This window comes from Petromyzon marinus, chromosome 11, assembly GCF_048934315.1.
Source record: "Petromyzon marinus isolate PM22_M1 ecotype Great Lakes invasive population chromosome 11, UKy_Petmar_22M1.pri1.0, whole genome shotgun sequence".
Taxonomy (NCBI): Eukaryota; Metazoa; Chordata; class Hyperoartia; order Petromyzontiformes; family Petromyzontidae; genus Petromyzon; species Petromyzon marinus.
This window is the reverse complement of record NC_133677.1, coordinates 13624215-14767358: the sequence shown is the minus strand read 5'-3', so window position 1 is coordinate 14767358 and position 1143144 is coordinate 13624215. Positions and strand designations below refer to the sequence as shown.

The 1143144-nt window shown below is 44.4% G+C and overlaps 11 protein-coding genes across 18 annotated transcripts; 5 read left to right on the top strand and 6 right to left on the bottom strand.

The window, feature by feature from the left end:
* Window positions 1-22571: 22571 nt before the first annotated feature.
* LOC116941185 (NELL2-interacting cell ontogeny regulator 1) lies at window positions 22572-35368 on the bottom strand. The gene is made up of 3 exons (XM_076066402.1): window positions 34890-35368; window positions 29020-29108; window positions 22572-27036 (listed from the first exon to the last, which is right to left on the bottom strand). Exons 1-3 carry the CDS (start codon window positions 35008-35010, stop codon window positions 26947-26949), a joined length of 300 nt encoding a protein of 99 aa, XP_075922517.1. The 5' UTR covers window positions 35011-35368; the 3' UTR covers window positions 22572-26946.
* A 7117-nt stretch (window positions 35369-42485) lies between these two features.
* On the top strand, window positions 42486-59947 carry RCCD1 (RCC1 domain containing 1). 2 transcript variants are annotated; one of them, XM_032951937.2, is made up of 8 exons: window positions 42486-42970; window positions 44678-44917; window positions 49835-50000; window positions 51627-51748; window positions 52848-52958; window positions 55288-55524; window positions 56884-56913; window positions 58685-59947. In XM_032951937.2, the coding sequence occupies exons 1-8, from the start codon at window positions 42667-42669 to the stop codon at window positions 58837-58839; spliced, it is 1365 nt and encodes a 454-aa protein (XP_032807828.2). In that variant the 5' UTR covers window positions 42486-42666; the 3' UTR covers window positions 58840-59947. The 2 variants fall into 2 exon arrangements, with proteins under 2 accessions (XP_032807828.2, XP_032807829.2); XM_032951938.2 differs by having other exon boundaries at window positions 42488-42970; window positions 49838-50000.
* A 38285-nt stretch (window positions 59948-98232) lies between these two features.
* On the bottom strand, window positions 98233-100381 carry LOC142924307 (lysophosphatidic acid receptor 5-like). Its single transcript, XM_076066446.1, has 3 exons — window positions 100374-100381; window positions 99112-99421; window positions 98233-99054 (listed from the first exon to the last, which is right to left on the bottom strand). Exons 1-3 carry the CDS (start codon window positions 100379-100381, stop codon window positions 98611-98613), a joined length of 762 nt encoding a protein of 253 aa, XP_075922561.1. The 3' UTR covers window positions 98233-98610.
* Window positions 100382-115392: 15011 nt separating this feature from the next.
* Window positions 115393-118402, bottom strand: LOC142924290 (lysophosphatidic acid receptor 6-like). The gene has a single exon (XM_076066401.1). It carries the CDS (start codon window positions 117754-117756, stop codon window positions 116677-116679), a length of 1080 nt encoding a protein of 359 aa, XP_075922516.1. The 5' UTR covers window positions 117757-118402; the 3' UTR covers window positions 115393-116676.
* Window positions 118403-123121: 4719 nt separating this feature from the next.
* LOC142924306 (uncharacterized) lies at window positions 123122-136124 on the top strand. The gene is made up of 2 exons (XM_076066445.1): window positions 123122-127227; window positions 136100-136124. Exons 1-2 carry the CDS (start codon window positions 123776-123778, stop codon window positions 136122-136124), a joined length of 3477 nt encoding a protein of 1158 aa, XP_075922560.1. The 5' UTR covers window positions 123122-123775.
* LOC116941444 (proteinase-activated receptor 1-like) lies at window positions 136070-142667 on the bottom strand. Its single transcript, XM_032952558.2, has one exon. The coding sequence runs from the start codon at window positions 139951-139953 to the stop codon at window positions 139003-139005; it is 951 nt and encodes a 316-aa protein (XP_032808449.2). The 5' UTR covers window positions 139954-142667; the 3' UTR covers window positions 136070-139002.
* A 46676-nt stretch (window positions 142668-189343) lies between these two features.
* KY (kyphoscoliosis peptidase) lies at window positions 189344-191918 on the top strand. Its single transcript, XM_032952567.2, has one exon. It carries the CDS (start codon window positions 189657-189659, stop codon window positions 190782-190784), a length of 1128 nt encoding a protein of 375 aa, XP_032808458.2. The 5' UTR covers window positions 189344-189656; the 3' UTR covers window positions 190785-191918.
* A 21230-nt stretch (window positions 191919-213148) lies between these two features.
* Window positions 213149-909103, top strand: CRTAC1 (cartilage acidic protein 1). Of its 7 annotated transcripts, none has more exons than XM_076066239.1 (15): window positions 213149-213683; window positions 346515-346719; window positions 379364-379560; window positions 424854-424990; window positions 432635-432791; window positions 436106-436240; window positions 461820-461965; window positions 524704-524840; window positions 612738-612820; window positions 693672-693772; window positions 709745-709913; window positions 722614-722759; window positions 778185-778227; window positions 814872-815015; window positions 817649-820796. In XM_076066239.1, exons 2-15 carry the CDS (start codon window positions 346517-346519, stop codon window positions 818113-818115), a joined length of 2265 nt encoding a protein of 754 aa, XP_075922354.1. In that variant the 5' UTR covers window positions 213149-213683; window positions 346515-346516; the 3' UTR covers window positions 818116-820796. The 7 variants fall into 7 exon arrangements, with proteins under 7 accessions (XP_075922354.1, XP_075922358.1, XP_075922359.1 ...); XM_076066243.1 differs by lacking the exon at window positions 817649-820796 and adding an exon at window positions 907556-909103 and having other exon boundaries at window positions 213153-213683; XM_076066244.1 differs by lacking the exon at window positions 817649-820796 and adding an exon at window positions 879013-880277 and having other exon boundaries at window positions 213154-213683.
* Window positions 909104-1068027: 158924 nt separating this feature from the next.
* Window positions 1068028-1073401, top strand: LOC116941457 (P2Y purinoceptor 8-like). The gene has a single exon (XM_076066400.1). It carries the CDS (start codon window positions 1069851-1069853, stop codon window positions 1070790-1070792), a length of 942 nt encoding a protein of 313 aa, XP_075922515.1. The 5' UTR covers window positions 1068028-1069850; the 3' UTR covers window positions 1070793-1073401.
* A 1281-nt stretch (window positions 1073402-1074682) lies between these two features.
* LOC116941445 (free fatty acid receptor 3-like) lies at window positions 1074683-1075537 on the bottom strand. Its single transcript, XM_032952559.2, has one exon. The coding sequence runs from the start codon at window positions 1075535-1075537 to the stop codon at window positions 1074683-1074685; it is 855 nt and encodes a 284-aa protein (XP_032808450.2).
* A 9293-nt stretch (window positions 1075538-1084830) lies between these two features.
* Window positions 1084831-1132591, bottom strand: LOC116941187 (SH3 domain-binding protein 2-like). Its single transcript, XM_032951939.2, has 14 exons — window positions 1129780-1132591; window positions 1115532-1115668; window positions 1114494-1114596; window positions 1110708-1110825; window positions 1108506-1108576; window positions 1107220-1107326; window positions 1102992-1103030; window positions 1102147-1102212; window positions 1100467-1100641; window positions 1098506-1098539; window positions 1097929-1097990; window positions 1095842-1095908; window positions 1093019-1093078; window positions 1084831-1091033 (listed from the first exon to the last, which is right to left on the bottom strand). Exons 1-14 carry the CDS (start codon window positions 1129803-1129805, stop codon window positions 1090836-1090838), a joined length of 1263 nt encoding a protein of 420 aa, XP_032807830.2. The 5' UTR covers window positions 1129806-1132591; the 3' UTR covers window positions 1084831-1090835.
* Between the last annotated feature and the right edge of the window lie 10553 nt (window positions 1132592-1143144).

The following is a 1143144-nucleotide window of genomic DNA, read 5'->3' as shown; positions in this document are numbered from 1 at the left end:
CGCTAAAAACATTTGCCCAACAATCTGTTCAAATTCATAATATTGTACAGTTTTTTGGGTGCGGTGAAGCCAATACCACCTGCACAGCTAATTAGGGTCGCCACGTAAACAAAACGTGCCTTGTTAGTGACTACTTTAACACACCGGTGTGTTGGAAAGCAAATTCGCAACATTTACAATTTCAGTACAACGTTTTGCTGGTGATTTAAAACCAGCATCAGGTGAATTCGAGAGTGGCCTATGTAATACTACTGTTATTACTACTGTTATTACTATACCGGGTTGCACAATTCCTGTCCCACTCACTCTCCAAAATCGAAACAACTGCACCGGTGACCGCGGAAGACAAACGTGCCTCTGACACAGATGATGTGTCCGTCGTTGGGTCCTTGCCACGTAGATGGTTGAGGATTGTCTCCTCCGTGCTCGCGTCGGTATCGATTCTGCAGAGAGAGATGATACTTTCAAACATTTCAGTTATGACCTTTTTCAATAATTAACCTTTGAACATTATAACTACTACTGCTGCTTTTGCTCATTCTCGACCGACGATTGATTTCAGTTATCCATGTCGTAGCAGCAGTTAGTATGCAACTGTTAAAACATAAATGATTGATAACTTTATTCTATGGGCACGTTGGTATGGAGCTTTTAATATAAAAGAAAATCTTCAAAAACACTCGACAATGAAAAGCAACGTCACGAGGTGGAAAAAGATTGATCCTAATCAATAAATGTGTAAAATCTTGACTTAAAGCTTTTGTGACTGCAGGAATTCTTATTCTTTGGGTCTTTCGGTGAAGTAACGTAGATAGATTCAAAGAAAATAACAAAAAATAAAACTATGACGTTTCAATCGCAACACAAGCATTCGTCATCAGGAAGAGGGGTTCGCTTCTAAAGGTAAACTGTTTATAAAGGTTTGAAATGGGCATAGCCCAAATGTCAGCAGCCAATATTAATGTAAGTGGTGGGCAGCGACATCTGTCTCAAATTTTTCTATGATAACATTGGCTAAAACTGGAGATAAGGGAGAACCCATTGGGGTATCTTCAACTTGTTTGTAGAACCTCCCTTATCTCCAGTTGTAGCCAATGTTTTCAAGTAAAAACTTGAGACAGATGCCATCCAGTCATCCACTCTACGTCCATCCTTTTAGAAGAGGTACGTAGATGACATGTTCGTCATCTGGCCACATGGCCGACCAGCTCTGAACCAATTCCTCAACCACATCAACTCCATACACCCAGCCATCAAATTCACCATGGAGGTGGAAAAGAATGGCAAGTTACCATTCTGGGATGTTATAATTGAAAGGAGACCAGATGGCTCAAGGGGACACTGTCTACAGGAAAGCCACCCATATGGATGCCCACTTAAAACCTGACTCCCACCACCATCCTTCCCAGAAGAATTCCCTCATCAAAACTCTACACTATAGAGCTCGATGTATTTCCGACCGTCATCACCTAGCCAGTGAACTGGAACACGTACACCAAGCTCTCAAAATGAATGGATATTCAGACTACACAATCCGTAAAGCTTTCACCCCAACCGTTGGGAAAGAACCATCTGAGGACCCAATAAAAAACAATCACCTTGCCATACATAGCAGGGGTCACCAAAAATATTTCCAAAAGCATGAGCAAACAAGATCCAGGTTCGATTTAACATAGTACGTAAAATTCGTGATCTGATCCCATCTGTGAAGGATGTGATCCCTGACATGCAATACCCCGGCGTCTACAAATTAAGCTGTGTCTGTGGCAGTAGTTACATTGGGGAAACTAAGCGACATGTCTCGGACCGTGTTCATGAACATAAGGCAGATCTGAAACATGGTAGGACCAGTAACTCGGCCGTGGCTGATCATTGTTTTAATGCGGTGGGGTCACACGAAATTTATTTCTCTAAGGCAAACCTACTGGCTATCAAAGATTTGTTCATGAAGCCATCCATATATATAGACACAGACACAATTTCAATCGAGAAGATGGGTATAAACTGAGCAATCATTGAAAGGACGTTATCAACCAGTCATAATTGGCTGTGATGTTCCCATGATACCACCTTCCGATGTTGGTTGTTAATTTCGGCTCTCTGATTTAACATTAACAGGTAAAATTTCTCACCCTTACACAGCCACCTCGCGCACCGAGCTCGAGGTTTTTGCTTTGCGATCTTCCATTAACACGCTAATCTCTCACATTAACATGCTAATCTCTCACATTAACATCGCCACCTCAGGGCGCTGGCCATGGAGGCCGCTCAATGATTTTACATTATCATGCTAATTTTTACTGGGCAGCCCTTTGATTTGTGGGAAAACCCACCACCGTCACGGTCGCTGCCCACCACTAATATTAACATTGGCTGCTGACATTTGGGCTACGCCCATTTCAAACCTTTATAAACAGTTTACCTTTAGAAGCTAACCCCCTCTTCCTGATGACGAACGCTTGTGTTGCGATCGAAACGTCGTAGTTTTTTGTTATTTTGTTATTTTCTTTGAACCTTACTCTTTGAACCTATCTACTTGACGTTAGCTAAAGACTAAAAGAATAACTATAAATGTATGATTTAAAGCTTTCGTGACTGCAGTAATTCATATTCTTAGTTTTTTCGGTAAAGTCACGTTGAAGAGAAACAACAAAATAACAAAATATATATAAAACAATAAAAAATTCTCACGACGTTTCGACCATAACTCAAACGGTCATCATCAGGTGTGTCGGTTTGCATAAATTTATTTTGAAAACGGCATATTTATTTATTTATTTATATAAAAATAACGTTTGCGTCACGCGCAACGATTGGCTGTTTGCCAGGACTAGTCCATCTATTTTTTGAAAAGAGGAGGGGGGAGACGAAATTTGTTTTTTTCGGTAAAGTCACATTGAAGAGAAACAACAAAATAACAAAATATATATAAAACAATAAAAAATTCTCACGACGTTTCGACCATAACTCAAACGGTCATCATCAGGTGTGTCGGTTTGCATAAATTTATTTTGAAAACGGCATATTTATTTATTTATATAACTAGGACTAGTCCTGGCAAACAGCCAATCGTTGCGCGTGACGCAAACGTTATTTTTATATAAATAAATAAATAAATATGCCGTTTTCAAAATAAATTTATGCAAACCGACACACCTGATGATGACCGTTTGAGTTATGGTCGAAACGTCGTGAGAATTTTTTATTGTTTTATATATATTTTGTTATTTTGTTGTTTCTCTTCAACGTGACTTTACCGAAAAAAACAAATTTCGTCTCCCCCCTCCTCTTTTCAAAAAATAGATGGACTAGTCCTGGCAAACAGCCAATCGTTGCGCGTGACGCAAACGTTATGTTTATATAAATAAATAAATAAATATGCCGTTTTCAAAATTAATTTATGCAAACCGACACACCTGATGATGACCGTTTGAGTTATGGTCGAAACGTCGTGAGAATTTTTTATTGTTTTATATATATTTTGTTATTTTGTTGTTTCTCTTCAACGTGACTTTACCGAAAAAAACAAATTTCGTCTCCCCCCTCCTCTTTTCAAAAAATAGATGGACTAGTCCTGGCAAACAGCCAATCGTTGCGCGTGACGCAAACGTTATTTTTATATAAATAAATAAATAAATATGCCGTTTTCAAAATAAATTTATGCAAACCGACACACCTGATGATGACCGTTTGAGTTATGGTCGAAACGTCGTGAGAATTTTTTATTGTTTTATATATATTTTGTTATTTTGTTGTTTCTCTTCAACGTGACTTTACCGAAAAAACTAAGAATATAAATGTATGTTGAAGCCAAAACAGCAAGAGGAGATTGATGTTGCAGTGTGGAGGGTGTTTGGAGCTAATCATTAACATCTTCATTGCCATCAGCTCCTTAGTTTCCTGGTCCATGCATGTCAGCACGACCCCATAGGATCCTGACCCCAGCTTGCTAAGCACCTTGTATCGAAACTGGATGTGCTGATGTGGTAACTGCACATGATAGTGAGAGAGAGTGACACAAAGCAGTGACAGACCTGCAGGTCACTTGCACCTCCAACTGACAGGTAAAGAACTCGTGAACAAGGGGAAAAAGCCAGGATCAATTTGAAATGTCATCGCCAACCAATGGTTATGATTGACTCTCAATAATCAGGGTGTGGATTAATCGTGGTTTCACATTAAACCATGTGAGCAAACAAAGACAATCGAAAACATGGGTTCACTTCGCTGATATGCATTTATTTTGCATGCACTGCTTCTATTCTGATTCTGCTTGTTTCTCCAGCAAAGCCTCTCCGAGTCTCAATATTTTTTTTTCAGGAGAGGCCAGAAGGAAATGTTGGCATGTGGCACCACCAGTGACAGCTGCCCATGTGCATGAGCATACCAGTAAGGGAACAATAACACTATGTAACACAATTTTTGTTCCTGGGTAGTAAGTGTTATTTCGTAATTGCTTATGCCTAAAAATGATAGAAGATGGCTATTATTCTCCACAAACTTTGGTTTTGTGACCAGGACAGTGATATTTTGAAATGTACCTATTTTTGTAAATAATAAAACAGGCGAATTTGTGTATTTTCGTTCAAATAAAGTCAGAAAAAAACAACATATTAATCAAAATGAACATGTATTTATACTAAAGTAACACAAAAATGACTACAAAAGATTTATAAGTGAGTAGTTTATAAAGATTTACGATTTTCCTGTATATCACTTTCAAGAATCAGCCCCCAAATATAGTCTCCCATCATGTTATCGTTATACTGTCCTTGGTTTAAGCGTACAAAGTCCAGTATATCCTAGTGGAAGCGCTCGCCTTGCTCGTCCGAGGACGCTCCCATGTTCTCCTTGAATTGATCAAGATGAGCATCAAGGATATGGACTTTGAGGGACATCCTACAGCCCATTGTACCGTCGTTCTTCACCAGTCTCAACGAGCTCCACATAAATTTTGATTTAAAGCTTTCGTGACTGCAGGGATACATATTCTTGGTTCTTTCGGTGTGAAAACCACATCAGGTGGTTTTCACACCTGATGATGATTGCTTGTGTTGCAGTCGAAACGTCATGAAAGAACCAAGAATATGAGCTCCACATAGTTTTAGACCTTGTGATTGCCCAGGAAGCCACGAACCACTGCGACAAAGCTGTTCCAAGCCGCTTTCTCCTTATTAGTGAGCTTCTTGGGGAATTCATTGTGGTCCGACGAAGACACCTGCTTTGAACTTTGCCTCAGACAGCTTAGGGAAGAAGTCTTGAAGGTACTTAAAGGCTGCCGACTCCTTATCTACAGCTCTGACAAAATGTTTCATAAGGCCCAATTTGATGTGCAGTGGTGGCATCAGCACCTTCCGAGGGTCCACCAGTGGCTCCCACTTGACGTTGTTCCTCCCCACAGAACTCGGTCTGCTCTGGCCACTCCCGCCTGTGGTAGTGCACCTTGCTGTGTCCCTGCTGTCCCAAGGCAAAGATCGCAGGGAAACTTGGTAAAACCGCCTTGGAGACCCATCAGGAATGCCACCATTTTGAAGTTTCTGATGACCTCCCAGCCGTACTCATCATACTTCAAGGCGTCCAGCAAGGTCTTGATGCTGTTGTAATCCTCTTTGAGGTGCACCGAGTGAGCCAGGGGAAGAGAAGGGTACTTGTTACCGTTATGGATCAGCACGTCTTTGAGGCTTCTGGATGAGCTGTCAAAGAAGAGGCGCCACTCATTCTGGTTACAGGCGATTCCGATTGCCTCGAACAGACTGGTCACATTGTGGCAGAAGCAGAGCCCATCTTAATGGGTGAAGAAGCTGCAAAAGGTTGGTGACGCTTCCTCTGATTTGCGACTTGCACACTTTTATTCAACAAGTTCCACTGCTTGAGCCTAGATGTCAAAAGCTCGGCGTTGGACTTGGTGAGACCATGATCTCTGATAAAGTCGTTGAGGTCTTTTTGGTTGGGGTAGTATGGGTTTCTCTCCTCAGCTCCACCTCTGAAATTGTCATCTGGATCTACAAGGTCTTCCTCGCTCTCTGACTTGCTGCTCTCGTCCAAAGGAGTGGGTATGGGGAGCTCATGGCAGTGTGGCACCAGGGCGATGGATGGAAGAAGGTCCGGATATGTAATTGCAGGTGCATTCTTGGCAGTCCGACGTTTGGAAGGGTCCACCATGCAGAAGTAGCAGCTGCTTGAGTGGTCAGTGGGTTCCCGCCAAATTCTTGGGATAGCGAACTTCATGGCTCTCTTTTCCCCTCTGTACCATCCTACAAAAATACATTTATTCCACCCATAACTAATGTGTAAGAGATTCTCACAACATTTTTTATATATGATATCTTTTTAAAATAACATTGAAAATTGTAAAACATTTTAAAATTAACTTTTACCATTAAAAACATTGCAACAACTTTTATAACTTAAAATTCCGAGCAACAATTATCCATCTTACCTTCCAAAGTTTTTTGCATTGCTCGCAGGTGAAATGAGGTGCCCAGGGTTTGTCTTGATCCCTGACAGGCATGCCGAAATATGCCTTGTAGGCCTCACACATCTTAGCAGATGCTTCCACAGAGTTCTTTTCCACTCTTGTCTTGATAAATTGGCTGCAGGCCAAGCAAAATGTGTCTGCCGGATGTTTGCAGCCTCTTGATGCCGTTTCAGGAAAATGCAGATATGTATCCACTTAGGCAGCTGGAACTAAACTGAACTGGTGGGCTTAAGGCCCCTGTATTTATTCTACTATTTATATTACTGGACAATTGTAGAACGTTCTAGAAGTTACTCCAAGTTTACTCCGCACTGAATCTATCTGGAATGTTCTGGAAAATAGGTAAATTTCAAAATATCACTGTCCTGGTCACAAAAGCAAAGCTTGTGAGGAATAATAGCCATTTTCTGTACTTTTGAGACATCAGCAATTAGGAAATAACGCTACCCAGGAACAAAAAAATAATTGTTACACAGTGTCATTGCTTTGCAAGTAATTGGGGAATCTTTCATATTTGTTTTCAATTTTTTTTTTATTATACATTGCAATCATCACCCCCTACCGGCAGTCGACTAATGCCCCAGGTCACTTGCATTTTATGTTACTATACTTTTGGCGGCCGGCTTATTCTAGCTCCTGCGGAGGGCATGTCAATGCTTCGCACCTCGCCCCCACTAATGTCTTCTTCTCCCCCCCCCTCCGTGTGTGCAGATACTACTGACTATTGTATGTAGGGTGCGTGAGCATATATGACTACAAAAGAACAAAACAAGTATTTTTTGGGGTGGGGGGTCGACAATTTTTGGAAACCTGTTGGATCAAGTTTTTACCCTCACATCTGGTGGGGGGAGTCCACTTTCTATAACTTTTTGATTCAGGCCTTCTTATAATTTCGTTGATGGACAAATGGACAGACGGAACGGCGGGCTTTTATAATAGACTAGCGGTAAGTGCCTGGCGTTGCCCAGGCGAAAAAGGCAGACACACATGGACTTACACACAGACATCGACTCGCACACATAGAAACACATCGACTTACACACACACACATATGGACTCACACACACAGACATCGACTTTAGACACACATGTAGTTACAGACACAAATTGACTGACACACACACGTAAACTTACACATATCGACTCACACATACATACATAGACTCAACAACAACAACAACCGCCATTCGCCACTAAGTGGCGGTGACGTCACGACAACGCTTGTGCCAGGCTATGTGCACCTTGAGGCCACGTGAAGTGTGGAATGCCCACTGGCAGGAGGTCACGGGGCAGACCCAGATGCCACAGGTCGACTGACTGAGACGACTGGCTGATGCACCACCTGTGCCCCCTACTGTGGCAACTTGCTGTGCTTTAGCCACCTGGCGCTCCGCTCGTTGTTGTGCGCGTCGCTCCTCCGCCCTCTGTTGTTGTTGGAGGGCGACTGCCTCCAACTGCCCAGTAGCGTCCTTCACGAGACTCCTCCACAGAGGCCGATCTTGACACCACTGGTACCAGTCATCGGCAAGTCCACTCAGCTCCACATCCTCCTGTACCACATCACTCCATCTCTTCTCTAGCCCGTGCCGCGCCCGTTTTGCCCCCTCGATCCGGCCAAACAAAAGCTGTTTGGGCATGCGGGCTACATGATCCAACCAACGCAGCCTTGCCTGCCGGAGGAGCTCACTGATGGGACTTTGTCCACATCTTTCAAGGATTTGTGAGCTCCTCACACAATCCAGCCTGGTTAAACCCAGGATGGATCGTATGCAGGCCATTCTAAATGTTTCTAACCGGCGAAGATGTTCCGTTAGGGGGGTCCACGTTTCGCAAGCGTAGAGAAGGGAGGGAATGACCGTGGCCGAGAAGACCTGAAGCTTAGTGCGGAGCGACGGACCAGGTAGCTTCCACACAGCGTTACACAACCAATGAAAAGATATTGCCGCTCGACTGATTCGGAGTGAGACCTCTGCTGTTAAACTGGAGCCAGTCATAAACACACTGCCCAGGTATGGGAAACTCTCCACTCTCTCAACAACTGGCCCATTACAAATGGGGAGTTGTGGGGCTGGAGGGTGCGATGGTACATAGACTCACACACAGACATATGAACTTACACACACATCGACGCGCACACACACGCATGGACTCTCACACACAGACACACATTGCCATACACACATTGACTGACACACATAGACTCCCACACAAACATACATGGACTCACATACGCACATAGAGCCACACAACATGGACTGACACACACACATGGACGTACGCACACACACACACACACGTGTACGTACAGACACGCACACATGGACCAAAACACACAAAAAGAAATGTACTTACACTGACTCACATGGAGCGACGCACACACAGCGACTAACAGACACGCACACCGTCTGACACAAACACAGACATATCGAGTCACACACACATACACATCGACTCTGACACACAGACTGACACACAGACTCACACACACACACATTGACTGACACACAGACACATCGACTTACACACATAGCCGCAGACACGCACATCGACCCACACGCACACATGGACTTAGACGCAGGCATGATTATTGTGAAAAGAAGTAACTTAATTTAAAAAGAGTAGTTGTCTACACACGCACACCACGCACACACATTGACTAACACACACACATTGACTAACACACACACACATCGACGGTATGCACTATCACTACAGCAGTGCATACGGACTGTGGAGGTACCTGCTTTCACTATAGCAGTGCATACTGTGGTGGTACCTGCTTTCAGAACAGTAGAGCATACTGACTGGTGGTACCTGCTATGATAACAGCAGTGCATATTGTGGTGGTACCTGCTTTCAGAACAGTAGAGCGTACTGACTGGTGGTACCTGCTATGATAACAGCAGTGCATACTGACTGTGGTGGTACCTGGTATGATTACAGCAGTGCATACTGTGGTGGTACCTGCTTTTACTCCAGCAGTGCATACCGATTGTGGTGGCACCTGCTTTGACTACAGCAGTACATACTGTGGTGGTACCTATGATAACTGCAGTGCATACTGACTGTGGTGGTACCTGCTATGATTACAGCAGTGCATACTGACTGTGGTGGTACCTGCTATGATTACAGCAGTGCATACTGTGGTGGTACCTATGATAACTGCAGTGCATACTGACTGTGGTGGTACCTGCTATGATTACAGCAGTGCATACTGTGGTGATACCTATGGTAACAGCAGTGCATACTGACTGTGATGGTGTGATGGTGCCTGCTATGATTACAGCAGTGCATACTGTGGTGGTACCTATGATAACAGCAGTGCATACTGACTGTGATGGTGTGATGGTGCCTGCTATGATTACAGCAGTGCATACTGTGGTGGTGCTTGCTTTCACAACAGCAGTGCATACTGACTGTGGTGGGACCTGCTATGATTACGGCAGTGCACACTGACTGTGGTGGTACCTACTATGATTACAGCAGTGCATACTGACTGGTGGTCCCTGCTATGCTAACAGCAGTGCATACTTTGGTGGTACCTGCTTTCACTACAGCAGTGCATGTACCTATGATAACAGCAGTGCATACTGTGGTGGTACCTGCTATGATTACAGCAATGCATACTGTGGTGGTACCTGCTTTCAGAACAACAGAGTATACTGACTTTGGTGGTACCTGCTATCACTACAGTAGTACATGCTGACTCTATCTTATATATAAAATGGAAATTTGTGAATGTGTGTTTGTTCTAAATGTTTCGCATACTTCCAGACATGCAACAAACTTATATTAAACGGGAATAGGCCAATTCTAAAGAAATCTACAACCTTTGATTCTTTTGCGCGATTTAAAAAATCTAATCTTAGCACGCTTGGGTTTTATTTTCATTTGTATGTTATGTTTTTAAGTTTTTAAGAGTTTTTAAATATATTTTCCCCCGGGAAACGCCGGGCATTTCCCGCTAGTAGCAGTATATCTCGACTCTATAGCACAAAGTACTCACCTGACAGAGTGCCGTGGTGAGGCCTAGTCCTGTGCAGAGCCCCCGGCCTCGCCTAGATTGCCCAGGCGGCCGAGGCTGGAGGCTGGGCCGCTAACCCCCCCCCCCTCGCGCTACAATAATACTGTCTAAGCGCTATAATTTTAGTATCTACCGACCCTATAATAGTAAGTGCACACATTGGGGTGGGGGGGGGGGAGAAGAGGACATGACACTTTGATGAATTTACCTCAGCATTGCGTGTAAATTTTTTTAGCATTTTGAACGTGAATGAGAAATCCCCCCCACCCTCCAGCGATGGCGTGTGTGCATTGCCAGGGGCAACTCCTGTCAGCGTTTCGCGCATGCGCAATAGCGTGCTTTGTCCCGCGCCGGGCGGCAAAAGTAAATAAAGATGTTCGTCCTACCGTGTTTCAAGTCTGCTTTATGTTCACGGATGCGGTCCAGGACAGAGCAGGGCACCATGGCTGCTTCCTCCACTTCCCCCCCCCCTCCTCCGTTCCAAACATAGATGGACTCGTCCGTCTGAACACAAGCTCGTCGTTCTCTTGTGGTGTTAATCCCTCATACTAACATCATGCTAATCCCCCAGTTACATGCTAATTTACTGTTGATATGTAAACTGCTGCTAATCCCTCACACCAACATTATGCTAGCCCCCCAGTTACATGCTAATTAATATGTAAACTCCTCTCCCCCCTCCCCTCGTCCGTCTGAACATAGCTCGTCGCTCTACGTGGTGCTAATCACATGCTAATTTATATGTTAACTCCTTTGTCAAGGCGCTCTGTTTCTCCCACACAGCTTAAAAGACGCTGTCCATGCTTGGCAGTGTTCACTCAAGCGCTGTCTTCCGGACAGTCCTGTTTCTTCACCTGAGGAAGGCTACTTGTGTTGTGGCCGAAACGTCATGATAATTTTATTGTTATTATTTTTATTATTTCATTCCCATTCTACGTGACTTTACCGAAAGAACCCAGAAGATGTAGATTACACTTTTGTCATTTGGCCACATGGCCTGCCAGCATTGAACCAATTTCTCAACCACATTAATTCCATACACCCATCCATCAAATTCATCATGGAAGTGAGAAGAGACCTGATGGCTCGTTGGGACACTCTGTCTACAGGAAAGCCACCCACACAGATTCCTATCTGAAACCTGATTCCCACCACCATCCAGCACAGAAGAATTCCCTCATCAAAACACTACACCATAGGGCCCACTGCATTTCTGACCAACACCACCGAGCCAGTGAACTTAAACACGTGTAGAGGAGTAGTTGCGGACATGACGTCAGGCTCGCCTCCGGGGGCGATAGCGTCACGGGAAGTGACGTCATACGCGCCTGGGGGCGAGATGTCGTCATGTCCCACAGGGATATATAAGGGAGAGCCCGTGACGTAAACGGGGTCATAGTTGGAGTCAAGGGTCATAGTAGGGTGGAACGGGGAGCCAGAGGCACAGCGCCAGGGCTGGAAGTGGCTGTGCTCCTCGGTCGGCTGTGTTGGATGAACCTACGGCCGGCGCAGAGGAGGCAGCACAGGGTAGCCGGCTGTGTCGGGAAGTAGTGGGACCTAGCCCGGGACCCCTGGGAAGTTGTTTCCCCCGTGTGTATTGTGAAACACTATAATAAACTTACGGCGAAAGCCCTTAACCCTTCACGTCGTCTCTGAGTGCGTCCTGGGAACTTCTCTACACATGTACACCAGGCCCTCAAGATGATTGGGTATTCGGCCCGCATTATTCGCAAAGCTGTTTCTCCAACTTTGGAGAAACAACCCCCTGAGATGCCGATCAAAACCATCACGTTACCATACATAGCAGACGTTACCAAAAAGATTTCCAAAATCTTAAACAAACACAAGATCCAGGTCGGATTCAGTACAGTACACAACATCCGTGATCTAATCCCATCTGTGAAGGATGTCATTCCTGACATGCAATATCCTGGAGTCTACAAACTAAGTTGCACCTGTGGTGGGTATTACATTGGGGAAACGAAACGACGTCTCAGACCGTGTTCGCGAACACAAGGTGGATCTGAAACACGGCAGAACTAATACCTCCGCCGTGGCTGACCATTGCTATAACGTTGTGGGCTCTCATGAAATTGTTTTTTCCGAGACCAAGGTACTCTGCAAACCTTCGGGCTACTATCAAAGGTTTGTTCATGAAGCCATCCAGATATATAAACATAGACATAACTTCAACCAAGAAGATGGATACAAATTGAGCAATCATTGGAAGGATTCATCTTCTTGGTTCTTTCGGTAAAGTCACGTGGAATGAGAATAAAACAAAATAAGACAATAAAATTCTCACGACGTTTCGGCCACAACACAAGTAGCCTTAAGGTGAAGGAACAGAACTGTCGGGACGACAGCGCTTCAATGAACGCTGCTAAGATTCGCAGCGTCTTTTAAGCTAGGTGGGAGAAGTAAAGCGCCTTGACAAAGGAGTTTATATATCAAACAGGAGAATTTAGCATTGAAATAGCTGTGATAAAGTGTTGGATCAGCAGGGTGTTAAAGTCATAAATTAGCATGTAACTGGGAGATTACCGAAAGAACCAAGAAGATGAATCCTTGCAGTCACGAAAGCTTTAAATCGAAACATTGGAAGGATGTTATTAACCAGGTAAAACCTTAACTGCTTTATGGTGTTGCCTTCATTTCCACATCTCCTGTTGCGTCAGCTCCCCACTCCCAGCCCCGCCCACTTCCCTCCCCCCCCCCAGCTTTTTGTCTGCTCGTCCTCTAAACGTTTTCGCAGCACTCCCCTCCTCCTCCCCCCCCTCTCTATCTCTCCCCCCCTTGCTCCTCCCCCTTCTCTTACCTATATAGCCTCTTGTTACAGCAGCCCTTTAACCCACAATTGTTTCCGTCATCAGATTTTGTACGTTTGCCCACTGACAAAGAACTGATCAGTCTATAATTTTAATGGTAGGTTTATTTGAACAGTGAGAGACAGAATAACAATGACAAAAATCCAGAAAAACGCATGTCAAAATGTTATAAATTGATTTGCATTTTAATGAGGGAAATAAGTATTTGACCCCTCTGCAAAAAATGAAATAGTACTTGGTGGCAAACCCCTTGTTGGCAATAACAGAGGTCAGACTTTTTTTGTAGTTGCCTACCAGGTGTGCACACATCTCAGGAGGAGATTTTGTCCCACTCCTCTTTGCAGATCTTCTCCAAGTCATTAAGGTTTCGAGGCTGACGTTTGGCAACTCGAACCTTCAGCTCCCTCCACAAATTTTCTATGGGATTAAGGTCTGGAGACTGGCTAGGCCACTCCAGGACCTTAATGTACTTCTTCTTGAGCCACTCCTTTGTTGCCTTGGCCGTGTGTTTTGGGTCATTGTCATGCTGGAATACCCATCCACGACCCATTTTCAATGCCCTGGCTGAGGGAAGGAGATTCTCACCCAAGATTTGACGGTACATGGCCCCGTCCATCGTTCCTTTGATGCGGTGAAGTTGTCCTGTCCCCTTAGCAGAAAAAACACCCCCAAAGCATAATGTTTCCACCTCCATGTTTGATGGTGGGGATGGTGTTCTTGGGGTCATAGGCAACATTCCTCCTCCTCCAAACACGGCAAGTTGAGTTGATGTCAAAGAGCTCCATTTTGGTCTCATCTGACCACAACACTTTCACCCAGTTGTCCTCTGAATCATTCAGATGTTCATTGGCAAACTTCAGACGGGCATGTATATGTGCTTTCTTGAGCAGGGGGACCTTGCGGGCGCTGCAGTATTTCAGTCCTTCACGGTGTAGTGTGTTACCAATTGCTTTATTGGCAACTATGGTCCCAGCTGCCTTGAGATCATTGACAATATCCTCCCGTGTAGTTCTGGGCTGATTCCTCACCATTCTCATGATCATTGCAACTCCACGAGGTGAGACCTTGCATGGAGCCCCAGGCCGAGGGAGATTGATAGTTATTTTGTGTTTCTTCCATTTGCGAATAATCGCACAAACTGTTGTCACCTTCTCACCAAGCTGCTTGGCAATGGTCTTGTAGCCCATTCCAGCCTTGTGTAGGTCTACAATCTTGTCCCTGACATCCTTGGAGAGCTCTTTGGTCTTGGCCATGTTGGAGAGTTTGGAATCTGATTGATTGCTTCTGTGGACAGGTGTCTTTTATACAGGTGTAGTGGTTGAACTTTACACGAACAACTTTTGTCTTTCTTCAACCACTTCTTTATTCTCATCGTTTAACACGTTCTCCACACTCCACCGTATCCTGGACACCGCGGCTCGCTCGCCGTGCTTCGCCCGTCTCGCTCCCCACCTTGGTACCCAGTATCACGTCGCTTTGCTCCGCACACACGTCTTCAACTCTATTCCTACGCTCTCTCCACTGCTCGCTATCCTCCTCAGCTCCTCCGCTATACAGCGTCGTCGCACACAGCAAAACCCAATCTCACTTCTCTGTCTCCTGCTCTGTCTTCTTCAGCTTCGCTATCACTATGCTCACTCCACTGCTAACTGCTTCGTCTTGCTTTGGCTTCGGTATCACTATGCTCACTCCACTGCTAACTGCTTCGTCTTGCTTCAGCTTCGCTATCACTATGCTCCAACTCTCTTCTCAACTCTGTTTCCGAACTCCACGTCTTCACCGCACAGCTCCCAACTCCAATCTCCCTATCTCTCTCTGTCTCCCCCCAATTTATCCCCATTCTCATTATCGCTAATTAATTGGTCCGCGTGCCTCCGCACGCCTCGCGTCTTCAACCACCTCCCTTTTTCCAGACACCTCGATGCCTCCTCGGCCCCAGCAACAGCACCAACCAATCACAGCCCTTCTGGCTTAATTGGCCCGACCGTTACCTCATCACGCCAGCCTCTTCACCTGGCTGACCTAACACGACCCCACTGTTTCCGCCGTCTCCTCAGGCTGACCCCAGATAAACCCCACACTGTCCGTGTGATCAATACACTCGCGCAGTTTCCCCAGCACACCTTCCTACTCCACTACACAGGTAACAAGCTGAGATTAGGAGCACTCCCTTTAAGAGTGTGCTCCTAATCTCAGCTCGTTACCTGTGTCGGGTATCGAGTCAAAACCTGGACTCGGGCTCCTAAACTTTGGATTAGTCAACGAACACTTCATAGTCAACAAGGCAGGTCTGATCCATGATCTGATTAACAATTGTGGACTCCACATATTGGCCGTTACTGAAACCTGGGTATATGACGACTCACTGGATTTAATTAAGTGTGAGACTGGACCTTACAGATACGCTAGTGTAGTTTATTTTATTTGTTTTATTTATTTTGGTATAGCCCTGTGAGCCATTTGGCTCTTGAATCGGGTGCAACCACAACAAACAAAAAAAACAAAAACACGAACAAGAAAAACATCTTAAAGTGACTATGTGACTGTGCAAACAGAAAATCCATGAAAAAAACCAGCAAAATATTCCTGAAAAAAGCACCGTACACCAACGCTGTGTGCAAAAAATTCCAGTGGGATGCAAGTCAAACAACAACCACAAGAAAACCTAGATTAAGGCCATCAATCTAACTCCGTACTACAACAAAACAAACATGTCCAAACCAAAAAACGTTTTCGAAATCACCAAAAAAATAAAGCCGTAATTGCAACGTAACAGTGATCACAAGGACTGTGACCGAATTTTTACAATAAACTACATAAATAACATGTAACACCAAATCCTAGAGCCATAGCTGGCTGCATGAGTTACTCCACAACAACAGAAGCATCAGTCAGAGTATCAACATTTTCAATGCACCTTTAAGATCAGCACGCTAAATCAAAAAACAGATAATACTTTGCAGCGTCATCTGGAGCGAAACATTTTATTTTATTTTACGCCAATGAAAAGCAGTGGCAGCTAGGGGTGTACAACTCCTCTAGAGCAGTTTTGAGAGAAGATCTCATTGGTAGCGATTGAAGTTGCAGTTTATTGGCACATCAACACTGTCGCAGGAAGCTTGGCATCGGCAGTCTGCATGGTGGGCAGATGGCACTAATTCATCGTGAAGATATCTGCGTGAACATTCTGAGTGACTCATCAACAATACGTCATTCAAGCTGCTGCTTGTGAAAATAATGAACAGCATGTGGGGGCTTACGATCACTATCATCTTCATTGCCGTTCGAATTCTCGTCCAAGCTTCTGGTCTGCTAGACTATGGGTCACTTGGCACTTGCTACATCATCTGTGGTGACATGTACTGTTCCGGACCGACCAGCTCTTTGGTAAAAACAACGGTGATCTCGCCGAGATTATCGACAGTCACAGTTTAACCCATCACATTAGCAGCACAAGAGGTCGCTCAGGAAATATACTGCATCACATCTTCACATTCGCCGATGCTGTAATGATGACCGACATTATTATCGAAGACATGTGTATTTCAGATTACAGTCTCGTGACGTCCAAAGTGGCATTTATGATTATTTGCCAACTTGTCAAAAAGATATCATACCGAGACTGGAAACGACTGGACCACAATGCTTTCTGTCGGAAGATCCGGTCATCATCGGTGTGTCTAAATCCTGCATCGACGGTCGATTAATTTACAGCTCAATTAGAAAATTACATTATTACTATTCTTCATAAACTCGTGCCCATCTGAAAAAGCCCAAAGAAAACGGGGAAAGTGTGTGGTAACTGTCCGTCATGAGAGGCGAGCGCATGCTCTGTGGCGCATCATGAAGGGTCTGCTGCACTCCAACCACCCATCACCTGTCAACCAGGTATGTGCACAGTAATTGTGACGTTCCTAACCAATAAAATAGTGAAGGTCAAGATGGTAGTTACTAACTTGAAGTCAACACATTTTTGCGGTTTGCCACCTGAGTTTGATCAACCTGGAACCAACGCAAAATTCGAGACCTTCACACCAACATCGGGGGCAGATGTCAATGTTCATTGCATGTCTGTCAAATAATACATCACCGCTTGACTACATCCACACATCGATTCTCACGTCATGGTTGGATGTGCTTGCGCTGCTGATTGTCCACCTGGCAAATCTTTCATTCAGCAAGGGTTTTTTCCCAGACCAGTTAAAATGGCGCAGCTAACACCGCACCTAAAAGAGTTTGCTTGAGCTATAGTAACCCCACAAACTATAGCCCAATCTCAAACCTGAGTACAATTTCAAAGGTCATAGCGTGTCTTTTTCTGAAGCGGTTATTTCCCCACGTCACTTTGATGGGCAGAGTCAACCCGCTGTAGTAGGCATACCGGAAGTTACACATCACTGAGACAGCTCTACTAAAGATCACTGATGACCCGTACAAGATCATGGATGACTGGTGTGTCACAGCGTTGGTTGGCCTCGATCTCTCAGCCACCTTCGACACCATCGACCATGATATGCTCTTCGGGTGGCTAAGGTTTGGTGTATTGGGTACGACATTGTGGTGAATTGTCATACCTACTCGGTCGATCATAGTTCATCAAGCTGGGTGACGAACGATATGCTGTCCCTTGTTAGCATACCACAGCGGTCCATTCTTGGATCCTTCCTATTTTCAACAAATGTCTCTCTGATCACCTAGGATAGACCTGAAGACTTTAACCAGAAACAATGAGAATATCCAAGAGGCCTAGCTTTATATTCCCCTATATGGGGAAATCCATCTCTCAAAATAGATAAGAAGCCCATAATAAGGTAGGAATGGCAAAATAAAAACATAAGGTTAATTCGAGACATAGTAGACTCACAAGGAAAAATACCACCCTTCCATGACCGATGCACAGAATACTCTTTACCCACTTTCCAATTTTTTAGGTATTCCCAACTCAGAACGACATTGCGGGAACCATCTCTAAATTTTACTGTCTCCCAAACAAAAGAGTGGCTCATGGACCCCAAACAAAAAAAACAAGCTTTCAGTCAGCTACGCTCTGATAACAAAACAAGCCTCCATACCACGACCACAAACCGACAAAACCTGGTATTCTTTTAATGGTGCTCAAGTAGGAAGTGCCAAAAAGTCAAAATTTGGGCATGTATGCTACAAAATCTTCACTCAGCCCTCTTCAGAGAAACCCAATCAAAATTTCTCAATGGCTATTACTTAACTAACCAAAGAAGTGCCAAATTCGACAAAAAAAATCATCTAACTGCCCACAATGCGCCCCAGACACCCCTCAAATATACAAACATGTGTCGGGGAGGCTGCCCCCCGTCTCCCCGCTGATCTGCGACCCACTGCTCTCTGACTCTCCCCCCTCGCTGCGGTCCCTCGAGGCATGATTTTAAAAGGCTGTACGAACCACCTTGCGAATACGCCGCTGTGCTCTTCTCGCACACGCTAACCACGAGCCGCGCAGTGGTGAGCGCACCCACGCGGGTAGAATACACGCTCGTGCGAAAACACAGGAAACCACAGCGAGCAGGCTCACAACACCATGCAACCCTCTCTGTACTCGCAGAGACAACACGACAAGGTTTAATGTCTACTGGCGATTTATTCTCCGATTAATTGAAGTTAATCTACCCGTGTCAGTGTGGGCCAGCAGGGCAGGTCTAATCTGTCTCCCGGCGGTCTAGGACTCAGTTTGCCTGATCTCTCCCTACTCACTCTCCCTAAGGGATACTCGCCTTTTTCTTACCTCTCTCCTCTGTACTTACGATCCGATCTCGAGGTGTAGGAAGCCGCGGAAAGGCGAGGCTGAACGTAGCTTTTGCTGGGAACTCGGCCTGGCTGCTCTGCGACTCGTCTCACGGACGTTCCAGTAGCAGGGGCACGGTGACTCCTCCGCTCCCTCACTCCAGATGAACCCGAACAAAAGAGACTTTGCCCCTGACCTCCCTCCCTTTTTATCCCCCTACATCAAAGCTAATGTGCCGATAATCCGTTGGCCTCTCGTCCAATCCGGAGCCTCGGATTTCCCGCTCTTTGCCATTCGGATTAGTCCCCTCTCCGACGCCCGCCCTCTATTCTTTAACTAAGTGCACGGCCGAGAGGTCCTCCTGTACCGCCCCACTCCCCACCTGCCTGCTGATCCGTGTGTGCCTTGGGTGTTTCTTATCTGCGGTGGCTCAGCAGCCCCCGTCGTGACCTTGCAATTTCAACCCAGGTCACGGCGCCACGGTGCATGTTAGCCTCGGGGGAGGTCGCCCAATTTCCTGGTCGCAGGAAACCGTGAAGTTTCGTCCCGTGGGAGGGCTTCTGGGTGAAAACCTGCCGGCCAGGTGACCTCCCCTCGGGGCTCTATGTGGGGGGGTGTGTGTGTTCAGGTGGGGGGTGGTGAGGGAAGAGCAGCGTCAGCCCCGTCACTCGGAGGTGGTGGCGTTGCGGCCACTGGGTCAGTAAAACGGCTTTGCTGCTGCGGCATCACAGTGGCGGGCCCGGCTCTGGCGGAGCGGCTTCGCTGCTGTGGCACCACACATGCCTTTTGTGAATGTCCAGAAATGAACACGTTTTTTCAAATGATTTCTTGCTACTTTAATCACATTCACAAAACAAGCATCTCACCCTCGCCAGAAATATCCCTGTTGGGGTTGAAACCTCGAAGCCTTTTCAGGGAGGCAAATACATTTTTCAAAAATGTCAATGTTATGGCAAAACGCACCATTATAGCCAACTGGAAAGAGCATGTGCCCCCAATGTTGTAGAATACGCCAATACATTGTAACAAAAATTTTCGCTCCAGAGTATCTAAGTGCCAAATTAAGAGTCAGGGAAGAATCTTACCACCAAACATGTGTAGTAAGTGACTTCCGAAACACGTCGAGTCGAAGGCTTCTTATTTATTAAGAGCACACTGGACGATACATTGTGTAACGCAGCTACACATAGGCGATCCTAACATGTAGCCCCATCTCTGGCTTCGTTATGCTAGATGTCCGACTAGCGCAGCGACGCCAAGGGTCTTGCATAAAATCAGCCACGTGGTCAGAGACAAATAAATGATGACAAGCAGCGACGCAGCCAGGACCCAGGACCCGCAACAGCACCGAACCTCTGGTTTGGTCCCCCTTATATCTGCCCTGGCACAGCCAAGCTCCACCTCTGGCCACGCCCCCTTTCCAGAACCTTCGAGCCAGTTCCCGGAGCTTCTTGACTGACTCCGCCTTTCACCTTTACCCCAGATATGCCCCCCTTATAATAAGGCATTATGTAATGCAGCCATGTCCGTAATTACCACTCCAGGCTGACAGGTGTCACTCTGTTATTACACATGGAACCCCTTCACTACCTCACCTGCAGTGGGCATTGATTCTTAAGAGCAGTCATTAGGGCATTTAGACACTCCCACCCCCTTCCCACCCCCCTCCCTTTTTTCCTACAGGGGTATCAGAGCTTAGAAAGACACCAGGGTTCTATAATTGATTGAAACAGTTTATTAAAACATGTGGTTTAGATAGGTTTCCATTGCACCGTAATTCGTAATGTGTTTGTGCTGGTGCCAAAGCTCTTTCATATGCTCTATGTATACCTGAATCGTTTTTTAATCAAATACATTGGGAGAAAAAATCCATCAGTATGCTGATGATATGCAATTTTACACTGCAGTGAAGTCAAAGTTAGATATGGAGAGCCTCCGTAACCTCGAAGATTGCACGCGAGTGGTGCTTGTGTGGTTTGCATTGAACGAAATGCTGCTTAATTCAGGAAAATCGTAAGTTCTGCTTGTTGGCACTAGGGCTCAGGTGAAAACATTTGTGGGAGGATCAGGTGTGGCGGTCACAGACTCCAGGATGCAGTTTTCTACTCATCTAAAGAACCTCGGCACCATACTCAACCGGAATATGTCATTAGATCACCACCTGCAAAATAGTCAGGTCCTGCAATTTTTATATCAGGGCTCTACGACACATTCGACCACTATTGAGGCGTGGCATAGCCAATGTGGTAGCGTGTAGCATAGTATCGACAAGGCTCAATTATTGCAACTCACTACTATACGGGATGTCTGGCAAAAACATTAACAAGATACAGCGTATACAAAATTATTTGATACGTGTCATGACAGGTACTACATGCCCATCCACTGCTCGCTGAGCTGCATTGGTGTCCAGTTGTCCAACTAATGCATCAGGTCACACTCATTACACACAAAGTTCTTGCGACATATGAACCACAACACCTTTCTGATCTCATCAAGGAGCATACACTATGATGCGAACTCTGGTCATCCTCACAGCAGCGGCTTTTGGCTAGCCATCATACAAAGACGGTCGCTGCATTGCCCGCTGTCAGATATGCTTCTGCGGCCGTTTGTAACGCTCTTTCTTTCGATATTAGGAAGCCACTGGAGCTATGCACTTTTAAATCTAGATTGAAAACTACATTCTTTAGAACTGTTTTTCTGTTTAGTTTTTGTCCTTCCTCCGCACCTTCGACTAGCACGGTTGGCTACATACAGTGCGAAATAAGTTCACCATACATACATAGATGTAATGGATGAACGTGCATAGTAAAACTCGTGTAAACTGTCACTTTTATTCACTAACCTATGTGCAATGGCTCAAACACATAAGTTAACCACACTCTGAGTCGCGTCGTTACGAGAGGTACATTGCAGGTGCATTTACAGCGCCATCAGTGCCGAGTTTATACAGCCCTTGTTAACATGAACACGGAAATTATTACCATCATCATTACAATCAACATTGGTATTATCTCCAGGTGCTTCGGGTTGTTAGCTGCTGCTTACAACCCGTGTGTAGTTCCTCGGCGATTGTGAGATGCAATTTGCATGATTGACATGACAGAAAACTAAATATTATTGCTGTGGACATTTTCCCAATCTTCCCAATCTTCAGCATCACTGTCATCTTGTCCACGCATGCATCCATAATGAAATGTTAGGGCGAGCTTAGAGCAATGATAAGATGCTCTCAATTTTGTGCTGAGATTTGGAAAAATATTGGAGAATGGAGGCATGGAGCAAGGTTATTTTGTTCATGGTGTTGGCATAATTTAATATCCAATATCTGATTAATTAAATGTACATGGGGAAATTAATCACACCCTAGTGTTGAGCAAAAATTAATTTCACGTTGTTTTGACGTGCGCATATTTTATAACTTGGCTCCAGATTCATGGGTTTGCATGTTTTGTCAATAATTCACAGTACACACGGTGCTTATGTGGGTTGAGACTAACATTTTAATATTAAAACAGAGATAATTACACTTGTTATGATGGTATTACAGTAACAATATTTATCACAACATGCAGACATAACCAAATGCTACATTAGGTTTATTAACAACAGCTCACCAATACAAACAGCACAATGTGTGATCACCTTCAGCAATTTTCACTATGTGATGGGGAGAGATGCTCAGGGAAACAAATCGTTGTTGATGTAAATAGATATAATGGACCCATTTAAACATCGTAAAGATGCCACATTTTCTTAAAATGCCATATTCAGTATATGGTAGACTAGCTTTACTAGCCGGCTTCGCCCGAGACTTGGATTCTTGTCTTGGATTAATAGGTCTACGCGAAGGGTGGTGGGGGGGGGATGAGTTACGTTAGCAGGCACACTGTGTAACGCTGCCGCATGCGGGTGACATCACAGATGTGACGTCATCACTCACTTGCCGTGCAATATATTTTTTATACTTTTTGCATTGTGGAGTCAGGAAGCTACCCACATGCCAAATTTCAAGTTTGTTGCATATCGGGAAGTATGCTAAACATTTCAAACTGACACACATTCACAAATTTCCATTTTATATAGATACAATTATTGTTTACAAATTACTACATTTGCATGTGTATGTGGAACTTTAGCACTAGAGCCCCACAATCCGGATTCAAATTCTGAATATATCAAACGCCTGCGGCAATTCAGATGTGAGCCTGCCCTGGGATCCTCTTGGGCACCTCAGTCTAAAACACAGATATGTTTGGCAGCAGCGTATTGGAGGGACGAAGGCGGAAGTGTGTAGTCTTGGCCACACCACCTCTTGTGTTGTGTTGTCCGTAATATGTTCGCTAACAACACCTGCCCTAGTAGTCTATAAAGCAAAAAAAAAGTGACATGTGAAAATGGTAAATCAAGGACAGGAAAACCAACATCTGCAAATCAACTAGAGTATCCATTGCATGCCATAATTTCTATGAGCAAACGTCTCTTCTGCAGGAGCCTCGCATGGGAGTATTTTCTCTCCTGTTGTATATGATAGTGGACAAAATCTGTATTTAATAATTATTTGAAGAGTGGTAAGAATCCATATTATGGCAAATGTGCTATGTATAATACGACATAGCAAACATGTCACTTAAATCCATCTCTGCAGAAATAAGAGTGGGATCTTCAAAAATTGTGTGGGTTTTCTCTGGGAAAGCCAATTTCTTCCCATTCTATATGGGTCTTTTGGTAAAGCCACGCAGATAGAAAAATAATAAAACATCACGTTTCGATCGCAACACAAGCAATCGTCTTCAGGTGAGAGAGAGAAAGCTGCTGAGACAAGGTCTTATATTGGCCTGAAATGTGTGCATCAGGGTAGGTGGGTGGAGCTAGAGATGGTCCAACCACAGAGGCTGGGGCAGCGGTCTTTGTATTGTGAGAGATTAGCCTGTCTTGCAGCACGTGAACTTTTTCGGGTCAAAATACCACAATCATCATTGGATTTCAACTGCTATCCATTTAATGTGACTTGTTGAGGTTTGAAGATAACTGATTTCACTAGAATTCACTAGCATAGTTTCAAGCCTGACTTTGCTGATGAGACCTTGCGTCAAACCAGCTCAGAATTTGCTTGTGTTGCACTCCCAATAAGCCTTGCAGTTGACAGGAAAAAAATACTTTAATTCTTGATGTGCAGGGACAGATATGTATAAGAGATATTCTGTCTATCTTTTAAATAGAACTATGGATCTGCTGGTCTCCAAAGGTAACGGCATTCGGATATGGGGTGATGGAGGAGAGGCACTCTACTGCCGTTCACCTACATAGAAAGTGATTGAAATGGTGTGCTGTCTATGAAATAAACTCAACATATTTCCCAACTCTTTAAAAAGTCTGAAAACAGTATTAGCATTCAATAAACTACACTAAACATGCAACGTATTTTTCATGTTTGGAATGTTTCATCACTTAAATATAACTATATGCACAGTTTCTTATGGTTACATATTTCAATAACATAGCAATTGGAATACATTTACCACAGTCTAATTACACTTTAAATCATATTTTGTTAAGGGGACTGAACATAAGCTAAGTTTTAAGCAAACACCTACGGTACTGAGACTGCCACACTTCATACTTACATTTCTAGACACGTCGTTAAAAGCATAACATGCTCCATTCAAACTTAACGCGGCTGTTATCATAGCCTGTATTGAGATTCGAAAGAGTTTTGGGTTAGGCCACGTAGCTGAGCCTAAATATCAATTATTCTCTATTATTAGTAGATATATATGTATATGACAGAAGTGGTGCTGATGAGTTGACAGGAGTAGTAAGGCTCTAATTTTGGTTCGGTTATTTTAGTAAAATTCAAGACTGACATGTATGAGAAGAAAACTATTCACAGAAAGTTCACAGAATAACATGGGATGGTGCCCCATCTAAAAACGTGTCTTGCATGATAAATGTCAACATATATTTAAGTTAAAATCCTAAAAAGAAGTTTGTAAACATTTTAAAATACATAAAGTTACCAATTTGAGTATTTTTTTACATTTCAAGTCAATTATGAATATAACCGTTTTAAAAATAATGGGGACGTAGTTCTTTTGGGGATAACCATATGGCCCTCTCCCTCCTCATGACGCACCACACACGTCTGTCTGTGCAGCATTTTTGGAAGAAAAAAGTAAGTACCTCATGAAATGTTTCCACAGCTATGTTTAAGATGTCATAAACTTTAAATTTATGATTTCTGTGACCACTCCGTGACTTCCATGCAAAAACTGGAGCCTTCCTGTGTGACGGTTGGAAGATGAGATTCATCAGCCGATGCAAATATTTCCACGGACCACCCAGCCCTCCACCCCTAGTTACAAAACGCAATCACTTCTCTCTCTAAATACTAGGAATACAAAAGGAGTAATTTTACCGGAACATAGAAGAAAATTTAAATGCAGCTATAAGCATTTTTTATGGGGGCACACTTTAAGGAGCACTGCCTTACAACAATTATAAGTCTGTTTGTGGGAAATGCTCCTTCTTTAAAACAGACAGAATTATTACCTGACAAAAATTTTGAAAGTATCACGCTATAGACCATTTGAAATACAGGTATATTTCGTGATAAATTTGGACCTTTGCAAATCCACTGCTGAATGAAGGCAGCCCCATAATGGTACAACTTAACCAGTATGCACCTCCAATTGTTTCGTTATTGCTTGACAAACTTTATTTTGATAAAGTATTTTTTTAGCAATTCCATTATTTTTTTATATAGTTATATCAAATATGGAAAATGAAAAGCAAGTATAATCCTATTTTATGAAGCTCATGTTTTTTTACCAATTCTCAAGATTTTCTTTATAAATTCAGCACCTTAAATATGGAGACATTTTTGTTGATATATATTCCAAAAGCACGTGTGGGCAATTTAGCTCGGATTGGTCCAGCATTGAAATGCAGTGAATTTAGTGGCATGCATGACATAGATGCTTGCTGTGACAACTAAGGGCCCGTCCCAGAATCAATGATATTCTATGAAGATGTCAAGACTTTCTCTGCTCTAAGATGTAAATGGATCTCATGGAAATTGGAGTGCTTGGTTAATCTGCTGGAGTGAAAAGTGTGATAAATAACATGGACCACCTTTGGGTGACATAGCTACATTTTATAAAATGAACCTTATGGCGGGACGCCGGGGTCCCATAAGCCCCCGGCTCTCGCATAAACTGCGTTGTTGAAGGCGAACGATACGGCAATCTATTCCCATCGACGAGCTCTACACGATGCGCTAATCAAAGTTTCGTTTCTTCTGCGCATTCGTCCTCGCTGTGCTTGGAGGACATGACAACAGAATGATCCGCGCCAGGTGGGTCGCGGCGTTTATGTACGCGGTTTTGACTTATGTTTATTAGGAACCCTGGGGTCCCGCCATAAGGTTCAAATATTGCTGATGTCGAGTTTATTTATTCACACGGGGGATGCCCCATGCTATGTCATGTATTATGCACGAGGCACTGGCTGTGGTTTAGATATTTAACCACAGCCACAGCATCACAGTCACAATGAACTCGTCATACCAAGAGGCTCTTAGCTGCCATCCTTCATATAAACGTGTGGAATAAATGGGTAAAACTTAATATCCACTAACCTCTGCTGGTAACAGGAGCTATGGTTGAATGATTACGGATGAGAGTGGTTTTACTGTATCTCAAGATGTCATCTGTAAGAGGTTGCTCAAAGGGAATTGGAGAGTGGAAAGTGAGTGTGATGATTGGATAATTTTGGCCGAGGGAAAGAAGCGGAAGAAGGCGTATGGTAACTACAAATGTATACAGCAGTGGGACAGGGGTCGTCCTGAGTTCTCTCAGGTCTTGGTGTCTTCTCCCAGCACAGGGAGGGATAGATCACAGCGGCAACGCTCTCGTGCTGCTACGCCGGCGAGCAGCGCCTCCGTCTACACACACCATGCAGGGCACCATCGGCAGGATTAGTCTATGAGACCAGACCAGATATTTCATTTGTCTGTACCAACTGAGATGTATTTTTCAAGAGTATTTTATTAACAAGACGATTCAGATGCACACAGAGGATGAAAGGGGATTTACACCAGCACAAACACATTCTGGATTACAGTACAATGGAAACCTGTCTAAACCGCATGTTTCAATAAACTGATTGAATAAACTCTACAACTCTGGTGTCTTTCTAAGCTCTTATACTTCTGTAGGAGAAGTGAAAAAAGGGAAGGGTGGGGGAAGGGGGGCTAAATGCCCGAATGAATGCTCTTAAGAATCAATGCCCACTGGACCACCTGAGGTGTTATAACAGATAATTAACTCTTATTAGCCATAAATAAGTTGGTACCATAAAAGTGTTGTTTTGTTAAATGGTATCCATTTCTGCTCTGGCCCAAGGACTAAACTAAACTGAGCAAGAACCACTGGGCATTTCAACATTATATCGCGTATGTAGAATAAATATCACTATTCTGCTGTACATATAACAGTAATTCAAACGTTAGTAAAACATATTCAAACCTACCTTCACGGATATTAAGCAAGGCTGTTTGTACATTTATAATTATTTCAAGTTAACGCGGAAATCACTAAACTTAGTTTAAAAAATGTTTAATTTAGAAAACTGGGCTTTAGCAGGGCATGGTCACTAGAAGGGATGATGGCTGGTGGTCAAGACTAACGGAGTGGCAGCCAAAGGAAGAAACGTGCCCTAGAGAATGCCCTTCATGAAGATGGAGGGATGAAAACTGCTAAAAAAATGCAGGTGCTAAATGGATATCTACACCACAGGACTGTGACTTGGGAAGGCCCAAATACAGCAGTGAATTATGGCTCATGATGATGAATATATGAAACAAGAATGACATCTCCAGTTTGATTTCATGTGTGATACCATGACAGCTTTGGGAATGCTTCAAATGCATTAAGTTACCCATAATATTCTACTCAATGGGACATTGTATATGAGGATAGTGACAGCCTAAACATTTTAATGAATATTCTTGGTTCTTTCGGTAAAGTCACGTTGAAGGGAAACAATAAATTAATAATATATATATATAAAACAATAAAATTCTCACAGTCATCCCTTCAACGTGACTTTACCGAAAGAACCAAGAATATGAATCACTGCAGTCACGAAAGCTTTAAATCAAAATTTTAATGAATGTCAATGTGGATAATATTAAAGTTTCTGATATATCTTAATTTTGAACTGCAGAGTTAGATTGTTCATGTTAGAATTAAGGAAAAGTGTTGATTTTTCCCATTCACATGAATCAATTACTGTTCAATGGCATCACGAAGAGTTTAAAATGATGGTTTCTCCATATTTTGTGATACACTTTTCCCAGTAATAACAGGTCATGTTGGACCAATGTCCAACGTGGCCTGCTAAATTATAAAGTACGTCATGATTAACAGGCACAGTTGCTAGTCACACAGCATAACAAATGTGCATCACATGTGCAAGAGCTCTCAGCCTTACGCAGACCACCAGCTCAAAAAAACTGCACGTGTGGCCATGATGTCATTATAGATCACCACCCCCATGCTGGTGCAAAAATGTTTAAAAAGCACTCATGAATTGTGCAAAAAAAATATCAGCATTTACTGAAGAAGTGTATTGCGCTCCTCTTGTCTTCGATCACAATCAAACTAAATTTGAGCAAATGTGACTAACAGCAGCCTGCACTGTTACTCTGTTATTATGGACATTTCTAATCATTTACAAATTTGATAGAAGCCCGAGAGCTTTTATACATACGTGTGCTATTAAATGCACTGTATTCGTTTTCTGGCATGCACTCATGTTTCTGTTGCCATGGGTTTTTCCTGTCGTTTAAAATTTGAATGGACACAGCCTCACAATAACTCGTTTACCCAGCCATGCGATTGTACAGCAGGAGGTTGGGGCGTACCTGTGTGTTCAGGTTGTTGGCAGCTCGCTGCATCTCACTGAGCGCGCGTTGCATGAACTGGAAAGCGTGACAGTCTACACACGGGTGCACTGTGAAGGATCACGCACACACAAGGCACACACAAGGCACACACAAAGACAAATATCAGACTGAAGCGAGCGACAGAGGCGGCCAGCACCACGACTGGCCCCCTGTCTCCCTAGTGCTGCTGTTTACACACCGCACAAGGTGCTCGTTTAAGGCTGAGTCGACCTACGGAAGGCTCAAGACTGGTTCAAATATTCGCTGCCACTGTTATTGGTCGTGGGCGAGAATAGTACTCGGGTTGCCGTGTTCGTAACACAGCACGCTGACCGCTGCGCCACCGCTCCCCCACATACACAACACACACATACGATGTCATACATACAGCATGTCACACACACACACAACACGTGACACACTCACAGCACACTCACCATCCACACCACTCCAACAGCACACACAGAACATCATGTCACACCAACACAGTACACAAATACAGCACCAGCACAGCAATTAAATGCAGTACATAACCACAGCACACCTTACAATAACGTATATAGTATACACATACAGCACATCGGAACAGCACACCTCACCAGCACAACACCCCCAATAATAACACAATGGCAGCACACCTCAAGAGCACACAGTTCACAAACGCAGCGTTCCTCATCATCACACACTGCACCAAAGACAAAGATCCCCCGTGTAGCCTTAACGGACTGTAAGTCAAAGTGCTGTTAGCGAGCACCTATGAAGGCCGGAACGGCACACGAGGGGGTGGGTGGCCAGCACCACGCCCGGCCGCCTTTGTCTCCCCAGTGGCAATGTTTACTACACACCGCACCAGGTACTCATTTGTGGCTGGGTCGACCTAGAGGAGGCCCATGACCGGTTTTGACAATCGTCACCGGTATTGGCCGTGAGCAGGACTCGAACTCGGGTCGCGGGGTTCGTAGCGCAATGCCCTGACCGCTCCCCACACACACACAGCACCACACACACAGCACCACCACACAGCACCACACACAGAACCACACACAGCACCACACACACAGCACCACACACACAGCACCACACACACAGCACCACACGCAGCAACACCACACACACAGCACCACACACACAGAATCACACACACAGCACCACCACACACAGCAACACCACACACAGCACCACACAACAACAACAACAACAACCGCCATTCGCCACTAAGTGGCGGTGACGTCACCACGACGCTTGTGCCAGGCTATGTGCACCCTGAGGCCACGTGAAGTGTCGAACGCCCGCTGGCAGGAGGTCACGGGGCAGACCCAGGTGCCACGGGTCGACTGACTGAGATGACTGGCTGATGCACCACCTGTGCCCCCTACTGTGCCAACCTGCTGTGCTTTAGCCACCCGGCGCTCCGCTCGCTGTTGTGAGCGTCGCTCCTCCGCCCTCCGTTGTTGTTGGAGGGCGACTGCCTCCAACTGCCCAGTAGCATCCTTCACGAGCCTCCTCCACAGAGGCCGATCTTGACACCGCTGGTACCAGTCATCGGCAAGTCCACTCAGCTCCACGTCCTCCTGTACCACATCACTCCATCTCTTCTCTAGCCCGTGCCGCGCCCGCTTAGCCCCCTCAATCCGGCCAAACAAAAGCTGTTTCGGCATGCGGTGGCTGGGCATGCGGGCTACATGACCCAGCCATCGCAGCCTTGCCTGCCGGAGGAGCTCACCGATGGGACCCTGCCCAGATCTTTCAAGGATTTGTGAGCTCCTCACACAATCCAGTCTGGTAAAACCCAGGATGGATCGTAGGCAGGCCAGCCTAAATGTTTCTAACCGGCGAAGATGTTCCATTAGGGGGGTCCACGTTTCGCAAGCATAGAGAAGGGAGGGAATGACCGTGGCCGAGAAGACCTGAAGCTTAGTGCGGAGCGACAGACCAGGTAGCTTCCACACAGCGTTACGCAACCGATGAAAAGATATTGCCGCTCGACTGATTCGGAGTGAGACCTCTGCTGTTAAACTGGAGCCAGTCATAAGCACACTGCCCAGGTATGGGAAACTCTCCACTCTCTCCACAACTGCCCCATCACCGATTGGGAGTTGTGGTGGTGGAGTGTCCGATGGTACAAAATACCCAGGCAGGTGCTTAGTTTTGGTGGGGCTGATGGTAAGGCCCCACCTCTTAGTGGCATGCTCCAGTCTCAGCAGCAGCGTCTCCAACTCCTCCTCTGACTGAGCAGCTATTACCAAGTCATCAGCATACATAACGTGGTTGAGCAATAGGGAGCCATCCCTTGACCGCACCCGGGCATCGATTAGCCTCCCATTATATCTGTACCATATGGAGATTCCCCCGGTACAGCTATTGAAGGCTTCACGAACTACGTGGTCAAAATAGATGTTAAATAATGTGGGAGCCAAAGGACATCCCTGTCGCACCCCAAGGTGTACAGGGAATGGCTCTGACTCCCGGCCACGTAGTTTTACCCGGGCCCGCTCACCATCATGAAGGTCCTTAATGATCGTGAGCAGAGGGTCAGGTACTCCAAAAGCACGAAGAACGACCCAGAGCCCAGGCCTACTGATGGTATCATAGGCCTTGACCAGGTCAATAAAGCAGAGATGTAGGTCTTGTTGGAATTCCCTACACCTCTGCTGTAGCAGACGGACAGAAAATATGGCATCTGTGCAGGACCGCCCTTTCCTGAAACCGCATTGGGGCTCCGCAAGCCTCTCCTCAGCGTGCCTGGCAAGGCGATGCTGAATAATCCTTGCCAGGACCTTTCCCGGCACACTGAGGAGTGAGATGCCCCTGTAGTTGTTACAGTCTGTGCGGTCCCCCTTCTTAAAAAGGGGGACCACCAGGGCATCCTTCCAATCCTGCGGAACCCGTCCAGTGGTCCAGACTGTTGTTATGATGTCATATAGGGCAGTCTGTGCACAAACGCCACCCTCCCTCAGCATTTCGCTTGGGAGATCATCTCTGCCCGCTGCAGAGATGATCTCACACACACACACAGCACCACACACACAGCACCACACACACAGAGCACCACACACACAGCACCACACACACACACAGCACCACACACACAGCACCACACCCAGAACCACACACACACAGCACCACACACACAGCACCACAACAACAACCGCCATTCGCCACTAAGTGGCGGTGACGTCACCACGACGCTTGTGCCAGGCTATGTGCACCCTGAGGCCACGTGAAGTGTCGAACGCCCGCTGGCAGGAGGTCACGGGGCAGACCCAGGTGCCACGGGTCGACTGACTGAGATGACTGGCTGATGCACCACCTGTGCCCCCTACTGTGCCAACCTGCTGTGCTTTAGCCACCCGGCGCTCCGCTCGTTGTTGTGAGCGTCGCTCCTCCGCCCTCCGTTGTTGTTGGATGGCGACTACCTCCAACTGCCCAGTAGCATCCTTCACGAACCTCCTCCACAGAGGCCGATCTTGACACCGCTGGTACCAGTCATCGGCAAGTCCACTCAGCTCCACGTCCTCCTGTACCACATCACTCCATCTCTTCTCTAGCCCGTGCCGCGCCCGCTTAGCCCCCTCAATCCGGCCGAACAAAAGCTGTTTCGGCATGCGTTGGCTGGGCATGCGGGCTACATGACCCAGCCATCGCAGCCTTGCCCGCCGGAGGAGCTCACCGATGGTCCCTTGCCCAGATCTTTCAAGGATTTGTGAGCTTCTCACACAATCCAGTCTGGTTAAACCCAGGATGGATCGTAGGCAGGCCAGCCTAAATGTTTCTAACCGGCGAAGATGTTCCATTAGGGGGGTCCACGTTTCGCAAGCGTAGAGAAGGGAGGGAATGACCGTGGCCGAGAAGACCTGAAGCTTAGTGCGGAGCGACAGACCAGGTAGCTTCCACACAGCGTTACGCAACCGATGAAAAGATATTGCCGCTCGACTGATTCGGAGTGAGACCTCTGCTGTTAAACTGGAGCCAGTCATAAACACACTGCCCAGGTATGGGAAACTCTCCACTCTCTCCACAACTGCCCCATCACCGATTGGGAGTTGTGGGGGTGGAGTGTCCGATGGTACAAAATACCCAGGCAGGTGCTTAGTTTTGGTGGGGCTGATGGTAAGGCCCCACCTCTTAGTGGCACGCTCCAGTCTCAGCAGCAGCGTCTCCAACTCCTCCTCTGACTGAGCAGCTATTACCAAATCATCAGCATACATAACGTGGTTGACCAATAGGGAGCCATCCCTTGACCGCACCCGGGCATCGATCAGCCTCCCATTATATCTGTACCATATGGAGATTCCCCCGGTACAGCTATTGAAGGCTTCACGAACTACGTGGTCAAAATAGATGTTAAATAATGTGGGAGCCAGAGGACATCCCTGTCGCACCCCAAGGTGTACAGGGAATGGCTCTGACTCCCGGCCACGTAGTTTTACCCGGGCCCGCTCACCATCATGAAGGTCCTTAATGATCGTGAGCAGAGGGTCAGGTACTCCAAAAGCACGAAGAACGACCCAGAGCCCAGGCCTACTGATGGTATCATAGGCCTTGACCAGGTCAATAAAGCAGAGATGTAGGTCTTGTTGGAATTCCCTACACCTCTGCTGTAGCAGACGGACAGAAAATATGGCATCTGTGCAGGACCGCCCTTTCCTGAAACCGCATTGGGGCTCCGCAAGCCTCTCCTCAGCGTGCCTGGCAAGGCGATGCTGAATAATCCTTGCCAGGACCTTTCCCGGCAGACTGAGGAGTGAGATGCCCCTGTAGTTGTTACAGTCTGTGCGGTCCCCCTTCTTAAAGAGGGGGACCACCAGGGCATCCTTCCAATCCTGCGGAACCCGTCCAGTGGCCCAGACCGTTGTTATGATGTCATATAGGGCAGTCTGTGCACAAACGCCACCCTCCCTCAGCATTTCGCTTGGGAGATCATCTCTGCCCGCTGCCTTTCCTGGTCTCAGACTCCGGATCGCCTTCAGTACTTCCTCAACAGATGGCACCTCAGCCAGCCACTCACAGGGGGTGACTTCTTCCAATATTTGAGGCACCGCAGCCTCAGCAGGGTCATCCTCACTTTGTGCCACGATGTTTTCCTGGCTGAGGGATTTTCCCTCCCCCAGGACCTCACAGAAATGCTCAGCAAATCTGCAAACCTGTTCCTGGGGGTCGGAGATTGGATCACCGTTTTTTCCCCTAATGATGGTAATAGGTGTGGCGCTGCAGGTTACTTTTTTGATGGAGTTAAATAGAGATTTGTGATCACGGGCCACTGAGGCAGACTCCATCTCCTCAGCAACCCGTGACCGCCACCCATCCTTGCAGCGCCTCACGGCTCTCCGAACCTCCGAGCGAAGGCTGCGGTAAGCCTCCTCATTCTCTGACGTGGGATTCTGTAGCCGATGACAGTGGGCCTGTCGCTTTTTCTCAACCATCCTGAACACCTCCTCTGTCAGCCAGGGTCTCTGGGGAGGTCTGGACCGCGTACCCAAAGCAGCCATTGCAGCTGCATGAGTCACAGTCATAAACCTCGCCCATTTACCCTCGACATCAGGAGGAGTCGGGGACGATGCCAATCCCAGCCGCAAGCGATGATGAAATTCTCGCTTGCACCACACACACACAGCACCACACACACACAGCACCACACACACACAGCACCACACACACACACAGCATCACACACACACAGCACCACACACACACAGCACCACACACACAACACCACACACACAGCACCACACACACAGCAGCACCACACACACAGCACCACGACAATGCATCGTACAGCCCCTCTGCACAGGAGCACAGCACATCCCCGCAGCAGCGACCCACGTCGCAGACGTACGCCGCTCACGTACTCTCACTGCCATCCTGCGCGGCACCCGAGGCGGCTGTTGCTGCTGCTGCTGTTACAGTCCAGGCGAGAAGCAGCGTCAGCATGACGACAACGACGGACGGGACGACGCGCTGCCGGGACATGTCTCCTCGACGTGCCGGCTGCTCGAGAGGTCTCCGCGCGAGACAACGGGGGGGACGAAGCTCGATCTGGCGTGCCCGAGCACTTGCTGCTGCTGCTGCTACTGCTGGGGGCTCCAGGGCCGTCGTGTGGCGGCTCACAAAGACCCAGCAGCCTCGCTGGGCGGGGCTCCCCCGCGCGGCGCGCTCTCGCCGGCGCTAATTGAGCCGCCACTGAGCTCCACTGCTCACTGACCGTGACATCACACGCGAGTCCGGGCACACCACCACCTACTAACCACCCTCCCACTCCCCAGTGATGATGGCCACCCTTATGCCAGGCACATACCAGGCTGCTACTGGAGGACAAGTGCCTCGCCACGCCATGCGAGTCGGGTTAGGGGTATTTACAGTGAGGGAAAAAAGTATTTGATCCCCTGCTGATATTGTACGTTTGCCCACTAACAAATGTAATGATCAGCATTATAATTTTAATGGTAGGTTTATTTGAACAGTGAGAGACAGAATAACAACAACAAAATCCAGAAAAACCGCATGTCAAAATTTGTATTAATTGATTTGTATTTTAATGAGGGAAATAAGTATTTGACCCCCTCTCAATCAGAAAGATTACTGGCTCCCACGTGTCTTTTATACAGGTAACGAGTTGAGATTAGGAGCACACTCTTAAAGGGAGTGCTCATAATCTTAGCTTTTTACCTGTATAAAAGACACCTGTCCACAGAAGCAATCAATAAATCAGATTCCAAACTCTCCACCATGGCCAAGACCAAAGAGCTCTCCAAGGATGTCAGGGACAAGATTGTAGACCTACACAAGGCTGGAATGGGCTACAAGGCCATTGCCAAGCAGCTTGGTGAGAAGGTGACAACAGTTGGTGCGATTTTTCGCAAATGGAAGAAACACAAAATAACTATCAATCTCCCTCGGCCTGGGGCTCCATGCAAGATCTCACCTCGTGGAGTTGCAATGATCATGAGAACGGTGAGGAATCAGCCCAGAACTACACGGGAGGATCTTGTCAATGATCTCAAGGCAGCTGGGACCATAGTCACCAAGAAAACAATTGGTAGCACACTACGCCGTGAAGGACTGAAATCCTGCAGCGCCTGCAAGGTCCCCCTGCTCAAGAAAGCACATATACATGTCCGTCTGAAGTTTGCCAATGAACATCTGAATAATTCAGAGGACAACTGGGTGAAAGTGTTGTGGTCAGATGAGACCAAAATGGAGCTCTTTGGCATCAACTCAACTCGCCGTGTTTGGAGGAGGAGGAATGCTGCCTATGACCCCAAGAACACCATCCCTACCGTCAAACATGGAGGTGGAAACATTATGCTTTGGGGGTGTTTTTATGCTAAGAGGACAGGACAACTTCACCGCATCAAAGGGACGATGGACGGGGCCATGTACCGTCAAATCTTGGGTGAGAACCTCCTTCCCTCAGCCAGGGCATTGAAAATGGGTCGTGGGTGGGTATCCCAGCATGACAATGACCCAAAACACACGGCCAAGGCAACAAAGGAGTGGCTCAAGAAGAAGCACATTAAAGTCCTGGAGTGACCTAGCCAGTCTCCAGACCTTAATCCCATAGAAAATCTGTGGAGGGAGCTGAAGGTTCGAGTTGCCAAACGTCAGCCTCGAAACCTTAATGACTTGGAGAAGATCTGCAAAGAGGAGTGGGACAAAATCCCTCCTGAGATGTGTGCAAACCTGGTGGCCAACTACAAGAAACGTCTGACCTCTGTGATTGCCAACAAGGGTTTTACAACCAAGTACTAAGTTATGTTTTGCAGGGGGGTCAAATACTTATTTCCCTCATTAAAATGCAAATCAATTTATAACATTTTTGACATGCGTTTTTCTGGATTTGTTGTTGTTATTCTGTCTCTCACTGTTCAAATAAACCTACCATTAAAATTATAGACTGATCATTTGTCAGTGGGCAAACGTACAAAATCAGCAGGGGATAAAATACTTTTTTCCCTCACTGTAAAACCGTACACTTCAGCACTATACTATTCTTGCGCATGATAAGAGCAAGTTGTTCAGGAGATAGATGTTAATGTGGAGGTGTGCTTACCATGACGGAGAGGGCTTCAAAAGAGAGTTCGTGCGGTTTTGCTATTCCTCCATTGAAGGAACGCAGAATTCAGCACTAAACAAATTATTTAGTGAGAGTGCTGTGTCAGCAATGGTGCACAACCACAAATTTATCCCCCCCCCCCAAAATTATTTTTTTAACGCATTCGCCAAAATATTAAATATGTGTTTTCTTTTCAAGGCATTGTTATTGACTACTCTATTGAGGTTTTTGTTATTCACATTTTAGCACCCTGGACAACGCGGGTTCAAGGCGAGGAGCATAGACGCGGGAGAATGATACAGCTAATAGCGGACTGTATAATATACAGCACTTAATCTGCTGTTTTCCCGTTGTATTCCTCTCAGATATGTCAGTGAACTTGTTGAACTTGTTGTACGTGACTTGCATTCCTCATATGTATTTCTTGTGCTGTGAGTCGGATGCAGTCAATGGGGGCGTCGTGGTTAGGACGATGGAGGAGGCTCGTGAAGGACGCTTTTTTTCAGTTTTCAGTTTCATTTATTTGGTATAGCCCTGTGAGCCATTCGGCTCTTTAATCGGGTGCAACCGCAACAAACAAAACACAAAAACATGAACAAGAAAACATCTTAAAGTGACTATGTGACTGTGCAAACAGAAAGTCCAGGAAAAAACAGCAAAATATTCCTGAAAGAGCACCATACACCAACGCTGTGTGCAAAAATCCCAGTGGGATGCAAGTCAAACAACAACAACAATTTAACGCATTTTCCAAGACAGAGGTTCTTTGTAAGCCATCTGGCTACCATGAGAGATTCGTTCATGAGGCTATCCACATATACAAGCATAGAGACAATTTCAACCGAGAAGATGGATTCTGGCTTAGCAATCATTGGAAAGATTTGATTAACCATTTCAGGTCTTAATTGATTGTTCACGCTTACAGTGGCTTTCAGACAGCATACATTAATTTTTCGTCTCCCCCCTCCTCTTTTCAGAACATAGATGGACCAGTCCTTCTAAATAAACTGCCAAATCGCTGCGCGTGGCGCTGACGTTTTTTTATAAATAAATACACCGTTTTTAAAATAAATAAATTAATGCAAACCGACACACCTGGTGACGACCGTTTGTGTTATGGTCGAAACGTCGTGAGAATTTTTATTGTTTTATATATATTTATTATTTTATTGTTTCCCTTCAACGTGACTTTACCGAAAGAGCTAAGAATAACAACAACAACCACAAGACAACTTAGATTAAGGCCATCAGTCTAACTCCGTACTACAACAAACAAACATGGCCAAACCCCAAAAAGTTTTCGAAATCACCAAAATAAAGCCATAAAAGCAATGTAACAGTGATCATAGGAACTGTGACCGAATTTTCACAATAAACGACATAAACAACATGTAACACCAAACCCTGTAGCCATAGCTGACTGCATGAGTCACTCCACAACAGCAGTCGGAGTATCAAAATTTTCAATGCACCTTTAAGATCAGCACACTAAATCAAAATACAGATAATACTTTGCAGCGGTCATCCGGAACGAAACATTTTATTTTATTTTAGGCCACTGAATAGCAGTGGCAACTAGGAGTGTACAACTCCTCTTGAGCAGTTTTGAGTGAAGATCTCATAGGTAGTGATTCAAGTTGCAGTTTATTGGCAATAGCATTCCAGACCCTGGGGGCATCAATAGCAAAGGCCCTTCCTCCAGTTTTTGTACGGCAATAGGGAATGTGAAGCTGGTAAATGAGCCAAGACTTGAGGTCAAATTTGTTCTTTGAAACAGAGAGGAGATCCAGCAGGTAGTCTGCGGATTTTTTTTGTTTCAGGTCAGTTGGAGGCAGTCGCCCTCCAACAACAACGGAGGGCGGAGGAGCGACGCTCACAACAACGAGCGGAGCGCCGGGTGGCTAAAGCACAGCAGGTTGGCACAGTAGGGGCACAGGTGGTGCATCTGCCAGTCATCTCAGTCGGCCAACCCATGGCACCTGCTGGGTCTGTCCCGTGACCTGTCAGCGAGCCTTCGACACTTCACGTGGCCTCAAAGTGCACTCAGCCTGGTACAGGGGCCGTGGTGTGTTTGACGTCACTCAATGGCGAATTAAGGTTATTGGTATTCGTGGTTAACACACTGCATTATGAACCCGGCGACCCATATTCGATTCACAGCCACGGATTCCAGCCATGAGTGATATCTGAGTCAGTCCTAGGCCTCCCCCTTCACAAACCACCAATATAATTACGCACGTGTTTTCCTGCCTCAGCAGCTCTCCCACTATATTTTTTCAGCTGATGACGATTGCTTGTGTTGTGATCGAAACGTCGTTATATTTTAATTGCTTTATTATTTTTCTATCTACGTGGCTTTACCGAAAGACCCAAATAATAATAGAATGACCGTATCGAGTGTCGGAGGCAATGTGATGACACACCATTAGCCTACCCACAGTCGGCAAACAAGCCCTTCACAATTTCGATTTAAAGCTTTTGTGACTGCAAGGATTTATCTTCTTTGGTTCTTTCGGTAAAGTCACGTAGAATGAGAATAAAATAATAAATTGATAAAATAAAATAACACAATAATATTCTCACGACGTTTCGGCCACAACACAAGCGGCCTTCATCAAGTGAAGGGGACGAGACTGTCTGGAGGACAGCGCTGGAGTGAGAAAGCCACGCTGAGATCACGACCTTTAAGCTGTGTGAGAAGAAACAAAACGCCTTGACAAAGGAATTCGCATATAATTTAGCATTGAAATGGCTGAGTGATTAGCTTGTGACTGGTCACAGAAAAGGCTATGTTAAAGTTAAAGCATACACATCCGCAAAGGCACCCCTTGACAAAGGAATCAGCATAGAATTTAGCATTGAAATAGCTAAGCTAAAGTATACACATCCGCAGAGGCACTCCTTGACAAAGGAATTAGCATAGAATTTAGCATTGAAATAGCTGAGTAATTAGCTTGTAACTGGTCACAGAAATAGCTATGTTAAAGTCAGAGCATATACATTCACCGAGGCACCTAGTACAAATCAAACAGGAGAATTTAGCATTGAAATAACTAGGCGAATTTAGCATGCCCCAATGAGCCATCAGGTCTCCTCTCAAACAAAACATCTAAGAATGGTAGCTTGCCATCTTTCTCCACTTCCATGGTGAATTTGGTGGAGACCTGATGGCTCATTGGGGCATTCTGTCTACAGGAAACCAACCCACACAGATTCCTACTTGAAACCTGATTCCCACCACCACCCAGCCCAAAATAATTCTCTCATCAAAACTTTATACCATAGGGCTCATTGCACTTCGGACCAACACCACCTGACCAGTGAATTAAAACATGTACACCTGGCCCTCAAAAGGAATGGATACTCTGACCGTACCATCCGCCAAGCTGTTTCTCCCTCCATACAGAAACAACCACTTGATGCTCCGGTCAAAACCATCACGCTACCAAATATAGCAGGCGTTACTAAAAAGATTTCCAAAATTCTAAACAAACACAAGATCCAGGTCCGGTTCAATACAGTACACAAAATTCGTGATCTGATCCCATCCGTGAAGGATGTCATTCCTGACTTACAGTACCCCGGGGTTTACAAATTGAGTTGTACCTGCGGTGATTGCTATATCGGGGAGACAAAGCGACATGTCTCTGACCGAATTCGCGAGCACAAATCAGATTTGAAACACGGCAGAACGAATTCTTCTGCCGTGGCTGATCACTGTTACAACGCTGTGGGTGATCACGATATAATTTTCTCCGATACCAAGGTTCTTTGCAAACCCACGGGTTTTTATCAGAGATTTGTTCACGAGGCAATTCAGATCTACAAACACAGACACAATTTCAACCGAGAAGATGGTTTCAAATTAAGCAACCATTGGAAAGATGTTCTAAATCGAACCAAACATTAAACTAATTTTCAATGTTACAGTATATTTTTTCAAGTAGTGGTACCCCAAACTTTCGCAGCTCTTAAGGATTCCATTTTCACACCATCAATAGGTAAACTCCCCCTTCCCCCCTCGCCAACCGGCATGTTCACCCGCATGTACACCACCTCTGCACCGTTCGTCATGCTAAGTCGGCCAATCAAATGCTAATTTTATGCTAATTCCTTTATCAAGGCACCTTGTTTCCTCACACACAGATTAAAGGTCGCGGTCTGAGCGTGGCTGTGTTTCACTCCAGCGCTGTCCTCGAGACAGCCTGGTCCCTTCACCTGCTGAAGGCCGCTTGTGTTGTGGCCGAAACGTCGTGATTTTTGTTGTTTTATTTTTTACCTACGTGACTTTACCGAATAAAACCAAAGAGTATGTTACTAAAAGCTCAACATGTCAAAATCACGCCCTCAAAATGGAAAATTTATAATAGGCGACGTTTCTGGCCACGGCCCTTCTTCACAACACAATAAACAATGTTACGAGACACGTACCGTACTGAACATAATTAACGAACGCAGGATCCTCAATACAACCCTGCGGAATCGCTCCTCGATCTGCATCATGTCACGGTCCCCCGAGATGTCGCTCCTATTTGCTTCGACAGAATCTCGTTGCGAGGCAAACAAAAAAACAAAGTAGCTGGATTCAACGACAGTGCCATAGCCGTCAACCCATATAAGGTTTACCCGTATTCTTTTAATGGGAAAATTAGTTTTCAGATTCATACGGCGTACAGGCGTTTCAATACGTACACGGGATTTTGTAGGATGAACGTTGAGATGTATAAGGGCACGGGGTGACCAATAAGGTCTGAATAGGTCTGTAATAGGGCACTGTGATAAGGGGTTGACAGCTATGGAGTACATATATTCTTACTCTTTGGTTCTATTGGGTAAAGTCACGTAGGTGAAAATAAAATAACAAAAAAAATATCAAAAAATCACGACGTTTCGGCCACAACACAAGCGGCCTTCATCAGGTGAAGGGACAAGACTGTCTGGAGGACAGCGCTGGAGTGGAAGAAGCCACGCTCAGATCACGACCTTTAAGCTGTGTGTAGCTAAGTTGTGTATACTTTAACTTAGCTATTTCAATGAGCCATTTCAATGCTAAATTATATGCTAATTCCTTTGTCAAGGCGCTTGGTGTTTTTCTTCTCACACAGTTTAAAGGTCGTGATCTGAGCGTGGCTTCTTCCACTCCAGCGCTGTCCTCCAGACAGTCTCGTCCCTTCACCTGATGAAGGCCGCTTGTGTTGTGGTCGAAACGTCGTGATTTTTTGTTAATTTTTTTGTTATTTTATTTTCACCTACGTGACTTTACCCAATAGAACCAAAGAGTATGGATCCTAGCAGTCACGAAAGCTTTAAATCTATAATATATATTCTTGGTTATTTCGGTAAAGTCACGTAGAAGGGGAAACAATAAAATAATAAAAATACGGAGTGTCGAGAGTTGGCAACTCGATTCCTCCATGGCGAACTCACTCCCGACTCGATTCGTCTGCAACGCATCGTGTGATCTTATCCCGTTCGTCTCACCGGCTCTTTTGCGAGTGTACTAACACCATATACACTGCATGTAGAACATCGTGTTTTGTCGATGCTCGTGAATAATCGGCTATCCGTAGTGGATGATGGAAACGGATGACGATTGTAATCGCCAGGGAGCAGGAGTCGCCGCACAGCCGCGCTGGTTCGCGTTCGGATTCAACGCGTTCGGGCAGCTCGGCCCATCGGGGAGCGACCCGCGGGAACTTTGCGTGACCCGTCCGAGACTCCTCACGCTCGGGGCCCACGAGACGGGGGAGAGAAGAGACGACGAGGAGCGGCAGCGGCAGGAGGAGGAAGGAGAGGAGGAAGGAGGAGAGGATGAGCGAGAGGATGAGCAAGCCGTGGTAGACGTGGCCCCGGCATGGGGCAGCGCGGCGCTGCGCGGTGAGTCCCGCGGAGTCTTGTCCCACCACTGTCGGCCACGGACACCGCACTTACGATGCTTTTTATTGATTGTATTGTAATATTATTTTGCTATTGTTCGGGCCTCACGTTGCCGCTGAACGTCTCGGGTTCTCGAGACCAAGGCACAGTTTGCTGGTTTAAACAGTACCATACTCTTTGGTTCTATTCGGTAAAGTCACGTAGGTAAATAATAAAACAGAACCAAAGAGTATGGATCCTTGCAGTCACGAAAGCTTTAAATCTAGAATTAAACAGTACCAGCAAAACAGATCCAACATTACCGGAGCGCTCCTGGCTGGACGTCAGCCTGGAAAGCCTCTATAGGCCGGCGAAATAAACATTTCATTTTCAGACGGTAAACGTAACTGAAGTCTACTTGTTTATACCGTTGGCTATTTGATCGCCCTTGCCGTGTTTTGTTTTAATAAACAACATAGCACAGTAGTTTTTGTTTATATAAACGATGTTGCGGCCTTGTCGCCGAGGCTTCGTGGCGGCGCTGTTGGGGGCAGTGTGGGGTCGGTGCAAGTTGCCTCTCTGAGTCTATGTAGACACTGCTCTGAGGAGATTTATTTATCATTTAAAATAATCACTGTCATGGGGACAGTTGCAATGGATCAAGGTCGGATTGGCTCCGCTGCTGTGCGTGAAGTAATCGTTTTCTGCGTGGATGAGCGAGGTTAACGCGCTGCGCCACAAACCGGGCGACCCGAGTTCGGTTCCCGCTCAACAACCGTTAACAGTCGCGATCCGAACCTGGGCTTTCCTCTAGTTCCACTCAGCCTTCAATGAGTTCCCGGCACGATGTGTAAACATCGCCAAGAGGGAGACAAAGGCGGTCGGGCGTGGTGATAGCCACCCCAACCCCCGTCCCGGCCCCCCTCCCGCTCACAGCACTTGACCCAACAGTCTGCTGAGCCCACTGTGGGTGGTAGTGGTGGTGGGGGCATCTAAATCTGCCTGGGTCACATCGCCCGCACTTTTGGGGCTTTTCTCTCTTCCGTCATTTGCCTGCCTCGATTCCTCCCATCGCCTTGGGTCACAAAGCGCCCACAGTCCACGTTCATCTCTATTCCTGCAAACAAGGTCTACGCCTCGTATTTATGAGAAATACGCGTTACAAATAATTCAAATAAACTGCCACAAATAATTCAAATATACGGCCAGGTTTAAAAAAGGGACCCTCCGCTAAAAGGTGTGAGATGTGCAAGGAGAGCCAAGTTATTCAAACCGTAAAGCCCAGTAAAGATGTAAAATTACACGTCTCCCTTGGTGACTTGAGGTGGTGGGAATTCCTCTCATTCCTTATTACAGAGGCCACTGTCACTCAGTGTTGACTTCTCACACAGCTATTCGTTTTAATGCCATTGTGATGGGCTGAATCCATCCCCAACTGGGGTTTGAAGTCGATCTTTAAATTGGCACAAGTGCCACCACAGTTCAAGTGCCACACTGTGTACACGTGTCTTGCACAGTTAAAGGTACTGTATTACAAGGATACACGTTTATAGCCCATTTATGTTTGCAAGGATGTCACCATAACAAAATACATTTTTGCAAAATGAAATCATTTTATCCGTTGTATAGTTTAATTGAGGGACAATTTTTTAAAATAATTTATTGAGCCCTAATTAATTGGGTTTTTAGACGTTTAGCTCATCCAAATGTGTTTCTCTTCCTTGGCAGGTTCTCGAGATGTGTGCGTCCAGGGGTTTGCACAGGGAGGGAGAGCGGGCCCCACACGCGTTCCCCTGGCCGACGGAGCGCAGCAGCTGGCATGCAATGATAGTTGTCTCGTGCTCGTGACGCACGCGTGTGCCCAGGTGTGGGAGTGGAGCTTGGCTCTCCTGCCTCCAGAGGACTTGCATGAGAATGCACGTCCCCTTTGGGACATGCCCCTACTCTCGGGAGCAAAGGAGGCACCAGGTACATATGTAATCTGTAAACGTTCCATATTAAGGAATTGCTCTATGTTTATGCTATAAATCTTGACTTAAAAGCTTTCGTGACTGCAGGAATTCATACTCGTTGGGTCTTTTGGTAAAGTCATGTAGATAGAAAAATTATTAAATAATAAAAAATCACGACGTTTCGATCGCAACACAAGCAATCGTCTTCAGGTGAAAAAATACAGCAGGCGGGCTGCTGGGACAGGAAGAAATATAGCGAGAGAGCTACTGCAGCCAAAGGTTATATAGGTTTGAGATTGGTACAACCCAAGGGTAAGTGGGCGGGGCTAGAGATGGAATTTGCAAGTAAATGTAAGATCGCAGAGCTAGGTACACCTCGGCTCTTGTGTTGCTAGAGATTATATCAATCTGTTAATGTAACCCCACGGCTACGGTGCTGAAGAAGCCATTGTATTGCTCGAGATTACAGATTAGCATGTCAATGTCTTAATGTAACCCCACGGCTACAGTGCTGAAGAAGCCATTGTATTGCTCGAGATTACAGATTAGCATGTCAATGTGTTAATGTAACCCCACGGCTACAGTGCTGAAGAAGCCATTGTATTGCTCGAGATTACAGATTAGCATGTCAATGTGTTAATGTGACCCCACGGCTACGGTGCTGAAGAAGCCATTGTATCGCTAGAGATTAGAGATTAGCATGCCAATGTGTTAATGTAACCCCACGGCTACGGTTCTGAAGAAGCCATTGTATTGCTCGAGATTACAGATTAGCATGTCAATGTGAGATGGCTCCCGCAGCAGCGGCTGTGTTAATGAGAGACATTCAGCTATTAAACAACGAGCAACACTGCCACATTGAGGAAAAGGGAGCAGCAGCTATGTTAGTGAGACATTTAGCCTGTTAATGTAAAGACATTTAACAAGGTAATGTTACTCAGAGTCGGAAATAACTGCTAACATAGGCAGGTAGGATGGAAGCATCACAGCCAGTTATGACTTTACCTGGTTAATAATGTCCTTCCAATGATTGCTCAATTCGTACCCATCTTCTCGGTTGAAATTGTGTCTGTGTTTATATATCTGGATGGCTTCATGAACAAATCTTTGTTGATAGCCAGTGGGTTTGCATAGTACCTTCGTCTTGGAGAAATCAAATTCATATGTGCCCACAGCGTTAAAACAATGATCAGCCACAGCAGAGGTGTTGGTCCTACCGTGTTTCAGATCCACCTTGTGTTCGCGAACACGGTCTGAGACATGTCGCTTAGTTTCCCCCATGTAACTACTGCCGCAGGCACAGCTTGCATGTCAGGGAGCACATCCTTCACAGATGAGATCAGATCACGAATTTTACGTACTGTGTTGAATCGGACATGGATCTTGTGTTTGCTCATGATTTTGGAAATATTTTTGGTGACCCCTGCTATGTATGGCAAGGTGATGGTTTTGATTGGGTCCTCAGGTGGTTCTCTCCCAACGGTTGGTGTGACAGCTTTACGGATTGTGCAATTCAAATATCCATTCATCTTGAGGACTTCGTGTACGTGCTCCAGTTCACTGGCTAGGCGGTGATGGTCGGAAATGCAATGGGCCCTATGGTGTAGTGTTTTGATTAAGGAATTCTTCTGGGCTGGATGGTGGTGGGAGTCAGGTTTTAGATAGACATCCGTGTGGATAGCTTTTCTGTAGACAGAGTGTCCCAAAGAGACATCTCGTCCCTTCTCGATCAAAACATCCAAGAATGGTAACTTGCCATCCTTTTCCATCTCCATGGAGAATTTGATGGCTGGGTGTATGGTATTGATGTGGTTGAAGAATCAGTTCAGAACTGGCAGGCCATGTGGCCAGATGATGAACGTGCCATCTACGTATCTCTTCCACAAGGAAGGACGTTGGATGGATGTCTGGATGGCATCCGTCTCAATTTTTTTTATTGTACAGCGACACAACCAATTACGTATCTGCCCTGACCATATATCCACCCCTGCCCAGTTCTGATATACTCTAAAGTACCAATAAAGCATTTCCACTGTATTTAAAGCAGTTTGTGGGGTTTTTTGTCCAGTAACCTAGTCGTGCATGGCATAACTGTGATTTTCTATTGATGTTCACCTAGCGAACCTTTTCTTATGTCGGCCTATACATCAGTTTCCATTGAGTCAGATATGCAATGGTAAATTGTATAGTTTAAAATTGACACACATTTTTGCGAACCACCATTGTTTTTTTCTGCTTTTCATTGCAAATAATACAATCTTTTCCTGGAAAGCATCACTTCTCATACGTGCTTTCATTTTTGCATTACTCTCTCCAGTAAAATGTGTTGTATTATTTCTTTGTTATACTTTGCTTTATATTATGGGTATCTAAAAATAGTAGTAAACATTTACATAAACACACAAATGGTGATAAAATATTGTTTAAAGATGGTGTCAGTTTTCAAAATACAGTACTGTAACTGTTTTAAGCAAAATAATTCTGATTGATGCTGGCAGTCACCCCTGGTAATCTATTGTGTTCGTGCTGCATTATATATTGTCACCTACAGCTATCTTGTGAAATCTGTCATTCGCTGCAGTTCCGTGAGAGTTATGTTTATCGTGTCTCTAGGTTTCAATAAACGTAACTAACTTTTCTGCTTGGACCAAGGTGCATGATCATTGGTAGAGCTTCCCACCTCTTCATTGCATGCTGCAGTGAGAGAAATTAGGCTGGCGCTTTCTAAAATGACAGGTGTCAGACCACAGAGCCAAAGGGACGTCATGATTTGTGATACACCATGGCATCGCTCACCACATCGCCAGTGAGGGAGACAAAGTGAATAAGCCTCTGTATCCTTATTGTTACCTATTACAGGATTACGACTTCGATGATGAGGGGTGACGTAACACGTAGACAACTCATATTTCCATTTTCTAAATAACATGCCTGATTGAGACAATATTTTACAGTTTTGAGTACAATTCAAGATGTGGCAGTACAATTCAAGATGTGGCAGCATAATTAAATTAATACTCCACTCTTGACCAAATCCTACTTTATAGACACCCTTCAAAATACATATATATGTTTGGGTCGGTGTGTTTCATTGCATGCCACAGGATGTGTGTGCTAGCAGGCCACATTAAGTCAAGTCGTGAAGTCATGAAGTCTGTAAACGTGAACATTAATCTCTCTTTTGTTTATCTCACTTTCATCTCACTAATTGTTCTCTTGTGGACATCACTCCTCTCTTATATTGTCTCACTTTTGTATCTTATCTGACTAATCTGTATATACAGTAAAACCTTGGATTGCGAGTAACTTGGTCTGCGAGTGTTTTGCAAGACGAGCAAATTTTTTTAATAAATATTAATTTGATAAACGAGCGAGGTCTTGCAATACGAGTAGTATGTATACGCTTTGTCTGCCGAGCGTCACGTGACCACAACTGATATACGAGTACTTTGGTATACGAGTGCTTTGGATTACAAACACGTTTCCGGAACGAATTATGCTCGCAATCCACGGTTTTACTGTATTTGTCTTGGCTAGCCATATCTCTGAGTAGGCCACTCCAATGGCCTTTGTGAGTCAGATGTGTGCCACAAGTTTAAGGACCATGATGTAGAATATACTAGGTGACGTAACTGCGAATCCCATTAATAAAATCAAAATGATTAACTATTAATTGAAATAAAAATGTTTAACAGGTAAAAAAAAATACATACAGACAACAGCACTTAAGTATGTATGCATAACAGGTATCCCTTGATTTACGAACGTTTGGTTTAAGAAATTTTGCGTGAATGCAATTGACAAATTATGGACATTTTTCGATTACCATAATCGAATTTCCGTATGAACAAAATTTCACATGGCACATGCCACGTGATCAAACAAGAACCACCCAGGAGGCTGCATCATCTATTCGTGACGGTGTCATGGTATCCCTACCGTACAATAGTATTGTCTCCGCATCACCTTTCCAGTCATTCCAACATGCAGATATTTTGGTGAGTTCCCTGAAAAGATTAATTATTTTTGTTTTAAATGTTTTATTCAATCATTTCAATATTTATATTCTTTATTATTATTTTTGTATTGTGAAAAGTATATTTATAGGTTTGGAGTAGTGTTTGAATGACTATCTGAAACATTTGTAAAATCCATTCTGATTTACGAAATTTAGTTTTACGCGTGTTTTTTGAAGAACGCATCCCTTTCATAGATTGAGGGATACCTGTATACCATTTAACCAGTGGCGGAGCCAGGATTTTCAGGTAGGGGGGGCAACCCCTCCAGCAATCAAAAATGATAGGAGATAGTAAGTATGGACTTGTCCCTTGCTTTTTATTCGACACGTGTGTGGCGATGGCGCAGCCATCGATCGAGGGTCGAATTCGAACCATTTGTGATCGGCATCGTGCTCGCTGAAGGTAAATGCCTTCAGGGAAGTCGTGTACTGTGTACGCGACTGCGCACAATTCTGAGTCACTTATAACTGCTTTGCCGTTACTTATTGCCAATTATGGACTCAGACTATTGTCCTATCACCTCATTGGCACGTAATAATATGCTACACAGTGGCAGTAGGGGTCGCAAAATGCCGATTTATTACTAATAAACCCCAATGATCCGATCGAAATGAGGAATTTCGATCGGATCATTTGGTGGCCACGTGTCACCCCACTCCCCCCCCCCCCCCCTGGCTCCGCCAGTGCATTTAACAACAATACATTGGCAATTTAAAATAGGACTTTTTGGGTTTTTGGTCAGTTTTCTAAATAATTCAGGAACATGCAGTGTCATTCCACGTGAATGAGGCATTATACTTAATGTTTGTGAAACTTTTATATTTTGAAAATACCAATAGAATGTGAGTGTACCCTTTTCATGTGAATTGCTACCTTCTCTTAGAATGCTTGTTACTCTGCTTCTCCTGTGAAAGCAGTGCTCCCTCTCGTGCCCGGTGGTTATGTTGACCTGCGACCTCCTTTCTTCCATCCACTGCCTGAGCTGGCGGGAGGGGTGCGGGCTCTTCAACTGGCCCTGGGGCGCGAGCATGTGCTCCTTCTCACAGACGATGGAACCGTTTGGGGTTGGGGCCCCGGCAGGTAAGAACAGAACAGGTCTAGGTGGCCGCAAGTGATTTATATAATTTTTTAGCAGCATCAGTAGACAATAGCATTCGGATATGTAGGGAAAGACACATCATTAACTGGTACTGTGGACATATGAACACGTCTACACTAATTTCAGTTGTAAAGATTTCTGTAAAGTGAAACTCAAATATGTTTGAGACGCTACCTTTCCATTTCACATATTAAACATGTTCGCGCACAATAGATAGTGACACTATGTTACTCATCAATGTTTCATTGGAGTGGGTAGGAACACAAATGAGGCTTATGGGAATGGAAGAGAAAAGTATTTATACGTTTATAAGCTTACAAGACAGAATGGAATGAGTAGCCGATTGGATGGAAATTAAGCTTGAACTGAAAGTATGTCCTCTAAAGAATTCACAGCAGTAACGCACATTTCTTATTTACACGTGTATTATTGGTTCAGTGGGTCATGAGTTAAGCCTGTTATTATTGAACTATGACTGTCCAATCTAGAACTATTTTATCTGCATCCAGGCTGCTCTCTGATGATACATTGGACAGTGATTAATGTTGAGTATTAAATTGAGTATTAAATTAGAAGGATCGATTTTTTAGAGGGTTTACCTCATCACTGCAGCCCCTAGGAGTCGCTACATTCACGCAATTTAAAAGAAAGAATTGATTCTTAAATTGAATTGTGAAGCTGAATCGCTACGATTCATAAAATCATCGCCAGGGGGCGTTTTCGTCGCTCCCCGAGTAGCAATGCAATTATATTTTACTGCTGGTGGTGACGTGCACATTGCCTTGCATGGAGCAATCCTTTTGTTAACAATAATCATTTAAAATAAAGTGATGCCACATTGCCAACGTTAAATAATAATACAATGTGGGTCAACCATAGAGGACATTGGGGAACACAGGAGGAGAGAGGGACACACATTGGCATAGCAAGAGAAACATGGAATTGGACTAAGGTGGCAAACAGAAATGCATACACACGAAAGAGAAAATAATTATATAAGCGAATAAAGGTATCGTAATTAACTAAATAATGTTTATGCGTACCATTTTGGATAGGTTTATTTTTGAGGATTCTCAAATTCTTGTGAGGTGCAGTGCTTCACGTGGCCTACTGTGTTCTGTTGTGGTTTCTATAGACTTTTTTCCGCGTAAACATTCTGTGTTTGGCATTTACGAGGTTTCCCCATTCATATGCCAATAATGTGTTTAAATCACGAATCCTCTCTGTTAAATATAAGGAAACGAATCAATTGGGCACAATGACTCGGCTGATATTGGTTCCTCTTTAAGTTTATCTTTTATAAGTGAAATTGAGCATTCAATCCATTGAAAAATAGAAAAGTTGCAACCCCCCAAAATGCATTTACTACGTTTTGTTACTGCTTGTTAAACTGTGTTAAGTGCCTTGAGCGAATGCGTTTTATAAATATACAGTTGTTAAATTCTACTTTGCGCACCCATAAAGTTTAAATAATATGAGTGGATCTGGACAAGTGATTTCAGAGGTCGGAGCACAGAGCTGGCATAGCTGGGATTCCGGGCTTGATTCTGGGCAATTATCACAAACTAGAAATGAACAGTGAGATGATGGTGTGTTGTCCAACTTAGGCATGGACAGCAAGGACATGGTACAACAGAGGCCGAGGTGGCCCCCCGGCCCGTCGAGGGACTGCAGGGCCTTCCCATGGTGGGCGTAGCGGCAGGGGGGTGGCACTCGGTGGCCCTCAGCAGTGAGTCATCATCCTGCTATATCTGATATATTTAATATTTGCACTGCTTGTCTTGCGTGTACATATTAGCTGTGCGCTGGGGAGGGTTAAAGAGATTCCTGAGTTATTGGTTGAAATTCCACGTTCCCCAGGTCTGTTATTTTATAGGATGACCACTGTTGAGTCCCACTAAGTGGTACGAATGTTATTGACTTTTATTGACTGAAGGGATAACCTGTGCTGTCTTATTCATTTCTCATGACTCCCCATCACTCTCCGCTACCTCATGCTGTTCTTCATTGTCACCTGATGTTCTATTTTCTTATGCGTCCTTTATCCTTTCTCCTCTCCTCCATTTTTTGTTACTGCCTTTCTCCTGAAAATGAAATGATAACTTGGCAATTTGGCAACTGACATTGAAAATGTATCTTAAAAAAAACTATAGCTGAAATTATGATTCTTAATTGAGTTTAGGGTTGGGCCTTCTGACCTAAGGTTATGTGTCCTAACCCAAAAGTAAATTATGAAACAAAATAGATCACATGAGGGGGCATAGGGAGGAGGTGAATAGATATTTGCCCATCCTGTTAAACTTTGTTTCCAGACATGGAAAGGTCCTTATCTCCATCACGTGTTCACAGGATAGATGAGACATAAGCAATGTCTTAATTGTTTGTTGCAGTTTTGATAGATCCACATGAGACCAGTGGCCCTTGGGAACTACAGGAGTCAATATACTGAATCATGGCAGCACCCACTTGAACATCTTTTTATGATTGGTTCACAAATCCTTGGAGAACTCTAACTACTGGGAAGGTTTGCAGAGCCGCAGTCCCACGAAAATTATGGGAATACCTAAGCAGATTACATGAGGCATTTTGTTGGATTAATACATTTGTTCTTCACAATGATTGCTATTAGTGTTAAAACTGTAGTAGAAATGTAATCCTTGGGTTGCTCTTCATTTTAACACCTGACATATGCCCAAGTAACACTGATGTCCCATGTTCATAGAGAAACTTAAATTGTGAAATTATTTTGTCTACAGTCCCATTCTCACGAATATGTGTATTTGTTGAGTGCGTCCGTTGAGACTGTTCTCTTACGGTGCTACGTGCAGGGGGTGGGGATGTTTACACTTGGGGCTGGAATGAAGCTGGACAGCTGGGCCTGCCATCAAAACGTGGTCTCGGTGAGGGGAGTAACTCTCCAAAACGATGCAATCTCCATGGTAAGTGAGAAGCATATAACTCTGTGCAGTGTTTAGCACAGATTTCAGTGTCATCATGCTTTTTGGACCCACTTATTCCTATGTATCATTAGCTTTACTACACGGCTTCGCCCGGGACTTGGATTCTTGTCTTGGATTAATAGGCGGCCTACGCGGAGGGTGGTGGGGGGGATGCGTGACGTCAGCAGGCACACTGCGTAACGCTGCCGCATGCGGGTGACATTACAGATGTGACGTCACCACTTACTTGCCGTGCAAAATATATATTATTGCGCCCCCCCCCCCCACCCCCAAAGTACAAGTCTATTTTTATACTTTTTGCATTGTGTAAAGCCTGGAAGCTACCCACATGCCAAATTTCAAGTTTGCATGTTGGGAAGTATGCTAAACATTTTTAACAAACACACATTCACAAATTTCCATTTTATATATATATAGATTCATTTTATATCGTCTTCCTCTGTTGCAGTAATCCCATTGTCACCCAACCCTGACTTCTCAGCTGGGGAGACAAAACTAACTTTCACAGCCAGCACGATACCTGCGTGAGCTGCACCGATTTTGTTAATGCAGGTGACACCTGGGCGGGCATGGAGAAATTTATCAGAGCTCATGTCATGGTATTATGAATAATGATTGGTAAGACACTTAGCAGTATTTCCTCCAGTCCCGCTATCTGGATGCCATTGGCCAAGTGGAGGATCAGCTTGTTTTGGTAAAGCTATGGTTACCAGGGCCCTACTTCCCTGTTGTAGTAGATTTTCTCCCACTGCAGACTCCGCTGCCTTAAGTAATTGTAATACAGAAGGGGCCTCAACCATACACCAGAGATGCTTTTGACACTGCTTGCATATGGCTTCCACTTACGATGTTGCCCATCTCACATGATTAGGATAGGGAGTTGGAATTAAGAATACATTCATCATAATGGACAGTATGTATGTTGAACTTCTTTCGCACCGTACGTAGCTAACCATGCTAATTGAAGTATTTCTGACCTTGCCGCCCATCCATTTAGAGCAGTTTGTTATGTTGGCAGATGCGCATATAATTTTTCTTCTTCATCAATAACCTTAATAGCCAAATGAGATACCATTGAGACAAGTCTATTTTGGAAAAGAGACTTAGAAAATAGACTTAAAGACCTGTGGAGCTGATACAGCCCACTTAAAGTTGTGGTCAAAAGAGGCACAGTCTAGGAAATTTTGGAGTTCCGGATGGAACATGACATTTATGCTGTTTAATGGTGGATTAGTGATTTATGTGTGGTGAAATACTCTCCAATTAAAATGAATGTATAAGCACTCTTTAAAATGTTCATGACACTGGACAATTGTTTTCGAAACAGTAATAGATTATAGTCATTTGATTATTTGTAACATGGTTGACAACCTGAAAATGATATCACACTGCTCAAATTTCAAGCGATTTCCCTATAGAAAATGAATGGATTATATAACATGTAGGCTTTCACAAACAATATTATTCATAATAATTTTTTTGGGGTTAGATCGCGTAAATATAAATGTGTCTTGAACCCACCCCCACCCGACATAGCTAATTAGTAAGGTTTGTCACGTAAACAAAACGTGCAATGAGTTATTACTTCAGCACCATTCTGATAGCTATAGGCTGTGCTGCTTGGAGCATATTATTAGGTAATACACCATTTTATTACATGCCTATTCACATTATCATATGCTTATTAACTGTGACTAATCCAACCAGGAATATATACTGCATTTTCTCAGATTAACATGACCCATTGTAACTTATATGACCACATTAACCCCCCTCTGGTCTTCACATCTAGATGGGTTCACAGTGGTGACATCACCTTTACTCTATTTAAAACCGAAACAGGAAGACTTCTTCACAGTTCTGGCTAATCGCTTGATGTAGCTGGTTTTGTAATCGCCAATGAGATGTCGTACTCAAATTGTATTTGTTATGGGTTTACTCTCCAATATACCGGTGTACTAAAGTAGTAACTAATCGGCACGTTTTGTTTACGTGACAAACCTTACTAATTGGCAGTCGGGTGGTGGTGGGTTCACGACACATTTTTACGAGATTTACTGCAATTTTTATTTATTATGACTAATGGATTATAATTTGAAGTTTTGTGCTTATGAACAACTGGAAGATTCATATGCTTATTGACAGGTGCCACCTTTTTTAAATTATTGGTGGAGCAATATTGCTCAACTTGGTTGTGATATTAATTTTTTCTTTGTTGCCATTGTTCTAGCAATGTGGAAGAGTAATTTGTGGAGGTACAGGAGGTTTTATGTGGTCTACATTTTATGACTAATTTGTTTTCGACAAGGGCGGGAGAATGATTGTTCACTGGTGCCACCGTCGGATGCAAACAAACAACAACATGGGTGCGGAACGGATGAAGAACGAGAGCCACAGGACGTCTCTCATGGAGAAAAGGGAGAATCACAGAAGACGGGAACACAATACATCTCAATACAAGCCTTCCCTGCACTGCTGGACTTCCCCGGCGATGATGAGATATCGGCCGTCGCCACTGGGTCCAGGCACACAGTCGCCCTCACGAGTAATTTTCATCTCAACTTCATGTGTCAATTAGTTGGAAATTTCCTTTACATAAATTCTGTTTTCAGAACTAAAGCTTGTTTGCAGCTTACCTGTGTATCTAAATATCAAAAATATCAAACTAATCCGTGTAGGATTTTTATGTTTTGTTAATTTTAAATATTTTTGTAAATCTTAATAATTTAAAATATATAGTTCACCTTTTTGGAAGAGCAATGATGCGGTGATTTGTGCACCTCTTAACTGGCGATATGCATATGTTTCCTGATCGGCTGTTGCAAGTAATGCCTGGCATGGTCCTGGCCCCCAATATGTCGCAAACTGACCAACGTGGTGAATTTTATTCAAACAACTCCCATGCGCAAAACATAGTGTGAGAAGACCGTTGCTATACTGAAAGCATATTCTTAGTTCTTTCGGTAAAGTCACGTTGAAGGGAAACAATAAAATAATAAAATATACATAAAACAATAAAAAATTCTCACGACGTTTCGACCATAACACAAACGGTCGTCTTCAGGTGTGAATTACTGCAGTCACGAAAGCTTTAAATCAAAATTTATACTGAAAGCATGTTTATTAGAAGAAGATGAGAGATGCAGAGACAGAGAAATAAAAAGTACGGAATTATTATTCTGGTTCACATGAAATTCATGTAATATTTGGCCATATAGTGAAAGTGTTGTGTGTACAGCTAGGTATTTCAGCATTCTCCCTATTTCCTTTTTTGATATTGAGAAATTTTACAGTACTCTTCTGAAGTCATTCACAAGTTAGGTATGCTGTATTGACACCTTATGGTATTGGACCAAAATTAAAGTTACCATGTGTTATGTGAATATTGAGGGATGCTGCCGTGGTATAATTGTTAGAACATGGACTTGCAATACACAGGTCTCATGATTGATCTCCCAGCACGGTAGTTGAAACAATGGCCAGATTTCTTAACCCCCCCCCCCCCACTGTCCACCCAGCAGCAGTAGCTGTGGGTACACGCCAGCTGTGGATACCTGTCAGCTGTGGTTGCACGCCAGTTGTGGGTACACGCCAACTTTGGGTAGTCGCCAACTTTGGGTAGTCGCCAATTTTGGGTACATCACAAAAGATCTTCAGGGCATGTGTAGCGAGGTAAAGTGTGAGTACTCCCAATCTTTTCTAAGACATCTGGCCAGCATGGAAGCCAAAACATACTAGTGGAGGCCCTAGCAGTGGCATGAACAAGTAATTGCAGGAGTATTACCTGTGTAAATATGGGAATTCAAGAAGAGTGCATAACAGCCATTAATTTCAAGCTAGCTGATTGTAACGTGAATTTCAAATTACTCAGTGTTAACTTCTACTTTGTTTATTTTGGTTGCAGAGTGTGGCAAGCTCTACACATGGGGATGGGGTAAGTGATTGTGTGTACTTGCTTACATGTGCACAGTACTGCTTTTGAAATCCATGTCATCCAGATTATTACTTTTAAGTGTGTATATTTTCAACAGCTTCCTACCTACGTTGCATGTCATGGGACACCATAGGAAAGGTATTCTTTTAGCTGTGCTCTTATTTACAATTATATTTATCATCTGATTGGATGTGTGTAATAAAGCCACTGTGATCTGTTATACGTGTTCGTATTCTCGTACCCTTAAGCCTTAAAATTATTTGTTGGTGATTTCCTGCTGCACAGTGTGTGTACAAACTGATCAGCATAAATTAAATTTCCTGTCTACCTCATACTCAGCTTGCATAGTGCATAAACAAATGAGTGGATAGCCTTGCTGAAAATGAGCTGTCAAAGTTCTCACTGCTCCAAGCAGCCTTCACATTGGAAATGAGTTTTTACAACGACCGTGTTAGAAATAACTACTTTGTCTGTTTTGGATGCCCCACTGTGTAAACCTAAATACATCTCATTGTGGTATATAATGCAATCTAAATTGTCTTGCCCTTGCCTCTGGAATAAAAAATATTGACAACATTCAGACTCATTGGGAAGTGATAGTTGGGCAGATCTGTCTGCGAGGCTGATATATTGTGCCTTCTGAAAAAGAGCGATATGGATATTAAATTATACGGAAAATCCTCGCTAAACGCATTTTTTCACAATGTGTTTTCACTATCATACGGTTCCTCTATTGGGAAACACTTTTTGAACGACATCGCCCGTGCCGTCATAATGCGGTTTATGAGCAGTCGATGACGAACTGTTTTGTTGGTCTGGGCCGCTCAGCAGTGTGGGAATTCTGGGTCTACGCGTGGAGTAATACAGTACGCAGCGTACCCTCATCTCAGTTCTTCATCCCATCATGGGATGGCTGTAGGGTGATTTTAAATGCAAATGTGCATTGGGTTTATTTATACCCTGCAATGTACATATAATTACTCGCTTAACACATTTTTGCTTAACGTGGCACTTTTCAGGTATGCATCTACAGCGTTAAATATATGCATGCCAGACTATGTTCAAGATAGGAATAACTACCTAGTTCACAAATGGGATAAGTAAGACACCTCAGACCAAATCTTGGTCTGTAATAAATCTTTGTTTCACGTAGTTGGGATTTTAGCAATTTGTTTTTGTTTAAAACGTAATAGGAACAGTTATTTTTTTAAATTTCAGGTGTGCGTAACTACACACTGATGCAGCTTCTCGCACTCCCAATTAAGAAAGAGGCCATTAGCTATGTTCACCCTTTCAAGCACTAACCAAGCTCAAGGCTGCTTATTCCGTGATCTGATGAGATCACATACATTCTAGCTGTTATGGACATTCTGGGCAGCATTGGGCAGTGCTATGAAATCCAATCTTGTACTGTACTTCCATGTTCCCCCACCATACCCATCACTCTGATTAGCGTGAGAAGTATGCTAAATAACCCTCATGACATGCATGGAATTGAACGACCTCCATTCCGCAGTGGATTGACACGGTCTTTTGTCAGTACACGTACATATGTTGTAAAATGGTATTCTAAGTTGTCCGCAAAGCACATTGTCTTTTTTAAGTTCTCCGCTAACCATCTATGGAAGTAATTTATGACAAAGCTAATTTGCTTTCAACATATTACAAATGTAGAATGTGTTTAAGTCGTACATCCACAGCGAACACCGAAGGTGTGGCAATGCTTTAGGCATAATAACCGACACGCTTTGGTTGTTGTATCACCTTTCAGGGGAGCATGGCCAGCTGGGCCATGGCTCCCGGAGGAGTTGGGACGAGCCACAGCACGTGGAATTCTTCTGCCAGCACAGCCTTGAGGTGGTGGCAGTGCGCTGCGGTGACTGGAGCACCTTTGCAATGGCACGGCCTATGCCCAGCAATAAATAAAGTAAATGTTTCATATTTTTGGGGCTTGAAAGTGTCTTTGGAATGACCTACTGTAATTACCCAGAAATGTCTGTCGGTTCCATGTGTGACGTCACTCTACATGAGGCCCACCCCCCATGTGACGTCACTCCATATGAGGCCCACCCCCCTTATTAATATTAATGAGTGGGTGGATTTTTACACTAATGCAGAAGGTCGAGCTGAATTAAATAATTTATTACACAAAGTTGCTTCAAATATGACGCTTCTTTACAGAAAGTGATGGTAAAAAATAAATCTACGCAGCACAGTGCTACATCCGTGTGTGATGTCACTGCAAAAGAGCCCCCCCCCCCCTCATTAATATTCATGCCCGCGTGGAAATTTACACAAACGCACAAGAAGGTTGCGCACTCCACATGCCGCACCCCTCCCCTCATTAATGCTCATCAGCGGGCGAAGTCACTCCACAATCCGCACCCCTCCACAATAACCATGAGTGGGTGACGTCACTCCACATGCCGCACCCCTCCAATAACCATTCGTGGGTGACGTAACTCCACATGGGGCTACCTTCCCCCCTCAATAATCATGAGCTGAACATTTTTTCTATTGAATATTTCAGATTTACTGCAATATACACCCGTCCTTGGTTAGGCAAAAAAGCTAGTCTTTTATATTCGACATGGTGCCTGTCAATTCTAGCAATGTTGAAGAAAGCATGGCCCTTTATTTAAGGCCCTTGATTGGTACAATTGGCAAAATGTGTGTTGATGTAATAAAATTTGAAACTTAATATATAGAAATGGGGGCATCAATAATAACTTAGGTTTAAGGCCATAGCTTACACTGCATCAAAATATATTTCGCCATGTGTAAATCAGCTTTGCCCACCAGCTTTACTTATGGCAAAAGTAAATGGGAGCCACACCAAGTCACCAGGTCAGATGTCAAACCTATAGTCAGACGAGCAAAAGTGTGGATTTACACTGCGAAAATACAGTGAAGGCCCCTTTAATCCAGCACTGCGGAGACAGGTTTGTGGATCGTCTATGTGTGAGATTCCCAAACCTGCTTGGCTGTGCATTGAGCAGGACTTGACAGGACAATAAACGGCTTCATAAACCCATTTGTGCCTCGTATGTGTGGGGTTTTTTTGGCTGCTTGATTTTTTATGCCATATGCAAAATACCTATGAAAAAAATCCCAATATTGGACAGTCGAAAACATAGTCAAGGCTTTGTTTTCCCTACTCAACTGCCTTCTTAGGCTAGTGTGTGCATAACTGATTGCAAGCTAGCCCAATAAATACCAGTACTGTAATTTTATATTTATAGAGTGCCTTAGCCCAAGGTATTAGAGCAGCCTATTAAGCTGTCTATTCCAGTCCCCGTGCAGTATGTGTGCCACTGAGGGTTTGCTCTTGAATACACGTAGAGAAACTTGGGGCAAAGCAGCCTTTTTAACCAATGAGGATTTTCAGTGTACAGTACAGAGATCGTACTCATCCCAAGTGTGAAACTCCCAAAGTACCTTGCATTACATCTCAACCTAAATAGGCACACTGAGGCCAAGTGTTTAGAGACTCTAAACAGGGTGGACGGTCATGTACAGCTCAGTCTGCAATGACATTTAATTATATGCATATGTGGACAGATAAACGTGGATTAACATTCTTCTGAAGTCACGTAGAAGGGAAACAAAATAATACTAATATAAAATAAAATCTCACGATGTTTCGACTGATGATGATTGCTTGTGTTGCAGTCGAAACGTGAGAATTTTATTGTTTTATATTGTTATTATTTTATTGTTTCCCTTCTACGTAACTTTACCGAAAGAACCAAGAATATGAATCCCTGCAGTCACGAAAGCTTTAAATCAAAATTCTTCTAAAGCTTCGGTGGTGAGGAACGGTGAGGGCGGGGAATATATTTTGGGGAAAGGGAATATTGGAGATGTGGATTGAGGCTGAGAATCATCAATCCGTGTATGCATGCACACATGCAAATGTTATGAACTGAATGCCACTGGTGGTTTTTGTGGGGTTTGGTTGGGAAAAGCTCAAGTCGTGGGTAGCAGTGAGGTATGGTGATAGGCCATCCCTGGTGATGTAAACCATATAAACGCTCCTCATGGATCCTATGAAGATGTTGGGGTTATCCAACTCACGTTTGAGAGGTACATTTTATTCTATATCCAAGCTGTGTTTGGCCACCGTGGAGTGTTCAGCAGCAGAGTGGAGTGGCACATACCGCATGAAACGGGCCTGGCGCTGCCCCTCGGTCTGACCAAGGTATTCCACACTGCAGACTTTGCACATGAGATTGAAGACCATGTGGCAACACTGAAGCAGATCCATCGATTGAGACAGCCCCCTCAGCTGGAGAGTGAGTAGATGCTGGCTGGTGTTCAATGTAGCAGGTGCTAAATGCACTTGGAGAGACTAGGGAAATATGAAATTATATAGAACCCTTGGTTCCTGGGTTCTGCATATTTTCCTGTGTACAAGTACTTGGTCGGTTTGTGCTTGTGTAGTGAGTCCAACTGAGTCGCAGACCTTATCTTGGGAGCAACACTTTATTCAATAAATCAACACATCTTACACTTGGGTGTTGAATGCTCATCTAGCCACGCTACGGCAGCACTAGACACGGTTCGCTATCCCGGCAAGGACCACAAGATGGGTCCCGGACCGCGTGGCTAGAGGCTCCTTTTATCCAACATGGATCTTCATCACCAGCAACACGAAGAACTCCGAGCCTCTCACGGTGCCCCCGTTATATCGGCCTGGGCTGGGGCTGGCTCCGCCCACCTTCTAGATCTCTCGAGCTCTTTCTCGAAGGCTCTCGATAGTTCTTTTAGACCACGTGACCGCCCAGTGGCCCCCGTCCACCAGTGGCCCCCCTCCAATATCATCCGGTCACGTGTCGGCAGGTCAACCAGCGTATCATGCCCCAACGTAACCCTGGCTGGCTGACACTCCCTCTCGCTCCCTCACCCGGAGCCCGCACCGCACACTGTCCACGGTGCCTTTGCGCTGACCAGCACTCACCCAGTAAGCGGGCTACACGTAATGCCAACACATTATCCGCCGTGGCTTCGTAAGCCCGGCACCACACAGTGACAATCACAGTCACGATACACTTGAATGGGCACAGTCATGCAGGGTTATCATCTCTTCATTCTCTTTAAGAGGGACCTACCAAGTAGTAGGGGCGATTATTGCCATGTATATTCCAAATATACATTCCAAATTAGTAATTTGCGGATATTTTTTTAATTTGGCAATTATGGACTATATGTCAGCACACAATGGCCTACTCTTACGAATGATGTCATGGGATCGCTAACATTCAATGTGAAGCAGATGGCACAAATCCTACCAGTTGATACACCTGCAGTATTAATTAAGGTTACCACTGGATACGTGCTGTGAACCTCTGCAACCAGTTGGTCATTTCACCGGCCTATTGTGCTGAGCACACAGTTATCGTGGAGGGTCTCTGATTGTCTTTCAACATGACATCGTACAAAATATATTAAAACACTGATTTAATTTTTTTCTTTCCCAACAAAAAAAACAAACATTGACATTTCATTTTCTCTGACCTAAATTGAACCGCAAAATTGTTTAGTTAGAGCATACGCTGGAGACATTCGGAAATATTTATATTGAGTGGCTAATACAAGTTATCCAAACATGACTCGAGAGTGCAATTTTTTGCAGGTTTCCAAGTAGACTGTGATAGAACATGAATAGACCATAACATGTTTTAATTTTTATTTTCTAGCAGCATTTCATGTCTTGATATATTGGGGAAAGTATATTTGTTATCAATGCCCATCAGTTTTAAAACTACTAATATGCATTGTTCAAATGTTATTCAAACGGATGTTAATATACACCTTCCATTATGGATTGTTGTCTGCTGGACATTGATGAAGAAATAGCGATGCCATATACAAATAAAAAGCACGATTTGTTTAAATTAAATTTTTTTATTCTGATATACTACCGACTGTTCCAACAAAGCACAATTTGCAGACTGCAAGAATGACACGCAGCATAAGACAATCACATTAACGACATGCTGAGTATTAATTAAACTAGATTACTTACATTTTGCACCGGAAAAGCAGTTATTAATAGAATATGCTTATACATTGAACTTGAATGGCCCATTGTGAGATTATCCTTTCATCTGCGTTCGCATCTTGTCAACCAAGTGCCTCTGTGCCCATGCACGTTACAAATGTATAAATATACTATCAACCCTTATTCAATAAATATTCATTTTATGTGCCAATATCTCCTTCAATAAAATAGGCATCGGTGCAAATTACAACAGAACGGGAACTGTACAGGGGGCATGGAGCAACAGGAATGAAAAAAAGAAACCCGTCAAGACCACAGCAATATAAAGTGCAACCAAGCACAACAAATAGTATAAGAAAGGTAAGTAGTAAGCACCTATTAAGGCCAGAAAGTAAAGACACCTTATATTATGGAAAGTCAAGTCTAAATAGATGTGACTTGCACAGACCACGGAATTGAGAGACACTCAGCGTATTTCAGACGTCCGGTCGCAGGGTGTTCCAGATTTTTTTTGGGGCTGCGCTCTAGAAGGCTCGTGCCCCTAGCGCCGGGTGAAAAAGCCTGGGCTTATCTTGCTGTTCCCGTGGAACGGAGTGTGTATGTGCCTGAGGATTGGAGGAAGATGCAGTTTTGTAGGTCGGGGCGAAGCCATGCAATGCTTTGTTGGTTAGGATTGCAACCTTCAATTGGATGTTGAAGCGGACCAGTAGCCAGTGCAAGCTGTGGAGGGTAGGCGTCACGTATTCAAAACGGCTAATTCGCCGGATCACCTGAGCATCTGCATTCTGCACTAACTGGGGCCTCTGCACAAAATCCAGTGGTAGCTCTGTATGTAGAGGGCGTTTCCATGATCCAGACATGTTAAGACAAAGGCATGAACTAATGAATCCAGGTCTGGGGCAGAGATGAGCGGGTGCAATCCTCGAAGTGTTCGGTGGTGGTAGAAACCTGCTCTGATGGAACAGCACACCGAGGTGATGTACTTCGGACACAGGGATAGTGCGAGCTCCGTTAATCTCTGGAGGATTGACCTGGCCCTGCCACTCTCTCAAACGCCACTCTGAGCCGAAAATCATGTACTCTGTCTTGCCCGAGTTTAGTTCCAGTCAGTTTTGCTCTATCCAAGCAGCGACTTCAAATAAACATTCTGATAGGGTAGAGATCACAGCGTCTGGATCTGACATGTCACAACGAAAGACCCAACAGCAGTCAATATGGCACGGTTTTCAGTTCTGTATTTCGGAATTGATGTTCAGTAAGGCACATCCCATAAAGCCTCCATTCTGCCTTCCACATTCCCAGTAAGACGCTACTTTGGTTAAGCCCTTGCAATGGAAACGCTCTTAATTGCTGTTTTTTCTGGGTAGAGTACCATCTTGGTCACTTTACGAAGGATCTTGGCTCTCGCCTCCCTTAACCTGACAGTTTTCACCTGATCAAACAAAATAAACTTGACTTTCAGCTCGAGATTGCTGCCACCGCTTTTTATCCACGCTCTTTTGTAAATCATCACTCTTGAGATAAGTTTAACAGTTCTTGAGATCACTCGCCTGAGATAACTCAGTGAGGCTTGACTCACAACTGTGAGGCCTTCTTCATCCAAAAGTGGATAGGCAACAGCTGATGATATGTTGAGTGTGTGTAATGTGAGTACATGTGTTACATATGCATGTGTGTTTACAGCATACATTTATTTAACCTGTTGTTATATAAAAACACACGTATACACCTAGCCAGTGAGTTGGAGCACGTACACCAGGCCCTCAGGATGCACGGATATTCTAACCGCACAATCCGAAAAGATGTCTCCCCAACCATGGGGAGACAACCATCTGAGGATCCAACCAATACCATCACTTTGCCATACATAGGGGTTACCAAAAATTCCAAAATCTTAAACAAACACAAGATCCAGGTTCGTTTCAACACAGTACACAAAATTCGTGATTTGATCCCATCTGTAAAGGATGTGATTCCTGATATGCAATACCTGGGTGTCTACAAACTGAGTTGTGGCTGCGGCAGCAGTTACATTGGGGAAACAAAACGACATGTCTCGGACCGTGTTCACGAACACAAGGCAGATCTGAAACACGGCAGGACCAATACCTCTGCCGTTGCTGATCATTGTTTTAACGCAGTGGGCTCACAAGAAATTTACTTTTCCAAGACGAAGGTACTCTGCAAACCCACCGGCTATTATCAGAGATTTGTTCATGAAGCCATCCAGATATATAAACATAGACACAACTTCAATCGAGAAAATGGGTACAAACTGAGCAATCATTGGAAGGACGTTATTAACCAGGTAAAGTCTTGACTGTGATGTTTCCATCCTACCTGCCTATGTCAGCTGTTATTTCCGACTCTCTGTCTTTCTCTTTCTCTCTGTGCATCCAGCTCCGATCTCTACCAGTGACCCGGGTGCTGCTGCGGGGTCCACTTTCTGCCCGGCTTCCTTCCTCCAACCCTTCTCTCCCCCCCCCCCCCCCCCTACTGCCGAGGCCTATATAAGCTCGTGCCACGGCAGATCTCTCGCCTACTTCAACAGTTTTTTTATTGCTGTGGTTGTTCCACCTGATGACGATTGCTTGTGTTGCAATTAATATGAATTGTTGAAGGCACGGTGCCCATACACTATTCACACGTGGGATTGTACGTGTTGCTTGATCAAACAAAAGCTGAAAAGTGAAAAACAAGCACAGATCACGCTTGGAATTCACTGATAGGTGTGAAGAGGTACACGTGGATTAGAGAACACAAGCATGTTAGGGACATCATTCTGTTAACAAATGCGAGAGGGCTTGGCTTGGACACGCCATTACACTGAGTGGTTAATACTAGCGTTGGAGTGCCAACCTAAGGAGGGCAAGATACGCCTGGGATGAGGTCCACTGCAAAGATGAAGTGATTAAATTAGCTCATGTCCAGGAGTTATATGGATTGTTGCATGGCAAGACCATGAGAAATGGCAAGAGCTTGGGCAGGCCTTCATCCAGCAGTAGATTTATTATGGCTGATATATGAAACATGAAAATAACATGCTAACACAACATGTAAACATACAACAGTAACATACATACTCTTTGGTTCTTTCGGTAAAGTCACGTAGGTAGCATGGTTTATCAATTGCTTTTTTAAGTCTACAGGCATTTAATGGTATAACTAATGTCTTTATTGCAGGCAAACCACGAGAGCTGAGCTGCAGATGAAAATTTGTTTTTGCATATTTGCAGACAACAACAACATGCATGTACATAACTAAGTAATCGGTAATCGAAAAAATACAATACTTGTTAAAACATATGAAAACTAAAAAAATTAAGACAAAATATCTGTTTATCAGATGTATATATATCTACATTGCAATTTCATGAAATGAAATATTGTAAAAATATATTGTATTCGTTGATATAATATTTAGTAACCTAACCTATACTCTAACCTAACCTAGCCTTAAATATTGTCAGCAGCGGTAAAGACAGACTGGTGGAGTGTCAGACATAATACTACCTCTCCATTACTTTCCATTCTGAATATAATAGGTGCTCGCTAACAGCACCTGGTTATTTTTTAAAAATATTTTACCAGGTTAAGCCCACTGAGCTGTATAGGTCTTTTTCAGAATGGACATGGCCACAAATGATAGCTCAATTAAGTGGCGTATTATGTGGAAACTTATAGCATCCAAATGCTTTAAATGTGTTTCTGAATGGTGGGAAAAGCTGTATACCAGGCGAGGTAGTTAACATCTAGCCATTGTGGCGAGGAATCATGGTGTGTCTTTATATGCAGTCAATGTTTCCTAACATAGTAACAGACCACTGCAGTTCACAATAGATATGCGGCACAATACATGGCCATGGTAGATGTAGGCATGGTGGGAATTTGCACGAGCAGAGGCGTTTCTGGAAATATAAATCTTGGTTTTCAAGTCCAGCAGAATTGACAAGGATTTTTGCGTTCTGAAGGCACCAGCCAGTTAGGAGCAAGGCGAGAGAGATTCCACAGTGGCACGACATCAATTCCCACCCACGAGTAGAGCCCATAAAACAGGCTGTCTTCCATCCGAACCACATAGGTGTATCATGTGTACGAAAAATTGTCCTATAATAATATATCTGTTCCTCAACGGACAGAGTAAGTTTGCAAAGTGTAGAGATATTCCAGAGTGTGACAGTGATTCTGCCATGTAAACACGGACACGCGTGTGGCTGTTTTTACCTCTCAAGTTCAAAGACAATACGATATCACGGCCAATGCCACTGATGCCACCGCACCTCGCAATCACTTCTGTCTGCCAGGTCCCTTACCTCTTGCACAGTTAGTAGCTGACCAACTGTGTGGCCACAACACAGCAAATGTCATGGTGGGGTCATGAACATTAGCTTAATTGGGTTTGAGACAAAAATGACCAGGCATGTGTGATGTAGGGCATCCATTCTGCAATAACACATGTTCCTTCCTGGCTTTAATAGGTGCTCAGGAATGGTAATTGGGGATCTGTGTGGTTTGTGCATGAGTGTGTATGTATTGAATATACTGTGTATATATCATGTCGGCCATCTGTGTGTGAATGACCTCTATCAATAGAGAAAACTCTTTCAAATGCAGAATTGAGTTGTTCAGATACTAAATTAAATCTCTCACCTTTATGCATTATGCAAACCCACCAGTTCCTGAAGAACTGCATTTTGCTTGTCTTAAGTTACCATCAAACCAGCAATTCTTATTCTTTCGTATGACATTTTTGGGGATTGCAAAAGATTACAAATTGATGTTGAGATTTGATATCGATTCGACTGCTTCAGGAGTAGCCGCGTTGATTTGTTTCAGATCGCCGTTGAATGACCTGATTGGGTAGTCGATCTTGCTCGGAAAAGCCAGATCCTGGTTGTTTTCCCAGGCTTCCCTCCATCGTGCTTCAATGGTCTTCTCATAATGGAGGTTCTTTGCATATTGCCAGAAAGGTTTTCTGGATATGACCCTGTGCAGTGGTGGAATGGAGATGTACTTGTTCATTGGGCGGTTTGTATTTATGATGGCCTTGCAGTACTTCCTCACACACGCGGCACCGTGGCGGAGCTGCGGAGAAGCGATGTTTGCGAGGACTGGAAGCCACGGTAGTGGTGTGCTCTTTTGCGTCCTTGAGATGATCCTCATGGCTGCATTTAGCTGTGTATCCACCAGGTTCGTGTGCACGCTTTTTTTTACCGGTTGGGGCGTAATACTCTGCTGCAGAGAACACTAGTGCTATGGTGGTCAAACGGAGCGACGTTGCGGTTGCTCCCCATGTTGTTCCGGCCAGTTTATGCACGAGATTAACTCGTGATTTTGTTTTTACAACAATATTCTGCAGGTGTTCAGAGAAGCTGCGGCTCCTGTCGAGAGTTACACCGAGGTATGTCGGGTACTTCTTGTGCAGGACCTCTTCGCCACAGAAAAAAACGGCCAGTTTCTGGTTGGGCGTTTGCATTGTTCAGGTGGAATGATATTACGGCAGTTTTCCTTGGGTTTGGGCAGAGCCTACAGTACTTGAAGTATTATACTTCTACTTTATTGAGGTCTTCGCACAAGTCGTTTTGGACTTCAGTTTGGGTCCTTCTTTGGACGGCAAGTGCCAGGTCACCGGCGTAGACAAATTTCTGGCTGATGGTGACAGGGAAATCACATATATATGTTGAAAAGTGATGGAGCAAGTGCTGATCCTTGTGGGAGCCCGTTATTGAGTTAAGCAGGCTCTGTTGATAGTGTTCCCTAGGTGGGCACGGTATCGCCAGTTGAACAGTAGCGATGATAGGAGTCGGAGGGTCTGCTGGCATCTGATGACCTTCGACACCTTTAGCATGAGACCCTCCTGCCATACTCTGTCAAAGGTCGATGGAAGCAGCTCCTCTGATGTCCTTGCGCTGGTAGCCAGCTTCATTGTGTGGTGAGAGCCAGCATTTGGTCGCATGTGCTGCAGCTGAAACCAGGCTGTTCAGTTGGTATAGTCTCTAAAATCGGTGACATGGGTCCATAGCATCCTCTTTAGGAGTTTGTACACCGTACGAAGTAGGGATATGGGGCGGAAGTTATTTGGTTTGTGGTTAATTTTCCAGGCTTCGGAATGTGTTGCACACTCGAAATGAAGGACGTGGGCAGGTGCTCCAAATTAAGGGCAAACACATTTATTGTGGTAAATCTGTAAAATGCATTAGAAATTACTTTCGTTTGTCACCATTTTTTGGGAATTTTGCCTGAGGCCATTATTTCTGAAAACAATCTGGCCAGCCAGCGGCATCCTTTTTGGGCAAAGTGTTTCAGGAACTCGGGAAAAATCCGGTTTAATTCTGTGGTCTTTCCTGATCTGGTGGATGTTATGGCATCAATGACATCTTAATAAAGTATTAAAGCTTTTGTGACTGCATAAAATTACTCATTGGCTTTAATACTTTATTATCACACTTCTACGGGGAAGTTACCATTGTAATTATGTGTAAGATGTGCCCTTTTTGAGCTGCCGTTTTGTATTTACAAGAGGTGGTCATTTTTTGAGCTGCCGTTTTGTATTTACAAGAGGTGGTCCTTTTTTGAGCTGCCGTTTTGTATGTGTAAGATGTGCGTGTTTGAGCTGCCGCTCTCGCTCTGGCCCCTCCCCCCCTCCAACCGTATATCCTATTTAAGCTTCTGTTCATCCCTCCGGCCCCCCCCCCTCTCTCTCTGCCTCCCTGTCCGTCTTTCCTCCCTCCTTACCTCTTGGTGGACTTGTTTATGTATTTCTACTGACCGTGTACCTCGTATTTTTCATTCTATCTATGCTGGTATGTGCAATCCAAAGGTTGAACACGAAATTTAACACTCTTCTGAAATTCGTGGTCCGCCAGGAAGTGTCTAACTGTGTTGTTGGCCTGACTGGATGTGCTTCACATAATGTTTTTTTCAGGTTTGTTGAATTCTCGTCTCTCATCTTTTTGTTGTATTTACCTCCGTGATTTGTTCTTGACACCTGATGAAGATCGCTTGCATTGTGATCGAAACGTCGTGATTGTTTTTTGTTTTAATATAATTTTATTGTATTTCTACATACGTGACTTTACCGAAAAAACCAATGAGCAATGACATCTTCTTCAGTGAAGGGGGATGACAAGGCTATTGTCAGTGCATTGGTAGATTTGTTCCTTCGCTCGCTGTCTTGGTGTGCCAGTCTGTAGGGCTCTTTTCATTCAGCTACATTTGTGCGGTGATGGCATTGATCGGCGTGTTGGCGGTTTTGTTTGTTGGTTGTGGTGCCGCTCCTTGGTGTCTCATGAGGCACCAGGCTTTACGGCTTGAGTGCTTTAAATCTAATAACTCTATCGCTTCCGTTCATCTTTGTCTTCTGGATTAATTTAGCGAGTCGAGGAGAGCTTTTCCACATTCTGGGTTTCCTGACTTCGTGTATTCCTGGAGTAGTGACTCGCTTTGTCCACTCCAGCATGGAGTATATTCTACCTTGTAACCCGTGGGATGTGTGAGTGCGCCGCTTTGAACACAAGCTTGGTGAAATGTTCGAAGTTTTCTGGCTTTGGTAGAATCCGGGAGATGGTGTGCTCAATGTCTTCAGTAAAAGGTTCCTAGTTGGCCTTTCTTAAGTGGTATCGTAGCACAGGGGTGGGTGTGATCATTGGGATTTCGACCCAAAATGCACCAAGGCCCGTCTGTGCTGACTGTTCAGGAAATTTTCCAGAACCATTCTGGAAGTGCACAGTGGTTCATTCGAATTGGCACACGACACAAAGCACTTGTCAGGGTTTTAATCGTTCCTCCAGCGTGTGGAATGGAAAGTGCCTCAATATTTAGCGTCGAATAGGAGGAACAGGTTACCAGTTGTTGCCCAGTCCGATGACCTATTCTTCATAGTATTCTTTGGTTCTTTCGGTAAAGTCACGTAGATATAAAAAATAAAATAAAGTGAATAAATGGGACACTTTTTTTTTCTATCTACGTGACTTTACCGAAAGAACCAAAGAATACGAATTTCTGCAGTCACAAAAGTTTTAAGTCAAAATTTATTCTCCACAGGTTTCATCGGTTGCATAGCCCCAGGAATCAAGCAATTAAAAAAAATCATCTTAGAGTATAACCGGCTGCTATAAATTTCCACATGATAAACCACTTCATTGGGCTATCACTTATAGCCAGGTCGCTTCTGCAAAAGCGCTATATATTTAAGTGGGACTTACCTGGAAAAAAATAGATTATAGTTTAGTTTATAAGATGACCATACCGCTCTTCAGCAGAGAGATTTTTGAACACACACCTTTCGTTTTTGTTTCTGTTGGGATTGATTTTCTCATAATTTCTTGATTGGAATCATTGTGTGCATTAGTTTCTAGGAGGATCAGGGAAGCATGTTTTGAGGTGGAGTTTCCATTCCATTGTGGACATGAATCTCGCAGGTAGAATGATGGCTGATGAATTGTGGGGGAAACTCTGCAATTCAGGAACCCCACTTTGGTGAATTCTGCTGTGTATATGATGGCAGTGTATGGGGTGCATTCTGCTCATAGAGGGAGGTGTGGACATGCCAGTGCATGGGTTGAATGTCCACAAGCCTGGCCATCATGTTAAACAGGGTGGAATTGTGGCCAGAATTATTTGTACATTGAGCTTCCATTATTAAACAATGCCCATATATAAACACAACGAATCACAACATGAGCGTACAAGGTTGCCAAAGTCGCTCTCAAACAAGACAGATTTTCTTCAAAAAGTAATATCCCACCGAGTTCTGTTGCTCAAGTTTCTAGCAGACATGTCTGAACTTGCACTATTCGGTCATGGCTGCCACCCTTGAGACAGGGTCCCTGCATTTTAAAATCTTTTTTATAGAATTACGAAATGAAGAAGAGGCAACATAGATGATAAGTGGATCAAAGAGGCTGTTTGACACGCTCAGGCAAAGTGCTACATCTCGGAATGTTAGAAGACTATTCGGAGAAAAAGCATTGATTTTAGTTTGTATGAAGCCTGTTATGTGTGTTGAGTTGTAAGGAATGAAGCACACAATATAGGTGATTAAGCTCACCGCTGTTATTTTAGCAGCATGAATCTTCTTTTTCCTACTTAACAGTTCTGTTTGCCCTCTTTGCATGACCAGTACTCTCACGACATTTCCATAGCAAAACAACGCTGCGACCAGGGATGTGAGGTAGATAGCAAAGAACACATAAAGCCTGTAAGCTATCACGAATGCTAAATCTTCTGCACTTAATTTTTCATAGCACTGGACAATCAATAAACTGCCATTGTTCTCAGTGACATTGTCGTAGCTAAGAAAATCATTTACGTGGGTCACAGGCAGAATATTAATCATACTGATGACCCAGCACAGCAGGCAGAGGAGCCACGCTACCTTTGGTTGACGCAGGCGCGAGATCCGCAGTGGATGCACAATTGCCACATACCTGTCCACGCTTATGACGGCCAACAGTATGAGGTTGGCATAGATATTAATGAAAAATAACATGATATGAAAAATGCATGTAAGTCGTGACCAAATCCATATTTTTTTTCGGAAGTGATAGTCAATTTTTATCGGTAGAAAGAGCAGGAAGAGCAAGTCCCCCGCGGCCAGATTGAGCATGTAGATGGACATGGATGACTTTTTCTCACGGCTGAGCACCCACAGAGCGAGTGCATTCAGTGGGACGCCGAGAACCACCGTGATGGCGTAAAAGGAGGGAATGATCCAAAACTGAAAGAGCTCGATCACGTCCATTCTTCCGGAAAGACCATACGGTGCTGTAAACAAGAAGAAAATGGCGTGTTTGTGCATTACAAAGTACCACAGAAAATAAATAGCATCGGAGTCATTCCATACCAAATCACACAGCAACGATGGTGATGATGAAGATGATGGTCGTGAAGGATTGTGATATTGATAATGGAAGATAATGCTGTATGATCTCTTGTGGTGTTTTTGTCATGCAAATATTTGTTTAGCTGCACTTTAACTGCATGCGGTGTCTGCTCACAACATACAGTATACTAATCGGATTTGTTGATTTGCGTTTTGTTTCTTGTTGCTTGCAACATTTGTATGTTGTAAGTTACCGCTTTATCTTTTACAGTTCCAGCATCATCTGGCGACTGCTGTTATATCCTTCTGGAAGTAGTAAAAGTCACTCCTGTTGTCGTATACCGGAATGCAACTATTATACTCTAACTTTAACCTACTCTAGGGTTACCTCTTTCTCTAGCTCTTCAGTATTTGCTGATTTTTTAAATACAGAATCCCCTTTGGCCAATATCAGATTACTCATGATCTCATCGTCCATGATGATGACAAGAAGGTGCATGCAATAGCATGATAGAGATATTGTGTATCTTAAAATAGCCTTTTAATCTGTGACGCTGTGCTTTTTTGGGTGATGTGCTCCATGTTGTCACTCACAGAGCTCGAAGCTGTTTCTGCCTGCAACGCGGTGGTCTGGGATGAGTTGTATTCACCCCTCCAGTCTCTCCTGTACAAATAAGAAAGAAACAAGATAAGTGAGCTCATTTACCAGGGCAACATCGTTTGACCTTAAGTGACAGCATCCATATTTGTGTTTCATAATTTCCAGAGGAAACCTTCTGCCACGTCACAGGTGTTGAACCCCGTCACCTGGACATACCCCAGTAATAGCGATAGGGGCCTCTTTACACCTGCATCATCGCATATGGAATGATTAATGCTGGGATGCAGAAAAGGGCCGGTTTCCTTCTGACCCAGACTCACACGACCACAGGGCCCAATGCACTCCGCTGAGTCGACACTTCACACCAAGCAATCAGTGCTCAACCAAATCGCTCTAGAAATCATGCAACTTAATCATGAAGCCTTCTTAATTTCACATGACCCAAGGAGATGCATGTTTATCGATGATGTTGTGCATGCTTAAGGTAAATTGCACTGTAATAACTAAAACTAAACTAAAGACTCTTTTCAGCATTCATTCAACATCATGAGTAAAAAATATGAAAGTTTTTTTTACCCAACGTGTATGCCCATGTGGGTGTGTGTGTGGATTGCAGATTTGGAAGTCATGCAATTAATTACCACTCCTTGTTGGACTAGGTGGCAGTATGCACATCCACCACATTACATGACCTCCAGGGAGCACACACATTGCATAGCGCATTGTTGCGGACACGATTTTCTGCAATTTTTTTGTTCTTCCTAAATTTGAAAGATTTTCGTTGGCTCTCGTCAGCTTAAGAAAAGATGGAAAACGTTGCTACAGTTGATCAAGACCTATTCAATCTTAAATATATTCGGGTGCCGTGGTGGCGAGATGTTAACTACCTCACCTAGTATACAGGAGGCCGTGGGTTCAATTCTGTCCCTGACGCCTGTATATTTGGAGTTTGCATGTTCTTCCTGTGGTTGCGTGGATTTTTGTCCAGGTCCTGTTTTTCCCTCCACATTTAGAAACATGCATTTATAGGAGCGGCTTAATCCACCACATGTGGCTCTATCGAAGGGGCATAACATAGAACATACTATCGCAATACCAAAGAATAATACATGTCTCCCGTGCTGTGCCATATTAGCAACAATATGTATGGGGTGTGACTTACAATTACCCTTTTTGTACAATGATTATATTGTTTCCCTATTTTGACGGATTATACAATATACAACACGTAAAATATAGCCTTTTAATTCAGTGCTAAATCGACTCAAATGGCACAGAAAGCTCTTATATTGCTCTTGAAAACAGAAGTTCCTGTGTTTCATCTATATTTAAGCTATTTACATTGCGAAAGAAATTGTACAAAACATTCAGCAATCCCAATCACAATGCACTGCTGTGGTTTTATATGATAGCCATGTGACCTGGGAAGCTGATGTTGTATTCCCATAAAAATTTACATGTCATCTTTACCACTGTCAATCCAGTCAGCTTCTGGACTTCCATGAGCTCGTGATGTAAGAGACCCCGAGAGTTTTTCATACCGGATTTGTGCTACTTGCATCTTACACGGACAATTTCACTCAGTTGTGTCATTGTAACAGACCTACAAGACCCAAAAGAATTGAAATAAAGTGTAAGCAGTTATATCTAGATGAGCACCACAAGCTGGATTAGAATTTACTTGATAAAATGCTTTATGTTTCTAAAACAAATTATGCACATACGGTATATAGCTTCAAATCAAGATTGACGGTATATATCATACCCTTCAGAGGCTACTAATTTTAAACAGTCGTGTTATGTTGTCATTGGGAAAAAGCAACAATGAGTACTATTAATAATGTTTAACTCTTGAACAACATATCCAATAAGGTTCACAATGGAGATGCCATTGCAAAACAAATACTAGTCTGAAGGTTATCCGGAAGTGCAGCAGAGGTAACTTGTATGATCCATTCAGCAAGGCTTTAAACTATGGTACGTACAAACAAGAGTATTATAGAATATGTAATCTACTCACCAGGTTTTAAAGAGGTCTCCTTCACTAAAGCCGTTTTCTATGTGGACCAGCTATTTATGTCAAGATTTCTGCAATTTGCATCAATTTATAACCAAATTTGGTGGGACTGGAACATGCAATGTAAACAAATACTAAAGCCATACAAAGGTTAAAATAACTCATGATTGTGGGAGTTGTTTCATCCACTTGTGCAGGTGATGTCGACCAGTAGTCCAGTCATCAGCAATTTAAGGAAGAGGCATTCAGGGACACATTACTAAAGGCAGAGGTTTAAACAGCACTCTGGCATCGGGTAATTAAGTGATACGGCCTGTTTGCAAGGCCTCACAGCAGGTGCAGGCATTATACAATGAACAGATATGTCTTCCTCCAAATTATTTGCTTCCGATACATGAAACGAAATAGAATTTGGCAAAAATAATTATTTTGTTCCACTTTATATTTTTTTGTTTTGTTTAATACAGATACATGATTTGAATCCATAATTATGGAATGCTTTGATGTTGTTTTTGCCGATTGAGTCGCCGTTGAAAAAGAGCATCTTAGCTCAATGGGCTTGACTTGGGAAATAAACTTCTGAACTTCTGAAACTTTGAACTCCAGTTGGGTAACTTATAACTCGTTCTTTATTTATTTTCAATGCGTACAACCTCCAACTCACATCAACTTCAGCACGAGACTAAAATAACACCAAAGGAATATTAAATACTCCCAAATACAACTGTTGGCAGTGGCAAAGCACGCGTGCCAACAAGGATAGTCAATTGATTTTTATATTGAAGTTCTACTGGCCAAGACTAATTAGAGAATCTATCGAAATTGAAAGAAATACAAATAATTGTAACCGTTAGAATAGCTACCGACTTACTGCTGCGTGGAAGCGAATAATTAAATAATACTCATAATAGAGGTTTTTGGCTTAGATTGCGTTATTTATAAATGTGTCATAACCCTCCACCACCCGACACGGCCAATCAGCAAAAAAGTGTCACGTTGACAAAAGACAAATAGTTTACTACTTTAGCCCACCGGTGTGTTGAAGAGTAAATCCACAACATTTACAGTTTGAGAACGACGTTTCGTTGGTAATTACATCCAGCATCATCAGGCAATTCGCCAGAATGGTAAAGCCCTCACTTGCTCCCGGTCTTAAATAGAACAGCAGGGTGACGTAATCATTTAACTCATTCAGGTGCAGTGATTTGAGGCGGAGGGGGGGGGGGGGTATTGTAATTATATAATCGATTGGTAATCAGTCAATGGTTATGATTAGTAATGAGTTGTAGATTAGTAATTCGTTGTAATGTGTGTTATTGTGACTATATGCTACGTTAGTAATCCGTTAATTAGTATGTGTTTCCCCTATAAGGAATTGTAATGTATTATTTAATAATACGCTTCCAAGCCCCACTAAGCCTGTAGCTGTCAGAGCGATTAAAGTTATTTCTATTTCTCTCAATTCAATGGATTCTCTTATTAGTCTTGGCCAGTAATAATTAGTTTTACACAACACTTCAACGTTATCAAAATAAATTGAGTGTCCTTGTTGACAAGCATGTTCTGCCACTGCCGACAGTTGTGTTTGAGATAATTTAATATTTCTTTGGTGTTCTTTTAGTCTTATGCTGATGTTACGTCCCGTCTGTCCAATATAGTATGTGGTACATAAACAATTAATCCGATATACACCTTCTGTTGATAACTTAGGTAATTCATCTTTAGTGCAAGAAAATAGTTTTTGAATTTTGTGTACTGTACCAAATCTTACTGTATTGTTTTGCTTTTGCAAAACACGGGCTAATTTGTAAGTTACTCCTGAGATATATGGAATTTTTATTGTTTTAACAATCTTATCACTTTCAGCAGTGTTGCTTTGCGATCGTAATTTGGCATTCAGTGCTCTGTTAATTTGAGTATTATTGTAGCCATTCTGTCGTAATGCTCTTTTAACGTGTTTGATCTCTAACTAGACTTTCACCATCTGACACTGTTTTAGCCCAATGTATGAGCGTCTTGATAAGAGAGGATTTCTGAGCTGGATGATGATGCGAATCTGCATTCAGATAGGCATCAGTGTGCGTTTGCTTTCTGTAAACGCTGTGTGTTACAGTGAGGGAAAAAAGTTATTGATCCCCTGCTGATTTTGTACGTTTGCCCACTAACAAAGAAATGATCAGTCTATTATTTTAATGGTAGGTTTATTTGAACAGTGAGAGACAGAATAACAACAAAATCCAGAAAAATGCATGTCAAAAATGTATATAAATTGATTTGCATTTTAATGAGGGAAATAAGCATTTGACCCCCTCTCAATCAGAAAGATTTCTGGCTCCCAGGTGTCTTTTATACGGGTAACGAGCTGAGATTAGGAGCACACTCTTAAAGGGAGTGCTCCTAATGCCAGCATGACAATGACCCAAAACACACGGCCAAGGCAACAAAGGAGTGGCTCAAGAAGAAGCACATTAAGGTCCTGGAGTGGCCTAGTCAGTCTCCAGACCTTAATCCCATAGAAAATCTATGGAGGGAGCTAAAGGTTCGAGTTGCCAAACGTCAGCCTCGAAACCTTAATGACTTGGAGAAGATCTGAAAAGAGGAGTGGGACAAAATCCCTCTTGAGATGTGTGCAAACCTGGTGGCCAACTACAAGAAACGTCTGACCTCTGTGATTGCCAACAAGGGTTTTGCCACCAAGTACTAAGTCATGTTTTGCAGAGGGGTCAAATACTTATTTCCCTCATTAAAATGCAAATAAATTCATAACATTTTTGACATGCGTTTTTTCTGGATTTTGTTGTTGTTATTCTGTCTCTCACTGTTTAAATAAACCTACCATTAAAATTATAGACTGATCATTTCTTTGTCAGTGGGCAAGCATACAAAATCAGCAGGGGATCAAATACTTTTTTCCCTCACTGTATTTTACCGTTTAGGTTATGTCCAAGGAAAATATCTAGGAACGGGAGTGTGTTATTCACCTCCATTTCCATGGTGAACTGGATGGCAGGGTTTTGTGCATTGAGATGATTTAGAAAATCATTAAGTGTATCTTTACCATGTGGCCAGACAACCAAAGTGTCATGCACATATCTAAACCAAAAAGATGGTTTTAATGTGCTCGAGGCAAGTGCTTATTTCATTACGACAAAATGGCTACAATAATACTCAAATTAACAGAGCACTGAATGCCAAATCACGATCGCAAAGCAACACTGCTGAAGCGATCAGATTGTTAAAACAATAAAAATTCCATATATCTCAGGAATAACTGACAAATTAGCCCGTGTCTTGCAAAAGCAAAACATTATAGTAAGATTTGCTACAGTACACAAAATTCAAAAACTAGTATCTTGCGCTAAAGACGAATGACCTAAATTGTCAACAGAAGGTATATATTGGATTAATTGTTTATCTGGCAGATGCTATATTGGACAGACGGGACGTAACATCAGCATAAGACTTAAAGAACACCAATAACTTTAATCGCTCTGACAGCTACAGGCTTACTGCGGCTTGGAAGCATATTATTAAATAATACATCACAATTCCTTATAGGGGAAATACATACTAATTAACGGATTACTAACGTAGCATATAATCACAATAACACACATTACAACTAATTACTAATCTACAACTCATTACTAATGTAGTGGAATAAATATGCGCATGGGGGTAAATGGTGAGATCGCGCGGGGGCAGGACAGTATGGGTCATATTGGGACAGCCAGGTGCGATGGTTGGGACGATGAGGTAATGATTAGGCCAATTAAGCTAGGGAGCCAGAGACGGCTGTGATTGGCTGGTGTTGTTGTCAGGGCTGAAGTGGCGTCTTAATGTCTGGGCAAGGAACAGGTGCACGAGGACGCGGAGCGTTAGTGGGACGCGGGCTAATTAATTGGGGAATAATGAGAGCGGGGATAAATTGGGGAGACGCGAGGAGAGAGGGGAGTTGGATTCGGGGACTGGACGAGGGAAGATGTGGAGCGGAGCTGAAGTGAAGGCAGCCAGCAGTGGAGAGAGGAAAGCGGAGCTGAAGTGGCGACAGCCAGCAGTGGAGAGAGCACAGTGATAGCAGAGAGCGGAGAGCAGAGACAAAGCAGCCAGCAGTGGAGAGAGCACAGTGATAGTGGAGAGCGGAGAGCAGAGACGAAGCAGCCAGCAGTGGAGAGAGCACAGTGATAGTGAAGAGCGGAGAGAAGAGACGAAGCAGCCAGCAGTGGAGAGAGCACAGTGACAGTGGAGCTGACGGAGAAGCAGAGATTGGAAAGGCAAGGGCGGCGAGTGAGTCGAGTAAGGCGCGGCGAGCGAGCCGTGGCAAGCAGGAGAACTGTGAAGCATTGAGGACATGTGGAGAACTGTAAATAAAGTGGTGTTGGAAGAAAAACAAAAGTTGTCCGAGTGAAATCAACCACTACATTTGGTGTCAGAGATGAATACAAAACTACGCCGACATGTCGAAGAAATCGGTCAAGAGGAAGAACGTGCCGACGGACTCGTCCGACGACAGCAAACACGTGGACGTGATTCCCGTGTCCGGCCAAGTGGCTGTTACTCCTCCGGAGGACCTGGTCGAGCAAGTGTCTGCAGAACGGGACGTCGGCTCAAGCGGGGCCGAGACCCCGGGACCGACGGGTGATTGGAGAGTCCTCATGGCCCAGTGCGAGGCCAGGCTGGCGACATTGACGGAGGCGTTTGACCGCTTTATGACGTCGGAGCGAGTGCTATCGACGGTGTCAAGTCGTACTGCAGCTGTTCCCGCGGCATCGGACTGTGCCGACGACGGACCCGCACCCTCCGGGGAACGGCCAGCAGAATCGGATGACGATGGAGCACCGCCATCGAGAGCGGGACGGCGACTTCACGTCCAGCGCTTCGAGGCCAAAGTTGACGATTGGACGGCATTTACGAGACGGTTCCGAGCGGCATATCAATCACTCGAATGGACTGAGAGCGACGCGCTGCGGGCACTGCCGACTGCCCTCGACGACGACTCACTGGCGATGTTTAATGGGATTCCGGCCGCCGTCTGATCGACGCTGGACGGGGCGTTCGCGGCGATGCGGAAGGTGTGCGAGCCGTGGTCGGTCGCCAAACGCAGATTCCAGCAAAGGAAGCAGGGGGGCATGGAATCCCCCCTCGCGTTCCGCAGTGTGCTGTTGGCCCTCGCACAGGCAGCATACCTGGCGATGGACCAGGAGGCCCTGGACTCCTTGCTACAGGAGAAGCTCTTACAGTTGGCGAAGGAGCTACGTGTCGTCCTTTCGCTACTCGACAGCAACAACGACGACGACATGTCGTCTCGACAGATCACCAGGAACATCCAAGTCAACCTGGATCTCCACGACGAGCCAGCGGTGGCGGGTGCACAGCCTCTGATGGTGAGCGCCACTGCGTCCGGGAGCATGGTGGAGGTGTACGGAGGTGGCACGCAGTGGACGTGCTACGAGTGCGGATGGAGAGGACACCTCGCCCGCGATTGCTGGCGGCGCAGGAGTGGCCTTCTAAGGGCGCCGACCAGCTACAACCGAGGATTTTCCCCGAACCGAGGTGTCCGGGTAAGTCGCGATGCATGGTACATCGTGTTTTGGGCGCTGCGCCGGGCTCGTCGGACGTGATGGTGCTTATTCAAGGGGTGATGGTCAGGGTCATTGTCGATACCGGGGCTTCTGCGATCCTTATCTCTTTACAAACTTTTCGCTCGTTGCAAACTTCGCCCCAGGCCCTAGAACCGGTTGACGGGCCGTGCATAGCAGCAAATGGGGGTATCCTCGGGATTTTGGGCCGTATGGTCGCGACAATTCAGATTGGAGAGGTGTGCGTAACGGGAAATGTTTTGGTTTCCACGGCCTTGGCGGTGCCGTGTTTGCTGGGAACAGATTTTTTACAGAGGATGCCGCTTAAGATCTCCATAGAAAAGGGGTGTTTGGAATTGCCATCTGGAAAATGTCTTAATTTCTTGGGTACTCCGTCTAAATTCGCTGTGATGAACGCCGTGGTGCAGGCCGTGGTTAGCCGCACTGTTCGCGTTCCACCTGCCACGTAGATGCTCGTGCCGTTGTGCTTTAAAAAACGCTTGCCTTTAGACGATCAAAGAGGGGGCATATTGCTGATGCCCTCCAACGCGGTATCGCGCATGCCCGCTTTGGTCGGGGCTTTAACTATGGTACCGGCAAATTGCGACCCCTTCATACAAATTGTAAATGTGGGGCACGAGCCCGTCGTCATTCAGGAGGGTACCACGCTAGCGCATGCAACGGCAGCGCTGGGTCCGGAGGGGGAGGCGTGTTTGGCAACGGGACAAGATGATACATTGCTGTCGGGTGGAGATGATCCGGACTGGTTGCGAGATCTATATATGCAAAACCCCGAACTGACGCCTGTGCAGCGGTCGCGTCTCCATGGGCTGCTCGTGGAGTTTAAGGATGTTTTTAGTTCCGGCAAATATGATGTTGGTCGTACGTCCTTGTTGCGGCATCAGATTGATACTGGGGATGCACCCCCGATTCGCTTAAATACCCATCGCGTGAGTCCGCTGGAGAAGGATTGTATTCGGCAAGCCGTTGAGGAGATGTTAGAACAGGAGATCATTTCTCCTTCCTCCAGCCCGTGGGGGGCTCCCATTGTACTCGTGAAGAAGCAAGATGGGGCCATGCGATTTTGTGTTGACTATCAGAAACTCTAAAGTTTCCGTTGCGGAGGCGTACCCGCTCCCACGCATCGATGATTCACTAGACACCCTGTCTGGCGCAAACATTTTTTCAACCCTCGATCTGTTGTCGGGCTTTTGGCAATTGCCCCTGGATGGGGAGTCTAAGCCAAAGACCGCTTTTCGAACACCACAAGGTTTGTTCCAATTCAACGTGCTCCCGATGGGGCTCCACTCCGCGCCGGCCACCTTCCAACGATTAATGGAACTCATGTTGTCCGAACTGCAGTGGGAATCATGCTTAATATATCTTGATGACATTATTGTTTTCAGTAAGGATTTTGACGAACATTTGCAGCGGTTGCGGGCCATCTTTGGCCGAGTGTGGCGCGCTAACTTAAAATTTAAGCCCCAAAAGTGCCATTTGCTGAGGACGTCTGTTAAATATTTGGGTCACGTTGTTAGCGCGTCAGGGGTTGCCACCGATCCGGAAAAGACGAGCTGCGTGCGAACATGGCCAGTACCAAAAACAGTAGCTGAAGTGTATAGCTTCGTGGGCTTCGCGTCGTATTATTGATGGTTCGTTAAAGATTTTGCCACGATTGCGTGGCCGCTGCACATGCTAACCGGTAAGGGCATGAAGTTTCGGTGGGGGGACGAAGAACAATGTTCGTTCGAGGCACTGCGGGCCGCTTTTGCGGATGCGCCGCCGCTTGGATATCCTGATTTCACAAAAATGTTTATTCTTGACACGGATGCCAGTGACACGGGCATAGGCGCAGTCTTGTCGCAAAATGTTGACGGTATTGAGAAAGTTGTGGCGTACGGCAGCCGCGTGTTGTCTCCGGCTGAGCAAACATATTGTGTGACGCGCAGGGAGCTGCTGGCCATCGTGCACTTTGTTCGATTGTACCGACCGTACTTGTATGGCAGAGAATTTCTGATCCGCACTGATCACGCGGCACTACAATACTCGTTGCGGGTTGACCAGCCGTCGGGCCAGATGGCCCATTGGCTCGAAATCCTGCAGGAGTATTCCTCACGATTCAGCATAGGAAGGGGACACGTCATGTCAACGCCGACGCTTTGTCGCGATTGCCTCAACCGACAGGCTCGTGTCAGTGTGCGGAGGGCTCGCTGCGTTGCGGTCCGCCGCTGCAGGACGTTCCAGCTATGGTCGCTGCAGCGGATTCAATTCGAGCGGAAGCGATTCCCACTGTGGGATCGGGTTGATTGGGGTTGACTCTGGCCCAGTGGAAACGCTTACAGGCGGAGGATTCCTCCCTGGCCAGAATGAGGCTTCGGGCCTCTCGTTCAAGAGGATCAAAAAATCGCCCCTTTCTGCGACTCGTTGACGGTCTCCTCGTTCGCTGGGATGTTGAAGCCCAAAGATTCTGTATTGTTGTTCCGTTGGCATTGCGCGGGAAGCTCATTCACGATACCCATGACAAACTCATGCATTTAGGGGAGAAAAAGACCGCGCTGACCTTGGGGAAAGAGTTTTACTGGCCGGGAATGCATAACGATGTACAACGAGATGTTAAGGCATGCCACGAATGCGCACGGCGGAAGACGCTGGCGCAACCCTATTGCGTACCGCTGCAATCGATACGGGTTTCACGCGTCAACGAAATTGTCGCCCTGGATATATTGGGTCCATTTCCCGTCACCCCCCGGGGGCACAAGTATCTACTCGTGGGTGTAGAGTACCCTACTCACTGGTCTATGGCATGGCCGCTAGTGGACCAATCTGCGGGGTCGATCGCAGAAGCTTTCCTACAAGGATACGTTCTCGATAAGGGCGCCCCAGAGCACTTGCTCACTGATCAAGGCAGGAATTTCTCGTCCCGATTACTTGAAGTGTGTGATTCGTTGTGGACTAAAAAGATTTGAACGTCCCCGTACCACCCGCAAACCGACGGGATGGTCGAACGCCTGCATAGGACGCTGACGTCTATGCTATGCCACCAGGTTAACTCCTTGCAGGATGAATAGGACCTACACGTTCCAGTGACCCTGGCCGCTTATAGACTGGCCCCGCATGCCTCGCTGGGGTACTCACCTTTCTATTTGATGTATGGTCGGAACCAGAGGTGCCGGCCTTGGTCAAATTGGGTATGTGAACACAAGGGAAGTCGTCGACGGTACCTGCTCTCATGCAGGTGGCATTGGACCATCTGAAGGAGGCTCGGGAGGCCTCGTTGGGTAACACAGCACGGCGGCAAGCCTCCTCGAGAGCCTTGGCGTGTGGGGGACAGGGCTTGGTTGCACTGCCCAATGGTACTGGTGGGAACGTCTCCGAAGTTCCATCGGCCCTAGCAGGGTCCCGTCGAGATTGTAGAGGCTCTCTGGGACCAGAGTGTATGGATTCGGTTTGGTCGTCGCACATGGTATGTTCATCTGTCGCGCCTTAAGAAATGTATATCGCCCTACGACGCGTCATCTCCCATCTCAGAGCGGCCTATATTGGATGTGTCCGACGAACCTGTGGTACGGTCGCATGTGTACGCGCCTCAGCAGTCTGCCTCCCGTGTGCCTGCAGGACCACCCCTATTGACTCGGAGAGAGGGTTCTGGCAGATTTACTGGCCGGAAGCCGGCTGACCGGCCGCAACCTCGGGATACTCTCCAGAACGCACAGGGGCGGGGGGCGGTCCCGCCGGCGGGTGGTCGCCGTGACAGGGACGGGCATGCGTCAAGGACCGGACGCAGCCCTGAATTAACATGGGAGCATTCTCCGCCCTTGCCCCACAGTGTCCCATTCAGGGGAAATGGGCCGGCAGCTGGAACTCACTCCCAAGGAAGAACCTTCCGTGAACTCTACGTCTCGTAAAGCTGTTGTACAATGTTTTTCTGTGATGCGTTGTTGTTATGTCATTGTTGTACTCCACTACCCGGAAGTCGCATTATTGTCGTAGCCGGGACGGCTAGATTTTTCATCACGGGGGGGGGGGGGGGGGGTGATGTAGTGGAATAAATATGCGCATGGGGGTAAATGGTGAGATCGCGCGGGGGCAGGACAGTATGGGTCATATTGGGACAGCCAGGTGCGATGGTTGGGACGATGAGGTAATGATTAGGCCAATTAAGCTAGGGAGCCAGAGACGGCTGTGATTGGCTGGTGTTGTTGTCAGGGCTGAAGTGGCGTCTTAATGTCTGGGCAAGGAACAGGTGCACGAGGACGCGGAGCGCTGGTGGGACGTGGGCTAATTAATTGGGGAATAATGAGAGCGGGGATAAATTGGGGAGACGCGAGGAGAGAGGGGAGTTGGATTCGGGGACAGGACGAAGCAAGACATGAAGCGGAGCTGAAGTGAAGGCAGCCAGCAGTGGAGAGAGGAAAGCGGAGCTGAAGTGGAGACAGCCAGCAGTGGAGAGAGCACAGTGATAGCGGAGAGCGGAGAGCAGAGACGAAGCAGCCAGCAGTGGAGAGAGCACAGTGATAGTGGAGAGCGGAGAGCAGAGACGAAGCAGCCAGCATTGGAAAGAGCACAGTGATAGCGGAGAGCAGAGACGAAGCAGCCAGCAGTGGAGAGAGCACAGTGATAGTGGAGAGCGGAGAGCAGAGACGAAGCAGCCAGCAGTGGAAAGAGCACAGTGATAGCAGAGAGCAGAGACGAAGCAGCCAGCAGTGGAGAGAGCAGTGATAGCGGAGAGCGGAGAGCATAGATGAAGCAGCAAGCAGTGGAGAAAGCAGAGTGATTGTGGAGATAACGGGAAAGCAGTGACAGCGGAGCTGACGGAGAAGCAGAGATTGGAGAGGCAAAGGCGGCGAGTGAGTCGAGTAAGGCGCGGCGAGCGAGCCGTGGCAAGCAAGGGAACTGCGAAGCATTGAAGGCATGTGGAGAACTGCAAATAAAGTGGTGTTCGAAGAAAGGCAAACGGTGTCCGAGTGAAATCAACCACTACATTAATCATAACCATTGACTGATTACCAATCGATTATATAATTACAATACCGCCCCCCCCCCCCCTGCCTCAAATCACTGCACCTGAATGAGTTAAATCATGACGTCACCCTGCTGCTCTATTTAAGACCGGGAGCAAGTGAGGGCTTTACCATTCTGGCGAATTGCCCGATGATGCTGGAGGTAATCACCAGCAAAACCCATTCCTGTTCTGCCTGAGGTGCCACTGCGACACACGTCGGCATCCTGTGGACTCTCCGGCCACCCCGGGGTTTGCGAGGGCCCCAGGCCGGGTGGTCTGGGGTGGCCTTGCTGCCGGAGGGTGGGGGTGCCACATGCGCTGTGGGGGAGGTGATCTCACCGCAACGAGCGCATGGAGACGGCAGGGAAGGAGACGGAGCCGCGGCGTACGCCACGGACCATGGAGGGTGCCCGCGGGGCCAAGAGTGACCGGAGGGACGGCACGGGCCGGTCTGGAGCGGGGGAGGTGATGGGGGAGGTGCGACGAGGGAACGGTGTGGAGATGGTAGATGGGCCGGAGGGGATGGGGAGGGAGGAGCGAAGTGGACGAGGGGAAGCACCGGGAGACTGGGGAAGGAGTGCCCCCGGGCAGAGCACAGGGGAAGTGGCAGGAGGGGTGCCAGCAAGCCAGGGGCCGCGGAAGGGGCAGTGGAGGGAGAGGACAGCGAACGCTGGCCCGGTGGGAGCGGGGAGACCCTGCAAAGTAGCGGGGAGGTGGCGCAGTGGAGCCGGGGCGGGCTTGACGCCAACGCATGCCAGGAGGCACAACTGCGTCAGGGTGGAATTCAAGGACGACGTGGAGGAGGAGGTGACACTGGATAGAATGACCTTTGTGAGGTCGGTAATGCTTGGGATGCTGCGGGTGGAGGTGGCGGATCTTTACTGCCTGATTGCTCTGCCGGGGGGGAGAGCTTTTGACGTGAGCTTTAATTCAAATCTCCTGCTGCAGAATTTCCTCACCCGCTTCGAGGAGAGGGCAGGGGAGAAGCCCCTGACATCTATGAGGACGTGGCTGCTGTCAGACCTGGAAGCAAAGGTTGGTGACCGTCTTCCTGTACAACGAGGCACTACATGACCAGGATGTGGAGGTGTGGTTGAGGCAGCACTGCGTGCTGTTATCTGGCTGCAAGAGGGTGCAGGACTCGGCGGGGATATGGACGGGGGCCAGGCAGTGGAGGGTGCGCCTGAAGATGGAGGGGGGGGGCTCTGAAGCACATCCCGAGCGCCTTGAACATCGGGGGGAACAGGGGGTATGTGGTATACGCGGGCCAGCCCAAATTGTGGAGGAGGTGTGGGGGAAGGGGGCACCTGGCGGCGACATGCGAGGCATGGATCTGTTACAGGTGCAAGGCGCCGGATCACACGGTGGAGGAGTGCGGCGAGCCGGTCTGATGCAACCTCTGCGGTAGCGGAGGACACCTGTATAGATCCTGCCCGGAATCATATGCCAACAGGATGCGGGCGTATCAGAGTGGACAGGTAGGGGAGGTGGTGGAGGAGGCGGCCGGATGGGAATTGGGCCGGGAGCTTGGTGGGGAGGAGGAAGGAGAGGCGGTGGAACCACGACCCCCCGGGGGAAGTGAGGGAGGGGGACCTGTGGGGAAGGAAGCAACACGACCACTGGACTGGGAGCGGAGGGAGGAGGGGAGGGAAGACAGGGGGAGAAGACCCAGGAACCCCAGTGGGGGACTGGGCGGAGGCAATGGGCGAAGAGGAGGGCGAGGGGGAGCAACGGGTGGAGGAAGGAGCTGACGGGGCATGGGAGGAAACGGTTGGGAGGAAGAGGAAATTGGACAGAGCCATAAAAGGGGATGGCCCCCAGCATGACACGGGCCCTTCAGGCACCTCGCCGGACATGGAGGAGTCCGGGTGGAGGAGGGCAGAAGGGGGGGGGGGGACGGTTGAACCGGGGAAAGCCCCGGAGGTTAAAGGGGAGGAAGAAAGTGAGAAAGAAGGCGGACAAGGGCGGATAGGGGGAGCGTGCAGCGGAATCGGAAACGGAATAAAGTACACTTCGGCATGGACCTTTCCGTGGCATCTATAAATGTGAGAGGGATGAAGCGGAAGGGAAGGAGAGGGCCAATCATGCTCCTGTTAGAGACTTTCCTTCAAGAGTGCCACCTGCTATACACCCTGGGTTCGGAAGTCCTGCTGGAAGATTGGAACGGCCACTACATATGGTCGGGTAGCAATGAGAACCGGTGTACAGGGGTGGTTACCTTCCTAGGCAGGAGGGAAATGAGGGTGGAAGGGACCCAGGAGGTGATACCAGGCCGGCTCCTTTGTGTGTATGTATCCTACCAAGGCATGGAGTTGCGGCTGGTGAACGTGTACGCCCCGGTACGATGCATGGAAAGGGTGGAGGTGTGGGAGAGCTTGGCGACTCTATTGGCCACCAGGGGACAAGTCATCGTAGGGGGTGATTTCAACTGCCCGCTATATTTGGCGGACCTGGTGTCGGCAAAGGGGAGGAGGAAATTGGATTCCTCCTCCAGAAAGCTGAAAGAGTTGATGGAGGACCTTGGCATGGTAGACGCATACAGGAGGGTGCACGGCCCGGGTATACGTGGTCGAATAAGAACGGGGGAACGCAGTCGCGGATAGACTTTATTTTTGCCTCTGCCAAAGTAGAAGTGGGAAGTGCGGGGGTGGAGCCATTTCCCCTCTCGGACCACAAAATGGTCGTAGCAGAGCTCGCGGTACCAGTTGGGGAAAGGAGTATGGAAAATGAATGTGGGTCTGTTGGAGGACCAGAAAGTGGTGGGGGACTTCGTACAAAAATACAAAAGTTGGAGGACCTTGCAGGACTGGTTCCCCACGAGGGTGGAATGGTGGGGCCAGATAAAGGACGGGGTGAAAACACTCTTCCAGCACCATAGTAGGAGGAGGGGACTGGGTAGGGAATTGAGGCAGTGGAATGCCAGGCTGGAGAAAATGTACAGGCTGCTAGAGCTAGGGTTCCCGATGGGGGAAAGGATAGAGGAGTTGAAAGGGAGGGTAGCTTCAGTATTGGAAAGAAGGGCTTAGTGTATAGGGCGAGGGTCAGGGCAACGGAGGAAGGGGAGAGGTGCACGAGGTTTTTCCTCAAAAGAGGGAGATAACGCAATGAGGGAATTGGTAAGTCCTACCAGGGGTAGGCAGACGACGGTAGGGATGATGAGCGCAGCGGAGGATTTCTATAAGGAGTTGTATGGGAGGAAGGGGATAGATGGGGGGAAGCGGGAGGAGCTGCTGGGGGCATTGGGGAAGAGGATTGAGAACCTGGAGACGCTGGAGGAAAAGATTCGGCAGGGAGAAGTGGAAGAGGCGGTAAAGGGGTTGAACAGGAACAGAACCCCAGGCCCGGATGGGATCCCAGAGGATTTCTATGTCAAATTCTGGGAACTTCTGAAGGAGGATATGCTGCAAATTTGTAGGGAAACTTTAGAGGAGGGCCGGGTGCCGGATGATATGCAGGAGGGTCTGGTTATGTTGATTTATAAAGGGAAGGGGGACCGTAAGGACTTAGGAAGCTGGCGGCCAATAACTTTCCTAAACGAGGATTACAAGATCTTGGCAAGGGTAGTCGCAGCGTGATTAGGGAAGGTGGTGGGGGAGGTGGTAGGCCCGGATCAGACGTGCGCGGTCCCGGGGAGGAGGATCGCGGACTCCTTGGTGGTACTGAGGGAGGTGATAGAAGGGGAGAGAGAGAGGGGGTACCCGCTGGGGCTTCTGAGCTTGGATTTGGACAAGGCTTTCGACTGCCTTTCACACAAATACATGCTGGCGGTGATGGCGAAGATGGGAATGAGTGGGCCCCTAGTGGAGTGGGTGGCACGACTCTTTGGTGAGCTCAGAGCTAGACTTTTGATAAACGGGGAATGTTCGGGGGTCATTCAAGTAGGGTCCGAGGTACGGCAGGGATGCCCGATGTCCCCGGTCTTATTCATTATGAGTATGGAGCCTCTAGCGCAGGTAATGAGAGACGACCAAAGGATTAGGGGGGTGACAATACCGGGGAACAGGGAGGAAGGGAAGGTAACCTTGTATATGGACGATGTGGCCGTGCTATGCAGGGACGTTGCGTCGGTGTGGAGAGCAATGGAGGGGACAGGGAGGTTCTGCGTGACCTCCGGTTTGAAGGTCAATGCGAGAAAGAGCGAGTTAATGGCCTTTGGGGATTCGAGGCTGTTCGAGGGTCGGCCGCCGGAGCTGAGCTTGCAGACAGAAGAGATAACGGTGCTAGGGGTGACCTTTTGTAGGGATAGGTTGGGGGAACATAATTGGGAGAAGAGGGTAAGGAAGACAAAGGGTCGCCTGGGTAAGTGGGCAGGGAGGCGGCTCACGATGGCTGGCAGGATTATGGTAGTGAAGACGGAGACACTGCCAACTTTAAGCTACTTGGCGCAGGTATTCCCACCTGGTAAGAGGGAGGTCAAGGTTTTGACCTCGGCGCTTTTCGGGTTTATCTGGGGGGTGGGATGGAGAGGGTGAGGAGGGCCGTGCTGTGTATGCAGGTTGGGAACAGGGAGAGGGGTGCCCCAAATGTGGAGTACACCCTGAACTTGACCTTTGTATGTAACGCGCTGAGACTGTTCTTCTCCGCAGAGCCACGGGGCAAGGCGGCGTGTTACATGCGGTATCGCCTGACGTGGTGCCTGCGGGGCCTCGGGATGACCCAGGCAGAGAGGAGCATACCCTTGGACTGCCCGGGGGGCTGGATCAGCGACGTGGTCGGGGACTACATTGGGCAGCATGGCCTGAACCGGTGGGGGGGCCGGTGGACCCCCAGAGAGGTGCGGGCCGAGGCAGAGAAAGAGGAGGCCTGTGATGAGGTGCCAGGTGCGAGGAGGGAGGTGCACTGGCAAATTTGGAGGAACATGTTGTCGGCGGCACTCACGAAGGAACAGAGGGATTTGTCATGGCTGGCGGTCCGGGACAAACTGGAGACGAGGGGTTTTATGTACGGCCGCCAAATGGCACACACCCCCAAGTGCCCGAGGGGCTGCAACGGGGACGAAAGTGCAGTGCACGTGATGGTGACATGCCCCTTTGCCCAGGAGGTGTGGAGGCGGAGCAAGCCGTTGTTGGCCCGGTTCGCACTGTTGAGGATGACAACATGGGACATTATGTGGGGGGAACTGCTGGGTGTGGGAAGGGAGGACAGGGACCAGCCGTGGGCTATAATAGGAGCAACGAAGGAGGCCTTGTGGGAAGCACGCAAGAAGGAGCTGGAGGGGTCCCAGATGTCCCCATTGGAGGCATGCTATGTGGCAAGGAGGTTGTTGGAGAGGGTGGTGGAGGTGGACCGGGTGAGACTGGGAAACCAAGTCGCAAGGGAAATATGGAAGTGGCCGCTACCCAGGGTGGGTTAGGGTGGCCGGGCGGGGGGGGGGGGGGCTTTTACTGGTGCCCGGGGGAGAGGGCGTGCGTGGCTGGAGGGGAGGCAGCCCCTCCAGGCACAGATGTGACGAGTGCAGTGTCAGGGGCGACTCCGGTCCTGTGGATGGGTCGGTGGCCGAGCGGGGCCTTCGCGGTGCGAGGGAGGGGGCGGCCCCTCGGTTTTTGCTTTTTTTTGTTTCTCCGCTGAGACACTGAATAAAATTTTAAAAATCGTAATTACCATCGAAACGTCGTACTCAAACTGTAAATGCTGTGGCTTCACTCTTCAACACACCGGTGGGCTAAAGTAGTGAACTATTTGTCTTTTGTCAACGTGACACTTTTTTGCTGAGTGGCCGTGTCGGGTGGTGGAGGGTTGCGACACATTTATAAATAACGCGATCTAACCCAAAGACCTTTATTATGATAATATTGGTCGCGAAAGCCTACGTGTTAAACTAATCAAATAATACATTGTTTAAATGCATGCTTCTACAGGCCACCATACTTCAATAGGGATTTCCGTTGGTACGGCTATTTTAATACACACAATGGACAGGAAGGACAAAATCAATGGGTTCGCATAATGCGCAACATAACGTACATTGACTCAAAGAGTGCAGAAGTTTGGTCACCACATCTACGCCTCTATATAAGGAACGAAACAGGTGGACTTCTCCACAAATCGTGCTGTCACCTGATGAAGCTAGTTGTAATTACTGGCAAAACGTCGTACTCAGATTGTAAATGTTGTGGCTTGGCTCTCCAACACACCGGCGTGCTGTACTAGTATACTACACTATACACTACTATACACTACATTATACACTAGTGCTGTGCTAGTGACGAAATGGCATGTTCTGTTTACGTGACAACCCTTACTAGTTGGCTGTGTCGGGTGGTGGCAGGTTTAACGACACATTTATATATTTGCGCGATCTAATTCCAAAAAACCTGTTACGGATGATATTGGTCGTGAAAGCCTACGTGTTAAACTAAATAATACATTGTTTAATTGCATGCCTATACAGAATACCATACGTCAATGGGTTTACCTGTACGCAGACAATAACAGGTACTTCCATTTTAGTGCACACAAACGACAGGAGGTACAAGAACAATGTTCACGCTGAATGTACATTGATTACCAAACGGGAATGGATACCCATTGTAATTTAAATGCATTCATTAACACCCCTAGCCCCCCCCCCCCCTTGCATGTGAAGGGCTCACAAGTGACGTAATCACATTTATCCCTCTATATAAGGAACGAAACAGGAGAATTTTTTCCACAAATCTGGCTGTCTGCCTGATGATACTAGTTGTAATTACTGGCGAAACGTCGTACTCAGATTGTAAATGTTGTGGATTTGCTAACACACCGATGTGCTGTACTAGTAACGAATTGGCATGGTTTGTTTACGTGACAAACCTTACTAATTGGCTGTTGGGTGGTGGCGGGTTTAACGACACATTAATATTTACTCGATCCGACCCAAATAAACCTATATTATGGATATTGGTCGTGAAAGCCTATGTGTTAACCTGATGAGTAGGTACTCCGCAATGTGTTCTGTCCTCCAGAGCGGTGGGTGACTCCACAAGAGTTGAGCACCAGAGATTTTTATGTAACGGCTAAACTTGATTTAATAGTGTTTTTCTGAAGGGCAGTTGCGTATCTGCAATAATGGTCAGAAACACCCTCCACGTCACAACACCACAGCTCAATCTCAGCACGAAGTCCGCACAAATCTCAATTATGATATCTAAGAACATTCAACATAGATATTATTAAACAAACGATTAACAAGAATGATTTTAATATCTCACATGAAAGATGTGACAATAACATCTGTAGCACCTCCTAAATTTCCTACAGTCCCTGATACTGCGTAAAAGAAATACGTACTTATATAATAAATAATCAAGCTATATTTAATATCAAATTATATTAATATATAAATTAGGAAAGTAATATTTTATTGACAATAAACATATACAACTATATTTTCTTATATAATGTAACCTCTGCAAAAACACATTCTACTCACCCCATGAGCTCAATCTTAAAATTAAGCTCTAAGTCAGCCATTTTGTGCCTTCCCAATAAACAGCACAACCAACACAATTAACACCAAATGTTATCAACGATTACAAAACTTAGATTTTCATCACCAAAACACTAACTCCGTTATATCTTTTGATTCGAGTTGGATTGACCAAAATAATAAATTTCCACTCATAATAACAATTCACCACAAGGCCAAAGGCATATTATGATTATATTTCCCGTACAAAAAAAGGAAAATACAACTAGTTTTCTTTAAACAAGTGTTGTGTGGTGCACGACGACTCGGAGGCAGATTTCCAGGTAAGGGCTTATGCCGTTTATTTAACACAAAGGGGTAACACTATACACCAAAGGTAGGTGTCCCTACACTCGGTCCTTCACTCAGACTTCCGGCTCTGTCTGTCCCTAGCCTCGCCTATGTCTTGGGCTCTCTCACTCGAATCGGGACGGGGGTTCAGTCAACACCGCCCGACCGAGGAGAGCAGCACCCCACGTAACTTAGCCGGCTCTTGCAGACTTCCTTGAGCCCTACCCCTGGCTATATCTTCGGCTCTCCTAATCGTAGAACCTGGACAGGGGATCAGCCAACACAGTCCGGTCACGAGCAGGAGAGACCTTCTTCAGACACTCACCATCTCGGGCTCCCACAATGACCCCGTTTTCGTCAGGAGTCCTCCTTAAGTATCCCCTCCGACGTGACGTCATTCCGCCTTCAGCGCACATGACGTCACGTCGTCATACTACTCCTCTACATTACCCCCCCAGTGAAAAAAAAATCAGCCGTCCCGGCTGTCAACTATATGAAAGCGGAGCCCCGTTCAACCCAGAGAGCAAGACATCACGCAATAATATCAATAATAACAATGCAAAGCGAGTGTGAAGGCGTAGCCATCTGCGGGGGAATCAAAGGCGAATGTTAAGGCAGATTGGCAGTTACGAAAGCCATCATCACTTGGAGCAATGTGCCGATTACGATGGCGACTGCCGGAACCCAATGGAAACGGTCCCAGGGGGTTGGTCAGCAGAATTGAATGTCCCAAGAGCGCGTGTGAGCTGCTGGTCCGCTCCCACGTGTGGCGTCGGTCGTCGGGGCAGGCAGTATATCAGCTGGCGACAGGCCCGTCGCCGGGGCACCAACAGGAAGAGGCGTCGCCTCAGGAGATACTCGTGGAGGTTCTCTAGGCGCACACACAGAGCGTTCATCTTGCGGATGCATCAATTTCTGGCCGCTCCGGAAGTGGGGATGAATCGACAGGGCTGTGTGGCACATATCTCTTCAGCCTAGATGGGTGTACGATCCAGTGCCAGTAACCAAGCGAATGCGGACACATTGTGGGCATCGGATCTCCACGACCTCAACAGGGCCCTGCCAAGGGCGATGCAATTTTGGGGAAGTGCCAACAGGTACTTGGGGACAATGAAGCCACGTTTTCTGCCCCTTTTCCCACAGAAGTCCGGAGGCATGGTGCTTCAGCAAGCACTGGTTAGCCGCTTGCCAGCTGGCCGAATTATCAACGGCTGCTTGCCGTGCCTCACGCAGCTTTTCGAGCACGGCCTTCATTGGAGCGGGCACTGCGGATCCCTTCTTCGAGGATCCCAGGTCCATTTGTACCTGAATCGGGGGTTTCGAATCTCGGCCCTAGATTTGTAGTGACTTGCGAAGCCACGGCGGATAATGTGTTGTCATTATGGGCAGCCCGGGTTACGGGGTGTAGTACCAGCCCTGGTGGGGCTTGGGTGAGCGCTGGTTAGCGTGGAGGCACCGCGAGCAGTGTGCGGTGCGGGCTCCCGGTGAGGGAGCAAGAGGGAGCTTCAGCCAGCAAGGGTTACGTTGGGGCATGATACTCTGGTTGACCTGCTAACATGTGACCGGATGATATTGTAGGGGGGCCACCGGTGGATGGGGGGCCACGGGGCGGTCATGTGGTCCAAAGAGCTCGAGAGACCAGGAAGGTGAGCGGGACGAAGGGCGGAGCCAGCCCCAGCCTGTGGCCATGTAACGAGGGCCCCTTGAGGAGCTCGAGTTTCTTCGTGTGCTGGTGTTACGAAGATCCACGTCAGGGAGAAGAAGCCTCTAGCCACGCGGTCCGGGACCCAGCTTGTGGTCCGGACCGGGATAGCGAACCGTGTCTAGTTCTGTCGTAGCGTGGTTAGATGGGCATTCGAGACCCGAGGGTAGATCGTGCTATGTTGCGTGCTGTTTTATAATAGTGTTGCTCCCAAGATAACGTCTGCGACTCAGTTGGACTCAATACATACATATAATGTTGGGGTGTCTGTGTGTGACTTACCTCTATCAAGAGAGAAACGTCTTCAAAAATGTAGAATTGAGTTATTCAGACACTGGATCAAAAATATCTGTCAGCTGTATGCATGATGCAAACCCACCAGTTCCTGAAGAACTGCATTTTGCTTGTCATTTTTCTCCAGGTCCGCCGGTGTTTCCCTCCACATTTAGAATCAACATGCGTTTAGAGTATTTGGCTGCTATTAATATCCATGTGATAAGCCGCCTCATTGGGCTATCACTTGTGAGCAGGTTGCTTCTGAAAAGAGCTATTTAGCTCAGTGGGCCTTACCTCGTAAAATAAAAAAAAAATTGTTCAAAGTTGAGTTTATAAGATGACAACAATGCAGTTCTGTTAGAATTGTTTTTTTTAATCAATTTCCAGATTGGAATCGCTGTGCATTAATTTCTGGGAGGATCAGGGAAGCATGTTTTGAGGTGGAGTTTCTACTACATTGTGGCAGAGTGGACATGGAGCAATGCTTTATGAATCGCATAGATTAGCGTGCTCACTCACTATCCAGGTGTGGATTGCCATGAATCTTACAGGTAGAACAGTGGCTGACAAATTGTGGGGAAACGGCAATTCAGGAACCCCACCGTAGCTTCTCCCACTTTGGTAAATACTGCTGGGTGTACTGTATGGGGTGCAGTCTGCTCATGGAGGAAGGTGTGGACATGTCAATGCTTGGGTTAAATGTCCACAAGCCTGACCATCAAAATGTCAAACAGGGTGGACTTGTGGCTAGAAATCATTTGTAAATTGAGTTTCCATTATTAAATGATATAAACACAGCTTATGTGGTGCCGCCGCAGCGGAGCCGCTCTGTCGGGGCCGTACCCACCGCCGTGACGCCGCCACCCGTGCCTCGGATTTCCCGCCACTCTCCCGAGGCCGGTGCTCTCTCAGACATCCGCTTGTGGTGCCGCCGTCACTCCCCGGTGATGCCGCCACCGGGGAGTGACGACGCCGACGCTGCGCGCCCTCACCTCCCCCCCCCCCCCCCTACATGAATGCATGCACACCCCACACATGCATGCCCCACATAGGGCCCGCGGGGTGGGTCACCTGGCCGACGGGTTTTCGTCTAGAAGCCCCTAATGGGATCAAGCTTCATGGTTTCCTGCGGACGGGGAATTGGGCGACCTACCCCCGAGGCTGACCAGCACCACGGCGCCGTGACCTGATATTATAATGGCATGGTTACGGCAGGGGCGGTAAAGCCACCGCGGATGAGATCACACACACACACAGCACGGGTCAGTGGACTGGTAGCGGGAAACCAGAGAGCGGACGTCCAAGAAACGACTGCGGTGACGTCACCAGAGCGGTGATCCGAGGGTGGGAAAACCCAGACATCTGATTGGACAGGGGAGCACGGGGTGTGGGAACAGCGGGACGCCTTTGTAATAGGTAGGATTAGGGATCCAAATGATAAAGGGACAGGAATATCCCAGCCTCTGATTGGACAGGGGGGCACGGGTGCAGGAACAACTGAACTTTTGTTATAGGTAGGATTAGGGATCCGAATGTCAAAGGGACAGGAATATCTCGGTCTCTGATTGGACCGGGGGGCACGAGCGCAGGAGTAAATGAATGCCTTTAGTTATAGGTAGGATTATAGATCCGAAGATCAAAGGGCACGGGTGCACGGGTGCGTGCACCGCGGAATGCCTTTGTGATAGGGAGGATAAAATGAAGAGGATTGAGGCAGTAAAGGGAGAGTTCTTCCAGTCATCGAAGTCCACGGAGCATTGAAGCCGGCCATTCGGATCGTCCTTGTGACGAGTTTCAGCACAGCCAGGCACGATCTTCTACGGAGACGACCCACAGCATCGCCATTCTACAACTTCCAGCGCATCAGAGTGGAAGTAAGCGTAAGAGAGAGAGGTAAGTTTGGGCAATTTAATCGAGGGTAGAAAGCGGAGCGATAGGCAGGATAAGTTGAATCTAGGATCCTCGAAGGATAGGCTAGCGTCTACTGACCCACGCAAACCCACGTAGTTTAGCGGGTTACTCGCGGTGAATAAAATAGCTAGTAGGGGGATAAACTGTGTCGTGTGGTCTTTGTGAGTGTGAAGAGGGTGGAGTGTCTTGCGTTCGCGTGCACGCGCGGTTGTTTACAACGAGGCGGAGCGCTTAGCGTGCGCGTGTCTACGTGGCTGTTTACGGGAGTGCTTAGCGCTCGCGTACCTGTGCGACTGTTTTGCGGTCGCGTGCATGCGCAGTTGTCTATAGCGAGGTAGAGAGCTAAGCGCCTGGTGTGCGCGTATACGCGCGGCTGTTTAAACGGCCCTTTAAATCAGAGCGGAGTGACTCCCTCCAATCAGCCGCATTCGCACGGCAGACGCCCCTGCCCTCTAACCCCCGACCCCAACTCCCTCGCGTGTGATTGGTGTACAGGGCTGCGCAGGTAGCGGCGTCGGGTTTGTTATTGCCTGGGAGCGTAGAGCGTCTGTGTGAGGGAGTCACGCGTCGGCATACCGTACCCGTTTGTTCACGTGCGAGCACTGCAGCACGCCGCCACTGAACCCGCATAGCGCATCGTAAACGCAAAGCCGTCGGCCTCACCAATTGAAACATGCCTACACGGGCAGCCGCAAAGTCGGGGGCGCAAGGGGGCGAAGAATTGGGGGTCAGTAGCCCGGACCCCACAGAACAGCCGGGGGATAGTGGGACGAATGTAACGGGGGAGTCGGGGGACAACGGCCCCGACAATTCGGTGATGGCGGGGGACGGTAGCCCCCACACTTAACACGACACGAATATATAAGGTTGCCAACTCCCTCTCAAACCAAACAGATTTCCTTCAAAAAGAAGAATACCCCAGTCAGAAATTCATACCGGAGTTCCATAACTCAAGTTCCTTGTACAGACATATTTGAACTCGTACTAATCGGTTGTAGCTGCCACCCTTGAGACAGGCTCCATGCATTTTAATATTTCTTTTTTTTAAATAGAATTACGAGATGAAGAAGGGGCAACATAAATGATAAGTGAATGAAAGAGGCTGTTTGACACGCTCAGGCAAAGTGCTACATCTCGGATTGTTAGAAGACTATTCGGAGAAAAAGCATTGATTTTAGTTTGTATGAAGCCTGTTATGTGTGTTGAGTTGTAAGGAATGAAGCACACAATATAGGTTATTAAGATCACCGCTTTTATTTTAGCAGCATGAATCTTCTTTTTCCTGCGTAACAGTTCTGTCTGCCTTCTTTGCATGATCAGTACTCTCACGACATTTCCATAGCAAAACAACGCTGTGACCAGGGATGTGAGGTAGATAGCAAAAAACACATAAAGCCTGTAAGATATCACGAATGCTGCATCTTCTGCAGTTAATTTTTCGTAGCACTGGACAATCAATAAACTGCAATTGTTAGCGGTGACGTTGTCCTAGCTAAGAAAATGTTTGACTTGGGTCACAGGCAGAATATAAATCATGCTGAAGACCCAGCACAGCAGGCAGAGGAGCCACGCTACCTTAGGTTGACGCAGGCGCGAGATCCGCAGTGGAAACACAATTGCCACATACCTGTCCACGCTTATGACGGCCAACAGTATGAGGTTGGCATATAAATTAATGAAGGATAAGTACATTTTTATTGGTAGAAAGAGCAGGAAGAGGAAGTCCACCGCCGCCAAATTGAGCATGTAGATGGATATGGATGACTTCTTCTTTCGGATGAGCACCCACAAAGCGAGCGCATTCAGTGGGATGCCCAGAACCACCGTGATGGCATACAAGGAGAGTGATCCAACACTGAAAGAGCTCGATCACGTCCATTCTTCCAGACAGACCACACGGTTCTGTAAACAAGAAGAAGCAAATTTTGTCTTTGTGCATTACAAAGTACCACGGAAAAGATTTAGCAGCAGAGTCATGCCATGCCAAATCACACAGCAAAGATGGTGATGATGAAGATGATGATGGTCGTGAAGTATTATGATATTGATAATGAAGGTGATGCTGAATGATCCTTTGTCTATTGTGTTTTGTCATGCTAATATTTGTTTTGCTGCATCTTAACGCGTGTTGTGTCTGATCACAACATGTGCTAATTGTGCTATTCACATCTAGTGTTTTCACTTTGTGGATTTTCGTTTTTACTTATTGTTTGTTACTCTTCCAACTGTTTGTTTATCCTTTTCAGCAATATATAATGTTTTGCACTCCTTTGACAAAGCATCCCTGCACCATGCAGCTTTATCTTTTGCAGTTCCAATGTTATCTGGCGACTACTGTTACATCCTCCTGGAAGTTAGTACAAGCCACTCTTGCTGTCTTATACTGGACTACAGGTATTCTACTGCCACTTCAACCTACTCTAGGGTTACCTCTTTCTCTTGCTCTTCAGTATTTGCAAAAAAAATAATCTATACAGAATCCCCTTTGGCGAACATCACGATACTGATGATCCCATCATCCGTGATGAGAAACAAGGAGGTGCATGCAATATCATGCTAGAGATAATGTGAAGCGATGTGCTCCATGTTGTCACAGAATAAAAAAATGTTTCTGCGTGCAATGCGGTGGTCTGGGACGAGTTGTATTCACCCCTCCACACTCTCCTGTAGATACAAGAAAGGAAAAAGTAAAGTGAACGCATTTGCTAGGGCAACATCGTTTGACCTTAAGTGATAGCATCCATATTTGGGTTTCATAATTCCCAGAGGAAACCCTCTGTCACATCACAGGGGTTGAACCCCATTACCTGGACATACCCCAGTATAGGGAGACGATAAGACTTGGAGGCACTCTGTATTAACAAGCACCATCGGGGTTAACACTCTTAATAATTAGTCCGTCTATTGTCGGCGATGCTACTCAGTCAGAACAGTTGGTAGGCTGCCTATCTAGCAGCGCCCCGAGACGGTGAAGATGGAGACGACGACGAGAAGAATGGTGAAGACGACGAGAAGAATGGTGACAAAGGACTTCAGCAGTACGACGGGGATCCCACTCCAACAAGAGCCCCGAGGTCCCCTACAGGTGCCCCTCTTATACTGTCAGTGTGACCTCACTCCGTCCCCGGCCACACCCTCTTTCTGGAACCTACTAGCGGGTTCCTGGTGTGCCCATTCTATGACCTTTCCCTTAGATCCCCCTCTCGTGTATCTCCTGGACTGCAGACGTCAGGACTGCTGAATGCCGCAGATCCCCTTTCTTGCCGGCAGCCAGCGCTATGTCACTACACTATGCCACTACATCACCCCCCCCCCCCCCGTGAAAAAACAGCCGCCCCGGCTGACACCAATCACATATGGAGAGGGGGAACTCACAAGAATGTGCTAACACAATTAAGCTAACATGGAGGCATAATTAATTTCAGACAATAACTTTTAACTCCGAATCTGAACTGCAAGGAAGTGAATAATTTCCAATGACCATCGGCGTTCCACAGCCCGCGAGCGTCGGGAAGGAACCCAGATAAATTGGTAGTCACAGCCCAGCTCGCATCTGCGGCCACCCGCCAGACGCCATCGGAACTCAATTGGACAACGGAAAAGGGAGTGGATCATCGAAACGAAGCACTCCAGACCCCCAGCTGGGACAGGAATTGGCGTGCTGGGACACTACACAAATGGCCTAATGGGTGCCCCCTTCCGGGAAGAAAAAGATGGCATCCAGTCCCAATGGAATCCTTCTGAGGCATAACCTCCGGGCTTGCCCACCCCGGCTCATCGGACACGTCAGACACCCGGCACTCAGGAGGTGGAGATGAACTGTCAACATAGGGTGGAATATAGGGTTTCAACCGTGACGGGTGCACAAACCAGCAACAGCGACCGACCTGTATATGCACGCACTCCGGCCTCTTGACCTCAACCACCTCAATAGGGCCCTGCCACGGCCGGTGCAATTTAGGGGATGTACCCAGGGGCACCTGAGGACAATACATGGTTGTGTTGTCCCCCGTACATGGGGTCCCAGACTCCCATTTCCCTACGAGTTTTTCATTCATGGCCTGTCGTTTAGCCGAATTCCCTCGAGACGCCTCCCATGCCTCCGTCAGCCACCTAATCATGGCCTGCATGGGGATGGTAGAGCGATGTCCGAATTTTTTTAGTTCCAAGGGAATCGCACACCTCCCTTAACAATTTTGATGAATATTTCGCCAATGGTCCGTAATAATTTGTTCTGGAGCCCCTTTGTCCCAAATGTACCCGTGTAGAAATGCATCCACAATGGATGCGGCTGACTGATCTGGCAGAGGCCACACCACTGGCCACCGGGCAGGTATTCCACCCCCACAAGGAGGAATTTATATTCTTAGTTTTTTCGGTAAAGTCACGTTGAAGAGAAACAACAAAATAACAAAATATATATAAAACAATAAAAAATTCTCACGACGTTTCGACCATAACTCAAACGGTCATCATCAGGTGTGTCGGTTTGCATAAATTTATTTTGAAAACGGCATATTTATTTATTTATATATATAAAAATAACGTTTGCGTCACGCGCAACGATTGGCTGTTTGCCAGGACTAGTCCATCTATTTTTTGAAAAGAGGAGGGGGGAGACGAAATTTGTTTTTATGTATGCTGTCTGAAAGCCACTGTAAGCGTGAACAATCAATCAATAACTGAAATGATTTATCAAATCTTTCCAATGATTGCTAAGATAGAATCCATCTTCTCGGTTGAAATTGTCTCTGTGTTTGTATATGTGGATAGCCTCATGAACGAATCTCTCATGGAAGCCAGATGGCTTACAAAGAACCTCCGTCTTGGAAAAGTCAATGGCATGTGAGCCTACTGAATTAGAACAATGATCTGCTACGGCCGAGGTGTTGGTCCTACCGTGTTTAAGGTCTGCTTTATGTTCACGAATGCAGTCCGAGATATGGCGTTTGGTTTCTCCAATGTAACTACTACCACAGAGGCAACTTAGTTTGTAGACACCAGGGTATTGTATGTCCGGAATCACATCTTTTACAGACGGAACCAGATCACGGATTTTATGTAATGTGTTGAAACGGACCTGGATCTTGTGTTTATTCAAGATTTTGGAGATCTTTTTTGTGATCCCAGCAATGTAGGGTAAAGTGATGGTTTTGAAAGGCTCCTCAAGAGGGTTCTTCTTCATGGTTTGAGTGATAGCTTTGCGGATTGTATAGTCGGAGTAACCATTAGCCCTAAGAGCTTGGTGTACGTGCTTGAGTTCACTGCTTATGTGTTCCTGGTCGGATATGCATTGGGCTCTATGATACAGAGTCTTGATGAGAGAATTCTTCTGTGATGGATGGTGGTGGGAATCCGGTTTCAGATAAGCATCCGTATGGGTAGCTTTCCTGTAGACAGAGTGGCTCATTGAACCATCAGGTCTCTTTTTAATTAGGACATCCAAAAAAGGTATCTTGCCATCTATTTCGACTTCCATGGTAAATCTGATGGCTGGGTGTATGGAATTGATGTGGTCGAAGAATTGGTCTAGAGCAGTTTTGATGTAGTTTCCTTATTCACCAAGGTTCCTGTACCTGACACCATTGCAATCATTGAAGACTTGGTTCATCAAGGACTAAACACTGAGGTACCCCCCCTGGTGAGACACTGTTTAACCAATACATACTTCACTTGGAATGGAACTTTCTACAAACAAACTGAGGGCACCCCAATGGGCTCCCCCCTTTCTCCAGTTATAGCTAACATTTTCATGGAGAAATTTGAGACTGACGCCATCCAGACTGCCACTCTGCGCCCAACCTTATGGAAGAGGTACGTGGATGACACTTTTGTCATCTGGCCACATGGCCGGCCTGCTCTAGACCAATTCTTCGACCACATCAATTCCATACACCCAGCCATCAGATTTACCATGGAAGTCGAAATAGATGGCAAGATACCTTTTTTTGGATGTCCTAATTAAAAAGAGACCTGATGGTTCAATGAGCCACTCTGTCTACAGGAAAGCTACCCATACGGATGTTTATCTGAAACCGGATTCCCACCACCATCCATCACAGAAGAATTCTCTCATCAAGACTCTGTATCATAGAGCCCAATGCATATCCGACCAGGAACACATAAGCAGTGAACTCAAGCACGTACACCAAGCTCTTAGGGCTAATGGTTACTCCGACTATACAATCCGCAAAGCTATCACTCAAACCATGAAGAAGAACCCTCTTGAGGAGCCTTTCAAAACCATCACTTTACCCTACATTGCTGGGATCACAAAAAAGATCTCCAAAATCTTGAATAAACACAAGATCCAGGTCCGTTTCAACACATTACATAAAATCCGTGATCTGGTTCCGTCTGTAAAAGATGTGATTCCGGACATACAATACCCTGGTGTCTACAAACTAAGTTGCCTCTGTGGTAGTAGTTACATTGGAGAAACCAAACGCCATATCTCGGACCGCATTCGTGAACATAAAGCAGACCTTAAACACGGTAGGACCAACACCTCGGCCGTAGCAAATCATTGTTCTAATTCAGTAGGCTCACATCCCATTGACTTTTCCAAGACGGAGGTTCTTTGTAAGCCATCTGGCTTCCATGAGAGATTCGTTCATGAGGCTATCCACATATACAAACACAGAGACAATTTCAACCGAGAAGATGGATTCTATCTTAGCAATCATTGGAAAGATTTGATAAATCATTTCAGTTCTTGATTGATTGTTCACGCTTACAGTGGCTTTCAGACAGCATACATAAAAACAAATTTCGTCTCCCCCCTCCTCTTTTCAAAAAATAGATGGACTAGTCCTGGCAAACAGCCAATCGTTGCGCGTGACGCAAACGTTATTTTTATATATAAATAAATAAATAAATATGCCGTTTTCAAAATAAATTTATGCAAACCGACACACCTGATGATGACCGTTTGAGTTATGGTCGAAACGTCGTGAGAATTTTTTATTGTTTTATATATATTTTGTTATTTTGTTGTTTCTCTTCAACGTGACTTTACCGAAAAAACTAAGAATATGAATTACTGCAGTCACGAAAGCTTTAAATCAAAATTTAAGGAGGAATTTGTTTCCCCTCTGAGTGGCAGGAAATGGCCCGAGAATGTTCAGAGCAACTAGCTCGTTAATACGAGACACCATGATGGATTGTAACGGTGGCTGGACCTGCCTCGGTGGCGGCTTGCAGCGTGTGCAGTCAGTACGCCCTCTGACCACGTGGTAAACGTCGTCCGTCATCCCGCGCCAAAAGCAGTCACGCTTCAGTGTCAGCAAGATTTTACGCACTCAAAGGTGCATTAATTTCACGTGGACAGTCCGTGTGAGTTTACCCCGCAGAGCAGTTGGCACCACAATGAAGTAACATTGCAGCTCCTCATCCCACCTCATCAAAAGTCTTTCATGGAGGCCTTTAAGGGACATTTCCGATGGAGGCCTCCTTACACCTGCCACATCGTATATGTGATGATTAAGGCTGGGATGCAGAAAATGCCTGGTTTCCTTATGACCCAGGCTCACATGACCACAGGGCCCGGTGCACCCCGCTGAGTCGGCACTCCACACTGAGCGATCAGTGTACAACCAAATCGCTCTCGAAATCATGCAACTTAATTACTTCATGCAACTGCTTTGACTATATCTGAGCGAGTAGTTGCACAACAAGAAACTAATCGGCACATTCAGGATTGTAACAGCCGATCATTGTTCGCTAACGTGCAGCACGCAATAAAATGTCGCTACAAATCGCCGGGTAAATTGCTGTATCGAGTGTGAGCAACTGGAAGCTTAACTGCTCCTCACAACCGGTTGCAGAGACGTTCATGTGGCTTAAGACCGGTGCTGTTGTTACCCAGGCTAACAATACGTGTCATGCCTGTGACATGACAGATGCCTCCAATAAGGATGCACAGCAATACCACAAGTAAATATGAACTCTTGTTAATTTCACATGACCCGAGAAGATTCATGTTTATCAATGATTTTGTCCATCCTCATGGGAAATTACACATTTGAAAGATTATTCAGCAAACGTGTAGGCCCATGTTAGTGTGTGTTTGGATTGTAGGTTTGAAAGTCATGCGACGTAGAGCCCGCCAAATCTGAATGCCCGCCAAGTCCGCCTGTTGAAATTCCATCTCTCAGGCGCTGTCTACCATTTGTGAAGGAGTTCACGGCTGTGGGAGGCGACTGAGTGGCCTTCAAGCGTCGCTTCACGTTGAATTGTGACTGTGCGGGATGGACGGAGGTGCTGAGAGCGCTTCCCACCACCCTTGACAACGACGCCTTAGCAGTGTTCTGTGCCATTCCATCGGCAGAGAGGGCCACGCTAGCACAGGCCTTTTCCCAGATGGCAGCAATTTACGACCCGCCTTCAAATGTTTGCCACAAGTTCGCTGCACGGAGGAGGGGGGAGGCCGAGACGCCCTTCGCCTTCTGCAGTGCACTGTTGGCGCTAGCAAAGGCAGCCTTTTCGAAGATGGACCACGCTGGAGTCGACTCGCTGGTCCTTGAGAGGTTGCTGACACTGGCGAAGGATCTAAACATCGTCCTGCCAGGCATGGAGGACGATTTATCATCCCTCAAAGTTGCAAGGTGCATCCAGGCGCACATCCTTTTGAAATAGCATACGTGGTTGGTGGCGTGTACTGCGCCTCTTAAGATGCGTGGTACACCCGAAGATGCGGAGCCCGTCCAAGCCTGCCCTTCGGTCCATGGCGGAGGCTGGCGGGGAGGCGGCATGGTGCGACAGAAAGGACATGACCAACGGTGGGGGACTTTTCCCTGTCCAGGGAGCGGCTCCATCGTGTGCTTCAACTGCGGCCTGCCGGGACACGTTTAGTCGGGTTGCCGTGCCGCACTCAAGACGCCTCCCCGGACCGCCGCCATCATCCTCCCGACCGTCCTCAACTCCGCTAGGTCCCAAGGTGAGTCGCGACACACCACGCGCTTGGCCTTTGCATCCACCTCACTCATCGTGTTCGGACACTTTTCATTCCCGCCGTGTCATGGGGTGTGAGGGTTCGGGTTTTGCAGGGGATTGCTGACCACTCTGACCGGGTCAGTGGTCAGAGTTGCCTCATTGGGTAGTTGCCACGGCAGCGAGATTGTCTGCTGTTATCGGTATGATACAGGGGATAGAAATTAGGATGCTCGTCGATACCGGTGCGTTCGCGACCATCATTTCCGAATTTATTTATGATATTTTGCCCCGAAAGTGTCATACCCTGTGTCCGGTCGGGAATCCGTGCTTTGCCGTGAATGGTGGTTCATTGGGCATTATTGGACAGATAACGCCAGAAGTGTGCATTGGAGATATCAAATTGAAGGGACCCGTTCTTGTTTCGACGTCCCTTGCCGTTCCCTGCTTTCTTGGGACTGATTTCTTGGGGAAATTGCCCCTGAATCTCTATTTGCTGAGCCCCAAAGAGAAAGACCACGTTAGGTTAGCGGTCGATGAGATGTTGGCCGGCGATATTATCTCGCCATCCACTAGTCCATGGGGAGCCCCCATCGTTCTTGTTAAAAAGCATGACGGTAGTTTGCGCTTTTGCGTCGACTTCTGCAAGCTTATTAAAATTTCAGTGGCTGACGCGAACACCCTCCCACGAATGGATGATTCCCTGGATGCTCTGGCAGGGGCACATTCTTTTTTTACTCTTTACCTCCTATCCGGATTTTGGCAATTGCTTCTGGATGAGTCTTCTCAGCCCAAGACCGCCTTTCGCACACCGCAAGGCTTATTTGAATTCAATCGACTTCCGATGGGTCTTCACTCCGCTCCAGCTACGTTCCAGTGGCTGGAGCGGAGTGGAACTGGTTCTAGCTGGCCTCCAGTGGGATTTGTGTCTGATATATCTTGACGATGTTATTGTTTTCAGCCATATGTTTAAGGAACATCTAGAACGGTTACGCACTGTCTTTCTTTTTAAACTGCAGAAGTGTTATTTGTAAAAAATTCAGTTCAGTACCTTGGCCACAGAGTAAGTCAGAGATAGCGATGGACCTGGATAAAACCGCGCGTGTGTGTTCTTGGCCAACCCAAGTCGGTGGGTGATGTGTGGAGTTTATCGGAATTGCGTCTTACTACCGCCGTTTTGTGTCCGGGTTCACCACTATTGCCAAACCTCTCCATGCCCTGACGGCCAAGGGTCAGAAGTTTCATTGGGGGGAGGAGGAGGCCACATTTGTTGCACTCCGGGATGGCCTGGTGAACACCCCTCCCCTCCGATGCCCCAATTTTTCCTTGCCATTCGTCCTAGATACGGACGCTAGTAATACTTGAATTGGCGCTGTTCTATCTCAAGTTGTAGATGGGGTGGAGAGCATTGTGGCATACGGCAGCAGAGTGCTGTCTCCGGCCGAGCAGCGATACTGCATTACACGCAGATAACTTTTGTCTATAGTTTTTTTTGTACAGCAGTATTGCCCCTACCTTTATGGCAGGTGCTTTGAGGTGTGCTCTGACCATGCAGCCCTAGAGTATGTGCTGCACATTGAACAGCCATCTGGTCAGCTTTCACGTTGGTTGGAAGTCCTCCAGGACTATTCATTTACTGTTTCCTACCACAAGGGTACTCGACACACGAACGCAGACGCCCTGTCGTGGTTATCAACGAGTGACGGGTGCGCGTGTTTCTCGGGCTCGGGGTGCTGTAAGACGGCTGCCAAGGCCTTGCCTCTTTCTATTGTGGTGTCGGTGGAGGTTGAATCCCCCGACAATCCCTAAGGTCTTGATGTACGTGACGCCGCTATTGGTCTGGACCATGCGGAGTGGGGACGCCTCCAGGCGGAGGACGCTTCCCTATTGAAAGTGCGACGCCGTGTCAGGGGTGCGAAGGGTGGAGAAGATCGACGGGGCGCAGCCTCTGTTATCCTCAAAGGTGGTTTGCTGATGCGTTGGGATGGGGGGTTATGCTGTTACAACATTGTTGTGCCCACTGCCCTGAGGGGTAAAAGCATTTGGGCAGTGCATGAGTGACTGATGCACCTGGGTGTACATAAAACACTTGCTACCCTGAGACTCGACTTCTTCTGGCCCGGCATGGCGTAGGATGTCGCTAACGTGTTAAAGGGGTGTGTACAGTGCGCTAGGCAGAAACCACCATCTAGAACTTGTTGTCCACCTTTGCAATGTATTCGGGTCTCTCGTATAAATGAGCTAGAAGCGCTTGATGTCCTCGGTTCATTTCCGACCACGCCCCGCGGGAATTAGTATTTACTAGTGGGCGTTGAATATTTTTCACGATGACCGATGGCCTGGCCCACTTTTCAACTAGTCGGTGGTGGCTATCACAGAGGCATTCCTCGATGGTTATGTGCTGAACAAGGGGGCCCCGTAGCATCTCTGACTGACCAGGGTAAAAACTTTTTTTCTAAATTATTACGGGAGGTGTGTGATTTGTTGGGAACAAAAAAAGTACGAACGTAGCCCTATCACTCCCAGACGGACTGGATGGTGGAGAGATTGTATAGGACTCTGACCTCCATGTTAAGCCATCAGGTCAGCGAGTCCCAGGGCGACTAAGACTTGCATGTTCCGGAGTCCTTGCTGTCTATAGAATGCCCCCTCAGGCGTCTTGCCATTTTTTATGTACAGGAGGGAGCATGACCCCCTGATTGATGTCCAACTGCAAACCGAGCAGAACAAGTCGAAGACTAAAAATTCGGAGCCCATGCGCCTTACCCTTCAGAGACTTTTGGAAGTGCGTGAGGTTTCCAGGGAAAATTATAATTGACTCCAATTGGCAAATGAGCGGCTGAGGGGCCTCCGCCTTTCAGGACAGAAATGGGCTCCGGGTGACAGGGCTTGGCTGCACTGTCCTCAAGTACCGGTGGGAACGTCGGCCAAATTGTTTAAACCTTGGAGGGGGCCAGTTGACGTGATTCGGGCCGATAGGCCTCAGTGTGTTAAAATTCGCTTCGGTCGACAAAGTTGGTTCGTTTACTCCTCATGCCTCAAACCTTTAAGTGCGCCTTGTGAATTCACTTCATCTCCAGTACACAGGGGCCGAGTTTCGGGCAAGCTGGGGCGTGCATCCACTGAGGTGGGTCCTCAGGGGAGTTCTGTGATCCTGCCCACAGGTTCCGAGTGTTTAACACCCCCCAAGCCGCAGCCTGCTCCAGGCGCTCAGGGGGCAGAGCGCCCGTATTCCCTGCCAACTGCGCCGACGCTGAGTTCTCCTCGTGAGGAGCCGCTCTCATTAGGACATTTTCAAATTCCCCCCCGGAATCCCCAAGGAGCTTATGCCCACTTCACCTGGGCGCCCAGCTACAAGGACTTGTTTCAAGACTGTCCGGTTGTCGTAACCCCCACACACACACACATTCCCACACCGTCAGTTGATTGTCACACTCGTCAGTCGTATTGGCCATTGGCTGAACCTGGCCTTTATTGTGCTCACAGGTGTTGTTACACATTGAGGGTGGGTGATGCTGGTGCTGGGGGGTTCCCTAGATTGCGTGTTGCCGGATATTTTTATTTCTATCTCTTTTATTGTTGTTATTGCCCTTATTGTTGTGTTCTGTCCCTCTGTTCCCTTCCCCCGTTCATCACTGTATATAGTGTGCTAGCGGGAAGTACCCGGCGTTGCCCGGACGAAAAAGACACACAAACATCGACTTACACACACACATATGGACTCACGCACACAGACATCCACTTTAGATACACACACATGGAGTTACACACACAAATCGACGTACACACATACAGCGATTTACACACACACATACATAGACTCTCACATACACATCGACCGAAGCACACATATGCACTTACACACACACATATCGACTAACACACAGACACATGAACTTACACACACACATGGAGCCACGCACACACATGCACTTACACACACATCGACTCAGACACACACACATCGACTCAGACACACATTGGCCTACACACACATACACATATGGATTCACACACACAGACATGGACTTTAGATGCACACATGGAGTTACACACACATATCGACTCACACACACATCGACTTCCAAACACATATGGCCTTACACACACACATACACATCGATGTACACATACATCGACTGACACATAGATACACACAGAGTGACTTACACACTCACATGGAGCCATGCACACACATCGACTACAACACACACACATCGACCAACACACACACAGCGACTGACACACACACACACATATGGACTGACACACACACTTGGACTTACACACACACATCTGGCGTTGCCCGGGCAAAAAAGACACAGACACACATTGACTTACACACATGGACCTAAACGCACACACATATGGACTCAAACACACACACACATCGACTCACACACACATCGACTTACACAGCAATCCCCGATGATGCCACAGCTAGAGCAATTCTCTCTCTGGCGAGCCTTAGTGAAGAGCAGTAATGGCGGGTGCATCAAGGAAACAATTACTCGATTTGTAGTGTCAATGACTTCCAAGATTTTCGCGTAGGCTTCTATTTGTGCATCCATCAGCTTTGGTTAATTTTCCTAAAGAAATTTAAGAAGCTCTAAAGCATAATAGCATATTTCACGTTGGATCTCTTTAGCAAAGTCATGCAGGTTGTCCCTGTAGGGTGTTGGTAGTTCCATAGACGTGAGGTATTTTCCACCAATGGAGTGCAGTTTGTCCTGAAGGAGGATGAGGGCCTGTTTGAAAATGACATCAGAAAAGTTGACGTCGAGGTTTGTATTTTCTCATTTAGCTCCGTGAAGGATGTCCTCACTCATGCCCTCTTTGTATTTTTGCCAGAATCCCATGGGGCTAGATGGGCTGCAAACTTGAAGATTTATGCACAAGATCAATGTCAGTTGGAAAGGGGACTGACCGACAGAAGCTTCTGTCATAGCTTTATGAAGATGGTGATCATGCGCAAGAATTGCACGAAGATTGCAAGCTTCCCTGTATGTTCGACAGACAACTCCTTCCACTGTTTAGAGGTCTTGGAAATATTTGTGCCCTTTGGCAACATGGAGAAGCATTAGGAGAAAGTAGCATTGCTGATTGTTGGGATGAACTGTGTAGACTCGTCCTAAGGCATCAGATTCACTGTCAGCAGCACGTAGCTTACATTTTTTTTAGCAGTCCATGTATAGTAGGAGGGAACTTAATGGTAGAGCAGGGAGGCAGCAGATGGGTCACTTGGGCACCAAACAAAGAATGCCACAAGGGTGGTATCTTGTGGAGCCAGGGCCTGTTGTTGGGCATTTCCTTTGGTGACATACATGCGTTGACCATTTTGGAGGTAAAGTGCCAAATGGACGACTGTGGGAGAACGGTCACGGATGGGGAAGCCAAGAATTTGGCAAATGGCCTCATTTTTGCTGATATATCTTCCTTGGAAAAAAAAAGTTTTAGCTCATGCACACTTTGCCCCTCTGTTTTGTAAGGCAAAGACAGCCATGTCTTAGCCTTTGTTAATGTATTGGCAAACATATTTGATGTATTTTTTTAGAATAGCAGAATTTCACATTAAAGTGGGCCTGGAAGATCTTGCACAGATGAGGGCAGTAGGGAACCTTAATTTCTGAGTTAGTGGCAGGTCTGAGAATTGTTTGAAAGCCACAGTGCTCGGTATTTCTGTGACGATATAGAGGATAGCCATCATTGGCCGACTGAGTGTCTTTCAAGTAGTTCGGTGGATACCTCTTGGTACACCTGTCGTCTTGCATACATGGCGCATTTGGATAGAACTGGCCACATGGGCCATGGACCATTTGGTTGCAGACCACATAGACAAAGGGCAGGATCTTGATGGGGGTGAGGTAGCTCAGCACTGATAAATGTGTCAATGTGACTTACATGAATTGTTTCCCTCATCCATAGCGAAATGTGAGCATGAGGAAGACGACGTTTTTGCCACCCAATGGTGTGCAGGTTACTGCTTGTCTTTCCAAAGACGCCGCCTATATTGGTCGTAATAAGCATCATGAGGTCATAAACTGAGAGTTTAAAGAGCCTCGCTAAGATGTCATGTCTGTCTGGTGGCTTTTGGTTTGGATAAAGGTAAACCTGGATCTCCTTTCATTTGGGATTGCAAGTGAAGGTGATGAAGAGATGGGGCGTGCCATATTGGCTGATGTACGTCATGGCATCCTGAGTCTTCTCATGCATGTATCTTGGTGGAGCTGTGAAGGATGAAGGAAAAATAATTGATCAGCCCACATTGTGAGCGTTTGCATCTCCTTCGGCATTGATGGCGTCCCAGAGATGAGCATACTGTTCACATGCAGGCGGTTTTGTTTCAGTTGAATGTAAAGAAGGCGCTCACTCTCAATGTTGGCATACTCATCGACAACATACTGGTGAAAGAGGTTGGCGTACCATAATGTGGTTTTCTCCTCGGTCCATGATCACGAAGGAATATAAGTTATTTTTTAAAGGAGACAGTTTTGTGAGGATGTCTTTGTCCTGCAGCTTTGTAATTGGAGGAATGTTGACGTGGTACCCATCTTGGCCTTGCGACAGGAAAATATGTTATTGTAGGGAATCGTATGCTCTGTTAGTATCAGGAAATCGTGCGATGGTGTTTTCTTGGTATGGAAGAACAATGTCTCTCTCACAATGTTCCTCACCCACCGTAAAAAAGCAAAGTCAACAATATTTGGGGCAATGAACCTCCCTGCATGCTCCCCGCTTTGGTGGAAAGTAAAGGTGCGGTACGGCAAAATTTAAATGGGTGATGTTCCCACGAATGTAACAAAACGATAGACGAAAGGGGTGAAGTTACCCCGTTGTGTTGGAATTAATAATAAATGTGCTGCCTCCGATTCTAAGTGGGCGACTCAGTTGAAACCACTACACTAGTATTATATTCTTGGGTCTTTCGGTAAAGTCACGTAGATAGGTTCAAAGAAAATACATCGAGCTCTATGGTGTAGAGTTTTGATGAGGGAATTCTTCTGGGATGGATGGTGGTGGGAGTCAGGTTTTAGGTTGGCATCCGTATGGGAGGTTTTCCTGTAGACAGAGTGTCCCATTGAGCCATCTGATCTCTTTTCAAGTAAAACATCCAAGAATGCTAACCTGCCATCCTTTTCCACCTCCATAGTGAATTTGATGGCTGGGTGTATGGAATTTATGTGGTTGAGGAATCGGTTCAGAGCTGGTCGGCCATGTGGCCAGATCACGAACGTGTCATCTACGTTCCTCTTCCACAAGGACGGACGTAGTATTCACCACTCACCGTAATCTCTTATATCGACGTGTCCAAGCCAAACCCTCTCGCATTTGTTAACATAATTATGTCCCCACCATTCTTGTGATTGGTAATCCACGTGTACCTCTTCACACCTCTCAGTGGTTGTTTTGCAATTTTCGATTTTTGTTTGGTCAAAACTACATATGTGAACAATGTATGGGCACCGTGCCTACAATAATTAATATTAATAGTACGATTGAACAATTGATGATTAAAGTCTGCAGGCATTGAAAGTAATCGTTTTTTATTGCAAGGAAAATCTGAGAGCTGGGCCGCAGATGCAAAAACCCATCACCAATGTTGCATATTGGCAGAAAACAACAATAAGCATGCATGTACATAACTAAGTCATCGGCAATTTTAAAACAATGAAACCTTTAAATGAAAAGATAAAACATCTATGAATTAAATACATATGCAATGCAATTTCAAAGAATTGAATATAATAGATTGTGTTCATGGGAGTAATATTTAGTAGCCTAACCTAGGCTTGAATATGATTTGTCAGCAGTGGCAAAGAAACAATGGAGGAGTGCAGGACATACCTCTCCATTACTTTCCATTCTGGATGTAATAGGTGGTCACGAATAGCACCTGGCCATATTTTATTTCTACAGTATATATTACCAGGTTAAGCCCACTGACCTGCCATCCTTTTCCACCTCTATAGTGAATTTGATGGCTGGGTGTATGGAATTGATGTGGTTGAGGAATTGGCTCAGAGCTGGTCGGCCATGTGGCGACCTGGCAGCAAATGATAGCTCAAATTAATGGCGTGTTATTTGTAAATCTATACCGGTAAAATACTCTAAACGCATGTTTCTAAATGGGGAGGGAAAAACCGGAGGACCTGGAGAAAAATCAATGTGACCACGGGGAGGACATGCAAACTCCATATATACAGGTGTCAGAGTTGGGATCGAACCCATGCCCTCCTGCATTCGAGGCAAGGTAGTTAACATCTCGCCACTATGGCGAGGAATCATAGTGTGTGTCTTTGTAAACAGGCAATGTTTTCCCTTCCGTAGTCAACACAAGTCTAAAGTACACTAGGCCAGATCATTGCAGTTCACAATAGATATGCGGCACAATAAGATGGCCGTGGTGGTTGTAGGGATAATGGGAAGTTGTACTCGCAGAGATATTTCTAGAAAGGTCAATCTTGGTTTTGAAGTCCAGCAGAATGGACAAGGCTTTTTTGCTTTCTGAAAGCACCAGCCAATTCTAAGTTAAGAGCAAGACGAGGGAGATTCTACAGTGACACGACATAAATTCCTACCCACGAGTAGAGCCCATAAAACAGGCTGTCTTCCATCCGAATCACATAATTGTCCTGTAATAATAGAACTGTTCCTCAGAGTGATTTTGCAAAGTGCAGAGATATTCCAGAGTGTGGCAGTGAGTCTGCCATGTAAACAAGCTCAGAGACAATACGAGTTCAAAGACAATACGATATCACGGCCAATGCCACTGATGTCACCGCACCTCGCAATCACTTCTGTCTGCCAGATCTCTTAACTCTTGCAAAGTTAGTAGCTAACCAACTGTGTGACCCAACACAGCGATTGTGAACCCAGTGTTGTGGTGATGGGGTCATGGACATTAGCTTCAATGGGTTTGAGACAAAAATGACCATGCACGTGTTGTGTAGGGCATCCATACTGCATTAACACATGTTTTTTGCTGGCCTTAATAGGTACTCACAAATGGTAATTGGGGATCTGTGTGGTGTGTGCATGAGTGTGTATGTATTAAGTATACTTGTATGTATCATGTCGGGGTGTCTGTGTGTGACTTTCCTATGTCGAGAGAAGCCTCTTCAACATGTTTAATTTATTTATTCAGACACTGGATCCAAATATCTGTCGGATTTATGGATGATGCAAACCCACCAATTCCTGAAGAACTGCATTTTGCATATCTTAAATCACCATCAAACAATTGAGCCATTTATTTATTATAATAAGTAATTTTTCTCCAGGTCCTCCGGTGTTTCCCTCCACATTTAGAATCAGCATGCGTTTCGAGTATATGGCTGCTATAAATATCCACGTGATAAGCCGCCTCATTGGGCTATCACTTGTGGGCAGGTTGCTTCTGAAAAAGAGCTATTTAGCTCAATGGGCCTTACTTCGTAAAATAAAAGAATAGTTAAAAGTTTAGTTTATAAGATGACAACAATGCAGTTCTTCAGCAAAGAACTTTTGATACACATACTACACTGGTTTCTGTTAGAATTAAAAAACAAAAATCAATTTCCAGATTGGAATCGCTGTGCATTAATTTATGGGAGGATCAGGGAAGCATATTTTGAGGTGGAGTTTCTACAACATTGTGGCAGAGTGGACATGGAGCAATGCTTTATGAATAGCATAGATTAGCGTGCTCACTCACTACCCAGGTGTGGATTGCCATGAATCTTAGAGGTAGAACAGTGGCTGACAAAATTATGGGGAAACGGCAATTCAGGAACCCCACCGTAGCTTCTCCCACTTTGGTAAATACTGCTGGGTGTACTGTATGGGGTGCAGTCTGCTCATGGAGGGAGGTGTGGACATGTCAATGCTTGGGTTAAATGTTCACAAGCCTGGCCATCAATATGTCAAACAGGGTGGACTTTTGGCTTGAAATCCTTTGTAAATTGAGCTTTCATTATTAAATGATGCACAAATAGAAACACAGCTTAACACGACACGAGTATATAAGGTTAACAAACTCCCTCTCAAACCAAACAGATTCCCTTCCAAAAGGAAAATACCCTAGTCAGAAACTCCTACCGGAGTTCCATAACTCAAGTTCCTCTTACAGACATATTTGAACTCGTACTAATCGGTCGTTGCTGCCACCCTTGAGACATGCTCCCTGCATTTTAACATTTTTTAAATAGAATTACGAAATGAAGAAGAGGCAACATAGATGATAAGTGGATCAAAGAGGCTGTTTGACACGCTCAGGCAAAGTGCTACATCTCGGAATGTTAGAAGACTATTCGGAGAAAAAGCATTGATTTTACTTTGTATGAAGCCTGTTATGTGTGTTGAGTTGTAAGGAATGAAGCACACAATATAGGTGATTAAGCTCACCGCTGTTATTTTAGCGGCATGAATCTTCTTTTTCCTGCATAACAGTTCTGTTTGCCCTCTTTGCATGACCAGTACTCTCACGACATTTCCATAGCAAAACAACGCTGTGACCAGGGATGTGAGGTAGATAGCAAAGAACAAATAAAGCCTGTACGCCATCACGAATGCTGCATCTTCGGCAGTGAATTTTTCGTAGCACTGGACAATTAATGAACTGCCATTGTTAGCAGTGACGTTGTCGTAGCTAAGAAAATGTTTGACTTGGGTCACAGGCAGAATATTAATCATACTGAAGACCCAGCACAGCAAGCAGAGGAGCCACGCTACCTTGGGTTGACGCAGGCGCGAGATCCGCAGGGGATGCACAATTGCCACATACCTGTCCACGCTTATGACGGCCAACAGTATGAGGTTGGCATAGAAATTAATGAAGAATAACATGATATGAAAAATGCATATATGTCCTGACAATATCCATATTTTTTTTCTAAAGTGATAGTCAATTTTTATTGGTAGAAAGAGCAGGAAGAGCAAGTCCCCCGCCGCCAGATTGAGCATGTAGATGGACATGGACGACTTCTTCTTTCGGATGAGCACCCACAGAGCGAGGGCATTCAGTGGGATGCCCAGAACCACCGTGATGGCATAAAAGGAGGGAATGATCCAAAACTGAAAGAGCTCGATCACGTCCATTTTTCCAGAAAGACCACGAGCTGCTGTAAAAAAGAAGACGCAAATGTTGTCTTTGTGCATTACAAAGTACCACAGAAAAGAGTTAGCAGCAGAGTCATGCCATGTCAAATCACACAGCAACGATGGTGATGATGAACATGATGATGGTCTCGATTTAAAGCTTTCGTGACAGCAAGGATTCATCTTCTTTGGTTCTTTCGGTAAAGTCACGTAGAATGAGAATAAAATAATAAATTGATCAAATAAAATAACACAATAATATTCTCACGACGTTTCGGCCACAACACAAGCGGCCTTCATCAGGTGAAGGGACGAGACTGTCTGTCAACCAAAGAAGATGATGATGGTCGTGAAGTATGATACTGATAATGAAGGTGATGCTGAATGATTCCTTGTCTATTGTGTTTTGTCATGCTAATATTTGTTTTGCTGCACGTTAACGCGTGCTGTGTCTGATCACATGTCCTAATTGTGCTAATCACATCTGGTGATTTCACTTTGTGGATTTTCGTTTTGTTTCTTATTGCTTGTTACTTCTCCAACTGTTTGTTTATCCGTATCAGCAATATATAATGTTTTCCACTCCGTTGAAAAAACATCTCTGCACCATGCAGCTTTATCTTTTGCAGTTCCAATGTCATCTGGCGACTGCTGTTATATCCTCCTGGAAGTAGTACAAGCCACTCCTGCTGTCTTATACTGGACTTCAGGTGTTCTGCCACTTCAACCTACTCCAGGGTTACATTTTTCTCTAGCTCTTCAGTATTTGCAAGCAAAAAATATCTATACAGAATCCCCTTTGACTAACATCAGATTACTCATGATCCCGTTATCCGCGATGAGAAACAAGGAGGTGCATGCAATATCATGATAGAGATAATGTGAAGCTTAGAATCGCCCTTTAATCCATGACACTGTGATTTCTCGAGTGATGTGCTCCATGTTGTCACTCACAGAACTCAAACTTGTTTCTGTGTGCAATGCGGTGGTCTGACATTAGTTGTATTCACCCCTATAGGCTCTCCTGTTGAAATAGGAAAAAAAAAAGACAAGTGAGCTCATTTTCCAGGGCAACATCGTTTGACCGAAAGTGACAGCATCCATATTTGTGTTTCATAATTCTCAGAGGAAACCCTCTGTCACTTCACAGGGGTTGAACCCCGTCACTGGACATACCCCAGTAATAGCGATGGGGGCCTTCTTACACCTGCCCCATCGCATATGGGATGATTAATACTGGGATGCAGAAAATTCCCGGTTTCCTCCTGGCCAAGGCTCACACGACCACAGGGCCCGGCGCCTGCTGAGTCGGCACTCCACAGTGAGCGATCAGTACACAAGCAAGTCGCTCTCAAAATCATGAAACTTAATCACTTCCTGGAACTGCTTTGTCCACATCTGGGTAGTTGCACAACAAGATAATTAATCGGCACATCCAGGATTTTTGCAGGCGATCATTGTTCGCGAATGTGCAGCACGCGATAAAATATGTGGCTACAAATCGTTGGGTAAATGAATGTATCGTTTGCATAGCGTTTTGTTGTGGACATGATTTCCCACTCTTGTTTTGTTCTTACCAAATTGAAATATTTTCATTGGTTTCGTAGGCTTGATTGAATGTGGAAAAGTTACTGCATTTGATCAAGACATGTTCAGTCTTTTATATATATGCAGGTGACGTTGTGGCGAGATGTTAACTCCCTCACCTGGTATACAGGAGGTTGTAGATTCAATCCCGATCCTGGCGCCTGTACATATGGAATTTGCATGTTTTCCCCGTGTTCGCATGGATCTTTCTCCGGGTCCTCCGGTTTTTTCCTCCACATTTAGAATCAACATGCGTTTGAATAATTGGCTGCTATATATTTCCACGTGATAAGCCACTTCATTGAGCTATAATTTGTGGCCAGGTCGCTTCTGAAAATGAGCTATTTAGCTCAGTGGGCCTTACCTGGTAAAATGAAAAAAATAGTTCAAAGTCTAGTTTAATAGATGACAACAATGCAGTTCTTCAGCAGAGTAGTTTCAATATTACAATCCTGCACGATGCAACACGCCACTTCAAAAAGTAGTTTAAACAGGAATCAGCATCAGCATGTGTGGGATGTGACTTACAATAACCCTTTCTGTACCACAATGATTACATTATTTCGCTAATTGACCGTATCATACAATACACAATTACACGTAAAATATATACTTTTAATCCCCGAATAAATCGACTCAAATGGAACAAAAAGCTCTTACCGTTGCTCTTCAAACCATGCAGAGGTCCCTGTGTTAATCTTATATTTAAGCTGTTTGCATTGCCAAAGAAAATGTACAAAACCTTCAGCAATCCCAATCACGCAGCACTGCTGTGGTTTTATATGATAGCCATGTGCCCTGGGAAGCTGCTGTTGCATTCCCATAAAAATGACATTTAACCTTTCACCACTGTCACTCCAGGCAGCCTCTGGACTTCCATGAGCTCGTGATGTAAGGGACCCCGATAGTTTTTCATACCGGATTCGTGCTACTTGCATCTTACACGGACAATTTCGCTCAGTTGTGACTTGTTATTTTTGTGCCAGTGAAGGTCACAGTCCTACAAGGCTCAAAAGAAATATACAGAAAATTTAAACAACAATTATATCCATATGATCGCCAGAAGCTTGATTATAGTTTACTTAATAAAGTGCTTTATGTTTCTATAACACATTATGCACATACGGTATATAACAGTGTATACACTTGAGATGCTCCTGATTAAAAACAGCCATTTTATGTTATCATTGGGAAAGAGCAACAATAAGATAATATGAATCATGTTTAACTCCCGAATAACATATCCAATAAGGTTCACAATGAAGATGCTATTGCAAAACAAATACCAGTCTGATGGCCATCTGGAAGTGTAACTTGTACGTTCAACTCAGCAAGTCTTTAAGCAATGGTATATACAAACAAGAGTATTATAGAGTATGGGATCTACTCACCAGGTTTTAAAGAGGTCTCCTTCACTATAGCCCCTTTCTATGTGGCCCAGCTATTTATGGCAAGAGTTCTACAATTTGCATCAATATCTCACCAAATATGGTGGGACTGGAACATGTAATATCAACAAATGCTAAAGCCGTACAAAGGTTAAAATAACTCAGAATTGTGGGAGTTGTTGATAACACTTGGTGCAGGTGATGTCGATCAGTAGTCTAGTCAGCATTTTAAGGAAGAGGCATTCAGGGACACATTACGAAAGGCAGAGATTTAAACAGCACTCTGACATCTGGTAATGAAGCAATACGGTCTGTTTGCAAGGCCCCACAGCAGATGCAGCCAGTATACAAGGATCAGATAATCTCTTCCTCGAAATTCTTGGCTACTAATATATGCGACAAAAGAGAATAATTGGGCTAGAATATTATTGTATTCCACTGTATTTTTTATCCGCAATCGTGGAGTGCTTTGGTGTTGTGTTTCCAGTCAAGTCAGCCTTGAAAACATATTAGCTCAATGGGCTTTACTTGGGAATTCCAGTTCTTTATTTATCTTCAACACGTACAACCTGCAACACATGCCAACTTACTGAAATTATTCTATTCAGGCACCCCAAACTGACCTTACCAGCTCCTTTTATCCGCTGTGCCACCATTCTCGAACTTTCTCTGTCTTTTAACCAGATTTTCTGAATTCCCCCCCAAACGATCCTCCAACCCCTCAGTTACATTTATCTTTTCCCGGGATTTTCTAAATGAATCTCTCTGCCAATCTGATTTGAGTGTCACCACCCTCAAAGCAGATTGTGCGCTCAATGTCAGCTGCCCATGTGAGAGACTGCCATTGGGAATTGTAAGGACATCATTTCAAATCACAAGTCGTTACAATCGATTAGCTTTATTGATTTATTACAATAGATGATAAGGATATAATGGTTCACCTACTCCTCCATTTCCTAAATTGCCATAATTTGTCCTTTGTGCGTATGAAGCTGAAATGGTTTAAATCCATAGATCCTCAGTGGTGTAAATATAGATAATTGGATTGGTGTCAATCTGTAGAATCTGTATTGTATTTGAATGAAGTTTTAAAAACTCTGTAGTTTTATGAATCTGTAGAATCTGTAGAGCTGTGAATCTAGACGACACTGGTATAACATCTAAAACCATGTGTAAATGAAAATAGTTCCATAATGCAACATTTGATCTATTTTGTACGAATAGTCGTTATTTACAAAATAATCACAATGTACTGTAATGTTTACTATTCACAACCAATGGAAAATAAAGGTTGAGATAGTTTATGATTTTGGAAGAGTGTTAAGAGAATAAACGTGTCAATAGGGCATTATTGCTCTATTATTGGGTCGTGCATAACATATAAAGGGGCAGACCACATTGCGTGTTTGTCATACACTTTAAAATAGAAACCTTTAGATATTGGCCCCGTTTTGCAACATGGACGATGCCCTTAGCCCCAGGCTATGAATGCTTGTAGTACAAACATGACTTCTATCTCAGTTAAATGTCACCTTGCACATTGAGTCTATGGCGAAATTCAATGGAAAGGTTTATCTCTATCCCACAGACAACGTATTGAGGTACGGGTACACTACTGATTCATACTTTACCCAAATAGGATTGGGGACGGTGGTACATTGGTTAGTCAACTGTAATATGAGTTCAATTTCAAATCACAGCTAGCAACAGTGGTGATATCTGACTTGGTTTAGGGTCCCCCTCTGTGAGCAGTGTGATGAAGTATGTTCAAACCACCCCCCTGACCGACTCTTTGTTGGAAGGACTCATCCAGCATTGAATTTACAAAACGTCTGTGAATTCTAATAATTATTATTAATGCAATTGGACTCCACAACAAAACGGTCAATCACTGTCGTCTCAAGAGAAAGATGTATTTCTTCTTGAAGCAACCAAAACTCTGGTCTTTTCATTGAGGGTGGGGGACATGTGACCAGCGATCTCCTGATTATGAGCGTGCGGAATTTTAAATTCACGCCTCTGATTGGCTACGTACGATGCAAAAGAAGTTCAACATACAATACATATCTTTCACCACTAAATGACGGTGACATCACCACGGCGCCTGTTCCAAGCTAGGTGCCCTTTGAGGCCACGTGAAGTGTCGAAGGCTCGCCGACAGGTCACGGGACAGACCTTGGTTCCATGGGTTGACTGGTTGAGATGACTGCCAGATGCACTAGCTGTGCCCTCTACTGTGCCAATTTGCTGCATTGTCGCCACCCGGAGCTCTGCTCATTGTTGTGAGTTTCACTTGTCTACTCTTTGTTGTTGTTGGAGGGCGACTGTCTCCAACTGACAAGTAGCGTCCTTCATGAGCCTCCTCCATGGCTGATTTTGACACACTGATACCAGTCTTCGGCAAGTCCACTCAGCTCCACATCCTCTCATACTGCATCAGTCCATCTCCTCTCCAGCCTGTGTCATGCCTATTTAGCCCCCTCTATCCGGCCACACAGAAGCTGCTTGAGCATGCATTGGCTGGGCATACAGGCTACATGACTCAGCCAATGCAGCTTTGCCTGCCGGAAGAACTCAATGATGGGAATGTGTGCAAATATTTCAAGGTTTTGAGAGCTCATGCAGCCTGGTTAAACTCAGGATGGATCATAGGCAGGCCAGCCTGAATGTTTCTAACTGGTACATATGTAGGGGTGCTATGGGGAATAAACACATGGCACGGGAAGGTGTGGTTCACCCACACCTTGGTGGCTACAACAACGTCCGCTAAGGCTCCAGTGGGTATAAAGTGCGGGGAGCCAGGGAGCTCGGGGCAGAGTATGGGGTCCGAGGCTGAAGCAACCAGTGAAGAAAGAAGGCCAGCTAGGTGAGACCCTGGAACTCCTGTGACCGCTGCCTTTTTCAGGGCCGGCACAGCAAGCCAGTGGTGCGGCCCCAGAGCCCCAGAGTCAGAGTCCTTCTAAGGGCCGGTCTGGTCGGCGGGGTGCCGAGATCTGTGCCTAACCAGGGCCGGATCTGATAGCCTCTCTTAGAGCCCTACCAGGAGGAACTGGGAGCCTAGAGCTTAGGCTAGAGAGCCTGGGGTGTGTTCCTGAGTTATACGGGTGGAGGGGCCGCTACCCCTTCTAGTGTAACCCTTGTTAAGGTTTAAATAAATAGTGCTGCTTCTATTCTGCCGTCTCCGTGTCCTGGAACCCACTACAACTGGTGTCAGAAGTGGTCTTAAAATGGACACAAGGAGTACAAACCGATCACAGGAACCCCAGGAGGAGGACGGCTCGCCTGGGATTGCGCCAGAGGCCGCGGCTGACGATCCAGGGATGCCCCAGACGCCCCAACAGCAGCCGCCGCTGGAGGAGTGGCCGCCGATGGAGGACGGGTTGCAGGCGGCTCACTCTCGACTGGCTGAGCTGCTGTATGCCGCGGCTTCCACGCTGGAGGAAATCAACCGCGCGGGGCTGCGGGCACAAAGGCGGCAGAGAGACGAACGCCGTTCAACGGCCATTCCCGCCGAAACACAGTCACCAGATTTCGGATTTTCCGCCATGACAGTGTTCGCCACGGCGATTGGAGGGTCGCAGCCCCACGTGGACGCTGTGGGCCAATCAGCGGTGGTGACGTCATCACCAACGGACGGCCGCTGTCAGGACCAATCGGCGGGCGCATCGTCATCACCTGCGCGACCGCCGAAGGGTGTCCCCAGCCCCTCTATCACTGGCGGAAAGGCCGGAGATGGCGCGCGGCACCTCTCAGAGACGAAACCATCGTTTCAACAACGCCTGCCGGTGTTGAAGGAGTTCGTTTCAGACGGCGGCGACTGGGGGGCCTTTCAATGCCGCTTTCTCGCTCATCAAGAGATGGCTGGCTGGACGGACAACGAGGCGTTGAGTGCGCTACCGGCCACGCTGGACGATGACGCCTTTGCTACGCTCATCACAGCTCCCAGATCAACGCGATCTACGCTACAGTCGGCGCTCCAGGTCCTCACCATAGTCTACGGGCCATCGTCGGACTGCCGCAAACTCTTCCACGAGCGGTGCAGTGGCCAGAAGGAGCCACCGCTGGCGTATCGCACGGCTCTCCTGGCCCTCGCAAAAGCGGCTTTCCCGCGGATGGACGGCGAAGGGGTGGACGCGATGGTGAAGGAGAAGCTCCTGGCGTTGGCCCAGGAGCTACAGATCGTCATCGTCGCAGAGGACGACGCGGACATGTGCTCCTTGCGGGCAGCAAGACACATCCACGCACACCTGATAGCGCAGCGTCGATCACCTCTCGTCCCCAAGGGCGCAGCTGCGGTGTGCGCTGGGACGCCGACCATCCCCCCCTCCGAGGAGGTCTTCGCGGCGGGTCGCCCAGTGGAGTGGAGATCCGGACGGAGGCCGGCTCGGACAACACTGGATCGCCAGGAGCACCCCAAGGTGCTCATCACGTGCTACAACTGTGGCCGCAAGGGCCACGTGGCTGCGGAATGCCGGGTGCCTCGTCAACGACAGCCGGGACGGTCGGACGGCGCTCCAGCCTACAGGCCTCCACATCGCAACCGGGCAAGTCGCGGCACCCCACATGCTCGGCCTGTGCACACACCTGTCCCCACCTCGCGCGTTTCGGTGTACGGGCCTCGGGGTACGCCCATTGGTTTGTTGGGTGGCGGCGGGGTCGAGAGGGTGCTCGGGCCGGGGCAGTGGACGGAATTGGCCCACCGCATTGTTGCTGCGTCGGCAGGCTCGTCCGTGGTCGCGGGTCGCATTGACGGGGTCGAGGTGCGTATCCTCGTCGATACGGGAGCTTCGGCAACCATTGTGTCAGACTTGATTTATAATATTCTTCCCGTTCAAAGCCGCCCCTTGCTCCCAGTCACCGTTCCGTGTTACGCAGCGAACGGGGGTTTGCTGGGTATCATAGGCCAAATTCGAGCACAAATTTGCATTGGCGATATCAAACTCTCCGGGCCGATATTAGTCTCGTCCTCGCTGGCGGTTCCGTGCTTGTTGGGGACGGACTTTTTGGGCAAAATGCCGATTAAAATTCTAATTGATCAGGGTTGCATCGAGCTTCCCTCGGGCCGACGGGTAACATTCCTGCCTTCCCCTGTCACCTCAAGGGCAGCGTGCGCGTCGATACAAGCGTTCGTCACTCGGACGGTGCGTGTACCTCCCGGGGCGCAAATGCTCGTGCCCCTTCGCTTGCGTCGGCCTTTCGTGCCCGGTGTTCTGGACCAGGAAATTCTGTTAGGGCCCTCGAGGGCTGGGGAAAACGGGCTGGATCTGGTGGCCGCTCAAACGCTCGTTAAGGGGAGCGATGACCCGTTTATCCTCGTCCTTAACGTTGGCGTACAGACGGCCGTCGTTCCTCAGGGAACTGTGCTCGCGCACGCGACGCCGGTCCCCGTGGTAGACACGGTTATGGGTAATGTGGGAACCGATCCTCTGGCTCAACCGCATTCTGAGGGGGACGATAGTTGGATGGACGCACTATGTTCGGGCACGAGTGATCTGTCCGACTCCCAGCGTGCCGGCCTACGCACCCTTCTGACGGAATTTTCCGATGTCTTTAGTAAACACAAATATGACATTGGGTGCACGAAATTGTTGTGTCACCACATTGACACGGGTGACAATGCCCCGGTACGCCAGAATCCTTTTCGGTTAAGTCCGGCCGAAAAAGATCATGTCAAATCGGCAGTGGATGACATGCTGGCTGCAGACATTATAGCCCCTTCCACCAGTCCATGGGGAGCACCCATAGTGCTTGTCAAAAAGCACGATGGGTCCTTGCGATTCTGTGTGGATTTTCGCCGCCTTAATAAGATCTCCGTGGCCGACGCGTATCCACTTCCCCGGATGGACGAATCTCTGGATGCTCTGGCTGGCGCACGTTTTTTTTCTACGTTGGACTTGTTATCCGGATTCTGGCAACTCCCATTGGATGATGAGTCCAAGCCAAAGACTGCGTTTCGCACACCACACGGCCTATTCCAATTTAACCGGTTACCTATGGGATTACACTCCGCTCCGGCGACATTTCAGTGCCTTATGGAACTGGTTTTGGCTGGCTTACAGTGGAACGTCTGTTTGATCTATCTGGATGACGTCATCGAGTTCAGTAAGACATTTGACGAACACCGTTTGCGCTTGCACGCCGTGTTCCTCAAAATGCGTGCTGCGAATTTGAAATTTAAGCCGCAAAAGTGCCACCTGCTACGGGAATCCGTACGCTATTTGGGGCACATCTTCAGCCGCTCGGGCATATCCACCGATCCCGCAAAGACACAGTGTGTCAGCTCCTGGCCAGCCCCCACCTCGGTGGCTGAGGTCAGGAGTTTCATTGGATTTGCGTCTTATTACCGGAGGTTCGTTGCGGATTTCGCGACCATTGCTAAGCCCTTACACGCTCTGACGGCGAAGGGAGTGAAATTTCACTGGGGCCAGGAGGAGGAGGTCGCTTTTTGTTCCCTTCGCGACGCTCTCGTGCGGGCCCCTCCATTGAGCTACCCCGATTTTTCGGAACCCTTCCTGCTCGATACAGACGCCAGCAATACGGGCATTGGGGGTGTGCTCTCACAGGTGATCTGTGGTGTGGAACGCGTCGTGGCTTATGGCAGTAGGGTTTTGTCTCCGGCGGAACAGAGATACTGCGTCACGCGTCGGGAACTCTTGGCTATTGTATTTTTTATGCAACAGTATCGCCCATACCTGTATGGTCGGCATTTCACTGTCCGTACGGACCATGCGGCATTACAATATGCCTTGCGGGTGACGCAGCCTTCGGGGCAATTGTCCCGATGGCTCGAAATCCTTCAGGATTATGATTTCACGACCACATATCGGAAGGGTGCTCGGCACACTAATGCGGATGCGCTGTCTCGCCTGCCGCCCGCCTCAGATTGCGCTTGTCTCAGGGGATCGGGGCGTTGTAAGCCGCCAGAGGATAGCCCCCCCTTAGATATCCCGGTTCTCGCTGCTGCCACTTAGGACCCCTTGCCTGAGGGTCCTGTCGGGGAGGGAGGTGCGGACTCCTTGCTGGGGTTGTCCGTTGCGGAATGGGGGCGCCTCCAGATGGAGGACGCATCCCTCCTCGCGTTGCGTCGTCGCGCAGGGGGTTCCGTGCGGGGAGTCGCGGGGATTGATTCGTATGGGCTGCTCCAGGGGCTCCTAATGCATTGGGATGGGAGGGCCCGCCGTCACAGGCTTGTGGTGCCATCCGCTTTGCGGGGTAAGGCCGTTTGGGCCACACACGAGCGGCTTTTGCACCTGGGGACCCACAAGACCCTTGCTGTGCTCCATCTGGATTTCTTCTGGCCGGGTATGGCAAGGGATGTGGATGACCTCCTGGGTGCATGCACTCAGTGCGCCCAACGAAAACCACCAGCGAAAGGCGCCTGCCCACCGCTACAATCTATCACGGTCTCTCGGGTTAACGAACTCGTTGCACTCGATATATTGGGGCCCTTCCCTGCGACCCCTAGGGGTAACAAGTACCTGCTGGTTGGCGTGGAATATTTCACCCGATGGCCTATGGCATGGCCTCTCGCTAACCAGTCAGCAGCAGCCATTGCCGAGGCCTTTGTCCAGGGCTATGTCCTCGACAAGGGTGCTCCCGAACAGCTGCTGACTGACCAAGGGAAGAACTTCTCTGGCGTCCTTCTGCACGATGTGTGTGCGCTTCTTGGTACGAAAAAGATTCGCACTTCCCCCTATCACCCACAAACCGATGGCATGGTGGAGCGGCTGCATAGGACGCTCACATCTACGTTGTGTCACCAGGTGTGCGACTCCCAGACCGATTGGGACCTTCACATTCCGGGGGTTTTGGCCGCCTATAGAATGGCTCCTCACGCGGCAACCGGCTTCTCACCATTCTTTTTGATGTACGGTCGCGACGTTGACCCACCAATTGCGACTCAGCTCCGCGTCTCGGAAACCAACAGAAAATCGAAATTGGCCGACCACGTTAAATTTAATATCCTGAGGTTGACCGAGGCACGGGAGGCAGCGGCCCAAAACTCTTCCTCTCGGCAGAAGGCCAACGAGAGGTTGCGATCGCGCCAATCACGCACACATGCGTGGAAGCCAGGCGATCAAGCCTGGCTGCACTGCCCTCAGGTGCCGTTGGCGACCTCGGCGAAATTGTTGCGGCCTTGGAGGGGCCCTGTGGTTATTGTGAAGGTTATGCGGCCGCAGTGCGTTCGTATCCAGTGGGGGAAACGCCGCTGGTACGTACACCCCTCGCGTCTGAAGCCGTTTGTGGCGCCGCGCGTCCCTCCACCACATTACACGGGCCGAGCATGTGATGTGTCCGCTGACTCCCGGACGGCGTCTTCGTCACCTGCCCTTGATGCTTCACTAACTGTTCCACCTTCAGGCGCCTCAAGAATGACGGCTTCCAGCGCGCCTGCGCCACCCGGTGGGGGCGGAGTTTGCCCTTCCGGGGTGACGGAAGACGGTGCACCTGCACAGCCGGTGCCCACTGCCGGGCCGACCGGACCCTCCCCCTACGATGGACCCGCAAAACGGACTCACGCCAAAACGCGCCGCTTGTTGTAATAATGGTTCTTGTTACTCTTGTTGTTCACTGTTAAGTTTTCTTGCTGCGTTGATGGGGGGGGGGGGGGGGGGGTACAATGTATATGTGTATATAGTGTAATTTTGTATAGGTGGGTTGGGTTATTTATTGGGGTGTTCGTTCTTATGAGGCACGCACGGGTGGGGGTTTGTTGTGTTTATTGTTCGAGTATTGTTGCAGCCGGGACGGCTGCAGGTTACACGGGAGGGGGTGATGTAGGGGTGCTATGGGGAATACACACATGGCACGGGAAGGTGTGGTTCACCCACACCTTGGTGGCTACAACAACGTCCGCTAAGGCTCCAGTGGGTATAAATTGCGAGGAGCCAGGGAGCTCGGGGCAGAGTGTGGGGTCCGAGGCTGAAGCAACCAGTGAAGAAAGAAGGCCAGCTAGGTGAGACCCTGGAACTCCTGTGACCGCTGCCCTTTTCAGGGCCGGCACAGCAAGCCAGTGGTGCGGCCCCAGAGCCCCAGAGTCAGAGTCCTTCTAAGGGCCGGTCTGGTCGGCGGGGTGCCGAGATCTGTGCCTAACCAGGGCCGGATCTGATAGCCTCTCTTAGAGCCCTACCAGGAGGAACTGGGAGCCTAGAGCTTAGGCTAGAGAGCCTGGGGTGTGTTCCTGAGTTATACGGGTGGAGGGGCCGCTACCCCTTCTAGTGTAACCCTTGTTAAGGTTTAAATAAATAGTGCTGCTTCTATTCTGCCATCTCCGTGTCCTGGAACCCACTACACATATGTTCCATTTGAGGGGTCCATGTTTCACGAGCATAGAGAAGGGACGGCATGACTGTGGCCGAGAAGACCAGACGTTGTGTGTGGAGCGACATACCAAGGAGCTTCCACACAGCATTCTGCAGCCGATTAAAAGATGCTGCCCGACTGATTCGAAGTGAGACCTCTGGTGTCAGACCGGTGCTGATCATAAGCACACTGCCTAGGCATGGAAAACTCTCCACAAATACTCCATCACAATCGGGAGTTGAAGGGGTGGAGTGTTATAAATCACAAAATACCCAGGCAAGTGCTTAGTTTTGGTGGGACTGATGGTCAGACCCTACCTTAGTAGCACACTCCAGGTTCAGCAGTAGTGCCTCCAACTCCTCTGAGTGAGCAGCAATCATCATCATACATCTGTTTCGTTCCTTATATAGAGGCGTAGATGTGGTGACCACACTTCTGCGCTCTTGTGCAAAGTGGGGGTGAGGGGGATTAATGAGCCAACGTACATTATGCATGCGCATTATGCAAGCCCTTTGATATTGTCCTTCCTGTCTATTGTGTATTAAAATAAATCCTGACTTAAAACTTTCGTGACTGCAGGGATTCGTATTCTTTGGGTCTTTCGGTAAAGCCACGTAGATAGAAAAGTAATAAAAATAATATCACGACGTTTTCTTGTCAACCTCCACCATCAGCAGTGTGGGTATGTGGAGCGAGGTGCAAATAATTGACTTGCAGCCCTTTTGATTGGTGTAGACCCACTGCGTTGGCGTTGCTTTCTCCTACATTAACATTAGCTGCCCCGCCCATGCAGCTGACACACTTGGGTTACGCCCATCTCTAAACCTTTATAAACAGTTTGCCTTTGGAGGCTAACCTCCCTTTTCCTGATGACCGCTTGTGTTGCGATTGAAACGTCGTGGTTTTTGCTTTTATTTTTGTATATTTAAATTACTGAAATAACCAGGAATAAGTCTACATTATAGACTGCCAGTACACTCACCCAGCTTAATAACCATTACTACAGTCTAAATTATAGACTGCCAGTACACTCACCAAACTTAATAAACAGGCTACAATCTACATTATAGTCTGCCAGTACAATAACTCCAATTAATAACTAGGCTACTGTCTACATTCGTTTTTTGTTTGTTATTTTTAGTTTATTTTTTATTTACTTACATTTTTATAATTATTTTTCTATCTATGTGAATTTACCGAAAGAACCAAATAATATGAACTGCTTTTTATGTTTAGTGTGTTGTCCTTCCCCATCACGGTTGGTTATGTACGGTGTGAAAGAAGCTCAACATATATACGTGAGCGTTTTCACGTGACAGGCTTGCTATCAGTGTTGACAGGTGACAGAACTTAAAATCTGGACAGAAAAGAGGGAATTCAGCGAAGGAAAGATACAAGTTAATGTTGAATACCTATGTTTATCTCACGCTATTTGTAATTTTGAACATTTTGAATGTTATTGTTAACCTCATGTAACGTCATATTTCATACGATATTGGAAACATCTTCTTTGGTTCTTTCGGTAAAGTCACGTAGAATGATAATAAAATAATAAAGAACCAAAGAAGATGAATCATTGCAGTCACGAAAGCTTTAAATCGAGATATTGGAAACAATTCTGCTCGCTGGCTGATTGGTTGCACGGACAAAGGGTGCTGGCTGATTGGTTGCACGGACAAAGGGTGTTGGCTGATTGGTTGCACGGACAAAGGGTGGACGTGCGGGCTCATCGTTATTTATCTAAAAATTGTTTTGTCCATCTGGGCCTGAGCTGCAGTTGTGTCTGAGTCGTACATCGTTGGTCTTCGAGTGTAGTGCTCATAACACTACACTTGCTGTAATGTTGCAACATTTCAGTACATTTTTACATTTTCAAGATTGCACAAAAAATGTTTGACAAACAGTATTTTAGCTTTTTTGGTTATAGAGTGTGAATTTGCATGCTGAACCGTTTGGTAATGTCCAAGCACACCAGACACGTATGTGCATGAACTCCCCGAGCGTTTACATTGCATGCTGTTGCTGTGGAACACATCAACACAAACGCCTGCTGCCTTCTGTTTTCCTATGGGTCATAGAAGCTGAATAGTGTCTTCGGACTGCTTACCTGTGATATCAGATTACCTGTCGTATTTTTTCATTGATAGTATGATGAAACGTCCTCTTACCCAAACATTTTACTCTCCACTGCCAAGCGCCCTTTTGGCCCTTGTGAAATTTCAGGTAAGAAGGGTCCGAGTAAAAAATATATTACATATGACAATATGTTCAGACAGTAAATGACAATGGCACGAGAGGGCTTCAGGGGAGAGTTTGTGCAAATTTTGCTATTTTTCCGTTGAGGGAGCGCACACTACATTGGTTTAATGTGGTCTATTGTTTGTGTTTCAATGACACAATAGCACTTTGGCTTGCATTTAATATTTTCAATTATAAAAGGAGATGTGCACATCAGCCTGTTGATGTTCTGATGTATTTGATGGTTATAGCAGTGTCTTAGTGGAATGTCAAATTGTTTATCCTGGATGTCCGTGTTGTTCAACTGTTCACCAACTTTCTTCCGGATGTGGGTGGGATTCTCGGGCGGCGACAGCGCGATCCCAGAAGGGATGTAAACGAGATTTGAGTCTTATTTTTATTTAGCTCAAGGTGCTTTACATATTCTTGGTTCTTTCGGTAAAGTCACGTAGAAAGGAAACAATAAAGTAATACACAAGCAGTCATCACACCTGATGATGACTGCTTGTGTTGCAGTCGAAACGTGAGGAATTTTGTTTGATATTTTTATTATTTTATTGTTTCCCTTCTACGTGACTTTACCGAAAGAACCAAGCATATGAATCCCTGCAGTCACGAACGCTTTAAATCAAAAGTGCTTTACATAGTTTACAAGTGGTAATACATAGTTATTTAGATGGCAGGGGTGTGCAAGGGCCGAGGAATGAGTGAATCGGCAGCGAGATACATTGTTGAGGTCTTGATTTATGGGTAGGTTTCCGTTGGCAAGAAAACATTGAAACTGTTTTGCAGTGTGCATGTCTCTGCAGATATTTTTTTGGCAGGATGTTCGCCAGAACAGGGAGCCAAAGCACTGATGTCAGATTCAGTGTTCCGGTTATGATGCACATTGCTTGATTTAATTGTGCATCCAGCAGTTTTGTGTATGAACTCCCAAATCATGGCAGAGCACAATAATCTGCCACTGAGTCGATCAGTGAGAGGGTGGCAGCTCACAGCACCCCAGGTCGTTCTTGATTTGGTCTTTTCACAGATTTTTTTTATGTCAGCCTTGAAGATCAGGCTTCTATTCTTGATAACCCCAAGATATCTTGGAGCTGGTTCATAATGTACTGGGCTACTACCGAACACATCAAGGGTGGCATATGCTGCATGATTGTCAGGGGCGGAGCCACAGGGGGAGCTGGGGGGGGGGGTTTAGTCCCCCCTGAAATTTTGGGAAATTTGGTAATCGGGATAAACGGATATCCAGCTGTTGCGAAATGCAGGCTGCCACCTTGTGCTGCCCTGCAGGCTGCTTGAGCGGCAGCCTTTCGAACTTAATAGCCACATCAGCGGCTCCGACCTATTAATAAACTCCGCACGTCCGCCATGGCCTTATACATTTGTGGCGCCCATTGGAAAACATTAACACTGGATATCTCAGAATATTGAAGTCAGCCCCCCCAAAGACAAAATCCTGGCTCCGCCCCTGATGATTGTTAATTTGGAAAGCTATTTTTGTGGTTTAGAAAGGATTTTGTAGGAGTCTGCAGCGATGGAATTATGCCTTCATTTATATCAGCTGTTATTTGTAATGTTTTTTTAGGTTTGTGCCCTATGCAGCAAAGGCAATGTCATGTGCATATAAATTTTCGATATGATGTACAGTACATGGGAGGTCACTTGTGTTAAAATGTTAAATAGTGACAGTGCTCGTACCGAGCCTTAAGGGAAACCATTGTTCATAATTATCTTGCGGATGTGTTTACCACCGAGGAGTACCCTGAAAATATGGTTGCTGAGCTTCGCATCGATTAGGTGTATATTATAGTGGCATCTTCAGCAGCAGGGTATGACACCAAACAGTTTCATAGGCAGCAGAGAGCTTAATCATTTCTGTGCCAATTTTATGTTGATGCTAGGAATCGGCTTCTATAAGGATGGTGAAGGCAACAATCTGTTCGTAGCAGCCATGGCCAGTTCAAAATCCGGAAATACGTTTGTGCGGCGAATTGAAGACTTGTCGGCTAACTTTAAAACAGCAAGTGTCAGATAAAGCTTGTGCTTTCGATTTTTACTCGATTGCATGTGATGAGAGCACAGATACCACGGACACTGCACAGCTGTTATTTTTTTTTGCGGGGAGTTGACGATAATTTTTGCATTACGGAGGAACTGCTCGATCTTCGGAGTCTAAAGGGGACACCAACTGGGAAGGACATGTTTGAAGCTGTGTCAGATGCAATTGACCAGGCTGGACTTAAATGGGACAAGCTGTGTGGAATTGCAACGGATGGGGCTCCAGCAATGACAGGCGAGCGCAAAGGAATGGCCTCTATGGTGAGTGCCAAGGTGCGGGAGAGCGGAGGCGAGGCTGTCAAAATGCACTGTATCATCCACCAAGAAGCCCTCTGTGCCAAGATAATCCAGCTTGGCGATGTGATGAACACGGTTGTGAAAACTGTCAACATAATTCGGGCACGAGGGCTTTACCACAGAGAATTTCAATGTTCCTGTCTGATGTCGATGCTGAATACGGGGACCTACTCTACCATTCTGTAGTGCGCTGGCTCAGTCGCGGCTCCGTGCTGCAGCGGTTTTATTCCCCGAGATCAAATATCGACAAGTTGTTGAAAGAAAAGGGCAGACCTCTCCATGAGATCAGTGACCCTTTGTGGTTGGCAGTCCTGGCTTTTTCTAGTTGATCTCACTGATCATCTCAACACCCTGAACAATAGACTACAAGGCAAAGAGCAGCTGGTACCACAGCTGTATGTGCACATGAAAGCATTCCGTGCGAAGCTCCGTCTCTTCGAGTCACAACTGCGCAACTTAAATGTAGCGCACTTCCCCACACTGACCGAAATCAAATGCGCATTTCCAAATGCCAAGCTCTCGGCAAAATTGAGAATGTCTGTGATCACATCTCTCATGACAGAATTCAGTCAGCGCTTCCAAGATTTTTCTGTCATTGAGAAGGAAATCACACTGTTTGCGGCTCCGTTTTCAATGGATGCAAAAGAAGTGGAGGAGAGTCTGCAATTGGAACTGATCGAAATTCAGTGTGATGATTATCTGAAGAATCAGCATCAGCTTCTCTCCCTACCTGACTTCTACCGGAGCTTGGAAAAGACCAAGTTTCCTCTGATGAGACGCCACGCAAAACGAATGATGAGTCTGTTCGGCTCAACATACATCTGTGAGCAGACATTCTCTCTGTTAACGCTGAACCACAGCAGACTGAGAACCAGAACGACCGACGTCCTTCGCATCTCAACCACCAAACTTACTCCTGACCTGCCAGCTATCCTTCAGATCATTGCTACCACAGAGCACAACATTCTTCCCATTATAGGCGAGTTAAAAATATACACACAGTTTTCATTTGTTAATAAGCCCAATTACTTAATAAATTCAGTCAATTAAAGTTGATGACAATTTTTTTAACAAAGGTTAGTTGATGTATTAACAAGCCCAATAATTTGTGTAATAAGCTTGAAATATCCACATCCCTTATTTCTCTTCTTGTCTCTCCCTTCATACAGGACAATGAAGGGGGATCAGCACCCTAAGAACCAATCTGAGGCTGTCACTGAGAGAATGACCTGCCAACCTTTTTGTAAAAAAATAAAATGAAAATCTACTAATGGAGAGCTATGATGGAGGCTTTTTTTCTTCAAACATGTTCAATTATCAAACGTAATTTACCTGCATTTGATTGATGTTGCCAATATTAGTGCATGAGAAGTGAGGCAGTACACCTCACGTCTAGTGAGTGGCCCAGTCCTTCGTTTATTTTTCTGTATGTGGCCCTCGGGGAAAAAAGTTTGGACACCCCTGCTCTACAGGTTTCATAATGTCGATGACTATGGCTTTCTTCCACACCTTCAGAATTTTTCCTGCCCTGTGTATGATGGTAAAGAGGCGTTCAAGCCGTTGTTGTCCATTTAGTCCCAGATTCTGTAGGAACTCAGGACACAGGCCATCATATCCCAGAACCTTGTTGGACTTTGTGGCCTTGTCGGCAGCTTCAACTTCAGCGACAGGGTATGATGGTCTTGTTATATCTGTCGCTTGTGGTAGTTGACGCAAGGTGATTGTGGGTTGTTACCAGACAGCTTGTTTGGTGAGATTTTCGATACGTGCTTTTGACGACAGCAGCATGTGGGAAGCCCCGCAAATCCGATTAGCACAGTTGGCTATGTACGGTGCAAAAGAAGCTCAACGTACAAAATTCACTGTGCTTTTTGGAGGACTGTGCTCTGATGGTTTTGAGGCACCCTGGTTGCAAAGTAGCCGTCAGGCTTCGTGGGTGTAATAAATGATATAAATGAAACTGAAAACTGAGTGAAATACAAATTTGCAGTGACGTCTTCCCAATGCTTTCTGCGTGTAGAGTTCAGGGAACTCCAGTCGTGTGGTGCCCTTAATTTGGTCTCCAGTCCTGATGACCTCTGTGAAGAGTTCTGTTGCCATGACGTCATTTATATGTTCCGATACTCCCTAGCAATGGCGGGTTTTTTTGCGTGAGATGTCAGAATTTTTAAAATATTTGTTTCAGTTTTCAGGCTTTGACTCCAGGTTCTTAAATTTGATTTCGGTTTCTATATCGCCACGTTATTGTATGCATGTTGTGTTACTCAAGTGCACGCAGTCCCATGATATACGATGCTAATTGGACAATTTGAATACATTGGGAAAATAAAAAAAAGATAAATGAGTTTTACTGTACATACATGCAGGGCATACAGTACACTGCACACCGCAACACGTGTCAAATTACAGTTTTCAATTTTCAAACGAGACTTGTTTTCCACCTTCTCTCATAACATTGAATATTTTTTTAGAGAAATATTATAGCATTGAGAATAATGCCTTGTCGCTATTGTCCATATATTGTGCTAAATATATTTGAACACGAGTGTCTAAAATACTGTTACAAAGTATAATTCACAAGCAGGCAGATTGAATAGTAAGAAACCATTACTGCATTGCACGTTATTTATGTGCAACTACAGTGTTGCCTCTGAAACAAATACTTCCTTGTTTCTTTCAGACTCGTAATTTTTTTCAACTTTATTTGACATAATTGCTAACAAGCATGAGAAGGCATCATTATTCCAAGTGGACTGACAATTGACATACGATTGATGTGTGTACGTAGATATGATGGCAGCATTCACACGGCCCACTTTAAGTGAGAAATCACGACTATTGCCATCGACACGACGACCGAATTTCGATATTCTGATCTCAAGAGGAACAACTGTACCATTCAAACAACACTTTTCACACCTGGCTTATATGTACACAACTTAAAATGTTCTTTCAAATGTATGGCATGATGTGTTTCATGCCATACTAATTTTGCCGATTTTTAAACATGTGTTGTGTAGTGTAGAACGACGCGAAGACAACTAATTCTATGGGCTCACGCCGGTTTATTAACAGGGATACAAACTCACACCAGAGATAGGTGTCCACTATACTCGGTCCTTCCCGTGGACCCCAGACCCTATTCTTGCCTAACCTCGGCTATTACCTTGGGTTCTCTCACTCGAGACGGGACGGGAGTTCAGCCAACACCGCCCGACCGAGGAGAGGAGAACCACACTTATTCTCAGCCGACTCTCTCAGATTTTTCCAGGCCCGGCCCTCGGCTTTCCCTTCGGCTCTGCCACTCGTCAAACCCGGGGCGACCTCGCCTTCGTCACGAGGTCCCCCTTAAGTACCCCCCTTTGGTGGCTCCTCCCCCTTTCTCGGACCCACCCCCGTTCTTCTCGATATCTGCCTACGGAGCTCATGACATGACGTCATGATGCACGTCATCACACTACTCCTCTACACATGTATAAAAAAAATCAAACAGCAACAAATATTAAATTTTGATTTAAAGCTTTCGTGACTGCAAGGATTCATCTTCTTTGGTTCTTTCGGTAAAGTCATGTAGAATGAGAATAAAATAATACATTGATAAAATAAAATAACACAATAAAATTCTCACGACGTTTCGGCCACAACACAAGCGGCCTTTATCAGGTGAAGGGACGAGACTGTCTGGAGGACAGCGCTGGAGCGAAAAAGCCACGCTCAGATCGCGACCTTTAAGCTGTGTGAGAAGAAACAAAGCGCCTTGACAAAGGAATTAACATAGAATTTAGCATTGAAATAGCTGAGTGATTAGCTTGTGACTGGTCACAGAAATAGCTATGTTAAAGTCAGAGCATACACATTCACAGAGGCACCTAGTACAAATCAAACAGGATAATCTATTTATTTATTTTTGTCAATTTATTATTTTCTTCTCATTCTACGTGACTTTACCGAAAGAACCAAAGAAGAAAAACAAATATTATTCCATACAAATGCCCATCATTAATTTGACATCCCGTGCACTTGCAGAGTACAACTCCTCTGCATCAACTATTTCCGTGTAAGAAGGGGATTGGTTTCGTGGAATCCTGAAATGGATATCAAGTTAATACATTTCATCGTTTAATTATTGAGTTCAATTCATATTTGTACAATTTTGTCAAATGTTAGCATTTACATTATCACAACACTGATACTTCTTTACATACAGCCTATGTATCAGAATGTTCTGGTTACGGTTTATGTCCACTTTAAAGAGAGGTAATTTCCTGAAATCTCATGAAGGCAGTGCGAGGTTTATGCAATCAGCTCTCTGAGCTTGACATGCAAAAATGTGTCGATCTATTCCAGGAAAGTATCCAACTATTTATATGCTGAATAGATTGAGTGGGCCAACAACCTATTGCCAGTGCCAAGTGGTCACGTATTATTTACTGCACTTAATTAAACCTCGCGTTCCTTGCCTGCAGCGTCAAGATAGATAGACGGGCACTCATTTAAACTGCCAAGAAAGACATCCACCCGTGCATGGAGACGTCATCATGCCGGCAAAGAAAAACTATTCGCCCATGGAAAACACTTGCCTGTTGGTGCGTCCACATTTTAAAACTCTTTTGAGCGAGTTGCGAAATGTGGATGATCCGATGTAGATGATCAGTGGATCTAGGAGGCTGTTGATCACACTTAGACACATGGTGACGTCTCTCAGTATTGCGATGCTGTGCCAAGAAAAGGCGCTTGTTCTTGTCTGTATGAAACCTATAACGTGCGTTGAGTTATACGGGATGAAGCACACGACGTAAATCAATAAGCTCACTGCGGTAGTCTTGGCAGCACGTATCTTTTTTGCTTGACTTATCAGTTCTGTCTGCCCTGTCGTCACAATGAGGGTTTTCACGACATTTCCATAACAAAACATCGCTATAGTCAGGGACATGAGATAGAGAGCAAAGAATACGTATAGCCTGTACGCTGCCAAGAATGTCAGATCTTCTGGAGTGAATTTTTCATAGCATCTCACAAACACGAATGTGGTACTATTAATTGTAATGTTCTCTTCGCTGAGAAAGCTGCTAATGTGGTTAGCGGGCAAGGTGTGGGTAATGCTAAGGACCCAGCACAAGAGACAAATGAGCCACGCCGTTTGGGGTTTGCGCCAGCGAGACACTCTTAGCGGGTACACGACAGCAACATAGCGGTCCATGCTTATTGCGCAAAGCAACAATAGGTTCGCATAAAAGTTGGAAAAGAATAACATTATGTGTAAAATGCACATGAAACTTGAAAGGATCCATCTGTTTCCATTGAAGTGATAGTCAATTTTCAGTGGTAGAAAGAGCAGGAAGAGCAAGTCCCCCGCGGCCAGATTGAGCATGTAGACGGACATGGACGACTTCTTCTTTCGGCTGAGCACCCACAGAGCGAGGGCATTCAGTGGGACGCCCAGAACCACCGTGATGGCATAAACGGAGGGAACGATCCAAACCTGGAACAGCTCGATCATGTCCATTCTTCACCAGAGACAGAGGCACAGCTAGAGCAGACATGGCACAGCTTAAACACAGCTACGATTTAAAAACAAAAACAGTAATGCATTCTTACATGTTACACTGGCTTTTGGTTTTAAATGTATCCTTAAGTAAAAGTGAACAAGAGTTTATTCTGCTTCTAGAGTAGCTGTAGTCTTTTCCTTACCGTTTTACAGAGCTCACCAGGTAGTACGCTGGTCTAACTCTTCACTCTGTTCCTTTAAAAGCAACTCTTCAATATGCTAAGCCTTCGACAAAGACCATCTGGTTATAAACAAAAACAACGCCAAATGCAAAGTCAACAAACATTATTTAAAGGTCGAAATATCATGAAGTCAATTACACCTGAGCTGAACAGGTGAAGCACACAGATCAGCAAAGTTAAAAGGCAAGCGTGGTTATAGAGTTGCATGCAAAGCACACAAGTTCTGAAAAGGCAACCGATGCATCGAAAAGGGCCAACTCAGCTGCACGTTGCGCGCCCGTGAGACACCAGCGCTGCATAGATCTCGCTAGTCTTCACTTGTATTTATTGGCTGTGGTGCTGTGGAGCAGTTATTTTTCTCATATTAATTTTACATGTTTATTTTTAAACAACTTGACGAGCTTTCAATTTTCCTTTGTAAGCCCATGATAAATATTTATACTGCTGATTGTTGGCTGGCTCCATGCATCGAAAGTGTGCAGGAGTAATATTATTGAGTGCGGGCCATGTTAGGACATGTTTTCCATTTAATTACAAACCTTTTCTACATTAAATGCGGAAGTATTATCTACAATAACTTGGTATTTGTGTAGCGGACGACTCTCTGCTCCAGATGTGCAGATTTCATACGAAACGTTACCATAATTTAGTTTGAAACGCTGTAAGATTAATCAATATCCCAAGATCGTGGAAGTGCCTTTCGTGAAACAATTATAATTTTTTCCGAACAAAATCATAATTTTCTTCATAATACTCGCTTTATTTTGTTTATTACTATATAGTTTGAATTTTAATAATGTATAAATAACGATTTTAAATTTCGATTTAAAGCTTTCGTGACTGCAATGATTCATCTTCTTTGGTTCTTTCGGTAAAGTCACGTAGAATGATAATAAAATAATAAATTGATAAAATAAAATAACACAATAATATTCTCACGACGTTTCGGCCACAACACAAGCGGCCTTCATCAGGTGAAGGGGGCGAGACTGTCTGGTAGGACAGCGCTGGAGTGAAAGAGCCACGTTCAGATACGGCCTTTAAGCTGTGTGAGAGGAACAAAGCGCCTTGACAAAGGAATTAGCATAGAATTTAGCATTGAAATGGCTGAATGATTAGCTTGTGACTGGTCACAGAAATAGCTATGTTAAAAGTTAAAGCATACACACCCGCAGAGGCACCCATTGTTAAAGGCATTAGCATAGAATTTAGCATTGAAATAGCTAAGTTAAGACATACACATCCGCAGAGGCACCCCTTGACAATGGAATTAGCATAGAATGTAGCATTGAGATAGCTGAGTGGTTAGCTTGTACCTGCTGCAGAAATAGAGCTTGTACCTGCTGCAGAAATAGCTACGTTAAAGTCAGAGCATACACATTCACCGAGGCCCTTAGTACAAATCAAACAGGAGAATTTAGCATTGAAATAACTAGGCGAATCCAGCATTGAAACAACTGAGTGATTAGCTAGTGACTGGTCACAGAAATGACTACACATCTGAGCTATTCACAGTACTATATAGTGAACCAATAAAAACTAAAATATAAATTACCTTCATGTTATCAATAAACTCTATATTCTCCAATCAGCTAAGCTAACAACAATAAGTCGTTATATATCACAATGCTATATGGCGAAAAAATGGGTGGATTCTTACCCTCAAATTTAGCACCACGGATAGCTACGGGCCCCATTCAGACGGACGAGTTCGTCCATGGTCGGAACAGAGGAGGGGGAGAGAGACAGCTGTGAGGCCCTAGTATGCTCCATGTTATAAAACTATACCATTAACCGTGGTGTGAGAGGTATTAAGAGGCAATGCTGGCGAAAGAGCTGTGGTCTGAAGGTCATCGTAAAAATACAATTAATTAAGAACAGAAATGATTTAAAACATCTTTCCAGTGGTTACTAAGCCTGAATCCATCTTCTCAGTTGAAATTGTCTCTGTGTTTGTATATGTGAATGGCCTCATGAACGAATCTCTCATGGTAGCCGGTTGGTTTGCAAAGAACCTCCGTCTTGGAGAAGTCAATGTCATGTGAGCCCACTGAATTATAACAGTGATCTGCCACGGTAGAGGAGTTCGTCCTACCGTGTTTCAAGTCTGCTTTGTGTTCGCGGATGCGGTCCGAGATATGTCTTTTGGTTTCTCCAATGTAGCTACTACCACAGCGGCACTTTAGTTTGTAAACGCCCGGGTACTGTATGTCTGGAACAGCATCTTTTACAGATGGAACTAAATCACGGATTTTATGTACTGTGTTGAATCGTACCTGGATCTTGTGTTTGTTCAGGATTTTGGAGATCTTTTTAGTGACCCCTGCAATGTAGGGTAAGGTGATGGTTTTGAGTGGCTCCACAAGAGGATCCTTCTTCATGACTGGAGTGATGGCTTTGCGGATTGTGTAGTCGGAGTAGCCATTAGCCCTGAGAGCCTGGTGTACGTGCTTGAGTTCACTGGTAATGTGTTCCTGGTCGGAAATGCATTGGGCTCTATGGTATAGAGTCTTGATGAGGGAGTTCTTCTGGGATGGATGGTGGTGGGAATCCGGTTTCAAGTAAGCATCTGTATGGGTAGCTTTCCTGTAGACAGAGTGGCTCATTGAACCATCATGTCTTCTTTTAATTAAGACATCCAAAAAGGGTAGTTTGCCATCTTTTTCGACCTCCATGGTAAATCTGATGGCTGGGTGTATGGAATTGATGTGGTCGCGGAATTGGTCTAGAGCAGGCTGGCCATGTGGCCAGATGACAAAGGTGTCATCAACGTACCACTTCCATAAGGTCGGGCGTAGAGTGGCAGTCTGGATGGCGTCAGTTTCAAATTTTTCCATGAATACGTTGGCTACAACCGGAGATAGGGGGGAGCCCATTGGGGTGCCCTCAGTTTGTTTGTAGAAAGTTCCATTCCAGGTGAAGTAAGTGTTGGTTAAGCAATGTCTCACCAGGGGGGGTACATCAGTATGCAGTCCTTGATGAACCAGGTCTTCAATGATAGCGATGGTGTCAGGTACCGGGACTTTGGTGAACAAGGACACCACATCAAAACTGACAAGCAGGTCGTTTGGGGACAGGGAAATGCCTTTGATTGTCGAAACCAGGTGAGAAGAATTTAGTACCGCAGAGGTGGTTTTTCCAGTGAAAGGTCGCAGTATATCAGCAAGAAAACGTGCCAGTTTGTAGGTGGGGGAGCTGATAGTAGAGACGATGGGACGAAGGGGTGTATCTTCTTTGTGTATCTTTGGAAGGCCATATAATCTTGGTGGTCTGGCAGCAGAGGGCTTCAACGAGAACTGTTTGATCTCATCAATTAATGCTGTTGAATCAGAGATGATTTTGTTCGTTTTGGTGACCAGGCTGTTGGTGGGATCTCTTTTTATTTTTGTGTAGCTGCCATCGTTGAGTAGTTCTTGAATTTTGTTGTTATATTCTGTTTTGTCCATGATGACAGTGGCATTGCCTTTGTCGGCTGAGAGGACGACAATATCATCCCTATTTTTTAATTGACATAATTCAAAACGTTCGTCTTTGCTGATGTTGCTGGGTGGCAACTTAGCGTTTTTGAGGGTTGCAGCGATTTCAGATCTTGCTACGTCTGCAGAGATGTGACTCAAGCCCTTGAGTGCAACGTCGACATGGGCAATGATATCATTAACCGGTAAGTGTCTCGGTGTGACAGCAAAGTTTAGACCTTTAGCTAAAACGGATTTCAGACCATCAGAAATGGAACTGTTACTGCGATTAATTACGACTTTGTTGACGTCTATCTTTTCGGTGTGTGGATCCGATTTTTTGCTGGAGAGGTGATTGAATTTGGAAATCAAATTGTCCCTACATTTGTTCGACATAGTGGCAGCCGAAGAGGTAGTCATATTGTCTACATGTTCCCAATCCGATGTAGACATTGTTGCTGTCAATTTTAAGTGTGATTTGTAGAGTGTCTTGTCTAACTGATCGAGTTCGGTGCGTGTAAGTCTGATTTTTTCCGAGATAAGAGTGAAGCTAGTTCTAGCTAGAATTCGTTTTGCATTGAGAGAAGTTGCAACAGCAGAGGTTAGTGTAAATGCGGTTGGTATTACCTTAGAGTCGCGGCATCTCTTCAGAAAGGTGAGAGACTCGATTAGTTGAGCCTTCTTATCTCGAAGTCTGTTGAATGATCTTAAGGATGTGTGGAATCCCTCCCCGTAGAGGCGGTTAAATTTCGATTTAAAGCTTTCGTGACTGCAATGATTCATCTTCTTTGGTTCTTTCGGTAAAGTCACGTAGAATGATAATAAAATAATAAATTGATAAAATAAAATAACACAATAATATTCTCACGACGTTTCGGCCACAACACAAGCGGCCTTCATCAGGTGAAGGGGGCGAGACTGTCTGGTAGGACAGCGCTGGAGTGAAAGAGCCACGTTCAGATACGGCCTTTAAGCTGTGTGAGAGGAACAAAGCGCCTTGACAAAGGAATTAGCATAGAATTTAGCATTGAAATGGCTGAATGATTAGCTTGTGACTGGTCACAGAAATAGCTATGTTAAAAGTTAAAGCATACACACCCGCAGAGGCACCCATTGTTAAAGGCATTAGCATAGAATTTAGCATTGAAATAGCTAAGTTAAGACATACACATCCGCAGAGGCACCCCTTGACAATGGAATTAGCATAGAATTTAGCATTGAGATAGCTGAGTGGTTAGCTTGTACCTGCTGCAGAAATAGAGCTTGTACCTGCTGCAGAAATAGCTACGTTAAAGTCAGAGCATACACATTCACCGAGGCCCTTAGTACAAATCAAACAGGAGAATTTAGCATTGAAATAACTAGGCGAATCCAGCATTGAAACAACTGAGTGATTAGCTAGTGACTGGTCACAGAAATGACTACACATCTGAGCTATTCACAGTACTATATAGTGAACCAATAAAAACTAAAATATAAATTACCTTCATGTTATCAATAAACTTTATATTCTCCAATCAGCTAAGCTACCAACAATAAGTCGTTATATATCACAATGCTATATGGCGAAAAAATGGGTGGATTCTTACCCTCAAATTTAGCACCACGGATAGCTACGGGCCCCATTCAGACGGACGAGTTCGTCCATGGTCGGAACAGAGGAGGGGGAGAGAGACAGCTGTGAGGCCCTAGTATGCTCCATGTTATAAAACTATACCATTAACCGTGGTGTGAGAGGTATTAAGAGGCAATGCTGGCGAAAGAGCTGTGGTCTGAAGGTCATCGTAAAAATACAATTAATTAAGAACAGAAATGATTTAAAACATCTTTCCAGTGGTTACTAAGCCTGAATCCATCTTCTCAGTTGAAATTGTCTCTGTGTTTGTATATGTGAATGGCCTCATGAACGAATCTCTCATGGTAGCCGGTTGGTTTGCAAAGAACCTCCGTCTTGGAGAAGTCAATGTCATGTGAGCCCACTGAATTATAACAGTGATCTGCCACGGTAGAGGAGTTCGTCCTACCGTGTTTCAAGTCTGCTTTGTGTTCGCGGATGCGGTCCGAGATATGTCTTTTGGTTTCTCCAATGTAGCTACTACCACAGCGGCACTTTAGTTTGTAAACGCCCGGGTACTGTATGTCTGGAACAGCATCTTTTACAGATGGAACTAAATCACGGATTTTATGTACTGTGTTGAATCGTACCTGGATCTTGTGTTTGTTCAGGATTTTGGAGATCTTTTTAGTGACCCCTGCAATGTAGGGTAAGGTGATGGTTTTGAGTGGCTCCACAAGAGGATCCTTCTTCATGACTGGAGTGATGGCTTTGCGGATTGTGTAGTCGGAGTAGCCATTAGCCCTGAGAGCCTGGTGTACGTGCTTGAGTTCACTGGTAATGTGTTCCTGGTCGGAAATGCATTGGGCTCTATGGTATAGAGTCTTGATGAGGGAGTTCTTCTGGGATGGATGGTGGTGGGAATCCGGTTTCAAGTAAGCATCTGTATGGGTAGCTTTCCTGTAGACAGAGTGGCTCATTGAACCATCATGTCTTCTTTTAATTAAGACATCCAAAAAGGGTAGTTTGCCATCTTTTTCGACCTCCATGGTAAATCTGATGGCTGGGTGTATGGAATTGATGTGGTCGCGGAATTGGTCTAGAGCAGGCTGGCCATGTGGCCAGATGACAAAGGTGTCATCAACGTACCACTTCCATAAGGTCGGGCGTAGAGTGGCAGTCTGGATGGCGTCAGTTTCAAATTTTTCCATGAATACGTTGGCTACAACCGGAGATAGGGGGGAGCCCATTGGGGTGCCCTCAGTTTGTTTGTAGAAAGTTCCATTCCAGGTGAAGTAAGTGTTGGTTAAGCAATGTCTCACCAGGGGGGGTACATCAGTATGCAGTCCTTGATGAACCAGGTCTTCAATGATAGCGATGGTGTCAGGTACCGGGACTTTGGTGAACAAGGACACCACATCAAAACTGACAAGCAGGTCGTTTGGGGACAGGGAAATGCCTTTGATTGTCGAAACCAGGTGAGAAGAATTTAGTACCGCAGAGGTGGTTTTTCCAGTGAAAGGTCGCAGTATATCAGCAAGAAAACGTGCCAGTTTGTAGGTGGGGGAGCTGATAGTAGAGACGATGGGACGAAGGGGTGTATCTTCTTTGTGTATCTTTGGAAGGCCATATAATCTTGGTGGTCTGGCAGCAGAGGGCTTCAACGAGAACTGTTTGATCTCATCAATTAATGCTGTTGAATCAGAGATGATTTTGTTCGTTTTGGTGACCAGGCTGTTGGTGGGATCTCTTTTTATTTTTGTGTAGCTGCCATCGTTGAGTAGTTCTTGAATTTTGTTGTTATATTCTGTTTTGTCCATGATGACAGTGGCATTGCCTTTGTCGGCTGAGAGGACGACAATATCATCCCTATTTTTTAATTGACATAATTCAAAACGTTCGTCTTTGCTGATGTTGCTGGGTGGCAACTTAGCGTTTTTGAGGGTTGCAGCGATTTCAGATCTTGCTACGTCTGCAGAGATGTGACTCAAGCCCTTGAGTGCAACGTCGACATGGGCAATGATATCATTAACCGGTAAGTGTCTCGGTGTGACAGCAAAGTTTAGACCTTTAGCTAAAACGGATTTCAGACCATCAGAAATGGAACTGTTACTGCGATTAATTACGACTTTGTTGACGTCTATCTTTTCGGTGTGTGGATCCGATTTTTTGCTGGAGAGGTGATTGAATTTGGAAATCAAATTGTCCCTACATTTGTTCGACATAGTGGCAGCCGAAGAGGTAGTCATATTGTCTACATGTTCCCAATCCGATGTAGACATTGTTGCTGTCAATTTTAAGTGTGATTTGTAGAGTGTCTTGTCTAACTGATCGAGTTCGGTGCGTGTAAGTCTGATTTTTTCCGAGATAAGAGCGAAGCTAGTTCTAGCTAGAATTCGTTTTGCATTGAGAGAAGTTGCAACAGCAGAGGTTAGTGTAAATGCGGTTGGTATTACCTTAGAGTCACGGCATCTCTTCAGAAAGGTGAGAGACTCGATTAGTTGAGCCTTCTTATCCCGAAGTCTGTTGAATGATCTTAAGGATGTGTGGAATCCCTCCCCGTAGAGGCGGTTAAATTTCGATTTAAAGCTTTCGTGACTGCAATGATTCATCTTCTTTGGTTCTTTCGGTAAAGTCACGTAGAATGATAATAAAATAATAAATTGATAAAATAAAATAACACAATAATATTCTCACGACGTTTCGGCCACAACACAAGGGGCCTTCATCAGGTGAAGGGGGCGAGACTGTCTGGTAGGACAGCGCTGGAGTGAAAGAGCCACGTTCAGATACGGCCTTTAAGCTGTGTGAGAGGAACAAAGCGCCTTGACAAAGGAATTAGCATAGAATTTAGCATTGAAATGGCTGAATGATTAGCTTGTGACTGGTCATCATTTCTGTTCTTAATTAATTGTATTTTTACGATGACCTTCAGACCGCAGCTCTTTCGCCAGCATTGTCTCTTAATACCTCTCACACCACGGTTAATGGTATAGTTTTATAACATGGAGCATACTAGGGCCTCGCAGCTGTCTCTCTCCCCCTCCTCTGTTCCGACCATGGACGAACTCGTCCGTCTGAACGGGGCCCGTAGCTATCCGTGGTGCTAAATTTGAGGGTAAGAATCCACCCATTTTTTCGCCATATAGCATTGTGATATATAACGACTTATTGTTGGTAGCTTAGCTGATTGGAGAATATAGAGTGTATTGATAACATGAAGGTAATTTATATTTTAGTTTTTATTGGTTCACTATATAGTACTGTGAATAGCTCAGATGTGTAGTCATTTCTGTGACCAGTCACTAGCTAATCACTCAGTTGTTTCAATGCTGGATTCGCCTAGTTATTTCAATGCTAAATTCTCCTGTTTGATTTGTACTAAGGGCCTCGGTGAATGTGTATGCTCTGACTTTAACGAAGCTATTTCTGCAGCAGGTACAAGCTCTATTTCTGCAGCAGGTACAAGCTAACCACTCAGCTATCTCAATGCTAAATTCTATGCTAATTCCATTGTCAAGGGGTGCCTCTGCGGATGTGTATGTCTTAACTTAGCTATTTCAATGCTAAATTCTATGCTAATACCTTTAACAATGGGTGCCTCTGCGGGTGTGTATGCTTTAACTTTTAACATAGCTATTTCTGTGACCAGTCACAAGCTAATCATTCAGCCATTTCAATGCTAAATTCTATGCTAATTCCTTTGTCAAGGCGCTTTGTTCCTCTCACACAGCTTAAAGGCCGTATCTGAACGTGGCTCTTTCACTCCAGCGCTGTCCTACCAGACAGTCTCGCCCCCTTCACCTGATGAAGGCCCCTTGTGTTGTGGCCGAAACGTCGTGAGAATATTATTGTGTTATTTTATTTTATCAATTTATTATTTTATTATCATTCTACGTGACTTTACCGAAAGAACCAAAGAAGATGAATCATTGCAGTCACGAAAGCTTTAAATCGAAATTTAACCGCCTCTACGGGGAGGGATTCCACACATCCTTAAGATCATTCAACAGACTTCGGGATAAGAAGGCTCAACTAATCGAGTCTCTCACCTTTCTGAAGAGATGCCGCGACTCTAAGGTAATACCAACCGCATTTACACTAACCTCTGCTGTTGCAACTTCTCTCAATGCAAAACGAATTCTAGCTAGAACTAGCTTCGCTCTTATCTCAGAAAAAATCAGACTTACACGCACCGAACTCGATCAGTTAGACAAGACACTCTACAAATCACACTTAAAATTGACAGCAACAATGTCTACATCTGATTGGGAACATGTAGACAATATGACTACCTCTTCGGCTGCCATTATGTCGAAAAAATGTAGGGACAATTTGATTTCCAAATTCAATCACCTCTCCAGCAAAAAATCGGATCCACACACCGAAAAGATAGACGTAATTAATCGCAGTAACAGTTCCATTTCTGATGGTCTGAAATCCATTTTAGCTAAAGGTCTAAACTTTGCTGTCACACCGAGACACTTACCGGTTAATGATATCATTGCCCATGTCGACGTTGCACTCAAGGGCTTGAGTCACATCTCTGCAGACGTAGCAAGATCTGAAATCGCTGCAACCCTCAAAAACGCTAAGTTGCCACCCAGCAACATCAGCAAAGACGAACGTTTTGAATTATGTCAATTAAAAAATAGGGATGATATTGTCGTCCTCTCAGCCGACAAAGGCAATGCCACTGTCATCATGGACAAAACAGAATATAACAACAAAATTCAAGAACTACTCAACGATGGCAGCTACACAAAAATAAAAAGAGATCCCACCAACAGCCTGGTCACCAAAACGAACAAAATCATCTCTGATTCAACAGCATTAATTGATGAGATCAAACAGTTCTCGTTGAAGCCCTCTGCTGCCAGACCACCAAGATTATATGGCCTTCCAAAGATACACAAAGAAGATACACCCCTTCGTCCCATCGTCTCTACTATCAGCTCCCCCACCTACAAACTGGCACGTTTTCTTGCTGATATACTGCGACCTTTCACTGGAAAAACCACCTCTGCGGTACTAAATTCTTCTCACCTGGTTTCGACAATCAAAGGCATTTCCCTGTCCCCAAACGACCTGCTTGTCAGTTTTGATGTGGTGTCCTTGTTCACCAAAGTCCCGGTACCTGACACCATCGCTATCATTGAAGACCTGGTTCATCAAGGACTGCATACTGATGTACCCCCCCTGGTGAGACATTGCTTAACCAACACTTACTTCACCTGGAATGGAACTTTCTACAAACAAACTGAGGGCACCCCAATGGGCTCCCCCCTATCTCCGGTTGTAGCCAACGTATTCATGGAAAAATTTGAAACTGACGCCATCCAGACTGCCACTCTACGCCCGACCTTATGGAAGTGGTACGTTGATGACACCTTTGTCATCTGGCCACATGGCCAACCTGCTCTAGACCAATTCCGCGACCACATCAATTCCATACACCCAGCCATCAGATTTACCATGGAGATCGAAAAAGATGGCAAACTACCCTTTTTGGATGTCTTAATTAAAAGAAGACATGATGGTTCAATGAGCCACTCTGTCTACAGGAAAGCTACCCATACAGATGCTTACTTGAAACCGGATTCCCACCACCATCCATCCCAGAAGAACTCCCTCATCAAGACTCTATACATAGAGCCCAATGCATTTCCGACCAGGAACACATTACCAGTGAACTCAAGCACGTACACCAGGCTCTCAGGGCTAATGGCTACTCCGACTACACAATCCGCAAAGCCATCACTCCAGTCATGAAGAAGGATCCTCTTGTGGAGCCACTCAAAACCATCACCTTACCCTACATTGCAGGGGTCACTAAAAAGATCTCTAAAATCCTGAACAAACACAAGATCCAGGTCCGATTCAACACAGTACATAAAATCCGTGATTTAGTTCCATCTGTAAAAGATGCTGTTCCAGACATACAGTACCCGGGCGTTTACAAACTAAAGTGCCTCTGTGGTAGTAGCTACATTGGAGAAACCAAAAGACATATCTCGGACCGCATCCGCGAACACAAAGCAGACTTGAAACACGGTAGGACGAACTCCTCTGCCGTGGCAGATCACTGTTATAATTCAGTGGGCTCACATGACATTGACTTGTCCAAGACGGAGGTTCTTTGCAAACCAACCGGCTACCATGAGAGATTCGTTCATGAGGCCATTCACATATACAAGCACAGAGACAATTTCAACCGAGAAGATGGATTCAGGCTTAGTAACCACTGGAAAGATGTTTTAAATCATTTCTGTTCTTAATTAATTGTATTTTTACGATGACCTTCAGACCACAGCTCTTTCGCCAGCATTGCCTCTTAATACCTCTCACACCACGGTTAATGGTATAGTTTTATAACATGGAGCATACTAGGGCCTCACAGCTGTCTCTCTCCCCCTCCTCTGTTCCGACCATGGACGAACTCGTCCGTCTGAATGGGGCCCGTAGCTATCCGTGGTGCTAAATTTGAGGGTAAGAATCCACCCATTTTTTCGCCATATAGCATTGTGATATATAACGACTTATTGTTGGTAGCTTAGCTGATTGGAGAATATAGAGTTTATTGATAACATTAAGGTAATTTATATTTTAGTTTTTATTGGTTCACTATATAGTACTGTGAATAGCTCAGATGTGTAGTCATTTCTGTGACCAGTCACTAGCTAATCACTCAGTTGTTTCAATGCTGGATTCGCCTAGTTATTTCAATGCTAAATTCTCCTGTTTGATTTGTACTAAAGGCCTCGGTGAATGTGTATGCTCTGACTTTAACGTAGCTATTTCTGCAGCAGGTACAAGCTCTATTTCTGCAGCAGGTACAAGCTAACCACTCAGCTATCTCAATGCTAAATTCTATGCTAATGCCTTTAACAATGGGTGCCTCTGCGGGTGTGTATGCTTTAACTTTTAACATAGCTATTTCTGTGACCAGTCACAAGCTAATCATTCAGCCATTTCAATGCTAAATTCTATGCTAATTCCTTTGTCAAGGCGCTTTGTTCCTCTCACACAGCTTAAAGGCCGTATCTGAACGTGGCTCTTTCACTCCAGCGCTGTCCTACCAGACAGTCTCGCCCCCTTCACCTGATGAAGGCCGCTTGTGGTGTGGCCGAAACGTCGTGAGAATATTATTGTGTTATTTTATTTTATCAATTTATTATTTTATTATCATTATAAATAACGAGTTTGAAAGTATATTTTCGTGGCATTCTGCATTCACGTTTCCTTTTCAAATCAGATTAACAGTTTGTAGTGAGCATCATGCATATTTTATCCTGGACCTGCAAATGAGAGGTAAATTAAGCTATCCTTTACGAACGCAGACATCAACACAATTCTCAAAATGCCCCACTCCACTATAATTACTGATGTATAATTATCCAGACACATGGAGACATTCAAACGCATGGTTAAATATTTTAACGAAGGTTGGTGTGACACAATGAGATGATGTCATACCTATCAGGTTCACAGAAAAAATATCTCATTGTAGTTGTAAATATCAACATGTGCAATATGAAATCTTTATGTCAAACTACAGAAAAGGATTGATTTATGATGTATTTTTGGCCAGATAGCAACTATTTTTGCTGAGTTATCACCAAAAATTAGGACAGAACAAGACAGAGCTAGATGCCATGGGTTGACTGACTAAGAGGACTGGAAGATGCGTCACCTGTGCTCCCTACTGCGTTACTTACTTCATTTTAGCTGATCAGTGCTCTGCTTCATTCTTGTGAGCGTCTCTCCTCTCATCTCCATTGTTGTTGGTGGGTGACTACATCCAACTTGCCCATTAGCTTTCATCACGTGTCTTCTCCAAAGAGGCCGATCTTGATACCGCTGGTACCAGTATTTGGCAAGTCCACTCAGCTCCACATTAGCCCATCTCTTCTGTAGCCCGTGCCATGCCCATCTGGACCAATGACCGGGACGGTCATTGGTCCAGATCTGTGGCCGTTCAATCGGCGTCCGGTCAGTAACCCTACCCAAAAAGGGCGATCCTGCAGGCACACGGGAGGCAGATCTCTGGGACACGCGCACTTGTGACCTCCCCACGGGTTCGTCGGACACATCCAATACAGGCCGCTCTCGGATGGGGGATGACGCATCATATGGTAACACAAATTTCTTCAGGCGCGACGGGTGAACAAACCATGTCCGACGACCGAATTTTATTCGCACACTCTGATCCCGTAAAACCTCCACAATATCAACGGGCCCCTGCCAGGGGCAGTGAAACTTCAGGGACGTTCCCACCGGCACCATGGGACAGTGCAACCAGGCTTTATCTCCAACACTCCACGGCTCTCGTGGCCGCTGCCTGCCGTACAATCTTTCGTTAGCGGCTTGTCGTCGTGCCGTATTTTTCAATGCAGCCTCCCGGGCTTCCCTTAGATGGTCTAAAGCCACCTGCATCGGAGCAGGCACAGTCGTAGATTTTCTCCCATTTTCGAATCCCCAATTTAACAATAGCCGGCGCTTCTGGTTCCCGTCCATACATCAGAAAAAATGGCGAGTACCCCGTTGAGGCATGCGGGGCCAATCTATACGCGGCCAGCGTCGCTGCAACATGCAGGTCCCAATCATCTTGAGCAGTGTTTACTTGGTGACAAAGCATGGACGTCAGCGTCCTATGCAGCCGCTCGACCATCCCGTCAGTCTGCGGGTGGTACGGGGACGTCCGGATCTTTTTGGTCCCCAGCGAGTCACACACGTCTTTAATCAATTTCGATGAAAAATTTCTGCCTTGGTCAGTAAGCAATGTTCCGGGGCCCCCTTATCTAATACGTATCCTTGCAAGACAGCCTCAGCGATCGACGTCGCTGACTGGTCTACTAGCGGCCATGCCATCGGCCAACGAGTTAAGTATTCCACCCCGACGAGCAAATATCTGTGCCCTCGGGGGGTGACGGGGAACGGACCCAAAATATCTAGTGCCACAATTTCGTTCACTCTCGAAACTTGAATCGATTGCAAAGGGACACGATATGGCCATGCCGGTGCTTTCCTCCGTGCACATTCCTGGCACGCTTTTACATGCTGTTTCACATCGTTAAACACTCCCCACTGTCAACGCGGTCTTCTTCTCCCCCAGATGCATCAATTTCTCATGTATCTCGTTAATCAGTTTCCCCCGCAACACCCTCGGGACAACAATACAAATTTTTTGTGCTTCCACATCCCAGCGAACAAGCAATCCCTCCGTCAACATCAAAAATGGGCGATCCTCCGATCCCCTTGAACGATAGGCACACAGCCTCATCCTGGTCAGCGAGGAATCTTCCACCTACAGTTGCTTCCACTGCTTCAATGACAACCCCAACAATCCAATTTCTGCTCCAGGGATTATCCCTGGCACCCCCGAACCCGCTGCAGCGACCGTTTGCGGAATCTCCTGCAGCGGCAGGCCGCAACGCAACGAGCCCTCTGTGCACTGACACGTCTCAGCCAGTCGCGGCAACCTCGACAAAGCATCCGCGTTTACATGGTGTGTTCCTTTCCTATGCTGGATCATGAAAGAGTACTCCTGGAGGGTCTCAAGCGAGCGAGCCATTTGTCCCGACGGCTGATCCACGCGCAGCGAGTACTGTAGTGCCGCGTGATCAGTGCGGATCAAAAATTCCCTGCCGTATAGATACGGTCGGTACTGGCGCACAAAATGGACAATCGAAAATAATTCCCTACGCGTCACACAGTATTTTTGCTCCGCCGGTGATAACACCCGGCTGCCATATGCCACCACTCTCTCGACGCCATCAACCATTTGAGACAAAACCGCGCCTATGCCCGTATCACAGGCATCCGTGTTAAGTATAAATCGCTTCGTAAAATCCGGGTATCCCAACGGCGGTGCGTCCGCCAGTGTGGCCCACAATGCTTCAAACGATTTTTGTTCAGCAATCCCCCATTGAAACTTCACACCTTTCCCGGTCAGCGTATGCAATGGTCGAGCAATCGTGGCAAAATCCTTAACGAACCGCCGATAATACGACGCAAAGCCCACAAAGCTACCCACTTCCCCTGCTATTTTCGGCACTGGCCATGTTCGCACACAACTCGTCTTTTCCGGATCAGTGGCCACTCCTGACGCGCTAACGACGTGCTCCAAATACTTCACCGATGTTCTTAACAATTGGCACTTCTGTGGTTTAAATTTCAATCCGGCGCGCCGCACTCTGCCAAAAACGGCGCGCAGCCGTTGCAAATGTTCATCGAAATTCCTACTGAAAACAATCACATCATCTAAATATATCAAGCATGACTCCCACTGCAGGCCCGACAATACGAGTTCCATTAATCGCTGGAAGGTTGCCGGCGCTGAGTGGAGTCCCATCGGAAGCACGTTAAATTGATACAATCCTTGTGGTGTCTGAAATGCCGTTTTCGGTGTTGACTCCTTATCCAGGGGCAATTGCCAAAAGCCCGACAACAAATCGAGGGTCGAAAAGATTCTGGCGCCGGACAGGGTGTCCAGTGAATCATCAATTCGTGGAAGCGGGTATGCTTCCGCCACCAAAACTTTATTCAATTTCCGATAGTCAACACAAAATCGCATGGTTCCATCACGTTTTTTTTAACGAGGACAATAGGGGCTCCCCACGGGCTGGACGATGGGGCGATAATATCTTGCTCTAGCATTTCATCAACAGATCGCCGAATACATTCTTTCTCAAGAGGACCTACACGATGCGAATTTAACCTGATCGGGGGTGCGTTCCCCGTGTCAATACGATGCTGCAACAACGTCGTTCGACCCACGTCGTATTTCCCTGAACTGAACACATCCTTAAATTCCACTAGCAACGCATGCAAACTCGACCGTTGCACAGGCGATAACTCTGGGTTTTGTTTGTAAAGATCCCTTAACCATTCCAGATCGTCCTCCTCCCTTGACAACATTTCATCCTGTCCCGTAGCAAAACATGTTTTTGTTTCTGGACCCGGCGCACCCGTTGCGTGCGCCAACGTAGTGCCCCCTTGAATTAACAACCTCTTCGTGCCCCACGTTTACAATTTGAATGAAGGGATCACAATATGTTGGTATTATGGTCAAAGCTCCTACCACGGTGGGCATTCTCGATACAGCATTTGAGGGTGTCAACAGCACTCCCTCCTGTAGCTCATCCCAAGGCAATTCCTTCTTTAACTGTAGCGGTACCAATATTTGCGATGCAGGCGGAATGCGCACGGTGCGGCTCACCACGGCCTGCACCACAGCATTCGCCACCACAAATTTCGAAGGCGTCCCTAAAAATTTCATACATCTCCCCGACGGTAATTCCAAACAACCTTTTCCCACTGAAATCTTAATTGGCATCTTTTGCAAGAAATCCGTGCCCAACAAACACGGTACCGCCAAGGCCGTTGAAACCAAAACACTTCCTGTCACAATAACCTCCCCAATTTGAATTGTCGCAACCACGCAGCCCATAATGCCCAAACTACGCCCGTTTGCCGCTACACATGGCCCTTCCACTGGCGCTATCGATCCAGGTGACGTCGGCAGCGACCGAAAAGTTTGCAACGAAATGAGAGTTGCCGATGCCCCGGTATCTGTAATAACCCGTACCATAACACCTTGAATACATGCCATCACATCCGACAATCCCGGCGCGGCCCCCAACACATGATGTACCAACGCGTCCCACGTATCCCGGCCATGCGTACTATCCGAATCCGATGAATACGGGTGAGATGACGCGGATGAGTGATGTGGATAGGGCGGCCGTGTATTGAATGCATCTCGACTCACCCGGGATCCTTTGTCTTGGGGGAACCACTCGCTGTAGTTGTTCGGCGCCCACGGAGGACCACCTCTCCATCTCCAACAGTCGCGGGCGAGATGACCCCTCCGCCCGCACTCGTAGCATGTCCGATGCACGCCGTCTCCATATACCCCGGACGACGCCGTCGTTCTCCGGTCGACACCCCGGCCGCCGCTGCCATCGGCGGCGTCTCGTCCACCACCACCGCCACCGTGCTCGCAGCACCGGCAGGGGTCATCAGCGACGGCTGCGCCACCACCGCCACTGGTTCGTCTCGTATGTAAAGGTTGACTTGTATGTTCCTGGCGATCAGCAACGATGACACGTCGTCATCATCCTTGTCCGGGAGCGACAAAACGACTTTCAGTTCCTTTGCCAGCTTTAACATCTTCTCTTGCAGCAGGGAGTCCCAGCCCTCCTCGTCCATCGCCGGGTACGCAACCTGGGTGAGGGCCAGCAAGGTGCTGTGGAATGCCAGGGGGGACTCCATGGCTTCCCGTTTCCTCTGTTGAAATCGACGTTTGGCGACCGACCACGGCTCGTAGACCTTCCTCATTGCCGCAATAGCACCGTCCAATGTTTTTCTGACAGCGGCAGGGAGTCTGTTAAAAGTCGCCAAGGAGTCATCATCCAATGCCGTCGGCAGTGCTCGTAACGCGACACTCTCCGTCCAATTCAGGAACTCGTAAGCCGCACGGAATCTTCGTATGAACGCCGTCCAATCTCCCACTTTGGCCTCAAATCGTTGTACGTGTAGCCGTCGTGGCGGTCCCGCCGACTGGTCGTCTTCGTCGTCAGAATCTTCCAACCGCTCCGGCTGAGCGGCAACCTCCAGCGGTGGACCCGGTACGGGTAGTTGAATGCGGTTCTCCGTCAAGAAGTTCTGGAATTCCTCCGACAACTTCTCCATCCTGGCCTCCCACTGGGTCATGAGGACTCGCCAATCCTCTGGCGATCCTGGGCCTTCAGCACCACCCGAACCGCTGTCACCGTCCGGAGTACTGCCGGCCATCTGGCCGGGCTGCAAATTGTCGTTGTCGCCGCCCGAGTCCACTGGCACATTTCTTTTCTTTGCCGCTTTCCTTGACATCGTGGCGTGTTCCGTACTTTTTCTGACACCAAATGTAGTGCCGTGAATTCACTCGGACGACAACCGTCTTCTTCCACCGTCACTTTTATTCCATCGTTCCGTACACACAGTAATTCTCCTCTTCGCGCTCCGCCAACTCGGACACTTCGATTCACCTCAGCATCGTCCGTGCATCCTCTTCGACACACAGTGGTTCTTCCTCTATCTCCACACACACAGTGTCGCCGCTATTTCTTCACACGCAGTGACTTCCTCTATCTCCGCACACACAGTGACCTGTCTGTCTATTCACACACAGTGACTCTATCTATCTATTCACACACAGTGATCTATCTATCTCCGCACACACAGTGACTCTATCTCTCTCCGAACACACAGTGACTTGCCTGTCTATTCACACACAGTGACTCTATCTATCTCCGCTCACGCTAACTCTCCATATTGCTATTTACTGTCTTTTGGGTTCGGCTCTCTATCTATTCTTCCCCAACATTGCCAGCTGTCCTCTTCGTATGTCTCCACCTCTCGCCAACAACTGCCCAGCAACAACTCCCTCTCCGTTCAAATCACCTAGCGTTTTATCCCCTTTCCAATTAGCCTTAATTAATTGCCACGTGGCTCGCTGGCATTTTCCCGCCAGCTCGCACCTGTCCCCTCGGTCAGACTTCGAGACGCCGCCACTTAACGCTAACAGCCTCTCGACCAATCACAGCCCTCGTGCCACGACTCCCTTAATTACTTCGGGTTGTTTATGCCACCCGTGACTCGACCACCTGTTCGACCTCATGTGACCCACTCTCCTTGTATGTCTGTATGTACTGTATGTGGCCAATTTCTATGCGTATCGTTTACTCCACTACATAACTAAGGTTATAATACATTCTCACGACATTTCGACCATAACTCAAACGGTTGTCTTCAGGTGTGTTGGTTTGCATAAATTTATTTTTAAACGGCGCATTTATTTATTTATAAAAACGTTAGCGCCACGCGCAACGATTTGGCAGTTTATTTAGGACTAGTCCATCTATATTCTGAAAAGAGGAGTGGGGAGACGAATTTTTTTATAATGTATGCTGTCTAAAAGCCACTGTAAGCGTGAACAATCAATTAAGACCTGAAATGGTTTATCAAATCTTTCCAATGACTGCTAAGATAGAATCCATCTTCTCGGTTGAAATTGTCTCTGTGCTTGTATATGTGGATAGCCTCATGAACGAATCTCTCATGGAAGCCAGATGGCTTACAAAGAACCTCTGTCTTGGAAAAGTCAATGGCATGTGAGCCTACTGAATTAGAACAATGATCTGCCACGGCTGAGGTGTTGGTCCTACTGTGTTTAAGGTCTGCTTTGTGTTCACGAATGCAGTCCGAGACATGGCGTTTGGTTTCTCCAATGTAACTACTACCACAGAGGCAACTTAGTTTGTAGACACCAGGGTATTGTATGTCCGGAATCACATCTTTTACAGACGGAACCAGATCATTAACTGGTATGTGTTTAGGTGTGACTGCAAAGTTTAGACCTTTAGCTAAAACGGATTTCAGACCATCGGAAATAGAACTGTTACTGCGATTAATTACGACTTTGTTAACGTCTAACTTTTTGGTGTGTGGGTCCGGTCTTTTGTTGAAGAGGAGGTTAAATTTGGAAATCAGGTTTTCCTTACATTTGGTCGACATAGTAGCAGCTGAAGAGGCAGTCATATTGTCTACATGTTCCCAATCCGATGTGGACATTGTTGCCGTCAATGATAAGTGTGATTTGTAGAGTGTCTTGTCTAACTGATCTAGTTCGGTGCAGTCACACCTAAACACATACCAGTTAATGATATAATTGCCCAAGTAGACGTTGCTCTCAGGGGCCTGGGTCACACTGCAGACGTAGCAAGATCTGAAATCGCTGCAACCCTCAAAAACGCTAAGATGCCAGCTAGCAACCTCAGCAAAGATGCGCGTTTTGAATTATATAAATTAAAAAAGAGGAATGATATTGTAGTCCTCTCAGCTGACAAAGGCAATGCTACTGTCATCATGGATAAAATAGAATACAACAACAAAATTAAAGAATTACTCGACGATGGTAGTTATACAAAAATAAAAAGAGATCCCACCAACAGCCTCGTCACACAAACCAACAAAATAATTTCTGATTCAACCGCATTAATTGATCAATCTAAACAGTTTTCGTTGAAACCTTCTGCTGCCAGGCCACCAAGATTATACGGCTTACCAAAAATACATAAAGTAGATACACCCCTTCGTCCCATAGTCTCTACTATCGGCTCCCCCACCTACAAACTAGCTCGTTTTTTGTCTGAAATCCTGCGTCCTTTCACTGGAAAGACCACCTCTGCGGTACAAAATTCTACTCACCTGGTATTGACAATCAAGGGTATTTCCCTGTCCCCAGACGACTTGCTTGTCAGTTTTGATGTAGTTTCCTTATTCACCAAGGTTCCTGTACCTGACACCATTGCAATCATTGAAGACTTGGTTCATCAAGGACTAAACACTGAGGTACCCCCCCTGGTGAGACACTGTTTAACCAATACATACTTCACTTGGAATGGAACTTTCTACAAACAAACTGAGGGCACCCCAATGGGCTCCCCCCTTTCGCCAGTTATAGCTAACATTTTCATGGAGAAATTTGAGACTGACGCCATCCAGACTGCCACTCTGCGCCCAACCTTATGGAAGAGGTACGTGGATGACACTTTTGTCATCTGGCCACATGGCCGGCCTGCTCTAGATCAATTCTTCGACCACATCAATTCCATACACCCAGCCATCAGATTTACCATGGAAGTCGAAATAGATGGCAAGATACCTTTTTTGGATGTCCTAATTAAAAAGAGACCTGATGGTTCAATGAGCCACTCTGTCTACAGGAAAGCTACCCATACGGATGCTTATCTGAAACCGGATTCCCACCACCATCCATCACAGAAGAATTCTCTCATCAAGACTCTGTATCATAGAGCCCAATGCATATCCGACCAGGAACACATAAGCAGTGAACTCAAGCACGTACACCAAGCTCTTAGGGCTAATGGTTACTCCGACTATACAATCCGCAAAGCTATCACTCAAACCATGAAGAAGAACCCTCTTGAGGAGCCTTTCAAAACCATCACTTTACCCTACATTGCGGGGATCACAAAAAAGATCTCCAAAATCTTGAATAAACACAAGATCCAGGTCCGTTTCAACACATTACATAAAATCCGTGATCTGGTTCCGTCTGTAAAAGATGTGATTCCGGACATACAATACCCTGGTGTCTACAAACTAAGTTGCCTCTGTGGTAGTAGTTACATTGGAGAAACCAAACGCCATGTCTCGGACCGAATTCGTGAACACAAAGCAGACCTTAAACACGGTAGGACCAACACCTCGGCCGTGGCAGATCATTGTTCTAATTCAGTAGGCTCACATGCCATTGACTTTTCCAAGACAGAGGTTCTTTGTAAGCCATCTGGCTTCCATGAGAGATTCGTTCATGAGGCTATCCACATATACAAGCACAGAGATAATTTCAACTGAGAAGATGGATTCTATCTTAGCAATCATTGGAAAGATTTGATAAACCATTTCAGGTCTTAATTGATTGTTCACGCTTACAGTGGCTTTTAGACAGCATACATTATAAAAAATTTCGTCTCCCCCCTCCTCTTTTCAGAATATAGATGGACTAGTCCTAAATAAACTGCCAAATCGTTGCGCGTGGCGCTAACGTTTTTATAAATAAATAAATGCGCCGTTTAAAAAAAAATGTATGCAAACCAACACACCTGAAGACGACCGTTTGAGTTATGGTCGAAACGTCGTGAGAATTTTTTATTGTTTTATATATATTTTATTATTTTGTTGTTTCCCTTCAACGTGACTTTACCGAAAAAACTAAGAATATGAATTACTGCAGTCACGAAAGCTTTAAATCAAAATTTAATCGCCTCTACGGGGAGGGTTTTCACATAACTTTAAGATCCTTCAACAAACTCCGGGATAAGAAAGCTCAGCTGAACGAGTCTCTCACCTTCCTGAAGAGATGCCGCGACTCTGGGGTAATACCAATCGCATTTACACTGACCTCTGCTGCTGTAACTTCTTCTAATGCGAAACGAATTATTTTCAAAACTAGCTTAGCTCTTATCTCAGAAAAAATCAGACTTATACGCACCGAACTAGATCAGTTAGACAAGACACTCTACAAATCACACTTATCATTGACGGCAACAATGTCCACATCGGATTGGGAACATGTAGACAATATGACTGCCTCTTCAGCTGCTACTATGTCGACCAAATGTAAGGAAAACCTGATTTCCAAATTTAACCTCCTCTTCAACAAAAGACCGGACCCACACACCAAAAAGTTAGACGTTAACAAAGTCGTAATTAATCGCAGTAACAGTTCTGTTTCCGATGGTCTGAAATCCGTTTTAGCTAAAGGTCTAAACTTTGCAGTCACACCTAAACACATACCAGTTAATGATATAATTGCCCAAGTAGACGTTGCTCTCAGGGGCCTGGGTCACATCGCTGCAGACGTAGCAAGATCTGAAATCGCTGCAACCCTCAAAAACGCTAAGATGCCAGCTAGCAACCTCAGCAAAGATGAGCGTTTTGAATTATATAAATTAAAAAAGAGGAATGATATTGTAGTCCTCTCTACTGACAAAGGCAATGCTACTGTCATTATGGATAAAATAGAATACAACAACAAAATTAAAGAATTACTCGACGATGGTAGTTATACAAAAATAAAAAGAGATCCCACCAACAGCCTCGTCACACAAACCAACAAAATAATTTCTGATTCAACCGCATTAATTGATCAATCTAAACAGTTTTCGTTGAAACCTTCTGCTGCCAGGCCACCAAGATTGTACGGCTTACCAAAAATACATAAAGTAGATACACCCCTTCGTCCCATAGTCTCTACTATCGGCTCCCCCACCTACAAACTAGCTCGTTTTTTGTCTGAAATCCTGCGTCCTTTCACTGTAAAGACCACCTCTGCGGTACAAAATTCTACTCACCTGGTATCGACAATCAAGGGTATTTCCCTGTCCCCAGACGACCTGCTTGTCAGTTTTGATGTAGTTTCCTTATTCACCAAGGTTCCTGTACCTGACACCATTGCAATCATTGAAGACTTGGTTCGTCAAGGACTAAACACTGAGGTACCCCCCCTGGTGAGACACTGTTTAACCAATACATACTTCACTTGGAATGGAACTTTCTACAAACAAACTGAGGGCACCCCAATGGGCTCCCCCCTTTCTCCAGTTATAGCTAACATTTTCATGGAGAAAATTGAGACTGACGCCATCCAGACTGCCACTCTGCGCCCAACCTTATGGAAGAGGTACGTGGATGACACTTTTGTCATCTGGCCACATGGCCGGCCTGCTCTAGACCAATTCTTCGACCACATCAATTCCATACACCCAGCCATCAGATTTACCATGGAAGTCGAAATAGATGACAAGATACCTTTTTTGGATGTCCTAATTAAAAAGAGACCTGATGGTTCAATGAGCCACTCTGTCTACAGGAAAGCTACCCATACGGATGCTTATCTGAAACCGGATTCCCACCACCATCCATCACAGAAGAATTCTCTCATCAAGACTCTGTATCATAGAGCCCAATGCATATCCGACCAGGAACACATAAGCAGTGAACTCAAGCACGTACACCAAGCTCTTAGGGCTAATGGTTACTCCGACTATACAATCCGCAAAGCTATCACTCAAACCATGAAGAAGAACCCTCTTGAGGAGCCTTTCAAAACCATCACTTTACCCTACATTGCGAGGATCACAAAAAAGATCTCCAAAATCTTGAATAAACACAAGATCCAGGTCCGTTTCAACACATTACATAAAATCCGTGATCTGGTTCCGTCTGTAAAAGATGTGATTCCGGACATACAATACCCTGGTGTCTACAAACTAAGTTGCCTCTGTGGTAGTAGTTACATTGGCGAAACCAAACGCCATGTCTCGGACCGCATTCGTGAACACAAAGCAGACCTTAAACACGGTAGGACCAACACCTCGGCCGTGGCAGATCATTGTTCTAATTCAGTAGGCTCACATGCCATTGACTTTTCCAAGACAGAGGTTCTTTGTAAGCCATCTGGCTTCCATGAGAGATTCGTTCATGAGGCTATCCACATATAAAAGCACAGAGACAATTTCAACCGAGAAGATGGATTCTATCTTAGCAATCATTGGAAAGATTTGATAAACCATTTCAGGTCTTAATTGATTGTTCACGCTTACAGTGGCTTTTAGACAGCATACATTATAAAAAATTTCGTCTCCCCCCTCCTCTTTTCAGAATATAGATGGACTAGTCCTAAATAAACTGCCAAATCGTTGCGCGTGGCGCTAACGTTTTTATAAATAAATAAATGCGCCGTTTAAAAATAAATTTATGCAAACCAACACACCTGAAGACGACCGTTTGAGTTATGGTCGAAACGTCGTGAGAATTTTTTATTGTTTTATATATATTTTATTATTTTGTTGTTTCCCTTCAACGTGACTTTACCGAAAAAACTAAGAATATGAATTACTGCAGTCACGAAAGCTTTAAATCAAAATATAACTAAGGTTATTTGAATTGTGTGTGTTGTAAATTGAATGAAATTATTGTTTATGCAACACAAGCATAGCACAATGTGATTCCTTCAACCTGTACTCACCAGCATGCCAATTGTGGTCTAACAACGCTCCCTCAACACATTCGTGAATAACACTGCCTTAAAATGAAGAATATTTAACAGGCAACGTTTCCAGCAATGCTCCTTCATAGCACATTCCAGGTGTGTCGCTGAGAGGCGAGACACCTGAAATGTGAGGTGAAACAACTGGTAGGTGTGCCCCTATGAAGTATATCTCCTTGGGTCTACAAGAACCCTCACACGTCTTTGGCAAATCGAAGTAGTGCTGCTTTGAAGTATCAGTTGGAACTCCTAGTTTCATATTTGCACAATGAAATTATTAATATTTGAAAAGTCAAATTTAAATCACTGCACAGGAGAATAAAGCCATTCATATCTGATTTTTCCCACATATTTTATGAAAGTTAAAGTCGTTATTTAATGTTTTTTTCTATGTATAACTTCATGCAGGTACATTGAAGTTTACTTTGTATGTATGTTGAACTTCTTTCGCACCATACGTAGCCAACTATGCTAATCGCAGGTGCAAATACATTTGTAGAATTGCACTGGCCTAAACATTAAAACTGGCACCTAATGGAGCACCAAGTCAGACACGAAGAGTTTGAGTACTGGGTTCTGAAGAGACCCATTTATTTTCAGTTAGGACTCAAGCTGGAAATGTCAGACCATTTCTTTATCAATACAAGTCAGCGATTAGCACTATTAGCAGTTAAACCTTGATTCACTATGAATGGCCTTTTTAGTATAATTATATTTATATGTACCCTAATGAGTGTTTACATTGGCCACAAACTAAATGAACTCCTGATTATTAAATATAACCATGGTATAATTAATTTAATGTGAAAGAATAATTCCTTAGGAAATGGAAATAGTACGGGTGAATATGAATGCAAGATTTCACTGGCTTTCCATACTTTTTCACAGCACTTATGCATAACCAAAGCTCAGTTATCGATGTTATATGTCAATCCATATGCTACATTACTTTACATGAATCGGTCAGATGAAGTGTATCTGGTAGAACCATTACAGAACCACAAAATTCCAGCAACAGGATTGTATCTGACACTCAACAGCCAAATGTACACATGAATACCTGTGCACATAAACGTCAAAAACAATCTAATAATGCTCATAAAATTATCACCAATTGTAAAGTAAAATTGAGCAGAGGTTAATTTTATTTAATGTTTTTCAACTAACGATGTATTATCTCACTCAGTCCGTTCGTCTGCCTGCCTCCAGTGGGGTGGGGGGGGGGATGGAGGGAGTGCACAATAACTCTCCTAAAGATCCAGTATGAACAACATTTGATATAAACTGATCGATCAAAGGATGGCCCACACCCTTCCCAGAGCAGAGCTGCTATCTGAGCTCCTGATAGCAGCTGTGGATTTGCTGCTTTCTGTGCGCTTGGTACGAGCGCTACTGTTATTATCGAGAGTACTTGCAAGCACAGCACATATTGGGAAGCGTTACAGAATCCACGTCCTTGTTTATATGTTATTGTTTGTGAGAATACGTGCTAATGGCACTTGCTAAACAAACAAAAACCGCAAGCATTAATAAATATTTTACAAAATAAAACACGTTCCATAAATGTGATGGGACAATATAAATTTCATGGAGGCATATTTCTCGTAGCTATATGCACTTGTGCACATGAGATGTCTCACACTTCTCACAATTTCACTGGTGTGCACTGTGGTATGGTGTATAACACCAATCTGAACGTGCTTACATATTTCTAGATGTGTCAGTTGATGTAATCCCAATGAACATGCATGCATAATCCAAGCATACATTTTGCATTGCTACCAAAATCACCATTATATTTACATATTTAAAAAAAATATATACACATCTCATTTATATGACAATTACACATACATAAAGTAATACCTATACTTTATAATTAATTATACTTCAGTGGAAAATACAAAAAAACACAATAAACTGTTTCACACTATTATTAATGTATTGTAATATTGTGTTGACTATTACAATTCGGTTTTGGTTCCATAGTTGTAATAAAGCTCTTGACGAAAATGTAGTATACCTTTTGAATGAATTGTATTTAAATTGGTACATTTTCTTTTACACTGTAGTGAATGGAGTGGCTGAGGTGATGCTTGTAAACAGCAAGGGTCCACTGGAATACTCCGACACGATAGTTAAAGTAGAAGCAAAAAGTGAAAGCACTAAACTCAATAAATCACATGGTCTTATGAGCATTCATATAGTATGAAGCTGCACATTTTCCCACCTCAGCCAGGTGAGTACAACTTGAGCATATTTGCAGCAGAGGCTGACAAAAGTAATGAATCCAGTTTGGACTGGATGTGTTCCTTTAAGATTCACTGTGAAAGGCCTGGGATTAACTCTGTACAAATGGTGCAACTGAGTGATCATTGTGGGCCTGGTTTAAAGACTGAGGCATTGGGCCTACATTTCCCCAGTCAGCCTGGTCCAATTATTTACACACCTGAGGGAATATTTCAAGTTGCCTTTTAAAAGCCTGGTAATCAGTGTGAATTTCATGGGAAGCCTAATTGATAAATCAGGAAATATGTGCGCTAATCATGTCATTATCAGAAACACTCCGAATGAGATCTTGTTAGTTATTCGTCTCCCTGAGACTGGTAACTACAAATTGCAGATTTTTGAAAAAATGCATCACCCGAAACCCAAAGCTCTAGTTTTCTCTGTGATTATGTGATTGTGTGCTCTGCACAAATGAAGGCATTTTCCTGGCCAACATTTCCTCAAACTTACGGCAATTGGAGTGATCTGGGATGTGTGCTCATTGAGTCCCTGGCTGGCGTGCTGCCACCAGACCGCAAGGTACAGTTTGCTGTGATTCACTGGAGCCTTGAATGGAGTGGCTGAGGTGATGCTTGTAAACAAGGCTCCAGTGAATAAAGTGAAATGTGGCACGGAGAAATCACTACTCGAGGTGCAAAATGAACAGTGAAAGTGATGTTGAACTCTCAGGTGTATCAGTAGATAATGTTACGATTTGAAATAAGTTCTTTAAACATTACAAGTAAATATAACAATTGAAAATAATATGACATATGCTAGGGCTAGTATATTTACTGTGACATGCCCTGGAGTAAAAGGTACTATATAAAAAAGAAATAATTATAAGGAGTAAAGTAGTTATAATGAATAATGCATTTAATGTGTATCATTGGCCACTATAAATAAGCATAACATTTGCATACATTTTTATGGGTTAATATAATTAAAACTACGAACGAGACAGAAAAGTGAAACGACACAAACGAGATGGGAACAATGAGACAAAGTTAAAAGCGAATATCGGTAGGAGCGGTGCTCTGGGGCATTGCACTGGGACTGGAGTGACATTTTACACTGATTTGTCCGTTAAGACACCTGCTAAGCCATAAAATACAGTGAGGGAAAAAAAGTATTTGATCCCCTGCTGATTTTGTACGTTTGCCCACTGACAAAGAAATGACCAGTCTATAATTTTAATGGTAGGTTTATTTGAACAGTGAGAGACAGAATAACAACAAAATCCGGAAAAACGCATATCAAAAATATTATAAATTTATTTACATTTTAATTAGGGAAATAAGTATTTGACCCCTCTGCAAAAGATGACTTAGTACTTGGTGGCAAAAACCTTGTTGGCAATCACAGGGGTCAGACGTTTCTTGTTGTTGGCCACCAGGTTTGCACACATCTCAGGAGGGATTTTGTCCCACTCCTCTTTGCAGATCTTCTCCAAGTGATTAAGGTTTCGAGGCTGACGTTTGGAAACTCGAACCTTCAGCTCCCTCCACAGATTTTCTATGGGATTAAGGTCTGGAGACTGGCTAGGCCACTCCAGGACTTTAATGTGCTTCTTCTTGAGCCACTCCTTTGTTGTGTGTTTTGGGTCATTGTCATGCTGGAATACCCATCCACGACCCATTTTCAATGCCCTGGCTGAGGGAAGGAGGTTCTCACCCAAGATTTGACGGTACATGGCCCCGTCCATCGTTCCTTTGATGCGGTGAAGTTGTCCAGTCCCCTTAGCAGAAAAACACCCCCAAAGCATAATGTTTCCACCTCCATGTTTGACGGTCGGGATGGTGTTCTTGGGGTCATAGGCAGCATTCCTCCTCCTCCAAACACGGCGAGTTGAGTTAATGCCAAAGAGCTCCATTTTGGTCTCATCTGACCACAACACTTTCACCCAGTTGTCCTCTGAATCATTCAGATGTTCATTGGCAAACTTTAGACGGGCATGTATATATGCTTTCTTGAGCAGGGGGACCTTGCGGGCGCTGCACAATTTCACTCCTTCACGGCGTAGTGTGTTACAAATTGTTTTCTTGGTGACTATGGTCCCAGCTGCCTCGAGATCATTGACAAGATCTGGGCTGATTCCTCACCGTTCTCATGATCATTGCAACTCCACGAGGTGAGATCTTGCATGGAGCTTCAGGCCGAGGGAGATTTACAGTTCTTTTGTGTTTCTTCCATTTGCGAATAATCGCACCAAACTGTTGTCACCTTCTCACCAAACTGCTTGGCAATGGTCTTGTACTCATTGTTTTTTTTCGGTAAAGTCACGTATGTAGAAATACCATAAAATTAGATTAAAATAAATCAATCACGACGTTTCGACCGCAACACAAGCGATCTTCATCAGGTGTAAAAAACAAATAGCGAGGGAGCATATAGGGCCACACCAACGCAACACATAGAGAGCGTCAAACTGCACGGAGGTAAATACAAAAAGAAGATGAGAGACGAGAATTCAACAAACCTAAGAAAAAATTACGTGATGCAAAACCAGTCAGGCCAACAACAAAGTTAGACACTTGCCTGGCGGACCACGAATTTCAGAAGAGTGCTAAATTTCGTGTTCATCCTCTGGATTGAACATACCAGCATAGACAGAGTGAACAAATACGAGGTAAAAGTCAGCAGAAATACATATACAGGGACACCAAGAGGCAAGGAGAGGAAAGACGAACAGAGAAGCAAGGAAAAAGAAAAAGGGTCGGAGGGATGAACAGACAGAGGCCTTAAATAAGAAGTAGAGGTGGGAGGGAGGGGGAGGGGCCGAAGAGAGCAAGGGGGCACAGCAGCAGAGGCGGGGGGAGCGGTAGGAGAAAGCAAGGGGTGCAATACGTTTAGGACAGAATTGTAATTCTTTATTAATGGTCATGTAGCCCATTCCAGCCTTGTGTAGGTCTACAATCTTGTCCTGACATCCTTGGAGAGCTCTTTGGTCTTGGCCATGGTGGAGAGTTTGGAATCTGATTGATTGATTGCTTCTGTGGACAGGTGTCTTTTATACAGGTAACAAGCTGAGATTAGGAGCACTCCCTTGAAGAGTGTGCTCCTAATCTCAGCTCATTACCTGTATAAAAGACACCTGGGAGCCAGAAATCTTTCTAATTGAGAGGGGGTCAAATACTTATTTCCCTCATTAAAATGCAAATCAATTTATAACATTTTTGACATGCGTTTTTCTGGATTTTTTGTTGTTATTCTGTCTCTCACTGTTCAAATAAATCTACCATTAAAATTATAGACTGATCATTTCTTTGTCAGTGGGCAAACGTACAAAATCAGCAGGGGATCAAATACGTTTTTCCCTCACTGTATATATACCTTTGAAAACCCCTATTGAGCAATAAACCTTGACTTCACTTTCATGAACAAAGTCCACGTTATATATTACAAAGGGGATTTATGGCATAGGCGGGTCGCTCAAGTTGTCCTCCATATATTCATGTAAATGAACTTTAGTTTGTGATAAATAAGTAACACGTCTTATTATGTTTCCGTGCAGGGCGTTATTCATTTAAAAATGTTCATTTAAAAGCACGAATTTAGTGCAAAGTGACTGTTACGTATTTTCATATCGATCAGAATATTTTATAATGAATTCTAGTAATGTAACTTTGTATCGGAGAAGATAAACGCGTGTACAGCAATTAGAATTAAAACTGTCAAAATCAGGGGGGCTTAGGCAGGACACGTCATGAGGAGGGGTGGTGGACCCCAAGTCGTCTCATTCACGAGGCTCCTCGAGAGGCTGATCCTGACATTGCTTGTCCCAACTAGTGTCGAGTCATCTTCGCTACAAATACCAAATGTCCCCTTCTGTAAGCCTCATTCCCCCCCCCCCCCATATAAGTATATCTGTTACACATCATGGGACCTCCTTTGCCAGCACCAAAATATGATAATTGTTTTTTCCCCTTTTTTCTGGCAACAAAACAGGTGTTAAAATGTTAAAACACCAAACTGAAACCTTTTACAAGGAATCATGTCTGCATTAACCACAATACTTGTGGTCAGAATGCAAAAAAACACTCTGATAATATATACATTGTCCTTGAAACTGATTGGTCCACACCAGAGCTTTGGCAAACGAGAACATTTTACGTTCTCTAATATTTTACAAGACAGGATATCTATACATATAAAAGGGAAATTTGTGAATATGTGTGTCTGTTTAAAATGTTTTCTTTTGAGCCTCGTCTCAAAACGGCGTTAGACCAGAGGATGCCAAAAGGCGAACAGCACAAAGACAATGCCACTATCAGAGTCATGAGAGCTCAGGGTGAGCATCTACATCATGGGACCTCCTTTGCCAGTACCAAAATATTATTAGAGTATGTTTTTTGTTTGCATTCTGACCACAAGCATTGTGGTTAATGCAGACATGATTCCTTGTAAAAGGTTTCAGTTTGGTGTTTTAACATCTTAAGACCTGTTATGTTGCCAGAATAAAGGGAGAAAACCTATTATCTTATTATATGTCAGCTTCTGATGTAAGCACAGGACTCCCGGTCTGGATCATAGGCAGGCACGCCTGGAGGCTTCCACACAGATATTCTGGAAGCGTCGAGGAGACGAGGCATAAACGTGGCTAAAATGAAGCGTTGTGAACAGTGAAAGGCCAAACAACTTACCCAAAATGTTGCAAAGCCTATGAAACAATAAGCTCTGCAACCAAACCACAAGTTGGATATGAGCGACAATAAGAGTTTAGATTTACATCTAAGTGTAACTCCGTCTTAAGCCACTGTATCAAAACCATTTTTAAAATGCTTTATATATCTTTCAATGTGGAAAGAAGAGAAAAGCCAGGACCAGGCCAGCAACAGGCAGCATAAAATTATAAATAATACTGGTAGGAACCTCTGGTTACACCAGCCCACAGGGGATTATTGTGTCCGTCCGTCGTGCGTCCAAAAATGGGAGGGGTGGGGCTGGGTGGAGAGGGGAGGGTGGGGAGGGGCTGGGTGGGGAGGAAGGGGCTGGGTGAGGAGAGGAGGGACTGGGTGGGGAGGGGCTGGGTGGGGAGGGGAGGGACTGGGTGGGGAGGGGCTGGGTGGGGAGGGTGGGGAGGGGCTGGGTGGGGAGGGTGGGGAGGAGCTGGGTGAGGAGGGTGGGGCTGGTCACCCCGTAGTGTCCTTATAAAACTCAACGTTTAACCTACTCACGCCGGCTTGTGCCCGCCCTCACAGTCGGGCATATTTGCGGAATGCACCACGTGGTGCCGCCGTTGACCCTGGCCATTGACCGAGCAACCCAACGTTCCTACCAGCTCCCTCCGCAGGAATGTGTTTACACCTGAAAATAAATATAGTTTTCCATCCTGCCCTGACCTGACTGCTCTCTCTTGGGTAGCTCAGGATCTACAACCCATTCTAATGACATGTGGTACATATACTGCGAGCTCCCAGCAGCTGTCTGTGCCCCAGGAAAAGCCGTGGTATATGGCTCTGTAAGAGGAGCTCACAGGGACCCGGGGTCTCTCTGCGCGGTGGTCTGCGTTCATGCTGTGAGTGTGCAGTTGTTGTGGGCAGTGGTGGTGCTTCCTCCCGCAGCATCACCTTGGTCCCTTATCCCCACTTTTGAGTCCGTTTCTCCATCGTTGGTCCTGACATGGCCAATGGTCGATAAGCACAGGGCTGCAATGCAAGTGTCTCTCATGAGAGGTGGTAGCAGGATGATCCGGGACAGCGGCTTTCGAATCAAGTCTTGGTAACAACTGGGCATTGATCCCCTCCCCCCCCACCCACCAGCCCCTGTATCTTTAATAATACGAATACATGTACAGCAATTTGTGAATCCACTTCTAAATGAAGGCCTCCACACTCTTCCGTCATGGGAGTTATTTGACCGTACTTCACCACGCTGGTCAGTGTAATTTGGTGAAAGGAGACCCAAAACCCGTTCAGATGTCAGCTTAACATGTAAGGTTCCACAGCTGCTTGTCATCCAAAGTGCAGTTTCCTGCTTTAGACTGCGTGAGAAGAACTGCTTAACAGACAACCAAATCCAGAAAACCTGATTTGGTTATCTATCGCAACTATTTACTCCAAGCTTAACAACTTTAATGACAATAATATTACTTTCCGCCATCTGCTTCACAGTGGATGTCAAAGATCCCCTGATGTCATTCACAAGAGTAGGCCAACGTGTGCCAAATTTGAAAATTACTCAATTGGGATTATACACGATGATTATCACCCCATATTGCCACTCTTGCAATGAGACTATAACCTGATCTCCTGAGGTCTCAGCCAGATAAGCAAATTACAGTAAACTTTAAATATAAACTTTTTGAAGGTGAGTGATAGTTTCCTTTGCTACAGTCAAGATTAGTTGTATGTAGGTATGTTGGACTTTTTTACACTGTATGTAGCCAACGGTGCTAATCTAAGCCCATTTAGACAAACACAAGCATGCATGAATGGCTTAGTATTTCACTAGCTTTACTACCCAGCTTCGCCCGGGACTTGGATTCACCACGCCCGGCCGCCTTTGTCCCCCCAGTGGCGATGTTCACACACCACACCAGTTACTCGTTTGAGGCTGAGTCGACCTAGGGGAGGCCCAGGACCGGTTCAAATAATCGTCACCGGTGTTGGCCGTGAGCGGGACTCAAAATCGGGTCGGCGGGTTCGTAGCGCAGCGCGCTAACCATTACACTACCGCTCCCCCCCACACACAAACGTGCGCGTCCATAGATACACATACAGGCGCTTGCTGCAGACACACACACAACTTTCAGGGGGCGTACGGTAGTAAACGACTGAAATAATAAAGCAATGGTGCGCGAAGAACGCCTTAGACCTGCAACACATTTGTAAGGCACTTTACTCGCGGAGGGTTGGGGGGGTGCGTGACATGAGCATGCACACTCCGTTATGCTTCCACATGTGCGGGTGACATGACAGATGTGACGTCACAGCTCACTTGCCGTGCAAAATATATGCATTATTGCGCCCACCCCCCCCCCGAAAATACAAAAGTCTATTTTTATAATTTTTGCATGGTGTACAGTCTGGAAAGTACCCACATGGCAAATTTCAAGTTTGTTGAATGTCGGGAAGTATGCTAAACATTTTAAACAGACACACATATTCACAAATTTCCCTTTTATACGTATAGATATCCTGTCTTGTAAAATATTAGAGAACGTAACATTTTCTCGTTTGCAAATGTAATGTCATGGTATGTACAGCAATACACTATTCGACACAAGAACAAACCAGAAAAGCTTCGCGAGCCATTCTGGCTAGATTACACCACTGATACAATCACAGCCAAATACGGATGTGTGTGCACTTACAGGAATGTCGCAATGTCACCTTAAAGATACCATGCACATTGTACACATTACCTGCTACCTACGTGGCTCTTTATTGTACCCACCCTACTTGTGTGTGTCTGTGGGAGTTTGTTTGTCAGATTGCTTCCTTTTGACAGCGGAGACAAGGGGGTGTTGGTTAAGCCATATATTTGCATGGGAACTGATACAAAAGCAGTTGCCCAGGAAGTGTGACGCCAGTTTTGCTGTTGAAAGCACAGCCATGGGATGCTGCTGGAGCAGGTATTGCTGCTGCTGCCCCTGTCTCAAGAGAAACTCGATCGAGTCCAAGCTCCCTACCAGCAACCGAAAAGATGGCGTGGTCAACACTGCATTTGAAGTTCAACAATCTGAAGAAAACGTATCAAAGTCTAGTGAAGTTGACATTCAGAGCAGGGGGAAGAGTACAAGACGGCAGTCAGGTTTCCAGGGAGGCAAAAGTAATAAGAGAGTTGATGAAAGGTCCGTGGAGATTCCCTCTGTGAGCATAACAAATAAACTGACGCGTCAAGAGGTTGCGCAGACTGAGCTGGAACTTCATGCTTGCGACATCAATAACGTAAACCAAGGTCGCCAAATTGACAAGGCACAGAGTGTAAAGGGTTATTCTGAAGCAGGTCTGAAACACAAATATGTTAAAGATGTTCCTAGCAAAGAAGCCACAGAGTTTCAACAGTGGAAGAGTCCTGTTCCAAACCTTGACATTTTTAAAAATCTTGACCAGCGTGTTATCAAAGTAAGTACTTGTGCACTCAGTTGTATGTGTGTATTTAACATCAAAACTAATATTTCAGTTAAAAACAAATGCATAAAATAGCTTTTGAAAAATGTCTTGTATCATTATTTAAGGATCCCTTAAGGTTAACCTACACTGTTTATTCTATCCAACTGCAAAACAATTACAGCTTGCTGCTGAAAGTGTGATTCAGTTGTGGCAACTCCTGTGCCAAGGGATGTGATATCTGCACATAGCAGTCTGAATATTTATGTGATGGTGGTAAACAGTGTCATGTGCTGTGGGACAGCCATAATAATACATTCGTTTTATAAAGTGCCGTTAAAAAATGGTGCTTGAGGATTTAATAGGTCACGATTGTAGGTCTGTGCAAGCCCTCTTAACGCTTTAGCGATTAATATTATAATCTACATATACATTCGGTGCCTTACCGGAAGCTAGTGCAAGGAGGTCAGGACTGAGGATACTCTTTGGTTCTATTGGGTAAAGTCACGTAGGTGAAAATAAACTACGTGACTTTACACAATAGAACCAAAGAGTATGGATCCTAGCAGTCACGAAAGCTTTACATCTAGAAAGGACTGAGGATATTTGTTCGGAAGGAGAACTTCTCGACCTGCTGCATTCTGAACACATTGTGATCCGTTAAGGACCCTTTCCGCCAGGCCGAACAGGGGAGCATTACAATAGTTAACCCGAGAGTGGATTAATGCATGGATCAAATTCTCTGCATCACAGATGGAGAGGTAGAATACTACCCGAACAATGTTAGGCAAAAAAGTATAACATTCTTGACATGCACTTTGAAAGACAGAACAGAGTTCAAGATGACACAGAGGTTTTTTTTTTTTTTTAACCAGGGATGAAACAAAAATGTTATGATTACCAAGCGGCAGGTTAAATGGGTTTGACGGGCCAACTCTGTGCAGTCGACGTGGGGAACCGAGAAGCTTCACCCCAATTTTGTTGCCGTTGAGTTGCGGGAAATTACACTGCAACCAGGAGTTAACTTCGGCCAACCAAGTGGTGATGAGAGAATGACAAGGGTCGGAATTGGTGTGTAAATACATTTGTATATTATCAGCATAGATATAAGTCAATACCGAATCGACATAAGATTTGACCAAGTGGAATAATGTAGATGCAGGATAGCAGGGGCCCCAGGACGGACCCTTGAGGGACACCAGATGAGACAGCACCAAAGTCAATTACAATTTCCCAGAGTAACAAATGGTTGCCGGTTATAGCGGTACGACCTGAACCATTGGAGCACCAGTATGCCAAAGTTGCTTTACAGGCAATTTAAAAGGATCAAGCGATCAACCATGTCAAATGCTGCACTAAGGTCAAGGAGGATGAGGATACTGATAGAACTGGGGTCTTCAGCCATGAATAGATCATTAGTCACCTTGACCAGGGATGTTTCTGTAATGTGCATTAGCCTGAAACCAGATTGTAGAGGTTCCATGACGTCACTTCGAGCGAGGGGATTTTGTAGTTGCGACACTACCGCCCGCTTAAGAATTTTAGATATAAATGTAAGATTGGAGATTGTCCTCTAGTGAACAGAACTGTCCTGGTCCAGAATTGTTTATTTTTAAGCACGGGGGTAATGGCTGCGATTTTGAAGGCAGGTGATAACAGGTCGGACTTAAGCAAAAGATGTTTGTAACAAATAGGCAGATAATTGGCAAAATAGAGCTCTTGGGTAAAAAGAGAATCCTGAGGTTGTTTCTACCAGCCTCAATAAGCGAGAAATAAAAGGTAATTTTGGCAGTTTGCAGTGACTCTCAAATAACCCGTCGGTGATGCTTGAAGGCCTGCACATGTACTGAAAGATTTGCCATCCAGAGGCACTCAGACGTAATTGACTGAAGATTTCATTGTCTATAATTCACCATTGAACAACGGGAAGGGGCAACAGAGGAGACATTGTGGAGTGCCAATTATTTCAATACAGCATATAGGATGGAATTGTAAAGTTCTACCACGTTTTACAAAAGGCAATTGTGAAATAACTTCATGGATTGTTAGGGGATACATAGCCTTAAGGTTTTTGTAGTATGAGTTGGCACAGGAAGTAGCAAGTCGAGTCCGATTGTCAAATGGTCTGAAATGGCCAGTTCAGAAGCTTGTAGGTCAGCTATAGGTGCATTATGCATTATGAGATCAAGAATATGACCACACCAGTGTGTCGGAGAATTCACGTGTTTGGGACATATTAGTACTTCGGCTTTTGCGAACAATATTAGGATTCTTAAATTTATATTTTTGGGTCAAATCCTCCACCCGACACAGCCAATTAATAAAGTTGTCACGTGAACAAACATGGCAATTTATTACTGCTTCGGCACACCAATGTGTTGGAGAGCAACATTTAAATGGGTAAGACGTTATCATTCTGGCTATTGCCTAATTATACTACTTGTAACTATCAGCGAAATGTCATACCTAAAATTAGGCCGGTAGCCTACAAGGATAGTGGCAATTTAAGTAATCACAATGCCCAAATAATGAAGAATTGTGAAGCTACTGCCATGATCGATGCACTCCTAAGTATATGTATACCCTGAACAAGTTGCTTGGTTTATCTCAAATTATCATTCAGGTAGGTAAAGAGGATCATGCCATCTTTGCAGAGAAAGGTGACCGTGTTCACTAGGATGTGAGTCCCAAGGGAACAACTTTGAACTGAAAGTGTTCACCCTCCAAAGTGAAGCATAGGAAGCGCGAATGCATAGATTATCATCAAACAACTACACACTGTGAACCTGCTGCTCGTTCAATGAACAGCCATGTTCAGAAGATGCTTGCAGGCTGCCGGCAAAAAAAAACATCTTAGGTGTGCCGTGTGGTGGTGCCTTTTATAGGCAGGACGTGATGGCATCATGGGTGATTGAAGTAAGATTCGTGCTGGAGGTGTGGGAAGATCTTTGGGGAAATTACATTTTACAGCGTAAAATGGCACGTGTCCTGGAAGCACGCACTTTGCAAAATATAACTTTATAAGCTGGCCAGCTGACACCATAAAACAGAAGGAACACCTTGTTACTCCAGATAGTTTTCTGAGATTGCGAGCAATTCCTTCTGTTTTGTCATTGTTCCAAAGAATAACATGCTTTATGCTCAGATTTAGAGACAATGAATCGCTTCCAGGCCATATGTATTCACTTCTTCCCAGGATTTCTACGTTATAAATGATCATATTTTAAACAAACCTGAGTGTTGTTGTCTGGAACGTAACTATTATGTTCCATAAACCCATGCGAAGACTGTTTCTAGCCTTCACTAGGGAGTTTCTCAATACCATAAGCACCCCAAAGGGATTGGCTAGTGTTCATCATAATATCGAATGAGGCATTGGTCCCTGAATTGGTTGGTTATGGACAGAAATCTTATGTTTCTGCACAACCGTTGGTCCACGGCTCATTCTTCTCTATTCAGAGCAGTTCACAAGTGGACGTTCCTCCATCCATCACCTGGGGTTTGTGCGGAAGCTTCAGGTGCTCCACAATTGTTATTGATACTTATCCACAATTCACAATGATCAAATGTTGAACTGTGCTAATTGGAGGTACGGCTAGTATATTTTAACTTACATCTTGTAGCCAATCAAATCAGTATCACGTGGGAAAATGTGCCTAATGATTTGGTTTAGAAATGAAACCAGAATGTTGAAATCCAAGCTACATTTTTACACTTTTGTACGACGTTTCACTGGAGATATCAAGCATTGTGTGAAAGAGCTTCTTGGTCCAGGTCCTTAAGTAGGTGCCTTGACATCATCAGGACAGCCATGAAGGTGAACCAGTTGAATGATTAAAGTTGATTGCTGGTTGATTGGTTGTGATTGGAATGTTAGATTCGTGTAATGCGGTGAATCTATTTTATATATGATTTTATTAACTATATTCAGGTGTATTTTGTTAGAAATGAAGCAGTTAATTGTTAATTAGTCAATATGGTTAGTTAGTATTCCGATCCAAGATTATGACTATCAATTTATTTTCTGTTTACTCCAATTTTATTCCCTCGTGAAGAAACACACACTTCTCTGCGATATAAGAAACCTTGTCCCCTTATAACCTGCAGATGGACTTTCCCCGATCATATTCCACAACAAAAATTGTTGAGATGATTACACAAGACACTCAGACTGAGTTGGAGAAGCTCCGATCAATTTGGATATGGGTGTGCCACAACATCGGTGAGCATACACACCGCATTTACACATTTTTTAATATACAAATTATATGAAGCTATTCTCATGCTATGTGTGCAGGACTGAGATAGAGATATAACACTCTAACTTGCAACAGTTGTATTTACTTGCTATGTCAGTACAAATTAATGTCATTACCACAATGCTATAATCTCCATATATATAAAAGGCAAAGTTGTGATTATGTGCGTCTGTTCAAAATGTTTAGCGTACTTCCCGACATGCAACAAACTTGAAATTTGCCATGTGGGTAATTTCCAGACTGTACACCATGCAAAAATTATAAAAAATAAACTTTTGTATATATTTTTTTTGCACGGCAAGTGGGCTGTGACGTCACATCTGTCATGTGACCCGCACATGTGGAAGCGTAACGCGGTGTGCCTGCTCATGTCACGCCACCCCCCAACTCTCCGCAACGCGAGTAAAGTGCCATACAAATGTGTTGCAGGTCTAAGGCGTTCTTCGCGCACCATTGCTTTATTATTTCAGTCGTTTACTGCCGTACGCACCCTGAAAGTTGTGTGTGTCTGCAGTAAGCGCGTGTATGTGTACCTATGGACGCGCGCACGTGTGTGTGGGGGGAGCGGTGGTGTAGTGGTTAGCGCTACGCTGTGCTACGAACCCGGCGACCCGAGTTCGATCCCCGCTCACGGCCAACACCGGTGACGATTATTTGAACCAGTCATGGGCCTCCCCTAGGTCGACTCAGCCTCGAACAAGTAACCGGTGTGGTATACGAACATCGCCACTGGGGAGACAAAGGCGGCCGGGCGTGGTGAATCCAAGTCCCGGGCGAAGCCGGGTAGTAATGCTTGTCATGTATAAATGTCTCCATAGAATACGATGTGAAATATTGGTTTGGAAAAGACAAGTCTAACTACAAAAAGGAAGACGTCCTCAGCTCACGGACTGCTATCTGTGCTGGATATGCTGGGCTCGTCAATGAGATGTGCAGGTTTGATATAAAACTAAATGCAACTTATTTTGTGAACAATAGTTATTTTAGAGCAACTTTACATATTTTTCATAATTGCATTTATTGTAATCTGCATTTCACATTGCATAATCATTCATGTAATTTATGAATGAGGTTTTTCGTTCACATTACATAACTATCATGTTTATTTGTTTTTTAAAATGTGTTTTAAAACTCGAGGGAAATTACTATGCAATGGCATTGGTTAAAATTATATGCAGTTATACAATCGCAAAATAAGTGTATGACCATGTGATGTCAAATGAACAGTTTGTAGCGAGCATCATGCTTATGTAATCCAAGTCCTGCACACAAGGGTATGAGAGGTAAGTGAAGCTATCATCTTCGAACACAGATACAAACAATTCTAAACATTAAATTTTGATTTAAAGCTTTCGTGACTGCAGTGATTCATATTCTTGGTTCTTTCGGTAAAATAGATATTTTATTATTTTATTGTTTCCCTTCAACGTGACTTTACCGAAAGAACCAAGAATATAATTCTAAACATGTGCCACTCCACTATAATTACTGATGTGTAATTTCACAGACACATGGAGACATCCAAACGCATGGTTAGAGATTTTAACAAAGCCCCCTTCCTCCTCCCCGTACGGTAGTTACCTTTCCCCTCCCCCCTTCTCCCTCCCCATATAAATCGTCACACCCCCCACCCCGCTCCCCTACGCGTGGCTTGGTTGGGGCAGCGAGTCCAACTCCCCCCCCCCACCTCGTGGGTCCCGTCCCGTTGCGCCGACTTGTAATCAATGCAGAGTTTCTAGTCCCATCAAATGTCGATCATCGTATTCTACCGGGCTCGCGTTTTGTCCCAATAAAAAAAAGTAGATAAAGATTTTAACAAAGGTTGGTATGACACAATGAGATGCTGTCATCCCTATCAGGTTCACAGAAAAATATTTAATTGTAGTTGTAAATACTGTATGAACATGTGAAATATGAACTGTTCTTGGAATACGAAAGAAGGGGCCTGATTATGTATTGTTTTTGGCCAAATGACAACTATTTTTGAGCCAATTTCACAAAGACATTTTACAAAAGAATTGGCTCAATTTCTATCAAATAAATTGGACGCCCAGATAAAAAGTGTCTTTCAAACAACGGGAAAACTAAATCCACTCCGGCTGAGTGGCTCTCCGTTCCAGCCAATATTATGGCAGCAAACCTCGGGCGGGATGAGGAGACATCAAACCACCTGGGAAAACTCCGAGGAAGCGTAAATCTCCCATTACACCAAGACCAGCTCGATCCTCCACGAACTCGTCTATGATGCCAGAGACCAATCTGAGATCGCGTGAGACAATTGGATGAAGCGATGATCAACTGAAGACATTCTGGCGAACACTGGAGTTCTGCCGAGGTTCCTAACACAATTATTAATAAGGACCCCAACCCCTGTTCCGCACGGCTTTGATCTTCCAATGAAACTGTGGTGCTCCGTCAAACAACTAGAGAACAGCAGCTGGTCGCTGCACACGCCTCTTTTCCAAGTGGGACATTAAACATGACCCACTGAGACTTTGGCCACCCGAAGCAAACAATGGACCATATCGTAAAACAACTACATTCTACGCCCACTCTCCGGCGACTAAACGGTTTTAGTCGCTTCACTCCCACACACTTAAACGTGGACGTATAATTTAGATATACTTGCCATTTGCAAGAAGAAGATTACGAGCCAAGATCAATTCACAGCTTCATGAAGGCCTTCAAAAGCTGCCAACATCCATTGACGGTCCGGCTATGTAACAACAATCGACCTAGCACCTGGGACAGAAAGAGGAACACATGAATTAGAGAACATGCGTAACTAATCGTTGAGCGTGTGCGGGAGGGAGGGGAGCTTGAAGGGGGGAGGGTGCGTTTGGGGGGGTGGGGGAGTTCAATAATAATTAAAATAATTAGAGTTAGCTAGTGTGCTGGCTGTTGTTCATCATATGTAAACAAAGACGCCACAAAAGCTATTGATCATGGCTGATGACGGTGATGGCTATACTACAGTTATAATTACATCACTTAATTACACAACTGCATTCATAATTAATTCAACTGCACAACAATTATGACAAAATTCAAACTGTACTACATGTAAAACAACATTATTGCTGTACTTAACAAACACAGATAAGGGGCCGTCCATAAATGACGTCATGCGATTTTGGACGATTTTTGACCCCCCCCCTCGTCACACGGCGTCACAAAAAGTCAGACCCCCCCCTAAAATATTACGTCACAAAGCTCTGCCCCCCCTCCCCCCAAAACCATATTTCCATTTTGAAAATAAAACATGCTTCAAATCGGTTTAAACTATTGTCATTGTAGTGCGCATTTAATGTGGCGCTGCACTCTGATGTTGTAGGAGAAAACACGTATTAAAAAGGCGTTGGAAAGCTTAAATTTAGCATAAAATTCACTTGCAAATATTCAACGTCTAACTAAAACTGCAGATGTTCAGAATATATTGAAATTATCTGATAATTATAAAATATTAAAAGCAATTATAACTACAAAAAAACACTTAAAACTTTGTAGTAGAACGAAGCAAAATGGAGAGTACAATTATAACAATCACATTCATTCCACAGAATGAAAAGCCCTGGTAGAATCATTAGAATCAAAATGTTTAATAACAATCATTAAAAAAATGTTCAAAATCTATGCTTCTCCATTCTCTCATGGAGAAGCAAAATTCTCCTTCATGGAATAAATAAAAGGTGACCTTAGTAAATTTAAATAATAAAATAGTTAATAATGAAAATTAATCAAAATGTGTTGTTATAACAATTCTATATTTATTGAAAATTGCGCATTTTTACGTAACGTAACATTTCTAAACCCCCCCCCCTCGTCCCACATCGTCACAAATGTCTGAACCCCCCCCCCCCCAGGTGCGTGACGTCATTTATGGACAATGCACGATGCTCGACAGGCCCCACTTAGGGCGACCCCACGTATAACGCTGATTCGTAGTAGCGCTGAGAACAAGCAGCAGCGTTGGCTGAGAAAACATACCCACCCCTACATTATGAGACCTCCTTTGCCAGTAACAAGATATAGGAATAGGTTTTACCCTTTTAACTGGCACAAAAACTGACACCTTTATTCAAGGCATCATGTTTGCTATAACCACAACACAAGCAGTCAAAATGCAAACAAAAAAGACAACTCTGATAATAATATGCACTGTCCTTGAATTTGATTGGTCCACACCCGAGACGGCTTTTCTTAGAGCCTAGTCTCCATTGGTGTTGGACCAGAAGACGCCAAAAGGCGTACAACTCAAAAACAGCACACTATCAGAGTATTGAGGGCTCGGGTTGAGCATTTACATTATGAGACCTCCTTTGCCAGTAACAAGATATAGGAATAGGTTTTACCCTTTTAACTGGCACAAAAACTGACACCTTTATTCAAAGCATCATGTTTGCAATAACCACAACACAAGCAGTCAAAATGCAAACAAAAAAGACAACTCTGATAATAATATGCACTGTCCTTGAATTTGATTGGTCCACACCCGAGACGGCTTTTCTTAGAGCCTAGTCTCCATTGGTGTTGGACCAGAAGACGCCAAAAGGCGTACAACTCAAAAACAGCACACTATCAGAGTATTGAGGGCTCGGGGTGAGCATTTACATTATGATACCTCCTTTGCCAGTAACAAGATATAGGAATAGGTTTTACCCTTTTAACTGGCACAAAAACTGACACCTTTATTCAAAGCATCATGTTTGCAATAACCACAACACAAGCAGTCAAAATGCAAACAAAAAAGACAACTCTGATAATAATATGCACTGTCCTTGAATTTGATTGGTCCACACCCGAGATGGCTTTTCTTAGAAAAATTTTTCAAATCAAACCATGAAGAAGGACCCTCTTGAGGAGCCTTTCAAAACCATCACTTTACCCTACATTGCGGGGATCACAAAAAAGATCTCCAAAATCTTGAATAAACACAAGTTTCAACACATTACATAAAATCCGTGATCTGGTTCCGTCTGTAAAAGATGTGATTCTGGACATACAATACCCTGGTGTCTACAAACTAAGTTGCCTCTGTGGTAGTAGTTACATTGGAGAAACCAAACGCCATGTCTCGGACCGCATTCGTGAACACAAAGCAGACCTTAAACACGGTAGGACCAACACCTCGGCCGTGGCAGATCATTGTTATAATTCAGTAGGCTCACATGACATTGACTTTTCTAAGACAGAGGTTCTTTGTAAGCCATCTGGCTACCATGAGAGATTCGTTCATGAGGCTATCCACATATACAAGCACAGAGACAATTTCAACCGAGAAGATGGATTCTGGCTTAGCAATCATTGGAAAGATTTGATAAACCATTTCAGGTCTTAATTGATTGTTCACGCTTACAGTGGCTTTCAGACAGCATACATTAAATTTTTCGTCTCCCCCCTCCTCTTTTCAGAACATAGATGGACTAGTCCTTCTAAATAAACTGCCAAATCGCTGCGCGTGGCGCCAACGTTTTTAAAATAAATAAATACGCCGTTTAAAAATAAATTTATGCAAACCGACACACCTGATGACCGTTTGTGTTATGGTTTCCCTTCAACGTGACTTTACCGAAAGAACTAAGAATATTAAAAAGAGTAGTTGTCTACACACGCACACACATTGACTAACATACACACGTGGACTTACGCACACACACATCGACGGTATGCACTATCACTACAGCAGTGCATACCGACTGTGGTGGTACCTGCTTTAACTACAGCAGTGCACATGGACTGTGGTGATACCTGCTTGAACTACAGCAGTGCAAACCGACTGTGGTGGTTTGTGGTATCACTACAGCAGTGCCTAGTGACTGTGGTGTAACCTGCTATCACAAAGGCAGTGCATACTGACTGTGGTGGTACGTGCTTTCACTACAGCAGTGCATACTAAATGTGATGGTACCTGCTATTAATACAGCAGTGCATACTGTGGTGGTACCTGACTGTGGTGGTAGCTGCTATAACAGCAGTGCATATTGACTGTGGTGGTAGCTGATTACAGCAGTGCATACAGTGGTGGTACCTGCTTTCACTACAGCAGTGTATACTGACTTTGGTGGTACCTGTTATGATTACAGCAGATCATACTGTGGTGGTACCTGCTTTCACTACAGCAGTGTATACTGACTCTGGTTGTACCTGCTATGATTACAGCAGAGCATACTGTGGTCGTAGCTGCTTTCCCTACAGCAGTGCATACTGTGTGTAAGCTGCTATGATTACAGCAGGGCAAGTGACAGTGGTGGTACCTGCTATGATGACAGCAGTGCATAGTGACTGTGGTGGTACCTGCTAGCACTACAGTAGTACATGCTGTCTGTATAGCCATATATATGGAATCTATAGCACAAAGTGGTAAGCAGTGTAGTGGTGAGGCTTAGTCCCGTGCAGAGCCTCCGGGCTCGCCTAGATTTCCTAGGCCGCCGAGGTGGCACCTTGGCAGGCTGGGCTGGTCCCCCCGGCCACGCGACAATAATGGGATGTAAGTGCTATAAAAATGATATGTAGGGGCTCTATAGTAGCTTCAGGACACATTGGGGTATCATTGGGGCGGGGTGGGGAGAAGAGGACATCGCACTGTGAAGAATGTACGTGTTTTGTTTGTTTTTGCTGCATGTGTAAGGCGAATAAAAATGTGTGGCGATCGTGTGTGCGTTGCTAGGGGCATCCCATGTGAGCAGTGCAAAGTGTAAGGAGATAAATGCTTATAAGACTCATTTGTGGGACTTACGTCTTATGGAAATGCATATAATGCAAAAGTGTGCGACTTCCCTTGGGCGATGGCGCGTGTGGACTGCTGGGGCTAACCTCGTGGGCGCTGTGCGCAAGTGCGGCTGGCTGCGTTATGACCCAGCGCGCGGCGAAGGGAAATAAATAAATAATGCATAAACAAATGTAATAATTTAATTTAAAAAATCCCCCAAAAAACGCTAATTTAACTAATTAAAAGGTGACGGACGTGAAAAGGGAATAGCTTATTCCCACCGCGGGGCTTAGGGCGTGCTGGCTGTCAAAATTTTCTCGACATAAACCCCACCGTTCGGGAGCCAAATACCTCGCTAGCGCGCGCGGAGACTTTTATATTTAAGAAGATTGAATGTGTGTTTTTAGTTAAATAAGACCCTACTTTTTTACCAGGATCAAAAATAGTTTTCAAGTCGGTTCTTGATAAGTGCATGTTCTCTCTGTGTCGACATATGCGCATGTTTATACACAGGCATGTAGGAGTGGAGTGTGAAGAGGTTGTTGGATATGGCAAGACCCTCGGTCACGTACCGTTCCAAATTGAGGACCCTAATCATGCCTGGAACGCTGTACGCATTGGCGGTCGCTGGTATTTACTGGACGCCTGCTGGGGAGCTGGTGCAGTCAGTAATGAAACGCAAAGCTTTAATCGCAGGTGCCGTATTACACCACAAGCAACACTCCTGGTTTTCTTGATTCAAAATCTCATTGGAGTACATTGGCAATTAATAAACATGATCTGTATATACACAATGATTAAAGTAATTTTCTATCACAACATTCCATGCAAACTGCATCTCACAACGCTGCACAATCCACAATCACGGAGGTACATATAATGAAGGTGTTTTCAGCTAATTAATGTGTTTATATGTAGGGAGAAACCTGGCCCACCCAATGAAACCCCACATGGACGAGGGGGCAACACTGTCCCATAGCGATGGACAGATGGAGATTAGTCCACACTTGAGTACTAATCTTGATTTGAAGCTTTCGTGACTGCAGGAATCCATACTCTACGTGACTTTACCGAAAGCCAGGGTATGGCACCTGCCGAAAGCCAGGGTATGGCACCTGCTCGATGCCCACGAGATGAGTTTTGCGACCTTTCTGTGATCCACCAACTGTCGCCTCCAGTGCTGGATTACAGGCATAGATAGTTAAGGGAGCTGAAGTAGCGTTCCCTGGATTGTGTATGAAATAAACATTTCAGTTCGCTATGATTATTGCACTGCCAACGCAGGCCGTGGTGAAATCCCTCCATCGGCTCAAGAACAGCAAGCCATACCCTTAAACGAAACGTTTATTTATCATGCTTCTATTTGTTTTTAACAAGGAAATCACCGATTGTCTTGGTCTGCGGCCACGTGCTCTTTACACGAACAATTGACTCCCTTTTTTAAGAATTTGTTGAAAATGTATGGCTCCGCTAATTCAGTTTTTCCTGATCCATGACCCAATTTGTCTCTGGAATCTTGGGATTGGTGGATAATAAGACTATTACACGTCCTTTGTTCATAGGAAGATGTATAATGGTAATTTCAATGCACCGTGTTTATAAACTGTTGTACAATACCTTTTATATTGCTTCCTGATGTCTGTGGAGTATAAGAGCTCAGATATCATTCACATATATAATATTGATTGAACATTTGCATACAATTTACATAATAGATAATGCATTGTGTCTATGAAGAAAGAATCCATACCACAACAACGATATAATTACACTTTTGGAGTGAAATTCACCTTGTTTGTTATCCTAATTCACATCTTTTTAAAAAGTTGTCTTTACGTAACCCAGGTCACCATTGGAAAATGAGGAAAGTTTTATGAGTCTCACCGGGTGTATTTAATTTTCTAAACAAAGGAAAATAATTTATAACGCACCACAATTTTCACTTGCCCGAAGGCAGCGACCCTGAGGCACGGATACTGACTGAGCGGCTGCATATCCCACCCCGTATCACAAATTCATCTTAACTTGTATTGATTCCTTGGCTTTATATTGTGCTATTTCGATTCATGGCATTAGTGAATACTCAAACATCACGTAATCATGTTCCCTTGCCTAATTTAATCGGCTTCACTGCTGTTTCAACCTCCTCTCGGGTTGCCTCTTTATCCATTTCCCCAAACATATATTTACATTGAAAATCATTTTGCAACCTGATATAAACGTAATAATTATTTTACCTACTCGATTGTTTTCTCCTTGATGGATTGTATGCTTATAACTGTATGCAGGTACAATGAATTTTACTTTCTTGCGGACCCAAAGAAATTTGTAGAATCGCACTGGCCTAAAATTTCGAAATGGCAACTAATGGAGCACCTTGTCACTCGAGAAGACTTTGAGTATCGGGTGCTGAAGGACTTCAGATTTTTTAATTTGGAACTCAAGCTGGCGATGACAGACCATTGGATTGTCAATACAGGTCAGTGATTTGCACAACTGGATATTGAGCCATATCCATCGTGAATGGTCTTTAAATTAGATAGTGTTTTAAAATGTACACTGGTGTGTAATTACATTGGACACAAACTAATGGCACAATTTCATTGGTATCTTTCAATATCTAATCTAAAAGTTGATGTGTGAAAAAATAGTTCTAGAAGTGGCAGTGGATTAGGATAATGCATATATTGTCCATTGCTACCATGAGTACTTTGTATGTATATATGTTGAACTACTTTTGCACCATGCGTGGACAACCGTGCTAACCAGAGGTGCGGGGGGAAAAAAAACTAAACACAATAATCCATTATGAGACCTCCTTTGCCAGTAACAAGATATAGGAATAGGTTTTACCCTTTTAACTGGCACAAAAACTGACACCTTTATTCAAGGCATCATGTTTGCAATAACCACAACACAAGCAGTCAAAATGCAAACAAAAAAGACAACTCTGATAATTCTAGATTTAAAGCTTTCGTGACTGCAAGGATCCATACTCTTTGGTTCTATTGGGTGAAGTCACGTAGGTAAAAAATAAAATAACAAAAATCACGACGTTTCGGCCACAACACAAGCAGCCTTCACTCCAGCGCTGTCCTCCAGACAGTCTCGTCCCTTCACCTGATGAAGGCTGCTTGTGTTGTGGCCGAAACGTCGTGATTTTGTTATGTTATTTTTTACCTACGTGACTTTACCCAATAGAACCAAACTCTGATAATAATAATATGCACTGTCCTTTAATTTGATTGGTCCACACCCGAGACGGCTTTTCTTAGAGCCTAGTCTCCATTGGTGTTGGACCAGAAGACGCCAAAAGGCGTACAACTCAAAAACAGCACACTATCAGAGTATTGAGGGCTCGGGGTGAGCATTTTGACTGCTTGTGTTGTGGTTATTGCAAACATGATGCCTTGAATAAAGGTGTAGTTTTTGTGCCAGTTAAAAGTGTAAAACCTATTCCTACAATAATCCATTCTAAAGAAATTCGTTTTTCATCTAGATTTAAAGTGCATAGCTCCAGTGGCTTCCTAATAATTCAATGCATAGATTCAAACCTCTATGTTACAGTGTTTATCCTTAAATGTACTGCAATATTTTGTTGCTGTTGCAAATATGTTCGTCCTATATTGTAGTTGTAATATATGTCTTGATGAATTTGACAAAAATATATTATACCTTGAGTATAAATGTATTTACATTGCTTTTTTGGGTTTTTCCTTTGCAGTGAATGGAGTGGCTGAGGTGATGCTTGAAAACAGCAAGGCTCCACTGGAATACTCCTACACGCTAACTAAAGTAGAAACAAAAAGTGAAAGCACTAAACTTAGTAAATCACATGGTCTTATGAGCATTCAGAGAGATAGCATGAAGCTGCACATTTTCCCACCTCAGCCAGGTGATTACAACTTGAGTATATTTGCAGCAGAGGCCAACAAAAATGGTGAATCCAGTTTGGACTGGGTGTGTTCCTTTAAGATTCACTGTGACAAGCCTGGCATTAACCCTGTAGAAATGCTGCAATTGAGTCATCATTGTGGGCCTGGGTTAAAGACTGAGGCATTGGGCCTGCATTCCCCCAGTCAGCCGTCTCCAATTATTTACACACCTGATGGAAGATGTGAAGTTGCTTTTCAAAAGTCTGCCAATCAGTGTGTAAATTTCACGGCCAGCCTAATCGATAAATCAGCAAAGAAGTGCGATAATCATGTAATTATCAGAAACACTCCAAATGAGATATCGCTAGTCGTTCGCCTCCCTGAGCCTGGCAACTACCAATTGCAGATTTTTGAAAATTCATCACCCGAAGCCCAAAGCTTTAAATTTCTCTGTGATTATGTGATTGTGTGCTCCGCACAAATGAAGGCATTTTCTTGGCCACCATTTCCTCAAACTTACAGTAATTGGAGTGATCTGGGATGTGTGCTGATTGAGCCCCTGGCTGGTGTGCTGCCACCAGACCGCAAGGTGCAGTTTGCTGTGAGTGTCCCGACTGCTGTCGAGGTGGTGGTTGAGACATCAGGAGGCGGTAGCTCTCGGGTAGTCCTTGAACAAGGCTCCAGTGAACAAAGTGAAATGTGGCACGGAGAAATCACTACCGGAGGTGCTAAATCAACAGTCAAAGTAATGGCGATGTTGAACTCAAGATCTATGACGTATCAGTACATATTGTCATATGACGTGGAATGACGTCAAAAACATAATTCTTCTTAATGGAGAATAGTTTAAATTCTGAAATTATATTATGTATATAGAGCTAATAAAATTAATCTACAGTGAAGCTCGATTAACTGTGGGTACATTCAGCTCAGCGGAATTTCCATTCCGTTATCTGTAGTAAAATTCTCGTTGTACATGATTCATTTTCCACACATTTGTGAATAATCGGTTGAATTTGCCACTCAGCGTTTCTTATCCATTGAAATCGGCAGTCGAATACATCACAAATAATTAATAAAATGCTAGTGCATGCAACACATCCGCATAATAGTTGCAAACCATTAAATATTGCGCAATGAAATGCCGATTAGGCTCCTTATCAAGTTAACTCTTACACAAACATAACATTTACAAGATCAGTGTGTGTGTACTTGTGGCAGTGCACACACCTTACTCACAGTGAGTCTCGATACTAACCTCTATGCTTTTATTTGTGGGAAACTCAGACAAATTGGATGCAATTTCGACTCAGCTTCTCGTATTTTTAAAAACATGAACAGTAAATAAGAGGATTAAAATGTAACTGGCTCAACCCCGCGTAAAAAAATCAAGGAAATGAAAGTTGTGGATGAGAGTAGTGCAGCTGTAATTTATTGTTGTTCATTCTTGTTTTAATATTTAAAGTATGTATGAATGCTCGACGACATCAGCTTCTGAACAAGCTTAGACGACCGAGATAATGTGTTTATTATGCAGTCATGGTGGTATGAAGACATTCATTTATATTTGGTACATTATTCTGAGAAATTTCACGTAATTCATATGGCCTGCCAGTAAACGCAGCGGGTGAGTGAGGGCTGCGTTTGCCGAATTGTCTGTGATCATTGGCAAGCCACATCTCACACGACTCACTCTTGCGTCCCACATACGGTTGCCACCTTTCTCGGAGCTCCCAGTACCTGTATCTGTCCTGGGAAATCTGTCGGTCTTCCCGCAACATTAAAAGTCCCTGTTTTTGTCAGTTACTTAATAATAACCCATCGGCCAGAACAATGCATTTATCATGCAATTCTTTTCTAGATTTGAAGCTTTCGTGACTGCAAGGATCCATACTCTTTGGTTCTATTCGGTGAAGTCACGTAGGTAAAAAATAAAACAAAAATCACGACGTTTCGGCCACAACACAAGCGGCCTTCATCAGGTGAAGGGACTCCAGCGTTGTCCTCGAGACAGTCTGGTCCCTTCACCTGATGAAGGCCGCTTGTGTTGTGGCCGAAACGTCGTGATTTTTATTATTTTTATTTTTTACCTACGTGACTTTACCGAATAGAACCAAAGAGCATGCAATTCTTATCTGCTGCTCTTGTTAGATATTCTTCTTCCCAAGATCTATCCCCGTTTTTTGTACCTTAGAGGTGGCAACCCTCACCGCACGTGTTTATAACCAACTCTGTATGTGGCGATTGTACTGTGCTCTGCATGTTGTGAGTGGGTTCCACAACAAGACAAAGAACCCCCTGCAGACTTCAACAGACTATTGGGGCAAGTGCTGTTCGCGATACACATGTATATACTATACTCGTACAGTAGTATACTAGATAATAATTGAATGTAACTTTAAACGCACGTTACTTATATTAAACGGATACATCTAAATGTCGAAATTTAATTTTCACGCTGTATTTCTGTTCTTGTATATCCTATCGGGTTGTTAAACGCTTATTTTTGTTCATTACCGGTATTAATATGAAATGAAGTAACGTGACCGCTTTTACGCAAGGATAGAAATGTCTATCAATGAAACGGAACAAACTACATTTTAAATGAGACAGTGGAGTTGACGGCTCACGCGGCTTTCAGGACGTGCGATTCCATTTGAACTCAAAGCAGGTCGCGTATGGTGGGGTAAAGTGTGGGTACGTCCAACCTCTTACGAACACATCCGGCTAGCGTTGAAGAGTAGGCCAAATTGCCCCTACTGCCAACAGTGGCGTGAGCGAGCAAGCGCAGGGCTGCGCCTTTGTCTCTTTATAAACTGAGAAACGAGGGCAAACGTGGCACGCGGTGGCTTTGGCCGTAGTGCCATTTGGCACGTTCGCACGTTCAAATCGGTGCATTCATGACTTAGAATTCCAGTGGGATCGGTTACCTGTTCCTGGCATTCTAAACAAATACCGGTAATCAATTGCGGTTATCGTTGAACAACCCGAGTACAGTATATACGTGATGTAGTCGTATGCAGTTTACAAGTAGCCATCCTGTCTTAGAGGCAGTAGTTTTGATGAGATGGTGAGGGACAGTACAGTATTGCACTGGGCTGGCTGCATATGCTGATCTATATTTAATAATCAAAGGCATAAGACAAATAATTGTTTACATATCAGTTCAACAGTCACCTTATCCGTAGTATACTTCTGTAACTTAATTTGCAATTTTACTACGATCCGTCGAAATATAATCTGCCAAGCCGATTTACACTCGATCGAATATAATTTAACACCGATTTGTTTGTGCAATATCTTTGATTTCTCACGTGACATGTTTTTGCGCTGATTTCTATTTGTTTCGTTGCTGTGATTCATTAGTTTTGCTTTTGTTGTTTTGCTAACCATATGTATTCTGAACTTGTATGCCTGTGCATTATCTCGTACGGATAAACTTAAAAAATAAATTTCATGTGGAGTGCAATGAATGTGTTATTTTGAGTACTTTCTGTTACTAGAAATGCAACCGCGTGACTTAACTAGCACTACAATACTAGATAATTGATGTTGAGAACATTAGAAAGTTGCAGTATATATTCATATATCACGAACATTTCCTTCACCCATGAAATTGTCGCCACTCTGGCCTTCGGTGTCCCGGCCCCTATTCTCGGCCATCCAGATACTCCACGAGCTCACGTGGTCTTCCAGCAAGTGTGGCAATTCAGTAGCTCCCATGGAACTTCACTGCCTAGCTCCCCCGTATGTTTGCAATTAACGCTAAATGTTAAGACATTACAGTATTGCACAACATATGTCATGTAAAATAGAGAAATGTTCATTATCTCCAAATATGTTTTTTTTAGTTTATGAGCCTCAGCTAGCATGTAAACTTTGGGGAGGGATAATGACAAACTGGGGAAGTTCAAGGATTTATTTTGTTTTCATGTATTCATTAAGCACGCGACTAAACTGGCTCAGGGGGCTGGGATGTAGCTGGGGGGGGGGATACCCCCCAAACAGTGGGGGTACAGATAAGTCCACGTGGGGAAGCACAAAGCACAAACGCAACACATTTTTAATAACACTCCCTTGACATGAATTCTGTTATATTGAACAGGCGACGTTTTCGGAAATGGTCCTTCACTCATTAAAAATAACTTAATCACTCCTGCAGTCAGTCGGTCACATTTACTAAAACATATTTTGATGGTGATCCAAGGCAAAATGACCACAGTGCACGTCTCCAGGAACTGCTGATGGTTTTTGCATGGCAGACAGCCGCTGAATGTGTTTCATACGATTCTGCGTGTAGTATACAATTAATAACGTTTGCACTATTGCAGACGATTTTGGGAAATAACAAAGACGCCCATCTCTCCACATAAAAATCACATACAGTATCTATTTCTCCGTCCACCTGAATTTAAACTCTTGTTTTTCAGCAGCATTATTAAAAATATACAAAAGTGCTGCAAAAATAAATCGAGACAGTGTTATGTAGAGACAGGGCTATGGATTCTGTAGAGGGATATTGAGAGACGGCTATGGAGTCGGAAGAGACAGGGCTATGCGAGACAGGGCTATGGATTATGGAGAGACAGGGCTATGGAGAGACAGGGCTATGGAGAGACAGGCCTGTGAAGTCAGGAGAGTAGGCTATGGAGAGACAGGGATGTTAAGAGTCTGGAGAGGCAAGGCTATGTTGACAGCAATGGAATATGGAGAGACTGCCACCTGATGTTCATGTGCGAGCACAGCGTGCTACGTACAGTTCATGCACATTGTAAGAGAGCGTACCGTAGTAACAGGCCATTGTGTGCCGGTTACTTTATCTACAATCACTCAATTGCGATTTCTTGCAGCAACATCGCCTTCTCCCGTGAAACTATCGCAGACTGTAAAATTTCGATTTAAAGTTGTCGTGACTGCAGGGATCCATATTCTTGGTTCTTTCGGTAAAGTCACGTAGAAGGGAAATACGAAAATAAGAAAAATAAAACAATAAAATAAATTCATATTCTTAGTTTTTTCGGTAAAGTCACGTTGAAGAGAAACAACAAAATAACAAAATATATATAAAACAATATTTTTTTAATAACAAAATATATATAAAACAATATTTTTTTATTGTTTTATATATATTTTGTTATTTTGTTGTTTCTCTTCAACGTGACTTTACCGAAAAAACTAAGAATATGAATTACTGCAGTCACGAAAGCTTTAAATCAAAATAAAATAAATTGTTTAATTTTTATAATAAAATAAATTATGTTCTATTTTTATTATTTTATTGTTTCCCTTCTACGTGACTTTACCGAAAGAAACAAGAAGATATCGCAGACTGTGTCTGCAAAACACGGCAGCGCCTTCGCGATCGAATGACGCGAATAGGAAACGTCTCTTGGCATCTCCCATTTTGTCATTTAAACAGTTTATAATCACTAAAGTTTCACTGTGAATGTAATTTTACGACACTGTAATTGCTGTTATTAAGTTATTTTTTTAAATCGATAGTTGTAGAACGCGTTTATGTTGTCTGCCGGCCGAGTCACCCTTGAAAAAGAGGTTCTTAGCTCAATGGCTTTTATTCAGGAAATAAACTTCCGATTCAGATTCTGACATTTTCCAAATTGAAAACTCGTCTCTTTAGAACTGCGTTTTGTGTTTAGTTGTCTTTACCCCGCACCTCCGATGAGCACGGTTGGCTACGTACACTGCGAAAAAAGTTCAACACACATATACATAGTTTAACATGTAGGCTTTCTCGACCAATATTATCCATGACGTTTTTGGGTTAGATCGCGTAAACATAAATGTTGATTTCTTCACAACTCTGGCTGTCGCCTGATGAGGCTGGTTGTAATTACCGGCGAGACGTCGTACTCGAATGATAAATCTTGTGGGTTTACTCTCCAACACACCGGTGTGCTGTAATTGTAACCAATTGGCATGTTTTGTTTACGTGACAAACATTACTAATTGACTGTGTCGGGTGGTGGCGAGTTTAACGACATATTTCTAAATCTTGCCTTAAAGCTTTTGTGACCGCTGGAATTCATACTCTTTGGATCTTTCGGTAAAGTCACGTCGATAGAAAAGTAATAAAAAATCACGACGTATCGATCGCAACACAAGCAATCGTCCTCAGGTGAAACATAGTAGGAGAACTGCTGAGGCAGGATAAATATAGCGGGAGAGCTGCTGCAGCAAGAGGTTTTTCAACGGTTTTACTTCACTTGACTCCTATGTTTGTCGTGATCGAATCTTGTAATCAAAATTTCGTCTACTTCCTGTGCCTAAAGAATTCAAAATTTTGCACACGTACTCAGATCCGGTGACAATGCGTGCCTGTATCAAAATCGGCATCAATCAATCAATTAATTGCCTATTTTAAAGCAATAAACATTTAGTATGGACAGCTTATTCATTAAATATGTATTGGATAGGTCGAAAACGCCGCGGTCCCCAAACTCTGGAATCGCCTGGCCCAAGAAGCAGGCGCCACGTGTCTCAGGCAGATTCATTACTAAAGTAATTAAATAAGTTCAACACACTAAAGTACTAAAGTAATTAAATCAGGCAAGCGTTGATGTGGGAGAAGGCGCAGCATCGTTGACGTGCTTCTCGACGGCGAGTTAAAAGAAGTTGTGACAAAAAAGTTATTAAACTTAATTTCTCTGTATGTCGTGGTCAAATCTTGTAATCAAGATGATGTCCACTTCCCGTTGTCCGTTCGAGTTATTTACTTTTTTAGTGTACTTCAAAATAAAACCGTTGTTTAAAAAAAAATGTTTTAAGGAGTTTATTAGGTTTGAGATGGGTGCAACCCAAGGGTAAGTGGGCGGGGGTAGAGATTTAATTTGCATGTAAATGTAAGATTGGAGAGCCTGATATACATCACGACTACGGTGCTGAAGAGGCGGCTATTGTATTGTTAGAGATTACAGATTAGCATGTCAATGTGAGACGGCTCCCGCAGTAGCGGCTGTGTTAATGAGAAGATTGGCAAAGTCAGTGTCAGAGAACCGGGCACACCGCCACCTCGTGGGCAACAAAAGTTGCGGCGTTGGCCGCTGCACTGTAAGAGACCAGCACGTCAATGTACTGTGACAGACCAGCATGTCAATGTACTGTGACAGACCAGCATGTCAATGTACTGTGAGAGACCAGCATGTCAATGCACTGTGACAGACCAGCACGTCAATGTACTGTGACAGACCAGCATGTCAATGTACTGTGACAGACCAGCATGTCAATGTACTGTGACAGACCAGCACGTCAATGTACTGTGACAGACCAGCACGTCAATGTACTGTGACAGACCAGCATGTCAATGTACTGTGACAGACCAGCATGTCAATGTACTGTGACAGACCAGCACGTCAATGTACTGTAAGAGACCAGCACGTCAATGTACTGTGACAGACCAGCATGTCAATGTACTGTGACAGACCAGCATTTCAATGTACTGTGAGAGACCAGCATGTCAATGTACTGTGAGAGACCAGCATGTCAATGTACTGTGACAGACCAGCATGTCAATGTACTGTGACAGACCAGCACGTCAACGTACTGTGACAGACCAGCATGTCAATGTACTGTGACAGACCAGCACGTCAATGTACTGTGAGAGACCAGCATGTCAATGTACTGTGACAGACCAGCATGTCAATGTACTGTGACAGACCAGCATGTCAATGTACTGTGACAGACCAGCACGTCAATGTACTGTAAGAGACCAGCACGTCAATGTACTGTGACAGACCAGCATGTCCATGTACTGTGAGAGACCAGCATGTCAATGTACTGTGAGACACCAGCATGTCAATGTACTGTGACAGACCAGCATGTCAATGTACTGTGAGAGACCAGCATGTCAACGTACTGTGACAGACCAGCATGTCAATGTACTGTGAGAGACCAGCATGTCAATGTACTGTAAGAGACCAGCATGTCAACGTACTGTGACAGACCAGCATGTCAATGTACTGTGAGAGACCAGCATGTCAATGTACTGTAAGAGACCAGCATGTCAATGTACTGTAAGAGACCAGCACGTCAATGTACTGTGACAGACCAGCACGTCAATGTACTGTGATAGACCAGCATGTCAATGTACTGTGACAGACCAGCACGTCAATGTACTGTAAGAGACCAGCACGTTAATGTACTGTAAGAGACCAGCACGTCAATGTACTGTGACAGACCAGCATGTCAATGTACTGTGACAGACCAGCATGTCAACGTACTGTGACAGACCAGCATGTCAATGTACTGTGACAGACCAGCATGTCAATGTACTGTGACAGACCAGCACGTCAATGTACTGTAAGAGACCAGCACGTCAATGTACTGTGACAGACCAGCATGTCAATGTACTGTGAGAGACCAGCATGTCAACGTACTGTGACAGACCAGCATGTCAATGTACTGTGAGAGACCAGCATGTCAATGTACTGTGACAGACCAGCATGTCAACGCAAGAGAACCACCGCAACGGTGGCCGTGCCAGGGAGACATTCAGCCTATTAAACAACGAGAGCCACCGCCACATCGAGGAAAAGGAAGCAGCGGTTATGTTAGTGAGCCATTTAGCCTGTTAATGTAAAGACATTTAACTCAGTAATGTAACTCAGAGACTCGGAAATAGCTGCTAATATCGGCAGGTAGGATGGAAGCATCATAGCCAGTTATGACTTTATCTATTTAATAACGTCCTTCCAATGATTGCTCAGTTTGTACCCATCTTCTCGGTTGAAATTGTGTCTGTGTTTATATATCTGGATGGCTTCATGAACAAATCTTTTGTTGATAGCCAGTGGGTACAACGTTTCGCCAGTAATTACAACTAGCTTCATCAGGCGACAGACAGATTTGTGGAGAAGTCTAACTGTTTACCGAAAGAAAACGCCTATCTGAATGCAGTCACACCATCACCCCGCACAGAAATCTGCAATCCCAAGGTCGCGGAAACCCGGCGCGTTACCAAACAGAGCGAGAATCGCTGTTGTAATGCAGCGACACCCGCGTGGCAGCAGGTGGCGGCAGAGCAGCAGCGTGCGACGTGCCGCCTGAATTCCGCCACGGCTTCGCGTCGTTCGCCACAGCAAGCTCACCATTGTCACGCCACTCTGCCTCTTGGTTATTTCGTTTGGTGCCTTCCTACCCACCTCGCGGGACAATATTCCTCGAAGGTTGCGAAAGGCTGAATTTTTGTACTTACATTCTTCCATTTAACCCCACATTGGCTGCACAAATGATGATATGATTGATGATTACAACCCTCATCAGATATGCTGTACATTGAAAATTAAATTCAAAGGGCTGCCATGCGATGCTTAAAATCTACAGTTTTAAAATTAAAAATGCACATCGCTACATTCACAAGCCCATGTGGTTTACCTGTCCATGCGTTTCTTATTTAACTAATTCGCTTAAAACTAGTCAACGCATTGTTGTCAACAACGAGCGTGTAAAATTTTTATTTAAAGCTTTCGTGACTGCAGTAATTCATATTCTTAGCTCTTTCGGTAAAGTCACGTTGAAGGGAAACAATAAAATAATAAAATATATGTGTTGTTTTATTATTTTATTGTTTCCCTTCAACGTGACTTTACCGAAAGAGCTAAGAAAACGAGCGTGTAGATTTAGTTTTGTTAACTCTGCTTTTGCACCACTGTCGACATCAGCAGCAGATGGTTTGCTTAACGAGTGGGAAAGCTGTAACTTCCTTACGTTTCAGGATGAGACGCGCGCACGCACACGCACGCAATGAATTACTCTTTCAGTACATAAATGACGGTGTCACAGTCGGAGCTCCAATTTATCTTCATGATGTGAATCGTGCTACAAGGCGACGCGTTCATTGATGAGCGTAAGCCCAGAGGCGCGCATTGCGCATGTACCTATGTTGAACTTATTTCGCACCGTACGTAGCCAATCGTGTCACCTAGAGCTGCGGGATATGAATATGTGCAGATGGTGCCTATGGTGTGAGCAAGACAAACTATCGCCCCGGTGGGTGCGTGATAGGTCTCGTTCATTTTGTTGAATGTGCCTCGCAACAAGACTCCCGGAATGCGCGCGATGTCGCCACATCTCCGAGGCGAAGGCGAACCCGAGCCTGGACACTGCGTGGATGTGTGACCGCCAAGTTCAAAACAGGTTTGTGCAATCCCACGGTGTCAGCAGATGGCAGTGCCGCAAAGTCCTATCGTCGTCGTTCTGCACTACGCTTCCACGCCTACACCAGCCTGCATTGACCGGCGCGGTGAAGTATGGTCAAATAAGCTCCGACGAGCCCGCACGGCGTGAGGGAAGGAGTTCTCAAGCGGCCGGTAGATTGGAGAGAGAAAAAGATGCCCGTTCGTGTAGCCCCTTGAGTATTTTCGCGGCACGTGGAGTTTAAAGCTCCGTTTAAACATACGCAGAGTATCTCAGACTCGAACAAACGTTGAATGTGTGCTCGTGAAACAAGTTTAAACATTCGCAGAGTATCTCAGCCTCGAACAAAACGTTGAATGTGTGCTGGTGAAACAAGTTTAAACATACGCAGAGTATCTCAGACTCGAACACACGTTGAATGTGTGCTGGTGAAACAAGTTTAAACATACGCAGAGTATCTCAGCCTCGAACAAACGTTGAATGTGTGCTCGTGAAACAAGTTTAAACATTCGCAGAGTATCTCAGCCTCGAACAAACGTTGAATGCGTGCTCGTGAAACAAGTTTAAACATTCGCAGAGTATCTCAGCCTCGAACAAACGTTGAATGTGTGCTCGTGAAACAAGTTTAAACATTCGCAGAGTATCTCAGCCTCGAACAAACGTTGAATGTGTGCTCGTGAAACAAGTCTGCCAATCGGTGAGAAAGAACGTCGGCAGTTTAAAGTTCGTCTTTAAAGAGAAAGTCTACTCCCGTGCGTAAGGGCAGCGCCTTCTCTCCCACAGCTGGCTAATCCGTCTACAATGACACCCACTGCTGGCTTGCTTCCAAGCGGGCAAGCCAACTGGAGTGGCTCTGCTGCTCACTACCCCCACTCCAGGGGGTGGTGGTGCTCTCGAACTTGACTCGGATTGATACAACCTGAGGATCGATCCCCATCATCTATCGCTGTATCGTGATTAAACTAGGTGCGCACCGCGGCAGTAGCGGGCAGTTTAAACGACTGCTGTACATTGATGCAGTGCGCACATTCGTGGGGGTATCGTCGCATTTAGAATTGAACGAGCATTGCTAGCAATCGCGGGTACATTCTGCATGCTGTGTGCATGGCATTTCTCTTATCATTGTTAACTTACGTTTTAAACATAGTATTAAAAATGCAGGCTTCACGAGTACTACATCAAGTGTAATACTTCTGTTTTAAACACATGGAGAAAGTTATGTCGCGTCTTCAAAAAGCCTTGCGACGTGAACAGTTTGAAGCACTGAGTTATCGCTGTAATTCAATGCAACGTGCGGTTTAATAATACATGCGGTGGCGAAAGATGTTTAAAGAGCTCTAAGTGCGGCTTTTTAAACTTCGCTCTGTATCCTGTTAGGGTTCATACCGCGAAGCACTCAATTGTTGAGCGAGTGTTGCAGATTTGAACCGCATAGGGGCGACCTCTGAAATAATGTTTTTTTTCCACCTCTGCATAATTTAACCTGATAGCAGCATCGGGCTTCTATACACGCCCGTGTTAAGCTGCCATGAAATTACCTATTTCCCATGATATGTGCCCCAAATAGCGTCTCGCGTCTTTCCGTGAAGCATGCGTGCAACAGAACCTTGCTCGCGTCTGCACGTGTTTATTTGACGTCTGCCCCACTTGTTTTTCAGTGAACCCGCACACACATATGTGCCGCATAAGCATTTGGACAATTTGACCATATGGCCCGTGTAAACAATACGTCCCAGTTACCAATACTACGTTGGCTTGCATTGCGGATTCTATGGAGTGGTTGAGCATTGTTTACCTTTAGGCTTTGTCTGCACGTGATCTCGGCCAACAATAGTGACGAGTATCTGAACTGGTCCTTGAGCCGTACCCTAGGTAGACTCAGCCATAAATGCGTACTTGGTGCGGTGTGTAAACATCGCCACTGGGGAGACAACGGCGGCCCGACGTGATCCTGGTCACCCACCACCGCGTGTGCTGTTCCAGCCTTCATAGGTGCTCGCTAACAGCACTTGCTCCTACAGTCTGTTAAGGCTATACAGGGAATCTTTGTCTTATACTGTACAGCTATACCACACACACGACACTGCGCTCCTCGAGCCTCGGTGCATGTATGTAGAACTTCTTTCGCACCGTACTTAGCCAACCGTGCTAATCGGAGGGTATCGGTGTCACACCACGCTCATTAGGAATGACCTTAACCATGAATAATATAGACAGGTAAATCACGAGTTAGATTAATTTAACAATGGGAACGGTATTCAACAACAAAGCAAACTGTATATTAATGAGAAACACGTTAAATTGATCGCTGTATGAATTCGACTGGAAATAAATCATATCCAAGGTGAACTATGGAAATTAGACAGCAGTCTGGTGCAGTGCGTCTGAACGGTGCTGTGATATTCATGAATGTGTTGGTTGTCATCAATTACCTTTTGAATAAACAGTCACATAGAGACGCGTTGTAGCCGGGATGGCTTAGCCATTACAATGCAAGGTCAATCGGCCGGTGTGCGTGGGGTTGATTCTCGTAGCTTCCTTGGGCATGTCAAAATCGATTAACTAAAGTGCACTCGCTGCTGTGAAGTTGACAGCAACGACTGGCATTGTGTATTTTCACAAGTGCTCGGGTCTAAAGCGATCGAGGCCTTTTACTCTGACCTCACGCTCGTTGTGACCACCACGTGGTGGCGTGTATACGGATAGTCCCCGAGTTACGATGCTCCGACTTACGATATTTCGATCTTACGATGGCGATACGACAAAATTGTAAAATATTTTAAATTTCGCGCGGCAGGCAAACGCAACAGCGTACGTTAATGTAGCCATCAACAACCTAACATTATTCAAGTATGCAGACGACGGACATAATCTTGGTGAGTCCAGTACTATATGATACGTTATGATACGTTCAATGCATGTATGATACGTAGCTTTAGCGATTTCATTTTAGGGTTACCACGATACGATACGTTCAATGCATGTTAAAAGTTTTTATAGCAGATAGGATTGTTTCCTGAAAAAAACTTTCTATTAAATTGCAGTTCATGTAGGTAGGCTAAGAATTTACCTTGTTTTTTACTTTACATTTTACTGTGCAATACAGTATTGTAATTAATACATACAGTATGTAGTTCATACAGTACGGTACTGTAAATTGCTCTGTTTTGCTAAATTATCACCATTCTTTAAGACTCCTGGGTAGGCTAGGTCATCTTCGACTTACGATATTTTTGACTTACGATGGGGTCGTCGTAACACATCGTAAGTAGAGGACTACCTGTATTGCCTTCCCAATGCCACCGTGGCACTAGAATGTTCTGGGGGTAAAAATACCTCTATACTTCCGCTGTGTGTGTGCAGTGTATAGCCCCCTTGTCAAACTCTGGTGACCTGACCGGGCATGGGTCTTCATCTTCAGTGAGAAGGATGTGATGAAGAGCAGGGAGACGCTATCGACGCAGCATGCACGATGGCATCACCACGCCTCGTAACCTGCGCTATGGTCGCAAGCGGTTGTCAGTAGCCACGCGTTTCGCTAAGGCTCATCACAGCATGAGGCTCCCGGTGGCATACCATAGCGGTCATTGATGCTATCAGGGGACTGTAGTGCCAGCCTGTTAAGCGTAGACGCGCGTCCTCATCGACAGGCTATTGATAGGGCAGACTTCCAACGTCGTGATTCATGTCGAGTCAAAAGGACCTCGTTTCTTATGCAAAACAATTCGGATCCGTATGAAAGTAAGTGCGCGTGGCTGGACACGTTGCTAGAAGGGTGCGACGGAGAATGATCAAGGATATCGTTGGAGTGGCAACCAAAGCAGAGGACGTGCCCAAGAGGACTTCCACTGTGGACATGGGGCAATGAAATCAGCTCGTGAAAAATGGATCGCTACATCGCAGGACCGCCAGAGATGGCAACGGAAGGCCTTTATCCAGCAGTGGATTGATCATGGCTGATGATAGCGCCTAAATGCAATTGCACCTCAAAACACTGTTACATTCCGCGTGAGACTGAATCTGAGTAATTATTCGAGCTTTATTCTGAAATAGCAAACTCTCTGGCGTACATTATACCTATTTTATTTTAAGATGTTTCCAGTCAAATAATGCTGAGTATTTCTACAAGTGGGAGGAACGCAGAGCACTGGGTGAAATCCCACGCGTGCCTGTGAGCAGCACTCTACCCCCGTACAGGTAGAAACAGACGGCGATGAGTCCACTTGCTGTACTGCCTTCTCCTGGCGAGTCAGTTTACGGCTCCTCCCGCGAAAATTGAGTTTCACAACATCTGTGCGGTGATCCACCAACCTTCGCCTCCTCCACCACAACAGTGTTGGATTACAGGCTACCACGTGCATAGCCACTACTGCCCGGCTGGTAAATCCACTCTGCAACACCTTATACACGTTCCCGTTTCCAATGTCCACGGGTGGAAAGGAGCGCAATGCTGTAAGAGCACCACTGCTCCATGTCTCCATCGTTTCTCTACTCTATTGACTGGCCAAACTCACGTCCCCGCTGGACAGCCTCATGCACTCACCGTCCCCCATCTGGAGAGCCCTGGCGCGCACGTGACACGTGCGACTGGACCCCTGCTGCTCACAATCGCAGAGCATGAATGTTTTTTAATGAACCAATCGCGGTGACGGCATCGTGTCTTGGTGCACATGAACCACTTGCACCACGATCACCACTCTATCCATCACTGTGATATAAATAACGAGACTGGCTGCCTCCTGATGTCAAGATATATGTGCAAGTGTATAGATTTGTCGACTAGGCGTTTAATAAGACTTTACCAGCACATTCATCTTAATGTCTCGCAATTTTTGAATGTCTCAAAATCTCCATGCCATGTCCCAAGACTACATACTTAATTTGGCAATGTTTCTTCACTTCACGAATCTGCTAGTACAGATTGCACCTCTCTGACATAATACATACCCCGAGAGCGTTACTTTTTCGATCAGTCTGTAATGGACAGTTATATTAATTGTTAGATTATCAGAATGCAAGTGCTTTGGAACCATACTTCATACCGGATTGGCTTAACTATACTATGACTTCACAGCTTAGATGGGTGACATAGGATGAATGTATATCGAGTGGTTGGCGTAAGCAACCCTCATGGCGGTGTAGGTCAGTTACTCAGAAAAGGAGCACAGCTTCCTATTTCAACGAGGGAGGGGGGGAGGTTAAGCATGTCAGCCTCCTTGCTCCCGAAATCACTTTCACTGAAATAGCGACGGATGTTTTTAACCCGTATACAATCATATGTAGGCTATAACTATATATAATTTTCATCATACATTTTTAAAATCAATTTTCTGAAAACGTTGTACTCGTTTATCTGTTGATTCGGAGACCCCCTTGTGGCCGACCGGGCCCCTATGCGTCGCTTATGCTGCATTATCCCCCAAAAGTTGCGCCCTTAACTCAGATGCTCTTTCCACAGTGCCCGATAAGAGGATAACCGAGTAACCTGCTCTGAGCTGGGGTTATCGTTACCCCCAGGGGGAGCAATGGCTCCGGGGTTCGCCGGGCTCGAAAGACCAGCAAATGGGAGCCGACGAACCTACTCAACGGTGAATTCGACTCAACGTATTAAATAACACCCAACTGCACTCATAATTACAGCAAACAAGTCGAACCGGATTAAATACATTAATATATTTTATATAACAATGTGACACCAACAATATAATTATCAATCTGTCTCACGAATACCTCATCGTGTAATCACCATAATGCGAATTTAATTCACCATATTAACCAATTTACGCTTAACTGCACTCACAATAGCATTAAAAACCTAGCTTTATTACCAACAATACATTATAGTATAATTAAGGATAGCCTATTTTTCACCAACCTAGCCTATTTTCACTTTATTACACAAACATATACTGACGAATCATATAGGTCGTGAAAAGCTACTTATGAATCGTTAACCATTATACTTAATTATTCGTATACCCTGCCTGTGCGATGATGTTTAGTCGGTGCCTTATCACTTGTGTCATCAACATCATATCATCCCCGATCCGGGGGGCGCACAGTTTTGCACAGATCTCCATTTCTCCCTGTCCGATTGTTTCTCGTTACCTGTCGCCCGTCATCCGTCCTGGTGCACCGAACCACTCAATCTCTCATCCAGATACTCACCACCTTTTCTCGCTCCAATTCTCTGATCATATGCCTACAACACTTACATGAACCTTTTAGTCTCGACGAGCACTCCTCACCTGCGTTCAATAAAGTATTGCTGCTGCTGACGATTATTACAATTTTCATATTTCGCTGCTGCGTCTTACAGGTTTAGTGGGTTCAATTGAGGAGCACACTCAACTTGGAGGCAAACACTGTTTTTTAATGCATAACAACCAACGTGAACATTATATATAGGGTGGTGACCACCGTTCCTAATCTCACTAACACTCGGGGAGTACTACACAGCGTGACCAGGGCAGGTGACGGGTTGCCTGGTCACGAACGACGATCAGAGACTCGAGGACCGCTGATGGCGTCTTCATCCCAGGGTTAAACAGCCCAGCTCTCTGTTCACACCCCGCTTATAACTCCCGTGGCGTGGCCGGCTCCGCCCCAGGCCACGCCCCCCTTATCGATCCTTCGGGAAGGTACGGGCCCCCAACCACGTGACCCCCAAGCTCCCCCCTGGGGACCCAAGCCCCCCTTTATCCGGTCACGTGTCCTGTTGGGTTCACGCAAAGTGTCACGGCCAGACACGACCCCCGTGACACTCGCCTACAGCACCCATATCGATCCAACACAGTAGTCGTCATATGTCCCTATGCTTGTACAGTCCCGACACAGTAGTGACGTCGTATGTCACTACATCATCCCCCCCCCCCCCGTGTAACACACAAGCGCCCTGGCTGTAATGCAACTGTGGAAAAATTGAAAGGTGTGCCTCCCAACAAGCAACATCAATAAATAACCGGCGACCGATAATAAATACAGCATATAAAATATATACACATTCCGAGAGGGGGGAAAGGAGGGGTGAACCGTGTGAGAATCGCGCACGCACAGACGTGTGAGTGTGACTGTTTGAACAATGGTGTAGGCAATAAACAAGGTGTGTGAGAGTCACGTAAAGCGGCCAGTCTTTGAACGAGCTTGCGTGGCCGGGCCCCCAGGGGAGGTGAGCACGCTCTCCCTGGAGGTCCTGGGGAGAACTTGAAAAAGGCCTCTCCCCAGGAGTCGAACAACAGGAGGAGCAGTGGCTGATGGGCGCTCCACTCCCCTACCCCCCCCCCCCAGTCCACATCCGGTCGGCACAACCGGCAACTCCAAGGGTGCCAGGTGCTGGGATCCTGTGACGAGAAAAAACCCAAAACCTCCTGAGGCACAACTCCGCGAACACGCGCCTAAGCTTGTCGGACACGACAGCCACCTGACCCCTGGGTAGTGGAGATCAGGGGATTCCACCCGGCGGGAGAGAAAAAAAATAAACGGATTCCGACGCGTTGGATGCACAACCAACACTGGCAATCGAACTGAATCCGCACACATCCATCGACATAACATGGATGGCAGGGTCCCACGCCCCCCTGCTACCGTCCCATCTAGCAGGTGGTGATAGGGTGAAGACTGAATTGTAGGGTGAAGACTGAATTGTAGGGTGAAGACTGAATTGTAGGGTGAAGACTGAATTGTCTAGCGCCCACCTACTCACACACCCCAATGTATATTTTGGACGTCTTCCGACATCATGCTTCAGAGTCGACCCATGCACTGGGGCAAAGAAGTCGCGCTTCAAGGTCACCCCAGCGTCTGTATTTTAGGTGAAGCAAAGAGTTTGGCGTGAAATTCAGCCTGCTCTTGCACAGAAATTGCGGCCGCACGCGCGAACCGCGTCTCCGTGGTTTCCCGCGCTCGCAACCTCAGCAGGCCTCCCTCGAGGACCACTACGGACATCTTATGTCATAGCACCCCCCCACCTTGCCGATGCGGCGTCTCAATCATAAAATCGCATGCATCGGCCGTATCGGGTGGGGGTGGGGGTACGTTCAATAATCGATGCCACCCTTGTGTGAGCTGCACACTTCCCCACCGGCACCTCGGCAACAAGCGTTACCACTCGATTTAAAGCTTTCGTGACTGCAAGGGTTCATCTTCTTTGGTTCTTTCGGTAAAGTCACGTAGAATGAGAATAAAATAATAAATTGATAAAATAAAATAACACAATGATATTCTCACGACGTTTCGGCCACAACACAAGCGGCCTTCATCAGGTGAAGGGGACGAGACTGTCTGATGAAGGCCGCTTGTGTTGTGGCCGAAACGTCGTGAGAATATTATTGTGTTATTTTATTTTATCAATTTATTATTTTATTCTCATTCTACGTGATTTCACCGAAAGAACCAAAGAAGAAGCGTTACCACCCCAACGCCTTTCCCATGCGGCGTCACAACCAGTTGCACGCGGCGGCCGTATCGGGGGGGGGGGGAATTTTAAACTCTCTCTCTCTCTTCTCAGGCTCGCAGTGCAGCATGCGGCTGTACCAACCGAGCTGAGAGGACACATTGACTACTCTTCTCCAAGACTCACATTGCAGCATTCAGCTGTACCAATCGACGCTATTTGGCGGCAATTATCAGCCCAACGCACCCTCGATCTATTTAGATCATAAGGGGCATTCCCGCATAATTTTTTTTTGCTGTGCAACAACGGACAGGATACAACCAGTGAGTTTTAAACACACCGAACCTGTCATTCCAAAATCCCCCTCAACATCAACCACGCGATTTCCACGGGGTTCAGAGCACCCGAACTCAAGAGCAAAGCACCATACACAATGCCCCCAATAATCGACAATATCGAGCAATACAGTATATGCAGTCCGCACATCGTCAACACTTTCAAGCAATGCCCCATACAGTCTGTACATCGTCAACCATCTCGAGCAATGCCCCATACAGTCTGTACATCATCAACAATCTCAAACAATGCCCCATACAGTCTGTACATCATCAACAATCTCAAACAATGCCCCATACAGTCTGTACATCGTCAACACTCACGAGCAATGCCCCATACAGTCCGTACATCGTCAACCATCTCGAGCAATGCCCCATACAGTCCGTACATCGTCAACACTCACGAGCAATGCCCCATACAGTCTGTACATCGTCAACACTCACGAGCAATGCCCCATACAGTCTGTACATCGTCAACACTAACGAGCAATGCCCCATACAGTCTGTACATCGTCAATACTCACGAGCAATGCCCCATACAGTCTGTACATCGTCAACCATCTCGAGCAATGCCCCATACAGTATGTACATCGTCAACCATCTCAAGCAATGCCCCATACAGTCTGTACATCGTCAACAATCACGAGCAATGCTCCATACAGTATGTACATCGTCAACCATCTCGAGCAATGCCCCATACAGTCTGTACATCGTCAACAATCTCAAGCAATGCCCCATACAGTCTGTACATCGTCAACACTCACGAGCAATGCCCCATACAGTCTGTACATCGTCAACAATCTCGAGCAAAACATCCCCAAAGCATAATGTTTCCACCTCCACAACACTTTCTCCCAGTTGTCCTCTGAATCATTCAGATGTTCATTGGCAAACTTCAGACGGGCATGTATATGTGCTTTCTTGAGCAGGGGGCCCTTGCGGGCGCTGCAGGATTTTAGTCCTTCACGGCATAGTGTGTTACCAATTGTTTTCTTGGTGACAATGGTCCCAGCTGCCTTGAGATCATTGACAAGATCCTCCCGTGAAGTTCTGGGCTGATTCCTCACCATTCTCATGATCATTGCAACTCCAAGAGGTGAGATCTTGCATGGAGCCCCAGGCCGAGGGAGATTGACAGTTCTTTTGTGTTTCTTCCATTTGCGAATAATCGCACCAACTGTTGTCACCTTCTCATCAAGCTGCTTGGCATTGGTCTTGTAGCCTATTCCAGCCTTGTGTAGGTCTACAATCTTGTCCCTGACATCTTTGGAGAGCTCTTTGGTCTTGGCCATGGTGGAGAGTTTGGAATCTGATTGATTGATTGCTTCTGTGGACAGGTGTCTTTTATACAGGTAACAATCTGAGATTAGAAGCGCTCCCTTTAAGAGTGTGCTCCTAATCTCAGCTCGTTACCTGTATAAAAGACACCTGGGAGCCAGAAATCTTTTTGATTGAGAGGGGGTCAAATACTCATTTCCCTCATTAAAATGCAAATCCATTTATAACATTTTTGACATGCGTTTTTCTGGATTTTGTTGTTGATATTCTGTCTCTCACTGTTCAAATAAACCTACCATTAAAATTATAGACTGATCATTTCTTTGTCAGTGGGCAAACGTACAAAATCAGCAGGGGATCAAATACTTTTTTCCCTCACTGTATGTCCCTATGCTCGTACAGTTCCGACACGGTAGTGACGTCGTATGTCAATACACAGACATAACAAACATGCAACTACTGCACTGCCATTGCTAAATTGGATACATAATTTACGCAATAAATAACCATGACCACCACCATAGCAGTTTGACATTGAAAGCAAGGGACGTTATTCCTAGTTAATTTTTCCAATGGTTAACCGGTTATGTGCATGCAGTACATACCTCTCATCACGAGATTCCTATGTTTTTAATCGTCCTCACTCGGTAGTGTAGCTACATAATCACTAAAGTAACTTTCGGTTAAAAAGTAAAAATAATGCATCAACTTTAACTGCGTAAAATATGGATGAATGGTGACCCGTATGTATAACGCAGCAAGTAGAGAGCTTCGAGACCAGCAGTATATTCTTCAAGGAGGCCTTGGGTTTTATATAAATGTAGTGGGTTCCAGTGACACAGAGACGGTAGAGTAAAGGCAGCACTTATTTATTCATAACAAGGGGTCACACTGAAGGGGTAGCGGCCCCTTCACCCGAATACACTTAGGGATCTCCCCCTAGGCTATCTAGCCTACGCCTATGTTCCCCGTATCCTCCAGCTAAGGGCTCTAGGGGAGGCTATCTGATCTGGCCCTGGTTAAGCGCAGATCACAGCACCCCACCAACCAGACCGGCCCTTAGAAGGACGTCGGCTCTGTGGCTTCTGGGGCTGTACCACAGGCTTGCCCTGCCGATCCTGAGAAGGACAGCGGTCAGGGAGTCCCAGGGTTCTACTTAGCGGGTCTTCCTTCTTCGCTGGTACTTCATTCTTGGCCCCAACACACTCTCTCACTCCCTGCCCTTTATACCCACAAACCACTGGGCGGGGCTGTAGAAGCGGACGTGGTTGTAGCCACCTAGGATCACACCAAGGATCGGCTGTACCTCTGCATCTCACAACACCCCTACATAAATACACCTCTTATATATTTATTTTAAAATAGTGCTATTAACGAATGTGTGGAGTGTGTTGATCTCAAGTTTCAGTGGACACCTCTGCCTAACCAACTCTCTATATGATGACAAGATGCTGGTGGATGCCCAATTGCATTTGGGACATTAAGGTTATTTTCAAGGTCACATAGGTCTTGGTCATTTTTGTTTCCAAGAGTTTTATGATCTGTTGAACTATATCTCTGCATTTAGAAAACAAACGATGTCGTTTATATATGATGAAAAAAGAAAACATCCAATTTTCCACAACCGCATTGGACCATGAATCGGAAATACAGTGTGCACTTCGTTCTGGGAATTAAACATGCAAATTATTATTGTTAATTGCGTTATTTCACATTTCTCAGTATAACCTTTCATATATTATCTTGTAAAACAATAATAAGTGTAATAGTCAGAGCCATGACATTGCCAAAATCACTGGTTGCGGTTATAAACGAATTTTGGGGTGTATGTCTGCACGCTTATTTGAACAATTCATAATTTTCAGACAATTTATTTGTGGATGTTCCACGTTTCTGATCCATGTTGCCGGTTGGTGGTGGCGCGCGTGGTCTGTAATTCAGTTAGCACTGTGGAGGCAGCGAGGCTTGGTGGCTCAAACACAAATTTCGTGAAACTGCCTTCCCGTGGACGTTGAATAGAAGCCATGCCCTGACTTCCCAGGAGAAGGCCGTACAGGAAATATGGACTCGACCTGTTCTATCTGTATGGGATATGGGATAGAGTGTTGCCCCCCTCCCCTCTCCACACGTGTGGGTTTTTCTGTGTTCACATGTATAAATACTCACTGGCCGAAAATATCTTAATATATAGAGAACTGTAGAGCTTGGGCTATTACTGGCACGCACACACCGCCAGCTTGTCTGTGCTTCCTCACCGGATGTGAGATGCAATTTGCATGAAGTCTTCTATAAAAATATGAAACATGAGCAGGTAATATTTCAACATACTTCAGATCACAAAAGGCATGTTAAGAAAGCTATGCAGAAACCGTGCATGTGCACGATTTCCTTACATGTGAATCGTGTTTTTGAATGATCATTTTTTAATTTTAAAGAAATCATTTGGTGATGCTGTAGTGACAGTGGTACACAAGCACAGTTATCAAAACGAACACATCCGTCACTATCACTGCCTTGAAATGAAAACAATATATACAACAGGTGGCTTTATTATACATTCATGAAGAAGGGCTATTGACCGAAACATCGCCTATTACCACCTGGCCATGTTCCCAATTATCTGTGGTTCCTGCTCACACCTCTGAGTCGTTATCGTGAGATAAATCGTGACGCATATCAAGTTGAAATTATTATTAAATAATTATTTCAAGGTTCTATATTGTTATTGAAGAATTTGTTAATCATTTTTCAAATACTTATTAGGCTCCGGATGTGAGCTGTTTTTGGTGTTCAACACCCCTACAATTATTTCTGTGAATCTGGCGGCTCTTGAGCCACTTGGAGGGGGCCCTACAACCGCGCTTATTTCCCGTGAGAGGGAATGGGCGCGCGGCGTTTGAATCGCGCGCAGCTGCACGCGAGTGGCCGAGGGAGCGGCGCCGCCCAGCGCGGGCGCTGCCGCGTGCGATTGGCCCGCGCCCGCGAGCGAGAGAGACGGCCCGCGGGACGCACTCGCCCAGACAGACGCGGCTCCTCGCAGAGAGCCTCCTCCTCCCCGTCCTCATCCCTCCCCCCCCTCGCCCAGACGGCGCAGCCAAGCGGGCAGCTGTGCGGAGCGCATCGCCTCACTCAGCAGCAGCGGCAGCAGCCGCGGCGTCATTAGCGGAGGCAGAGGCCGGCAGCCTGAGCGAACGGTAGCCCGCTCCCGATATCTCTCCCCATCCCGCTCGCGTTATCATCATCATCATACCACCCCCCCCTCTCTCCGCAAGTGAACACCCACACGCCAGACACCACCGTACAGTGTACGTAGGGGAGCATCGTGTGGCTGCTGTCGGAGAAGGAAGAGGGCACACGCACTCACTCATTGTGACTGCGCCTGGATCACCACAGTTGCACGCGCTCTCTCCACTCACCCCCACGCACGCACGCCCGGCACCCCGGAGCGAACTCTCCGCGGCGTGGCTCTCGGCTCCCTCCCTGGTGGCGGCGGCGGCGGCGCAAGCTGCTGGCACCTGCTTTCGTTTGTGCCGAGCACACGGACGCTCCTCGGGTAAGTTGTGCGCTGCGTGAGCTGGCGATGTTGCCGCTGCGAACGTCCAGCGGTGCGCTCGGGCTCGCGTCGGATGCCAGCCCCGCGCAGTCAGCAGTGTTAACTGCGCGGCTGCACATTGTGCTGAACGCGCCGTTCAACGCGACGGTGTTTCACGTGCTGCTGGCAACGCGTGGGAATTGTGTCCGGTGTCTCGATGGAACACGCACAGGTATGCCCTGGGTAATCGTATATAAGTGTGCGTGATGGCATTATAGGTTGTATTTGAGCAACAACAACAAAAAAGACGTACAAAATACCCGCATTAAAATATATTTATTCGAGAAAGAATGTCCGAAGATGACGTCTCTGAAGTTGCTTTTCGGAATATCTGTTGTGTAATTAATTAATTATCATTGCAATTGTGATGTCTCCAACATTAATTGTACATTAGTCCCCTGATCGTTTGTGTTATAAAAGAGCCCTCTTCTCGGCATTGCTGTGTCATTAAAATACTTAACGCGAGCCGTTTGGGACCAAAATTGACTCCAATCCCAAGGCGTCTGTCGACTGCCTGAATACCGCGTTGGACACTAGCCTTGTCAAGCAAGGCATTCATGACTATGTTTAATGCACGATTCATTTGCCAAGCGTAAACCTTCATTTACTTGCCACGTCCGGCAGCATTTACTGAAACGCAAACGCTGCCGTGTGCGGCGTGTTGACCGTGAGAGCCGCGGAACGCCACACGCAGTAAGTTGAAAGTTGCCCGGCTCTTTTTATCAGCAACGAGGAACCCGCGTGGCGCAACGCGAACATCTCCCCGGGTCGCCGACAGTTGCCACTAGGCGGCACCCGCTCGCATTGATTGTACAATCGTCAACTTTACAATTGCGTAAACTTGCAAAATATTCTATACGGAAACCACAGGTCTCGAGCGCCCAGAGGCTGTTTGGGTGGCTTGCGAATGTCATTAAGAGCGAGGGTTACGCAAGCGTAACGAAAACCATATGAAAAGTTGTTGTACTTAACAATGCTGCACGCGGATGCCAAAGCGACGTATTTCCTTCAAACATCTATAACTCCAGATAACAAATGAACGTATTTTTTCGTGCACATTGCAGCGTTGATTCAGTAAGAGAAACGACTACTTTTATTAAAATACTCAACACAAAATCACCGTCATCATCATCACCACCTATCCCTGCTGTGTACGCCTGTTTCTCCGGTATCCGTAGTCGAGTACTGGAGTGATTGTGCTGTGATGAGCACCTCAGTAAAAGGAAAGGCAGGTGTCTATAGCCTGTCGCGTGGCCTTATCACTGCCTTCAGCAAGCAGCAGCGTCTTGCCACCCACCTTGGGGTGCGCTCTTAAGGCGCGCGTGCACCCCGAGCACTCTGCGGGGAGTCACGATCAGTCCACTGCTGGATGACAGCCAGAAGTCCCTCCCCGAGCCGTTTTCCCATCGCCCACGAGAGAGCGCGGCTCAAGGTGTCCCACACGAGCCGGTGTGTGTCGGAGAGGAATCGGTCTCGCTACTGTGGTCGCCTCGCGTCACGTTGGGCGGCAGCGTCTGCACGCTGATCCTTTTTGTGTTCTGTATTCAATCGCCGCTTCGTAGCAGCAACTGCAGCAGCCGATGATAATGATGGGCGATAGAAGGGGCAATGCGTTTGCCATGCGGGACAGCCACCACACATACCACTCGCTATTTACCGCTTGTAACAATTGCTGTTTTGCGCTATTCGTTTCGTTCGTATAATGGCAGAAATACATTCAGGAACAAAATGCCAACAATGTCGAGCACTGCTGCTGGCCCACGACGAGAGAGGGCTTCAGGAGAGAGTTTGTTCGGTTCTGTTGTTCTTCCTCCGTTAAAAGAGCACAAACCACAGTGAGTTGACCATTTGGCCCATAGTTTGGGTTGCGTGGCCACAATCGCACGACTGCCTTGGGCTTGTCTTTGATGTTCCATTTATTAAGGCTATCGGTGCTGTTGCAACGCCACAGCGCATCAGCCGCCACTGCTCATCGTGCAGTGAGCCCACTTGTTTGCGCCGCTTGTGGGTGATCGAGGGCTCGACTCGGTGGAGGCGCTGGTGGTGGCTTCCGCCGTCTCGGTTATGCAACGCGAAGCCTCTTGTGGTGCGCGCGGCGTGAGCACGGCTCCATGCACGGAGCCGTGTTCACTCGCGGAGCCGTGCTCCTCCACGGAGCCGTGTTCACTCGCGGAGCCGTGCTCACCCACGGAGCCGCGCTCACTACTCGCGGAGCCGTGCCGCGAAGCGACCGTCTCGTGCCGCGGTCGCTGCCCCCGAGGTGCTCTGGAGAATTGCGAGCATATGATCGCCGTGTTCACCCTGCGTGGTGAGGTTACATCACAGGGTGAGTCAGCTCCACGTGTGATGAATTTACATCACTTTTGGTGAGTTTGAGTTTACACCACGTGCCGTGCGTGAGTTCACACCACGGCGTGAGTTTACACAACAGGGTGAGTTTACGCCACATGTTGTGCGTTTAGCCGCCGGAGTGCGTTTACACCACGTCCAGTGAGTTTACACTGCGGGGTGAGTTTACACCAGGGGGTGAGTTCACACCAACTCACCGAATTTCATGTGTTGCAAAATTGCACGAAGTGAAATGACATCTCTACCTGCGATCGGGCTCATCACGTGTCTCAAGGACAGGCATTCAGTTTATAGAAATCTATTCAAGTGACAGCCGTTGGCTGATGTCTGCCTAAGCGATCTCCGTAGGATTCTATCGCAATAGCGTTTTATAACGTGACCTCCAGAGCATTCTGGTGCTCGCCGAGAACACAAAAGCAACTAACCTATATGCGGGTGAATGTTATTGCAGTGCAATCAAATGCAAAGAGGCTACTGGAATTTGGTCCTGTGAACGTTGATCTGTTAATGGGAGGCTGCCCTAACACATCTGTAAACAACATACATGCGTGAGGCTCAAATCAACGCGAAATGTGCCTGATTGCACGTGTCCACGTTCCGGGCACCGCTCGTTGTGCGGTCACACGTGCCGTGCTCCCCCGTCCGTGTTCCACCACTTGTCCGTTTTTACTTCGGTGGCCCCGGCGTGCATACTCGGGTTTGTTCTCGTGTAACTGATCGGGGACTTGTGAGTTTCCCAATGCCACTCGCAGCATCAGCGACCTGCGTCCTCGGGCGGAGCACACTTAGAACATGCGCCGGCAGGGAAAGGTCACAGTCACGGTGTACACGAACGAGCCTATTTAAGTGATACAAATGGAAAAGGATAACAGACAATACGTTTACTTTATTAAATCTGCCGTTGCATATAAAATATGCAAGTATTTCTTACACAAAAGCGGTCGACTGCACAGCCTTCCAGAAGTGCATAATTCCAGCAGCGTTGATTCAGCAGGAGAAAACTGGACCGTTTTCGAAATGCAGTGCCTCATAGCAGTCAGGCTTCGTTGAATCATTGCTGGTGAACTAAGTATTGATTCAAGTAAACCTGACTGCTGATGAGACGGTGTATATCAAAACCAGTCTAGAATTTGCTTGGATGTGTGGTCTCTGCCTATTTCTCTGGCGTGGGACAACACTCCACGTGGCTTATGAATGGCAGAATTGTCCCACGGTGGAAAGTTTACAACTAGTGGAACTGTCCACCGTGGTGAAATCTGCCCCATGCATGACTTGCGCCTCTAGTGTGCAAAGTCAACCGCCGTGTTCTAGAGAGCTTGTAAATCTCCACCCGACATCCTAATCAAGGATGTCGAGCGGAGCGCCGGTGGGTTTCTTCCTCGCTGCACTGAAGAGTAAAGGTGCTATATGGGCAGTAAAACTGAAGCGGCTGTGTGTCTGGGATGTGAATAGATATACAGTCGTCCTCCAACAACAACAGAGGGCAGAGGACCGACGCTCACAACAATGAGCAGGGCACCGGGTCGCTAAAACGCAGCAAGGCAATCAGTCAGCCCATGGCACCTGCTTATGTCCCGTGACATCCTGCCAACAGGGTGCCTTCCACGCTCTATGTCGCCTCGAAGTGCACCTAGCCTGGTCAAATTGCTGTGGTGACGTTAGTTGTGAATGGTGGCTGTTATTGTTATACTCCACTGACAAAGAATACAACTACAACAGTTTTATATTATTGTCAGCAAAAAAATAATGTTTTTCATGATACATTTTTGAGAATCAAAATTACAAATCTGTATGATTGGGCTAAGGGTCGAAACATGGCTTGCATTACTGGTACCAACGTGAGCATCAAACAATTATGTACAATTTACTTTGCCAAATTATTATGTATCTTTAAGTATTATAATATTTTCGTTTCTATAAAATAGACTAGAGTTAGTCCGATTTCAATTATGTTACCAATTATTGGTTTGATTACTCGACTAATCGGATAACACAAACATAGTTGTCAAAAAAATGTCACCTCTGTTCCTACGTGTGCCACTGGACGGGAGGTGATATGTGAGAGGGTTTCCTACCTTTGGGAGAACGCATGTCAAACTTATTGAATACTTTTTATTTTACCAGGTAAGGCCCACTGAGCTATATAGCTCTTTTTCAGAAGCGACGTGGCTGTCATAAATGATAGCTCAACGAAGTGACTTATCATGTGGAAATTTATAGCAGCCAAATACTCTAAACGCATGTTTCTAAATGTGGAGGGCAAAACCGGACGCCCTGGAGAAAAATCCAAGCGATCACGGCCAAGCGATCATGGCCATAGCATGGCGAGATACAGTAGTTAATATCTTACCACCACGGCACCCTGCGAGATTGGTCGCCATTTATAAAGGGCCCCGTGTATTGGACCACAACAAAAAGTAGTCAATCGTTAGTCAACTTGTCGACTCTCACCAATTCGTCCAAGTGCAAAGTTAGTTATTTACAACTATAAGTATTTGTATTTTATACATTTCTTTCATTGTAACAGTTAATTTGATTATGGCTACAGCACATGTCTGTTGCATTATAGATGTATCTGGTATGAGTCAAAATTTACAATTGTTATTGAATATGATGTGCTGTACAATTTGTCACAATAATTCATATCAAGATTAACTGGCAAATAATGACTGAAATCGTGAATTTAGGGTGTGTTTTGCTGAGTGAATTACCTTTGGTATGTGTGATGTCATTAAATTACTCGTATTACAGACTCATGTGACACCATAACAACATACTAAAACATGTATTCCATGATATATCAATAATTAATTCAGTGACAAATATATATATACAATATATATCATGATGAAATGCATATAATGTAAGCATTCAACATCATATGAATATATCTACTTAAATGCAGTTATTGTTTTGATAGGAGTGATATCACAATTGAAGTATGGTTCAATTATCATGATTGGATGTAAGTGCCTGACATCCATGCAGGGAAATGTCGACATGTGGCTCATTATTACCTGGTATACAGTGCAGTACAAAAAATTAATATGGGCCCTTTTAATATCACTGACCATGTATTGCTGTCAAGAATGCAACTTGGTTATTTTACAGCTGTGAATGGGAAAAGAAACGTTGAGTTATGGAAATAACGAATATTTTTTTCCAATTACTAAAGCCATTTAAGATAAATAATTCAACTCAGCTGATAATCTACGATTAAGAATTATTGTTAATTTACTGATATCAATAATTCAACAAGGATAAATACGTATGAATTAATGTATAAAACGTATTAACATGTTAATCCAGTTAAAATACCGAATCACGAATTATTGTACATGCAGCACATTTGCTGATTAGAATTATACTGCATATGGTTACTTATTTTAAGTATTTTCTCACGCATATGTCAGTAGAGACTTGACAGGAGAACAGCAATTAATATCAAATAATAAATTACAGGTCCTTTGCCAATCCGCAGCTCCGATTAGCATGGTTGGCTATCTGTGGTGCAAAAGAAGATCAACATCCATTCGTACAATCCATAGCTGGAAGAAGGCATCCCGAAGGAGTCATTGTGGGGTTTGTGGGACCGTTCTTCACCACTTTGATCTGCCAGTTGGTGAACACACCGAGGACAGGTTCGTGTACCACTCACCACTGATGTTGTTCATGACTGGGACTCAAACTCTGGTTTGCTGAGTTCATCGTGCAGTGTCACAAACAATGCACCACCACTCCACCCCATCAGCAGCTCAGCGTGATTAGTGTTGATTGGTTTATAACTAATCTATTATTTATAACGTTTGGTACAGTATTTCAATTATAATCTTTGTTAAACAATATGAGCGGCATGTCAACTAGAAGATAATATGAACGGTCTTTTACGTGCAAATATCGTCACAGTATTTAAACGGAGTTTACTTTTAATAATAATGTTTACAACTGACTATATATCAACGATCACATGTTCAAATGCAGTACTATGGCATTGCTTATATCTCCATTAGCAGCCCCTTAGCAAGTGGTGGAAATTCCTTGTTCCTGCGACGGGGTCAGTCTGTCCATACGATGACCACTGCTGGCTGCCCACGAAGTGGTGCACGTTTACCGGGATTGAAGCTCCAAACTTTCTGCCCACGGCACCGCTGCGCTGGATGTGTTTTTGTCAATTGCAGTCGAGAGCCAAGATGTTAATTTATCATTCATTATTCTAACAGTCTAAGTTTTATTTCGATTTAAAGCTTTCGTGACTGCAGGGATTCATCTTCTTGGTTCTTTCGGTAAAGTCACGTAGAATGGAAATAAAATAATGAAAATAAAACATAATAATCTATTAAAGTCACGTAGAATTTCCATTCTACGTGACTTTACCGAAAGAACCAAGAAGAACTTTAAGTTTTAGTTGTAATGTGCATGAAACACATGGCAGGTTTGAAACCATATCATATGCTCTCGTATTAGCTGTTACAAAGCTACGTGCAAGTATATAATAAACCAAACAGATGCTACTAAATCATGACACTCATCTTGGAAGGAGCTTTCATTTTGTTGAGTTAGGAAAGCCTGGCTCAAGATTCTTCTTGAGGTGTTTTCTTGCCTTGGGATGTATGGCCGATTCCCGTTGCCACTGCGTTTCCATTTACGTGCGGGATAGAAACTGAGGCGACTGGGGAATGCCCCTTCATGTGATGGGACAACAGGTATAATGTACACAGGCAGCCATTTACCTACTTGCAGCACTGTCTCTACCAGGTACCTTATTTTCCTGCAAGTTGGAGTCTCGTGTCAGCTCCATCTCTATGATCCACAAACCAAAGACACAGCGATATATTTGTCCATCACCACACCTGCTCATTAATCGTTGCTGTGAGTAATAAACACAGGAGCAGTTGTATGGCATTTGTACTGCACAAAGTATTTTCAGATGTTGCAAGATTGTGTACGAGTTCCACATGGTAATATTTCCATTTTTTGATTGTGTAATATGCTAACACCACATTATGCCACTAAGGCTAAAATAGGAACATTCCTTAATCACAAAAATATAGCCTTCGTTGGGAACCATTGCTGAGCCATCATGCCCAAGGTTATTTGATTATGAAGGACGCACAGAATATTTATTCCATAAAGTATGACCAGTCGCTTGCTCTGCCAGGTGCGAAATGTGATGTAAAACTTCCAACGTTCTGTCACCTTCTTTATGCTGCCGTCTTTGTCAAGTTAATATTTTAGGGAGCATAGGCCAGTACTTGTGTAAATCTATTTTCTGACAGAGCGATAATTTAACAATGAACTTTAACCCAGTGAGAGCACCTTTTATAGTAAATATTGTTTGAAGGAAACCCTTAATAATCATCATCATTATTCCAGGAATTTTGCTATTTAGCATGGTCCAGGTGTGCAACATTTTCAAGTCAAAATGTTTTTCGTTCATAGAGCAATACAGCTGCACTGTATTCCACTCTCCAATTGTAATTGTGTTGCTCATGTTCTTTATGCTGCTGCGGAGAGAAGTGCTGCAGCGCCACGACAGTGTCTATTTCTGTCATATGTAATTAGTTTGAGTGGGCATATTTTACTTTGCTAGAGTACAGACATTTTTTTATGAACCCCCCCACCATTACTTCATGTATTGCTGGCTGGTTGGGGTCGCTGCTACAGTGGGAGACCGTCTGGAAACGGTTTGGTGTGGCCGTGCGTGAAGTTCGCTTCTTGGCAGGACACAACTAACCTCAGAGCAACGGCACGGACAATTAATGGGCGCATACCGTGAACTGCGTTTTCTTAATTAGTGTGCACAAATATATGCACATTGCTAGTTCTTAATTACTTGCGATATTTTCTGTTAAGCACCAAAATAGTTTATTCAGGAAAGTGTTTGGAAATGTTATTAGTTGAAATTATGTTTTGTTTGCAGACTGAGTTATAAAAATATTTTAGTGTTTAGGAAAACACAGCAAGTCATTAGCAGCAGTGTGCGTGAGAAACATCTCTTCATACATTTGTCTTGTAAAGAGCTCACGCACAAATACGACTTACAAAACACACAGCAGTTTGTCTCCTTTGCACCTTTTGTGATTGTCTTACAACCAATCACTATAAATCTTCACTTCTTCAAGTGAAATTGTTTGCAATCAAAATTACCAGAAGATATTTTGTTTCATATTTGAAATATATGCCATTAGATATGAGGGATGCCCAATTGGTTTGGAATCAGATCTGATCATTTCTGAAATAAAAATCAGATGGGATCATACCCATAGTGCCAAGTTGCCCGATCAGCTTATTTATTGGACCTTGCCCAAGCAGTCAATAGGATGCACCTTCCCTCAGTCTTAACCGTAAAACGTTTACTGAAGTTAATGCCTTTGTATTTACGAAAAAATCATTTGTACGATAGTAAAACATTGAAATACATTGGCTGAGTGGGTCATTACAGAAACATGTTTTTTTCGGAGTTACAGCCAAATGTTATTAACATTGTTCTTGATTGTCTCTCCAATTCGCATCCCTTTTAATCCGAGTGTGTTTATCTTACTACGCATATAAAGTGAATGAACTCATCATGATCATTTCACTTGATTTATGCAATTACTTTTGTTTTATCTCATTAACAGTTGTTTTAACATTAACACTTGTTTTATTACTATTTCCGATTCAAACTCCACTACCCATGACACACTGATTTTGTGCATGAATTGCGCCTGAACATTTAACATATGTTCTAGCTTTATATTTACATATGTGGCAAGCAATGTATATGTGGAGGTGTAATAAAGTCACCGTTTACTCTTACATACGTTGTACAATTGTCTATTGGACGTGATCTTCAGCATCGTCTAGACATGCAGCAAGTCCAGCAAGAGTTGTGAGCCGTGGTTGTTTTTTACTAACGAGGACACTCGTTGTTTCTTATAGTTAAAGGCAGCCGAGTGCTTCACAGTACTCGCATTCTTTACTTGTCAGTTGAACCGTTCAAAAGAATCAAACCGCAGCAGCGCCGGTGCAGTTGGCTTCTCTGATATTTGCACCGCCTTCCCCACAGACATGGACGGTTTCACAGCTAATGGCCAACTTGTGCAGCGTGCTGCCTCACAAAAGCTACTGATGAATGATTTACGAATCAATACGCATTCTGTAGGGGGTTGGCATCCCTAATCTGTAAATGCATATCATGAACGACTTGAAAGTCTTGATTTAAAGCTTTCGTGACTGCAGTAATTCATATTCTTAGTTTTTTCGGTAAAGTCACGTTGAAGAGAAACGTCGTGAGAATTTTTTATTGTTTTATATATATTTTGTTATTTTGTTGTTTCTCTTCAACGTGACTTTACCGAAAAAACTAAGAATATGACTTGAAAGTCATTTGAATTTTGGAAACAGCTTCCAGACATTGTGTGGCTATTTAGACAATTTAAACGAGAGGGATGCATTGTTAACGTCCACCGAGTGCATTGGCAAGCGTAAACTTTTGGTTAAACACAAGCTTCCTGCAACCGATATTATTCATAATTAATGTATGCATTAGGCCACGCAATGTATGTGATCGTGAGTGACCTGAAACAATGATAGAACATTGTTAAACGCTTGTACACCTCCTGACAATTTATTAGTTTTGCTGTGTCGGGTGTTGGAGGGTATTAACGACACAACATTTGTCAGATCATAACTTTGCTCAACCTAAAATGATTCATGAATTGTGGACTGTATTGTGCCTTTTTTTCTTTTTACAAAAGTACCAGCTAGTGCTGAAACTGAAGCTACCTGTTTATGTAGCTGCAGAGTCTCACGTCGCGATACTGGGTCTCACCATGGCACAAGTTACCGTATTTACTTTATAACAGGTACAATATATATGGACAATGTATGGCTAAAATACTGGAGTTAATAGCCACCGAATTTAAATAAAATTTCAAGGTTCGTAAAAAAATAATAACACGTATCTGTTCTTCCATGAAGTAAAATGTAATATGAAGCAACGACTCAATATATTTTTTTTATTTCACTCTGGCAATTATCATTAGCAACGTTATCTCCCAGTATAACCACATACTTTACATGTAGTACGAATGATCTTGTACAATTAATGCCATTTCTCATTGTGTGCTTGTTACAGTATTGATGTGCTGTTAGTATTAGGATCGTTGCTGTACTTTGAAATGGAATACAGTTTTTGAAATTGACAAATTGAACGTCGACAATGTTGCAAAGGATAAGTGGCCCATTTTTTTTTCTTTTGCTAGTCACGAAATAAGCTGCTGCCATAAATGATGGCGTGTGACCTTTAAGTGATGCTTTATCTGAGGCCTGCATGGCCCAGCACCTGACGGAGCGAATGTTGTCGTCAAATTGAACAAAGCCACACATTTCCGCGGCATTGCAGTTACAGCTATGAGACAGACGCTGGTTACGGTAGTTTGTTTCACGTGTTTTTACCCTTTATTTCACCAGGAGATGAGATTAATCCATTTTGGCACGTGAATCTTCGTCGCCTCTTATGCAAGGGCGAACTCGGTAACATCAAGAGCAATTGAGCAGCGCTGCATGTGCGTCACGTGAGCAGCAACACCTTGCCGTGTGCACGCAGCCGACACCGTGTGCACGAATGCATGCAATTTAAATTCAGTAAACGTTTGCATCATTAAAAACAATCACGTACGGCAAGTTCACTGAACAATTGAAGGTATTTGTAGGAGGGACACGGCTGGGAAAACATGAGGGGGTCCTATGCCTCGGACAGTTATTGAAGATGGATCAGTACCAACATGATGAAATAAATTTCGATTTAAAGCTTTCGTGACTGCAAGGATTCATCTTCTTTGGTTCTTTCGGTAAAGTCACGTAGAATGAATGTCCTACCAGACAGTCTCGTCCCTTCACCTGATGAAGGCCGCTTGTGTTGTGGCCGAAACGTCGTGAGAATATTATTGTGTTATTTTATTATTTTATTCTCATTCTACGTGACTTTACCGAAAGAACCAAAGAAGATGATGAAATAAGTAGGTGAACGGGAGCAGGTGTTGGAGTGCTTTAAAAAATGAAATCTAATCACGAGAGGCAGAGTAGCGTTACGCCTAAAGAAAACGTTTTTTATTGAGTGTCATATGTGTCAATAAACGTGGACAGCAGTGAACAAAAAGCTAAAAGTGTGCAAAGAAGCAGTGAGAGGTGCATGCTCGGAATTATGTCGAGGGACATGAGTCGTCGTTTAAGAACATAGAACGAATGGTGGCCAAGGGAGAAAACGTGCCCAAGAGAATGTCCACTGTGGAGATAAGTGGCGAAATGGTCTCATGGACAGGTACTCTCTGTATCACTGGATCGTCAAAGACGAGATTGATTGCGACTAGAAGACGCGCGGGTAGGTACACACCGTGAACACGCTTGTAGTAATAACTAGATTCCACAATGTGGTTCATAGAAACATAGTTCATATTAAAAGTACAGATTATCGCCAAATATATATTTTAAATACATTACCCATGCAGTAGATTCTGAAATGAAATGCTCTCACACCATCTTCATTAGCATACACATTCACCGTAAACTCAAGTGCAACTGAAACAACCTTAATGGGAAGTGCCTTTGCTTAATTTAACGACACAATAAATGGGGAAAGAAAGGAAGCGACGTATGATAATAAGCATCGACGTCATGACGTCGTGGCTGCTGTGCTGTTAATTCCGGGGCCCTGTGAACCCTGGTGTGTCCACAGTGCAACAAGCCTTTGCGGCGGTTGTGTTTTTTTCACGAGCGAATGTTAGCCTCGCTCCTAAAGGAGAAATGGAAAATTCTGTATTGCAAATTTTTTTTGATGGAAAGTGCATGGTCATTAGGTGATTAGGGGACGGGGAGGGGAGGTTGATGAGGAAGATTCATCCCACCTGTAGGATGGGCTGCCCTCTTGTAAGTGGGTAAGGAACCTAATTTGTCCATTAGTCAGTTCGTGGAAGATGGCAGCAGCCTTCACGCGGCCCTCTCTGTCGAGTGAAAAATCACGACGAATGCAATCAACGCGGCGACCGAACATCGATCAACGATCTCCCCGTCTCCAGAGCATGAGCTACAACAACTTGAGTTATTTTTGTGGAAGGCTCATTCTAACTCCAATGAACCAGTGACCAATGGGATTGATGACAAACTATATATATAACATGTGACCTTTGACCTCGGCTAAACAACCGACCGAAAATAATTACTATATAAGACCACCACTACAATATGGCATAAGGCTTTCCCGCTTGATATCATGTGACTCATGCAGCGTAGTTTTATTATGGTTTGTGGTAATAAAGTGATGACCCAATACGCAGAATTGGTAATGGCCTGTGTGTGAACATACGGAACATATATCTCCCGCGACCAAATAGGGTAAGTCCTTGCTTAACGCGTGTTCACACAACACGTTTTTGCTATAACGTGGTTCTTCTATTTGGGAACACTTTTTTACACAATGCGGAACATGCGTTTTAATACAGAACATGCCCGTTATAACACGTAACACACCCGTTATAACGTGCTTTCTAAACAATCGACAACTACTTTCTTGAGCTGCGCGGTTGAGCGGTGTGATATAGCACGCGGAATGAAACGGTAACGCGGCGGCGTACCCTCAGTTCCATGTCCCGCCATCTTACTATGTGTGCGGACATCACATCTCGCCAAAATTTGTTGTTACATTACTTACGGGGAAATAGTTTTTGCTTAACTCGTTTATCACTTCACATGACACTTTTCAGGAACGCATTTAACGTGTTAAGGACTTAATGTACAGTGGTGTCTTCTGTGGGAGACTTCTAAAATGCCATAGGGCACATAGTGAAGAGGTCAATTAAGACTTGGGTAAATTGACATCACAGAAAGAGCTGCGTGAATCTAGAGAGGAGCATTTCAATTGGGAAACACAATGGAAAGAGGTGTGGAGGGAGGATGGTCATCAACAAGATGGCAAGATCGGATGACAGAAGATGTAAGAATGATATTCTTGTTTTTTTCGGTAAAGTCACGGAGATAGACAATTTTGTTTAAATTATTTTCGTGACTTTACCGAAATAACCAAGAATATGAATTCCTGCAGTCACGAAAGTTTTAAGTAAAATGTAAGAATGAATGCAATAGAAGCAGGAATAATGTAATAGAAGCAGGATCAAAGGGTTTGTAAGCTGCTCATAGACAATGCTGTGAGGTCTCAATAGGCATTGGCTAAATGGACAAGGTGTTAAATATTGCTGATTCTTTGGTTAGCAATTATTCTGAAACACAGTACCGTCTTCACTGAAAAATGATAGAAGCACGATAAATGGCCTGGAGGGTTATATATTTAACATCCCAACACGCCCACCCCCCAGTTTGAAAGGCACATCCAAAACTGAAATGTATTATCACGTTTCAGTAGATGGCAGGTATTTAGATCAGCATTGTTTGTCGCCAAATGCCAAGGGCTGTTCTGGATGTCTGCTGACCCTGTGATATTAGTGGTTTTGCAAGAAACAAATAATTATTGTACTCTAATCAATTAATTTAAAACAAATCTGAAACCATATAATGCAAACATGGAATGTGTAAACATGTACGGGATTGCATACATTGTATGTCAATAACTTTAATGACACAATTTAAATCTATTTCACATTTAATAAAAAGTCAACTATATTTTGTAATGTAATGCCGTCCGAGAGTGTCAGATTAGTCCGTTTAAAGCCTGTGGGCATGTGGGTAATAATCCAACACCTTGCGCATTACAAATGTTTGCAGTTGTAACATGTTTGCGCTATTGTCACCCACACTGGTATCACCCGAAGCCACGTTGCATATCTGTGGTCTAGGTGATGTTTCGCTTGTTAATGTATTTTGTATTTATGGCAGAACGCTGACTAGTATGACCGACACTTTTACTACAGTGACGCACAAAGTTTGCAGTGAACTGTGATTTTTAACAAAGCAAAGAGTGCCGTAACTTATGCCTCTTCTATAATATTACACTGAAAATATCAGCGGATACATTATGTTCAACGTTTGCTAAAATGTAGTTCATAATTTGTATTTATAGTAGGAAGTATAAAACAAAACACTTAATACTTAATATCCAGGTTCATTTTACATTGGAGGAGTAAGCAAAGCATGTTATTTCATTCTTTAAGTTATCCTGAAAGAAAATATATCAAAACCCAAAAAGCAAAAACAGAGAGAACACTGTTTTTGTGACCACATATCAATGGCTGTGGTGAAGCCTCTGTCTTCTGCCTATTGTTGATGTCGATGTAGAGCAACAGCTGTAATTTTAGATGAGGTGGTTGAGCCGGATGATTGTGTCAAGAGTAGTGGAGTGTATCGCTGCTGTGATGATGCCTCCTTTGTGTTTGTGAATTAGGCATTGAGGTTGTTATATGTTCCATCGTCTGTTCTGGGTTCCATGGTCTGTTCTGTGCTGCAGTATGGCTTGCTGTTTTACTGCTGTAGAGGCCATAGCAAGCTGCACCCAGGCACGGTCCCCAAACGTTCTAAGCATGTCCCATGTTAAATAATCAAATAAGATGAGCCTTAAATTTTGATTTAAAGCTTTCGTGACTGCAGTAATTAATATTCTTAGTTTTTTCGGTAAAGTCACGTTGAAGAGAAACAACAAAATAACAAAATATATATAAAACAATAAAAAAAATTCTCACGACGTTTCGACCATAACTCAAACGGTCATCATCAGGTGTGTCGGTTTGCATAAATTTATTTTGAAAACGGCATATTTATTTATTTATATAAAAAATAACGTTTGCGTCACGCGCAACGATTGGCTGTTTGCCAGGACTAGTCCATCTATTTTTTGAAAAGAGGAGGGGGGAGACGAAATTTGTTTTTATGTATGCTGTCTGAAAGCCACTGTAAGCGTGAACAATCAATCAAGAACTGAAATGATTTATCAAATCTTTCCAATGATTGCTAAGATAGAATCCATCTTCTCGGTTGAAATTGTCTCTGTGTTTGTATATGTGGATAGCCTCATGAACGAATCTCTCATGGAAGCCAGATGGCTTACAAAGAACCTCCGTCTTGGAAAAGTCAATGGCATGTGAGCCTACTGTTCTAATTCAGTAGGCTCACATGCCATTGACTTTTCCAAGACGGAGGTTCTTTGTAAGCCATCTGGCTTCCATGAGAGATTCGTTCATGAGGCTATCCACATATACAAACACAGAGACAATTTCAACCGAGAAGATGGATTCTATCTTAGCAATCATTGGAAAGATTTGATAAATCATTTCAGTTCTTGATTGATTGTTCACGCTTACAGTGGCTTTCAGACAGCATACATAAAAACAAATTTCGTCTCCCCCCTCCTCTTTTCAAAAAATAGATGGACTAGTCCTGGCAAACAGCCAATCGTTGCGCGTGACGCAAACGTTATTTTTATATATATAAATAAATATGCCGTTTTCAAAATAAATTTATGCAAACCGACACACCTGATGATGACCGTTTGAGTTATGGTCGAAACGTCGTGAGAATTTTTTTTTATTGTTTTATATATATTTTGTTATTTTGTTGTTTCTCTTCAACGTGACTTTACCGAAAAAACTAAGAATAAGATGAGCCTTGTCGTTAAGGTGCAGGGACTAGGTGGGTTTCTTTGTAGATTGTTGACCTATGGGAAGGGCTTCACGGGCACTCTCATCAGCTCAGATATGAACTCTTGAAGATAATATATCACACAAATGCAAAATCACATTGAAAATCCTCACATGGATTGGCAGAAAAAAAATGTTTGTTCAAGAAATATGCAAAGGGTAAATAGTTTAATATTCTTTTATGCATATTTCTCACTGGGATTTTTTTTTGCAATGCATTGTGAGGCATGTGCTTTTTACATTTTACATTCAGCATGGTAATTGCAAAACTATAATGCTTTTGATCCTCTGGTGAAATGGATAAAAGTAAAACTTCATAAGATAGCAATTGCCAGCAAGGTATAATTTTTCTGCAGTATAAACAAGCTGACAAAGTGTGTGCTTAATTCATCCGCAACTCGATAAGTGTATCAACTTATCAATAAGTAAATCAGCGAGTCAGACACATGGGCACTGCGAATTGACATTTTCAATTAAGGACCACATGTGTTATGGTTTCGTAATCCTTTAACCTTATAGATTCGTTGTTTCCACCATCAACAAACGTGTCTACATTTTTTCCTCAGAGATATTTCAGTTTTATCATCGCATATTTTTTTTACGCAAATATACTTCTTTCAACCAATGCACACAGATTCCTCCAAATGTCCACGTGTAGAAATTATCGGTGATTGTAAAGATTTTGTTTGGCTTTGACGACGCCTGCCCTGACAGCAGAAGGCACTCTGACCAATAGCTCATTACAAGGTCAATGCCTTTCTTTGCTCAGGCGAGCGTGAGGCAGAGCTCATGGGGTAGGGCCTGAGTAGCGTGGGGTCAGTTGATCCATAGGAAAGTCACCGGTGACTTTGATCAAAGCTGTAGTCTGTTTATTGACCCCAGGGAGGAAAGTGCTGACTTAGCTCCCCTACTGGAGCTTGAACTTCTCATCTTGAATGAACTCGAATTAAGGGGACAAATGTGGGCCTGGACATTCGGTTAACTCTCCCGTGTCTGTGCACACTCGTCAAGGGTCAGAGACTCTCTGCCCACCTGACCACAACCGCTTTGGCAACTAAACTGATCACTTTGAGAAGGAATAAACACGGAAGACACATTCTTAATTTCACCCCTTTCTACGTAGGTGAGCAATAAATACGTTTTGTAGCCTCATTGGGTTATGTTTTGCATTTCCCCTTGTTTTGTTTTTCATCCGGGCCACCCCTCGGCTCACACCATTACCTCGGCTAATCGAGAGTTGACTGCATCACTAGAAGGGATGATGATTGACGGATAAGACTGGTGACAGAGCGGGAGCCAAAAGAGAGAATGTGCCTAAGAGAAAAAATGGATCAGCTCATGTGTAAGAGTCAAATGATTTGTGGCATCACAGAATGGTGAAGAGATGGCAACGCCGTGGGGAGGATTTTATCCAGCAGTGGATAGACCATGGTTGATGACGATGATCGTATAATGTCTGAACATATTAAGCAATGATGATTAATGTTATCATCTAAAAATGTATTACCTACTTTGTTAAAGATATATGATTTAAACTATTATATTAAATACATATGCGTTTGTGTTTATATGTGCATTTCTGCTAACCCTATTAACATGAAAATCTGTGTCGTGGTGTTTAATGGGTGAACGATGTATGTACAGTATATAATGTGATGGTGGTTAGTGCACTGCGCTATGAACCTGGTGACCTGTATTTCATTGTCAGTCATGGCTAACGATATTTGACCCAGTCCTGAGCGTTCCATGTCACCAACCCGCAGTTACCAGCATGGTGAAGTGCCGTCAAACAACACCTGTGACTGACACGGCGCGCGAAGGCGTTCATCCAGCAGTGGATTGACAAAGGCTGTAAGTGAATACTATGTGGAAAATGGAAATATGCACAATAGTATATTCTTTTCAGTTCTTGCTTATGGCAATGTGCCGATGTCGAAATCTACTGGCTTCAGGGCTTCTGCAAAGAATTTGTGTAGTTTTGTTATTCCTCATTTGTTGAAGGAGTGCAAACTCAAGCGGGTTTACTATACAGTCCATACCTTTGGGCTGTTTGCCACAATGTTTCACTCCTGTCACGCAAATGGTGTACGACCGTGTCATGTACAAGATATCCTCTTATCCACAGTTCTTCGTATCTGCATGGGACATGGAATGGAGTATGTACCGCAGATCAAAAAGTCATCATCATCATCATCCGAGTTGTCACATGAGAGAGATGTGCATGCTGGTGCACTGCTGCAAATTAGGCATGTAACGATTCCCCCAGTCCCCTCCCCTCCCCACCTCCCATCACGATTTGGGGGTCACGATTTGGAGGTCACAATTCGATTTCAGAATCAATTTATTTTCACCGTGCATTGCTGACCGCATGGCACACGTTACATAGGACTCAGAAGAATCAAAGGTATCAGAGATTTGTACACGCGTGTCTGTATATGATGCATGTATTAGTAAAGGGTGAATCAATATCAAATGATTCATTGTTGATGCGTAGTTTCGCCCCTGCAGCCCAGGCACTGCGATGAGCTTCAGTTTTGTGACGAGGATAGTTGGCTTCGCCACAGACGGCGTGTCCTGCCTTGATGCCACCTTGGCAATGAGCGACGGCCGATCGGGCGACGCCGTGGACACCACGGGAGAGTATCTCTCGCCCGGTCGCCACCGTCGGTTGGGGACGAGTTGAGCGAGTCCACGCATCCGCGGTCGTTATTACCGCTCGACATTCGTGATGGGCATAAATAACGGTTCATAGAATTTGACTCGCACCTACATAGTGATATGAGGGCGATTCAATGGGACACAACAAAAGAACATAATTTGATTCAGACGTCGTGAAAAGTGGACTTTCATACAGCACCATATTAGGCCCACTGTACTCATCTGCAACCCTACACCCTCGTGCCACTGAGAATGAAAGGAGATCCAATGTGCAGACATATTTATGAAGTGTAATTAATTTCAGCATAGCTTTATTTTAATGCAAACACATTTGTGAGAAATTAAGTCCATTATTTTAATGTTTCCAGTATACTCGAAAGTAATGTATGCAAAACTACACCAAGTATAACTTCATGCTCTCGATGTGTAGTTTGGGAATACAGAGTCAAATGACTGCTTTTGAAATTGTTTCTCATCTTTAAGGTCTAATTTAGGGTAGCACAATGATGAAATGCAACATTTCAGCATAGCAGTAATAAACACAGAGGCTAACGTCATTCACTAATGTAATACTTAGTGTATTTCTAGCGAGCATGACCAAATACAAAATTGGAAAGTAGGACTTGATGGCATGCGTATTGTATTTTTCCCATTACGGTTCTAATTCTGTTGATTAAAGGTGATAATCTGTCGAGTAGTTAAGCTGATTCATGGAATATTAATTTACATAATTGTCTAATTATAGTCATTTTGAAATATAGGTGACTGGATGGTAGTTGGGGGTCCAGCAGTTATCGCATGAGAGGTTTTTTTTCGTTAGGTTTGGAGCGCCCATCTTGACTCCGGGTAATGTGTGGCAAGCCACTACCATAATTAAGCGTGCCGTCCTTGGGGACATTGTTAAATCTGCCACCTTGTCTGCTTCCAGGCAAACAAAACACACCCAGCAGTTCTTATACAATCGACCAATTCTTACGGGGCTGGACACTTTGACTATCGTATGTGAATACAATTTATTGTAAATAATGACTGCAGGTTGTCGCTTGTGTTGTATTTTCTCTTAACCCTCTCGCTTTTATTAGCCATCACTGTTCCACTAACTTGAATTGTGCTGCTTATCCAGCAGTGGGCATCGGTGGGATGTAGTGTATTCTTTAAAACTTGATATTCAAGCATTGCACACAGCTCACAGTTCTTACAAACTAGATGATCGTTGATGTATGATAATCTAATGATAAATAGGAATGCAGGAGCAGATTACAATGTATTATAGCACAATGTATTACATTTCCATTTGCAATTACAGAGAATCACCACGCAATCACAGTCATGCGTGGCGACTGCCATGTCTTTGTGTGTGTTGTGTTGGAGACTGCACACAGTCCTGTGCCCATCGCCTTGCCCACGCTGCCTCACTTACTCATCGCGTGGCCATTTTTAATGGGGGCTGCCAACGGAGTCGAGCAAGTGACACGAGCGCTAAAATTCTCTCCAAAGCACGCCCGCGGTTTTCACACGGAAGAGCTGAGAGCGGACGCACTGAACCATTTGGTTCTTGCTGTCGTTGTACAAACTCACCAGAGGCCTTCTCTATTCATCGTTGGCCGTGGTGGTTGTTTTACACTTGTACAATATGATCGTGCGCGTCGCTGAATGAAGCTTAGATTGGGAAGAGCCGTTTATAAACTGTGACCGCACTTTTAATTATTTGTTGTGATAACCGTCTGCCCTTTAGGACGAGGCTGTCGAAGTTGTTTGATCTGCGGACTCATTTTCATGCACGGCCCAAGTGGGATTTGATCCCAGGGACCATCGCATGGCTCACATGAGCAGACCACTGTGCCAGATGGGGTCTGGGAGTAGGAGTGGGTCCTGGGCTGCCACACTGGATGTGGATATTTGACTGTGGTTCAAGCCCCCCCCCCCCATCTCATGTGCACGTGCATGGGGCCTCCATCTAAGAAATTAATGAACACCCCTGATTTGAATGACACCGAGGGGTTTATTACATATAAAATGTCTTCTCATAATTGGTGCCGGGCCGCCGTGGCTATGCAAGCCTGAGGTCCAGGACTGGAGGCCAGGGTTTGTGGATCACGCAAATGTTGTGAAACGCCCTTCCCGTGGGTGTGGAGGAGAGGCCATTCTCTTGATCGTCAGGAGAAGGCAGTACAGCAACAATGTGGACTCCACCAGTTATATCTGTGTGGGACAGAGTGTTGGCCCCTCGTACGCGTTGGTTTTATCTGGATGCTACGGTTCGTCCCACATGGAAACACTCATTAATTGGCTGGTGACGTATTTAGAAATAGGGGACTGCAGAGCTTTGGTAATCGTTTGTGTCGGCCTACCACCTGGCTGTTCCCACCTGTTTTGTGGTTCCTCGCGCTTCTGAGTCGTTCTCTCTCTACGAGAGTGAATTAATACCTTGCAGTGGTGCATTATAAGTTGAAATTATTATTATCTGTGCAGAAGTAAGAGGACGGTGTCTTCATATTACCCAATGGGATAGCAAAACCTCCTCTTGTCTGTGAATTATATTCGCAATAATGGGGATAAATATACCACATGGTTCAGAGCCGTGACTGCTATCTGCCATAATGGTGAATAATGGCATTGATTTCACAGAGGTACAGTGTAGTGTACTGTCATGAGTATAGTGTACAGCTGGGATATCTGATTATTTAAGTAATCGATTACTCTACCGAGTATCAGTTCCATTACTTGACTAATCTGATAACACACAAATATTCTTGGTTCTTTCGGTAAAGTCACGTAGAAGGGAAACAATAAAATAAAAAAATATAAAACAATAAAATTCTCACGACGTTTCGACTGCAACACAAGCAATCATCATCAGGTGTGAAAGCCACAGCAAGAACATTTGAAAAAAGTGTTTTATATTTTTATTATTTTATTGTTTCCCTTCTACGTGACTTTACCGAAAGAACCAAGAATATGAATCCCTGCAGTCACAAAAGCTTTAAATAAAAAAACACACATATAGTTGGGAAAAAATATCTCCTCTGTTTTCACGCTTGGCTGATGGACGGGAGGTGATGGAGGGGCCTTTTTGACATCATTGGCATCATCATCAGCTGTGTCACGCTTTATGTGACTTTGTCGGGGGTTTCCCATCTTCGGGAGGCAGGATGTCTTCGTGACAGCATGGTCCCTTCACCTGATGAAGGATGATGAAGGCCACTTGTGTTGTGGCCGAAACGTCGTGATTTTTGTTGTTCTTTTACCTACGTGACTTTACCGAATAGAACCAAAGAGGATGTGGAGGTGGCCAAGCATTTTTCGTCGATAGAATCGTACCAGTCGCTGCATAGCGTAACGTGACGAAGTGTGGTTTTGCTTGTTCTTAGGGTGGCATCAGTGGCATCTGTAGTTGGTGGCTCTGGATACGATGATATCTTCACAATTATCATTGAAGTTGCCCGGCAAGTTGCTCATTACAGCTTGATAATTACTCACAATTTTTTTTTATAACGAAACGTATTTTTTTTGTTTTTTTACGTGTGTTACAAAATCAATACCTATGCAAGTATTTGAATGAAAATTAGACGGCTTTAAAAATTACAATAAAAAGGCCACAATGTAAATGCCAAAGACGCATAGGGGTTATAACATAGCTCGCTATTCTGGTTATAACAGCTGCGATAGAGTGCTGACAAGGGTTAATAATCATTCACATCCCCATGGAAAACTCTAGCCTCCACCATCTCTATATATCGGCATTGGCTTAAGATTAGTAGATATCCTTTACCCAGCTTATTACAGACAACATTTCATACACATCACATCAACCAAACACCCATTTTGAAGTCAACACTGTCTAAAATATTAATTTCAGACGTATAATATTCCTTCTCTTCAACGTAGCCAGTGGAATATATTTAATCATGATTAATTGGTGGCATCAGCACGTGGGCAGCACACGTGGGTATTCTCACCAGTCACATATTTGAGGACCAGTAGAACGAGCAGGCGCAACATAAGCAGACACTTTGACAGTTTTTGACATCGGCAGGGCCATCTACACGAGCCTCAATCTCTCGGTGGCGAAGATGCGTGTGAAATAAATCACAACCGTGGGAAGAGGTCGCGAGCTTGGTGAATTTGTGGCTCGGTGGAAAGTTTCAGTTGCAGACATTTCCACCGCACATTTATCGCCCACTCCAGTCGGATTTACGCATCGATTGAAACTCGGGTTACACGTGTCATGACCAGTGCCATTCCGGAGACTGTGAGCTAACTTTTCATTATTCTTTACAACCTGCAGGGAAAACAGTGCATGCTACATAATGTAAATGCTAAATACCAATCCGTTTCCATACAATTTACACCCATGCCCAGAGCATGTTAAGTAGACGTGCACAGCATCTATTGCTTAGCAACACGGGCTCGGAGGAGTGCGTGCCAATTCCATTAGCTGAGCAAGCTCAGCTGGGCATTTGCTCTTTTTGAAATGTATAGAGTGTACCCTGCTGTAAGAAGCAACACATCACAGCATTTCATCCAAATGTGCACGTTAAAACTAACAACAGACAGTACTTTAATAATTATAGAAAAAAATTGCACTGAAATAATAATTATACGAAGAATAAGTTAGTCAAAATGCAACAATGGGCATTGTTGCCATTGATCCTGCAACTGCTGCATAGGATCCGATTTCATTTTCGAGTTTTTGTGATCCTGCAACTGCTGCATAGGATCCGATTTCATTTTCGAGTTTTTGTGAAGAACTTAGAGAGTTTCTTGTATATTCTTTGGGTCTCTGTGTGTGTCTCTATCTGCTGGTGTGTATGTCTATGTGTCTCCGTGTCTGTGTTTTGTCCCTCAAATTTAGCAATCTTTGGAAGAACGTAATCAACCAGGTAGAGTGTTGACTGTTAGCCGAATCTCTGTGTTGTATTGCATTATATTTCTAAGTTTACTAGGTTTGTTTTCTCATTAATGCTTACCTGATGATGGTTGCTTGTGTTGCAATCGAAACGTCGTATTCTATTATTTAATTTATTGTCTTTCTACGTTACTTTACCAAAATAACTAAAGAGTAATTCCTGCAGTCACGAAAGCTCCAAATCTCTCATTAACATGCTAATTTCTCCACCCCCCCCCCTCTCTGCCCCCCTCTCTCTCTATTTAAGGCCTCGACACAGAGGCGTTGTTTCTCTGTGTGCCTATGTGTGTGTCTCTCTCTGTGTGTCTCTGTGTTGTCTGTCTGTGTCTCCGTATCTGTGTTTTGTCTCTCTCTCAAATTTAGCAATCTTTGGAAGAAGGTAATCAACCAGGTAGGGTGTTGACTGTTAGGTTAGCCGACTCTCTGTGTTGTATTGCACACCATAGAGCTCGATGTATTTCTGACCATCATCACCTAGCCAGTGAACTGAAACTCGTACACCAAGCTCTCAAGATGAATGGATATTCAGACTACACAATCCGTAAAGCTATCACCCCAACCGTTGAGAAGGAACCATCTGAGGACCCAATCAAAACCATCACCTTGCCATACATAGCAGGGATATCCAAAAAGATATCCAACATCATGAGCAAACACAAGGTCCAGGTTCTATTTAACACAGTACGTAAAATTCGTGACCTGATCCCATCTGTGAAGGATGTGATCCCTGAGATGCAATACCCCAGCATCTACAAACTAAGTAGTACATTAGGGAAACTAAGCAACATGTCTCGGACCGTGTTCGTGAACATAAGGCAGAGCTGAAACACGGTAGGACCAATACCTCGGCCGTGGCTGATCATGGTTTTAATGCGGTGGGCTCACGCGAAATGTATTTATCGAAGATGAAGGCACTTTGCAAACCCACTGGCTATCAACAAAGATTCGTTCATGAAGCTATCCATATACACAGACACAATTTCAATCGAGAAGATGGGTATAAACTGAGCAATCATTGGAAGCACGTGATCAACCAGTTTAAGTCATAACTGTCTATGATGTTCCTATCATCTTCTGATGTTAGTTGTTATTTTCGGCTCTCTGATTTTACGTTAACAGGTTACATTTCTCACCCAAACACAGCCACCTTGCTCACCGAGCTCGAGGTTTTTGCTCTGCGATCTCCCATTACCATGCTAATCTCTCACATTAACATAGCCACCTCAGGGCGCTGCCCATGGAGGTCACTCAACGATTTTACATTAACATGCACATTTTTACTTGGCAGCCCTTTGATTGGTGGAAAACCCACCACCATCGCGGTCGCTGCCCACCACTTACATTAACATTGGCTGCTGACATTTGGGCTACACCCATTTCAAACCTTTATAAATAATTTCCCTTTAGAAGCTAACACCCTCTCCTGATGATGAACGCTTGTTGCGATCGAAACGTCGTAGTTTTTTGTTGTTTTCTTTGAACCTATCTATGTGACTTTACCCAAAGACCCAAAGAACATGAATTCCTGCAGTCACGAAAGCTTTAAGTCAAGAGTTTATTTTCTTCACAGAACGCCTCTTCAACTTTCTTAAAATGTGTTGCGCTCATATAAAGTGTGATAAATAATTAACTGACATTGTTCGCAACAGTGGAACATGTCTAATTACATTTTGATTTAAAGCTTTCGTGACTGCAGTAATTCATATTCTTAGTTTTTTCGGTAAAGTCACGTTGAAGAGAAACAACAAAATAATAAAATATATATAAAACAATAAAAATTCTCACGACGTTTCGACCATAACTCAAACGGTCATCTTCAGGTGTGTTGGTTTGCATAAATTTATTTTTAAATGGCGCATTTATTTAATTATAAAAAACGTTGGCGTCACGCGCAGCGATTTGGCAGTTTGCCCAGGACTAGTCCATCTATTTTTTTTGAAAAGAGGAGGGGGGAGACGAAATTTTTTATAATGTATGCTGTCTGAAAGCCACTGTAAGCGTGAACAACCAATTAAGAACTGAAATGGTTTATCAAATCTTTCCAATGATTGCTAAGATAGAAGATGGATTCTATCTTAGCTTTCAGACAGCATACATTATAAAAAATTTCGTCTCCCCCCTCCTCTTTTCAAAAAAAAATAGATGGACTAGTCCTGGGCAAACTGCCAAATCGCTGCGCGTGACGCCAACGTTTTTTATAATTAAATAAATGCGCCATTTAAAAATAAATTTATGCAAGCCAACACACCTGAAGATGACCGTTTGAGTTATGGTCGAAACGTCGTGAGAATTTTTATTGTTTTATATATATTTTATTATTTTGTTGTTTCTCTTCAACGTGACTTTACCGAAAAAACTAAGAATATGTCTAATTACGTTAATAATAATTACGGCTGGAATAATTTCAATCTATACTCTTAAAGCACCTTTGCACCCGAAGGTCACAGGGCACTGAACATATCTAAACACTGAAATAGGATTTTCTAAAATAAATAAAAACACTCAAAACCTAACAAAAGCACACAGGCTGGTGATAAAAAAACACCCAAACTAAATAAATACCAAATAAAAAACACACACCGCTGAAAAATATTAAACCTTTAAGGACAGACGGTGTCTCGAGGTGGCAGGATGTGAATCGGTCGAGGGACTCGGCGTGGCCCACCTATTTTGTGGAAGCGAATTCCACAGCCTGGGAGCGGCGCGGTAAGAGGCCCCCGTCACCCATCGAGCGGTGGAGGGTCGACCTGGGCACGCACATGGGCAGGCCCTCATTACAACGCTCTAAGGTTTGTGTGCGTGATGTCACTGATTGTGTGCATTGTTTTTTCTGCGTGAATGTTAGCGCCCATGTGCAATGTGTCATGCTGTGATTCGGTCTCTCGGCTTCTTGTTGTAATAATTATAATTGATCCGTTGTGCCAGTTGGTCTCACCTGGCTTAAAAAAAAGCATGTGATACAAAACAATGTCATTAAGATGCAAGTTCCGTAGCATTAAGGTAAGACCCGAGATTTGCGCTTGTGCATATCAATAATAACGCTACAATGAAGATTGTGTGTTTGTCAGATTGCTGTGTATTATCAGCGCATTATTTAAAGTTAATGTAGGGTTTCTTCAATTAGAGATAATGTTTTCTCATAGTGCAGACCTGTTAGCTTTCTATCCTATTTTGGTAGACCTAATTTGCAACGTTTGGTTGATTCCTGTTTTCTACATTTTGTATTTCATTAGAAAATTAGTTTAGCTGTTTCTAGAACTGCAAGGAAAGCTGCCAGATGATGTGGCACATTTTTTTGAACGCTAGATATTTATCAATCACCATTGTCTCCCTTATGCAAGATGCATTGCCTACCAAAGCCATATCTGATTTTTGTTATGAGATGTCTGAGGACAGCAAGATAAGCTAAGTTTTTTGGCCATGGCAATCTGTGGCAAAATGCACATTCCAAGTTTCCGGATGAAAGCCACAGTAGGTCCCAGCACGGTTTGGGTGGTAAACAACTTCCACATCCTCTCGAGCAGCTTATCGCCTGTCTAGTGTGGTAGAAACCCCCCGATATTTTAGTTTTGCTTTTCGTATTACAAAGTGGCGCATTAACATATAATAAATAACAAAAAAATGTTTTACTTATGTTGCGCTCTTCATTCATAGATCACAGAGCGCTGAACACAATATGCATGAAAAAAAAATCAATAACAGGCAGCATAAAGAAGTATCAATCAAAATGTCTAACAAAACAATAGTATTACTTAAAATGAGGGCAAGAGCCCCATTCCTCTGAGCTGCAGTCCTCCCACCATGGCTTCTCCTGCTCCCTCTCTCTCTCGCACGTCGTCTCGTGGGTAGTGAGAGAATGGTTGATCTGTGGACAGCAAGAGGACGTTGCAGAAAGCAGGATATGTGCGTGGCACTCCGTAGCGGGGCAACGGATTGGGCGGGTGTGACTGCGCAAAGTAACAAAATCACATTCCTAAGTACTACTTCTATTAGATGTTTTACGTCTACGAGCACAGCGTTGTGACAGTCTTGTTCCACAGATAAAAAATAAGAACAAAGCGGTTTGCGATGTTGATGATCATTTTCAATAAGAAAGCAGCACAGCGTTCACATTAGGAGTCTGTGCTACGGCGTACTGCACTGTAAAAATGATACTCGAGAATTAAAAACATCCTCAGCAGTATTCCGCTGGATTCGTGCTGAACAAATACATTTGAATATAACGCAAATGAGTTGCACCTTTTACTGAAAAGCACAAGAGGGAATGCTCCGAGGAAATCTCCTACGAGAGTGCACAGTTGTTTTCCTTGGCCGGTAATCTCATGGCAATGCACTTGGAATGGTTGCTTCAGGCTCCCGAATCAACACGCGAGTGCACACAGCCAATTTTTTTTATATCTTAAAGCGTTTAAAAAAAAAACCTTGGAAACCAAGAACAAACTCGACCAACTCTGCTAAGCCTCTTGGAAACGCGAACTTGGCGTCGTTGAGCCACGGCTCAGCGGGGGCAGCTCCGCTGCCTCGATGGGAGCTATGCCTACGATCTCGAAACGTTGGCCTTCAGGCGTGAAAAGGTAAAGGTGCAGCGCTGTAATTGCTCGATTGCAGCGCTGCTCGTGGAAGAGCCTCGACTAGAGGGAGCTCTAGAGGGTACCTTGGTCTTTTCTTCCACGTTGTCCAGACTCTGCTTGATGCACAGGCACACGGTAGGGAGAAGCCCCTCTCGAGGGTTTTTGGCTAAACTGGCTGGACATTTTTCGATTTGAAGCTTTCGTGACTGCAGGGATTCATCTTCTTGGTTCTTTCGGTAAAGTCACCACGTAGAAGGGAAATGGACATGTTGGAAGAGGTGAGAGTACCCACACTTTATCCCACCACACCTGACCTGCTGATCGTCTGACTGTAGCGAACCCATTTATTATACCCGCTGCCTGGACGGAGGCGGTGTCATGTAATTAACTTGACCATTGTTTCAACTGCCACAATGGGAGTTCTTACTCGTGACCTCTTCATTGCAAGTCTAGTGTCTTAACCAACACACCACAACAGCCTTCAAAGCTGTTAACATTGAATTACTTTTCAATGTTATATTTGTTAAGCTTTATATTCAAAGATGTACCTGTATCATGTGATGTATTCCATAATTTCACCTGTGTGTGGGTTGTTAAGAGTGCTAATTGAATGTGGATGTTTCCAAAAGTTTGAAAACATTTAGTCTGACAATTTCCTATTGCTATTGTCACTGGTTAAACATACAATGTGTATTTATTTGGTTTTTATTGGTAAGTAATATTTAAAAAAACACTTTTTTAAAAACACGCTTTAATGAAATGTACCGTACTAGTAATGGAAGAACTCCACGACTCCAGGAAGCGGTCCCGAAGCTTGCCACAACATAAGAGACCGTGGTCAATTACAGCCAACGTCAGTTTACCGTGGACAATTAGAGGCAAGCCGAAACATAACATATAAAAAATAATGTTTTAAAATATATGTTTTGTATTTTTTATGATAGAATATAGTATTGTCATCAGTATGACACACGTATACCAAGTTTGCAGTCGATACCACATTGGGAAGGGGGTAAAAATAGAGTTACAAGATTTGAGGATACAACAAGGACAACAGACAGAGTGAGTTAAATAAAAGCGTGTAAAAATGTCTGCCTCTGCTTGAACAATTAGGCATGGGTCATCCCCATTGATAGTCCTGATCCAGTGGTGAAATTCCATCTTCCAAAGGTAGCAACCAGTCTATCTATGGAATGGTCACTGTTGAATTTTCACAAATGTATTATTATGATATTGACTGCAAAGGGACAGTGGGCTGAGGCAATCCCCTACCAGGATTTGAACTCGTAACCGTCTGACTGTGGATCAACTTCTCTAACCACGGTGCCACTCACACTTATGATTGGCAGCCTGGAGACAACCAACTGCATGGTGAATACTATTTTGTGTGAATCTGTTACAGTTTGTTGTGTTGGTGGGGATGCATAAGGAATTCGGAGTGTGTGTGGGAATGTTAGACCAGATGTATCATTACACACGTTTAATTTGGCAGCCTGGAGGTTGTGTTGGTATATAACGCTGGGCTCTCAGTCTTGAATTGTTCATTCAAAGAAGAGCCATGATGTGCGAAATGGCCATCTGTTGCACAACGAGGTAGCTGTAGAAGGCACTAGAGCAAGTAACACGTTAGAGTGGTTCCTTCGTATATGTATTGTTTTATCCAGGCATTCCCATTTACTTGCACAGACACACACACGCGAATTTCAAGATCCGGAGATCACTCACGGCCGTTGATGGAAATGCCACCACACACACACCTATGCCTTCCCTCGGCCAGGCCTCGCATCTTGAACAGTTGGCGCTCAGTCTCCAGTGTATGTTGCATAGTCAACAACCGACCGCCCCAGGTCTTCTCTACGGTATCCCACCATCTGGCTCGGTCTTATATTTGTCGCTGACCAAAGCACGCCCACTCCAGTGTCTCTATACCTTCCTTTTTCTATCTTGCACATTCGCCCCACAGATCACAACCTCCCTTGACTGACGTCTACAGAAATTTCTTGTAATTTTTTTTCCATCCAGACGTTCCCCGATGTTTGTATATACCTATGTTGGACTTCTTTCGCACTGTACGTAGCCAGCCATGCTAATTGGAGGCATTTTCCCTCTCTGTCATTAAATCCTAAGCATCTTCGAGATGTGCCTGTGCTCAAAGGCCATTTATAGTTGTCGTCTCTCGAGCACAGAAACACAGCCATTACTTTAATTTCTTCTTTGACGGGGAAATGTGTTCCTCAAAAGTGCTGCGTAAAGCTAAAACATGATAAGCGAGGAATTACTACATGTAAATTTTGGGGCATAAGTAATTAAAAACAATGCATCGTAGAATCACATTTGCGCTATAAAACCAGTCAGCAGTCATCCCATGGCAGGACAAATAATTGACTTGAGGGTACACTGCCAAATTCAGTATATTGTATCGTTCTGTGCATATACCCAGAACCCCCACACCGCTCATCCACGCAGCGCAAGAAAGTAGCTCCGCATCGACCGCTCATAAATCGCATTATAATGATATGCGTGTTCTGCGTTGTGCGAAACGTTTTCCCGAATGGACGAACCGCGTTATAGCGAAAACACTTGATAGTGTGAACACGCATTAAGCGAGCACTTACCTTTTGTGGGGCGAGCCCATCAGAGGTTCTATGTTGAATTTATTTGGGAGCCCCTTATTTCAATTTCTAAAACCCCAGTACGATGACAGTAGAGAGATACAGATGTGAGATGAGATGCATGTAGACAAATAGAGATGTAGGAGAGATGAGAGAAGAGAGATGCAGGCAAGATAGATATTAATTAAATTCCTCTATAATTTAGCTTATTATGGTTATTAGGATTTAAAATTGAGCCGATATTTGATAAAGCCCAATATTTTTTCATAAACCCAAGTCCCCGTCAGTTACTTGGTGCCAAAAGCGTTGCTTGCTTTGCGAATGCCTCATGCCGCCACTGCTCCTGTCTTAAGCACTTGTTTTGCAACACGAAAAAATAAAGCTCCTTATTCTTAAATAGTTATTTTCCTAGTCTTTATTGTGTGTATTCTTGGGTCTTTCGGTAAAGTTACATAGATAGGTTCAAAGAAAATAACAAAAAACTACGACGTTTCGATCGCAACACAAGCGGTCGTCTTCCCCCCCCCTACCCCCTTTTTCCTGAAGACGACCGCTTGTGTTGCGATCTAAATGTCGTAGTTTTTCGTAATTTTTTTTGTTATTTTCTTTGAACCTATCTACGTGACTTTACCAAAAGACCCAAGAATTTTAATTCCTGCAGTCACGAAAGCTTTAAAAGTCAAGATTTTCTTGTGTGTGTTTAGTTTGTTGTCCTTCCCCCGCACCTCCGATTAGCAAGGTCGGCTACGTACCGCGCGAAATAAGTTCAACATACATACAAACTCCCTGCATGATGGACAGATTTGAAATCTCTCCTTAACACCGCAATGTCTAGCTTCAGTACAAATAGTCAGAATGGGAGCGATTTCAACACATAGTGGATGTAGTATGTCCTGGGAGACCTCTTTGCTCTGGGTGGATCATGCAGACAACATTCAGTGATGGAGTTTCTGACACGTGTATGCAATGTGCACACATGCGCCAGAATGCCACATCTATGGCTGGCAGGGAGTAGGTCGCCATGCCCTCCTCACAATGTATTTATGCACGGTTGTGGTTCCATTATTACTAATGCTTTTTTTACTATTGCTAAATACTACGGTTGTCACTTTATAAACAAACTAGTGGGAAGTACCCGGCGTTGCCCGAGTCAAATAAATATGTCAAAACTACTCTTAAAAATCTAACAGCAGTGGTGGTACCTGCTATGACTACAGCAGTGCATACTGTGGTGGTACCTAATATGATTAGTGCAATGCATACCGGCTGGTGGTACCTGCTATCACTACAGTAGTACATGCTGACTATATAGCAGTATTTATCGACTGTATAACACAAAGTACTCACCTGACAGAGTTGCGTGGTGAGGCCTAGTCCCGTGCAGAGCCTCCGGCCTTGCTTAGATTGTCCAGCCGGCCGAGGTGGCACCTTGGCAGGCTGGGGTTGAGCTGCTACCCCCCCCCCCCCAGCCACGATCTCCCTGGCCGCTCTGCAGTAATATCTATGGCCTATAGTGGTAGCATCTAGCGACTGTATAGTAGTAATAACTACACGCATCGGGGTGGGGGGGACATCATACAGTGAAGAATTAATGTCAGCTTTAGTGTATTTTATAGCATTTTTAACGTGAAAGAAAATGTCCCCCTCACTCCCACCGAAGGTGTGCGACTTGGCATGGGCCTACCCCCCGACCAAAGGCGCGTGAGTTGGTATGGTCTTGCACGCGTCATGAATAAATAAGACAAGGGAAGCGCACAAAAATCGCACTAAATCGCTAATTAACTAATTTAAAGTTGACGGATGTGAAAAAGGAATAGCGCTTGCTCATCGCGGGGCTTACGGCGTGGTACCTGGATATTTTTTTACGTAAACCCCACCGTTGGAGAGGCAAATCATTCACAAGCACGTGAACACACACAAACAGACAATTTTTGACTTTTATATTAAACAAATAAGCTTTGCGAGCACCAAGATATTCCGTCCAAAGAATTGCAGAGCCAGTGACAGATGCGAATTTCAAGATATTATGAATTACGTAGATAACACAGCTCTTCGCCTACTTTAAAGTATGTATGTCATAGCTATGCCAGACTGCTTTGTTGTTGTTATCTAGTCTGTACTGATTATTTTGGTGTTAAAATTAAATATGTTTTGAGGCATGCTGTGCTTGTAATGGTAACTGGGCTGAGGCCATTACATCTCCTGGAGAATAGATTTCTTCTCAACCAATTAAGCAATTTTATTATCTTTTTTCATGTGAAGATTTCATTGGTCTTTCCCCACCCCCTCCCCCCCTCAATTTATTCCAGTTGTGCTCAGTGACGACACGTCTCGAGATGAAAAACACCTTTGGAAATCCAGCAGAGAATTATGTCCCAAATGTCGGAAAATATTTGCGCTAGAGATTGTCCACAGGGCTTCTCCCGCAAAAAAAGGCTGCAAGTATCATGTGTTCACGTTTTACACAGTTGGGCGTGAACTCTCATACACTATGCTATGAGATTGTTTGCAGTATTTTAACCAAATTAAGTAGAAATACCACATTTTATGGGATGGATTTTTTGTGTATATAAAGTTGTTCGTAAGTGGGTTAAGACAATCACCTTGCCATTCTTGTGGATACAGTTTAATCATAGGTAGCTGGAACCTAGATTTGAAACCAAAGTCTTATAGGTGCTGGCTCAGCTCTCTGACTTATAAAATGTTTATTTTTACCATTCCCTCCTGACAAATATCAAGCTAAACTTTAAGAATAAAAAACAGTATTTGTGGTAGAGTACACGTTTTCAATATAATCTCTAGTTTTTTGTGTGTGTAGCATTATTCATTATCTCACACAATGTGTGCCACACAGCCGAGCTACCGTGAAACGATGAACTAACCTCTGTGGTCTGATCTCATAAAGAGACTTTGAGCATTTTCATAAGCTGAAAGCAGATGGTAACAATGGACTCAATATCACACCTGAAGGGCAAAACACTCTGAAATGCTGCGATTGTTCTGAGCAGACCATACGTTCATGAACATTCCAACATAAAATGTAGGTGATAGACGGGAGAGTTTAATCCTGCAGTCTTAATTATTGTGTTGTGGACATGCATTGTGTGGGCAGCGGCTTTATTTATTCATTTACTGTGTTATCAGGTCTGCCAAGCATTGTCTTTGCTTGCAGGTGGAACAATTACCCTTTCCGGTGGCCTGTGTGCGCTTATAGGCTCAGCAGACACACTGGGGACCACCGCACAAATGACTTGTATTTTATCCGAACCTTCCAACCACCCCTTTCACTTTGTAAAATAAATTGCATTTTTTCCCCTTCCCATTTTAAAACAAGCTGTGGGAGCATTGCAAAGGAATCCCTGAGAGGTTCAGGGTTAATTAAGCAATATTTTACACTTCAGCAGTTTGCAAAAATGCCGTTAATCATATAATGTAAGTGGGACTACGTGGGGGCGGTTGCATCACTTTGTTTTGGTGTTTGAGCTTAGCCAGGTGTGCCTCGCTGCCCTTGGCAGGCGATGGGTGGACACACTCGTTGCGTCGGGCTGCTTCTTCACTAAGTTTCCATTACGATTCCTCGCACGGTGGTGTGGTATGAATCGCAATGTTTGATTGCCGCCTTTCCACCCCCCCCCCCCACCCCCCCGCGCGGTGCAATCGGATTTTTCATACGTCTTCACTGCGGCACAGAGCTGTGGAGCCGTCGACGACAACGAGGGTTTGGTCATTGTGTGACGTTCGGCCGTAATGACAGTGTTGTCGCACGGCGGCTCTGCAGCACCGCACTTGCAGTCCTACATGCCGAGTGCACCAGTGCAATGCCGTACACGAGCTCGGAAGAATCGCACACGCGCGTATTATCGTACTTGGCTTGGAGTGGCGGTGCGGTGATTGGCGCACCCTACTGCAAACCGCTGATCTCAATTTGATTCTTGGCCGTGGCAAGGATGTGTCTTAGGTTCCGCCTTCACCAACCTGCACGAAGGAACGCACTGAAGTATGGCCAAACAGCCCCCATGACGTGTTGTGGTGAGGCTTTCATCCAGCAGTAGATTAACAAAGAGCTGTTTATTATATATACTGTATATGGATATAATTGCATAAACAATTATTTATGTGTATGAAAGTGTGTGAATTTTCCGTGCGTTTGTGCAGGCATTTATAGATAAGGTATACATAAAGAAAGTTGTAAGTTTGAACAAATGGTTGAAAAATCCACATTCCCATGGCATTGACTAATCTTTCCCTAAGATGACCGTTGTACACGCCCTTACAGTGGCACTCATCAACTCCAGAGGCAACAATAGCTCAGTCAATCCCTGGCAGAGATTTGAACTCGTAACCTTTCGTTTCCGAGTCGAGCAATTGCTTGCAGAATACGTATGAATCTTACCGTGAGCAGTGCATGGGTTACATTTGCGATGTCTTTTAGCCACGCGGAGTGAGATTATGGGATTCCGTGAAAGCAGTGCGGTGCCAGCAGAGCCTGGAGTACTGTATCCCTGCTTAGAATCCAGCACTTGATCGACTTCAATCCTCCACAATTGCCAGCCGGATATTATACCAGAGCTGGAGAATCCGGATATGCCTTCAAATGAATCTGTGATGCTCATTAGGGGCATTCGCACCCACATGGGTGTGTTTTTTTTATGTTAAAGCAATCTTGAAAGTTACTCCTCAAGGTTGCATGAAGGATTGGTGATTTCCAGCTCATATTTCTTGACTGAAGATTTACTGCTGCGTTTGTGCTACCAATGATTTATTTTTTGTAGCCAAAGAGGAGTCTTAATTCTTGACTTAAAGCTTTCGTGACTGCAGGAATTAATATTCTTTGGGTCTTTCGGTAAGGCCACGTAGATAGAAAAAAATTTTCACGACGTTTCGATCGCAACACAAGCAATTGTCATTAGGTGAAAAAATTGCGGGAGAGCTGCTGAGGCAGGGTGTTATAAAGGTTTGAGATGGGTGTAGCCCAAGGGTCATAAGCGAAGTGGGCGGGGCGAGCGATGAAATTTGCATGTAAATGTAAGATTGGGTAAATCGGAGAGCTACCTCCACGACGACGAAGCTGTGGAGGTGGCCATTGTATTGTGAGAGATTAGCATGTCGATGTAAGATCGTAGAGCCAGCGCCACATCGAGGAAAACGAGCAATGGTGGCTATGTTAGTGAGAAATTTAACCTGTTAATGTAAAGACATTTAACCTGTTAATGTAACACCAGAGAGTCGAAAATAACTACTAACATTGGCAGGTAGGATGGAAACATCACAGCCAGTTATGACTTAAACTGGTTAATAACGTCCTTCCAATGATTCCTCAGTTTGTACCCATCTTCCCGGTTGAAATTGTCTGTGTTTATATATCTGGATGGCTTCATGAACGAATCTTTGCTGATAGTGGATTTGCAGACTACCTACATCTTGGAAAAATCAATTTCGTGCATGCCCACAGCATTCAAACAATGATCAGCCATGGCTGAGGTATTGGTCCTACCGTGTTGCAGATCTGCCTTGTGTTCACGAACACGGTCCGAGACATGTCGCTTAGTTTCCCCAATGTAACTACTGCCGCAGACACAGCTTAGTTTGTAGGCGCCGGGGTATTGCATGTCAGGGATCACATCCTTCACAGATGGGATCAGATCACAAATTGTATGTACTATAAATTTTGATTTAAAGCTTTCGTGACTGCAGTAATTCATATTCTTAGTTTTTTCGGTAAAGTCACGTTGAAGAGAAACAACAAAATAACATTGTTTTATATATATTTTGTTATTTTGTTGTTTCTCTTCAACGTGACTTTACCGAAAAAACTAAGAATATGTATGTACTATGTTGAATCGAACCTGGATCTTGTGTTGCTCATGATTTTGGAAATCTTTGTTGTGACCCCTGCTGTGATGTTTCCATCCTACCTGCCAATGTGAGTAGTTATTTTCGACTCTCTGGTGTTACATTAACTGGTTAAATGTCTCACTAATACAGCCACAGTTGCTTGTTTTACTCGATGTGGCAGTGGCTCTACGATCTTACATTGACATGCTAATCTCTCACAATACAATGGCCACCTCCGCAGCTTCGTCGTCGTGGAGGTAGCTCTCTGATTTACCCGATCTTACATTTACATGCATATTTCATCACTAGCCCCGCCCACTTCGCTTATGACCCTTGGGCTACACCCATCTCAAACCTTTATAACACCCTGCCTCAGCAGCTCTCCCACTTTTTTCACCTGATGATGATTGCTTGTGTTGCGATGGAACCATGGTGTTATTTGTATTATTTTTTCTATCTACGTGGCTTTACCGAAAGACCCAAAGAATATGAATAGGAGTCTTAATCTCAGAAATAGGCGTTTCCGTTAATCGCATAGCCGCAGAATTATTCCATAAGTATGGACACACATCACTAGTGATGGTGATATAATTATCCGAATTAGACCCGGTTTCATGTTGTTTGATTGAGTCAAGCAATGTCACCCTTTTTAAGAGAAGAAGGATTCGTATTCCAGAATGACGTGTTTTGTCTTTTTGTAGAGGCACTCCTCCTGGGAAATATTGTTTTTTGGAGTGATTGGATCATTGCTCTGCATTGTAATGCTGCGTTTTGGTCGGGGGAATGAAGCTCTGCAGTAATGAAATAGAGTTCTTGTTTTTCGTCTGCAGAAATCCATCCAATGAAAGCCTTATATATGAATGCCAATACAAGGGAAGTAATTGAGATGTTAGCGCAGCAGTTTGCTTTCAGATGTATTGTAGTGGCATTGCCTACGCTGCAGTAACCATTAGTGTAGGGGGTAACCGTTTTTTTTCTCCACCATGCATCCTTCGCATCTATTATTATACAATCGCTTTAGTCAAATACCGCTTCTGTGAGATGGAGGTTTTTTTTTCGTGTAATAGCAGTATCCGAAGCTGGGCATTTCACAAGGCTGAACACATTTAACTTTTCTATCATGGATTATGTGATGGCAAAATAAGTCACACAATGCATTTGCATTGGAAAGCTAGCTCGTATCAGCAGACAGCCTGCTGCACATGCATTTTTAAACGCGAAACTAATCAATATAATTTTGTAACTTTCATGTGAGGCAGTCAGCAACATTCGTGATTTAACATCAACAAAGAACAGTTCTCTACACACACAACCATCGCAAGTGATACAGAAAGAAAATTAGCATTGCGCGCACTCCTAAAAATAGCAGCTTGCTACATTTGGGAAACCTTGAACTATTTATTTAACGGAGCATCCGGTGTCTTCTCTGCAATATGTCTAGACTATATCGCACGTTATTTGGGCATCACGGTGGCGAGATATTAACTCCCTTACCTGGGATGCAGGAGGCCGTGGGTTCAATCCCGACCCTTAACGCCTGTTGTATATTTGGAGTTTGTGTGTCTCTTTCCCCGTGGCCGCGTGAATTTTTCCCTGGGTCCTCCGGTTTTTCCCTTCAATATTTAGAATTAAATCACGCATTTAGAGTATTTGGCTGCTATACATTTCCACATGATATGTCGAGCTATCATTTGTGGCCAGGTCGCTTCTGAAAAATATATATATCGCTCAGTGGGCCTTACCTGCTAAAATATAAATATTCTATGGTTCTTTCGGTAAAGTCACGTAGAAAGAAACAATAAAATCATAAAAATAAAGTGAATAAAAATAATAAAATATGACGACGTTTCAATCGCAACACAAGCGGTCGTCATCAGGAACTGGGAGGTTAACCTCTGAGGGCAAGCTGTTTATAAAGGTTTAGAGGTGGGCAGGGCAGCTAATATTAATGTGCGAGAGGGCCCCAACACCGGCAGTAGGTCTACACCAATCAAAGCATTGCACCTCGCTCCACACATCCACACTGCTGATGGTAGAGGTGGACAAGAAAACACAAATCAAGTCATGACCCATAGTGGTGGATGACATCTTTCCAATGATTGCTGAGTTTAAAACCGTCGTCTCGGTTGTAATTGTGTCTGTGTCTGTATATATGGATGGCTTCGTGAACGAATCTTTGTTGATAGCCAGTCGGTTTGCAAAGTACCATCGTCTTCGAAAAATAAATTTCATGTGAGCCAGCCGCATTAAAGTTATGATCAGCTACAGCAGAGGTATTGGTCCTGCCGTGTTTCAGATCTGCCTTATGTTCAGGGGCAGAGCCACAGGGAGGCCGGGGGGGGGGGGGCTGAGTCCCCCCTGAAATTTTGGTCAAGTCGGTAATCGGGATAACCGGATATCCGGCTGCTACAAAATGCAGGCTGCCACCTCGTGCTGCCCTGCAAGCTGCTTGAGCGGCAGCCTTTCGAACTTATCGAACTTATTAGCCACATCAGCGGCTCCGACCAATAAAATTTGTTTTATACATTTGTGGCCCCCATTGGAAAACATACACTGGATATCTCAGAATTGAAGTTAGCCCCCCCAAAGTCAAAATCCTGGCTCTGCCCGTGCTTATGTTCACGAACACGGTCCGAGACATATCATTTGGTTTCCCCAATGTAACTGCTGCCACAGATACAGCTTAGTTTGTAGACGCCGGGGTATTGCATGTCAGGGATCACATCCTTCACAGATGGGATCAGGTCACGAATTTTATGCACTGTGTTAAATCGGACCTGGATCTTGTGTTTGTTCAAAATATAAATAATTTCGTTTTTAGTTTAGCTTTTCTTCGAACAGTTCAGGAAACAAAACTGTATGTGAGTTTTCGATTTCAAGCTTTCGTGACTGCAGGGATTCATCTTCTTGGTTCTTTCGGTAAAGTCACGTAGAATGGAAACAAAGTAATACAAATAAAACATACTATATGTGACTTATTCATAGAGGCAATTACAGTACAGGCAAAGCTACCAAATGTTTTCAAGTTTCATATTGGGTTGACTTCCAATTTCTGAATAAAATCATTTAAATGGTTTATTTTTTTCACATTATATAAGAAACTGCTTTGATAAATTAAAAAGACCTGACTGTTACATGCTATGGATGAAGTGTTTACAAGTAAATTTTTCATAATTTAGTCATTACCTTTGAAGTTGTTTCATAAAGACCAGCAACATGACAACAGATGAGGCATGTTGGCTTCAGTACAATTTCTTCTGCATTCAATTGCAGTCTAGCAATTGTAGAAACAAATTACAGCTATTCTATGTTCTCCTTCAGAATCACGCCACTATTTTTAGTCTTCCATGTTATACTTTGTACAGTTCTCCAAGACGTGTATTCTAAACAAAATAAAAGCGTAAAAATAACTTTAACATATTAAATACTGTATTGTTGCACGTATTTATACAGGAAAGCCTCACTGAGCCTCAAGACTCTTTTTCAGCAGGGTTTTGCTGAGTTTTCGCGATTGGTGCCGATGTTACAACGTGTAATCTCAATTGAGTAATTTGCAGATAATTTCTTTAAAATTGGACGCTTGGCCAAAATGAACATTTTATTTATTCTTTAGATTTTTAAAATTTTAGCTATGGGGAGGAACCATATAACCTGGAGAAAACCCATGCAGAACAAAGAGAGAGAACATACAAACTCTGCACAGAAAGGTGCCCGAATTGGGAATCTAACCTCTTCTTGCTGTGTGAGGCACAAGTGATACCACTGCACCATCGTGTACCCATCAAGGCTGTAAGTTTCTATGACAAGGGGGGACCTATGTGAAAACAAGTACAACGATGGTAAATTGCAATTTATATCGGAGGATGCAAACATTATCCCAAAACAACATGGGAGGTAGAGGGACGACTGGGAAAAGAGGTGACGTGAGGAGGGGTGGGAAAGGAGCCCAGCCTCAGGGAAATTTGAGGAGAGAACTCACGAGAGAGAGAGGTAGAGAGATGGAAACATGACGCTGTGGTGAAATCCAAGGCCAAATGATACAAAGAGTCCAGGGGCACTGGGAAACCTCATTTCAATAGGTTCCAGGGGCACTGGGAGGGTTGGGACAGTTGAGGCCCAGGACAGGATTACTCAGGGCAGCATATAAACTTTAAAAACTAAACTATTTTTTATCTTACCAGGTAAGGCCCACCGAGCTCTATAGCTCTTTTGCAGAAGTGACCTAGCCACAAACGACAGATCAATGAAGTGGCGTATCTTTTGGAAACTTATAGCAGCCAAATACTCTTAACGCATGTTTCTAAATGTGGAGGGAAAAACTGGAGGACCCAGAGAAAAATCCACGGGACCATGAGGAGAACATGCAAACTCCAAATATACTAGCGTCAGGGTCGTGATCGATCCCACAACCTCCTGTATACCAGTCGAGGTAGTTAACATCTCACCACCGTGGCACTCTGGTTCTCATGTACAGCCGCCTTCTTTTGTAAAGTTTGCAAACATGCAAGCGTTGCAAGTGCTTTACTTTTCTTAATGTAAGGTTGTCTTGTTTAGACGTATTCTAAAGCATATGTTAATCTAGAAGGAAGTATGAATACTGTATTTTTTAATAGCTCCTACTGACTTTCTATAATGGCCGATGTATTATAATACACTAATATCTCAGTGTTACAATAATCAGATCAAGATCAGGAAATGATTCTGCATTTATTGAACACTTCTCGTGGGTACTCTGATCTAAAAGTCTCCCGTCAGTGCTGACGGATTAGAGTGCCACGTGCTGCTCATGGCCACTTATTACCTGGCTGGCACAAGTGGGCACGTGGCCAACACCGCATTTAATCCTCTTCCTGAGCAGTCCTTGCAGTGTCAGTTGGAAATGACTCGGGGAGATCCTCATTGGTCCACAGGATTGAATTTTACTTTGGTTACCGCTGTTGGAATGTAATGCGTTATATTTCAGCACCACACTGTGATGCTCAGTTTTCTTCAGCGTATTTGGCAACATTATTGTGATTAAAAATAAGGTCTAGACAGTGTTTTACATATGGTTATAATTTAGGACATATGTTATATAACCTCTTTAGGTATACTGAAGCACAGTCTTTCCAATAAACAACATTATTGATGTTGCTTATGACCAAATCGGCCACAATGTGCCTGATCTCGTCAAATCTCAGAAGCTAAGCAGGGCTGATCCAGGATAGTGCTTAGATGGGTAAAAAAACATATTTGCCTGATTTTCATCGGCATCTCCGGGGGCTGTTAGGTTGTAGGCAGCAAACAGGGCAGTGCAGCAAAGTTAAATTGTTGTACTATGTTCTCACGTCTATGCTCTCTACCTTAACTGACCAGCGTGGTGAAGTATGATTAATGAATCCCCAACGACCTGCATGGAGTGGGGAGGCCGTTAATCAGCATTGGATTGACACGAAGCCTACTGTACACGTAGATTATGTTCTTCCAATGCTGGAGAACCACATGCAAATGGGTGATGCAGTTGGAGTTGATGTATGTAGTGGATCAAAATCAAACAAAAGACAGAACATGCGACTTGCAACCGAGCAGACCGCAGTGAAATACTCGACACGTCTTAACGTTGCACGCCGCATGTATAATCGTCCGTGACAGCTGGAGAAACACAGATGTGGCTATCTCTATGTATGACGGCGCACAGCAGAGTGGGGTGGGGCATCCCCGGTGCAAGGCCCCGGTGACACAACACGTTCCACCCTTCCACATTCACCAATCTGCTCCGTTCATATACGGATACAGTTGTTGCACGATGCACATGCCCGATAGACATGTCCCAAAACATGTCCCATAAAACTTCAAGAGCGCTGATTCAATGTGATGTTGGTATGCACACCGTGCAATGGCTTAATTTGCATTTGAACTGAGATTGGTCAACCCAGGTCACGAGGATTTGAGAGTCAGGGATGCTGGGACTCTGGGTCTTGAGGCAGGGAGAACAAAACTCAGGGTCTTGAGAGTCAGGAAGACTGGATCTTCGGACTTGAGATTCAGGAGGAATGGGACTTAGGGTCTGGAAACACAGTGAGACCTGGTCTCAGTATAGAGACAATATATATCAATCTAAATGAATGAAATATAAACATTTACATACCAATTTAAAATAGCATTGTTTAATAGCAGGTAACAAACGACAAGACATTGTAATTGTCATATTGAACAGTTAATGAGACTTGTTTTCGAGTAGAATGCACGGGAATCTTAACAATAGTGTATATTAATACTGATGCTGGCAGGGCAGGGTCCCACCGAGAACACAAGCTGAGTGCTGGGACATTAAGGTCTTCGTTATTATGGCAATTACATCCAAGACTCCGATAATCTATAGAGTTAATTAGCACTTCATAACATTTACAATTTTAATTTTATATGTATGACACTGCTACATTTTAAATAGAATTGTGGTTGGGGCAGCTTGGTGACTCAATTTCAGGTTGGGTGGCGGGTCGCTCCAAGGTAATGCAGACACTTATATCACAGTAATGAGTCGGCCTCACTGAGATCCTGGGTTTGATTTCCCAGGATCCACTCAAAGTGAATTAATGTTTTTATGTGCAATGCGTTTGGGGGTGTCAATCTGTTACACCGGTCACTGCTCAGTATCATTAGCCATTGTCTATCCACTGCTGGATGAAGCCTCCCCTAAGCCAACGCCATTCATCATTGTCCCACAATGCTGCATTCCATCTCACTGCTGCACATGAACTGATGGCATTTCTCCACATCAGCAGTGGCCATCCTGCTGTGGGTGAGTTCTATCCTTTTCCTGAGATGCCTTCCCCAATCTCATCTCGTATTGCCTTCATCCCTTGCAGTGATGTATACCGTTAAAGCCTACTTATTTATCAACACGTTCTAAGATGTCTGATGTGCATTTGTTCCCTGATCAATATTTTTCTCGTCCTTTGAGCATGCATCTCACCATACTTTTTGCATACTTTTTAGCCGTCGTTTTATTCCCTGGGTGGAGTCCACGGGATTGGTCTATGTGTCATCGGTGGCAAAGTGTGCTCTTTGAAAATGTATTCGTGCATATTGTTACGTTGCTTGCCATGATCATGTTGAGCTTTCGAGAAGTGCCACATTCTGCTCGTGTTCATCTCTGTACGCCGTCAATTGTGTTGCAATCCACGTTCAATAATCGCTGTAGATACAGCATCTGTTGTAAAGTTGTATGTTGGTCACGATTATAATACTGTTGCGAAAACATGGTGTCCATGACTTTGGTTTTTCAGGTTTACCTTGAATTGAACTTCTAATCATGCCTTCTGATATTCTTGAATCATTGTTAGAATGCAAATCCATGGTGATTAATACTATCTCATTCATGTTAATGCATTCATTTCTCCAGTACAATTTTCATAAAATGCTGTATAATGTTGCCTTGATGAGAGCTTACCTACTTGCCTGACTTCTCTTATGATTTGTATTTTCTGCTCTCCTTTATGCAGTCTCAATGCAGCTTTTTCTTATTTGCAATACATTTTAAAATAACTAATATAAATTGACTTAAAGCTTTCGTGACTGCAGGAATTCATATTCTTTGGGTTTTTCGGTAAAGCCACGTAGATATAACAAATAATAAAATAATAATATCAGGACATTTCTATCGCAACATAAGCAATCGTCATCAGGTGAAAAATATAGCGGGAGAACTGTTGTATATATTCTCATCTGCTCCCGCTATATTTTTCACCTGATGACGATTGCTTGTGTTGCGATCGAAACGTCGGGATATTGTTATTATTTTTTATTATATTATTATTTGTTATATCTACGTAGCTTTACAGAAAAACCCAAAGAATATAAAATTTAAACAAATTTTTTGAATTAGGCCTTGGTTTTGCAAGAGCTTGGATGACTTCCTTTTTTAAATGGTGTTATTTTATACTATTTATAATGGTATTTAAAAAAATATATCCAAGGAAACATCTGAAATGGTTGCATATATTTGGTTAATGGGAAAAAAAAACTTTTCTAACTCCAGTTTGCTCATGGTGTAGTCCAATATTTATATAGTTCAGTTCCTAAGATCTTCATGAACAATTAATGTGCGTGATAATGAAAGTGTGGTGCAGTGGCTCAGAGGTTCAGACCACTGAGTTGGTACTACTGAAATCCTGGGTTCGACTCCAGGTTTCGGCCTCCTGTAATTAAACGGGGTTCGTTACATTTAACATTATCTCAAATGTACAGGTTTGCGAGTCTCAGCCCACTCATCTGCAACCACTGAGACCCCGAGTCTGGTATTGTAGCAAAGGTCAAATTCAGAAGCTGTCCTGTTCTTAGGATCCCCTACGCTATCACCATCCCAGCCAGTGCCATTGCTAATGGATCTAGAAATGCTGGGGACTGGCGGTGGATTAGTTATGGAGGTTGTTTGACAACACTTCCTCACAATTGTCAGTTGAGGTTGGTGAAGGAGACACATTTGGCCTATCTGGAATAGTGACTAAGGTCTTGACCTGTATTGTTATGTTTGTTACATTTAACATTATATTGTTTAAATAGGGTCATGGCCTTTCAATTTGTGCATTTATGCAAACCTCTAGTTGCAATGTAATTTGTTCTCTAGGCCTTTGAAATGTCCAGATTATTATTTAATTACAATGATATAACAAATACAAAAACAGACCTTGAGTGACAACATAACAATGTGTTTTTTTATCGGTTAGAGCAAGGTTAATAAAATACTATAGTATATTTGCAGTATATACTTGAACATCACGGTGTTAGTTGAATACCACCGTAGTCACTGAATGTCAAAATGCAACGCTTTTGCATGTGTTTATTATAAATCACAGCACACACTCTTTTGGCTGGACAAATCAAAGACAGCCTTTGTAATTGAGTGCCTCTTGTCATGTCGTGAGACGAAGAATCGTTCTTCCAGAATGTTGTCTCAGCAAGAGCTTCGCATCTTGTCAGATACTGGCTCCAGAACGGGGATTTGAGAATCGGGGTGGTGTGTGGTCTCGTTTCAGGGCACGAGGCAAAAGCCTGACAGCAGCATTTTGCATCATTAAAGGACCCCGCGGGTCACATTGAGCAATGTCCAATTTGCTTTGCATTTTAAAAGAGCCGTTATAAAAAGTTATAAAATGAAATATGTGCATTTCTTAAAATAGTTGGCACAGAAATGTAAAAGAAAAAGAACAGTGTTATATTTGTGAGACTGGTCCGACAGGTCTTAGCCTTTGTTTTATTATGACTTGCAGGCTGAGTAACAACAGACGCATACGACTAAGACTGTGGGTGATCTCTTTAAGTTTCAATACTTGTGATTCCAACCGTAACTCGACTTGTCTACATTTTTACCAAAAAGTTCTGCTCAGACGCGGTGCTTCCTGTACATGTATAATGGGTTACCATGACTTGCGAGTGTCAATTCGCCGGCTTACTTGTGCAGTGTTCTTCACGGAGATACACACTAGAAGTTGGAGTCAACACGTTTATACTGGTAGGAACGAAGTTGTAAACTGAGTGTACCAGCCTGCAATAGATTAATGTGTCCGTCCGTCCGTCCCCTTTCAATACTTGAACGAAGTGAAATCTCGTGCTGTTGGGTGTAAAATCAGCAATAGACAGCGCAGAGACTTGATATGTCTTATTGCACCCAACATTTGGAAGTCACATTATCTCATTTGCGAACTTCTACCAGCCCACCCTGCAGGGACCTGTTTACAATACCCCAACAGGGTTCCTATATAAACGTAGACTAGTTAATTGGACCCCAACAGGGTAACTACATAACGGGTCAGGTCAGCAAGACGCTGCCTGATCCACGATGCCGAGCGTACCGACCGAAGACAGAAGACCGAAGAGACGTAGCAACGAGAGTTCCATTCCAACAGATAGACCGCGATTACTCTCGGGACTTCCCTTTGATGCTGCCGAGCATGGCCTTGCTCCGCCTTCGACCACAGCCCCTTCTGGCTCTTACCAGAAGGTTCTCGAGTAAAGTATTGTATTAATCTCGGTGACGGAGATGTACTGGGAGCTGCATGCTGACAAAGTCACGTTGGTACTGCACACCTGCGTACTGGGCTCTCGCCCTGTCTCTCCTCCACACTTAGACCACCTGATTCTCATTCCACTGAAACAAAAACCATTCTCCAGAACGTTGTGTTTAAACACACATTGTTCCGACTATTCACACAAGAATGTCAAACACGCATGACAGGGTGAATGAAGAGAGTGTTCCCATGACATTCGTCATTTGAATTCTAAACTGTATTTTGAACGATGGTTGTACATAAATTAGTTTTACATGAAATGCAGACTTTCCACTTCCACACGTTGTGTTGCTGTACTTGAAATATTGACTTAAAAGTAATGATATGTATTTAACTTGGATCTATTCTGCCTCGAAGTTTCTTCTACTTTACATTTTAGAGGGTACATGCTGGCACATGCAGCCCTATGCATGCCTAATTATTCGCTAATCCCCGTCTGCTTTAACGGACGCGCATTGACTGGCGTGGCAACTGGCTTACTTGGCATGATAACTTGAAACCTCAAACACTTGACAGTGTGTTAATAGAAAAGCCATTGATACATTTCTGCAAACAGTGACAGGATTGGGAGTGAGGGTGATTTCCAGCATGCACGGTGAGTGCATCTTCCTTGACAGCCGTGCACTCTTCTCCGGCTGGAGCATGGATGATCGTGGGCATGTGACACCGAGTCACCGTACGCGTGAGGAGGTGGCAAAAAAACCGGGAGAGCAGTTGCAGCTGCGGTTATTTATAGGCACTGTGATAATTTGATAGGATTCATTGGTACCTACGCCAGTCATTGTGCACACCCACGCGGATACTCTCACAATCCAATAGATAGCATTGCCATAAAAGCACTCGATAAAATGTACGTGTATGAAGGTTGCAGTGCAGCAAACGCGTTCCATGGCCTTAAGGTCGAATTGTGTGACCCGGTGGAGTGGTGACGCATTGGTAAGCATGTTGCACTATGCACCCAGTGATCTGAGTTGGTTTCCATTCACAGCTAACATCAGTGGTGAGCAATATCTTAACCCATTTTGAGCCTCCCCGTCTCAACCCACACTGACCAGCTTGATGAAGTATGGCCAAACAACCTGTATGACCAACACAACATGGGGTGGCTTTCATTCAGTGGTAGATTGGCAAAGCGCTATTATAATGATTGTGACTATTAGTTTGAATGATGTCTCAATAGCAGCCCAAGGAACAACCAGGCCTCGTTCAATACAAATGAACCCACGGTAACACTCGCGCTGAACGTGCTGGCACTTGCAAAGTACAAATAACAAATTCCTACATGTGTGCACACGACAGCAAACACATTTACTTGCTAAGTGGTGGTGATATTACCATCGCTGGGCTACGTGGCCATGTAGAGGGTGAAAGAGCCACATCAGCAGGTCAGGGGAATAATAAAAAAACTGGTGTCTGTACACCCAAATCATCTTCTCACCAAACTGAACTCATACTCTTTGGTTCTTACAGTCACACAAACCTCAAATCTAGAATAAACTGATCTCAATATACTCCTTATCCACTTCCAACGTGAACGATTACAATCCGAGGTAAATGCAATACAATTTGGATTAAAAGAGCGCCCATATGCCACCGCATCTCAAGACACCGTACAACATCGTAGGGGGATCGGTATCTTCGGGAATGGAGGATTATTCGGGCATAGCGGGAGAGGTGTGTCTTGAGCCTGGACTTGAACAGGAGCAGGGAGATGGCAGCGCAGATGGCTGGAGTAAGGGGTTCTCGACTGTGAAAACCGCAGAGGAGAGGGAGCGATTTCCCACGGCGTGCAGTTTGGCTCGGGGCTTTGGCAGGAAAGCATTGGCTGCTGGAATGGAGAGCACACATGGGGGAGAGGTGTGATAAGATTTTTACCCTCTCCATGACTTGTCCAGGAAAGGGAGGTTTCAGATGAGATGGGCATTTGTTGCGTACAGTAGTTTAAACGTCCAATTTTTTTTTCCAGGTGTTCCTCCCGTTCCCCTGTTGTGGGTCTGTGCGTGTGGATCGCGTACAACGAGGTCAGGATGTGCGTGCCTGAATCTTGAATGATTTTTCACAGAGCGCAATAGCAAGCCTCTTCCAGTACGTCCGGCCAACGTGGTTCGAGTAGACAAAATACCATGTAGAGCTCGCGCTGGGGAAGGCCCTTCTGCTAGCAGTGGTGTGAGAAACAATTACAAGGCCGCACCTTCACCTTTCATTAGCAGCAACTGGTATTCAAGTGATCTGCAGATGCAAGTAGCACATTCTATGTCTGCGCAGGTACTACCCACTGATACCAGTTTGCCCGCGATGGAAGTGATGCAGAGCAGTCTCTTAACAGGATTCGACCGAAACACGCTTTCATTAACGATCAAGGATGGAAGCTGTTGGAGTCATTAAATGAAAAGCAACGGATGTTGGAATAGTTTAAAGTTTGAAACTGAAAATGCTGCGATGAACGCCGGTCGAAGGCTTGAGAGCGCCGTGGCTGCTGTGCACGCGGCGCAACCACAGGAAGAGGCCGCAGAGCTTGCCATGCCGGGGGGCCCGGGGATGACTTGGCCGCCGTTAGTCCTCTCCCTCGAAGACACCCGTCGTGTGATTCATAAACCCGTCGTCCGGCAGAGAGTGACGGCTTAGTCGCTCGCAGCGGAGCATTTAAACGGGGAGCAGAACAGGGTGGTTAGGTCGACTCTAACTTTGCTCGTTCTCTTGCAGTACGCGCCGTACCGTGTGATGGACTGTCATTCTCTCTAAAAGTATATTAAATATTCGTGTCACATACTATGGATTGCATTTTTAACTCAGCCAATTGGGCTTCAGAATCAACAGCGGCACTCTTATTGATATGACCAGTGTATAACATTTTATTTTAGTGCCTTAGATATTTAACTCGAGGAAGAGGCTGCTTTTCATTGACCAGTGTTTGATCAAAATCATCTATGACCTATGCAGTCTGTTCTGTTTGTTTTTCAGCCTGTGGACTCGACAAGCAAAGCTGTTACTTGTGTTTGTAGATTACCGGGCAAATTTAAGTCAACTCACCAAGGCATGCTATTGATAGTTCGCAGCCAGTTTTGGACCGAGGACCCCTTCGTCGCCATTCGGAACGCCGTCACCTTCAGCAGTGCGGTGTAGCAGGGGGTGAAGGCACAGCTGTGCAGTAAGCTTGCTCTTGCCTCTGCTGGTGGAAGGGCCTCCGGTCGAGAGAGCTCGAGATGAACCCCTCCAGAGAGTACTTGGCTTGCTCTTGCACGCTCACCAGACATTTCTCTGTAGAGGTGGGGGTGCCCCACACTTTACCCAATCATACGTGACCCCGCCGATGGACAAACTCTGGTGAATCCATTTACACTGCCGGGTGGACAGAGACGGTGTGGGGGCGGGGCGGGGGGTCCAAGAAACGTGCCCCCATTGTTTTCAACTTCAGCTGCTGCTGTCACGGGAGATTGAACCGGCGACCTCTGCATCGCAAGTCCGGTAGTGGTGAACAGTGTGTTGGTGTTGCTTCTGAGGCAGTGCTACTGATGAATTCCGTTGAGTTTCTTTGTTATTTGTGCAGCGGTGCTCACCATTACAACGCGACAGGATCCCCGCGTGATGCAGCGACATGGAATGTAATCGCGTGGCTACGGCAGCGCACCATTGGTCAGGCTGAAACGCGGCCAGTGGAGAGGTAGAATGCAGCGCAAGACCCCGACACTCTGCGGGACCCCCTGCGGACCCCTTCGCCTGTCACGGACCCCATAATGATACCTGCAGCTCCCCGGGGGTCTGAGGACACCCGTTAGAGAGCCCTTGAACGATGACCTTAGATCCTACTCTTATTATTTCGGTCCTTCACTCTTACATCTGGGTATGAAGTCGGTTTAAATGTCATTTAGTCTAACCTGCGTATGTTCACAGATAGCTTTGCCTAAAATATATATTAATTATTAAATATATTATTTGCTGCGATCACTTGGCAAGTGGGCGCAACTCGTGATGTGTTTTATCCGCGTTATCAGTGGCCTGGATCTGAAGAGTTACCACAGTTACAGCCCCCTGCCGCTCCACTGCTGAATGAAGGCGTCCGCACACCCTGGCGATCGCGGAGGCTGTTTTGACCATACTTCACCACTGTGATCAGTGCGAGTTGGTGAAGTGGCGTTACTTACCCAGGACTCGTGCAAATATTGCTCGCTGGTGACGCAACCTGCGGCTGGGATTCGCACTAGGGTTGTCGGGTCCATAGTGCACTGCGTTAACATCACCACCTTCTAATTCTGCTCTCCGATACTGTAAGCACAAAACGTTTCCGTTTGACGAATCTGAGGCGTTTGGCCAGGGGAAAAACCGTGAAAATTAGAAATCCCGACTCGCCTAACAGTGATGTTTTTTGACCACATTTCCTATTAGTCGTGGTTAATAAGGAAATATAACGTACGAGTTGTGTGCCTAAAATATAAAACATTCTGAGTAACGGGCAGACACCTGTCAGTTTTGACATAATTATAAATGTGATTGGCTGTGACACGGATCGTATTTCAACACACAGTGCTTAGGCAGTGCATGAGTTGTGGCGAGAGCAACGGTGGAAAGCATTTCCCCGGGAATCTGCGCATTGACGCTCAGTATCCTGGCGGCTTTCTGTCCTCGCCACCTCTCATGGAAACATAGCTCTCCGCCGTCGCTGTCTGCCGTGCCGACAAACAACTCGTGCACAGAAGGGAGGAATAATTCGAAATACATCTCCACCGCTGGCTGCACTGCACCTGCGTAAAGTATGGACAACAATTTAAAACGCTCAGATTCGGCTAATCCATTAGCCATCACGCTAGCTGTATCTTTATTCACAATGTATATTGTAACATGCATTTCGCTTCCACAGAGTTCGTTCACCTTCGTGTAGCCTCTCTTACGCTGTGCTATTTTCCCAATCTAGGCTGGCCTTGAGTGTTTTTTTCTTTTCATTTCGCCGCTGAGGTTGGGCGGTTCCACCACTGACGGTTCGTCTGTGAGCCCAGAACAGATTACTCACTCGTCGGTGCCACCTGGGGTGGCATAATAACTTCAGTGGTTCCAATTTCTTCACGTGGCCAATAACGGTGAATTGTGTGAGAGGCATTTCAAATAAGTGGGGTTATCAAATAACTCACTCTTATTCGCCATATAAATAAATTGGCACTCCCAAAGTTTTTTGGCTCCAGGAGTGTATTGTTATGGGCGATTGCCGCGTTAAAAATGCCCATTCACTCGAGTGTAATCTCAAGAGGATGACTTTGCCACCTAGCGGTGATCATTGGAATCACCACTTGGATGTCATTTTGAATGGGGGATTTCAGGAATCGACATTGAAAAGGAAATTCCGTGGATGTCAAATAATACCCACTACTTTAAATGGTAATTCCTGGATTGAATTCAAATTAGTAGAATTATTTGATAGACAAACGTTTATCTAGCAGAATCCCGTTAATTAGAATGGTGAAATGAATTAAGGATTAAACGGATATTTTCTAGGCTAAAAATATTTTTTAAAACTACGACGTTTCGATCGCAACACAAGCGATGACAATCCTATATCTACGTAACTTTACCGAAAAAACAAAGAATATGAATTCCTCCATTCACAAAAGCTTTAAGTCAAGATTTAAGTCGAGATTTCCTCGGCTGCAAAAAATGTCTCCCATTTAATTGAATGGCAATTCATGTATCTTATTTCCATTCAGTGGGATTTTACAATGCAGGTATTGGCAATAGGTAGGTGATGATGAATTGGTGTGATAAAAAAACGATTCTCACAATCAAAAATTAAATGAGAGGTAAAGAAAGAAACAATACAAGTGAAACAGTGAATAGGGGGGACAATAAATTTGAATGTTGAACTAAATTGCAGCCCTGAATGTTGAACATTAATTGAGTCATGCAAGATTTAAAATAATTGATTCTTGCATTTAAATGTGATCCTGTATCATGGGGGTGGGGGGGTTACTTGCCTTTCGACACACATGTACACAATAACGTAGTTTACACAATCTACATGGTCATGTGAGCCGTTTAATGTTGGATTGTGGGATTGAAAAAAAGAAAATAGAACTCGGATCGGTCGGGTGCAACAGAGTATGACCACGTTTGTGCCCAATTGCATGGTGGGTATCCCGCATTCTAGTCTCTTTCAATCCTGTCCCATTAACTGACAAGATGATGAAATCTGGGCTCCGCTTGGAGTGGAGCGTTTCGGGTGGTTAATAAACAACGTTAAGGCTGTTTCTGCCACTTGTTTACTCTGTACATTTTGAGGTAAGATCTATTCTGTATGACAATTGCTTTGGCGCACTGCTAACTGAACTGCTTTCAATTCATCAGCCTTCCCAAGGTTTGTGGTCAGCAAATCGATTTTTGTTTTCAGCACACTGTGTGGACAAATGTGGGGAAAGTTGGTTTGTTTATGCCACCACAGTATGTATTTTTTTAAACTACAGGCTGGTGAAAGTTTATGTAAATTGATATAATATGTTGGACTGAATGCCGGATTTATATTATTATTGGTATTGAGTACTGGTTTTAAAGACTGTCAGCAAGTCTTGATGTGTAGACAGGGTGTCAGCGAGGCTGGATGCAAAGACAAGGCGCCAGCAAGTCTGGAGAATCTTGGGAAATTCCCCAGAAGTCTTTGGTTGGGAAATTCCCCAGTGTCCAAAAAAGACAGCTCGGAAAATTCCCCCGAGAATCCATGAGGATAAAAGCAGGGCAAGAAGGGGTGTTCGGGGCTGTTGAGAGGGACTCGGGCCATCGTCGCTGTCTTCACGTCGTCACTGTCTGCTCAGTCATACGATCTCCACGTCGGCATTATCTCATGGCGTTGCCCTAAGCTACATTACGTGCGATAAAATAAACCGCTAAAGCTCGAGTCCGTAGTCGTTACACTTATTTGAAGTTGGTCTACTTAAAGGAGATGCATTGAGCTCTAGTACATTTTCATAAAGTGCCATCGTAAAGCTTTCTCATGTTATCGTAATTTTTTATCAGCCACTGCTGGATGAAGGCTTCCTCAATTTGTCACAAATCCCTCAGTCATGTGAAGCAACAATCCATCTCGCTCGTGCACATGAGCTGATCTCGTTGTTCCATCTCCACAGCGGTTGTATAATTACGATGTCATACACTCATCTGAGATGTTTTTAATCATCCCCTTAAGTTTACGCCTTCATTCCCGAATCCAATTTTCATAAATCGTCTTCCAAATGTGACGCTGAATAACTTTATTGACGGTATATCTCCTTGCCTGACTCCCCTTTCTGTGTTGTCACGCATTTAGTTCATGCAATATCAGGATAGGTGTCTCATCATTAATTTTTTTTTATAATTTATAAAACCAAATAAATAAGGCCTTCATTTACGACAGCTTGGATGAATGCATTAACTTTCACTGAATCAAATGCTTTTTCGTCATCTGGAAAGGCTTCATGGTATTTTATATTCATTCGTCTTTGCTGTAGTAGTCTGAGTTATTGTACGATGTGGTTGATGGTTGAGAAATCTTTCTTCTTCACGTTTAATTTTGTTAGGTTTTCCCCTTTTATCTGGCAACAAACAGGTGCTAAGATTCTAGATTTAAAGCTTCCGTGACTGCAAGGATCCATACTCTGGTTCTATTCGGTAAAGTCACGTAGGTAAAAAATAAAACAACAAATGTATTTTTGATGCTATTTGCGAGCTTGCACAGCTTTACATTTTATGCTAATTCCTTTGTCAAGGCGTCTTTTCTGTTTACCCACTCACAGCTTAAAGGAGGCGACCTGCGCTTGACTTTTTTCACTCCAACGCTGTCCTCTGGACAGGTTGGTTCCTTCACCTGATGAAGGCCACTTGTGTTGTGGTCGAAACGTCGTGATTTTTGTTGTTTTATTTTTTACCTACGTGACTTTACCGAATAGAACCAAAGAATATAGGTGTTAAGATGTTACAACACCAAACTGAAACCTTTTATAAGTAATCGTGTCTACATTAACCATAATACTTGTGGTCAGAATGCAAACAAAAAAAATACTCTGATAGCATATGCATCGTCTTTGAAACTGATTGGTCCACTCCAGAGACAGCTTTCTTTTGAGCCTATTCTTTGTGCTGTACGCCTTTTGGCGTCCTCTGGTCTAACACCGTTTTGAGACGAGGCTCAAAAGATAGCTGTCTCTGGTGTGGACAAATCAGTTTCAAAGACAATGCCATATATTATCAGAGTATGTTTTTAGTTTGCATTCTGACCACAAGTATTATGGCTAATGTAGACACGATTACTTGTAAAAGGTTTCAGTTTGGTGTTGTAACATTTTAACACCTGTTTGTTGCCAGATGAAAGGGGAAAACATATTCTCATATTTTGGTACTGGCAAAGAACAAAATTGATGTTCAATTTTGTTGTTCCAAATGATCTTTGTGAACAAATTCCTATACATGCAATGAGAGGTCCATTATCCTGTGTGACTATAAACATGATAGAAACATCGTTCTGTGATTGAGGTACAATTGTAGTAAATAGGTCAGGTAAATTTATTCCAATAATTGTCCCATTTCTTTGTGGATGTTTAGTAATACCATCTGGTCCATTAGCTTTCCCTTCATTCATAATATGAAGGGCAGCGTTTATTTAAGAGTCTGATTGATATTTTTTGTTATCAAAATTTGTAAATTGTATCTCGCATGAGTTCATTATCTGAAACGACAAAAGACATGTTGACGAAGAGGAGAAAAATTAAGAGAGATGGAAATGCCGGCAAAGAGATTGGAAATACAGAACTAATATAAAATGATTCAATACATTATTATGCTTAATAAAAATATTATTTTATTGTTTCCCTTCTACGTGACTTTACCGAAAGCACCAAGAATATGAATCCCTGCGGTCACGAAAGCTTTAAATCAAAATTAATATGCTTGCTTACCCAGGAAAATATTGGGATGTTTGGCCAATACCAGAAACATTGTACGTGTTCTTTATGCTACTGGAGGAAACTGGAGAACGTGGAGAAAACCCCATACTGAAAAAATGGAGAACATACCAACTCCACACAGAAAGACACTCAAATTGCCAACGGAACTGAGGCCCTTCTTGGTGCGAGGCACGAGTGTAAGCACTGCCTCCCTTCAGCAAGAAGTGGGAGCGCGAGAGATTCAGCAAAGAGGAGTTGATTGGTAGCCGGTGAGATCCGGCGCCCCTTGCGGTGCGGCGTTCGTTTGTAAGGTCGAGAATTCCTCCCGGTTGGGCGTCTCTCGACACGGCCTCAAATGGCCATCTATCCAACTCTTGTTGATACCAGGTTCAAATGAAACAAGTTCCTTTTTTTCTGTGCGTTAATAGCAATTTACCCACCAGCCACTGCATACAACATGACAATGGTGTATGCCGTGTTAAGTTGTCCCTGTGTTCGGCCCAGCGTTTATGCATTACATATGTAAATCCTGTACAAATGTATATAATACATTCCTCCTTAGATGATTGTTGTTTCATTAATCAGTTTTTTATGTAAACGGTATCGCCTGTTTTTCTCATGTGCTGTGCCATACGGGTATCATGTTTTGATGGCTATAATGAGAGGTTGTTTTTTGTGGCTTTAAACTTGTCGTGATGTTGCAAACGGATACTGCTGCTGTGGTTTAACGATAACCAGAGGTCGCCGGTTAAATTTGAGCTCCTGGCTCAGAAGTTGAAAGAATGACGCAGGTTTATTAAGGCCCCGCGCATCTGCCCATCCAGCGGCATAGTTGGGTGCACCAGTCAGTTCGTCAGCCGGTCACGTGTGGTGGGATACATTGCGAGTTGTGCCACCTCTACAAAGAAGTCGGGCGAGCGTGGAAGAGTTGGCCACATTCCCCGTGGAGGGGCTCTCTGGTAGTGGGGTGAGCACGTGATCACAGGGCTGCACCTTTACCTTTTACTGTTGCAAAACGTCATGCATGAAATTCCAGTTGTTTGCATTTGTGATGCAGCGAAGGCTGCCAGCAAGTAGCGTACACAGTTGGTGCTAAAGCCTGATACATATAAGCGCTTTGTGGTATTGCAATTGGTGTGCTTAGTTTGTGTTTTTATTGCTTCATTCTTATTTATTCCAGCGCATGAGTAGATTTGCATTGACCTTTGTAAGGAAAATGGTGCGGTTGAAATGCGATTCCACTTTTTTGTGGGGTTGTGTAATGTACACAACACAGATTCTCAAACGCTTATGAACAGTGCGTAATCGAAATATGATTGCTGTACCGACGAACATATCGCTCATAATATGGCACTACCACTGCTGGCACGGTGACTCAGCCGTAGGAATTCTTAACTCACGGTCTAAAAAGTTGAGTGTTCAAATCCCAGCCAGAAATTTACTCGGGCCGTCATCTTTATGGGGCCACTAAAATGAACAATCACTTTGTTGGCTGGAGATCAGCAATCATTGTCGTATGGATAAACTGCCCTCAGCCCTAAGAATGTGGACATTCCACTCCATGCATGAATGGAAATTATCATCCCTTCAATGACGTCACATGCAGTGGTATGCAAATATATAATATTTTAAGATTATATTTTATTTTAGTCTGGTTTTAGATTTGATTTTGTAGTTTGTAATTATAAAAATGAGACTGGCTTCCTCTATGCAATATTTTTTTGCAGAAAATTACATTTTATAACAATTTACTATTTTATTATTTCTGGTTCAAAACATCGTCCACGTTGGAGACTATTACATCCCATTTAATAAAGGTCCTGGCCACTGATCTATAGCTAATCCATCGCAACATGAACGTGTGTGAAATGAGGATTGACGAAGGGGGAAGTCATCTAAAGGCGCAGGTGCAGTGGCACCGGCACCCCATGGTGCTGCGGAGAGGTGACGTGTCGGGTGATCCAATGCCCAAACGCCCTGAACAGACGCACGGCTGCTCAACAGCCGATCGCCGTTTAATTTGTACGGCAATTATTTCATCAGCGTCGGTAAAATGTTAAGCGTTAATCATTACATGTGCTCAGAGAAGGCAACGTTATTATAGATTTACCAATATGAAACATAGTTGGTCAAGATAACATATGGTATACATATAATACGTAATTATATATACCTGCAAAAACTGAATTTGCTACATTTAAATGCTGTATTTAAATATATTTCACCCTTTTGATGTTCACACGAAGAAAGGATTAATTATATTTTTCTGCCTTGTCCACTGACTTTCCACTATCACATTACTGGCAGATCAACTTCGACATTTTATAATTTGAATTCTACTGCAATATCTCGTGTTCACACGAGGAAAGGGGAATTCAAATCGGTCTGTGAGATTGATTTGCCCATTTAAAACCCTTTTTTTCCCTCCCAACATACCCACATTTTAAATCACATGACCAAGGTTATGTAGGGGTCATGTCCACTCATGCAGACCTGACTTCCCTTTAAAAGTCAAGCATCACATCTATTTGTATTTATCGGAATTTTTGTTGTATTCGATGCCCTTAAATCATCCAGGTGATGATGACATACGATTAGTTGCATGTAATATTACAAGGGAGACTAATGTTAACGACTGTATTACATAACATTTTTTTGCAAGGTATATGTGAGACATTTAAAAGGGGGGGGGGGGATCGTAGGATTATGGATATGAGCCCGGGACGCAGTGGCCTATGCATGGATCTTCTAATGCCCTTTTTACAGAACATGACATTGAGTAATTCACTGAAGGAATGACCGTGCATTGATCAGCCCGGCCGCTTCTTGTGCATCGTACATGCACGAAACCGTCTACTCGGTCCAGTCATCCGAGGAGCAATGCAGTCGCTACAAAAATGTAAAGGGATAACCACATTTTTCAAGGTAATTAAATTAGTTAAATGTCATCCCGGTAGCTGCTTAACGTCGCATAAAACGTTAAGAGACTGGCATTAGCAGTGGTGCACAAGCACGGCCCAATAACACCTCGCCCACTGTGCTTATTAACGCCGCCTTCCAACGGAAAACGATATATTACAGTCGTCTGATGTGTCAGGCGTTGGACTCTTCAGGGCGTACGGCGAGGGTGGCTAAAAGGTTTTGACCGAGACGGCGCAGGATGGTAGCAGCGGCGTCTTACAGTGGAGTTGCCTGAAACACACCGGAACGTTTTCACACAGTCGTCGTGTGGACATTTTTGGGTAACAAACAATAACGCGAATTTACACATTGACAAATGCAGTGATCATATACATTAACCAAGTAAGTAAGTATATTATGTTGCAGTCAAAATAGTCTATCCACCATGAATGTCTGCTCCGAAGCAGGGCCATTGCCTGAAATGTGGAGCGGTGGTGCTGTGATGAGTGTGCACCACACAATTGATGAAGTGACATCTGCGATGAAAGATGTTGGAACCAGTCCTGGGTCCCCCACCCCCCCAATTCAACATCTCTCACTGACCAGCGTGGTGAAGTATGGTCAAATATCCTTCATGACAGACACGACTTTGGGGAGGCTTTCATCCAGAAGTATATTGACGAAGTGCGTAAAATGACGATATAACAGTGATTATTTGTACTGCATAATGCAAAATGTAAACTTGATATGTGATAATATTTCCAGTTGCCTTGCAATTCCAATGCTGCGGTATCCTGCGTCGATCGGGAACTAGTCTACCAGTATTGCACTGCAATGATTTGTGCCAGGCGGGCAGTTCAGCTGATAGGACGGGGATGAAAACATGTCGATATTGCACAAATGTCGACACGGGGCGTTAGAAACCTCGGCTGATCGAACTTGCCCGTCACGTGAGCGTCAATAGCCAATGAGAGGAGTTGACTGTTGTGAGTCACACGGCGACTCACAGTCCTACGTCTGCTGTCCAGCACCAGACTCCCACGGCCACGCGCACCCCCACCACGTTCGCAGCCATTCACAGCCGTCTATGGTAAATTTAATCAATAACCACGATGTCTATATGGTTTTCCAATCATAATACAATCGTATGATGGACAACTATATTACAGTACATTGATTTATATCACACGGTATATTTATTTTGAAAACCTTCATGATGTTTACGTCAAATATATAAACAGAAACATTTTAATGAGTACAAAAGCAGTTGTAATTGCAGCTTATCCCAACCTCTACCATGACTGGTTATTTTAACGTAAAAAAGAACATAAATATGCGAGCACTTAAAGCCTTTATAGAAATGTCATCATGTATGTGTGTATGTTGTACTCATTTCACACTGTACATAGCCAACCGTGCTAATCGGAGGTGCGGAGGAAGGACAACAAATTAAACACAAAAAATATTCCTCAATAAATGAGTTTAAATCTAGATTTAAAAGTGCATAGCTCCAGCGCCTTCCTAATATCCGAAGAAAGATCGTTCCAGACGGCCGCAGAAGCCAATCTAAAAGCGTGCGATGCAGTGACCATCTTTGTTTGATGGTGAGTAGCCAAAAGCTGCTGCGAGGATGACCGGAGTTTGCATCATGGTTTATACTCCTTGGTGAGATCAGCAAGGCATAGCGGTTCATTTGTGGCAAGTACTTTGTGTGTAATGAGTGCGACCTTATTGAGCCATCTCAATTCCTTCAGCAACCGGGAGCCAATGCAACTTGGCGACCACTGGACGGACATGGTCGGATCTTGCAGTACCCATCACGACACATGCCAAAACATTTTGTACAATATTTTTGCCAGACATCCCATAGTGAGTTGCAGTCATCGAGCCTTCCTTGTCGATACTATGCTACAAGCCATTGTGTTGGCTACGTCACGACTCAATAGTAGTCAAATGTGTCGTAGAGCCCTTATATGAAAATTGCAGGACCTGACTATATTTTGCACGTGGTGATCAAACGACTTCATCTGGTCGAGTAGGGAGCTGAGGCTCTTTAGATGAGTAGAAAACTGATTCCTGTGGTCCGTGACCGCCACACCTGATCCTCCCACAAATGTTTTCGCCTGAGCCTGAGTGCCAACCAGCAGAACCTCCGATTTTTTTACCCCTGTGGTATGCCAAATAAGCACTGCATAAGCGATGACTGTCACCTAGCTTGACGAATTGTGATCGACCATGTCGGTATGACTCAATCCACCCCATTGCCGTACCCTATACTGCAAACCTTGACCTTCGTCGCCCATTGAGTATCTCATGGTCGCTGTCAAAGGTCGCTGAAAAATCGAGACCAACCAACATTGCGACACACCGGTCATCCATGATCCTTAGCAGAGCCATCTCAATACTGTAGAACTTCCAGTACGCCGACTGCAATGGCTTGACTATTTCCGTCGCAGGGTTGTGGGGAAGTCAGTGCTTCAGACAAAAGTGCTCTATGACCTTTGAAAAGTCAATTTGCAGTAACCTTCATATTGACGTTCATTGAATCATCACTTGACCTGGCGATGTCAGGATGTAGATTTGAGCGTAGATTTGAGCTTAGCTGTTGTGTTGGATCACTTTAACACTGTAATATAAGTCATTAGAATCCCAGCTATAGGACATGATGCTGATGCTACAGTATTGCATCTGGCGGGGTGGTGGTACGGCAGAATTTTCAATCTGTTACCAAAAGGAACCAAGTTCAAATCCTGGTTGTGGATTGACTTAGCCCAGGGGTTGGCAACAAAAATTAACAGATGATCCATTTTTTTTCTAATTCGGTAAAAAAAAACTCTATCTCAAGAGCTGCAATGGACTCCAATCATGGTTTTGTATTGTTCCTTTTTGTAACGTTCTTACCCACCCCGACTGGGCATCTGTCAAACAGATCTTTCTAGCTCATCGGATTCCTCCAGTATAAATACATATTCCTATTCTGACATGAATGACGTCACAAAGCAGTCCTTAAAGAGCCGCAGGTTGCCGACCCCGACTTGGCCCATAATCTCTTTTGTGATAAATATCACTTTGTGGGACATCAACACTGGTTATCCTATGGAGAGAAGGATCTTTGGCATAGGAATGTGAAATGTACAACCCTTGTTTAGGACTTCCGACAAGAATGACCACTGACCAGTGAATGCGCCTGTTGATATTTTGACTTGGTATTCATATGCTGTTGATACTTGCAAAATAATTTATTATGATGAGATATGCACATAAAATAAAATATACGTGTTGATTATTACATTTTAATATTCAGTGATAATAATTATGAATCATAAAGTTACAGGCCTCTGTCAATCCACTGTTGGATGACGGTATCCCATGCCATGTCAATCATGAGGGGTTAATGACCATGCTTAGCCTAGCCGGCATGAGTCGGTTAAGGAAGGGTCATCGCCAGGTCATATATTGCTTGACCACTGATGTTAGCAGTGGCCAAGCATCAAACTCAGGGCGCCAGACTCTTCACGGTACGCGCTAACCACTGTGCCACTGCCCCCCCCCCTCCACCATTCACTGATAAGCGTTGCACAATATTTATTACTCTTTAGTTCAATATATTACATTCTTCAGATGGCGATTCTTGTTCACTTGAAAGTCCAAAACGTGTCTGTTACAATGTTTGAAAGTGTGTGTGTGTTTCCTATTCAGCTTGATAGTGACCGAGTGTTTCAGCTCCAAACAAATCGAGTCTCGGCATATCCTCGTGCAGTGGATCATTGGTTGATGGTCATCTCTATTGGCAGCCCCGAGGCAGTGGTAGAAATTCCATATTCCTACAGTAGGGGCAATTGTTTCCATGAGGTAACAACCACTGCTGACTTAGCATAGATAATGAGCTGAATAGTACATCGACCAGAATCTGAACACGACCCCATGACCTCCCTTGTGAGATGGAACGTTTTGATGCTGTTGCTGGACAGATACTTTGATGTTGTTTAATCTTGAATATTGCAGCACTTGCTTCATGTGGCCTACTAATGGTAATATACCAATCAACTGAATACTATCGTCTCTGTGCAGCTTTCTCTAAAAAGGGTAATGGGGATATTCACATTAAGCTACCTTTTGAATTATAATAAGCTATTTTCTATAATATTAGCTATTCTAATATATGTCGCACGATATTTAAAAACAGTTATAGTAATAGTGGTGTTTTTGATTAATGTATTTGAAGTGTGTGTTTTAATATTCAGGTGTTTGAATACAAAGTAGTTTGGCAATGCTCAATACAGGCATTTGTTAGCAAAGTGCGATAATCAAAGTGTTCCCCACTCTAATGAGCATGGGCTAATGCTCAACTCCTCTCTCGGCTCTGAGCCAGTGATTGAAATAAAAAATTCATATCGCAGGGGCCCTACACACCATGCAGCAGCTACGACTGACTTCATATTCAGTTGTACTCATCGTATTCATCCTAGAAAGGTGAAACGCCGAGTTGATCTCCCACCCCACTCCAACTAGGATTTTGGCTCAAAGGTACCACCTGACTGGATACAATATTTTGATTTAAAGCTTTCGTGACTGCAGTGATTCATATTCTTGGTTCTTTCGGTAAAGTCACGTTGAAGGGAAACAATAAAATAATAATATATATTTTATTGTTTCCCTTCAACGTGACTTTACCGAAAGAACCAAGAATATGGATACAATATCTCAAAAAATAGATCAAGGTAAACAGTTATAATGGGCGGAGAGTGGAGGTGCAGGGGCTTGCGCACTGCACTATGTGAACCCAGCTATCTGAGTTCAATTCTCGGCCACGGCTGACATCAGTGGTGAGTGATTTCTGAGCCGGTGCTGGCTCCACCCGATCGCTGACGCAGGAGGAGAAGTAGGAGGCCTTCATCTGTCAATGGCTTGACGATCTCCTAAATTATTATTATTACTGTTCAACAGTAAACATTCACACATCGTACACTGAATTGTAATTACACGTGGAATACCATTTATTCAATCCGTGTTGGAATCCGCCCTTTTTAACTTGTCAGTAAATAAAATGTTGAGTTGCCAAATTTTTTTTAAGTAAGTGTTATTGATAACAATAATAATGAACAAATCATTGCAGCATTTGGGTGTTTGAGCGTTGTGAGTGTCCGCTCGCAGGTGGACGGTAGTAGCGCCCCCCCCCCCCCCGGCGGAAGGGATTGGGGGGTGTGAGGCGCGCGGCTCCACCCGCACCTTGCGGTGGTGCTCAAATCTGACGTCTCGAATCTGGCGTCACGGCTCTTTAACATCCCGCCCCTCCAAGGTGGATTTTGCACTAAGTCAAGTGAAATGTGCGTTCGCATGGGGAAAATATTGCGGCAAGTCGAGTGTGATGTGCTTAAATCGACTTATCATTACACCATGTGAAAACGTATATTGATTGTGGAGTGATGGGGGTGTACCGTCTTTCCTTGGGGTGGACACCTTCTTGGATCCGCCACTGATAAATGTTGTTGGTGTGAAGGGAATAAATAAGGTGACCTTGCCTGGTGAGTAGCACATGGTGCTTTTGCTTACCAGCCTCTTATAAATCTCACACTTTAGTCTATTCCTTCCCACTTACCAGTGCACGCATTAATCAGAGCATTTTTGCAGCTTTGGATTAACCTAGGAGGGAACTATCAACTCCTCAATATTATATTTGCATTAATTTAGAAGACAAACTCAGAATATATTCAACCACTGGATTATTAAAGCCTCAAACAGTGCGGTGGACTGGGGGGAAAAATAAATGTATTTCCAATGATGCAGTGCATAGCATTCGTTGGCTAATATTCCCCGTTCATGGCCTAAAATGTAGGTTTATTTTATTTAATAACAATGGTCTGCTGCACTCGTGTTATGAAATATAATGTTTTCAAGTACGAATGTAAACATTTGTGCACTTAAATAAATGGCATAAAATATACGGTAAAACAACAAGGAGTGTGTATCCAGAGTATGTTGAATACAAAATGTGTGTACTAATGGTTGGGTTGTGTCTGCAATCCAAAGTCTTAAAAATAAATTGACTCCAACACACACACAAAAATACTGAATATTTTTTTAATGACTATATATGAAGGAGAATTGAAGTTCTGTAATGCATACTGGTTGAAGATTTTGATACATTTGTGTTTAGCTTTGCTGGAGTTAAGGTTGCCTGCCACCTTTGCTGTAAGACCCGTGTTTGGCAGACTTTGCTGATTAGTGAAGGAACACATTAAAAATTCAGCACACACACCTGCTTATATCAGCAAGCATACCTGATTATATCCTCTTCTCCATTCAAGCTGTGCATGGGCACCAGACAGATGAAAACTCTAACATGTGGTTTATTGAATGGTTATCGATTCAGATAATAAATGTGATGACCTCTTAGAACTGGATATTTTGTGCAACTGGATATCTTCAGGGCCTGTGTTGGCACTTGTTTTTATATGAACACTTTAGCCGTGGGGTTGGTGGATCACGCGGGTATCGTCGTGTACATAAGACCAGATGAGCCACGATGAGGCCAGTGGCAAGTGGATTTAGCTGTCTTGTGTGAACGTTTGAGTATTATCATCAATCAATACATTTTTGTTTTACGTGCCGATATCTCCCTCAGTACAGGAGGCATCAATGCGCATTACAGCAAACTGGAACGGTACAGGGAGCACGGCGCAACAGGATTGAAAAAATAAACCTGTCACGACCTCAGTGGCTAAAACCGACTGAGAAAAATAAAATGACGTGCTCTTACGTATATGGGCTTCATCCAGATACTCATTAAAATGTAATTTTACGTACTTGGCCAGGCATTCCAATATGGAATCATGCTGAAAAAACCTTCAGACCTGTTGATATCCTTAATTGATGTTTTTTTACATTAATATCTGCACTAATATTGCATTTGTCTGAATGGATAAAAACAATCAAAAGGCATGTGTGCATGATCAACTACCTACAGCTCGCATATTATTATTATTTTAAAACAATAAATAAATAAAATGTATTGGTGCAAGCTCATAATAATCATGTCGAAATTAAAGGAGAGATGTGTGGGTGAATCATGTGCCATGAAACACATAAAATAAACAGTAATAAAGTAATTTTCGCTGTAATATAGGAGCACTATGATAAAGTGTTGATATATTGTATTAATTGATTCAGTATAATAGAGTTAGCTGTTATTACCAGGTGACTGGATGGATACAATACACATTTTAAAGGGAGACTTGGTGGGGGGAATAAGAAGTGTAAGGTTTAACAAATGATGCAATTCGCCAATACAAATGAGTTGCTTGAAAAAAAATACTTTGTGCAAATGAACAGCAGTAATTCAGTCTCACAATTACAAAGCTAAATATCCAAGACGTTATGTTTATAACCAATGCACATTCAAGAAATTAGATTGGTCAGCAGAGGCATATGTGTGTCGGTTGTAATGCAATATACAGTTATAAACATTTAACACATTTAATAAAAACAATAACATTGCACATACACCACTGACCATTGAGCCACTGGATCATTGTATCCCAATCCCTTCATCGAGTGTCACCATCAGGACAATGACGAGAAAAACCAACGCTACAGATTGGCCTGGTGTAATGACGTGAGCATCCATGAACAATGATGGTTGAAAAACAGGGTGGAAGCGATTCGTAGCAAAAAGGAGTCTGTCTTGGTGACCCGTGGTGAATAACAGCGAGCAGTTGCACTGGCTTTCATATGATCCACACTTTGATTCACAGGTGGCCATGAGGTGGAAGGCCTTGCTACACAGTAAGGCGGGGCCACGTTAGGGTCCCACTCGGAAGGGGACTCAGTCCACCGTCCCTCCACAGTCCGTGCACTGAGTTCTACTTAGTAGGAAGTCCTCAGTGGTCATCTTGCGACTAGACTGGGCACTGCAAGAGGAATGTGATATCTACATCACCGGATCAGATCCACCAAAGGAGGTGGACACCACCAAACATACATGTTTCAATGTTAGCTCAGATGAGTACCGTATTTTTTTCAAGTCCCTGAGTTTAATGTAAGACTTGTGTAACAATCATCCACTAGATGGAGCTGTGATGTATCAGGTTGTTATTAATGCAATGCACATAATAGCATTTCCCTTATGAATGCAGTGTGGCGGCGGACATGTTGAGTAGAAAGCTGTCCAGGTGTGTAATCGAGTAACCACTGCGCGTATCAAATTTAGCTTCAACTTGGAAGAAAAAAAACGACCTCAGAAATGCATGACATGCTGAAAAAAGCTTCCAGAAACATTGTTCTTTCCTCTTCACAAATGTTTCAACTACTTCAACTGCTCTCATACTGATCGAGATTGTGAAAGGCAACCCCGTTCGGGAAAGCCCTCAGCTTGCACAGAATGAAGGTCTGTTGAAAGTTTCTGATGAATGTGTTCCTAATGCGCAAAATATAGTTCGCGTGTCCTGCGTTCGTCTTGTAGGATGTCTCTGAACGTGTTGGGCAGTGGTGGGTGGAGACCGTTGCATTTACATTGGAGAAGTGTCCCCGTGATGAGTGCAGTTCAGGAGTATGGCATTTCCCTTGCGTTGCATCACTTCACATTTTCCCTGTTCGTAAATAGTACAAAAGTGTTACAATAAAGTTCAGGTGAATACAATGTTGCGTCCTGTTTTCAAGTCCTTATATTTATAGCACAACATGCGACTTAATGTCTGATTGATCACCAAGGAATACATGCGGATTCTTCTTTGCACTGCGCATTGACAATTGTAAAGTAAAGAGTTCTGGCGAAGCGTAGTATCCACCACCAGTTTACCCTTTCGGTTGTGGGACATTATCTCACGCATAATGTCTGGTTTTGTCCATAAAACGTACGTTTATGCAATAAGTTCCAATATATAGATTAAACGTGCCTAATACTTTAAATATATGTACAGCAAAGTCACGTCTAGAAATTTAATGATTTCATCATTAAACCAAAATAAGTTCTGGGCGACCTTGGAATGGTTACAAAGTGTCTGCCACGGGTTTCTCTTTCAGCAGCCGCAATGTTATCTGAGGTTTGTGAGAAAAAACAACCTCCATTTATTATAATGTCGGTTTGCACCGGTTGTACAATATCTTATACCACAAGCAATTTGGCTTTATTGCATCTCCTCTGTCACTGAATGAAAACGTAGCAATCAGATTGTATTTATGTATTCTTATTGGACATTTTCTTTAGCATTAGCCGAGCAGGGGGAACCAACATCCAGACTGAAGATTAATTTTGCCGCATACCTGCTGCGTTGCAACAAAACACGTAGCTAGAGCAAGGTGGGATAGATGAATAGATGGAATTTGGCTTGCGTTTGATCGATTCAGGGTTGTTTTTTTACTTTTTGAGTTTCAATCTCTCTTTCCACCTCCAGCAAAAAGCCTCTACCTGGAACAAAGCCGAAGGTCAATCTGCACTGCTTATGTATTGCTCAGTACAAGTGGAGTTGTGAGCGTCAACTCTGTTTCACTTTGGCTCTAACCCAATCCATATTTCCTGTCACTTTGCATAAATTACTGTCTATATTCTGGGTGTTGTGTTCAAAATGCATGCATGTTCACATGCTTGGCGCCCCTTCCTCCATCCAGTCTCCCCACTCAGATAAGGATAGTGCATTTACTGGGCCCTAAAATGCCATGGCATCTCTAAGCCTGCCATCTAGTAGAGCATGATGTTTATAATCATTGGACACGTTTTATCCACTGGTAGATGAAAGCCCCCGCGATCCCTCGAGTCACACGATGCCACAGCTCCACCTTGCACCTGCACCTGAGCTGATCTCATTGCCCCATCGTCAGTGCTCCTCTCAGTCGTGTTCCCCTCCCTCCTTTGCCTGCCATTCCATTACTATCGTTGACTCTATCGATCATTGTCCCATCAGCCCTTAACAGTCAATATGATGCTTATCATTTGTTCCCCGATCAATGTGTTCCTATTTCTACAATTTACAGGTTTAGTGTTGGATCAAATAATTCCTAAAAAAAAATCAAGCGGCACCACATCTGAAAATAATAATTTTACGTAACCTTTTTGTACTATATGTAATGAAAACTAAATTCAAACCATGGCCCATGTTTCATCGGTTAAAACGAAATATCTTAGGTCGGTGGACCTTCCCGACAGATGTTTTTCAGCACCAGTTTTTTTTTCAGTAGCGGTTCGTCCACTAGGGGCGTTGGGGCGCCGCCTCACCAAGCAGCTGGAGATGAGAAAAACAAATTTCTATCAATTATTTTTTGTTAAACATTTTTTTAAATGTAATGATCCTTTCAACGTGAATTGCCTAATGAAGGTAACAATTGAAGTTGTTGATATTAGAAACCGCTGCAACACCACAGTCTGATTTGTACCTCGGGGAGGTCTCGGGGCGGCTTTGAAGGCGTCGTACGAGTTAGAGATGTCCCTTCAGTCATTGCAATTCGCAGAGCTTCGCATGTTAGCCACGCCGTTTGAGACTCATTCCAGGGCGGTGAAAAAGGCGCCCGTGGATGTAATGAGAGACGATGTCACAACGCCGGGTTGCACTGTGCAAATATAGCAGCTCACTTCTTTTGGCAGTGTCAAAAGGGTTGTGTAGTGTGGACTTGAATGTCATGGGGACAACATTTGAGTGCTTTGTTGTTTTGTATTGTTTATAAATGCCTACCGTTGGGAGATAAGATAGTTATATCACTTTCACGGGAAGGCCAATAACATGATGAGGTTATTCTTAATGAAAACCATCTTTTCAGAGGCCACTCACAACAGCCCCACCTATTGTAAATGTCACGAGCCGCCACTGTTGCCAGGAGTCTTTACCGGCAGGGCGTGTGGCCTGTTAAAGCGGTCCTGCTGCCTCATTACAGGCACACGAAGTCATCACAGGCCTCACAGCTGACGTGCTCACTGTCTGCACACTCTTTTACTGTTTCCCAGTGTGGCTCAAGCCACACTGTTTGCACTTTTCCGGTCACTCTTTTTAAAGTCGTGAAGGTTTAAAACAAACAAAAAAACAGTTTTTAAAGCCATATCGTAACAAACGTTTCACATTCAATCAAGTTTCCCCTCGGAGAGATGGGGAAATTACTCATCAGTAGGCGACGTCTTGGTCATGAATGAAAGTATTCTCAAGCAATGATCGTGTCACGATATGTCGAGGCTCACAGTCGGGCATTCGTGTTTTATTGACCCTGCTCAGTGTGCGCAACATGCACATTTTTATCCCCAAATTATAAGCTGAACCCCCGAAGTCTCAATTTAAACGTGTGCATCCCCCCCCCCTCGTCGTGTCTGTTCAAAGTAGAGTGGGTAAGACAAATGGTGCAGGTCATTCAATGGCCACGTCACAAATGTGCCCATTGTGTTGCACAACACGAGCGGCAAGCCTATCACCATTATGAGCGGAAGGCCTCAACCGATGGTGATGCTGAGAGTGCAGCTTCTGCCAGTGTGTGTGCCTATTGCATCAACAGCTGATTAATTATTTCCCTCAAGTGTATATGCGTGTGTTACCTTGGAGATGTTCTTTTAATCTGTGTTGCCGAACTCCTGATACAGTTTCCCTATACAATATTGCTGTCCAGTGTTTGGAGAGACTTCATTGTCTGGTGGGCCTCTGCTATATCAAAATACACGTATTTGGCCAGGAAATATTTCTAGGAATGTATAGGCCAATGTGATTAAATTGATTGAACATGAAATTCGTTTAGAATATATGTTTGCAGTTAACAGTGTTCAGGCTTTATTTGTGCTCTTTATTGTGAACACCACATTAAGAGTAATTTCATAATTTAAACATGACTGTCACTTACTAAACTGCTGCCGTTTCTGCTTGCACTTTTTTATCCTTTGGCGAATCAGAAATAATTTATCTGTCAAAGCACCCTGCAGAAAATCATTGACGCCTTATGTCATTGAACATCTTATGGACATTTCCCAACATCTCGTGTTTCAATTCAGACAACAGTCCTGCACAGTATGGAAGCCAATTTTCCATCCGTCCACAATGCTCCTAACACGTCGGTCATCCAAAAAAAACCACGTTCTCCACTCGGTCCGCATCTGAGCCTGTTATGGCCTTCAGCTCCGAGGCTTATCAGTAATGTTTCATGGCCCTTTAGCCACGGCCACCCACTTCCCGATGTTACTATCACACCTGCACGGTGGTCTTCATAGCACAGCTTGCAATCTGCCATGATTCTCAGCAGAGTTATATATCGCCTAGTTTCATGAGGAAGGTTTTCACAACCTTCTCGAGTGACACATCATCAAAGATTTGTCCATCAAGCCATCCAGATATATAAACACAGACAAAACTTCAACCGAGAAGATGGGTACAAATTGATCAATCATTGGAAGGATGTGATTAACCAGGTAAAGTCTTAACCTGCTGTGATGTCTCCATCCTTCCTGCCGATGTTAGCTGACTCTCTGAGTTGCATCACTAGGTTGGATGTCTTTTTATTGAAAGGCTGGATGCCCTACTCGATCTGCCACCGATGCATCATTGACATGCTAATCTCTCACAACACAATGGCCGCTTCCACAGCCTCAGGGAGACCATCTCTAGCCCTGCCCTCTTACCCTGAGGGGACTCCAATCTCAGGCCTATATAAGACCTTGTCTCAATAGCTTTCTCTCTCTCGCCTGAAGACGATTGCCTGCGTTGTGATCAAAACGTCATGATCTGTTTTTTTTCTATCTACGTGACTTTACCTAAAGACCCAAAGAGTATGAATTCCTGCAGTCACGAAAGCTTTAAATCAAAATTATCATACTATTTGTGGATGGTGAGACACACATGAGCATCCTGTATATGTTTTGTATGCGAGAGATGAATTTAGTTGTATGCATCGCTTTCAGAGTATCTTATCTAAACTATGCATGTGTATTACTCTGATACTGTAGCTATTATTTCGTACCATACATATCTTTGTTCAGGCACATGACACCAACTACCTCGTCTGGTATACAGGAGGTTGTGGTTTGATCCTGATACTGGCGCCTGTATATTTGGAGTTTGCATGTCTCTCTGTGGTCGTGTGGATTTTTCTCCGGCTCCTCTGGGTTTCCCCACAACATTTAGAATCAACATCATGTGTTTAGAGTATTTGTCTGCGATACATTTCCACGTGATAAGCCACTTCATTGAACTATAATTTGTGGCCAGGTCGCATCTGAAAAAGGTCTATATAGCTCAGTGGGCCTTACCTGGTAGTATAAAAATATAATTTATTGTTCATTTGCTCGAGCGCTCAACCAACCAAACTCTTCCACCCCCCTGAGTCGCACAGTCTTCACCTACAATCTGTCCCTGCCTACCCTTTCAACCCCAACACAAGAGAAAGTGACCTAATATGTACTGCATTTAAAATAACTGCTCAACAGAAATATCACATGATGCTCCCAGGTGTCACAAGAACATCACAATGTACGAGGAGAAAGTGAGTTGAAGGGCACGTAATGGAAGTGGAATTCACACGTGTCAGCTATATTTAATCGCCGATAAATTGTACACTTCATTTTGGATCAAAACATGGCTTGGTGTCATGTGCCTTTCATTTTGATTATTGCAATTGGTTATTGTTTTGCTTACCTCCTTTAAATATCAGGATGTCACACCTCCAAAAACTTCACACTTATTTAGTTATAGAAGAAAATAATTTACGTGAATATCTACTTTTTTAATAGTTTTTTTCTTTTTTCTCCATTGTTTAACTGCATCACCATAGGTTTTAAAAACGTGTATGACCAAGTACATGGATTGGTAAAAGTGGGTATAAAAATATATATAATTGCTACTTGCATTCCGATAGAATTCATTCAATTCAAGGTTGTAATTTGGACATTCTTAGATCCATGGCTAAATGATACATTGTAATGGAATTTCCTAAGGGGTAACACAAGAATTTAACAATCTCTCTGGAAATGTGAGCATTCCTTAATGTTGCTTCGTGCGTACCATTTAAAATTAGTTAATTTAATGGGCTCCAATTGGTTGAAAGTGAAAATGTGGTGGAAGCAGAAGACGTTGAATACTTATGAAGGAAAGTGCAAAACGCAGCGGGATGACGGGCACAGCCATTGCCGTGGCTTTTGCCAAGTCGTGGGATGTTTTTTGTGCTGGGTGTCGAGGTTATTAATGAGGAGGTGAAGCCACTGGGGTTACAGGCACCGGTTTTCAATGACTCTTTGGATGATGCTGGACCGTGTGTGTGTGTGGTGGGAATGCAGGCATTGTGGATATTCACTTAACTTGGCAGTGTTTTCCAGAGCAATGAAGGTTCAGGCTGGGACATATCTAGGTGACTGGAACTGACCTGCGGTGTAATGGAATCGCTCAACCAGACGGCATGGAGCCACTGCTACCTAAGCAGCAAGACAGAGATACATGTTGTAAGGGACTTGCGCTTCCCATCCTACTATTTGGAGTGGAGACTTCCGAGGCCCTTGTTCAAGACGCAAGATACATTTTATTGTTGCCAAGTGTTTCATATGACCTTGGGGTACTGATGGGATGAATTGACTTCTAACCAGATTGTACTCCAGGATAGTAAATCAAGACTTGCTGTCTCGTATGACACTGGACTTCCAACGGTGGCATTATGGCAATTGGCATGTTTCTGTTTTGTTGACCCTGCCTGCGCCAGGCTGTCTTTACGGGTAGAAAAGGTCAAGGGCATGGCCACAGGCCTCCTGGCTGCAGCATGTTGACAGTTGCTGTTGAGAGTGAGGATTGGCAAGGGAAGATGGCTTGAGAGGATTGTGCAAGGGGAGGACCCCTTGGGTGCGCAATGGAAGGGGAACGCTGTTGTACATTGTGCAGGCGTGGGGTTCCGCACTTGAGAGAAATGGCCCAGTGCCACATGGTGTGAGCAAGTCAGCTTTATAATGAAAAAAAACTCAACACATTCATCATTAACACTACCTTCAGAGAAAAAACATGTATGTAACAGACGACGTTTCGGGCAATATCCATTCTTAATAACACATACATGGCCCTTCCTAGCACGTAAATTGTGGCTCTTTTTCATCGTCCGTAAAACAATGTATGTTAGCAATCATTTCCCAAAACGTCACCTATAATATAATTTAAATTTCAGGAAATTTTATTGATGTATGCGTTGATTTCAAATGTGAATTGTGCTTGTGCACCACTGGCAATGCAGTATCACCAAATATTTTGTTTAGGATTTTTTTTATCGACCACTTCAACCCAATTTTAAATAGGTAAGATACACTTTCATGTTAAGGCATGGGGTGTATGCGTTTGAACATAGGTGTATCCAGTGGATGCTAGTAATTGTATCACATCGCTGTGCTGTCTATAATATTTGTGATCAATTTATTTTCCTTTGAAAATGTGACCAAGTTCACCTAATTTACCACCATCTCTGCTTTGTGTCCGTGGTGTGACTGTGCAGTGTCTATAAAAATGCAACCGTAGCATCCGTGAGGCTCTCGCCATGTTCGAGTTAATTTGGCACCCGACGGAGGATGAGTGCAATAGTGGGGCAACCCCAGGCGAGCCGTTGGGCCCCCATGGGGCAACCCCAGGCGAGCCGTTGGGCCCCCATGGGGCAACCTCAGGAGAGCCGATGGGTCCCTATGGGTACCCCGGAGGCCCCTATGGGGGCCCCAGTGCATGCACCTCACGTTGCTGTGTTTGCAGCAGTGTGAATAAAAAATCTCAACAAACGGCCCCGTCTGTCTGCATGAATTAATCCCTTTGGTGTAAGTCATTCAAACAAATAATTTACAAAAAGAGGCAACAAGATGAATCACGGCATCGATTCTTTGCCCGTGTTAAGAGTTATGACACGGGACTGCTGAAATACTGGGTTGCAGTACACTGAAAGCAGAAACGAATGCACACATTACTGAGTTGTTGGTCACAGCGCATCCACTCACGTTTTTACAAAGGTGCAGTGATGAGATGTGTGTGTGTCCTATCCACTCAAATACCCATTGCTTAATTGAACTGTAAGCTGGACCTAGAATGAACGCAACGAGTGCAGTTTATTTTAACTAAGAAAATAGCGACAGAGTAAAAACTAAAATAAGGGATGCAGATAAATAAGACTGGGAGCAATGGAAGAAAAATAAAAAAAGAGACAAAACTTTCGTGACTGCAGGAATTAATATTCTTTGGTTCTTTTGGTAAAGTCACGTAGATAGAAAAATGATAAAAATAATAAAGTGAATAAAAATAATAAAAATAACAACATCAAAAAACCACGACGTTTCGATCACAACACAAGCGGTCGTCATCAGGAAAAGGGGGTTAGCCTCTAAAGGCAAACTGTTTCTAAAGGTTTAAAATGGGTGTAGCCCAAGTGTCAGCAGCATGTGCGGGGCAGCTAATGCAAGTGACGGTACTCGTAGAGGGCGACGACGGCTCTGGTGGTGGGTTTCTACCAAGTAAAGGGCTCCCAAGTAATATTTGCACCTCGCTTTGCACACTCACACTGTTGACGGTGGAGGTTGCTGTGAGAGGTGATGGTACTCATATAGGGTCACAACGGCACTGGTGGTGAGCTTCCACTAATAAAGGGCAACTGCGAGTGGTGATGGTCGTAGTGGGCAGTGATGGTCCCGGTGGTGGGGCTCCACCAATTAAACGACTGTCAGGTCTAAAATTGCAAAATTACAGCCAGTTATGACTTAAACTGGTTGATAATGTCCTTCCAGTGATTGATGGGTTTGAACCCATCATCTCGGTTAAAATTGTGTCTGTCTGTATATATGGATGGCTTCATGAACCAATCTTTGTTGATAGCCAGTGGGTTTGAAAATACCTTCGTCTTAGAGAAATGAATTTCGTGTGAGCTCACCGCATTCAAACAATGATCGGCCACGGCAGAAGTATTGGTCCTACCATGTTTCAAATCTGCCTCATGCTCACGAACACGGTCCGAGACATGTTGCTTAGTTTCTCCAATGTAACTGCTGCCGCAGACACAGCTTAGTTTATAGACGCCGGGATATTGCATGTCAGGGATCTTGTCCTTCAAAGATGGGATCAGATCACGAATTTTATGTGCTGTTTTAATTCGGACCTGGATCTTGTGTTTGTTCATGATTTTGGAAATCTTTTTCGTTACCCCTGCTATGGCAAGGTAATGGTTTTGATTGGATCCTCAGATGGCTCCTTCCTCATGGTTGGGGTGATGGCTTTGCAGATTGTGTAGTTAGAATATCCATTCACCTTGAGAGCTTGGTGTTTGTGTTTGAGTTCACTGGTTCGGTGTTCATGGTCGGAGATACATTGAGCTCGATGGTGTAGCGTTTTGATGAGGGAATTCTTCTGGGATGGATGGTGGTGGGAATCAGGTTTTAGGTAGGAGTCAGTATGGGTTACTTTCCTGTAGACAGAATAGCTCATTGAGGACATCCAAGAGCCGGTCGGCCATGTGGCCAGATGACAAACGTGTCATCAACGTACTTCTTCCACAAAGACGGGCATAGAGTGGATGCCTGGATGGCGTCCATCTCAAATTTTTCCATGAAAATATTGGCGACAACCGGAGATAAGGGAGAACCAATTGGGGTGCCTTCAGTGCCTTCAGTGGATGAGATTATTGCCCAGGTCGATGTAGCTCTTGAATTTTGTTGTTGTACACGGTTTTGTCGATGATGACCATGGCATTGCCCTTGTCGGCTGAGAGGATGACGATATCATCCCTCATTTTCAATTGAGATAACGCAAAACGCTCATCCTTACTGATGTTGCTGACTGATATCTTAGCGCTTTTGAGGGTTGCAGCGATTTCAGATCTTGTCACATCTGCAGCGATGTGTCCCAAACCCTTAAGAGCTACATCGACCTGGGCAATGATGTCATCCACTGAAGGCACTGAAGGCACACCAATGGGTTCTCCCTTATCTCCGGTTGTCGCCAATATTTTCATGGAAAATTTCGAGATGGACGCCATCCAGGCATCCACTCTATGCCCGTCCTTGTGGAGGAGGTATGTGGATGACACGTTTGTCATCTGGCCACATGGCCGACCGGCTCTGAACCAATTCCTCAACCACATCACTTCCATACACTGAGCCATCAAATTCACCATAGAGGTGGAAAAGGATGGCATGCTACCTTTCTTGGATGTCCTCATCACAAAGAGACGAGATGGCTCGATGAGCCATTCTGTCTATAGGAAAGTAACCCATACTTACTCCTACCTAAAACCTGATTCCCACCACCAAACATCCCAGAAGAATTCCCTCATCAAAACGCTACGCCATCGAGCCATCACTTGCATTAACATTAGCTGCCCTGCCCATGCTTGCTGACACTTGGGCTAGGCCCATTTCAAACCTTTATAAACAGTTTGCCTTTAGAGGCTAACCCCCTTTTCCTGATGACGACCGCTTGTGTTGCAATTTAAACGTAGTGTTTTTTTATTCATTCACTTTATTATTTTTTACTATTATTTTTTATATCTACGTGACTACCGAAAGAACCAAATAATATAAAAAAGAGATTTAGAAAGAAAAGTAGCAGCGACTAGCAAGGAAGAAATGAGCACCCGCTTTTGTACAGACACTGGGCTGGCACCACTGAGAGAATGTGGGTTACCATCCACGATTCAACCATGTTGCTATAGTGTTGCTCGTTGATTGTTTCAGCTCATTCACCTACGACTACATCCTGGTCCTTGTCCAACATGGTTGATTAAATAAATGCAACACGGGTCGGCTTTGATGCATAAGCTGTATAAATACCTTGGACGATTTACGAGAGGCTTAAAGCAAAGCAGTGCTGTTTTGGGAACTGAACCGATTTAAGACACCTGCCAAATTTGTTCAATATTTACATCTTTCGTTGGTCTCTTTTCACCCAGCTAATTCCTATTGTGCTATCAGCACCTTGGCATGGGACAAACGATCTGTTTGTGAGTCTCGCAGAGCCGTGCACCCCATGGTTTAGGGAACCGCTGTGGAAGAGATTTTTCACGGGATTTCTCCCCCCAAAAATTCAAGTAGAATTTTATACTTTACCCAGCAAAGGTCAAACTTTTTAATATTTTAAAATCTCAGCGCTGGGAATTGAGCCAAAATAAGTGAAACATAATTTTTGAAATAATTGGGGTTTTTTTGCTGTCATTGGTGACCGAGTTGAAACCATCATGCATGTAATTATGTACGTTGAACTTCTTTCGCTCCGTACGTAGCCAACTGGGTTAATCGTATGTGCTCTTAGCAACGGTTGGCTATGGTTGACACTTGAGTACCAGGTTTAATTACCAGCTGCTGCTCCGATTAGAAACCAAGATCTCAGCAGTGCCAGCCCAGTGCTCTGACCTCTGAGCCATTTTGGCCACCTTAGTGGTGTCATCTTTCTAAAGTGGTTAACTGATATATGAGAGTTCCAAAAGGATCTTTTTTTCCAATTCAGGATGTGGCTCTCGTAACAGAGTTGGGCTATTAATGGAAATAAAACAACTCATGAATAATAAACTAACAAAACGTTCAGACGAAGAGGATCAAAACAGATGGGGAGGTATAAACATCAACAAAAATAGAAAAAGATGAGAGAAATACAATTAATATTTGATAAAAAACCTAGGAAAGTTTTTTTTGCAAAATAGATAATCAGAGTGCAAGAGTTAGGATAGGGCTCCCAGAATACTTCACTTGAAGGACTGTGAAGATTCTCCCCTCGCTTGTCCTCCCCTCCACCACCACTCATCTCGCTCATCCTCCCCTCCACCACCACTCCTCTCGCTCGTCCTCCCCTCCACCACCACTCCCCTCGCTCGTCCTCCCCTCCACTACCCCCTCCCCTCGCTTGTCCTCCCCTCCACCCTGTGCATGCAGTGGTCTGCGTAGGACAGACAGCGGCGTATGTCTCGTGTAAGAAAGCACTTAGGAGGACAATTTAAACAAGTGGCTTATTGCTCATGCTGCTCATTCAGCTGTTCAGCATTGCGTTATTTAAATGTTTACAATGACCAGCAAAGTGTAGCCTGAGAAAAGTTTGCTGCCCAAAACCCCACCGGTTTTTTTTATTCAGCACTTGTATTCTGCTTAATTCAGCCCTGATACCTAAAGTTGTTTTTTTTTTGTGTACGTTACATTGTATACTCCCTCATCTATGCTGTCGACCTTCAACCCGCATGGTGCACTAACCAGCATGGTGAAGTATTGTCAATTAACCCCCAAATTACCCGAATGGCCTGGGGAGCCCTTCATCCAGCAGTGGATTGACAGGGCCTGTACAGGGGATACTGTCTTCTGCTCTGTTGTAGGCTGCAGGATTGTTGCACAGTGCCAATGATTGTCAGAGCTGGGGAAGTGGTTGCTAGGAAAATGAGTGATGTCTGCAGTCCAAGATTCAGTGTTTTTTCCTGATTAACAACGTTCATTGAGAAGGGAGCATCACGCTGTGCCTCCGTCGACTGCGATTGTCCATTTGGGAAATAATTAATGTATTTTGGAAAGGACACATATTTTTTAAAAAAGGTCAATGGAAGGATATTTATTATGCACTTTATTTAATTACCGCATATTTATTTACGGCAGAACCGTTAACTGGAGACAGCTTGCGTGATTATCGTGAAGCTTTCCCTGACGCTCGGTAAATTAAACAGTGGTCCACAACGGTGTCTGACATTTCCAACGTTTCTCATCGGGTTCATCAATGCTGATTAGGTTGCCTTGGTTTTTCAACTTTACAAGTAGCATTTTTTTATAATTGTGGCAGTTTACATGTCACTTTTTTAAGTGGCTTGTATAATTGTAACATTTTTTATTGAGTTATCAATCATCATTATTATTTCTGTTGGTTTAGGAGGAAGAACGGCAGGCATGACCTCTCTGACGACAGCTGGCTTATTGATGTTGTTGAGTGTCAAGGCGGCAGCCAGAATTTTTTAACTTGGGCTCCAACATGTGCATTTATCTCCACTTGTTCACCCTATCGAGTACCTTTGTAATTCACCACATGAGTTTATTATTTCAGCGTCTACGGTGACAAGATCACATGTTGACAGTGAGCACATCCGTGTAAACTATTCTGTATTAGTTTTTTTATTTTTTAATGGAAAGTGAGTTCAGCCATTTTATCAGCAGTGCAAAGCCCAAGGGACAGGTAAACAGAACTTTCAATTATCTGGCTAATCTCACCGTAGAATCTTTACGCTCCAGGGAAAAACCAGGATGCTCCTAAATTATCAAGAATAGTTTTTCTCTCCTGTGTTATACATAAGATACGGGGCCTTGATGGTCAAGATGGACAAATAATGTTTATGCCTGAATCTCAGTGGAAAGTGTTAATGTCCAGACAACATTATATAAAGGACATAATCAACAGTTTGGTGACCTTATCTGGCTGTAGGTGCTCATTTCACCAAGTCACGTGGGAGGGGGATGGGCAGGGGGGGGGGCGCTTCATTGCCTGTTTTGCTTGAACACAATTCGTGGAGGTGGACTCGGTTGAAGCATGTCATTGTCCACATAGTCGGAACAACATTAACTGTTTGACAAGCCAGAGGGGGCTCCTAACGCATCTGTTGGGCAGCAGATGGGCATTGTGCTGCTGGAAACTTAAAGGGCCGCATACGAATCTGAGCGTGGTTGTTATTTTTTAATTGTTGGTGAAACTTGATGTTACAGCGTTATCTTCTTTTGTAGCGTTGTCTTTTGTGCAAACCCTACAGTCCACAGCGGCAGGGGATTTGGGAATCTTCTCATTACCCACAGATCCCCAAGGATTTGCAGTTTAAACTGGATGACTGACGAGGAGGAAAAAAAACACTTTACTAGTGAACACTATCACAGCTTGAGCTGTTCACAGCTCACTGGCATTGCAACTCACATTCGCTCTCTCTCCTCTGGCACTTGCCGCTTCATGTGAAATTGCGAGTCAGCTGACGATGACTTTATGGAGCAACTAAAATTACATCAATGTGATGCAGTTTAGTTCTATTGCATTGCATAACTGTAACGTCAGTTTAGTTGAACAATAAACTACGATATTGTAATTTTGGAAGGAGTGGTGGTTGCAGTGGTTAGCAGGGTGTGACTTTGAACTTGGCTCCTGAGGTCGATTCCTGTCCAGAGAAATATCTGACCTGGGTCCTGCTGCCCTCTTGGTGAGGTGGTGGAGGACCAACTCACAAACTCATACTCGCCAGCTTGCTGAAGAGAGGTCAAACAAAACCTCCACGACTGACAAAGGCCTTGATCCAGTCGGAGATTGACAAAGAGCTGTGCGTTATCATTTATATATTTTGCATTCTGCCAAATAATTACTTTACATCTGAGGTGGAAGGTTCAGAGTAAAACGTTGAATTGTATATCAGTCACTTGTAAAATGTTATCAATTTGACTTTTCTACCAATTTGCATCTATAATTTCTTTATTATTTACATATAAATGGTAAATGTATGGTGCGAAAGGTATTCAACATACATACAGTGAGGGAAAAAAGTATTTGATCCCCTGCTGATTTTGTACGTTTGCCCACTGACAAAGAATTGATCAGTCTATAATTTTAATGGTAGGTTTATTTGAACAGTGAGAGACAGAATAACAACAACAAAATCCAGAAAAACGCATGTTAAAAATGTTATAAATTGATTTGCATTTTAATGAGGAAAATACGTATTTGACCCCCTCTTTTATACAGGTAACGAGCTGAGATTAGGAGTACACTCTTAAAGGGAGTGCTCCTAATCTCAGATTGTTACCTATATAAAAGAAACCTGTCCACAGAAGCAATCAATCAATCAGATTCCAAACTCTCCACCATGGCCAAGACCAAAGAGCTCTCCAAGGATGTCAGGGACAAGATTGTAGACCTACACAAGGCTGGAATGGGCTATAAGACCATTGCCAAGCAGCTTGGTGAGAAGGTGACAACAGTTGGTGCAATTATTCGCAAATGGAAGAACCACGAAATAACTGTCAATCTCCCTTGGCCTGGCGCTCCATCCAAGATCTCACCTCGTGGAGTTACAATGATCATGAGAACGGTGAGGAATCAGCCCAGAACTACACGGGAGGATCTTGTCAATGATCTCAAGGCAGCTGGGACCATAGTCACCAAGAAAACAATTGGTAACACACTACGCCGTGACGGAACTGAAATCCTGCAGTGCCTGCAAGGTCCCCCTGCTCAAGAAAGCACATATACATGCCCATCTGAAGTTTGCCAATAAACATCTGAATTATTCAGAGGACAACTGGGTGAAGGTGTTGTGGTCAGATGAGACCAAAATGGAGCTCTTTAGCATCAACTCAACTCGCCGTGTTTGGAGGAGGAGGAATGCTGCCTATGACCCCAAGAACACCATCCCCACCGTCAAACATGGAGGTGGAAACATTATGCTTTGGGGGTGTTTTTCTGCTAAGGTGACAGGACAACTTCACCGCATCAAAGGGACGATGGATGGGGCCATGTACCGTAAAATCTTGAGTGAGGTCCTCCTTGCCTCAGCCAGGGCATTGAAAATGGGTCGTGGATGGGTATTCCAGCATGACAATGACCCAAAACACACGGCCAAGGCAACAAAGGAGTGGCTCAAGAAGAAGCACATTAAGGTCCTGGAGTGGCCTAGCCAGTCTCCAGACCTTAATCCCATAGAAAATATGTGGAGGGAGCTGAAGGTTCGAGTTGCCAAACGTCAGCCTCGAAACCTTAATGACTTGGAGAAGGTCTGCAAGAGGAGTTGGACAAAATCCCTCCTGAGATGTGTGCAAACCTGGTGGCCAACTACAAGAAACGTCTGACCTCTGTGATTGCCAACAAGGGTTTTGCCACCAAGTACTAAGTCATGTTTTGCAGAGGGGTCAAATACTTATTTCCCTCATTAAAATGCAAATCAATTTATACCATTTTTGACATGTGTTTTTCTGGATTTTCTTGTTGTTATTCTGTCTCTCACTCTTCAAATAAACCTACCATAAAAATTATAGACTGATCATTTCTTTGTCAGTGGGCAAACGTACAAAATCAGCAGGGGATCAAATACTTTTTTCCCTCACTGTACATGCATGCGTAAAGTTGTCATTCCAAAAGTCACAAATGCTGAATTATTCTTGGAGCATCCGCATTGTGAAATCTGGGCCCTTCTCCTTGACTGGCTGCCAGCTGTCTGTAGCAGGGCTTTCCCGATCAGCAAGTTAGAATATTTGTCAAATATAAAGGAGATCATCTCAAAATGTCTAATATGATCGCTGTGAAAATAGCGTTTTCATAACGCTATTTTTTTATTTTCTGAGAATCAAGTTCATGGAGTTCAATGACACTATGGGCTGTGATTTAAATTTTGGCAGCAAGGGGTCTTTCGTAAAAATGTGCTCCACCCTTTGGCAATAAATACCGACGTTCATAGAGCAGAAAGTTTGCCGCTCGAGTCACATCTCGCCTTTATCGCGCAGTCGAAAATTCGTCATCGTTTCTGCTACCGATTGTGCAGAGCACGGTTTGCCAAACGAGAGTGTGCCTGACGACAACAGTGGCGTCGGCTAATCACCCTGAGCCCGGTCGTGAAACTCGGCAACTTCCCCTCCGTCCTGAGCCTTCGTGGGACGAATTTTTTTTTCAGGGACAACTCTTACTCCAGTTTAATACGTAGGCTTTCGCGACCAATATTATCTATAATAGAGGTTATTTTGGGTTGGATCGCGGTAATAGAAAAGTGTCTTTAAACCCGCCACCACCCGACAGACAATTAGCAAGGTTGGTCACTTAAACAAAACGTGCCAATTAGTCACTAGTTCAGCACACCGGTGCGTTGGATAGTAAACACACAACATTTGAGTACGACTTTTCGCCGGTAATTACAACCAGCCTCTTACAAACCCTAGTAATCGGCTGTGTCGGGTGGTGGCGGGTTTAACGACACATTTATATTTATGCGATCTAACGCAAAAACCTAATTTATTGTTAACTCTTACCCCCTCCCCTGCCTCAACACCTACGCTGCATTAGCGAGATGTGGCAAGATAACGACTGGTCACCTGTTCAACGTGGCCTGCAAAAAGCCCAACGCATGTAACACCACACGATGCATGCTTTTTAGGCTACTGCACAAGTGTGCATGGAACAAATGGGAAGAGATTGCCTCCAGCTTCCAGCCTCTCTCTCAATAGACATTATGAATCGGGAGCCAAGGATGCACTCCCGATGTGAAAAAAACACGTGCATCAGGTGCTTCGACGCAGATCAACCCTGCAACCGTTTTTTGTTCCCCGTTAATGAAAATGTAGAACCAAAATCAATTGCGAATATGTTTATGAATTACTCGCGACACGGTTAACTGGCACTGTAATTTGTATCTACATTGCATCAGTTTGTAAATTGAATGTATGTTGCCCATCGTTTGCTACCAGCTGCCAACGGCCACACTATATGGGTTCCTGAAAGATTGTCCCTTGCTCACACATCACCTGGAGTAATACGGTCGGTGCAGTCCACGTCGGTACCATGGTGGCTGTAGAACCTGGGTTTGCTCACTCTGTCTTCCTAGCTGTTGCGTAACATTACCATTATTGAAATCAGGTTAAATGAAGAGAGATAAAAAAAACACTTCTTACATTCACGGCAAGGTCAGAGCAAAAATGCAACAATGGAATGTGCTAACCTTTTACCAAGCAGTCTAGGCAAGTGTTCTCATTCGTAAGTTTCAATATTTTGACGTCCATATTTGGGGGTCATTGCATTAAGACGGGCAAGTGCATGTAGTTTGGAGACGGACAAAGACATCTCGCTGATCACAGATAGCTTGACGGTGGTGGCTATGCTGTACGTAGCCTCTAATCCAGCACTGTAGAGGCAGTGAGGGTGGCTGGATCGCACACGTTTTGCGAAACTCCATTCCCATGGACGTCGAGGACGTGCCATTCTCTGGCTTGCTGGAAGAAAGCAGTACAGCAAAGTGCGGACTAAATATTGTAGGTCCCTTCTGTATGTATGTATGTATGTTGAACTCATTTCGACACCACACGTACTCAACCGTGCTAATCGGAGGTATCAACACTCATTAATTGGCTGAAAACAACTTAATATGTAGAGGACTGCAGAGCTTGGCTAATTGTTGGTGTTGGCTCACAGCCTGCTTGCGTGAGGTCCCTCAGCGATGACGATATACAATTTGCAATGAACGATGACGCAATATAAAACTAAACATTAGTATTATCATCAATACAGCGAGGGAAAAAAAGTATTTGATCCCCTGCTGATTTTGTACGTTTGCCCACTGACTGACAAATGATCAGTCTATAATTTTAATGGTAGGTTTATTTGAACAGTGAGAGACAGAATAACAACAACAAAACTGAAAAACGCATGTCAAAAATGTTATAAATTGATTTGCATTTTAATGAGGGAAATAAGTATTTGACCCCTCTGCAAAACATGACTTAGTACTTGGTGGCAAAACCCTTGTCGGCAATCACAGAGGTCAGACGTTTCTTGTAGTTGGCCACCAGGTTTGCACACATCTCAGGAGGGATTTTGTCCCACTCCTCATTGCAGATCTTCTCCAAGTCATTAAGGTTTCGAGGCTGACGTTTGGCAACTCGAACCTTCAGCTCCTTCCACATATTTTATATGGGATTAAGGTCTGGAGACTGGCTAGGCCACTCCAGGACCTTAATGTGCTTCTTCTTGAGCCACTCCTTTGTTGCCTTGGCCGTGTGTTTTGGGTCATTGTCATGCTGGAATACCCATCCACGACCCATTTTCAATGCCCTGGCTGAGGGAAGGAGGTTCTCACTCAAGATTTGACGGTACATGGCCCCGTCCATCGTCCCTTTGATGCGGTGAAGTTGTCCTGTCCCCTTAGCAGAAAAACACCCCCAAAGCATAATGTTTCCACCTCCATGTTTGACGGTGGGGATGGTATTCTTGGGGTCATAGGCAGCATTCCTCCTCCTCTAAACACGGTGAGTTGAGTTGATGCTAAAGAGCTCCATTTTGGTCTCATTTGACCACAACACTTTCACCCAGTTGTCGTCTGAATCATTCAGATGTTCATTGGCAAACTTCAGACGGGTATGTATATGTGCTTTCTTGAGCAGGGGGACCTTGTGGGCGCTGCAGGATTTCAGTCCTTCACGGCGTAGTGTGTTACCAATTGTTTTCTTGGTGACTATGGTCCCTGCTGCCTTGAGATTATTGCCAAGATCCTCCCGTGTAGTTCTGGGCTGATTCCTCACCGTTCTCATGATCATTGCAACTCCACGAGGTGAGATCTTGCATGGAGCCCCAGGCCGAGGGAGATTGACAGTTCTTTTTTGTTTCTTCCATTTGCGAATAATCACACCAACTGTTGTCACCTTCTCACCAAGCTGCTTGGCAATGGTCTTGTAGCCCATTCCAGCCTTGTGTAGGTCTACAATCTTGTCCCTGACATCCTTGGAGAGCTCTTTGGTCTTGGCCATGGTGGAGAGTTTGGAATCTGATTGATTGATTGCTTCTGTGGACAGGTGTCTTTTATACAGGTAACAAGCTGAGATTAGGAGCACTCCCTTTTAGGAGTGTGCTCCTAATTTCAGCTCGTTACCTGTATAAAAGACACCTGGGAGCCAGAAATCTTTCTGATTGAGAGGGCGTCAAATACATATTTCCATCATTAAAATGCAAATACATTTATAACATTTTTGACATGCGTTTTTCTGGATTTTGTTGTTGTTATTCTGTCTCTCACTGTTCAAATAAACCTATCATTAAAATTATAGACTGATCATTTCTTTGTCAGTGGGCAAACGTACAAAATCAACAGGGGATCAAATACTTTTTCCCCTCACTGTAGGTGATGTTTTAGTGCGTCAAACGGTGGGTAGCATCACATGCTCAGAGGTTCTGATTTGTAATCATATACAGTATATTGAACACTTAACTTCTAATTTAGCAATATTTGGAAGAACGTAGTCAACCAGGCTATGCGTTAACTGTGTGCTAACCGACTCTCTGTGTTGCATTACACTTCCTAATTTTACTAAATTTGCTTTCTACTGTGCTTGTTTATAAGTCCATTCTCTCATCCGGCCGCTATGGGCAGTAATTCCACACAACGCTCCGTGCTTGTTTGTTTAGAAGTCCAGTGTCCAGCTCGTCCGTCCCCCATGGGCAGGAATTCCACACAACCCCCCCTCTGCCCCCCCCCTCTCTCTCTATTTAAGGCATCGACACAGAGACGTTGTCTTTCTGTGTACATATGTGTGTCTCTCTCTGTTTGTCTCTGTGTTAGTCTATCTCTACTTGTGTGTCTGTCTATGTGTCTCTGTGTCTATGTTTTGTCTCTCAAATTTAGCAATCTTTGGAAGAACGTAATGACCCAGGTGGGGTGTTGACTGTTTTGTTGGCCGACTCTCTGTGTTGTATTGCATTTTTTTCCAAGTTTACTATGTTTTTTTTCTCACTAATTTGTGCCTGATGATGGTTGCTTGTGTTACAATCGAAACGTTGTATTCTATTATTATTTAATTTAATTTCTTTCTACGTGACTTTACCGAAAGAACCAAAGAGTAATTCCTGCAGTCACGAAAGCTTTGAATCTATATTGAAATGCGAGTTGCTAAGTTTCTACCAGGAGATGAATGCGCTGTTTTAGTGTGGCGATGCAATGCGGGTTAAAGCTTGTGCACCAATTGGAGGCTTTGGAAGATAAGCCTATGAAGCTGTTTCATGATAACATGCCACGTCACTTTGATGCAATACAGAAGCAGCAGCTCGCCTGCGTTTAAGAGACTCGGTACAATGGTGAGCACAATGCCTGATGAGTGGGGACATGTGCTCACCCAGAATAATGAAGCATTTGTGCTGGAGTTTTTTTTGTTCATGGCAGGAGGCTCGCTATCTGTAATACCCAATTCTGACATAAAACGTGAAACTGTGTAAAGTAGCGTGGATATCACCAAATGCTAAAACTGAGATACTAACAGTTAGCATGTGCGGAACAACAGAAATAGGTTCAGAATGCAATTTTTTTTTTTGCAGAATAATTAATCTGCGAGGAAAACCAAGCTAGAGGAACAGGTGGGAACAGCGGAGATGGAACATTTCATAAATATGCCAGCAATTTGAGATAAGCGGCGGAGGTGGGTTTGCGGAGATTGCAAACCCTCACGTAAGAAGGCTAATAGCAGGCAGTACAAACATGTTGGCAAGGGTATGTGACATCGGGGGGGGGGGGGGGGGTGGGGGTACACCGGTTAGCTGAGAAGCTGAGTATCTGAGTTTGATTATGGACCATGGCTGACATTGGTGATTGATATTGGAACCAATCATGGACACCTTCCCCTTCACTGACCCACACTGACCAGCATGGTGAAATATGGTTAAACAACCTCCACGACTGACACAGCGTGGGGAGGTCTCCATTGTCCAGTGATACATTTACATAGGGCTGTACATTTTACTATCATGTATGTATGTATGTTGAATTTATTTCTGTACATCGGCAGAGGTGCTAGGTTCAAGAGTGAAAATTATATATATATTTAAAAAAGGGAGCGTGTTTAAAACAGAAAAGGCCCCGACGCAAGCTTAAATAACCTCTACAACCCTCGGGCTGCTTGCGGAGGAAGAGGAGAGGATAACGGTGAACTTGAAAGAGCAAAAGGGAGAGCGAGGAAGGGAGAGGCTAACTCAGCAGGACGGGTTTACTGTCAGAAGTAACTGAGGGGAGAGAAGATGCTGCCAAAGAATGGACAGCAATTTTTTTACTGACGTATGTAATGACAAAAGGAGCTCGAGCAGTACATGTTTATAATCTTTAGATGCAGTGAAGGATAGGAGTTACTCGTACCGATTTTAAGCGGAGTGAGTCGGTTTCACAAACTCCTGGACGACAGGCAAACCACACAGCTCAGCAGAATCGGGAAGAACAACCAGTGCAGCGCTGTGAATCAAATTACCCGAGGTAGATTCACGGTCAAGGCAATCACCATCGGCACCCACTTTGAGACTCCCCTAGGGGGACTCAGCCCTAAATTGGTGCTTGGTGCAGAGGCAAGTGTTGGCGGGTTGCCACAAGATAGGGGGTTGAGGGTTGGTTGATCATCATCGGCTGCAGCATCTGTATCATGATTAATTTAATAATCATCATCATCATCATCTTCGTCATTGTCATTATCGGCATCATCATTTACCAAAAGATGATATTCAATATCATTAACATCATCGTCATTGTTATTATCTTCATCATCACCTTCAGCATCGTATGTATCATTATTACGGTCATCATCATCACTGTATTTAAGTTGCTCTAAAATACAATTTTGCACCTGGAAGAAGGACACATCACTTTTATCCCTCTATTTAAGAGCGAACACAACTCTGGCTGTCCGATTGATGATACTAGTTGTAATTACTGGCGAAATGTCATACTCGAATTACATTTTTTTGGTTTACTCTCAAACATGCCGGTGTGCTGAACTAGTGACTAATAACCATGTTTTGTTTACGTGACAAACCTTACTAATTGGCTGTGTCGGATGGTGGCAGGCTTAACGACACATGATCTAACTTAAACAAAACTCCGTTATGGAGAAACGCTTACGTAAAAATGGGCATGTGTGGGTTGTTTATGTGCGAGAGATGGAGCCCGATTTGCGGTCTCGCTGCGTGTGATTGTACAGCTCGGTGCATCAGTTTGGCCAGTGTGCTGGTGTCAGCACGCACAGCCCACATTTTCCATGGTCCGTCCCCAGTTGCTGATTAGCTGAGGTTTTTTTGTCCAATGGTTCTCCACAAATCCTGCTTGGTGAATCATGCTAAAAACTGTGACATGAATTTGGCAAGTCGCTTTTGTGTAATTTCCAGCAAAATCAGAAATTCCACAAAGCGTCAAATCAAATTCTTCATTAATCGGGGCCTTTCGACTTTTGACTTCGATGTATTATTTTAACACAAGCTTTCAGGCTTACGCTCGGAAATCAACACAGAATGGAGCACTTGGTTTATTAGAATGCACTTCTCCAACGTGTTCTACTTTGTGGCACAACTGGATGTTGTACCACGATGGCAAAATGTTAACACCCTCGTCTGTTATACAGGAAGTTGTGGGTTTGATCTCGGCCCTGACGCCGGCATATTTGGAGTTTGCATATTCTCCCCGTGATCACGTAGATCTTTTTCCGGGTCCTCCAGTTTTCCCTTCAACATTTAGAAACACGTGTTTAAAGTATTTGGCTGCCGCTATAAATTTCTACACGATGAGCCCCTTCGTTGGGCTATCATTAGTGGCCAGATCGCTTCTGAAAAAGAGCTATATAGCTCAGCGGGCCTTACCTGGCAAAATAAAAAAAATAGCATAGCATAGCGTAGGATGTCATGCGAACAGCTCGTCTGTGCGGCTTATGATCTCACAGTTTAGAAATTTACATTGCGAGAGAGTGCCGTCGGCAGAGAAGCTAATTTCCATGTGGCTCTCTAATGGATATGTGACACCGGGGGTTCCATTGTTAACCGCTAATAGGATGGCAGACAGAGTGCACTCCAGTCCGGTGTCCTTGTGCAGGTGGAATGGAGAGTAGGTCACCGGCCGGTATTTGCTTTTTTATGGTCAGCATGCTATGTGGCTGAGGAGCATTTAACCAAGAATCTGTCTAGCTGTCTTCTGCAATCTTTCATAGATGATATCCACCACTTTTCACGTGGAAAAAAAAGAACTTTAAAGCAGCGCAATAGTTGGCGCTTAAGTTCAGCTCGTTGCTCTAATTGTCTACGTTTCCTCACGAACAAACAACCAAATATGCACCCGTGTATTAACTCGCGAACCTGGAAATGTTACGATCATAACATTAGTTTATGCTCAAAACATTAGTTTCTCTGTTGTGTTTACACGACGGTGTTTGGAGAGGCGGTGGCGGTGAGCCACCCCGGAGAGTACGCATGCAAAATGTTGTGAGCAGCAGGGAAGCACCATCTCGGAGGCCGTGGTGATTTAATGAGGCCTACAAATCTCACAATTTCCAGGACTGGGATTTTTTTTTGAGTCAAACCGTTTTTTTTATTAATGACAACCCTGGGATAATAAAACACAAAGCTACTCTCTAAAAAGACATGATTGTGCCCTACGTGTGCAGCGTGCAATATCTGTCTTCAGTGTCTTCATAATGATAATGTATTTGTTTTACTTTTTCCTCTTCAAGGTCTTTGCATGAAGGAAAAACACCATGCATTACGGCATGGATTGTTTCAAACTATTATCCACACATACCATACATACCAGGGCATAAAGATATAAACATTTGCAACATTACATTCCTCACATGTTGGCAACAAATTCAGCGTGTACGTGCACAGTATATTAGGACGAAGAATACATGTGCAACGCTAACACACGCCTACATGCACATATAACGTGGGCGCATAGACATTGCAAGCGTGTGCATTAAAGCACATACGCAAACATACCTACTTATACAGCATAAATGGCATGCATAACACGTGCATTATATATACACATAGTGTCTCGCAGCGGTGAATGACCAGGAGGAAACCAAGACGTGGCGATGGGCTACCCGTGAGCGCACGGTTGGCAAGTCGGCCCTTGTTGGCTGTGGAGCAGGAGGAGGTGATAGCGAGGTGTGAAGGCATACATGACCTCTTGACCTCGAAATGTTACCTTTTGGCTGTTGAAACTTTCAGTGGCCCCACAGCTTAGCCATGCTTTCCTCGTAACACGCCAGTGCTGTGGAGCGTCATAATAGTCTATGCCCGGGTATAGTCGCTAATGAGCAAAATGCATCCCTGCCTCCTATGCTGCAGGGCCATAATGCCTTTTTAAAGGCATGCCGGCCAAAAGATTATGCAGAAATCTTCAGCAAATGAGCCTTAAATTTTTATTATTTTGTTTATATTCTTCGCCGAGGCAACATTAACTTAAATTGCACCATCGTATACGCGTGCACAAATAGTATTTGCTATACGCGTAAACATACCATTTGCGCAGGTATGTATGTACACACATAAAACACGCATAAAACTAGCACATACCATACATGTGTAGTGTCAACGATTCAGAGACAGAGTTTCTAGGAGGCACTTTCTTTATTAACAACTTTCACGGTCTTGTCCACACACTCTCCACAGTAGCTCAGCCTCGTCTGTACACAACACTAGCCATCTAACACTGATGGCGCTGACTGAGATAGCCAACGACTATCCTTCGTAGCGCAATATCTAGCGAAGACGTTTAGCGACGACGGTGACGAAATGACAGCAACGAACGAGACGAGTCCATTCCCAGAACCGGCAGCCTCGAGTTCCCGCTCTGGGCTCCTTTTATGCTCCCAGCGGGGCCTGGCTCAGCCCTGACCGCGCCTCCCTTCTCGAACCTGCTAGCAGGTTCCAGGGGCCTCCAGACGAGGTCCTCCGTGACCCTTGCCCAAGTTCCTCTCCACTGCTAACCCAACGTGTACACCCTCACCGGCATGTATATGTCTACCACAGTTGCCGCTGCTGTCCACCAGCCGGCGCTATTAGACTACACATGTACAGCCCTTTTGTCAATCCACTGGTGGATGAGAGCCTCGCCATGTCGTGCAGGCCGTGGGGCAAATTTGACCATACTTCACCAAACTGGTCAGTGCGGGTTGGTGAAGGCACAGACGTCAGAGAGTGGTACAATGCAATGGACTCAACTGAAAATATAACCCCGCAGCAGCTTTATAGCACCTGTTTTATGCAGGGTGCTTGGCCATCCAAGCACTATCCAGGATCAAGCCTGCTCAGCTTATGACATCTGTTGAAACGTGATGGGGCATGAGGCATGAGCTTGTCGGCTTAATCTTTACAGAGGAAATAATGTATTTTTTAAAAATACATATATTATACTGTTAAACAATATCTAAAGTACCGTACTGTGAAATCTGTAAAGTAAACATGATACCAAAAAAGAGCATTGCTCGGTGAAGAGACACTTTAGCCGAGGGGGTGAGTGACCCGAGGCACATATCGGAGCGCGCATCATTATCGCGTCAAAATACACAGCCTCGCGGTCTATCTTCTCGGCTACAGCGCCTCAAGAGGCTCAGGAGAGAAGCATAGTCTCATTTTGTAAGAGTGACCCGAGTCCAGCACAATATGTGTGCTGTATGATACAACAACAGTCATACGTGGACACAAGCATACACGGAGACACTGGCACACACACGCTGCGTCCCCACCTGTGGTGCGCAGGAGCTCCACTTGTGAATGTTTGGGTTGCGATGCAGGGCCCTCAACACCTTGGCTGCTTCTGCCCACAGCCGCAACGTCGTAATGAGAACACCTTTGCTTAATAAGCTCAGTGTGTGTGTGTAGGATTTTGTTTTAAAGGGTGGATAACAACTACACGAGTTAGAGCTGTTTGGAACAACTCGTGAGTACAATTATTCACTTTCTTTCATTGTTGTACATTGCTTGTCGGATAGAAGCGACACATTTCCGCATTGATTTTATTGTGAAGTCATCGGTGTCAGTTATCAGCGAGATGGTGCTGCGGTGTTTGTCGTAGTAGCATGTGGGATGAGGTAATGAATTGGAATCATTACACTGCAAAATGACGTGCCTACACGTGAACGGGAGGGTTGTTCAGATTTTATTCTGACCTTTGTGTCTAAGCAGTTGTTTTATTCTAATACAGTTTTACATTTGAAAGGACATTCGAAAAGTGCATCCCCCTGTGGTTTAACGTACAATAGTTTGGGAGAATCGCTGTGAAAATGCACTTTATTGAGCAATTCTGTCTTTTCTGAGATGTCCGAATGGAATGTTAATCTCCTCACATGCTGCTGATAGCAACATTGGAATAAACCGGCGGGGGGGGGGGGTAAAAAAATAACTGGAGACATTCGGATGTCCTCAGTCCAAACGTTGAAGTGAAAACTTTTTCAGTGGTCGATAATTTATAGAGACACCCATATTATGACGACATCACAAGAGACTGGTGCCAGATAAATGTGGCCATAACCTGAGCATATTGGCAGAAAACAGAGGAACGTGGAAACAAATGACGAAATGTGCAGTTGACACCTATGGGCTATCTGCCCATGGATCGTGATGACGATGCTTATGAATGATAACTAATGTTCCCGGATGAATTGTCTTTGGCATGTTGCTGATCAACCATTAGCCCACTAGGCCCAAGTACTCCTCGAGTCAGTTGCATTAATGTGCAACAACAGTAAATCAGTTGTTGCACAACGATGCTTTTAAATATTTGTGGGGCACGATGCACTGGCTTCACCCAGCAAAATTGGGCGTCCAAAACATGGGTCATCATGATAATTCAAAGTTGTGCACTCTGTCATCTGTACACCGGTGTTTCGGCCAAGCTTAGCATTAACGCTGTCGACCACCAACCTCACGAGGCCTCAATCGAAGCCATATAGATGATGGAATAATTAATTATTATTCGAATGAAAACAACAGATTCTGCGAGAGTTCCTTGACAGAGTGCCGTCAAAGATACCTTTAAAGGTACTGAAATGCTCGGAAGTAAAGTGCAACCATTTTGTCAAGAGCACTTTGAGGAGAATAACGCTCATTAGCTGGTAAGTGTTGCCCACTTTATGTAATAGAATCAGACTGGGGGTATTTTAGTAATGCTCCATGCATATGCATTACACTGAAGATGCACTCACACGAGCACATTAGGTCCTCGGTGTATGTCGGCACGAGTGATGATTCATGCAGCAAAAGTGCATCCGTCAATTTCATGCAAACGCGGTTGGTGTGACTGCTGCTCGTGGTCTGCTGTGGTGTGACAGTGGGAAAAAAAGAACGAATTCAATGTTAAAAGTTAAACATTTAATTTGGGCCCACATGTAATGTCTGCCAATGCCAAATCAGTCCTCAACAATCCCACATTATACCTTTCCAGAAAGAAAAGCACATGTTTTATTTTAACTCGCGTGATGCTCAATATTTTGAACTGAATTAATATTTCAGTTGAGACCAGAACGCCAAATTTCGCGCTTCAGGCAACAAGAACGTGCACGCAGATTAAGAGTGGCATGAGTCACCAGGCGCCATCATTGCTCCTCACACAAGCCATGCCACCCAAAGCGTATTGGACGCAATTCCGCGCTCTGGTGGAAAGTTTACGTATACTTTGCAGGAAATTTACACCACCATCCTCGGCTCTGCCTTAAACGAGTGTAGAGGAGTAGTGTGATGACGTCATGTCATAAGCGCTGTACGGAGACACCTTCGAGAACAGGGGCGGGTCCGAGTGAAGGGGGAGGAGCCGCCCAAGGGGTACTTAAGGGCGACCCCGTGACGAAGGCGTGGTCGTTGTGGGAGCCCCGGAGTGTGGAGTGGCTGAAGGAGGTCTCTCCTCCCGCTTGTGACCGGGCGGTGTTGGATGAACCCCCCGTTCTGACCCCTGAGTGAGAGAGCCCAAGGGAAAGCCGAGGTTAGGACGAATAGAGCTTGGGGGTCCACGGGAAGGACCGAGTACAGAGAACACCTACCCCTGGTGTGAGCCGAGTGTTTAAACAGTGTTAATACACGGCGAAAACCCTTACAAGAAGTTCCGTCTCCGCGTGGATCTACGACGCAGCACTAGTAACAGCTCCATAATGTATTGTATTGCATGTGGATAACTTTGTGCTCTATTTAGTCATGGGTCTGACCAAGACAGTAAGTTTTGATTTGGTATACAAATTATAGTAAGAGTAATCTGAAGACTGTGTAGCAGTGGTGGTGAGAGCACTTGACTTACAAGGAATGTTGAATTGAAACGATGGATATGGGTTGACCAATCAGCCAAATCAGCCTCTCAACACTCGCTTTGTGGGAAGTAAATCATGGTTGTCCACAATCCCACCATAGGTATGTGGAATGTACACCATTGGCTTATGTACTGCTGGATGAACCATGTACCATTTTTTAAGGGAGACACTTTTTTGTGATTAATTAGACCGAACCTGTCTATCCAGCTGCAGATACGATTGGCAGCTATGTCAGATGGGATGCCAAGAGCAATGGAATTTAGAGTGGCATACTCAACAATGAGAGAGATGTGTGGCTTATTACATAAATCAAACAATGGCGTAGTATGTTCACGATTCTTCACCCACGTGCCATGACATTTTCGCAAAAGTAATGTTCAATTTAAAAACGAATGCCTGCCACCCATGTTACATGTAGAAATATGCTCTGAATGCTGTTAAAAGTGTGTAACGCACATGCTCGGGTGACGTGTGTTCGTTACAAGCGAGCTGCTGATAGTTGTGGGGTGTAACTGCTGACTGTTTACAAGAGGGATGCTTTATAATTAATCAAGTACAGGGTGATTAATTTATAGATACCTCAATCTTGATTTGAAGCTTTCGTGACTGCAGGAATCCATACTTGATTCTTTCGGTAAAGTCACGCAGCTGATGACGGACGCTTGTGTTGCGCCCGAAACGTCGTGATTTATTCTATTTTATGCCTACGTGACTTTACCGAAAGAACCAAATAGTAATATTCAATCACCTGTGGAGAACAATCTAAGCGGGTCGTATATATGTATAACTTATGTCGCACCATTCTTAGCCGACCGTGCTAATCGGAGGGTCGTTATAAATCAGTAGGGTGTCTGTAAACGGATCAACCTGTGTTTAAACCTCGAGTAGACATTTCCAAAAATAGATGAAACCAAACAAATTATTTTTGCATCTTGAGTGTCTTCCGCTAAGGATGCTTGCTAATTGACGGAGGCATGGGGAGAGGTCCTGCGGTCTGGCGGAGAGAGCGGCACACACGCCAGAGGGGATGCTCTGCTGTCAGCGGAGTTCCTAATGATGGAAAGCCTCCGCTCATTCGTCAACTGCCCCCAGTCGTACGCTGCTGGAAATTGCAACAATATATGCTGTTAATTATATAAATATGAATCACAGGAGGGAATAATTGACATTTTGAAAAAGACAAAGCATCTAAAGGGTTTAGCATACAACAGTACCCACGGACAGTTATTATGTTAATTTAATTGAGTTGACTTTCACAAGTATTGGGATAATGGTAAAAGCCACTGAAGCCTGTCCCACTCCTACTAATTTGTAAAATTGTCTCTGACAGTCTCAGATGACCTGTTGTGTCCGATTGGCATGCACACACGTAAACAGACATTCAAACAGACAGACACTTAAACACCAGTGTATGGTCGTATACATAAGCACAGACGCACGAATGCACACACATTAACACATGGACATTGGCATACAGGAAAACACAGATACATACAGACACACACAAACCAAGACATAAACACACATTATGCCCCTGACTGTCTTTAGCAATGTTTGGCAGCTCATAATTTTAAACATAAAAAGTGCGTTTTTTTCATTGAGTTATTATTTAGCAGAGTTATTCCAGAGTGTCATCGCCTTTATCTAGTCCATTCCATCTGTTTGTGTCCTTTTCAGTTCCCAGTAGTGTGTGCGTGAACAAAGGGAACGTTCGTCACATCACCTCCAACATGAAATGTCCACAACTTTCATTCCTAATCCTCTGTCTAAGATGATTATCCCTCAATGCTTACCCACCCAAGTCCCCAGCATTAATTTCTTAATGTCAAATGTCAATGTTTATATCTTTTCTGCCACTCTTCCTCCAGTTCTCAAAACAGATTCTGTCACTACCTTCAGAATTCACCATCATGTCTATTGTGATGAGACCCAATTGTATGTTGTCATTGACTCTGTTGGGTCTGGATTTCTTCAATCCTTCAACTCATTTTTGGTGAATCAAACGTCCTTTTTAAAGACAATAAGGTATCCCCTTGATCAAGGTCTGCCTTCCGGTATATGCTTGGTAAACTGATATTATGGTCACTAAGAATGCCTGTAAGCTTGGTATTTTTTTTATCCAAAGTTTGTATTTTAATCATATGCCCCATCACGTGCCCTGTCGGCATAATCTAATCAAGAATCTCCCAATCTTTGCAGTATGTGTATGCATGTTGAACTTTCGCATATTACGTAGCCAACCGTGCAAATTGGAGGTGCAAAATTATCTCGTAATTATCAACATCTCTGGTATCTGCAATTTCTTATGTATTTTGCTGTGGAAACTCTTATGCTTTCACATCGTTTCTTATATTGACTATTATAGTACTTTCTCCGAAGTGCTCCGTGATTTCCTGACTGCAAGATTCCTCACGGTCGTCTCACCGTGCTAAAGAGTCCAAGTGGTCCTGGAGGGGGGCCTACCTCTCTCTCTTCCCATCTCACTCTCCTCCCGTGCCCCGTTTGTTCACTTCGCTCTCGCAGCCTCTGACTCTTCGTTGAACCCAAAATCAACCTCGAAGCTGTGGGAGGCCGCTCATTCTCTGCCGATTCCTCCTCCCGCTTTAATTTTTGACTGAAGACCTCCCGTCTTCCAAATAACGCTCTTTCTAATTTTTACTGTTTGCCCTTCCGCCTCCATCGAAATCATCACCCCCTCTCGTTCTTCCCCGGGTTGCATAAATTAGAGGTGTTGTTGCCTCAATCATCGCACATTTCAGTACAATTCACCATCTGCGTGGCGTTACGGTGGCTCAGACAGCTTGTGTGCAGTGTGCTGAGCCGCTGCTTAATCTGCCCAACTGGTGTTTTTGTTTTAACGTTTTATTATTTATTTTCTCTGAATGTGCTGTTTATGTTTATATGCAGATTAACCTGCCTGCATTTTTGCCTGAAAACATGCAAGAACAAAGCTGGCATCACTCATTATACAAACCGCACCCCTTCCCACTGCAGAAGTCACAGCAGTCTGCCATTATCCACGTGCCAATAACATAAACGTTTGCATCCATATCAGAAGATCCTGTACAAAGCAATTTAGTTTCATATATGCTTGGGTAATGATAACGGTTTGTTTTCGAAAAAGCGCCCTTTTCGCCAGGGCGTCTCAGAGCGCGTTACTTCACATCTCATCTCAAACTATGATGCTGGCACACAATGACCTACTCATTTATAATGATGCCAGGGGATCTTTTATTTCCAATGTGAAGCAGATGGGGCGTAGTATTTTTATGTAAATTACACCACGGCGTTAACCAGGGCAGTTGCTAGGCTCGAACTGTGAAATCGCTAACTCTGGGCCATGATACAATTGCATTCCGAGATTTTTAGAAAGCATAATTGGGGACATTTTTTTGTAATCACTTTTCCCAAGCAAACTGATCATTTACCCAAAGCATCCAGCAACAAATAATCCAAGATTAAGAACAGTATGAGTGACTCGTGTCTTCCATTGAGTAGGATTATGTGAGGTTCGGCACAGGTTCAAACATGGAATTCCAAAGGTGCTCTGTGTAAGGAATGCATTACAGTTTCAACATGAAGCAATGCTATTTGAAAGAATATACTTTCGTGTGTAAACCGTCATGGTACGTAATGGGAAGGTTAGATGCAGTACAGATAAGAAAAGTCAACAATTGTTTAATCTCATATCCCAGACAATGACCTTGCGAGTAGCGGTATATGGGAGACCAGGAGGCAAACGAAAATGAGAATGAGAGAGCGGCTGCAGTCGCCGGTGGGTTCTAAATCATCAATGCCGTTCTTGAGCGAGTCATCTGGAACGGTATATACGCTAAGGTTTTCCTAACACCATTAGCTTACGATATAATGTACCGTTTTACATCTAACAATGTCTGTAATTTCATACCAACTGGGTTCATGAAAACCTTTTTTTATTTATATATAATATCTGTGTTGGGGGAAGTGACCTTAGCAATAGTCGCTTTTATAAGATTTCAATCACTGATTTTTTGCGTGAAAGGTAAATTAATGTTCGTTAGATTTTCACCTCGTGATTTAAAATGATACGATTACAGATGGATGGATGGATTGCTGAGGACCCTGGCGACACAGTGATGCATCGCTTTCGCCAACATCTTCATAATCAGTAACAGCATCCATCATCTTTCTCATCTTTAGCAGAACCAACACTAATGGTGTGATCACATCATCATCGTCACCATTACCTCTTCATCTGATTAATGTCCGTGACCGCCACTTCTTATATGACTCCTTTTATCCGCGTAAACACTCGGAAAATTTGAATAATCATCGCACGAATAACAGGAACTTCAACAGATCAATTGGTGACGTGGATAATTGGGATAGCGCATGATAGACGGGCCGTATGTTGAACTTCTTTCGCACCGTACGTAGCCAACCGTGCTAATCGGATGTAAGGGGGGAAGGACAACAAACTAAACACAAATTATTTCTAAATAAATTCGTGTTCAATCTAGATGATGTAAAAGTGCATAGCTCCAGTGGCTTCCTAACACCGGAAGGAAGAGCCCTCCAGACGGCCACAGAAGCGCAGTACGTACCGTACTGAACTAAAGGCTATGCAGTCTACGCATGTCTATCCATACCGGAAAGGGTCTCTTCAAATAAAAAATACACCAAAGGGGTTGTTAGGTCCATGGCATCTGATGTGATAGTGAAGTCACACTGGTGTCTTCTTTCGAAAAAAAAATCACTGTTCATGTCCAAGGGTTCATGGTGTCTCAGCTTCCTGATGATCTCATTCACTTATATATTTTTAAAAGTGCTCTCCTCCTCACATTTATCTAATCTGCAATTAACAGCGACCAAATAAAAAACCTGATGAGGCATGAAATAAAATATGCTAAGTGGGCTCAAAATAGAAATCAAACTGTTGTACGCTATCATTGGCTCTGCCAGGATTCTCATCGCTCACATCAAACCCAACATGCGCGGTGCTGCATCTCGGCTGTTTAGAATCCAAGCAGCAGGGCATTTAGTGAAGCATGCAATTCAATAGAGTATCCTTCCCCTCAAGTCCATTTTTAAGTCCATTTTTTTGAAAAGCTATTAATGCCAGCAACTGCTTTGAAATCATGACCTCTGAGGTTTGTTGGAATTTGCTGGGACAATTTTAGGCTTCAGAGGAAATAGACATTTAGTTTAAAAGTTGACAGTCATATTATACGGTATTAACATACTATCCACAAATCCTGTAACCATCATGATAATAAATAGCCGTGGTTTAGACGCCTCCCCATGCAGCCGTTTACATTTTGTATTAGACGCTCAGTATACAGCCGTTGGATTGTATAGATTGTGAGGCTAGAGTTTCCAACTATTTTGTTTTTACCAAAACCCAGATGAAGTCCTGGAATATAAAAAATTGAGGGGCTGTGGAGTGTTGGTCCTTAGCAGTGGTGGTGCATTACTCAGACAGAAGAAGCCTTGGGAATGCCAGTGAAATTGGAACATTGTATATTTTAGGTTATTCCATCTTGTGTCCTGGACTCTGGTGACACTCAAGGCGATGATTAACTTGCATTAGGCAATTGGGGCATTTTATTTGATGTTGTTGAAAACATTGTATTTCTTAGAATATTTCCCCAATTGTTTAAGATGAACCTTTGTGGGTCAGCAGCTCACTTTGAGAGACAAATCATCTTCCACGTCCTCATGTATGTTGCAATTTCATCACGCACGTTTGCCCACAAATAGATCATTACAGAGGCTTCCTGAAAACATTTCTTCAGAACTGATTTTTTTGTTTATGTTGTTGTCCTTCCCCCGCACCCCTCCAATTAGCACGGAGGGCTACGTACAGTGAAATAAGTTCAACATACATGTGCACAATGGATTGTTTGAATCCACACCATTAGAATACACATTACTGGTATTGTTGCAGCTTACAAGTATGTTGCATTGTGAAATGACCACTTACGTTACAATCAGTACCTAATAAATTAATGCTCGTCGTAATTTGTTGAAGGTAACAAGGTGAATGTCCATCATTTTGTGTACCAGAGTCGCGGTGACAATTCAGCATGACTGCTCTGAGCCACCACCAGTGGCCACATACATCCTCTCATCTTCTGTATCCTGTCATGTACTGCAGTTAATTATAGGTTAATCCAACTTAAATACAGATAAGATGCATTCTATATAAACTGGGACTATTTTATCTATTTACCGGATTCATATTAAGTGTGGTCATATCCTGGAGCGACCGATGAAAGAAGGGAAATTCCAAAGTAAGTCGTCCAAGGAACGCAAGAGGACAGCAAGTCCTCCCCTGCAGTGAGACAGTGAGACAGTAATACAGTGAGACACTAATACAGTGAGACGGTAATACAGTGAGCCAGTAAGACAGACAGTAATACAATGAGACAGTAATACAGTGAGAGTAATACGGTGAGACGGTAAGACAGTGAGACGGTAATACAGTAAGACAGACAGTAATGCAGTGAGACAGTAATACAGTGAAACGGTAATACAGTGAGACAGTAAGACAGACGGTAATACAGTGAGACGGTAATACAGTGAGACAGTAAGACAGTGAGACTGATAGTGAGACAGTGAGACGGTAATACAGTGAGACAGTAATACAGTGATACAGTAATACAGTAAGACGGTAATACAGTGAGACAGTAATACAGTGAGACAGTAATACAGTGAGACAGTAATACAGTGAGACTAATACAGTGAGACTGTAATACAGTAAGACTGTAATACAGTAAGACAGACAATGCAGTGAGACAGTAATACAGTGAGACGGTAATACAGTGAGACGGTAAGACAGTAATACAGTGAGACAGTAAGACAGACATTAATACAGTGAGACGGTAATACAGTGAGACAGTAATACAGTGAGACAGTAATACAGTTAGTAATACAGTGAGACAGTAATACAGTGAGACTAATACAGTGAGACAGTATTACAGTAAGACGAATACAGTGAGACAGTAATACAGTGAGACAGTAATACAGTGATACAGTAATACAGTGAGACAGTAATACACTACAACAGAGGAGCAGAGCTAGCCAGACATGTCCTAGACAGCAGAGCAATTTAATCAAAGCGTGCAGATCCTAATAGCAGTGAACGAAAGACAATGAGGCAATGGATCAACAGTTAAAAGAGTGGCAGTAACAAATTATTGAGTACGGAATCATCAATCAGGTGGGCAGTTTTACACTGGCTTATAACAGAGCCACATATAAACCAGGGCTCCTTCCAAAACTCTTACATGGATCAGCGTCTCACCAGCGGAGGGGGTAAACAAACTAGCGGATACACGCCTTGTTGAGCAGCGTGAGGAAGGTGCACCAGCAGATTTCAGAAATGTGAGGCAAGATATAAAGCTTAGATCCAATGATCACGTCAAGTTTATGCACAACCTTAATAAGTTGGATGCCTGGAGTATTTTGTCCAGATATTGGGGTATGGGTCGTGGCTGAGGGCTGAATTATTGCCAAGAATGAAGGGCTTCGGTTTCAGGAATATTCTCTTGGAGAATGTTCCAGCTGATTTAAGTTGGGAAGGAATTGAGGCAATTAGAGAGAGTAAACAAGATAGGTGAAGACAAGCAGACTCAATTGGAGGATTTAGATAGATATCCACGTAATTTCTTTTAATTTTAAATTATTTTGGAAAGTGGTGAGGGATAAATAGAGGAGTGGACCGAAAGATGGAGCTTTGTTGTACAACATAGCAAGGTGGTTTCAGAAAGAAGGAACCATCATACAGGCCCTCTATAAGCGGAAAGATGAGAGGCATGTCCATGTCATAGGTTTACTCTCCAACACACCGGTGTGCTGAACTAGTAACGAATTGGCATGTTTGTTTATGTGACAACCCTTACTAATTGGTTGTGTTGGGTGGTGGTGGGTTTAACGACACATTTATATTTACTCGAAAACAAACACAAAAACCTATATTATGGATAATATTGGTCGCGAAAACATACGTGTTAAACAGGCATGTGCTCAAGCCTACAATTTAATCGTGAATTCGTTCAAGCAGGATGGAGTAGTCCATTGTGTCAGAGGTAGCTGTGAGGTTTATAACAACCAGGAGAGAGAACAAACTATGGAAGAGAAGAGAGGAGGACAAGGCCTAAGTGCAGTCTCAGTCGAATGGGCTTGGTAGAAACCAGCTTGGACGGTGTTATTAAACCCATGAATGGCAAGGTGATTGGAGAGGTAGTAGATAAGCCTTTTAAATAACTTCTCGATGTCCACTCAGCTGTCTAATCCCCACCTTGTGAACTGCAGTGTTGCTAAATGTAAGGACATCTGGCCTCCCCTTGGCCATGTCCCATGTCCACAACAACTGGCTCTCCCAATACAGGTACTCCTCTGCTTACGAGCGAGTTAGGTTCCAGAGGTCTGTTCATCAGTCGATTTGTTCTTATGTCCAACTTTACACCTGTCGATTCCAAACGTGTTGTACGGCATGTACACTAAACACGGGGAATCGCTTTAAAAGTTGTATAATCTCCTGTAGATGCCACCACCGCCATCTATTGTGCGGTGGTTGAACTTACAACTCTCGGTCCGAACAGGCAACTGGACATACGGACAGGTTTGTTTGTGTCTGTGAAAGTTCGTAAGTAAAATGTTCTTAAGTAGTGGAGTCCCTGTATGGGTGATTCCACTGTAAAATACAGCATAATGTAATGCATTCCACCATAGACATAATGCATCCAGATCGATGTTTCCAAAAGAGTGCAACAAATGCATCCATTATTCTGCCAGAAGGTGGTGGAATTGTGCCCATAGCGTTAACTAACCATTTGAGGCATTCAATATCCATCCTTTCAGGGGGAAAAAAGTATCAGTGTTTTTTACCCAATAAAACCTCAGTAACTCAGAAATAAACACTATCAAGTCTTAGTAATTAACTCAGATGTGTAATCAAAACAAGTCTGGCAATGCGGCTCGCCGAGCCTTGGCGATTGATTTGTGTAAAACACAAACAATTCTAAATGTTCCTTAATTAGGTATTAACACAGAAACCTAGAAATTTAAAGAAAAGTAATTTTGTGATCTTGCATTGGCAGGGGTGCATAAGCACGTATAGCAAATACTCTTCACATTGTTCAGATGTATACCATATGTATATAATAATAGTAATAGGCGATGATTCTGAGGGTGCCATCCGATGGGCTCGTGGGTTTAGTCAAATCTGTCGTGACACCGGCCTAGCCTTGCAGGAGGCCTCCTTCTGCAACACGGTGGAATATGGACACCGAGATTTGTTGTGATGGTGGCCTTCGTCGAATCCGCGTTTCTGATCTTTTGGGCAATGGACTTTTCTTCATCGGAGAAAATTTTCTTGCTGTGGTTTTCACACCTGATAATGATTACTTGTGTTGCAGTTGAAACGTCGTGATACTTTTATTGTTTTATATTTTTATTATTTTATTGTTTCCATTCTACGTGACTTTACCGAAAGAAACAAGAATATGACTTAATAAGATGTTAAGGGTGGCCACATGAGGCCCTGGTGTTGATTCACATTCCTAGGAATCGTAATGGTACCTTAATCGAGCTAGGTTACACTGTGGACTTAACCTTGGTCTTCATAAATCAAGCGTGCCTTGTTTGAGCTCTATGAAACATAGATATGAAGCCCAAATCCTTACGAGAGCCAGGAATTTTTAAAATCATATTTGTGTTTGTTCTCCAATCCATGTTTTCCCCTTTCTGTCTCTCTGTAATTTCAAGGTTGCACCTCTCCCTGCTTCTTGCTCACTCTTTCACTTTTAATTTTGATTTGTAGCTTTCGTGACTACAGGAATCCATACTCTTTGGTTCTTTCGTGGGGACGACCGCTTGTGTGACGATCGAAACGTCGTGATCTATTATTATTTTTCTACGTGACTTTACCGAAACAACCAAAGAGTATATTTCGCTTTTTTCCATTATTGTTGTCCATGTCCATGTTTCCTTCGAGTAGTTAAAATCGAATTTTTTTCTCCAAACCAGTAACCTTATGAAAACATTTGGAAAATAAAATGGTTACTGGTTTGCCGTACATCTAAAAATGTCCGGAGAAATGAATATTACATGTTTACCTTCGTAACTAAGGGTGTTGCCGTGGTGTCATGGTTAGCAAATTGGACTTAAAATATACAGGTCAGCCAGTTAGATTCAATCTCCCAGCGTGGCAGTTGCAGCAATTGGAAATGTTTTTGAATTCCCCCCCTCCCTCCATTATGCCTTCATCTCTTCTTCTTTCAGCCAGCCCAGGCACCTTTTTGAAATCGTTTTTTTATTCGACAAAGGAGGGGGGCACAGATAATTTGCGGGAAAAAGCCCGAACACAGAGCTCATGGGTTGGGGGAAAGATATAGGTGCTTGTAATCGAGCGATGAAATCAGACACCCGATGAAATCACACTGATCGGAGATTTGCCCATGTATGGAAGAAAGTAGGCATGGTGTTGGCCGAAGGGGCATGTCTTTGCCCCATATATGGGGCCATCCATTTAGTACGTGCGCAAAAATCTGTCAAGGCTTGACCCCTCCCTGTACGCACGCGCACTTTTTACACCCCCCCCCCCACCTGCATACGTACGCCTGACGCACCCCCCCCCCCCCGAATCCTATAGAACGGCCGATATTGAATCCACGCAAATTAAATATCGGCCTTGCTTTACACACAGCTTTGTACAAACAGTTATACTTGACCGTGTTATCCATCCTGACTGGTTAGTAAAAACACGTCTATTATGATCTAAATCACAATTAAAACTCGGTGAACCAGTCTCTATATAAAGTGCGTCGACTGAACATCTGCTGTAACAGTAGACCGATGTACAGACCAGTATTAGTACTAAAGTCCGGGCAGCAGCAGCAGCAGCACGAACAGAGCACTGCGGCAGTCTGCAGTGAGGCCAGATTGGAGAATGTGGTAATCCATGGGGCAGGCTGTAGGATTTTGTCAGAGTCACTGCTGAGCAGTCACCTCTCCCACAGTCCTACGTCTCCCGGTAGTACTTGTTGTCTGACAGCTGAAGAAACTGAACTGTGGCTCATTTGAAGGCAAATGAAGACAATTTATTATCGAGGCTTCACCCCCCCGCCCCCCCCGTTTCCTATGCGTACGTACATTGTCAGTAGACACCCCCCCATACGCAAGCGTACGCATTTGGGTTAACGCCCCCCTCCATGCGTACGTACTAAATGGATGGCCTCTATATGGTCTTTGTGGATAGTTAATAGAAGTTGTAATTTCGATTCAGCTCAGTCTATCCTGGAAGTCGTTCAAAGTTGAGCGGGCAACCATCTAGATTCTCGAAAATGTAGATTTATTGCGATTCATTGGCAATCCATTTCTTGGCAATCTATTCATTGTGCCAGCAATACTTGGGATCGAGTAGTAATGTGCCAACACCCCCTTCATTTGATGGGCTAATATCAGCAAGATCGGTAATTCCGTCGCAGTCCGCTTTCAAGTGTAACCACAGTAGCTGTCTTTTTAAGCCTCGCCTCTTCTTCTTTCGGGACCTGCCTCATATGTTGAGGCTTCGCCCCCTTCCTCAGGACACAAGGCTTGGCTTGTTTGTGTACTGTGTAATGGTGGGGCTTGTGGAAGGTGACATGCGAGGGGGGGGGGGTGTGAGAGGAGTGTGCGCGCACCAGTTGGTAGTGGTGGGTGGGATTAGTAATGGGTGGGGGCGGTATTCAAGTTCCCACTACCCCTTCCCCAGCAGTGTAAATGGGTTGACCACACAGATGATCGGCAGGTCGAATGTGGCGGGTTAAAGTGTGGCTATGCTCGCCTCCTTCAACAAGTCTGGCCAGCGTGGAAAAATATGCCAAATACAGTGAGGGAAAAAAGTATTTGACCCTCTGCTGATATTGTACGTTTGCCCACTGACAAAGAAATGATCAGTCTATAATTTTAATGGTAGGTTTATTTGAACGGTGAGAGACAGAATAACAACAATATCCAGAAAAACGCATGTCAAAAATGTTATAAATTAATTTGCATTTTAATGAGGGAAATAAGTATTTGACCCCCTCTCAATCAGAAAGATTTCTGGCTCCCAGGTGTCTTTTATACAGCTAACGAGCTGAGATTAGCAGCACACTCTTAAAGGGAGTGCTCCTAATCTCAGCTTGTTACCTGTATAAAAGACACCTGTCCACAGAAGCAATCAATCAATCAATAAGATTCCAAACTCTCCACCATGGCCAAGACCAAAGAGCTCTCCAAGGATGTCAGGGACATAATTGTAGACCTACACAAGGCTGGAATGGGCTACAAGACCATTGCCAAGCAGCTTGGTGAGAAGGTGACAACAGTTGGTGCAATTATTCGCAAATGGAAGAAACACAAAATAGCTGTCATTCTCCCTCGGCCTGGGGCTCCATGCAAGATCTCACCTCGTGAAGTTGCAATGATCATGAGAACGGTGAGGAATCAGCCCAGAACTACATGGGAGGATCTTGTCAATGATCTCAAGGTAGCTGGGATCATTGTCACCAAGAAAACAATTGGTAGCACACTACGCCGTGAAGGACTGAAATCCTGCAGCGCCCGCAAGGTCCCCCTGCTCAAGAAAGCACATATACATGCCCATCTGAAGTTTGCCAATGAACATCTGAATGATTCAGAGGACAACTGGGTGAAAGTGTTGTGGTCAGATGAGACCAAAATGGAGCTCTTTGGCATCAACTCAACTTGCTGTGTTTGGAGGAGGAGGAATGCTGCCTATGACCCCAAGAACACCATACCCACCGTCAAACATGGAGGTGGAAACATGCTTTGGGGGTGTTTTTCTCCTAAGGGGACAGGACAACTTCACCGCATCAAAGGGACGATGGACGGGGCCATGTACCGTCAAATCTTGGGTAAGAATCTCCTTCCCTCAGTCAGGGCATTGAAAATGGGTCGTGGATGGGTATTCCAGCATGACAATGACCCAAAACACACGGTCAAGGCAATAAAGGAGTGGCTCAAGAAGAAGCACGTTAAGGTCCTGGTGTGGCCTAGCCAGTCTCCAGACCTTAATCCCATAGAAAATCGCTCCTGAGATGTGTGCAAACCTGGTGGCAAACTACAAGAAACATCTGCCCTCTGTGATTGCCAACAAGGGTTTTGCCACCAAGTACTAAGTCATATTTTGCAGAGGGGTCAAATAATTATTTCCCTCATTAAAATGCAAATCAATTTATAACATTTTTGACATGAGTTTTTCTGGATTTTGTTGTTATTCTGTCTGTCACTGTTCAAATAAACCTACCATTAAATTTATAGACTTGATTCTTTCTTTGTCAGTGGGCAAACGTACAAAATCAGTAGGGGATCAAATACTTTTTTTCCCTTACTGTAGCATGTAGAGCTCCCTCTCTATCGAAGACACAAGGAAAATGACTGGCTGCACCTTTCGCTTGCAAAAAAAGGAGACCAAATTTGCCACGTGGCTACTTCGGCCGCTGTGCGGTTTGTACGGTCACGTGCTTGCCCGCGTGCCAATCGGTGCATTCGTTACGAAAAATCTACCAGAATCGGTTACCGGTTCCTAACATTCAAAACTGGTAACCGATTCTGCAATGGTTACCGGCTTACCAGTTGGCATTTACCCTATTTCCCAATCCTTACGTCATGGCAGGCAATATGCACGGATTAAAATAATGTATTTTCAAACACAGTGGTTATGTTGCTTGGGTTAAGGTGTTAAGGTATGTTAGGACGGTTCTATTGCACTGGATTATAATTTAAATTCGTGTACAACTCCACTGATAGACTTTTTGGAATGTCTGAAATGTGAAACTCAGATAATGTTGGTCCTATCGGTCATCTGTGCACGCTTAAGGAGGAATCACGTTTATAAAACATACATAAATGGCGTGAAACGATTCTTGTGAAAGCCACGTAAAAAAATATTGTGAAATGTGTTGAAGGAATGAAAGTTGGGTATATGAAATATGAATTTTCTTGTACAGGTGGGAGATACCTCATATTTTCAATTGTTTCTCGGGCATATTGGAATGTAGAATGAGAGAGCTAATTTAGCTTTGTTAATTACAGACCGCTTATAGGCATGGCAGAAGTGTGAGCTTGCCTGCAGGTTGTGCGTATAGAGAGTGACGTTTTCACAAAGCCATATTTGAGTCCGCGTAGTGTTAAGGATAAACACGTACGATGTGTACGCGAATATAAATAAACACACCTGTCTACTGCGGTGCTAAGGTTTGCCTCCGATGGCGATGATAAAGTGTTTCTACTGCTGTTGGAGCTCATCGAATCGCTCGCTAATTACCACGTCGGCTTAAAAGGATGAGAGCAAAAAGGCACTCCAACTTAGGGCTGAACGATTTGGGGAAATATCTAATTGCGATTTTTCTGACAGACATTGCGATTTGATTTGCGATTATATTTTTTAAAGTCAAGCTTCACTTCAATATTCACTGTGTAATTGATTAAAAACATGTGATGGAGCATTACCACGTGATACTATCAAAATATGAACTGCTCTATATATTCTAATGCAAGAATGAGAACTTAAAATATATGAATTTCTTCCAACATGTGTTTATTAAAATGTTTTAATTGAAACAGAACAATCAAACATAGAACAATTGTTAAGTTAAATAAAGTTATTATAATAAATAATAAGAAATTTCAATAAGAAAGTAATAGGAAATCGCCTTTGCGATTTGCTAATCGCATTGTTTCAAATTGCGATTTAGATTTGAAATCGATTAATCGTTCAGCCCTACTCCAGCGTCTTGGCAATCCACTGCCTGGTGAAGGTTTCCTGTACGCCGCGTCAGTCAAGGGGATGTTTGACCATTCATCACCCCACGTTTGTCAGTACGGATTGGTGGGGGGGGGGCAGCACTGGTCCATATGTCATTTGCCCGTGATGTTAGCCATGGCCAGGATTCAAACCTTAGGTTACTGGGTTTATACTGCACCCCTCCACCCCTGCTGCAGAGGATGAATTTGAGTTCCATACACTTTACACGCGTGAACAAAAATAACTCCTGTTAAAGTAAATGTTCAGGCATGTTGTCTTCTACATTGTAAGGTGAAGCAAAGAGCAAAGCGCTCCTCTTTCTCTGGTATCTGAACGCAATGGAGGGTGGCCTTTTTAGCATTTGGGCTTCTCTTACTGCATTGCAGTATATGTGGCAGGCCATTGAAAATTATGAAATCTGTAGGGACATCACGAAACCTGGCTGTATTGCATGTTTTGAGATTAAGCTGATTGTGTGTTATTGAGTTTCTGCTGAAGTTTTCTGTGAGTGATCAACAGCATTTGCTGGCTATATTGAATCAACTTGCTCTATCGAAGCTTTATCTGTGATGTTTATCCACAGTGTATAAGTACACGTAAACTATTGTGCTACATTTGTCGGGATGCATGTTTATACTACGGAAGAAGTGCACCGCTATGCTTAGAAGAATGTGTTTGGAACAGAGATTATGTTTTGTGAAAAAAATATTTGAGCGTTGAATTGCGAATAATGTTTTGCTGCTTCAAAGACAACAGAAGCCCAGCTCCCTGTCAGGTTGGTAAAAACTACCCCCACCAGACTACATTTTAGCAGTGGTAGACAAATGCACATCTTCTCTTTGAAATCCAGTTCATAGGAGGGATGAAGCTATGGCGTTTGCATTTGTTACATCTTTCCCAAATAAATGTATCTAAGAATTTAATCAGAAACGCAAAAATGCTTTTGTTGTGATATTTGTAGGCTGAGATAAGCAAATACTGTGTAAAATCGTCTATTTGCTTCAGTTGCTTGAATTAAAATTACATTTCCAGACCGTGATATAAAAAAAATATATGCTTCAGAAATATTTTAATGGATTTTTGTAGATATTTACTCATAAGAACATCATATCAGAGGCTAAGCTGTCAATATTTAGGATGGATCTTTTGCAGACCCATCCTGTCAAATCTATGGGTCGTACTTGTAAATATTTCCATTCAATCATTATGGCCTTTACAGCTGCAATTTTTTTTACTATTCTGGTTTGTCCAGGAAAGTCACCGAGTCTCATGACTTAATTTCAAGAGCGTCCTTCCATGTTTTCACAGTCAGGGGCGATGTATTTTGGGTGTAAGCAACACCAATATAAGCAAACTAAAAGGGGGTGTCGTTCAGAGTATCTGTCCAAAAATTGCCCTGACGCAAGTAGAGCAGTGAGCCCAACCACCGTTCCTTTCCCCTGCCCCGTGGACACCTGGCCTCGGGCTTGACGTCCGCGGAAAATCTGTGCTGACCCGCCCATACTGGACATCTGTGAAAAAAGAGCTTCTCAGCTCATCGGATTCCTCCTGCAGTCTAAATCAAGATTCTGATTCTGTACCCCCTCCTCTCGTACAGGGCTCGTGTTTAATAATAATAATAAAAAGAGCATCTGATAATTACGATAACCTTCGTGATGTATTAGTTGTACTATGCTCTCCTGCAGCACTTTTTACAACCCTTGGTTAATCCACTGTTGGATGAGGGCCTCCTCATGCCATGTCAGTTGAGGGGTTTGCTTGACTATACTTCACCACAGTGGTCAGTGCAGGTTGGTGAAAGGGAAGCCCAGGACTTGTTTAGATATTGCTCTCCACTGAAGTTAGGTTAGCCATGGCTGGGAATTTAACTCAGGACTCCAGGTGCAGAGCACATTGTGCCAACACAATGTATTACCACTCCCTACTCCATAATTTGACATGTCCAATTTATTTTAGAAGGTAGCAATGTAATGCTGTTAATGCCACATGATTGCTTCAAGAATGAGTAGTATATGGTGACACAATGGGTGGCATTCATGTGACCTCTATTTGTTTCCTGCACTCTCACATCCTGTTCCGACTACAGCGCAACTTGGGTAAAGGCCTAATCAAATCAAAATGTAAATCTTCACCAATGAAAATATATATATAACTTATGCAAAGTACATTCAAGAGTGGGGATATGGGTTATGCGGTAATTTCTTTACGTTTGTTTTTCCCCACTCACGTTTTGTATGGGCACCTGATGCACGCAATGGCACTGCAAACATGAAGAATTCCGGAAGTGCCATAATCACTTGCTGAATCTGGAATCATTAGCATTTATATTATGGTTGGGATATTCACGATGGATAAATGAACCTTGTATGCATGTTCATATTATAGATACATTTAGATACCACAATGTCATCATCAGATACCTGCACCTGAAGTATTAGAGTTCATTATATGGCTATAATCTTACGACCTAAATCCGTATTCAGCTGGTTATTTAAAATACATATTTCTAAGCCAAAGTTAGAGATACCTTATATTACAAAATACTGTGTCGTATATTTAACTTGCATTAAAAAAAATCCATCCCAACTTTACTCATATAGGCCAGTGTGGGACAAGCATCTAACATCATGCATTTGTAACGAGGAAACTTGTTTTAAGCATTTGAAGTATTTAGCATTCGTTGCTTTAACTTGCTAAAAGTAATTTTTTTGTTGGAACATTTCTAACACAATTATGCGGTACACACAAAGGATTTCGTCTTGCAAATTGTGCCCTGGTATGCTATATGTGCAAGGAAACAGATGGGTCCACACGGCTAACATTTCCCTTGAGAGAGGCACGCTTGCTGATAATGTACCTGTGACGCATTATCATAGGGGCTCTGAGATAGAGGCTCGAGGCACAGAAGCTGAGCTTGAGTGGCAAGCAGCTCCTGGAGTTAGAGACACCAAGCTGCTCTCATGCATTGATTGTGGAATGTTCCTATTTTAGCAAGTGCCGGACTCTCCAACAGGATCACTTTAACTACCTCCCAATTTGAACACACACTCTTTTATAATTCAAAGAAAAACTGGCCTCTGGATCATTAATTTAGCTGAGGACATTTGCCAGAAAACATTCCCCTTGATATTTTGCTGTCATTAATATTTCTTGTTCAGAAAACATTCCCCTTATCATCTTCCTGTCATATTCATGGGTCTTTTGGTAAAGTCGCGTAGATAAGTTCAAATAAAATAACAAAAAATAAAAAAACTACGATGTTTCGATCGCAACACAAGCAATCATCAGGAGAAAAAATAGTGGGAAAGCTGCTGAGGCAGGATGTTTTAAAGGTTTGAAATGGGTGTAGCCCAAGGGTGTTCGTATGCATTTCTGACCTCATACTTTTAAGACATTATTTTTTATTTCAGCCAAAGTTACTTGCCTCACAAACCATATTAAAATGTAATGCACGTAAAAAAAAGAACTCAGAATCTTACTTTGCATTTTGTGATAGTTTTTTTTCCTCCAAGAAGTCCCAGTGTGGAGTGAAACTGATTTCAGTAATTTTTGCTTGAAGCATCACTTATAAAATATCTGTCATATCACACTGGGTCCCATTATTGCAAACTGCTCTGGCACATAATGGCACGTAATGTCATTTGAAGCAAATTTGCAGTGTCCATCATGAAAACGGATTCGGTGCTGCATTACACCTGATATTTTTATATATTGGTAAGATTCAAAATCTCTTTTTGTAGGCTTGCTGCATGATTATTTTCACGTTGGCACACATCAGCATTCTAGCACTGTATACACCCAGGGAGAAAATAAATACCAATAATGGGACTGTATGCACCTGAGAGGAGCCAAGATTTATTCAGCTACTATTGGAGAAGCAAAATGCTATGACCATGTGGAATATTTTGACTTTCTCACCTATGGATATTAAAGTGCCCCAAAGAGATTCTGCGTAAGGCCAGCAGCATAATTAATGTTTATTCCTTATGAGTGGCTGTAGAAAAGGCAACACCATTCCTGACCTAAGTCAGTCTACCATCTGATCATTGCTTGCTCTGCAGAGAAACCTCAGTGGATGCAAAATTGTGTACATTGGAATTTACATTCCGCAAGTAACAGTACTGCCAAAAATAATCTGTAAACCAAATTGTGCAGATGATTAGTATGGCAAATCGGAATGGTGTATTCACCTAGGTGAACATGGTTTGAAAAGGCCTGTCTGTTTTCCATCTCAGAATATATTCAGTGACCTTTTATCCACGTAGAACCCTACAGTTGTCCTCTGTTGGGTTTTGTAGAACAAAGTGCACTTACACATTTAAGATGAATCAATTTAATGTTAAGTCATCTGTAACCAGATTTAGATCAAAGACACTGTAAATACAAGATCACTTTACTTGGGCATGAGATTTACAGACTTATGAGCTACAGAAGGCTATATCTGATTCATAATGTTAATCTTTAAACACATTTTGCCAGTTAACATAATTCTGGAATGCCAATATGCTGATAGACTATCAAGTATTTTGTTGGTTTTGTGGAGCTATGGGATGGAAGATTAAGTATTGCTCAGAATACTCCACGACAGCACTCGGTGAGGTTATGCACCGAGAAAAGTATCCTTAGCTCATGCTATTGTCATGGCTCTAGGTACTCCCTAGCTTGATCGATGCACTTTTGTTATCATAACACCAATTTAAAAGTATTATCTGGCTTGGCATGTTGCTCTCTGACATTATCTGCTTTGACCGTTAAATTTGTTGAAATATCTGATTTATAATTATGCAATGAGGATTTGTCTCCCATCATGATAACAGGTAGAAAAAACACAATTTGTACGCCCTGTTGAAGCAACTGCATATACATCTGCGAATTATCAGCTTGCAGACATCTGTTGAGGTCGTGGGCACCCATTGCGCACACACGTTATGGGATTTTAATTCAGACTTTCCCTACGCAGCATATGGAGGCCAATCTGCAATGCAGCCTCAGCATAACAATTCCTCCACTCTGCGTGAATGTGTTGTTTGAGTCGCTCCCATTCTTGGACTGCTCCCCTGAACATATCGGTGACGTCTCCGTCACTGTCCTTGAAGCATTAGAACGACGTCCAGACACGGTGTGCACACAGTCAGGTGTCTTGCAGGACAGCGCAGTCTACTGTGAATGACAGTTGCCTCAAAACACTCTTTCACGAACACTTTGATCACAGCTCTCTGCTTAAAGGACACATCCGCATTGGCCATCTTGTTTGTGACGATTGCAGTGCTTCATATGGAGAGAATATTGGGCCGTCCATAAATGACGTCACGCGATTTTGGTCGCTTTTTGATCCCCCCCTACCCCCCTCGTCACACGGCGTCACAAAAAGTCAGACCCCCCTCAAATATGACGTCACAAAGCTCTGCCCCTCCCCCCAAAACCATATTTACATTTTGAAAATAAAACATGCTTCAAATCACTTAACTAAAACTATTGTCATTGTCGTACGTATTTAATGTGGCGCTGCACTCTGATGTTGTAGGAGAAAACATGTATTAAAAAGGAGGCGTTGGAAAGCTGAACTTTAGCATACAATTCACTTGAAAATATTCAACGTCTAACTAAAACTGCATATGTTCAGAATGTTATAGTTAAATTCTCTTATTCTAAAATATTAAAAGTAATTATAACTATTAAAAATACTTGAAACTTTGTAGTAGAACGAAGCAAAATGGAGAGTACAATTATAACAATCACATTCATTTCACAAAATGAAAAGCCCTGGTAGAATCATTAGAATCAAAATGTTTAATAACAATCATTCAAAAAATTTACAAAATGTATGCTTCTCCATTCTCCCATGGAGAAGCAAAATGCTTCTTAATGGAATAAATAAAAGGTGACCTTAGTAAATTTTAATAATCAAATAGTTAATAATGAAAATTTTATAAAAATTAGTGTTGTTATAACAATTCTATTTAATTAATATTTATTTAAAGTTGCACATTTTTATGTGACGTCCCATTTCTCAAAAACCCCTCCTCCCCTCGTCACACATTGTCACAAATGTCTGACCTCCCCCCCTCGGTGCGTGACGTCATTTATGGACGGCCCCTATGGCTGTAATTTGCGCATGTTTACCGGCGTGATGGAGTTTGGAGATTCACACGTAAGATAAATTGTGAATAAACATATTTAACAAAAATAAGGCAAACACTTTAATTTATTGTTGTCAAAATAAGGATTGACACCCAAAAACATATTTTCCTGAAAACGCTGCATAACTTGGAAGTTTAATTCCATATATGGCCATGCATACATTCTAGTTGTCAGTTACACTATCATACGAGACTTCAGTTAATGGTATAGAAGGGACAATTGAAGGCTCATATGTTCAATGCTTAGCCTTGGCACCATGCTCCTGTGATTTTATTGGAACCAATTTGAGGTGGTACCACTTTAAGTGAAAGCCATCCCTCTTTGTTTACTCGCTGACCAAGGTGCTAGTCAATACGTTGTAGTGACCTTATTGACGTTGGAGACTGTTCTTTTGAGGCAACACGTATTTATTACAGACACTTCAATTACAGTGGCGAATATGATACTTGAAGAGGTAATGGCCTCTTCACCCGTACTCTATAGAGGGAACTTTTCCCGACCATTAGCCCACGCTAGCTCCCTGGTTCCCTCTATCCTGGTCCTCTCTCAGGAGGCTATCTGACCTGGCCCAGCTTCGGCGCAGGTCCCGATCACCAGCCACACGAGTCCGGCCCTTAGAAGGACATTGGGCCTCGCGGCTCTGGTGTCGCACCCTGGCTTGCTTTGCCCGGCCCTCAAAAGGACAGCGAGCCAAAGGCGTTCCAGGGTCTAGCTAGTCGATCTTCTTTCTTCACTGGCTCTTCATCTTGCTTGAGTCGAACTGCCTCTCAGCTCCCCGGGTCCCACCTTTTATACTGTCTCTCTCTGAGGGGTGGGGCTGGGAGGGATCACAGCATCCCCCACAGCCCCCCAGGGTGGTGGCCGTAGCAGACGTGTTTGTAGCCACCGCCCTACAACCGCATGTTCCCCTCCCGTAACACCTCTACATCAACCCCCCCCCCCCTGTACAGACCTCAGCTGTCCCGCCTGCAACAACACACAACAATAAAATAAACTAAATGCTTAACAAGAACCCGAATTTCGTGTGCCTCAATAACAAGAACAGAACAACAACAACAACAAATTACCCAAACCCACCTGTACAAATAGACACTATGCACAATATATACAAAAAATATATATATACCCCCCCCCTCCCCCCGGCACCGGAGCCCGTGACGCAACACGACCGACCCGACGCGTAGTTCGTGAGGAGAAGAACGCCCAGACAGTGAGCAACCATCCCTCACGAAAACCGGCGTGATTTAGCACGAGTCCGACTGGCTGGCCCATCGTACGGGGCAGGGAATGGTGGTCTGGGGGTTGAGGCAGGCAGCCCCTGAGGGCACGGTGTGGGATGCCTGGTTCCATGTTCATTGTCCGGCTCTGGTGGCCGATGCGCTTTGTCAGCCGTCAATTCCGGTGTGCCTGGAAGTGGAACAGGCAGTGGCATGTGAGGATCAGGCGACGGTACCACATTCCCCGAGTCGACGGACACATCACATGCTCGGCCCCTAGGACATCCATGGTAGGTATGCGGTGAAATGAACGGTTTCAGTCGTGAGGGGTGAACATACCATAGCCATTTCCCCCACTTAATCCGAACACATTGTGGTCGTGCGACCTGCACAACCTCAACCGGCCCTCTCCATGGCTTCAGCAGTTTAGGGGATGTTGCCAGCGGTACCTGCGGACAGTGTAGCCAGGCCTTATCGTCAGGCTTCCACTCGTGAGTGTGTGTGCGGTGTGCACGCAACCGCTCGTTTTCCACTTGGCGAGAGCTTGAATGCTGTGCCGCAGCCTCCCGTGCCTGGGCCAATTTAAAAAGGTTGAATTTGACATGATCAGCCAACTTGCATTTAGGGTGGGGCACCGAAATTCCCAACTGGGCATCCACCGGCGGATCAGCATCCCTGCCGTACATCAGGAAGAAGGGGGAATACCCAGTTGCCACGTGGGGAGCCATCCTAGAGGCGGCAAGAACACCTGGGATTATGAGGTCCTAATCCACCTGAGACACGCACACCTGATGGCACAGCATGGACGTGAGCGTCCTGTGGAGCTGCTCCACCATCCCGTCCATCTGCGGGTGGTACGGGGAGGTACGCACTTTCTTTGTACCCAACAGGTTGCACACCTCACGCAGTAGGGAGCTTGAGAAATGTTTTCCCTGATCGGTCAGCAGCCGTTCCGGTGTGCCTTTGTCCAGGACATAGCCCTGGACAAAGGCCTCGGCGACGGCCGCTGCCGACTGGTTAGCGAGTGGCCAGGCCATGGGCCATCGAGTGAAATATTCGACGCCAACCAGCAGGTACTTATTACCCCTAGGCGTTGCCGGGAATGGCCCCATAATGTCGAGCGCGACGAGCTCATTTACGCGGGAGACTCGAATGGATTGTAATGGCGGACAGGCCGCTTTGGCTGGCGGTTTTCGCTGGGCGCACTGCACACAGCATTTGAGAACAATCGACACATCATTATCCATGGCCGGCCAGAAGAAGTCAAGGCGGAGCTCGTGAGCGGCCAGAATGACCCTACCCCATAAGGCGGACGGCACGACGATTCTGTAACGGAGGGCTTTTCCGTCCCAATTCATAAGGAGACCCATATCCAAGAATCGACCCCTCTCCGACCGTCCGTGGAGCTGCCAGCCTTACGACGTAGTGTGAGCAGGGACGCGTCCCCCATTTGGAGCCGACCCCAGTCAGCGAGGGTGAAATTAAGCAATGAATCCCCACCCGTTTGAGAGAGAGAGCTACCCAGAGCCGGCGCGTCAGTGGCGGCGGCCAAAACAGTGGATGGGACAACACATTTCGGTTTGCAACGTCCTGATCCAAGGAAACATGCACAATCCTCGCCGACGGGCAGTCGCGACAGGGCATCAGCGTTTGTATGGCGAACACCCTTCTGGTAAGTGGTCGTGAATTGGTAGTCCTGCAGGACTTCCAACCATCGAGGCAGTTGTCCCGATGGCTGGTCAACACGGAGTGCGTATTGTAATGCCGCGTGGGCCGTACGGACAGTGAAGTGCCACCCGTAGAGATACGGCCAATACTGTTGGATAAAAAAACGATTGCCAATAGTTCGCGACGAGTAACGCAATATCGCTGTTCTGCCGGCGATAAAACCCTGCTACCGTAGGCGACGACGCGCTCGACTCCTCCAACGACCTGCGAGAGCACTCCGCCAATGCCGGTGTTACTGGCATCCGTGTCGAGCAGAAAGGGTGCAGTGAAATCAGACTAACACAGGGGCGGAGCACTCATGAGGGCGTCCCTGAGGGAGCGGAAAGCGGCCTCAGGACCCCAGCAAAATTTTACGCCCTTTGCCGTCAGAGCGTGGAGGGGCTTGGCTATGGTGGCAAAGTGTGCGACGAACCACCGATAGTATGAGGCAAACCCTATGAGGCTACGGACCTCACTGACCGAAGTGGGCGTGGGCCAGGAGCTGACGTACTGAGTTTTAGCGGGATCAGTGGAGATGCCTGAACGACTCACTATGTGCCCCAAATACCGCACAGATTCCCGGAGGAAGTGCCATTTCTGTGGCTTAAACTTTAATTTAGCGGACCACATTTTCAGGAATACTGCCCGTAGATATTGGAGGTGTTCCTTGAACGTCCGGCTGAACACAATGACATCGTCCAGGTAAATTAAGCAGGTATCCCATTGGAGACTGGCCAAAACCAATTCCATCAAGCGCTGGAATGCCGCGGGAGCTGAGTGGAGTCCCATGGGCAACCGATTAAACTGGAATAGGCCCACGGGTGTTTCTAAAAGCGGTCTTGGGTTTTGACTCCTCGTCCAGGGGAAGTTGCCAAAATCCCGATAGCAGGTCTAACGTGGAGAAATATTGTGCCCCCGCCAAGGCGTCCAATGATTCGTCCATTCTGGGGAGTGGATATGCGTTGGCCACAGAGATCTTATTCAGGCGACGAAAATCAATGCAAAACCTCAGAGACCCATCGTGCTTTTTGATGAGCACGATGGGGGCCCCCCATGGACTGGTGGAAGGGGAAATGATGTCTGCCGACCGCATGTCATTAACTGCGGATTTGACATGCTCCTTCTCGGCGAGGCTTAGCTGGAAAGGATTTTGCCGGATGTGGGGCGGCGTCACCCGTGTCAATATGGTGACGTAGCAAGTCGGTGCAACCGATGTCATATTTGTGGTTGCTAAAAACGTCGGAAAATTCAAGTAACAGGGCGCGTAGTGCAGCAAGTTGCAAACCGGACAGGTCACTGGATCCAGAACAAAGTGAATCCAACCACCCCTGATCCCGGCTTAGTTCTGGATGTGGAGCGGGACCGGTATGCACATGCCCAATCACCGGCTCTCCCATTGGTGCCGACGTTGAGTGAGCGAGCACGGTCCCCAGTGGGACCACAGCCGTCCGAGAACCAGCATTTAGAACCATGACGAAGGGATCCCCATCTGCTCGCACTATTGTCTGAGCCACCAACAACTCCAGCCCCTTCACTGCTCCGACGGACCCAAGAGGACCCCATGCGGTGCTACCCCTATGCCGAGAAGTTTTCGCAGCCGCAGCGGAACCAACATTTGCGACCCAGGCGGTACGTCTACTGTCTGGGTGGCCATTGCTTGTACAGTCGCAGCGGTTGTACGTATTCTGCTGGGGGAAACCAAAAACGCAATGCGGCGGCCCGAAGGAAGTTCAATACAGCCCTGATCAATGAGGGTCTTAATCGGCATTTTAGCCAAAAAATCCGTTCCCAACAAACATGGGACTGTGAGAGAGGATGAAACCAAAACTGGCCCAGATAGTTTAATATCGCCAATACAAATTCTCGCCCAGATTTGACCGATGATGTCCAAGGATCCTCCGTTTGCCGCATAGCACGGAACGTCAACAGGCAGTAATGGTCGACATTGAACAGGGAGTATTTATAGATCAGGTCGGAAATAATTGTTGCCGACGCCCCAGTGTCAACCAGTACTCAAACCTCGACCCCCTCAATAGAACCCACAACCACAGACGATCCGGCAGACGCAGCAACCACCCTATGAGCCAACTCGGACCACTAAACTGGTCCAAGCGCTCGTCCAAATGCACCACCCCTCACTGAACTGGCGCCCATGGTGCGTGAAGTGTCAAGTGCGGCGCAGTGAGTCGCGTGTAGTGTGTGGGGGGGCCGAGCATGTGTGGTGTTACGACTTGCCGGAGATTGCTGGGATGACCTGGGAGCCTGGGCGTCGTCCGGCCGAGGTCCTGGTGCGCGCTGCCGTGGAGCCCGGCACCCCAATGCAACATGGCCTCGGAGGCCACAGTTGTAGCAGGTGACGAGGGCTGACGATGGTCTTGGTTGCTCCAGCTTGCGCGCCGGATGCTGAGGCGGTCGGCCATCTGACCTCCAATCCCCCGAACGAGTCGCAGCGAAGACCTCCTCCGATGGCTAAGCGTCTTGGGGCTCGCTGCGCTCCGAGGTGGAGGCGGCGGCGATGAGAGGCCGGTTCCGCTTCAGGACCTCGTGGGCATGAATGTTTGTGGCGACTCGCAACGAGCATATATCCGCCTCATCTGCCACCAGGACGACGATGCCCAGTTCCTTGGCCAACGCTAGGAGCTTCTCCGTCACCATGGCATTGATGCCTTCGCAGGCCATCCGCGGAAAAGCTGCCTTAGCGAGGGCCAGAAGAGCTATGCGGTAGGCGATAGGCATTTCCTTCGCGCCCTTCCGCCGGTCGTGGAAATGGTGGCGACTCACGGATGGCGGCCCGTAGACAGTGGCCATCAACTGAAGCGCTGCCTGCAGTGTAGAGCAACGCGATCTGGGGGCTGACACGAGGGTGACCAGAGCTTCATCGTCCATAGTCGCCGGGAGGACGCGCACCGCCTCATCGTCGGACCAGCCCGACATCTCTTGGTGGGCGAGGATGCGTCGTTGGAAAGCTCCCCCGTCGCCTCCATCAGCTGTGAACGCGGTTAAAACGGGCAGTCGCTGCTGGAACGTCTGCTCTGTCGCTTGCCGATGATGGTCCCGTACAGCACTGTCGTACAGTGCAATGGCGGCCCCCTCCATAGGTCGCAGCGCTTCTGGCGCGAGATTTCTGGTTGGCTACGGCTGTGCCCGTCGCTTGGGGATGACGTGGCGAGCGGTGGTTGAGTGCCGCCTCCCACGTGGTGCGCCCGGCTCCCGCCACCCCCGGAGTCCACCCCGGAAATGGCTGCAATTTCAATTTGCGGCACCGTGTTAATGGTGGAAACGGTCATTTGCCGCCAATTCTCCCCCCTTTCTCCCGCCCCCGCTCCTCCCGTTTGGGTAATTTCTTCAATTATGGAGGCGGCGGCGAGCAGTAATTCGGCGAGGCGGGAGTGAGCATCCCGAAGCCCACCCCCCAACTGTGGCGGCGTGCCTGGCGGCTGCGATGGCTGTTGAAGCGCCGGCATCGCCCCAGGCTCCGTCTCTGACTCATGCAGACCCGCCTCTGCAGGGTCGTCAACTTGGCCTTGTTCGCGCGCGCGAACTGTGTTCCTCGTGTCCATCTCGTGCAGGTAAAAACCACTTCTGACCCCAGTTGTGGTGGCCTTATTGACATTGGAGGCTGTTCTTTTGAGGCAACACGTATTTATTACAGACACTTCAATTACAGTGGTGAATCTGATACTTGAAGAGGTAACGGCCTCTTCACACATACTCTATAGAGGGAATGTTTCCCGAGCTTTAGCCCACGCTTGCTCCCTGGTTCCCTCTATCCTGGTCCTCTCTCAGGAGGCTATCTGACCTGGCCCAGCTTCGGCGCAGGTCCTGATCACCAGCCCCACGAGTCCGGCCCTCAGAAGGACATCGGGCCTCGCGGCTCTGGTGTCGCACCCTGGCTTGCTTTGCCCGGCCCTCAAAAGGACAGTGGGCCAACGGAGTTCCAGGGTCTAGCTAGTTGATCTTCTTTCTTCACTGGCTTTTCATCTTGCTTGAGTCGAACTGCCCCTCAGCTCTCCGGGTCCCACCTTTTATACAGTCCCTCTCTGAGGGGTGGGGCTGGGAGGGATCACAGCATCCCCCACAGCACCCCAGGGCGGTGGCCGTAGCGGACGTGTTTGTGGCCACCGCCCTACAACCGCGTGTCCCCTCCCATAACACCTCTACACGTGCACCAGATAAATGTCATTTGTCTGCCGGCAGGCATGAAACTTTTGATCGTGTGTGCATCACTATAATTTAAGTGGCTGCTTTTTGTTCCAAATGTATTTCCGTTCTCATCTAGTTTTATAAATAGCCATGTTAAAGATATATCTTGTTCTTCCATGGGTTACTTCCCATGGCTGGGGTTGTCACTTGTAACACACGTCATCTGTAGTGACGAGGTCGTGACCCATGTGGGGTTCGACTTATTTCTGCTGCAGTCTGCTGTGTATTATTAATACGTTTATTAAATATTTAAACTTGAATATAATGATCTTCAAAACACAGAAAAAACAAACTCGTTGCTGCTTTTTTCTGTAAATTTGATTGAAGTTAAGTTTTTGACAGGCTGTTGCGTTCAAACGTGATTGAATGCATGCCAATTTGCACGAGCTTTAATTCTTATGCTTCATGCATATTTCCAAAATCAGAGTGATTGATTATTGAGGTTTGCGGCATTTAGTATTTTTTAGAACTGGAATAATCTTGTTGTATTTACTTTCAATACACAATCATCTAAAAGTACGAGATTTATATATGTGCATGATTGATGTTGTTCAAATTTCTTGTGCCATATTTTAACTCATTAGATGGACCTACATTTAGCTACAAATTACCCTGTACACACGGTTGCGTCTTACCCAATGTGTCAGCAATAGTAATGTATCTTCTGATTTTTAGATGAAAGGTCCCATTTTCTCGAATATACATTAATGGCAGTCGAGTTCTCTTGCTTTTCATCTAAGTGGGTGCCATCAGGCGGTAATCGGGATGCGCGTTGGCTGCTTCCCCGTGTGACAAGTGGGTGGCTCGGTGGGGCATGATGGTGCTGGGCAATTCCGGCGAGGAGGTGGGGAGTGATGCTGCTTGGAAGTTTTGCCTGCAGCGACATGCACGCTGTAGTGCACAAGGCCAACACACGATTTCCATTTCCTCATTATTTGTGGAGCCAGGCAAAAATTTGCACTCGAAATTCTGCGTAAATTTTTTTGGTGCCTCAGAACCAGAATCTGCTCATTCAGGCATAAAGACCCCTTTTTACAGGTGGCAAATGCAGCTTTCGTTTTTTGCCTCAGACAGAAGGTGTTTCGTGGACTCTAATGGATGTTTACTGCATTATGCAATTTTAAGGAATATATCATTTCATATAAACGTTATTTCATAACAATAATCTAATTCTAGATTTGAAGCTTTCGTGACTGCAAGGATTCATACTTAGGTAAAATGAAATAGAACAATTAAATCACGACGTTTCGGAGGCACCACAAGCTTCCGTCTTCAGGTGGAACAGTCACAGCAGAATATCTGTGTCAAGTGCACAGTTCCGAGACGACTTGGATTATATATAGGTCGGGGGGGGGGGGGGGGGGAGGAGCCATAAAGGGATGTGGGTGGGTGGGAGGGCTGAGTTAAGCCGCCTTTTGTTAAACTGCACAAAAGCGGGTAAACAACCCATTTGGTTTTCTGGCGGCGGGGTTTTTCCAGGGGGAGGCGATGCAAGACATTAAGTACAGACCAATTTTTTGAAACCTAAAATGGAAACTACGAAAATGGCTGTAAAATTATAAGGTAGCTAAAGTTTGACATACAACGACTGAGAAGTGGAAATGGCTGTACAATTAAAAGTAAGCTAACGTTTGACTTGATTTATAACACCTTTCCAGTGGTTGCTCAATTTGAAACCATCTCGGTTGAAGTTGTGTCTATGTTTGTATATCTGGATGGCCTCATGGACAAATCTTTGGTGATAACCGGGAGGTTTGCAGAGAACTTTGGTATCAGAGAACACAATGTCATGAGAACTCGCTGTGTTGAAGCAATGATCTGCCACGGCCAAAGAATTCGTTCTGCCGTGTTTCAAATCTGATTTGTGCTCGCGGATTCGGTCAGAAATATGTCATTTCGTCTCCCCGATATAGCCGTCACCGCAGGTACAACTCAATTTGTAAACACCGGGGTACTGTAAGTCAGGGATGACATCCTTCACGGATGGGATCAGATCACGGATTTTGTGTACTGTATTGAACCGGACCTGGATCTTGTGTTTGTTAAGTATTTTAGAAATCTTTTTAGTAACGCCTGCTATGTATGGTAACGCGATGATTTTGATCGGGGTCTCAAGTGGTTGTTTCTGTATGGTGGGAGAAACAGCTTGGCGGATGGTACGGTCAGAGTATCCGTTCTTCTTGAGGGCCAGATGTACATGTTTTATTTCCCTGGCCAGGTGGTATTGGTCCGAAATGCAATGGGCCCTATGGTATAACGTTTTGATGAGAGAGTTCTTTTGAGTCGAGTGGTGGTGGGACTCAGGCTTCAAGTAGGAGTCTGTGTGGGTGGACTTCCTGTAAACAGAATGTCCCAAGGATCCATCAGTCCTCCTCTCAAACAGAACAAGATCCAGGTCCGGTTCAATACAGTACACAAAATCCGGGATCTGATCCCATCCGTGAATGATGTCATCCCTGACTTACAGTACCCCGGTGTTTACAAATTGAGTTGTACCTGCGGTGACGGCTATATCGGGGAGACGAAATGACATTTCTGACCGAATCTTCGAGCACAAATCAGATTTGAAACATGGCAGAACGAATTCTTCGGCCGTGGCTGATCATTGCTTCAACACAGCGGGTTCTCATGACATTGTGTTCTCTGATACCAAAGTTCTCTGCAAACCTCTCCCGGTTATCACCAAAGATTTGTCCATGAGGCCATCCAGATATACAAACATAGACACAACTTCAACCGAGAGGATGGTTTCAAATTGAGCAACCACTGGAAAGATGTTATAAATCAAGTCAAACGTTAGCTGCCTTTTAATTGTACAGCCATTTCCACTTCTCAGTGGTTGTATGTCAAACTTTAGCTACCTTATAATTTTGCAGCTATTTTCGTAGTTTCCATTTTAGGTTTAAAAAATTGGTCTGTACTTGATGTCTTGCATCGCCTCCCCCCAGAAAAACCCCACCGCCAGAAAACCAAAAGGGTTGTTTACCCGCTTTTATGCAGTTTAACAAAAGGCGGCTTAACTCAGCCCTCCCACCCGCCCACGTCCCTTTCTGGCTCCTCCCCCCCCCCTGACCTATATATCATCCAAGTCGTCTCGGAGCTGTGCACTTGACACAGATATTCTGCTGTGACTGTTCCACCTGAAGACGGAAGCTTGTGTTGCCTCTGAAATGTCGTGATTTAATTGTTCTATTTTATTTTACCTACGTGACTTTACCGAAAAAACGAAAATGAATAATCTAATTCATGCACTGCTGGATGAAGGACTGCCCATGTCATGTTTGTCATGGGGATTGACCATACTTCAACACGCTGTTCAGCATGGGTTGGTGGAGGAATTAAGGTGGGGGGGGGGGGGGGAGGTCCAGGACTGGTTTAGAAATCACTCCCCACTGATGGTAGCAACGTCTCAGAATCGAACTCAGGTCCCAGGCTCAAAGTGCAGTGTTCTAACCACTGCCCCACCACTCCACACACATTAACTATTATAGTACATCCAATTAGATATAGAGAACAGAAATACTTCACTGATAAAGTATATATATGTATCCATGACTAACGAGACTTTTAATCAGGTTCCTGATTGGATGTGGAATGATATTCTCACTTGGGGGGGGGGGGGGGGGTGGGGGTTAAATGTAGTCCTTTTTAAATTATCCAATCGTATTGCTTGTATCAACTGATGCGGTGCTCTAACGAATCGGGTAATGTGTCGCAGGCAATTAATTTAAATACGTTTTTTTACCTGGAGGCACAATTTTCTGCAATGTTACGAGGACACGTGGTGGTGTTCTGGCAGGCCGCCATTTGATTTCTGGTTTGGCTGAGATTGGAGCTGCCTTTGTCCTGTCGCTACTCAACTCAGTTAAATTGTTGTGATCTTGGAAATGGAAAAGGAATTTCTGAGGGACATTTTGCCCAAAGAAAACTTTTCGTACTCGAATATTATTTTTACATTTAGATATACCAAACATTACCCGTGCTTTAAAAGAAAAATCATTAAAAATGTAAATGGATATATTTTGTACTCTTTGGGTCTTTCGGTAAAGTCACGTAGATAGAAAAATAATAAAATAAAAATAATAATTTATTTTATGTTTCTATCTACGTGATTTTACCGAAAAATAATATTAATAAAATAAATTATTCTTATGTTATTATTTTTCTATCTACGTGACTTTACTGAAAGACCCAAAGAGTATGAATTCTTGCAGTCACGAAAGCTTTAAGTCAATATTGGATATATTTTGATTTGTATTTAATTTTTTTATACACACGTGTTCTAAATAAACAAAAAAGTACACTTTTTGTACTGATTTCCTATCGTACTTTATATGCAAACAATGAATTTCATATCAGGTAATACCGTACAGGGCTTCAGTGGTTCATATATATGTATGTATGTTACAAAATTTTTGCACCGTACATAGCCAATCATGCTAATCTCAGATTTACTGTGCTCCAAACTCGGCAAACCAAATTCAATTCCGGGCCACAGATAATATAATCAGGGGCAACCTCTGTCTCACCTGGCCCTGGGATTCTCTTCACTTATCTACACTGAGCATAGTGAAGTATGGTCAAACAACAATCAGTGGATTGACAATTTGTCTGCAAAATATACTGTGCATCCATACATGAGTTTTGTCTAGAAGTTCCGGTTTTGACCTCTGCACGGTCAGTACCACAGCAGGAGCAAGTTGAGGAAACCTGCTTCTAACCTGTAGAATCCCACACTTGACGAAGAACTGCAGTTACCTGGACAGGTGCAGTACAAATGTCCTTAGAGGGTGAACTTATTCATTATGTCTGTGACGCGAAACTCTTGATATGGCACCCTAATTGGCAGTTTTTATGTCAATAAGAGGATCGCTTCGTTGGTCAGTTCAAAGAGAGCCTACGGTTGATTACGCGATGTGTGTTGTTGGCGTGTGTCGACATTTTAGTTATATGTAAATGAGAGACTGGTTTATAAATAATAATGTATTCCAAATCTTCATCTGAAAACATGTAATCTGCCAGTGCCTGTGAATGTCAGGGATAAATTGGGTAATACATTATGCGAGCTCGTAGCCTTTGCAGCTTTATTTGGATGATTGTTAAGCTGATCAGTTAAGCATCATTAAATAGCATACAGTGAGGGAAAAAAGTATTTGATCCCCTGCTGATTTTGTATGTTTGCCCACTGACAAAGAAATGATCAGTCTATAATTTTAATGGTATGTTTATTTGAACAGTGAGAAACAGAATAACAACAAAAAAATGCAGAAAAACGCATGTCAAAAATGTTATAAATTGATTTGCATTTTAATGAGGGAAATAAGTATTTGACCCCTCTGCAAAACATGACTTAGTACTTGGTGGCAAAACCCTTGTTGGCAATCACAGAGGTGAGACGTTTCTTGTAGTTGGCCACCAGGTTTGCACACATCTCAGGAGGGATTTTGTCCCACTCCTCTTTGCAGATCTTCTCCAAGTCATTAAGGTTTCGAAGCTGACGTTTGGCAACTCGAACCTTCAGCTCCCCCCACAGATTTTCTATGGGATTAAGGTCTGGAGACTGGCTAGGCCACTCCAGGACCTTAATGTGCTTCTTCCTGAGCCACTCCTTTGTCATTGGCAAACTTCAGACGGGCATGTATATGTGCTTTCTTTAGCAGGGGGACCTTGCGGGCGCTGCAGGATTTCAGTCCTTCACGGCGTAGTGTGTTACCAATTGCTTTCTTGGTGACTATGGTCCTAGCTTTCTTGAGATCATTGACAAGATCCTCCCGTGTAGTTCTGGGCTGATTCCTCACCGTTCTCATGATCATTGCAACTCCACGAGGTGAGATCTTGCATGGAGCCCCAGGCCGAGCGAGATTGACAGTTCTTTTGTGTTTCTTCCTTTTGCGAATACTGTTGCCACCTTCTCACCAAGCTGCTTGGCAATGGTCTTGTAGCCCATTCCAGCCTTGTGTAGGTCTACAATCTTGTCCCTGACATCCTTGGAGAGCTCTTTGGTCTTGGCCATGGTGGAGAGTTTGGAATCTGATTGATTGATTGCTTCTGTGGACAGGTGTCTTTTATACAGGTAACAAGCTGAGATTAGGAGCACTCCCTTTAAGAGTGTGCTCCTAATCTCAGCTCGTTACCTGTATAGAATACACCTGGGAGCCAGAAATCTTTCTGATTGAGAGGGGGTCAAATACTTATCTCCCTCATTAAAATGCAAATCAATTCATAACATTTTTGACATGCATTTTTCTGGATTTTGTTGTTGTTATTCTGTCTCTCACTGTTCAAAATAAACCTACCATTAAAATTATAGACTGATCATTTCTTCGTCAGTAGGCAAACGTACAAAATTAGCAGGGGATCAAATACTTTTTTCCCTCACTGTATGCGTGATAAAGGAACTTGGGGGTAGATTGCCCACAACTACGTCTTAGCTGCACAAGGGTAGACAACCACAATCCAGATCACATTTCAGCCTCCACCCTTAGTGGGTATAAAGGCCCAAAGATGTAGTTTCGATTTCCTCTCAGTTTTATTCATTTTCCCTCCGAGCATTTGGTTGATGAAAGGTGGATAAAAAAAATCTGCACTTGTGATTTTGTAATTTTTTTAAAAGTTGTAATTCATGTACAGTGAGGGAAAAAAGTATTTGATCCTCTGCTGATTTTGTACGTTTGCCTACTGACAAAGAAATGATTAATCTTTGATTTTAATGGTAGGTTTATTTGAACAGTGAGAGACAGAATAACAACAAAAAAATCCAGAAAAACGCATGTCAAAAATGTTATAAATTGAATGCATTTTAATTAGGGAAATAAGTATTTGACCCCCTCTCAATCAGAAAGATTTATGACTCCCAGGTGTCTTTTATACAGGTAACGAGCTGAGATTAGGAGCACACTCTTAAAGGGAGTGCTCCTAATCTCAGCTTGTTACCTGTATAAAAGACACCTGTCCACAGAAGCAATCAATCAGATTCCAAACTCTCGATCATGGCCAAGACCAAAGAGCTCTCCAAGGATGTCAGGGACAAGATTGTAGACCTACACAAGGCTGGAATGGGCTACAAGACCATTGCCAAGCAGCTTGGTGAGAAGGTGACAACAGTTGGTGCAATTATTCGTAAATGGAAGAAACACAAAAGAACTGTCAATCTCCCTCGGCCTGGGGCTCCATGCAAGATCTCACCTCATGGAGTTGCAATGATCATGAGAACGGTGAGGAATCAGCCCAGAACTACACGGGAGGATCTTGTCAATGATCTCAAGGCAGCTGGGACCATAGTCACCAAGAAAACAATTGGTAACACACTACGCCGTGAAGGACTGAAATCCTGCAGCGCCCGCAAGGTCCCCCTGCTCAAGAAAGCACATATACATGCCCGTCTGAAGTTTGCCAATTAACATTTGAATGATTCAGAGGACAACTGGGTGAAAGTGTTATGGTCAGATGAGACCAAATTGGAGCTCTTTGGCATCAACTCAACTCGCCGTGTTTGGAGGAGGAGGAATGCTGCCTATGACCCCAAGAACACCATCCCCACCGTCAAACATGGAGGTGGAAACTTTATTCTTTGGGGATGTTTTTTTCTGCAAAGGGGACAGGACAACTTCACCGCCTCAAAGGGACGATGGACGGGGCCATATACCGTCAAATCTTGGGTGAGAACCTCCTTCCCTCAGCCAGGGCATTGAAAATGGGTCGTGGATGGGTATTCCAGCATGACAATGACCCAAAACACACGGCCAAGTCAACAAAGCAGTGGCTCAAGAAGAAGCACATTAAGGTCCTGGAGTAGCCTAGCCAGTCTCCAGACCTTAATCCCATAGAAAATCTGTGGAGGGAGCTGAAGGTTCGAGTTGCCAAACGTCAGCCTTGAAACGTTAATGACTTGGAGAAGATCTGCAATGAGGAGTGGGACAAAATCCCTCCTGAGATGTGTGCAAACCTGGTGGCCAACTACAAGAAACGTCTGACCTCTGTGATTGCCAACAAGGGTTTTGCCACCAAGTACTAAGTCATGTTTTGCAGAGGGGTCAAATACTTATTTCCCTCATTAAAATGCAAATCAATTTATAACATTTTCGACATGCGTTTTTCTGGATTTTGTTGTTGTTATTCTGTCTCTCACTGTTCAAATAAACCTACCATTAAAATTATAGACTGATCATTTCTTTGTCAGTGGGCAAACGTACAACATCAGCAGGGGATCAAATACTTTTTTCCCTCACTGTATAACCATGTGGCCACATAAAAACCACATTTGATTTTGTGCACCTATTTCTTGTGGGAATCAAGAATTATAAGTGAGTGCCTTTGTGTACATACGGTGTATACGTGATATACGCGTCCAGCCGTAATCGATTAAGTTTGTGCACGCTGCTGCAAGAGCGGCTAACATGATGACAGCTCGAGTTTTCAGAGCGCCATCTTACGTGAGTTAGGGATGCACGTCTTATTTTGAATGATTTTTTTTTTTCCATGGCATCAGTTTACAATGGCGCCCAGTGAACCGTGCCGCGCTCAGGCAAGTGAAGGTGCCCTTATGGTCCAGTGCACTACCAACAGAGCCTTGCAGTAGCGCAGGAGCAGCCCACTGCTAGGCACGCTACATTCAAACCTGTGTGCCGCCTGTAGCTATTTGATATCAATGCCGAATACAGGCTTTACATATGTTTTCCAACCATGGGTTATGACCAATTACAGGGACAGTACTACTTGTGCTGTATAGTTAATCATCCCATCTCAAACATGTTCAGGAAGTATAAACAATTTTAATTACACTCGGATGCAGCATATCTCGTTTACTTATTTCTTAAGTCCCAAGAAATTGAAATTGTAAATTTTTCGGCAGTGTGCACGCATGCAATCGTGTCAGTGCATGTAATATAGGGATTGTGACCTCGAATCTATTTTTAAGTTTTTAAACATTGTTGGATGGCATGAATACTTTTTTTCAGAGGCTCTAAGATGCATGATGAGATGGTTGGCATTATATGAGCAAGTATGTATAGAATTGCAAACGTGCACAGATATTAATAAATTAGAAATTCCGGTGAAGACACATGCATTAAATGTTACGATAACTTTAAAGCCCTTGCAGGAATTCTGCTACAAACCTGTTCAAAATCAAGACTGAGAAGAAAATTTTCAAATAAGAATGATATTTCATATGAGATTTTATTGATGTGATTGTTAATGTTATATTTGTTTATAATGGTGGCTGCTGTTTAAAAGAGGTTGTCCATCAAATTTAGCAATTTCATGATTATACAAAATCTGCCTGATTATACCACCTATATTAAAATTCCAAAAATTGTCTGTAAAAATGAGACCTCCTCCTGTATGATAATTTCATAATTTATTTTCTGAAAGCTTAAAGGAGCTATGCCCCGTCCTTTTCAGCACACTCTTTTTTTATACGCTCGTGAAAATGACAACACTTAACGGATGTATCCTAACCGAGATTTACACTTCCTGTAATGATCTACTGCACGCACGGGGTGGCCAGTGCAGCTGAGTAAGAGTGCCTACTGGGATTTTTTTCCCTTCACGTTTTTTCTTCCCCCTCAGCCCCACCCTACTTCACTGTATTCCAGCGGGATGTGGTGTCATCCTCGTCTCGAGGAGGTTGTGGCTAATGGTGCTTGTGTTGTTGTGTGTGTGTGTGTTTAGGAATGGCAGGTGCGGCGTGGCTCTACGGCCTGCTGGCCTCACTCTGGGCACTGACCAGGGCTCAGCCTGGCCCTTCCCCGCTCTTCACTTCAGTGGGAGAACGCTTCCTGCCCCAGGATTACACACACAACCCTGTTCAGCTGAACTACGGCGTGGCAGTGACCGATGTGGATGGAGACGGAGACCTTGAAATCCTCGTAGCAGGGTACGTTGACTTTGTACCCGTCCCAATAGAAACGCCGTTCACGACGCCATAAACTCAGTGTAGCATTTTAGAATGATCGTTCCTTTCATGGAGAAAGTTTACTCCATTTGCATGTATCTATCTTGGGTTTATTTTGCAGTGTGTACATAGCCAACCGTGCTAATCGGAGGCGCGGGAATGTCATTGCGTTTGAAAGTTAGCTTGCGTTTCTTTTTCATGTTTACTTTCATTGCTCAAGGAGTTCGCATTACGTGGAATTGCTTCCAAAAGTTCAATCAGTGATTAACGCACCGATTAAGATTTTACGAACTAAAACTCTAATAAGGGTTTATGATTATTATCTCAGTTCCATAAAATAAAATTCAAATCACTTTGAGTTTATGCTGGTCAATTGAAGTGGAAATAATGTAATTTACGTGACCAAGCATGCACATGGTGGGGTCATAAACCTGAAATGAATTGTTTCTGTTGCAGAGTTGTACATTGCAACTTCCATTTCAGAACAAACTTGTGAGGTTGCAAGTAAAAATGTAAAAAATGCAATAAAATTATACATTATAGATATATTTTAAAGGCATTAAAATCAAGTGGTGGTTAGTGGATCTATAGTACTTCAAATTAGCTACAAAAACACACCGTCTTGCTCCATAAAAACTGTCTGCCACCAATCAGCAGACCTTGGTGGTGTCATTGTGGTCAGAGTACACGTGCCTTGCAATGAAAAGGGTACAAGTTTCAATCCATTTTACAGCTTGGCTCAGCCCGACACCCGGCTGGGCTTGATAAAAATTGGTACCGCGTTGAGGGAAGTCATCAGTGGTGGTCCTACGGAGCGACTTATCAACCCCATAGGAGTGTGCAATTTTCAACTTGGATCACGGACGCAAGCTGAAATAAGCACCACCATCTGCCCCGTGCTCGTTTGAGCAGGAAAACGCTTTTGCCATTTGATTCGCTGCAATATGCAGCGCAGCGGGGGCGCGGAGCAGCGTCACAGTGGGTCACGCTCCGCACGGTGAGTCCGGTCACCTCAGTTGGATTACCACCCCCAGCTCACGTGAGTGGCGAGGGATATTCGAACCAGTCCTCTAGCCCCCACCGACCCAGTTTCACCATTTCACGCTGACCAACAATGCTGATTTCTTCTTGCCAGATGACCCTCACAACCAAGGTTGCATGGGGGGAGGCCTTCATCCAGCAGTGTGCTGCCTAAGGGCTGTACTGTACATAATTTAGATTTAATATACAGTATATGACACCTTCATACTGTGCAAGATTCGGATAAGCTGATGATTTGCACATTCTGCATTTGTTAACTATCTCACAGAAGATTAATTTAATAATTAAATTATCTAAATTAATTGAAGATACATTTTCACATTTGGGATTTGGATTATATTCTCAACCCACAGTGACCTTCCATTATAAATGGCAGTATACACAGCATATGTCCCACATGAGCTGTCATTAATGAAATACATGAAGATGGACAATCTCATAGAAACGATCTGATGACTCCATGCAAGCTATCCCTATTGGCAGACTCACGATACAGCCACAATTGCTCATCTTTGCAATTTGTTATCATTCATTGTCATTGCCTGGTCTAAAGGGCTTCACTCTCAGTCACAGAACGAAGTTTTGGGAATCAAATTGGTCATAGATTTGGAGGAAGATGGGTTGATTATCACAGTGGCCGACGCATGACTTGGGATAGATGGGGGCAGAGGGGTGAGTGGTGGGATTCTTGGAGTGCGTATTAGGGTGACTGAACATCCAATTAGACCAGGCAGGAACCCACGCTCATTTGGCCCAGGAGAATTGTGGTCAGCTTAGGTCATATGCAAATGGACCTGGGTCCACTGAGGTAAGACAAGGAAATTATAATTTGGCCTACACTGGTTCCATTTAGCTGAAATAGTAGTGGCTCCTGGAGGTCTTGCACTGTTTAAGTACACGATCTGTAAGGTATCCGGCCTAATGCGATAATCTTAAACATTTGGACAATTTTACAAGTGAACCACACAATTCTCAAAAAATCAGGAAAATTGTCGATGATTTGCAGAATGTGAGAAATGGCAGTGTATTAGAATGCTGATTTGAGTATAGAAGTTTCTGAATGAATCTATAGTGATGGGTGTGTGGGTCTGTTTACTCACAAACCATTGTTCATGACCAAATATGAGATTATATTGATGAGACTCAGGCCTCTTGTTACAGAGTTTTATTCCACTGGGTGCATACAAACACAAACTTGACCCCATTAATTTGTGGAAGCACTTTCCATAAATGTTCAAATGAGCTAAAATGGATCCAAATTAAGGTTAATTGTGCAACTAAAGATGCAAATGTGATACCACTTTCAGACCTAGGAATGGCTACACCCTTGAAAGGCCCCTGTACGTATCAAGACAATAACATGCAATTTTTTTAAAATATATATGGTGTAATCATGTAACATCTCAAAATGCTTTTCATCATTAACATCAGTAATTGTAAATCTGCTGCTGGATGAAGGCCTCCCCAGGCCGTTGCCATGTCTCACAGTCCAACGATGATGTGTCTGTCATTCCACATAGCACCTGCTCGTGAACTGTTATTGTCGCTGAATATCATCGTTTGAGAAACAGTTTAAATATTTCCATCACTACAGTAATTTTAAGATTATATCTCTTTCACATGTTATGGTTCTGTCTTTGTCCCTCAGGGTGAACATTTGTGAATTGCCAATCATCCTCTTCTCTGCTGCTTTCATGCAACCCAGTGCTTGCGATTATGTCTTCAATCACATTTATGTCGGGTTCTCTGATTTCTTTTTGTAACCTTTTCAAAGGACTTCTGATAATATAATCTTCAGTCTCGCATCTCCATCTCTTTTTGTACGTCTCATTTTCCCCGAGCTTGTTGTGGTTTCAGGCAACTTGCACCTTGTTTGTTTCATAACCATTCCGTTAGTTTCCAATGCACCGTCTATAATTGCATTATTTGAAATAGTGACAGTCATTGAATAATTTTAATCCTGTAGGTATTTAAATCTGTGTTGATGGAACCTTGAGGAATATCAAACTACTGTATTTTGGTCTCGGAGATGATGGGTGACACAGAAAGAGCGATATTATGGGTAAGAGCAGAACCAGCAGATGAGGTGCTGTGTGGTGTACAAGGGCCAAACATGGTTTTGACCTCCGCACACCACATCCTGTCCCTGGCAATTTAATCCGACACCACTTTGTGGTTTCGCCTCATGCTGCACAATAGAGAACTGGAGCTTTCCTGCATGTTCTTTTGATCCCTTCTCTCTTCCCCCGCCACCACCATCCTCGCATAAACACACTCGCCTCTAATAATCAACTCACAACCTGCTTGTAGGGGTTTTTGTTGTAAACAATTACAATTAATATAACAAAAAACTCCCCTCACGTGGTACCCCCAATAATAGCACACCTGTATTTAGATTGTAAATAAGGCATTGTGGGGAATGTTAGAGCATGCAAAGCACAAATGGGCACAACTACCTATTTCAACGGGGGGAGGGGGGAGCTACGCAAGATACGACTGTGGGCCACCCCCTCCTTTCTCCCGACTCGTACTGAAATAGCTACGGATGTTTTTAACCCGTATACAACAATATGTCAGGCTATAACTATATATTATTTTAGTTGCACCATGTATTGGGTTTAGAGGAAGACCGTGTCACAGTGGCAGTATTACGAAAACAGATTTAAAGGTACAATACTCACAATTATGCTGTCGTTCGTCTTGCTTTCATGTGCATGTCATTTAACAAAAAAAGTCTGATGGTGTTCAGTAACAAACACCAGTAGCGTGTTACTATATTTTCCGCATGGAATTTTTTTCAGAAATATTTTCTTTTTTTAGTTTGTAACAATGTTTTTGGCATTCATGGTTAATTGTTGGAATTAAAATAAATGGTGTTTATTCAGGGGCCCCCTTGTGCGCGACTGAGCGCCTATGCATTGCACAACGCTGCCACGTACCCCACCCCCCATACCATAGTTCCGCCCCTGAAAGTACTGATAGTCTCTAACTCTGGGGGGTACTGTATCTGAGCTCAGAGTCTGTACTTTTTCGCGATTGCCAAGACCCCAACTTGGGCTGGACAGCTGTGAGGAAGAGAGCTCGTAGCTCACTGGGCTTTTTCCAGCTTCAGATAATAATCTTTGTTGAGACTGCAGGAGGAATCAGATGATCTATGAAACTCTTTTTCACAGATATCCAGTTGGGGTGGGTCAGCAAGTTACAACAACAAACAAAAAACTATTTGAGTGCAAAATAGAGAAAATCTAAGCATGTCACAAAAATAAATAAAAAATAAAAGTATATAAGTATATCTGCTTGGTTCTTTCGGTAAAGTCACGTAGAATGAGAATAAAACAATAAAACAAAATAAGACAATAAAATTCTCATGACGTTTCGGCCACAACATAAGTAGCCTTCTTCAGGTGAAGGAACAGAACTGTCGGGACAACAGTGCTTCAATCAACGCTGCTAAGATTCGCAGCGTCTTTTAGGCTAGGTGGGAGAGGTAAAGCGCCTTGACAAAGGAGTTTACATATCAAAAAGGAGAATTTAACATTTAAATAGCTGTGTTAAAGTGTTGGATCAGCAGGGTGTTGAAGTCAGAAATTAGCATGTAACTGGGAGATTAGCATGATGTTAATGTGAGGTATTAGCATGTGACTGGTCACGGAAATAGCTATATTAAAGTCAAAGTTTACATATCAACAGAGGCATTTAGTATATGGATGCTAAAGGACTGCAACTACCCAACTATCATACAGTAAACCGATGTGAAAAAACTAAGTATAAACTACATCAATATAATAAATGTACTCAATATATTCTTCAATAAGTTGAGCTATTAACATAAAGTAACTGGGTATACACTACACTATATATTGAATACCATATAGTAAACTAATAAAAAACTAAAATATAAACTACATCAGTGTTATCAATAAACTCTATATACTCTCCAATCAGCTGAGCTACTAACAATAAGTCGTTATACATTACAACGCCATATGGCGAAAAAATGGGTGGCGGTTTTTTTCTTTTCAAAGTTAGCACCACGGACAGCGATGAGCTTTGTTCAGACGGACGAGTCCATCTGTGCTTGGAACGGAGGAGAGGGGAGAAACAGCCACGATGCGTTGTTATACTCCATGTTATGAACCATACCATTAACCGTGGTGTGAGAGGTATTAAGAGGCAATGCCAGCGAAAGGGGCTGCGGTCTGAAGGTCACCGTAAAATACAATTAATTAAGAACCGAAATGGTTTAAAACATCTTTCCAATGGTTACTAAGCCAGAATCCATCTTCTCGGTTGAAATTGTCTCTGTCCTTGTATATGTGGATGGCCTCATGAACGAATCTCTCATGGTAGCCGGTTGGCTTGCAAAGAACCTCCGTCTTGGAGAAGTCAATGTCATGTGAGCCCACTGAATTATAACAGTGATCTGCCACTGCAGAGGAGTTCGTCCTACCATGTTTCAAGTCTGCTTTATGTTTGCGGATGCGGTCCGAGATATGTCGTTTGATTTCTCCAATGTAGCTGCTACCACATAGGCACTTTAGTTTGTAAACGCCCGGGTACTGTATGTCTGGAACAGCATCTTTTACAGATGGAACCAGATCACGGATTTTATGTACTGTGTTGAATCAGACCTGGATCTTGTGTTTGTTCAGGATTTTGGAGATCTTTTTTGTGACACCCGCAATGTAGGGCAAGGTGATGGTTTTGGATGGTTCCTCAAGGGGATCCTTCTTCATGACTGGAGTGATGGCTTTGCGGATTGTGTAGTCGGAGTAACCATTAGCCTTGAGAGCTTGGTGTATTATGTTTGAGTTTACTGGCAATGTGATCCTGGTCGGAAATGCATTGGGCTCTATGGTATAGAGTCTTGATGAGGGAGTTCTTCTGGGATGGATGGTGGTGGGAATCCGGTTTTAAGTAAGCATCCATATGGGTCGTTTTCCTGTAGACCGAGTGGCTCATTGAACCATCAGGTCTCCTTTTAATTAAGACATCCAAAAAGGGTAGCTTGCCTCCTTTTTCGACCTCCATGATAAATCTGATGGCTGGGCGTATGAAGTTGATGTGGTCGAGGAATTGGTCTAGAGCAGGTAAGCCATGTGCCCAGATGACAAAGGTGTCATCCACGTACCTCTTCCATAAGGTCGGGCGTAGAGTGGAAGTCTGGATGGCGTCGGTTTCAATTTATTTTTTTCATGAACACGTTGGCTACAACTGGAGATACGGGGGAGCCCATTGGGGTGCCATCAGTCTGTTTGTAGAAAGTTCCATTCCAGGTGAAGTATGTGTTGGTTAAGCAATGTCTCACAAGGGGGGGTACCTCCATATGTAGTCCTTGATGAACCAAGTCTTCAATGATTGCCATTGTGTCAGGTACCGGAACTTTGGTGAATAAGGACACCACATCAAAACTGACAAGCAGGTCGTCTGGGGACAGGGAAATGCCCTTGATTGTCGATACCAGGTGAGTAGAATTTAGTACCGCAGAGGTGGTTTTTCCAGTGAAAGGTCGCGGTATATCAGCCAGAAAACGCGCCAATTTGTAGGTGGGGGAGTTGATAGTGGAGACGATGGGACGAAGGGGTGTATCTTCTTTGTGTATCTTTGGAAGGCCATATAATCTTGGTGGTCTGGCAGCAGAGGGTTTCAACGAGAACTGTTTGCTCTGATCAATTAATGCTGTTGAATCAAAGATGATTTTGTTCGTTTTGGTAACCAGGCTGTTGGTGGGATCTCTTCTTATTTTTGTATAGCTGACATCGTTGAGTAGTTCTTGAATTTTGTTATATTCTATTTTGTCCATGATGACAGTGGCATTGCCCTTGTCGGCTGAGAGGACGACAATGTCCTCTCTCTTTTTTAATTGAGATAATTCAAAGCGCTCATCTTTGCTGATGTTGCTAGGTGGCATCTTAGCGTTTTTGAGGGTTGCAGCGATTTCAGATCTTGCTACGTCTGCAGCGGTGTGACATAGGACCTTGAGTGCAACGTCGACATGGGCAATGATATTATTAACTGGTATATGTCTCGGTGTGACAGCAAAGTTTAGACCTTTAGCTAAAACGGATTTCAGGCCATCAGAAATGGAACTGTTACTGTGATTAATTACGACTTTGTTAACGTCTATCTTTTCGGTGTGTGGATCCGATTTTTTGTTGGAAATGCGATTGAATTTGGAAATCAAATTGTCCTTACATTTGGTCGACATAGTGGCAGCCGAAGAGGTAGTCATATTGTCTATTGAGTACATTTATTATATTGATGTAGTTTATACTTAGTTTTTTCACATCGGTTTATTGTATGATAGTTGGGTAGTTGCAGTCCTTTAGCGTCCATATACTAAATGCCTCTGTTAATATGTAAACTTTGACTTTAACATAGCTATTTCCATGACCAGTCACATGCTAATCCCTCACATTAACATCATGCTAATCTCCCAGTTACATGCTAATTTATGACTTTAACACCCTGCTGATCCAACACTTTAACACAGCTATTTCAATGCTAAATTCTCCTGTTTGATATGTAAACTCCTTTGTCTAGGTGCTTTACTTCTCCCACCTAGCTTAAACGATGCTGCGAATCTTAGCAGCGTTCATTGAAGCGCTGTCGTCCTGACAGTTCTGTTCCTTCATCTGAAGAAGGCTACTTGTGTTGTGGCCGAAACGTCGTGAGAATTTTATTGTCTTATTTTGTTTTATTGTTTTATTCTCATTCTACGTGACTTTACCGAAAGAACCAAGAAGATGAATCCTTGTAGTCACGAAAGCTTTAAATCGAAACATATATAAGTATACATTGCACAAGTATATCAATTCCTGCCGATTTTTTTACCACAATGTGAGCTAGGACAAGGCAGCACAACCACAAAATATCTGTCTACAAATGCAGATTCTCACTTCCCTCGCCAATTGTCACACAAACACACTCATATATTGCAAAGGTTGGGGAGTGTGCATTTCCAACACTCGTCTTCCTGTCTTTTCACATATTAACCAGTAAAAGCAAAGACTGGAAAGTTCCCTATGCTGACTAACCTTTCGGATGGTCATCCAAATGCCTTTGTGTACTGCTGTGATAGAACTATGAGCGTTACACACTACTTAATACACCGTTTACATGCACTGTTATGATTGTTTGTCACAGTACTGGTCAATTAGTAGCTACTAGTTGAGCTTGCTGTAGTGGTTAGTGATGCATGCGTTAGTTAAGCTCACCTTTTAAGTCACGGTGGTTGTTTGGCCATCCTTCACCATGCTGTACAGTGCAAGTTGGCAAAGTTGAGGGCCCAGGAATAGTTCAAACATCACTCACCGTTTTAGGGGATTCATACTCAGGTCGCTGGGTACATTCGCAGAGTGCTTTAACTATTTTGCCGCAACCCCCTCCATATATGTGAACGATCTAGAGGATTATCCACAATGTAACGGTAATGAACACCTATGTAATTTCGTAGCACATCAGATACGTTTAGGCCTTTTGTGACGCACATGCTACCAGTTTCCACGTAATTAGCTGTGTAACAAGTGGAATAAAATTCGTACAGAAAAAAAACCTCCATGCATGAGCCAGAATACAGGGCGTAAATAGATGTTCATTATACCCATGTATCTAAATTAGCTTCAGTGATATTCTTAGTTCTTTCGGTAAAGTCACGTTGAAGGGAAACAACAAAATAATATATATAAAAGTTTTATATATATTTTATTATTTTGTTGTTTCCCTTCAACGTGACTTTACCGAAAGAACTAAGAATATGAATTACTGCAGTCACGAAAGCTTTAAATCAAAATTTAGCTTCAGTGATGTTTGACTGTGTAATGTGATACTGACAATGCGACATTTCACATTGGAGGAATCATCACTTTGGAACTGTAACTTGTCTGTTCTCCTATGATCCGAATTGTATATAACGGGATGAATGTATGAGAGAGTATGTGAGGGGACACATATTTTATAACGTGGATGCAAATTGGATTTAACGCGATTGAGTGAACAGAACTACGTCATGCAAGTAGGAATAAGCAGTGTAGCACCGCACAAGCCGGGATGCTGCTGGATGCTTCTAGACACTACCCACGCGCCTGATTATTTGTTCAGCTTGTATACACATCTAACGTGTTATCGCAGACTGTCCGTACCCTATATTATATTTATTATAACGCGATTTTTCCCATAACGCGGTGTTCTTCAGGAACACACCTACTACCTCGCGATAGAACATACTGCAATTGCATGGTGGAAGTTGCATTAAATGCAAACGACAACGGAAAATGTCTGAGAGTGAAATGGCCTGAGTGGACATCGCACACTATTGTATAGTAATGGAAAATGACCTCATAGACATGGTCAAAGCTGGACAGCATTGCACGTAATACCTTCATTGACAACATATTAAGTGCCGTAAGTCTGCAATGGCGTTTTGACATCCACGGCGCTGATTTTTTGCCAAGAAAAATATGGTGCTCCACCAACCACTGCAGAGCAGCAACTGGTCGCTGCTGCGCTACAACCTCCTCCACAAGTGGAGAATTAAAGACAACCCACACAGTGTGACTGCGGCCACCCGAACCAGACAATGGAACACGTTATCGCGAATAACTGCATCCTGCACCCCGCTCTCCGGCGTACTGAGCAGTATTAGTCGGGCAACTCCCGAAGCTATCGCATGGCTCACAGACTTAAACTTGGACATGTGATTTGCACACATACTTGCCATACACTCGAGAGAGGGCATTGCAAGAAAAACCGTCCTTGCTAATGTACAACCTGGAAACTGTACAACCTGGAAACGTATCAGACTGCTGTACAACTCAACCGCTAAAAAAACTACATTGGCAATAAATGCTGCTTTTGAATTAAAATTTCTAAAAATATATAAAAACGGGTGTGTGCATGAGCAAATACCACACTGTCTTGTTGTTGGATTTTACATTGTGGGGTGAATTTAAGATAAATTTGACAGTTGCAGCATTCGCTGCTGCTCACATGAAGCCAATGTTGACAAAAGGAAATCCTTATGATCTTCGTCCCCACCTTGACCTGATCACACCGTTATCCAACAACCAGATGTTAATCCCAGTGTAACGCAAGTGCAGTTCAGCCGTCATACCTCAGCACAATTACAGTAGGGTCTACAATATATTGGACGTCATCTTTAAAGCATGTGTTTTTAACGAGAGGTTACATTTGTAAAAAAAAGAGTGCATAATGAGTGTACAGGAAATGTGGTTAGGAGACAGATACATATAATTGAACCAGGCAAGTACCCAATGAGGTTTGCATCATGTCCACATCAACACGCACAGGGGAGTAAACATGAAAGCAAAACCGTGCCAAAAACAGTTAAAGTGCCAAACATAAAATAGCTTAATACATAAGCCAATAACAATTTATGAAGAAAAAACGACAATAAACATTTAACACCAATGCCAAAATTCCATTTACACAAAACATACTAAATCAGCCTGACTGAAAATAAGCTCTGAAAAAGAATCACCGTTATATCTGCCAATTAAAAAGTAAATTCCTTTTCACAGGGAGATGAATAAAGCACACACGTACTTGACCATTCCATTCACTAGAAGCATGACGCTGTTCTTAATATATATCTACATATGCACTGACACGTTTAGAGTTCGCCTGTGGGATAATGCGTAACAAAAGGTGCATGGCCTTCACGTACCTGGTCCCATAGCCACGTTCTCACTGCACCCAGACTACAGGGCACATTCGGTAGCGCGTTTGACGTTTGTTGCAGAGGTTCACTTGCTTGAGTTCAGTGGTCAGCCTGCTTGATACTGCGGATGTAATTAACTGTACAAAAAATGCACTCTCTGCTTCACAGCGGACGTTAAAGATCCCCGTGACGTAATTCCCAAGAGTAGGCTATCGTGCGCCCGCATAGCAGTCCAATTTTTGCACCTTTGAAGATTACCCTAAAATGCTTACATTTCTCGATTAAAATCTACACAGCAATTATCGCTCAACCCCTTCAAAAACTTGGCAGGACCCTCGTGAGAAAAGGGTCATGAGGTTCAGTGCAACTTTCCTCGGTAAACAAGCAAAATAAATATTAAAATAAAGAATAATAGTTTCACCGGGTGACCAGATGAAATAAGATTGACTCAAGCAAACCGTAGCGGAAGGTGTACCCGTGTACACTAGTGATCCGGGTGTCTGTGCTCATAGCCCACTGGAATATATATACAAGTTTGCTCAATCATTCCAGCTGTGAAATAATTGTATTAATATCTGTTCTCCTTGTGCAGGTAAAATTTAGGACCTGCCATCTAAAATGATTCTGACAGGATGGAGTTTCCCTTCTCCCTGGCATTATGTGCACGGCTCCACATGCTGCACAGTTTGGGTAGGTGTACATCACAGGTACCCTGAATGGCCAGAGGTGCATGCTTTGGCAATTATAATCTCGAAAACTATAAACTATATTTATTTTACCAGGTAAGGCCCACTGAGCTATAAAGCTATTTTTTAGAAGCGACGCTGGCCACAAATGATAGCTGAACGAACTGGAGGACCTGAATACAAATCCACAGGATCACCGGGAGAACATGCAAACTCTAATTATATAGCAGGAATCAGGGTCAGGATCGAACCCACGACGTTCTGTACACCAGGCGAGGTAGTTAACATCTCGCCACCGTGGCGCCCCTTAAACCAGTGTCGGCTGGTCCTTGGAGGTGTAATGCACAACCAATTAGAAGGGAGATGTGAATCAGACAAGGGCATAATTAGCCTACGCCCAACTCGGCATGACCTATATATGTAGCTCAGTGCTCTTTGACAGAACCGACCTTGTCTTCAGCAAGGCAAGCTGTCACTGTAAATATGTTTAAACTGTAAAAGTTTTGTCACAATGGGTATGGTCTTTGCAGGGTGTAGTGGCTGTATGGCACCTGCACAGATCTCAAGTCTCATGCATTCGGTGAGATTCACGCACATTTCCAAAGTTTCCCATGTAACATGAGGAAAAATTCATCCCACATGCAGTATTTATGAGCCTTGGAAATGGTAAATAGTATGTGAAATGTTTTCTTCCTCCCGGGCTATAAAACAATGAAATACAGCCTTCAGGCTTGGCTCTGGCTCTGGCTCTAAGCCACACTTAACCCTTTCCCATTCCGACGACGTACGTACACGTACGTATGTGCACATATGTGTACGTCATAGTTTTTTCTTCCAAAAAACGGATCGGAAGTAAAAGGCCGTGCAGGAGGGCGTGTGGCACAGTTTGGCGCCAGCTATCACAGAGCGCGGTCGTGTCGCTACAGTTCTCTGAGTTGAGTACAGTGTCTTTAAAAACAGCGGCACTATGCCGCTCTAAAGAAATTAACGCGAACCGCTGTGACGTTGCGAGGTTCAGCGGTGAATGGAACACCCACAATTATACTCCCAAAGGAACGTGCAATTGAACATCTGCCATCTAAGCTGAGGCCAGTGATATGTGTACACAATGACATAGTCAACACATTTGTAGAGGAGTATTGTGAGTAACCCAATGAGGGGGCGAACAGAAGGAGGTGCGAGTGGGTTGACAGTCAAGGATGACGTAACGTCACAGGTTACGTAAGGGGCTTCGGAGAGCACCTTCGGAAACAAGGGCGGGACCGAGCTGGGGGGAGGAGCCACCCAAGGGGTTCTTAAGCGGGACCCCACAACGAAGGTGGAGTCATCATGGGGAGCCAGGGTAAAGACCGGCTGGAACGAGTGTCTCTCCCCATCACGGAGCGGTGTTGGTTGAACCCTCGCTCCGGGTAGACGAGTGAGAGAGCCTAAGGGATAGCCGGAGTACAAGAGTAGGGTAGAGGACCAGGGTCTCTCTCCTCATCGCGGGGCGTTGTTGGCTGATCCCCCGTCCCGGGCAGACGAGTGAGAGAGCCAAGGGACAGCCGAGGGTAGGGTCCAAACAGTATAAGTATCCGGGGAAAGACCGAGATAGAGTGCACCTACACTGGTGTGAGTATAGGATGTCGAGTGTGAGAGTGGCTTAATAAACGGCAACAGCCCATATAGTTTTGATTTAAAGCTTTCGTGACTGCAGTAATTCATATTCTTAGCTCTTTCGGTAAAGTCACGTTGAAGGGAAACAATAAAATAACAAAATATATATAAAACAATAAAAATTATCACGACGTTTCGACCATAACACAAACGGTCATCATCAGGTGTGAAAGCCAACGGCCGTTGTTTTATATATATATTATTTTATTGTTTCCCTTCAACGTGACTTTACCGAAAGAGCTAAGAATATGTAACCCTTATAGTGTTCCGCGTCTCCGCGTAGTTCTACTGCACAACACATTCATCAATAGCGCTGCCTTAAAAGGAAACAAAATATGTAACAGGCAATGTATCGGGCAATGGCTCTCTTCATAGGTATGGGAGGATACATGAAATGATAGCAAAGTGGATTTCGAGACCGGTCTGGGGACCTGGACGATCTGATGTGGAGATATGAACTTGGACAACCTCTTGTAAGTGAAATGAGTTGGTGAGGAAGATGGCCATTGTAATGCTGGATGAAATGGTAAATGAAAAAAAAGAATCCCTTTTATTTAATCCTAGGATGTGAGATCCAACTCTTTGTTCTGTGACTAAGAAATGATCTGGTGGGAGTGGTATTTATGTCTCTAAGAAACGTGTTTTTATTAAAATATGCCAAAAAACCACTGGCATTTATATCTTGAACTGAACAGCATGACCCAGGGATGTCAAAGTTAGCTGGAGAGAATAAACAAAAATATTTCGATTCTGAGAAAACCTGATCATTTAGACACTTCTACTTTTATAATGTAATTATAAATGGTCATATGGCTTATGTCCAACTTTCATTATCACGGAATGTGTATATTTAACGACCCAAGTGGTGGCTTTATTAACAGAGGTGGGGATTGCTTCAGTGGTGCAGGCTGAGGGGGTGTGGCCTAGTGGCAGTGAAGGGACAGGGGAGTGGAGACAATGAGGGGATCCCAGGATGAAGAGGGGTTAGGCAGGATTCGGGGCCTGAATGGGTAGATCAGGGAGGCAAGAAGGTCATGTCTATCTTCCCACCAAGGTCATCACATGACCTTGGTGGGAAGATAGACACGATCCCTTATTTTTAATTTATTGCATTTGTGGCTTGCAATGTTCAGATGCCGAAACCCCACTAAACTCAAATGGACTGGCAGGGAAATGTATAGTTCTTTCAACATAGATATCCTGACCTGGGGATGTGAGATCACCAGTTACTTTGGGTAAAAAGTAGAAAAAGAGCTTGGAAAAGACAGACGTGTGAAAAACAGCAAATCATGTACAGTATATTGGTGGATTCAAAAGATCACAGTGTCTCATCTTCACTGTCGGTGATCTGCGAGTTTTCTGTAAGAATTTGGTATCCACCCCTGCCCACCCCCCAACCCCCACTCGGTGCCAGGCAGTGAAGAAACGGGATGAGGCCAAATGCCCATTATGTCTTTCTATAATATTCATGGGGTTTTGGCTGTTGAGAATTAATGGATTAATTAATTATAACCAAGAGGCCTTTGTCATTCTCGTGTATGTAATTTAAAGTACAAAAATTGCCTGCTGTATAACACAAAGGCATTGTCCTAAAAGAATGATATATTACAGTGCTTAATGTAGCAAGACTCTAATAGAGCTGCAAAACAAGTGAATTATCCCCTGTAGTTTGCAGCTCTTGTCTCATACAGTGCAGTTATAGGTCATTTGAACATTTGGCCATATTCCTGGTGTTGAAATAAATTCAGTGGTCATTATAAGAAATATATCTTACGATAGTCTATTGCTGTTCATCATTTCTCTGAGAAAATATGCTTGGGTAGCCATAATAATAGGAGGGATTTTTTTTCTTTCTCAATAAATTAAAAACATGCATTTGGTCACTGGCACATAGAGTCGTAAGTCAACTAAATAATGCAGCAGGCAATTTAATATCCACTTTCCTGTAAGAAGTTGACAGTGCTTAATGGTGAATGTTCTGGCCATTATGTTAAGCAAACGAATCCAGGTGTCTCCCTACTCCTTTCTCTTCGCAGCCGTGACCCGGTGATGAAAACTCCACATTCGCAGTGTGGAGACCAGTATATCCACAGGATGAACACTGCTGACGTACCATGTGGTGCTCCATTAGGGAACAACACAGGCTAAGTTGACAGCTGGCCAGGATTTGTACGCAAACTTCAATTTACGAGTAAAGTGATCTAACAACAGCCCCAGCACACAGAATATGCTACATAGCCACCTAATAATGCGTAAAACAAACCCGCAATATAATTACATGGAAAAATAAATTTAACAATACATTTTAGGGGCTTTAAGGTGCACGAACATAGCTTGAGGAATTGACTCTACCAATAATGCTTGATCTTCAGGTTCATTTAAATTGGAGTTGACCAGATAATTTTTTTAATACAATCTCATTTTTTTCTCCACATTATTAGGACTTTTTTATACATGTTACTTGAAATCAGATTAATGTTTTAATGGTAAAAGTAAGTGAGGTGTAGACATGAAATTTGTTTGAATTATATTGGACTGATGCACAAATAGTTTGGGAAATGTTCCAGAGGCTATATTTTGCCAAATATGGTCTTTCACGAACCTGCTCATTTTGGATCCTTTTAACGTGTGGTTTTTAAACTGTCATTGTAGATAAAACGTAAACATGTAATGTTGCTTTTCTTTATCGATTTCGTTTCAAGTCATGGACATTTCTCTGATTGATTCGTAATGTGCTTGCCACTAAGTTGTTTTTTGGGTTGAAAATGCACTGCTTATTATTACTAAAGCAGCTATTCGCCTTTGACATGGACGTTGAGAAGCTTGTGACCTCATACATGAGCCTAGACCTCTTGTGTGCTTGTGCCAAAGGCCATTTTAACAAGAGGCCTATACATTTAAAAATCACAATGCTTCACCGCAAAAATAATTATCCACATTTCCCGACAAAATATTTAATGTCGTTGAGGTTTCACCTGGTTGCAAAAATAATTTGATAGTCTCGTTGCAAATGTTGTTGCCGAGTAAATTATCTATGCCTGTTTCATACCAATTGTCAAGACAGCCATGAATGAATGGCAGAAGCAGGGATTATTTTGTGAAGCCATGTGCTGGTCACAATGGTTTCCCAGTGAATGAAGTAACGCAAAACATTTCATGCTCTACAGCTCAACTGAAAGTTTCCACCAGGTGGAAAATGAGTTCCAGCTTGGTGGAAAGAGTTTCACAGACCATAGTGGTAGGAGCGTGTGCTTGTGCTTTCTCTCTCAAAAAAGACAAAGATCCCCCTTAAAAGGTTGTTTGGGCAAGTGCTGTTAGCAAGATCCTATGAAGGCCAACACGCCACACGAGGGGGTGGGTATCCAGCACCATGCCGAGCCACCTTTATCTCCCTTGTGGCAATGTTTACACACTGCAGCAGTTACCAATTTTAGGCTGAGTCGACCTAGGGGAGGTCCAGTACCGTTTCAGAAAATCTTCACTGGTGTTGGTGGCCGTGAGCAGGAATCGAACTCAGGTGGTTGGTTTTGTGGCGCAGCACAGCACGCTAACTCTACGCTACAGCTCTCTCTCGCACACATCATCTGAGAGTGTGACATTATACACAGCATGTATCCTACTGTCTTTCTTGATTCGTTGCCAATTCCTATTTTTTCATTGAGCTCAGAATCTTGGCATTTAAAGCAGGGTTTATTTCATGGTTTGTACCCTGATGCGTTCCATAATCTAATGATATCCATGTATATAGTGTACGTCCACTATGTCTCTGAGTAAAATATTGAACTGATGATGATCGTTATCAGTCATTGCCACCACTGCCATCTTTATATCTGGTACTAGTATTGATGAATGATGGCGTTAATGAAGATGAACACTATGTTGCTGATGAGTGACATCCATTGTGATCATTAACCCTTGTTATAGTGCGTGGAAGTTAAAGAGTCCATAGTGCTATACAAACGGCAAGAGTGAGGGTTACGGATTTTAGGATTCATCATTACTCCCTGGAGTGTGCGCAAAAATTTGTACATTTTAGGGAGGTCATGCCCAACTTTGCAATGCCCCAGCTTCACACACATACTTGTAAGTCCTGGTGTAACTGTTGATGTTTAAGGCCAACCTATTGCTAAGTTGTTGAGTGCGCAGAGTAAAAATCAATGTTTAGCAATTCGCGTAAACCCATTCAAGATACCCATTGCATTGTGTTATGCTTCTGATAACTGAGAATGCAAAGGAATAACTAGAAGTCTGTTCATATTCTTAGTTTTTTCGGTAAAGTCACGTTGAAGAGAAACAACAAAATAACAAAATATATATTTTGTTATTTTTGAAAAAACTAAGAATATGAATTACTGCAGTCACGAAAGCTTTAAATCAAAATTTAGAAGTCTGTTGTTTTATATATATATAAAATCATGTATATGAGGGGCAGTGGCAAATCAATGCTCTTAGCAATAATGGGTTTCAAATGAGAGGATTATCATTACGGACAATGTAATGCATATTCCACTTTTGTATTTGCAATTTTGCATACATGAGATTGGCTGTGCCCACATCGTTGTGGATAAGAGGCTCCTCAATGTATCCTTCCTCCTGCTTGGTTGAATGTGGTGCTGGACTTTGTGTTCGCTGAAATAATGGATAGGGTAGAGATAGCAGAATGTCCAGGAATTAAAATGGGTCATTTATACCTGAGGCTGGACAGCGGATCTGAAATGTTCTTTCCAAAAATAAAGTTGATAACAGTGGTAGCAGTTAGGGGGAATGTTCACCTTTGTCAATGGTTTCAGCAGCTAGTGCGAATGTGGAGGGAGCAGAGGGCCGTATTTACCTAGAACTGTGCATTATGCATGGGATTGTACGATGGAGGCCAGGAGACACATTGCATTAGCATGGTAGGTTTTTAATGAACTACATAAACCACTTTTCAAGATTAGAGAGGTCAACCTTTGCATTGAGATAGGTTTTTGAGACACGAGTGATGTCTGTCACTGTGTGGGTCATAAAGCCCAGGCTTTAACAATGCAAATGGCAAAAGGCTTTTTGAATTTTATTATATAGTACACGACCTTCAAGCTGATAAATGCTGGGTATTCCATGGAAACGTCAAGTAAAGCAATTTGTAAGTTTGGAATAGAACGAGGCAGAAAAGTATTGTGAATGTAGTCAGGAACAGGAGGTTGTGATGGGTGGGACACGTGCACAGGGTGGAAGAGAGCGGGTTACATAAACAATCGTTGGAGTGGTGGCACCCAGAGGTTGGTGACTAAGGGGAAGATCTTGCGCCAGACAGCGGGGGAGGCTGAGAGGATACTTTGAAGGTCAGGTGTCAACTTTTTGCAACAACTGCAGGAATCAGCAGGAGGAGGAAGGGCTGGTGATGTGTGGAGGCATCAACGGCCTTTGCCGTGCTAACCTCTTGAGCGTGACTTAGCAGGAATGGGTTACCTTAGAGGTCTGTGTCCAAACTGTGCTTGGCGCTTGGGGAGCCCAGCCTCAATTCCACGGAAACCTATTTTAACTTGTTTTCTTTTTTAAATATATAATGATGCAATACCGGCTGCAGCGGCTTTTATTAAATGTTGTTGTACATTTGCTTTGGCCGCCATCAGTTTGCCGATAGGTTTCCCTGGTTGGAATGCAACCGGCACTTGTGTGATATGTCCATTGGATATCTTTCTCGTTGCCAGTGGGGTTCACAAAAAAGCAGACGGGTTGCAGAGACTAACGAGGCCGAGTCAGCGGGAATGGCGTGTAAGATGGCATGGTGCCACATGATGGGAGTGGACCTTCTCACATCTGCTCCTCAGCTTCTACCGGCTAAGTGGCTGTCTCTGATGCTTAATTTACATAGGGCTTTAGCACCCATTTTATTTTTCCATTTGCACCCTTGATGCAAACGCTGCCTTTTAACTATGTAAGAGAATTGTTAAAAAAGCACTCTTATTCCATGTCAATCAAGCAAATTAAATAATTTTATTGGAGGAAAGGCTAATGGAAGTAAAAAGCAAGTAATGATAGTAAAGTAGTGGAAAGAGCAAGAGCCATTACAGCATAATAATGTTCCCAGAAATTTGATTTTAAAACTGACAGCAGTGAAAAGCTGCCAAAATGGTAATTGCGTATTGGCACACTGTTTTCCATCCGCGGACCTGTGCTAATGTGCAGTGTGATCTCCTTTGACAGTATTGCACATGGATCCTGGTGGCCACATTAATCGCAGACTCCTAGCAGGGCCAGAAAACTTCCAGGCCGTTGCTGTGGATAACGGAAATGACATTCATATTAAATTTGCTAAATACTTGATCTGACATGAAAGTTAAATTATATTAAATACTAGCGGGAAGTACCTGGCGTTGCCCGGGCGAAAAAGACAGACACACACACACATCTACTTACACACAGACATCAACCCACACACATAGAAACACATCGACTTACACACACACACCCATGGACTAACACACAGACATCGACTTTAGACACAAGCACACATGGAGGTACACACACACACATCGACTCACACACACGCATAGACTTACACACATACACACACAGATACATTGATTCACACACACATCGACCTACACACACACATATGGACTTATAAACACACACATATCGACTAAGACACACACACATGGACTTACACACACACATGGACCCACGCACACCTCGACTTACACACACACACATCGACTTATACACACACATATCGACTCACACACAGATATTGACTTACACACACACACATGGACTTACATACAAACAAATGGAATTACACACACATGGACCGCTGCACACAAATCGACTTACACACACACATCTACTCACACACATATCGACTAACACACATACATGAACCTACACACACACATCGACTCACAAACACACATACATCGACTTACACACACATCGACTTACACACAGACATATCGACTTATACACACACAGAGCGACTCACACACATACACATACATCGACTCACACACACATATATCGACTCACACACACATTGACTTACACACAGACATATCGACTTCCACACACACAGCGACTCACACACACGTCCACTTACACACACACATCGACGTACACACACAAGCACAGCGACATACACACACATACACACGTGGACTTACAAACACACATCGACTCACACACACACATGCACTTACACACACAGAGACATCGACCCACACACACAAACACATCGACCCCCCACACACACACATGGACTCACACACATACACATAGGCTCACACACACATGAACCTACACACACACATATGCACTTACACACACACATATTGACTAACACACACGCACTTGGACTTACACACACACATGGACCCACGCACACACATCGAATTACACACACACATCGACTCACACACACACATAGAGCTACACACACATCGACTTACACGCAGACATATCGACTTACACACACAGCGACTCACACACACACACATAGACTGAGACACACACATGGACTGACACATACACATGGACTTACACATCGACGTAGACACACACACATGGACTTACACACACACACACATGGACCCACACACACACACATCGACTTGCACACACATGCAGCGACTCACACACACACATCGACTTACACACACACATGGACCCACACACATCGACTTACACAGATACATCGACCCACACAGACACACACATCGACTTGCACACACAGACACACATTGACGCACATACACACACTAATGGACTGACACACACACACTAATGGACTGACACACACACACACATGGACTTACACACACATGTCGACCCACACACACATCAACTCACACACATGTGGACTTACACACACACATCGACTAACACAGACATATTGACTCGCACACACACATCGACTCTCACACACACACATAGACTCACACACACAAACACACATGTGGACCTACACACACACGTCCACTAACACACATATTGACTCACACACACACATCGACTCGCACACACACACATCGACCCACACACACACACATCGACTCACACACACAGACACATCGACTTACACACACACATCGACTCGCACAGACACGTCGACTTACACACATACATGGATGCAGACACACACACACATAGACTCACACGCACACCTGGACTTAGGCACATTATTTTGAAATTAACAAATAATATTTTTAAAAATAGTTGTCTACACATACACACCATGCACACACATTGACTAACACACATACATCGACTGACACACACATATCGACTCACACACACACACATTTTTTAAATGAAGAAAGTTGTTTTACCACCGTGAGGAACACAAGCCGAGCAGGGCCTCTGTAACGCGATCGTATGGTGGCCCAGAGGAGCGGCTCTCCTCGAGCACAAAGAAGCCACACGCACAGGGGCATAGCACTGACATCGCTACATTCCTGTTTAATGTAATATAACAGGTGCAAAGTTATTGGGTCCGAATTTTTACTGATGTATTTTAAATACTTTTTTGAATGGTTATGAATTATTCTTTAAACAACTTAATCTACGCATTAATTGTAATAGTAGTATATACTTGCCTAAGTTATGTATTATAATTGTTATTTTTTCTTTAGAATATACATTACTTTTAAATTATGGGTCAAGTATTGGTATGTCCTTCCCACTTGCCTCAAACCCTGAACCTCTTGCACAAAACTCAGTGCTCGATGCAATTATTATCACCTGAGCTGGCTGAGATCGGAGAACAGAATAACGCAGACGCTCAACTAGGTTGCTTGCAACCGCTGTATGTGGCAATGGCTTAACAATGTACGAGCTACCAATTGTGGTTCAGCTTAGACATGGCAACATTTTACAGGAATGTCGCTTGCTACGAGTGATGGTTCCTCTTGTAATGGACTTGTGGAACCCTCACTTGCAGACCATACAAATGAGTGGGCTTCATCGATGTGAATTTGGCTGCAGGACTTATCCACCTAGTTGAGACTAGTGGTCTATAAAATCAATTGTCTACAAAATCTGCACTTTTCCAGTCAATTAGTCAAGAATGCAGCACTACTCCCAGCACCCCTGATGGGAAGTGAATTGGCAAGTGTGAAAACAGAAGCATGCAATTATGAGTAGCGTGCTGTGACAGTTAAAACTATGACGTATATATTTATCAGTGGTATACCTTATGTAGGTGTGTATAACGTTTTTTTTTCAGGAACGATTTTCTTGGAATGCTAGGTCACACATCTCAACAATCCAACTTGCATTTTGGAAAGGGTATTTTTTCCCTCCAGATATTTTACCCGATCGTCGCACTACATTTGGCTCTTGAGTTATAAGCAAAGAACATACGGTACATTCTGATTCATAATTGGTTTATTTTGAGTTCGATAGTGTCGGTATGATTTGAAGGTTTAACAATAACCCTCCGCTATCGCAGTTATATCTACTATGACCTGTAATGTCAACACAGATGTCATAGGCTTGGCGTTTTAGCTACATTACAAGTGCAAAAGTTCCTTTCTCTCTCCTTAATTATATACTTTAGAAGTTGCATGAACGGCCTCTGGCTAATTAGTACAGGTGAGACTTTATAATTTAATGAAGTTGCACATTTTGTTAATTATTAAAAAAGTGGTAAAATACTAAAGTTCCGTGAATGTTTTTTTCTAGTTTCCGCGACAGTGTCTACATCGTCTGCTCATTGTATTCAATACATCCAATTATTACGAAAACCGTTCCGTCCAAATGCATCAGTTAAAACTTCTAAAAATCTTTAGCCAAGGTCAGGTCTCACGACGTTTGGACAAGGAGTTAGGTCATTAAGTTATGGGATGTGAAGGGAGAAAAGACAGGGCAGAGACATGAGCATACACGCAGAATGGGAAAGACACTTTGACATGGAAATAAGCAAAGGAACGCAAAGATAAAGTGATATGTGGGGATGTATGTACAGCGTTATTCATAAACATTGAAAAAGATGCATTGTGGATACGGAGAAATGCATTGAGACAGTGATATGAACAGAGACAGATATTTATTATGAAACAGAAATATACAATGGGCCACAGAGAGACAACATATACACTAAAGGCAGAAAATTGCGTGGGCAATTGACAGTGACAGACAGGGACAAAACAAGATAAGTAATACAGAGTTTTAAATAACACAAAAATGTACAAACAGCACTCGGCATTATGTACTATTTAAAAACCATCAGCAGTTCCCAACCAACTGCATTGTGGTCCTCTTGTCTTGGGTCCCTATTAAATAAAATTTGAACAAATGGGACTGACAGCAGTAGTAGCAGTCTGCCTCTGGGAGCCAGATACACACCGAGACATACAAAGACAATCTGACAAACATGCTGAACACGAGGAGACAACATGCAAACCGATACAGACACTGAGAGAGACATAGGGGGGACATATATGGAGATAACTGAAGAAGATATACAGACCACGACACACTTTGCACGTGAGGGAGTGTTAGGTTGGTTTGAGCACGTCACAGCCGACTCACCGGCAAATTCGTGTTGTAATCCATTCAGTTCGACGTACAAATTAACCTCGTGGAAGGCGATTTTCTCGGCTGTGACAGCCACCGTTGATGTCCAGGGCCCGTGCGAATGAGCTTTGAGGCACGAGGTTCACACTGGCGCATCACACCACACAAGCCCGAGTGCAACGTGTGTCCCGCGCTGTGAGCGGCAGGTCCCAGTGCTCTACTTACCCTGACACACCGAAAATCCTCGTACTCGCGATGATATGTGCGCTGCCACGGGCAAAATTCTGTTTTCCGCGTTTTGTTCGTGCATTTTTTACACGGCTGATGGTATTAATTTATAATCAATTGCAGGCAAGTCCGTGCTTACCCGCAGTATAGCGAATACTAAGATATGTTACGAAAAATGCCCATGATAATCGTATCTTCCAATTTGCTAAATTAACGTAATAATGTGTTTGAACAGTCAGTGTATATTATCGGTAATGCCATTTGCATCAGGAACATGGATAATGACAACAAAGTAAAATAAAAGCTAAATCGAGTGCATCAATAAGTACAAATGTGTAATTCACAAGTGTAATTCAGACATTCACTGTTGAGGAAAATTAGTGGCTCTAGGCAGGATCCATTGCTGTAAGATTGTATTAATGATGGACAACTGGTGGTGGAATAGCAGCCAAAGGAGAGGATATGCCCGAGAGGACGACCATCGCAGAGATGGAGCGATGAGATCAGTTTGTGTTCGCGTATACGACAGAAGGTGTCATCGCAGGACTGTGATGGTATGAGTGATGGCATGGAGAGAGCTTCATTCAGCAGTGGGTAGATAATGGCGGGTGGTGTAAGATAGATCATTTGTCTTGTAGTCAGTGAGTCTGTCGCAGAACTTATGAGGAAAAAGTGAGAACTCATTCTGTCTGCAAGAAACCAGAGGCCTGCAGCATTGAGGCCAAACTCTGACCGACCTATGCATTTCAACCGGATGGAAACAAAATGAATACACTTTTTTCACAATGCTAATCTCGGTGTATTTTGGAACATTTTCAAATCTCTACCTATTCCACCAATGTTTTTGGGAGCAGACATTTGGCATCGTTTTTTTCTAAAACAAAAAAAATATTTAATGTGCTAGGTGGCAGATGGGTTGTTGCATCACAGCAGCATGAGGGGAGATGGGTGGCTGCCTGTGAGTGCCTTCTTCCCACATTGGAGATCCGTCGAATGATGATGCCACTGTGGAGGTCGCGTTCAGGTCACGTGACAGGAAGGATGCCATTTGAAATTAATAAACATGGAAAAACGCCAATTCCTTTATGCGAATACCTCAAAAGCGCACATATTTCTCTCAAATCCAAATTGGACAGAAAAAACATAGGCCTTACATTTTCCCTGATGTGAAAGCATTTCCTGGGGGCACGGAGCGTGATGCTCGGGGCAAAATCAGTGAACCCCAGACACAGCGAGAGATATCGAAGCAGATCATGAGGAAAGCATTTTTTGAAAGACGAGACAAACGTAATGAAACACACACACACGTTGAGATACAGGTTAATTAATGAGCAGTTTACTGTAGTTTTACTTGATAACAATAGCAGGCAGTTATTTAAGATAAACTTGAGATGTTTTTGATGAAGCTGCTGGTCCCTTTACGTATGCGTTTCCTGACGGAGCTCCTGGATCAACACGTGATATACAAACACCGACACACGTAGAAGCAACATCGCAGATGATCGGATATCGAGAGGCAGACTTTGAGAGAGACATTCCTGTACGTGCACCCTCACTTATAACCCTCACTTATAATGCGGCATGGTCCATTGACGCGGGGGTTGAACAAGAATGTAATAATTGTGTTAAATTCGCTACAAAGTAAAAAAAAATACCTTTCTAATTCACATTTCTGTCCTGCACACGTAAGGGGCCGTCCATAAATGACGTCACGTGATTTTGGACGATTTTTGACCCCCCCCCACCGTCACACGGCGTCACAAAAAGTCAGACCCCCCCTCATATATGACGTCACAAAGCTCTGCCTCCCCCCCCCCAACCATATTCATTTTGAAAATAAAACATGCTTCAGATCGCTTTAAACTATTGTCATTGTAGTGCGTATTTAATGTGGCACTGCACTCTGATATTGTAAGAGTGTTGTTATAACAATTATTGTTATAACAATTCTATATGTATTTAAAGTTGCGCATTTTGATGTGACGTCACATTTCTCAAACCCCCCCCCTCGTCACTTATCATCACAAATGTCTGACCCCCCCCCCCCCCCCCAGGTGCGTGACGTCACTTATGGACGGCCCCGAAGACTATAAATAGACCTGTCCGGTAAATCATTATTTAAGGGTAGGACATGAAATAGCATTTCAAATAAAATTGGTGTGGTACATTAATGAACATTTCTATTCATTTCCACAACGCAGCTTTTGCTACCAGGTGGAAATTGCTCAGATGCCAACCTGCGAATCACAATGTATAACTCAAAATGTAACTGTAACCTTAACATTTAATGTAATGCGAACTCCTGCTGGCTCTCTCCGTATACGTATTATCACGGTTGGCTACGTACGATGCGAAAGAAGTTGAAGATACAGGTACAAATATCTTCTTTGGTTCTTTCGGTAAAGTCACGTAGAATGAGAATAAAATAATAAATTGATAAAATAAAATAACACAATAAAATTCTCACGACGTTTCGTCGTGAGAATTTTAAATCGAAATCAGGTACAAATACTTAACCAATGCATAATGAGCAGAATTGTCAACTCGTGGATTCAATGCGTAGATTTCATCAAAGTATTTTTAAACGTACGAAGAGCGTGATATTGTTGTCGGTATGTAGAGACACGTGGTGTGAGAGCGTGTGTTAAGAGTGTGTTGAGTGTGGGGCACCTTTTTTTTCCACTGGCTTAGTGGCGTGGGTGATTTCTTAGAGACAGCTGCTTGTCTATACAGAGAGAGAGAGGACATGCTTAGTGGTTCTGTACTTGCTGCGTTCACATATCCTGGTGAGTTTGTTATTTCGTCGGCGGAATCTCGTCACTTTACAAAAAAAGAAAGTTGCGCAGCAGATGCTTCATGCATGTGTAGTGATATGAAATGTTGTCACTATGGTTAGCGCCAGCCACTATTTCACATGTGCTGCTGAGCGCCGGGTAATGGAGGGACACGTGGACTGGGAGCCGGGGGCTCCTCACTTGATCCAGCAGGGGGCGTGACCGAGGGCGTGGCCGAGGGCGGGGCGAGCCCGCGCCCAGGGAAATAAAGCGGGAGGCCCCGACAGGGATCGGGGTCCGTTGTGGGGATCAGCCTGGAGTCCCGTGCCCTCTTCGTCTTCGCTCGTCGTTCGTGGGTCAGACAGCGTGTGTGCTGACTGGCCCGTTCGCTACACTAACGCGCACGCACATAGCGAACAGATAGCCACACCGAGTTGTTAGGGTTGTATCTATGTTGATTTGAATCTTTTGTTAGGGTTGTGTTTATTAAAAGGATTGCCTCCAACTACAGTGTGTGAGACTCAGTGTATAACACACTACACATGATTCACTGATTTATCTTGATATAATGTTTTTTACGCTCTAAACGAAAACGTAGCATTTTTTTTGCAGTGTAAAATAATTGCAGTGACTTATTGGATTGCAGAATGTCTGATGGGTAATTAGCATGTAAGTGACATTTTGCAAAGTGAATGCGGCATGACCAGGTATTTGTGTGAAATATTACTATCTTTCCATATTTTTCTATTTACATGACAGATGTTTCACATTGTCAAAGAGGTGATGTCCTTGCAGAACTGCACTTTAGAAGAGCAGCAGCCAGCCATTCCTTATTCCATCTTGAGAGTGTAAAGATAGGTACATTTTATCTAAAAATTAAGACGCAACATGGTCCCAACTGAATCATGGAAATCATAAATTTCACCTATCTTTACTCCTTCGGAGGAAAAAAAATAGTAAGAGCTTGCTGATTTTTTCCAATGCTATAGTTTAAGGGCCACCGGTGCTGTCAGTGTCTCGCGGTCTTGGACAACTTGACAAGATATTTTCACCAACCTTGTAACAAAAATATTAAAGTGAAATGTTTATCTTTACTCAATGGAAGGTGCACTTTCCCACACATTCTTATATCGCATGACATTCAAATAATATTTTCATTCTCTGAGCTAAAATATACCAACATTGAGTAAAACATTGTTTTTATAGGATTGGGACTGAGGGACAATTGAAAACCTATTTTCATTACCAGTGGCTGCCCGGCTTTCAACCCAAGATCTCAGGTGCTGGCTCTGCCATCATTACTACCTCTGAGCCACCCAGCCACCTCTGTGCTGCGATCTTTAATCATGTAATACATCTGCCATCTCGTGGAAAAAATCTAGGGAGGAAAGAGCCCATTGCACATAGATTATGTTACATCCCATCCACTGCAGTGACTACACCGTGTACAGTATACTCAAGTTGCACTAACTTAAGAGTACAGAATTATGTAAACTCTCATTGAGACACCCTAATAGTACATTGTTAAGCAATTGCATAACAGCTTTTTAAAAATACAGCTGTAAGCAAATTTTTTGAAATTATCTGGCTTAGGGTGGCTAAAATACAATTCTACAGACTTGCTTGTGCATGTCGTTTATGCAAAAATGGTATCGAGCAAAGCGTGGGCAGAATATTGGGTCAAGCAGAATTGCGCAGGGTTTTCGGGCGTTGACTTGCGTCAGCAGAAGCACTCCCGGTAGATATGACGGAAAGTAATTTCTGCCTCAGAAAAAAAATACATTTACATGATTAATTTGTTAATCAAGAAAACAGTCAATATAGATTGTTGCAATAAATTACAAAATAATCAATGTGCCAGCCATGTGAAGAAAATGGCGTGATTTCGGTTATGGGCCTAGCTACTGGTCATCTATTCATACAAGATATATTGCTTAAGAATAAAATCTGTATGTTGCTTTCTGCCACAATTCACTAAGAGCGCCAAATGTGTCAGTCACACTTGATCAGTGAAATTTTAATCCTGCAAAGCAAGCAAGCCTAAAATGCCAATTAAAATGTAGTACTCTTGCTATTATTTGTAACTTGAGAACTTAATGACATGTTTTTGATATCAGTTACTCAATCTGCTTTTGTATATTGAATGATTTTAAAACAAAAAAAATATATTAAGGTTATGCGACTTAATAACTTTACAGTTAATTTTAATTACATTACAGTATATACACACTGGGGGAGGGGGAGCAGTGGTTAGCACACTGCTGTACAGAACCTGGTGACACGTTTGATTTTTAGCTATGGCTTACCGTCATTGGCGAATGTTAGCTAAACCAATCCTGGGCCTCCGTTAAAACAGCCCACGTGATTGAAAGGTGTTGAGGCAGTCATCCTGCAGCAGATTGACGAAAGCCTTGAATTCATTATTTCTACCCATGTATGGAGCGCAGAAAGCCAATAGGTCTGCGTTGAATTAGCCACCGTATCGCAGATCCTGTAATCAATCTGTGGCGCACCGCCGAGGTTAGACCAAATAAACCACACCTCATACTCTTTGGTTCTATTCGGTAAAGTCACGTAGGTAAAAAATAAAACAACAAAAATCACGACGTTTCGGCCACAACACAAGCGGCCCTCATTACCTTCAGTCACAATCTGGTCCCTTCACCTGATGAAGGCCGCTTGTGTTGTGGCCGAAACGTCGTGATTTTTTGTTGTTTTATTTTTTACCTACGTGACTTTACCGAATAGACCCAAAGAAAGCTTCAAATCTAGAAACCACACCTCCGAATGGCATGGTTGGTTACGTACGGTAGGAAAGAAGTTCAACATACATAGGAAGTGGGAGGAAAGAGACATGCACCAAAAATTATCTGCACTTCAACTTTCTGTCCATTTGTCCACCTTTAGTGTTTACACCCTTACGATTTCTTTGCTCTTTTGTCTTCTCCGTCATTGCCTCTGCCACCCATTGATCCTTTTGCCCTTTCACCAATTGGGTTCGGCGTGCGAGTTATCGCCCGTGTCAGTCGCACCAGCGTGCTGCAGCATCCTGCCTCACTGATGGAGTTCTCCGCCGCTCTTCTCTTAATCTCCACTCTAAACTTTTGCTCCACGTTCACATTTTATAAATTCCAAAATATCACCCTTTCATTCGCTTGTCTCGCCACATTACCTTCAGTCAGAATTTTATTTTCATTGTCACATGATTGTTATTCGAGTCCCTTCCACACCAAAAAAAACTGCGAGAGACTTCCCCACTGTTTATATATTTCTGTCCTCCCATGATGTGATCAAGCCAGGAATATTCCACATCTGTTGGTGCCACTGTGCATTTGTTAACCTAACTGAACCTCTGCAACAAGCTCCCATTCGGTCATGGCACTTCCCATGTAATAGCACTGTAAGACAGATATCAACAGATAATTGTAATGTTCTTCAAGTACTACAAGCTTATGTTTACAGGAATAAATACATAAACATAGTTCTATTCTCAATACATAATCTGTCAACCTATACACTTTCTGGGCTGATGCCATGCAGCAGCATTTAAGTGTATATAAGATGGACTATCGCGGACATCCCTAGCTTCTAGTGCATATACTCGGGCTGTAACAGTTCTTAAACTGAATTCTTATCATGGCGCATGAATAATATCCTGCGTTTGAGACTCGCTTTTCTTCGGTGTGTGTATACATCTAGTACGTGCTGTGGGCGTGGTAGTGTAGCAGTTAGCATGCTGCACTACAAAGCCACCGATCTAAATTCAATTCCAGCTTACGGCCAACACCAGTGACAATTATCTGAAGCAGTCCTGGGCCTTCCCTAGGTCGAATTCATCCTCAAATGAAGACCTGGTGCAATGTGTAAACATCGCTACTCGGGAGACAAGCGGCCAAGCGTGGTGCTGGTCACCCACACCCTTGTGTGCCATGCGGGCCTTCATAGGTGCTCGGTAACTGTACTTCAACAGTTTGTTGAGACTGTACAAGGGTTCATTGCCTTTTATACTATGTGCTGCATTGAAACACTGCTGCCACCAAAGGTTAAAATGCACTGTAATGGTAAAAAACGACTAAATAAATTCATTAATCAAATCGTGACCCCTACAGCCACTAAAGATTGTACATGCCCGACATGGTAAAACACAAGGAATTGATTTGTGAATAGAAACATGACCAATGCAGCCCCGAGAGATTCCGCACGATCCGCGTGGTAAAAAAAGATCCAATCAAGATGTGATTTGATGTTGATTGGGTCACATTCTGCCCCGTGCTCAGTCATCCTGATTATCTGCTCAGATTTTTTCTTGTAAAAATACGATTGAATTCAATTTCAACTGAACCGATGACACACACTCTGACTTCTAAACATTTGAGGAATAAGTAAGTTTATAAATGATCAGTGCATTCTAACACTTAGATCATAAGACCCATATATATTTTTGAAATTTGTATATCAAACATGTCTGTCTCTTTTCTAAGATGCTGTTAGAATTTGGCATCATGTACAGGGTTTGACCTACACTTGAAGTGGAAACCTCATACATAGTGGATTTGCTTGCCAACATTTGCTGGCCAAATCCCAGAATAACAAAGACAAGCAGAGATTTGTCACTGAACTTCTTCCACTTTACAGCCGACGACGTGATAAATAACATGGAGTGGCTCGCCTTTGCCTTCCCCATGCCCACTCTGCTGTACACTGCCTTTTCTTTCGTAAACAACGCCGGCATCTCCACCTTGCCCCCCCCCCCCCCCATTCACTGTGGATCCCTTCCGTCGTTCACATGGTGGAATCCATGCAACACGTGAAGCACCCCGGGAAGTTATCTACAGTGGATGGGAATGTTGAATTGGCAGGCTCTAGGTGGTTTGTTACATCGCAAGACTGTGAGAAATGGTGACCGACTGAGGAGGCTATTATCCAGCAGTGGATTGATCGCAGCAGCTGATTATGTTGACGATAGCTTTCCCTGATATCCCCGCATTGCATTTATTAACGTCATATAGAGCCCTGAATCACTTTACCGTGTATCAAGGCATCCCATCGGTGAAATCCGCGACAAAACCTGCATTTGCCAGGGTGCTGATTTATCTGTCCGTGTTAGGGAAATACAGAGTAATATTTATCATGCTTACACCAAGTTCCGAGTATCTAATTGGATACGAGGTGAAGCAGAAGAGCGTAGACCACATCGGAAGAGAGATGGAGAGCTGTGAACTCGAGGTCAAGAGGCTTGATGCTGGAGTCAGGAGGCCAAACCATGGGGATGTGTGGCTTTATGGCAGTTATAGATATCTCATGCAGGAGGTCAAAATTCCCAACAGCAGGGTCAGGAGGTCTGACGGAGGGGTTGGCGGGGTCAATTTTAAGGAACGGAAAACCCAGTAGAGGGTTCGGGGCGATATGATGAGCTAACAGCCAGGGAGAGGGAGAGTCACGGAGACGTGCGGAAATGGGGAAAGGAGGTTGTGGAGACACCCGAGAGCTAACGAGGCAACTCTTACAACTGAGGTTATCACGAGAGATGAGTGGCTTGGCAGACACCAGCACTGGAAGCGTGCAGCCAGGCTCGATGGAGCACCATTCAATGTAACACAGTGCAGTGTTCATGTAATTTTTGCAAAAGCCCACGTGTGCTGTTAATTTTCACACATTACGTAACAACTAAAACTAGAAATATAAGTGAAAACGTTATTTAATCCTAATTTAAATCATTGCACTCACTGTCTGGCCAGAAACAAATATAACATGGAAAATCTTACCTTCTCGTGAAAATGTATTACCACAATATTCGTATCTCACAAATTTCCTCACTCTAAATTGCCACTTAATTAATGTGCTGCGTTGGTGCCTCTTTAACTTGTACGTAGAGGTTAGGGTTGATTTCAGTGATGTTTGCTTCCCTTTCCACAGCACTAATTAAAGCATCATGAACTGTAATTGCTGTGTAATCTGAAACGCACGATATTCTATTTTCAAACAAGTGCTAATGTAAACATGTGGGTTTTTGTGGACTATGGCGGTTCATTGGAAGACGTAATAGAGCAGGGCCGTCTCATTCACAGGTACAATGGGCCCAATCTGGTGCTGAAGTACAACCGCGCAAGTGGGCGTTTGGAGAATGTGGCGCTGGACGACAAGAGCTCCCCGTTTTACGCCCTGCGAGATCGGCAGGGCAACGCCATTGGTGTCGCCGCTTGTGACATTGATGGGGACGGCCGAGAGGAAATCTACTTTCTCAACACCAACAATGCCTATTCAGGTGAGCCGGGGGTTAAATCACCGGGGGTAGAAGCCTCTTGTTGGACCTTAGCGTCCACAGGGGTTCAGCGTCGGGCCAATATAAAAGCAGTGAACCTGACCTTTACGTGGCACTTATGTGGTTTAGTGCAACCGAATTCAAAGGTACTGCTGGAGTGTTGGAATTCAGTGGAAGGGCTCCAAAGTCATTAAAAGAAGTATGCCAGCAATAGAAAATGTCAAGGTCACGTCTGTGCTGCGATATTTTATTAATAACTACACCATGTATGGTAATACTCTTTGGTTCTATACAGAACCAAAGAGTATGGATCCTTGCAGTCACGAAAGCTTCAAATCTAGACATGTATGGTCAGTACAAATTATATTAAAACGGACATGTACCCACATATTCCCATTTGCTATTGCCTACACTTGTTTTTATTCTTTTTGCAGCAAAGAACACCACTGTAAATCTGGTTGTGACGAATGACACTGAAAATTATTAATTTTAAACTGGTCAATGTCAAGTTGAGATTATCACTGTTTTCTTCATACAAATTGGTGCAAGAGCCTATTTAATGCATGCTGTGCACAAGATAACATTGGGGGAATTGTCTTGCTATGGTTTCCTGTGGACAACTTTTGAACATTCGTATAAATAGTAACGGAAGAAATCTCCAGCTACTTTTTAACCAGAGGTCAGCACAAATGAACGTGATGTATTTTTAATTAATACCAGAGGGTTTCAAAAGCTTAGGTCTCTTCAACTGTTTTATGACCACTTTAAATGCAGCTGAGTGCTACATGAACATTTGAATGTAGATAAATTGGTATTGTAATTAATTAACAGATGAGTAATTCACTATGCCCGCTTGCAGTATGGAAGTCCGAGTGGAAGAGCCTTGCAGCGTTGTTGCATTGCGGAAACAATGTGACGCACAGACCGGTTGTTCTGTGGTCTCAGCGTAGTGGTCTCAGCCAAGCGACACATTTACTCTTTGATTTTGGGAACAGAATGGGATCAATAAGGGGCTGGCAGCGCCACAAATGCTGATCTTTTATTGCCAGTTTACGATTACCGTTGTGAATGTATTTCATGGAGAAAAACAGCACGAGTCCATAGGCTTGTTGACTTGCCTTACTTCTCTACGACATGTGGCCATTTCCATTGTGACTGTAATCCACCTGACTCGCAAAATAAACACTGAAGCTAATTTCAACTCATCCACGTATTCTACTCCAAAGCTTAGTTTTTGAATTTATTGTTCATATAACATCACACAATTCCTATTTTGGAAACCCCCACCCCCCTCCCCCAAGTAGTATTTCATATTTTGTCCTAAGTTGAAGTCATGTATATTCAGAAGACTTGAAGAGCAGGACATTGCCTCGTATTAAATAATAGCTCATGAAAGGTCTTACCATAGAAACGCTTCTGAAATATGTGACCTCTTATCCACTCTTGGAGCACTACCCTTTCCCACGTGCCCTGCTCGAGAGGTGTTCGTCACATGACAGTAAAATCGATATTTTTAATTCTCAGACCTAGAATTATTACCAAATGATGTGTAAAACAAATTAAACATGTAAACACAGTTGAATAGTGAGCTGCTGCCTAGATTCAAATAAAATCTCACAAATGCTGGCTCAATGCTCTGACCGTTAACCACCGGGCCTTCTTCGCTGTGGAACAGAAATTCTAATTGTTGTTATAAATCGAAATGGAGTATGTATGTCGAACTTCTTTCGCACTGTACTTAGCCAACCGTGCTAATCGGTTGGCTATACACACACCTTGTTGATTTTGACACCACAATCATAGTTGACTTCATAGCGATGCTGTAATAGTGGCCTAACTCTTGGTTTGGTGGCACATAAGTTTCCACAAATACGTTAGGTAAAATTGGTCAATTTTCCATTATTTTCTAAAGTTGGCTCTTTTACTATGAAATTTGATGCAAGCTGGCTTTCAGTTAACATCTGAATTACATTAATACGGGATTGACCAGTCTAATTAGGTATAGAGCACTGATTTCCTCAGCAATGCAGCTGCCAGTAAAACACCTCAAAGTCAGAATGATACATGATTACTAACGTTTAATTACATTTACACAAAATAAACACCTCTAATTATGTAATGAACACTTAATACATTTCACCAAATATTTACAATTAAAAATGTACTAACACTTAAAATATAAAATTTAAGGTACAGTTTAATGCCAGTCACCATCACCATTAAGCAGAAGTGGAATGATTATGTTCACAAGATGTGGAATGATGAACAGCTTCCGTGATCAGCTTGAAGAGTTTATTTTGTGAAATAAATGTGATGTTAAAACTGAGAAAGCACGAATAGAGCACGTAGCATCTAAGGGAGCAGGGATACTGATTTCGATTAATCAGATAAGTTTATACAGGTAGATTTATAATTTCTCATTCACAGGGGTCGACAACCTGCGGCCGCGGAGACGCATGTGGCTGCTCTTTAAGGGACCGCTTCGTGACGTTGTTTATTAAGGACCCACCGTCTCGTATTCACCACGTGCATTGCGGCTCTTGAAATATTTAGGTTTTTTTTATCGAATTCTAACAAAAAAATGGCTCTTCTTGTTGTATTGGTTGTCGACCCCTGCTCATGCACAACCACATGTTGTTACAATGGTTGAGGATAGTGCATTGCGTATGCTAGTGTTGATAAACACATCTCAGAATATTCTACGCAAGATTGGCATAGAGTTTGACGTTGGCTCTTACCACGGCTTAATGATCACGTGAAAAATGTTCTGGTAGAACTTTATTTGGTTCATTATGTATTTATTTTAGTCGTCTTTTCAGTTTACCTAGAATTCCGGCTTACTCAAAGGCTTTTCTCTATTACCTTTTTCGATGTTGCTTATCCACTTTCATAGGCAGCAAACATGAACTCTGTAAGTTGAGGCCACGCATCTCTAGTTATCCCAGTAACTTGCAGTTGTAGTACTGGTACAACTGACCACGAAACTAAAAACAACGTGCTCACCGATTTCGAATTGCAAATCTGGCTCTGTAAGTCACAAAAACAGTACAGTATATATTAATTTACCGAATAAAAAAAAAATAATCATTTATGTAAAAAATGAGAATTCTTGAAAATCACGGAGGCAGCCAGGAAGTTTAGAGGTCAGAGCACCGAGATAGCACTGCTGATGCCTGGGTTGGAATCTGGCACTCACTTGCATGCAATACCGGTTTACCAATTACTAAAAAATGAAGACTACAACGTTAAATTTAGATTTGCACTTCATTTGATGAAATTATAGCTCTGGAGAATAAAATACTGGTTTCATTATGATGATAATAAACATTACTCTCATGTGCAGGGGCAGGTGGGAAAGTGCTTCCCAACATTGCAAATCGCAGAAAAAATATGTCAACTTGTGCAAGTCCATCGGTTCTCGTCGCCATTCAACCATAACAGTCATTTCCCATCCCCCAGCCAGACACACTGGAATATCTGCCATGGCATCTCATAATTTTTCTATTCAGAGTTATTGCAGGGAAGATGCCTATCTTCTGGATCTGTTACAACAAGATAATTTTGGGTATATTTTCACACTTTGTTAAGTTTGAGTTTGCCATAAGGGAATACTGGAATTTAGATAGAATGTTATGTATCTGCAATGATGTTGAGATCTGGGATCATCGATCAATCAATATGTGGATAACACAAGTGCTTCTCGAATCCTTTACGATGTCAATATTATTGGTATTGCAACCCCTCAGGCTTCCTACTCTGTTATCTTGTCTGAATCAGACACGCGGTGTGATGAAGTGCTGGCTGTGCTGAAGTGAATGAAAAGCCGGACGGTTTCTCAATTCGTACGATGTCTTGGGTACTGAGACCTCCTCGTCTCATCTCCTTGCGAGAGACAAGGCCCAGAGAGAACCCTGACCTTCTGAGTCACATCGGTGCCGCACTTTATGAGACACCGTGAAGTATGGACACTCCTTGTGATCTGCATAGATAACACGAATGTAGGTCTCTCTTCATCTTCCCCATAGAGATATGTGGGCTTGATGAGATCGGAGACCCATGGGTCATTAATTCAAAATATGTATCGGGGGCATGATTCTCAGGTGAATTGTATCGTATAATCTTCATTTATAATGGGTTACGTAGAATAGCTACAGTATCACATGAGGAAATACGTGGACCATGATGGTATGATCCAGATTTTTTTGCATTAAAATTTTCTCCAATGGAGATGCACAACTGGTATATGGTGAGTGAGCTCACAAAGTCTTCGTAGATTTTGGTACTTCTTTACTCGTTAAAATTGAACACCCACACTCAATTCCACGTGATATTACACAGAAACATATCGATGATAGTCAAAGTAGCATTTGTCTCTCATCCAGACCACAGACCATTTGAAGTTATTCTCGAGTTATGTCATGGGCATAAAATCTCACACAAAACCCATAAAAATATAATGATCTTTCATTCTCACACTTCGCCTGTGCTCCTTCAACTCTACTGGCTTCCCGCTTACTACCGCTGTCTTTTCAAAAACCTGACGCTAGTCTTTAAATCTCTTCGTGGCCTTGCTCCACCTCATCTTGCCTATCTCATCTCCCTCTGTCCCCTCTCACCCTCTCTGTTCCCCATCTTGTCTCTGTCTCTCTCTGTCCCTCCTCCCTGTTCCCCATCCCGTTTTCGGTCCCTCTCCTTCCTTGCACCGCTCGACTGGAATAAACTTCCTCTGTACATTAAGCAGTCCCCCCCTCCTTCACCTCCTTCTGATACTGTCTTAAAGCCTCACCTCTGCTCCATTGCCCAGTCTCTTCCTCTTCCCTCCCCTCGCCCCCCCCCACTCCTTCCCATCCCCTACCCTACCATTTCGTGATACCTAAGTACCCTCTATCGCGCTCGCTTATTCCTCAATCCTTATACGCCCCTGCCATCAACATTCTATTCTGTCACCGTCTTTTTCTACTATGTCAAGTGTATTGAGTGAAAATACTCTATAAATATAACATTGGATTAGATTATGCATATGAGCAAATTGTTCAACATCTCACCCATTTTACTTTCATTGTACCCCAGCAGGCCTGATGGTGACCGTTGTAGCAGTTGTCCTAATCATGCACGTGTATGCAGTCAAAGTAGCTGTCGCATAACTATACGAGAACATAAGATACTTGGTCTCATATATATATCTACGTTGACGAGTGGTCCCTACAAATGTTGATGAGTGATTCACATTTAGACTTTTTCCACCATGATCACCACGGTGGCAAGATGTTAACTACCTAGCCTGGTATACAGGAGGTCGTGGGTTCGATCCTGATCCTGACACCTGTATATTTGGAGTTTGCATCTTCTCCCCATGGACGTGTGGATTTTTCTCCGGGTTCTCTGGTTTTTTCCTCAACATTTATAAACATGCGCTGAAAGTATTTGGCTGCTATAAATTTCCATATGATAAGCCAATTAGGTGGGCTATCATTTGTGGCCAGGTCACTTCTGAAAACAGCTATATAGCTCAGTGGGCCTTATCTGGTAAAGTAAAAAAATGGTTTCGTTGAAGTAGCTTATTCTGAAAGATGGACAGGTATTCTACGGCGTTTTGCTGATTGGAGGGTCATGTCAGAGCATCATGGTTCAGGGGAGATGGTTGTAATTGGACAATAAAGTTCCCAAAAATTAGCCAGAGGTAAGAGTTGTTTAACTAGTCCTATAATATACATTGTCGTTTCCCCTGTGCTTTTGGTATTTGTCATGCAAATGGCCTCATCACTGTTTTACACAATAAATCAACAGGGATGCCACACTCCATATTACCTACTAGGAAGCAATGTTGGCTGATATCACGACCCTCTCGTCGTCCAGTGTGTGTTGCTCTCCTTTGTAGATGACATCAGGTCAAGTTAGATAGTTTAACATTGTGAGAACATCAAGAGACCAGGATGAGTCTCATTTTGCTTGAGGCAGCTTGGGTCACCACGATGACAAACAATAATACAAATAAAATAAAGGACGGCAATTATGTAAATATAAATGAGTGCAAAAAACTACCATGTCACATGAGGCATCGAAAAATTGCGCAAATATAAATCGTTGTGAAATGATAAATTACCTGTAAGTCGGCTCGGGCAGAGAATTATATTTTACTGTAATCATAATACGATAACAAATTTATGTTACAGAAACATTGAACAAATTACTTGTTTTAAGTCTCACCACTCTTTTGACTAGAAACGAGATATTTGGCTCTTTGTGTTTGAAACCAATTCGTATAGATGACTGCATTCAGGAAATAATGAAGATATACACATGCATTTGAATGTCTCTGCATTGGAGGAGCCAAAAATTGATGGAGATGATGATCGGAGCTCCAGTTCACGCAAAGAAATACAATAGCCACACTCTTTGGACAAGTTTCAGTTTCGAGTTGACACAAATATTCGAAGAGGACGAGTCTCTGGAAGGAATGCATACCACACGAACTTAGAGGCCTTTGATTTGTATCGCATTGCATTACAGAACTTGTGACCGCTGCACGGAAGCCACTTTGAGACAATACATGGACAAATGAGTGTGAAAGTGGAAAAGGTAATCACAATTAAGTGGTGAACAGTTTTAAAATGAGATTATTATTTTAAGTTTAAGAATATGAATCCCTGTAAGTCACGAAAGCTTTAAATCAAAAGTATGTTTAGTTGATGAAATAAGCCATGAAGTGGGATAAACAAAATCGTGAAAATAATGAGTGCTGCAATATATTTGTATAGGAAGCCCACATTTTATTTCAATCTTTTGATGAAGGCTTGAATGTGTATGCTGAAGTTGAGATAAGAATTGAGCCAACATGTTAAATAGAAGAGAGACTTCACGTGCCTATGCTGAACTGTACGAAGTAATATTGGGATGAGGGAGTTAAGGATTCAAGAAAGTTGTGCATTTAGTCTTGCATGCATGCATGCAGTTACAACTCTGGAGATATGAATGCATATTGGATTGTATTTTTGTCAAATTATATTTCTGTCTGAACTCCTATGAACAGTATTTCTGCACAAAATTTAAAATCACATCTGCATGAAAGTTTATTTTGGAATTTAAAAAAGTTCGAACCGATGCTGTTTATTAAGTTTGAACCAATGTTGTTTGAAGAAATGGTGGTTATATTCTGCATGGGTTAATTATAACTAGCCTTTTGCCCATCCAAGGATGGGTGTATTGCAGTAAATCTGAAACTTGCAAGCGAAAAGCAGACCGCGACGTGATATTCATTGCATCAATGCGTGTGCAATTTGTAAGGGCGCGGTGACACAGACCTATTTCATTTTAAGGTTATAATCCCTTGTTCATGATGACGTCCTTTTTATTTTGATGTCTCAATAGCGTTACGGAGATCACGTGACGTGAGGGTTCTGCCTTTGTGGTGAGGAGGGTTGTCAGTTGACGCCGAGGAGGGGGGAGGAGGCGCCTCGGCCCCCCATGTGGAGTGACGTCAGCCGGTAATTATTATTAATGGGGGGGTGTCCATTTGGAGGACGCCACCTTATGATTATAATGAGGGGGCTGTAAGATGTGGAGTGACGTCACCTGTTCATGCTTATTAATGAGCGGGGAGGGTGCTCCATGTGGAGGACGTCACCTGTTCATGATTGTTAATGAGGGGGGCTGGTCGACGTGGAGTGACGTCACGAGCGTTGCACACAGACATTCTTGGCTCATTACAGTCGGTAATAATAATGGGGGGGGAGGGGTGTCCATTTGGAGAACGTCGCCTGCTCATGAATATTAATGAGGGGGGCTGGTCAATGTGGAGTGACGTCACGAGCGTTAAGGACAGACATTCCTGGGTGATTATAGTAGGTATTCTTGACATCAAATGTCATCCTATGCTCTCGGCGCACAAATGTAGTGAGGCACACTGAGGGGACAGGTCTCGTTGCACTTGTATTTCGAATAAAACCTTTCCAATTATTTATTGAATTTGAGTTGTGATAACTTACTTTAAAAAAAGGTTGAGCCCAGGAGTAATTTGTGATGTGTTTTTCATCTCAACAATGTATCTCCACTTCTGTCAACATTGCAACACTATTGCTGCCTTTTTTGCACCTTGCGGTCTAGCAACTGACGTGATCTAGCAACTGAAGCTTTGGCGCATAAGGATATAGACAAAAAGCAGGTGTGCGATTGATTGTATAGTTGATCAAATGTTGCAGAGAAATTGCATAACGTTGTTGGGTATGGTTCTTTTTGGTCATTCTTTCTGCATGTTGTTCAACAATTACAAGAGTGTAATCGCTGAGTGAGACAGTTTTCAACATTGCTGGCCTGCAGGTTATTATCTCTGATGGCAGCAACTGCTCCAATATTATATTTTGTAGCGGTTAATCAACAAAGCATTGGAAATTGATGAGGGTCATTTATTCATATTGATCATGTTAACCCTGGGTCCTTTATTTTTTTCATTATATCTGTTCTCGTGCTGGACAACTTAATCAAAACGCATTCGGTACATAGAATTTCACTTTTAAATAACTCAAAAGTTTACTCTTTAATGGGAAAAAAATAACTCTTGCCTCTGTCCCAAACATGGAGGCTTGCAGATTTGATGTCCATGACTGGGTTTTCTTGGATTTCAGTCATCAGAAACTGATGTCATCTTGTATCCCAATTATACCATGAAAGCCTCAAAGATTGGGTTTGCGCATGCCAGATATTCTGAAGCTTATCTAAAGCCTTATATTTCACAGCTTGGTTGCAAAATTAGATTTTTAAAAACATGTCCTATAAATCAAAAACCATATCCATGACTTCTTATGTAGATAACAACCACGAAGATGCTCGTACATGTGTAATGACATCATGGATGTCACTGTGTGGTGCCGGCCCTAGAGGGGCACGGCGTGCGATGCATTGTCATCGCGGACACCCCGTAGGTGGGTGTAGTACCAGCCCTAGAGACGGCTCGGTGAGCGCTGGGATAGCACAGGGGCACCACGCATCGCGTGCAGTGCTGACTCCTACTGGAGGGAGTGTGAGAGTGTCAGCCATGGGGTGAGGTTACCCTAGGCCAGGGGTCGGGAACCTTTTTGACTAAGAGAGCCATGAAAGCAAAAAATTTGGAAATTTATTTCAGTGAGAGCCATATAATATAATATAAGTGAATTCAACTAAATGTCAGTATAATAAGCCTCTGAATTTATTCTTTTAAATAATGTTGTTATAACACTCACCATTAATGCGACTTCTGGTGCTGCATGGATTTGCTGATGTCTTTGTAGTCGGGTTGGTACTTTGTAGTCGGGTTGGTACTTGGTGAGGTTAAGCTTCATGCAAGCGTTGAGGCTTTCATCCGTTAAACGTGATCGTAGGTTGGACTTGATGTTTTTAAGATGTGAGAATGACTGCTCACATGCATACGTAGATCCAAACATGGTCAATACAGCAATACTCACACGCTGCAGTGTGTGGTATGTGACAGGAAGCGCGTTCCAAGTTTTGAGAATCAGCTGGTCTTCGGGTTGGAGTTTTTTCATTTCTGTCCACATGTGCTTGCTCGCCAACTCCGCTTTCTGTCATGTGATTCTTTCCAAATCTTCATTCAGTGACTTGAACTTATTCACCCACATGTCTGAGGCCTTCAGGTCAGCCACTTCTGCTTCAAAATCTCTGACGGAGACACCAGGGATGTAATTCAGGTCGGCTGTGTTCAGTGAACACTCGTTTGGATGGGTGATGAACTTAAAAAGACGAGTGTGCTCACGAAATTCTCCAAAGCGTGCTTTGAAGGACTGTAGGAGACTGGATGTGCAGCCAGCTAGCTGGTGGAGATCAAGGTTTTGAATGGGCTCACTTGCTGTGCATGCATCTTTAAATTGGCTCAGTTTTTCAAAATGTAGTAAACGACCTGTTTCAAGATCCGTGATGAAAAGCTCCAGCTTGTTTTCAAAAGCAAATACAGCTTGTTGAAGGGATAACACTGTATTTCCAATGCCTTGCATTTTCACGTTGAGCTGGTTCAGATGTTCAGTCAGATCTACGAGATAGTAAAACTTGAGGAGCCACTCGGTGTCGGCTAGCTCAGGATGCCCGACGCCTTTCATTTCAAGGAAAGTCCGGATTTCGTTCAGGCAAGCCGCAAAACGGCTAAGCACCTTCCCTCTTGACAACCAACGCACATTGCTGTGCAAAAGCAGACCAGGATAGTTATTTACAACTTCATCCAGCAGTGTTTTAAACTGGCGATCATTTAAGGCTCGGGCAACAATAAAGTTGATCACACGAATGACCAGCGACATCACTTCGCCAAACTGCCTGTCACACATCTGAGCACAAAGTGCCTCCTGGTGTATAATGCAATGGAAACTTAGGATGGGTCTATTTTCATGTTCACGGAGAAGCGCCACAAATCCTTTGTTTTTCCCCACCATACACGGAGCACCATCAGTACACACTGAGAGAAGTTTATCCATAGGTAGACTTTTTTCTTGAGCAAACTCCATGAAAGACTTGAATAAATCCTCACCTCTTGTGGACCCTTTTAATGGCAGAACAGCAAGACTTTCTTCGCGCAGTGTGTCACCAACAGCATATCTTGCAATCACGCTGAACTGCGACAAATGGCTCACGTCTGTTGACTCATCCAAAGCCAGAGAAAAGAACGGCGCTGCATTTATGTCCTTCACTTGCGTTTCCTCCACTTTGTTTGCCATCACGATGGTACGATCATGAACAGTTCTTGCCGACAGAGGCATGTCTTGTATCCGTTTGATTATCTTGTCTTTGTTCGGAAGATCATCAAAAAGTTCATTGGCTACATCCAGCATGAACGTTTTAGCATACTCGCCATCTGTGAATGGTTTTCCGTTCCTCACTATTGCTAAAGAACCAGCAAAGCTAGCCGAATTATAGTCACCTTGCCGGGTCCATACGCGGAGTTGCTGCTGGCTAGCTTGCACCCTGCTCAGAAGCTCTTGGCACGCTTTCTTTCTGCTGTCTCCCGCAGGGTATTTTGATGCAAAGGTAGCGTGGCGCGTGTCGAAGTGCCGCTTTACATTCGACCGTTTCAACGATGTAATTTTGTCATTGCAAATTAGACACACCGCAGAACCCGCTCTCTCCACAAAGGCGAATTCTTCGGTCCATTCGTCCTGAAATGTACGATACTCGTCGTCTTTTTTTCTTTTCGCCATCTTCTTCGTCGAAGGGTTAGCTTTGAGCTAATGACCGAGCAGACGCAGTCTCAGACTGATTCAAAAGGGGGCGTTTACCTGTTTTATCCAGCAACGGCAAACGTAGGCCAGTATCATCCAATTAAAATAATGGACAATTGCTCCTGCAGCCCTGAACAGGACATGCGCAGTGAAAAATCGATGGATGGATTAAAACAAGTGAGAATATTTTGTTTTATCTGCGAGCCATATGCAATCATCAAAAGAGCCACATCTGGCTCGCGAGCCATAGGTTCCCGACCCCTGCCCTAGGCCATGACGCTCTGGTTGACCCTGGAAGTCACGTGACATGTAATATCTACACAGGGGACCCAAGTGGGGGCTAGGGGGTGGTCACGTGTCAGGGTAAGATCCGACGGGAAAGGTCGAGAGAGAGCCAGAGCTCTCTCGAAGGTGGGCATGGCCAAGGGCGGGGCCGGCCATGACCCGGGAGCATATAAGCGAGGTCCCCACAGGCACCGGGGTTCAGCGTTGCTACCGTCATATCAAGATCTACTTTCTACGTCCGAGAAGAGTCGCCAACACATGGACCTGGACACAAGCCAGGGTCCGGTCCGTCGAAGCTAACTCCCAGTGTGTTAGCGTAGTTAGCCTGGTGGTCCACCACAATAGGTTATCTGGTGAAGGGGCAGTAGCCCCTTTGTGTAAATGTGCTGGTGTAAATAAATGTGTTGCCTCCAAAGAGTACGTCTGCGACTCAGTTGAATCCACTACACAGGCATTTGTTGCGTCCCATTGAGTTTTGCAAAGCCGTTTACTGTGGCTTTCCAAACTTGACCATGCACAGGAGGTTGCAGCTGATTCAAAAGGCAACTGCTTGATTGGATTGCAGAGTTGAAGAATACAATGTCTCCTGTGATAAATCGAAAATGCATCAGGCTCCAGTGGAAGCGTGCCTCATTTTAAAATGATAACATTTAAAGCAGTCCTTGACTTTGCACCTGCATGTCGTACCAAACTTATCACATAAACTCCGGTTATCCTCACAGAGGCTTTTGGCTCGCCATCGAACAAAGACAGTCACTGCATTGCGGGCTTTTAGATATGCTTCTGCGGCCGTCTGGAACGCTCTTCTTTCCGATATTAGGACGCCATTGGAGCTATGCACTTTTAAATCTCGATTAAAATCAAATTTCTTTAGAACTGCTTTGTGTTTCGTTTGTTGTCCTTCCCCGACACCTCCGATTTGCACGGTAAGCTACATACGGTGCGAAAGACGTTCAACATGCATACTTACATCATATTAATCCACCCAAGTACCTGTGATCAAGAGAAACCTTTATCCTAGCAATCCAGCCAATCCTGTAAACCCTGGCTTGCACTGGTGACAGCATTTCCATGAAATTGGCTCCACTCTGATGGATTCATATTCTGTATAACTTAAGTCGTGCACTTGAATGTTTTAGTTTGAAGTCGTAAGGAATTTTCTATCTCATTACATATTACGAGAAGCTTGTTGAACGCAGAGCAGGGGCAAATTTGCATAGCTGGCAGTTGGAATGTGATGGATAAGGCTGATGAAGAATGTGCATACTGTTAGGTACGTTGGAGTGGGTTTCAACAAAAGACCCGGCATAAATTATTGGGTGTAGAGCCAAGAATCGAAGATAACTTTCTATTAGCATCCTGAAGTGTGACTATACAAGGGTATTCTTGGTTCTTTCGGTAAAGTCACGTTTTTCTTGCTGTGGTTTTCACACCTGATGATGATGATTGCTTGTGTTGCAGTCGAAACGTCGTGAGAATTTTATTGTTTTATATATATATTTTATATTATTGTTTCCCTTCTACGTGACTTTACCGAAAGAACCAAGAATATAAATTCCTGAAGGTGCAGGTAGGGTGAGGAGAAGAGGGGAATGAGGAGGCAATTAATTAGAGGGTAGATTACAAAAGGAAATATTATTTTAGATGTATGTGTGTTGAACTTCTTTCACACCGTACATAACCAACCGTGCTAATCAGAGGCGCGGAAAGAAATTAGTTTTCAATCTAGATTTACAAGTGCATAGCTCCCAGTGGCTTCCTCACACCGGAAGGAAGAGCGTTCCAGGAACGCATCTGAAAGAGCGCGATGCAGCGACCGTCTTTTTTCGATGGTGAGCCAAAAGCCTCTGTGAGGATGACCGGAGTTTGCATGATGGTTTATGTGGGATAGAGTGGCATGAGTAAAAGCAGTAATCAATGCAGAAAGGTGAGTTTTAGCAGTGAATATAGATGTTGTGAAGGTAGTGATTGGGGTTTTGAAGGTATTTTGAGGTACTCCAAACAAACTATCAAATGAAATTGATTGGATAAAGGAGGACGAATTATATCAAAGTATGATAGGGTTCTCTGGGCAATAATTATTAGTGCTCTATAGTTGTCTGCATTGGGTACATGAAACATTACTCAATGTCATATACGTTTATGCTGGGTCAAATAAATATGGACCATGCGCCATCCAAATAAGGGAGATGAAATAAAAAGAACGCTGATAGGGTGGTTCACTCATTTGAATAAACAATCACCCAGTTCAACTTGTAGCCTCAGGGCTGTCAGCTGACAGCAGTTGGAGGGGAGGGGGGGACAGAAGGGGAGGGGTGATAAGTAAATACAAAATCTAATCCAAAAGTATTTGGAATAACACGGCTCATTTACATGAAATATATTGTGCCCGCTGCATTTACCATCTCTGTCACATAGCTCGCAGATTGTGTTATCTGATGCCAGTTCTCCCAGTGTCTCCCAAGCCGTTTCTATATGACACACTCCTGCTGCTGTCTTGCCACGTTTCAGCTGCTTCACTCTCCTCCTTCATTATTCTCCATCTCTGCAGGCTTCTCTGTATTATGCACATTACTGCTTCCTTGGAGTAGGTGCAGTAGAGAGAAGCTGCCACAGGACTCGACAAAACGGTCATATAATGAGGTTATAGCCAATGTGGTAACTCTAAAGAGAAGCGTGTATTAAGCATTCAAGTTTCATTTATTACGTAGAGCCCTGTGAGCCATGCGGCTCTTGAGTCGGGTGCAACCGCAACAAACAAAATATGAACAGAGAAACATCTTAATGCGACGACGCGCAAACAGAAACATCCTGGATAAACCGGCATATCTTCCAGAAAAAAAAACCACCGTATTAAAATTCATTGAAAGATGCTAAGCAAACATTTTGTTATATTATTACACTTTCCAACATTACAGAACAAGAATACACAGACAACAACAAATTGGTGGACATATGAACGAACATGCTCCACTACGTTCCCGCTCTCACAATTTAGGGCAGGGGATAGAGAGGGAGGGGGCTTAGATGGAAAGATAGGAGATGATAGGGAAGGAGAATAGATAGGAACAAGGTGTGCGGCAGAGATTCAGATAATGAGTAAACAGCTCCAACGAGAACAAATCGTCAAGGGGTGCCATGCTAAAACTAAAACGAAACAAATATTTTTTAAAATATTTTACCAGGTAAGGCCCAATGAACCATATAGCTCTTTTTCAGAAGCGACCTGGCCACAAATGATCGCCCAATTAAGTGGCTATGAGGTGAAATTTTATAGCAGCCAAATACTCTAAACGCATGTCAATTCTAAATGTGCAGGAGATCATCCGGAGGACCCAGATAAAAATCCACGCGACCACGGGGGAGAACATGCAAACTCCATATAATCAGGCGTCAGGGTCAGGATGGAACCCACAACCTCCTGTATACCAGGCGAGGTAGTTAATGTCTCACCACAGTGGCGCCTTCATCTAGACTGCCAGAGATCCCTGCGAGAGAACTGCCAGGTGTTCCAATGCAGATATTACTTGCACGAGGTTTATCCAGTGATGGAGTGTGGGAAGTTTGTTTTGGTTTCCAATTGCTCTCAGCACAGTTGATTTTTTATTGGATAAATTGGAGAAAAAAATGTGTGTGAAGAACAACGAGGGGGCTGTAAGATTTATAATTTACCGTCACGCAGATAATATAGAATATCTGGAAATGAGGACGATGTTTGGATTTATTTTATACTTTAGGCGAGCATAATTCTCTTTGGAAAGCAGGGCTTTGCATTGGGAGGGAACCTCTTTGTTATTATGACAGCTGCTGACGAAACAGGATGATGTGACTCACGCTTTTGTGCAGTTAGGAGAGATACCTGAATGATTTGAGGTGTAAGACCAGTGTTTGGTAGGCGGTGTGTTTGTCGCCTACCTTGTACAATGCCATCCTCGACTATTTGTTCACTGAAACCACGGGTTTGTGTCGAAAAATAACGAAGATAATTCTGCTTGGGCTGTTTGTGCATGAGAGACTGCGGATGATAAAGCCTTGTTATCTAGCGCCTTGGCTGGGCATTGCAGCTTTTTGGCAGTTTTAGGTATTGATGATGGACACTGGAGTATTAAATTGAGTTCCAAGGTCAGAACATGTTCCAAGTTCATTATTCACACGACTTGTGAATAATGAGGTGGCAGCATGGCACAGGGGAGCACAGAGCTAGCACTTGAGGTCTTGTGAATTTGGGAAGTCCATCTGTAGTTAAACCAGGTTCTCCATTGTAGTGAGTTGGTGATGGTCTTAGCCGAGTGGCCAATTATTGCACAATAAACCCATCATGTTAGACTTGGTTTTGCACTTAATTTGCCTAATTTTCAGATCTCGTTATTAAAAAAACTAAATATTGCCTCGTCTGTTATACGATGCACTTGTCTCTCTGTAAAAGGGCAGGTGAGAAAGTGGTTTTGCCCTCACTTGGAAAAGAGGTCGCTTTGAGATATGTCAGAAGTAGTTGTGACATCTGCTTCTGAGGGTTGTGTTTTAACCTAAGATGGATGATGCACTGCTTTACAAAAGTTCCAAAAATATATATATATTTAAAAACGTAATGCACAATTTACAATTTTCAGTTTGTGAAGAATAATGTAAGCATTGTGAAAGGAAGTAACAAGGATAGATCGTACTCTTTGGTTCTTTCGGTAAAGTCATGTAGAAAGAAAAATAAAATAAATATTAGAATACGACGTTTCGATTGCAACACAAGCAACCATCAGGTATGAATGAATGAGAAAACAAACCTTGTAAACTTAGAAATGTAATGCAGTACAACACAGAGAGTCGGCTAATACAACAATTCACACTTTACCTAGTTGATTGCGTTCTTCCAAAGATTGCTAAATTTGAGAGAGAGAGGAAAAACACGGACACGGAAACACGTAGAGAGACACACAAGCAGAGAGAGACACACAGAGAGACACAGAGAGACACACAGAGACACAGAGAGACAACGACTCTGTGACGGGGCATTATATAGAAAGGGGGGGGGGAGGGGCAGAGAAATTAGCATGTCAATAAGTGTTTTTGTGGATTTTTTTTACCTATTAAACCATGTTAAATATGACTGATAAAAGGAAAAACACAGCAGCAAGTGATGTTTCTTCTGTCTCTGTTGTCTATGGGAAAATAGGGTCCAATTTACAACTATCTGATTTGCGACGGGGTTTCCAGGAACGCATTGTTGTCAAAGCGGGGATCGTCTGCGATGTTAACCACCTCGCATGGTATACAAGACATCCCAAACCTGTTTTTCTCCACATTTAGAAATACGCTTTTAAAGTATTTGATTGCAATACATTTCCACGTGATAAGCCACTTTGTTGAACTATCATTTGTGGCCAGGTCGTTTATGAAAAATAGCTATATAGCTGCAAGGCAGCCCTAGCTTAGCGCTACCCTGTGGGATGCTCATTTGTATTAGCGCCTTTTTTCCTGGAGACATTTTCTTACGAAAATGAAGAAAACCAAAAATATTAAAAGCGCCCACGAGTGAGAATACGCACCGCGGAGGAAATGCACCTGCAGCGATGTTTGTTTACATTTGCTCAGGCAATGAGCGACGGACACTCTGAGCCAAGCAGTTTATAACACATAAACACCTGTACCCCGACCGGTTTTACTCCGCGTTGGTCTCTCTTTCTGCCTTATTTTCGTGTGTTTCTGTAAAAATGTTAGACCCATAATATGTGGAAAAGGGCTGCAAGTGTTAGTGCTTGAAATGTGACCAAAATGTCAAGGAAAAGTAGCACTTTGGATGTTAAAATGCAAGCGATAAGACAGGTCGGGGCAGGTGAGCATCAGGTGGGTGTGGGTAGTGAGCCTCAAGTGGATGCAATGGTAAGCACAGTACATAATTCTTACTGATGGTATAATAATTTTCATGAATTTATTTATACAATTATGTTTACCATCTGTGTTATTATTAGCGCTATTATCGATACCCAAATGAAGTCCTTGTATATTGCTCATACATGAGAAATAATGCTGTTAGGAACGTATCCCCATCTATACAATGGTATAATGACCCCTTTTAGCACTGATTCCATCAGCACTCACTTCTCCAGGAATGCATCTTGAGCACTAGGTGAGGTCTCAGTGTACCCTTATTTATTTTTGCATTTGTATTATTTTACTTTCCAATTTAGTATTTCTCTTGTTTTCTGTATTTAACTTTCACATCCTTCTTACAAGAGTCTGAATCATCTCTTTGCTGGTAAGATAGAGGCGAATTCTACAAGTGCTGTTTTTGCCAGTTAAAATATGAGGCATGACAAATGCACAAATAATTGGGCTTCAAGGTGGCGCAGTGGTTTTCTTTCGTATGGCTGATGCAAATGCAGAGCAACAACTACAATTTCACATTCAGGTGGTCAAGACAGATACCCACGTCAGAAGCAGCGGAGTCTATTGCTGTGATGTCTCCTTCATATTTGTGGATTGGGAATTGTGTTGTTATATGTTGTATGGTCTGTTCTGGATGACCACAGTCACATTATTGAATAGTTTTTAATTTTCTATTTGTGCATCAGGTATCTGCATCTGCCATGGTTTGTGCAGTGGATGTGATTTAGGGTGGACCATGAGCTTAATGGAAGATCAAACCCAGGGATCTTCTGTATTGTGTCTTTCACAAGATGTTTGTGAGTTCTGTTGAACTCCATTCAACTCTCCAGGCTTCATCTGGGTTGAATTCGCATTGTTTAAGGTTAACCACATGGGTCCAAACGGGCTTGCATGACTTCAGGCGATGACGAGGGATATTATTGAAGTTCTGATGTATGTATGTTGAACCTCTTTCGCACTGGCGACGTTTTTTTCTTGATTCGCAGGAATTCCCGGAGGGTTGCAGCATAGCGGCTGATGGGTGGGACAAATGTTGACAGCATGGGCAGCCATGGTGTTGGGGTCGATTTGAGGGTTTTAGTGATATACACGGCCTTGCAGTGTTCAGTTGGACATCAGCAAGTTGAGTGTGGCTACTTCTGGTCCATACTGGTGCACAGTATTCAGCTACAGAGTATACGAGGGCCATCGTTGATGTCTGTAGCACAGAGAGTTCTGATGGCTCCCCAGCTTTTGCTTGCCAGTTTCTGGACCAGCTTGACCCTTGTTTTGGTCGTGGCAGCTACCTGTTTCAGGTGGTCATGGATGGTTAGCATATGGTCCAGCTTCACTCCGAGATAGGTTGGAGTGAGGTTGTGTTGCACAGTGTTTCCACCGATGGTCACTGTCAGAGTGTGCTTAGCGCTCCTATTATCAAGATGAAGTGAAGTGACTTTTGTTTTGTGGGAATTTGGCTTGAGACTTCATTTCTGGAAATATTCCCCCATGGTGTTTAGGCAAAGTGGCAATACAGCAAGAAGGACCTGGTTTCAATTCCCAAATTGGGTGCATTGTGCCGAGTTTGTATGTTCTTTCCTTGTTCCACATGGGTTTCCTCCAGGTTTGCCAGTTCCTTACTATCGCTAAAAAACTATTTAATTGGTATATCGCAATCCTGAAAAATAATTTGAAAATTAATTTGGATTACACACAGTAGGAACATTACCACCTCCTAGGAAAACTCCTGAAAATGTGTCTTGAGACTCGAGTGAGGCATTCCTGGGTAAAACGTGCGTAAAACGAGCATTACATTTTGAAAAGTCAAAATAATTCATTTCCATATTCATATGCTGCTGCGTAAATGATTTCCACCAACACAGAATTGCATTTCTCTGGAAGAGTCCTGTAATTGTGCTTGGCACGGTGGGGACTGCGAAGAGGAGGAGGCGGCGTTGTTGAAAGGGCTCCGAACCACCGAGGTGCTTTTATTCTGTACTTAAATTCAACTCGTGAACAGGAATCGTGAAACTCACTGGCGGATGTCAAGAGCACGCCTGTTCCTGAATCTAATTTTTTTCATCTAATAAAGTGTGGGATTGCTTTCATTAGGAATAATATTAACATCCCCCCCCTAATATAAATGCAACAAACTGTACTATACTCTTTGGTTCTATTCGGTAAAGTCACGTAGGCAAAAAAATAAAACAACAAAAATCACGACGTTTCGACCACAACACAAGCGGCCTTCATCAGGTGAAGGGACCAGACTGTCTCGAGGACAGCGCTGGAGTGAACACAGCTAAGCTCAGACCGCGACCTTTAAGCTGTGTGAGAGGAATCAAGGTGCCTTGACAAAGGAATTAGCATAAAAATTAGCATTTAATTGGCGGACTTAGCATGATGAAAGGTGAACATGTGCAGGTCGGCGAGGGGTGGAGGTGTGAAAAGGGAAGAGAAGGGATGCTGCGAAAGTTTGGGGTACCACTACTTGAAAAAATATACTGTACCATTTAAAATTTGTTTTGGTTCGATTTAGAACATCTTTCCAATAGTTGCTTAATTTGAAACCATCTTCTCGGTTGAAATGTGTCTGTGTTTGTAGATCTGAATTGCCTCGTGAACAAATCTCTGATAATAACCCGTGGGTTTGCAAAGAACCTTGGTATCGGAGAAAATTATATCGTGATCACCCACAGCGTTGTAACAGTGATCCGCTACAGCAGAAGAATTCGTTCTGCCGTGTTTCAAATCTGATTTGTGCTCGCGATTTCGGTCAGAGACATGTCGCTTCGTCTCCCCGATATAGCAATCACCGCAGGTACAACTCAATTTGTAAACCCCCGGGGTATTGTAAGTCAGGAATGACATCCTTCACGGATGGGATCAGATCACGAATTTTGTGTACTGTATTGAACCGGACTTGGATCTTGTGTTTGTTTAGAATTTTGGAGATCTTTTTAGTGACGCCTGCTATATGTGGTAGTGTGATGGTTTTGACCGGAGTATCAAGTGGTTGTTTCTGTATGGAGGGAGAGACAGCTTCGCGGATGGTACGGTCAGAGTATCCATTTTTTTTTAGGGCCAGGTGTACATGTTTTAATTCACTGCACATGTTCACCTTTCATCATGCTAAGTCCGCCAATTAAATGCTATTTTTTATGCTAATTCCTTTGTCAAGGCACCTTGATTCCTCTCACACAGCTTAAAGGTCGCATTCTGAGCTTAGCTGTGTTCACTCCAGCGCTGTCCTCGAGACAGTCTGGTCCCTTCACCTGATGAAGGCCGCTTGTGTTGTGGCCGAAGCGTCGTGATTTTTGTTGTTTTATTTTTTTACCTACGTGACTTCACCGAATAGAACCAAAGAGTATGGATCCTTGCAGTCACGAAAGCTTCAAATCTAAAACTGTACTATTTGTGTCATTCATTAAAACAAATCCATGAATAACAAAAACTGACTTTAACGTTGTAAATTGGGATTTATAAACAGCATAATAAGGGATGGAAACGTATGTTTTTTTTAAAATTTGCGTGTACCAAGCAGTATTTTATAGTAAGTTAATTTCCCTCAAAGCATGTTAAATTGAAAAAAAAATGATGAACATTGCAGTCAGTGGCGGAGCCAGGATTTTCAGGTAGGGGGGCAACCCCTCCAGCAATGAAAAATTACAGGAGTTGTTAGTAAGTAAGGAGTTGTTAGTGAGTAAGGAGTTGTTAGTAAGCAAGGAGTTGTTAGTAATTAAGGACTTGCTCCTTGCTTTTTATTCAACACGTGTGATCGGCATCGCGCTCGCTGTAGGTGAATGCCTTCAGGGAAGCCGTGTACTGTTTATGCAACTGCGCACAATTCTGTGAGTCACTTACAACTGCTTTGCTGTTACTTATTGCCAATTATGGAATCAGACTATTGTCCTATCATCTCATAGAGTCCCTGGCACGTAATAATATGCTACACAGTGGCAGTGGGGGTCGCAAAATGCCTATTTATTACTAATAAACCCCAATGATCCGCCACTGATTGCAGTGATTTTTTTCCCTATTTACTGCAGTCTCAAAGTACAAAGTATTCCAAAATGTTCTGCTGAATCATGATAACAATATACAACATGGGTGAAGCGTGGGGCACACAAAACACTAACAGGGTTGAATAATTGTGCACAGAGCTTTAGATAATGACGTACTGAATATTAACACCAAGTGTTTCGTGAATGTTATATTCTCTACATTACATGAATTTACATACCATTAAATAATTCGTCAACACACACATCAATTTATTCCGTAAGAATTAATTGCCCTCATTTCAGGTTATGGTTAAAAGTGAGCACAACCGGTGTTGCTAATGCCACCAAATGCTCCACCACATTCCTTCTGCTCGATCGTGGTTAACCCCTTGACCTCCACTGGCTGCTTCTACAGGATGCCACCACCCGGCCTTTTAGTTCTTGCTTTTCATCTCTAATCTCAGGATATATGAGTGTGTATACGGTATTAAGTATGGATTTATGATGTTATCTTTATTGTTTGTGTGTTGTTCACTTGCCTGCAAAAAGTCCAATGTATTTGTTTGTGAGTAACTGTATTTGCGTGTGTATTTACCATCTTTGAATATGGTGAGTATTTGAGTATTATGTACATGGAAACACTACCAATGGACAATAATGGGGGGGGGGGGGGTGTATTGGCGATCCTGTGGTTATCATCATAAAAACTACTGACACATTTTTTTACAAGGTATAGAGCCCTTTTTTCTGAAACAACCTGGCCACAAATGATAGCTCAACGAAGTGGCTTATCGCGTGGAAATTTATAGCAGCCAAATGCTCTAAATGCACGTTAATTCTAAATGTGGAGGGAAAAACTGGAGGACCCGGAGAAAAAGCCACACGACCACGGGGAGAATATGCAAACTCCAAATATACATGCATCAGGGGCGGAATTAACCTCTTGCATACCAGGCGAGGTCGTTGATATCCCGCCACCTTAGCATCCTCAGCCACGATTAAGCCACTCAAGGCCTCTCCAAGCCGACCCTAACCTCTCTCATGATGAACAATCTACGCAGCACCTCCACACAAGCTGAGTTTATTGCTCCATCTCCTCGATGACCGACCTCTGAGGATGCGTTCCCTCCCATGGCTGCCACTGGATCATAATGCTTGACCATCAGCTATCATGTGTTCTAATAAGAGACTTGTCCTGTACCAGTCCACTTCACAGTTTGAACAATGTCATTAACCTGCTCATGTTCTCAATGCAATTATAAGCATGCATCTCTCCACACTTCTGTGGTCACTTTTCAGTTTTCGTTTAATTCGATGATGGCCATGATTATGACCCATATGCCAGGTAGTGTGCACTGATTAAAAACGTTGTTCGTTAGGCACATCAGTATCTTACTTTTCCTTATCACCTTTTAGCTCTCGAAAATCAATCCATCATATTGTTGTGCAACCTCGACTTAATGGTTCCAAGCAATCTTCAAGAGCATTTCCAGCTACAGGCATTCTGCTGTTTTCTAGACATTTCCCTGTGACAGATTTATCTAGTTGTTTTGTAGACTTGTTGCACATGATCTCTGTTTTGCTCATATTTATCCTGAGCCCAACTTCGCCTATTTATTAACGTTCTTATCACATGTACGGCGGTGCATTCCCAATGGACGTTATCATGACTGTGGCGTCAGAACATTTGAGATGCTTAAAGTTTTTTGCTGTTAATATTCATGGATTTGTTAGTACAATCCAAATTTCAGACAATATCCTTCCAATGTTGCTGAGAATAACTTTGGCGAAAATTGTGCCACCTTGGCAGACTCCATCTACCCCATGTTGTAGTAAGGGTAGTTGCTTTCATAATAGATACCAGTAACTTTAAATATTTGTACTCTGCAAGTTCCATGAGTGTCAATAATATTTACATTTCACAAAGCTAATGTGCATAGCAGTAAAACTAAGTTGGAATCTAAATATCTATGGATGATGACACCTACTTGTGTGGTACCATGAATCACCACCTCCTGTTTCTGAATGCTTCTCAGCAGCCTCTAGTTAATTCAGGTATATAATTAGCTAAATTGTATGTTATATATAGCATAATCTGTAAAGATACCATGGCATTTAAACTCCGCTGATAATGTATTGTTAGTTCTGTTCATTACCTCAAATAGATTTCTTTTTCCGTTTTTGTCTGGTGTATGCAATTTTAGAGATACAGCGCCGTGCGCAGCTCATGCCTTTATCTTCGTAACGCACCATCACCTGCCTGCAACTGGAAGCGTTGATTTCAGTTGCTTTTCATGATTGTAATATAACAACTTGAAAACGGTACAGTATTCATCAAACTACAGTTCATCATTTGGCTCATTTTTCTGCGTTATCGGTTCCCCTTTTACTTTGTAAATTAAGACATGGTCATCATCGTCATCATTAGGACTGCGCTGCTTTTTAGATGAAAAACGGTACAGTAGTTGATATAAGGTCACGAATGTGAAAATTCCATACCAGTAGGGATGACAAAACGAGTTACACCCCTGAAAATGGATTTGACCTGGCAACATTCTGATTGTGTGTCAAGGGCTCTAATCACAGTATCACCTACCAGTTCCTGTATACATCAGAATTTCCTTCCTCGGGTTGATGAAATAAGTACCACTTTGTGGGAAGACGACAGTGGTCGATCATCATATCGATTGAATGTCCCCTGTCATAGTAACGCGGAATTTCCACCACTGACTCAAAACGTCCACTCGATAGGAATACCGCCCCATCGACGATTGAGCATGGAACCACTTTAATTGGAATGCATCTACGCGAATTAAAAACAAATGGCGAGGAGATGGCACGAGCAGCAGTGCTGCCCAATTTGATGCTAGTTAGGTTGAACTGTGACTATTACCCCTCCTGGGATCATGCAAAGAGCATATGAAACATTGTGATACTGCATTGGCAGAGGTGCCAAATAACAAAACCTCAATACATTTGTCAACAACACTCCCATGAATAGGAAAAGTACGTATAATAATATATTTCCGTTGTAATGACGACTTGACACTTCTCTTGAGATGACACTTTATTGAATACACATTCACTTGACATCAGGCGGAGACCCCACTGCAACAGCCCCGAGTCTCGCCCGCATCTCTCTTATATATCAATCGAGGCCACGCCCCTTTCTCGATCATTCATCATTCTCGCGGACTCTGGACGCTCGCTCCACCGGCAGACTCTACCGTCCTCTTCCGTCTCCTGACCACGCTCCCTTCTCGAACATTCCCGTAGCCACCAGTCGCTTCACACACACAACTGATACCTCTGTCATTACCTCCTGTGGCCACCAGTCCCTTCCCACTCACAAATGATACCCCTGTCATTACCTCCCGTGGCCACTAGTCCACTCACAGGGCATGTAGGCTCGACTGTCATTACAATATGAAGACCAGCCACTGCCAGAAACGTTACTAGTTGTTTTAGTTTTTAGGGAGTGTTAATGAGGAATGTTTTGAGTTTTTGGGAATTTTATGAGTACCCTGCTTCCTACCGTGGGAATGTGTCATGGACCAGGAGGGTACTGTGATCACTTGTGTGACCATTTGTGACCCCAAAATACCCTCGGGTACAAACCTTGTGATTCCCACCAGTTATGGTTCGATGTAGTGTCAGTCCCTCACGTGTAACTGCATACATAAGGATATGTGTGTGTGTACAAGTGCTGTCGTCTCCTCGTGTCAGCGAGTCCTTGTCACTCGATACTTCACTTGTCTGGTTTAATAACTGTGGTGGCATCATGGGTGCTACGGTGGCGAGATGTTAAATACTTCGCCTGGTATACAGGAGGGCGTGGGTTCAATCCCGATCCTGACACCTCTTGTATATTTGGAGTTTACATGTCCAGTCTGTGGTCGCGTGAATTTTTATCCGGGTTTTCCCTCCACATTTAAAAAAATGATTCGCTGCCATCAATTTCCACATGATAATCCACTTCATTGGGATATTATTTGTGGCTAGGTTGCTTCTCAAAAATAACTTTGTAGCTCGGTGGGAATTACCTGGTAAAATTCGAATTGTTTAGTTTTATCTTCTTTGGTTCTTTCGGTAAAGTCACGTAGAATGAGAATAAAATAATAAATTGATAAAATAAAATAACACAATAATATTCTCACGACGTTTCGGCCACAACACAAGCGGCCTTCATCAGGTGAAGGGAGCGAGACTGTCTGGTAGGACAGCGCTGGAGTGACTAAAACTAAACATCGATTTAAAGCTTTCGTGACTGCAATGATTCACTCCAGCGCTGTCCTACCAGACAGTCTCGCTCCCTTCACCTGATGAAGGCCGCTTGTGTTGTGGCCGAAACGTCGTGAGAATATTATTGTGTTATTTTATTTTATCAATTTATTATTTTATTCTCATTCTACGTGACTTTACCGAAAGAACCAAAGAAGATGAATCATTGCAGTCACGAAAGCTTTAAATCGATGTTTAGTTTTAGTTTATTATGGCTATGTAGTTGCAAGTTTATACTGCTAAATGGTGTCTGCCACTATCAACAATGGGGAAAAAAGGCCCCGTTGTTGATAGTGGGCTCACATTAGCTACACCTTCATATGTACCGCTCACCTTCTGCACACCTTCACAACTTCATCACAACTTCATCACAACTTCATGACAGCTTCACCACTCCTATATCACACCTTCACCACAAATTGATCACCCCTTTGCATTGTCCCCATGACCTTTATCACACCATTTACAACACCTTCACCACACCCACTTAAGCCTTTCCCATTCCGGTGACGTACGTGTACGTCAGGCGGGAGGGCGTGTGGCACAGTTTGGCGCCAGCTATTATAGAGTGCGGTCGTGTCGTTACAGTTCTCTGCAGTGAGTACAATGTCTTCGAAAATAACGACGCTATGCCTCTCTAAATAAAATTAACACTAACCGCTTGCACGTTCCGAGACCCATCGGTGAACGGAACCCATCCTGCAACTTGCAGACGTCTCAGGACAAGAAAGGGTTAACTGAACATTCCTCCACATGTGAAAAGCCGTTTTCCTGCCTGGCCTAAATGCACTTCCTGAATTGTGGGAAGTTCTCCTCCCCCTCCTCTGTAGCTGATACCTTGCCAACTTTCCAGTGACACAAAACACTCAAAGTGAAAGCCGCTTATCACATAGCTGAAAGCAAAGTAATTACCAAGCAGGGAAACTTTTGATCAGTTTCTGCCACGCTTTCCCCCATGATTCGACCATTCTAGTGATGGCAATCTTTACAATGATTGGAGTCGTACACTTAAACTGTATAATTGTGTTTTTCACTGAATTCATATTTTTTGACACTTAGGTTTTCACAACCGCTTGTCGTGCTTATGCTAAGCTAGTCACCGTGGGGGTTTGGCTGTGTGTTGAGAATTTCTCCTGTAAAGTTTTCGCCACGTGCTACTGCTGGTATCTTCAGCAGTTGAATCAGAGATGGCGAAAGCTGTAGAGAAAAAAGGCTCAACACGTGTCCCAGCTTGGAAAACCGCGCTTGTTTACGTGTAATAAGTGGAGCACATTACTTACTTTTCCAGGAGAAAAAAAGAGAACCTAATTCTGTTTGTGAGCATTGTGCGGGCGGTTTTAAGCACATGAAAGTAGGTAATGTGTTTTTGACATACTTTCCACTTTGGTGTTCGATAATCCGTTGGATTAGGTTACTCTTGACTTGCCCATGAAAGTAGAATGACCTATTGCAAATGAATAGTGTTAGGTAGTGCAATGAGCAAAACAGACAGGTTTAAACATGCGTAAATGTATTTAATCTTTAACACGTAGGCTTTTGCGACCAATATTATTCATAATAAAGGTTTTTCGGTTAGATCGCGTTATTTATAATGCTCCCGGACCGGGAGCAAGTGAGGGCTTTACTATTCTGGCGAATTTCCCGATGATGCTGGATGTAATTACCAGCGAAGCGTCGTACTCAAACTGTAAATGTTGTGGATTCACTCTTCAACACAGCGGTGGGCTGAAGTAGTAAACTATTTGTCTTTTGTCAACGTGACACTTTTTTTTGCTGATTGGCCATGTCGGGTGTAGGAGGGTTACGACACATTTATAAATAACGCGATCTAACCCAAAAACCTTTATTATGAGTATTTAATCTTGTCAACACGGATTCCATTGCAGTGTTGGATCATCCATTGGCTTGGATTAACATTGGCTTCGCGTTGTAAATTGAAAGCCGCCACCAAATATTCAACTCTAAGGCAGTTCACTCTGGTTAAATCTGGCAACCTGTGCATTATTTGAACATGTTCCATTGTCTTCAATAAAAAAAGGCTGTTAAATTTAATCAAAAGAGCATGAGATTTTCTGTCTGAATAACGTCACGTAACACCAAGAAGAATATTTTAAAAAAAGTTCAGCTATCATCACCACGTTTCCTGATTGCTTATATCAAAGCACGTGCTTTTTTTCCTGATATAATCTTCACACTTCCATAAGTATATTTAACCATTGTACACCAACCCACACTATGTGGATTATTAAGGATATCACCATGAATGTCCATACACATGATAACGCCATTGTATATATGCAGTGAAACCACTCCAAGCCAGGCTTATTGGATGAGAGAGCTTTGTGAATATGTAGGACGTCTGACATACTGCAAATAATGAACACATAATTACGAATATTTAATTTCATTTATACCAAATACCCAACACGTTTAATGAATACTTAATGACAAATATCTACATATTTACAATTTAATATAAAAAATTTAATAAAACTCAACATTATAACTGTACAGTTTAATCTGAGTCACTTGCCATCACCATCAAGTGGAGGAGGAAGGCCGATTCTCAATCCAAGAAACAGGCTGGAGATTGAAACTCAAGAAGCAGGCTGAATCTCAACCCCAAAGAAAGAGATGCTGTTTCTCACGGTCCTTCAAGACTAGTATTTGTATTTAGCATAAACTGACGGCGACAGTGAGAGCGATGAGCGCTACGTCCAAGCGCACGGAATCACAGAATTCCATAAAACAGATAGGCAGCTTTGGAATTGTTAAAGGCAAAGATCTCCCGTATAGCCTTATAGCAGACTATTGGGGCTAGTGCTGTTATCGAGCGCCTATGAGGGCCGGCACGGCACACGAGGGGGTGGGTGGCCAGCAGCACGCCCTGGCCGCCTTTATCTCCCGAGTGGCGATGTTTACACACGGCACCAGCTACTCATTTGAGGATGAGAATTGCTCGTGCACATGCGCACCTGCATCCCGAGTGCACATGTGCACAGCTCGATTAGCACGCGAACAGTGTTCCGCTGATATATTTCCTGGCATCATTTGTTAAACGTCGCGATATTTTTTCAGCCTAATCCTGTCCACCCCGATGAGTTTGTACCACACCGCAGTTACACCTACAAAAAAGTATTTCCAGTGAGATCTTATCATTCGCAGCAATTACAGAATTCACATACAGGCACAAGCAAACACACTGCACATCCCTGTGCAATGTCATAGACAGATATATTTTGTGTGCTGCGCTCACCCTATACCACATGGCCTGACATCAATTTGAACCACCATATACACAGGTAATAAAGGATTATCACGGCCAAAACATATTTTATGATTATTATTATGATGATGATGAGTTCACCAGAGATATCAGCATTTCTGAAAACCAATAATTTGCAAATACAGACTGTACATGGGTGAACATTGATTTACACGCATCTTAATTATCCACATGAAAAAAACTATGACCAATGTGATGTTATTTAAAACTCACTTCAATGACAATACCGACTTCAAAGGAGCCATTTGAAATGGTAAAGCGCATTTTAATGTAAATTGTGGTATTTTAATTACATGAAATTGACACCTATAGCAATGCAAGTACATTATATCTAGATTAATATGTATTTCACGGTACAGTGATGTACGTTTGTTTTTAAACCATTTTTAATGCGTGACATTTATATATTACAAAAAGATGGATAAACAGTCAGTGTCTAAGGGAATCCATCTATAATGACACATTTGGAATAAAACATAATAATCTCGAAACAAAAATCATAATAGTGAGAATAAAAAAGCTCCTTTTTATGATCTACATTTTAAAACCCAGTAATAATCTTTCATTCATGTTTATACAGTATTAAACAAAGTGTGTTCATTGCTTGCTGTTCATATCGTCCTTCATAAATAATAACCCACTCACCGCGGCAGGATGCTGCCGCATTGTCACAGCCAGCACACGGAGCTTACAATCCAAACGTTGCCGGTTCGATCCAATCTCCCTTGCAGCAGTTGATACAATGGGGAACGTTTCTTAAATACCCCCTCGCCCATCTCTGCCCACCTATCAGTACGAATGGGTTCATCAGAGACGATCGGCAGGTTGTGTGTGGTGGGGTAAAGTGTGGGTATTGACACCTCTTCCTGGCCAGATGTCTGGCCAGATGTCTGGCCAGCATGGAAGTATAGGCCACATGTTTTACTATACTATTTTTACTTTACCAGTTAAGGCCCACTGAGCTATATAGCGCTTTTTAAAGAAGCGACCTGGCCACAAATGATAGCGCAACAAAGTGGCTTATCACGTCGAAATTTATAGCATCCAAATACTCTAAAAGCATGCTTATAAATCTAGAGGGAAAAACCGGAGGACCCGAAGAAAATTCCATGCGACCACGGGGACAACATGCAAACTGCAAATATACATGCATTAGGGGCGGAATTGAGCTCACGACCTCTTGCATACCAAGCAAGGTAATTAAAGTCTCGTGGAAATTCATATCAGGCCGTTTTGCCAGTAGGGCTGCACCTTTACCTCTTTTAGTATTTACCGCAACTGAGTCCCAAGGCTCTTTTTTTCAGTAGTCCTGCTTGGGACCACAAACCACGATGCTACTTGAACTACAGTGGTCACAGGTCGCTCCGTATCGTAACTAGCATGATGATACGGTGTGTGTTGGGGGGGGGGGGTAATACTGTATTTGCCTTTTACAAAGACTCAGTGTATCTACCGCTATTTAGGCAATGTCACTTATAGCTCGAGTTGTCCACTGTGGGTGTTATCAAGCACTGCATGACCTACAGGATGACACATGTGGAGCAAATTGAATCAAATGACTTCACCGAGTAGGTGCCAGGCAGTGGATCTACACCGGGTGTGGACGGCATAATATTTACAGCGTTTTTGCTCCGCGCGTTGAAAGTCGCACATATGCAAGAGAAAGGGAAATGTGTGCGGGCAGGAGGGCTGGAGACAAAGATAGGAAGAGCATTCTAGAACATTTCTGCAGTTGTCGGGAAGCTAGTTAACGTGTTAAGGCAGTTGACGTCTCCATTGATGTAAAAGGAAAAGGTGCAGCCCTGCAAATTGCATGCCACTGCTGGCAATAGAGGGCCTCCACGAGAGAGAGAGAGCGCTCCAGAGAGCCCCTCTAAGGGGTGTCCGATTCTTCCATTTCAAGAGGTGCATTATACACTCCAGTGTATTAACATAGCATAGGTTTGGAAGGCTAATATTTTTCGAGCATGACGTTTCAATGCAGATATAACATGATACAAAACTCGTGGAGCGCCTGCATTTCATACATAAGCCAATACTGTGAAAAACATGCCATAGTTTGGGTTATGCATATCTTTACTACTTAAAATCCTAACTCTGTTTTTTTTAATCAGAGGCCATGTATTAAGGGAGGTGGTTCTGGCATTTCATGTTGAACCCGGCAACCTAAATTGATTCCTGTGCACAGCTAACGTTAGTGGTGAGTGATATCTGAACCTTGCCTTGAGTCCTGGGCACCCCCCCCCCCCCCCACCCCTCGCTTCAACAAGCTTGCACTGGGTAATGTGAAGTATGGTCAAATAACCCCCATGAACAGCAGTTGGCAACCTGCGGCTCCAGAGCCGCAGGCGGCTCTTTACGGACCGCTTCATGACATCATGTGTGTGTGTACGTGTGTGCATGAGTGTGTGTATGTATGTGGGAAGTGGTAGTGCAGCGGTTAGCGCGCTGCGCTACGAACCTGGTGAGTTCAATTGCTGCTCACAGCCAAGACCAGTGATGATTATATTATCTGAACCAGTCATGGGCCTCCCCTAGGTCGACTCAACCTTAAACGAGTACCTGGTGCGATGTGTAAACATTGCCACTGGGGAGACAAAGGCGGTCGCGCGTGGTGCTGGCCACCCACCCTCTCGTGTGCCATTCCAGCCTTAACAGGTGCTAGCTAACAGCACTTACCTCAACTGCCTGTTAAAGGATATATGGGGAATCTTTATGTATGTGGTGCTGGATGGGCAATGCTGTCATGGACAGTGCTGTGGGGGGGAGGGCCTTTCCTTTCATGGCGTTTGTAACCACGACAGCAGCCAAATGGGGGCTCTGTATAGGTGCAAGGGGCTGGTAATCCCTCCACCTTCAATTACCACTAAACCACGAATGAAAAATTAATAAGCTTGTGCCGGAGGCCCCGGGGGGACAGGCGTCTATGACGTCTCCTGGCCAAACCCCATTTGGTGGAGCCAGGAGATTGAATCTTTACCCTCAGGGCTCTTCCAGAAACAACAAAAAGCCACTACGGATGGCCACGTGGAATGTTCGAAGGCTCACTGCGGAGGAGAGGCTGCCACTCCTCTGTCAGGAGCTGGACCGGTACCGCCTGGATCTCTGTGGCATTCAGGAGGTCCGGTGGACCGGCTCTGGCTCCTGCCACCATGAGGGGTGGACAGTCCTCTACTCAGGGCAGGAGACTACCAAACAACAGGGAGTGGCTCTTATGAACAAACGAATGAAGGGGGTGTGGGAGCATGGTGGTGAGGTGTGGGAAGCTGTAAGCCCCAGGCTACTTTGGGTCACCTTCCCATCAGATGGAGGCGTGGAGTGGTGGTCGTGGTTACTTATGTCCCCACCAAAGATGAACATTCATGGAGCGATGCAGGCAAGGCCGATGAGTCAGATGCCTTCTATGACCTCCTGTCACAGGTGCTAGCTAAAGTGGCCCCTCGGGATAGAGTCATTTTGTTGGGTGACTTCAATGCTCGAGTTGGTCATGCTGCTGGCACCTGATCTGGAGTGATTGGAAGACATGGGCCAGATCAGCTCAATAACAACGGTAGGAGGCTGCTAGATTTTTTTGCAGCCCATGGGCTTGTAATTACCAACACGCTGTTCCGGCATCGGCGCATCCACACAACATCATGGATGCATGCCGGGTCCAAGCAAGAACATCTGCTGGACTACATAGTGACAGAACAGCGGATGCGGGCCCATGTCCTTGACACCAGGACCTACCGTGGAGCTGATCTTCCCTCTGACCATCGACTTGTCATCTGTAAGATGCGCCTGCCATTCTTCCACTCCGGTGGTGGGTGTACACCCAGGACCCCATTCTAACCTAAGGTGGCCTGGTCTAAGCTAGCTGACGGAAGTTGCAAGCGAGAATTTCATCATCGCTTGTGGCTGGGGTTGGCATCATCCCCCAATCCTCCAGATGTCGAGGGTAAATGGGTGAGGTTTAGGATTGTGACTCAGGCAGCTGCAATGGCTGCTTTGGGTACATGGTCCAGACCTCCCCAGAGGCCCTGGCTAACAGAAGAGGTGTTCAAGCTGGCTGAGAAAAAGTGACAGGCCCACTCTAATCGTCTACAGGATCCCATGTCAGAGAATGAGGAGGCTTACCGCAGCCTTCACTTGGAGGTTCGGAGAGCCGTGAGGCGCTGCAAGGATGGGTGGTGGTCGCAGGTTGCTGAGGAGATGGAGCCTGCCTCAATGGCCCACGATCACAATTCCCTATTTAACTACATCAAAAAAGTAACCTGCAGCGCAACACCTATTACCATCATTAGGGGGAAAAAAAGAGTAATCCAATCTCTGACCCCCAGGAACAGGTTTGCAGATTTGCTGAGCATTTCTGCGAAGTCCTGGGGGAGGGAAAATCCCTCGACATGGAAAACATTGTGGGACAAAGTGGGGATGACCCTGCTGAGGCTGTGGTGCCTCAAATATTGGAAGAAGTCACCCCCTGTGAGTGGCTGGCTGAGGTGCCATCTGTTGAGGAAGTACTAAAGGTGATCCAGAGTCTGAGACCAGGAAAGGCACCGGGTAGAGATGATCTCCCAAGCGAAATGCTGAGGGAGGGTGGTGTCTGTGCACAGACTGCCCTACATGACAGCATAACAACAGTCTGGACCACTGGACGGGTTCTGCAGGATTGGAAGGATGCCCTTGTGGTCCCACTCTTTAAGAAGGGGGATCGCACAGACTGTAACAACTACAGGGGCATCTCACTCCTCAGTGTGCCGGGAAAGGTCTTGGCAAGGATTATTCAACATCGTTTTGCCAGGCACGCTGAGGAGAGGCTTGCGGAGCCCCAATGTGGTTTCAGGAAAGGGCAGTCCTGCACAGATGCCATATTCTCTGTCCGTTTGCTACAGCAGAGGTGTAGGGAAATTCAACAAGACCTACATCTCTGGTTTATTGACCTGGTCAAGGCCTATTATACCATCAGTAGGCCTGTGCTCTTGGTTTTACTTCGTGTTTTCGGAGTCCCTGACCCTCTGCTCACGATCATTAAGGACCTTCATGATAGTGAGCGGGCCCGGGTAAAACTACGTGGCCGAGAGTCGGAACCATTCCCTGTTCACCTTGGGGTGCGACAGGGATGTCCTCTGGCTCCAACATTATTTAACATATTTCTCGACTACGTAGTTCGTGAAGCCTTTGATGGCTGCAACTGAAGAATTTCCATCTGGTACAGATACAATGGGAGGCTGATCGATGCCCGGGTGCGGTCAAGGGATGGCTCCCTATTGGTCAACTACGTTATGTATGCCGATGATCTGGTAATTCCCGCTCACTCAGAGGAAGAGTTGGAGGCGCTGCTGCTGAACCTGGAATGTACCACTAAGAGGTGGGGCCTTACCATCGGCCCCACTAAAACTAAGCACCTGCCTGGGTATTTTGTACCATCGGGCACCCCACCCCCACAACTCCCAATCGGTGATGGGGCAGTTGTGGAGAGAATGGAGATTTTCCCATACCTGGGCAGTGTGCTCATGACCGGCTCTGGTTTGACAGCAGAGGTCTCACTCAGAATCAGTCGAGCGGCATTATCTTTTCATCGGTTGCGTAACGCTGTGTGGAAGCTACCTGGTCTGTCGCTCTGCACGGAGCTTCAAGTCTTCTCGGCCACGGTCATTCCCTCCCTTCTCTACGCTTGCGAAACGTGGACCCCCCTAATGGAGCATCTTCGCCGATTGGAAACATTTAGGCTGGCCTGCCTACGATCCATCCTGGGTTTAACCAGGCTGTATTGTTTGAGGAGCTCATAAATCTTTGAAAGATCTGGGCAAAGTCCCATCGGTGAGCTCCTCCAGCAGGCAAGGCTGCGTTGGCTGGGTCATGCAGCCTGCATGCCCAGTCATCGCATGCCTAAACAGCTTTTGTTTGGCCGGATAGAGGGGGATAAATGGGCGCGGTACGTGCTAGAGAAGAGATGGAGTGATGTGGTACAGGAGGATGTGGAGCTGAGTGGACTTGCCGATGACTGGTACTAGGAGTGTCCAGATCGGCCTCTGTAGAGGAGACTCGTGAAAGACGCTGCTGGGCAGTTGGAGGCAGTCGCCCTCCAACAACAACGGAGGGCGGAGGAGCGGTGCTCACAACAACGAGTGGAGCGCCAGGTGACTAAAGCACAGCAAGTTGGCCAGTCATCTCAGTAGGCCTTGGCAAGGTAAGGTAATTTACCCTTTTTACTGGGTAAAAGCGTAAAGGTAAAGTGTAAAGGTGTTGACATGCCAAGGGGTAAGGTAAAGGGTAGGGTAAAGGTAGCGCTGAAGAATTACCCGGTAGGGTAAAGGTAGCGCGAAGTATTACCTGGTAAATACCTTGTTTACTGCTCGCTAAAAGCTCCGTGGCGCAGTCCGTGGCCTCCATTTAAAATTGGAATCATGGAGAGTATTCTATATGAATAAAGCGCTCTACCTAGCATTTACCTATTATAAACCTTTTTCTTGTGTAGTACCCCCAGTAATTACCCTGTAATCGGGTAATTTGTATGAGGTAAGGGTAAAAGGTAGGGTAAAGGTAGGCTCGTTGTTTTTACATTTTACCTTACCTTGCTGAGGCCTACATCTCAGCCATTTGACCCGTGGCACCTGGATCTGCCCCGTGACCTCCTGCCAGCGGGCGTTTTACACTTCACGTGGCCTCAAGGTGCACATAGCCTGGCCCAAGCGTCGTGGTGACGTCACCACCACTTAGTGGCGAATGGCTGTTTTGTAGTTGTTGTGTGGGGAGCAGTCGTGTCGTAGTTATTGTGCTGCATTACGAAACTTGCGACCCGGGTTTGATTCCCGCTCACGAGCAACACCAGTGACGATTATCTGAACCGGTCCTGGGAACTCCCATAGGTCGACTCAGCCTCAAAATGAGTACCTGGTGCAATGTGTAAACATCGCCACGAGGGAGACAAAGGCGGCCGGGCATGGTGTTGGCCACCTTCGTGTATCTTGCTGGCCTTCGTAGGTGCTCGCGAACAGCACTTGCCCCAACAGTCTGTTACAGGCTATATAGGGGATCTTTGTCTTCGTATGTGTGTATGTATTCACATGCATTGCTGCTCTTTAAATATTGAGTTTTGTACTGAATTCGTTTTGTACTACATGGACATGACTTTGCCATTCATGGATTGACAAATAGCTGTAAATTATTGGCAAGTGGTCTTGCGGTTAGAATGCTTTACTCACAATTGACAGGTTGAGTTAAATCAGGGTTGTCGTCCACTTCAGCGCATCAACCCTCCAGGGTAAAACACAATCCGTGACAATTAGTGGGAAGTGAATAGTTCCCTTCAAAACACGTGCCTCAGTCAACACCCGGACACGATTCAGGGCCCTCCCTCAACTTGCTCGCTGTCCCCCGCCCCCCGAACCAAGACTGTCCTGGCAGGAGCACCATTGCTCTGTGGCTGCCCTACTCATTTGGAATTGCATACCGCTACACATAACCAGCAACAGCATCAAATCCACCACCACTTTTCAGAGACAGTTGGAGGCTACTCATCCTGTTTCGTGGGTCTTTGAGGAGTTTGGCTCCAAGTCGCGAATGGAAATTTGACTTGTCATGGAAATGTGTGTTTATAAATTATTTATTATTATTATTTTGGAAAGACCAGCTCCTGCCATATAAATATGGAATTCGACCAGGGTAACGCTTGTTATTTTTGTTTGAAGATCCAAAATCCACAATGACTGGAGTTATTATTTTAATACCATTTTTTACTTTATTGTTTTTTTATAAAACTAAGATGCCATGTTAGTTTGCTGGATGAATTGAATGTTTTTTTTTTCCTAAATAGAATCACCATCACATACATGCATGCAGCAATCTATTCAATAAATTGTTCAGGACAATTTTAGAAATTTGAAATTTGAGCTTAAGGTAAATTACATAAATATTCTGATGGGAGCTTAACGCGTGATAGCTCTGCTAACTGTTTAGACAATGTGGCCAATTCAACGAATACCTGTCTGGTTAAAACAAAACTCTGAAAGTTTAATGAGGTGCAGACTATGGACTTCTGAGTTAAAAGTTTCACATTGATTTACAAGCATGGCAATGGTAAAACCACATCAAAAGGATTTTGAACGTAAGCAATAATTTAATGTAGTCTAGCGGTTACGGCCTTAAGTGATCTAAATCATCATTGTTACGTACATGTAAAGTTGTACAAATTGGAATCTACATGCACAAAAAGTAAATTGTACTGACATTTTTATTTCCAAAAGTGCCATATTCGTGAATATGAATTTGATGGTAACGTGGCCCAGTGGTAGCGCGTTCGCTGCTTGTTGCAGAGCTTCGCGGTTCAATCCAACAGCTTCCCTGATTATTACTGCGGGTGTCCTCACCGCAAAAGTACGCGCCACCTGCCTCAGTGGATGGTGAAGATCCTGTGATGTAATTTGCAAGAATAGGCCATCGTATGCTGGTGTCATGGTCCAAATTTGAAATATTACCCACAAGTTACTCATTTGGGGTTATACAGTAATTCCTCGTTTAAAGCGGTAGATGTGTTCATGAGAAGTGCCGCGTTAAGTGAAAATGCGTTAAGCGAAGAATGACTGTATACACATGGGGCAGATTAACACATAGGCTTTCGCAACCAATATTATCCATAATAGAGATTTTTGGGTTAGAACGCGTAAATATAATTTGTCATTAAACACGCCATCACCCAATACAGCCGATTTGTAAGGTTTGTCACGTAAACAAAACATGCCAATTCGTTACTAGTTCAGCAACGAGTATAAATAAATACAGACAATGCAAATTTGTATTGCATTTGCACTATAAAATCAACCTGCAGTCATCCCATGACATGAAAAAAAACTCAGATTATGGTATGATGTTGCATACTGTATCATTCCACACGTATACCCAGAACCCGCGTATTGTTCAACCACACAGATCAAGAAGTAGTTTGTCGAACGCTCATAAAGCGTGTTAAATGGTGCTGATTCCATGTTGTGCGAAAAGTTCCTCCCTAATAGAAGAAATACGTTATAGTGAAAGCGCGATGTGCGAACACGCGTTAAGCCAGAACTTACCATACATAGCAATCATTGCTATGAACAGTCATGAGACTCAGTGAGCCTTTCCAGGGTATGCAAGTGTAGTGACATAGAATTGGTCACTAAGTAGCATAGCGCTGGCTGCTGGCAGGGAAGGGGATCTGCAGCTTGTAGCAGCCCTGACTGACAGCAGGCCACGGGATAGACCCGAGAGGGATGTAGGGGAAAGGTGACAGAAGGGGCACGTAAGGGAAGCCCGGGAACCCGCTAGTAGGTTCTAGAAAGGGGATGTGGCCAGGGTGGAGCAAGGCCATGCTGGTAGGATAAAAGGGGACCCCGTGCGGGAGCTCGGGGCTGTCGTTTGGAATGGGATCCCCATCGTCGTCGTTGCTGCTGAAGATTGTCACCATCATCGCTGTCGTCTCGTGCCTTTGTCGCTGTCGTCTCATCTGATATATTGTGCTGCTAGACGTAGTTGGCTGTCTTAGTTCAGTGCCGTCAGTGTCAGACGGCTAGTGTTGCGTGTAGGCTCGCAGCCAGTGTAGAGTTGCATATAAGCGAGAGACAGTGCGTAACAGTGTAGGGTGTGTATTGTACAAAGTGTGCTCGGTGTTTAATTAAAGAATTGCCTACAAGAAGTTACGTCTCCAAGTCAGTCACGACACAAGTATAATAAATAAACAATGTACAACTGTGACTGCAGGGATTCATATTTTTGGTTCTTTCGGTAAAGTCACGTAGAAGGGAAACAAAATAATAAAAATATAAAATAATACAAATATAAAACAATAAAATTCTCACGATGTTTCGACTGCAACACAAGCAATTATCATCAGGTGTGAAAACCACAGCAAGAAAATTTGAATAAAGTGGCAGGTTTTTTGTACGTTAGCACCACGGAGAGCGATTTGGCAGTTATTCAGATAGACGAGTCCATCTATGTTCGGAAAAGAGGAGGGGGGAGACGAAAATAATGGATGCGGTCTGAAAGCCACCGTAAGCGTGAACAATCAATTAAGACCCGAAATGGTTTATCAAATCCTTCCAATGATTGCTAAGCCAGAATCCATCTTCTCGGTTGAAATTGTCTCTGTGTTTGTATATGTGGATACCCTCATGAACGAATCTCTCATGGTAGCCAGATGGCTTGCAGATAACCTCTGTCTTGGAGAAGTCAATGTCATGTGAGCCTACTGAATTATAACAGTGATCTGCCACGGCCGAGGTGTTGGTCCTACCGTGTTTTAGGTCTGCTTTGTGTTTACGAATGCGGTCCGATACATGTCGTTTGGTTTCTCCAATGTAACTACTACCACAGAGGCAACTTAGTTTGTAGACGCCAGGGAACTGTATGTCCGGAATCACATCTTTTACAGACGATACCAGATCACGGATTTTATGTAATGTGTTGAATCGGACCTGGATTTTGTGTTTACGCAAGATTTTGGAGATCTTTTTTATGATCCCCGCAATGTAGGGTAAAGTGATGGTTTTGAAAGGTTCCTCAAGAGGGGTCTTCTTCATGGTTGGAGTGATAGCTTTGCGGATTGTGTAGTCGGAGTAACCATTTGCCTTAAGAGCTTGGTGTACGTGCTTGAGTTCACTGGCTATGTGTTCCTGGTCGGATATGCATTGGGCTCTATGGTGCAGAGTCTTGATGAGGGAATTCTTCTGGGATGGATGGTGGTGGGAATCCGATTTCAGGAAAGCATCCGTATGGGTAGCTTTCCTGTAGTGGCTCATTGAACCATCAGGTCTCTTTTTTATTAGGACATCCAAAAAAGGTAGCTTGCCATCTTTTTCGACTTCCATGGTAAATCTGATGGCTGAGTGTATGGAATTGATGTGGTCGAAGATTTGGTCTAGAGCAGGCCGGCCATGTGGCCAGGTGACAAAAGTGTCATCCACGTACAATTTCTAGCTTTATGTAACGGAGAGGCAGCTATTTACAATTGGATACTCTATTTATTTTGAATTAATTTGAGCACAGAATAACGTTTATACAGGAGAAAAATGGCATCAATGACAGGACTCTTTGTTCTAATCAGTGATGTCCACTGTCAATTTTGTGCATGTCATGCTCTCTGTTGGACACAAATCTCAAAGTTAAAGTTGGCTGTGTCTATCAGTGACAGATTGTGGCAGTTAGGGGTCGAAATAATGAGCAATATCCCAGGGAATACGAGTCAAACGTATTACACGCTTCAAAATGGCATTCATCTCTCAGAAATGGTAGTTAGGGGAGTGCAGAATGGGGGACCCAAGCTGTGCTTCGGAGAAAATTAATGTGCTGCTGATATTTGGCACAACCTCCTTCTAAGCATGAGCACTCTTAACAAACAATATACAGACATGGCAAGTAATAATAACGGTTACAAAATACAGAGGATGTGGTCTTCTTGGTGTGGGTGTATGGCCGTACAGGTGTACATCTCGCAGGACAAGCACAATCGGTTTGGATTGTGGACGCGTTCCCGCTATTACCTTCGCTGCAGGGGTGCTATCAAGACGGTTGTTTGATAGGGAGATTTGTACAGCGGGTCGCACAGCTGCCCCAGTGCGCCCCTGTGAAATCACCCGTACGGTGTATATGCTGCTAGGCGGACTGTGCTCAGCCAAGTGAATGAGCGGATAGAGAGCTCCCTGCCTGAGCTAGACAGCGGTCGCAACACGTGAAACCAATGTTGGCCGCCAGATGACACAAATCTTGCTGGCGATCGTCTGACGGTGGGCAGGAGATTTTCTAAAGCTAGTGAATATGTAAAAAAGTCTCACTGGATGGATAGAACGAAACATAATAGGAGGAGATGAAATCAGCGATGGAGCTATATATCTTATTGCACCGTCGCAATTTCAGAATCAACTTCCCCGGAATAATCGTGAAAATATCGGCTTACTATGTTTCAGTAATATGCCTTTGAAACTAAATTCACACCAAAAAAACTCCCAAGCTATGGTTCTTAAAGGTGCTTATGAAGCCACATTGTAAGCAGGGTTTACCCTCATCTTTCATGTGTGCAAAGAAGCGTGATGCTGAAGAGAGTAATACAAGTGTGAACGTGTAAACATCACAATTATGGACTTAAGTCAAATAAACGTAGACATGAAAGCAAGCAGCCCTACCGGTTATGCTTACTGCAAGACCACAATTGTTTCGATGTGAAATAAATCACCGACGGAATGTGCACTCCGCACACTTAAATGGCAGCAATGTTGACAGACGCCCATGAGCAATGCTTTGCTCCTCACCTTTGTGGCATGGTGTATGTTGCGTGACAGCCAGCGTTTGTGTTTAATTCACAGGCAGATCTGTTGGTATCTACATTTTTCTACAATGCTCACAATGGGTGCCTTGGCTTGCACCTGATGCGCATGCTTACGTAATCTGCAATGACCATGAAATTAATCGGCTGCATAGGCATATATAGCCTATTTGATATAAAAACACTATTACCTTTTTAACACCTATTTTATGAATATGCATTATGATATGTATTTGTCTCTGAAGGAATGTAAACAATTCTGGCTTGAGTACTCAAAGTTGAAGGTGCTGCCCTGCATTGCTCGCTCACGCCACGGCTGGCAAAGGGGTCTTAACGAGAGGGATTTCTAGAGAGCCCCCCTCTGCAGGGCATTCGTCCTACCCTTCCATGCAGGCCAGACGTCTTCTACCACACGTGACCTGCCGATTGACTGTGGTGAACCCACTTATACCGCTGGGTGGACAGAGTTGGTGGGGCAGGTGGTGGAGGGGGAATTTAAGAAACTTACATTGCAGTTACATTATTCCTCCCCTCACCCCTTCCTCCATCTTCTTCCCTTCCCACTTAAATACACTGCTCCCGATCGTTACCCCTACCGTGGTAGGGCAGCGAGCCCGGGGGCCTCCGATCGACCACTCAATTTTGAGGGTGCATTGCTCCGAGTTTGGTACACGTGACCTGATGCGTTTTTTGAAAAATCTGCTTTCCATTCTGGGTTCTAGAATGAGAAAATAAAATATATATTTATTTAAAAAAATAAACTTATGTTGTTTCAACTGTCGAGCCAGGAGATCGAATCAGCGATCTCTGGATTACAACTCCAGTGCACTGCTAACCAAGTACACCACAGTGTTAGCGTCCCTTGGCCTTGAGTATTAGGTACCGTAATCAGGTAAGAAAATCTAAACAAAATGCATCATTATCAAAAATCGAGGTTTTTATCGTTTAGATCTCGTAAATATAATGTGTCGTTAAACCCACTCTCCAACACAGTCGTGTGCTGAACTAGATACGAATTGGCACATTTTGTTTACGTGACAAACCTTACTAATCGGCTGTGTCGGGTGGTGGCGGGTTTAACGGCACATTTATTTATTTATTTACGTTATCTAACCCAAACAAAACCCTCTATCATAAAATGTAATACTGCATACGTATTGAAACCAAGTGGACGCTGATTTGTAAGTTGACCTCATCAAATCCTATCGATGAATGCCGCAGCCTCTAATTGTAGGACTGACCGATCACAATGTGCCAATTATAATTTAGAGTTTTTAAAAGGTAGAAACGTTTTGCGTCGGTTTGTTTGAAGAGAATGAAATGGAAATACAATATAGCCTTTCGTTGTTGAATTGAATTGGATTACATAAAATAAGCAATACAATAAACATTACCTTTTTAGATGATTAACTTTTTCAATGTTTTGTCATTAAATAAGAACAAAAATCTACATGTATGGTCCGTTAAAACAGCAACATGTGCCGAGAGAGATCAGTTTATTTGCTCTCTCAAATTATCTAAAAACAATTTGATTTTCAGTATGTATAATATATATTTTCGCGCAAAGAGTGCTGTTTTACGATAAACGATTGCATAAACGTATTGATGTTTTGTGGTATAGCCTACACATGGGGAACGTGCATTGGTTTATTTTCTTGGCACATCACTGGCACATGAAGCAACAACAGCTTCTATGCGAAATCTCGTGTGCCTTGACGCTGCCTGTGATGGAGGCTGATGTGGAGACCTTGCAAGTGTTAAGTTCAATTTAGGTTCCTTTCCAGAGAGAGGGTGAACCACTTTCCCTCGAGGATGGGCACAGGCGGGCCACGTCCGTCATGTATCTATCTGCTCGGCAACTGCTCTTTTTCGGCATTATGTCGTGCAGCTCTATTAGATGACCGTAGCGTTTCTCAGAACCACGCGTTTGTAGAAACGACCCTGACTGGCCGGAACATGGCTGGAACGTGGCTGAACTAGATTTCGTAGTGACTTCCTCGATGTGTGGGAATGCTTACCAATGATGTAATTAGAAAGAATCTCCACGAGGTATTCTTGTTAAAACGTTTGTTTTCAACCGTATATTACGGAAACCTGCCATGGATGCTTGATCGGTTCGATTACTTGCAATATAGTCACCAACATTTTAGCCAACTGTGTTGATTCCATTTACCCCTGTAGCTTAATGAGCCTACCTGCACAAGTGGGTAATTCATCGCTAATCTAGCTTGTCTAATACATTCATCATCATGCTTGCAGTTTAGATCTCGCTCCTTGAACACAGTGGGTATTTAGCCCCAACAAAGGAATTCATGCAAGGGACTTGAAATTTATTCATAAACATGACAGTCGCCTTTTTTTGCTGACAATGCATTATAAAAAATATATATACACGAAACACTCCCCGCCATAGGAACGTGGAATCCCGCCACAGTCTCCTGACCGTGAATGTTTAGAGGAGCACTCCACCACGCTCGTTCGAGTGACAAACTGCTGTTATATACCATATACATTTTAATAGAGGTAATTGCTTGAAATGTGCATTGTGATTTATAGTATACTGCATATGCATTTATAATATGCTTTTTTCCAGTTCCATATGTGCCAGGGTAGCTAAAGCATGGGACATTAAATCAGCATTCCTCACACTGCAGGATGCAAATCCTGGGGGATCGCGGTGTCATTAGAGCTCGGTTGCGACTCAGGCTGATGAGAAATAAACAACAAGGAAAAAGCATCTGTTTTATTAAAAACAGAAGGTCACATTTTATGATTTTTCTTTTTTTTTTAGAAAATCAAATAAATACGAAGATAAATATATTGTCTGAAATGAAAGAAAAAACATCTCGGATGTATTTTCTACGGACGTTTGTGCGACACCAAAAGAACTTGGACCAGATGTGTGTGCCCCTAGCAATCGTGAGAAAGCCAAAATCAATACAATGACCGAAATGTATATAAATTTAGCTGTGGGTAATTGACAACACAAAAATCTTGGAATTGCATCTATTGCACTGTGCTCGCGTACCAACGTATTACAGCATCCCGTACATACGCGTTTCATAAAAGTAATAATTTACGTGATATTCATGTTTTGTGAAATCATATCCACGTTCTGCATACGTTGCTAACTGCTGCATGCCAAGTTTCCCTATTCTGGCTTTCTCAAGTCCCCCTCTGTAAAGCCTTTATCTCTCTCCCTACACGTGCCCTGGTTATTCGCGATGCTCGGTTTCCCTTGTGGTTGACCTTTTAAGTTGTGTTTGCTCTTGAGTGATATCATTGCATGATCGTATTCAAGTCACCTGGTCTAAAACCAATATTAATTAAAACGGCTCCCAAGGCCTCATTTGAAAACAAAAGTGGACAACCATGGAGCCTCTGGGAAACAACGTACAGTCGTTCAATTTTCATTGACGGCCAGCGTCCTTCATTTGTATGCAAATTACGTCATACTGTACATTGCAAATGTCTTAGTTTGAAATAAAGTAAATGTGAGCTGTTAGCTTGGTACAATTAATTTTAAATATGCAATCAAACAAACCGATCTATTTTAATAGATTTATCTTATTATCTAATGTGAAGCTAAAAACACTGTCGTCTTTGTGGTGGACTTTATATTTTTTTATGCTTGCGTTTGGCTGCCTTAGACCCAATGCCGTTTTAAACGCACGAACAGCTCTTGATCGGGTGTCTTCTTCTCCCGTGATCTCCAAAGTTTCATTATTCTCTGCATTAATTTTAATCCCTTCACACTGCTCTGATGTTCACCAATTTTTTGATGTCCACATTCTGAATCTGTCTGCCTCTGGCTTTGCTCCACATAGCCTTCCTTCCGTTCTGAACCCATTGGTCGGCACTCCTCTTGCAAATGACCCCATTTGTTACCACACAGCAACATCGTCACCCTACTGGCGGGCTATGACCGTCCGTGCAAGAGAGCTCCTTCCTGATAAGCTTGTGGTTGTAAAGAATGGCGCAAATACCAAATGTAATTATTATTATTCGCCTGTAAGGGCCATACGCGTATCTCGCCCACAGTGCTGTTTTTGTGTGGAACAATGTACGCATCACCGATGTTACATATATATTATCCCCTGATCTGTGCCCGGCAGGAATGGCTACTTACTCGGATAAGCTGTTCAAGTTCCGTAATGGGCGCTGGGAGGACATCCTTAGCGACCCGGTGAATGTGCAGCGTGGCGTCGCCTCCCGCTTTGCTGGCCGCTCAGTTGCCTGCATCGACAGGAAGGTATTGCACGCGTTTCCAAGCATCGATGAATACACTGTAACAACATAACAAGTGTATATATAGTGTATATATATACAGTCGATCCTCATATAACGGGTCTTGGTTTCGTGACTTGAATTGGATACAATGCGAATGAGTCAACAGAACTACGTCGCACAGGTAGGAATAAGCAGTTGTACGACTGCCTCAGCGAAAAAGTGAGGGAAAAAAGTATTTGATCCCCTGCTGATTTTGTACGTTTGCCCACTGACAAAGAAATGATCAGTCTATAATTTTAATGGTAGGTTTATTTGAACAGTGAGAGACAGAATAACAACAAAAAAATCCAGAAAAACGCATGTCAAAAATGTAATAAATTGTTTGCATTTTAATGAGTGAAATAAGTATTTGACCCCCTCTCAATCAGAAAGATTTCTGGCTCCCAGGTGTCTTTTATACAGGTAACGAGCTGAGATTAGTAGCACACTCTTAAAGGGAGTGCTCCTAATCTCAGCGTGTTACCTGTATAAAAGACACCTGTCCACAGAAGCAATCAATCAATCAGATTCCAAACTCTCCACCATGGCCAAGACCAAAGAGCTCTCCAAGGATGTCAGGGACAAGATTGTAGACCTACACAAGGCTGGAATGGGCTACAAGACCATTGCCAAGCAGCTTGGTGAGAAGGTGACAACAGTTGGTGCGATTATTCACAAATGGAACAAACACAAAATAACTATCAATCTCCCTCGGCCTGGGGCTCCATGCAAGATCTCACCTCGTGGAGTTGCAATGATCATGAAAACGGTTAGGAATCAGCCCAGAACTAGACGGGAGGATCTTTTCAATGATCTCAAGGCAGCTGGGACCATAGTCACCAAGAAAACAATTGGTAACACACTACGCCGTGAAGGACTGAAATCCTGCAGCGCCCGCAAGGTCCCCCTACTCAAGAAAGCACATATACATGCCTGTCTGAAGTTTGCCAATGAACATCTGAATGATTCAGAGGACAACTGGGTGAAAGTGTTGTGGTCAGATGAGACCAAAATGGAGCTCTTTGGCATCAACTCAACTCGCCGTCTTTGGAGGAGGAGGAATGCTGCCTATGACCCCAAGAACACCATCCCCACCGTCAAACATGGAGGTGGAAACATTATGCTTTAGGGGTGTTTTTCTACTAAGGGGACAGGACAACTTCACCGCATCAAAGGGATGATGGACGGGGCCATGTACCATCAAATCTTGGGTGAGAACCTCCTTCCGTCAGCTAGGGCATTGAAAATGGGTCGTGGATGGGTATTCCAGCATGACAATGACCCAAAACACACGGTCAAGGCAACAAAGGAGTGGCTCAAGAAGAAGCACATTAAGGTCCTGGAGTGGCCTAGCCAGTCTTCAGACCTTAATCCCATAGAAATCTGTGGAAGGAGCTGAAGGTTCGAGTTGCCAAACGCCAGCCTCGAAACCTTAATGACTTGGAGAAGATCTGTAAAGAGGAGTGGGACAAAATCTCTCCTGAGATGTGTGCAAACCTGGTGGCTAACTACAAGAAACGTCTGACCTCTGTGATTGCCAACAAGGGTATTGCCACCGAGTACTAAGTCATGTTTTGCAGAGGGGTCAAATACTTATTTCTCTCATTAAAATGCAATTCAATTTATAACATTTTTGACATGCGTTTTTCCGGATTTTCTTGTTGTTATTATGTCTCTCACTGTTCAAATAAACCTACCATTAAAATTATAGACTGATCATTTCTTTGTCAGTGGGCAAACGTACAAAATCAGCAAGGGATCAAATACTTTTTTCCTCACTGTAGCATCACACAAGGTTGGATGCTTCTAGTTGCTACCCCTCAGTCTTTGTTCGGCCTGCATACGCATCTCACGTGTTATTGCGGACTGTGCTTTACCCTATATTACATTATTTACTATAACGCGATTTTTCCATAATCCGGTGTTCTTCAGGAACGCAACTACCTACGTTATAGGAGAACATACTGTATATATCTTTAATAATACACATTATGTCTGCGTGCATATTTTTTTGCAATCGTTTTTGTTACAAGATGTTTCTGTTGTTTGAACAAAAAACAATGTGGCATTGCATAAAATTTGACCGCCCGTTTGCGTGTTTGTTTAAGTGTTGTTCTTAAGTGTTCTTAATTTAGAGCCAACAGCCCCGTGCTCCCAGTACCTTATCTGACATGTTCACTAATGGTTTCGAGTGAGCCAGAGCTATGCAGTACTCAGAGCCAAGCAAGGCTGCTTTGTGTCCCTACCAACATGCTACTCGCAGCCCTTGGTCTGCACACTTTTCAATGGCGGCAGGGAGCTAGGCTATGTATGTTAAGCTTCTTTCACATCATATGTAGCCAACCGTGCTAATCGGAGGTGCCTGGGAAGGACAACAAACTAAACACAATAAGCAGTTCTAAATAAATTATTTTTCAATCTGGATTTAGAAGTGCATAGTTCCAGTGGGTTCCTGATATCAAAAGGAAGAGCGTTCCAGACGACCGCAGAAGTGCTTCTGAAAGCGCACAATGCAGTGATCTTCTTTGTTCGATGGTTAGCCAAAAACCGCGGCTGCTAGGATGACCGGAGTGCACATGATGGTTTATGCTCCTTGACGATATCAGCAAGGTATTGTGGTTCATTTGTGGCAAACACTTTGTGTGTAATGAGCACGACCTTATGAATGGCTAAGTAGTGATGATACTTTGGGCACCACAGTTGCAAGTGGGTGCCGCGGTGGCGAGATGTTAACTACCTCGCCTGATATACAGGAGGTTGTGGATTCGATCCCGATTCTGACGCCTGTATATTTTGAGTTTACATGTTCTCTCCATGGTCGTGTGGATTTTTCTCCGGGTGGGTCCTCCGGTTTTTACCTCCACATTTATAATTAACACGCATTTAGGGTATTTGGCTGCTATCAATTTCCACACGATAGGCCACTTCATTGCTCTATCATTTGTGGTCAGGTCGCTTTTGAAAAAGAGCTATATAGCTCAGTGGGCCTTACCTGGTAAAATAAAAAAAATGTTTCATTTAAATATTTCTTTGGTAAGGGAACTTTGTTGTTCCATCTCACGGGATACCACTCGTGGGAGATTACCCTACAGTCCCTCCTCAAAAAGTCCCGCATTTGTCACAACCCCTTTTATATAGCCTCAAACTTTCTGGAACCTCCCGGAAGGTTACTTAAAGCTCTTCACTATCCTCTATCTCACAAATTCTGTCCCTTGTTCTCTTCTCACAGCCCTGATCTATGTTGCTGGAAAATACCCCTTGTCGCTCATCCACAGCCTGATTCCCTCCCTTCACTCCCCCTATTTATTTCCTTAGTCAAACCAAATCACAGAGTTTACTTTAACCTGTACAGAACATTTTTCTGGCGTCTCTTGCTCCCACATGTTTACACTGTCTTTTTCGACTTGCATGTGTTTTATGTCACTGTTTAAATTAAAATACTGAATAGAGCTTACTTTTACCTGTACCTAACTTTTTCCGGCACCTCTTGCTCTCATATTATATCTGCACTGTTTTGATTTGCATGTGTTTTGTTTACGACTGTTCAAATACCTCGTTTGTTAGTTGTGCAATGTTCCATAAGGACCCTGCTGTACTCTTTCTCTGCAACATTGATGTTTTTGTCTTTGTTGTTTTTGTTGCTGCTGCTGTGCTCATGCAGCACCACGGACCTCCCGCGTAAAATAGCCGGGTAAACTGGCTAAATGGGACCATCTGTGTCACAAAGCAAAACACCCTAAACTAAACGTCGCCTGCCTCCAACTCTCTTCTCTCCCTCCTTTCCCTCTCCTGCCAATTCCCTCTTTTCGGAATCCTCTGCCAATCCCCAACGCATTCCCCGTGCCGTGCGCGTGCTCTCGATCATGAATGATTTTACCCGAGGTGTCCTTACGTGGCCCTTGCATTACCCCAAGGTGTCCCCACATGACCCTTACATAACCATAAGCTACGTTAGCCTATGTTTAGTTTAAATTTGAAGTTTTTCATCCTGTATTTGTTAAGCTACGACAGCCAGCTGGTTTTTGGCAGTTGAAAATATTGTATTACCACAGTGGTCCTGTGCAGTGTTGCCAACTTGGCGATTCTGTCGCTATATCTCGCAACTTTCTCGGTTTTCCTGGGGACAAAATGTTGTTTGGGGACGAATACAAGATGTAGACATTGGGGCAATTCCAGGGTATCTATTAAGGATCCTGTGTCAGTTTACTTTGTTTAATACTCGAAAATTGTCTCGTGACGATATTCACGTCTTTAAAAGGTCTACCTTGTGACATCTGGTTGGGGGGGTTTGACGTTTGTTTGGCGACGTTCCTCCAACGGGAATTGGCAGCACTGATGACGTGATGTCAATAACGTGTTCCGGGATATATAGTAAACACAGGCCAGTGGTACAGTTTAAAGGGTTTGGTATGATATCCCCAGGAAGTTCAAGCTAATATTTGTATCACATCGATGTGGGATTTAGTTTATTTGCTCACTGTTTTAGTTATTCCATGAACGTGAGGTTTGATCAAGAGTGACACCAAGGTAACATGGTTTTTGTCTTTTCTAACTGAGAGCAGAAGGTTATACTGAGTTTGACTTTTGCTTTTGAATTGTCTGGGTGCAAAGTAGACAGCTGAGTTTCAGTATTCTTGGGTAATGTTATGATTCTTTTGATACCTTTTTTCCAGTTTTTGGGAAAGTTTTCTGTTTTCTTTGGGTCTTTTGGTAAAGTCACGTAGATAGGTTCAAAGAAAATAACAAAACATATGATTTTGATTGAAAGCTTTCCTGACTGCAGGGATTCATATTCTTGGTTCTTTTGGTAAAGTCACGTAGAAGGGAAACAATAAAATATAAAACAATGAAATTCTCACGACGTTTCGACTGCAACACAAGCAGTTATCATCAGGTGTAAAAACCACAGCAAGAAAATTGGAAAAAAGTGGCGGTTTCATTGAAAACTTGGTTCATCAAGGACTAAATACTGAGGTACCCCCCTTGGTGAGACACTGCTTAACCAATACATACTTCACTTGGAATGGAACTTTTTACAAACAAACTGAGGGCACCCCAATGGGCTCCCCCCTATCTCCGGTTGTGGCCAACATTTTCATGGAGAAATTTGAGACTGACGCCATCCAGACTGCCACTCTGCGCCCAACCTTATGGAAGAGGTACGTGGATGACACTTTTGTCATCTGGCCACATGGCCGACCTGCTCTAGACCAATTCCTCGACTACATCAATTCCATACACCCAGCCATCAGATTTACCATGGAAGTCGAAAAAGATGGCAAGCTACCTTTTTTGGATGTCCTAATAAAAAAGAGACCTGATGGTTCAATGAGCCACTCTGTCTACAGGAAGCTACCCATACGGATGCTTACCTGAAACCGGATTCCCACCACCATCCATCCCAGAAGAATTCCCTCATCAAGACTCTGCACCATAGAGCCCAATGCAAATCCGACCAGGAACACATAGCCAGTGAACTCAAACACGTACACTAAGCCCTTAAGGCTAATGGTTACTCCGACTACACAATCCGGAAAGCTATCATCCAACCATGAAGAAGGACCCTATTGAGGATCCTTTCAAAACCATCACTTTACCCTACATTGCGGGGATCACAAAAAGATCTCCAAAATCTTGAATAAACACAAGATCCAGGTCCGATGCAACACATTACATAAAATCCGTGATCTGGTTCTGTCTGTAAAAGATGTGATTCTGGATATACAGTATCCTGGCGTCTACAAACTAAGTTGTCTCTGTGGTAGTAGTTACATTGGAGAAACCAACCGACATGTCTCGGACCACATTCGTGAACACAAAGCAGATCTAAAACACGGTAGCACCAACAACTCGGCCGTGGCAGATCACTGTTATAATTCAGTAGGCTCACATGACATTGACTTCTCCAAGGCAGAGGTTCTTTGCAAGCCATTTGGCTACCATGAGAGATTCGTTCATGAGGCTAAGCACATATACAAACACAGAGACAATTTTAACCAAGAAGATGGATTCTGGCTTAGCAATCATTGGAAGGATTTGATAAACCATTTCGGGTCTTAATTGATTGTTCACACTTACGGTGGCTTTCAGACCGCATCCATTATTTTCGTCTCCCCCCTCCTCTTTTCCGAACATAGATGGACTCGTCCATTTGAATAACTGCCAAATCGCTCTCCGTGGTGCTAACGTTAAAAAAAACGCCGCTTTTTTCAAATTTTCTTGCTGTGGTTTTCACACCTGATGATGATTGCTTGTGTTACAGTCGAAACGTCGTGAGCATTTTATTGTTTTATATATTTTGTATTTAATTGTTTCCCTTTTACTTGACTTCATCGAAAGAACCAATTATGTAAAAAAAATATGTTTCAATCGCAAAAACAAGCGGTCATTCCTGATGTGTTGCGATCAAAATGTCGTAGTTTTTTGTTATTTTCTTTGAACCTATCTACGTGACTTTACCGAAAGACCCAAAGAATATGAATTCCTGCAGTCACGAAAGCTTTTAAGTCAAGATTTAGCTGTCTGTTTGTTAGTGTTGTCAATGCTAAGCCGAGCTCCACTCCTCCTTAATCGGATAAATAACATGGGTGCAGCGGTGGCGAAATATTAACTCCCTAGCCTGGTATGTAGGAGGTAGTGGGTTCGATCCCGACCCCGACGCCTGTATGTTTGGAGTGGTTGTGTCGATTTTTTTATCCAGGTCCTCCGTTTTTTTTCTGCACATTTAGAAATGTGCATTTAGAGGATTTGGCTGCTATACATTTCCACATAATGATAAGCGACTTAATTGAGCTATAATTTGTGATGGCCAGGTCGCCTCTGAAAAGAGCTATATAACTCAGTGGTAATAGTCGTATTTTTTCTTTTGCCCCTCATACATCTCTCGTTGCTCTTCGTGATGCGAGTCCCAGTGTTTTTACAACATCTTGAGGTGTGGTCGCATTTAGATGCTTTATAAGTCCAATTGGCATAAATCTAAAATTGGCCTTAATCTAAGTTGTCTTGTGGTTGTTGTTGTTGTTTGACTTGCATCCCACTGGGATTTTTGCAAACAGCGTTGGTGCACGGTGCTTTTTCATGAATATTTTGATGTTTTTGCCTGGATTTTCTGTTTGCACAGTCACATACTCACTTTAAGATGTTTTCTTGTTCTTGTTTTTTGTTTGTTGCGGTTGCACCAGATTCAAGAGCTGAATGGCTCACTGGGTTATACCAAATAAATGGAAATGGAACTGAATTGATGTTTTCATTCGAGTAGCATATTAACGATATCTTGTTAAAAAACAATACTCACCAGGAGAGAGGGCCATACGAGGGATTCCATCTTTCATCTCCAACCTTTGCCAAATTTGGAAAATTACCCCTCAAACGCCTTAATTGGGAAACATAGCAATCATTGACCCCTACTGCAAAAGCTTATTAGGACCCTCCCTCTTGAAACTCAGGGATACTTTCCTGGGTAAACAAGTGGAATAATATTATTAATGAAAAAGTAACAATGAAAAAAAACATGTGTATACTGTATTGGGAGAGTGAAAATTTCGATTAGCTCGGTTGGCTGCGTACTGTACGAAAGAAGTTCAACATACGTACGTACTCACCGAACCGCGTCGCGTGCCTCTGCCAGGGAACAGGCCGCTACTCGGTTTACGTGGCAAACTACGCGAAGGACGGCGTGGGCCCCCACGCTGTCATCGAGATGGACGAGGCGGCCAGCGACGTCGCTCGAGGGATTGTCATCCTTTCTGAAGTGGCCAAGGAGGCCGGAGTCAACAAGTTCACAGGTACACCAACTCATCTCCGTTTGGTCACATTTGTCGCAGCTATCCAGCGTTACCTACTTAGAGCCGCCTGTCTCTTTGTGTAGCATGTTTTACTCGTGAGTGTGTGTACCTGAGGATTCTGAACAGAGACTGGGGACATCACACTGTCCCCAACTCATTAACATCAACACACTGTTACTGGACCTCACAACTGACTGCAAAATTAGACATCCATGCAGAGTCAACACGAACTCACCGTCTTGACAATAACCCAAAGTCTTATAATAACCCAAAGCCTAACAATAACTCACAGCCTTGACTATAACTCACAGTCTTTACCATAACTCACAGGCTTACAATAACTCACAGCCTTCACAATAACACACATCCTGACAATAACTCACAGCCTTGACAATAACTCACAGCCTTTACAATAACTCACAGCCTTTACAATAACTCACAGCCTTGACAATAACTCACAGCCTTGACAATAACACACAGCTTTTACCATAACTCACAGCCTTCACAATAACACACGGCCTTGACAATGACTCACAGCCTCGACAATAACCCACAGCCTTGACACTAACCCATGGCCTTGACAGCTACTCACAACCTCAACAATAACCCACATCCTCACCAGAATCCCTCCCTCATCACAATGTAAAAGGCTGTCACAATACGTGCGGGAATTGGATGTGTTGAGCAAATGGAGCTCTTGCACGCCGGGGCAACGTGAACACTGTGGTGGGTGTGCTTGTTGATTTGTATGGAGATGGTGACGTGGTGTTTCCGAGATATGTTTTCATTCACAGGACTAGATATTGACTGCCGATTTTTCCGTAGCTCGGTGGCGGTTTTGTTTTCAAATTTAATGAAAACTCAATTGTGTTTTGGGTTGCACGATGATGGATATTATTACTTTCTTTTGTTAAATGAGTGAGAGACCAAACGTGAGGAATGAAAGAATCGCCCATTGTATTATATGTTTACCTACTACAATGTAAAGTTTGCAAACAGACAAAAACGGCAAGTGTTTTTATATAGTGTGACATCGTAACACTGGACCATTTATGAAGATGCAGTGCGTTTGAGTTCGTGTGTCTGACACGCGGCAGATGAAATATGCGCTTATGGTAGCTGGTTCTTGAATTATAATGTAGGGTTCAAGTTTTACAATGCAAACCGTGCAAGTAACATCACACAAATGATTACACACTTTATTTTTTTAAACTACTAAAATTATTAAGTCATTCATCTAGACCAGTGACTCCTGGCCTATTTATTGCCTGTCGTGTACCCTCTACCAGACGTATCAACTGTCCACGTACAGCTACCAGCATATAGATTTTATTAATTTAATTCTTTGTAAAATTACTACAGTGCTTCTTAATCACATATACACTTAATTAACACCTAAGACAGCTGCTTAACACTTAGTTTTTGTTGCTCATTAGTCAAGCAAAAGTAAAATCGGTGTGATAAACAAGATGTGAACATACTATAATGGAGCATGTGGATGAGTCCCAAGGGCACAAGTTCACCAAATGTCATCCACAGATAGGTGTGCAGCTTTTAGAATGTTCTTCTAGTGCGCACACGCAGGGCAGCATTGCTGAGTGACTCCCGTGACCACCGTTGGTACAAAAAAAAATGTGTCTCGCCTGCCCTCAAGAGATGGCACACAATCCCCCTCGGGGGTATGTAGACCACAGGCTGGAAAGCCCTGGTCGAGACTCGCATCAGGTATTTACATCTATTGATTAAGTATATACAGTTATATATTGCAGTACTGTATATTCTTCACTGGAGTTCAACAGTCGCGAAAAACAAACAACGCAACTGGTATTGGCCAAAAACACCCAAATAATGAAATATTCCCAGCAAATTATCCAATTTAGATGGCACATAACATAATCACTCCATACCGTGAAAACTTAGCAGTACTGTCCTGAAACAGAATCTTGACACTAATGGGGGTCTTTGTGGGTAAACATGCAATAATCATAATAATATTATAACCGAGTCCGAATAACAATTTCCTTCATCCATTCGATGTGCGTACCTTCAATTTAGAAATCCATTTAAATTGATTAATTTATACATCACTACATGCCTGGTGGTCCACACTAGGCATGCAGTTCATTCGTATTCATTGTTGGATATTTGTGGATAATCAGCCCGGAATCAAGCTAAACCATTTAAACTATAAACATGTTTTTTTAATCAGGTGAGGCCCACTGAGTTTTATATATATAGCTTTTTTTCAGAAGGGACTTGGCCACGAATGATAGTTCTCGAAGTGACTTATCATGTGGAAATTTACAGCGGTCAAATAGTCTAAACGCTTGTCTCTAAATGTGAAGGGAAAAACTGGAGGACCCAGAGAAAAATCCACGCGACCATGGGGAAAACATGCAAACTCCAAATATACAGGCATGAGAATTGTGATCGAACCCACCACCTCCTTGTATACCAGGCGAAGTAGTTCATATCTCACCACTGTGGCACCCTAGACTCAATGCTCTCCTGTGTCACGGCTCTGGGTGGACAGTACCGACATTTGTAAATGAAAGCATTCGTTCCACTTTTTTAGGCGTCAACTTATAGGTTTCATTTTAAGAATGGCAGTACAAGTATTCTTTGTTTCTTTCGATAAAGTCATTTAAATAGGTTCAAAGAAAATAACAAAAAAAATATTTTGATAGGTTCAAAGAAAATTAAAAATATATGTTTTCTGTTATTTTCATTGAATTATTATTTTTTGTATATTTTTTTAACCTATCTACGTGACTTTACCGAAAGACCCAAAGAATATGAATTCCTGCAGTCACGAAAGCTTTAAGTCAAGACAGTAGAAGTTTTACGCATTTATCACAGGGGTGAGGTGGACATTCCTCTTGGGAGTAAGTGTGACCCTCGTGGCTCAAAATAGAAACGTGAAACATTAAAAAACGGCACTCGCCATTGAAGGTCTCATGTCCTGATGCATTCTTTTCCTGAAGGCACCGGCGGTGTGGGTGACAGGGAACCCTGCTGTGCACTCGTAATCCAATGTACCCTGCACGTGTAATATGCAGCAGGCTCAGCTTATTGTGTAGTAGTAGTAAAATAAATCTCTGTCTGAAATATTCAACAGTCCTGAGTTGAATTAAACTGAATTAATGTTATTGAGATTTGATTGCATTTTGCCAGGGTATGAACAGTATTATTGGATTGCACCGATGCAACAATGGAAGCAAAAGCACCAACAACCTTGGGGGCCTTCATTCAGCAGTGGATAGAGAATATTTCGTGAAACATTATTTTTAAACAAAATTCTATTTTGCTGACAGGTGGCCGTGGCGTGACTGTTGGTCCAATCATAAACACCAACATCTCGGACATCTTCTGTGACAACGAGCACGGTCCCAACTTCCTGTTCAAGAACAATGGAGACGGAACGTTCACCGATGTGGCCACTGCAACAGGTACGAGTGATGGTCGAGCTAATCGCAACAAAGCCACTGTCACTAAATAGTGAATCATGACATTGAAAATAATTGTTATCTCTGATATTAAATGGATTTTGTCATGTTTTCCACGATTTATAAATTGTATTTGGAGTGTGTCCACAGCTTTGGCCCAACAATGAGCCACTGCTTCCTGAAATACATGTGCGTTTTTAAACATTAAGGTTTCCACGTCTCCCACTTGAGCATTCTAGTTGTTTTCAGCAGAGTATGCCAATAAGTTATAATTGGGTCTTTTCTTATAGGCACTGTGAGACCATGGTGAATTTGAAATAGCTATGCACTGTCGTTGTATCCATTGTATAACATGAGATATTTTAGAGTATTATGAACTAACAGTTTCATTTTAATTGCATTTAATTTAAATTCCGCAAATTATAGTTTCCAATTACTGTAATAACATTTTTCGAGAACAGCAATTATAAAATGCACAACATGGAAGTGTCCCCCCCCCCTCACTTTCTCACAGCGTTGTGTACTAAATGCATCGTGGGAACTTGCCATGTCTTGAGGCACAAGGTTTGACTACATGGCAGTGTCTTATAATTGGTCGTTAGCAAATAGATGACGGGATTCATAATTAACATAATTATCATGTAGTGTGCTTCTATTCCAGTCGTTCTTTTCAGAACCACTTTTCAGGTGCCCCCTCCACTAAGCCAAGGTGGCGAGATGTTAATGACCTCGCCTGGTATACAGGAGCTCATGGGTTCGATCCCTACCTTGACTCCTGTATATTTTGAGTTTGCATATCTCTCTCCCCATCGTCATGTGGATTTTTCTCTGGGTCCTACGGTCCCCCCCCCCCCCCCCCCACATTTAGAAACATGCATTTAGAGTTTTCGGCTGCAATGATTTTCCATGTGATAAGCCACTTCGTTGAGCTATTACTTGTGGCCAGGTCGCTTCTGAAAAAGAGCTATTTAGCTCAGTGGACCCTACCTAGTAAAATAAAAAAATGGTTTAGTTTACTTTAAGCCACATTACTGTATTGACAACGCCATGATGAATGCTTGTTATTTTACCACGTCATGAGATGCCGTTGCATTCATATAATTTGCAAATCCAAAATTGTATTGTCTATGTATGATAGGTGTGTTGAGAGAATGTCGTGTATTTATCGCAGTGTTAGGTACAGACAAGCAGAGCTATATTACAAGTAAAGTACTGTACAGTGTTGTTATGTTCTATGTGGTTTTTGTTGTAATCTATAACCGTGAGGTATGTAGTACAAAACTGGTTAGCAGGTTCAAAATACGAACATGGTAGCCCCTCGTATAAAGCTCACTGGGTCAAACATAAATGTCGCCGGAGGTGCTGTGTTGTAAGTAGGCCGAGCACGAAACACACTGAAGCTTGCACCGATTGAACTTTTCATCACCCAGATAAATATATTGCACAATTGTACAAAAACTTCTCAATTAAAAATTCTACATCAATATCGCTAATAGGGTTTGCACACGCACACCGTATATTTAAGAAGATGTTTTTTTAGGTTTTTTTTTATTTAATGAAGGAAACTATTGCCAAAAATGTACATTTAAAAGCAGCATTATGGATATGTATTTGTAGTTGTCTTTAATGTTTGCCTTTGTTAATTATACACTGTAAACACTCTGAGAAGCGAAGTGGTTTTCTGGCAAGGCATACATTGTGCTCACGAAAGTCCCTGTGATGATGTGCTATTGGCTGACATGTAAGAATGCTCACTTTTCATCTGCATGCAGGGGGATAAAGCTATCTCTTGGTGTTTCATTATTGGACTAAGTTAATAATACAACCATCAAAGTCCAAATGTCAGCAAGATCAAAAAGCAGGTGCTGGTGCTCATCTGCTTTGGCTGCCCTGAGCCAGTGACAGCGTAAATGCTGGGCATGGTTTCTGCAAATTACAACCTCTGTTGATTACCCTCTCAGCGGTATTCGTTTTTAGTTCACCCTATAGGGATGATGTGGCTGAGGCGACCCCTCAACACGACCTGGAGGACCAATATTTTGATCGTGAATCGTGTACACACCACTTGGCGTAGAGAAACCCAGGGGAAGGTGTGGAATTAAATTGCGTTAGTCAAGGGAGTCGCTCAGTCCGGAGAGGAACCTTTCTCCTTGAATTTTGGTCAAAATATAAATAGGTTTAATGATATTGCTTAATTGAGGGATGTATGTATGTTGAACTTCTTTCACACCGTATGTCGCCAACCACCCAAATCTAAAAGTGCATCGCTTCAGTGGCTTCCTAATAGGAAGAGCATTACAGACGGCCACAGAAGGTTACATAATTTTTAATCACCAGACTACTTTCTGTACTTCCATCTCCTGGCAACCCAGCAACCCATTTACAGCGCTGGATTACAGGCACGTGTCACCATGCCTAGCCTCATTACAGCGGTTACGTCGGGTAGGTGTGGAATTATGTTAACCAATATCATTAAGACTTTCATTTGAGACATCAGTTGTATACACATGGGAAATACGCAGAAGAGGAGGAAGTAAATAAGTATGCAAACATTCTGAAGACATTTGGGAGTACTGTGTGTAGAAATTAAGCATGGGCACATCGTGTCGTGTGTCTGCACTTGAACAAGAAGCTGTGTGGACAGCTTTTGGTCCAGAGAGCAGGGCAGGCCGCGGCCCTCGGGGACTGGGGGGGGGGGGTGCTGGGAGGGCACACAACCCCACACCCTTCGCCATTGCTGTAGAAAGCGGAGCTCGCCTGTCGAACGAAGCTTGCCAAACGGCCACTTTTGGATGATTGACAAAAGTAATAATAAAATAATAGCGGGCGGGGATAGGCAGTGCGTAGGGATACCCGTGGTGTTAATACTCCATATATTTCTCCATTAATCTTTCCATCACTCTCAGTGTCTCTTCATCGATTTGTCTCTCTCCATTCCTTCCTGTTTCTCTCATTCTCTCTGTGTGAATCCTTATCTCTTTCTTCCCATTTCTTCGTGCTACTTCGTGTTTCTATTTCCCTATCTCTCCATGTCCCTCTATGCTGCCATGTACCCAACTGCTATCATCACACCATATTTATTTTCTATTGTAAGCCATCTTAGCCATCAAGATTATAATTATCAAATGTCATCTCCATGACCCACATAATCTTCACCCATTCCACCATCGCCACTTCCATCACTTCCACCGTTATCCATCATGTCTATAACTAACACATCATCATTATCTTCATAATCAGTTAACCATCCTATTAATAAAAAAAACATCATCTTACCCATCATCACCATTATGATATCCTTCATTATCCATCATCTCCATCACCAACATCATCACCATTATAATCTTCATCACTGTTACAACATACATTTTACATATGTTTTAGATATGTATAATGCAGCTGTTTTGACTCTCCTGGTTTGTAATGAACCTTTTTGTTTCGTTGGATCTCTACGATGGACAGTTTTATATTCTAAAAGCAATGCAAGTGTCTGAGGTGTGTACTGGGAACACTAATAATGGGTGACGGTGATTCCAACAATGAAGATTTGGAGGTCCTCCTGCATGAGAAACGTGACTCTAGTGCAGCAGCCAATCAGTACATTGCAAGCTTGTGGACTGTATACTTAAAACATAATTGTATTTTTTTATTGTTTTTACACCCAACAGACACAGAGGTTGATGAAAATTGGACCAATTTTTGTTTCCATGACGATTCAATTGATCTGTTGGTACAATTGTCCATTCAACTTAAAAGCATTAGGCCTTTGGAGAAGACTGGCCAAGTGGGTCAACATATTGGTTGGAAGATTTCTGTAATTTCCTCTCTTGAGAACATGCTCCAGGGCTCGTAGGAGATAATTTATTTACAAAATTCCTCGTATAGAAATTTGAGGGGCCTGATTCCCAATTTTTCCCAAAAATATTAAAATATCTCCGTTACCTCTTGACTTAAAGCTTTTATAACTGCAGGAATTCATATTCTTGGGTCTTTCGGTAAAGTCACGTGGATTGGTTCAAAGAAAGTAACAAAAAATAACAAAAAAACTACTACGTTTCGATTGCAACATAAGCGTTCATTATCAGGAAGAAAAAAGAGGGGGACAGCTGCTGAGGCAGACTGTTTTAACGGTTTAAAATGGGTGTAGCCCATGCTAATCTCTCACATTAACATAGCCACTTCCGTGCCCTCGTTGTGGAGGTCGCCCTCCAATTTTACATGCTAATTTCTCACATTAACATTACTAGCTCCACCCACTTAGTTTATGACCCTTGGGCTACATCCATTTTAAACCTTTAAAAAATTTGCCTCAGCAGCTGTCCCCCTCTTTTTTCTTCCTGATGACGAACGCTTGTGTTGTGATTGAAACGTCGTAGTTTTTTTGTATTTTTTTGTTGTTTTCTTTTAACCTATCTACGTGACTTTACCGAAAGACCCAAGAATATGAATCTCCGTGCATGGCGGAGCCCGCAAGCACTCAGCCGGGAGCTGCAGAGGCTACGCAATGGGCGCGATTTGTTAGATTCGTGATTTCAAGAAGCAGTTTGGATACGTGTGGACAGGCAGCGGTGAGGACAACCTCGTCCTCTGGCAGATCCGCACTCCTGACGAGCGAGATGGTTGTTGAGGACACCTTCAACTAAAATGTGTCAGTTGAATCGCCATAGATGAGGGGAGCAACTCTTTGTGTTAAACAGTCAACTTACTCCTGCTATGGCTTCCCATCTGCCTGGCTTCCCATCTGTCGTCTAGCTAACACCTTTTATGAGTGCACTCACTTTTCTGGAAGAGGTGGTGGTCTAATCATCATTTGCATGATCACCATAATGCTCTTGAATAATTTTCATTTGAACTTCTCTCTCTTTCTCCTTTTAACACCTTGCTCTGAGCTCGCTGTGGTTGTAGTGCCCACAAAGGTCTAACCCGTCCCTCACAGCTCCCCTCATTAGTGAAATCATCGCACCTTAATGCTGCCATTACGTATCTCTGTGACATTAAACATCTACTAACGTGTGTAGCCCTCTAGCGTCTGTGATTTACATTTTTACGAGTATCTAAAAACATTTTAAAGTGGAATATATCAAAGGTAGGCATTTTTTCACTTGTATGCATGCCATGCTAGAAAGCTAAACTGGTATAAAATAACAAAAAATAAAAACATCTCAGGAGCTCTGAATGTCAATGAGCAATATGCTTTGCAGACTCATTGCACTCATATGTTTACATTAAGGTGCATTTCATCGAGTTGTTGGAGAGCCACAACATGCCTCAATTGCAGCTGTGTCCACAAATTGATATACTTATAAATGAATAATGCATACGTGATAAATTATACGTGTTTACGTCAAAACAATCACGCATTTGCAGTCATAGGATAACACCGTAGCGTTTACGTCAGGGGTCCACAACCCCCGGGCCGCAGACCGGTAGCGGTCCGTGGCCTGTTAGCAACCGGGCCGCACAGCAGGAGGAGGTGAGCGGTGAGTCCGTGTGTGGCCCACCCATCGTTTTATTTACCACTTCCGTCCGCGCCTCTTTTCCGCACTGCGCACTTGTCTCAGTCACAGTTTTGGTAAGCCCACAAGCTAACCCCTAGTAGCTAAAATGAGTAAAAAACAAACGTCACTGGAGAGTTTTGATTTAAAGCTTTCGTGACTGCAGGGATTCATATTCTTGGTTCTTTCGGTAAATCTTCTTTGGTTCTTTCGCTGTCCTACCAGACAGTCTCGTCCATTCACCTGATGAAGGCTGCTTGTGTTGTGGCCGAAACGTCGTGAGAATATTATTGTGTTATTTTATTTAATCAATTTATTATTTTATTCTCATTCTACGTGACTTTACCGAAAGAACCAAAGAAGATGAATCCTTGCAGTCACGAAAGCTTTAAATCGAAATTCTTTCGGTAAAGTCACGTAGAAGGGAAACAATAAAATAATAAAAATATAAAACAATAAAATTCTCACGACGTTTCGACTGCAACACAAAGCAATCATCATCAGGTGTGAAAACCATAGTAAGAAAATTTGAAAAAAGTGGCGTTTTTTTAACGTTAGCACCACAGAGAGCGATTTGGCAGTTATTCAGATGGACGAGTCCATCTATGTTCAGAAAAGAGGAGGGGGGAGACGAAAATAATGGATGCGGTCTGAAAGCCACCGTAAGCGGAACAATCAATTAAGACCCGAAATGGTTTATCAAATCCTTCCAATGATTGCTAAGCCAGAATACATCTTCCCGGTTGAAATTGTCTCTGTGTTTGTATATGTGGATAGCCTCATGAACGAATCTTTCATGGTAGCCAGATGGCTTGCAAAGAACCTCTGTCTTGGAGAAGTCAATGTCATGTGAGCCTACTGGATTCTGGCTTAGCAATCATTGGAAGGATTTGATAAACCATTTCGGGTTTTAATTGATTGTAAATCCATTACATTGAGATACTGATTGGGCCTTGGAATGCACGGTTAGGTGGAGGATGCCTTGTTCTCACGAGAACATATTTTTCCCACAATGCAATATTCCAGCAACATTTTAGATTTATACTTTAATATGAATGTGATTATTCATATTATTTCTTTATTGAATGGTTTGTCTGTTACACAATAACTTCTCTAAGGTAATTCCATATGCCTATTTAAATACTGGTAATCAGAAAGCTTGTTGAACAGTTTCATTATCATCAAGCCCCATGGTGTTAAGTGCAATATGCAGTTCTTATAATCCACTATATCTCTGGCATCTCTATTTACGTGCTACGAGGAAAGGCCATTATTGCCCAAAATGTCGCCATTTATATGAAACATTCCTCTTATGACATGATTCTTTTTTCTTCATCATTCCATAGTTAATTCGTGACTACATTAATTAAATAATCAAAATATAGTGACTCCTCTCCTTACGAACATTCGACTTACTAACTTTCAGAGATACGAACACACCTGTCCGTATGTCAAGTAGATGCCACATGAAGAACCAGTGGCATCTACATCTGCAGAACATGAAGAACCAGTGGCATCTACAACTGCAGAACGTGAAGAACCCGTGGCATCTACATCTACAGGAGATTATACAACTTTTAAAGCCATTCCCTGTGTTTAGTGTACATGCCATACAACACGTTTGGAATCGACAGGAGTAAAGTTGGACTTAGGTACAAATCGCCTTATGAACAACCTCTGGAGCCTAACGCATTCGTAAGTAGAGGAGTCCCTGTATTTACAAAATGGCATGGAGTAAAATATCCGCGGCACTGCGTTTGTGTCCATGTCATCATTCAATCTGTGCAACGACCTCCAGTTATTGAGTTGCCTTTTCGCCAGGTGGTACTGATTGGAACGTGGAAGATTGCAAATTATTCATCCTGGTGAGATACCTACACAAGCTTTTGTAGTGTATACATTGAGCACCACTCTTTTGGAAGTTAACAGTGATTGTCCTATGCATAGACTGCCATTCGCGTTTTTAAGTCGATGTAAAAAAAATTCTTAAAAAATACATCTCATGGAAGCTGGTTAATAAGTGCAGATATTTGTAAGTTAGGTGTTCGTAAGTCGAGTACTGCCTCTATTTAAAAACACGTTTTACTGGCTGGTTGGAGAAGCATGGACAGTCACGTCCAAAGGACAGGAGCATTTCCAGTTTAAATTAAAAAAATCCTCCCATTAGTTATAAAAGCATTCAAAGTTAATATGGTGCAATTAGTGTAAACACACTATAAATTAATATATACTGCATATACAAAAATAGTGAAGACCTGTCAACACTTATGTTGGCTTAAATACAGAAGCAAAAATAGTTATTGCACAAGGGATTGGCCGTTTACCTTGCTAAATATATCCGTGTTCATCTTAGTTTCGAAGGCAGCTGAGGAGTCGGCTTGTCTCACCTTTGAGGGAGGAGCGTTGCACAAGTGTGATGCTACAAAAGAGAAGTGGCGTTTTTTTTCTAAGAGGCCCTCTCTAGAGCTCCCTCTAGTGGCGGTCCTTCCACCAGCAGTGGCAAGAGCAACACATTTCAGGCCCACACCTTTAGCTTTGTTTCCTGTACCCTATTGCCCCTTCCGAATCGTTTTGTTGTACCCGAAAAAAATGGCTTTTCTGAATTGAAAAATAACGTCTTGGGTAAAAATGATCAAAAAGGTAATTCTTGACGTACAAAGGAGGATGACTGTGACGATGGAGCATCGTAGATATAAAACTATATGAAAAGCAATATGTTAATTAAGTGTGTACCGCTGTTTCAGCGGGCTCATGGCTGTCAGACAGCATTATGGCAACTCGGCACTGTGCACCGAATTGGCGGCGTTCATGAAATTTGTCAAAAGTCTTGAGGGATGTTGTTTTTTGTCAACTTGCTCAAATTACCCAGAACATTTTGTCTATCAGTGTAAAAATGTACAACTTTATTAGTGTCAGGTGCACCTTAGGGTGTGTGGTTGACATTATTATGATAGGGGGGCATTGCGATTAAGGGCAATTCTGCTCTTGACAACAAACCAGAAGAGCCCTGCACAAACAGCAAGTGAGCTGCCAAAGTGACTCAGACATGGAACGAAACAAGGGAAAGATTGAAGTGCCCCCATGTGTATAAGTTAATTTGCCAGACACACCAATGTTCAATCAACTGAAATGCAAATGAATTGAATTAAGTTTCACATGCTTGTCTAATCTTTAAATGCATTAGGTATAGTAGCATGCCGAAGCAGTGCAAGCTCGTTACGATTATGTATGTAGATGTACAGCATTTTGTCAATACACTGCTGGATGAAGACCTCACCATGCTGTGTTGGGCACGTATATTGTTTTGACCATACTTCACTCCACTGGTCAGTGCTATTTCGTGGAGGTGTGGGGGGCTTGTATTGTGGTTCAGGTAACTCTCAATGCCTGTGGTGGAGAATAAAAAAAAACCTGTTTGCTGGGCTCATAGCACAGTGCACTAACCTCTGCGCCAGTGCTTGTGTTTGACTTGCTTAATAATCTACCTGACTCCTGTTAACCCATGTTGCTGGACACCCTACTTTCTTTGACACACCTTTCGGCACCTATTTATCTTCATCATTAGAGTTGTTGGGTTGCGGAATAATTTGAAACGGATTAAAGTAAAACTCAGATTGTTGGATCAATAGTCGGATTTAAAGTCATCCATATTGTCAATTCGCAATAAATTGTTTGACAAGCAAAAAGATTAACATACAAAAATGGCATAAAAGTTTAGCATTGTACACAGTGCTTGTGCATTACTGTGTATCCAGCAGCTGCGTTTAGAAACAAATAAGCACAGCGGAATTCCTAATTTGCAGTTTATATGGGTGGTAGCTATAGGCTCATAGCATAATTTGCACATTGGAAGAATTTTCACTGCAAAAAAAAAGATGTCCCCTTAATTGCATTTCATGCGAGCTCCTTTTATCTTCTGTCAAGTGTAACTGGTCGAATGTTATCACCTTTCTTCTCCAGCCATTAAAAGCATTGCACGAACACATTCTCGTTTGCACTGCTCACGCCGTCTTGTCTGCATTTAGCTAAAAAGTCAATAGTGGTGCTCGTGAAATGCATGAGCAACAATGCAAGTACAGTACAGTGCTTGCTGCTGCTCGCTTTTTCAAAACATTTGTGAAAAAAAAACGTGGAAATTTCACGAAGCTAACAGAGAGCCCATATGTAACGCCAGTGATACATCTTCTCGGCAAAAACAACTTTTGAAAAACACTGCACATCTTCGTATTGGCGGCATTGCACACACAGTGCGTATAAGCTCCCCACATTGTGCATACTTGCGTGCAAATCATAGGGAATCATTTTTTTTCCCTGTCTGAAACCCTCGCATAACCCTGAATCCTCTCACCCCCAGAAAATCGCTCACAAAAGGGTACATTTATCAGATAGCTTTTCTTATGGATTGTCTGTATTTCTTGTACCTCATAGTCTGTACTCAGCTGCCATGCGTCATAAATCATATTGCAATGAGAGAAGAAATCTTGGCAAGCAGACGGCCAGTGAGAACAGCTGCTCTCTTCTACATTCTTGCGTATTGCAAAAATTCCAAACTAAATTGATAAATCCTGTGTCGAGGACAAAGGAAAAATGTGGAGCAGGTGTATTTTTTTTATGAAAGCGCTAATATGCTCATCTAGCGCCAAATTCTAATCCATCTTTTATCCATGTCAAATTGCGCACAAAGGGTGCTTTTATTTTACATGGTTCCTCTCAGATGTAAAGTAAAAGATAACAGGGAGTTGTCAAATTTACGTTTTACATGCCCCCATGTCCCTCGGTCAGTTCACGGAAGTTGTCAAAACCAATTGCAGTAAACCGGTTGGTATTTCAAACTCCTTGGCACGCTGTATGGATGTGAGTAAGACGGCACTCCTTGGGGTATGTTAAGATGCCTTCACTAGGGGTGAGTCGGCTTGGCTCTAATGTTTGAAGCAGCTGGCCCCTTTGACGTCTGGTGTGCTGCGGGGGCCTCGGCAAAATGCGGGGAAGAGAAGAGCCTCCAACAGTTGCCGTGCTGAAAAACACCAGGCTTTTGGTATATGTATGTTGAACTTCTTTCGCACCGTACATTACCAACCGTCCTAATCGGAGGTGCATAAAATGCTTTGGACTCTGCATAGCCGTCCCTGATTTCATGTAAAGATGGCTGCACGCCTGAGAGTGAGACAACCGAGACACTGGCGACTCCTGCAACCTCTATGTTTATGAAACTCTTGGTCTTTATCATCTTTGGCAGTTATTTTTCTGTACACAGGAACACCCTTAAACATAAGAATATTTCAAATGTATAGGCATGTATGTATCTTACCTGCCAGTAGCCGAAAGGGGTGAAAACCCACACATATCACATGCAGAATGCTGTAAATATATACTTGACATTCATAACACAAAGGAATAATAGTTTTAACAACAATAAAGTTAATTTTCACTTCATTATACTCAAATCCCAACAAGACATTATTACCATGTATGCAAAATACCACGATGATAAACAAACGGTGATAAAATGCTTGGCTGGTAAAGCTTGGACCACAACAAAGTCTAGAATGTAGGCACTATTCACCAATGTGCCATGCCGCTCTTTAAGCGAAAAATCCTAGCCATTAAAAAGCTATAGAAATACAAATTATAATCAGCTTTGCCTAATGACATCTATGAAATGACTATGTAGGAAATTACCATTAGAGATAGCAACTAAAATGGGAATACAAGACATTGGTGTTTCCTGGTGCCGAAAGGTTTATAAATCAAACACTGCAGCTACCGATGCACATTGAAGCAATCAATAGCCACTGACCTCTCGTTAGGATGAACCAATTTGACATTTCAGTGAAACGCATCCATGGCAATAAGGAAGGTGCTGTTTTGTAGACCATATTATCTACACACAAACTTCCTCTTTCCATATAGTACGACTGCATGTAATATATGTCATGACGTCCTTTACGGAGGAGATCACCTGCTGAAAAATCTTCCTGTACCACATTACCCCATCTGTTCTCTTGTCTATGTTAGGATGCCTTGGTGACAAGATGTTTACTATTCAACCTGGTATACAGGAGGGTTGTGGGTTCGATCCCGATCCTAATTCCTTTTTATTTGGAGTTTGCATGTTCATTTCGTGGTCTCGTGGATTTTTCTCTGGGTCTTCCGGCTTTTCCCTCGCATTTAGAAATGTGCGTTTAGAGTATTTGGCTGTTATAAATGTCCACATGACAAGCCACTTCGTTGAACTATCAATTGTGGTCAGGTCGCTTCTGAAAAAAAGCTATATAGCTCCGTGGGCCTTGCCTGGCAAAATAAAATAGTTTAGTTTCTATGTAACTTAACAGTACCGTTTCAGCCCCTCTATCTGAGCAAACAGTAGCTGATTTTGAGCATTCACGCTATATGACCCAGCCAACACATCTTCACCTGCCAGAGAATCCTACTGCTGTAACAGTTTCTATATATTTCAGGCATCTGTGAGCTTCTCAAATAATCCAACTTGGTTGAACACAAGATAGACTGTTGTTGTAAGAGAGTTCATGTTTTTCAAGTATCGACAAGAGATACTGCGATTTTTTGACTGAGAGGACCTGCAACTTTGTGTGGATTGACAATCCAGGATGTATTCTATACCATACTAGCTTTACTACCTGGCTTCTCTCGAGACTTGGATTCTTGTCTTGGATTAATACACGGCCTACGTGGAGGTTGGGGGAGGGATGCGTGACGTCAGCAGGCACACTGCTTAACGCTTCTGCATGCGGGTGACATCACAGATGTGACGTCACCACTCACTTGCCGTGCAAAATATATGCATTATTGCGCCCCCTCCCCCCCCCCCCCCCAAATACAAAAGTCTATCTTTATAGTATTTGCATTATCTACAGTCTGGAAGCTTGTCATTTTTATTTACATACACGTAAGTGGTAACCAGTTAACACTCACAGAAAACTTTCACTTCAGGGGAATGGCTTCTGTTAACGGTTTCTGGGTTCGAGTCAATACGTGGGATCTTAAATGTAACCAATATATGCTATGCATTGTACAAAACTGTTATATTAGTTGAGCCGATGAGCTAGAAATGTAGGATTCTGTGTTAGCAATGCTGATCGGTACTTAGTTTGCTTACCACAGAGACTGCTAGAGATGTCAAAGAGGAGCTACAGTGAGGGAAAGAAGTATTTGATCCCCTGCTGATTTTGTACGTTTGCCCACTGACAAACAAATGATCAGTCTATAATTTTAATGGTAGGTGTATTTGAACTGTGAGAGACAGAATAACAAAAAAATCCGGAAAAACGCATGTCAAAAATGTTATAAATTGATTTGCATTTTAATGAGGGAAATAAGTATTTGACCCCTCTGCAAAACATGACTTAGTACTTGGTGGCAATACCCTTGTTGGCAATCACAGAGGTCAGACGATTCTTGTAGTTGGCCACCAGGTTTGCACACATCTCAGGAGGGATTTTGTCCCACTCCTCTTTGCAGATCTTCTCCAAGTCATTAAGGTTTCGAGGCTGACGTTTGGCAACTCACACCTTCAGCTCCCTCCACAGATTTTCTATGGGATTAAGGTCTGGAGACTGGCTAGGCCACTCCAGGACCTTAATGTGCTTCTTCTTGAGCCACTCTTTTGTTGCCTTGGCCGTGTGTATTGAGTCAATATCATGCTGGAATACCCATCCACGACCCATTTTCAATGCCCTGGCTGAGGGAAGGAGGTTCTCACCCAAGATTTGACGGTACATGGTCCCCTCCCTCGTCCCTTTGATGCGGTGAAGTTGTCCTGTCCCCTTAGCAGAAAAACATCCCCAAAGCATAATGTTTCCACCTCCATGTTTGACGGTGGGGATGGTGTTCCTGGGGTCATAGGCAGCATTCTTCCTCCTCCAAAAACGGCGAGTTGAGTTGATGCCAAGAGCTCCATTTTGGTCTCTTCTGACCACAACACTTCACCCAGTTGTCCTCTGAATCATTCAGATGTTCATTGGCAAACTTCAGACAGGCATGTATATGAGCTTTCTTGAGCAGTGGGACCCTGCGGGCGCTGCAGGATTTCAGTCCTTCACGGTGTAGTGTGTTACCAATTGTTTCCCTGGTGACTATGGTCCCAGCTGCCTTGAGATCATTGACAAGATCCTCCCGTGTAGCTCTGGGCTGATTCCTCACCGTTCTCATGATCATTGCAACTCCATGAGGTGAGATCTTGCATGGAGCACCAGGCCGAGGGAGATTGACAGTTCTTTTGTGTTTCTTCCATTTGCGAATAATCTGTTGTCACCTTCTCACCAAGCTGCTTGGCAATGGTCTTGTAGCCCATTCCAGCCTTGTGTAGGTCTGCAATCTTGTCCCTGACATCCTTGGAGAGCTCTGTGGTATTGGCCATGGTGGAGAGTTTGGAATCTGATTGATTGATTGCTTCTGTGGACAGGTGTCTTTTATACAGGTAACAAGCTGAGATTAGGAGCACTCCCTTTAAGAGTGTGCTCCTAATCTCAGCTCGTTACCTGTATAAAAGACACCTGGGAGCCAGAAATCTTTCTGATTGAGAGGGGGTCAAATACTTATTTCCCTCATTAAAATTCAAATCAATTTTTAAAATTTTTGACATGCGTTTTTCTGGATTTTCTTGTTGTTATTCTGTCTCTCACTATTCAAATAAACCTACCATTAAAATTATAGACTGATTATTTCTTTGTCAGTGGGCAAACGTACAAAATCAGCAGTGGATCAAATACTTTTTTCCCTCACTGTATGGGTTGGCGTTTTCTATATCAGGTAGTGTAACAATAGAAATGAGATTAACGTTGGGCTTAATGCTGTTTTTGTACAAACTATCAAGCTGAGCTGCGTTAAGCCTGGGTCTGAATATGATTAATGAACTTTTACTAAAGGTGGAATGCTTTAGAGTACAGGGTTTTGTATTAACATTGGAAATATATTAAAAGGAGGGTGGGTACTGTGGCTATGCTTCAATGATGTGAGTTGTCACCTATTGTTAAATTCTGCTAATACCAGCACCAACATGACCACTCTTCCATGAAACAGGATTTGTAGACAACCTCGCAGGATTAACTAGATTTAGCTATAAAACCACAGGACCATGTGCCACCTATCAAACACGCCCATAAAAAGGCCGCCAAAAGTGACGGGCCATTTAAAAAAAAGTCTCTGGAAATCCCATGAGCACATCAAGAGTGCTTTGCGACAAAGTGGCTGTAAAGAGGTCGCAGCCAATTTCATACACGAATCATGGGATTTTATTATACCAAACAACATATCTGGCAACCTTTTACACCACGTCAACAATATATTTGCTGAACTCTTGAATTTTTATACATTTTATGGCATGAGGACTTTAACATGCAGGTCAATAGACCTTTACCCTAACACAATTACAACTAAGTACCATTTAATTCTCATATAGATTTACCATCCTCATTGATATCAGGTCTCACAAATCTGCCATGGAATATGAATTTGGCCATTTTAGAAATGCCTTCAGAAATAAGTGCTTGGAGGAGGCCGGGTGGCACAGAGGTCAGAGTGCCTGGACCCAGATCCTGGGTTTGAATAAAGGTAGCTGTTTATTAATAAATAATGTTTCGCAGTGTAACAAATGTATCGTTTGTGGCTACTCACCAATGACTGCACGAACAAAATCCCATCACATTCAACTTGGATTCTTAATTTTTTCTACATTCTAGGTCAGAGAATTGAAAACATTGGTGTTACTGTCATGCAAATCACATTGCTCTCAGTGGCAAAGTGGGTGCTAAAGTGCTTCCCTGTACTGTGTGGACCAAAGTTCACTTGAGGGCATTTCAGAGGTAGCCCTGTATTATCCATGTGTGTTTGTATATATGTGTGGGAAGTGGCAACATAGTGGTTAGCACACTTTCTACGAATTAGCTGACCCGTCCCTAATGGACATGTGAAAAAGAGCTTCATAGCTCATCGGATTTCTCCAGGATATATAAAGATTCTGATAGATTCCCGATTACGGCTAATCTTGGCGGCGAATATTTGAACCGACCCTGTGCCTCCTTTAGGTCGACTCAGCCTTAAAATATTGACTGAATACCTGGTGCAATACATAACTATGGAGAGACAAAAGGTGTTAATTTTCCAACCCCTTGTGAACCATGGCAGTATCAATCGGTACTCGCTAATAGCACGTGTCCCAACAGGCTATAATGCTGTTTGAAGGATCTTTGTAATGTATGTGCGGGTCTATGTGTATAGGGTTAGCACGCTACGTTACGAACCGGGTGGCCCGAGTTTAAATCCCGCTCATGGCCAACATCAGTGAAGATTATTTGAACCGGTCTTGGGCCTCCGCTAGGTTGACTCAGCCTCAAATGAGTACCTGGTGCAGTGTCTAAACATTGCCACGTGGGAGACAAAGGCTGCTGGGCATGATGCTGGCCACCCACCCGGTGTGTGTATGTTCTGGCCTTCATAGGTGCTCGCTAACAGCACTTGCCCCAACAGTCTGTTCAGGCTATAGGAAGGGATCTTTGTGGTATTTGCGTATCTCTGTGTGTGACGTCTGAGAGCGCTCCCCACACACTTGTCTTTTTGGGCGTTGTGGTGGGGGGGGGCGCAGGGGGCATCAGCTGTCAAATTTCATGGGGTATTTTCTAGTTTACGGTTGGGTATTTAAAGAGAGTCTCATCTCAGCCTGAAACATCCTTGCCCACCCCCGTGAAATATTCACCACGTGGGTTTCACCCCACGTCGGCCTCCCACCAAACAGGGAATTGGAATCCAAGATCGAAGCAGAAGTGTGGCCAGCGCGCACGTGGGTTTTGCCGCGCCATTACCGTATTGGCAGCCAGGTTAAACGGTGGAGCTGCGTGTAGCTCTGGGACTAATGCGCTTAGTTGTAGACTTCGGTTTGAAAAAAAAGAAAGAAACTTGTTTTCTTCTGGATGTCATTCTGAATTTATTAATGTGAGATCCTCCCCGTGCATGTTTCTTCATTTATTTATGTACTCGTGAGCGTATATATGTGGTTTGTACAATTATTTGCATCGTTAGCACTGCACACTTGATCGATGCTTAGTCAGTGATGCAAACAGGGTGAGCGTCTGTCTTATCCGGCCCGCGCTCCTGGAAAAGCAATAACGGGCATCTAATACTAAATCAATGGACACTTTGTTTAATATTGCTTTGTAAAGTAAAAAAAAAATCAGTTTCTCCCCGTGATTGGTTGTGGTTTATTAAGTTCCATTTCAGCTTATTACTGCTGTAAGTAAAATAATTTTTATGCATTTTGAAAGCTATTTCATTGGATACACTGAGGTTACATGGCAGCCTACAATGGAAACAAATGGCAATGTGTCCGCGTTTTATTTATTTATTTCACATGCTGTCAGTCAGCAAGCATGCATTGTTAAAATCCTCAACAGACCCGAGCCATCTTGCATTAATTATATATCTACACGTTAAATCTGGGTATGCACTCAGAACTTGGTGATTAGTTCTAGCATGTAAAAAAATATATATTTTACTATTCACATGGGCATTCTTTTTTTTTACCTTCACCAAGGCCTCAATTGACACTTGTTGTTGGTCCACTTTAAATCCACACAAAACAATGCCAGACAAACCCACATCACTTTTTTTCTCCTGAGAGAAAAAGTCGACATGGCCCACATTCATGGATAACCTTGAATGAAAGCATTGCATTCGTTTAGACAACCAATAATAGAGTACGGCTGACTCTTCAGGGATTATATCACCTGCAAAAACAAGTTATTTAAAAATAATAACCATGATTTATATTACTTTCACTGAGAGGAAGGGATGATCCAAGTGTTTTGGCAAAATATGGTCTTTTTCATATTTATATTTTTCCCCTGTGATGCTGTATTGGTAGTGGTGCATACTTAACAAAAAAAAACTCAACACGTTTTTAAGTAACGCTGCCCTAAAAGGAAAAACATACGTATGTAATCGGCAAGTGTTTTGGCAATATCCCTGCTTCATAGCAAAGAAATCGAGAGACAGCAAGGATTTAGTGAATAATAGTTGGTGATGGCACTATACATCAGATACTTGATAGATATTTAATTGAAGAATATTTCTCGATGAAGTCTTTAACTGGAATATGAACAAATGCCCATGAGTAGATATTTAACATCATTAAGAATCCTTCCCAAAGTCAAGCGTGTATTGAGTATAATTATCAAAAGCTGCTGCCACATTGCATCCTGGGCCAATGGTGCAATTTGGCATCTTAATGAATGAACTAAATTTACATTTCAAGTGGTGAGGCATTCATTCATACATTCTTGCTGGCTGAACAATATCCATTTGAATTAGGTGGCTTCCTGTCCTCTTTCTGGTCTCGTTCCCACCAGAAATCAAAGCCTGTCACTAGGGGTATAAGTCCCACGGTTAGCGTGACGAACTGCATTGGATATGTCTTCATGGTTAGCTGATAGAAGATGTTCGGCAAGTCTGTCGACTGGTTAGCGCCTGGACGACAGATTATCTTCACATGTTCTATCAGCTTGCCATGCAGAAATGAGTTCAGTGCAGTCTCCAAATAATTTTCACTCAGTTTCTTTGGCCCCTATGAAGAAGAGCCTTTAGCTGAAACGTAGTATTATTGACGAATGTTTTGGTTTTATTCAGAATATATTTTGAGTATACAGCCCTAAATATTCTGGAAAAAAATGTGAGAAATGGGATTGATGCTCATATTATAGTACCAATGAACAGAGGGCAGTACATTTTGTCATTTGTTGGAAAATATCAGTCTTACTGAAGTGCAATGAGTCTTGAGAGTTTGAATAAATTTGAAATTCATTCTAGAGATTAATAAAATGTCTCACCAAGGTGTTCGGAGGTATCAGTGTGAGGAATTGTAACGGTATTGAGTTGGTAAAAAAATGGGATAATAATGACAGTTTAATTAATCCTGTTGTAGTGAGTAGTATTATAAATGTGAATAGGTCTATGGAAATCAGACCCCATTAGGCCTGCACAATGCATATTTCCAGCATGCGTATGTGTGTGGGTGAGACAACACGGCAAGCCAAGAATCATTTTCTCTGGGCTGTGCCGTGTACGTGATTTTTCTCTCCCCTTTTTCACCCAGTGACATTCCACTTTCGTTTTTGGAATTCTCGCAGCTAGCATTGGTCCACCTCATGTTAAAGAATGACCCCGGCAGATAACATCACAGAATTACTTCTGAAAATTGTTTCAATAGTTTTTTTTCGTTTATCCAAACTAGGGACACTTTATATATATATATACACCCTACAAAGAGTGTCCATATGTCACTGAAGGAAAATTTGTTCTCATATTTGGAGGAAGCCACTTTTTTGGCAAACACCACATTTTAATATGATGTTTTTTTTAACACAGCCTTTGATGACTGGGCTCAAACCTTCAACATCCTGCACTTGAGAACCGGTTTAATCAAAAGGGGCTGCCTGGTTTCTCACCCAGGATTTTAGTGGTGACAGCTCGCTGTATCTGACCACTGAGCCACTCAGTCACCTCATAAAAATATATTTTCCCATATGTGGTGGCACGGAAGCCATTAACCCATACTCCACTGAGTTATGCACGGTATCTCACAAAAAATTACTCTAACGATCAAAACAAACCATGGCTGTGAGGTATAGTTCTTCTAAACCTCACCACTACTATTTATCTATTGTGATACCCTTGCAAAATTATCTTCAGAAAAAAAAACAATGACCACCAAAATCATGGCCATAACTTCCACACTTATGTGTAATGTAGCTCTCAGAGACACCGTCTTGTTCAGTTATATGTATATTTATTGTGAATAAAGTCTGCCGACTGATAATTTAATGAGTAACCGCGAGTTGACTATATCCAGTTGGGTAACTTCTGTGGCTCTACGCGACGCTCCCTATGTAGTTGGCTGGCTTACACAGGAGCGGACGCGTAGTAGTCACGGAGACAATATTTACTCTAGCCTTCCAAGACTACAAGGTGCTCGATCCAAGATGATGAAGACGACCTGCTCCAAGACGATGACGGCGGCGGCGAGGACAGTTCCTTGGTTCCCCCACAGCAGCTGCCCAGAGCCCTGCTCCACGCCACGCCGGCTTTTATCCGCTCGACTCGGCCACGCCTCGTTTCCCGAACACTCTCTCACCTCATCTGGGCCTGTCTGTCCCTGTCTCAATTATTATTTACGACCACTTAGGTCATTTGCTTATCCTTACGCGACCCTGTCAGTGCCCGTCGCGCCAATTAGCAACCACGGCCACGAGGAGCCGTACTGTCCTTACATCTGCACACCCAAGTTCACTGTTCATCCTCATTTGTCGTGATCTCACCTTGATTAGTCAAGCTTGTTTCAGCTAAACATTGGCACAATTTTGACGTTCTCTCCATCGGCAAAAAGGATTCGAAATTAATTTTGAGCACGCCAGGTAACACCCCTCAATAAATGGGACCGACGCTCCATGAAAGCCTGTTATGTCCGCAAGAGGAGTGCCTATATGATTGAGAATACCAGGGAAATATCTTCACTCTACCTTGCTATCACCCACACCCTGAGGATAAAAAAAGAGTCCGGTCTGCCTAAACCCAGACAACCATAATGGCATCTGGACAATAACACAGACTCTGTATTCAGATAGGCGTCAGTGTGCATTTTCTTTCGGTAAACGCTGTGCGTTAATTTACCATTTCGGCCACGCCCGAGCAGAATATCTCAGAAATGTCAGTTTCCACTTCCATGGTGAACTGGATGGATGAATTTTGCAAGTTGAGATGATTTAGAAATTCGTTAAGTATATCTTTGCCGTGTGGCCAGACCACCATAGTGTCATCCACATATCTAAACCAAGCAGATGGTCTTATTTCGAGTTAAAGCTTCGTGACTGCAAGGATTCATCTTCTTAGGTTCTTTCGGTAAAGTCACGTAGAATGAGTATAAAATAAAATAAGACAATAAAATTCTCATGACGTTACGGCCACAACACAAGTAACCTTCTTCAGGTGAAGGAACAGAACTGTCGGGACGACAGCGCTTCAATGAACGCTGCTAAGATTCGCAGCGTCTTTTAAGCTAGGTGGGAGAAGTAAAGCGCCTTGACAAAGGAGTTTACATATCAAACAGGATAATTTAGCATTGAAATACCTGAGGGATTGGCTTGTGACTGGTCACAGAAATAGCTATGTTAAAGTCAAAGTTTACATATCAACAGAGGCATTTAGTATATGGACGCTGCAGGACCGCAACTACCCAACTATCATACAGTAAACCGATGTGAAAAAAACTAAGTGGAAACTACATCAATATAAATTTTGATTTGAAGCTTTCGTGACTGCAGTAATTCATCAGGTGTGTCGGCACACCTGATGACGACCGTTTGTGTTATGGTCGAAACGTCGTGAGAATTGTTATTGTTTTATATATATTTTATTATTTTATTGTTTCCCTTCAACGTGACTTTACCGAAAGAACTAAGAATATACATGAATATAATAAATGTACTCAATATATTCTTCAATAAGCTGAGCTATTAATACAAAGCAACTGGGTATACACTACGCTATATAATGAATACCATATAGTAAACCAATAAAAAACTAAAATATAAACTACATGAATGTTGAAGGGAAACAACAAAAACAACAGAGGCACTTTAGTTTTTTAAAAATAAATTTATGCAAACCAACACACCTGAAGATGACCGTTTGAGTTATGGTCGAAACGTCGTGAGAATTTTTTATTGTTTTATATATATTTTATTATTTTGTTGTTTCCCTTCAACGTGACTTTACCGAAAAAACTAAGAATATGAATTACTGCAGTCACGAAAGCTTTAAATCAAAATTTACATGAATGTTATCAATAAACTCTATATACTTTCCAAGCAGCTGAGCCACCAACAATAAGTCGTTATACATTACAATGCCATATGGCGAAAAAATGGGTGGCGGTTTCTTCCCCTCAACGCCAGCACCACGGGCAGCGACGAGCCCCGTTCAGATGGACGAGTCCATCCATGCTCGGAGCGGAGGAGGGGGGAGAGAAACAGCCACGATGCGCTGTTATACTCCATGTTATAAACTATACCATTAACCATGGTGTGAGAGGCTTTAAGAGGCAACGCCAGCGAAAGAGCTGCGGTCTGAAGGTCACCGTAAAATACAATTAATTAAGAACCGGAATGGTTTAAAACATCTTTCCAATGGTTACTAAGCCAGAATCCATCTTCTCGGTTGAAATTGTCTCTGTGCTTGTATATGTGGATGGCCTCATGAACGAATCTCTCATGGTAGCCGGTTGGCTTGCAAATAACCTCCGTCTTGGAGAAGTCAATGTCATGTGAGCCCACTGAATTATAACAGTGATCTGCCACGGCAGAGGAGTTCGTTCTACCGTGTTTAAAGGCTGCTTTATGTTCGCGGATGCGGTCCGAGATATGTCGTTTGGTTTCTCCAATGTAGCTGCTACCACAGAGGCACTTTAGTTTGTAAACACCCGGGTACTGTATGTCTGGAACAGCATCTTTTACAGATGGAACCAGATCACGGATTTTATGTACTGTGTTGAATGGTTTTAGTGCACTTTAATCTATTGCTTTTGCTTAAAAATCTTCAATGTACAAATACGCAATCACAGGAGACAAAGGAGAGCCCATTTCTGCTCCTTCCTTTTGTTTATAGAAATCACCTTTCCAAAAGAAGTAGGTGTTCTTTAGACAGTGTCCAGCTAGCCGTTGAATATCTTTGGCTAAACCTGTGTTCGTTATCACAGTATCAAGTAATTTAATAGACTCGTTGACCGGAACCCTTGTGAACAGAGAAGTCACATCAAAACTTCCGAGAATATCATTAGGGTTAAGCTTAATATCTTTAATTGTATTTACGAGATGTTCTGAGTTTTTAATAAACGAAGAGGTCCTATCCTTGTAGGGCTGTATTTGTTTCGTTACGTATTGTGCTAATTTGTATGTGGCAGAGCCAATTTTACTAACTATGGGTCTTAATGGGACATCAGGTTTGTGAATCTTTCGTAGCCCATAAAGTCTTGGTGGTTTTGATGCCCTTGATTTGATCAGGTATTGCTCTTCCTTTGGAATTGATAACCTGGCAATGATTGCCATTGTCTTACGTTCCAAGGTGTTGGTTGGGTCTCGTTTAATTTTATCAGGTAACGACACATTTATAATTACACTAGGGAGGCCCAGGGCTGGTTCAGATGATCGGCACTGGTGTTGGCCGTAAACCGGAATCAAACTCGGGTCGCCGGGTTCGTAGCGCAGCGCGCTAACCGCTACACTACTCCTCCCCACGTACAGACATATATACACATACAGCACGCGCACATGCACACAGACACTCTAATCCCCAATCCACATCCACATATCAACGCCTCTCTCCGCTCAAAAATAATGTATCTCTTTCTTCCCCCTATCATCACCCCCGTTTTAAAAATGCTATTTCATTTGTCTTGTCTGTAGACAGGCCTATAGATGGCAGATTGTGAGGTGAGCTGTGACTGTCCACTCCCCTGGCCCATGGAAGCCTAGCACCGTCATGGATGTATTGCGCACTGATGATGACTATGATCTCCTTGCTGGAGTTGAAATGTCTCATTTAAATAAAGGGCTGCTGTTCTCTTGAGTATTCAACCTGTATGTATTAATTGATACAGTAAGTCTCATGGGTTACAGAAGACCCGACTTACGGAAATCCAACCTTACGGAAATGTTCCATGAATCATGTAAAAAAAGTCAATATGCGGAAATTTTGTTTTAGTTACGTAAGCGCAAATAATGCCGCTCTGTGAGGTTGTGGATTAATACTGCAGAGCGAGTAAGGCGACATGCCTCGCTCCACCAAAACGCCACCTTCACCGAGCCCGAGCTTCACTAGGATTAAGGTAAATGGAATTTTTTTTGTAGCGTTACGTAATTCTTAGAACTATATATTTTTCCAATGTTTCTGTTGCTAGTTTTTTTATTTTAAGTTTATTTCATGAGTTATTTACTGTATTTACTTATTTTTTACACAATTGGTCTCAGCCAACAGCGATCAGAGCAGTCTAGACCTAGCCGAATGCACGGTAACATTTGGAAGTGACTGCTTTTTGTTAACAATTGATATTAATTATGGGTAGTGTTAGGGTTGATATTCGATTAAAGAATCATAGGAAGCACAGAGCATATGTACAGCGATACGATACAGGTAGCGATAGAAAAGGGACGGCACGATGCAGTACTGAGAGAAAACAGTAGGGGAGGCACAACGATTTCCAGCTATGGGATTTTATCGTTGACTTTGGAGGGAAAATTGTTGTTTCCGACATACGGAAAATTTGGGTTACGGATCGTTCTCAGGAATCTAACCCTTGCGTAACCCGGGGACTGTCTGTACCTGTATCACGTTGTACATGCACTCATTACATACAAAGTACTTGGCACAAATTAACCACAATACCTTGTTGATCTCTTCAAGGAGCATAAATCATCATGCAAACTCCGGTCATCCTCGCAACAGCTTTTGGCTAACCATCGAACAAAGACGGTCACTGCATCGCCCGCTTTAAGATCCGCTTCTGCGGCCATCTGGATTGCTCTGCCTTCCGATACTAGGAAGCCAATGGAGCTATGCACTTTAAAATCTAGATTGAAAACGCATTTCTTTAGAACTGCTTTTCGTGTTTAGTTTGTTAGCTACGTACCGTGTGAAAAAACTTCTTCATACATCCCTTTTGTAAATCCGCTGCTGGATGACGACCCCCCGTGCTGTGCAGGTCTCGAGTGCTACTTGACTATACTTCACCACACTGGTCATCATGGGTTGGAGAAAATAGGGGAAGTGCAAAACAATGGAGTTTGCTGTGATGCCTATGCTGCTCATACAAAGATTACCGCACCCGGCGTTATAGGTGTTGGTCACCCATCCTGGTTCTATCCAGGCTCAAATCTGCTTAGCTTTTTAGAACTGATGGGATAAGGCACATTCCATGTGTTTTGGTCAAAGGCACACCCAATGGCCGATATGTAAAAATGTAGAAGTTGAAGGATGAAACTTATTTCTCCTGCAGCCTGTGTTCACTGCTGCTTCTCCTTTGCGGAAACATCGCTGGTAGCCATAGGAGGCGTTCGGAGAAGTGCCGCGATGGCAGACCATCGTATGCTGGCCCATTGCTCATGGCCACCAACGCATGCATCACGTTAAGATGTTTAACAAGAGTGAGGGCATTCCAACGTTGCACGGCTCGGTGTTAATGCAAATTGTACGTCCAGTCTTGAATTGTAAAGCTTTGTTCGATTACATCTAGCTCATATGTTTGTTAAGAAAATATGACATGTACATTTAACACTGCGAGCTGATCCGAGTATAGGTTGGCAATAATGAGACATTCTGCTCTTTCAACCTTCGCATTATTCAGAGACACTGCCGCAGCCCCTAGGAATGCATTTGCAAATGAACACACTCTGAAAGAATTGACTTAACATGACAATAGACTTGTCATAGCCACACTTACACAATCGTTTTCACCATGATTCATTTTTATTACTTAAGTCAATTTGTGTATGTGTGCGTGTATGTTTGACCATTTAAATGTCTGTTAGCAATCAAGTATTTGTTATTTGAAACCATTCATCTATAAACTATTAAAAAAAATTCAGCTATCCAATATTTCTTAGTTTTTCAAGGCAACACAAGTCAAATGTGTTCTCTCACTATGTCAGCCAAAATATTTTATTTGCCTTTTAATATCGGCTCTGCAGACACACCACAGCCTGGAATGTTAGCTATCTATAAATTTCTATTTCTATTACAAAGAAATGTTAACAATGATGGCTGTAGATATTTTCAGTCTGTGTACACCACTGCCAATGTAGCACCATAATTGTTGTTACATTTGCTTAAAATGAGTGACTGACACTTTTATTTAACATCAGACAGAAGGTGAGAAAAACCTGCATGGTGCTACCCACGATAGAGCCCCCTTCACATGCGCTACCGGCTTTGCTCGCATTTCTAAGTAACTTTGCTTTCACGAGCAAGTCTAACCTGGCTCTGTGTGCGCGTCCGTGCTCGTACGCGCGTGTGTGTGTGTCACTACGCAGGAGTGGCCGACGCCGATTGCCATGGTCGTGGAGTGGCTCTTGCTGACTTCAACAAAGATGGCCGTGTGGACATTGTGTACGGCAACTGGAATGGGCCCCACCGTCTGTTTCTGCAATCAGAAACAAATGGGATCATCCAATTCCGGGTGAGACGGTGGTATAAATTGCCAATTGCACCATGGGTGTGCTATTAGTTTTGGTCCTGCTTCAATAATCAGCATTAATACGGAGCTTGTATTTTTTTGTCTTTTGACCTACATTACCATCTAGTTAATTTTATAGAGAGGGGCTGTAGAAAGGGGTGGTTGACTGGTAAGAGTGGAGGGAAGATTTGATGGGGATTTTTTTTACATGGGGTAATTTGGTGCTGTAACTTGTGCTTGCGGTGCATCCTAAACAGAATATCCTGGCTAATGCATGCAAATCCAATTCTGCTTGTGGGTATTTCAGTCTGTGGTGAGAAAATAACAAGCACATACCTCCTAATATATTGAACCTGGAACACGCAAACTTAACCGACTCTGCCAATATATTAAACACGTATTTGTTTATCCACGACTGAAGCAGTTGCATATGCAACTCATTGTGTTGTGTGGACACAAGTTCTATCCTGAGTGGCAGCATTCTTCATGCACATCTACGGTCAAGTGACTGTTTTTAGTAATCTTGATATTCGCTGCTCCTTCTCAGATCCATGTCCTGTAGTTTTCCCCAATGTTCCTTCCATATACCATTCACTCTGTGTTCCCACGCTCCCCCGGGGTCGTTTCTGCTTGATTCGTGATCTTTTCAGTGACTTGCCACACGGTATGCTCATAATGGGTGATGAATGCGCTCATATCAGACTTGAGGAGGGGCACAGATACTGTTACCTCCCACTGTATATTCTACATTAATGCTTCCAGGAAACAAAGGTTCAGTTCCCTGGCTCTTTATACATGCTAGTGCAGACGAGTGCCGCATGAGAACCATCCTGTGTTGGTTATTAATGGCCTGTGGGTTGTGCAGGTGCTTATTTGGCCAGGGAGTTATAATGGACTTTGACAGTGATGAGGTTGTGGTTAAAAAATCGCCGTTTGAGTGTTATGGCCCACACAGGTAATCGATCAGGAAGTCAAATCCTTTATAACCAGTTGGGATCCCATTGCAACAACACATATTTTCAAGCAAAACCAGGGGCATGTGATGAAGTGTTCAGTGAAGAACAATATACACCATAAAAACAGGGTACATGCAGGATACACCAAAGTTTGTGCAAATTAACCCTGACAATGTCTAAAGCACTTTATTGATGTTGACGGTATGTTGCTTTATGAAGTGTGTATGTACATTAATGCAATTTATTTGTTTTGTGAAAACAGGCTCATTGTTCACAATATTTATATAGCACTCATTACTAAACAATATAAAAAACACAGATATTCAACATACAGATGGCCACATTATGCACACCAGGCCATGATATGTAGGCCTTGCTTTCATTGTATTAATTCACGAAAACATTTATGTTGTTGAGATGATAGCATAATTTAAGTGGACCCCAAAATCTTGAACGTGCTCTTTTGGTGTCAATTATGGCGGCATTTTACTTGTTTTCTCGCTCATGCAAACACCACAGTTGGTTGACTCCGCTTTCCCAATCTAAGAAGAACAACAAAACAACTCACCACCTTTGTCTTTAGCACTGCCTTCACTAAAAATAATATGCTGTCAAGGTATTGTTTTGGACAATGACTCTTTTTCAGAGCAGGAAGGGAAGCCAGATTGGTAGAACATACTTACTCCAATATAATACGTTGTCTGTTGACAGCCCATAATACAATACTGCAGTTGAACATTGACATGTTATTAATTGAAATATTGGTACACATATATATTTACTCTTGGGCTGTTAGCTTCGTATGCAATATTGCCCACACAACATTTCTAAACTACGAAACAATAGTAATGAGTAAAACTTTGTGGGATGTCAGCAATAATGCTCGACCTGTGGAAAACACTGGTCTTGCAATAGGAATGTGGAATTGGCACTACTGACGCAGGAAAATTAATGGAGATGACCTCTACAGTCATGCTTCTTTGACGTTTTCAATATAGGGCACCCCTAATAGATGCAGCAACATGGAATGTGTATTACACATATGTTACTGATACCACAACGGTATGTTAACCAGAAAGCTGTCTAGCCTGGCTATGGTCTCTGTACAGGTAAACAAAATGTAACTCATTGAAAAGGTGCTGTGAAAATGTGACCTCATTATATAATAGGATTCTAACAGAAATATAAGCTGATACTAAGTTTTCCGTGTTCTGTTTTCTAAATGCACAAACGTAAGCTATATTAATCTTCCCCCAGAGACCCAATTTGTATTGGCCCCAGGGATGATATGATAATCATATCCAAGCTTTAGGCCTTCTGATATTCCTCCACTGCAGAAGCAGCTCTTATCCGGCCACACAGAGATCGCAGGGATGTAGATCTGTCTAGATTTAGATTTTTAAAGAGGTTGTATTGAAGAAATAACTCAAAGGACCGAGAGTTGCCTGACAGCAAGGACTTGTTAAATGTCCCCATAAAAGAGAGACTATTCCATCCACCAGCGCTACCAAGCGTGGCGTCTGCGCCTTTAACGTTTGCTTTACCTTGTTGAAGTGCAACACTATATTGTGCAATTTTGGGCTTCTGCAGAGCGTGATATTTTGACAATGTTTTCTCTCTATGTGGCTTCATAGAATACGAGCCAAAAATAATTTGTGTGCTGCATTTAATATTGTCACCTGCTGCTCTGTGTGGAATTTGAGCCTTGTTGAGTCACAGCGTAGGCCTGCTGTTTCAATTTATTCTGGTTCATTCTCAAGAGAGTGTTTGAAGGTGTTTTTAAAAGTCCCTGTCAACAGTGGTTGTGTGCATCGTCATGGAGCCCTTTATATTGCCAGCACTCCGTGTGCCGACCTTTGACCTGCTGGTGACATTTATAATGCTCTCTTTTACAAAAGTATACGATACGGAAAAAATAACATTGAAAAGTAGTCTCACAGGCTGTTTAAAATATTGTGGTGGTTTAGTTGCTTTGTCATACTTACAAAGAACATAATTATTGTGTAATTGCTCTATGCCTTGGGTATGGAACAGTGGTGTCGTTTCTAGCACCCTGTGGTATGAACCCAGCGACCTGACTTTGAGTCACGACCATGACTCACATTAGTGGCGAGTGATATGTGACCCGGTTCTGGCCATCCTCTTGACCAACCCATGCCGACCAACGTGGCGAAGTATTTCCCTTTATATCCTTGAGACTCGTGGAAAAATCAATAAATATTGTTAAAAAAAAATCCTTTGTGAAACCCACTGCTATAGATGAAGCCCTCCACATGATTGACACAGCATGGGAGGGGGGGGGGGCAGGTCTTCATAGAAAAGACCAATTTAATTGCGAGGCCTGGAGTAAGAGCTTCAGTGTGAATGGCAGTGTCCGTGTTGTTTAGGGGCAGATAGAGACAAAGCAAAGGTTATGCTCTGGTGCTACAATGAAACAGGAAATGAACGGCATTTTCACTAATGCTGACACGACACCAATCATTTCTATCTAGATGTATTTTAAACAGGTGCCAATCCCGACACAATTTGCATCCCGTTCACTTTATAATATGCATCGATATATGCAGACATATAACAATCATCCTCCACTATTTGTACACGTTTATGTTCTCATATTGGCTGGGTAGACTCCTGGTATTTTTCAACCTTTGACCCAGACACCTGCTATTGTCACGACCCACCTGCCCCCCACTCACCACCCACTGGCAGCCCTTGCAGTTAGAGTATTGTCATCTCAAATTGTGCTTAGCATGGATGCCTTAGTTTTGTTTGTTCGCGTGAGGTACTGAATTACCTACTATTTGTTTTCCACTCTTTCCATTGTCTTCAAGGCTCCTGACCTGTTTTTGGTTGTTACATGCATGAGTTTTTTTACACACTTACACGATTGCATGGCATTACATGCAGTAGTCCCCACTCTGAATTATTATACAGGAGAGGATGTTGACCATATAGTACTTTGCTTAAGGGCATAGCAGGTGGTCTTCCAAACAAGGGTCTGTTCAGGGAACATGAGGTCAACACTTTACTATTTTCGTGGACTAACTTGGAAAATTGCGTGTACAATTTTAAATGTTGTCATGAATAACAGCTGGTAAATTGGCAGGCTTGTGTTTCGCTGCACTTTATTTAGTGGAGTGCATCAGCAACTGCATGTGCTTATTGTTCATCGTAGTGTTGAGAGTGGGCATGGGGGTATGTACAAGAACATGCCTGACTCCTAGATCGTCTCTTTTATTTGTGTCCTTTCCCAGTAACATCTCTTGACCCTTTTAAGAGACGATTAGAAGGAACACGGTTGTTTTCTTGCATTGATTTAGATTCTACTCATTGTTGTGTCTCCATTTTATTTGGTTTTGTCCTTTTGGTGACCCAGGCCACTCTTGCAAATGAGATTCAACCTGGTCCCTTAAGGCCTCATCTGGTCCCTTAAGGCCTCATCTGGTTACACAAAATAAACTTGACTTGATCCCACCAAATTTCCTATCCTCCAGAGTGACTATGCTTTCGTTGTGTTCCAGAAAATCGAAACTAAAACTGTTTTTGTTTTCTTGGTTCTTTCAGTAAAGTCACGTAGAAGGGAAACAATAAAATAATAATATAATTCTAGATTTAAAGCTTTCGTGACTGCTAGGATCCATACTCTTTGGTTCTATTGGGTAAAGTCACGTAGGTGAAAATAAAATAACAAAAAATCACGACGTTTCGGCCACAACACAAGCGGCCTTCATCAGGTGAAGGGACGAGACTGTCCCACTCCAGCGCTGTCCTCCAGACAGTCTCGTCCATTCACCTGATGATTTTTTGTTAATAATAATATAAAACAATAAAATTCTCACGACGTTTCGACTGCAACACAAGCAATCATCATCAGGTGTGAAAACCACAACAAGAAAATTTGAAAAAGAATTTGAATCCCTGCAGTCACGAAAGCTTTAAATCAAAATTTATTTTTGTTTTACTAGATAAGAACCACTGAAAACTATAGCTATTTTTCAAAACCGACCTGGCTATCACAAATGATAGCTCAACGAAGTGGCTCATGTTGAAATTAATAGCAGTCAACTGCTCTAAACGCATGTTTCTAAATATGGAAGAAACAACCGGAGGACGTGGAGCAAAATCCACCTGACCACGTGGAGAACATGCAAATTCCAAATATACAGGCATCAGGGTCGGGATGGAATCCACGACCTCCTGATTACCAGGCAAAGTAGTTAACATCTCTCCTTGGTGGTCCCCATCTCTAATCCATACATCCTGAAATCCAGGGTTCTTCTCAGTTGTCTAGTTCCCCCTGGGATTTATAGATATGTTTGTGAGGATAAGAAGACATTTGTGATCATCCCTTTACAGTCATGAGGTGAATAAAAAAAAATATCCCTTTCCAAACCAAGGGATTACGAGGCCGTGTGGAGGCCTGCTGTTTGCCTGTGATGCTGTGCTCCTTAAGGATCCAGGGCGTTGATTCTGCTGGCCTCCTGGAGAAAAAATATGTGGGGACGATGATGACATGGCGATTTCCGAGCCAAACGAATCCGGTTCGATTTATTTCAGACGAAACGGGCCAGAGTGAAATTAACTCGTTAAAGGTGGAGTCGAATTATTTCATAACAGCAGATAAAGGGTAAAACAATGAGTCTGTTATTGAAGTGTGGTAAATATAATTTGAGTGTACCGAGGTACTTGACTCACTAGGAAACATGCCAGTGTCACCAGTGTCACGATGGCGGGGAGGAGGCCGCGATGGCATGGAGGAGGCCGCGATGGCGGGGAGGAGGCCGCGATGGCATGGAGGAGGCCGCGATGGCGGGGAGGAGGCCGCGATGGCATGGAGGAGGCCGCGATGGCGGGGAGGAGGCCGTGATGGCGGGGAGGATGCCGTGATACACTCACTCATACTCTTTGGTTCTATTGGGTAAAGTTATTTTCACCTACGTGACTTTACCCAATAGAACCAAAGAGTATGGATCCTAGCAGTCACGAGAGCTTTAAATCTAGAACACTCACTCATCTTACACTGACTCACGTACACATCATACACTGACTTACTCATCATACGCTGACTCACACATGATACACTCACCCACACTACCACTGACTCACACATCATACACTGACTCACTTATCATACGCTGACTCACACATCATACACTCACTACCATTGACTCACTCACACATCATACACGGGGAGTGTCATGCTGACAGATATGGCTGCAAGTTTGTTCGTACATGTTATGTATATCGTTTATTGTTAAATTTGAATCAAAGTTCCCATGATTACTGTTGTTACATTGTATTTTATAGCTTTATTTTGGTGATTTCTAAAACATATGGTTCAGCCATGTTTCTTGCGGAAGTGCGGAGTTGGCCTGATAACTTGAATCTAAATTGTCTTATGGTTGTTATTGTTTTTCTTGCATCACACTGGGATTTTTGCACATAGCGTTGTAATACGGTGGTTTTTTTTCTGGAAGATTTGCTGGTTTATCCTGGATGTTTCTGTTGCGCGTCGTCGCTTTAAGATGTTTCTCTGTTCATATTTTGTTTGTTGCGGTTGCACCCGACTCACAAGCCGTATGGCTCACAGGGCTATACCTAATAAATGAAACTTGAAAATTTTAAACTTGAATATTTTTCGCTGCCCAATATTGGTCCCGGGTACAATTGTTAGCTTTGGTGTATAACTAAATGTGAATATATGTTAAGCATTTAATGTTTTTTTTCCTCCTCTAACTCATCATCAGTCATCATCATCTATTATTAGTATTTATCTATTGCTGGAATACGGCCTCCCACATCATCATCATCCCACATGGTCCTGTAATACAATTTCACTTCCAGTACATAATATATCCCTCTGTTGTTTGGTATAACTTTCAGCTTTTGGTTCGATTTTCCTTGCCATTTTCCATTTTTTTTTTATCCATACATCATAGCTGGAAATATGCACTGATTGAAAACGCAAATAGGTATGCTGATAAAATTTTGATTTAAAGCTTTCGTGACTGCAGTAATTCATATTCTTAGCTCTTTCGGTAAAGTCACGTTGAAGGGAAACAACAAAACAACAAAATTTGTGTAAAACAATAAAAATTCTCACGACATTTCGACCATGGTCGACCATGGTCGAAACGTCGTGAGAATTTCGTGATCCAGGTAAGTTTTACAGAATCACTACATCCTGCTCTTGTTTTTCCTCTATGTCTTCACTTTGATTCAGATTTTCCTTTGATAATTGCCATAAGTATTCATATTCAGCTATGGTTTCAGTTGTCTTCTACCAATTATTTTATTTTCAAGCTAATTGTGAAGTAAAATATAACATTTTCTGTAAATACATTTCCTTGGAAAATCAACTTCGTGTTGTTGTCAGCAAATCCGACATGCCTATTTACTTCCTACATTAATTTATGTCTTTATTTATTAATCCAATGCAATGTTTGGATCACATTATTTTAACTAATATATTTCGATTACATGAATAAAAATATAATTATCATGTTATTAAACCAACATAATTATTTTGAAAGTCTTAAGCTGCGATATGAACCCTGGTAAATGAGCATCCTGCCTCGGAAACTCCTACTGTGTTTACATTACTTATACAGTACACAGTACCCTAATCCTTCAGTGTAGTACATTTCTGACTGGAAAAGGAAAATAATATTTACTTTCAAAAAGCATATATCTAAAAAATAAATGTCTGACCAGCTAATCAAGCTTCATTTCGCCGATGTTAAATGGGTTACATTGCCTTACATGGTTTACGCTGATCACTTGGTCCTATCTGATTTTCTAAAAAAAAACAACACCATCGTGTATCCACATGTACTCATTAATAATGATTAATGACAATAGTTATTTTTTTATATATCATCGTTCATCCAAGAATGCATCTCAGCGCTCTACAAGATCATGAATTATGTAAGTAAGACAAAATGTGAACGTAAAACCCTAGTCTTTAAAAGCTTGTGTTGGAGATAGTTCCTCCCTTGTGTGCATGCCGTCGGTGGCGTGTGATGTAGTGCTGGCGAGCTGCGATGTGGCGTGGACACCCAGTAAAATTGATGGTGGAACCTGCTTCCCATGCATAAGTGATGTTTGCCCTGTCCTGTGGCGCTTTGCTCTTCACACCTCCTCTGCATTGCTCAGCAAGAGAGACGAAGTGACTTCGGACATCTCCCTGCGATTCGAAGCATCACAGGCCTGATGGCTCCCTCACTCTTACTGGTTTTTACGCACTCCAAATTGCGTATCGTATTGTGCGAACATCACTTCCATGAGAACTGGATAGTCCCTCAGTCGGCATTGTCGCACTCTGAGCCCGTTTCTATTTGACTGTGGGAATATGCTGTTTGTTGCGTCATGCATATTAGACATTACGGACTTGCTCTTGAGCAGAGATGCTATGCCACAGGTAATTCCAGCCTGCACATTGTTTTAGAAAATCCAAGGGAACTCCTCGTGTAGGGAAATTATCATCGTGATGCTGTGTTCTGTGAATTATTAATAAAATGTAAGTTTTTCATCATTTGTGTACCCCTTGATATAACATTTCCCTCCAAAATACAAAATTAAAACCTTAAAGTTCCTCTCCATTGCCGTCATGGTGTCAGCCAGAATACTGAAGGCAAAAGACGAATGATAAATACAGTACATGCTTCTCGATGATTATGATATTGTCAACTGGAGGTGGTCCCCACACATGCTTGTGATGTAACATTCTGCACGTGCGATGGACATTGCACCATGCAAACTAGACTGTGTGCTACACTCGATGTGTCCTGGCACATGCAAGCCAATGCAGTTTGATGGGGTGTTTTCTGAAACATCATAAACCACAGTTCATTCGCCAATGGTAAGAACACGAATCTAAATTGAATCATCATTTCACTTTTCAATCATTAGCTATTTCATTGTTGGCAATAGATGGAGTAGTTGAGAATACTAGATATTGTGGGTGGAAATGGGAATCCAAAAGAAGGATTTAAGGTGATCGGATGGCTCAGAGGATTATATAAATCAGGGCACTGAGCTGAAACTGCCAAGAGCCTGGGTTCCAATCCGGGCAGCTACCATCCATTACACGGGCTTCTCAGTTGAAGGTTTATCATGAATAACTGCACAAAAAGAAAATGTTCAACACTTTTTTTTATTTAATTTGACTTACTCAATCCAGGCCTGGTAATGAAACATTCCAGCGATATTGAGATGCTTATGAACGCTATTTGCGGTACATATTAAAGGTTGAGATGAGGCTTATTGAGTTGACTTCCTAAGAAGCTCTGTGATTTCATCTTCCAGGGCTTCTCACTGACACAAGGTGGTGGTTCGCTGTTAGGTCCTAAAGGAAATGAATTTGCTTTAGTGCATGATGCAAATAGCAGATTTAGAATACAACTGAAAATATATAAAGATTACAAAAATATCAATAACTTCAAAATACAAAAACTCATTTTGAGTGTTAACCTTTAAAAGCAATTTTCAGTAACATTTCATCATTGCAGATCCAGTGGCAAATTTAAGCCACTGTTTTTCAATTCTGCAGCAAGCTCAGAATTAGGGGTTATTGTCACATTTGTGAAGAGGTATCATTGCTAGGTTTGTTTTTTGACATATACAGGAAAGACACAAATGTCTCTAAAAATGTCACTTGTATTGAAACATAATTGACGATATAAGAAAATTGTTAGGAAAGTTCCCGATAATTTATGAATAATTTTGTGTTTCTATAAAGACCTTTGCCAGTGGATTTAGGGTTATTTTGAATTCCACGCTTCCTGTACTTATCGTAAAATGTAAGACAGGGATGAAAAAATATGCGCATTAACGGGAACGTTATTAAAACCGAGAACAGATGCCAGCAAAATGACAAGCTGGCTAACACACCCATTAAGCAACATTCCAGTTTGCATTTAGATGCTATATAAAGCCAAAGTGTGTCGCAAGGCATCGTCTCAGGGCTGATAGAGGTACCCCTCACCCCGTGGCTGCAGGGCCATCTGACATTAAAGGGTGCCTCGAGAGAAAACTGCAAATCAAACAAGGTCTTCCTCTACATCAGCCATCACAAACGCCCCTCATTCTTTGTGCGCCACATCGGGGGGGGGGGGTGGGAGGGGTCCCATTTCTCCTGTGATCGAGTCACCTCCTGTCTGCCTGCCGTCCAGGCTGCACGCATTTCTCAATCCCTTGAGCACATTCCTCCCTCCCTCCGTAAATTAATTAAAATGTTGCTTGCACTGCTCATGTTTAGTTGATACCGCATTAACTGTGAGCTTGGCTAATGTCACGGTATGTCGACGTGTGTTGCACACACACTTGTCCAGTGTCTCAATACTGGCAGTACCTTTAAGCCAGTCGATATGACAGGAATTAATCACTTTAGATTGGTAATGTGGGAATGCTTTAGCAGCTTACCCAGCATTATTAAAGAAGACTGTTTGCTCTTTGTGTCATGAAAATAAAGTTTATGCATGTGCATTCGAATGGCGGGAACTATAAATGCTGTTTGTGATTGCTTTATAGGTACATAATGTTCAGTGGTGTATAGCTTCTTGATCTCTGGTGTGTAGTAATTTTTTTTCAGTATATAAAAGGGAATTCTATGTTCTCAGCAGGCTTTGTTTGTAATAAGAATGATGTATTTAACCTCTCCAAGGTATTGATAATTACATGGTAATGACATTAAATATTGTGCTTTCATGCAGCCTAAGTAAGTATATTTGTAAAATAAGAGCATATTAAAATGTGTTTGCAAGATGTAAAGTAATTTTAAGGATTTAGGTGCGTGTTTACACCACGGAGCTGCTGTGGCAATGGACTTGTAATCCAGAGGTGGCAAACGATCCGTGCGGCAGTTGAAATACTGGGTGAGGTTTCTTTAAATCCCGCACCACCTCTGTCCACTCAGCTGTATAAATTGATTCACTGCGGTTAGTCGATCGGTAGGCCGCGTGTGGTGGAGTAAAGCGTGGGTATGGGTATCTCTTACAAAATGTCGAGCCAATGTGGAAGAGTGGACCACATAGCCTCTAGTGTTCCCTCTAGTGGAGGCCCTTCCACTTGCAGTGAATTGAGCGTGGCCATTGCAGGGCTGCACCTTTACCCTTTGGTAAAGCTTTAAATATGACAGCACAGACGCATGGCAAATTGTAATTTAGGGGCGGAGTCAGCAGTGCGGATGGCCAAAGCGAGGAACTTCTGTATGCCAAGGACAGCAGTTGAAAGGTGTGCTAACAGGAGGCCCTTGTTGTCATGGAGGAGAACAGTGAGATTAGTGGGATGAAGTAGACAAGGGTGAGACCATGAAGTATCTTGAGATGCTGAGGGCCTGACCCATTTCACTGTAACGACACTGGCTGAGGACCAGTGTTTTGCTCACTTACATGCACTGAGATACAAAATAAAGATTTATCTGTAGAGTTTTGTTTTTGATTTAAAGCTTTCGTGACTGCAGGGATTCATATTCTTGGTTCTTTCGGTAAGTCACGTAGAAGGGAAACAATAAAATAATAAAAATATAAAGCAATAAAATTCTCACGCCGTTTCGACTGCAACACAAGCAATCATCATCAGGTGTGAAAACCACAACACCTGATGATGATTGCTTGTGTTGCAGTGAAAACCACAACACCTGATGATGATTGCTTGTGTTGCAGTCGAAACGTCGTGAGAATTTTATTGTTTTATATTTGTATTATTTTATTGTTTCCCTTCTACGTGACTTTACCGAAAGAACCAAGAATATAAAGTTTTGTTTCTCATGAATGTAAGCTTGAAAAGCTTAAATAACAGAATAGCAATTAAACACAAGGCTTTGCATTTGATTTATGTTTCTCTTATTTCGTTATGCGGCATTGCATAACAGGTTATTTGTTTACAGTATTTTTTATCAGCTCAGATCTGATTGCACCAGAACTGAAATCAGGTCTGACTGGATTTATGTGATGGGGCCTGGCTAGATTGAAACCATGTGTGCCCAACAGAGACCAATTTGTTTGGATATTTTTTGTTGTCCCAAAACGTGTAAATTATTTTCAGAGCCAATGTCTGAAATCCCACCCCACAGTCCTCCGGTCTGCTTTGATTGGGCCTTTTGAACGATGTCACAGGTCAGCGAGCCTAAGACTTTCTCATGACAACACGAGTCATCTACTGCAATCTGGATAAACCCTTTGACGTTGCACTGCAACTGGGTATTAAGGCGAACAACTGAAATGCAGTGATAAGGCACTGGAGCTGTTGAGTTAATTGTTAAATGTTTTGGTACTTCTCAATCCCCTTCGATGTATTTTGTGATGCCCCTTTGGGTTCTAACTGACAGTTTGAGAAATGCCAATGTTTGCGAAAGTGGTAAAGTCAGGAGCTACCCATTTGTCTTTCCGAGTTTTTATTGAGTACCTCATTTCCCAAAGTAAGTTTAATTCAATTTTCATATACAATTGGTTTATTAAATTGTATAGAGTTTGATCATTATTTATTTAAACATGTTTCCCAATTTAATTTGAACAATAACATTTCAGCAAATGACTTGGGCTAGCCAGGGGTAAAGGAGGAATGCTGTTGGTAATTTCATTAATTCGCAGAAGACCTATCGCTTAAAGGAAGGCACTGATATTAAATATACCTGCTCTGTGTCCAATACGGGTAACAGAGGGGACTGACACCTGTCTTTCTTGAATATGAAACAGAAAAAGGCTTCATCATGAGAGTAAATTATGCACAACGTTTTTTAAATATTACATTAATACAACAAAGCGCTCTAGACTCCTTTTATTTTAAGATGCACGTTGAATGCTACCCCTTGCTATACCATGAGTGAGATGGGAGAGCAGGGGCCAGAGAGTCATAGTCATGGTCCTAACGTAGCAGATCGAATCTGAGAGAGGGGGTCTTGGGAAAGGGAGGCATGACATTTTTGATCCGACGAAATTTCTGATTCCCACATATTTCGGGCTCATGCCATAGCTGATGAGGGGTGGCAGGAGGGTGAGGTCGGGGTGGGGAGGTGGGGACAGTGGAGAGTGTTGTGGATGCTGATTTCAGATGGGCGAGGTGGCAACCGTGGTCGAGTAAGAGGTCGGAATCTGTAAAATATCGCAAGCAGGGCCAAGTACAATGCAATTTGGGTTTGTGATGTATTAAAGTACAAGTGTGTCCTGAGATGCTTGAAAGAATGTGGGGAAATCAAATATGGGGTCTAATTCATGGAGCTATTTTGGCCCTCATTCCACGACAATAGCTAATTCTGTACAATTATGCACCCATTCCGCCGCTACTCATTCTGTGCAGCCAGAATGGTCCTTAATGGGTTGGGTTAGCACAGGGTTAGGGCGATTGGCTTTCGCCCAATTTCCACCATCGTGTAAAATCGCACACAATTCATGCCTGGTGACAGCCTGATGAGCTTTTTACATAATTCACGGGTTGGGTCAGGTGGTCTGCAGCAATGCACTACAAACCCAGCCTCCTGAGTTTAATTCCTGGCCACCAAACACGTAATTGGCATCTGTATTGAGCCACCCAAGTAGACTCAGCCTTAAATTTGTACCTGGAGCCATGAGTGGACATCTGTCATACGGCTCATGGATCACCATGCGCCAGTGGTTGGTGTGGGTTGGTGGAATGGGAGGTTAGATCATCAGCTGAGCATCAACGTTATCATCACTATAATCTTTTTCTTCCTTGTCATCTTCCTCATCAACATGAACATTGTTTTCATCATGATAATCATCTTCTTTACTTTCACTATCATTATTATTGTTTTAATTTGTGCGAAGTAATCTGGCTGAGTGCAACAATTCCATGGTCAGGTGAAGGGCGACAGCACACGCACTCACTCGCGTGTATGAGACAGACAGAGCCTGATTGGTTGGCCTCGGTCTGTTGGTGGGGTGAGCACGCTGACATATCAGCTACTGACTGACTACACAATTTTACGAAGAGCAAGGTTTCCACCAATTCCTCCTGGCGAATCGAGCCTAAATGTGCACACGAATTTAGCACAGCCGCTGACACAGAATTCCACCCATTGGCGGAATTCCACAAAAAAACTTAAAACCAATATCTACACGAAACAGACCTGGTTTTATCTAATGGTGAGTTTTCCTTTATTCAGGAGATGTTGGAGTGTGTGTGTTTATGGGGCTAAGATGATTTTGGGGGATCTGGGAGGGGGCAAAGGGTAATAATACTGATGGTTGGGTTCTTGAGGGGGCACTGCACCCTGACATTTGTCTAGCAATGTTTAGTTATTTTTTTTAAAAAAAGTTGTTTATGGACATGAACAACTGTAGTTCACGTTTCTCACGACAGTGCTGCACATAGTAAATAACACGGAGCTGTATGCATGGGAAGGGGGGTGATAAACGGTGAGTGTGTGGGGCATTTAAGAGTAAAGTGGAACACAGGCAGAGTGGTTCGAGGGTGGGTGGAGTGTGAATACGGTTTTGTGTTTTAAAGGCTAATTTTAACTAATTATAGTGAATTGGGACATCTCTAAATGAACTTGATTTTCAGAATAATGTCGCAATTTCCATTCACACTTGAGAAAATAATGAGTTAATACTGTTGTTCTGATCTCAATGCATGTAAACTGAGTAGATATATTCATTTTTGATTTAAAGCTTTCGTGACTGAAGTGATTCATATTATTGGTTCTTTCGGTAAAGTCACGTAGAAGGGAAACAATAAAATAATACAAAATATATATAAAACAATAAAATTCGCACGACGCTTCGACTGCAACACAAGCAATCATCATCAGGTTTGAAAACCACAACAAGAAAATTTTTAAAAAGTGGCTGTTTTTTAACGTTAGCACCACGGATAGCGATTTGACAGTTTGTTCAGATGAGGGAATTCTTCTGGGATGGATGGTGGTGGGAATCCAGTTTCAGGTAAGCATCCATATGGGTAGCTTTCCTGTAGACAGAGTGGCTAATTGAACCATCAGGTCTCTTTTTTATTAGGACATCCAAAAAAGGTAGCTTGCCATGTTTTTCGACTTCCATGGTAAATCTGATGGCTGGGTGTATGGAATTGATGTGGTCAATTCCATACACCCAGCCCAGAAGAATTCCCTCATCAAGACTGTGCACCATAGAGCCCAATGCATATCCGACCAGGAACACATAGCCAGTGAACTCAAGCACATACACCAAGCTGTTGAGGCTAATGGTTATTCCGACTACACAATCTGCAAAGCTATCACTCCAACCATGAAGAAGGACCCTCTTGAGGAGCCTTTCAAAACCATTACTTTACCCTACATTGCGAGGATCACAAAAAGATCTCCAAAATCTTGAATAAACACAAGATCCAGGTCCGATTCAACACATTACAATAAATCCGGTATCTGGTTCTGTCTGTAAAAGATGTGATTCCGGACATACAGTACCCTGGCGTCTACAAACTAAGTTGCCTCTGTGGTAGTAGTTACATTGGAGAAACCAAACGACATGTCTCGGACCGCATTCGTGAACACAAAGCAGACCTGAAACACGGTAGGACCAACACCTCGGCCGTGGCAGATCACTGTTATAATTCAGTAGGTTCACATGACATTGACTTATCCAAGACAGAGGTTCTTTCCAAGCCATCTGGCTACCATGAGTGATTCGTTCATGAGGCTATCCACATATACAAACACAGAGACAATTTCAACCGAGAAGATGGATTCTGGCTTAGCAATCATTGGAAGGATTTGATGAACCATTTCGGGTCTTAATTTATTGATCACGCTTAAGGTGGCTTTCAGACCGCATCCATTATTTTTTGCCTCCCCCCTCCTCTTTTCCGAACATAGATGGACTCGTCCATCTGAACGAACTGTCAAATCGCTATCCGTAGTGCTAACGTTAAAAAAACGCCACTTTTTTCAATTTTTCTTGTTGTGATTTTCACACTTGATGATGATTGCTTGTGTTGCAGTCGAAAGGCCGTGAGAATATTATTGTTTTATATATATATTTTATATTATTGTTTCCCTTCTACGTAGATATATTCATACTGTGAACCCTGGCTCATAAACAAAGTGGAAACTCAAGCCGATCTTCTGAAATTGATACGTTTAATGACTGTGACTTTAACCATAGCTGAGTGATGACAGATCCATAATGGGATAAAAATGTAACACATACAAAAACAGACGATCTTAGTCTTTAATAAAATAAGCTTACCTGAGTAGACCTCATATCAGAGCACATGTGGAATGCTGTGCAGCTCTCTTTCAAAAACGTGTTACATAGAATCAATACCTGCACGTAATCTACATCAGTATTAACATAAATTACCAACGAGTGTTGTTTTTCCAGGATGGCAACTTGGCTGAGTTAACGCTTAGCTACGTGCAGGCTGCATTTGCAAACATCTGGCCTGCCTCTTCATGGTCGTGTGACCAAGGGGCCGCTCAATCTGGATATCAACTTCAAACCTGTTTGTCTGCGTTAGATATTGTAAATGCTCAAGGGTCGTGTGGCCAGGTTTCCTTAACCAGGCCATAAATTCCACATTTGTGTTTGCTGCCATTTAGTGGGTGAATGGGCGCACATATCAAAAAAGGGATAGAAGAGCTGTACTGTAGCAAAAACCCATGTTTTTATGAATATATATAGGTCACTGTATTGCTCTATTCGGTGTATTCCTGCAGAATTAAAGGTTCATAGTATAGTTTTTTTGGTTAGATCGTGTAAATATAAATGCGTCGTTAAACCCACCACCACCCGACACAGCCAAGTAGTAAGGTTTGTCACGTAAACAGAAAATACCAATTACTTTACTACGTGGCTGTGTCGGGTGGTGGCGGGTTTAATGACACATTCATATTTACGCGATCTAACCGAAATAAACCTACATTATGGATGATAGTGGTCGTGAAAGCCTACGTGTTCAATATAATTCAAGGTTGTTTGCAAAGTTTGGCCAATGTTGGCAAACATTTATGGTACAAAATTGGCAAGTATTTTTGAATTGGCAAATTGCCATTTTCGAATTGGCAAACATGGCACAAATTTTAAATTATCTTAGTTTTGACAAATTCTCACGGGTTATCTTTTTTTAAACAACTAAACATTCATTGGTTTTTGTGAAAGTGGTTTTGTTGAATATACATTTTACCATGCATATAATCTTAAAAATCGAAATTATAGAGCATACCAAGCTTGCGAAATAATCCCAATATAAAGTTAGGAACAAGGACCATGTGTAGGTTTTGCCAGAATTATGCTGCAGAAATAATGCAATGCTTTATGGAAGAAAACAAAGAAGATCACCTCCAGTACACGTTATGAATGATTTCAAACTTTTCACAGGCACAGATCAGTGGATTCACGAAATGAGACAGTGTTTATGTGAATGGGTTTGATTTGTGGCATGACACCTATCGTGAAATTGGAAAGTAAAGGTGGCTTTATAAATTAAATATCGCCATTTTAAACATGAGCTATTTATATTTCTTATCTCAGGGAACATTGACACTTAAATTCAGACGCATGTTTATGTGTTGAAGAAAGGCGCACAGGCATTTTAATTTTATTCCGCGGCGGTCTTTTTTTTGTTGCAATGCGGGCGGCGCTTTGCCGTTGATGTGTGATGACAGCCGTAGCAAGCGGCGGTGTTCGGCAGGGCCCCACGTGCGATAAGGATTGAGTTTTACAACTGCTGCAGCCTAAACCCCGGGGCCTTGCACCCCCTCGCCCGCCTCCACTGCCAAATGCCGCACAAAAGATCGAGCGGGTTTCTTTTGTGTGTTTAAAATTATTCCGTTGTCCTGGTTGATATGTACGTACCACCAAAGTGAATGTTTTCACATAGAATAAATGTAACTTCACCCATACCAGACGAGATCATTCAGTCATTCAAACTCAAATTCCTGAGTAATTTCAAGCATTATTTCTCTATTTATTTACATGAAAACTACCAATTTCAGCTGCTAGCCAATGTTCATAATATACATTTTTGATCGCAGGGTGACCCTTCCGAATCTATTCCAGTAAACTGTTTGGTGCTGCACGTTCTGCTGTGGTGTAAAACATTAGGCTAAATCTTGCGATGCCGAAAATGGACATAGACTGTACACAGCTGTAATTGACTTTAGAAAGCTGATGACATACTTTGCAATTAAATGGTAAATTAAGGCACATATAATTAAAACAAATTAAATATAATTTACTGAGCTACATTTCCACACGATTCTTCTATTCAAACAAATTATTGTGTCACATTCAGTGTAACATGTAGAGCCATATTGGTTCACATTAGAGTGCACACCATTTGGAAATAATGGTAAATAATTAAATGTATCCTAAGCTGTTAATAATAACACTTGCATTGCATTTTGAACACCAGCCTTTACAGCAGTGTTTCAAATAATAACACTTTCATCATGTTTGTAAATTCGGTTTAAATCGCAGCTTTTATAAATTAATGTCTGGAGACAACAGTGGAGCTGTAAATGCAGGTTTGGAAACCTAATGTTACCTTCCATAATGATTTGTTTTGGATAGAGCCGAGGCACCTCGGTCAAGTCTGTCGGCACGTGTATTTTAGTTACATTTCTCTTCCAAGCGTTTGGACGTTTGCGTTTTAAGCGGACGCATGCATCCCTTTTAACTTTCCTTTGTCATCCCTACAAACCTGAGACTGTATATATATTTAAAATTATTGTTAAAACGTAAGAAGCTCAATGTAACACACAACAATATGAACCAATCAGTGGAAGAGGAATTCAATATTCCGTGTTTTGTGTGAGACGTGAGGGAAAGGGTAGGGGAGGGGGTGCTCACAGCTCGGAGCTGTAGGTCATGGTTGTGCAAAGACTGGTGATGGAGGAGCTGAGAGATGTCTGCCATGTATCGGTTGTGGGCATAACTGGTGTCTTAGGAAGGCACGTGGGTGATACGTAGTTCTAGATTTAAAGCTTTCGTGACTGCTAGGATCCATACTCTTTGGTTCTATTGGGTAAAGTCACGTAGGTGAAAATAAAATAACAGTAAATCACGACGTTTCGGCCACAACACAAGCGGCCTTCATCAGGTGAAGGGACGAGACTGTCTGGAGGACAGCGCTGTCTTTGGTTCTATTGGGTAAAATCACGTAGGTGAAAATAAAATAACAAAAAGTCACGACGTTTCGGCCACAACACAAGCGGCCTTCATCAGGTGAAGGGACGAGACTGTCTGGAGGACAGCGCTGTCCACCAGACAGTCTCGTCCCTTCACCTGATGAAGGCCGCTTGTGTTGTGGCCGAAACGTCGTGATTTTTTGTTATTTTATTTTCACCTACGTGACTTTATCCAATAGAACCAAAGAGTATGATACGTAGTTGGTTGTGGGGGTGGGGGCGAGTGGGAAAGAAACGAAGGGGGGACAGATTTCATTGTATGCATGTGGCATCTATTGTGTGAGGAAGGCCTGGTCGTTGCAAGGAGTTTAAGTTAGAACATTATGCTGGGCCTGGTGCCCATAGTTAACTGTCTTGGGTTTTTTAAAGCATAAATATATCAGCACTGTCTTCATCACTAACATGGAGACATGATCATTCTTGCCAAGGTGATCCAATATAAACAAAACTTTAGTGCCAAGTCGGGTTGCTTTGAGGGATCAAGTTCCCTAATAGCAACATGAGAAAGACTGTTAGAATGGCACCTGGTAGTGTCGGTCTTGCTCCTTGGTATAGTGAGGAGGAGGTATTTAGACGTGCTGCTGTGGCTAGTTTTATGAGCTACTAGCAGGAAGTACCCGGCGTTGTCCGGGTCTTAAAAATATTTCAAAACTACTCTTAAAAATCTAATAGTAGTGCGTACTGACTGTGGTGGTACCTGCTTTCACTGCAGCAGTGCATACTGTGGTGGTACCTGCTATGATTACAGCATTGCATACTGACTGTGGTGGTACCTGCTATGATTAGAGCAGTGCATACCGACTGTGGTGGTACCTGCTATCACTACAGTAGTACATGCTGACTCTATAGCAGTATTTATCTACTCTGTCACCTGACAGAGTGGCGTGGTCAGGCCTAATCCCGTGTAGAGCCTCCGGTCTTGCCTAGATTGTTCAGCCGGCCGAGGTGGCACCTTTGCAGGCTGGGGCTGGGCTGCTACCCCCCCCAGCCACGATCTCCCCGGCCACTCTGCAGTAATATCTACGGCCTATAGTGGTAGCATCTAGGGACTGTATATAGTAGTAACTGCACGCATCTGGGTGGGGGGGACATCACACAGTGAAGATTTAAGCTCAGTGTTTAGTGTACAGGTAGTCCTCTACTTACGATGGAGATGCGTTAAGACGACCCCATCGTAAGTCAAAAATATCGTAAGACGAAGATGGCCTCGCCTACCCAGGAGTCTTAAAGAATGATGATAATTTAGCAAAACAGAGCAATTTACAGTACCGTACTGTATAAACTATATACTGTAGGTATTTATTAATTACAATACTGTTTTGCACAGTGAAATGTAAAGTAAAAAAAAACAAGGTAAATTCTTAGCCTACCTATATGAACTGCAATTTAATAGAAAGGCGGGAGATGCGTACATCCCGGAAGCATCCCAACGTACAGTATCATACCTCGTACGCTGCTGTGTTTGCCTGCCGCGCGAAATTTAAAATATTTTACAATTTTGTCGTATCGCTATCGCCATTGTAAGATCAAAATATCGTAAGTCGGACCATCATAACTCGGGGACTATCTGTATTTTTACATCATTTTTAACGCGAAAGAAAATGTCCCCCTCACTCCCACCGAAGGCGTGCGACTTGGCATGGGCTGTCCCCCCCACCAAAGGCGCGTGAGTTGGTATGGGCGTGCATGCGTAATAAATAAATTAAAGTAAAGCGCACAAAAATCGCACTAAATCGCTAATTAAACTAATTTTAAGTTGACGGATGTGAAAAAGGAATCGCGCTTGCTCACCGCGGGGCTTATGGCGTGGTACCTGGCTATTTTTTTCACATAAACCCCACCGTTCGGGAGGCAAATCGTTCGCAAGCGCGCGAACACACACAAACCCACAAACAAACCCACAAACAGACAATTTTGACTTTTATATATATAGATAGTGGAGGGTGACCGAAGTGCAAAGATACGAGATGACCGAAAGTAGAGACGTGGTGGCACAGGCAGGCGATCTCGCGGTTGTTCCTGCTGGCAATGAAGAAGCCAGTGAATGGAGCAGAGGGAGGTGAAGGAATCTAACCGAGAATAACAGGCGCTGAGGACGTTGCAGGCGATATGGTTTTGGCAACTGTTGAAGTTTCTGGAAGTTACTTAGTAAAGATTGAACAGGGATGGAGTTGCCATGAATCGAGGTGTGGCCCGACTATGCTACGTGCAAGGGTATTGGCCATTTTGGTGGCGGTGAGTGTGGACGCAAATAATTGAGGGCCCTGAGGCAGGAGTCGCAAGATCTGATGAGGTGGTTGGTGTGGTTGTCGAAGTATAAGGTGGAGTCGAGAGTGATCCCGAGGTCGGAGAAATTGGATGAGTTATAGCTTGATAACTACACAGTTGTACTTGCACACGATTGAATGGAGGTAGAAAATCAGCGGAATGAATACGTATCTGGGGGTAATTGTGGGAGCAATATTACAAACAGCACTTTAAGGAGAATAAACGTTCTTTTGGTAGAGCTGGGAGGGAGAGGTTGTTTGATATCTGCATGTTTTGGGATTTCATGTTTAAAGGTTTTTAGGAGCGCAAGGTCACACCTGGGTAAGGTTTTTGCAAGTTTTATAGCAGGGGGAAAATTATGAACTGCATGGGTCTGTATTCTTGGTTCTTTCGGTAAAGTCACGTAGAAGGGTAATCTGAGGCCTTTATTTGTTGATGAGAGTAGCCTGCAAATTTAGCATTGAATGAAGGCTGACAAGGATGCCATCTGTCTATAGGTTTATCTTTTGATTAAAGACATTAAGTGTAATAGCAATCACAATGGTGTTGTTAAATGGATATCTTCCTTTCGTGTAACATATTTGACCTAATATTGTGAGGATTGTTGCGAACATTGTATTGTGCCGCGTTGAAGAGTGATACGTGGCAGTAGTTTGCGCACTTGCCTGCCGGGGTGCTTGTTTTGTGTATCAGAGAGATTTTGGCTTTTTGTATCGAAGAGGGGGGGGGGGGGTGCCAGATGTAAGGGTTTCTGTTAGAATTCTCCGGAGGGGTGGGCAAGTGAATGGTATATTATGAGTGGAAGTCTGCCAAGTCCAAGAGTTCTCCCAACACGGAAGCTGCAGCTGTTGCTTGTTTTTTTGGTGATAGTCCTGGGGGGGAGGAGACAAATTATCTTTTCACATCTGATATCTGCGCTTTGTATTGCAGCGGAGTAGGATGCAATGGATTTTTGGAGTTGTTTTTTTTAATATAGGAACTGGGAGCTTACAGTGAGGGAAAAAAGTATTTGATCCCCTGCTGATTTTGTACGTTTGCCCACTGACGAAGAAATAATCAGTCTATAATTTTAATGGTAGGTTTATTTGAATAGTGAGAGACAGAATAACAAAAAAAATCCAGAAAAACGCATGTCAAAAATGTTATAAATGGATTGGCATTTTAATGAGGGAAATAAGTATTTGATCCCTCTGCAAAACATGACTTAGTACTTGGTGGCAAAACCCTTGTTGGCAATCACAGAGGTCAGACGCTTCTTGTAGTTGGCCACCAGGTTTGCACACATCTCAGGAGGGATTTTGTCCCACTCCTCTTTGCAGATCTTCTCCAAGTCATTAAGGTTTCGAGGCTGACGTTTGGCAACTTGAACCTTCAGCTCCCTCTACAGATTTTCTATGGGATTAAGGTCTGGAGACTGGCTAGGCCACTCCAGGACCTTAATGTGCTTCTTCTTGAGCCACTCCTTTGTTGCCTTGGCCGTGTGTTTTGGGTCATTGTCATGCTGGAATACCCATCTACGACCCATTTTCAATGCCCTGGCTGAGGGAAGGAGGTTCTCACTCAAGATTTGACGGTACATGGCCCCGTCCATCGTCCCTTTGATGCGGTGAAGTTGTCCTGTCCCCTTAGCAGAAAAACTCCCCCAAAGCATAATGTTTTCACCTCCATGTTTGACGGTGGGGATGGTGTTCTTGGGGTCATAGGCAGAATTCCTCCTCCTCCGAACACGGCGAGTTGAGTTGATGCCAAAGAGCTTTGGTCTCATCTGACCACAACACTTTCACCCAGTTGTCCTCTGAATCATTCAGATGTTCATTGGCAAACTTCAGACGGGCATGTATATGCGCTTTCTTGAGCAGGGGGACCTTGCGGGCGCTGCAGGATTTCAGTCCTTAACGGCGTAGTGTGTTACCAATTGTTTACTTGGTGTCTATGGTTCCTGCTGCCTTGAGATTATTGACAAGATCCTCCCGTGTAGTTCTGGGCTGATTCCTCACCGTTCTCATGATCATTGCAACTCCACGAGGTGAGATCTTGCATGGAGCCCCAGGCCGAGGGAGAATGACAGTTCTTTTGTGTTTCTTCCATTTGCGAATAATCACACCAACTGTTGTCACCTTCTCACCAAGCTGCTTGGCAATGGTCTTGTAGCCCATTCCAGCCTTGTGTACGTCTACAATCTTGTCCCTGACATCCTTGGAGAGCTCTTTGGTCTTGGCCATGGTGGAGAGTTTGAAATCTGATTGATTGATTGCTTCTGTGGACAGGTGTCTTTTATACAGGTAACAAGCTGAGATTAGGAGCACTCCCTTTAAGAGTGTGCTTCTAATCTCAGCTCGTTACCTGTATAAAAGACACCTGGGAGCCAGAAATCTTTCTGATTGAGATGGGGTCAAATACTTATTTCCCTCATTAAAATGCAAATCAATTTATAATATTTTTGATATGCGTTTTTCTGGATTTTCTTGTTGTTATTCTATCTCTCACTGTTCAAATAAACCTACCATTAAAATTATAGACTGATCATTTTTTCTTCAGTGGGCAAACGTACAAAATCAGCAGGGGATCAAATACTTTTTTCCCTCACTGTATATTGGCATCTTTAACGTAGGTATGCAATTCATGATATATTTTGCTTTGATATGATATATTTATACCGATGTGATTTGGCAATTAAAGTGTGATATGCGTTTTTGTAAAACAAAACAAAAAAACCTTTCGTACAACTGCAGTGTAGTTCACTGGATTGCAGTCAAGATCCAACTAATCAGGAACCGACCAAGCTTGTTAGGTTTTATTCTTCTGTTAGAATGGGGGAGAGTCTTGAGTTTTGGCATAACTGTGGTCGTTTGTATTCGCTGCTAATGATGTCCTGGTCTTGGAGCTTCTATTTGTATGCCCTGATTGTGATTAATATTCCACCTTGCTTCTGTGTGAGAGTGCGTCTGGGCAGGGAAGGGATTTGATAGTTTTGGGGTCTATGGTTGTCAGCTTATATGTTAGATATTTGGGTCCCGAGGATATCACTTAGGCGGCTGTTTGGGATGAGGAAAAAAATCGATTCTGGAGATGATTTACTCTTAAGTAATGGGTGCAATCTTTTTCCATCGGGTGCATCACTCGCTAGGGATCAGTTAAATGGCTTTGGTGGATAAAAGTGGTTAGTTGGTCTCAGAGGGAGCAAAAAGGCGTTCTCTTCAGTGCGGGTGCTTTTTATAGTGGAGGGGTTTGGGGGGTGAGTAGGGCTTTGTTCATATCTCTCAGAGGGGGTGTGAGAAGGGGTGATCTCTTTGGAGAGCAATGTGTTGAGGGGAAGAGGGGTGATATAGGTTGATGTAAGTGCATATTAAGTCTAGGAGAGATCCTGATAGGAATATTAATCAATCTACCATGGGAGGTACTGTGCTCAAACATTGCGGCAAAGTGCCTTCACTCGTTGATGAATATGGCGATGCTATAGAGCAGAGGGAAAAGTAGAATAGCTTCCCATTGCACATTTGGCGAGTGTGCAGTGTTGCTCGATGGGGGTGCTTGAGTCTATTGACAGTGCACGAGGATTGAGCAGGGTGCATGTTCACGTTGGGTGTCGAGTCGTGGTGCGTCATAATAAGCTGCGCTTGCTGGCACAGTGGTGGGTTCGGAGCACATCAAAATCTTTGTGGCCGAGGGCGCAGTGGCAGTGTAGAGATATTCTGGCCGGTGCATTGTTGTAGTGTAGCACAGGTCAGGCATAGGTCATGGGTCTGCCATTTTGCGAGCACCGACCGCTGCTGCGACCGCAGGTCCACATCTCTGACTTGGGGCACTGGAGGGAGAGGCAGTTTGAGAGTGATCTCAGATGAGAAAGCTCTGTGAGGTAAGGTGGTTGCGTGTTGCTGTTGGAAGAGGAAGCGTGTAGGGACTGTGTTGCGAATTCCATAATGGGCTGGGTGGGGTGAGGGAGGGAGAGTCGATCAAGGTACCTAGCCAAGGTGATGCCACAGAGGTTTGAACCAAAGACTTAAATATTTCCAGTGAATGTAGCTTTTGCAAACCTATTTGTGGGGTTTGTGTGATATGGGAGGTTTGAAGTGCACCCAGAAATGGGAGTGCTTGTGGTTTGAAGGCAAGGATTTGTATCTATCGTCCCTTCCCCCATCATGATTTGTACGTATTAGGTACTTAAAAGCTGTGGCATCTCAAAGTACCTTACACAAAGCAAAAACGTGAAATATCACCAAGGCAACACGGATGAATGGGAGGAACAACCCGAGTTGCCACCAACGATGAACCTGCACCGCTGCATTGTAGTCGCTGAGTCCCAGAGAGAAAGGGGAGGTCCCCCCAGGACAAACCCAGGAGACGGCTGACTAAACAGGCCCAAATGTAGGGTAAATAGCTTGAAATAAACATAGCAATAAGATGAAATAATACGCACATGTAGGGCTTTACCATTCTGGCGAATTGCCCGATGATGCTGGATGTAATTACCAGCGAAACGTCGTATTCAAACTGTAAATGTTGTGGATTCACTCTTCAACACACCGGTGGGCTAAAGTAGTGAACTAATTGTCTTTTGTCAACGTGACACTTTATTTTGCTGATTGGCCGCGTCGGGTGGTGGAGGGTTACGACACATTTATAAATAACGCGATCTAACCCAAACACTTTTATTATGAACACACATGTATAAAATAGGAATGGGAATTGAGTAAATTGTATTAGGTGGCAGAGCAATTTACATTGCGGTAATGGCCTAAGCTCCACACGGGGGAGCGGCAAGCAGGGCCTGTGAGAGACCATCAGGAGGAACGTTATTACGAATATTTGTTGGCGTTATGAATACGTCTTTTTTTGATTGTTTTTTTGTTGATTTAAATTGTTCAGTTTCATCCATTTAAAATGTAACCTTTTTTTTGAGCAGCAAAAAATGTGCTTGGGGTTTTCATGGTGACCAGTCATTCAGGAGTGGCCCCTAATGGGGGATAAGAAGAAGGGGTGGGGGGTCATGGTTTGTTGCAAGGAACCAGGATTCTGCACATCGGGTTGTACAATAAACTCCGGCTTACTGGCATTTGTGTGGCGTGTTGATTTGTTTGTCTTCATTTTATTGCTATTCTTACTTAAACGTCAATTTGTAACTTCGTGTTTTTTTTCTATTTCGTCCTTACAAAATATACTTATTGTGTTTTATATATATTGTGCATTGTTATTTCGTGGTGCATGGTGGGAGGATTGGTGGGATCGACAGTAATGATGACAGTGAAAATTATTGTGTGGGTTTGCAGACAGTGCGGCGAGTGTCGTCGGGCGTGGATGGTCAATGACAATGAAACACACGACCCAGCAGTGCAGCAAACACAATAAGATTGTGTGCGGTCCTGTGCGCATTGAATAGTCAACAATAAGGCATAGTAGAGCACTGCAACAAGCTATACGAGCTACAACTATGCTGTTTCAGTGGAATGTGGCTTTCGGGGGGAGTGCCAGCGTTGGAGGCTATTGACTGGTGAAGAGTTTCTGGGAGGATTGGGGTAGGATTGGGTCGCTGGCAATCACAAGAGTCAAGGTTGAGTGGTTGGCAGGGGAGTTGAAAAGGCTTTGGTGGAAGGCAGTGGTGATGGAGATGTAGGAAAATTTAAGTTTGTTGGGGAGACTGTTGGGGCGTGGGGGAGGGGCGTCGAGGTCGTGTGAGTCGTTGCTGGATTGGTGGCTCGGAGAGTCTTGGTATGGGGAGGCTCCTGTTTTGGGGTGGTGGGCTCAAGGTTAAGTATATTATGGACCGATTTGCCAGGTGGTGGTTCTGAGGGTATCAATCTGCGGAGGCTCAGATATGTGCATGGGCATTGGGCAAGTCGAGCACAGTGGCTTTGAAGCGGAGCAGGGGAGCAGCATGGATCCAGCATGGGTACGTTAGTGGTCCGTGGGAGGGGACGAGCTGTACAATTGAGTCCGGTTTGTGGTTGTATGGGAGCCTGGGGATGGGGTAATCACGGAAGCTGGGTGGGAGCCGTGCGGGCGATCCCACGGGGGCTCCCAGTGCCAGAATCGAGCCGCGCGTGTTGCGTTCGCACTGCATGCCCCCCGCAGGGGTTTCACACTCAGCAGGAGGCCCGCGGGCAGCAGCCAAGTGTTGGGAACACGCGTCTGCCTGGGAGGAGGGAGGTGCGTTCCCAGGGGAGAGAGGTGGCTTGCAGAGCTGCAGGCGTTGCGTCATAGCACGTTGGTATTTTGGGATAGACAATCTTGATGGGGAGCAAGTATAGTGGCGCAGTGGGTGGTGCGCCATTGCTATGAAACTGGCGACCGATTTCTGAACTGGTCCTTGGCCTGCACGTCACCTGCAGCGACCAGCGTGGTGATGCATGGTCAAACAATCCGCACAACCAACACTGCATGGAGGAGACCTTAATCCAGCAGTGGATTGACGTAATTCTGCATATTATTGTAATTAATTTTAATGTGAAAGCCCCGGTTTGTGGTTGAGGCGAGAGAGGATGTTAATGCTGAGGCATTGCTATAGGTGTGGGGTGTATAGGGTGAGTGCTGCGTTTTGCCAGGGTCTTCATGACCATATTTCTAAGATGGCAATAATTAAAAATAATATCAATGCAATTTATAACGCACGCAAATTTGCGGACGTAACGGCCGCAACTCAGAGGCGTGAAGCCAAGCTCAGAGTCACTCGAAAGCGTGGTTGTAGAAGTGAGTTTTTTAAGTGCCTCATGACCATATTTCCATGGGATGCGGAGGCCAGAGAGAAGCAGCGATGGTTGTTGACTTCGAGTGAAAGGAAGGTTAAATAAATAGTTAAAGCAACTACAAATGAGCCACTAAGTTGTTGAGAGGGCTTAGGAGTTGGAACTGCTGCGATGAAGTCTGGGATGGAAAAGCCATGGGTGGGACACTAGGAGAGGGTGAGGCTCATGATAGGTTGTCATCACCGGGAGTTCCCTTAAGACCCTATTTTCATGTTGACGGAAACATCCGACCAATTGAGACATGTTTCATTCAAAAATGTTCACATATTCACACCATGACCTATTTTAATTCCTGTTACCCGTGAAATCTGACTTGCTAATTCAGGAGATGCCTAAATATTTGAAGATCAAACGGGCTCGCATGGTGTTATGGTAACAGGCAGCCAGTAAAAAAAAAACAGTTTTTGACCAAACGGAGGGGTGTTACGTGAGTCCTGACCTGCACCAGGGACCAAGCGCTCAGCTGCGTCATTTTTAATTGGACAATATATCTGATCAGCAGGAGATTGCCAAGTGCGTCCATCTCTGTCAATAATATGCTGCTGATAACCGAGTCTCGAGGATGTGGTAAACAGGTGCTAGAAGGAGGTGGAAGCATTGACAATGAACGTCAGCCTTGTTAAAACGGAGTTGCTGAATTAGGATTACACAGAGCAACATCGTGCCCGACGATAAACACTTGGTAGGACCATCCTGAGATAGTTTCCCGAGACTCAATAAACCAGTGTCATAGATGAGAAGATAATGGAAGAATCACAGGTGAACAAGATAATAGAAGCATGATTGAGATGATGCAGATATGGTGAGATTGGGCACAGACCATCATGTCTGATCAAAGAGAAGAGAGGGAGAGAGCCAGGGAGACAGAACACATAGCTGGACTGTGTCAGGGAGGACCTGAAGAACTAGGGGTGAGATCGTGACAAAGAGAGAGGATTGACAAAAACAGCAAGGCATGAAGGAAGCTGATGAGGAAACCTGATCCCGGCGACTGAGAATCGGGGGAGGAAGAAGAGGCATAGCGATTATGGGTAGGTGAGCTCATGTGTAAGGGGCCTTTCGACATTCCCCATGACTACAGAAATAAACTGCAACACAGGTTCTATTCGCAGTGCAACAGCCACTATCAACCGCATTGGAATGCTGCTAAACCTAATTCTGCCGATGGTCTCATCTGAGGTGGAATTAACTCGTATGCTTTCGGCCTTCATATTTTGTAGTCCATCCCTTCCATTTTGAAGTAACAGCTAAGTGACGGTCGCACAGCCATCGGAATTATTTTGTCTTTGAATGATGATAGTATTCATGACTTTGCCACATCTAAAGCTCGGAAAAATATATTTGAAGAAAATGAGTGTAGTGAGTGATGTATGCTTGATGAATTTTCCTTGAGTAGAATGAATTTGTTAATTTTACATGGGTAAATAAATATGAAGTATTTGTTTGGCTTCATGTTTTTTTGCAATTTTTAATAGTCTCCCTTTTATGTCCTTTCACAAATACGTTTGCACGTTATTAACACCACTATCGGATTTGCATCGCCTCAACCCACACTTACATCGCTTTCTTGTATCTGTCATCTCTCAGCCGTCACCTCCACCTACCCTGGACACAAACTGGTTTGGGTCGTGAATAAAGAAATCTACTATACTGTAGAGCACAATATATTTTTTACGTACAATATTTTGGTGATTTTTTGTATAGCATATTGTATAAAAAACATTTAAGTTTACTGCTGTACACCAGTGTTGAGTAAAGTTATTTTTCGTATTTTTTTATAATGTAATGTAACGTTGTGGGTATGTTCAGAATGAAGATGTGCACTTGAACGTACAGCTTCTCTGTACCCTCCGTTGTCTTTGTTTGCCTCTCGTGGAAAAATTGCCTTGATTTACGTCGTTCCGATCTGCGTCGTCGCACCTTTCAGGAATGTTATCCCCGATGTAAACCGGGGTATTGCTGTTCATACTTAGGCCCTTCCCTGATATTAGTCTTCGGCCCCCTCATAACCTAGCTGCCACTGCTATTCACTGGCGTAAAATAAAATAAAATGTTTCGCTCCGGATGACGCTGCAAAGTATTATCCGTATTTTGATTTAGCGTGCTGATCTTAAAGGTGTATTGAAAAATTTGATACTCCCACCGATGCTTCTGTTGTTGTGGAGTAACTCATGCAGCCAGCTATGGCTCTAGGGTTTGGTGTTACATGTTATTTACGTAGTTTATTGTAAAAATTCGGTCACAGTCCTTGTGATCACTGTTACGTTGCAATTATGGCTTTATTTTTTGGTGATTTGGAAAACGTTTTTTGGTTTGTACATGTTTGTTTTGTTGTAGTATGGAGTTAGACTGATGGCCTTAATCTAAGTTTTTGTGGTTGTTGTTGTTTGACTTGCATCCCACTGGCATTTTTTGCACACAGCGTTGGTGTACGGTGCTTTTTTCAGGAATATTTTTGCTGTTTTTTCCATGGATTTTCTGTTTGCACAGTCACATAGTCACTTTAAGATGTTTTTCTTGTTCGTGTTTTTTTGTTTGTTGCGGTTGCACCCGATTCAAGAGCCGGATGGCTCACAGGGCTATACCAAAATAAAACTGAACTGAACTGAAACTGAACCTAAATCTGGAGCTGGTCTCACACAGAGGCACACCACCTCACTGCTGTGACGTGAGAGCAGAGTGGACACAGCGATCACTCCCCTTGCTCTGGCTTTCTCGTGGAAAAGGAGAACTCATGGTTATCGTGACTTTCTTTTGAACATCAATCTCTTTGATCTGAATAACATGCTATGCATTTAGTGGTGCTCAACTGGAATCATTACAAATGGAAGGCATTTACTAATAAGTAATGATTTCTCACAGTGTGGCCACATGCACCTTTGGAATCGCATTCTGCTTGAGGACAAAAACCGCATGCTCAAGGAATAACATTACAGAGTGCAAACCATGAGCAATACCAGCTGCCACGTTTAAGGTCATTGTGTCACGGGGTAAAATATGGAATCTCATCACAGTATACATAATAGGGGTGTAACGACGCATTGATCCAGCACTTAAAATAGATTATTGCGCTTAAGATACATGCATCAAAACGTGCATGCGAGAACTGGATTATTTTAATGCGCATACATTTTCCGTGTTCTTTTTTTTTGTTGCAAATATTCTCCAGAGCGTCGATCTCTGATTATTTTGCGTCATGTATTATGGGGTTGCGTCAATCTAGAACTCATTTCTAACGGAGATGCAAGGTTTCTTGCCTATAACCAGTTCACCAGCATTGGTTCGAGCATCCTGACTCTGGTGCTGAGAAAATGGATGTCGAAACCAGAGTTCAGTTGAGGTTGGACCAATGCTGCTGAAATGATGCACCCATGGAGTGCCGCGTGGCTGATGGGATGTGCAAAAACAAACGTTCGTTTCTCGATGGTGATGGTTGTGGCTGCATGTATATCGGAAAGAGGCATTACGTCTGCGTATTTAAGCAATCATGCATTTAACTTGATACTCTGCTGCCACTAGACGAGCTAAATTATACCACGATGTAAAAAAAAAATGCCAACAGATTATTCTTTTACAAAATCATGATGCCACACCCCTGACAGTGGATTTGATTCATGAAGAGGGTAAATCGCTCTAAGCCTAATACACACACTGATTGATAATTGAGGGGACTTTTAAAGCAGGCGCGTGATGCATGCTACTTGTTATCAGAGTCCTAGTCGAAGCGTAAATCCCAGAAGGTGTGTGTTTGTAAGCACTGAGCTCTCTCTCTCTCGTGAGCAGTCTAGAAGGGCAGCAACAAGACAAGGGTCCAGCAATACGTCTGGGAAAATGTCATCCAAAAAATATGACAGAATTCAGTTTAATTAGATAAATGGACCATTTGATATGAGCTGGAATGATGCTGAAGCATTTAATTAGAATTGGAATTTAATTGGAATGAATTTAAATGAAGCATTCCCTTGTGAGCAGTAATGGCTCGACTTTGAATGAGTAATATCAACCAAAGTGCACTCTCCATCATTTTATTTGGTCCACACCACGCTTTCCATAATGCCTGTCTCTTGAACTTGGGGAGGAATTTGTACAGCGACCAATCCATCTCCATGTACCCTAAATGTACTGAAAATTCATTAAACAATGTCAAGAGATCTGCACGTGTATATAATAGTGCCAGAAAAAGTAATAGGAATGAACATTTTACATCAGTTTTTCAGAACATTGAGTCATTAAAATGCACTGTATTATTAAAGCATATCAGCCAAGATAGCATCATGCTCTAGGGCATTTCTTTAAAAGCTGTTCCAAGTCCCTGTGATTGATCATCGTATTATGTGCAAAAATTGTAAAGCGATACTTCACAAATACTTTTTAGATTTCTAAGCATGGCAGATTATGGGAAGGCAGCTTTTATCTTTTTTTTACGTATGTGGGTTTGTACGGGTGTTTGTTAACAGCACTTGTATGTATAGTATGTATGTTGTACTTCTTTTTCATTGTACGTAGCCAACCGTGCTAATCGGAGGTGTGAAGTGCCTGCGGATGTGTGTGCATGATATTGTCCATATGGTGACAGTCCTAAAAGTGGTGTAATATCGGTGAGCTCATTGCTCTGTGTGACGTGAAGCAATTAAAGATATCTGTTTCAGGGACACAACTGGAAAACACAATAGTTTGTGTGTTCATTGTCAAGCTATACTTTACAAGCAACCAGCCTATGAAGTGGTTAGAACACTGCGATACTTATCCGGCGTCCTGAGTTCGATTCCCCAACACCAGTGACGATTATCAGAACCGGTCATGGGCCTCCTCTAGGTCGACTCTGCCTCAAATTAGTACCCGGTTTGGTGTATTAACGTCATCACTGGGGAGCCAAAGGCATGGTGTTGGCTACTCATCCCCTCGTGTGCCGTGTTGGCCTTCATAGGTGCTCGCTAACAGCACTTACCCCAGCAGTCAGTTACAGGCTATAAGGGGGATCTTTGTACTTACCTAAAGTTGAAGGCGGACCGATATTAAAGTGAGGAAATAAAGAGGTGTATGTGAGCAAGTTGGAGCATTTTTGCAAAGTAACAGTTTGCCTTACGAAGGGAATTTTCAAGAAATGTGTATTACCTGCTGTGACTTATGGATCAGAAACGTGGGCACTGACAATGCAAAAAAGTTTCAGATTTGCAAAGAAGCTTTGAGAAGATGCATGCTTGCAATTTCTCTGTGAGACAGACATTGGAACATATGGATCAGGGGACAAACACAAGTCGTATATATCCTATTGAATGTTCAGAAAAGTATGTGGTCTTGGGCAGGACACATCTCTCAAATGGATGATGGCCGATGGATGAGACTTGAAATAGAATGGCAGCCAAAGGAGGGAGCACATCCATGAGGACACCTTATGATAGGCCCGGTGTTAATTTGTGCTTATGCATATTAGCCTTGGTTGTGCCATAGGTTGACCAATCTTAAAACTAACCCCTGGTGCAATGTGCCCATGATGGTATGTAACGTACAACCCTTTGTCAATCCACTGCTGGATAAAGCCCTCCCAATGATGTGTCGGTCATGGGGGTGCTTTAATTTTTGAATACGCAACCGGATGCAATTCAGATATCACTCATCACTAACATAAGAATTGAACTTGGGTGTTCGGGGTCATAAATCATTTCATGAAGTGCCCCACCACCACTATCCCCTCCCCTCGTCTCAGTGCACCAATATTATCACTTAAACGATGTTCCAATTAGGGGTTGTACTGACCAGTGCACTTTTTCACGATCCATGCCAACTTTTAATAAGTGCTTTAACATCCCCTCGCTGAGCCGCATAGCTAAGCTAAAAAACAAGAATGTTTGTGGTCACGTCATGGGAAGAGGTGGCACAAGGGGGTAAACACAATGCATCACGATCCCGGCGACCCTGGGTCAACGCGTGGCCACGCACCCCAGTGACAGTCGCTATTTAGATCTCTCCCCAGTACCTGGTGTGGTGTCAGCACTGGCGAGACAAATGTAGCAGGCATGTGTGGCCCTTGCCCCACCATCCCCTCCTGTGCTGTTCAGGCTTTAATGGGTGCACGCTAATCTTGCTTGTCCTAACAGCCTTTTGTGAATGTGCTTGACCCTGAATTTAATTGCACTCTTGCAAAAATCAACATGCTGACGTGCTTAGGCTGATTTATGCAGACTGTATGTCCATGCAACGTTATGCCCTCTGCAGTGTGTGTGTGTATGTGAGCAATCGCGTGTTTGCAGCTGCGTGTAAGGGCATGTTTTACACGTGTAAACCTAAAGGTGCAGCCCTGCAATGTAATACTCACGCCACCGCTGGAGGGAGCTCTGAAGAGCCCTTCTCTAGGGAATTATGGCCTACTCTTCCATGCCGGCCCAGCGTCTTGGCAGAGGTGGGAATACCCACACATTTCCTCACCATGTGACCTGTCAATTGACTAATCGTGGTGGTACCCGTATCTAGTGCTGCATGGGCAGAGGCGTTGAGAGGGATTTAAGAAACCTCTGCACTGTTATAGTTTGTTTAACTCCCGTGCCTATAGATTCAGCCATGAATCTCTGCATTGCAAGTGCAGGGTGCCAATCGTAATGCGTGTATGTATGTGTAGTGTCAACGATTCGGAGACAAGGGTTTCCAGGAGGCACCTTTTTTATTAACACCTTCACACTTCACAGATTAGCCCTCGCACTCTCCCCAGTCGTCTAGCTTAGCCTAAACACAACCCTGACTGTGTAGCACTGATAGCGCTGATCAAGACAGCTAACAACTATCCGGCCGCGCAATATCTGGTGAAGACCACAGCGACACGAGTCCACTCCCAGAACTGGCAGTTCCCACTCTCAGCTCTTTTATGCTACCTGGCTCCGCCCTGGCTGCGCCTCCCTTCTCAAACCCACTAGCGGGTTCCAGGGGCTTCCAGATGGGGTCTTCCATGACCCTTGTCCCAGATCCTCCGCCCTGACGACACACCCGTGTATATGCTCACCAACGTGTGTACTGTTTGTCCACCACAGTTGCCACTGCTGGGCACCAGCCGGCGCTATTAAACTACATCTATTGAACCTTCACACCTTTACGTAGCCAACCGTGCTATTAAGGCAGCGTAGGTACATTGCCACACATTCAGTTCTGGTGAGCTGGTGGTTTGAATAAGGCCGAGAGCTTTTGTACATGCAATGCTGCACACCTTAGTGTGTTGTTAATTATATTTATCTCCAGTCTATATTAACTTTTTTATTGCGATGGGGTTTCTCATAATTTACAGAGTTGAATTATACTGGAAAGTAGTTTGTTTTAAGTGTTATTAAATTGTAAATATTCAATTTCCTTCGTGTTTTAAAGTGTTAATTTAAAGTGTTTTGGTGTTCACTCCATGTGAATGTAAATTAGCTGGCATGATTATGCGTGAATACATTACTTTCATTTTGAGAGACATCCTCAATAAATGGAAACGTTCTACTACCCTTGTTTAGTCCTGCTTCGAGAGTTTTTATGGTACGTTCAAATCCATTTGTTGAATAACTTTTATTTTTGCAACTTCTCCAAACATCACTAAGCTGGCAAAATTCTGGTTGTGGATAAATTGATAACGTCCATTATCGTAGATATCTGTATATTATTATTCCCTGGATATGTTGCATAATCATGGGTGATTGTGAACTGTGGAGTATTCTAATCTATAAAACTAACTATTTATTTTACCAGGTAAAGCCCACTGAGCTATGTAGCTATTTTTCAGAAGCGACCTGGCTATCAGCAATTATTGCTCAACGAAGTGGCTTTTCACGTGGAAATGTATAGCAGCCAAATACTCTAAACGCAGGCTTCTAAATGTGGAGGGAAGAACTGGAGGACCCAGAGAAAAATCCACATGACCACAGGGAGATTGACATGCAAACTTCAAATATACAAGTCTCAGAGTCGGGATGGAACCCACGACCTCCTGCATACCAAGCGAGGTAGTTAACATCTTGCCATCGTGGCACCTATTCACTTTGTAAGCATACTTTTCACAAATAATTTTCATACATGCAGTGTCTACATTGTTGCAATTTTTAAATGTTATTTGCTTGTACATTGCGTTGTTGTGATGCATTACTTTATTTAATCAGAACTTTAATGTCTAATGAGACTCAGACACGTGAAAGATTCAACACGGAGTGAAATTACTGTCATGTTATACACGGCACATTGTGGGTAAATCTCTACTCAGACGCTGCTCCTGGGCCTAATCTCACCTGCCTGTGTCAAACCTGATTATATAAGTATTGCCATCTACGATTCCCTGCCTCTTATTGCTCAAGGTGTCTCTAAAAGGTATTTTAAACATTTTTTTTCTCAGAAAATTTTCTAAGAATATTATGGGTATCATGTCATGAGACAAAGTATCTATTCATAGCTCTCGCAGTGCCATCTGGTGTTATATTATGGCCTGCAGAAATAGTTCTAGAACTACTTCTGAAATCGCTTAAATTGACCACTTTATCCACACACTATGGAGCACACCTTCCCACACATCTTGTGAGCAGATAAAAGCCCATCACATGACACACATACCAATACGTTTTAATTATAAGAGCTTAACTTATTTAAGTTAAATGAAACACCAAAGGTAATATGTTCGCGGGGGGGGGGGGGGGGTAGTGTCTGTGCAGTCATTGGCGACTGGCTTGAAGCTCTCATCTCACTGTACTTGAGAACCCAGTTAGATCATGGGCACCAGTGCCACCTCAGTGCTCTGACTCCAAAGTCGCCTTCTAAAATATATTTGAAATTGTGGGTTGGGGGAAACATGTATTCTTGATGAGTGTAACTCGTATATTTAACCTTTACTGTTTTACGTTTAAACTGCATTGTAGATTAATTTCTAACATGTTGAAACATCTTTTAATACAATTTGAAAGGCAAAATTTAGTGGTAAAAAATGAATCTGATGTATGTGTAGTGAGTTCAACTGAGTCGCAGACGTACACTTGGAGGAAACACATTTATTTAACACCAACACATGGGATAACTGCCCATTAACAGAATAGCAACCTATCGTGGTGACCACCAGGCTAACTACACTAGTTACCACGTGACTGGTGTAGTTAGCCAGGTGGTGACCACCAGGTTAACTACACTAGTTACTACGTGACTGGTGTAGTTAGCCAGGTGGTGACCACCAGGCTAGCTACACTAGTTACACCGTAAGTAGCTACTACGGACCAGGACCACAGCTCGGGTCCAGGTCCACGTGTTGGAGACTGTAGAACGTAGAACGTCGACGAAGATTTCTTCACGATGAACAACAATGTAGGTCCGTCTGGGGGACTCGGCTTATAGTCTCTGTGGCTTGGCTGGCTCCACCTTTGGCCACGACCACCTTCCAGAATCCTTGAGCAGCATCTGGACCCCGACCACGTGACCACCCCTTGCCCCCACTTGGGGCCCCTTTGTAGACTTAACTGGTCACGTGTCCTCTTGGGTCAACCAGAGTGCCATGGCCTTTAGTAACCTCATTCCTACGGCCGGCACTCCCTCACCCTATCATATAGGGCTGGCACTGCACACCAAGCGTGGTGCCATCCAGCGCTATCAATCCGCGCTCACCAAGCCCTTCTAGGGCCGGTACTACACCCACACCATCGTGGTATCCACGATGTCGTTACACCGCACGCCGTGCCTCTCTAGGGCCGGCACTACACAGTGACATACGGCGATGTCACGACATATGTAACAGGTTTCATTCAGGAATTAATAGAATCCAATGCTTGTTGATGATCTAATCCATCATTAAAAGCTTTGGAATTGGACCCATTTTTTCCAGCATGGCAGGGATTCTGCTGCTTTTAAGAGTATAAAATAAGACCACCCCTCCCGTTTAAGTTAGTCTGTTAATTTTTTAACCTCCAAGCCAGTTTTTAAAGAGGTATTTGTCCACATACCAGGCTTCATCCACCTTATTGAACATTGCTTAAGTACTGGCCGCAACACAGTATAAGAAACTTTTCCACTGCACGCACTCCACAAACCACAAATAACTTCCCTATATATTTTTCAAATTATTCATAGCCAATACAATAATCCATGTTTTAATTTGGGTTAGGCTACATAGGGTTTTAGTGAAAATAGGAATTCTATTTCGATTCACTCCAACCAGGTTCATAGTAAATCATGACAGTTAAATACATCTTAACCGCAGCTATATAATCTGTAATTCCTAATATCTGAATGGTCTATTACTCCGGAAGACATTTTACTCAGCATCAATGTAATGGGTAAAATATATTTTTAGAACTTGTATTACTATTGTAAACTTAAATGATTGGTTTTTTTCCTAAATATTTTGTGAGGAAATGAAATATTGAAGAAAGTTTAAACTAGCAAAAATATTCACAATGTGACGAAATTTTTAAAACAGACGATATGATTATCATGCACATTATATCAACGTATCATGATAACTCTGGCATCGTAGTTACAGTGTTTGATTCGCGAGTTAAATATTTAAGTTAAGATCCTAGTTGGGGTCAACTTCGTGTAATATATTTTTGGTGATGATAAAATCAGCACCCGCTCTGTGGGTCGTTAACAGGAGACATCCTTTGGAGAGATGGCCCCCGATAATTGGGATGGGGAACGAGTTGAGTGCTGGCATATTTCTCAGTTGAAGCGGTGTACAGGGAAACGTTTCATGTTTTAGTCCTGTGCGAAAACAACATTAGCCCTGTGCGTTATTTGGCATTGTAAATGTTACAAGAGACTATGGTTTCAAAGGTGTTGGCGACACGCACGCGAAACGATTGCTGTTCTTGGCGACCGCACAGATTTTAAGATGTCTAGCGGGCTGATGCTCTGTCTGTTGCCCTTTTTCTGATTGAAGATTTAAAAAAAAAATGCATTTCAGTGTTGCATACATAATATGATTGCGATTGAACATTCTTGAACACACGATTGCAAGAAAGCCTTGAAAATGTTGAACAATCCATCTTACTCCTACATGCACCATGAGTTCATTGTTCCATTTCCTCTTTTGTCATCCCATGCATTCTCCCGCTACTTTTGTCTCGCAGTTGCCATCTATTTTATTAACGTGGCTGACTCAGGTTTACATTGCCACCACTGTAGCTGCATTCACACATTGTTTGCTATAAGTTCTGCAAGTGCATTGATTTGCTAAATGAAGAAGATATAATGTAAGGATATGCGTATCGATGTTGTTTTTTGAGTGAACTGCTGTTGTGAACAAGTGCGAGATTAAAATGGACATGTCCGGTTATTGTAATCAAGAAGAAGTGACAGATGTAGCTTTGGCATAATTACCATACGGACTCTGCCCACACATATATCAGTGGCACTTATGATGTGCTTCCATTTTGCCTTAGTTTGACCTGGCAGACTAGCTTGCAATTTGTCTTAAAATTATATGCAGAAAAGGAGCCTTTAGATCAACTGTTCAAGCCAAAGGGCACGGCGAAGTAGAGCTGGGTGAACCAAGTATTTCAGTCATCGATTACTCTACCAATTTTTGGTTGAGTTGCTTGACTGATCCGTGAACACAACATTTTTTGTGAAAAGGTCTGACCGAAGTTCCCACGTGTGCCGCTGGATGGAAGGCGGTAAGGGTGTCTTGTTATCAACACACGTATATACAACAAAGACAAATATCCCCCTTATAGTCTTGACAGACTGTTGGGACAAGTGCTGTTAGTGAGCACCTATGAAGGCCAGAACATACGAAGGGGTGGGTGGACAGCACGACGCCCGGCCGCCTTTGTCTCCCCAGTGGCGATGTTTACACACCACACCAGGTACTCATTTGAGGCTGAGTTGACCTAGGGGAGGTCCAGGACTGGTTCAAATAATTGTCTGGTGTAGGCCGTGAACAGGATTTAAACTTGGGTTGTCGGGTTTGTAGCACAGCACGCTAACTGCTACACTACTACTGCCCTGCATATACATACACTCAAATATACATACACTCAGAAACACATAACACACACATGCATGCTGAACAAACAAACACAAGTGCATGCACACGTCCATGCACTACAATAGGTTTTTGTCAACGTTGCTGCTCTCATCCCACGCTTCTCCCGCCCATGAAGCCACTGTGCAACTCCACTGCTTGCATCCCCACTTCTCCACCACTCTCATTATGCAAGTTATTTCTTTCTCAATGACTCAGAAGTCGGTCGCCTGCTAAATATGAACTGAATATTTGCTCAAAATGTTAATAGTGCGATGAAGATTTCTGTCTACAGAATATTTGGCGCATCTCTATTCGAAATGAATGCACTCATTGAAACGTAGCAATATAAATTATCCTGTAGATTGATTCAAGTATTGAAGGCTGCTGGGGAAGATTGATTCATGTGTTTTGAGGCATTTTTGATAATTTTCATGAACTCATCTCAGTTGGGCGAAATTACAGAACGTCAACACACCTATGAGGCCATGTGGTTCTCTTTATGTTTACGATTTGTTTAAAGAGTTCCACCTTGCAGTCTTTTATTATGACTTTGTACCATGTTTCCATTGCAAATATAATTATTAAAATACCATACATAGAGTTTTCATTTTTTTTAAGCACACCATCCAGCTCTCATTTTCCTTAGATTATTGAGGAGCTGTTTTTCATACAAAACATTCCAAAATGTGTTACTGTTCTTGTCTAATTACATTTGAAAAGCTTAATGTTAAAATGCTTACATTTGCAGCACTTAATGAGCATGACCTTTTAGGCCATGTCAGGATTTTTTTGCATATTTTACAGCTATTTCCTTTTTTCGTCAAATATATATCAAGTGTGCTTTTGGTGCATAGATACGATTTGCTAATCACGAGGAATTTAAGCACATGTGGAATGACAATAATATGATATAAATATGACTTAAATTATGACGTAAATATGCTTTCAATATCGATCACAATCACCATTTAATGATGCATTTTGCAATGTTGGAAATATGTTTGAACGTTTCATTCTCCGGCGTCTCTGAAATCTCCCTCAAGCAATTGTTGTCGTTCACGGTGGCTTTTTCAATTACATGGCTGATGAGGGCTTGAGTGATTGCCTCCCACAGAACTGGCATTGTAAATAGAGAAACTTGTGCCAAAAAGGTTCCTTGTGCCAATTGAGTCAATATGACAATGGCCCTTTAAAATGTTAATATGTATTTACGTGTAACTTTGTGATTCGTGCTGGACAATAGTTTAATCCTGTTAATCATGCCCATTGTGTGATAAATGTTTGATTAATTCGAGAAATTAGATAATAGTTTTTGCTGACATTTAAAACTATTGCGGATAAAGTTAATAATGATAAAGTCTAAGCAAAAAATTCATGTACCTGTGCTTGACTAAAGGGTGGAGATGCAGCCATTTTGGACGTCTTCTCTTTTTTACGGTATGATTGCTATTTCTGCATGCAATCGGAATTATCCCACAAAATTCCATTCCTGCATGAATTATTCCATGCAAAAATATAACTATTTTGTCATTTTTACTGGGTGGGGTGTATGGAGCAGCTAAGAATTCCCATATGAGTTAAGTAGAATCGATTTCGTGGAATTTGTACTCATTTTATCTCCGCAAATGTGTGTATACAGACACTGTTAACCAGGCCCACAGTGATTCCTCTCCAGTGACAGAGACCATATGTATGGGATAAGCAGGTAATGAACATGTGTTGCATGAAAAATACATTAAGTGTATGTGACATCTTCAAATTAATTAGTAACGGAGATGTATTGCATTCCCATTCGTTTAAATAATAATGATAATATGCCTGTCTCCCATTACTAGCACTGCTGCCTCATAATAACTCGGGAAAATCTACTTTTCAGCCTGAGTTGAAAAAGTTGTATGAAAAGCAGCATATACAAAACAAAACAGCAATAAGGTTGCAAAATATTTGGTCACACTAAAGATTAAGCCACTTTCCAATTTAAAACTAGCTTAACAAGACTACGTTTCAAGGCTTATAATCCACGAAAGAGGGAACACAAATAAGGTGATCTTTGTTTAAATAAAATCGGGTTGTATTTGTATTTTAGAAATGCCAGCAGAGGCTTTATGTGCACTTTGCATTTAGTGGTGTAATTCTTAACCAACCTAACATGGCATTTATTTCTTGAATATCACTGACTGAACCTTTTGGGGCCTGCAGGTCGAATCAGTGAAATTAAAACTTCTGTTCAAGCCACACAGGTGGCCTGAGACCGTGGTGGTCGCTTAGTCTCTGTTTTTTTTTTAACCATTCATCCTTGATACGGGGTTGCAAGGCTCAAAGGGTTAGATGTGATTAACATTATCAGGATTCACAAGGCATAGGAGAGAGACTTGAGCACACTTTGGGTCATTACACAATATATTGGATAAGCCTCAGCCTCACAGAGTGAAATTTCTAGCAATATAACACAATGTAGTACTGGCAACTAACAAAGTAAACATACGTTACAATTTCACACTGCGTTGTTGATGTTGTTAAACAAAGGCCGTAGGCCTATTATACGGAGTGGCTAACTCCAAGGAAAACTGACGCAGATTAATTCTAGTATGAAAACATAAAAAAATAATTAAGCTTGGGATCATCTTCAAGATATATATTTGTACGTGGTATAAGCACTCATGCACATAATGTAGTTTGTACTGTATAGGGAAGGTATACTTACGTAATGCATTCACATCGCTCATATCCACGTACGTAACAATATAGAAATATGCCACAAGGGTGACTGAGGGAGCTGATGATCGTGCAGTTATTATTGTCAACATTTGTAAGGCTTGAAATTAAGCCATTGTGTGGACGATTGAAAAGCTCTGCCGAGGGCAAGCAACGTTCTCGCACCCAATGCATTTGATGGTTTCAACTGAGGCACATGCAATGGCACAGGCATAAAAAAACCCGAAGCAATAAGACTTATATATTTGCAGTTCATACGGTCATTCTCTGGGGAAATGTGCACATCTTTGTGCATCTAAATGCTATTTATGAGATGCTGTTGATCACCCAGGCCCACTTCACTGCTAATGAGCACACCAATTCAAACGCTATGCACCGCTTTGAGATGAGCAGCAAAACAACTCTCCAGACTTCACTTGGCCCAGCCATATGGGCCACGTGCAGAGCTGTTGCTTTGCCACATGCACTCCGTGTACTTTTGTGAATAGCACACAGATGTGTGTGGATAGGGCCCAGGGAGTTTGTATTATAAATTTGTGTATTCATTTAATGGGATTTGTTTTTTTGACAGGGAGATTATGATGCTATTGTTATGATGTTTGAACGTTTTAGACGAACCAAGCTAAATGATATTCACAGGGACTGTGTAGATGAGTTTAAAGATTTTGAGGCCACTGGGAGTTTGGATTCTAAATATTTCACTACGATCAGAGTGTTCAACACTGATATCTTATTAAACATTAGAGTTTCTAATCCTAAATGTAATATAGGCATGAAATGCTATATACCCTTTGGTTCTTTCGGTAGGTAAAAATAATAATAATAGATCACGACGTTTCGATCGCCACACAAGCAATCGTCTTCAGGCGGGAGCTTCTGTTGATCGACGTAGTGTTCTGTTCATAAATGCATGTGCTCGAATCCTTCCACCTGAAGACGATTGCTTGTGTGGCGATCGAAACGTCGTGATCTATTATTTGTTCTACCCACGTGACTTTACTGAAAGACCCAAAGAGTATGGATTCCAGCAGTCACGAAAGCTTCAAATCAATAATGCTATATACCATTTAAGTTAATGCTGTAATTTTCTTATGCGCGGAATTAAAAAAAACAAGGAATTTCAATCTGAAATGTATAATAGCTTGATATTATGTGGAATAAAATATTGTAATTCAATGAAGACAAATTTCATTATGTATCACATTTGAAAGGCAATTGACGAATGCTACAAATTCTGTTGATCAACGTAGTTATTTGTTCATAAATGCATGTGCTCGAATCCTTTTAACATTCAGAGCATATCAATCAACTTTGATAGTCAAATTATGTAATGATGGCAAAGTGATAAGTGCACTGCATTATAAATCTGGTGGCCTGAGCTCATTTCTGGCTTAAATTAGTGGCGAGTAATATTTGAACCGGTGATGGGCCTTTCCCATCATTAACCCGCAATGACTAGCGTGGTGAAGTATGGTCAAACAACACCATTGACCGAAATGGCATGGAGACGCCTTCATCTCGCAGCGGATTGACAAAGGGTTGTACTTTGTATTATATATAGTGTAATGAAGCAAAATAACATACATGACCATGTCTATGCAAAATTGAATGGCCATTCTGTTGCGATGTAGGGCTTGACAGACTGTCACCATTACAGCAGAGATGTTGGTGGCCGATGGGAGCCTTTGCATCACGTGTTTACATTTGTTTTCGTTTCTCAGCAGGGTTGAAGCTACTGTGCTCACTTGCAGGAGCTTTCTCTACCTCGGGAAGTTCATGCAGTGGATTATCTCAGTGGGACATCTTGGGCGCAGTAGGTGGGGAGGAAATCTTCCATCTGCAAATTTTAAAAAAAATCCCTTCCCCATACCTTGTTATCCGTGAAAAAAAAAACTGGTAATGTTTTTTAAAATAAAATGTGTGGATAATAGGAATCGGTAAACGTGTTGCATTGTTCAAACGTAGGGCAGTGAATGTGGGGGTATTCCAAATCTGGCTGCCTTCTATCCAGACGGGGAGGTACTTGTGTTTGGTCACATTTGTCTTCAGAGCATTTACTGAGGATCTTACAGGAAGTTCAGCTGGTTTCATTGTGGATTTGAAACCCTCACAGCCTGAGACGCAGGACAAACATTCCTTAGTCATATGCCAAGAATCGACATGAGATGTGGAGAATGCTCTGTCATCGTTAATGCGTCATGTCATTCAGTGGGCCAACATGACATTGACTTCTCCAAGACGGAGGTTCTCTGCAAGCCATCCGGCTACCATGAGAGATTCGTTCATGAGGCTATCCACATATACAAACACAGAGACAATTTCAACCGAGAAGATGGATTCTGGCTTAGTAACCATTGGGAAGACGTTATAAACCATTTCGGTTCTTGATTGACTGTATTTTACGGTAACTTTCAGACCGCATTCCATTCACTGGCACTGCCTATTAGTACCTATCACACGACGGTCAATAGTATAGTTTATAGCAGTGGTTCTTAACCTTGTTGGAGGTACCGAACCCCACCAGTTTCATATGCGCATTCACCGAACCCCTCTTTAGTGAAAAATAAAATGTGATTTTTTTCAAATTCAAGACATAGATATGTTTTTTACTGGTACACAAAATGAGCCGTGCATGAACATTACCTTGTTCAAAGAATAAAACCAACACAATGCATAAACTCACAACAAATTACATACCTGGAAATCAATGTGACTTTTGCTGTTGCCTTTGAGAGATCAGTTCAGATATGCGTGGCTTCACCTTGGCAAGTGCCACTCTCATGTCATTTTCACAGCAAAGTCTGTTCCTTTTCTTCGTTTTTATGTCCAGCATCCTCGAAAAGGATTGCTCACAAAGATATGTTGTAACAAATGGTATAAAAAATCCAGGGCTTTCTTAGCAATAACTGGATACTTGTTCATTTGTCGACACCAAAACGTTGAGAGTGTTGTTGTTCTGAAGAGTTGCTGTTGAACCTGGCTCTGCTGAATTTCAATGATTTCGTCGAGGAATTCATCATTGACATCTGCTGTTTCAACAGCAAACGTGAACGGCTGTCTCACCCATGCTGGATATGACTCTCTTGTAGGGAAATATCCGTCGAGAGACTTTGCAAGCTCATCTAAGTGCGTGGCAATTGTTTGCTTCAGTTCCGTGGATACAGAAATATCTCCGATTCCAGACACATCTTCGATCTTACTTGCACAGTCGTCCAGAAGCGGGAAGTTTGCGAAGTTATTGTTCTCTGTTCGTCGTTTCCATAACGGTAGCTTTTTTTGAAAAGCCTTCAGGTGTTCTTCCGCTTCCATGATATTGACTCCACCACCCTGCATCTGCTGATTGAGATGATTGAGAGCTGCGAATATATCAGCCATGTACGCTAAAATGAGAATGAACTCAGGATTTTTGAAGCAATCTGCATGGCAGTGTTGGTGCTCTTGCAAAAACAGGGCTAATTCCACACGCATGGCAAAAACACGATTCAGCACCTGTCCCCGGGATAACCACCGAATATTAGAATGGAGCAGAAGTACCTCAAATTCAGAGCCCATTTCTTTACACAGCTCACTGAAGATGCGGTGCCTCAGAGCACTTTTTCGCACATAGTTCACACATTCCACCACAGTTTTTAATACTTCTACCATTTTTGGAGGTAAGGTTTTTGTTGCCAACGCATGCGTCACAATGATGTGTGGTGCATCGGCCTTTACTAGCGCACCAAAACCAGACTTTCTTCCCAGCATGACTGGAGCTCCGTCCGTACAAACTGCAGAAACCATATCCCATGAAAGATTGTTGTCTCTGAAGAAGTCATCCACAAGCTTCTTCACATCGGCTGCCTTCATTGTTGTTGTAAGAGGCTTACAAAATAAAAACTCTTCTTTTATCATGTCGTCTTTCACATAGCGTACAAAAACAGCAAGCTGGCTTAGATCAGAAACGTCTGTGGTTTCGTCGAGTTGAAGGCTGAATTTTGCCGGGCTTGAAATCAGATCCGCGACTACTTGAGCCAAGATGTCTTTACTCATGTCTTCTATTCTGTCACTGACGGTGTCATTTGAAAGGGGAATTTGGGATAATTTACCTTCGGCCGCTGTTCCGAGTATCAGATTCGCCATCTTTAATGCAGCTGGTTTCACAAGTGTTTCACCAATGGTGTGTGGCTTGCCCTGCTTTGCGATCAGGTAAGCAACTTCGTACGATGCTGTCAGGATCGGTTTGTTAACAGGTACAAATCCAAGAGCAGGCAGAGTGGCCCTTTCATCGAATCTGGCTCTCTTCACCCTAAATTCAGCAAGTGTTGTGTTCTTGTATTCCCCGTCTCCATGCAGCTTCAAGAAGTGTTCCTTTAGTTTTGCTGGTGCAAGACTAGAGTTGCTCAACTTGGCGTTGCAAATCATGCAGATAGGACGCTCACTCCCATCACGTTCCGTGATACATGAGAATCCATGTTGTACATATTCGTCCGACCACTTTCTTCTTTTGCCCGACATAGTTAGTATGGATAAAATATTAAAGAAATCACACGACGTACGACAACAACAGTCACACGTTGACTACTGAGTACGCACTAAATTCCCCGCAGCGCTGATTGGCCAAGCAGTGTAGCATGATCATCTGCAGCCAGTGATGGCCAAGCGGGCCGTGTGTGTCATCACAAATTTACATAATAATTCAAGTGTGTCCGGACCTCCGTGGCGGGGGCTCTGCCGAACCCCTGAGATCGACTCACCGAACCCCTGGGGTTCGATCGAACCCAGGTTAAGAACCACTGGTTTATAGCATTTGTATAATAATAAATAGTATAACAGTGTAATGTTTAACATAATTCATCAGGCAATATATAGTACCGTAATTGTATAGTGAATACACAGCAGTGTGGTATACAGTAGGGTTAATAGAATAATACATAGTGTAATACTAGAAGTCTAATATTTTATAGTCTAAAGTATAGGGTAGTGTATAGTAACGCATTGTATAATTCAAGGGTGGGATTTGTCTATGGATACGATATTATACAATGTAGTTTAGATTGGAAGGTATAATATTGTATTGTATAGTAGTCCAGTTTATAGCATAGTTATAACGCAACACAGGACAGAGCAGCGCACCGTGGCTGTTTCCTCCTCTTCCCACCCCCCCCCTCCTCTGTTCCGAACATAGATGGATGGACTCGTCCGTCTGAACACAAGCTCGTCCCTCATACAAACATCATGCTAATCCCCCAGTTACATGCTAATTTATATGTAAACTCCTCTCCCCCCTCCCCTCGTCCGTCTGAACATAGCTCGTCACTCTCCGTGGTGCAAATCCCTCACACCAACATCATGCTAATCCCCCAGTTACATGCTAATTTATATGTTAACTCCTTTGTCAAGGTGCTCTGTTCCTCCCACACAACTTAAAAGACGCTGTCCATGCTTGGCAGTGTTCACTCAAGCGCTGTCTTCAGGACAGTCATGTTTCTTCACCTGAGGAAGGCTACTTGTGTTGTGGCCGAAACGTCGTGAGAATTTTATTCTGTTATTATTATTATTTTTATTTTATTCCCATTCTACGTGACTTTACCGAAAGAACCCAGAAGATCTTACACCTCATTTTTATGTTGTGCAATTGATTTTTATTTGTGTATTTGCCTCCGTAGCTCGCGTCTCCCCTTGATAAAAAAGACACTTCTAGTCTCAATGGTCTGCTTGTCTGCTTGAAATAAAAGACGCCACCGGGTGTCGCGTGCCATTCACTTGTATCGTGCGAGAAGGGGGGCGATAGGCGTGAAGCGGCATCCACGTGCCAAGTATTCATCATCAGACTCGGCTTAATCGTTCATTTACATTCATGATGCGGCACACGCATGAAGTCTCCCACGCGTGACACCGTGCACTTCATCCTGATTGTTAATTAAATTGAGATATATGGCTAATTACGTGTATTTACTTATTTATTTGGGTTTCAGTATCAGCAACCAAAACTAACGGAAAAGGAAGGCGGAGGGTCCGGCACGTGCCTGCCAGATGCAGCCGCCGTGTTAATAATCAGTCGCTACCGATAAAAATGCGTGTACAACCCTGTTGAAATATATCACCTGTGCGGGAAGATTCCAGATCCAAAACAAAGTCATGACGATAGCATGCACAATTTATATCTTGCACAAGAAGAGTACAGACTCAAACAGTGTATAAGCTGCAGGTGTCTGAAAAATGATCACTAACTTATTACTTTAATGCAATAACAATTTGATTTAAATTCGGTGTGTTTTATTCTGCGAAATGAAGAGGAAATTATTCATTTAAACTGGTGTTAAATCACAACATGTACATTCAAACTAAATGGATATTAGTTTATACACAAAAGCCTTAGCTTAATTTGCAGGTTTTTGCAGACAATATTGTTATTCATAATAGATTTTTGGGTGAGAGCATGTAATGATTTGGCCAAATCATTGTCATGACACCTATTCAAGGAAGAAAGGTCACGTGACACAAGCTTTCTGACTGCTTCGATTGGTACTCTTTCTATCTCTTGTTCTGAAGCTGTAAACATCCTCTCATTTGAACCCTCGTATATATCTAGTTGTTAAAATTTGGTCATGAGGATTGTTCTTCGACTCACCAGTTTGCTGAAATAATAATTGGCATGCTAAATGCTTGCAGGTGTGACAATTTGATTGGCAGTGTTGGGTGGTGGAGGGCTCTTGATGACATAGATTTGGTCAAATCATTACATGGCCTTACCCAAATATCTATTACAAGTCACCTTAGCCTTACTAGGGACTAACAGGAATTTGTTTCCCTCCCAAAATATTTAATGAATGTTTTACATGTGGAGAGAAACAGGCATGTCCGTAGAAAACCCATGCATGCAAGGAGATAACAACAAGATCTGCACAGTTGGGTCATAAACCCATTTGTTTTACGACTGTTCCTGCCCAACTGCTAAGGCCAGACCTTTATATATTAGAAGCTGATGGAAATATTTCATTTATTATAAAAGCCTGGCATTCCGTGTGTCCGTTTGTCAACTAAATTCTGAGAGCCTTTCAGAAGGTCTCAATCAAAAAGTTACACAAAGTGGATCTCCCCCAGATGTTGGGGTAAAAAAGGAGAATTTTATTTTGTAGGCATATATGCCTATACACCCTACACACAATAGAGCCCAGATTTCTTTTGTAGGCAGGAGCCTGAATAAGGTAGCCATAGGCCGCCAAAATCTATCTTCTATTATAAAAGCCCACCGTTCCGTTTGTTCGTTTGTCCGTCAACTAAGTTATAAGAACTTTTCAGAAGGCCTCAATCAAAACGTGATAGAAAGCAGACCCCCCCACCCCCCTCCAGAAGATGTGGGGGTAAAAGGTTGATCCAATAGGTTTCCAAAAAATTGTCGGACCCCCCCAAAACTAAATTTTGTTCACTCCCCCCCCCCCAAAAAAAAAAGAAATGTATTTTGTAGGCATATGCCTACACACCCTACATACAGTAGTCAGTAGTATCTGCACACATTGGGTGGGGGGGGGGAAAGAAGAGTGGGGGTGACGGGCGAGGCGCCAAGATGCCCTCCGTAGGAGTTAGAATAAGGCAGCCGTGGGCCGCCTAAATTCTATCGTTTTAAATTCCCATGAAATACGTCACCTGCCAACGTCTCCCTTTGACCGCCTCAATCCCCACCTCGATGTGGTGGTTTGAGCAAAGCTACCATAGAGGGGGCAGGGTTGTGGTATCTTTGTAGAGAGTTTTAGAGATTTAGCCTCATGTCCATTAAATCTCATGGATTTACAAAGATCCAACCTCCAGATGCCTACCAATCTACCAAGGCCAAAAAAAAATGTCAACTTAACTGGGCAGGACAATAAACAAGACCAGGGAAGTACTGTTGATGGGGAAAGAATAAATAATCAAAATGTAAAAAAGATGAGTGTAAACATGAAAATGTGTGTTTGCTAGGTTTAAGTGGAGGATTTTTTCAACAATAAATCCCCAAAAAGCTTCTGCAACTGAGGCTGTTTTAACGCGTAATTGACCGTAATGAGATCGCTTGGGGTCCTGCCGTGGGTAGAGTTCAACACACATTGAACTTTAAACAATCCTGCTGCCTCAGTGAAGCTTCTCAAATAAATATAATTAATATTAACAATGAAAAAAAAGCTAAATTAACGCAGAAATATCTACATTCACCTGAGATAATGTTCTAGGTATAGCCACAGAAAAGGGTTGCAATTATTGGAAAAGAGCTGACAGATCCTGGGGAGGGTTGGACAGATGGGCTGACAGCTTGCTCACAATGTTACATTTAGAGGTTCTCTGCATCTACATTGCCTCCGTTTTGTTATTCATACGTTGTGGCATGTGCCTGTACTTAGAAGGCAGATGCTTGTAATGTGCTGCGAGGCTTCTAAACTCACCGCTTTGCAGCGAGTGATCTGGGCAGCTGCCCAGGGTGAAAAAGGTATGTCAAAGGTACAGGCGCAGCCCTGCAGTTGCTTTTACACATGTCACTGCTGGTGGAAGAGCCTCTACTAGAGGGAGCTCCAAAGAGCCTTTCTTAAACTAAACCATTTTTTTTAGCAGAAGCAACCTGACCACAAATGATAGCGAAGCGAAGTGGCTTATCATGTGGAAATATATCGCAGCCAAATGATCTAAAAGCATGTTTCTAAATGTGTAGGGAAAAACTGGAGGACCCAGAGGAAAATCCACACAATTACAGGAGAGAGAGACATGCAAACTCTAAATATAAAGGCGTCAGGGTCGGGATCAAACCGACGACCTCCTGCATACCAGGCGAGGGAGTTCACATCTTGCCACTGCAGCACCCTTTACATGCTGGCCAGAGGCCTTGAAAAAGGTGGGAGTACCCACACTTTACCCCACCACACAAGACCTGCAGATTGACTAACTGTGGTGTAGCCATTAATCCTGCTGAGTGGACAGCGGCAGGGAACTTGCCAATTTCAACTGCAGCGCTCGGAGATTGAATTGAACTGATGACCTCTGGAATGCAAGTCCAGCGTGCTCACCATTACACCACTGTGGCAGCATTCCTAATATTGTATCATGGGAAGGTATTTCCAGCTGCATTAGATGATACCTTTGCTTCCCCAAAATTTTAGACAAAATGGCAATAAACACGTGCTTTACTCTTCAAATAATTTGGTGATGCTGCAAGGGAAGAGAGATATACCTACGTGACTTTACCGAAAGAACCAAAGAGTATGGATCCCTGTAGTCACGAAAACTTCAAATCTAGATTGTTTTCGGATGACCCAGTTTTTTAAATGGGCATATGAATAGTAAAAATCATATATATTAAAAGTAAAACATGAAAAGGTTGCAGGTACACTCCATTATGGGAAAAAACAAACAAGGAGGAATTCTCCTGGCATAGCATTCCTGGGACGAATAACCATCTCAAAGAAAGGCATTTAACTGCCCTACATTTTTAGGCCTACAGGTCTGAGAAATCAAATACGGAGTCGCATTATAAAACAAAAATTCTAGATTTAAAGCTTTCGTGACTGCTAAGATCCATACTCTATGGTTCTATTGGGTGAAGTCACGTAGGTAAAAAATAAAATAACAAAAATCACGACGTTTCGGCCACAACACAAGCGGCCTTCATCAGGTGAAGGGACGAGACTGTCTGGAGGACAGCGCTGGAGTGAAAAAAGCCATGCTCAGATCACGACCTTTAAGCTGTGTGAGAAGAAACAAAGTGCCTTGACAAAGGAATTAGCATAGAATTTAGCATTGAAATAGCTGAGTGATTAGCTTGTAACTGGTCACAGAAATAGCTATGTTAAAGTCAGAGCATATACATTCACCGAGGCACCTAGTACAAATCAAACAGGAGAATTTAGCGAAACACAACCACACTCAGACCGGGGACCTTTAAACTGTGTGCAAGCAAACAAGGTGTCCTGACAACGAAATTAGCATAAAAATTAGCGTTTGATTGGCCGATTTTAGAAAAGAGGTGGTGTACGTGCCGGTGGACTTGCCGTTTGGCGCCGGGGGGGGGGGGGGGGGGGTGGGGGAGGGAGTTTACCTATTGATGGTGTGAAAAGGGAATTTATAAGAGCTGCGAAAGTTTGGGGTACCACTACTTGAAAAATATACTGTACCATTGAAATTAGTTTAATCATCTTTCCAATGGTTGCTTAATTTGAAACCATCTTCTCGGTTGAAATTGTGTCTGTGTTTGTAGATCTGAATTGCCTCGTGAACAAATCTCTGATAAAAAAAACCCGTGGGTTTGCAAAGAACCTTGGTATCGGAGAAATTATATCGTGATCACCCACAGCGTTGTAACAGTGATCAGCCACGGCAGAAGAATTCGTTTTGCCGTGTTTCAAATCTGATTTATGCTCGCGAATTCGGTCAGAGACATGTCGCTTTGTCTCCCCGATATAGCAATCACCGCAGGTACAACTCAATTTGTAAACCCCGGGGTACTGTAAGTCAGGAATGACATCCTTCACGGATGGGATCAGATCACGAATTTTGTGTACTGTATTGAACCGGACCTGGATCTTGTGTTTGTTTAGAATTTTGGAAATATTTTTAGTAACGCCTGCTATATATGGAAGTGTGATGGTTTTGACCGGAGTATCAAGTGGTTGTTTCTGTATGGAGGGAGAGACAGCTTGGCGGATGGTACGGTCAGAGTAACCATTCCTTTTGAGGGCCAGGTGTACATGTTTTAAGGGTACCCCCATGGGATCCCCCTTATCACCAGTGATAGGCAATATTTTCATGGAGAAATTTGAATCGGACGCCATCCAGACTTCCACCCTCAGACCTTCCCTGTGGAAGAGATATGTGGATGACACTTTTGTCATTTGGCCACATGGCCTCCCAGCTCTGAACCTTTTCCTACACCACATCAATTCCAGACATCCCGCCATCAAATTCACCATGGAAGTGGAGAAAGATGGCAAGCTACCATTCTTAGATGTTCTGTTTGAGAGGAGACCTGATGGCTCATTGGGGCATTCTGTCTACAGGAAACCCAACCACACAGATTCCTACTTGAAACCTGATTCCCACCACCCAGCCCAAAATAATTCTCTCATCAAAACTTTATACCATAGGGCTCATTGCATTTCGGACCAACACCACCTGGCCAGTGAATTAAAACATGTACACCTGGCCCTCAAAAGGAATGGTTACTCTGACCGTACCATCCGCCAAGCTGTTTCTCCCTCCATACAGAAACAACCACTTGATACTCCGGTCAAAACCATCACACTACCATATATAGCAGGCATTACTAAAAATATTTCCAAAATTCTAAACAAACACAAGATCCAGGTCCGGTTCAATACAGTACACAAAATTCGTGATCTGATCCCATCCGTGAAGGATGTCATTCCTGACTTACAGTACCCCGGGGTTTACAAATTGAGTTGTACCTGCGGTGATTGCTATATCGGGGAGACAAAGCGACATGTCTCTGACCGAATTCGCGAGCACAAATCAGATTTTAAACACGGCAAAACGAATTCTTCTGCCGTGGCTGATCACTGTTACAACGCTGTGGGTGATCACGATATAATTTTCTCCGATACCAAGGTTCTTTGCAAACCCACGGGTTTTTATCAGAGATTTGTTCACGAGGCAATTCAGATCTACAAACACAAACACAATTTCAACCGAGAAGATGGTTTCAAATTAAGCAAGCATTGGAAAGATGTTCTAAATCGAACTAAACAATAAACTAATTTCAATGGTACAGTATATTTTTCAAGTAGTGGTACCCCAAACTTTCGCGTCTCTTATAAATTCCCTTTTCACACCATCAATAGGTAAACTCCCCCCCCCCCGCGCCAAACGGCAAGTCCACCGGCACGTACACCACCTCTTTTCTAAAATCGGCCAATCAAATGCTAATTTTTATGCTAATTTCTTTGTCAGGACACCTTGTTTGCTCGCACATAGTTTAAAGGTCCGCGGTCTGAGCGTGGTTGTGTTTCGCTAAATTCTCCTGTTTGATTTGTACTAGGTGCCTCGGTGAATGTATATGCTCTGACTTTAACATAGCTATTTCTGTGACCAGTCACAAGCTAATCACTCAGCTATTTCAATGCTAAATTCTATGCTAATTCCTTTGTCAAGGGGTGCCTCTGCGGATGTGTATACTTTAACTTAGCTATTTCAATGAGCCATTTCAATGCTAAAGTATATGCTAATTCCTTTGTCAAGGCGCTTTGTTTCTTCTCACACAGCTTAAAGGTCGTGATCTGAGCGTGACTTTTTTCACTCCAGCGCTGTCCTCCAGACAGTCTCGTCCCTTCACCTGATGAAGGCCGCTTATGTTGTGGCCGAAACGTCGTGATTTTTTTTATTTTATTTTTTACCTACGTGACTTTACCCAATAGAACCATAGAGTATAAAACAAAAATTATTCAAATGAAACTAAAAGAGGCAATAAGTATGTCTAGTGCTCGGTTATAAAGTTACGTTTAAGTGAAGGTGAGAGCGCTTGACCACGAGCACATATTACATAATTAAAGCAACCAAGCAGTTCCACACACGCACACCGAAATCGTTGGTGTCTCTTTCCCCCTAGTGAATTTGTCTTCATCCAGTTATGAATTCTGAAGCGTTACATTTAAAGTATAATTTTACACAAATTACAAAATCCCTTAAGAGATTATCCAAATTTAAATTGCTAATGTTGTGTAAAGTTACAGTGACATTTACGATTAAAGGGGAACAGCTAAGTTTTATAAATAACATTATTATTATTCTTCAAGTACAGTAGTTGAGTCATTGCATATGCTCACCAGGTATTTGTGAAAACTTGGATCCATTTTGTTTCCTGGATGTAGTTTTTTCTTTGCCTTGTTGGATAATGTGGCCAATTTAACCATTGGCCATCATATATTTAACTAAATTTAATTGTAAAAAACAATGTACAGGTAGGAATTAATTTTCAAAGGTTTCATGAAAAGCATGCATACGTTTACACAATGGGGAAATCACGTTTCGCGTCACCTGATTTGCACACGGCAGCAACTGAACAGGTGGGCAGGGTTAGGGCAGAGGTCGGCTGTGGTTGGAAAGGGGCCCATCATTCTCCTGATGTACGTGCCATGCTGCCAATTGCCTCCCAAGGCTTGTGCATCGTGGTGGGCCTGGCAGAGATGTAGTGTATTTTGGTCAATGGAGCACACCAAGGGGAGAAAAAAAAACATGTTTTGAAGTCTTTCAACCTGACGAAAGTTAACTGGCACAAAAACTGACACCTTTATTCAAGGCATCATGTTTGCAATAACCACAACACAAGCAGTCAAAATGCAAACAAAAGAGACAACTCTGATAGTGCGCTGTTTTTGAGTTGTACGCCTTTTGGCTTCTTCTGGTCCAACACCAGTGGAGACTAGGCTCTAAGATAAGCCGTCTCGGGTGTGGACCAATCAAATTCAAGGACAGTGCATATTATTATCAGAGTTGTCTCTTTTGTTTGCATTTTGACTGCTTGTGTTGTGGTTATTGCAAACATGATGCCTTGAATAAAGGTGTCAGTTTTTTGTGCCAGTTAAAAGGGTAAAACCTATTTCTATATCTTGTTACTGGCAAAGGAGGTCTCATAATGTAAGCGTTAGTTTGTCGCATATAAAACAAAAAATACAATACATATTGCATCTGAATGCAGCTACATCTCAAGATGTTGATCGAAAAGCAGGTCACGATTATTGTGGGGAACCACTGAAAATCGGGAGACAAACGTATTTTGTTTGCAGAAAAAACAATTCAGTCAGCATATTTTCCCATTTGACGACTTGATTTAATTGGCTCTGTCGGGTGGCGGATGGTCCAGCTGACCATTGCCATTGTACCTACACGGTGGTCAAACCCAAAAGTAACTAATTATGAATCACAATGAAGTATATTTATCTATCTATTTGTAATGATTTAGATGAAAGTCTCTGTCACAGGAAGCTTGGGTAAAATAAGAAAATACTTCGGTGTAAACGGAACAGCACAGACTACTTGCAATACAACTTTAAGAACGAAAGGTAGAAATTAAATGTTTGAAAAATGGAAAAACTTTGGATTATAGCTAACATGAAGCAAACATTTAACACGTAGGATTTCGCGAACAATATTTCCCATTATAGAGGTTGTTGGGTTAGATCGCATAAATAACAACATACCGGTGAACTAGTAACGAATTAGCATGTTTTGTTTACGTAACAAACTTTACTAATTGGCTGTGGCGGGTGATGGCGGGTTTAACGACACATTTATATTTATCCGATCTAACCCAAAAACCACCATTATGGATGAAGCAACAAACCAATGTAAAAATGTAATTTATTAAACGACCTAAAAATATCAACAATACGTTTTAAAATCAGGCAGGAGGTAATGATCAAAAAAGCAAGCTTAATTTGTCTGATAAATTAATCTAATCACCCATCAAGAGCTGAGAGGGAAGGGTTGTGAATGCAATGGAGGAGAGATTGCTCCACGTGTGAGGGGCATCGAGAGCTAGCATTTACTCTTGCCATATAACGTATACGACGTATGAGATGTCTCAAATTGCAAGGGTTACAATTCAACACCAATGAACCAGATACATTTTGTACTGATGTCTTTAGTAACCACTTTAAGCACGTACAACTTGGACTAATACAAGCCTCTCTTATGTATCTGGTGAAAAGTAGTCAGTCTTGGTTGAGAGACAACATTGAATAAAGTGCAAGGTCAAATAGAAAATTGGGTCCACACTTCTCTGAGAGCTGTTATTTGAGCTGTGTAAATCATTTTACCATAATCAATCACAGACACAAAGGAGGAAACAACATTGTAAGTTATGGAGTAATTAAAAATATAACATGTCTTTTTAAAATACTTTGATTTGTATTAACTTGTAATGTTTTGTAAGTTTGGATCAAAATTCAAGCTATATAAATCTTGACTTAAAGCTTTTGTGACTGCAGGAATTCATATTCTTTGGGTTTTTCGGTAAAATCACGTAGATAGGTTCAAAGAAAATCCCCAAACGAATCAAGGCTTAGTGAATCAAATACTGTTGGGAGTCATAAGGAGAATAAGGTACAGGAGAATGATGATGATAACAAGCGGCTTGATTGTTTTAGTTTTGAAAATTCAGACATGAGACGGTCACAGGCATAAAAGAAGAGGTAGGTCATGAGCCTAGGCTTGAACAGGGGTAGGAAAGTTGATTGAGAGGAATGCCTTGGATACTGGAACAGAGAACACTTGAAGGGGGTAGAATAATATTAGATGGGAAACATAGTCAGGACAAGTCCTTGGTAGAGATTGAAGACAGTAAAGGCATTCGGTTGACTTGCAATTTGGTTGAGGCAGTGGAACGTGATTTGAGGATTGCAGTGATGTGATCTCATCTATGGGTGTGGGTGAGGGGTCTTGTGACTAAAACATTCTGGATAATTTGTAGTTTAAAGGTGAGGAATTTGAGAAGGCTGCAGATGAGACAATTTCAGGAGGAAAAAGATGTAGAAGAGACAGGCGAGGGTCTCATCAGCAGATGGGGTAAGCAAATGGCAGACGTGGGTGATGTTGCCAGCAGTGAAGGCAGAAAGTCCAACAAATGTTCAGAGATTTTGGCGGAGAATGAGAGCTTTGGATCAACGGCAGCCCTAACACCATGTACTCTCTTTGGCTAGCATGGTAGTAGAGTTTGCGAGGGTGCACACTTCAACTCATTCTTTCCCAATGAGGAAGACTTCAGTTTTGAGAATGCCCTGCTGGATAATGTTTGAACTAAATCAAGTTTCGAAGCACAGTGTGAAAAGCCTATGATGCAAAGTGGTCAACAACAGAGAGCCCTATTGATAAAATAGCAGATTGAAAACACATTTCTTGAATCATACAAGGTGTGATGAACTTTGGAAGAAAAATGCTTCGTGGTGGAAGAAAGAGAAATCTACAATTTAATGTTTTTTTGCTTATTTAAATCCAGAGCTGTATTGAAAAATACATTCCTTGTCTAAATAGGCTATTATCTGGTGATAATGGTTTACTACTGGTTATAGTAAAGAAAATGTGGCAAACGGTGAAATCAATGCCAATATCTAATTTAAACTTTGTAATGTTGCTGTGAAATTACAATTTTGATGTAATTGCAAAAAATACAAGGGCATGAAAAAGTGCGATGCACAGAAGAAAGGAAAACATTTCCCACACTTTTAGTATGAACATATGTTCTGTTTTAGCTGCCTCTTGGCCGATTACCTATAAGCAAGACAAATATAGATTGGGCACACAATCAGATATAAAGAAACAGATACATACGCGAACATGACCATATACAATATTTACAAAGTATGTCACAGAACTTGTATATTTAAAATCACTGATAATGAGAGTCAGTGCAATGTGGATATCACATTCTGAGGGTTGTAGTTTACGGCACTGCTGGCAATGTAGAATTCATCTCATTGCCGCATGTATGGTTAAGTCACGTGCAGGTGTCCCTGAAGAAAGAATAACAATATAAGCACATTCTTGGCCTGCAGTCCTAAACGACAAGAGTAATAACGTTTACAAAAAATGCTTTAATATAAGCTATTAAACCGTAGACATGAATTGCATCATTAATCCACCATATTTTTAAATGCAATGTGTTTCTGATTTGCTTATTTGACCACTTATGCTGTAGCCTGTGCACGAGAACATTAATCCATGACACAAAATGTCCAAATATGAAACTGTTAATCTTTTAATTATTGAATGTATACCATGTTATATTTATATAATTACATATTTCATTATCATCATTAACCTTTGCTCTTTGTTATATAGTCATGAATATAAGCAGATAAATTGGAACAATGTATAATTATGCATAACTACTATATGTAAATTAACAACTAATTGGCTTATGTGCCAAGAGACAGCCTCCAAAGAGTCAACTCAGTCCTCATTTTCACCAAACTTAAAATTTTTCCAGGACTACTGTGATGTGGTGAAGCAGCCATACTCATTGTGCACTGCGCCCACACACTCTCTCTCCCCAAGATTTCCCTGTTCTCAACTCTCACCTACCTAACCACCCCCAACCCTAACTCCTGACCCACTTCAATGTTTTGGCCTGATGGATCTAAATCAAAGGTTAGGATTTAGCACTTTTTCACTCAGCCTAACGGTCGGATGGGAAAGCTGTAAAGGTCCTATCGGCGGAACCTTTACCTTTCTATTAGATCAGTATGAGATGGAGGGTTTTACTCGTTCCCATGCAGCATCATGCATAATCATGTTCTGGTGGCGGGGGGGGGGGGGGCGAATGGCACAGGAGCTAAAGCCAGGCGACAGGCAATAGTCTAGGTGAAGATCGAGTTCAAATTCATACTGCTCACGTACCAGTATAGAGGGCTTGATTTAAATTTATGGCTTAGGAAAATGTAAATATGACAGTGTGCAATGGTATTCTTCTAGGTCACCGAAAATACATTATGCAAGGCACCAATCTATGGAATGTCCTGATACTATAATTTATTGCAGTCATTTAAAAATTGCTAACTTCTTGTTTATGCGTTGATTTATACGTGTTGGGACGCTGCCGCGGTGCCTCGATGAGCACACTTGACTTGCAATCCAGAGGTCGCCGATTCCCTTCGGTTTCGTGGCGTGGCACTTGGAACAAAGTCTCTGAATCCTCTTCTACTGCCTCTGTCCACCCAACCCTCTATGGACACAATGGCGAGATGTTAACTAACTCACCTGGTTTACAGGAGGCTGTGGGTTCTATCTCGACCCTAATGCCTGCTGTATATTTGGAGTTTGCACGTCTCTGTCCACGTGGTCGTGTGTATTTTTCTCCGGGTCCTCCGGTATTTCCCTCCACATTTAAAAACATTTATTTAGAGTATGCAGCTGTTCTAAGTTTCCACGTGATAAGCAACTTCGTTGGACTATCATTTGTGGCCAGTTTGCTTATGAAAAATAACGATATAGCTCAGTGGGCCTAACCTAGTAAAATAAAAAATTGCTCAGTTTTATATAAATGGGTTCACCAACAGTTAGTGAATCAGCAGGTTGTGTGTGGTGGGGTAAAGTGTGGGTACTCCCTTTACCTTTACTTTTTACATATAAGGCAGATATGGTAAAGCCAGGCACAATCATAAAAAATACCACGTTAGCCTTTAAATACAGATAATATCTTTCACATTCATGTAAATAAGGATGTATTCAAGAGTCATATCAAATACAGAAATACATTTTCATTTCAGAACATCTCATGTTGTAAAATTATGATTTCGAATTATTTATCAATGGGAAGTGCGGATGGATTACGCATCCTAAATGTACCAGGATGATTGGCACTTCTAGAGTTGTTTGTGGAATGTATTAAATAAAAATATATAGAGTTTTGCATTAAAAGCAGATACAATCATTATGCATTTTGAGAATTTTATATTTTTCTGAAAGATGCATCAGAACACAGTTTAATGACATTAAGGTGATATTTAAAGTGTATGGAAAATGTAATTGTTGGAATATCCTCATACCATTCACGCCATTTTAAAATACCCATGTTCGTGGTGCTTGATCACTGGAAGCCCTAGTGATCACACACTCGCTCATCTTACTGAGCAATTGCACAAAAACATCAAGCTGCCTCGTCACTCCTTAAGGGAAACCTTTTTTAATTATAAATTTTGTTTTTGTCTTCTACAAATGTATAAATTAGATTACATTTCATAGCTCTGATTCTCAACAACCCACAGGAGTGTCACTTTTATTCAAAGTTTTCTGACAAAAAGTTCCGAGCACAATCCCTGTTTTTGGAATTTCTGTTGACAATTGATAGCAGATATAAATACTGCCGCAAAAGTGTAATCAGGTGGGAAGACAGGTAGATAACGAGTTCCAGTGGTTAGTAGGATCGGTGCAGCAAATTGGCAAGCAATTGCCGTTTCCGTGGCAATTAATAGAACATTGGCGTGAGTAGATTGACGGATGAGGGAACTATTTTGAGAGATTTCAGAAGAACACCGATCGTAAACGTACCAGCAGAAGATGCGGAGAGGCATCAGAGTAGAAAAGAGGTGAAGCATTAAAGGAGGCAGACAAGTCAAGATTATTTATACGTAGAACTGCTTTTTTATTTGATTCTGTCAAGTGCTGTTGGTATGGACTGTTCCATTGTTCCAAATGTGGAAGCAGTACTCTCTCATGGGGTAGACAGATGATTTGTAAAGTGTTAGTTGTTGCTGCATTCTGATTCCATGAAATTGAGACAATAACTCAGAAACTTAAGATATCTTGCATCCTGAGACTCGGGAAGGGTCTGTTATTCCATTCAACCTTTAGGTCTTTCATTCATAAGAGTCCTTTATTCTGGTTGTATGAGGAAAAGTAACTTGGAATTCTAGTTAATTCATGGTATTGCTCTGTGAGTGTAAGAAATATAGAACACACATGTTTATTTCATTTCATATTATAGTACCGTACCCCACGGCTAACACAGCAGTATTGTTTGAAAAATTACCCTCGTGTTGCATTTTTGAGTAATATTGTCTGCATTGTGCAGTCAATAAATGTAAGTAATGTTTACTGATGGCGCGTTATGGAATATTACTATTTGTCCTATTTCCTTTATTCCAGAGACTTTTTACCAAACATTAAGGGAACTATTTTAGTTCATTTGACACTTGAAGGGAATTAAACAAAATGCAAAGAGAGCTGGGACAAAAAATAACACAACAGAACATTTATTTAAAGAGATAATAGGCAGTAGAACTTACCAAATATTCCCCATCCTTGGCTGTGAATGAGATTGGCCTGTGAATTACACGTCAATTTATTTTGCCCTTTGCAGGCAAAAGGTGTGGGTACCTCACTTTAGAGCTTGCAGTATGTATAAGCCAGTGTAATAGATGTGTTATATGATTAGGCATACTGCTATAGCGAAGCAACACATAATGAGTATATCAACGGTGTGTGTAATGTCCACACTTTTTCCTGTTCCTGCCCTCTTTCAGAACGTGGCCACCAAAGACTTTGCCACCCCCTCTGCGATCCGCACCGTCATCGCTGCCGATTTTGACAATGATCAAGAGCTGGAGGTCTTCTTCAACAACATTGCGTACAACGACAATGCTCCGAACCGCGTCTTCAGGTACCGCAGACTCGTTGTGCAAACGAGGGGCCATGTGTAAATATGAGAGACCAAAACCCTTGTGAACGGAGGGGGGGGGCATTTCTTCTTCGGTTGAAGACTGGTTAGGGGACTGTCATATGGCACTTGATCAAACCGGTTAAAATATTCACAGACACGTTAATTTCCTGCCGCATGTGAAAATGAATACGCTGCCGTAAATTAGTTGGAATGTCATCTCGGCTGGAACAACGAGCAAATTTCTTCTTATGCAACCTATATGGCCAGCCACAGAAAAGTGTAAAATTACCTTCAAGAGGGAAGGTCAGACTCATGTAGCCATGTTGGCCATCATTTGCACATGTTCTAGTGAAATGACGGCTGTTTTTTACGTGATAAAGTACAGCCCAAATCTTGTAATTTCGAAATCATATAGGGACTATTTGGCACTTCAGAGCCAATTCCACCACTGCAGTGCTCATTCCACACTTCCAGAATTGGCCCAAGTTGAGCAGGATTTAGGCTGGGTTACGGTGGTGCTAACGGCAGCAGAATCCCGTTGAGCATGCCGTGAGAGCATGGCTTGTATGGGAAGCTCTTGGGGCTCTCACCGAGAGTGGCGATCCATTCCACCTCCCACGATATGGGAATAAGTCAGTTTTACAGTAAAGAAGCTATCAAAATAACTACCCTGGGTCTTTGTGTTGTGGGCTCTATTGTGTCAGCCACTTATTAAGGGCTTACAAGATTAATGTTTCTCAGTGTCATCTGTTTCACGCAATGCCTTTAGTTAATTCGTTATCTCTTCTATTAAATCTCCCCGCCTCTGTCTACTCAGCAGTATGAATGGGTCGATCGGCCCATTCATACGTGCAGTCGGGTAAATTGTAAGTGTATGAGCCCTTCTGCCAGGAGTGGCATTAGAAATCGATTACAGGGCTGCACTTTTACCTTGTTACCTGTTCTAGGCCTCTTTTAGCAAGATGAAGCCTTCTGAGCAGGCTGCCTGTGGGTAGCAAAGTTAACTTCAAACAAGCATGGGATTGGCTTGTTTTTGTCATTGGTGGGAATTCCACATTCCACTGGAAAGAGTCCGTTCTTGTATATGACAACTGCTCTTCTCTTTCTTCAGATATGTACTCATTTCATCAACCTCTTGAGTAATTAAACGATTGGAAAAGAATGAGCAAAATATCATAGAACAAAGCATGAAAATATAATAAAATAATACTGTGTATGTTCTCTAATCCGCATGTTCCTCTTTCTGTCTCGGTCTAATTCCCGTCGTGCTTCTCTCCAAGCTTCTTTGAACAATTTTTAGTTTTGAACACTTTCATTACGTGCTCACTCTCCACATTATCCCTTTAATGTCCATGTTTATTAGCCCTATGTCATAGCAGGTAATACGATTCATTAAACACAAGAGTACGTTTGAGGATAAACATGTTGCCAACCATTACAGAAACCATGCATATGCATGCCTTCTCTTCCTTGTTTATTGAATGCCAAAATCCACACAAGAAGATATATTCCCTGAATAAATGTTAGCGTGTAAAGGATGCCATTCGGAATTTGACATTTTAATCGTAATAAAATTGTTGTCGTTAGTGTCACACCACTCTAGGAAAGATAATGCTGAGAGCAACAGATGGAATATGCAGTAAATGTGGTACACACGAGTCCTTTAAATTCTGCAATGCTAATTGTCATGGTTTCCAGGTAGCTGAGAGGATTAAATGACCTTAAACTATCTTGTGGACAACCTTTCTCTATTTATGTCTTCCAACCACACTCTGATTGATGGCACGCTTGCCAGCTTTGCTGCACATTTGAAAGGATAATGCACATTTTTATCTGAAGCATTGTAGATGTTGTTGAATTGTATTATTTGATACAGCGTTTTGTTTTGGGCTGTAAACATTTTTCCAGGTGATGAAGATCCTCATTGAATAAAGAAAATATGAGCTTCCATATTTTGTAGGAAATATGATGCATTTTGGAATGGAGGGAATGAGTAATTGATTCTGGAAGCATACGAATTAACATAAGGGATATAATGCTAGTGCAGACATTTATAGATTGTAATTAATGCACAGGTAATTGTTTAATTGTACAAGTTTAACTGAAGAGTCGAGTACAAACTTCTGTGTTCGTGGAAGTGTCGAGATTTGATGCCATTTGAATTTAAAAAGAAAAATGTTTAAATTGCCAACACATGACTAATGAATGTTTTTCTGACAGCTTCAGAGACATAGAGGTCATAGGAATGGTCGGCGCTGGGCACATTACAGCATGATCCCGGCGATCGGTGTTTTTGCAGGGAAAATGCATTCCGACATAGTTTTTTTAAATGTCAATTGGTAAAGTTGAAAACAGAAATAGTTACCACTACATATTTGCATCCTTGTGTGCACATCAATATAAATAAGATGCATGTGCATTGTGTACAATGCATTATTTACAAAAAGTGTTCTGAATGAATGTGGTGAAAAACACTTTCTAAATGTTTCCCTTCGCATTTCCGACTTCAGCATATTTTGCATGACTTCGGGGGAAATGTTAAACATCTTTTGATTTAAAGCTTTCGTGACTTTACCGAAAGAACCAAGAATATGTTAAACATCTCTCAAAATTCCCAGCAAAATATAGAAATGTTTTCACCCAAATGAGAAAAAAAGAAAGTTAGAAAATATAGATGAAACAGTATAATAAAACTTGCACTCTCAATCTTGCGCCTATCCGTTATTGTGTTGTAACGTGCACTTGCTTGCTTTCAAAATTCCAATTTACGTGACCACATTAAACCAAACCCAGTGATCAGGTAATACTGTTTATGTTGCTCTTTGGCTTTTACATTGTACATCAGCATTACGTGTACAACACAGCAATCGAGGACGTACATTTTTGTTTCAATACCAAATAATAAATTAGATTATATATCATTTGTGCAGGATTACAAATAAACCTTGCACTGGCAAGGGTAATCAAGCACAATCAAATAACCCAGAGATGACTAAGCAAACATCTTTCCAACAACTAAGAAATGTACCAACACGGGCGATTACAAGCAAGAGAATATTGAGAGTTTATCTGCATTATGGCTTAAAATGTCTAACCATTAATTGTGGCAAATATGCAAATTGTATTTCGTATATAGATATTTTTAATACACTCCAGTTTTACATTCGTATTGCAAGTGCATTAATATTTCTCTCTTTTTCCCTATAACGTTATTCTAATTGTGCTCTCGACATCGCGCCGCGAGATGAAATGCCCCACTGCAGCTCGCACAGAGTGATGCACATTTGTGTGTCGGTGAAAGCCCCGCAGACATAGCCCCCCCCCCCCCCTCAGAACTGCTTCTGAAATACCTTCAAGTGACATTTGTGTCCACACTCTTGAGGCACGTGTGCTCTACTATCGAGAATAGAGTCCACCAGATTCCACTCAAACATATATTTTAAATTTCGATTTAAAGCTTTCGTGACTGCAAGTACTTGTGGTGAACATGCAAACAAACATGCTCTGATAATATATGCATTGTCTTTGAAACTGATTGAACTACACCAGAGACAGCCTTCTTTATGGCCTAGTCTCGCCATTGTCAGACCAGAGAACGCCAAAAGGTGAACAGTACAAAGACAATGCCACACGTATCAGAGCATTCATAGATTGTGTTTAACAGCTATATCATGGGACCTTTTTTTGCCAGTATCAACGTATGAAAAGTAAAAATGTCATCCTTTCCAGCAATAAAACAAGTTTTAAGATGTTCTAACACCAAATCGATACCTTTTTTCAAGATGTTCAAACACCAACTAGATACCTTTGGGGAAAAGGTATCTTAACACCTATTTTATTGCCAGATAGGGTAAAAACCTATTATTATTTTTCACACGTTGATACTGGCAAAAAAGGTCCCACGATATGGAACATGTATATTTACTGTGACGTAAAATATGTGAACCCTGCAGCTTGCCCATATTTAAAAGAAGGGGGCCATCTCACTCCTATCGTGTTTGTGTATTGTTGTATTGTTTGTGTGTTGTTGTTGTTGTACCTTGGTGACACGCCCCTACTGTACATCTGTGAACATGAGCTTCATACAGCTCATTGGATTCCTCCAGGATAAAAATAAAGATTTTGAAATGCGGGATAGGCTGCGACGTCCATCACTTATTTGCACTAATGACTGTATTTTGTCCTGCCCTATCCAACCAACATTTTTGTTGACATGGCTGTAATGATGTGGAAGGGGGAGATGATCCTTCAGTAGGAGGAGGGGAGGTTTTTCCTCCTCCAGCCCCGCAACGTTATGGGGCAGCTGTATGTAGGTGTGTATGTACTTGCGTAACTGATTTTGGTTGTGTATAAATGTGTGTTTATGTGCACAAATGCATGCCAATGTGAATTGTGTTTTTTTCGTCCAATACACTATTACCAGGGATGTCACATATGTGTTTGTGCTCTTGTTTCACTTGTATGAGGCATGTGCTAGCATTGATCAGGGCTGCCTCTGAACTATCTGTCATATGTTACGTGCTTCAGACCGGATGTTCAATGCCATTGAACATTTCCATAATTGTGGGCAAGTGTGGGTAAAAGTGTCTTCATAATTTGAAGACATTCCCTGCCCATAAAGCTGCCCATAAGAAGTGATAGTGTTGTCTCCTGGCATAAACAATATTTAATGTGCTTTTGTAAACATATGGTTGGAGAGATCGCATAAGGTGGTACCCATGAATTCTCCACAGTTTTCTATATGCACAATTGATACCCAGATGTTGTCAAGGAATTAATGGCTACTTGGTACTTAGCCACCGATTGTGTATCCCATTATGGCATCTTGCATGGAACATTACCCCTTGGACAAGTACTGTATAAGTAAGGTGGAAGAACAAAGACGATTGCAATGAGCAGAGTCTAAATAATTGAGAACGGGGCGAGTTGGTGTCATGCGGGGCACACGTGACAGATGGCACTTTAGTCTCTCAAGCTGGAATACCACAATCTGAAGATAAACGGTGCAATTTGCATGTAATATTGCAACTGAAAATAACGTTGTAGTACACGTTCCCTTCAACTAGTGCTCACACATGGGCCAATTAACGTTTCACTGGGCTCTGGAGCAAGCAATTTTTATTAAGTCACAAATTCAGCTTCATTCCGCTTGCAACGTGCATTTCATTGGCTTGGTGAGGTCACATGGTCGTCCTGGTAATGCTAAATCTAACATTGCTGTATTTTTTCAACACGTCTGATGGTAGAAAGGTGTTTAAGAATAAAACTAGTTTAAATTTATGCCTGAATTGGAACGGTGGCACAGTGATTAGTATATTGCACTGTTAATCCAAAATCCTGAGTTCAATTCCTGGCCACAGCTATGTGGTGTCTGCACTGGCTCTGAGCCTCTTCCTTTCACCGAGTCATACTGACCAACGTGGTGAAGTATGGTAAAATAACACCATGACTGGCAAAGTGTGAGGAGGATTCCACCCAGCAGTATATTGATGAAGGAGTATCAAATATCATTGCAGTACATTGCGTATTTACACAAATATAGTTTTTCCTTACATTTTCTATCTTTTGTACTTAAAGCATCGATGCATCATCTCGCTCACTGCTGCTGTTGCACGATCGCTGACAAGTCAGTGATTGTTGTGGTCAGCTTTTGTATGAAATACTGAATGTCATTTGCACTGACAGCTGAGGATCCCCAGCAGTGCCCCTGGAGAAAAAATTGATGTAGACCTATGGCAGCAACCCGTCTAGTATGAGACGCGTTTCATTTACTACTCGATATGAGATCTGTGCACTTGGGCCAATGCTTGTAGGCTTTAACAAGCGCAATTTTCTCATTCACGCTTGGCTGAGGTGCATTATGTTCATCAGTTTTTTTCTCCCTTTGGGTTGTCATTTAATAACGAGCAGGAACCCGCGGAACATTCCGCCAGGATTCTCCACTAAGTGACGGTGACGTCAACACAGCGCCTGTGCCAGACCAGGTGTTCTTTGAGGCCACGTGAAGTGTCGAAGGCTCGCTGACAGGAGGTCTTGAGACAGACCCAGGTGCCATGGGTTTACTGACTGGGATGACTACTGGTAGATGCACCAGCTATACCCCCAACCGTGCCAACTTGCTTTATTTTGCTGCCCAGCACTCCGCTCGTTGTTGTGAGCTTCGCTCCTCTGCCCTCCGTTGTTGGTGGAGAATGACTGCCTCCAACTGCCCAGTAGCAGCGTCCTTCTCACGAGCCTCCTCCATAGAGGCCGGTCTTGACACCGCTGGTACCAGTCATTGGCAAGTCCACTCAGCTCCAGATCTTCGTGTACCCTATCAGTCCACCTCTTCTCCATCCCATGTCGTGCCCGTTTAACCCCCTCTATGCGGCCAAATAGAAGCTGCTTGGGCATGTGGTAGCTATACATGTGGGCTACATATGACTCATACACACACAACAACAACAACAACAACCGCCATTCGCCACTAAGTGGTAGTGACGTCACCACGACGCTTGTGCCAGTCCATGTGCACCTTGAGGCCACGTGAAATGTCGAACGCCCACTGGCAGGAGGTCACAGGGCAGACCCAGATGCCACAGGTCGACTGACTGAGATGATCGAGATGACTGGCTGATGCACCACCTGTACCCCCTACTGTGCCAACTTGCTGTGCTTTAGCCACCCGGCGCTCCGCTCGTTGTTGTGAGCGTCGCTCCTCCGCCTTCCGTTGTTGTTGAAGGGCGACTGCCTCCAACTGCCTCCAACTGCCCAGTAGCGTCCTTCCCGAGCCTCCTCCATTGAGGCCAATCTTGACATCGCTGGTACCAGTCATTGGCTTGTCCACTCAGCTCCACATCCTCCTGTACCACATCACTCCATCTCTTCTTTAGCCCGTGCCGCGACCGTTTAACCCCCTCTATCCGGCTGAACAAAAGCTGTTTAGGCATGTGGTGGCTGGGCATGCGGGCTACATGACCCAGCCAATGCAGCCTTGCCTGCCGGAGTAGCTCACCGATTGGACTTTGCCCAGATTTTTCAAGGATTTGTGAGCCCCTCACACAACCCAGCCTGGTTAAACCCAGGATGGATCGTAGGCAGGCCAGCCTAAATGTTTCTAACCGGCAAAGATGCTCCATTAAGGGGGTCCACGTTTTGCAAGCATAGAGAAGGGAGGGAATGACCATGGCCGAGAAGACCTGAAGCTTCGTGCGGAGTGACAGACCAGGTAGCTTCCACACAGCATTACGCAACCGATGAAAATATATTGCCGCTCGACTGATTCGAAGTGAGACCTCTGCTGTTAAACCTGAGCCGGTCATGAGCACGCTGCCCAGGTATGGGAAACTCTTCCCTCTCTCCACAACTGCCCCATCACCGATTGGGAGTTGTGGGGGTGGAGTGTCCGATGGTAAAAAATACCTAGGCAGGTGCTTAGTTTTGGTGGGGCTGATGGTAAGGCCCCACCTGTTAGTGGCACGTTCCAGTTTCAGCAGCAGCGTCTCCAACTCCTCTGAATGAGCAGCAATTACCAAATCATCGGCATACATAATGTGGTTGACCAATAGGGAGCCATCTCTTGACCGCACCCGGGCATCGATCAGCCTCCCATTATATCTGTACCAAATGGAAATTCCCCCGGTACAGCTATTGAAGGCTTCACGAACCACGTGGTCAAAATAGATGTTAAATAATGTGGGAGCCAGAGGACATCCCTGTCGCACCCCAAAGGGAATGGTTCTGACTCCCGGCCACGTAGTTTTACTCGGGCCCGCTCACCATCATGAAGGTCCTTAATGATGGTGAGCAGAGGGTCAGGGACTCTGAAAGCACGAAGAACAACCCAGAGCCCAGGCCTACTGATGGTATCATAGGCCTTGACCAGATCAATAAAGCAGAGATGTAGGTCTTGTTGGAATTCCCTACACCTCTACTGTAGCAGACGAACAGAAAATATGGTATCTGTGTAGGACTGCCCTTTCCTGAAACCGCATTGGGGCTCCGCAAGTCTCTCCTCCACCAGCACCCTTTCAGCGCTGGTCGTGTGCAGTGAAGACGGCGAGATGATCCTCCTCGCTTGGCGTGCCGGCCTTCATTGGACCCAGGTCCCCCACACATGCAGCCACATTGGGCCACTGACGAGGAGAGATAAACCTCTCTCTCAGCCGATTCTTACTGATTACTCGGGGCCTTGCTCTTGGAAATCCCTTGGCTCTCCCACTCGTCTGCACGGGACGGGGGTTCATCTAACACCACCCGGCGACGAGGAAGAGACCTCTTCCAGCCAATTCTTGCCCTGGCTCCCCACAACCACCTCGCTTTCGTCACGGGGTCCCCCTTAAATACCTCTTTCGTGACTCCCCCCCCTTGCTCGGACCCGCCTTTGTTCCCGAAGGTACCCCCTTACAGCACCCGTGCCATGACATCATCCTCGGCTGTCAACTCGCTCGCACCTCCCTCTGTTCACTCCCTCATGGTTGCTCACACTACTCCTCTACACTGCTATAGAGTTAGTAGATACTAATATAGTCAGTGGATACTACTATTGAGTCAATAGATACGACTATAAATTCCATAGATACTATAGTCATTAGATACTATTGTAGAGTCAGTATTTCTACTATAGAGTTGGTTGATACTACTATTGAGTCGGCAGATACTACTGTTGCGTCAGAAGATACTACTACAGTCAGTAAATACTTCTACAGTCAGTAGATACTACTGTAGAGTTAGTAGTTACTACTATAGTCAGTGGCTACTATTATAGTCAGTAGTTACTATGATTGTCAGTAGATACTACTACAGGCAGTAGATACTACTATAGAGTCAATAGATACTTCTGTAGAGTTAGTAGTGACTACTATAGTCAGTGGATACTATCGTCAGTAGTTACTACTACAGAGTCGGTAGATGCTACTGTAGAGTCGGTAGATGCTACTATTGAGTCGGTAGATACTACCGTAGGGTCGGTAGATACTACTATAGTCAGTAGATAATACTACAGTCAGTAGATACCACTATAGTGAGTATATACTGCTGCAGAGTCGGTAGACACTTCTATAGAGTCGATAGATACGACTGTAGGGTCAGTAGGTACTACTACGATCAGTATTTACTACTACAGTCAGTATATACTACTATACTGTCAGTAGCTACGACTGGGCTCAGTAGATACTACTGTAGAGTCTGTAGATACTACTATAGAGTCAGTAGATAGTACTGTAGAGCCAGATCCTACTGTAGAGTCAAATACTACGATAGCATCACTAGATACTACTCACTCTATTGTATGTAGGGTGTGTAGGTATATATGCCTACGGGGGGGTAAAAATATTTTTTGAGAGGGGGGGCCGACAATTTTCGGAAATCTTTTAGATCAACTATTTACTGCCCACTTTCTATACATTTTTGGACTTCTGCAAGCATCTTATAATTTTATTGACGGACAAATGGACAGATAAATGGCACGTCGGGCTTTCACAATAGCTTAGTATTGTGTATGCAGATGTTATGTTTTTTAGATAAGTTTTTAAATATATTTTTTTCCGGGAAATGCCAGGTACTTTCTGCTAGTTATTATATAATATAAGATATAAGATTAATTTTGTACATCTGTCGATATTCCTTTTAGTAACCATTCCACCAAAGGACATTTGTTTCTTAACAACATTCCTGTCACGGACTGTTGTTTAATCTCCGACCTACGTGTTTCATCTCATGTCCAATGGAATTCATGTCAACGATGAGTATTTACGTATCCGTCTGATAGCTTCTTAGTCTTTTGTAACATTTATTAAGATTGACTGCGTTTTGATCCATCCAAAATAGCTTGCATATTGTGGATAAAAAGAAACAATTCTCGCACAATATGTGTTGCTGTTTGATAGAAATTACTTCTCTTTATAATCATTATCTACTGCAGGCTTCTTAGATTTATTATTTTCTTCCCCCCTAGCACTGGCCCTCCAATAGCATTTGTGATTGGCTTTGCCATCTTGCTGGACATATTTTTTGTTTGGCTTGTGTTTATCTTTCGAGTCCATCTTTGTAGTTTTGTTGTTTTGTTTTTGTAATGAATTCCATAATAACACTTTGTAACAAATGTTATATATTTTTTTGTTCCTGGGTAGTAAGTGTTATTTCCTAATTGCTTATGCCTGAAAGTACAGAAAATGGCTATTATTCCTCACAAACTTTGCTTTGGTGACCAGGACATTGATATTTTGAAATTTACCTATTTTCCAGAACATTCCAGATAGATTCAGTGCTGAGTAAATTTGGAGTAACTTCTAGAACAATCTAGAACTTTCCAGTAATATTAGTATAAATACAGGGGCCTTAAGCTCACCAGTTCAGTTTAGATCCAGCTGCCTAAGTGGATACATATCTGCATTTTTCTGAGATGGCATCAAGAGGCTGCAAGCATCCGGCAGACACATTTTGCTATGTCTGCGGCCAATTTATCAAGACAAGAGCGAAAAAATACTCTGTGGAAGCATCTGCTTAGATGTGTGAGGCATACAAGGCATATTTCGGCATGCCTGTCGGGGATCATGACAAACCCTGAGCACCTCATTTCACCTGCGAGCAATGCAAAAACACTCTGGAAGGTAAGATGGACAATTGTTGCTCGGAATTTTATGTTATAAAATTTACAAAAAAAATTGAAATTGTAAAAGTTTTCAATTTAAAAATGTTTTACAATTTTCAATGTTATTGAAAAAAATTCATATCTTAAAAATGTTGCGAGAATCTCTTACACATTTGTCATGGGTGAAATAAATGTTATTTTTGTAGGATAGTATAGAGGGGAAAAGAAAGCCATGAAGTTCGCTATCCCTTCCAAACGTCAGACTAGCAAGAATGCACCTGCTATCACGTATCTGAACCTTCCTTCATCCATTGCCCCAGTTCCACACTGCCATGAGCTCCCTGTACCCACTCCTCCGGAGAGACAGCAGCCATCTTTAGAAGAGCAGCAAGTCAGAGAGCGAGGAAGACGTTGTAGATCCAGATAAAAATTTCAGAGGTGGAGCTGAGGAGAGAAACCCATACTACCCCAACCAAAAATACCTCAACGACTTGATCAGAGATCTTGGTCTCACCAAGTCCAATGCCGAGGTTTTGACATCTAACCACAAGCAGTGGAACTTGTTGGATGAAAGTGTGCAAGTCGCAGATCAGAGGAAGCGTCACCAACCTTTTTGCAGCTTCTTCACCTGTCAAGATGGACTCTGCTTCTGCCACAATGTGACCAGTATGTTCGAGGCAATCAGAATCGCCTGTGTCTAGAATGAGTGGCGCCTCTTCATTGACAGCTCATCCAGGAGCCTCAAAGCCGTGCTGCTCCATAATGGTAACAAGTACCCGTCTATATTTTTGGTTCTTTCGGTAAAGTCACGTAGAAGGGAAACAATAAAATAATATAAAGCTGTGGTTTTCACACCTGATGATGATTGCTTGTGTTGCAGTCGAAACGTTGTGAGAATTTTATTGTTTTATTATTTGATTGTTTCCCTTCTACGTGACTTTACTGAAAGAACCAAGAATATGAATCCCTGCAGTCACGAAAGCTTTAAATCAAAAGTACCCATCTCTTCCCCTGGCTCACTCGGTGCACCTCAAAGAGGATTACAACACCATCAAGACCTTGCTGGACGCCTTGAAGTATGATGAGTACGGCTGGGAGTTCATCGGAGACTTCAAAATGATGGCATTCCTGATGGGTCTCCAAAGCGGTTTTACCACGTTTCCCTGCTATCTTTGCCTTTGGGACAGCAGGGACACCAAGGTGCACTACCACAGGTGGGACTCGCCCGAGTTCTCTGTGGGGAGGAACAATGTCAAGTGGGAGCCACTGGTGGACTCCCGGAAGGTGCTGATGCCACCACTGCACATCAAATATGGCCTTATGAAACAATTTGTCAAAGCTGTAGATAAGGAGTTGGCAGCCTTAAAGTACCGTCAAGACTGCTTCCCTAAGCTGTCTGAGGCAAAGGTCAAAGCCGGTGTCTTCGTCGGACTACAGATAAAGAAGATCCTGGAGTGCAATGAATTCCACAAGAAGTTCACTGGTAAAGAGATTGCGGCTTGGAACAGCTTTGTCGCAAATTGTTCGTGGCTTCCTGGGCAATCACAAGGTCGAAAACTATGTAGAGCTGGTTGAGACTGGTGAAGAACTATGGCACAATGGGCTGTAGGATGTCCCTCAAAGTCCATATCCTTGATGCTCATCTTGATAAATTCAAGGAGAACATGGGAGCGTACTCGGAGGAGCAAGGCGAGCCCTTCCACCAGGATATAATGGACTTTGAACGCCGCTACCAAGGACATTATAAAGAGAACATGATGGGAGACTACATTTGGGGGCTGATTCGTGAAAGTGATTTACAGTATAATCGTAAATCTCGAAAAACTACTCACTTCTAAATCCTTTGTAGTAATTTTTGTATTACTTTAGTATAAATACATGTTAATTTTGATTAATGTTTTTTTTTATGAATTCACGTGAATGAAAAGACACAAATTCGCCAGTTTTCTCATTGTCCTGGTCACAAAAGCAAAGTTTGTTGGGAATAGCCATTTTCTATACTTTTGAAGCATAACAAATTCGGAAATAACACTTACTACCCAGTAACAAAAATTGTGTTACGTTACATAGTGTAATAATTTGGTACATTTGGATATTCACACAATTCTTAAGAGTGCAAGGCTATCACGAAGCCCATTTGTTTCACAGCCTTTGGCTGTTTCATAGTAGGTGGGCGATGTTCCTGTGCATCATACCGCTTAAGAAACTTTCAGGTATGTTTTTTGAAAAGTGGTGAATACAGCCGCAGTATTAACCATGGAGGCCACCGGGTATCGAACCGCGAACCTCTGCAGCAAGCTTTGAATGCCCTTCCTACCTACTGGGCCACGTCACGCTGCCCCATGTCACATTCATGTTTGTTTATATTAATTCCATCAAACAAATCTCATATTGGCTAAGTGTTTACAACACATTTGGTTTGCTGTACCTTCAAGTATTTGTTCACCTAGTGGCCACCATCAGACTCCACTGTTATTGAGAGTGGGCCCTGGCATCGTCCACCGACACGGAATTTACTTTGGCAGGATGGTGCATACATTCAACATATAAGAATCTAAAATCTTAAAAATGTTTTAAACAAGTCTTACTATAATAATAAGGGTTAAAAGTCTAACTAACACCAAGGGGCTGAAGTATATAAAATTGAATAAATATCGAATATAAAATAGCTTTAAGATATAATTTAAAAATAAAAAATACAAATAGGTTAACATAGTTAATATCGGCAAGGTGTCATTATGTAGATAAAATGTTAAAATCAGTGTAAGCCCTTGGCCTTGTTTAACAGGCCAGCAGCAGATGGGAAGAAACTGTTTTTATGGCGTGAGGTTTTGGTCCTGATGGACCGAAGCCTTCTGCCGGAGGGGAGTAGCTGAAACAGAGAGTGTCCAGGGTGGGAGGAATCGGCCACAATCTTCCTCGCTCGCCTCATGGTCCTTGTCGTGTGCAGGTCCTCGAGGGTTGGTAGATTGCAGGCAATTACCTTCTCAGCAGTGTGGATGATACGCTGCAGTCCGCTCTTGTCCTTGGCAGTGGCAGCAGCGTACCAGACGGTTATGGAGGAGGTGAGGATGGATTCAATGATCGCTGTATAGAATTGCACCATCATTGTCTTTGGCAGGTTGAATTTCTTCAGCTGCCGTAGAAAGTACATCCTCTGTTGAGCTCTCTTGGTGAGGGAGCTGATGTTCAGTTCCCACTTGAGGTCCCGGGAGAGAATAGTGCCCAGGAAGTGGAAGGACTCTACAATTTTGACTGGGGAGTCTAACAGGGTGATGGGGGTGAGTGGGGCTGTATTCTTTCTGAAGTCCACAACAATCTCAACTGTCTTTAGAGCATTTAGCTCTAAGTTGTTCTGGCTACACCAGGTCACCAGGTTGTCAGCTTCCCACCTATAGTCAGACTCATCCCCACCAGAGATCAGCCCAATGAGGGTGGTGTTGTCCGCAAACTTCAAGAGTTTGACGGACAGATGATTGGAGGTGCAGCTGTTGGTATACAGGGAGAAGAGCAGTGGGGAAATGACGCAGCCCTGAGGAGTTCCGGTGCTGATGGACCTGGAGTCAGAGACTTGTGTTCCCAGCTTAACGCACTGCTTCCTGTCAGACAGGAAGTCTGTGATCCACCTGCAGGTGGAGTAGGGCACGTTCAGCTGGAAGAGCTTGTCCTGAAGCAGGGCAGGGATGATGGTGTTGAAGGCAGAGCTGAAGTCCACAAACAGGATCCTGGCGTAGGATGCTGGGGCGTCCAGATGCTGTAGGGTGAAGTGGAGGGCCATGTTAACTGCGTCGTCCACAGACCTGTTGGCTCTGTAGGCAAACTGAAGGGGGTCCAGGAGAGGGTCTGTGATGGCTTAGAGGTGTGCCAGGACCAGGCGCTCAAAATACTTCATTACCACAGATGTAAGGGCGACCGGTCTGTAATCATTTAGTCCTGTTGGCCTTAGCTTTTTGGGCACAGGGATGATGGTGGAGGACTTGAGACAGGCTGGTACATGGCATGTCTCCAGGGAGGTGTTAAAGATGTTGGTGAACACCGGAGACAGCTGGTCAGCGCAGTGCCTGAGGGTGGCTGGAGAGACAGAGTCCGGCCCGGCTGCTTTGCGTAGATTCTGCCTCTTGAAAAGTCTATTAATTTCTCCCTCCTGAAAGGAGAGAGTCGTCTCTGTAGTATGGGTGGGGGATGGGGCCTCCTGGGTGGGAAGGGGTGGTTCAGGACGGTCCAATTGTCTTTCAAATCTACAGTAGAACTCGTTCAGGTCGTTGGCTAGGCGGGAGTCGTTAGTGGTGTGGGGGGCTCTGGGTTTGTAGTTGGTGATCTGCCTGAGCCCCCTCCAGACAGAAGCAGCGTCGTTAGTAGAGAACTGGTGTTTTAGTCTCTCTGAGTACAGTCGTTTAGCCTCTCTCACCGCTTTGCTAAACCTGTTCTTCGACTCCTTGAATCTGTCTCTATCCCCACTCCTAAACGCTTCCTCCTTCTCCAACCTCAACCTTCTGAGCTTTGGTGAACCAGGGCTTGTTGTTGTTAAGTTCACCCTGGTACGTGTTGGGATACAGCAGTCCTCACAGAAGCTGATGTAGGACGTCACAGCCTCTGTGAGTTCATCCAGACTATTGGTAGCAGTCGTGAACATATCCCAGTCAGTACAGTCTAAGCATGCCCGCAAATCTTCCACAGCCTCACTGGTCCACTGTTTAGATGTCCTCACAGCAGGTTTACAGAGTTGTAGTTTCTGCCTGTATGCAGGAATCAGGTGGACCATGGCATGGTCAGAGTGTCCTAGTGCTGCTCGGGGGATGGCGTGGTAGGCTCTACTGACTGTAGTGTAGCAGTGATCCAGAGTGTTCCCTTCTCTGGTTGGGCATTTAATGAATTGTATGTATTTGGGGAGTTCGTGGCTGAGATTACCTTTGTTAATGTCGCCAAGTACGATAACCAACAAATCTGGATTTGCTCGCTCCACACTCAGAATCTGATCGGCGAGCATGCGTTGGGCCTCTTTAACCTGAGGACAAGGCGGCAAATAAACTCTGACCAAAATGAGCGACGTGAACTCGCGAGGTCAGTAAAACGGTTTACAGGTTATTAAAATGTATTCAAGAAGTGGAGAACAATGTTGCAGAATCACTGTGACATCTACACACCAGCCACTGTTAATGTAAAAACAAATACCACCACCTTTCGTCTTGCCGGAGAGTGCTATGTCATGATCCAATCTTACAAGATGGAATCCTGCTAGTTGTAGCGAAGTGTCCGGAATCAAATCACACAGCCATGTCTCCGTGAAGCACAAAACAGAAGATGAAAGAAAGTCTTTGTTTTTTACCATCAGTAGCTGAAGTTCATCCATTTTGTTGTACAGTGAACGTACGTTGGAGAGGAAAAAGCTCAGAAGCACTGTTCGGATCCCGCGTCTGCGTAGCCGTACTAGAGCCCCCGACCGTTTACCCCTTGGGCGGCGTTTCGCTGCTTGAGCAAAGCCTGACTAGAATTGACTAGAATGCCTACTAATTCTGCCACTGGAAGCAGAAAAGTAGGAATTAAATCCACAGGAGTTGTTTCCCTGATATATAAAAGTTCGTCTCTTGTTAGAGAACTCCGAAAATCTTGGCAAAACACTGATTTGACAGACAAAACAAGACAAAACAGGGCGCACCGACCGGCTGAGGCTACCATCATCGGTGCCATCTTCGCACCAGCACGGGTGTGCTGAACAGCAGGACTCTCTCACCAACACGGGTGTGATGAACAGTAGGCCCCTCTCACCAGCACGGGTGTGATGAACAGTAGGCCTCTCTCACCAGCACGGGTGTGTTGAACAGCAGGCCCCTCTCACCAGCACGGGTGTGATGAACAGCAGGCCCCTCTCACCAGCACGGGTATGATGAACAGCAGGCCTCTCTCACCAGCACGGGTGTGTTGAACAGCAGGCCCCTCTCACCAGCACGGGTGTGTTGAACAGCAGGCCCCTCTCAAGACAAAACTGGACAAAACAGGGCGCACTAACCGGCCGAGGCTGCCATCATCGGCGCCATGACGTATGTACTAAAGCCTCGTTTTTTTCCCCTCAACATATATAAGTTTTGTTTTGTCCACATACTTTCGATATTGAAACCTCTTCCAGACTGGAACCCATTACAGTAGCTTATGTCAGGAGTTGGTGTTGACAATTTTCAACATTTCCTGAATTACCCATTACAGGGGGTTATTACACCACACAAGTCTTCATATTTGGTGATGTTGCGTGTCACCATAGCTTGTGCCGTTAAAGTATTTATTCCGTGCCTCTCGGCGTTAGCAAAACGCTTGCTTCCTATTATGATCGCGAAAACCAATTGCATTTAAGATTACAAAACAAAGTTCGCACATTTGTACATACAGGATATATACACAGTTTAACATTGCCAACGAGCCCACTTGGCTTGAAAAATGGTACTGATCTATGCATACTTCACCAGCAGGACATAATTTCGTTGAGAATTACGTAAAACAGACAAAAATATGTGTTGTATCAGCACAACACTCTTCTCCGAACCTGTAGCCAAACATCATTGCAGCGAACTAAATCACAATAACGCTTGCATAATCGGTTGCACCCTTTTGATGTAGCCATTATATTCCCTTCATTATTGCTTCTATACATGTAGTTTAACACACAGGCTTTCGCGACCAACGAATGGGCATGTTTTGTTTACGTGACAAAACTTACTTATTAGCCGTGGTGGGTTTAACGAGATCTAACCCAAAAAACCTCTTATTATGGATCTATACGTATATTTATGTTATATTTTGCCAACTGCATTAAAAGTGTGTTTGGTTTGATTGAAAATAGTCATAATTTTGAACGTATCTTATTACCATTACAGTTCTATAAAGTGAAAGGAGGGTTCTGTTGTGTCCTAGCATTGTGGCTCTACTCAGGCACTTGAATCAGTAGTGTCATGCTATTTTCAGCCTCATGCCTCCAAGAAATATACCTTGGATGGTTTCCCTTGGATGAACACTCGTCTTTAATTAAAGTCATCACCATGGAAAAAAGTATATTCAAAATTTTTATTATTTCTTCCTGTTAAAAAAAAATCCGACTTTGATATTTACAGGCATGACAGAAAAAGATATCATTAATTCACATTCAAATGTCAGCTGTTCATATCTTGGTACATGCTATATGTAGGCAATTTCGTGAGTAATTATCAATCCATTGGTTGAGGAAATCCAGTGCTCTGAAATCTAATCCCACATAATTATCAGTTTTGCTACCGTTTCCAAAAAATGCACCCTTTCAGTAACATGCCATTCCGGAGTAAATTTCCCATTGTTAATACTTGCGATATTGTGGACTTGCTTTACTGTAATCATTGTGTGCATCTCTTCGTCCATCCTAATTATTCTAAATACTTGTATCTTCCCATGCGTTTGGACATGTTTTCCACTTTCAGTATTTTTTTTAGTTGATTGCGATGCTTTGTGATGATATATTTGGGCCGGAATTTTGTTTCTTTGTATGTTAAACTTATTTTGCACCGTACGTAGCCAACCGTGCAAATCGGAGGTGCGGGGAAAGGACAACAAACTAAATACAAAAGCAGTTTAAACAAGTAGCTTATTTTACCCTGATTGCAATGTAGTTGTATTGAGTGATATATCTCCCACCCCATTCATTAATCAGTGTAATAATAATTCACATTAATTGGCTCACATAAATTATGTTAATTTTCGTTCCTGCAGCTGGATCTCTCCACAAAAGTAACACCATACTTTGGCAACATTTTTCATGACTTATGATTTTTTCGTGACTGCCAAATATCCTGATCTAACACAGCATTCTTTGTTTTGAATAAATGCTCTTTATTATTTTTGGTTCATGCTCTATATTAGAGCAAAAGAGAGTAAAATTGTTTGTGAATGTGAAAAAGAATTCGCGGACGTAAGGTTAGGAATGTCGCTGGGTAAGTCCATTGAGGGGTGCTGCGATCACAAACTGGCTCGTTTTCCCCTCCATCGCATTTCGTGGCAATGTTTATACTGCACAGACTTTGTGGGATAGAATCAGCTGCACGTGTGTCAGCTGCGTTCGAGGGGAAATGTTATTCTATGTTCAAATAATGGGACTCGTAAATAATTAATAATGTCAAGGTCAAGAGGTTGTCAATGACGGTGCTTTTGTCCTTGATGCCATTTTCAAAATGTCTCTTTTAGCTGGTCTTTTCAGTAATGACGACTGTTGGTGAAAAATACATTCTACATGCCTCAAATTGCCACTTTGCTGAAGTGGGAAATGGTTTTCCTAATAGTAGTCTGTATTTCTCTATTCTTAGTTTACCGAGCTATAATCATTCAGGTTCAACACTATTTTGTATTTTCAGTCTTTCGGAAGTATAATTGGCTAAAGCATCCCTAAATCCCTCTAATTCGGTTGACCCTGATGGTTTCCAAACACTATTATTAGATTTAACATGATATTTTTTTTTATCCTAGTATGGCATATTGCTAAATCTGTAAATTGCTCTCCACCTTGAGGCTAATGATTGGAAATTGACGAATTAATGTCACAAATATTGTGCTGTACAAAAATATAATTCACTGCTGGACAATGTTGAATCTTCATGATCTATCAGACTTTTAAAGAAAACAATGGTAAAAGTAGAAACTTGTTTTTGTACCAGCCCCTGGCTGGCCACGCTGCATGAGAGATTGGATCATTGGTGTACAGTGTATGGTTTTGAGTGTTAGTTCATAAGCGTTGTGATTATCGTTAAGATAGTGGTCAAATATACAGTGAGGGAAAAAAGTATTTGATCCCCTGCTGATTTTGTACGTTTGCCCACTGATAAAGAAATGATCAGTCTATAATTCTAATGGTAGGTTTATTTGAACAGTGAGAGACAGAATAACAACAACAAAATCCAGAAAAAATGCATGTCAAAAATGTTATAAATTGATTTGCATTTTAATGAGGGAAATAAGTATTTGACCCCCTCTCAGACACCTGGCTCCCAGGTGTCTTTTATACAGGTAACGAGCTGAGATTAGGAGCACACTCTTAAAGGGAGTGATCCTAATCTCAGCTTGTTACCTGTATAAAAGACACCTGTCCACAGAAGCAATCAATCAGATTACAAACTCTTCACCATGGCCAAGACCAAAGAGCTCTCCAAGGATGTCAGGGACAAGATTGTAGACCTACACAAGGCTGGAATGGGCTACAAGACCATTGCCAAGCAGCTTGGTGAGAAGGTGACAACAGTTGGTGCGATTATTCGCAAATTGAAGAAACAAAAAAGAACTGTCAATCTCCCTCGGCCTGGGGATCCATGCAAGATCTCACCTAGTGGAGTTGCAATGATCATGAGAACGGTGAGGAATCAGGCCAGAACTACATGGGAGGATCTTGTCAATGATCTCAAGGCAGCTGGGACCATAGTCACCAAGAAAACAATTGGTAACACACTACACCGTGAAGGACTGAAATCCTGCAGTGCCCGCAAGGTCCCCCTGCTCAAGAAAGCACATATACATGCCCGTCTGAAGTTTGCCAATGAACGTCTGAATGATTCAGAGGACAACTGGGTGAAAGTATTGTGGTCAGATGAGACCAAAATGGAGCTCTTTGGCATCAACTCAACTCGCCATATTTGGAGGAGGAATGCTGCCTATGACCCCAAGAACACCATCCCCACCGTCAAACATGGAAGTGGAAACATTATGCTTTGGGGGTGTTTTTCTGCTAAGGGGACAGGACAACTTCACCGCATCAAAGGGACGATGGACGGGGCCATGTACCGTCAAATCTTGGGTGAGAACCTCCTTCCCTCAGCCAGGGCATTGAAAATGGGTCGTGGATGGATATTCCAGCATGACAATGACCCAAAACACATGGCCAAGGCAATAAAGGAGTGGCTCAAGAAGAAGCACATTAAGGTCCTGGAGTGGCCTAGCCAGTCTCCAGACCTTAATCCCATAGAAAATCTGTGGCTGAAGCTGAAGGTTCGAGTTGCCAAACGTCAGCCTCGAAACCTTAATGACTTGGAGACGATCTACAAAGAGGAGTGGGACAGAATCCCTCCTGAGATGTGTGCAAACCTGGTGGCCAACTACAAGCAACGTCTGACCTCTGTGATTGCCAACAAGGGTTTTGCCACCAAGTTCTAAGTCATGTTTTGCAGAGGGGTCCAATACTTATTTCCCTCATTAAAATGCAAATCAATTTATAACATTTTTGACATGCGTTTTTCTGGATTTTTTGATGTTATTCTGTCTGTCACTGTTCAAATAAACCTACCATTAAAATTATAGACTGATCATTTCTTTGTCAGTGGGCAAACGTACAAAATCAGTAGGGGATCAAATGCTTTTTTCCCTCACTGTAGCATTCGTTGATATTTTTGCAGGCACACAAATGTAGGAACATGTGTGTATGGCTTCGTACGCTTTAGCCTAATGACTGATGCATGTTTTTACACATACTGCATGATAGTTTTAAAATTTGCATTATGTGCTGTAATATCTTCTGGTTTTCTACACAGCGCCAAATGTAAAAAATAAAATTCACACTTCTATGTGATGCAGTCTGAAAGCTAATTACACTTTGCTGAGTAATTTGCCATATTAAATTGTAGAATACCTATATTTTTGGGTCTTTCGGTAAAGTCACGTAGATAGGTTCAAAGAAAATAACAAAAACTACGACGTTTTGATCGCAACACAAGCAATTGTCATCAGGAGAAAAAAATGCGGGAAAGCTGCTAAGGCAGGATGTTTTAAAGGTTTGAAATGGGTGTAGCCCAAGGGTTATAAGCGAAGTGGGCAGGACTAGTGATGTTAAAGTGAGAAATTTGCATGTCAATGTAAGACCGGAGAGCTACCTCCACGACGACGAAGCTGCGGAGGTGGCCATTGTATTGTGAGAGATTAGCATGTCAATGTAAGATCGCAGAGCCACCGCCACGTCGAGGAAAACGAGCAACGGTGGCTGTGTTAGTGAGACATTTAACCTGTTAATGTAAAGACATTTAACCTGTTAATGTAAAACCAGAGTCGAAAATAACTACTAACATCGGAAGGTAGGATTTAAACATCACAGCCAGTTATGACTTAAACTGGTTAATAACGTCCTTCCAATGATTGCTCAGTTTGTACCCATCTCCTCGGTTGAAGTTGTGTCTGTGTCTATATATATGGATGGCTTCATGAACGAATCTTTATTGATAGCCAGTGGGGTTGCAAAGTACCTTCGTCTTAGAGAAATCAATTTCGTGTGAGCCCACCGCATTAAAACAATGATCATCCACGGCCGAGGTATTGGTCCTACCGTGTTTCAGATCTGCCTTATGTTTACAAACACGGTCCGAGACATGTCGCTTAGTTTCCCCAATGTAACTACTGCTGCAGACACAGCTTAATTTGTAGATGCGGGGTATTGCATTTCAGGGATCGCATCCTCCACAGATGGGATCAGATCACGAATTTTATGTACTGTGTTAAATCGAACCTGGATTTTGTGTTTGCTCATGATTTTGGAAATATTTTTAGTGAACCCTGCTATGTATGGTGAGGTGATGGTTTTTATTGGGTCCTCAGATGGTTATTTTCCAACGGTTGGGGTGATAGCTTTACAGATTGTGTGGTCTGAATATCCATTCATCTTGAGAGCTTGGTGTATGTATTCCAGTTCACTGACTAAGTGATGATGGTCGGAAATACATTGAGCCGTATAGTGTAGAGTTTTGATGAGGGAATTCTTCTGGGATGGATGGTGGTGGGAGTCAGGTTTTAGGTAGGCATCCGTATGGGTGGCTTTCCTGTCCCATTGAGCCATCTGGTCTCTTTTCAATTAAAACATCCAAGAATGGTAACTTGCCATCCCTTTCCACCTCCATGGTGAATGTGATGGCTGGGTGTATGGAATTGATGTGGTTGAGGAATTGGTTCAGAGCTGGTCGGCCATGTGGCCAGATGACGAACGTGTCATCCATCTATTTACCTCTTCCACAAGGACGGACGTAGTAGAGTGGATGCCTGGATGGCATTTATCTCAAATGTTTCCATGAAAACATTGGCTACAACTGGAGATAGGGAGAACCCATTGGGGTCCCTTGAACTTGTTTATAGAATGTTACATTCCAGTTGATGTAAGTATTGGTGAGGCAGTGTCTCACCAGGGCCGGTACATCAGAATTCAGTCCTTGTTGGTCCAAATCTGCAATGATTACAATGGTGTCAATCACAGGAACTTTGGCGAACAAAGAGACCACATCGAAACTAACGAGCAAATCACCTGGAGATAGTGAGATGTTCTTAATTAACGATACCAAGTGAGCTGAGTTGAGTACAGGTGAGGTGGTCTTACCAGTGAATGGTTGTAAGGTCTTAGACAGAAATCGAGCCAGTTTGTAGGTGGGTGAGTCAATGGTGGAGACGATAGGACGAAGGGGTGTCCTTTCTTTATGGATTTTGTAGAATACCTTCGACATTCTTCAACCCATGAGGAATCACTGCGCTTCAGTGAGTGTATAATATCTGCTTGATCGAGCAATACTCTTAACCCTCTGCTGCTGACTGGTACTGTATTAATAGCATCAGCCCTACCCCACCCATCTATTTACATATTTTAAGACTCGAAATCTGAGGGCCAGTCAGCCAAAATGTCAATATCAATTTCCTGTCAGTGACAATTATTCAGCATGTGATATTTTTTAGCTTGTTATTTAGTTCGTTGCCATCAACCTTTCTCTGGTAATTATTCCTATGGTCAGGTTATTTTCATTAATGAAGTAGACATCTGTATGTAGACGCACATCTATGGAGATTATAAGTTGTATGTTGAGTTTATATGATACATATTTTAAAGACCTTTCTGGTACCAAGGAAAATGAAACATTACTGCATCATTCTTTCACCACAATTTGACACACTTGCTGATGTAATACTTGTGGTCATTATGAGAATACAAGAATCAATATATACGTGCCGTGCAATCTGCAATGTCTGGATACACACGTGTGAGTCTGCATGGCCTTATTAGTATGACAGTTTTCAATTGCCCGAGAGAGGAAATGCTAAAGCGTGAGCAGCGGTATTGATGATTTAAACACGATGATGTGCCAGTGTCTTGGCTTAGGTTTGCAGAGAAAAACTAAAACCTCATTTAGTTTTCCTGCTGATAAGAAGTGTCTGTGATGCGCTAGAAATACAGCATCCCTTGCCACACACTTATGAGGAATTAATTGCAAGGAGCTGATTATGCATGATTATGCATACATTATATGTGGTCATTTATTTAGTTGAGTTACGCAGTGTGTTCAGTGGAAGCACCGGAGTATGTACTAGACTTCAATCCGTTTTATCGAGGCCTGAGCTGCCTGTTTACATGATGTAATTGCAAACCATTTCATAATTGCTTTTGCAAGTTCAGGCTTTGCTTGAAAGTTTGCCAGTCGTATCCCCAGGTGATATTCTAGAAAGTGGCAGAGCAGGCAACTGGCTTCTTTGCCTGAAGCGTGTTTGGTCCATGAAGGTTTGTGCACCATGTATGTATTTACATATTGTACGTGTATATAATTGTGAGTGAAGGTCAAGCTTTTTAACAAGCGAATATTACAAGTACACAGATTCAAGACATATTAACTTTATTTGTTAGTGTAACATCAGTGTGCCTGTTTTGTAACATTACGAGCTTCAAAATATGCTTAATATTTGGAATGACAATATCATATTCTTTATCAAATGGGACATCACGGGAATAGGGACATGTTTGTATAGGAACCGTTTATGGGCACATGGTATGCATACAGCAAATGTGTGATATTTCGTTTTGAGTCAGTGGTGTGGACAATATCGTAATTGAAAGTGTATGAATACTAATGTTCCCACATTTTAACTCTTCACAATACCTAGTGTGTGAAATTTTAATGACTCTCCTAAATCACTTGGAGTGCGTTAACTGGATTTGCATGCAGATTGCACATACATGTATGTGAATATAATTATTTGAAGTCTATAGGGGAAAGGTCATGTGATAGTAGAGTAGGATATCAGCAGCCCACGTACTGAATGCTGGCTATGTACATTGTACATTGGTCGTCAAGCCTGAATGATGGAGCGATGACCTGAACAATGGAGCGATGAACACCAGTTTAGCAAAGTGCTGACCCCACCACTCCATCATACCTCTGAATGTAAATTCCTACCAACAGCGCTCACCCCAGTTGTCTACGTGGGTTAAATCGGAGCCTCTGTTCTTTGCCTTCATTGTTGGTCCTCGAAATTGTGTGCTTATACCTTTGTATATCGCGTGTCTGTATAACATTAAACGATGGCAAATTAATTATTGGTAATTGATTAGGGAAGGATACGATGAATTAAATGCATTATCATAAAATAATTATCATTGTACAAAACAAGTTACTCGATTTGTAAATATGCAATCCTCAGCACACTTGAGTCCAACTATGGCCCCAATGTAGCTCTCTCCACTGCGTTTGTGGGTTGTGGCACCGAGCGCGTATTGGTCGGCACGATTGCCCCGACGTTTTGTTCCACGTGCTGGGAGAATCGTTGGGGCATCGTGCTGAACAAACGCGTGTAACAAAGCCCCAAACAATGCAGCGCTTCGCGTGCCTGTCCAAGGGTGAGTGGGCGAAGACGCCAGCCCAAGTACACTTTTGCAGGGCCTGCGCACAATGCACGATTGAATGAATAGAAGCAAGTAATGCGAATTGTGATAAGCAACTTGCGTGCTACACAACTATGTCAGTTAACAGGGTCATAAATGAATGTTAAGATATGAAATAAAATGTACGCCCATTGAAGACCCCGAGAAAATGGCTAAAATAATCACGTGCTGTGTAAAGTACTGCGAATGTTTGCAATGATAATTGAATCAATGCACACTGTGTAATGTTCTGGAAGGTTGCGCAATAAATAGATATGCTCATGTTGTGGAACGTTCTGGAAGGTCATTCTAAATATAATGAGTTGCATGTAGATATTCAAGTGATCTGCATTTCCTTTGCTCCTTAATGATGAATATTTATTTATAATCAGTTATATCCATGTAAATTAATTATAAATAAAAATTGTACAATAAAAATGTTTTTTTACCAGGTAAAGCCCACTGAGATATATAGCTATTTTTCAGAAGCGATCTGGCCACAAATGATAGCCCAATTCAATGGCTTTTCACGTGTAAATTTACAGCAGCCAAATACTCTAAACGCACGTTTATAAACGTGAAGGGAAAAACCGGAGGACCCAGAGAAACTTTCTACGTGACCACGGGGAGACAGAACATGCAAACTCCAAATATACAGAAGGCGTCAGGGTCTGGATCGAACCCAAGACCTGTGTACCATAAGAATAGGTTTTCCTCTTTTTTCTGGCAACAAAACAGGTGTTAAGATGTTAAAACACCAAAATTAAAACTTTTGCAAGGAATCATGTCTGCATTAACCACAGATACTTGTGGTGAAAATACAAGCAAAAAACATGCTTTGATAGTATATGCATTACTCTTTGGTTCTTTTGGTAAAGTCACGTAGAAATAAAATAAAATAAATAATAGAATACGATGTTTCGATTGCAACATAAGCAACCGTCATCAGGTGTGAATGCAAGCTTGGAGAGAGACACAATCACAGAGAGAGAGACAAACACAGATACGGAGAGAGACAAACACAGATACGGAGAGAGACAAACACAGATACGGAGAGAGACACATATAGAGAGAGACACACACACATAGAGGAAAGACATATTATATATAGAGAGGGGGGGGGGCAGACAAATTAGCATGTCAATGATAGCGGCAGGGGGAGAGAAATTGGAAGTTTGTGAAAACAAACCTCGTAAACTTAGAAATGTAATGCAATGCAACACAGACAGTCGGCTAACACAACAGTTAACATTTTACCTGGTTGATTACGTTCTTCCAGAGATTGCTAAATTTGAAGTAAAGTGTGAGTTGTGTGGAGATCCTCCCCGTAGAGGTGGTTCAAACTTGATTTGAAGATTTCGTGACTGCAAGAATTACTCTTTGGTTCTTTCGGTAAAGTCGCGTAGAACGAAAATGAAATAAAGAATATAATACGACGTTTCGATTGCAACACAAGCAAACGTCATCAGGTGTGAATGCAAGCTTGGAGAGAGACACAATCACAGAGAGAGAGACAAACACAGACACGGAGAGAGACATACACAGATAGAGACACAGAGAGAGAGAGAAACACAGAGAGACACAGAGAGACACACATAGAGGAGAAACACATTATATACTAGCGGTAAGTACCCCTGGGCCCCAATGCCTGGGCGAAAAAGGCAGACACACATGGACTTACACACAGACATCGACCCACACACATAGAAACACATCGACTTAGATGCACATACACACATATGGTTAAACCCAGGATGGATCGTTAGCAGGCCAGCCTAATGTTTCTAACCGGTGAAGATGTTCCATTAGGGGGGTGCACGTTTCGCAAGCGTAGAGAAGGGAGGGAATTACCGTGGCCGAGAAGACCTGGAGTTTCATGCGGAGCGAGAGACCAGGTAGCTTCCACACAGCATAATGCAGCCGATGAAAAGATAATGATGCTCGACTGATTTGGAGTGAGACCTCTGCTGTTAAACCGGAGCCAGTCATGAGCACACTGGCCAGGTATGGGAATCTCTCCAATCTCTCCACAACTGCCGCATCACCAATTGTGGGTTGTGGGGGTGGATTGTCCAATGGTACAAAATACCCAGGCAGGTGCTTAGTTTTGGTGGGGCTGATGGTAAGGCCCCACCTCTTAGTGGCACGCTCCAGTTTCAGCAGCAGCATCTCCAACTCCTCTGAATGAGCAGCAATTACCAAATCATCGGCATACATAATGTGGTTGACCAATAGAGAGCCATCTCTTGACATCACCCGGGCATCGATCAGCCTCCCATTGTATCTGTACCATATGGTAATTCCTCCGGTACAGCCATTGAAGGCTTCACGGACTACATGGTCAAAAGATATGTTAAATAATGTGGGAGCCAGAGGACATCCCTGTCACACCCCAAGGTGTCGAGGGAATGGCTCTGACTGACGGCCACGTAGTTTGACACGGGGCCGCTCACCATCATGAAGGTCCTTAAAGATCGTGAGCAAAAGGTGAGGGACTCCGAAAACATAAAGAACAACCGAGAGACCAGGCCTACTGATGGTATCATAGGCCTTGACGAGGTCAATAAAGCACATACATTCAGTCACACGCACACATGGACCTACAGACATGCAAAGAAATGGACTTACATTGACTCACATGGAGCCACGCACACAAAGCGACTAACACACACGCCCATGGACTGACACACACAGACATATCGACTCACACACAAACACAAGGACTTACACACACACACACATGGACTCACACACGCATAGACATCCACTTTAGATACACACACATGGAGTTACACACACATATATCGACATACACACACACATCGACTCACACAGACATACGTGTACTCACACATTGACGTAAACACACATGTATTTACACACACGTACATAGACTGATACACACATTTCCCTACACACACATACACATATGGACTGTGACACACAGACATCTACTTTAGATACACACACATGGATGAACACACATATCGACTCACACACACGCATTGACTTACACACACATCGAGTGACACACACACATGTATGGACTTACACACACATGTATGGACTTACACATGTGGACTAACACACATATGGACTGACACACACATACACATCGACGTGCACACACATCTACTGACACACATAGACACACAAACGCACATTGACTTACACACTCAGATGGAGCATTGCACATCGACGAACACACACAAATCGGGCATTGTCCGTTCGAAAAAGACAGACACACACATGGACTTAAACACACGCATGGACCAACACGCACACACATATGGACTCAAACACACACACATCGACGTGCACAGCAAATGATGGCACAGCTATCAGTATCGCAGTACTACGTATGAGTAAATAGCGTGACGTGAGCAATCAAAACAATAGAAATGCATTGAAAGAGCAGCAGTACGCACAGGTAAGTTGAGAAGCAGGATACAGTCTAAATGATAGACTGCCTGTACGCCGACTCAATGATATAAGCATTGTAACAGTCGACATAAAAAGCTGGCAATATGGGCAGCAGCTGAAAAAGCAGAATACAGTGGACATGAAAGGCTGGCAGTACACTGAGTGAGGTAAAGAAGCAGGCAACAGATTATAGACTGCCATACACATAATGGTCAAAAGGAAAATTAGCAGTGTAGATAATAGAATGCCAGTGCACTGACGTTTAATTAACCAGCAGGCAGCAGGCCACATCACAGACTGGCAGTAGACCGTCGCAGTGTCATAAAAGCACAGCTAAAAAAGGGAATATTTAGCAACATAATTACGAAAAATTAGTTTTGTGCACACAAACATTATTATTGTAATATCTGCCAACGTATTTGTTTAATAATAGTAAGCAATAATACTACAATAATGCTAAGTGCTGTAATAATATGAATATCTACTGACTTTATAGCAGTAACTGCACGCATCGTGTTGGGGGCGGGGGGCGAAGAGGACATCACACTGTGAAGCAAAAGCCGCAGCGTGATGTGTATATTTATTGCATGTTCAACGCGTAAAATGAAATGTCCCCCGTGAGGTCGACTGAACGCGCATCACTTGGCAGGGTCCGCACCCCCCACCCCACGCAATTGGCGTGAGTTGGTACGGCCGATGACGCGCATTAAATAAATAAATATAGCTAAATCCCACCAAATCGCTAATTTAACTAATTTAAAGGTAACGGACGTGAAAAAAGGGATAGCCTATTCCCACCGCGGGGCTTAGGGCGTGCTGGCTGGCAAATTTTTTTCGTCGTAAAACCCACCGTTCGAGAGGCAAATCCCTCGCAAGCGCGCGCGGAGGCTTTTATATGTAAGAAAGAAAGAAGAATAAAAAATAGAGAGGGGGGGGGGAGAAATTAGCATGTCAATGAGAGCAGCAGGTGGATAGAAATTGGAGGTTTGAGCAAACAAACCCAGTAAACTTAGAAATGTAATGCAATGCAATAGAGAGTCGGCTAATACAACAGTTAACACTTTACCTGGTTGATTACGTTTTTCCAAAGATTGCTCAATTTTAAGTTAAGTATGAGTTGTGTGGAAATCCTCCCCGGAGAGGTGGTTCAAACTTTAATTTCTCTCCCCCTCCCGCTCTCATTGACATGCTCATTTTGCTGTCCCCCTCTCTCTCTAGATATAATGTATCTCTCCTCTATGTGTGTCTCTCTCTGTGTGTCTCTCTCTGTGCGTTTGTCTCTCTCTCGCTCTGTCTCTCTATCTGTGTATGTGTCTCTCTCCGTGTCTGTGTTTGTCTCTCTGTATGTCTCTCTCCGAGCTTGCATTCACACCTGATGACGGTTGCTTGTGTTGCAATCGAAACGTCGTATTCTATTATTTACTTTATTTCCTTTCTATGTGACTTTACCGAAGAACCAAAGAGTAATTTCTGCAGTCACGAAAGCTTCAAATCAAGCTTGAACCACCTCTACGGGGATGATTTTCACACAACTCATACTTAACTTCAAATTTTGCAATCTTTGGAAGAATGTAATCAACCAGGTATAGCGTTGACTTGTGTTGTTAGCCGACTGTCTGTGTTGCATTGCATTACATTTCTAAGTTTACGAGGTTTGTTTTCTCAAACTTCCAATTTCTCTCCCCCTGCCGCTCTCATTGACATGCTAATTTCTCTGCCCCCCCCCTCTCTCTCTATATGTAATATGTCTATCCTCTATGTGTGTCTCTCTCTCCATATCTGTGTTTGTCTCTCTCTCTCTCTGTTTTTTGTCTCTCTCCGAGCTTGCATTCACACCTGATGACGGTTGCTTGTGTTGCAATCGAAACGTCGTATTCTATTATTTATTTTATTTTATTTCTACATGATTTTACTGAAAGAACCAAACAGTAATTCCTGCAGTCATGAAAGCTTCAAATCAAGTTGGTATATGCATTGTCTTTGAAACTGATTGGTACACACTAGAGACAGCTTTCTTTAGAGCCTAGTCTCAAACAGTGTTAGACCAGAGGACGCCAAAAGGCGAACAGCACAAAGACAATACAAAATCAGGACAATGAGAGCTCGGGGTGAGCAGCTACATCATGGAACTCCAGGAATTCATATTCTATGGTTCTTTCGGTAAGGTCACGTAGATAGAATAAATAATAATAAAATTTTAAATAAATTGTATAAAAAATAATACAAATATCACGACGTTTCGATCGCAACACAAGCAGTCGTCATCAGGACTGCTTGTGTTGCAATCGAAACATAGTGATATTTTTATTATTTTTTAGTTACTTTATTTTAAATTTTATTATTTTATTGTTATTATTTTTCATATCTACGTGACTTTACTAAAATAACCATAGAATACAGATGACACATGTCATGCGTTTTGATTGAAGAAAACTTGAGTGCTCAGAGTTTGGACAATTGATTTTGTCATGTTGGAGGAAAACAGAGTTTATGTTCAAAATCCACACATACAGTGGAACAACATGATAATTATGCACACACATTTACTGTACTGCCACCTCCTGTCAAACTTACAGCGTGATTATGGTCAGACAAGGTCATACATTTGAAAATTGTAAACACCATTGAAGTACATATTAACGTCCATTACACCAAACTAACGAGACCACAAATGGTGCACGGATCATTATTGAGAGCCAGAGGGCCAAGCCCTGAGCTTGTCAACTGTGAACGAGCAGTCGCCATTAACTTATTTTATTATAAGTTTTAACACTAATGGGACGACTCTGGACTCGAGCTGTAGATGTTTCTTTTATTGCACGTAATGTAGTTTAGGATCATGTCGTCATGAAATAATGCCGACGTGGAGATCGTATTACTGAGCAGACAGTCACGACGTGAAGACAGTGATGGCATGAAGACAGCGACGACGGGAAGACAGTGACGATGGCCCGAGTCCCTCTCGACAGCCCTGAACATCCCTTCTTGCCCTGCTTTTATCCTCGTGGATTCTCTGGGGGAATTTTCCCAGCTGTCTATTTTGGACACTGGGGGAATTTTCCAACCAAGGGCCTCTGAAAATTTCCCAACCAAGATCCTCCAGACTTGCTGGCGCCTTGTGTTTTTATCCAGCCACATTCTGGGGAATTTTCCAACCAAGGACCTCTGGGGAATTTCCCAACCAAGATCCTCCAGACTTTCTGGCGTCTTGTCTTTGTATCCAGCCTCGCTGACACCCTGTCTTCACATCGAGACTTGCTGATACAGACTTTACACTAGTATGGATAAATAGAACCAGGGTCCACAACTTTCAGGTGACAAGACGATCCAGAGCGCGACATGTTTGTCATTCCCAGCTGTAATCTAGAGTGCGAGAGATGGGATGGAGGCAGGAAGCCGTGGTCTCCTGTGTGTTAACAAAGCATCCTCGCGGATGCACAGCACCCGTCACGGGAGTGCGTACCCCCCGCGGGCGCCTCGGGAACTCTTGGCGCGGCAAACGAGGGCATCACGGCCAGTGTGGCCTGCCGGCTCCGTGGACACGCAGGCCGTTAGCACAGCCCACCACAACTGCGTTATGCAACACCAGGTCAAGCTATTGTCTTGGGATAGAGTGTGGCTAGTGGGATAGAGTGATAATTGGAGAGGGATATGGAGCCTGACCTCTAAACGTACAGCTGATGCTGTCTGATAGTAGCACTTTTTTATTATTTCAATGAAACTTTTGGTGACATGGAATAGTGCCCCCCACCACCCCCTATCCCAGAAGGAGACTTTGGGGGGAATTACAGATCTCCAGTTTCCTCACATTGAACTCAAATTGACGTCTGATGTCTACCACCCTCCATATTTCATACACACATAGAGATGGACACAAAAACAACCGTCATTTGACACTAAGTGACAGTGCCATCCCCACATTGAACTCAAATCGACGTATGATGTCTACCGCCCTCCATATTTCATTCACACATAGAGATGGACACAACAACAACCGCCAATTTGCCACTAAGTGACAGTGCCGTCATGATGGCGCTTGCGCCAGGCTATGTTCACTTTGAGGCCACTTGAAGTATTGTAGGCTTGCTGACAGGAGGTCACAGAACAGACCCAGGTGCCGTTTATTGACTAAGATGACTTGTATATGCAGCTACTGTGCTCCCCACTGTGCCAACTTTCTGTGTTTTAGCCGTCCGTTGCTCTACTCGTTTTTTTGAGCATTACTCCTCTGCTCTCTATTGTTGCTGGTGGGTGACTACCTCCAACTCCCCAGCAGCATCCTTGACGAACCTCCTCCACAGTGGCCGATTTGAACACTGCTAATACCAGTCATTGGCAAGTCAAATCAGCTCTATATCCTTCTGTACCACATAAGTCCATCTCTTCTCTCGCCTATGCCGGACCTATTTAGCCCCATATATTCAGTCAAAGAGAAGCTGCTTGGGCATGCAGTTATTGGGCATGCGCACTACATGACCCAGTCAACTCAGCCTCGCTTGCTGGAGGAGCTCACTGATGAGACTGTGGCTAGATCTTTCAAGTATCTGTGTGTTCCTTGCACAATCCAGTCTGGGTGAACCCAGAATGGATCGTAGGCAGGCTAGCCTGAATGTTTCAAACTGGTGCAGATGTTCCTTTAGAGGGCACCATCTCTCACAAGCATAGAGAAGGGAGGGTAAAACTGTGGCCGATTAAAGCCAGAGATTTGTATAGAGAGACAGGCCAGGTAGCTTCCACACAGCGTTACACAGATAATGTAAAGATAATGGCGCTCAACTGATTTGTAAGTACACTGCCCAAGAATGTAAACTTCATCACTCATAGTGAGTTGAGGGAGGGGAGCATTTGATGACATCAAATACCCAGGCAGGTGCTTTGTTGTTATGGAGCTTATGGTAAGGCCCCATCTCTTAGTAGCATGCTCCAGGTTCACCAGGAGTGCCTCCAACTCTTTATCAGAGTCGGCAGCAATTACCATATTATCTGCACACGTAATATAGTTGACCAATAGGGAACCATCCCTTGACCACACCTGGACATCGATCAGCCTCCTATTGTATCAATACCAGATGGAAATTCCACCAGGATATCCATGGAAAGCTTCTTGAGCTACGTGGTCAAAGAAGATGTTACGTAGTTTAAGGGCCAGATGACACCCCTGTTGCACCCCAAGGTGAACAGAAAATGGCTCTGACATGGCCACGCAACTTTACCTGAGCCTGCACACCATCATGGAGGTCCTTAATTATTGTAAGCAAATGGTCTGCGACTCTGAAAGCATGAAGAATAACCCATAGCCCTGGCCTATTGATGGTATCGTAGACCTCTACCTAATCAATAAAGCAGGGATGTAGGTCCTGTTGAAATGTTCCACACCTCTGCTGTAGCATACGGACAGAGAAAATGGCATCCATGCAGGACTGCTCCGGTCTGAAACTACATTGGGGCTCTGCAAGCTTTTCCTCAGCATGTCCTGAAAGGCGATGTTGAATAATTCTTGCCAAGACCTTTTGCGGCAGTTGCGAGTTGTTGCAATCAGTGCAGTTCCCCCTTTTAAAAATGGGACCACCAGGGCATACTTCCAATCCTGCAGAACCCATACTGTGGACCAGGCAGTTGTAATGATGTCATATAGGGCACTCTACACGTAAACTTCACCCTTCCCCAGCAGTTCACTTGAGAGGTCAACTCTCCCTGGTGCTTTACCTGGTTTCAAGCTCCGAATTGCCCTTCGCACTTCCTTAACAGATGGCACATTAGCCAACCACTCACAAGCATCAGCTACTTACTCCAATATTTGAGGCATGGCAGCACCAGCAGGGCCAACCCCATCATGCTCTGTGATGTTGATTGAGCTCAGGGGTTTTCCATCCCTCAAGACCTCACAGAAATGCTCAGAAAACCTGTTTTTGGGGGTTGGAGATTCGGATAGTGATAGGTTTGGTGCTGCTGATGGTGTTTAAATGTATTTGTTATCATGTGCTACCGAGGCAGTTTCCATTTCCTTAGCAACTCACAACCACCACTCATCCTTGCAGCACCGCACAGCTCTCCGAACCTCCGAGCGAAGGCTGTGATAAGCCTCCTTTTTCTTGGATGTGGGGATATTGCAGACAGTGGAAGAGGGCCTGCCTCTTACTTTAAACTAGCCAGAACACTATCAAGGGGTAGGTTCCTCAATAACAAGATCCCATTCCGCGTCAGCAGAGTACACTGCACCGTATACTTGCTCGCGCTGTGTTTGCAGAATGGCTCAGAGTGGACGGGCTTAGGGCAGGACCCTAGTATGGCAGACACTGCAGTCTTATCACGCTGTTTACTTCTGCCATGCAGTTCCTGCAAGCGCAATTAAACTATGAACTTTGAAAAAATAACTCTGTTTTATTTCACCATTTAAGGCCCACTGAGCTACCGTATTTTCCCGCATATAACCCGCGGGGTATACCACTTTTTAATAACAAAACAAGACCCTGCGGGGTATACGGAGGTGCGGGCTATCCCAAAAATATTTTGAACGTGTGACTCATTAAATTTTTTCATGGTAGGACTAAAGCACTGCTGAATAAACTGCTCACACTAAAATTGCACGTGTTATCACGTTTTAAATGATTCGAATTGTTTGTACAATGAGACGACAATGTTTGAAGTGGGCGCACTTTGTTTACCGTAATACTTTCAGTGGCTGTAGGGGGGTGCGAAAGTTTCAGCTGAGGCTATGGATTGCACAATGGGAAGGGCCTTAACAAGCGTCTACCAGACGCGGAATCATACTGGTAATTGCTGAGTCCCTTAGGCCGCTGCTATTGTCGACCATGAGCTTTGTTTCGAACTTCCAATGGCTTTGTTGCCAGGAGGCAATGGCGTTACCGTAGTGCCGCTATTGTACAGGGGTAACTACCGGTCCAGTAGCTGTAATATGATGAGGTCGAATGCTGGTAAGCCTAATAGTATGCTTACTTACTTATCTACCAGTTATGTGTTACTTATTTATTGGGTATTTACTTTTGTTACTTATTTACTGATTTAAGTTCACTCGTTTCCGGTTAGTTTGTTTTCTTTGTGCACGTTATGATTTTAATGTTAACAATTGATAGTGGAATGTATTACAAATGTAAACTTTGTATTAATATGATAGAATTAAGCTGCGGTAACGACATTAAAGATATGAATGCATGCGGGGTATATGTAGGTGCGGGCTATCTGAATCTTTTTTACACAAAATGCTATTTTGCGGGTTAAATGCGTCTGCGGGTTATATGCGTATGCGGGCTATATGCGGGAAAATACGGTACATAGCTCTTTTTCAGAAGCGACCTGGCCATCACAAATGATAGCTCAACGAAGTGGCTTATCGCATGGAAATCTATATCAGCCAAATACTCAAAACACATGTTTTTAAATGTGGAGGGAAAAACTGGACAAAAATCCACATGGCCACGAGGAGAGAGACATGCAAAACTCCAAATATGCAGGTATTAGGGTCGGGATCGAACCCACGACCTCCTGCATACCAGGCAAGGTAGTTAACATCTCGCCACTGTGGTGCCCCTGTATATGCACGATGTATCACGAACAAAGACAAACATCCCTCTTATATCCTTAATAGACTGTTGTAGGCTGTTGCGGCAAGTGCTGTTCGCAAATATCAATGAAGACTGGCACAGCACACCTGCATATGTGGCCAGAACCTTGACCTGCCACTTTTGCTCTGTGGTCAAAGTGGAACTGCTGACGCCGGCACTCCCTCTGCTGCTGATTGGCTGTGAGGTTTTGTGTGGCATGTGGCTCTGCCTGCTGCGAGCAGTCGACTATGCCCAAAACTTGGAAACGAATTTGGAGGCATCATTTTTGTGGAATTCTCCCCAAAGTATTAATCAAATTTCTGCCTTGGCAAGTGCGGTGCAGATTTGTTTTTGGCTGAGATGCGGACATGCGGGCTGCTCATGTGACTCATCAACCAATGATGGACACCTCACGATTTTATGTATGCACTATTGAATAGAAAAGTTTGGATTTGAGATTGTATATCAGCTTTTGCGCCCTTGATTAAAACATTGGAAATATTATAGGTGAGAGAAATTACGATGCCATGACCATGCATTTTAATGGAAAATTTTACCTCTAAAGTTTTAATGAAATGACAACACTTAAATGACCCCCTGAGCCAAGCATTATGTCCAGTGAATAATAATCTTTAAGATTGTAGACAGGTGTCAGGCATATATATTATTGAAAGTATATCCATGAGATGACACACATGGCTACAAAGAGTCCTCACTGCACTTCTGCTAAGATGGAGTAGTAACACTCTTGTCTCACAGCAAAAAGATCCTTGCTTTGATTCCCGACTCGGGCACTTTTCTGCGTGGAGTTTTTATGTCCTCTACCCCTGTTATGCATTTGTTTTCTGTAGGTTCTCATCTTTCCTCTCATAGTTAAAAACAACGTACAAATAACTTGTATTGGTATTGGTCAATTATATCCAATGGTAAAAAAGTACCTGCATATTACTCAATGTGGACACAGGAACATGCTGCCAAAACTTGGCAGGACCCTCCTAAAAACGAGTCTTGAGATTCGGTGAGGCTTTCTTGGGTAACACATACATAACTATAATAACAGTGTAAACTATTTTTTTTGTTCCTGGGTAGTAAGTGTTATTTCCTAATTGCTTATGCCTCAAAAGTACAGAAAATGGCTATTATTCCCCACAAACTTTTCTTTTGTGACCAGGACAGTGATATTTTGAAATTTACCTATTGTCCAGAACATTCCAGATAGATTCAATGCTGAGTAAACTTGTAGTAACTTCTAGAACATTCCCCAACTTTCCAGTAATATAAATAGTATAAATACAGGGGCCTTAAGCCCACCAGTTCAGTTTAGTTCCAGCTGCCTAAGTGGATACATATTTGCATTTTTCTGAGATGGCATCAAGAGGCTGCAAGCATCCAGCAGACGCATTTTGCTATGTCTGCGGCCAATTTATCAAGACAAGAGCGAAAAAATACTCTGTGGAAGCATCTGCAAAGATGTGTGAGGCCTATAAGGCATATTTTGGCTTGCCTGTCGGGGATCAAGACAAACCCTGGGCACCTCATTTCACCTGCGAGCAATGAAAAAAAAACTCTGGCAGGTAAGATGGACAATTTTTGCTCGGAATTTTATGTTATAAAATTTGTAAAAATGTTTTTAATTTTTAAATGTTTCACAATTTTCAATGTTATTGAAAACATATCATATATGAAAAATGTTGCGAGAATCTCTTACAAATTAGTCATAGGTTAAATAAATTTATTTTTGTAGGATGGTATAGAGGGGAAAAGATAGCCATGAAGTTCGCGATCCCAAGAATTTCGCGGGAACCCACTTCCTCTGTGTGCTTATGTGTGTGTCTCTCTCTGTATGTCTCTCTCTCTCTAATAATTCTTGCAGTCACGAAAGCTCCAAATCTATCATTGACATGCTAATTTTTCTACCCCCCCCCCTCTTTCTCTGCCCCCATCTTTCTTTATTTAATGCTTCGACACAGAGGCGTTGTTTCTCTGTGTGCCTATGTGTGCGTCTCTCTCTGCTTATGTGTCTGGCTATGTGTCTCCGTGTCTGTGTTTTGTCTCTCTCTCAAATTTAGCACTCTTTGGAAGAACGTAATCAACCAGATAGAGTGTTGACTGTTATATTAGCCGACTCTCTGTGTTGTATTGCATTATATTTATGTTTACTCGGTTTGTTTTTTCTCATGCATTTGTACCTAATGACGATTTCTTGTGTTGCAATCGAAACGTCGTATTATATTATTTAATTTATTTTCTTTCTACATTACTTTACCGAAAGAAGCAAAAAGTAATTCCCGCAGTCACGAAAGCTCCAAATCAAGTTTAACCCACTGACCACTCAAGCAACTGCTACTTCTGCATGGTGGACCCTTCCAAACGTCGGACTGCCAAGAATGCACCTGCGATCACGTATCTAGACCTTCATCCATCGCCCCAGCGCCACACTGCCATGAGCTCCCTGTACCCACTCCTCCGGAGAGAGAGCAGCCGTCTTTATAAGAGAGCAGCCAGTCAGAGAGCGAGGAAGATGTTGTAGATCCAGATTACAATTTCAGAGGTGAAGCTGAGGAGAGAAACCCATACTACCCCAACCAAAAATGCCTCAACGACTTGATCATATATCTTGGTCTCACCAAGTCCAATGCCGAGCTTTTGACGTCTAGGCTCAAGCAGTGGAACTTGTTGGATGAAAGTGTGCAAGTCGCAGATCAGAGGATGCGTCACCAGCCTTTTTGAAGTTTCTTCACCTTTCATGATGGGCTCTGCTTCTGCCACAATGTGACCAGTCTGTTCAAGGCAATCGGAATTGCCTGTAACCAGAATTATTGGCGCCTCTTCAATGACAGCTCATCCAGGAGCCTCAAAGCAGTGCTGCTCCATAATGGTAACTAGTATCCATCTCTTCCCCTGGCTCACTCGGTACACCTCAAAGAGGATTACAACAGCATCAAGACATTGGTGGACGCCTTGAAGTATGATGAGTACGGCTGGGATGTCATCGGAGACTTCAAAATGGTGGCATTCCTGATGGGTCTCCAAAGCGGTTTTACCAAGTTTCCCTGCTATCTTCACCTTTGGGACAGCAGGGTCACCAATGCGCACTACCACAGGCAGGACTGGCCACAGCAGCCTGAGTTCTCTGTGGGGAGGAAAAACGCCAAGTGGGAGCCACTGGTGGACCCCCGGAGGGTGCTGATGACACAATTTGTCAGAGCTGTAGATAACGAGTCGGCAGCCTTAAAGTACCGTCAAGACTGCTTCCCTAAGCTGTCTGAGGCAAAGGTCAAAGCCGGTGTCTTCGTCGGAGCACAGATGAAGAAGATCCTGGAGTGCAATGAATTCCCCAAGAAGTTCACTGGTAAAGAGAAAGCGGCTTGGGACAGCTTTGTCGCAGTAGCTCATGGCTTCCTAGGCAATCACAAGATCGAAAACTATGTGGAGCTGATTGAGACTCTGGTGAAGAACTATGGCACAATGGGCTGTAGGATGTCCCTCAAAGTCCATTTCCTTGATGCTAATCTTGATAAATTCAAGTAAAACATGGCAGCGTACTTGGAGGAGTAAGGCGAGCGCTTCCACCAGGATATACTGGACTTTGAACGCCGCTACCAAGGACAGTTTAAGGAGAACATGATGGGAGACTACATTTGGGGGCTGATTCGTGAAAGTGATTTACAGTATAATTGTAAATCTCGAAAAACTACTCACTTCTAAATCTTTTCTAGTAATTTTTGTATTACTTTAATATAAATACACGTAAATTTTTATTCATATGTTTTTTTTCCTGACTTCACGTGAACGAAAAGACACAAATTCGCCCATTTTCTCCTTGACAATATGTACATTTCAAAAGATACTGTCCTGTTCACAAAAGCAAAGTTTATTGGGAATAATAGCCATTTTCTATACTTCTTAGGCATAAACAATTAGGAAATAACACTTACTACCCAGGAACAAAAATTGTTTTACATAGTGTAATATTTCACTCTCTTTAAGTGGTACTGATCAACTTCTAAAACATTGCTATCTGTAGGCGCAGTTTTCCTGAACCAAAAAATAAGCTACGCCTTAACTTGTGGGAGCAAAAAGCCTGACGTGTGTTTGAGGTGTCTTAAATCAAACTGTTTCTTTATTTCTTAGTTGCACAAAAACGAGCATTTTCTAAAGTTATATCATTGCCTGTTCACGTACTGTATCACCTCGTCGCACGTACTGTGTCACCCCGTCGCACGTACTGTATCGCCTCGTCGCACGTACTGTCACCCCGTCGCACGGTCAAAAGATTGTATCCACTCGCTCCCCGTCGGCTATTCTCGTAGCCCCCCATTTATACTGTGAAAACCGGAAGTGACGTCATGGGTTCAACCAACGGAGCGTCTAACCACAGGGGGGTTTCTACTACACAGTTGGGATATTCCAAAACAAATATAACCAGTCCGTCAACAAATGTATGACGGATGTACATCAAATGTATATACAGAAATAATGCACTCACTTTCTGTCTTATGGCTCTTACACTATCTTCTATATATATAAAAGTCAAAAATTGTGTGTGGCTTTGTGGGTTTGTGTGTGGGTTTGTCTGTAGTCACGCGCTTGGCTCTTCAACGGTGGGGTTTACGTATAATAAAAATAGCCAGGTACCATGCCGTAAGCACCGTCGTGAGCAAGCGCTATTCCTTTTTCACATCCGCCAACTTTTAATTAGTTTAATTAGCGATTTAGTGAAAAAATGTAGCGCTTGGCATTTATTTATTTATTTATGACTCGTGCATCGCCATACCAACTCACGCGCCTTTGGTTGGGGGGACGGCCCATGCCAAGTTGCACGCCTTCCTTGGGAGTGAAGGGGACATTTTCTTTTGCGTCAAAAATGCTATAAAAAATACACTAAACGCTCAGGTGAATTCTTCACTGCAGTTACTACTATACAGTCGGTAGATGCTACCACTATAGGCCGTAGATATTACTGCAGAGCATCCAGGGAGATCGTGGCTGGGGTGGCGGGGGTTGTCAGTTGTAGCAGTCCAGCCCCAGCCTGCCAAGGTGCCACCTCGGCTGGCTGGACAATTTAGGCGAGGCCAGAGGCTCTGCACGGGCCTAGGCCCCACCATGCCACTCTGTCAGGTGAGTACTTTGTGCTATAGAGTCGATAAATACTGTTATAGAGTCAGCATGTACTACTGTAGTGATAGCAGGTGCCACCACAGTCGGTATGCACTGCTGTAATCATATCAGGTACCACCACAGTCAGTATGCACTGCTGTAATCATAGCAGGTACCACCACAGTCGGTATGCACTGCTGTAATCATAGCAGGTATCACCACAGTATGCACTACTGTAATCATAGCAGGTACCACCACAGTCAGTATGCACTGCTGTTAAATTTTTAAGAGTACAGTGGTACCCCGGAGATCGAACTTAATTCGTTCCAGAAGGCCATTCGAACACCGATTTGTTCGAACACCGAATTAATTTTCCCCATAAGATTCAATGTAAATGACATTAATTGGTTCCAGACACAAGAAATCTCTCATTATAAAGCATTTTTACACGAAGTTTACAGTAATTACATGCATAAAATCATAAAAAAACAAGAAACACAATAAATAAATGGAATAAATAAATATATGGAATAAATGAAATAAATGAACATTGAACTTCACTTTACCTGTAGTAAGGAGAGTTGATGGCGTGAGTGGAAGGTGGTGAGGAGGAGGTGGTGGTGTTATTGTTTGGAAGGGGAGTCCCCTTCCAAATAATAACGTCGGGTAACTGCCCTTCTGGTGTTCTTTCTCTTTTGTGCCACTAACTGTGGGTCACTTGAACTCTTTCTGACTAGAAACTTATCTAAAGAGGTTTGTTTCTGCCTCCGTTTTATGATGTTTCGAAAATGACACATTGCATTATCATTAAAAAGATTGCTCACTCGGTTGGCGACTGCCTTATCTGGGTGATATTTTTAACTGAGCCTCTCATACGGTAAAACCTTTGTCTGGGCAAGCATAATGCACGCTGGCCATACGCGTCTCAGCCGTGTACAGGTTCTTTCAAGTCGCGATTGCCCGTTCGACCTCCGAATTTCGTTCGGTTTCCAGGGAAAGAAATGTTCGTAAATATCGTTCGAACACCGATTTGTTCGAGTTTTGGTGCGTTCGATCTCCGAGGTTCTACTGTAGTTTTGAAAAATAATAAGACCCGGGGAATGCCGGGTACTTCCCGCTTGTATCATTTCAAAATATTGAGAGTACATCGTTTCTTGAACGTTTCATATGGTTACAAACATCCCTCAATAATTGTCCTCTACTCGATCATTCATAAGTATATCTGACGTTGTCTCGAGTGACTTTGGAGTGGCACTTCAAACCCTCACATCGGTCACACCTTCAGTCTTGGTTTAAGTCACAAAATGAATGAATGCTACCCCTAAAATTCGTACTGCAAGTGCGAATTTTTTGTAACTTTACTTTCGGACAAACTGGTTAGTTTAAGTGCGTATTACATGTAATTATGTCGGTGATGTTAATGCAACAAAGTGTAATGCCACAAAGAGCACTGGTCTCAAATACAGCTTTCCTCTTCCCGTGATTGCATTAATGATCCAATTACAAGATGAGAAATTGACTCCTGCAGAATATTTCTGGGGACGTGTGAAAGCATCTCTTTCATTTCCTAGTCACTATTTGCATGCATCTCTCATCTGATCTGTCCTCTTGCTTTAACCATAAGGTGTAATTGTGGCAATTTAAATGAAGCATGTTCCTTTACTATTCCTCAACCCTATATGACTAATGGTTTAAATTGCTCGAGGCTGCGATTCTATCATCCCTCTATACAAAACCATTATGGAATTTTGAGCTTGGCTTCAAAATGATATTAAACTTGCATCCAATATGTTTGAATGTTTAAAAAAAATTCCTAAATAATCCTCTACTTTTTTATACATATTTAAATTGTGCGTTTTCAATTATTCGGGGATAAAGTCACATATAAAGCAGAGATTTGTAATTTGTTACCCTGAAATTGTCCCTTGATGGCAAAATTTTAATGTTTAATGTCACAGTCACAGTGTTATTGCAAGTGTTAGTGCATTAAGTACATGATATGAATTACCATATTTTTTATAATTTACATTTAATTCTGAAGGTTTATTATATACGTATAACATGAAAAAAATGCTGTATAAAGTTACAATCAGCGTATCGTTATCGAATTTAGGTTCAGATTATTTCGTCTTATGGGGCTCTTTAAAAGTTACAGAGTCATATTAGGTGATCAAAGTGGCACTGAGCAGCTTGCATAATGAAACGATGCAGAGAGGACTGCTGGTATTCTCTAGCCTGTGCACAGTAGCAATGGGAGATCTTTACTATTTTTTTACGCGTTGAAAATGTGATTCCAATCTCCGTTTGGTGTTCAAAAGAGGGGGACACACATGTCGGGGGAGCAGCATATGAATAATCCTCTTTTTAGAGGGTGCGGTTGGGGGCATAGTAAATGGGACGGTGCTTAGAAGCGGGCAAAGATGGTGCGGCGAGGTGTGAGTGAAGACACTTTCTCAGAGGTGAATCGGGCAATATTTAATTATTATTATAAATACGCATGTTTAACCAGGAATTTCAAAACGATACAAATGCATCTATTTGTTTAACCAGCCCCCCGCCTCACCCACCCACTTCACTCCTGCCTCCCTCTCCCCATTCCTTTTTGCTCTTCACTGGCCACCCATACAATTCTTCGGTCACTTAAGAATAGTTGAACTGGCACACAGGGTTTCTCCATCGCTCTCCCTCGCCTCCCTCGCCCCTCTCTCATCTCCTGCTTCACTCCCTCCCACCCTGTATTCTCTGGCCATGCCGCCTGTCTTGCCCCCTTCACTCGCACTGCCAACTCCCACCTCGGGCCGGCTTCTCGCTATCCGTGCCCTACCCACGGAACTCCCCTAGCCCTCCCCCCTCTCTCTTTGTGCATTCATATTCCTCCCCAAAACCCGTCTTCCTTTTCCTGAACCTTCCCACATCACCTCGTCGTCTCTCGCGTGACGTCTCTTCTCCTCACTTCGCTTTCCTTTCTCTGCTTAGCATGTGAGCTCTTTAGAGTGGGAACCTCCTGGCAGTATCCTCCTCTGTGTGCTTGTCTATTTTTAATCCTTGAACAATGAGTTTGAAAGCTTTAATGCATTATATTTGTCTGTTCATCCGTCTGTTTAAAAAGAGGGGCACACTATATTTCTCATAAATATGCAACATGAGCAAAATGCTTTGTAAAGCTGTGTTGCCAACAGGGACTTGTACTGTGGACTGATAGAAGTTCGTATTTAAGTGTTGTGAGAATATGTTGTGAGCGTGTTACATCATACACAAGCATAACGTGCCACGTGAAGTATCTCTTTATCCAACACGAACGCTCACCTTATTCGTTCTAATCAGCCATTATCAGTCAACTGCTGGATCAAGGCCTTCCCAACGCCCTCTGCGATGTAACAATCTACCCAGCACCTAGATACGAGCTGATTTTATTGCTTCATCTCCTTATTGATGGCCTCTCAGACACATTCCATTCCTTGGCTGCCACTCCATCTTTTCTTGACTTTTGGTCATTATACCATCCAGTTACGTGTCCTGCCCAGGCCCATTAAATTGTATTAATCTAACAGTCATGTGTATTTATGTTGAATATCTTTCGCACCGTACGTAGTCATCAACCTTTTACAACAAGCTAACGCTTGTTGTAAAATGTATGCGTGACTTTTCATCCATTGTTGTTTTTAGATTTGCAAACTCATTTTAAGTTGTATTGCGAAGTGCTTCCTAAATAACATTGCTCTTAAATTATTAAATAATGACCATGATACAATCCCATGCTTATCGTATTGTACACACAAAAATGTACAATTGTTCACTCGTCAATTTTGGTAACTATAATTAATGTGGACTCGCTTGATCTCTTACTCGTGAGGAGGTGAGATCTGCATGACCAGTCTCCTCGGTCCTGTGGTCTTATGACAGTCCACCGTTTCACAATAGCTGTGTAGCATCACAACAGGAAGGAAGCGATGCACCGCACTAGCCAGATCATGTTGGGTTATTAATTATTTCTGCATATAATTTTACATTGCAGCCTACAGTATTGACAAAACTTTGCTTCAGGGTTCGCTCAGCATGTCATCCCTCCAGCGTTGATTAACACATTACCACTGTGGAGCTTTCCACGACTGCTACAGGGCCTGTAAACAGGGGATGAGCACTGCTTCAATGCTCATTCGAGAAGGAAATCTATTTGACTTTTGGTTTTGACCTCAGAATAATAAAAAAAAACACGAAAAAGTACCTTTTATGAACGTAACAATACTTATAATGCTAGGCAGTGGTGGTTGGGAGGTTACCTTAGTGTCAGCGGTGTGCTCCCATGGTTGCTTTTCTTCACCGACCCGCACTGACCAGTGTGGTGAAGTATGGGCATATATTTTCTACCCAATGAACCAGTGCCCTTGATTACTCAGGGACTCGTCACAGTGTAAGTGTCGTGAATATCTTCTATCCATAACATAATTTAGGGTTTTTTTTGGGTTAGATCGCGTAACTTATATCCAATGGAACATCGAGTGAAGGACTGTCTACCATTACTCATTCCCAATGGAATGTCGAGTGAAGGACTATCCACCTTTATTCATTCCCAATGGAATGTCGAGTGAAGGACTGTCCACCATTACTCATTCCCAATGGAATGTCGAGTGAAGAACTGTCCACCATTACTCATTCCCAATGGAATGTCGAGTGAAGAACTGTCCACCATTACTCATTCCCAATGGAACATCGAGTTAAGGACTATCCACCTTTATTCATTCCCAATGGAATGTCGAATGAAGGACTATCCACCATTACTCATTCCCAATGGAATGTCGAGTGAAGGACTGTCCACCATTATTCATTCCCAATGGAATGTCGAGTGAAGGACTATCCACCTGTATTCATTCCCAATGGAATGTCGAGTGAAGGACTATCCACCATTACTCATTCCCAATGGAATGTCGAGTGAAGGACTATCCACCATTATTCATTCCCAATGGAATGTCGAGTGAAGGACTATCCACCATTACTCATTCCCAATGGAATGTCGAGTGAAGGACTATCCACCATTTCTCATTCCCAATGGAATGTCGAGTGAAGGACTATCCACCATTACTCATTCCCAATGGAATGTCGAGTGAAGGACTATCCACCATTACTCATTCCCAATGGAATGTCAAGTGAAGGACTATCCACCATTACTCATTCCCAATGGAATGTCGAGTGAAGGACTATCCACCATTACTCATTCCCAATGGAATGTCGAGTGAACGACTATCCATCATTACTCATTCCCAATGGAATGTCGAGTGAAGGACTATCCACCATTACTCATTCCCAATGGAATGTCGAGTGAAGGACTATCCACCATTTCTCATTCCCAATGGAATGTCGAGTGAAGGACTATCCACCATTACTCATTCCCAATGGAATGTCGAGTGAAGGACTATCCACCATTACTCATTCCCAATGGAATGTCGAGTGAAGGACTATCCACCGTTATTCATTCCCAATGGAATGTCGAGTGAAGGACTATCCACCATTACTCATTCCCAATGGAATGTCGAGTGAAGGACTATCCACCATTACTCATTCCCAATGGAATGTCGAGTGAAGGACTATCCACCATTACTCATTCCCAATGGAATGTCGATTGAAGGACTATCCACCATTACTCATTCCCAATGGAATGTCTAGTGAAGGACTATCCACCGTTATTAATTCCCAATGGAATGTCGAGTGAAGGACTATCCACCATTACTCATTACCAATGGAATGTCGAGTGAAGGACTATCCACCGTTACTCATTCCCAATCAGTTTCAAGGACAATGCATATATTATCATAGTATGTTTTTGTTTGCATTTTGACTTCAGGTATTGTGGTTAATGCAGACATGAATCCTAGTAAAAAGGTTTCAGTTTTGTTGCCAGAAAAAAGGGGAAAACTCCATGCATGCATGCACAATAAAAAAAATTCAACTACATGGACAGCATTTGCTCTCAAGCCAGGGTTGCTCCAGGCTAAACTTTAAATATCAGCTCTTGCTACCGATTTCGGCAGAACAGCGCCACACGTTAATTTGAGCCAGTGGTCTGGATGAGGCCGAAAGTTGCTTTTGTGCAGTCAAACCTTTGCTCGGCTTGTTAACGGCTGTGACTTTCCATGTGACAATGCAGAGTGAGGTACATCTCTATTCACCCTGTGAACATCCTGGCATTGGCTATTTTGTATTTTTCCCCTGCATGGATATGACGCAGGTATCCATGGCCAGCGGCAGAGTTGATTTTAACTTTGGTGTGCCGCCCAGTGGAGGAAACTGCAGAATGTCTGCATACTAATGGCTTTGCATTACTCTTGCCAACATACCTACTGTGGGATATTTTAATGACTTTTGGCAGATCACTTGACCTGCTTTTAATGGAGTCTAGTGATGGCCATGCATAGAAAGCAAGTACAGTCCTGTTATATATGAAATGTACGTGTGTGTGCATATATATGTGTGTGTGTGTTGGCTGACCCGATTTAACAGGCTCAGAGTGGCAGTGTGACCTCGTTCAAATAGAATGACAGCACGCATGCTACTGTGTAATAGCCAAGCATGGTACTGTTGTATCGTCCGTCACAGACTTCAGGACATTGTTAATATTTGATTGATTACGTATGCAGTGCTATTAATATGAATTGTATTGTTTGAGAAATTGATGTGTACTGAGATTAAATCAAAGCTGTTTCTACGAGTATAATATTGTGTTTCATTTTAGTTGAATTTATGCAATGTAGCTATGTTTTTGTCTTTTAAATCCCAAACTTAATTTTCACCTAATATAGAGATAAAACTATGTTAGACAGTGGCGAATTAATCATATATCGTGTCCTTGCAGTAACTATTATTTTATTTCCATGAAAATGTGAATTTTATTATTTTTAAAGCAGTCATGTTACATGTCATTACATACTGAATGGCTCCCGAAACCATCGCTGTCTGTGAATGTATGTTGTACTTTTTTCATACCGTACGTAGCCAACTGTGATAATCGGAGGTGTGGGGCAATGACCACAACCTAAACACAAAAAGCGGTTATATCATGGTTTTGCAATGTAACAATCCATCTAGTTCCTGAAAATGAGCTGATTTCATTGCTCTATATCCACAGTGGGTGTCCTCTCGGGCCTATTCACTCCTGCACCTGCCACTCGATCATTATTCTCGATCGCTCCAAGCAATGTGGCCTGCCTGATACCTTTGCAAAAATTGAAGATTTGGTCCAACAAGGACTGAATGCTGATGTACCGGCCCTGGTTAGACACTGCCTCACCAACACTTACTTCACCTGGAATGGAACATTCTACAAACAAGTTGAAGGTACCCCAATAGGTTCTCCCTTATCTTCAGTTGTAGCCAATGTTTTATTGGAAGATTTTGAGACAGATGCCATCCAGGCATCCACTCTACGTCCTTCCTTGTGGAAGAGATACGTAGATGACACGTTTGTCATCTGGCCACATGCCCTACCAGCGCTGGGCCAATTCTTCAACCACATTAATTCCATACATCCAGCCATCAACTTCACCATGGAGGTGGAAAAGGATGGCAAGTTACCATTCTTGGATGTTTTAATCGATAAGAAACCAGATGGCTCAATGGGACACTGTCTACAGGAAAGCCACCCATACGGATGCCTACCTAAAACCTGACTCCCACCACCATCCAGCCCAGAAGAATTCCCTCATCAAAACTCTACACCATAGAGCTCAATGTATTTCTGACCATCACAAACCAATATAACATCCTGCTTCAGCAGCTCTCCGATCTTACATTGACATGCAAATTCCATCTCTAGCCCCGCCCACTTACCCTTGGGCTAAACCCATCTCAAACCTATATAACGTCCTGCTTCAGCAGCTCTCCGGTCTTACATTGACATGCAAATTCCATCTCTAGCCCCGCCCACTTACCCTTGGGCTACACCCATCTCAAACCTACGTAACATCCTGCTTCAGCAGCTCTCCCGCTATATTTTTTCCTGCCTCAGCAGCTCTCCCGCTATATTTTTTCACCTGATGATGATTGCTTGTGTTGCGATCGAAACGTGATATTTTAATTTTTTCATTATTTTTCTATCTACGTGGCTTTACCGAAAGACCCAAAGAATATGTATTTAGTACCTGTAAATATTTGTATACTTTGTCATTGCGTATTTTGTGTGTTCAGATGTCCTGGAGACACCAAAATCATTTAATGTTTTTGTGCGAAACTCATATAACCCCAATTATGATTGAGTATCGTTTTATTGTGTATTTCTATTATTTTTAAGCATTTAGTAAATGCATAAACTTTTTAAATTACACCAACCAGTCTCACCCACTTATTTGATGTCCCTGGTTATACCTTCTGGTTCAAGAGCTTTCCCTGTTGGCATTTAGCAAAAGGCAGTGTTTTACTTCTGAGGGCAGAGGCTGTGAGGTCGTGTGGTGATAAAGTTGGTGCCTCACAACACAACCGCCCTGAGTTAGATTCCCGCCTAGGGCTTTTCTTCCTAAAGTTTGTATGTTCTCCACCCTGTTTCCTCCTCGTTTTCCTGTTTCCTCCAAATAGATAACAAAAAAATACAATGTAACTGGTATTGACTGGCCAAACCTTCCAAATGATGAAACATTTCCTGCTCATTACTCAGTTGCACACAGCAGCAACATCGCCACCCTACTGCAGCAACCTGGCAGAATCCTAAAAATTAGTCTTGAGGGTAAACAGGCGTAATAAATAATATATTTAGATTTTTACTTTCATAAGAATGTTTTCGCCTGTAAAAATATTTGATGCATGCACATCAAATGTGTGTCCTTTACACTCGCATTTAATTTACCCACGCAATCCTAGGTCTCCTTTGAAAAAGAGATGTTCTATAAAAATAGGCTATCACCTGTTTTAAATGAAAGTAACCTGCCTACCTGTAGTTGATCTCAGTATCTCTCTTTATGCAGGATGAATTTTCCAGGAGTTGTAAGCTTTATTTTAAACATTTTATTTTACCAGGTAAGGTCCACTGAGCTACGTAGCTCTTTTTCTGAAGCGACCTGGCCACAAATGATAGCTCACATGGAAATTGATAGCAGCCAAATACTCTAAACCGCATTTTTAAAAACCGGATGACCCGGAGAAAAATCCACGCGACCACAGGGAGAACATGCAAACTCCAAATATACAGGCAGCAGGGTTAGGATCGAAGCCACGACCTCATGCATACCAGGTGAGGTAGTTAACATCTTGCCACCGTGGAGCCTTTTTGTGTGACTTGTATTCTTATGTCAATCAATTATAACTCAAGACACTTTTGAGCTTGACTTTATCATTCCATGAGAAGTGCTCGCCGTAATGTTTCCGCAGTACAGTATGCACCTGTGCACGCAATACAGGAGATGTGCATTTGTGGTCCTTTCCTCTATTTGGTTACCATGGGAAAGCACATCTCAAATAATCCAGACGCCATCCTTCCCCCTCAGAAATCGCTGCATAGACTCCATATTATAGAAAAAATGAATTATTTTCCAATATACTCTATATCTATTGTCGGTGCTAAAAGCAATCCTGTGGGCCTTATCACGTGACATCTTAGGTTAGCTGCAAAGTCTGTGTGCAGAGCAGATCCATAGTGGCCGCATGCCTGGCACCGGTAGACGGGGATGTGTTGGCGTGCAAGTTGCATGCGCGCGCCGGAAGCAATTTATATTTGTAGGGCAAGCTGGGAGGGCACCCTATTACCACTAATAATGTGCGTTCGATATTTTCTGTAATCGTCTGCGAGTGAACCACCCACAGTAACTCTCACTTGCTAGCCCCGTTGTCTAATTAGCCATGCAGCCGTAACCGCAGTTGTAGGGGGCAGAGCAGGCATTGGGAGGGGGAGGGGGGCTCTTGCCGGTAGGTTGTCTCTCACAAAACTCAAAGGGGGCTCCGGGAACTCGATTGGAAGCTTTGATGACTGCATGGAAGATTAGAGGAGAGATAACGAGATGGAAAGAGTGGATTCATTCAGTGTGGGGCTCGGAAGACTTGACGGGGCTTGGAGATGTACAGAACCTGGCTAGAAGTGGTATTGGATTCGTTCGGAGGTATGCGGACAGAATGGCGGCTCTAGTCTCCACATGCAGGTTGTGTTTTGGTGCTATATATTGCTGAATTGAATCGAATTGTAATGTGTTCAGGGCCTTTGAGCCTCAGTAATTAACTCAAAATGCTAATAATCCATTCGTTTTGGTCTCTTGAGTCTCATTTATCCATTCTTAACAGTACGTCTGTAACGTTCCTAAAAATCTTCTGTCCCTAAGCACCTTCTCATGATCGTTATTGGATAATTGTGAAAATCTTAATGTGGCATCACCCTGGCTGTCTGAATGTAGGTTGTAAATGTTCAACTCTGGGAATGTCACATCTTCTAAATATTGTTGGTGGTGTATATAGTGGCACTTCCGTTGATGATTCATTACACATAGAGATCTACACATTCACATACAGTGAGGGAAAAAAGTATTTGATCCCCTGCTGATTTTCTACGTTTGCCCACTGACAAAGAAATGATCAGTCTATAATTTTAATGGTAGGTTTATTTGAACAGTGAGAGACAGAATAACAACAACAAAAATCCAGAAAAACGCATGTCAAAAATGTTATAAATTGATTTGCATTTGAATGAAGGAAATAAGTATTTGACCCCCTCTCAATCAGAAAGATTTCTGGCTCCCAGGTGTCTTTTATACAGGTAACGAGCTGAGATTAGGAGCATACTCTTAAAGGGAGTGCTCTTAATATCAGCTTGTTACCTGTATAAAAGACACCTGTCCACAGAAGCAATCAATCAATCTGATTCCAAACTCTCCACTATGGCCAAGACCAAAGAGCTCTCCAAGGATGTCAGGGACAAGATTGTAGACCTACACAAGGCTGGAATGGGCTACAAGACCATTGCCAAGCAGCTTGGTGAGAAGGTGACAACAGTTGGTGCGATTATTCGCAAATGGAAGAAACACAAAAGAACTGTCAATCTCCCTCGGCCTGGGGCTCAATGCAAGATCTCACCTCATGGAGTTGCAATGATCATGAGAACGGTGAGGAATCAGCCCAGAACTACACGGGAGGATCTTGTCAATGATCTCAAGGCAGTTGGGACCATAGTCACCAAGAAAACAATTGGTAACACACTACGCCATGAAGGACTAAAATCCTGCAGCGCCCGCAAGGTCCCCCTGCTCAAGAAAGCACATATACATGCCGTCTGAAGTTTGCTAATGAACATCTGAATGATTTAGAGGACAACTGGGTGAAAGTGTTGTGGTCAGATGAGACCAAAATTGAGCTCTTTGGCATCAACTCAACTCGCCGTGTTTGGAGGAGGAGGAATGCTATGACCCCAAGAACACCATCCCCAACATCAAACATGGAGGTGGAAACATGCTTTTGGGATGTTTTTCTGCTAAGGGGACAGGACAACTTCACCGCATCAAAGGGACGATGGACGGGGCCATGTACCGTCAAATTTTGGGTGAGAACCTCCTTCCCTCAGCCAGAGCATTGAAAATGGGTCGTGGATGGGTATTCCAGCATGACAATGACCCAAAACACACGGCCAAGACAACAAAGGAGTGGCTCAAGTAGAAGCACTTTCAGGTCCTGGAGTGGCCTAGCCAGTCTCCAGACCTTAATCCCATAGAAAATCTGTGGAGGGAGTTGAAGGTTCGAGTTGCCAAACGTCAGCCTCGAAACCTTAATGACTTGGAGAAGATCTGCAAAGAGGAGTGGGACAAAATCCCTCCTGAGATGTGTGCAAACCTGGTGGCCAACTACAAGAAACGTCTGACCTCTGTGATTGCCAACAAAGGTTTTGCCACCAAGTACTAAGTCATGTTTTGCAGAGGGGTCAAATACTTATTTCCCTCATTAAAAAGCAAATCAATTTATAACATTTTTTGACATGCGTTTTTCTGGATTTTAGTTGTTATTCTGTCTCCCACTGTTCAAATAAACATACCATTAAAATTATACACAGATAATTTCTTTGTCAGTGGGCAAACGTACAAAATTAGCAGGGGATCAAATACTTTTTTCACTCACTGTACGTGGTGTAATAATTGTGAGGATTTCCTTAGAGTAATAATGAGGCTTTGCTTATTGATTAAATGTTTTAGAAGTGATATTACATAATTCTACATGTGTTTTTGTTTGAATAAATGCAAATACAGTACAGTAAGTCTTTTACCGTTGCTGCATTTCTTTCAAATTGCATAACTTAATAATTAATAACTAACAGGCATTTGTCAATCCACTACTGGATAAAGGCCATATCAGTCATGGGGGTTGTTTCACCATATTTCACCGTGCTGGTCAGTGCGTGTTGGCGAAGGAAAGGGGTAGAGGCTAGAGTGGTGTGACAAAGGGGCCTCTTTTCACATTCAAAGGAAGGAAAATTAAGAAGCAAGCTCGAGATATCTACTCATCAGCAAAGAGAGCAGTGCAGCGAACTATGTTGTCAAAGTGTATTTCTCTGCTCCAACAACGTCCTTGCTCTCCCCGCCTTCACCAACCTGACCTGAGGAAAGTGCACTCTAAACAACCCCCGATCCCTGCATGGCATGCGGTAACCCTCGTCCAGCATGGGATTTACAAGAGGCCTGCACATCGACTCACATACCACATAGCAGTCTTCAAGTGCGTTGGATATATGCGTGTTTTGCTCCAATTGTTGACCCGTATTTTTAACACGGACAGTGCTCGCCTCGGCCGATGGCCCGCGGGACGTTTTGTCTTCACTTCAGCGGGAGGTGCCTCTCGCAGCCTCCGCGCCTCCAGAAAACGCTGACCCCACAAAATTTCACCGAGGGATTCTGATTGAACAAACCCGAACGTGATCGAACTGATTGACTGTAAATGGAGACGAATTCATCCCCGTTTTGCAGTATAATGTCTATTGCATATACATTTTTCCTCTGAATAGTTATTTTTGCCAGTGTGTCATATCATCCGCCTGCTGCTGTTCTTGCACGAACACGAGGTGCTCGTATGATAATTTCTGTATTAATAGTTTTTTTTATGTATTATATCATTATTATATTCTTGGTTCTTTCGGTAAAGTCACGTAGAAGGGAAACAATAAAATAATAAAAATATAAAACAATAAAATTCTCACGACGTTTTGACTGTAACACAAGCAATCATCATCAGGTGTGAAAACCACAGCAAGAAAATTTGAAAAAAGTGGTGGTTATTTTTAACGTTAGTACCATGGAGAGCGATTTGGCAGTTATTCAGATGGACGAGTCCATCTATGTTCGGAAAAGAGGAGGGGGGAGACGAAAATAATGGATGCAGTCTGAAAGCCACCGTAAGCGTGAACAATCAATTAAGACCCGAAATGGTTTATCAAATCTTTCCAATGATTGCTAAGCCAGAATCCATCTTCTCGGTTGAAATTGTCTGTGTTTGTATATGTGGATAGCCTCATGAACGAATCTCTCATGGTAGCCAGATGGCTTGCAAAGAACCTCTGTCTTGGAGAAGTCAATGTCATGTGAGCCTACTGAATTATAACAGTGATCTGCCACGGCCGAGATGTTGGGCTGCTTTGTGTTCACAAATGCGGTCCGAGACATGTCGTTTGGTTTATCCAATGTCTTAATAGAAAGAGACCTGATGGTTCAATGAGCCACTCTGTCTACAGGAAAGCTACCCATACAGATGCTTACCTGAAACCGGATTTCCACCACCATCCATCCCAGAAGAACTCCCTCATCAAGACTCTGCACCATAGAGCCCAATGCATTTCTGACCAGGAACACGTTACCAGTGAACTCAAGCACGTACACCAGGCTCTCAGGGCTAATGGTTACTCCGACTACACAATCCGCAAAGCTATCACTCCAACCATGACAAAGGACCCTCTTGAGGAGCCTTTCAAAACCACCACTTTACCCTACATTGCGGGGATCACAAAAAAGATCTCCAAAATCTTGAATAAACACAAGATCCAGGTCCGATTCAACACATTACATAAAATCCGTGATCTTGTTCCGTCTGTGAAAGATTTGATTCCGGACATACAGTACCCTGGTGTCTACAAACTAAGTTGCCTCTGTGGTAGCAGTTACATTGGAGAAACCAAACGACATGTTTCGGATCGCATTCGTGAACACAAAGCAGACCTAAAACATGGTAGGACCAACACCTCGGCCGTGGCAGATCACTGTTATAATTCAGTAGGCTCACATGACATTGACTTCTCCAAGACAGAGGTTTTTTGCAAGCCATCTGGCTACCATGAGAGATTCGTTCATGAGGCTATCCACATATACAAACACAGAGACAATTTCAACCGAGAAGATGGATTCTGGCTTAGCAATCATTGGAAGGATTTGTTAAACCATTTCAGGTCTTAATTGATTGTTCACGCTTACGGTGGCTTTCAGACCGCATCCATTATTTTCGTCTCCCCCCTCCTCTTTTCCGAACATAGATGGACTCGTCCATCTGAATAACTGCCAAATCGCTCTCCGTGGTGCTAACGTAAAAAAAAACCGCCACTTTTTTCAAATTTTCTTGCTGTGGTTTTCACACCTGATGATGATTGCTTGTGTTGCAGTCGACACGTGGTGAGAATTTTGTTTTATATTTGTATTATTTAATTGTTTCCCTTCTACGTGACTTTACCGAAAGAACCAAGAATATGAATCCCTGCAGTCACGAAAGCTTTAAATCAAAATTTTATATCATTATTGTTACGAAAATAATCAACCAATAATAGGGCATTTTTTTGGAGAGAGTGGAGGAGTTCTCGGACATTGTGTTTTTAGCTATTTTTGGTTTGCCAGCAGAAGTTCTATGCCAAGTCAGATGAGTGGCGTTATCACTTAATTGGTAGTGTAATGATGTGTTGAAGCTGCCCAGCCTGTCACTCTGCACAAAGTTCCACGTCTTCAGCCACAATCACATCTCAACTGGGAAGCATGGAGGGCCACAGAGGCCCGTGTCAACTTGAAGCATTCAGGATAGCCTACCTGCGATCCATCACGAGTGTGATCAGATTGGATTGTGTGAGGAGATCACAATTACCTCCACACACAGACACGAACAGCTACCATTCAACATTCATCAACAATGTCACCACAGGGGGTGTGCCAAGCTAGGTGCACTTTGATAAGAATCACGAGCAGGAAGCCACTGACCATACCTAGAACAATCCACACACATCATGAATATAATCACGCACATGTCCGAAAACACCCACACATACATACATGCAAATGCACATATAACCTCAACACATTGTTCTCATTCCAATATTGTGGAGGCTCAACAGTCAAAACATAGTCCTCGATCGACGAACACCCAACTTACGAGCAGCATGCACTATTTTTTTACATCGAATTAAAATGCGAACTCACACTTTTAAATTGAACCGAGGCACTAATTTGTCCAGCTGAGCGATCCTCCGCTAGATGTAATGAGTCAGCCTCGTGCTGGGAGTGAGCGTTTGTGTGTGCGGGCATTTAAATACAGTAGATTACTGTATTCCTACTTACGAACCATTCGACTTACGAACCTGTCTCAGGTACGAATTGTGTTCATAAGTCGAGGACTGTCCGTACTGTATTCAGACACATTTCAACTGCAGCGGGATCACCAGTCACTGGTACATTGACACAGAATACATGTCTTACAGCATTTATAAAAGGAATGAGGTGTCATTTAACGAGCTGTTTAAATACCCAATGCCTCAATGTAGCCAAAAGTTCCACACGTGTGTTGAGTGTCGGATAACTCGGAGGCAAGTTTCCAGGTAAGGGCTTACGCCGGTGTTTTATTAAGGGCTTACGCCAACTTAACACTAAGCGTGTAACACTTTCCCAGGGTTTAGGGGTCCTAGGCTGCGTCCTCTGCTCGGACCTTCCCCACGGTCTGTTCCTTGGCTCAGCTAGCTGTCTGGGCTGCCTCCTCCGTAGAAGGGCCAGCTTATGCTGGCCCTTCTACAGACCCTTATCCTCACCCCTGGTCCTAACACCCACCCTTCACGTTCCCAGCTCTCAACGACCCCGCTTACGTCACGCGCTCCCGTTCAGGTACCCCTGCGGGACATGACGTCATCCCGCCAGCAGGTGCGCATTACGCCACCTCCCATGACGTCATGGCCCCTGGAAGCGAGCGTGACATCATGTCCGCAACTAGTCCTCTACACATGTAATGAGCAACTTCCGTGACACGTTGTGTAGAGAGTACTCTTTATTCCACGTACGGGCACAGCACAGGCCAACGGTATCAGCTTCCTCTCCAAGTACACATTTAGCTATTACGTTCTACAGACTACACACATGGTTGATCACACGGCGGGTTCCGCCCGTCCGCTCCTGGTCTCGCCGCTGGCTGACGGCGTCCCGGGGAGGGCGGTGGAACTCAGCAGGAGATCCGCCACGTGACCGAATGACGGAGAGAGATGACGGCGAGCAGCGACGCAGCCCAAACCCAAGACTCCCCACACCGACCCCGAGTCCTCCTCCGCCTCCGCTTTTATGGCCACAGGCGCGGCTAGGCCCCGCCTCCAGCCACGCCCTCTCGTGGAACTTTCTAGCCGGTTCTCGGAGTTTCTCGGCCGGCCCCACCCTTCACCTTTGGCCCAGATACCTCTCCCTTTGGGGATTGAATAATGTTTATAGTGGTGTCTGTACCCGTGCTGCCCTTTTCCAACCAGTAGATGTCACTTTCTCATTACATATGTGTAAACATATGAGGGTTAGGGTTTGTCATGAGAGAGAACACTTGCGTGTGAATGAATATGGAGAGTACAGGAGAAAGGTGCTGGGCGAGCAACACCTTTTGCTGTATGTAACGACGACATATTCACTGGATTCATTCACCACACATGGACTACCATGTTTTATCAGAATCACAATATGTATTTATACTGGAGGAATCAGATGAGCTATGAAGCTCTTTTTCACAGATGTCCAGCAGGGATGGGTCAGAACATCACAACAACAATACAACAACATGATAGGAGTGCAAAGTATGGGATGGGTAAACAAATCACCTACATTTTTTTTATCATAGCAAGTAAACCCCACTGAGTTATTAAATTATTTTCTGAAGTGACCTGGCCACAAGTAATAGCTCAACAAAGTGGCTAATATGTTAACATTTATAGCAGAAAAATAATCTATATAATTTAAATGCATGTTTCTAAATATGGAGGGAAAAACCAGAGGACCCGGAGAAAAAATCCACGCGACCACGTGGAGAATATGCAAACTCCAAATATGGGTCAGGGTCGGCATCGAACCCCTGACCACCTGCATACCAGGCGAGGAAGATATCATCACACCATCGTGGCACCACTGCAATAAATAAAACATAAGTTTAAATTGCATTTGTACATCAATTCCCAAGCTTGGCAAAGTCAATAAAACAACAGCAAAAAGAGTCCAACGTCACACCAAGACAACACGCAGTCCATCAATCAAATTGTACATTAAAATTTTACTATCGTTACATTGTTAAGAATCACATTTGCAAATCACATTTACAATCTGGCTGTATCCAGCACTAATCTTCTGCTTCAGAATATTTGTTGAAGGAAGATTTGTGATGTTCAGGGAGGAAACAAGGTTGTCCCAAAACGTTGGTGCTGCAACGTTAAAGGCTTTGTCACATATTCCAATTTTTATTCTTAGGATAGTTAAAAGGCAATTAGATGGACGTCTTGGGTTTCTTGGATTTGACAATAGGGTTAATGAATTAGCTAAATATAGCGCAGATTTGCCAATATGGATTTTATGGATGAACAGGGCCCAATGTAGATTTTTTCTTGCATCAAGTGATGTGAGATTGTATTTTAAGTAGAGCTCACAATGGTGAGTCCTGTATGGTACATCCAGTGCAAATCGAAGAACAGAATGATAAAGCGGGTTTAGTCTGTTGAGTGATTCATTCGTAGCTGATCTGTAAGTAGCATCATACTGATCTGTAAGCAGTATTAAACAGTGGCAGAATGATAACTTTATTGATTTGCAGGTGAAATCAAATGGGAAAACAATGTTTGTTTCTATGTAACATTTTTCTTTATTTTTTCTTTGAGATGTGATTAATATGGGGTTGGAATTAAAGTTTTGAATCAATTAGTAAACCCAAGTATTTGTTCAATTATGTTGTTTCTGATATCTGTAATAGGTGACGAGGATGAAATTGATTTTTTTAATGTATGGGTAATGTTGGTGATGACAATTGTTGAATTAAATCGAAATGGTGTTGGAGATTCTGTTTGACTTCGTTTCGAGATTTACCTGATACTAGCATGACAGTGTCATCGGCAAAGAGATTTAATTATTGAGTGATTTAAGTTAAGTCCAATATTGTTTAAATATAATGAGAACAGAATTTGATCGAGGGCCTAAAAGCTTGTGGAACATCCTTTGTTATTTAAATATTTGTGGGTGAGATATTATCACTATGTACTTTTTGAGAACGGTCTGAGTGGCAACTCTTTTGAACCATTTTATTGTAGTCTCTGAACATTTTAGTTGACCAAGTCTTGTGAGTAGAATACCATGGTTAACAGTATGAAAGAATTTTGACAAGTCAAGGAACAGTGCACAGCAGTCGTGGCTTTTATCCAGGTTACTGAAGAGACTTTTTATACATCCATCATTGCTGTGGTAGTGCAGTAATCCTTTCTAAAACCAGACTTTTTATTGTGAATGAGATTGACTTTTTAGGACGCAGTTTATTTGTGATTTAAGTATGTTTTAGAATATTTTTAGTAACTGGTGAAGAAGAGAGATTGGCCTATAATTATTAGGGTCTTCTTTGGAGCCATTTGTATATGCTGGATGAATAAGAGCGGATTTCCACTCCAGTGATAATGCACCTTCGGTAAGTGAGAGGTTAAAAATGTGTGTGGAGATTTATAAATGAGATCTGCCACAGCCACAAGTGCAAATGCAGGCAACTCATCTTCTCCCGTGGATGATGATGTTTTAATTGAAGCTAGCGTATGCAATACATCCAGTTCAGATATGGGACTAAACGAGAAGTATGGATAATTATACTCTTTGGTTCTTTCGGTAAAGTCACGTAGGTATCAAATAAAATACAAATAAATCACGACGTTTCGGGCGCAACACAAGCGTCTGTCATGATTACTTTCACTAACATTGTTATGGTTCATGTGTGAAGAGGAAGAAATGAGTGATGTAAATATTGGTGTAAAAGATATTCCCTGCTGATCCAGGATGAGATTTGAATTCATTAACAATGTCTTGTTTTGTGAACAGTTCTTTGCCATACAATAATAGTTGTATTTTCTTAAAGAAAATGTCGCTTTACTTTGTTTTTAACTGAGTTGAACGTCTGCCAGAAAATATTTTTTTTATGAATTTAGAATAGTTTGGCAGTCGTAAGAAAATGTAGTGTTTATTTATTGGCAAGTACATTTTTCTTTATTGTTCTATAGTTCATCCAATTAGGGAGGTTATTTGATATTTTGCATTGTTCCAGGCTATATCGACAGTTTTCATGAATTCAGAAATGTTTGGAGCAAACCAAGGTGGACGATCACCCTTTATTTTGAACTTTTATAAGGGGGCATGTTTGTCAATTCTTTTTAGGAATTGGTTCTTAAAATATGTCCAAGCATTTTCAAAAACTGGAATTGTTCATACCGTATCCCAGTCAGAATGGAGTGTCATGTTTCAAATATTTTAAAGATCGTTTTATAAAGATTTCATGAAGTGTTTTGATTATTTTTGTATAATGAATGCCAAAGATAATGGCATGGTCATTTAGATGGTTACTTAAGACTCCCACTTTTGAAAATGTACTGGGTGAATTTGTGAGTAGGATATCATATTGGGTCTAGTGGTTGAAATAATCAATTGATTTAGATTGTACTGGTTTGTAAAGTCTAATGCATCATGTGGTAAGTTCAGTCAATTCCAATGTAGGTCCCCTATGATCAGTAGTTCACATTTTGGAATGGGTGATATATTTTTATCCTGGTATTCATCTTATATTTGACTATTTGGTGTACAGCAACACATCAGAGTAAAATGTTGGTTACCTGGAGAAGAAATGATGAGTGTGATACATTCAAAAGAGCCTGGGTCAAATACAGTAAGTTGAATGCAAGGTTGGTTATTTTTCACATATACTGCCACACCTCCTCCTCTTGATTGTCTTTCTAATCGGAATATATTATATCCTTCAATTTCAATAAGGCTAGGAGTTATATGTGAGATAAGCCATTTTTCAGACAGACAAAAGATGTCTGGACAAAGATTATTGAATTAAATTTTGAATTGTTGAAATTTAGCTATGAGGCCCCTAATATTGATATGGACAATGCCAAGACTAACAAAATATATATAAAACAATAAAAAATTCTCACGACGTTTCGACCATAACTCAAACGGTCATCATCAGGTGTGTTGGTTTGCATAAATGTATTTTTAAACGGCACATTTATTTATTTAACTGCCAAATCGCTGCGCGTGACGCCAACGTTTTTTTATAAATAAATAAATGTGCCGTTTAAAAATACATTTATGCAAACCAACACACCTGATGATGACCGTTTGAGTTATGGCCGAAACGTCGTGAGAATTTTTTATTGTTTTATATATATTTTGTTATTTTGTTGTTTCTCTTCAACGTGACTTTACCGAAAAAACTAAGAATATGAATTACTGCAGTCACGAAAGCTTTAAATCAAAATTTAATGCCAAGACTGTTTATTTTTTTACATCTATTGAGTTAAACGTTTGTGATGGAGAATGTGGCAATAATAGGACCAGGATTGGTTTCAACACCTGACCTGATCAACAATATAAATATGAATAGTTTTACAATGTATTTTGTAATAGAGTCGTCTTTCAGCTGCGGCTGCCGGTGGAGAACTATGAAACGAACAATAATCATGAAATTGTAGAAAATTGTAGATTAGAGGAAAAGCAGGAACAGGATATGGGGGAGGGGGGGGTACTATTGTATTGTGTTTGATGAATGAGTTGACAGTGAATTTGATGGGTTGAGTGACAATGGGGTAAAAACACGGAACAGAGTTGCCGGGTGGGAGACGAGCACGAGTCGGCTCTACAGGTTCCAGACAACCCGGTCGTAGCACCAACCAGGAGATGACCTCTCTTGAGCAGGAACCCATTTTCAAGGTCATGGCCACTGTACGGGTCTTCACAGAACAAACTCCCAAAGTAGTCGCTGAGGCAGCCGAGCAGCTGGGGGTTGTCGGCCCACCCAAAGATGGTAAAGGAGAGGTAATGGAGACGCACGGTGCAGAACTCGGTTCCGTTCTCCCCTTTACGCGGTGGCACCCCTGGTGGGACTTGGTAAGGAGCGCCACTCTGTTGACGAATACCACACCAAGCGCTCCCCAGTGATACCAAGGGGCACTGCACAATAGATCACACAGTACACTATACAATGCACCACACACCAAATTGCAGACTGAAATATTTATCAAACACTACTGTACACTGTACTATACGACACATTATACTTTACCCAACAGCATACCACTGTACAGTACAGCAGTGTACAATACTCTGAATTAAATGACAGAAAGACAAAGATCCCCCGTGTAGCCTTCACAGACTATTGGGACAAGTGCTGTTAGCGAGCAGCACCTATGAAGGCCGGCACGGCACACGAGGGGGTGGGCGGCCAGCACCACGCCCAGCCGCCTTTGTCTCCCCAGTGGCGATGTTTACACACCGCACCAGGTACTCATTTGAGGCTGAGTCTACCTAGGGGAGGTCCAGGACCAGTTCAAATAATCATCGCTGGTGTTGGCCGTGAGCAGGAAATGAACTCGTGTTGCCAGGTTAGTCGTGCAACGCGCTAATCGTTATGCTACCGCTCCCCTTAAAATAACACACGAATTGCACACAAACACACACGACGTTTCGTTGTGATCGAAACGTCGTGATTTTTTTGTTTTAATATAATTTTATTGTATTTCTACATACGTGACTTTACCGAAAAAACCAATGAGTAAAAAACACAGATTTAGACAACAAAAAACAGATATAGTCACTTTAAGTAATGGTCATACGATGAAGACCTGGCTCAACTTGAACTAATTTATTATAGCAGTACTGAACAGTGCCCTCACACACACATACATGAATTCTGACTGTAAGAAAAATTACGTGAGCCAAGGTGTGATGCCAAGTGCCCCTTCCATTGTTCGAACTTCGTGATGCTCTTATTGTTTTTAGGCGGAGGCAGTTGTTTCTCTTCAAGGATACATGCCTGCCTCTCCCGTCTTTCAGCGGGCCCCCCTTCTTACGTCTTGCCGTGTTAACGGAGGGCCTTCAGAAGTTATCATTGTCGTTGTTATTCACACTCGCAGTCATCCGCGGGGCCTCGCAAAAAATGTCGGGCCACCTCAGCTCCCACCCGTAACCGTGGCTGTGAGATCTTCACGACGTTGTCTCACTCGTGTGGTTCAAATCAGCAGGACGTGAGCTGGCAGCCCCGTCATGAAGTGATAATTGCGTAATATATATTTTTTTACGTGAGCGTACGTCATCATCTTCAGCGCACAAGAGCCTCCTCATGTGAACAATACTATACCACGGATTATGCTTTATCAGGCACGCAAAATTAATCTGCAGTAAATTTGACAACTTTCCCAAATGCTCCCAGTTAGAAAATTCTCCCGATTTTAGTGTTGAATTTGTTTTAAACCAATGGACTCGTAAAAAAGAGGCAAGTTTTTATTTTCTCTTAGGCCACCCAGATACCAGGGTGGATTGATTTGTGAGGCAATGGAGGGAAACAAATATATAGTTTATCCTACCCCACAATAACCCCCAATCCTTCATCTACAAATACCACTGATCCTTTATAGTGCTTATTGCAACCATAATATTGGAAGAGATTTCATCTGCCACTATTCGTGATGTATGTGCTGTATCATGATGCCTTTTCTAGGTTTCATGATATTAAAATCTTGATGACAGAGTGGACAATTTTATTTGTATGCAGGTTTTGGTCATTTTTTTTTACTTTAGGCAAAACCAAGCAATGGGTCCTGCGCTCGTTATTACCGGCCTTTGGCATAACTAAAATTGAAAATGTTCATTTGCATTTGAAGTATGATGACAAATTAATAATACAACGTGGTAATGCGAGCTGCACTACTGTGACAGGTTTAGCCAAGCGGAGGTGGCTATGCACGTGGCCTGTAATCCAATATTGTGGAGGGAGCAGCGAGGGTTGGTGGATCGCACACAGGTGTTGTGAAATCGCCTTTCCGTGGGTATCGAGGAGGTGCCATATCCTGGCTTACCAGGAAAAGGCAGTACACCGAGGGAACTAATCACCTCCTGTTTCCATCTGTAAGACATAGAGTGTTGTTCCGTCACACACGTGCATGTCCTCTGCACACTCCCACATGTAGTATAAACACTAATCATTAAATTGCCTGAAAACATCTTAAAATAAAAACCAATGCAGGACCCTCCTGATAAGAGTTCTACGATTCAGTGTGGCTTTCCTGCATAAATATGTAATCATATTATTCTAGATTTGTGCATGGAAGTGTTGGAGCTGTTTACAGAAGTACATCTGATTTCATGAGCATTTTATACAAATATATTGGACCTTTATGTAGTCTATTTTTATACATGTAATTGAGTCAATGTCTAAATACGGTTTAAAATTATGTTATTTACTAATGGCTGATTCACTTCTTTCAAAATGTATATTTATATCCAGTGTTTGAAACAATTGCGCAAGTTTTTTGGTATTCATCCCCCACCGTTTCTATCCACCCAGCAGTACATATCGGTCCACCACATTTCGCCGATTGGCAGGTTGCGTGCGGTGGGAATAAAGTGTGGGTCCTCCCACCGTTTCCAAAGACGTCAGCCAGGAAGAGTGAACCCAAATGCCCTCTATGGGGGCTGCCTTGAGCTCCGTCTTGTGGAGGCCTCTTTACACAGCCCTGACATGAGCAGGACAATTGCAAGACTCCACAATTATGTCTTTAATAAAAAGAGTCGATATCTCCATCATTGGCAATGGGGCAAATCGCCAAGCCGAGATGTTAATCTGGTTATATTTTACATCGCACTGAAGTTCTGTCTTACCTGTTCTCACATGGAGAGGATTGGCTTGCATCTGCTGTTGTGTATGATACCACATTTTAAAATTCTGGAGACATCCATAGTCTGTACAAAAATACAGCACAATATGTAAATTCACTTTATATTTTGTGCAGGGATGCTCAGGATCAGCATGGCAAATGTATAGTATTATATCTTGTTTGCTATTGTGGATATATTTAAATGATAGTGGTAGTTGGTTTTGTATTTGTGTAATACAGTAATGTTGTAGAATTTGATATGACATTTATCTGTGTACTACAGCATAACCCTTAATTCAGTGCTAAGATGTAGCAGGGAAATCGTGTTACACTTAGCAGTTACTAATTGGATATCAATTACTTTGCATGAGCTGCGCTTGTAAATTATAAAGATAATATTGGCTATAGCCGTGGAACTATTCTGTTTCCATTGCAACGTGTGTCCATCAGGATGAATCTTAACTGCTTGTAACATACATGCCCATGAATATGATTATGGAAATGTCTTTCTTAGATGGGATGATAATAAAACATACCTATATAGGCAAATTCATTGCATTAAAGTAAAAAACATACTTCAGTTTGCAGTTTATTTAAACATTTATCGTATTGGAAATGCCGTAACAGAGCTTAATGGTTTCAATGTTTGTCACACATTGATGAGCCATATTTAGTTTCACAGTTGCCACGGAATATGTCTGGATATTGAATTGGGGCTGCATGGACGCTGTGAATCCACTTAAAACCGCTTTTCAGTGCTGGAGTGCTCAGTGTACTTCGCATAACATTTCAACTTCTTCAAATCAAGTCCATACGTACATGAATCTTGCAATAAATGACAAAGCCAACTGTTTGTATTACACTTTAAACATATACTCTACTACACATTGGCCATTAATGTTTTAATATATTCTTACAAAAATGGTTCCTCTACTTTATCAGCCACCCCATCATAATTTGTCTCCATAGAGCCACTTGTCTTGACTACCGTCCCTCATCCACAATGATATAGTTGTACCCCTCATCATGCTACTATTACAAATAATGTACGCCTTCCTTTTCCTGGCTGGTTGCTGGCTAGACTTCGAGCCACCCTTTGCCACTGAAGCTATCTGGGTAACTGGCTAAACGGAACTGTCCGTGTATCAAATAAACATTGCATTGAACTGAAACGGCGGAAGATGTTGAGCAGACATAATAGATTGCGAAACGGATACAGAAGACTAGCACGGTTCACTTAAAATGTCTCCAACTTTTCAATTCTCTATTATTTTTATTTTACCAGGTAAGGCCCCACTAAGCTATATAGATATTTTTGTCAGAAGCGACCTGGCCACATGATAGCTCAACAAAGTGGCTTATTGTGTGGAAATGTATTACAGTCAAAAACTTTAAACGCATGATTCTAAATGTGGAGGGAAAAACCGGTGAACCCGGAGAAAAATCCACACGACCACGAGGAGAACACGCAAACTCCAAATATACAGGAATCAGAGTTGGGATCGAACCCACTACCTCCTATATACCATTCGAGGGCGTTAACATTTCGCCACCGAGGCACCCGATTTGTGCTTCCGATTAATGCCATTACTTTGTCAGAATTTACTTTACGTACTTTACTAGAGAATAAAAAAAACCCTCACAATACATATTATCTTCATCATGGGACCTCCTTTGCCAGTACCAAAATATGAGAATAGGTTTTCCCCCAGAAAAAAGGGGAAAACCTATTCTCACATTATCTTGCCATTTTATTACGACTATAATAGCCCAGAAATGTGTGTAACGCGCGTGACGTCACTCCACATACCGCACCCCCCATCATTAATAAAATAATCATGAGCGGGTGGATTTTTAAACTCACGCGGAAGGTCGAGTGGAAAGATATTTTTTTTCGCAAAGTCGCTTCAAATATGACGTTAATTTACAGAAAGTGACGGTCAAAAATAAATCTACGCAGCACAGTGCTACATCCGTACGTGACGTCACCGCAAAAGAGCCCCTGTGGGGGCTACCGTCCCCCGCCATCACCAAATTGTCAGGGCCGTTGCCCCCCGACTCCCCCGTTACATTCATACTTCTACCCCCTGGCTGTTCTGTGGGGTTCGGGTTATCGACCCCCGACTCCTCGCCCCCCTGTACCCCTGACTGTGTTGTTTAACGCGTAAGCATGGCTCAATTAGTGGGCTTGGATGCTTTACGCTGGCGGTGCGCTACTCGGGTTCGGTGGCAGCGCGCGGCGGTTAGCGTGCTCGCAAAGTAAAACCCCGTCCCACATGTGAACAAACAGGTACGGCGCGCCGACGCATGATTCCCTCACACACACGCTCTACGCGCTCAGGCAATAACAAACACAACGCTGCTACCTGCCGAGCCCCGTGCACCAATCACACGCGAGGGAGTGGGGAGTCGGGGGTGGGAGGCCAGGGGCGTCTGCCGTGCGCGTGCTGCTGATTGGAGGGGGTCACTTTGCTCCGATTTAAAGGGCCGTTTAAACAGCCGCTTAGCTCGCTACCTCGCTATAGACAATCGTGCAGGCACGCGACCGCAACAGTCACACAGGTACGCGAGCGTTAAGCACTACCGTAAACAACCGCGTAGGCACGCGAGCGCTAAACACCACCGAAAACAGTCGCGTAGGCACGCGAGCGCTAAGCGCCACTGAAAACAGTCGCGCAGGCACGCGAGCGCTAAGCACTACTGTAAACAATCGCACAGGCACACGAGCGCTAAACACCACCAAAAACAGTTGCGCAGGCACGCGAGCGCTTAGCACCACTGTAAACAATCGCACAGGTACGCGAGCGCTAAACACCACCGAATACAGTTGCGTAGGCATGCACGCGCTGAACACTCCACCCCGTGGTAAACAACCGCGCATGCACGCGAACACCAAGCACGCTCTACCCTCCTCTTCACACTCACAAAGACCATACAACACAGTTTATCCCCCTACTAGCTATTTTATTTACCGCAAGTAACCCGTTAAACTACACGTGATCGTGTGGGTCAGTGGATGCCAGCCTATTCCCCCTGGGCTCCTAGGCTAAATTTATCCTGCCTATCGCTCCGCTCTCTACCCTCGATTAAATAGCTCAAACTCACCTCTCTCTCACTTACGCTTACGTCCACTCTGCTACGCTGGAAGCTGTAGAATGGCGATGTTGTGGGTCGTCTCCGCGGAGGATGGTGCCTGGCTGCGCTGAAGCTCGTCACACGGACGATTCGAACGGCCGGCTCCGTGGACCTCGATTACTGGAATAAGAACTCTGGTGCTACCCTAAGCCTCCGCATTTTATCCACCCTATCCGTGGTGCTCTCGTTCGTCCACCCGTGCTCTTTGCCCAATCAGAGGCCGAGTTATTCTCGTCCCTTTCACATTTGGGTCTATAATTTTACCTATAACAAAAAGGTATTCAGATGCTTCCGTACCCGTGCTGCCCTGTCCAATCGGAGGCTGAGTTATTCTCGTCCCCTTCACATTCGGATTCATAATCTCACCTTTAACAAAAGCGTTCCGCTGTTCCCACACCCTGTGCTGCCTTGTCCATTCATTGGTCGGAATGCTCCTGTCCCGTTGTTATTGGGGTCCCTAATTCTACCTATCACAAAGGCGTACCGCTGCTCCCACACCCCGTGCCGTGTGTGTGTGATCTCATCCGCGGTGGCTTTACAGCCCCCTGCCGTGACTATGTAATTATGATATCAGGCCACGGCGCCGCGGTGCTGGTCAGCCTCGGAGGTAGGTCGCCCAATTCCCCGGCCGCAGGAAACCATGAGGCTCGATCCCATTAGGGGCTTCTTGACGAAAACCTGTTGGCCAGGTGACCCACCCCGCGGGCCCTATGTGGGGCATGCGTGTGCGGGGTGTGCGTGTATTCATGCGGGGGGGGGGGGGGGGCGGCGAGGGAGCGCAGCGGCGGCGTCGTTACTCCCCGGTGGCGGCGTCACAGCGGTGGGTACGGCCCCGACGGAGCGGCTCCGCTGCAGCGGCACCACACACCCTCACCCCGTCATTACTATCATGAGCAATATATATTTTTTAACGTTTCTTTATTGAAAGTTATTCAGCTTCCGTCCTAGGACGGACAAAAGGCTAGTTATGTAAGAATGGCAGATTACCTTCAGACCTTCGAGTACAGGATTGCGAGAAAAGCGTGAACATCACAACCGTCTATTATTTTCCGTTCCAAAGCAATGGGTTCTCTACGAGGAATGCTGATTCTCAATTGTTCCTCTTCCATTGCTGCTCATTGTGGTTTATCGTGCCCACTTAGTGGGGAAGTTAACAATGGGGCTTAGTTCAAGTGCTCTTTGTTTCCACCTAAAGCACGAGTCAGGTTTTGGCCTGATAGGCGATGCAGAATGGATGGAGCACCATTCTGCAAAATAACCCTACAAATAAATTACGTAACTTTTTTCAGATTTGACGTTATAGCAGTGGATGGTATAAATGCATAGAAATAAATAAATTGTCTTGAGGCAGAGACTAGAAAAACTGGCGAGGTAAGATTTAGATCAGACTCTACAACCAATCGGACTTTTCAACAGTGTTGCGTGCCTTGAGACTGATGGTTTGTCACTCGATGGAGCTATCAATCACGGATTTTTGTGATCCAAGTGTCCCATTAGCCAATAACAAAACGACCATGGGAGGGTGGGCCCAAAGGTGAGCCCAACCCGGTGGGCCCAACCCACGTGTCCTCATGTATTGAGATGGTTATTTTGGATGATCGTAACAGTGGTAATGAGATTTGTGATTTAGATTATGATAATAACAAAGAATAAACAGATCAAGACCTAATAAGGACGCTGATGGCTATGATGATGGTAAGATGTAAATTATTATTACTGGGTATAGGTGATGATAATTACTCAACAGTGATTTATGGGGATGTCACAATGATGACAATAATGGTAAATATGATTACGAAAATGATTGTCGAGCTGATGTTAACAATGATTATGATGGTGGTGATGGTGGTAATAAGATTAATTCAAAGATTATGATGATCACTTTAATAATTATTACAATTGTTAAATATAACGATAATGATGATTATTAGAATGGCAATGTGATTTACATTGTCGATAATGTTTATTGAATGCATTGCCTACAGATCACAATGTCTATGCTCAGTGTATAATTATTCAGTTTGATGCACATTTGTGTTTATAAATGCTATGTTTCATTATAAGAGGATATAGTAGAATGTTATAAAAGACTCTGAAAATGACTTAATTAGTTAATACATTCCTTCACCTTATGGAAATGCATGCAGCGTTGATTTTTAATCCCAATAGTTTAATGTAGACAGAATGTATGTTATGGTCCCCTGTTCAAAATGTAGGACAACACCGTTTTGAAATATACATGCAGTATCATTTCCAAACGTGCACAGGTCAACTTATAGCCCCTTATTTCCTATAATAATTATTTACACGGAGTGGACAACAGCAGTGATTTATGTCGCTGCTGTATATTAGGTACACGAAGCTGCATTGTGGGTGGTACTAAGACGTAACCTACTTTCAAGGGTCTATTTTAGATCTGGTTAAATTTAACATCACAGTATTTAAGTTTGGTTCCAGGAATTTACACTTTTTTTCTGATACAGCTACATCATGATGCAGGAGAAGATTTCACTGTATTACTGCCAGGATGTCACACTTCATGACCGAGTTGAGAGGCTCGTGAATTCCCCGAGTTTAATCTCGTGTCCACCTTTGCATTGGGATTACATTGCCAGATAAAGGCACCGAATATTTAGATGGTAAGGACATAGTGCGTCATCAATAGTACCATACACTTCTCAAGCTTGGTTTAATACAGGACACACAATAGGACTCCATAGTTGAGCTTGACATTTGAGATTTAATGGATGTTACCTTAATGTGCTGCATTTATTGACCTGGAACAGTCAATGTTTGCATTATGCATGGTGCAAACAAAAGTGGATGATTGAATGCTGGTAGAAGCGATTTGGTCATTAACCAGATGCCAAACAGATGTGAGGATTTGTCATATACAGGGTTTGGGAACTAGAAAATCAGATTTAGCATTCAGTAGATTGATATATACCTAAGAATTAGTGTACACAAGAGATTATAAGTATAGCTGGGCGGATTGAAGACATGATTAAGGAGTCTCAACTCCTTCAGGTTAGATGCTCCATGGATCTACCACCGAATTGATTGCAGATGAAAGCTTGCCACTATCAGTGGCAATATATAGTTTTAATTAAAAGCGTGCAAATACTATGAGAAATCACGACGATGCTATAATGTGATATAACATACAAAGAACGTTATCTTACTACAGAATATACGGTATACATATTTAATGGAATGTCTCTTGAAGTATTATGTGGAAACTGTCGAAACACAGAACTAAAGTTCTTTGTAATGAAACTATTGTACGGTTAATCATCATCAACAATTAAATGCTTTTAAATGTAACAGTAAGGACTCGCATCAATAAATAAATTAAAAGGAGGTTTTTTATCAACCTTTTTGTATTTGTTACTTGAAGAATTTGGCTTTGGTGATATCAGTTTATCACTAATTGGAGCATTGATTCTTGCAGCACATGCATTATGCAATGTGTGCAGCACAGTAATGTGCGAGTGCCTGATTACAGAATAAAACACTTGCATGAAGAAGGTACCAGTCTGCCACAAACTTATCTCATTACAGCAGATGCTAAATACTGAAAAGTATGTTTGGCAACTAGCGTAATATTCATATAGCGTTCAAAAAACGTTCCACTTTGCATTCGGTTTTCAATGTTTTGTTTGAACAGCTGAACGCAGATAACCCGCTGAATATAATTTATAGAGTGGTTGGCTCCCAATCGTGAGGGGAGTGAGTTCACATCCCATGCAGGATCAGATGTGTGCCGTTTGGTTAGAAATTAACATTGGGTTTCCCTATGGATATACTTTTCTCTGCCATAGGAACATGGAGCTGCCGACTCTGCACCCGATTCAAGAGCCGAATGGCTCACAGGTCTTTACCTAATAAATGAACTGAACTGAACCACTCATGGGGGTTTTAGGGGCGCCATGGTGGCGAGATGTTATCTACCTCACCTGGTATACAGCAGGTCGTGGATTTGATCTCGACCCTAATTCCTGTATATTTCGAGTTTGTATGTTTTCCCCGTGGTCCCATGGATTTTTCTCCGGGTTCTTTGGTTTTTCCTCCCACATTTAGAAACATTCCTTTAGAATATTTGGTTGCTATAAATTTGGACATTATAAACCACTTCACTGGGCTATCATTTCTGGCCAGGCCACTTCTGAAAGAGAACTATATAGCTCAGTGGGCGTGAACTGGTAAAATAAAAGTAGTTTAGTTTGAGGCAACATGTAGCCATATTTTAGAGATGTTTAATTGACAAAATAAATTGATAAAATGTTATTGTTTGCATGGTCATTGATCTTAACTCACGTGTTTAGACCATGTGCACTTGCAGTGTCTATGATTTACGTGACGAGCTTGCAATGAGCTATTAGCCAAGCAGCTATGATCCTACATCCCATGTGTGTGATATTAAGCTGTTGGACAGCTGGTAACAAATGAGTCATGGAACAACATTAATAATAGCCACATTTTTTTAAAGGGAATGTTTCATGATTATTTTATAATCTATATATTTACACTCGTATTATTATGACACCGTCAGGTAGTGTGTTGTATCCAAAACTATGCAGATACATCTTCTTTGGTTCTTTCGGTAAAGTCACATAGAATGAGAATAAAATAATAAATTGATAAAATAAAATAACACGATAAAATTCTCACGAGGTTTGGGCCACAACACAAGCGGCCTTCATCAGGTGAAGGGACGAGACTGTCTGGAGGACAGTGCTGGAGCGAACAAAGCCACGCTCAGATTGCGACCTTTAAGCTGTGTGAGAAGAAACAAAGCGCCTTGACAAAGGAATTTGCATAGAATTTAGCATTGAATTAGCTGAGTGATTAGCTTGTGACTGGTCACAGAAATGGCTATGTTAAAGTCAAAGCATACACATCCACAGAGGCACCCCTTGACAAAGGAATTAGCATAGAATTTAGCATTGAAATAGCTGAGTGATTAGCTTGTGACTGATCACAGAAATGGATATGTTAAAGTCAAAGCATACACATTCAGAGAGGCACCTAGTACAAATCAAACAGGAGAATTTAGCATTGAAATAACTAGGAGAATTTAGCATTGAAATAACTGAGTGATTAGCTTGTGACTTGTCACAGAAATGGCTATGTTAAAGTCAAAGCCTACACATCTGAGCTATTCACAGTAACTGGGTATACACTACAATATATAATGAATACTATATAGTGAACCAATAAAAAAACTAAAATATAAATTACCTCAATGTTATATTCTTAGTTTTTTCGGTAAAGTCACGTTGAAGAGAAACAACAAAATAACAAAATATATATAAAACAATAAAAAATTCTCACGACGTTTCGACCATAACTCAAACGGTCATCATCAGGTGTGTCGGTTTGCATAAATTTATTTTTAAACGGCACATTTATTTATTTATAAAAAACGTTGGCGTCACGCGCAGCGATTGGCAGCGTGACGCCAACGTTTTTTATAAATAAATAAATGTGCCGTTTAAAAATACATTTATGCAAACCGACACACCTGATGATGACCGTTTGAGTTATGGTCGAAACGTCGTGAGAATTTTTTATTGTTTTATATATATTTTGTTATTTTGTTGTTTCTCTTCAACGTGACTTTACCGAAAAAACTAAGAATATGAATTACTGCAGTCACGAAAGCTTTAAATCAAAATTTACCTCAATGTTATCAATAAACTCTATATATTCTCCAATCAGCTAAGCTACCAACAATAAGTCGTTATATATCACAATGCTATATGGCGAAAAAATGGGTGGATTCTTACCCTCAACTTTAGCACCACGAATAGCTACGAGCCCTGTTCAGACGGACGAGTTCATTCATGGTCGGAACGGAGGAGGGGGAGAGAGACAGCTGCGAGGCGCTGTTATACTCCATGTTGTAAACACTACCATTAACCGTGGTGTGAGAGGTATTAAGAGTCAATGCCAGCGAAAGAGCTGCGGTCTGAAGGTCATCGTAAAATACAATTAATTAAGAACGGAAATGGTTTAAAACATCTTTCCAATGGTTACTAAGCCAGAATCCATCTTCTCGGTTGAAAGTGTCTCTGTGCTTGTATATGTGAATGGCCTCATGAACGAATCTCTCATGGTAGCCGGTTGGTTTGCAAAGAACCTCCGTCTTGGAGAAGTCAATGTCATGTGAGCCCACTGAATTATAACAGTGATCTGCCAAGACAGAGGAGTTCGTTCTACCTTGTTTCAAGTCTGCTTTACGTTCGCGGATGCGGTCCGAGATATGTCGTTTGGTTTCTCCAATGTAGCTACTACCACAGAGGCACTTTAGTTTGTAAACGCCCGGGTACTATATGTCTGGAACAGCATCTTTTACAGCTGGAACCAGATCACGGATTTTATGTACTGTGTTGAATCGGACCTGAATCTTGTGTTTATTCAGGATTTTGGAGATCTTTTTAGTGACCCCTGCAATGTAGGGTAAGGTGATGGTTTTGAGTGGCTCCACAAGAGGATCCTTCTTCATGACTGGAGTGATGGCTTTGCGGATTGTGTAGTCGGAGTAACCATTAGCCCTGAGAGCCTGGTGTCCGTGCTTGAGTTCACTGGTAATGTGTTCCTGGTCGGAAATGCATTGGGCTAAAGATGATATTGTCGACCTCTCAGCCAACAAGGGCAATGCCACTGTCATCATGGACAAAACAGAATATAACAGCAAAATTCAAGAAACACTCAACGATGGCAGCTATACAAAAATAAAAAGAGATCCCACCAACAGCCTGGTTACCAAAACGAACAAAATCATCTCTGATTCAACAGCATTAAATTGATCAGACCAAACAGTTATCATTGAAACCTTCTGCTGCCAGACCACCAAGATTATATGGCCTTACAAAGATACACAAAGAAGATACACCCCTTCGTCCCATCGTCTCTACTTTCAACTCCCCCATCTATAAACTGGCACGTTTTCTTGCTGATATACTGCGACCTTTCACTGGAAAAACCACCTCTGCGGTACTAAATTCTACTCACCTGGTATCGACAATCAAAGGCATTTCCCTGTCCCCAGATGACTTGCTTGTCAGTTTTGATGTGGTTTCCTTGTTCACCAAAGTCCTGGTACCTGACACCATCATTGAAGACCTGGTTCATCAAGGACTGCATACTGATGTACTCCCCCCCCTGGTGAGACATTGCTTAACCAACACATACTTCACCTGGAATGGAACTTTCTACAAACAAACTGAGGGCACCCCAATGGGCTCCCCCCTATCTCCGGTTGTAGCCAACGTATTCATGGAACAATTTTAAACTGACGCCATCCAGACTGCCACTCTACGCCCGACCTTATGGAAGAGGTACGTGGATGACACCTTTGTCATCTGGCCACATGGCCAGCCTGCTCTAGACCAATTCCGCGACCACATCAATTCCATACACCCAGCCATCAGATTTACCATGGAGGTCGAAAAAGATGGCAAACTACCCTTTTTGGATGTCTTAATTAAAAGGAGACATGATGGTTCAATGAGCCACTCTGTGTACAGAAAAGCTACCCATACAGATGCTTACTTGAAACCGGATTCCCACCACCATCCATCTCAGAAGAACTCCCTCATTAAGACTCTATACCATAGAGCCCAATGAATATCCGACCAGGAACACATTACCAGTGAACTCAAGCACGTACACCAGGCTCTCAGGGCTAATGGTTACTCCGACTACACAATCCGCAAAGCCATCACTCCAGTCATGAAGAAGGATCCTCTTGTGGAGCCACTCAAAACCATCACCTTACCCTACATTGCAGGGGTCACTAAAAAGATCAACACAGTACATAAAATCCGTGATCTGGTTCTATCTGTAAAAGATGCTGTTCCAGACATACAGTACCCGGGCGTTTACAAACTAAAGTGCCTCTGTGGTAGTAGCTACATTGGAGAAACCAAACGACATATCTCGGACCGCATCCGCGAACATAAAGCAGACTTGAAACACGGTAGAACGAACTCCTCTGCCGTGGCAGATCACTGTTATAATTCAGTGGGCTCACATGACATTGACTTCTCCAAGACGGAGGTTCTTTGCAAACCAACCGGCTACCATGAGAGATTCGTTCATGAGGCCATTCACATATACAAGCACAGAGACAATTTCAACCGAGAAGATGGATTCTGGCTTAGTAATCATTGGAAAGATGTTTTAAACCATTTTCGTTCTTAATTGTATTTTACGATGACCTTCAGACCGCAGCTCTTTCGCTGGCATTGACTCTTAATACCTCTCACACCACGGTTGATGGTATGGTTTACAACATGGAGTATAACAGTGCCTCGCAGCTGTCTCTCTCCCCCTCCTCCGTTCCGACCATGGATGAACTCGTCCGTCTGAACGGGGCTCGTAGCTATCCGTGGTGCTAAAGTTGAGGGTAAGAATCCACCCATTTTTTCGCCATATAGCATTGTGATATATAACGACTTATTGTTGGTAGCTTAGCTGATTGGAGAATATATAGAGTTTATTGATAACATTGAGGTAATTTATATTTTACTTTTTTTGTATTGGTTTACTATATAGTATTCATTATATAGTGTAGTGTATACCCAGTTACTGTGAATAGCTCAGATGTGTAGGCTTTGACTTTAACATAGCCATTTCTGTGAAAAGTCACAAGCTAATCACTCAGTTATTTCAATGCTAAATTATCCTAGTTATTTCAATGCTAAATTCTCCTGTTTGATTTGTACTAGGTGCCTCTCTGAATGTGTATGCTTTGACTTTAACATATCCATTTCTGTGATCAGTCACAAGCTAATCACTCAGCTATTTCAATGCTAAATTCTATGCTAATTCCTTTGTCAAGGGGTGCCTCTGTGGATGTGTATGCTTTGACTTTAACATAGCCATTTTTGTGACCAGTCACAAGCTAATCACTCAGCTATTTCAATGCTAAATTCTATACTAATTCCTTTGTCAAGGCGCTTTGTTTCTTCTCACACAGCTTAAAGGTCGCGATCTGAGCGTGGCTTTGTTCGCTCCAGTGCTGTCCTCCAGACAGTCTCGTCCCTTCACCTGATGAAAGCCGCTTGTGGTGTGGCCGAAACATCGTGAGAATTTTATTGTGTTATTTTATTTTATCAATTTATTTTTTTATTCTCATTCTATGTGACTTTACCGAAAGAACCAAAGAAGATGAATCCTTGCAGTCACGAATGCTTTAAATCGACATTTATGCAGATACAGTTACGGCCATTAAAGGATCATCATATGCATGGCCACTTCTCATTATCAATGTTTGCTACTTATTAACCCCTTAATTTAGATAAATATTGCCGTAGCCAGTAACGAAAACATGTTTGCTATTTAAAACAAAACTCATACTCATTTTGTGTTTTGGTCAAGGCACACAAACTAATTGTTCCAATTGATTCGGTAATGCCTGATAATGAGATGCCGTGTTTCAAGTCTTGTTGCTCTGTAGCCCTTTGGCCTCCTCAGAAGGGGCATGGCAGCAAATTGCTATTGGTTTTGTGAATGTTGAAGGGGTAGGGTGGTAGAGAATGAGCCTTCTTATCAGTCGTGAGATTTGCAAAATTCCTCTTGCATAAGTGAGCGATGAATGTCAGAGTGATTTTAATACAGTTCGAATTGAGACTAAATAAGAGACCATGTATATTTGATGAGGGATTCTGGAGACTCTGTCAGGGCACCAGAGATGTGGAGACTCAAGAGCAGTGGGAGATAACTCTGCATCCAACTTCTGGAGATGTTATTGGAGGATGTGGCAACTCGGTCTAGGTTCTGGCTTTTAATGTGGATTATCAGGAGACTTGATGAGGGGAGCTATGGGATTCTAGACACTCAATGAGACTGGGTAAAGGGGTTGGGAAGCTCAGTGATGTGGAGAGTCACAGGGTAGCTGTAGTGAGGACACGAAGACACGGGGGAGACTCTCAACAGCGTTGCCTGGGGCACAGTTCCCATGCAGGTGCATGGCCACGCGTGCAAAGCTCTGAATGTGTGGCCACGTGGTTTACTGTCTACATTCGGATGGGTGTGTGGGAGTGGTGGTATCAGAATCAAAATTTGTATTTACGCTGGAGGAATCCAATAAGCTATGAAGCTCTTTTTCACAGATGTCCAGTAGGGGCAGGTCAGAACGTTGCAACAACAAATAATACAAAAATGCGATAGGAATGTACATTGGGGTATAGGAATGGTAAACAAATCACTTAAAATATGCAAATTAAACGAAATTAGTTTTTATGTTACTAGGTAAATCCCACTGAGGACTTAACTTATCTTTCAGCAGCGACCTGGCCACAAATGACAACTCAACAAAGTGGCTTATCGTTTGTAAATTTACAGCAGGAAATCAATCAAAATTATCTCAATGCATGTTTCTAAATGTGGAGGAAAACCCCACCGGAGTGCCTGGAGAAAAAATCCACACGACCACGGGAGAGAGAGCCATGCAAACTTAAAACTTACAGGTGTCAGGGTCAGGATCAAGCCCCCAACCTCGTGCATGCCAGGCGAGGAAGATAACATCACACTGCTGTGGTACCCCTCAAATAAAAGGAGTATATAAGTTCATATTGCATCATCAATTCCCACAGCCAACATCAGTGGGGAGTGATATCTAAACCAGTACTGGGCCCCCACACTTCCCCTACCAATATTGACGGTCAAGGTGAAATATGGTTAACTCCCCCACCCCGACCTACTCATGACCGACACTATGTGGGGAGGCCTTCATCATCCAGCAGTGGATTGACAAAGGGCTATACATCAATATTACATATGTAGTGAGTGACTTCAGACACACGTCTAGTAGAAGGCTTCTTATTTATTAAGAGCACACAGGGCGATCCACTTCGTAACGTGGCTACAACTAGGCTGTCCAAACACGCAGCCCATCTCTGTCCTGCGCTACGCTGGCTGGTTGATGAGCGTAGCAGCGGTGACAGAGCTGGTCTTGCAGAAGAACAGCCACGTGGTCGAAGACGAAGAGAATACGACAGCAGCGACACAACCAGGACCCAGACCCCACACTAACAGCCCCGAAGCTCTGGTTCGGTGCTTCTTATATCTGCCTGGGGTGGCCAAGCTCCTCCTCTGGCCACACCCCCTTATAAAACCTACTAGACCCTTCGAGATGGTTCCCGGAGCTTCTCGATTGACACCGCCCTTAATCTTTTCCCCAGATACGCCCCTTCATAATAAGGCATTATGTAATGCAGCTATAACCGTATTTACCCTCACAGGCTGGCAGGTGTCACCCTGTCATTGCACATACATTGGTAGGACTACTGACTTACCTGCCCCTCTTACTACCTCATATTTGAGATGCATCTGCACCATCCTCAACCCAGAGCTCTGTTCTATCTTTTGCATGACAGCCCCGTCGAGAATACAGAGGCAGAATAATTTGCTGGTGCTTCGATGCAGTGCTTGGAGTTGGCATTAAGGAACTTGTGCACTCAACCACTAAGATAAATGCAATGTTGGAATGAAAAGTTTTAAACCGAGGTTACTGTATATATGTTTTAATTGTTCGAATGTGGTACACACATCGTCTAGTCCATGCTTATTATTGGAAAGTATCTGCCACAGAGTTAGGGCTAAGAAAATTTTACTTTTTTTTCGATCCAGGCATAAGACAGTGTGCATCTGGAGGTTTTGAAGGTGCTGCTTTCAAATATAAAAAAAATATCACTTCAAAAAATTGAGGCTATGACACCAGAATTGTGGCGAGATGTTTACGAGCTCGCCTATTATATAGGAGGACATGGGTTCGATCCCGACCCTGAGTGTGTTATTTCCATTGCTGACTCAGGGCTGTTCATGGAGACGCGTGCTAGGGGTTCCCAGTACTGCGGGTCAGGTGGTTTGCCGCTTGTTGGTCGTCCCACCATGCTCAGAGCATGCACACATACACAGTTGTAGGTGTGTATGTGGGGAGCGGTAGGGTGGTGGTGAGTGTGCTGTGGTACAAATCCGGCGACCCAGTTTTGAATGTCGCTCACGGCCAACACTGGTAACAATTGTCAGAACCGGTCCTTGGCCTCCCCTAGGTTGACTCAGCCTCAAATGAGTACCTGGTTCAATGTGTTAACATCTCCACTCGGGAGACAAGGGCGGCTGGGCGTGGTGCTTTCTACCCACGCCTTTATGTGGCGTGCTGGCCTTCATCAGTACTCGTAAACAGCCCTTGTCTGTTAAGACTATACAGAGGGGATCTTTGTCTTCGTAAGATGTCGCTGACTGATTGGTGTATTCCAGGTGTGGTTGGAGCTTGTGTTATGACGTATTGATGCGGTTGTGGCTTCCTCGCCATGCCCCACCCCTAAAATATGATTGGCCAGTGACATGACAGTGAGACGACTAGCCCCTTTCATCCTGCAGGCTGGGGGGAACGTTTATGAATATTACAAGTACGCCCTTGTGGGGAATCTTCCAGGTTTATAAATCATGGCACTGTTCTCTGTACAAGCAGCAATGCAAATTGTAATGGGTGGGAATGAGGTACAGGGTAGAGCAGGGCAGGTTACTGAGCTGGAATTTTTGCAATGGCACCCGTGTGGGATGGTGACCGAAGAAGAAGAACTAGAGCCGGATGGTGAGATATTGGAAGGGCATTCCTTGCATGTCATGCGTCAACTAAGTAACAGTTGTGTGATCTGGTAGAAGGAAGATGGAAGACTAGGTGTGGTGGAACCCACAGCACTGGCCATGATAACTTCTTGAACATACACCCATTATTTTTTGGCATGCTTGATTAAAAACTTGGTCATTCATGAGCTCCTAATATTTAGATTGAAAGTAAGCCCTTATGGGTCTTAAACTGTTCTAAAGGTAATTTAGCATACAGCTTAAAACCAACGTATGATTTTCGAGTGATGGCAATGGCCTTCGGCTGTAATGTTATGCTGCAGCATTATGATGACATGGAGGACTATATTTCACATGTTTTGAGATGATTTGACAGACCGGAGGACAAGTGATGGAGACTGAAGAATGAGAATAAGGAATGCTCGATGTCATGTGCTAAAATGAGCTGTTGGTATACAGTAATTCATATTATAGCATCAGCAAAAAAAGCAGAGCGATAGCAGGATTACGTTTGTGAGTGGCTTGAGAAACGTACCACTGGTTGTAAAGGATAAGGCTTTTATGTAAAAAAAAATCTACTGCATAATAGTGGCTTTCCTTGGGAAAGAGTGGACATGTCACAAGCGTAGAGTGAGCTCCCGTCCTGTGCTCCGTTGAGCAGGGAAGCAGTCCAACACTGAACTGCATAACCGCGAGAGCCCCAAGCTTCTGAACCAGCAAGTTGGTTGGTTTTTGAAAATGAGAAAGTGGGAAATTTTCTACTTTGTTAGGCAGGGAGAATTGTATTGCATGTTATTGACCTACTTTCTCTCCTTGTCAAATTGTATTCAGTATTACCACTTACTCCCTCAGTCTGACAAAACTCCATCTTTTCCTCCATGCTGGATCAATGTTTAACAGCAGCATTCATCGGAAGCAGGCCAAATCTGGACCAGTGTCGACCTTCTGGATATGTTTATTTATATCGTACACAGGATATTCCACAACAGCGCATATATAATTAGTTTTTTTTTTTTACAATTTATATATTTTATGCTGAATAGTCTCCATAGAATATGTGGGTTGTTCTTACCATTAACATCTGGCAATACAGCAGCATTTGTTTCATAGGCTGTGCTGATGGTTTTCCAAATGTTAAAGCTAGGAATAATTTTGCCAACTTAAACAAATTCTGCTGTTGACATTTGGTCCGGGAGACTTTATACTATCAACACATAAAAACATTGGTGGCAGCTTGAGTGGATATTCAAGTGATGTAGCCTTAGCGGGAGGACATGAGTTGGACTTCTCCTGAGGTAGTTATCCAATCAAGATCTAAATAAATAAGCAGGCAATACATTTATACTGTATATTTGTATTTCCAAAGAACATATAAAAGGTACTGTATATATTACACAACCAATCAGCCGAACGGCCGTCTGGAGGCATATCATTTCATCAGCATTGATTTTTTACAAGCAAATTCTGGATCGGTTTTGACATAGTGAGCAGAGTTTATCTCGCTTGAATTAATGCTGGTGAACTGCCAGATGTTACAGGCAAGGACCTTTTATGTAAGATACGGGGCCTAGTGGAATCAGAATGTGATCACTTCATTTCTCCTTCATTTTCGAGTGAAACTATGCCCTATTTTTAACTCATCCAAGTCACGTTTTTTTGCCAATATGCGGTATAATGATGGGACAATAGGCAAAACGCTTAATAGGGTGTTCCGTATGAATACACCTTGTTATCTTCTTTGCATATTGAAAGTCGACATGGAAAGTCCAGAAATTAGGAAATGGCAAAATATTAATTTTCAACTGCACATAGTGGAGGGACGTGAAGACTGCGAACACGTGAGATGGCCGCCCCGCGTTTACAAGGTCCTTTACGACCGGTGGGGAAGTGCACTAAAAACATCTAAAATAAAAGTGGACAGCATCACCTACTTCATTTTTAACTGTCGCAAGGGTATGATTGCTCCCCTCTTCTCTACTGCAAGAGGTGTCAGTGAGCAGATCATTCTTCTGTGATGCTGTAGCAGAGCTTATTATGACTGAACACATGTAAATGCTATCTCTAATATGACGACTGTAACTAGAGCGAGAAAATATAAATGCAAAATATTTAACATAATTTAAAATTATTTATCGTGTTTTGTTATAATCGATATATTTATATTATTTGATATACAATGCAGTAACTCTTACAGCAGGTCAAATATACATTTATACTGTTATGAATACGTCAGGCACACGATGATTTACATAACATGATTAATATGCATTACCAGCACCTCGCGTGTGTCCTGTACCAAAACATAATTCCGCTGTCCGTATAAACCTTATACATTCTGCAATGTGGTTATTACCTTCTTGGCAGTAACCTTGAGTGTATTTGTATTGTGAAATTTAGACATGGATTGTGCATTATTTCCTCATTGTGGTTTTTTTTTGCAATATTGTACACTATTCTTGGTTCTTTCGGTAAAGTCACGTAGAAGGGAAATAATAAATAATACAAATATAAAACAATAAAGTTATCATGTCGTTTCGACTGCAACACAAGCAATCATCACCAGGTGTGAAAACCACAGCAAGAAAATTTGAAAAACGTGGCGTGTTTTTTACGTTAGCACCACGGAGAGCAATTTGGTAGTTATTCAAATTGACGAGTCCATCTATGTTCGGAAAAGAGGAGGGGGAGACGAAAATAATGGATGCGGTCTGAAAGCCACCGTAAGCGTGAACAATCAATTAAGACCCGAAATGGTTAATCAAATCCTTCCAATGATTGCTAAGCCAGAATCCACTCGGTTGAAATTGTCTCTGTGTTTGTATATGTGGATAGCCTCATGAACGAATCTCTCATGGTAGCCAGATGGCTTGCAAAGAACCTCTGTTTTGGAGAAGTCAATGTCATGTGAGCCTACTGAATTATAACAGTAATCTGCCACGGCCGAGGTGTTGGTCCTACCATGTTTTAGGTCTGCTTTGTGTTCACAAATGCGGTCCGAGACATGTCGTTTGGTTTCTCCAATGTAACTACTACCACAAAGGCAACTTAGTTTGTAGACACCAGGGTACTGTATGTCCGGAATCACATCTTTTACAGACGGAACCAGATCACGGATTTATGTAATGTGTTGAATCGGACCTGGATCTTGTGTTTATTCAAGATTTTGGAGATCGTTTTTGTGATCCCCGCAATGTAGGGTAAAGTGATGGTTTTGAAAGGCTCCTCAAGAGGGTCTTTCTTCATGGTTGGAGTGATAGCTTTGCGGATTGTGTAGTCGGAGTAACCATTTGTCTTGAGCGCTTGGTGTACGTGCTTGAGTTCACTGGCTATGTGTTCCTAGTCGGATATGCATTGGGCTCTATGGTGCAGAGTCTTGATGAGGGAATTCTTCTAGGATGGATGGTGGTGGTAATCCGGTTTCAGGTAAGCATCCGTATGGGTAGCTTTCCTGTAGACAGAGTGGTTCATTGAACCATCAGGTCTCTTTCTTATTAGGACATTGGATAAACCAAACGACATGTCTCGGACCACATTCGTGAACACAAAGCAGACCAACACCTCGGCCGTGGCAGATCACTGCTATAATTCAGTAGGCTCACATGATATTGACTTCTCCAAGACAGAGGTTTTTTGCAAGCCATCTGGCTACCATGAGAGATTCGTTCATGAGGCTATCCACATATACAAACACAGAGACAATTTCAACCGAGAAGATGGATTCTGGCTTAGCAATCATTGGAAGGATTTGATAAACCATTTCGGGTATTAATTGATTGTTCACGCTTACGGTGGCTTTCAGACCGCATCCATTATTTTCGTCTCCCCCCTCCTCTCTTCCGAACATAGATGGACTCGTCCATCTGAATAACTGCCAAATCACTCTCCGTGGTGCTAACGTTAAAAAAACGCCACCTTTTTTAAATTTCTTGCTGTGGTTTTCACACCTGATGATGATTGCTTGTGTTGCAGTCGAAAGGTCGTGAGAATTGTATTGTTTATATTTTTATTATTTTATTGTTTCCCTTCTACGTGACTTTACCGAAAGAACCAAGAATATGAATCCCTGCAGTCATGAAATCTTTAAATCAAAAATATATCGTACACTGTTAAGGAATGATGTAGGGTGCTTATTTAGTATTTTATTAGTGGGTGATTCCCCCCCCCCCCCCCCCAGGTATTGCACCTCTGCAGAGCTGAAACTAAATGCCTGAGGCTTGCTTAGGCTCACCGGTGTTCTTCATTACCATGTGAAATTATTTTAGCTGTTAGGATGTTGAAATATATCTTACCTTCTTGAACATTAACAGTAGAGGAAGCCATTATTCTACCAGACAGGGGTAGGCAGTTTTGGTGCTGATGGGATCTATTTGCGTTTGATCCAAACAATCACTCACATGAGGAGTTGTATTGCGCCGATTGTACGGTGTTACTTTTTTAATCTAATATAACATACAGACCTTAGTCAATCCACTCCTGGATGAAGGCCTCCCCATGCAGTATTGGTCATTGAGGTTGGCCATAATTCACCACGATGTTCAGCGCATGTTGGTGCAGAGGGAGAAACAGCAGGAACCGGTTCAGAAATCACTTGCGGTTGATACGAGCTGTGACTGGGAATCAAAATCAGGTCACGACATGTATAGCACGTTGGGGCTTCGATTTTAAGAGTTAAAATACTGTTTATTTTGTTGTAAAAACATTTTTGCATATGTCTAATCCGCTTCATAGGACAACATCGGATCAGCCAATCAAAGCAGCCAATTCTACGATCGGATTTGAATCTTATTTTGCCATAAATATCGGATTGATGCTGATTTATGGTACACTTCTAATTTAATACATATTTTTAGTGCAACCCTTTTACAATTAACCTCTAATTTACCACACCTCGCTGTGTTTATTATTGATGTTATCTGTTTAAAGAAATAAATGCCAACACAGACGTGAAAGTGGGTGACAGTAAAACCACACTAGAGTTGGTAAATTTACATTTACAACTTTGATAGTGTTTGTTGCTGCCTTTGGTCTGGTGCTTGGCAAATGTGTTAAACAAAGCCACAAAGTCGGGAAGTAAATGGGTCCTAGTTTGAATCATTTTGCATACATGCTAGAGACCTCTGCTTAGGTAATTTGTTTTCATTCCAACAACTGTGTAGTGACTGACTCAGAGACACTAGGAGTAGGAGGCACTCTATTTATTAACAGCCTTCACACAAAAGGTAACTACAGCTCCCAGTTAGGACAGCTGGCAGACTGCCTGACTGACGACGCCGAGATGGTGAAGACGGCGACGAAGACTCCAGCAGCACGACGGGATTCCACTTCAGGCAACAGCCCCGAGCCTTAGCTCGGGGTCCCCTTTTATCCTCCCAGCGTGGCCTCGCTCTGCCCCGGCCACGCCCCCCTTCTAGAACCTACTCCCTCACGTGCCCCCGCTATCACCGTTGCCCTACATCCCTCTCTTTGGTTTATCACGTGACCTGCTAAGAGACAGGGCTGCTGCAACTGCAATTCCTCTTCTCTGCCAGCAACCAGCGCTATGCTACGTAGTGACCAATTCCATGTCACTACAACTGTAATGTTCACCACCAGGAGGGTCATTTTTTCAACAAATGAAGAACATGCTTTACAATGCCATCTTTGTTTTTTAAGGTATTGAATGTAATTTCGTGATTTAATCATCTTATAAGCAGCTGATATGTCAAGCAACAGCATAACTTACCTGAAATCTGTTTTGCAGTATATCATGAGTAATTTTTAACCAGGGCAGTCTTGGTTGAGTTTGATTGGCAGAATTCTAATGAATATTTATGCACGTATATGTATGTAATACTGCTCATGCCGAACAAGGATATTTTAAATAAATATATGTGCAATTGTACGTGCAATGGAAGGGTGTAAATTGTTCTGTAGTTAAAGGCATGGTTGAGGTCACCTGAAGCATTTTTTTTGTACTAGTATGACACGTGACAACTTTCGACATTGTGCCAAATTTCCACTTTCGAGTCAGGTATTATACAACTTGTTAAAATATAATTTGAGGGAATCGGATCAAAGCCACGCTTTTTGGAATTAATATTTTTAGTATTATTTTTAGATAGAAACCAGTGATGATCAAAGGCCAATAAGCTGACATCGCGGTAATGATAGCGGATTTACCAATGTTCTTGGGACAAACACTGGAAAAGTTTATCCCCCAAGAGTGCTATTTTGCTCTTAAAACAATTCGAACATTCATGAGCTGATAGAGTTGTTTGTTGTCTGTTAAGAGTTTGGTTATTTAAAATGTATTTTTATATTTATATAGGCCCTGCATTTCTCCGATCCTCAAGGAATCTGTTTTTATTGACCTATCTTCTGGTTACTCATTCTGCTTAAGTAATTCTTTATTTTTATTCATCACAAACGAGTAGCCAAATACCATAATTATATCAGTGCTACCCAACGTTGCTTTCTACGTATGCGAATTAATTTAACATCACAGCAAATGTGATGCTGTACTACTGCTCCATCGTCGTATCGGTGTTGTGCATGCCCATCATGGTGTAATAAAACGAGCAATTTCCTAATAACTTGAAGGATTAGGTGGGTATATAATCCCTATACTTGGTACCCAGTGGTCATTATGCATTCTAGTTGCAGTCCAAGGTTTTTGCTTCACCGGGCGATCAAAGAAGAACATTTTTTTGTTGCTGTAACGATACGTAAAGTAATTGCAGGACGTCCTCTCTTGTGTGTGTGTGTACAGGGTATCAGGCCGGGCAGGCAAGGACCCCTTCATCGAAGAACTGGACGTGGGAGAAGCCAAGGAGAGCTGGGGCAGAGGTACAGGTAAGGGACGGTTTACCATATTGGTCAGAACAAAGCTCCAACACACACTCTGTATGGCAAAGGTAATGGTGCAGAGCCCTGCAATTCCTTGCTCACGCCACTGCTGGTGGAAGGGCCTCCACTGGAAGGGGCACTATCGAGCCCCACTTTGAAGATATTTTCGCCTGCCGATTGACTAACATTGGTGAACCCATTAATATGGCCGTTTGTATGTTGAAGACCTTTCGCACCGTACATAGCCAACCGTGCTAATCAGAGGCTGGGTGGACACATGGGAGGATTTAAGAAACTTGTCAATTGTTTCAACTACCATGCTGCAGGATTGAACCAAAGACCTCTGGATTTCAAGTCCAGTGTGTTAACCTTTACACCACGGCAGTATCCTATACTCCATAATAACCAATCCAAAATTCACAAACGGAGCTGGTAAAAGGCACAGGCGAGGCACATTTTTTCCCAGAACCAAGGTCTAAACATATGCCACGTATGATCACCAATCATCCAGCTTTGATATGCTAAGAGACAAATTTGACAAACACGCGAGGCCTAGCTGGATTAGTAAATAAGATTACAAGGTGCGCACCCATGAATTGGATGAGCAAGAGGAGCGGTGCATTAAGCCGCGTAAATTTTACGTTTGCCAGAACGCGGTGGTTCTCTCAGACTCTGTCAGTTGTAAACGTGGAAGGCCAGATTGTGGGGTGGGGTTGTGATGAGTATAATAAAATAAAATAAACCACGAATCCCCCTTGGGCTGTATTCCAGTTAAATCTGTGGATGACTGCAGGGGATGGGGGACATCGCCAATATTCGTGCGTCTCTCCCCCAAGCAGTCAATCTGTTGATGGGATATTAAGTACGTTCGCTTAGTAGTCCATTTTAAAAAAAATGTGTTCCCCACATACCTTTATGCCTCAAAATGGTGCTTTTAAGTATGTGTAGTAATTATGATTGGTTGTAATATGTAGCACTTTTTCGAATAATATTACGTATTTTTTATCATTTGTATTTCTCAGTTCTTGTTAAAATGAAGTAGAGCTCCTCATGGCAGTGGAAATACTTGATTTTACCTGTCGAGACTTAAACACTCTCTCGCAAGAGATAAGTGGGTCAACAAGTAACAGCAGTGCAGTGCAACACAGGCTTAATGAACAACGCAGGCCTAACAAACCTAAAGAATACAACTACACAATGCAGTTCAACTCAACTTTCAAAGCATGTAAACTTATACATTTTAAAACATGTAATCAGATAGTATGTACTTGCAAAATGGAAACAAAATGTATCATGAAACCCAAGTGCATATTAATTTCAAATGAGGTGTTTAACACGATTAGAAATAAATGCTTTCAAACATACCAAAGTAGCCAAGTTGAAACCAAGCTCAGACCAATTTACTTCTCTCCTCCGGGATGATACAAGTTTACCTTTGTCATGCAGGGAGACCTCTCAGAGCCAGAGTAATCAGAGCGTCGCGTGTGATGGGTGATGTCCAGCTCAGTTGGATCATTTAATAATTACATAATTACTTCTTTTAAATTAACCAAACGTGTAATTAACACTTGACACTTAAATTTAATCAACACGAAATAGCTATTAACAAATAATTAGAGCTATTAACAAGTAGCTATTAGCTAAATTTTACAATTTGATAACACCTGAAACATCACTGCAGTTTAATCTGTGTCACTTACCATTACCATGGACGACTAAAGAGATTTCATGATGGGCTCGAATAAGTCTGTAAGCTCTGTCCAGTATTTTTCAAGCAGCAAGAGAAATATCCCAAGCAAGAGAAATATCCAGCACGGCTACCTTATTCTGTCACGATGCCATACAGCGCATTGTCAATCCATTGCTGGATGAAGGCCTGCGCACGGTTATGTTTTGTCGTGAGGGTTGTGTTGACAGTGCTTCTTCATGCTTGTCGGCATGGATTGGTAAGTGGGGGGGGGGGGGGGGGCGGACCGGACTCATGACCGGTTTTGATATCACACGATCACTGATGTTCGCCGTGGCCAGGCATTAAATCCAGGTCGCCGGGCTTATGGGTGCTTGGGAATTAATGATGCACTTTGAACTTACACAGTATACTTTATTTATTTCAGGGGCGCCACGGTCGTGTGATGTTATATTCTTTGCCTGGTAATGCAGGGGGTCCGGGGTTCGATCCCGACCCTGACGCTGGAATATTTGGAGTTTGCATGTTCCCCCCGTGGTCGCATGGATTTTTTTCTCCGGGTCCTTTGATGGTTTTTCCCTCCACATTTAGAAACATGCATTGAGATTATTTAGATTATTTTGCTGCTGAAATTTCCACATGATAAGCCACTTTGTTGAGCTGTCATTTGTGGCCAGGTCGCTTCTGAAAAATAAGTTAATACCTCCGTGGGAAATTGAACGGAGGTCGCCGGGTTCGTAGTGCGATGTGCTAACTACTGAGCCACTGCTCCACCGACGTCATAAGGCAGAGTCAGCACGATAGCGGTGATGATTTTTTTTGTCCGGGGCTATTACACCACTGCCAATATATTATGTTATTTAAATAATGGCAGGACATTATATATTTTTTGCATGCAGAAAACTATACTTCTGATACTCGTGTCGCAGAAATGTCAACGATCAGACCTATTGTGGTATGTTGCTATAGTAACCCCAAGTCATATTTATTTAAATACATCTTGTATTTTAAAATAACTTGAACAATGGGGAGAATATATAATTGTGTTCTCACTTGGATAAATTACTTAATTCATCATTAATTAAATCAGAATTAAACCTAATGACGAACCCCAATGTAAATATATTATAACATGATTAATTAATTTTAAATGTTTTCAGCGATGAAGTAATTGATTAAATGCGTGGCAATTGCCATTTTCCAAGGCAACGTTAGGCTTCACAATTGAAATGAGGATTGTTAAATGACATAATTGCTCCCGTGGATTTCCCCTGCCCCTTGGTATAACCATGCCAGGCACGTTCTCTCTGCGAGACGGTAAAATATCTACCATCTTTGGGGCAGGTCCACATTTTATTGCGGAGTGGACGCGGAGTGTGTAAGTGCATGCATGGAGACAGAGAAGGATGTCTTTTTGCTGGCCAACCAGGTGCAACGTACACACCAAGTGCAGACATAAACTGCCGCTTAGATTTACAGATTGTGACAACGGGCACTGCAAGGTGTTCACACAATAGCCCGGCTTCACAACTGAGCAAACGAGGACTGCAGCAAGCAAGAACTCTTTTTCATGTAAACAATTAATGCCATGCTTCTAAGCTCTGATGAGAAGCGGTACTCGTGAATACTGTTGATAGGATGTGGGGGGAGGGGGGGGGGAACTACACCTATGTCTTCAACACGTAAATAAAATGCAGCGAAATATTCGGGCAGTTTTGCACGAGAAGAAAATGCTGCAATACAAATGACAAACCAGGCTGGAGAGTACAGATAAAGTGGAGGTTTATGGCTAAAATAGAGTTGCCTTTGAAATAACTTAAATAACATTTAAAAAGTGAGAACACAGACGGGGCATATCGTTTCCAAGGTGTTAAGAAGGTTGGCACCTCCATTTGAAAATGTATGCGTTGAAAAGAGACGAGCCGTAAAACACGTTGCCAGTGGCCACGTTGTTTGCCTGCACACGAAAAAAAATCCCGTCTCTCACATGCCGCCACGGCCTCCTCCCAGCCGCGTCTCTCCAAAGACAGCCTCGCGTCTTCCTTTGGGAACTTTGTGTCGATGACCTTCGTGCATTTCTGTCTCCACCCCCCCTCCGTTATTTATTGAAAACACTATAAAACACCTTTCCTCATGGCTCCCTATCTGTGGACCGTTATAAATGTTTTAACCGTCAAACTTTCCTCACTCCGTGTCACCGGTGTTTATAGACATGCAAGTGTGATGTATGCTGATACATAGCTAAATCGAGGTGAGTTATAGGAGGTGCGGCCCCGTGCTATGCATTCATGTCCACGCGTGGTTGTGACTCGACTTTTTTTAGACGCAAGCTGAAAACACCACTCTCGCCATTGCCATTGAGGATTTGTCTCAATTGCACATGGTTTGTGATCTCGCGTTTTGTTCTGCAGCATTTTGATTGGTGCCAAAGGCAACGTATTCTGCATACATATATTATGATTAATTGCAAAAGCACATGGTCCTCAGAAAGCATCTTGGGATTATTTGAAGCTCCAGTTTTGTAGGGCCAAAGTAAGGCACCCCAGTGCAGAAAATATATAATGCACAAGGCTTTGTACACAGAAATGTGAGTATTTATTTAAAGTCAATGTTATGCAAATTTGCTTGCATCTACTGCACATCATGTATGCCTTTAAAATGTTTTTTTAAGCAGTCCTACACAATCGCAGCACCTGCTTTATATACATTTCAGAGCAAATGTATAATTTGATCAAAACATGTATAAAACATCATGGGGCCTCCTTTGCCAGTGTCAAAATATAAGAATTGGTTTTCCCCTTTTTTCTGGCAACAAATCATGTGTTTAGATGTTAAAATGTAGTTGCTCACCCCGAGCTCTCATTGTCCTGAGAGTGCATTGTCTTTGTGCTGTTCGCCTTTTGGCGTTTTCTGGTCTAACACTGTTTGAGACTAGGCTCTAAAGAAAGCTGTCTCTGGTGCGAACCAATCAGTTTCAAAGACAATGCAAAAACTGTCAGAGCATGTTTTTGTTTGTATTTTCACCACAAGTATATATGGTTAATGTAGACATCATTCCTTGCAAGAGGTTTCAGTTTGGCGTTTTAACATCTTAACACCTGTTTTGTTGCCAGAAAAAAAGGGGAAAACTCGTATAGCTCCATACGTGTTCTAGCGTTGTGTAACGTCTCGCTCGTTCTGCTAACGGTGAGCGTGTGTTTATTGTGCTGCGGTTTTCGCCGACCCTTTGCAATGTACCGTTTAATCGCAAAAATTCCCACGATTTGTGCGAGACCGAGCTGGAGAGTGTATCAATGGCATGTGCTCATTTATCATTTACAGTGACTGTTATCACAGATTTTGTTTAGCGTCAGCCCCTAAATAAGTAATACCTTGTAATGAGATACATTAATCTAGACTGGGTCTTCTACCTGCATGTTCACTTGCGTTTCCCCTTCCGTAGCCCGACCCATCCCTGAATCTGGCTGTTACAAGGGAAAGGGGTTGTTCTCGAGATCGGGGCTTCAACTCATAGGCCAATACTGTACATTGATATTGAACGTCTGTACTGTGAATACTGCACGTTACCGTTTCATTCATCGTAAATCTTTACAATATAATGATGAATAAATAAAACTCGGTGGTCGCGTGCCATAATGTTTCGACAGATTTAATTTAGGGAAAATTTAATTGAGCGCGTGTATTTATGAAAATGTAGGCGTCGGTTTTATTTATGCACAGTGCCTGTTATTTACACGTATGTTTCCTGTGGCACGTGAGACGAATACACCTCTCCACTGGATCAATCCAGTACACAATGAGCATAGAGCACACAGTGAGCAAACTCAAACCAATCGTGGCAGCAACTCTGTGGTGAACCCTTCGGCTCCATTTTCATATTGAACCTTGGTACAGAAGTAGCACCAGCCCCTTTTGTCAATCTACCACTTAATCGAAGGCCTCCCGACAGCACCCTGCTGTTATTGATAGTTTTTTGTGACCCTACTTCATCATGCTGGTCATTGTGGGCTGTAGAGGTGGGGTGAGGACCGATGCACTCACCACTACCCCCTTCCCCCAAGAATTGCAATATCGAGTACTAGCGGGAAGTCCCCATCGTTGCCCGGGGGAAAAATATATTTCAAAACTTCTCTTAAAAACATAACATACATACACAAATACGAAGCTATTGTGAAAGCCCGGCGTTCCGTGTGTTCATTTGTTCGTCAACAAAGTTATAGGAGGCTTGTAGAAGTCCAAAAAGTTATAGAAAGTGGGGGGTAAATAGTTGATCTAAAAGTTTTCCGAAAATTGTCGACCCCCCACAAAAAATATTTCTACCTCTGCGTAGGCATATATACCAACACACCCTACATACAATAGAATGAATAGTGTCGAGTAACTCTACAGTAAGTCTCAAAACGGTGTTAGACCAGAGGACACAAAAAAAACTTTGATATTTTGGTACTGGCAAAGGAGGTCCCATGATATAGCTGCTCACCCCGAGCTCTCATGTCTATGATCGTGCATTGTCTTTGTGTTGTACGCCTTTTGGCGTCCTCTGGTCTAACACCGTTTAGAGACGAGGCTCAAAAGAAAGCTGTCTCTGCTGGGGACCAATCAGTTACAAGGACAATGCATATATTATCAGAGTGTTTTTTTTTTGCATTCTGACCACAAGTATTGTGGTTAATGCAGACATGATTCCTTGTAAAAGGTTTCAGTTTGTTGTTTTAACATCTCAACACCTGTTTTGTTGCCAGAAAAAAGGGGACAACCTATGCTCATGTTTTGGTATTGGCAAAGGAGGTCCCATGAGGTATCTACTGACTCTATAGTAGTATCTGCTGACTCTGTAGTTGTAGCTACTGACTGTACAGTAGTATCTACTGAGCCCGGTCGTAGCTACTGACTGTAGTAGTATCTACTGACCCTACAGTAGTATCTACCGACTCAATAGTAGTAACTACTAACTCTGTATTAGTATCTGCTGACTCTATATTAGTATCCACTGTCTATAGTAGTAACTACTAACTCTATAGCAGTATTAACTGACTCTATAGTAGTATCTGATCCCATCCGTGAAGGATGTCGTTCCTGACTTACAGTACCCCGGGGTTTACAAATTGAGTTGTACCTGTGGTGACTGCTATATCGGGGAGAGGAAACGACATGTCTCTGGCCGAATTCGCGAGCACAAATCAGATTTGAAACACGGCAGAACGAATTATTCTGCCGTAGCTGATCACTGTTACAATGCTGTGGGTGATCACAATATAGTTTTCTCCGATACCAAGGTTCTCTGCAAACCCACGGGTTTTTATCAGAGATTTGTCCACGAGGCAATTCAGATTTACAAACACAGACACAATTTCAACCAAGAGGATGGTTTCAAATTAAGCAATCATTGGAAAGATGTTCTATATCAAACCAAACATTAAACTAATTTTCAATGGTACACTATATTTATTCAAGTAGTGGTTTTACAAACTTTCACAGCAGCTTATTTCCCTTCACACCAACATTATGTAAACTCCCCCCCCCCCCCCCCCCCACCGTGCCGGTACAGTACATATTTTATGCTAATTCCTTTGTCAAGGCGTTTTTTTGTTTCCTCACACAGAGCTTAAAGGACGCAACCTGGGCTTGCTGTCTTCACTCCAACACTGTCCTCTGGACAGTCCAGTCCCTTCACCTGATGAAGGCCACTTGTGTTGTGGCAGAAACGTCGTGATTTTTTGTTATTTTATTTTTACCTATGTGACTTTACCGAATAGAACCAAAGAGTATGGATCCTTGCAGTCACGAAAGCTTCAAATCTAGAAGTATCTACCGACTCTACGGTAGTATCTACCAACTACAGTAGTATCTACCGACTCTATAGTAGTAACTACTGATTCTGCAGTAGTATCTAATGAATATCGTAGTCCCTTCTAAATCTTTATTAGTATCTATTGACTCTATAGTAGTATCCACTGACTATAGTAGTAACTACTAACTCTATAGTATCTGCTGACTCTATAGTAGTATCTGCAGAATCTATAGCAGTATCTGCAGACTCTGTAGCAGTGTCTGCAGACTCTCTAGCAGTATCTGCTGACTATAGCAGTATCTACTCACTCTATAGTCGTATCTACCGACTCTGCAGCAGTATATACTGACTGTAGTGGTATCTACTGACTGTAGCATTATCTGCTGACTATAGTATTATCTACCGACTCTACGGTAGCATCTACCGACTCTATAGTAGCATCTACGACTCTAGTCGTGTTGTGCCTTAGAACCACGCGGAGACGAGGAATACTATAAGGGCTGTTGCCGTTTATGTTATGGCAACCAGCAACCAGCCAGAAAGCCACCAACAAGAACAATTGCAACAATAACAGCAATATCAATGGAGGTGAGGAGGAAGAGCCGTCTGCGGGGGAATAACAATGGTGTTAAGGCAGAACGGCAAGTGCAAGGAAGGCCTCCATCTCTCAGTCCAAGGTGCCAGCCTCACTGTCGGCGACGACGGACGTCTGACGATAACGGGCCCCAAAGGAGGTGCTCAGCGGAACAGAACGCCTCTGGACCGTATACGTGACGCCGGTCCGCTGCCACAGGCAGCATCCGACTTGTGAGCGGGCAGTGCGTCCGCTGATGTCGGCTTCTCCCCCGACGGGGAAGCAGGCCGCTCCTCGGGAACTACTTGGAGGGGTTCTGTGGGCGGACAGACAGAGAGATTATGTTGCACTGCATCTCGGCCAGGATGGCCCGGCTTGTTGGACGCATCTGGCACTGACTGCTCCGGATTTGGGGATGAATCATTGGGACAAGGCAACACATATCTCTTCAACCTGGATGGGTGAACAATCCAGTGACGGCAACCGAATCGGATGCGCATGCACTGTGGCCGGCGGACCTCCACGACCTCAATGGGACCCTGCCAAGGGCGATGTAATTTAGGGGATATCCCTATGGGCACCTGGGGGCAATGCAGCCATGCTTTGTCCCCCTTCCTCCACGGAAGCCCGGATCCCTGGTGTTTCTGCAAGCGCTTGATAGCCGCTTGTCGGTCGGCTGAATTATCCACAGCAGCTTCCCGTGCTTCCTGCAACCTGTCAAGCGTGACTGCCATCAAAGCGGGCACGGCGGATCCCCTTTTTAGACGAGCCCAAGCCCATTAGTACGTGCATCGGGGGTTCGGGTTCCCTCCCGTACATCAAATAAAAGGGTGAAAAACCTGTTGAGTCATGAGGGGCCAACCTATACGCGGCGAGGACGCTCGGAATAAACAGATCCCAGTCCGACTGGGTCGCGGACCCTGGTGGGAGCATGGACTTGAGGGTGTGTGTTAAGAGCTCTACCATTCCATCGGTTTGAGGGTGGTAGGGCGAAATTCGAATTTTCTTTGTACCCAGGAGGTTCACAGACCTCCTTGAGCAGTCTGGAAGAAAAATTTCGACCCTGGGCAGTTTGAAGCTGCTCAGGGGCACCCTTATTGAAAACGTAGCCATGCAAAAAGGCACCAGTGATAGACGAGGCTGACTGATCCTGTAAGGGCCACACCATGGACCAGCATGTGAGGTACTCGACCCCGACCAAAAGATACTTGTGGCCCCGCTGAGAAGTTGGAAATGGGCCTAAAATGTTAAGGGCCACAAGTTCGTTTACGCGAGATACCTTTATTGATTACAGCGGGACCGATCGCGCAAAACTGGAGGTTTCCGACGTGCGCAATCCTGGCAGCCTTTGACGAATAGCACCACGTCGCTTTCCATGCCCGGCCAGTAATAGTCCCGTTTGACTGTCAACAAGGTTTTCTGAGTCCCCAGATGCATCAATTTCTCATGAATTACGCGAGTCAGTTTCCCCCGGAGGACTGTGGGTACCACAATACAATATCTATGCAACTCCGTGTCCCATCGCATAAGGAGGCCATCATGCAGGGCAACGGCTGTGACGGTTACCGGAGTGGCGTTATTGTTGCCAGATTTAACACGGCGTCACAATTTTAACAGAGAGTTATCCTCGATCTGTAGGCGAGACCATTTATCGCGAGGGAGACCTAGTCTGCAATCCCTGGGCAGCGGCGCACCTCGAAGAGGAGCCGCGTCGGCCGACGCCACCAACTGAGGCACGGATTCAACTGAAGGCCTGCAATGACTAGAGGCAGTCGTGCATGCACACCCACTGTCCGGTGCCAACCTAGACAAAGCGTCCGCATTTCCGTGCTGTACCCCCTTACTGTGAATAACATCGAACGCGTACTCCTGCAACACCTCAAGCCAGCGGGACAGCTGACCTGAACGTTGATCTATGCGCAAGGAGTATTGTAAGGAGGCATGTTCCGTCTGAACGGTGAACTGCCTACCATACAAGTATGTCCTATACAGCTGAATGAAGTACACAATGGCAAGCAGCTCCCTCGGGTCACACAATAACGTTGCTCCACGGAGGACAACACACGACTGCCGTATGTTACAACCCTTTTGGCGCCATCAACCACCTGGGAAAGTACAGCCCCTATGCCCGTGTCGCTGGCATCACTGTCTAACACAAAGGGCAGGGAGAAGTCGGGGTAACCCAGGGGGGGGTGCATCAGCCAGGGAATCCCGAAGCGCGACGAACAGTTTCTCCTCCTCTTTGCCCCAATGGAATTTTTGGCCCTTAGCGGACAGCGCGTGGAGTGGCTTTGCGATAGTCGCAAAATCCCGCACAAAACGACAGTAATATGAGGTAAAGCCTACAAAACTGCGAACCTCTGCGACAGATTTGGGGGTCGGCCAAGCATGGACACAAGCAGTTTTCTCTGGGTCTGTAGCGACTCCTGACGCGCTGACCACATGCCCCAAATACTTTACGGAAGACTGCAGCAAATGGCACTTTTGTGGTTTGAATTTGAGGTTAGCAACACACACTTTGAGGAAGACCAATTCCAGACGCTGCAAATGCTCGTCAGACGTGTGACTGAAAACAATAACGTTGTCCAAATATATTAGACAGGAGTCCCACTGTAGTCCCGCCAAGAACATCCCCAAGAGGCGTTGAAAAGTGGCCGGGGCCGAGTGGAGGCCCATAGAAAGCCGATTGAATTGAAACAGCCCCTGGGGTGTACGGAACGCAGTTTTTGGTTTGGAGTCCTCATTCAATGGCCACTGCCAGAAGTCTGACAGCAAATCCAGGGTTGAAAATAACCACGCACCCGAGAGGGCGTCAAGTGAATTATCCATGCGGGGAAGCAAGGAGGCATCTGCCACTGAAATGTTTTTAATTTACGAAAATCAATGCAAAATCGGAGACCCCCATCCCATTTCTTAACCAATACTATGGGGGTCCCCCAAGGGCTATTAGAAGGAGAGATGATGTCCACCGCCAACATCTTATCGACAGCCAAGCGGACATGATCCTTCTCTCTAGGGCTAAGGCGATGATAGTTCAACCGAATGGGGGTGATTCCCCGGTGTCTATGTGATGGGATAGTGGGGACATGCGCCCGATATCGAATTTACTTTAGCTAAAAACGTCGTCAAGTCATCATGGGACTTCCTTTGCCAGTAGCAAAATAGGAGAATAGGCTTTCCCATTTTTTCTGGCAAAAAAAAACAAGTGTTGAGATGTTAAAACACCAAACTGAGACCTTTTACAAGGTATCATGTCTGGATTAACCACAATACTTGTGGTCAGAATGCAGAAAAAAACATACTCTGATAAAATATGCATTGTCTTTGAAAATGATTGGTCCACACCATAGACAGCTTTCTTTCGAGCCGAGTCTCAAATGGTGTTAGACCAGAGGATGCCAAAAGGCGTACAGCACAAAGACAAGCACTATCAGATTAATGAGAGCTCGGGGTGAGCAGCTATATCATGGGACCTCCTTTGCCAGTGTCAACTATCAACCGGCGTGGCGTCTTCTGCTGAATGAGTAGGGGTCGCGTGCGCCAAAACGGTACCAGTCTGGATAACTACGTGCGAAGGACCCACGTTCAAAATCTGCAAAAAGGGTTCCTGGTCCTTCAACACGACCATTAGGGCACCCAACAAGCAGGAGGTCTGTGAGAAGTAGTTTGAGGGAGTTAAGAGGTCTCCCGCCTCAGGAATTTGCAATCGCAGGGGTTTGCGCAACCTCAGAGGTACCAGCATTTGGGAACCCGGTGGAACCTTTATGGAATCTCTAACCAAAGCCCATACACTGGCGGCAACAGGAGTCAGCAAAGTAGGAGAGTTAAAAAATTTCAATCGACAGCCCGACAGCATCTCCATACAACCTTGGTTGATCAAGATTTTAAGGGGCATTCTGGCTAAAAAATCTGTGCCCAAGAGGCTTGGCACGGCCAATGTCTTCGAGAACAAGACAGGGCCCTCCAATTCGATCTCACCAATTCTAATGGTGGTGATAATGTGTCCCAAGATACCCATACTACCTCCGTTTGCGGCAACGCAACCGACCAACGCTGTGGAAAAATACCGAAAATCATTTTGGATATAATGGTGGCTGACGCACCCGTATCCACCAAAATACGGACTTCTACCCCTTGAATATATCAAACGACCATGGAGGAACCTGCCGCGGCTGCCACAACCCGATGTGCAAGCGCATCCCATTGGTATACCACCTTTGGCCACCCGGCGACCGACCGCGAACTCACATCGTGAGGTTGAATAACGTTAGCAGTGCCCCTGTGATCATGAACCCGATCCCCGCTAGATGTGTGAGGTGAGGGGAGCGGCTGAGTGGCTGATCCGTTGCGACTTTCCTGTGGCCTTGCTGACGACGCCGATGTGGAGTTGGAGGGCGATGGGGTCCCACCGAAGGCTTCAGGGACGTTGCGGCAGCCTCTGGTGATGTTGCCGGGCTGGGCACAGCGGAAACACGCGGTGAGTGCCAGCCCATGCGAGAGAGAAGCCCTCGCTCGCCACCGCTGCTCCGGCTGACGTCCACCAGCGCCCCTCCTATGGCGAGACGTTCACCGTCGTGTGGCGTGATGACCTCCACTGGACCCAGGTTCCCAGCGCACGCCGCCACACTGCGCCACTGGCGCAGCCCAAGGTGGGCCTGGATCTCTTGAGCCACCTTGAGTGAAGATATGTCTGGTTCCTCCACAATGACTAAGATGACACCGAGTTCCCGTGCCAGTGAGAGCAGCCGCTCCAATGTCAGGGAGTCGAGCGCCACCTCATCTATGTTGCGGTGGGCCACCCATCCAAGCACCAACAAGGCGCTGCAAAAGGCAAGAGGCGTCTCGGCCTCCCCTCGCCTCCCGCAGCAGGAACTTCCGGCGAGCGCTCGAAGGCGGCTCGAAAATTGCGGTCATGCGAGCGCACGCCAGGGGGAGCGTCGCCCAATCGGCAGCCTGAATGGAAATGAAGGCGGCCAAGGAATCATTGTCCAACGCCCTCAGAAGTACCTTGAGTGCTTCGTCCATAGGCCATCCCACCGAGGCGTAAGCCGCTTCAAACTGGCGTTGAAAAGACATCCAATCGCCCCCAGCTGCAGTAAATGGGAGAACGGGGGGCAGACGCCGAAGCTTGAAAGGACCGGAGTTGAAGTCCGGTGCGGGCGTTCTACAAGCTGCACTTGGCGGCATCGCTGCGGCAGAGTCAATGGCGCCCGGTTGCTACGTCGCACCCAGTGAGAAAATGGTGCCCGGTTGCTGCGTCGCACCCAGTGAGATAATGGCGCCCGGTTACTGCATCGCACTATCAGAGAAAATGGCGCCCGGTTGCTGCATCGCACCCGTTGAGAAATTGGCGCCAATTTCAAACATGGTGGCAGAAAAAGTGATGGGAAGCGCCTGCTCCAACTCTGCGATGGGCGCGCGTGGCTGGGCTCCCGCCTCCGAAATGCCAGGTGCGCAGCGGACTCCAGCAGTCGGCCGAGTTGGCTGGTGAGGGACTACCAGCTCTCCGGTGATGGTGGGCGGCCGGGAGCAGGAGCCTCCTCCTCCTGCACCGGCTGCCGAAGTTCGGCGGGGTGCATCTCCGGGGCCCCAGACTTCGGGGACGTTGTGGGGACCTCCTCCGTGCTGTCTTTGTTCTCCGACCGCACAATGGGTGGGTTCTTTTGGTTCACAGCCGACTTGGACATGGCGGCGAAGTTTTCCGTCCACTTTTGACACCAGTTGTCATGCCGTAGAACCACGTGGAGACGAGGAATGCTATAAGGGCTGTTATTAAAACTGTTACACTCAACACTGTATGCCTGGGGTGGGCACATTTTTTCACTCGCGGGCCACAATGGGTTCTAAAATTTGACAGAGGGGCCGGGCCAGGAACAGATAGATGGAGTGTTTGTGTGAACTATTATAAATGACATGTAAAAATCATTACATCAAAGGATTTGGCCTTTAACAGGTAGCAAAGCATTTATTTGCAAGGCAATTTAACAAATTGCACGAACATGAACAATACAAAACATGTCGTAACGTGACTGATCAAACATCATGAAAACATCTGAGGCCTGCGCCCAAACCAATTACCTCACTTGAACTTCTTTATTATCTACATTAACAGGTTAGAGCAGCCACGCAGGCTGTGTGTCAGAGATTTGGCTCCAACCTCGCTGCAGCAACACATCATCACTTTCAGTTTCAGTGGGAACAGTGTTGTTGATCTCTCATTTTTGCCAGTGCATCCAAGTCTGGAGTTATTTTGGTTGTGGCAATTCTCAGGATATATCTGAGGTGCTGATCCGTTAACTTTGATCTGTGACGGCCCACAATGCATTGCGAGATCATGTGCCCTTTCGAACCCTATACACCACACTCCTAGTCAAAGTGCGCCATCTAATGGGGAAATGGAGGCATTACAGGAGAAAGGTAAATTTAATTTAATATTCATATTTGGACAAGTTCGGCGGGCCGGATTAAAGAGCCCAATGGGCCATATACGGCCCGGGGGCCGTACTTTGCCCATGTCTGCTCTATGCTCACACCAGGGGTAGGTTCTCTCTATCTCGGTCCTTTACGCCAGACACTGAATGCTATCTGGGTCCTGCTCTCGGCTAACCTTTGAGGCTCTCTCACTCGCCCGGAGCAGGGGTTCAGCCAACACCGCTTCCGCGACAAAGAGAGAGAAACCTCTCTCCCAGCCGACCCTTACTGAATACTCGGGACCCTACCCTCGGCTATCCCCTTGGCTCTCCCACTCGTCTGCCCGGAGCGGGGGTTCAGCCAACACCGCCCCGCGTCGAGGAGGGAGAGACACCTTGCAGCTGATCCTTGCCCTGGCTCCCCACAACGACCCCACCTTCGTCATTGGGTCCCCCTTAAGAACCCCTTTGGCGGCTCCTTCCCCTAGCTCGAACCCGCCTTTGTTCCCGAAGGTAGCTCTTACACCACCCGTGACATGACGCCATCCTTGACTGTCAACCCGCTCGTACCTCCTTCTGTTCTCCCCCTCATGGTTACTCACAGTACTCCTCTACAGTATTAACTGCTGACGATAGTAGTATCCACTGACTATAGTAGTAACTACTAACTCTACAGTAGTCTCTACTGACTCGATAGTAGTATCTACTGACTGTAGTAGTATTTACTGACCGTAGTAGTATCTACTGAACGTAGTGATATCTACTGACTGTAACAGTATTTATTGACCATAGTGGTACCTCCTGACTGCAGTAGTATCTACTGACTCAATAGTCGTATCTGTTGACTCTATAGTAGTATCAACCAACTGTATAGTAGTATATACTTACTCTACAGTTTCTAATGACTATAGTATTATCTACTGACTCTTTTGTCTTATCTACCGACTCTACAGCAGTATATACTGACTGTAGTAGTATCTACTGACTATATAGTACCTACTGACTCTATAGTAGTATCCACTGACTGTAGTAGTAACTCTATATCAGTATCTGCTGACTCTATTACAATATCTGCAGACTCTATAGCAATATCTGCTGATTATAGCAGCATCTACCGACTATAGTAGTAACTACTGACTCTACAGGAGTATCTACTGAATCTATAGTAGTATCTATTTACTCTATAGTAGTATCTACCGACGATAGTAACTACAGACCTCTACAGTAGTATCTACTGAATCTATAGTCATATCTATTGACTCTATTAGTATCTACTGAATATAATCATAACTATTAACTCTATATCAGTATCTACTGACACTATAGTAGTATCTGCTGACTCTATAGCAGTATATTTTTACTCTGTAGCAGTATCTGACTCTACAGTAGCATCTACCAACTCTATAGTCGTATCTACCGACTCGATGATAGTATCTATCTACTCTATAATAGAGCTAACTTAACATAGTGCCATGGTGAGGCCTAGTCTTGTGCAGAGCTCCCGGCCTCAACTAGATTTCCCAGCCGGCCGAGGTGGCACCTTGGTAGGCTGAGGCTAGACTGCTATGCCCCCCCCCCCACCGCCCGCTCTACAGGAGCAGTAAATACAAACGCTACAGTTGTATCTACCTACTCTACTGCAGTATTTACCTACTCTATAGTCGTATATACCGACTCTATAATGGTATCTATCGACTCTATAATAGTACTAACTTCACAGAGTGTAGTGGTGAGGCCTAGTCCTGTGCAGAGCCCCCTGCCTCGCCTATATTGCCCAGCCGGCCGAGGTGGCACCTCTGCAGGCTGGGGCTGGGCCGCTACCCCCCCACCATCCCCCCGTCTGCTCTAAAGTAGTATCTACGGACTATAGTAGTAGCATCTACCGACTCTATAGTAGTAACTGCAAAATTGCGGTGGGGGGGGGAAGAGGACATCACACTGTGAAGAATTTATCTCAGCGTTGTGTGCATTTTTTTGCATTTTTAACTCGAATGAGAATTCCCCCCTCCCCCCACCGATCGCGTGTGTGCGTTGCTAGGGGCAACCACCGGTCAGCGTTTCGCACATGCGCAGATGCGTGGTCTGGCACGCGCTCAGTGTAGTAATATAATGCACAGATGCATGGTCTGGCACGTGCTCAGCATAGTAATATAATAATGAACAGTACTAAATTGTAAATGTAACTACTTTAACGTTGATGAATGTGAAATATGAATAGTGCTGGCTTACCACTGGGGTTATCACGTGGTAACTGGGCACTTTTTTAAACGTAAACTCCACGTTTTGAGAGTTATATCCATCGTAAGTTGCGTACACAGATGGACAGACAGAAAATACTTATATAGGTAAGAAGATTACACTACCGGCCTAGCAGCCCCACTTCAAGCAAGATGGGGGCCCTTTTTGAAATGTATCTGCTTTTCTTTCCAACGGTGTGATTACGGACATAAATAAACAGGTTCCATGCTTTAAAGCTTTCGTGACTGCAGTAATTCATATTCTTAGTTCTTTCTTTATTTTGTTGTTTCCCTTCAACGTGACTTTACCGAAAGAACTAAGAATATGTTCCATGCTCTTGAGGTTGTTGGTCGTAATCATCAGCCATGTTCTGTCCACTGTTGGATGAAGGTTTCCCCATGTTTCCTTGCCTTATGGTCCCATAATAATAGGATCTGTCTCAATCCTTTGTATGAGCTGATCTCGCTCCTCCATTTGAATGATGGTCATCCTCCTGGGCTAGTTCCTTCCTTTGGCTCCCATTCTGTCACCAGTCTCATCCACTGGTCATCATTCCTTCAAGCGACGTGTCCTACCAAATTAAAGCTTTTGTTAAAAATCTAAATTTCTCTCATTTCGATTTGCCACATAAGTGGCCGCCTGTTCAAATGAACAATGACCGGTGAAATCAGCACTTGTGGAGGCTCTGTATGGATTGTTACAACGCAGGAATGTGGGAAATGGTGACAGCTAGGAGAGGCCTTCATCCAGCAGTGGATTGATAATGGCTGATGATGTGTATGTGTTTTAATGTGTTTGTTTGTGTGTATATGAGTGTGTGTACATGTGTAGTGAGTTCAACTGAGTCGCAGACGCACTCTTGGAGGCAACACATTTATTTAACTCCAACACATGGGGTAACTGCCCCTTAACAGAATACCAACCTATGGTGGTGACCACCAGGCTAACTACACTAATTACAATTTAACTAGCTACTATGGACCGGACCACAGCTCGGGTCCAGGTCCATGTGTTGGAGACTCGGTAGAAAGTAGAACGTAGACGAAGGTTTCTTCAGGATGAACAACAATGCTGGTCCCTCTGGGAGACCCAGCTTATATTCTCTGTGGCATGGCTGGCTCTGCCCTTGGCCATGACCACCTTCCAGAATCCTCCAGCAGGATCTGGACCCTGACCACTTGATGACCTGTAGCCCCCACTTGGGGCCTCTTTGTAGACTTAACTGGTCACGTGTCCTCTTGGGTCAACCAGAGTGCCATGGCCTTTAGTAACCTCATTCCTACGTCCGACAACTCCCACACCCTATCCTCTAGGGCCGGCACTGCACACCAAGGGTGGTGCCAACTAGCGCTATCAATCAGTTCTCACTGAACCCCTCTAGGGCCAATACTACACCCACACCATAGTGGTATCCACGATGTAGTTACACCGCACGCCGTGCCTCTCTAGGGCCGGCACTACACAGTGACATCTCGCGATGTCACTACACATGTTTAGTGACGTAAATACGGTCAGTGTGCTGTTAGTGCCAGCCACTATTCAGAGTGCTGCTGAGCACCGGGAACCTCCCTGGGAGGCTTGAGGGACACGTGACCGGAGGCCGGGAGCCCTTGCTTGATACAGCAGGAGGCGTGGCCGAGGGTGGAGCAAGGCCACAGATAGGGAAATAAAGGGGGAGCGCCGAGGGGATTCGGGACTTGTTTGTGGGGATCAACTTGAGACGGCTTTGCTCTTCGCTCTTTGTTCTTCGCTCATCATTCGTCGTGTAGTCTTAGCTGGGATTCGTGGGTCAGGCAGCATGTGTGCTACTGACCTATTCGTACAGTTTAACTTACACGCACATAGCGACAGATAGCCACACCTAGCTGGAGGACTGGTCACAAAAGCTAAATTTGTGGGGAATAATAGCCATTTTCTGTATTATTGAGGCATAAGCAATTAGGAAATAACACTACCCAGGAACAATTTTTTTTGTTACAGAGTGTTATCTGAACCGGTCCTGGGCCTCCCCTAGGTCGACTCACCTGCAAATAAGTACCTGGTGTGACATGCAAACACTTCTACTTGGGAGACAAAGGCCGTCGGGCGTGGTGCTGGCCACCCACCCCCTCGTGCGCCATGCCGGACTTCATAGGTGCTCCTCGCTAACAGCACTTTCCCCAAAGGTTATACGGGAAACCTTCGTCTTCATCTTTGTTATATGTATTGTGTAGGTATGTACCATGTGTGAATACGCAAGGCTGTATTTTTTTGTGCTTTTTATGAATGTAAATGCAGTATATGTATCATATGCATCGGTGGATGCCACTGCAGGATACATTAAGCCGGCCTGTGTGAGACGAGACCCCTCTAAAAAGCCCGAGAAGGGAGGCGTGGAAAGGTATGGACGGAGCTCTCTTGGCCGGGAATATAAACCGGACCCCCGAACAGGTTCGGGGGGCTGCCGACGAGGAAGCCGGAAGCCGTCATGCTGGGAGAAGACCCCGTGCAGCTCGGGAGGATTAGCCCGGAGGAGATACCTCCCTAGGGTAGACTGACAAAGGGGCAGCTATACCCTTTCGTATGTATTAGGGAAAGTTGTAATAAACGTGTTGCCTCCACGCCGTCTCTGAGTGTCTCTGAGCTGGACACTACAAATGTAAAAATTGCGTAACAAGAACACGGTTTTATTTACTGTCATTGAGAGGAATCAGACAGCCACATGTTTCATCAGCCAAAGGCCTTCACGCTGATACCTTACGTGAACAACTGAGGTGTACAGGAATGGAATCGGTGTATCGGAGATGGCGGGTGAGATTTTGGCGGTTGGTGGGTGGGGTGATGGTGGGGTTTTGTGGTCGGGTGATTTTGGAGTGCAGTCCACTGGAGCGCGCACAGCCAAATTCACGTAGACATTGAATGTGGAATATTTAAGATATGCATCGGTGTATTTTCTTGCATTCATGCATTTGAATGAGGGCTTTGTGAGGCACGACTTGTGATGTCACTGCAATTTTTCACCATGTCACCTTTGACAACTTGTCATGCACAATGTGTGGACGCGTGCATAGGTCCTTAAAAACACCTCGTACTTGAACGACTTAACAACATGCCTGTTTCGTGCACTGATGATATCTGTGCAAAGTTTGCCGGAAACTGCAGTGGTTATGTTTTATTCCGGGTTATGTGACCCTGCAGAGAATTATGTGAGTCAATTGTCTGCATGGGTTAGGCAATGGAGACAAATCCACGTGACCACCAGGAGAACACGCAAACTCGAAACATACAGGCGTTAGGGAGGGGCACCACGGTGGCAAGATGTTTACTGCCTCTCCTGGTATATAGGATGTCGTGGGTTCGGTTCCAACCCTGACTCTTCTATATTTGGAGTTTGCGTGTTCTCGTGGTCACGTGGATTTTTTTCAAGGTCCTTTGGTTTTACCTTCCACATTTAGAATCAACATGCGTTTTGAGTATTTGGATACTATAAATGTCCACGTGATAAGCCACTTCATCGAGCTATAATTTGTGGCCTGGTTGCTTCGGAATAATAGCTATATAGTAGCTCAGTGGGCCTTACCTGGTATAATAAAACATAGTTTGGTTTTGTTACGTGGGGCTTGATTAGAAATGTGTCCTTGGATTGCTGCATTGTCCTGTAACATTGAGACATTGATATTGTTGTGTTTGCAGACAGCATTGAAAACTGGGTATTGTGAGCAGCTGAACAGGAGACTGTTGAATCTTTGCTTTTGAATGTGCACCGTTGTTAGGCTGCAGTTCTCAATCACCTATCCGCTAACCGCCACCATCACCAAGGCCACCACCTAACTCCACAAACTTTTTGAAATATGTGTGTGCATATATATCATTCCCTTCTGGTACTCCTTAGAGACCGTGTTGCAAGACATCCGCAAAGATGCCACAGATTAACATGGAACGATGTGCGACATTTGAAGCATTCAACAAAGTTACATTGCAGAGAAGTTGAGCTTGTTTAACTTTAGCTGTAGAGGCGTTTCTCTCAGATGATGGAAAATAGTTTGTCATGGACCAAGGTCATTCTGCAGCAAATCACACGTATGTTATTACAACCTGAGCCGATTCCAAAAAAACGCTTAACCTAAATAATTTTAATACCATCCACAGTGAAAACTTCTGATAATCCTCTCACCTCCAGTGTTATCCCCACATTATTTTTAGGTCCCAAAACTTCCCCACTCATACAATATTACACTTTCCCTCAAGGTCACTCTTGTAAATGAGACTATCCTAGTCTCTTGAGTTCTTACTAGGTTACACAAATAAACTTGACTCTCCACAAGCATCTTCCAAAAGTTATGTATCTAGCTATGTTGAACTTCTCTCACACCGTACATAGCCAAGTGTGCTAATCGAAGGTGCAATTAGCACCTCCGATTAATTATCATGACCAATGATCAAGCCACTGCTTAATGAAAGCCTCTCCAAGCCGTCGCCTTCTCTCGTGATTCTGGGATGTAATAATCTACCTAGTCACCAAGTTCATAGCGCCCTGCTAAACATTACACTGCCGCTCCCCACAAGCCTTGGATACTCACACGTGATGCATACCTACACAGTGATTCCCTGTATAGCCTCAATAGACTGTTGGGGCAAGTGTTGTTAGAAAGCACATATGAAGGCTTGAACAGCACACGAGGGGGTGGGTGGCCAGCATCACGCCCGGCCGCCTTTGTTTCTCTAGTTTTGATGTTTTTACACATTTTGAGGCTGAGTCGACCCAGGACATATCGATAAATCTCACTAGTGTTGGCTGTGAGAAGGAATCGAAATCAGGTCGCCGGGTTCGTAGCGCAGCGCGCTAACCACTACACTCCTGCGACCTACAGAGCACATATACAACATCAACCGTCATTTGCCATTAAGTGGTGGTGACACCACCACAGCGCTTATGCCAGGCTATGTGCACTTTAAGGCCATGTGAAGTGTCGAACACCTGCTGTCTGGAGGTTATGGGATAGACGCAGGTGCCATGGGTTGACTGACTGAGATGATTTGCCGATGCACCACCTGTGCCCCCTCCTGTGCGAACTTACTGTGCTTTAGCTGACAAGCGCTCTGCTCGTTGTTGCGAGCGTCACTCCTCTGCCCTCTGTTGTTGCTAGAGGGCGACTGCCTCCAATTGCCCTCTAGCATCCTTCATGAGCCTCCTCCACAGAGGCCGATCTTGACACTGCTGGTACCAGTCATCACCATTCCATCTCTTCTCCAGCCTGTGCCCTGCGCGTTTAGCCCCCTTTATCCGGCATGCAGTGGCTCGGCATGCGGGCTACATGACCCAGCCAACGCAGCTTTGCCTGCCGGAAGAGTTCATCAATGGTTCTTTGTCCAGATCTTTTGAGGATTTGTGAGCTTCTCACACAATCCAGCCAGGATGGATTGTAGACAGGCCAGCCTGAATGTTTCTAACCGGTGAAGATGTTCCATTAGGGGCGTTCACGTTTCGCAAGCATAGAGAACAGATGGCATGACCGTGGCCGAGAAGACCCGAAGCTTTGTGTGGAGCGACACACCCAGGTAGCTTCCACACAGCATTACGCAGCCGATGAAAATATATTGTCATGAGACTGATTCAGAGTGATACCTCTGCTGTAAAACTGGAGGTGGTCATAAGCACACTTCCCAATATGGAAAACTCTCCACTCTCTCCACAACTGCCCCATCACCAATGGGGAGATGAGGGGGTGGATTGTTTGATGGCACAAAACACCCAGGCAGGTGCTTAGGTTTGGTAGGGCTGATGGTAAGGCCCCACCTCTTAGTAGCACGCTCCAGGTCTAGCAGCATCGCCTCCAACTCCTCTGAGTGAGCAGCAATCACCAGATTGTTAGCATACATAACATGGTTGATCAATAGGGAGCCATCCCTTGACCACACCCGGGCATCAATCATCCTCCCATTGTATCTGTACCAGATGGATATTCTTCCAATAAGCCATGGAAGACTTCTTGAACTAGGTGGTCGAAAAAGATTTTAAATAAAGTGGGAACCAGATGACATCCTTATCGCACCCCAAGGTGAACAGGGAATGGCTCCGACTCCTGGCCACGTAACTTTACCCGGGCCTGCCCACTATCATGAAGGCCCTTAATGATTGTGACCAGAGAGACAGGGACTCCGAAAGCACAACGAATAACCCAGAGCCCAGGCCCATTGATGGTATCAGGCAGACTGTAGGGGCAACTGCTGTTAGCGAGCACCAGGTACTCGTTTGAGGTTGAGTCGACCTAGGGGAGGCCCAGGACCGGTTCAGATAATTGTCACTGGTGTTGGCCATGAGCGGGAATCGAACTCGGGTCGCCGGGTTCATAATGCAGCACGCTAAACGCTACACTACCGCTCCCCGCATGTTCCTCCACAGATACACACAACAACCGCCATTCACCACTAAGTGGCGGTGATGTCACCACGACGTTTGTACCAGGCTGTGTGCACGTTGAGGCCATGTGAAGTGTCGAACGCCCGCTGGCAGGAGGTCACGGGGCAGACCCAGGTGCCACTGGTCGACTGACTGAGATGACTGACTAATGCACCATCTGTACCCCCTACTGTGCCAACTTGCTGTGCTTTAGCCACCCGGCGCTCCGTTCGTTGTTGTGAGCGTCGCTCCTCTGCCATCCGTTGGTGTTGGAGGGCAACTGCCTCCAACTGCCCAGGAGCATCCTTAACGAGCCTCCTCCACAGAGGCCGATCTTGACACCGCTGGTACCAGTCATCGGCAAGTCCACTCAGCTCCACATCCTCTTGTACCACATCACTCCATCTCTTCTCGAGTCTGTGCCGTGCCCGTTTAGCCCCCTCTATCCGGCCGAACAAAAGCTGTTTAGGCATGCGGTGACTGGGCATGCGGGCTACATGACCCAGCCAACGCAGACTTGCCTGCTGGAGCTCACCGATGGGACTTTGTCCAGATCTTTCAAGGATTTGTGAGCTCCTCACACAATCCATCCTGGTTAAAGCCAGGATGGATCATAGGCAGGCCAGTCTAATTCTAACCAGCGAAGATGTTCCATTAGGGGGGTCCACGTTTCGCAAGCGTAGAGAAGGGAGGGAATGACCGTGGCTGAGAAGACCTGAAGCTTCGTGCGGAGCGACAGACCAGATAGCTTCTACACAGCGTTACGCAACCAATGAAAAGATAATGTCGCTCGAATGATTCGGAGTGAGATCTCTGCTGACAAACCGGAGCCAGTCATGAGCACACTGCCTATGTATGGGAAACTTTCCACTCTCTCCACAACTGCCTCATAACCAATTGGGAGTTGTGGGGGTGGAGTGTCCGATGGTACAAAATACCCAGACAGGTGCTTAGTTTTGGTGGGGCTGATGGTAAGGCCCCATCTCTTAGTGGCACGCTCCAGTCTCAGCAGCAGCGTCTCCAATTCCTCCTCTGAATGAGCAGCTATTACCAAATCATCGGCATACATAACGTGGTTGAGCAATAGGGAGCCATCCCTTGACCGCACCCGGGCATCGATCAGCCTCCCATTATATCTGTACCAGATGTAAATTCCTCCGGTACAGCAATCGAAGGCTTCAAGAACTACTTGGTCGAAAAAGATGTTAAATAATGTGGGAGCCAGAGAACATCCCTGTCGCACCCCAAGGTGAACAGGGAATGGCTCCGACTCTCGGCCACGTAGTTTACCCGGGCTCGCTCACCATCATTAAGGTCCTTAATGATCGTGAGCAGGGGGTCAAGGACTCCGAAAGCACGAAGAACAACCCAAAGCCCAGGCCTACTGATGGTATCATAGGCCTTGACCAGGTCAATAAAGCAGAGATGTAGGTTTTGTTGGAATTCCCTACACCTCTGCTGTAGCAGATGGACAGAAAATATGGCATCTGTGCAGGACCGCCCTTTCCTGAAACCGCATTGGGGCTCCGCAAGCCTCTCCTCAGCGTGCCTGTCAAGGCGATGTTGAATAATCCTTGCCAGGACCTTTCCCGTCACACTGAGGCGTGAGATGCCCCTGTAGTTGTTACAGTCTGTGCGGTCCCCCTTCTTAAAGAGGGGGACCACCAAGGCGTCCTTCCAATCCTGCGGAACCGGTCCAGTGGTCCAGACTGTTGTTATGATGTCATGTAGGGCAGTCTGTGCACAAACGCCACCCTCCCTTAGCATTTTGCTTGGGAGATCATCTCTGCCTGGTGCCTTTCCTGGTCTCAGACTCTGGATCGCCTTTAGTACTTCCTCAACAGATGGCACCTCAGCCAGCCACTTACAGGGGGTGACTTCTTCTTCCAATATTTGAGAGACCGCACCCTCAGCAGGGTCATCCCCACTTTGTCCCACGATGTTTTCCATGCCGAGGGATTTCCCCTCCCCCCAGGACTTCACAGAAATGCTCAGCAAATCTGCAAACCTGTTCCTAGGGGTCGGAGATTGGATCACTGTTTTTTTCCCCTAATGATCGTAATAGGTGTGGCACTGCGGGTTACTTTTTTGATGGCGTTAAATAGCGATTTGTTATCGCGGGCCATTGAGGCAGACTCCATCTCCTCAGCAACCCATGACCACCACCCATACTTGCAGCGCCTCACGGCTCTCTGAACCTCTGAGCGAAGGCTGCGTAAGCCTTCTCATTCTCTGACGTGGGATGCTGTCGACGTTGAGAGTGAGCCTGTCGCTTTTTCTCAGCCAGCCTGAACACCTCCTGTCAGCCAGGGTCTCTGGGGAGGTCTGGACCGCGTACTCAAAGCAGCCATTGCAGCTGCATGAGCCACAGTCCGAAACCTCGCCCATTTCCCCTCGACATCTGGAGGAGTGGGGGACGATACCAACCCCAGCCGTAAGCGATGATTAAAATTTCGCTTGCAACTTTCATCAGCTAGCTGAGACCAGGCCACCATGGGTTGTACACACACACACACAGACACATGGAAACACATCCACATTATCAGCCATGATCAATCAATGATGAAGGTCTCTACCAAGCCGTCGCCATCTCTCGCGATCCTCCGATGTAATAATCTACCTAGCACCTCCACACAAGCCAATGTAATTGCTCCCTCTCATTGGTGACGTACTCTAGGACGTGTACCATCCCTTGGCTGCCATTCCGTTTTTATTCTTCACCATCACTTCTTGCAACAGGCGCTGCCCAAGCCCCACTCACTTTCATGAACACTTCTATAGTTATGCCTTAAAACCTACTTTACGTGAGCTCTCCAAATCGTATGGTCCTTTTTCTGTCTCTCAACGCGTTGAGTGCAAAGCATGTGCGCGCTGCCCATACGGTGTCCGTGCGATGCACGCGATGCACACGCTTGGCATTGCTGATAGGTGGAGTTGTGGTGAAAATTAATTCTGTTGTCCGTGATTAGCCATCATTTTTTTACAGATAGAGTAAGATGTGTACATTTCCTGAATGGGTCAAAATATGAATGTTGGTAAAATAAAAGGAAATAGTACCGCTGAAAGTAAAATGTTATCCCCTTGATAGGTTTTGAGTGCCTTTTTCCCTGATACTATTATGCAGCCCAACAGACTTGAGTTTTGCACTCTCAGAAGTTATCCGCAAAGACGAGCTGGATACTGTATGTAATTAAGAAAGCATGCGTCTGGATGTTGGAGGAAATAGTCGAATAATATTGAGATTACTGTCGTTATATGCTTGCAATTAGCTTGCATTACAGATTTAAATGTTATTTATCTTTGAAAAACGTTGCCTTAGAAGTTTCACAGCGGAATACGGTATTTTCCAATATCCGAAATAATGATCATGCAATTCATGTTAAACTCTCGAGACATTTAACGGTGCTATTTCTGCGCGCCTAATGGTGGTTCGCAATGCCTTACAAATGAGCTGAACCATTTTGCTGATGTGCTTTAAGCAGAATGGCAGGTAAAGCCTGATCAGGGCGCTAATAGGCATTTATAAAAGGCCTCTATTAACAAAGTACAGTAACCCAGATTAAAGTAGAAAAACAGCGGATGCGGTATTTGTCGTATTAATGCACTAGAAGAAGCACTTTGTAATATTAGTGTATACTAATGAAATAAGCAGACAAATAACAGGCAATGCAGTTAAAACGGGATGATCTCTTCCCTCTATGTACTGTTGAGGATGAAGCCTGGAGGCAACATTTGAGGTTAAACTTTCACCCCTTGCATTGCTGTGTTCAAGCACCAGTGCAAAGTTTTTTGTAGTTTCATACACGTATTCCTCCACCTTGTTTTTTCACTCGTTTAGTGAGGAAATGGCCTCCAGTCAGTCTCTGTTCATTGCTAGCTGATGTCCCCGAGTGTGATTTATTTAACTTTTACTCCTTCGTGCATTTCTCTTTTATCTCACCAGACCTGTGTTCTCTCTTGCTCATCAATCTTCCTTTTATGTCTGGAGATTGGGTATGCCTAGGCAATGTCCACTGGAATGTGATCTTTCTGATGCAGGTCTTCACTCTCAGGCATATATTTTTTTCATTCTGACCTCTGAGTGCGGTGTTGCCACTCAATTCACAATTAACTCTCCGCCCCCTTGCCACATTTTAGAACTCAGCTGCAAAACTGTGCATGTGCAGTGGACCGTTGTTATGATGAGACACCGCCAACTGCATATTGCAATTGTGCCCTCTCTGGAATGCTAAAAATCACGCAAAGAAAGCAACAATCTACTTCTGTTTTTCTGTTTGTGTTCACACCGTATAATTCATAATTGGCTTCGATGCAGATACTATGCAATTGCAATTCACACAAATTGTGGAATTCACTTACGAAAAGCCCCGCCATTTTGCTGGCTGTTTGAAATGTGTAATCATCTCTTCAACAGCTGAAAGCTAACACTAATGACAGCCCCAAATTCATCAGAATTACATGGAAGAAAAAAAATGTGTCCGCATGTTTTTGCTGACATTGCACACTGTGCAGATGACCTGCCCAGGTTTTTAAGCACGCATAAGGCATCGTTCCCTGCACGGGGGAAAGACTACCCTGATTCCAACAACGTCCATGTAGCAAAAAGAAAGACAATATGCCTCCTGCATATATCTGCCCCTCAACATATATTTTTTATTGTTTCGCACATCCCATCAGCAGACATGGCCTTCTGGGAGTGCGTAATTTCAGCAGCATTGGTTCACCACAAACAATAACTCCCGACCGGTTTTGGCATGCAGTGTCTCATCAGCAGTCGCACTTGCTTGAACTGCCGAATGGTCCCGCTTCTTGTTATCTGATTTATTACCTTAAAAAGTGTAATATAGTTTTGACCTGCTATCAATGAAAAACAAAAAAAACATAGCCGACACATCATCAAGGATATTAGTTGCTGAGAGGAACCGTAGATCCTTGATAGAAAAATGTTAAAAGGGAACTGCTGGCATTCTTTATAGAGAACCAAATCAGTTGCAATGAGGCACCTCCTAAATCTATGCAGCTGTAAGTTTCACTACACAGGAGTGTGGTTCTTCAACAGTTTAGTTCTGTGCTTTCATTTAATTTCAGTGGAAGATGGAAATAATGCAAAATATATCCTAACAAATTGATGCACAAGTTATTATTTGTTTTCCTTGAAGTGCCTACGATCTACACTGGGATTCACTAGGTTGAAATGTGTGAGGAGCTCAAAGATCCCTGATTAGGTCTGGACATTGTCCCATCAGTGAGCTCCACCAACATGTGAGGATACATTGGCTGAGTTATGTAGCCCACGTGCCCAAGCAGCTTCTGTTTTTATGGATAGAAGGTACTAATTGGGCTACCACAGGCTAGAGAAGAGATGGACAGATATGGAACGGAAGCTGAGTGGAATTGCTGACAGTTGGTACCAGCGGTGTCAAGGTTTGTGGATGGGCTCATGTTAGACACGACTGGGCATTTGAGGCAGTTTCCCTCTGACAATAAGCAGAGGAGCGATTCTCAAAACAATGAGCAGAGCGCCAGGCGGCTAAAACACAGCAAGATGGCACAGGAGGGAACATAGGTGTATCTGCAGGTCATTTCAGTCAGTCAACCCGTAACACCTGAGCCTTTCTCATGACCAGTCTTCCAGCCTTGGATACTTTAAATGGTCTTAAAGTGCACCTAGTCTGGCACAAGCGCCATTATGATAACATCTTCTATGAGTGATGATTGGTAGTTGTATTTATGTGTTTGTTGCGTGTTTGCTTCTGTTTCATTCAGTTCACTCGAGTGATGAGCTGGCAGAAGCTGTGACTAAACTGGAGCAGAAAGCCCATGCTCTGTTGTAAAACTATTTGCAATTTGACTCTTGGTTGTGGGCCAACTTAGCCCTTCATCCTTCATTAATGGTTTTACAAACACACGTCATTGTAATGTGGAATTTTCACCGTTGGCTCGGAGCTGTAAACACGATATGAGCATCTCCCCATGCAAGCTTCAGCAGAAAACCATTTTGATTTTTTTGAAGTCAAGGTGATGAGTCAATTACATTGCATCGTGTGATTTATGATCGCGGACAATAATGCCAGATAATGCAGATGTCAAGTTCTAATGAAACAACACGTCTTACTTCAGGCTCTGAAAGGGTTTCTGATTAAAAAAAAATTCACTTTAATAAGAAACGATGTTCTGAATATCGTGTAGAATGCACATTAATGGCAATGTCCCTTTGGCTACCACTTATGCGTGCTTTACCAGTCGAGCACCTGCCCCTTTTTTTACAATAACCTGGGTTATTTTTTTATTTTTTCAGACGCTTTCATTTTTGTGATAATCACGTAGTCAGGAAGGAGTGTGTCTTTGCATTGCATTGAGGTGCACATTCAAACCTAGGCATTGCTGATTAATACGGGTAATGGATATCTACAAAACCTAACTTTTTTATACGTACAGTAGACTCGATTATTCTCATGCAATGTATCTGATTTGCGGATTAACCACACACCTAAGATTTTGACATGAATTAATACCTCATGGATGTTCCCTTAAGCCCAAATTAATAATCCAACAACCCTTATACAATGTTCTTTTTGGAAATGTTTATTACAAGTCACGTGCTGAAACCAAACAAATTTGTGCTCCGGTTAATCCGAAATCCACGCGATTGGCTCGAAAGGACAGTGAGTGTAGTTGGACTGATGTTGATTGGCGTGGCTCTGCTATCCACTTAGTGAGCGGACTCTTCTGCACGGAAAAAATGTGTTTTTATTATTATTACACGATTAGATTTAACTCACTATGTCTGTTCTTATATCCTCATTTCTTGTAACTCTATTTTAACCCCCTTCCCCAATGTGGTATCGACTGCAAACTTGGTGGACTTATGTCATACTGATGACAATACTATATTCTATAATTGAACATACAAAAAATATTTTTAAACCATTTTTGTTATATGTTATGTTTCGGCTTGTGTCTAATTGTCCACGCTCAACTGACGTTGGCTGTAAATCACCACGATCCCTTACGTACTGGCAAGTACTGTTGGGATATCTCATTCCTTGAGTCGTGGAGTTCTGCCATTACTCGTACGGTACATTTCATTAAAGCGTGTTTTTAAAAAAAGTATTTTAAAATATTACTTATTTGGTATAGAAATCTGCGAAAAATGGATATGTATAGATTTTCCACGATTTTTTATTATTCGCTGGCATCCTCCCCGTCTTTAGCGTGGATAATCAAGAGTACACTGCATAATTTAAACTATTTGAAAGTATCAAACATTGCAAGTTGGAATAAGTATTAAACTTGTGAAATAAATATTGGATTGCAACCTAAGTTAATTGTATGTTAATTAATACATCATCATCGTAATGTCTGCTTGCAGCAAAACGATTCTTGTTGGCAGCGGTGTCACGAATATGATCATGTAGAGATAAGAGGAGTTACCCTTCGGGATTTAGCAGTTGTGTTTGAACTGCACTAAAATAATTCAAGTAGACATGTACAATTTTCTCCTGTGCTTAAATGATATTGCCTAGTCATGTAGGGCGCTGCTTCTTCACGAACGAAAGAAATGCTGAACATTTCCTACGGCTTGCAATATTGCAAAAAGGAAGTCCCGATGCTTCTGGGTTGTGATTGTTGTATTTTTCCTGTGTACCACATTGTAAATAGCCTCGATTGCAGCGTGTACATATGCTCATAAATAGCCAAGTATGCTCATGAGAGTTACATGCCGCAAAGAGTGCGTATGTAGCTCGCAGCAGCACAAGATTTCACAATAGAGATGAATACCATGGCGACGCTGCACATCCCAGGTATTGAGGAATCTGGGAAGCATACATAATTTTGGGTGATAATGGAAAGAGTTTGTCAGCTGGTGTCATGAATTCCACAGAAAATCTTCTTCACACCTTAACCAAACCCACTACGCCATGCCTGCCTCCACAGGTATAAGTCTGTTTCTATCTGTAGAAATTCAGCTTAACCTTGGCCTAAGACTACCCAAAGTTTCCATTTTTGGAAAATGGTCCCAGAAAAAACCTCTTTCCTTCCCAAAACGGCATTTTGGTTGCTTAGGGGAGGACATTTATATCACTGCTTCCTGCTGATCCGACTTTGTTTTGTCAAAGAAGAAAGTGGCTTTTGCAAACATATAACTCAAGTCCCACATGCATTTTTCTTTTACTGGCGCGATATTAAGAGGAGTGAGAGGATAAAAAATACTGTTGGGATATCTCATTCTTTTTCAGAATTTGGACCTCCTTAATTAATGTGTTTGTAGTATAATTATTTTATTTTACATATAAAGTAGGTTCAAAGGAAGCCAGCACTGTTTTGTCACGAAGTGTACAAATAAGATGGTTGAAACTGATGCAAATTTTTTAGAAACCCCTGCGACAAAATTGTACTTTTTTCACATGTGCTGGTGAACAGATATTTTAGGCCAGGTGCATGATAATTCCATCTGCATGTAAAATGTTGAATTCATGTTACTGAGGTGGTCTGTGAGGGACCAGAATTGAGTCACCGTACAGAGTGGTGGAATCTGTCGTTGACACTCTCTCACCTGGAGTTACATAATTATTCCATGTATTCAGAGTCACTGTCGCTATGTAAGCATTGCTTTGGTCGCGCGCGTTCTTCAGGTGACTTGTAAGCACAAGATACATATGGAGTCTCAAGTTTTGGGTATTTTGGAGAGTCCTTGATCATTGCTCTTTATATGTTTAAGTCAGTTGATCGCTTCTGGCATCATGCGGCACTTGTCAGCCAGCTACCATCGAGCTACGACCTCCACCAGGATCAAGGACTCGTTCAACTACGACGAATGTTTGCTGTCATCCATAATGTGTTCAACTACCATAATACAGTGGATGTTTCAGATCCCTTGAGATCGTTCACAAGAGTTGGCCATCGTGTGCCAGCATCCTGGTTCATATCTACTTTCAAATTACTGAATTGGAATTTACTTAGCAAGCGATCATCGCCACCCCCTTTTATTAAAACTTGGGGCTCAGTGAGGCTTTCCTGGGAAAACACGCGAAACCATGATAATGTAGTCCTGCTTCAACAAACTTTATAAACAAAATTAAATCAGCATAAGTTGTACAATGGCGAGATGCACTCACAAACAAATGCGAGCAAGCTTAGTCAAGAGGCCCTTGAAGAAAGTCATTATGCAGCCAGGCAGCCGGGAAAACATTGAACAAAGAGAATGTAACAATAAATCTGAGTACACAGTAAAAACAACGCAGAGAGATCCATGCTGGGAATTACACTGAGAGACATAAAGATGAGCACGTGGTCCAGAAAACAATCACCGTTGTTTCATTTGGCCAAGGAGCTTTCCCTTTTTTGTACATTGTGAAGGCCAGGGTTTAACTATTTTCAAGTGTGACATCTGGCACTGCCTTCTGTTCATCATTTATAATGGGTGATTTATTGATTTATATTTGCTATAGAGATTTGTATACAAATCCTTCCAATAATTTTAATATTTTTAGCTGGGTTGCAATGTGGGCTGAATAATTCCTTGAATGCGATGCTGCCTAATCCGTGACACGTTTTTTGTCTGATTCTCCACGTGGAATCGGTTGAGCCCCCATTGGGCAAACAATCCCTCAGCAAATCAGTAGCCAGCGGAGTGATTGGAATGACATTGCAAGACCATAAGGGATGAACATAACATTGAGGGTCTTTCATACAGCCGTGGATAGATCTAGACTAATGATGATGGCGACACATGTAAATATGTGTTTATATTGATGTTTTAATTCTCCTACTTAAATATTTTCAGCATCTCGTTTTGTCACAATGAATTTCAAAGGAACACGAATGTGTTTCCATGAACAAACATCCATGCATCCCTTCACTGATCATCTAAACAAAGCATGTGTTACTTATTGCTCTATCGCTTATCTTGTGTTTTAGAATTACCATGCAAGCTGGATGCCTGCTGCTTTATGAGCAATTTCAAAAGAAAAATAGCAAACACCTTCTGAAACTATTTATTGCTTAATATTTTATTGAAATATGCAGACATTGTTGTTATGCTCTCACTAAATTATTGCTACAATCTCAAATTAATGAGAGTGAACCTCCTTAAAGCCACTCCTCTTATTCTTCCCTCAAATCTATCTGCAAGACTTGTTCTTATCTGCTCAACGTGTCTTCCTCTTATCCGCAGATTTTCATGGATTAATGAATTGATCAGGAAGTGGAAGGAAATTAATCCTGTTTCTGTTGTTTGTACGTACGTATGTATGTTGAACTTCTTTTGCACCATATGTAACAAATCTTGATAACACTGGTCTACAATTTTTTAGACTTCGTCTGCTGCAGAGATGAATTGTGCTGTTTATTATGGATTTTGATGTTCTGAATTCAAATATGACAATTACAACTGATTGGCTACTGTTCCCAAGATATTTTAGTTTTTACATTTTACGTCTATGTATATTGTGGAAATAGAGTTTTACCCATAAATTGTATACCTAGGTCTTTTCATTAGTTTATGGTTGCTTTACATGATAACATATCACCTGTCCTGTTCATGTAACACTTTAAAAATCAGCAAAAGGGTTGTATAAATAAAATGTATTATGAAACAAAGGTTCCAAAAACGATTATGCATATGTAGTGGGTCCAAGACAAGGGAGACGGTTCGCTAGAGGCAACACGTTTATTACAAACTAGGGAACATAACACAGAGGAGGTAGCCCCTCCGGACTAACGTGCCCTTACTTTGGTTACAGCGCTGGTTATATCTGAACCCGACTCTAGCCAGGGGTCCGGGGTCTACCCACTGGGCTCGTCGCTTCAGGTCTTCAGGGTAGCTCTTTGGGTCTTCAGGTGGATGAGGACTGCCGAACCCATTCAGGGGTCCGGCTTTTATACCCGTTCCAGGGTTTCTCCGCCCCTAGCCACGCCTCCCTTCTGGAACTCTCTAGGGGGCCCTGGAATATCCCCCAGCCCCCCTCTTGGGGTCTGGGGACCCTAGTGGCCCAATGGCCCGGCTCATCCTACCTAGCTTGTCTACCACCACCTGTTGACACATGTCCGCTACTACAGGTAAGGATGAATGGGAATATACACAATGCCTAAACATGCTACTACACATATATAACTACATAGTTTATTCCTTATTCAGTGTCTACTCGGCGCTTCTTGGCTTGGATCTTGTATTCATTAAATGGAGCATCTCTTGTCACTGTCCAGCAATAGTCTGCCAGCGTTGATGGGCTCCATTTGCCCTGATGGTGTTTCTGCATTGTTGCAATGCTCTGGTGAAATCGCTCGCCATGCTCGTCGCTCACTACTCAACAGTTCGGTGGGAAGAAATCTAGATGAGAGTGCAAAAAATGTATCTTTAGTGACATGTTGCAACCAAGGCTTTTATATGCCTTGAGGTTTTCCACCAACTCCCTGTATCGAAGTGGCTAATCTATCTTGATGTAGTGGGAATCTCTCGCACGAATATCCCATTCACAGATAAAACAGCAGTACTTTGTGTATCGAATCTGCAGACCAAGCAAGAGAGTAACAACCTTCAAATCGACACAAAGCTGCCACTGATGTTGGTCATAGTTTATGCACCTCCAAAGTTGTTTCATGTTTTCATAGGTTTCCTTCATATGGACTGCACGACCAACTGGAATTGATGGCAAAACATTGCCATTATACAGCAAAACAGCTTTACGACTTATTTTCGATGAATCAATGAACAGACTACACTCATCTGGATCATGAACGATGTTGAGGGCTGCCATCACACCATGGATATTGTTGCAGGCTACAGGATCACCTTCCATGAATAAGAATGGGACAAGATCCTTTTGATGGTCACGGAACATGGAAACCCAAACATCACCAGTCTGGAGCCCAACACCTCTGCCTTATTCTTGGGTAGTTCCAAATCCCTGACAAGATCTTTCATTTCACCTTGTGTTATGAGGTGTGGTTCAGAGGAAGAGAATGGGAGAAAATCTGGGTCATGTGACCTTGATGGTTCAGGACCAGAAGTTTCATCCTCTTCCTCATCTGACTCAAGTGAAAATTATTCTGGTGCTTCAGGAACCGGCAGTCATTCTCCTTGGAGTACTGGGCGTATAACTGATGGAATGTTTGGGTAATGCACAGTCCACTTTTTCTTCTTGGACACACCTTTCCCAACTGGAGGTGCCATGCAGAAGTAACAATTGCTTATGTGATCTGTTGGCTCTCTCTAAATCATTGGCACTGCAAAAGGCATAGATTTCCTTTTCCTGTTCAACCACTGGCGAAGATTTGTTGCACAAGTGTTGCAGCATGTGTGGGGCCCACATCTTGTCCTGAAATGTGTCCCTTTGCAAAATCAGACATTGGCAAATAGAGCACGACACTCTATGATTTCTAGAGCTGATATAGGGCAATTTGTTCAGCAGATGGATGTAAGCCTAGTTATTATTGCATGATCCATGAATTCTAGGAATAATATGATGCAATTCATATCATGTATGGCACAATACCAGGTTCAGATTGCATCATTCATTGTTTTGCTCAAAAAGCAAGTATTGTCCAAATCCAGTCATATATGTATGCATAGATCCAGTCAAATATGTATTTTAGTAATTTCTGGTTTTAAATTGAGATCCCTTCCCTTTATAACTCACTTATCCTCCGCCATTCCCAAGTCAAGGGTCGTATATAATAACCCAGTAGCATATCTTGAAAACTAGAGCCAATCAACAATTTTAAGCATCATTTCACTCTCAGTGACCCAGAATTAGTAAAGTTGGACGACATTTATTTCGGAAGAATTTTGGCTGGAGAACAGTGTAATCGGAGGTGTGGGGAAAGGACAACAAACCAAACGCAAAAAAACAGTTCTAAAGAAAAGAGTTTTCAATTTGAGAAAATAATGAAAACGAGGGTGAATGAGAGGACCACAATGCTATTGCTACTGATGGTAATTGAGATTATGATAATGGCCGCTGTATTTTGCTGATGTTATTTATCCAAAAAAGCCTTTAAGAGTTTATAACGACTTTTTTATGAGGTTTTTTTTGCATTTGAGAGAAAACAGGAGCACCCCGAGAAAGCACACACGTATGGGATAATAACATGCAAAGGTCCGCACACACGAACTCCCATACCCACTTGCTTTACAACCATCTCAAATCTCACTGCTGAGCAGGTTTGTACGAGTCACCGAAGGACATTGGCAACAACCATTACCTCTAAAGATAACAGAAAGTGTCACATCTCGAGTGGTGATTTTGAAGATGGTGATGAGGGTACTACCGCGTTGTTATTTGCGACTGTGCTGGATAGCTTTTCTTTCAGGACATTCCGTGCAGTCAATTCCACAACTGATTTCAGTACATGAAACAGCTCCTAGCTTGGTACATTGGAGAGATGATGATGATGATGATAATTCCCGTGACGAAAATGATGGACACGTATGTTTGTATCTGCTAAAGATTATCACTACAATGATGATTCTCATTTCTTCCAACATGCACACTAATTACAAGGAGTGAGGCATTTCTAGGCAAATAACATCATAATCGGCAGAAGTGCGAGAAAATAAATCCGACAGCACATTCTAACTAGAGGCGGCTGTAAACAGAGGCATCATCAACCCATCATTATCACTATAGTATTCATCATGATAATCACAGTCACCAGCCATTATTAGTTCTAGAAACAACACAACGTAACTGGAAATGGCCAAACATTCCAAAGCTTAAACATTACCTGCAAATTTTTCAATTGGGATTACACACAGCAGTAGCATCCTCTCCTATGAACACTTGGCAGACAGCTTTCCTGGGATAAACAAGCGTGATAATATTTTAAAACGTATCAGCATTTTAATCCATGGCAGCAGTGAACGGTGATGGCAGAAGTGAATGGCGAGTGGTTGACGTTGCAAAGACAGCCATCATTGCAATCTTATTCAGTGCCATTATCATCATACCCATAACTATTATCGACATCCATAATCAATTTTGTCAATATCATCCGTCATTGGCAGTGGTGATGTAGTGACTGGTGATGGAGGCAGTGGCAAGAGCGACAATCATTTTTGATTGTCTTTAAATTACTTAATGAAGTAGAATTGTGGGATCTACGATAACTCATTGCGAGTATTTTCATTGTTTGAGTCAATCACCAAAGCTTACTTAGTAGTAGTGTGTACATTTTAAAGAAAAAATGTTACCATCGCTGTAGAAAAATATGTAGGTCGAAATGTTTTCGCCCACCCCCCCCCCCCAGATCGACGTTGTTTAGACAGGCGCAGAGCGCAATTCGAACGTCACCTTCATTTAGTTTGTTTCATTCCATTTATAGCTTTCATATAAATTGCATGTCAGAGTGAACGCCTCCTGGACAGACGTTTTGCGTCAACGTTTCTTCCGGCTTGTTGTCAGGAGGGCTGGCAGCTGCTGTGCCCATCACTTGCAAATGTACATCTTTTACAGCCACCTTTGAGGTGAAAATAAAGCAAAACCCCAGTGAGAGGGTCACCTCAAACAATGCATTGCTAAAAAAATAGTAAACACTATCGTTTTTGGTTTTGTACCTGGTTTATTTTTAATTGTGTTTTTTTCCCCTTTGGATAGAAAATTATGCATTTTTCAACGTTTTATTTTACCAGGTAAGGCCCACAGAGTTGTAAAGCTATTTTTCAAAGCGACCTGGGCACAAATGATAGCTTAACGAAGTAGCTTATCATGTGGAAATTTATAGCAGCCAAATACTCTAAGCGCACGTTTCTAAATGTGGAGGGAAAAACCGGAGGACCCGGAGAAAAATCCACGCGACCATGTAAAGAACATGCAAACTCCAAATATACTGCAGGCGTCAGGGTCGGAATCGAACTCACGTCCTCCTGTACACCAGGCGAGGTAGTTAACATCTCGCCACTGCGAGATATATATAATCATGTTGCCCAGCTCGAATTTTTTTTAGATGAGTTTTATTTAGTTAATGTCAATCATCTTCATTTGAACCATTAGTAAACACGTTATGAATGTTGTGACCAAGTGGTATTCTGTAGGAACACACAAGTGGGATTTTATTTCAGGCTTCTAAATGCAACCACAGCTCAAGGGTACAGTACACGTAATGGGTCTGTGCATCAACAAGCATTGGGAATATTTATTCAATTTATGAGTATAATAAGCTTTTATATAGTGTTGTTACATTCAAGAGTAAATAAAAAACATGTTTATTCACCTGTGCCTACTGCACACCACTTGACAGTTGATACCTTTTATCAAATAAAATGGGAGATAGTGAATTTGATCACTTGTGTAACCTAAGACAACTGTGTAATGTTTGCTGTCGACTCGTGCACATTAACAGTGCAATGGTTGTGAATGTTTAAAAGATGTGTTCTATCTCTGCACATTTGACTTCCTCACATCACCCACAAGTCTCTATTTACAATTTTGCTTTGTGATGGACTGCTGTTAGCACTATATAAGTAATTGAAAACGACGATGAAAGTATTTACAGCATCATTTTGCCGTGGAGTGAGGGAGGGTATAATGCTCCAGATCAGAGAGGCAAGGACAAAGTAAATGTTCAAAATAAGACTCCTCATAATAAAAGGAACAATCAAGGAGAAAAGGAACGACTTAAGCTTGGGATTGGAGAAGTTGAAGGTTCTTGGGATTGTAGTATGGAGGAACGAGTTCTTCACAAAGGGAGCAGCAACAGAGGTGGGTAACCTCCCATTTACCAAAGGTTAACAAGGAAAAGCCCTTTGTTGGTGGAGCAGAAGGAACATTAAAGTGATTTTATCTAAAATAGATATTAGGTGTGATGGTGAGTGCACTGAGGTGTTGAACATAATGAGGGACATGGTGTAGTTGTAATATAAGTTGTTTTGGGTTAGATCGCGTAAATATATAAATGTGTCGTTAAAACCTGCCACCACCCGACACAGCTAACTAGTAAGGGTTGCCACGTAAACAGAAGATGCCAATTCGTCACTAGGACAGCACACCGGTGTGTTGGAGAACCAAGCCACAACATTTACAATCTATGTACGACGTTTCGCCAGTAATTACAACTAGCTTCATCAGGCGACATCCACATTTGTGGAGAAGTCTGTTTCGTCCCTTATATAGAGGCGTAGATGTGGTGACCACACTTCTGCGCTCTTGCGCTAAGTGGGGGGGGGGGGATTAATGAGCCAACGTACATTTTGCATGCGCATTATGTGAGCCCTTTGATCGTGTCCTTCCTGTCCATTGTGTGTATTAAAATAGCCGTACCAACGGTAATCCCTATTGAAGTATGGTGCCCTGTTTAGGCATGCATTTAAACAATGTGTTATTTGGTGATTCGCTTCCACGCAGCACTAAGTCGGTAGCTATTCGAACGGTAAAAACATTTTTACTTTCAATTTCGATAGATTATCTAATTAGTCTTGGCCAGCAGTAGCTAGTTTTGCATATAACTTCAAGACTAATTAGCATGAGTATAGGGTATTTTCAGAAATATTGCAAAACTAACAAACGAGGTATTTAACGGTCGTAAACGAAACACGATAAATAAAAAACAGTACAAATATAATATAATCAAAAGAGGCGCCAGAGAAAATAAGTCAGCTCTATATTTCATGTGGGAGCAAAGGGCAAGATAAAAAAAGAGGTAGGAGCATGCGCAAGTTGTGTCTTCAAAAATGACTCACACCTACACGTTGTAACAAGTCAACTGCTGACACTTTATTCACCTGTTCTTGCGCCAGTTATAGGCACTCCTATAACTATCTGTATGGTCACATATACTTAACTTCTCCCCGCTCCTATCTATTCTGCACCTCACTTATCCTGCACTCAGCAGCTCTGCTCTCAGCTACTCTGCACACAGCAGCTTCGCACCCAGTGACGCCGCACACAGCGTCTTCGCACTCAGCAACTCCACAAACAGCGTTTTCGCACTCAGCGTCTCCGCACACAGCATCTTCACACTCAGCGACTCCGCACACAGCGTCTTCACACTCAGCAACTCCACACAGCGTTTTCGCACTCAGCGACTCCACACACAGCGTCTTCGCACTCAGCGTCTCCGCACAGCGTCTTCGCACTCAGCAACTCCGCACACAGTGTATTCGCATTCAGAGACTCTGCACACAGCGTCTTCGCACTCAGCGACTCCGCACTCAGCGACTCTGCACACAGCAACTTCACATCTCCACTGCTGCCCTCACCTATGCTCCCTCAGACCCACTCACCCATCTGTCCAGGGCGAGGGGTTCAGCCAACACCCGCCTGGCGATGGCGTGAGTGTTGAGGTCCCGTTGAAGGCTGGAGCGGCAGCGGTGAGATGTCTTCACTCTTGGTTCCCGGCAACAATTCCCCTCGCTCATATACACTCCCGCTTATATCCCCCTGCTCATCCCGAGTCCTCACGTGCTTCCACTTAAGCTGCCCCCAGGCCGGCGCCAGTTGTCCCATTAATCTCTTATCACCCCCCATCTCCCGTCTCCGAGGCGTCAACCTCCGGTCACAGCGTAGCACCTGTTCGACCTCGGTTGCACCCGCTTCGGTTTGTCGGTGCAAAACTCATGTTGCAATGCTCACACCTGTTTGCCCTCCGTTGCACCTGCTTAACTGTGCGCACCGCGTATTTCCTCTACACAAATAAGCTATGTGTTTTTGGCCTAATAGGGAAATAAAGTGAAGGAAGGGAACCAAGCCACTGATGAGTGGCAAGAGTATTCCGGAAATGTAGAGCAGCGACCCTGAAAGACTTTTACCAAATAACGTTTTTGCAAATGGAATTTTTGTCGGAATAAGGAGGCACTTCTGAGGCTACAGGAGGAACAAAGTGGTCCTTTCGGTAAGATTTGTTTAAGAGAACCGTTAGGGTGAAGACAGCCCAGTGGTCGCCTCTCCGGATGTCCAAGGGGAGGAATGGCTTTAAGTGAATCTACATTTTAAGGTAGATTCAGAAGGTAGGTGGTAGATGGTTTCACAAGAATAACATTTGGGCAGGATGGTGGCTTTAGATATATTCAGATGGAGTCACAGTCCAATTTAGTTTTTTTACCTTGTTAAACCTATTTACCTCATTTTATTTTACCTGGTAAGGTCTACTGAGCTATATAGCGACCGGCCACAAATGATAGCTCATGGAAGTGGCCTATCATCTAGAAATGTATAGCAGCCAAATACTCTAAACACATGTTTCTAAATGTAGAGAGAAAAGCCAGAAGACCTGGAGAAAAATCCATGCGACCACGGGGGGAACATGCAAACTCCAAATATACAGGTGTCAGGGTTGGGATCGAACCCACAACCTGCTGTATACCTGGTGAAGTTATTAACATCTTGCCACCATGGTGCCTTTTATGGCCATGTAATCATTGTGGGTCTTGAAAAATAGTTTTGAGTCCATTCATGCCTAGATATTTAAAACCGTCAGCCTGCTCAATAACATGTGAGTCTAAAGCCACAATATGCGCGTCATTGGTGAGACAGGTTTAGGGTAGCCGGAGAAAAACATAACTTTGGTCTTCTTGCCATTGAGGGTTTGATGGCATTGAGTTTAAGTTGAATATTATCGAAGTCCTGTTATAGCTCCTCCATAAAATATCCGGAGGCGATCGGGGCTTTGTCATCATCAAAAAGGTTAATGTATAGAGTGCAGATTGGAGATCCTCAGATTGTTGATGTACAGAGAAAACAGAATAGGGCCAATCACAGAGCCATAAGGAACTCCTTTAGTCTTGGAGGTCTTGTCAGTTGATGTATTATTGACGGAGACAATTTGAAATTGGTCAGGTAAGTAGTTGCAAATCCAGTTAATTGCACAATCCAAAATGTTTAGAAATTTTAGCCTTTACAACAATACAGCATGATCCACAGCGTCAAAAGCTCTAGACAAATCGATGGATATGATGTCACCATGACAACAAGATTCAAGACTGTTGAAAATGAAGTCAAGAGTATCGAGTACCTCTCAGACTGCCATATTTTTCTCGAAAACTGGATAGTTTAGGACGGAATAGGGCATGTTCTGAGATTAAATTTGCGATTTTAAAATCTAAAAGACCTTGATGAAAGGAGAGATGATTGAGATAGGGAGGCAATTGTTCCAGTCATCTCTTGCGCTACCTTCCGGAAGACAGCGCTGTCTTTCGGACAGTCCTGTTTCTTCACCTGAGGAAGGCTACTTGTGTTGTGGCCGAAACGTCGTGATAATTGTATTCTGTTATTATTTTATTATTTTATCTCCATTCTACGTGACTTTACCGAAAGAACCCAGAAGATTAATCCCTGCAGTCACGAAAGCTTTAAATCGAAAAATATTTGTTGTTGCTATACTATAAATAGTTGTAGTAGTTGTACGAGTTATTGTGGTAGCAGTAGTAGTTATTGAAGTGGTCGTAATAGTTACTTTTAGTAATTGTTGAATTAGTTGTGTTTTTGATTGTAATAGTTTTAATTGTTAAAGTGGTAGTGGAAGTTGAGATGTTACAGTTTTTGTATTAGTAGTATATGTTGTTGTAGTCGTTGTAGAAGTCGACGTAGTGTTTGTTTCCCTAGACGGGACTCCAGGAAAGAATTAAGCCCCACGACCCTGGCAAAAGCCTCGCCTAGCACTCCACCAAACAAGGTGAACCCTGCCAGGCAATGCTTGCAGGTTTCACACATGTGTAAGCCTCACGGGCATTCAGGAAACCTGCAGAAGCAGCAGCCAAATGTGCCAGCGCTCACAGGAAGGGTCCTTCAGCTGTTGGCTTCCGAGCAGGACTTGGCCACCTTGTCAGTAGAAACAGGAGGATTTCTCCACAACTCTGTCACCTGATGGTGCTAGTTGTAATTACACGTGCTTGAATTGTAAATGTTGTGGGTTTACTGTCCAATGCACCAGTGTGCTGAACAAGTAATACATTGGCATGATTTATTTGTGTGACAAACCTTATTAATGGGCTGTGTTGAGTGGTGGTGGGTTTAACGACACATTTATATTTACGTGATTTAACCCAAAAACATCTATTATAGATATTAATCGCGAAAGCCTATTACGTGTTAAATAGATGGCTCGTTGTTCAGGGGTCTCCTTCAGCGTGCTTTCCCCACGGGTCAGGGGGCCCCGGAAGAGGCCGTGACCTTACCTGGACACCATCAGCAGGCCGCACGCGATCGCAACCCTGCCAACGGCCAGTAGAAGGAGGGGTGAGACTAGGCCAGTGTTCTTCATTGCAAAGCCCGGGGGCCACTGGCGACGCATTGTGGCCTTTAGTGCGGCCCCTGTAATGCGACCCTGACGTGAGGCCCCCGACAATACGCAAATATTCTTAGTTTTTTCGGTAAAGTCACGTTGAAGAGAAACAACAAAATAACAAAATATATATAAAACAATAAAAAATTCTCACGACGTTTCGACCATAACTCAAACGGTCATCATCAGGTGTGTCGGTTTGCATAAATTTATTTTGAAAACGGCATATTTATTTATATATATAGAAATAACGTTTGCGTCACGCGCAACGATGGCAGTTTGCCAGGACTAGTCCATCTATTTTTTGAAAAGAGGAGGGGGGAGACGAAATTTGTTTTTATGTATGCTGTCTGAAAGGCACTGTAAGCGTGAACAATGAATCAAGAACTGAAATGATTTATCAAATCTTTCCAATGATTGCTAAGATAGAATCCATCTTCTCGGTTGAAATTGTCTCTGTGTTTGTATATGTGGATAGCCTCATGAACGAATCTCTCATGGAAGCCAGATGGCTTACAAAGAACCTCCGTCTTGGAAAAGTCAATGGCATGTGAGCCTACTGAATTAGAACAATGATCTGCTACGGCCGAGGTGTTGGTCCTACCGTGTTTAAGGTCTGCTTTATGTTCACGAATGCGGTCCGAGATATGGCGTTTGGTTTCTCCAATGTAACTACTACCACAGAGGCAACTTAGTTTGTAGACACCAGGGTATTGTATGTCCGGAATCACATCTTTTACAGACGGAACCAGATCACGGATTTTATGTAATGTGTTGAAACGGACCTGGATCTTGTGTTTATTCAAGATTTTGGAGATCTTTTTTGTGATCCCAGCAATGTAGGGTAAAGTGATGGTTTTGAAAGGCTCCTCAAGAGGGTTCTTCTTCATGGTTTGAGTGATAGCTTTGCGGATTGTATAGTCGGAGTAACCATTAGCCCTAAGAGCTTGGTGTACGTGCTTGAGTTCACTGCTTATGTGTTCCTGGTCGGATATGCATTGGGCTCTATGATACAGAGTCTTGATGAGAGAATTCTTCTGTGATGGATGGTGGTGGGAATCCGGTTTCAGATAAGCATCCGTATGGGTAGCTTTCCTGTAGACAGAGTGGCTCATTGAACCATCAGGTCTCTTTTTTTAATTAGGACATCCAAAAAAGGTATCTTGCCATCTATTTCGACTTCCATGGTAAATCTGATGGCTGGGTGTATGGAATTGATGTGGTCGAAGAATTTGTCTAGAGCAGGCCGGCCATGTGGCCAGATGACAAAAGTGTCATCCACGTACCTCTTCCATAAGGTTGGGCGCAGAGTGGCAGTCTGGATGGCGTCAGTCTCAAATTTCTCCATGAAAATGTTAGCTATAACTGGAGAAAGGGGGGAGCCCATTGGGGTGCCCTCAGTTTGTTTGTAGAAAGTTCCATTCCAAGTGAAGTATGTATTGGTTAAACAGTGTCTCACCAGGGGGGGTACCTCAGTGTTTAGTCCTTGATGAACCAAGTCTTCAATGATTGCAATGGTGTCAGGTACAGGAACCTTGGTGAATAAGGAAACTACATCAAAACTGACAAGCAGGTCGTCTGGGGACAGGGAAATACCCTTGATTGTTGATACCAGGTGAGTAGAATTTTGTACCGCAGAGGTGGTCTTTCCAGTGAAAGGACGCAGGATTTCAGACAAAAAACGAGCTAGTTTGTAGGTGGGGGAGCTGATAGTAGAGACTATGGGACGAAGGGGTGTATCTACTTTATGTATTTTTGGTAAGCCGTATAATCTTGGTGGCCTGGCAGCAGAAGGTTTCAACGAAAACTGTTTAGATTGATCAATTAATGCGGTTGAATCAGAAATTATTTTGTTGGTTTGTGTGACGAAAAAAAGAGATCCCACCAACAGCCTCGTCACACAAACCAACAAAATAATTTCTGATTCAACCGCATTAATTGATCAATCTAAACAGTTTTCGTTGAAACCTTCTGCTGCCAGGCCACCAAGATTATACGGCTTACCAAAAATACATAAAGTAGATACACCCCTTCGTCCCATAGTCTCTACTATCAGCTCCCCCACCTACAAACTAGCTCGTTTTTTGTCTGAAATCCTGCGTCCTTTCACTGGAAAGACCACCTCTGCGGTACAAAATTCTACTCACCTGGTATCAACAATCAAGGGTATTTCCCTGTCCCCAGACGACCTGCTTGTCAGTTTTGATGTAGTTTCCTTATTCACCAAGGTTCCTGTACCTGACACCATTGCAATCATTGAAGACTTGGTTCATCAAGGACTAAACACTGAGGTACCCCCCCTGGTGAGACACTGTTTAACCAATACATACTTCACTTGGAATGGAACTTTCTACAAACAAACTGAGGGCACCCCAATGGGCTCCCCCCTTTCTCCAGTTATAGCTAACATTTTCATGGAGAAATTTGAGACTGACGCCATCCAGACTGCCACTCTGCGCCCAACCTTATGGAAGAGGTACGTGGATGACACTTTTGTCATCTGGCCACATGGCCGGCCTGCTCTAGACAAATTCTTCGACCACATCAATTCCATACACCCAGCCATCAGATTTACCATGGAAGTCGAAATAGATGGCAAGATACCTTTTTTGGATGTCCTAATTAAAAAGAGACCTGATGGTTCAATGAGCCACTCTGTCTACAGGAAAGCTACCCATACGGATGCTTATCTGAAACCGGATTCCCACCACCATCCATCACAGAAGAATTCTCTCATCAAGACTCTGTATCATAGAGCCCAATGCATATCCGACCAGGAACACATAAGCAGTGAACTCAAGCACGTACACCAAGCTCTTAGGGCTAATGGTTACTCCGACTATACAATCCGCAAAGCTATCACTCAAACCATGAAGAAGAACCCTCTTGAGGAGCCTTTCAAAACCATCACTTTACCCTACATTGCTGGGATCACAAAAAAGATCTCCAAAATCTTGAATAAACACAAGATCCAGGTCCGTTTCAACACATTACATAAAATCCGTGATCTGGTTCCGTCTGTAAAAGATGTGATTCCGGACATACAATACCCTGGTGTCTACAAACTAAGTTGCCTCTGTGGTAGTAGTTACATTGGAGAAACCAAACGCCATATCTCGGACCGCATTCGTGAACATAAAGCAGACCTTAAACACGGTAGGACCAACACCTCGGCCGTAGCAGATCATTGTTCTAATTCAGTAGGCTCACATGCCATTGACTTTTCCAAGACGGAGGTTCTTTGTAAGCCATCTGGCTTCCATGAGAGATTCGTTCATGAGGCTATCCACATATACAAACACAGAGACAATTTCAACCGAGAAGATGGATTCTATCTTAGCAATCATTGGAAAGATTTGATAAATCATTTCAGTTCTTGATTCATTGTTCACGCTTACAGTGCCTTTCAGACAGCATACATAAAAACAAATTTCGTCTCCCCCCTCCTCTTTTCAAAAAATAGATGGACTAGTCCTGGCAAACTGCCATCGTTGCGCGTGACGCAAACGTTATTTCTATATATATAAATAAATATGCCGTTTTCAAAATAAATTTATGCAAACCGACACACCTGATGATGACCGTTTGAGTTATGGTCGAAACGTCGTGAGAATTTTTTATTGTTTTATATATATTTTGTTATTTTGTTGTTTCTCTTCAACGTGACTTTACCGAAAAAACTAAGAATATGAATTACTGCAGTCACGAAAGCTTTAAATCAAAATTTAATACGCAAATAGTGAAAAAAACATCATCATGCTGCTGTCAAACCCCAAAGGTTTCAAATGTGTGGTGGTGGTGCTCATACTGATGATGTCTTATCGGCGAAAGTGCCCCCCCTTCGAAAATTTGTGAAAAACACTGCACTAGGCCCCAACAGGACCTCGTTACCACGAACCATGTCATGGTACTGGAGGGGGCACCCGATGAGGTGGGGGGCCTCGACTTAGGCGGAGGGAGGTGGATAGGCGGGTGGGAATGCCTGAGACCCGGCTCCACGGAGAAAAACGGGGGGCGGTGCAGTCAGGCATCCACACTGGCGACCATGTCACATAGAGGGATTTCAGAAGCAGATTGGGAAAATAGGTAATGGATTCAAGGGATGTGATAATACACTGTGGGAAAAAGGGGTGTTTTTTATTTATATGCTGTTGGCACTCCAGCAATGATTAGATGAAAGAGTGAGACGTAATGGTGCGAAACATGTAGGGACAATTTGGGTGGATGTTATTGCGCCATCTGCCATGAAATGGTAATTCAAAATATGAAGAATTGTAAAGGTAATTGGAGAGGTTAAATATAAAAAAAAAATCGCATGGCTGATTGTGACAATTTGGAGCTGTTTTAGTCAATGTAATTCGGCTCATGTCACAGTTTGTGGGTAGGTAGCCGATAGGACACTGAGCAGCAGACACTCCTCTTGCAGTGAATACGTCAAAGGCTCATCTGCCTCTGATAATGCAGTGATTACCCAGAATCCCATTAGGCGCGTGCGCATTGCATAGGGCTGCCGAGGCTCATTCTGCCTTGTACTAGTTGAGCTGTCCCGCAGCCGTCGAACACAGCCCCTTTAGCCAGCAGATTCAGATGACTCCTGCTCTTGCTTTTGTCCTTCTGCCATGATGACAGCAAATGGAATGATTTAAAGAGACTAAGGGGGGCATGTAAATTATTCTCTCCAATTAACAGAAGATTTTAGAACGTGGGCTTAAAACCAGTAAGGAATAGCGTGAATGCAGTACAGAAATAATTTTGAATTTATTTTAAAGGCAATGAGGTATACAGTGAGGGAAAAAAAGTATTTGATCCCCTGCTGATTTTGTACGTTTGCCCACTGACAAAGAAATGATCAGTCTATAATTTTCATGGTAAGTTTATTTGAACAATGAGAGACAGAATAACAACAAAAAAATCCAGAAAAACGCATGTCAAAAATGTTATACATTGATTTGCATTTTAATGTGGGAAATAAGTATTTGACCCCTCTGCAAAACATGACTTAGTACTTGGTGGCAAAACCCTTGTTGGCAATCACAGAGGTCAGACGTTTCTTGTAGTTGGCCACCAGGTTTGCACACATCTCAGGAGGGATTTTGTCCCACTCCTCTTTGCAGATCTTCTCCAAGTCATTAAGGTTTCGAGGCTGACGTTTGGCAACTCGAACCTTCAGCTCCCTCCACAGATTTTCTATGGGATTAAGGTCTGGAGACTGGCTAGGCCACTCCAGGACCTTAATGTGCTTCTTCTTGAGCCACTCCTTTGTTGCCTTGGCCGTGTGTTTTGGGTCATTGTCATGCTGGAATACCCATCCACGACCCATTTTCAATGCCCTGGCTGAGGGAAGGAGGTTCTCGCCCAAGATTTGACGATACATGGCCCCGTCCATCGTCCCTTTGATGCGGTGAAGTTGTCCTGTCCCCTTAGCAGACAAACACCCCCAAAGCATAATGTTTCCACCTCCATGTTTGACGGTGGGGATGGTGTTCTTGGGGTCATAGGCAGCATTCCTCCTCCAAACACGGCGAGTTGAGTTGATGCCAAAGAGCTCCATTTTGGTCTCATCTGACCACAACACTTTCATCCAGTTGTCCTCTGAATCATTCAGATGTTCATTGGAAAACTTCAGACGGGCATGTATATTTGCTTTCTTGAGCAGGGGGACCTTGCGGGCGCTGCAGGATTTCAGTCCTTCACGGCGTAGTGTGTTGCCAATTGTTTTCTTGGTGACTATGGTCCCAGCTGCCTTGAGATCATTGACAAGATCCTCCCGTGTAGTTCTGGGCTGATTCCTCACCGTTCTCATGATCATTGCAACTCCACAAGGTGAGATCTTGCATGGACCCCCAGGCCGAGGGAGATTGACAGTTCTTTTGTGTTTCTTCCATTTGCGAATAATCGCACCAACTGTTGTCACCTTGTCACCAAGCTGCTTGGCAATGGTCTTGTAGCCCATTCCAGCCTTGTGTAGGTCTACAATCTTGTCCCTTCTAGATTTAAAGCTTTCGTGACTGCAAGGATCCATACTCTTTGGTTCTATTCGGTAAAGTCAGGGTGCTCTGCTTCCTCTCACACAGCTTAGAGGTAGCGGTCTGAGCTTGACTGTGTTCACTCCAGCGCTGTCCTCTGGACAGTCTGGTCCCTTCACTCACTCCACTCACTCCACTCACTCACTCCACTCACTCCACTCACTCCACTCACTCACTCCACTCACTCACTCCACTCATTCATAATAAAGGTTTTTGGGTTAGATCGCGTTTATTTATAAATGTGTCGTAACCCTCCACCACCCGACACGGCCAATCAGCAAAAAAAAGTGTCACGTTGACAAAAGACAAATAATTCACTACTTCAGCCCACCGGTGTGTTGAAGAGTTAATCCACATTTACAGTTTGAGTACGACGTTTCGCTGGTAAATACATCCAGCATCATCAAGCAATTCGCCAGAATGGTAAAGCCCTCGCTTGCTCCCGGTTTTTATATAGAGCAGCAGGGTGACGTCATCACTTAACTCATATCAGGTGCATTGATTAGAGGCGGAGGGGGGGTATTGTAATTATATAATCGATTAGTAATCAGTCATTGGTTATGATTAGTAATGAGTTGTAGATTAGTAATTCTTTAAATGTAATGTGTATTATTTAATAATACGCTTCCAGGCTGCACTAAGCCGGTAGCTGTCAGAGCGATTAAAGTTATTCTTGTTCCTCTCAATTTCAATGGATTCTCTAATTAGTCTTTGCCAGTAATAATTCGTTTTACACACCACTGCAACATTGTCAAAATCAATTGAGTGTCCTTGTTGACCAGCATGTTCTGCCACTGCCGACAGTTGTGTTTGAGATAATTTAATATTTCTCTGATGTTCTTTTAGTCTTACGCTGATGTTACGTCCCGTCTGCCCAATGTAGCAGCTGCCACATGAACAATTAATCCGATATACACCTTCTGTTGATAGTTCAGGTAATGCATCTTTAGTGCAAGATACTAGTTTTTGAATTTTGTGTACTGTACCAAATCTTACTGTAATGTTTTGCTTTTGCAGAACACGGGCTAATTTGTCAGTTACTCCTGAGATATATGGAATTTTTATTGTTTTAACAATCTGGTCGCTTTCAGTAGTATTGCTTTGCGATCGTCATTTGGCATTCAGTGCTCTGTTAATTTGAGCATTATTGTAGCCATTCTGTCGTAGTGCGTCTTTAACGTGTTTAATCTCTCTCACTAGACTCTCACCATCTGACACTGTTTTCGCCCGATGTACGAGCGTCTTGATAAGAGAGGATTTTTGAGCTGGATGATGATGTGATTCTGCATTCAGATAGGCATCAGTGTGCGTTTGCTTTCTGTAAACGCTGTGTGTTATTTTACCGTTTAGGCCATGTCCAAGCAAAATATCTAGGAATGGGAGTGTGTTATTCACCTCCATTTCCATGGTGAACTGGATGGCCGGGTTTTGTGCATTGAGATGATTTAGAAAATCATTAAGTGTATCGCGAAAGCCTACGTGTTAAACTCACTCCACTCACTTACTCCACTCACTCACTCACTCCACTCACTCACTCCACTCACTCCACTCACTCACTCCACTCACTCCACTCACTCACTCCACTCACTCCACTCACTCACTCACTCCACTCACTCCACTCACTCACTCCACTCACTCACTCCACTCACTCACTCTACTCACTCCACTCACTCACTCCACTCACTCTACTACCCCCCCCCCACCCCCGCTGCTGGTCCGTCATGGTCCCCACCCGCTCCTGGTCCATCAATTAAGCAACCATTGGAAAGATGTTCTGAATCAAACCAAACATTAAACTAATTTTCAATGGTACAGTATATTTTTAAGTAGTGGTATCCCAAAATTTTGCAGCTGCTTAAATTCCCTTTTCACACCATCAATATGTGGGCTCCCCCCTCTCCCCCTCACCGGTCTGCACATGCTCCCCCCCGGTACATCGTCCTTCATTCTAAGTCCGCCAATGAAATGCTAATGTTTATGCTAATTCCTTTGTCAGGGCGCTCTGCTTCCTCTCACACAGCTTAGAGGTCGCGGTCTGAGCTTGACTGTGTTCACTCCAGCGCTGTCCTCTGGACAGTCTGGTCCCTTCACTCACTCCACTCACTCCACTCACTCACTCCACTCACTTACTCCACTCACTCACTCACTCCACCCACCCACTCACTCCACTCACTCACTCACTCCACTCACTCACTCCACTCACTCCACTCACTCCACTCACTCACCACACTCACTCACTCCACTCACTCACTCCACTCACTCACTCCACTCACTCCACTCACTCACTCTACTCACTCACTCCACTCACTCCACTCACTCACTCTACTCCCCCCCCCCGCTGCTGGTCTGTCATGATCCCCACCCGCTCCTGGTCCATCATGGCCCATACACCTCCTACGTACATCGTGCTCATTTCTATACTAATTCCTATGTCAAGCGTTTTGCTTCCTCCCACACAGCTTAAAGGACGCAAACTAGGCTTGGCTGTTTTCACTCCAACGCTGTCCTCATGACAGCACGGTCCCTTCACCTGATGAAGGCCACTTGTGTTGTGGCCAAAACGTCGTGAATTTTTTTTTTTACGTGACTTTACCGAATAAAACCAAAGAGTATGAATCTTGTCCCTGACATCCTTGGAGAGCTCTTTGGTCTTGGCCATGGTGAAGAGTTTGGAATCTGATTGATTGATTGCTTCTGTGGATAGGTGTCTTTTATACAGGTAACAAGCTTAGATTAGGAGCACTCGCTTTAAGAGTGTGCTCCTAATCTCAGCTCGTTACCTGTATAAAAGACACCTGGGAGCCAGAAATCTTTCTGATTGAGAGGGGGTCAAATACTTATTTCCCTCATTAAAATGCAAATCAATTTATAACATTTTTGACATGCGTTTTTCTGGATTTTTTGTTGTTATTCTGTCTCTCACTGTTCAAATAAACCTACCATTAAAATTATAGACTGATAATTTCTTTGTCAGTGGGCAAACGTACAAAATCAGCAGGGGATCAAATACTTTTTCCCTCACTGTAGCATAGCTGGTTAAGTGAGGTGGGTGCAACCACAAGACTTTTGCTAAATCTGAAAATATTAAGCAGTAGGGGAATAATTAATTGTAGAATTATGAATGGCTAGAGAAATAACTATCCCGAGAAGAGTTTTAAACAGAAACACAAAGAGTAAAATCTGCTAAAACAGCAGGGGTACAATATTGATTAGAGTATGTAAGACTGTTGCTGGTAAATGTTGGAAGAACTGCATAAGATAAAGGCTACACGGAGTTTGGAGCAGTTGGCAGTGGAAAAAAAGCGATTAAAAATGTTTTATTAGAAGGTTGGGATTGTGATGTGCTCCAAAATCCGCTTTTAAAGATTAGAGGAATCAACGTTCAGCAGGGGTGTTTGAGGCAGGAGTGATAACTGTGAGTGTGTGATTCAGAGAGCTGGATTTTAATGAAACAACTAGGGAGTAGCTGCTGGCCTTTGAGCATAGGAGTGCAGATGATGTTCAGAATGTAGTGGCAGAAAATGGTTGGCAGCTTGGCAGTTAAAAATAACATGGAGCAGGAACACATTGGAGAATAATCAGGAAGGGGACATTGCGATGGGTGGGATGCATATGCGGAATAGAGGAGGGCATGTTACTTCGATAGTAGAGCGGGCACTCAGATGCTGACAACCAAGGGGAAGACGTAGAGCCAGATGGAAGGACACTGCAACAGCAGACCTTGGCTATTGCATCGATGTAATACAGTTTCAGTAACTGGCAGTTGGACACAATGTTTTGTGATAACATAATTTGCATTAATTTCATGACATCTTGATCTATACATTCATAATAAAGGTTTTTGGGTTAGATCGCGTTTATTTATAAATGTGTCGTAACCCTCCGCCACCCGATACGGCCAATCAGCAAAAAAAAAGTGTCACGTTGACAAAAAGACAAATAGCTCACTACTTTAGCCCACCGGTGTGTTGAAGAGTGAATCCACATTTACAGTTTGAGTACGACGTTTCGCTGGTAAATACATCCAGCATCATCGGGCAATTCGCCAGAATTCGCCAGAATTGCCCGATGATGCTGGATGTATTTACCAGCGAAACGTCGTACTCAAACTGTAAATGTGGATTCACTCTTCAACACACCGGTGGGCTAAAGTAGTGAACTATTTGTCTTTTTGTCAACGTGACACTTTTTTTCTGATTGGCCGTGTCGGGTGGTGGAGGGTTATGACACATTTATAAATAAACGCGATCTAACCCAAAAACCTTTATTATGAATAATATTGGTCGCAAAAGCCTACGTGTTAAATTGATCTATACACTTGAATTTGTAGTTATTGGCTGTGTCAATGCCATAAAAGATGTGAACACACCACCATCATCATCATGTCATGGTCTATTCACAGCTGGATGAAAGCCTTAGCACATCGTCGCTATCCCTGAAGGTCTTACGATGCCACAATCCATCTCACCACTCCACATGATCTAATCTCTTTGCTCCATCTCTGCCATGGTTGACCTCCCTTGCATGTTCCCTTCTTTGGTTGCCATTCCGTCACTAATCGTGTCCAAATATACTTTGTTTTTTTCTTAGCAATTAATGCGATTTACACGATATTGCAATTGTTCTCTGATCCATGTGTTCCAGGTTTTGTTCTTTTGTGCAATTCCCAAAATATATGACTCCATGCTGGCACCTCCAATGAGCACGGTTGGCTAAGTACGGTGCGAAAGAAGTTCAACATACATACAGACATGCTTTATGTATCATTAGACCTCCTTTGCCAATACCAAAATGTAATAATAGGGTTTTTCCCCTTTTTTCTGGCAACAAAACTGAAACCTTTCTACAAGGATTCATGTCTGCATTAACCACAATACCTGCAGTCAAAATGCAAACAAAAAATATACTATGATAATATATGCATTGTCCTTGAAACTGAGGGACGGCTTTCTTTTGAGCCTCGACCAATTGGGTCGACCAATTGGGTCGAGGCTCAAAAGAAATCCGTCCCTTGGTGTGGACCAATCAGTTTCAAGGACAATGTATATATTATCATAGTATGTTTTGTTTGCATTTTGACTGCAGGTATTGTGGTTAATGCAGACATGAATCCTTGTAGAAAGGTTTAAGTTTTGTTGCCAGAAAAAAAGGGGAAAAACCCTATTATTATGCTTTATGTACTTTTCAGATTTCATTCAACATTTTTTTGTCAGTGAACATGTTTTTAAATCCATCTCATAGCAGGTAATTGGCACTGAATGAAAACAAATTTCGACACTTTGGGATGTTGCTTTCATTATCAAAATTCAGTGTTCCAAAAGCTCTCCTACCTACTCTCCCTTGCCTCGTTATTTTATTACTATAATCCGTGTCCACCTTCAATAAATGCCTCAACATAATAACTTGTTGTGTCCCTCGAACAGTTATTCTCTTTTGGTAAGTAAACTAGTTGAGCATTATGTTTTATTCATCTGTTCTCCAGCATTGCAACATTCATTGATAACATTTTCAATAGTTTCCTGTAGTTCATTTTCCTTTTGGTTGTTATCATGGCTGCGTCATCAGCAGATATGGGTGTTCATATTTTGTCAATGTATGCTGATGGATTTATTTCCCGACTATGACTGTGCATTGCCTTGTATAAGGGTACATCTCCTTGCCAGACCCCTCTTCTGATTTGTATTTTGTTAATGTCTTTATTAAATCTCAGTGTTACTATTCCATATTTTTATATCGGTGCTGGACAATTTTCACAATCCAGAATCATGATTTGATTCATGAAATCAAATATGATTCCTTACAGGATATTATGGTGGTGTTGTAAAATTTTGGAGTTTGCATTTGCTTATCTTCAAATCCTGCAATCTAATGGAAATTATAGAAGTGGCAATAGATGAGTCCTTGTTGGTTATTAGTTTGCCTATGTCTTTTCTATTTTTCCTTTTGTTTCACCTTTTTGGCTCTCTATTGTTGTTGGTTCTGTTGCTTTGTTGCCAATGCTGCGGTTTGTCATGTCACAGAGAAGCTCTCGTTATGATCCAAACATGTCAGAACCACTTCTGCTGTGTTCAGCTGTGTCAGTAGAACACGTATCATGGAGCTCTATTCAATTGCAATTTTCAATTCAAATCAATGGAATAATATGAGAGTGACTTAATTCTGCCAGTGAAATTCATGGAGATTCTTAAACGGCCTAGGGTCCGTCTACAGAATGTAAATTGGTTTCAATGACAATTGCGATGCAAATGGCAACTCCACGATCAACAGATTAATGGAATGTTAACCCTCTTCATGTTCCATTCAAGTCAATGGAGAATGTAACATGGGAACATTCATAGAACAATCGCGATTCTCGCAGGGATCACCCAAGGTGGAATTCAAATGCAGTTTTTTGCAGGAAATTCTCACCATTAATGCCCTGAGTGAATATACAGTACCTCATGTATTAGTTTACATGTCATATGCATAGCAAACATATAAATAGACTTAGAATATATATGTTAAACGCGGTTAATTAAATCCGTGTATTTGGCTGATAATCCCTCTGGGATAAAATAAGTACCACTTTTTGGGAAGTCAAAAGTGTATGTCCTTTGGATGACCCCACCATGGCAATGTGTAATTTATACCAATGGTCCAGGGCCACCCACAGAGATGAGTTTGTTTGCCATTGGTCATTTGAACAGGAGACACCTTGAGTTGATGCGAAACCGCGTATGCATTATTTGTCACATACGTACTGCACACAACCAAACGCAGCATCATTCCAGAATATGTGAAATAACATGTAACATACACACTTGCACGAACTGCACGTATACATTAAGCGCACATTAAGATGTCAGTAAATAAACTGACTGTAGAGGGAGATGGTAAAGGGCCGTTAATGCATGTAGGACACGACCTGTGTATTGATTCTGTGTTTGAAGATGACTCTTATCATTATTTGCTTAAACATTTTTACAACCTTTCCAGGACAAAATTGCTTTGCTCCGATTAGTGGCACCATGGGAATTACAAAAAAAGAATGCCGTATTTTTTTTACAATTTTAATTTGAAGACGAGACACTCGTTTCAAAGGATTGTTGGGGTGAACAACAATTGGCTCTGTCAGGTCATCCATGGCAGAGTCATCCACGGCAGGGTTATCCACAACAGGGTCATCGTCAACAAGGTCATTCACAGCAGGGTCATCCATGGCAGGGTCAACCACGGCACGGTCATCCACGGCAGGGTCATCCATGGCAGTGTCATCCTCAACAGGGTCATCATCAACAGGGTCAACCACGGCAGGGTCATCTTCAACAGGATCATCCACGGCAGGGTCATCCTCAACAGGGTCATCCACGGCAGGGTCATCCTCAACAGGGTCATTCACGGCAGTGTCATCCTCAACAGGGTCATCATCAACAGGGTCATCATCAACAGGGTCAACCACAGCAGGGTCATCTTCAACAGAGTCATCCACAGCAGGGTCATCTTCACCAGGGTCATCCACAGCAGGGTCATCCTCAACAGGGTCATCCACGGCAGGGTCATCCATGGCAGAGTCATTCACGGCAGGGTCATCCTCAACAGGGTCATCCACAGCAGGGTCATCCATGGCATGGTCATCGTCAACAGGGTCATCCACGACAGGGTCATCCTCAGCAGAGTTAGTCACGGCAGGGCCAATAAAACGTGTTTTAAATGAGCATCAGGATTCTGATACAATTGAGATCATTGATTTGCCCAGTGGAAGAGGAGGGAGGACTTTTTAATAAGGTCATGTAATAACTTCATTTAACATTTGTATTGGCTGATGGCTGATGTGTATTTATTGATTCTCCAGTTCTTTGTGTTATGCTGTCAATATTCATGTCGTTGATATAATGATATATCTGCTGTATGTTATAGAGACTTCCTCCGAGACTTGAGTTGCTGTGTTTCATCTGTATTTTCATTAGTTGCCTTCCCGCGACAGTCACAGAAAGCATAAGACAGATGTCACCCTCGGTGCAGCCTTGGTGCTTGTTCCACTAACGTGTTGTTGTTTAAGTTGAGCTTTCCCGCATCTCATAATAAATGGGTTTTTTGTTGAGTTAGATCGCGTAAATATAAATGTGTCATTAACCCACCGCCATCCAACACACCCAATTGTCACGGTTTGTCACGTAAACAAAATTGTGGCAATTCGTTACTATTTCAGCACGCTGGTGTGTTGGAGGGTAAATCCATAACATTTATAATTTCTCACATCTGCCTCTGTTGAACGGTGTAGCGTTCCCCTTGGCCATCCCCTTCTATCTTGGCCTTCTGGTTGCCAATCGAAGCAGAGGCCTGCTTTTGTAGGCTTGTGTTGAGCACCCGGAGCACATGAGCAAGGTATGTGTGTAGCACACTTTTTAAAACAAAACACATCTCTGATGCTGGAATGTGACCAACTGAGAAGGTGGACATCTCGCTTGCAATCAGGTGTGACGATTTAACTTGTGGGATTTGTGTGGCTCATTGGTTGACAAAGTTGTACAGTTCCTGCTCTGTTGACTTATTTAAAAGGCCACGATTCAGTGCTATACTTAGGTACAGACAGCACTTTTTTGAAGGTTTAGATTTGTGTGCTTGTAACGAAGATGTCTGAATTCCATATTGGTGTCTGTTTCTGGAATACTGTACTTGCTACTTCAAATCTTAGTTTAATATCTAACTAGCAACCCGCATGTCCTTTGAACGTAGCCGTTCGTGCGTTCTTCCAAACCAGCCAGCAAAACGTTTATTCCTACTTAGAGCCCTGTCTGCACATTTCTCTTGCCTTCTCTGTAATGCATATCACAATTTATCTCGGTTTCTAGCTGTCTTTTTTCTGAATTCGTCTGTCCCCTATCCTCCCTCCACTTTATCTTATCCGCATCCCTCCTATCTCTCTCCGTTTCTCTCATCTCTCACCCTCGCTCTCTTTATTCCCACCTCTCCCTTTCCCGTCTCAATCCCTCCAGCTTCTCCTGAACTTTCTCTCCCACTGTTTGCCACATCATCTCGCTGTCCTCTTTTCGTTTTGCTCTTTCTTTCATCTCCGTTTAATGCCTGTTCACTCTCTCCCCACCCCTCTTTCTCTTCGTCTCTTCCTCTTTCTCCCACCGTCGCCTTCCACCTCTCTCTTTTTTTTACGATCAGAGGAAACAAGAAGATGCTCGGTGTGGTCGGCACTTTGCTTCGTTCATCATTTCATTTTTTTAATGCTTTGCTTTATATGCCCCCCCCCCCCTTTTTTAAATGAAATATTTCGCAAAAGATTTCACGCTCTGCTCTCCACCTCTCTCTCCATCACCTCACGTATTGTAATATAGTATGGTAGTATTATGTAGTGTATGTTCTTTCGCACCGTACATAGCCAACCGTGCTAACCGTAAAGTGCGGGAAATGATAGTGAGCGTTAGATAATGTGATCACATGATAGAGTATCCCACACATTTGCGATTGATACACATCCTGGGTGGAGGGTGGGTGGGGGGGACAGGCGTACCATCATCGCGATGAACGAACCTGGCTCACCACTGTGGGATGTGGGTGACGTCATCGTACAGATGTGCCCGGTGATGTCACCACAGCACACATGCGCTTGGGAGCTTGGCAGCCAGCCAGACGGGAATCCACCCATGTCATCCAGCCGGAAAACTTTATTTTTTTTCGAATATAGTATTGATGTCACAGAGCATGTTATATAGCATGATAGGGTATCCCGCACATTTGGGCCTGATGGAGATACGACCGACGTACATGAACTGGTCAAGTGTGGCTGCCCATTTTTTACATGATGGCTTTTGTTGTTCAAGTGTTTTGGCGACGACTTAAGGAAGCCTTCATCCAGCAGTGAATCGATTGTAGTGTTTCTGTAAATACCAGGCAACGTAACCTAACACTAACAGTTCTCGACGTACGGACATAATTAGTTCCTAAGATCCGTTAATTTTTGATTTTCATTTAATTTATTAGGTATAGCCCCGTGAGCCATGAGGCTCTTGACTCGGGCGCAACCGCAACAAACAAAACATGAACAAAGAACATCTTAAAGTGACGATGCGCAACAGAAACATCCAAGAAAAAACAGTAAAATATTACAGAAAAAAGCACTGTATATCAACGCTGTGTGCAAAAATCCCAATGGGATGCAAGTCGAACAATAACAACCATTAGACAATTTAGATAAAGTTATCAGGCTAGCTTCGTACTTCAACAAACAAACATGGCTTAACCATACGTTTTCAAATATCACCAAAATAAAGCTATAAAAACAATGTAACAGTGATCATAGGAGCTGTGATTAAAATGTAACAATAAACAATATCCATAACATGTACGACCAAACTTTGCAGTCATAGCTGGCAGCATGAGTCACTTCATAACAGGAGGAGTATCAGCAGGAGTATCAACATTTTCAATGCACCTTTAAAGATCAGCACACTATAATCAAAACTCAAGATCATACTTTGCAGCGGACATCCGGAGCGGTGCATTTGACTTCAGGCCACTCTGCATAGCAGTGGCAGCGGCGGGTGTAGCAGTTTTGAGTGCAGATCTCACAGGTAGCGATACAAGTTGCAGTTTACTGGTGATAGCATTCCATACCATGGGGGAATCAACAGCAAATAACCTTCCTCCAGTATTTGTACGGCAATAAGGAATGTGAAGCTGGTAAATGAGCGAAGACAGGTCACATTTGTTCTTCAAAACAGTGAGGAGATCCAGCAGGTAGTCTGCTGATTTTTTTAGTAAGTACATCGTGAATAAATAATATCTGATGCACAAGCCGTCGATCATTAAGATATGTTAAGTTTGACCCAATGTAGAGATCGCAGTGGTGGGTCTGATATGGGCAGTTCAATGCAAATCTTAAGGCCGAGTGATAAATTGGGTCAAGCTTCTTCAGTACAGTACTGAGGACTGATTTATATTCGATGTCACAGTAATCAAGTAAAGGAAGTATGGTAGCTTTTATCAATTCCAAACGGAACATAGGGGGGAAGCAATGCGTGTGTCGATACAGAAAACCAATTTAGAATTTTGTCTTTTTACCAATATAATCAATGTGATCTTGAAAATTCAGTTTTGAATCAAAGATGACTCCAATATACTTATGGATCTTGACTTGCTCTATTTTATCATTATTTAAGGAATGTATTTGGGGAAAATAACTTCCTGCTTTAGTCCTGGTGAGAAGCATAGCACCTTGGTTTTGGAGGTAGTCAGGACTATTTTAAGAACAACTAGCTGATGTTGTAGTTTGTTGAAATCACCCTGGAGCTTAGCAATCACGTTATCCGGAGAGCAGCGAGCAGTAATCAGTATCGTGTCATCTGCAAACAGATTTACCCTGGAATGATCCAGGTCAGTGCCCAAGTCATTGACATGAAGAGAGAACAAGAGGGGGCCAAGCATGGAACCCCTTTTGTTCTTAACACTGTTTGACCTCCAACCAATTATGAATACAGTTTGGGTGCGAGAAGAGAGGTAATTTTTTAACCATTCCACTGCATGTTTGGCGAAACGGAGGCATCTTAGTTTACTCAGCAGGGTGTTGTGGTCGACTGTATCGAAGGCTTTGGACAAGTCAAGAAAAAGATTGGCGCAGTAGTGCTTATTATAAATGCTACTGTAAATGTGATTTAGAGAGTCTAATGCAGCAGATGTGGTGTTGTATTTTTTTCTTAACCCAGATTGGTTTAGATGTAAGAGATTGTTGTTGGACAGGAAACTGCTAATTTGGTAGTTCAATAATTTTTCAAAATTTTTCATTAACGGGGACAAAATTGAGATAGGTCGGGAGTTATTTGGATCATCTTTAGGGCCCCCTTTGTGAAGTGGACGAACATAGGAATGTTTCCATTCTAGAGGTACCGATGCTTCTTTGATGGACAGGTTTAAAATATGGGCTATAAATTTGTATATTAGGTGACCAACAGTTAGCAGAACAAATACGGGAATAATATCTGCTCCAGTAGTGGAGGACCCTTTGAGGTAGGACAGTTGTTTCAGAACATTACTTTCGTGGATAGGCTGGAAAGTAAATTCGTTTAATGCATGAACAGGGGTGTACTAAATTGCATGAGCAGGGGTGACTCCCAATACATTATCAGAAAGGTCACCAGCTTCATAAAAATGAAGGTTAAAATTGTCGACTAATTTTTTGGGGCTCTGAAAAATAGTCCCCATTTCGGTTAAACACAATGGAAATCTTATCTGTGTTAGATGCCTTTTCGATAGATTTTACTGTTTTCCAGACGACCTTGGCATTGCCATGTGATTCCAGGAGAGTGGAGGAAAAGTAAGCATTTTTTGCATGTCATATGTTTTTTAAACATCTATTCCTTAAATCCTGTACTCTAGCCAGTGACTGACCAAATTACTTTCATGAGCACATGCCCAAGCCTTGTCCCTAGTTTTCATGATATTATTAATCAAAGGATCAAACCATGTTTGTCAAAATTTTGGAGAAACGTGTACCTTAAGGTCTCCCAAGCCGTAGTCAAGTTGGGGATATCGCAGACCTTGTAAATATCAGAGTGAAGCACATCATTAGTAAATGCCTGTATGCCGAAGTGTCTCATGGAGTGCTTATCAACCAATTTAGGGGGGGCTCTTGGGTCTGGCTGACGATCTCACCCCAAATATGAAGGAGTGATCACTAAGGTTATTACCCAGAACACCAGTAAGTGGAAAATTGTGAGGGGCATTAGTCAACAGGATATCAAGCAGAGATGACTGTACTTGATTTGTTTGGTTGGGTCTCGTGGGGACATTTATTAATTGAAATAGGTTAAATTCAATTGAAAAAATTGTGGCCACGGCCGGCGGGTTTAGCCCATGCCAATTATGATCACCCACCTTTAGGGAGGCCCCCAAGAAGCAGCTTCAACATCCTTACCACGAGGCGGTCTATTGCAGCACACTACCAATATCTGTTGATTATTTGGGAGAGTTATTCTGAGAGCCAGACCTTCCAAGCAACATTTTTTTTAACAAGGAGTGAGCTGGTGAACATGCAATAGTACTACGAACATAGATGGCAATTCCACCTTCTTAAGACCCTCGGTCAAGCCGAAAAAGGTTGTAGTTGTCAATTGTAATCTGAAAGTCATTGACGGAAGGAGTTGGAAATGTTTCTGTAAGGCAAAACATGTCCCGGTCCAGATTTGCCACTTCTAGTTTTAGTTGACTTAATTTAATCACAAGCCCGCTGATGTTGACGTGTAGAACACCAACACCTTTTCTGCCAGAAAAATCTACAGGTTGAAGCTCAATACCTCCCAGAAATAAGAAAAGTAGAATTAATAGTTTGCACAGTTATTTTCTGTGAAAGTATGAGGAGCGGCAAACCTTGTTCGAATAGCACCAGCTTGCAAATGGCAACATTTTAAAGAGCAGAATGAAGTTTGGAAGGAGTGCTGGTGAAGTAATGGGACAGAGATAGGGTTTAAAAGGATACAATGATGGAGTGTAGAAGTGGCTATAAGCTGTTTCAATAGCAGGTGTAATGACAAATGGAGCAACAAGTATGGACGAGAAATAACGAGGGTTGCTGGTGGTAGATTTGAGTGTGGCACTAGATGTGGCAAGGAGGGAAAGCAGTAGGATACACAGCAGGAGAACTGCCATCTTTAAAATAACAAGGGTATACACCGTTAAACACACAAGTGAAAAAGTACATGTAGGCCGAGCGTGAGAAACGTTTTGCCGCACTCATCGCACATGCACGGCTTCTCCCCCGTGTGCTTGATTTTTGGAGATGAGCACCGCCCACAATGCGTCATCGGAGCAAGAAATCACTATTGGAGGTGATGCAGAAGAGGGCGGTGTGCTAATTAATGGCCTTGAGCATCTCGCTGCCCTCGGGCGGCAGCTTAAGGGTTTCCGGGCCGTTAAGCGAGCGCTAGAGGGCGGCCCCGTGCTTGCCGATCAGGTCGTTGCATGTGCTCAGATCTTCGAGCTTGGAGGACAGCGAGCGGAGCGTGGTCTGCAGTTTTGTCCTGTCGGCCTATGCGCCTGACTTCTGATCGTCCGAGTCATATCCTTGCAGCGCGCTTGTAGAGGCCAGCCCTCCACCACCGCCACCTTCGCCATGGCATCGTAGTCCTCCTGCCGTGGCTCTCTCGGCCTGCTCTAAGCACTCCGCCAAGGCTCTCTGTGCACCTCACACAAACATGAGCGACGCGTCACTCCTCGTCGCCACGACCACGGCGGTCCGCAGGGCCCTGGGTTGCTGCTCCCTGTGGCTTCGGGAGGTCTCGCCAGCGAGATTGAGGACGACGAGGTTGATAGTACTGCCCAACTCGAGAAGCGAACGCCGCGTAAACCCTCTCTTGCTTGGCCGGTGGCCGAGGCGTCGATCCGTCGCGCCCGAAGGCCGTGACGGGGTCGGGGTTGGGGTTGGCCCTTGGCAAGCGCGCGTGCCGCTAAGAAGTGACCTGAAAATTCAATTTCCCTATACAAGAATATGGGGTAAGCCGTATGGGTTGACAGGTATGGCAACCATTGGCCCAAATGTTTCATGTTGACGCTGGAATAGAGCGATTAAGTCGTACCCACGACTTGTGTGTCAACATCGCTACTCGGGAGACAAAGGCGGCTGGGCTTGGTGTTACCCACACACCTCCTTCTGTGCCATTCTGGCCCTCATTGATTTTGCTCGGGAACAGCACTTGCCCCAAAAGTACGTTAAGGCTGTCTGGGGGTCTTCGTCTGAGTGTGTTTGTGTCTCAGTCGACCTGTGGCACCTAGTCGTGCACATAGCCTGACACAATCGTCGTGGTGATGTCACTTAGTGGCAAATTGCAGTTGTTGTCACTGTTTGTGTGTGTGTGGGTGTTTGTGTGTGTGGGTGTTTGTGTGTGTGTGTGTAATGGAACATCTACGCCAGTTAGAAATATTTAGGCTGGCCTGCCTACGATCCATCCTGGGTTTAACCAGGCTGGATTGTGTGAGGCGCTCACAAATCCTTGAAAGATGTGGACAAAGTCCCATCGGTGAGCTCCTCCGGCAGGCAAGGCTGCGTTGGCTGTGTCATGTAGCCCGCATGCCCAGCCACCGCATTCCTAAACAGCTTTTGTTTGGCCGGATCGAGGGGGCTAAACGGGCAAGGTACGGACTCAAAAGAGATGGAGTGATGTGGTACAGGAGGATGTGGAGCTGAGTGGACTTGCCGATGACTGGTACCAGCGGTGTCAAGATCGGCCTCTGTGGAGGCTCGTGAAGGCCACTACTGGGCAGTTGGAGGTCGTCGCCCTCCAACAACAACGGAGGGCGGAGGAGCGACGCTCACAACAATGAGCGGAGCGCCGGGTGGCTATAGCACAGCAAGTTGGCACAGTAGGGGACGTAGGTGGTGCATCAGCCAGTCATCTTAGTCAGTCGACCTGTGGCATCTGGGTCTGCCTGTGACCTCTTGCCAGCGGGCGTTCGACACTTCACGTGGCCTCAAGGTGCACATAACCTGGCACAAGCGTTGTGGTGACGTCACCGCCACTTAGTGGCGAATGGCGGTTGTTGTTGTTTGTGTGTGTGTTTGTGTGTGTGTATTTGTGGTGGGGAGCGATAGTGTAGCGGTTAGCGCGCTGCGCTATGAACCTGGCGACCCGGGTTCGATTCCCGCTCACGGCCAACACCAGTGACGATTATCTGAACCGGTCCCGGGCCTCCCCTAGGTCGACTCAGCCTCAAATGAGTACCTGGTGCGGTGTGTAAACATTGCCACTAGGGAGACAAAGGCGGTCGGGCGTGGTGCTGGCCACCCATCCCCTAGTGTACCGTTCCGGCCTTCATAGGTGCTCGCTAACAGCACTTGCCCCTACAGTCTGTTAAGGCTATATGGGGGATCTTTTTTTTTGTATTTGTATGTGGGTGTTTGTGAGTGTTGAGTTGAGTATCTTCGCCGGTTTTAAATGTCCAGGGCAGCCTACCTACGACCCGTCCTGGGTGTCACCAGACTGCCTCATGTGAGCAGCTCACAGACCTACGTTGAACTTCTTTCGTACCGTACACAACCGACCGCGATAATCGGAGGTGCGGGTGAAGGACAACAAACTAAACACACACAAAAAACTGTTCTAAAGAAAGTAGTTTTCAATCTGCTCCAGTGACTTCCTCATATTCATTCATGAACCTTAAAGGACAATAAATAAACAAATACGAAAAGCCTGAGGCCCAGGGCTTTAGATGAGGTGCTGACGGACTAGACCTTGGTAATAAACCAAGTAAATAAACCTTACATTTGAATAAATAAACGTGCATTTGTAGTGTAATAAATACAGACACGTACATTTATATTTGCAAGTGCAGAAATTTACGCAAATGAACATAAACAAGAGACAATGCAAACAGCCGAGGGCTTTAGGCATGGCGCAAATAGACAAGGCCTCCGTAGCTTTAAAACTCAATGATCAATCTTGATTTGAAGTCTTCGTGACTGCAGGAATCCATACTCTTAAGTTATTTCGGTAAAGTCACGTAGGTAGAAAAATGAATAATGAATCAAGACGTTTCGATCGCAACACAAGCAATCATCATAAGGTTGAAAGATACAGAAGTAGAACTGCTGAACAAGAATATGGTGCTGCAACAAGTGGTTATATATAGGTTTGAGGTGGGTGTCACCCAAGGATAAGTAGGCGGGGTCAGAGATGGAAAGGAGTCCCGTCGCCGCATGCATGCACAACAGCTGCGTTAAAGGGAGAGATTGGCATGTCAATGTAAACGAGTTTAATGGGAAGATAGCATGTCTGTGTCAGAGGACCGGGTATAGCGCCACCTCGTGGCAAACACAAGCTGCGGCATTGGCTGCTGCACAGTGAGAGGCCAGCGTATCAACGCAAGAGAACCACCGTAACAGTGGCCGTGCCAGTGAGACATACAGCCTATTAAACAGCGAGAGCTACCATTACATCGAGGCAAAAGGGAGCAGCGGTGGCTATGTTAGTGAGACCTTAGTCTGTTAATGTAAAGGCATTTAACAATGTGATGGAATTCAGAGAATCGGAAATAACTGCTAAACAACTGCAGGATGGATGGAAACATCACAGCAAGTTATGACTTTACCTGGTTAATAACATCCTTCCAATGATTGCTCAGTTTGTACCCATCTTTTCGGTTGAAATTGTGTCTGTATTTATATATCTGGATGGCTTCATGGACAAATCTTTGATGGTAGCCCGAAGGTTTGTAGAGTACCTTGGTCTCGGAAAAAAACAATATCGTGTGAACCCACCACGTTAAAACAGTGATCAGCCACGGCAGAGGTATTGGTTCTGCCGTGTTTAAAATCTGCCTTGTGTTCGCGAACGCGGACCGAGACATGTAGTTTCGTTTCCCCGATGTAACTGCTACTGCAGACAGAAGTTAGTCTGTAGACACTGGGCATTGCATGTCAGGAATCACATCCTTCACGGATGGGATCAAATCACGGATTTTGTGTACTGTGTTGAATCGAACCTGGATCTTGTGTTTGTTCAAGATTTTGGAAATATTTTGGTAATACCTGCTATGTATGGCAAGGTGATGGTTTTGATTGGTTCCTCAGATGGTTCTCTCCCCATCGTTGGAGATACAGCTTTGCGGATTGTGTGGTTTGAATATCCATTCATCTTGAGGGTTTGGTGTACGTGCTCCAGCTCACTGGCAACGTGCCTGATGGTGTAGTGTTTTGATGAGGGAGTTATTCTGGGTTGGATGGTGGTGGGAATCAGGCTTTAGATAGGAATCCGTGTGGGTGGCTTTCCTGTAGACAGAATGTCCCAACAAGCCATCAGGTCTCTTCTCAATTAGCAAGTTCAGCAACCTTCACTCGTCTATTCTAGAATCAAATTAATTTTGTTGCCCCTTTTTTCAATACGCACGAATATAGAATCGCTTCACAGTGTTCCATGAACATATTATCTCGAACAAAATTAATTGATCTGAAAAAATTAAGTCTTGAGGGCAGCCAGCCTGAGCTGAGTGTGATGCCACTCCATCACGAATCTTCACCCTCTGCCATTCAATCATATGTCAAAACACGAATAATGTACTGCATTTAAATGCACACACACAATCACTCCCAGCACGAGGCTGAGTCATTATATCTCGCGGAGGATCGCTCACCTGGACAAAATCGTTCCGCGGTTCAGTTTGCAAGTGCGAGTTTTAAGTCAATATAAAAAAATATAATGGAGGCTAGTTGGTAAGTGCGGGTGTTCGTAAGTTGAGGACTGATTTACGATATAGCGATCTGCCAATGTCTGACAGTTGACGCCTAGTGCAGATTATTCGCGGTCCCTGGGCTGCCGTGCGCGCCGTCTCATCTCCGATCACGCAGCGAGGCTTGCATGGGGGTTTGCAGCAAAATTCGTGTTATTTGCACCTTCCTAAACAAAGCCTGCTCACTCGCAGCTTCAAGCTCATCAGGGAAAACAATGTCTGTGCTGCAATATGGTGGTGCGTGTACACGAAGTGCAATGCATGCCACAAAATGTCAATGCTGTCGCCTTCATTGTGTGCTGATTGGAACACGTTCGTGGATTTTGGCAATTTTTGAAGAAAAAAAAGTGTATTTTGTTATGGCCACTGTAACATAGCTGGGTATTTAAGGGTATGGGAATTGAAATCCCCAAAGTGTTAATTGATGCTATTAGCCTGTTTATTGTTGTATGTTCAGCTATAAATAATGGTGTTCTTTATCAAGAAAATAGCAGCAACTATCATTTTAGACTTTTGTGATCCCAAATTCAAATAATGACTGTACCATTGATGAGAAAGGTAGTAGCATTCAATTTTTTACAAATGAATAGCGTTTATGTAACATGCACTTGAATATTAACTGCTATACAAAGTTCATCGCATACAGCAAATATCAATTAAATAATATTTAACGGCTATCTTGTGCATTTAATTACAGGCAGATCATTTAAATGTAATTGCTCATCCTTCATCAACTTTTGGCAACATTTAAGACGCAGCTCCATCAAATATAAACACAAGTCATTTTTTTTGTTATTGTCGTTGTTAATCCCCGTGCCATGTTCGCATGTCTGTGTTATCGCGGCTGTCGAATCTCAAATGCACAACGCCTGCTCTGTTTCCAAGAAATTCATGCTCTCTGCTCTGGCGCTAAGTGTTGCTGCCATCAACTTCAAACAACCCAATGTCGGGGCGTGATTTCAAGCAAATGCAGAAGGGGGGTTTATGAGTGAATTGAGGAAGAAGAAGAGGAACGAGAAGAAAATAATAGGATTGTTTTTTTAAATCTGTATTGATTATTCAATCGTGCATTTTTAAGTCACATAGCACAGTTTCACACGTATTTTGTTTGCATTGTGGTCACCATTAAACGTTTACATTTGCACTGCTGAAAATTTAATGTTTCGGTTACATCTGCTGGGAATATTTTCAGACATTGTAAAATCTAGCAATACGGTGTTTTTGTAATGCTTCTGCCAGACAGGACTACAAATATTCATATTCTTAGCTCTTTCGGTAAAGTCACGTTGAAAGGAAAACAATAAAATAATAAAATATATATAAAACAATAAAAATTCTCACGACGTTTCGACCATAACACAAACGGTCGTCACCTGATGAATATGAATTACTGCAGTCACGAAAGCTTTAAATCAAAATTTAGGACTACAAATGTTACCTTACATATTGAAACACAGTAAGTGTGTTATCAGTACATTAGATTATAACCCAGTGAGATGCGTCATGTATTTTGTAAAGCGGGTGGTACGGCTGCAGTTGCCGATTGTTACCCCCCCCCTTCATTGTAATTTGAAGCAAATTTTCTGATTTGTGCTTTGGCTGTAATGCGAGCAACTCGTGTTACATTTTTATGAGCAGCTATTAGTGGGCGAGAGCCATATTCAAGCCTGCAACAGTGGCTTGAATAAGCCACAACCCCCACCAATGGAGCATCGTTTCCTTAAAGTGCATGGCCCTCGCTCTCCATATGCCCGCCCGTTCTCCCTCTCCATATCGTGATGGCCTAGTGCGTGACTCGGGGGGAGAGAACAGCTTTGCTCGTCAGGGATCTAGCCGGTCCGTATGGTAGTCGGGAAGTGATTGACGCTTTAAACTTTATTTCATACAAAGTTCACGTAAGGTCAGGTCGAATTAAAAAGTCCAAGAGATTTACTGCTGAAATGAGCATTGAGGAGACACTCATTTACCATTTCCAGCCTCGGGCCAGTGGTGTAAATTCCACATTCCTATGGCAAGGGGCGAATATCCATAGGACAAACGACTGCTGACTACCTCAAAAAGCTGTACTTTATTGTATACCGTTATTTCTAAATAAATAAGTAGAAAAACACACGCTATACCTCAATAATGCAACAGGAGATTCCAGCAGTCATTTTGAAGAGGCGCATGCGAAAGAAATGGTGAAGGGGAAACGTCTAGCGTTATGGCCAGAAGAAGCGCTGGTGCTTCTGGCTGTAGCATGTACGTTGTGAATGACAGGCATAATAATAATAATACGCTTCCTCAAGCCTCTCAGAACCTGCAGCTCGCATGCACAGCTTACATGTTGCACAGAAGCGCGACACGCTCATGCAATAACACCCGTGTTTATAAATATGAGGTGGAATGTTATTTGTTAAGCAAATTCCAATATATACTAATTATATTACACTTGGGGAGTGCTTGTGGACTATGTTTACTTTGCTTCTTAGACATATGCGGCATATCCATTTATTTCCCATTTTAATAAACTTGCACAACCTGATTCGCTGCAGAGATATTCTCATTCTCTTCTTCTTTTTTCATCAACATGTACACAGCTAAGCCTGCATTTTGGAACTATTCTCCTCTCAAGTAAAGCACACAATATTAAACAGCAGAGCGTCATGTGGGACATTGAGAGTAGCATGTGAGTCCCAGATCGACATTTGTAACAGCGTAGTTTTTTTTATTCTGTGGCAGGAAAACAATATCTATTTTCAATGGTTCACGCTTAAAAAGAAAAGGAAAAAAAAACCTTTCAGCATTGTCAAGGCTGTATGTGATTGCCCAGCCTCTCTGTGGTGAATGCTAACAGAGGAAATGCATGACAAAATAAGAATACGTTTTTACCCTTTCTGGCAATAAAACATGTGTCAAACACCAAATATATACAGTACCTATTGCATGAAGGAATCAAGTCTGCATTAACCACACATACTTGTGGTGAACATGCAAACACACATGCTTTAACAATATATATCTAGTGAGTCCAACTGAGTCGCAGATGTTATTCTTCAGAGGAAACACATTTATTCGTAACACGTATATACAAAGGGGTAACTGCCCTTTATCAGATACAGCCTGGGGTGTTGACCACCCAGCTAACTACACTATACATAGGATTTACAGCTACGAAGGGTCTGATCCTCAATCGGGTCCCCGGCCACGTGTTGATGCCTCTTCAGACGTAGGACGTTGAACGTAGAGCTTTCAGCTTGTAGAACGAAGCGACCCCGGTCCCTCTCAGGGACCGGGGTCACCCTCGGACCCGCCCACCTTCGCGAGCATTCTAGCTCTCTCTCAATCCCTCTTGAGAGCTCTCTCCGGACACGTGATCACCCCCTAGCCCCCCCACCTGGGGCCTTCTCTGTGGACACTCCAGATAACGTGTCTACGGGGTGAACCAGAGTGCCATGGCCCAGGGCAACCCTGTCCATGGGCTGACACTCTCCCGCTCCTCCTTGTGGGAGCCCGCACTCATAGCGTGGTGCCCGTGCTATCCCAGCGCTCACCAAGCCCCGCTAGGGCTGGTACTACACCCACCTACGGGGTGTACGCGATGACGGTGCATTGTACGCCGTACTGTGCTAGAGCCGGCCTCACACAGCAACCCACACGGTGCTGTCCACGACGTAAGTACATCGCACTCCACGTCCCTCCCGGGCCGGCACCATACAGTGACATCCCCGATATCACTACATCACCCCCCCCCCCCCCTTCATAGCATTCAGTCGTCCCAGCTGTCAACTCCCCCTCCAAACGAACAAATTAGTGAAATGCAAGAGAAAAAAAACCCATCTGTACAAAATTAACACTATCCACAAATGTACAAAACCCGCATGGAGAAGGGTGTAAATCAATGAATCCAAACAAAAGCACACAACAAAGAAAATGCGTAATCCTCGGGATCCTCTCCACCACCACACCTCCCACCTTCACCATGTAATGACGCTTGTGAGCTCAATAGCAGTCAGGATCAGGCAACAACTGCCATGACTCAACGAGCGCGACAAGCAACTGACAGTGTGGGAGCGTGTGTGTAAGGGAATCACGAAAAACGAGTCTTTGAGCGAGTCCGTGATGCCGAGCCCCCAGGGGAGGTGGGCTCGCTCGCCCTGGAGGTCCCGGGGGGAATGTGCAAATGTTCCACTGAACCCGGCTCCTCACGGAGAGCAGTAGGCCGGGTCGACGGGTCCTCCGCGCTCGAAGGCTGCGAAGCCGGCATGCGCGGCCGTTCGGAAGACGTCAGTCATGCAGCACTTGGGGGCGGAACATAATCGCTCTGCCGAGGACCAACCTCAGCAGGCACACACCCCTGCTCGTCGGACACACTTGACACTCGGCCCCTGCGATATGGAGATGAAACGAACTCGCACGGTGCGATAAATGGTTTCAGGCGAGAGGGAAGCACGAACCAACACTGCCGACCCAAGCGGATCTGGACACACTGATCGAACAACCCGAACAACCTCGACCAGCCCCCGCCAGGGCTGGAGTAACTTAAGTGACGTACCCACCGGCACCTGCAGACAGTTGCAACCAGGCCTTGTCCCTAGGTGTCCATTCATACAGAGAAGCACGCACTCCCTTAAGCCATTCGTTGGCCAATTGTCGCGACTCGGAATTAACCCTGGAAGCTTCCCGTGCCTCGGAAAGCTTTTGAAGCGTGAAACGAACGGAGTCAGAAATCTTGGATTTAAACATTTTGGGCGTGGCCTGTAACTGCACATTGATGGGGGGGGGGGGGGGTATTCCCTTCCATACATAAAAAAACGGGGAGTAGCCAGTGGATGTGTGCGGGACCATCCTGTAAGCGGCGAGGGCCGTAGGAATGTGTAAGTTCCAATCGAGTTGTGACTCACTGACCTGGTGGCTCAACATGGAGGTCAGAGTCCTGTGTAGCCATTCGATCATGCCATCCATCTGCGGGTGGTACGGCGACTTGCGCACTTTCGTTCCCAACAAATCGTAGACCTCATGCAACAATTTAGAAGATAAATTCTTGCCCTGATCGGTCAAAAGGCATTCAGGAGTGCCCTTGTCCATAACATAACCATTAAGAAATGCCTCAGTAATAATCACAGCCGATTGATTAGGGAGCGGCCAGGCGACAGGCCATTGTGAAAAATACTCGACCCCCACAAGCAGGTATTTGTTCCCCTGAGCTGGAGTGGGGAACGGACCAAGCATGTCCAGAGCAACAAGTTAATTGATGCGCGACACCTGAATTGACTGCAAGGGGGGGCGGCAGGGTTTCGCCGGCGGCTTCCGCTGAGCACACTGCACACACCCTTTAAACAAATTGTCCACATCCGCAGACATGGCCGGCCAATAGAAATACAGTTTGAGTGTGGCCAGTGTCTTCGGCACACCCAGGTGCAAGAGACACTCATGCACAGCCCAAACAACCTCGCCTCACAGGGGAGTGGGGACGACAATGGTATAACGGCGCAGCCCACAGCCCCAATGCATGAGTAAGCCGCCCCGCAGAACGACCGAGGCGACGCCGCGTCGATCCGCGCCCCTATCGGCTTCCCTCACACGACTCCGCAATTTGAGGAACAAAGCGTCTTCCGCCTGAAGGTGTCCCCATTCCTCGTAATCCAGGCCAATGACCGCATCCCGTGCGACCGGACCGGTGCCTGTCCCGTCTGTCGCCGCATCGGCAGATGCCGCGAGAGGAGGGAGCGAGGTCACATCGGTCGGTTTACAGCGCTCGGAACCCGAAAAACATGCACACCCTCCAGTCCTTGGCAATCGCGACAGGGCATTGGCATTCGTATGGCGAGAGCCCTTGCGGTACGTAACATGGAACGAGAAGTCCTGCAGGATCTCCAACCAGCGTGATAATTGGCCTGACGGCTGGTCCACACGCAGCGCATATCAGAGCGCTGCATGATCGGAGCGCACTTCAAATCGCCTGCCATACAAGTAGGGGTGATATAGCTGCACAAAAACCACAATGGTCAGCAATTCACGGCGCGTAACACAATACCGCTGCTTGGCCAGAGACAGCACCCTACTGCCGTACGTGACAACGCTCTCCACCCCGTTGACAACCTACGACAAGACGGCATCAATTCCCATATTGCTAGCGTCTGTATCAAGGATGAATGGCAATGAAAAATCCGGATAACGCAGGGGAGGGGCATTCACCAATTAATCACGGATGGCACGAAATGCAGCCTCCTCCTCCCCCCAATGAAACTTATGACCCTTAGCCGTTAATGCGTGGAGAGGTTTTGCAATTGATGCGAACCCGGAAATGAAACGGCGATAGTAGGATGCAAAGCTGATGAAACTGTGCACCTCACTCACCGAGATGGGGGTCGGCCAAGTTCGGACACACACAGTTTTCTCCGGGTCGTTCGCAATACCCGATTTGTTAACAATGTGGCCAAGATACCAAACTGATTTCTGGAGGTGACATTTCTGAGGTTTAAATTTATGGTTAGCCGCACGCATTTTGAGGAAGACAGCATGCAGGCGGACTAAATGGTCATCGAAAGTGCGCCTGAAGACGATTACATCGTCGAGATATATCAAACACGAGTCCCACTGGAGACCTGCCAGGACCAGTTCCATCAAACTTTGGAACATGGCTGGTGCGGAATGGAGCCCCATAGGAAGCCAATTAAATTCTAACAATCCCTGAGGCGTACGAAAGGCTGTTTTAGGTTTCGAGGCATTGTCAAGCGGCAACTGCCAGAACCCAAATAGGAGATCGAGGGTAGAAAAGAATCGTGCCCCAGCCAACGCGTCAAGCGAGTCATCCATGCGAGGCAAGGTATACGCATCTGCAACAGAAACCTTATTAAGCTTTTGAAAATCAACGCAAAATCGTAAGCTACCATTGTGCTTCTTCACAAGCACAATCGGAGCTCCCCAGGGACTGGTGGATGGTGAGATGATATCTGCGGCCAACATCTCATCAACCGCAAGCCTGACATGTTTCTTCTCCGCCAGGCTCAGCCGGTAGGGATTCTGCCGGATAGGGGCCGCGTCGCCCGTATCAATGTGGTGACTCAGGAGCAACATGCATCCAATATCAAATTTTCCCTTCCTAAAAATATCCAAAAATTCACGCAAGAGCACCCGCAGCTTCCCTATCTGGTCCACGGACAAAGTGCCACTCTCAGCACAAAATTTGTCTATCCAACCCTCATCCACGTCCCGGGATTGTCGCGTGTAAGACTCAGCGCCCACATTCCCGATGATGCCCCCTTCCGGATGCGCCGGCCATGCATGAGCCAACACAGTACCCTCCTGGATGACCCTGGTGTTCAACCCAGCATTACGAACCTGAATAAAAGGTTCCTGGTTGTTGGAAACTAACGTCTGAGCAGCCACCAATGTCAGTCCGCAACTGACCTTGTTAGAAGGTCTCAAAACAATTCCGTCCTCCATAGCCCCCAAATTGAGCGGCTTCCTCAAGCGGAGGGGTAATAACATTTGTGCGCCGGGAGAGATTATCACTGTTCGGCACGCGAGCGCCTGCACTGTAGTGTTAGCCGTACACAAACGAGTGGGGGAAGGCAAGAATTCCATTAGACGGCCGGATGGCAATTCCAAACATCCACGGTCAATGCAATGGCATCCTTCCAAGGAAATCGGTTCCAAGTAAACATAAAACAGCCATGAACGTGGAGACGAGAATATGTCCCAACAATTTAACATCAGCGATGCGCACTTCGACCGTTATCCGACAAATTATACCTAATTTACCGCCGTTAGCAGCGAAACACGGTGCATCAACAGGGTCTAGAACCCGACACTTAGGGGGCAAAATATTGTAGATTAATGCGGAGATGATAGTTGCCGACGCACCCGTGTCGACTAGCATCCTTCTTTATACACCCTCAATAAACCCAGCACGGAAAATGAACCCGTGGTCGCAGCCACCACTCGATGGGCCAGCTCCGACCACTGATCCAGTTGGAGCGGACGAAACTCACGATCACGCATAGGACCTCCCTGTACCGACGCGCGACCGGGACGCGAACTGAAACACCTAGATGGGCGAGGTGAACCAGGGGTCGAGTGTGGAGTGCGTCGCATCTCGCCTTAGGGTGTAGGGAAGCGTAGGATGGCGGCAATGCTGGGAGGCGCCGTCGTGGTACGCGGCAGCCCGATGACACGTGCCCCGGCAGGCCGCAATTGTAACACGTAACACGGCCGCTTCCGGAATGAGACGACGACCTTGGCCGCCACTGTTCATCCGTTCGTCGCGTGCCACCGTCACGCCGGTCGCCTCCACCCCGAGTCGACGCGCATACCAAAACGGGCTCCACTCCATCAGGTGGCCCCGGCTCTGTGCGGGACGCGGCACACGTCACCTGCGCCCTGTCCCGCTGTAGAAGTTGCTGGGCTTGGATGCACTTAGCGACCTTGAGAGACAAGACGGCATCATCTTCAGCTGGAAGAATGGTGTGGAGGGTTTTTGCCAAGGCCAGTAGTCTCTCGAGGACCAACGCGTCGATACCATCGTGGTCCATTTTCGGGAAGGTGGCTTTCGCTAGCGCCAAAAGCACGCTACGGAAGGTTGAGAGCTGACTCAGTTTCCCCCTTCCGTCGCGTGGCAAACTTGTGGCGCGTATTCGCCAGAGGCTCGTAGATAGATGCCATCTGGTCGAAAGCCTGCGTAAGGGTGGACCTCTCCAGTGACGGGATGGCAAGAAACGCCGCAAGGGCGTCGTCGTCGAGGGCGGCAGGTAATGCCCGCAGCGCCTCTGCCTCCGTCCATCCCGCCAAGTCGGCATTCGTGAGGAACCGCCGCTTGAAGGCCAACCAGTCGCCACTGGTAGCCGCAAACTCTTTAATAAAAGGAAGCCGATGGCGGAGAGCCGGGATGTCCATCGGCGGCGACGGCGCGTCTTCATGTTTGGCGGGCTGAGCGCTCCGGCGACAAAATGACGGCCAAATACGTGGGCTGCTTCGCCAAATTTCTGGCCTGCTGTGAAATGGCGGCAGAGGTGTCGTCCACGAGTGGCATCGCTGCTCCCTCCTTCACCGGCGAGACCGTGGGACTAATTTCCGCGAGGAGCGAAGCCGCAGCATTAAGGAGCTCCATGAGGCGACCGTGCGCCTCCCGGAGGATCACCTCCCCTGACGGCGAAGCATCGCGCGCCCGGATGGCGCTCTGCTCCACTGGCAGCATCTCCCCCGCATCCTCTTGAGCTGTAGGTGGCACAAGGTCCTCTTCCTCGCTGTCCGACGTCCTGGTACGTGGTCTGTGACGCATAGACATAGTCTACCGCTAGCTGTATAGACTGGCGTGTTGGCCACTTCCGACACCAGTTGTAGTGAGTCCAACTGAGTGGCAGACGTTATTCTTCAGAGGCAACACATTTATTCGTAGAACGTATATACAAGGGGTAACTGCCCCTTTACCAGATACAGCCTGGGGTGGTGACCACCCAGCTAACTACACTATGCTACGAAGGGTCGGACCCTCACTCGGGTCCCCGGCTACGTGTTGATGCCTTTTCAGACGTAGGACGTAGAACGTAGAGCTTCCAGCTTGTAGAACAAAGCGACCCCAGTCCGTTATATCCTCCCGGGTCGGGGCCGGCTCCGCCCTCGGCCCCGCCCACCTTCGCAAGCGGTCTAGCTCCCTCTCGATCCTTCTTGGGAGCTCTCCCCGGACACGTGATCACCCCCTAGCCCCCCCACCTGGGGCCTTCTCTGTGGACACTCCAGATAACGTGTCTATGGGGTGAACCAGAGTGTCATGGCCCGGGGCAACCCTGTCCATGGGCTGACACTCTCCTGCTCCTCCTTGTGGGAGCCCGCACTCATAGCGTGGTGCCCGCGTTATCTCAGCGCTCACCAAGCCCCGCTAGGGCTGGTACTGCACCCACCTACGGGGTGTCTGCGATGACGGTGCATCGCACGCCGTGCTATGCTAGAGCCGGCCTCACACAGCAACCCACACGGTGCTGTCTGCGACGTAATTACATCATACGCCACGGCCTTCCCGGGCCGGCACCATACATTGACATCCCTGATGTCACTACATATGCATTGTCTTTGAAACGGCCTACACCAGAGACGGCCTTCTTGATGGCCTAGTCTCACTATCAGTGTCAGACCCGAGAACGCCAAAAGGCGAACAGTACAAAGACAATACACGTATCGGAGCATTTATAGCTGGGGAATGCAGCTCGAGGGAATGCAGCTCACCGTGGCTTGCGCCTGTGGCCTCTCTTTTTGCCGATCCTCTCACAAATTACTCTTACGAGGGAAGTATTTTAGAGATTCTTGACACGTAAAAAAGTTCGCCTAAAATTGTTGGATTTTGCAAAGGGATTGTCATACAGTGCAAATAGTAATGGTAAACAACTGTGTTTGCATTGACATTTTCGGTGTAATTCAGGAAAATCTTTATTATTTCCAAGCCTTAGTGAGTGGTGTACCTTAAATTTAATATGTAAGTAGTTATTCACAAAGGCATTTTTAAAATCAGATTCAGTCTTTTAGCAACACACTAACTAATCTGGCCATCCGATGTAATTGTTGTGATCATTTACCATCCTGAGCTGTTGCCCCAGATACACACACGTCCTCATTTTTCGTACAATTGTGCCACCCAGTAATGAGATATAATATAGGAATTGCAGCAGCAAAAGAACATATACACTGCTTGTCCTTGATCTAAGGAGCGTGTGCTTCATAATGCTTACAGTTGCTTAACAGTACTCTAAAATATAACACCCCCCCCCCCCCTAATGTCTCATATAATGTCTCATATAAATTAATAGGCAAATGGCTCGGCAAGTGTTAGGGAAATGCTGCGCATGCATTAAACAGTGATTAACAGTGGTGCATGCCCCTAGATTTAACAGCGCAATGAGAGGAGCTCATGCTTCATATGTGACTGCTTAATTTTATATATGTATATTATCTTATAAAAATATTTAATTTTAGACCCCCTGATTCATTTTTAAATACGTAGGTTAATTTTTTTAATGGAATGAATGCTGCGTAATTAAATGCAAACCGTGTGTGTCTTGCTAATTTCTAGATGAAGCAAAAAGTAAATAATTTTTGGAGGGACGCAACTAGAAAACACAAATAAGGGGCAATGATTTCAGTTGTCGAAAGCGGTTTGTGATAAGATTGAACATTACATTAGGAAAATAACATTTGATATAGAAAATCAAAGTAACATTGTGCCTCAAGAAGATTTTTTTTTTCAATCAGTGCATTTCTTCTTAGCTGGACAAATGCATCGAATACATGAACTCATGAAAGCATTGAATACAATCTGACATGAAGAGGAACACAGGTTCGAGACCTCTTATTGGCAGTTAGGAAAAGTAAGCTTGGGCAGCCCACATTGTGAGAAGGGATGATGGCCAGAGGATGAAATAATAATGCTTTCAGGGATGGCATAAACAAATTAATTATTACAGCAATTTTAATTGATGGTATGTTCATGTGTGGTATATAATCTAAATTATTGTCACTTGAATATGAGAAATCCTCAGAAATGAGGAAATTTCATTTTGAAAGGGTGCGCATTCAAACTCTTTTGTCCAATAATGATACCATCTTTTTGTGACTTTTATGGCAGAGTAGTTATATAACTGTCTCGCATAATAAAGGCATCCTTGCAATCTAGGACATTGTAAAATGTAATGACACTGACATATAACAATACCTAACTTGGAGGTATAATTTTCTTTCAAATGTAACCAGAATAGTACTTAAACAGGCCCCCATTTTTGATGCGCATGAAATCATAGTTACATGATGGATTTCGCAGAACTCTTGTGTATTTCATCTTCCAATTTCTGCTGAGATTAAATATGGGTACCCTTAATTGGTCGTGTGTCCACAGCATCGTAAACAAGATGCATTCTCCGAACAGGAATGCATCTTATTCTCGACACCTTTAGCAATATTCCTTTTCATGATCCGAAGATGGTAAATGTTTTTTTGTGAATGTCAGTGCCCACATAAATGCTGATTAATGAGGTTACCACTAGTCTATATGGTATGTACAGCCATATCCAGAGAATATCAATTCTAAAACTGACCATCAGAGGAGGACACCAGTTATCTGTCCAGCTGCGTTAGCTGCGGGAGGTTATTTGTTGTCGATTTTTTTCGACATTTTATGGTGGTTGTGGGGAAAGGGTTGTTTTGGTCTTTCAAAAGGCATCCGACCAAATGCCTGTGAAAATATGCAGCTTCAAGGCTGATCAGGGCAAAACTGACAATCGCTCTAAATGCTTCGCCTATCTGGGATCCAGTGCATTACAATCAAGTATGCTTTAGCCGTACCCAAGCTGTCTGGGATTGAGCGCTTAGAGGGAGGATATGGCTCGCTTACTGGAGAATCTGCAAAGATCCCAATATCGCAGTTAACCCCCCTCCTGGTGACAACTGCAGCCACAGAGCTTGGGGACATCAGGGTAGTAAGGTGGAGCTCCGCATGGGGCGCCATGGTGGCGAGATGTTAACTACCTCGCCTGATATACAGGAGGTCGTGGGTTCGATCCTGACCGACGCCTGCATATTGGTCGCATGGATTGTTTATCTGTGTCCTCCGGTTTTCCCTTCACATTTAGAAACGTGCATTTAAACTTTAGAGCATTTGGCTGCGAAAAATGTCCACATGATAAGCCACTTCGTTGAACTATCATTTGTGATAGCCAGGTCACTTCTGCAGTGGGCCTTACCTGGTAAAACAAAACCAAAGTTTAGTTTCAATGCCGGCCATAGCGAGACCGGTCTTTGCAGATGATCACAAGCTTGGTACCGCCAAAGACTCCCACGATGTTCCCTCCCTTGTGAGACTTTGCTAGCCGAGCGCATCCATCCAGCAGACTGTGGTGAGCGCCAGGCAGCTTGCAGGAGTTGAAGTAGATGAAGAGGTGGTGCGTGGTGAAGAGCTTGAGAGAAGAAATGCTTAACACGCAGCGCAACCCATGAAACCGCACTCGTGTTGTTAAATACTTATAATGTGAGAAGAAAACTTCCCCCCCCACCCCCAGTACTTGAACATGCGTGTTTTTGGCAGGTACTGGTACAGCCAAAGATGTTTGCCTCTCTTGTTAAAACATATTTGAGGGGGTCATTAAATGGCAGATGGAATCTACTCTAATTAAATCACGGCACACATTGCAGTGAGATTAACTACAACGCCACGCTGGTAAGCGCTCATATCAACATTAATGGACTTTCATTCATCAGTAAATAAATGCGTTCAAATGGCAATTCATTTTTTTGTAAAATATACCACTGTTGTTGATGATGTTAACAGTGATGATTGCTAAGGTAACAGTTATTTTGCTGTGGGCCAGGTGGAGTGGCGACGGATTTTGATGGAGATGGCACGCTGGAGCTCATCCTGTCTCATGGCGAATCCATGGCCCAGGCCCTGTCCATCTACAAAGTCACTCAGGTGCTTCATTACATTTCCTTTAATACGCTTCTGTTATACCTTAATTCGTGTATGCATGCAGTATGGCAACATATATTTAACAACACGCAAAGGTGCACAGCATTGCTTTTACAGCACCTATTGGGCTTATCCAGACCACCAGCTCAACAAAACTGAATGTGTAACCTATTTTGTCATTGAGACCATCAACTCAGGGAGTTAAGAAAATGTGGTCATCACACATTTTCTGGCCACACATGTTTTTCTCAACTCTTTAAGCCAATGGTCTAAATTACAATTTAGGCCACACTTTCACAAACAGCCACCATACCCGATTACGAATATTAATTCACGGGGTTCAAAGAGCTGTGCTTGAACCATTGCACTGCCAAATCCAGACGTACACACTCGAAAAAATTTAAATGTCCCAGATAGCTTCAACAGACTTTTGGGGCAAGTGCTGTTAGTGAGCATGGATGAATGCCAAGACGGTACACGAGGGGTTGTGTGGTCAGCACCATGGTCGGCCATCTTTGTCTCCCCAGTGCTGATGTTTAAACATCACACTCGGTCCTCATTTAAAGCTGAGTCGATCTAGGGGAGCCTCAGGATTGGTTCAGATAATCGTCACTGGTGTTGGCCATGAGTGGGAATCGAACTCAGGTCACCGGGTTCATAGTACAGCGCACTAACCACTACAATACCGCTCCCCACATTTACACATACACAGACAAAAATACAAAGATCCCCCGTGTAGCCTGTAATAGACTGTTGGAACAAATGCTGTTAGCGAGCACCTCTGAAGGCCGGAGCAGCACACGAAGAGGTGGGTGGCCAGCACCACGCCCGGCCGCCTTTGTTTCCCTAGAGGCAGTGTTTACCCATTGCAACAGGTTCTCATTTGAGGCTGTGTCGACCTCTGGGAGGCCCAGATCTGGGTCAGATAATTATCACGAGGGTTGGCTGTGAGCAGGAATCGAACTCGGGTCGCCAGGTTCGTAGCGCAGCATGCTAACCACTACACGGCTGCTCCCCTAACACACAGACACACATTAACACGTGCATATCTACATTCATACGGGAACGCACACACATTTTTCCTCTGTAAGGAGAGAACATACCTGAAAGTATGGCCACCACGAAGATGGGATTTTGAGATAACTTCAAGTGCTGGGGCAAGATTAATTTGGCATCACAGGGCCGTGTAGGGTGGTGACTTAGTCGGGAGTCTTCATGCAGCTGGAGATAGGCAACGGCTGATGCTCATTAAACCTTGAATAATCTATTACATTTGGGTGATAAGATGTATGTATTTGCTGTTTGGATATGAAACAGCTGACCTTAACTGTCCGCTGAGATGAAAATTGGAGACAATATCTCCTGACGTCCACCAAGTGGAGCAAATTTCCCACAAGTGCTTCGGTGACCTGCACTGTTGCTATAGTCAAGAGAGCCACTGCCTTGGGATACCGTGCGGCATAGTCTGTCACTGTCGTAATATAGCGGCGTTTTTGAATGGTCATTGGTAAAAGGTCTCACAGTGTTTATTGCTACATATCGGAATGATGGGTCATTTATGGGCCCTCCCCCATGGGCCTTTTGCCACTTTCCCCTTTGCAACCATCTCTTGACATGGATCACGTGATTGACAGTATGTCTGGACCTTCCTCATTCACTTCCAGCCAATAAAAATTGGTCAACACTTGATATATGGGTTTCTTTGCTCCCGTAAAACCCTGCCTTAATGCAATCATTTGCTAATGTCATAACCTGACTCTAATTTGTAGAAGAGCCACCAATTGCCTCACTACCCTACTGTCCTTGACTAAAGGTTATTGTCAAATCCAACAGAGCCCAGCATTCCGAGCACCGAGCCTACTGGCGTCCTTCTGACCTGTAGCGAAATATCCATCCATGCGCATTTTCAAAGCGAGCGCATGAAACTGCAGAGCCAACCGAATAAACTCTCCGCAACTTCTCAGAGGAACAATTATTCTTCAGATGTGTTCGCACAAACATCCCAGTGCTCGCATGGGCTTATTCGGCAGCTCCACGAGGTTGCTCCTTTCCGAGCCATATCCCGACGCACGTGTTTGTGTTACGTGTTCTCCAGCGCGACAGAGTCGCAGCGTGGGCAGCGCAACGTGTGCTCCGAACGCCCACACGCACACACACCGCCGCCACCTTGGTGGACAGCAGCGCACTTTGTTGTAAACGGAGTTGCCGCAATCGGGCATGGATTTTGGCCCTGCCTCGACTCCCCCTTTCATGCTGCGCAGGCTTAGCGTTGACGCTTATAACTGTATGCGTATCGCAAGCGCGTTTCACTTATCGTGGAGAATGCATTGATACTCGTCACTTAAATCTTCCTCACGTTCATATTTTATCGAGCACTTAAGCCAATTTCATTACTGCACTCAGTACATAATATGTATAAATTCTTATACATTTCAGATAGGATTGTTAAATCAAAGTGTGTGCAACCCTGCCACGCTACTAAGAGTAATGATTCACATCTCCATTCACATACATTACTGCGGCCTTACATTACTAAATGCACACTTCACTTCAAGTACAAATAAGAAATTATATTCTTATACAATTTAACACGTAGGCTTTCGCAACCAATATCCATAATGGAGGTTTTGGGTTAGATCACGTAAATATAAATATCATTAAACCCGCCACCAATTCTTGAGGTTTTTCACATAAAACATGGCAAAAATTATTATACAGTCCTACTGTATAATGGCTGCAACTTCCAAATGATACCCACTACCGTAACTCTTTTTGTCTTTTGATCGTTATGATTTGCCGCACGTTATAAAAATGAGGCTCGCAACTGGGCGGCTGTGGTGGGTGAGCCGATCAGTGGCTCGCTCCTGCCGCTCAAGCCACAGTTTTCTTTTGCTGTTTGCTAAAACGCCACGCGTCGAGAACTAAACACGACTCCCTATACCTGTCAGCCCGTTTCCTCATTAAAATAATTTCGAACATCACCTGGGGGTGGTCCCCATTGTGCCTCGTTGGCCATGCACTCTATCATCGCATTCATATTTAATATATCATTGCCAGCAAATAATCACTCGGTATAGATCACGAGCTCAAAATCTACACCCCTCGTGATGTTTCGTACGTGCTCTCAAAGTGTTTGCGAATTTTGCACATCGTTTGTGTTCAATGAAGACGGAGGATATTGCAACGCGGCGATGTGCAGTTGTGCCGATTACTGAGATTCTTGCGCGCGGATGGGTTTTTGTTTTATTGATGCCAAACGAATGTGTTGCTGTGAAGGGAACACTTGGACACTCGTATTGTTTATATGCCTGTTTTTGAATTCCACACTCTGGCCTGAAGTAATGTGTGGAGTGTAGAAGGTGATAATCATTTTACATCTCTCATTGTCCATCTTGCAGCGCGTGACTCTTTTTGCTCCGACAGCATCAAAAAGGATACCCTGGCAGACGTAACTGTCATCCAGAAGCCTTAGATGTGCGCCTGGCCTTCATCTTCTCCTCCTCCTCTCCCTCTATCCAGTGTCTTCATTTGCAATTTGCATTATCTTCTTCCCCTCACATCCTCCTGTTTCTGACCTCCTCCTTTACCTCAAAGCAAATTTATATTCTTCCTCATGATGCCATAATGTGCATATGTCTCCCGTCTGTGCACGGTGTCTTGAGATGCACTCGCATTTAAACACTTCACGAATCCAAGCTGCAATGTGGTTTTCTCGCTTTCTCATGGTGTCAATCACCTCACTCCCCAAATAAAGCATTTGTCCTTGTAGCACAAACAAAATATCTCTCCTCTGTTTGTACTCTGTCATACAGGCACGCGGACACTCTGAATCCAAATACCATTGCATCGTTCTCATATGGTATTGTACTGAATAGATCAAAGGTGTTCATGCTTTATTCTATTTGAGTAAATGTAACGCATGTTAAGGCAATGCAACAGGAGTGTTTTTGGTACTGAGCATGGAGCTAACCCGTGCATGTTCTCGTTGGTGGTGTGTATAACGGTACGTTCATTATTCTCGTTTATTACGTTTTCTTTGTATCCTCCTGCTTTACCAGACTGTTGTCGTTATCCCAGCGTTATTCCAGTTGTGCTATCGATCTCACGAGACGCGTTTATAATTATCGAAACTCTCGTGAAGCAGTGCATCACGCGACCTTAGAATGGTCCGCGGAAGGGAATTTCACAGCTCACTTCAAGGGTCCTGTTATCCACACGAGGGGTGCTGCACTACCCCATATGTCCTGCTGGAGACATATTTGCCATTTGGCAATAGAATCAATATTTTTGTCTCGTGCCTGGAAGTTTGCCAAATTGAGTTTTTGTTTTTGATTGCTTTGGGATTTTCTTTTTTTTTACGTGGTCAGGTGAACAGGGTGAGACGATCAACTCGCTGCGCTTGAGACCATAGTTTAATCGGGGGTGGCTGCCTGGATTTGAACTCAGAATGTTAGCAGCGCTGGCCCTGTGCTCTGAACCCGAAATCAATCAGCCACCTCTCCATGTAAAATTTCCTTCAGTTGCTTTCAAGTTATAAGATCAACCCCATCCATAATCACAGCAAAAGCTGCTTGGTGACGTCGCCTGCAAAACTGGCTCTCGCTGCAAGGGCTTACAGCATGTGAGATGTCCAGACACCTCGCAAACACCAACGCTCGGCGCTTTTGCCAATAATCCAGCGCAATGCAGCAGGAGTCGAATGAAGGCGTGTAGCCGCCCATTTACACTTTCCCTTCATTAATTAGCCCATTGCATTGTGGGCTGCCTTCCTTGTGGATAACCAACACGATCATCTCACAGCCAAAACACTCCCTAAAAGGGGGGAGGGGTGCAATTAATTGCGGTGGATGTTAGCAGAAGCAGCTGGTATTGGTGTTTGTGAGGAGTGTGAACGCCTCACATGTTGGACGTCCTTGCAGGGAAAGGCTGTTTTGCAGCTGATCTCTCAGCAAGAATTAAAGATACCATCGTTGGCGATATCCCATTTTACACTGGTGAGGTTTTTTTTTCACGATATCTGTGTGGATGTGCTTTGTTGTAAGCTTGGCACATTCACATCAGTTTGGCCACTTGAGAAAATCAAACCTGCATGGCCTGCAGACAGCTATTACGTGCAATCGGTTGTCTGCTGCAACTAGATGCAAAACATAAAATGTCTTTTCCCATGCCCTTGAGAAGGATTAAGCACTTGCATGACTGCGTACGAGCTCAAACACACAATCAAAATAAAGGACTGCCAATGCTTTAAAAAAATCTCAATATGGGCTTGGATTTGAAAGGGTGAGCAGATGCACAGTTGCCCAAAACACCTGCGTCCCTCCGATTGAACAAACGTATATACAATGAATAAAACAGTGGTGACATTTTGATCTGAATGCACAGAGCTTGGGTGTTGGTGCCCCCTGTAAGGGTACATGTGTGCTTGTGTCTGTGAGAGAGAGAGCCGGGCAGATGGGAAGCTCAGTGGGAAAGAAAATGTAAGCACAATGTAATAGTGGTGTGCTTGGCACCTGTGTAGGTGGGTCTGTTTCAATTCCACACTCTAGCAAGGAACAATTAAAATGTATTCCTCTCCGGTGGCTACAGATGGTTCCCGTGTGAAATACACTTGATGGCTTCTGCTTTACTGCCTATGGACATTAGTTTACTGCACAAGACTACCCTGCGATTGTGATGTTGACAATTTGCAAATAAATTTTAATAGCTGACGAGGTGACTCCATAGAGGAAACGTTATGAAAGCTATAGGAAGGCACACTGGCTGAGAAATGGGAGATGTCAAACAATTCCACCATTCTGTTAAACATACTGAGCCACGCTTTGCAATAGCAATTGCATCATAAATCACGGAACGGTGGAGAGGCGATTGAGACCAGGTGTCTCTTTTGAAACAGACCCGAGTGGAATTACAATGTATAGCCTTGCTACATGGGATGCAGCATGTAACTGTGCAAAGTAACATTAAAAAAACAAATGTGGATAAAATAACAGATGAAACATTGGAATATTTACCACAAATACTCTGGAACATTTAATAAACCTGTTAAAATATTTAAATGCATTCAATTATGACATAATTTGAGTCCTTTAAGTAATCGTTTTACATTTCCGCTGAAGCATCATAACATTTTGAAAAGTTGCTGATGTTCACAGTGCTTGATTAAGGGGTGACAGGGTCCTTGACACTTGACCTTCACCGGGCTCTAAACACTTAACAGCTAATGTTAAGAAGGCTCTAATTGTTCCCATCTCCATATAAAACCTACGCTCCTGCTCAAAGTCCCTACGTGAGTGGGGTAGTGAGCCCAATCTTCTCTCCTTCCCAGAATCGAGGAGGACTGAGTTCAAATTTTGTTCCATCGGCGCAGTGGTGGCGAGATGTTAACTCCCTCGCCTCGTATGCAGGAGGTCGTGGGTTCGATCCCGACCCTCACGCCTGTATATTTGCAGTTTGTATGTTCTCCCCGTGGTTGCATGGATTTTTCTCCGGGTCCTCCGGTTTTTCCCTCCACATTTAGAAATTATAATTTAGAGTATTTAGCTGCTATACATGTCCATATGATAAGCCACTTCGTTGAGCTTTTATTTATGGCCAGGTTTCTTCGGAAAAAGCTATATAGTTCAGTGGACTTTACCTGGAAAAATAAAAAATAGTTTATAAGAGAATAGGTTTTCCCATTTTTTCTGGCAACAAAACAGGTGTTAAGATATTCTTGGTTCTTTCGGTAAAGTCACGTTGAAGGGAAGCAATAAAATAATTAAATATATAAAACAATAAAATTCTCACGACGTTTCGACTGTAACACAAAGAGTCATCATCAGGTGATGATCATCAGGTGATGATGACTGTGTTACAGTCGAAACGTCGTGAGAATTTTATTGTTTTATATATATTTTATTCTTTTATTGTTTCCCTTCAACGTGACTTTACCGAAAGAACCAAGAATATGAATTACTACAGTCACGAAAGCTTTAAATCAGGTGTTAAGATGTTAAAACACCAAACTGAAACCTTTTACAAGGAATCATGTCTGCATTAACCACAATACTTGTGGTCAGAATGCAAACAAAAAAACATACTCTGATAATATATGCATTGTCTTTGAAACGGTGTTAGACCAGAGGACACCAAAAGGCCTTTTGGCGTCCTCTGGTCTAACACCGTTTGAGACTAGGCTCAAAAGAAAGCTGTCTCTGGTGTGGACCAATCAGTTTCAAAGACAATGCATATGTAGTGGAATAACGCGCGCGGGGGGGGGGTGCAAGCGGTGTGCACACATGTGCAAGTTACGGACAGTGAGGTCGCATAAGGACGGACAGGTGCGGAGAGCGAGAGAGCAATGGAAAGGGGACGGCTAATTAAGATGCATAGCGGTGATTGGCTGGCTGCAAATGCAGGCGGCCAATTAAGTTGCATAGCGGTGATTGGCTGGCTGCAAATGCAAGCGCGGAACAGGCGCCAGTTTGACGGGAGAATGAGGCGATAGCGGCGGAAGCCACAGGCGTGAGGCGACGGGAGGTCGCCAGCTTAATGAATGAGGAGTTAATGAGGAGGGGGATATGTACAGGAGAGTGAGAGAGATAACAGGCAAGCAGTGGAGAGGCTAGGAGAGTGAGTGAGAGAGAACAGGCTAGCAGTGGAGAGGCTAGGAGAGTGAGAGAGAAGGCTAGCAGTGGAGAAGCTGAGAGGGAGAGCGGAGCGAGGCGGGCGAGCAGCGCAGGTGGGAAATCATGACGGAGTTGCGGGGCGTCGAACGCGAGGAGTTCTGTTCTAACCACAAGTATTGTGGTTAATACAGACGTGATTCCTTGTGAAAGGTTTTAGTTTTGTGTTTTAACATCTTAAGACCTGTTTTGTTGGCAGAAAAAAGGGGAAAACATATTCTCATATTTTGGTGCTGGCAAAGGAGGCCCCATGATGACATAGTTTGTAGTTTTAGTTTTTTTATGGTTCCTGCCTTTTACCAGGCTCTTGTCAAATAAAAAAGGCTCAAATGGTAAAATCTGTAGACTTGATACTTGCCCAACCAGCACAGAGAGAGGGATGGAATAAATAATACTCGTCACTATTTTCTGGCTTGTACATAAAATTGTGCTGCAGATCACCCAATTCTGGCCACATTCACCTCCCCTTAAGCGCTTCCCAAAGCTTCTGAGTTATAGCATTACATATAATTTGATTTGTCTGACTCCAACATAGTCTTATTTCTGTCTTGTTTCTGTACAAAGCTCGATAATTTCTAATTTTGTCTAACTGCACGATCCCAAATCGAAGTTCTTTTCATTTGGAGAAAGACAAAATCTTATCTTGGAAAAATGTATAACCCTTTTTTGGTATTCAATTACTAAATTGAGATCTACAGGGTGGCCATAAACTCCCTATTTTATTGAACTAATCTATATATAGAGAAGGGAAATCTGTGACTATGTGTGTCTGTTCTAAATGTTTAGCATACTTCCCGACATGCAACAAACTTAAATTTTGGCATGTGGGTAGCTTCCAGACTGCACACAATGCAAAAAGTATTACAATATACTTCTTTAATTGGGGGGGGGGATGATGGATATAATATATTGCACAAGTGAGCGGTGACGTCACATCTGTCATGTCACCCGCATGCGGCAGCATTGCGCAGTGTGCCTGCTGACGTCACGCACCCCCCCATCAACCCTCCATGTAGGCCGTGGATTCATCCAAGACAATAATCCAAGTCCCGGGCGAAGCCGAGTAGTAAAACTTGTGGTATATATATGGTTCTTTACAGGACCCTATGAATATGAATGTACAAGAACGTGTGATCGTCGTAACCCTTTCAATAAGATGGGGGCTTCTTGTCAGTACGCAAACATCGTGTAGAGAGTACCTCAATAATGAAAGTTTTACAAATCACTGGATTGGACACGGCGGCAAGAGGCCATTGGCCGGCTCCATCTCCGGATTTAACGTTCTTTGGATTACTTTCCATTGGGCTTTATCAAGTCAGAGGTATTATCAAACGGAGAGTTACAGATATGCAAAATTTACGAGATCGTGTATAGGGGCGACAGTTACATAAAGAACCCCACAGATGCTGCAAAATGTGTTACGCAATGCAGCAGACAGATTTGAAATGTGCAGAGAAGCTCATGTAGAATAGATGCTTAAGTGCTTTAAATAAATATACCTCTATACTCTTTGGTTCTTTCGGTAAAGTCATGTAGATAGAAAAAATAAATAAAACAAAAAATAACATATCACGACGTTTCGATCGCAACACAAGCGGTCGTCCTCAGGTGGAAAAAAGAATCCAGCAGTGGAACTACTGAACCAGCGAGAGAACTGTTACAACAAGGAAGTTATATACATTGAGGGAAAAAAGTATTTGATCCCCCGCTGATTTTGTACGTTTGCCCACTGACAAAGAAATGATCACTATATAATTTTAATGGTAGGTTTATTTGAACAGTGAGAGACAGAATAACAACAAAACATCCAGAAAAACGCATGTCAAAAATGTTATAAATTGATTTGCATTTTAATGAGGGAAATAAGTATTTGACCCCTCTGCAAAACATGACTTAGTACTTGGTGGCAAAACCCTTATTGGCAATCACAGAGGTCAGACGTTTCTTGTAGTTGGCCACCAGGTTTGCACACATTTCAGGAGGGATTTTGTCCCACTCCTCTTTGCAGATTTTCTCCAAGTCATTAAGGTTTCGAGGCTGACGTTTGGCAACTCGAACCTTCAGCTCCCTCCACAGATTTTCTATGGGATTAAGGTCTGGAGACTGGCTAGGCCTTAATGTGTTTCTTCTTGAGGCACTCCTTTGTTGCCTTGGCCGTGTGTTTTGAGTCATTGTCATGCTGGAATACCCATCCACGACCCATTTTCAATGCCCTGGCTGAGAGAAGGAGGTTCTCACCCAAGATTTGACGGTACATGGCCCCGTCCATCGTCCCTTTGATGCGGTGAAGTTGTCCTGTCCCCTTAGCAGAAAAACACCCCCAAAGCATAATGTTTCCACCTCCATGTTTGACGGTGGGGATGGTATTCTTGGGGTCATAGGCAGCATTCCTCCTCCTCCAAACACGGCAATTTGAGTTGATGCCAAAGAGCTCCATTTTGGTCTCATCTGACCACAACACTTTCACCCAGTTGTCCTCTGAATCATTCAGATGTTCATTGGCAAACTTCAGACGGGCATGTATATGTGCTTTCTTGAGCAGGGGGACCTTGCGGGCGCTGCAGGATTTCAGTCCTTCAACGCGTAGTGTGTTACCAATTGTTTTCTTGGTGACTATGGTCCCAGCTGCCTTGAGATCATTGACAAGATCCTCCCGTGTAGTTCTGGGCTAATTCCTCACCGTTCTCATGATCATTGCAACTCCACAAGGTGAGATCTTGCATGGGGTCCCAGGCCGAGGGAGATTGGCAGTTCTTTTGTGTTTCTTCCATTTGCGAATAATCGCATCAACTGTTGTCACCTTCTCACCAAGCTGCTTGGCAACGATCTTGTAGCCCATTCCAGGCTTGTGTAGGTCTACAATCTTGTCCCTGACATCCTTGGAGAGCTCTTTGGTCTTGGCCATGGTGGAGAGTTTGGAATCTGATTGATTGCTTCTGTGGACAGGTGTCTTTTATACAGGTAACAAGCTGAGATTAGGAGCACTCCCTTTAAGAGTGTGCTCCTAATCTCAGCTCGTTACCTGTATAAAAGACACCTGGGAGCCAGAAAGCTTTCTGATTGAGAGTGGGTCAAATACTTCATTAAAATGCAAATCAACTTATAACATTTTTGACATGCGTTTTTCTGGTATTTTTTGTTGTTATTCTGTCTCTCACTGTTCAAATAAACCTACCAATAAAATTATAGACTGATCATTTCTTTGTCAGTGGGCAAACGTACAAAATCAGCAGGGGATCAAATACTTTTTTCCCTCACTGTATGTGGCGATGGGCAAGCAAAAGGGGTCTGAAGTTGTATCTGTGTTTATATATCTGGATGGCTTCATGAACAAATCTCTGAAGGTAGCCGGTGGGTTTGCAGAGTACCTTCGTCTTGAAATAAATCTATTTCGTGTGAGCCCACAGCGTTAAAACAATGATAAGTAATGGCAGAGGTATTAGTCCTACCGTGTTTCAGATCTGCATTGTGTTCACGAATGCGGTCCGAGACATGTCGTTTTGTTTCCCCAATGTAACTGCTGCTGCAACCACAAGTTAGTTTGTAGACACCAGGGTATTGCATGTCAGGAATCACATCCTTTACAGATGGGATCAAATCACGGATTTTGTGTACTGTGTTGAAACGAACCTGGATCTTGTGTTTGTTTAAGATTTTGAAAATCTTTTTGGTAACCCCTGCTATGTATGGTAAAGTGATGGTTTTGGTTGAATCGTCAGACGGTTGTCTTCCCGTGGCTGGGGAGACAGCTTTGCGGATTGTACAGTCAGAGTATCCATTCATCCTGAGGGCTTGATGTACGTACTCCAACTCACTGGCTAGGTGGTGCTGGTCAGAGATGCAACGGTCCCTATGGTGTAGTCTTTTGATGAGGGAATTATTCTGGGCTGGATGGTGGTGGGAGTCAGGCTTTAGATAGGCATCCGTGTGGGTAGCTTTCCTGTAGACAGTGTCCAGACGAGCTATCAGGTCTCTTCTCGATCAAAACATCCAGGAATGGTAGTTTGCCATCTTTTTCCACTTCCATGGTGAATTTGATGGATGGGTGTATAGAATTGATGTGGTTGAAAAATTGGTTCAGTGCATGCTGGCCATGTGGCCAGATGACGAACGTGTCTCTACGTATCTCTTCCACAAGGAAGGACCTAGCGTGGATGTCTGGATGGCATCCGTCTCAAATTTCTCCATGAAAACATTCGCTACCACTGGTGATAAGGGAGAACCCATAGGGGTACCTTAATTTAGTTTGTAGAATGTTCCATTCCAGATGAATTAAGTGTTGGTAAGGCAGTGCCTCACAAAAGTTAGTACATCAGGATTCAGTCCCTTTTGGACTAAGTCTCCAATGGTTGCTATGGTGTCAGGTACAGGTACCTTGGTGAACAGAGATACTACATCGAAGCTGACAAGCAAATCATCTGGAGACAGTGAAATATCCTTGATTAGAGAAACCATATGAGCTGAATTAAGTACTGCTGAGGTGGTCTTTCCCGTGAATGGAAGCAGGGCCAGTTTGTAGGTAGGTGAGTTGAGCAATCATTGGAAGGACGTTATTAACCAGGTAAAGTCTTAACTGACTGATGTTTCCATCCTACCTGCCTATGTCAGCTGTTATTTCCGACTCTCTGTGGCTCTCTCTCTCTGTGCCTCTCTCTTAGATCTCTCCCCCAGTGACTCAAGTGCTGCTGCAGAGTCCCACTTTCTCCCCCCTTCCCCATCCCCTCTCTCCCTCCCCCTTCTCTGTCCTTTGGATTGCACTCTCATGGTGCTAATCTCTCATTAACACTGCTGTTGTGCGCATATGCGGGGATGATACTCTTAAGCGGCGACGGAAGCTCATTTCATGCTAATCTCTCTCCCTAATCTCTCTCCCTAATCTCCCCCATTAACACAAATGACGTGCTTGCGTCCGGGGATGGAATTCCTCTCCAGCTCAGACCCCGCTTGCTTGCCCATCGCCACATAAATAACCTCTTGTTGTAACAGCTCTCTCGCTGGTTCAGTAGTTCCACTGCTGGATTATTTTTTCCACCTGAGGACGACCGCTTGTGTTGCGATCAAAAAGTCGTAATATATTATTTTTTGTTTATTTTATTTTTCTACCTACGTGACTTTACTGAAAGAACCAAAGAGTATGGATTCCTGCAGTCACAAAAGCTTCAAATCAAATATACCTCTGCTAATTATTTACCATACATTGCTTTGATTTCAATAAAATAGATAAGGACTGTATAGGACACCCTGTATAATTATAAATGTTATTTATCTTATCAGTACATAATATTTGGTATCAACTTTTATCCTTGGCTCTCCATTACACCTCACATTTATAGGGCCATATAACCCATCACCTCTCTCTCTGCACAATATTTCCCACAACCAACAATGTTTGACTCCATCTGCTGCTGAAAGCCTTATGCATGCCTTTGCCGCCGCTCACCTTGACAATTTAAACTCTCTAATGCACGGTCTTTGTAAAACCCCTCATTCCTCACTGGGTCACGTGTCAAAGCCGAACTTACCAATTCCATAAATAGAAGTTTCCACTAAGATACACTGCTAGCCAGATCTCGTAAAATATATAACATTGTAATCAAATACAACTCGATATGTGGGCTCTGCATTTGTGGTGCAGTCTTTTACTAAGTCGTACAGTCTATAGCCTCCAGAATCTCCCCTCTGCTCCCTCGCCGCCCGTGTTCCATCCTAACCAGACTGAACAGCCAATCGCCAAAAACGTTGCGGTCTCTGTAATGCAGTGCATCCTGTAGCCCAGCTTCTGTATCCTGGGATTGGAAAAACAGTCCAAGCAGCTGCCTAGCTGGATTGCGTCTGTCAGTGTTTAGGCTAAGCGTCTCGTTAAAATATAACTTTACCGTTTAAAACTTTTCTCCCAAAGAAGGAGGAGCAGCAGCATGGTGACAATGATTTTTTTTTCACTTGGGGCAGGAGGTAGTGAGCATCTCCTCTGTCGCTGCTTGAGGTGCCTGGGAAAATGCGCCGCGGTGGTGAGATGTAAACTACCTCTCCTTGTATACAGGAGTTTATGGGTATGATCACAATTTAAACCCTGATGCCTGTATATTTGGAGTTTGTACATTCTCCCCGTGGCCGCGTGGATTTTTCTCCGGATCCTCCGGTTTTTCCCTCCACATTTAGAAACATGCATCTAGAGTATTTGGCTGCTATACATTTCCACACGATAAGCTACTTCGTTGAGCTATCATTTATGGCCAGGGCACTTCTGAAAAAGAGCTATATGGTTCAGTGGGCCTTACCTGGTAAAATAAAAATAGTTTTTTTTTTAAGACCGGCCTGCGCACCTGCGGCAACCGCCACATTGGCAAGGAAGTCCGTCCTCACTCCTGCTGTGAAAATGCTGGCACCAAATCCAAGTTCGGTGCCAAATAGCAAGACCCCCGGGCTTCCTATGTTGCAGCTGTGGGGTGGACCTTAGCCAAGAGAGAGAAGCGAAAATTGCCTTTGTGTTTATAAAAACAATAATAATACTTCCACTGTCTTAGTGTGGGCATGAATGAGACAAACGCCCAGATTAGGTGGCCCTGCTTGGCTGGTTGGCGAGTGTGTACACCACAGCGGCCAGATGGTTGCCCGTACATCACTTTGCTACTGCCACTGTCTCAATCCGGAGAAAAATCCACGTGGCCACAGGGAGAGAGAGAGCAAATTCCAAATATACAGATGTCAGGGTGGGATTGAATCCACGACCTCCTGAATACCAGGCGAGGTAGTTCACATCTCGCCACCGGGACACCCTTTGGAGTTCGCTGACTAACATCTCCAGGGGGGCCCTGAGCAGGTTGAGCCCCCCACTTGCAGCAGCCCCTCCTGGCGACGAGTTTAGGGTTTTACCTTGTCCTGGTTTTCCCAGCATCGTCTTCTTTTTGAAGTAGTTGTCCTGGGAAATCTCTAAATCTTCCCAGGGAAAATAAAAGTCTCAGTTTTTTGTCAGTTGTGTGATATTACACCACTTCAGACAAAGCACATACAAGTCGTTCTCCCCTCTTGTTCTATTGTCAGATATAGTTCTTCCCATGTTTAACCCAGTTTTGTGTACCTCGCGTGGCAACACTAGAGGAGGTACATAAAATAAAATGGCCAATAAAGTAATTTTTACGCAAGGTCTAAATTTTCCACTGAAAACATTGTCCCTGTACGTTCAAATGCAAGACAATCTGGATATATCACGGACAATGTCAACATCTGATGTGTATTTTTAAAACCGTACTGAAATAAAACTCTTCAGTAACCAGATAAACATCCATCTCTCCACATGCAAAATTAAATACCTCAATTCCATATGCCTCTGGCACGCCCAGATTAATGTTATCCAGCAGCATTTGTTTCGGCAAGCATACTCTGGTTGTTTCTACCTTCTGGTTCTCATCAGTAGTCGGATATGTTAACCAAATACTGCCGGGCATGCTGTTATTACAGGCAAATACACTGCACCAAAATTCGCGCAGCCTGTTGGGGACTATTCGGACACTAGCGTATAAAGCCCATTTGATGACTCTGTCATTTATCTTATCTTACAGAATCATGGTACTGTAAATTAAACTTTGATTTGGATATAGGAAAAATCTGAATAATATTCTCAGCTGCTCTGCTGTAAATGTTAATACGTAACATTCGACATCTCCATCAACACTGTGGCCTTAAAAGGAAAACAAATCTATAAAAGGTGATGTTTCAGGCAATCGCCCTTCATAACACGTATGGAACATTGATCAAAATGTCTCCTATTATATATTTTCCCTATTAAAGCCACACGCAGCGTTATTGACGAAAAGTGTTTCGTTATTTGTGCTTGTGCCACCCCTACCAATGCATTATCACAAAATATTTTGTTTTAGAAATGTATACCGCATTTGAGACCCAATCGTCGCAACCCCTACCTTTGACATTCCTCTTCCTCCTCAAAGACACCAGTGGTGAAACCATCAACTGCATAAGAACAACAACAGGCCGATGCACATCTCCTCCATGAATGGAATATTAAGATAAACCACAGTAAAATTGTGGCCATGCAACCAAAACTATGGACCGTAAACCACTGTAGTCTGCGCTCCCTTCAACGGAGGAGGAATGGCAAAATTACACGAACTCTCTCCTGAAGCCCTCTCGTCGTAGCGAGCAGATTTAGAAATTTGAATTAGTTCCTGAACATATTGACGTGCGCAATAATACAATGCTGTATAAATAGGCCTTCTCTTGCCACGGTACAACAGGTGTGCATGTTACAAGTCTACATTATTATTATTACGACTGTTGTGGTTGTCTTTTGCAGAGCACAGGCAATGGCTGGCTGCGCGTGGTGCCACGCACGCGCTTCGGTGCATTCGCCCGTGGCGCCAAGGTGGTGCTGTACACAGCGCAGAGCGGCCCTCAGCTGCGCGTCATCGACGGCGGCTCTGGATATCTGTGCCAGATGGAGCCCGTTGCCCACTTCGGCCTGGGTCAGTTCCATGTGGTGATTGACCAGCCTCCTGACCACTTTCTCCACCGGAAATGGGCGCGGTGGTGACGAAATGTTGTCTATCTCGCCTGGTATGCAGGAGGTCGTGAGTTCGATCCCGACCCTGACGCCTGTATATTTAGAGTTTGCATGTCTCTCTCCCCGTGGTCGCTTGGATTTTTATATGGGTTCTCTGGTTTTTCCCTACACATTTATAAACGTGCCTTGAGACTATTTGGCTGCTATAAATCTACACATGATAAGCCACTTCATTGAGCTACCCTTTGCGGCCAGGTCGCTTCTGAAAAAGAGCTGTTTTGCTCAGTAGGCCTTAACTGGTAAAATAAAACATAGTTTAGTTTAGATATATCCAGTTATGGAAATGTAGGCATGTGGGCATTTCTTGAGAATAGCATGGAATTCCTCTTTGCCACATGGATTTGAAGTTAATCACATGCCGAGAGGAGAATATTTGGAAAAGATGAATTTCTCTCTTGGTTTGTTTGGCTGTGTCAGGCAGATGAAGGTGTGTGACAACATTTGTCTTTATACTTATGTGGTCTAGCCCAAAAAAACAATTACGAATCATAATATTGGTCGTTAAAACCTACGTGTTAAATGAAGACATTCGGTAAAAATATTGTTCAAATATTGGGAGTGTTTTGTACCTGAAATGTACCTTGTCCATGCATCTGGCCTCAGGCAGTGCATCAACATCTATTCCTTTAAAATTATTTAATCCACAAATATAATTTTTATGACCATACACTTGTCAATTTCCTCAGTAATCCATAATTACATATCCAACTGAAAGATGCCATTTCAAAATTCATCTTAACAAACTTTAATTCCAATTCTCACATCCTTCTCTCTGAATAAACAATATTCCTCCCTCCAAGCCTTCAGAGGTAAATTTCTCTTTATGAGGCAGACAGCTCAAATATCTTAAAAACAAAGAACTCACACCTGTACAGTAAGCATCAACTTGTCCACAAGAAAGGTAAAACCTTACCACAAAGAACACTAGAAAATCAAAGTGCACACGACAATCCTAAACCCAATCAACTGTGCCAGCTCATTGAAAGTGCTCTGACTGCTATTAAGTACAAATAACCAAGAGTCTACAATGACTCTTCCCAATCTAGCAAAGAGCCCAGCTGCTACACCAAGTCCCATAAACTTAAATCCCATATTGCAATTATACGTGATTTTATCTTTGTCGCATGGTAAGCAAGAGATTGGAGGGTTGCTATAAATATCCACAGGATGAGCCACTTTGTTGGCATATCATTTGTGGTCAGGTCGTTTCTGAAAAATAAGTGAATACCTCAGTGGGCTTTGCCTGGTCAGATAGGGATGGTTTAGTTTAATTTGTGTGTTTTTGGGCGATTTGTTTACATTTATTGTACTTTGCACCCCTATCGTGTTTTGTACTGTTGTAACGTTCTTACCCACCTCGACTGAACATCTGTGAAAAATAGTTTTTATAGCTCATCGTAGTCCTCCAGTATGAATACATTTTCTGATTCTGATAAAAAAAACAATTATAACAAAGGCTACACATCAAATGGTTCATTAACTAGAAGTATTTTATGTATATTCTATCAAAAACCCATTGAATTTATCATCCTGCACCCACTTGCATGGTCTAATTTGTCTTTTCTTAAGACACGATCCCAAATAACAGACCCTGTCATAGAGCTCCTCTATCGTTGCGCAACACACATGTCTAATTGTACTCGCCAGCCACCATCTTTCAACTGTCAGATACACCTCGGGAGCTTGTGGCCTCGCATGAGAGCCACACCATGCAGCTAGACGTGCAGGCCACTCTCCGAGACTCTGGGACATTTGATAATGGCCAGTGCCCTCCACCCCCCTCCCTCATGCAATAATTCACGGTCTTACTAATCCACAAAACCAACGCGGTGTCAGACCAATGCTCACATTACCATCCCATTTCCACGTGTAGAAGCCCTCACAATCCAGCTGGGGAAAGGTTCTGTTGTTCGTTATGCACAGGAAGAAAAAAAAGCTACTTGTTTAATCTGCAGTAAGGCGCACGAACAATAATGATAGGCATAATCGTGAGCACAATAACAATTGCACATCGGGCAAACACTGAGGTGTACGCGATCACTTTGCATAAGGAAAGGGCGTTTGATCGAGCAGAATGCCCTTTTCTCCCTGCAATGCAATACAATTAGGATTCACATAGCTTCCACGTGCAGCTGTATCTCAAGATGCTGTGCAAACAAGTGGGACATGGACATTGCCGGGAAACACCGGAAAAGAGGGAAATGTGTTTGCAGTGTCATGTATGATATACTTCATAGATGGGAGACAGTCAGTCATATGCAGGAGAGAAGAGGAAGGTATTGAGCCTACAAAGGCCATACATCAACCCATGTATCGCTTGGGATTTGGTCATCAGTTCATGCACCGATGCTATCTCAGTTTTCACAAATTGTCACACCTCCCGAAGATACAATTCAATCAGAGGGTGCCCTTTCTCTCCTCCCCTTTTCGCTATCTCCACTGAACCACTTTGCACAGTCATATTGTAACAACCCAACTAACCGAGACTTCAGTCTTCTCTTTGTTGCACAACTAAAGTAACCTACAAGTACTGTAGATGACGACCTCATAATTGGACTCACAATATCTAACGCAGCGCCTACATTGTTGGAGTTTATTTAGCCAGGCTTCACTCTACAAATTACACCTTGCCAAGGCAGAAACCTTTCCTGTGCTTTTCACACAGGGTGAAATGTGACTAACATTTGCCTTTTCACTTGGAACGACTCTCATATAGATACTAGTCAAATGCATTAAACCATCAATTATCTGCCTCCACTTGAAAACAAATACCCTACTACCTTCTCCCATGTCCCATCTCCTGTCACATGAACTTGAACTAAATTTTATTCTAACATTCCCAAAAATGAAGCCATTAACTCTCCTGGTTTCCACAAAAATTGTGTAGCTGTGGGTGCTCGCTTCAATCATATGTAGCTAACACATTATCATAATCCTATACTGTAATGGAAACTGCTGTAGAGAGTACAGAACTTGTCAAAGATTTTAATAGATCAAACCAATTCTAATAGACATAAGCTAAAGAGGTCCCTGAATCCTCACACACACTCACTACCATATACAAATCTTCTAAATATTTGGTGAAAGACACAAGACCATGACCACCACCCTACATCTCCATCCGTACCCCACAATCGATTAGAATCCCTGGCAATATGCAGGCATCAATAACATTAGTAGCTTCCCCAACTAAAATAATTGACTTCACACATACCAAGGTTAGGGTCCCCCCCACCTCAATACCGCTTCCTTGAGTACATGTAGGTTATGAGTGCACTTCAATCGTTTTACCACTTGCATTGCATCTGCCTGCACTCAAATTGCACATGGCTCAAAATAAGCATCATCCCACAATGCTGCTATCCCAACACAATTCTAAAAAGTCACACATTTGCATGCTTTAGGAAAGAAAATAACATTTAAAACCATCGCAGACCAACCAACTGTGGCTGAAATCTGGAAATCTATAATATCCGATCAGCCGCCATAACTCAAACAATAAAAATGACACACGGTACCTCCAGCACAAGCCAATGTGGTCCCAAGTTTAGAACTAATACGCAATTCGCTCTCCCCAGATGTCTCCTTGGTGTGACCACAACATATATGCATGCCTTCTGGAATGCCCTGATATGTCCAAACATTTAACGGTAACATCCTAGAGCACTTCATCAAAGCCCTGCTCATCCTTCTTACTCTCTCACCCTCGGAGCATGCCTCCTTGGGCTAAGAGCTCATATTGGACTCACTACCCCCTCGTGCCGCACACCCTATTGAACATCTATTGCACAGCCACCTAATTCAAAATACTACGGAACTGTAAACAACAGACGCAAAGAAAAAAATACTCCGCAGTTTTGGACGAAAAACAAATCTTTAACTCGGCCTCCACGGAATCCCTTGAGCTCCTTTATACAAGACAGGCTACCGCGATGCTTTTAGATCTCTCCGCCCTAACATAGCCCCTTCACCACTCAAGTAAATGTACGTGAAACCACTCACCACCCAACCTCCTCTCTGTGTTCACACCACCACACCCACACGGAGAACACATTACGCTCCCCATGACACCACTGCTCATATTCTCTCGCAACCCACTGATCACTGCACTCTGCCACCCCTCCCTTCTGCTTACTCCCTCACGCGACCGCAAGGGTAAACGCAGATTATTTTTGTTGTTTTTCTTTGCAAAATAAATACAGAATACATATACTGTATATACAGTACATTTAAAAGATGTTTTTATTTTATTGTGTTAGGGTAACTAGTCATGGTGAGGCAGTAGAGGATGAATAAGTAAAAAAACACATTTGTAATGTAGATATATTCAAACATGGAAATATTAAACAAAATACATCAATCTCAAATTACAAATAAAACAGAGGTGCCTAAATTACGCGGGAAATTTCCGGGAGTTCATTTTACTGGCATCAAAGCAGGGCAGAGAGCGTGCTCTCAGTGGCTGTATGTTACTTGCCACATGTACACTGTCTCGTTTCAGGACAGTTTATTCTCATGTGAGGGACTCACTGAAATTGGCCACAATTAAAATCACACACTGCATTATTGGACTGAAGGAATATTAAGCATGTCCAAAATGACGTATAGGTTCAATCGTGAGACGTTCGTTTGAAATGTAATCGGTAGAACCAACTCGTATGATAGGCAGGCATGTGTCTGCTTATCTTCCACTCGGCTGTACATTAGAACTGGCTCATGAATGAGCAAGCACAGGTTTTGAGGCAATAGGCATGTTATAGGCATGTGTATATGTTCATTATTCCGCTTTAGATTCTGCATGGGAATCTATAGTCCAATAACGAGCATCCACTGTGCTTTGCATGACGTAACACTTTTCCTTTCTGATATTGCAGGTTTGTGGCCTCAGCATCGTAGCCTTATTTCCATATATCGCATTGGGGATTCGTAATAGACTTTGGAATGCTAACATTTGCTTTCTTTCATTATCTGATTGCGAATTACCATTTGACCAATACGCCATTGAGATGTTTATTTTGTAAGAGAAAGCTAGGGGAATACAAATGGTAGCACACGCAAGGGCATAAGAAGAACATTTTATATTTATATAAACACAAAATAAGGAAATATATAGAACGGCGTTTCTCAGCAGAAAAGTCTGTAAAAATTACATTTGACTTGACATACAAATGTACAAAACAGATTTGCAACTGTAACTGATTCTGAAAAATGAATGATAATACAATTGAAGGAAAAGTCCCATGCAATTTCACCTGAAGTTGAGTATAATACTCACAACGTGTGAATTCATATTTTACATTTTTGGGAGGGATAATGTAGAGAGGAAATATTGATTTTCTTTGTCTGCAAATGATTTGTCCCTGAGTTGATAAAACTTTACAACTGGACAAAGATAATATGTCGACAATGATCATAGAAAGCAGTAATTTACAGAGAAACTGCTGCAGAAGCACACAAATGAAAACTTCCCTCCATGCCACAAAGGGCATAAAAGGGAGCAAATCCATAGGTTTTTATCTAAATATTAAAAAAGTGAAAGGCAAATTGTGGAGACAAACCTTGCTGCTAGAGTTCAAAAAGGAAAATATATATTTTTCATTTAAAGAAAACCTTTATTTAAGTTTACATTTATAATCTGCTGTGTGTTCCTTAGAGATATTGGGAGAACTGCATGTCATTTTAAAAGTTGTATGGTATCGGGAACAGATACAACATGACTGGAAAAAAGATTGATTGTTGTTTTTTGTGTTTTATGCTTATTGTAGAAAACTATGGTAAGTTATTGTTTCATAAGTTTATTGAGCATTTCAGGGAAGGTTTTGATGTATTGGAAGAACAAGTGGTAGTTGTGCTTAAGAGCAAGTCAGTGTTGATACTCTTTGTTTTTTTCGGTAAAGTCACGTAGGTAAAATAAAATAAAACAACTAAATTAAATCACGACGTTTCGGAGGCAACACAAGCTTCCGTCTTCAGGTGGAACAGACAGCAAAATTCGCTGTATCCACAAATGAGCAGCTCTGGAATACCCGAGATTATATACAGGTTAAGGGGGGAGGGGCCAGGAAGGGACGTGGGTGGGGAGGGGAGGGCTAAGTTAAGCCACCTTTTGTTATGCTGCAGGGGGTTCGGAGGGAGCGGTGGTGCACTGCAAGAAAGCGGGTAAAACCCACATTTTGTAATGCTGCATGGGGTTCGGGGGGAGCGGTGGTGCACTGCAAGAAAGCGGGTAAAACCCACCTTTTGTTATGCTGCAGGGGGTTCGGGGGGAGCGGTGGTGCACTGCAAGAAAGCGGGTAAAACCCACCTTTTGTTATGCTGCAGGGGGTTCGGGGGGAGCGGTGGTGCACTGCAAGAAAGCGAGTAGAACACCCTTTTTTCTGCAGGGGGTTCGGGGGGAGGGCGATGGCGTGCTGCACGAGCGCAGGCACCATCCTGGTATAAACGGAAACGGATGTACAATTATAACCCAGCTAACGCTTAACTTGGTTAATGACATCTTTCCAAAAGTTGCTTAATTTGAAACCATTCTCTCGGTTGAAGTTGTGTCTATGTTTGTATATTTGGATGGCTTCATGGACAAATCTTTGGTAATAACTGGTTGGTTTGCATCGTACGTTGGTATCAGAGAAAATAATGTCATGATAACCTGCTGTGTTGAAACAATGATCAGCCACGGCCGAAGAATCCGTTCTGCCATGTTTCAAATCTGATTTGTGCTCGCGAATTCAGTCAGAAATATGTCGTTTCGTCTCCCCGATATAGCAGTCACCACAGGTACAACTCAATTTGTAAACACCGGGGTACTGTAAGTAAGGAATGACATCCTTTATGGATGGGATCAGATCACGGATTTTGTGTACTGTATTGAACTGGACCTGGATCTTGTGTTTGTTTAGAATTTTGGAAATCTTTTTGGTAATTCCTGCTATGTATGGCAGTGTGATGGTTTTGATCGGAGTATCAGGTGGTTGTTTCTGTATGGTGGGAGAAACAGCTTGGCGGATGGTACGGTCACAGTATCCGTTCCTCTTGAGGGCCAGATGCACATGTTTTAATTCACTGGTCAGGTGGTGTTGGTCAGAAATGTAATGAGCCCTATGGTATAATGTTTTGATGAGAGAATTTTTGAGCCGGGTGGTGGTGGGAATCAGGCTTCAAGTATGAATCTGTGTGGGTGGACTTTCTGTAAACAGAATGACCCAAAGAGCCATCCGTCCTCCTCTCAAACAGAACATCCAAGAATGGCAGCTTGCCATCTTTCTCCACTTCCATGGTGAATTTGATGGATGGGTGTCTGGAATTTATGTGGTCTAGGAAATGTGGCCAAATGACGAAAGTGTCATCTACATATCTCTTCCACAGGGATGGATGGCGTCTGATTCAAATTTCTCCATGAAAACATTGGCTATCACTGGTGACAAGGGAGAACCCATCGGGGTACCCTCATTTTGTTTCTAGAAGGTACCATTCCAGGTAAAGTAAGTGTTGGTGAGGCAGTGCCTAACCAGCGTAGGTCAGCCTCGAAACCTTAATGACTTGGAGAAGATCTGCAAAGAGGAGTTGGATAAAATCCCTCCTGAGATGTGTGCAAACCTGGTGGCCAACTACAAGAAACGTCTGACCTCTGTGATTGCCAACAAGGGTTTTGCCACCAAGTACTAAGTCATGTTTTGCAGGGGGGTCAAATACTTATTTCCCTCACTAAAATGCAAATCAATTTATAACATTTTTGACATGCTTTTTTTCTGGATTTTTGTTCTTGTTATTCTGTCTCTCACTGTTCAAATAAACCTACCATTAAAATTATAGACTGATCATATCTTTATCAGTGGGCAAACGTACAAAATCAGCAGGGGATCAAATACTTTTTTCCCTCACTGTACATCAGGGTTCAGTCCATGTTGGACCAGATTTTCAATTATTGTTAAGGTGTCAGGCACTGGGACCTTGGTGAACAGCGAGACCACATCAAAGCTGGCGAGGATATCGTCAGGATATAGTACAGCGTCCTTGACCATAGAAACCAATTGGGTTGAGTTAAGTACCGCTGAGGTGGTCTTGCCAGTAAAGGGAAGCAGAGTGTCCGAAAAAAAGTGGGCTAGTTTGTAGGTAGGGGAGTTGATCGTGGACACGATGGGTCGTAGTGGGGTACCTTCTTTATGGATCTTGGGAAAACCATAGAATCTGGGAGGTCTTGCAGCTGTGGGTTTTAGGGAGGGACATTTAGTTGGTTCGATTAGGGAAGTCGAATTCGTGATGATCCTGTTGGTCTGTATCGTTAGGCTGTTAGTAGGATCACTTTTAATTTTTGAGTAACTCCCATCATCGAGTAGGTCCTGGATTTTGTTGTTGTATGAGTTTTTATCCATAATGACAGTGGCATTGCCCTTGTCGACCGAGAAGTTGGCTATATCATCCCTCTTTTTTAAATTCGCGAGTTCAGAGCATTCGTTTTTGATAATGTTGCTAATGGGTTTCTTAGCATTCTTAAGAATAGTGGCTATTTCAGCTCTCGCAACGTCTGCTTGGATGTGTCCTATGCCTTTGAGGGCTACATTGACCTGAGAGATGATATCCTCTACTGGTATATGTTTAGGGGTGACAGCGAAATTTAGTCCTTTAGCCAGTACAGTTTTCAGATTGTCCGAAATCAGGATGTTACTCTGATTAATAACGATTTTGTTAACGTCTAGTTTTGTGATGTGTGGTCCTGGATTCTTCTTTGATAGGAGGTTGAATTTAGCGATCAGGTTAGCTTCGCATTTGACCGACAGTGAATCAGCAGAGGCAGCAGTCATGTTGTCAACGTGGTTCCAATCAGAAGGGGACATTTTTTGTGTTAACATTAAATGTGATTATAGGAGAGTCCTGTCTAAACTATCGAGTTCAAATCGGAGTAACCTTATTCTCTCTGAGATTAGTGATAGGCTAGCTTAGTTGTTTTTATTTTATTTTACCTACGTGACTTTACCGAAAAAACCAAAGAGTATGAATCCTTGCAGTCACGAAAGCTTCAAATCTAGAATTAAAGTCAGTGTTGCATTAAACTAGGGTGGAGTTTAATAGATCATATTTGCACAGTCAGGCAACAATACTTCCAAGCCAACACGTTATGAATTATTGTTTTGCCTTTTGGCAAGTGCTGATAGGGGTCCCCCTGGTGTAAAGGTACATGCCCTTTCGATATGTGGGCTTCCCAGAGGCATACAGCAGCAGTAACAATTGATCACTTTACTGATGAGTCCAAATGAGGACAAAACATCCAACGGTTTTCTTTTGGTTGCACAGTCTACCTATTGAGATGTCACATTCTTAATGTTTTTTGTCACTCATAGGTGGAGTTTGACTTCTATATTCGGAGGGCAGGGGGGCGCGGGTTCGCTTTTTCCCTCACATTAGGAATTGTGGGTGCATACAAATATTTATTCTTAATCTTAATTCTAAATTAGTAAAGGTGGCCTCCTCGTGCCCCCCCCCACAAACCACAAACTCTGCCCTCCTCGTATGGTGTCACCCCTTCAGCTATTTTAAGTTCTTATCCATGCAGCGGACAGAGTGACTAATATGCATGTACACATTTACATGTATGCGCGCACGGTTTTCTACATGCGTTGTAGTGTAATGGGCCACGGACAATACAATGAGGCCATGACGTCCACACCGGAATGCCCTGGCCCACCTCTAGTTCACCACTGGTTGCAGGGATTTTTGTCCAGCACAGTGCCCTATCCATTCCTCTTGGCTCATTGAAGATACACATTTCTTTTGAAGTGCGGTGGAATGTTTTTTTTTTCCCCAAAAACGTTTCCACCAGCGAAACGGTTGGGAAAATGTGGAAAACGAATGATGGATGTCTTGGGCCCTTGGACTTATGTGTATGATAATGGAGTGATAACTCAGACTTTACCTTGAGCATGGCATCATGTTTTTAATTAGCGGTGGTGAGGCTGACCATTGGGGCATTGAGATGAGTTTCCTACAGCTAAGTTGCCCGTGATGGTTTCGGCAAGAGTGATGTTTTACTAAATGGCCGGACTTTAACAAAGCGTTTTAAATATAACTTTATGACATTTGATTACAGGTGTAGATGATGCTACGGATGTTATGGAAGTGTAGAGAAGTTCCAGATGCGTGCTTGTTCATTTTTTGGTGTTTGTTGAACGGACCGACACGTGCGCAGAGTCGCCTGGCAAATGCCCCGATCCACCATCGCCGCTGCCGCCTGTCCCTTCACCCTTGCCATTCCCCTTCAGCCCTCATAGCCAATCGCTTCCCACCCCTCCTGCCGTTCGCATGAGAAGGGGAGCGGGGAGGAAGGGGAGGTGTATATCGGCGACCACTGGACTGGTGCTTGTTCCAGATTATGTAATCAGCGTGCGTTTCCAACAACCGCTTGTGAAGCAGGCAGTTTAACCATTCACAATCCCTTTATGTGTTTGCATGCAGTGATGAGCGGTTAATTGTTAAACTTAATTTCGGGAAGTGCTTTGCAAGATCGCACAGAGGAATAAGCAAAAGTAAGCTTATAAATTCGGAATAGAATATGGAAGGACAGTGTTGGAAATGTAATCGGAACGAGGAGGTTGTGATGGATAGGCCACATGCGCAGGATGAAATGAGACAGGATTCAGGTATTCCCCTTGGTCAGGGATCAAGAGGAAGACCTACATCCCAATGTTGGTGAACAATAAGAGCAGGCCTTGGAGGTCAGATTTACTGCGCAACAACTGTATGACCTAGCAGACAGACAGAAGGGATGGCGAATTGAAGTAGCATTCGTGACATTGGGCCAAGATTAATTCTTGACGCTCTTGACCTTGAATTCAAACAAACGCATTTTTTTAAATTGATTGTAATCATTGATACCACTGTAGTACTCGTACATTTAGCTCCATTGTTGGAATTTTAAACACCGTTTGGACAGACCCTGTGTATACTACTGTACGCAATACTACAGGCGTGCACAATGTTCACCGGTGATTGCCCTTTGTGACTGTGAAAAAAAGAACATTTCCAGTAAGTTTTAATTTTGTTAAATGATTGGTCAGTACATAATAGGGAGCAGTCCGGGTTATCGCGCTTTGTGTTGCACCGTTTCCAATAACATCGGATGAGGGGGCTGCTGCCCTTAAAAAAAAAAACTCACTCTCATCCATAATCCACTCCCACATCCATTGATTTCCGTTGATTTAAATAATGCGTTCTTGTGCCTTGTGTTTTTTGTCTTGTATTTTCTTGGGAAAAAAAATATTTTATCTAAATATATTTAACACATACACAATGCACGTCAAGGGAATACTGGAATCCCACTGCTGGTCTAATGTCGGACTTCAATCGTTACGGCTATATAAATGCTGCTGTTGTGTATAAAGCTTGTTTTAATCATTCATTTTTGGAAATTCACAGAGGAATGAAGGGCCATGTTCCCGTTCTACTTCTTACAGCCATTCATGTTTGTTTTCCTGTCTGTTCATTGATTACATCACTACACATCCATTTTGGTCACTCCTCCATCGATTTCCTCCGATCATTACCCAATTTCACCACCAGTTTCAGCAATAAGTTTTCATCCTTTATAGCGATCCAAGTAATCACCGCCATTACCATTTATTATGTCCACAGAATCTTCTATTTTAAAATATATAATACAGCTTATAGCCATGATAATGGCTTCTCTTTGTAGTTTAAGCATTCCACGGTTCAAATCCAATATCAGCCCCTTGAAAAGGAAATGTAGGAACATCACATAGATACATGATTGACTAACTTGGCTGAACGTTAAAGAACCAGTCACGTTGTTACCAGGTTTGAGCCGGTGAAATTGTATTCATGGTCAAATTTGGAGAGTGACCTGACTCACTGTGCAGTATTACCAGATGTTCATTTCCAAGTACATGTTGGCAATGGAAATCATATGCATAGTGTCTTCAGAAAGTCATGTTTTGATACTGTATGAATCCCATTTTATTATGCAAAGCTCAGAAACAGCATTGTTGCCTTATAATTATTGATAGAGCGTTTTTGTAACAATATAAACATATAACATAAAATATAAATATACAGACAAAAAGCAAAGCACCTTAAATACATGCTTTTAAGTGCTATGTGTGACAATGTTCATATTATTTAGGTATATCTCCAAATGTTCCAGCAGTGGCATAGTGTTTAGAGCACTCCACTATAAACCTTGTGGCCCTGGTATTTCCAGCTACAACTAACATCAGTGGTGAATTAGTTCTGAGCCATTCCTGGGCCCTCTCTTCACAAACCCGCACTGACCCGTGTGGCAAGTTATGGTCAAACAAACGGACTGTGAATTATTATTTACCAAATTATTATTTAGTAAATTTAATTGGACCTTTTCATAAAACCATCCCCATAAAACTCTCCAACACACAGGAGTGCTGAACTAGGAACTAATTGTCATGCGTTTTTACTTGACAAACCTTACTAATTGGCTGTATCGGGTGGTGGCAGGTTTAACAGCACATTTGTACTTACGCGACCTAACCCATAAAAACCTTTTGTTGAAAACCTTCCCCGTAAATATGTTAAAATGAGCCACATCCAGAGTGACTGTTGTCTGTTTTTTTTTCACACAGAGAATGACGTGGGCCTACGCGTGGAGGTGACGTGGCCTGACGGGTACTTCTTCTCGAGAAACCTGCGCAGAGATGAAATGAACTCACTGATTGAGATCCCCTACCCCGATGGAGAGAGCCAGCAGGACAGCGAGAGCAAACCACAGGTAAACGACACGATTGGTTTGATTGATCCGCTGATTTTATTTGTTTTTTGCCGGGTTAGAAACATTCAGCCTTAAATTTTTTTTTTTTAAGAATGACCCGCAGAGGACCTTGGTTAAACAAAATGAAGTTACAGCAGCGAATAAATGATAAGATTGCAGATGCTGAGAAGCAAACACATTCCAGGAAAACAACATTCAAGCACTAAAATGGCACGAGGTGCTGGATTTGGGAGGCGTAACACACATTTGAATTAATGACTGAGTTTAAATTCACAATGTACCTTCCACTTTGTTTCCCGAACAAAAGTGTGTTTGAGGGCAAATCACATTTGATGCCGGAGCGTTTTCCCACGCACATTTTCATTCACTACATCGAGGATTCAAATACCCTCCACGCTCTTAGGCCTGCCGACCAGGGAGTATGCAGGAATAGCCGTCTTTAGCTTGTCAAGTTACTTAAGACCGCTTGTGCTCAGAGCGATGTGGTTGGAGGTGAAACGAGAGCCCCTTTTTTGTCTATAACTCACGCACTGTTCAAAATATGCCTGCGCCAAACCAGGCACGTCACCAGGGTGCAAGAAGAAAATTGCAGAGTTTTTTTTTATTCTTCTACATTTGGTCTGTTGAAATGTTTTAGATTTTTTTTTACTCTCGATTCAAATGGACAAACAACGCTCAGGGATGCGAGCCCAATTGACGTTTTTTCAATACCTTGAGCTGTAGAAGAGTGGAGCCACGTTTTTAAAATTTTGAATTTATTATATTTTCGCAATTAATAGGAGTTGACCATTAATTGTCCTATCTCGATAATTCCAGAAATAAAGTTGTAAACATGGAATGAAGACATTACCGAGGCTGTACTATTTGACTCTTCCCGATTCTAAATAGATAAAAAAAATGCAGGATAAAACTGATCATACCGCTTCTGTCATTATCTCTATATATGACGGTATTTGAAAGCTCATGTGCCTTGAAACTTTTTTGTAAAAGGCACTTTGTAAGTGCAAATTATTGTTATTATCTAAAATGTGGTGCAATTGTGAATACGCTTGAATAGAAGATGTGTTTAGGGAAATTGTGTTTCTCATCTAGAGTAGCACTCCGGATAAGGTGGTATGACCTGTTATAATAGTTTTACAACCTGAAATAAAATGTATTCCTTTGCTCCATTACATTTGTCTCACATTAAGAAATAATTGGCATAATTTTAACAATCACTTCATAGCGCAATTGGATATAGTGTAATACTGGCAATGGATTGGAGAATACTTACTGATAGTGCTGAACCATCTTGCATGGAATTAATGATTACATCACCAACGTCGTGTTTGGTCTGCTCATTGCGACTAAGGGACTCGTTAGCAGTAAGAGGCCTCTCTACCAGATTGGCGAGATGTTAATTACCTCACCTGGTATACAGGAGGTCGTGGGTTCAATCCTGACCCTGACGCTGCTGCCGGATGTTGCCCATCAGAGTGGCGATCGCCCGATGTGACGTTTCTACGGCCATCAGGAAGCGTTGCTGACTCAGGTCATGAACTGAGCTAAGCAGGCTTGGCTTGGCTTAGAATTCCATGGCAGCCTCACCGGACCGAAGTTGGCACCAGCTGTGATCTTTAACTGGGCCACGTGGACGCCTGCTGTATATTTGGAGTTTGCACGTCTTTCTCTCTCTATGGTTGTGTGGACTTTTCTCCGGGTCCTCCGGTTTTTCCCTCCACATTTAGAATCAACACGTGTTTAGAGTATTTGTCTGCTGTAAATTTCCACATGATAAACCACTTCGTTGAGCTTTCATTTGTAGCCAGGTCGCTTCTGAAAAAAAAGCTTTTTAGCTCAGTTCGTGTTACCTGATGAAATAAATAACAGTTTTAGTTTAGTTTTCAGCTCAAGCTGAGTACATGCGATGTGTGCCCACTGCCGCACATTGCTTCTGCTTCTACGAGGCTGTAATGCACGGTGTTGTGGGCAGAATTCGGCGAGGGATTGTAGCGAACAATCTCGCCTTGACTCTTGAATAATGATTTATATTTCGAGTGAACTGCAAGGATTGACTCACAGCAGATACAGTTAAACACTTACATGGAAGATACAAAACATCAGCAACAAGTACTCCATGATTTGTTTCAGGCACGTGTATGCCTATTAGCTGTTCAAAAATTAAGATAAATTATCTTGGAAAAAGATGTCAGCTCATTTTGAAACAATTAGAAAAATAGACACTTTTTAGCTGCAATTGTGTACTTGCATTTACTATTTTTGAGTGTTTTGAAACACAGGGGTTTTTCAACACTATATCGTATGCGGTGTGTGACTTCATGAGACTGCAGTAAGAGCTGTGCACACACGCATGGAGTAGGACGTATGCAGATATGGAGACGTGAAGAGAGCGTGCGAGCACCCATTAGTATAAAATTTAATCTCTGCATGTCATTTTCAGGCAATTTTTCTGAATTTTTCTGGTATCGAAATGTTGGAGATTTCTGGAGCGTTCAGAGGGATGCAATGCAAATTGTCAGTAATACACCGGCAGAAAGTTTCAGCACATTTGTAGACACTTTTTTCTTCTCATGCCCACCCGAACCTGGGCCACTCCATAATTGCCGTATGCTTGGGCCATATGTAGATTGTCAAATTTTGGAATGGGTCTGACTATACATTAGCACATTTCACCAATAATGACCAATAAAATAGGCCCCTGTAATGGGCTTATACCTGGCCAAACTTTATGTTCTAACTCGCTCAACCATAGGACAGTCAATCGTAGTTTCCCATCCATGCACTCACACCTTATTTGTGATAATTAATATTTTATTTGGTTGAATATTCATTGCATCATAATAAGTATGCACGAATAGCAAATGAAAAGAAAAGCACTGAGGAAGGACAAGGTTTGAGTTTTGTCATCTTGAACAAAGATTTACATCAACAGGTCCCATCGTTCAGGGTCAACGATCGCATTGTCTTGTGATCCGTAATGCCTGAGCACATTATTTTGCAATGCGCAATCATAGGTGTAATCACGTGCTTTGCAATTTCGTACATGTGTAGTGGATTCGAATTAGGTGCACACACAACTTCTTGGGAGGCAACACTTATTTATTTAATTATCACAACAGTTATCTATTACATTACGCATAGGGTGGTGACCACCGACTTACTCTAGATAACACACACTTCTTAGATACTCTAGGGAGGTACAGCCTCCTGTCTTGGTGGGACTTACACGTCTACCGCTATCCTAGAGTCTTCCGGCTTTGACCTACACACGGATCTCTTCTTGGCATCTTCACGATACATCTTCGTTCTTGATACGGGCAGCCTCGAACCTCGTGAGGAGGCTGATTAATGGGCCTCGGCGTGCCCGGGCCCCGCCCCGGCCACGCCTCCCTTCGAGAGCCCTCTTGAAGCCCCCCCCCCTGCTGTCCACGTGCCCCCCGAGGTGCTCCCTAGGCCCCCGGCCCCCACTGGGGTCCAGTCACGTGTCCAGTCGAGGTCACAGAGAGTGCCACGACCTCACACCACCCTCGTGGCCTCCCGAGTCCAGAACCGGCCCTGACGTCATTCCCGCCGCCAGCCGGGATGACGTCATGTGTGTGTAGACCCGCGTGGTCGTGACGCTCCCCCGCATAGTGACGTCACACGTGTGCGTGTGTACACAGTAATGATGCTACCATCATGCTACCATCACTACACATGTAAAAGCCACTTTTCTGGGAGCAATTTTCAAATCCTGAACCAGATCACTTGTTTCTTGGGCCACCTGTGATAACTAAAAGCACTTCTCAAATTAACTTGTAATAAATTTTGACTTAAAACTTTCGTGACTGCAGGAATTCATATTATTTGATTCTTTCGGTAAAGTCACGTAGATAGAAATATATTAATAAAGTGAATACAACAATAATATAATATATACAAGTTTCAATCACAACACAAGCAGTCGTCATCAGAAAAAGGCGGTTAGCCTCTAAAGGCAAACTGTTTATAAAGGTTTAAAATGGGCGTAGCCCAAGTGTCAGCAGCATGGGGCAGGGCAGCTAATGTTAATGTAAGTGATGGTAGTAGTGGGCAACGACGGCACTGGTGGTGGGTTTCCACCAATTAAAGGGCTGCCAGGTAATCATTGCACCTTGCTTTACGCACTCACACTGTTGACAGTGGAGGTTGCTGCTAGAGGTGAAGGTAGTAGTGGGTAATGATGGTACAGGTGGTGGGCTTCCACCAATAAAGGGCTACTGCTAGTGGTGATGGAAGTAGTGGGCAGCAATGGTCCTGGTGGTGGGCTTCCACCAATTAAAGGGCTGCCAGGTCTATATTGGAAACATTACAGCCAGTTATGACTTGAACTGGTTGATAACGTCCTTACAGTGATTGCTGAGTTTGTACCCATCTTCTCGGTTGAAATCGTGTCTATGTATATATCGATGGCTGCATGAACGAATTTTTGCTGATAGCCAGTGGCTTTGCAAAGTACCTTCGTCTTAGAGAAATCAATTTCGTGTGAGCCAGCCGCATTAAAACAATGATCAGCAACGGTAGAAGTAATGGTCCTACCGTGTTTCAAATCTGCCTTATGCTCACGAACACGGTCTGAGACATGTTGCTTAGTTACCCCATAATAACTGCTGCCGCAGATACAGCTTAGGTTGTAGACACCGGGATATTGCATGTCAGGGATCTTGTCCTTTACAGATGGGATCAGATCACGAATTTTATGTATATTTGTTCAATCGGACCTGGATCTTGTGTTTGTTCATGATTTTGGCAATCTTTTTTGTTACCCCTGCTATGTATAGCAAGGTGATGGTTTTTATTGGATCCTCAGATGGCTCCTTCCTCATGGTTGGGGTGATGGCTTTGCGGATTGTGTAGTCAGAGTATCCATTCGCCTTGAGAGCTTTGTGTACATGTTTGAGTTCACTGGTTAGGTGTTCATGGTCGGAGATACATTGAGCTCTATGGTGTAGAGTTTTGATGAGGGAATTCTTCTGGGATGGATGGTGGTGGGAGTCAGGCTTTAGATAGGTATCTGTGTGGGTGGCTTTCCTGTAGACAGTGTCCCAACGAGCCATCAGGTCTCTTCTCGATCAAAACATCCAGGAATGGTAAGCTTGCCATCCTTTTCCACTTCCATGGTGAATTTCATGGCTGGGTGTATGGAATTTATGTGGTTGATGAATTGGTTCAGAGCCGGTCGGCCATGTGGCCAGATGAAAAAACGTGTCATCTACGTACCTCTTCCACAAGGACGGGTGTAAAGTGGATGCCTTTATTTTTATTTTTATATCTACGTGACTTTACCGAAATAAATAAAGAATGTAACTTGTAATACTTGCATGTGTATTGGCTGCTCTGCGCCTTGTGTGCAATCCTAGGAGCATTGTGATGTACATTGTTCCGGGTGTTGCCCTTGATGGTGATGGGTACAAACTCATTTGTGTCGTAATACCTCTCTTATATTATGCCTCACGACAATACAGCTACGTACGGTGCGAAATAAGTTCAACATACCTACATACAGCTAAGAAAAACATAACTTAAAATTGGGAAATAGCAAAGTGAACGTTTACTCACAAATTGGGGCCCTCGACATCACTGAAAGTAAAATGTGCCCTGTACGACATGTTTTTGGTAGTTTTCCTTCCTTGTTCATTCTTAATTCTTGTTATTGAAATACTTTAGAATAAATGCTTTTAACAATATAGATAGTAAATTCCACACATTCACTTGAGGCTACATCACCCATCTATACCTTTTATGTTGAGTTGGAAGGCACAGATTATAGAACATTGCTTATTATTTCACAAAATAAATATTGTGTGAGCCCCTAACTCGTACAAATGCATAAGAACAAATTTTCCCTCTTTATTATTCTTATTTTTATATATACATATGTATGACATCTTTAAACGTGACCTTTGCTGTTCACAGAGCAGTGTATTTCTTGGCGAAATTGTTATTCATTTCTTACAGGTGCTTATTTTGACAATATGATTGCTGCACTTTAGAATCGTACCATGCATTGTTCCATGCCGTGTCTTGACATGTTGCTCCATGTGCCGGGAGTTTCTTCAGGAGAAATCTCCCAACACGTGGAGCGAAACGTCAGAACAATCTTGCAAAAACCAATGCTCAAAACCAATGCTCGTAAAAAACCCCCCGAAAACAATTCGTAGAGCCACACGGGACTCCCTTAAACACATGCGCAGGAGGAATGCTGCACCATTTGCAGCATCCTCAAGGGACATGAAATCTTGCGACCGGAGTGTTTTTTGTAAATAGTCCCACAGTTTAACACGTAGGCTTTCGCGACCAATATCATCCATAAGAGGTTTTTGGGTTAGATCACGTGAATATATTAATGTCGTTAAAACCCGCCACCACCCGACACAGCCAACTAGTAAACGTTGTCAGGTAAGCAGAACATGCCAATTCGTCACTAGTACAGCACACGAGTGTGTTGGAGAGCCAAGCCACAACATTTACAAACTGAGTCCCACAGTGTCAGCAATTAACCATGTGAGAGCCATCCAAAGTCCCTTTCTTGAATAATGGTCACTTTCACGCATTTTTTTTCACTCGGCAAGGCTGACTTGGGAAACATGCATATTAGTTTCAATTACTTGGCTAATTGCTTTAAAGATTTTCCTCAGATTCCCTGTATCAGGAGGATGAGCCAAATGTATGTAAACTGTCATGGTACATGTCATTTATGCGCTTGTAAGAGGTCCCACTGATATTTACTGCCTTTTATTTAGATTCCACATTGGTCCTTTGTGTGTTGGTTTTTAATTGGAAAAAAAAATTCGGGAGTGTGGATGCATGCACGATTATTGTCCCAATTGAAGACCGCATGCATTATTCACCATGCATCCACAATTTATAGCTGCAGGTTTGTAATTCATATGTGTGCAAGTGCTCTCTAATATGTACAAATGAGACTATGCTTACAGAGAGGCGATTTATCCATTTCCAAGAGGAGATATATCCCTTACCGAACAGCCTGCCAAGAGGGTTGGTCACTTTAGAAAATCTGATGTTAGAGCATGCTTATTTTATATATATAAACACACGAATATTTATATTCTTGGTTCTTTCGGTAAAGTCATGTAGAAGGGAAACAATAAAATAATAAAAATATAAAACAATACAATTATCACGACGTTTTGGCTGTAACACAAGCAATCATCATCAGGTGTGAAAACCACAACAAGAAAATTTGAAAAAAGTGGCGGTTATCTTTAACGTTAGCACCAAAGAGAGAGATTGGACAGTTTGTTCAGATGGACGAGTCCATCTATGTTCGGAAAATAGGAGGGGGGAGACGAAAAATAATGGATGCGGTCTGAAAGCCACCTTAAGCGTGATCAATCAATTAAGACCCGAAATGGTTTATCAAATCCTTCCAATGATTACTAAGCCAGAATCCATCTTCTCTCTTGTTTGTATATGTGGATAGCCCCATGAACGAATCTCTCATGGTAGCCAGATGGCTTGCAAAGAACCTCTGTCTTGGAGAAGTCAATGTCATGTGAACCTACTGAATTATAACAGTGATCTGCCACGGCCGAGGTGTTGGTCCTACCGTGTTTCAGGTCTGCTTTGTGTTCACGAATGCGGTCCGAGACATGTCGTTTGGTTTCTCCAATGTAACTACTACCGCAGAGGCAACTTAGTTTGTAGACGCCAGGGTATCCACATATACAAACACAGAGACAATTTCAACCGAGAAGATGGATTCTGGCTGAGCAATCATTGGAAGGATTTGATAAACCATTTCGGGTCTTAATTGATTGATCATGCTTACGGTGGCTTACAGACAGCATACATTAATTTTTCGTCTCCCCCCTCCTCTTTTCCGAACATAGATGGACTCGTCCATCAGAACAAACTGTCAAATCGCTATCCGTGGTGGTAACGTTAAAAATAACCGCCACTTTTTTCTAATTTTCTTGTTGTGGTTTTCACACCTGATGATGTTTGCTTGTGTTGCAGTCGAAACGTCGTGATAATTTTATTGTTTTATATTTTTATTATTTTATTGTTTCCCCTCTACGTGACTTTACCGAAAGAACCAAGAATATGAATCCCTGCAGTCGCGAAATATTTAAATAAAAAAATAAAACAAGAATATTTGTTAAGGAAATGTCGAAGTCACTTTTCTTCGTCACCATCTGTTTGCATGACATGATTGCCCTCTCTACCCCCACCCCACCCCCGCGATGTAAGCAGTGTAAATTGTGTTCGACAATGGCGAGGCATATGTGCTCTGGCCGAGGCTGTGAATGTATTCCGCATGAGCTGTGTGCGAGCACAGGTGTGAGTTAGTGAGTTTGGACAGCGTCAGACAGCCTCCGTCTGTATGGAACAGTCGCTGTTGGTGATATCAAAACATTCTGCGTTCTACCTTTATACATCGCTCCCCGGCGGGGGGGGGGGGGGGGTCTTCGTCAGAAAAGTGCTCCTCAAAGTGGATGTAACGGATTCTTGTTTGCCCCCTGGCTGTTCGTGATTTTGCAGCCACGTTCACATGGCATGAAATAGTTCAGCGTACCACAAAATTTGCCTTTTGGTCGTGAACAAGAAAAAACTGATGGTTAAATCACGGGAATTATTTTAGTTTTTGCTGATTAAATTCGTAGTTTGATATAACTTAAAACGAATTCATTACATATGTGTGGCTCATTAACAATTGCCAGCTAAATGTGCTGTCGGCTATGAAGAAATCTAAAGGTTAAATTATATTAATGTTATTTTCAAACAAATAAAATTAGCAGTTTGATGAAACTGTCTTAATTAAATAAACAAATAGTCCCAGTGAACTTTTAACAGAATTATATGTATTCTTGGTTCTTTCGGTAAAGTCACGTTGAAGGGAAACAATAAAATAATAAAATATATATAAAGCAATAAAATTCTCACGACGTTTCGACTGTAACACAAACAGTCATCATCAGGTGTGAACACCAACGGCAAGAAACATTTGAAAGAAGTGGCGGTTTGTATATATTTATTTATTTTAAAGTGCTACCACCACGGATAGCGATTTGACAGTTTGTTTAGAAGGACGAGTCCATCTATGTTCAGAAAAGAGGAGGGGGGAGACGTAAAAATTAACGTATGCGGTCTGAAAGCCACCGTAAGCGTAAACAATCAATTAAGACCCGAAATATTTTATCAAATCCTTCCAATGATTGCTAAGCCAGAATCCATCTTCTCAGTTGAAATTGTCTCTGTGTTTTTATATGTGGATAGCCTCATGAACGAATCTCTCATGGTAGCCCGATGGCTTGCATACATTAATTTTTCGTCTCCCCCCTCCTCTTTTCCAAACATAGATGGACTCGTCCTTCTAAACAAACTGTCAAATCGCTATCCGTGGTGCTAACGTTTAAAAATAAATAAATACAAACCGCCACTTCTTTCAAATGTTTCTTGCCGTTGGTTTTCACACCTGATGATGACTGTTTGTGTTACAGTCGAAATGTCGTGATAATTTTATTGTTTTAGATATATTTTATTATTTTATTGTTTCCCTTCTACATGACTTTACCGAAAGAACCAAGAATATGAATCACTGCAGTCACGAAAGCTTTAAATCAGAATTATATGTTGTTTATGTAATCTTACCTATATAAGTAATTTTTTGTCTGTCTGTGTGCCTGTCTGTATACACACCCTTGTGATGCATTTAACTCAAAAACTGCTGGTTTTATGTTTCAACAAACTACACACGTACGACGCATAAGCCACCGACCGACAAATCGCGATTTCTTTTTCCCATCCGTCAAATGATCCTTATGGCGGTACCCCAGGGTTCTAAATAATATAAAATGGCTGAGGCAATTAAATATTTTATTTCTGCGACACTATTTTTTCCAGGGGTGTACTTAACTCCGCGACTGTGGTACCAATCAATCTGAAATCAGTGCTACTCCATGATGTCTAAACACCAAACATTAGCATAAAAATCGGTTATCGAAAAATGCAACTTTGAATAGTGCATTATGTACAGCTCGTAGAGATTAGTCGATTGCCACATCGCCAACCATCAACGGACTAAAAATGGCTGCATCACGGACATTATGCAAGAGGCAGGGTACTATAGTACCAAAGGGGTACCGCCATGAGGTTCAAATGTAAAGTAGTTAAATTAACAATGTATCACTATTTATTATGATATTCCTACGCTCGCGTGCCAAAGCACGCATCTGTGCATGCGCCAAAATGCTGACCCATAGTTGCCCTAGCAATACACACGATGCAATCGGTGGGGACGGGGTGGGGGGTTCTCGTTCAAAATGCAAAAAACACAACGCTGAGGTAAATTATATACAGTGTGATGTCCTCTTCCCCCCCCCCCTCCACCCGAATGTGTGCACTTACTAATTATAGAGTCGGTAGATGCTACTACTATAGTCCATAGATATTACGACTGTAGAGCAGGCGGGGGGAAGGTGATGGAGCGGGGTAGCAGCCCAGCCCCAGCCAGCCAAGGCGCCACCTCGGCCGGCTAGGCAATCTAGACAAGGCCGTGGGCTCTGCATGGGACTAGGCCTCACCATGGCACTCTGTTAAGTTAGCAGTTAACTGCTATATAGTCGATAAATACTATTATAGAGTCGGTATATATGACTATAGAGTAGGTAGATACTGCTGTAGAGTGGGTGGATACTACTGCAGAGTTAATAGTTACTGCTACTGTAGAGCGGGCGGTGGTGGGGGTGTAGCAGCCCAGTCCCAGCCTGCCAAGGTGCCACCTCAGCCAGCTGAGCAATCTAGGCGAGGCCGGGGGCTCTGCACGGGACTAGAGTCATGCGCCTTTTGGCGTCATCTGGTCCAACACCATGTGAGATAGGCTCTAAGGAAAGCTGTCTCGGGTGTGGACCAATCAACTTCAAGGACAGTGCTTACATTATCAAAGTTATGTTTTTTTTTTCCCATTCCGACCGCAGGTATTGTGGTCAATGCAAACATGACTCCTTGTAAAAAAGGTGTCAGTTTTGTTGCCAGATAAAAGGGTAAAAAAACAATTATCATATTTTGCTACTGGCAAAGGAGGTTCCAATGGTGTTATAGAATCGATAGATACTATTATAGAGTCGGTATATATGACTATAGAGTCGGTAGATACTACTGCAGAGTCGGTAGATGCTACTGTAGGGTCAGTAGATACTGCTATAGAGTAAGCAGATACTGCTATAGAATCAGTAGATACTACTATAGAGTTAGTAGTTACGACTATAAAGTAGGTAGATACTGCTATAGAGTCGATATATACTGTTATAGAGTCGATAGATACTACTGCAGTCAGTAGAAACTACTGTAGAGTCACTAGATACTGCTATAGAGTCGATATATACAAGTGGATTCAATCAAGTCGCAGACGTACTCTTTGGAGGCAACACATTTATTAACACCAACACAAAGTGGTAACTGCCCCCTTACCAAATAAAAACCTATGGTGGTGGACCACCATTCTAACTACACTAATCACACTGGGAATAGCTACAACAGACAGGACCCTGGCTTGGGTCCAGGTCCACGTGTTGGTGACTCTTCTCGGACGTAGAACATAGAATGTAGATCTTCAGGATAACAACAGCAACACTGAACCCGGGTCGCTCTGGAGACCTGGTTTATATCCTCACTGGTCGTGGCTAGCCCCGCCCTTGGCCACGAACACCTTCTCGCCATACCTCGCTAGAGCCGGCATTACCCAGTGACATCCACAATGTCGCTACATACGTGATGTCTGCAATGTAAGTACATCGCACGCCGTGCCTCTCTAGGGCCGGCACCACACAGTGACATCCACAATGTCACTGCACTATTATAGAGGCATTAGATACTACTACATTCAGTAGATACCACTATGGTCAGTAAATACTGCTACAGCCAATAGATACTATTATACAGTCAGTAGATACTACCACGGTCAGTAGATACTACTATAGTCAGTAGATACAACTACTGTCAGTAGATACTACTACGGTTCGTGAATACTACTACAGTCAGTAGATACTACTATAGAGTCAGTAGATACTACTTTACAGTTAGTAGTTGCTGCTATAGTCAGTGGATACTACTATAGTGAGTAGTTACTACTATAGATTCAGTAGATACTACAATAGAGTCTGTAGATATTACCGTAGAGTCGGTAGATACTACTATAGAGTCAGTAGATAATACTAGTCAGTAGATACTACTATAGTAATTATATACTGCTGCAGAGTCGGTAAACACAACTGTAGATTCAGTAGATACTGCTATAAAGTCAGCATATACTGATATAGAGTCTGCAAATACTACTATAGAGTCAGTAGATACTTCTATTGAGTTAGTAGTTACCACTATAGTCAGTGAATACTACTATAGAGTCAATAGATATGACTATAGATTCAGTATATACTACTATAGTCATTAGATATTACTGTAGTCAGTATTTACTACTATAGAGTTGCTTGATACTACTATAGAGTTGGCAGGTACTACTATAGAGTCAGTAGATACTTCTAAACTCAGTATACATACTACGGTCAGTAAATACTACTATAGTCAATCGATACTACTATACAGTCAGTCGATACTACTACGGTCAGTAGATACTACTATAGAGTCAGTAGATACCACTGTATATTTAGTAGTTACTACTATAGTCAGTGGATACTACTATAGTCAGTAGTTACTACTATAGAGTCGGTAAATATTACTATAGAGTCGATAGATACTACTATAGTCAGTAGATAATACTACAGTCAGTAGATTCTACTATAGTCAATATATACTGCTGCAGAGTCAGTAGATACTACTATAGAGTCAGGAGATACTGCAATAGAATTAGTAGTTACCACTATAGTCAGTGAATACTACTATAAAGTCCATATATATGACGATAGATTCAGTAGATACTACTATAGTCATTAGATATTACTGTAGAGTCAGTATTTACTACTATAGAGTTGGTTGAAACTACTATAGAGTTGGCAGATACTACTATAGAGTCAGTAGATACTACTACACTCATTAGATATTACTACGGTCAGTAAATACTGCTACAGTCAATCAATACTACTATACAGTCAGTTGATACTACTATGGTCAGTAGATACTGCTATAGTCAGTAGATGCTACTATAGAGTCAGTAGAAACTACTGTAGAGTTAGTAGTTACTACTATAGTTAGTGGATACTACTATAGCCCGTAGTTACTACTATAGAGTGGGTAGATACTACTATAGAGTCGGTAGATACTACCGAAGAGTCGTTATATACTACTATAGTCAGTAGTTAATACTACGTATAGTCAGTAGATACCACTGCAGTCAGTATATGCTGCTGCAGAGTCGGTAGATACAACTATAGAGTCAGCAGATACTGCTATAGTCTGCAGATACTGCTATAGAGTTTGCAGATACTACTATAGAGTCAGCAGATTCTGCGATGGAGTTAGTTACTACTATAGTCAGTAGATACTACTATAGAGTCAATAATGACTATTGATTCAGTAGGTACTACTATAGTCTTTAGATACTACTGCAGAGTCAGTAGTTACTTTAACACGTAGTCTTTCGCGACCAATATCATCCATAAGAGTTTTTTTGGTTTAGATCGCGTAAATATAGAAATGTGTCGTTAAAACCTGCCACCACCCGACACAGCCAACTACTATACAGTCAGCAGTTACTACTATAGTGTATGTAGATACTACTATAGAGTTGGTAGATACTACCTTAGAGTCGGTAGATACTACTATAGAGTCAGTAGATAATACTCCAGTCAGTAGATTCCACTACAGTCAGTATATACTGCTACAGAGTCAGTAGATACAACTTTAGAGTCAGAAGATACTACTATAGAGTTAGTAGTTACTACTATAGAGTTGGTTGATACTACTGTAGGGTCAGTAGATACTACTATATAGTCAGTAGCTACTACTGGGCTCAGTTGATGCTACTATACAGTTAGTAGATACTACTGTAGAGCCAGATACTACTGTAGAGTGAGACACTACTATAGTCACTAGATACTGCTCACTCTATTGTATGTAGTGTGTGTAAGTATATATGTCTACGTGGGGGTAAGCATATTTTTGAGGGGAGGATCCACACTTTTCAGAAACCTTTTAGATCAACTATTTACCCCCCACTTTCTATAACTTTTTTTTACTTTTGCAAGCCTCATAATTTTGTTGATGGACTCCTGGGGACACAGTAACACCAACGGCACACCGGGCTTTCATAACAGCTTTGTATTTGTGTATATATGTTATATTTTTAAGATAAGTTTTGAAGTATATTTTTCACCGGGCAATGCCGGGTACTTCCCGCTAGTATTTGTTAAACTCATTGTAACTCCATCACTGAGCACTCATTATACAATACAACTCCTAGAATCTATGTTGAAGTGGACACACTATTGATAGAGAATAACATTTGTGGATAAGGGGAGTTTGGTCATCCTATTATCCAAGAAAATATGTAACCCGATTTTTTAACAAAAACAGATATTGGGATGAATTTTCAACACGATTCCTCATCGTCATGCAAATCACAATGATAGTGAGACATGGACATTGTGTTGTGATGCAGTGGAGTGGGATTGTGTGGGCTGGCTTGCGGCTGCATCAGCAGTGACTGGAGGTGGCAGCAGCAGCATCGATATCAATTATCATCTTCATCCATCACCATCTTCATATCTTTATCCATCTTCATGCAGCAGTAGTGACCTTGCAGCAAGAAGGACCTGGGTTTGACCCCTCACCTGGACACTTTTCTCCGTGTAGTTTACACATTCTTTCTTATTTGAATAATAATTGACAGCATAATTCCCTGATTGAGGCATTTGATTTCTGTTTAAATAGTTAGTGAATTGGTCTGCTAATTTAGTTTTAATAACTTGTCCTACTTTTATGATGTCCACAGTTATACCATCTGATGTCCACAGTGCAGAGCTTACTTCTTCAAGTGTTACATCTGGAACTTCCTCCTCTTCATTTGAGAAAATCGTTGACTCCAGGGGACACAGTAACACCCGGAATTACACCCTCCCGCTTTACGTACTTTCGTTATAACGTACTCAACATATTTATACCCAATCCCGTTTGACGTACTGTGTACCTCGCCATAAAGTACTCGAGATTTACGAACTTTAAAACTGATTTCTTTAGAACTGCTTTTTGTGTTTAGTTGTCCTTCCCCTCCACCTCCGATTAGCACGGTTGGTGAAAGAAGTTAAACGCAATGTGTACATAACCATTAAGCCCTAAATTGTTTACGTTCCACGACAAACATTTGGGAGCCAGATTTCCTGAGGCATCCCTGACTGGCTACAGTCTCTTTCATGGTCTACTATATTCATATTTCCCCCCCGTATGCTGTATTGATGGCGACTAATTTTTATGCGAGTGTAAACTATTTTTTATATGGCAAACAACTAATAATAATATATTTAGTAGATAAGATATATCTTTTGATGTAAAGCTTTCGTGACTGCAGTAATTCATATTCTTAGCTCTTTCGGTAAAGTCACGTTGAAGGGAAACAATAAAATATATATAAAACAAAAAAATTCTCACGACGTTTCGATTGCAACGCAAGCAATCATCATCAGGTACAAATGAAAGAGAAAACCAACCTAGCAAACTTAGAAATATAATACAATACAACGCAGATAAATTTTCATTTAAAGCTTTCGTGACTGCAGGGATTCATATTCTTGGTTCTTTCGGTAAAGTCACCACGTAGAAGGGAAACAATAAAATAATAAATAAAAATATCTTTCATTGTTTTAGATTTTTATTATTTTATTGTTTCACTTCTACGTGGTGACTTTACCGAAAGAACCAAGAATACAACACAGATAGTCGGCTAACACAACAGCCAACACCCCACCTGGTTGACCACGCCCCTCCAAAGGTTGCTAAATCCAAGAGAGAGACAAAACACAGAACCGGAGACACACAGACAGACACACAAGTAGAGAGAGATAACAACAGAGAGAAACAACGCGTCTGTGCCTCGACGCAGAGGCGTTGTTTCTCTGCGTGCCTTTGTGTGTGTCTCTCTCTGTGTCTCTGTTGCCATCTCTCTTCAGTCACGCGTCCGTCACACCTGATGATGACCGTTTGAGTTATGGTCGAAACGTCGTGAGAATTTTTTATTGTTTTATATATATTTTGTTATTTTGTTGTTTCTCTTCAACGTGACTTTACCGAAAAAACTAAGAATATGAATTACTGCAGTCACGAAAGCTTTAAATCAAAATTTATATTCTTAGTTCTTTCGGTAAAGTCACGTTGAAGGGAAACGACAAAATAATAAAATATATATAAAAAAATTCTCACGGCGTTTCGACCATAACACAAACGGTCGTCTTCAGGTGTGTCGATTTGCATAAATTTATTTATTTTTAAACGGTGTATTTATTTATTTATAATAAAAAAACGTTAGCACCACGTGCAGCGATTTGGCAGTTTATTTAGACGGACTAGTCCATCTATGTTCTGAAAAGAAGAGGGGGGAGACGAATTTTTTTTTATGTATGCTGTCTGAAAGCCACTGTAAGCATGAACAATCAATTAAGACCTGAAATGGTTTATCAAATCTTTCCAATGATTGCTAAGCCAGAATCCATCTTCTTGTTCATGAGGCTATCCACATATACAAGCACAGAGACAATTTCAACCGAGAAGATGGATTCTGGCTTAGCAATCATTGGAAAGATTTGATAAACCATTTCAGGTCTTAATTGATTGTTCACGCTTACAGTGGCTTTCAGACAGCATACATTAAAAAAAATTCGTCTCCCCCCTCCTCTTTTCAGAACATAGATGGACTAGTCTGTCTAAATAAACTGCCAAATTGCTGCGCGTGGCGCTAACGTTTTTTTTATTCTAAATAAATAAATACACCGTTTAAAAATAAATAAATTTACGCAAACCGACACACCTGAAGACGACCGTTTGTGTTATGGTCGAAACGTCGTGAGAATTTTTTTTGTTATATATATTTTATTATTTTGTTGTTTCCCTTCAACGTGACTTTACCGAAAGAACTAAGAACATGAATACTGCAGTCACGAAAGCTTTAAATCAAAATTTAAGTTCAACATACATACATTATAATGCATGCTATAATGTATGTGACCACCTTTGGGGTTATCTACTCCATCTATCCACCCCTAACTCCAAGTTATTCCCCCCAGCCAACACACAGCAAGCCCACTGTGTATGCCTCAATAAGCTTGTCTTCATAAGGCTCACTCCTGACACCCCAGACATTACAATTCACCCTCAATTTCTGCTCCCTCAATTCTAAATCAGTCCTTATCGTAGATCTATTGCAGTCAGGGACCGTTGACATTCTCCATCGAAATAAACTCTGCCATTATTCTGAATCCGTATCGAATGACGATCTCTTATGATGTTTGACGATGTACCTATGTTCATTTCATATAACACCGTTTGATTATGAAAGCTAGCTGTTCAATGTGGGGGATATCTGATATCCCCCATTTTGAGCAGGTGGGGGTACTCCCTCTATTTAAGACAGAAATAGGAGGAATTCTTCACAATTCTTGTTGTTCGCCTGATGAAGCTAGTTGTAATCACCAGTAAAACGTCATAGTCGATTTGTAAATGCTCTGGGTTTACTGTGCCAACACACTGAACTAGTAACTAATTGGCACATTTTGTTCACGTGACAAACCTTAATTGTATTCTTGGTTCTTTCGGTAAAGTCACGTAGATAGAAAATAAAAATTAAAAATAAAATAAAAATTACAAATAATAATTACAAATAATAAATTGAAAGTAATACAAGAAAAAACCCACGACGTTTCGATTGCAACACAAGCGGTCTTCATCAGGCGGAGAGAAAAGAGGGGGCAAGCCTCCAAATGCAACTGCAAAGTGAGTGGGCAGTCACGAAAGTTTAAGTTAAAATTTAAACCTTCATAATTGTCTATGTCGGGTGGTGGCGGGTTGATGACGCATTCATATTTACGCAATCTAACCTAAAAACAAACTTTATTATGGACATCTGATATGTTTAATGTTCATGAAATGCTAGCTTCTTGACAGAAAGTTACATTATGTGAAAGGAGCCGATCGCGTGAATATTGATTGACAACTCACACTTATAAGAGAGCCTAGTTTTTTTTACATTTTAAACATCATGTACTGGAAATTTTAAAACTTTCATTAATATACAGTATAACATCTTAACGACGGTAATTGGTTCCAGGAAACCGGTGGTTAAGTGATTTGGTCGCTACGTGGGGATAGGAAATACATGTCAAAGGCTTAATTTGTTCCGATAGCATCGAAAGTTACCCTTTTTCACTCAAAAGACGTATGTGATAATATTTAAACAATGGATATTAATGCATAAAGATACGAACAACATTATAAACACAATATTTAAATTCACGTGGTTAATCAATGCATTAATTCATATTTACTGTACCTACAACAGCCCGTCGCTAACAGGGGAATGGTCGGTAAGCGGACACATTGGGCTCTTTGGTGGCCCGGCGTTAAACAATTAGTCGCTAACAGGGGTGGTCTTTAAGAGGGGTTCTACTGTAAGTAATTTCAACCTTTCATTTATATACAGTATCGTAGATGCTTCCCAGTGAGATATTTTGAGTTGAAAGGCACTGCTGGGTTTCAGTTTTGGATTTTTGTCTTCCTGTCAATTCAATCAATAGTTAATTCACATGTGGAAGCCAAGACTGTACTTTATGTGCGACTGAGCAAATTATACTGCTGTCGCCTGCGCTGTATTCTGTCATCATTTTTCTAAAGATTACAATAAGCCAGAGTTTATAATGCCAAGCTCTAACTCTCGTTATCATTGGTAATTTCATACTTATTGCAGTTGTATTTTAGCTGACACTTGTTCCCTCTTGGGGTGAGTTAATCAGACTCTTGCAAAGCACGCACCATCCAATATTCACCACTTTCAACGTGTAATTCTTTTAGTTTTTTTGTTTATGCTCACACTTTGTCCTCGTGTTTTACAACAAAAAGCCCGTTCGACGGAAGCATTCTTGCCCCCAATGCATGGAAAATGGTTGATGGGACATATTCATAGTGTGAACAGAGACTTTGCACCTTACATCCGTTTGACATATTTGCAGCCATCAATCACGTAGGCTCCGTAAGAACGCCACTCACAGCTCTGAAAATTAAAATCCGGCTATCGCTATATGTTCGTCATTCCTGCTAATTCACATTTCTATGTATATATTTCTTGAAGATCAGTCAAAACTCTGAGAACTTTCTCTTCCTGTGCTAATTAAAAGCATAGCTCTTGTTTAATTATTATGTTATTTATATACTTTTTATGTTTGTAAAGCCTATAGCACATCACACATTGAATATTGCGGGTTGAAGTAAATACTGCTCTCTTGCGAAGTAAAAACGCCGATTTAAACTTTCATCTGAATAGAGGCAAAGCTGCATGATATTCAACTTTATGTTAAATTCAGCGCCACGTACGTCCTTTTTTCTACCGTATCTTTCTAAGCACTTCATGCTCTCCATCACTGGCAGTGTACGGGCATGCATGTGCTCGACCGTTGAGTGTCACACTGGAGAACATTGGTCACGTGACTGTCCAGCCACTATAAATGTGCACCACCATAACTCGTGTCTGTCGCCGTTTAGCATTGCCTCTGGCTCGGAGGAAATGGAGGCGGTGGTCAGTTTAGCGGAACTGAAACGCAAAGTGGAATTTTGAAAGGTGCACCCAAATATTTAAGATCACTATAGTTTACATTTAAGTATTTACCTTTGTAAATTTTATTTTGCAGCTTTTGTGTTAGATTTTGAGGATGTTTCATTTTAGCTAATAAATTGTGCAGCCCATATGTATCCCCGGAACAGCGAGCGAGCTGCAGTGTTTAAATAGAAAAGCCGGGTGGGCCAAACACTGTTTTTAATGCTCCAGCTGAAAAAAACAGATACTGCACATCTTGGTGTGATAAGGCCTTATGACTTGCACTTTCACCACTGTTTACCAGAACATCCCTTAACTGTGAAATCACACTGATGCCAATCGTTGATACGTGTATAATCATGACTGCATGGGCTTCCGCGGCTTTTATCTTTGGGAAGTTTTGTAATAGTATTACAAAGGAGGTGACAGTAACGACATTTGCCTATGGCTTAGTTAGCATCATTATTTAAATTACTTTTGGCGAATCAGACATATCACCTTATATGGATAATTCTGGCAACTGTTTTGTAACCGGATTCTATTTTAAAGTTTATATTTTCGTGTGCAATATGCCAAGCATAGAAACATTGCAGAAATGCATTGCATATTGTGTGCCGTTGCTAAGCGCACATCAGATTATTAAGATTTGCAGGCACCAATCTTGACTTTTTCATCTGGGTACCCCAATAATTTGTTCGAGTGCACCTAAGGAAGGCACCAAGAGCGGGGCCAAATCCTCCCGCCTGCTCTCAGATTATCGGACGTGCAGGGTAATGGAGCAATTCATACGCGTCGAGCTGCTCCGGCTTAACACTTGCCGGCACACTGCACGCGACCGCGAGCAGCAAGGATGGAAATTGACGATTTTTTTTTTAAGTCACCGATGCTCAACATATTGCACGAGAAAAAACTCAATAAAAGTCCCCATGATGTTATTGCATTTCCAGTTGATCGTTAATTTTTCCAATTAATGGTAGCTATACAAAAGAAGGCTCTACTCTATATGCAGGCCAGCACATACATATATACAATGTGGTCAAATATAATTTTAGTATTTGTCTATATCAAACTACATGTGCGTAATGACGTATAATTTTAAACATACTTAACCATGTAAAAAATGTGGTAGTATGTTTAATGATGTATCCTTTTTTTGTAAAGGGCAAATTCTATGTACAAATACACAGGTACTGCATTGGATTGAAATGCATTTCCCTGGTATAGATATACAATACTGAGTTTAATCCTGGGTTCACCTCTGGTCGCAGATGCTATGCCTTAGGTTCCTTTTGGCATTGGCAATATTTAGCTAAATTTTGCCTCATACACTGCCCAACTGCTGTTATTCACTCTGAAAAGTGTACAAGACACGTACATAATTTGTTTTATGTTTAGAAAATAAGGAAGGTAACACAACCATAAAAAGCAGGTTCAGCGGCCAAATTCCTTTCATTGGAGAATAATTGTGTTGCTTAATGGTGAGTAACCGCTGTATTTCTCTGCATGCACTGCCCTTGATAATCAGTGCGTGTTTGTGACCAATGACTCAAAGAAAGAGAGGCAATCCATATGGAGTACCACTTAAATTGGCCTAAATTTTACATGACCCTTGGTACGCACTCCAGCACTAATTTCAAGCGCTCCTGCGCAGGAAAGCATAATTGAGATTTGAAGCGGGTCGCCGTTGTAAAACCGGAGTGTACACACCGTTTTCTGAGAGATGTTTGCAGTAAAGCTCCCGAGCTTTTGTGTAAGAGCCAAACCACTCACACAAGATTATATTAATCGTCTTTTAAGGGATTTATCAGAAGGTGTTATGTAAACATTTTAAGCATTTCGAGAAATAATGTTTTTTTTTTCCTGGAAGGCTAACATCTTGTTTAAAGCAACACTTTACATGAGTGCGTTATTTACTGTGACTGGCAGTGTAGCGCTGCGGCAAGTGCTCATTAATAACACTCTGGAATATGACGGCATGATGGATCTAATATCAACCATAGTTTATAGCTCGTGATGTTTTTGCAAAGTGCAAATAATGAGACAATGCAGTTAGTATGCATTTTAGTCTTTCCGCTCTTGTATTATTTAAGTCCGTCCATATCAATTATACCATTATTATATAGCTTCAGAATCTTCACCTACCCTTTAATTAAACACATAAAATCCAAATGCCTCTCTTGACACCCATTATTTACGATGCACTCCAGCAGGTGGCTGCTTTACAAACCTTCCTGTTACAATCCGATGGAAGATCACCCGTGATCTCTCAGCTGCATATTTTCTAGGAGCGTGTCCACTGCCAACTCCATACTCACGCCCATATTTCAAATCCAAAACTCACCAAAACTCCACTGCCTTCAACTATAACCTTCTCCCCTATCTTGCTCAAGTACACACACACATACAGCGTGTATATTAGCCTGCAGTGTTCCTTGTGGCCATATAGTTATACCCAATCACTTGCATTTAGTGCACAATGAACAGTACATCTTCAGTTAATTAGCTATTCTTGGGAATTTTATCACAGTGCACTTTGACGACCACGTCACTGGTACACGTGTGTGCACACGCATGCACACGTATATCTCCATTACAATTTTGACACTACAAAACATTTATCAATACAAAAGAGTGATAATAGTCCATATTCTACTATGACCAAGCAACACGTCTGTTACAACCTTATTAAATCATGGCTAAAATATAAATGCAAACTAATTTCTTAATATACACAATTATATGAAATTCTACAACTTATTGCTTGGTGTGGCGTTTAAATCCAAACCACTGACCCATGCATTGCTCAGTTCTCGTGGAAAGCGCGGCTCACTCACAAAATAATCTCCATGCTCACATGAATACTAAGCAGCCTTTAACCACTGCGAATCGGCATGAATCCGCAGACACACACACACACGCTCCGCTATCTGCGTGGTGCCACATTGATAATGTTTTGTAAAGATAAAGGAATTTTTGTAAACGTATTTCATGCAATTTCCATTTCCATCCACTCAATTTATTTGGAACGGAGCTATATTATAGTTACGTGTGTTTTTTTGTTAATACTTATATATTATATCGCTGCATTATTGTTGTTTTATTTTAACAGGTTATTATTGTGATTGTTTTCTATTGCCTTGCAGCAAACCTGCAACAAATGGCAGTAGTGATTCGTGTGATGTGAAACAGCATCAATATGCCGTGGCCCCTCGGGAGCATCTAACCCATTTATGCAAAAGATTCGAGGCTGATGTATGTTACAGCTACAGGTGGTGATGGCTGTTTGCCCTGTTTGTGGATATTTTTCTCGTTTTTCAATTATTGTAGGTAAATGGGTATGAGTCCACTCTTAAAATTTTAATCACATCGTGATGGGCATTACTGATTCCATTTGTGTAGGTTTGATAACAAATCAGTGCCGATTTTTTTTGCAAATGCAATGCACATGTTATTGGTGCTTGTGCAATTACCTGGATTATAGTTTTTTTTTCTCAAATACAATGTTTATCAGTGCTTAACACACACGATGTTGCTTGTGTGCATTTGTGTTTGTGCATTAAACATGTTCCTGTTTAGTGAACCCAGTAAACAACAAGTTAAATTCTACATGTGCATGTGTTTTTTTCCCATTTAGAGGAAAAATAGATAAGCGGCCTTCTGCATAAATTATAAAGTTTTAATTGAGATAGTTCTAAACAAATCAGTCATCAATATTTTCACGCACAATAATACAACAGAGAACATTTTGATTTAAAGCTTTCGTGACTGCAGGGATTCATATTCTTGGTTCTCTTGGTAAAGTCACGTAGAAGGGAAACAATAAAAAAAATTGTTTCATATTTTTTGTTTATATTTTTATTATTTTATTGTTTCCCTTCTACGTGACTTTACCGAAATAACCAAGAACAGAGAACATATTCTTAGTTTTTTCGGTAAAGTCACGTTGAAGAGAAACAACAAAATAACAAAATATATATAAAACAATAAAAAATTCTCACGACGTTTCGACCATAACTCAAACGGTCATCATCAGGTGTGTCGGTTTGCATAAATTTATTTTGAAAACGGCATATTTATTTATATATATATAAAAAATAACGTTTGCGTCACGCGCAACGATTGGCAGTTTGCCCAGGACTAGTCCATCTATTTTTTGAAAAGAGGAGGGGGGAGACGAAATTTGTTTTTATGTATGCTGTCTGAAAGCCACTGTAAGCGTGAACAATCAATCAAGAACTGAAATGATTTATCAAATCTTTCCAATGATTGCTAAGATAGAATCCATCTTCTCGGTTGAAATTGTCTCTGTGCTTGTATATGTGGATAGCCTCATGAACGAATCTCTCATGGAAGCCAGATGGCTTACAAAGAACCTCCGTCTTGGAAAAGTCAATGGCATGTGAGCCTACTGAATTAGAACAATGATCTGCTACGGCCGAGGTGTTGGTCCTACCGTGTTTAAGGTCTGCTTTATGTTCACGAATGCGGTCCGAGATATGGCGTTTGGTTTCTCCAATGTAACTACTACCACAGAGGCAACTTAGTTTGTAGACACCAGGGTATTGTATGTCCGGAATCACATCTTTTACAGACGGAACCAGATCACGGATTTTATGTAATGTGTTGAAACGGACCTGGATCTTGTGTTTATTCAAGATTTTGGAGATCTTTTTTGTGATCCCAGCAATGTAGGGTAAAGTGATGGTTTTGAAAGGCTCCTCAAGAGGGTTCTTCTTCATGGTTTGAGTGATAGCTTTGCGGATTGTATAGTCGGAGTAACCATTAGCCCTAAGAGCTTGGTGTACGTGCTTGAGTTCACTGCTTATGTGTTCCTGGTCGGATATGCATTGGGCTCTATGATACAGAGTCTTGATGAGAGAATTCTTCTGCGATGGATGGTGGTGGGAATCCGGTTTCAGATAAGCATCCGTATGGGTAGCTTTCCTGTAGACAGAGTGGCTCATTGAACCATCAGGTCTCTTTTTAATTAGGACATCCAAAAAAGGTATCTTGCCATCTATTTCGACTTCCATGGTAAATCTGATGGCTGGGTGTATGGAATTGATGTGGTCGAAGAATTGGTCTAGAGCAGGCCGGCCATGTGGCCAGATGACAAAAGTGTCATCCACGTACCTCTTCCATAAGGTTGGGCGCAGAGTGGCAGTCTGGATGGCGTCAGTCTCAAATTTCTCCATGAAAATGTTAGCTATAACTGGAGAAAGGGGGGAGACCATTGGGGTGCCCTCAGTTTGTTTGTAGAAAGTTCCATTCCAAGTGAAGTATGTATTGGTTAAACAGTGTCTCACCAGGGGGGGTACCTCAGTGTTTAGTCCTTGATGAACCAAGTCTTCAATGATTGCAATGGTGTCAGGTACAGGAACCTTGGTGAATAAGGAAACTACATCAAAACTGACAAGCAGGTCGTCTGGGGACAGGGAAATACCCTTGATTGTTGATACCAGGTGAGTAGAATTTTGTACCGCAGAGGTGGTCTTTCCAGTGAAAGGACGCAGGATTTCAGACAAAAAACGAGCTAGTTTGTAGGTGGGGGAGCTGATAGTAGAGACTATGGGACGAAGAGGTGTATCAACTTTATGTATTTTTGGTAAGCCGTATAATCTTGGTGGCCTGGCAGCAGAAGGTTTCAACGAAAACTGTTTAGATTGATCAATTAATGCGGTTGAATCAGAAATTATTTTGTTGGTTTGTGTGACGAGGCTGTTGGTGGGATCTCTTTTTATTTTTGTATAACTACCATCGTCGAGTAATTCTTTAATTTTGTTGTTGTATTCTATTTTATCCATGATGACAGTAGCATTGCCTTTGTCAGCTGAGAGAACTACAATATCATTCCTCTTTTTTAATTTATATAATTCAAAACGCTCATCTTTGCTGAGGTTGCTAGCTGGCATCTTAGCGTTTTTGAGGGTTGCAGCGATTTCAGATCTTGCTACGTCTGCAGCGATGTGACCCAGGCCCCTGAGAGCAACGTCTACTTGGGCAATTATATCATTAACTGGTATGTGTTTAGGTGTGACTGCAAAGTTTAGACCTTTAGCTAAAACGGATTTCAGACCATCGGAAATAGAACTGTTACTGCGATTAATTACGACTTTATTAACGTCTAACTTTTTGGTGTGTGGGTCCGGTCTTTTGTTGAAGAGGAGGTTAAATTTGGAAATCAGGTTTTCCTTACATTTGGTCGACATAGTAGCAGCTGAAGAGGCAGTCATATTGTCTACATGTTCCCAATCCGATGTGGACATTATTGCTGTCAATGATAAGTGTGATTTGTAGAGTGTCTTGTCTAACTGATCTAGTTCTGTGCGTATAAGTCTGATTTTTTCTGAGATAAGAGCTAAGCTAGTTTTGAAAAGAATTCGTTTCGCATTAGAAGAAGTTACAGTAGCAGAGGTGAGTGTAAATGCGATTGGTATTACCCCAGAGTCGCGGCATCTCTTCAGGAAGGTGAGAGACTCGATCAGCTGAGCTTTCTTATCCCGGAGTTTGTTGAAGGATCTTAAAGTTATGTGAAAACCCTCCCCGTAGAGGCGATTAAATTTTGATTTAAAGCTTTCGTGACTGCAGTAATTCATATTCTTAGTTTTTTCGGTAAAGTCACGTTGAAGAGAAACAACAAAATAAATATAAAACAATAAAAAATTCTCACGACGTTTCGACCATAACTCAAACGGTCATCATCAGGTGTGTCGGTTTGCATAAATTTATTTTGAAAATGGCATATTTATTTATATATATATAAAAAATAACGTTTGCGTCACGCGCAACGATTGGCAGTTTGCCCAGGACTAGTCCATCTATTTTTTGAAAAGAGGAGGGGGGAGACGAAATTTGTTTTTATGTATGCTGTCTGAAAGCCACTGTAAGCGTGAACAATCAATCAAGAACTGAAATGATTTATCAAATCTTTCCAATGATTGCTAAGATAGAATCCATCTTCTCGGTTGAAATTGTCTCTGTGCTTGTATATGTGGATAGCCTCATGAACGAATCTCTCATGGAAGCCAGATGGCTTACAAAGAACCTCCGTCTTGGAAAAGTCAATGGCATGTGAGCCTACTGAATTAGAACAATGATCTGCTACGGCCGAGGTGTTGGTCCTACCGTGTTTAAGGTCTGCTTTATGTTCACGAATGCGGTTCGAGATATGGCGTTTGGTTTCTCCAATGTAACTACTACCACAGAGGCAACTTAGTTTGTAGACACCAGGGTATTGTATGTCCGGAATCACATCTTTTACAGACGGAACCAGATCACGGATTTTATGTAATGTGTTGAAACGGACCTGGATCTTGTGTTTATTCAAGATTTTGGAGATCTTTTTTGTGATCCCAGCAATGTAGGGTAAAGTGATGGTTTTGAAAGGCTCCTCAAGAGGGTTCTTCTTCATGGTTTGAGTGATAGCTTTGCGGATTGTATAGTCGGAGTAACCATTAGCCCTAAGAGCTTGGTGTACGTGCTTGAGTTCACTGCTTATGTGTTCCTGGTCGGATATGCATTGGGCTCTATGATACAGAGTCTTGATGAGAGAATTCTTCTGTGATGGATGGTGGTGGGAATCCGGTTTCAGATAAGCATCCGTATGGGTAGCTTTCCTGTAGACAGAGTGGCTCATTGAACCATCAGGTCTCTTTTTAATTATGACTGCCTCTTCAGCTGCTACTATGTCGACCAAATGTAAGGAAAACCTGATTTCCAAATTTAACCTCCTCTTCAACAAAAGACCGGACCCACACACCAAAAAGTTAGACGTTAATAAAGTCGTAATTAATCGCAGTAACAGTTCTATTTCCGATGGTCTGAAATCCGTTTTAGCTAAAGGTCTAAACTTTGCAGTCACACCTAAACACATACCAGTTAATGATATAATTGCCCAAGTAGACGTTGCTCTCAGGGGCCTGGGTCACATCGCTGCAGACGTAGCAAGATCTGAAATCGCTGCAACCCTCAAAAACGCTAAGATGCCAGCTAGCAACCTCAGCAAAGATGAGCGTTTTGAATTATATAAATTAAAAAAGAGGAATGATATTGTAGTTCTCTCAGCTGACAAAGGCAATGCTACTGTCATCATGGATAAAATAGAATACAACAACAAAATTAAAGAATTACTCGACGATGGTAGTTATACAAAAATAAAAAGAGATCCCACCAACAGCCTCGTCACACAAACCAACAAAATAATTTCTGATTCAACCGCATTAATTGATCAATCTAAACAGTTTTCGTTGAAACCTTCTGCTGCCAGGCCACCAAGATTATACGGCTTACCAAAAATACATAAAGTTGATACACCTCTTCGTCCCATAGTCTCTACTATCAGCTCCCCCACCTACAAACTAGCTCGTTTTTTGTCTGAAATCCTGCGTCCTTTCACTGGAAAGACCACCTCTGCGGTACAAAATTCTACTCACCTGGTATCAACAATCAAGGGTATTTCCCTGTCCCCAGACGACCTGCTTGTCAGTTTTGATGTAGTTTCCTTATTCACCAAGGTTCCTGTACCTGACACCATTGCAATCATTGAAGACTTGGTTCATCAAGGACTAAACACTGAGGTACCCCCCCTGGTGAGACACTGTTTAACCAATACATACTTCACTTGGAATGGAACTTTCTACAAACAAACTGAGGGCACCCCAATGGGCTCCCCCCTTTCTCCAGTTATAGCTAACATTTTCATGGAGAAATTTGAGACTGACGCCATCCAGACTGCCACTCTGCGCCCAACCTTATGGAAGAGGTACGTGGATGACACTTTTGTCATCTGGCCACATGGCCGGCCTGCTCTAGACCAATTCTTCGACCACATCAATTCCATACACCCAGCCATCAGATTTACCATGGAAGTCGAAATAGATGGCAAGATACCTTTTTTGGATGTCCTAATTAAAAAGAGACCTGATGGTTCAATGAGCCACTCTGTCTACAGGAAAGCTACCCATACGGATGCTTATCTGAAACCGGATTCCCACCACCATCCATCACAGAAGAATTCTCTCATCAAGACTCTGTATCATAGAGCCCAATGCATATCCGACCAGGAACACATAAGCAGTGAACTCAAGCACGTACACCAAGCTCTTAGGGCTAATGGTTACTCCGACTATACAATCCGCAAAGCTTTCACTCAAACCATGAAGAAGAACCCTCTTGAGGAGCCTTTCAAAACCATCACTTTACCCTACATTGCTGGGATCACAAAAAAGATCTCCAAAATCTTGAATAAACACAAGATCCAGGTCCGTTTCAACACATTACATAAAATCCGTGATCTGGTTCCGTCTGTAAAAGATGTGATTCCGGACATACAATACCCTGGTGTCTACAAACTAAGTTGCTTCTGTGGTAGTAGTTACATTGGAGAAACCAAACGCCATATCTCGGACCGCATTCGTGAACATAAAGCAGACCTTAAACACGGTAGGACCAACACCTCGGCCGTAGCAGATCATTGTTCTAATTCAGTAGGCTCACATGCCATTGACTTTTCCAAGACGGAGGTTCTTTGTAAGCCATCTGGCTTCCATGAGAGATTCGTTCATGAGGCTATCCACATATACAAGCACAGAGACAATTTCAACCGAGAAGATGGATTCTATCTTAGCAATCATTGGAAAGATTTGATAAATCATTTCAGTTCTTGATTGATTGTTCACGCTTACAGTGGCTTTCAGACAGCATACATAAAAACAAATTTCGTCTCCCCCCTCCTCTTTTCAAAAAATAGATGGACTAGTCCTGGGCAAACTGCCAATCGTTGCACGTGACGCAAACGTTATTTTTTATATATATATAAATAAATATGCCGTTTTCAAAATAAATTTATGCAAACCGACACACCTGATGATGACCGTTTGAGTTATGGTCGAAACGTCGTGAGAATTTTTTATTGTTTTATATATATTTTGTTATTTTGTTGTTTCTCTTCAACGTGACTTTACCGAAAAAACTAAGAATATGAATTACTGCAGTCACGAAAGCTTTAAATCAACAGAGAACATGTTACTGTGAGACTGCTGATACGGCTGTAACTGTTGGTAGAGGGTGATGTGTGGTGGTGGTAATGGAAGAGGTGGTGGTGGAGGAGGTGGTGGTGGTATAGGTGGTGCAGGGGAGCTACTTTGGGTGATAATTTTGGTGCCCTTAAAGTGTTAAGAATTGTGAACGTTAGCAGCGGGGTTATATTGTGAAGGTTTAAGACTGTTGCAGCCAATAACTGCCACCCGAGACATTTGCTTAAATTACTGCATAGACCTGTCCAATGCCCGGAAACGTTTTAACACAAAACATTCCATGCGTGGGTGTATACAAAACTGTATGTGGTGCATAAAATGTACCATTCTGTATATATCAACAATGCAGAGAATACACAATTAAGTCATAGATCATCTATGTATATCTTACGTGTAAACCCCACGTAACAAACACAGGAGTATTCCAGCAAATTCGTGACATGAGCACATGTAGAGCACATATTTACACAATCCCTGCATCAATATGTCGGTAATAATCTCATTATAACACCAATTATTCATGAAGGTCAATATGTCCTAGCATTCCTCTCCTGTCTTAGGAAGAAAAACACTTCATATGTAATCATTATTTGATTATATTTATATTTTGATCCAATGCTCATATATATTTGTATTTGCATATATACACGTGCAAACAGATTCAAGCGTAGCATCAAAGACCATGAACATTAAGGTGTTGCAAGCGTTATGGAAACACAAATGCTGGCCTCAGATGGTGCACAGCGCAAACTGTAAAAAAACAACCAGGTTCAGTCTTCGTTTGACCAGGTCAAAATCTACGGTTTCCAATCACTTATGTCTACCCCTGTCAAGATCCCCTAGAACAGGGGTTCAGCAATCCAAATAGCAAGATAGACTTTTTTTTCGAATTCGTAAATAGAGATCATCATCAGTAACAGTTAGGCAACGATGGCTCGTGCCACAACTCCGCAAATGGAGATTTTTTTTTAAACAAACTCTATATGAACCATACGTTATATGCCAAATTACTATATCTGCATTTATTGTGGCGAGTGTCCAATAATTTTACCATGTGTTAGATAATCCAGTTTAATGCTTAAAGCCATAAGGATGGCATATGCACCACTCCATTATCAGTGATCAACATAGATGGATTAAATCGTATTGATTAAAACCTCCATTCATGCACATTGTCCCACATAATCCAATGACTTATGCAAAGATAATGGTAACCTACCAGACTTCTTTGCCATTATAGAGACTGCAGTGATTGAGATAAAATACAATGCCTTCATTTTCAGATATATAAAAATCACTTACTATATTATTGAAATGTAAAACCATGGCAAAAACAATACATCTCTATTTAGTTCAACGTATTCGAGACCCGTGCAGTAACATAGCAGTTAAATTATTTTTTACATTTTTAAATCAAGGCAGACGCATTAATTTTGTCATGGTAGTTATTGTCTGGTAACTACTTGTGCATGTGCCTTGATGACATTCCACGTAATGTGATCATATGTACAGGATGGTGGTCCAGAAGTCTTTGTGAACCCCCAATTAATTAACCTCTCACATGTTTTTATTCCTTTGCATATTCGTTTCTGTTTTAAATACACCTTACTTTAAATATATATTAAGATTTATAGAATTAAATGGGGGCCACAAGATATCTGGACCACCCTGTACATTCAAAGATAATGCTGAACTGTGAGTTCACTCTTCACAATATGTTAAATAATTAAGCAATTGAATAGTTTACCATTTCCAGATTCTGATGAACAAACCTTTAAAATACAAAGAAATAATTTAAATATTTATACTTATATATATTTAAAAAATCCCTTTATAAATAACAATGGAAATAAATATATGTTTTAAGCACAGTCATCTGCTCTTTTTTAATGAATAGTGCCCGGTAAAATTAGCTTACGTGCAGTGTTCATCCAAGATTTCATTTGTAACATTGTTTTTTTTCTGGTCCTTTGCAACGGCGCATTATCTTGAATGTGCATGGATGCCTTCTAATGGTTTTTAGAAAAAAAAAACAAAGTCTTTGTGATCTTCGCAAAACTAATGAGCTGAATGCTGTATGGTCGCACTTAATTGGTAAAACAATATATAATTTAATAATAATGTCGTCTCATTGTTAAACGGAGATGTTGTTTTAATGTGCATGTGGCAACAGTGAGCTGTCTTTAAAGAGACTGCAACAACTCTCGTTCACAATATATTTTTTTATCGCAAACCCAATTATCCCCAATGGCCATACAATCCTAAGTTATTCCCAAAATATACTACGTGGAGTCAAATATCAATCGCGGTTTAGCAAGGATGGTGAAATATCATATGCTGTGGAAAGGAGTCCCTGTGTTTTGAATGTTTTCGTCACGTGTATTTACATGCATGCCACGTACGATATGGAACGTGGAATTCATTCCATGGATGTAAAACAAATAAGAGCGGCCACACCCACGTGTAGAAGGAGGGCTTTGTGTACTTTATCTTTCTAACTGACATGCCACGCACGGCAGTGATGAACTGAAAACTAAAACTTTCTTGGGTATGTTGTGTAAAATACCCTGTGCGTGACACAGCGATGCCCTGCAGAGCCTGCAGATCGGCAGCAAATACAGTATTAATATGCTTTCCTGCAGTATTTGGCTTTGTGCAGGTTCATAGCTTTTTTTCAAATTGAGAACATATCCCAATGAGAATGTATACATTTGCACAAATATGCACGGCCATGCAGTTAATGACATTCTGCAGGAAACTGCAGCTGAGCTGATCCTGTGCATTGTGCTGTGAGACAAGAACATCGCATGGGTGCTGCAACACACATCACAACCATCACGCTGAGTATAATTCTTGTCTGCAGAGCAGCTACCACAAACTTATAGGCACAACTCCCCTTCAACACAAACTAAATTGTGAAAACCTTTCCCAATATGATCATGGATACGAGGAGATCTGCTGTTTATATATATAATGAATCTCCACATTCTGTACTTCAATGTAAAAGAGACAGAGAAAAACAAACGGTTTAAAATAAGTTAGCAGATTAACGTTAACGTCAGAACAAGGACGGTGGAGGGCAACGTGTGGCTGCTCTGTGATGGAGGAAAGTAAAGGGTGCTACTTAGTGAACGTAACCTGTATAGGACCGTGATTTGTGGTGCCAATGAAACATGATGGATAGACCCTAGTCATTAGGAAGGATATAACCTCTTGGTATGGGGGGGGGGGGCAAATATGGGTAGAGTCAAAGAGGTGTAGGAATTTACATTAGTGCTTAGATTGCACACAGTAAGTGGATCGATTTAGTTAGGATACGATTTAGGAATTATGATGATATGCTTGTTCAAGTCTAACATAAACAATTGATGCTAAGTGCCATGTATCTTAGATGAATAATCAAATAATAATGCGCCTTTTTGTTGCAAAAGCAAACTTTACATGTGATGGGTTATGTGGTCGTATATAATGGTTTAGAGTTAGGGTAATAAAGTAATAATTAAATCAAGCCGCTTGAGTTTTGCAGTGGCTTAGTGAGGGGATTATGTGTTATACACAGCTCAAGAAAAAAGTACAAAATCATTATATTCTGTCTTGGCAGATTGTGGGGAACAAGGTAAAGCTTGAATTCATTAAATAATGGATAAATAACATGGACTTTATCTGTTTCATCACCCAAATTAAATTACATTTGAGTCAATTTAGCATTGGGCTTCACAGGCAGGTCATGAAGTGTAGTCATATGACATTTTAACAATAGCCAATACGTTGGTGAATATTACTTGACTGCAAACATATGGAGGATATGCATACATCCAGCCAAACAAATTTAAATGCGTTCTTATAAAAGGATTTTACATTTGAAGGTTGTTTTGCTGACTGCAGTGAAATTATTGCGCAAATACATTCTCCCTCTCAAACGGTTGTAAGATTTAGTCAACGTAATATTTATCAACAAATTTAATGAGCATTTATAAAAACCTGCAAAAATGTTTTTAAATTGTAAGCGTGTGTCGCTTAACGAGCGAGATACGTTCCGCGGAAATTGCTTGTTTGGCAAAAACTCGTCAAACGATCATCGTGTTACCATTGATTCTCTCCATGTTAGAAGCCGAGCTACGTTTCAGCCCCAACATTATACACTCTCGAAAAACTTTTTTTTAACGTGAGAAATGCGAATTATAATTTTTAAATAAAGAAATTAAACATACAACTTAACACCACACATGAAGAACCACAGTGCTTATAGGTGCCTGTCCTCAGCGTCACCCCCACCCACCACTCCCCGACCCCCCCACCCAGCCCCCCCGCCCATCGCTCCCTCCCCACCCAACCACGACTCCCCCCCCACCGCTCCCCTTACCCACCCAGCCCCCTCCACCCCCCAACACTACCCACCCACCACTCTCCCCCCACCAACCCAGCCATCCCCCACCCACCCAGCCCCCCCCCCCACCGCTCCCCCAGCCACCCATTAGAGGAGACCCCTCTACACAGCGAATCAAGCATGCAGCACAGCTGGTAAACAAACAGCTACGGAACGCGATGCGCCCCTTGCCGCCACGGAACACATTCGATCGATTCAAATTGCTTATTGTAGCAAATTCTCGGAGAAAAAAAACCGCTCTCATAATTACATTAAAAAACACAATCAATAACGATGCAGCCAAGTAGGGTGGCACGCATGTTGCTCCTCCCGTTAATGTTCCCTGAGTTTAGCTTTGTCGTGGCGTTCCATCTGGCCTTTGCTTCATATCAATGATGACACCGGGCCGTGCATATCAGTGGGTGCAGTGTTCCATGTTGCTACCCCTGCTCCTTTCTGATACTCTCTGCTCCTCTTCTTATCTTATATAGATGTATCCTATGTGTTAACTACCTCGCCTGGTTTGCAGGAGCTCGTGAGTTCGACCCCGACCCCGATGACTGTATATTTGGAGTTTGCATGTTCTCCCCGTGGTCATGTGGATATTTCCGGTTTTTCCCTCCACATTTAGAAACATGCGCTTCGAGTATTTGGTTGCTATACATTTCCACATGGTAAGCCAGTTTGTTGGGCTATCATTTGTGTCCAGGTCGCTTCTGAAAAAGAGTTATGTAGCTTAGAGGCCGACCCAAACTGAATTTCTGGTTTCGGCCGAAACCGAAACCAGACCGAAAGTTAAACATTGACTTTCGGCCGAAACCGAAGCCGAGACCGAAAGTTTAACTATACTTGCGACCGAGACCGAAACAGAAAGGTATATAACCGAAGTTACCGAACACAAGATTTATTAAATATATCATGATGCAATGCTACTTTAATTAAAATAAATCTAGAACTAAGCATTCAGAGCTTGCAGTAAGAGTCGCTAAATATCTAATATTTAGGTGTTACTTAGTAATTATATCCAAACAAACGAATGTTGTAGTTAAGAAACAACAGTTTTTTCCACATTCTCGCCCAGCAGGTTGCTGCACCTTGCTTGCATCAGAATAGACTTGAGTGAAGTAATCCCACACCACATGTTTCGACATTCTTCACGGTGATTAACTGCTCCGTTTATTAACTTTAATTTTCTACTTCACTCAGATTCATAATTCCGTTGTCACTAATTCGCTACGGAACTATTAGCTAACTGAATATCAATATTGTCAGACTTCGAATCTCGGTATCAACACGCGTGTAGACTAAAGCGAATGCAACACATAAGCCAAGGCGGGCAGGCGGCTGGGAACAGACAACAGAGGCACTTTGTTGTCTCGCCAAAGAGACTCCACCCATGGATGGAAATGCAGGCTGCCATCTGTTGACCAGTCGTATAAACATTAGCAGACCATGGTTGCGGCTGTAACCTCGCTCCCAAGCTGCTGCTGCTGACGTGTGTGTGTGTTTGCAGCCTATCGCATAGAATTGCCTAGCGCCGACTGACCGGCCGATAGGCAGAGTGAAAGACGTAGCACTAGCGTTATATTCTAAAAATAGATCTGCGGTTGACGACCGAAAGTCAATATCAGTTTCGGCCAAAACCGATACCAGACCGAAAGTGAAAAATTAACTTTCGGCCGAAATCGAAAGTAAACCGAAAGTAAAAAATTAACTTTCGGCCGAAACCGAAAGTATGCCGAAAGAGGCCATTTGCCAACTTTCGGCGCCAAAACCGAATTTTGGTCGGCCTCTAATGTAGCTCAGTGGGCCTTACCTGGTAAAATAAAAAATATATTTTTTTTGTGCCTTATTCTACATGCGTTCGACAACAATTCTAAAATTGTACGAGATAATAGTATTTTTGATTTAAAGCTTTCGTGACTGCAGTAATTCATATTCTTAGTTCTTTCGGTAAAGTCACGTGACTTTACCGAAAGAACTAAGAATATGAGATAATAGTAGTTAAAATGAAGAGTGGGGTTATTGATAGTGGTGTAGTTATGGTGACAGGAGAACAGGTGGGACTGTTTAAGGTGAGCATGCTTCTTCAGTATGCGCCAGTATATTTGTGCTGGACCAAATCCATGCCATTTCGTCTTGGTTTTGAGTGGAATGGCACCCGCGTGTGTGTGAACTTAGCCCCATTCTGTATTTTTCAAGTCCTGAAGGGGCCATTCTGCCACTGGTGGAATGTATTTCACTGCACCTCGTTAAGCACTTGGAAAGGACTCTTAAGTGGGTGAATTTCAGGTGGAGCTCTGCGGAGCTGAGCAATTCTGAAAACATTCTGCCACTGGTGAAATCGCATCAATTGATGTTTGTGGATGTGGCCAGTGAAGAGAGTTCTGAGAGATGTTGGTGACCTGTCAAGCCTTATGTTGGAGGATTTGTACCTTTATTTAACTGTACACTAGTTGTTTGCAGATGACATCAGGTCCTCATTTAAGGCTCTGATGATCTAGCAGAGGCCCAAGACTGGTTCAGACACTTCTTGCCCTCGATGTTAACACTAGCTAGGAATTCATCTCAGGCCACCATGTTCTAAGTGCTGAACATTGTCCAAAGTTTTCTCAAAATATTAACACCAATTACCACCGCGTGCAAGACTCTCGTTGGGTTTTTTTATCTTTGTTTGAATATACGCGTGCAGTGAGTTACAGATGGAGAAATGGGCGAGGTTTAGGACTGTGGCTCATGCAGCTACAATGGCTGCTTTTGGTACACGGTCCAGACCTCCCCAGAGACCCTGGCTGACAGAGGAGGTGTTCAGGCTGGCTGAGAAAAAGCGACAGGCCCACTCTCATCGTCTACAGCATTCCATGTCAGAGAATGAGGAGGCTTACCGCAGCCTTCGCTCGGAGGTTCGGAGAGCCGTGAGGCACTGCAGGGATGGGTGGTGGTCGCGGGTTTCTGAGGAGATGGAGTCTGCCTCAATGGCCCGCGATCACATTTCGCTATTTAACTCCATCAAAAAAGTAACCTGCAGCGCGACACCTTTTTCCATCATTAGGGGAAAGAACGGTGATCTAATCTCCGACCCTCAGGAACAGTATTCTTTGAGTCTTTCGGCAAAGTCACGTAGATAGGTTCAAATGAATACAAATTAAATAAACAACAAACTACGACGTTTCGATGTTATGTGACAGCAGCAGATGTCAGTGTAAAGGAGATCGGTATTACCTGAGAGTTGTGGCATCTTTTCAGAAATGTGTCTCGATCAGATCAGACTTCCTGTCTAGAAGTTTGTTGAAAGATCTTATAGTTAAGTGGAAACCCTCCGTGCACAGGCAGTTAAATCTTGACTCAAAGCTTTCGTGACTGCAGGAATTCATATTATTTGGGTCTTTCGGTAAATTCAGGTAGATAGGTTCAAATTAATGGGAACAGGTTTGCAGATTTGCTGAGTATTTCTGTGAGGTCCTGGGGGAGGGGAAATCCCTCAACCTGGAAAACATTGTGAGACAAAGTGGGGATGACCGTGTTGAGGCTGCGGTGTCTCAAATATTGGAAGAAGTTACCCCCTGTGAATGGCTGGCTGAGGTGCCATCTATTGAGGAAGTACTGAAGGCGATCCAGAGTCTGAAACCAAGAAAGACACCAGGCAGAGATTATCTTCCAAGCAAAATGCTGAGGGGGGGTGGCGTTTGTGCACAGACTCCCCTACATGACATCATAACCACAGTCTGGACCACTGGATGGGTTCCGCAGGATTGGAAGGATGCCCTGGTGGTACCCCTCTTTAAGAAGGGGGATGGCACAGACTGTAAGAACTACAGGGGCATCTCACTCCTCAGTGTGCCAGGAAAGGTTCTGGCAAGGATTATTCAACATAGCCTTGCCTGGCACGCTGAGGAGAGGCTTGCGGAGCCCCAATGCGGTTTCAGGAAAGGACGGTCCTGCAGAGATGCCATATTTTCTGTCTGTCTGCTTTATTGACCTGGTCAAGGCCTATAATACCATCAGTAGGCTTGGGCTGTGGGTTATTCTGCATGCTTTCGGAGTTCCTGATCCTCTGCTCAAGATTATTAAGGACCTTCCTGATGGTGAGTGGGCCCGGGTAAAACTAAGTAGCCGGGAGTCGGAGCCATTCCCTGTTCACCTTGGGGTGCGACAGGGATGTCTTCTGGCTCCCACATCATTTAACATATTTTTCGACCACATAGTTCGTGAAGCCTTCGATGGCTGTACCGGAGGAAGTTCCATTTGGTACAGATACAGTGGGAGGCTGATTGATGACCGGGTGCAGTCAAGGGATGGCTCCCTTTTGGTCAACCACGATATGTATGCCGATTATTGGTAATTGCTACTCACTCAGAAGTGAAGTTGGAAGCGCTGCTGCTGAACCTGGAGCTTGCCGCGAAGAGGTGGGTCCTTACCATCACCCCCACCAAAACTAAGCACCTGCCTGGATATTTTATACCATCGGACACTCCACCCCCACAACTCCCAATTGGTGATGGGGCAGTTGTGGAGAGAGTGGAGAGTTTCCCATGCCTGGGCAGTGTGCTCATGACCGGCTCCGGTTTGACAGCAGAGGTCTCACTCCCAATCAGTCGAGCGGCATTATCTTTTCATCGGATGCGTAACGCTGTGTGGAAGCTACCTTGTCTGTCGCTCTGCACGAAGCTTCAGGTCTTCTTGGCCACGGTCCTTCCCTCCCTTCTTTACGCTTGCAAAACGTGAACCCCCCTAATGGAACATCTTCGCCAGCTAGAAACATTTAGGTTGGTCTGCCGAAGATCCATCCTGGGTTTAACCAGGCTGGATTGTGTGTGGAGCTCACACGTCCTTGAAAGATCTGGACAAAGTCCCATCGGTGAGCTCCTCCGGCAGGCAAGGCTGCATTGGCTGGGTCATGTAGCCCGCATGCCCAGCCACCAGATGCCTAAACACCTTTTGTTCGGCCGGATAGAGGGGGATAAACGGGCGTGGCATGGGCTAGAGAAGAGATGGAGTGATGTGGCACAGGAGGATGTGGAGCTGAGTGGACTTGCTAATGACTGGTACCAGCGGTGTCAAGATCGGCCTCTGTGGAGGAGGCTCGTGAAGGACGCTACTGGGCAGTTGGAGGCAGTCGCCCTCCAACAACAACGGAGGAGTGACGCTCACTTCAACGAGTGGAGCGCCAGGTGGCTAAAGCACAGCAAGTTGGCACAATAGGGGGCACAGGTGGTGCATCAGCCAGTCATCTCAGTCGACCCGTGGCACCTGGGTCTGCTCCGTTACCTCCTTCCAGCAGGCGTTTGACACTTCACGTGGCCTCAACGTGCACATAGCCTGGCACAAGCGTCGTGGTGACGTCATCGCCACTTAGTGGTGAATGGCGGTTCTTAGTGAGTTACACTCCCCGCATAATAAATCCGGAGAGTTTTGATTGAATCTTAGCCCTCCCCTTCGTAGAATTGGCAATACATTGAGCTGGCATGATGCATAGGCATTGGCAAGTCAAAGGGGGGCGGTGTTTGACACTGTCCAAAGCACTCTCTCACACTCCTGTGGTATTCCATTAACACTTCTTGGGGGGATCATTAACACTGCGTGGGGGAATCTCTGTGTTCTAACGTGTGTAGATTTTGTACTGTTATTATTGTAAATCTCTTGGACCAAATTTAAGTGCACCATCATCTATGAAGCAGGATGAATTGTTGGAACAGGTTCAGCTGACCTATTCTCTAAATGCCTACATGGAAATGGAATGTTGGACTTCTTTCGTAGCCAACCGTGCTTATCGGGGGAGCGGGGAAGGATAACTAACTGAACACAAATTCCTCGATCATGGAATGAAGATTTAATTGTAGTTGTGTTCACCATGAAAAGAGCTAAAAACCACTTGAATTACAGACCCATTTTGATTTATATGAAGCGATCACAGTGCTGCAGTTTTCATTGCCCATTTAAGTATCTTTCAACAATTAAAGGTTTTACAACTCTACAAAAGCTACGCAGCTGTCAATTGTGCAGTTATATTAGTGTCTAAATAAGCACGTGTAATGACACACACTAACTTAATTGCTTAATGGAAGGCCTTTGGGCACAATAAGAACACTGCTCTCGCGTTTTTCTGTAGAAGATTCAAAATCGTTCAATTAAAATGGTTACATTTGAAAAATAAGTTGAAATATGCATTTCACACATGATCTTTAGCCATGGTCAATCTACTGGTGGATGCATCTTTTCTAGCATAGATGGAGAGTTGAAGCCAATTATAAAGTTTCTGAAGACATCCATGTTAAATATAAAGCTGATTTTGCTTTGTTGTTGAACATTATGGTAATAAAATAGACTTCTGTTCTTCTCTACCCATAGAAATAATATATTTTAGTCCATCAGCCTATGCATGGCTTTTCTCTACCAATATTATTATCCAGGCACATACATTGCCTTAGTGCATGTTTTGCTTGTTTGAACAAATACTGTTAGATTATATTAGTCTGTAAAACCTAGAGGCTTGATGGACTAAAACATTAAAAAACTATTTTTACGTGGAGACATATGAACGGAGCTCTATTTACTTACGCAAAGAACATGTTTGCTTCCATTTATCTGCTGTCTAGGTTGTTGTTTGAATTCACAGGCTTCAATGTATATAATAAAAATGCGCACAAATAACATGCACATTTTTCTTTTCAGTGATGTTTGGATTTTCACAAAAGTGCCCCATTTACACCTGCAACTCATGCTTACGTGCATCGCAAGCATTATCAATATATAATGGTTGCAGGCAGCAGCCTGGCTGAAAGACAGCACGGGCACTTTGTAATTCCATTTTTCTTACCAGTCAGAACATTGATTTATATTTAAAGTACTCCCAGACAGGCAGCTATGGCCAACAAGAATTTGTCTGTCTAGCTGAGGGGATGACATATGTTCGGTCTTTATATAAAGAAATAATTGTTATGCCCTCAACATATTGCTCATGCCACTGGAGATGATGGCTCTCTGCTTTCATAATTATGAGTTGGACGTCGCGCTTGTGGCCGCACCTCACACAATCTTAGGGGGTTAACCTATGAACTAACTGCAGTCCAATAGTTGTTGCTATAAAATAACCGGAGGTGTTGGTGAAGTGGCAGACCAACAGGTGTAACCACTTCAAACTGTTATAATCAGATGCTTTATTTGTACTGGAGGAAACCGATCGGCTATGAAGCTCTTGGCAGATGTCCAGTAGTAACTGTTGGTCCGCCACTCAAGAATGTTGGTCCGCTAAATGTTTTTGAGCACAGCTGGCTGAGGTTAGATTAAATGCGTGTCTATTTTGATTGAAATACCTAGCACCAATGACCTTCAAAGATGTGTTTTGTGATTGCATGTTTAATTCGTCGTTTTTAAAATATATATTTTTAAAGTTATTTAAAATTCAATTGCGATAAGTGATGACGAGTGAGCGGATGGCTCAGAAGTTTCATGCCATGTCATCCGAGTTAAAAGTTTAACAAATTAGTTTGGGATGTGGTGACGGGACTTAAGTTGAAAATACGTGGATAATGACTTAAATCCAAAATCGGATCACTTTGTTATGAAAAAAATAAGGATGGACAAATATTTTTTATGCAAAATATTTTCCTGAGTATTCAGTATTCCTGAATATTGGTCGAACAAATATTCAGGAGAAACTAATATCCTCTTCCACCGGCACTGAGAGTTCGAGTCAGGGTAGCCACCCATTAAATGACATCCTCAAGTTTAGTCTTCTTCTTCTGCCGCATGGAAAGAGCAACATTTACAAGGGTTAGGGTTAGGGTTGGTACATCAGGATTCAGTCCCTGTTGGACCAAGTCTTCAATGATTGCAATGGTGTCAGGCACAGGTACCTTGTTGAACAGAGAGACTACATTGAAACTGACAAGCAAATCATCTGGAGATAGCGAGATGTCCTTGATTAGAGAAACCAGGTGAGTTGAGTTAAGTACAGCTGAGGTGGTCTTGCCCGTGAATGGGAGTAGGGACTCAGACAGAAATCGGGCCAGTTTGTAGGTGGGTGAGTTAATGGTAGATACGATAGGACGGAGTGGAGTACCTTCTTTATGGATTTTTGGAAGGCCATAAAATCTGGGTGGTCTGGCAGCCGAAGGTTTTAGAGAGAGCTGCTTGGTCGGTTCGATTAGAGAAGCCGATATATTGTTGTTTTTTGTAGCCAGGCGTTTGGTAGGATCTCTGTTAATTTTGGTATAATTGCCATCATTAAGAAGGTCCTGAAATTTTGTTGTTGTATGTGGTTTTATCCATGATGACAGTGACATTGCCCTTGTCGGCTGAGAGGATGACAATATCTCGTTTTCAATTGAGCGAGTTCAAAACGTTCGTCCTTGCTGATGTTACTAATGGGTTTCTTAGCGTTTTGAGGATAGCAGCGATTTCAGATCTAGCCACATCAGTCGGGATGTGTCCGACACCTTTGAGGACTATATCGACCTGGGCAATGATATCATCCACTGGGATGTGTTTCGGGGTGACTGCGAAATTCAACCCTTTAGCTAGTACCGATTTTAGGCTTGTTGGAAATTGGGCTGTTACTCTGATTGATAACAATCTTGTTAACATCTAGCTTTTTAATGTGTGGATCTGGCTTCTTTTTTGACAGGATGTTGAATTTGGTAATCAGGTTAACTTTGCATTTAGTTGACATTTTAGCGGCTGAAGAAACAGTCATGTTATCTACATGGCCCTAATCAGATGTGGACATTTTGTCTGTTAATGCTAAGTGAGATTGTAAGAGTAGTCTCTCTGTTCACCAAGGTACATGTGCCTGACACCATTGCAATCATTGAAACTTGGTCCAACAGGGACTGAATCCTGATGTACCAACTTTGGTGAGGCACTGCCTTATCAACACTTACTTCACCTGTAATGGTACATTCTACAAATAAAATGAAGGTACCCATATGGGTTCTCCCTTATCACCAGTGATAGCGAATGTTTTCATGGATACATTTTAGACAGATGCCATCCAGACATCCACCCTACGTCCTTCCTTGTGGAAGAGATACGTAGATGACACGTTTGTCATCTGGCCACATGGCCAGCCAGCACTGAACCAATTTTTCAACCACATCAATTCCATACACCCATCCATCAAATTCACCATGGAAGTGGAAAATGATGGCAAACTACCATTCCTGGATGTTTTGATCGAGAATAGACCTGATGGCTCTTTGGGACATTCTGTCTACAGGAAAGCCACCCACACTGATTCCCTCCACCCTCATCAAAACACTACATCATAGAGCCCGTTGCATCTCCGACCAGGACTACCTAGCCAGTGAGCTGGAACACGTACACCAAGCCCTCAAGATGAATGGATAGTCAGACCGCACAATCCGCAAAGCTGTATCCCCAACCATGGGGAGAGAACCATCTGAGGACCCAATCAAGACCATCACCTTGCCATACATAGCAGGGGTTACCAAAAATATTTCCAAAATCTTGAGCATGCACACGGTCCGGGCTTGGTTCAACACAGTACACAAAATCCGTGATTTGATCCCATCTGTGAAGGATGTGATTCCTGACATGCAATATCCTGGTATCTACACACTAAGTTGTGTCTGCGGCAGCAGTTACATTGGGGAAATGAAACGACAATACCTCTGCCGTAGATGATCACTGTTTTAACGCAGTAGGCTAACGATATTGTTTTTTTCCGATACCAAAGTATTCTGTAAACCTTCGGGTTACCATCAAAGATTTGTCCATGAAGCCATCCAGATATATAGACACAGACACAATTTCAACCGAGAAGACGGGTACAGATTGAGTAATGATTGGAAGGACGTTATTAACCAGGTAAAGTCTTAACTGGCTGTAATGTTTCCTTCTTACCAACCTGGCTATGCAACTCTCTGAGTTGCATAGCCAGGTTGGATGTCTTTGCATTGGCGGGCTGGATGTCTCACTGGCACTGCCACCGCTGCTCCTTTTCCTCGATGTGGCAGTGATGCTCGTGTTGTAGCGGACTGTGACTTTCTGCGGTGTTTCTGTGTGTGTCTCTCATTATCACTTGTGTTGCGGTCGGTGCACTTCTCTCTCTTCCACGCGTTTGTGCGGGTTTCTGGCCCCCACCCTCTTGCCCGGTACGGTAGCCCCCCCCCCCTCCCGGGTCTGTGCAGCACCTCGAGGCACATCTCCCTCTCCCGCTCGTTCTCTGGCCCCGCCCTCTTGCCGATCCGGCAGCCCTCCCCCCCTCCCGGGTATATATATCGTGCCGTGTCTCGCAGCCGGCTTTCTCTCTCACCTGATGACGATTGCTTGCGTTGCGATCGAAACGTCGTGATCCATTATTTTGTCTACCTACGTGACTTTACCGAAAGAACCAAAGAGTTAAACTTCACAACTTTATTATGTCTACCACCGCAGTTCACCACCCACCAAGAAACTGTGCAGCAAAATATCAAGTTAATGTAGCTTTGTCTCGGAAGGCAGCTTCAATACCAATGGCAGACCTCATATGCTGAGTTTCTAACTGCTTTACTTTTCTTCACAAAACTTTAATGCAGAGTTGTAACTTGGAAACATCAGACAGGAGTCACAGCACGAAAGCATCAACCATCACCAGTCTGTCTATAGCGATAACGTGAGGCCATGACATAACTGTAATTAAACTATCCTTGGAAAGTTTTGTTGAAACAGTCAATAGATATGAAGCTGCACAATTTAGTGTGAATTGAAGTATGATATTATTTTAAAAAGTACTCTCATTGTTTAAAGAACACCTCAAACTCGACAGAAAATATCACCTGCAATATGTCCTTTATAAGCTACAAGTGCAATATAAGACATACTGTACATGTATTATGGTTTAAAGTTACACAAACAAATTAATACTGACATCCATATATATGTTGTTGTGTCTTTCAGTGCAAAACTTTGGCTTGTTAATTGAAAAAATCTTAGACGAGGGCTATCTAAACTACAGCCGCAGGGCCAAATCTGACTCGCCAAGTCATTTAACCCGGCCCGTGGCATCACTCAAATTTAATTACAAAGCCTTCCCTCCATGACTCTGAAATGAAATTAACTGTCTTGTCAAATGTGTACGCTTTGTAGTCATGTGATACGGGAGGGGCAAGGGGGGGCTGTTGTGTGGGTCGGTGGCTGCGCAGGCTTCTGGGTCAGATCTTCAGCATCATGGACACAGCATCCTCGTGCTTTCATCTCTCCACATTTTCTCCTGATTACATCGTTCTCTCATATCTTTCTTTTGAATGAATGTACTTTCTCACCCATGACAAATTATGCAATTGGGATTACACTTACAGTATCAGTATTCATCGCCCCTTTCTGGCAGACTAATGACCACGTGCAGGCTGCTACTGAGTGAGTCCTTCACTGAAATGCACTTAATCTCTGAATGAATTATAAATGTAGCCAAATTTTCTTTCCATCCTCTACTACCTTACCCCCACTTCTTTTGGCTCTGTTCACAGTCTACATATCCATCTGTGCTTTTGTAAACATTTTCCCGTGTTGTATTAAAATATTTTTTTTGGAAGAAATGTAACGCAGATGTAAATTGAAGCCACAATCCACTTAATGGAGTTGCAGTGGCCAAGATTACATTGAGACGCAGAGCACTTAAAGCTGGCAGGAGACCCAGGTGGGGATGAGGGGGAAATTAAATGTGTTGCATCACTTAAAAACATTGGTGGGTGTTAGTATTTACTCTGAAATAGCAACACACTTGCCGTGACCTCGATATAATTAACCAACACATATATGTTCGGTTTGCTAAGCCAATGATCAACATTTGGTCACCATGTTCATGACACTCACTGTGGTGTTCCACGGAAGAGGAGTGGCCTGCGAAATGGCTGTCATCTTCCGCCCAAATGACTGTGTAGCGTCGCACTGCCCCAGATATCAATGTGAAGGTGGTGCATCTGTGATTCACCAACTCTGAAAGCAAAATAATGGCTTACATTACTTAGATAACTTAGAATTTAAATCACTTAGAATTTAATCTCTAATAGTTGCTTTTCATAGGCCACAAGGAATCATCAACTTCTTAGGTGAAAACAAGGATCATAACCTTATTATGGTGGTGGGGTTTGTGTGTTCAAATGACCCCCACAGCTATGTTGCCTGTAGTCTTGTACTCCTGGTAATGTCTCCCTTGGTGAACAGGTCTGGGGGGAGGTTCCAGACAAATAACAGTCCAAAACAAAACAAAGCCCCTTATTAATGGTTCTGAAATATAAAAATCAGAGAACCTCGCTTGGACACCCCCCTGGAGCCAGGCTTGGGGGAGGTGTTCACCGGCAAGCGCCTGGTGGCCGGGTGACCCCATGTAACCCGGTCAGGCCCAGCCCGAATTAGCTACATGGCACCGTCCTGTGGGCCTAGCATCCGCAGGACGAAGGGTGAGGGGTGGGTGTGATGCCAGCATGGCAGGTAGAGGGAAGGTATTGGATGGACCTTGGCAATGGACACGAGCTATTGGGATGTGGAATGTCATGTCACTGGGGGGGAAGGAGCTGAATCTGGTGTAGGAAGTGGAAAGGTATCGACTAGATATAGTCGGTCTCACCTCCACACACAGCATTGGCACTGGAACGAAACTTCTCAGTCTCTCTTCCAGAGTAACCCCTGGTGAGAGGCCCCATGCAGGTGTGGGGAAACTCACAAGCCCCCGCCTGGGTGCCGTTAAGTTGGAGTTTATCCCAGTGGATGAGAGAGTCGTCTCAATGAGACTTCGGCTCTCAGAAAGGAAAACTTTGACTGTTGTCTGTGCTTACAGTATGCACCAAACAGCAGTTTATAGTTTTCGGCCTTCTTGGAGACTGTGGGTGCAGTGCTCAATAGAGTTCCGCCTACTGACTTCATAGTCTTACTGGGCGACTTCAATGCTCACGTGGAAAACGATGGAGCTATCTGGAGAGGCGTGATTGGGAGGAATGCCCCCCCTGATCTGAACCCAAATGGTGAGATGTTATTGGAATTCTGCGCTAGTCACAGAATGTCAATAACACAAGGATGCTAATAAGTGTACTTGATACCAGAGCACCATGGGCCAAAGTTCATTGATTTACTTTATAGTTGTGTCATCAGACCTAAGGCCATATGTTCTGGACACTCACGTGAGGAGAGGGGCAGAGCTGTCAACTGTTCACCACCTGGTGGTGAGTTGGATTCGACACTTGGAGCACCGACCAGATAGATGTGGAAGGCCCAAATGAATAGTGCGGGTTTTCTGGGAACGTCTGGCGGAAGACCCAGTACAGAAAGATTTCAACTGCCACCTCCAGGAAAACTTCTCCTACACTCCAGGGGAGGTCATAGATATTGAGTCCGAGTGGACGATGTTTAGGACCTCGATTGTCGATGCAGCTGCAAAAAGCTGTGGCTTGAAGGCAGTTGGTGCCTGTCATTTGCGACAACCCTAGTGGTGGACACCAGTGGTGAGGGAAGCTGTAAAGTTGAAGTAGGCTTTTTGAGCTATGCTCAGAAAAAGGTCTCCCAACTCGATTGAGAGGTACTGGCTTGCTAAGAGGGCGGTAGCGGTAGCAGTTGCCGAAGTGAAAGCCCAGGCGTGGGAGGGGTTTGAAGAGGCCATGGAGAGGGACTACCAAGCAGCCTCAAAGATGTTCCGGCAAACTATCCGACGCCTTAGGAGAGGTCAACGGGACATTAACTAAGGAGATAGTTGAGAGGCGGAAGGAACACTTTGAGGAGCTCCTCAACCCGGTGGACATGCCATCCTCTCAGGAGGCAGTCCTAGAAACAGATGGGGGGGTCGGATCCATTGCAGCTGCTGGGTCCAGGGCCTTCATAGCGGCAAAGCTGCTGGGGTGGACGAGATTTGCCCAGTGTTGTTAAAAGTGCTGGACAGTGTAGGAGTGTCGTGGTTAACACGTCTCTTAAATGTTGCATGGAAGGCAGGTACAGTACGTCTGGATTGGCAAACTGGGGTTGTGGTCCCCATTTTTAAGAAAGGGGACCAGAGGGTGTACTCGAACTACAGAGGAATCAAACTCCTCAGCGTCCCAGGTAAATCCTATGCCAGAGTGCTGGAGAGGAGGCTCCACCCGGTGGTCGAGCCTCAGGTTCAGGAGGAACAGTGCAGATTCTGGCAGGGTCGTGGCACAATGGACCAGCTCTTTTCCCTCTCACATATATTTGAGGGGTCATGGGAGTATGCTTCTCTGGTTTACCTCTGCTTTGTATATGCCTCTTGGTGGGCCTGTATATGTATTTCTGCTGACTTTGTACCTCGTATTTGTTCACTCTGTCTATGCTGGTATGTGCAATCCAGAGGTTGAACACGAAATTTAACACTCTTCTGAAATTCGTGGTCCGCCAGGAAGTGTCTAACTGTGTTGTTGGCCTGACTGGTTGTGCTTTACATATTTTTTCTTAGGTTTGTTGAATTCTCGTCTCTCATCTTCTTGTTGTATTTACCTCCATGATTTGTTCTTGACACCTGATGAAGATCGCTTGTGTTGTGATCGAAACGTCGTGATTGTTTTGTTTTAATATAATTTCTTAGAAACTTTTCACTAAATTGGGGTTTGCTGGATTAATCCAAAGATAATCAGGGCGTTCCATGGGGCGAAAGAAATATAAACTGCGATTCCATCTTGTCTCGCATCCAGTCCTGAGGCAGGGACAGAGCGCGAAGTTTTTATTTCCCTGAGCATCATGAAGCTAGCATATGAGTTGAATCCGTTTATGGGGCTGATGAACCAGGATCCATGTGTGTGTATTGATAGTATAGTTCAAGTTGGGAGGTCATGTAACGCATACAAATATTGTTTCCCTCAGATCAACTAAAATGATCTGTGGACAGAAAATATATATTTTAAATATTATTCCAGTGAAATGCCTCGTAAACGCGTTAATGTTTGAGATACTTTTGGCAGATCCGATTTTACACACCTATTCAAGAAAATTAACTCCCTTTTCCAGCAAAATTCACCGCAGATAAACATACATAATAGGGATGCATTTATTCTACATTTACTCTTATCTGAAAACGGTGTGGTTAATGGGACGGATTGACACCCGCTGCGACCACTTCCAGTCACGGGAAGTTCAAATAGGATGAATGTATTACTTGCGGTGACCACCACTGGGTGAGCCTCTTACTCACTGATGAACACAAATAGTAAAATGTATTTCTAACATGACTTCTGTTATCTGTGTTTTAGCAGATCGATTAGGAGTCACAGATAACAAGTTATTGATAACACAATGCCTAATATAAGTTTTACTGCATTACCAGTTACTGATGTAGTTAATACATGAGTGGGAATCTTCTAGATTTGAAGCTTTCCTGACTGCAAGGATCCATACTCTTTGGTTCTATTTGGTAAAGTCACGTAGGTAAAAAATAAAACAACAAAAATCACGACGTTTCGGCCACAACACAAGCGGCCTTCATCAGGTGAAGGGATCATGCAGTCTCGAGGACAGCACTGGAGTGAAACACAGCCACGGTCTGAGCGTGGCTGTGTTTCACTCCAGCGCTGTCCTCGAGACAGCCTGATCCTTTCACCTGATGAAGGCCGCTTGTGTTGTGGCCGAAACGTCGTGAGTTTTGTTGTTTTATTTTTTACCTACGTGACTTTACCGAATAGAACCAAAGAGTGGGAATCTTCCCTTCGTCGCCAGGAATAAAATTGCGGCCCTGTGTGGCAGTCTCATATTTCCCGTGGTCCATTGAAGCCCACATTTATATTCTATTTCATTTTATTTATTTATTTTCCACGTAAGGCCCACTGAGCTTTATAGCTCTTTTTCGGAAGTGACCTGGCCACAAATGATAGCCACTCCAAAAAGTGGCTTAACATGTGGAAATGTATAGCAGCCAAATACTCTGAATGCACGTTTCTAAATGTGGACAGCAAAACCGGAGGACCTGGAAAACATGCAAATTCCAAATATACAGCAGGCGTCAGGGTTGGGATCGAACCCACGACCTCATGTATACCAGGCGAGGTAGTTAAAATCTAGCCACCGCAGCTCCCATACTCAGGTGCAGCCCATCCCCTCACAGTGCGAGAATGGAAGAGCACGAGGAGGCACTGGCTTACTTTGCATTTCCTGTGATTGTTTCTCGTTATGTCTTCTCTCCATCACGGACGATTGATGTGAGCGAGAGAGGCGAACCCATACTTGGGTAACACCGCTCCTGTTTGCCGTGTGACAGGTATATTAATCATGATTGTTGATCATTAATTACAACAATTAAGAGTCTGCTTGGCTGCAGAGAGTGGAACGAGTTGTGCTCGTGCAATTAAATTAAAAGCAGTCAAATGTAACCATTTTTAGTTTTTATTACATTCACCGCACTCCTGGTTAAGGACACTCCTCCGTGGATTGTAAATCCAATTACTCATATCGGGAGCCATGCTATGGCACAGATGCTTCATTTGTGGCCGCTAAACAAATAAAATAAATCATAGATGTTGACGTAGCCCGCTTTAAATTATTTAGCGGCATGGAATACTTGCATTGTCTGTCCAGCAAAACCAATGCAGTCGAGCAGTGATTGTTTTATTCTGAAATATTTGTGGAGTGGGGCAATTTGCGATGGAATGTTGGGTTTTATGGTTAACGTTCTTGTGAAAAGCTAAACATAGCTCAATAGAGACCAAACCCTCTGTTATGCCTCAACTATAGCCTTTATGTTTACAATAGCTCAGTGGGTTGGTGCACGCTGGTTTCAATTCAAGAGATGTGTTTTTACACTTTTTGAAACACTATAAAGGCATAACAAAATCTTGTAATACAAGTACAATAATGTCCGTATTGTGTCTTTTCACTTCAACCAGAACGTTTTGGAACTTGAATGTGAGCACCCAACACGCCATAGTTCGGAATCAGATACAAATTTAATTATGAAATCTATATTTTTTTCAAAGACACCCAGGCAACTAAACGTAGCCAGGATATTTTTAGTCGCAGGTAATAGTAAAATGTTGCCTCCTGCCTACGACAATAATACAGAATGGCAAACTGTTGCTTTTATAGCACACAATGCACTCCTGTGATTCCCACAGAGTCTAGCAGATGGTTACATTTAAGCTCAGTGACAAGAGCACTACGAGGATTTGTTTCATATATGCATATAAAACACTCTTTGCTTTTATTCATGGGATTCATAAAGATAAATTTTCACATGCATTCTCACCACAGTTCATACATAAACTAACGTTCGATACTGCTCCAGGACACCACTATATCACCACACTAGGGCTGGATTAGGGTATCCACACAAACGTAAATTGTTTGCCTATGTTAGTAGCTTTGAACTAATCTGCAGAGGCTTCTGTGTCCACATGAAGCCAAGCGCCAGGGTGCATGCACACACGTGCGGTGTATTAACGCTGTTGTGTGCGCAAAACTTATTTTTCAAATATGATAAATTAAATATATATTGATGATCATGTTTTATTCATAATAGCAATCACATGGCGCAAACTGATATTGATTCGTGGACAAGTGATAGGCACCAAAATGACGCTCATTGGTATACAAGCCTTTTCAAAAATTAATGTTTCCAAGCATTATCAATGATGTACCTGGTACGTTGGGTCTGTGCATATATTAATATAATTGTGAGTGTTCATTAAATTTTTACATCTGAGTTTCAACACCAACATGCTCATGGTTATACCTTTTTTTTCCAATCTGCAAAACTATGCAACTGATGCTGCAACCGATGTTGCATATATGATGCAAAATCAGTTGCAAGTGACGTTGCGTAGTGTTCGGTAAAGACTTAAAAACATTTACGTTATTTGAAATTTTTACTTAGAAATAAATACACACGTCAAACATGCAGACAACAGGAACACTGTCGCGTCATGTCACCCACCTGAGACTGAACGTGAGGAATGTATTCCTATCAGGTTGGTTTTGCCAGCATTCACAGCGAGGTGACCAAACTCCCACTGGTGAAAATAATCCTAGCAGCTGTTAAAGGATGATTTTATTAACTGTCTATATTTCTAGAGATTATTTACACTTCTCTTTGTGGAATGCAACTGGGGTTTATTGTGCCAAGTATGATAACACCTTAGGTGTCATTGTATGTGAAAGGTGGTCACCGTTTGTCTGGTCACCATTGGTGCCCCCCTTCCCTTGCGCACACATTGAATCAAGCAGCTATCGTAAGCTGAGCAGAAATGCTAAATAAATTAATTGCCACATTTGGTATTGTTACCATTCTTATAGTGCAAGGATATAATCAACAAAGCATTGTGGTACACTAGCAAAGTATGGAGTAGTTTTACAGTAGTGGGTGATGTTGCTACATGTAGCTTCACACCATAAGGTAATTTCCAAGTATTTTTTTCAAATTTGAATGAAGGGCTTTTTATGTCACGTCAAAACGTCGATTGTCTGTTCATACTTCACCACACTGGTCAGTGTAGGTTGTGTGAAGGGTTGGTCGAGGGGGGTGCCCAGGACAGGTTCAAATATCAGCTTTCAACCAACGTTGGTGTTGGCCCTGGCCAGAAATCCAACCGAGGTCGTTGTGTTCACATTGTGTTGTGCTAAACCACTGCTCCACCACCCCTTTGCAATTTAATACGTGTGTCCAAAAATATTATATCTTTTTTGTTTGTTCCAGAACTGCATTTGTTTAAAAGTTAAACACTTATTAAATTTAAGTAATGGAAATGGAAATTTCGAGTGCGGCAAAAAATGTTATATTTTAACTGAACATTTATGTTTGTGGTATGGCTCTGTGAGTAGATTTTCAATGTATTGTTTTGCATGTGATGATCTAAAAATGTGATTTCATTGTATACAGCAGGGGGAAACAACCCGAAATATACTGGGCCATAGGCCCACAATTGGCAGTCAAGCGGGAAGTTGTGTTGCTCCCGCTGGTGTATCGAGTGGCCAGGCATTGGACCGGACTCGGCAGATAGCAGCACATGAGTGGCTGAGTAAGCAGTAAGGTCGCAATGGGTAACAAATTGGACGGAAGTTGGGTGGGTGATATGCCACAATGGATATTTGTTCAAAGGCACAGGGTGCAAAGAATAGGTGCAAAAACCTTGACAGGAAATGAAGCAAATGGCAAGATGGTGAAGGGTTGAGCCAAGTAGGTTGTGAGCTACTAAGTAGTTGGTGCCTTAATGATCGGATGGACCTATGTTAAAGTAGGTATTTGAACACGTGATAGGATCATGTTGAGTATCCAAGTGTTGTAATGCAGTGCATTGGAGGCAAGGCAGTTGGTGCATGCCCGCACCTCCGATTAGTACAGTTGGCAACATATGGTGCAAAAGAAGTTCAACATACCTGCATACATCACGTAGATTGGTGAAGCTCGAAAACCCACCGGGCTGTCAGGAAGTGGCAGCTCAGTTAATTGTGGGAGCCAGTGATGGAAAAGAAGGTGTAATCATGACTGACATCAGAGCCACCGTGAAATCCCCATGCTGTGAAGCATGTCTTCTTGAATCATGATGTTCATTATTACTATGCCACCCTAAGAACAACCTTAAAATTCCTTCATCTGATCACCGAGAAATGTCACCTTGGCATTGGGGGCAGCCCTCACTAACCTCACTGAAGAAGATGAAAGCGAAACAAACACAGAGTGGACAAGACCCTAAGCCAGTGTTCTTCACAAATATTCAGAGGGGGCCCACTTTCGCTGATAAGACATCAGTGTGAGGGCCGCCACACCGCCTGCAAGATAAATTAATTCACATTTGTGTATTGTCGGGGGCCGCATTTCAGGGGCCGCACCAAAGGCTACCAGGGACCGTCAGTGGCCCGCGGGCCTTGCAGTGAAGAACACTGGCATAAAGCGGCTGTGGTTAAAAAACAGTCGTGGGAGTTGCTAAATCAAAATTGAAAAGTAAGTATGCAATGGGTAAATGTTTAATCTGAAGAATATTTAGATAGGGTTATTAAACTTAAACATGTATAGTTCACATTCTGTTCCGGGAAGACTTTCGTCAATCTGCAATGGACAAAATTTCTGAAGTACCACTCTGTGGGAAGCCAGCAGTCGCCATGCTGTTGGCAAGACTGGCTCCCGCCATGGCAATGTAGAATGTCCACTACTAGCTCAGGACACATAGGCACTTCCCAGTCTTTCAGCCGGGATACTGAATTTTTTTGGCTATAAAATTGAAAGGTCATTGAACTCAATAATTTAATGCCCCCATTCAAATGAAAAAAAATATCAAGAATGTTACGATGCACCAGCGATGGACACCGCTCGGTGATGGCTTTGCAATGTTCAACTGCACATTGGAGTGTGATAGACTTTAAACCGTCTCGCTGTAAATTAAAAACAAGTCCGCTGAAGTACACGAGGCATCTGCAATGCAGACTGTGGGTAATCTTTCTTCACTTTGCTGAAAACTCTTGTGGCCATCTGAGTGCCAAATATAATCCCCTTTATCGTGCGGTTACATAAAACACAGTGCGTTACGGCTGAACACTGCATATAAAACAATTGCAGAGGAGGGGGGGGGTGATCACACTTTTAGGCACAAGATACACATGATGTCATCTTTACGTATTGATTTATTATTTGTTTTTAAAATATTAATGAGGAGAGAAGAGCCCCATGGGATATGACATCTCATTTTGAAAAGATCAGTAGGAGACAGCGTCAGCACTTTTAAGAATTGTATAAATATTTCAACAGCGAAATTGTAATTTTATAAGAAGAATGGTTACTTTCACTGACACCTACACAAGCCTGAGGTTTTTTTATGCAATGTTTGTATTTGTCTGGTGAGTCCCCTTTTGATTTAAAGCTGCCTATGCTTATCCGTTAAGGAATGTGTGTGGCCAATGAGAAATTACCAATATATCTAACCGACACATAAAATAGTTTCAACAATAACCGAGTAAGGCGAGTGGGCTGAATGCCTCTGCGGTTGCCTGGTACGATGAGTGATTAAAGGCATTCACCACCATTCCTTATGTGCACAAGAGCAGCACAAATTCCAAAAATGAAATCATATTATTTTACTGAAATGCTGCTGAGAAGTGCAATTGCTTTATAATGAACACAATTTTTGCCCTCTAACCAAACTGTAAGGAACAAACACATCGGGCTTCTTCATTCTTTGATACTTTTGTTATCTAAGCTGGCTTGACCTATCACATTCAGCCAAGTAAATGTTATTCCTTTGTTACAAATACTATATCTGACATGCTGTATTATAGTATCAATGAAAATAAATGGTCTTGACTGAAAGAAAGATAACCATAGCAATTTTAAATGCAGTGACATGGAGTCAACTACACATCGTTTTTTTTCCCTCTCCCCACAGTGTGGAGAAGGATTCACCCTGAATGATAATGGAAGATGCGTTGGTAAGTACATCTCCCTGCAACAACTCAGATGCTGCACCATGTCCAGAGACGGGAATTTAATAGATTTTACCGTAATACGTTGCTACACTTTCTGCCGTGGCGTTTTGGATAGCAGTGCTGCAAATTTACAATCCAGAAGTCTCGCTGTTTGATCTCTCAGCGTGGCGGTTGAAACAGATGGCCAGGTTTCCTTCATCCTCTGGCCTTTGTCCATCCAGCAGTATAAATCGTGACAAAAGAAGCTGAATGTACACGCATAAATAGTCAATTGGCAAGTCGCTTGTAGGGTGTGGAAAATTGTGGGTCCTCCGACCCCTTCCAAGATATTTGACCAGCAATAAAAATTAACCATAATTGGCTGTGTCGGGTAGTGGTGGATTTAACGATACATTTATGTGATCCTATCCAAATAAACCTCTATTATAGATAATATTGGTCGCGAATGCCTACGTGTTAAACTTAAAATTAAAGACTCAGTCAAACACCCACGAAAGAGCACTCCAGAGAGCTCCTTCGAGTGGACCCCCTTCCTGCAGCAGTGGCGTGAAAAGGCAATTGCAGGGCTGCACCTTCACCCTAGAACTATTCCAGCAAATTATTATTTTAGTTCCTTCCTTAATTTGAAATGCATTTTACGGTCTCGTGTAGCCTGTTTTGGAGCAACGGAATGCTGTCCTTCCCCCGCACCTCCGATTACCACGGTTGGCTAAGTGCAGTGCAAAAAAAGTTGAACATACATACATACCAAGGGTGATAAAGCAGCAAGGATGATCCACATATCATCATCCTCTCCTTGCTCTAGGCTTAATCCCATCGGCCACCAGCCACCTTGCTCTCATGCCATAAAAACTGTTCGCCTGCACTTCCTTTGGCTGTGACCCTCCCGCCAGACAGACAGCCAGCGAGCATACATGCACCAGCCAGGCAGTAATCCAGCCAGCAAACCTTTCTTCGAATATAATATGAGCATGATAAATTTGAAGCACAATGTTGATTTTTGTGTTTATTTTACCAAAGGCGTAGGTAGTATAGGAATCAATGAGCCCGGCCAAGTGGTGCTGATGATGGAACCCTCAACCCAGATTCTGAGAGTCACAAGATTAAAACTGCTCATGGTTTGACTTGGCCCATCATCCCTGAGTTATCAATAAAATGAACATAATTTTGTGAAACATAAATAATCGTTCATTGGAGATACTGGCCTCCACCTGAGGAAAGTGGAATGTTTACCACCGGCTCAGTGTTGCCAGTGAAATACTGCATTCAGTGCCGTCTTATAATTAAATAAGTAGACGTTCGCAAGGCCCACACTTTTTTAAGGGTGTTTAAAATTCTCAATGTTTCTCACTGTCTGTCTCCACGTCTGTAGCAATCTATTTTGTGTGCACCCCTTTCCATGTGTATGTCTGTTTCTGTCATTGTCTTTCTCTACATGCTTCTCGTCATGCATCTCTCGTGTATTTCTCTGTGTGTGTCTCTCTATGTCTCGCTGTAATTTTGTTGGATTTCTGTACTTATGCATGCCTCTCTCTATGCCTGTCGTGGTCTGTGTCTCAGTGGGGTTTTCTCTATTTTTTTCTCCATGTGTCTCTCTACATGTCTGTTTTTATATTTATGTCTTGATATCTTTCCCTCTGCCTTTGTATATGTCTCCATGTATCTTTGTATTATCTATGTTGTGTATATGTCCATTTTCTATAGCTCTCTTCATGGCTGTCAATATCCCTCACTGTGTTTTTCTCAATGTTGATGTCTCTACCATGCATCTCTCTCATATCACTTTGGCTTCATATGTATCTCTCTATGTGTTTGTCTCTCTCGATGTGTCTGTATTTACATGTCTCTCGCTCTGTTTCTTTCTCTCCATGCCTCTCTCTAATGTCTGTCTTGGGCCCAAGCTAAAGCCCCTTCTTGCCCCATTTGCAAGAGACGAATGGGGGGAGAGGCGACAATTCTGCAAAATGGCTACTGCCCAATTCTTGGTTGAGCATGGAGACACATTGACGATGAGGTGCTAAGTGTGTCAGCCAATAATAATAAAGCTAGTGAAGGTTTGGGCACTCCGGAAGAACATTTACCCAATAATGCAGCGGGGACGTTTGTGGCATATCTATTTATTTATTTGCTGCTGTGGCCAAGTGAATCAGAGGGCAAGTTCCCACTTAGCCTGCGCTGGAGGCACCATAGACTAGAACGCAAGGAGTTGTCTGATATTAACATGGGTCTCTTGGGCAGCAAGTGAGCGGGTGATGTGGCCTCGCCGCTTAGACGTGTCGCCAAATCTGTCTGCTCTGTCCGCTGTATAATTACGTATTTAAGGCAGCTTTAGATAATTTTACTCATTTGTATAGGGTTTTTTGAAAGAGTGAATTTCAATTTGGTAATTTAATTGTAGTCCCGTTATATTTTAAGTGCCACTTTTAAAGTGCCTTCACGAGATGCCTGCCCCCTGTGCAATGCCCGAAAGGGTTGGCATGACCTCATCTCGCTGACCTTGCAAAACTGTTTAAAGGAGGTCCACACGTCTTATCTTTGAGGAGTCTTCACCCCAAATGTGCACTCTTCCACACTCCATTCCACCGCACATCTCCCCTTTTGCAATCCCAGTAACAGCCCCGTGTTTACATCACGCACCCTAATATCTCGTATCCTCCCGAACCTTCTACAATCTCCCTTCACCTCTGCCCACGTTCTCTCTTTTACCATTCTTCTCTTCACCTCTTTATCCACCTTTAACTATCTCTCATAATTTCTTTTCCCGCTCATTTCCCTTAGAATTACCAAGCTCGTCGCCTGGCCCTGTTCTCTTTCTCACGCTTCCCAGAGTGGCTGTTAAAGCGGCCAATCAGGGCTCTCGTCCTTACATGCTCCCAGCCACGCACCCTGATTTTCCTAGAGTTTCCCGTATTCGGAAACTCCTATTTTGGCCGGCCGGCCGGTTTATTTTTAATTAGTGGGGAGTGCATCACGGTATCCCTCACATCACCCTTCCCCTCCCTTTTTTTTAGGAGTATCCATCCTCGGCTTAATCGATGTATGCTGTAGAAGTGAAACCCCACACAACTAGGATGCAACTCGATGGCGGTTGTGACATCAATAGTGGCAAAAAACATGAAAAGAGAACATCAACAAAACACTACATGACAATAATACAACGCCACGAAAATTGTGGCATGAGTACATTTCTGGGACACCCAGAATAGGTGCACTCATGAATACACGTGGTGTGGAATAGCTGAAGGCCACCCCATAGGCTGTTGAACTCATGGACTCGACACACAGGACAATGATATCTGGCTCCCTTCGACAGAGGTCTCCCTGGACGCTACTGCCATGGCAGCTGCCGCTCCACCATCCCGTCAGCCTGAGCGTGGTCGGGAAATGTGTGCACTTTCTTAGTCTCCGTAATATTGCGGACATCTTTAAGCAGTTTGGGATGAGAAATGTCTACCTTGGTCCGTTAACCAACACTCTGGAGGACCTTTGCCGAGCACATAGCCATTAATAAAAGCGTCAGCGATGGAATCAGCTGTCTTGCCATGCCATCCGCCAGTAGGTGCAGTACTCAACCCTTTGCAAGTAAAACATTATTTCCCCTGGGTGTCTTTTTGAGGATGGCCCTAGCATGTCCAACGCGTCCAATTCATTGACCCTGGACACCAATGATGGATTGCAAGGGCTGCCTGGGGTGTGTACGGTGGTGGCTCCCTGCGTGTGCGCTCCTGGCAGGAAGCCACCCATCGATCTACATCGGGCGTCGTGTCAGGCCAAAGATATCGAGCCCACAGGGTTGGCAGGGGATTCCAACCAGCAGGGTGGAGGAGCTGGGTGTCCACAACCACCTGACGTAGCAGGTGTGTCGGAGCTACCGGTTGACGACGCTGGGCGGCCCCATCCCAGCGCACGAGGAGACCCTTTCATTCCACACAGCCGGAACTGTGTGGCCAGCTGACCCACGCCTCCTCAATCTGATGAGGTCACAAATAGGAGGCCATAAGGACACGTCTTCAGCCTGCTTTCGCTGCCAGTCGGCGAGGTTCCGCCACAAGCGGTAGTCAGTAATCGGGTCCTTGGGCACACCCAAAAGGGTCATCGGCTGAAGCAACCGCCACCTGCTCGTCAGAGTCTGCAGGTCTGCAAGGAGCCACGCCCACAATGCACACGCAAGGAAGCAATGGTGGCAGTCTTAACAACGCATCGGCATTTGCATGCTGCAAGCCCTTTGCTTTGCACAACTTGGTACAAGTATTCCTGCTATCGCTCCATCCATCTGGCCAGCTCGCCTGACGGCTGGTCGATACGGAGTGAGCACTGCAAGGCAGCGTGGTCTGTGCGCATTGTGAATTGCCGTCAATACAGATAGGACCCAAACTGTTGCACAAAGTGAACTGCGGCCAATAGCTCTCTATGGGTCATACAGGAGCGCTGTTCTGTCGAGAACAGCACACGACTGCCATAGGCGATGCCCACCTCTCATCCCTACTGATCTTATGATAGCGCGCCTCCAATTCACATGTCGCTAGCAGCTGTATCGAGCGTAAAGGGCAACTTGAATTCAGGGTGTGCCAGGGGTGGAGTGTCTATGAGATCGCGAATGCAGCTGCAGGAAAACAGCTTCTTCTGCGGACCTCAGTAGAATCTATGATTATCCCCACCCCCCCCCCCCCCCCCCATGTGCTGTAGAAGATGTAATGGTTAGCAATGGACACAACTTTTTTAATAAATCAGCGGTCATAAAAAAACAAAAAAACCCAAAATCCGCAGACCTTGGACAACTCCGTAGGGGTCGGCCACGTTCGTACATGGCCAACCCCTATGGCTACCCCTATATCAGAGACCACAGTGCCGCAGATAACGCACTGAGGACTGCAGCAGATGGAAGTTTGTGGGCTTCAGTTATAAATTTACCTCCCGGAACTGCGACAGCACAAGCTACCCAAATGCTCTTTTTAAAGTTCAGTCAAAAACGATTACATTATCCAGATAAATCAAACAGGTCTCCCGCTAAAGGCCTGTGAGCACTATTTCTATGAGGCTTTGAATTAGTGGCCAACACCATCTGGAGACCCATAGGGAAGGCTGTTAAGTTGTGTGTCCTGAACGTGGCTTGGGGCCTAGATTCTCCATCGATTGGTACCTGCAAAAATCTCCAAAAAGTTCCAGAGTACTCAAGAAATGTGGGTCCCACCAAAGCATCTCCGATTAGCACAGTTGACTACGTGTGGTGCAAAAAAAGTTCAACGTACAATGCGTTGTAAGAGGTACGCGTCGGCCATCGTGACTTTGTAAAGCCTCCAGAAATCAACGCAAAGCTGCATCGAATCGTGAAATTTCTTGACGAACAATAACCAGTACCCGCCCCTGTGGGCTGGTAAATAATGAAATCATCTTTGCACGCAATATCTCCTGAAGCACCTGATGCACCTGCATCTTTTCCACTGGACTCATCCTATGCAAGTTTAGACGAAGAGGGGGGGGGGGCATCTCCTGCATCAATGTGAGCTCGGCGGCCGTGTAGTCGGCTGCTTATGGGCGAGCTCGCCTCACTCTGCCCGGCGGTGGCAGACTGCAGCCCCGGTGGCTCGGTCTCGCTCACAGACAGTGTCAGTGGTGGCGGTTGAACTTCCTGGGTCATCACTCGCTGCAGAAACTCGGTGAGCACACGTTGGTTCCTCCGCTGTAGCCTCTGCCGGCTGACGTAGCCTCCGCCTCCCCCCCAGCCAAGCAATATCTCCACCTTCGGGACTGTCATACGTGACTGGGTCAGCCAAGGTGGGGCGTCTCTTCAACGAGTATCCCACCGCTGCCTTCAATATAAAGAAGGACCACGTGTCTTGTCCTTGAGAGATACGTTATTGTCCGGCAGTCTTCACCCCACACATGCACTCTCCCACACTCCGTTCTGTCGCACGTCTCTCTTTGGGTATCCCTCGTAAGAGCCCTGGGCTCAAGTCACGCCACCCTTATATCTTCTCTCCTCCCAAACCTCCTAGAATCTCCCTCGACCCCTGCCCAAGTTCCCCCTTTCACCAACCCTCTCTTCACATATTTCTCCACCTATATGCTAGTTTTCCCATTATTCCTTTTCCTGCTTTTTTTCTTACTCATCCCCGCGCTTCCCTGAGTGGCTGTCGGAGCGGCCAATCAGAGGCTCGAGGTCTTGCGTTCTGCAGGCGTGTTTCCAGCGTCGGTAACTCTTCTCTTGGCCCTTCGGCTGGTTTAATTCCAGCATATTTCGGCATCCCTTACAACTGTATCTTGCATTGCCAGTAAGCAAATGTATTATGTTTTATATTGTGTTTTATTTCTTGTTATGGTACAACTTAGTATTGTGATTATTACAGCATTACTCTATTCGTGGTAACCATAATACCTGACTGATGTCGTAATTATCTTGTGTACCATTTTCAATCGTGAAATGATATAATGAAATTAATATCCAGAGAAATAAAGAGTAAATCGATATTAATGTTGTTTCTTTATTAATCAACTTTACTTTTATGCCTCTATTGTCAATAGATATTTAGAACATTCTGCGGTTACAATCAATATTAGAAATTCATTGGGTGACCTTTCTTGAACATTCGACATTTATAATCATTAACAATAACAAGTGAAAATATGTAATAGGTTGAAGTGATTATTTTTCATAAGGAGCAGAAGTTACATAAGTCTAGCATTGGAACAGTAATGTAATATAGAGCATTGATATAATTAGAGAGCATAGTATTAATACATATAATTATACCAAGACTTCTCTATTATTTTTAAAAAATTTAGCGTAAAAAATCGTAATGTCAAAGAATGAAACATATACAATGAATTACTATATTGTATATAACGTATCATTGTTCATACTCATTTTCGACGGGTAAACACGGTCTAATCAGCCATCATTACAGTCATGTGAACGTCTGCTTGCCCGCGAGCTGATTTCATCGCTCCGTTTCCACGGGAGGAATCCTCTTGGGTGTATTCCCTCCCTTGGCCCCCTCCCTGTCCGGTAGTCTTAGCCATCATCCCTCCCAGCAACATGTCCTGCCCAAGGCCGCTTTTCTTAACAGTCAATATGATATCTCTAACCCGGCATAGGCTGTCTAATCCATACGTCCCTGTCAGCGTCTTTAAAAGCACTGTAATTCCAAGCATGTGCCTCTCCATGCTCCTCTGCGCACGCTTTTCAGGATTGTTTCATTTTCTTTGTCAGTGTCCAGGTTTTGATCCATACGTCAGAGCAGGTTATATACAATTATTAAAAACTGTATTCTTCAGGCACATTTGTATATTTATTTCCATCGTCAAATTCAGTTTTTTTTTTTCCTAAAGCACTCCAGCCTTGTCTCGTCTGCGTCTTTACTTCATCATTTTTAAAATTCTTGGTTCTTTCGGTAAAGTCACGTATAAGGGAAACAATAAAATAATAACAATATAAAACAATAAAATTCTCACGACGTTTCGACTGCAACACAAGCAATCATCATCAGGTGTGAAAACCACAGCAAGAAAGCTTTAAATCAAAATTCATCATTGTTGAACAGGTTCACCTTCAATAACTGCCCTACTTATACTTACTATGATCTGCTTTCCAGGTACGTCTCTCTGGCAGTTATATTCAAATTGGTGGCATATGACAAGACGAGGAGACAACGCTTTCCCTACGCGATTCATTTTCAAATGAAAAACTATTCAGCCAGTAGTTCACCTGGTGTACCTGTGAGCACAACGGGTAAACTATTCAACCAGCAGTTCACCTGGTGTACCTGTGAACACAACGGATTAACTATCAGCCAGTAGTTCACCTGATGTACCTGTGAGCACAACGGGTAAACTATTCAACCAGTAGTTCACCTGATGTACCTGTGAGCATAACGGATAGACTATTCAGCCAGTAGTTCACCTGATGTACCTGTGAGCACAACGGATTAACTATTCAGCCAGTAGTTCACCTGATGTACCTGTGAGCACAACGGATAGACTATTCAGCCAGTAGTTCACCTGTTGTACCTGCGAGTACAGCGGGTAAACTATTCAAAAGAGTCACGTAGGTAGAAATAAAATAAAACAAATCACGACGTTTCGATCGCCACACAAGCGAACTTCATCAGGTGGGACAACCACAGCAAGAAAATGCTGAAGTCGGCGGGAGAGCTGCCGTGGCAAGAGGTTATATAGGTAAGAGAGGGGGGAGGAGGCAAGGGGGGAGAGAGAGAGGGGGTGGGGTAGGGGGGGGCGTGAGCGCTAGGGGAAGAGGACGTGAGGTTGGGGGGTGGAAGTGAGCGGGGCTAGAAGTTGGAAGGTGGTGGAAGACCAGAAAGAGGACGTGAGGCTGGGGGGGGGGCGTGGGCAGGTACGATGGAAACAACTGATGAAGTTTGCTTGTGTTGCGATCGAAACGTCGTGATTTGTTTTATTTTATTTTATTTCTACCTACGAGACATTACCAAAGAGTATGGATTCCTGCAGTCACGAAAGCTTCAAATCAAGATTATTCAAAAGGGCTTTGCACAAAGTTGCATTTTCGAGACGAGTGTTGCCGAGATAGAATTTTTTTACGATCTGAAAAAAAATCATATTTTAACGATATGAATATTATCACGCCATCAGTTTCCCTCAACGTTGTAATTGTATTTCACGTTTACCGTCTTGTTTTTCTGCTCCGAAGTATTCCTGGTACGCATGAAGAATACTTTAAAGTTCTTCACTGCATTGCACACAACATAAGTTTTTTTCTAATCACGTGGTAAAAAAAAAACTGTTCAGCAGGAAACATTTTCAGAATTGCATTCTCATCAGGTCCCACAGTGTAATATGCAATCTACAGCTCTTATTACTATCCTCTCTCTTTCTCTCACCTCTTTGTTTGTGTGCTATGAAGAGGGGGCATTGTCGGAACTGTCACTGATTCCTTGTTTTCTATTTTAAGGCCACAATTGCATTGATGAACGTGAGTTGTCCCCGCTCTAATTGTTGTAACTTTAGGATTTCTAATGTTTATAATGCACGAGACATTTCGTCAGTTATTAAGGTAAACATTTTAGTCAGTAACTAAATGGGTAATAGCCTTGGAAAAAATATGCAAATTATGATTGTAAACTTGAATGATTGTTATTTCACAAATATTTCGTTCAGATCTGATGTATTTGAGAAAAAAAGTAAGCTAGCATCTTTTTCGACTTCCATGGTGGGTCTGATGGCTGGGTGTGTGGAGTTGGTGTGATCGAAGAATTGGTCTAGAGCAGGTGGCTTTCAGACCGCATCCATTATTTTTCGTCTCCCCCCTCCTCTTTTCCGAACATAGATGGACTCGTCCATCTGAACAAACTATCAAATCGCTATCCGTGGTGCTAACGTTAAAAAACCGCCACTTTTTTCAAATGTTCTTGTTGTGGTTTTCACACCTGATGATGATTGCTTGTGTTGCAGTCGAAACGTCGTGAGAATTTTATTGTTTTATATTTTTATAATTGTATTGTTTCCCTTCTACGTGACTTTACCGAAAGAACCAAGAATATAACCTAGCAACAATTATGCTATAACGATACGATTATGGTGGCTTTTACATCACAAAATATATCGTAGTCATCAGTATGTCGCAGCAACACGATTGAAGACTCACATGAAAATTGTTTTGCTTGGATTCGTTCACATTGTTGTAGCACATGCTAAACAAAGGCAGTCACGTTTCTGTCTGAAACATGATTGCAGAGAAGTTGCATCATCATTTATCGCCTGATTTAGAATGTTCCTTGAGACATGTGACATGTACAGGTGCCATCTAAACAACGTTGTTAAAAGTGCACAAAGGTAATTTTATATTTGACATTTGAACCAAGAGCGCTTATAGTACTCTTTGGTTCTATTGGGTAAAGTCACGTAGGTGAAAATAAAATAACAAAAAATCACGACGTTTCGGCCACAACACAAGCGGCCTTCATCAGGTGAAGGGACGAGACACTCCAGCGCTGTCCTCCAGACAGTCTCGTCCCTTCACCTGATGAAGGCCGCTTGTGTTGTGGCCGAAACGTCGTGATTTTTTGTTATTTTATTTTCACCTACGTGACTTTACCCAATAGAACCAAAGAGTATGGATCCTAGCAGTCACGAAAGCTTTAAATCTAGAAGCGCTTATAGTGTAGTCTTTTCTAAACTATGGAATGCATGCGCCGTTTTAAATGAAATGAAGAAACTTGACATCATCACCTATTCATTCGAGCAAAAAAGATAGAATGCATTACACTTTGCGCCAAAAGAACATGGACCGTAGAATCTGTAATCTAAGGCCCGAGTCCCGATACTTTTTTGTAATGTGTTGCATTAGGCAATTTTAAATATTTAAAGTGCTTGTTTTGATCAACTGCGAAGCGCATAACGCAATGTGCCCTGGGCACTTAAGTGCACTGAACAAGAAGCCTTCAGGCCCCAGAACATGAATAATGTACAAGAGCAACGAGACAGAGAGAAAAATGTTAGACTTTAGACACTGGCTACATTAAAGAATTATAACGTGCCATTTACCCTCTTGCACATAATTCTCCACAGCTATTCATGGCACATTTTTGGGGGGGGGGGAGGGTGAAATTAAAGTTCTTCCTAGCTTTTAGCCACGTTATAGTTGACATCACTCACGAGATGCCACTTTCTAATTTTGGGCTTTGTAAGGGTGATGCTTTGAATCCCTCGAGGAAATCAAGTGTTGGGAGTTATTGCTTTGTGGGGGGTGGGGGGGGGGGTCTCAGCTGACAAATTGAACGTTTGCATGTGTATCGTACTGTCATTCTTTGTTGCAGAAACATCTTGAAGGTGGCTGCCTTAATATAGCCTGGACAAAGCTTAAAACAAGAAGACAAATTAACACTTTCCATAGCAGACAATGGCAGAAGGAAGGTGATTATGAGTGATGCATGTAATTTATTAATACCCAGTATTTTTTTTTATTTAAAGCTTTCGTGACTGCAGGGATTCATATTCTTGGTTCTTTCGGTAAAGTCACGTAGAAGGGAAACAATAAAATAATAAAAATATAAAACAATAAAATTCTCACTACCTTTCGCCTGCAACACAAGCAATCATCATCAGGTGTGAAAACCACAGCAAGAAAATTTTAAAAAAGTGGCGTTTTTTTAATGTTAGCACCACGGAGAGCGATTTGACAGTTTGTTCAGATGGGCGAGTCCATCTATGTTCGGAAAAGAGGAGGGGGGAGACAAAAAATAATGGATGCGGTCTGAAAGCCACCTTAAGCGTGATCAATCAATTAAGACCCGAAACGGTTTATCAAATCTTTACAATGATTGCTAAGCCAGAATCCATCTTCTCGGTTGAAATTGTCTCTGTGTTTGTATATGTGGATAGCCTCATGAACGAATCTCTCATGGTAGCCAGATGGCTTGCAAAGAACCTCTGTCTTGGAGAAGTCTATGTCATGTGAGCCTACTGAATTATAACAGTGATCTGCCACGGCAGAGAAGTTCGTTCTACCGTGTTTCAGGTCTGCTTTGTGTTCACGAATGCGGTCCGAGACATGTCGTTTGGTGTCTCCAATGTAACTACTACCACAGAGGCAACTTAGTTTATAGACGCCATGAGAGATTCGTTTCGTGAGGCTATCCACATATAGAAACACGGAGACAATTTCAACCGAGAAGATGGATTCTGGCTTAGCAATCATTGGAAGGATTTGATATACCATTTAGGGTCTTAATTGATTGATCATGCTTAAGGTGGCTTTCAGACCGCATCCATTATTTTTCGTCTCCCCCCTCCTCTTTTCCGAACATTGATGAACTCGTCCATCTGGACAAACTGTCAAATCGCTCTCCGTGGTGCTAACGTAAAAAAAAGCCACTTTTTTAAATTTTCTTGCTGTGGTTTTCACACCTGATGATGATTGCTTGTGTTGCAGGCGAAACAGTGGCGTTCCTGCGTAAATAATTAAATACGTAAACGAGTGTTTAAGGAGTCTCATGGCGTGATTTATTCTGGCTTTTTGGAATTTGAAAACACCAAATCGTGAATACTGTCATATGTCTGACTCTACGATCCCGAAACTTTCAAAGTTGAAGAGCAATGTTGCACTTGCAGTGAAACTCCTCTAACCGTGAGTAATGAAGGCAGGTGAGGAAGTGAGCACGTTTGTGACCACTTGTAGTGTGTACAGTGTGCTGATCTAATTGTGTATGGGGAGCGGTAGTGTAGCGGTTAGCACGCTGCGCTACGAACCTGAACCTGGCAAGCCAAGTTCGATTGCCACTCACGGCTAACACCAGTGATGATAATTTTAACCGGTCCTGGGCCTCCCCTATGTCGACTCAGCCTCAAATGAGTACCTGGTGCGGTGTGTAAACATCACCACTGGGGAGACAAAGGTGGCCGGGCGTGGTGTTGGCCACTACCGCCTTGTGTGCCATGCTGGGTTTCATAGGCGCTCGCCAACAGCACTTGCCCAAATAATCTGTTCAGACTATACGGGGGATCTTTGTATTTGGGGGGGGGGGGTGAGGGGGGAGAGAATTACGTTTTTAGTCGAGACCAAAACTGTGGCTCGAGTACAGAGAGTAGTCAAGATCAAAAAAGGAATTATACTTTCTTTTTAGATTGGTAAACTTTCGTGCTAAATATATTTTTTTTAATTTAAGCATTTCCGGGAAAGAATTACTACTTGTTTTATTCTTCTTACATATGGCTAGATAAAAAATATAACAAAGTACAAGACCATGTCCAGATGAGCAGGTCAAGAAATGGTTTTATTTGAAGTCGTGGAGGATTGCCTTGAATGACTCCGTTTTGAATGTTCATTATTCACAGCATTTGTTTGCGTGGTGGATAGGCCAGTCGAAGTTTCCACAATCGCACGTGGGACCTTACTTGAAAATTTTACTTGCGAAGGTCGCGGGCCAAATCTGCCGTGAGACGGGCAGGCTTGATTTATTGTGGACCGTTGTTTTTTTATTAAATCCCGGAGGTTCTTTATTTGGATCAGCGATCAGGGCTCGTTAGCGATATCGGTGTTCGCCCACTTCTGTCAACATTTCTTCAGGACGCTAAAGCCTGAGTGTACAAGCGCTCCGGCTGTGAGCGTGAATAATTTTGGGCGGTGGTTTGGTAGATTTAATAGATCGTTGTAGAGGGGGAGATTTGGATTGGTTTTGATGCAGCTGTATTTATAGAACATGTTTTGCTGTCTCTGGATCTCAGGAGGGGAGGGGAGGGATGTTGGATAGCACAGAGAGCCAGAGAAAAGGAGTTGATGTCAGTGTGCTGTGACAATCCTCATAGATAGTGTCCAGTTTGTTGTGGAAACTCACATTTGGCACAGGAGTGTAGTACTGCACTCTGCTGTGGAGTACTCTAAGGCCAAGATTGCTGTTTGGAGTGTGTGTGCATCTGGATTATAATCCATGGGCCCTGGTTGAGGACCAAGTAATATAAATATTACTTTTTGTTTTTTTTCGGTAAAGTCACGTAGATAGAAAATTAATAGAGCACGACATTTCGATCGCAACACAAGCAACCTTCAACAGGTGAAACAAACACAGCTGGAAAATTGCTAATGTAGAACCAAAGAGTATGGATTCCTGCAGTCACGAAAGCTTCAAATGAATATAATTATTAATGATCAGATTAGGTTTAGAATATTTGGCTGCTATTAATTTACGTATTATATGCCACTTAATTGGCCTATCATTTGTGGCCAGGTCGCTTCTGAAAAAAGCTATATAGTAGCTCAGTGGACGATTCCAGGAAAAAAAAAGTTTAATTTATAATTTAGTTTGGGTTTGTCCGGGTCGTTGTCTTTTTGCAGATCTTCCTCAAATGTTTTTAGTAGGTCAGGCTTCGGTCCAGAGTAGCGCTCACATTTTTGGCACGGCTCATTCCTACTGCAAACAGACACGTTTGGTTCAGCATTTGCTAGCTGGTTGTTCAAACGGAACGCAGTCGTCAGAGTCTTGGATGGATTTTGATGGAATTTGCCAAAGTTAAATATCTGCATAGACGAATTTCCACAATGTACGTGTCATGTCGCTTGCAAACATTTGATTAATGATGGAGCGAGCACAGAGTCTTGCGATAGGTCATCATTAAAATATATTTGGAAGCTTCCTTGGATTCCAAAACATAATTGGAACCCGTGGTAACTCAACATAAATGCCAGTAGCCGGCATCGTGACATGGCATCAGACGAGTGTGGATGCATTGTAAAATACAGTTTATATCATAAAAATAGTTCGGTTTATAAAGCACACAAAATTCGTTCAGCAAGTTGCTAACACATTGTACGCTGATGAGAGGTCTGCAAGCATTATATTAGTTTTAAGGGCACACTCGAAGTTCTCCTCTTTGTGTGTGGTAAGTGAGGCTACTTGGTCAATACAATTTCTGCCAGGTCAGGAGTCGACTTGTACTTTTGGCAGAATTAAATTTGCTGTTTGTTTAATCCAAGCCAGCAGGAGCCACTTCACCGATGTATACGCTATTACAAAGGAGTGCTATAGGCTGGTAGCTTGAAGCATCATCAAGTCCAAATAAAGGTGACAATACAATAGTTGTAGGTGATGGTCAACCATGACTCATAACTATTGTTGTATCGAGTGGCGTGCGTTGTGTGTTGAATGCGTGTTTCTCTTAAGGCCAGGATATCAATGTGATCCTTCGTACCTAGTCGCACTCTACATGGGATAAGTCTGCTCGGTCCAATACATCGAGTGGAATGTCCGTGAAAAGATATTTTTTTGGAATTGCTCTTCGGCCAATTGGATAACAGTTTGTATGTACATACGTATGTTGAACTTATGTTGCACCGTACGTAGCCAGCCGTGCTACTCAGAGGTGTTCAGGTTAAGAACACTTAACAGGTGATCCTCATGAAGGTTGCCATTGCTCGGCCACAGAAAGTTTTGAATCCAAGCCTATTACTGTATGCCGAAAACGTATACAGGGTGCGTCCACTATTATGCACCTTTGTATTTGATGTCATACCACAAAGCTAGGTGGTGTCAGGCCTCCTGAGGTTTTTGGCAGATTGCGTGCTTTGTAGAGGGGACACCTGCTTGTGTGAAAGCAAAGTCAGTTAGTGGGTCAAGCGATTCATGAATGATAAGTCAGACATTACTGATCATCCTAGAGTGGCAGACCAAGGAAGGCACCTGTAACAACTAATGGATAGAGTGGAGGAAATGATTTGGGCTGACTTGTAAGGAGCTATTCAGGTATATTGCAGGTGCACTGCACATTGGCCACTGCCTTGTTTAAGAAATGTCTCAATTGGTAACATGACCTTTGACGTTTACAGATTAAATTAAACATTTCATATTCTGTGTAACTGGAAAAAAACACTGTGACACGGGATGTGCTACTCTTCCGTATTCCAGGTCTATGTACGCTACGAAGCTACAGTGAGGTAAAAACGTATTTGATCCCCTGCTGAGTTTGTACGTTTTCCCACTGACAAAGAAATGATCAGTCTATAATTTTAATGGTAGGTTTATTTGAACAGTGAGAGGCAGAATAACAAGAAAAACTCCAGAAAAACGTTAAAAATTGATTTGCATTTTAATGAGGGAAATAAGTATTTGAACCCCTCTCAATCAGAAAGATTTCTGGCTCCCAGGTGTCTTTTATACAGGTAACGAGCTGAGATTAGGAGCACACTCTTAAAGGGAGTGCTCCTAATCTCAGCTTGTTACCTGTATAAAAGACACCTGTCTACAGAAGCAATCAATCAATCAGATTCCAAACTCTCCACCATGGTCAAGACCAAAGAGCTCTCCAAGGATGTCAGGGACAAGATTGTAGACCTACACAAGGCTGGAATGGGCTACAAGAGCATTGCCAAGCAGCTTGGTGAGAAGGTGACAACAGTTGGTGCGATTATTCGCAAATGGAATAAACACAAAATAACTGTCAATCTCCCTCGGCCTGGGGCTCCATGCAAGATTTCACCTCGTGGAGTTGCAATGATCATGAGAACGGTTTGGAATCAGCCCATAACTACACGGGAGGACCTTGTCAATGATCTCAAGGCAGCTGGGACCATAGTCACCAAGAAAACAATTGGTAACACACTACGCCGTGAAGGACTGAAATCATGCAGCGCCCGCAAGGTCCCCCTGCTCCAGAAAGCACATATACATGCCGGTCTGAATATTGCTAATGAACATCTGAATGATTCATAGGACAACTGGGTGAAAGTATTGTGGTCAGATGAGACCAAAATGGAGCTCTTTGGCATCAACTCAACTCGCCGTGTTTGGAGGAGGAGGAATGCTGCCTATGACCCCAAGAACACCATCCCCACCGTCAAACATGGAGGTGGAAACATTATGCTTTGGTGGTGTTTTTCTGCTAAGGGGAAAGGACAACTTCACCGCATCAAAGGGACGATGGACGGGGCCATGTACCGTCAAATCTTGGGTGAGAACCTCTTTCCCTCAGCCAGGGCATTGAAAATGGGTCGTGGATGGGTATTCCAGCATGACAATGACCCAAAACACACGGCCAAAGCAACAAAGGAGTGGCTCAAGAAGAATCACATTAACGTCCTGGAGTGGCCTAGCCAGTCTCCAGACCTTAATCCCATACAAAATCTGTGGAGGTAACTGAAGGTTCGAGTTGCCAAACGTCAGCCTCGAAACCTTAATGACTTGGAGAAGATCTGCAAAGAGGAGTAGGACGAAATCCCTCCTGAGATGTGTGCAAACCTGGTGGCCAACTACAAGAAACGTCTGACCTCTGTGATTGCCAACAAGGGTTTTGCCACCAAGTACTAAGTCATGTTTTGCAGAGGGGTCAAATACTTATTTCCCTCATTAAAATGCAAATCAATTTATAACATTTTTGACATGCGTTTTTCTGGATTTTGTTGTTGTTATTCTGTCTCTCACTGTTCAAATAAACCTACCATTAAAATTATAGATTGATCATTTCTTTGTCAGTGGGCAAACGTACAAAATCAGCAGGGGATCAAATACTTTTTTCCCTCACTGTATTGCACACATTGTTTGGTTTAGTACTTTACGTAGAGGTAGATCTTGTAACACCCACAGACATCCACATTAAGTATCCCCCCCCCCCCACTGGGTGTGTCCAAGCTATACAGAGAAGCATTCATCTTGCCAGCTACAACGAGGGCAGGACTTAATGACACGTCAATTTATTTTTCTCTGCACTGCTGTGCACAGGAGTGGGCATAAGCTCACTATCTCTTTCCCATTCTTTGTTTTTCTTTTGCATTCATTTATATTTTATTCTCCTTTTCTTTACGAAGATGAATAAGATGTGCCGTTCTAGTTAGGCAACATGCCAGGTGATGCAGATAGTATTTGTTATTTAGGTATATCCTTTGTTATATATGTATTGCATGACTTTGCGGTGGAACACAACGTGCTTGGCTGCCTGCACGGCCCGCTGAGCTCTTTTTTACTAAAGAACAAAAAGGAGTCGAGCAAAAGGGCCGGAGAGTGCTACAAGATGTGCCGCAAGTACTCGTCCGGACCCTAACTACTATCCTTTATAATCTCTCACCCAATGCCTAGCGTTGAGGATGCACGTGCCCAGTTGCAATAGTGGGCATCTCCCGTGCCATCGCAAGCCACAGGGCTGTTCTGACAAGCACTTAGACATTGGTAAGCCTGACGGTGGGTGGCCATGTCCAATTGGCTGCTATGAGCGGTATGATGAGCCCATGTGTTCCGCAGAAACCACAGGTACAGGTGGAAGGGCCCAATGGGTTGCCATGTGGGTCCTCATCCGTGCGGTAGAAGGCAGAAGCCATCGGCATGTCAATTTTCATGGCGAGGCTCTGTCGACCACCACTATGTGTGGCGGGCATTGTGGCCTACCAGGCTACAGCAACAACTTCATGGAATCCCCTTTGTGAATGGCAGAGCCCGCGAGTCCACTGGCCCATGGCGGTGAGCTTGATGGCGATAAAATGAGCAGGAGACGAGTTGAGGTACACACGAGGGCTCGCTCAACAGTCCCCCATGAGGAGTGGAAGGGCCCACTGACTCGCTACGATGGGCAAAAGGCCCACCGTGATGAATAAGAGGTCCACTTTGTACGTATATACATTGCACTTATTTTGCACCCTACATAGCCAACTGTGATCATCGAAGGTGCGAGGGAAGGACAACAAACTAAACGCAAAAAGCAGTTCTAGAGAAATGAGTTTTCAATTTAGATGAATTAAAAGTGCACAGCTCAAGTGGATTCCTACTATTCAGAAGGAAGAGCATTCCAGACGGCTGCAGAAGCGCATCTGAAAGCGCGTGATGCAGTGGCTTTGGTCGTATTAATATTTAAACGTGTGAAGCACACAGTATTTACACACTCAAGAAGATGGAGAATGGCAGCTGGACTAAAGTTAGCCACTGGCCTGCCTCCTACTCTATGAACAGAGCTGAGCAGCAGGACCCATTGGCTCACCGCGAAGAGCAGGATTAGCAGCCTGCGTGAGTTGGAGGGCCTTTCAGTTGAAGTGAACATCAATGAGGTAACTCAGCTGCGACGGGTGGTGGACAGATTTTGAGATAAATTGAAGAAGAGTTAGGGGAGTTAGAGGCGCTTGCTACTTCTTACCCTGTAACCTCTGACCGTTGGCCCTCAAATCAGACCATCAGCAGGTGACTGGTATTTGCGTGGTGTGTTCAGTGGATCATACGCCGCTGTGGAGCAGGTGTGCGGATGCACTTCATACAGGGGGTGGAAGTGGGATGACATCACAAAGTTAAACGTATATGTGTCGATCGTAGCGAGGCGAAAACATTTTTTTTTATACCAGGGGCCGAGTGAACCCCAAATATTCTTTTATCAGGCAAATACAGAGAAAAGCCGTGCTGGAGATGTGATTCCTTTGTCATAGCCCTTTAATAATTAACAAAATGAGAAGTGTATATTGAGTATATATGTACTGTGTAGTGATGACACCAATGTCTGGGTCTTCTACTGGCTGGCTGATACAGAGGCATGGCCAGGCCAGATCAGTGAGAACACAGGAGAGTCACCGTAATAGTCGTGTATGGAAACCTTATTCATTAGCGGAAAGCGAGGGGCGAAGAACAAATAAATAAAAAGACGAATCCTTAAATCCTTTTGGAACGCAGTCACAGGGTTCACATTTTCACTCCCGCCCCGGAGTTTCCGACGCATTCCGGCCCACTTCCACCACTGGCTTTATGCCGTACACACGATACGGGCGACTTGCTTTCTCGCACGTCCACTCTCAAGCTTTTCAAAACCGCACACTAAAAGCCTCCACTATATTACGTCGTCGTTCCCCGTGCACATGGATATTTACGCGAATCACTTTCAGCGGCCCCTCGCTACTTGTCATGTGCAGTATGTAGGAAAAACACGGGCGACACGTGGTAGAAGGTTAGCGACCCTCATTGTGTCGGTGGGCGCCGGTGGGGATTCGCGAGAGTTGATCAGGTGTGAGAAGCACTGTCAGCATATTGCTGGCATCGCGCGCTCTCAGGTGTGCTTCTGCGGCCGTCTGGAACGCTCTTCCGGTATGAGGAAGCCACTGGGGAATATGCATTTTAAAATCATCTAAATTAATAAGCTATTTTTTTTAGAACTGCCTTTTGTGTTTAGTTCCCTGTCCTTCCCCCCCCGGTGCTCCGATCAGCTACATATGGTGCGAAAGAAGTTCAACATACGTACATGCATACACGAGTTTATTACTGTTGTGAAGGTGTCTGAGCATGTTGATAGACAAAGGGGGTTCTGAACCCAGCGCATGGCCGGAGCGCGCAGCTCAGCGTGGTGGCCATTTTACAGCTCCAGAGCAGGCAGGGCTGACGGTCCCGAGTTGACAAATTTGAAATAAGTTTTGCAAACTGTTTTATATTTCAGGGTGATAAAGGCCACCACCCATAACGATTATGGAAATTTTTCAGATCTCCGAATTGGAGGGCTTAAAAGGATATATGAGCAGGCTCGGAAAAAGCCTCGGAGAGATGAGATTACGGTGCGGAAGAATTATGACAGTGACTTGAGTTAATAGTGATAAAGCCAAGTGTGAAGCTTAAAGATATATTCCGTTTGATGTTGTGTAAACAAGTCCGAGTGGTGTAAAAAGGTCGGGCATACTTTGTTAATTTTGTAGCTCAGTAATCTCATTACTTTGAGATTGAATTGGATTTTTGTCACTTCAAAATAAATTTTGCGGTGAGTGAAACTCCTCAACTGTGCTATCCATCTTGTAAACAAAACCAACCCCCTGCGTTTCATAACTCAAGACATTTGTCCTCGCTGATCATTACACGGTCCACCACGAGCCGCCCAATCTGCCACATTGAGTGGGGAGGGCTTGTTGGACCACTGCGTTGAATCCTCGCGATAGGTGGGGTATCTCAAAACCCTTAGTAAATGGACAGCGGAGTTCACCAAGCAGTGTGGGATTGAGCCCACCGTAGCCTCAGCCAGGAACCTGCACTCCACCACCCAACGCCGGTGGCACCTACTGGGACCGATCTGCAAATGAACGCGGCTCCGATCGGTGGTCTAGTGCGCCATCTTTTGGTTGACAGTGACATGACAAATATTCCCCCTCCCCACGTACGCCTTAACAGACTGTTGGGGCAAGTGCTGTTAACTAGCAGCACCTATGAAGGCCGGAACGTCGCACGGTAAGGGGTGGGTGGCCAATACCACGCCCGGTCGTCTTTGTCTCCCGAGTAAGCGATGATTACGCACCGCATCAGGTACTCATTTTGAGGCCGAGTCGACCGAAGAGAGGCCCACGATCGGTTCATATAATCATGACTGGTGTTGGCCGTGAGCGGGAATCCGAACTCGGGTAGCTGTGGTTCATAGCGCAGCACGCTAACCACTGCGCCACGCCTCCCCGGCTCCCCGACACACAAACACGGGTGATCTGGACAGCAGGGGGGACGAATGCGTGCTGACCACCACCCGAAGGGAGGAAAGCTCATGACACCCCCTGGTGGTCGTCCTTGGGAATGGTTTTGGGCAAGTGCCGCGTGGTTAATGTCGCAAGGGTTGACCGGCTGGCAACAATCGTGTGACAACGATACTGAATGGTGGAGAAAACACTGTGGTTTATGTGCTAGACTAGGTTTACCCTGAGTCCATATGGAGTGGTAAAGGCTCACTGGTCAACAAGCCAAAGGGACTCAGATCAGGTTTAGGTTGGGCTGCCAGAACAGTGGCACATTTGGCCCATTGTGTTGCTGGGCGTATCCCTTGAACTCTGCTGATGCTGAGATCTTGCTGGCTGTATTATGCCCTAAGCCATTGTTATCCCTGGATCTGTAATGTCCTTCACTCGTTATGCTATGACGTGTCTCATTGTTTTCCTGTTTCTCCCATATCTCTTCTATTTTTGCTCTGGTGATTTGTATTTGGTCATAATGAACCCATCCCACTTCCATGGCTGCATGGCCTCGACATTGTTTTGTTACGCTGTTCCTGATGATCTTCGTAAACAATTTATATGTGTGCGGTAGTCTGGTATGCCATTTGCTCCAGGAGTTTCCCCCTTTTTCGTGACTGCAAAGGGCAGAGTTTGCAGGTCTCCTTCAAGTCACACATGTGGCACTTCCTCTCCTTCATTTGACCGGCAGTTAGGCTCCTGGGATTTTGATTTGCTTGCGCCAGAGATCTGTAAACATTATCTCCACTAATGTTAATATTCTGTGTCTCTCATGAGTGCTGCCATTGTGAATTCCCAATCACAAACCTCGTGCTACTCTCTGGCTGCCATTGCTCTGCAACAAACAGATTGTACATTGACACGCTCATTCGAGAACAACTCGCGAATATGAATTCACTATGACCTGCGTTAATTTATCTCAAAACTTATATTTCAGAATATATATTAACCTAAATATATATAATCAACATGACAACCAGGTGAATTACTTAAAAGAGTGCCATCCAATTGAATTTGTCCTTTCTTCTGTCATTTGAAAAATAGCATCCCGATGTAATGTGACATGGTTCAGCACAGGTAATTAATTACATAACTGCATTACGTTATAGAGGTTGTTTATTTTTTTATGCAGTTGCATTTTTATTTCGACCATCAGTTTTATTGTATTGCTGTTGTGAAACCTAACATTTACTGATCCAGAATAACTGAATGAAACAAGGAGAAGAGGTGCTGAGTTTCAGTGATGCTTTCTGCCAAAACTGATTTGTTAAAAATGCTTACCGACAAAAACATGTTTGTTTTTAAAAGCACTGGAATGAAAAAAGGCAATGTAAATTATTACTAAATGTATAAAATATGTATCGACAGTGTTAATCTTGGTTAATTCTTTTTTGCATAGTTTGACATGTAAATTATGCAAACTCATTAAAAAAAATTATAAGAAGGAATTAGCATCCCTTACAATCTGCAAAATGTGAGAATTTTGCACTCTCATTCAGGTGAAACAAAGTACACATGCGTTTATGAATATTTTCAAATAAACTGAACAGCATTGATTTAAATCTTGACTTAAAGCTTTCGTGACTGCAGGGATTCATACTCTTTGGGTCTTTCGGTAAAGTCATGTAGATAGAAAATTTATAAAATAAAATAAATTAAAATAAAAAAATTACGATGTTTCTATCGCAACACGAGAAATCGTCTTCAGGTGAAGAAATACAGCAGGCGGACTGCTGAGGCAGGAAGAAATATAGCGAGAGAGCTTTTGCAGCCATCGGTTATAAAGGTTTGAGATGGGTACAACCCAAGGGTAAGTGGGCGAGGCTAGAGATGGAATTTGCAAGTAAGTGTAAGATCGCAGAGCTAGCTATACCTCGGCCATTGTATTGCTATAGATTAGCATTGATTTATTTTAGCCTCATAACTCGCTCTATACAATGGTTTCACAAGTAAAAACGGCTCATGCCTAGTCACCTTAAGTCTGGCCTTTCAAGGCAATGAACAAGGCTTAAAAATAAACAAAATTACAGTACTTAAAATGTTGGATTATTTTTTGTGAATCACTGTGTGTATATACTCATACACACACAGTGCAGCCAATCTCGGTTGTAAAAACCCATCGCAGACCGCAGCAGCCCTCGTCTCAATTTTACACCGTCCACATTGAGCCCGAGCGCACCAAGGTCACTTTGAAATGACATGGCCCACTTGACACGGCGAGATGAACTCGCTGAGGCAAACCAGCTTACGTGGTGACGATGCCCGCTAATGCCGTCACACAAGTTACCGTCATTGTTTTATTACAGGGGAGTTCAAAACACAATTGGGCCTTTTTGTCAAATCTCACTTACAGTAGATTCGTGTAGCTTTTTTCAAGTTGATGCGGTTGGAAGGCAAAAAAGCTCATGGAGGTAGGGATTGACAGCATCCAATAAAGTGCCGATGGTGGTTTGCTCGTCTGCAAAGGTCCAGTGGAGGCATACAAATTCAAACTTTGTAAACTCTCAAAACGTCTCTCTTACTTTAGAGAAGAGTGAAAACATTCCAACATAAGTTGCAAAGGCAGACAATGGCAGTGTGTCCTGCAAGACAGGCAATATAATATTATAACACTTCGCAATTTAAATTATCATCAGCCATGATCTCTCCACTGCCAGACAAAGGCCTCCCGACGTTATTGCCATCCCTCATGGTCATGTTCCATCTTGCTCGTGGACACCAGCCAATCTCGCCAATTTCATTGCTGTGGTGGTCGTGCTCTTGTATTGTGTTCTCTCCATAGCCTCACATTGTGTCGCCAGGGCCACCATTTCTTCCATCGATGTGTCCTGCCCAAGCTCACTTACTCTTTTCTTTACACTAAATACGGTGTCTCTAATTTGCACTTTGTCCTCTGATCCGTGTTTCTCTCCATATACATGTATCTCGATGCAATTCCCAGCGTGCATCTCTCCGTGCTTCTTTGCATACGTTTTATTTGTCACTGTCCATGTTTCTGATCTATATCTCGTAGCATGAATGGAAAAACGTTCCTGGAAAAAAAACATTAATGTGTTACTTTCATTGTCAAATTCAGTTGTTAAAAGCTGTCCAGCCTGCTCTCTCTTGCTTCTTAAATCTCATCATCCCCCCATTGCATCATGGGGATGATAAGTGGCTCAGAATATTATTATTTTTATAAAAATATATATTTTTATTATGCGTTTTTTTTTTTTACCCATGGAGACCTGCTCGATTTTTGCAGGAGGGTGTGATGATTACTATGTATTTCGGTACTCTTTAAAATTTCGAAAATATTGACCTAACGTGGGACATAAGATGGCAAACTTTTGCGACAGATGCCACTCGAGCTTTAATGTCCACAGTGAAACAAATGGCGCGTAGCATTGTTGTGGTTAATACACACCGCATTGTTAACCAGAGTGACCGCTGGATTGGAACCGTGGATTTCTGCAACAAGCAGCGAGCGCACTACCACTGGGCTGTGTCACTGCCCCATAGAGTCCGTGATATTTCTATCCGTTATTATTCAAGTGTACGTGTAACACTGAAAATATTGCGTTTATATTTGCTGTACGTGGAAAGTAAGTAAAGATGTGCACGACTTGAGGATATTGGCACAAGACAGAGAAAAGTGGACACCTACAGTATGGGCTATCTGCCCCTGGATCGTGGTGATGATGATGAAAGTACATTATTAAGTGTTAACTAAATAAATGTAGTACATTTTCAATTGTAAAATTGTTATACAGTATTGTAAATAATTAAGTAATCCAGAACTATGGATTGTAAACATTAAAAACCTATTCACTGGGAGGAATAGTCTATGAGGTGTACGCTCACTTGCTGGAATATTTAGTCATGAGGTCGCCTATTCATACTTTCCAGTGTCCTATTCTTCTAAAGTTATGTTCATCTGTGAGCCTTTAACAAAATCCTTCCTATTTAAATGTATTTGTTTATTATTATTTTTCTGTGACCCAGCCTTAATTCTGCTTCTCGATAGACATGATCTCAGAACCAACTTTTGAAGGTCGCCATGTGACCTGAGTGGACCGGACCAACTTCGGCGCCGAAGATATCATTAACGATTATATCAGACCTCTTAATGTGGAGGTTGGTGGTTACTTTTTGCGAAAGGACGCATCCCCAACCAAAAGAAAGATGCATGTGCAAACACCTGGCACATTTTACGCAGCCCAGCCATTGTTACTTCCATTAGATCAACAATCTGATAAAGAAGCTTCCACTGATTTAGATACCTGTGCCAAGACGTCCATAGTTATGCACTTATCATAAATAATAATGTGCCGCTCATCAAACACGATGACACGGAAATGATAAATTGCGTAATATATTTCATATTTTATGACCATTAACGTGGATTTTATAGCCATTAACACTACACAGTGGTATAACTCGTACAACATCATGAACAGTTAATGCATAATTTACATTTTGTGATAATATATGACTTGTCTAGTAGAGCAGCAAGAAAAACGCCCAAAATAACACCAAGAAACATACTTACGTTGCACCGTGGAGGTATGTGGTACGATTGCTCCATGATTGTAGGTATGCACATTAATTTAAAAACTATAGTAAAGTATTATTGTGTAAAGCTTCTGCTTTTTGTGAGCCTATAGAATTACAGGTTAGGGGCCGTCCATAAATGCCGTCACGCACCTGGGGGGGGGGGGGGGGTGGTCAGACATTTGTGACGATGTGACGAGGGGGGGAGGGGGGGTTTGAGAAATGTGACGTCACATCAAAATGCTCAAAAAAGGACCACCTCTTGTAAATACAAAACGGCAGCTCAAAAAATGACCACCTCTTGTGAATACAAAATGGCAGCTCAAAAAGGGCACATCTTACACATAATTACAACGGTAACTTCCCCGTAGAAGTGTGATAATAAAGCAATAAAGCTTTCGTGACTGCATAAAATTACTCATTGGTTTTTTCGGTAAAGTCACGTACGTAGAGCTGCCGTTTTGTATTTACAAGAGGTGGTCCTTTTTTGAGCTGCCGTTTTGTATGTGTAAGATATGCGTGTTTGAGCTGCCGCTCTCGCTCTGGCCCCTCCCCCCCTCCAACCGTATTTCCTATTTAAGCTTCTGTTCATCCCTCCGCACCCCCCCACCTCTCTCTCTCTCTCTCTGCCTCCCTGTCCATCTTTCCTCCCTCATTACATCTTGGTGGACTTGTATATGTATTTCTACTGACTGTGTACCTCGTATTTTTCATTCTATTTATGCTGGTATGTGCAATCCAAAGGTTGAACACGAAATTTAACACGCTTCTGAAATTCGTGGTCCGCCAGGAAGTGTCTAACTGTGTTGTTGGCCTGACTGGATGTGCTTCACATAATGTTTTTTCAGGTTTGTTGAATTCTCGTCTCTCATCTTTTTGTTGTATTTACCTCCATGATTTGTTCTTGACACCTGATGAAGATCGCTTGCGTTGTGATCGAAACGTCGTGATTGTTTTTTGTTTTAATATAATTGTATTGTTTTTCTACATACGTCACTTTACCGAAAAAACCAATGAGTAAAGAAATGATCAGTCTATAATTTTAATGGTAGGTTTATTTGAACAGTGAGAGACAGAATAACAACAAAAAATCCAGAAAAACGCATGTCAAAAATGTTAAAAATTGATTTGCATTTTAATGAGGGAAATAAGTATTTGACCCCTCTGCAAAACATGACTTAGTACTTGGTGGCAAAACCCTTGTTGGCAATCACAGAGGTCAGACGTTTCTTGTAGTTGGCCACCAGGTTTGCACACATCTCAAGAGGGATTTTGTCCCACTCCTCTTTGCAGATCTTCTCCAAGTCATTAAGGTTTCGAGGCTGACGTTTGGCAACTCGAACCTTCAGCTCCCTCCACAGATTTTCTATGGGATTAAGGTCTGGAGACTGGCTAGGCCACTCCAGGACCTTAATGTGCTTCTTCTTGAGCCACTCCTTTGTTGCCTTGGCTGTGTGTTTTGGGTCATTATGCTGTAATACCCATCCACGACCCATTTTCAATGCCCTGGCTGAGGGAAGGAGGTTCTCACCCAAGATTTGACGGTACATGGCCCCGTCCATCGTCCCTTTGATGCGGTGAAGTTGTCCTGTCCCCTTAGCAGAAAAACACCCCCAAAGCATAATGTTTCCACCTCCATGTTTGACGGTGGGGATGGTGTTCTTGGGGTCATAGGCAGCATTCCTCCTCCTCCAAACACGGCGAGTTGAGTTGATGCCAAAGAGCTCCATTTTGGTCTCATCTGACCACAACACTTTCACCCAGTTGTCCTCTGAATCATTCAGATGTTCATTGGCAAACTTCATACGGGCATGTATATGTGCTTTCTTGAGCAGGGGGACCTTGCGGGCGCTGCAGGATTTCAGTCCTTCATGGTGTAGTGTGTTACCAATTGTTTTCTTGGTGACTATGGTCCCAGCTGCCTTGAGATCATTGACAATATCCTCCCGTGTAGTTCTGGGTTGATTCCTCACCGTTCTCATGATCATTGCAACTCCACGAGGTGAGATCTTGCATGGAGCCCCAGGCCGAAGGAGATTGACAGTTATTTTGTGTTTCTTCCATTTGCGAATAATCGCACCAACTGTTGTCACCTTCTCACCAAGCTGCTTGGCAATGCTCTTGTAGCCAATTCCAGCCTTGTGTAGGTCTACAATCTTGTCCCTGACATCCTTGGAGAGCTCTTTGGTCTTGGCCATGGCGGAGAGTTTGGAATCTGATTTATTGATTGCTTCTGTGGACAGGTGTCTTTTATACAGGTAACAAGCTGAGGTTAGGAGCACTCCCTTTAAGTGTGCTCCTCATCTCAGCTCGTTACCTCTATAAAAGACACCTGGGAGCCAGAAATCTTTCTGATTTAGAGGCGGTAAAATACTTATTTCCCTTATTAAAATACAAATCAAGTTATACAATTTTTGACATGCGTTCTTCTGGATTTTGTTGTTGTTATTCTGTCTCTCACTGTTCAAATAAACCTACCATTCAAATTATAGGCTGAGCATTACTTTCTCAATGGGCAAATGTACAAAATCAGCAGGGGATCAAATACTTTTTTCCCTCACTGTTTGAAAGGGAAATTTGTGAATGTGTGTCTATTCGAAATGTTTAGCATACTTCTCAACATGCAACAAACTTTAAATTTGGAATGTGGGTAGCTTCCCGACGGTAGACAATGTAAAATGTATAAAAAATAGACTTTTGTATTTTTTTTGGTGGGGAGGTGGGGCAATAATGGATATATTTTGCATGGCAAGAGAGCGGTGACGTCACATCTGTGATGTCACCCGCATGCGGAAGCGTTACTCAGTGTGCCTGCTGACGTCACGCATCCCCCCACAACCCTCCTCCGCGTAGGCCGTGTATTAATCCAAGACAAGAATCCAAGTCCCGTGCGAAACCGGGTAGTAAAGCTAGTAACAAATATAATAAAGATTACTCATAAGTAGCTGGCACAGTGGACTTGCAATCCAGAGGTTGCTGGTTCACCTGGTGCAGTACCTAGTGGAGCACCTAGTGCAGCACAGGGAGCAATGGGCAAATTTTCTTCACCCCCCCCCCCATACCTCTGTTCACCCAATGGTGTAAACGGGGCCACCACAGTTAGTCGATGGACTGGTCATGTGTGGTGGGGTAAAGTGTGGGTACTCCCAACTCTTCCATGGCGTCTGGCCGGTCATAGAAGAATAGGCCAAATACTCTCCAATGGAGGCCCATCTGCCAGCAGTGACATGGGCACGGAATTGCAGAGCCATACAGTCTTTTCTCCTATAACGCCGCATGTTTTCATAACATGAATTGCATATAACACGATGAATGTATTAGGGAATACATTGTTTATAAGGCGGATACGATTTGAATATAACGCGATTGAGCGAACAGAACTAGGTCGCGCGAGTAGGAATAACCGGTTATGCGGCTGCCTCGGCCTCGCATCACACAAGGCGGGATGCTGCTGGATGCTTCTAGATGCTACCCACGCACCTCAGTCTTTGTTCAGCCTGCATACGCATCTCATGTGTTAATGCGGACTGTGCTTTACCCTATATTATATATGATTTATTGTAACGCAATTTTTCCATAATGCAGTTTTCTGCAGGAACATAATTACCGCATTATAGGACAAGATACTGTACCTGATTCAGATGCAATAAAACATTGTGGAGGCTTGCAGTCAGGTCCGGTGAACACTGGAGAAGTTTCACCCTTGTCGACTTTATTAAACAGAATCAGAATCCATAATATGGGTTTTTTGGGTGAGATCGCTTAAATATAAATGTGTCATTAAACTTGCCACTACTCGACACATGCCAATTAGCACACCGGTGTGTTGAAGGGTAAACCTAGAACATTTACAATTCGAGTTCGACGTTTTTCCGGTAATTACAACCAGCCTCATCAGGCAACAGCCAGAAAATCAGAATATTTATACTGGAGGAGGAATCCGATGAGCTATAAAGCTCTTTTTCACAGATGTCCAAACGGGTTACTGGGGAAGTCACATCCATAGGACAGGGCCCATGCGACGTAACCACGGTCTCTTGTCCAACACACCAATTTGTTCTCGTGCAATCAAGCAGAGGCAAGACTCGCCTTGAGGCTTTGGATCGACGTGGATCCTGGCCTTGTTGCAAGTTCTGGCCGTCGCTAACCATGCTTTAGCAAGAAAAACTCAACATTCGTCACTATCACTGTGGCCTTAAAAAGGAATCATCCGCAATAGGTGACATTTATGGCAATGGGGCACCTCTTCAAAGCACATAAATATTTACAGATATGTCCAAGCAGATTTAAGACGAGCCTCTGACCTGTGCTCATATCTTTTTTGTGTTAAAACAAATTTCTTTAGAATGTATTTTTATCTTCTTTGGTTCTTTTGGTAAAGTCACGTAGAATGAGAATAAAATAATAAAATAAAATTAGACGAAATTTTCACGACGTTTCGGCCACAACACAAGTAGCCTTCTGCAGGTGAAGGAACAAAACTGTCGGGACGACAGAGCTTCACTGAACGCTGCTAAGATTCGTAGCGTCTTTTACGCTGGTTGAGAGAAGTGAGGCACCTTTACAAAGGGGTTTACATATCAAACAGGATAATTTAGCATTGAAATAGCTGAGGGATTAGCTTGTGACTGGTCACAGAAATAGCTATGTTAAAGTCAAAGCCTACACATCCACAGAGGTACCTCGTACATGGACGCCAAAGGGGCTGCAACAACTCAACTATCATACAGTAAACCGATGTGAAAAACCTAAGTCTAAATTACATCAATATAATAAATGTACTTCAATAAGCTGAGCTATTAACAGCAACTGGGTATACACTACACTATATAATGAATACCATATAGTAAACAGATTAAAAAAAACCTAAAATATAAACTACCTCAATGTCATATTCTTAGTTTTTCGGTAAAGTCACGTTGAAGAGAAACAACAAAATAACAAAATATATATATTTTGTTATATATATATTTTGTTATTTTGTTGTTTCTCTTCAACGTGACTTTACCGAAAAAACTAAGAATATGAATTACTGCAGTCACGAAAGCTTTAAGTCAAAATTTACCTCAATGTCATCAATAAACTCTATATATTCTCCAGTCAGCTGAGCTACCAGCAATAAGTCGTTATATATCACAATGCTATATGGCGACCTTTCACTGGAAAAACCACCTCTGCGGTACTAAATTCTACTCACCTGGTATCGACAATCAAAGGCATTTCCCTGTCCCCAGAATACCTGCTTGTCAATTTTGATGTGGTGTCCTTGTTCACCAAAGTTCCGGTACCTGACACCATCGCTATCATTGAAGACCTGGTTCATCAAGGACTGCATACTGATGTACCCCCCCTGGTGAGACATTGCTTAACCAACACATACTTCACCTGGAATGGAACTTTCTACAAACAGACTGAGGGCACCCTAATGGGCTCCCCCCTGTCTCCGGTTGTAGCCAACGTATTCATTGAAAAATTTGAAACTGACGCCATCCAGACTACCACTCTACGCCCGACCTTATGGAAGAGGTACGTGGATGACACTTTTGTCATCTGGCCACATGGCCAGCCTGCTCTAGACCAATTCCGTGACCACATCAATTCCATACACCCAGCCATCAGATTTACCATGGAGGTCGAAAAAGATGGCAAGCTACCCTTTTTGGATGTCTTAATTAAAAGGAGACCTGATGGTTCAATGAGCCACTCTGTCTACGCATACAGATGCTTACTTGAAACCGGATTCCCACCACCATCCACCCCAGAAGAACTCCCTCATTAAGACTCTATACCATAGAGCCCAATGCATTTCTGACCAGGAACACATTACCAGTGAACTCAAGCACATACACCAGGCTCTCAGGGCTAATGGTTACTCCGACTACACAATACGCAAAGCCATCACTCCAGTCATGAAGAAGGATCCTCTTTGTGGAGCCACTCTAAACCATCACCTTACCCTACATTGCAGGGGTCACTAAAAATATCTCCAAAATCCTGAATAAACACAAGATCCAGGTCCAATTCAACACAGTACATAAAATCCGTGATCTGGTTCCATCTGTAAAAGATGCTGTTCCAGACATACAGTACCCGGGCATTTACAAACTAAAGTGCCTCTGTGGTAGTAGCTACATTGGAGAAACCAAACGACATATCTCGGACCGCATCCGCGAACATAAAACAGACTTGAAACATGGTAGAATGAACTCCTCTGCCGTGGCAGATCACTGTTATAATTCAGTGGGCTCACATAACATTGACTTCTCCAAGATGGAGGTTCTTTGCAAGCCAACCGGCTACCATGAGAGATTCGTTCATGAGGCCATCCACATATACAAGCACAGAGACAATTTCAACCGAGAAGATGGATTCTGGCTTAGCAATCATTGGAAGGATTTGATACACCGTTTCGGGTCTTAATTGATTGTATTTTACGGTGACCTTCAGACCGCAGCTCTTTCGCTGGCATTGACTCTTAATACCTCTCACACCACGGTTAATGGTATGGTTTATAACATGGAGTATAACAGCGCCTCGCAGCTGTTTCTCTCCTCCCTCCCCGTTCCGACCATGGATGGACCCGTCCATCTGAACGGGGCTCGTAGCTGTCCGTGGTGCTGACGTTGACGGTAAGAATTCACCCATTTTTTCACCATATAGCATTGTGATATATAACGACTTATTCTTGGTAGCTCAGCTGATTGGAGAATATATAAAGTATTGATAACATTGAGGTAGTTTATATTTTCGAATTTTTTCTGTTTACTATATGGTATTCATTATATAGTGTAGTGTATACCCAGTTGCTGTTAATAACTCAGCTTATTGAAGAGTATATTGAGTACATTTATTATATTGATGTAATTTTTTAGACTTAGGTTTTTCACATCGGTTTACTGTATGATAGTTGAGTTGTTGCAGCCCCTTTGGCGTCCATGTACGAGGTGCCTCTGTGGATGTGTAGGCTTTGACTTTAACATTGCTATTTCTGTGACCAGTCACAAGCTAATCCCTCAGCTATTTCAATGCTAAATTATCCTGTTTGATTTGGACTAGGTGCCTCTGTGGATGTGTAGGCTTTGACTTTAACAAAGCTATTTCTGTGACCAGTCACAATCTAATCCCTCAGCTATTTCAATGCTAAATTATCCTGTTTGATATGTAAACCTCTTTGTCAAGGTGCCTCACTTCTCTTAACCAGCTTTAAAGACGCTACGAATCTTAGCAGCGTTCATTGAAGCTCTGTCGTCCCGACAGTTTTGTTCCTTCACCTGAAGAAGGCTATTTGTGTTGTGGCCGAAACGTCGTGAGAATTGTATTGTCTTATTTTATTTTATTATTTTATTCTCATTCTACGTGACTTTACTGAAATAACCAAGAAGATGAATCCTTGCAGTCACCAAAGCTTTAAATCGAAATTTAACTTATTTTTGTGTTTAGTTTGTTGTCGTTCTCCCGCTCCTCCGATAAGCATGGTTGGCTACGTACGGTGCGAAAGAAGTTCAACATACATACGTGTAAATTACAGACATGCTAGAATGTGGGGGGGGGGGGGATATTGGTTGATGAATGAATCGTTGAATTACCAATGCATGTGTTTTTAAGCATGTAACATGATAAAAACATTATATACACATTTCCTTGGCATCGAGTTGAAACAAAATATTTCCTAGTGTGTGAATTCAGGAAATATACATACTGTACTGGCCCACACATGTGATTTCAAAGTCTCTATTCACATTTACAGCCGTACTCAATAGGTTTAATTAAAGTGTCACGTCGCTAACCTGCAATGTATTTTGGAATTCCACACACAGAGAAAACTCATTACACTCCCGTGAAACTGTCTGCATATTATTGGTTTTGATATGACTTTAGAATTCTTAAAATTCTAAAGACTTATTGCAAGACTCTCATAGCCACCCAACATAACAACACCAACCTCCCTCTTGCTGCTTGATGCTATATCAACAGCATCAAACCAACCACATCGATATTTGCCAATCAAATGTAAATACCCATTCTAAATATCAATATTTTCTGACTGCCGTTGGACCAAAAACGTAAAACATTCTTCTTGGTACTCTTTGGTTCTTTCGGTAAAGTCACGTAGGTAGAAAAATAATAATAGATCGCAACGTTTCGATCGCCACACAAGCAACCGTCTTCAGGTAGGAGTGAGAAACAGGCTGCTGAAACAAGTCCTTATATATAGAGCCGGTAGGGGGGGGTGGGGGGGAGTTGTCGCATAGGGCACGAGAGTGGGGGCTGGAGCTTGTCCTGCGGAGGTGGCCATTGTATTGTGAGAGATTAGCATGTCAATGTGTATTTACGGTATATCAGCCACTAGGGGGAGCGCTGAACAGGTTGAAGGAAAGGCAATCATCTCCGCGCCTTTTCTTCACCCTGTTCAGCGCTGCCTTTCCTTCACCCTGTTCAGCACTACCTTTCCTTCACCCTGTTCAGCGCTGCCTTTCCTTCACCCTGTTCAGCGCTATTTCCCCCTAGTGGCTGATATACCGTCTATACATATTGACATGCTAATCTCTCACAATACAATGGCCACCTCCGCAGGACCCCAGCCCCCACTCTCTTGCCCTATGCGGCAACCCCCTCCCACCCTCCGGGCTCTATATATAAGGACTTGTTTCAGAAGCCTGTTTCTCACTACCACCTGAAGACGGTTGCTTGTGTGGTGATCGAAACGTCGTGGTCTATTATTATTTTTCTACCTACGTGACTTTACCGAAAGAACCAAAGAGTATGGATTCCTGGAGTCACGAACGCTTCAAATCAAGATTATTCTTTTTGGTGAAAGTAAAAACTGAGTTATGTATAATTAAGCTGTTATTGTTTTTTGATTGACATTGTACATCAGAAATACCTACAATATGTAGATACCATTTCCAGCCACCATCATCATCACTACCACCACGATACATTCCCCATGAAATCGTTTCTGGAGGGTTGCTGCCTCCACAACTGCCAAAAGCTAATTCCCACATCTCCCCACGTTTTCTGTAGACCACGCCACATCCGTGTATCTGCCTCTATCTGGCATGCACACCACATGATCAGCCAACGCGACCTCAGCTGCTGGATAAAATCAAGAAAGGGATGATATCCTGATACTTCAAGTGCCTGTGCACTTATATAATCCAGCCCGGTTATGCCCATGATGGATGAAAGGCAGGCAAGCCTTAATATTTGAAGCAGGACCATGTTGCTTGCACAAAATAGAGAGGGCATATGTCGAAGGTCACGATCTTTATTTGCAACAACAGTCCAGCTACCATACCACATTATATAGCCAGCACAAAGATAACGCTATTTGCTTCATGCTAGATTGATACCTCTGACACTACCAGAACTGGCCATAAACACACTCTAGGTATGCGAACTCCTCCACACTTTTCCCAACCATCGATACATTAATTGGTGATGCTGCATTAGGAGCATTACACAATCACAAATAACCAAAACACTCAAATCCGTCAATAATGATGTGGCCTTCAAAAGAGAAGGTATTATAACAGGTGATGTTTCAAGCAATGGCCCTTCTTCAAAGCGTACAGAGGTCAAAAAGTGTGGGTGAGGTGGAAATAGTCAGAGGGGACCTCTGATGCCAATGAAAAATCTGATACAAAACCAAACCCGTTGTGAGCATACTATCGGAGTACAGGCACTGCCCCACTCTCTCCACAGCCACACAGTCGCTTATGGAAAGGGAAGGACAATGTTTGATTGCACAAAGTACTGAGGAAGACGTTTGTTTTGGTGGGGCTAATGGTAAGGCCCCACCTTTTAATGGCAATCTCTTGGTTCAGCTCTCAACATTTATGATTCCTCGGACCCAGCAGTAATCAACATGGTTAAGAAGTATGGATCCATTCCTTGACAGCACCTGGGCATTGATCAAGCTTCCATGTGTATCTGTACCAGATAGAAATTCCACTGGTCCAATTCTGAAAGTCTTTTGTAACTACGTGGTCTAAAATTTTCATATGGAAGATGGCACAAGGACATCCTTGTTGCAACACAAGGTGTACAGGGAATTAATGGCTGTTACTCTCTGATCACCATGCCTTTACGTATAATTAACCACCATCATGAAGGACTTTAATGATCATGAGCATGAGGTCATGGACCCTGCAAGAATGAATAACAACTCAAAAGCCCTGGCCTCTTGATGGTATTGTAGGTATTTAACAAGTCAATAAAGCAGAGATATGAGGTGGCTTTGGAATACATATATAGAATATGGCATCCATGCAGGACAGCATGGCCTGAAACCATATTGGGTCTCTGCAAGCATCTCCTCGTCGTGCATGGTAAGGCAAGGTTAAATAATTATTGCCGGTACTTTTTCCTGGCACACTGAGGAGGTAGATACATCGATTGGTGTTACAATCAGTGCATATATGTGTCTGCTTGGACAAGCATCTTAAAATTCTATATGTTTACATTTCTGTATGATTGTAAACCGTTTTATACACCTCTTGTAATATATTCTTGTTGTCGTTAGGTATTGAGTGCCCATTATTCTTGATATGTGGCTCTGTTGCCTTCATTGCTTACCCCCAGTTTAAGACGAGGCTGCCAAGGGGGGATCAGAAACTAGTGGACAGCAAACACCAGGGCCTTGATTTCCCACAGCCGAAAAGTCCTGCTGCCTGTAGGCTTCCTGGAGGACAGCGTGAAGCCAGCTTGGCTTAGTAGGGGGCTGACAAGCACACGACAAGCCCTTTTTATCACCAAGTATACCAATAAGCAGAACTTCTGATATAAAACAACAGATACACTCTTAAGTCTTGACGTTATTTCGTTAAAACGGGAGGTTTTGAATGCCCCGTAAAGGCATTGTCATGATTCCCCCATTGCCCATACGCTCCAAACATCTGCATGCAAATATTTCAGGCAGAAACCAGCCCCCGACTGATGATACAAAACTAACCAATACAAAGATAGCAATTTGACCCAGATTCTCAAACATTGTTTTCATTGTGGTACATTTGTTTAACCACCTAAAGCATTTTTTTTAAACCTGGAACGAGTTATTTAACCAATGAACTCGCAAAGGGGTACCATCCCAGCAGAACATCGGCTTATAACCTTTGTATATTGTGCCCCGGAGACCATATTTCAATATAAAAGCGGTGATGCTGTGGGAGCGCTGTGTGTACACTTGCGCACGTGCGTGTTTGTGTTTTGACAGATGTGGACGAGTGCAGCAGCGCCCAGCAGCCATGCCCCAGCACCAGGCCCCTTTGTGCCAACACTTTTGGCAGCTTCAGCTGCAAGCCTGACTTGTCGTGTCAAGGTGGCTTTGAGCCAGACCAGCAGGGCTCTGCATGTGTTGGTAAGTTTTTCGAATATTTTTTTTATTAACATTAACTTTTTATTCAAATTATGAAATTGCAAATGAGATTCAATGTTAAATCTTGACTTAAAGCTTTCGTGACTATGGGAATTCATATTCTTTGGGTCTTTCGGTAAAGTCATGTAGATAGGTTCAAATTAATAATAATAAAATCAACAAAAAAACTGCGACGTTTCGATCACAACACAAGCGATCGTCATCAGGAGGAAAACAAAGCTTTTTTGTTTATTTTATTTTTTATTAATTTGAACCTATCTACGTGACTTTTCCGAAAGACCCAAAGAATAAGATTACATGTTTATTAACTGCACAAATAACAAACGTGTCATGAATGTATAATTTGTTTAATTGTATAGGTCGTTGTATGAACAAAGTACTGTAGTTATCCCAATTAAAATTTGTTAATTAGTTACATTTAATATAACTAATCAACTGACTGAAGTGACATTTGTTTGGCTTTGGGTTATTTGCAACTGTTGAAAATTGAGTAGTCCAAACTAAGTATGCCTGAAGAAACGCTGTGACAGAACTCTTCATACAAATGATGTAAGCATGACCGACAGATGATGCATTGACACTGTAGCATCATCTGCCCAAGCCACCACCGTTTATGCAATCTACCCCATTTCCTGAAATGCAAGGGGACTTGGCAATGTATTGTGCTAAATACGATATTGAGAGGGCCTACGTAGGTGTCAGACATTATCAATTATTAATAAGTAGAAGTTCGAGCCTTGGTTGATAAACCTACACACGCGCACACAATTGAGAAGTTGAAGATTTTATGGCACAAGCGTCATCTCTCTAAAACCTCCGCGTGTTCGCCGTGACGTGGACGACACACATTGCATCAATGTTTTTAGAGATGCCCAGGCCCAGCCGTTGCCCGGCGTCTCTGCTCTGAGTGTTTTGAATGCCTCTGTTCTGCGCTACTCAAGATCGCTCAAGATTTTCAACTTAAAAAAATATGTGTTGCCAGAATTTCGACCGTGCAGTTCAAACTGGTCTCTAATTGTAATTATTTAATGGACACCCTGTATATTTACAAAAACGACCTTTGTTGAGAAACTTGTGGGAATATATATTTGGTCTGGAGACTGGCTAGGCCACTCCAGGACTTTAATGTGCTTCTTCTTGAGCCACTCCTTTGTTGCCTTGACCGTGTGTTTTGGGTCATTGTCATGCTGGATACCCATCCATGACCAATTTGCAATGCCCTGGCTGAGGGAAGGAGGTTCTCACCCAAGATTTGACGGTACATGACCCCGTCCATCGTCCCTTTGATGCAGTGAAGTTGTCCTGACCCCTTAGCAGAAAAACACCCCCAAAGCATAATGTTTCCACCTCCATGTTTGATGGTGTTGATAGCGCAGCTTATTGAGTACATTGATTATATTGTTGTAGTTTATATTTAGTTCTTTCACATCGGTTTATTGTATGATAGTTGGGTAGTTGCAGTTCTTTAGCGTCAATATACTAAATGCCTCTGTTGATATGTAAACTCTGACTTTAACATAGCTACTTCCGTTACCAGTTACATGCTAATTCCTCACACTAACATCATTCTAATCTCCTAGTTACATGCTAATTTCTGACTTTAACATCCTGCTAATCTCTCACATTAACACAGCTACTGCAATGCTAAATTCTTCTGTTGATATGTAAACTCCTTTGTCAAGGCGCTCTGCTCCTCCCACCCAGCTTAAAATACGCTGCCAAGCTTAGCAGTGTTCATTGGACCGCTGTCTTTCCGACAGTTCCGTTTCTTCACCTGAGGAAGGCTACTTGTGTTGTGGCCGAAACGTCGTGAGAATTGTATTTTATTATGTTTTATTTTTGTTATTTTATTATTTCCCTTCTACGTGACTTTACCAAAAGAACCAATAAGACAAAAAAATATCATCATTTGCAGACTTCTTTGGGTCATGTTGTGAGCGCCGACGGGATTTCGACCGATTCTGACAAAACGGAATGTGTCTGCGATTGGCCGGTTCCTGCGAGTGTAGGGGATGTTCGGAGCTTCTTTGGCTTCACCTCCTATTATCGGCGGTTCATTCCTGGATTTGCGTCTATTGCTAGTGTGTTGCATGCCCTTACGGGCAAAAATCAGAGGTTCCATTGGGGTCCGGCAGAGGAGGCTGCATTCAATGCCTTGCGTAATTGCCTGTCCGAAGAACCTACTCTTGATTACCTTGACTTCTCGTCCCCCTTTATCCTCGACACTGACACCAGTGATACAGCTATCGGGGCTGTCCTGTCGCAGGTGAAGGGGAGCGTCGAGCGTGTTGTTGCATATGGTAGTCGGGTGTTTTCGCCGGCAGAGACCCGTTATTGTATCTCTCGTCGTGAGCTGCTCGCGGTCATTCATTTTGTTAAACTTTTTCGGCCTTATTTATATGGTAAACTCCTTTGTCAAGGCGCTCTGCTCCTTCCACCGAGCTTAAAATACGCTGCCAAGCTTAGCAGTGTTCATTGGAGCGCTGTCTTTCCGACAGTTCTGTTTTTTCACCTGAGGAAGGCTACTTGTGTTGTGGCCAAAACGTCGTGAGAATTGTATTTTATTATGTTTTATTTTTATTATTTGATTATTTCCCTTCTACGTGACTTTACAGAAAGAACCAAGAAGATTAATCCCTGCAGTCACGAAAGCTTTAAATCGATATTTTTTTGGTTTAAATTTGAGATTATCAGAATGCATGCGCTCAAAGACAGCGCGAAGTCGGAGGAGGTAGTCATCAAATGTCCGACTGAAGACGATGACGTCGTCCAGATAAATGAGACAAGTGTCCCATTGAAGGCCGGCCAGGACAAGTTCCATGAGTCTCTGGAACGTGGCAGGAGTGGCATTCAATCCCATAGGCAAACAGTTAAACTCAAAAAGACCCTGCGGGGTACAGAACGCGGTCTTCTGCCTCGAAGACTCATCAAGGGGCAGCTGCCAAAAGCCAGAAGAGAGATCCAGGGTAGAGAAAAACCGCGCCCCGGACAACACCTCCAAGGATTCATCCATCCGCGGCAAAGGATACGCGTCTGCCACGGAGACCTTATTAAGGCAACAAAAATCAACGCAGAACCATAGGTTGCCATCCTTCTTCTTAACCAATACTACCGGGGCGCCCCATGGGCTCGTGAATGGGGAAATTATATCAGCGGCCAACATGTCATCAACGGTGTGCCGCATACTCTCTTTTTCTGATGGCCCCATACGATGCGTGTTCAACCGAATGGGGCTAGCATCGCTCATCTCAATGTGATGGGACAGCAAGGACGTCCGACCCAAGTCGAAGTCGTCCTTGCTGAACACATCGGAAAACTCGGCCAACAACATACGCAACCCTTGACGCTGAACCGGAGACAGGGAAGCATATTTGCCGCACAATCCGGCGATCCATCGATCATCCGCCGGACATTCATTTCTGATAGTGCAGACAGCCTGCGCAGGCGTGTGTTCAGCTCGGTAAGTAAATGCGGTGGTCGCGTGAGCGAGAACCATACCGGCGTGCACAATAACATCTCCCAGGCCCCCATTCAAAACTTGCAAAAATGGGGCCTGACCCGTTCTGAAAATGGTTTGAGCACAAACCAACGTCAACCCTCGTGTAGCGGTATTTGAAGGCATCAAAAGAATCCCATTCACCGCGACGTTGCAAGCGATTTTTTTGTGATATCAGAGCGGAATCAACATTTGGGAGCCTGACGAAACAGTTACGGTGGCATTAACCAAAGCCTGAACCATAACTGAGGAGGTCGGCCGTGGAAGCGGCGATGACAAAAAGCGCAATTTACGGCCCGATGGCAATTCCAGACATCCCTGATCAACAAGAATCTTAAGCAGCATTCTCGACAAAAAGTCTGTGCCTAGCAAGCATGGCACGGCTAACGTACGCGAAATCAGCACGGGCCTCGTCGCACGAACATCCCCAATGGCGATACACGCGTCAACCTGTCCAATGATGCCCATACTACCCCCTTTAGCAGCAACACACACATCGTACACCGGCCGAACACAAAAAGCAGGGATCAACAACAGCTGGAAAATGACATCTGAAATGATAGTGGCAGACGCCCCCGTATCAACCAAAACACGGATATCGACCCCCTGGACAGTGGCTGCCACGGTCGACGATCCAACTGCCGCGGCAACCACACGTCGAGCCAATTTCTTCCACTGTGTCTGTGAAACCAGCCAACTTAACGAATCGTCCCGATGTGATGCACCCGTCCCGGCGGCATGGGATGACTGAGATGGCGAACATGCCTGGGTGCCCGACGTGTGCCAACTCGCCTGTATGGAGGGACGTGACGGCGGACGGTTGGCTGCAGGAGACGTGGTCGGCGATCCGGACGGCGACACAGGACGAATGCGGCAGGACAATTGTGGCACTCCCGTGAGTAATGGCCCACCCGGCCACATCTGTAGCACGTGACGGGAGGCTGCTGTTGGAGCAGATTGTCGTTCTGACGCGGCCGGTAGATGTTCTGGCAATGTCGACCATCTCTAGGGCGCCGATTCCAGCGAGGGACAGTCGCTGCAACGTCGCCCGTCGACGGTGCCTCCTCGGGAATGACGACCACTTTAGATGGAGACTAGCCGATGGGCTGACCATTCTTAGCTGGGTCCCCCGTCCATGCCGCCATCTGTGCCCAGCGCTTCAAATTTTCAGGTGCGTTGAGGCAACGCACGGCCCACAAGGACGTCTTCATTTCGTGGCCGCACGTAGGAAGGACAACATCCATTTCCCTAGCCAACGCCAACATGCGTTTTATCACCAGTGGGTCTAACAGTTCCTGTGTTACATTGGGGTATGCATCAACTGCCAAGGGCATCAAGGCGCTTCTGTAGGCGAGGGGCGACTCTGAGCTCCCCCGTTTACGGTGCTGAAATTTCCTCGTTCTGTCGTCTGGTGGCTCATATACCTCCACCATCTCTTGAAGGCTTGTGTCAGCGTCTTCTTCTTGTCGGCGGGAATGGAGTGAAACACGGCCAACGCATCATCGTCCAGCATGGTGGGCAAGACAATGAGCGCCTCCTCCTCAGACCATCGGATGCATTTGTAGGCGGCCTCGAAGCACCAGCGAAAAGCGCTCTAGTCGCCCCCTGCTGCCACGAACTCGCGAACGTGAGGCAGGCGTCGACCCCGGTCGGCGCTCTTCTTCACAGTGGGCGTCGCGATGGACGGCGACACCTCGCGCGGCAGCGATGAACCAGTGGCCGACGCACCGCTCTCTGCAGCGAAGGACAAAATGGCGGTCGTGACACGCGAACTTGGCGGGAACTGTGAAATGGCGGCCGTCTCCACCAAGGGGGGACCCTCCGAGGCACCATCACCAGTCCTCTGCAAGTCCACCACTGGACTTACTCCAGCGGCGATCGGCGTGACGAGAGCGACAAGGTGGAGAAGCGCAGTTATTAGCGTGCCCAACTGGGTCTCCACCCTCTGCCACGGCTCGTCAGGGCAAAGCTGTTGAATTGTCTCAGCCCCGCCGTCCGCCACAAGTGCGACATTGGCACCCGTCGTGGGCTCCATCACCGGGGCCTCAATCACCGGGGCCACGGCCCCCGGTGTCGGCAGGAGCTGAGTCTCCGTCTCGTCATCATCGGAGGACACTGCAGGTGGATTCTTCTTTTTCTGATGTTTAGACATTGTGTCTTGCGTAGAATTTTATCAGAAAAAGTCCACTTCTTGACACCACTGTAATAAGTGGCTCTGACACGATAAGAACTTGAGTCGTTTATTAATAAATCTTCGGTACAGCTTGGTTGTCTCTTGTCTCTCTCTCACTACGGATGATTGCCGTCCAAGCGGCTTCGCTGCCCCGCGCCACGTGGCGCTCACCCACTCTCTAACACGCCGCTGGCTGACGGCGCGCTAGGAAGCGGTTGAGCGGCTGGAGGTCGAGCCGCCACATGGCCGATGGTGGTGGCAGCAGCGACGGGGAGCTCCTCTTGAGTCTTCACAAACCGACCTCGCACCTTTCATCGGCCCCCGCTTATATTCGCTCCTTGGCGACTAAACCCCACCTCTGGCCCCGCCCCTCATGGAACCTTCGGGAACGTTCCAGAGGCTTCCCGGTTGGCTCCGCCTTTTCACCTTTGCCCGAGATGTAACCCTTACTCCAGATAACCCATAGCTGCATAGCAAACAACACCCCACATAATACAGGAGATGGCGCTCTCATTACACGACTCCTTTTTAATACGTGTTTTCTCCTACAACATCATAGTGCAGCACCACATTAAATACGCGCTGCAATGACAATAGTTACAAGTGATTTGAAGCATGTTTTATTTTAAAAATGGAAATATGGTTTGGGGGGGGGGGGCAGAGCTTTGTGACGTCATATTTGAGGGGGGTCTGACTTTTTGTGACGCTGTGTGACGTGGGGGGAGTGGGGGTCAAAGATCGGCCAAAATCGCGTAACGTCATTTATGGACGGCCCAAAGAGATACGCAGCCTCCAAATATACAGGCGTCAGGGTCAGGATCCAACCCATAACCTCCTGCACACCAGGTGACGTAGTCAACATTTCACCACCTTTGTCTGAAACATCACCTATTATATATTTATTTCATTTTAAGATCACAGTAATATTGACGAATGCATCGATTATTGACCAGAAGGAACCAGAGTCCTCTGGTAATGATGATGACTTGTGTACAATTTTTTACCTCTATTTTTCATGTCTTGCATTTGGATGTTTAGTCAATTAATATTTCAAGAGACTCTCAGTTGTTGCATCATACCCAGTATGTGCAAATGTATGACTGTGTGTATAAGTGGGGAGTGGTGGTGCACTGCGCTACAAACCCAACGACCCAAGTTCAATTCCTTCTCATGGCCAACACCAGTTACAATTATCTGTACCAGATCCTGGGCCTCTCCTATGTCGACTTAGCCTGAAATGCGTACCTGTAAGCATTGCCACTCAGGAAACAAAGGCAGACCGTCTTAGTGTTGACCACCCACCCCCTCGCGAATCGCGCCGGCCTTCATAGGCACTTGCTAACAGTACTTGCCCCAACAGTCTGTTGAAGGCTATACTGGGGATCAATGTGTTGTATGTACAAGTGTATACAGTATTGAAAAGAGAACCTACACATTAGATGCTCGACCAAGTGAAGGTAAAGCGAACATTTAAAACGTGCTTGTGTTCCATTGCTGTTTTACTTTTTCCCTGGCCGATACAAGTTCGATGTGTACATATTTTGAAGAGAAACGTGCGCACGGCTTGACCCCCGGAAGTTTGCCGCTGCTCTGTAGCTGTTGCAGAACAGTCGCTTTTCGTTTCAGTGGTTTTCACGTCGAGAAAAAAATATTTATTGCCCATAGGAACGCTCTTGCTTCGTGGTGGCGGAGCATCGGAATTCCTCTGCCGCTGCCTGTTAATGTGATCGTGAAGTCCCCGTGATGTAGTTCAGCGGCCTCTCTTTTTAACTTGCATCAGTTTTAGCAGTCATCTAGTGATGGTTTTGTTTGTTTCATAATATCCGCTAATAGAATAATATTCATATGTCAATCAAAACAAATATATTAACATCATTTTATTAAACCGCCACATTGCAAGTGTAGCCTGCAGCTTTAAGTTCATAGATCTCTCTGCCCTTAATCTACTTTAAAGAAGGACCATTACCCGAAATGAAATGGTAGCCAACTAAATGTATACTTATTAATGCAAATAATGTCACTGCAACCTCTATCTCTTTAAACCCTACACCTTTTTTCCCCATCAATTATACTTCTATTTGCTGTATTGCCAAATGAACCAAAACTTTAGTGAACACTTCCCTGAAATACCATACGAAGGGTATGAATGTAGTCTCTTTGCAAACGTTACTAATTTACTTATTGTCTCTTTTGACTAAGGCGGTGGTGGTTGACATGCACGTGGCCTGTAATCCAGCATTGCAGAGGCGGTGCATCGCACACACATGTTGCGAACTCCCTTGCCGTGTGCATCGTGGCACCATACCCTGGCTAGCCAGGACAAGGCGGTGTAGCAAATGTGTAACTCTATGATCTGTACCAACTGTATCGGATAGAGTATGGCTCCATTGCACGTCTTTGTTTCCTACCACATGTATAAACGCCCGCTAATTGGCTGAAAACATCTTAAGCTATACATGCACCTCCACATGCTGCATTGTGTGGTGTTGTAAGATGCGGTTTGCACGAATTACACTACACTTCATATCTCATACAGTTTCTTCAATATGTACGAACTATTTTCTTCAATCATCCGGCACATTATACAGTTTCAGCTGTCTGGCATATTTCACGGTTATTTCTGTCATTGGTGGCCTCACCGGTTATCGCGTTCTTCAGGTATGTGATAATGTGACAATTGGATTTGTACGCATGGCGAACTTAGTTGAATCCACATTTTCTGCTGGTCACATTTCTTACCATTGCTCAATCTCAAGCCTCTCACTGTGTCCACTCAGCCATAGCCCCGCCTTGCAACTCAAGGGGCTCTGCTGCGAGTGTGCAACGGGCACAACTGAGGGGTATGTGTGCGTCGCACCCTCTGCACCTCCGATTAGCACGGTTGGCTACGTACGATGCAAAAGAAGTTCGTGCGGTCAGGGGAGGCAGGGGAGGCAGAGCCTCACCTGTCATACTCCAATGAAAATGGCTGTTACGTAAAGGAAAAAAAAAAGAATAATAAAATAAATATTAAGATTTTTCCACTGATCTGTGTTATAAATTTCATTTCTGTACGATTCCAATCATTTTTATAGTCACAAATTGCCAAATTTGCGGAGCTCCGCTGCAAATACAGTAAGAGACGAGAGGTGAGGCAGCAACGAGCTCAGCATCTCTTCTGATTGCGCAACCCCTCAGTAACTGTATGGAGCGCGGGCAATAAGCGCGTGCCTGTTACTATCTCAGTATGCCACCAATGTAATGTTTGTAGACCCCTTCATTTCATGTCCTCGCCTTGCATTCTCCAGGTAACTTATTACACGTATGTGTATAAAGATATTTGGGCTCGCTGGTCTCATCATGAAACTGAAATGAAAAAGCACCAAGGGAGGCAGCTATCACATCTGCCTCACTGAGGGGGACGTGTCTAACACACCCCCCTCAGTGAGGCCACGCCCCCCTCAGTGAGGCCACGCCCCCCTCAGTGTGTGAATCTGGCTCTGACAACAGCCAGTGCCTCTTCCGCCATTGACCTCACCGCGCGTCACTGGTTCGCACATGCATGGTGGCAACTCGGATTCTTACATAATTCACAGGTTTCAAAATATGCACTTCTCAACGTAGGAAAATCCAACCCCCGCTCCCGCTGGGCTCACGATGCTGCCACTATTCGGATTCAAACAGCGGTGCTGCATCATCCCCTCTATGGCTGCGCTTGGCTGATGCAATGTCACGTTTTAAACAAACACAGCAGCGATTCTGCCCCCACACCTCATTCACCCTCCCTCTAAGCTTCTTCTCATAGCCCTGCAGGTCTCGCAGCTCTACGAAAAATACGCACTCTCTGTCCCATTCGCCTAAAGGTAGCATTTGCATATTATTTTCACGAGTCCTAAATAATTTATTCTCAATGCACGATTTGATGCAAGTATCATGAGCATAAAAATCAACTCTAACCAAATGATTCATTACACGTCTAATAGCCAATTTCACACGGAGCTCTCGCACAATGCCCATCTTCCAGCTTGTGTGAGTTCTGAGTGACGGAGATGTCGGGGACTTTTGTGTTTTTGTTGGTTCGTATGCTGCATTAATTTTGTGTGGGATAAATGAGGCCATCACCCAATGCAATTTCTGGCACATTCGGCATAAGGGGTTTCTTCCTGTTTCGTGAGCTGTAACAACTGCATGTGGTATAGTGGAACTAATTCCTTGTTGGCAAAGGTGTAGACAAGAAATTAGGTTTTGCTCTGGCCCCTATGAATATGTGATTACCACAAGATGCTGCAGTCAAACATTTACCATAGATTGAGACAACTTAATATTCAAATTTACATATGAAAAAAATATTTTACAGTAGCATTCCCTTTATACATACTTTGAGCGCGGAGATTAACAAATTTAAGAACGTTTCCAAGTGTCATCTTCTGGGTTAGGCCACTTCATTTTTTTTTCTTCTCTCAAGCCTTTGCCACGCACAACTGCGGTCTAAACTCAGAAGGCCACACTTGCATTATGAGTGCCTGTGCAGATCTACGTCTGCTGGGATCATCATTTTTTTAAATCCACAAATGTGTAAGAAAAACCGTACGTGATCTGTCGTACGGTTTCTGACATGACATGCTCGGTAATGGTCCAATCGGATGTGCATATTGTGGCAATCGAAATTGTTATGATTCTTTTTTAATAAACAGGATTGCATATGATTTTACCAATTAAAAGTCACCTGGATGCATTTTTCCTTTTATATCTCTTCTTGTCCACAAAGAAGCGAAACTGAGGAAGCATTTTTGCACACACATTGCATTGCATGCGTGAGGTCAAATTTGGTACCATGACTGTATAGGACAGAAAGTTTTACACCATCATTTGTGGGGTCCCTCTACTGTTCATAGAGTCAGGTCCTGCAAATTTCATATCAGGGCTCATCGTGCTTGCCAGAAATGAACCATAATACCTTGCTGATCTCGTCAACGAGCATGTATCATGTGAACTCTGGTCATCCTCACAGCAGCTTTTGGGTAGGCATCGAACAAAGACAGGTACTCCATCACGCGCTTTCATTTACACTTCTGTGGCCCTCTGGAACGCTCTTCCTTCGCTATGTTAGGAAGCCACTGGAGCTATGCAATTTAAATCTAGTTTGAAAAGTAATTTCTTTAGAACTTATTTTTGTATTTATTTTGTTGTCCTTCCCGCGCACCATCGATTAGCACAGTTGAATATGGTGCGTAAGAAGTTAAACATACATGCACATATGCCATTCCGGAGGAGCTTTTCACAGTCACATTCCTGAATAGGCTTTCGCAGTTGTGCTGTGTAGCAGCTCCTTGATGGATTTTTGGGTTGTGCCACGTGCTGTTCCACTGCCAAACAACACAGCACAGTAGATATACAGAACGAAAATAGAAAGGGTTAATTTCACTGTGTTCTTTAAGCCGGAATTGTACACGGCTTTTAAACGTCAAATGCATCGTGCTGGCATTACCATTTACAATTTATATTTTTAATCTAAAGGCCTATATCAATCTATGCCCTTTGAAGATTGAATTATGACTTTGTGAACTAAATGAAACAGTAATTTCATTATCATAGTGTAACCTTTTCCGAATGGTGATCGCGATGGCTCTGGCTCGTGATGTGGCCCTTTCAGACGCGGAAGGCCGCAAGGAGTCGGTGCCAGAGTTCGTTGAAGAGTTTAGTATTCATGGCGCAGGGGTACCCGCGACGGGGGCAGCGCAGGGTGTTTTGGCGTGTGAGATGGATTGAATGCACTGGAGCTGCTGTGGGAGTCGTTCGTTCAAACTGTTAAGCAGGGTCAACCAACGACGCGTGTCGTCGTCATCCCAAAGCTGTTGGAAACGCCTAGCCTCAACCGTGCTGCGAACCTAAAACTAAACAAATTTTATTTTTCCAGGTGAGGCCCACTGAGTTATATAGCTCTTTTTCAGAAGCGACCTGGCCATCACAAATGATAGCTCAACGAAGTGGCTTATCATGTGGAAATTGAAAGCAGCCAAATTCTCTAAATGCATGATGTTGATTCTAAATGTAGAGGGAAAAACCGGAAGACCCAGAGAAACATCCACGCAGCCAGGGGAAAGACAGTGTGCTCACTCCAAATATACAGCAGGCGTCAGGGTCAGAATCGAACCCACGACCACCTGTATATCAGGCGAGGTAGTTAACATCTCGCCACTGTGGCACCCTGAGAGCAAAAATCACTGAGAGCAAGCAGGCCGAGTTTTAACGTGTGTGATACGCCGAGAAATAGAAACGTTTAAAGTGTTGAAGAGGCACCGACTTATTTAATAACACATATTTTAGCTATAGCTTAGAGCAATAATTGTGCCTGCCTAAATTAAATACTGCATAATAACATGCATTTTTTGGCTTAAAAATAAATTCGTTTTAAACACATAGAAGTGCCAATTTGTATACTTTTTAATAATAATGCAATTTATAACGCACGCAAATTTGCAGACGTAACGGCCGCAACTCAGAGGCGCGGAGCCAAGCTCAGAGTCACTCGAAAGCGTGGTTGTAGAGGTGAGTTTTTAAGTGTTTCTTGAAGGAGACGATTGAGGTAATGCTGTGAATGTGCAGAGGGATTGCGTTCCAGACTGTTTGGGCAGCCACCGAGAAGTGGCGCATCAACGTGACCATCCTGGATCTTGGTATCAAGAGGAGGGCGTGAGTCGCACTGCAAAAGCATCTGCCGTGTGCTGTGCTGCAAGTCGTCAATAATGAAGAGAGGTATGAGGGGAAGGCAGATTATGTGAAGGCATGGTGGCAGAGGCTGGCGATCTTGTATGTGACCCTGCTGGCAATGGGTAGCCAGTGGAGGGCATGGAGACAGGCAAGTGAGTCGAGACGGGGATGAGTGCGGCCAATGACGACGCGTGCCAGGTTGTTTTGTAGTCTTTGAGGTTTCTTTAGGTTGCCAGAGGAGGACTGGGCTAGGACGGAGTTGCAATAGTAGAGGTGAGACCCAACTATGCAACATGCCAATGTGTTGGCAGTTTTAGTGGAGATGAGAGGACGTAGGTGTCTGAGAGCCTTCAGGTGAAAGTTACATGAACTGATGATATGATTGGGTTGACGGTCGAAGGATAAAGTTGATTCTAGAATGGCACTGAGGTAGCTGAAGTGATCGGTGAACCTGATGCTGTGACCAAAGATGTGTATATGTGTTGGGAGCGCAGAAGAGTTGAGACGTTGCTGGTACCTAACATGACGGCCATTGACTGCGGAGAACCACTGTTGCAATGCAGTGGTGCATTCTGAGAGCCTCTCAAATCCAGACGCATTGGTAGAATTGATGGCGGTGAACAGAATAGTGTCGTCCGCATATGAGTGGTGGCGGCCGATCGGGGAAGTGTAGGCTGTGAACAGCAGGGGACCGAGGACGGAGCCCTGGGGGATGCCACATAATGATTTTGTTTGAGGAGATGTGGACGAGCCCACCGTGACTGAGGATTGCCGATCAGAAAGATACGACAGTATCCACTTGAGTGCTGAGCCACATATACCGAAGTCGGATTTCAGGAGGGAAGTAAGGAGTGAGTGGTTGAAAGTGTCAATGGCTGATGAAATGTCCAGACTTACAAGTGCAACAATGGAGTCGGAGTCAATAATCATTCAAATGTCATCGATCACTGTGGTGAGTGCTGTTTCTGTGGAGTACTCTTTGGTTTTTTCGGTAAAGTCACGTATAAATAAGAAATAATAAAATAACATAATAGCGTACGACATTTCGGTTGCAACACAAGCAGCTATCATCAGGTACAGAAGAGCTAAATTTACGAGAGATAGGAAACACATAACCTCAGATGTATATACAGACACCCAAGTAGGGGGAACTAATACAGATACAACAGGGGACACAGAGAGAGAAGCATACCAAACAGACAGGGTTTATCAAAATTTGGAAACCATATAAAGCAACACAGACGGTCGGTCAAAACACAATTAATGCATAGTCCAGTTGATCACACTATTTCAAAGATTGCTAAATTGCAAGTTTAGTATGAAACTCAAAATACAACAACAACCGCCATTCGCCACTAAGTGGTGGTGACGTCACCACGACGCTTGTGCCAGGCTATGTGCACTCTGAGGCCACGTGAAGTGTCGAACGCCCGCTGGCAGGAGGTCACGGGGCAGACCCAGGTGCCACGGGTCGACTGACTGAGATGACTGGCTGATGCACCACCTGTGCCCCCTACTGTGCCAACCTGCTGTGCTTTAGCCACCCGGCGCTCCGCTCGTTTTTCTGAGCGTCGCTCCTCCGCCCTCCGTTGTTGTTGGAGGGCGACTACCTCCAACTGCCCAGTAGCGTCCTTCACGAGCCTCCTCCACAGACGCCGATCTTGACACCGCTGGTACCAGTCATCGGCAAGTCCACTCAGCTCCACGTCCTCCTGTACCACATCACTCCATCTCTTCTCTAGCCCGTGCCGCGCCCGCTTAGCCCCCTCGATCCGGCCGAACAAAAGCTGTTTCGGCATGCGGTGGCTGGGCATGCGGGCTACAGGACCCAGCCATCGCAGCCTTCCCTGCCGGAGGAGCTCACCGATGGGACCTTGCCCAGATCTTTCAAGGATTTGTGAGCTCCTCACACAATCCAGTCTGGTTAAACCCAGGATGGATCGTAGGCAGGCCAGCCTAAATGTTTCTAACCAGCGAAGATGTTCCATTAGGGGGGTCCACGTTTCGCAAGCGTAGAGAAGGGAGGGAATGACCGTGGCCGAGAAGACCTGAAGCTTAGTGCGGAGCGACAGACCAGGTAGCTTCCACACAGCGTTACGCAACCGATGAAAAGATATTGCCGCTCGACTGATTCGGAGTGAGACCTCTGCTGTTAAACTGGAGCCACTCATAAGCACACTGCCCAGGTATGGGAAACTCTCCACTCTCTCCACAACTGCCCCATCACCGATTGGGAGTTGTGGGGATGGAGTGTCCGATGGTACAAAATACTCAGGCAGGTGCTTGGTTTTGGTGGGGCTGATGGTAAGGCCCCACCTCTTAGTGGCACGCTCCAGTCTCAGCAGCAGTGTCTCCAACTCCTCCTCTGAATGAGCAGCTATTACCAAATCATCAGCATACATAACGTGGTTGAGCAATAGAGAGCCATCCCTTGACTGCACCCGGGCATCGATCAGCCTCCCATTATATCTGTACCATATGGAGATTCCCCCGGTACAGCTATTGAAGGCATCACGAACTACGTGGTCAAAATAGATGTTAAATAGTGTGGGAGCCAGAGGACATCCCTGTCGTACCCCAAGGTGTACAGGGAATGGCTCTGACTCCCGGCCACGTAGTTTTACCCGGGCCCGCTCACCATCATGAAGGTCCTTAATGATCGTGAGCAGAGGGTCAGGTACTCCAAAAGCACGAAGAACAACCCAGAGCCCAGGCCTACTGATTTTATCATAGGCCTTGACCAGGTCAATAAAGCAGAGATGTAGGTCTTGTTGGAATTCCCTACACCTCTGCTGTAGCAGACGGACAGAAAATATGGCATCTGTGCAGGACCACCCTTTCCTGAAACCGCATTGGGGCTCCGCAAGCCTCTCCTCAGCGTGCCTGGCAAGGCGATGTTGAATAATCCTTGCCAGGATCTTTCCCGGAACACTAAGGAGTGAGATGCCCCTGTAGTTCTTACAGTCTGTGCGGTCCCCCTTCTTAAAAAAGGGGGACCACCAGGGCATCCTTCCACGAGTTAAACTCAAAATACAGACCGCACACACACAGACATCCAAGTAGAGCGAACCAGCACAGAGACAAGCACACCACTCACACGAAATTGCGGTATTGATCCTACCGTTTATCAGATCTGCCTTATGTTTACGAACACGGTCTGAGACATGTCGCTTAGTTTCCCCAATGTAACTACTGCTGCAGACACAGTTTAGTTTGTAGACGCTGGGGCATTGCATGTCATGGATCACATCCTTCAAAGATGGGATCAGATCACGAATTTTATGTACTGTGTTAAATTGAACTTGGATCTTGCGTTTGCTCATGATTTTGGAATTATTTTTAGTGACCCCTGCTATGTATGGCAAGGTAATGGTTTTGATTGGGTCCTTAGATGGTTCTTTCCCAACAGTTGGGGTGATAGCTTTACGGATTGTGTTGTCTGAATATCCATTCATCTTGAGAGCTTGGTGTACGTGTTCCAGTTCGCTGGCTAGGTGATGATGATCGGAAATACATCGAGCTCTATGGTGTAGAGGGAATTCTTCTGGAATGGATGGTGGTGGGAGTCAGGTTTTAGGTAGGCATCCATATGGGTGGCTTTCCTGTAGACAGGGTGTCCCATTTAGCCATCTGGTCTCTTTTCGATTAAAACATCCAAGAATGGTAACTTGTAATCTTTTTCCACCTCCATGGTGAATCCGATGGCTGGGTGTATGGAATTGGTGTGGTTGACGAGTTGGTTCAGAGCTGGTCGGCCATGTGGCCAGATGACGAACGTGTCATCTATATACCTCTTCCACAAGGACGGATGTAGGGTGGATGCCTAGATGGCATCTGTCTCAAAAAATTTCGTGAAAAGATTGCCTTCAACTGGAGATAAGGGAGAACCCATTGGGGTGCATTCAACTTGTTTGTAGAATGTTCCATTCCAGGTAAAGTAAGTTGGTGAGGCAGTGTCTCACCAGGGCCGACACATCAGCATTCAGTCCTTGTTCGACCAAATCTTCAATGATTGCAATGGTGTCAAGCACAGGAACTTTAGTAAACAAATAGACTACATCGAAACTAGCGAGCAAATTACCTCGAGATAGTAAGATGTCCTTAATTAACGATACCAAGTGAGCTGAGTTGAGTACAGCTGAGGTGGTCTTACCAGTGAATGGTTGTAAGGGGCAGTTTGTAGGTAGGTGAGTCAATGATGGAGACGATAGGACGAAGCGGTGTACCTTCTTTACAGATTTTTGGTAAGCCATACAATCTGGGTGGTCTTGCAGAAGAGGGTTTTAAGGAAAACCTCTTGGTTGGTTCGATCAAATATGTCGAATCAGTGATGATATTGTTGGTTTTCTTAACGAGGCGGTTGGTGGAATCTCTTTTAATTTTGGTATAGCTACCATCATTAAGTAGGTTCTGAATTGTCTTATTGTATGTGGTTTTGTCCATGATAACTGTGGCATTGCCCTTGTTGGCTGAGAGGATGACGATATCATCCATCTTTTTTAATTGAGAAAGCTCAAAGCGCTCATCTTTACTGATGTTGCTAATATGTGTCTTAGCCTGTTTGAGGATTGCAGCGATTTCCGATCTTGCCACGTCTGCAGTAATGTGTCCCAAACCCTTAAGGGCTATGTCGACCTGGGCAATGATATCATCAACTGGGATGTGTTTAGGGGTGACTGCGAAATGAAACCCTTTGGCTAGAACCGATTTTAGGCTGTCTGAAATTAGACTGTTACTCTGATTGATAAAAAAAATCTTGTCAACGTCTAACTTTTCGATGTGTGGATCTGGCTTCTTCTTGGAAAGGAGGTTGAACTTGGAAATCAGGTTATCTTTGCATTTAGCTGACTTTGAGGCAGCTGAACAGGCTGTCATGCTGTCTACATGTTCCCAATCATATGTAGTGTGATTTCAGGGGAGTCTTGTCTAAATTGTCTCATTCAAATTGGATGTAATCTTATTCTCTCTGAGATCAGGGCTAGGTCAGCTCTGAACAAGATCCGTTTAGCATTGGGAGAAGTCACAGCAGCAGATGTCAGTGTAAAGGCAATCGGTATTACCTTAGAAGTCACGGCACCTGACTCCATCAGGTGAGCCCTCTTGTCTCGAAGTTTGTTAAAATATCTAATAGTTGTGTGGAAACCCTCCCCGTAGAGGCAGTTAGAGCTCGATGTATTTCCGACCGTCATCACCTCGCCAGTGAACTGGAACACGTACACCAAGCTCTCAAGATGAATGAATATTCAGACTACACAATCCGTAAAGCTATAACCCCAACCTTTGGGAAAGAACCATCTGAGAACCCAATCAAAACCATCACCTTGCCATACATATGTAGTGGGTACAACTTAGAGGGAGACTTCTCTCTTGGAGGCAACACGTTTATTTTTCAATATCGATACAGAACACAGAGGGGTACGGCCCCTTCCACCCGCTACACTAGGGAGGTATATCCTCCTCACTGGCGTGCCCTATACATTCGGGACTAATGTCTATAGGGTTCTCCGTTATTGGGGTATAGGGAGGCTATCTGACCCGACCCAGCCAAGGTCCTCGGGTCTGGCAGTGGCTGCTAGGTCTTCAGGGCCGTCTTCAGGGCAGTCTTCAGGGCAGCCTCTTCATCTTCGAGTGGCCGACAACTCCCGGTCCCGTTCAGGGATCTGGCTTTTATACCGGTTCCTGGCTCACTCCGCCCCTAGCCACTTCTCCCTTCTGGAACTGTCTAGAGGGGCCTGGAGTGTGACGTTATCCCCCAGCCCCCCTCTTGGGGGTCTGGGGTCTGTACCTCTGGTCCCGAGCTATCCTGGGGGTTACCTTGGCCCAACGGCCTCACTCTTCTCCATCAGCCTTCCTTCTTCCCCCTGTTGATTCGAGGCCGTTATTACAGGCTGTAAGTAGTGGCAACTGCAAGCAGCGCTCAACGATGCCACTACACATAGCAGGGCTCACTAAAAAGATTTCCAAAATCATGAGCAAACACAAGATCCAGGTTCAATTTAACACTGTACATAAAATTCGTGATCTGATCCCATCTGTGAAGGATGTGATCCCTGACATGCAATACCCCGGCGTCTACAAACTAAGCTGTGTCTGCGGCAGTAGTTACATTGGGGAAACTAAGCGACATGTCTCGGACCGTGTTCATGAACATAAGGCAGATCTGAAACACGGTAGGACCAATACCTCGGCCGTGGCTGCTCATTGTTTTAATGCGGTGGCCTCACACTAAATTGATTTCTCTAAGACGAAGGTACTTTGCAAGCCCACTGGCTATCAACAATGATTCGGTTATGAAGCCATCCATATATATAGACAGACACAATTTCAACCAAGAAGATGGGTTCAAACTGAGCAATAATTGGAAGGACCTTATCAACCAGTTTAAGTCATAATTGTCTATAATGTTCCCATCCTACCACCTTCCGATGTTAGTTGTGCTTTACGCCCATTTCAAACTTGCGCTTTCACAGTCACTTCGCGCGCCGACCCCTTGGTTGCGGCTCTGCGATCTTCCATTAACATGCTCATCTCTCTTCAACATGCTAATTTTCACCTGGCAGCCCTTTGATTGGTGGAAAACTCACCACCGCCGCAGTCGCGAACCACCACTTACATTAACATTGCCTGCTGACATTTGGGCTATGCCCATTTCAAACCATTATAAACAGTTTCCCTTGGAAGCTAACCCCCTTTTTTCCTGAAGACGACCACTTGCGTTGCGGTCGAAACGTCGTAGTTTTCTGTTATTTTTTATTATTTTATTTGAACCTATATACGTGACTTTACTAAACGACCCAAGAATAAGACTAACATTTATTTAAAACCATTAATATTCGTAATTTTCGCAAACCGGACTTCACAATCAATATTAAAAGCACGATAGATATTTCCTGCAGAGTATGGGCATATATTGGGTTTTTGCTCTCAGCCTCCCATAAATAAACAACATCACCATGGCGTATTCTCTAAACTACATGGCTGAACGCTAATAATGATGAATTCATTTAGAAATAGATTTCAGAATCTGCGATCTTTGTAATTCATAAACAAGGGTAACATTTCCTTTTGAAAAGGTTTTGAATAAATTTACTGCTCTACCTTTGTTTACATGAACGCCCAATATCACACGTGCTTAAAAACTAAAATTAAACTTTTTTTTATTTTACAAGGTAAAGCTGTATTATCTCTTTTTCAGAAGTTTCCTGACCACAAATTATAGATCAACGAAGTAGCTTATCACGTGGAAATTTATAGCAGCCAAATACTCTTAAACGCATGTTTCTAAATGTGCAGAGAAAAATCGGAGGACCCGGAGAAAAATTCACTCGACCACGGGGAGAACATATAAACTCCAATGATACAACAGGCATCAGAGTCGGGGCCAAAGCCACGACCTCCTGTATACCAGGCGGGTAGTTAACATCTCGCCACTATGGCTTCCAAGTGACCATGCCACCGTTGTGCTCATGTTGGCCTCATTCCCACTGGGTTTAAGACATCGCAGCAACTGCCGTTGATTCCACCACAACTCGCAATCGCGTTCTTACTTCTACCATAAACTTGCAAACTGCAGCTGCATATTTGACACCCAACTTGCGCATATATAAATTTACAGCAAACCAAAATAACTCAACACATTTGTCAGTAACACTGTGGGTCTTAAGATATATATTCATAGCATAGCGCCTTGTAAATTTCCAGTCAGGGTCTTGTTAAAACCGGAAATGTGTCGTGTTAAACAATGCCGGTAGAATGTATACCGAAGTCCTATCTGCCAAGAGACAGGAATTAAAGTTGTTTTTATTATATATATGTACATATACAACAATATATGGATTAGAAATGTGGATGCTGGCAAAGAAACTGCTGGGGGGGAAAAGTGCACAAGTAAGCGTAGAAAGAGAAGCATGCTCAGAGTAACACTTGAGACCGAAAGAGGAGGGACCCATGGATCAAGAAATCAAAACAAATTGGAGACACCATATTGACTGTGCAGAAATTAATTTCTGACTTTACCATTTTCTGACTTTAACATTCTGCTAATCTCTCACATTAACATAGCTCCTTCAATGCTAAATTATTCTGTTGATATGTAAACTCCTTTGTCAAGGCGCTCTGCTCCTCCCACCCAGCTTAAAATACGCTGTCAAGCTTAGCAGTGTTCATTGGAGCGCTGTCTTTCTGACAGTTCTGTTTCTTCACCTGAGGAAGGCTACTTGTGTTGTGGCGGAAACGTCGTGAGAATTTAATATTATTTTATTATGTTTTATTTTTATTATTTTATTATTTCCCTTCTACGTGACTTTACCGAAATAACCAAGAAGATATTATAAAGTTGTTGCTATTGCGGGATTAACCCGATTAAATAGAACAGCCATATTGGTGCTCAAATTTTTGCAATAACAAAAATTTAATTATAGTCCTCGTTGGCGAAGGCGATTGCGTCACCGTATGTGACGTCACGAGATGACATCTCATGTCTTGACGTTATCTTGTGTGGCTTGAAATGGAACGTTATTGCCGCTAATTAAATACTTCCAAGAACAAATTAGTGTAGCAAGGCATTGCAGAAAGCATGCCAGTGCATGATTTTTCTTTCTTTCTTCACTTTGTTAATATTTGAAATCTCGTGGAATCTTTAAATAATGATTGAACTAATTCCCATTGATCCGTAGTATGATCGTGTTATTCAATGTCATTGCTAAAAAAAATATCTTAGTTATTTAGAAAAAATAATAATCTAATTTTGCACCTCTGAGATTGGTAAATGAGTGTGCCATTCTGTGAATGTATATTAGTTTTAACGTGTATGTAAGAATGTGCATATTTGCTAGGTCGACCCAGCCTCAAATGAGTACCTGGTGTTGTGTGCAAACATCGCCACTCGGGAGACAAAGGTGGTCGGGCGTGGTGCTGGCCATCCGCCCCCTTGTGTGCGGTGCCGGCCTTCATAGGTGCTTTCTTACAACACTTGCCCCAACAGTCTGTTACGGCTATACAGAAGATCTTTGTCCTATGCCCCGAGTCATCACAAGTACAGTATATTACTATAAGTGTAATATACATCTTTTATAATCCAATTTAGAGACAATGAGAGTAATATTGCCATGTATATATCGATAATTATTTTAGTGTATGTCACATTATCTTGGAATTATGCACTTTAATGTTTAGCAACATATGGCTGATGATGGAGCAGTAAGATTAGTTAAAGACCAGATGTTGATGCATTCACACCTTCTGCTTTCATGACAAAATGGCGGTATTAATCTACCTATAATGCATAACGTAGTTTGCGTAGTTTAAGCGTTTTATTTAATATTAATAGCATATTTGAATTTGCATTTGCCATTTGATTAGCTGTAAAAGAGCATAAATGTCATGCGTGCACCGCAGTTGTCTCTATGTGCACCACATCAGAGACGTGGCTTTGCACTAAAATTATTCCCACAAAGTGTTTGTTGCTCACATTTTCCGATTAATTAAAACATATACTTTGGTTCTTTTGGTAACGTCACGGAGATAGAATAAAATAATAAAAATATAAACCACGAAAATAAAAACCACGACGTTTCGATCGCAACACAAGCAGTCGTCATCAGGAAAAGGGGGTTAGCCTCTAAAGGCAAACTGTTTATAAAGGTGTAATGGGTTCAATTGAGGCACACACTCAACTTGGAGGCAACACTATTTATTAACGCATAACAACCAACTGGAACATGATACACAGGGTGGTGACCACAGTTCCTAATCTCACTAATACTCGGAGAATACTACACAGCATGACCAGGGCAGGTGTCGTATGTCACTACATCACCCCCCCCCCCCCCCCCCCCGTGTAACACACAGCCGTCTCGGCTGTAACGCAACTGTGAAAATAAAATTGAAAGGTGTGCCTCCCAACAAGCAAGATCAATAAATAACCGGCAACCGATAATAAATACCATATATAAAATATGCACACATTCCGAGAGGGGGGGAAGAAAAAGGAAAGGAGAATGCATGAAAAGAGGGGACTTAACAACAACACAAATGTACACGATACTGGCTAACCCGCTTACCCCATAGCATGGCCCACCCAATGTGACGCACGTACAGTGCAATAAAAGGCCAGGTTCAGCCGATTACCTCCTTGACATGTGAGTGCGACAATTGAATGACGGTGGTGTGTGCGAGTCGCGTAAAACATCCAGTCTTAGAACGAGTTCGCGAGGCCAGACCCTCAGGCGAGGCAGGCCTGAGCTCCCTGGGAGGCTCGGGGAGGACTTACCATGGGCCGACGCCTGCAGTCCTTCCATAGGAGATGACGGGGCCGGCAGATGCATAAAGCGTATTGGAGAGCAGCGTGGTTGGAATGCACCTCGAACCGCCTGCCACAGAGGTAAGGCCGATACTGCTGTACAAAAAAAACTATGGCAAGCAATTCCTGACGCGTAACGAAGTAGCATTGCTCAGCCGGGGACAATACTCTGCTGCCATATGCCACAACCCTCTCCACCCCGTCCACAACCTGGGATAACACTGCACCAATACCGGTGTTGCTGGCGTCAGTGTCCAGGATGAAGTGCAGTGAGAAATCCGGGTAACGGAGGGGAGGGGCGTCCACTAGGCCATCCTGAAGCGCAACAAATGTAGCCTCCTCCTCCACTCCCAATCGAAAAATTTTGGCCCTTTGCCATCTGGGCATGGAGGGGCTTGGCAATAGTGGCAAACCCGGCCACGAAGCGGCGGTAGTACGATGCAAATCCGATAAAACTGCGTACCTCACCCACCGACTTGGAGGTTGGCCACGTGCGCACGCATGCAGTTTTATCTGGATTTGTCGTGATACCCGACTCGCTGACGATATGGCCAAGGTAATGAACAGACATCTGCAGCAGGTGGCATTTTTGGGGCTTAAATTTGAGGTTCGCTGCGCACATTTCAAGAAAAAATGCGAGGAGCTGTAGCAAATGCCCATCGAATGTTCGGCTAAACATGATAACATCAGTCCACGTGTATCAGGCAGGAGTCCCATTGGAGTCCTGCCAGGACCAGCTCCATGAGCCTCTGGAACGTTGCCGAGGCTGAGTGGAGGCCCTTCGGGAGCCGGTTAAATTCCAACAGGCCCTGTTGTGTGCGAAACACAGTCTTAGGCCTGGAAGTAACTGCCAGAATCCTGAGAGCAGATCGAGCGTCGAGACAAAACGCGCCCCCGCCAACGCATCCAATGAGTCATCCATGCGGAGTAGGGGGTACGCATCCGCCACGGATATTTTATTAAGTTTGCAGAAGTCGACGCAGAACGATGGGAGCACCCCATGGGCTGGTGGACGGGGAAATGACGTCGGCAGCCAACATCTCATCAACTGCCTGCCGCACGTGCTCCTTCTCAGTCGAGCTCAAGCAGTAAGGGTTTTGCCAAATGGGACCAGAGTCACTCTTGTCAATATGGTGGCTCAGGAGGGTCGTGTGACCAATGTCAAATTTACCTTTGCTGAAAACATCCTCAAACTAAAGCAGCAGAGCACGCAGCACGTACCTCTGGGCATCAGACAAGTCCACATTTTCAGAGCAAAGGGCATCCACCCAGCTGTCCCCACCAGCCTGCCCTTGTTCCGAGGTCGACGCGGCCCCCATTCCCTCCACCACGTTACCGTCCCCTTTCGCGGTCGACGCATGGGCGAGCACCGTGCCCGCCTGAATAACCGACGTGTCCGGCCCAACATTGAGAATCTATATTAACGGCTCTTGGTCCCTAGAGACCACCGTCTGAGCCCCCATGAGCATTATACCCCAGATCGCCCTGTTAGAGGATCCCAACACGACCCCTCCCACGGTGGCCTCCCAATCGAGGGGTTTCCGCAGTCGCAGGAGGACAAGTGTGACGCTAGCCAGCGCCTGGACTGTCACGTTAGCCATGCGTACTCGAGTGGGGGAAGACAAGAACGCAATGCGACAGCCCGAGGGCAACTCCAAACATCCCTGATCTATCAAGATCCTCAAGGGCATTATACTCAAGAAATCGGTCCCCAACAGACAAGGCACGGCCAGAGAGGTGGAGACCAGGACAAGCCCCGTCAATTTAATATCGAAATCTGGACTATAATGCCTAACGTACCCCCGTTAGCGGAAAAGTATGGAACGGTAACTGGGCGCAAGGTGTGCGAGCGCATTGAGGTGGCTATGTTAATGTGAGTGATTAGCATGTAAATGTAAGATTGCAGTGCTACCGCCACGTCGAGGTCGGCGGCTCTCACATTAACATAGCCACCTCAGCATGCTCGCCATGGAGGCCACTCTCCCATCTTAAATGAACATGCAAATTTTTACCTGGCAGCCCTTTAACTGGTGGAAACCCACCACCAGCGCCGTCGTTGACCATCACATTAGCTGCCCCGCCCATGCTGCTGACACTTGGGCTATGCCCATTTTAAACCTTCATGAACAGTTTGCCTTTAGAGGCTAACTCCTTTTTCCTGATGACGACCGCTTCTGTTGCGATCGAAACGTCGTGGTTTTTATTTTTGTGGTTTTCATTTTTATTATTTTTTCTATCTACGTGACTTTACTGAAAGAACCAAAGAATATGAATACCTGCAGTCACAAAAGTTTTAAGTCATTATAATTATTTAAACATGTGCAGTACATTTATTTCATAATGGTAATCCAATGTGGAAATCTCTGTGCAGATAGGCCTTTGGGGGACATGCAAAAAAACTAACGTCGTAGTCTGCTTTGCGCATCGAGACTTTTAAACAGATGTAATTATCGTGCATATAATGAAATTGCATTCGGTGTGCATGTTTTGAGCTCGATTACCAACACTTATAAGTACATTTCTCATCGTATCTTTGGTGTTATAGCTCGCGGTCTCCAAGCTGCCCACCACACATACCTGCCAGTGCCGGTATCACAGACTACAACACCTCATTGCTAACTGCGCATCTTTTACAGCAGCATTTTTGTTCACTCGAAAAAACATGAATATTTTGACTTTTCTGTAAAATTTTCCATCTCTTTTACCCACATGACTGACATTTTTCAAATTACATATGTGTTTATTTCCTACATTCGGTCTATACAGGGTTAGGGGGGCGGGCGGGGGGCGCGCGGTGGGCGGGGAGGAAACAGCTTACAGCAACAGCTTTTATGAAACAGTCGACATGGGTTGTGACCAATGGGGGTCATTGAATGTTTGCACTGCATGACAACAATGTAACGAATTTCTTGTACACCTGGGATTAGTCGTGCTCTCCCGCTTTATGCACGAGAAATGGGATTAAAGTCATGTGCCAACAACATCGGTCAGCCAATCATGGCAAGGTGAACGACGTTAACAGCCAATGGCTTTCTCTCCTACTCTGCCAGCGTCTTGGAAGCTTTACCATTTGCATTTTAATGCACAAATTATGCCTACTTGCCAAATTAATTGAAATTCAACCTACCCACTGCTTGTTTTGGAGCCAGGCTATGGCGAGGTTGAACAGATGGCTTCCAACAATTTATTTGTGACCCAGCTTAATGACCTCAGAGGATTCATGTCTCTCTCATCTGTTCCTCCAATGATGTTTTAACTGATTTTAATAACTTCACTTGTTGGCCAATTGCTCTGAAATATTCGCTTTAACGGCCTGTAAAACCCAAATTGAGGCCATATAATTGAACAACATCTAAAGCAGCGTTTACGTAATTACTTTGCCAGATTTAATTATGAAATTTTACAAGACATGTGCACACATACCCTACATTCTATCTCTATATATGTCTATATCTTTAATGCTGAGTTGTGAATGAATAATATATAATTCATTTCAAAGGTTAAAAAAAGTACAATTAATGTTTATTACGCTTCAAAATTTATATTTAACATTTGATATTCTTTATCCAGGAAAGCCAAAAATGCACCTCAAAATACTGTTCCAGCACTCTCCTGCTATCTGATGTTTGGCCAATTCTTGAATGAGTGTTCCGTGTGGATACATGAGAGTAAATGGACAAATTAAATAATTCACGAAAGGGTAACACTCCAAACCCATTAAGCAATATACTTGCTGGACTGCCATCCCCATGCTACCACTTGGAGCTTTGACATGTGCGCTTGGGGACGTCTTATCACGCACATGCCGGTGATGCTCAGTTGTACACTCGAGTTGACAAAGAGATCGGTGACAATGTCGGTGCTTCAACTGCTTTGCCTTAGCACCATCAAACTTTGGGTGAACTATAATTTTCTCCATCTCAGTGCCAAAAATACAGAGCTTCTTCTTCTTGGCACAAAGAAGCAATTGGCAAACCCAGGGTTATCCTAGATTGTCATCTAGTACTTGAGGGGCATATCTTCTGTATGACGAGGACTGCCTGCTATCGGCTCAGAAACCTGCGCCGTGCACGCTCCCTTTTAAGTAAAAAAAGACGCAGAAACTCCATATCGTGCATTCATAACTTCTCGGCTTGATTGTTGTAACTCAGTGTATGTTGGCCAGCCACACAAACTAATTAATCACCTCCAACTACAACAGAATGCAGCTGACATAGTCCTGAATAATCATCATCAGTGGCAACACATCTCCCTAGCACTGATAGATCTATATTTGTTGCCGGTCCACTCAGGAATCACATTTAAAATCCTCTTCCTAACATATAAGGCCTTGGATGGCATGGGTCCTGTTTCCTTATCTGAACTTTTAGAGAGGTATGTTCCTTCCAGAAATCTCAGATCTGGGACACACAGCCTCCTCGATTTAGATGTGTTAGTTCAGGAGGGTGATGTGTTAGTTTGGAGGGCATTCAGTTTAGGAGGGCGCTGTGTGTATGTGTAGTGACTAACTCAGAGACAATAAGACTTGGAGGCACTCCTTTAATAGCGAGCACACTTAATATTTAGTCCATCTATTATCGGCGATGCTACTCTGCCAGGACAGTTGGTAGCCTGTATGACTAGTAGCGCCCCGAGGTGGTAGATACAGAGATGACGACGAGAATAATGGTGAAGACGATGAGAAGAATGGCGACGAGAACAATGGCGACGATGGACTTCAGCAGCACGACGGGGATCCCACTCCAACAACAGCCCCGAGGTCCCCCCCTCTAATACTTCCCCGGCCACGCCTCCTTTCTGGAACCTACTAGCGGGTTCATGGTGGGCCCCTTCTGTGAACTTTCCCCTAGATCCCCTCTCATGTATATCCTGGCCTGCTGACGTCAGGACTGCCGTATGCCACAGATCCCCTTTTCTGCCAGCAGCCAGCGTTATGCCACTACATATGTATTCTCCCCATTGACATCAGAAAAGCTCGTGGTTTATGTAGATATTTATAGGTTGCTGCAGACTCATGTCTGTCAGCTTGATACTGCTTGTTGATAATCTGTGGGGATTCATAATCCAGATGTGTTGGTTCTTGTTCCGGCTTTGTGGGTTCCTAGTCTGGATTCATGAGTTCCTAGTCCGGGTTTGTAAGTTTTTAGTATGGGTTTGTGAGTTTCTTGTCTGGGTTTGCAGGTTTTTAGTCCCGGCTTGTGGGTTCTTAGTCCGGGTTTGTAAGTTTTTAGTCCGTATTTTTAAGTTCTTTGTCCGGGTTTGTAAGTTTTTAGTCCTGGTTTGTAATTTTTTAGTCTGGATGTTAAGTTCTTAGTGCAGGTTTGTGGGTTCCAAGTCCGGGTTGTAAGTTTTTAATCCGGGTTTGTGAGATTTTAGTCCAGATTTTTAAGTTCTTCGTGCGGGTTTGTGGGCACCAAGTCCGGATTGTAAGTTTTTAGTCCCGGTGTATGAGTTTCTAGTCCGGGTTTATAAGTTTTTTTAGTCAGAGTTTGTGGATTCCTAGTCCGGGTTTGTAAGTTTTTAGTCCGGGTTCGTGGGTTCCTAGTCCGGGTTTGTGAGTTTCTAGTCCGGGTTTGTAAATTTTTAGTCCGCGTTTGTGAGTTTCTAGTCCGCGTTTGTAAAAAAAATTGTCCGGGTTTGTAAGTTTATAGTCCGGGTTTGTACATATTTCATCCGGGTTTGTGGGTTCATAGACTGCATTTGTGGTTTTGTGGTCTGGGTTTTTTGGGTTGATAGCTCAGGTTCGTGGGTTTATAGTCCAGGTTTATGGGTTCATAGCCCGAGTGTGAGGATTCTCAGTATGGTGGTTTTGTGGGTTACTGTTTCTGCATGTAGGGTGTTTACGGTGTGGCGTGTTTTTCGACATTGTGTTGAGTCTACCGTGAATGCCATCTCATAAGGAAGGTCTTGCGGGTTTTTTTATATCACGCTAAAGACGTGTTTTATAATCTATTTCATAAATTTGGAGCTATTATTGTTTTGTGTCACTCAAGTTTTATTGGTGTCATGTTACTTTTACTTTTGAAGTGCTCTGTGACAATTTTACGATTACATTGAATTTGATTGATTGATTCTCATAATTTCCTTTTATTTTGGCTTCAAACCATTTATTTTAAACGGCAGTGGAAATACTACATATTTTAAACAATTACAAAAGATTTTTTTTAACTACAGAGGGTCCCAATTTGTGTAGATAGTTTGGATTTTATTCTGCACATTTTTCTGTGTAATGATGGCCTTTTAAAAGAAAATTGGCCCCTATCCATATTTTGCAATTCAGCCAGGGCCAATATTATAGAACCATTTTCACTTGTGCATATTCTGCATCAGAAGAATGGCTCAATGCACGCAGGTTGGGGGATGAGGGCAGATTTTGGGCAGTGGGGAGCATTGCTGCCTTTCTAAGTGTAGCCTGTGAATTCCCTCCCCTGATCGTGGAGCCATTTCAGATGCTCTTCTGCAGCCGTCTAGAATGCCCTTCTTTCCGGTATTAGGAAGCCACTGGAGCTATGCACTTTTAAATTATCTATATTGAAAGCTAATTTCTTTAGAACTGCTTTTTGTGTTTAGTTTGTGGTCCTTTCCCTGCACCTCCGATTAACGTACAGTGCAAATATATTTAATCTTACTTTTTTAAAAATCGCTTCCACCTCTACCATCGACCTCCATTTTGAAGATAATGACACCGATCTTTGCACTATGCATTGCAGGCTCTGAAAACTCAACCACATTATCCGTTCTCATAACCTGCCTTTACATGGTCTCATCTTGGATTGGCTCCAACTTTCTATTCTAAAAAAAAAATACCAGGTCAGGCCCACTGAGCTATGTAGCTCTTTTTCAGAAACTACCTGGCCACAAATGATAACGAAGTTGCTTATCGTGTGGAAATTTATAGCAGCCAAATACTTTAAATGCATACAATTTTTATTTAAAGCTTTCGTGACTGCAAGGATTCATATTCTTGGCTCTTTAGGTAAAGTCACGTAGAAGGGAAACAATAAGAAAATGTAAAAAAAATTAACCGCCTGTACGGGGAGGGTTTCCACGTAACTTTTGAGATCCTTCAACAAACTCCGGGATAAGAAGGCTCAGCTGATCGAGTCTCTCAACTTTCTGAAGAGATGCCGCGACTCTGGGGTAATACCAATCACATTTACACTGACCTCTGCTGCTGTAACTTCTTCTAATGCGAAACGAATTCTTTCCAGAACTAGCTTAGCTCTTTTTTCAGAGAAAATCAGACTTATACGCACCGAACTATATCAGTTAGACAAGACACTCTACAAATCACACTTATCATGATGGCAACAATGTCCACATCGGATTGGGAACATGTAGACAATATGACTTCCTCTTCAGCTGCCACTATGTCGACCAAATGTAAGGACAACCTGATTTCCAAATTTAACCTCCTCTCCAATAAAAGACCGGACCCACACACCAAAAAGCTAGACGTTAACAAAGTCGTAATTAATCGCAGTAACACTTTCCGATGGTCTGAAATCCGTTTTAGCTAAAGGGCTAAACTTTGCAGTCACACCTAAACACATACCAGTTAATGATATCATTGCCCAAGTAGACGTGGCTCTCAAGGGCCTGGATCACATCGCTGCAGACGCAGCAAGATCTGAAATCGCTGCAACCCTCAAAAACGCTAAGATGCCAGCTAGCAACCTCAGCAAATATTAGCGTTTTGAATTATATAAATTAAAAAAGAGGGATGCCATTGTCATCCTCTCAGCCGACAAGGGCAATGCCACTGTCATCATGGATAAAATAGAATATAACAACAAAATTCAAGAATTACTCAACGATGGCAGCTAAACAAAAATAAAAAGAGATCCCACCAACAGCCTCGTCATACAAACCAACAAAATCATTTCTGATTCAACCGCATTAATTGATCAAACCAAACAGTTTTCGTTGAAACCTTCTGCTGCCAGGCCACCAAGATTATACGGCTTACCAAAAATACATAAAGTAGGTACACCCCTTCGTCCCATCGTCTCTACTATCAACTCCCCCACCTACAAATTGGCTCGTTTTCTGTCTGAAATCCTGCGGCCTTTCACTGGAAAAAAACACCTCTGCGGTACAAAATTCTACTCACCTGGTATCGACAATCAAGGGTATTTCCCTGTCCCCAGACGACCTGCTTGTCAGTTTTGATGTAGTTTCGTTATTCACCAAAGTTCCTGTACCTGACACCATCGCAATCACAGTCATTGAAGACTTGGTTCGTCAAGGACTAAACACTGAGGTGCCCCCTCTGGTGAGACACTGCTTAACCAATACATACTTCACTTGGAATGGAACTTTCTACAAACAAACTGAGGGCACCCCAATGGGCTCCCCCCTATCTCCGGTTATAGCCAACATTTTCATGGAGAAATTTGAGACTGACGCCATCCAGACTGCCACTCTGCGCCCAACCTTATGGAAGAGGTACGTGGATGCCACTTTTGTCATCTGGCCACATGGCCGGCCTGCTCTAGACCAATTCTTCGACCACATCAATTCCATACACCCAGCTATCAGATTTACCATGGAAGTCGAAAAAGATGGCAAGCTACCTTTTTTGGATGTCCTAATAAAAAAGAGACCTGATGGTTCAATGAGCCACTCTGTCTACAGGAAAGCTACCCATACGGATGCTTACCTGAAACCGGATTCCCACCACCATCCATCCCAGAAGAATTCCCTCATCAAGACGGTGAACTCAAGCACGTACACCACGCTCTTAAGGCTAATGGTTACTCCGACTACACAATCCACAAAGCTATCACTCCAACCATGAAGAAGGACCCTCTTGAGTAGCCTTTCAAAACCATCACTTTACCCTACATTACGGGGATCACAAAAAATATCTCCAAAATCTTCAATAAACACAAGATCCAGGTCCGATTTAACACATTACATAAAATCCGTGATCTGGTTCCATCTGTAAAAGATGTGATTCCGAACATACAGTACCCTGGCGTCTACAAACTAAGTTGCCTCTGTGGTAGTAGTTACATTGGAGAAACCAAACGACATGTCTCGGACCGCATTCGTGAACACAAAGCAGACCTTAAACACGGTAGGACCAACACCTCGGCCGTGGCAGATCAATGTTATAATTCAGTAGGCTCACATGACATTGACTTCTCCAAGACAGAGGTTCTTTGCAAACCATCTGGCTACCATGAGAGATTCGTTCATGAGGCTATCCACATATACAAACACAGAGACAATTTTAATCGAGAAGATGGATTCTGGCTGAGTAATCATTGGAAGGATTTGATAAACCATTTCGGGTCTTAAATGATTGTTCACGCTTACGGTGGCTTTCAGACCGCATCCATTATTTTCGTCTCCCCCCTCCTCTTTTCCGAACATAGATGGACTCGTCCATCTAAACAAACTGTCAAATCGCTCTCCATGGTGCTAACATTACAAATAATCGCCACTTTTTTTCAAATTTTCTTGCTGTGGTTTTCACACCTGATGATGATTGCTTGCGTTGCAGTCGAAACGTCGTGTTAATTTTATTGTTTTTTATTTTTAATATTTTATTGTTTCCCTTCTACGTGACTTTACCGAAAGAACCAAGAATACTTTAAATGCATGTTTCTAAATGTGGAAGGAAAAACCGGAGGACCCAGATAAAAAATCCATGCCACCACAGGAAGGAACATGCAAACTCCAGATATACAGGCTTCAGAGTCGGGATCGAGCTCACGACCTCCTATATACCAGGCAAGGCAGTTAACGTCTTAATGTTTCGAAATCAAAACCTTCACTCTGATCGAAGCCTCTAGTTTTTGCACACATCGCCTAAACTCCAACTTTGCACAAGCAGACAATGTCCATAATATTGTTATTGATCCTGAGCTCTTGGTTCATCCCACATCTCTCAATTTAATATGACATCCTAGCATCTCCTGGATAAGTTTCCCACATCTGCCACTTCTTTGTCCTGCCTGCTATTCAAAACCATTATCCATGCCCCAAATCTCTCATCTCAAAACTCCAAATTATCCATGATATTGCCATCGTGCCCACCCTCCCATACACGTGACCATGTAACCCCAATCCTCGGATACCTCTACTGGCTCTCAATTCAGTCCCAGGTGGACTACGGGATTCCCTTTACCATCTTCAAGATCCTCCCAAGAACTCGTCCATGTCTACCTTTCCCCACGCATCTTCCTCTCATCCCTTTCACTCTTGCACGCGAACGCCTTTGGTCACAATCCTTCGTCACCCTCCGATCAATGGCAAGATGTTCCTTCTCTGCTGAATTCCCCCCCACACACACCCCACAGCCATCTGTGCTGCTGATTCCCTGACAACGTTCAAGGCCAGGCGCAAGCCATTCCTCCGCCTAGGGATGTCTTCTATTTTTTTAAAATAGTTTATAATTCCACCTTACCAAACAAATGTCTCCCTCCCTCTTTCGTGTTGCAATCACATTTTTGGTGTCTTGAGATGAAGTTGCAATTAGCAGCTCTATTCATTAACATTCCAATGCTCACAATACACACTCATGAATCAATTAAATTCATAATGTTCTCAAATGTAGACATGGGAATGTGTTGCAATTTGTTGCAAGTGAGATTATTGTTATAATTATGGCAGAACAATTACCTACCCAATTAGGCATCGTGACTAATTATGAGGCCTTGAATGATCATAGTCACAACATTTTGTCAATTAATTTGTTATATGTGAGCTCGCTTTGGTATTGTTTTCCACATGAAAATAGGTGACATGGCCAGGACTAACATCGTGTGGTTTATGTGCTGACACGTGCATGGTTAACAACACGCAGACATTGAAACACAGATGTGCATGACTTATTTGCACAAATAATGTGCAAGCCTGACAACTACACACACACTTATACAGTTACAGTAGACTTTCGATTATCCATGCAAATTACGGGGAGGACGTCTGCAGATAATTCAAAATTTCGGATCATCCAAAAAATACATTTTCTGCAGATTTCTTTGCCAAAAACCACTAATATGGGGATACATTCAACTCACAAAATAAATAAGCGGATAAATCGCTCAAAATGAACCACAACTGACGATCTTAATTATTACTCTTTCTATTTAGAATAAATACTACCGATCGATGCACGTGCTCAGTGATAACACTTTCCTGCTCCCGCGCAGAAGAGTCTGCCCACTAAGTGAACAGCAGCAGAGCCACGCCAATCAAAATCAATCAAACTCCGCCCACTGTTGTAAAGATATGCAACTACTGTACTGTAGAGCTAATTATGTGGATTTTGTTCGGTTTAAGTGCATGACTTGTAATAAAATTTCCAAGAATAACAATGGATAACTGTTTTTAGATTATAAATTTGGGCTTAAGTTAAAATCCAAGAGGTATTAATTTGTGTCAAAATCTGAGATGCGAGGTTAATCTGCAAATTTGATAAACCGCACGCGGATAATCGAGAGTTTACTGTATTAGACATAACAACACGTGGATATTTAAGTCCTACGCATGGAGACACTATAATGGAGGAAAACTCTTGAAAATAATGATTAACAAGTGTACAGGTGTAACTAAATATAACATTTAATAGTTTGGGTTCATAATCAATGAAACCTTTAACTAAAAAGTGTGTAAAACTGGATGACCAATATATGGAATCAAATAACAAAAAGAGCAGAATGTTACAAAGCCTTGCACATTGAGTAAATATTGAAATGCCATTGCTTGTCACTGCGTTATTTAATTGTATGATTTTCAAATAAGTTTTCTCTATGCATTGGAAATGTGGAAGAGTCTTCTTGGTTCTTTCGGTAAAGTCACGTAGAAGGGAAATAATAAAATAATAAATAATAAACATTTAATACAATTATCACGACGTTTTGGCCACAACACAAACAGCCTTCCTCAGGTGAAGAAACAGAACTGTCGGAAAGACAGCGCTCCAATGAACACTGCTAAGCTTGGCAGCGTATTTTAAGCTGGGTGGGAGGAGCAGAGCGCCTTGACAAAGGAGTTTACATATCAACAGAAGAATTTAGCATTGAAGTAGCTATGTTTATGTGAGAGATTAGCATGAAATCAGAAATTAGCATGTAACTGGGAGATTAGCATGATGTTAATGTGAGGAATTAGCATGTAACTGGTCACGGAAGTAGCTATGTTAAAGTCAGAGTTTACATATCAACAGAGGCATTTATTATATTAATGCTAAAGAACTGCAACTACCCAACTATCATACAATAAACAGACGTGAAAGAACTAAATATAAACTACATCAATATAATCAATGATCATTAGACTTGTAATAAAATCAATGATTATTAGACATAATATTTTTTTTCGACATAGAAGTGTAATGTATAATGACTTATTGTTAGTAGCTCAGCTTAATGGAGAAAATATTGAGTACATTGATTATATTGATGTAGTTTATATTTACTTATTTCACATCGGTTTATTGTATGATAGTTGGGTAGTTGCAGTTCTTTAGCGTCAATATACTAAATGCCCCTGTTGATATGTAAACTCTGGCTTTAACATAGCGCGTTCCTCACATTAACATCATGCTACTCTCCCAGTTACATGCTAATTTCTGACTTTAACATCCTGCTAATCTCTCACGTTAACATAGCTACTTCAATGCTAAATTCTTCTGTTGATACTGTATGTAAACTCCTTAGTTAAGGTGCTCTGCTCCTCCCACTCAGCTTAAAAGACGCTGCCAAGCTTAGAAGTTTTTATTGGAGCGTTGTCTTTCCGACAGTTCTGTTTCTTCACCTGAGGACGGCTGCTTGTGTTGTGACCGAAACGTCATGAGAATTTTATTTTATAATGTTTTATTTTTATTATTTTATTATTTCCCTTCTATGTGACTTTACCGAAAGAACCAAGAAGATGAATCCCTGCAGTCGCGAAAGCTTTAAATCGAAATTTAATGTGGAAGAGTGTTGCTAAGCCCAAGAATACTCTTTGGGTTCTGCCACAAGTGAACCAAGTGTAGAATCTAGTTATTTCCTTCTTTTTAGAGGAAAAAAAATCCTAAATGAAACATAATTGTTCATACATTTAGTTGTGTTCTCTTATGAACGTCATGTGTTGGCCAAATTGGGGCCCGAAGCAGAAATATTTCTTGGGAGCCCCCTTTGATTTATAAACTCTTAGTGGGATGAGAGAAGTGATATAGACAACATATAGATATGTAGCCAATCGCACCTCCGATTAGCACGGTTGGCTACGTACAGCGCGAAAGAAGTTCAACATGCATACAGAAGAGAGATACAGATGAGGCAGAGACATGGTGAAATGAGAAATATGTAGATAAGAGACATAAGTAGAATATAATTAGAGAAGCTATATCCTGATGACGACCGTTTGTGTTATGGTCGAAACGTCGTGAGAATTTTTATTGTTTTATATATATTTTATTATTTTATTGTTTCCCTTCAACGTGACTTTACCGAAAGAGCTAAGAATAAGCGATATCCAGGCAAGATAGGCATGAGAGAGATTAATTGGACTCTTTAATGTCAAAGGCACAATGTGCATAGGTGGCAAGACAGGGTTTGGCATTGAAAATCAGTTTTATGGCATTACGTTGAAGTTGAAGAATATCGAAGTCCTGTTGTAGACGCTGTTGTAGCTCCTCAATATAATTTTCGTAGGCCATCAGGGCTGTGTCATCAGCAAAAATGTTCATGTCAGTGAGGATTAGAGATGCCTCGATTGTTGATGTACAGAGAAAAGAGGGTCAGGCCAAGCACAGAGCCCTGAGTAACTCCCTTAGCAATAGACGTCCTGTCAGGTAATGTATTATTTACTTAGACAATTTGATAAAGGTCAGATAAGTAGTTATAAATCCAATTAATTGCACAATCTGAAAAATGTCGGAAATTTTGCAACATTACAGCATGATCCACGACGTCAAAAGCTTTAGAAAAGTCGAGAAATAGGATAGCGCAGTGATGACGACATTCAAGACTGTTGAAGATGAAGTCAAGAGTATTGAGTATCTCAGAGGCTGTGCCATAATTTCCTCGAAAGTTGGATAGCTTAGGATGGAAGAGGGCATGTTTTGAGATTAAATCTGTAATTTTCGATTTTAAGACCTCAAGAGCTTTTTTTTATGACGGGAGAGGATTGAGATAAGGCAGTAATTGTTAGGGTTGACTGTAGCGCCACATTTATGATGGGGATGCGTGAGAGCAGTTTCCCATTCAGGAGCAAGAGTGGAAAGGTTGAATATGGTATGTTGATTTTGCTGTGAAATTCACCACAACGTGGAATGCAAAGGCAAAGCAAGCCATTGGTGACAACCAGAGAAAGTTTTGAGCGTGGAGAACAAGCGAGGATGACTCCAAATTCTTAGATTGGGAGGATTTGCTGATTAGGGGAGATTGAGGAGGGTGGGTCAAGAGGTGAGTTAATCGGTGGTGTCACAAGGCTGGATGTCAGTGTTAAAGATGTGGCCTGCAGATGCAGTGTGAGCTTAACCCATTTATAATTGCAGTTGGAATCAGACAGGCAACTGCCATTGAGCAAAAACCTCGGAGGTACTCCATACCCAGACGTTTTATCTTCAAGGATCTTTGCCTCCTTCCAGAAAAGTTTGGGATCATCTTTCGAATTCAATCTGTACCGTGTGATGACATGGATGCCGTGTAATGCCATATGATGACGGAATGTGATTTGATGACGTGATGCTGCCGAGGAAGCGGAGCCAGACAGGGGAGCAGGGAATGGGAGAGGCGTGAATATAAGTTTGTAGCCAACAACACATGCCATGTGCCTTCATACTGCAAGCTACAACACTATACTGAAGCTAAACTATTGAACTATATTTTATTTTACCAGGTAAGGCCCACAGAGCTATGTAGCTCTTTTTCAGAAGCGACCTGGCCACAAATGATAGCTCAACGAAGTGGCTTATCATGTGGAAATTTAAAGCAGCCAAATACTCTTAACGCGTGTTTCTAAATGTGGAAGGAAAAACCGGAGGACCCAGAGAAATATCCACGCAACCATAGGGACATGCAAACTCCAAATATACAGGCGTCAGAGTTGGGATCGATTCCACGACCTCCTGCATACCAGGCGAAGCAGTTAAACATCTCGCCACCATACATACTGTGTGCGCGGTGAAGAGCAGACGATGCCTCTCTCGTCTTCTCCGGCGTCGTCTGTTAGAGGAGCCGTGCACAGCTGTTGATGATTTAAGCACCCTTTATGACCGTGCACGAGGGGCCAGTACCCCCCACAAACGGTCGTCATTGATCTAAGTTGGTTCGATGGACACAAAATCAATGAGTGATCCATGGATTGGACAGGTGGTGACCTTCGTTATGGCCTGCTGGATCCTCGTATTGTACAACTTGAGTCGCCCGACCCATTAAAGTGTTGTGCATGGCAACTGAGTGAGCTACATATGGTTTCCAGAGGCATACTTCCAGCAGTGAGCATATTGTATTGATGAGTGCAAATACGAATGAAACGTCTACAGTTGTCTATGTCTCACTGCTGCTGATGTCAGTGTGTCAAATTTACTCAAAATTAATTTGCTGATCGCCTAATACAAGAGTACCACAATGTAATTCTTCAGGAACTGTTAATAATTTTTTTGCATAATCCACAAAGGCCGTGTGCTTTTTTTAGTGTCCATTTTTCAGTGTGTTGCTTGAAGCTGCATGAGCCACTGTGTAAAGGAGGGGGGAGGGTTACAGGGTGAGGGAAGAGGAGGAGGAGGAAGGGGTTCAGCAGCAGCAGTAAATGCCGAAGGGCACTTTACAAGCTTAGGTTTGTGCGTTTACATAGTGGCTACTTGAGCCTTCGTGTAAATTCTATGGGAGGAGGGGAAGAGCGTAGCAGAGGAAGATCCAGGAAAGGGGAAACAGTGACAGTGCGGTGGCATTTACTTTACGTGGGAGTGTGAATGTATGGGAAATATCTGTGGACGGTATTCCATCGTTATTCGCGAGGGATACGTTCTGGAGCTGCTCGTGAATCGCACATTTCGCGGACAGTAATGAATTACCTTAAATACTCAAATAAACGATTAAATACATGGGAATTATCATAACTCAAAAAATGCTTCTAAAGCTTTGAGAAGTTATCTCTATCTCTCTCATCTCTTTATCTCCTCACTATTTTCTTTCATCACTTTATCTCATCACTATTTTTCTCTCTCTCTGGATGCAGTCGTGTAGAGTTCCAAATGCGATTCGCGGATAGCCAAAATTGCGGCCAGCAACTTTGTGAATAAGGAGGGAATACTCTATGTGTACCGTATTGCGTTAAGCATCCCATGTATTGCGTGCGGAATGTGTTTATTATAGTGTGCGTGAGTTTGTTTGGAATGTACATACTGTAGCTGAACTGAATATGTAGTTGCGTGTGGTATTTAAGACTATCTGTGTCCTATGTGCAGTATTTGTTTTCGTATGCATGCACGTACCACACATGCAATACAATTCAACATCAATTCGCCATCATCATCGGCTGTGGTCAATCAACTGCTGGATGAAGGCCTCCCCATGCTTTTGCCATCCAACATGGTCCACAATGCTGCAGACCATCTCACTCCTGCGCACACGAGCTGATATCATTGCTCCATGTCCACGGTGGGCGTCCTCTCTGGAGTGTTTACTTGTTTGTCCGCCCTTCTGTCACCAGTCTCGTTCATTGGCCATCTTCTCTCTGAGTAGTGAGCACCGCCCAAGCCCACTTTACTTTCCTCAATGCTCGATATGTCTCGGATTTGCATGTTTTCTGATCTAAGTAATAGTCTCTCGGTCTCTCGGTGTAATTCTGAGCATGCAGCTATGCATGCTTTATCGGGTACATGCTCTTCAGCTTTTGTTTCCACTTTCTTTGTCAGTGCCCATGCTTCTGATCCACATCTCATGGCAAGTGAGACGCAATAATTGAATGCTCTTTGGGTTCAGTTTTACAAACGCTTTCCACCGTGCTCTCGATAAAATTCTTTATTTCGTCATTTTGTTCCGCGCTCAGCATTCGGTAATTACCTGGGTTACTATACGTCAATTTACACAGCATCCAAAACAGGGGCGGAGCCAGGATTTCAGGCCGGGGTGACATTCAACAAATTTTAATTTCAAGAATGATTAGAGAGTCAGGCTGTTGAAATAGACGCCATCGGTTGGCGACACACTGTGACAATGCAGTTGCACGGAGTCCGCCAGACCGAGTGTCGTACACTTATACGCAGAATGTCACCCCTGTCATCCCCCCTGGCTCCGCCTCTGATCCAAAATGCAGTAACATCTTGAGGAGCAATACAGAAGTAGCATAACGTCTTGTGAAATGAATGGACAGGGATGAGGGGAGGGGGAGGTATCCATGTATTATATTGTCTTTCCGACATTTGTTTCTTCACCTGAGGACGGCTGCTTGTGTTGTGGCCGAAACGTCGTGAGAATTGTATTTTGTATGTTTTATTTTATTATTTTATTATTCCCCTTCTACGTGACTTTACCGAAAGAACCAAGAAGATGAATCTCTGCAGTCGCGAAAGCTTGAAATCGAAATTTAATGTGGAAGAGTGTTGCTAAGCCCAAGAATACTCTTTGGGTTCTGCCACAAGTGAACCAAGTGTAGAATCTAGTTATTTCCTTCTTTTTAGAGGAAAAAAAAATCCTAAATGAAACATAATTGTTTATACATTTAGTTGTGTTCTCTCATGAACGTCATGTGCGTCAATTTACACAGCATCCAAAATGCAGAGCAGAAGTAGCATATCGTCTTGTGAAATGAATGGACAGGGATGAGGGGAGGGGGAGGTATCCATGTATATTGAATTTCTTTGGCACCAGTGCATAGCCAACCGTGCTAATCTGAGGTGCAGAGGAAGGACAACAAAAAAGCATTTCGAAAAGAAAGAAGCAAGAAAGAAAGAAAGTGACAGTAGTGAGGTGAGTACTGCCATGCAAGTGGCATGAAGCACGTGGGATGTGGGAACATTCATAAGTGAAGGACAGGAAGTCTCGGAAAGAACTTTCACCGCTATACGGAGTAATCAAGGCCTCCTGCAGACAATTCTGCTTCACTTCTGATCAGTGTACGATCGTTAGGTGCATGACATTGTAACCCTCATAACCCATCAATATGCTACTGCAGTCATGGCACCAGTTTTACATCCTATCGCTGTAGAAGTCCAGGTTCTGGACGTTCTAACCCAGCACATCTCAAGTTCCCACTGTCATTCTTGTTCTGTCACTTCTTGGCTTATTGGCATCGTTTGTTTCGACAACCTTGAGTTACTCGACCCACTTTCTGACATTTATTTCCCACGTGCTGGTGTTCCCATACACAGCACACCACATTCTGCCATAAATCACAGCAGCCTCAACATTCTCCTTCACTAGATATGCGATCCTAGCTTTCCACCTGAAAAGTGTCTATTGCACCCATTTTGTTTATGGTCTGTGCTGTCTTGCCGTGCCTTAGTCTCCATGTTTCTCTCTCTCTCCCTCTCTGTGTCTCTCCAAGTCTCTGGCCATGTCTCTGTATCTGGCTCCCTCCATCTCCAGCTCTGTCTTAACGCCTCTCTATATGTGTCGCTCTTCATTCATCTTTTGATGTCACATTCCGTGTCTTTATTTTTGTTTTTGCGTATCACTCTTTCTCTTAGCATTTCTTCACGTTTATTTCCACGTACCTGTAAATGTTTGCATACAATATATAGATATATGTGTACTATATACCTTTGTGTGTGTATGTACGGACAGGGACGAATTATGGCCCAAAGCCTTGCAAAGAGCCTGCACAAAATCTCCATCCTCTCTTGGCAGTTCACTGGGGAGGTCATCTGTGCTCGATGCTTTACGCGGTTACAGGCACCCGATTGCCATTCACAGCACAGCAGAAGGGGATCTCAGTCTTGCGCTTACAGGCTGAAAGCTGCTCCTGCGACGTATGAGGATTGGCCACCCCTGCTGTCAGGTTCCCCCTTGTCCCATGGTGTTTTGGACTAAGGCTTCCCCCCCGAGACCAGACGTATGTATGTTCAACTTCTTTCGCACCGTACTTAGCCAACCATGCTAATCGGAGGTGCAGGGGAAGGGCAACAAACTAAAGACATAAGGTGAGCCCTGATGGCCCTTCTTCACAGTAGAACGGCCATTTCCAGAAATGTTTCCCATTACATACTTTCTCTTTTGAAGGCAGCATTATTGACAAATGTGTTGAGTTTTCGTGTTAATTACACACGTACACAGTTTGCTAACGAAATTGATTTGGTGCCCAAAAAAGCAAACTCTGGCCATGGCGCTGAGATCATCAAGGACGTGCTCACAGTAGAAGAAGAAGGGCCATCACTCGAAACGTCGCCTATTATGTAGTTTTACTTTTAAGGCCCACAGCATTATTGACCAATGTGTTGAGTTTTTTTTTTACACTTGTGCACTACTGACAACGCAGCAGCATTATCACCAACTAATTAAACGCATGTACTGAATGTATATAGAAAATGTTGATTATAACGACTCGGCCTCTTCTATGTGCTATGCAGAACGGCCATTTCCGGAAATGTTTCCCATTACATACTTTCTCTTTTGAAGGCAGCGTTATTGACAAATGTGTTGAGTTTTCGTGTTAATTACACACGTACACAGTTTGCTAACGAAATTGATTTGGTGCCCAAAAAAGCAAACTCTGTCCATGGCGCTGAGATCATCAAGGACGTGCTCACGGCAGTGTCGTCATTTTAAACGATGGGCATGCTGACCTCACGCCTGTTCATTCTGGCAATTTATGAGGCGCCGAGTGGTTTCCGACAGTGAAGCCATCCTCACTTCATCTCTGAAAGCTGCTGGCCGGCCAGAACGTGTGGGTAGCACGAAACAAGGCTATTGTTGGCTGGGTCCTTTGTTCTGTTTGAAATTAAAGCCATCAAGAACCACTGCATCAGTGTGAATGCTAAGCAGATGAAAAGGAACTGAATTTCAAAGGGCACATACGAGAGGAAAGAAAACATCCCCCGAAAGAGCACAAACCTTTGAGACCTGAGAAGCTAAGCAGGTTGAGCTTGGACGGTGCTTGCGTGGGCAGCCACTGTGCATAACTGGGGTTATAGATTTCGGGGCTACATTGTGGGCAGCAAACCACAGACAAATTCATTATTCTGCTTGTGTATGCTTATATGCTCCCACATGCATCCTTCCCACCTTCACCCACCGGCACTTACCAGCATGCTTAAGTACGTGCAGTTAACCTCATTCAGCAGTCAATGAATAAAAAGAGCTGTACATAGACATATGTATAATCCATCAATGTGAAATTAATATCGCGCCATAATTCATTGCTAGCCGAGAGACGGAAGTGGAGTGGTGGTGCAGTGGTTAGCTCATTGCACAGTGAATCCAGTGACCTGTTTTTGATTCCTGGCCGTGACTGTCATCGGCAATTGATTTCTGAACCAAAGCTGGAGGCACCCACCTTCACCAACCCAAGGTATCCAGTGTGGTGAAGTATAGTTGAACAACCCCCATAACTGGCATAGTGGGCGACAAGCCCTTCATCCAGCAGTGGATTGACGAGACGCTAATAATTGTTTGTTATTTGTATTGTATGCAATTAAATTTAGATACGCGCCATACATGCGCACCAATACACCATAAACAGTGTAAAGCATCTGACAGTATCACATGAGAGCTCCCCCAAATGTATGCCTATCAAATTGGATGTTGCTCTGATATCTCACAGTTCAACCTCCACCACCAAACTAGCCTATCTACCCACAACAAACCCTCCAGGTCTGCGTGTGAGATGCAAAAGCAATAATTCGCCCACCATCCTGATTCTGCCTTAAAAATGTAAATCACAAAAATGTCACTGAACCTAGGCATGAGATCTAATTGCACCCGAATTAGACCAGCTCGGGCTGTGAAAACAATAAATCTAGCCGCCAATGCAAAACAAAAATAAAGGGAGGAAAATTATATCAAGGTGAATGGCTTTAGAAATGTATGTCATTTGCTTTGATTCACATCAAATCATTTTCACTAAATCACCTATCCGTTATGATTACTACATTGCTTCATTGGTGATAAAGTATTCCTGTGCATCAGTGCATCTGTGATGAAGTGTGTGTGCGAATATGGGGAGGGTTAGCGTAGCGGTTAGCGTGCTGCACTACGAACCCAGCGACCCGACTTCGATTCCTGCTTACGGCCAACACCAGTGAATAATATCTAAACCAGTCCTGTGCCTCCCCTAGGTCGACCCAGCCTCAAATGAGTACCTGGTGGAGTGTGTAAACATCACCACCAGGGAGAAAAAGGCGGCCGGGCATGGTGTTGGCCAGCCACGCCCTCGTGTCCCGTGTCAGCCTTCATAGTTGCTTGTCAACAGCACTTGCCACAACAGTTTGTTACAAGCTATGTAGGGGATCTTCGTCTTTGGCTTTGTCTTATCTGGATGTGGTATCGTGTGAGTGCATGTGTCAGCACGCGTGTCTGCAATAGTGTGCGTAGGTGTCAGTATTTAAAATGAAGCGTAGCTTCTGATGGTAACTCGCCATTGCAGAGTCATGTTCAAAGCATGATGTTATAAAATATATAATGAGAATGAAATAGAGGATAGTGCTCTTGTCAAAATTCTAATTTCGGACGTGGACATTGAATGGTCCATAGTCATCGCTGATAAGAAAATTGCAATGTACGGATTACATTTGAACTAATACAGGTGGGAGTAGTGTCTAGATGAGATGTCAGAGGTGACATCTTGTGAAAAATCGGGTTAATTTGTCACCCAACGTTTTGTAATCAACAAGAGACAATAATAATGATAAATAATGACTCTGCACGATGCATCTTTGCTACAGTACGTGAGCGCACTCATAAGCGTGAGTTCCTTTCCTTAATGCAAGCGAAAGTGCGCGCACGCAGCTTGTCACGCATGAGGGACGGCTCGACGACGTACAAAAACAAAATACACTTTAAAGTTTTATGCTTCGTGGAAATGTTCGTGGCATATTACATTGTGTCGTATGACAATGATACAAATAGCGTTGAATATAAATTATGAAACGTAATTGGAAGGAGCTGACCGTGATGTCAACAATGTAGAGGGCATTAGGTCGCCGCTCACTTGTTCACAAATGTATCGAATTTGCCTACTTGTTATACAAAAAATACAGGACACTGTGGGTTTCATCCCGACGCTAACGCCTCTATATTTGGAGTTTGCATCTTCTCCGTGGTCGTGTGGATTTTTCTCTAGGTCCTTTGGTTTTCCCTCCGCATTCAGAAACATGCTTTTAAGAGTACTTGGCTGCTATACATTTCCACATGTTGAGGCCACTTCATTGGGCAATCATTTGTGGCCAGGTCGCTTCTGAAAAAGAGCTATGTAGCTCAGTGGGCCTTACCTGGTAAACTAAAATAGTTTGCGCTTGGTTGGTTGGCCCCATAGGTGGAGTTTGTGGGGGGGGGGGCACCGGGGGGCAATGCCCCACCCAAACTGGACACCTCTATTAATTTATTTTCAGTAGTTTGCAATTAAGATTAAAAATACATAAATTATATGTACCTGCCCTCCCAAATCTAGAAGTCAATTTCGGCCTATGGTTGGCCCCTAAATGTGTCATTATTCTCTTCCAAGCAATCCTCATGACAACAATGTATTTACGTACGATAGGGGGCTATAGGGTCTGTGTTTCTTCAAGTCCCCTTGCATCACCCTTGAATTCTTATAGGGGGAAGTTCTAGATGGCACACTTGAAAGAGGAAACTGCCCTTCCGAGTATGAAAAAAGGGGAACACCCCTGTACCTAATTAATGTAACTCTGGACACCATTTAATAATAAAATGGGTCCAGTGTTTAGAACAGAATGAGCGAACTTAAGGACTAGAGGTTACACGGAAATTAAATGCCACCTCACAGAACGATGCCTCAATCTGCCCATATAGCAGGCTGCTTTGCCACATCTGTGCTCACTGCCCTGACCGATAGCACACCACAGGGAGTGTTTCGGCCTCGCTGTGTGCTGCGTTGCACCACTATCTGAGTAGTTAACCTCGCATTCAATAGAATGAAGTAAAACTGATGGAAAAACACAGCACAAAATACAGCATCTGTTAATACTTGCAATATCAATGCAATGAATGAACACTGCAGCATCATAATATTGTCTTAGATAACATTAATCTCAACAATAGGTCCTGGATGGACCAGGCACCTACATTAGCACTGAATAGATATACAATAGAATAAGCTACCGTGTTTAATAAGGTCACTTTGTGTAATCACCATATATGCAGCCTAAATGTACAGTGCTGCATATAACACTGAACTGTGGATGCGATACTTCTTCATCCTTGCTCTGAAGAACGCATTAAAGTTACATAAGTCTGGCTTGACTTATCCAACTACAAATAACATTCACAATAATGCAAGTGGCAGGCTTTGTTGTTTACTAGGCCTCATATTTATCATAACAATATAACAGCATTATAAAGGCACCCGTCTTCACTGAGATCCTAATCGTGTCTCCATTTTGTCCTCTTTGTAATGATTGACACCCCTGCCTCGTGGCTTAGAGAACCTTAAATCGTAACTTTCTGGTCATGTGACCAAACTCAACACCATATCAGAAAGTTCCTGTGTAAGCACACCCCCATATCTGCCGTGGGGCAGAACAGGCAGGTTGTCCACTTCCGTACTCAGGCAGGCTTTGTTGTTTACTAGGCCTCATATTTATCATAACAATATAACAGCATTATAAAGGCAATCCTAACATTATAACATCATTCCCAGTATTATAAGAACACAAATGAACTTACAGACAATGCTTGTTAAAGTCCCACAATGAACAGATGCACCCGTCTTCACTGAGATCCTAATCGTGTCTCCATTTTGTCCTCTTTGTAATGATTGACACCCCTGCCTCGTGGCTTAGAGAACCTTAAATCGTAACTTTCTGGTCATGTGACCAAACTCAACACCATATCAGAAAGTTCCTGTGTAAGCACACCCCCATATCTGCCGTGGGGCAGAACAGGCAGGTTGTCCACTTCCATACTCACCTCGCCCAACCACCCAGCCATTTTAGTGAAGAGAACACAGCTAATATTTACATAAATAGATTTATTTTACTATACATCATCTAACGTTTGCCTTCCATAAACTATTTTTGAAAACAAAGTATTTTTTTTATCTTGCTTCTAAACTCCTACTCCGTTACCTCGCCTGGGTTCTGTGGGATGAGACACTAAGTTCGATCATGTATATACTGGACATCGGTGAAAAATAGCTTCATAGCTCACTGAATTCCTCCAGCATGAATACATATTCTGATTCTGAAGTGATGGGGGATAGGGGAAGGAGAAATTAGGCTTGTGGAGGTGGAGGAGCCTGGGGGTGGGAGGGTTTGAGCTGGAGGGGACCCTCATTAGGTTCTCAGGTGCGAGGGCTAATGGCCTGGGATACATCAGCCTAGTCCCGGTATACTCTGGAATAAAAGTAAGGGTACATTTATTTACCTACTAACTCCTCCTGTGGTAAATAGGATTCACAGACAACAGAGTTGTAGATACATATAGCTACACTATTGCATATGTTGACTGCATTTAACGCCATATAAAGATTGTTTTAATGTATATTTCATAATGTACGACCTAATTTACGTGGTATTTCCCAGGCACCAATAGGAATTTACGCATACTAGAGATTTTTTTGGGTTAGATCGCGTAAATATAAATGTGTTGTTAAGCCCACCACCACCCCACACAACCAATTAGTAAGGTTTGTCACATAAACATCATTTTATGCCTAGAATGTCGAGGTGGCTGCTTCTAGTTTAAGCCTATTAAGTCTGATGTGACACTCGAGGGAAGTGGAAACCTTGTCTTCCCCGGCACTGATGTTGACACACAATTCCACGTACTCATTTTAGGCAAAGATGACCTATGGGAGGCCATGGTCAGGTTCAGATACCAATTGGCAGCAGGCAGCAGGGCTAGACATTTCAGCAACGCCACAGGGATTGCACCTCAGTGCATACAAAATACACAGGGTACGTGGGTTGTTTAATATTGTCGTGTGTGTGTGTTTCATCTCCACACATTCGAAGGGGCAATCCAGATTGTAACAGTTTATTATTCATCTCAGATATGTGACACACTTTTTTCCAATGTGCTGAAACATGTCTGTGTCAGGCATGTCTTGTGTTGTGAAGGACAAACGTGTCTGTGTGCTTCATGCAAAAAGGTAAATAAGAGATATCCTAAAATTAAAAAAAATGTTTACGCTAAATATTAAATAACACAATTCTCAAATATGTGTTATAAGAAGAATATTATATTATGCATAACAAGGCATCCAATTTACAGCATACCATTTGTTTTAGCTAATAGCTGCTGGGGGCATAGAACAACACCTTTATATATATATGCCGTGTATATATAAAATTGAGAAATAGTGATGTATAAATGAAACTACAATTAAAAGACTAAGTGTAAATTTTTGAAATTCACGTATCACATTAATCGTTAATGCATGCTGGATGTTGATTATTGCAGTGCATAACTTTTATGCATCTTAATTGAGTTAATTCAATGGGCAATTAAGCAATTTTCCAGACTTTGGGCTTTGGGGAGCCTTATGTGCTGCCTTTCCCTGCCTACTTGACCTGCATATTTATCCTTTGAAGTTTTAAAGCCTCAAGTATGAGTGTGAATGTAAGTGTGAATGATCTATAATTACGATAACATAAGCCGAAGTAGGTACTTGTGTGCATAGGATGACATACGTATGTACGTGTGTTTAATTTCTCTCGCACCGTACGTAGCCAACCGTGCTAATCGGAGGTGCGGGAAAAGGACAACAAATTGAACACAATAAGCTTAAAACTGTAGCGTTCAATTTACATTTACAAGTGCATAGCTCCAGTGGCTTCCTAATATCAGACGGAAGAGCGTTCCAGACGGCCGTAGAAGCACATCTGAAAGAGCGTGATGGAGTAACCGTGTTTGTTCGATGGTGAGCCAAAAGCCTCTGCTGCGAGGATGGCTGGAGTTTACGTGATGAGCTGAGACGTGCTTGGCACATGCTACTCCGCAGCTCATTTTTTATTTTGCCTAAAAGGGAAAATGTCCGCTCACCCTGGCAGTTTGTCACGGCAAAGTTAGAAAAATTCGAAGTGCCACAAAAACATTGGGGAACACTGACTACAGATTAAGTGCCTGCAAGGTCTCAAGCAATTTAGTTGGGCACTTCTCACCCTCAGAGTCAGACATGAAAGACTTCAATTGGATGAGTTCCTTGGCAAAGTTCATGTCCAGGTCTGATGGATATGCAGCGCAGAGTGCATTTACCTTTTTCACTATGACATCACTGTTTAGACACCTAATCTGACTAAACAGAACTTCAAAGAAACTGGTCAAATGCTTGTAAGCATCCAAGAGATGTTCAAGGCATGCCACTAGCTTATTAATGACCACATAAAACGTTTCTATTTTGAACTTCTCCCTCCCCTCAAGTGTCACACCTGGCTCTCAGCTCTCATCTGCAAATGTTTTGCATTTCCTCTTTCGCTGAAGATCGTGCTTATATGACTGAGAGACACCTGTCACATTTAAGGCTGCTTTTTCAAAAGCCTCAAACTGGTCTCGCTGTCCCGCCACAAAATCCCTCAACGAAGACAAAACCTGTGCTGCTACAGAGATGTCAATGTCACTTTTCTGTAGGTGCATGCTTGTAGCGTGAAACCGGTCAAGTATGACGTCCCAGCAATGTGCCATGAACACCATCTCTAAGGTGTACAATTTGAGACATAGTCCAGCGGCCTCAATAAGAGTATCTCTTTTCTCATTATCATCATTGCACATACCACCAAAGGCCTCTCTAATGTGGGTGTAATTTCTCCACAGTGCCTTGGTTGACTCTGCACGAGCACTCTACTGAGTACTGGACAGCGATTTTAATGTCAGTCTGACATCTATCTCCTGAAATACTTTCCCCCTTCTGTGTATGGATGAAGAGCAAAATGTGTACAGTGACTGCAACATGTTAAAAGACTCGTCAGCCTTTGGGCTACTGCCGTCTAAGCTGTTAACACAAACTAAGTTAAGTGAATGCGCTGCGCAAAGCATATACTCACTCAGAGTTTTTTTTTGTTTCAGGTGAGCTTGTAGCCCATTGTATTTTCCTGACATGTTGCTTGTATTGTCATAGGACTGACCTCTACAGTTTGAGAGGTCCAACCCAAGGTCCTCCACCATCAAAGTCACACAGTCTGCTAAACTTTTACCAATGTGCCTCTCAATTGGCTCAAAGCCCAGGAATCACTCCACCACATTTCTGCTGCTGTTAACAAACCGGAATGTGAACGTCAATAAGTCCAGGTGTGACAGATCTGAGGTGGAGTCAACAATTATTGAGAATTATTTGGCATCTCGAATCTCATCTGCTATTGTTTGGTGAGTTTTCTGACCCATGAGCTCAATGAGTTATTTACATATTGTCGATGACAAATAGAACACTATGCCTCTTCTTTTTCCTCCAAACTTTTTAAAATATTTAGCTAAGAATGGGTCAAATTGTGATAGCAATTCTAGGATTCAAAGGAAATAACTATCATGGGTTGACCCAAACCGTTCATCATCTCCCCTAAACACCAAGTCCCCTTTCACCCAAGAACTTGATCACTGCTACAACTCTTTTCAAAATGTCCCTCCAGTATTTAGTTTCCCATCAAGTAGCTGCATGAGATCTGCATCTATAGCACTGTTCTTTGTCCGTTGGTGCAAGGCAAGCACGCATGATCTGTGTTCTGCACTCTTTTCGTGTTCCCATATTCTTTCAGAGTGTCTAGTCACTAAACCCCTGACTAAAGCCACCGAGCTTGCTGGAGAACAATTTGCATGCAAAACAGTACACATAACCTGTTGAAGGTGAGTACAGTAGCCACTGTCTAGAAACATTCTGCCCATTTGGCAAATATACAGTTCTGAAGTTCATTGTTGAAACCTCTAGTCTTTCCACCAAGCACTCTATCTCGGACTGAAGCTGGGTATTTTTCACTGTGGTTTTGGAAGGGGACTGCTCCTCTTTCAATAAGCACTGACTTAACAATGTCACTGGAAGTGCTTTGCCATAATGCAGGGTCAGTGACCTCATAGCTCCAGGAATGGCTTGGTTGCTGATTTGATTCTTGTGAACTGCCCAACTGCTCCTGAGGTGGAAATGATGGTTCTTGTATACCATTAGCTGTTGAGGGTTCGCCTACAAAGGATGGCTCTGGGGAAGTGAGAACATTACTCTTTGGTTATATTGTTATTTTATTTTCACCTACGTGACTTTACCCAATAGAACCAAAGAGTATGGATCCTAGCAGTCACGAAAGCTTTAAATCTAGAATTAAATCTAGGAGTGAGAACATTACTGGAAACTGAACTAGTGTTAGTTCCTTCCTCACAAATGACAATAGTGCTGCTGTCATCATTATTACTATCAGAGGGTTTTTGAAAGAAGTTGGCAATGAGTGGAACACTTTGAAGCAAAAGTGCCTCTTTTGCCTCCTTTTCTCTTTTGGCTTTCCTTTTGGAAGCACCACTATTCCAAAGTTTGTGGTCCATGTTTTAGAACTAGTATGCTATTTATATAAATATATTTATAGCATATCTCAATAATTATTGCATTAATATATTAATAATGACAACACCATTCAAGTACTGTTGTTGGAAAATACAATCAAGTGGTAGTCTTTTATAGTCTACTTGTACCTAAAGGCAGCTTTGAGTAGATAAAGGAAAAAAATAGATAAGCACATACAATAAAATAACCCTAACCTTTTCAAAAGGCTGTTATAAAATAGCCCTTAGGAGGGATTGTTGAAATAGCCTTTATTTTTTCTATCTACGTGGCTTTACCAAAAGACACAAAGAATATTTTAAAAGGCTGTTGTTTTATAAAAAGATTAAAAAGTATCTATATAACTGTGGCGTACCAAGCAAGAAAACAGGAATCTGTGGCTTTTCCTATCAAGAAATGTATTATATACCTGCCTGACACAGAGATAATTATGTTGCTTGAAATTCAAAAGATAACTTTTTTTCTTGGCCGAACAACCAACAAAGGTTTCTGATAAGTCAGTGAAATTACTTGGTGGAGACTATGCACATAGGCCACACGCCATCGATGGGGAGGGTAAAAAAGACCTCGTAAGATCTATTGACAATTTGCATGTCAACGTTAGCATTATATACTTATGTGGATCTAAAAACAGACGTTCTATTGAAAAAAATTAATGAGGTTTTCCTTAATCTTTAAGTATGGGTTGGGTCTCTTATATATGCGTTAGTGTATGAAAAAATATAGCTTTTGGCATATTTTTTTAATGTTTCACAAAACCGCAGTGTATTTATAATCATTTATTTGTCAACGACTAACTCAGCTCTCAACAAACGACGAGCCCTCCATCTCACTAGCTGACTTTTTAGTGCAGCTAATTTGGTTGTAAGGGCAGCTAGTTGGCAAAAATGGCAGCTAGCTAACTAATTTGTTAACAAGCTGAATCATATGGGCAGCTAGCTAGGGAAAATGTGCATCTAGCTAAAATAAATGGATAGCAAGTTACGGTAAGTCAAATAACGAACGGCTTGCCCTAATATGACGCCCTTCAAACTGTCCTGTTATGCACAATGAACTGACTTGTTGGTGAATATTGTATCATGTCACAGCATATTGTAGCGTGCCAGCTAGTGACTCAGTTGTATAGAAGCACTTTACTCTACGAGAGGCTCTCGTGTACAGTGAGGGAAAAAAAGTATTTGATCCCCTGCTGATTTTGTACGTTTGCCCACTAAAGGGAGTGCTCCTAATCTCAGCTTGTTACCTGTACAAAAGACACGTGTCCACAGAAGCAATCAATCAATCAGATTCCAAACTTTCCACCATAGCCAAGACCAAAGAGCTCTCCAAGGATGTCAGGGACAAGATTGTAGACCTACACAAGGCTGGAATGGGCTACAAGGCCATTGCCAGGCAGCTTGGTGAGAAGGTGACAACAGTTAGTGCGATTATTCGCAAATGGAAGAAACACAAAAGAACTGTCAATCTCCCTCGGCCTGGGGCTCCGTGCAAGATCTCACCTCGTGGAGTTGCAATGATCATGAGAACGGTGAGGAATCAGCCCATAACTACACGGGAAGATCTTGTCAATGATATCAAGGCAGCTGGGACCATAGTCACAAAGAAACAATTGGTAACACACTATGCCGTGAAGTACTGAAATCCTGTAGCGCCTGCAAGGTCCCCCTGCTCAAGAAAGCACATATACATGCCCGTCTGAAGTTTGCCAATGAACATCTGAATGTTTCAGAGGACAACTAGGTGAAAATGTCGTGGTCAGATGAGACCAAAATTGAGCTCTTTGGCATCAACTCAACTCGCCATGTTTGGAGGAGGAGGAATGCTGCCTATGACCCCAAGAACACCATCCCCACCGTCAAACATGGAGGTGGAAACATTATGCTTTGGGGGTGTTTTTCTGCTAAGGGGACAGGACAACTTCACCGCATCAAAGGGACGATGGACGGGGCCATGTACCGTCAAATATTGGGTGAGAACCTCCTTCCCTCAGCCAGGGCATTGAAAATGGGTCGTGGATGGGTATTCCAGCATGACAATGACCCAAAACACACGGCCAAGGCAACAAAGGAGTGGCTCAAGAAGAAGCACATTAAGGTCCTGGAGTGGCCTAACCAGTCTTCAGACCTTAATCCCATAGAAAATCTGTGGAGGGAGCTGAACGTTCGAGTTGCCAATGGGGCTCCTTAATGACTTGGAGAAGATCTACAAAGAGGAGTGGGACAAAATCCCTCCTGAGATGTGTGCAAACCTGGTGGCCAACTACAAGAAACATCTGACCTCTGTGATTGCCAACAAGGGTTTTGCCACCAAGTACTAAGTCATGTTTTGCAGAGGGGTCAAATACTTATTTCCCCCATTAAAATGCAAATCAATTTATAACATTTTTGACATGCGTTTTTCTGGATTTTGTTGTTATTATTCTGTCTCTCACTGTTCAAATAAATCTACCATTAAAATTATAGACTGATAATTTCTTTGTCCATGGGCAAATGTACAAAATCAGCAGGGGATCAAATACTTTTTTCCCTCACTGTAAGCATGCACTGTAGGTGTTACGCTCGATGTATGCACCGAGGGTCCTGGGGGTCCTAGTGTTCAACTCACACTGTAGGTACCCAGGGGCCCTGCGGCCTTAGTGGTCAGCTCACACTTTAAGCACTGAGGGGCATCACATTGTAAGTGCTGTGGTGCCCGGGAGCCCTAGTGGTCAGCTCATGCTTTATGCGTAGAGGGGCCCATGGATCCTCGTACTGTAGGTGCCGAGGAGCCCAGAGGCCCTAGTGGTCAGCTCACTCTTTAAACGCCAAGCGGCCTGGGGGCCCGCACACTGTAAGCGCTGAGGGGCCCAGGGGCCCTAGTGGTCAGTTTACATTTTAAATACCAAGGGGTCTGGGGGCCCTCACATTGTAAGCGCTGAGGGGCCCAGGGGCCTTAGTGGTCAGCTCACATTTTAAATACCAAGGGGCCCGGGGCCCTCACATTGTAAGCGCTGAGGGGTCTGGGGGGCCCTAGTGGTTAGCTCACGTTATAAGCACCCTGGGTCCTAGTGGTCAGCTTGCGCTGTGCGCACTAAGGACCCTGGTGTTCAACTTCCTTCGGAAGTCTTAGGCCACGCACCACATGCGGCCTGGGGCTTGGAGGTCCCTTGGCAGTCTGAGGTCCCGGGGCACTGGCCCCACTGGCCCGGTCCATAATCCAGCGTTGCTACCCAGGCACTCAGCAGTTCAATGGGTATGCTTTTAAAATGTGAATTAGTGGGGATGTAGAGTTCCAGTCTGTTGGACTCAATCATATCGGTTCTTTTCAAACCCAAATATGATCCTAAAGAAATTAGATTGGGGTCTGGTGGGCAGTTGAATCAACTAGGATAAGGCAATACGATATTTAACGTATTATTCATAGCATATCAGGCAATACTGCAGTGTTCAACAATAATCATTTACTTTTGTTGCTTCTTAAGTATATATTTTAAAATCTTCCTCATTTGTATACTTTTGTGGTCTTCGTGCAAACCCATTGGAGAAGTTCCTTCATTAGAAATGGATGTTCATTGTTTCTCTATTTTATTTAGGCCTTGGCTTTTGTAAACGATTTATAATGATTCAAATGCCTTTTCATCATCTATAATAGCCAGGCACAATGGCATTTCGTATGAATTTCATTTTATGGTCTTTGAACCTGAGTGAGAGTTTTCAAGTGGTCAAAGGTAGCAAAAATATTTCCTAAATCTAGCTTGCCCATATGGCTGATTGGCCTCTAACATGTCGATTATTTGGCTCCCTATGATACTCGTAGACAAGTCATGAGTTATACACGAGTTATAAGGAGTATCATTTGTTTGTCTTACTTCAAGTATGTGTTCTCCCTCTTTGAGCATAAGAATGATTGAAGCATCATTCCATAATTTAGATGTACAATGTATGCATACATATTCAGTAAATTGATTTGCTAGTTTGGTCTTCCAGCAGCTGGTCCCACTTCTTTAATGATGTCTCTAGTCATTCCATCTGCTGCAGATGCTTACCATTTTCATACTTCAAAAGGCATCGTAATATTTGCTACACGATCACCCTCATCAAAGAGGTGATTTTTCTCCTGGGGTATGATTTTGTTATATCGTGCTTGAGTTCTGCATAATATTCCTACGCTAGTTTTATGAGTCTGTCTCCACCACGCATTATGATTCCATCTTGCTTTCTAAGAGCTACCATTTGACTTTTGACTCACCAATCAGTGCCCTTTATTATGTGTTCAGGCTCCCATTGTTTAACGTGACTGCATAAAATTACTCATTGTTTTTTTCGGTAAAGTCACGTATGTAGAAATACAATAAAATTATATTAAAACAAAAGACAATCACGACGTTTCGATCACAACGCAATCGATCTTCATCAGGTGTCAAGAACAAATCACGGAGGTAAATACAACAAAAAGATGAGAGATGAGAATTCAACGAACCTGAAAAAACATTATGTGAAGCACATCCAGTCAGGTCAACAACACAGTTAGACACTTCCTGGCGGACCACGAATTTCAGAAGAGTGTTAAATTTCACCTTTCTGTTGTGTTCCTTGAACATATTTTCATGCTTATTGTAAGTGTTTTTGACCGAGTTCTCTGTGTTCTGTCTTTTAGTTGCCATTTTTATCCTTGTACTTTTCAATATTGTTTTCATGATACTTTGTGCAGATAGCTTATCTTCTATTTGCGTATTTACTCTGCTCCCAACTCAGTGCACTGTCCTTAACAATGCGAGTTATTGTATTATTTTTCGTGGTGACATCCATTCGTTAATTTGGTTTCTCTAGGGATTTGAATCTGTTGCTTATCCTAAGTCTGTATTCTACGACCTCTTGAACTCGATTTTTTTATGTCAACTTGCCTTGCTTTCGCATTAAATTAGTTTCACCATCTCTCTCTGAAAATATTTAAGTGTAACTGCCCCCTCTCTAACCCGGCCCCAAGATAAATGTCAGCATAAACAATCTATGGACAACAAGTTTACAAAAGGATATGTATACCTAAGGCATCTATTGAAGGTATATTGAGATAAATATCCTGAAATAAAGAGGTAAATAAGAGCCAGATTGAAGTGATTTTGGAAGAAAAAATGGTTTTGATAAACAAAATATACCGCTTTGCCAGAATAAGAACGTTTACAATAAACACATAATATGCATCAAGAAATACGGGTCAGAAACATTGGACACTGACAAAGAAATTGGAAACCAAAACTGAAAACTGTGCAAAGTGGCATGGAATATTGAATGCTTGGTTTCAGGCTGAGCGACAGGAAGAGGGAACGTACTGATTAGGTGACAATGCAAACGAGAGACGTCAAGTTGTGACTGTTGATGATTGTAGGTGGGCATGGGCAGTCCACATCGAGAGGGAAGAGGAGGAGGATGATGGTCGATGGACAAAGACTGATGGCAGAATCACAAAACAAGAAGGAACGTGCCCGAGAGAATGAACACAATGGAGATGGAGCAATGGGATCAGCTCATGTGCAAGAGTGAGATGGATAGTGGCATCACAGATCTGTTTGGTATGATGCGTGGCATTGAGAGGCCTTCATCCAGCAGTGGGTAGATACTATGAATAGTCCTAGCTCACTCAACTATAGTGGTCCTAGCTGAACGGTGATATTTTCATAGGATGTAGAGATTAGAAAGTTTTCTTTTTTTATTAAGTTAACAAGTATTTAACGATTGAAAATAAGCGAACGTGACCCGAATGTAATCATTTAATTAAATGCGGTCCGATCAGATGTTCTGCAGTTGAACAAATACAAATTGTATCTCATTCTGTGGCTGGTCTAATCACAACATCTAATTCGATATTTTTTGTCACGCAAAATTGGATGCGGCTTGACTCTCACGCGGAGGTGAACGCGCAGCCCGAGTTATTAGCTCCCCCATTGTCGTTGGGTGACGTCACGAGGCCTGCCTCTTGCGTCGGATCTGCGCAGAATTGGTGCCTTAACTTTCGCCGTCCGCCTGCATTGGTGAAAGCACCGAGCTCGATATTGACGCTTCAGTAGTGTGCCGTGGAGTAATGGCTAAATGCGCAGCAACCGAGATTGCTTTCTCGTGGCACTGCTGGTGGAAGCGGGCCTCCACTGCAGGGAGCTCTGGAGAGCACCTCCAGAGGATAGATTGACCTTCGCCTCCAGACTGGCCGGACGTATTGGAAGAGGTTAGAGTACCCACGCTCTGCTCTTTGGTGGCGGGATGTTATCTTCCTCGCCTGGTATGCAAGTGGTCGGGGGTTCGATCCCGACCCTGACGCGTGCTGTATATTTTAAGTTTGTGTATCTTTCTCCTCGTGGTCGCGTGGGTTTTTTTCTCCGGTTCCTCTGGATTTTCTCTCCACAATTATAAACATGCATTTAGATCATTTGACTGCTATAAATTTGCACTTCATAAGCCACTTCGTTGAGCTATCATTTGTGGTCAGATCGCTTCTGAAAAAGAGCTATATAGCTCAGTGGGCTTTACCTGGTAAAATAAAATGGCTGAGTTTAAATGGGATATTCTTTACGTGATTTGCTTATCTTTACTATGCTTTGCCCTCCTGTCGTGTTTTTGTATTGTTTGTTGAACCGTTCTCACCCGCCCATACTGGACATATGTGATGTGACCTGCCGATTGATTGACCACGGCATACCCATTTATGCTGTCGGGTGTACGGAAGCGGTGGGGGAGGGGGGGTGCATAAAGAAACTCGCACCGTTAGTTTTAACCTCCACGCCGGGAGATCGATTCGGCGACCAGTGAATCGCACATCTGGTGTGCTGACCATTGCATCGTGGCAGCATCACTCGTGCACAGTTGAACTCTTTATTAAATATTAGAGAACAAGATTACTGTGGTTTTGGATCCAATGAGCAATGTAAACGCGTACATTGACCAATGATGCTTGGTATTGGACACTAAAATATATTTTTTTCCTTTCACATCCATACTTGACTGCTCCTTTTTCATAATAAATATGTTTTGGTTAGATCTCGTATATATAATGTGTCGTTAACCCCCCACCACCATTTTTTGTAAAAGTTATTTGTATAGTGCCACGCAAATGCTGGTGTGTGAAACTCTGAAAGTCCACGGGAAAGCGCAGACAATATAATAATTTTTATGCCAACTGTTTCAAATCTCAATCGTAAGTCTCCACGAGTGCAGATGAACACTATGGCGCCTCTCATCCTCTCTGGTTTGTCCACAGAATCGTGTATGCATTGGAACGGTCTTGTCGGGTACTGTGTGGCAACTCTTTTTCGCTTCTTTACCCACAAAGGCCTCGCTCAAGGTTCTCTCTTGCAGGAGGACCCTGCAAAGTTTTCACAGGAGGGGGGGGGGGGGGGCGACATTACTGCGTGTAATTCCAATTGAGTGATCCGCAGGTGACCAATACAAGTTGCATTGTTATTATTATATCGCTTTAGCTATGGGAGGAATCCACAGAACCCGTGGGAAACCCATGCAGATCAGGGGAAAAACATACAAACTGCAGAAAATAGTGTCCGGTATTAATTTGATTATTTATTATTAGCCCCCAATGATTGATCAAAATTACATTGGCCGTGGACTCCACAGATATAAATAGGAAACATTTCACACCTTCTATGACCAGTTCTTATCCATGACAATTAGCAATGGCGGAGCCAGGATTTTCAGGTAGGAGGGCAATCCCTCCAGCAATTAAAAATGATAGGAGTTGTTAGTAAGTAAGGAGTTGTTAGTAAGTAAGGACTTGTCCCTTGCTTTTTATTTGACGCGTGTGCGGCGATGGCGCAGCCATCGATCGAGGATCTAATTCGAACCGTGTGCGATCGGCATCGCGCTTGCTGAAGGTGTTTGCCTTTAGGGAAGTCGTGTACTGTTTACACAACTGTGCACAATTCTGTCAGTCACTTACAACTGCTTTGCCGTTACTTATTGCTAATTATGGACTCAGACTATTGTCCTATCATCTCATAGTGTCCCTGGCACGTAATAATATGCTACACAGTGGGAGTGGGGGTCGCAAAATGCCGATTTATTACTAATAAACCCCAATGATCCGATCGAAATTAGGCATTTCGATCGGATCATTGGGGGAGGCACGTGAACTCCGACCCCCCTCCCCCCCTCTGTCTCCGCCAGTGAAAATTAGGAATAAATGGCCCATAAATAAAAAATAAAATGCACAGATCAGCCTGGGACCACAGTTACATTGATGTAATGTAACATGTATATTCAGTGGAATACGCTGATGCAATGTTACATACATTATTAATATATTTTGCTTAACCTGTATCATATTGGTCAAACATGAAATTAAGGAGCCCGGTTGTTTAGAATTTGTTTTAAATAACCACATCAAAAGCAGACTTGAGTATGCTGTCTAGAAAAGTGCAGCACAAAGTATATAATAAATACAAATCGCCGGTGGTCAAATGACACAACATAACCCCGTACACAGCATTGTCTATCTCTGCGGGTGCACCTGCTTAATTTTTCATACAAATCTCAGTTGAAGGACAACGCTGCATCGCAAATGAGAACAATGAAAAATAAAACAAAATTCTTTCATATGTTTTCAAATAAATGAGATCCCTTGGGTGGTATTTATTCCATTCTAACGCCGGCTGATACATCCAATTACTCTGTAATGAGTGGCAGATTGTGTCATGAATACCATCAGCTCCAGATAATCCGAAACTCTTAAGTATACAAATGTTTTATTACATCACCAGTTCCCACAGACTTGCAGTGTATTTTTTTTATTCATGCAAAAGCCTTTCGTTAAATTGCAAGGTTTTAGCTATGAACGTTTAAAATTGGTACCCATGTTGGCTGTGCATACTCAATGGTCTTCACTAAACAGGGCAATCCTGTTTTATCGGTTGAGTATCGACTTGCTAAATATTCAGATTGTGTACTACGTGACTCTTGCCAATTTATGAAGGTTTTATATAACAGATAATGTACTAATCTTTGGGTATTTCGGTAAAGCCACGTAGATAGAAAAAATAAGAAAAATATGAATAATAACAATATCACGACGAATTTTGATTTAAAGCTTTCGTGACTGCAGGAATTCATATTATTGGTTCTTTCTACGTGACTTTACCGAAAGAACCAAGAATATAATATCACGACGTTTCGATCGCAACACAAGCAATCGTCATCAGGTGAAAAAAGAGGGGGAAAGCTGTTGAGGCAGGCTGTTTTAAAGGTTTAGAGATGGGCGGGGCAGCTAATGTTAATGTAGGAGAGGTCTCCGTAACCTGCAGTAGGTCTACACCAATTAAAGTGCTGTTTATGAAGGTTTAAAGATGGGCGGGGCATTTACTGTTAATGTAGGAGAGGTATCCGTACCCGGCAATAGGTCTACTCCAATCAAAGAGCTGTTTAGAAAGGTTTAGAGATCCTTGTAAATGTAAGCTCGGAGAGAACTAGGAAAGAGCCATCGCCACATGGAGGTGGAAAAGGATGGCAAGCCGCCATTTACTAACACAGCTAATGGTGGCTGTGTTAGTGAATGTAATGTACTCTTTATTTAACAACTTGGAGCATCTCAATGCTTAAGCTACATTGACATAAGCGTATATTTTCACATACATTTTTTCAGCTTAATGTGAAGTGAAATGCCATATGAATAGCAGACATAAGGTGTGTTGTTTCTTCACCCACCGTGATAAATACTAGAATCCCATTACACACAGCCAGTCCGTTTGGTTCATTTACTAGAATCCAGTATTAGTTATCCTTACCTGGCCACACCTGCTGTCCGTATAGATAAACACAATTACACAAACCACCGTGAGCCTGGTTCACGCAGATAATTCATATAATCGTGTGACAGGTATGAACTTTACCTTGAATGCACAAAGAGAACAATACACGGATGTTAACATGCAACCTTGATGACCTGATTAACAGACGTACTGCAGTTTCTACTCCAATATGGTACAAGGCAAATTATATTATTATTCCTGGCCCTTTGTCAATCTACTGCTGCACAGAGAGCTCCCCACGGTGTGCCGGAGGTCATCGGGGGTTGGGGGGGGTATGAACAGGCTTCAGTGGTGAAGGGTTAGGCCCAGGATCCGTTTAATAATAAAGAACTGCAGCAGCCAAACCACCGCGTATCAAGCTAGTGTATTATGTGGAAAACAAAAAAGAACTACAAATACCCTACTATGATACAATAAACCGATGTGAAAAACCTAAATATACACTACATCAATATAATCAATGTACTCAATGTACTCTCCAATAAGCTGAGCTATTCACAATAAGTAACTGGGTATATAGTGAGGGAAAAAAGTATTTAATCCCCTGCTGATTTTGTACGTTTGCCCACTGACAAAGAAATGATCAGTCTATAATTTTAATGTTAGGTTTATTTGAACAGTGAGAGACAGAATAACAACAAGAAAATCCAGAAAAACGCATGTCAAAAATGTTATTAATTGACTTGATTTTAATGAGGGAAATAAGTATTTGACCCCCTCTCAATCAGAAAGATTTCTGGCTCCCAGGTGTTTTTTATACAGGTAACGAGCTGAGATTAGGAGCACACTCTTAAAGGCAGTTCTCCTAATCTCAGCTTGTTACCTGTATAAAAGACACCTGTCCACAGAAGCAATCAATCAATCAATCAGATTCCAAATGCTCCACCATGGCTAAGACCAAAGAGCTCTCCAAGGATGTCAGGGACAAGATTTTAGACCTACACAAGGCTGGAATGGGCTACAAGACCATTGTCAAGCAGCTTGGTGAGAAGGTGACAACAATTGGTGCTATTATTCGCAAATGGAAGAAACACAAAAGAACTGTCAATCTCCCTCGGCCTGGGGCTCCATGCAAGATCTCACCTCGTGGAGTTGCAATGATCATGAGAACGGTGAGGAATCAGCCCAGAACTACATGGGAGGATCTTGTCAATGATCTCAAGGCAGCTGGGACCATAGTCACCAAGAAAACAATTAGTAACACACTACGCCGTAAAGGACTGAAATCCTGCAGCGCCCGCAAGGTCCCCCTGCTCAAGAAAGCACATATACATGCCCGTCTGAAGTTTGCCAATGAACATCTGAATGATTCAGAGGACAACTGGGTGAAAGTGTTGTGGTCAGATGAGACCGAAATGGAGCTCTTTGGCATCAACTCAACTCGCGTATTTGGAGGAGGAGAAATGCTGCCTATGACCCCAATAACACCATCCCCACCGTCAAACATGGAGGTGGAAACATTATGCTTTGGGGGTGTTTTTCTACTAAAGGGACAGGGCAACTTCATCGCATCAAAGGGACGATGGACGGACCATGTACCATTAAATCTTGAGTGAGAGCCTCCTTCCCTCAGCCAGGGCATTGAAAATGGGTCGTGAATGGGTATTCCAGCATGACAATGACCAAAAACACACGGCCACGGCAACAAAGGAGTGGCTCAAGAAGAAGTAAATTAAGGTCCTGAAGTGGCCTAGCCAGTCTCAAGACCTTAATCCCATAGAAAATCTGTGGAGGGAGCTGAAGGTTCGAGTTGCCAAGCGTCAGCCTCGAAACCTTAATGACTTGGAGAAGATCTACAAAGAGGAGTGGGACAGAATCCCTCCTGAGATGCGTGCAAACCTGGTGGCCAACTACAAGAAACGTCTGACCTCTGTGATTGCCAACAAGGGTTTTGCCACCAAGTACTAAGTCATGTTTTGCAGAGGGGTCAAATACTTATTTCCCTCATTAAAATGCCAATCAATTTATAACATTTTTTAAATGCATTTTTCTGGATTTTTTTGTTGTTATTCTGTCTCTCACTGTTCAAATAAACCTACCATTAAAATTATAGACTGATCATTTCTTTGTCAGTGGGCAAACGTACAAAATCAGCAGGGGATCAAATACTTTTTTTTCCCTCACTGTATACTACACTATATAATGAATACCATATAGTAAGCTGATAAAAAATAACTAAAATATAAACTACATCAATATTATCAATAAACTCAATATATTCTTTAGAAACTCCGTTTTCGTTTTCCACATAATACACCAGCTTGATACGCGGTGGTTTGGCAGTTGCAGTTCTTTATTATTTAAATTTCCCTCCCTTTATTAATGCTAATCCTACATAATACACTAGCATAATATGACTTTGGGACAACCCACCACCTACACATTCCGTAAGGAGTGACTAACCCCATATCTGCATTTGTCATCAATATGCTAATTTCCTCTGTTGATATGTAAACTCCTTTGTCAAGGCTCTCTCCTCCTCCCACCCAGCTTAAAATACGCTGCCAAGCTTAGCAATGTTCATTAAGATGCTGTCTTTCTGACAGCTCTGTCTCTTCACCTGAGGACGGCTGCTTGCGTTGTGGCTGAAACGTCGTGAGAATTGTATTATATTATGTTTCATTTGATTATTTTATTGTTTCCCTTCTACGTGACTTTACCGAAAGAACCAAGAATAAGATTACACGTTAAGAAGTCCTCGTATTGTTCTATCAAGTATAGTGTGCATTGCATGTGCAATGGCTCTCAGCATTGTCCAGACTACCAGCTCAAAATAACTTAATGTGTGGCCATTTTTTATCGTTTAGACCACCAACTCAAAGATAAAATTGGTGAACATGCAATGCACACCTCTATGTGTTATTATAGCATTTTTTTTAGTTTTGAGCCTGCACTCACTATTCTATAGTGATGAGTTTTCTCGTTTGTCATTTACAGATTTGAATTGGTGCAGTAGAGACATGGAACCGTGGCCTAAGGAAACTATGAAACATTTCCCGTCGTTCTAAATCTAGTGGGACAATCCAGTAAAAAGTTTATATCTGCGACTGTGAGGTCACAGAAGTGAAAATTCGCGCAAAAATACAAACACAACCAGTAAACCACCAACCCCGCATGCCGTAGACACAAACTGCATTCGTGTAAACCGTTACGAATACCAATTGTGATACATACTGATAACAGGCTTGCGTTAATAAGTTTTAAACTCATCTCGGCATCATCACCATAATGAGGGTGAGCGGTGCCGCCACGCTCGGTTTGGTCAGCGGTCATCTTCCAGTCAATCCGAGCGTGCCGTCTCACAAGGGGTGATCGGTTTCCGAGTACTTATGGTGTGACATCACACCAGGAGGTGAGAACCTATTGTCCAGCTGTGAAGTTATGGAGAGGCAGATTTTGTTTGGTTTTTAATCATGCCTCGTTAGCTCACTGATGAACTCATGGGAATATGCGGGTCCTCCGGGTTTTCTCTCCACTTTTAGAAACGTGCGTGTAGAGTATTTAGGCTGCTGCTATGAATTTCCACGTGATAAAGCCACTTTGTTCAGCTTTCATTTGTGGCCAGATTGCTTCTGAAAAAGAGCTACATAGCTCAGCGGGCCTTAGCCTCGGAAAATAAAAACAGAATAGAAACAGAATGGACATAGAAGCACTCTCACACGAGGGTGCCATGGCTCAGGGTGCAAGAAGAACTTATCATGGGAACAATACCGCCCATGGGGTCAGAGTTGTCGTTTTAGTTCATTTCAAATTCACATTTACATTCCCCACGTGTAAGAGCCTTGGAGGAGGGTGTGGGAACTGGTGTTTGGAATAACACTCAGCTTACATGGAAGTTGTATCCTTTTCAGATTTATTTTACATAATTTAGCAGATGTAACGCTAGTGACAGTGAGTATCTACATCTTTAATGCACTTTAGATGTCAGTTTTCATTCTGTATTGTAAAGATGGCATCACAAGAATAAGAGATCACATTTACTTTATTGTTGGATAATGTATTAACATTTTAAATATTGTACAACTTATAGACTTACAAAGTTGTCCTGGTGATCCTCATTGTCGTTCAATGGAATCCTCTATACTTTGGCTTCTGGATCAAAATGTTGATGATACATTTTTGGATTGTATCGGTTTGTTCGATTTTTCTCACTGCTAGTTCAAGTTAATGCACAAGGTGACATTAAATACCTGTAAAATTGACAGCTGATCAATGGCTTTAATATTTGGAAATGTTTAAACTGACATTCTTAATGGAACATACATTTTGCTGTAGTACCACTTTTTTATGGTAGGTCACAACCTTTTCAATCACTCCTGACATTTTGAGCTTGTAAAAACATGAAACACAAAGCGTTTGCATTACTTCCAAGAATGCTATATAATTTTTTTTTAAATACAGACATGGTATTATTTTTTTAGGAAGCTGAAAGGACACATTTTGCTTTACCCCAGAAATACTTGATCTGATGCAAGTAGAATTGTTTATCACATGTTTGAAAATTCCGACGTTTTATGGAATTTAATTATAGCATTTGCTTATCTTGTAGATTTGTACCTTTCACTGTCATTGTGCTGGCACGTTTCCTGACCTACACTTACGCTGAGCAGCCTTCACGAAATATTGTAGCTCTCCGTTGCAGAAAACATGTCAGGAACAAGTACACATTTACAGCGTGTGGTAGGGTATGGGTAATTGAATTCCCATTTGCAGCAGCACTTAATTAAAGCGTAATATGCAGCAGACCCAAAAAAAGGACATTTATGTCACTGTACTGATCTTTTATTGTAATATTTTTTTTTCAGAATATGCTGTCATTTTTTTATTTTCTGACATAGCAACAATAAAAATGAGGAGTGGCATAGTAATACTATATATATTACATGTTTGCATATGTTGCGTCGTAGAACCAGGCGGAGACGGAACTTCTTGTAAGGGCTTTCGGCGTTTATTAATACTATTTAAACACTCAGGTTCACACCAGGGGTAGGTGTTCTCTATTCTCAGTCCTTCCCATGGGCCCCCGAGCTCGACTCGTCCTAACCTCGGCTATCCCTTGGCTCTCTCACTCGGGCCGGGACGGGGGTTCATCCAACACCGGCCGGCCGAGGAGAGAAGAACCCCATTCACTCTCAGCCGATTCTCACAGACTTCTTGGAGCCCTACTCTCGGCTATCTCTTCGGCTCTCCCACTCGTCGACCCCGGATGGGGGTTCAGCCAACACCATTTGGTTATGAGCGGTAGAGACCTCCTGCAGCCAATCCACACTTCGGGCCCCCACAACGACCCCAACTTCGTCATAGGGTCCCCCTTTATTACCCCTTGGGCGGCTCCTTCCCTTCACTCGGACCCGCTCCTGTTCCCGAAGGTGTCCCCTTACAGCACCCATGACATGACGCCAGCACACTACTCCTCTACACATATGTAGTGGGTTCCAGGGACACCGGAGACGTAGCACTTGAGGCACACGTTTATTCAATACAACTGCGGGATACACAGGTCCCTAACACAGAGGGGTAGCGGCCCCTCTACCCGATACCCAAGGAGGTACAGCCTCCGGGCTAGCATGTCCTAACCACTCGGACTACACTCACGTTCCTCCGGCTAAGGGGACCTAGGGGAAGACTATATGACCCGACACAGCCAAGGTTCTCGGGTCCCGACCACTGACCCACTCGGTCCCGGCCCTTAGAAGGATGGCGGGTCTGGGCTGTCCCAGTGTCATAGCCTAGCTGGTCTTCTTTCTTCAGCTTGATGAAGACTGCCGGACTCGTCCAGAGGTCCGGCTTTTATACCCGTGGGCGGGTCTCTCCGCCCCTGGCCACGCCCCCCTTCTGGAACTCTCTAGGGGGCTCTGGAATATCTCCCCCAACCCCTCTCTTGGGGTTTGGAGTGCCTAATGTCCCAACGGCCCGGCTCATCATTTGTAAAATGTCGAGTGATATATAGCTAAGATATTTTTGTACGCACAAAGATTATATTTAAATAGCTACATATGGCATAATCCATAAACAATTGATTGCAAGCGATCTCTCATTGTACAAATAATAATGTGCAGCCCTTTGTCAATCCACTGTTGTTTGAAGACCCCATCACACTTGTGTTGATTATTGGAGTCGTTTGACCATACTTCACCACGCTGATCACCACGATTATGTTCGTCTTGGCTGGAAATGGAACTATTGTCACTGAATTCATAACGCATTGCTAAAACCACTGCACCACAATATACATTATGTGTAATGTCCTTTAATCAGGTGAAAGCTCATGAAGACGCATGACCTCCTTTGCAATGGAAACTTGGATCTATAGTTACAATGGAGAGTTATATTATTATTTTTCATTCGGTCTATTTGCGGGTAATTTTCAAACTGATGACTCTCGGTTATCATATCAGCAAACCACAACCTGGAAATTATTCTGAAAATGATGCCTGCGCAGTATATTTTGAACAGCAGATATTAGGATTTACTATTTCTTTTTCTATTTCTTTGCTGAAGTTACGAGGTGGTTGCAAGCATTAAATCGTGAATTTAATAATACTGGCTCGGGGTGATTATTATACAAACAACCTAGCTTGATTGCTTCTCATGCTTGCTAGCATAACATGTCATGTGTTGGAAATTTTCTGGGGTAGCATGAGCAATATGCATGGGCTTGTCTTTGTTGATATCCTGTGTATATTTGTTTAAATACTGCATCTTTATGTTTGCATACGGTATGAAAAGGTGAGAGGGGTGGCACAGTGGTTAGTGTACTCCACTACGAACAAGGTGGCCTGTGTTCAATGCCAGGGCACGGCTAATATCAGTGGTGATATCTGAACCCCCTGTGACCAGAGTGGTGAAGTATGGTCAAACAATCATCATAGCGAGCACAGCACGGGGAAGTTTTCCTGCTTCATAATGCATAACTAGTTTAATGCTTGCAGTTTGTTTTTAGTGCACTGAAATATATTTTACTTCACTTGCCCAAGAGGCTTATTGTCTTATGAATTCCCACCTGGTTATGAAGGTCATGATGCTGGTGACGATTGAAATGTCTCTAGGTTTTAGTGTTGCAAATGTAATCTGATATGCTGATTGATGGTTTTTGCAGCTCAAGTAGTTGAAGGTTGATTCTCCAGCTACAGTGAGGGATAAAAGTATTTTATCCCCTGCTGATTTTGTACGTTTGCCCACTGACAAAGAAATGATCAGTCTATAATTTTAATGGTAGGTTTATTTGAACAGTGAGAGACAGAGTAACAACAACAAAAATCCAGAAAAACGCATGTCAAAAATGTTATAAATTGATTTGCATTTTAATGAGGGAAATAAGTATTTCACCCGTCTGCAAAACATGACTTAGGACTTGGTGGAGAAACCCTTGTTGGCAATCACAGAGGTCAGACGTTTCTTGTAGTTGGCCACCAGGTTTGCACACATCTCAGGAGGGATTTTGTCCCACTCCTCTTTGCAGATCTTCTCCAAGTCATTAAGGTTTCGAGGCTGACATTTGGGAACTCGAACCTTCAGCTCCCTCCACAGATTTTCTATGGGATTAAGGTCTGGAGACTGGCTAGGCCACTCCAGGACCTTAATGTGCTTCTTCTTGAGCTACTCCTTTGTTGCCTTGGCCGTGTGTTTTGGGTCATTGTCATGCCGGAATACCCATCCACGACCCATTTTCAATGCCCTCGCTGAGGGAAGGAGGTTCTCACCCAAGATTTGACGGTACATGGCCCCGTCCATCGTCCCTTTGATGCGGTGAAGTTGTCCTGTCCCCTTAGCATAAAAACACCCCCAAAGCATAATGTTTCCACCTCCATGTTTGACGGTGGGGATGGTGTTCTTGGGGTCATAGGCAGCATTCTTCCTCCTCCAAACACGGCGAGTTGAGTTGATGCCAAAGAGCTCCATTTTGGTCTCATCTGACCACAACACTTTCACCCAGTTGTCATCTGAATCATTCAGATGTTCATTGGCAAACTTCAGACGGGCATGTATATGTGCTTTCTTGAGCAGGTGGACCTTGCAGGCACTGCAGGATTTCAGTCCTTCACGGCGTAGTGTGTTACCAATTGTTTTCTTGGTGACTATGGTCCCAGCTGCCTTGAGATCATTGGCAAGATCCTCCCGTGTAGTTCTGGGCTGATTCCTCACCGCTCTCATGATCATTGTAACTCCACGAGGTGAGATCTTGCATGGAGCCCCAGGCCGAGGGAGATTGACAGTTCTTTTGTGTTTCTTCCATTTGCGAATAATCGCACCAACTGTTATCACCTTCTCACCAAGCTGCTTGGCAATGGTCTTGTAGCCCATTCCAGCCTTGTGTAGGTCTACAATCTTGTCCCTGACATCCTTGGAGAGCTCTTTGATCTTGGCCATGGTGGAGAGTTTGGAATCTGATTGATTGATTGCTTCTGTGGACAGGTGCCTTTTATACAGGTAAGAAGCTGAGATTAGGAGCACTCCATTTAAGAGTGTGCTCCTAATCTCAGCTCGTTACGTGTATAAAAGACACCTGGGAGCCAGACATCTTTCTGATTGAGAGGGGGTCAAATACTTATTTCCCTCATTAAAATGCAAATCAATTTATAACATCTTTGACATGCGTTTTTCTGGATTTTTTTGTTGTTATTCTGTCTCTTACTGTTAAAATAAACCTACCATTAAAATCATAGACTGATAATTTCTTTGTCAGTGGGCAAATGTACAAAATCAGCAGGGGATCAAATACTTTTTTCCCTTACTGTATGGTCTGTGTAGAATTAGAATTCAAAAGAGACTCTTTCTTTCAGAACTCAGTCCATGCCCAGGTGTGAATGATATCAAATTAAGATTACAATGTGTAGCCAAACCCTGAGTTATCCTAAATAGATATTTGCGATCAATTCCAAAGTTATCCACGTATATATATAATACTTTGATATAATCTGCAATGACAAGGCAAAATAAAATGTTTACGCCAATATAAATCATCCCATACTGTAACTTAGGCGAATGACTTTTGCTGTAGTGCTACCACAGAGGGCAGTCACAGTCACATCTCTGCCGAGAAATCCGTCCGACGACTCCTTTGTCAGTGCCACTTATCAGTGCCTGCTAATCACGCAGTGGGCAAGATGGACACTCCTTACGCGGGTGACGTGGTAAAAAAGACAAAACCTGCAGGTGTTTGACCTCTCTGACCCCTTGGCTGCATTGTGTTTGCACGGTTTGTGCAGTGCCACGGGGGTTTAGTTAAGTTCATGAGGTACTCGTGTTGTGCACATAGCCCGTACACGTCTCGCCGACACTCACAACTAATTTTTCTTCCCACTCGGGGCTGTCAGAACTTACCGTATTGGCAGGGCGAGGCGTGGGCTGTGCATGTGAATCTTATTGTGGGTGCAGACTCTCATTGGGCACACCCCCCGACTGTCCTTGTCTAGTCTACCTTAGCGGGAGTGCATCCTACAGCACTGGCCATTCATTACTGTCCCAGACAAATATGAGCCTGACAAACTATTTTGCACAAGAACTCTCGGCAAAATGGCCGCTTGGTGGCCTTATTAAGAAGTTGCATGGTCGCCAGCTTGGCGGTGACCGCGCGGGATTTTTATTGAATACCCATGTTTATCAGTTGGCTCTGTGTAGCTCACTGTTGCATTTCACATGATGGTGATTAATTGTGTCCAAATTTTGTCTTCCCTATTCACCTACCCTGTCCTTCCACCTCTGCCCTCCCTCCATATTTCTGTCCTTTTCTTCTTCCTTCCCTGCTTGCCCCCTTGTTTCTGCTGTGGACAGCTGCACTGGAGGACCTCCCCGGCAACCGGGCTCTCTTTCTGTCCTGCCAATGCCTCCTGCTAATCCTTGGCTTTCTCCTGACACTCAGCACATAGCAGGCCGGTGGTGTACCCTGGAGTCGGGTGTTACAGTGAGGGAAAAAAGTATTTGATCCCCTGCTGATTGTGTACGTTTGCCCACTGACAAAGAAATGAACCATCTATAATTTTGATGGTAGGTTTATTTGAATAATGAGAGACAGAATAACAACAACAACATCCAGAAAAACGCATGTCAAACATTTTATAAATTGATTTGCATTTTAATGAGGGAAATAAGTATTTGACCCCTCTGCAAAACATGACTTAGTACTTGGTGGCAAAACCCTTGTTGGCAATCACAGAGGTCAGACGTTTCTTGTAGTTGGCCACCAGGTTTGCACACATCTCAGGAGGGATTCTGTCCCACTCCTCTTTGCAGATCTTCTCCAAGTCATTAAGGTTTCGAGGTTGACGTTTGGCAACTCGAACCTTCAGCTCCCTCCACAGATTTTCTATGGGATTAAGGTCTGGAGACTGGCTAGGCCACTCCAGGACCTTAATGTGCTTCTTCTTGAGCCACTCCTTTGTTGCCTTGGCCGTGTGTTTTGGGTCATTGTCATGCTGAAATACCCATCCACAACCCATTTTCAATGCCCTGGCTGAGGGAAGGAGGTTCTCACCCAATATTTGACGGTACATGGCCCCGTCCATCGTCCCTTTGATGCGGTGAAGTTGTTATGTCCCCTTAGCATATTTGACGGTGGGGATGGTGTTCTTGGGGTCACAGGCAGCATTCCTCCTCCTCCAAACATGGCGAGTTGAGTTGATGCCAAAGAGCTCAATTTTTGTCTCATCTGACCGCAACATTCTCACCTAGTTGCCCACTGAAACATTCAGATGTTCATTGGCAAACTTCAGACGGGCATGTATATGTGCTTTCTTGAGCAGGGGGACCTTGCGGGCGCTGCAGGATTTCAGTACTTCACGGCGTAGTGTGTTACCAATTGTTTTCTTTGTGATTATGGTCCCAGCTGCCTTGAGATCATTGATAAGATCCTCCCGTGTAGTTCTGGGCTGATTCCTCACCGTTCTCATGATCATTGCAACTCCACGAGGTGAGATATTGCATGGAGCCCCAGGCCGAGGGAGATTGACAGTTCTTTTGTGTTTCTTCAATTTGCGAATAATCGCACTAACTGTTGTCACCTTCTCACCAAGCTGCTTGGCAATGGTCTTGTAGCCCATCCCAGCCTTGTGTAGGTCTATAATATTGTCCCTAACATCCTTGGAAAGCTCTTTGGTCTTGGCCATGGTGGAGAGTTTGGAATCTGATTGAGTGATTGCTTCTGTGGACACGTGTCTCTTATACAGGTAACAAGCTGATATTAGGAGCACTCCCTTTAAGAGTGTGCTCCTAATCTCAGCTCATTACCTGTATTAAAGACACCTGGGAGCCAGAAATCTTTCCGATTGAGAGGAGGTCAAATACTTATTTCCCTCATTAAATGCAGACCAATTTATAACATTTTTGACATGCGTTTTTCTGTATTTTCTTGTTGTTATTCTGTCTCTCACTGTTCAAATAAACCTACCATTAAAATTATAGACTGATCATTTCTTTGTCAGTGGGCAAACGTACAAAATCAGCATGGGATCAAATACTTTTGTTCCCTCACTGTAGCTCGGGAACTCCAGAGCACAGATTCCCCACACCCCTTTGGGAGTGCACATGGGTGTATGAAGCAGGGAGTTGGAGGTTGAGGGAGCGGGAATAATTTAGTAGTTTCTTCTTGCCGACCAATGACAGCCACATTGACATCCCAATCTTATAAATCCTTCATAGGGCTTTTATTAAAATACAACTTGGTAATGCTATTCCGCTATATATTCTGTGACTCCAAACAGGTGATTGCATTCAAAAAAGAAAATAAGTTTCACAAAAGCCAAGCAGTATTGTATCATATCCCATAGGAGCTTTTGCATGCAGATTAAAATCTTTTTATTGAAAAAGGGAACATATTAGAACAAAGCAGTGCACGACAAAGAGAAGTTAATTAATTTTCTACAAATGTTATTTTCACCCAGTTCCTCCTTTTGCAACTTTGGTTGTCGTTTTCTCAATGACACTTTATTCCCTGATGCTGGTCAAGGATATCACTGTGGGTGCATGTCTCTACACGTTACCGGATGACGTCTATTAATCTACTGCAAAGCCCACTTGTTGATGCACCGCTGTTCACTGATTGATACATCTTTGCTCAAACCACAGAGTGTGGTGGAAAACATATTACAATCCTAAACTAAGGTGGCAATGTATGAAATGTGGACAGGATGGGCTACGGTGATTTTGAACAGAGCAGAAATGTATAAGCTTTGCCCAACAAAATTCCAATCTTTCACGTGCACACACATAGTACTGGGAGGCACTGATTAACATTTCATTGTCCCAAGGTGTTGAGAGAATGTGCTTTGAATTCCCCTATCATGGGAACATTTCAGTAACTTCTTGGTCACGTTTTACATTTTGTGATTCCACGTGAACAGATAGCAACGCTTATGATAGTGACATCAACACTTGCATGTATGTTTAGTAACACATATCTGCCGAATGGGCAAAACATTTGGACATGCAAAATAGTGATTTGTGTATTTTCTTTTAATTACTTATCCATTTGTATCCTACAACTAGCTATGGCAACCTCCCTCTGCCTCGAGCTACCCACCCCCAATTGGTCACATTCACCCCATGTTTGACAAACGTTCAGCTGCCGGCTCTCGATGAACCACTCTCCCGGTGGCATGCCGCTGTTCATGCATTGGGTTTCAAATGGGTTTTGTTTATTTGTTGTTCAACTTTTTTTATGACAAGGCGAGTCAAAATGGGAACCAAGTGACGTTACCGTGAATGTGGTGACGATTCCCCCATATGTGCGCACGCTCCTGTTGCAGAGATCCCCAGATGTTGTATTAATAAATAAATAAACTCTGATTTAATGTATCAGCTAAGTTTTTGTTTGTTATCGTGCCCTGCAAATTCTGTATTCAAAGCATGCTTCTGTAAACGAGAATATTTTTTTTATAAGCTGAAACACATAACGTCTCATTTCCTGTTTGGAGCCCACTCTTTGTACTGCATTGTGAAGCCTTGATAGTTGAACACACTAAATTATGTTTTGTGTGCATGTGTATTCCCTTTTCCTGCAAAGCAGTTGTAAACAATGCGGTGTAATGTATAAACCAATTACAATGTAAACCTTAAATGTGAAACTTTTGAAAGGAACCTTAAACGTATATGATACCTACATTTTGGATTAAAATTTAAAGTGGTGACATGAAGTGGCAGTGATTAAAATTATATTATTACAGCAAGCAAAACTGGCATTAAATTAGTGTATCATGTTAAAATAGACTCTTGTATTGAGCATTAACTATCTATATTAATACACTCGTGAATAATTACGCATATAAAGAGGGATGATGTCGTAATTTAAGACCTGAAATTCACTATCATAGTTTTACAATCAGTTCTTTGGCATTAACGTATATGAAGATAACATCAACTATTTTTTTTGCAAATATGGAGACAGTTTTACACAAATAAAGAGTATAAGACAATTTAGTTTCACTCAGCTGCAAATTTAAAGTCTAGTTGTACAGTTATACAAACCATAGCCATACTAATTAACAAAGACAAAGGGGCATTTTGAGTTTCATCATAAATGGACCTTTCTCTTTGCTGCATGATGTTGGGGAAGACCTCTGACAGCTGTTAATGTTGTTTTTTCTTCTGTATAGTGATTGTGTTTTTAATTAAAATAAACGTTTAACATTAACTACAATTGCCTTTCTGGTTTTTAGATGGAACAAAACCAACCTTATTTATCCCAATCGGTAAGCCCTTTAAAACCATGAACCACGTGACTGACTTAAAGTTTAATGTCAGTTCAGCTTGCTGTATGTCTAACTTATGACTTATCTCTTGCAGTATTGTGCCAACATTATATAGCCTAATATGTGATGTTAGCAGGAAAAAGATGTTACATTTGTATTAAAACATAATTGTAAACTCAGAACTAGAATGTTTTTTAAAAGATATTTGGTGAAAGACAATTGTCTGCCAAAAACAATACAAAGTCACTGGAGGTGAAATATTGGTTCGATGCAGAATCAGATCAACGATGCAATAATTTTCTCGGTCGGAGACAATCTTATTAAGTTCAATAGTGCAGGTTTCCCACCTTTTATGCGGTAGTAGATGCATTCCAAACAAAGGTCGCACAAAGCGAAACCGCACGAGAAGACAGCTGCCTGCCCAGTAGCGCACACGGTACACGCACAATTTTGTCCCACGTCCGACCACATAGCTGCATACGAGTTAATTAAAACCGCATACTATGCTGCATAGCAAATTTTGGGTAGAAATAGATTCGCCGCATAAACGCAAAATTACACAAACCGAACCCGCGTAATGCAAAGGAGACCTGTAATAGGTCATTATTGTGAATACATAATATGAATGTTAGCAGATCAATAGTGCACTCATTAATGTAATAATGTATATAAATTATGTAAGTTAAAGACAGCAGGCCTGATTTACGTAATTTTTTGCCACATGTAATTCCACAAAATGTATTCCCGCTTTTTTCACGTGGCAGTGTTTTGGTTCGAATCACCACGTGCAGTGTGTTGGAGCCCCATTTTACCGCAGCCAATCAGTAGCCAGGCGGAGGGCCTGAGTAAAAACAGAGCCGAGCCTCATGACATCACCAAGACATCATCATGACATCATCACGCACGCCCTACCAACAAGACCGAGCTGATCAGTCAGGCTCTGTTCCGACTCGCACACGTGGACACACACCCACGCTCACGTGTCCGTGTAATAGTTGCTCTGTGTCTTTTACCGGAGCGCACAATTGTAGTCGCAATAACCCAAAGACAGCTTTTGCGCTCCTTAAAAACGATGTTGAAAAAAAATATAATGATGAAGATAATGGTGGCGATAAAGATGATGGTAACTATTGATTAATAAACGACAATCGTAACACCCAATATTACTCTAACTTACAAACATAATTTTATACTTACGCACATTATAATCATATTAGCCTTATCATGGGGCTTATCACACTCCCCAACCCATTACAGCCCTTCCAAGCAACCCGTGCCCTCACTCGTGTGGTCCAGTATTACTCCTCCTGCTCTATGATTCCCCACGAACTTTAGCTGCTCTCTCTCCCATTATTTTCACACATCCCAATTTGACTCACGTTACCCCCTAATTTCAACCCTCAGCCCTTCCTCTCACCTGTCAGCGCCTCTCCGTTTACCACTCCCACTGAAATTCAGGAGTGCCTCGGCACCAACATCGGTGGTGATGCCACGGCACATCGTGAGCTTCCGTTGTCACCGAGCGATGTTGAGCAATCCTGTCAACCCCTGAGACTAACGGCCCCCCTCGACCGAGTGATATCACAGACGCGTATATACGCAGCTTTGCATCTCTGACTTTAATAACGATGCAAATGAATGATTGCATGAATGCACAAGTTTTACAGGCAGTGGCGATACGAAGAGTTCACGAATAACCAAGCAACAATACACTCAATCCGTGTTTTGTACATTAATGTTAATTTGAATAACTTTAATTCTTATTTAATGATGATACTATGTGCACTTTGGCATTCTATTAAAAATAAACATTGATCCCATTCACTTGCAATTGGGAAATTGTCCTTTTTTTAAAAAAACAACGATCATGCTGCTAATGTATGAGGTAAAAATAAATGCTGTTGGGACAACCACACGGCCTTTGTGCATCATGCAAAACCAACATCATTTCCTGAAGAAGTGCATTGTGGTCCTCAGAATATGCTCCAGAATCAATACTAAGGACGTACCACTGAGCATTCATTTAATCACGCCCTTCAATGTTCTACAGCCATTGGGTTAATGCAAAGATGTGCCTGCCAAAATTGTGGTGCCTCTGAATAAGCGAAGCTCCTAGACACCTGTCATGAGTGTTTACCTCCTGTCCGTGGTCCTGAAGTATATCCGTATTTACAGCTAATAGACAAAGTAAAAAAAAACGCACTACTCATTAAAGTATGTTGAACGTTGTTCACACCGTACCGAGCCAACCGTGCTCACCAAAGATTACAGTGGTTCTCAACCGTTTTCGTATGACAGCCCCCCCCCCACCCCCAATCTAGACCACTGGTTCCCATGCACCCAACCTCCCAGCTCCAGCCAGGTTTCTAAAGTTACAAAACACAGAGAGAAAGTTAGAGATCACAAGCCCACCGCTCGAGTCATCACTGTGTTCGCAATGTATTTATTTCGTGTTTCATACTCGTGTGCTTTTTTCTTTAATAAGGCATTAGTCTGTTTTGTCACTGCAATCTGGCGCCATTCCCCCAGCACACACCTGAGATTTCTCCTGCACGGTATCCATGTCGCAGCCTGTGTCCACCCAGAATGACTCCAGGGGGGAGGGGTAGGGGGCACGTCGCGTGGCTTGATAACTTCTGGATTTATCCTTATCGAAGTTTGAACTCCATTGTGTTACTGCAAGTTCGACTGTCTTTGTTTTCTTTTTTGTCCGCCTTGCACAAAATGAGATGGCGGCAGCCGCCCGTGTGTTTTGGCCTATTCGCGCTTGATGAACAACGGCAGTATTACATTTTACAACATAAAAGGGTTTATATTCTTAGTTTTTTCGGTAAAGTCACGTTGAAGAGAAACAACAAAATAATAAAATATATATAAAACAATAAAAAATTCTCACGACGTTTCGACCATAACTCAAACGGTCATCTTCAGGTGTGTTGGTTTACATAAAAAATTTAAAACCAACACACCTGAAGATGACCGTTTGAGTTATGGTCGAAACGTCGTGAGAATTTTTTATTGTTTTATATATATTTTATTATTTTGTTGTTTCTCTTCAACGTGACTTTACCGAAAAAACTAAGAATATGAATTACTGCAGTCACGAAAGCTTTAAATCAAAATATAAAAGGGTTTACCCATTTGGTGTATTTATGGCCTTTTTCATAAATGAGCAATGTACTCATTCTCTACACCACTTACAGAATACATTCCAGCATCTCTGCATGTTGCACGGTGGATGGTTAAATGTGGCCTGGGCTAATCCTGAGATGGGATGCAGCCATCCCATCTCATCCGGACAGATACAGAAGCGCTAAACATGTAGAGAAATGAGAGAGGTGTAACAAATGGAAGATGCAAGGGAAATAGGCTGCTAGAGCATAAAACCATGAACCACTGTAGAAGTGTGCAGGAAACTTGCATCCAATCACTTGGCATGTGTGAAAATGCTGCCGCCAAATCACACCTGAAAGATCCAGCAATAATCTCGCAGGAGTAGGCAGCAGCAGCAGCAGCCGTGCTTAAAATGACAAGTGCATTTATGTTAAGCAGCCCTACAATCTACATTTTGAATCTTTCTATTTGAATTCAGAAATTCCAGTGTATGTTTGTAATATGAAGCTTCAAGCATTGCTTAAGTAGTGACGTAAGAACAAGTACGTAGCAAGAGTTGAAACATTTTATAGCACACAACTGCTCATTATATCGTGGTTGCAAAATAGATATTTGATGCCAGTGTCCAGAAATGTGAATAATTGTCTTATCCTCATTTCGGTTTTTGGCATTTTTATCAGATAAGCATGTTTGCAGATAAAAGCAGTTATGTTATCTGCAAATATACCTCCTATTCTACCATTGGAACCTCCTTTGCCAGTAGCAAAATATGATAATTGGTTTTTACCCTTTTATCTGGCAACAAAACTGACACCTTTTTTACAAGGAGTCATGATTGCGCCTTTTGGCGTCATCTGGTCCAACACCAGATGAGATTAGGCTCTAAGGAAAGCTGTCTCGGGTGTGGACCAATTAATTTCAAGGACAGTGCATACATTATCAGAGTTGTGTTTTTTGTTTGCATTCCGACCACAGGTATTGTGGTCAATGCAAACCTGACTCCTTGTAAAAAAAGGTGTCAGTTTTGTTGCCAGATAAAAGGGTAAAAACCAATTATCATACCTCCTATTGGTTAAATAAATCATCCATAAATACAGGTAATGGGATAAATTTGCCAAACGACAACTTACATTCACAAAAAAAGTTATGGATAATATGGAGATGAGAACCGTGCGGAAGAGCCAAATAATGGCTATTGGGAGATTTTGAAGATTGTGGGCCACGATTAATGAGTCACAGGTTGGTATATATGATAATTCACGAATAGTAAACTCATATAACCTTTTCTAAACAAAATCGCTTGCTCATCATTGACCGGTGACCACTTTGTATGTGTAATAAAAGACTTCCACGACATGTTGAGACTTGCTTCCTTTCTTTATTAGTTATAACTGCTCTCTCTTGCTGCATGCGCGTGCTTTCTGCTCCTCTGTTCCCGCGCGGCTTCCCTCGCTCTCGCTTCCCCACGCACCGCTGGTCGACGGCGCACTGGGAATCGGGAGAGCTTCGCTCGCGGCTGCCACGTGGTCGGTGGCTGACGAGATGGCGGAGATGCAGTCTGGACCCAGGCTTCCACACCGAACCCCGAGTCCTCCTCCTGCCTCTCCTTATATCCTCCTTGGCGGAGCGAAGCCCCGCCTCTAACCACGCCCTTCAGAACCTTCTCGATGGTTCCCGCATCTACCCCTGAGCTCCGCCCATGAACTTTGGCCCAGATCGAACCAGTAGCCCTGATTGGCTATGACCAATGCGGCAATGCCTATGCAGCCCTCTGTATGTTGGTGTGCTCTCTCATTACATCACCCACCACCGGGAGAAAAAAACTAGCCGACCCGGCTAGGAAGAAGGTAAAACCAGATAATGGGAGAGCAATACCGATATTCTGACGAGCATAAGAACAACAACTAACAGAATGCATAAAATTGAACACGACGAACGCAACACAGGAACGAGCATGAATAAGAGGAATTAACGAAATCGGCCGGACTTGGAATGGGTCCGTGACGCCGGACTGTCCCCAAAATCGATGTGCGGCCTTGCTGGCCCTGACGCAGCGGGAGGTGGAAGTGCCGCTTGTGCAGCGGCGTATGCGGCCGACGTAGGGCCGGCTCGAGCGGAGTCGTCAGCAGTAGAAGTCTTCAGGCCCTGGGCGGCTGTGGGCGGCAAAACAGAGTCCTTCGGGAGATCAACCGGCAACTGGGTTGGCGCGTTGGACACATCAGATCCCGGCATGCCAATCTTTGGCGATGACGAACTGATGCGCGGGGAGAAGGATGGTTTCAACCGGGACATGTGGATGAACTAATGACGGGATCCCGCCCGGATGCGCACACACTGAGGATGCCAAATTTCCACCAACTCCACAGGCCCCTGCCACGGCCTGTGCAATTTGGGAGAGGTGCCCACAGGCACCTGAGGGCAATGAAGCCAGGCCCGATCACCCACAGACCACGACATCTCGAGTTCACACCGTCGCATACAACACTTGTTCCGAGCTTGAGTCTTAGCCATGCTAATTCTCGCTGCTTCCCGCGCCTCAGTAACACGACGTATGGAGTCGCGAACATGTTCGGGGAGGATCTGTTTGGGCCCTTTAATGGCCGTCCCCAATTGCACCCCAATGGGCGGCACGTTCTCCCGCCCATATATAAGAAAAAAAGGCGAGTATCCGGTAGAAGCGTGTGGGGCCATCTGGTAGGCGAAGAGCACGCCGGGCATGTGCAAATCCCAATCGGCCTGTTTTTCACTGACAGTTTGGCAGAGCATAGCGGTCAAGGTACGATTTAGACGCTCGACCCATCCGTTTGTGGATGGTAGGGCGAACTCCTGATCTTTTAGTGCCCAATGCGTCGCAAACATCGCGCAGTAGTTTGGAAGAAAAATTACGACCTTGATCCATGAGCAATTGTTCCGGGGCACCCTTGTCCATAACGTAGCTATTAAAAAATGTGTTGGTAATGGAGAACGCCGATTGAGCTGGCAGTGGCCATGCCATTGGCCATCGGGAAAAGTATTCCACTCCCACCAAAAGGAATTTATTGCCCCGGGGGGTGGGTGGGAATGGCCCCAGAATGTCAAGGGCCACCAATTCGTTAATTAGTGTAACAGAAATATATATTAAGGGCCTAATATATTTTTGCCACGGCGGTTTCCGTCGAGCGCAGTCGGGGCAGCCGCGGATAATGTTAGCGATCTCGGCCGTCATGCCAGGCCAAAAGTAGTCCCTTTGCAGCGTGAGCAAGGTTTTCATTACGCCCAGGTGCAACAACTTCTCGGCATGCAACACTCGAACGAATTCGTACCAGAGTGCAACGGGAACTACCACACGCCATCAGCCGTCCTGCAATGCCACTCATCCTGCGTCGTCCGCCGCAGAGGAGTCAAGTGAGCGATCAGTACGACGCCGCAAGGAAACCAAGGAATCGTCCAGCAGTTGCTTGCGCACCCATACAGAGCCCAGAAGATGCAAGACGCCGTCAGCCGGCCCCAGATTGGCATGCGCTATGGGCTCTGCCACCACGGACATGACAAGACGAGGAGGCGGAGGGACCCATGTGCACCGATTGGTGCCTGACGAACATGCGCATGGGGAACTGTGTAACAATCTAGAGAGTGCGTCCGCATTACTGTGCCGAGAGCCCTTACGGTAAATGACGTCGAAGGAGAACTCCTGTAAGGTCTCAAGCCAGCGAGACAGCTGGCCAGATGGTTGCTCAATTTTCAAGGAGTATTGGAGAGCTGCATGGTCAGTACGCACAACAAATTTCCTGCCATACAGGTAAGGCCGATATTGACGCACAATGTGGACGATTTCCAACAGCTCCCTTCTCGTTACACAGTAGCGCTCTCAGCCAGCGACAGGACACGGCTGCCATACGCAACAACTTTTTCGACACCATCCTTATATTGGGACAAGATGGTGCCAATTCCCGTATCGCTGGCGTCAGTGTCCAATCTAAACGGCAAGGAAAAATCGGGGTAATCGAGCGTCGGCGTAGCCGCCAAATGATCGCGAAGGGCCACGAACGCAGCCTCCTCCTCGGTTCCCCATTTCAATCTCTGCAGTGAGTACGTGCAGAGATTTGGCGATCATAACAAAATGTGGAACGAACCGGCGGTAGTATGACGCGAACCCAACAAAACTGCGTACATCCCCAACACAAGAGGGGGACGGCCAGTCACGAACACAAGCTGTTTTGTCCGTAGCGATACCGTCGGAGCTCATGTGTCCTAAGTAAAGCATGGAACGTTGCAAAAGATTATCGTTTTTTTGGTTTATATTTCAAGTTAGCGGAGTGCATCCTGTCATAAACGGCCCACAACCGCTGAAGGTGTTCCTCGAACGTGCGACTGAACACAATAATATCATTCAAATAAAAGGGCACGTGTCCCATTGCAATCCCGCCAAAACGAGCTCCATCATGTGTTGGAATGTGGCGGGAGCGGAATTCAATCCAATGGGAAGACAGTCCGTGAGGCGTGCGGAATGCAGTTTTTGGCTTCGACGAGTCGTCCAGGGGCAACTACTAAAACCCAGAAGACAAGTCGAGAGTCAAAAAATACAGCGCTCCCGACAGTGCATCCAGGGAGTCATCCATCCATGGCAGAGGGTACGCGTCAGTCTCGGACACCTTATTAAGTCTACTAAATCAACACAGAATCTGAGATTGCCGTCTTTTTTTTTTACAAGAACAATCGGCGCCCCCCATGGGCTGTTAGACGGGGAGATTATGTCAGCAGCCAGCATCTCATCCACCGCGCTCTGCACCTGCCCTTTTTCCATGGGCCTCAACCAGTGGGAATTCTGCCGAATAGGGCTGGCGTCCCCAGTATCAATGTGGTGGGACAAAAGCGATGTACGACCTAAGTCGAAATCATCTTTGCTAAAAACGTCAGCAAACTCGATCAGCAGCGCACGCAGCTCCCCACGTTGACCAGCAGCCAACGATAAATTATCTAGGCATAGCTCGGCAATCCAACGATCATCCGACAACGGGGCCAGGCGAGTCGCACCCACCGACAGGATACGTCCTCGTTGTGGTCCGTAAAGGCGGTAGTGGTGTGAGCCAGTACCAAACCAGCAGGGACCAAAACCCCTTCTGGACCACCGTTTAAAACTTGTAAAAATGGGGCTTGCCCGGAAAGGATGATCGTTTGAGCACCGACAAGAGAGAGACCTTTGGTAGCGGTGTTGGAGGGGTCAAAAGTATTCCCACCACCGTATTGGCGCCGCAGAACCCTTTCCAATACCACAAGGGAACGAGCATCTGGGATCCCGGAGGGATTTTGACTGTGACATCCGCCAGCGCCTGAACGGCAGCGCACGGCATCGAATGACAGAGCGGGGATGGCAGAATTTTTTTTTACGTCCTGCGGGTAATTCAATACATCTCTGATCGACGAGGATTTTAACAGGCATTCTCCTAAGAAAATCAGTGCCCAACAAACAGGGCACCACCAAGGATCTGGAGATCAAGACCGGCCCTGACGCAGCGACAGACCCAATGGCAATATGGGCATCCACTTGACCGATGATGCCCATACTTCCCCCGTTTGCCGCCACGCACGCGTCAAAAGCCAGCCAGATTCGTGAACCTGGGATAGATAGCAGCTGGAAAATCACATCGGAGATAATAGTGGTGGATGCACCAGTGTCCACCAAAACTCGAACATCTACCCCCTGTATGGAACCGGGCACTGTCGAAGATCCCGCCGCTGCGGCTACGACGCGATGCGCTAGCTTCCTCCATTGCGTCATCGAGAGCGACCAATCCCCAACAACAGTATGGGATTCGCGATGCGGTGAAGTCATACGCGCGTCAAGAGATGCCTGAGGTGACGATTTAGGCCGGGTTTCTGATGCGTACCGACTTGCCTGCCCGGAGTTGTGATCCGCCGACGGAGGAGCTGGAGCTGGAGCCGCGGGAGGTGTCGGAGGATGAGGACGATTCCGACAATCCTGGCGAAGTTGCCCAAGTGCCCGCACCTGAAGCACGTAACCACAGGCCGCCGAGCAGCCCCTTCATCGCCTCCGCGTGAACCGTAGGACCCCCTGCGACGTGACTCAGCCCCCTGCCGCGGGTCCCAATGAGGAACGGCGGCTGCCAGATCCCCGTTCCCCCGTGTCGTCCGGGATGTGGACGACCTTCGATGGCGACCATCACTTTGGCTCACCGTCATGAGCCGGGTCTCCCGTCCAAGCATCCATCTCGGCCCAATGCTTTAAGTTGTCTTGCGCGTTGAGGCATCTGGCGGCCCACCGGGACGTCAGCGGCTCGTGACCACACACAGGCAGTGAAACCCCCATGTCCTTTGCCAACTCCAGCATCTTACCCAAGATGAGAGGATCGAGCATTTCAGGCTTGGCGGCGGGATAAGCAGCCACCGCCAGCGCCAGCAAGGTGCCGCCGTAGGCCAGGGGAGACTCGTTACACCCACGCTTACGATGCGTGAACTTCCGCTGGGTATTCGAAGGCGGCTCATAAACCTCGGCCATCTCGCCATACACGTCGTTCAAGGTCTTCTTTTTGTCTGGTGGGATCGAGCGGAACACCGTCAGCACCTGGTTATCGAGCACAGTAGGCAACGCACCTAGGGCCTCCTCTTCTGTCCACCGCACTGAACGGAATGCCGACTCAAACCGCCGCATAAAAGCGCTCCAATTGCCGCCCACCGCGACCAATTCTTTAATATGAGGAATGCGGTGGCTGCGCCCCACTCCGCCACAATCGGCAGCGGCAGCCCTGCATGACGGCTCGGCACGCGGCTCTAAGGAAATGGCGGGCTCCAACCGCGTCTCCCCAGCCTCGCCCAAGATGGCGGCCTCCTGCCGCATGGCGTCCACCGTGTGTGTAATGGCGGCAGTCGATTCCCAATGTGGACCCTCCGAGGTTCCCTGAAGAGGCCTCTGCTCATCGCCCATCGGCAACACGTCTTGTGGCCGTCCCGTCCCCGCAGACGATGCCACCAGCGTTTCCAGCTGGAGAAGCACGGTGCGGAGCGAGTCCAGCTGCTCCCCAATGCGCTGCCAGCCGTCGTCCGCATGCGGAGACGATGATGGCGCCCCCACGCCGACCGTTCCTGGCATGATGACCGCACCAGCCATGGTTACATTAACTGGGTCTGCGGCACCCGGGGTCGGCAGGTCCTGGGTGACCTAGTCATCGTCGTCGGAAGACGGACCGGTGGGTTCTTCACTCTGTAGTGTTGTCTTGTCTCAAAAAGAACTGCTTCTGACTCCAGTTGTAATAAACGACTTCCACGACACGTTGAGACTTGCGTCCTTTCTTTATTAGTTATGATTGCTTGACTCCACACTCTCTTTAGATGGTCACCCTCTCTCTCGCCGCATGTGCGCGCTCTCTGCTCCTCTGTTCCCGCGTGGCTTCCCTCGCTCTCGCTTCCCCGTGCACCGCTGGTCGACAGCGCACTAGGAATCGGGAGAGCTTCGCTCGCGGCTGCCACATGGTCGGTGGCTGACGAGATGGCGGAGATGCAGTCTGGACCCAGGCTTCCACACCGAACCCCGAGTCCTCCTCCTGCCTCTCCTTATATCCTCCTTGGCGGAGCAAAGCCCCGCCTCTAACCACGCCCTTCAGAACCTTCTCGATGGTTCCCGCATCTACCCCTGAGCTCCGCCCATGAACTTTGGACCAGATCGAACCCGTAGCCTTGATTGGCTATGACCGATGCGGCAATGCCTATGCAGCCCTCCGTATGTTGGTGTGCTCTCTCATTACATATGTGTAATAAACGCCTTTCAAGACGATTCGTGTAGAGGGTGCTTTCTTTATTTCCCAACTGCAGTACAGCATAAACCCCGCTCCTTCCCTCTCCGAATATTCTCCCGGATGGCAACGCCCTCAGACGACGCGTATCTCCGATCCGCTGGCAGAGTCCGGCCTGCTCTCCGCCAGTCAGCGGCGAGGCCGAGAGGCAAGCTCCGCTAGGGAATCCGCCATGTGGTCGGGCGGCAAAAGAGAGAAGATGATGAGCAGCGACGTAGTTCGGACCCAAGGCTCCCCACACCGACCCCGAGTCCTCCTCCGCCCCTGCTTATATTTCCCCGGGCGCAGCTAGGCTCCGCCTCTGGCCACGGCCTCTCAAGGAATCTTCTTGATGATTCCCAAAGCATTTCTCCCTACTCTTTTGGCCCAGATTCTGTCCCCTCTTAAGGTCGGATGGTGTTACATAATGGTGCCTGTACCGAGTTACCCTTTAGCAAACAATAGATGGCGCTCTCTGATTACATCACCCCCCCTCCCCCCCCCCCCCCCCACCTCTCGGAATAAAAAGACTAGCCGCCCCGACTAAAGATAACAACACATGTACACAATAAGAGACGCGAACAGGGGATAACTCATGGTGTGCGTTCGGAGGAATGAGCTCCAGGAAGAATGAGAATCCCACAATAATTCGCAACCAATAACAAGAGAACATGGGGTAAAGGGACGATTCCAACAATGTGAATAAGGCAAGAACAACAACACGGAACGAGTCCATGACGCTGGACCGTCGATGGGAGCGGCATCCTGCTCCAACCCGGTCAGCACGCCGGGCAGCAGAACAGGCAGGTGGCGGAGGAGTGGAAGGCTCCACCGCAGCAGGGCCGGTCCGGGCGAGGTCACAGGCTGCATTGGTGGTCACAGGCTCGGATGCTGTGGACGGCAAAACAAAATCTTTCGGGCGTCCACCCTGTAACTGCACTATCTCCGGTCCGCCGGACACGTCAGACCCCGGCAGTCCAATCGTTGGGGATGAAGGAGCAACCCGCGGAGGGATAAATGGCTTGAACCCAGAGGGGTGGACGAACCAACGTCGGCGCCCCCACCCCCCCGGATACGCACACATTGCAGATGATTAATCTCGACCACCTCCACAGGTCCTTGCCAGGGCTTATGTAGCTTAGAGGAGGTGCCAATGGGCACCTGAGGGCAATGTAGCCAAGCCCTGTCACCGACGGACCACGGCATGTCATGGTCCAAGCTGCGCGCATTACATTCATTGCGCGCCTGCGGTTTAGCGGTGTTGATGCTGGCCATCTCCCAAGCCTCAGAAATACATTGCAAGGAAACACGAGTTTAGATTTAACGTTATCCAGCGGCGACCCCAATTGGGTATCTATAGGAGGCACATTTTCCCTCCCATACATAAGGAAAATGGCGAAAATCCCGTGGAAGCGTGCGGGGATATCCTGTACGCGGCAAGCATGCTTGGCACATGCAAATCCCAATCAGCTTTTTTGGCATCCACCGTCTGACAGAGCATGGCGGACAAAGTCCTGTTCAGATGTTCGACCATCCCATCCATCTGTGGATGGTACAGTGACGTTCTGATTTTGTCAGTGCCCATTGTGTCACAGACCTCACGTAACAACTTAGAGGAGAAGTTCCGACCTTGGTCCGTAAGCAGCTGTTCGGGAGCACCTTTGTCCATTATGTAACCATTTAAAAATGCGTTAGTAATGGGTCCAAGGATGTACGCATATTACGTACATCCTTGGACCCATTTGTAAACATCGGCTGTCATCCCCATCCAATAATAATTACGCTGCAATGTCAACAAGGATTTTTGAAATCCGAGGTGCAACAACTTCTCCTTGTGCAGCATACGAACCAAGTTATTACGGAGGGCAACGGGAACAGCAATCCGCCAGCAATTTAGCATCTCCTCCCTCCATACCAAAAGGCCGTCGTGGAAAATCAATCAGCCCCCTTCACTCGAGGCGGAAGCTGCCTGCGCGTGCTCCGCATGACGCCACAAACTTCCTAAGGAATCATCCAGCAGCTGCTCGCGCACCCATACAGAGCGCGGAAGCTCTAATACACTGTCAACTGACGCGACCATGCCAGCAGGTCCCAAAACGGCTATCGCAGACATGATGGTACGCGTCTGTGACACAGAGGCCCCACAACGGTTCATCCCAGACAAACATGGAAAACGAGGCGACTGTGGTAATGACGACAAAGCATCCGCGTTGCAATGTCGAGTACCCTTACGATACACCACGTGGAACGAGAACTCCTGCAAGATTTCAAGCCAACGAGAAAGTTAGCCAGCTGGCTGTTCAACTTTCAAGGAAAATTGGAGGGCCGCATGATCAGTACGGACAACAAATTCTCTGCCATAGGGGTAAGGCCTGTATTACCGAATGAAATAAACAATGGACAAAAGTTCCCTCCGGGTGACACAATAACGATGTTACGCAAGAAGAATAACTTGCGTCCCGAGGGCATTTCCAAGCAACCCTGATCCACCAGGATTTTAACGGGCTTCCTTCTGAGAAAATCAGTACCCAATAAGCAGGGTACAGCCAAAGACCTCGAAATTAGAGCAGGGCCCAATACGGCTACCTCACCAATTTCAATGCGGGCATCCACCTGCCCAATGATGCCCATGCTACTCCCATTCGCCGCGACACAGGCGTCAATGACCGGACGAATTAGAGTAGCAGGGATCGATAGCAATTTAAAAAGAACGTCCAAAATAATGGTAGCGGAAGCCCCCGTGTCCACCAGGATGCGCACCTCCACCCCTTGTACTGAAGCCGACACCGCCGAGGACCCCGCAGCAGCCGCAACCACGCGACGTGCCAATTTCTTCCATTGTGTTATCGAACTAGGCCATCCCCGTGCAACCAGACCCGGTCGCATGGTGGGGGTAGTGGTTGAGCTGTCAGAGGGGCAGCAGGTGCCGGAGCAGCAACCTGAAGTAGGAGATGGAGGGCGACTTTGGCATTCCCGCGTGAAGTGTCCCAGTCGGCCACAACGGTAGCAGGCCAAGGGCGGTCTCTGTGCCCATCGGACCTCGCGCTGACGTGGTCCCTCGTTCCATCGGCGATGTGCAATGTCGCCCCGTCTTAGATTCCATTGAGGAACCGCAGCAGCGAAATCACCATCAGAGATGCATCACCAGGCAGAATCACGACGACTTTACTTTGCAACCATCCCTTTGGGTCCCTGTCCTGACTGGGATCTCCCGTCAATGCCGCCATCTGCGACCATCGCTGCAGGCTTTCGTGAGCGTGAACACATCGGACGGCCCATCGGGATGTTTGCATGTCATGGCCACACGCAGGTAAGACCACCCCCATGTCTCTAGCCAAAGTCAGCATGCGTTCCATTACAAGTGAGGCGAGGGCCTCCAGATTCACGTCAGGGTAAGCGGCCGCAGCCAATGCCATCAGCGCACTACGGTATGCGAGAGATGTCTTAGAACTCCCTCACCTACATTACAGAAACTTTCGTCGTGTGTCGGAAGGTGACTCGTACACCTCGGCCATCTCGGCATACGTACCCTGTAGCATAGACTTCTTCTCCAGAGGGATGGACCTGAAAACAGCCAGAGCATCGTCGTCAAGAACAGTCAGCAGAGCAACCAGCGCCTCATCCTCTGTCCAGTGTACCGAAGGGAATGCCGCCTCGAATCTCCAAGTGAAGGCGCTCCAGTCGCGGGAGTCGTCGGGTGCAATCAGCTCCGCTTCGTCCGACTTCGGTGGTGGCCCCCCCACCTTGCACACCACGCGACTCGTCCAAAATAGCAGGCTCCGACCGCGCCCTTGCCGCGCCGTTTGAATGGCAGCGTCCAGCTACGCGCCCTCCTCAGCACGTGGAATAGTGGTCGTCGCAGCTGCAGGAGAACCCGCCGCAACTCCGGCCTTGAAACTTTGGTCGCTACCTCCCGGCGATGCATCAGGTGAACGCTCCGCCACCGTAGACATCGTGACAAGCGTAACCAACTTAAGGAGCACTGCCCGCAATGATTCTAGCTGCTCACCCACCCTCTTCCAGCCGTCTTCGGTCCACTGGGGTGGAGATGTTGCATCCGCGCTGGCTGCCTCCGGCGCAGCGACCTCACCCACTGTGTATCCTGTAACCGGGACCATGGATCCCGTGGTTTGCAGGTCCTGGGTCCCCGCATCGTCGTCGGAAGATGCTACAGGTGGGTTCCGCTTCTTGAGATGTTTAGACATCGTCTGTAACTGGAAATGTTTTCTTCGTTTGAAGAACCACTTCTGACGCCAATGTAATAAACGCCTTCCAAGACGATTCGTATAGATGGTGCTTTCCTTCTTGTTCCCAACTGCAGTACAGCACAAACCCCACTCCTTCCCTTTCTGAATATTCTCTCCCAGATTGCAATGCCCTTAGATGACGTGTATCTCCGATCCGCTGGCTGAGTCCGCCCTGCTCTCTCGGCCTCGCCGCTGGCTGGCGGCGTGCCGGATGGGAGAGGCGAGCTCCGCTAAGGATCCGCCATGTGGTCGGGCGGCGAAGAGAGAAGACGACAAGCAGTGACGTAGCTCGGACCCAAGGCTCCCCACAACGACCCTGAGTCCTCCTCCATCCCTGCTTATATTTCCCCGGGCGCAGCTAGGTTCCGCCTCTGGCCACGCCCTCTCATGGAATCTTCTCGATGGTTTCCGAAGCATCTCTCCCGACTCCGCCCATCACCTTTGGCCCAGATACTGTCCCCTCTTAAGATTGGGTGGTGTTACATGATGGTGCCGGTACCGAGTTACCCTTTAGCAACCAATAGATGGCGCTCTGTCATTACATATGTATGTGTAGTGACACAGCGCTGACTGCTATACAGCAGCTGCAACTGCAGGTAGACACTTAGCGCACACGCCGTTGAGTATATACACGGGTGTGCCGGCAGGGCGGAGGAACTGGGGCAAAGGTCACGATAGACCCCATGGGGAGACCCCTGGAACCCTCTGGTGGGTTTGAGAAGGGAGGCGTGGCTAGGGCGGAGCCAATCCGCACCAAGGGGCATATAAGCAACGGAGAGTGAGCGCTCCGAGCTGCCGGTTCTGGGAGTGGACTCGTCTCGTCATCGCTGTCATCGTCACCGCCTTCATCGCTGCCGCCTTCATCGCTGCCGCCTTCACCCAATCAATGCATGGCCGTACAGTAGGTGGCTGTCTCGGTCAATGCCATCAGTGCAATGTGGACAGGGTCGTGTCTGGGCTGGGTTGTACGGCAGCGTGGTCGTGAGAGAGAGAGAGGGGTCGGAGTTGGTGGTGTGAACGAGACGGTACCCCCTGACACTACATTTATTGTCAGAAGTGGGGTATTAGAAACCCACCTGTAGTGTCGGGACGAGGACGGCGAGACGGTCATCTCTCCGACAGCCCCAGGACCCAGGATCCCAGTTACGAAGCCCGTGGGCTGCTGGGCAGTGGATGAGCCACTGCGGATTGGTGGGACAGCTGCTACGCAAATTGCGGCGAGAGCAGCTACGCATCCACGGTGGGAGGGGGGGGGGGAGCGGCTGGGCGTTGATGGCAGGAGCAGCTACACAAGGAGGCGGGAGTGGCTGTGCGTCGATGGTGAGAGCAGTTGAGCGCCGACAGTGAGAGTCGAGCGCAGGAGCGCGCGGAGGAGGTGCGAAGAGTGATGGAGCTGCAAGAAGCTGCTCCTGAGCTGGCACGGGAGGCTCGCACAAGATTCCTGCAGTGGGAGCAGATGGACGATGACGAACGCCTTATGCCTTCCGGGCAGCGCTGCTGCGCTGGCACGGGAGACATACCCACTTCTGGGTGAGGGGGCGCTCGACCTTCACGTGGCAGAAAGGCTGCAGGAGCTGGCAAGAAAGCTGAGGGTTGCCCTGCCCTCCGCCGTTGGCACAGAAATTGCATCCTCAACAGTGGCCCGGAAGATACAGGTCTTCGAGGAGAAGCAGCAGTGGACAAGGTGGAAGGCAGTGATATGGAGCATGGAAGAAAGGATGGCGGTGGTGGGAGGCCAGGGGACGCAAGCAAGATCATACCCGCAGGAAGACCAGCGTCGGGAGCAGCTCCCTCTGCGCTGGGGACCCACGCCCAAGTGCTTCATGTGTGGTCGATCGGGCCACATCGCTGCGGAGTGTCAGGGTGACGAGAGACCACCAGCGAAATCATCCGTGCTGTCTGGCCCGCCGGCAAAGTCGACTCAAGCCCCGCCAGACCTAGGGCTCTGAGGCCTACCGAGACTGCCAAGGTGCTGCCGAGCGGTGAGGGGCCACGCCCTTTGAGCCGAGGACTTTGCCTCCATTGTCTCTTGGCTCTTGGGGTTCCGGAGGTGCAAGACCCCGCTGAGACGGGGGTGACCGGCCCCATGGACTGGATCATGCGAGCTATGTCCCAGTATGGGGGAACTCTCCCTTGCACTGGGAAGGGATCCGAGGGAGAGGGGGTGTTGGGCCTAAGCACCTGGGTTAAGGGTAAATGAAGAGGTGTGTCGATTGCGGGGGGGCGCCGCGCTGTGTGTGAGCTGTTGCCTATTTGCGGATGGGGGGCTGTGTGTGAGGTGTCGCCGATTCGCGGATGGGGGACTCTGTGGGTGTTGTTGCCGATTTACGGATGGGGGCACCGTGCTGCGGGGAGTTTGCCAATTCGCGAGATCGGGGGCATCGCGATATGTGTTTTGTTGATTTGCGGGGGACGCCGCGGTTGTAACGGGATTGTGGGAAAGTTTTTTTTTGTTGATGTTAAGGGTGTTCCTCAAGGTAAGGGAGTTGCCCTGCCTGCCTACCAGTTGCGGCTACTGTATTGACAGCCAGGACGGCTGTTTTTTTAACAGGGGGAGGGGGGTGATGTAGTGACACAGCGCTGACTGCTGTACAGCAGCTGAAACTTCGGGTAGACGCTTCGCGTACACGCCGTTGAGCATATACACGATGTGTGTGTGTGCCGGCAGGGCAGAGGAACTGGGGCAAGGGTCACGGTAGGCCCCCGCAATCGACAAACCTCTTCATTTTGGAACCCTCTGGTGGGTTTGAGAAGGGAGGCGCGGCTAGGGCGGAGCCAAGCCACGCCGAGGGGAATATAAGCAGCGGAGAGCAAGAGTTTCCGGGCTCCCGGTTCTGAGAGTGGACTCGTTTCGTCGTCGCTGTCGTCATCGCCGCCTTCGTTACTGCCGCCTTTACCCGATCATTGTGCAGCCGGACGGTAGTGGGCTGTCTCGGTCGATGCTGTCGGTGCAACGCAGACAGGGTCGTGTCTGGGCCGGGTCGTATGGCAGCGTGGTTGTGAGAGAGAGAGCGAAGGGGCCGGAGTTGGTGGCATGAACGAGAGAGAAAATAACTAGTATGGTGCCCCCTGCGACTACCTCGTCTCCGACTGAGTGTGTGCGCCACACGCCACCCGCACACACAAACACAAGCCTCGAGAAGGAAGAAGAGACCTACGACACTACATATGCATGAATGCTGAACTTTTTTCACACCATACGTAGCCGACCGCGCTAATCGGAGGTTTGGGTGAAGGACAACAAACTAAAAAGCAGTGAGTTTTCAATCTATATTTTAAAGTGCATCATTCCAGTGTCTTCCTAATATCGAAGAGCATTCCAGACCTCCGCAGTAGGGCATATGACAGCGCGCGATACAGTGACCATCTTTGTTCGATGGCTAGCAAATAGGTGTTTTATTTGACCTTTGAGTGAATGCACACACATCGACCTCAACTGTGACCCCGTGTCGATCTCTTCAGTGTTTAAGGTAAGAGGGGTAAAAGTGCAGCTCCTGCAGTTCCTTGCTCACGCCACTGCTGGTGCAAGGGCCCCCACTAGAGAGAGCTGTTTGACCTCTTGGAGGAGGTAGGAGTACCCACACTTTACCCCACCACAAGCGACCTCCCAAACGACTAGCACACCCATCTATACTGCTGAGTGAACAGGGGCGGGGGAATCTAAGAAACTCACACCATTGTTTTAAAATGCCATACCAGGAGATCAAACTGGCAACCTTTGGATGGTAAGTCCACTGTGCTGACCATTACAACCCCCCAAGGTGAAGGCTGCTAACAGAGGCATGATTAGTGCTTAACCTCTGTATGATACAACGGTGAAATCTCCACTTCACAACAAATTGACCATGACATTTATGCAGAATACGTATGTGGAGTTTCAATTGTGGTGTAACGTTAGCGCTAGTGGCAGCATATTGCGCTGTAAACCCCGGCGACCTGCGTTCGATCTAGGTCACGGCTAACATCAGTGACGAGTGATACCTGAATCGGTTCTGGGCTTGCCGCTCTCGCACCAACCTTCACGAACCTACACCGAACAGCTTGCATTGACGTTCTTTGTTTCCGCTTCACTTTGCAGATCTCGACGAGTGTGTACAGGGCCTTAGTGGCTGTGTGTTGCCACGGCCGCAGAGCAACTCCACCAACGCCACCATCCACACAAACGCACGCACATCCCTACTAAACACCCACATGCACCCAGGTAGGGTCTGGATGGGGGGGGGGGGGGGGAGGGGGGTGCCTGGCACCACGGGTTTTCATCCAAAGGGCCCCTAGCAAGGAAGTCCCCCGGCTTCCCGTTGCCATGCTGGATTACATGGCGGCCCCCCTAAAATCAACTTAAAAAATCGTAGAGGCGCATTGTGCTTTACAGGCTGGCCGTGATGAAGCATACACAACACGGGAGGTGGGGCCTCGAAGGCAAACACTCTACGGGCAGTGCAAACAGTGGGGTGGGGGGAAAATCCCTGGACGCCCTAGGAGGAGCGATTTCAGAGAGAGATAAGGAACGTAGATACGGGGACAATGGAAAGGGGGGGAAGAGGGGGGGAGGATGATGTGATGCCCCCCCCCCTAACGGCCAGAACGTTCAAAACTCGGCAGGTAAAGCGCTTGATTGGTCGCGCAGGATGATATCATGTCACCCGGGGATTAACGGGCTCTGAGCGGATAAGAGGGGAGGGAGAGCGCAAATTTAGATCATAGTTCTCCTGCGATCCGTGGTGAATCCCAGCCGCCCTCAGCGTCCGCGTGATGCCTGCTGGGTGTAGCTGCGAACCGTCGCCCAGGCAGAGTCTTCGCTGTCCAGCGTCCTCCCCAACTCCCACCGTGTCCGTGTGACGCCGTGTGTCTGCGAGGTGAGCGATCGTTCAGTTGGTCAATTCAGCCCAGTTTGCCCGTTAGACCTAGCCCGAGATAGTCGCACATTGCGAAGGGTGGGAAATAAGAGGCTAGGCTGTTCGCTGGGGGCCATAAACAGAGGTTCACTATTAGCGCCGGGAATAAAACCTTAGTACAGATTGATGATTGACGCGTTGCACGCGTGAAGAGTGGTGGAACAGCGATTGGCGCACTGCCGTGTGTGGGTCATATAAATAAGTGTGTGTATGACGCGCACGCATATTAAAATATAAACGGTCGCCCGCGCCAGCGCGTGTACATGCGAGAACCGCAGTATTAACGGCGAGACGCGCGGGTATCGGCGCAGAGAAAATCAGTGGGTGGGTACCGCGCGAGCGCAGATTAATTAATTAATATCCGAACTTCTGTAACCACCCATGGCCGTTCACCGTGTTGACACGACGGCTTAGCTTCCAGCCCGCAGGGAGAGTGCGAACCCACACACAGGTATATTGCGCAATCAGCGCGGGCAGGTGGAATGCCACGAGAGCGGATGTGCGTGTTGTGGGGTGAAGGGGGCCCATAGGGGCGCACGCGTAATAATCCCTAGGCGATGGTGAGCCAGCCAGTGAGCGATGTCCCTCAGAGAGGGCACTGGTGCGGGGGGGGGCGATCACCCGATCGGCTGGGGCCCGGGAGGCCCGGCGAGAAGCGGCCGAGGAGGAGGGGGGAGTGGAGGGGGTGTACGTCGCGCCCCGCCCGCTCACGGGGAGCGGGGAGGTGGGCGTCAGCCCCCACAGCTGCAGCCAGGGATGCGTCAACACGCGCGGCTCCTTCTCGTGCAGTTGCTCCCCAGGGTTCCAGCTCAACCAAGGGGTTGCTGGGCAGTGTGACGGTCAGTTGCTGCCACACACTCAACTGGACACTGGTCACAATATTGTATAGGTAAATTGTGGTGAGATGTTAACTACCTCGCCTGGTATTCAGGAGGGCGTGTGTTCGATCCCGACCCTGACGCTTGCTGCATATTTGGAGTCTGCGTGTCTGTCTCCCCATGGTCGTGTGGATTATTATCCGGGTCCTCCAGTTTTTCGCTCCACATTTATAAACATGCGTTTATAGAATTTGGCTGCTCTAAATTTGCACATGATAAGCCACTTCGTGGAGCTATCATTTGTGACCACGTCGCTTTTTTAAAAAAAGCTATATAGCTCAGTGGGCTTTACCTGGAACAAAAAATAGGAAATTGTAAAAAAAACATTAAAATAGGTGTCTTTTTGTGACTTTTATTTAACTACGGATAGTGGTCTATAATGAAAAGATTGTAATTAAAACAACCATTCCTTGTTTTATGAATGACCCTGACTGTGACTCTATTTGGTCGTGGGGCTTCACAATATAAGGATATTCCACACACCAGTGTTCTGAGATGGCCAACAAAAAGACAGTATAGGAAAAGGGTTCTTGAATTTATCTGTGTAGACATTTGGGCATTTCTGCAATTGTGCCACCAGAAGTGGCACAGTTCTACACCCAATGATCTTCGTGAGAGGTTTATATTCAGAGTGATATGAGGCCAATTGGTCTGTAGTTCTTCATGTCAGTTTAACCACCATTTTTGAAAATGACAATTGTGGAGGCACCATTCCATTATTGATGTATTCAAACGTGGAATGGTGAATAGGCCTGATATTTTTTATAAATGCATTCCCTCTCTTTTACACTTTGAAAGCCAGAGTTTACATCTTCCAAGGGTAATATCTGGAACGTCCTCCTCTTCATCTGAGAAACGTATATATTCATTGGCTATATTAATAGTTTAGCTACTTGTTCTGCTAATTTTCAGATGTCATCTCTTAACACAACAGAAACGTGATGAATAATATTTGAACAAACGATAGTAGCGTGAAATAAGCAAAACAGTGTTTATTGTTGGCATTTGATAAGTGGCAGCCTTAAGCGAGAAAGAAGGGATTAATTATGACAGCGAATGACTCTGAACGTTGTGCCCGCTGTTGAGGAGTGGCTCGTTTGAGCTCTCTGTGAGAAAGACTAGAGCAGTGGTTCTTAACGTTATTGGAGGTTGAACCCTGCAAGCTTCATCAGTGCATTCACCGAAACCTTCGTAATTGGAAAATTAAAATATGATTTCTTCAAAACATAGGTATATATTTCATTAGTGCACAAAATGAACCATGCATCAGTTGCACACAAAATCACTGTGTTCAAAGAACAAAACCAACAAAACATGAATTTCACGCAAAAATATAACTCAATGAACATTTACTGCAAATCAACGTGACTTTTGCTGTTGCCTTTCAGATACAAGTTCAGAAATGCGCGGCTTCACCTTGGCAAGTGCCACTCTCATATAATTTTCGCAACAAAGTCTGTTCCTTTTCTTAGTTTTTATGTCTACCATCCTCGAAAAATATTGCTCGCAAAGATACGTTGTAACAAACGGTGTGAGTATCTCAAGGGTTTTCTTAGCAATAAGAGGGTATGGTACGATTTTGTGACACCAAAACGTTGAGAGCGTTGTTGTTCTCAAGAGTTGCTGTTGAAGCTGGCTCTGCTGAAGTTCAATGATTTCTTCGAGGTATTCATCGTTGACATCTGCTGTTGCAACACTAAACGTGAACGGCTGTCTCACCCATGATGGATATGACTCTCTGGTGGGGAAGTATCCGTCGAGAGACTTTGCGAGCTCATCTAAGTGCATGGCAATTGCTTGCTTCAGCTCCCCAGGTACAGAAATGTCTCCAATTCCAGACACGCCTTCGATCTTACTTACACAGTCGTCCAGCAGGGGAAAGTTTGCGAAGTTATCTTTCTCTGTTCGTCGTTTCCATAAGGTAGCTTTTTTATAAATGCCTTCAGGTTTTCTTCCGCTTCGATGATGTTGACCCCACCGCCCTGCATCTGTCAATTTAGATGATTGAGACCATCGAAAATATCGGCCATGTACGCCAAAATGAAAATGAACTCAGAATTTTCGAAGCAATCTGCGTCACAATGTTGGTACTCTCGCAAAAACAGGGCTAATTCCACACGCATGGCAAAAACACGATTCAGCACCTTTCCCCGGGATAACCACCGAACGTTAGAATGGTACAGAAGTACCTCGAATTCAGACCCATTTCCTTACACAGCTCTTTGAAGACGCGGTGCTTCATAACACTATTTTGCACGTAGTTCACATTTTCAACTACATTTTTTTATATTTCTGCCAGTTTTGGAGGCAAGGTTTTTGTTGCCAACGCATGCCTGTGCAGAACACAGTGCATAACAATGATGTGTGGTACATCGGATTTCACCAGCGCTCCAAAACTAGAGTGTCGTCCCAGCATGGCTGGAGCTCCGTCCGAACAAACTGCAGAAACCATATTCCACGAAAGATCGTTGTCTCTGAAGAAGTCATCCACGAGTTTATTCACATCGACTGCCTTATACTCTTTGGTTTTATTCGGTAAAGTCACGTAGATAAAATAAAGCAAAATAATTAGTGATTTAATTATTTAATTTAATAATTAGTGATTTAATTATTTTCTTTTATTTTGTTTTATTTTATCTACGTGACTTTACCGAATAAAATCAGAGTATGAATCCTTGCAGTCACGAAAGCTTCAAATCTAGAATCGACTACCTTGGTTGTTGTTGTAAGAGGCTTACAAAATAAATAAAATCTTCCTTTATCACGTCGTCTTTCATATAGCGCACGAATATAACAAGCTGGCTTAGATTGGAAACGTCGGTGGTCTCGTCGAGTTGGAGGCTGAATTTTGCTGGGCTTGAAATCAGATCTGCAACTACTTGAGCCAAGATGTCATCGCTCATGTCGTCTATTCTGCTGCTGATAGTGTCATTTTAAAGAGGAATTTGGGATAACTTATCTTCAGCAGCTTTTCCCAGCATGATATTCGCCATCTTCAATGCAGCTGGTTTTACAAGTGTTTCACCAATGGTGTGTGGTTTGCCCTGCTTTGCGATCAGGTACGCAACTTCGTACGATGCTGTGAGGATCGGTTTGTCGATGGGTACAAAGCCGAGAACAGGCAGATTAGCCTTTTCATCGAATCTGGCTCTCTTCACCTTGAATTTAGCGAGCGTTGTGTGTTCTTGTATTTCCCATCTCCATGCATTTTTAGGAAGTGTTCCTTTAGTTTTGCCGGTGCTAGACTATAATTGCTCAACTTGGCATTGCAAACCATGCATTGAGGACGCTGACTCCCATCACGTTCCTTTATACAAGTGAATCCATATTGTACGTATTCGTCCAACCACTTTCTTTTTTTGCTCGACATAGTATGAAGGGATTGAAAGATTAAAAGAAAATCACAAATTACGTACAATCACAACAGCCACAAGTCGACTAATGAGCGCACCAAGTTCCTGATCACGCCATGTGGCGTGATCAGCTGCAGCCAATGATGGCCAAGCGGAGCGTGACGTCACGAATAATACAAGTGGGCTGAAGATATTTTGCGTAACACATTTTTACTAAGCAATTAAATATTTGTAATCTAACACGGCGAAGAAAAATTGTGTGGTGCCAATTTTTTGACGGCCGACAAAAACGGCCCGACATTGCTAGTGCGAACCGGGCTACACTGTGTGTGTCTTGACCCCTGCCGAACCCCGAAGAGTGACTCAACGAACCCCTGGGGTTCGATCGAACCCAGCTTAAGAACCACTGGACTAGAGCATAAGGCTGGTGCTGAAAACCCTTTCCCCGACAATGACTGCACTCGAAAGATCTGTAACCAGGCGTGTGCGTCTAGGATCAGACTCCCGTGCGAGATAGCTGTAAAAGTAAAAAATACCCACACTTTCAAGCCGGCGAAAGCTTAACACATAATCCGCCAAAATGACGGGAGAATCCAGATTAAATATTCAAACTTGTGAAAGTTGTCAACAGATATATTATACGAGTAAATTAGTGATTAAAACAAATTTAAATGTCAAATATATCATAAAAACACATACCATATACAAAATAAATAAAAGCCATCACAAAACCAAATCGAAATAAAAATCGCTAAAACGAGCATAACATGTCAACAAAATGCTGCATGGTATACATATATCAACAAACTACATGTGTTTAAAATATAAATAATACTTCTGTCCAAAAGTGTTACATTCTCGAGGTCTTTGAATTACATTTTCCAATTTAAATGTTTAAGGAGAGTTAACGAATCAATAAATATTTCACAGGTTTATGTAATATTTTATTTTTTCGAGTTAATTATCTGTCAACGTGAATATTTACTCAGGTCGACCAATTCATCCTTAGCTGCAAGCACTGTATCATTCTGACTGCCGTTTTCAATTACATTGTAGCCTACTTTAAATCACTCCACCCTTTTGGCTACTGTCACAAATAATGACATGTGCAGGCATTTAACGACAGCCCATGTCTAACTAGTACACTGTGGTCTGACAGCACTTTTTTAACCCTGGAACAAAAGTGAAATACCATGAAATTAAATTGAATATCTTGTAATGGTGCAATGTGGAGAATGTAGCGGTAAAGGTGTACTTGTAGATTGACTTCCGCAAGATAAATGATTCCTCTTCCTGCACTTAGACCATTATCAATTATATATATTTGAAAATATAAGTTGGATACTAGGCAGGGGCTGGCCAGTTAATCATCACCTGGGGCAAAGCCCTATGGGAGAAATTAGATAGGAGACTCAGAAATGCTTGGTCAGTGAGTAATCTTCTGGGACAAAGCCCAGAGAAATGATTGACTGGCAAGGAATGCAGACCATGGGATAAAGGAGGAGAGCAAGAAAGGAGAAGGGAGTGCTAAAGCATTGTGTTATCTGCCATATGACCGGGGACGTTACCTGTAGGTAATCAAATAAAGACACCTTTGCTGAACACGACGTGATTTGAATCCTTTCATCTGGTGGAAGCGGTGGGATAAAGGCTCAAGGACACCGCACAGATGGTTCAGCAGGAGACTGCAGGGCAGAGGACGAATGACAGCGTAGCTCTTCCCATGCACTTGAGAGGGCGCTCAACAGGACTCTGAAGCCCCAGAAGCCGACACAGCTTCCTGGAAAATACACGCCACCGAAGAACAAAGGAAGACGGCCCTGCATCGACGACAGGGACAACTGGTTGGCCAATATGATGGCGATCATTGTGAGACAGCTGGCAAGAAGTGGCCTGTTCGACATGTCACCCCAGGAATCTCCAGAAAGGCCAATCCATCAAGTTTGCCATGTCTCCATCTGCGGCGGTCCTTGCCAGGAGGCGCGCTGCAAACACTGGGAGCCGGGGCATGGTAGGAGACTGCGGAGGACCAGCTGCCACCCACCACTGCAGGCAGAGGTTGCAATCCCTCAGCAGGACCTCTCGGGCAGTGGGAAGGGGCCGCCGAGTTCAACCAGTATTGGGCCACGCAACCACAGCCAGAGGTCGCCGCTGGCCCACAAGGATGGAACCCACCACCGTCGCTCCCACCGCCGCCACTGACAAAAGGGCCATCGGTTCCACAGCCGGGGCTCGCCCATCCCGCATTGTCGCTGGCGCTGCTAGCTGCATGTGGGAGCAGACGGAGGACACCTGGGACTAGAGGTCGGGTGGGCGAGGCCGACATACGACTTCCATTCACCAGGATGGCACGCAACAGGAGAGTTACTGCCATGATTAGTCCCCAAGGCTCGGTAGGCTGGAGCGGCGGAAGCGGCGTCTCAATGGTCACCTCTTCAACTGCCGTCGGGGAGTGGCGCGCAACCGCCCAGGGGCCAGCGGTGCCGGAGATCAGCCCAGGGCAGGTGCCTATTCTTCACCGCTAGCGCATGAGCAAGCGGGACCAACGCTGCTGCTGGTGACACCGCCATCCTCATGGCGACCAGTAGAGGCCAGGCCGGCGCAAAGATCACTGCCGGGTCAACGGGGTGTGAAGTTAGGGGTCAGGGGTCAGAGGGAACTCGTGCAGCTGCAGTCGAACCGGGGGGACGGGGCTACCTCCAGTGCACTAGAGAGGCAAGATTCGGGGCCAAGACGACACCGACGACTGGGAAAACTTTAAGAAATTAAACTCCAGGAAGTGTGGGTAGAATTCGATGGCGTTTATTAGGCGTTTCAGAGCCGTGTACAGTGAGGGAAAAAAGTATTTGATCCCCTGCTGATTTTGTACGTTTGCCCACTGACAAAGAAATTATCAGTCTATAATTTTAATGGTAGGTTTATTTGAACAGTGAGAGACAGAATAACAACAACAAAATCCATAAAAACGCATGTCAAAAATGTTATAAATTGATTTGCATTTTAATGAGGGAAATAAGTATTTGACCCCCTCTCAATCAGAAAGATTTCTGGCTCCTACGTGTCTTTTATACAGGTAACGAGCTGAGATTAGGAGCACACTCTTAAAGTGAGTGCTCCTAATCTCAGCTTGTTACCTGTATAAAAGACACCTGTCCACAGAAGCAAATATACATGCCCGTCTGAAGTTTTCCAATGAACATCTGAATGATTCAGAGGACAACTGGGTGAAAGTGTTGTGGTCAGATGAGACCAAAATGGAGCTCTTTGGCATCAACTCAACTCGCCGTGTTTGGAGGAGGAGGAATGCTGCCTATGACCCCAAGAACACCATCCCCACCTTCAAACATGGAGGTGGAAACATTATGCTTTGGGGGTGTTTCTCTGCTAAGGGGACAGGAACTTCACCGCACCAAAGGGACGATGGACGGGGCCATGTACCATCAAATTCTTGGGTGAGAACCTCCTTCCCTCAGCCAGGGGATTGAAAATGGGTCGTGGATGGGTATTCCAGCATGACAATGACCCAAAACACACGGTCAAGGCAACAAAGGAGTGGCTCAAGAAGAAGCACATTAAGGTCCTGGAGTGGCCTAGCCAGTCTCCAGACCTTAATCCCACAGAAAATCTGTGGAGAGAGCTGAAGGTTCGAGTTGCCAAACGTCAGCCTCGAAACCTTAATGACTTGGAGAAGATCTGCAAAGAGGAACGGGACAAAATCCCTCCTGAGATGTGTGCAAACCTGGTGGCCAACTACAAGAAACGTCTGACCTCTGTGATTGCCCACAAGCATTTTGCCACCAAGTACTAAGTCATGTTTTGCAGAGGGGTCAAATACTTATTTCCCTCATTAAAATGCAAATCAATTTATAACATTTTTGACATGCGTTTTTCTGGATTTTTTTTGTTGTTATTCTGTCTCTCACTGTTCAAATAAACCTACCATTAAGATTATAGACTGATCATTTCTTTGTCAGTGGGCAAACGTACAAAATCAGCAGGGGATCAAATACTTTTTTCCCTCACTGTATCATGCCCAGGACTGGGGGGAAGATGCTTTTAAATCACTTCCCAATGTTATCAACAACGAAGCTCTCAGCATCTGGAAAGGAATCTCCTCGGCGAAGAAGACCACTTTGAAGGGAGGTTTGGAAGAGTTGGCTCGCGTTGACGATTCCCCTTCAGGTGCCCTGAACCGATTCCAAAGTTAGGACGCCTTCCGAGTCAGCACTGGCTCCTCAGGGAATCTTCCTCATGTTCACCAGGAAAGCTTTCCCAAAATGCCAACAAAGACACAACTGCATGGTAGCCCAGCATCTCGTTAGTTACACCAGAAGGGCTGATATCCTTCTGCCCGTCACTATGGGTCGCTCAGAATATATGAGAGGACGAAGACCGAAGGGGTCCGGGTTGAGATCCTAGCCCACGTTTGGGAGGTGACAAGTGCAGGAACAGTGAGCATCTCCACAGGGGTTGGGAGAGATAAGACACAGCAGAGGCTGCAGCTCCAGAGACAATAGGGAAATCCTCAGAGAAGCTAGAACAAGTGGTGGCCACCACCATCTGAGATCTGTCTGCAGCACAGAGGGAGCCGACACAATGCTCGTGACAATGGCCACTAAAGGACTGAGGGACCCCAGGCCGGACCCGGGGTCCAGTGAGCTGCCCCCACTGTGGCCTAGGAGGCCACATCGCCATTGGGTGTCGGGTTGATCAAAATCCACCTGGGTCATCCCCCCCGCGGACGATGGTTAACTACTTCTGCGGGTGGAACCAAGGCTCAGCGGTGACTTCCCCCATGCTAGCTTGCCCAAAGCAACTCAACGCCCAGGGACCCATGACTCGAGCATGCACGTGAGCTTTTAGCAACAACAGCTGATGGAGATTTCTTTGCCATGCAGACTCGCTTCAAATTCGTTGTGTTCAGTTCATTTTTCATGTTAACACAGTTGCGCCATGTCATGATTCATTGTGGTCCCGAAGTCCTCAGGTGGCTTCCAGACTATAATTGACTTCTTCTTTGGTTCTTTCGGTGAAGTCACGTAGAATTCTACGTGACTTTACCGAAAGAACCAAAGAAGATGAATCATTGCAGTCACGAAAGCTTTAAATCGAAATATAATTGACTTATGAAGTTTCAACAAATTATTGAAGAGCTTTCATTTCAAGATGGAGTCAGTGGCATCCATTGCTCAGGCAATAGGCCGCAATGATTGGCGAGCTTCCATAGACTTCAACGGTGAAGGTATGCATCGTTGAGGTCTATGGAAGCTGAGAGTCTCGTCCAGGCGCTGTCAGCATAGGCACTTCAGAGATTGATATGACAGGTGGGTTGATGCCAAACAAACCAAAGTGCAACCATCAGCCCGCCCCCAGTGCATTCTACACCTGGGAGACGTGTGCGATATGAAGCAGAGCGCCATGTTTTTTTTTGGCCAGATGCAAAGTGCGAATGGGTAGTGCACAAGATAAGGAAACTATGTTCAGGGGCAGAGGCACTGCCAACGCGTTTCTCATGGTGCTGGGACACGCGGCAGCTGAAGTCACCATGATCCCATAAACTCGCCTGCACATGGGAGTGTTGCAGTGGTGCCTCCTGGAACAACTGGGAACCCCCCTCGCCCCATGGGGAAACATGGACCAATTCATGCCCCTCTCCCATTCAGCAGGGACAGATTGCCGGTGGTGGTTGGAAGAAGGAGATTTTACAGTTAGGGTCTCCCCAAGGGTATTTTCGGGAACAGGTGACCAATGAAACTGATACCAACCTGAAGGGCACTCTGGAGCACTTTTACCGGGTAATCCAGGGTGTGTGGTTGCCCGAGGAATCGAGGTTTAGCATCAATCTCCTCAAGTTAAGGGTGATATGCCCGGCCCTCCTACAACAAGTCAATGTCATCGCAGGGTGCATGGTGCTGGTGCTTTGCAATGCCACTGTGGTCACGATGGTGAACAAGACAAGGCTCCCCTAAACAGGTTAATGAGAGAATCGGGTCTCTTGCTGCATTGGGGCAGAAGCGCACTAGGTGTATCCGGTGGCCCTGTTACCTAGCAGGCACACAACATGGTCGCTGACTGGCTTAGTTGCGGGAAGCTTGACCCCAGGGAAATGTTCGCTTCATGTGGAGGTGTTCAACGAGATTGTGCACCGGTTCAGAACACCAAACGTAGACTGATTCATGTCGAACTTGAAGAACAAGCTTCCGCGCTTTGTATCCCGATTCCAACCGCAGGGACTTTGGATGATGGATGCCCTTACGTGCCGGTGGGAAGGACTCCTGGGGTATGCCTTCCCACTGTTTCCCCAGCTTCCATATGTCCTGGCGAAGGTAGTGGGGAGTGCAGCCACGGTGGTTCTTGTAGCACCGGCTGGGCTGAGGAGGTTGTGGTTCTCGGACCTGTGTGACTCACCTTTTTAACTGGTCATATCGTGCGTGGAAAAGTTCGTTACCTGGAAGACGGTGTTCCTGGCCGCTATTAGAACTCTGCGTAGGGTATGTGAGGTCCACGCCCTTGGCGCTCACCAACCTTTCATAGGCATAACAAAGCAGAAGGCGTTTTTGCGAACCTCTGAAATTTATCCCCAAGGTGTTGTCTCCTTTCCATATGGCTCAGGGGATGGATAGTTGCTTACCATCTTTCTGCCTGCATCCTTGTCGGTTGGCAAAAAAGGTTAGACTGCACTTGCTGGATCCGGTCCCGGTGTTGAGGATTTATCTAAAGTAGACCTGGACTGCTGTTCTTCTTGTATGGGCCTTTAAAAGAGGGGCCAGCCAGCTTCCAAGCAGCGTATAGCTGCCTGGATTAAATAGCGCATTAAAGAGGCATACAGGTGTAAGGGGCAGCTTTTAGCAAATGCTGTTAAACCACTCTTGACCAGAGCTGTGGCAGGTCCTTGGTCAGCAGGGCCGGCGTGTCTCTGGATGAGGTCTGTGGAGCAACAGTGCGAAGCACACCATTACCGCCTTGACGCTGTCTTCTCAGGACGGACGTTTTGGTAGAGCACTGCTGTCAGCTGCGGTCCAGTAATGGCTGCAAAGTTTGCCTTACTCCGACTACACAATCCACTAAGCTATCACTCCAACCATGAAGAAGGACCCTTTTGAGGAGCCATTCAAACCATCACTTTACCCTACATTGCGAGGATCACAAAAAAGATCTCCAAAATCTTTAATAAACACAAGATCCAGGTCCGATTCAACACATCACATAAAATCCGTGATCTGGTTCCGTCTGTAAAATATGTGATTCCAGACATACAGTACCCTGGCGTCTACAAACTAAGTTGCCTCTGTGGTAGTAGTTACATTGGAGAAACGAAACGACATGTCTCGGACCGCATCTGTGAACACAAAGCAGACCTAAAACACGTTAGGACCAACACTTCGGCCGTGGCAGATCACTGTTATAATTCAGTAGGCTCACATGACATTGACTTCTCCAAGACAGAGGTTCTCTGCAAGCCATCTGGCTACCATGAGGTATTCGTTCATGAGGCTATCCACATATATAAACACAGAGACAATTTCAACCGAGAAGATGGATGTTGGCTTAGCAATCATTGGAAGGATTTGATGAACCATTTCGGGTCTTAATTGATTGTTCACGCTTACGGTGGCTTTCAGACCGCATTCATTCTTTTCGTCTCCCCTCTCCTCTTTTCCGAAAATAGATGGACTCGTCCATCTGAATAACTGCCAAAGCGCTCTCCATGGTGCTAACGTAAAAAAACGCCACTTTTTTCAAACTTCATTGCTGTGGTTTTCACACCTGATGATGATTGCTTGTGTTCCAGTCGAAACGTCGTGATAATTTTATTGTTTTATATTTTTATTATTTTATTGTTTCCCTTCTACGTGACTTTACCGAAAGAACCAAGAATATGAATCCCTGCAGTCATGAAAGCTTTAAATAAAAAAATGTCTTATGGTTGTTATTGTTTGACTTGCATCCCACTGGGATTTTTTGCACACAACGTTGATATACGGTGTTTTTTCTGGAAGATTTTGCTGTTTTTTCCTGGATTTTTCTGTTGCGCACAGTCACTTTAAGATGTTCTTTGTTCATGTTTATTTTGTTGCGGTTGCACCCGAGCCGCATGGCTCATAGGGCTATACATAATAAATGAAAACTGAAAAAAAGGGTTAGCGGTCTTGAACTTACCCACTTCCAGTGTTGGAGGACTCCAGTACCGGTTCGCTAATGACCGACTCGGAGCTGGGATGATACAACTTATGTAATAAACTGGGATTTCAGTGAAGTCTTAAGTTAATCCTGGTTTTACCAAGTTGTATCATCCACCTACCCCGCTTATTTATAAGCATTGTGCTGTCGATCGCCCAGGTGTTGTTATTCGTTCGCTTGTGACAGGCAAGGGCCTCCATAATATAGGGGGATTTTTTTTGGGTTAGATTGCATAAATATATAAATGTGTCGTTTAAACCCACCACCACCCGACACAGCCAACTAGTAAGGGTTGTCACATCAACAGAAAATGCCAATTCGTCACTAGCACAGCACACCGCTGTGTTGGAGAGCCAAGCCACAACATTCACAATCTGAGTACGACGTTTCGCCAGTAAATACAAGTAGCTTCATCAGACGACAGCCAACACAGTATGCACTGCTGTAATCATGACGGGTACCACCACAGCAGTATGCACTGCTGTAATCAGCAGCTAGCACCACAGTCACTATGCACTGCTGTAGTCATAGCAGGATACCACCACAGTCAGTATGCGCTGCTATAGTGAAAGCAGGCACCGCCACAGCCGGTATGCATTGCAGTAGTGAAAGCAGGTACCACCACAGTCGGTATGCACTGCTGTAGTGAAAGCAGGTACCACCACAGTCAGTATGCACTGCTGTAGCAATAGCAGGATACCACCACAGCCAGTATGCACTGCTGTAGTGAAAGCAGGTACCACAGTGGGTATGCACTGCTGTAGTGAAAGCAGGTACCACCACAGTCACTATGCACTTCTGTAGTGAAAGCAGGTACCACCACAGTATGTACTGCTATAATTTTAGCAGGTACCACCACGGTCAGTATGCACTGTAGCAATCATAGCAGGTACCACCACAGTCAGTATGCGCTGCTGTAATCATATCAGGTACCACCACAGTCAGTATGCACTGTTGTAACCATAGCAGGTACCACCACAGACAGTATGCACTGCTGTAATCATAGCACGTAACACCACAGTCAGTATGCGCTGCTGGAATCATATCAGGTACCACCGCAGTCAGTATGCACTGCCGTAATGAAAGCAGGTGCCACCACAGTCAGTATGCACTGCTGTAGCAATAGCAGGATACCACCACAGCCATTGTGTACTGCTGTAGTGAAAGCAGGTGCCACAGTGGGTAATCACTGCTGTAGTGAAAGCAGGTACCACCACAGTCACTATGCACTTCTGTAGTGAAAGCAGGTACCACCACAGTATGCACAGCTATAATTTAAGCAGGTACCACCACAGTCAGTATGCACTGCTGGAATCATAGCAGGTACCACCACAGTCAGTATGCACTGCTGTAATCATATCAGGTAACACCACAGTCAGTATGCGCTGCTGTAATCATAGGAGGTACCACCGCAGTCAGTATGCACAGTTGTAATCATAGCAGGTACCACCACAGTCAGTATGCACTTCTGTAGTGAAAGCAGGTACCACCACAGTGTGCACTGCTAGAATTTTAGCAGGTACCACCACAGTCAGTATGCACTGCTGGAATCATAGCAGGTACCACCACAGTCAGTATGCACTGCTGTAATCATAGCAGATACCACCGCAGTCAGTATGCACTGCTGTTATCATATCCCGTACCACCACAGTATGCAATGCTATAATCATAGCAAGTAGCCAACACAGTCAGTGTGCAATGCTGTCTTGAAAGCAGATCCCGCCACAGACAGTATGCACTGCTGTAATCATAGCAGGTAACACCACAGTCAGTATGCGCTGCTGTAATCATAGGAGGTACCACCGCAGTCAGTATGCACAGTTGTAATCATAGCAGGTACCACCACAGTCAGTATGCACTACCGTAGTGAAAGCAGGTGCCACCACAGTATGCACTGCTGTAATCATAGCAGGTACTACCACAGTCAATATGCAACGCTGTAATCATAGCAGGTAACACCACAGTCAGTATGCACTGTAGCAATCATAGCAGGTACCACTACAGTCAGTATGCTCTGCTGTAGTCATGGCAGGATACCACCACAGTCACTATGTGCTGCTATAGTGAAAGCAGGCACGGCCACAGTCGGTGTGCATTGCTGTAGTGAAAGCAGGTAGCACCACAGTCGGTTTGCACTGCTGTAGTGATAGCAGGTACCACCACAGTCAATATGCACTGCTGTAGCAATAGCAGGATACCACCACAGCCAGTATGTACTGCTCTAGTGAAAGCAGGTGCCACAGTGGGTATGCACTGCTGTAGTGAAAGCAGGTACCACCACAGTCACTATGCACTTCTGTAGTGAAAGCAGGTACCACCACGGTATGCACTACTATAATTTTAGCAGGTACCACCACAGTCAGTGTGCACTGCTGGAATCATAGCAGGTACCACCACAGTCATTATGAACTGCTGTAATCATAGCAGGTACCACCGCAATCAGTATGCACTGCTGCTGTCATAGCCCGTACCACCACAGTATGCACTGCTGTAATCATAGCAGGTAACACCACAGTCCGTATGCACTGCTGTAATCCATGCAGGTACCACCACAGCCAGTATGCACTGTTGTAATTATAGCAGGTACCACCACAGTCAGTATGCATTGCCGTAGTGAAAGCAGGTGCCACCACAGTATGCACTGCTGTAATCATAGCAGGTACTACCACAGTCAATATGCACTGCTGTAATCATAGCAGTTAACACCACAGTCAGTATGCACTGTAGCAATCATTGCAGGTACCACTACAGTCAGTATGCACTGCTGTAGTCATAGCAGGATACCACCACAGTCAGTATGCGCTGCTATAGTGAAAACAGGCACCGCCACAGTCGGTATGAATTGCAGTAGTGAAAGCAGGTACCACCACAGTCAGTATGCACTGCTGTAGCAATAGCAGGATACCACCACTGCCAGTATGCACTGCTGTAGTGAAAGCAGGTACCACAGTGGGTATGCACTGCTGTAGTGAAAGCAGGTACCACCACAGTCACTATGAACTTCTGTAGTGAAAGCAGGTACCACCACAGTATGCACTGCTATAATTTTAGCAGGTACCACCACAGTCAGTATGCACTGGTGTTATCATCGCCCGTACCACCACAGTATGCACTGCTATAATCATAGCAGGTAGTCACCACAGTCAGTGTGCACTGCTGTCGTGAAAGCAGGTACCACCACAGTATGCACTGCTGTAATCAGCAGCTACCACCACAGTCAGTATGCACTGCTGTAGTCATAGCAGGATATCACAACAGTCAGTATGCACTGTTATAGTGAAAGCAGGCACCGCCACAGTCGGTATGCATTGCTATATTGAAAGCAGGTACCACCACAGTCGGTATGCACTGCTGTAATGAAAGCAGGTACCACCACAGTCAGTATGCACTGCTGTAGCAATAGCAGGATACCACCACAGCCATTGTGTACTGCTGTTGTGAAAGCAGGTGCCCCAGTGGGTATGCACTGCTGTGGTGAAAGCAGGTACCACCACATTCACTATGCACTTCTGTAGTGAAAGCAGGTACCACCACAGTATGCACTGCTATAATTTTAGCAGGTACCACCACAGTCAGTATGCACTGCTGTAATCATATCAGGTACCACCACAGTCAATATGTACTGTTATGACCATAGCAGGTACCACCAACGTCAGTATGCACTGCTGAAATGATAGCAGATAACACCACAGTCGGTATGCACTGCTGTAATCATAGCAGGTAACACCACAGTCAGTATACGCTGCTGTAATCATAGCTGGTACCACCGCAGTCAGTATGCACTGTTGTAATCATAGCAGGTACCACCACAGTCACTATGAACTTCTGTAGTGAAAGCAGGTACCACCACAGTATGCACTGCTATAATTTTAGCAGGTACCACCACAGTCAGTATGCACTGGTGTTATCATCGCCCGTACCACCACAGTATGCACTGCTATAATCATAGCAGGTAGTCACCACAGTCAGTGTGCACTGCTGTCGTGAAAGCAGGTACCACCACAGTATGCACTGCTGTAATCAGCAGCTACCACCACAGTCAGTATGCACTGCTGTAGTCATAGCAGGATATCACAACAGTCAGTATGCACTGTTATAGTGAAAGCAGGCACCGCCACAGTCGGTATGCATTGCTATATTGAAAGCAGGTACCACCACAGTCGGTATGCACTGCTGTAATGAAAGCAGGTACCACTACAGTCAGTATGCACTGCTGTAGCAATAGCAGGATACCACCACAGCCATTGTGTACTGCGGTTGTGAAAGCAGGTGCCCCAGTGGGTATGCACTGCTGTGGTGAAAGCAGGTACCACCACATTCACTATGCACTTCTGTAGTGAAAGCAGGTACCACCACAGTATGCACTGCTATAATTTTAGCAGGTACCACCACAGTCAGTATGCACTGCTGTAATCATATCAGGTACCACCACAGTCAATATGTACTGTTGTGACCATAGCAGGTACCACCAAAGTCAGTATGCACTGCTGAAATGATAGCAGATCCCACCACAGTCGGTATGCACTGCTGTAATCATAGCAGGTAACACCACAGTCAGTATACGCTGCTGTAATCATAGCTGGTACCACCGCAGTCAGTATGCACTGTTGTAATCATAGCAGGTAACACCACAGTCAGTATGCACTGTTGTAATCATAGCAGGTAACACCACAGTCAGTATGCACTGCCGTAGTGAAAGCAGGTGCCACCACAGTATTCACTGCTGTAATCATAGCAGGTACTACCACAGTAATTATGCGCTGCTGTAATCATAGCAGGTAACACCACAGTCCGTATGCACTGTAGCAATCATATCAGGTACGACTACAGTCAATATGCACTGCTGTAATCAGCTGCTACCACCACAGTCAGTATGCACTGCTGTAGTCATAGCAGGATATCACAACAGTCAGTATGCGCTGCTATAGTGAAAGCAGGCACCGCCACAGTCGGTATGCATTAGTATAGTGAAAGCAGGTACTACCACAGTCGGTATGCACTGCTGTAATGAATGCAGGTACCTCCACAGTCAGTATGCACTGCTTTAGCAATAGCAGGATACCACCACAGCCAGTGTGCACTGCTGTAGTGAAAGCAGGTACCACAGTGGGTATGCACTGCTGTAGTGAAAGCAGGTACCACCACAGTTTGCACTGCTACAATTTTAGCAAATACCACCACAGTCAGTATGCACTGCTGGAATCATAGCAGGTAATACCACAGTCAGTATGCACTGCTGTAATCATAGCAGGTACCACCACAGTCAGTATGCACTGGTGTTATCATCGCCCGTACCACCACAGTATGCACTGCTATAATCATAGCAGCTAGTCACCACAGTCAGTGTGCACTGCTGTCATGAAAGCAGGTACCACCACAGTCAGTATGCACTGCTGTAATCATAGCAGGTAACACCACAGTCAGTATGCACTTTAGGAATCGTAGCAGGTACCACTACAGTCAGTATGCACTGCTGTAGTCAAAGCAGGATACCACCACAGTCAGTATGCGCTGCTATACTGAAAGAAGGCACCGCAAAAGTCGGTATGCATTGCTGTAGTGAAAGCAGGTACCACCACAGTCGGTATGCACTGCTGTAGTGATAGCAGGTACCACCACAGTCAGTATGTACTGCTGTAGCAATAGCAGGATACGACCACAGACAGTATGCACTGCTGTAGTGAAAGCAGGTACCACAGTGGGTATGCACTGCTGTAGTGAAAGCAGGTACCACCAGAGTCACTATGCACTTCTGTATTGAAATGAGGTACCACCACAGTATGCACTGCTGTAATATTAGCAGGTACCACCACAGTCAGTATGCACTGCTGGAATCATAGCAGGTACCACCACAGTCAGTATGCACTGCTGTTTAATAGACCGTACCACCACAGTATGCACTGCTGTAATCATAGCAGGCACTACCACAGTCAATATGCACTGCTGTAATCATAGCAGGTAACACCACAGTCAGTATGCACTGTAGCAATCATAGCAGGTACCACTACAGTCAGTATGCACTGCTGTAATCATAGCAGGAACCACCACAGTCAGTATGCACTGCTGTAATCATAGCAGTTCCCACCACAGTATGCACTGCTGTAATCTTAGCAGGTACCTCCACAGCCAGTATGCACTGCTGTTATCATAGCCCGTACCACCACAGCATGCGCTACTGTAATCATAACAGGTAGCCACCACAGTCCGTGTGCACTGCATTCGTGAAATAAGGTACCACCACAGTCAATATGCACTGCTGTAATCTTAGCAGGTACCACTACAGTCAGTATGCACTGCTGTAATCATAGCAGGAACCACCACAGTCAGTATGCACTGCTGTAATCATAGCAGTTCCCACCACAGTCAGTATGCACTGCCGTAGTGAAAGCAGGTGCCAGCACAGTATGCACTGCTGTAATCATAGCAGTTCCCACCACAGTATGCACTGCTGTAATCTTAGCAGGTACCTCCACAGCCAGTATGCACTGCTGTTATCATAGCCCGTACCACCACAGCATGCGCTACTGTAATCATAACAAGTAGCCACCACAGTCCGTGTGCACTGCATTAGTGAAATAAGGTACCACCACAGTCAATATGCACTGCTGTAATCTTAGCAGGTACCACTACAGTCAGTATGCACTGCTGTAATCATAGCAGGAACCACCAGTCAGTATGCACTGCTGTAATCATAGCAGGAACCACCACAGTCAGTATGCACTGCTGTAATCATAGCAGGTACCACCATAGTCAGTGTGCACTGCTGTAGTGAAAGCAGGTCCCACCACTGTATGCACTGCTGTAATCATAGCAGGTACTACCACAGTCAATATGCACTGCTGTAATCATAGCACATACCTGCACAGTCAGTATGCACTGTAGTAATCATAACAGGTACCACTCCAGTCAGTATGCACTGCTGTAATCATAGCAGGATCCACCACAGTCAGTATGCACTGCTGTAATCAAAGCAGTTCCCACCACAGTCAGTATGCACTCCTGTAACCATATCAGGTACCACCACAGCAGTATGCACTGCTGTGATCATTGCAGCTACCACCACAGTCAGTCTGCGCTGCTGTAGTGAAAGCAGGTACCACCACAGCCAGTATGCACTGCTGTAGTGAAAGCAGGTACCACAGTGGGTGTACACTTTTCTAGTGAAAGCAGGCTACCACCCCAGTCAGTATGCACTGCTGTAATCATAGCAGTTCCCACTGCAGTATGCACTGCTGTAATCTTAGCAGGTACCACTACAGTCATTATGCACTGCTGTAATCATAGCAGGTACTACCGCAGTCAGTATGCACTGCTGTAGTGAAAGCAGGTGCCACCACAGTATGGACTGCTGTAATCATAGCCCGTACCATCACAGTATGCACTCTTGTAATCATAGCAGTTAGCCACCACAGTCAGTGTGCACTGCTGTCCTGAAAGCAGGTACCACAACAGTCAGTATGCACTGCTGTAGTAAAAGCAGGTACCACCATAGTATGCACTGGTGTAATCATAGCAGGTACCACTACAGTCAGTATGTACTGCTGTAGTAAAAGCAGGTACCACTACAGTATGCACTGGTGTAATCATAGCAGGTACCACCACAGTCAGTATGCCCTGCTGTTATCATAGCAGGTACCACCACAGTCAGTATGCACTGCTGTAATCATAGCAGGTACCACCACAGCAGTATGCACTTCTTTAATCATCGCAGGTACTACCACAGTGAGTATGCACTGCTGTAGTTAAAGTAAGTACCACCAGTCAGTATGCACTGCTGTAGTGAAAGCAGGTACCACCTCAGTCGGTATGCACTGCTGTAGTGAAAGCCGGTCGCACCACATTGAGTATGAGACATTGTGCTTCGATTCCAAGACAACACCATCAACGATTTCCTGACACAAGCAGAGCGAATTATGCCCTACAATACCCCATTATACTGTGGCAAGTCCAAGATGGGTACCAAGTCCAGATTCCTCAAATTATCAAAGCTCCACGACAAAGACATCCTCACAAATCTGTCTCCTCTAAAGTCTTATTTTCCTTCATGATCATGGACACAGAAGGAGGAAACCACATATTACAGTGCGCCATCCACTTAAACTAAGTATGTTGTCGATGAATATGCCAAAATTGAGAGTGAGCACCTTCTTTACATTCCACTTAATCAAACACGCCTGCGTATAGAACAGTATGCTCATCTCAGGGACACTATCAATGCTGACATACATGCAAACCCTCACAATGTGGGCAGATTAGTTATTTTGCCTTCATCCTTCACAGGTGGACCAAGATAAATGCATGAGAAGACTCAGGATGCCATGACGCACCTCAGACAATATGGCAGGCCCCATCTCTTTATCACCTTCACTTGCAATCCTAAATGGAAGGAGATCCAGGTTGAGCTTTCTCCAAACCAAAAGGCAACAGACACACATGACATCATTGCAAAGATCTTGAAAATCAAAGTTGATTAACTCATGAGGCTTATTACGACTAAAGAAGGTGGTGTCTTTGGAAAGACAAGATGCAACTTGCACAAAATTGAAGTGGCAAAAAACGTGGTCTTCCTCATGCTCACATTTTGCTATGGAAAATGGAAATAAATAATGAAACTGACATTCACACATTTGTCAGTGCTGAGCTACCTGACCCCCATCAAGACCCTGCCCTATTTGATGTGGGCTGCAAGCAAATGGTCCATGGCCCATGTGGGCAGTTAAATCCTATTTCTTCATTTATGCAAGACCGCCGGTTATAACAAGAAGTATCCACGCAACTTCTTGAAAGATACTCAGTCAGGCCCTGATGGCTATCCTCCATATCGTCGCATAAATACTGAGCATGGTGGAATTCTGCAATTTTGTGCAAGCCATCAAATCTTTGCAAATACATCAACAACATCAGGGGCAAAGTTTGGATGAGGTTGAACTTTTTGTCCAAGGAAGATACATCAGCAGCAATTAGGCCATTTGGATAATTCTTGCCTCCCCAATCCATGGCTGTTCTCCCACAGTCATCCATTTGCCAATTCAACTCCAAAATGGTCAACGCATCTACTTCACTGAAGGACATTACTAACAACGGGCCCTGGCTCCACAAGATACCACCCTGATGGCATTCTTTGTTTTGTGGCAAAAGTTACCCATTTGCTGCCAACCTGCTCTAAAAGTTACAATATGTCTGTGTAAGTCGATGTCTGTTTGTGTAAGTCCACGTGTGTGTTAGTCAATATGTGTAAGTCCATATGTGTGTGCGTGTAGGTCGATATGTGTGTGAGTCTATGTGCCAGGCCAAGCGTCGTGGTGACGTCACCACCACTTATTGGCGAATGGCGGTTGTTGTTGTTGTAGAGTCTATGTATGTGTGTGTGTGTCGATGTGTGTGTGTGTGGCTCGATGTGTTTGTGTGTGTGTGTCGATGTGTGTGTGTATTTTTTGCCTGGGCAACGCCGGGTACTTCCCACTAGTCTTACCTATAAATGTCATTTTTTGTCTGTCTGTCCGTCTGTCTCTCTGTTTGTGAAGCAACTTGCGAAGGATTTGGCTCGAAAAACTTGGGGTTTATGTTTAAACAAAAGTAGCCAGGTACCATGCCGTAAGCCCCGTGGTGAGCCAGCGCATTTCTGTTTTCCCATCCGTCAACTTTAAATAAGTTAAATAAACAATTTAGTGCTATTTATTATTATCTAATTACTTCTTCGCACCACTCCGCGAGCGACACAACACGCATTTGTGCATGTGCAAAACGCTGACCGGGGGTTGCCCCTAGCAACGCACACATGCCATCGGTGGAGGAGGGGGATTCTCATTCGCGTTCGAAATGCTTTAAAAAAACACAAAACGCTGAGGTAAATTCTTCACAGTGTTATGTCTTCTTCTCCCCCCCCCCACTCCAATGTGTGCAGTTACTACTATCGGTAGATGCTACTACTATAGGTTGTACTTATTACTGCAGAGTGGGCGGTGGGTAATAGCCCAGCCCCAGCCTGCCAAGGTGCCACCTTGGCCAGCTGGGCAATCTAGGCGAGGCCTGGGGCTCTGCGCGGGACTAGGCCTCACCATGGCAATGTTAAGTAATACTCTTAAGCAATACTCTTTGGTTCTTTCGGTAAAGTCACATAGTCAGAATTGAAATTAAACAAATCACGATGTTTCGATCACAACACAAGCGATATTCATCAGGTGGCACCGATACAGCAGGACAACCGCTGACATAGGAGAAAGCGCTGCTGACAACAAGAGTTTATAAAGGGTTGTGGTGGGCCCAACCCAAGGGTAAGTGGGCAAAGCTAGAGAAGGAATAAGGGGGGGGGCAAGGGGGGGAGGGTGAGAGGGGGGTGGGTGCAGGTGATCGGTGGAAGGCAGAGATAAGCTGTGCCTGTGGAAGGCAGAGAGCAGCTGTGCCTGTGGAAGGCAGAGAGACGCTGTACCTGTGGAAGGCAGAGAGACGCTGTGCCTGTGGAAGGCAGAGAGAAGCTGTGCCTGTGGAAGACAGAGAGAAGCTGTGCCTGTGGACGGCAGAGAGAAGCTGTGCCTGTGGAAGGCAGAGGGAAGCTGTGCCTGTGGGAGGCAGAGAGAAGCTGTGCCTGTGGTAGGCAGAGAGAAGCTGTGCCTGTGGAAGGCAGAGAGAAGCTGTGCCTGTGGTAGGCAGAGAGAAGCTGTGCCTGTGGAAGTCAGAGAGAAGCTGTGCCTGTGGAAGGCAGAGAAAAGCTCTGCCTGTGGGGCCAAAGTGAGGCATTAGCATGTAAATGTAAATGAGCATGTAAACAGGATGAGAATGGGGAAGGTCGCCCTGTTAATGTGAGAAATTACAAAACGGCAGGCAGGATGGAAGTATTACAGCGAATTCCAACCAACCTGGTTAATAACGTCCTTTCAATGGTTGCTCAGCTTGTACCCATCTTCCCGGTTGAAATTATCTGTGTTTATATATCTGGATGGCTTCATGCACAAATCTTTGAAGGTAGACCGGCGGTTTGCAGAGCACCTTGGTCTCGGAAAAAAAACAATATCGTGTGAGCCCACAGCGTTATAACAATGGTCAGCTACGGTAGTTGTATTGGTTCTTCCGTGTTTTAAATCTGCCTTGTGTTCACGTACACCGTCCGAGACATGTCGTTTCATTTCCCCAATGTAACTGCTGCCACAGGTACAACTCAGTTTGTAGACTCCAGGGTATTGCATGTCAGGAATGACCTCCTTCACAGATGGGATTAGATCACGGATTTCGTATACTGTATTGAATTGGACCTGGATCTTGTGTTTGTTTAGATTTTGGAAATCTTTTTGGTAACACCTGCTATGTATGGTAGACTGATGGTTTTGTTTGGATTCTCTGGCGGTTGTCTCTCCATGGTTGGAGAAACAGCTTTGCGAATAGAGCTGTCCGAGTTTCCATTCATCTTGAGGGCTTGGTTTACGTGTTCCAGTTCACTGGCTAGGTGCTGTTGGTTGGAGATGCAGTGGGCCCTATGGTGTAGTGTTTTTATGAGGGAATTCTTCTGCGCCAGATGGTGGTGAGAATCAGGCTTTAGATAGGGATCCGTGTGGGTGGCTTTCCTTTAGACAGAATGTCCCACGAAAATTTGCTTGTCAGCTTTGATGTAGTCTCTCTGTTCACCAAGGTTCCTGTACCTGACGATATTACTGGCGTCTGTGCCCAAAATGAATGGCAACGAAAAGTCGGGATAACACAGGGGTGAGGAGTTAACAAGCCCATTGCGAATAGAGCGGAACACAGCCTCCTTCACCTCCCCCCAATTAAAATTTTGGCCCTTAGCCGTCAGGGCGTGGAGAGGTTTAGGAATGGACGCAAACCCCGCAACAAATCGGCGATAATAATAGGCGAAGCCGATAAAACTGGCCAAGGTGGGGGTCTGCCACGTCTGAATGCAAGCAGTTTTCTCGGGGTCTGTCGCGATACCCGATTCGCTGACTATGTGGCCCAAGTATCGAACAGATTTTTGGAGCAGATGACATTTTTGGGGCTTAAACTTCAAGTCGGCCGCACGCATCTTAACGAAAATAGCCCTCAGGCGATCCAAATGCTCATCAAATGTGCGGCCAAAAACGATGACGTCATCCAAGTAGATTAGGCACAAATCCCACTGGAGGCCCGCCAAAACCAATTCCATCAGCCTCTGAAAAGTGACCGGCGTGGAATGGAGCCCCATCAGAAGCCAGTTAAACTCAAACAGCCCTTGGGGTGTCCGAAAAGCCGTCTTGGGCATTGAGGCCTCGTCAAGCAGATACTGCCAAAAACCGAAAAAAGGTCGAGGGTTTAAAAGAAGCGTGCGCCTGCCAGAGCGTCTAATGAATCGTCCATGTGAGGCAGGGGTAGGCATCCACGACGCAAACTTTCTTAGGTTTTCAGAAATCGACACAGAAACGCAAACTGCCGTCGTGCTTAACAAGGACGAATGGAGCACACCATGGACAGGTCGACAGCAAAATGATGTCCACGGCCAACATTTAATTCACCGCTGCATGAACATGTTCCTTTTCAGCCGGACTCAGGCGGTAAGGATTCTGCTTAATGGGTGGCTCAACAGAGACGTCTGACCGATATCAAATTTAAACTTACTAAAGATATCAGAAAACTCCCATAGGAGCGCTCTCAGCTTCCCCATTTGCCCAGCAGACAAATGGCCATATTCCAACCACAGTTTATCAATCTATGTCTCATCAACAACCGGAGGTCCGTGAGATCGAACGCCGACCCCGACATTGCCCACAACATCCGCTTTCGGATACGCCGGAGATGCGTGAGCGATCACGGAACCCTCCTGAATAACCATAGTGTTGGGACATGTCATTAAGGACTTGGTCCCGGGAGACCAGCATCTGCACCGCAACGAGTAACATCCCCCGACTGAGTTTATCCGATGGACCGAGCACGCATCGAGCGGTTTACGCAATCGAAGAGGCACCAGCATTTGCGCGCCGTGCGGGATCTGCACCGTGCAGCACGCAAGTGCCTGTACCGTAGCGTTAGCAGAATACATGCGAGTCGGGGACGGAAGAAAATCCATACGCCATCCCAACGGCAATTTTCAGGGGCATCTTGCCGAGAAAATCAGTCCATAGCAAGCACAGGACAGCCAGGACCGTGGAAACCGATAATCCTCAATGATCCGCCATTGGCAGCGAAACACGCAGCATCCACCGGCTCCAAAATCCGACACCGGGGGGGGGCAAAAATGTTGTAAATTAGCTCGGAGATAATGGTTGAAGACGTGCCGGTATTCACAAGCATGCGCACCTCAACCCCTTCAAGAAACCCAAGCACGGCCGACGATCCCGCAGTCGACGCAACCACGCAACCTGCCAGCTCCGACCACTGATCTGGTCGGAGTGGCCGTGCATCGCGAACACGCCCCGACTCCCCCGAAACCCGCGCACGACCCCGCCGCAAATCACACCCCACCGATGAGTGAAGTGAACCCCGGGGCCGAGTGTGAGGTGCGCCGCGACTCGCCTTAGGGGGCATGAAGTTGTAGGAAGGCGGACGTCCCAGGGCCCACTGTCGAGGAACCCGGCAGCCCGACTGGACGTGCCCCGGCAGGCTGAAGTTGTAGCAGGTGACCCGTCCGTCAATGGATCGGGATGAAGCAGACCTCGCCCGCTGCTGGTCGTACCACCACCGATTTCCATCACTCCGACGATTGGCACTCCGCTTATGCAGTGAGCACGCGTATGCAGGCTCTCCATCCGCGTGGGCCTTGGGCTCCTCGGGAGACGCGGAACACGCCACCAACACCCTGTCATGCTGCAAGGTCTGCTGCGCCTGTATACACATGGCGATCTTGAGCAAAGACACCTCCCCATCCTCGGCAGGAAGCACAGTACGGAGATCCTTGGCGAGCTCCAACATTTTCTCGAGGACCAAGGCATCAAGGCCATCGTGATCCATTCGCGGAAATACGGCCTTCGCCAGCGCTAAAAGCGCACTCCTGTAGGCAAGGGCCAATTCACCATCCCCTCTCCGCCTCACGGTGAACTTCTGATTGGTGTTCAGCGGAGGCTCAAGTGGCGGCCATCTGGTCAAACGTCTGCATGAGGGTAGACCTTATCGGACAGTGGGATGGCGAGGAACGCCACTAAAGCATCATCATCAAGGTTGGCGGGGAGCGCCTTCAGCGCGTCCACCTCTGACCACCCCGCCACTCCAGCATTCATTAGAAATCGCCTCTGAAATGCCACCCAATCGCCGCTGGCGGCAACAAATTCTTTAATGAAGGGCAGCCGACGGCGAAGCGACTAGACGTCCAATGATGAGGACATCCCCACTTCAAGCTTGGCGGGCTCCGCGCTTCCCGCCGGCGGAAAAATAGCGTCCGCGAGCGCAGGCAGCGGCGATGGCATTCCCGCCCTTTGTGAAATGGTGGCCGAGTCGCCCCGTCCGAACAGCTCCGCCGCCCCCTCCTTCGCCATCGAGCGTAGGAACCGCATCTCGAAAAGGATGGAGGACGCCGCTTGGAGGAGGTCAGCGAGACGGCCATGCGCATCCCTGATGAGCTCTTCCACAGAAGGTGAGGCGCCCCACGCCCCGACTGCGCCCTGCTCCTCGAGCAGCATCTCCGCTCCGTCCTCGGCGGCCATGGGCGGAATCAGCTCTTCGTCATCTTCGTCGTCCCACGCACGTACACGAACTCTGCGATGTGTAGACATAACTCGTCTGCTGCTCGCTACAGCCTAGCAAGTTGGCCACTTCCGACACCAGTTGTAGTGAGTCCAACTGAGTCGCAGACGTTATCTTGGGAGCAACACTATTTATTCCACATTAACACGCAACACAACACGATCTACACTCGGGTCTCAAATACCCATCTAACCACGCTATGGCAGAACTAGACACGGTCCACTATCCTGGTCCGGACCACAAATGGGGTCCCGGACCACGTAGCTAGAGGCTTCTTCTCCCTGACGTGGATCTTCGTAACACCAGCACACGAAGAACCTCGAGCTCCTCACGGGGCCCTCGTTATATGCCCCCAGGCTGAGGCTGGCTCCGCCCTTCACCCCGCCCACCTTCCAGGTCTCTCGAGCTCCTTCTCGAAGGTTCCCGAGAGCTCCTTTGGACCACGTGACCACCCCACGGGCCCCTACCACCGGTTGCCCCCTCCAATATCGTCCGGTCACGTGACAGCAGGTCAACCAGCGTATCATGCGCCAAGGTAACCCTGGCTGGCTGACGCTCTCTCTCACTTCCTCACCGGGAACCCGCACCGCACACTGGTCGCGGTGCCTCCGTGCTAACCAGCGCTCACCCAAGCCCCGCTAGGGCTGGTACTACATCCCATAACCGGTGCTGCCCATAATGACATATTTCCAGCTGTGGCTTCACAAGCCCCGGCACCATACAGTGACAAGCACAGTCACTACACTACTATAGTCATTAGATACTACTACAGAGTCAGTAGTTACTGCTATAGAGTCGGTAGATACTACCGTAAAGTCGGTAGATACTACTATAGTCAGTAGATACTACAGTCACTAGATTCCACTACAGTCAGTATATACTGCTGCAGAGTCAGTAGTAACAACTATAGAGTCAGTAGATACTGCTATAGAGTCAGCAGATACTGCTATAGAGTTAGCAGATACTACTACAATAGACACGTAGATAGAAGATTAATAGATCACGACGTTTCGATCGCAACACAAGCGACCGTCTTCAGGTGGGAGAGAGAAAGCTACTGAAACAACGAGCCATCAGGTCTCTTCTCGATCAAAACATCCAGGAATGGTAACTTTCCATCCTTTTCCACTTCCATGGTGAATTTGATGGCTGGGTGTATGGAATTGATGTGATTGGATGGCAAGTTACCATTCCTGAATTTTTTTTATCGAGAAGAGACTTGATGGCTCGTTGGGATATTATGTCTACAGGAAAGCCACCCACACGGATGCCTATCTAAAGCCTGATTCTTACCACCATCTGGCACAGAAGAATTCCCTCATCAAGACACTACACCATAGGGCCCACTGCATCTCCGACCAGCAGCACCTAGCCAGAGAACTGGAGCACCAAGCCCTCAGGATGAATGGATATTCTGACCGTACAATCCGCAAAGCTGTCTCCCCAGCCATATGGAGACAACCATCTGAGGACCCAATCAAAACCATCACCTTGCCATACATAGGAGGGGTTACCAAAAAGATTTTCAAAATGTTAAACAAACACAAGATACAGGTTCGTTTCAACACAGTGCACAAAATCTGTAATGTGATCCCATCTGTAAAGGATGTGATTCCTGACATGCAATATCCTGGTGTCTACAAACTAAGTTGTGGCTGCTGCAGCAGTTACATTGGGGGAACGAAACGACATGTCTCGGACTGTGTTCGCAAACACAAGGCAGATCTGAAGCACGGTAGGACCAATACCTCTGCCATTGCGGATCATTGTTTAAACGCTGTGGGCACACACGAAATTGATTTTTCCAACACGAAGGTACTCTGCAAACCCACTGGCTATCATCAGAGATTTGTTCATGAAGCCATCCAGATATCTTCTTTGGTTCTTTCGGTAAAGTCACTATCTCGGCCTCGCTCTGCGTTGCGTTGCAGAGCTAGCTGAGTAGATAACCTCGCGTTTCCAATAAACCCTCAGAGCCAGGGTGAACATCTGCCTCCGAACGTCATTTATTGAAATTGAATGGTAGAGAGGTAAAACTGTTAAGAAAACAGCACAGATACCGTATCTGTTAATACCCAGAAAAACCATCACAATGAATAAACACCACAGCATCTTAACGTTGTCTTATGAATGAGACATTTTGTTATTTCAAGTTTGAATCTACTTACTCGATTACGGGTAAATCACAAGGCAAGCTGCAGGCTTTATTGTCCACTAGGCCCCACATACATCGTAACAATTTAACAGCATTATAAAGGTTCTAGCGTTATAACAGCATTATAAAGGTCCTTCTAATATTATAGCAACATTGCCAGTATCATAAGAACACAAACGAACTTACAGACAATGCTTCCCAAAGTCCCACAACGGTGGCTGCAGCTGTCTTCACGGAGCTGCGATGTGTGCCACCATCTTGAATTATGTTTTTAATGGCCGACGCCCGCGTGGTTCAGCGGAAATCTAAAATCGCAACTTCCTGGTCACGTGACCACCCCCTATTTCAAAAACAGGAAATTCCTGTGTTCACACACCCCACATCTGCCGTGAGGCAAGACACTTGCCGTGAGGCAGAACACTCCCCGTCTGGTATCTAGGAGATACCACCATTTATTTCCTATCTCATAAACAAGTGTATAACAACTTCAACGGGTCAACTTATTTGTCCATATCTTTGCGAGAGAGAAGTAGTACTGTCTCGACTATGGGCCTGAAGAAAGTTCTTGCGACACCTTGCTTCGCAATCATAACCTCGACTTTTCAAACTTTTCCATCGGCACTTGGAATCAACTTGAGGATGCGGCCCATTGGCCACTCATTCCGTTTGGCTTGGTTGTCCTTCAGTAGGACGAGGTCGCCTTCTTGGATGTCTGGTCTGTTAGACTACCACTTGTTGCGCACTTGGAGTGTCGCAAGGTACTCGTTTTTCCAGCGACGCCAGAACGTGTTCGCGAAGCTCTGCACTTGTCTCCATTAACGTCTGTAGAGGTCTGCAGTGCTGGCCTCCTCGGTAGGTGCTGTGAGCACGTCTGTCTTCTGGGTAAGAAGTGTAGCAGGAGTCAAGATGAATGGTGACTCCGGGTCAGTTGAGACGGGGATCAGGGGTCTTGAATTAATTATGGCTGAGACCTCGGCCATGAGAGTGGTCAAGACCTCGTGAGAGAGCCGTGTGGACCCGACATCACACAGCATGGAGTCGAGAATGCGTCGAGCAACCCCGATCATGCGTTCCCAGGCTCCACCCATATGCGAAGAGTGAGGAGGATTGAAGATCCATATGCAGCCTTGGTCACTAAGGTATTTCCTGACAGAATCATCTTCGACATTCTCTGTACTGATCTTAAGCTCTTTACATGCTCCAGTGAAATTGGTTCCACAATCAGAACGGAGTTGCTTGGCTGGCCCTCTGATGGCGAAGAATTTCCGGAGTGCATTTATAAAGCTCGAAGAGTCCATGGACTCGATGACTTCGATGTGCACTGCTCGTGTACTCATGCAGGTGAACAGCACTGCCCAACGTTTGCTGTTCGCGAGCCCTCCTCTGGTGCGGCGGGAGATGACTGTCCATGGTCCGAACACGTCGATCGCTACAGAGGTGAAGGGAGGTTCTACACTGAGTCGATCGGCTGGGAGGTCTGCCATTTTCTGTTCTTCCTGTTTTCCACGTAGCTTGCGACACCTGATACACTTGTTGATTATGCTGGCGACGCACCTCTTTGCTCCAACGATCCACAGCCCTGCAGATTGGATTGCTCCTTCTGTGAAGTGCCGACCTTGGTGCTTGACCTTCTCGTGATAGTGGTGCACAAGTAAAATTGCAATGTGGCTCTGACTTGGGATTATGAGGGGGTTCCGTTCATTCTCATCTAATTTTGCATTCCCTAGCCGACCACCAATCCTGAGCAAGCCGTCTTCGTCCATCCTAGAGTTTAGCTTCCTGAGGGTGCTGACCCTAGGAAGGTCTTCTCCCTTGTTGATGGATCTGATCTCACTTGCATAAGCTGCCTGTTGCACACAGCGGAAGATTGATTTCCTTGCTCTAGAAAGCTCATCTTCAGTGCGTGGCACTGTGCAGTGATGCCATCCATTGCAGCTACCAGTGGTGCCTCTCATCGGGTGATGGAAGCAGTCTGCGATATGCGTTAGACGTGCTATCGCTCGCACGAGCGTCGTCCATTTCTAGAAATGTTCAAAATGGTGCGGACTCAGTGGACTTCTCGGTCGCACATCTGTTACGAAAGTTGTCACTTGAGGATGAATCTCCTTGTCGGACTCGGGCTCTATGAGTCCAAAGGTCTCTTTCGTAGTACATGGGCCACTGTCACGTCGTAAGAGGAATGCTGGACCCGTCAGCCAGATGGTTTGCTTCAGCAGAGATGCAGGGACGGACCTAGTTGCGAGATCTGCTGGATTCTGGTCAGTTGGAACATAATTCCATTGCTCCGGCTGCGTCAATCTCCTGATGCGTTCCACTCTATTGCTGATGTAGGTGTAGAACCTTCTGGTTTGGTTGTATATGTAGCCTAGTACGACCTTACTGTCCGTGTAGAACTTGACTGCGTCCAGTTTGACGTCCAATTTGTCTAAGATCAGTTCCGCCACTTCCGTAGCTAGAACGGCTCCACACAGCTCGAGCCTTGGGATGGTATGTTCCGGTTGTGGGGCCAATTTGGCCTTGCCCAATATGAACCCAACATGCTGGATCCCTTCTGCGCTTGTGGTCTTTAGGTAAGCTACGGCTGCTACGGCCATCATAGAAGCATCTGCAAACACATGTAACTCCTTCCGTTGGGTTACGGAAAGGGATGTGGGCGTGTAGGAACGTGGAATCTGCAGCTGCTCAAGTGCCTGTAAGGAATTTCTCCAAGTTTCCCATTCTTGTCGCCGTTCCTCCGGCAACGGGCTATCCCAGTCTTGTGTATCAGCACAAAGGTCTCTGAGTATCCAACGGCCTTGAATGGTGACCGGCGCTACAAATCCTAGTGGATCGTACAGGCTGTTTACCATCAACAAGATGCCATGTCGCGTGTAAGGTTTCTCTCCAATTGATACTCGGAATGTGAACGTATCCACTTTCAGGTCCCAACTTAGTCCGAGGCTGCGTTGGATTGGTGGTGTGTCAACGTTAAGGTCCAAGTCTTTCAAGTCTTTTGAACGATCGTCTGAAGGGAACGCTTTTATTACTTCTGCGCTGCTGGATGCTATCTTGTGAAGTCTCAGGTTAGCAGTTGCTAACATTCCTTGCGTCCTTTAGAGCAGGTCGATGGCTTCTGAGGCCGTGGGCATTGATTTAAGTGCGTCGTCAACGTAGAAATCTCGCTCTACAAATCGCTTGGCGTCTTCCCCAAACTCCCCTTCTCCTGCCTGCGCGGTCGTCCTAAGTCCATAGGTGGCTACCGCTGGGGATGGGCTGTTGCCGAAGACATACACCTTCATTCTGTATTCAACAATTCGATCATCGACATTGTTATTGCGGTACCACAGAAACCTGAGGTAATTTCTGTCATCTTCTCGGACAATGAAGCAGTGGAACATTTGTTGAATGTCGGCTGTTACAGCGATTGACTCCTTTCTGAAACAGGTGAGTAACCCTAGGAGACTGTTGGTCAAGTCTGGTCCGGTGAGCATTACGTTGTTCAAGGAAATGCCCTTAAATTGAGCACTGGAATCGAACACCACTCTGATCTGATCCGGCTTCTTTGGGTGATACACGCCAAAGATTGGTAAGTACCAGCATTCCTGTCCTTCTAGAGGAGGGGCCGCTTCAGCGTGACCACTGTCAAATATGTTTTTCATGAAGGACACAAAATGATTCTTCATCTCTGGTCTCTTGTCCAAGGTGCGGCGCAATGAGTTGAGCCGTGAGAGGGCTTGCTCTCTATTGTTGGGTAGCCGGCATCTGGGATTACGAAATGGCAGAGGGGCAACCCAACTGTTTGACTCATCTTGGAAGAACTCTCTGTCCATTATTTTCAAGAATTCTTTATCCTCTACCGATGGAGCAGGTTTGTTGTCGTCCTTCGTTGTCACGAACACCGTATGTCCAACATCATCTTTCAGCATAGAGGTTTCTTCGTCGGCCTGCATGGTACAGCCTTGACTTCTATCGTCGATTTCTCTTTCAGCATGAAGTGGTTGGGGCACGGTTTGAAGAGCGACGTGCATCCATTCGTGAGCACACTCGTTCTGAATGTGCTTATGTGGTCTGGTTTGTGTGTTCCATCGAGACAGACATCACCTACAATGACCCATCCTAGGTCGAGTCTCTGGGCGTAGGGAGCGTCGTGAGGTCCGTTGCGTTGATCACGAACCTTGTGGACTCTCAGCATGTCCCTGCCAAGCAGAAGTAGAATCTGTGCCGCGTGATCCAATGGCGGGATGAACTCTGCTATGGGTTTCAGGTGTGGGTGGTGACGTGCGACTTCGGGCATGGGAATCTCACTCCTGTCGTCCGGTATCTCATTGCACTCTGTCACCGTAGGAAGGGCTAGCTTCATGGTGCTATCCATGGTTTCCACCATGAGGCCGTATGCTCTTCTTCCCGCTGTCTCCATCAGTCTTGAGCATGTTCTGAGCGTGTATGGAAAGGAATTCCCACCTACGCTTAACTGATCAAAGAACTCTGACCTTGCCAAAGACTTGTTGCTCTGGTCGTCCATTATTGCGTACATCCTTACTGCCCTTTCAGGATGTCCTCTGGGATACACTCGGACGAGGCATATCTTTGAGCAAGATCTTCCTTTGAAGCCTTCTCCACAGACTTCTGTGCATTTGGTTGTGATTGACGAAGTGAGTGCGGCGGTCTCGCCTTGCTCCCCGCCGTGCTCTGCTTCGGGATCGGAAGCCTTAGTGCCACTGGGTTTGTAGTAAAATGTGTGCAGAACAGTTGCGTGTTTGTCACTGCCACATTCCTCGCACTTGATATCTGTCTTGCAATTCCTTGCAAGGTGGTTTGTAGAAGCACAGCATTTGAGGCACACTCCAAATTCTTTCAGAATGTTCTTCCGCTCTTCCAATGGCTTCCTCCTGAACTCACGGCATTTCTGGAGGGAGTGAGGTTTATCATGCAATGGGCATTGCTTCTCTGGATCCTCTATCTTTTTCTTTGTGGTGGTTGTCTGGACGGAGTTTGCGAATGTCGTAGGAGAGACCTCAGTCTTGTGTACAGAAATTGGCACTCTCGCTGTTCCTCGTTTCGCCATTGCTCTTTCCATTTTTGGGAGATCTGGACTGGAAATCCTCGTGGTGCCAAACATGAAACTCGGGTCATTTCTGGTCTTAGCCAGGTTGCGGATAACTTTGAGAAAAAAGAGAATGGGGGGAATGCAACCTGATGCTCTGACTTGTATCTTGAACCTGCTGTTCTCCATTTTTCCTGCACGTCGAATGGCAATTTCTCTACTATGGGGTTCACGCCATGGTAGGTATTCAAGAAAATGAGACCTGGTAAATAGGGGTCAGCCTGGGCTGATTCAAGCTCCATCAAAAGATCTCCAAGCTCTCGTAACCTTTTATTGTCCCTACCAGAGATTTTTGGAAAGTTCTGCAACTTCTTGAAGAGAGCCTTCTCAATAGTTTCTGGGCTACCGTAACACTCCTCGAGCCTCTCCCACACCGCATGCAGGCTTGAGGTGGGGTCGTCAATGTTTGCTGCCCGGATCCTCTTTGCGTACTCTGTAGATTCGTTTCCTAACCATTTCACCAACAGGTCGAGTTCTTCACTTGCAGAGATGTCTGCATTTCGGATTGCATTCCTGAAGGTAGATCTCCAGGCTCGATAGTTCTCAGAGTGGTCATCAAACTTAACGAGTCCTGTGTTGATTAGTTCGCGGTGAGCCAGGTATCTAGCAAAGTCCCCTAATCCTGCTGATCCAGGGTGTGTCCATACTGGCGCTTGTGAGGTGCCATTATTGGCTGCATTGCCTTGCATGCCGTCATTCGCGATGGTGTTGGATTGTGGGCCCAAAAGGTTTCGATCACGTTGGTTTGATCCCCTTATGTGACTGTCTGGAATGTGGGTCTGACGTGATGCATCCATTTCTGATCCCACATGTGCGACGCTGAGTCGACCACTAGCTGCCAGGGCAGGATATGGATTTCCACCATTCCCGTAGACAGCATTCATGTTCATTCGGTGTGGAGATGGCGATGCCTGAACGTCCACCATTTGTTCAGTATCGTTTGGTGGAGGAGCATTGATGCATTGTTCAGACCAGTCTAAAATATTTTTTTCTGGTGAGTTGATCACGGTCCTTGACACGTATCTGAGTGCCAAACTCACTCCAATTCTCTTCCTTATCCAGATTGGCTGCTGCTTGGAGCACCTCTGCTTGGGCCCTTGCAGCAGCTGCTTCTTTTTTGAGCTGTAGGGTACTTAACTTAGCATCCAGCTCAATTTTCTTCCGTGTGGCAGTAGCCACTAATATACTCTCTTGCTCTCGTGCGGCAGCAGTTGCTAATATACTTTCTTGCTCTGCGTGCTCTGCTTTCCTCCGTGCGGCAGCAGTTGCTATGCTTGCTTCTTCTTGTATGCGGGCCTTTTCAATTAGCATGGCTTCCTCTTCAGCCATGTAGGCAATACGGGCATTTGCTGCTTCTGCTGCTGCGCGTGCCTGAGCTGCTGCCATACTAGTAGATAATGTCTTTGAGTGTGCTGAGCCTTTAGATCTTGTGGTGGACCTGGATGAGACAGAGTGCTGAGATCGGGTCTCTCTTAAGCCCTCCACACGGTCGATTGCATCTTGTATCACTGCCTGTACATTATCATCGAGCAGTTCGAGGAAGTTCTCTTGCGTGTGCACTCCTTCAAGGCCCTCATCTGCTTTCATCTTCATCAGGAGGGAGATGTATTTATTTGCCAGGAGCTTGTAGCTTGAGCTGCTCACCTTCACTCGCTGGATGGCCCGCTGAATTGAGGCCACTGTGTCTGAGGCATTTGCAGCTTCAGATATATCAGCTTCAACCCGGTCCCATGCCCTTTGTATCCTGGCATCAAGGTCTTGCTTCTCAGCATCATAGCTTTCCAAGGCCCGTTGTGTCAGCCTGACCTCTCTTTGGGGCCTTGAACTTCCTTGGTCCTCTTGTGGCTGGATGGGAGGTCCTGGATTGCCTAAATCACCTTCTTCACCATCTCTCCCTGCTGAACTGTGGCTTTCCATGCTGAGATGCTTGCAACACAATTTTTAATGTAGACTCGTTGCAGAGCTCCTTGCTTGCTGCAGGCTGACTGCTTGAGAGCTCTTTTGCTTGCTGCAGGCTGACTGCTTGAGAGCTCCTTTCTTGCTGCAGGCTGACTGCTTGAGAGCTCTTTTGCTTGGTGCAGGATGACTGCTTCAATAAGAATGTCTTTTTACTATCTCGGCCTCGCTCTGCGTTGCGTTGCAGAACTAGCTGAGTAGATAACCTCGCGTTTCCAATAAACCCTCAGAGCCTGGGTGAACACCTGCCTCCGAACGTCATTTATTGAAATTGAACGGTAGAGAGAGGTAAAACTGGTAAGAAAACAGCACATATACAGCATCTGTTAATACCCCGAAAAACCAACACAATGAATAAACACCACAGCATCATAACGTTGTCTTATGAATGAGACATTTTGTTATTTCAAGTTTGAATCTACTTACTCGATTACGGGTAAATCACAACAAGGCAAGCTGTAGGCTTTATTGTCCACTAGGCCCCACATACATCGTAACAATTTAACAGCATTATAAAGGTTCTAGCGTTATAACAGCATTATAAAGGTCCTTCTAATATTATAGCAACATTGCCAGTATCATAAGAACACAAACGAACTTACAGACAATGCTTCCCAAAGTCCCACAACGGTGGCTACAGCTGTCTTCACGGAGCTGCGATGTGTGCCGCCATCTTGAATTATGTTTTTAATGGCCGACGCCCGCGTGGTTCAGCGGAAATCTAAAATCGCAACTTCCTGGTCACGTGACCACCCCTATTTCAAAAACAGGAAATTTCTGTGTACACACGCGCCACATCTGCCGTGAGGCAAGACACTTGCCGTGAGGCAGAACAGTCACGTAGAATGAGAATAAAATAATAAATTGATAAAATAAAATAACACAATAACATTCTCACGACGTTTCGGCCACAACACAAGCGGCTTTCATCAGGTGAAGGGACGAGAGTGTCTGGAGGACAGCGCTGGAGCGAAAAGCCACGCTCAGATCGCGACCTTTAAGCTGTGTGAGAAGAAACAAAGCGCCTTGACAAAGGAATTAGCATAGAATTTAGCATTGAAATAGCTGAGTGATTAGCTTGTGACTGGTCACATAAATGGCTATGTTAAAGTTAAAGCATACACATCTGCAGAGGCACCCCTTGAAAAAGGAATTAGCATAGAATTTAGCATTGAAATAGCTGAGTGAATAGCTTGTGACTGGTCGCAGAAATAGCTATGTTAAAGTCAGAGCATACACATTCACAGAGGCACCTAGTACAAATCAAACAGGAGAATTTAGCATTGAAATAACTAGGAGAATTTAGCATTGAAATAACTGAGTGATTAGCTTGTGACTGGTCACAGAAATGGCTATGTTGAAGTCAAAGCCTACACATCTGAGCTATTCACAGTAACTGGGTATACACTACAATATATAATGAATACTATATAGTGGACCAATAAAAAACTAAAATATAAATTACCTCAATGTTATCAATACACTCTATATATTCTCCAATCAGCTAAGCTACCAACAATAAGTCGTTATATATCACAATGCTATCTGGCAAAGCCTACACATCTGAGCTATTCACAGTAACTGGGTATACACTACAATATATAATGAATACTATATAGTGGACCAATAAAAAAACTACGGGCCCCGTTCAGACGGACGAGTTCATCCATGGTCGGAACAGAGGAGGGGGAGAGAGACAGCTGCAAGGCGCTTTTATACTCCATGTTGTAAACCATACCATTAACCGTGGTGTGAGAGGTATTAAGAGTCAATGCCAACGAAAGAGCTGCGGTCTGAAGGTCATCGTAAAATACAATTAATTAAGAACGGAAATGGTTTAAAACATCCTTCCAATGGTTACTAAGCCAGAATCCATCTTCTCGGTTGAAATTGTCTCTGTGCTTGTATATGTGATTGGCCTCATGAACGAATCTCTCATGGTAGCCGCTTGGTTTGCAAAGAACCTCCGTCTTGGAGAAGTCAATGTCATGTGAGCCCACTGAATTATAACAGTGATCTGCCACGGCAGAGGAGTTCGTTCTACCGTGTTTCAAGTCTGCTTTATGTTCGCGGATGCGGTCCGAGATATGTCGTTTGGTTTCTCCAATGTAGCTACTACCACAGAGGCACTTTAGTTTGTAAACGCCAGGGGACTGTATGTCTGGAACAGCATCTTTTACAGATGGTACTAGATCACGGATTTTATGTACTGTGTTGAATCGGACCTGGATCTTGTGTTTATTCAGGATTTTGGAGATCTTTTCAGTGACCCCTGCAATGTAGGGTAAGGTGATGGTTTTGAGTGGCTTCACAAGAGGATCCTTCTTCATGACTGGAGTGATGGCTTTGCGGATTGTGTAGTCGGAGTAACCATTAGCCCTGAGAGCCTGGTGTACGTGCTTGAGTTCATTGGTAATGTGTTCCTGGTCGGAAATGCATTGGGCTCTATGGTATAGAGTCTTGATGAGGGAGTTCTTCTGGGATGGATGGTGGTGGGAATCCGGTTTCAAGTAAGCATCTGTATGGGTAGCTTTCCTGTAGACAGAGTGGCTCATTGAACCATCATGTCTCCTTTTAATTAAGACATCCAAAAAAGGTAGTTTGCCATCTTTTTCGACCTCCATGGTAAATCTGATGGCTCGGTGTATGGAATTGATGTGGTCGCGGAATTGGTCTAGAGCAGGCTGGCCATGTGACCAGATGACAAAGGTGTCATCCACGTACCTCTTCCATAAGGTCGGGCGTAGAGTGGCAGTCTGGATGGCGTCAGTTTCAAAATTTTCCATGAAAAAAATCAGACTTACACGCACCGAACTCGATCAGTTAGACAAGACACTCTACAAATTACACTTAACATTGACAGCAACAATGTCTACATCGGATTGGGAACATGTAGACAATATGACTACCTCTTCGGCTGCCACTATGTCCACCAAATGTAGGGACAATTTGATTTCCAAATTCAATCACCTCTCCAACAAAAAATCGGATCCACACACCGAAAAGATAGACGTCAACAAAGTCGTAATTAATCGCAGTAACAGTTCCATCTCTGATGGTCTGAAATCCGTTTTAGCTAAAGGTCTAAACTTTGCTGTCACACCAAGACACTTACCAGTTAATGATATCATTGCCCATGGCGACGTTGCACTCAAGGGCTTGAGTCACATCTCTGCAGACGTAGCAAGATCTGAAATCGCTGCAACCCTCAAAAACGCTAAGTTGCCACCCAGCAACATCAGCAAAGACGAACGTTTTGAATTATCTCAATTAAAAAAGAGGGATGATAAAGTCAACGCAGAATATCTGTGTCAGGAGCACAATTCAGAGACCGGGATTATGTACAGGTTAAGGGAGGGGGGAGGAGTCAGTAAGGGGGCGTAAGTGGGTGGTAGGGCCGGGCTACGCATCCTGTTGAAAGAATGCTGTGGGTAACACCCACTTCTCAAAGCTCACATCAAAGAGCCCCCGATGCGAGCTCACGCACAGGTTAAGGGAGGGGGGAGGAGTCAGTAAGGGGGCGTGAGTGGGTTAGAGGGCCGGGCTACGCATCCTGTTGAAAGAATGCTGTGGGTAACACCCACTTCTCAAAGCTCACATCAAAGGGCTCCCCGATGCGAGCTCACATCAAAGAGCTCACATCAATGATGTGAGCTTTGAGAAGTGGGTGTTACCCACAGCATTCTTTAATTCTTTCAACAGGATGCGTAGCCCGGCCCTCCCACCCACTCACTCCTCCTTACTGACTCTTCCCCCTTCCCTTAACCTGTGCGTGAGCTCACATCGGGGTCTCTTTGATGTGAGCTTTGTGAAGTGGGTGTTACCCGCAGCGTTCTATCAACAGGATGCGTAGCCCGGCCCTCCCACCCACTCACACCCCCTTACTGACTCCTCCCCCCTCCCTTAACCTGTATATAAACCCAGTCTCTGAATTGTGTTCCTGACACAGATATTCTGCATTGACTTTTCCACCTGAAGACAGAAGCTTGTGTTGCCTCCGAAACGTCGTGATTTTCTTTTATTTTGTTTTGATTTACCTATGTGACTTTACCGAATAAAACCAAAGAATAGGATATCTTTGTATTGACGGGCTGGATGTCCTTCTCGCTTGGTCATCGATGCTGCGACATACTAGGCAAGTCACCGATGCTGCGGCATACTAAGCTCGTGCATTGACATGCTAATCTCTCACAATACACTAGCCACTTCCACAGCCTCAGGCAGACCATCTCTAGCCCCGCCCTCTTACCCTGAGGCTGCACCCATCTCAGGCCTATATAAGACCTTGTTTCAGGAGTTTTCTCTCTCTTACCTGAAGACGGTCGCTTGTGTTGCGATCGAAACGTCGTGATCTATTAATTTTCTATCTACGTGACTTTACCGAAAAAACCGAAGAGTATGGATTCCTGCAGTCACGAAAGCTTCAAATCAAGATTACTACTATAGAGTCAGTAGATACTGCTATAGAGTTATTAGTTACTACTATAGTCCATGGATACTACTATAGAGTCAGCAGATACTACTATAGAGTTCTTAGTTACTACTATAGTGTCGGTAGATACTACTGTAGGTTCAGTAGATACTACTATGGTCAGTAGTTACTACTACAGTCAGTAGTTACTACTGAGCTCAGTAGATACTACTGTACAGTCAGTAGACACAACTACAGAGTCATAAGATACTGCTATAGAGTCAATAGATACTACTGTAGAACCAAATACTACTGTAGAGTCAAATACTACTATAGAGTCACTAGATACTACTCACTCTATTGTATGTAGGGTGTTCAGGTATATATGCTTACACGGGGTAAAAACAAATTTTGAGGCGGGGGGTGGGGGTTGACAATTTTCGCAAACCTTTTATATTAACTATTTACTCCCCGCTTTCTATAACTTTTTGGACTTCTGAAAGCCTCTTATAATGTTGTTGATGGACTTTTGGACAAACGGCACGGCGGGCTTTCACAATAGCTTAGTATTTCTGTATGTCATACCTCCCCAGATAGAGAAGTTTTCAAATATAGTTTTCCCCCGGGCAATGCCGGGTACTTCCCACTAGTGTTCAATATTACCTTATATTAGTTCAAGTGTCTGAAGTCTGTGCTGACGCAGAGGAACAAGTTTATTAAGTACGACTAGGAGCCGGGATGATACTATTTTGGTAAAACCATAATGAAGTCCTCATATAGCATATGTAGTGGGTGAGAAACCAGAGGTGACACCAGTTGATGCAACATGATATTTATTTAACACTCTACTTCTTACAGGGTCCCTAACACAAAGGGGTAGCGGCCCCTTTACCCGATACCTGGGGAGGTATGGCCTCTAGACTACACAGGCCCTAATACTGGGACCACGCTAATTCCCAAGTCCTCTGGCTAGGGGCCCTAGGGGAGGCTATGCTGACCCGACCGTGCCAGGGTCTTCGGGTCCTGACCACTGGCCTCACTCAGCTCTGGCCCTTAGAAGGACGACAGAGCTTGGGGTCCAGGGTCCTATCCTCAGCCCAGGTCTTCGGTCTTCAGCTTGTAGGTGGCTGCCTCGATCATTCAGAGGTCCAACTTATATACAGGTCCAGGGCTTGCTCCGTCCCGGCCACGCCTTCCTTCCAGAACCTTCCACCAGGTCCTGGAAGGGTGACGTCATCCCCCAGTCCCCCCTCCCGGGGTTTGGGGATTGTGTCCCAGGATCTTTCATCCCAGGGATCACCGTTGGCCCCTATGGCCATAGTCCTTAAACATTGGCGTAGTCACTCTTCCGCCCCCTGTTGACCCAATAGTGACGCTACCTGCTGACAATATGGGGAGTGCAGAATAACATCTCTACACATTTTAAAATAATACGCAATTTGCTTAATGAAAACTTGAACGTAAATATAGATAATATCCTTTGTTTAATGTTTGGCCCTAAATTTGAAACGTCGTTTAAACTTTGAAAAGTGGTACCTGGCGGGATTTCAGATTCCTATTTCAATAGTAGCCTTTATTCAATGTAAACATGTAAGTACAGTTAGAAGAAGCTTGTTTTTCAGCTATGTAACATTTTAAAATGGTTTTAGCGATATGTTCGTCCAGTTTTCCAAATCAGAGGATTACAATGCAAGCAAATTGGGTTGTGCAGTATTTGTATCTCCCCGCAATGCATTGAGCGTTTGGAATGTACTTCACTTTGCATATCAAGAAGTCCTTGAGTTTTACTATATTGAAAAAAAATCTTCAAACTAATTTCTCGCACGAGCTTCTAAAGAATGGTTCATATTTATTTTGTTTCGAGACTGTTTAATGTTTATTTTCGTTTTACATCATTTGATTTAAAGTTTCGTACATTAATTAATATGCCACAAGATTGGGTTCCAATTTGCATTCCAATTTAATAATATAACAATTAAAACAAATTCTAATTTAACGAACAATTAATTTTAATTAACATACCCGAATAGCATTATGTATTTAAATGTCACACAGTTGATTTAGAGTTTTCCAAGGATAATGTAATTTTGTTAAAACCTTACAAAATGGCTATAATTAAGCTCCATAACTACATAGCTTGTTATTTGTAAAGTGTGTAAGTCATTTTCATATTAAAAAATCAACACATTTGTAGTGAATTCAACTGAGTCACAGACGTATACTTGGAGGCAACACTTTTATTTAACTCCAACCCACGGGGTAAACTTCCCCTTAACAGAATAACAACCTATGGAGGTGACCACCAGGCTAACGATGCTAATTATAATGTAACTAGGTACTACGGACCGGGACCACAGCTCAGGTCCAGGTCCACGTGTTGGAGACTTGTAGAACATAGACAAAGGTTTCTTCAGGATGAACAACAACGCCGGTCCCTCTGGGGACCCGGCTGCAATTCTCTACGGTGTGGCTGGCTCCGCCCTTGGCCACGACCACCTTCCAGAATCTTCAAACAGGATCTGGACCCCTACCACGTGACCACCCCTAACCCCTACTTGGGGCCCCTTTGTAGACTTAACTGGTCACGTGTCCTCTCGAGTCAACCAGAGTGCCATGGCCTTTAGTAACCTCAATCCTACGGCTGGCACTCGCACACCTTATCGTGTAGGGTTGGCACTGCACGCCAAGCGTGGTGCCATCTAGCGCTATAAATTAGCGATCACCGGGCCCCTCTAGGGCAGGTACTACACGCACACCTTTGTTGTATCAGCAATGTAGTTACACCGCATGCCGTGCCTCTCTAGGGCCGGCACTGCACAGTAACATCCCGCGATGACATTACATCACCACCCCCCCCCCCCCCTTCGTAGCACTCAGCCGTCCCGGCTGTCAACTCCCCTTCAACAAAACAAACAAACGAACAACCCCTAGTGTGCCTCAACAAATAAAAACCCCAACCAATCTATACAATATTTACACTATATACAGAATATACAGTAACTAACGGGGGAAGGGGACGGAAGTACAGAACAACAATAGGCAAAACAGAGAGGGAGAAAAAAAACCGCGGGAACACGCGAAACCTCGGGACCCCCTCCAGCACCATCATCTCCAACCCTTACTGTGTAACAACACCTGCAAGCACAATAAAGGGCAGGTTCAGTCAATAACCAATACAACCTGCCGAGTGCGACAACCAACTGACGGTGTGGGAGCGCGTGTGTATGGGGGGCAGGCCACAGCGAATTTGAACATACTGGGGCCGAACGACCCGAATCACATCAACCGGCCCCCTCCAGGGTTTAAACAATTTGGGTGACGTACCCACAGATACCTGGAAACAGTGCAGCCAGGTTCTGTCACCCGGAGCCCACTCATGTCCAGAAGGACGGAGACCCTTCAGCCGCTCATTTGCAATTGGCGCGAATTAGAATTTTCTCTGGAAGCCGCATGTGCTTCCGAAAGCCCCTGAAGGGTAAAGCACATGAACTCCCAAAAAAATTATTTAGCCTTGTTTGGCTTGGCTCATAATTGGACATCAATCGGGGGGTCGTGTTCTCTTCCGTACATAAAAAAAATGGTGAGTAGCCGGTGGACGCGTGAGGGGCCATTCTGTAGGCAGCCAGGACTCTGGTAACAAGCAAGTCCCACTCAAGCTGGGACTCGCTGATCTGATGGCTCAACATGGGAGTCATGTGCAACCGCTCAACCATTCCATCCATCTGGGGGTGGTATGGCGACGTACGTACTTTCTTTGTTCCCAAAAAGTCGCACACCTCCCGCAGCAATTTCGAAGACAAATGTTTGCCCTGATCAGTCAAAAGATGCTCAGGGGCCCCCTTGTCCATCACATAGTCATCGAGGAATGCCTCGGTGATGGCCGTAGCCGACTGGTTGGGGAACAGCCAGGCCATCGGCCACCGCGAGAAATATTCAACGTCCACCAGTAAATACTTATTGCCACGAGAGATGGTAGGAAATGGACCAAGGATATCAAGAGCGACCAGCTCATTTATGCGGGAAACCTAAATGAATTGCAATGGTGGACAACAGGGTTTGGACGGGGGTTTCTGCCACGCGCACTGCACACACCCCTTCAAAACATTTGCGACATCGTCCACTATGCCTGGCCAGAAGAAGTCGAGCTGAAGTGTCGCTAGCGTTTTATAAACACCCAGGTGCAAAAGTCGCTTGTGCACAGCTAAGATGACTTTACCCCGTAGGGCAGTGAGCACGACAATGTTGTAACAGCGCAATCCTCCGTCCCAATGCATCAGCAATCCAACTCTGAGGATGACAGAGGCTACACCCCGTCGATCCCCACCCCCGTCCGCCTCCCTGACATGACGTCGTAACTTAAACAGGGAAGCGTCCTCAACCTGGAGGCGCCCCCACTCCACATGGTCCAAGCCAATAATGGCGTCACGCACCACAGGACCGTCGGCTTCCTCAGAGGTGTCAACCTCGGCCGACGCCGAAAGGGAAGGTGGTGTATCCTCAGCAGCCGCCTTGCAGTGCCCCAAGCACGAGAAACACACGCACCCATCACTCGTTGGTAATCGCGACAGGGCATTCGCTTTCATGTGATGGGTACCTTTGCGATAGGAAACAGTAAAGGAATAGTCCTGGAGGACTTTCAACCAACGTGAAAGTTGGCCAGACGGCTGCTCAATACGCAGCGCGTACTATAGCGTTGCATGGTCAGAGCACACCTCAAAGCGTCTGCCATAAAGATAAGGGAGATACTGTTGCACAAAAAAAACAATAGCCAAAAGTTCCCGGTGTGTGACACAGTACCGTTATTCGGCCGGAGACAGCACTCTGCTGCCGTATGCCACAACACTCTCGATGCCATTAACGACTTGAGACAGAGCAGCGCCTATTCCGGTATTGCTAGCGTTTGTATCAAGGATGAACGGCAAGGAAAAGTCAGGGTTGCCCGAAGGGCATCAAATGCGGCCTCCTCCTCCCCCCAATGGAACTTCTGACCCTTTGCCTTCAGGCCGTGGAGAAGTTTAGCGATAGTGGCGAACCTGGCGACAAAACGGCGGTAATAGGATGCAAATCCAATGAAACTCCGCACCTCCCCCACTTACGTGGGGGTCGGCCAAGTATGAACACACGCAGTTTTGTCCGGGTCCGTCGCTTTCCCTGATTTATTGACAATGTGGCCAAGATACCAAACCGATTTTTGGAGCCGGTGACACATCTGCGGTTTAAATTTGAGATTCGCCAAATGCATCTTAAGAAAGACAGCACGTAAACCATTCCAGATGTTCTTTAAACGTACGGCTGAAAATTATAACATCGTCCAGATATATCAGGCATGAGTCCCACTGGAGGCCTGCTAGAACTAGTTCCGTAAATCACTGGAATGTAGCCAGAGTGGAGTGAAGACCCATCGGAAGCCGATTAAATTCAAACAAGCTTTGTGGTGCATGAAAGGCTGTCTTGGGCTTAGAAGATTCATCTAAGGGCAACTGCCAAAATCTGGATAGGAGGTCAAGAGTCAAAAAATAATGTGCTCCTGCTAGAGCATCCAGGGAATCGTCCATCCGAGGAAGAGGGTACACGTCAGCAACAGAGATCTTATTAAGCTTACGGAAGTCAACACAGAAGCACAAACTACCATTCTGCTTTAAACAAGAACAATCGAGGCTCCCCACGGGCTGGTGGATGGCGAGATAATATCGGCAGCCAACATTTCATCAACCGCCAGCCATACGTGTTCTTTTTCCAGAGCTCAGCCGGTAGAGGTTCTGCTGGATGGGAGCGGTATCGCCCGTATTGATGTGCTAAACACATCGGAGAATTCATGCAAAGCGCCCTCAACTCCCCCTCTGGGACTCGGACAATTCCGAATTTTCAGAACAAAGCGTATCCATCCACTTTTCATCCGAAGCCTTTTGTGGCTTCGTATTTGATGTGACCCCCACACCACCAACGATGTTTCCCTTGCGAAGCATGGGTGACGCATGGGCTTGCACGGTGCCCTCCTGAATGGCAGACGTCTATAACCCTGCATTCAGGACTTGAATGAACGGTTCTTGGTCATTGGGGGTCCTAGTAGAATTCCTCCCACAGTCGCCTCCTGATTTAGCAGCTTGCGCAATCGTAAAGGAACCAGCATTTGCGCGCCAGGGAGAATCTTCACGGTCTTACTCGCAAGCACTTGCACAGTAGTGTTGGCTGTGCACAATCTCTCTCCACCCCGCTCCGCAAGCAAAATGGCGGCCGCTTGCGCGTGCTTCGCCACGGAGGTTTCCCGCTGGCGCGAAACGGCGACAGGATGCTCGACCACACGCGGCTCCGGTGCTCTCTCCTCCACCGCTGGCTCTTCACTGTCGAGCTCCGCGACGATCGAAGCCATGGCCTTGAGGAGTTCCACTAGGCGGGAGCTGAATGTGCAGCACTCTCTCCCCGACGGCAGTGAGCTGTCGCTGGGATGGTCGTCGCGATGCTCCACCAATGGCGCCTCACTCCCTTCTCCGGGGTCGCCATCCCTGGGGCTGTTTGAAGAATAACACCTTCGTCGTCCTCGACATCCGACGTCCTGGTATGTAGTCTGTGTCGCGAAAGCATCACCTAACTCGTCTTACTAACAAAAGTACGTTTGGCCACTTCCGACACACGTTGTAGTATACATGGAGGCAACACATTTATTTAACTCCAACACATGGGGTAAACTTCCCCTTAACAAATAACAACCTATGGTGGTGACCACCAGGCTAACTACACTAACCTCTCTAGCTACTACATATTTTGGTACTGGTAAAGGAGGTCCCATAATGTAGATGCTCACCCCGAGCTCTCCTTACTCTGATAGTGCATTGTCTTGGTGCTGTACGCCTTTTGCGTCCTATGGTCTAACACCGTTTGAGACGAGGCTCAAAAGAAAGCTGTCTCTGGTGTGGACCAATCAGTTTAAAAGACAATGCATATCTTATCAGAGTATGTTTTTTGTTAGCATTTTGACCACAAGTATTGTGGTTAATGCAGACATGATTCCTTGTTAAAGGTTTCAGTTTGGTGTTTTAACAACTTAACACCCGTTTTGTTGCCAGATCAAAGGGGAAACCCTATTCTCATATTTTGGTACTGGCAAAGGAGGTCCCATGAAATAGATGCTCACCCCGAGCTCTCATTACTTTGATAGTGCATTGTCTTTGTGCTGTACGCCTTTTGGCGTCCTCTGGTCTAACACCATTTGAGACGAGGCTCAAAAGAAAGCTGTCTCTGGTGTGGACCAATCAGTTTCAAAGACATGCATATATTATCAGAGCATGTTTTTTGTTTGCATTCTGACCACAAGTATTGTGGTTAATGCAGACATTATTCTTTGTAAAAGGTTTCAGTTTGATGTTTTAACAACTTAACACCTGTTTTGTTGTTGGAAAACCCAATTCTCAGGGAGTACATCGTAACAAACCAATGCCATTTTCTTGGTTCTTTTATTATTTTATTTCCAAACCAATGCCACTTTTTTACTTGAAATAATCGAGATGGAAAATGACATGAAATAACATTACTTTTCCAAGATGTAATCTTCACTGCAAAATACTCCCAACTTGGTTGTGAACTTCTTATATTGCTTCACCACAAAGATTCCTTTGGGGTGAGCTTTTTTTAAATGGCACGTCTTAGAGGATTACCAAAAAGATAATACTTCGTTGAATAGCATGTGGTTGTACAGCTTAGAAGATTAGTCATGTTTGCTGAAAAATAACGTTCAACAGTAGGTTTCTTCTGTTTTTGCAGCTCCTATTTTGGGTGTCTAAATCACCCGCAAAGTTCAAATTAACTGCCTGATTGTCTCTAGCTAATTACCGCAACCCAATACACGCTGCTTTTATTAGCAATCTCTCGCGTACACATTGCTGCCCTTTACATCATGTTAACACGACCGCTCATAACTACTCCTCACCAAAAATTGTACTGCAGTGAAGCAATTGGATTTCATGTAATGAAGCTGTCATTCTGTTTAGAAGGCAGCATTATTGCAGACTTCAATTATGACAGTTTTGGAATATGTAATGTGTTTTTTAATGTACGTTTGATATTTAAAAAAAAATACAATGAAGAGTAGCACAATCAATTCAATGTGGTGGGCATTATTGGTTTTGCTTATGACTATACACCAGTATAGGTTGGTATTTATGATAATGGACGAATAGTCATCTCATAAAACACGTTCTCTAAACTAAATCGCTCACTTATCATTGACTGCTGTCCACCTCGTATGTATCTATGTATGTTGAACTTTTTTTGTGCCATACGTAGCCGACCGTGCTAATCGGAGGTGCAGGGCAAGGATAAACTAAAAACAACAAAAAAAGCACAATTTGCTTCTGTCCAATATGGCAGATGCTATATTGGACAGACGGGACGTAACATCAGCATAAGACTAAAAGAACACCAAAGAAATATTAAATTATCTCAAACGCAACTGTCGGCAGTGGCAGAACATGCTTGTCAACAAGGACACTCAATTGATTTTGATAACGTTGAAGTGTTGTGTAAAACTAATTATTACTGGCAAATACTAATTAGAGAATCCATTGAATTTTAGAGAAATAGAAAAAACCTTAATCGCTCTGACAGCTACAGGCTTAGTGTGGCTTGGAAACGTATTATTAAATAATACATATTACAATTCCTTATAGGGGAAACACATACTAATTAACGGATTACTAACGTAGCATATAATCACAATTACACACATTACAACTAATTACTAATCTACAACTCATTACTAATCACAGCCATTGACTGATTACCAATCGATTATATAATTACAATACCCCCCCCCCCCGCCTTTATAAAGCACTGCACCTGAATGAGTTAAACGATGACGTCACCCTGCTGCTCTATTTAAGACCGGGAGCAAGTGAGGGCTTTACCATTCTGGCGAATTGCCCGATGAGGCTGGAGGTAATCACCAGCGGCACCCGTTCCCGTTCTTCCTGAAGTGCCACAGCGGCACACGTTGACGTCCCGTGGATTCTCCAGCCACCCCGGGGTGTGCGAGGGCCCCAGGCCGGGCGGCCTGGGGTGGCCTTGCTGCCGGAGGGTGGGGGTGCCACAGGCGCTGCGGGGAAGGTGATTTCACCGCAACGAGCGAATGGAGATGGCAGGGAAGGAGACGGGGACGCGGCGTTCGCCACGGACCATGGAGGGTGCCCGCGGGGCTGAGAGTGACCAGAGGGACAGTACGGCCCCATCTGGAGCAGGGGAGGTGATGGGAGAGGTGCAGCGAGGGAAGGGTGTGGGGATGGTGGATGGGCCGGAGGGGACGGGGGAGGAGGAGCGAAGAGGATGAGGGGAAGCGCCGGGAGACTGGGGAAGAAGTGCCCCCGAGCAGAGCACAGGGGAAGAAGCAGGAGGGGTGCCAGCAAGCCAGGGGCCACGGGAGGGACAGTGGAGGGAGAGGACAGCGGACGCTGGCCCGGTGGGAGAGGGGAGACCCAGAGAAGGAGCGGGGAGGTGGCGCAGTGGAGCCGGGGCGGGCTTGACACCATCGCACGGCAGAAGGCACAACTGCGTCAGGGTGGAGTTCAAAGACGACGTGGAGGAGGAGGTGACACTGGATAGAACGACCTTTGTGAGGTCGGTGATGCTCGGGATGCTGCGGGTGGAGGTGGCGGAACTTTACTGCTTGATTGCTCTGCCGGGGGGGAGAGCTTTTGACGTGAGCTTTAATTCGAACCTCCTGCTGCAGTATTTCCTCACTCGCTTCGAGGAGAGGGCGGGGGAGAAGCCCCTGGCATCCATGAGGATGCAGCTGCTGTCGGACCTGGAAACGAAGGTTGTGACCGTCTTCCTATACAACGAGGCACTGCATGACCAGGACGTGGAGGTGTGGTCATCCAACTGCAGGAGGGTGCATGACTCGGCGGGGATATGGACGGGGGCCAGGCAATGGAGGGTGCACCTAAAGACGGAGGGGGGGGGGGGGGCTCTGAAGCATATCCCGAGCGCCTTGAACATCGGGGGGAACAAGGGGTACGTGGTATACGCGGGCCAGCCTAAACTGTGTAGGAGGTGTGGGGGAAGGGGGCACCTGGCGGCAGCATACGAGGCATGGATCTGTTACAGGTGCAAGGCGCCGGATCACACAGTGGAGGAGTGCGGGGAGCCGGTCCAATGCAACCTCTGCGGTAGCTAAGGGCACCTGTATAGGTCCTGCCCGGAATCATATGCCAACAGGGTGCGGGCGTATCGGAATGGACAGGTAGGGGAGGTGGTGGAGGAGGCGGCCGGACGGGGATCTGGCCAGGAGCTTAGTGGGGAGGAGGAAGGAGAGGCGGCGGAACCACGACCCCCCGGTCGAACTGAGGTTTCAATGCTCAGGATCCTCTTTTTATGCCCAAAAATCCCTTCACTCGGATCCTGCCCACAAGGCGGGGTTTCTTTCGATTTTTGTTGTGTCAGGATTTGTCCGTATGTATCTGCGTCCGTGTGTGTGTCCGTACGTGTGTCAGTGTGTGTCATTGTGTGCATCACCCACGGTATATTCCGTTGTCATACTCCTACCATAAAACCCACAAGTAAAACAATCAAATGTTATAAATTGTCTCGAAGGCGCCTCTCTGTCTGGGTGCACAACCTGGAGGGAGGGGCGATATTTCCTCCGACTTTCACCGACGCACAAAGAAATGGTTAAAAAGTTCTAAGTTAACATTTCATTTCATCAGAGTTCCACAGTTATGATTCTGTATTAATCCAAGCTCTGGTTCAGCTTCCCGTTGTGGTGTTTGACTCGTGTTTCCCCAAGTGTATACACACTCCTACCCCGCGCTGCGGAGATACAAAGACGGCCGGGATCTCCCTTTCTCTCCGACCCTGGGTTTAACATCGCCCTTTGCTTACGTTGCAGTTTTGCTGTGCGCTTGCATTTCTTTTCCTCTCTACTCTTACTTTAACCCGGCTTATTGTTTGCGTATGGGTGGATTAGAGCATTAATGTTGACTTAGGAAAACCTGATTGTTAGGCTTCGGGTCAAGTCGTATAGAAATTATTAAAATATGTAAATACATTTTATATGAAATTAATAGACGGGTGATGGTTACATTGACGTAGCTTGTGGCAGGGTTCAATTGAAGTGGGTGTGAAGATCAATAACTTTAGCCTACCCTGTCGTTAAATTCCGACTTTGAGTTACTATAATAGTAATGCAGAACCAATTAGCTTTTTTGACTTAACTAGATCTAAGCTAACGCAACCTCCCAGTGACCCTAGCTTTGTGTTTACGTCAGCCCCTTGCAATCCACTGCGCTCTGCTCTCGATCTGCTCCCTCTGACCCTGGGAGGGCTCTGAACGTCAAAATCGTATTAGTGGGTCAAGGTAAATATGACCTCCACATGCCATGCTGAGGCCTGGTTTGGTGTTTTTATTCATAATTAAAATAAATAAATAAAACTATAGAAATATGTATCTATATGTATTGAAAAATTACTTGTTAATATTAAGATGGAAAGGGGGGCATATACAACAATATACGCTGGCGGTGATTGCGAGGATGGGAATGAGTGGGCCCCTGGTGGAGTGGGTGGCACGGCTCTACTGTGGACAGAGGGCTAGACTTTTGATAAACGGGGAACACTCGGGGGTGATTCAAGTAGGGTCTGGGGTGCGGCAGGGGTGCCCGATGTCCCTGGTCTTGTTCGTTATGAGTATGGAGCCTCTAGCGCAGGTAATAAGAGATGACCAAAGGATTAGGGGGGTGACAATACCGGGAAACAAGGAACAAGGGAAAGTGACCTTGTATATGGACGATGTGGCCGTGCTGTGCAGGGACGTTGCATCAGTGTGGAGAGCAATGGAGGGGACAGGGCGGTTCTGTGCGGCCTCCGGCTTGAAGGTCAACGCGAGAAAGAGCGAGCTAATGGCCTTTGGGGACTCGAGGTTGTTCGAGGGTTGGCCGCCGGAGCTGAGGCTGCAGTCGGAAGAGATAAGGGTGCTAGGGGTGACCTTCTGTAAGGATAGGTCGGGGGAACATAACTGGGAGAAGAGGATAAGGAAGCCGAAGGGTCGGTAAGTGGGCAGGGAGGCAGCTCACGATGGCTGGCAGGATCATAGTGGTGAAGGTGGAGATACTGCCAACTTTAAGCTACCTGGCGCAGGTATTCCCACCTGGTAAGAGGTAGGTCAAGGCCTTGACATCGGCGCTTTTCGGGTTTATCTGGGGGGGAGGGATGGAGAGGGTGAGGAGGGCCATACTGTGTATGCAGGTTGGGAACGGGGGGAGGGGCGCCCCAAATGTGGAGTACACCCTGAATTCGACCTTTGTGTGTAACATAATGAGACTGTTCTTCTCCGCAGAGCCACGGGAAAAGGTGGTGTGTTACATGAGGTATCGCCTGACGTGGCGCCTGCGGGGCCTTGGGATGACCCAGGCAGAGAGGAGCATACCCTTGGACTGGCCGGGGGCTGGATCAGTGACGTGATAGGGGACTACATTGGGCAGCACGGCCTGAACCGGTGGGGGGGCCGGTGGAACCCCAGAGAGGTGCGGGCCGAGGCGGAGAAAGGGGAGGCCTGTGATGAGGTGCCAGGTGCGAGGAGGGAAGTGCACCGGCAAATTTGGAGAAACATGTCGTCGGCGGCACTCACAAAGGAACAGAGGGATTTGTCATGGCTGGCGGTCCGGGACAAACTGGAGACGAGGGGTTTTATGTACGCCCGCCAAATGGCACAAACCCCCAAGTGCCCGAGGGGCTGCAACGGGTACGAAAATGCAGTACACGTGATGGTGGCATGCCCCTTTTCCCAGGAGGTGTGGAGGCGGAGCAAACCATTGTTGGCCCGGTTCGCACTGTCGAAGGTGACAACATGGGACGTTATGTGGGGGGAACTGCGGGGAGTGGGAAGGGAGGACAGGGACCGGGCGTGGGCCATAATAGGAGCAACAAAGGAGGCCTTGTGGAAGGCACGCAAGAAGGAACTGGAGGGGTCCCAGATGTCCCCTTTTGAAGCATGCTACGTGGCAAGGAGGTTGTTGGAGAGGGTGGTGGAGGTGGACCGGGTGAGGCTGGGACACGAAGCCGCAAGGGAAAAGTGGAAGTGGCCGCTGCCCAGGGTGGGTTAGGGCGGCCGGGGATGGGGGGGGGGCCTTTACTGGCACCCGGGGGGCGAGGGCGTGCGTGGCTCGAGGGGAGGTAGCCCCTCCATGCACAGATGTGGCAAGTGCTGTGTCGGGGGTGACTCCGGTCCTGCGGATGGGTCAGTGGCCGAGTGGGGCATTCGCGGCGCGACGGAGGGGGGCAGCCCCTCGATCTTTGCTTGGTTGTGTTTCTCAGCTGTGACACTGAATAAATTCTTAAAAATCGTAAATACCAGCGAAACTCGTTCTCGTCCTTCCTGACGTGCCACAGCTGTACGCGTCGACGTCCCGTGGGTTTCCCAGCCATCCCGAGGTTTGCGAGGGCCCCAGGCCGGACGGCCCGGGGTGGCCTTGCTGCCAAAGGGTGAGGACACCACCCGAGCTGCGGGGGCGGTGATATCAACCGGAACGAGCGAATGGAGGCTGCAAGGAAGGAGACGGGGATGTGGCATGCGCCGAGGACCAAGGAGGACGCCCACGGGGCCGAGAGAGACCGGAGGGACAGCGCGGACCCGCCTGGGGCGGGGGAGGTGACGGGGGAGGTGCAGCGAGGAAAGGGTGTGAGGATGGTGGATGGACCGGAGGGGGCGGGGGGGGGAGGACCGAAGAGGACGAGGGGAGGCGCCGGGAGGCTGGGGAATGAGCGACCCTGAACAGAGCACAGGGGACGAAGCAGGAGGGAGGCCAGCAAGCCAGGGGCCACGGGAGGAACAGAGGAGGAAGATGACAGCGGACGCTGGTCCGGTGGGGGCGGGGAGACCTAGTGAAAGAGCGGGGAGGTGGCGCAGTGGAGCAGGGGCAGGCTTGACACCAACGCACACCAGGAGGCACAACTGCGTCAGGGTGGAGTTGAAGGACGACGTGGAGGAGGAGATGACGATTGATAGAGCGACCTTTGTGAGATCGGTGGTGCTCGGGATGTTAAAGGTGGAGGTGGCGGACCTGTACTGTTTGATTGCTCTGCAGGGGGGGGAGGGGCTTTGATGTGAGCTTTACTTCGAGCCTCCTGCTGCAGAACGTCCTCACTCGCTTCGAGGAGAGGGCGGGGGAGAAGCCTCTGGCATCCATGAGGATGCAGCTGCTGTCGGATCTAGAAACAAAAGTTTTGACTGTCTTCTGGTATAATGAGGCACTGCATGACCAGGACGTGGAGGTAAGGTTGAGACAGCATTGCGTGCTATTATCCAACTGCAAGAGGGTGCAAGACTCTGTGGGGATATGGACCGGGGCCAGGCAATGGAGGGTGCGCCTGAAGACGGAGCGGGGGGGGGGACTCTGAAACATATCCCGAGCGCCTTAAATATCGGGGGGAACAGGGGGTATGTGGTATACGCGGGCCAGCCTAAGCTGTGTAGGAGGTGGGGGGAAGGGGGCACCTGGCGGCAGCATGTGAGGCAAAACTCTGCTACAGGTGTAAGGCGCTGGACCACATGGTGGAGGAGTGTAGAGAGCCGGTCCAATGTAACCTCTGCGGTAGCGGAGGGCACCTGTATAGGAACTGCCCGGAATCATATGCCAACAGGGTGCGGGCGTACCGGGGTGGATGTGAAGGAGAGGTGGTGGAGGAGGCGACCGGATGGGGATCGGACCGGGAACTTGTGGGGGAGGAGGAAGGAGAGGCGGCAGAACCACGACCCCTCGGGGGGGGGTGAGGGAAGGAGACCTGCGGGGGGGGGGGGGGGGAAGCAACAACATCACCGGACCGGGAGGAGCAGGGGGAGGAGGGGAGCGAAGACGAGGGAGACGCCCCAGGAATCCCCGTGGTGGACTGCGCGGAGGCAGTGGGCGAGGGGGAGGGCGAGAGGGAGCGAAGGGCGGAGGAAGGAGAGAAAGAGGAAACTGAACAGGGCCCCAAAGGGAGTCGGTCCCCAGCACGACACAGAACCTTCAGACTCCTCACTGGACACGAAGGTGTCTGGGTGGAGGAGGACAGAAGAAGGGGGGTGGTGGAACGGGGGAAGCCCGGGAGGTTGGGAGGTAGGAAGAAATTGCGGGAGGTGGACAAGGACAGTTACAGAGAGCGTGCAACGGAGTCGGAGTCGGACTAAAGTGCACTCCGACATGGACCTCTCGGTGGCGTCCATAAACGTGAAAAGAATGAAGGGGAAGGGAAGGAGGGGAGCAATTATGCAGCTGTTAAATGCCACCAGAAGGGACGTGACCTTCCTTCAAGAGTGCCACCTGCCGTACACCCTGGGCTCGGAAGAACTGCTTGAAGACTGGGACGGCCACTACTTATGGTCGGGTAGTAACGGGAATCGGTGCACTGGGGTAGTTACCCTCTTGGGCAGGAGGGGAATGCGGGTGGAGGGAACCCAAGAGATGATCCCGGGCCGACTTCTTGTGTGGACGTGTCCTACCGGGGCGTGTAGCTGAGGCTGGTGAATATGTACGCCCCTGTACGATGCACGGAAAGGGTAGACTTGTGGGAGAGCCTGGCGACCCTGCTGGTTACTAGGTGACAAGTCATTGCAGGGGGAGACTTCAACTGCCCGCTATACTTGACGGACCTGGTGTCGGCAAAGGGGAGGAGGAAACTGGACTCTTCCTCTAGTAAGCTGAGAGAACTGATAGAAGACCTCGGCATGATAGACGCTTTTAGGAGGGTGCATGATGCAAGACCTGGATACACATGGTTGGACAAAAGCGGGGGAGTGCAGTCGCGGATAGATTTTGTTTTTACCTCTGCCAAAGTAGACGGGGAAAGTGCGGGGGTGGAGCCCTTCCGCTTCTCAGACCACAAAATGGTCGTGGCAGGGCTCGCGATCCCAGGGGGGGCGAGGAGAGAAAAAGGGATTTGGAAACTGAACGTGAGCCTGTTAGAGGACGAAAAAGTGGTGGGGGACTTTGTGCAAAAATACAACGACTGGAGGACCTTACAGGACTGTTTTCCCACGAGGATGGAATGGTGGGGCCTGGTGAAGGGCAGGGTGAAAACGCTATTCCAGTACCATAGTAGGAGGAGGATTGTGAACAGGAAGTTGAGGCAGTGGAACGCCAGGTTGGAGAGGGTGTACAGATTGCTCGAACTAGGTTTCCCAATGGGGGAAAGAATAGAGAAATTGAAGGGGAGGATAGCCTCGGTGTTAGAAAGGAGAGCTAGACAGCTAGTGTACAAGGCGAGGGTTAGGGCAACGGAGGAGGGGGAGAAATGCACGAGATTCTTCTTCAAAGCAGGTAGGGAGGGGGATAACGTAGTCAGGGAGTTGGTAAGCCCTACCAGGGGCAGGCAGACGACGACGGCAGGGATGACGAGAATAGCAAAGGACTACTATAGGGAGCTGTATGGGAGAAAAGGGACAGATGAGGGGAAGCGGGAGGCGCTGTTGGGGGCACTGGGGAGGAGGATTGGGAACCCAGAGGCGCTGGGGGAGAAGATTCGGCCGGGAGAGGTGGAGGAGGCGGTGAAGGGGCTGAATAGGAATAGAACCCCGGGCCCGGATGGTATCCCAGCGGAGTTCTACGTCAAGTTCTGGGAGCACCTGAAGGAGGACATGTTGTAAATCTGTAGGGAAACCTTAGAGGAGGGCCGGGTGCCGGACGATATGGGGGAGGGGTTAGTTACGCTGATTTATTAAGGGAAGGGGGATCGCATGGACTTGGGGAGCTGACGCCCAATTACACTCCTAAAAACGGACTATAAGATTTTAGCGAGGATAGTTGCGACGCGATTAGGGAAGGTGGTGGGGGGGGGGGGGTGGTGGAGCCAGATCAGATGTGCGCGGTCCCGGGGAGGAGGATCACGGACTCCCTGGTGGTGCTGAGGGAGGCTATAGAAGGGGAAAGAGAGAGGGGGTGTCCACTGGGGATTTTGAGTTTGGACCTGGACAAAGTCTTTGACTGCCTGTCGCATGAGTATATGCTGGCGGTGATGGAGGGAATGAGAGTGAATGGGCATCTGGTGGAGTAGGTGGCACGGCTCTACGGTGGACACAGGGCAAGACTTTTGATAAACGGGGAACGCTCGGGGGCGATCCCAGTAGAGTCCGGGGTGAGGCAGGGGTGCCCGATGTCCCCGGTATTGTTCGTCATGAGCATGGAACCTCTTGCGCAGACAATAAGGGATAACCAAAGGATAAGGGGAGTGACAATCCCGGGCAACAAGGAGCAAGGGAAAGTGACATTGTATATGGACGACGTGGCCGTGCTGTGCAGGGATGTTGCGTCAGTGTGGAGAGCGATGGAGGAGACAGGGCAGTTTTGCGTGGCCTCCGGCTTGAAGATTAACACGAGGAAGAGCGAACTGGTGGCCTTTGGGAACTCGAATTTGTTCGAGGGTCAGCCACCGGAGTTGAGACTACAGACGAGTTCACAGTGTTGGGGTGACCTTCTGTAGGGATAGATCGGCGGAGTATAACTGGGAGAAAAGGATAACGAAGGTGAAGGGACGTTTGGGTAAGTGGGCAGGGAGACAGCTCACGATGGCTGGGAGGATCATGGTGGTGAAGGTGGAGATTCTGCCCACGCTAAACCACCTGGCGCACGTATTCCCACCAGGTAGGAGGGAGGTCAGGGCCTTGACATCGACGCTATTCGAATTTATCTGGGGGGGAGGGATGGAGAGGGTAAGGAGAGCGATACTGTGCAAACGGGTTGTGAACGGGGGGAGGGGCGCCCCAAATGTGGCGTACACCCTGATCTCGATCCTTGTGTGTAATGCCATGAGACTGTTCTCCTCTGCAGAACCGCGAGGCAAGGCAGCATGCTACATGAGGTACCGCCTCATGTGGCGCCTGCGGGGCCTCGGGATGACCCAAGCGGAGAGGAGCACACCCTTGGACTCGCCGGGGGGCTGGTTGAGTGAAGTGGTGGGGGACTATATAGAGCAGCATGGCCTGAACCGGTGAGGGGGCCAGTGGAACCCCAGAGAGGTGCGGGCCGAGGCGGAGGAAGGGGAGACCTGTGAGGAGGTGCCAGGTGCGAGGAGGGAGGTACACCGGCAAATTTGGAGGAACACGTCGTCGACTGCCCTCACAAAAGAGCAGAGGGACCTATCCTGGCTGGCGGTCCGGGACAAACTGGGGATGAGGGGCTTCATGGACGCCCGCCAAATGGCACGCACCCCCAAGTGCCTGAGGGGCTGCAACGTGGACGAGAGTGCTATACATGTAATGGTGGCATGCCCCTTTGCACAGGAGGTGTGGAGGCGGAGCGAACCACTGTTGGCCCGGTTCGCCCCGACGACGGTGACAACGTGGGACATTATGTGGGGGGAATTGCGGGGAGTGGGAGGGGAGTACAGGGACCGGGCATGGGCCATGATAGGCGCAACAAAGGAGGCCTTATGGAAAGCGCGCAAGAAGGAACTGGATGGGTCCCAGATGTCCCCTTTGGAAACGTGCTACATGGCAAGGTTGTTGGAGAGGGTGGTGGAGGTGGATCGGGTGAGGCTGGGACATGAAGCCGCACGGGAAAAGTGGAAGTGGCTGCTGCCCAGGATGGGATAGGATGGGGCCAGGTGTCAGGAGGAGAGGATGGTGGGAAGTACACGAGTGTACCGGCGCCGGCCGGCTGAGGGGCGGGACGCGGAGCACCTGGCGTTTCAGGTCGGGGGGGACAGGGGGGAGCGGCGCGGGAACGGACGGTGCCTGGGATGGGGGGGGGGGGCTTTATGGCCGCCCGGGGGCGAGGTCGCGTGTGGCTGGAGGTGAGGTGGCCCTCCATGCACAGATGCGCCCCAGTGCTGTGTCGGGCTCAGGTGATTCCGGTCTCTCGGATGTGTCGGTGGCCGGGTGGGGCCTTTGTGGCATGCGGGAGGGAGCGGCTCCTCATTCTTTGTTTATGTTCTTTGCTGAGAAACTGAATAAAATTTTAAAAATCGTAATTACCAGCGAAACGTTGTGCTCAAACTGTAAATGATGTGGATTCACTCTTCAACACACCGGTGGGCTAAAGTAGTGAACTATTTGTCTTTTGTCAACGTGACACTTTTTTGCTGATTGGCCGTGTCGGGTGGTGGTGGGTTACGACACATTTATAAATAACGCGATCTAACCCAAAAACCTTTATTATTAACTTGCTTCTCTCCACCTCCACTGCACGCTTCCACTCGTTCGTGCCCTTCCTACTTGCTCCACTCGCGCAAACCACCATCCAAATTGGGCCACAGAGACGTCAATAAAACACAACAGGACTGTATATCTCATCTTAACACTTTGTTGCATCTCACCCATTATGTATCGCTGCACTACGTTCAGTTTTATAACCTGTCGTGATGCTGTGTACGCACATGTATTGTTTTTATTGTTAACGAGCCTCGCATAGTGAAACTCATGGCTTTGGGCCGGCCGACTGTCTGTTTGATTGACTGGATTACTCCCTCACTCTCTACTGGATCCCCCCCCCCCCCCCCATGAAGCCAGATATTGAAAAAAAAGTACCGGCGGCAGTGAGCTGAAAGATATTTTTCTGCTGCATGCAATGTAACATTTTTCATTATTTAAAGCAGATAGCTTAGCTTCAACCTTTCTCCTCATTATTTTGATAAAGGGTAGCATTATTCAGTTGAAGACAGTTTGATATTTTCCAACAATTGCAACTCAAATGAAATTTAAAAAAAAATCCTCCATGGGAAATGGAATAGTTTTACATTTCAAATGTCCATAAAACAATAAGTGTAATGAAGTTACTCTGTATATGTATTAATCACATTATATACGCTCTTAAAGACTAAAGCCCAAATATCTGATGGATTTTGTATTTGAAAGGGGCGACGTTAGCAAATTTTAGATTGTACATCAAACCCATTATAAGTTCAAGCATTCAAATTAAATGCATCAACGTGTAGTGATAAAGTCAATCAAAAACTTTTTAGATAATTTCTTGCATCTTGATATACATCCATTGGTATTTTAGTTGAGCACTTTTTGTGGATGTAAGATCGATCGACTTTGACGTGTTAGGAAAGTTGCCTTTGTAGACACATGCCCAAGTCAACACAATACTCTATTATTATTTTCAAAATGTTCTCATAACACCACCCAATTCACCCTGACGGGAGACTCAGATGGACTTGTGCTGCAGTGCGTTGTTCATGCCACTTTCAAATTTTTACAAAAGCACGTTTGCATCACATAGGGGAGAAGAGCACAACATCACTTTTTACGAAACTTATCTGCATTATCCAAAATCAGCGGTTTATGAAAAATTGTGCAGCTAACAATAGGATATGAAGGAATCATCATACAGTAAATGCCAAGAGTTTATTTTATATGATTGTTTGGCTTTGTATACGGTGGTGATAGTTGCAACTTTAGCACATATGAAAGCTCGCTGTCGGCAGAAGGCTGACTAGTTATTATTCCGTATAAATAGGCCGACCATATACTTTATATTGCATGGCATATACAGTGTGGAGTACCAAATGACAGAATGATCTCAACCTTTAACAGGTTTGATCAACAGAGGTGGTCGCTAATAGGGAGATGGCAGTGTGGGTAACTTGTCCGTGTCTTATGAGTATTTTAATGCTTTGGTGGATGGTTGTCTTTTATCGATATGCTTTTTCCAGATGTTGTTTGCCTGTTCTTGTTGAGATGTAAAGAAAAACCAAAACACAATAAAGAGCGTAGGCAACCTTCGTGCAAGATCATTGAAATTCTGTCATTACACTTGCATCCACAACACAAGTATTATAAATGGGTTGTACAGTTGATTCATGAATTAGTATCAAGAGGTTGTCACAGCCAATAAAGCTGATAATTTCACATGTATTATTTGGTGGAATATTGACCGTGTTTGGGGAAAATTACTGCCAAATGCACTCCACCATGTGTGGAATACATTGCGCAGCACGTATATTCCACACAGTAGAATAGTTCATCGCCATTATCATCATCACGATCCATGGGCAGATAGCCCCGTAGGTGTCCACTGCACATTTCGTCATTTGTTTCCACTTTCCTCTTTGTCTTGTGCCAATATGCTCAAGTAGTGGCCACATCTTTCTGGCACCAATCTCTTGTGATATCGTCAAGCCATTCTCCGTTAGCTTTTCCTCTCTTTCCGGTTCCTTTCAATTTTTCCGAACAATAACACACTTTTATTTTCCTGTTGTTGTCCATCCTACATATGTAGTGACATTGGGGATGTTGCTGTATGGTGCCGGCCTGGTTGGGAGGGTCGTGGCGTGCGATGTTCCTACATCGCGGACAGCACTGGGTGGGTTGCTGTGTGATGCCAGCTTTACTATAGCACGGCGTGCGATGCACCGTCATCGCGTACAACCCGTAGATGGGTGTAGTACCATCCCTAGCGGGGCTTGGTGAGCTCCGGGATAGCGCGGACACCACGCATAGCATATAATGCGGGCTCCCACAAGGGGGAGCGGGAGAGTGTCAGCCCAGGGAGTGGGTTGCCCCAGGCCATGGCACTCTAGTTGACCCTGTAGACACGTGATCTGGAGTGTCCACAGAGAGGGCCCTAGGTGGGGGGGCTAGGGGGTGATCACGTGTCCGGGTAGAGCTCTCGAGAGGGATCGAGAGAGAGCTAGAACGCTCAAGGCGGGCGGGGCCTGGGCGGATCCAGCCCCGAACCGGGAGGATATAAGGTGGGTCCCTGAGAGGGACTGGGGTCGCTTCGTTCTACATGCCGGAAGCTCCACGTCCCACAAGGCATCAACACGTGGCTGGGACCCGAGTGAGGGTCCGACCCTTCGTAGCTGTAACTCCTCCGTATCGTGTAGTTAGCTGGGTGGTCACCACCCTAGGCTGTGTCTGGTAAAGGGGTCGTTACCCCTTTGTGTTTTACGTGTTGATATAATGTTGCCTCTAAAGAAGAACGTCTGTGACTCAGTTGGACTCACTACACATATGTGTGCAAATAGTGCCAGTTTACTTCTCATCACTGCCTTTATCATCAGGTATTCTATATGCAGCCGTTTTCTTACTTCTACGTTGGTTACTCTTTGGGTCCAGCTTAGATGCAGTAAGAATAGTTCACTGTGGGTGAAATAAGGACAGAGCTGAAACGTGGACTGGGAGATTGGAAACGTCTCCGCTATTGAATCTGCGTGCAATAATACAGTGTTCTGAGAATGGGGGAATGAACAGTGGATGTGGGCATGAGCGATGAGCGTTGATGATTCCAGACTTATCCATGCCAACCCTACGGAGTCACTCCACTACAAAATTGTGTAAATTCCACGAGAAATGTCTGACTGTCTTTTCCCTCATGTCATTTCGCCTATTGTAGTTGAACCACCTATTTTAGCTTGGTGTGAAGAAGGTCCACACCACGTGAAATCCATTCTCGAGTTCCAATGTGTGTATGCATTCACCGGAGCTTCCACACTATGATGCTGCGGCCGATAGATATGAATTGTGTCCAACTCACAAGGTCCTGTTCCCCACCCACACGCTCTCCACACCCCTGACTGTGACCTTTGACCTCACTGGATCCCCTCGCTTGACTCGTGATCAAATACATTGCACGCCCAAGTCGGCCCACCTGGGAGCTCACAGGATGCACGCCCCTCGGTTCAGCCACAGGCGCAGGTCGACGTTGACTGAGCCAAGAGCTGGAGAAAAGTTGTTCTGACTGCAGCAGTGAAGACGCTGCCCCTTGGTGGGCGATTCTTTGGCGTGATGCACACATTTGTTAATACCTGTTCATTCTTTCCAGGAAACCTCTTTCGATTGGTAACAAACTTAACTATTTTTATTTCACCAGGTAAGGCCCACTGAGCTATGTACAGTAGCTATTCTTGAGAAGCGACCTGGTCACAAATGATAGCTCAACTAAGCAGCCAAATACTCTAAACGCATGTTTCTAAATGTGTCACGGTGGCAAGATGTTAACTACCTCGCCTGATATACAGGAGTTCGTGGGTTCAAATCCGACCCTGACGCCTGTATATTTGGAGTTTGCACGTTCTCCTCATGGTCGCATGGATTTTTCTCCTGGTCCACCGGGTTTTCCCTCTACATTTAAATAATTGGCGCTTTTAGACAAACGCCTCTAAGAGCCTCGTCTCCGTCTTCCACCTGAACAACGGTAAAGCCACAAAAGCATGAAGTGTCAACTTCGGCTGAACACACCACTAATACCACTACCACGAACGAGCCAAAATGAAAACAAAACCACAGTGAACCATATTCAAAATACACGGGTACAATGTGAGGAAAAGGACACCTGTACATTGAAGATATCGACACAAGCTCTGGTCCATTTCACCCCAGTCGTACTTCGCTCCAGTTGTGAGTGCCAGCTCTCACCAGAGACTTCATCGATACCGAAATCACCACGGCATATCATCATCACCACCCTGAAATCTACTCCACTCCCATGGCTTCCTGTACTGGCAGACATTGCCCCAGCCAACATCTGGACGCGGTGCCATGATGACCCAGGAGTAACCACTGGGTTATGGGAAAAATCACTCCGCCGCTCCAACAAGACCTAAAGATAAACACGGTACTGCCACAGTTGGATCCTTAATGAGGTTTTTGTTTGCCACATCCATCGCCGCCCACGATTCCATCCAGCGAGTGCCTGATGTCTTTATTTTCAACTGCTCGAGCGGAGGCGCGCATCCAGAGAGGCATCCTGGATTTCAGTCTGGCTGAAAAACAAAAACCTCATTGAGGATCCGAAGTAGAAAGGGCTTTTCTCTCCCACGACAACTATGGACCTAGCTAAACAGCGCTCAAATGCATTTTTGGACAAGGGGCTAAATGGAACATCAAAGAGTCGCCAAACCTGCGACTATGGCGAAGTCCAAACCATCAAACGGATCACCGAAGAATGTGCCACCGATGCAACATCCTGGCGGTGTCACTGCAATCCATGCAGGGCCTACCGCCTCCTGTATGCATTCAACAATGAACTGTTGGTTTTCCCTCCTGACATACGACAGAAGAAGATCCACAATACAAACGTTAAGGGTTCAAATCTTCATTGGGAGTCAGCGTAGCCTGTCGAGGCCAGGAGGCATAGGGCTGTGTGCATAATTTTGTAATTTCGTTTTAAATTAAACATCGCGATTCTTTACAAATTTTAATAACTTGCACAGGGAGATGCTGGGGAAAACCAAATGTTAATGTATGTTTTCAATCGTGTTTTTCAGTAAATCATACCTTGTTATAACGATTTACCACATATATATGCACGAATGCATATAGATACGTGCGAAGGAAAATGACCCTTCATATAGCGGTGTAGGCTGCAAGGGGTAGTGGAGGTGGGGCGAGGGAAGCGGGCAGCACTGCACGACACACCTCGTGACCCGAGTTTTTTTTCCAGCCCCAATTAACATCCGTGCTGAATGATATCTAAAGCAGGAGTGTGGCATGGATGGTCGTGTGGATGATCAGTGGTGGTAATTAATGCTGATGGTGGATGTAGTAGTTGATGGTGTTGGTTATGGTATGTTGTGGTAGTTGTGATGGACATTATTGATTGAGGGATGGTAGGTTATGATGGTGATATTAAGTGGTGATGGTTAACATTATTAAACGACTAGAAAGCATACAGCACAGTTGAGAAATATATACAGTGTATGCATGTGCCTTGAATGCAACGGTAAATTAATATGCAATACAACATAGAGCGATGATGAATGCATAGCAAGTAAAAACAAACTAGACGGACCACTCACAAAGAGGAGTAAAATTATTTTTCAGAGCACTGCTAACTGGACCCTCTGAGCTAAATCACGTTTAGCAGCACACATTCTGGTATCCTGACAACGAAATAATAATAAAAAATGTAAGTGCCCTCTGCTTTGGGGCATGAACCCTATTAGTTGTCTCACCCACTTTCCCAATTAATAATTACCAACCTTACCTGTCTGACCCAATTGCTGTGTTACCGTGTTTAGGTTTAAGTGTTCAGTGACCATGAAAAAGGAAATTATGTATTCAAGCCATCCATCTTAACCGTGACTCACAATTATAAATGAACGGTATTAATCATAGCTCTCTGCTGGCAAGAGCTTAATTTATGACCCGTACGTTATTGACCGTCTTTCTCTCTGAGTTTGCCTCAAGTTTTTGCCATCACCAGATACACTGCATTTAGCATATTAAACTCTAATTAATCTCAAAATATGTGATAAAGTTAAATCGTGTACGTGTCATATTTTATAATCATCCGATTTAAAAATACACAATGAGATGCATTTACTTTTAGTGGTGGTTGAATTTTCGTTGAGAGCACTTTTGCACACTAGCCTTGCGATAATGTGAGTGTGATACCAGAACTCACTTCCATAGAATGGATATTAACCCTATTTAAATACATGCGAATATTCAAATGAGAGACATCTATCCTTCGCCTCTGCTGCCTCCGCAATATGGAACTCCCTCCCGCCCAGCCGTCCGTGCTGTGACTCCCTGCTCCTGACTGCATTCTGTCGATAACTAATATAGTGCACATATATACTATTTATTCCAATTATTTGTTGATGCTGCATTAGCGGTGGCGCACGAGCACAAATAAGTCAACACATTTATCAACAACCCTGCCTTAAAAGGAAAAATACAGAATAGGTGACGTTTCAGGCAGTGCGCCTTCTTCATGGCAAATCAATACGCCGCCTATCTACATGTATAAAAGGGAAATGTGTGAATATGTGTCTGTTCAAAATGTTTAGCATACTTCCCGACATGCAACAAACTGTACACCATGCAAAAATTATAAAAATAGACTTTTGTCTTTTTTGGGGGGGGAGGGGGCTCAATAATGCATATATTTTGCACAAGTGAGCTGTGACGTCACATCTGTCATATGACCCGTATGCGGAAGCATAACGGAGTGTGCTTGCTGATGTCACGCACCCACCCCCAACCCTCCGCGGGTAAAGTGAAAAACAAATGTGTTGCAGGTCTAAGGCGTTCTTCGCGCAGCATGGGTTTATTATTTGAGTGGTTGACTGCCGTACGCACCCTGAAAGTTGCGTGTGTCTGCAGCAAGCGCGTGTATGTGTACCTATCGACGCGCGCGCGCGTGTGTGTGGGGGGGAGCGGTAGTGTAGTGGTTAGCGTGCTGCGCTACGAACCCGGCGACCCAAGTTCGATTCCCGCTCACGGCCACCACCGGTGACGATTATTTGAACCGGTCCTTGGCCTCCCCTAGGTCGACTCAACCTCAAACGAGTAACTGGTGTGGTGTGTGAACATCGCCACTGGGGAGAGAACGGCGGCAGGGCGTGGTGAATCCAAGTCCCGGGCAAAGCCGGGTAGTAAAGCTAGTTCTAAATATTTCCTTGGAAGGGAGTGCTGTTTTATGAATGTGTTGAGTTATCTTTGCTTGCACACGACTGTCAATGCAGCATCACCAAATTATTTGTTCACATGTAGTCGTCTATATCCTGTATGTTATCGAAGGGATCGTGAGCCATAGGCAGAACAAAAGAGGAAGGTCCCGATCCTGGACTGGATTCGCACGTAAACAAATGTAAGCGTCTTGATATGCAGGTGTGTTTACATGCTTGATATGCAGGTGTGTTTACATGCTTGATATGCAGGTGTGTTTACATGCTTGATATGCAGGTGTGTTTACATGCTTGATATGCAGGTGTGTTTACATGCTTGATATGCAGGTGTGTTTACATGCTTGATATGCAGGTGTGTTTACATGCTGCTATATAAATCTGCATCGTAAATTATAAGCGTCTTGATAAGCGACCATATGTGGATGGGTGTAGCGAGGAGCAATGCCCCCCCCCCCATCTCTACCCCCTCCCCTCTCTCCTATCTATACCCCCCTCTCTCCCCTATCTCTAAACTCTTCCTCCCCCCATTGTCTAACACACTTGGACTGCACCCACGCCTTGAGCTCCACCTCTATCTCTACCCCCCTCTCTCTCCCCCTGTCTCTGCTCCCTCCCTCCATTGTCTAACGCACTACTTCAGGGGTCGGGAACCTTTTTGACTAAGAGAGCCATGAAAGCAAAAAATTTGGAAATTTATTTCAGTGAGAACCATATAATATATTTTAAAAGTGAATTCAACTAAATGTCAGTATAATAAGCCTCTGAATTTATTCTTTTAAATAATGTTGTTATAACACTCACCATTAATGCGACTTCTGGTGCTGCATGGATTTGCTGATGTCTTTGTAGTCGGGTTGGTACTTGGTGAGGTTAAGCTTCATGCAAGCGTTGAGGCTTTCATCCGTTAAACGTGATCGTAGGTTGGACTTGATGTTTTTAAGATGTGAGAATGACTGCTCACATGCATACATAGATCCAAACATGGTCAATACAGCAATACTCACACGCTGCAGTGTGTGGTATGTGACAGGAAGCGCGTTCCAAGTTTTGAGAATCAGCTGGTCTTCGGGTTGGAGTTTTTTCATTTCTGTCCACATGTGCTTGCTCGCCAACTCCGCTTTCTGTCGTGTGATTCTTTCCAAATCTTCATTCAGTGACTTGAACTTATTCACCCACATGTCTGAGGCCTTCAGGTCAGCCACTTCTGCTTCAAAATCTCTGACGGAGACACCAGGGATGTAATTCAGGTCGGCTGTGTTCAGTGAACACTCGTTTGGATGGGTGATGAACTTAAAAAGACGAGTGTGCTCACGAAATTCTCCAAAGCGTGCTTTGAAGGACTGTAGGAGACTGGATGTGCAGCCAGCTAGCTGGTGGAGATCAAGGTTTTGAATGGGCTCACTTGCTGTGCATGCATCTTTAAATTGGCTCAGTTTTTCAAAATGTAGTAAACGACCTGTTTCAAGATCCGTGATGAAAAGCTCCAGCTTGTTTTCAAAAGCAAATACAGCTTGTTGAAGGGATAACACTGTATTTCCAATGCCTTGCATTTTCACGTTGAGCTGGTTCAGATGTTCAGTCAGATCTACGAGATAGTAAAACTTGAGGAGCCACTCGGTGTCGGCTAGCTCAGGATGCCCGACGCCTTTCATTTCAAGGAAAGTCCGGATTTCGTTCAGGCAAGCCGCAAAACGGCTAAGCACCTTCCCTCTTGACAACCAACGCACATTGCTGTGCAAAAGCAGACCAGGATAGTTATTTACAACTTCATCCAGCAGTGTTTTAAACTGGCGATCATTTAAGGCTCGGGCAACAATAAAGTTGATCACACGAATGACCAGCGACATCACTTCGCCAAACTGCCTGTCACACATCTGAGCACAAAGTGCCTCCTGGTGTATAATGCAATGGAAACTTAGGATGGGTCTATTTTCATGTTCACGGAGAAGCGCCACAAATCCTTTGTTTTTCCCCACCATACACGGAGCACCATCAGTACACACTGAGAGAAGTTTATCCATAGGTAGACTTTTTTCTTGAGCAAACTCCATGAAAGACTTGAATAAATCCTCACCTCTTGTGGACCCTTTTAATGGCAGAACAGCAAGACTTTCTTCGCGCAGTGTGTCACCAACAGCATATCTTGCAATCACGCTGAACTGCGACAAATGGCTCACGTCTGTTGACTCATCCAAAGCCAGAGAAAAGAACGGCGCTGCATTTATGTCCTTCACTTGCGTTTCCTCCACTTTGTTTGCCATCACGATGGTACGATCATGAACAGTTCTTGCCGACAGAGGCATGTCTTGTATCCGTTTGATTATCTTGTCTTTGTTCGGAAGATCATCAAAAAGTTCATTGCCTACATCCAGCATGAACGTTTTAGCATACTCGCCATCTGTGAATGGTTTTCCGTTCCTCACTATTGCTAAAGAACCAGCAAAGCTAGCCGAATTATAGTCACCTTGCCGGGTCCATACGCGGAGTTGCTGCTGGCTATCTTGCACCCTGCTCAGAAGCTCTTGGCACGCTTTCTTTCTGCTGTCTCCCGCAGGGTATTTTGATGCAAAGGTAGCGTGGCGCGTGTCGAAGTGCCGCTTTACATTCGACCATTTCAACGATGTAATTTTGTCATTGCAAATTAGACACACCGCAGAACCCGCTCTCTCCCCAAAGGCGAATTCTTCGGTCCATTCGTCCTGAAATGTACGATACTCGTCGTCTTTTTTTCTTTTCGCCATCTTCTTCGTCGAAGGGTTAGCTTTGAGCTAATGACCGAGCAGACGCAGTCTCAGACTGATTCAAAAGGGGGCGTTTACCTGTTTTACCCAGCAACGGCAAACGTAGGCCAGTATCATCCAATTAAAATAATGGACAATTGCTCCTGCAGCCCTGAACAGGACATGCGCAGTGAAAAATCGATGGATGGATTAAAACAAGTGAGAATATTTTGTTTTATCTGCGAGCCATATGCAATCATCAAAAGAGCCACATCTGGCTCGCGAACCATAGGTTCCCGACCCCTGCACTACTTGTACCCCCTCTCTCTCCCCTATCTTTACCCCCCCCCCCCGCCGCTCTCTCCCCTATCTCTACCCTCTTCCTCCCCCCATTGTCTAACACACTTGGACTGCACCCACGCCTTGAGCTCCACCTCTATCTCTACCCCCCTCTCTCCCCCTGTCTGTGCCCCCTTCCTCCCCCATTGTCTCCTACATTTGCACTGCCTGCCCCGCCCATGCTGTTTCACTTTGAAAGCCCTTATAAGCGGTTGCATTTGGAGGCTTGCCCCCTCTTTTCTCTCCGCCTGATGAAGACCACTTGTGTTGCGATCGAAACGTCGTGGATTTTTTGCTTTTATTATTTTCATTTTTTTTCTACCTACGTTACTTTACCGAAAGAACCAAGAATATTCTTCCCTCCAATCAACTTTGCACTCGCCACCCTGCCCATATTAAACTAAACTATAAACTATTTATCATTTCACGAGGTTAAGCCCACTGAGCTATATAGCTCTTTTTCAGAAGCGATCTGGCCACAAATGATAGCCCAACGAAGTGGCTTTTCATGTGAAAATGTAAAAAAATACTCTAAACGCGACCATGGGGAGAGAAACACGCAAACTCCAAATATACAGCAGGCGTCAGGGTCGGACTCAAACCCACAACCTCCTGTATACCAGGCAAGGGAGTTAACATCTCACCACCGCAACGCCCGACCATGGCCTTGAGTAAATCTTCTCCATTGCCTGTGACAACGGATTCGTCTCTTGAAAAATATAAATACTGTACTGCAGTGGCATCAATAGGCGGGTGCGGACCGCACCTGGTGACACCATCAGAGGGGGTGACACCCAAATGACTGTCTATACAATTTTTGTGCAGTGTTTCAGCAGAAATGTATTCTTTTTTTTATATAAAACAAATAGTTATAACGAAAGCATTTTTCGTAAGCCCAGCTTACACGTACTGCATCAATATACCTATAAGGCTAAAACTCGATGCGATTTTACTTTTTGAACCTTCTAATGCGCTCCGGTCAGAGCTGTCATTACCCAATTACAATGACGCTTCTAGTCACGTGGTTTCGTCTGCACGCGCCACAAGCACGCACTGTTGTATTCGTCGCTGTAGGTGTTTCTATAGTCGCTGGTTTTGTCAAATTTTCTGGTGTTTTAACTACAATATTGTGGTAATTAGTATTTGTGAACTTTTTTGAGAATGAAGTAGTAATTAAAGGAAATATTGTAATTTAAAGGTGTAATTTTAATTTTGCTAGTTGTTTATGTCACTACTATTTCCATTACATTGAGTAATATGGGAATTACGATTTACGAGTAATATTAGTACAAAAAACATTACAAAGGATTCTGTACGGTATGGTATGGGCAGAGGTCCATAAGGGGTGATACTATGAGTTACCGCACTGGGTGACACCAACCCTAGTGACGCCACTGCTGTACTGTACATTCATGATATATATGCCCCCTTGTTCCCTGTGATGGTCAGCTTCAGATGTGGTTTCATCTAAATAGCATTGTATTTTAAATTTATTTTTGATAGTTTTCACGCGGAAACTGTGTTGGGGGGGGTAAAAAAAACATCAGAGGTAAGATCAAACTGTGTAAAATACGTTTGTTTTTGTTATGTTTAAGCCTACTTACAACGTTGCTACAAGCACGTCCGCATCACCCACGGGGTATTAGAGATGCTATCACACCCAGCCACGCGGTACATTTTCCAAAAGTACGTGATATAAGTTGTATCGTGCAAGGAGCTAATCCCGTGAGTTGGAGGATAAGAGGGAAGATTGTCAGGGTCAGCAGAGGCCCGCAGGAGGCAGCCAGGGCTCGTCCCCAAGAGGGAGTGATGACTCCTTGGGATCCCAGCCCAGAGCTGATATCCAACCTATGTCGTAGTCCGTGATGGGATCTCCCGGCTGACATGCCCCCCTACCCACCCCTCAGCTGGCATTGAGACAGCCCGGGCTTAACGCGCTCCAAACCTAACCCCGCAGCGCGAATAAGCACACCCATCCCTTATCCGTGTGCATTCACCCTCAGCAAGAATACCCTTGGACTCTGCTGGTTTCTAAATGATGGTGTGAGCTTATGGTTTGTGTATGTTGCACACTCGAAATGGAAGGACATGGGCAAGTGCTCCAAATCGAGGGCAAGCACATTTATTGTGGTTAATCTGTAATCTTGTGAAGAACGGCACCGTCACTCTGTAAAATGCACCAACACGTGTGTCACACACACAGCATTTCTTCCGAGTTGCCATTAACCATGTGGCGGGTTTACCAGCGCGGTTAATCATTCACAGTTTTCTCTTACACCCAATTCTACTACTGATAAACCATCTTTGTCTTTGCCAATCACATTTGCACATCACTATTCGAATATTACTTTAATCCTAAGCTGTATGTCTATCTATACCATCCACTTATCTCGGTGTCTTACACCCATTATATGTACTGTATGTGTACAGTATACGTACTGTATATCACCATTGTACAGCTTACTATTTACATGTGTTCTATTCTCAATAGCATTGCAAGTAGTCATACTCTGGGTACATGGGCATGGTTATAGACTAAACAGTATTAGAGTTAAAGAATTACAATGACAGTAGGTAATTACAGTGCATCATCCCTTTACGATGCACAGTGCTAAAACCCCTCTAATTGCATATATCACGAACGAACAATTCAAAGCCAAGCTTAACGTCTAGAACAAGTCTAGAACATTTATATAACGATCAAAAACAACCTTTGGGTCCTTTACCTGTAAAATGCACCAACACGTGTGTCACACACAGCATTTCTTCCGAGTCGCCATTAACCACGTGGCGGGTTTACAAGCGCGGTTAATCATTAACCCTGCCAGCCACCTACAGGCCCAACTCAGTCATCACATGCTGCTGTACACACGCACTAATGCACCGCACAGCACATCAGGACGTTCATAGAACCACACTTTTACTCCCTTGCTGCACAAGGATATAATTAAAAGAGGGGTCCCTTCCTAATGTGCCACATGTACTATACTTTTTCTCCTGTGTTTTCAAGACGTGGATATATGTGGAGTGCTTTTGAGAGATATACTCAGAACCTGTGCATTGATACTGAAAATGCTGTTATTATATACTAGTTATTCGGGGGCGCCTGTGGCGCCCCCTCACAAAAGCATCTCGCCGCACAGATACAGAATCGCGTACTTCATGGGATCTATGTTGGGACTCAAAATATTGAGGTTGATGAACTGCTGATTGGGATTCTGTGGATTCCTCGGGTAGATGAAAATGTCACGATCGAACGGCGGCTCGCCATCTTCGTTGACGAAGACCATCGTAACCTCGTTTTATGTTGGTTCGTTGTATCGTCGTTGATCCGACTGACGATCACGTCTCAGCACCATGCTGACCAACGGAATTTCTTCTCCCGCTTGAAGTGCATGGTCAACTTCTCATGCTTCGACTTCGTGTATAACCTGGTAGCTGTTGGCGAATCTGTTGTGCCGGCAGAAAAAGCGATCAATTTCGTCCAGGATAGGTTGACGACACTGAGCATTTGCGGTGTGCTGTTGACGGATCTCCTTTGCTTGCATGCTGTCAAGCACGTACAGCTGCGCATACTGTGGTGCTTGATTGTCAAGTGGCTGCAGGTGAGATGTGCGGTAATATATCTGGCCGTGGACCTTGAAGACATATGGGCCTCGTCCTGGCAAATCGACGATCTTCGCTCCCATCGACGCGAAGGAGACCGCACTGTTGTAAGATCGTATGTGATCGCGGAAGTGAGCGTGATACGGATGAGTTGGGTCAGTCAGCAATGCGTGGAGAAACTCAGGATATTCCAGCTCAACTCCATTGATGTCATTTTGCTTTGGTAACTTTCATTTGCACTTACGGCAGCACAAAGTGAATTTCCGATCAACAGGGCGTTGTGAGATGAAGTTCATCGAGCCGCAGAACTGGCAGATGATGTTCATTGGACTGAAATTGTGCGCCTCTACTCGAGTGTCGTCGAAATGTATGGCTTCATTGCGGAACGCTTGTCTCTGACGCTCTGTAACTAAGCGCTGACTCTGAACGACCACTGCACGCCGCGACTGCGATTGTTCAGCAGTTTGTCGATTGATGCAACATTGTTGAGATTGACAATTGTACTTGATTACACTTTAATTGCTTGTTTAAAACCACAAATTACTCATCTAAAATTGTTAACACGTACTGAAAATTGTCTTGTAAATACCGCATTCCAACTATGGTCAAAATGTGAGCCTGAGATATAAATGTTTGTTGTCAGGCAGTTTTGTTGAGAGCAGTGAGGCAGTTACTAGCTTATTTTAATGTTACCCCGAACACAATATCATCATAACATACAGTAAACTACTAATTGTAAATGTTGTGGGTTTACTCTCCAATACACCGGTGTGCTGTACTCGTAACAATATGGCATGTTTTGTTTACGTGAAAAACCTTAATAATTGTCTGTGTCGGGTGGTGGCGAGTTTAATGATACATTTATATTTATGCGATCTAACCCCAACAAACCTCTATTATGGATAATATTGATAGCTAAAGCCTACGTGTTATTGTATATATTGTCTTGAAAAAAATAATTAAATGAAAATGAAAAGGATGTGTAATTTTGATTTAAAGCTTTCGTGACTGCAGTAATTCATATTCTTAGCTCTTTCGGTAAAGTCACGTGACTTGACCGAAAGAGCTAAGAATAGGATGTGTAATTTTACGAAATTATGCTAATTTATAAAATTATGCAATTATACTAATTAGGCTCGGCTTCGTTGTCTGGGGGTATTACCAATCGTGATAATACAATAAGAATGTGTTATTGTATGAAGTTAAGCAAGTGTATGTAATTTGGCTATTTAGGCTCGGCTTCGTTGTCTAGGGTTGTATTAACAATCGTGATAATGCAAAAAAATGTAATTAATGAATTATGCTAATGTATGCAAATTATGATAATTAGGCTCGGCTTCATTGTCTAGGGTGTATTACCAATTGTGATAATATAATGATTCTCGCTTTAACTTTTACTGATATGTTATAGATGTAATTATCTCAGGTCTCAGAATCCAGATCTCACCCCAGGATACAGTTCTTACAATTAAGATTATTATGCATTAACGTAGGAAGGAACCACTCAGACTCTTCTGTGTTAAGCAACTTTAATATCGAAAAACACTCTAATATGCGAACACTTATGCTCGGAATTGTCAACACAGTACTCCTAGAGATGTCCTACTCAATGATCCGTACAATTAACCCTCAATGGTTACGTTTGTTAAAACTGAGCAACAGAATGATCGGGTAGTTTCTCAGAGTAGGGCGACCATACACGGTGACAGGGAAAGTCCTTTAAAAAAAATAACGTGACAATATTCCTACGAACAGTGATAAAGAAACAAGACAAAAGTAGACATCAATGATTTCATTGGTAAGATTACGTAATTAAGAAATGTCCAGCAATAATGGTATATGTGCGAGTGTATGTTTAGCTAACAGATGCTGATCAATTGGCTAATGGGGCTTCAATGAGAACAATAGGCTACCCCTCAGAGTAGCGCGACCATACACTACGAGAGGATACGTATAATTGTCTCGTGTGTCATCAATGGGTTCATTGGTAAGATTATGCAATTAACGAAATGTCCTGGAACACTAGTGTGGCAGTGTGCCCATTTGCCTAACAAATGCTTATCAATTGGCTAATGGAGCTTCAATGAATTCGCGGGAAAAACAATCTGTGATCAAAAGAAAAATCTCAACACAATAGTATTCCTGTGATTGTGTAGATTCGTAACATAGATGCTTATAAATGTTTAGTGTGTGATCAATGAATTCATTGGTAAAGTTATGCAATTAACGAAAACGAATGACTAAAATACTTCTAAACGTCCTTATTCATGCAACTCAATGGACCGAACAATGTTTTCACGATCAGCAAAAAGTTAACGCACCACCTTGGGATGGCCACCCTTTTCGAAACACAAAGATAACTTTTGGAGCAATCTAATTCGTCCCGATATGCGCGTTATGTGTATGTGGGTGTGTTGTCTTCTTGCTTAACTCTGTGAGTTAACGGGCTTCGAGGTGAAGTGTTCCTTGTACCGAAAATACCTCGGTTCCCAGCTGGGGGCGATGAGCCGGTGTGTGGGCCTGTCATACACACGGCGCTCCCACCTGCACTGACACCCACTCTCTTGGCTGTTACAACAGGTTCTGTCCACTGCTGGGGTGGTTGTTGAGTCGGCACGATGCTTATGCCATCGGCGGTGCTCGTGCTGGCAGGATGATGATGGGTCCGGCTCCGTCTGCGTCAAAGTGCGCGATGATCCCGTCGTCAGACACCGCTTGCAGCTCGTCCGCTGATGCCGCTCGTGACCCTCCTTTACACCAGGCACGGTTGATCCTTGTAGACTGTGAGACGGCTTGGAGAGACGGCGCCAGTCGTCCCCCCCTTTTCCAAGAGATTCCTCTCTCAGTTGTCTGCACGACTCGTGCTGCTCAGAGGACACGATATAGATCAAGGTATATCGTTCTGTGTAAGTCTCTTGATCCGTCCCTCAACTATCCTTCACCTGTGGGTTGTGATTTAAAAGTACTCTCACGAAATAGTGGTTGTACCAGTTTTCCCTCGAAGGCTTGACTTTGATCGGAGCACAATCGGAACGATTATCACTCTACAATCGTAAGTGTTGGCCGTACACCGCGACCTTGCCACCGGGAATTGTAATGCTACAGCACTCTGGCTCACGTTGCATTGTAATACTGCGAGCACCAGCCTTGGCTGCAGCCTCTCTCAATGACGAGGAAAAAAATTGTTAACAGAAAAACTCCCTGTAATGCTTGGCTTCTGCCGATGCAGAGCTCCCTATCAATTTGCCTGTCACGGGGGCAATTCCCGGAGTCTGCCACTCGCAGAACTGATTTGCGTGTTATGTGTTCTTACGTGTATCTGAAATTCTCCCACCTCGGCGCGTCTTCTCACACAGGACCGGAATTCCTTTTGATTTTGCTCTCAACCTTTGGGAACAGCTGTTTGTCCAGTGTACGTGTCTGTTCTAATTTATTGAAGTAATTTCCTAGATCACATCAAGGTCTGGCACCTCTCTCTCTTTCTCCAGCCATCCAGCCATCTGTGGAAAACAGATGCTTTCAATTGCCCCTAAGTGTGTTTCACTAGTTTTTCAACTTTCTGCAATCAATAATCTGGAAGGGGGATACCTTTTTGCCCGGCTGTCTAAATTTCCGTCATGTTTTCCATTCACTTGTGGTGCCACGACCGGGGAGCAACTCCGCAAGCGCCGGGATTCCCTCCCAGCCCCTGCACTAAACACACACCCGTACACAGCGCACCCACGTAGTGTCCTGGCAGGGGATTGCCTGGCACATTGGGTTTTAATCCGAAGGGCCCCTAGAGGGAAAGTCCCACGGTTTCCCAGTGCCAGGAAATTGCCTGACCCTCGCAGGGCAGGTTACATTGCGATGCCCCTAAAATTGGTTTAAAATTGTATGGGCACAGAAAGAAAAGGTTCCCTGGGCCAACCGCAATGAGGTACAACTCGGGGGGGAGAAGGGAGGACGGAACCCTGAGCAAGAAGGGCGCAAGACAAAGGGACAATGGGTGGCCGCTGCCGCCCGCTGGTCACAGGGAGAGGGACAGCGGTGCGGGTGGGTGCATGATTGGCTGCGTGGTACAATGGCACCCCGGGCCTTTGAAGTAAGAATATAAAGGGAGTAGCCCGGGACAATTTTGGTCAGTTGCCTTCAACCTCTGGGCCGTCAAGACCCACTCCCTGCCGTCCTGCCTCCTCGAGCCGCTCGCATCATCCGTGTGGTGCCAGTGAGTGCTGCTACGAGGCAGTGATAGGTGAGGTTTTCGCTCGTCCTTCTCACTCCGACTCTCACAGCGTCCGTGTGACGCCGTGAGTCCAGCTTCGAGGTACATGGTAGAATGCTTCAGTGACTGGGTTCGTAGGCAGAGTCAGGCTCAACCCTTCTTGTGAAGTATTCTACCTCCAGGTAGTGTGTATTTGCGCCGTTAATAAAACTTTAGTTCAGAGGATCGGTGCAGCGTGATTTCTGTGTGAGGGTAGAACCTCGGCGTGGTGTCTGCGATTTGTGTGTGGTGCGACTGCACGAGGAGACGGTGTGCGCATGAGAGGGAGCGTAGAGCTGAAGCATGCGTGCACGTTCTGAGAGGAGATCATTGCAGGCGTGGGTGCAGTCATGCCGTGGGGCGCCGCATTAGGGTGAGTGACGTGCATGCGGGGGAGCGAGCGCAGGGCTGCAGCGTCGGTGGGGGGGTGGTAATTCGAGTGTATGTGCGGGGCGCGCACGCAAATTCGCGCAGCCCTTTAGCGCTAGCCTTTGTGTGCAAGCGGATTAGGGCTTAGCCACCCAGAGGTGCGCGTGCATATTCATACAGTCCTTTAGCATTAGCCTTTGTGTGCCTCGGATTAGGGCTTAACCACCCGGGGGCTTCATGCGCATATTAATACCGCCGTTTTCTTTAGCGCTAACCTTTGCGTTGAATAAGCACCTGTAGGGGCGCGCATGATCACGCGCGTATGCGCGAAATACACGCCTGCAGGGGCGCGCGCGTGCACGCCTCCGCGTTCGCTTTTGTGGTGGTGTACGTGGGCGGGATAACCTCGGGTGGTGGTGAGCCAGTCAATCAGCCATGTCCCTCAGATAGGGCGCTGGCGCGGGGGTTGGGGGGGGCGACCACCAGATCGGGGGCCCGGCGAGAGGCAGCCGACGAGGAGGAGGGGGGAGTGGAGGGGGTGGCCGTCGCGCCCCACCCGCTCATTTTGAGTCACTCTGCAAGTGACTCAAAGTAAGTTTTGAGCAGTTTTTACAGCACTCATGTCGCGGTTTGGGATCCTTGCGTGGTATTTGATATATTAAGGGGAGGCGCCCCGCTGCGTATATAATTTACTGCTACCATGTGCTGTGTTAGCTGCTCAGAAGACAAAGGTGGTTGGTGAGGCTCTGATCCTATGGAATACATATTATCTTTGTCGTGTGTGATTGACCTATTTCGCATTGTATCTCTTCTGAATGACCCTAGGTTTAATAATTATTATTTGGTTTATGCTTAACCAAGATTTGTGGTATACCATAGTTGTTACCAAGGGTATTCCGAGGGTTTTATTAACCTTTGTTCCCCGTCTGTATCACAAGGGATCCGTGCTTCGTATTCTCAAGTTATATTTTGATATCCTGAGGTTGAAAATATAGTTACTTCGAACTTATTTTTGTATTTTAAAACCCCAGCCCGCAATGACCTCTTGTCCCTGGCTGGTTCTCACTGTCCGGGGAGGTGTGTGACCCCTGCTGTTTGTCCGATGTACGTGTTGTTTTTATGGCATTTTCCTCTTAATGTCAATTTTGGGATTTCCCACAGAATCTCATTATCCCCCCCTTGGCACCGTTTTTTTATTACATTTATGACCTCCAAGTAGCCTTTTGTGTGGCGAGGCATGAGGCAGTAGGGAGGGGGGGGGGACTTACCTATTCCGTGCCCCAGCGCTACATCCAGATCAAACTTATTGAAAAAATATATAGGCAGAATCATTAATATCAATTTTTGGAAAAGGCATAAAAAACAACAGTGTTAAACAGTAAACTAATGTTTTTAGATAGCAATACAATTGCTAAATAATCTGAACGTTTTCAAGCGTGTGACATATCCACTCCAATTGGCAACGTCACATGTGATCATAAATTGGATCAGAATGGCTGGTATATAAACAGCTCTTGTTTATATCTTGTGAAGAGCTACCTATGACTAAAAGTATAATGTTCAATGAATACGTCTTTAATCATCATCAATGGAGTGCATTGTAATTATTTTAGGGTTTTTTTTATAGTGCTAGGGATCAGTGGAATCATTTGTGTTTTGATTATATTTGTTTATAGAATGGTGATAAATGGAAATCTTCATCAGATCAGCGTGTTGTTCACATGACTGTCGCCAATGTACTGGCTTCTGTTTAAAAAAAGTAACACTGGATGCAGACTGCTTGTGCACTTGCTATATCTGCTGCATTCAGAAAGCATTATTTTTGTTCTACTTACAGGCATTTTTGCTTGTCCGACTGGACATCTGTAATAAAGAGCTTTATAGCTCATCGGATCCCTCTGGTATAAATACAAATTCTGACTTACAAGCTGAACATATCCAGATATCACTTATCTACTGTTATCTCCCTTAAGATTAAGAAAACCCAATGCGTTTTCAAGTGTGTGCTGCTTGGATCGTAAATGCAGTTTTTTATATTCCATTTTTTTTATTTTTGACAGCAGACCAAAATGTAAACCCGGCAGAAAACAAAGGGTTCATCCAATATATGTAATACTCTCTAAATATCACGTCAACTCAAGTGCAGTTGAGTATGCTAATAACCGTGGTCATTGTGGACGTCTTTGGCACGTGTGCCATTGTGACAATGAATGTACTCCGTTTAAAGGTTCTCTGGAAACACCGACAACTGGTGGGCAGGATGGGTCCCCATACCTTTCGCCACATGGCCCACTCTCAATGCACTTAGAGTCACGGTGTGCATGTTCATCAGTTACACACTTTTCTTGGGGAGTCAACGTTATTATGCGAGGTAATACCAGGTGGGTTGAGAAACATAGCATTCTTATTCTCTCAAGATTCTATTTGCTCAGTCCGTTCGTTAACGTTTTTCGTTGTACATCTGTGCGTAAAAAAAAAACTCGACAATTTGTTCACTCGGCGCCCTTTCATACATCAACCATCAATGCAAGTGTAGTGACAGGGTGCCATCTGTTGACCATGAAGGATAACTATGGGTATGGGCATGCTATATTCCAGCCAACCATAAGGGAGGTGTAACTGGGCCAAGTGTCAGAGGCAGGGATCAGTCGGGAAGCTCCTGGAACCTGCATGAGAGTTCTAGATGGGGGGCGTGGCCAGAGGCGGGGCTTGGCCACGCTGAGGAGTATATAAGAGGGAGGTAACCGGAGGTTCGGGGCTGTCGTGGGAGTTCGGATGCTGGCTGCCGTCGCTGTCTTCACCGTCATCTCTTCATCGTCGTCCGGCCGTATAGCCAATCCTCTGTATGGTCCCCATCATCGTCGTCGCTGTATAGTCAGCTAGCTATATAGTTAGGCATCGGCGATGTGGCTGTATGAGTGAGTCAGCTATACGTAGCCCAGTGTAGATGTTATTTAGTGACTGCCCGTGAAGTGTGAGAATAAACAAGAAGCCCTCTATAAGTCGTGTCTCGGAAGTCACTCACTACATTTAGAGTCATAATTGGTTAAAAGGAAAAATGTCGAAATACCAGAAGAAATGGAACCCACCTGTGGTGTCTTCCGGCGAGGATGACACACAGAGCCCCCCGGCAGCTCCGGAAACCGCAGTCCTGGTTACTGACCCCACGGCCACAGGACGGACAGCACCAGAGGCGGAGGAGACGGGGGCCGTTTCCCCGCAGCTGCAGCCTGAAAGACTACACAAGGAATTCAAATGTCAAGCCATAGTTGAATGCTTTCCCGAGTGTATACAAACGTTGCCATGTGCAATTTTAGCGTGTAAGTGCTGTACTTGACACTGCTGGATGAAGGCCTCCCTTACATCAAGTAGGTCATTGGTATGTGGTATGAGTGACTTTGATCAACTTTAAAGTTATACTTTAATTGTAGTTCAATTATTTTATTTCCCATATATACGTTATGATGGTGTATTAAGATTACAATTGAATAAGTGATTTCTCGAAAAAGGTTTTTTGTCAAATTAATTATTCACCTTAGCAGGGGAGCACCCACAGTGGATAATTACAATTTCATGCAACGTGAGTTTGGCTCCTGCTTCAGATTTATATCTGTTAGTGAGGTTGTAAGGCAGTGGTCTTCATTGCCAGGACCGCGGACCACTGGTGGCCCCTATTGGCCCTTAGTGCGGCCCCTGCCGTGCGGTTCCCGACAGTACACAAATATTGAAAACACCTCACACCATCATCGTGTTGCTGTCAAACCCCAATGGTTCCAAATGTGTGGTGGCCCTCCCACTGATGATGTCATATCGGCTAAAGTGGCACCGCCCTCTGACAATGAGTGAAGAAAATGTTGATTTAAAGCTTTCGTGACTGCAGTAATTCATATTCTTAGTTCTTTCGGTAAAGTCACGTTGAAGGGAAACAATAAAATAATAAAATATATATAAAACAATAAAAATTCTCACGACGTTTCGACCATAACACAAACGGTCGTCATCGGGTGTGTCGGTTTGCATAAATTTATTTATTTTTAAACGGTGTATTTATTTATGTAAAAAAACGTTAGCGCCACGCGCAGCGATTTGGCAGTTTATTTAGAAGGACTAGTCCATCTATGTTCTGAAAAGAGGAGGGGGGAGACGAAAAATTTAATGTATGCTGTCTGAAAGCCACTGTAAGCGTCAACAATCAATTAAGACCTGAAATGGTTTATCAAATCTTTCCAATGATTGCTAAGCCAGAATCCATCTTCTCGGTTGAAATTGTCTCTGTGCTTGTATATGTGGATAGCCTCATGAACGAATCTCTCATGGTAGCCAGATGGCTTACAAAGAACCTCTGTCTTGGAAAAGTCAATGTCTTGTGAGCCTACTGAATGATAACAATGATCTGCCACGGCCGAGGCGTTGGTCCTACCGTGTTTAAGGTCTGCTTTGTGTTCACGAATGCGGTCCGAGACATGGCGTTTGGTTTCTCCAATGTAACTACTACCACAGAGGCAACTTAGTTTGTAGACACCAGGGTATTGTATGTCCGGAATCACATCTTTTTTTGTCTGAAATCCTGGGTCCTTTCACTGGCAATCATTGGAAAGATTTGATAAACCATTTCAGGTCTTAATTGATTGTTCACGCTTACAGTGGCTTTCAGACAGCATACATTAAATTTTCCGTCTCCCCCCTCCTCTTTTCAGAACATAGATGGACTAGTCCTTCTAAATAAACTGCCAAATCGCTGCGCGTGGCGCTAACGTTTTTTATAAATAAATAAATACACCTTTAAAAATAAATTTATGCAAACCGACACACCTGATGACGACCGTTTGTGTTATGGTCGAAACGTCGTGAGAATTTTTATTGTTTTATATATATTTTATTATTTTATTGTTTCCCTTCAACGTGACTTTACCGAAAGAACTAAGAAAAATGAGTGAAGAACACCGCTGTAAGGTGTTGACTGCGAACCTTTCCATTTGGAGAGACACAGGGATGAGACTCAGGACATTCTTAACGCCCTCAAGGATGAATTTTAATCGTGAAAAATATTACGTGGCAGAGTTCGTTGAGGACATATATATCACTAAATAATTATGTAGGTGCGATGTGCAAACCACTCTATGTGAAACAATATATTAAAATATATATAAATTTCATGTCAGAGATCATATTAAAATCAAGATTGAACCGCCTCTACAGGGAGGGTTTTCACACATCTGTTAGAGCTTTTAACAGACTGCGAGACAAGAAGGCTCACCTAAGCGAGTCGATAACCTTTCTCAAGAGATGCCGCAATAACAAGGTAATACCGATCGCATTTGCACTCACATCTGCTGCTGTCACTTATCCTAACGCTAAACGGATCTTGTTTAAAGCTAGCCTATCGCTAATCTCATAGAGAATAAGATTTCTCCGATTTGAACTTGATAATATAGACAATACTCTCTTACAATCACACTTAAAATTAACATAAAATGTCCACTTCTGATTGGAACCATGTAGATAGCATGACAGTCTCTTCTGCTACTTCAATGTCAACCAAATGTAAAGTTAACTTGATCGCTAAATTCAACCTCCTGTTCAAAAATAAGTCAGAGCCACACATTAAAAAGTTAGATGTTAACAAGATTGTCATCATTCAGAGTAACATCCCAATTTCTGACAGACTGATCGGTACTAGCTAAAGGGTTGAATTTCGCAGTCACCCCAAACATATCCCAGTGGATAATATAATCTCCCAGGTCGACGTAGCGCTCAAAGGCTTGGGACACATCCCGGCAGACGTTGCTAGATCTGAAATTTCCACCATCCTTAAAAATGCTAAGAAACCCATTAGTAACATCAGCAAAGACGAGCGCTCTGAACTCGCCAAATTGAAAAAGAGAGAAGACATCGTCATCATCTCGGCCGACAAAAACAAAAAAAATCCAGGACCTTCTTAATGATGGCAGTTACACCAAAATCAACAAAGATCCTACCAACTGCCTGGCTACAAAAAACAACATCATTACCAGTTCGACTTCTCTAATTTAACCATTCAAACGGCTCTCCCTAAAACCTTCTCCTACTAGGCCACCCAGATAATATGGTCTTCCAAAAATCCATAAAGAAGGTACTCCACTTCGGCCCATCGTTTCCACTATCAACACACCTACCTAAAAACTGGCCCGTTTTCTATCTGACACCTTGCTTCCATTCACGGGCAAGACTACCTCAGCAGTACGTAATTCAGCTAACTTGGTCTCTCTAATCAAGGGCATTTCACTGTCCCCAGATGATTTGCTTGTCAGCTTTGATGTGGTTTCTCTGTTCACCAAGGTTCCTGTACCTGACACCTTAGCAAATATTGAAGACTTAGTCTAACATGGACTGAATCTTGATGTGCCGACTCTGGTTAGGCACTGCCTTACCAACACTTACTTCACCTGGAATGGTACTTTCTACAAACAAAATGAAAGTATCCCCATGGGTCCCCCCTTATCACCAGTGATAGCAATTTTTTTCATGGAGAAATTTGAAACAGATGCCATCCAGACATCCACCTTACATCTTTCCTTGTGGAAGAGATATGTAGATGACACTTTCGCCATTTGGCCAAATGGCCAACCAGCTTTGAACCAATTTCTAAACCACATCAATTCTATACACCCATCCATCAAATTCACCATGGAAGCGGAGAAGGATGGTAAGCTACCTTTCCTGGATGTTTTGTTTGAGAAGAGACCTGACGGCTCGTTGGGACACTCTGTCTGATTTCCACCACCATCTGGCACAGAAGAATTCCCTCATCAAAACACTACACCATAGGGCCCACTGCATTTCCGACCAACACCACCTAGCCAGTGAACTGGAACACGTATACCAGGCCCTCAAGATGAATGGGTACTCAGACTGCATTATTCACAAAGCTGTTTCTCCAACCATGGAGAAACAACCCCCTGAAAAGCTGATCAAAACCATCATGTTACCATACATTGCAGGTGTTACCAAAAATATTTCCAAAATCTTAAACAAACAGAAGATCCAGGTTGAATTCAATACAGTACACAAAATCCGTGATCTAATCCCATCTGTGAAGGATGTCATTCCTGACATGCAATATCCTGGAGTTTACAAACTGAGTTGTACCTGCGGCAGCAGTTACATTGGGGAACCGAAACGACATGTCTCGGACCGTGTCCGCGAACACAAGGCAGATCTGAAACATGGCAGAACCAATACCTTTGCCGTTGCTGACCATTATTTTAACGCTGTGGGCTCGCCTGATATTATTTTTTTCCGAGACCAAGGTACTCTGCAAACCCTCGAGCTACTATCAAAGGTTTGTTCATGAAGCCACCCAGATATATAAACATAGACTTAACTTCAACCGAGAAGATTAATACAAATTGAGCAATCATTGGAAGGATGATATTAACCAGTTAAAACCCAAACTGCTTTATGGTTGTTGTCTATCATATCTGCCGGGTACTAGTCTATTCATACTCTTTGGTTCTATTCGGTAAAGTCACGTAGGTAAAAAATAAAATAACAAAAATCACGACGTTTCAGCCACAACACAAGTGGCCTTAATCAGGTGAAGGGACCGTGCTGTCATGAGGACAGCGTTGGAGTGAAAACAGCCAAGCCCAGGTCGCGTCCTTTAAGCTGTGTGGGAGGAAGCAAAACGCTTGACAATGGAATTAGCATAAAAATGAGCACGATGTACGTAGGAGGTGCATGGGCCATGATGGACCAGGAGCGGGTGGGGACCATGACGGACCAGCAGCGGAGGGGGGGGGGGTGTAGAGTGAGTGAGTGGAGTGAGTGGAGTGAGTGGAGTGAGTGGAGTGAGTGAGTGGAGTGAGTGAGTGAGTGATTGAGTGGAGTGAGTGAGTGGAGTGAGTGGAGTGAGTGAGTGGAGTGAGTGAGTGGAGTGAAATAAGCAGCTGTGAAAGTTTGGGATACCACTACTTGAAAAAAAAATACTGTACCATTGAAAATTAGTTTAATGTTTGGTTTGATTTAGAACATCTTTCCAATGATTGCTTAATTTTGTAAATCTTTATTGCCTCGTGGACAAATCTCTGATAAACACAGACACAATTTCAACCGAGAGGATGGTTTAAAATTAAGCAATCATTGTAAAGATGTTCTAAATCATATTAACACTGCCTCGTCTCATTATCGAACATTGTGTCATTACGTGAATCACCACGGAGTGCCTCTTTGCTGGGGTAATTTTAAAGTTCACAAGTGGCTTTTGGCAAACAAGTCTAATCCGAATTGACACTAGCGTATTACCATGAAGAAACACAACTCACAACCCCCAAAGGTTTCAAGTGTAGTCGAGAAATATATACATATGTAGTGACATAGAATCGGTCACTTAGCAGCATAGCGCTGGTTGCTGGCAGGGAAGGGGATCTGCAGCTATAGCAGCCCTGACTGACAGCAGGTCACGTGATAGACCAGAGAGAGGGATGTAGGGGAAAGGTCACAGAAGGGGCACATCGAGAACCTGCTAATAGGTTCCAGAAAGGGGAGCATGGCCGGGGCGGAGCCAGGCCACGCTGACAGTATAAGAGGGGCCCCGGGTGGGATCCCGTCGTGCTGCTGGAGTCTTCATCACCATCACCGTCTTCACCATCTCGGCGTCGCCAGTCAGGCAGTCTGCCAGCTGTCCTGACTGGGAACCGTAGTTGCTAAAGTGTTAAGGCTGTTAATAAACAGAGTCCCTCCTACTCTTAGTGTCTCTGAGTCAAATCACTACACATGTTGAACTTCTTTTGCACTGTACATAGCCAACCGTGTTAATCGGAGGTCAAGGAAAATCTTTGTGTTCGACACCGAGAGCAACCCAATGTTTTTGTGTTAGTTTGTTGCCGTTCCCCCGCACCTACCATTAGCACGGTCGACTACGTACGGTAATGCGAAATAAGTTCAACGTACAGGTAAGGACGATGGCGAGCATCCGAGGCTGGGGAGATTTGCGACGCAACGCCCACCGGTAAGGACAAGGGGGTCCTCTCGATCGTGCTCCCGAGTCTCCGCAGAGAACCAGGCGAGCGCGCCAGAGGGACAACGACAGAGCGAGAGAGAGAAAACCCCCGCAACATGCGGTCTTACTGCACACCTGTGCCGGCAACAAGATCTGCAAGACATCTGCGAGGAATCGGGCGAAACTGTGAGCAAACTGCGTGCTCGTGACAATATCACCTCGACTCCTGGTGATGAGCTTCAAACAAAGGCTGTCCAAAAGTGAAATAACTCACCGTACAAAGAGACACTCGCAATCAAGCTCCGCAGAGCCCCATTTCAAGCGAACGCTCACATGAACGTTTGCCTCGCGTCACATTGGTCCACTCGGGTTATTAACATTTGTCTTGTAACCAACGTGATACCGAGTATTGATCCAAAGTACCTATTATTATATAATCCATCATAAAATAAAGTATTTAGATCACTCGTGATTTTATAATAAACTATTTAGATGACAATGTTGTACTCCACCAGATAGACGTACATTTTATTGCAGAGAAAAGAGCAATCACGCAAATGAGAACACATTCATAGTACTGTAGCAGAAATATTAATACAATTAATCTGAACAAGATTTTACGTTACACATCACATTTTACATCACATTATGCTTTTCGCGTATGTGGGTAGTAAGACTGACAAGGGAATATGATTGGGGATATGAAACATTTGAAGATTGTACAAGAAAGTATGAATGTTGTTATCTATATATAAGGTAAATTTGTGAATGTGTGTCTGTTCGAAATGTTTAGCATACTTCCCAACATGCAACTAACTTGAAATTTGGCATGTTGGTAGCTTCCAGACTGTACACAATGCAAAAAGTATAAAAATAGACTTTTGTATTTTTTTTTGGGGGGGGGGGCGTAATAATGGATATATTTTGCACGGCAAGTGAGCGGTGACGTCACATCTTTGATGTCACCCGCACAAGGAAGCGTTACGCAGTGTGCCTGCTGACGTCACGCATCCCCCCTACCCTCCGCGTAGGCCGTGTATTAATCCAAAACAAGAATCCAAGTCTCAGACGAAGCCGGGTAGTAATGCTAGTTTGTAATAAAGAATGAACAAGATCATTACTGAAACATTGTTTATATTAACAATGATGTTAAAAGGTCCATATTTTGCCAAAATCAGAAGACTCATCCTCTGTAGGATGGTCCCCAATGGAAAATGATTGTGATTTCGACGCATGAAGGAGGGATGGCAACTGCGTTAGGTTCCATTCTGCTACCATTATAATTCTGGGCTCATCTTTGACAGAAGTAACTTTGAGAGGGTTCTGAAAAGAACACGTTTTATAGGATGTTTTCAATAAATTAATCAACGTGAGTTTAGTCCTGATCCAGAGTTCCATCAAGTGCTACAAATCCACTTTGTCAATCAGTATGCTGGCAATTAAGGGAGAAGATAATCTACTTGTGAATAAGTACTGTTAAGCAACACATTATATATTTGGATGCTTAAGGGGGCACGGTAAACATATCCGTTCTAACTATCCCTACATGTTCTACAATCGATACACTTAACGACAAATTAAAGAGGAATAATCAATTGGCGTTCAAGTTATAAATATATCTTTTACATGAATGGTTGAGGCCATTCACACAATGAGATGTTCGACTCTAAAGTCACCCTTGCAAAGTACACTCAGTTTCTTGCCTTTTCACATGGTTAAACAAAATATACTCTAAACGTCAAAACCAAAGCAATGCTTTCAATCAGGAACAATGTCATACAGGAACTCTTCAAAGGGAAGGGACTCAATAAGAGTACATAAAAGCAAGACCAACAGCAATTACCTTTGGTCTCTAAGCCCATATAATCCTCTGTTGTCAAGGGTGGTAATATGAGGAACAAATAAATGTGATACAGAAATAATATTAACACCAATGTTCAACACTAACCATAACCAAACAACAATATAATTAATCAAGATACACAACGTTAATTTACAAACCATTCAAAACTCCTTCATAATAAAGGTTTTTTGGCGTTAGATCGCAAAACTATAAATGTGGCCTTTACCCACCAACCACAGCCAATCAGTAAGGGTTGTCACGTAAACAAAACGTGCCAATTAGTTACTTGAGCACACCGGCGTGTTGGAGAGTAAATTCACATTTACAATTTGAGTACTGGTAAGTAAACCCACAACACTCCCCAGCAAAAAAGTCCCAAGCACAAGTCACATACCCTTTATATAACCTCATTCCTCCTGGAACCTTCCAGAAGGTCCCTCGAACCTCCTCCCTCTCTTCTTCTTCCCACAAACCCCGCCAGTCCCTTGGTTTATTTTTCCGCCTCTCACTCTCCCCTGTCCCAATTTTATCTTTCGCGCCAAATCTCTCTCCAAATTCTCAGCCAGCCCCATGCTTTCCCGTACCTGGCTGTGCACCATCCGTCCTTCATTGTTACGTGCCCCTTACATAACCCTATATATGTATGAGGCTGCAGGTAATAGGTTACACTGACTTAACGTAACAACAAATACTCCATTACAAAAAAGAACAAAGTATAAAACACATGAAGCGTTCACCTACATGACCATTGCATACAGCGAGGCCAAACCCTATCACTGCTCTGTGTGTATGTATGATGTGTGTGTGATGAGAGGGACTGGTCAACTTCCAGAAAGGGGATAATGAGTTGATTGTATCACATTTATCTCCTGCCATCACCTCTGGGGAAAACAACTACAGTACCGTGAGCATTAAGCGAAGTCCTTGTTACTGCTGTGTCGGTATATATGCCTTGCAGTATCTACTGACTATTGTATATAGGGAGTTTAGGCATATATGCCTAGTAGTATCTTCTCTCTTGTATGTAGGGTGTTTAGGCATATATACCTATATATGCCTACACACCCTACAGATACTACTATACATTACTATAGAGGCAGTAGATGCAACTTTTTGCGTTCAGTTTGTTGTCCATCCCCGCATCTCCTATTCGCAGAGTTGGCTACATACGGTGCAAAAGAAGTTCAACATACATACACATGCATCTGCAGACCCGACACCGGCCCTTGTGGAATTGTCAATACTTGATGGGACGGAGCGTGGAGGTGGGAGGAAGGTGCTAATCAGTGTTCTTCTTCTCGCATTTTCAGAGGGGGGCGCCACTTTCGCCGATAAGATATCATCAGTCCGAGGGCTGCCACACATATGAAACCATTGGGGGTTTGCCAGCAGCACAATGATGATGATGGGGGTGGTTGGGTGTTTTGACATTTGTGTATTGTCGGGGGCCGCACATTAGCGGCCGCACTAAAGGCCACCAGCGGCCGCCAGTGGCCCCGCGGGCCTCGCAATGAAGAAAACTGCTAATCCCTCCAAGAACCCTTCTCTCCTGGATCATGATTCTCTTATGTCAGCCAGGCGAGGGTTTCCATGACGTTCATTCATCATTGTTCCACAAAGTGTGTTCTCCCAGGGTGAAATGAGAGTACAAAGCCCCGAGGGCTGAAGCCCTTGGACCAGTCATCAACGGCTGTTCACCGGCTGCGGGAAGAAAATGGAGAAATGCAGAATAGTTAATGGGGAGGAATTGTATTATCGCGTACACCATCTGTAATGATACATATTATTTACTTACCTAAGTTACAGAACTTGCTGGTGGGTATAATGCATGAGGGTAAAGGTAGTGGCCAATCTGAGAACAATAACAAAAGCCACCGTCACAAGCTGTCTCTGATGCTTTTTGGGATTAGAGGGACCATTATTCGAAAGTGTGTGGCTACGGAGGGACGGTAGTGGAATAATAAGGGTGGTTAATATCTTTAAACTGATGATGAGAAGACCCAATGTGGTGGGGGCAGGGACAAATGAATCGTGTAAGAGGAATACGGTGCCTGCTTCTTGCTCGACAGCCAAGCTTGAGAGGTGTTTTTCAGCTGTGGAAATGCCCATCATCATAATTGCCATCATCGCTTATATACTCACCATCACCATCGTAAATGATATCGTGGGTCCAGTAAGGTGGTAACGATACAATCATTGCTGGGCTTCTCACCAACCCGATAATTATTGTTAGTAGCTACGGCTACAGGTCCATTTTCCCTCCACGAATGAGAATACCATCTGGGTAAAGGCAAGTGTGTGAGTATAAGATATGAAATCCTTAAACGAACACGCATTCGGCCGTGTTAATGGTCAAAAAATCTTCAATTTGTACAGAATGTAACAACTGTTATTTGCGTTATATGGTTGCATTATTTAATGCTAGTGGTTGTTATTTAAACCCACCTCCACAAGCAGTGCCGGATGAAGCTAGTGCGGGGCCTGTAACATATGTTAGGCAGATGTGATAGCTGCCTCCCCTGGTGCTTTTTCATTGCAGTTTCATGACGAGACCAGCGAGCCTAAATATCTTTATACACATACGTGAAATAAATTACCTGGAGTATGGAAGGCGAGGACATGAAATGAAGCGGTCTACAAACATTACATTGGTGACATACTGAGATAGTAACAGGCACGCGCTTATTGTCCACGCTCCATACAGTTACTGAGGGGTTGCGCAATCAGAGGGGAGGCTGAGCTCGTCACTGCCTCACCTCTCGTCTCTTCCTGTATTTGCAGCGGACCTCCGCAAATTTGGCGATTTTGACTATGAAAAAATATTGGAAGCGTTTCAGAAATTACATTTATAACACAGATCAGTGGAAAAATCTTAATATTTATTTAATTTGTTTTTGTTTTATTTTTCGTAACAGCTATTTTCATTGGAGTATGACAGGTGTGGCTCTGCCTTCCCCTGACCGCACGTCCTACCTATAGTAATAGAGCAAGTGCAGAATCACTGAACTGGAATTGATAGCTTGAAAGCATTTAGCGCAGGGCCCTTGAAAGTTCGGGGCTCGTAGCATATGTAGCTACTTTTGCTCCTAGGATAATCCGGCCCTGTCCACAGGCCTGTTTTCCTGCATTTTTCCCCGCGATTGGAGTGTCCGGCTGGGCTTACTGCAATCTCCTGCCTTCCCCTCTGACTCTGGGCATGGCTCACTGCACGTGGCCTGTCCCCGCCAGACCGGAGCAATGCATCTCACACACAATCTTAAGCAAAATTCAACATATATTAAATAGCAGTGTATTTTAGATACAGTATTGTCGATTCAAGCAGGCACATGCAGTGGCAACTTCCCCAACATTTAAACGCAGGATATTTACATATGTTGGAGAAATGTACGTGTTTAATACCTCTTGATTAGATATGTCCTCGATTATCAGAGTACATTATCTTATACAGTAATACCTCTATATACGAAGTAAATTAGTTCCTGGAGCTTCGTATATTGATTAACTCATAACTTTAATACTATGAGGAAGCGTCCCCAGCCTTCGTAACTTGTGTTCACACTGTAAACACTTCATACATTCCCATTCATATTGTAAACAAAGACATTTTATATTGAAAATATTATTGCATCTTATACTTTACAGTATTAAAATTAAAAACTGACGTAAATAAAATAAAATGTACTGTAAAAGATTTACATTCAGCAGTCGTCTTCGGTGCAGTCATATGGTTGCATTGCCCGCCAAACAAAATACCGGATATTACAATATAATTTTCTTATGAATATGCCACTGTAGATGTATAATAGGATCATTTTTGTCCGTGTATTTGTTTATTTTACCTATTTTTTCCCGTTAATATAACATTAAGTTTGCTATCCTGAAACGTCTTATATCGAGCATTCGCATATCGAGGTATGACTCTATTGCCAATAATTAAACATGATGAATTTAACATGTCCGAATTAACGACTTCCACTTCGCAAATTCGTGAAGCAGTCCATGTTGTAGAATTTCATTTAGATCTGGCAGAACGCTTGTGAACAAAGTCGAACAAGGCGGATGTCCAGAATAAACTCCTCATTCGAGACCCACGCATCGCACCTCCTGGCTTTGACATTCCTCGAAGACATTGGCGGTGTAACCATCAACTGCATCAGAACATCAACAGGCCAATGCATACATCTCCTTCATGAAAGGAAAATGAAAGACAGCCACAGTGTGACTGTAACCATGCAGCACAAACTCTGGACCATCGAGTAAACCACTGTAGTCTGCGCTCCTTCAATGGGGTAATCGCAAACTACACAGACACTTCCCTGAAGCCCTCTCGTGGCAAGCAGAACTCGACATTGAAGTGTAGCCGCTGAATATATGATCATACACAAGAACAGAAGAGAATTTAATATTATCGATAATTCAGGATATGTTAAATAAGTTGTCGAAACTCTTAGGTTCTATTCGGTAAAGTCACGTAAAAGTATAAAACAACAAAAATAAAAAATAAAAATTTCACGACGTTTCGGCCACAACACAAGTGGCCTTCATCAGGTAAAGGGACCAGACTGTCTAGAGGACAGCGCTGGAGTGAACACAGCCAAGCTCAGACCGCGACCTTTAAGCTGTGTGAGAGGAAACAAGGCGCCTTGACAAAGGAATTAGATTTAAAAAAAATAGCATTTAATTGGCGGACTTAGCATGATGAATGGTGTAGAGGGGGTGAACATGTGCAGACCGGCGAGGGGGGGAGGGGGAGTTTACATATTGATGGTGTGAAAAGGGAATTTAAGCAGCTGCGAAAGTTTGGGATACCACTACTTGAAAAAATATACTGTACCATTGAAAATTAGTTTAATGTTTGGTTCGATTTAGAACATCTTTCCAATGGTTGCTTAATTTGAATCCATCTTCTCGGTTGAAATTGTATCTGTGTTTGTAAATCTGAATTGCCTTGTGAACAAACACAGACAATTTCAACCGAGAAGATGGTTTCAAATTAAGCAACCATTGGAAAGATGTTCTAAATCGAACCAAACATTAAACTAATTTTCAATGGTATAGTATATTTTTTCAAGTAGTGGTATCCCAAACTTTCGCAGCTGCTTAAATTCCCTTTTCACAGCATCAATATGTAAACTCCCCCCCCCCCTCGCCAGTCTGCACATGTTTCTCCCTCTCTACATCGTTCATCATGCTAAGTCCGCCAATTAAATGCTAAATTATATCCTAATTCCTTTATCAAGGCGCCTTGTTTCCTCTCACACAGCTTAAAGGTCGCGGTCTGAGCTTGGCTGTGTTCACTCCAGCGCTGTCCTCGAGACAGTCTGGTTCCTTCACCTGATGAAGGCCACTTGTGTTGTGGCCGAAACGTCGTGAATTTTTTATTTTTATTTTTGTTGTTTTATACTTTTACGTGACTTTACCGAATAGAACCAAAGAGTATGGATCCTTGCAGTCACGAAAGCTTCAAATCTAGAAGTTGTCGAAAATCAAACGTATGTAAAGGGACGAACAGCAACAGCACTTATGCCATAGACAAGGTGTATGTCACTAACACAGAAGACTGACACGAGGTGGCAGTAACGAGTATAGAAGACCGACACGGATCATTTACAATTGCTCTCACTTTTAAATGTGTGCTCCTTTTAGAGTATTTTGTTTAATCCTTGAGAATATTTGTTTTAACGTCACAATTTCTTATCCTACGAGAAGAGAATGATTCCGAGTTGGCATGTTCTCTCCGTGGTCACGTGGATTTTTCTCCGGGTCCTCCGGTTTTCCCTCCACATTTATAATCAACATGCATTTAGAGTATTTGGCTGCTGTACATTTCCACACGATAAGCCACTTCGTTGGGCTATCGTTTGTGATAGCTAAGTCACTTCTGAAAAAGAGCTACGTAGCTCAGTGGGGCACTGCCTGGTAAGGTAAAAATTGGAGGTGGGGGCTTGTGCATCAGATCTTATTTATTCACGATGTACTTACAAAAAAATCAGCAGACTACCTGCTGGATCTCCTCACCGTTTCGAAGAACAAATGTGACCTAAGGTCTTCGCTCATTTACCAGCATCACATTCCTTATTGCCGTACAAATAATGGAGGAAGGGCCTTTGCTATTGATGCCCCGAGGGTCTGGAATGCTAGTGCCAATAAACTAACTGAGATCTTCACTCAAAACTGCTCTAGAGGAGTTGTACACCCCTAGCTGCGACTGCTCTTCAGTGGCCTGAAATCAAATGTATCGCTCCAGATGACCGCTGCAAAGTATGATCTTGAGTTTTTATTATAGTGTGCTGATCTTTAAAGGTGCATTGAATTTTTTTAAATAATCCTACTGATACTCCGGCTGTTATGGAGTGACTCATGCTGCCAGCGATGATTGCAAAGTTTGGTCGTACATGTTATGTATATCGTTTATTGTTAAATTTGAATCAAAGTTCCTATGATACCTGTTACATTGTTTTATAGCTTTATTTTGGTTATTTCGAAAACTATTTTATTTAGCCATATTTGTTTGTTATAGTACAGAGTTAGACTGATGACTTTAATCTAAATTGTCTAATGGTTGTTATTGTTTGACTTGCATCCCACTGAGATTTTTGCACACAGCGTTGATATACGGTGCTTTTTCTGGAAGACTTTGCTATTTTTTCATAAAATTTTCTGTTGCACCTAGTCACTTTAACATGTTTCTTGTTCATGTTTTTGTTTGTTGCGGTTGCACCCGATTCAAGAGCTGCATGGCTCACAGGGCTATACCTACTAAATGAACTAAACTGAAATGAACTGAATGAAAGGGGCAAGGGACCACGGTCACAGAAATAATGCAAGAAGGCTTGCTGGCAAGGAATGTGGGAAAAGGGGGCGTGGGGGATTGGGGGAAAAACCTGAAAAAATTGGGGTGGGAGACAAAGTGAGGTGTTCCAGGGATAGAAATGTTGTGGTTGTCAACAACAGCGGTCGAACTTCCTCGTGTTGGTGTCGTTGGGACAATAAAGTTCACTTACCGGGACGCCTTGTGTGGCCTTGCTTTCAAATCTATCCAGAATTCGTTTTTTTTACAAAGCATTATTTAATTTGGATTTGACGCTTTCGTGACTGCAGGAATCCATACTCCTTGGTTCTTTCGGTAAGGTCACGTAGGTAGAAAAATACAAAAAATATATCACGATGTTTCGATCGCAACACAAGCGGTCGTCCTCAGGTACCTGTACCTGACACCATAGCAATCATTGAAGACTTGGTCCAACAGGGACTGAATCCTGATGTACCAACTTTGGTGAGGCACTGCCTTACCAACACTTACTTCATCTGGAATGGTACATTCTACAAATAAAATGAAGGTACCCCTATGGGTTCTCCCTAATCACCAGTGGTAGCGAATGTTTTTATGCAGAAATTTGAAACAGATGCCATCCTGACATCCACCGTCCTTCCCTGTGGAAGAGATATGTAGATGACACTTTCGTCATCTGGCCACATGGCCAGCTAGCACTGAACCAATTTTTCAACCACATCAATTCCATACACCCATCCATTAAATTCACCATGGAAGTGGAAAATGATGGCAAGCAACCATTCGTGGATGTTTTGATCGAGAAGAGGCCTGATGGCTCGTTTGGACATTTAGTCTACAGGAAAGCCACCCACACAGATTCCTATCTAAATCCTGATTCCCACCACCATCCGGCCCAGAAGAACTCCCTCATCAAAACACTACAACAAAGCACCCAATGCATCTCCGACCAGCACCACTTAGCCAGTGAACTGGACCACGTACACCAAGCCCTCAAGATGAATGGCTACTCAGACCGCACAATCCACAAAGCTTTATCCCCAACCATGGGGAGACAACCATCTGAGGAACCAATCAAAACCATCACCTTGCCATACATAGCAGGTGTTACCAAAATATTTCCAAAATCTTAAACAAACACAAGATCCAGGTCCGATTCAATACAGTATACAAAATCCGTGATCTGATCCCATTTGTGAAGGATGTCATTCCTGACATGCAATACCCTGATGTCTACAAAATAAGTTGTGTCTGCAGCAGCAGTTACATTGGGAAAATGAAACGACATGTCTCGGACCGTGTTTGCGAACACAAGGCAGATTTGAAACACGGCAGAACCAATACCTCTGCCGTGGATGATCATTGTTATAATGCAGTGGGCTCACACGATAGTTTTTTTCCGATACCAAGGTACTCTGCAAACCTTCAGGTGACCATAAAAGATTTGTCCATAAAGCCATCCAGATATATAAAACAGAGACAATTTCAACCGAGAAGATGGGTATAAGCTGAGCAATCATTGGAATGACGTTATTAACCAAGCAAAGTCGTAACTTGCTGTGGTGCTTCCATTCTTTCCTGCCGTTTGGCTGTTATCTCCGACTCTCTGAGTTGCATTGCCCTGTTGGGTGCCTCTGCATTCACGGGCTGGGGACTCACTAGCATGGCCACCTCTGCTCCCTTAGCCTCGATGTATCGATGGTTCTGGCTGTGTGATGGGCTGTGTGTCTCACTGGCGAAACCATCGTTGTGGTGGTTTTCTTTTGCGCTGACGCGTTTGCCTCTCACAGCGCAGTTGGCAGCGCCGCAGCTTGTGTTACACATAGACATGACATTAACTTTCTAATCCCCCTAATCTCTCTTCCCAATCTCTCCCACCAAGATAGTGCTAATCTTCCATTAACACTGCTGTTGTGCGCATATGCGGGATGATTCTCTTATGTGGCGACGGAAGCTCATTTCATGCTAATCTCTCTCCCTAATCTTTCTCTCCCTAATCTCCCCCATTAACACAACTGACGTACTTGCGTGCGGGGATGGAATTCCTTTTCAGCTCAGACCCCGCCTGCTTGCCCTTCGCCACATATATAACCTCTTTTGTAACAGCTCTCTCGCTGTATTCTTCCTGGTTCAGCAGTTCCACTGCTGGATTATTTTTTCCGCCTGAGGACGTCCGCTTGTGTTGCAATCGAAACGTCGTGATATATATTTGTTTGTATTTTTCTACCTACGTGACTTTACTGAAAGAACCAAAGATAATTATTTAATTGGTATAACTCCAGTTATCATTGTTGTGAACTTTAAGAAAAATGTTACCAACAACGAAAATTACGATATGATGACATTTTGCACAATGCGCTAGATTACCAGGATCTGATATCATTTATTTATCACAGTACTGTATTGCACATGTCACAGTCTATGTGCCAGCATATGATTCAGAGCATACAGTATGTGTGACAGTGGGAGAGCAGTGGTGCAGTGGTTAGCGCACTGGACTACGAACACGGCGACCCTAGTTCGATTCCCGCTCACGACCAGTAACAGTGGCAAATAAATAAGCTCTAGGTCGAATTATCCTTAAATTCTTACCTGGTGCGGTATGTAAACATCAGCACTGGGGAAACAAATGCGGTTTAGCGTGGTGCTGGCCACCCAAATCCTCGTGTGCCGTGCCAGCCTTCAGAGGTGCTAATGAACAGCACTTGCCCCAACAAGTATGTTAAGGCTACATGGGGGACCTTTGTCTTTGTGTCACATTGACCCGAGGGCCCTGGCAGAGCCGTGGTGCCGTGGTCCTGCGCAAATTTACTTTGGGACGACGCCTTGTGATTGGCCAATCAATTATCAAGGGGCGTGTTGGGTGACTGACCTCTTGGGATGAGTGAAGCAAAGGTCCACTGCCAACTCGGATGAAGCAGAGATGGTGGAGCCGAGAAGATGCGGCGAATGGACAACGTCTTTGGAGCAGTCGGTGGGTGGGTGAGCTCACCCCCCCTGCCCCAACATGATCAACACCTGTTTATTATCCGTTTCTGTCAGGTGATCCTCGCAGACTGGTGAATTGAGCAAAGTTGCCATCCTGTATGTATGTTGAACTTCTTTCGCGACGAGGTGTGGAGGGAAGGACAACAACCTAAAACACAAAAAGCGGTTCTAAAGAAATGAGTTTTCAGTCAAGATGATTTAAAAGTGCGTAGCTCCAGTTACTTCCTAATATCGGAAGAAAGAGCGTTCCAGACGGACCGCAGAAGTGCATCTGAATACGCGCGATACAGTGACCATCTCTGTTCGTGGAGGGTTTATTTCGTCTCCAGTCTTGCCGCCGTTTCTTGCTTGCCTACTTTAGTCTATTCTTGCGCATGATGGCAGCACCATGTCCAGGAGCTAAAATGTCCAATGTTCTGATAGCCACCGCAAGAAGGCTTCAGGAGAGAGCGAGAGAGTTTGGGTCGTTTTTCTACTCCTCTGTTGAAGGTATGCAAGACTACAGTGGTTCTCAATACGGTCCATGGTTTTGGTAGCATACCCACAATCTGCACTCCTGTTGCTTGCTTGTCTTTCATTTCCCATTCATGGAGGAGATGTGCACATCGGTCTACTGACGTGCTGATGCGGTTGATCGTTACACCAGTGTCTTCAAGGAGGAATGTCAAAGCCAGGAGGAGTGCGAAATTTGAGTCTTGAGTGAGGCGTATGTTCTGGGTGTCCACGTTGTTCCACGAGAAAAGCTGTAAGGATGCAACGTGAAAGGGCAATATTTCCATGATGATCATATTTTGGGTTAGGTATTTTAGCTCACTTCAAGGATGGTGTGGGCACCAATCCATTGCCCTTCTGGAAAAACCGTAAAGCTTATTGGTGTTGGCTTCTGGCCTGCGTTATGCCTCTTGCACAGCAGAAGGTCTCGGGCCATGAGTCTCATTGGAATTCTGCAAGCTGTCCGTGGTCACCTGTAGCGTCATGGTGTCTGATGGCCGTGTTTCGAGGTTGAGCAATGCTATAGTGTCCCGAGTTTTCAGGATGAGAGCTGAGTGTGCAATCATCTTTGGGTGGTGTTCCCAAAACACAAAGAAAGTGGGAATAAAAAAAAACTAGTGATGAAAGGAAACACATGAAGGATTTTTTTAAATAAACACTGAAGATCATAAGCCTGAACACATAAAAAGGAGTATACCTCAAAGTAAAATTTTTAAACCTGAAAACAATCTTAACCAATCCTCATCATCATCATTCGTCATGATCAATCCGTTAATGAATGAAGGCTGCACCAAGCCACTTCCATCTCCCGCAATCCGGTGATGTAACATTTCGCCCAACACCTGCACATGATCTGATTTCATCACTCCATCTCCTCGGTTGAGTTCTCTTTTTAACTTGCTTGTGTTCTCTAATCCATGTGTTCCTCTTTCCCTCTCAGTGTAATTCCAAGCATTCTTCTATTCATGTTTCTTTGCACTGACAGTCGTTGTTCCATTTCCTTTGCTAATGTTCGTGTTTCCGATCCAGCAGGTACTATGCACTGATTAGTTTAATTTTTTATGTTGCTTTTCACGATCAAGTTCAGCTTGCCAAAAGCACTCCCGTCCCCTCTTGTTTGTGTCCTTGCATCATTTTTATTCTGATCTGATTTTAATATCTGTCCTAGTTATGCATATGCTGTTATTTTTTTCTAATAGTGTCCCTCTGACAGATATTTTCAAGTGTTTCGTGAACTTTATCCTAAACCTACATGTGCAGCCTCTCTATTAAGGCCTTCTAACATATCCCCGCAGTTTCATCAAGTGACCATGTCCAGTGCTCGAGACTAATGATGGAGTGGCAGCCCGATGAGTGAATACACCCTGGTGAAGATGCCCACAATGGAGATGGAGAGATGACATCAGCTGTATGGATTTGTGCTTGGGGAGGCCTGTATCCAGCAGTGTATTGATAGTAGATGATGATGATGATCTTGTCTGACTCCTCTTCTGAATTGTATTTTGAAAAGGCCTTTATGCAATCTGTCGCTGTTAATAAAGATTTTGAAAGTCGCAGTTCGACTTTATTAATGGTTTTGGTGATTTATATAAAATTCCTTTAAGGCATTGGCTTTGAGAGCCTTGGATGAATGCACCAATTTTCACTGAATCAAATGCCCCTCCACATTCTAAAAAGCAGGGAAAATTGTATTTAAATTTTAGTTTTTATCATCTGATTGAGAGTACAATAATAGACACACTTTTGTCAATCAATCCTGGGCTCACGATTGGTTGACCTCTAAATTGTCTATTACTCAATCCAGTTCCTAATTATCTCAGTAATCTTCGTGAGTTGTTATCGTAATATATTCCTTCAAGAATAACAATGTTCTTCGACTTGCGTGATATCTGGCAGTGACGTTAAGTCTAAAAAGGTCCACAGTGGATTACGTTTTTTGGAGCAAGGTTTGTAGATCCCCACGCACGTTCTTCAGGCTTTCCATAATGCATTAACAAAATATACTGAAGTAGAAAAAAATATATTTGTGGTTCACCCTTTGTTGTTATCCACTACACTCACAAATTATACACCGCGTTTTGTTATGATTCACGCAACATGTTATTTACAAATAAGTCTACTCAAGCTGAATTTCAGTTGCTTTGGTGAGGTTTTGGTTTCTTTGATCGTGTCCTTTTATACTTACTTCACTTACTTCAGAGGTATACTTTCTGATAAAAGGACATCGAATAAGTATGTTGTGAATCTTCTTCTGTATTGAGGAACGACCGAAGATAATTATAAACGGACTGAATGAGTAGTATAGTGAAGAAAATACTGATGCGATGTCTGCCATCGGGATGGCTGATAGAGATGCACCGAAACGCATGAGCAATATTCGTATAATAATATTGATACTCCAGCAAATTATGTAAGTGATGAGCAAGCATGCGACAATTTTCACAGCGTTAAGGGTGGCCATGTGGTTGGCGTTGTGAACCCACCCTCTGGCTGCAACCATTTCATGGTGTTTCCAAAGTATCTTCAAAATAAGCACGTTCATGGTCACGATGGCAAATGCGCCAAAGCCATCCACCAATATTATTGTTCCTATGCCGAAGTATAAGTGGTAACCTCCTGATGGACTAATAGAACAGGAGGAAAACTGCAGCAATCCGGAGCTATTATTCAAGGTTAATATGTCATCGAAAAAAAGTAACGGAGTGAAAATTGCAGAGCTTATTATCCATAACAACACGCTGACGAGACATATACTTTTTTCAAACTTGAGGCTAATAACATTGATACCTGGATACGTTGAGTTTTGCAACTTATTAAATTGAAAGAGGCTCAGTAACAAAGTAAAGCTGATGCTCAGAGTTCGGAAGAGGTTTATGCTATACAAGAGCAACCGGCATCCGATGTTGTTCAAAAGATGCATCTTGAAGAAGTCGAAAACGTACAGAATGTTTTTAAATACAGAGGCGAGCAAGTGAACGATAGACATGTTGATGACGCTCCTGTCGGATGGGAGCAGTTCCCCATTCTTCACTGCGATGTGAAGAAATACGGTCAAAACGCACGTGTTTCCAATGGTGCCAAGTAATATTAAAATAATTAGCACGCTAACTATTGCGAGATTCTCCATTTTCGTGTCTAAAAGATTCAACGGGTAGCGAAACGGAGGAGGTGTAAAATAGTACAGAAGCACTGCCGCTCAGACGCGTTCAAGGCTTTTTGTAGTGCCTCGAGAGAGGCCGATTTAATAAGACATATTATCCTAAAATAACATGCATTCATAATTTCCCTCCACACAGCAGTCCCCTCCAAAAACACGAACAAGAATAAACAATGTTTTGTTGGGTAGCTTTGACAATTTCCGATTTGGCCGGTTCAGTACACAATCCACAATTGCTTGCAATATCCACACATGCAATATGATAATAATAATTCGTTTAACACGTAGGCTTTCGCGACCAATCGTATTCATAATAATGATTTTTGGGGGGTTAGATCGCGGAAGTATAAATGTGTCGTACCTCTCCACTACCCGACACAGCCAGTAAGGTTTGTCACGTAAACAAAACGCTCCAATTTGTAATTACTTCAGCCCACGGGTGTGTTGGAGAGTATATCTACATTTACAATATGAGAACGACGTTTCACTGGTAATTACATCTCGCAAATCGCCCGATGATGCTTTATGTAATTATCAGCGGAACGTATTCCAAATTGGAAATGTTGTGAATTTACTCTCCAACACATAGGTGGGCTGAAGTAATAGCTAATTGGCGCTTTGTTTAAGAGACAAACCTTACTGGCCATGTCCGGTGGTGGAGGGTTACAATACATTTATATTTACGCGATCTAACCCAAAAGCCTTAATTATGAACTAGCTTTATTACCGGGCTTCGCCCTCGTCACTTGGATTCACCACGCCCGGCCGCCTTTGTCTCCCCAGTGGCGATGTTCACACACCACACCCGTTACTCGTTTGAGGCTGAGTCCACCTAGGGGAGGCCCAGGATCTGTTCAAATAATCGTCACCGGTGGTGGCCGTGAGTGGGAATCGAACTCGGGTCGCCGGGTACGTAGCGCAGCGCGCTAACCACTACACTACCGCTCCCCCACACCCACAAACGCGCGCGCATCCATAGGTACACATACACGCGCTTGCTGCACACACACGCAACTTTCAAGGTGCGTACGGCAGTAAACGACTCAAATAATAAACCAATGCTACGCAAAGAACGCCTTAGACCTGCAACGCATTTGTATGGCACTTTACTCGCGGAGGGTTGGGGGAGGGGGGATGCGTGACATCAGCAGGCACACTGCGTAATGCTTCCGCATGCGGGTGACATCATTTGTCGCTGGTGACAGCAAGCAGCTTGGTCGAGACATTGTGCCCGAGGCTTTGGAGGTGCTCAAACAGAGCGGTGCCAATGCGCTTGCTGACACCCCTTCCGGACTGCAGACCGAGGACCGTCAGCAGCATGGATTTTGACGCACCAGATTTGATGTCGACCCAGTGCACCGTAACCATCCAAAATACCTTCAGGTTGTGATTCGACCACCCATCGATGGTGAACGAGATGGTAACGTCCAGGTTGGAGAAGAACGGCCGAACGATGGGCAGCATGATGGCGTGAAGCTCGACAATCCTGCGAATGACGGTGCGGGCCGACAGGCCCTCGTATCCCTGTGTCAATGTGTGGACCGATGTCTTGAACTTGTCGCTGCCAGCGGCTTGCAAAGAGATTGCACCTTGGATAACAAAATCAACCACTGTGTTCTCAAATTTTGCCAGGAGGCGATCCGGGATTGCTGGCCGGCTTAGCGTTTGCTGTATTAGGAGGCTCGCTGAAGCCGACGTCCCGACCTCGCTGCCTGGGGCAAGCATGTTGTGCTTCTTGAGGTGGGCTTTCCACCCCGACACGTTAGTGTGGGAGGAAAACCACTTGTGGCAGTGCACGCACTGCCGCTTTCCTTGCTGCACACGGAGATCACCCTCCATCCAATCGTGCATGTGCTCCCACGGGAACGCATGACTGCCTCTTTCGATTGCTGTTCGCAGTGACCCCGGAAATGCCATTGCTGGCATCCTCGACCTCATCCTCTACCTCAAAAACGTGGTCTGTCTCCATCTGATCCGACATCAATGATTCCAATTTCAAATGGAGGCCACAGACTGCGCCACGGAGCTATTAGGGAGCGGTAAACAGGGTATTTACCGGGTAATACTTCGCACAACCTTTACCGTACGGGGTAATTCTTCCACGCTACCTTTATCCTACCCTTTACCTTACTCCTTGGCATAGTCGACACTTTTACCCTTTACTTTTACCCTTTTACCCGCTTAAAAGGGTAAATTACCTTACCTTTCCGAGGCCTACATATGTAAGAAGAACCTTTCAAATGTAGCAGGTCGTGTTGACATCTCGCTTGTGCCACTCAGCGAAAGCAGCCAGCGAACCTGCTTACAACTGCTGTCCACTCGAGGTTATTTTGTGTTATGTTTCTATCATTCTGCGTTGAACTATGACCCATATCTTGAAGAGGGGGGTCCTTTGTCGAAAACGTATGGCAGTAAACAAGCATTGTTCAAGTAAGTATGACGAAGTATGTCGAAACCGGTCCAGAGTTTTCTTCCACTGAATCAGTGCTGCTACAATTATGCCTTCCCAGAAGGCCGTTGTACCTTTTGAGTTGTGTAAGAAATATGTACAGTGAGGGAAAAAATATTTGATCCCCTGCTGATTGTGTACGTTTGCCCACTGACAAATAAATGATCAGTCTATAATTTTAATGGTAGGTATATATGAACAGTGAGAGACAGAATGACAACAACAAAAATCCAGAAAAACGCATGTCAAAAATGTTATAAATTGATTTGCATTTTAATGAGAGAAATAAGTCTTTGACCCCTCTGCAAAACATGACTTAATACATGGTGGCAAAAACCCTTGTTGGCAATCACAGAGGTCAGACGTTTCTTTTAGTTGGCCAGCAGGTTTGCACACATCTCAGGAGGGACTTTGTCCCACTCCTCTTTGCAGATCTTCTCGAAGTCATTAAGGTTTCGAGGCTGACGTTTGGCAACTCGAACCTTCAGCTCCCTCCACAGATTTTCTATGGTATTAAGGTCTGGAGACTGGCTAGGCCACTCCAGGACCTTTGTTGCCTTGGCCATGTGTTTTGGGTCATTGTCATGCTGGAATACCCATCCACGACCCATTTTCAATGCCCTGGCTGAGGGAAGGAGGTTCTCACCCAAGATTTGACGGTACATGGCCCCATCCATCGTCCCTTTGATGCGGTGAAGTTGTCCTGTCCCCTTAGCAGAAAAACACCCCCAAAGCATAATGTTTCCACCTCCATGTTTGACGGTGGGGATTGTGTTCTTGGGGTCATAGGCAGCATTCCTCCTCCTCCAAACACGGCGAGTTAAGTTGATGCCAAAGAGCTCCATTTTGGCCTCATCTGACCACAACACTTTCACCCAGTTGTCCTCTGAATCATTCAGATGTTAATTGGCAAACTTCAGACGGGCATGTATATGTGCTTTCTTGAGCAGGGGGACCTTGCGGGCGCTGCAGGATTTCAGTCCTTCACGGCGTAGTGTGTTACCAATTGTTTTATTGGTCCCAGCTGCCTTGAGATCATTGACAAGATCCTCTCGTGTAGTTCTGGGCTGATTCCTCACCGTTCTCATGATCATTGCAACTCCACGAGGTGAGATCTTGCATGGAGCCCCAGGCCGAGGGAGATTGTCGGGAAGGCTGCCCCCCGTCTCCCCATTCACCTGTGACCCACCGCTTTCCGACTCTCCCCCCCTCGCTGCTGCCCCTCGTGGCATGATTTAAATGGCTGTACGAACCACCTTGTGAAAACGCCGCTGTGCCCCTCTCGTGCACGCTAACCACGAGCTGCGCAGTGGCGAGAGCACCCACGTGGGTAGAATACACGCTCGTGCGAAAACACCAGACACCACAACGCGCAGGTTCAACACCATGCACCCCTCTCCGTATTCGCAGAGACAACACGACAAGGTTTAATGTCTACTGGTGATTTATTCTCCGTTTAATGAAGATAATCTACCCGTATCAGTGTGGGTCAGCAGGGCAGGTCTAACCTATCTCCCAGCGGTCTAGGATCCAATTTGCCTGGTCTCTCCCTACTCACTCTCCTTAACGGATATTCCCCCTTGGCCTTACCTCTCTCCTCCGTACTTACGATCCGATCTCGAGGTGTAGGAAGTCGCGGAAAGGTGAGGCTGCACGTGGCTTTTGCTGGGAACTGGACCTGGCTGCTCTGCGACCCGTCTCACGGACGTTCGAGTAGCAAGGGACGATGACTCCTCGGCCCCTCACTCCAGAAGACCCCGGGCAAAAGAGAGCTTGCTCCCTGATCTCTATCCCTTTTTATCCACCTACATCAAAGCCAACGCGCCGCTAACCCACTGGCCTCTCGTCCAACCCGGAGTCTCGGATTTCCTGCTCTTGGCCAATCGGATTAGTCCCCTCTCCGACGCCCACCCTCCATAGTTTAACCAAGTGCACGGCCGAGGGAACCTCCACCACTATCGCCCCAACACACGTGGTGCCAGGGCGAGGTCCCTGTACACATGGTGCGGAGACGAGGGCCCCCCCTTGTCTTCATGTCGCTCGCTACTCTGCCCCACCCCCCTACCCACCTGCTGACCCGTGTCGAGTGTGGATGCTTTCTACCCGTGGTGGCTTCAGCAGCCCCCGTCGTGACCATGTAATTACTACTCAGGTCATGGTGCCGCGGTGCACGCCAGCCTCGGGGGAGGTCGCTCAATTCCCTGGTCGCAGGAAACCGTGAAGTTTTCGTCCCATAAGGGGGCTTCTGGGTGAAAACCTGCTGACCGGGTGACCTCCCCTCGGGGCTCTATGTGGGTGTGTGTGTGTGTGTTCATGTGGTGGGTGGTGGGGGAAGCGCTGTGACGGAAGCCGGGTGGCTTCGTTGCTGCAGCCCCCCGCCGCAGGTACGGCTCCCACGGAGTGGCTTCGCTGCCGTGGCACCACATAGCCCCCCGAGGTGCCAGTCCCCGTCCCGGGTTGACTGGAGCACCTCGCCTGGGTTGCCCCCATGAGGTAGCGCCGCGGGGTCCGCGGGACTCGCCCGGCCCTCGTGGCCGGCCTCGGCGGTGGTGGCTCCGTCTCTTGGGATTCCGGCGGCAGTCTCCTCCTCCACTCCAACGGTTCTCCTCGGCCCTCGGCACCTGCGGGCTGGGGGACGAACTCAGAGGCAGCAGGGTTTAAGGGCTGTCGTCCCCGTCCCCCCCCGGCCCGGGCCGTTACCCTTCGGGGCCCGGGGCCCCGTGGGGTCCATATACCGTGTGAGGCCCCCGAGTATGAGGGGTGTGGGGATCCCGGGATTTCGGGGGTACTCGAACGGCGGGGTTCCCCCTCGCTGGAGCTGTCTTCCATGGTTTAAGTCGGCGGACGTTTACCACCATCTCCCGGCCCTTCTCTCCTCCCTGAATCAGCACCATCCAGGGGGAGATCTGCCGTCCCACGGTCCAGGGTCCCCGCCAGTAGGTGGTCAGTTTCCCTACCTGTCCGGCCCCGACGCGAGGAGTGTGAAGCCACACCATAGAGCCCACCGAGTAGAACGGGGGCTCCATACGGGGTCGGGCGCCCTGCTCTTGCCGCCTGTGCGCGCCTCTCCTTGCGGGTAGGCCCGGCCCGGGCCCCTCGCAGAGTCTCCATCAGGTGGCTCCCGTCCTCCCGTTGCGGTGGGGGGACACCGAACAGCAAATCTGCGGGTAGACGAAACTCATGGCCAAACATCATTAGGAACAGGGTCTGTCCCGTAGACGTGTGTACCGTGGTGGTGTAGGCGAACAGGGTGTAGGGGAGGTGTTCGTCCCAGTCTTGCTGATTTGCGGCCACCATGCATTTGAGCTTCCCGGCTAGGGTCTGGTTCATCCGCTCCACCATACCGTTCGCCTGGGGGTGGTATGCCGTGGTTCGGTCCTTCTGGATTCCGAACTCGTGGCACAGTGCCTGAAACAGCTGAGCCTCGAACTCACTACCTTGGTCGGTAATGACCCGTTTGGGGATCCCGTGTTTAAGTACATAGTGCTCCACGAACGCTCGGGATACCACGAGGGCCGTTTTATCGGGGATGGCCACCGCCACGGGATAGCGTGTGAAGTACTCTACCGATACGAGAATATATCGGTTGCCCCGGTGGGATCGCGGGAATGGCCCTTGCAGGTCGATCCCAACCAGCTGGTTCGTTCGACTGACGCGGAACGGTCTCAGGGGTACCTGATATTGTGCCAGTTTCGGCCCGCATTGCTGACACGCGCAGCAGCCCTTTACCCAGGCGGCCACATCTTGTGCTAATTTGGGCCAGAGATACTAGCGACGCAGGGTCTGCCGAGTGCGCCGTTCCCCGTAATGGCCCCCGAGCGGGTGGTCGTGCACCAGCCTCAGCAGCTGGGGTCGCACCTGGGCGGGAACACAGATGCACCCCGGCTGGCCGGCTTCAGTTAGCTCTCGTACTACTCCGTTCCGCACGCACAACCGGGTATACAAACCACTCCAGGGTCCTGGTAGTGCGCTCGTCTTCTCTCTTAGGGCCGCTGCCACCGCCGCCAGGTCCGGGTCCCGCTGCTGGGTCTTTCTCAGCTGCTCGTCGTCCAGGCCCGGGAAGGCACAGCCGACGTCCCCTTGGATCCGCCCAGTAAGGGTGGGGTGGTCCGTCGGGTCCCCTGATCCTTCTGCAGTGGTCTAGGCGGCGCATACCGCACTCTCTCTCGGGGGAGGGGGTTTTAGTTTCAGCGCGCTCCCAGGGGTCGCTGCCTGTCGGCAACGTCCCCCCATGAAGCACGGGCAGGCATCTTCCGCCCTTGTCTCGGCGCACACCTCGGGCCGCCTCGACAAGTCGTCTGCGTTTGCGTGCGTCCGCCCCGCTCGGTACTCGATCTGCAGGTTGTACTCCTGCAACTGCGCCAGCCATCGGGCCATCTGCCCCCACAGTTCCTTGAATGTAAGGAGGAACTGCAGGGCATAATGGTCAGTGCATACCCAACATTTCCTGCCATACAAATACGGCCGGAACTGTTTACATGCGAAGATCATGACATACAGTTCTTGACGGGTAACGCAATAGTTCAGCTCAGCCCCGCTCAGGGTCTGACTGGTGTATGCTATGACCCGCTCCGTCCCACCCTGCACCTGTGACAGCACCGCGCCCAGCCCACTGCTGCAGGCGTCGGTATCCAAAATAAAATCAGTGGTGAAATCGGGGAAAGCCAGGGTGGGGGTGTGGGTGAGGTGGTCTTTGAGGGTGGTGAAGGCCGTTTGGCAGGCCTCCGCCCACTGATAGGGGTTCTTAGGGAAATGTGAGTTGGGTGAGGGGGCGTGCAATCTAGCTGAATCCCTTTACAAATCGACGAAAATAGGTGGCAAGCCCCAAGAATGACCTGATCTTCGTCAGGTTCCTTGGCCGTGGCCAATCCACTACGGCGCGTACCTTCTCCGGATCGTTGCGCATCCCTGCCTCGCTGACTCGGTGTCTGAGCTACCCCACCTCGCGCTGTGCAATGTGACACTTACGCGGTTTGAGCTTGAGATGGGCTGCCCGCAGTCGCTGGAATATCTCCCGTAGCCTGGGCCAGTGCTCAGACAGAGACCTACTGAACACTATCACGTCATCCAGGTAAATTAGGCACTGTTCCCACTGCAAGCCCCGCGTCACCAACTCTATCAACCACTGGAACGTCGCGGGTGCGTTAGTGAGTCCGAACGGAAGCACCCGAAACTCAAACAGTCCAATCGGGGTGGTAAATGCGGTTTTTGCCCGATCCTCCTCCGCCATCTCCACCTGCCAGTACCCGGATGCCAGATCGAGGGTGGAAAAATACCGCGCTCCTGCGAGGCTGTCAAAGGTGTCATCGATGCGTGGGATGGGGAAGGCGTCGCCGAGGGTGACTGCGTTCAACTTTCGGTAATCAACACAAAATTGGGTCGACCCATCCTTTTTCGTCACTAGTACCACCGGGGTAGACCAGGGGCTCGCTGAGGGCTGGATTATGTTATCGCGGAGCATATCCACGACTGCCTCTTTAATCTGGCCCCGTTCAGGTGCGCCCACTCGGTATGCGGGGATTTTAATGGGTCGGGCGACATCGGTGTCAATTTGGTGCTTCACAACGTCTGTCCGACCCACGTCCGAGTCGTGTTCACTGAACACGTCGGCGTACTCCCGCAGTAACCCGCGCAGCTGATCGGCCTCCCTCTTAGGTAAATCTGCCCAGGGTACGTGTAACGCGTCAAGCAGGGGGACGGCCTCGGCTCGGGGAGTCGGGCCGACTCGCCAGGCTAGGTCCTGGTTGTCCTCAGCCCAGAGTGCAAACACCGAGTCGTTAGAGCGGTGCATGTGCAGGGGGTGTATGGTGGCTACCCGGGTGCGTCGTCGCAGCATTGCCGGGGTAATGTGTGGGTTAAATACCCGCATAAACAGTCGGTCCCCGTCTGCGTTGACCAGCGTGGCTGATCCCACAACCCCGTACCGCGCCGCCAATTCCGGGTGAGGCGTTAGCATTACCTCGCCCGATGGTCGGTGTGTGGGGTCGGTGGAGGGTGTTGCCACTGGCACCAGCATCTCGGCGAGCAATCCGATGCTGACGGCCGACACCAGGGTAGCGGCCACAGGTGTGAAGCGAGGGCGATTCGGCTCCTATCCCAGGAACGGAATCCGCTCCCCACTGCCTTCCACCGTGGCGCATCGCTGACGGGGCTGCACATTGAGCCCCAGCTTCTCCAGGAGGTCTGTACCTGCGATACACTCATGGCACAACACACTCGAGACATAGAATTCCTGGGTGCACACCTGGTGTCCGAGACGGACCTCGAGGGAGACTCTTCCCAGCAACCCCATCCCGGCTCCACTTGCCATGTACAGCGCGCAATCCGGGGCCTGCAGGCGGCCCACGTCAACCTCGAGCACGCTGCATTGTGTGGCGCTCACGAGTGAGGCCACCGCCCCCGTGTCCAGTATAATCCGGGTACGCCGTCCGTTTACCTGTCCCTCCACCAGCGACGTTGCTCCCGTCATTCCCGCCACTAACTTCCATAGCCAGTCGCCCGGAGTCACCACGTTCTTAGGCGCTGTTGCCGGAATCCGTGTGGAAGTCACTCGCTCACCATTATTATCATCTTTCTGTATTGGGACCGCGTTGATTGCACCCCTAGTTGGTCCACTCTCTAGGGGGCATTGGAGTTTAACCCCGACACATGTCTAGCGCGGGCGACCTGAGGACAGTCCCTCATGAGGTGCCCTCGGCGGTTGCACAGGTAACATGCCTGGGGGGCAGCCCAGTAGGAGGTCCCCTACCCGTTCCTTCTCCTCTCCCCTATACGTGTCTGCCCAAGCTCTGCCTCCAATCTGGACACTCGTCCAGTTAGCCCCCCTACCATGGAGCACAGTTCTCCAATTTCGGACTGAATGGTCTCCACTGTAGACTGCAGTTTGGTCATGTTCCGGTTCACTTCCTCACGTATATTCCTTATGCCCGTCTATATCCCCGCTACCCATCCCAGGGTTGTCTTGCGGGGTCCCGGAGGCTCCCGTGCCTGACCCCTTACCGTATTGGCGAGCCCCTCCTTCTCCTCCTCCTCTGGGAGCAGGCTCGCGACGGCGCGCTCCCATCCCAGCCCCCGAAGCTGCACGTGTTCACTGGCAAGCTCCTCGCACTCAAGCGCGCGCTCGACGAGGGTATTAAATGGAGGCTTGCACTCCCACATTGGGCTGCCACCACGCGGTGCGGGGTAAATAACGGAGGATTTTGTCGGCGGCCAGCTCATCAATTACCTCTGTCGCGAACTCTGGACGGGCGATCAGTGTGAGCGATCGCACGTGTTCGGCGTAATCACCAAAGTTATCGCCGGGTTGGCGGCGGCGCGCCTCTAAGGCCGTCTTTGCCTGTCTCACATTACGCGTGCCGAAGGGTAGGTCGAGTTGGTGCATAAACTCTTCTTGCTGGGTTTGGGTGCTTGCGGGTAGTGCCTCTACAAAATCATCTGCCCGCCTGTTTAGATTAATAGTAAGTTGTCATAACGCCTGCGCGTCCGTCCAACCATTAAGCTCTTTAGCCCCTATGATGTTGCGGGCAAACGCTTTCCATAAAGGGGTCCCCGTGCCTGTAAACACATACCTTATTTTCGCGTGGAGTACTGCGTCTCTCTCCCGTGGGGATGTGGGGGTTCGTCCCGCTTCTGACGCCAAATTTTTGGGGAGGCTGACCCCCGTCTCCCCATTCACCTGTGACCCACCGCTCTCCGACTCTCCCCCCCCCCTCGCTGCTGCCCCTCGTGGCATGATTTAAATGGCTGTACAAACCACCTTGTGAATACGCCGCTGTGCCCCTCTCGTACACGCTAACCATGAGATGCGCAGTGGCGAGAGCACCCACGTGGGTAGAATACACGCTCGTGCGAAAACACCAGACACCACAACGCGCAGGTTCAACACCATGCACCCCTCTCCGTATTCGCAGAGACAACACGACAAGGTTTAATGTCTACTGGCGATTTGTTCTACGCTTAATGAAGTTAATCTAACCGTATCAGTGTGGGTCAGCAGGGCAGGTTGAACCTATCTCCTGGCGGTCTAGTACCCAATTCGCCTGGTCTCTCCCTACTCACTTTCCTTAACGGATATTCCCCCTTGGCCTTACCTCTCTCCTCCGTACTTACAATCTGATCTCGAGGTGTAGGAAAGGCGAGGCTGCACGTGGCTTTTGCTGGGAACTGGACCTGGCTGCTCTGCGACCCGTCTCACGGACGTTCGAGTAGCAGGGGACGATGACTCCTCAGCTCCTCACTCCAGAAGACCCCGAGCAAAAGAGAGCTTTCCCTGATCTCTATCCTCATTTTATCCCCCTACATCAAAGCCAACGCACCGCTAACCCGCTGGCCTCTCGTCCAACCCGGAGTCTCGGATTTCCTGCTCTTGGCCAATCGGATTAGTCCCCTCTCCGACGCCCGCCCTCCATTGTTTAACTAAGTGCACGGCCGAGGGATCCTCCACCACTACCACCCCAACACACGTGGTGCCAAGGCGATGTCCCTGTACATGTGGTGTGGAGACGAGGGCCCCCCCTTGCCTTCCTGTCGCTCGCTACTCTGCCCCACCCCTCTACCCACCTGCTGACCCGTGTCGAGTGTGGATGCTTTCTACCCGTGGTGGCTTCAGCAGCCCCCGTCGTGACCATGTAATTACTACTCAGGTCATGGTGCCGCGGTGCACGCCAGCCTCGGGGGAGGTCGCTCAATTCCCTGGTCGCAGGAAACCGTGAAGTTTTCGTCCCATAAGGGGGCTTCTGGGTGAAAACCTGCTGGCCAGGTGACCTCCCCTCGGGGCTCTATGTGGGGGTGTGTGTGTGTGTTCATGTGGGGGGTGGTGGGGGAAGCGCTGTGATGGAAGCCGGATGGCTTCATTGCTGCAGCCCCCCCGCCGCAGGTACGGCTCCCACAGAGTGGCTTCACTGGCGTGGCACCACAAGATTGACAGATCTTTTGTGTTTCTTCCATTTGCGAATAATCGCACCAACTGTTGTCACCTTCTCACCAAGCTGCTTGGCAATAGTCTTGTAGCCCATTCCAGCCTTGTGTAGGTCTACAATATTGTCCCTGACATTCTTGGAGAGCTCTTTGGTCTTGGCCATGGTGGAGAGTTTGGAATCTGAATGATTGATTGCTTCTGTGGACAGGTGTCTTTTATACAGGTAACGAGCTGAGATTAGGAGCACACTCTTAAAGGGAGTGCTCTTAATATCAGCTTGTTACCTGTATAAAAGACACCTGGGAGCCAGAAATCTTTCTGATTGAGAGGGGGTCAAATAATTATTTCCCTCATTAAAATGCAAATCAATTTATAACATTTTTGACTTAGCGTTTTCCTGGATTTGTTTGTTGTTATTCTGTCTCTCGCTGTTCAAATAAACCTACCATTCAAATTATAGACTGATCATTTCTTTGTCAGTGGGCAAACGTACAAAATAAGGACGGGATCAAATACTTTTTTCCCTCTGTATTTGTTTTTATGTGGAGAGATATATTAACGTATGGTCTGCTTGTCTATTTTGTCCACTAGAGGGAAGCACAATTCTGCCGACGCTGCACTCTGTTCACACACACACACGTCATGCTAACCCTATGTGCAATTAACGCCGCTATTTCAGCCTCCCCCTCCCCTGCCCCCTCTCGTGTAGGAAATCGCACCCCACCGTGCTACCACGAGGTTCTTTTTTTTTTCAAAAGCACTGGGGATGTTTTTACAAAGCGCAGCAGCTGCTAAAACACGTTTTTTATTTCATTACAATAGGCGAAAATAGTATATATATTTTTAAGAATCCCAGAATAATGATGAAATTTAAGACATGGGAATAAAATAAAATAAAGTTATGTTCAGTCCGCTTTACTTGAATGTATTTTATATTGATCGCTTATGGAAAGATTGTTGTTTTTTTATGTTGAACCCAATCTGTTATGTCGAAACCCAACTTAAGTCAAACCATAATGGAGCTTTTTTTTGGGTTAGATCGCATTTACGTGATCTAACCAAAAAAAACTCTATTATGGATGATGTTGGTCGCGAAAGCCTACGTGTTAAACTAAGTCAAACCCCATACATGTTTTCACAAATACTTTACAATAAACAGCAAGGCGGCTGGAATTAGATAAGTTTCGCTTTAATGTCTTCCCCAACAAGCTCGTTACTAAATACAAGTAGCTAATAATCCATATTCATTTCGGGCTAGACCACAGTAGTTTTATTCCAAAATTATTGTCATTCACCCTCCAACATCTGATAAGATTGTAAGGTTTACAAATAAATTATTCACACGTGCCAATGTGTTGATCAAATTCTGACCGACAAAGCTCCTCCTCACATATGGCTTAAGACTTTTCACGACCGAATAAAACGCAACGATGTTTTGATGAAACCGCTCCGAGCTTCGTAAGTTCATGAACTCCCGGATGACATTTTGCCCTTGAATTCGTACGCAGCAGGGATGTTCCACTGCATTTTCCGGCAGGTCACATAACACTATATTATTAGCTAGTGGAGTAGTGCCATATGACCTTTTCGTGCCTCGGTTGGCCACAGCGCGGACCTTTATGGACCGCCAGTTGAAGACCCTGGTATCCAGCACATACAATGTATACTATATACGAAACTCATTCTTCAATTCTTGCATTTTCCGGCAGGTCACATAACACTATATTATCAGCTTGTGGAGGAGTGCCATATGACCTTTTCGTGCCTCGGTTGGCCACAGCGCGGACCTTTATGGACCGCCAGTTGAAGACCCTGGTATCCAGCACATACAATGTATACTATATACGAAACTCATGCTTCAATTGTTGATTTCCGTAATTCACGGCACTCCTGCGGTTCACAGCCATTCCCATAATCCAGAAGAGCGAAACTCTAAAAGTCTGTGAGCTGTCATGGATTTCGTGACTTTGAAACCGTGCATTCTCCTGTGCTTAATGTTATGATATTCCACTGCGGTGTTGAGTGTGTGGTGTTGGAAGGCTGTGTGTCACTACCCTTTCCCCTCCGGCTTGATTAAAGCGGGCGGAAAAATGTAGTTCCTTTCCCAGGCTGGAGGCAGCACTAACAGTTCGTGAATAGCTCCGACCCGCTGCCATGCGCTCTCTCTCTCCCACTGCTGTGTGAGCAGCATCCCCGAGCTGCAGTACACCCGCTCTCACGTGGGAACTGTGGCGTGGTGGGCACATGGCTCTTCAGCGGTGGAAACACCCGTTCATCAATAGCAAATGGCAGAACTGGGTGTCTATGCCATAATTTCCACTCTTGGTTGACCCAATACAGGGATTTCTCTAGTTACGAACGAGTTAGGTTCCAGGGGTCTGATCATAAGTCGATTGGATCGTAAGTCCAACTTTACTACTGTCGATTCCAAACATGTTGTACGACATGTACACTAAAGAGGGGGAATGACTTTAAAAGTTGTATAATCTCCTGTAGATATAGATGCCACTGGTTCTTCATGTTCTGCAGATGCCACCACCGCCATCTATTGCGCGGCGGTTCAACTTACGACTCTCGGTCCGAACAGGCAACTGGACATACGGACAGGTTTGTTCTTATCTCTGAAAGTTCGTAAGTCGAATTTTCGTAAGTAGAGGAGTCCAGGCTTGGGTTTGGCGCTCGTCAATCATGCTCCATAAATCAATGTGATTCTTCAGAATTCACTTCTGCTTGACTCGAAAAGAATGAAGATTTCTGAAGAACTGTGATTGACACCAATTTCCAAGTCAGAATTCTACACGGTTATGCTGCAAATTCTTACCCATGGTGTTATGTATAAATGCACACACTGCACTTCATGATGCTCGCTTTTCTAAACAAAGTAATTCGCAGGGTGAATGGACGCAGAATGATTCATAGCACAATACATTTTAATCGCAGTAAACTCTGTTATGGTGGGAAAACAATTCTGGATCATGATGTGTTCACAAGAACATTGTGTATCCCCCTTCAGAACGCCAATATTAATATTGAGAGGCTTAGGTAAATAATGCATATCATAACGTTTCTCACGTACACTAGAATGCATTGCACAAAAGGTAGTAACTTATCAAAATACGTGTGTATGTTATTGTATTTGAAGTTTATTTAATGCTGTTGTTGGTTTAATTTTCATTATATTTGTGTTTACCATTATTTTGGTGTTTGGTTAGCAATGTATGGCGGCGTTCTGGTTGTTGACATTAACACGGAACATGTTCATATTAAATAAATATGGGGTTTTACCACTTTATTACTTTATTTTTTGATATAAGCTAAGTTTAATGCAATACGTAATTATTGATTTTGGTTTATTGTATTGTAACGTTATTATTTTTCTCTGTTTTGAATGTCCATACATCTGTTCCGCTCTGTATCTCCACAATGCTACATCGGAGGGAAAAAAAATATTTAAAAAAAACAAAATGTTCCTCTTGCTAAGAAGGACATTCTCAACTTTCCACAAAAACACCGAGGCACATCCAATAGCTGTCCCTTTGTACACGATAACGTCATTTGAACACGCCTTGTGATTGAGTGCTCAAAAGCAGGTGCAATTATTCATGGGTGCTTGCAAGTAGCCAGTGTACGATTGGCAAACTTATATCACCTTCGATTATTTATTTCGGTGTAAAATATCATATTTTATACGCCGTTATGTAATGCATTTGATTGGAATGTATGTATGTTGGACTTCTTTCGCAAAATGGTTTCCAAAAGTACAATTTTATTTTTTCCTATTTCCTGAATCACATCCGACCACATGCAACATTTGGCAGCCCTCATTTAAAGGGCCATTTTTTTAACCGAAGTCTGCAGAAGAGTTTAAACTGAATTGGAAATTTTCGACACTCTCAGTTGAATGACCTTCACGATGCATTTCTCGAAGTAGAGACCAATTTTAGTTTCAATGCCCCTGCAGACGCATTTAGAGCGAGAGGGCGAACTTCAATTAGATGATGTAATATACGGTGCTGTAGCCTCAAGGATGAAGGCACACCACTCCGTGTCGTTGCCTCCAAACTTGCATTGACAACTCTCCCGCATTCCGCTCTCCCGCTCCTCCCTCCCCCATGGCTTCGCCCCCTCGTTGTCGTGACTTCGTCGCATGGCTGTACATTACATCTCTCTTTTTTTACAAGACAACTTAGTTGTAATTAATAACAAAGTTGAATACGAACAATTTTAAACATTGCACCCCTAAGCAACTCATTCACACGAGGGAACACCATCGTAGCTCATGTATTTGTAATGAGCGACTTCCGCGACACGTCATGTAGAGGGTACTTTTATTCATATACGGGCACGACACAGCCCGACCTTATCTTCTCACCCTGAGTACAACACTTGGATGTTAGCGTCTCTACTGGCTACACACACACGGCCGATCACTCGGCGTGGTTCCACCGTCCACACTCGGCTACGTCGCTGGCTGGCGGCGTGCCGAGGAGGGTGGTGGAAACCTGCAGGGCATCTTCCACGTGGCCGGATGACGGAGAGAAATGACGGCGATTAGTGACTCCACACACGAACCCCGAGCCCTGGTCCGGCCCTGCTTATATCATCCCAGGTGCGGCTAGGCTCCGCCTCCGGCCACACCCTATCGTGGAATCTTCGAGCAGGTTCCCGAAGCGTCTCGGCCAACCCCGCCCATTACCTTTGCCCCACCTCTCCCTTTCAGATTGTATGTTGTCTTAACTCATGCTTTCTTTTCCAGATGTCATCATGACACCCCCCCCCCCCCCCCCCCGTAATAAAAAATAGCAGTCCCGGCAAATACTAAGATAATAGGTAAGCGCACTCATGTACTGTTTAAGCACAACAATAAAAGAGTTATCAAGCAGGACTCCAGTAATGTTGTTTAAAAGGCGGAACAATCCCCAGGAACAATTAAAACACCTAATATAAGGAAACAAGGGGAAGGAACTGTGCAAAGGGAACACGATGGAGGGAACAGAACACAACTCAACATTCAACCATGATCCCACCACCATTCCCGAGCAATACTCATAATAATGAATCTACGGAACCGCAAGCATTTAGACCGAGTTCACGACGCCAGTCCGTCGATGGGGACGGTCTTCCGCTCCTGCTCAGATGGTGTGCACACCCCCGGAACAGCCGGAGATGCGGGTTGCAACACAGGAGGCACAGGTGCAGCAGGCTCGGCAGTGACAGGCACCTCCCCGCTCCCGGCGAGGCTTTGAAGTTAGTCCGTGGTCACAGGCTCGGATGCTGTGGGCGGCACAACACAACCCTTCTGATGCACGCCCTCCGACAGCACTATCCCCGGCGCGTCAGACACACCAGACACCGGCAGGCCAATTGCTGTAGATGGAAAGGCAATCCGCGGAGGAACAAACGGCTTCAACTGAGACGGATGGACAAACCAAGTGCAAGCCGTTAGCCTGGGTGACAGCAGACAGAGTGACGCCAGCAATTAGGGAAAGAGGCAGTGGTTGGCTGGCTGCAAATGCATATTCAGAGTAGGCGCCACGGAGGCGAGAGATAGTGGCGATAAGTGGGAGAACACGTAGGTGAGGTGTGGGGAGGACGCCAGCTTTATAAGGACCATCTGGGGGCACTTAATGAGGAGGGGGATAAAAGAGGAACGTGTAAGGCAGAGAGGTTGAGTTGGTTGGAGTGAAGACAAGAGAGAATTAAAGAGGAGTCCAGGACCCCGCTCTCCACACCTCGTCCTCTCCAGCGGTGTTGGCTGATCCCCCGTTGGAGGCAAGGGCGTGGATGGAGGAGTGAGGGTAGACAGGCTAGCAGTAGAGAGGCTAGCGGAATCCTAAGTGTGAGTGTGATACGGCTAGCAGTAGGGAAGCTATCAGAGTGTATAGTAATAGGCTAGCAGTAGAGAAGCTATCAGAGTGTGTAGTAATAGGATAGCAGTGGAGAAGCTACCAGAGTGTGTAGTGATAGGCTGGCAGCGAGAGGCTAGCAGAGTGAGAGAGAGCAGGCTAGTGGAGCGAGCGGAGCATAGCAGGCGAGCAGCGCAAGCGGGAGAGTTGCTATGGAGAGACGTGGTGTTGAACGCAAGGAGTTCTGTTCGAATAAAGTGACACAAGAGAAGAAAAAGAAGTTGTCCGTGTGAAATAACACCACTACACATTCTGGATCTGATGTTTTCGTGACGGCAGGGATCCATACTCTTTGGTTTATTCGGTAAAGCCACGTAGGTATAAAATAAAATAAATCACGACGTTTCGGGCGCAACACAAGCGTCCGTCATCAGGTGGGAAAGTGCTGATGACGGACGCTTGTGTTGCGCCCGAAATGTCGTGATTTATTTTTACCGAAAGAACCAAAGAGTATGTATTCCTGCAGTCACGAAAGCTTCAAATCAAGATCTTAACACCTGTTTTATTGCCAGAAAGGGTAAATCCTATTCTTGATCTATTAAAAACTGGACTTGGCATCCATCACTGAAAACACTTTGCCGTTCGGCTGCATTGACGTCACCACTTCTTTCACTGTGGCGATAGGATATTTCTCCCTTCTGGTGACCTTGTTTAGGTCTTTCGAGTCAATGCAGATGCCTACTTTGTTCTTCTTTGCCATTGTTATCATGGAGCAGACCCAATCGTTTAGCTCAGTCACTTTAGCGACGTGACCTTCCGCCTCCATCTCGCTCAGCTTGGCTACTATTCTTGCACACGAAGGTGTATGGCTGTTGGCGTGGCCCGTGGACAACAGGGGGCACTGTCAGATCTATTTTGATGGGAAGTACATTCCCAGAAACGTGCTTGTGGCTTTCTTTCGTTAGAGGTATTCGTCCATACCACTTCCGTGATTAGACTCTCTTCACAAAAAACCACCAAGCGATTGGCATTTATTGATAAGAGGGGCCTCTGGTATACCCCCAGCACCTGGTACTTGATGTGGACTTCCTTCTTTTTTATTCAGTTGCCAGAGTGATATTTTCTGCCACTGCGATAGGGTGGTTGGCGTACAACATTAGTTTACTCGTCAACTTGCTTCGTGGCTTCATCAGACCAAACTATTTATACACTTTAAGCGGATTAATGGACAGTGTTGCTCCTGTGTCGATCTGCTTACTGGTCTTCCCTCAATCAGGGTTTCCTCTCACGAGATAAACTAAAAACTAAACTAATTTGTATTTTAGCAAGTAAGGCCCACTGAGCTGTATTGTTCTTTTTCAGAAGCGACCTGGCTATCACAAATGATAACCACTCAACGAAGTGGCTTCTTACGTGGAAATTGATAGCAGCCAAATACTCTTAACACGTGCAGTTGATGCTCAATGTTGACGGAAAGACCAGAGGACCCAAAATAAAATCCACGCGACCACGTCGAGAACATGCAAACTCCAAATATACAGCAGGCGTCATGGTCGGGATTGAACCCACGACCTCCTGTATACCAGTAGAGGGAGTTTACATCTTGCCACCGATGTCGCCCAAATGTCTACACCCCTCTCTTGTGGCGCATGCACCCTGACCACTGACTCCTGACTTTCTGCAGACAAATACAGGCTAAGTGGCCTGGCTTGTGGCAGTAATTGCATTTGCCATCCTTGGCTGGACACCTGTCATGTGACGAATGGTAACTGCATCTGTCGCACGTCGTCCATGATTGAACCGGGCCCTTCTTTCCAGACGCATTGCCTGTGTATACGATTGTGCACATTACATATTGACATGTGGTTTACCTTCCCGCCGTAGTACGTTGAAACTCCAATCCTCCTCACGTGTGATCATATTCATGCTTTCTCTAGACGCTTCAAAAAATGTTCACCTTTGCTGATGGCCTTTTCTAGCGTGAGCAGGTCGCCTTCCTCAAAGCATGTATCTCCAACATGTGCAGGTAGAGACCGCCGAAAAATTGTGTCTGCATCTCTAATCTCACTACATCTTTCCTATCTCTTCTGTCATCTAACTAGCATTTGTATTATTGAAAGGGGGTTTCCAAAATTATTTTGTCTTTCGTCCCCCCATGGGCAGGCTTATGTAGATGATTTGGATTATTTTGCTGAAAAAGAGTTCCACATGATAAGCCACTTCGCTGAGCAATCATGTGTGGCCAGGTCGCTTCTGAAAAAGAGCTAGATAGCTCAATGGCCCTTAGCTGGTTAAACAAAAATGTTTCGTTTTACTTTATTTTTTGTGATTTCCTTACTTTTCCTATATTTCGCAGTCATATCGTGTTTTTCTTATTTTCTTGTTATAACGTTCTGACCCGCCCCCACTGGACATTTGTGAAATAGAGCTTCATAGCTCATCGGATTCCTCCAGGACGAATAAATATTCTCATTCTGATATAATAGTAGTGCACATCATTTGTTTTAGTTCGTTGTAAGTTCATGGTTTGTGTTGTCCGTTAAATGTTATAGACGGTTAGAGAAAGATTCTGAGTGTGCGGATTTGTAGACCAATTTCATAATACAACATGCGCAGACATTCCAAGGCCACAGGTTATCAGTGCTTTACTCAGCGCTCTGCATATAGCAGCATATTACACACAGCATCAACACACAATATAATTGTGTGACGTCCACACAAGTGTAAAAAAACAATACGCTTACAGAATGTATTGTAAGCACGTGGAGCATGAGAGCGTGTTTTATTTTTGTTTAGCGTGAGTGCACACGGATGGGTGCGGCCCTTTCAGCCTGTCCTGCCAGATCTGGGGACTGACTTGTCCCTGTCCTCATTCGCTGTCGTCTAACCCTGGCTGAAGGGACGTGCGCGTTTTCAGGTGCCCCGCGTGTTGCACGTCACGCCCGTGCCCCTTTCACGCACCGGAGATGGCGAGCCCCAAAATCAAAGTCCCTCGAGGAGGCGAATACGGCGTTCTCTCGTTATTCGCTATTCACAAGCTTTGGAGGTGCTTGTGAATAGCGAATTTTCGCGGTTAATGATATAGGCCAACGGAAACCTATCCTTTTAATGAATTACCTCAAATAAATATATATAAGCTATTAAATACATGCAAATTATCATAATAACGCGAACAATTCAAGTTGGTTGTAATAAATAAAATAAATAAAATGTATTATTAAAAGTATAATAAAAATTGTTTATAAATACTACCTTAAATTATTATGATGATGACGATGCGGAGTAGAAGGATGCAGTAGCGATGCTGTCGACGATGACTATGACAATAATGATGATGGTGATGATGATGATGACGATGATGATGATTATAATGACGATTGTGGCAACGTTGTTGACAATAACGATGATCTTTGCGATGTCGTTACTGCTCCGACATAGACGTGGACTTCCAGGTACGATTTGCGGAGAGCCAATATCGCGGATAGCTACATTCGTGGATAACGAGGGAGTACCTGTGTGCTACGCACTGACATCCCATCCCATCCTCATGTCCTTCCATTCAGCTTCCCCTCCTCTGCGCCCTTACTCCCCCCAGAGTACAAGCTGTGACCCCTTGTCCGTTGATGGGCCCTTGTGGATGCATCCTACCTGAACACGACGTGCGTATTAATCATTCATCGCGTGTGACACGTCTCTGTTGCGAGTGTGCAATTGCATGCACACTCAACGTGGGCAAACAAACAAATATAAAAACGTGAATACCTGAGTAAAACAAAGTTTACATTTTTACTTTAAACTTTCGCGATTGCAGGAATTCATATTCTATGGTTCTTTCGGTAAAGTCACGTAGATAGAAAAAATAATAACAATAAAATTATAAAAATAAAGTGAATAAAAAAATAATGAAAATATCACGACGTTTCGATGGCAAAACAAGCGGTCGTCATCGCTTGTGTTGCGATCGAAACGTCGTGATATTTTTTTATTATTTTTTATTCACTTTATTTTCATTTTTATTATTTTATTGTTATTATTTTTTCTATCTACGTGACTTTACCGAAAGAACCATAGAATCAAAACAAAGTTTGTTTACATCCAGCTATGTAGAGAGTAAAATACTTTGAATTATCAAACGTAATATCAGCCTGTTGTTAACCCCTTAAATATAACAGCAAGCCTTAAGTGATAGCCTTTAACACAGTTTACCATTGGTCATTCAGCTTGTTTTATTTAACTGGAATCATTGTCACGAAAAATAATATATTTACTCATATGTTAGTTAGACATCCAGCTGCCTTTCACATCACAAGTACTGTAAGGCTATTGTTTTAAGATATAAAAAATGTGCTATGCATTGTTGTTGTTGAACATTGAAGAATTCAACAAATAGACCCCCATTCGTCGTCTCTCTACATTACAAACAATTTCGGTCCATCAATATTCCAATGAAATGCGTTTAAACAAGCAAACTCCGGACCGGTTTTGACCTCAGCGTCTCAGCAATCCAGGTCCCCGATCAGGCTTGTTTAACGAATGCTGATGGGTTGCCTTTGGACAGAACACACATTTTTTGGGCAAAAACAAATATTGAAATCTATTTCATTCGCAATTACTGTATTTTAAACTGGTCCAGAATTTTTATAAAAAAAATCATCCTGGATAATATTGGTTTGGAGACCAAACCAATATTAATATCATGGGCTAAAGAAAATGTTCCGTGAAGAGACGGAGACCCGTTTAATTGTCACAATGATACATAACGACGCATAATGACTTTTCTTACACTTTTGTTTTTGCACTGAATAGGGCCACCGTATCGCAAAGGGAACACTCGCTGTCTGAGCCGTCCACTACGTTTTAAAGATAGTCTATCACTGTAGCATAAGCAGTGGGCTAAAGCTTTGTCTGAGTTGTAAAGCTAACCTTTAGACGCTTAATCTTTGCTTGCAAGAAACAAGCACACATTTTGTATTCAATATTCTTATAAGCATAGGCTATTCATTTCCTATACGCTTTGGTTCTTTCGGTAAAGTCACGTAGGTATAAAATAAAAAAAATCACGACGTTTCGATCGCAACACAAGCGGCCGTCCTCAGGCGGAAAAAATATAATCCAGCAGTGGAACTGCTGAACCGGATTTCTGCAGTCACGAAAGCTTCAAATCAAGATATTCATTTCCTGTTGGTGTGTGTACTACTTGTTTTTTTTATTTATGCGGTATTTTATCTGCAAGTATACTTTGTAACTGTGTGCCTTGTACAAATGTACATATAAAAGTCTGCTAATGTTTGGCTAAATAAAGTCTATTTTATTGACAAAGTGCAGATTGTGTATATATTGCAATAGAATAGCATCCACCCTTGATAACGACATCATTATGGCACAAAAAAGTGTCCTTACCTGATCTCTGCCTTTTACAGCTAGCTGAAACCTGCTTTGGTGCAAGTGATTACAGACATGTACATATGCATTCTTACCTTTGTTTGACTAAATACTAGAGTGCAAATATAGTGCCGGTGATGATGCGTGTTGTTGTTGTTTCCCCAATATTCCCTTATAAATGTTATGACACCACAAACCTCGCCTATAACTTCGGCGAGGTTTTCATGAGAGGAGAGAAGTCGGAGTTGGAACCACATTCGTGCCTGGTAAGTACACTGTCAATTAATTCAGCTTGCGGTGTGTTCTGCGGCATGTCGGTGCAGTTGACTCGTCTCATGCATGATATCAGATACATGTACTAAACCATGTAGAAAATGGGATTTGAAAAAGCTGCGTTTATGTAAATAAAAAACCTCTCTATATTAAATAATGTGAAATAGCAATACTCCACTTATAACGTAAAATCGTGACTGGCATGTTTCATTTTAAATAAATAAAAGCCATGCAAACAATTAAATGTGACTAACTCGGCATCTAAACAATGCAAGGGAAACAATGAATGAACGTCTAAATGGAATTGTAATGAAGATGCAGTGTCCACCAAACTGAGATTTTCACTGGCACTCGAATCTGTGACATCAAGAGTCGCAGCACGTGCAGTCTCTAATCTCCGTGTTGGTGCAGTGCTCACGGGTACAATGCTTGCTCGTTACATTATCATACATTGCAATATTGTGGTATTATGACTGTTTTGTTGTGTATCACTATTTTATTCTTAAACATAGAAGTAGTTATCGTTATTTTAGTATGATAAGTAACTTTCACTAAATCGTTGCCCTGTTGTTAATTGTGACATTTTGCTGGTGCATGACATTGACGTTTAAGTAAATGAATCTGTGACTGAGACCACTGTTCCCACAGATACGGGGTAAGAAAAGTGGTCTTAGACACGCCTGTTCCTGAGCATACAATACATGATAAAGTCTGCGTTTCATCCTTTTATCCGAAAGAGCTGCAGGGTCTGTGAAAACTCGTGTATTATCTGTGGCCATATCCTTCCTATTATTATCCGCGATTATCTATGGGTTTATCCATCCTGCTGTGCAGAATTGGCTTCAAATTCGCAATATTTGTTTGCAAATAAGAGGAATTATGCAGAATATTTATCCTATTATCTACGGGTTATCCGTGATCTTTAAAATTCGGTGCCGAAATCATTTATTTGGTGTAGAAAAATCCCACAAAAAGTCTACATTGCAGATAAGAGTTCTACGATATAATGATAGAACTATTTTTTTATTATTATTCATCACCAAGTGTCATATATAAATCGTCCATATTATATCTAGTTACATTGTGTTCTATCGACCAAAAGATTGGAAATATATATTTGTGTCAGACCAGATAAGCGAATATACCTTTTTCTGGTGTCCTTTTATTTTTGCATGATTGTTATTGTTCCATAATGTCTGGTTATAATGAGCCCTATTTAAAACAAATTAAAGGAATGTTTTCAGATAATTTGTGTTCGATATCGCTTCAGCTCATGCAGGCGCTAGGGGTGGATTCTTGCATTGTGAGATGGTTCGAGATGGTGAGGGCTTGGGGAGGCCTTCAATGCAGCAGTGGATAGATCATGGTCAATGATGGTGCCCTTATTTTGTGCAAATTGGCACTCGATTAAAGAAAACTAAAACATAGTGTAGGGAAGGGTGATTGAACAAAAAAATCTGGTCTCTGGATAAAGAAAATGCACCGAGCTGGCAGTGCCAGAGACCCCATCTATATTCCTACCTCTGCTTTGACAGTCGTCCCTCGCTTGTTTTCATAGTGTCATTATCATACGAACAACGAGTGTGGCTAGACGGGTGGAGGCGTAGAGCTATGGTGCAGTCGTAAGCGCACTGGACTCTGACCTGAGTTCGGATCCGTGCCATGGCAACGTCAGTGGTGAGTGATATCTAAACCGGTCGTGGGCCGCCCAGGTGGGCGACTGCGCGTGTCTATGTGCGCGTGTGTGTACCTGTATTGATGGGTGCGTGTACGTATTGGATGGGTGGGTGGGTGTGCATGTATTGATTGGTGTGTGCATGTATTAATGGGTGTGTGCATGTGTTGGTGGGTGTGTGTACATGTATTGATGGGTGTGTGCATATATTGGTGGGTGTGTGCATATATTGGTGGGTGTGTGCATGTATTGATGGGTGTGTGTGCATGTATTGGTGGCGCAACAGTGAGCGCGCTGCGCAGAAAGCCCGACAACATGAGTTCGATATCCCGCTCACAGCCAACATCACAGTGACGATTATTTGAGCCAGTTCCGGGCCTCTCCTAGGTCGACTCAGCTCCAAATTAGTGCATTGTGCGGTGTCCAAACATCGCCACTAGGGAGACAAAGGCGGCCGGGCATGGTGCTGGCCACCCACCCCTCGTGTGCAGTGGCGGTCTTCGTAGGTCCTCGCTAACAGCGCTTACCTCAACAGTCTGTTAAGGCTATGTGGAGGGTTCTTTGTCTTTGAGCATGTGTAGTGTTCGATTTCACTCGGACACCTTTTGTCTTTCTTCGAACACCGCTTTATTTAGAACTCTCCGCATGTCCTCAATATTTCACAGTATCCATGTCGCCACGGCTCGCTCGCCGTGCTTCACTCGACTCGCTCGCCACCTTTGTCTCTCCAATTCCTAACGATTACTGCGCTTACTCCACCGCTAACTTCTTTGTCTCCGCTCTCCGCTATCACCGTCACTATGCTCTCCCCACTGCTAACTGCTTCGTCTCTGTTCAGCTCCGCTATCGCTACGCTCTCTCCACTGCTGGCTGCTTCTCTTCTTCAGCTCCGCTAACGCTACGCTCTCTCCACTGCTAGCTGCTTCTCTTTTTCAGCTCCGCTTTCGCTACGCTGTTTCCAAGCTCCGTCTCCAACTCTGTCTCTCCAACTCTGTCCCTCCAACTCTGTCTCCAAGCTCTCCACACTTCCATTCCCCGCTGATGACTCCAAGCTCTCCAACTTCAACAACCTCGCTCCAATTCCCGACTCCCCAATTTATCCCCGCTCTCATTACTCCCCAATTAATTAGTCCGTGCCCCAACGACGCTCCGCGTCGTTCGCACCTGTTTCTCACCCAGACCTTTAGGCGCCACTCTAGCCTTGACAACAGCTCCAGCCAATCACAGCCGTCCTTGGCTCTCCCAGCTTAATTGCCCTAACATAACCTGCACTGTATTTGCCTTCGCTACAGGCTGACCCAACATAACCCGTACTGTCTTTGTTACCATGTAATCACGCTGTTTGCACTACGCACCTTCCTACTCCACTACATCACCCCCCCCCCCCCCCCTGATGAAAAAATCTAGCCGTCCCGGCTACGACGACACTTCGACCTCTGGGTAGTGGAGTACCTAGGACATAACAATGAACAACAACATGGCAACTTTGTACAAGAACCGCGACACGTAGAGTCAATGAAAGATCCGTCCTCGGGAGCGAGTTCCAGCTGCCGGCCCATTTCCCCTAAACGGGACACCGTGGGGCAAGGGTGGGGCACGCTCCTCAGTTAAGTCAGGACTGCGTCTGGTCCTCGATGCACACCCGTCCCTGTCACAGCGACCATCTGCCGGAGGGATTGTCCCTCGTCCCTGCGCGGGCCGGACAGTATCTCAAGGTTGCGGCCGGTCAACCGGTGTCCGGCCAGTAAACCTGCCAGAACCCCCTCGTCGAGTCAATAGGGATGGTCCTGCAGGCACACGGGAGGCAGATTTCTGAGGCGCGTACACATGCGACCGCCTCACAGGCTCATCGGACACATCCAATACAGGCCACTCTGGGATGGGAGATGACACGTCATATGGCAATACAAATTTCTTAAGGCGCGACATACCATATCCGACGACCGAATTGAATCCGTACACTTTGGTCCCGGAGAACCTCAACGACCTCAACGGGCCCCTGCCAGGGCCGATGGAACTTTGGAGACATTTCCACCGGTACCATGGGGCAATGCAACCAAGCTTTGTCCCCAACACACCACGGCTCTCGAGGCCGCTGCATTCCATGCAAATGTTCGTTGGCGGCTTGTCGTCGCGCCGTGTTACCCAACGAGGCTTCCCGAGCCTCTCTCAGACGGTCCAATGCCACCTGCATAGGAGCAGGCACCGTCAATGACTTTCCTTGTTTTTTCACACCCAGTTTGACCAAAGCCAGCGCTTCTGGTTCGCGCCCATACATCAAATAAAATGGCGAGTACCCCGTCGAGGGATGCGGGGCCAGTCTATAAGCGGCCAGAGTCGCCGAAACATGCAGGTCCCAATCATCCTGTGAGGCATTAACCTGGTGGCAAAGCATAGACGTCAGCATCCTATGCAGGCGTTCGACCATCCCGTCGGTTTGCGGGTGGTACGGGGACATTCGAATCTTTTTGGTCCCTAATGAATCACACACCTCCTTAAGCAATCGTGACGAAAAATTTCTGCCTTGATCAGTGAGCAAGTACTCCGGGGCGCCCTTATCGAAAACATATCCCTGCAAGAAAGCCTCTGCGATTGACCCGCAGATTGGTCCACCAGTGGCCGTGCCATAGGCCAGCGAGTAAGGTACTCCACCCCGGCGAGCAGATACTTATGCCCCCGGGGGGTGACGGGAAACGGACCCAATATATCTAGGGCGACAATTTCGTTGACACGCAAAACCCGTATCGATTGCAACGGTACACGATAGGGTCACGCCGGCGCCGTCCGCCGCACGCATTCATGGCATGCTTTTACAACTCGCTGAACATCGTTATACACCCCCGGCCAGTAGAATTCTTTCCCCAATGTCAGCGCAATCTTTTTCTCCCCTAAATGCATCAATTTGTCATGGGTATCACTAATGAGCTTCCTGCACAACACAATCGGAACAACAATACAGAACTTTTGTGCTTCAACATCCCAGCGAACGATGAGACCATCGACGAGTTTTAGAAAGGGGCGATCTTCCGATCCCCTTGAGCGAGAGGCACGAAGGAGTCATCCACCTGTAAGCGTTTCCACTGACCCAACGTCAACCCCAACAACCCCGATCCCACAGCGGGAATCGCTTCTGGCCGAATTGAATCTGCTGCAGCGACCATTGCCGGAACGTCCTGCAGCGGCGGACCGCAACGCAGCGAGCCCTCCGCACACCGACACGAGCCAGTCGGTTGCGGCAATCGCGACAAGGCGTCAGCGTTGACATGACGCATCCCCTTCCTATGCTGGGTCGTGAAAGAGTACTCCTGCTGGGTCTCGAGCCAACGGGCCATCTGTCCCGGCGGCTGGTCAACTCGCAACGAGTACTGTAGTGCCGCGTGATCAGTGCGGATCAAAAAATTTCTGCCATACAAATACGGTCGGTACACTCAAACAAAGTGCACATTGGCCAGCAACTCCCTGTGCGTTACACAATACTTCTGTTCAGCCGGAGACAACACCCGGCTGCCATACGCCACAACTTTTTCAACACCATCCACCATTTGCGACAAAACCGTGCCTATGCCCGTATCACTGGCATCCGTGTCAAGAATAAAGGTTTTCTTAAAATCAGGGTATCCAAGCGGCGGTGCGTCCGCCAATGGGGCCCGCAGCGCCTCGAACGATCGTTGTTCTACGTCTCCCCACTGAAATTTCATACCCTTACCAGTGAGCGTCTGCAACGGCCTCGCAATCGTGGCAAAATCCTTAACAAATCGTCAGTAATACGACGCGAAGCCCACGAAGCTACGCACCTCCGCTACCGTTTTCGGTACCGGCCACGTTCGCACGCAACTCGTCTGCTCTGGATCGGTGGCCACCCCAGACGCGCTAACAACGTGCCCAAATATTTAACCGATGTCTTTAACAAATGGCACTTTTGTGGTTTAAATTTCAAACCAGCGCGCCGCACTTGGCCAAAAACGGCACGCAACCGTTGCAAATGTTCGTCAAAATCCTTACTGAAAACAATGAAGTCGTTCAGATATATTAAACACGACTCCCATTGCAGTCCTGACAACACGAGTACCATTAATCGTTGGAAGGTGGCCGGCGCGGAGTGGAGCCCAATCGGGAGTACATTGAATTGGAACCCTTGTGTTGTTCGAAAAGCGGTCTTGGGTTTAGACTCCTTATCCAGGGGCAATTGCCAAAAGCCCGACAACAGATCGAGGGTCGAAACATTTTTCATGCCGGACAGGGTGTCTAGTGAATCATCAATACGTGGGAGCGGATACGCTTCCGCAACAGAAACCTTATTTAGTGTCCGGTAGTCAACACAAAATCGCATGGCCCCGTCGCGCTTTTTAACGAGTACAATAGGAGCTCCCCACGGGCTGCACGAAGGAGAAATGATCTCCTGTTCTAACATCTCATCAACAGCTCGCCGAATACAATCTTTCTCCAGCGGACTCACACGATGGGTATTCAATCTGATTGGGGGTGCATTCCCAGTGTCGATGTGAAGCCGCAACAATGACGTACGACCCACGTCATATTTACCTGAACTGAACACATCTTTGAATTCCACGAGCAACCCATGGAGACGCGACCGCTGCACAGGCGTTAGTTCGGGGTTTTGCATATATAGATCTCGCAACCAGTCCGGATCATCTCCATCACCCGGCAACATATCACTCTGTCCCGTTGCCGAACACGCCTCTCCTTCCGGGCCCGGCGCTGCCGTTGCATACGCTAATGTGGTACCCTCCTGAATGACGACCGGTTCGTGTCCCGCGTTTACAATTTGTATGAAAGGGTCGCAATTTGCCGGTACAATAGTCAAAGCCCCTACCAAAGTGGGCATCCGTGATACAACATTTGAGGGTGTCAGCAATGTAACCTCCTATTGCTCATCGAAAGGCAACTGTTTTTTAAAGCGCAGTGGCACAAGTATCTGCGTGGCAGGCGGAACACGAACGGTGCGGCTCACCACGGCCTGCACCACGGCGTTCGCAACCGCGAACATAGAAGGCGTTTACAAAAATTTTAGACATTTTCCCGATGGCAATTCCAAACACCCCTTCTCTATAGAAATTTTAAGCGGCATCCTTTGCAAAAAATCCGTCCCCAACAAACACGGTACCGCCAAGGCCTTGGAAACCAAAACATTCCCTGTAACGCTCACTTCCCCAATTTGAATCATTGCGACCATACAACCCATAATACCGAGGCTGCCACCATTTGCTGCTATGCACGGCCCGTCAACCGGTTCTAGGGCCTGGGGCGAAGTTGGCAATGAGCGAAAAGTTTGTAACGAGATAAGGGTCGCAGAAGCCCCCGTATCAACAATAACCCTGACTATTACCCCTTGAATACGTGCCATCACATCCGACGACCCCGGCGCAGCTCCCAAAACACGATGCACCAACGCGCCCCACACGTCGTGACCGTGCGCAACATACGAATGAGATGTGAATGGGTGAGATGACGCAGATGGGTGATGTGGAAAGAGCGGCCGTGTATTTAATGTATCGCGACTCACCCGGAATCCTCGGTCCTGGGGGAATCCTCGGTTGTAGCTGGTCGGCGCCCTTGGAAGGCCGCCCCTGCGCCGCCAGCAGTCGCGGGCGAGATGTCCTCTCCGTCCGCACTTGTAGCACGTCCGCTGCATGCCACCTCCATACGCCGCGGGGCGACGCAGCATGCCCGCGGGTGGCACCCCAGCCGCCGCTGCAATCGGCGGCGCCTCGTCCACCGCCACCGCGCTCCCGGACGCGGCAGCGCTCAGCAGCAGTGGCTGCGCACCCTCCACCGCTGGCTCATCGCAAAGGTCCAGGTTGATTTGGATGTTGCTGGCGATCTGTAGAGACGACATGTCGTCGTCGTTGTTGCTGTCAGGAAGCGAAAGGACGACTCGTAGCTCCTTCACCAACTGCAAAAGCTTCTCCTGCAGCAAGGAATCCAGGGCCTCCTAGCCGGGTATGCTACTTGAGCGAGGGCCAACAGCGCGCTGCGGAACGCAAGAGGGGATTCCGTGCCCTCCCGCTTCCTTTGCTGGAATCTACGTTTGGCGACCGACTGCGGCTCGTACACCTTTCTCATTGCCTCGAATGCCCCGTCCAGCGTTGACCTGACGGCGGCAGGGAATCCATTAAATGTCACCAAAGAATCATCATCGAGGGCCGTCGGCAGTGCCCGCAGCGCGGCACCCTCAGTCCACTCCAGAGATTGATAAGCCGCTCGGAACCGTCTTGTAAATGCCGTCCAATTACCAACTTTCTCCTCGAACCGCTGCACATGAAGTCGCCGTGCTGTTCCCGACGGCGGCGCTTCATCATCGTCGGATTTCTTCAATCGCTCTGACCCAGCAGCAACATCTGCTGGTCGACTTGACACCGTCGGTTGTACCTGGTCCGATGTCACAAAGCGGTTAAACGCCTCCGTCAATGTCGCCATCCTAGCCTCCCACTGGGCCATGAGGACTCTCCAATCACCCGGCGGTCCCGGGGTCTCGGCCCCGCTCGAACCGCCGTCTCGTTCTGCAGACTCTCGTTTGACCAGGCCCTCTGGAGGAGTATCAGCCACATGACCGGACACGGGCAGCACGTCCTCGTCGTTGCTGTCGTCGGACGAGTCCACCGGCACGTTCTTCTTTTTGGCCGCCTTCTTTGACATCTCGGCGTGGTTCGTAGTCACTCTGACGCTAAATGTAGTGTTCGATTTCACTCGGACAACTTTTGTCTTTCTTCGAACACCGCTTTATTTACAACTCTCCGCTTGTCCTCAATATTTCACAGTATCCATATCGCCACGGCTTGCTCACCGTGCTTCACTCAACTCGCTCGCCACCTTTGTCTCTCCACTCCGCTATCACCGTCGCTATGCTCTCTCCACTGCTAACTACTTTGCCTCTGCTCTCCGCTATCACCTTCACTACGCTCTCTCCACTGCTAACTGCTTCGTCTCCATTCCCCGCTATCACCGTCACTATGCTCTCCCCACTGCTAACTGCTTCGTCTCTGTTCAGCTCCGCTATCGCTACGCTCTCTCCACTGCTGGCTGCTTCTCTTCTTCAGCTCCGCTATCGCTACACTCTCTCCACTGCTGGCTGCTTCTCTTTTTCAGCTCCGCTACCGCTACGCTCTCTCCACTGCTGGCTGCTTCTCTTCTTCAGCTCCGCTATCGCTATGCTCTCTCCACTGCTGGCTGCTTCTCTTCTTCAGCTCCGCTATCGCTACGCTGTTTCCAAGCTCTGTCTCCAGCTCTGTCTCTCCAACTCTGTCCCTCCAACTCTGTCTCCAAGCTCTCTACACTTCCATTCCCCGCTGCTGACTCCAAGATCTCCAACTTCAACAACCTCGCTCCAATTCCCGACTCCCCAATTTATCCCCGCTCTCATTACTCCCCAATTAATTCGTCCGTGCCCCAACGACGCTCCGCGTCGTTCGCACCTATTTCTCACCCAGACCTTTAGGCGCCACTCTAGCGTTGACAACAGCTCCGTTGACAACAGCTCCAGCCAATCCAAGCTCTCTACACTTCCATTCCCCGCTGCTGACTCCAAGATCTCCAACTTCAACAACCTCGCTCCAATTCCCGACTCCCCAATTTATCCCCGCTCTCATTACTCCCCAATTAATTCGTCCGTGCCCCAGCGACGCTCCGCGTCGTTCGCACCTATTTCTCACCCAGACCTTTAGGCGCCACTCTAGCGTTGACAACAGCTCCAGCCAATCACAGCCGTCCTTGGCTCTCCCAGCTTAATTGCCCTAACATAACCTGCACTGTATTTGCCTTCGCTACAGGCTGACCCAACATAACCCGTACTGTCTTTGTTACCATGTAATCACGCTGTTTGCACTACGCACCTTCCTACTCCACTACACATGTATTGATGGGTGTGTATGAATGAGTGTGTACGTGTGGATATGCATGCGTTTGTGTGCAGATTCTGTTTGAGCAGCTGTTCTTGTTCAGTTTATTTGTTTTTCATCCACCGTAATTGATGAGGACCATGGCATCAGATCAGCCTTAGGGGTTGTCTCGCATCGAGTCCAGATATAGCTGATGAGTCCAATACAAGTGTCATGGGTTCAACTGAGTCGCAGACGTAGACTTTGAGCAACACATTTATTTAGTTCCAACCCACGGTGTAACTTCCCCTTAACAAAATAACAACCTATGGTGGTGACCACCAGGCTAACTACACTAGTTACAACGTAACTGCTAATACAGACCGGGACCAACAGCTTCGGCCCAGGTCCACGTGTTGGAGACTCGTTGAACGGAGAACGTAGACGAAGGTTTCTTCCAGGATGAACCACAACCCAGGTCCCTCTCGGGACCCGACTTATTTTCTCTGTGGCCTAGCCGGCTCTCCTCTTGGCCACGTCCACCTTCCAGAATCCTCGGGAAGGATCTGGGTCCCGATTACAAAACCACCCCTAGCCCTCTTCTGGGGCCCCTTTGTAGACTTAACTGGTCACGTGTCCTTCCGGGTCAACCAGAGTGCCATGGCCTAGAGTAACCTCATCCCTCGGCCGGCACCCACACACCCTGTCCTGTAGGGTCAGCACTGCACGCAAAGCGTGGTGCCATCTACCGCTATCAATCAGCGCTCACCGGGCCCCTCTAGGACCGGTACTACACCCACACCACTGTGGTATCTGCGATGTCGCTACACCGCACGCCATGCCCCTCTCGGGCCGGCACTGCAACCAGCATGTTGACATCCAGCGATGTCACTACACAGGACCGGCCGCACATAGGACTCACGTAATCTGAGGTCTCGGGAGAAGGAGTTTGTAATTCTTTATTCGCTTTGTGGACTTTCCTCCTATTCTTGGGGTCTTTCGGTAAAGTCACGTAGGTATAAAAAAACGTCAGCAGTCCTCCTGCTTTGTTTATTTCACACCTGATGACGGCTGCTTGTGTTGCGATTGAAACGTAGTGATCTATTATTTTTTATACCTACGTGACTTTACCGAAATAACCAAAGAGTATAGATTCCTGCAGTCACGAAAGCTTTAAGTCAATATGTCTCTCCTCCTCTCAGCATCTGTTGTTTCTGCTCTCGCTCACATGTGGCAGCGCCTTTGTGTGTGACTCTGTGCCAGGTACAAACAGCCTGGTACCGAGGATCTTCCGTGTCTCGGGGTCTATGTTGAACCACTTGAGGGAGCCTTTGAGGGTGTCCTTAAAGCGTTTACTTTGGCCACCATAGGAGCACTTTTCCATCCCACAGCTCAACGTAGAGAAGCTTCTTTGGGAGGTGATTGTCGGGGATCCTGACTACATGTCCAGCCCTCCTAATCTGTGCTTTCCTCATCAGACTGAATGCTTGGCAAGTGTGCAAGGATGAGGACCTCTGTGTCCCACACTATGTCCCATGTGTCCCACACCATGTCTTCTGTGTCCCACACCATGCCCCATGCGTCCCACACCATGTCATCTGTCTCCCACACCATGTCTCACGTGTCCCACACTATGTCCTCTGTGTCCCACACCAAGTCCTCTGTGTCCCACACCTGTATATTTGGAGTTTGCATATCTCTCTCCTCATGGTCGCGTGGATTTTTCTCCAGATCATCCAGTCTTTCCCTCCACATTAAGAAACACGCGTTTATAATATTTGGCTGCTATACATTTCCACATGATAAGCCACTTCGTTGAGCTATCATTCGTGGCCAGGTCGCTTCTAGAAATGAGCTATATAGCTAATTGGGCCTTACCTGGTAAAATAAAATAAAATGTTTCTAGTTTACAGCAGGTTGGGTATGATGACAGCTCTGTAGACTTTCAGCTGGTTTTCCAAGGACAATTATACCTCTTCACTCTGACAATGTAGGCAAAAGTCTGCCGAAGGCTACAGTGGCATTGGAAATTCTGGTCTTGACCTCGTCATCAATGTGAATTGCTCTAGAGAGGGTGCTGCCTAAACAAGTGAACCTTTCAAAAGCAAAGCGCTTCTGTCCCTTGACAGTGATGGTTGGTTCCACACAGTGCTTCCACGTGCTGCTTCCCTGGGGCAGGCTGGTGCTTGGCCTCGGGCTTATTGGTGTTGACGGCGACACCGACATAATTGCATGCATTGGAGAAACGAACCGCCCTGTGAGTGCGTTTCTAATTCAGAAGCTGCATTTAGCGCAGTTTAACACGTAGACTTTCGCGACCAATAGCATCCATACTAGAGGGAGGTTTTTTGGGTTAGATAAAAAAAAACTCTTATGGATTTAGCATAGTCATCGGCAAAGGGAAAGTCTCGAACCCGCTACCTCCTGCACTTTGGTTCTGACTCGGAGTCTCCTCAAGTTGAAGAGTTTGTCACCGATATCGAACCTGAGGCTGATGCCGGCTTCATTACGTTTGAGACTCGGAGGCACCGGGCCCATTAATCATAACCTCGTGGAAAAGCTCTGGGCAGCGACTAAGTATGGGACTCAAATATGCATATCCAGTGAATAAATAATAATGAGACAATGCCCTGGATAATGAGTAACTGGCAACGAATGCGGACCAGGGTATAACAGAGGAGAGCAAGGGAGGAGAAGGGAGTTCTGGATGTGGGGTGCTGAAGCGTGGCATGTTAGCTGCCGTATGACCGGGGATGTTATCGGTGGGTCACCTAATGAAGACACCTTCGCTGAACGTGGCGTGAGCTGAATCCTTTCGATTATGACTGGAGGCATTGGAGAGTACGGCATCGAACATCGTGCTGAAGAGGGTCGGCGCCAGCACACAGCCTTGCTTAACTCCATCGCGTGACTGGGAAGGGGGGCCTGAAAGTTGTCCATCATTCAGAACTCTGGCAAAGCATGCCATCATGAAATTGCCACACCATTTTGATGAACTTTTCTGGACAGCCAACTTTAGCAGTAATTTCCATCAAGACCTCATAGACATATTGTGTTGAAGGCCTTGGTCAGGTTGACACAATTGGAATATAAGTCTTAGTTGTCCCCTGGTATTTTCCCTGTAATTCACGAGCAGTGAAATATCACACCTACAGTTCCCCGGCCTGCTATGAATCCACACTGGCTCTCTTTGAGAAGCTCCTGGTCATGATGCACAATCAGACGATTGAACAGGACTCTTGCAATTGAGGGTAGGGAGATTCCTCGGTGGCTGTCACAAGCTAGACGATTTCCTTTCCTTGTATAGAGGTGGACAATTGGAAGCATCCTTAAGCTGGTGAGAAATAACACCCAGGCTCCACATTGTTTGAAAAAGTTCGGTCAACTTCTCAACCAAGCACAACCCAACTAGCATTGTATATGTCGGATGGAATCGCATCTGACCATTGTGCTTTCCCACTTGCCAGAATGCTGATAGCCCTTCATGGTTTCAGTAAGTGACACGTTGACCTCACCCTGGGGAATGCGGCCAATTGCCTCTGCGTTGACTGACGAAGTGCTCCACCCCATCTCTAAAAAAGTATCAGCGTTATCTGCAATCAGAGTGGTCCCATCTGCACTGCAGCGACACCGTGACGCTATCATGGACGGATGACCCATCCTCCCGTGTGCTTCTTGTTTGATTATCTCATGGCACGTGCCATTCGAAATTTCGTTCACCCATAAATTAAATTTCGTTAATCGAAGAGTGTCCATAATTTGTAAGTTTGCATGAACGCAAAATTTCGTAAACTGACCTTTCGTAAATCGAGGGATACCTGGACTGCATATATACACAGCGTATGTGTGCATAGTTATATGCAATATGCACACAGTAAACATGGAATGTTGGCTCAACATTGCATATTTACTGGGCATACACGATGTATATGCATGCATGTCATGTATATTGAAATTGTTTGTACTCAGTGTCTACGTGCGCTTATTTACATACACACTTTGTTCTACATCAATGCCATCACCCAGAGAAGGACTTATTATTCTTTAGCATACAGTATTTAGCATATTTCCCACAGATATTTACCGTAATATAAAACAAATGGTAGAAGGTGTCTTAAACGTGTTTATGTGTTTTCATCCCTGTTAGTCCACTGCTGGATGAGGCCCTCGCCACGCTATCAATTATTGTACAATTCAAAATGTAATGCCGCTGCACCATTTTAGGCAACAGCAAAAACATAAAACCTATGGAAATGTGCGCATTTATTGTGTATATGTATGCAAGTTGCGTTGCTTCTATGTACAGTAGATGCCCTCTTAACGACGGTAATTGGTTCCACGAAACCGGTCATTACGTGATTTGGTAATTAAGCGAGTATATTAACGTGACGTTACCGAAAGAACCAAAGAGTATAGGAAATGCATGTTAAAGACTTAATTTGTTCCGATAGCATAGAAAGTTACCCTTTTTTCCTCAAAATCTACTTTATAATACTTAAACATTGGATATTTAAATATAAAGATACCAGTTTAACACATCGGCTTTCGCGACCAATATCATCCATAATAGAGGTGTTTGGATTAGATCGCGTAAAATATGATAAAGCTAGTTGTAATTACTGGCGAAACGTCTTACTCAGTTTGTAAATGTTGTGGCTTGGCTCTCCAACACACCGGTGTGCTGTACTAGTGACGAATTGGCATGTTCTGTTTACGTGACAACCCTTACCAGTTGGCTGTGTCGGGTGGTGGCAGGTTTTAACGACACATTTATATATTTACGCGATCTAACCCAAAAACCTCTATTATGGATGAAGATACCAACAACATTATAAACATATTAAAAGAAATATGGTTAATGAATGAATTAATTCGATTTTTTATTGTACCTACAAAAGGCCATCGTTAACAGGGGAATGATCGGTAAGGGAACACATTGGGCTCCATGGAGGCACTATACTACTATACAATACACTACAATACACTATACACTACACATTGGGCTCTATGGAGGCCCGTCGTTAAGCGATTAGTCGTTAACAGGGGTGGTCGTTAAGAGGGGTTCTACTGTAAACATTAACATGAATGTGTGTACGTATGTAATGACAGGGTGCCACCTGTCGGCCTAAGGGGGTAATCACGGTTATGGGCGAGTAACTTAATGTTTAATTGTGAGGGGGGCGTATTTGGGGTAAAGGTGAAAGGCGGAGTCAGTCAGGAAGCTCGGGGAACCTGCTCAAAGGTTCTGGAAGGGGATGTTCCCGGAGCTTCCCGACTGACTCCGCCTTTCATCTTTTACCCCAGATACACCCCACTCATAATTAGACATTACGTAACTCGCCCATAACCTTGGCCACGCTGGGGTGTATATGAGGGGGACTGAACCAGAAGTTCGGTGCTGTTGTGGGTCTTTCGGTCCTGGCTGCGTCGTTGCTCGCCGTCATCTCTCTCCATCATCCGGCCACATGCCCGATCTTCTGCAGGGCTCTCATCGTCGCCGTCGCTGCGCTAATCAGACAGCTGTGTAGTTGGACGCCGATGATGGGGTTGTGTAGAGGGATCGGCTATGTGTAGCTACATAGAAACGTTACATAGATGTATCGCTCAGTGTTGTAATTAAAGTGTTAGAATAAATACGAAGCCTTCCAGACGATGTGTCTCGGAAGTCGCTCACTATATTTGAAGTCAGAAGTGGTTGAGAAGAAAATTGTATTAAATGGAAGAATGTCGAAGTATCAAAAGGAGTGTAACCCACCTGTGGCGTCTTCCGATGACGATGAAAACGAGACACAGGACCTCTTGATAGCCCCGGGAACCGCGGTCTTGTTTATTGAAGCCGCCGTGGGAGAGATGGCTGCGCCAGAGATGGTTGGACCGGGGACAGCCTCTCTGCAGCAACAGCCTGAAGAGGGCTGGCGCATGGTAATGGCACAACTTGAGCTCCTGCAGGCCACGGTCTCACAATTGATGAAGCTCATGACGGCGACTACGATGGCGGGGCAGACCACACAGACCTCGCTGGAGAGACGAGATCAGGCGCCGGAGAACGACGCGCCAGAGGGAACGCCTGCGGGTGGGGCGGCCGCCATTGTGCGCGTGCAGAGACCACACAGCCAGAGGCTGCCATTACACGCGGTGCGGGAGAAGCGCGATCAGAGGCCACCATTTTAGGACTCGGGCGTGATTCGCCGGAAGCGACGCCTGCTGCTGCTGACGGGGGAAGAGGAACTGAACGAACCCGCCGATTGCCTCCTGTCAGGGAATTTGTCGCGGCAGGGGGAGATTGGAGCGCCTTCACCTGGCGTTTTGAAGCAGCCTACCGTCTTTGAATTGGACTGAGGAGGAGATGCTGAGAGCTCTGCCGACGGTATTAGACGACAACGCCCTCGCTGTTTTCTGGGCCATACCCGCTGGGAAGAAAACTACACTCCATGGGGCATACACTGAAATGGTCGAGGTGTACGAGCCACCTTCCGATATGCGTAATAATTTTCTGCAGTGTAAGTGAGGGGAGGCCGAGACGTCCCTCACCTACCGCAGCGCACTGTTGGCATTGGGAGAGGTGGTGTACCCTATGGTGGACCCGAAGGCCCTTGACTCTCTGGTAATGAAAAGGATGTTGGGACTGGCACGGGAGATGGAGGTTGTCTTGCCGGTGATTGACGAAGATGAACAGACATCCCAATGGGCCGCCAGATGTCTGCAGGCCCACAAGAACTTGCACCAGTGGTCCCAGATCGTGGCGTGGATGGGAGAACCCAGCCGCGATGGCGAGCCGGATGGGTGGTCGCCACGGGGTGTTGGAGTGCAGCCGGCTGTGGACCTGCTGCCGGATGGGGACGTTGCAGCCACATTCCCGGCGTGGAGTTGCAGATGTGGAGAGATCCCACGGTGGCCAAGGGACTGGAGGCCGCGCGGGGAGGAGGATCGCCTGCTGTGGAGGGCCACGCTGACCTGCTTCTGCTGCGGCCAGCCGGAGCACAATGCTCAGGGATGCCAAAGCTTGCCTCGGGCCCCGTCGACATCTCCGGTGCCCCAAGCTCTGTCGACGGATGCATCCCAACCCCAACAGGCAAGTCGCAACACAACAGACACCCAGCCCATTTTGCAAACTCAGGCATCTAGGCTTCCGAGAGTCATCTCCACCCCGTATTGCACTAATATTGCTGCTGGGCGGCAGGGGCTAGTTACAGAGGGGTGGCCTAGCTCGGGGACACAGTGGAGAACTCTGTGCGTTACTTGGGCCACATTGTTAGGGTAAACAGTGTGGCCACAGACACTGAAAAAACGGCGTGCGTACGGGACTGGCCAACTCCCAAATCCGTGGGGGAGGTCCACTGTTTTGTTGGGTTTGCATCGTACTATTGCAGATTTGTGCCACAGGTTGCTATGGTGGCTAAGCCACTACACGCTTTGACGGCTAAGAACCAGAGATTCAAGTCGGGGGCGGAAGAAGAGACTGCGTGTATAGCCCTTCGTGAATGCCTGGCTGATGCGTCCCCACTCGATTGCCCAGATTTCTCCCTCCCGATTGTACTTGACACAAATGCTAGCGACATGGATATAGGAGCTGTCCTGTCCCAGGTTAAGAACGGAGTGGAGAGAGTGTCGCATATGGTAGCCGCATCTTGTTCACTGCTGAACAGCGTTACTGTGTCACCCGTAGGGAACTGTTGGCCATGGTATACTTTATACAACAGTATCGGCAGAGAATTTGTCATTCACACGGATCATGCAGCCCTTCAGCACTCCCTCAGAGTGGACCAGCCCTCTGGGCAGCTCTCGCGTTGGCTGTAGATTTTCCAGGAGTACTCGTTCCGAGTGATATACCATAAAGGGGCACGGCATTGCAATGCTGACGCGTTATTCCACTTGCCCAAGAGACTGGGTGTACATGTTTGTCCAGCGCAGGTCATTGTAAACCTCCGGCAGCGAGACCTACGGCCATCATGGCGGCGCTCGAGGGAGGAGAGCCCACCGAGGAGGTCGCACCGGGGAGAGTGTTTTGCACCTTACGCGTGCCAAGTAGGCAAAATTGCAAATGGAAGACGTGTCCCTTATGACCTTGCGGCATAAAGCGGAAGCAGGACACAAGGAGTCTGCTCCCTCTGACGGCCCGCAACCGGGCCTACAGGAGGGTATTTTGATGTTGGATGAGGATGGGTTGCACCGTCATTGCGTGGTGGTTCCTACTGCCTTCAGAGGCAAGCTGACTCGAGTGGTGCACGAGGATAATTTGTTACACCTCGGGGTGCGGAAAACGTTGATAGCATTGCAACGCAATTATTATTGGCCAGGGATGTCAATCGACATGTACCACTTATAGTCTTGGTTCTTTGGGTAAAGTCACGTAGAAGGGAAACAATAAAATAAAAAAGATAAAAATATATATAAAACAATAAATTCTTACGACGTTTCGACTGCAACACAAGCAATCATCATCAGGTGTGAAAACCACAGCAATATTTTTTTTAATAAGTGGCGGTTTTTTCAACGTTAGAACCACGGAGAGCGATTTGGTCGTTATTCAGATGGACAAGTCCATCGATGTTCGGAAAAGAGGAGGGGGGAGACAAAAATAATGGATGCGTTCTGAAAGCCACCTCAAGCATGAACAATCAATTAAGACCCGAAATTGCTTCTCGGTTGAAATTGTCTCTGTGTTTGTATATGTGGATAGCCTCATGAATGAATCTCTCATGGTAACCAGATGGCTTGCAGAGAACCTCTGTCTTGGAGAAGTCAATGTCATGTGAGCCTACTGAATTATAACAGTGATCTGCCACGGCCGAGGTGTTGGTCCTACCGTGTTTTAGGTCTGCTTTGTGTTCACGGATGATGTCCAAGACATGCCGTTTGGTTTCTCCAATGTAACTACTACCACAGAGGCAACTTAGTTTGTAGACGCCAGAGTACCGTATGTCTGGAATCACATCTTTTACAGACTGAACCAGATCACGGATTTATGTAATGTGTTGAATCGAACCTGGATCTTGTGTTTATTCGAGATCTTTATTGTGATCCCCGCAATGTACGGTAAAGTGATGGTTTTGAATGGCTGCTCAAGAGGGTCCTTCTTCATGGTTGGAGTGATAGCTTTGGGGATTGTGTAGTCGGAGTAACCATTAGCCTTAAGAGCTTGGTGTACGTGCTTGAGTTCACTGGCTATGTGTTCCTGGTCGGATATGCATTGGGCTCTATGGTGCAGAGTCTTGATGAGGGAATTCTTCTGGGATTGATGGTGGTTGGAATCCGGTTTCAGGTAAGCATCCGTATGGGTAGCTTTCCTGCAGACAGAGTGGCTCATTGAACCATCAGGTCTCTTTTTTTATTAGGACATCCATAAAAGGTAGCTTGCCATCTTTTTCGACTTCCATGGTAAATATGATGGCTGGGTGTATGGAATTGATGTGGTCGAGGAATTGGTCTAGAGCAGGCCGGCCATGTGGCCAGATGACAAAAGTGTCATCCACGTACCTCTTCCATAAGGTTGGGCGCAGAGTGGCAGTCTGGATGGCGTCAGTCTCAAATTTCTCCATGGAAATGTTGGCTACAACTGGAGATAGGGGGGAGCCCATTGGGGTGCCCTCGGTTTGTTTGTAGAAAGTTCCATTCCAAGTGAAGTATGTATTGGTTAAGCAGTGTCTCACCAGGGGGGGTACCTCAGTGTTTAGTCTTGATGAACCAAGTCTTCAATGATTTCCCAATGCATATCCGACCAGGAACACATAGCCAGTGAACTCAAGCACGTACACCAAGCTCTTAAGGCTTATGGTTACTCCGACTACACAATCACCAAAGCTATCACTCCAACCATGAAGAAGGACCCTCTTGAGGAGTCATTCAAAACCATCACTTTACCGTACATTACAGGGATCACAAAAAAGATCTCCAAAATCTTGAATAAACACAAGATCCAGGTCCAATTCAACACATTATATAAATCCGTGATCTGGTTCAGTCTGTAAAAGATGTGATTCCGGACGTACAGTACGCTGGCGTCTACAAACTAAGTTGCCTCTGTGGTAGTAGTTACATTGGAGAAACCAAACGACATGTCTCGGACCGCATCCGTGAACACAAAGCAGACCTAAAACATGGTAGGACCAACACCTCGGCCGTGGCAGATCACTGTTATAATTCAGTAGACTCACATGACATTGACTTCTCCAAGACAGAGGTTCTCTGCTAGCCATCTGGCTACCATGAGAGATTCGTTCATGAGGTTATCCACATATACAAACACAGAGACAATTTCAACCGAGAAGATGGATTCTGGCTTAGCAATCATTGGAAGGATTTGATAAACCATGTCGGGTCTTAATTGATTGTTCTCGCTTATGGTGGCTTTCAGACCGCATCCATTATTTTCGTCTCCCCCCTCCTCTTTTCCGAACATAGATGGACTTGTCCATCTGAATAACTTCCAAATCGCTCTCCGTGGTGCTAACGTTAAAAAAAACGCCACTTTTTTCAAATTTTATTTCTGTGGTTTTCACACCTGATGATGATTGCTTGTGTTGCAGTCGAAACGTCGTGAGAATTTTATTGTTTTTTTTATTGTTTCCCTTCTACGTGATTTTACCGAAAGAACCAAGAATATGAATCCCTGCAGTCACGAAAGCTTTAAATCAAAAGTGTACCACTTAGTTCAAGGTTGCACGAATGCATGCATAGGAAACCACCACTGAGGAAGTCCCAGCCTCCGCTGCAGTTTGTCTCGGTTTTGCGAATTAATGAGTTGGTCGTGCTCGACATCCTTGAGCCCTTTCTGGCCACACAGAGGGGGAATAATTTTTTCTCCGTAGGTGTTGAGTATTTTTCACAATGACCTATGGCCTGGCCGCTACCCGACCAGTCGGCAGCCTCTATTGCTGAGGCATTTTTGCACGGATACGTAATGGATAAAGGAGCCCCCGATCAGCTTCTCATGGATCAAAATTTATCTTCAAAGCTGCTGCGAGAAGTTTGTGATGCACTTGGAACTAGGAAGATTAGAACGTCTCCATACCATCCCCAGACGGGTGGGATGGTGGAACGACGGCATAGAACCCTGACATCTATGCTCAGTCAGGCAGTCAGCATGGCCCAAAACTGATTGGGATCTGCATGTTCCGGGAGTGTTGGCCACATACAGGATGGCTCCCCACACGTGAGTTTCGCCTTTTTTTCTCATGTACGGGAGGGAGAATAAACCTTCAATGGAAGATCAATTGGGTTTGTCTGAAAAAAAGGGAAAGCCTAATTTGCCTGCGCCCTTGCAAATTACTCTAGAACGTGTTTTGGCAGCTCATGAAGCGACAAAATCAAACACCACCAAAGCACAGGTGCCTAACGAACAAAATGCGGGGCGGCGGGACCATGTGTTGCAGTGGGTTGTGGGGGATCGGACGTAGTTGCATTGCCCACAGGTGCCATTGGGAACATCCCCTAAACTGCATTGGCCATGGAAAGGTCCAGTGGAAGTGGTTGAGGTCAAGCGACCGCAGTGCGTGCGTATACAAGTGGGCCGTTGCCGTTGGTTTGTTCATCCGTCGCAGTTGAAGTCTTATATTTCTCCTCGAACTGACACCTCATCCCCAAATTTTGTATGTCCAGTGTCTGTTGTGTCCGACGAGCCAGGGGAAATGCCGATGGAGAGCGTGCGTCAGGAGGATTGTATTGTGCCGCCCACAGCTTCTGAACCCCTGAAACTTGGCGGGGCCCATAATCTCGCTGAACGCGAGGAGTCGCTGGCTGTGACCGGGCCCACGACACTTGCAAAGCCGGGAGTGGAACCACCTTCTTTGGGTCTTCAGCTGGAGCCCACATCTTCTGTGAAGACGAAGATTGTCCCCATGGATGGACCGGCGTTGAGGACTCAGTCTAAATGTTCTAGATTCCAATGATAAGAACATTCCTATGTGTGTGTATGAGGGGGGTTGGGGGATTGCGTTTGCGTGTTATATGGAAGGGAATTGTTTTTTCCTCTTACTCACTGTTCCTCTCTTTGCCTCTTCTCTTACCTTCCTAAGTTGCTGCTTGGGTCCTTCCCTTTTCAATGCGGATCATTCCATCTTATTCAAAAACAATTTTGTTGGGTTTGTTTCAGTTTATGGCAGAAGTGTTTCTGCCTCACGTGTGTTTTCGTTATTATTGTTAACTGGGATGGCTATTTTTTAAATGTGGGGGGGGGGGTTATGAAATGACAGGGTGCCACCTGTCGGCCTGAAGGGGTAATCACGGTTATGGGCAAGTTACGTAATGTATAAATATGAGGGGGGCGTATCTGGGGTAAAGGTGAAAGGCGGAGTCAGTCTGGAAGCTCCAGGAACCTGCTTGAAGGTTCTGGAAGGGGGCGTGGCCAGAGGCGGGGCTTGGCCGCGCCAGGGGGACCGAACCTCTGGTTCTCCTCGAACTGACACCTCATCATATAAGGGGGACCGAACCTCTGGAACCTCTGGTTCGGTCCCCCTTATATAGAGGTTCGGTGCTGTTGCGGGTCCTGGCTGTGTCGCTGCTCGCCGTCATCCCTCTTCGTCGTCCGGCCACATGGCCGATCTTCTGCAGGGCTCTCATTGTTGCTGCGCTAGTCAGACAGCTGTGTAGTTGGACGCCAACGATGGGGTTGTGTAGAAGGGTCGGCTATGTGTGGCCACGTAGAAACGTTATATAGATGTATCGCCCAGTCTTGTGCTTAAAGTGTGAAAATAAATAAGAAGCCTTCTGCACGACGTGTCTGGGAAGTCGCTCACTACACATACACTACATGCACGCACTTCTGTCGTGCATCAACTTTCACACGTGTTACGCTCCTACTAAATCAAAAGTGTACACACTGAGCATACACGTGCACACTTAACACACTCATGTGAATGGACATGCCAAAGCACTCGCAATGCACACTTAACACAGAGTCGCCGAGTAATAAACACTTCTAAGAGGATACTCTTTGGTTCTATTCAGTAAAGTCACGTAAAAGGAAAAAAAAAAATCACGACGTTTCGGCCACAACACAAGTGGCCTTCATCAGGTGAAGGGACCAGACAGCGCTGGAGTGAATACAGCCAAGCTCAGACCGCGACCTTTAAGCTTGTGTGAGAGGAATTAGGGTGCCTTGACAAAGGAATTAGCATAAAAATTAACATTTGATTGGCGGACTTAGCATGATGAACGGTGTAGAGGGGGTGAACATGTGCAGACCGGCAAGAGGGGGAGGGGGAGTTTACATATTGATGGCGTGAAAAGGGAATTTAAGCAGCTGCAAAAGTTTGGGATATCACGACTTGAAAAAATATACTGTACCATTGAAAATTAGTTTAATGTTTGGTTCGATTTAGAACATTTTTCCAATGGTTGCTTAATTTGAAACCATCTTCTCGGTTGAAATTGTCTGTGTTTGTAAATCTGAATTGCCTCGTGAACAAATTTCTGATAAAAACCCGTGGGTTTGCAAAGAACTTTGGTATCGGAGAAAATTATATCGTGATCACCCACAGCGTTGTAACAGTGATCAGCTACGGCAGAAGAATTCGTTCTGCCGTGTTTCAAATCTGATTTGTGCTCGCGAATTCGGTCAGAGACATTTTGGTTCATCGCCCCGATATAGCAATCACCACAGGTACAACTCAATCTGTAAACTCCGGGGTACTGTAAGTCAGGAATGACATCCTTCACGGAAGGGATCAGTTCACGGATTTTGTGTACTGTATTGAACCGGACCAGGATCTTGGGTTTGTTTAGAATTTTGGAGATCTTTTTAGTAACGCCTGCTGTATATGGCAGTGTGATGGTTTTGATCGGAGTATCAAGTGGTTGTTTCTGTATGGAGGGAGAAACAGCTTGGCGGATGGTACGGTCAGAGTATCCATTCCTTTTTGAGGGCCAGATGCACATGTTTTAATTCACTGGTCAGGTGGTGTTGGTCCGAAATGCAATGAGCCCTGTGGTATAACGTTTTGATGAGAGAATTATTTTTCGTCGGGTGGTGGTGGGAATCAGGTTTCAAGTAGGAATCTGTGTGGGTGGGTTTCCTGTAGACAGAATGTCCCAATGAGCCATCAGGTCACCTCTCAAACAGAACATCCAAGAATGGCAGCTTGCCATCTTTCTCCACTTCCATGGTGAATTTGATGGCGGGGTTTCTGGAATTAATGTGGTCTAGGAAAAGGTTCAAAGCCGGGAGGCCATGTGGCCAAATGACGAAAGTGTCGTCTACATATCTCTTCCACAAGGAAGGTCTGAGGGTGGAAGTCTCGATGGCGTCTGATTCAAATTTCTCCATGAAAATATTGGTTATCACTGGTGACAAGGGGGATCCCATGGGGCTACCCTCATTTTGTTTGTAGAAGAAGCCATTCCAAGTAGAGTAGGTATTGTTGAGGCAGTGCCTAACCAGTGCAGGTGTGTCGGGGTCTAGTCCATGTTGGACCAAATTTTCAATTATTTCAATGGTATCAGGTACCGGGACCTTGGTGAACAAAGAGACCACATCGAAGCTGACAAGGATATCGTCAGGGGACAGTAGAACGTTTTTGACCATAGAGACCAATTGGGCTGAGTTAAGTACTACTGAAGGCGGTCTTGCCAGTGAAAGGCAGCAAGGTATCTGACAGAAAACAGGCTAGTCTATAGGTAGGGGAGTTGATCGTGGATACGATGGGTCATAGTGGGGTGCCTTCTTTATGAATCTTGGGAAGACCATAGATTCTAAGGGGTCTTGCAGCAGAAGGTTTTAGGGAGGGACGTTTAGTTGGGTCGATTAGGGAGGTCGAACTTGTGATGATCTTGTTGGTTTTTATCGCTAAGCTATTAGTAGGGTCATTTTTTTTATTTTTTAGTAACTTCCATCGTTGAGCAGATTCTGGATTTTGTTGTTGTATGAATCTTTATCCATAGTTACAGTAGCGTTCTCCGATACCAAGGTTCTTTGCAAACCCACGGGTTTTTATCAGAGATTTGTTCACGAGGCAATTCAGATTTACAAACACAGACACAATTTCAATCGAGAAGATGGTTTCAAATTAAGCAACCATTGGAAAGATGTTCTAAATCGAATCAAACATTAAACTAATTTTCAATGGTACAGTATATTTTTTCAAGTAGTGGTATCCCAAACTTTCGCAGCTGCTTAAATTCCCTTTTCACACCATCAATATGTAAACTTCCCCTCCCCCCCTCGCCGGTCTGCACATGTTCACCCCCTCTACACCGTTCATCATTCTAAGTCCGCCAATTAAATGCTAATTTTTATGCTAATTCCTTTGTCAAGCACCTTAATTACTTTCACACAAGCTTAAAGGGCGCGGTCTGAGCTTGGCTGTGTTCACTCCAGCGCTGTCCTCGAGACAGTCTGGTCCCTTCACCTGATGAAGGCCACTTGTGTTGTGGCCGAAACGTCGTGAATTGTTTTTGTTATTTTTTTATTTTATTTTTTGTTTTATACTTTTGCGTGACTTTACCGAATAGAACCAAAGAGTATGGATCCTTGCAGTCACGAAAGCTACAAATCTAGAACTTCTAAGAGGAACCTGGGACGCACACTTACTGTAGCACACACAAAGACACTTGCACACTATCGCAAACACATTTGTACTCGAGCAGCAGAGAAGTGCACACTCGCACGCCTCTTAACACACACCTAACATTCTCATCAACTAACCACGTTACGGCGGAACTATACACGGTTCCGCTATCCCTGTCCGGACCACAAGCTGGGTCCCGGACCACGTGGCTGGAGGCTTCTTCAAGCTTGACGTGGATCTCCTGCCTCTCCAACAGTAAGAACCACGAGCCCCTCACAGGCCCCCCCCCCCCTTATATTGGGCCGGGCTGGAACTGGCTCCGCCTCTCGCCCCGCCCACCTTCTCAATCTTTCTCGCCCTTGCCCGAAGGCTCTCGAGAGTTCTTCCAGGACCACGTGACCACCCATTAGCCCCCTCCAGTATCATCCGGTCACATGTCCCCAGGTCAGCCAGACTATCATGTCCCCAACGGAATCCCAGCTGTTTGCATTCTGACCACAAGCATTGTGGTTAATGCAGACGTGATTCCTTGTTAAAGGTTTCAGTTTGGTGTTTTAACACCTTAACACCTATTTTGTTGCCAGAAAAAAGGAAAAAAACATATTCTCATATTTTGGTACTGGCAAAGGAGGTCCCATGATATGTTGAACTTTTTTAGCACCATACGTAGCCAACCGTGCTAATCGGAGGTGCCAGGGAAGGACAACAAACTGAACACAAAAAGCGACTGAGCATGAATGTGCTCTTATGCTGTGTCACGTGTAGCACAGGCACCTCACTTGCTTTTACTTGTCATATATGTTCTGCACCTGATTTACCTACTGACAACTAACCCTATTTATTACCTTATCCATACGTTTTATATCAAATCTAAAATATACAAATAATGAGTAGAGGTGACCACTCACCACACACACACACACAACATGTACTGCACACGTACGACCAATTCATTATGATTCATAAGATTGGGTAAGCATGCTTGACTCACAGCACACTCACACATAAACTAAAATACACACTTATTTTCTACACAATACTTAAATACTACTGCAATACACACGTACAATTCACGTGCAGTGCATTACAACATACCCACACATGTAAGCACACACAACACTCTTCACATGTGTAATAAGCGACTTCTGCGACACGTCTTGTAGAGGGTACTCTTCTTTATTCCACGTATGAGCACAGCACAGGCCAACGGTATCAGCTTCCTCTCCAAGTACACACTTGGCTATTATTTTCTAGAGACTACACACATGGTTGATCACACGGCGGGTTCCGCCCGTCCGCTCCCGGTCTCGTTGCTGACTGACGGCGTGCCGGGGAGGGCGGTGGAGCTCCGCAGGAGATCCGCCACGTAGCCGAACGACGGAGAGAGATTACGGCGAGCAGCGACGCAGTTGAATTTCCCGCCGAGGGATCACGTGGTTCTGCCGGAAGCAGAAGCCAAGGGCAATTCTGGGAATGCTGGGGGCCAATCACACCTCGCAGCGTCATCAGTGCGCGTTGCTGTCAACTCACGCTACTCAGCCGATGCCGTGTCATCACAGTACCGACAGAGTACAGTAGATGCTATCGGCCAGGCGATCGCCGATTTACAGCTCGAGACTGTGCAGGCTGATTAAGAAAAGACGTCCACCCTTCAACAGCGCCTGCCCATCTTTCATGAATTCGCGTCTACAGGGGGTGACTGGGCGGCGTTCATCACCGTCCCCAGGCAACAAAGGGCGACTCTACAATCGGCCCTTCAACGGATGTCTGACATCTACGGGCCTCCGTCCGACGTCCGCAGCCGGTTTTATGACAGGCGACGCCACCCTAAAGAATATCCACTAGCGTTCCGGACCACTCTACTCGCGATGGCAAGAGCGGCTTACCTCCACATGGATGATGAAGCCATCGATGCTATCGTCCTCCAGAAGATGCTGGAACTGGCGTGCAAGCTGCACATCTTCATTCAAGCGGTGGACGAGGAGAGTATGTGCTCGCTACGAGCCACTTGGAGCATCCACGCGCATCTATTGCTCCACACGGATTCGACCATCGCCACCTCGGCTTCGACATTGGAGCCTGCCAGCAGGGACAACGGATTCTCCCCCGACCGGGCCTTCATGGCGACCAGGTCAATGGGCCGGCGATCGTCCGACCACGCCGGTCACCGCGACGACCAGCAACGGGGACAGCCTTCTCCACACAGCGACATAACGTGCTTCAACTGTGGTCGACGAGGCCACATCTCCTCCGATTGCCGTGCGCCTCGACGACGCTCCTCCGGATCTCGAGGCCAGGACTACAGGACGCCCACGGCATCGCGGCACAATCAGGCAAGTCGCGATGCCTCTCACGCTCGGCCCTCATTCACACCATACACACCGCAACGCACCATAGGAAATGCTCGTGATTCGGCGTGTGATGCACGGTGTTCATCGCCAGCACAGTACGTATTCCGCCAGGGACACAAATGCTCGTGCCCTTGCGACTAAAGAAAGTGCTAGCCCCGGACGCCTCAGCACATAGCGTTTTGCTGGGACCTTCGAACACAGCTGTTAAAGGGTTGGATTTAGTGGCTGCACAGACCCTCATAGCAGCTGACAGGGAGCCGTTCTTGCAGGTTTTGAATTTCGGATTGTCCACAACCGTCATTCCGCAAGGAACTGTGCTCGCTCACGCGACCGCGGCGCCCCTGGGGACCACAGGTTTCACCTCCTTCCAAATCAGATGAGGAATGGTTGGACGCGCTCTGCGCAGACACGGGTGTTCTGTCTGGTTCGCAGCGAATTAAATTGCGTGCTCTTCTGCGAGAATTTTCTGATATATTCAGTCAATCTAAATTCGATATTGGCTGCACCAAGCTGCTGCGTCATCACATTGATACTGGTGACGCTGCCCCTATTCGACAAAACCCGTTTCGGCTTAGCCCAGCGGAGAAAGCAGCATGTTAAATTGGCAGTGGATGACATGCTGGAGGCCGATATCATTTCTCCTTCCACTAGTCCCTGGGGTGCTCCAATAGTGCTGGTCAAAAAGCACGATGGCAGTCTTCGTTTTTGCGTTGATTTTCGACGCCTAAATAAAATCTCGGTAGCTGACGCCTACCCTCTCCCTCGTATGGACGAGTCATTAGATGCCCTGGCAGGGGCACACTATTTTTCCACTTTGGACCTTCTGTCGGGGTTTTGGCAACTTCCCCTCGACGAGGCGTCAAAACCTAAGACTGCTTTTCGGACACCACAGGGCCTTTTTTAGTTTAATAGATTGCCCATGGGTCTCCACTCGGCCCCAACTACGTTCCAGAGGCTCATGGAGCTGGTCTTCGCTGGGCTCCAGTGGCACTCATGTCTCGTTTATCTTGACGACGTCATCATCATTGAAAGGGTCGGGCTACGTCCTGGACAAGGGCGCACCAGAACGGTTGCTGACCGATCAGGGAAGACATTTTTCAGGAGTCCTGTTGAACGATGTGTGCCGCCTATTGGGCACAAAGAAAGTGCGCACTTTGCCCTACCATCCCCAAACCGACGGCATGGTGGAGCGCTTGCATAGAACTCTCACCGCTATGTTATAACATCAGGTCGATGAATCCCACCTCGACTGGGACTTGCAGGTTCTGGGGGTCTTCGCCGCATACCGCATGGCACCTCACGCGGCGACAGGATTTTCCCCATCCTTTTTAATGTACGGCAGGGATGCCTTTCCTCCCGTCGACGTTCGGCTGGAGATAGAACAGCCACCACAGAAATCCAAGCTCGTTGACCACTTGCGATTTAACCATCGTAAGTTGGCCGAGGCACGAGAGGTTGCCATTGACAATTCGGCTTCCCGCCAGCGAGCGAATTTGAGACTGCATGATCCTCAGACGTCCACACATCGGTGGGCACCGGGAGACAGGGCATGGCTTCACTGCCTCCAGGTGCCGGTGTCCACATCGGCAAAACTCCTTAGGCCATGGCGGGTTCCGGTGGAGGTGGTTGAGGTCCTGCGTCCCCAATGTGTTAAAATTCGCTGGGGATGGCGTCGCTGGTTCGTCCACCCTTCTCTGTTAAAACCCTTCGTCGCGCCGCGCGACCCTGCGACACACACACAACACGGGGGCCGAGTGTGCGACGCGTCCGACGAGCCAGATGTTGCCCCGTTGGTGCCTAACCCACAGCGCAGACGTGTCATTCCTCCTGCAGATGACACGGGATTTACAGAGCCGTGCAGGCAACGTTCGGCCTCGATGGACCATGGGCCGTCAGGAGTCCCCACGGAGATGCCTCCGGACCCACCTGATGTTCTTGTTAATCTTCCTGAACCTCCTGTGCCGCCGAAGAAGCTGGCCGTCCCCGAAGATGGCCCTGCGAAACACACGCGCGCTAAATCTCGCCGGTTTTTGTGATGTTCACCTTGCTTGCTGACACGTTCCCGGTTCCAAATCGGTTTGCAACACTCGCTGCCTGCTCTGTCGCGTCATTTGTGATGTTCACCTTGCTTGCTGACACGTTCCCGGTTCCAAATCGGTTTGCAACACACGCTGCCTGCTCTGTCGCGTCATTTGTGTGTTCTGTGTCATGCCTATTTTGCCTTGTACATACGTTGTGTTATTAGGGGGGGTATTTATATGGGTTTCTCTTGTTCTGTTTTGTTCGCGAGGCACACTCACATTTCTTGCGTTGTTGGGGTTTTCGGGGTTCCACATTGTTGCAGCTGGGACGGCTGGAGCTTCCGAAGGAGGGGGTGATGTAGAGGTGCTAACTACTCACTGTTCGGTAACCTGCATTGCCACTAGGTATCAAAGGGGCAGTGCCGCGTTACCTCTGTGTGAATAACGGTTGGGGTCAGACGAGGTGAAGTGAATCTTAGCCACGGTTTGGTAAGAAACAATCAGACAATTCCACGTGTGGATGTGGGATTGGTTAGACCTGGCCACAAGCGGGTATAAGAAGGGTGAGCGCGCAGAGCGCAGAGAGTTCTCTCCCTACACGAAGACCGAAGCCCGGGCTGAAGATAGACAGGACCCTGGAACCAGCCCTTCTGAGGGCTAGGGCTCGGCGTATCCAATGGTCAAGACCCACCGGGCCAGCGGTGGGTCAGATAGCCTCCCCTAGATCACAGCCGGAGGACTCTAGGATAGCGGTAGACTCGAGAGTAAGTCCGGCCAAGACAGGAGGCTGTACCTCCTTAGGTTAGCAAGAGACCTGTGTGTAGGTCCCACTAAGTCCGGAGGCTGTACCGTCTTAGGGCATCGGGTGAGGGGACCGTATACCCCTCTGTGTGTTAAGGACTGTGTAAGAGAAGAAAGACAATAAACAGAGTGTGCCTCATAAGAAGTTTATTCGTCATTATAAACACTACAATTGTAAGATCTTGCGGGTGGTTATTTCCAGTGATGTCCTGTTCAGTGCTGATGGGGCTGATGTAACCAAAGCTGAGCAGTGCAAACGCTGCACCTTGGTGAACAGTGTAATGACTGCATGCTATCTCGTGAACCGTGATATTTAAGAGACAGTTACAGTCTGTTTATATGGAAAATCGCGGAATAATAAATAATATATAATACAGGGTAAAGCACAGTTCACGATAACACGTGAGATGTGTAAGCAGGCCGAACAAACACTGAGGTGCGTGTATAGCATCTAGAAGCATCCATCAACATCCCGCTTTGGGTTGGGGTGCCTTCGGTGGCAAGATGTTAACTACCTCGCCTAGGATCCAGGAGGTCGTGTGTTCGTTGCATGTGTATTTGGAGTTTAGCATGTTTCTCCCCCTGCAATCGCGTGAATTTTTCTCCGAGTCCTTCGGTTTTTCCCTCCACATTTAGAATCAACGTGCACTTTTGAGTATTTGGCTGATATACATTTCTACTAAGTCAACTCGTTGAGCTATCATTTGTGACCAGGTCGCTTCTGAAAAAGAGCTGTATAGCTCAGTGGGCCTTACCTGATAAAATAGGAAAGTTTTTATATATATAGTTTGTGTGATGTTACGCCGAAGAAGCCATACAACTGCTTATTCCTACTCGTGCGACGTAGTTCCGTTCGCTCAATCACGTTATATCCAATTTGCCTACGCGTTATAAAAAAAATCTTCTCTAATACACTCATCACGTTGGTTATGAAAACACATTGCGTTATTGGAGAACAGACTTTACTCTCAAATGTTTGAATCGGTTTCTTCGAGTTAGTTTGAAATTGGACGAGATGTTTGATGTTCACTGTTTAGTTTTATTTTTCCTCCCTTATCTTTTGTCCTCTCTGGGACTGTGCAGAAGTGTAAAATTATAAAATGGTTACCACCACCACCGTCGCAAAAACAAATGTGACAACTGGCATAGTAATGGATAGTAAGATTAACAGTAGGGGGGAATGTTGAACAAAAAAACAGAATTAATTCAGTGATATAAAAAGAGGTGGATGCTAACTCAACACAATGTTGAATACCGCTATCCCTCGCCAACCGCAGAATTGCCAACCGTGGAATTCACGTACACACGGTTTATTATCCGCAAACCAACTTAACGGAACGCAGGCCTGGAATATAATCTGCAGGTTAAGCACGGGTGCTGCAACCACGCATTTACAAATGTTGCGGGGCCTCCACGCCATCCGTGCACCACCCGTAGCACTGTGTCGTCGCGTACCAGCTCTCCGTCTTGCTCTGTTGCGATTCTCACAGTACGTAGACCGCGTTGCATTGCAACCGCCATGGATTTTTCTTCTCTGTTTTGGTCATTCGCGTTCATTTTGTCCTTGATCGTAGACCCGAAGGGTGCAATCGAGTGGTGAAGGTGAGAAAAGGGCAAAGAGGAGCCAGACAAGTGATGGGTTTGCAGAGTAAAGTGGAGGTGTTGAGAGAGGTTGGTACGTGGTGAGAGTGTTGCGAGTGTGGGGGTGAGTTTTGGGGTTTAATGAGTCTACCATTAAACCATTAAAAAAAGATGATGTGATTACGTACAGTGTTGCTAGTGCTGCTTCATCTCATCAACATCATTGTCCTAATCATAGACTTCTACCCTCAATGTTAAAGGTATAGAAAGGTAATTAAATGTTTATTTACGTATTATTGCACAATGTACTGCATTTTATTTGTGTTTAGTGAAGAAATAGGCAACTCAGTTAAGTTATGAAGAGTCTGACCGTGGCCGTGGTTCCCCTAACCCCCCCATTTCCCATAGGCCCCAGGACTTTACCAACTACGGATTTGCCTTTTTCCAGGAACCTAACCCCAGCGATTTGCGAGAGATTGCTGTGCAATAGAACTGTAAAACGGTTATGAAAATTATTAGATAAGAAATCAGAGAATCCGACACAGATGTGATTTAAAATATCAGGGCAAACAGTGGATTGCATGAAAGCAGCGGATAGTAGGATGATTTGCGATTCACAAATGGGAGGCGCTCTTTGAGAAAAAGATGGATCCATAACACGTAATAGAATCCTAATGTTAGAGGATGAATCCAATTGTTTTTCAGTAAAAGATTAGGAAGTTCCAGATGCCCTTCACAATTTGAATTGATTCCTCAATAATTGTTCCATTCGAAACAGTGATAAAAACCTATTGGAGAATTATAGACCCGTTTATCTCATATCACGTATGTGTACATTGTTCACGAAGGTATTTGAAGATCAAAATAAAGCCACATCCCAACAAATTACATGAGGAAGTCAGGTTCAGAAAAGGCTCCACTATTATTGGCCACTTGCATGCATGTGCTATTAATCAGATTCTGGAACGATTTAATATCAGAAGAGCATTTTGGAAGCATATTTCATAACATTGGGTAAGTATTGTACAGTATACGTATGGCTTTCATTTATTGATGTTTGAAAATAGCATCTATTAATACTATAATCAAATTTTATTCAATCTTGAGAGTACCGTGATAAGTTGAGTCCGCTATATGTGACATTTTACAACCAAATGTTACAACATTTTACCATTTACCTTACAAAATAATGCCAATATCTCACAACACACATGCTCCTTCCTCAGACATGCCTGTATCTTTGAACCACAGAAGCCACCCTGAGAGACTGTGAGTAACTAACCTCATCTTTGTACCCTCCCTTCAATGTTTGGATTGGAAAATGAAAATGGAAGAACTAAGATGCGATGGAGTAAGAGAAAACCAGATTCTCTTCAACTTGTCGTGGAGGAATGATAATTTAATTACAAAATAACTATCCAAATGACAAAATAAATGTAAATGACTATCCGAATCTACATTCATTGACTTTGGTTTGTCTACCCTAGGTAAGCCCAAATAAGGTAAGACCACCCGTTGACACTGAACAATAATACCGCCTGCTACCCACCACATCCATGTCAAGCATCCCTCCCTCCATCCTCCCCTATATATATCTTTGGTGCTGAGACATAATGTACAATTACCCCCAGTGAGGAGCTCGCTTCTGGCTCCAAATCCAAATGGCTCACATGGTGGAGCCTAAACAGACTGAGAGTGGGTCTCAGCAGATGCAACTCTCTCATGAAATCACGGTGGGGGGGGGGGGTTGCTTCTGCACAACCTACTAATGTGCTTGGTCAGGAGAAGCAAACCATGGACCATCTTCTGAGATGCCCTTCAGCTCCACAATGCACTCCTCAAGATGTGGCAATGCCAACACCAAGCGGTGGCCTTTGGATAATATTGGGGAGAAAAACTACATAGGTGGACAGGAGACACAACGAAGAATATAACGTACAATTTACTTTCTAATCACCGATCGCACTCAGACTATTGGGGTATTACGTTGAGAGGCGTAAAGAGTAACGCGTGGATTAAAGAACATAGGCGAGGTTTTTGTTAGTTTTCTGAAGTTATTTAACTCAATCAGAAATAGTGCGTGAATTGGTTTCTGCGGTTGTTCCTTCGTTTCTCAGTCTGCTTGGTCTAGTGAGGGTCGCGACGGCAGCGTGTTGAGTAGGGCGATCCAGACCTCCCTTTCCCTGGCGACAGACTCTAGCACTGCTTTACTATACACTACACTTTCCACTACTATACACTACACTATACATTACAACACTATACACTACTCTACACTACACTATGCACTACTATACACAACTACACTATACACGACTATACAGAGACTGTAGCTCTTCCTGGGGAATTCCCAGGCGTTCCCAGGCCAGCTGAGCGACATAGTCCCACCAGCGTGTCCTGGGCCGGCCCCCGGGGTCTTCGCCCAGCGGCGATGGACACTAGCTTCTGTGGTTGTGTTTTTTTTAAGCATGTTAAAGAGTGTATGGTGGAATGGTGGTGCAGTGGTTCATTGCACTACCCCTACTTTTATTCCGCCATCTTGGGTTTTGATTCTCGGGCAAGGCTAAACACGAGTGCCAAAAGTTGATATCAGAACCGGCCCTGGGCCCCACCTTCACTGATGTAGCAAAGCACATGACAAAAACGGCCTCCACAACTGACACACATTGAGGAGACCTTGATCCAGCAGTAGATTGACAAAGAGCTGCATATTTGTGTTGTTATTATAATTATTAAATAGTGGGGAGTACAATAAAATGATGTTGAGTTAGGCAAACTAATTACCTGGCTGTCATTAAAAAAAACATAAAGGTCTCATTTGTAATGTATTGAATTATGATTTAAAGTAGTAGGAAAAAATCATAAATTATTGGTAATTGTTGTTGCCACATATTTACACCTGCATTTTTTTTGTATCCCCTACAGTAAACAATGGAAACCACTGACTTGCTTGAGTATTTGGTTATTCCGACACTATACACCATTGTGGTCATTCTAGGCCTTCCCCTGAACCTCCTGTCCATGTGGATTCTCAGCAAAAAGAGGAAGAACTCCATGTCCATCTACATGATAAACCTCACGACTGCAGAGTTGCTCTTTCTCTTCTGTCTCCCCATGAAAATCGGATACCATTTCAATAATAAGCGCTGGACACTGCCCGAGTTCATGTGCCACCTGTACGTCATTCTGTTCTTCACCAACATTTACACGACCCCCATGCTGCTCGCGGCCATCAGCGTCGACCGCTACATGGCGATCGTGCACCCACTCAAGGACTCGGCATGGCGGAAGGCAAAGACCGCATCGCGCGCCTGTGTGCTGGTGTGGATTCTGACCACCATTCACATTATGCCGCTAAACGCTGTGACCATGCTCAATTACGTCAACGAGACGAATGGCAGCCAGCAGATGCGGGCGATGTGCTACGAGAAGTTCTCGGAGGGCGACCTTCAGTACCTGACGACGTACCGGCTCTATTTGTTCTTCTCGCTCTTCGTCACTTCACTGGCCATAACGTTGTTCTCCTACGCAAACGTCCTGAAGGCTCTGATTGCAGGCAGAGAGCAGAGGTCATCGGCAAACCGGATGAAAAAGAACCGGGCTGCGAAAATGACTCTTGTGGGCCTCGTAATTTACATCGTGTGCCTCACTCCGTACAACTCCACACACATTATAGGGTTCATACAAAGCAGAACTAATGGGTTCTACTGGCAAAGCCTTGTGCTGATGCGTGATATCGCTTTTTGCCTCAGCGCACTGAACACTCTCTTTGATCCGCTAATCGTCTATATTGCATCGTCCACATTCCGCCATTCCCTTAAAATAATGTTCAGACGATTGCCGCCCAACAAAGTATCGATAATAATGACGTAACTCAATGAGGGGCTCATCTCTACAGCCAATTAATCAATCATTAGTACACAGTATAACTACTTTAATAAAGGTAGGTCCACATAGATAGATATATACACATCGATTTGCATCTATTTAATGCATCGCATATACATCTATAAGCGTGAGTCACGGACAAATATGTTAGTGCTCTAATATTATCGATGCAAAGTTGATTTTCACGGCACAACTGCATATAAGTAGTCCTAAGATGGAGGGGTTTTTTTTTTACATAGAACATGCTTTAGAGTGGTTAAGTGAAGATGCGCTAGAGATTATAGAGCCATGATTCAAGTGGTAGTCATTATTCCACTCGGAATCAGAATATAAAATGGGTGTTTTAGAAAACACTAAAACATTCCCTGCTCTTTACCCAAACTAATTCTATTTTATCCAAACCGAGCCATTCTAATGCAAAGTGGTACAATCTGTGCAAATTGGACATATATTCCGTTAAATTTGCCTCTTAGAATGAGACCTGCAAAGAAAGCATTTCCCTAATTCCATTTGTTGCTGAAAACATTAAAAAAAAATATTTTAACCCAGTCTGGAGTCGATTCCTGTATGTCCATACAGCTTTCAAAACACACGCGCACACACGCCTGTAATTGTGAACAAATATGAACATTCATAAACGTTTTTGGGTTAGATCGCGTTATTTATAAATGTGTCGCAACCCTCCACCACCCGACACGGCCAATCAGTAAAAAAGTGTCACGTTGACAAAAAACAAATAGTTCACTACTTTAGCCCACCGGTGTGTTGAAGAGTGAATCCCACAACATTTACATGTAATGTAATTACCAGCGAAACGTCGTACTCAAAAATTGTAAATGTTGTGGATCTAACCCAAAAACGTTTATTACGAATAATATTGGTCGTGAAAGCCTACATGTTATATATGAACATGTACACATGTATGCTGTAACAATGTTGTATACTTGAACACCTATGCACAATATATATGCATGTATAATTGTATTCATATGTGTGTTGAGAATATACAATATCAATGATTTCCTGCTCAAATATAAATGTGGCAGGGCCTTATCCTGTTGGTTTGCTGAGCAAAAGAGAAGAAAATGTCACAGTCGTGTGGTGGAGTCAGCCTTTCCATCGGACAGAAAATATTAACTCTCCACAAACTACCCTTCATATACCCCAGCGGAATGATGGGTTGAATCCGTTCCATAGCAAAGCTTGAACTTAAAACATTGCAATTGGAATTTCAACACTCAACAACAGCATCATCACGCCTGCCTATATAACAACAGGAATTAGCCACTAAGTGGCGGTGACGTCAACAAGGCGCATGTGCCAGGCCAGGTGCACTTTAAGGCCACGTTAAGTGTCGAACCCCCGCTGGAAAGAGGTCACGGGACAGACCGAGGTGCTATGGGTTGACTGACATTAGTGCACTCCTCTGATACCATTGCACACAAAAGTTGCAGTGGGGGTTCTGAAATGTGCGGGACAATTCCACAGTTGTGGAGCTATTCGTGGGACCAATCTGCACATTGTGAAATGGTTAAATGGTTCTCATGAACACACTTGTTCACGTGTGCAAAACAACACTGGGTAATGGTGGCACAGTGGTGGGTTGCATTCTGCACTCCGAACCTGGGAATCCGATGTCAATTCCCAACCTATCCTGAGCCTTGGCAGGCCAAGTCTGAACCTTTCCTGAGTCTCCCCCAGTGATGACTCGGCTTTCATCGTGTGTGTGAGTGACAGATGTGAACCGGTTTAGTCAGCCCTGTCCAGGGGCAGTAAATTGGGCCTGGCGCCGTGACTCTGTGATGGAGTTCTGTGCCCAGCCCCTGTCTACAATGACTCTCAGCTGTGGTACAAATATGGGATTTACCAATTTTACAGCACAAAAAAAAGATTTAAAAATAAACATTAGGGGAAGTTGGTCTGTGGGAGGTTTCTACTTCTGGAATTTTCCACCACAGAAACTTCCATCCAATTTACAAATGGAGCCAAATGTCTGTTCTTTTGGGCTTGCATTATTTGTTTTATGTGTATTTAAGTTATTTCCTTATCTGTGGAACCCTTTGTGCTAGTATTAAGATGATAGAATGAAAATGATTTACCCTTTCTGTAAATAATATTTCAGGTGTTAAGATGTCCAAACACCAAATAGACGCACCTATTGCAAAGCATGAAGGCTGAATTAACCACACATACTTGTGGTAAAATATGCAAACTAAATATGCTTTCATAACGTATTCATGGTCTTTAAAACTGACTGGCCTATACCAGACAGGCTCCTTTATGGCTTTGTCTCGCCGGTGCGAGACCAGAGAACGCGAAAAGGTGACCATCACAAGGACGACGCAAACGTCAACGCATTAATAACCCGGGTTAAGCTGTTTTATCTATAGGATCACTTTGTCCCAGTATAAATACTGGGAAAAATGTTTGCATTGTCCTTGTGCTGTTTTGCCTTTTGGCATTCTCTGGTCTAACACTGGCAGTGAGACGAAGCCATAAAAGAGGCTGTCTCTGGTGTAGGCTAATCAGTTTCAAGGACAAAGCATACGTAATTATCAAAGCATTTTATTTGCATGTTTTACCACAAGCATGTGTAGTAAATACAGACTTGATAGCTTGTAATTATTGCCAGAAATTATTAAGCCTTTTTCGTCTATATTTCTTAAGTTATTTGTTTGGAATGGGAATTTTTGCCATCAGTGCCTTACACTAATTATTTTAAACAATTTTGTTAACTGGACACACGCATTGTCATCAAAAGAGGGATGAAACAGGACGTCTTTGCATACCTTCTTAATATCTACAAGAGTAAAGACCATTAACTCGGGTACTTTCCTCAATTTTATTTAAATATCGCTCACCGTAACATCTGTTGTAAGGCAACAGTGACAGGGAGTGCGAGCTCAGTCGTGTCCAGCCGCACCGTGCCTCGCGTGGGGCAGGCAGGGGGCTGCCTTGGCACCCCCTGGTGGCCAAAGCTATGACTTGGGTGCCCATTTGACAACCAACCATGAGATATGTTTTCGACAACAGTGTAAAAGAACAAGAAACGTATTTAAAACGCAGTTTAAATTTATTTTTTATGAAAATGCCTTCATTTATGTTTCACATTTTATTTTTGCCGAACCCCCTGAGCTGATAATGCAGTTACCACGCCACGGTGTGCATGCATCAGCTCATACAAATTGCCTCTCACACCTTACGACTTGAATGGAAATACTGCCACCTGCAAGTCATATTGACGATGATGGCAGCAACACAACCATGTATACATAATATCTAGACATGCATTTTTAACATGACGTCTAGGTTTACCTTGGATCACCAGATACAGTCTGTTCTCCGAAAATGCTGCGTGTTGTTTTCATAACGCGAATTGGATATAACGCGATTAATGTATTCGGGCACACTTTTTTTATATATATACGACGCGATCGGCGTAGCATCATCATCATCGCACAAGGCGGGATGCTGCTGGATGCTTCTAGATGCTACCCACGCTCCTCAGTCTTTGTTCGACCTGCGTATGCATCTCACGCGTTATCGCGAACTGTGCTTTACCCCTATATTAACATATGATTTAACGCGATTTTTCCATAACGTGGTGTTCTTCAGGAACGCAACTACCGCGTTACAGGAGAACAGACTGTGTGTGTGCCGAGCTTAACCGTGAGATTGCTTTAGAGTTTAGTTTGTTGTCCTTTCCCCCGCACCTCCAACTAGCTCGGTTGGCTAACGTACGATGCAAAATAAGTTCAACATGCTTACATACATACAAACGAGCCAGCACCCAAAGTAAATGAAATGCCTTTATCTCATTATGGTAGGGGTGCAACTTTGCAAACTTTCGGTTGAGCAAATGAAGCCCGTGACATTCACCCCGATATGTTGAGGGCTGCAACCTGATTTTCCTTAAATTTGCACTTTAAAACGTTAATCAGCCACTTGCGAAGAGAAGGCGTGGCGATGTAAATGATGAGCACGTCGAAGAGGCTGTTGAGGGCGTTGAGACAGAGCGTGATGTCTCGCAGCAGAGCGATGGTGTGTCCGGAAAACGTCGTCGATTTGCTCTGCAAGAATCCCACGACGTGGGTGGAGTTGAACGGAGTGAGACACACCACGTAAATGAATAAATTCACAGCGGTGACCTTAGCCGCCCTCATTTTTTTCTCGCGGCTCACGAGCTCGGTTTTCCCCTTACTGTTAATGAGAACTTTGAGCACATTTCCGTAGGCGAATAACACCGTGAGGAGCGATAGAAGATAGAGGGAAAAAAAGATGTACAGCCTGTAAGGGATTAACAAGTCGTACTCTTCTTTGCTGAAGATCTCGTAGCACCGAAGGACTGGCGCTCCGCCCACATAGGTGCTATTGTCGTAGTTGAGAACGGTGACAGAGTTTACGGGCACGTTGTGGATTGACGTGACGACCATCACCACGAGGGACACGCGCCACGCAGTTCGCGGCTCGCGCCAGCGCGAAATCCACAGCGGGTGCACGATGGCCAGGTAGCGGTCGACGCTGATGACGGCCAGCATGATGAGCGTGAAGTAGGTGTTGGTGAAGAAGAAGATGACGTACATACGGCACAGGATGGTGGGAAGGGTCCAGTTATTCATTTGGATGTTGTAGTAGATTTTGAATGGCAAGAAGAGCAGGTAGAAGAGATCCACCAAGGCGAGCGTCAGCAGGTAGATTGACGTTGAGGTCTTCTTCTTTCGGCTCAGCATGACGACTGCCAATCCGTTCAGGGGTGCCCCCAGCGCCACTATTATTGTGTAGATTGCTGGAATCATCCGGTACTGGTAAAAATAGTTATCCATTTTTTCTGTTGAAGTGTGATTTTTTTTTATATTGCTGGAAAAAAAAACAGAACGACGATGAGACAAAACCTGGCAGGATGTGGATGAAACTTACACCGATAAAGCAAGCGGACGAAAGGAATTCAAATTTAAGCTGTGAGATACTCATAAAGCAACATTTTCGTCACTTTCCATTGACCAAAATAGTCCTTAATCAACCAAATATGATGCGCAAGCAGGGAATTAAAAAAAGTTTCACCAGAGGATTAATGCTGCCATTAAACCCTAAGAATACACTTATATAGTGGGCTACGAGACAAAGAACATCCATTCGGATCTCTTACACAGCCGTGTTAACCCTTCAACGTTCGAGATCATGTCTCACGGAAGCAGACACCACGGAGCTACCTCCTAGATCCCTCTGAGCATTTCCGGATTAAGCTAACGCGGGGCCTGTAGCATATGTTATAAAGGGGCCCTAAATAAAATAAATAAAAACCCACGTAAATATTAAAACACAAATTTGTTTTACTTGCATAGCAAAGTTATTGTATTTTTTTTCCATTTGCTATACAGCAACAGATAATACGACAAATCGCTAACCTTAAACACCCAGTCGTTCATAAAAGTTGATTGCCAGTATAGTAATAGAGCAAGTGCAGAATCACTGAACGGGAATTGATGGCTTGAAAGTATGTAGCGCGGCGCCCTTGAAAGTGCGGGGCCCGTAGCTACTTATGTAGCTACTTTTGCTACAGATAAATCCGCCACTGCCTCTGAGTGAGCTCTGATTCACACCCAGTAGAGGGCGACACTTTCCCACTTCGCACCGCTGCGGAGGGCAATCACAATCGTAGAAATCAAAGCGATCTTTTTAATGCTCAGAATTGGAAAGTGAGGCTGTGAGATGACCTCCAAGCGGCCAACAAGTTTACGCTGCATTATAATTACGCGTGTGCACCCAGGAAAGCCTCACTGAGTCTAATTGCTCTTTTTCAAGAGGGTCCTACCAAGATGTCACAGTTGTAGTGGACGGTAATGTTGCTCCGCGTATTCCAATGGACTGTACCTGCGGGTCATATTAAAAATGTGGAAAATCGTGCCATTGTGTCTGTTCACTCACCCACTTGTTATCCGCTCGTTTGCGTGAATGTTATCTCCTCGTGTGCGTGCAATTTAATCCAGGTACTCGTATTTTCTTCCTGTATGCAAAGTAATAAAAATGATTAATACCAGTCTTTAGATTCAGTTAAGCTGTCCTTGATAATACAAGAAGCAGCATCATTAGAAACAGCAATGGCAACAGCATCATTAGAAGAAGCAATGACTATTATAAGTGGACGCAGCATTATGATCACAATCATCATATACAACATAATCTTCCTCAGATTATTTTTCCACATAGTAGAACTTCCGGTGATGGTCAAACGTTGAACTACACTATCACCCACAGGAAAGTGCCAATAATAATATGCATGTAATGCCTCTTTTGAGCTTTTGTTACATTTTATTTGCAGGATTCACGTTTCTGATCCATCTGTCAAAAGGTAAACGGCTCCAGTGAAACATTTTCTTCTTGAGGCGCATTAGTTGGTTCATTACTCTCCATAATGAACTCCAGTTTCCCGAACAACACAACCATAATCTCATCGGCCTCTCGATTCCATCGTCGTTTGTCTGCCTTCATTAACTTGTAAATATCCTTGCAGTGTTGTCCAGCTGTGTCCCACTGAGAAATTTCCCCAATGGTTTAGGAAGCCTGTTGTACTGTACACGGCTACCAATGGGACTGCACTGCGGGAAATGTTAGAAGCACCTTCTTTCTCCAAAGAAGCAACTGTCGCAATGAGATTGGGGCGACGAGGGCGGTAAATGACACATCAGAAGTGGAAGCGGGCACTGCGATTGCCTGATTCGCTGTCACCAAGCTCAAAATCTGGATATATCTTCTGAACCGATTTTGTAGAAATGAAAGCGTGAACGTGCAACAGAGGGGGGTTTTGCCCTCTCAAATTTTCCGAAGATGCGATTATTTCAACAGGCGTGACATTTTACTACGAGGGTTTGTTGAAGAACTTCGAAAATAATGCTGCAACGTTGGGCACAAGATAAATATCAGCAAAACAAAAGTCTTTCTATTTTTTTAGTTTATTTCACCAGGTAAGGCTCAATGAGCTACATAGCTCTTTTTCAGAAGCGGCTTAGCCACAAACTATAGCTCAACAAAGTGACTTATTGCGTGGAAATGTATCACAGCCAAATACTCTAAACGCATGTTTCGAAATGTGGAGGGAAAAAACGAGGGACCCGGAGAAAAATCCACGCGACCACGGGGAGACACACAAACTCCAAACATACAGGTGTCAGGGTCAATATGGAACCCATGACCTCTTGTATACCAGGCGAGGTAGTTAACATCTCACCACCGTGGTGCCCATAAGTCATCTACAACAAACTCTGGCTTAATCTCACCATATTAACTGAGGCTTTTGGCTTCGTGATCCTGCCCTCTGGGTGTGCTCCTCTCCAATGCATGGCATCAGGCCTGACTCCCTCCTGCACAAGTCCATTGTACTGCAGAGCCTAACGTCACCACTTACATTAGTCATTATTTCCTGCCATTTTCTCGTCTGAACTTTCCAGTCGATAACCACAGTTCCCTCTGTATGCGCCAGAAGCTTCCTAACAGCTCTTTGACCTATAAAGTAACACGTACATTGCTGGTGTCCTAAATAGCGGCGTTTCAAGTTTCTAGAGACAAAACCTCTTTAGTCTTTGAACTTGGATAATCAACGCTATAAGAAGGTCTCTTTACATTCCACATGATTCTAGTGATGCCATTCTTGGTGACAGGCTGGGAGATATTAAGAACACAGGGTATAAGGAGGCATAAGGAGGATAGGCATATATGAGTAGAGTCAGACATCAGGATGCCATTCCTGAAAGGAAAACATATGATTGGTGACGTTTCGGTGACTGGCCCCTCTACATAGTACAATAAATGTTTAGTGTTTGTGTATTTGTGCCTGTATACAATGGAGTATCACCTTTGTTTGATTTTGAGAGAGAAATTGTTTAGTTGGTAGTTCATGTGGTCGGAACTGAATTGATTGCCGATGAGAGTTTTAATTGCTGAAGCACGTGCAGTGAAATGTCAGAGACTTCATGTCGAGCAACGTGCGGTACAACCTGAAAGCACACCGGAGAGAGAAGAGACTTGGAGTCCTGATGGCTACTCACCTGCTAAGTAACGGCTATCATTCATTCAAACAAATCAATCATCTGTCGTCTTCTACCGTCTGATTTCCTTCTTGATAAACATTTCTGGTGTGAATGTAAAACAAATTAAAGACTTGCCCCACAAATAGAAATGGCAAAGTCATATAAACACGTTTTTTAAAATAATTATACATCTTTTACTCCATTCCCTGGAGCCAGATTCGGTCAGTTCTTTTGTGGATTAAATTAAACGTATATTATCAAAACAATTACGTGCAATATTGGACTAAATATTGCTCCAGTATATACCATCTAGACTGCAAATAGTGTTTAGCTAAGTTGAGCATTAAAACAAGAAGCTAATACTGTATAAGATTTGCCAAGTTAAATATTCAACAATCTTGTAAAACCTCTGTAAGCCCATAGAATCTTTATGCAATCATCGGCAACTGCTAAGATTAACAATCTTACTGAATGGCGAGCCATTTAATTCAAAATTAAAAACCAACTTTTGCATGAATTCTAGATACTGCAGGTGCTGATTGATAAGCCTGCCATAAAAAAGTATATCCCTCAGCCACCAAGCCATTCCAGTTTATTTCAACGCCATCATTCGAAGCAAAAAAAATGTATAATGTAAATCTCTATAAAAAAAAAACATTTAAAAATGTCATGTGATATACGCACCGAACATTACCTTTGATCAATTATTATTCCCCATGGCCGCGCTTTCTGCGGTCATCACACCTTCTGCGCGGCTTCGACACGGACGGCACTTCCTATTTTATAAAATATATTTTAATTGAATGCTGGGGTTAACACAACAGTCATTGTCCACTTTGCAGCGCATTTAAAATAATTCCACACTAGGCAAACAAACTCCGCGAGCGCACGCGTGCCCCGGGCGAGAATCATCGAGTCATCACTTGCGCCCCGGTGTGCCCGGTTTGTAGCCACCGTCTCCAACTCGCGATGCTCAGCACAAAAAAATAATGCAAGTAAGCACGTGCGCTTACTCACGTTGCCCACGCTTTGTCTTTTGATGTCACATCTGGCGTCATCTCCTGAACAAATACAGTGAGGGAAAAAAGTATTTGATCCCCTGCTAATTTTGTACGTTTGCCCACTGACAAAGAAATGATCAGTCTATAATTTTAATGGTAGGTTTATTTGAACAGTGAGAGACAGAATAAGAACAAGAAAATCCAGAACAACGCATGTCAAAAATGTAAAAAATTGATTTGCATTTTAATGAGGGAAATAAGTATTTGACCCCCTCTCAATCAGAAAGATTTCTGGCTCCCAGGTGTCTTTTATACAGGTAACGAGCTGAGATTAGGAGCACACTCTTAAAGGGAGTGCTCCTAATCTCAGCTTGTTACCTGTATAAAAGACACCTGTCCACAGAAGCAATCAATCAATCAGATTCCAAGCTCTCCACCATGGCCAAGACCAAAGAGCTCTCCAAGGATGTCAGGGACAAGATTGTAGACCTACACAAGGCTGGAATGGGCTACAAGACCATTGCCAAGCAGCTTGGTGAGAAGGTGACAACAATTGGTGCAATTATTCGCAAATGGAAGAAACACAAAAGAACTGTCAATCTCCCTCGGCCTGGGGCTCCATGCAAGAACTCACCTCGTGGAGTTGCAATGATCATGAGAACGGTGAGGAATCAGCCCAGAACTACACGGGAGGATCTTGTCAATGATCTCAAGGCAGCTGGGACCATAGTCACCAAGAAAACAATTGGTAACATACTACGCCGTGAAGGACTGAAATCCTGCAGCTCCCGCAAGGTCCCCCTGCTCAAGAAAGCACATATACATGCCCCTCTGAAGTTTGCCAATGAACATCTGAATGATTCAGAGGACAACTGGGTGAAAGTGTTGTGGTCAGATGAGACCAAAATGGAGCTCTTTGGCATCAACTCAACTCGCCGTGTTTGGAGGAGGAGGAATGCTGCCTATGACCCCAAGAACACCATCCCCACCGTCAAACATGGAGGTGGAAACATTATGCTTTGGGGGTGTTTTTCTGCTAAGGGGACAGGACAACTTCACCGCATCAAAGGGACGATGGACGGGGCCATGTGCCGTCAAATCTTGGGTGAGAACCTCCTTCCCTCAGCCAGGGCATTGAAAATGGGTCGTGGATGGGTATTCCAGCATGACAATGACCAAAAACACACGGCCAAGGCAACAAAGGAGTGGCTCAAGAAGAAGCACATTAAGGTCCTGTAGTGGCCTAGCCAGTCTTCAGACCTTAATCCCATAGAAAATCTGTGGAGGGAGCTGAAGGTTCGAGTTGCCAAACGTCAGCCTCGAAACCTTAATGACTTGGAGAAGATCTGCAAAGAGGAGTGGGACAAAATCCCTCCTGAGATGTGTGCAAACCTGGTGGCCAACTACAAGAAATGTCTGACCTCTGTGATTGCCAACAAGGGTTTTGCCACCAAGTACTAAGTAATGTTTTGCATAGGGGTCAAATACGTATTTCCCTAATTAAAATGCAAATCAATTTATAACATTTTTGACATGCGTTTTTCTGGATTTTGTTGTTATTCTGTCTCTAGCTGTTAAAATAAACCTACCATTAAAATTATAGACTGGTCATTTCTTTGTCAGTGGGCAAACGTACAAAATCAGCAGGGGATCAAATACTTTTTTTCCCTCACTGTACCAGGCATGTTTATGCGGTTATGTAAGAGATCGCGTCGCAAACAAGCTGTGAGACGTTTTATTTCTTCTAAGTCTGGCATTTGTTTTGTGAAGATGACTGATTAGTGTCCATCGCTAGCGCATCATTTAGAATGACCTCTCTAAAAGCAAAGGCCAGGGCCATGCGTAACCAGACAACCGGTTGTCAAAGCTGTACACAATGCGGGGACCATTCTAATGTTGTCATTGCTACTCGCGGTGCTCTCCTCTGCTGTTGTCTGGGTGGAATTGTTTCGCTCTCTCATAGATAAATCCAATGTTAAACGTGAAAGTATAAGTGCTCAAATTTATAAGCAATGTCATAACTTACAAAGTATGAAGTTAGATTGTTTTATTCACCCCTTTTAGTATCTTGTCTCTAGCAAACATTTTTTGAAATGCTGCAGGCTGCAATATCATCATCGAGCCATAATCCATACACTACCTCTCCACGTCATCTCCATCCCACGCAGACTTGTGATGCCACAATCCATCTCGCTCCCGTACATGAGAAAATCTCATTGCCGCATCTCCACAGTTCGTCACACTCTTGGATGTGTTTTACCTCCTTCATACTCCCATTCCATCACCTGTCTCTTCTGCTATTTTAAATTCGTGCAGTGTGTCCTGCCCAAGCCCATTTACTTGTTGCTTATGTTGTATGATTCATGTATATGTGTTGAACTTATTTCGCACCGTACATAGCCAACCGTGCTAATCGGAGGTGCGGGCGAAGGAAATTGGAGGTGTCATTCCCAGTATGCAACTCTCTGTATATGTGTTTATGCGCTTCAGATGTTTTTTTTTATTATGTCAGTGTCCATTTTTTTATAATTTTTCTGACATTCTTGAGTTGGTGCTTGAAAATCAAGTAAATTTTTATTTCTATGGGACCCTTTTCGCCAGTATCAAGATGATGGAAGAATGAATAAACTTTACCCCTTCCGACAAGAATCTAGGTGTGAAGATGTTCAAACACCAAATAGACACCTATCACAAGGCATCAAGTCTGCACGTGCTCGTGGTAAAACATTTTTTATTTTTTTCATTAAGTACATTTTACAATCCTTCATTGGGCTTTTCCGTGTTCATTTTCTATCCTAATTATTTTGTGTTCATTACCTTAATATCTCTGCTGGCCGAGAACTCTATGAGATCTCATTTCTCTGATGCCAGACCAATCGTTCTCTCATCTCTTCTCCTTTAGCTGGCATTGAAGTCTTCCATGACGATGGTGGAGTGTCTTGCCCTTGTTCAAGACTCGGTTAATTTATTCATGCATTTTATCTACTCTAACATTATCATCATCGTGGCTTGCTGATTCATGTCAAATTGAGTGCTCCCAAAAATGCATGTATTCGCAAATATTCCTGTTTTCAAGAATGAAATAGTGTAGTTCGATTTATCTTCACGAATGTGAGATGCACAGTTGCCATGTTGTTGACACCTGCCCATCCTCAATACTCGGTGGCCTTTGACCCTGACAATCATTCGCACCTCTGATGAGCACGGTTGGCAATGTACGGTGCGAAATAGATTCAACATACTGTACACACACACATTCACAGACGAGTGGCTTTCCAATGCCATCTCTACAACCCGGTGCTACGTAATAGCCTCGAACCGCTTGCATCGATGAGTGCGAAACATTAGAGAGTAGCAGCAACGTCCTTGGAATAATCTCAGTGACAAGGCACGAAGGATGTGTACAGTCTGTAAGGTACACAGCACCGGCAAAGGGTGCTAAGCAACAGCGTGCTCACCGCGGTGAGACTCGCGTCTAGCTGCGAAGATTGCTTCTTGTTGTTTGTGTGTGTGTGTCTCTTCCTTTGATTGTGTTGAAACATTAGTAATTACCTCACTGTACTTTTAAGTAATTTATGTTATACGGGATTTGTAAAATGGCGGCCATGGTTTTTAATTTTCCAAAGTCCGTATTATGAGGTTTCAAAATCTTTTGTCATGCAAACTCTTACATGATGTACAACATTTTACAAGAATTAAAAGTCAAAAAGCTGACGAAAAGGTGACTCAAAGTTTAAAAAAACTAGAAAATAAGTTGTATTATTTTATTTCCATTCTACGTGGTGACTTTACCGAAAGAACCAAGAAGATGAATCCCTGCAGTCACAAAAGCTTTAAATCGAAATTTAAGTTTGTTTGGAATTTGAGCACCAGCGTCCGAGATGAATTCTGGGAATGGTGTGGCAAGAGAAAGATCATCAAAGCATAAATTTGGAAGAGAACGTGACAGGTGTTTCTTGGAATTGATTAGGCTAAAACAATAGCACTGGGTAGGCAAGCGGAATCAGAATCTAATGTCTTCTCCTGTACCGCGTGTTATTCATAACGCGAATTGTGTATAACGTGATTAATGTTTTCGGGAATGCGAATTGGATATAACGCGATTGAGTGAATGGAACTACGTCGCGCAAGTAGGAATAAGCAGTCGTACGGCTGCCTCGGCGTAGCATCATCATCGCACAAGGCGGGATGCTGCTGGATGCTTCTAGATGCTACCCACGCTCCTCAGTCTTTGTTCGACCTGCGTACGCGTCTCACGCGTTATCGCAGACTGTGCTTTACCCTGTATTAGATATTATAACGCGATTGTTCCATAAAGGGTGTTCTTGGAACGCAACTACCGTTATAGGAAAACAGACTGTATTTATGTATTCATAATAAAGGGTTTTAGGTTAGATCGCACAGGTGTGTCGTAACCCTCCACCACCCGACACAGCCAGTAAGATTTGTCACGTAAACAACGCGCCAATGAGTTACTTCAGCCCACCGGTGTGCTGGAGTGTAAATCCACAACATTTACATTTTGAATACGATTCGCTGGTAATTACATCCAGCTTAATCGGGGAAATTATTTTAATAATATTCATCGCAAAAAGCCTACGTGCCAAACTGTATTTATTTACACCGGAGCAATCCGCTGAGCTCTCAAGCCCTTCCTTCTTTCACAGATATCCAGTCGTGGGTCATGTGTGTGGCACTGGGGGAGGGCCATCTGTTGAGGCGGGCGTTGGAGCGGTCTCCACGAGTCCAGCGATCGGGGGTGGGAAGACCCTAAGACGAGATGGTGGGAGACTGTGCAGCCGCTGCAGAGGGCTGGCGGATGGCGGAAAGCGTTGACGAGGAGCGGCGGCATCGGCGGAGTCGACGGCTTTGGCCGGCGACGACGTCTTGATGAGAGAATATACATTGCACACTAGAATGTGCACGCGTACTGCGTAACATCGCGCATTAAACCAGCCCTCTTAGCGTTCACACTGAAATAACTCACCTCACCTCAAATAAGCATGACTTTTTTTTTATTATTCCTATAAAGCTGTTAAGGCAAAATAGCACGTGTGTACACCTTTTTTGTGTTACATAAAAGGCAAATAAATACATTTTAAACAAAATATTTACATCATTACATCACTTATTGAGCTGTTTGAGACGTTTTCAGTTAAACATTATATTCACGTATCTGTTTATGCACACACACGCGTTTTAATTTTCATGTTACCAATACATCCCTTTGTATACACAATACATGCACAACTATACAATCACGCCCTTTTGTCGATCCACTGCTGGACGAAGGCCCAACTGAACGCAAGGGTCAATAGGTCAGAACGCAGCCGTGCCACACTGCTGCTTCGAAGCAAAACGGGGCACCTTTTGGTCATTTATGGTGCCTTAGAAAGGTATAGATTGGGTGCTGGACACGTACACTTGTTCAGAACGGAGGGCGGCAACATTGAGATAGAGAAAATAACTTCACCATTGCGTTGCCTCAAAAGGAACGCCGCATTTCAAGACGGGTAATACTGTACATTGACAGTGTTTAGTTTGCGGATATTTGGTCGTGAAGATAACCAAAACGCATACGTTGATGTTATGTTTTGATACCTTAAAGATGGAGATGTATATATACTGCATCGTGTATCGCTGAGATCATAAAAATGCTTCATTGGAGCTGCATAAAAGGCATATGCGTGTCTCTATCCTGTCTATTCCAAACACCAATGCCACCTTGCCAACCCACGATTTGATAAAATCAGGGGACTTCAATCAATCTGCATTTTACTTGCCAACGTCGCCCTCAAAAAAGTAGACACCAGTGCAGACTTGAGTTTGAAATGAAGAGCTGCAGATTACGTTGAGTTTGGATGAATCTGAGTTTGGTTACAATGGTTTCCGTTGTTGTGAACATGAGCAGGAATATTGTTTTCCCTCCCCAAGTGTGCGAACTTGATCGGCCACAATGGAGTACAAAAGGTAAAGGCGAAGCCCTGCAGTTCCATGCTCACGCCACTTCTGGCAGAAGGGCCTCCATCAGAGACAGCTCCAGAGAGCCCCTTTGAGGGATATTGTAATACGGTGGGGGGGCTTTTGGAAGATTTGCTGGTTTATCCAGGATGTTTCTGTTATGCGTCGTCGCTTTAATATATTTTGTTTGTTGCGGTTGCACCCGACTCAAGAGCCGCATGGCTCACAGGGATATACCTAATAAATGAAAACTTGATATGTTCGTCCTGGATAGACGTGGGAGAACCCACACACTTTACTCCCACCATAGGTGAGCTCCTGATCGACTAACTGGCTGTACCCCTTTATATTGCTGGGTGGACGAAGGCACGGGGGATTTAAGAAACTTCGACATTCGTTTAAACTCCCACGCGAGCACAGTGAGATGGCGATTCCTGAATTGCAAGTCCAGTGCGCTAACCTTTACACCACAGCAGCATCCCATCTCACTATATCGTATTTGAAAAAAATCCGCGAGGTTGCTTTGTGATCGGCTGACTGTGCATCGACAAAATTCAGCCATCGGCGCGTTGCCTATTGGTGCCGGAGTGCTTCAGGACATCACAGTCATCTTTTCTCGGCACAACCAGAATGAGCGTGTGCTATATCCTGTTTAATGTGCTGTATTAAACCCAGTGGAGATGATAAAAACATACAAATGCTCATATATCACATTGCATTAAAAGACGTGGAAGTATTCAGTTCTGTTATTCATCTATGTATTAAATATAGGACAAATTGAGGTTCTGAACACCTCCAGGCGTCAGCCCTATGACTATTGGTTGCTTGAATCGGGTGTAGTTTTCGTAAATTTCAAATAGAAAAAAAATGACGGCACACCTTTCTCTTTCCAAGACACATTCGTCTTCAACGACCTCTACCAATAATGACCGCGAGGCATAATTCCACTGCCGTGTAACGTCAGAATGCCGGCACACTTAAGTACAAAACTAGAGTTGTTGCAAGAAATACAATAAAACAATTCACAGAGCGATACAGTATCACATGTCACGATAGGCGATTATCGCAATATCAGTTTCCCCTCGGCTATGTTTCACGTCGCTGTACGTATGTGCATTGAGCTTCGTTTGCACCGTACGTAGCCAGCCGTGCTAATCAGAGGTGGCTCTGCTTGTATGCTTCCAGCACTAATAAAGATTACGAAAATGTTCTTCAACTGCAGTTCACTCAACCCAAGCCTGCCATATATATTATAGTCGTTGTGACGCCACAATCTGGAAAGCTTATGAAGCACATCAGTCAGGCATTCGATTTATCTCGAGTAAGGCACACTGAGCTAATAAGCTACTTTTTTCAACAGCTACCCAGCCAAAACGGCTGACGCGGGAATGTTATGCTGTTAGTTGCACCAAAACGAATTAAACAATATATAAATGTACTTCAGCAACGACGACATCATAGAATTGGCATTACGTCGATAACTCTGAAAAAAATTGCTAAGTCATAATTTACCCGATAATACCGCAACTTATTTACAGCTTTAATATTTGCGTTTGTTATTTAATAAATATTTGTCAGAAAATAGGATGCCTTCGAAAAATAAAATGAGCAACGGTAATATTCAGATACAATAATTGGCAATACGATGATCGTTAATCTTAATATATAGTAATATACGATATATAGTAATATACTTCGCAGCATTACCTTATTGCAACAAACCCTGAACAATTACATGTTGGAAAATGATAAGCTACTTGACTCATTCAACGACAGTTTGTTAGGAAATTTTCATTCAAATAGGTTTGCTTATTTCTCCAACCCAACCCATTGATTGTAAAGTGCATTCTCCTGCTATAATTCACTTGGTCTCACTGCCCTCCCTCTCTGCCTATGCAACAAGACTCCGGACTGAAATGTTCACCGAATGTGTCCATGTTGTGTGTTGTGTTCCTGCATTGTCGCCCGATGAGATGCTGCATGTACTTACCAGGGAAACGTCACAGCACTCAAATTGGAAATGTACATTCACTCTCCCAACACACCGGTGGGCTCAAGTCGTAACTAAATGGCACGTTTTGTTTACGTGACAAACCTTACTAATTGTGTGTCGAGTGGTGGCGGATTAATTACACTTTATACTTACGCGATCTAACCCATTCACCTTTATGAATAATATTGGTCGCGAATACCTACGCGTCAAATTGTGTGTGTGTGTGTTATGTTGCCGCTCAATCTGTGCATGGAGAAGTGAAGTCTCCGTTTTCTGGGATCGTGCCCATCAATTGATCACTTTTGGTGTAAAAGTCACCTGCTGAGAATCACTTTAGCATCGGTTCATATTTACAGCTTTGCTCAGGATCCCCTCCGATCCTTCTCTGCATCTAGGCCTCTACGACAGCAGCTGTTCTCAGAGTGCAGTCCCCGGTACCACCGGTGAGTGGTCCGCAACAGTCCTCCACGTGGTCCACGGGGCTGTGATGCAAACGCAGAGGTTGATCCGGATAATATTATTTAGTTTCGGACATGAATTTATATTTTACTCATATTTAATTTAAGAAATTAAATTAGGTAAACTACGCTGATTAAACTACCCTAACTCTAAGATCTAAATGCCCTGCCCCCCTAAAAAAAATGTTCCGGTAATATTAAATGTTTCTTATTTATGGTATTTAGAGATAAGTGAATGCGTCTTGTCACCAGGGGTGGGAGGCTGTGTAGTCCGTGGAAATGTTCACATTAGCTGAGTGGCCAAACAATTTTGAGAACTGCCCCACTCTACGATGACTATGTCTGACTGTAATGTATCAATATATATGTAATTCTTTGTTGTATTAATAAATTTAAGCATTGAGGGGGAATAACCAAACCCAAAAGAGTCCACCATTGTCCAAGGCATTTGCAAACGGTGAAATTTTATCTGGGCCCTGTTGTATCTACTGTTATAGATGTTCAGCTTCGTTGAACAAACAGGTAGATACTGAGGGATTGTCTTTAAACTTGCAGTGTTTCAGTTTAACAAGCGACTATAACCAGGAGGCGTAACCTTGAAAATAACGAACGTCAATTTCGAGCGGCACCCGCAACTAAATTGCGTGTGTGCAACAGTCAGTTTGAAAATGCAGAAGTTCTAAATTTCAAGGATTGCAGAGTAAGGTTCGTTCTTTATAACAAATGTCATAACCTCCTACTGAAAAAACTCAACGAGGATATATCTTAAAAATTGAGGGTGCTGCTTTGGCGAGATGTTAACTACCTCGCATGGTATACAGGAGGTCGTGGGTTCGATCTCGACCCTGATGCTTGTAAATTTGGAGTTTGCATGTTCTTCCCGTAGTCCGGTGGATTTTTCCTTCCACATTTAAAATGAACGTGCGTGTTGAGTATTTGGCTGCTATAAATATTCACGTGATAAACCACTTTGTTGAGCTATTATTTGTGATAGCTAGGTCGCTTCGGAAAAAGAGCTTTAAAGCTCAGTGGGGCCTTACCTGGTAAAAGAAAAAATACAATTAGTTTTGCTTTAGTTTAGAAAACTTCCTGAGCCAGGAGGAGAGATATATATTTGTTTAAAATATTATTAAGAGATGCATTCAGAAGACATGCGAGATAGATGTATTCACAGGAAAGAGAAGATATGCATTTAATTTAGAGAAAATGATGACGATTGAAATGTATTCAAATAAGAAGGTAAATTCTAGGCGATATTTGCACTGCATTGATACGAGATAGGAGAGCTCTTCATAACGCATAGAGAAGAGAGGTATAGGGGCAGAGATGGGAAGAAAAACTATAGGATGTACTGCATTCATAATTGTTATACTTGTGCACTACTATTTAACTATACTTTACAATACTGGTTCGAGAGAAAAAAATATATATAATAAGTGGCGTTTCGGGCAGTGGCCCTTCAAAAGACAGTGTCATTGATGAAGGTGGACAGCGCTCAGACAGTCTCGTCCCTTCACCTGATGAAGGCCGCTTGTGTTGTGGCCGAAACGTCGTGAGAATTTTATTGTGTTATTTTATTTTATCAATGTATTATTTTATTCTCATTCTACGTGACTTTACCGAAAGAACCAAGGAAGAAGGTGAGTTTGTTATCATTTGTGCGTGTGTTCCACTCCCAACGCAGCAGCATCACCGAATAGTTTTGAAAGTTAAGGTAGGGGGCATGTATATGGGGAGCAAAGAAGTATAGTACTTACTAACAGTACAAGAGTGGATGTTATTTGCACTGCTGCTGCTCACTGTGTCGCTCCACAACCTAAAACGTCTGTTTTTCATGGTGGTCACCTGTCCAAGCACTTTACAGGATAACTCTGCTTAGCGTTTCTGAGATTGACAAGATCTGGCACATTCCAGGTCAATTTGCTCATGGCCAGGAATAGAGATAAGGTGTATAGAGATGAAATGAGAGAGATGTTTATTCAGAATATGTAGAATGTAGATAGCAGGTCTATGAAAATAAAATGTGTTACAGTACTCATCAAATGTCCTGCTATTTGAAGGCTTGACTCGGGACTAAAATATTTTAGTCATACATCATTAACACAAATATACAACCACCACATGCCTACAAAGGCTACAAGCACTTAATGGTATCACGAAGCCTTGTAAAACAATTCATTTGATATAAAAAACAAGTGGAATTAATCCACTTTAAGTTAACAGACTTTCCGTAAAGTGAAACTCATGGCCAGATAACAGCTGGATCCCAATCCAAATTAATATTCTCCGACGGTTATTTTTAATATTACGTTTAAAGGCTAAGTTTTAATGTTAAGTTTGAATAGTAAGCTTTGGATAGTGCGTTTCAATAGCAAGTTTGATTGGTAAGCTTGAAGAGTAAGTTTGGATAGCAAGTTTACATGACACGTTTGATTAGTCAGCTGGAACGGGAATTTTGAAGAGTTAGTTTGAGTGGTAAGTTTTCTGAATAAGTTCTTCATTGAATGACGCCGCCGCTGGCCGGGTTGGATGGAGCTTGTACCGCCGCCGCCGTATTACACCAGGGTGTGGACAGCTCTACTCCAGCCAGGTCACAGGGAGTTACCGTCGGTACATTCTGCACAGTAGCATGCAAGCTGTCCCAGAGCGTTGCCTCCATGAGCTTGGTAGGGGTACTGCAGCCTGAGCTCTGGCTGGTTGGGCAGCACGTGCTCCATGTAGTAGAAGATGAGCTCCTGCAAGGTCTTGAAGTGCAAGCGCAACTTATTATCCAGCCATATCTTCGGACCCTGCAAGACAACAACATCCAGGCGTGAACATTCACCTTGAAATTGAAATAATAATACTTATTGTTATAAAAGGCTGCATTCATCCAGGAAATCCTCACCGATCGTCAAGATGAGACAACGGTTTAGGAAGCGGCGGAGAAAACATGATGACAATGGCACTTCAAGACGCCTCTACAGTGGGAATCACCGGCCATTCCTACTGCAGGAAATGGCCGGCTAATTTCATTAGGGTCGTAAAGGCTCGTTTTTCACTATCGAAATATTTTGGTCGAGTCTCTAATGTGTGTTACGCATGGGAGGAAACTTTAGTGCCCAGAAAAACTCCACCCTATGGTAGGTGACAAGGTTACATAGTTCTGTTCCAGATTTAAAGCTTTCGTGACTGCAAGGATCCATACTCTTTGGTTCTATTCGGTAAAGTCACGTAAGTAAAAAATAAAACAAAAATCACGACGTTTCGGCCACAACACAAGCGGCCTTCATCAGGTGAAGGGACCAGGCTGTCTCGAGGACAGCGCTGGAGTGAAACACAGCCACGCTCAGACCGCGACCTTTAAGCTGTGTGCGAGCAAACAAGGTGCCTTGACAAAGGAATTAGCATAAAAATTAGCATTTGATTGGCCGACTTAGCATGATGAACGGTGTAGAGGTGGTGTACATGCGGGTGAACATGCCGGTTGGCGAGGGGGGGAGGGGGAGTTTACCTATTGATGGTGTGAAAAGGGAATTTTTAAGAGCTGCGAAAGTTTGGGGTACCACTACTTGAAAAATATACTGTACCATTGAAAATTAGTTTAATGTTTGGTTCGATTTAGAACAGATCTGAATTGCCTCGTGAACAAATCTCTGTTAAAAAAACCCGTGGGTTTGCAAAGAACCTTGGTATCAGAGAAAATTATATCGTGATCACCCACAGCATTGTAACAGTGATCAGCTACGGCAGAAGAATTCGTTCTGCCGTGTTTCAAATCTGATTTGTGCTCGCGAATTCGGTCAAAGACATGTCGCTTTGTCTCCCCGATATAGCAATCACCGCAGGTACAACTCAATTTGTAAACCCCGGGGTACTGATCACTGTACAACGCTGTGGGTGATCACGATGGGTGATCACGATATAATTTTCTCTGATACCAAGGTTCTTTGCAAACCCACGGGTTTTTATCAAAGATTTGTTCACGAGGCAATTCAGATCTACAAACACAGACACAATTTCAACCGAGAAGATGGTTTCAAATTAAGCAACCATCGGAAAGATGTTCTAAATGGAACCAAACATTAAACTAATTTTCAATGGTACAGTATATTTTTCAAGTAGTGGTACCCCAAACTTTCGCAGCTCTTAAAAATTCCCTTTTCATACCATCAATAGGTAAACTCCCCCTCCCCCCATCGCCAACCGGCATGTTCACCCGCATGTACACCACCTCTACACCGTTCATCATGCTAAGTCGGCCAATCAAATGCTCATTTTTATGCTAATTCTTTTGTCAAGGCACCTTGTTTGCTCGCACACAGCTTAAAGGTCGCGGTCTGAGCGTGGCTGTGTTTCACTCCAGCGCTGTCCTCGAGACAGCCTGGTCCCTTCACCTGATGAAGGCCGCTTGTGTTGTGGCCGAAACGTCGTGATTTTTGTTGTTTTATTTTTTACCTATGTGACTTTACCGAATATAACCAAAGAGTATACATAGTTCTGGTCCCACTTGTAAAAAAAAAAAAAAGTAGTCTACATTGAATGAGAGAATTGCTGTTATATTTAAATCCACTGGGATTTGTTGCAAAAACCAGGTGCGGTTTTTAAATGTGCTGCGACAATAAACTGCAGTGTATAATAAAGCACATTTATTCTTCTCTGATACTAGCGAGCTTATAGCCGACTCACACAGCCGTTACTCACAACTGGCTTTGCTTGTTCAAATGAGGGCTGTGCCTGTCGTCCAAATAGTATTCGTGGAGTAAATCAACGCGTACGAGTGTAATTATCAAACCTCTTGATATATCTTGAAGTTTCTTATCTTCTGGGAATTTTCATCCCACACCATGAGGACCTGTGGAAGAATTGTTTCAGTCATAATACTCTACTGCAGAAAAGACAAAAATATAATCTCCAGTTCTGCAACCGTAGCCATTAAAGAGGATGTGATTTAATTCAGAAGGCACAATGGGGCTGATGGAGGAATACAAGGGGGAGAAGTAATGATTGGGCTTTCTGTAACTATGGGAATGCATTGCACGTAGAGTATTCCTTCATTATTCCTAAGGGATACATTCTCGGGATGCTTGTGAATAGCATACTTCGCGTAAAATGACATTCCTTTAAATAAATACATAAGCGATTAAATACATACAAATTATCTCATCACTTTCACGCATCACATTCCCTCTCATCACTCTATCTCATAGCTTTTTCTCTCTCTCTCTCGATGCAGTAATCGTGTAGAGTTCCAGATGCGATTCGCGGATAGCCAACGTGGCGGATAGCAAGTTCGTGAATAACGAAGGAACACTGCATTGGCCAGTGCCGAGCGTCACCCTCTCGTACGCGTGGGGGTTTGTGAGTGCTATGTTCTTCCCCCCACATTCACAGAATTGAGCACACGTCTCAATGCAGGGTACTCCCGACAATGAGTTTTGGGAATCAGTGGGGCTTTCCAATGTTCACAATTGGCAATATTATTTAACATGATAAAACAGCTTCTATTTCACGGCCTTATCTACAACTCTTAATTCTCCATGGAGTTGGGTAGATCTGCAATATTCCCCGTTTTGTGAGACCAGTAACTGCTGTTATCTAAAAATCATGCACATGAGGAAGGGAGAAAAATGGGCTGCAGATGAACATTATAGAGCTTGCCCATTTTTACTTTCATCTCTGTGGGTCACATTCGCCACAGATGTGATTAAAATAGCTCCTCTGCAACCTCTCGATTATATTTGCTGCTACCGGGCATCATGACCACTGCCACCACCATCAATGGCGAATGATAACGAGGAGGATTATGTTGGACCAATGGACCAAGATGATTATGATGGACATCGATAATGATTGTTACTGCCAACGCCCCCCCCACTCGGCCACTGTCAATGACAAATTATAACGATGCGTTATGAATTATGTGATAGATGATGATGATGAAACTTGACAATCATCATTGCTGCTGCCATCGATGATGCACGATGACAGTGATAATGGTCGTCACTGTCCATTGCAAGTCATCATCCAGATTAACCACTGCTGCAGCTGTTCATGGTGGATCGTGATGATGATGGTCATTACTGCCTTGCCAGTAGCCACCGCCAGTAGCACTACCGCCATCATTATCCGTCACCATCCACCATTGTCATCATCTCTATCGATATGACAATCAAGTTCACCATTGTCTTCAAGTTCATCAACATCATTCCTCATCACACTGGCGGAGCCAGTGGGGGGGTGAGGTGGCACGTGCCCCCCCAATGATCCGATCGAAATCCCTAATTTCGATCGGATCATTGGGTTTTATTAGTAATAATTTGGCATTTTATTATGTGTCAGGGACTCTATGAGATGATAGGACAATAGTCCGAGTCTATAATTGACAATAAGTAACGGCAAAGCAGTTATAAGTGATTCACATAATTGTGCGCAGTTGCGTATACAGTACACGACTTCCCTGAAGGCATTCACCTTCAGCGAGCGCAATGCCGACCGCCGCACACGCGTCGAATAAAAAGCAAGGGACAAGTCCTTACTTACTAACAACTCCTTACTTACTAACAGCTCTTTACTTACTAACAACTCCTATCATTTTTCATTGCTGGAGGGGTTGCCCCCCCTACCTGAAAATCCTGGCTCCGCCATTGCCTCATCAGTTACAGTAATCCATAATCTACCATCATTGCTCTATGACTTTATCTCTCAATCCTATTATTTTTCTAACGTCATTATACCATGTGCCTCCTTCAACCAGCAAAGGCTCGTATTTTCTGCAGGTGCTGATGTGACACTGTCCTATTATAGAACCTTTTCTTACCTCTCAACCCTCTCTCACAGCGCCCATAATGCTACTCTATCTTATTTGCGATTCTCATTCTGTATCAGAAAATGTTCATGAATAAGCGACATTTCATTTTGACCAATGCCCCAATTTTCACTTACTGTATAATATTTTCCTTTGCAGGGCAGTGTTACTGACAAATGTGTTGAGTTTTGTTCTCAATTTTTTTGCGCAAAAAACTGCACCAACCGTCGAGATGCGGCATGATTAGCCACCCAGTAAAGACTCGATGTAAACCATCATCACATGCGGCAAGCCTAAAAACGCCTGAAGAAGGCCGCATCAGCTTTGTGTTGCAGCCAGGAGCAGAAACACTTTGTGTCTTTTGATGTCTAAGCAGGGTGTGGCTCCAGCTCCTCTCGGATTGGGGGGCCAGTAGAACTGTTGTGTGGTGGGGCCACAATCGCAATGGTTCACCGCGGAGGTGGGTGAGCGTGGGCGGGCCAAAGGGACGAGTGGTGGGGCAGAGGGCACCACCCAGCAACCCCGTGGGCTCATTGACGGCATTGACGAAGAAGCCACCGGGAGCTATGCACTATTAAATCTAGATTGAAAACTCATTTTGTTTTAGAACTGCTGTTTGTGTTTAGCTTGTTGCCCTTTCCACCGCACCTCCGATAAGCGCAGAAGGCTATATACAGTACGCAAAGAAGTTCAACGCGCATGTTTGCATAATTACTGTTCGCATCTTGTTTTCATTGTTTACATATTTTCTGTAAACGAAAAAGGTATTCCACGTGTAAATTAAGCGATGCGATTTTTTTTTGGTCTCACCTGTCCAGCATGAGAAGATTCCCGCACACAGTAGAGTCCATCCCTGGGAGAACTGAACTTGATTTTACTGCCAGGGGGTATCCAAACAACAACAACAACAACGCACAGTCACACAATCTTGACACGTATTTGGTCGGGGGGCGGGTTCCAAATGAATTTGAGATGTAAATCACATTGTTTCTCATAATCATCACGTTTTCATTGTACAATGAACTGTTCATGTAAAGTAGTCATGATTAATGACCAAATACTGAGTAACAAATTAGACATCCAGCTATGACAAGTCCTCAGCAAGCAGATTTTTGTTCCCAAAAGTAAAATTGTTACGTTCTTATGATGCAGGCCAGAAAAATGAACAAGCATCACCAGCTCCCTGCGTTCCAGTCAAATTAGCTCACTAATGCGATTTTAAGTGCTGCAGTTCAGGAACAAGTTTATTTAAAACAGAAACCATGGCAAGATTTTATCATACTTTAAAAAAAATCAATCACAGTACAGGACAGCCCAAAAATCAGGTCACATAGGATTATTATATTTATTGTGACAAATGTTGGACCAAATGTTCGATGGCATTTCCGTACGATAGTCGTTGCCACGCATAAAGTTTGGTGGTGTTGGCTCTTTGACCAAGGACTTCTGTCACCACGTAGCTGTCCTGCAGAGAGGGATTTCTATTTATTTATTTATTGCCCAAAAAAAGGCCATGGCACAAAGCTGTGAACAGTCGCATGAATTCACGCCCCTTTGATCAACCCTCATACACCTCTCTGTCATTGCCGGAAAGGGTAAATGCCTGTTCTTCTTATTTCATATCCCTACGCGTCCTAACTTTTGTGCCACCCTGTATGTACATAATGAAGCATCGCTTACTTCTCCATAACTGAACTCCCGCAACAAATAAACACGGAATCTAACAATTTAGGAATCCCATTGCCATATTGATATCACTGACTTCCTTCCAGCTTGACCATACCATTTCCGAATTTTGCGAAGCGTACCGTACTTCAGGCAACTACGTGTGCAGTGGATTTTTCAATATATATAAAACACATTCTAATTGCAAAATTGCATAATGGGGGAAAAAATAAACTAAAAATAAAGTCACTGTATGCTCCTGCTGCTCCTGCTCAGGTGATCGCAGCTGTGGTGTACAGCTCCGTGGTATCCACAGCAGTGGTTCTCAACCTTTGTGTTGGCCACTGTGCCCCCTTGTTGAATGTTCTTTCAACCGAGTAGTACCCCCTGCACCTTGCCTGACCCAACGTGGTACTGATAAATAAATGTATGAATAATGAACGTCAATATTTTAGTGAATTGTCCATTTTGTGAGGTATCCTAACAAGCTATAAACTGCAAGCAGATAAAAACAAATTGAACGGACGCAACGCATGCGCGAGGTAATTTGTTCACGCTCGCTGGTTACTCTTGGAAACGGCTTTGTTTAGAATCGATAATTTTAGAAGGGTATTCGATATTGTTTGAGGTTACCATATGGATTTACATTTTATCGTAGTTATTGTATATTGGCATATTTATACATGATCATTCACCAATGACTATCATGGATGATATAATTTCAGACATTTATGAATCACCTCACGTACCCCCTGGGACATTGCCATGTACCCCCAGGGAACGAGAACCACTAGTCTACAGGATCCACCGCGTGTTGTTCGGCACAATGTCATACATCGGAGAGGTATACGGGCAGTCCTCGACTTACAAACGGGTTCCGTTCCTGAGAGCCGTTCATAAGTTGAATAGTTCGTAAGTCGTAACACAGTGATGCACTGAATTTAAATGCACATACGGTCAGTGTTATGAAATGTGTTACGATTCAGCAAAAAAGGGAAGCAGTGTTAAACTCATAAATAAGAAATATTGCACATTTGCGTGTAACACTGCAAATGGTTCCGCAGTTCGGTTCGTAAGTGCGAATTCACGTTAGAAAGTCGGATGGCTAAAAAAATTAATATCTCTTGGACGCTCGATCGTAAGTGCAAATGTCCGTAAGGCGTGCGTTCGTAAGTCAGGGACTTCGTGTATAGGCGGTCGTGACTTATGAGCTGTGCAACCCGATGTCGCACCTTTCGACCATGGCGCCATCACACGTCAAAAAGAACATGTCTTCAGGCATGATGTCCCTCATCTGAAACGAGACGTCGCACGGACTGCGGTTGGGGTGTGCATTCAAAGGGTGGCACACGTCACTTGAGAATGACACGCCATGATTCCATGAGCAGGTTCACAATATCGTCCTTTATTTGAAAGGATATGATATGTTTGCTTTTGTAACTTGCTAACCCACCCATTCTGGACATCTGTGAAAAAGACTTTCATAGCTCATCGGATTTCTTCAGTCTAAATACACATTCTGATTCTGACAAATATATGCCTCGTGACCAAGTCACCTGCAATCTACCCAATCTCTGATTAGCACGGTTGGCTCGGTACAAAAGAAGCTCAACATACATGCATACAATGTTGCCAGAACTCAGAAGCTAAGCAGGCCTGAGCCTGTGCAGTTGCTTGCACATGCACCACAGTAATGTCACCATCACTCGGCGAGAATCAAAACTGCTGCTGTTGTTAAAATGTGTATCTGTGAATCCTGTGTGCACGTCTGTACATCCTAGGTGGTCGCGCGTGTGGTGTGTGTTTTACCTCCATCGCCCATTTCGATGTCGTTGCAGCAGACCTGAAAAGAGACGTGCATGTCGATAAGTTAACACTTTATAATAATAAAAACTTGTGGTTTTTAAGCGGTGCTTCTGGGCACGATCCCCCCCCACTGCCACCATCTCCCCCCTCCTCTCCCTGCACCTACTTTTGCTTCTGCAAACAAATCACTACGTGCGCAGATGAATGACCGACAATAATTCCATGCGTGCCACGCTGCCCAGACTGCCCGAGAGATACGAGCAGGCGTAATAAAAATATATTTCATGACAAAAGCTACAAACATAATTTGGAAATTTCCTCGTTCCAATAATAAGTGTTCAGCTGTTGGTTTGAGGCAAACATCGCAGTGGTAGACTGACTGTATGCCTTCTCTCGAGATAAACCTATATGCAGTATATTGTATACATACTGCAACCATACAGCATGTGTCTCTCTGAAGGATAAAGCGAAAAGTGTATATTTTACTGTCGTTTTATTAAAAACGACCTCTTAACATTAATCGAAATTGTATGTTGGTGGCAATAAACAAGATTTGCATAATCTAATCTGTAAATTACAAGCAAGCTCGATCATCAACACAAAACGAGCACAGTCTGGAATACCAAACAACACGCAGACACGTGTACACAGAACTCAGCGTCTGTGCGTTATGTATAAAACCATTAGCAGTTCCTGAAGAATTGAATTGTAATCCTCTTGTCTGGGGTCACCGTCAAATAAAAAATAAAAATTAGTGACTGACAACAGTGGTGATGCAGTGATAGGCAACCGTTGACAGGTTTCGTCATTGTTAGGACTCATCAGTACGATATAGCCACCAATGCTCCCTGCTGCAATGTCTGCCTATGGAGCCCATGAGCATGGCTGAATGCCAACATAATTCAAACCTGTAAATGACGGAAACCATTGTTTCTGTTAAGTTGCCATTTTATCATCATTTCCATATTCTAATGGGAATTTCTGCTTTTGTATAAACAGTACACAGTAGACTCTCAATTATCCACGCTAATGATGGGGAGGACAGAAGCGGATAATCCACAAATATCCAGTTTCCGCGGATCTATATGCCAAAAACCACTAATATAGGTATCAATTAAAACTCACAAAATAAATGAGCAGATAAATCACTCAAAATTAAACTGACAATTTTAATTGTTACTCTTTCGATTTAGAACGAATACTAACGATCGATAACACTTTCCTGCTCCCGTACAGAAGAGTCCGCCCACTAAATGGACAGCAGTGGAGCCACGCCACTTAAAATCAATCAAATTCCGCCCACTGTTGTAAAGATATGCAACTACTGTGTTATAGGGGCAACCACGTGGATTTGGGGTTAACCGGAGCACATATTGGCTAGTTTAAGCACGTGGCTTTAATATAAACAATTCCATGAATAACAATGTATAACTATTTTTAGATTATTAATTTGGGCTTAAAGGAAAATCCATGAGTTATTAATTCATGTTAAAATCTCAGGTGCATGGTTAATCCGCAAATTGGATAAACCGCACGTAGATAATTGAGATTCTACTGTATAGTAGAACCCCTCTTAATGACAGTCATTGGTTCCACGAAACCAGTCGTTAAGTGATTTGGTCGTTAAGCGAGTATAGGAAATACAGTACACCAAGAAATCAAAAGAGATGTTTACACTTCAAAGCGCAGCAGACACTGAATGTAAACAATGCCCCAGCGCTCATAAATGGACATCGCCGATTGGCCGAGGCCTGCTCAGACCACTTTGGAGCTTGCCGACTGGCCGAAATTGGCGGTCCCATGCTCGTCGTGAGCCCGTCGTTAAAATGGGAATGGTCGGTAAGCGAACACATTGGGCTCTATGGAGGCCCATCATTTAGCGATTAGTCATTAATCGGGGTATTCGTTCAGAGGGGTTATACCATATATGTATGTATAATTACATGACGTGCTCGAGGACCAACCTGACTGGACGGGGCGAGTGCTGCTGTTGGATTGATGTCCTCTGCTTGGAGCTGCTCGTGGGGAGCTCCTCCCTCACCTGGCCACACACCTCGAACGGGTAGCCGGGAGACAGGGAGTTCTTGAGAGACTCGTAGCGTCTGGGCGGTGTGGGGTATTCGCTCTCTGGCAGCGCTGCTGCAGGCAGACGGAGAGAAGTAACACAGTGTTCAGAGTGATTATGATGTCCATCTCCGCTCATTTGACTTCAATCACGTTCTAATGTCTATGGAAGGAAGAGAGCCGGAAAACAAATGAAACGCATGTTCATCGTGAACGACTCAATTGACCTACTGCTGATTATAAAAGTTGGAATTCATGACAGATTTAGGTTAAATAAGGTCCATATTTGTCTCGCTATTTTGACATTTTCATGACATTCAAGGTCCCACTGCCCACAAGCCATTTTGGGAAGGAAAGCTATGATTGGCACGCTGTCAAGCCGAATGTATTCCCTGAGTAAATAAACTATTAAGCTATTAAAACTATTTTTCGTTCATTTTACCAGGTAAGGACCACTGAGCTTTATAACTCTTTTTCAGAAGAGAAAACTTTGAGGTTCGGGATCGAACCTACGACCTCCTGTATACCAGGCGAGGTAGTTAACATATCGCCACCATGGCACCCGTGGTAAATCAGTTTGCCCCTATACAAACAAAGCACATCTTTGCTACTTTCTGCGCTCATTGTGCTTCACAACATTAAAGCTGCAATGGAAACAAATATTTGTAGTCGACATAAACAGTATCAACACTATTACATACAAATGCTGCTCTGTTCATGCCTTGTCTCCCGTTGAAACGGCTCACTTGACAGTCACACCCGGTACACGTATGTGCCGATTGCTGGACTGTGTGAAGTCACACACGTGGTTCTGAAACCATGGTGAAAAAACCAAATGGGACATTTCTGTTGTGTATTTTTTCTTACACGTGCAAATCTCAATAAAAACTAAATCTTTTGCTGAATGCTACAACAAATGGTTTTCACCGAATATATTTGTGAGACTTTGTTAAAGTCACAATACAGTACGTGGCTTAAGAGACCGTGGTATGGTGGTAATCCGTGGGCCCAAGTCACGTTCTGTACAGCCCATTTGCCAAACCACTGCTGGATGAAGTCGTCCTCATGTTGCGTCAATCGTGGGGTTGTTCAGCCATACTTCACCGCACTGCATAGCGTGGGTTTGTGAAGGTGGGGACCCAGGACCGTTTCAGATGCCACTCGCCACTGACTGACTTTCGCCATGACTGGGAATCAAACTCAGGTCACTGGGTTCAATTACGCAGTGGGCAGTTGTGAGGGAAATGCTTCCGTTGTTTTTTTTTGTACGACATCAGCCACAGGTGAATACTAAAATTGCGAGATGTTACCGATTCTACGCGCAATCCGCCACTTTTTGGTGCAACGGTCGCCAAAACGGCTGCACGAATCGGGCCCTGGATGTTCACTCGAGAGGGATGTAGAGGGGATGAGTCATTCCACCGCACCTCTGATTAGCACGGTTGGCTACGTACGGTGCGAAAGAAATACACCGCACGTACAAACATACCAGAAGGCTCCCCAAAGAGTTCACGAAAACCAAAGGTGTTGAGAACCCCTGTCACAGACAATGCGAACGAGTCCACTCCTGGAGCTGGTACCTTGAGCTGAGCAGCAGCAGCACCAGCATGTGCCATTGGAGGCATGGCTTGCGTCGTGTGCCACGTCTGAAAAATATATGAATTGATTTTCGTTTATATTTGTATGACCACAGTAATTAATGATTGATTAACCTTTGTACAACCATCAAACTATGTAAGGCGAGCTCCTCCATGCAATGCCTCTTTATCACAAAGTAGTGTTTCTATTAAGCGTTGAATTTCCTTGCACGTTAGTACAATGATGAAAATAACACAGTCGTTACTAGGAATGCTAAAAATAAAGTGATGCATGTCCTGTGTATGATAACCAACACATTTATCTCCATATATAAAAGGCAAAGTTGTGAATGTGTCTGTTCAAAATGTTTAGCGTACTTCCCGACATGCAACTCGAAATTTGCCATGTGGGTACTTTCCTGAGTGTACACCATGCAAAAATTATAAAAATACAGGGTTTTTTTAGGGGGGGAGCTCAATAATGCATATATTTTCTGCACGGCAAGTGAGCTGACGTCAAATCTGTCACGTGACCCGCGCATGTGGAAGCGTAACGCATTGTAGTGTAGTGGTTAGCGCGCCGCGCTACGAACCCGGCGACCCGAGTTCGATTCCCGCTCACGGCCACCACCGGTGACGATTATTTTAACCGGTCCTGGGCCTCCCCTTGGTCGACTCAGCCTCAAACGAGTAACTGCTGTGGTGTGTGAACATCGCCACTGGGGAGACAAAGGCGGCCGGGCGTGGTTGCTCCAAGTCCTGGGCGAAGCCGGGTAGTACAGCTAGTTATCTAGAAAATGCCCCGCGGAAATGATTTGCATTTCAGTGAACACTTGCATATCTCTCACCTTCAGAATCATCATCCGGTTCTTCAAAATCCCCATTATCTACATTCCAGATACAAGGGATAGCATCCGAGGGCGAGCGTCACGTACACTATTGTGTTTAAATATGAGTGTGCGAGTCCTTTCAAGTGTGTATTGGGCCCTGGTCAGCGCGTCTGTGACTGCAAAGGCACCAAGCACAATCTACGTACAGCCTTGGCTTCTTGTTCGCTTAGGTTTGTTGTCCTTTGCCCGCACCTCCGATTAGCACGGTTGGCTACGTACGGTGCGAAAGAAGTTCAACGTACAACACTGTACATACGTACGTAAGGCCCTTGATCAGATCGTAAATCTTCCTTCAAAAAATATCCTGAAACTGTGAATAACCCAAATAATAATAGATATTCGTTGTAATTTATATGAATACGTGAATCCTCCCACTGGTCTTCGTAACCTAATTGGTTCACAGTGACGAAATCACATTTATCCCTCTATTTAAGACCGAAACGGGAGGAATTCTCCACAACCCTGGCTGTCGCCTAATGATGCTGGTTGTAATAACCAGCGCAACATCACAATTACTCGAATTGTAAATGTTGTGGGTTTACTCTCCAACACACCGGTATGCCGAACTCGTAACAAATTGACATGCTTTGTTTACACGTCACATTTATATTTACGCGATCTAACCAAAAAAAAACCTCTATGGATAATAATGGTCGCGAAAGCCGACATGTGAATCTCTCTCTTGTGTTCTGACTGAACTGATCTAGCCACGTCTCTGTATCGGCCAGCCAATAGAAGACCAAGACATTGGTTTCATCACTACACAGTATATATACTCAATAGTTACATATTCTTTGTGTTAATTATTAACCACTATTTAACTTTTTGATTTAAAGCTTTCGTGACTACAGTAATTCATATTCTTAGCTCTTTCGGTAAAGTCACGTTGAAGGGAAGCAATAAAATATATATAAAACAATAAAATTCTCACGACGTTTCGACCATAACACAAACGGTCATCATCAGGTGTGAAAACCAACGGCAAGAAAATTTGAAAGAAGTGGCGGTTCGCATTTATTGATTTATTTTTAAACGGTGTTCGTATTTATTCATTTTTAAAACGTTAGCACCGCGGAAAGCGATTTGGCAGTTTGTTTATAAGGAAGAGTCCATCTATGTTCGTAAAAGAGGAGGGGGGAGACGAAAAAATTAATGTATGCTGTCTGAAAGCCACCGTAAGCTTGAACAATCAATTAAGACCTGAATTAAGACCTGAATTGATTGTTCAAGAATTAAGACCTGAATTAAGACCTGAATTGATTGTTCAAGCTTACGGTGGCTTTTAGACAGCATACATTAATATTTTCGTCTCCCCCCTCCTCTTTTACGAACATAGATGGACTCTTCCTTATAAACAAACTGCCAAATCGCTTTCCGCGGTGCTAACGTTTTAAAAATAAATAAGTACGAACACCGTTTAAAAATAAATCAATAAATGCGGACCGCCATTTCTTTCACATTTTCTTGCCGTTGGTTTTCACACCTGATGATGACCGTTTGTGTTATGGTCGAAACGTCGTGAGAATTTTATTGTTTTATATATATTTTATTGCTTCCCTTCAACGTGACTTTACCAAAAGACTTAAGAATATACTATTTAACTATTAACTATTTTTTTCTTAACCAGGTAAAGCCCACTGAGCTATAGAACTCTTTTTCAGAAGCGACCTGGCCACAAATGATAGCTCAAAAAGTGGCTTATCACAAAGAAATGTATAGCAGCAAAATACTCTAAACGCGTTATGTTGATTCTAAATGTGGAGGGAAAAACCAGAGGACCCGGAGAAAAATCCACGCCACCATGGGGAGAGAGGGACAAGCAAACTCCAAATATAGAGGCGCCAAGGGTCAGGATCAAATCCATGACCTCCTGCATACCAGGCGAGGTAGTTAACATCTCGCCACCATGGCCATGACAAAGGAATCACATCTAAACCATTAATTTTGTCTATATATACCCTATAAAATAACATTATTTTGAGGTAACTCGACCCCTGCTATAAAGGAATGTGTTTACTCACTACGATTCACACACGCGGTCCCCTAGCGACGTCATCCTATTTCCATTCCTGGAAAAAAAAACTCTCTCTGTGACGTTTCCTGGCGGCAAAGTTGAGCACGTAGATGCGGCAGTAGTTTTCATCATCGAGTCTTTGTTTTTATGCCATGGAGGACAGCTTGGAGGAACCTTCTATGCTGTCTCCGAAATTCAATGGCAAGGCAATCTTTATCTTTGCTTTTCCGATTCTCGATCTACTAATTATCCTCAACACTCTCAGTGCATTTAACCGAATGTGGTTAATTATTCTACGGGTCGATGGCTGCACAACCACTCCTGGGGCAGCTCATCCCTGGTTGTGGTTTGGGAGACTCTCTCCATTCACAGGAGGTTATGCTCAACAAATACGCAAACCTGGTACTGGGAATCAAAGATCACATGTCCATGTTCTCCTTCTATAATGTTAACGAGAGTTGAGGTACAAGTTACACGTAGTTTGTAAGTGAGAAGTGTTTGTAAATGATTAGCGCGCCATGTTGACAAGATGTTAGCTCCCTTGCCTGGTATACAGGAGGTTGTGGGTTCGATCCCGACCCTGACGCCTGCTTATATTTGGAGATGGCATGGTTTTCCCTATGGTCAAGTGGCTTTTTCTCCAGGTCCTCCGATTTTTCCCTCCACATTTAGAGTCAACATGCATTTAGAGTATTTGGCTGCTATAAATTTCCACGTGATAAGCCACTTCGTTGAGCTTATCATTTGTGGCTAGGTCGCTTCTGAAAAAGAGCTGTATAGAACAGTGGGCCTTAGCTCATGAAACAAATAAAAATAGCTCCTCGTTTAGTTTACAAACGATTAATGCTCTCTTCTCCGCAATGCACAGTTACCACCCAACATTGAGCAGCTCTCATGACCCTCGAATCAAGGATTCATCGCCATCATCGTTATAATTGTAAATGTTGTGGGTTTACTCTCCAACACACCGGTGTGCTGAACTAGTAACTAACTAACAAACACAGATACAATTTCAACCGAGAAGATGGATTCTAGCTTAGCAATCATTGGAAGGATTTTATAAACCATTTCGGGTCTTAATTGATTGATCACGCTTAAGGTGGTTTTCAGACTGCATCCAATATTTTTCGTCTCCCCCCCCTCCTCTTTTCCGAACATAGATGGACTCGTCCATCTGAACAAACTGTCAAATCGCTCTCCGTGGTGCTAACGTTAAAAAACACAGCCACTTTTTGTCAAATTTTTCTTGTGGTTTTCATACCTGATGATGATTGCTTGTGTTGCAGTCGAAACGTCGTGAGAATTTTATTGTTTTATATTTTTATTATTTTATTGTTTCCCTTCTACGTGACTTTACCGAAAGAACCAAGAATATATAATTGGCATGTATTGTTTACGTAACAAACCTTACTAATTGGCTGTCGGGTGGCAACGGGCTTAACAACACATTTATATTTACAGGATCTAACCCAAAGACCAATATTCTGGATCGTTATTATAATTATGCTTGTCGTCGTGAGCTCTCTGGCGCTTCCTGTAGTGGAGACCCTTCCACCAGCAGTGGCGTGAGCATTAACTGTAACCACAGGGCTGCCCCTGTGCAGTTTAGTCGGTTCACTTTGTTAAAAACCAAGGTGGCGACTCGGGATTTGATTCTCATTCGCAAGAGTGACCAGAGTCACCAAAATGGCAAAAGCGTATAGCTGCTTGTTTTCTTGGAACGCACAAGCGCTCAGCGTTAATTTAATTTAGAGAGCACCGCTGTTTTTAAAGACACTGTACTCACCGCAGATAACCGTAGCGACACGACCTCAATCTATAATAGCTGGTGCCAAACTGCCACACGCCCTCCCGTATGGCCTTGTGGGAGCCTTCGTATCGATAAAGTTATTTTATTTTTTTCTTTCGGTTCCATTTCGATGATGCAAACGTATGTCATCGGAACAGAATCGGAAGAAAAACGTATGACGTATATGTGCATACGTGCAAGCGGTTCAGCGTTACGTGTACGTTATTGGAACAGGTAAGGGTCTATTGACCAAATATATATATCAAAGCAACAGAAAAACAAATATAAATGTCAGCAAGTGTGTTGAGTGAGTGTGGGAGTGTAAATGTGTGCTTGACTGACTGGTGCGTGAGTGTGGGAGTGTAAATGTGTGCTTGACTGACTGGTGCCAAGGAGCTGCAGGCCACCGTCCCTGCTCAGGCTGATGGCAACAGGCCGCTCCACAGACCCGTAGAAACTGTCCACCTCACTCGGGCTGTCAGGCCGACTGCTACACAACACGAAGAACACAATGGGCGACCGTCAGAGTCGTTCTGGTCTCCTCTATTTCACAATAAATCGCGACGGAATATTTTCATTTTTAATTCGTCCTGTAAGTGCACCTGTCCGCTAAGCGGCGGGCAGCTCTTGACGATAACCTTTTAAGGAATTACGATTCGATCAGTAGTGAAGACTGAATCTGGTTCCCAACAGGTTCGTGCGATTGTTGAGATGATGGAACCAGACATCGTTTCTTGGCTTGTAAATATCCACAAATTGGCACAATTCAGTGTCGGCCTGTGATTCAAGCAGCAATTATTTTTTTCTTTCAATTTTTAAACCTTAACTGTTTTTTTCCTCATCTGTTCTATCTCATGTGCAGAGTTTTGTTCATCCAATTAGCCTAAATAGGAACATTTCGAAATACGATTTGAATTAATCGTAATTGATTGATTCTCACTTGCACAATTTAACGTGTTCATAGGCGAGCATCAGATTAGATTTTTATGACAGAATCTATCCGTTGTCATTGCATGGCGAATGTTGTTCTTGGGGGCAGCCAATCAATGCCGCGTGCCACCCAGTGATGACTCCTGGAATCCCCACGAGAATCCCGGTATTTTGAATGAAGATGCGGGGATCGCCAGTGAAATGGATGAGGCATGTATTTTTGCATCGTCTTCCACTTGTCGTGCTTTTTGAGCGTTGATGTTAGCTGGGTAACGTGATGGGAAACACTCTTGAACCCTAAAAACATTGTGGACCAAGAGTACAGCTTCTCCGTAATCCATACCAACAGCATTCCATCTGTGGTACAAAAAAAAGGTTGGCACTCTATAAATGTATGGACTTCTTTTCTCTTCATCGCACTGAGACTAACTATGCCCCTCAGTGTACTCCTCAGTCGCACCTCGCCACCTCGGCCCATTTCATGCCCTTGCTCTGCCAGTCCTCTACCACGTCCACAGTGGGTTATACAATAGGATGTGAAATCTCGTCTGCCACCCTTCCACGCACATATAAAACACATAGGAATATATGTTTCACGTACTTTTTTTTTTACAGATGTCTCCAAAAATAATGCGAGTTGATCAAGGAAATGCAACATTATAGATATTTTCTATTTGTCGTCTCAGCGATGGTCTGTGTGTAACTGTAAATGTATCTCTTACGTGTCTGTGTGGTATACCTGCTGCTCTTATAGAACTCGGTGATGATACACTGCTCCTTAATTTCATTCCTGATGGCTCCCATCCACTTCTGCAGAAAGAGAGAGGATCGATGAGGTGAAGGAGTGAGAGTATGTGCACGAGACGCGTGATGATTGTGGGAATTGATTTTTGTGCTTGGTTGTCCTTCCCCGCACCTCCGACGAGCACGGATGGCTACGTACGGCGAGAAAGAAGTTCAACGTACACACTGTACATACAGTGGAGATAATGCACAGCAGCGGTCATCAGCCCTGGACAGAAACAGCTTCGACGTCGCACTCCGATGTGTTTTCGCCGTTTGTACCGCGTGCCGTCTGGAATGTTGTCCGATGGGTCACGCTCTGTGCGGGCAGCTTCTTCTGGGAAGTGAAGAAGCTCCCGGGTACGAGGAGTGAACCGTTCGGAGGTCGTGCCGCACGGCACGCGGCATAACATGAAGATACAGTGGAGAGCTACGCAGCAGCACGGCCGTGAACACCGGCGCAGTCGTATAACTTAACGAGTGTTGTTCTCCTCGTGGTTGACCAATTGGCACAACTGTGTATTTAAAAAAAAGACTCGTGACCGTCTGGCAATAAGTTAAGTAACGTGTCAAAACTTACGCAAACGTGTGTACACTTGAACAGTGCCTGTTCCTTGTCGTGGAACGGATCAGTAACGTGAACTCAAACACGGAACAAAGCTGAGAAGTACGCAGAAAAAAACGTGGAGACATCGCATGCTAAGAATTACATTGAGGAGGCAGAAAGAGGGACACGTGCATCGGAGAGCGAACACACACATTGGAGGAGACATCTTATTGGGTGTTATGAAAGAGTAAGAGGGCTTGGGCAGGACTCATCGCGAGAGGGGGGTGATTGCCGATGGATTAAACTGGTGATACGACTGGAAGCCCGAGAAGATAACAGCAGAGGTCGAATGACCTCTGCTGGTTGGGATCGTACGCAGAAGTTAGATGGATTCCATCATCGCAGAATCATGAGATTAACTATTTTATTTTATCAAACGAAACCAAACTATTTTTATTTTACCAGGTAAGGCCCAATGAGTTTTAATAGCAAATTGTCTGAAGCGACCTGGCCACAAATGATAGGTAAACGAAGTGGCTTATTATTTCGTGGACCTTTATCGCAGCCAAATACTCTAAACGCACGTGGTTTATAAATGTCGAGGGAAGTAGAGGACCTGGAGAAATATGCACGCGACCACGGGGAGAGAGAGAGACATGCAAACTCTAAGTATACAGTATTCAGGGTTGGGATCGAACTAACGATCTCCTGTACACCAGGTGACGTAGTTACGATTTCGTCACCTTGGTGGAGGCCTTTGTCCATAAGTGGACAAATGACAGTGATCTTAAACGACTTCAAATATGTAAATATTATACCTCATATTTCTACCTGATATCCCTACCATCACGGTAAAAAAAACATTTCCCAAAAAAAATCACGCAATGAACATACACGAATAAATCACAATTAACAAACATGATTTCATAACATAAGCATATAAGCAGCTGCATCAGTTGATTAAAACTGAACACAACCCATCCCATTACCTAATTTTGTAAATGTATGTCCATATTTAATATTATCTCTGGGATGTTTTGCGTGTCCCTGTAGCAATGGTTAAAGGTGCAGTCCTGCAATTGCTTGATGACACCACTGCTGGCAAGAAGGGACTCACGCACGAGAAGGGAGCTCTCGAGACGCTGTCCCCAATGTGATGCTGTGCTTTGCTGTCACTTTGCTGACCCAGCTCAGCCTTTGCAAAATAAACTCTCGTCTGCCTTCTTATCCTGTTACATAATCAGAACTGAACTCCACGAGTGAGAAAACAGATGAGCTGACGATACGTCTACTTCCCATAAATGTCTCTCCACGTAAAATAAAATAAAAATAAAAAATTTCACAGTGCATCAGCCTCAGGGTCTTCCAGAAGCGCAATAATCTCAGCGGCAGTGATTCAATACGAGCAAACTCTCGACTGGGCTGATGAGTTGCGTAAAAATACTTAGATAATTTTCAATTTACAGGGAAATACAGATATATATTATGGATGGATATAGTCCACTTATCTATTTTATTTATATTCTCCACATAATTGCAAGTGCTTATTGTGCAACACCGGTGAGAGAGAGAGAGACGGACGAGGGAAGACAGGGTAAGGCCGTCCCCCACCTTGCGTTCCTCTTCATTCGCTGCCGAGAAGTACCACTTGCGTCGATTCTTGCACATGTGCATCAACTTGAAAGGATAGATGGCGTGGGAGCCAAACTCCTCTGGAGCGCGGAGGACTCTGCCACATGCGCACGCACCGGACCAAAAAATGAGACACAATTCACAGACACAATTGCAACAAATGTGTATTCGTTGTTTGTAGACGCCGCACGAATTCCTCTGCCTCTCCGCTGCACAACTTGAGCCATTGTTGAGGCCGTACTGTGCCAACCCGGAACGGCTGGCTCAGGAGGTGCCCAGGTTGGTTTTCCACTGCAGAAGGAGAGCCGTGCCGCTGGCGTCACTCACAATGAATGGAGCAGAAGACGCGTGTCTGTGACGCGGTGGATCTTACCAATCTTACCTATTACAGAAAATCTACCACTCAGTACCTCCACCCTCCCACGCACATTCCCCCCCACCCACCCACGCCCTGCACCCCCAAACTGCACAGCCCCCAAGGCCCCCCCCCCCATCCTACAAGATGCATTCTGATTGGCTGCACCCCAAGTGGCGGCCAGCACGTGGGAGGGAGAAGGGTCGTTTGTGGCAATGTGCAGCAATCATTAAGACTGTCATAGCCCTCTGATGTCTCATGCAATGGGCCATGTAATTTTTTTATTGTAACTAACATGAGCCCGGCACAAAGCACAAGTCCCCAGGGCTCAGTGCTCCTAGGGTTTAAAGTAAGGAGGAAAAATTGGGCTCACTGCCCCACCCAGGTGGCCACCGTGAGCAGCAGCATGAGAGTTTATATGGGAGGGAAAAATGGGGAGGGGATAATAAAAGTAAGGGGATAAAGGGAACAGGAGAGGCGGGGGCAATGGGCAATGGCATTTGCCCTACCTCTGACCCTGCCTTGCCAGATTTATATATATTCTCGTAAGGCTACCAATATCCAGGTATGGCTCCGACTTGTCACGGTAACTTGCCAGCAGACAAAAAAACACCCGCACCTTAAGGTCCATGTGGTGGTTCGGCACTAATGTGCCAGTGGAAAAGTTGCATTCGAACACTATTGACGGAAAAATAATACAGTAATTTGCTGCCTGTGCAACAGGCAGGTGGGATAAGAGTGAGATCCAGGGCAATACCTAGGTTAATTCAGAAAACACACGCAAAAACATTGTAATGTTATAAGATGAACCCCACGCTCGAATCAGCTGATTTAAACCGACTAACAACACGTGATGGGAATCCTAAATAGTTGAGGCAGTGGCACAAAATAACGTTAAAGAGTGTAGCCCGATAGAAGTGGACTACAGGGCCTGGGTTTATAATCGGACAGAATTGTGGGAGGGTGGGGTGCATCCGGGGGCTCTGATGCCGTGTGGGTGGCCACTGCACAAGAAGCTGTGAGAAAGCTGAGCTGGACGGGTTTTGGAAAAGGTTATCAGATTGCGGATTGTTAAGCCTGAAACCCAACCACCCGATGCGGTCAAGAAATGTACAGTGTAATGCAATATTATTTAAGAATTCCTAATACCATGTCTGGATCAATGCTCCAACACCACATTCGTGGTGTTTACATTTAAATTTATATTTACTCATATATCTACCAAAAAATGTAAATAGCAATATAAAGAGCCACAAACCAATAATATAATTTTAGTGTTTCAATATGGGGCAACTCGGTTTGCACGGTGACGCGCCTGGGCCCTTCTCAGTCTCCTCCGCCTCGTTGCAAGGGGGAACATTTATTTTTATTAACATGTTTTATTGCCCCTTCTTTGGTTCTTTCGGTAAAGTCACGTAGAATGAGAATAAAATAATAAATTGACTTTACCGAAAGAACCAAAGAAGATTAATCATTGCAGTCACGAAAGCTTTAAATCGAAATGTTTTATTGCCATTAAAGATCCCAGAAGACAGTGTGGATTTCAAAAATAAGGGGAGAAAAAAGACAGCAGATGATATGTAACGAGACAGGAACAATGCACCCTCAAGATTAGCGATCAAACAGGGGCGTCTGGGCTCGCTGCCCGACCGTGATAGGGGTGACGATCGGGAGTGGTGCATTTCAGGGGGACGAAGATGGAAGAAGGGGCAGGTGGGGGCGGAGGAGGAACAATGTAAACAAACAAAACCAGAAATAAAATAACATAAATGCGATGTCCATGTCTTTCTTGTTTTCTCCAAAGAGCAACGGTTACCACGTGTAAACGAAGATGGAGTAGGTATCCAGAGTCTGTCCCTTCTCCCCAGACCCCCCATTTTTCCCAACCACGTCTCCTTTGATTTCAGACCTTTGTGTTCCATGGATAGTGAAAATGAATTACTCAGCGGGTTCCTAAACGCAACGCGCCAACGGTGTCGACATCTACATTGAGTTCCATCACAGTTAAATTTCGATTTAAAGCTTTCGTGACTGCAATGATTCATCTTCTTTGGTTCTTTCGGTAAAGTCACGTAGAATGAGAATAAAATAATAAATTGATAAAATAAAATAACACAATAATATTCTCACGACGTTTCGGCCACAACACAAGCGGCCTTCATCAGGTGAAGGGACGAGACTGTCTGGTAGGACAGCGCTGTCCTGCTGTCCTACCAGACAGTCTCGTCCCTTCACCTGATGAAGGCCGCTTGTGTTGTGGCCGAAACGTCGTGAGAATATTATTGTGTTATTTTATTTTATCAATTTATTATTTTATTCTCATTCTACGTGACTTTACCGAAAGAACCAAAGAAGAGCTTCCATCACAGTTCTTCTAAATGTGTCAATTACACCAAATAATGTGCCAAATTATTGTAAAGTTGCTAATGTGTCTTCTACATGAAGGCTGTAAACAAACCAAATGATGAGACCAGCATCAGTCATGTGCATTTTGTTAAAACTGCTGGAAAATCTAAGAAAAAACAATTTGTTCCTCATATGGGGGCAATATTAAACGTATACTCAAAACAACCAGTTTTGGGGCGGAGACACAATACAAAATATCGACCACTATGGAAATTATCAATCATCGCTCTGGCTTTTTATATGCAAAGCTAATATAGCTCTCTCATATGTGTGTCTGCTTCAGTTTAGACAGCCGTACAGCAACTAGCCGAAAACATAGAGTCGTAAAGACAAGATATTTTGAGCCGTCTAATTTGATTTATGAAAGAAAACCTTTGCCATGGTAGATCATCAGATTCTGATCCTCAAGTCTAGAAAACCATGGCATCAACTCTTGTGTCACATGTCATGATGAGTACTGCAAGATCCGACCGTGCCCGTCTAGTGCTCGCTAAGCTACATTGGCTTCCGGTTATTGAACGAACACATTATAAGGTCGCACTCATTACACACAAAGTGCTTGCCACAAATGAACCACACACTGCGGTCATCCTCACAGCGGCTTTTGGCTAGGCATCGAACAAAGACGGTCACTGCATCGCGCGTTTTCAGGTGCACTTCTGCGGCCGTCTGGAACACTCTTCCTTCCGATATTAGGAAGCCACTGGGACTATGCACTTTTAAATCATCTAGATTGAAAACTAATTTCTTTAAAACTGATTTTGGTGTTTAGTTTGTTTTTCTTCCCCCGCACCTCCGATTAGCACGGTTGACTAAATATGGTGCAAAAGAAGTTCAACATACACATGCACAAAACCGTTCTGATACTGCCAACGAAATTAAGGCTCGGCCATGGTAGGCCATTCATCCATGTTCCAACGAGCTCCAACCCCGCTTAAGTTCTAAAATACAACACAACCAAGGTGAGGGTGATATGGTTAGGTATGATGCAGAGAAACACGTACCTGTTGTACCCTCGCAGGGAGAAGGCACCCTGCGGGTAGACGGACGAGCAAGACTTGTAGTAGTAAATGCAGCCACGGTACAGAACCGTGAATCTCAGTTGCCCTGCATTAGGGGGAAAAGATCATGCTGGTTAATTTGATTCCACCTCGGTTATATTGATGGCTCTTATATGGCGTTAACAAACGTCTTGTGGTGAAAAGTGTTTTCTGCATCTGTGAGCTCAATTGGCTTTGTGTGTCACAGAAGGAACTCAGATCTCAAAATTTGTTTAGGAAATTGTCTCATTTTGGCAGTGGTGTAGAGTGAATTCGAGCGAGTCTGACTAATACTGGAGAAGATGAATGTGGGTTATGCTTCCTGTAAGTAGAGAAAGGGTGAGGTGTGGTGGTGAAGATGACCAGTCTGAGTGCCTCTGCTTTACCCAAGACAAAACGATGCACAATTGAAAAAAGCAATGCATATATTAAAAATTGTATCTTCAGTGGCATTCAAAGCACACAACATCCTACTCAGTGCAGTGTTCCTACCCGTCCCATCCTTTAAACCTATGGCCCAGGTGATTACGAAAGTACTTCTGGTGGAGTCGGTAGAGATATGGCACGACCCTCGCTATGTAACGAGGGATTTTATTGCATTCAATTTGCAATACTGTCTTCCACGCATAATTTCACATACAGTTCCAGATTATAAGGTATAGTTTTAATAAGAACAAACAAATGCATTTGTTTGGAAAGTCAAAAAATAAAACGAGAGATATTTTCATTCAAGCTTTGAATGCCTTACTACAAAAATTGTTTTTCACTTAACATGTTTATTATATTCCTGCAGCTTCTGCAAAAGATATACACATCCCCTTTGCATGTTCTAATCCAGCAAAACGCTGCCGCTTGCTTGTAACGTGCGCCTACGGGGAGACGAAGCGAGCGTGGAAAAAAAATTGCGGAACAGGAAATTTCACTCTGAAGTGACCACGGCGTAACGAGGAATAGTGATGGGCGGGCGTATATGGGGGGGTGGGGGTCAGGGATGCGGCGTACATCGGTTGAGGGTGAGAGAAGATTCGGCCTTCTTGTGAAGGTATCCGAACGTGGTGGCGTCCCCCGGCATCGTGAGCAGGTGCTGCGCGCTGATGTGGCGCAGCGGGATGGGCCACTCAGCCCGATTGGAAGCCATGCTGTTGGAAATACACAAAAGACAAACGTCACCGGTATAGACGCTTTAACAAGACTGTTGGGGACAAGTGCTGTTAGCGAGCCACCTATGAAGGCCGGTACGACACACGAGCAGAGTGGGTGGCTAGCACCACGCCCGGCCGCCTTTGTCTCCCTAGTGGCAATGTTTACACACCGTACTGGCTACTCATTTGAGGCTGCGTCGACCTAGGAAAAGCCCAAGAACGGTTCAGATAATCGTCACTGGTGTTGACCGTGAGCGGGAATCGAACTCTGGTGCCTGGGTTTGTAGTGCAGCGCGCTAACCGCTACACTACACAGACACAAACAGACCACATTTACTTAATATAAATAATAACAATATAAATCTTTATCTATCCAGAAATTTTAAGATGGGTCCTGCTTTGGGATTTAATTTTAAGATGTTTTCAGCCAATTAATGAACGTTTATTTAGCCCGCCTATATTTTTGGCATACGGACTTGAAATACCTAAAAACTATATTTTTATTTTACAAGATAAGGCCCACTGAGGTATACAGCTCTTTTTTAGAAGCGACCTGGTCACCAATGATATCTCAACGAAGTGGCTTATCGTGTGGAAATGTATAGCAGCCAAATACTCTAAACGCGTGTTTCTAAATGTGGAAGGAAAAACCAGAAGACGTGGAGAAAAATCCACACACCATGGGGAGACATGCAAACTCCAAATATACAGGTATCAGGGACGGGATCAAACCGATGACCTCCTGCATACCAGGTGAGGGAGTTAACATCTCGCCAACGTGGCACCCCAGTAAATATAATGGTAATGCACATGCACATATATTGATATGTTTTGCCTATGTTTACCTGCCCATCTCTTCTCGATACTGAATGTTTAGATTAAATTAATTAATTTTGGATACAAATGAAGTGCAAATAAAAATGGCCAATGGTGTGCTCAACCAACAGACAGGGTCACCAAGGATCTCCAAATAACAAAATCGAATAAAATGTTTTTACATTAAGGAAGAGGCACGTGAGATATAATGTGGCCCTACATTTGCCTTAAGGACCGCATCGCCTATTGTTACGATTTGGCTCATAAACCTCCACCGGAGGGTTCCTATAATATAGTGCAACAAGTACTGTATTTCCCATCACTCCACGTGTGAGTACATACGTATGCACCTCCGATTAGCACGGTCCCGCACTTCCAATTAGCACGAGCGGCTACATACGGTGCGAAATAACTTCAACATACATACATGCTCATTAATATAGCTGTCCACGTCATGGTTTTCCCAAATTACTCTCTTTGAAGCTCGAAATTAGAAAAAAATCACAGTTAGCTTATTTTACTCACCCTCATCCCTAAATGTGACCACATCATCCCATGACTCGAATCCCATCACTGGCTCCCAAACCAATCCTGCACCAACTTTCAGATCATTTTCACTGTTTTCAAGATCGGCCCCATAGACTCACCCCAACAAGCCAAGGCCTCTTGGTCGACAATAATTTCGGCGGCCTACAGTCGCCTTAATCTAGCTCCTGTGGAGGGCTTCTCAACGCTTCACACCTCGCCCGTGACCCCCACTGATGTCCTCTTCTTCTCCTCCTCCAAAATGAGTGCAGATACTACTGACTCTATTGTGTATAGGGTGTGTAGATATATATGCCTACAAAATAAATACAATTAATTTGGGGGGGGGGTGTGACATTTTATATATTTTGGGAGGGGGGTCAACAATTTTTGGAGACCTTTTGGATCAACTTTTTACCCGCACAACTGGGGGGGAGGTCCTCTATAACTCTGTGATTAAAGCATTCTGACAGGGTCTTACCATTTAGTTGATAAACGGACAAATGGAACGACAGTCTTTTATAATAGAAAGCCCCCAGTCAACCTTCGTTCAGGGAATGGTCTGGAATTCCTTTCACCTGCTGTCGATTCACTGCCCCTGCTCAAGTCTAAGCTCTATACCTATGTCTTGTGGTCTGCATGTGACTGACTGTCCCTTCTCGTTGGTGCATGTTGTTAGTGAGATGTTTGGTGTTCCGGATGACCTGAAGTTTAGTAGTTGGGAGGTTTGAGAAAATCACAGAGGCAAAACAGCCACGGGTTTAGGGAGCCAAGTATTAGCAGATGCCAGAGATGTTAAGGCGAAGTGAGGAAAACCTGCAGTCAAGAGATGTGGGGAAAGAGAGTGCGGGATCAGTGACAAAATTAAGGTTTCAAAAAAAATTGTATTTTGGCTGCGTTTGTCAGGAAATGTGTGGGGGGAATCAATACCAAGGGATTTGGTTCTGCCAATGAAGAGGACTGTCTTTAGGGACAATCAGTTGGATAAAATAGCTGTTAATACGGGTTGAGACAGAATCGACGCAGGTTGAGCGGGTAGGCAGTGAGTGAGCTGTGGTTGGAATCACAACGACGGTTGAGCTAAATGGGAGGTAAAGGTTGGAAATGAGGTTAGAACTGTGGGTGGCACCATCATTTTGTAAATATTGGAGCTAAACTGGCTCCTCGGGGGAGGGGAGAGGGAATGCGGGCAGCCAGAGGGCCGGCAATTGGTGACGTAATTCTCCTCAGTGCTGTTCAGTAGGGAAAACGCATCTTCTACAAGTATGTACCGTATGTTGAATGGTACCTATACACAGAGGCATTGCGTGGAAGGAGCAGAACGGGCAGCTGCATTTAACATGTGCACAACACAAGTTCTGTGCTCGAGGTCACGTCACTTTTTTATGGAATCATATAAAACCTAGCTTGTTATGGCAGAGTCTATCCTTCTTGTGTCAAGTGAAGCCTACCCTGGCAGTGTTGGAGCTCCAAGGGGCAACACTACTCAACGGCGCATTGCATTTTAATGTAGACTTAGATGCTACTTTTGGGGGTGTTTTCACTCTTTGTGTATTGTCGGGGGCCACACTAAAGGCCACCAGGGGCCACCAGTGGCCCGTGGGCCTTGCAATGAAGAACACTGAAGTAGGGACTCATTCCTTTTTGCAGATAATCCCCTTGCACCTCACCATCTCCATACTGTGAAATGGCGGCCATGGTTTATTCCTCCACAGCTATCACACTTCCGGCACACACTTCATCAGTATCCTCTTCCCAACATCCTCTTCCCTCGCTTCCAAATGAGGCCTTCCAAAACCCGGGAACTGGTCACGCACAGCTGGAATCCAGAACCATTGAAGGCGATGGTTGGTGGATGACACAAATTTGTGAAGCTCCACTCTGGGCTTGTCAGGCACTGTATGACCGAACAACAAGTCGATTACATTTCCATCCGTAAGTGGAATGAGCGTCACTCCCTTCACACGCGTAGGTTTCCACAGGTACTCTGGTTTCGTCCCACGTGTATAAATACTCATTGATGGAGTTGAACTGACATCTGACTGTAGACCGGGTGTGGCTGCCTTCCCACTTGTCTGCGGTTTACCTCACCTCTGAATCACTCTCTTGAGCGTAAACAAAAACTGTTGAGTTACAAATTCTAAGTTTACGACTCTTCCCGGCTTTCCACAATTAGCCACCTCATGAAGTGACACCCTTATTAGTCAGTTTAACACGTAGGCGTTCACGACCAATATCATCCATAATATATTTACGTGATCTAACCCCAAAAAAACCTGTATATTTATGCGATCTAACCAAAAACCTTATATTATGGGCCTTTATTGGTCCTCCAAAGCCTCATTCTCCCTCACAAAAATTGAAGCGTGAAAATGCTTCCTTGTTCAACCAAGCCAGCAAGGTTGACTACATACGGTGTGAAAGAAGTTAAACAAACATACACATACATACGGTTAGTGGATGACACAAAAACAGTGGCTCTGCTCCCAGCGGTGGATTTTTATCGTGCCTCTGGCCGGGGGTATTTAACGCGTAGAACAACCAATGGTATCGCACCTCCGATGAGCACGGTTGGCTACGAACCACGCGATGTGAACTCATGGCCATTCGTGTTTGAGTCAGGCCCTGTAACCATCTTACCCATCACACTCGGCACCACCACATTAACTCCCCCGCCGAAATTCTTCTTTATCTGGGGATTTTGATGATTGCAGCGATACTAGCCTTGATTGTCTGCCTGTGTAGATGGCTCTGCTCAAATGCGTCACACGAGGAGGCGCAGTGTCTATACATGTGTAGTGACATTGCGGATGTCACTGTGCAATGCCGGCTCTAGAGAGGCACGGTGTGCGATGTATTGACATTGCGGGCACCACGTGTATGTGAGTGCAGTACCGGCCCTAGAGGAGCTCGGTGAGCGCTGACTGACAGTGCTGGATGGCACCACGCTCTGCGTGCAGTGCCGACCCCTACAGGATGGGGTGTCAGGGTGCTGGCCAAGGGAATGGGGTTACTATAGGCCATGGCACTCTGGTTGACCCTAGAGGACACGTGACCGGTAAAGTCTACACAGGGGCCCCAGGTGGGGGCTAGGGGTGGTCACGTGTCAGGGCCGAGATCCTGCTCAAGGGTTCGAGAAGGTGGTCGTGGCTAAGGGCGGCGCCAGCCCCGCCACAGAGGATATAAGCCGGCTGCTATTGTTCATCCTGAAGAATCTACATTCTACGTCCTACAATAGTCACCAACACGTGGACCTGGACCCGGGCCAGGGTCCGGTCCGTCGAAGCTACTCCTAGGCCTCGGCAAGGTAAGGTAATTTACCCTTTTTACCCGGTAAAAGGGTAAAAGCTAAAGGTGTCGACATGCCAAGGGGTAAGGTAAAGGGTAGGGTAAAGGTAGCTCGGAAGAATTACCCAGTAGGGTAAAGGTAGCACAAAGTATTACCCGGTAAATATGGTACCTTGTTTACCGCTAAAAGCTCCGTGGCGCAGTCCGTGGCCTCCATTTAATAAGTAATATTTTTTTTAAAACTTTTTTAATAGGTAATATTTAAAAAATACTTTTTTTAAAACACGCTTTAATCAAATGTACCGTACGAGTAATGGCAGAACTCCACGACTCCAGGAAGTGGCCCCGAAGCTTGCCATAACGTAAGGGACTGTGGTGATTTACAGCCAATATCAGTTGACCGTGGACAATTAGACCCAAGCCGAAAGATAACATATAAAAAAGATTGCTTAAAAATATATTTTTTATTTTTAATGATAGAATATAGTATTGTCATCAGTATGACATACATATACCAAGTTTGCAGTCAATACGACATTGGGAAGTGGGTTAAAATTTAGTTACAAGATTTGAGGATACGACAGCAGACAGAGTTGAGGATACAACAGAGTGAGTTAAATAAAAGCGTGTAAAAACACGCTTTTATGAAATGTACTGTACGAGTAATGGCAGAACTCCACGACTCCAAGAAGTGGCCCGAAAGCTTGCCAGTACGTAAGGGACTGTGGTGATTTACAGCCAACGTCAGTTGACCGTGGACAATTAGACCCAAGCTGAAATATAACATATAAAAAAGAATGTTTAAAAATATATGTTTTTATGATAGAATATAGTATTGTCATCAGTATGACATAAGTATACCAAGTTTGCAGTCGATACCACATTGGGAAGTGGGTTAAAATGTAGTTACAAGATTTGAGGATACAACGACAACAAGCGTGTAAAATTGGAATAATCGAGAGTATTCTATATGAATAAAGTGCTCTACCTAGCATTTACCGTTATAAACTTTTTCATGTGTAGTACCCCAGTAATTACCCTGTAATCGGGTAATTTGTATGGGGTAAGGGTAAAAGGTAGGGTAAAGGTAGGCTCGTTGTTACTACCTTGTACCTTACCTTGCCGAGGCCTAGCTACTCCCAGTGTAATTAGTGCAGTTAGCCTGGTGGTCCACCACAATAAGGTTGTTATCTTGTTAAGGGGTTGTACCCCGTGTGCTGGTTTTAATAAATGTGTTGCCTCCAAGAAGTACGTCTGCGACTCAGTTAAACTCACTACACATGTGTAGAGTTCAACTCACTACACACGTGTAGTGGAGTAACACGCGTGGGGGTTTGCAAGCGGTGTGCACGCATGTGCGAGTAACGGACAGTGAGGTCGCATCGGGGCGAACAGGTGCGGCGAGAGAGAGCAACGGAAAGGGGACGGCCAATTAAGATGCATAGCAGTGATTGGCTGGCTGCAAATGCAGGTGGCCAATTAAGATGCATAGCAGTGATTGGCTGGCTGCAAATGCAGGCGGCCAATTAAGATTCATCGCGGTGATTGGCTGGCTGCAAATGCAGGCGCGGAACAGGCGCCCGGCTGACGGGAGATTGAGGCGATAGCGGCGAAAACCACGGGGTGTGAGGCGATGAGGAGTTAATAAGGAGTTAATAAGGAGGGGGATATAAACGAGAGCATGGGAGAGAGAGTTGAGTTTGTCAGAGTGATGACAAGAGGAAAGACGAGAGAAGTCCAAGGCCCTGCTCTCCACAGCTCGCCCTCTCCAGCGGTGATGGCTGAACCCCCACTAGAGGCAAGGGCGAGGTTGGAGAGACGAGGGTAGAGAAGCTAGCAGTAGAGAAGCTAGCAGTAGAGAGTCTAGCAGTAGAGAAGCTAGCAGTAGAGAAGCTAGCGGGATCCTAAGCGTGAATGTGCGAAGCTAGCAGTAGAGAAGCTAGCAGAGAGTATAGCGGAAGGCTAGCAGTAGAGAAGCTAGTAGAGTTTACGGTGGGAAGCTATCAGTGTGTAATGGTAGGCCAGCAGCGGGGCGAGAGGAGCGTGGCAGGCAAGTTAGCAGTAGAGAGGCTAGGAGAGGGAGAGTAAGAGCAGGCTAGCAGTAGAGAGGCTAGGAGAGTGAGTGAGAAAGCAGGCTAGCAGTAGAGAGGCTAGAGGAGAGAGAGAGCAGGCTAGCAATAGAGAGGCTAGGAGAGAGAGAGCAGGCTAGCAGTAGAGAGGCTAGGAGAGTGAGAGTGAGAGCAGGCTAGCAGTAGAGAGGCTAGGAGAGTGAGAGAGCGGAACAAGCAGCGTAAGCGGGAAAATCACGACGGAGTTATGTTCAATAAAAGTGACACAGGAGAAGAATAAGTTGTCCGCATGAAATAAAAACACTACACATGCAATGACAGCCTGTTCGATCGTACTCTCATTATTAAAGCAACAAATACCGAACAGAAGCATTGCAGACAGATTCAATGTGTAGAGGCGTTAACTACGCGCTGTTGCGTAACCTGCAATGCCACCAGGGCAGTGCAGAATTACCCCTGGGTACAACGGTTGGGGTCAGTCGAGGTGAAACGGATCGTAGCCAGGGTTTGGTACGAACCAATCAGACGGTTCCACGTTAGAATGTATGATTGGTTCTACCTGGCCACGAAGGAGTATAAGACGGATGACCCAACGGACCTCGGGGAGTTCTCTCCCTACAAGAAGACAGAAGACTGGGCTGGAGCATAGCTAGGACCCTGGACCAGCCTTCCAGCCCTTCTAAGGGCTAAGGCTCGCCATACCCAGTGGTCAGGACCCACCGGGCCAGCGGTGGGTCAGATAGCCTCCCCTAGGTCCTAGCCGGAGGACTAGGATAGCGGTAGACGTGTGAGTCCCGCCAAGTCCGGAGGCTGTACCTCCTTAGGTATCAAGAAGGTTAGCGGTAGACGTGTGAGTCCCGCCAAGTCCGTAGGCTGTGCCTCCCTAGGGTATCGGGTGAGGGGACCGTATATCCCTCTGTGTGTGTTAAGCATTGTATAAGGAAATAATACATTAAACAGAGTGTGCCTCCTAAGAAGTCTGCTCGTCCTTGCAACACTACAAATGTAAAGAACTGTAAAATCTGGTACAGTCATATTTGTTTACTTGATAATCATCAATGATTCAACCCCAACCCTGGGTGGAATGTATTGTGGCATAAGATTTCCAAAATGGAAACTTTACACAACCCCCATTATTCTGACAATGCTTAGAGCCCATGCTGCCTCTGCTGCAACAGCAGCCAGTCCCATGGCAGAGATGAGTCGTGGGAAGTCTGCCAGGGTCGTGGTGCCACGATGTTGTGCCCACCGACAATGCCCGTGGTTAGGGATGACACATTTACACCCACACATCCCAATGTCTACACAGTATGCAGAGACACATTTACACCCACACATCCCGATGCCGACACAATATTCAGAGACACATTTACACCCAGACATCCCAATGCCTACACAATATGCAGAGACACATTTACACCCACACATCCCGATGCCTACACAATATTCAGAGACACATTTACACCCACACAGCCCGATGCCTACACAGTATGCAGAGACACATTTACACCCACACAGCCCGATGCCTACACAATATTCAGAGACACATTTACATCCACACATCCCAATGCCGACACAATATTCAGAGACACATTTACACCCACACATCCCGGTGCCGACACAATATTCAGAGACACATTTACATCCACACATCTCAATACCTACACAATATTCCGAGACACATTTACACCCACACATCCCGATGCCGACAATATTCAGAGACACATTTACACCCACACATCCCAATGCCGACACAATGTTCAGAGACACCAGCCCACCACCCGTACTTTGTAGACTGTTGGGGCAAGTGCTGTTAGTGAACACCTATGACGGCCGGCACAGTACACGAGAGGGTGTTTGGGCAGCACCACGCCCGACCGCCTTTATCTCCCCAGTGGCGATGTTGACGCACCACACAAGGAACTCGATTGGGGCTGAGTCGACCTAGGGGAGACCCAGGACCGGTTCAGATAATTATATTTAATTATGACGATTATAATCGTCACCGGTGTTGGCCGTGACCAGGAAAGTTCGAAGCACAGCGCGCTGACAGCTGCATGACTCACCGCTCCCCACGCGCGGTGTTCAGCACGCACGCACACACACGCACACACGCGCACACACACGCACGCACACACACGCACGCACACGCGCGCGCGTTTCCAAAATAAACTTGAGCTGTGCCGTGACCGTCACGATTCATCCTCATGACGACATCACTGAAGACGAACTTGATTTCTTTTAGCGATGTTTTCATGAACGAAGTTTCAACCTCGTGCTGAACAATCTCGCAGCAGCACTCTGAACTTGGGTCGGGATGATACATACACACCGACATATCCCGGGCAGCAGCACTTTGAACGTGCTGACATTCAACACTGTGGATGATCTAAAAACACTTTTTAATTTGGATTGCTCCACAGATGCAGGTGGAGCTACGTTTTAAACTCCTCACTGCAGACAAGATGAGCGCATTGGCCTGCCATGTGCGGTTGTGATGCACCATGGTACGTCACTGTTACAATTACACGTTTTGCAAAAAAATTTATTGATTCAATTGTTGCATTGCTCCATAGGTGCTTGCTTCATAAAAAAAACTGCAGGCATTGTACATTCTACATGCTCTTAAATTAAAGTCGGGGCGACCATCATCTGCAGCATGTGTATAAAGTCCACACAACGGAGTGAAAGAGCCATTTAAGCGTTATGCTTCACGGAGTCTCCAGACTCTTTCCTTAGGAGGGTTCTGCAACGGGAAGGTTGGTCAATTCCAGTATTGGGTTGTCACGTGTGAGGAAACTGGACCACAGGAAATAATAAGCAACGCTCTGTCCAGACGGGTTCGTGAACACCACTTGCGAGCCATCTCCCAGCCACAGCCCAACAGTGGAAGTTGAGAGCTTCAAAAATATCGACACGATCCCAACGAAACCCTCACTCCAAAGTGCTGGATCACAGGCATGCGTCACCAAAGAACTAGACAGTATTGTGATAGAATATTGAGTGGTGGGGGTTTGTGCGTCCTTTAGTCTCTGTAACGACTAATACTAAACAATGTTCCATGAACGATACCATTGATTTGGGGCGGCCAGGTGACTCACGTGGCAGAGCGCTGAGCTAACACTGCCGAGCACCTGGGTTCGAATTTGTAAAACTGTCCATGGTTAAAGCAGGTTCTCAAGTTTTAGCGAGGCGATGATGGCCTCAAATTTGGTCACCAACGACTGCACGTAACATGATTTTACAATTGGTCCTGGACTTCATTTGACTAAATTCAGGCTAAGGATTTCCAAATATGTGTTTTACTGCCATGCGTCGAACGTGTGGATAAGAGGTCACTCGGGTTTTCAGATATAGTTACAGGATATCTATTTCCGTGGGCCGTTCTCTTACAAACGGGAGATGAACAGCTCCGATAATGCTGAATCGATTATTTGTCGAGCGATATAATTTTTCACGAGCACAATTGAGATTAATATTTGGGAGGTAATACATCTTTTTTAAAGAATAGATTTGTGAAGTAAACGCTGACTCCTGCAACTTAATAGATGCAAATACTTAATAGAAAAACGTAGTTTATTTGCAAATCAAATCGTGGTTTCTCCAGCCTCCATTGATTCCAATACAAAATAAATTATAATAAAAACTCTTCATAATAATTAGTTTCGACATGTACGGCATTAATCTTCAGGAAAACATGAAACTTGCCGTGGCATCTGGAAGACTACAATAAGCGTATGAGTCCGCACGTATGTAGTATATACAGTATGTTGAACTTCTTTCGCACCGTACGTAGCCAACTGTGCTAATCGGAGGTGTGGGGGAAGGACAACAAACTAAACGCAAAAAGCAGTTATAAAAAAAGCTTACACATAATATCGACATCGTAAAGGTGATACACATCTAAAATTATCTTTTTTACTTTAAATTTCCCTCACTTATTACCCCGTTTTGCTAAATTACATTTCCTAGTATCCTTCCTAACAAACATTTTGCAATGTAATTTTGCCTTATTATACCATTGGGCATTACGCTTCAATAAGGCACGTAATTTATGGCAGTATTTATGTATCTGCTAAAGCCAACTGGAATACTTGGAATATTCATTTTATACATTTATATTAATTATGATACCATAACTTTACGCATTAAGCTATCAGGCATAGTGAATAATGTGTCAAATCCTCCCTATGCTATATAAACACGTTAACAATATTATGAAACAAAATCCAATCCATACTCTTTGGGTCTTTCGGTAAAGTCACGTAGATAGAAAAATAATAAATAAAAATCACGACGTTTCGACCGTAACACATCGAAACGTCGTGATTTTTATTACTATTTTTCTACCTACGTGACTTTACCGAAAGACCCAAAGAGTATGGATTCCTGCAGTCACGAAAGCTTTAAGTCAAAATCCAATCCAGATATTACTACATGTATTTGAATTACTGACTAATCCAATTTCAATTCGGATCACATGATTGAATGAGTTTATGGCCATCTGATCATAGAAACCAATCTGCTTTTTGGTAACAAAGAATTAATCGGGTAAATTCCAAACTGCAGCGATGGTAAGCTCCTCTTGCCCCGTAACGAATGTTCATCTTACCGCGATAAAATCTAATTTAGCTCCTCCCCGCTGGAAAAATAATTATTACGTTTTATTTAGCATCATTCATGCAAATTCTACTTCACAACTGCTGATGATCCACGGACTTGCTGGAATACAGCTAAGCGGTGAGCTGGCGCCAACAATTCCCCAAGCTCCGCAGTCCTCCATATATGTTATGATATCTTCAGACAATTTATGAATATATACGTGTGGGAGGAAACCGGAGCACTCAAGAGAAAAGCCCCACAGGTGTGAGGGGGCAACACTGTATCCCATGCAGAAGGAACATATGATATAAGTGCTCAATTTTCTGCACCGCCTTCTCTTGGCAAGCTATGGCACCTCGTCGCCCACGGACGTTCCTCAACGTCTGTGTGATCCACCCACGCCGGATTACAGCCGTGTGCCACCAAATGTTGAAGTGACATCCAAAATGCTATCTGCTGTTTCACACGGTTAGGGGGGTGGGGGGGTCTGAGGTGAGACCGTCAACTCGTTACACTTGAGAGACTGGTCAAATAACAAACCTCTGGACTCTAACCCAGGACCTCAATAGTGTACGCTTAGTGTTCTGAAACGTGATCGCTTGCCCCCCCTCCCCCGAACGAACCGACCACAGCCGGGAGAAGTTCTGCACTGTGTATATATGTTGCACTTCTTTCGCACCGTACGTAGCCAACCGTGCTAGTCGGAGGTGCGGGACATTAGTGATAAACTGCTGCAGAAGTTTGCCCCGTGCATAATTTTAAAAAATCCATTTGTGAACAAATGAGAAATATTGAGATTTGGCAATGTCTTCATCTGTCAATATTTATATTCCCCCTCCATTGAAACTCTTCCATATTTTTCATCTCGATATTTGACAATTGTTGCAAACGCAATGGTCAAACGTCATACGACGCAGCGAGATACTCTCCTCAATCAAACCCCTGACACGGATATACAGCATCATGCCTATCCTCAGGCTCTTCTCTTGCCTTCCATTCGCATTTCGGAAAATATTAATGTTTTTTTTTATATCACCGACTTCTAAATCCATTTTGCCGTTGCTTTTACTCACATTGTTGAAACGACTATTCAATGCCACGCCACCCGTGTCGCTGACTGCATTCCAGAAAAACACGACCTTCTTACTCAACCTCCCATCAAACTAAATGTTCATTGGTCATGCTTCCAAATCTACCACTACGACTGCTGCATCTCAGAATCTCCCCGATGAACACACAAACACACACAGGGGGTGGCCAGGAATAAGAATGAGCGCGACAAGCTGGGGCACACCAAACTTCTATTTAAAATGTGCGGTGTTTTTTTTCTGCAGCTGGGAAAACGTAGATTTCCCCACGGTGTCTGAATAGCCTTAAGCAGCAAGGTGGGGAAATTTCAGATTGATGACGACGATTTCCTTGAAGAAGTCCAAATGTTTCACTTGCGAAATAGAAATGCTGCTGCACCAAAAGTTGATGTCATCAGCTCTTTACATAATCCAAATGTCACTCTCTCTCAAAATTACTGAACTTGAATGTTACACGACTGTTTTTTTTTAATCTCCCATAGCTGACCTCCATCTTTTGCACATACAATTTAATGATCACGCTTTAAAATATAAACGTGACACTTCCATTTTACCTTCGCGTGTGACTTAACCGCGCAAATCCCACGACAATAAATATTTGAGAAAAAGATAGGGCAAACGGGAGGAATAGAACATGAAGATGTCTGTGTTATCTATAGAATGTATGCACCATGATCTTGTAGCAGCACCCCAGTCACTGTAAATGTAGTTGTATAAACCAAGTTTCCCAACACAATAATTATGTGTACCTATTACCCTGAGTAACCAGGGGCCTACTCGACACACAACTTTATATACTGCCGTATATTGTGTATATTGTATATCACGTGTAAACTGTGTTAATGTCTGCTTGTTCGTTACATAACTGTTTTGAATGTCTTTGTTCTGGTATGATTTATATCCGCAACTCCGATTAGCATGGTTGGCTACGTACGGTGCGAAAGGAGTTCAACATACATACCTACATTTTAAAGTAATGTTACTGTGGAAATTTGATATAAATCAACCAAAAAGTGCTCAACAGCCACAAAAGAAAAGCACAGACTGTTTAATATTTTTAAACATTAGCCCAATGGCCGAATAGAAAATAAAGCCCATGATGAGGGAGATACACGTGGCCATTCAGAGTAAAACACAACCTACTGTACGGCCATTAAACTATACAAAAACATTCTACGATTTACGACTTAAGCATCTTCAACACATGATACCGGAGATTGCATTTTGTGTTTCAAGTGGGGATGAGTTGGACCATCAGATCAGGTCCTGGCTGCTTTCCGATTTTATTTTCTGAACGTTGTCAGCTGCATGAGATGAGTCCCATATGAAAAGTACTATGGTAACACAACTAAATGGGTATGACTATTATTTATGTCATTTATGTATGCTTGAAGAGCCAGAGAGTAGCAATTGTACATCCAACTGTTTTGCATGACTGCCCTATTATAAGTACCGTATCGAAGGGAACCATATTTTCATAATTTAGATTTTTCTCAGACAATCCATGTAAAACGCCACTGGTCAAAATAACAACTCTCTTTTGAACACAAACCGCACTCTAAATCCATCCGCGACATTGACATTACTAAATATATATATTTCTTAATTGAATATACAGTCCCATATACATAATTACGAATTCACAATTACGTACGAATTTACAGCACTTTCACAATAAACGATCCCATTCATTCTCGCCAACGTCACGAACATCACCGACCTGCTTTGGGCTTTGACGAATGTCATTTAGTTCGGGCCTCAACGAAGTCCACTTCCCAACACGCTGCTGATATTTCCCATTAAACGAGAACGCGCAGAGGTTGCGGCATGGAATTGGCAAGCCCGTAAGCTCTGGGCTGGCCAGCAGACTCTCTGCGTCCTCACAACGCAATGCCACTGGGTGGTTCTTAGAAGGGTGGTGGTGGTGGGTGGTGTTTTTTTTGTGACCTGCAGACGGAAATGCAGTAACATTGAGATAACGGCAACTGGTCTGCACAGAGGCGGAAGTGGCTTTTCACGACCGAATCTCGTTCACATTGGCCACGCAATTTGAGCTGGATTCAACCTCGTACAGTATTTGCAGCCAACACTCAGCTAATGGCTTAAACCATGAAACAATCTTTTTTTTAGCCAAATCCTATCGCCGCTCCGTTGGCAAAGTTTACTCCACTGCTTCTGTCATGGCACGATATGAGCATTGGTGTCGACTTGACTAAAACGGGAAAACGTAATCCTTCATTCTAATTGTATTTGTAATTGTTGTAACCCGTACGCGAATATGTACAGGCCATGTGTCGTCGATCTACTGCTGGATGAGGACCTCCTCTTACTGTGCAGGCAGTGAGAGTTAATTGACCATACTTCACCGCGCTGGTCACTGGGCTGGTGTAGGTCCAGAGAGTACAAGACAACATGGATTTGACTTCACCGCCCTCGACTACCCATTTCACCGACTGCACCTGTTTCATAAATAGTCACCCACACGAGCACTTATCCTAATTTTTATTTTTATTTTACCAGGTAAGACCCATTGAGCTATATAACTCTTTTTCAGACGCGAACTGGCCACAATTGATAGCTCAGAGAATTGGCTTATCGTGTGGAAATGTATCGCAGCCGAATACTCTAAACGCGTGATTCTAAATGTGGAGTGGAAAACCGGAGGACCAGGAGAAAAATGCACGCGACCACGGAGAGAGAGAGAGAGAGACACAAACTCCAAATATACAGCGGGCGTCAGGGTCGGGGTAGAACCCACGACCTCCTGTATGCCGAGCGAGGTAGTTAACATCTCATAGCCACCGTGGCTCAACCCCTCTTTGCTTGAGGTATGACAGGGTCAGCTGCTTTCCGGGCGCTTTGTCTATAAATACTTAAACACTAAGTAACTGAGAGGAAATGTATGTGTAGCGACATCGTCGCATGTCCATGGATGCGGAGCCTTCTTGCCCAAGGCACGTCACGGAACGTCCTGCCAAGGGGGCAAGGGGGTCCTACCCCCCCCCCCGAGGGGACCACGTGCCCAAATGGGGATCCCTACTGGGGGGCCCGGAAGGGGGGCGGGGCTGAGAGCGGAGCAAGCCGAGCACGGGGGATATAAAGGGGGTCCCCTGTTGGGACGGGGGGAGTTGTTGCTGCTGAAGAAGCCGCGTCTGAAGAGGAGCTGTCCCGGGACCCCGGACCCGAGTGGGTCCCGAGGAGGGGTAGCGAGCGGGCTGTGTGTGTTAGGGTAGCGAGCCCCGTGGGTTACCACCTTGGCGTAACTGGTAAAGGGGCAGCTACCCCTTAGTGTGAGCGTGGAATAAACGTGTTGCCTCCAACGTGACGCCAGAGTCTCCATTTATACCCACCACATATGCTTCAGAAGAAAAAAACAGGTGCTACAAACAACTAATGAAGCCATTTACGTTATTAGCCAGCGGAATATAGGAATAGGTTTTACCTTTTTTAACTGGCACAAAAACTGACACCTTTATTCAAGGCATCATGTTTGCAATGACCACAACACAAGCAGTCAAAATGCAAACAAAAAAGACAACTCTGATAACAATATGCACTGTCCTTGAATTTGATTGGTCCACACCCGAGACAGCTTTTCTTAGAGCCTAGTCTCCATTGGTGTTGGACCAGAAGACGCCAAAAGGCATTCAACTCAAAAACAGCGCACTATCAGAGTATTGAGGGCTCGGGGTGAGCATTAACATTATGAGACCTCCTTTGCCAGAAACAAGATATAGGAATAGGTTTTACCTTTTTAACTGGCACAAAAACTGACACCTTTATTCAAGGCATCATGTTTGCAATGACCACAACACAAGCAGTCAAAATGCATACAAAAAAAGACAACTCTGATAATAATATGCACTGTCCTTGAATTTGATTGGTCCACACCCGAGACAGCTTTTCTTAGAGCCTAGTCTCCATTGGTGTTGGACCAGAAGACGCCAAAAGGCGTTCAACTCAAAAACAGCGCACTATCAGAGTATTGAGGACTCGGGGTGAGCATTAACATTATGAGACCTCCTTTGCCAGAAACAAGATATAGGAATAGGTTTTACCCTTTTAACTGGCACAAAAACTGACACCTTTATTCAAGGCATCATGTTTGCAATGACCACAATACAAGCAGTCAAAATGCAAACAAAAAAGACAACTCTGATGATAATATGCACTGTCCTTGAATTTCATTGGTCCACACCCGAGACAGATTTTCTTAGAGCCTAGTCTCCATTGGTGTTGGACCAGAAGACGCCAAAAGGCGTACAACTCTCACCCCGAGCCCTCAATACTCTGATAGTGCGCTGTTTTTGAGTTGTACGCCTTTTGGCGTCTTCTGGTCCAACACCAATGGAGACTAGGCTCTAAGAAAAGCTGTCTCGGGTGTGGACCAATCAAATTCAAGGACAGTGCATATTATTATCAGAGTTGTCTTTTTTGTTTGCATTTTGACTGCTTGTGTTGTGGTCATTGCAAACATGATGCCTTGAATAAAGGTGTCAGTTTTTGTGCCAGTTAAAAGGGTAAAACCTATTCCTATATCTTGTTTCTGGCAAAGGAGGTCTCATTAAATAGCCAGCGGAAATTGATGCTGGAATCGTAAGCAGAGGAGGTAACGTCGGACGGCTCAGGGCGCAGAGGTCACGATGGGTGGTAATGTTGATGCTACTACCACCACTCCTTGCCATCGATCGCCCTAGAGCTTTGAAGAGTTGGTGGTGCTGCGTTGTCAAGAAATTGTTATCCGCCGCAGTCGGTTCGCGTCCTTGTGCATAGCGTGTCAATAGTGCATAACGAATCAAAGCATAGATAGTACATTCCAAATATTGTTAAGATTCATTGTATTATGGATCGAGTTATTGTCCTTCGTTCTGTCGCCTTGAAAGCACGTTTTTTTAAAAATCCGCATCGCTGCCCTTTAAAAATATTGAGGCAATTGCATGGGAGGGAAAATGGGTCTCAACTCCTCACTCTCCCATATTAAAAATGAGCAAGAGGCCATCCATTGAGTCCGTATGCATGGAGGGGGAGGCGCGTTAACCCAAATGCGTTCGCTTGCGTATGGGGGGGGGGGGGTCTACTGACAATGTACGCATAGGAAACGGGGGGGGGGGGGGTGAAGCCTCGATAATAATTTGTCTACATTGGCCTTCAAATGAGCCACAGTTCAGTGTCTCCAGCTGTCAGACAACAAGTACTGCCGGGAGAGGTGTCACTCGTGTGCCACCGTACCCCTGACTGCAGCTATCACGCAGCTCAGCAAAATAAGTGGCCAAGGTACGCAACTTAATTATTTAATGCTGCCGGCGGTGGACTATCTGTTTGCTTAAACACGTTGATATTATTAATCCTTGATCATTTCTGCGTGGATTAAATATCGGCCGTTAAATAAGATTCGGGGGGGGGGGTGCGTCAGGCGAACGTACGCAGGTTGGGGAGGGGGGGTGTAAAATGTCCGCGTGCGTACAGGAAGGGGGGCAGGGGCCAGGCTTTGACAGATTTTTGCGTACCTACTAAATGGATGGCCCCCAACCCTCACAACCCACCAAAACCTTTTCAATCATTGGACAGCTTTGTAATGTAACAATCCACGCCCGGCAGCTGCACAACACAAGCCGATATGATCACTTTTCATTTCCGCGGCAGATGCCCTCTTGGGCACGTTTCCTCCTTTGGCTGCAACTCGGTTGTTACTTTCACGACCAGCCCACCATCCCCGTCTCACGCTGTGGCCTGCCCAGGCTCGACTTGCGGCTTAAGCCAATTTGTCTTTAAACGGCATAGTTTTGGTGTTTTTTCCAATCCACGTATTGCTGTTTCTTTTCAGGGTAAACCCCACTGTGGTTTATGTAGCCAGCGATAAACAACGTACCCTTGAAATGCAATACAGTCTATTGTCCCATAACGCTGCGTTGTTTTCATAACGCGAATTGGATATACAGTGGTACCCCGGAGATCGAACTTAATTCGTTCCAGAAGGCCATTCGAACACAGATTTGTTCCAACACCTAATTATTTTTTCCCATAAGAATTAATGTATATGACATGAATTGGTTCCAGGCACAAGAAATATCTCATTATAAAGCATTTTTACACGAAGTTTACAGTAATTACATGCATAAAATCGTACAAAAAAACAAGAAACAATAGATGAATGGAATAAATGAATAAATATATGGAATAAATGAAATAAATGAACATTGAACTTCACTTTACCTGTAGTAAGGAGAGTTGATGGCTTGAGGTGGTGGTGTTATTGTTTGGAACGGGAGTCCCCTTTGTCTGGGCAAGCGTCATGCACGCTGCTGGCCATACGCGTCTCAGCCGTACAGGTTCTTTCAAGTCGCAATTGCCCATTCGACCTCCTAATTTCGTTCGGTTTCCGGGGCAAAAAATGTTCAGAAATATCGTTCGAACACCGATTTGTTCGAGTTCTGGTGCGTTCGATCTCCGAGTTCTACTGTAACGCGATCGAGTGAACGGGACTAAGTCGCTCGAGTAGGAAGAAGCGGTCGCACGGCTGCCTCGGCGTAGCATCATCATCATCACACAAGGCGGGATGCTGCTGGATTCTTCTAGATGCTACCCACGCTCCTCAATCTTTGTTCGGCCTGCGTACGCATCTCACGCGTTAGCACAGACTGTGCTTTACCCTGTATTAGATATTATTTATTATAACGCGATTTTTCCATAATGTGGTGTTCTTCAGGAACGCAACTACCGCGTCATAGGAAAGCAGATTGTACTTGTCTCGACATCCTCACAACCCCTTCCATCAAGTAAATGTTTTGGGTTAGATTGCGTAAATGTGAATGTCTCGTACACCGACGTCCAGCCAACACAGCCAATTAGTAAGGGTTATCAAGTGACTCCAATTAACACGACTGGCCACGTACAGTGCGAAAGAAGTTCTACATAACTAGATAGAAGCCTATCCAATTGACAAATCTTACAAATTGGCGATGTTCGGTGGACGTGGGTGTGTGACACATTTACGTTTACACAATCTAACCCAATACACGTTATCATGAGTACATCGTACTCATTATTTTATTTGATTACGCATGTTTACCCAGGAAAGGATTACCGAGTCTCAAGACTCTCTTTCAAAAGGGTCCTTGCCACGTTTTCAAAGTAGATTTCCATATTGCAATGGTGTCATTCCAATTAAGTCATTTGCCAATGTTTGGTCAATGTAAGTTACATTATGGGGTTTTTTTTAGCTATGAGAGGAAACTGGAGAATCCGGAGGAAACCCATGCAGAATAGGAGGGAGAACGTACAAACTCCACACAGAAAGGAGCCCGATTCGGGAATCGACCTCAGGACCTTCTTGCTGTTGGGCACGAGTGTTACCACCGTGCTCGCCTGCCGCCCCATGTTCATGAAGCCATGTACAAACTTTGGCTACCTTGTCCCTCAACTTCACATCTTGCCAGGGCGACAGTTCATTTGCACTAAATAAATATCCCGTTCAAATCGTTCAGTATCCTTACTCCCCATTCCCCGAAGGACAAAGGAAATTATTTTGAAGTTGGTCATGGTGAAAGTAGCCGTGTTAATTCGCCGAAGGATCCAAATATAAATATTCATGCCACTGTCCCAGGTACCCAAAAGGAACCACTATGTGACACCGAGGGGGGAGGCCAGCGTCCCTGTGTCAAGATTTGAAACCTCAAAAATAGACGTGGAGTAGACATTGCCTGGAACCGCATCTGAGCACCTCGGAGGGGCGATCGAGCGATTGTAACAATCCTCTCTGCTTGCACAGCAGCGCCAGAATACAGATACGTGCTCCGCACGCGGCAGAGCACTCCTTTTTGCAACTTCCCTATCAATCCCAACTAACACCAACCCCAGGCTGTCCCCTCTATTCCTGAGACGTGCATTTTGATAATTATACGGTGAGCTCCTCGCTTGTGTTTGGCGCAGTGTCATGGTGTACGTACCTTCCGTGTGTATATTTGAACTTCGTTTGCACCGTACGTACCAAACATGCTCATCTGAGGGGTTCGGTGGTGGGTGGAAATCGATGTTGTTGTGCTCCCAGTCTGTTCAAGGGGGTGTTCCACGATCGTTAGCAACGACTGGCAGACGGACATGTCCCACCAACGGCATCGTCTCTTCACCAGGTGGAAATGCTGGGGACGTGAACCCGATCCACATAGCTAGTATCCATATTACGATCTAATCTTAATTTATATGTAAAGAGCGCCTTTACTCAAGGCGCTTAACTAACATTGGTTTTTAAAATAAAACGGTACTTTAATGTTTTTTTATTCTTCTTGGTTCTTTCAGTAAAGTCACGTAGAATGAGAATAAAACAATAAAACAAATTAAGACAATAAAAATTCTCACGACGTTTCGGCCACAACACAAGCAGCCTTCTTCAGGTGAAGAGACAGGTCTGTACGGACTTTACCGAAAGAACCAAGAAGATGAATCCTTGCAGTCACGAAAGCTTTAAATCGAAAGGTACTTTAATGATTTAGATGGCAGGGGCGTGTGCAAGGGCTGATGAATGAGTGGCAGCGATAGAGGGGTCACGACAGGGTAGGGGAGGGATGGAAAGAAGTGGAGGGGCGAAGGGAGGGATGAGGAAGAGAATGGACAATTGAAGAGAGGTGACGCGTTAAGAGATGAACGGAAGGAGGTTAAGGAGGGGGATTGCTTCATGTGCAGGGGAAGTTGATTCCAGTGGTGGGGTGCAAGGAGGGAGAAGGACCGAGCACGAGGTAGGCCATGGGGAGGAGGGGTAAAGAGAGACAGGATGGGGAACCAAGTGGATGAGACGAGAAGGAACATCGAAGGAGATGAGAGAGGCGAGTTGAGGTGGAGTTGATTATATCCCCTCATCATAGCTGTCAACCCATATGGTTTATGTCATATTCTTGTACAGGGAAATTGAGCTTTCAGGTCCATTTGGCGTACAGCCATTTCAATACGGGCAAAAAATGTTTGTCTATTTGTTTGTGTTTCTCCCTTGTGATGGGACTTTGTAGGATGAACGTTGAGATTTATAGGGGCACGGGGTGACCAATAAGGTCTGAATTGGTCTGTAATAAGGTTGGCACTGATTAGCGGTTGACAGGTTTGCCTTATCCATGGGAAATCATTAATCGTATACATTTGTAATGACGACACACTTATCTTGAGATGGCACTTTATTGAAGACACGTTCACTTGACATCAGGCGGGGACCCCACTGCAACTGCCTGGAGTCTCCCGCGCATCTCTCTTATATATCAACCGAGGCCACGCCCCCTTTCTCGATAATTCTGACGGACTCTGGACGCTCGCTCCACCAGCAGACTCTACCGTTCTCTTCCATCACCTGACCACGCTCCCTTCTCGAACATTCCCGTAGCCACCAGTCCCTTCGCATTCACAACTGACACCCGTCATTACCTCCCGTGGCCACTAGTGCATTTGTACTGTCTGTGAGTTCCCTGTCATTACCTCCCGTGGCCACTAGTGCATTTGTACTGTCTGTGAGTTCCCTGTCATTACCTCCCGTGGCCACTAGTCCCCTCACACCGCATGCAGGCTCTATTGTCATTACATATTAACCATAAAAATGTACAGTTTCTTGCCGACAATCATCCGTGAGTAGGTACAAGTTGGATGCCACTTACTTCTCGGACAGTGTCCGCAACGTCGCAGAGACGTTGCAGCTGTGCCTTCCCTCCACAGCTGGAGATGGACATAACACTGGTGATGTAGACCAATCAGTTTAAAAGACAATACATACATAATTATCAGAGCATGTTTTGTTTGCATGTTCACCACAAGTACGTGTGGTTAATGCGAACTTGATTCCTTGCAAAGGGTTTCTGTTTGGTGCTTGAATATCCTAACACCTGTTTGATTGCCAGAAAGGGTAAAACCTATTCTTATTTTTTTCATACTTTTGTAGTGGCACAGTGATGGCCGCTGGCAGAAAAGGGATCTGCGGCGTACGGCAGTTCTGACATCAGCAGGCCAGGATATACACAAGAGGGGGAACTAGGGGAAAGGTCACAGAAGGGGCCCACCAGGAACCCGCTCGTATGTGTAGTGATTGTAGAATCACTACTGTGTACACACGCACAAGCGTGACGTCACTATGCGGTGGAGCGTCATGACCACGCGGGTCTACACACACGCATGACGTCATCCCGGCTGGAGGCGGGAATGACGTCAGGGCCGGTTCTGGGCTCCGGGAGGCCACGAGGGTGGTGTGAGGCCGTGGCACTCTCTGTGACCCCGGCTGGACACGTGACTGGGGGGCCTAGGGGGCACCTCGGAGGGCACGTGGACAGCAGGGGGGCTTCGAGAGGGTTCTCGAAGGGAGGCGTGGCCGGGGTGGGGCCCGGGCACGCCGAGGCCCATATAAGCAGCCTCCTCACGAGGTTCGAAGCTGCCCGTATCAAGAACGAAGATGCATCGTGAAGACGCCAAGAAGAGTCAAGCCTCCAGTCAGCGGACCTGGCAGTAGCCCACCTCGCTGGGTCACGCTAGAGTATTTGAGAAGTATGTGTTAGCTAGAGTAGGTTGGTGGTCACCACCTTATGTGCAGTGTTATATTACTTACCGTTCTAATAAATCAGCGTTGCCTCCCAAGGAGTCGTGTGTGCACCTAATTCGAACCCACTACATTTGGTGTCAGAAGTTGCGGAAAAATAAATAACGTTAGGTGTTATCCTAATCAGTATAATATGTGCACGATTACTATAACTTATCTGCTCGCTTTCACACGACGAGGAGGCGAGACGATCATCTTCGGGGCAGCCCCGGGGTTCTGCAGCCTCGGTGAAGGAGGGAGATGGCGCTGCAGGCGGGGCAGCAGCACGCACATCACGTCGCTGCTTCGCCGCCATCGAGAGAGAGGAGAGAGAGTGACGGAGCTGGAGGAGAGAGGACGCCGCCGCCGCCGCTGCTGCGGGTGCCTGGGCGGGAAATTCGCGCGTGCATGGTGCACGCGCGGCCGCCATCTTGGCGGGCGGTCGGGACGCGGTTCCCGCCAAAACGCCGCTCCCGCCATTCTCAACGCCTGTGGAGGGAGATCTTGGGCCGTCTTGGTGGCATCCTGTGCTCACCATCCAAGAGTCTTCAAGTCCCACAGTGCAGCCTCCGTTCCTCACAGCCTCTCAGGCGAGTCGTGACACAATGCACCCGGCCCTAAAAACACACTTCACCCATCTTGCGTGCGCCGGGTTGCGATTAGGTGTTTTTTTTACTCGCTGGGTTGCGAAGCGTGTTAGTTTGGTTGGGTGCGTAGCAGATTGACGCGGCGCCCGTGCATGTGTCTGCTTTGTAACAGTGTTAAGTACTGCGTCGGGATTGTTATCTTAAGGAGCCAGTTCATTATTAATTCGGCTATGTGGGGGGTCTCGGGCTCCGTTAAGGTCCAGTGAATTGCCGGATTAATGATTTGTTGACACTTTGTTTGATTGCCGTTGCGGAGTCGCGATTGTTTTTGGATATACAGTATGGAGCTTCGCTCATGAATGTTGTCAATGTGTGACTGTGCGAAACTTTGCTTGTGAGTGTTAACAATGTATGATTTGTATGGAGCTTTGTTCGTGATTGTTAATATATAGCTTGTGCCACATTTGTTAAAGAAGTGTTTGTATGGGATTTTTCTCGAGATCGCGATGTGTGGACTGTATGTACTGCATAGACTCTCTCTGCACTGATACGGGTTGTGACGTACATTGTTGTGATCCTTGGTACGGATCGTTAAATTGTGATGATGACATGGTGCCAGTGATTTGGATTGTGTGCTGGCTGTGGCTAATCTGGGCCAAAGATCCTGACCAGAATGCCCCTGTCATTGTTGCGTGTTGACACGAGTGTGGTCCCGTCATGGTGTGGCTGACGGCTTGACCTGACAGCCCGGAGATTGAGACACTCCGTGGCGTGTCTATCCTAGTGGGCAGTTCGCTCACATGGCTCGGAGAGTGTGGTCCCGTCATGCTGTGGCTGATGGCTTGACCTGGCGGCCCGGAGATCGAGACACTCCGAGGCGCGTCTGAGACAGTGAACCAGAGGCTCAGGGAGCTTGTGGTGAGTTGCTCTCTCAGCTCGGTTGGTACAGCTAAATGCTGCAATGCGAGGCTTGGAGAGAGGGGTTGGTGTGTCCTCTCAACCCGGTTGGGACAGCTGATTGCTGCAATGCGAGTCCTGGAGAGAGGTGTTCTTGGCTTCTCAGCTCGGTCGGAACAGCTACATGCTGCGATGCGAGTCTTGGAGAGAGACTGGGTTATAATTCCCCCGATACGGCCGACACGTGCGCGTCGGAAAGGCGGGGGGTGCTACCGAGTGGCATGAGATGTCTGGGTTGGCCTTCAAGGGAGGGCTTCTGAGTTGTGCGAGCGCGGAAAACGCGCGTGGGGCCGCCATTTTGTGTGAGCGCGGGAAACCGCAGGGGATGCGGCTCGTGCATGCGGCCGCCATTTTGTACGTGCATGGGTATTTGTGTGAACCATTTCTGGGCAAGAGCAGGCATTTTTTTGTCACGTCGATTTAACATTTTTTTTTTTACAAAAAATGTAGATACTGAGGCAACGCTGAAGTGCGACTTCTTTGCCCAGTACATGGGTCAACCTGGAAGCATCACTTCCTTGACCCGGGATGTTGTACAACATCCAACGGTTGTACCTTTGGTTGCAGCATACTGGCTCGACCTTGGAAGAGTGACTTCCTTGAGCCAGTACATGGGTCGACCCTGAAGTGCGACTTCTTGACCTGGGACGTAGGGAGACGTCCGGAATGTTAAGTGGTGTTTGTAGGTGGGTGTTAGACTTTCGGTCTTCGCCCTATTGCCACCTGTGTGGTGGAACGGTAACAGGGCGGTGTGAGACCCTGCCATCTATGGGGTGGTTGTGTGGTTTTGGTTTGATTTACCGGTGTTGGTTGTGCATACAACGCGTCGGAATCTATGTATTTTTGTTTTTATTTCTTCCGCCGGGCGGAATACGATCATCTCCACTTCCCTGGGCCGGGTGGCTGTCGTGTCCGATGAGCTGAGGCGTGGGCTTGTGGTGCTGTGCCTCAGGAGGTGGTTTCTCCTTGTCACAGGATTCCTGCACCTGCCGCCCTTGGAGTCGCCGGTTGTGCTGACCGGATGTGGACTTGAAGGGAGGAGTGGAGCGCCCGTACGTCACTCCTGCTCATCCTGTTGCCCAACTCCTGGGGAGGGGCCGTGCCCTTTTTGGGCCTTTTTCAAGTTCCCCCAGGACCTCCAGGGAGAGCGTGCTCGCCTCCCCTGGAGGCTCGGCCACGCGAATTCGTTTGAAGACTGGCCGCTGTCCATGACTCTCACACCTTGTTGATTGCCTACACCGTTGTAAAGCAGCCACATTCATATGTCGGTGCATGCGTACAAATTCACACGGATGGGCTGTGCTAAGGGATAAGTGGGTTGACCAGTTCTTTTGGTGTACATGTTGTTGTTGGTTCCCCTCATTCCATACATTCTTCCCTTCCCCTCTCGGTGTGTGTACATATGTTTCTCGGGGTGATTATTGTCGGTCGCCGGTTGTTTGTTGACGTTGTTGTTGTTGGAGGCACACTGTTTTTTTTTCCTGTATTGTCACAGCCGAGACGGCTGGTTTTTTTACATGGAAGAGGGTGATGTAGTGATTGTAGAATCACTACTGTGTACACACGCACAAGCGTGACGTCACTATGCGGTGGAGCGTCATGACCACGCGGGTCTACACACACGCATGACGTCATCCCGGCTGGAGGCGGGAATGACGTCAGGGCCGGTTCTGGGCTCCGGGAGGCCACGAGGGTGGTGTGAGGCCGTGGCACTCTCTGTGACCCCGGCTGGACACGTGACTGGGGGGCCTAGGGGGCACCTCGGAGGGCATGTGGACAGCAGGGGGGCTTCGAGAGGGTTCTCGAAGGGAGGCGTGGCCGGGGTGGGGCCCGGGCACGCCGAGGCCCATATAAGCAGCCTCCTCACGAGGTTCGAGGCTGCCCGTATCAAGAACGAAGATGCATCGTGAAGACGCCAAGAAGAGTCAAGCCTCCAGTCAGCGGACCTGGCAGTAGCCCACCTCGCTGGGTCACGCTAGAGTATGTGAGAAGTATGTGTTAGCTAGAGTAGGTTGGTGGTCACCACCTTATGTGCAGTGTTATATTACTTACCGTTCTAATAAATCAGCGTTGCCTCCCAAGGAGTCGTGTGTGCACCTAATTCGAACCCACTACATATGTTCCATAAAGGGGGCGTGGCCGGGGCGGAGCGAGGCCACGCTGACAGTATAAGAGGGGTCCCCCTGTGGGGGACCTCGGGGCTGTTGTTCGGAGTGGGATACCTGTCGTGCTGCTGATTTCCATCGTCACTGTTCTTCTCGTCGTCTCCGTCTTTACCATCTCGGGGCACCGCCAGTCAGACAGCCTACCAACTAAGTGGCGTCGTCGATAATAGACGGACTAAATATTAAAAATGTGAACCCCGATGGTGCTCGTTAAATAAAGAAGTGCCTCCAAGTCTGATCGTCTCCGAGTTAGTCACTACACTTTGATACTGGAAAAAAGGTCCCATGTTTTAACCCTTCTCCCTGCGGGTAACAGCAGCGTTACCACAAGACTCGCCTTAGTAGTCATCATCTTTCTTGAATGAGAGAAAAAGTCAACCCCGCCGATTGTAGCAATATTTGCGAATACGAGAAGTCTCAATGTGTTTACAGGCGAGATGTGAACCACCTCGCTGAGTATGCAGGAGGTCGTGAGTTCACTCCCGACCCTGACGCCTATATTTGGAGTTTGCGTATATCTGTCCCGTGGTCGTGCAGATTTTTCTCCGGGTCCTCCGGTTTTTTTCTTCCACATTCAGAAACAACATCACCCGTTTACAGTATTTAGCTGCTGCTATACATTTCCACGTGATAAGCTACTTCGTTGAACTATCACTTGTGGCCAAGTCGCTTCTGAAAAAGAGCGAATAGCTCAGTGGCCCTTAATCTGGCACAATAATAACAGTTTATAGATTAAATAGTTTTGGTTAAATAGTACAGTATATGTAAATGAATGTGTGTGTGAGACTAAGGTAGTGCATATGTATGTTGAACATTTTATGTAGCCAACATTCCAT

Coding starts and splice junctions, on each gene's coding strand:
- LOC116941457 (XM_076066400.1), top strand. CDS start 1,069,851: ATGGAAACCACTGACTTGCTTGAGTATTTGGTTATTCCGACACTATAC.
- LOC142924306 (XM_076066445.1), top strand. CDS start 123,776: ATGGACACAAGGAGTACAAACCGATCACAGGAACCCCAGGAGGAGGAC. Junction 127,228..136,099: donor ATTGTATTTTTTATGCAACA/GTATCGCCCATA, acceptor CCTTGTCGGCAG/CTTCAACTTCAGCGACAGGG.
- CRTAC1 (XM_076066239.1), top strand. CDS start 346,517: ATGGCAGGTGCGGCGTGGCTCTACGGCCTGCTGGCCTCACTCTGGGCA. Junction 709,914..722,613: donor CGTTGCCCACTTCGGCCTGG/GTCAGTTCCATG, acceptor TTTTTCACACAG/AGAATGACGTGGGCCTACGC. Junction 778,228..814,871: donor TGATAATGGAAGATGCGTTG/GTAAGTACATCT, acceptor GTGTTTTGACAG/ATGTGGACGAGTGCAGCAGC.
- RCCD1 (XM_032951937.2), top strand. CDS start 42,667: ATGATGGAAACGGATGACGATTGTAATCGCCAGGGAGCAGGAGTCGCC. Junction 52,959..55,287: donor AAAACGATGCAATCTCCATG/GTAAGTGAGAAG, acceptor GTTTTCGACAAG/GGCGGGAGAATGATTGTTCA. Junction 55,525..56,883: donor GCACACAGTCGCCCTCACGA/GTAATTTTCATC, acceptor TTTTGGTTGCAG/AGTGTGGCAAGCTCTACACA.
- LOC116941444 (XM_032952558.2), bottom strand. CDS start 139,953: ATGGACATGATCGAGCTGTTCCAGGTTTGGATCGTTCCCTCCGTTTAT.
- LOC142924290 (XM_076066401.1), bottom strand. CDS start 117,756: ATGAATCCTTGCTGTCACGAAAGCTTTAAATCGAGACCATCATCATGT.
- LOC116941445 (XM_032952559.2), bottom strand. CDS start 1,075,537: ATGCTGAGCCGAAAGAAGAAGACCTCAACGTCAATCTACCTGCTGACG.
- LOC116941185 (XM_076066402.1), bottom strand. CDS start 35,010: ATGTCCCGGCAGCGCGTCGTCCCGTCCGTCGTTGTCGTCATGCTGACG. Junction 29,109..34,889: donor CGCGCAGGATGGCAGTGAGA/GTACGTGAGCGG, acceptor GATCCTTCACAG/TGCACCCGTGTGTAGACTGT. Junction 27,037..29,019: donor CCAACAACCTGAACACACAG/GTACGCCCCAAC, acceptor TGGTGTGTGTAG/ACGGAGGCGCTGCTCGCCGG.
- KY (XM_032952567.2), top strand. CDS start 189,657: ATGTTACAGTGTTTATCCTTAAATGTACTGCAATATTTTGTTGCTGTT.
- LOC116941187 (XM_032951939.2), bottom strand. CDS start 1,129,805: ATGACATTCGTCAAAGCCCAAAGCAG. Junction 1,107,327..1,108,505: donor GAGTTCTATAAGAGCAGCAG/GTATACCACACA, acceptor CGTGTTGTGTAG/CAGTCGGCCTGACAGCCCGA. Junction 1,093,079..1,095,841: donor AATCTTCTCATGCTGGACAG/GTGAGACCAAAA, acceptor ATTCTTCCACAG/GTCCTCATGGTGTGGGATGA.
- LOC142924307 (XM_076066446.1), bottom strand. Junction 99,055..99,111: donor TCCTCTGCCTGCTGTGCTGG/GTCTTCAGCATG, acceptor TTTCTTAGCTAG/GACAACGTCACCGCTAACAA.